Source organism: Lithobates pipiens, unplaced genomic scaffold (genome assembly GCF_037356315.1).
Source record: "Lithobates pipiens isolate NorthernLeopardFrog02 unplaced genomic scaffold, aLitPip1_a1.2 Scaffold_27, whole genome shotgun sequence".
Classification (NCBI taxonomy): domain Eukaryota; kingdom Metazoa; phylum Chordata; class Amphibia; order Anura; family Ranidae; genus Lithobates; species Lithobates pipiens.
The window spans coordinates 77,209,786-78,363,218 of NW_027507788.1; the positions used below are offsets into that span (position 1 = coordinate 77,209,786).

At 45.4% G+C, this 1,153,433-nt stretch overlaps 2 protein-coding genes, 1 long non-coding RNA gene and 2 other non-coding genes across 15 annotated transcripts in view; 2 read left to right on the forward strand and 3 right to left on the reverse strand.

The window, feature by feature from the left end:
• Positions 1-49,795: 49,795 nt before the first annotated feature.
• Positions 49,796-524,530, forward strand: MED25 (mediator complex subunit 25). 5 transcript variants are annotated; one of them, XM_077457089.1, is made up of 20 exons: positions 49,796-49,948; positions 53,133-53,276; positions 86,986-87,031; positions 87,121-87,245; positions 105,287-105,385; positions 151,343-151,463; positions 151,582-151,741; positions 172,680-172,813; positions 172,925-173,024; positions 217,094-217,326; positions 230,076-230,213; positions 240,855-240,940; positions 260,011-260,068; positions 291,099-291,206; positions 305,659-305,847; positions 367,435-367,545; positions 367,644-367,727; positions 478,639-478,821; positions 521,551-521,758; positions 523,729-524,530. In XM_077457089.1, exons 2-20 carry the CDS (start codon positions 53,152-53,154, stop codon positions 523,833-523,835), a joined length of 2,415 nt encoding a protein of 804 aa, XP_077313215.1. In that variant the 5' UTR covers positions 49,796-49,948; positions 53,133-53,151; the 3' UTR covers positions 523,836-524,530. The 5 variants fall into 5 exon arrangements, with proteins under 5 accessions (XP_077313215.1, XP_077313217.1, XP_077313220.1 ...); XM_077457090.1 differs by lacking the exon at positions 49,796-49,948 and having other exon boundaries at positions 86,986-87,026; XM_077457091.1 differs by lacking the exons at positions 367,435-367,545; positions 367,644-367,727.
• A 182,126-nt stretch (positions 524,531-706,656) lies between these two features.
• On the reverse strand, positions 706,657-939,044 carry NR1H2 (nuclear receptor subfamily 1 group H member 2). 7 transcript variants are annotated; one of them, XM_077457100.1, is made up of 12 exons: positions 938,935-939,031; positions 890,180-890,315; positions 817,471-817,555; positions 775,782-775,898; positions 763,589-763,665; positions 763,334-763,495; positions 758,186-758,455; positions 744,244-744,464; positions 735,674-735,853; positions 719,679-719,778; positions 711,451-711,659; positions 706,657-707,672 (listed from the first exon to the last, which is right to left on the reverse strand). In XM_077457100.1, exons 5-12 carry the CDS (start codon positions 763,626-763,628, stop codon positions 707,526-707,528), a joined length of 1,329 nt encoding a protein of 442 aa, XP_077313226.1. In that variant the 5' UTR covers positions 763,629-763,665; positions 775,782-775,898; positions 817,471-817,555; positions 890,180-890,315; positions 938,935-939,031; the 3' UTR covers positions 706,657-707,525. The 7 variants fall into 7 exon arrangements, with proteins under 7 accessions (XP_077313226.1, XP_077313225.1, XP_077313222.1 ...); XM_077457099.1 differs by lacking the exon at positions 890,180-890,315 and having other exon boundaries at positions 938,935-939,044; XM_077457096.1 differs by lacking the exon at positions 775,782-775,898.
• LOC143934723 (small nucleolar RNA SNORA17) lies at positions 839,309-839,382 on the forward strand. The gene has a single exon (XR_013263361.1). It is a non-coding gene; the product is annotated as a small nucleolar RNA SNORA17 (small nucleolar RNA).
• A 209,546-nt stretch (positions 939,045-1,148,590) lies between the features above and the next one.
• Positions 1,148,591-1,153,433, reverse strand: part of LOC143933933 (uncharacterized) — a 6,385-nt gene continuing 1,542 nt past the window's right edge. Inside the window, exons 2-4 of the long non-coding RNA XR_013263174.1 lie at positions 1,151,857-1,151,895; positions 1,151,259-1,151,295; positions 1,148,591-1,150,856 (exon numbers count right to left, since the gene is read on the reverse strand). This is a non-coding gene — a long non-coding RNA (uncharacterized LOC143933933). The remainder of the gene's footprint in view (positions 1,150,857-1,151,258; positions 1,151,296-1,151,856; positions 1,151,896-1,153,433) is intronic.
• On the reverse strand, positions 1,152,032-1,152,122 carry LOC143934724 (small nucleolar RNA SNORD88). The gene has a single exon (XR_013263362.1). It is a non-coding gene; the product is annotated as a small nucleolar RNA SNORD88 (small nucleolar RNA).

Genomic DNA, 1,153,433 nt, shown 5'->3' on the forward strand with positions numbered 1-1,153,433 from the left:
GCCATAAATTGCCATACCCAGCCATACTCAGAGATACCCAGCCATACTCGGTGATACCCTGAAGTACCCAGCCATAGACGCCCCCCCACCCCTCACCGCCCTCTGGTGCTTCTACCAACTCGCCAGTACGATCAAAGCCAGAATCTTTTTTTTAATTTTTTATTTCAGGCTTCCCAGCCTAGAGGTGAGATGTGGGGTCATATTGACCCCCCAGATTTCACTGTAAAGAGGACCTGTCATCCCATATTCCTATTACAAGGGATGTTTACATTTCTTGTAATAGGAATAAAAGTGATCAAAAATATATTTTTGGGAAAAAAAATGTCAAACTAAAATAAAGTAAAATGAACAATAAAAAAATAAAATAAAAATTAAAGCGCCCATGTCCCCATGTGCTCGCATGTGCCACACATGTGAGGTATCGCCGAGAATGTTAGAGCGAGAGCAATAATTCTAGTCCTAGACCTCCTCTGCAACTCAAAACATGTAACCAGTAAAAAAATATTTAAAGCGTCGCCTATGGGGATTTTTTAAGTAGCGACGTTTGGCGCCATTCCACGGGCATGTGCAATTTTGAAGAGTGACATGTTTGATATCTATTTACTCAGCATAACTTCATCTTTCACTTTATGCAAACATTGGGCTAACAAGTGGTTAATAATAGAGCTTGCAGTCAGTAGTGTTAGGAGATAGTGCGTGCTGTCTGCGTGCTCTGTACCCAGTACATACCGCTATAATATAGGGCAGGCCCCTACTTTCAAACATCCAACTTACAAACATCTCCTACTTGCAAACGCAAGGAGACAGCAGCAAGTGAGATGAAAAAAGATGGACGACAAAACAAAATTATACAGGGGTGATAACCCTTCCCTATGTTTTCCAAAAAGCTTAAAGATATTTTTTTTGACTGGAGCTACACTTTAAAAATGTACCGGTTGAAAATGACAAACAGATTCAACTTAACACAACAAACCTACACAGTCCCTGTCTTGTTTGCACCGCCTGTATACTGCTGTTCTGAGTATATAGGGCCTGGGGGCCACACGCATTTCCTTTTTTTAATATGGGTACGGGGTTCCCCTTAATATGTGTACAAGACCCAAATAGGCTGGTAATGGGCAGGGAGGGCTACCCATGCCATTTTTCTGAATGATTTTCAACCATATTGCAGGAATCAGATATAACATTAAAACCGCAAGCAGTTTTAAATGGTGTTATTTCCGTTTAATGTCATTTTGTGCAGGGACTGTTCTAAACACGGGAAACACGTGGCACTTCACAGGCATACTATAGACACCCCCCAGGCACCATATTTAAAGGAATATTTCACTTTTTTTTTTCACTTTAATCGTCATTAAAATCACTGCTCCCGCCAAAACGGTAGTTTTTAAAACTTTTTTTTGCAGTGACCCATGTCCCCTGAGGCAGGAGGCAGGTCGCCAAACCCTTTTTAGCACACTATCTTGCATATTAGCCGTTAAAATTAGCACTTTCCAATTCGAACGTTCGAGTCCCATAGACTTCAATGGGGTTCTAACGTTCGTACCGAACGTGGGGGTCGTTCGCAAGTTCTGGTGCGAACCGAACCGGGGGGTGTTCGGCTCATCCCTAACCATTACATATCATTAATACTCAAATGCCCAACCCCTTAAACATGGCTGACATAGCAACTAGAGTAACCATGCCATCTGCTTCCATGACTCATAGTCATGCCTTTCATGTTCCCCTTTACAAATGTTCCAGACAGCTCTTCAACCACATAAGCTTTATACAGAAAGGTTCGGAACAAAGATGCTGCTGTAAGCTATATTTTCTTTCTGACGTTAATCCTACATGAACTCATATATGATTATATACATATACATGAACTCATATAAAGATGGAGTCACTTCCGCTCCATTGAAATCAAACCATCCCATGTTACGCAGGAGGTTCCCGAGGGGAACCATGCCCAGGTCATGTCCTTTTGCAAAAACAATGACCTGGCATAACAGTGTTTGAAGGGGCACTTAGGATGAACACCAGCCTTGAGCAAGTGACATTCCCCACTGTCCTCGAGAATTCCCGTTATCGGAACCAATGAGGCCAAGTAATACCATCCCTTGGGATCACTCGGAATCCATGAATGGCATGTTCTTACACAAAAAATGTACTTGCTGTTGCCCAAGGCCAGTGGCTGTCTGCTAAAGACCCGTTGGGTACCTTCATAGAATCCTGCAATGGCAAGCTGTAAGCCCTTGTACACACGGTCGGAGACTCCGACAACCAAATCCGCCGGAGTTATTCCGACGGATTAATTCCGGATTAGGTCCGGAAGTGATGTTGCATACACACGGTTGGACCAAGTTGTCGGAATTTGGGGTTGCCAAGAACGCGGTGACCTAAGCCGCGTACGGCGGGACTAGAAAACGGAAGTTCAGCACCACGTCCGGCACCCTTTGGGCTCCTTCTGCTGATCTCATGTGTATCGCGTGTTAGTAGAAGTTTGGTGAGAGACGATTCACGCTTTTCAGATTAGTGATTCAGATCACTACTGCTCTTCAATTTCTGCTTGTCTTTGCATATCTGATAAACAGTGCGTGTAGTCAGTAAGTATTTGTTTCTCATTGTGGCCTATATCTTGGTATAGTACGCTTTGATTTGCATTTCTTATTGTCTGCTTGCTTCTGCTATTCAGTTCATTCTTTCAGGCATTGCTGTTTATCGGTGCTTTCTGTTGTCCGTTCTGACCAGCCGACCGGTTTCAAACCATGTTTCGTCTACGTACTCGTCGTAGAGTTTGTGCTGTGCAGGGGCTTTGTGTTGAGGTTTTTACTTTGACACAAGCCCGGTCCATGAGCAGGGAGGGGAGGCGTTTGTGGACCAAGAATTGGTTGCGCCAGTGTGACCAGTTCTCGCACATGCCTTTGCTCCGTGAGATCCGGGAGAATAATCCTAAAGATTTCAGGAATTATCTCCAGGTGACGGACCCCGTTTTTCACCGTCTGCTGGCTTTGCTGACCCCTTATATCAGCAGGCAGGATACCTGCCTGCGGCAAGCCATCACTCCGGAGCAGAGGCTCATCACCACATTGCGCTACTTGGCGACAGGGAGAAGCCTTCAGGACCTCAAGTTCTCTACAGGCATCTCCCCCCAGGCTCTGGGGATCATTATTCCAGAGATCTGTTCTGCCATCATTCAGGTCCTGCAGAAGGACTATATGAAGGTAAGTTTTATCCTTTAACATCTATGTATTTCATAATTGCTAATGTCTTGCATTTCTTTCCTCATTCCCTAATTACCATCATTGCAATATGCTCTAATTCATATGCTCTGCCCCTTTGTCCTCATGCATATTTGCCTCACTAACTTCCCCACCATGCTCTTCTTGGCCCATAAAACTATAGTCTAGTCACTTACCAATGTCTTTTGTCAGCTCCATAGTATTGCTTTCCCCTAAACACCCCCTAAAATGTCTACAAATGTTATGTGGGTGCTTCAATTTATGCAGAGTGACATTTTTTTTTTTGGTTGTGCCAAACTCATTAGGAACCCCACTCCCCCCAACTGCTAGCTGTCATGGTTATGCAATAGAGTTTGTCTGCTTACCTGTTCCACGTGTTCATCTCTAGAGACCAGCCAACCCTCACCTGACTGCTTTTGTAATCCATCCTCTGGCATGACTCCACCCTAGCTCCTATCAGAGAACTCTATATTAACCTGTGCACTGCAGGCCAAACCTGCTGATCAACCATTGTGTATTCCTTTGTGTGTTTAGCTTCCTGTTACCTGCCGTGTGCTCTTCTGTTGTTCCGTTACCGACTTTGGCATGTCCTTGACTATCCCTGTTTGCCTGTGATCCTGACCTATTGGCGTGTCCCTGACTATTCCTGTCTGCTTGTGGCCTCAACCTTGGCTTTATCCCTCACTATCCCTATCCTCCTGTTGCCTAGTGTGGGTGTGAGCTGGGGGACCCTGGGGGTCGCGACCTGGAGCCAGTTGCAGCCAAGTCCATCCTCACCACTAGAGGCTCTGGTGAACACCTGCTGGCTCTTAGACTCGGCACCCCAGGGAACCTTACGCTCTAACCTTGGTGGGATCTGTCTCTGTCCGCAGCAGTCAGCCTTAGGGTCCACAACCTTGCGGTGCACTCCTGATCCCTACGGTGTGCATCTGTCACCTTGCCTCAAGGTGACCTGACAGTTTGATCAGCCATGGACCCAGCTGATGTGCTGCTATCCGCAGATGACCCATTGCAGGGCTTAGTTCGCAGACTTGAGACCCAAAAATCGCATCAGACCCAGGTGATGCGATTCCTTCAGGATTTGGCATCCCGTGTTGAACAGGTTCAGGCCTCATTAGGACCCTCGGTTCGACAACCTCAACCACATTCTGCCGCTGCACCTATCGCATCAGTCGCAGCCACACATTCATTACAACTACCAGCTCCAGCCCGTTTCTCTGGGGACTCCAATGCTTGCATGGGGTTTCTTAGCCAGTGCACAATTCATTTTGAACTTCAGCCCCAAAACTTCCTGTCCGATCGGGCGAAAGTAGCATATATTATATCCCTCCTGTCCGGTGAGGCGCTAGCTTGGGCTGCCCCTCTGTGGTAACTGAATGATCCAGTGGTTTCTAGCCTGCCTGATTTCTTGAAACTTTTTCGGAATATCTTAGAGGAACCGGGTCGTGTTTTATCAGCGGCTAGTGCTCTTTTACATCTCCGTCAAGAGTCCGCTTCTGTGGGACAGTATGCTCTTCAGTTCCATATCCTTACAGCTGAATTGAGCTGGAATAATGAGGCCCTAGTTGCAACCTTTTTACATGGCCTCTCTGATAAAGTGAAGGATGAATTAGCAGGAAGATCCCTTCCTGCTGATCTGGACAGTGTCATCACCTTGTGTAACCAGATCGATATTCGCTTTCAGGAGAGGGCCCTGGAAAAAAGACGCCAGCACTCCCCGTTCTTTAGGCAGCCTGAGCCCCCAGTCCCTTCCCTTCGATCCGAGGAGCACCCCCTGCCTACTGAGGAACCTATGCAGTGGGCTGGACTAAGTTATCTCCCGAAGAACGTGCTAGGCGCAGAATTCTGGGCCTATGCCTCTATTGTGGGGCCAAAGGTAATTTCTGTGACACTTGTTCTCTTCGTCCGGAAAAATGCTCAGGGCTAATACATCTGGAAGGTGGAGTATTAGACCATGAAATATCACCTTCACCTTCTCGTCTTCTCCTTTCTGTGTTGCTTCATGTCGGTGCTTCCTCTCGTTCGGTCTCAGCACATCTGGATTCCGGAGCCGCTGCCAATTTCATGGATCCTCCATGAGACTTACCCTTTTGCCCCTTACAACGCCATTGGTGGTCTTGGCGATTGATGGCACTGTTCTCCCAGGGGGCCCTATCCGCTTCCAGACTCTTCCTGTTAAGATGTCAGTAGGGACACTCCACCAGGAGTGGATATCCTTCCTTGTCTTACCTAAGGCTTCATCTCCTATCATATTAGGTCTTCCTTGGTTACGGCTCCATTCTCCACACGTTGACTGGTCTGCTGGACAGATCCTGGCTTGGGGTTCCTCCTGTTCCTCTTCCTGCCTACTCAAGGATACCCCAAAAGAGAAACTTCCTGTTACCACCATCCCAGAATCTTCTGCTCTTCCCGCTGTATATAGCGATCTCTGGGATGCGTCCTGCAATAGTCGGACTGATGCGCTCTCTAGGTCATGTGGTACTCTGGATGAGGGGCCCACCTATAAACCTGAGTCGATCATTCACTCCAGTTCGCATAACCATTTACCTTTGTCTGTCCCTAATCTCCCTTGGACGCACAGCCAGGCTAACTTGTCTGCAAATTCCACAGTTGCTATGCCCTGTGATGCGATTGAGATGGTCGCTACAACTGACAATACTATTCAGTCGGCCTCTGCACCAGTTATGCTAGTCCAGCCCATGTCCAATGAGCTTCCTGCTTCTTGTTCAGGACCTTCGGTGACCTGGCCTCACCCTACTGCTACTATGTCCGTTCAAACCCGTTTAAGAGGCTCAATCCATCCTTTGGATAGACTGCCTCATTCGGCCAGGTGGGGTTTTCAATCTTTTTCTCAGGGTTCTCTGCATTCTGTTTGTGTTTCAGCTATCCAGCTTGACTCTTGTGACATGTCACCTTCTAACAACCTGACCTCAGGGATCCACTGACCTCTGCCCAGTCTGGTGGTCCTGTTCTAGATGCCCAGCTCATCTTTAAGGATCTGGGGGACCCTGCTCAGGCTCCTGATCTTCTCATGCCCTTACCCATTCCTAAAAAACCTTTAGTCCTCAAGTCCTCTCGTCCTCTCCCTACCTCGGTTCCAGTCTCTGAGGGTAATCTAAAATACAAGGTTAGTCAAGTTTTGGATTCCCAGCTCCGTAAAGGCATTCTTCAGTACCTCGTACATTGGAAAGGGTTTGGCCCTGAGGAGAGGTCTTGGATCACTGCATCTGAGGTCTTTGCTCCTAGTCTGTTGAGGAGGTTCCATCTGGAGTTTCCCTTTAGGCCTGGGCCCAGGCGGGGGAGGGGGAGGCCTCGTAAGAGGGAGGGTATTGTCATGGTTATGCAATAGAGTTTGTCTGCTTACCTGTTCCATGTGTTCATCTCTAGAGACCAGCCGACCAGGGGCGGACTGACCAGTCGGTCACTCGGACGCCGCCCGAAGGCCCGAGGACATTAGGGGCCCGGACTCGGCCATATGAGAGGCTACTTGCATGCCGTGATGCAGATAATAACACTGCTAACTGTGCGCTGCTCTCCGCCGGTCCCTCCTTCCCCCCCGTCCATCCCAGGTGCTTGTACTGTATGCGTCGTGGCATCACCTGGGATGGACGAGAAGAGTGGTGGGGACGGCGGGGAGCAGCGGGCTGTTAGAAGTGTCTCAGGCTCAGCTCCGGTGACTCGGTGAGTGAAGCCGAGACACCAGGGCTGCCACATGTGATGTGGGGGGGTACAGACAGATGCATGGGCCCCGGGTCCCCCCATCCCACAGTGTCCTCCTGGCTGTGTGCATGTCCCCCTGTGCTGTGTAAGTGTCCTGTGTGCATGTCCCCCTGTGCTGTGTAAGTGTCCTGTGTGCATGTCCCCCTGTGCTGTGTAAGTGTCCTCCTGTGTGCATGTCCCCCTGTGTGCATGTCCCCCTGTGTGCATGTTCCCCTGTGTGCATGTCCCCCTGTGTGCATGTCCCCCTGTGTGCATGTCCTCCTGTGTGCTTGTCCCCCTGTGTGCATGTCCTCCTGTGCTGTGTGCATGTCCCCCTGTGTGCATGTCCTCCTGTGCTGTGTGCATGTCCTCCTGTGTGCGTGTCCCCCTGTGTGCGTGTCCCCCTGTGCTGTGTGCGTGTCCTGTGTGCATGTCCCCCTGTGCTGTGTAAGTGTCCTGTGTGCATGTCCTCCTGTGTGCATGCCCCCCTGTGTGCATGTCCCCCTGTGCTGTGTAAGTGTCCTGTGTGCATGTCCTCCTGTGTGCATGTCCCCCTGTGCTGTGTGCATGTCTTGTGTGCATGTCCCCCTGTGCTGTGTGCATGTCCTGTGTGCATGTTCCCCTGTGCTGTGTGCATGTCCTGTGTGCATGTCCCCCCGTGTGCATGTCCCCCTGTGCTGTGTAAGTGTCCTGTGTGCATGTCCCCCTGTGCTGTGTAAGTGTCCTGTGTGCATGTCCTCCTGTGCTGTGTGCATGTCCCCCTGTGTTTGTGTCCCCCTGTGTGCATGTCCCCCTGTGTGCATGTCCCCCTGTGCTGTGTAAGTGTCCTGTGTGCGTGTCCCCTTGTGTGCGCGTCCCCCTGTGCTGTGTGTGCGTCCTCCTGTGCTGTGTGCATGTCCCTCCTGTGTGAGTGTCCCCCTGTGTGCATGTCCCCCTGTGCTGTGTGCATGTGTCCCCCTGTGTGCATGTGTCCCCCTGTGTGCATGTCCCCCTGTGCTGTGTAAGTGTCCTGTGTGCATGTCCTCCTGTGTGCATGTCCTCCTGTGTGCATGTCCCCCTGTGCTGTGTACATGTCACCCTGTGTGCGCGTTCCCCTGTGTGCACGTGTCCCCCTGTGTGCGTGTGTCCCCCTGTGTGTGCATTCTCCCTCCAGTGTCCCACTGTGTGTGTGCATTCTCCCTCCAGTGTCCCCGTGTGTGCTCCCCCTCCAGTGTCCCTGTGTGTGTGTGCTCTCCCTCCAGTGTCCCCGTGTGTGTGTGCTCTCCCTCCAGTGTTCCCGTGTGTTCTCTCCCTCCAGTGTACCCCTGTGTGCGTGTGTCCTCCTGTGTGCGTGTGTCCTCCTGTGTGCATGTCCTCCTGTGCTGTGTGCATGTCCCCCTGTGCTGTGTGCGTGTCCCCCGTGTGCATGTGTCCCCCTGTGTGCGCATTCTCCCTCCAGTGTCCCACTGTGTGTGTGCATTCTCCCTCCAGTGTCCCCCTGTGCGTGTGTGTGTGCTCTCCCTCCAGTGTCCCCCTGTGTGTGTGTGTGTGTGTGTGTGTGTGTGTGTGTGTGTGTGTGTGTGCGTGTGTATGTGTGTGCTCTCCTTCCAGTGTCCCTCTGTGTGTGTGCTCTCCATCCAGTGTCCCCCTGTGTGTGTGCATGTGTCCCCCTGTGTGCATGTGTCCCCCTGTGTGCATGTCCCCCTGTGCTGTGTAAGTGTCCTGTGTGCATGTCCTCCTGTGTGCATGTCCCCCTGTGCTGTGTACGTGTCCCCCTGTGTGCGCGTTCCCCTGTGTGCACGTGTCCCCCTGTGTGCGTGTGTCCCCCTGTGTGTGCATTCTCCCTCCAGTGTCCCACTGTGTGTGTGCATTCTCCCTCCAGTGTCCCCGTGTGTGCTCCACCTCCAGTGTCCCCGTGTGTGTGTGCTCTCCCTCCAGTGTCCCTGTGTGTGTGTGCTCTCCCTCCAGTGTTCCCGTGTGTTCTCTCCCTCCAGTGTACCCCTGTGTGTGCTCTCCCTCCAGTGTCCCCCTGTGTGCGTGTGTCCTCCTGTGTGCATGTCCTCCTGTGCTGTGTGCATGTCCCCCTGTGCTGTGTGCGTGTCCCCCGTGTGCATGTGTCCCCCTGTGTGCGCATTCTCCCTCCAGTGTCCCACTGTGTGTGTGCATGCTCCCTCCAGTGTCCCCCTGTGTGTGTGTGTGCTCTCCCTCCAGTGTCCCCCTGTGTGTGTGTATGTATGTGTGTGTGTGTGTGTGCGTGTGTGTGTGTGCTCTCCCTCCAGTGTCCCTCTGTGTGTGTGCTCTCCATCCAGTGTCCCCCTGTGTGTGTGCTCTCCATCCAGTGTCCCCCTGTGTGTGTGCTCTCCCTCCAGTGTCCCCCTGTGTGTGTGCTTTCCCTCCAGTGTCCCCCTGTGTGTATGCTCTCCCTCCAGTGTCCCCCTGTGTGTGTGCTTTCCCTCCAGTGTCCCCCTGTGTGTGTGCTCTCCCTCCAGTGTCCCTCTGTGTGTGTGCTCTCCCTCCAGTGTCCCCCCCCCCCCCGGACGTGAAGAGTGGTGGGGCCGGCAGGGAGCAGCGCGCTGTTAGAAGTGTCTCAGGCTCAGCATCCGGTGACTCGGTCCTCCTGTGCTGTGTGCATGTCCCCCTGTGCTGTGTGCGTGTCCCCCGTGTGCATGTGTCCCCCTGTGTGCGCATTCTCCCTCCAGTGTCCCGCTGTGTGTGTGCATTCTCCCTCCAGTGTCCCCCTGTGTGTGTGTGCTCTCCCTCCAGTGTCCCCCTGTGTGTGTGTATGTATGTGTGTGTGTGTGTGTGTGTGTGTGTGTGTGTGTGTGTGTGTGCGCGTGTGTATGTGTGTGATCTCCCTCCAGTGTCCCTCTGTGTGTGTGCTCTCCATCCAGTGTCCCCCTGTGTGTGTGCATGTGTCCCCCTGTGTGCATGTGTCCCCCTGTGTGCATGTCCCCCTGTGCTGTGTAAGTGTCCTGTGTGCATGTCCTCCTGTGTGCATGTCCTCCTGTGTGCATGTCCCCCTGTGCTGTGTATGTGTCCCCCTGTGTGCGCGTTCCCCTGTGTGCACGTGTCCCCCTGTGTGCGTGTGTCCCCCTGTGTGTGCATTCTCCCTCCAGTGTCCCACTGTGTGTGTGCATTCTCCCTCCAGTGTCCCCGTGTGTGCTCCCCCTCCAGTGTCCCCGTGTGTGTGTGCTCTCCCTCCAGTGTCCCCGTGTGTGTGTGCTCTCCCTCCAGTGTTCCCGTGTGTTCTCTCCCTCCAGTGTACCCCTGTGTGTGCTCTCCCTCCAGTGTCCCCCTGTGTGCGTGTGTCCTCCTGTGTGCATGTCCTCCTGTGCTGTGTGCATGTCCCCCAGTGCTGTGTGCGTGTCCCCCGTGTGCATGTGTCCCCCTGTGTGCGCATTCTCCCTCCAGTGTCTCACTGTGTGTGTGCATTCTCCCTCCAGTGTCCCCCTGTGTGTGTGTGTGCTCTCCCTCCAGTGTCCCCCTGTGTGTGTGTATGTATGTGTGTGTGTGTGTGTGTGCGTGTGTGTGCTCTCCCTCCAGTGTCCCTCTGTGTGTGTGCTCTCCATCCAGTGTCCCCCTGTGTGTGTGCTCTCCATCCAGTGTCCCCCTGTGTGTGTGCTCTCCCTCCAGTGTCCCCCTGTGTGTGTGCTTTCCCTCCAGTGTCCCCCTGTGTGTATGCTCTCCCTCCAGTGTCCCCCTGTGTGTGTGCTTTCCCTCCAGTGTCCCCCTGTGTGTGTGCTCTCCCTCCAGTGTCTCTCTGTGTGTGTGCTCTCCCTCCAGTGTCCCCCCCCCCCGGACGTGAAGAGTGGTGGGGCCGGCAGGGAGCAGCGCGCTGTTAGAAGTGTCTCAGGCTCAGCATCCGGTGACTCGGTGAGCGAAGCCGAGACACCAGGGCCACCACACGTGATGTGGGGGGGGGGGGTACAGAGAGATGCATGGGCCCCGGGTCCCCCCATCCCACAGTGTCCTCCTGGCTGTGTGCATGTCCTCCTGTGCTGTGTAAGTGTCTTGTGTAAGTGTCCCCCTGTGCTGTGTAAGTGTCCTGTGTGCATGTCCCTGTGCTGTGTAAGTGTCCTGTGTGCATGTCCCCCTGTGCTGTGTGCATGTTCTCCTGTGTGCATGTCCCCCTGTGTGCATGTCCCCCTGTGTGCATGTCCCCCTGTGTGCATGTCCTCCTGTGCTGTGTGCATGTCCCCCTGTGTGCATGTCCTCCTGTGTGCATGTCCTCCTGTGTGCATGTCCTCCTGTGCTGTGTGCATGTCCTCCTGTGTGCGTGTCCTGCTGTGTGCGTGTCCCCCTGTGTGCGTGTCCCCCTGTGCTGTGTAAGTGTCCTGTGTGCATGTCCCCCTGTGCTGTGTAAGTGTCCTGTGTGCATGTCCCCCTCTGTGCATGTCCCCCTCTGTGCATGTCCTCCTCTGTGCATGTCCCCCTGTGCTGTGTGCATGTCCCCCTGTGCTGTGTGCATGTCCCCCTGTGCTGTGTAAGTGTCCTGTGTGCATGTCCCCCTGTGCTGTGTAAGTGTCCGGTGTGCATGTCCCCCTGTGCTGTGTAAGTGTCCTGTGTGCATGTCCCCCTGTGCTGTGTAAGTGTCCTGTGTGCATGTCCTCCTGTGTGCATGTCCCCCTGTGCTGTGTAAGTGTCCTGTGTGCATGTCCTCCTGTGCTGTGTGCATGTCCCCCTGTGTGCGTGTCCCTCTGTGTGCATGTCCCCCTGTGCTGTGTAAGTGTCCTGTGTGCGCGTCCCCCTGTGTGCGCGTCCTCCGGTGCTGTGTGAGCGTCCTCCTGTGCTGTGTGCGTGTCCCTCCTGTGTGAGTGTCCCCCTGTGTGCATGTCCCACTGTGCTGTGTGCATGTGTCCCCCTGTGTGCATGTGTCCCCCTGTGTGCATGTCCCCCTGTGCTATGTAAGTGTCCTGTGTGCATGTCCCCCTGTGCTATGTAAGTGTCCTGTGTGCATGTCCCCCTGTGCTGTGTACATGTCCCACTGTGTGCGTGTCCCCCTGTGTGCGCGTGTCCCCCTGTGTGCACGTGTCCCCCTGTGTGCGCGTGTCCCCCTGTGTGCGTGTCCCCCTGTCTGCGCGTGTCCCCCTGTGTGCACGTGTCCCCCTGTGTGCATGTCCTCCTGTGTTGTGTGCATGTCCCCCTGTGTGCATGTCCCCCTGTGTGCATGTCCCCCTGTGCTGTGTAAGTGTCCTGTGTGCATCATTGCATCATTAAATCATTAGTAAGACCTCATCTGGAATATGCCGTTCAGTTTTGGGCACCAGTTCTCAAAAAGGATATCGGGGAACTGGAGAAAGTGCAGAGAAGAGCAACCAAACTGATAAGAGGCATGGAGCAACTCGGCTATGAGGAAAGATTAGAGGAACTGAATTTATTCACTCTTGATAAGAGGAGATTAAGGGGGGATTTGATCAACATGTACAAATATATAAGGGGTCCATATAGGGAACTTGGTGTCGAGTTATTCACGTTAAAGTCAACAAAGAGGACAAGGGAGCACTCTTTACGTCTAGAGGAGAAGAGATTTCATCTCCAAATACGGAAAGGTTTCTTCACAGTAAGAGCTGTGAAAATGTGGAATAGACTCCCTGCAGAGGTGGTTATGGCCAGCTCAGTGGATTGCTTTAAGAAAGGCCTGGATTATTTCCTAACTGTACGTAATATAACTGGGTACTAAAATTTATAGGTAACGGTTGATTCGGGGAAAATCCGATTGCCTCTCGGGGGATCAGGAAGGAATTTTTTTCCCCTGCTTTAGCAAATTGGATCATGCTCTGCTGGGGTTTTTTGCCTTCCTCTGGATCAACTGTGGGTATAGAATTGGGTATATGGGCTGGTATATTTATTATATATATATATATATATTATTATTTTTTTTGGTTGAACTGGATGGACTTGTGTCTTTTTTCAACCTGACTAACTATGTAACTATGTGTGCGCGTGTCCCCCTGTGTGCGCGTGTCCCTCTGTGTGCGCATTCTCCCTCCAGTGTCCCACTGTGTGTGTGCATTCTCCCTCCAGTGTCCACCTGTGTGTGTGCTCTCCCTCCAGTGTCCCCGTGTGTGTGTGTACTCTCCCTCCAGTGTCCCTGTGTGTGTGCTCTCCCTCCAGTGTCCCCGTGTGTTCTCTCCCTCCAGTGTACCCCTGTGTGTGCTCTCCCTCCAGTGTCCCCCTGTGTGCGTGTCCCCCTGTGTGCGTGTGTCCTCCTGTGTGCGTGTGTCCTCCTGTGTGCGTGTGTCCTCCTGTGCTGTGTGCATGACCCCTGTGCTGTGTGCATGTCCCCTGTGTGCATGTCCCCTGTGTGCATGTGTCCCCCTGTGTGCGCATTCTCCCTCCAGTGTCCCACTGTGTGTGTGTGTATTCTCCCTCAAGTGTCCCCCTGTGTGTGTGTGTGTGCTCTCCCTCCAGTGTCCCCCTGTGTGTGTGTATCTGTGTGTGTGTGTGTGTGCTCTCCCTCCAGTGTCCCCCTGTGTGTGTGCTTTCATCCAGTGTTCCTGCTGTGTGTGTGCTCTCCCTCCAGTGTCCCCCTGTGTGTGTGCTCTCCTCCCAGTGTCCCCCTGTGTGTGTGCTCTCCCCCCAGTGTCCCCCTGTGTGTGTGTGCTCTCCCTCCAGTGTCCCCCTGTGCGTGTACTCTCCCTCCAGTGTCCCTCTGTGTGTGTGCTCTCCCTCCAGTGCCCCCCCGTGTGTGCGTTCTCCCTCCAGTGTCCCCCTGTGTATGTGTGTGCTCTCCCTCCAGTGTCCCCCTGTGTGTGTGTGTGTGTGTGTGTGTGTGTGCTCTCCTTCCAGTGTCCTCCTGTGTGTGCATTTTCCCTCTAGTGTCCCCCTGTGTGTATGCTCTCTCTCCAGTGTCTCCCATGTGCAGGTTTGGCTTGAGTGTGGAGACCAAGGGGGCCCCATGATCTTCTATTGCCCAGGGGCCCCATGAGTTGTCAGTCCACCCCTGCAGCCGACCTTCACCTGACTGCTTTTGTAATCCATCCTCTGGCATGACTCCACCCTAGCTCCTATCAGAGAACACTATATTAACCTGTGCACTGCAGGCCAACCCTGCTGATCAACTATTGTGTATTCCTTTGTGTGTTTAGCTTTCTGTTACCTGCCGTGTGCTCTTCTGTTGTTCCGTTACCGACTTTGGAGTGTCCTTGACTATCCCTGTTTGCCTGTGATCCTGAACTATTGGCGTGTCCCTGACTATTTCTGTCTGCTTGTGGCCCCGACCTTGGTTTTATCCCTCACTATCCATATCCTCCTGTTGCCTAGTGTGGGTGCGAGCTGGGGGAACCTGGGGGTCGCGACCAGGAGCCAGTTGCAGCCAAGTCCATCCTCACCACTAGAGGCTCTGGTGAACACCTGCTGGCTCTCAGACTCTGCGCCCCAGAGAATCTTACACTCAAACCTTGGTGGGATCTGTCTCTGTCCGCAGCAGTCAGCCTTAGGGTCCACAACCTTGCGGTACACTCCTGATCCCTATGGTGTACATCTGTCACCTTGCCTCAAGGTGACCTGACACTAGCTCAGCTGATAGCAATCCTCTATCTGCTGACTAGGGATGAGCTTCGTGTTCGAGTCGAACGTAAGTTCGACTCGAACTTTGGTCGTTCGGGCGTTCGCCGAATTCCGAACGTTTGGGCCGTTCGCGGCAAAATTCGTGTGGCCCACAATGCACTGCGATGGCGCAGTGCATTGCTGTCTCATGATTGGCCAAGCATGCACTGTGACCCCGCATGCTTGGCCAATCGCAGCGCCAGCAGCGAGGAGAGCCATGGTTGGCCACAGGCATCCTGCCTGTGGCCAATCATAGCTCAGGCTGTGTAGTGCACGCCCCACACTATATAAGGCCGCCTTTGAGGCGGCCTCGTGTAGTGTGTTAGTTAGCATCTGAAGCAGTGGGTGTTCTGTGTACCTTCAACACAGTTACACACCAATCGTTTTTGGCTGTTTTCCTATCTTGCTCTTGTGTAGTGGTTACTGTCTGTGCCCTGACCGCAGTATACACCACTATATTCACCTCACCTATATAGCTAGTGATCTAGCTTTAATAATAGAGCTTGCAGTCAGTAGTGTTAGTGCGTGCTGTCTGCGTGCTCTGTACCCAGTACATACCACTATATCCACCTACATAGCTGTTCTCTATTTGAGCCCAATTGCCATCTGCAGGAGTTATTGGAAGTTGTGTATGCTTCCAGCACAGCACAGCACAGTATACATCTGTATATAACCCCTTTAACTCTGCTGTTTTCTGGTTATTGTCTGCGTGCCCTGACCGCAGTATACACCGTGATATTCACCTCACCTATATAGCTAGTGGTCCATCTTTAATAATAGCGCTTGCAGTCAGTAGTGTCACTCAGGAGATAGTGCGTGCTGTCTGCGTGCTCTGTACCCAGTACATACCGCTATAATCCACCTACATAGCTGTTCTCTATTTGAGCCCAATTGCCATCTGCAGGAGTTATTGGAAGTTGTGTGTGCTTCCAGCACAGCACAGTACAGTATACATCTGTATATACCCCTTTAACTCTGCTGTTTTCTGGTTATTGTCTGCGTGCCCTGACCGCAGTATACACCGTGATATTCACCTCACCTATATAGCTAGTGGTCCATCTTTAATAATAGCGCTTGCAGTCAGTAGTGTCACTCAGGAGATAGTGCGTGCTGTCTGCGTGCTCTGTACCCAGTACATACCGCTATAATCCACCTACATAGCTGTTCTCTATTTGGGCCCAATTGCCATCTGCAGGAGTTATTGGAAGTTGTGTGTGCTTCCAGCACAGCACAGTACAGTATACATCTGTATATACCCCTTTAACTCTGCTGTTTTCTGGTTATTGTCTGCGTGCCCTGACCGCAGTATACACCGTGATATTCACCTCACCTATATAGCTAGTGGTCCATCTTTAATAATAGCGCTTGCAGTCAGTAGTGTCACTCAGGAGATAGTGCGTGCTGTCTGCGTGCTCTGTACCCAGTACATACCGCTATAATCCACCTACATAGCTGTTCTCTATTTATGCCCAATTGTCATCTGCAGGAGTTATTGGAAGTTGTGTGTGCTTCCAGCACAGCACAGTATACATCTGTATATACCTCTTTAACTCTGCTGTTCTATAAAAAAGGCATCTGCAGGAGTTAGTGGGTGTTGTGTGCCTCCAGCACAATATAAACTACCCAACTACTGTTTTACCCAACTCCCTTCAGGCCATTACCATGTCTGGAAGGCCAGCAAGGAGAGGCAGACAGGCGCGAGCCGTTAAAAGAGGGCAAGCAGGCTGTGTCTAGAGACAACAGTGCTGGTCGTGGACACGGTGCATTGTCATCAGCACGTGGCCATGGGACATGCTTGTCCTTCTTTTCTGCAGCTGGACATGTTGAACCGCAACATGCCAACGACTTGGTAGAGTGGATGACCAAGCCCTCTTCATCCTCCTCATCCTCTCTCACCCAGTCTCAGGGTAGTAGCAAAGCAGCTGCCAACGCATCGTCTTCCCTCCTCTCAATGTCATCATCAGTGACTCCTTCCCTAGACCCACCACGTCCTCCTGAGGAGTCTCCTGAACTCTTTGAGCACAGTGTTGGGTACATGCTCCAGGAGGATGCCCAGTGTTTGGTGGGCTCTGATGATGACACTCAGCTAGAGGAAGGCAGTAGCGTGAGCGCAGAGAGAGAGGATGCTCAAGAAGCACAGCAATCTGGCAGTCATGTTCCACAAGCTGCAGCATACTGCCAGGTTTGCTACAGCGATGAGGAGGGAGGGGATGATGAGGGCACTGACTCCACGTGGGTGCCTGGAAGGAGGGAGGAGGAGGCACATGTCCAACGAGGCAGGATGCCCTCCGGGGGCCAGCTTAGGGGCAGCACACCGACTGAATCACACCGCAGAGCTCCGCCTGCGCAGAGCGCTTCCTCTGCGCGTTATTCTAAAAGTTCTTTGGTGTGGGCCTTTTTTGAGACGAGTGCATCAGATCGCACCGCTGCTATTTGCAACATATGTCTCAAGCGTATCTCACGTGGCCAAAACATCAGCCGCTTGGGCACCACATGCTTGACCAGACATATGTTGACCTGCCATGCAGCTCGTTGGCAAGCGTACCTCAAAGACCCACACCAAAGAACAAAGCGGACCTCTCCTTGCTCCTCATCAGCTGGCATCTCCAACCCCACTAGACCTTCAGTCCTCTCTGAAACCTGCTCTGAGAGGAATGAAGGTGTAGAATTAGGTGTGTCACAGCCAAGTGCTTTCGGGAACTCTGCTAGTGGTACATCCACGTCCGATTATAGCAGGCAAATGTCCCTGCCCCAGCTGCTGGACCGGCGGAAGAAATTTACTCCCAGCCATCCACATGCCCAGCGGTTGAATGCTAGCTTGGCTAAATTGCTAGCACTTCAACTGCTGCCTTTTCAGTTGTTAGACTCGGCCCCCTTCCGTGAGTTTGTACAATGTGCGGTTCCTCAGTGGCAGGTCCCCAAACGCCACTTTTTCTCACGGAAGGCGATTCCGGCTCTCTACCGGCATGTGGAAGGCAATGTCCTTGCCTCGCTGGACAGGGCGGTCAGCGGTAAGGTGCATATTACCGCTGACTCATGGTCCAGCAGGCATGGACAGGGACGTTACCTGTCTTTCACGGCCCATTGGGTCACTCTCCTGGCTGCTGGGAAGGATGCAGGACAAGGTGCAGTAGTGTTGGAGGTTGTTCCGCCACCACGCCTCCAAAATGCTACTATTGGTTGTGACACACCTCTCTCCTCCACCCCCTCCTCTTCTTCTTCCTCCATGGCCTCTTCCAGTGCTCTGTCCTCAGAACCAGCGGTGCTCCGTAGGCGTTCCAGGGGCTACGCAAGTACGCAGGCAAAACGATGCCATGCCGTGCTTGCGCTGGTTTGTTTGGGGGACAGGAGCCACACTGGGGCGGATGTTTTGTCAGCTCTGCAGGGGCAGGCCGAGAGGTGGTTGACGCCGCGCCAGCTTAAGCCAGGAATGGTGGTTTGCGACAATGGCACCAACCTCCTCTCCGCCCTCCGACAGGGACAACTGACCCATGGGCCCTGTGTAGCTCATGTCCTTAACCTGGTGGTGCAGCGGTTCTTGGGCAGGTACCCCGGCTTACATGATGTCCTGAAGCAGGCCAGGAAAGTCTGTGTGCATTTCCGCCGATCATTTAATGCCTGTGCTCGGCTGGCTGAGCTCCAAAAGGAGTTGAACCTGCCCAAGAACCGCCTTATATGTGACATGCCCACCAGATGGAACTCAACATTGGCCATGCTGCAGCGGCTGCACACGCAGCAGAGGGCCATCAATGAGTACCTGTGCGACTACGGCACCAGGACAGGGTCAGGGGAGCTTGGTTTTTTCTCACCACGCCAGTGGGGCATGATCAGGGATGCATGCACTGTCCTGTCACCGTTTGAGGATGCCACAAGGATGGTGAGCAGTGACAGTGCACCTCTTGTCCACCTCTTGGAGCATACGCTGCGTGGAATAATGGACAGGGCACTTGAGGCAGAACAGAGGCAGGAAGAGGAGGACTTCCTTGCCTCTCAAGGCCCCCTTTATCCAGACAGTGTTCCTGCTGTGCCACCCATCACACAGGAAGAGGGTGAGGAGGAGGAAGAGGAGGAGGAGGATGATTGTGTCAGCATGGAGGTGGAGGCTGGCACTCAGCATCAGCATCAGCAGCAGCAGTCTTATAGGGATGATTTACAGTCCCAAGAAACACGTGGACTTGTACGTGGCTGGGAGGAGGTAGCTGCGGATCATGTTGTCCTTAGTGACCCAGAGGACTCCGGACCGAATGCCTCAGCTAACCTACGCTGCATGGCCTCCCTGATCCTGCAAAGCCTGCGGAAGGATCCTCGTATTCTTCGGATCAAGGAGAGGGACCATTACTGGCTGGCCACTCTCCTTGATCCATGGTACAAGGGTAAGGTTGCCGACCTTATCTTGCCATCGCAGAGGGAGCAGAGGATGAGACATCTCCGGGAGGCCTTGCAGAAAGCTCTGTGCAACGCGTTCCCAGAGACTGGGAGGTCACAAACTCCTGGTCCTGGACAACGTGTTGCTGAGGCATCAGTCAGAAGGAGCGGTGGAGAAGGTGGCCGTCTGACTGATGCTTTCAGACAATTTTTTAGTCCGCAGCCCCAAGGTATGATTGGTTCCAGCACCCATCGCCAGCGTCTAATTTACATGGTGCAGGAATACCTAGGGGCAAGGTCAGACTTGGACACCTTTCCCACTGAAAATCCTCTGGCTTACTGGGTCTTGAGGATGGATCACTGGCCAGAGCTTGCACAGTATGCAATTGAGCTACTGGCCTGTCCTACATCCAGCGTTCTTTCGGAACGCACCTTCAGTGCTGCTGGTGGCTTTGTTACCGATCACAGGGTGCGCCTGTCCACCGAATCAGTTGATCGACTGACCTTCATCAAGATGAATCAGTCTTGGATCACCCACAGCTACCAAGCACCTGAAGCTGATGTAACCGAATAATTTTTTTTGAAATACCACATCCCTTCAAGACTGCCTATGCTGATGCTGAGTGACTGTCCTGTTATGTTGATTGTCTATCCTCTTCCTCCTCCGCTGATATGTTGGAAGAACATTTTTGGTTCTGGGTGATGCCAGCAGCCCAATTTTTCTGCCCCTGTTTAACAGGGGCGTTTAATTACAATTTTTGATGCAATGCCTTGCAGCAGGGCTAATTCCTGCAATAAAACTAGAGTATATGGCAGAGGTTGGAGTGTGGTGGCACCAGCACCAGTGCGTAAGGCCCAATTTTTCTGCCCCTGTTTAACAGGGGCGTTTAAGTACAATTTTTGATGCAATGCTTTACAGCAGGGCTAATTCCTGCAATAAAACTAGAGTATATGGCAGAGGTTGCAGTGTGATGGCACCAGCACCAATGCCTAAGGCCCAATTTTTCTGCCCCTGTTTAACAGGGGCGTTTAAGTACAATTTTTGATGCAATGCTTTGCAGCAGGGCTAATTCCTGCAATAAAACTAGAGTATATGGCAGAGGTTGCAGTGTGATGGCACCAGCACCAGTGCCTAAGGCCCAATTTTTCTGCCCCTGTTTAACAGGGGCGTTTAAGTACAATTTTTGATGCAATGCTTTGCAGCAGGGCTAATTCCTGCAATAAAACTAGAGTATATGGCAGAGGTTGCAGTGTGATGGCACCAGTGCCTAAGGCCCAATTTTTCTGCCCCTGTTTAACATGGACATGTAATTACAATTCTTGATATAATATTTCACAGGAGGGCTCCTTCCTGTGCCCACCCAGAGTAACGGTGAGGACTTATAGTGTTGTGGCACCAGCACCACAACCACCAAAGGTCAATTTTTCTACCACTGTTCAACAATGGCATGTAATTACAATTCTTGATATAATCGTTCACAGCAGGGCACTCCAGCGCCCACCAAGAGTCACTTTGAGGGCTTACAATGTTGTGGCAAAACCAACACCTTGTTCCGCCATTTCTGCAGAGCATATAGGGCAGGCCCCTACTTTCAAACATCCAACTTACAAACATCAGACAGCAGCAAGTGAGATGAAAAAAGATGGACGACAAAACAAATTATACAGGGGTGATAACCCTTCCCTATGTTTTCCAAAAAGCTTAAAAATAGTTTTTTTGACTGGAGCTACACTTTAAAAATGTACCAGTTGAAAATTACAAACAGATTCAACTTAACACAACAAACCTACACAGTCCCTGTCTTGTTTGCACCGCCTGTATACTGCTGTTCTGAGTATATAGGGCCTGGGGGCCACACGCATTTCCTTTTTTTAATATGGGTACGGGGTTCCCCTTAATATGCGTACAAGACCCAAATAGGCTGGTAATGGGCAGGGAGGGCTACCCATGCCATTTTTCTGAATGATTTTCAACCATATTGCAGGAACCAGATATAACATTAAAACCGCAAGCAGTTTTAAATGGTGTTATTTCCGTTTAATGTCATTTTGTGCAGGGACTGTTCTAAACACGGGAAACACGTGGCACTTCACAGGCATACTACAGACACCCCCCAGGCACCATATTTAAAGGAATATTTCACTTTTTTTTTCACTTTAATCGTCATTAAAATCAGTGCTCCCGCCAAAACGGCCATTTTTAAAACTTTTTTTTGCATTGACCCATGTCCCCTGAGGCAGGAGTCAGGTCCCCAAACCCTTTTTAGGACAATATCTTGCATATTAGCCGTTAAAATTAGCACTTTCCATTTCGAACGTTCGAGTCCCATAGACTTCAATGGGGTTCTAACGTTCGTTACGAACGCGGGGTCCGTTCGAGAGTTCTGGTGCGAACCGAACCGGGGGGTGTTCGGCTCATCCCTACTGCTGACTTTACCAAACCCAATACACACTATATCTACCTTTTTGATGGTCATATCTATGGACGAATTCACCAAAGCATGTAGTGCAAGGGCCTGCCTCAATACTTTCAAATGCTATAATTTTTATTTTTTTTAACCTTATTATTATTATCTTGATATGTAATAGCAGAATGTCAAAATGTGCTTCCATTTTGTTTTCTTTTTGTTATTATGACACTTATTACCTGTCTGGTGGGCTGTCAATAGTGTAAGTAAGGAGGGGCTTCCCAAAGTATCACACATTATTTAGGCATTCAGCTCTCAATCAAGTGGAGAGGGTTACCTGTCCAAAACATCCCCCCCTCATTTTTTAGCAAGGGCCCATCAGATGGGGGGGGATGGGGGGTGGGGAGGGAAGGGGGGGGGGGGTGATGTCTCTGATAAGGGGACCTTATACTTTAGGCTTTACTCAGTTCCCAAAATGTTATACTAATCTTGGCCAAAAATGTTGGTGTCTAATCTGCTTGCAATGTTGATTTGCAAAATTACAAATTTTTGGTCTTGTTTCACTCCACAGTGTGCTTCAACACCACAGGAATGGCAGACTGTGGCCTCCCACTTTGCCAGTCGTTGGGACTTTCCCAATTGTGGAGGTGCAATTGATGGGAAGCACGTCCACATCGTTCCACCACCCAACTCGGGGTCATACTATTTTAACTACAAGGGGTTTAATAGTATCGTGATGTTGGCGGTGGTGTCTGCGACCTATGACTTCTTGTATGTGGACGTGGGGTAAAATGGACGGGTCGGATGGTGGAGCGTTCTCACGGACGGAGTTCTACTGGCGTCTCCAGAGTGGCAGTCTGGGCTTGCCACCCCCAGAAGAGAATCAGGAAGGACTCCCGTTCATCTTCATCGTGGATGAGGCGTTTGCCCTGGCAAACCATCTGATGCGGCCTTTCCCAATGAGGACCCTCACCCCGGACCAGAGGACTTTTAATTTCCGCCTGTCCAGAGCCCGAAGGGTGGTGGAGAACACTTTTGGTATACTGGCCAGCCGGTTCCACCTTTTTTTAACGCCTATCCACATGGCGGAATACAAAATCAATCAAATTGTGCTGGCGTGCTGTGTTCTTCACAATTTCCTAAAAAGACTTTCTGCAAACTATGCGGTCTCAGCTGTCCAAGAAGCAGACTTGCTGGAAAATGAGAACCTCACGGGCCTTGAAGCTGCTTGTCCTGGCTTGCCCCCCCAAAGCGCCCGTGAGGTCAGAACCCAATACAGTGACTACTTTGTGGGTAGGGGGGCCATTGATATGCCAGACAATGTCTGAGCGGCATTTTAGGAATAATTTTTACTTTGAAACTCCAATATTTGTTTTCATTTACTGCTTGGCTTGGTTTTAGGTGTCTCCTAGGTAAATTTATGTTTTTTCTTGATGTGCCTTTTTCAACAACAGTGCAAACCCAAGTTCTGAGCGAGATGAGGGGACAGTCTCTTCTTCAGATAATCTTATTATGTTGTGGGTCTGCTACACACACACCTTGTTTTTGTTAACTAATGTATGTAGTGCATTACTGACCAAAATCATGCTCATTTTCAGCACCATGGCAGGAAAATGGCATGATTGTGAAAATTAACACATCACTGTGGGTGTTATTTACTAAAGGCACATCCACTATGCACTACAAGTGCACTGCAAAAGTACACCTGAAACTGCACTTGGAGTGCAAAGTGGAGTTACCTTTAGTAAATAACACCCATTGTCACCGAAAAACAATTTTACTCCAAATACATCTTTTGCGCAATGAAAAAGGAAGCCACACATTGTTGATAATTTAACTTTTTAATCAAAGCACATTCACATGTGCGTTTAGAAAAGGGTTTTACAACTAACCAACAAATTGGGTGTATCAAAAACATTCTTTCAGGTAATTTTTTTTTAACTTGGTGTTTTTGTGTAAACAGGCATGTGTCAAAGCAGAACATACAGAACACAGGAACTTACAAAGTTCAACTTTGAAAAGTGAAGACAATATCAGACATGAGAATGTACAAATTGGACTGATATTGCCTTCATCACATGGGGTGTCACCCCTGGAAAATCCAAATTTGGAAGATGCACAGAGTTTGTCAACATGTGCTATCTCCCATCATGGGGGATCAATGTACATGTTTTGGGGCTGCAACCCCTTCATCTCAGCCACTTTCCACAAAACACGTACATTGATCCCCCATGATGGGAGATAGCGCATGTTGACACACTCTGTGCATCTTCCAAATTTAGATTTTTATAAAATCCAAAAGTTGTGGTTTAAAAGCCTAAAAATAAAACCCTAGCTAGTTTGGGCTGTTTCACACTCTCCCCAAAACATCAATGATGTTCTTCAATTTATTTTTAACATCATTGATGTTTTGCTGTATATTTTCTAAATCCCGATTGCACCCCATTATCTCCCCAATCAGGATCTGGGCACTTTCACTGGTAAAATGGGATTCTTCTTCCACATCACCTACAAAACAAAGCAAAAAAACACACAATGTATTATAAATATGGTGACATACATTGATGAGCTTACCAGAAGCTGTGTTCTCCGACACTCACCTGTTGTGGTGACAATTTGTCCAACTTCAACAATCTCTCCTTTCTCCTCCTCCTGCTCCTCTGCTTCTGGTTTTGGAATTTTCTTTCTTTGGGAGGGGTGGGGTCCCTGGTGTCCTCATACTTGCTGAGTCTTCTCTCCCCTATGAGAATGTAAAAAAGGAATAATTAGCACACAGAGGGCAGAAATAGGAATATGAAACATTGCTTGGAAGTGTTGTATAGTTGTGTTTTTTGGCCACGTTCAAAGGTGAGAACATTATTGTGGACACTTTGTTAAGCTGGAATACTTACCTGCAGAACGATGTTTCTTACGAACGAATGAAACCATGAACTTGAAAGTGACCATTTTAAAATGCACAACATGAAATCAAAGCACATGGAGCATGTATGCAAGCAAGAATAATCATATGAACACACGACAACTACTTACTTTTTTCAAGAACACGCTTGATCCTTCTGTACTGCTCGTGCTCCCTCAGTTTCAGGTCTGACCAGCGTTTTTTCAGTTGATCCATGGATCGGCGTACCCCAAAATTCTTCTGAAGACTCTTCACAACTTTATTCATGATCTTGGCCTTTTTGATATTTGGGTTTGGGTAAGGTCCATACTTCTCATCATAGTCGGTCCTGTTCAATATGTCCACCATCTCCAACATCTGTACAAAAGACATATTTGAGGCATTAAATCTTCTCTTCCTGGATCGGGACGTTTCAGGCTCCGGGCTTTCCTCACCATCCTCCTCGTTAGTGGAACTCTGATTGCGCACCTGCGTTCTCTCCGCCATGTGCTCTCCCCACTGCGCCGAAAGCGAAGGGGCGGGGAATAGTCTAGAAAGAACGTCAGGGGCGGGCGGAATTTCACGCATACGCACTTTATATAAAACGCAACACGCGTGTGTTGGCCTACGATCTGTGAACAGAGGGAGAAGCTGACGTGACGATTGTGCAAACGAAGGTAAAATTTTGAACTTGGTACATCACTAGGCTATACTGCTTCTAGATTGAGGCCTGCATTAGTGGAGTTTAGCCTGACATTAGGGTTTGTCTTGTGTTGTGTCTTGCAGACATTATGGATGGTTTCAATGATCATAGCTTCCTCCCTCTGTTCATCGATAAATACAGGGAGATGCCCTGCCTGTGGCAAGCGACGCACCCTTATTATAGTAACAGACAAAAGAGGCAGGCAGCAATGGAGAAACTGGTTGAGTTTGTGAAGCCGGTGGGCCCCAAGACAGACGTCAACTATTTAAAAGTGAAAATCGGTGGCCTGAGGAGTACTTATCTGAAGGAGAGGAAGAAGGTGCTGCAGTCCATGCAATCTGGTGCTTCAGCAGATGACGTTTATGTCCCCAGGCTGTGGTATTATAACAGGATGCAGTTTCTGTCAGACCAGGCTGAGGCCAGAGAATCACTCTCTACTCTTCCTTCCACGCATCCTATGCTACATTCCACACCCGCTGAGTCTTCCGACGCCCAACCTGGGCCTTCCACTCAGTAAGAACTGGGGGAGCCCAGCTTGAGCCAGGTATAGTATTGTACATATTTTGGGAGTAAAAATGAATGATGTTAACTTGGTTTTTGCTCACTAATTGCTGATTTTAAAAAGTGTTTCACATATCAATAGACAGTAGTGGCCAAAACCTTTGGGACAAGAAAGAAAAATGCTGGGCTCAGAATGATAGTCTTTTCTATTGGTTAACATTTTGCAACAGTCCTGATGTGAAAATTGTGTGTGTTTGATGAACCAAAAACTAAAACTATGTCCCTTTTTCATACACAGGAAGACATCAGCCAGGAGGAGGAGGGTGTGGAATGCAGCAGCCAGGAGGAGGCGGGGGTAAGCGGCAGCCAGGCGGTGGGCGGGTAAAGGAGCCTGACAGAATGCCAGGTCCCTCCCCTCCGCCTTCCACGCAAAAGGGTGAGAAAGGGGGGGAATGTGGAGGAGTCGGCTCTGAGGCTGATCAGGGAGGCTTCAGTGGCCCTCCAAGCCAAACCCACCTATCAAGAAGCCTTTGCTGCCTTGGCTGTATGCAAACTGGAGAAAATGGAGGAGGGGCAACAGCTCTTGTGTGAGGAGATAATTATACACACCCTCAACAAGGGTCTGTTGGGCCAAATGACACAAACAACACACTTGTGTGATTTGGCCCATGCCCCTCCTCCTCCTCCTTCTGCCACACCTCCAGCACCACAGCCACAACCTGGAAGGAAGTGTGGAAGGAAGACCAGAGTGTGATGGCCTGGGTTCAGTCTGGTCTGACAGAAGATGCAGCCTGTTGTAGTACTACAGCCTGGGAACATAGATGTCATCTGCTGCTGTTCCAGGTTTCTTGGACTTCTGGACCAGACTTCTCTCCCTCAGATATGTACTCCTCAGGCCACCAAGTTTTGCGTTTAAATAGTTGATGTGTGCCCTGGGGGCCAAAGGCTTCGCTAATCTCCCCAGTTTCTCCATCGCTGCCTCCCTCTTTATCTGTTACTGACACCTAAATAAAAAAATGTTTTGTTTGAAGAAATACTTGTGTATGTGTTTTACTTCAAAAAGGACAGTTTATTTGTGAGCAGGCAGGTATATTTAAAAAATACAAAGTAAAATGAATAACAAGGGGTACCAACACTAAACAACCTCCTGTAGATTAAAAAAGAAAAACAAAATACAAAAAAGATAATAATGTTGTTGTGGTAAGTTTACACACAAAACACACCCCAAAAAATGGAAAGATGAGCAAACTGTCAAAAAAAGGAGATGTTTATGAAAAAAACAGACACAAAATTCACCCAAAAAAACAATAAAAAAAATAAAATTGTGTAGATGTGACTGAAATGAGTAAAAAAGAGTCATGAAATACGTTTTGGAGAAGTGTGTGTGACTATGAGCATCAAAAGAAGTTCCTTCTTGCAGCATTGTAAAGAACAAGAGAATGCGCTTCATGAAAGAATTTTTAACATTGCAACGTGACGAATGTGCTATATCGGTTACGAGCAGTAGTTTTACCTGAGCGAGCGCTTCCTTGTCCGAATTTGATTGTGAGCATGCGTGGCACCTTGTCTGTCGGAGTAGGCTACACATGATCGGAGTATGTCCGATCGGAGCATTTTGTCGGGAAATTTTACCGGCAAGTTGGAAAAGTTGGTCCGTCGGATATTCCGACGGAAACAGTCCGATGCAGACCACACACAGTCGGAATATCCGACATAACGCTCCAATAGGAAACATTCCGTCGAAATCTCTGACCGTGTGTACAAGGGCTTGGACTTATATTTGGTTAAAATCCACATTTTAAAATCCCCAATCATTGTTACAGTTTTTCTCCATTGTTTTGGGCTCATTTCTTGAAACAGAAATTACATTCTCAAAACTCTAAGATCATTTGGCAAAATAGTCTTAGCCCCTGTACACACGGTCGGAGATTTCGACAACCAAATCCGTCGGATTTTGCCCGTCGGATTTTGTCCGTCGGATCTTGTCCGAAACTGTTGCATACACACGGTCGGACAAAGTTGTCGAAAAATCCGATCTTTCAGAACGTGATGACGTAATTTCGTTACGATGGGACTACATTCAGGCTAGTAGCCAATAGCTTTGATGTAGGAATTTGATCTGAGCATGCGTGGCACTTGGTCTGATCAAAATTCTCTACACATGATCGGAGTATGTCCCATCGGCCCAGTTGGTCGGGAAATATTTCCAACAAGGTGGAAAATTGGGTCCGACGGATATTCCGACGGAATCAGTCCGATGCATACCACACACAGTCGGATTATCCAACAACACGGTCCGATAGGACATATTCCGACGGATTCTCCGACTGTGTGTGCAAGGGCTTACAGTTCAGCACAACACTATAACTCACGTGCAAAAACTCATATCTCTCCCAAAACTGTTCACTCATGCTTCAAAACCATATTCTGTTCCCATATAAAGAGTCAGTGCCCCCAGAATGGCAAAGATTCTTCTCAATTGCTTTGGCTCATTTCTTGAAACAGACCAGACGTTCTCAACTCTCTTGGTGCTTTTGCCAAAATAACCTGGATGGTTCGGCACAACACCATGGTTCACCTTCAAAAGCTCATATCTTTCCCAAAACAGTTCACTCATGTCATGTGTCAAAAATAAATTTCTTTCTCATTCAAATAGTCAGTGCCCCCAAAATGCTTTGTTCCTTTGCACTGTGTAAGCACTGCAAGTCAAAATGTTTAGATGTTTGTCTCTATGGCAGAGGACCATTGAAATATCCCTCATGTCTACCTTTCAGTCTTAGCCCAGTCCTTCATTGACAATGGTTGCTGTACAGTTTTGAATACAATTGTGTATAAAACTGAAAAAAAAAAGAAAAGATTTTTGGGTAAGGGTAGTCTCCAAGGTTTGACATCACACATTGCACTCATACTGCCAAGGAAAAATTACTTTACAGTATTGTAACCATTATCATTCACACACAAAGTAACTTCCATACATCAGAGTAAAAAGAAAATGTATACAGCATAATATACGGAAATATAAACACACAAACAAAAAACAAGGAAAATAAATTTTAGCCTACAAGGCTGTAAATAAAACTGGAGTCTCACAACTACTGTAACATCTCTTCACTGGCCACCGTCCTCACCCTCCTGCCCATCCACACGCTGCTGTCTCATCAACATTGCAGCGCATATCCTCCCTTGCGATGCAACAAGGGAAGAAACGGCATACACGTCGCAACCATCTCCTACACTGATCTCCTGTAATATCCTCACAGGCAGCATCCATTGAATGGAGCAGGGACCTCTGATCTTGACCCCGATGCACATACACTCTCCCCCTCCAATAGCATAGGATTGAGGAAAGGAGAGTAAGGTGGTAGGAACACCATATCCATCCTTGGATGAGCAGTGAACCAGGCCCTGATAAGCGGCCCATGGTGGAAATTCACATTGTCCCATACAATTATATATTGTGGTAGGTGAGGCCCCATGAGACCTCTCTCATTTTCAGGGATCAATTCCAAATGAAGGCGGTCCAAGAAGATGAGGAGCTTCTGTGTATTGTGTGGGCCAAGACTAGGGATGGGAGTGGCCACACCATTCTCAGAAATGGCAGCACACATAGTTATATTACCCCCTTGCTGGCCTGGGACATCCACTGTGGCCCAGTGGCCAATAAAATTACGGCCACGTCTTCGGCCCTTGGCCAGGTTGAAGCCAGCCTCATCCACATACATGAGTATGTGAGAGGTCTTGTTTCCTTCCAATGCCATTATTCTCTACAATAGAGTAAAAAAAGAAAACATCAAATCAGTCATACAGAAGAGTCATACACTACGGTCACAGACAGTTACATAAGAATGTTTTATGTTCTACACAAGTTCAATATACTACTGGCCAGTATTCCAGTGGTTCCAAACCTGGGGTAGATGTACCCTATGCAGAGGTACTACAGGGGGTATTTGACAGAAAGGGGAAGGGAAAAATTATCAAAGAGTAGACTTACTGAAATGTTACAGTAAAACCCACAGTATTAGATAGATTTACATGGGAGGCTCTACTGTAATTGCAGCTCTTTGACCCTTTTTCTTACTGTATTGTATGTTACGGTATATTCTTCAAAATAAGGATTATAATGATAATTGCATCATACAGTAAGCTGCAGTTTTTAGGCAAAATGTTTATAAATCAGATACATAAATCAAATACTTTCATACCTGGATTACCTGGATTTGGAAATCAGGTAAAGTGGGTACTGAAACCAATACATTTTGGGAACCACTGCTTATGGTAATTGTAAAAAGGTTATCTTGATGGACAACCAGTGACTGACTTACATGTACATACTGGTACCGCAGCTCTTACACTCTGTCAGAGTTCCTCTCAAATGGTACCCTGTACATTTTCTTCATTGTCATTTGATGCTTCTTAAATATGCGGGCTATTGTGATGCTTATATAGTTGACATTTTGGAATATGGCATTGTCTTGTAGAATTGCAGCGTGGATCTGTCTCAATGTGATGGCATTATTTGCAAACACTATGTTACAGAACTCTTGTTATTCATTGAGAAGTTTTCCTTGGCCACCCGTGCCAGGTTGTCGTCCAATCCTAAACATATAATTCAAAGGACAATACTTCCTTCGTAATTTATACCTTATGTATTCCATACAGAATGAGTTACCAATGTAATTGTATTGTTGTTTTACTTACAGTGACTTTACCACAATTCTAATGCATCACTGCACAGTCACTGGAATACTACTGTAAACTGTATCATCAATATTGTAGAAAATAAACTATTTCATACTATTCCATTGTTTATTTTCTACAATATTTTTGTTGTCATTGTTAGTATCATACGTAACATCCCACTGAGGTAAGATACTGTAATACTGTAGGCCTATCACACACACAAACACACTAAATTAATACGTAAATGAGTAAATAAACATATTTGTTGCTCTATGCACAGTGTCCTGTCCTATACATTATATAATTCCATCATTGACTGACTACATAACTGTTTTCCCTGCGAAAGGTTTGGATGATAGAGGAGACTGTAGAGCGAGGTACATTAGGCTGCACTCGGCGACCTGCCTCCGCCATTGTGACGTCATGGTCGATGACATGGTTTATAATTGTGGCCTTGATTTCATCAGCGCCGCATGGCGTCTTTGTGCTCCTCGGCCTCTTCCCCCTATTCCACCACCACGCACCCTTACTCCTCCTCCTCTTCTTCTTCCTTATCCTCGAGCAGGCAGTTGCCCTTGTTCATTTACTTAGCCAGGTGCCTCCATGTTCAGAAATTGTACTGGTCCTGCATGGTCAAGCTCTATATATACATGTTTGGCAGCATTCACAATCATGGACAGCACCTGACAGGTAACTAAACATACTGTTTGATTGGTCATCTGAGACCAACTCCAACTCCTCCTTCGTTAGTCAAGTTATAGTTGCACCTGACTGTCCATTGCTGTAATCATTTTATCAAATGTTCGAAGAGATTCATATATGGTATTCATGGTATTATGTTCCTGAATAATTTTGACAATTGAACAGACTATTGTGCATGTGATGACTTAAACGATGAAATGACGCTGACACGTTTTGGAGAGAACCACCATTAGACTGACAATTGACAATCAGTTTAGATCAACAAGGTCTATTCACTTGGGAATTGTGCTAAATGTAGGCTACTTGTACTTAATCATTTGAAAGATGTATTGACGCATTGAGACATGTACTGAGAAATTTGCAATTTGATGAAATGATTGAGAAATTCAATTCAGTTGTGATCACCTGCCAAGTGGTTTGGAGATTTGTCCATGTTGTTTTGAGAATGTCATTTCTGTTTTAAGAAATGGGCCAAAACAATGGAGAAAAACTGTAAGATGACTGAGTTGAACTATAAGTGCCTGCCTGGCAAGGTGGTATGCGACACCAGATAACAATGGCCCACTTATGGTGGGACTGTCCCACTATTAACAAATATTAGAAGGAAGTTGATAGCCCTAAAATTCGGGACTGGATACTTTATATAAATGAAATACACAACCTGGAGAGCCTAGATGACAGGGAGGAGGAAGCAGAAGAAGGGGCAGATCTAAAAGATAAATGGCAAATATGGAAAGTGTTTAACCACTTCAGCCCCGGACCAATTAACAGCCTAAGGACCAGAGGTCTTTTTACAATTTCGCACTGCACTGCTTTAACTGGTAATTGCGCGGTCATGCAATATTGCACCCAAACAAAATTTGCGTCCTTTTCTTTCCACAAATAGAGCTTTCTTTTGATGGTATTTGATTGCCTCTGCGATTTTTATTTTTTGCGATATAAATGGTAAAAGAGCGAAAATTTTGAAAATAAAATATTTTCTTTTTGTTATAAGAAAAATCAAATAAACTAAATTTTAGTCATACATTGAGGGCAAAATGTATTCAGCCACATGTCTTTAGTAAAAAAAATGTCAATAAGCGTATATTTATTGGTTTGCGCAAAAGTTATAGCGTCTACAAACTAGAGTACATTTTCTGGAATTTACGCAGCTTTTAATTTATGACTGCCTATCTAATTTCTTGAGGTGCTAAAATGGCAGGGCAGTACAAACCCCCCCCCCCCCCCAAATGACCCCATTTTGGAAAGTAGACACCCCAAGGAAATTGCTGAGGGGTATGGTGAGCCCATTGAATATTTATTTTTTTTGTCCTAAGGGATTGAATAATGACAAATTTTTGATTTCACTCCTCACTACCTATCACAGTTTCGAAGGCCATAAAATGCCAAAATAGCACAAAACCCCCCAAAATGACCCCATTTTGGAAAGTAGACCCCCCAAGCTATTTACTGAGAGGCATTTTTTGTCACTAAATTATATATTGCTCACACATGCTATAGGCATATGTGAAATTACACCCCAAAATACATTCTGCTGCTTCTCCTGAGTACAGGGATACCACATGTGTGAGACTTTTTGGGAGCCTAGCCGTGTACGGGACCCCGAAATCCAAGCACCGCCTTCAGTATTTCTAAGGGCATTCATTTTTTATTTTACTCCTCACTACCTATCACTACCTATCACAGTTTTGAAGGCCATAAAATGCCAAGATGGCACAAAAAACCCCCAAATGACCCCATTTTGGAAAGTTGACACCCCAAGATATTTGCTGAGGGCCATGTTGAGACCATTGAATATTTTTCTTTTTTTTTGTCCCAAGGGATTGAATAATGACAAAAAATAAAAATAATTTTATTTTTTACAAAAAGTTGTCACTAAATTATATATTGCTCACACATGCCATGGTTATATGTGAAATTGCACCCCAAAATACATTTTGCTGCTTCTCCTGAGTACAGGGATACCACATGTGTGGGACTTTTTGGGAGCCTAGCCGCGTACGGGACCCCGAAATCCAAGCACCGCCTTCAGGATTTCTAAGGGCATTCATTTTTTATTTCACTCCTCACTACCTATCACAGTTTTGAAGGCCATAAAATGCCAAGATGGCACAAACCCCCCCCCCCAAATGACCCCATTTTGGAAAGTAGACACCCCAAGCTATTTGCTGAGGGGCATGTTGAGACCATTGAATTTTTTATTTTTTTTGGTCCCAAGGGATTAAATAATGACAAAAAATAAAATTATTATTTTTTTTTTTTTACAAAAAGTTGTCACTAAATTATATATTGCTCACACATGCCATGGTTATATGTGGAATTGCACCCCAAAATACATTTTGCTGCTTCTCCTGAGTACGGGGATACCACAAAAACCAATCGCCACCTTCTGGATTTCTAAGGGCGCAAATTTTTGATTTCACTCCTCACTACCTATTACAGTTTCGAAGGCCATAAAATGCCAAAATAGCACAAACCCCCCCCCCCCAAATGACCCCATTTTGGAAAGTAGACACCCCAAGCTATTTGCTGAGAGTCATGTTGGCTGAACGAAAAAAAAGAGATTGATCGGTGGGTATGCCCACCATTAGAATACCTCCCTTCATCCACCTACTTCTAATGATGGACATACATGCACCATTTATATATGCCGAAGCATGGGGGCATCCTCCCGCAAAAAAGTTATGCCGCGTACACACGGTCGAACTTTTCCACGGGCAAGCCCTCCGTCGGAATTTCGACTGTATGTACGCGGCATTAGGAGCAAAATCGCTCCTCCGCCCCTGCTGCCCCCATGCTTCGGGCATATATGCTCTTTTTTTTTTAACTGTAGTGGTGAAATCACCTCCTACAGCGTTGGAGTCACGGCTTTATGTATCGTGGGAGCAAATGCTGTTGCTTTCAAGATAAATAAATCCATGCTGCATCTGAATGGCGTACCTGCTAAGCAAATTATGGTTAACATTAAAACAAAGTAACATTACAGTATAACAGTAAAACCTTACCATACCATACCTGCAAAGCAAATGCCATAAAAAACAGTAAAAAATAAAACATTTTTTAACACAACCTGTGCCTAAAATATATATATGCCGAAGCATGGGGGCAACCTCCGGCAAAAAAGTTATGCTGCGTACACACGGTCAAACTTTTCCACGGGCAAGCCCTCCGTCGAAATTTCGACCGTATGTACGCGGCATTAGGAGCTATAAAAAAGAAGAGAGAGAGAGAGAACAATAAAACGGCAACTATTTTTTTTATTTTACTTTTTTTTTTGTTTTTTTATACACTTTTTTTTGAACTGTAAACTGTACCAACTGTAACATTTCGGGTCTCTCAAAATGCGATGGCATCTTGGGAGACCCTGTGTTAGTGTGCCTAGCCTGTGAAATGCTGTACCCTACGCTAATACTTCACTAGTTCATGGTAGCATTCAAAACACTCACCAAGGCAAAGACCAGGATTGCCAGGACAGCGTGGACAATAACAACGGGTGTCACGCCTATATCCGCGCTTGGTACAGACACAACATCTTTTTTGGGGGGCTCGTTGGGTAGGGGTACTCGGGATGGCATAAGAATAATGCCTCTCATGCAGCCGGCTTACTGCATTTGGTTGGGAATGGTGAGGTGCAGAACCGTCTGGATACAGAAGCTCTGTGACAACCTCTCTCTGGAAGAAAAGAAGGTTAAAGTCCCGCCTGAAGCTTTGTATAGCACAAAAGCATTCAGCAAAGCCAATTGAAATAAGTAAGCAGACACTTTTTTTGTACCAGCGTCTGGCCTTACGGGAAACTAGATACGGTGCCAACAACTGGTCATTGAGGTCCACCCCTCCCATATTTTTGTTATATTCATGGACACAGAGGGGTTTCTCCACAATACCAGTCGTCGTAGAAATTTGGACCGTCGTGTCTGCATGAAGGGAGGTAAGAACGAAAACATTCTTATTATCCCTCCACTTCATAGCGAGCAAATTATTACACCGATAGCAGGCTCTCTCCCCCAGCCTAAGATGGGAATCTACAAGCCGCTGGGGAAAGCAGTGGCGATTAGGTCGCACAGTGCCACATGCTCCAATCTGATGATCAAACAAGTGACTAAACAGTGGCACGCTGGTGTAATAATTGTCCACGTACAAGTGGTACCCCTTTCCGAATAAGGGTGACACCAAGTTCCACACTATCTTGCCTATGTAGTCAGGGCAGTTCTCCGGCTCTACGTAACTATCTTTACCCTCATAAACCATAAAGCTCCATGCATAGCCTGTGGCCCTGTCACGGCACTTATAGAGCTTGACCCCATATCTGGTACGCTTGTTGGGAATGTACTGTTTGAATGACAAGCGACCAGTAAACTTAATCAGGGACTCATCAACACAGACAACTTGATGGGGAGTAAACAAGTCTGCAAAACGTTGGTTGAAGTGGTTTATGAGAGGCCGAATTTTGTAGAGCTGATCGTATTCAGGGTCTCCACGATGACGACAAAGTTCATTGTCACTGAAGTGCATGAACTGCAAGATCTGCTCGTATCGTTTCCTGGACATGGAGTTAGAGAACACGGGCATGTGGTCAGTCAGATGCGTGTACCAATAAGCCCGCAACGTCATGAATTTATGTGTGCCCATGTTGAGGGAAAGGCCCAGAAAGGTCTTAAATTCAGAAACCGTAACTGGTTTCCAATCTCTGGCAAGGGAAGGCAACTGGGGATTAGCGGCGATGTGTTGACCAGCATATAAATTGGTTTGGTCCACAATAGATCTATAGAGATCTTCCGTGAAATACAGAGAATAAAAATCAAGTGGCGTAAAATCATCTGTATCCACCTGAATACCGGGTTGGGCAGTGAATGGGGGAAGTACTGGTGCTGCAGAAGTGGTGGGCACCCAATCAGGATTGGCGAATTCTGCAGGAAGGGCACTATGGGAATGACGGGCCTGCCTTTGTCTTCTTCTTGGTGGCAGCGGGACACTACTTGTGCTTGCCACCTCGCCAGCTTGAACTGCATTTATGGGACTCGCCACGTCACCACGTGATACTGCAGTGCTGCATGTACGTCCAGGGTGTACTAGGCCGCTGGTACTTGCCAGTTCACCAGAAGGATGAGCGGCGCTAGTACTGGCTCTCTGCTCCATACGAGGGACCTGCGGTTCCTGCACCTCAACAACATCAGAAGATCGGGGTCGGGTACGCCTGGCGTTAGCAGGGACCTCATCTTCGTCGTCAGAGCTATCTGTCATGGAGCCGCTGTCCTCTACAGGTTCGTACTCTGAGCCTGAATCTGACAGATCAGTGTCTTCCTCTTCACTATCTGTCATGCTCAGAAACGTGTAGGCCTCTTCACTAGTGTACCTTCGCTTTGCCATTTTGGGCTCTAAATTTAGGGGTACACTAGTGAGACTCACAGGTAAAAAAGCACCTAGGCTGTCAGCGACTGTATCAAAACGCTACAAAAAAACCTGTTAGCGATCGCAGGGATCAAGCCTGACTCTGCGAACACTGCAGTCATGTGTGTTGTGTTTTGTAAGTGACAGTGATCGATCGATACTGCACTTGGGTGGGCTGGGCTGGGCGGAGGGGCAAAACGCAGGTGCTAGCAGGTATCTGGATTGATCCTGCTAACAATGCGTTTTTTTAGAAGATATTGATCTTTTCAGATTCTATACCACTAAGGGAGGTGTATGCTTTGCGCGTGGGTGTTAGCGGTACTGGCACTAACCTAGCACTGCCTGGGGCGACGCAGACCCTATCTGACCCTAAAACCGAATTGATATCACCCGCCGGGTGATCAGGGGGTTAAACCTTTATTAGGTAATAAATGGCGGGTGCCCTGATGCTATAAAAAGCAAACTACCTAACCAGCGTCACCCGTAACACTTATACGGTGATCACTGGTGAAAGGGTTAACTAAGGGCAATCAGGGGGTTAAAACCTTTATTGGGTATGTATATGGGGGTACCTGATGCTATATAAAAACCTGACGGGGAACCTAAATAACTAAATGGCTAACCAGCGTCACCAGTGACACTTATACAGCGATCGCTGGTGAAAGGGTTAACTCTAGGGGCAATCAAGGGGTTAAAACCTTTATTAGGTTATATATCGGGGTACATAACGCTATAAAAACCTGGCGTTGAACCTAAAAAAAAACTAGCTTCCTAGCGGGACCAGTGACACTAATGCAGCGATCAGAAAAACGATCGCTTAGTGACACTGGTAAAAGGGGGTGAAAAGGTTAACTGGGAGGGCAATCAAGGGGTTAAACCTTTATTAGGGGGGTAGGGGGCTACCCTGGACCTAAAGGGGCCTAACACTAGCTGCCCTGACACTTTTTACAGTCATAACTGACACTAAATGCAGTGATCAGTAAATAAATGATCACTGCAATCAGTGACTGGGGGGGGGGGGGGGCCGATCGGGGGTGGGTGATCGGGGGTGACTGGGGTGAAAAGTGTGCCTATGTGTACCTATGTGTCAGTGGACTGTTGGTGCACTTACTTGGATGTCTTCACTCCTCGCCGTCCGGTCAAAAAGACCGACACGAGGAGTGTGACATCACTTCCTCCTGCCTGTGTTTACACTTACACAGGGGAGGAAGCTTCTCATTCACCAGGAGCAATCGAGAGGGGATGGCCAGAAACCAACGGCCATCCCCTCATCCCAGATCGCTCCTGAAGCGAACCAGAACGCTGCATCCAGTGGGAGGGGGTCCGATCGGACCCCCACCCGCTGGAAGGCAAGCACGTACATGTACGTGCTTGTGCCTGTACATGCCATTGTGATGACGTACATTGGCATGCGGCGGTCCTTAAGTGGTTAAAAAAATGCGGAGATATGTTGAGGCAATAACGCAATAAATAGAAGGGGATAAGGTCCGGAAAAGATGACAATGATAGATAAAACAATTGCGTCTGGTGGCCAATGCAAGGTGAAGGAGGAGGGGGGGGGGAATAAGGATAATGTTATGTAAAATTTAAGATGTACGTAAACATATATTTTTTGTATGCTGACATTTCTATAAAATAAAATAAAGTAAAAAAATAAAAAAAAAGATAGATAAATGAATAAATAGACAGATTGATAGATCGATATATAGATAAATAGACAGACAGATCGATGGATAAATAGACAGACAGATAGATAGAAAGATAGACAGGTAGATAAATAAAAATTGTTGCGGTCTGCTTTGTACCACAAACACTCACAAAACCCCGCAAATGAAGCATCTCACATGCAATCCCGTGATTGTATAGACGCCACGCTGCCCATAGTGCACTGTGTCCGGCACCCACACACAGTGCACTTGTGCACTTAAAGAATCCCATGGGGACCACATGTAAACTTTTTCCTTGCATGTCCCCCTCAGATCTACAGCGACTGCACTTTCAAATATACCTGCAGTGCAAAGTGGATTTGCCTTTAGTAAATAACCCCCAATGTGTGTATATTTGTGTGCTGAGCTTACAGTTCCCCTTCTGAGAACTATTAACCCCCAGCACTGATGTCAGCAAAACGCAATATTAACCCAGCAAATGCATTATTAACCCAGCACTGATGTCAGCAAAATGCAATATTAACCCAGCACTGATGTCAGCAAAACGCATTATTGACCCAGCACTGATGTCAGCAAAACACATTATTGAACCCAGCACCAATGTCAGCAAAACGCATTATTAATTCCAGCACTGATGTCAGCAAACACATTATCAACCCAGCACTGATGTCAGCAAAACGCATTATTAATCCCAGGACTGATGTCAGCAAAACACATTATTGAACCCAGCACCGATGTCAGCAAAACGCATTATTGAACTCAGCACCGATGTCAGCGAAACGCATTACCAATCCCAGCACTGATGTCAGCAAAACGCATTATTAACCCAGCACTGATGTCAGCGAAACGCATTATTAATCCCAGCACTGAGGTCAGCAAAACAAAATATTAATCCCAGCACTGATGTCAGCAAAAAACAATATTGAACCCAGCACCGATGTCAGCAAAACGCATTATTAAACCCAGCACTGATGTCAGCAAAACGCATTATTAATCCCAGCACTGATGTCAGCAAAAAACAATATTGAACCCAGCACCGATGTCAGCAAAACGCATTATTAAACCCAGCACTGATGTCAGCAAAACGCATTATTAATCCCAGCACTGATGTCAGCAAACACATTATTAACCCATCATTACTAGCAGAGGCTAGTTGCCACATTGTGGTACTTGGCGACTGGGAGAAGCCTTCAGGGCCTCAAGTTCACAACATGCATCTCCCCCCAGGCTCTGGGGATCATTATCCCAGAGACCTGTTCTGCCATCATTCAGGTCCTGCAGAAGGACTATATTAAGTTAAGTTTTATCCTTTAACATTACATTATATGTATTTAATGTTTGCTAATGTCTTGCATAAATTTCATCGTTACCCAATTACCATGATTTGACTATGCTGTGAATGTCCCCTTTATCCTCTTGTATGTCCTCTTTATCCTCTTGTATCTGTCGGAATGCGTCTTATCGGACCGTGTTGTCAAAAAATCCGACTGTGTGTGGTATGCATCCGACTGATTCCGTCCGAATCTCCGTCCGACCCAATTTTCCAACATGTTGGAAATATTTCCCGACCAACGGGGCCGGTCGGACCTAATCCGATCATGTGTAGAGCATTTTGATCGGACCAAGTGCCACGCATGCTCCCATTCAAATTCCGTCACGGAAGCGCTCGTTCAGGTAAAACTACTGCTCGTAAGCGATATAGCACATTCGTCATGCTGCAATGTTAAAAATTCATTCATCAAGCGCATTCTCTTGTTCTTTACAATGCTGCAAGAACCAACTTCTTTTGATGCTCATAGTCACACACACTTCTCCCGAATGGATTTCATTACTCTTTTTTAACCATTTCAGCAATACAATTTTAGTTTGCGTCACATCTACACAATTTTAGATTAGGTTTTTTCTTTTTTGGATGTTTTTGTGGGGGGATTCCCTAAAAATCTCCTTTAAAGACACTTTGCTCATTTCTCCTTATTTGTTTTTATTTATTCTTGTGTAAACTTACAACAACATTATTTGATTTTTGAGATTTTGTTTTTCTTTTTTAATCTACAGGAGGTTGTTTAGTGTCGGCACCCCTTGTTATTTATTTCACTTTGTTTTTTGGAAATGTACCTGCCTGCTCACAAATAAACTGGCCTTTTGGAAGGAAAACACATACGCAAGTATTTCATCCAAACAAAAAATACCTTTATTTCGATGTCAGTAACAGATAAAGAGGGAGGCAGCAATGTTGAAACTGGGGAGATTTGTGAAGCCTTTGGCCCCCAGGGCACACATCAAATATTTCAACGCAAAAATTGGTGGCCTGAGGAGTACATATCTGAGGGAGAGAAGTCTGGTCCTGAAGTCCATGAAACCCGGAACAGCAGCAGATGACTTCTATGTTCCCAGGCTGTGGTACTACAACAGGCTGCATCTTCTGGCAGACCAGACTGAACCCAGGTCATCACACTCTGGTCTTCCTTACACGCTTCCTTCCAGGTTGTGGCTGTGGTGCTGGAGATGTGGCAGAAAGAGGAGGAGGAGCAGGGGCATGGGCCAAATGACACAAGTGTGATTCTGGTGTCATTTGGCCCAACAGACCCGTGTTGAGGGTTTGGAGAATAACCTGCTCACACAAGATCTGTTGCCCCTGCTCCATTTTCTCAAGCTTGCACACAAACAAGGCGGCCAAGGCCTCTTGGTGTGTTGGTTTTGCTTGGAGTGCCGCAGAAGCCTCACCAATCAGCCTCAGGGCCGACTCCTCAACATTCCCCCCCTTTCTCGTCCTTCTACGTGGAAGGCGAAGGGGAGGGACCTGGCATTTGGGGAGGCTCCTTTGGCTGCCCACCGCCTGGCTGACTGCCACTTTCCACAGCCACCTCCTGGCTGCTGCATTCCACACCCTCCTGGTCCTGGCTGAGTTCTTCCTGTGTATGAAAAAGGGACATAGTTTGAGTTTTTGGTTCATCAAACACACACAATTTTCACATCAACACTGTTGCAAATTGGTAACCAATAGAAAAGACTATCATTCTGAGTCCAGCATTTTTCTTTCTTGTCCCAAAGATTTTGGCCACTACTGTCTATTGATATGTGAAACACTTTCAAAACTCAGCAATTAGGGATCAGAAATCAAGTTAACATCATTCATTTTGACTCCACAAATATGTACAACAATACTATACCTGGCTCAAGCTGGGCTCCTCCATTTCTTCCTGAGTGGAAGGCCCTGGTTGGGCGTCGGAAGACTCAGCGGGTGTGGAATGGAGCATAGAAGGACGCGTGGAAGGAAGAGTAGAGAGGGATTCTCTGGCCTCAGCCTGGTCTGCCAGAAAATTCATCCTGTCATAATACCACAGGGTGGGAACATAAACCTCAGCTGCTGAAGTTCCAGATTTCATGGACTTCACCACCTTATTCCTCTCCTTCATATATGTACTCCTGAGGTTCCCAATTTTCTTTTTGATATATTTCTCATCTGCCCTGGGGACCACCGGCTTCACAAACTCAACCAGTTCCAACAGTGCTGCCTTCCTCTTTGGTCTGCTACTATCGAAAGGATGGGTGTTTTGCCACAGGACTGGCATGTCTCGATATTTATCGATGAATAGAGGGAGGAAGCTGTAGTTATTAAACCCGTCCATGTCTGCAAGACACAACACAAGACAAACCCTAATGTCAGGCTAAACTCCACTAATGCAGGCCTCAATCTAGAAGCAGTGTAGCCTAGTGATGTGCCAAGTTCAAAATTTTACCTTCGTTTGCGCGTTCGTCGCCTCAGCTTCTCCCTCTGTTCACAGATCGTACGGACGACACACGCGTGTTACGTTTTATATACAGTGCGCATGCGTGCAACTCCGCCTGCCCCTAACATTCTTTCCAGACTATTCTCCGCCCCTTCGCTTCCGGCGCAGTGGGGAGAGCACATGACGGAGAGAACACAGGTGCGCACTAATAATTACACTAACGAGGAGGAGGGTGAGGAAAGGCCGGAGCCTGAAACGTCCCGATCCAGGAAGACAAGATTTAAGGCCGCAAATATGGCTTTTGGAGAGATGTTGGAGATGGTCGACATATTGAACATGACCGACTATGGTGGGAAATATGGACCTTACCCAAACCCAAATATCAGAAAGGCCACGATCATGAATAAAGTTGTGAAGTGTCTTCTGCCTAATTTTGGGGTACACCGATCCATGGATCAACTGAGTAAACACTGGTCAGTCCTGAAACGGAGGGAGCACGAGCAGTACATAAGGATCAAGCGTGTTCTTGACAAAAGTAAGTAGTTGTCGTGTGTTCATATGATTATTATTGCTTGCATACTGCTCCATGTGCTTTGAGTTCATGTTGTGCATTTTAAAATGGCCACTTTCAAGTTCATGGTTTCATTCGTTCGTAGGAAACATCGTTCTGCAGATAAGTATTCCAGCTGAACACAGTGTCCCCAATAATGTTATGACCTTGAAGCTCGGGCAAAATAAACAATTGAACAACACTTCCAAACAATGTTTCATATTGTTAATTCTGCCCTCTGTGTAATAATTATTTCATTTTTTCCAATCTCATAGGGGAGAGAAGACTCGGCAAGTATGAGGACACCAGGGACCCCACCCCTCACAAAGAAGGACAACTTCCAAAAGCACAAACAGAGGAGCAGGAGGAGGAGGAAGGAGAGATCGTGCAGGTTGTGCAAATTGTCACCACAACAGGTGAGTGTCGGAGAACACAGCTTCCGGTAAGCTCATCAATGTATGTCACCATATTTAAATTACATGTTTTTTTTTGTTTTGTTTTGTAGGTGATGTGGAAGAAGATTTCCGTTTTACCAGTGAAAGTGCCCAGATCGGGGAGATAATGGGGTGCAATGGGGATTGGGAACATATCCTGCAAAACATCAATGATGTTAATTTAAATTTGAAAAACATCATTGATGTTTTGGGGAGAGTGTGAAACACCCCAAACTAGATAGGGTCTTATTTTTTGAATTTTAATAACAAAATGTTGTAGTTCTCCAAATTCAACATTTGGAAGATGCACAGAGTGTGTAAACATGCATTATCTCCCATCATGGGGGATCAATGTATGTGTTTTGTGTTTAGTGTCTGAGATAAAGGGGTTGCAGCCCCAAAGCATGTACATTGATCCCCCATGATGGGTGCTAGCACATGTTGACACACTGTGTGCATCTTCCAAATTTGGATTTTTCAGGGGGGGACACCCCATGTGATGAAGGCACGATCAGGCCAGTTTGTACATACTCATGTCTGATATTGTCTTCACTTTTCAAAGTGGAACTTTGTAAGTTCCTGTGTTCTGTATTTTACAGTTAGATACATGCCTGTTTACACAAAAACAATAATTAAACCAAATTTTGAATAAACTCAGTTTTGGAAAAACACAATTTCTAGGTTGGTTGTACAAACCTTTTCAAAACGCACATGTGAATGTGGTTGGATTAAACAGTTCAATTAGCAACAATGTGTGGCTTTTTTTTTCATGGCAACAAAAATGTATTTGGAGTACAATTTAAGTTTGTGCTGAGAAGGAGTGTGATTTAATAAAGGCAACTCCACTTTGCACTCCCAGGGCAGTTTCAGGTGTACTTTTGTAGTGCACTTGTAGTGCATAGTGGATGTGCCTTTACTAAAAAAACACCCACAGTGATGTGTAAATTTGGTCAATCATGCCATTTTCCTGCCATGGTGCTGAAAATGAGCACGATTTTGGTCAGTAATGCACTACATACATTAGTTATCAAAAAACAAGGTGTGTGTGTAGCAGATCCACAACATAATAACATTATCTGAAGAAGAGACTGTCCCCTCATCTCGCTCTGAACTTGGGTTTGCACTGTTGGTGAAAAAGGCACAACTTGATCAAACCTAATTATACCTAGGAGACACATAAAACGAAGCCAAGCAGTAAATGAAGGAGTTTCAGATAAAAATTTAATTTTAAAATGCCACTCAGACATTGTCTGGCATATCAATGGCCCCCCTACCCACAAAGTAGTCCATGTATTGTGTTCTAACCTCACGGGCGCTTTGGGGGGGCAAGCCAGGATGAGCATGTTGAAGGCCCGTGAGGTTATCTGCATTGTCCATCAAGTCTGCTTCTTGTTGGCCAACTGAGACTGCATAGTTCGCAGAAACTTTTTTCAAATAATTGTGAAGAACACAGCACGCCAGCACTATGTGATTCAGTTTGTATTCTGCCATGTGAATAGGCGTAAGAAAAAGGCGGAACCGGCTGGCCAGTATACCAAAAGTGTTCTCCACCACTCTTCGGGCTCTGGACAGGCGGAAATTAAAAATCCTCTGCTCTGGGGTGAGGGTCCTCATGGGGAAAGGCCGCATCAGATGGTTCGCCAGGGCAAACGCCTCATCCGCGACGAAGACGAACGGGAGTCCTTCCTGATTCTCCTCTGGGAGTGGCAAGCCCAGACTGCCACTCTGGGGACGCGGGTAGAACTCCGTCCGTGAGAACACTCCACCATCCGACATCCATCCATTTTGCCCCACGTCCACATACAAAAACTCATATGTCGCAGACACCACTGCCAACATCACGATACTATGAAACCCCTTATAGTTAAAATAGTATGACCCCGAGTTGGGTGGTGGGACGATGCGGACGTGCTTCCCATCTATTGCTCCTCCACAATTGGGAAAGTCCCAACGACTGGCAAAGTGGGAGGCCACAGTCTGCCATTCCTGTGGCGTTGAAGGACACTGTGGAGTGAAACAAGAACAACAATTATTAATTTGACCAATCAACATTCCAAGCAGATTACACACAAACATTTTGTGACAAAATTAGTTAAACATTTTGGGAACTGAGTATTTAAAGCCTAAAGTCTAATGTCCCCTTATGAGAGTCATCAACCCCCCCCCCCCCCCCCCCCCATCTGATGGGCCCTTGCTAAAAAATGAGGGGGGGGGGATGTTTAGGACAGGTAACCCTCTCCACTTGATTGAGAGCTGAATGGCTAAATAATGTGTGATACTTTGGGAAGCCCCTCCTTAGTTACACTATTGGCAGCCCACCGGACAGGTAAGAAGTGTCAGAATACAAAACATTAATCAAAATGTAAGCACTTTTTGAGATTCTCATATTACATATCCAGATAATTAATAGGTTAAAAGCAAAAAAAAAAAAAAAAAAAAGGTTAAAGTATTAAGGCAGGCCCTTACACTACATGCTTAGGTGAATTCATCCATAAATGTGAGCATCAAAAAGGTAGGTATAGTGTGTATTGAGTTTGGTAAAGTCAAGAGATAGAGGATTGCTATCAGCTGAGCTAGCAGTTGGGGGGAGGGGGGTTCCTAATGAGTTGACACAACCCCCCCCAAAAAAAAGAAAAAAAAAACACTCTGCATGAATTGAAGCACACACATCACATTTGTAGACATTTTAGGGGGTGTTTAGGGTAAAGCAATACTATAAAGCTGACAAAAGACATTGTTAAGTGACTAGACTATAGTTTTATGGGCCAAGAAGAGCATGGTGGGGAAGTTAGTGAGGCAAATATGCCTGAGGACAAAGGGGCACAGCATATCAATTAGAGCATATTGCAATGATGGTAATTAGGGAATGAGGAAAGAAATTCAAGACATTAGCAATCATGGAATACATAGAATGTGATGTTAAAGGATAAAACTTACCTTCATATAGTCCTTCTGCAGGACCTGAATGATGGCAGAACAGGTCTCTGGAATAATGATCCCCAGAGCCTGGGGGGAGATGCCTGTAGAGAACTTGAGGTCCTGAAGGCTTCTCCCTGTCGCCAAGTAGCGCAACGTGGCGATGAGCCTCTGCTCCGGAGTGATGGCTTGCCGCATGCAGGTATCCTGCCTGGTGATATAAGGGGTCAGCAAAGCCAGCAGACGGTGAAAAACGGGGTCCGTTATCCGGAGATAATTCCTGAAATCATCAGGATTTTTCTCCTGGATCTCACGGAGAAAAGGCATGTGCGAGAACTGGTCACGCTGGCGCAACCAATTCTTGGTCCACAAACGCCTCCCCTCCCTGTTCATGGACCGGGCTTGTGTCAAAGTAGCAACCCCAACACGAAGCCCCTGCACAGCACAAACTCTACGACGAGTACGTAGAGGAAACATGGTTTGAAAACGGTCGGCTGGTCAGAGCGGACACCAGAAAGCACAGATAAACAGCAAAGCCTGAAATAACGACCTGAATAGCAGAAGCAAGCAGACAATAAGAATTGCCTTTCAAAGCGTACTATACCAAGATATAGTCCACAATGATCAACAAATACTTACTGACTGCACGCACTGATTATCAGATACGCACCGACAAGCAGAAACTGAAGAGCTGTAGCGATCTGAATCACAAATCTGAAAAGCGCGAATCGTCTCTCACCAAACCTCTACTAACACACGATACACACGAGATCAGCAGAAGGAGCCCAAAGGGTGCTGGACGTGGAGCTGAACTTCCTTTTTCTAGTCCCGCCGTACATGGCTTACGTCACCGCGTTCTTGGCAACCGCAAAATCAGACAACTTGGCCCGACCATGTGTATGCAACAGTTTCGGACACAATCCGTCGGACTAAATCCGACAGGCAAAATCCGACAGATTTGGTTGCCAAAATCTCCGACCATGTGTACGTGGGCTAAGACATTTTTTGCGTGGAGATCCATGTGTGTCTCAATCTTGGCCCTGTTAGTTGGCATGAAGGTGAGTCAAAATAAGGCAATTAAATTGTGCTTAGAAAAATTAATTGCATTCTTCCAACATAAACATGAACTTCAAGCATCACCAAAAATTTAAATTGGTAAATGTTAAACAATAACTTTTACAAACAAATGCAGTTTACAAAGTTAACTTAAAGTGGTTGCTAACCCACTTTCCAATGTTCACATAATCCGTTCTGTCTCCTCATACAGTGCCCCCTGTCTCTGAGTTTTATTTTAAAAAAATCCTCCTTTACCATATTATATGATGGCTCCTGGTGCTCATGTAGCCAGCTGTGTCTCCTCTCTGCCTGTCAGACAGAATCAGCAGGCAGGGCCGAGGTTTTCCTGAGGGATGCGAGGAGGAGAAGAGAGAGCCGACACGGCCAGTCACGTGACTGCCGGGAGCCGCCGTGAAGTACGGTAAAGGAGATTTTTTTTTTATAATACACAGAGACAGTAGGGCACTGTAAGAGGAGACAGAACGGATAGTAGATTACAGGTGTTACAGGGTGCCAAATTACAAAGCACAAACACTGTGCTGTATAAAATACTTTAACCACTTGCTTACTGGGCACTTAAACCCCCCTCAGTCCCAGACCAATTTTCAGCTTTCAGCGCTGATGCACTTTGAATGACAATTGCGCGGGCATACAACACTGTACCCAAATGAAATTTTTATCATTTTTTTCCCACAAATAGAGCTTTCTTTTGGTGGTATTTAATCACAGCTGGGAGTTTTATTTTTTGCTAAACAAACAAAAAAAGATGCAAAAAAAAAAAAATCATGTTTAATAGTTTGTTATAAAATTTTGCAAACAGGTCATTTTTCTCCTTCATTGAAGTGCGCTGATGAGGCGGCACTGATAGGCTGCACTGGTGGGCACTGATAGGCTGCACTGGTGGGCACTGATAGGCTGCATTGGTGGGCACTGATAGGCTGCACTGGTGGGCACTGATAGGCATAGTTAAGGCGGCACTAATAGGCACAGATAAGGCGGCACCGATGGGCACAGATAAGGCGGCACTGATGGGCAAAGACGGGCACAGATAAGATGGCACGGATGGGTGGCACAGATGGGTGGCACGGATGGGTGACACTAAGGGGCACTGATAGGTACCACTGATAGATGGGACTGCTGGGCACTGATAGGTGGCACTGATTGGTGGCTCTGATAGGTGGCACTGCTGGGCACTGATGGGCGGCACTGCTGGGCACGGATATGTGGCACTGGGGTGCAGCACCTTTGTTTAGGCAGACAGTGGGCACTGCTGGGTGGCACTGTGGGCACTGCTGGGTGGCACTGTGGGCACTGCTGGGTGGCACTATGGGCACTGCTGGGTGGCACTATGGGCACTGCTGGGTGGCCCTGACAGGGGGGACACATTGTTTATTTAGGCAGGCAAAGCAGGGGGCAGGTGGGCACTGGCAGGGGGCAGGTGGGCACTGGCAGGGCTGGCCGTGATCGGGACTGATGTCCCGATCACGGCCGCCGGTGATCGGCTTTTTTTTTTTCACCTCGCGCTATCAGCGCGAGGAGGAATAATAGCCGATTACCGGCTCCGTTATATCACATGATCAGCTGTCATTGGCTGACAGCTGATCACGTGATAAGGGGTCGGGATCGTAGACTCACCGATCACAGAGCGCGACGTCGTCCCGGAAAAGGAGATCCGCGCTGTAGCCGTCATTTGGCTATATTGCGGATCTCAAGTGGTTAAAGGAGCAGGATCCATATATTTTACAGGGCACTTACACCCCCTTCCTGCCCAGGCTATTTTTCAGCTTTCAGCACTGTCGCACTTTAAATGACAATTGCGAGGTCATGCTACACTGCACCCAATTTAAATTTGTATCATTTTCTTCACAAAAATAGAGCTTTCTTTTGGTGGTATTTAATTACTGCTGGGTTTTTAATTTTTTACTAAAAAACTAAAATAAAATGTCCCCAAATGTTGAAAAAAAAATATTTTTTACTTAGTTTCTGTCAGTAAATATTGTAAATAAGTAATTTTTCTCCTTCACTGATGTGTGCTAATGAGACGGCACTGATAGGCTGAACTGGTGAGCATTGATGAGGCAGCACTTATGGGTTCTGATTAGGTGGCACTGATAGGCCCCTTTCACACTGGGGCACTTTGCAGGCGCTACAAAGTGCCCTGAAACAGCCGCTGCTGTCTCTCCAGTGTGAAAGCCCAAGGGAGCTTTCACACTGGAGGTGCGCTTGCAGAACGGTCAAAAAATTCCTGCAAGCCACATCTTTGGAGCGCTATAGGGGTGTATTTACTGCTCCTAATGTTCCCATTCCCATAAAAAACAATGGGGCAGCGCTGAAAACCCACCTGCAAAGCGCCACTGCAGCGGCACTTTTAACCTTTTAAACTGCCCCGCTAGCGACCGAATAGGGCCCTAAAACTACGGTAAAGCGGCACTAAATATAGCACTGCTTTACTGCCAGCGACCCCAACTCCCCTGTGTGAAAGTAGCCATAAGGAGGCACTAATATGCACTGATGGGTGGCACTGATGGGCAGCACTGATAACCAGCACTGACTGGCATCACTAATGGGCAGATTGCTGGCACTGGTAGGCACAAATTGCTGGCACTGATTGGTGACATGTTGGCGCTATATTGTAATCAGGGCACTGATGATCAGATGTTTTGTTGTTCCCTGCGAGGAGATGCCACTGATCGGCACTCCTCACCACACACTGAGATGTAGAGTGCCGATTACCGGCAGCTCCATGTTTACACATGACTGGCTGTGATTGGACACAGCCAATCACATAGTTAAAAAGTCGTTGACACTGTTCTTTACAGAGATCGGGGTCGTCACATGGCGCGACCGAGCGAGAGAAGCTGTTCTGGAGTCCCAGAATGAGAGCTGCACCATCCCGCCATCATTTGATGGTGGCTGGGCAGCAAGTGGTTAATGACAGAACTTTAACAGAAAGTACAAAACCTACCAAAAATATACAGTATTTCTGTAAATTCCAACAGAATGGCTCAGCATCTGCTGCCCACTGCAGTTACTGGAGCACCAGTCTACACAGAAATTATGTACACTACAGCAATCAAAATATGTCCACTTCCTGTAGTATCATCTATTTGATGTTTGTTATACCAAAGTTCATTTAAAAATAAAAAAGGTGTGGAGTTGAGGCCACATGTTTCCTGTGACAGTGGAGCTACAGCTGCAAAGATTCTCAATAAAGTTCAGTAAAAAAAAAAAAAAAAAGGAGTAGAGTGGAGGACACATGCTTCCTGTCATCGGTGGAGCTCCACTCTGCAGCCAGATCCTCTTGGAGCTGAAATCTAGAACCAGTGTCATATTCTCCTCCCACCAGCAAGAGCGCCGTCGTCCGAGAAGACGGCAACGGGAGCCAGGCACCAGTAATCGATCACAGAAGTTTACACTGTTCTCTACTCTGTTTTGAAGACGGCGCTCGGCTAATTGTCCTGCGCCGCTGTGTGCTTCTCGCGAGAAGCGTGAGCGGAGGCTTGTGCGGGCAACGTTCAGGTACCGTATAGAGATTGAATAAATAGAAATTCCAACAAAGACGTCTCTGTGCTGGGGAACTATAAGTCTCAGCGCGTCTAGCCAGGTCAATTACTCTTTCTGGTGCTTGTAGTATATTTGGAAGTGATAGGCCGCAGAGGTCTGTGCTGACTGCTATAGATCCTATCTAGTCCTGAGGTCTTGACACCTTGTATATAGCAGAGCTATGGAAACCCCCCCCCCCCATTGTAGTGTGACCGCAGGGCAGGTTAGCACTGGATGGGATAGAGAGCAGTGTTTTGTATGCTCACACACTGCATGGTAGTGTAAAACATCCATTTAGAGCTAATTCACAATATATGTGGTGGCAGACGTTTTACTGCATTGCAAATGGTCTGTCACTGCAGGGTCACACAGAAAACTGTTTTTCTGTGTGTCCCATTCACATTGCAACACAACCTAGTGCTGTGCTGAGGTAAAATGCAGACATGGTGCATTTTATCACAGCGCACCATGCCGGATCACACTGCAAGGCAAGGTTGCGCAGCGCCCTACTTTGCAGTGAATGAAGTGTACTTTTTGTACACTTAGCATAAAGTTGATTCAAAACAGAAAAAAAGAGGAGCTGTGGTATGAGCTGAATCGTGCACCACACTGCCCCAACCCCCCCCCCCCAGCAGTAAATCACTCCGGCTGCTCTGCTTTGCAGTGTGAATTTCCCTTATGTTGGGTCTTGTTTACACCACAATCTGTGTGTTTCTGCATCTATGTTTTCAGTGCATTTGTGCCCCCCCCCCCCCTTTTATTTATTTTTTTGGGATTCATGTTTTTCATTTATTTCAGGTGAAAGTATAGCTAAAGGCAAAACATTTTTTTTTGTTTGTTTTAGATGGAGTGGAGGTGTATTAGAACATATATAATCAGTTTTTTATCACTGTCTTTGCTCCCTCTCTATTTGTGGTGGTACCATTATTGTTCAAAGTAAAAGAAAATCACACATTTTGAGTTTTCCCCAGAAAAGTAATAAAGAAATCTTCCAGCAAGTTCCCTTATTTTTCAGGGATTTCTTCTCACTTCCTGTTTGGCTATGGGAAAGGAAGTTAAGAAAAATCACTGCAATGGGACACAGATGGCGGAAAAAAGAATCTGACGGGTTATAACCCTCCCTTGCTCTATCCTTAATAGAAACAAAAGTTTTGCCTATAGTTCTACTTTAATTTAAATTTTATTTTTTTGCCAAGTTGCACTTACATGGTATTTCTGGTGTTCCTGTACATTTGCGGTTCTGGTACAGAATAATGCAGCATGCTGTGCTTTTTTTAAACGCACATGAATCACTGCAGTGATGTAAACTCCGCTCATTAGAATACATACATTTTTCTTGCATATGCATTTGTATTGTGTGTTATGCTGTGTTTAACCACCTCATTACTGCCATATGTGTGTGTATATATATATATATATATATATATATATATATATATATATATATCCATCCTCATATTGAGGAGGTGGTTATACCGGGATCATGGTTGAAGGTTTAACAATGATCCTAGTATCAAGTGAGTGATTAATCTTTTTAGTAAAAGTGATCCAAGCAGCTTCAGAGCCATTGGATAATTTTTACAGGTTCCAGAGGGATACCCCTGATCTCTCCATAAAGAGGACCCGCCACGGCTCATGCTAGCACAAGGGCTGTTGTGATAGCAGTAAAGTTGATAGAGGCAAAAAAAAAAAAGAATGCAAGCAGTTGTTGTATGAATGGTGGCCAGGGCAAGTGAGCAAACCCTCTGTGGTCGGTTTGCAGAGGGGAAGCCACTCGCACGGAATCTCAGCAGGCTACAAAAGAATGCTCAAGGACTGCTAAGCTGCAGTATATTAGGTTTTAGTTATTGGGTTCTACTATCTTTTTAACACATGAGTCTTTTGGTTGCTACACACAGCATTTCTTTGTGAGTCCTGAGGTTGTGCCATTTGCAATCTGGGTTTACAGGAAGTGGTTGGCTGAGGTGATTAATGCTAAACAAACGACACCCACTTGATTGCCAGGGAATATAGTAATTACCTGTGCCCCATCAGGTCAGGCGCTGCAGCCCAAGGGAGAGAACGATCACTGAATAGGCTCAGAGTTCAGCAGGAGTACTTCTGGTGGTGGTACACAGGCAAGCAGTCCCCTGCAGATGACGCACTGACAAGTCACATAGGCTACTCAGTAAAGTGCAGTCCTCAGACGCCCTGCTGTGTGATGTTGATGTTGCTCTATGGCTTTCTGTGTCACATGGCTATTGGATGCAGACTTTGTTATGGCTATGTTCTGTTATAGTCTGTAACACACAGTACAGCCAAAAGTTAACAAAGTCAGCACCCAACAGCCATGTCACATAGAGAAAGTCCTGCGAGCAACATGATGATCATCATCATAAGCACACAGTTACAGGCTACTTTACACTTGTGTTTTTGGGGGGGGGGGGGTGGCAGTAAAAACACAGCTGTGGTCTTGGGGATCTCTCCTGTTGAGGATACCTGGTTATATGGTGGAGTTTTTCCACACACTGCTGTTTTTTTGTGGGGTTAGTTTCACTAGTTCCCACTTGCCATGGTGGATGAAGTTTTTATGCTGTTTTTTCCCACCCCTCATTTGGCACTGCTTGGGGACGTCCCATTTAGTTACAGAGAGGAGCTGTGTAGGTTGGTGAATATAAGAGAAAATAGGATTTTTGTACTCACCGTAAAATCCTTTTCTCTGTAATTCAACGACCGACACAGCACCCACCCCTCCTTTTCTCTACGTTATACTGCTTGTTGACGTACTGAAGTTGTTGGGAGCAGTGAGGAGGGTTGATAGCACAGGGTCCGCCTCCCTGGGGCGTATTAAAAGTTCTGTGTATTGTGTAACAATTTTGCTTAGTTCTCCTAATGGAAGGCTATACAACCCATTTAGTTACAGAGAGGAGCTGTGTCGGTCGGTGAATTACAGAGAAAAGGATTTTACGGTGAGTACAAAAATCCTATTTTTTTTCATAAGATCAGAAGTGCTCTTCTGGCAGTTTTGGAAAAGATTTTATTTTTAGCTAGCAAAGCTTTGCCTCGATACATTTTGTCAGAATCATACAATTTTATCTACTAAGAACTATAATAAACCTTAATCAATTAACTGTTTATCCAGCACCTTTTTTGTGTCTAATGATTTGTTTGTCTCTGGTAGGTTGTGGGTTTGAACAGCGATGGATGCAGCCACTCAGGGAAATGGGGGCATTGTATCAGATGTTGTCTTTGTCATCGAAGGAACGGCTAACTTAGGACCTTACTTTGAGTCCTTGAGGAAACATTATTTGCTGCCTGCAATAGAGTAAGTTATTTTGTATGCAATTTTATACTGCTTTTTTACTTTTGAGTGGAATTTCAGAACTTCATGGTGCATACTTATAATGTGTAGACTTTTTTTAAAGTGGACCTAAACCCAAGGCATAAGACATTTCATAAAAATGCAGAGCTATTTCAGAATCTGATGAGGGTTGGTCCTGGAGTGAAAATAAATATATCTGTCATTTAAACCAGAATAGTGAATTCCACAGTTCTCCAGTTTTGGGTCACATGACCCAAATTTGTGACAGCAGCATTATAGTGTCAAAGCAGGCCGACACAATGCAAAGTTGCTTCAGGTTACATAACATAAACTGAGTGCTGCAGCCCTGCACTTTCCAGTTGTTACGTTTTTATTCACCCCCCCTTTTTACTTACCTGAGTCCTCATTTGATCCAGCGCCGTGCAGGTCTTCTCTGCTCATTTCCATGTTTCAATGGATTTGCTGGGGCACTGGGAGCCATTGGCTCCCAGTGCGTTCAATCAAAGCCAGTGATGAGGAGGTGGGAGGTGGGGCCGAGTCCTGCTGTTTGTGTCAATGGACACCGCATCGGGGTTCCGGTGAGAGCACACACAAGTGCTTTTATGGTAAGACATTGCAGGAGGGGAGGGGGGGGGGGGGGGATCTATGCATACAGGATGAAACAGCCTTTTTACACAATGCAGTGGATTAACCCCTAAAGTTCCACAGTGAGTATATATAACAAGCATGCTATGCTGCAGATACAGATAGATTGTACTGTTGTGGGTTTAGTAACGCTGTAAACCCTCACATATACCCAGTGAAGTGAACAGCCTCAGATGATTCACAGGGATGAAACAAATCCCCCTACATATTTTTACGTGTGTGTGTGTGTGTATATATATGCCGTCTTCAGCTGTATATATCCTTTAGAAAGTGCACATCATGTTAGAGATTTTCTCTTCCTCTTCTGCACTGGGAGTGGATTATTGGCATACAGCCAAGACAGCTTATTGTAGGAAAGGCACACACCCTCACTTCACATTGGCAAAGGAAGGAAGTAATGTGCAGAGCTCTGCTAATCTATTTATAGCAACTTCTCGCAACACAAATTTCAGGCTGCTAGATTTATATATTTTCTCTTCTACGCATAAAGCATTTTGAATAGCAGTTTATGTATATTATTTCATGTTTTTGTGTGGGTAAGCTTATCTCCTTGGCTATATAAATTGAGTAGCAAGTTTTTTGGGATAAGTTGATTGTTTGTGTTTTACCCAGGGGGACACACCTACTATGGCTGCAACTAACTATTATGTTCATAATGGATTAGTTGGCTGATTATTGTTTCTATGTAAATTGTTAGGGAGCAAAAGCTCTAATCCAATCTGAGAATAACAGACAGAAAAGACCTACTCTATATACTATTAGAGGTTGAAGCTGGTAAACATCAGATTCAGAGATCACATTTTTTTTATTTAACCACTACAATACAGGGCACTTTCGCCCCCTTCCTTCCCAGCCCAATTTTTCAGCTTTCAGCACTCTTGCTCTCTCAATGACAATTGCACGGTCATGCTACACTGTACCCAAATTAAATTTTTAGCATTTTGTTTGCACAAATAGAGCTTTATTTTGGTGGTATTTATTCACAACTCCGTTCTTTTTATTTTTTTTGTGATATAAGCGCAAAAAAGAGCGGAAATTTGGAAAAAAAAAAAATATTTTCTTCTTTCTATTTTAAAAGAAATCCAATAAAATCAAATTTTGTCGTAAATTTAAGCCAAAATGTATTCTGCTACATGGAATTTTTTTTCATTTTATATGGAATACCATTATTTTGGATGTGTGTAGTTTGTAGGCCTAGTAAAGGAGGCCCCCAAAATACTTTCAGATACACTGTGTTGAAATAAAAATAGTGAACTCTAAACCTTTTGGTGTGATGCTTTTGGATTTTGTTTAAAGCACATCCAAAATGCCTTTGTTTATTAGAGTAGCTTAACATGAGTCTGTTTACTTCACACTGCAAGAGTAAACGCATTTTGAATCCAGTGTCTTCAACTCATTTCTTCTTGATGCTCCAAAACTGGGCCTTTTTGACAGGAGGTCCTTGTTCAACAAATTCTACCATGTAACGTCCCCCTTGCACCAGCTACCCATCCTATATGGACTCCTATTTAGATGTTTCAGAGCTCCAAAAAGAAGGTGTGCACAATTTAACTGCTACAAGAAATCTAACAGCATTCAAATGAGTCTGGCTAATGCATCAGAGCAAATTAGATGAGGGGCTTGGCCATGGGGATAGAGAAGGGCAGTGATAACGTCTTCTTGGAATTTCAGATAGGTTAGGGAACTTTGGGTGCACTTAGAAAAAATAATATACGAATTGAACAGGGCTAGTTGCATCAAATGGCAACTTTCTTGTACCAAAACAGTGACTTCCTGGGGGCCAAGTAGGGTTGCATCATCTGGTCATTCATAAGCAACTACCCCCCCCCCCCTCCCACCAATGTAAAGGTTATACTCATGCACACATTTTGGCTTCTGGATGGGGCCTTTTCTTCTCTGCAGCTCCACCAAGGTGTTATCATGCATTGTGGAAAGGATGTGTAGGCACCTTCTTTTTTTATCTCTCACTTCAGCGCTATTACCTCTTCAGTCCACATACTGGCCATTTCACACACTCAATTTCTTGGCAAACAATCTCTGTGGGAAGCCTTTGTGGTTGGTCCGTGCTGTCCCACAGGCCACAGTCTTCTTTTGGTACAAATGGTGGAAAAGTGAGACTTGTGTAGAAATTGTCTACGTATAGGTGGGGTAACCTTTCCCAAGCAATGGTTCGATCAGCTGCCAGACAATTTTGACACTTGTTCCCATGTAGGTAGGGCATCCAGGGGGGTTTAGCTGTCTCTTTTCCCTCATAAATGATGAAGTCATATATAAACCGTGGCCCTGTCACATGCCTTTGTAAAATTTTATCCCACGTCTGGCTCTTTTTTACTGGGGAGGTATTGCTTTATTCCAAGTCTTCCGGCAAAGTCTACTAGGGATTCATCTAAACAAATATTTATATCAGGGGTAAACCTCTGCTTAAAGCTGGCGCAAAAAAAAAAATTGATTTTTAATAACTTGTCATAACTGGGATGATCTTGAGGGGGGCATTGTTGTTGAAATGTGAAAATCTCGTAACGGGTTCTGGGCATCATTGACAAATAGAACGGCATGTGATGGAAAGGTTAAATAGACCAGTAGGCATGGCGTTCATATTTTTTTTTTTTTTTTGTCAGTCCTATGTTGAGGGTTAGGCCAAGGAAAGTTCAAAATTCTTCCACTTTGAGGGGTTTCCAAACAAAGGTAGGGGCGTATGAAGGATTTGGATTGTTGGCTATAATATGTTGGCTGGTGTATAGATTACATTGCTCCATGATGTAATTTAGGAGATCATCGGTAAAAAATTTAAATAATTGTGGTTCTGTTTTCTGACTGTATCTGAGGGGCTGTAAAAAGGGGAATTACAGGTTCTACTGACATATCGGGCAGCCATGTTGGATACAGTAGAACATCTGGGAGGCTAGCATGGGCCCTGCCTCGTTGATGTAATGCTCCGTTGCTAGCATCTGGCCTATCCTCTAGGAAGGTTGCAGAACTGCTGGTGAATGCCTGCCTATCCCAGAGTGCTGCGCTGCTGGTGCATGCCCTGGATTGCTGCACTGCTGGTGAATGCCTGCATATCATCCTGGAGTGCTGTGCTTCTGGTGAATGCCCTGGAGTGGTGCGCTTCTGGTTGTCTGCCCCTGCTCATATCTCCCGATTTCTCCTTGTTATAAATCCTATCTTCCCCAGTTTCCATCTCTGAGCCACTGCTTTCCACTGGCTCGTAGTCGCTATCAGAGTCTGACGGAGAGAGTTCCCCGCTACTCTCATCCAACAGGAGTATCTGGAGAGCCTCCTCTGCACTGTAGGATCTTTTTTTCATGTTGGCGGGCAGATGTGTCAGGTGGCGGGCGGGCAGATGTTTTCACTGTTTTTGGGAAACTAGCTGGGTGATCAGTGGGTTAACAGCAAACGGCTAAAAACTCACTGATCTCCTGGCTGCAGCATAGATTGTCTCTTCCTCTCCTCACTGACGGGCTCTGTGTGAGGAGAGGAAGAGACGAGAGCAGTTACACAACTCTATTTACATTACATGACGACTGTGATTGGACACAGTTGTCAAATGATCAGGAGGGCCTATCGCATGGCCCTCCTGTTTTGTACAGCTCGCCTGTCTCTGGGGGGCACAGGCAGATCGGGATCGCACCGCTGAACGTGCAGACAGCGGCGCGATCCCCTGTCAAATACAACTCCTCCCCCTATGTTTACAATACGTTGGTTGTGATTAGACACAGCCATTGTGCGGATCAAGAGGGCAAATGACAGTGCCCTCCTGCTGTTCCGAGATGTGGCGTGTCTGGGGGAATGTCCACTCAGGAGAGCGCTCCCACCTGGCTGTTTATGTGCAGTGGCCGGGTGGGAAGTATTTAAACCATTGAAGTCTATGGAACCAAAAACCAGAAAAAAAAAAAAAAACCCTGGCCCTTTCAATATGCCTGGAATGTAAACCTTGCAGTAAAGCACGTCGGTCAGAACAAACATTGCACAGGGCTCCATTACGCAGGGTCCAATGCCATAAGGCTTTATGGCGCTTGACCCTGAATACTGGAGCCCTGTGCAGTGTTTGTTCTGACCAAGGTGCTTTCCTGCAGGGTGCTATATAGGTCCAGGGGAGTGGACCTCACATTAATGGGGACCCAGTCTCTGAAGGTCTTTTATGACAGCTTGCTGTGATGGGTGAAGATTGGACACCTGTTATGTTCAGAGTCCTGCAACAGGAATGGTAAGTCTGCATAAAGATGCATGTTTATACGTTTGCATAAATAGACAGGGTTGCATAAAGATACATGTCTGCATAAAGATGCAGGTTTAGACATGTCTGCATAGATGCATGTTGCAGAAACACGTTTCATAAACTCTTGCTTATTGCGTAAATGCATGTTTCCATGGGCACGTATTGTATAAATGCGGGTTTACAGGGGCGCACGCTTTTGTGTTTTGACTAAATGCATAGTTGCATAAGCACCTGCTTCCATAAACCCATGCTTCCATGGATGCATGTTGCTTAAACACATGTTGGCATGTTTTCATTTGTGCTGCATAAGTATGTTTATTTACATTAAACATATGTACTACTTTGCCTAGGACTACATACATATGTACTTCTTTGATAAGGATTACATACATATGTGCTTATTTGCCTGGAGGTACATGTGTGGGTGCTTATCGGCCTTGAACTGCATACATAAATACATAGTGCCAAGAATACTTGTATGCCATCATGTTTGCATACCTAGGTACTTGCATAACGGCATACCTAAGGGGTTGCATAGAGGTAAACCAACATTGTGTTAGGCCTGCATCCTTGGAGGACTGTATATTAGGTTGGCTAATATAGTTGCTATGTTATTTACCTGTTATACCAGTTAAATGGTCCCAGAAAGAGAGGTAGCCATGGGAGGCAGGTGCACCGCTCTCAGGTTCAGGGATATGGTAGTGTCCACATTTCCCTGTGGTCAGTGGTGTTGGGCGCATACATTTTTTTGGGCAAACTGGGATCACCTTGATCATGTCTGATGTCGGTTGATTGAAGCCTAAGCAGGATTAAGCCTGATTTAGTATATTGATTGGAGACTGCCCGGGAATACCAGATGCTGTATGCTTTTCCCCACCTGGGTGAGGGAAGCTTATGAGGCGGCTATGTTTTGGGAGTATGTCAGGCCAGAAGATCTTAGGGCAGGCTCTGAGGTGGTTTTCTCTATCTTTAGCCGACAGAAACCTGGTAGGTTAAGTGCACCTCTTGGGACTGTCTGGGTCTGCCACAGAGTTGTCAGTCTTTTGCCTTGCATTTGCTCTTGGAGCAGAAGTTATGGGCTCATTATTGTGAGACAGTTAAATGGTAGCAGTTCCAAAACCAAACAGGGACATGAGGTCTATCTTAATATCTCAAGCCTCTGAACATCCTTCCGTTTTTCAGATAGGCTAGATCTCTTCAGTGATGACCCCTCTGCAAGAGGTAGATTTCAAGGAACATAATCATTTTTAAATGCACGTCTACATGTGGCGGTTTGTTTCAAGGCTCATCAAGGATTTCTGTAGTGGAAAGCCGTATTTTCTTTTTTTCTTTTTTTTTTTTTTTTTTTGTAAATCTTCCCTTTTGGCTTGGGCACAGTTTTGCAGGGTTCACAAAGCATTTATCCCCAGTGCTGGGCTTGCTGATGACACCTCAGCACTCATTACCTCCAATCTTTGCTGAGGAAGCAGTATATTCCAGGGGTTCCTTCGATATAATTCTACAAGAGGAAGCTGTGTTTGGGTCAAAGCACGTTCCCTACATACAGTCCTGCTCCAGGTCCTGCTAGAGGATCATTCTCTATGGAACTCTATGGAAGATCCAGGCATTGGATTGCTGGAAGGATCTGTTTCTGGGGTGTTGCAGAGCAATAATTGGTTGATATTCTTCCTTTTCTGGAATTTGTAGAATAACCACTGATGCCAGTCTCTCCAAGTTGATTTGAGGCTGGCTACAGTTGAGGGGGCGTGGTCTCTACATGAGAGAATACTGTCCATCAATATCTTGGAATTTTTGGTCAGTACGGGCTTGCTCTGGATTATAGGACATACTAGTTTCAATCCGGAAATGCCTCTGAAAGCATATTTATCAACCACCAGGGCAGCACCAGAGGTCAGGAAGGTGAACCACATTCTGTTTGGGACAGTACAAGTGCTGTCTCTATCACCAATACATATTCCAGGGATAGAATAGTGGCAGGGGGAACTCTGCAGGGGAATCTATGAGATTCCAAGTTCTACAACAGGTTGGGACAGGTGTGTCCGGGATGAGAGGCCCACTGCCAATAGGGGTAGATGTACTGGTAACACCTTAAAGTGGATGTAAACCCCGAAAATGTGGATGTAAACCCCGAAAATGTATTTTTTTATGTCCTAATGTAGAGTATAAGAGTTAATCCAGCTCTGAGCAATCCTCTTTTATTGTTTAGCGAGATAATTCTTGACAGAGAAAAACTTTATCAAATCCTCCCCCTTGCTGTGAATGACAGGTGATTTACATATCTCGTGTACTAGCCTAAGAGACGTGCATTATTTTTAATTCCCTCCCACTCCTTTGTTCTGCTGCTCTGCCAGGATTGGATGTTCCCCACCTCAGCATAATTGGGCATGCTGAAGTCATGTGGTTACTTTCCTGTCTCTTTACTGGATGTTAGAGATCATAGCAGAAGTTTGGTGTTAAGAAATACACAGGAAAAAATGCATATTGACAAGGGGAGTGTAGAGATGGGCGGGGAGGCTATTGACATCGCGACTCCACCCACCAAGCTCCAGACAGCAGACCCACCCACAAAATCTGCAGTTTTTTTGGTTCTCAAAACAGACAGAGGGGAGACATTTGACAGGTAAAGATACATGCAGGAGGTATGTATATCCTTATAGATAACCCCTATGACAGTAGTTTAGAAAGGATGACATTGGGTTTACATCCACTTTAAGGATCGGTTCTCCCTAATTTTTTTTTTTTGGCTTCTGCCACATCTTTGGCAAAGAATCTGTGAGATGGTAATACTGATATTGGTGTTGGCCGAATTAGCACAGGAGGGCTTGGTACACTGACATAGCGAGTCTTGCAGGGGTTGCTCCTTCGACGCTCCCAGTTCAGCGGGACCTAATGGTCTTTAGTCCTGTATCTCAGCACTGTTAAGCCTCTGAAAGCCAGCTTTGGGAAACTTTAATTACATGATTTTAAAATTATTTTCCTTATCGTACATCACGGGACACAAAGCCATAGTAATTACTATGTGGGTTATAGGCCACCTTCAGGTGATGGACACTGGCACGTCCTGACAAAAAGTCCACTACTGGGAGTACCTCAGTTTTTCTTCGCCAGTGTCTAAGGTGCTGGTTATGAGTAAAGATGTGCTGTCTGACCTCCACTGGAGCAATCCTTGCTGGGGCTAGCCATGCTGACCGGATTAATTTAAACTGTCCTATTTTGGGCCAAATTGAATGGTATCTGGGCCTTGTGTTCGAAAAAAAATAGGTTTTGCCTGTGAATGCTTCCTTTTTTTTTTTTTTTTTTTTTTTTTTAAGAGAGCTGGACCCTGGGGTCCAGTACTTTTTGGTATTGAGGCCATAAGGTTTTTAACTGGCAGATACTGTTCAAAGAAGGTATTCTTACCCCAGGCGAGAGTCCGCTCCATAAAGGAGTCCATTCGGCTGTGCATTAAATTGTTAGGAATAATGGTGGCCTCTTTCGAGACCGTTCCTTATGCATAGTTTCATTCAAGACTGCTGCAAAACATCATTCTGTCGGCCTGGAAAAAGAAAGTGTCCAGGCTTTGGACTTTCCAATGCGCTTATCCCCCCCGAGGTGCGTCAGAGCCTCAATTGGTTGATATCCAGCAACCTCCAACAGGGTAAATCCTTTCTACCAGTGTCCTGGAAAGGTGATAACAGATGCCAGACTTCTAGGCTGGGGAACAGTCCTGGAAGAAGCCTCTGTCCAGGGGAAGTGGTCCAAATCCAGAAAGGACCTTGCTCACCAATATTCTAGAAATTCGGGCAGTACGTCTGGCCCTAGAGGCCTGGATGCTCTGACTACGGAATTGTCCTGTCAGGATTCAATCTGACCATGCCAGGGCTGTGGCCTACATCAATCACCAAGGGGGCACGAGAAGTCGTGCGGCCCAAAAAGAGGTTAATCATGTTCTAGCCTGGGCAGAAAGCAACATTCCTTGCCTATCTGCGATTTACATTCCAGGGATAGAAAATTGTCAGGCGGACTACTTGAGTCACGAACAGTTGTTTCTGGGAGAATGGTCCCTTCACCCCGACATCTTTCTGTCGATATGTCCAAAGATGGGGGTGTTCTGGACGTGGATCTGTTCATGTCCAGATTCAACAACAAGGTCGACGACATTGTGTTCACTTTGTGAACAGGCGCCTTGGTCTTTTCATGGGATCAATTCTCACTGATCTATGCGTTTCCTCTGGTTCTGCTTCTTCCACGCCTTCTTCGCAGGATCGAGCAGAAACAGAAAGGGGATTCTGGTGGCCCCAGCTTGGCCCAGAAGATCTTGGTTTTCTGAGATCATAAAGATGGCAGTAGGTACCCGATATATGATGCCGCTTTTTTTGGGCCGATATGTTAGGCCAATTTTTTTATTTATTTTTTTTCCCTTCATCTCATAAAATCTAACAGTTAGACACCTTTTACACTGGGGCGTTTTTCAGGCGCTTTTGGGCTAAAAAATGGCACCTGTAAAGTGGATGCAAAACTGCTCCCCTGCAGTCTGTGTGGAAGCCTGAGTGCTTTCACACTGAGGCGATGCGATGGCAGGACATTAAAAAAAAGTCCTGCAAGCAGCATCTTTGGAGTGGTGTATACCGCTCCTCCACCACTCCTGCCCATTGCAATTAAAGGGCAACGCTGCCGAAGCGCCTGCAATGCGATTTGGCAGCAGCGCTTCATGGGCACATTTAACACCTTCCTCTGCCGCTAGCTGGATTATAAGTGTCCCGCTAGCAGCCGAATAGCACCGCTAAAACTGGCAGTGTTTTACTGTCAACACCTGCCCGCTCCAGTGTGAAAGCAGCCTTAAGTAATACAGAAAATGTCTTACATTTTAAACATTTATTAAACAAAACAAACAACCAATCAGTTCACTTGTATGTATAATTTTTAGATTAAAAATAAATATATATATATTACACAAAAACATGTAATCAAAACTTTTGGATGAAAAAAATGGGCTATCTCTACTGTTTTCATATTATTATTATTATTATTATTATTATTATTATTATTATTATATTTTTTTTTTTTTTTTTTTTTTTTTTTTTAAATCATTAGTGTATTTTTTCCCAAAAAATTGTGTTTGAAAGACCGCTGCGCAAATACCGTGTGATATAAAATATTGCAACAGCCGCTATTTTATTCCCTAGGATCTCTGCTAAAAATATATATAATTTTTGGGAATTTTAAGTGATTTTCTAGCAGAAAATACAGGATTTTTATTTGTAAGCATCAAGTGTCAGAAAAGATTTAGTCTTTAAATGGTTAAACTGAGAACTACACACAGTTGAATTCATTCAGAAGTGTAAACATTGTATCTCTTTACTCTTTTCTTGGCAGACTGCCCAGAGAGGAAAGAAGTGCTTCACTGATGTCTTCAGGCAACTTGCATTGACTTCTATTACAGAAGTAATTTGCAAGTCACGCTGAAGATGTCATCGGCCTTTTTTAACAGCACAATCGGCCGATGGCGATTCATTAAACACCAATATCGGTCGACCTCTAGTGCCTCCAGAGTCATATACTATAGAGACTGGAAGGCATGCGTCTCCTGGTATGGATCCAGGGGTTGGCACCCCAGAAAGTATGTCATAGGTAGGATCCTTGAATTCCTGCAATTTCCAATCCAAATTGGATTGGAAATAGAGCTGCCCTTGAGTAAGGATGAGCTCAGGCGTGTTTGCATATTCCACGTGCAGAACCCGCCAGGAAGTTAGCACAGCGCTGTGCTAATCACAGGCAGTGAGACATTGCCCAATCTCTGCAGCCGCACAATGTCTCACCGCTTGTGATTAGCGCAGCACTGCCTCGACTTCCTGGCGGGCTCTGCACATGGAGTATGCGAACACGCCTGAGCTCATCCTTACCCTTGAGTACTATCAAAGGCCAGGTCTTGGCCTTGTCGGTATTCTTTCAATGGCCTCTTGCTTCTCACTCTCTAGTACGTAGCTTCATTCAGGGGCTAACGCGGATTAATCCTCCTGACAGGGCACCCCTGAATCCTTGGGATTTGAATTTTAGTCTAGTTGGCTTTACAGAAACAGCCTTTTGAGCCTATACGGGAAATTCCCTTATTCCCTATTTTTGGTTGCCATATCCTATGCCAGAAGGGTATTGGAATTGGCGGCTCTGTCTTGTATAGAGCCATATTTAATTATGCATAATTAAAGGTGGTATTGCGGCCTCATCCTGAATTCCTACTGAAGGTAGTGACAGGTTTTCATTTAAACCAGGATATTATTCTGCCTTTTTTTCACCAGAGCCTTGATCTAGGCAAGAGAAGTCACTGTATTCCCTTGATGTAGTGAGAGAGGTCAAGGTCTATTTAAAGGAGACCACTCAGATGCGCAAAACAGATGTTTACTCTTGTACTGCCGGAAGGTCCTAAACGTGGACAGGCAGCATCAAAATCTACTATTTACAAATGGATTCGTCAAGTGATTTGTTCAAACGTATGGTCTAAAGAAGAAAATTCCTCCTTTTCATGTTAAAGCGCACTCCACCAGGGCTGTTAGTATCTCTTGGTAGGTGCATTACCAGGCCTCCATGGTTCCGAACTTGGTCTTCAGTCCATACATTTACCAGATTCTATCAAATCGTTGTAAAAAATCATCAGGATATTGCCTTTGGGCGTAGTGTGCTGCAGTATAAGTCCTCTAGTCTCTAAATGCCCTACATTTTTTGTTGCGTCTCCCTCCCTTCAGTTGCCATTGCCATGGGACATACCACATAGTAACTACTATGGCTTTGTGTCCCCTGATGTATGAAAAGAAAACAGGATTTTTAAAAAACAGCTTGCCTGTAAAACCCTTTTCTTTGAAGTACATCAGGGGACACAGAGGTCCATCCCTTCTTTGGTATACACGTATATTGCTTGGCTACAAAACTGAGGTACTCTCAGTAGTGGGAGGGGTTATATAGGGAGTGCACTTCTTGTCTTAGGAGGAGGGTAAGTGCTGCAAATGGTCTGGAAATGGCCTGACCCACATCCCAGTTAATGGTAGATGCGAAAAGGGTGCCTCAGCGGGACATTAAAGGGGCAGGACAAGTATTTAGTGGGCAATATCTTACTTTAAAACAAATATTTTTATTTTTCTTCAAGTAAAATCAAAGGGATAGCAGTCATATGGGCAAACAGAAGCCCAAATGGTAGAAGGGATATGAATGAATGTGTGGATACAAAAAGCAAAAACGGGATGCAAAATACAATAAACACAAAGGGCAAAATACAGGTGAATATTCCTATTCCAACGCATTTCGAGTGTTTAAAACTCTTCCTCAGGGAAATGGATCAGAAAACATATAATATCATCAATCTACAAAAAAAAAAGAAATAACATAAGATGCGTGGCTAATACAAAGGTTATAGTGACTGTAGCATACTAACATTGAGTAAAAGCTAGGATTGTACTGACCCTGTATCAGACGCTCGATACGTCATAAATGCATTCATAATTATACATGGTTAAAAACAATGATGGACCTCAGGAGAACAGGAAGGGGGGGGGGGGGGGTTGTGCTGCCTTGTGTCTCCTCGCATCCAACAAAGGAACCAGGAGGGGGAGAGAGACTGATCCATGAAGAATTGCTCCCAACCTGGATGGGAGGCTCACAACCTTGAGTGAGGAAATGGAGGTTCACCCAACAGAGGGCGTCAAAGGAGGTCCCTCACATAACCCACAGGGGGTAATCTAAAAGGGGTACATAGAACGTAAATAAGATTGAAATAAAAGTAATTTGTGTGTGTGTGTGTGTGTATGTATGTATGTATGTATGTGTATATATGTATGTATATGTGTATACACTGAGTAAGCTTAAACAGGTCAGCATGAAATGATTGACCGGGTATGGCCTCTCCATGAGCAATTAAAGTGGTAATAAAGGAGGATGATTACCTGGAAAGCCACTGAAAATTTGTAGGATTGTATTGCAGAGAAAAAGCTGGCGGTGGTAAATGACGGACACATCGCTCAGGTCGGAGCACGTCTGGTGTTTCAAACAGGCAGTGGGTCTGGAAATAATTGGTGTAAATAGTGAATTGGGGGAGGGGAACAAAAAAAGGGCCATACACATAGAGATGTGATTGAAATGAGGGAAAAAAATTAAAGGGGGGAGGAGGGGGAAGGGGGCTGGGATGCCAGTACAATTATGGTAGGGATGAGTGAGGGAGTCAGAACGGTACAATAGGGGTATGATGGGGATGAGTAGTCAGACCAGAGGCTTACCTTGATTAGAGCAGCAGTGTGTGTGTCAGTGTGGCCTGAAGTCTCGGCCAGACTGACAGGGTGGAAAGGGTGGAAAGCCAGCCTTTTTTTTTTTTTTTTTTTTTTTTTATGTATTTTTATTGAAAACATTTTTTTTACAAAACATAGAGTGCATCTGGTACAGACAGACAATGTTGTCATTACAGACTGGACACAGGAGTCAACCTCGTAAAAGTTTCAAGTTATTAAGGCACATATAGATAACAATAAGGGTGGAAAAAGGGGGGGGGGGGAAACGCCATGGATCTGAATACAGTAACATCATAATAAAAGAAAAGAAAAGAGGATATTCGTCGGAGGTAGGAAGTACAAATGCTGAGGCCCAACCTCAACCAGTCGCCCTGGAAGACATATGGCAAAGTGTTAATGTATGGATTCTGGGTTAAGTGGGGAATTATCCCATACATCCCAAATCTTAGAAAATCAGGGTAGAGAGTCCTGGACCAGGGCCGTCATATGTTCCATCCTGCGAATATGTGCAATGGCCAAAATTAGTTGTGATTGCATCGGTGGTGCGGGGGACAACCAGTGGGTAGGGATCACTCTTTTGGCAGCTAAAAAAAAAATGCCATCAGTTTCTTAGCATGTTTAGGCACACCCGGGACTGTAAGACCCAATAGGTAATGTGTAGGATTCAATGAGACATCTGTCTCCAATACTGATTGGAGTAGAGATTGAACCGAGGACCAGAAAGGTGTAATTAGTGGGCAGTCCCAAAAAATGTGATAATGTGTACCCACGGCTCGCAGACATCTCCAGCACAATCGAGATAGTGAGGGGTCATATTTATGCAACACTTCAGGGGTTTTGTACCAAAACATCAAAACCTTATAGGCCGTCTCTCTGCTCCACGCACCTGAAAGCTTTAGAAATGGAAGTCCAGATCTCCTGCCACTGTGAGAGGGATAGAGGGTTAGGTTAAATCTTGGCCCATCTCCGCATATAGAGTCTGGAATCTAACGTAGGTGGTGGAAAGCCAGCCTTTTAATGGGAAGAGGGTGGGAGTGGCTAGGAGGTAGGGAGGGATAGTGACGCCTCCCAAGTCAGTGGCGCGGGAGCCCGCCCCCCTCCACATGTAATGTGCGGTAGATGGAGGGGGGCGTGTCCTGGTGCCGATTAAGGGGAGAAAAACAATACAACAAAACCCCCAAAAAAACCCCACAGGAAGCTGTTGTGAAAAGGATCTCGTGGTCGGCCCCCATATGGGGAGGTCACTTCTGGGTGCATGTGCCCGGCATTGTGACGTCGGGTAGCTGCCGACGGGGACCCGCACCCACGTCACTGGCTCGCAGTGCACAAATGTGAGGAGGGAGAGAACAGACATATGTCCCCGCCTCTCCCCACGTGAAAGGGCAGCCGGCGCGGTGGTGGGCATTTGTGCGCTGAGTGGGGGAATCCCTCGGGTGCGGTTTCACTCACTCAGCCAGGCACATGCACGCGGAAGTGACCTCCCCATTTGGAGGCCGACCGCGAGATCCTTTTCGCAATGGCTTGCTGTGGGGTTTTTGTTTTGTTGTATTTTATTTTTTATTTTCTTCCAGGGCGGCCAATCCCACTGCCAAAGGAGAGCTTCCCCTCTCCTTAATCGGCACCGGGACACGCCCCCTCCATCTACCGCACATTACATGCGGAGGGGGCGGGCTCCCGTGCCACCGACTCAAGGGGCATCACTATCCCTCCCTACCTCCTAGCCACTCCCACCCTCTTCCGTTTTAAAAGGCTGGCTTTCCACCCTGTCAGTCTGGCCGAGACTTCAGGCCACACTGACACACACACCCCTGCTCTAATCAAGGCAAGCTTCTAGTCTGACTACTCATCCCCATCATACCCCCTATTGTACCGTTTTGACTCCCTCACTCATCCCTACCATACCCCAATTGTACTGGCACCCCAGCCCCCGTCCCCCTTTACACCCCCCTTTAATTATTTTTCCCCCCCCCCGTTTCAATCACATCTCTGTGTATGGCCCTTTTTTTTTTTTTGGTTTTGTTTTGTTCCCCTCCCCCAATTCACTATTTACACCAACTATTTCCAGACCCACTGCCTGTTTGAAACCAGACATGCTCCGACCTGAGCACTGTGTCCGTCATTTACCACCGCCAACTTTTTCTCCGCAATACAATCCTACAAATTTTCAGTGGCTTTCCAGGTAATCATCCTCCTTTATTACCACTTTAATTGCTCACGGAGAGGCCATACCCGGTCAATCATTTCATCTTATGCTGACCTGTTTGAGCTTACTCAGTGTGTATATATATATATATATATATATATGTGTGTGTGTGTATATGTATGTATATATATATATATATATATATATATATATATATATATATATATATATATATATATATATATATATATATATATATATATATATATATATATATATATATATATATATATATATATATATATATATATATATTGCCTTGCGAAAGTATTCGGCCCCCTTGAACTTTTCAACCTTTTGCCACATTTCAGGCTTCAAACATAAAGATATAAAATTTTAATTTTTTGTGAAGAATCACCAACAAGTGGGACACAATTGTGAAGTGGAACAAAATCTATTGGATAATTTAAACTTTTTTAGCAAATAAAAAACTGAAAAGTGGTGCGTGCAAAATTATTCGGCCCCTTTACTTTCAGTGCAGCAAACTCACTCCAGAAGTTCAGCGAGGATCTCTGAATGATCCAATATAAATGACTGATGGTGATAAATAGAATCCACCTGTGTGTAATCAAGTCTCTGTATAAATGCACCTGCTCTGTGATAGTCTCAGGGTTCTTTAGAAAGCGCAGAGAGCATCATGAAGACCAAGGAACACACCAGGCAGGTCCGTAATACTGTTGTGGAGAAGTTTAAAGCCGGATTTGGATACAAAAAGATTTCCCAAGCGTTAAACATCCCAAGGAGCACTGTGCAAGCGATCATTTTGAAATGGAAGGAGTATCGGACCACTGCAAATCTACCAAGACCTGGCCGTCTCTCTAAACTTTCAGCTCGGACAAGGAGAAGACTGATCAGAGATGCAGCCAAGAGGCCCATGATCACTCTGGATGAACTGCAGAGAACTACAGCTGAGGTGGGAGAGTCTGTCCATAGGACAACAATCAGTCGTACACTGCACAAATCTGGCCTTTATGGAAGTGTGGCAAGAAGAAAGCCCTTTCTCAAAGATATCAATAAAAAGTCTCATCTAAAGTTTGCCACAAGCCACCTGGGAGACACACCAAACATGTGGAAGAAGGTGCTCTGGTCAGATGAAACCAAAATCAAACTTTTTGCCCACAATGCAAAACGATATGTTTGGCGTAAAAGCAACACAGCTCATCACTCTCAACACACCATCCCCACTGTCAAACATAGTGGTGGCAGCATCATGGTTTGGGCCTGCTTTTCTTCAGCAGGGACAGGGAAGATGGTTAAAATTGAGGGGAAGATGGATGCAGCCAAATACAGGACCATTCTGGATGAAAACCTGTTGGAGTCTGCAAAAGACCTGAAACTGGGACGGAGATTTATCTTCCAACAAGACAATGATCCCAAACATACAGCAAAATCTACAAAGGAATGGTTCACAAATAAACGTATCCAGGTGTTAGAATGGCCAAGTCAAAGTCCAGACCTGAATCCAATCGAGAATCTGTGGAAAGAGCTGAAAACTGCTGTTCACTAACGCTCTCCATCCAACCTCACTGAGCTCGAGCTATTTTGCAAGGAAGAATGGGCAAGAATTTCAGTCTCTCGATGTGCAAAACTGATAGAGACATACCCCAATTGACTTGCAGCTGTAATAGCAGCAAAAGGTGGCTCTACAAAGTATTAACGCAAGGGGGCCGAATAATTTTGCACGCCCCACTTTACAATCCAATAGATTTCGTTCCACTTCACAATTGTGTCCCACTTGTTGGTGATAATTCACAAAAAAAAAAATTGTATATCTTTATGTTTGAAGCCTGAAATGTGGCAAAAGGTTGAAAAGTTCAAGGGGGCCGAATACTTTCGCAAGGCACTCTGTGTGTATATGTGTGTGTGTGTATATTATGTGAGGGACCTCCTTTGACACCCTCTGTTGGGTGAACCCCCATTTCCTCACTCAAGGTTTTTGAGCCTCCCATCCAGGGCGGGAGCAATTCTTCAAGGATCAGTCTCTCCACCTCCTGGTTCCTTCGTCGGATGCGAGGAGAAACAAGGCAGCACAACCCCCCCCCCCCCCCCCTCCTGTTCTCCTGAGGTCCATCATTGTTTTTAGCTATGTATAATTATGGATACATTTATGACGTATCGAGCGTCTGATACAGGGTCAGTACAATCCTAGCTTTTAGTCAATGTTAGTATTCTACAGTGACTATAACCTTTGTATTAGCCACGCATCTTATGTTATTTCTTTTTTTTGTAGATTGATATTATATGTTTTCTGATCTATTTCCCTGAGGAAGTGTTTTAAACACTGGAAACGCCTCGGAATAGGAATATTCACCTGTATTTTGCTCTTTGTGTTTATTGTATTTTGCATCCTGTTTTTGCTTTTTGTATCCACACATTCATTCATATCCCTTCTACCATTTGGGTTTCTGTTTGCCCATATGACTACTATCCCTTTGATTCTACTTTAAAACAAATATTTTTATTTTACTTCAAGTAAGATATTGCCTACTAAATACTTGTCCTGCCCCTTTACAGTCCCGCTGAGGCACCCTTTTCGCATCCACTTCTTGTCTTAGGGCGTGCCAGTGTCCATCACCTGAAGGTGTCCTATAACCCACATAGTAACTACTATGGCTCTGTGTCCCCTGATGTACTTCAATGAAAATGATTTTACAGGCAAGCTGTTTTAAAAATCCTTTTTTTTTTTTTTTTTTCCTCCAAAAAAGTTTTCAACACTTTATTCTATGGAGATAGAGTTTAATAAGAAACACAGGATTCCAGCAATTGACGCTGCTATATCCTTTGTGAACAAGAACTTGACTTGTCCTGTAGACAGTGCTAAAATGTTGAAGGATCCAACAGATAAGAAGTTGGAATTCTTATTTAAAAACAATATTTCTCTGGCAGGTTCAGTGGTTCAGCCTGCGCTGGCAGCGATTGGAGTATGTCAGTCCTTAAAAGAACAGTTTTAAAGAGGTGCTCAAGATTATTCCTGATAAGCAGGACCAAGATTTGGTCGGGATATCAGAGGCGTTTTGCTTTACAGTAGACACTATGAAAGATTCTATTCTCCAAGCCTCATGGCTTATGCTAAGGCTGGTACATGTGTGTAGAGTTTTATGGTTGAAAAATTGGTCAGCCGAAGCGCCATGCAAAAAGCTCTTGGCTAGTTTTCCGTTTCATGGTGAACGGTTGTTTGGAGATGTAATGGGAAAAGTTTTACCAGTTAGTTTAAGCGTTTTTCTTTTAAACAAGCTTCTTCTCCAGTGTCGGAAGCATCTGCCTTCAGGCAGTCACGACAGTCTCTGCCGTCAAGTTCAAGAGCTAAACCTCAGGGTCAACCCCAGGGTCTAAAGAAGACCTGGGGGAGGAAGGCCGCTAAACAAAATACTAAAACCTCCTTATGAAGGGGCGCCCCCACTCGCTCGAGTGGTGGGAAGACTTCTGCAGTTCTCAAGGGGCTGGCAGGAACACTGTAGAGTAGGGATGTAACGGATCAAAAAACTCAGATCGGATTGTTCCTTGGATCAGAGTCACGGATCGGATAATCTTTTGGATCTGCAAATAATTGAATTTGCAAAAATCTGTGAAAATTCCACCACCATATAGTCCCCACTGTAATATCCACAATCTCCCCCACTGTAATATTGGCTGGGTATGTGTTGGCAGAGTATGTACTGGCAGAATATGGAGGGATGACTGTGACTGCAGTTGTCAGAGCAGCGCTGTGGGCACTACAGATGCAACCCACAGCGCTGCTGCCATCCGATTTCTCCCCTCCACTGTACAGAGAGGGGAGAGAGGAACCGGCGTTATTTTACAAGTGATTGCGTCATTTGACAGAGCGATCACATTGTAAACGCCGTCGGGTGCACCAAGGTGGCCGCCGCTCCGGAACTAGGCCGAAGCCATGGCCTTTCCTAAGGCTGAGACCGCGGAGCGCTCCATGGATTGCGGCGTGTGCCGATCCGAGCGGGGTGACCCGTTCGACTCACGGATAAATGACAACCTAGTGTCGGGACAGATGAGTGGCTTCCTCAATATCTCTAGGTTTCAGACTAGAGTTCAGAGAGTTCCTGTCTCCTCGTTTTCTCAGATCAAACGTTCCCAGAGACCCAGGAAAAAGTCTTTCTGGCTTTGGATCATCTCTTGTCTCAAAAAGTGATATCAGTGGCCACCATGTAAGAGCGAAGGTTAGGGTTTTAGTCAAACCTTTTTATGGCACCAAAACCAAACGGGGATGTCAGACCCATTTTAGATCTCAAAGATCTAAACTGATTTTTGAACATTCGCTCTTTTCACATGAAGTCATCCAATCGGTGGTCTCCATTCTACAATGGGGAGAACTGCTAGCATCAATCATCAAGGATGCTTATCTGCATGTACCTATTTTCCCTGCTCACCAGAAATATCTATGCTTCGAGATAGAAAATCAACCTCGTGTGTTTACAAAGGTTCTGGCTCCCCTTTAGCCGGATTAAGGGCTCAGGGGATAACGATTCTGGCTTATTTAGATGATCAACTCTTGATAGATCAGTCGGTAGCCCACTTAAACCAGAGTTTGGTCACCACAGTCAGCTACCTGAAATGCCTAGGTTGGATTCTCAACCTAGAGAAATCCTCCCTAAAACAGTCAAGGAGATTGCAGTACTTGGTCCTGATCATAGCTACAGCTCAGAAGAGAGTGTTCTTGCCCCGGGCAAAGATCAGTTCCATAAGTGAACTGATTCAGGTGGTTAAAGCAAAGAAGAATCCTTCTATTCGACTGCGTGAGATTGTTGGGAAAGATGGTAGTGTCATTCGAGGCCGTTGCTTATGCGCCGTTTCATTCGAGACTGCTGCAAAACAGTATCCCGTCACCTTGGAACAAAGATCCAAGCTCTAGACTTCCTGATGCGTTTATCCCCCAAAGTGTGTCAAAACCTCAGTTGGTGGTTGCTATCCAAGAATCTTCAGAAAGAAAAGTCCTTCCTTCCAGTTACCTGGAAGGTCGTGACAACAGATGCCAGCCTTCTGGGCTGGGGAGCAGTCCTGGGAAAAGCATCTGTCCAAGGAAAATGGTCCAAAACAGAAATGACCTTGCCCATCAATATGTTAGAGATTCGGGAAGCATGTCTGGCCCTGGAGGCCTAGACGCTCAGATTACGTAAGTGTCGGGATCCAATCCGATAATGCCACAGCAGTGGCCTATATCTATCATCAAGGGGGCACGAGAAGTTGTGCAGCTCAGAGAGGGGTGAATCTTATCCTATCCTGGGCAGAAGACAACATTCCTTGCTTATCAGCAGTCTTCATTCCGGGAATAGAGAATTGGCAAGCGGACTGCTTGAGTCCCTGACAGTTCTTCCCGTGAGAATGGTCTCTTCACCCCGACATCTTTCTGTCAATATGTCAAAGATGGGGAATTCCGGACATAGATCTGTTTGTGTCCAGGTTCAACAGAAAGATTGACAACTTTGTGTCAAGGACAAAGGATCCGCTGGTATGCACAACAGATGCCTTTGTTTTTCTGTGGGATCAGTTTTTTACTGATCTATGCATTCCCTCCTGTTCTGCTGCTTCCGTGCCTTCTTTGCAGGATCAAACGGGAAGGGAAGAAGGTAATTCTTGTGGCCCAGGAGATCTTGGTTTGCAGAGATTGTAAAGATGATGGTAGGGGACCCGTGGACCCTACCACCGCGGCCAGACCTTCTCTCGCAAGGTCCGGTATTCCATCGTAATGCTAAATTTATCAGTTTGGATATCGAGACTCACATTCTGAAAGACTGTGGGCTGTCAAGTTCAGAAGTTTCTACTTTGGTTAATGCTAGGAAGTCTGGAAGGCATATGTCTCCTGGGATGAATCCTAATCCCATCCAAATTTCCTACTGAAGGTAGTGTCCGGTTTTGATTTACACCAGGATATTCTCCCTTCATTTTTTCCAGAACCGCGTTCTGTGGAAGAAAGGTCACTACATTCTCTTGATGTGGTGAGAGCAGTCAAGGTCAATTTGAAGGTGTGTGCTCAGATTTGTAAAACAGGTGTTTTGTTTGTGTTACCAGAAGGTCCTAAGAGAGGACAGGCAGTGTCAAAATCTACTGTTTCTAAATGGATTTGTCACACGATTGTTCAAGCTTATGGTTTAAAGAAGAAAATTCCACCTTTTTATATTAAAGCGCACACTACACCAGGGCTGTTAGTGCTTCCTGGGCAGTGCATCACCAAGCCTCCATGGCTGAAATCTGCAAGGCCACAACTTGGTCTTCAGTCCATACATTTACCAGATTCTATCAAATAGATGCAAAAGCTCACGAGGATGTCGCATTTGGGAGCAGTGTACTGCAGGCTGCAGTATAAGTCCTCTAGTCTACTAGTTCCTTCCTTCAATTGGCATTTCTATGGGACATTCCCCATAGTAACTACTATGGCTCTGTGTTCAGTGATGTACGATAAGAAAATAGGATTTTTATAACGGCTTACCTTACTCTTTGCAGTACATCACGGGACACAGAGCTCCCTCCCTTCTTTTGGTATACACGTGTATTGCTTTGCTAGAAAACTGAGGTACTCCCAGTAGCGGGAGGGGTTGTATAGGGAGTGGACTTTTTGTCTTGTGCGTGCCAGTGTCTATCACCTGAAGGTGGCCTATAACCCACAAACTACTATGGATCTGTGTCCCGTGATGTACTTCAAAGAAAAGGATTTTACATGTAAGGTGTTTTAAAAATCCTATTTTTTGCCTGGTATGAGGCAAGGACGTGGCACCCACAGAAATATGTGAGTGGGAAGGAGATTTTCATTTTTTATTCCTCCAATCAGTAGGGGAAAGGAGATTGGCCTTATGTACCATTAAGGGTCAGAATTCGTCCCTATACATTCTTTTTCCAGAGGTCGTTGTTTCTCGCTCCTTGTAAAATACTTCATACAGCATGCAGCTTGATCAGTCCCACCTGTCGGGCCATTCTTGTCCTTGGGACTTGAATTTGGTCTTGATTTTCCTTGCAGAGGCCACTTTTTGAACCAAACCGCTGTTTTTGCTATCACGTCACTGAGTGGAGTGTCAGAGTTAGAGGCTCTTTCATGCAAGGAGCCGTTCTTGGTCTCGCATCATAAGGTGATGTTGCGTCCTCATCCACTTTTATTGCCTAAAGTGGTTTCTAGTTTTCAATTGAATCGGAACAACGTCTTACCTTTTTATTTTTCTCCTCCTAATCCACAGTTGTCGGGAGAAAGATCACTACATACTCTAGAGGTTGCTCGGGTGCTCAGGATCTACTTGAGTTGTCAACACAGGTCAGGAATCCTGGTTTGTGCTGCCAGAAGAGCCCAGGAAGGGCAGGCGGCATCCAGGTCGAATATTTAGCAGTGAATCTGCCAATTTTCATTAATAATACCTATGGTTTAAATGGCAAAAACACATTATTATTTTTTTCTAGAGAGATTCTCTACCATGTGTGGGGGAGTATCTTGGGTGTCATTTGGGTGTCAGTGCCTCAGGTGTGCTAGACCATAATTGGGTCTTTTGGTTTATACATCTACAGGATTTTTACCTGGTGGATGTCAACGTAGTATATACTGCCTTTGGCCTCAGCGTATTACAAATAGCAGAGTAGGTTTTTCTCTGTTGGCAGTTTCTATGATGGTGTCTCCCTCCCCTCAAGGATATTGCTTTGAGACATCCCAGGTAGTTATTAAAGCGGGGTTCCACCCTAAAGTGGAACTTCCGCTGATCGGAACCCTCCCCCCCCCTCCGGTGTCACAATTGGCACCTTTCAGGGGGGAGGGGGGTGCAGATACCTGTCAAAGACCGGTATTTACACCCACTTCCAGGCATAGACTCCAACGGGAGTCTATGCCTTTTCCTGTCCTTGTGCGCTGTCTGCTGGGACACACACGGGTCCCAGAGACAGCACGGACAATTCCTAATGCGCTGCGTGACTCGCGCATGCGCAGTAGGGAACCGGGAAGTGAAGCCGCAGCACTTCACTTCCTGATTCCCTCACCTAGAATGGTGGCGGCAGCAGCCGAGAGCCGAGTGATCGATCGGCCTCGGCTGCTGGCATCGCTGGACCCCGGGACAGGTGAGTGTCCATTTATTAAAAGTCAGCAGCTGCAGTATTTGTAGCTGCTGGCTTTTAATTTTTTTTCCACAGTGAAATCCCGCTTTAATATAATAACCGGCTCCGTGTCCTGTCATGTACGATAAAGAAAATAGGATTTTTTTTCTACCCGTAAAATACTTTTCTTGGAGTACATCACAGGACACAGAGGTCTCTCCCCTCTTTTGGGAATTTATTGCTTGCTACAAAACTCATGTGCTTCCTGTGTAGGAGGGGTTATATAGGGGAGGACTTCCTGTTTGTTCTGATTGATCTACCAGTATTCATTCACCTATAGGTGGCATATAGCCCAAGTTATTAATATAACTCCCTCTGTGTCCTGTGATGTACTTCAGGAAAAAGGATTTGACCAATAAGCTGTAGAAAAAAATCCTATTATCAAGACATTGCTGTATATCAAGTACAAAAAATTATCAAGAAATGTTGCTTATCTTGCAAAATGCTCTCAATCCAAGGTTTTACTGTATGTATTTTTATTTAGCCGGTAGGCCCCATGCCCAGGCCTGGCAGAAGTAAAGCTGCATGAAAAATGGACCTAAAGCCACGTTTTTATAAATGTGTTTGGGCATTTAATAATTTCACTGTCCATAATAAGGTGCTTATGCGTGTCAGGTGTGTTTTCTGCCAAAACACTCCTCTCCATAACGTACTTGCTCTAGGTTCTCTTTATTTATTTTATTTTTCTAAACGCCTATGTGTACAAGGACACACAGGTTAACAGGATTGAGTGTTTAGAGGCAGAAAAAAAGTCAAGCTTTAGATCCCTGGCCTGCATGTCCTGTACATCCGTTTCATTTTCCCCTTCTTGGAGTGTCTCTTTACGCCGGTGACTGCTGCAGGTCTGACTGAGGGTCCCCCTTCGCTGGCCCTGCGGTTCTTGGCTGGCCCCCTTCCCACAGGGACATTGTCCACTCAGTGCAAGGAAATCGAGGGAGGCGGGAGAGTACTTGGAAGGAGTGTGGCGGTGCCCCCCCCCCCCCCCCCCCCCGGTGTATAGACCGAGGGAAAAAAAAATTTGTTAGGAATTTTAAATGATTTCATGGAATTCAAACGAGGCTACCTAATATTGGCCAGAGATTTTAACTTCTACGTGGACCACAAACTGGACAGTTCGTCTGGTGGACTGGATAAAGAAAATTAAACAATTAAGACTGAAAAAAATATATATGAACATCAACTAGTCGATGGTTGGAGAATGCAACATCAAAGCGCAAAAGATTATACATACCATTTGGCAGTGCACGACACGTACTCCAGGTTGGATTATATATTCGTAGAGCATAGAGCCCTGGTGGTAGTAATAGAAACCTTAATTGGAATAACAACGATATTGGACCACGCTCCTGTAATAATGAAGATGAAACTCAAAGGGGAAGTTCTGACGAAAGGACCATGAAGATTTAATAGAAGACGTGGAAGTAGAAAAGACTGATAAAATAAATCAATATTTTTTGTGGAATTAGACGCCAGAATTAACAAAAGCAACTATATGGGAAGCCCACAAAGCTTTCATTAGGGGAAAATTGATCTCTATTGGGGCGAGAAAATACTATAAAAAAAAAAAATTGTATGAACTGGAACACAGGCACAAAAAGCAAGCGGAAATCAAAATCCATTGGGCTTTAATTCTAAAAAGAGATCAACTAAAAGATCTGATGGAACAGGAAACAAAGGAGTTTAACCACTTAAGCCCCGGACCAGAGGTCTTTTTACAATTTTGCACTGCTTTAACTAGTAATTGCACAGTCATGCAATGTTGTACCCAAACTAAATTTGCGTCCTTTTCTTCCCACAAATAGAGCTTTCTTTTGATGGTATTTGATTGCCTCTGCGATATTATTTTTTTTTTACGATATAAAAGGAAAAATACTGAAAATTAAAAAAAATATATATATATATAATATTTTCTACTTTTTGTTATAAGAAAAATCAGAAAAAATAAATTTTAGTCATACATTTAGGCCAAAATGTATTCAGCCACAAGTCTTTAGTAAAAAAAAAATGTCAATAAGCGTATATTTATTGGTTTGCGCAAAAGTTATAGCGTCTACAAACTAGAGTACGTTTTCTGGAATTTACACAGCTTTTAATTTATGACTGCCTATCTCATTTCTTGAGGTGCTAAAATGGCAGGGCAGTACAAACCCCCCCCCCCAAATGACCCCATTTTGGAAAGTAGACACCCCAAGGAAATTGCTGAGGGGCATGTTGAGCCCATTGAATATTTTTTTTTTTTTTTTGTCCCAAGTGATTGAATAATGACAAAAAAAAAAAAGTTTACAAGAAGTTGTCACTAAATGATATATTGCTCACACATGCCATAGTTGTATGTGGAATTGCATCCCCAAAATATATTCTGCTGCTTCTCCTGAGTATGGGGATACCACATATGTGGGACTTTTTGGGAGTCTAGCCACGTACGGCACCCCGAAAACCAATCACGGTCTTCAGGATTTCTAAGGGTGCAATATTTTGATTTCACTCCTCACTACCTATCACAGTTTCGAAGGCCATAAAATGCCAAAATAGCACAACCCCCCCCCCCCCAAATGACCCCATTTTGGAAAGTAGACACCCCAAGCTATTTACTGAGAGGCATGTTGAGTCCGTGAAATATTTTATATTTTGCCACAAGTTGCAGGAATATTTTATAATTTTTTTTTTTTTTGCACAAAGTTGTCACTAAATGATATATTGCTCACACATGCTATGGGCATAGGTGAAATTACACCCCCAAAATAAATTCTGCTGCTTCTCCCGAGTACGGGGATACCACATGTGGGGGACTTTTTGGGAGCCTAGCTGCGTATGGGACCCCGAAAACCAAGCACTGCCTTCAGGATTTAAATATAAAACGCTACCAAAAAAACCTGTTAGCGATCGCAGGAATCAGGCCTGACTCTGCGAACGCTGCTGTTATGCGTTTAGTGTTTTGTAAGTGACAGTGATCGATCGATACTGCACTTGGTTGGCTGGGCGGAGGGGAAAAGCGCAGGTGCTAGCAGGTATCTGGGCTGATCCCGCTAACAATGCGTTTTTTTGGAACCCTAAACAGCTGGGGATGCTAGTATAGATCTGATCAGATATTGATCTGTTCAGATACTATACCACTACGGGAGGTGTATGCTTTGCGCGTGGGTGTTAGCTGTACTGGCACTAACCTAGCGCTGCCTGGGGCGATGCAGACCCTGACCCTAAAACTTAATTGATATCACCCGCCGGGTGATCAGGGGGTTAAACCTTTATTGGGTAATAAATGGTGGGTGCCCTGATGCTATAAAAAGCAAACTAACCAGAGTCACCCGTAACACTTATACGGTGATCACTGGTGAAAGGGTTAACTAGGGGCAATCAGGGGGTTAAAATCTTTATTAGGTAGCATATGGGGATCCCTGACGCTATATAAAAGCCTGACTGGGAACCTAAATAACTAACTGGCTAACCAGCGTCACCAGTGACACATATACGGTGATCGCTGGTGAAAGGGTTAACTCTAGGGGCAAATCTTTATTAGGTAGTATATGTGGGTACCTAGCGCTATAAAAACCTGGCGGTGAACATAAAAAATAACTAGCTACCTAGCGGCACCAGTGACACTAATGCAGCGATCACAAAAAAACGATCGCTTAGTGACACTGGCAAAAGGGGGTGAAAGGGTTAACTCTAGGGGCAGTCATGGGGTTAAACCTTTATTGGGGGGGGGTAGGGGGCTACCCTGGACCTAACACTAACTGCCCTGACAGTTTTTACTGTCACAACTGACACTAAATGCAGTGATCAGTAAATAAATGATCACTGCAATCAGTGACACTGTGACTGGGAGGGGGGGGGGGGCGGGGGCGTGGTTTGTGTGCCTATGTGTACCTACATGTCAGTGTAGTGTTTGGTGCACTTACTATGTGTTCTCCTCACAGTCTGGTCAAATAGACCACTCCGAGGAGAATGACATCACTTCCTCCCTGCCTGTGTTTACACTACACAGGCGGGGGAAGCTTCTCATTCACCAGGAGCGATCGAGAGGGGATGGCCAGAAACCAACGGCCATCCCTTCATCCTGGATCGCTCCTGAAGTGAAAAGGACCGCCGCAGCCAGCGGGAGGGGGTCCGATCGGACCCCCCACCCGCTGGAAGGCAAGCACGTACATGTACATGTACGTGCTTGTGCCTGTCTGTGCCATTGTGCCGACGTACATTGCCATGCAGCGGTCCTTAAGTGGGTAATAGAGTGATAAAGGAGAGACACAAATGGGGAAATAAACCTGGGAATCATCTTGCAAAAATCCTAAGAAAGAAGACTTTAAATTTATATAGAAAAGATAAACGAGAGGAGAAATAGTGTACAAATCAACTGATATTGCAAAGGCCTTTCAAACATACTATAGTGCATTGTATTTGATCAGAAACAAAGAGACAGAAGAGAAACAATAAAAATACAGGAATATCTAATGGCGTGTACACACCAGCGGACTTCTCGTCGGGCTGTACTCCGAAGGATTTTTTCGATGGCGTTCCGCAGAAACAGACTTGCCTACACACTATTAAACCAAAGTCTGACTGTCTAGTCCCGTCGTAGGACAGGACTAGAAAAAGGAAGTTCAATAGCCAGCAGCCAATAGCTGCCCTTGTGTAGTTTTTGGTCTGTCAGAATAGCACAGACGAACGGTTTTCTCTATAGGAACTAGTTACTGCGGAAAGATTTGAAACGTGTTCTGTTTCTAGGTCCATCAGAATTTTGGGGAAAAAAGTCAGATGAAGCTCACACATGAGCGGATTGTCTGACGGAATCGTTTCAACATCTAGGATTGGGACCTAAAATTGTGCGCTGGATTAAAAATCTTTACAGCCGCCCTATGGCGATTGGTGAAAGTTAACGGAAATATGTCGCCGCCTTTTGAAATGTTTACTGGAACAAGACCCTTGAAATTTAAGATTAATCCCATAAAAACGGAAATACTAAATATAGATGTTGGGGAAAAAAAAGCACTTGCATTACAAAGGTAATTCCCATTCATGTGGGTGGGAAGAGAACTATCATACCTAGGAATTAAGTTATACTTGGCTAATTATATCCCATTATTGAATGAGATCAAAGGAGAACTAAAGAAGGTCTTGTGGAGACCTCTATCCTGGATGGGAAGGATAAATATGTTAAAAATGGCAATAATTCCAAATGTTAGCAATGCCACAGTTTTTTTTTTTTTTTTTTTTTTTTAGAACAATAAAACAAAAATGATGCTAAAATATATATGGCAAAATAAAAAGCCTAGAGTAACATTTCCATTAGTCACTAAGGAAAAAAAACACGGAGGGTTAGCAGCACCGGACATAAACCGATACTACAAAGCAGTTATTATTTCACGAGCAGGGATGAGCCAAACACCCCCCAGTTCGGTTCGCAGCAGAACATGTGAACAGGCAAAAAAATTGTTTGAACACCGTTAATCTATGGGACTCAAACATGAAAAATCAAAAGTGCTCATTTTAAAGGCTTATATGCATGTTATTTTCATAAAAAATGTTTGGGGACCTGGGTCCTGCCCCGGGGACATGTATCAATGCAAAAAAGTTTTAAAAAGGCAGTTTTTTCAGGAGCAGTGATTTTAATAATGCTTAAAGTGAAACAACAAAAGTGAAATATTCCTTTAAATTTCATACCTGGGGGGTGTCTATCGTATACCTGTAAAGTGGCGCATGTTTTCCGTGTTTAGAACAGTCCGAGCAAAATGAAATTTCTAAAGGGGAAAAAAGTAATTTAAAGTACTCGTGGCTATAATGAATTGTCTGTCCCGGAAATGCACATAAAAGTAATTGGGGGGGGGGGGCAAATGGCATGGGATTCCCCCACAGGGGAACCCCAAACTAAAAAAAAATGCGTGAGGGTCCCCCCAAATTCCATACCAGGCCCTTTTTTTTTTATTTTTCTGCGGGCGGGGGGCTTATCGAAATCTGTAAGCTCCCTTTAACAAGGGGACCCCCGGATCCCGCCCCCCCCGTGTGAAATGGTAACTGGATACAAATGTACCCCCTACCATTTCACCAAAAAATTGTGAAAAAGGTAAAAAAACAGACTGGTTTGGGACAATTCCTTTATTAAAAAAATAAAAAAATGAAAATGTTCTTCTCTCGCTCCAACGGATGAAAAAGAGAAAAAAAAAAGCTTTTTTAATAAACTTATTTATTTATTTTTTTAATAAAGGTGAAATGGTAGGGGAATATTTGTACCCCGTTACCATTTCAGACGGGGGGGTGGGATCTGGGGGCCCCCTTCCAGATTCCGATAAGCCCCCTGCCCGCAGACCCCCACAACTACTGGGCAAGGGTTGTGAGGATGAGGGCCTTCTCCCCATCAAAATGGGGACAAGATGCTTTGGGGGGCTACTGGAATGGTTCAGAGGAGGGGGGCGCTCTCGTTCCCCCCCCCCCCCCTTTTTCCTGCGGCCTGCCAGATTGTGTGCTTGGATAAGGGTCTGGTATGGATTTGTGGGGGGACCCCACGCCATTTTTCTTTAAAATTTTGGACCGGGATTCCCCTTAATATCCATACCAGACCTGAAGGGCCTGGTATGGAATTTGGGGGGGACCCCCACGCATTTTTGGTTGTCAATTACTTTATGTGTATTGCTGGCACCGACAATTCATTATAGCCGCGAGTACTTTTAAATTGCTTTTTTTTCCTTTAGAAATGTCATTTTGCTCTCGGACTGTTCTAAACATGGGAAACAAATGCCACTTTACAGACATACTGCAGACACCCCCCCCCCCCCAGGTTTGAAACCTAAAGGAATATTTCACTTTTATTGTTTCACTTTAAGCATTATTAATCGCTGCTCCCGAAAAAACTTCAGTTTTTAAAACTTTTTTTTTGCATTGATGCATGTCCCCTGGGGCAGGACCCAGGTCCCCAAACACTTTTTATAAGGACACCATGAATATAAGCCTCTAAAATTAGTACATTTGTGTTCTGCAGCTTTCGAATTTGCCGCGAACACCCCAAATTGTTCGCTATTCGGCAAACAGCCAATGTTCGAGTCCAACTCGTGTTCAACCCGAACATAAAGCTCATCCCTATGCATGAATGGCAGAATGGGTAAATAAAAAGGGAGAAAAGGTGGATTAAGATAGAAAACACTTTAAGTAGGACATATCTGCACAAAAATATATGGGTACCACGGAAGTATAGAACATTAGACTTGGAAGCACACGACCTAACTAGAAACATATTTAAAATATGGGATTTTATTTATTGACAGAGAAATTGGCTATGCACTTCACCACTAATTGCACTCACAGGAACAATTTTTTTAATTCCTGGGAAGGAGATACTTTTTGGTTATAGAATGGGAAATGCACAAATAAAGGATATTACTGAACACGGGGAGATAAGAACATTACAGGATTTAACCACTTCCTTCCCACCCATAGTCAAATGACGTCTGTAGGAGGGATCTCCCATCCTGGGCAGCGTCATATGACATCCTGAGATTCTCAACCGTCTAGGGGGCACCCACTGCGTCACTCGGAAGCCGATGCTCGTGCCCAGTGGCTGCAATGTCCGCCGGGCACCCTCAATTGCCGGTAACAGAGCGGAGGGGAGAGGAGACCGATCGTGTGTTCCCAGTACAGAGAAATACTGATCGCTCTCCTCCCATTGTGTGTCCCCTCCCCCTTCAGTTAGAATCACTCCCTAGGTAACACATTTAACCACTTGATCTCCCCCTTGTGTTAACCCCTTCCTTGCCATTGACATTTTTACAGTAATCAGTGCATTTTTATGGCATTGATCGCTGTATAAATGTGAATGGTCCCAAAATAGTGTCAAAAGTGTCTGATCGATATTTATTTATTATAGCAAAAAGTAAAAAATATTGTGTTTGTTTTTTTTCCCCAAACTTGTCACTCTTCTTTTGTTTATAGCAAGAAATAAAAACCACAGAGGTGATCAAATACCACCAAAAGAAAGCTCTATTTGTGTGTTTGTGTGTGTGTGTGTGTGTGTGTGTGTGTGTGTGTGTGTGTGTGTGTGTGTGTGTGTGTGTGTGGGGGGGGGGGGGGAGAAATTATAAAAATTTCATTTGAGTACAGTGTTGCATGACCGGCAATTGTCATTCAAAGTGTGACAGCACTGAAAACTGTCAGGAAGGAGGTGAAAATGCCCGGTATTGAAGTGGTTAAAGGAAAAAAAATGGGTGGAAGATTAGGCAGTGGAAATACTTGCAAATTAAAACATTTTGTAAATATGCTACCTCAACAAATCAGAGATGGAAAGAATCTAAATCTACTAGAAAAATTTGTCATACACAAACTCCATTAAAGCATAGGATATCATAAGTATATGGAATTTTGACAGACCTAGGAGAAAGGTTGCCCACCTATATAGGGAAATGGGGAAGAAGAAATGGACATGAAACTAGATGAACAACAAGTAGAGAGAATGATAGGAGCAGTATATAATTATGCAACAGACATAAATACAATAGAAATGAACGAAGAGCTTTAAGTAAGATGGTACATTATTAACACCAGACAAAACCCACAAATACCGGTAGGATAAACCCCCACATTGTTGGAGGGAATGTAAACAGATCAGTACAATGACACACATCTGGGGGGATTGCCCAAAAATAAGATTACTGGCAGGAAATTCAGGACTACATAGGAGAGATAACTGGTGAAAAGATAACTTACAGACATGTTTGTTTCATGATACAAAAGATTCAAAAAAGCACTGACTCCAATATTGTTAAATGCCCCAAAAGGGCTGATGCCAAAGAAGTGGTTATGTGTAGGAAAAACAGATTTAAGAGTGGTTTGAAAGAATAGAATACATCAGTAAAATGGAATACCTATGCATCATAGATATAGGGCAAGCTGAAAAATACAACAGTACCTGGGGAAGATGGATAGATTTCAAGGCTTTGGAGAAATATTTGGAAAAGATGATTGAGTGCAGCGGGGCTTGAAATAGGCGAGATGGGAGATGGCAAACCATATAGGGAGTAGGGAGGGAGGAGGGAGAAACAGGTAGGGAAAGTATAGTATTTCATAAATTAGACACAGCTGGTAACTATTAATAAAAAAAATAAAAAATAAAATGTTGTCTACTTGTAAGGGCCGGTTCAGACTGCAGGCGCGGCGAGGCGTCTCCGACTTGCCTCGCCGCGACCTCAGCGGCGACTTGCAGATGACTTCTGTATAGAAGTCAATGCAAGTCGCCCCCGAAGTCGCCCAGAAGTAGTACAGGAACCTTTTTTCTGAGTCGGAGCGACTCGAGTCGCTCCTCTCAGAACGGTTCCATTGTACAGAACGGGGGCGACTTGCGGGAGTGAGGCGAGGCGAGTCGTGTCGCCTCGCATCGCCCGCTGTGTGAACCGGCCCTAAACGGAAGACATTTAAATACAATTTTCAAGGAGTACCACAATGATGTGAAACTGAGATGGAGACAGTACAGTAAATGTAAAGTTGAAGTGGTAGGGAAAAAAAAAAAGTCAGATGCTGTTAAAGGTGGCTTTATTGCCATTCAGAGCCTTAAGCTCAAATGGTTACATATAGAGAACAAAAGTGGCCACAGCGCAGACATCAATATGAGCATAAAAGCACACTTGCTTATGGGTAAAAAGGGCTGCAAAACTGAAGATGGTAAAGAGCTGCACAAATAGCTGGCCTGCAGAGACTACAGGACTGACAGAAGAGGCAGGTAGAGTCTGCAGGATAACTGGATCAAAGCAGCATCCTCTCCTGTGATATATCCCACATTGACTTTTACTAAGGCTGCTGATTGATGTATTCCACCCTGATCTATCCCACTGGAACCAAGACTCCATAGAAGTACTGGACTCGGAGCCTCTCTCCTAATACCTTTTTAAAGTTCCCTTCTGACCGTGGATCCTCATTCCTGGATGTAAGGTTTGAGCCTGAACTTGGAGCGCATTGAGACTGCCTTTTATTTATTTATTTTTTTCTTGTTTGGTTACATGACAACCTGGACTTTGTTTGAAAGATTGTAAAAAGTGTTGTTGCAGGTCTCCCAATGTCAGGTAGTCTGACTTTTGGTGTACCATTATTATTATTATTATTATTATTATTATTATGCTTTCTAATTGTAGAGGATGTTGATGTTTTCTTTGAAAACTGCTTGATAAAAAAAATCATTAAAAATGTAATTCTTGCACTGGCTGATTTGGAGGAGATTGAGATTATTTTTACTTACGGTACTTAACCAAAGTTTCCTTCTAAATAGACAGTACAGCTCCAGTGATCCTAAGTTTTTTATTTTCTAACCTTAACTTTTTTTTTTTTTTTTTTTTTACATTTCTTTAGATATTTCAATAATGGTCCTCCAGCAGAAACTGATTTTGGAGGTGACGTAAGTTGATTATTGCTAATTGTAAGTGACCTAGATATGCAGACTCTCTATATCTGAATTAATTCAACTGTTAATGCTTTGTTTTGCAGTATGGTGGAACACAGTATAGCCTTGTGGTCTTCAATACTGTGGACTGTGCTCCGGAGTCTTATGTTCAATGTCACGCCCCCACCAGCAGTGCTTATGAATTTGTTCAATGGCTTGACAGCATCCAGTAAGATTCACCTATGGTCATTTACTTGAGTATGCTTGCTTGTTTGTTATAAAATTCTGCCTGTTCGATATACAGAAGAGATAAGTGCCTCAACATAAGGGAAACAGAACAAGATTTTTTAACACAAATTTTTTTGAACATTGTAACTCAGTATGTGAAATTGTTCAGCAAAAATGGTCTCCATTTCACGATGTCTTGTCAAAATGAACAAAGACTGCATTGTTTTTCACATTGATGCTAGAGTCCCTTTTGTACATCAGTTATTTTTTTGAAAGCAGTTATTGGAACCCTGTCAGGGGGTTATTAAAAAAAAATAAAAATAACAGGACCTTGTAAAGAAAACTGCGTTTTAATTATCTGTTGGCTGTTTTTCAGAAGCTTTGCTCTGTGGCAAACCACTCATCCTATCCTACACTTACTGGTATGCAGAGTTGTATGTCCCCACTGTCTGCTGTGGTTTCTCGTGTCAACCCCTATTAAACTCTTTTGTCCTGCAGTGACTAGGGGTTACTGGGAGGAACCACAGCAGCAAGTGACCTGCTATTTGAGTCAGAGGAGTCGAATAATATCAGCATCTAGAGCAAAGTTTTGACAGATTCCCCAATGAACAGGTAATTTTGAAGCTGTTCTTCACATGCTTTAGGACTTTATCCAACTACTAGGGGTGGGCGTATTTGGGTCGAGCCTTCCAGGAAGCCGCAACTGCACACTGCCAATCATAGGCAGCGTGTGTATGTGCAGCTGCCGGTCAGGAAATACCTCACTGCCTATGAGTGGCAGTGTACAGTAACGGCTTCCTGATGGGCTTGATCCGAATACGCTTGAGCCGATCTCTATCTACCTCAACTATCCTCTCAAGGACCCTGTTTAAAAGAACCCTGTGAAGATAAAACATAGAAGGTACAATTGCTGACAGGTATTTAGTTTGAAAAGCTCTCTTCCTGATCGAGATTTCACAACTTGGGTTATTGTTGAAGTTTCCAAGATGGGAGTTTCACTAGCCAACGTGCTTGTTATTGCATAAGCTTAAGATCGGAACAGAAGCTTCAGAGCTTGCACTTTGAGGAAAAAAATCAACTGTAGCTGCTTTATATCTAAGCTTCCAATCTTAAAGAGGTTGGATGTGTCTCCTCCAGTATCTTAGGACACTTAAAGGGGTTGTAAAGGTACTTAAAAAAACAAAACAAAAAAAAAAAACCTGTCTATACTTACCTACTCTGTACAATGGAATTGCACAGAGCGGCCAGGAATCTTCCCTTTTCAGGTCCCCCACCAGCGCTCCTGCCCCTCCTCTCTGGCCAGTGTGCCCAAGTGCCTCTGCTACGTCCATTGACACAGACAGCTGGACTCAGCCCGCCCTCCACCCTCCCTCGTCACTGGCTTTTATAGACAGCGCTGGTAGCCAGTGGGAGCCGTTTTTCATTATCGTACATCATGGGACAAAGGGCCGAAGTAAAACCTTAATGGGTATATAGGCACCTTTAGATGATGGGCACTGGTATACCCAATACAGGAAGTTCACTCCCTATATAACCCGTCCTCCTACCAGGAGTACATCAGTGTTTTTTTTGCCAGTGTCTAAGGTGTTGGTCACGAGTGAAGATGTGCTCTGAGGAGCTCCAGGAGGGATCCTTGCGGTATTTAAATAGCCTCCATAGACTGGCTCTATCCAAAGTGCCACTGAGGCCAAAGTGGATGGTACCCGGGCCTCATATACGAAGCACAAGGTTTTGCCTGTAACACCTCTCTTTGAGGGTTGGACCCAAGGCATTGATCATGCTACATTACCTAAAAGCTTTTCCTGACGGGGTGCTTTTACAGGTCCAAGGGAGTGGAACCCTGATAAAAAAGTGACCCAGTCCTTGAAGGTTTTCTAAACACAGACTGCCGTGATGGGCGAAGGTTGGATTGATTGTTAAATCAGCAGATCCTGTGGCGGGGATAAGGTAAGGGAAGAAACTTGGGAACTAAAAAGTCCACCTATGATTTCTTCTTTAAGGGAAAATGTTTTGGTGCAGGGTTACAAAGGGGGTGGGGCCTTGTTGTGGTGCTCTGTAACGTCCATGAGCATGCATGGCAAAACAAGCAGGCTTAAAAATTAGCTGGAGCATTCTCTCCTCGGCTGAAGCGAGGAGGAGCAAGCAGGCTGCACATGGGGCACAGGAGCGGTGGGGCACATAAGGGCTGCAAGTGGCATTCCTAATACGGGAAGGACATTTTTCCCAGCACTAGGCTGAACTTAATAGCGGCATCATTCTGTCATGACTATGTTCAGCAAGTGCAATTTAATAGTGCCTCTGCTTTTGTGCTTAGAACTATGCGTACCAAAGAAGACACCACAAAGATCAAAAAGATACCAAAGGTTTCACCCCCAGGCGCTAGGAACTCCAGTCATACCTCCAGACTGTCATTCTTGCCTGAAATGCCAAGTATGGCAAGCCAGGGTGAGTCATTGGAATCAATTGGTGGTGCAGCTGCTTCTCACATCTCAGACCCTGTATATGTGACTGAAGATGACTTTTCCTCTGCCCTGCAGGGCCTGGAAGGAAGATTAGCGGCTTTAATCGTATCCTCCATTCAAATGGATAGGAATCGTTCTAGTTCCCCCTCCCCCACCTTAGACCCTTTGCAAGGGGAACAGTGGGCACAGAATGAGGTGTTACCCTCAGACAATCAAGAGGAAAGACAAACCGATGACTCCTCTGCGGAGGAAACAATGGTAGATTAACCTTTTTCAGCCTCACAATCTGAGAAGTTGCTGATACAATCTCTTACGGAGATGGTTCCTTCTACTTTCATGCTACCCTAACGGAGTCTGCTGAAAGCTCTGTTTCTTCCTTGGTTTCCTTAAAACCTTCAAAACCTTTGCATGTGTTTCCTGTTCATGCATTACTAGAACAGCTTATTTTATGCTGAATGGGATCACCCAGATAAGCATTTTCTTCCTCCAAAGAGATTTTCAGTTCTCTATCCCATGGAGGAGAAATTCACCCAAAAAATGGAAGGTACTAACAATTGGCGCTGCGATTTCCAGTGTGAATAAAAGTCTAACTTGTCCTGTAGACAATGCACAAATGCTTAAAGCGGGATTCCACCCTAAAGTGGAACCTCCGCTGATCGGAACCCCCCCCCCCCCTCCGGTGTCACAATTGACACCTTTCAGGGGGGAGGGGGGTGGAGATACCTGTCAAAGACAGGTATTTTCACCCACTTCCGGGCATAGACTCCCACGGGAGTCTACGCCATTTCCTGCCCTGCCGCGCTGTCTGCTGGGACACACACGGGTCCCAGTGACAGCGCGGAGATTTCCTATTGCGTGGCGCGGCTCGCGCATGCGCAGTAGGGAACCGGGAAGTGAAGCCGATTCGCTTTACTTCCTGATTCCCTCACCTCGAATGGCGGCGGCAGCAGCCGAGGCCCGAGCGGTCGATCGGCCTCGGCTGCCGGCATCGCTGGAACCCGGGACAGGTGAGTGTCCATTTATTAAAAGTCAGCAGCTGTAGTATTTATAGCTGCTGGCTTTTAATATTTTTTTGGGGCGGAATCCCTCTTTAAGGACAATGCACATTATGCTTTACCATAGATGCCATTAAAGATTCTATTCACCAGGCATCCCACCTTGCGCTTATGCTAGGACACGTGTAGAATCCTGTAGTTAAAAAATTGTCTGAAGCACCAAGTAAAAAGCTCCTGACTGGGTTCCCTTTTCATGGGGATCAGCTATTTGGGGATGATTTGGAAAAAATACATCCAAACAATTTCTTTTGGCTGGGAAAAGTATATGCCCTTCATTTAAATGGGCTCTTTCTCCTGCTCCAGGGGATTCCGCCTCTAGGCAGTGGCGATGGCCTCCACTGTCAGACTCTAGAGGAAAACTTCAGGGTCAGGCCCAGGTTTAAAAGAAGTCCTGGGACTGAAAACCTGCAAAGCAGAATCCTAAAGCTTCATTATGAAGCGCCCCCCCTCGCCAGGGTGGGGGAAGACTTCTGCAATTTTCAGAAGTTTGGCAAGACGAAATTCAGGACAGATGGGTCATCTCCACGGTAACTCTGGGGTACAAGCTGGAGTTTTGGGACTTTCCACCATCTCGTTTCCTGAGGTCAGACGTTCCCAAAGATCCAGGGAAAAGGCAAACCGTTTCGGGCTCTAGACCGATTAATGGCACAGGATACAGATCCCCAGAGTAGAGCAAGGTTTGGGGTTTTATTCAAACCTCTTCACAGTACCAACACCGAATGGAGATGTCAGGACCCATTCTAGATCTAAAGAATCGAAATCCGTTCCTGAAGATCCACTCCTTTCGCATGGAGTTGATCAGGTCAATGGTTTCTATCCTACAAGGAGGAGACATCAGGGATGCATATCTGCATGCCCCTATATTTCCCGCTCACTAAAGGTTTCTGTGATTCAAGCTAGAACAGCAGCATTTACAATTTGTAGCCTTGCCTTGCTAGTTACAGCACCCCAGGTGTTTGCAAAAGTCCTGGCCCCACCTCTAGCCAGGTTAAGGGCAAGGCGCATAACTGTCTTGGCGTACTTAGACAATCTATTGCTGATACACCAGTCGTGGCTTGTTTGGAGCAAAGCGTGCTCATTACAACCAGTTACCTGGAAAGTTTGGGTTGGAATCTCAACCTAGAGAAATCTTCCTTAAAACCAATAAAAAGGCTGGAGTACCTGGGTTTGATCATAGACACAGCCCAGAATAAGGTGGTGTTGCCTCAGGCAAAAATCGACTCGATAAGAGAGCTGGTGCGGATGGTCAGGTCAAAAGGTGATCCCTCAATTGGCCTAAAAATTGTATACTTTTTGAATACCCACTGGTCTATCTATAATCATCCTGAGGGGTCTAGGCTGTGCTATATGCACTAGGCTTTTTTCTGCATTTATTTATGGATTAGCCAGACCAGCCCATACACACTCTGCCACTCTATAAATTGTTTCCTATATCAATCACCAAGGGGGCACCAAGAGTTTCTTGGCGCAGAGAGAGGTGAACCATATTCTAACTTGGGCAGATAAGAATGTTCCGTGCCTATGCCGAGTCACCAGCAGTTATTCCTGCTGGTGACATTCCCGTGGGAATGGTCGATTCACCCTGACATTTTTTTGGGCTGTTTTCCAAAGATGGGGGACTCCGGACGTAGATCTTCTATCGTTCAGGTTCAACATGAAGTTAGTCAACTTTGTGTCCAGGACAAGGGATCCACTCGCATGCGGAACAGATGTGTTGGTGACCCCGTGGGATCAGTTCTCGCTGAGCTATGCATTTCCCCCTATTCAGTTGCTGCCTCGACTTCTTTGCAGGATCAAACTGGAAAGAAAGCTGGTAATTCTGGTAGCACCAGCATGGCCCAGAAGGTCATGGTATGCAGAAATCAAAGATGGCAGTGGTCCATGGTCCCCTCCATTAAGGCCAGACCTACTCTCACAGGGGCCGATATTCTATCCTACCTTACGAACGTTAAATTTAACAGCTTGGCTATTGAAACCCACATTCTGAAGAAACGTGGGCTTTCCGGGTCAGTTATCTCTACCTTGATTAATGCAAGGAAGCCAGCTTCCAGAATTATATATTATAACATCTGGAGGGCTTATGTTTCCTGGTGTGAATCCAAGGGTTGGCACCCTCGGAGGTATATCATAGGCAGAATTCTTGCCTTTCTACAATTAGGGGTAGAGATGAAGTTGGCCTTGAGTACTATTAAAGGCCAAGTTTCAGCTGTATCTGTCTTTTTTCAAAGACTGCTTGCTACACATTCTTTAGTCAGAGGTTTTATGCAAGGGATGATGCGACTTAATCCGCCAAACCTCCTTTGAACTCTTGGGACTTATACTTAGTTTTGTCAGTGTTAGAAAAACAGGCATTTGAATAGATACAGCATATTCCCTTAATCCTTCTGACAAGGAAGTTGGTATTTGTTTTACATGTAATACATGTAAAAACAGCAGAACTGCATAGCTAAGCGGAGGGCGCCATCCCCCTGGCTATAACCCCTCAGCCTGCTTCCTGCAGCTCAGTTTTTTTTTCTCTCTATTAAAGGAGAAGGATCTAGGCTCCCTGAAAGGACCATTGGTCCTGGGGATTTTTGGATTTTTCTGCAAGATTTTGATCCTGTGATCTTCTTCTATCAACAGCCGGCTGGGTGACAGGCTGGATAATGTAGATCCTTGTAGTCTCCCCAGCCTGGCAATCGAGCGTGAGCAGGCCCTAGCTACACGTTGGGCCGGCCACGACATGCCCCTCCTGCTTCAGGGGTGGCCGGTGAGCTATATGCTCCGGGGCGCACACATGACTGGGCTACTGCTGTCTGCGTCAGTGTGCCATGGCCAGCAGCCCGTACTGCTTGGCCTATGGGTCTGTGATGGAATGCCTCCAGCTATCCCGACCAGATGGGTAAGTACAGCTCTCCCTGCCTCGGCAGGATAGAGCAGCTGGGCATTCCCTGGAGGTCGATTAGGGGGTCTCTCGCTCTCCCTTTCCTCTCTCCATATACCTGTTTTCCCTCCTCCCCCTGCAGGGGATGCTGCATGACTGGACATGAGGTGCGGTGTATGTACCTGGGCCGGGGGTCCTCGGGGAGGGGGGGGGGGGGCTCTGATCCTTAACAGGGGCTGCGCTATCTGTTTGGGTCCGTTTTGTGGTCCTTTGCCCTTTTTTCTCTGCTGTGAGGTGCCCGTGTAAAGAATTACCTCAGAATGTGCTGCCGCGGCCATTTTCCTGTTTCTTTAGGGATGCACCGAATGGGTTTTTTGGTGCCGAAACCGATACTGAAAATGAAAAATACACTAGGCCGAAAACCGATACCGAAACAGCACCGATACTGAAAATGACTGTTTTTAAAAAATATTTTTATACAGGAGATGGTCAGAGACTGGGGACATGGTACAGGAGGTGGTCAGAGACTGGCGACATGGTACAGGAGGTGGTCAGAGACTGGCGACATGGTACAGGAGGTGGTCAGAGACTGGCGACATGGTACAGGAGGTGGTCAGAGACCGGCGACATGGTATAGGAGGTGGTCAGAGACTGGCGGCATGGTATAATAGAGGATCGGAGACTGGCGGCATGGTACAGGAGGGGGTCAGAGACTGGCGGCATGGTACAGGAGGTGGTCAGAGACTGCAGACATGGTACAGGAGGCGGTCAGAGACTGCAGACATGGTACAGGAGGCGGTCAGAGACTGCAGACATGGTACAGGAGGCGGTCAGAGACTGCAGACATGGTACAGGAGGCGGTCAGAGACTGCAGACATGGTACAGGAGGCGGTCAGAGACTGCAGACATGGTACAGGAGGCGGTCAGAGACTGCAGACATGGTACAGGAGGCGGTCAGAGACTGCAGACATGGTACAGGAGGCGGTCAGAGACTGCAGACATGGTACAGGAGGCGGTCAGAGACTGCAGACATGGTACAGGAGGCGGTCAGAGACTGCAGACATGGTACAGGAGGCGGTCAGAGACTGCAGACATGGTACAGGAGGCGGTCAGAGACTGCAGACATGGTACAGGAGGCGGTCAGAGACTGCAGACATGGTACAGGAGGCGGTCAGAGACTGGCGGCATGGTACAGGAGGCGGTCAGAGACTGGCGGCATGGTACAGGAGAGGGTCAGAGACTGGTGGCATTGGTACAGGAGGTGGTCAGAGACTGGCGACATAAGAGATAAGTGTGTTGTCCCCTGTGCAGCCAGTGATGCAGCGAGGACAGCCGCCTCCGCCGTCTGGTTCAATAGATCACCGCTTTAATTTCAATAGCTGTGTTCCCCCGTCGCGCGCCGTTGCATACAGCCCCTCCCCCTTGTCCGGGGAACTGTGATAGACAGATCACCTGTCCAATCTGGAAGGGTAATCTGTCTATCCCAGTTCCCCGGACAAGGGGGAGTGGCTGTATGCGACGGCGCGCGACGGGAGAACACACAGCTATTGAAATTAAAGCTGTGATGTTCCCGGCGATCTATTGAACCAGACGGTGGCGGCTCTCCTGCGTTATAGATCTCCCATGATGGGTGGCACCAGGGGCGGGGGCGGTGCTCCGCACAGGCCCCACCCCATTTTCGGCTCAATTATCGGCCGTTTTTTCCTTTCGGCAAATTGCCGAAAAGGGCATTTTCGGCCGATATGTTTCGGCGGCCGAAATTTCGCTGCATGGCTGTCTGCCATTTTCTAGAGGTCTGGCCATTTTCCTGGAGCTTTTCTATACAAGAACAGCCGGTGGCCATTTTTTTGTACCCTCGGTGCGTTTTTACCTCCAGTGCTGGGTCATTTTACCTCAGAACAGCGTGTTTTTTCTCTCTGGGCACCTGTGACTAGACACAGAACACAGCGGTCAGCGGCAGCACTCGGTCAGGGTGGTGAGTCCTGTGGTGGGGCCCCTCCAGTCTGTGAACAGCTAGGAGGGTGGGGTTATGTACCTTGTCCTAAGTCCCCAAGTGTGGCAGATGAGGTGGGTCAGCATGGCGTCAGAAGTTGGCGCTTCTTCCCCAGATATCCCTGTAATTGCAGCCGGCTCACCTGCAAACAATGCAGTGCCTATAGCCGCTTTGTCGGCGTTCCTGGAAACGTTTGTTGTCAGGGTGGAGGAGGTGTGTGGACGCAAGGGGGTAAACGTTCCTGGCCCCCGTCCTCTTGGGCAAGCTCTGATTTAGACTCTGGCCCCGCGGTGACTGGCGGCCCCTGTTCTGACCTGCCAGAGGATGCAGACCAGGACCGTTCAGACAGTGAGGATGATTCAGTGTCCGGGTCAGCGCAGGAAAAAGCACTAGTTCTCACCGCTGTGCGGGATACCCTGAAAATAGAGGATGCAGCAGGATCTTCTGCTGAGGTGTCTGTCCCTTTTGGGTCCCGTAAACTGACCCGTACACCTAAGGTATGTCTGTGTTTGACTTATTTTGATAAGTTCATCTACAAGGAATGGGGAAGCCCGCAACGGGCCTTTTCAGTCCCAAGAAGAATGGTGGTGCGTTACCCCTTTGAGGAGAGCCTCCTTAAAATATATGGACGGCTCCTCCGGTCGTTGACCCCCCCCGGTATTCAGGTTGAATAAAGTAACCACGATTCCAGTAGAAGGGTCTCCTGCTTTCAAGGACCCTACCAACAGGAGAGCAGTGGCGTGGTCCATGTTTACGGTAGTGGGGTCCGCATTACGACCTGTACTGACCACGGCCTTGGTGTCGGAGGCGCTTACTGATTGGGCAAAGTTATTGTACCGTGAATTGGAGAAGCAGCAGTCTCCCCCAGTCTGCATAGAACTAGCAGACCAGTTGGTGCACGGCCTTAAGTATGTCTGTGATGCGGCCCTGGCTACAGTCCCCCCTGCTCTCTATAGCATCGGTATCGGCAGTGGTGCTATGGCGCCTGATTTGGCTGAAATGCTGGTCTGCGGACCAAGCATCTAAAAAAGCTCTGGTGGATTTACCCTTCCTTGGTGAGAGGCTATTTGGAGCTTCACTGGATGACATTATTAAGAATGTTACAGATGGGATGAGCACGTTACTCCCACAGTCCAGGAAGGGAAGAGCCAACGTAAAGAGCCATGCTGTAGGCAAGGGCCCTCCTTTTCTGCTCGAACGGCTTTTTCGCCCGTCTGGGACATCAGGAAATCACTCCCAGTCCGACAGGGCATCTGCTGATGGACAAAAGCATCCCTGGTTTGGCAAGCCCAACAAGCCTGCAAGCAAAAATACTACCGCATGAAGGTTTTCCACTGCCCGACACACGGGTGGGGAGTCTCCTTCAGGAGTTTTCAGCTTGGTGTACCTCACTGCTGTCTGACCAATGGTTCTGCAAACTGGTTTCCTTGGGCTACAAGATAGTTTTTTTTTTTCTTGTCCACCAAACTGATTTTTTTTTTTTTCCCTCCAGCATACCTTTTACTCCCGGCTCACCGAGAAGCCCTGTTGGGAAAGGTTTCAGGGATTCTACTCCAATTTGTAGTCCCCAAAAAGGAAGGGGTACGTCCAATCCTGAAAGCCCTCAACTGCTTTGTGAAAGTACAAAGGTTCAGAATGGAATTCGCTCCATGGTCGCTGCACTCAATCGGGGGGGACTTCCTGGTGTCTCTGGATATCCAGGATGCATACTTGCATATACCCATACACCTCATGAATCAGAGGTTTCTGGGATTTGCAGTTGGGGAAAAGCACTACCAATTCGTAGCTCTCCCTTTTTGGCCTGGTGTCAGCACCCTGAGTCTTTACCAAAGTGTTATCTCCAATTCTGGCGCTGTTAAGGCAACGTGGGATCGCAATCGTGTGTGTGTGTGTGTGTGTGTGTGTGTGTGTGTGTGTGTGTGTGTGTGTGTGTGTGTGTGTGTGTGTGTGTTTTCACTGGTTTCTCACCTGTGGGGGCTTTGTGCGGCTGGCGTTCTGGGGGGTTCCAATAAGGGTCTGTGGAAGTTGTTATGGCTGTAGGCAGGCAGCACTGTTCTGGGCTTGTCCTGTCACCGCATGGTGCTGTCCGGCAGCCATCTTGGATGTGGGAAAGCCTGTATTCCCCTGGTGAGCTTCAGCAGCCATCTTTTTTAGGATCTCCTATTTGTTACATTTGTGGCCATTTTTCTTGAAGCCTGAGCGCTCTTTTCGCCGCAGTTCTCTTGTGGCAGCATTACATGTGCTCTCACTTGCTGCTTCCTGTGTCCACTGTGTGTACAGGATGCTGGATGGCTCCTTGCTGAATGCTGAAGCTAGCTCTGCAGAACGTTTTACCACTGTTATAAGCAGCTGCTGCTGACAGTTTTCTCCTCTCTGCAACTGGGAACTTCCTAGGGACTACAGGCACTGTTAGTGGCATTCACAGAATGCCCCAGGGTGGTGAGTCTAGCGCCAGGTACCCCCCCCCCCCTGCGGCGGCAGCAGGAGGGTGGGACCGTCACTGTCCTAAGTCCCCTTGCAGGTAGCAGACAGGCTAGGGTCAGCATGGCTTCAGAAACTGGTGTTTCTTCCCCCGAAATCCAGGCTATAGCAACCAGGTCACCTGCGGATAGCGCTGTGCGCATGGACACCCTGACGGCGGTCCTTGACTCTTTTGTTGCTAAGATAGAGGCGGCGCGTGGAAGGAAAAGTACACGTAAGAGGCCCCTGCCCCCCCGTCCTCTGGGGAGAGCTCTGATGCAGACTCGGGCCCTGCTACGGCTGGTGATCCCTGCTCTGACATTTCAGACGAAGGCTCACCAGGATCATTCGGACAGTGAGGATGATTCCCCGCCCGGGTCCCGGCGTGACAAAGTGCTTGTTGGAGCACTTATCACAGCTGTGCGTGGTACCCTGAAGATTCAGGGGCCAGTGGATCCCTCTGCTGATGTACCGCTCCCTTTTGGGTTCCACAAGCCAGTACGTTCACCTAAGGTGTTCCCGTATTTGACTTATTTTGACAAATTCATATACAGGGAATGGGGTTGCCCCTAACGGACCTTTTCGGTCCCCAAAAATTTGGCGGTGCGTTACCCCTTTTGAGGAAAGCCTTCTCAAAAAGTGGTCGGCTCCTCTAGTCGTGGACCCCCCACTATCCAGGGTAAATAAAGTAACCACGATCCTGGTTGAGGGGACTCCTGCATTCAAGGATCCCGCGGATAGGAAAGCCGAGGCGGTGGCTCGTTCCTTATTTACGGTTGTGGGGTCAGCCGTGCGACCTATACTGGCATCCGCACTGGTGTTGCAGACACTGACTGAGTGGGCAAAACTTTTGCACCGCGAATTGGGACCGCAGAACGCCTCCCCTGTCTGCATGGAGCTAGCAGACCAACTAGTGCAAAGCCTTAAGTACCTTTTGTGATGTGGCCTTGGATACTCTCCCTCTGTTATCCAAGGCTTCAGTGTCAGCTGTGGTGCTGAGGCACCTAATTTGGCTGAAATGCTGGTCTGCTGACCAGGCATCCAAGAAAGCCCTGACGGATCTTCCCTTCCTTGGCGAGCGGCTCTTTGGAGCCTTTTTGGGTGACATTATTAAGAATGCCACTGGTGGTAAGAGTACACTACTCCCACGAGCCAGGAAGGCTAAGGAGCCTCGCCGTAGCCAAGGGCCCTCTTTTCCTCCCACAAGCGGCTTTTTCGTTTGCCCGGTGCTTCGGCAAAACGCTCCCAGCCCGACAGGATGGTCAGAAGCCTCCCTGGAACTGCAAGCCTAACAAGCCTGCGACCAAAAGTGCTACCGCAATACGTGGGTGGGGGGTCGTCTTCGGGAGTTGGCAGCCCGGAGGACCTCCCGGTTATCCGACCAATGGATCTACGATCTGATTTCCACAGGCTGCAAGATAGTTTCTCTCTTGGCCGAGATTCTTCCCCTCCAGCAGACCCGTGTCCCCGGTTCGCCGGGAGGCCCTGTTAGGGGTGGTAGGGGACTTGCTGAATCGGGGTGATTGTACCGGTTCCGGAATCGGAACGCTTCCAGGGGTTCTACTCAAATCTGTTTGTGGTTCCCAAGAAGGAAGGGGTACGTCCAATCTTGGACTTAAAAGCCCTCAATCTTTTTGTAAAGGTTCAGAATGGAATCCGTTCGCTCAGTAGTCGCTGCACTCCATCTAGGGAACTTCTGGCGTCCTTGGTCATCCAGGATGCTTACCTGCACATACCCATTTGCCTTCGGCATCAAAAATGTCTGCGTTTGGCAGTAGGGGAAGCCCGCTACCAGTTTGTGGCTCTTTCTTTTGGCCTGGCATCAGCCCCCCGAGTCTTTACCAAAGTACTGGCTCCAGTATTGGCGTTGCTGAGGCAGCGCGATTGCGATCGTGGGTTACCTAGACGATCTCCTCCTGAGAGCATCTTCCACCTCAGAATTAGAGGAGGATGTGGCAATCGCCATGCAGACCCTGCGAGAATTTGGTTGACTGTTGAACCTAAAGAAGTCGGTGGTTGTACCAACTCAGCATCTGGGGTACCTGGGTTTACTATTGGCCTCCAGGGAAGCGTCGGACAAATTGCTGACTCTCAGGTCTGCGGTCAAGCTACTGATGAACCGCAAGTGGGCGTTGCTCCGCTTTTGCATGTGAGATCTGGGACTCATGGTGGCTTCCTTCGAGGCAGTACCTTATGCCCAGTTCCACACCAGAATCCTGCAGAGGGAAATATTGACAAAATGGGACAAATCTCCGTTGTCCCTGGATCGGCAGATCCAGGTGAGCCAACCAGTCAGGGATTCCCTGATCTGGTGGTTGAGGTCCCCGGTGATTCAGTCCGGAAAATCGTTTCTTCCTCTGAACTGGACGGTGATCACTACGGACGCCAGTCTGTCCAGCTGGGGTGGCGTGATGGGGATTCAGTCAGCACAGGGCCTCTGGTCGATGGAAGAATCCAGGTTGCCGATCAATCTGCTCGAGTTGAGAGCGATCAGGCTGTGCCTCCACACGTGGTCGACGTGTCTTCAAGGGCGTCCGACCAGGATTCAGTCAGACAACGTCACGGCTGTGGCGTACGTAAATCACCAAGGGGGAACAAGAAGCTCAGCCGCTGCTCGCGAGGTTGCTCACATACTTTGGTGGGCAGAGCGACACGTTCCAGCCCTGTCAACCATTTACATCCCGGAGGTGGAAAATTGGCAGGCAGATTATCTGAGGCGCCAGACGCTGGACCCAGGAGAATGGGCGTTGCATCCGGAGATATTCCAGCTGCTGTGCCTGAAATGGGGCACGCCAGATTTGGATCTCTTGGTCTCCCATCTCAATCGGAAGATGCAGAGATTCGTGTCCAGGACGAGAGATCCGTGGGCAGACGCGCTGGTGGCTCCGTGGGATCAGTACCAACTGATCTACGCCTTTCCGCCACTAAAACTGTTGCCACGTCTACTTCGCAGAGTGGAAGCCGAGGGGATTCCAGTAATTTTGGTTGCCCCAGATTGGCCTCCGCGGCCTTGGTACGCGGACCTGGTGCGTCTGGTGGCAGACGCTCCCTGACGACTGTCACTGCGGGAGGACTTCCTATCTCAAGGTCCAATCTTTCACCCTGCTTTAACGTCGCTGGCTTTAACGGCATGGCTATTGAGAGCCAGGTGCTCAGGAACCGGGGTCTGTCGGACTCGTTTATTCCAACTATGCTGAGGGCACGGAAATCTTCTTCACAGAAGATATATCCTCGTACCTAGAAAGCCTACATCTCCATGTGTGAGGAGAAAGGGTGGCATCCGCGCTCCTTTTCTATATCGAGGATCCTGCTGTTTCTTCAGCATGGAGTGGACCAGAAATAGTCATTGAGCACCATTAAGGGGCAAATTTCAGCCCTGGCTGTCTTTTTTTTTTTTTTTTCCAGCAACCCCTGGCGTCTCACTCATTAGTGAGTTGTTCAGGGGGTACGGCACGTAGTCCTTCTGGTGCGTCCTCCGTTGCCCACATGGGATTTGAACCTGGTGTTGTCGGCATTTCAGAAGCCGCCGTTTGAGAATATCAGGGAGATTCCCTTGTTGACTCTTTCACAGAAGGTGGTCTTTCTAGTGGCCATCACATCGGCCAGGAGGGTTTCGGAATTGGCAGCCTTCTCCAGCAAGTCGCCTTATCTGGTCATCCACAGGGATAAGGTGCTGTTGCGTCCCCAACCGTCCTTTCTACCAAAGGTGGTTTCGGCTTTTCATATCAATGAGGACATTGAATTACCATCGTTTTGTCCTAAACCGAGGCACCCCAAGGAGGTGGCCCTTCACGCTCTCCATGTGGTTAGGGCTCTAAAGGTGTACTTGTCTGCAACAGCTCCCTTTTGGAAGTCAGACTCACTGTTTGTTTCGGTGGCTGGTCCTAAGAAAGGCATGGCGGTCTCGTCGGCCACCATTTCCAGGTGGATCAGACAGATTATAGTCCAAGCCTACGCCTTGAAGGGACAGGTGCCCCCCCTTTCCAGTCACTGCCCACTCCACAAGAGCAATCGTAACGTCTTGGGCCTTCCGACACCAAGCGTCTGTCGCTCAGGTGTGTAAGGTGGCGACCTGGTCGTCTGTCCATACGTTTACCAAGTTCTACAAGGTAGACGTCAGTGCATCGGCTGATGCCTGTTTTGGCCGCAAAGTTTTGCAGGCGGCCGTATAGTTGCAATTGAGTTTTTTTCCTGGTTTTTCGATATAAAACACAGTACTGTTTTGATTAATGCACTGTTGCATTATTTCCGCAATGTTGCGGTCCTGGGGATCACTCCTGTTGAGGATACCCGGTTATATGGTGGAGTTTTTCCACACACTGCTATTTTTTTGTGGAGTTAGTTTCACTAGTTCCCACTTGGCATGGTGGATGAAGTTTTTATGCTGTTTTTTTCCCACCCCTCGTTTGGCACTGCTTGTGGACGTCCCATTTAGTTACAGAGAGGAGCTGTGTCGGTCGGTGAATATAAGAGAAAATAGGATTTTTGTACTCGCCGTAAAATTCTTTTCTCTGTAATTCACCGACCGACACAGCACCCACCCCTCCTTTTCGCTATGGTATACTGCTTGTTGACGTACTGGGAGCAGTGAGGAGGGCTGATAGCACAGGGTCCACCCCCCCTGGGGCGGGACTAAAAGTTATGTGCATTGTGTAACAATTATGCCTAGTTCTCCTAATGGCAGTCTATACAACCCATTTAGTTACAGAGAGGAGCTGTGTCGGTCGGGGAATTACAGAGAAAAGGATTTTACGGGGAGTACTAAAATCCTATTTTCTCTGAAGTTCATTGACGGACACAGCACCCACCCTTCCTATTTTACCTTGTACTGCTTGTTGATGTACCGAGCTGCAGGAAGCAGGCTGAGGGGTTATAGCCAGAGGGACCGACCCCTGGGTGGAGCTATGCAGTTCTGCTGTTTTTACATGTATAACATGTTCTGCCTAGTCCTCTCCTGAATTTGGCGTGATAACCCAAGATTTAAAGAAGCGGTGTCCGTCAATGAACTTCAGAGAAAAGAATTTTATGTTGAGTATAAAAATCCTATTTTTTGGTTGCTATATCCTCAGCAAGGAGGGTTTCGGAATTGGCTGCTCTTTCTTGTAAAGAGCTATATTTGATTATTCATGGGCACAGAGTGGTGTTGCGCCCTCGTCCGGGTTTTTTTTTTTTACCAAAAGTGGTCTCAGGTTTCCACCGGAACCAAGACATGATCCTGCGATTGTTTTTTCCAAAACCATGTTCCAGGTAAGAAAAGTCATTACATTGTCTTGATGTGGTGAGAGCGTTCAAAATGTCTATTTAAAGATGACTGCTCAGATTCGGAGGACTGATGTCTTATTTATTCTGCCAGAGGGTCCTAAAAAAGGACAGGCAGCATGGAAATCCACTGTTGCTAAGTGGATTCGGCAAGTTATAATTCAGACTTATAATTTAAGGTGTAAAATTCCCCCTTTTCAAGTCAAAGTGCACTCTACCAGGTCGATTAGTGCTTCCTGGGCAGTGCATCACCAGGCCTCCATGGCTCAGATCTGCAAGGCAGCAACTTGGTCTTCAGTACATACATTCACCAAATTTTATCAACTGGATGTAAGGAGGTATGATGATATAGCCTTTGGGCGCAGTGTGCTACAGGCAGCAGTATAGATCCTCAAGTCTGGGGGTACCCACCGGGTTGTCTCCCTCCCCTCAAATAGCATTTCTATGGAACGTCCCATTAGGTTATTACTTAGGCTCTGTGTCCTATGATGTATGATAAGGAAAATATTTTTTTTTTTTATAACGGCTTACCTGCAAAATCCTTTTCTACATCATGGGACACAAAGGTCCCTCCCCTCTTTTTTTGCAGTTTAAGTATATTACTTTGCTACAAAAACTGAGGTACTCCTGGTAGGAGGAGGGGTTATATAGGGAGTGAACTTCCTGTATTGGGTATACCAGTGTTCATCACCTGAAGGTGCCTATATACCCATTAAGTTATTACTTAGGCTCTGTGTCACATGATGTACTCCAAGAAAATGATTTTACAGGCAAGCTGTTATAAAAATCCTATTTTTACAATAATGCAGGTAATCCATTAAGGTAAATTTTTTTTTTTTTTTTTTTTTTTTTTTTTAGACATTTACAGCCACTTTAAGGGTCCATTTATAAATGATTCTATACTACATTCATGCAGCTTTCATCCAAGATTCACACGTTTTCTAATTGGATTAAGTTGTGTTTTATTCTTGGTTGAAAACATCTTGTTTAAAAAACTTTTAGAAATAGACCCCTTAAAAGGATAGGTTCACCATTTAGAACATGTTACACTCCTATTTAGGGTGTATAGCATTTATCCCTCCCTCACTTCTTAAGATCCCACCCTCCACAGCCATTGTCACGTTTAAAATCGGCTGTGTGGGGCTCCAGAGTCGATCGTGTGTACACAAGTCCATTGCACAAAAATTTTGCATTTTTCTAATTACGCAGAAGGACCCACACTGGCTATTGAACTTTATTTTTCTCGGCTCGTAGGACATCTTGTACGTCACCGCGTTCTCACATTCGGAATTTTGGTCCAACATTTGTGTGCCCGTGTGTATGCAAGACGTTTGAGCCAACATCCTTCAGAAAAAAATCTGATCGTGTGTACAGAGCTTAAGGCCTACTTAATAAGGCACCCAAAGACATAAGTTAAAGAGAAACAGCAGTCTGCTCACTTAATTTGTAATAAAAACATCTTTGCCATTCTGAAGCTTCCCTCCAACCACTTTGCATATTTTGTATTTACTGTGATTCTGTAATTGCCAAACATGCTGCAGAAATCTCTACACTAAGTCTGGCTGCAGCTATTTTAACTGTGGGAAGCTGAAGCTGCTGCCGGTTCCCTTACTGGCGTTACACACAGAGGCACACCTCCAGCCCTGCAGCTCTCATTGACTCTCAAGACTCCCTTCCTGGCAAACTCTCACCAGAGTGAGAGAGCTGTGCATGATGCCATAGGCCTAGGCTAATGATAAGAAACAGGAAATGGGCTGTATAGGGTATTTACTGGCAGAATTTTTTTATATACTATCCAAAGTTAAAACGACGAGGGAAGAAGATTTAATAGATGGAAAGATAAAAAAATTACTGAAGGTCTGCTTTAAGAGGAGTCTCTGAGCAATAGTTATTTTCTGTATCTTATTTTATCTAAATGTGTAGCATTCAGCTATTTTGTTTTTTCTGCAGGTTTATGGGTGGTGGTGGGGAGAGCTGCAGCCTTATCGCTGAGGGACTTAGCACTGCTCTGCAGCTTTTTGATGACTTCAAGAAGATGAGAGAACAGATGTAAGTTATACTAAATACCCCCTTTTCTTCTATATAGTAGAATATTAGTTGTGTTTTGGGGAGAAACTAAATGGTGCATGTTCTGGGTTTGACAATTGCAGAGAAGAAAGAAATTACTATGAACATCTTGGTACTAGTAGAGAGACAATCTCCATTTAATAAAAAAAAAGTTTAATGTGAAAATTTGTAAACCAAATTGGCGACTACTCTTATAGTCAATGCATTTTGGGAAAATGAATTACCATCATCAAAGCTAAAAAACATATTAGTGTATGAAATTCATAAAAGTGCAAACAATGTAAAACATTTAGTAATATAGACTAAAACAATTATGGTAACAATCAAAATCTATTTAAATGTACTGCATAAAACAAAGTACGTTTTTGTATATAGGTAGTACCAAAAGTGTGCCTGTCCTAGAACAAGTTAAGTTTGTGTATTGGTGCTGACTGTCAGAGCAGAGTCAAAGTGGAAATACTGCTTGAGTGATAGTTGTCACAGTTGCTTGTGTTCTCAACAAACTGTCAAATCATCAAATTGCAGGTTTTATAACTGGTCACATGTGCAGCACCAGGGCAACTGTAGATCAAGCAGAGGCTAAGATGGCAGCTTCCTTAGCTGTAAAGGATAGGAGGGTTTAGTTCTGCTTTGAGAGTGTAGTATGTGGAGCAGCAGAAGAAAGTTTCTGGAGCAGAGTCAATTGTCAAGCATTAAGTTGATGGGGAGGCGATAAGTGGCCAGAGAATGATGTGCTGTGGCACCTGGAGGGGTGAGAGAGACAAAGCAGTTAATGGCTGGCTGGTGATCTGGCTAGGGAGGTATAGAGAGGGGTGGAGGATTGGCAGTTGGATAGTAGACATATTCAGTATCTCACAAAAGTGAGTAGACCCCTCACATTTTTATAAATATTTTATTATATCATGTATTTTCATGTAATAACACTGAAGAAATGACACTTTGCTACAATGTAAAGTAGTGCGTGTACAGCTTGTATAACAGTGTAAATTTGCTGTCCCATCAAAATAACTGAACACACAGCCCTAATGTCTAAACCGCTGGCAACAAAAGTGAGTACACACCTAGGTGAAAATGTCCAAATTGGGCCCAATTAGCCATTTTTCCTCCTCTGTGTCATTTGACTCGTTAGTGTTACAAGGTCTCAGGTGTGAATTGGCAGCAGGTGTGTTAAATTTGGTGTTATCACTCTCACTTTTTCACATACTGGTCACTGAAAGTTCAACATGGCACCTCATGGCAAAGAACTCTGAGGATCTGAAAAAAAAAAGAATTGTTGCTCTACGTAAAGATGGCCTAAGCTATAAGATTGGCAAGACCCTGAAACTGAACTGCAGCACTTTGGCCAGGACCATACAGCGGTTTTACAGTACAGGTTCCACTCAGAACGGGCTTTGCCATTGGTCCACCAAAGAAAAGTGCACATGCCCAGCGTCCTATGCAGAGGTTGTCTTTGGGAAATAGATGTATGTGTGCTGCCAGCATTGTTCAGATGGTGTCAGGCGTGTGTGGTGGCAACCAGGTGAGGAGTACAAAGACAAGTGTGTCTTGGCTGTAGTCAAGCATGATGGTGGGAGTGTAATGGTCTGGGGCTGCATGAGTGCTTCTGGGGAGCACTGGGGAGCTACAGTTCATTGAGGGAACCATGAATGCCAACATGTACTGTGACATACTGAAGCAGAGCATGAGTCTTTGGAGACTGGGCCACAGGGCAGTATTCCAAAAAACATACCTCCAAGATGACCACTGCCTTGCTAAAGAAGTGGGAGCGTAAAGGGCAAGCATGTCTCCAGACCTAAACTACATTGAGCATCTGTGGGGCATCCTCAAACAGGAGGTGGAGGAGCGCAAGGTCTCTAACATCCACCAGTACCATGATGTCATCAAGGAGGAGTGGAAGAGGACACCAGTGGCAACCTGTGAAACTCTGGGGAATTCCATGCCCAAGAGAGTTAAGGCAGTGCTGGAAAATAATGGTGGCCACACAAAATATTGACACTTTGAGCCCAAGTTGGACACTTTGACTTGGGGTGTGCTCACTTTTGTTGCCAACTGTTTAGACATGAATGGCTGTGCATTGCGTTATTTTGAGGGGGTCAGCAAATTTACACTGTTATACAAGCTGTACACTCACTACTTTTACATTTGTAGCAAAGTGTACTTTCTTCAGTGTTGTCACATGAAAAGATATAATAAAATATTTTCCAAAATGTGAGGGATCCTGCAAACATATCTTGTCAGCCTCTGATTATCCAGGGTCATCTGCCCACGGTGGCACTGCAACAAACTGAATATTTAGAAAAGCCCATGCTTAAATGGACTATGAGTTTTGTACTCCTGCTAAATACGCCAATACATCTGATGTTTCAGAGAAACAAGGTCCCCCTTTATGAAGGAACTAAAATTTTGAATTACCCCTCTCGTGCCTCCGGGCTCATTCACACTGCAAAACACACGTGTAGTCAATTAAGTTTCGGTGTGTTTCACACTTTCATTTTTAAAAAAATTTTTTTATGCATGTTGCATAAAATCGCACGGCTATGGAATGCCGAAACACTGTATTCTGGTGTGAAAACTATTATTTTCTATGTGTCATTGCCATTAGCTGCTTTTCCTTGTGGAAAAGGCAAGTAACTGCATGTAGTGTGAATGGGCCCTCATTGCCTGACATATCTTTAATGTCAACACTAAGGATTTATTCATACTTGTCTGTTTTTTCCTGTGTGGTTCAAATCTATGTACTGCAGCTTAGTATGTTCTAAATGGTAAACCATATGGGCCATTTCATACCTACGCATGTGTGTTACCAATGTGCATGGAACAGTGCACATTCATATTATCTGAAAGTAGCACCTTGTGGTCTGCGTATGTTCATAGCTTGAATCAAAATAACACTGCTTTTTGACAGAGGATGCTGGAACTGGTTACATTACAGGACTCATGCCTCCCATGCTTACTGTCCACCCAGCTGGATTGTTGCTGTGTAACCAGATGTTACCATGTTTGGTAAATGAGAGTAATTAAATCATCATGATTGTGCCCATCACCATAATGCTTCTGTCTATGGGGCTTTGCTGAAATTATACTAAATCTTGGATAACATGTGGACATACAGAGAAGTGTGGGAAAGTTGGGGTTTTCTGAAGTTGCAGGTATACAGGGGAGCATGCCATGCCTTAAAAAAAAAGTAATAATTACTTAGAGGAGGGCCGGTTTAAAAGAAAAAAAATTAAAAGTCAGCAGCTGCAAACACTGTAGCTACTGACTTTTCATAAGCACTTACCTGTCCAGGGCGCCCGCGATGTCGGGCGCCCGACGCCACCATCGGGTCCCGGCGCCACCATTCTATGTAAGGGAAACAGAGAGTGGAGCCTTGCGGCTACACTGGCCGTTTCCTACTGCGCATGCGTGAGTCGCGCAGCGCTTTGTGAATGGGACGCGCTGTGTTCTGGGACACACAGTTCCCAGAACACAGCGCGACCCATTACCCAGAAGACAACGCGATGAGGAGAGAAGAAAGAAGATGGAAGAGGCAGATTAGGATGATGTGCCTAGCAACAAGCAATTCTGGTAAGTTAAAAAAAATATTTATTTCATTTAATTTCATATTTTTTTCATTTTTTTTTTTCTAATTTTTAATGTCCTTTTTTTTTCTTTTTTTTTTTTTTTTTTTTCTGGATGGCCCTCCACTTTAACCACTACAATACAGGGCACTTTCTCCCCCTTCCTTCCCAGCCCAATTTTCAGCTTTCAGCGCTCTCGCACTTTCAATGACAATTGCGCAGTCATGCTACGCTGTACCCAAATGAAATTTTCATCATTTTGTTTGCACAAATAGAGCTTTATATTGGTGGTATTTATTCACGACTCAGTTTTTAATTTTTTGCGATGTAAGCGAAAAAAAAAGGAAATTTGGAAAAAAATGTCTTTCTATTTTAAAAGAACACACACACCCCCAACACGCACGCGCGTACACGGAGAGACACACACACGGAGAGACACACACACGGAGAGACACACACACGGGGAGACACACACACGGGGAGACACACACGCGGGGAGACACACACACGGAGAGACACACACACGGAGAGACACACACACAGACGGAGAGACACACACACAGACGGAGAGACACACACACAGACACGGAGAGACACACACACAGACACGGAGAGACACACACACAGACACGGAGAGACACACACACAGACACGGAGAGACACACACACAGACACGGAGAGACACACAGACACGAGGAGACACACACACAGACACGGAGAGACACACACACACAGACACGGAGAGACACACACACACAGACACGGAGAGACACACACACACAGACACGGAGAGACACACACACACAGACACGGAGAGACACACACACACAGACACGGAGAGACACACACACACAGACACGGAGAGACACACACACACAGACACGGAGAGACACACACACACAGACACGGAGAGACACACACACACAGACACGGAGAGACACACACACACAGACACGGAGAGACACACACACACAGACACGGAGAGACACACACACACACAGACACGGAGAGACACACACACACACAGACACGGAGAGACACACACACACACAGACACGGAGAGACACACACACACACAGACACGGAGAGACACACACACACACAGACACGGAGAGACACACACACACACAGACACGGAGAGACACACACACACACAGACACGGAGAGACACACACACACACAGACACGGAGAGACACACACACACACAGACACGGAGAGACACACACACACACAGACACGGAGAGACACACACACACAGACACGGAGAGACACACACACACAGACACGGAGAGACACACACACACAGACACGGAGAGACACACACACAGACACGGAGAGACACACACACAGACACGGAGAGACACACACACAGACACGGAGAGACACACACACAGACACGGAGAGACACACACACAGACACGGAGAGACACACACACAGACACGGAGAGACACACACACAGACACGGAGAGACACACACACAGACACGGAGAGACACACACACAGACACGGAGAGACACACACACAGACACGGAGAGACACACACACAGACACGGAGAGACACACACACAGACACGGAGAGACACACACACAGACACGGAGAGACACACACACAGACACGGAGAGACACACACACAGACACGGAGAGACACACACACAGACACGGAGAGACACACACACAGACACGGAGAGACACACACACAGACACGGAGAGACACACACACAGACACGGAGAGACACACACACAGACACACACACAGACACACACACAGACACACACACAGACACACACACAGACACACACACAGACACACACACAGACACACACACACAGACACACACACAGACACACACACACAGACACACACACAGAGACACACACACAGACACACACACAGACACACACACACAGACACACACACACAGACACACACACACAGACACACACACACAGACACACACACACAGACACACACACACACAGACACACACACACACAGACACACACACACACAGACACACACACACAGACACACACACACAGACACACACACACAGACACACACACACAGACACACACACACAGACACACACACACAGACACACACACACAGACACACACACACAGACACACACAGACACACACACACACACGGAGAGACACACACACACAGACACACACAGACACACACACACACACACACACACGGAGAGACACACACACACACACGGAGAGACACACACACACAGACACACACACAGACACAGAGACACACACTAACTAAACAATTTCCCAATAATCCTCCAAAAGTAATAGAACATTTAAATCCAGTGTTTAATAACACTGATCTATCAGACCTCTTATAACGTGTAGGGGTGTGGAGTGGTGACTGCATATCCTTGTTGTGGTATGAGTTAGAGGGTTTTTATTTATTTATTTTTTATTATCCTCAGTGTTACTAAATGTTTTTTTTTTTTTTTTTTTCACTAATCACTTTTTGGAGTATTATTGGTAATTGATAACTGTATTGTGAGTGTGATTTATTTATTTTTTCCCCACATACTAATTGAAAAGTTGAAATGGGGAATTGTTTTGGGTAGTCTCGCCCATAATGCTGCACAATTTATGTTTTAGATGAGATTTCACATATGTATACACATAAACGTATGAGATTTTTATGTTTTTTTTTTTTTGTTTTTTTATGTCATTATAATGCATGTTGCTATATAGACAAATGGAGAGAGGTGTGTACGAAGGGGGTGAGGGGTTGACAAATAGAGTATGAGGAAAGAGGTACAGGGAGTGAGAAAGAGAGAGAATAAATATTTTGATATACAGTGTATATATAGACACATGTTCACTGAGACTTTCCAGTTTTTTCCTTAAATTTCATACAACTCCCTATTATTATTTTTATACTCCTAGACTAGTGAGACAGAATATCTTGGGGGTGGGGGGGGGGTGGGGGGTGTGGAGGAGAAGGCTGAGCAGTGAAAAGCTAGTGCACATGCCAGCCTTTCCTATACAGGCACAAAGGCAATGATTCATAGGACTCGTAGTTTCTTATTAGCTCAGTGAACTACAATCCCAGATGGCACTGCCACAATGAAGTAGGAAGCAGAAAGAAAAGCTTTGAATGCATTTTTTAAAATGACTCACAAAAATGGGACATGCAGAACTCAGGGGTGAGTAATTTTTAAAAAGTTTAAACGGTTCCCGACCGGCACACGCCGATTTAAGAATGGCACGGCTGCGCAAAAGGGCGTACCTGTATGTCCCTATGAATTTGCCGCCATGCCATCGCGTACGTGCCGGCCTGGAGCTCCATGAGTAGAATCGTGGGTCCCGCGGACTCTATGTCCGTGGGGATACCCGTGATTGGCACAGGGAGAGGAAAAATGGGGAGATGCTAATTTACCCCATTCTGCCTAGTGACAGGAGCTATGATCAGTGATGTCACACGTAGCCCCTCCCCCGCACAGTTAGAACACATCCCTAGGACACACTTAACCCCTACAGCGCCACCTACTGTTATCCCCTTCACTGCCAGTCACATTTACACAGTAATCAATGCAATTTTAATTGCACTGATCGTTGTATAAATGTGAATGGTCCCAAAATTAATAAACATCACTGATCACCACCATCACTAGATAAAAAAAAAAAAAAACGCAAACCAATCAATAAATGCTTATTGTGATTTTTTTATTTTTTTTTTTATTTTACCAAAAATATGTAGAAGAATACGCATCGGCCTAAACTGGGGGAAAAAATGTTTTTTTTATATATTTTTGGGGGATATTTATTATAGCAAAAAATACTACTTTTTCTTCAAAATTGTCGCTTTTTTTTTTTTGTTTATAGCGCAAAAAATAAAAATTGGTCAAATACCACCAAAAGAGCTCTATTTGTGGGGAGAAAAAACCCGTCAATTTTGTTTGGGAGCCACGTCGCACGACCGTGCAATTGTCAGTTAAAGCAACGCAGTGCCGAATCGCAAAAAAGCGCTCTGGTCTTTGTCCAGCAAAATGGTCCGGGGCTTAAGTGGTAATATGCACATTAAGATTGTCATCAATGTTGGGCACGATTTATGAAGAAATTAGATTTACAGGACCAAGCACGTTCATAATTGCTTGATTCCTGTCATTTGCCAAACAGGCAGAATCTGGTTATGCAGCAAAACACTAATTAGTGGACTCTGAGTATACAGTTGCCCACATGATGTGACTGGAGTTTTCTCTTCCTTCACCACATCTCTCTGTTGTGATGCAAGCTATGGACACAAGCCGACCACAGGCTGCTATTTCCGGGTAATGCATTTATCATGATTAAATTAAAGTGGTTGTTAACTCTTACATTTACCCGGTAAGTGACTGGTCTCAGGTGATAGAGAGATGAAACAAATCCTCCTATATAAATTGTACCTGTCTATCTGCGGTCTTCTCTTTTCTACAGCCATATATTGTTTTAACTAGATGGACTTGTGTATTTTTTTTTTTTTTTTCAACCTATGTAGCCAGAAGTAATTGATTGCTGTGCCCTGGGGTGGCAATCAAACACCTTGAGTACACTTGTGCCACATCCTAACAAAGTTAGAAAATTCAGTAGTAGGGAAAAATGGACTTTGATGGCACGTATAGAAAAGTATACCAAATTTTAAGATTTCACCTAAATTACAGATGTATACAATGCACATTTAATAAAACACACAATTTTATACATAGAGAAGGGCCCAAGGGGAATACCAATTGTATCAGGAAAAGCCCACACTGACATACGGCATAAACTCTTGGGTGTTCAAAGGTCCTTGAACTAAAATTGCTCTACATGTTTTGCGACTGTAAATGTCGCTTCTTCAGGACATTCTGTATTTCTAGTTAGAAGAGCAAACTTCAGTTAGAATAAGATATAGACAGTGAGATGTAAAATGATTAGGGTGCATACACACATCCATATACATAAAATATGAACTCACCACGAATGGTGCTAGAGAGGATTTCAACGCTCACCCATACCAGTATGACACAGCAGCTGAACAGCCACCTCTCCAATAGGGGAGGAATGTCACTGGACCCGGTGCCGAGCACAGCGAAGGGCCAGCACATAAAGTGGAATATAGGAGTGCACCAGGTAACTATAGATATGAGATATAAAGGTAAATGCTAAACTAACTTTAATAGTAATCGGCGTATATTGGAGTAAACATGGCCATACTTGCATATCTAATACGATATTAGCCTTAAATTTGCCCATGCGCACCAAGGGAGCCTTACATAAGCGACAGACCTATCTGTAAGACATAGAATGTATTTGAGTTTTCATCCATATATCCTGGCATATTGAATGAATGCCAGTAATGCAGGATATAGTTAATCAATTTAATTTTGAAGTTGGACACACTTATACATAAGCAAACCAACATAATACTACCTTTAAATTTATCATAAGGTTCTATGGCTATGGGCCTGGAAGAGACCTGCTTGTACGGCCACACACTGGATCAGCTGTGTTGATGGTGTGTCCTATAGGAGTGAACTTGGTAAATACAACCATAAGTATAAGGAAACTCCTCAGGCTGCAGTCAGCCCTATTGAGGGGGCCTGAACATATACTGCAACCAAACATACCTGAGAAAAGATATTGCTGCTGTTGATCCCACATATGGGGTAACCGGTCGGTCAATGTGCGAGGTAAGATGGGTACCTCCGTCCCTCAAAGCACATGGGGTTCAGAGTGCCAGCTTCGCTCTTTTGTGCACCCCGCCTGAGTGACGTCAGACAACATCTGACGTCACTCAGGCCGGCCACCAGTACACCGTGCATGCGCACTGGACACCCAAAGTTTGGTTCCAGTGCTCACCACAGGGGGACTGATTGTGGAAGTACCAGGAGACACCAGTTGGGCGGTGTCTCCATAGTTGCTGCAGGGAGACACATGTCCCATGCTCCCCCTCCCCCAGTGCTGAGGTGGGTGGGACGTGACACCCGCGGCTTGGGCTAACGCATAACCCACAGTGCTGGTTGTCACCTATCCCACACCTAGTCCCAGTGGTCAAAAGTGTGAACTACAGCCACGTCCCAGCATGTGGCAAAGGGAGAAACACTCAGAAAAAAAATAAACCATGCATGCACTAGCCATGCTATAACGAAAATGCCAAGAATGCCCTTGGCGGATAAACAAAGTATTTATATTAAACTGTGCAGGTACATACGGTCCCTGCTAAATAGCTTTATTGTCAATGTAGACCTAAACTACAAGGTTGATACCTATTTGAATCAATTAACCCAGGGATCCTCAAACTACGGCCCTCCAGCTGTTGTGCAACTACACATCCCATGAGGCATTGTAAAACTCTGACATTCACAAACATGACTAGGCATGGTGGGAATTGTAGTTCCTGAACAACTGGAGGGCCATAGTTTGAAGACCCATGAATTAACCTATAGTTACATTGTATTGAAAAAGATGATGGTTAATTACAACAGTTTGTATACTAACGCAAGTCTGTAGCAGGAAAAATGACTTCCCACCAGAATCTTGACACATGTGCCTGTCCTGATGTATTCGTAGACTTTTTAAATAGTGTCTATGGATATCGGTACTTGATATCCATATACCTATGGGTGGACATAATAGATCATCCAGGAATCAGAGGTCCATCCCACCGGTCCCTCAAAGGAAGGGCTGGTAGGGTAGTACCTCTCTGATTCCTGGTCGTTTAGTTGCTTCCAAGCGCTCAATCCAAAAAGTCTTTCTCTTATATTCACCGACCGACTTAACCCATTTGTTACAGAGGAGCTATTAGCCTTATCACTAGGAGAATACTAGGCATAGTTGTAATACAACACTCAGAACTCTTAGTTCCGCCCAGGGGGGCGGTCCCCTGGGTAACAACCCTCCCGTCTGCAGACAAACCTCAGTTTTATTTTGCCTAGTGAAGGAGAAGGACCTAGGAACCCTGCGGGCTCATCGGTCCGTGCTTTTTTTTTTTATGCAGAAGCTTGGCTTTTTGCGCAAGATGATCCTGTGATCAGCTATCAACAGCCGGCTGGGTGACAGGCTGGATACACTTATCCTTGTAGTCTACCCAGTCCAACCATCGAGCGTGTGCAGGTCACAGCTACGGCTCGTCGGACCAAGACGAAACCTCAACTACAGAGGTGGTCGTGAGCTTTTATGCTCCGGTGCATACATATGACCGGGCTACGGATGTCTACATCACAGTATGCCGGGCCAGCAGCTACCCAGTGAGTAGTTCTGCAATGGAATATCTTCCAGCTCTTCAGGACTGGTAAGTACGGCTCTCCCGTCCTCGGCGGGGCTGAGCGGCTGGGCATTCCATGGCAGGTCGATTCGGGGGTCCCTCACCTCCCTATCTTTCCTCCCCCCCCCTCCCTGTGGGGGATGCTGCATGTGGCTGCTGAGCGGTGTATGTGTGCATATACAGGGGATCTCTGTGGGCTCTCACCTGGAATGGGGGGGCTGGCTGGCTAGCGGTATCCTGGATCCTGTGTGTTAAGCTCCTGGAAGGTGCCTGTGAAGGTCTGCTGTGGTCTGGTGCGGTGCTGGTCTCTACTATAATTTTTTTCTTTCTGTACCTCATGGAGCTGCTTGCGGCCATTTTAGGTGTGGGCAAGGGCAGCCTGCCTTCCTGGGCTTCTGCGGCCATTTTCCAAGTGATCTCCTATTCAGGACACTGGCGGCCATTTTCTGTAAGCCTGAACACGTTTCTTGGTGTTCTCTAGCAGCAGCAAGACTCATGTGCTCTCACAGCCATTTTCCCTGTGTTTCCTGTCTGTGTACTGGACGCCCATTTTATTGAAACCTGAGCACTTTTCTAGAACGTTTTAGCGCTCATTCTGGCGGTTGCCACCGACGCAGCTTTTTTTTCTCTGCACTTGGGAGCACTCGGGGGCTACAGTGACTACAGCGCAGAACTCCTAAGGGTGGTGAGTCCAGTGGGAAAGAGCCCCTCAGTCAGCGGCAGCAAGGAGGGTGAGACTATCACTGTCCTAAGTCCCCTTCGGGTGGCAGGGTAGGGTCAGCATGGCTTCAGAAACTGGTGTTTCATCCCCCGAAATCCAGGCAATTGCAACCGGGTCACCTGCGGACTGCGCAGTGCCCATGGACACCCTGACGGCCGTCCTCAATTTGTTCGTTGCCAAATTGGAGGCAGTGCGTGGGAAGAAAGGTGCATTAAAGAGGCCCCTGCCCCCCTGTCCTCTGGGGAGAGCTCTGACACAGACTCGGATCCTGCTGAAGCTGTGGTGACCTGCTCCGTCTTGTCAGATGACGCTGACCAGGACCGTTCGGACAGTGAGGATGAGTCCCAATCCGGGTCCGGACGTGACAAAGCGCTTGTTGGAGCACTTATCACAGTTGTGTGGGATACCCTGAAGATTCAGGAGCCAGTGGATCCCTCTGCTGATGTACCAGTCCCTTTTTGGGTCCCGCAAGCCAGCACGTTCACCTAAGGTGTTCCCGTATCTGACTTATTTTGACAAGTTAATTTACAAGGAATGGGGTCGCCCGCAATGGACCTTTTCGGTCCCCAAATACATGGCTGTGCGCTACCCTTTTGAGGAGAGCCTTCTCAAAAAATGGTCGGCTCCTCCCGTCAGTATCCAGGTTAAATAAAGTAACCACAATCCCGGTTGAGGGGACCCCTGCATTCAAGGATCCCACGGACAGGAAGGCCGAGGCAGTGGCTCGTTCCTTGTTTACGGTTGTGGGGTCAGCCGTGTGACCAGTACTAGCATCCACACTTGTGTCGCAGACACTGACTGAGTGGGCAAAACTTTTGCACCGCAAATTAGGAGAGCAACAGGCTGCTCCTGTCTGCGTGGAACTAGCAGACCAACTAGTGCAAGGCCTTAAGTACGTCTGTGAAGCGGCCCTGGAGCCCTCTTGTCCAGGACTTCAGTGCTAAGGCGCCTAATTTGGCTAAAATGCTGGTCCGCTGACCAGGCATCCCAAAAAGCCCTGATGGAGCTTCCCTTCCTTGGCGACCGGCACTTTGGAGTCTCATTAGATGACATTATTAAAAATGCCACCTGTGGTAAGAGTACTCTACTCCCACAGGCCAGAAAGGCTAAGGAGGCATGTCATAGGCAAGGGCCCTCTTTTTCTGCTCACAAACAGCTTTTTCGTCCTCCCGGAGCTTCAACAAAATGTCCACTGCCCAACAGGACGTCCACGGAAGGTCAAAAACGTCCCTGGAACTGCAAGCCTAACAAGCCTGTGAATAAAAGTGCTACCACATGAAGGTTTGCCCCCACCTATGTCTCGGGTGGGCGGTTTCCTTTGTGAGTTTGCAGCCCGGAGGTCCTTCCCGGTTATCCGACCAATGGGTCTGCGATCTGATTTCCACAGGCTACAAGATAGTTTCTCTCTTGGCCATGAAAAAGATTCTTCCCCTCCCAGCATACCCGTATCCCTGGCTCGCAGGGAAGCACTCTTGAGGGCAGTAAAGAATTTGCTGAATCGCGGGGTGATTGTACCGGTGCCGGAATCGGAATGCTTCCAGGGATTCTTCTCAAATCTGTTTGTGGTTCCCAAGAAGGAAGGGGTACGTCCGATCTTGGCCCTAAAAGCCCTCAATCACTTTGTAAAAGTACAGAGGTTCAGAATGGAATCAGTTCGCTCGGTAGTCGCTGCACTCCATCAAGGGGACTCCCTGGCATCCTTAGACATCCAGGATGCGTACGTGCACATACCCATATGCCTTTGGCATCAAACATTTCTGCGGTTTGCAGTCGGGGAAAACCTCTACCAGTTTGTGGCTCTTCCCTTTGGTCTGGCTTCAGCCCCCCGAGTCTTTACCAAGGTAATGGCTCCAGTTTTGGCATTGCTACGGCAACGTGGCATCGCGATTGTGGGATACCTAGACGATCTCCTCTGAGAGCATCTTCTGCCTCAGAATTAGAGGAGGATGTGGCGATCACCATGCAGACCCTGCAAGAATTTGGGTGGCCGTTGAACCTGAAGAAGTCGGTGTTTGTGCCGACCCAGCGTCTGGAGTACCTAGGCTTGCTGGTGGACTCAAGGGAAGCGAGAGTGTTTCTCCCCACAGACAAATTGCAGACTCTCAGATCCGTGGTAAAACTGCTGATGAACCGCAAGTGGTTGTCGCTCCGCTTTTGCATGCAAGTACTGGGACTCATGGTAGCCTCCTTCGAGGCAGTACCTTATGCCCAGTCCCACACCAGAGTCCTGGAGAAGGAGATTTCGACAAAATGGGACAAATCTCAGTTGTCCCCTGGATCGACAGATCCAGGTCAGCCAGCCAGTCAGTCAGAGACTCACTGATCTGGTGGTTGAGGTCCCCGGTGATTCAAGCCGGGAAATCGTTCCTTCCTCTGAAATGGACGGTGATCACAACGGACGCCAGTCTATCCGGCTGGGGTGGAGTGATGGGGGTTCAGTCGGCTCAGGGCCTCTGGTCGACAGAAGAATCCAAGTTGCCAATCAATCTGCTCGAATTGAGAGCGATCAGGCTGTGCCTCTCCACATGGTCGATCAGACTGCAAAGGCGTCCGATCAGGATCCAGTCAGACAACGCCACGGCTGTGGCATACGTCAAGCACCAAGGGGGGGCTAGAAGCTTAGCCGCTGCACGGGAGGTCGTTCACATACTTCGGTGGGCAGAGCGACATGTACCGGTCCTGTAGGTCATTTACATCCCGGGAGTGGAGAACTGGCAGGCGGACTATTTGAGTCGACAGATGCTGGATCCGGAGACATTCAGGTTACTGTGCCTGAGGTGGGGCACACCAGACGTGGATCTGCTGGCCTCCCGTATCAATCGGAAGGTGCCAAGATTCGTGTCCAGGACAAGAGATCCATGGGCCGACGCGTCAGACATGCTGGTGGCTCCATGGGATCAGTACCAGCTGATCTACGCCTTTCCTCCACTGAAACTGTTACCACGTCTACTTTGCAGAGTGGAAGCCGAGGAGATCCCGGTGATACTGGTTGCTCCAGATTGGCCTTGGCGTCCCTGGTACACAGACCTGGTGCGTCTGGTGGCAGATGCTCCCTGGCGACTGCCGCCACTGGAGGACCTTCTGTCTCAAGGTCCGATTCTCCATCCTGTTTTACCATCGCTGACTTTAACGGCATGGCTATTGAGAGCCAGATGCTGAGGAACCGGGGTCTGTTGGACTCTGTGATCCCAACTATGTTGAGAGCACGGAAATCTTCTTCTGGGAAGATATACCATCGTACCTGGAAGGACTACATCTCCATGTATAAGGAGAAAGGATGGCATCTGCGCTCCTTTTCCATTTCTAGGATCCTGCTGTTTCTTCAGCAAGACGTAGACCAGAAATTGGCATTAACCACCTCAATACAGTGCACTTACACCCCCTTCCTGACCAGACCGATTTTCAGCTTTCAGCGCTCTCACAGTTTGAATGACAATTACTCAGTCATCCAACACTGTACCCATATGAAACTTGCGTCCTTTTTTCCACACAAATAGCTTTCTTTTAGTGGTATTGAATCACTAGTGGATTTTTTATTTTTTGTACTATAAATAAAATAAAACGTAAATTATGTGAAAAAAAAATGCCTTTTTCTTTGTTTCTGTCCTAAATTTTTGCTAATTAGTAATTTTTCTTCATAAATTTTGGCCAAAATTTATACTGCTACCTATCTTTGGTAAAAATAACCCACATTAGTGTATATTATTTGGTCTTTGTGAAAGTTATAGAGTCTACAAACTATGGTGCCAATCGCTGAAAATTGATCACATCTGATCAATCCTTCAGTACATCAGGTGTATCTCATTTCTTGAGACACTAACAAGTCAGGAAAGTACAAATACCCTCCAAATGACCCCTTTTTACAAAGTAGACATTCCAAGGTATTAAGTAAGTAGTATGGTGAGTTTTTTTAAGTTGTCATTTTTTCCCACAATTCTTTGCAAAATGAAGACCAAAATACATTCTGCTACTCTGCCCGAGTACGGCGATACCACATGTGTGAGACTTTTACACAGCCTGGCCACATACAGAGCACCAACATTGATGTAGTACCTTCAGACGTTCTACGAGCAAAAATGACGCATCTCATTTCTCAACCACCTATTACACTTTTGGAGTACCAGGACAATGGAATTTCCCATAAAATGATCCCATTTTGAAAAGCAAACACCCCAACGTATAATCTATGAGGCATAATGAGTCTTTTGAACGGTTAGTTTTTTTCCAAAAGTTTTTGGAATATGTGGAAAAAAATTAAAACGCATTTTTTTTTTTTTACACAAAATTGTCAATTTATAAGATATTTCTAACACATAGCATGTATATAGCAAAAATTACACCCCAAAATACATTTTGCTACTCTTCCCGAGTATGGCGATACCACATGTGTAGGACTTTTACACAGCCTGGTCACATAGAGAGGCCGAACATTGAAGTAGTACGTTCAGGCGTTATAGGAGCATAAATGACACCTCTCATTTCATTCCTACCTATCACACTTTTGAAGATCCTGGACCACCAGGACAGCGAAATTACCCACAAAATGACCCCATTTTGGAAAGCAAACACCCCAACGTATATTCTATGAGACATGGGCTGCAAATAGGTACTCGGGTACTCTGATGGGCTGGAGATAGGTACTCTGATGGCCTGGTGACAGGTACTCGGGTACTCTGATGGCCTGGTGACAGGTACTCGGGTACTCTGATGGCCTGGTGACAGGTACTCGGGTACTCTGATGGCCTGGTGACAGGTACTCGGGTACTCTGATGGCCTGGTGACAGGTACTCTGGTACTCTGATGGCCTGGTGACAGGTACTCGGGTACTCTGATGGCCTGGTGACAGGTACTCGGGTACTCTGATGGCCTGGTGACAGGTACTCGGGTACTCTGATGGCCTGGTGACAGGTACTCGGGTACTCTGATGGGCTGTGACAGGTACTCGGGTACTCTGATGGGCTGTGACAGGTACTCGGGTACTCTGATGGCCTGTGATTGACAGGTACTATGAGGGGTGGTGACAGGTCCTCTTTATTGGGGGGGGGGGGTGCGCGCGCAATCAGTGTGCTTGATGTGTACTGTAACGAGATGTTACTGCAATCTCCTCACACATGATCGGTGTGAGGAGGAGAACCCGGTAACATCTCGTTACCGCGGTTTGTTTACATTTTAGTGATCGGCTGTAAAAGGATCACAGCCGATCACGTGGGTAAACAGCCGGCCAATGGCTGTTTACCAGAGTCGGTGACGAGCAGTGTTCCCGGGGAACACGCCGCCACCGACACGCAGCGCGCTCACGATCGCGCGCATGGGCCATGCACAGTCGGGGTGTGACCATCTGTGATCGCCCTTGATGAATAACCAATGGCTGTTCACCCCCTTCGGTGGCGAGCGGTGTCTCCGTGACACGCCGCCACAGAAGAAACAGGGGTGTGCGCGCATTCCCTGTTTAAACGGGAAGCCGTCATATGACGGCCTCCCACCACAATAGGTGCGCCACCTGGCCGTCATTTGACAGCCGGCGGTCAGCAACTAGTTAAGCACCATTAAAGGGCAAATTTCAGCCTTAGCTGTCTTTTTTCAGTGACCCCTGGCATCTCAGTCCTTAGTGAGTACTTTCGTTCAGAGGGTACGATGTGTAGTCCCTCCGGTGCGTCCACCGTTACCCCGTTGGGATTTGAACCTGGTGTTGTCGGCGCTTCAAAAACCGTCATTTGAAAATATCCGGGAGATTCCCCTGTTGACTCTTTCCCAGAAAGTGGTCTTCTTAGTGGCCATCACATCGGCCAGGAGGGTTTCGGAACTGACGGCCTTGTCTTGCAAGTCGCCCTATCTGGTTATCCACAAGGATAAGGTGGTGTTGCGTCCGCAACAGTCCTTTCTACCGAAAGTGGTCTCGGCTTTTAATATCAATGAGGACATTTTATTGCCATCTCTGTGTCCTAAGCTGAAGCACCCTAAGGAGGTAGCCCTTCACGCTCTGGATGTGGTTCGGGTTCTTAAGGTGTATTTGTCTGCCACGGCTCCCTTTTGGAAGTCAGACTCGCTGTTTGTTTCGGTGGCTGGTCCTAAGAAAGCATGGCGGTCTCGTTGGCCACAATTACAGAGAAAAGGATTTTACGGTGAGTACAAAAAAATCCAATTTTTTGGAGGATGCGCTTGTCCCAGTTGCCACGTGGTTCTTGGGGTATTATCTCCAAAACAGTACAATGAACCATAGTGGTTTCAGATTTATGGTATAGGCCCAGATGGTGGCTCACTGGGGTGAGAATTTTAGCAAATTGGGAATAATAGATTTGGTTATATATATATATATATATATATATATATATATATATATATATATATATATTATAATATATACGCCTTTTGAGCTGACAAATCGTCTTCACGACATAAAAGGCCCCACATCTACACATCATCAAGTAAATCACTCCCGGTATGTTGCAGGTTGCGTAGAAGCGTGGACTAAACTTTTTCCCATTGGGCAGATAGAACCTTGTACCCGTTTGTATCCATGGACAGGAGGTGCATTGTCCACATGAATAAATACCCCGTACCGTAGTATCAGTGTAGCAATTTGGTCTACAATGGCTTGCTGTTAGTTTATTGCCTATTGAGGAGAACTTTTGTGAAAAACTATTTCTGGAGTGTTCCTAACATATTTATGAAGTGCTGGGTCCTCACTGAGCAAATGCCAGTGCTTTGCCATACACATACGAAGTTGTTGATGCTGGGCTGAGTGCTTGGTGATAAATTTCGTAGTTTGCTGGTCCAAGTTAGATTTGGAATAAAGTAAGGGTGTTCTATCTCTATTGAGGGCTTTATTATATTCTCTTCTAAGTAGGCTTTTTACTGTATCCGCATTGCCGCAGGTGTATACATAATGCTACTGCTTGAGTTTTAAACTGTGCTTCATGTGTGCAATTCCGTTGTAGACTGATGTACTGAGCATATGGTATACTGTGGATAAGAGATGTAGGATGTCCACTTTGTGCATGCAGCAGAGTATTGCCTGCAGTACTTTCGCGATACAGTTTAGTAGCTAGATTGTTGGAAGGATCGCTATATATCGATGGGTCCAAAAAGGATATATTGTCCTTGTGCAAATCAAATGTAAATTTGAGATTGAAACTATTGATATTTACCAGTTGGACTTGTGGTGGGGAATGTTTCCCCTAAAGGGATGTCCTGACGTGTTGTATAAGTGTTCAAAGTTTAGGATTTTTGTGCTTCATTACTGAGTGTTGTAGAAGGTCGGGGTTGGTGCATGGGAGTACCAAGAGGACAAAGTCCCCTAGTATCCACTAGCCCTACTCCTGACCCTGGGGTGACTTTAGATTGAACACTTTGTGATGCGTTTTGTGTATGCAGTAATTGTACAGCTTGAGCTGCTATAGGCCCCATATAGGCATATTGCGATAGATCAGCTGTGATTTCCCATCGCATCGTTTGGATACACCTTGTGACTGTCCGTGCAAGGGTGCAAAGCCAGAAATGTTCTCTGGCTTCTTTTTTGTACTGGGCGTGATTGGGTACCCACCACCTTGAGGACCCCGCTTGCATGATGCGGTTTCAGAATAAACACCTGTCGTAGAGCGTGTTTGTTGTGCCTGTGAAAAAGATGAGGAAACGGATCAGTTGGATTCAAAATTGTCCTCTGACATATTGGCCTTCCTATAATTAGTCTGTGATCGATTCCTGTTGCCCATACCTCCTCCCTCTCATATGTTTATCCCATCTTTAGGCATGCCATTCTGTCTTTCACGATTTTGGCCTGTTTTTTTAGAGATAATATTTTTATTCAGCCTATCTAGGAATTCTTTGAGTTCCTGATTTTTGCTCGCAAATTTAACATGCATTTTGATATGCTCATACTGCAAGTTAAGAGTGGCTAAATCTTGATCCCAATTGATTTGTTTCCAGCTGCTACCGAATCGACAGCAACTGCATACATTAATTACTGCACTTTATAAAGATACTTTTCTCTTATATTCACCGACCGACACAGCTCCTCTCTGTAACTAAATGGGTTTGTTAGCCTGCCATTAGGAGAACTAGGCAAAAAATTGTAACACAATACACAGAACTTTAGTCCTGACCAGGGGGGCGGAACCTGTGCTAGCAATCCTTCCTGCTCCCAGGCAGAACTCCATTTTTTTTTTTGCTGCAGGCTTGATGTTTTTTGCACAAGATAGAAGATCCCAGGATCTTTCATCAACTGCCGGCTGGGTGACAGGCTGGTTAAGTTATCCTTGTAGTCTCCCCAGTCCGGCCATCGAGCGTGTGCAGGCCGCAGCTAAGGCTCGGCAGGCCATGACGTACCTCAGCTTCAGAGGTGGTCGGTGAGCTTCAATGCTCTGGGGTATACATATGACTGGGCTACAGATGTCTGGATCACAGTATACCGGGCCAGCAGCAACCCTGTAACTGCACGTGACTATATCTGTGATGGAATGTCTCCCAGCTCTCCAGGACTGGTAAGTACGGCTCTCCCTGCTTTGGTTGGGTGAGCAGCTGGGCATTCCCTGGAAGGTCGATTCGGGGGCCACCTCACCTCCTCTTTTCTCCCATGTTTCTCGGGGGGGGGGGGGGGGGGAGCTGCATGTGCTGCGGGTGGTGTGTGTGGGGTTTGCTGGGTCTCTCACCGGTAGGGGGCTCTGTGCGGCTAGCGTTGGTCCTGGTGTCGGTCTGGGGGGTCCCAAAAAGGTGTCTGTGGAGGTGTTCGTGCTGAATGCAGGCAGCACTGTTCTGTGTTTTTTTCCTGTCACCGCATGGCGCTGTCCGGTGGCCATTTTGACTGTGGGAAAAGCAGGTTCCCCTTGTGAGCGTCAGCAGCCATTTTCTATAGGATTTTCCTATTGGTTGCATTGGCGCCCATTTTTTTGAAGCCCGAGCAATCTTTTCACCAGCAGTTCTTTTGTGACAGCTTTACATGTGCTCTCACATTGTTTCCTGTGTCCACTGTGTATACAGGATGCTGGATGGCTCTTCCCTGAACGCTGGTGCAAGTTCTGCAGATTGTTTCAGCTGCTATTCTATACAGCTGCTGCTGACACAGTTTTTTCACTCTGCAACTGGGTAACTTCCTAGGAACTACGGGCACGGCTAGTAACATTCATAGTTTCATAGTTAGTAAGGTTGAATAAAGACACCAGTCCATCCAGTTCAACCTGAGTGAGTGTCTACAATTGCCCCTGTACATTGCACACTCACATCGGTCCCTACCCTCAAAGAGCCCACAATCCAAGGTCCCCATTCATATACTAGGGTCAATTTTGGACAGAAGCCAATTAACCTACCTACATGTCTTTGGATTGTGGGAGGAAACCGGAGTACCCGGAGGAAACCCACACAGGCACAGGGAGAACATGCAAACTCCAGGCTCTAGTGTCGTGGTTGGGATTTGAACCAGCGACCCTTCTTACTGCTAGGTGAGAGTGCTAACCGCTACACCACTGTGCGGCCCAACATTCATGTTTTTGGTTCCCAAGAAGGAAGGGGTACGTCCAATCTTGGACTTAAAAGCCCTCAATCACTTTGTAAAAGTGCAGAGGTTCAGAGTGGAATCAGTTTGCTCAGTAGTCCCTGTACTCCATCAAGGGGACTCCCTGGTATCTTTGGACATCCAGGATGCTTACCTGCACATACTCATATGGCTTCGGCATCAAAATTTCTGCGTTTTGGCAGTCGGGGAAGCCTATTACCAGTTTGTGGCTCTTCCCTTTGGCCTGGCATCAGCCCCCTGAGTCTTTACCAAGGTACTGGCTCCAGTATTGGCGTTGTTGCGACAACGCGGGATCGTGATCCTGGGTTACCTAGATGATCTCCTCCTGAGAGCCTCTTCCGCCTCAGAATTAGAGGAGGATGTCGATCGCCATGCAGACTCTACGAGAATTTGGGAGGCCGTTGAACCTAAAGAAGTCGGTGGTTGTGCCGACCCAGTGTCTGGAGTACCTGGGTTTACTATTGGGCTCCAGGGAAGCGAGGGTCTTTCTCCCCTCAGACAAATTGCAGACTCTCAGATCTGCGGTCAAACTACTGATGAACCGCAAGTGGCCGTCTCTCCGCTTTTGCATGTGAGTACTGGGGCTCATGGTAGCCTCCTTCGATGCAGTACCTTATGCCCAGTTCCACACCAGAATCCTGCAGGAGGAGATTTTGTCAAAATGGGACAAATCTCCATTGTCCCTGGATCGACGGGTCCAGGTGAGCCAGCCAGTCAGGGACCCCCTGATCTGGTGGTTGAGGTCCCCGGTGATTCAGTCCGGAAAATTGTTCCTTCCTCTGAAATGGACAGTGATCACTACGGACACCAGTCTCTCTCAGGTTGGGGTGGAGTGATGGGGATTCAGTCGGCTCAGGGCCTCTGGTCGACGGACGAATCCAGGTTGCCAATCGATCTGCTCCAATTGAGAGCGATCAGGCTCTGCCTCCACACGTGGTTGACGTGTCTTCAAGGACGTCCGACCAAGATACAGTCAGACATCGCCATGGCTGTGGCGTACATAAATTACCAAGGGGGAACAAGAAGCTCAGCCGCTGCTCGGGAGGTCGCTCACATGCTTCGGTGGGCGGAGCGACACGTTCCGGCTCTGTCAGCCATTTACATCCCAGGGGTGGAAAATTGGCAGGCGGACTATTTGAGTCGTCAGATGCTGGACTCATGAGAATGGGCGTTGCATCCGGAGATATTCAGGCTGCTGTGCCTGAAATGGGGCACACCAGATGTGGATCTATTGGCCTCCCGTCTCAATCGGAAGGTGCCGAGATTCGTGTCCAGGACAAGGGATCCGTGGGCAGATGCGTTGGACGCGCTGGTGGCTCCATGGGATCAGTACCAGCTGACCTACGCCTTTCCTCCACTAAAACTGTTGCCACGTCTACTTCGCAGAGTGGAAGCCGAGGGGATCCCAGTAATCTTAGTTGCCCCAGATTGGCCTCAGCGGCCCTGGTATGCAGACCTGCTGCGTCTGGTGGCAGACGCTCCCTGGCGACTGCTGCTGCGAGAGGACCTCCTATCTCAAGGTCCAATCTTTCACCCTGCTTTACCATCGCTGGCTTTAACGGCTTGGCTATTGAGAGCCAGGTGCTGAGGAACCGGGGTCTGTTGGACTCGGTGATTCCAACTATGCTGAGGGCGCGGAAATCTTCTTCATGGAAGATATACCATCGTACCTGGAAGGCCTACATCTCCATGTGTGAGGAGAAAGGGTGGCATCCACGCTCCTTTTCTATATCGAGGATCCTGCTGTTTCTACAGCAAGGAGTAGACCAGAAATTGGCGCTGAGCACCATTAAGGGGCAAATTTCAGCCCTGGCTGTCTTTTTTTTTTTTTTTTTTTTCTTCAGCGACCCCTGGCGTCCCACTCATTAGTGAGTACCTTTTTTCATTGGGTTCGACATGTAGTCCCTCCGGTGCGTCCTCCGTTGCCCCCATGGGATTTGAACCTGGTGTTGTCGGCGCTTCAGAAGCCGCCGTTTGAGAATATCAGGGAGATTCCCCTGTTGACCCTTTCACAGAAGGTGGTCTTTCTAGTGGCCATCACATCGGCCAGGAGGGTTTTCGGAATTAGCGGCCTTGTCATGCAAGCTGCCTTAAGTGGTCATCCACAGGGATAAGGTGGTGTTGCGTCCACAACCGTCCTTTCTAGCGAATGTGGTTTCGGCTTTTCATATCGATGAGGACATTGTATTACCATTGTTGTGTCCTAAGCTGAGGCACCCCAAAGAGGTGGCCCTTCATGCTCTCGATGTGGTTAGGGCTCTGAAGGTGTATTTGTCTGCCACGGCTCCCTTTCGGAAGTCAGACTCATTGTTTGTTTCGGTGGCTGGTCCAGGGTATGGCGGTCTCGTCGGCCACCATTTCCAGGTGGATCAGACAGATTGTAGTCCAAACCTACGCCTTCAAGGGGCATGTGCCCCCCTTTCCAGTCACTGCCCACGCTACAAGAGCAATCGGAATGTCTTGGGCCTTTCCAACACCAAACGTCTGTCGCTCAGGTGTGTAAGGCGGCGACCTCATCGTCTGTCCATACGTTTACCAAGTTCTACAAGGTAGACGTCAGTGGATTGGCTGATGCCTGTTTTGGCCGCAAAGTTTTGCAGGCGGCCGCGTAGTTGCAATTGCGATTTTTTATTTATTTTATTTTTTTTGATAAAACTCAGTACTGTTTGTTAATGCACTGTTGCATTACTTCCGCAAAAAAGGTTGCGGTGTTGGGGATTTCTCCTGTTGAGAATACCTGTTTATGGCGGTGTGTTTTTCTGTACACTGCTGTTTTTTTGTGGGTTTAGTTTCACTAGTACCCACTTGCCATGGTGGGTGAAGTTTTAATGCTGTTTTTTCCCACCCCTCGTTTGGCACTGCTTGTGGACATCCCATTTAGTTACAGAGAGAAGCTGTGTCGGTGGGTGAATATAAGAGAAAATAGGATTTTTGTACTCTCCGTAAAATCCTTTTCTCTGTAATTCACCGACCGACACAGCACCCACCCCTCCTTTTCTCTAAGTTATACTGCTTGTTGACGTACTGAGTTCTGCCTGGGAGCAGGGAGGGTTGTTAGCACAGGGTCCACCCCCCAGGGCGCGACTAAAGTTCTGTGTATTGTTACAATTTTTTGCCTAGTTCTCCTAATGGTAGGCTAACAAACCCATTTAGTTACAGAGAGGAGCTGTGTCGGTTAGTGAATTACAGAGAAAAGGATTTTACGGTACAAAAATCCTATTTTCACAGGAATATTTAAGTTCCTGTGTTGTAATTTTGACCGTGGGGAATAATTGAATTCTCAGACCCATAGGGCTGATGTTTAGCCGAATATATTAATTAAAGAGCTCCATGTGCCAGTGCAAATTGGATTTATTTTTCTCAGGTATGTTCGGTTGCGGTATATGTTCAGGCCCCCTCAGTAGGGCTGCCTGCAGCCTTTTTTTTTCCTTATACTCATGGATGTATTTACCATGTTCACTTCTATAGGACACACCATCAACACTGCCGATCCAATGTGTTGCCGTACAAGCTGGTCTCTTCCAGGCCCATACCCTTAGGACCCTTTGATACAGTAAATTTAAGATAGCATTATGTTGGTTTGCTCATTTATGTATAGGTGTGTCCAATATTAAAATTGTATTAACTATATCCTGCATTAATGGCATTCCTTTAATATGCCAGGATATATGGATGGCAAAACTCAAAAACATTCTATGTCTTACAGACAGGTCTGTCCCTTTTTATATAAAGCTCCTTCAGCGCTCATGGGCAAATTTTAAGACGATAACGTTATTGTGCTTTTTAAAGACAGTATCCCGCACAGTATTAAGTAATTTTTAACAGTTATTTTTAAGATACAAAATCAATCTATATGACACAGTCTATACATGTGAAACTTATTCACGGAGACGAGTGATCATACAAAATAGTAAAATTTATTGGTTGACAAAAAACAAATATTTACATGAAATTAAAATATTGATTGCTTCACATGAACACCTTGACAATTAATGGAAACACCCACCAAATGGGAGTATAATACTTTGGACTTAATATCACCATTATCACTTCTCGGTAGAATCAATAACCTTTTGATAATTGACAATTAAACAGAACGTCTGTATTTCCAACCATTACTATACTGCAGGTAAGTAAGTGGTTAACAATGTGAAATAAATTAGACGTTTGTTTGTCAATAAAATTGGCAACTATGCAAAAAAAAATTTATAATGAAAAATTTAATTTTGAGAAAAATCGAAAAGGCGGTTATTGATTCGGGAGAACGATTTTCAATAGAATATTCCCAGTGCCCCCCCCCCCCCCCCCCCAAGGTGTGTCCCTGAGCTCTTCCTTTTCCTCATCTTTCTTGCTTCTTAAATATTCTCTTAAACAGTAAGATCACAAAATTATACTAAGTTCTGCTTGAAAGGTATGTGTTCCCTCTTCATTGGCAGGCAACATGTATTGATCACCTTTCCCAGGAGTCTAATGATTTTAAGGTAATAGCACCTTCAACCACCAGGTGTCTCACATGTGTTTTGGTGTTTTATCTCTTTAACCACTTAAGGACCGCCGCATGGCAATGTACGTCATCAGAATGGCATGTACAGGCACAAGCACGTACATGTACGTGCTTGCCTTCCAGCGGGTGGGGGGTCCGATCGGACCCCCTCCCGCTGGATTCGGCGGTCCGTTTCGCTTCGGGAGCGATCCGGGTTGAGGGGATGGCTGTTGGTTTCTGGCCATCCCCTCTTGATCGCTCCTGGCGAATGAGAAGCTTCCCCCGCCTGTGTATTGTAAACACAGGCAGGGAGGAAGTGATGTCATTCTCCTCGGGGCGGTCTTTTTGTTCGGACTGCGAGGAGAACAGAGAAAGTAAGTGCACCAAACGCTACACTGACATGTAGGTACACATAGGCACACAAATCCCCCCCCCCCCCCAGTCACAGTGTCACTGATTGCAGTGATCATTTATTTACTGATCACTGCATTTAGTGTCAGTTGTGACAGTAAAAACTGTCAGGGCAGTTAGTGTTAGGTCCAGGGTAGCCCCTTACCCCCCCAATAAAGGTTTAACCCCCTGATTGCCCCTAGAGTTAACCCTTTCACCCACTTTTGCCAGTGTCACTAAGCGATCGTTTTTATGATCGCTGCATTAGTGTCACTGGTGCCGCTAGGTAGCTAGTTATTTTTTTAGGTTCACCGCCAGGTTTTTATAGCGCTAGGTACTCCCATATACTACCCAATAATGGTTTTAACCCCCTGATTGCCCCTAGTTAACCCTTTCACCAGCGATCACCGTATAAGTGCCACTGGTGACGCTGGTTAGCCAGTTAGTTATTTAGGTTCCCCATATACTACCTAATAAAGATTTTAACCCCCTGATTGCCCCTATTTTTTTTTTTTTTTTTTTTATTTATTCTTTATTTTTCTTTTTAGCAGTTTGACAATTTATACATAAACATTTATACAGTTAATGAAGGGAGTCGATTATAAAATTATTTTACATAGTCTCCTTGTATCCCTCCTCTTACAATATACAATGTAACCCTTAACCCCCCTCCCCCCCGGGGCAAAGAAAAAAAAAAAAAAGGGGGGGGATGTGCCCCTTATCTTCCCCCCCCCCCCCGTGTCCTTCGTCCTCCTCTCTGTCCCCCTCGCCTGTTAATCAACCACGACAGTCCCCATTCTCTAAGAATGCCAGCCATTTTTGCCATTTCCCTTGATTTTCCCCTTCTATCTCCTGAATTTTGTCGATCGACTCTTCCATCAACCTGGTCTGCTCCACCCTCCTCACCCACTCAAGAATTGTCGGCCCCTGTGGATCTCCCCAATGATTTGGGATTAAGGCTTTGGCTGCATTCAAAAGGGAGGGGACTAGGGTAGCTTTATATTGCTTTACTCCCATATCTGTATCGTGGAACAGGCAAACCCATGGGCATTTCCTGATCCTCCTTCCAGTTATCAACGATATATTTTCAATTATTTTGTCCCAGAAAGGTATTATTTTCGGGCAATCCCACCATATATGTTTAAAAGAGCCTTGTTCCTTGCTTTCCCTCCAACAAGGTAAATCCCCTCCCCCTCTTAACCTCTGCATCCTTATGGGGGTCATATACCACCTCGCAATTAATTTATATGCCATTTCATGTGTTCGTGAATCTTTTGGCAGTGAATATGTCATTTTTAATAGTTTCATTCTGTGCTCATCATTTCTTAGTGTCCCCAATTCCCCTTCCCATTTCCCTAAGTATGGAGGTAACTCCCCCTCTCCTTCGCCTCTTAATATTTTATATAATTTAGATACCCTTTTCACTAAGCACTGTGCATCCTTAAGTAATTTCTCTAATGGCCTTAGCGAATTCATTCCTCGTAAGGGCTGTGGAAGTCCTTGTGTGAAGTGTGCTAATTGATTGTGTCTCCATCTATCTAATGGTCTGTGACCCCACTCTTGAGTGATTTCCCTATATGTCAGTATCCTATCTCCTTTAATCACCTCTCCTAGTGTTACTTCTGCTCTCTGTGCCCACCTTCTATAGTACAACCGCTCCTCCATTCCTGGCAAGAAATGTTTTGTGTCTAATAGTGACATTAATAGGGAGTTACATGTCCAATTGTGTGACTTATTTATTTTGTCCCATATTCTAAATGTGTGTTTTGTTATTATACTCGTGCATGTTCCTAAGTTCCGCGCCTGAGCGGGTATCCAGATAATTTTTGCTAATTCCGTCCCGCTTAATCTGGTTTCCAATTCCGCCCAGCTCTTCTCCTTTAAATTGTGTGTCCAATATGCTATCCTAGATAACACTATGGCTTCATAATATTTTTTGAAATCTGGGAGTGCCACTCCTCCTCTTTTCTTTTCCTTCACAAGGACCTTATACGCAATTCGCGTTTTTGTGGGGACCATATAAATGAGAGGACCATGGATTTTAATTTTCAAAAAAAACTTCCTGGGAGTAAGATGGGAACCATTTGGAATGTGTAGAGTACCGTGGGTAATATAAACATTTTTATTACGTTTATTCTACCCATCCAGGATATTGCTTTATACTTTTCATTTGCAATTTGATTTTATTAAGCAGGGGCATATAGTTAGCTTCGTATAAATTGGCCCTTTGTGCTGTAAGTTTTATCCCCAGATAGCTCAATTCCCCTCTACTCCACCTAAAAGGTAAACTAGCGGACAGGTCTCTCTGATCTGATTCGCACACGTTCAAATTTAGTATTTCTGTCTTGGATAAGTTGATTTTGAAATTTTGAGAGTCGACCATACTGTTCCATTTCTTTCAGTGCCGACGGGATCGATATTCTGGGGTTTGTAATATATTACAATCGTCGGCAAATGCAGAAACCTTATATACTCTACCTCCTACCTCGATGCCCCGGAAATCCCGATTGCCTCGAATCACTGCGAGCAGCGGCTCCAAGGCGATTGCAAAGAGGATCGGAGACAGGGGGCATCCCTGTCTCGTCCCGTTGAACAATTCAAAGGGGCGAGACTGGGTACCATTCACCTTAATCCTAGCTGTCGGCTTGTTGTACAACACTTTTACCCATCTCATCATTCTCTCGCCCAGGCCCATATGTTTTAAAGTCTCATTTATGAACTCCCAGTCTGCTCTATCGAAGGCCTTCTCGGCGTCTACAGACAAGAGCAGAGTGGGAGTCTTTCTTCTAATTGCTTCCTGGATCAGCATGATTGACTTCAAGGAATTGTCCCTCCCCTCCCGTCCTCGCACGAATCCCATCTGATCGGTGTGTACCCAATCGGAGTAGTGTTTTCAGTCGCTCGGCCAGAATTTTCGCGTAGATCTGTATTTAATAATGAAATTGGCCTATAACTCTCCAGTGCTGCAGAATCCTTACCCTCCTTTAAAATCAATGTGATGTGTGCAAGCAGGGCCTCTTCACGAAGGGCCCCCCCCTCACCCACCTCATTGAAATATTCGCAGAGTTTTGGTGCCAAAAAGCTTCGGAATTTTTTATAATATAAGATGGAGTAGCCATCAGGGCCAGGACTTCCCCCAAGAGCTGTATCTTTAATTACTTTCTACTTCCACTACCGAGATGGGGGTCTCTAATTCCTTCATCTCATCGCGCGTTTTTTGGAAAGTCGAGCTTCTCTAGATATTCCCGAATAGCTCCTTTCCTTTCCCCCCATCCTCCCTTCTTGTACCTATCTTGTATAAGGCGCTATAGTATGCATGGAAGTTCTCTGCAATGTCAGAGGTTGCGAACTTCATCCCCCCCTCTTTGTCCCTAATCTTCGGTATGTAGGTCCTGTTTTTCTGTTCCTTTACTCTTCTTGCCAACCATTTACTTGACTTATTGCCCCACTGATGTCTCTCCCTATTTATTTTGTAAAAAGCTGTTCTCTCTCTTGCTCTAGGAGTTCTTCTAGTTCCCTTTTTTTTTTTTTTTTTTTTTTTTTTTTAAGTAGTTCCTGGGTCTCCTGGAGCCCTCTGGGTCTGGTCGTTTGTTCTAATTCCTCGATCTCCGTATAAAGATGGGCCTTCGCCTTCTCCCTTTCTTTCTTTTTCCCTGCTCCAATTCCAATCAAGATCCCTCCTAATAACAACCTTGTGTGTCTCCCAGATAGTAGCCTTTGAACATTCTCCTATATCATTCACCTCGTAAAAATCACTCAATTCCTGTAAGATTTTTGTGCTTACGTCCTGTTCTTGAATGAGTGAATCATTTAATTTCCAGGCTCTTCCTGTCCCCATGTAGCCCTGTATTTCTAATTGGGTTTTTATAGGGGCATGATCGGACAGGTTAATGGGTTTAATTTCTGATTTTTATAAGTTGGCCACTAATTGTTGTCCTATAAATATATAGTCTAATCTTGTGAAGGTTTTGTGGACTGAGGAGAAGTGGGAGTAGTCCCGTTCTCTCTGGTGGCTGATCCTCCATGAATCGTGTAACTGGGCACTAGTCAGTGCTTTGATTATTTTTCTGTATCTCTGTTCCGCCCCTCGTGTACTGCCCCCTGAGGAATCCATCTTGGGGTCTAAACACCAATTTAAATCTCCTGCTAAAATTACCATGCCTGTTCTAAACTCCTCCAGTTTACTTAATACTCTCAATAAAAATTTGTCTGGATTTCTGTTTGGTGCGTACACATTAACAATAGTACATTGCATATCTTCCAGTTTACCCTTTAAAAAGAAATATCTCCCCTCTGGGTCAGTCAATCGTTCCTCGATTTCAAATCTTACTGATTTATCAAATCCGATAGCTACTCCCCTGGAATGAACAGAGGGTGATAGAACCAGACTGGAAATTGGGGTGATGTCAGTTTAATCCCTGAGTTATTGGTGATATGTTTCTTGAAGGCATATGACATTTCCCCCCATAAATTGGAGTTCTTTGTTTATTTTATATCTTTTTTCTTTTGTGTTTAAACCCCTCACATTATATGATATCACGTTAATGAATACCATTTACTGCTGTTATATTGGTCTATCGATCGAGTGCTGACCCAGAGGGGGGGATCTTTCCCTTCCGGGGGACGGGGACACGAAGGACCATAACACAAGAAGAAAGAAAAAAAAAAAAAGAAAAAAAATTTTTTTTTTTAACCCCCCCAAAATGCTCCCTCCCCCCCTCCTCCTTCCTCCCTCCCTTCTTCCCAACTCTGCATCTGCAGCCGTTGGGCGGGGTCTCTCCCCCGTTTTCTTTTTCCCTTTTTCTTTTTTTCCCTCCCCTTCTCTTTTGTGGATATATGAACCCGACTCTCTCTGATAATGTCTATTATTCATATTTACCCAGGGGTCCACACCTGATAGCGCCTACCCAACAACGACTCCCTCCTCCCTGCCCCCTCCCTCCTCCTCCTTCCCCGGACCCATCTAAGCCTCAACATTACTACACCCTGTTTCTAATATCTCTTTCCCTGTCATTTATCTCTATGCTTCTCCCTCTCAGCCATCTTAACTTCCTTTGGGGGGAGTTCGAATCGGTTTCTTCCTGCCAACCTGGTAACGGAGGGGGGGGGGGGGAATCTCTAAACTCTCACAAAACCCTCTCAAATCTTCAGGGAAGCGAAGCACCGCAGAGCGGCCGTCTCTTCTCCCCTTCAAACACGCTGGGAAGCCCCACTGATAGGGGACTCCCGCGGCTTTCATAACTTCCGTTAAGGGTTTTAATAGTCTCCTTCTCCTCAACGTTTCTGGGGCTAAGTCTGAGAACACTCGCAGCTCTGCGCCCTCAAAGGAAATCTCCGACAATGCCCTTCGTTTCTCCATTATTTGCCCTTTCTCTTCTGCATAGTGGAACCTGACTATCACGTCTCGAATGGCTTCCTGACTTACTGCCCCCCGAGCTGCGATCCTATGGACTCTGTCTAACTTTACAACATCAAACCAAAAAGTAGTTGGCGCACAAATGAATGGTCCCTTAAAAAATGCTTAGTTCCATTCATTTGCACTGCCTTTCTACACAGGTTTTTTATACATGTTTTGGGTTCCTTCATTTTCATGAATAAGGATGGATTTTAGGCACAAGGAACTGGTAGCAGTGCAGTTTGGTCTTTGCTTTTACTATCTCTAAAGTGATAACTGAGAGATCTGAGGGGCTTTTATCATCAAACATTTGTCTTTCTCACGTTTGGAGTATCCTATGTTTTTTAGATCCTGAAGGGATCAGATTTCTCTGTTTATGTTTCACCTTGAATAAATGACATTTTAAAGTTTTTTTCACATTATATTACGAGTTTTCTTGATGCGCTGTTTTTTAATCGTCTAACTTTAGGCTTTCGGTGGGCTCCCTTTGTAGCAACGGATTAAAAACCTGCTGCACTACTTTACCCAGTTCTGCGGCACCGTACTTTTCGGGGAGACCTTTGATGCGTATGTTCTTCCTCCTGCTCCTATTCTCCTGATCTTCTAATTTGTAAAGGAGGGACCTATTTGCTCTCTGGAGACTCTGTACTTGTTCTGCTATCTCATCTATCCTAAGCTCCTGGTTGTCCATTCTGTCCTCCATCTCCTCTACCCTCTCCAACACTCACCCAATATCTGCGCGTACTCCAGCTATTTCTATCTTTAGGGCCGCCTCCATTTTTGCAAACATTTCCCCCAGCATCTCCTTTATCGGAGAGGATTCCTCTTGGGGAACTGGTCGCAAAATCTCTTCCTCGGGCACTGGTTCTCCTATTACTCTCCCTTCCTCCTTATCCTTTTTACCTTTGGATGAGCTTTGTATTGTGGAACTTATCTCTTTAGTCCCTCCCATTTTTGACCCATTTGCTTTCACTCCTTTACCTTCCTCTCCTGTCTTCTGTCTACTAGGACCTTACCTCCGTCCTACTCCTTGTTTAGGACTTTACTGCCCCTCCTCTAGCACACTGGTGTTAGTGATATTACTTGCCATGCATCTCTGAATCCCTCCTGGACTGGATACAGGTGGGGCATTTTTACCTGATTTTGCCTTCCCCCTCATTCTTTCTCCCTACTATTCCTTCGCAGAATTTCTAAATCTGGCCCACCTTTCTATGTGCAAGCTGTCGCCACAAAGGTAGACGGATGGGCCTCTGGAGCGTAGACCCTTCCTGTGATCAGCCAATAAACCCCTTATAAATAGATAATAGATAATAAATAATATAAACATAAACATTCAGAATAAAAAGTAGAGAATATCTGTAGAGACAAAAAAAAAAAAAGGGGAGGGGCGGAAGTGATTAGTTAGTTCTGGGATATGTAGGGGCAGCGGGGCCTTCAGAAGCTCTTCTTTTTCTAGCCATGCACTCTTCTGACCCCTTTACATTTCCCTCCTCCTTAGGCTGGAGAATGTTTTTTGCCCCTGCCCCTTACGCCTCTGCCTTCGGCTAAATTGGCGGTATAGAGTCCTTCTATAGTGTGGGCGAGACTCCAACACAGGTCTCCGCTTTATTTCTGTTTCTCCTTGAGAAAGACACAGCTCTTCTTGAAGCATAAAAGGGAAGAGAAACACAAAAAAATAAAAAAATCAGAGAATGTGTGGGAGAGGGACCCTGTGTTCCTCTAGTCCAGGGGAGGCCAAGGAGAAAGCGGGAGCCCAGATTCCTCCACTTTGGTGGTCCCGGGGGAATGCTTCCTTAAAGCTACAACAGTCACTCTTTCCTTCTCCTTTTAAACATCTGCTGTACCCTTACTTTTGGGGCTGTGACGAGTCGGAGCGGGCTATTGGAACCTCCTAGGTACATCCACAGAAGTCGGCACGTGTCAGAGGAGGGCTAAGTATTGACCAAACTGACCGCTCTTCTTGGATTTGCTGCTTTCTATTTGTTGTGCCTGAGACACATAGGCTTAAGGGGAATACAAGTGCTAAAGCTGCCCTTCCAGTAACCTGGGGGGGTGGGTAGTAGCCTTTGTCCTTCTTACTTGCTTACTTAATTCAGCAGTCCACTATTATCAGTCTGAGTTCCCGCAGCATAGTCTCTGTGTTAGACATACATTTATTATGGCAGTTTTAAGACGATTTGTTTGGTTGATTTTCCCAGCCACTCACCCCTCCCCCTTCAGGTACCTCTGCTCCGGCGTCTTGTCCTTTGCAGCCCCGGGCGTCTGAATCCTTTCTCAGCTCCACCGTTCCTCCATCCAGTCAGCGGTGCTCCCTCCAACACCCCGGTCCCAGAAGGTGGGTACTGCAGTCCAGCCACGGCGCTCACATTATTCTCCGGGCGGCTGGCTCATGAATCCTGCACCCCTCTGCTGTGCCTTCCTCCGCCCGCCTGGCTGTTCCGATCGCTCTCACACCTCCCGCCCCCTCCGCCAGACAGCAGGTCAGGATGCACTGTTTGTCGGCTTACACTCGAGCGGGCTTTCCATCACAGGGTGCGCTGCTGATGTGTCCTCCGTACGTCTCAGCCTTGGCCTGGGCGTCGGGCACGCTCCCTGCGTTCGCTCCACCCCCCAATGGACCTCTTGGTCATCATATGGTCTGTAAGGTCCAGGCTGATTGCCCCTAGTTAACCCTTTCACCAGTGATCACCAAATAAGTGTTACGGGTGACTCTGGTTAGTTAGTTTGCTTTTTATAGCATCAGGGCACCCACCATTTATTACCCAATAAAGGTTTAACCCCCTGATCACCCGGCGGGTGATATCAATTAGGTTTTAGGGTCAGGGTCTGCATCGCCCCAGGCAGCGCTAGGTTAGTGCCAGTATCGCTAACACCCACGCGCAAAGCATAAACCTCCTGTAGTGGTATAGAATCTGAACAGATCAATATCTGATCAGATCTATACTAGCGTCCCCAGCAGTTTAGGGTTCCAAAAAAACGCATTGTTAGCGGGATCAGCCCAGATACCTGCTAGCACCTGCGTTTTGCCCCTCCGCCCAGCCCACCCAAGTGCAGTATCGATCGATCACTGTCACTTACAAAACACTAAACACATAACTGCAGCGTTCGCAGAGTCAGGCCTGATCCCTGCGATCGCTAACAGTTTTTTTGGTAGCGTTTTATATTTAAATCCGGAAGGCAGTGCTTGGTTTTCGGGGTCCCGTACGTGGCTAGGCTCCCAAAAAGTCCCCCACATGTGGTATCCCCGTACTCGGGACAAGCAGCAGAATTTATTTTGGGGTGTAATTTCACTTATGCGCATAGCATGTGTGAGCAATATATCATTTAGTGACAACTTTGTGCAAAAAAATAAATAAAATTGTAATATTCCTGCAACTTGCAAAATATAAAATATTTAATGGACTCAACATGCCTCTCAGTAAATAGCTTGGGGTGTCTACTTTCCAAAATGGGGTCATTTAGGGGGGGTTTTGTGCTATTTTGGCATTTTATGGCCTTCGAAACTGTGATAGGTAGTGGGGTGAAATCAAAAATTTGCACCCTTAGAAATCCCGAAGGCAGTGATTGGTTTTCGTGGTCCCGTACGCGGCTAGACTCCCAAAAAGTCCCACATATGTGATATCCCCGTACTCAGGAGAAGCAGCAAAATATATTTTGGGGTGCAATTCCACATATAACTATGGCATGTGTGAGCAATATATCATTTAGTGACAACTTTTTGTAAACTTTTTTTTTTTTTGTGTCATTATTCAATCACTTGGGACAAACAAAATATTCAATGGGCTCAACATGCCCCTCAGCAATTTCCTTGGGGTGTCTACTTTCCAAAATGGGGTCATTTGGGTGGGGGGGGGGGTTGTACTGCTCTGCCATTTTAGCACCTCAAGAAATGAGTCCTATATTAAAAGCTGTGTAAATTCCAGAAAATGTACTCTAGTTTGTAAACGCTATAACTTTTGCGCAAACCAATAAATATACGCTTATTGACATTTTTTTTTTACAAAAGACATGTGGCTGAATACATTTTGGCCTAAATGTGTGACTAAAATTTAGTTCATTCGATTTTTCTTATAACAAAAAGTAGAAAATATCTTTTATTTATTTTTTATTTTTTAATTTTCTGTCTTTTTCCTTTTATATCGTAAAAAATAAATATCGCAGAGGCAATCAAATACCATCAAAAGAAAGCTCTATTTGTGGGAAGAAAAGGACGCAAATTTTGTTTGGGTACAACATTGCATGACCGCGCAATTACCAGTTAAAGCAATGCAGTGCGAAAGTGTAAAAAGATCTCTGGTCCTTAGGCTGACAATTCGATCGGGCTGAAGTTAATATTTTTTTTATTTTTATAATATGCATTGTTCTAAAGAATATATCTCTAGTGTTCAGGAATGATAGTAACCGATATAATAGAAAATACGCTTAACATAATTTTGAATAATCCCCATTATATAAAATAGCTATTTATATGTATATCAATGTATATCTATTAGATCTAGTCTATTTAGAAAGGACACCGGTTATATATATATCAATCAACATCACATAAAATTTTTATCTATATGGATACATGTATAATTCGGGTATCCAATCAATATTTGTTTATCTAAACATAGGTTAAATTCTTATACAGTTATAGTCACGATTATGTTTTTCATAATACTAATTCATTGCTAAAACACTTATACTTATGATCACACTTTCATATATATTTTCTTTATGACAATGTTCTTTAGATCATTAGATACTAAATTATAATAACTCTTTTATGACCTACAAATATCACATATAATTTGAATTACATATATTCACCGTATGAGTACTTTTAAAATACGTCTTACTTGCATATCCCTCCAACACCATGTTTTGAGATCGACTTAGAGCAGTCCAATAAATGTTTAGGTAGCTTAGCTGTGTCCACTAGTCCCTAGAAATTCACACAATAGGTTTTGTTGGACAAGGTGTCAGCTATTGAATTTTTGTCTTTGTGGTTGTATATTGTCCAAACAGTCTTCACTTGAGCACAATGAGGTTTTCTAGTTAAGGGTTATTTCCATGTGATCATTCCCTATGCAAGTTTGGTCTTCTCAATCTAACCAACAAAATAAGTACATATCTTTTCATTTGGTGACAAGAGTTATCATTGTTCCAGTCTCTTGTTTCAACAAAGGGTTTGTAAAAGTTAGATAATCCCCTGAACATTTGGAAAATCAAAAAGTGTGAGATCATGTAAAAGGTCTCCAAAAGGGTAACCGTTCAATAATATCAAAATTCTAGTTCATCCACTTTTTGAGGCCTACTGAAATCTCTCATCTCTGCCAGTGAATATTAAATGTATTTCTTCATGAATTCACAACAAGGTATTAGATATACAAGTATGGCAACGTTTACTCCAATATACGCCTATTACTATTAAAGTCAGTTTAGCATTTACCTTTATATCTCATATCTATTTTTACCTGATGCACCCCTATATTCCACTTTGTGCTGGCCCTTCTTCCCCTATTGGAGAGGTGGTTGTTCAGCTGCTGCATCATACTGGTGTGGGTGAGTGTTGAAATCCTCTCTAGCACCATTTGTGGTGCGTTCATATTTTATGTATATGATTATGCATATGTGTATGCACCCCAATAATTTTACATCTTACTGTCTATATCTTATTCTAATTGAAGTTTGTTCTTCTAACCAGAAATGCAGGATCTCCTGAAGAAGCGACATTTACAGTCACGAAACACGTAGAGCAATTTTAATTCAACAACGTTTGAACACCCAAGAGCTTATGCCATATCTCAATGTGGGCTTTTCCTGATAAAAATAGTATAGCCCCACAGGAAGTATACAATTGGTATTCCCCTTGGGCCAACCAATGGGTCCTTCTCTATGTATATAATTGTGAGTTTTTTAAATATGCTCTGTATACATCTGTAATTTATGTGAACTATTAAAATTTGTTATACTTTTCTATATGTGCTGTCAAAGTCCATTTTCCCTACTAAAATTTCTCTAACTATGTAGTCATTCAAAGTCCAGAATGTATATAGCTTGTCTGAGCTTCCAGAAAAAAAGGGTGCAGGGAGCTGAAGTTACTCTAAAGAGCTCAGTGAGGACAGCTGAGAGCTGACCCTTTCACACTGAGGCGCTTTACAGGCGCCACAGTGCTAAAAATAGCGCCTTTAAAGAGCCTCTCCTGACTCTCATGCTTTCACGCTCGAGCAGGGTGCGTTGACAGGACGCTAAATAAGTCCTACAAGCAGAATCTTTGCAGCGGTGAAGGAACAGTGTATACACCGTTCCTAAACTGCTCCTGCCCATTGAACTGTATGGGCACCACTGCCGAACCACCGGCAAAGAGCCACTGTAGTGGCGCTTTGCGTGTGGTTTTAACCCTTTTTCGGCCACTAGCCTGGGTTCTAACCGCCCCGCTAGCGGCCGAAAACCCTCACAAAAACATTGGTAAAGCTCCACTAAAAATAGCGGCTCTTTACCGCCGACGGTGCCGACACCCTTGTGTGAAAGGGGAGTAAGGAAAAGGAGCGCCCCCCCGTCTCACTGCCTGTGATTAGCGCAAAGCTGCGCCGACTTCCTGGCGGGCTCTGCACGTGGACCATGCGAACACGCCTGAGCTCCTCCCTAGCTGTAAGCAGAGGAGTGAGGGGTCAAGCTCTGTGACTGGGTGGTTAAGGGGGATGAGGAAGTATGCCTTGGGAGCAAGGTAATACAGATTTTTTTTTTTTTGTTTTGTAATCGGAAAATGATGCTTCATGAGTTTCCAATGAGATAAGTGATGTAGTTTGAGGTGCTGTAAGCCTTTGGTGAGTAGGGATGTATATGAGCTGGGAGATGAGGGGATAACCCCTGAACTTGGTTTAGTACTGATATGACCTCACCACTTTGTTAATGTTGGATGTCCTACGAACAGTATATGGATGCTGCTGCGTTATGTAAAACTATTTGTTTTAGTTTTTTACATTTTAGAAATGGGGTGCCACAAGATTGTGCAGAATTTTAAATGATGCTACAACTAAATAAAAAGGTTAAGAAACACAGTTCCTAGAATATTTTGGCCTCATTATAAACATGACCCAGACAGATGTTTTCCTTCATGCAAACAAGCTTGCTTCTTTAAAATCCCATGCTGAAACATAAGATCAAAAAGATCTGTTTGTAATAGTTCTCTGTGGAGGGTCTTGCCTTGTGATTGCTTCTTTCAAGGCTATTCCTTTTTACTCCGTTTCACTCAAGACATTTTCAACTCCACGTTCTTTTTGCCTGAACTGAACAAACACACTCCCGCTCTCGATTTTCCAGTGCTTCTCTCCAGTCAAGAAATTAACTCCCTTAGTGGATTTCCAACCCAACTTTGGAAACTGGAAAGTTGGAACACAGGCTATGAAAGTGTTTAACAGAGTCTAATGGTTCAAAGAACCTAGTCCCCAAAGGAATTAAAGCTCTCCATCAACATCCTGAAGTGCAGAGTAATAAAACTAGCTCTGACTCACTGGACTGCCCTTCTTCAGAAGCACCCAATCAGGATGCAATCGGACAATGCTACAACAGTGGCCTGTTTCAATTATGGGGGCAGGGGGTACCAGGAGTCGGCAGCCTTAAAGGAATTAAGTCTGATCCTGTGCGGCGCAAAGAACCACTGTCCAGCAATCTTTGGTTTTTACATTCCAGAAGTGGACATATGGCAGTAAGATTTTCTCAGCTGTCACCTCTTGGACCAGGGGGAATAGTCCCTTCATCCTGACATCTTCACTCTCCTGTGCCAGAAATGGCGGACTCCAGGAGTGAACATCGTAGCCTACAGGTTCAACAACCACTTACTGAAGTCACCAAAACAGTTGGTACACAGGCATGCTCAAACTTCAGGGAGACGATCCCTTTTTTAAACGGGCCAGATCTGCTCTCTCAAGGTTTTGTGTTCCATTCTGCTTTTAAATGTCTTGGTTCAATAACATGGCTGCCGAGGCCTTTAAAGACGGGTATCACTGACTTGGTCATTCCCACCCTACTCCACTCTACAAAAAATATACTACTGTACCTGGAAATCTTGTTTTACCTGGCTTTCTAACCCTAAAGATTACTCGATGTCTTGCATTTTGGCCTTCGTACAACCTTCCTACTTAAACAGAATTTGGCATTATGTACTCTTCAAGGACAGGTTCTGGCCTTATTTTTTTTCTGGAGGCTTTTGGCTTTGCTCCCCCTTTGGTGATATCTCCTGCAAAATTGCCTTCTTGGTGGTGGTGAGCTAAAAGTGGCTAAATACTGCAATTCTTGATCAATTATCTATGTACAAGCTATCACAAAGAAGTTTTTCAAAAGTAGAATATAAAATGATGCAATGCATATGGTATTGATTTGTACCTTGCAATTGCCAGAAAATGTTGATTGAAGTTACAAGCAGTCATAAATGTACAGTAAATGATCATCTAGCACACATACACAGATGTTTAATCGAGCATCCAAAATGAGTGACAAAATTCAGCCACATCTGATCAATGAAGAGGGGTCTAAATCAATCAACAGCTCTCTAAATTGATTAAAAAAAAAACAGAGGAAAATGCCTTTTAATTTTTTTTAAATATTTGATTCAATCTGATCTGTTGTACTGAAAAATCAATTGAATGATTGTATTGTATGTGTAGCCGCCATTATGGAGATTTTCCAACAAGCTGGAAAATGTACAGTATCTCACAAAAGTGAGTACACCCCTCACATTTTTCTAAATATTTTATTATCTTTTCATGCGATAACACTGAAGAGATTACTTTTCTACAGTAGTGTAAAGTAGTGAATGTACAGCTTGGATAACAGTGTAAATTTGCCGTTCCCTAAAAATAACTCAACACACAGCCAATGTGTCCAAAAAGCTGGCAACAAAAGTGAGTACACCCCTAAGTGAAAATGTCCAAATTGGGCCCAATTAGCCATTTTCCCTCCCGTTGTCACGTGACTCGTTAGTGTTACAAGGTTTCAGGTTTGAATGGGGAGAGCAAGTGTGTTAAAATTTGGTGTTGTAGCTCTTGCTCAATCATACTGGTCACTGAATGTTCAACATGGCACCTCCATGGCAAAGAACTTTGAGGAGCTGGAAAACAGAATTGTTGCTCTACATAATGATGGCCTAGGCTATAATAAGATTGCCAAGACCCTAAAACTGAGCTGTAGTGTGGTGGTCAGGACCATACAGCGGTTTAACAGGACAGGTAACACTCAGAACAGGCCTGGCCTTGAAAGAAGTTGAGTGCACATTCTCAGCGTCATATGCAGAGGTTTTCTTTGGGAAATAGACGTATGAGTGCTGCCAGCATTGCAGAGGTTGAAGGGGAGGGGGGTCAGCCTGTCAGTGCTCAGACCATATGCCGCGCACTGCATTAAATTGGTCTGCATGGCTGTCATCCCAGAAGGAAACCTCTTCTTCTAAAGACACAAGAAAGCCCGCAAACAGTTTGCTAAAGACAAGTAGACTAAGGATATGGATTACTGGAACCATGTCCTGTGGTCTGATGAGACCAAGATAAACTTTTTTTTTGGTACAGGTGGTGGCATCCAGGTGAGGAGTACAAAGACAAGTGTGTCTTGCCTACAGTCAAGCATGGTGGGAGTGTCATGGTCTAGGTCTGCATGAGTGCTGCCAGCTACAGTTCATTGAGGGAACCATGAATGCGAACATGTACTGCGATATACTGAAGCAGAGCATAATCACCTCTCTTCGGAGATTGGGCCTCAGGGCACTATTCCAACATAACTGCCCCAAACACACCTCCAAGATGACCACTGGAAGGTGGAGGAGCGCAAGGTCTCGAACATTATTATTTTGAGGGACAGCAAATTTATACTGTTATACATGCTGTACACTCACTACTTTACATTGTAGCAAAGTGTAATTTCTTCAGTATTGTCACATGAAAAGAGATTACATATATTTACAAAAATGTGAGAAGTGTACTCACTTTTGTGAGAAACTATCTTTTCAATAACGATTGTGTCTGCCTGTTTGAGGTAATCCTTATCAGAAATTGCAATTCAGCTATGGCCACATACAGTTGTGCTGATAAGTTTACATACCCTTGCAGAATTTGATTTCTTGGCCATTTTTCAGTGAATATTAACACACAAATTTTTCTTTCACTCATGGTTAGTGTTTGGCTGAAGCCATTTATTATCAATCATGTGACGGCCTCGACTTTGCAGAGGTATATCTGAATGATGCCTGAGGCTGCAGGCTTCATTCATATATTGTCATTTTCAGCTGACAATTCCCTACACCATAAGAACGATCATGGGGCGGTTTCACCGCTTGATCGTTCTTATGAGCGGCGAAATGGGACTTCCCCCCTCACCCCCCCTGACAGGTTCTGTCATGTCATATTCCTATTACAAGGTCATAATGTGTGTGTATAAAAGGTCAATGAGTTTCTGGACTCCTAACAGACCCTTGCATCTTTCATCCAGTGCTGCACTGATGTTTTCTGGATTCTGAGTCATGGGGAAAGCAAAAGAATTGTCAAAGGATCTATGGGAAAAGGTATTTGAACTGTATAAAACAGGAAAGTGATATCCAAGATATCCAAGCAATTGAGAAGGTCAGTCAGCAGTGTTCAGACTCTAATCAAGAAGTGGAAAATGAGGGGTTCTGTTGAAACCAAACCACGGTCTGGTAGATGCAAAGATAAACCCACAATAACTTCAGGTGAAATACAGGACTCTGAAAACATGTGGTGTGGCTGTTTCTAGATGCACAATAAAGAGGCACTTGAAGAAAGATGGGGTGCATGGTTGAGTCGCCAGAAGAAAGCCATTACTACTCAAATGCCACAAAGTATCCCACTTACAATACGCCAAACAGTAGAGGGACAAGCCTCAAACAGTTTGGCACAGTCATTTGGAGTGATGAGACCAAAATTGAGCTTTTTGACCACAACCATAAACGCTTCATTTGGAGAGGAGTCAAGAAGGCCTTTGATGAAAGGTATATATCATTCCTACTGTGAAACATGGAGGTGGATCATGTTTTCAGGATGTGTGCGCTACAAAGGCACAGGGAATTTAGTCAAAGAATAAAGCAGTGTGTTTATCAAAAAATACTGGAGGAACATTTGCATTCATCAGCCAGGAAGCTACGCATGGCACGTACTTGGACATTCCAACATGACAATGATCCAAAACACAAGGCCAAGTCGACCTGTCATTGGCTACAGCAGAATAAAGTGAAGGTTCTGGAGTGGCCATCTCGGTCTCCTGACCCGCCAAATCATTGAGCCACTCTAGGGAGATCTCAGACGTGCAGTTCATGCAAGACAGCCCAAGTATTTACAGGAACTGGAGGCTTTTTGCCAAGAGGAATGGGCAGCTTTACCATCTGAGAAAATAAAGCACCTCATCCACAAATACCACAAAAGACTTCAAGCTGTCATTGATGTTTAAAGGAGTCAATACACAGTATTAAGAACTGGGGTATGTAAACTTTTGATCAGGGTCATTTGGGTAGTTTCTGTTTTCATTATGCTTTAAAAAGAGTAAACACGGTTGATTGATAATAAATGACTTCAGCCAAACACTTACCATGGGTGAAAGAATTTTTTTTTGTTATTCATATGCTCTGAAAAATGGCTAAGAGATTATAAATTCTGCCAGGGTATGTAAACTTATGCCAGGGTATGTACAACTGTAAAGTATGTGCAAGGAATGCTCAAAATAAATCTAATAAACTTTCAGTTGTTTTTTCACATGCTTTCAGTGGCAAATTTGACTAAATAAATTCAACTGCAATTAATGAGAAGCATCAAAAGCTGTGATTTTTTTTTTTTTTTTTTTTTTTTTTAATGGCACATTTCTTCATCCCAAATATTGGATAATAGATTACACAATGTAGATGCCTGGTTACAGGAGGAATGTGTTAAAATCTGCAGCTCCATCTTTGTCAGCATTATTTTCCCCGCTAAAACTAGATTTGGAAAAGTAGATTACTTGACGGGATTGTTTTTTCTTTTGGCACCTTGTCCTATATCAAAAGGCTTCAGGAGTTCTGGAGCAGAGCAGTGTTCGCAATTTTTAATATTTTTAATTGGGTCGGTCGTAAACTCATTTGTTCAAAATGAAAACAGACAGTCCACTTTGCAGGCCTAAGTCATAATGTACTACTATGCACCACATACTAGAACATTATGACAGACTTGCCTGGAAACAGGCATGTCTGGCTTTCTAAGCGACACAAAGCTATATACAGAAAATGAATGTTAAAAATAAAGATATTTTACATATATTTTAATAGACAAATTTTCATTTTTGACTGGACTTCCACTTTTAATACTACCTCACCCACTGTGTATCATTTTGTTGTAGGCAATAGCACAGTGGGTGGGACACGGGCAGAGAGGGGCTGCATAGCAGCTATTCTCTGCTGAACCGTATCCTGCAGTTGCTGTTTCTTGCACATTCAAGAAACATTAAAGAATGAGCTTTTATTTTCTAAGTTATCCTGGGGTGGAGCTTTAACAAATGCCTATATACTTTCGGGTATGTCCAGGGGGGAACTGACAACTCATGGGGCCCCTGGCCAATCGGAGATTATGGGGCCACCAGGCAATCAGAGATTATGGGGCCACACAGTATACAATCACACACAGTATACAATCACACAGTATACACATACATGTATACACAAACATGTTTCTATTGGCTGAGAAGGTACTGGAGAGGTGGGGCAGCTATAATCTGAGGATTTTTAGACCAAAAGTATGTCCATAAGGGACATTTCAGAGACAGATGTAAAAAAAGCACCCTGGTTTTACTGAGGCTGGCAACCCTGATGGGGCGCCCTAGTGGCCCGGGGCCCTCGGGGAGTGCCCAAGTGGCCAAATGGCCCCTGGGTATGTCTGAGAGTGAATCATTACATTGGGCATTACCTTCTCTAGGGATGGAGGTGCTGATCATTTTTCTTCCCTTTTAACAGGTGTCATGATTAAAAAAAATTAAAGTCAAGACCGTTTTACTGTCTTTAAAAGCATGTATGTCTACATCTTTTATGTCATCTCATATTTCAGACAGTTGGAATTAAGGTGTTTAGACCTCTTCCAGGGAATGTGACAGGAGATAGGAAACAGAACTCATAGCAAAGGAATTATGCAGTACATTGGTACTGACATGAAGAACTTCACACTAGATGCTTTTGACATGGAACGTTCAGTATCCTAAACCCGTTTTAAATCGTGTTTATCTTTGACCCTTAACTTTACCCCTTCAATAAAGTGTTACTAAACCGAAAAAGGTTTTTTACCTTAATGCAAAAATTTTCAGTGTCCCTGTGCACCCCCGCCCCCCCCCCCCCCCTTCCTGTGTGAAGGTGAAGAATGGGGAGAAGAGATCAGTGCTATGCACGGCTGCATCTTTTCTCCCTATCCTCTTTACACGGTATTCAAGCAGCAGCAGCCATTGGCTTTTGCTCCTGTCAATCATATGGGCCTAAGTACAGCTGTGTAAGTCTATGGAGCGCGGCTCCGTCCGTAGACACACAGCTCGGACTTGTTGGCGGACTTCTTCTCCCCATAGCCAGCGGCTGACTATGATTGTCCCGCAGAAGAGGACAGAGCCTAGATCGCCACCATGGACCCCAGAAGAGAAGGATCGAAAAATTTCAGTTTAGTAACACTTTAAGCTACTTAAAGGAGTTGTAAAGGCAGAAGGTTTTTTTTTTTTTATCTTAATGCATTCTATGCATTAAAGGGGTTGTAAACCCTCAAGGTTTTTCACCTTAATGCATGAGTGTGAAAGAAAAAGTATGCCAGACCTCTCATTACTAAGCATAGGAAATGGCAACATGATAGCGAGGATATGGCAGTTGGGGAGGTGCATTATCGCAACCCCAGAGATGTTGAATTTGAAGAAGTACAGGAGTTTACACAAACTGAACTCCATGAGGCTGGCAAAACAATACAAAGGACCGGGGAGCCCCTAGTGAGTTGGCTACTACGTTTATGGGATCAAGGGGTTGGGGAATGTTTGGAAAAACGTGTTTGGGACAGGGGGAGAGATGTTTTGGGAGGACAAAGAGGAGACATGGCTGCCAGAAGCTGGACGCTTTTGTGAGTTGGACTCTGAGAAAGGAACCATGAAGGACATCTTGACCCCTAAGTTGAGTAACTGTTTAGTTTAATGTGTACATATTGTACATGCTTATATTTGTAGGTATATTTTGTAATCTATAAGTTGTGTTGTATTGTGCATCCTACAGTTTGTATGTGCAGATTTTTCCCTGTTTAGTAAAGCATTGATACACTTCAGAAGTCTAAGCTTCCTTGGTTTTACCACAAGAACTTAATAGATCGACGTAAAGCATTACAAATGCATTGGATGCCTTAAGGTGAAAAAACACGAGGGTTTACAACCCCTTTTAATATGTGGTGAAACCTTTGCTATGCTGATGATATTTCTTCACTCTGATTGTCTACGGTTTCCAGCCTGTGGTCTTTACAGCACCCATCATTAGTGAACAGCCATTTTTAGGAATGTGGAATATTGCATTTGGGCTAAAACTAAACTGGGCACTTCAAAGTGCAAAACAAAGTGCATTCATAAAGGTAATTTATTTTTTCTACATTTGTGTCTTGCAGTGGGCAAACGCACAAAGTGTGTATATTAATTTGCAACTCTCCACCATATCTCCTTCCTGCTGTAGAGAGCACAACCTATTCTGGTTACACTACGGAAAACCTTGTCCAGAAGATTGGGGAGGTAAACAAAATGTTATTGGTTTGGCTTGATTGAGAAGCCTCATGTTTGATGTCATCTTGTTTTTATAACTTCTGTAGTATCCATGAATGTTCCTTGTTTGTTTTTTGTTTTTTTGCAGAGAGGAATACACTTCTCTATAATTTCTCCTCGAAAGCTGCCAGCTCTGAGGACTCTATTTGAGAAAGCTATGCCAGTGGGTAGTATTATGGAGCCCCAGCCAAAGGATTATAGCCAGGATCCTCGTCACATGATACTAGTTCGAGGAATGGTCCTTCCAGGTTAGTGAGATAGCTGGTTCTTTGTGTCACATCTAGGGTGTGTTAGGTGTTTTCCAAATATGTAGATAGAAAAAAGGACTTTAAATGTGCTCCCAAATGAACTGACACAATACAAACCAGTTAAAATACACAATTATTTGTTACATAAAATCATAAAAAAAATTCCTCTTTTCACAAGAATTATAAACCTAAAAACCAGCACTGATACAACAGGTCATCTAGGGTTCCCCCAACACACTCCCCCAGGACTTTAGGGACAGATACGACTGCACCAAAGAGTGATGTGACCAAAAGGAGGGCAAATCATCCTGCTGTAAGGAACCCTTGGGATAGGTGCCAGGGGGAGATGCCAAACAGGCGGGAGACACCAGGACATGAAGTGAACAGTTGTAAATATTCCAAATTTCCTATTGCTCAAAAAACAAATAACATTAATAATACAACAAACTCAAATCTCTACCAAATCTCTTCCAAAACTGGGTATACTGTTCATTAGACTTGCACAGTACACACATTAAGGTGAAAATTACCAAGGAGAAACGATATGATCATAAGGAACCCATTACAGAATAGACAAAGGCTATGTAAAAAAAAAAACACAACAAAACAAAAAATAGAAGTGGGAAACAACCCCCTCTTTTTAAGCATGTCACAAATCTAAAGGAAAAGGCTAACCCCCACTATACAATTATCATACAATAAAGTACCTCAAAATGTATCTCCGCTTGTCCCGTGTGATATGTGGTCATCAACATATGCATAAAACTCTCCAATGTCCAGCCTTAAATATCCATAAATCTCCCAGGTAACTGCAATAGGGAGGATGCAAAACAGCGTGAGGCGTGGGGAAGGCAACAACTGCCTCTCCCCATTCCCCCTACTTTCTTCCCTACAGATGGGTATTCTCCCATGCAGTTGCATTCTGTAAAGTTATTTTCCTCCCTGACATCTCTTCCAGTTCCTGTGGGATCAAGCTCTCCAGCTTTGGACAGCATTGGGGGCCACCCCCAGGCACATGCGCAAGGGGGAAAGCAGAGGCGCTAATTGAGGGAACCCCAGGGATCGGGTGCAAATGGAAACCCTGTGTTTGGAATACGCAACCAGCTGACACCACAAGGGCAGCAGAGCTCGGGCCTCTGCTTTCTCTAAATGACACCCCAGGCAACAGAGAAACAAACCAATCACAAGCTACACATTGACAGTAATGAAATCATATACATTATACAAAATAATCCAAATTTAAGGAGACTATGCAGCAGTAAGAAACAGTAACAGGGAGAATTCAAAAGGACTCCATTATATCACAAAAATCAGCTAATCTAAGAAAGGGGTATATCTATCTTGCTCATTAAGCCCTGGTTTAACTGTAGCCGTGAGAGTATAGAGCCAGCTTGTCTCTAAATGTACATTTTTTTTTTTCTTATCAAACCCCCCACCTCATTGATAAGGGTGTACTTTTTGTTAGTGCTGCAAATTTGAAAGAATCAGTTGAATGAGTTTTTATCCTTTTCCTAAACATGTTTAGTTTTCCCTATGTGAAAGTAATTACATCTACCAGGGCCGGATTAAGAACATCATGGGCCTGGTTCTAAGGATTTTGGAGCTTTTTATTAAATAAATAAAAATGCAAAAATTTTTTGTTCTAACAAATTAAATAGAAAGGGAGGATGAAGGAGAGAGGGGATGAGTGAGGGGTACGGGGGAGGTAGGATGAAAGCGGGGTTGAGGTATAAGTGAGGAAGGATGAGAGAGAGGATGCAAATGAGCATGCGTGGGAGTGACATCAACACAGCCCAGGCAAGGAGAGTGTGCGAAAGCACAGAACCCGAAAAGAAGACCGGGTGAAGATGGAAGTGCCCGGGACTCGCCGGATTGATCGCAGTGCAGCGCTGGAGGGCTCAGTCTGACTTGGTAAGCTTACCCTAATGTTCTGTGAATACTTGTACGTTATGGCATAACCTACCTCAGGGCCTCTAAAAACAAAATAGTAATGTTAGCGTAGTTTACTACCGCTTTAATATCACAGGATCCCAGAAGCCTCTCATGGGGGGCACCTTACTGACCCAGTGGCCCTTGGGCAGTGCCCAGGTGCGTAGTTGCCAACATTTCAAAAATATTTTCAATGATGCTTTTTTCACCAGTGGTATATTTAGAGTAGCTGACATCCCCTATGTTCCTCTATATATCACAATAGTAATCACAAAATTAAATGAGTACTAATAATGAACAGAACAAATATGAGGACTGAGAAAATTCCCTTTAGTTGAACTAACAAAAGTGTGCCCATTCTAGATCTGGTAACATTGAGGATATTCAATATAATTTAAAGAACTGTTTTGTGGGTAAGAGGCATAGGGGAGGAGTATGGATGGTATAAAAGTAGGTGCAGGTGAGGGAGAGGAATGTGAAGGGTATAACAGTGGGCACTACGTACAGGAGAGGCTTGTGAGAGGTATGACAGTGGGCAGTATGTACAGGAGAGGAGTGTGGAGGGTATGACAGTGGGCACTATGTACAGGAGAGGCTTGTGGAGGGTATGACAGTGGGCAGTATGTACAGGAGAGGAGTGTGGGAGGTATGACACAGGGGGGTATGACAGTGAGCGGTATTTTACAGGTGAGGAGGATGAAAGAATCTGGGAAGGAAAAACGTAAAGGTTTGTGGAAGGATGTTTAGGGACTGTGTAGTGGTTAAGCGGGCCCTACATGGATTGAAATTAAGCCAATTAATCAAAGACCAGCTATAGTCGATCTATGTATGGGCTAGCTGGTTGTATACAAGTCAATCTATTGATCGACTTGAGTACAATCAGCCTGTCAGTTTTTTCCCAAAACAATCGGTGCTGCCAGCTATAGTTAGCAACACTGATCATTGTATTTTGTGGGTAGGAAAGGCTCCTCACTGGCAGAACACAATAACACTGCAGGAGTGATTCCCCCATCCCCAGGTCAGCAGATGAGAGGGTGTGTGAGGACAGGCTGGGAAGAGAGGTCTGACAGCAGGGGGTTGTGAGGTGGTCATGGAGGCATGTCAGTCAGTGGGTGGGGGGGGGATTAGGGTCTGCCATCTGCAAGTTGGTCACCTGTGGTATAAGTTGAAGGGAGGGGGCTAACATGGGAAGTGGCTGGGGAGTGAACTGGTTGGTGGCGAGTGTGAAATAGAGGTGTTTCAAGTTTCCTTCACATTTGCGGTAATGCTGGCTGCCCTTGACCGTTTCTATACACACACACTAATTACAAGCAAACGGATCACAGGTGAGAATGGTGACCTTTTAATAGCCATTCAAACCCCTTTGTCAACTTGTGTTATGTTATGTTATCAGACTAAAAATCACCAGGGTATGTAAACTTTTAATCGGGGTAATTTTGGTAGTTTCTGTTGCCATTATGGTTTAAAAAGAGTAAACATGACGGTGTTGCAGAGACCTTGGGAGGAGGGGGGTTTGGCTTGTCCCGATCTACATAAATACTACTTGGCAGCCCAGTTGTCGCACGCAAACAATTGGTTAGTCTCTCAGTCCAACGCAGCAGTGATTCTGGAGGCAGCATGTTTGGGCTCCTATGAGGCTTTGCGGAACTTAATCTATCGTGGACCCTCTGCACCTTTTCACCTGACCTGTGGCTATGCAAACAGTCTTGAGGATGTGGTTAGCGGCTCTATCTCCACCCCATGGCTTCTGGACATATCTCACCACATACTCCCCGTCACTGTCAGAATTTGTCAATTCCAGATCCAAGTATCTGGCCATGATATTAAATATGTGGATCAGATTTGTACCTGGGGTCGATTGCAGACCTTTGGTTTGAAACAGAACTATGAATTGCCAAATGCCTATTTGTTTAGGTTCTTGCAGCTTAGGCATGCTTTTAGTACTCAATTTGAAAACTCAAGTTGCTTTTTATACTTTGTCTCTGGAAGACTTACTCAGAGACAGATCTGTAAGCAAGCCTCTGTCTAACTTTTACAAAGCTTTGTCACCTAATATACACATGGGACTTTGAAACTCTTAAGGCCAAGTGGATGGAGGACTCCCCTGACATGAATATGGAGGACTGGGAAGAGGCGTGGGAATGCAGTTCCATGCCTGCCAGAAGTGACAGTGCCCCCTGTGGCCAGGCTGAACATCTCACAGTCCAGTCAGACTGATGCCGAAGTCTAAATTTAGACAGTTGTACCCAAACCAAACTGCAGTTCAGGCATAAGTTTAACTTTATAGAGAAAGGAGATTCTGGGAGGAAAGGAGGGGGTTCAAAACATGGAACACCATAACCATGAATTACCTCAATATCCCCCAGCAAAGTGACGGACTATCTTGATACCAGATTATATAAAAACGTATAAATTTATTCTTAAATACAATTTAAAAGTTTTTTTTTATATATTCCGTATATTTGGATATATTCCTTCTATAATTCTTGAGGCACAACAATATAATTACATAAGTTTAACTTTGAAAAACGCATAGCGCGTGCTCTACAAGTGAAAGAAATGTTTTTGTGTTATCATTCATATTCTCTGAAAAATGTCCAAGAAATCATAAATTCTGCCAGCACAAATGTATGTTGATAATTCTTTTCTTGATCAGCTAATTGGCTGCAGCCACTGGTCAGTGTATTCTGCCAGCATAGAAACATAGAATATTGACTGTATTAAAAAGACCAAGTGGTTCAACAAGTCTGCCTCACTAATGGATAGTGGATTCTTCTATCCCTCTAGTGTAGATAATTGAACGTGTGTGTTTTTTGTCATAGCGTGAACGCTAAAAAAAAATAACTGAGCTGGTTCTCGGAGTAGTGATAGAAAGCTCTTTCTCTAAAATAGTTTAACCGCTTCCCGCCCGCTCTATAGCCGAATGACGGCCTTAGGGCGGGCGGCTTCCCTCGCCTGGCCGTCCCTGGACGGCCTGGTGTTTACTTCCGCAATGCGCGCCGCCGCGGGCGCGCATCGCGGGCGCGCATCGCGGAAGTTCTGTGTTTGCCGTGTCCCCCGGGGACAGGCAAACACAGATCGCTGTAAACGGCCAATCACAGCGGCCGTTTACAGCGCGATCGGCGTGTCCAATGGGAGATGATCTCATATGTAAACATATGAGATCATCTCTCAGCGCCGCTCTCCCTCCTCACACAGACAGCGTGTGAGAGGGGAGAGAAGAACGGCTGCAGCAGCCGTCAGTGTACAAAAGAAAAAAAAAAAAAGTTTAAAAAAAGTGCCATCCTCCCCCAGAGCCATCCTCCCCCACTGCCACCCCCCCCAGTGCCATCCTGCCCCAGTGCCATCTCCCCCAGTGCCATCCTGCCCCAGTGCCATCCGCCCCAGTGCCATCCACCCCAGTGCAATCCACCCCACCCCAGTGCCACCTGTCCCCAGTGCCACCTGTTGTCAGTGCCATTTGTCCCCAGTGCCATCTGTCATCAGTGCCACGTATAAGTGGCATCTGTCATCAGTGCCACGTGTTATTAGTGCCACATAGTGCCATCTGTCATCAGTGCCACGTATTAGTGCCATCTGTCATCAGTGCCACGTATCAGTGCCATTTGTCATCAGTGCCACCTGTCAGTGTCACGTGCCATCTGTTGTCAGTGTCACGTGTCATCAATGCCACTTATCAGGGCCATCTGTCATCAGTGTCACGCGTCATTGGTGCCACGTATTAGTGCCATCTGTCACTGGTGGCACGTATTAGTGCCACGTATCAGTGCCACATGTCATCAGTGCCACGTATTAGTGCCACGTGTCATCAGTGCCACATATTAGTGCCACGTGTCATCAGTGCCACATATTAGTGCCACGTGTCATCAGTGCCACATATTAGTGTCATCTGTCATCAGTGCCACGTGTCATCAGTGCCACGTATCAGTGCCATCTGTCATCAGTGTCATGTGTCATTGTCCTGGTGCTTCAAAAGTGTAATAAATAGTCAACAAGTTAGATGTGTAATTTATGCTTCTAGAACACGTGATGGCGCTCCCTGCATGTTGGGCCTCTCTATGTGGCCAGGCTGTGAAAAAGTCCCACACATGTGGTATTGTAATACTCAGGAGGAGTAGCAGAATTTTTTGGGGGGTGTCATTTGTGGTATACACATGCCACGTGAGAGAAATAACCTATTACAATGACAATTTTGTGGAGAAAAATAAAGAAAATGAAAAATCTTCATTTTGCAAAGAATTGTGGGAAAAAAATGACAACATCAAAAAGCTCACCATGCCTCTTACTAAATACCTTGGAATGTCTACTTTCCAAAAAGGGGTCATTTGGGGGGTATTTGTACTTTCCTGACTTGTTCGGGTCACAAGAAGCGAGATAGGCCACCAGTACATCAGATGTGATCAATTTTGTGCGATTCGCACCACAGCTTGTAGACTCTCTAACTTTCACAAAGACCAAATAATATCCACTAATTTGGGTTATTTTTACCAAAGATATGTAGCAGTATAAATTGTGACCAAAATTTATGAAGAAAAATTAATAATTTGCATAATTCTGTCACAGAAACAAAGAAATATGCGGTTTTTTTCAAAATTTTCGGTCTTTTTTCATTTATAGCGCAAAAAATAAAAACCCCAGAGGTGATCAAATACCACCAAAAGAAAGCTCTATTTGTGGGAAAAAAAGGACACAAAATTCATTTGGGTACAGTGTTGCATGACTGAGTAATTGTCATTCAAAGTGTGAGAGCACCGAAAGCTGAAAATTGGTCTGGGCAGGAAGGGTGTTTAAGTGCCCAGTAAGCAAGTGGTTAAAGTTGTGAGTGAAAAACAAACCACAACATCTGCATAAATATTAAAAGATAATGAGCCGCAAGCAACCATGGACTGATATATGCAAGTCCCAAATAGTATTTGTAAATGTATTTGCACAGCCTCTACAGCAACCTAAAGGGTTAATTCACACCAGCCTCTGGCCAGATCAACATAATACTGATGTGCCAATCTTGGCGCATTGCACTATTCACTTTTTTTTTCAATAGACTTTATTGAAATGTCAGAGGCTTTTCATGAGTTCAAATGACCACTGTGTGGTGTGAGGCAGTGGATTGCCTCGCACTGCACCATGCTGAGAATTTTTTTTTGATGGCCTGCTTTACTTTTTTTACTGCACACTGCCCACACAGCAGTGGTGTGATCGAGGCACATGAGGAGACAATGCATTTTGCCTTGCAATGTGGTGGGGACTATACTGGAATCGCCCCACCGCATCTGTAAAAAAATACCCTTACTGTGAACCATTACAATAAGTACATAAATATAATAAACCATGAAAGCTATGCATAAATTAAATGTAAATATATAAAATATACATTATATAGCATCAAACATCTATTTAAATGTCATCATGCTTATGCAAATAAGCAAACAAGCTTTTTTTTTTATTTATTTTTTATTTATACTTGATAATGTCAAACATGCAAACTGAATTGTGCAATTGATTCATAAATATTGTGATTAATAAAGTGCAAAAATGTCTGATGCCAAACAAGGAAGAAATACCTAGTACCAAAGGTACAGTGAAGGACCCCTTAGGGTTGTTAATAGACCAAACCAAGAGTGAAAAGGCATACATTTTATTACAATTACAATAATAAGCCAATAAATCAAGCACTTTTTTTTTATATACAGAACAATCAAACAGACACTGATTGCATTTGTGCCACAATGATATCAATGCTTAGAATTTAAGTGGTTGTACACTCTGTACAGCCACTTTTACCTACAGGTTACCTGTAGGTGCGGGAAATATCTCCTAAACCTCCACGAGTTAGAAGATATTTATGAAAAAGCCAAGCGCCGATGACTACGGTGCATGCGCCAATGTCATCTGGGCATGCACACTTTAGAAAGGGCACATCGTGCCGTTTCTAATAGGGGTAATGCCGTGACATCACGTGACTCCGGCCAGTCACAGAGCCGGAGTTCGAGGCCCCAGAAGGAAGAGGGGCAAAGATGGACGCTCCCTGCTAGTGGGGACAACGGTGACATTGCAGGCTTTGGTTTCAGGTAAGTGACACATAATGTGCTACTATGCGATGTGTAGTAGCCCATTATGCTTTATCTTTGCAGGGAAATAAAGAGGAAGTAAAACCCACCTCTTTAATAAGTGAAAAAGGTCCTAGCTAGGACTTTTCTGTACTGCTTGAAAAGTATGGACAATTCTCATTGATATTAAAGAAGAGATGGATAATTGCCAGAAATAAGGATTGAGGGTATTACCCTAAATGTCCAATTCACAAACGCTAGACTCAAATCCTGAAAGATGAGGCCTAAAGTTGAAGGCCTATTTGAGTCCTGGGGTTATGGTGGCCTTCAGATGAAAAATCCAGAGTTCCGTCTGCAACAATAGCTTGTTATAATCGCTTCCCCGAGATGTGGGGCCAATATGGCGAAGTGCCAAAAATGTAACTTTTGGATATTTGTCACCATGTATAAGGGCACTTATGCCTGTCTAACGGTAGAGCTACATCTTGTTTTTGAATACTTACTACATGTCGATAGATGAGACGCCAAAATTCCAATTGGGTCTTACCGACATAAAAACTGCTGTATTTGCAGGTGAGTAATTGGTTCTCAATTCGGGTTGTCACTCAATATACCTCTGAACATCAAAAAGTTAGGAATTTCTTACAAAAACATTGGCATCTGCTCCATATGGATGCTACTTTGGCTCCACTATTGGGTGAACGGCCTCTTGCATTCAGACGGGCTCCCTCACTTCGGGACAAACTAGTGCACAGTGAACTTGCTATTAAAGAGGAAGTAAACCCTGATGGGTTTACTTCCTCTTTCATTCCCTGCAAAGGCAAAGCATAATGGACTACTATGCATCGCATAGTAGCCCATTATGTGTCACTTACCTGACACAGGAGCCAGCGATGTCACCGCTGTCCCCTGTAGTCCAGCGCATTCATTTTCTCGTGGGGTCTCGCAGCTCCGCCGCTGTCATGCGCACGGGAGCTGAGATGTGCGGCATTGCGCGGCATCTTCGTCATCGACGATGCCACGCTCAGTGCGCCTGCGCGCCGCTGTCTATGGCGCATGAGCCGTAGACAGCGGTGCCCGTCTTCGGGCAAATATCTCCTAAACCCGTATAGGTTTGGGAGATATTTCTTGGACCTACAGGTAAGCCTTAATCTAGGCTTACCTGTAGGTTAAAGTGGTTTGTAAGGGTTTACAACCACTTTAAACAAAAAATTAAAGAATACTGCAGTACTTTTTCATGTGGTCACTGTGGATATTGTAAATATATGGACACACTGAAAAATACCGCTTTACCTAATGGGGAAGCGTTTAAACCTAGACATTACACCAACTGCCGCACCACAGTTGGTGTAAGACCAAATTGGAATTTTGGCAGTATTCAAAAACAAGATCTAGCTCTACCTTTAGGCGGGCATAGTGCCCTTATACATGGTGACACATATTCAAAAGTTACGTTTTTGGCACTTGACCATATTGGCCCCGCATCTCGGGGAGGCGATAATAACAAACTATTGTTGCAAACGGAACTCAGATGGATTTTTCATCTGAAGGCTACCATAACCCCAGGACTCAACTTTAGGCTTTATATTCCAGGATTTGAGTCTCGTGTTTGCGAATTGGACATGTAGGGTAATACCCTCAATCCTTATTTCTGGCAATTATCCTTCTCTTCTTTAACCACTTTCAGACCGGACCATTTTGCTGGTCAATGACCAGAGGTCTTTTTATAATTTGGCACTGCGCTGCTTTAACTGGTAATTGCGCGGTCATGCAATGTTGTACCCAAACAAAATTTGCGTCCTTTTTTTCCCACAAATAGAGCTTTCTTTTAAAGGTATTTGACTGACTGCGATTTTTTTATTTTTTGCGATATAAACGTAAAAATACCGCAAATTTTGAAAAAAAATGATATTTTCTACTTTTTGTTATTAGAAAAATCCAATAAACTCAATTTTAGTCATACATTTAGGCCAAAATGTATTCAGCCACATGTCTTTGGTAAAAAAAAAAAGTCAATAACTGTATATTTATTGGTTTGCGCAAAAGTTGTCACATCTACAAACTAAGGTACGTTTTCTGGAATTTACGCAGCTTTTAGTTTACGACTGCCTATCTCATTTCTTGAGGTGCTAAAATGGCAGGGCAGTACAAAACCCCCCCAAATGACCCCATTTTGGAAAGTAGACCCCCTAAGGAAATTGATAAGAGGCATGTTGAGCCCATTGAATATTTTAGTTTTTTTGCCTCAAGCGATTGAATAATGACAAAAAAAAAAAATTTTTTTTTTTTTTACACAAAGTTGTCACTAAATGATATATTGCTCACACATGCTATGGGCATATGTGAAATGACACCCCAAAATAAATTCTGCTGCTTCTCCTGAGTACGGGGATACCACATATGTGGGACTTTTTGTGAGCCTAGCCGCGTACGGGGCCCCGAAAACCAATCACCACCTTCAGGATTTCTAAGGGTGCAAATTTTTGACTTCACTCCTCACTACCTATCACAGTTTCGAAGGCCATAAAATGCCAAGATGGCACAAAACCCCCACAAATGACCCCATTTTAGAAAGTAGACACCCCAAGCTATTTGCTGAGAGGCATGTTGAGTCCATGGAATATTTTATATTTTGCCACAAGTTGCGGGAAAATTACAAACTTTTTTTTTTTTTTTTTCACAAAGTTGTCACTAAATTATATATTGCTCACACATGCTATGGGCATATGTGAAATGACACCCCAAAATAAATTCTGCTGCTTCTCCTGAGTACGGGGATACCACATATGTGGGACTTTTTGGGAGCCTAGCCGCGTACGGGGCCCCGAAAACCAATCACCACCTTCAGGCTTTCTAAGGGCATTACAGTTTTGAAGGCCATAAAATGGCAAGATGGCACAAACCCCCCCCCAAATGACCCCATTTTGGAAAGTAGACACCCTAAATTTAGGGGTACACTAGTGAGACTTGGTAATAAATGGCGGGTGCCCTGAAACTATAAAAAAACTAACCAACCAGCGTCACCTGTAACAGTTATATGGTGATCACTGGTGAAAGGGTTAACTAGGGGGCAATCGGGGCTTTATGCGGTAGTATATGGGGGTCCCTGGCGCTATAAAAAGCTGCGGCGAACCTAAATACCTACCTGCCTAACTAGCGTCACCTGTGACACTAATACAGCGATCAGAAAAACGATCGCTTATTAGGCTGGGTTCACACTGGAGCGATGCGGGAACGCCACGAATCCGCGGCGGGTTCCCGCATCGCATGCCTCCCGGCGGCAGTTCACACTGCCCTATGCAAACTGCTGGGAGTGTCAGTGAAATGTTAATGACACCCCCAGATCAGTTCGCATATCGCAGTGCGATCTGCAAACTTGGATCGCATGGTGTGAACACCCATGCGATCCGATTCTGCTGCGGACCAAAAAAGGGTCCCGTGCGAGTTTGCGGCGGGTGCGACGCAAATTCAGCCATACTATCTGTATGGCTGAACTCGAATCGCACAGAGATCGGATGTGATTTGCACTGCAGTGCGGTGCGAATCACATCCGTTCTCATAAACCGCTGCAATGTGAACCCAGCCTTAGTGACACTGGCGACGGGGGGTGATCACGGGGTTAAACCTTTATTGGGGGGGTTAGGGGGGTACCTTAGAACTAAAGGGGGCTAACCCTAACTGCCCTAACAGTTATTACAGTCACAAATGACACCCGCCGGGTGATCAGGGGGTTAAACCTTTATTAGGTAATAAATGGCAGGTGCCCTGAAACTATAAAAAAAATAACTAACCAACCAACGTCACCTGTAACAGTTATATGGTGATCACTGGTGAAAGGGTTAACTAGGGGGCAATCAGGGGGCTTTATGCGGTAGTATATGGGGGTCCCTGGCGCTATAAAAAGCTGCGGCGAACCTAAATACCTACCTGCCTAACTAGCGTCACCTGTGACACTAATACAGCGATCAGAAAAACGATCGCTTATTAGGCTGGGTTCACACTGGAGCGATGCGGGAACGCCACGAATCCGCGGCGGGTTCCCGCATCGCATGCCTCCCAGCGGCAGTTCACACTGCCCTATGCGAACTGCTGGGAGTGTCAGTGAAATGTTAATGACACCCCCAGATCAGTTCGCATATCGCAGTGCGATCTGCAAACTCGGATCGCATGGTGTGAACACCCATGCGATCCGATTCTGCTGCGGACCAAAAAAGGGTCCCGTGCGAATTTGCGGCGGGTGCGGCGCGAATTCAGCCATACTATCTGTATGGCTGAACTCGAATCGCACAGAGATCGGATGTGATTTGCACTGCAGTGCGGTGCGAATCACATCCGTTCTCATAAACCGCTGCAATGTGAACCCAGCCTTAGTGACACTGGCGACGGGGGGTGATCACGGGGTTAAACCTTTATTGGGGGGGGTTAGGGGGGTACATTAGAACTAAAGGGGGCTAACCCTAACTGCCCTAACAGTTATTACAGTCACAAATGACACCAATGCAAAAAAAAAAAAAATGCAATTGGTGTCACTGTGACTGGGGGGGCAGGGGTAATTGGGGGGGGGGGGTGATCGGGGGGTGAAGGGGGGGTGTGAGTGTGCCTGGCATGTTCTACTGTGTAGTGTCGTGTTGGTGCAACTCACCGATCCTCTCTCCTCGGTGCCGGAACGAAAAATACCGACACGGAGGAGAGATTACATCACTTCCTCTGCCTGTGTTTACATTACAGGAGAGGAAGTGATGTCACGGAGCATTTCCATTCGTCGGGAGCGATCGCGAGGGGGTGGCCATGAATGAATGGCCGCCCCCTCATCCCGGATCGCTCCCGATTGAAAACCGACCGCCGCAGGCACCGGGGGGGGGCCCGATTGGGCCCCCCACCCGCGGGAAGGCAGGGACGTACAGGTACGCCCATATGCCAGCCCGTGCCATTCTGTCGACGTACATCGTCGTGCGGCGGTCGGCAAGTGGTTAATATCTATCAAGGAGAATTATCCATACTTTTCAAGCAGTACAGAAAAGTCCTAGCTAGGACCTTTTTCACTTATTCAAGGCATTGATATCATTGCGGCACAGCAGTAATCAGTGCCTGTATTGTTGTTCTGTATATAAAAAAGTGCTTGATTTATTTGCTTATTATTGTAATGTTATGATCTGTTAACCAATCTATAAAACTCAATTGGTATTCTTCTCTGCATTATTATGTGCCCTATTCATCCTGCATAGCCTTACATCTAGCGTTCATCTGTTTTGGCTGTTATATCATCAATATCAAAATAAGTGTCCCCTATTTTTGTACAATTTATTCGTTGGTCTTTGGGCATATTATCCTTCTGTTTATCCTGCAGCGGACTTGGAGGATGGGACTTCTTGGCTCCTGGCGTGCAGGGGACCTAGGCCGCTCTCCCAATTACGTGGGACGGAGCAGTTTGGGATGCCCACTTCCTGGCAGAGTAGGTCCTTTTGGGCCTCCATATGTTTGCGTTCCATCTTTGAGCGCTAACGTTGCCTATTGTGCGTCGGCGGCATCATGACATGTGACTCTGTCCCGTCCCTCTTTTAGGGGGTGGGTGTTGCACCGGGGAACTCCAGGGAGGAGGCTCATGCGATGGGTTTGCACGATCCCTGCTAGTCACTGCACCAACTGATAGTAATTGCAAATAACATTGTGATTGGATGCCGATCTTTGTACAGATGCTCTTATACCGCCTCCTGTGCTTTTTAGCAGAAATTCTCAAGGTGCTCATCAGATATTTTGGTTCTAATTTTGCTCTTCATTTGCTTCATCCTTGAAAATAGTTGCACACAAATATAGATGCTGCTGAAAACTGATGACATAAATAAGGTGTGATCGTGAAGAGTGCAGAAGATAAAACTCCAGTAGAGTGTCAAATTTGTTTTCGGCCACGTGTTTGCTATGTGTATATGCATTTTTACAAAAAATTCCCCCTAAATCAACTTTTTAAAATCCGTTTATGATTTTTTGTTTGGCCACATTCATAGCCGTCTTGGGCCACAGGTTGGACACCCCTGTGTTAGTACCTCAGTGCTAAAGGAATATCCTCCAAGTGGTCCCGTCACTTAATAATATTATAGGCAGCACTCTCAAACAGACTTAAAGTGATTGTAAACCTTCATCACCCTGTAAAACAACCTATTCAGATTAAAATAGAAATGAAAGGCTAAACGTTTTTGTATAGGTATAAAAAAAAAGTTATCTTGTTCCCCCCCTTTTTTTTTAACCACTTAACAACCGGCCCATAGCCGAATGATGGCTACAAGGCGGTCCGTCAAATGACGGAGTGATCACTTGTAAACAAACCGGTCGATACAGTGGAGGAGGAAGAGATCGGTGTCAGCAGCGGTGTGGGCTGCATCTGCAGTGCCCACATCGCTGCTCACCGAAATTTAACCCCTCAATACCCAGCCATAGTTGGTGATACCCTGTAATACCCAGCCATAGACATCCCCCCCCCCCCCCCCCCGCCACCTTCCGGTGCTTCTACCGACTCGCCAATACGATCAAAGCCAGAATCTTTTTTTATTTTTTTTTATTTCAGGCTTTCCAGCCTAGAGGTGAGATGTGGGGTCTTATTGACCCCATATCTCACTGAAAAGAGGACCTGTCATGCCATATTCCTATTACAAGGGATGTTTACATTCCTTGTAATAGGAAAAAAAGTGATCAAAAAATTTATTTTTGGGGAAAAAAAATGTCAAACTAAAATAAAGTAAAATGAACAATAAAATTTTTTTTTTTTTTTTTTTAAAGCGCCTCTGTTCCCATGTGCTCGCATGCAGAAGCGAACGCATACGTAAGTCCCGCCCACATATGAAAACGGTGTTCAAACCACTCGTGAGGTATCACTGCGAACGTTAGAGCGAGAGCAATAATTCTAGCCCTAGACCTCCTCTGTAACTCAAAACATATAACCAGTAAAAAAAATTTAAAGCGTGGCCTATGGGGATTTTTAAGTAGCGACGTTTGGCGCCATTCCACGAGCGTGTGCAATTTTGAAGAGTGACATGTTAGGTATCTATTTACTCAGCGTAACTTCATCTTTCACATTATGCAAGAATTGGGCTAACTTTACTGTGTTTTTTTTTTTTTTTTAAACAAAACAGTTTTTTTTCCCCAAAAAAAGCATTCGAAAAATTGCTGCGCAAATACCGTGCGAGATAAAAAGTTGCAACGACCACCACTGTATTCTCCAGGGTGTTTGCTAAAAAATATATATAATATTTTGGGATTCTATGTAATTTTCTAGCAAATAAATGATTTTTACATCTAGGAGAGAAATGTCAGAATTGGCCTGGGTGCTCCAGAACGCCTGATGGCGCTCCCTGCATTTTGGGCCTCTGTATGTGGCCACACTGTGTAAAAGTCTCACACATGTGGTATCACCGTACTCGGGAGTAATAGCAGAATGTGTTTTGGGGTGTCATTTGTGGTATGCATATGCTGTGTGTGAGAAATAAATTGATAATATGACAATTTTGTGAAATAATAAAAAAAAATACAAAAAATCTTGATTTTGCAAAGAATTGTGGGAAAAAATGACAACTTCAAAAAACTCATCATGCCTCTTACTAAATACCTTGGAATGTCTTCTTTCCAAAAAGGTGTCATTTGGGGGGTATTTGTACTTTTCTGGCATGTTAGGGTCTCAAGAATTGAAATAGGCCGTCAGTACTTCAAGTGTGATCAATTTTCAGATATTGGCACCATAGCTTGTGGACTCTAACTTTCACAAAGACCAAATAATATCCACCAATTTGTACTTATTTTTACCAAAGATATGTAGTGGTATAAATTTTGGCCAAAATTTCTGAAGAAAAATTACTAATCTGCTAAATTTTATAACAGAAACAAAGAAAAATTCATTTTTTTACAGAATTTTCTGTATTTTTTCTTTTATAGCACAAAAAATAAAAAACCGAGCGGTGATTAAATACCACCAAAAGAAAGCTCTATTTGTGTGAAAAAAGGACAAAAATTTCATATAGGTCCAGTGTTACATGACTGAGTAATTGTCATTCAAACTGTGAGAGCACTGAAAGCTGAAAATTGGTCTGGTTATTAAGGGTGTTTAAGTGCCCAGTGGTCAAGTGGTTAATAAGTGATAACGTTCCCTCTGTTTTCAGGGGCAGCAACACAAAGAGCGGGATGCTCTCTCATACAAGTACGTGGTACAGGCACTGAGAGGAATCTCCCCAACTCTCCCCCTGTTGACTGGTATTAGGCCCCTTTCACACATGCGGACCGTTCAAGACCGCCTCTGTTTTTTTAGGCAGACCTGAACGTTCCATACAGTTCTATAGAGCGACAGATGTCAGCGGTGACATGTCCTCTGACATCCAATCCTCTAAATTCAGATGGATGGAAACCCTATTTTCCATCTGTCTGGCAGATCAGATTGGATAAAAACGGACAGGCGGATCTATTTTCATCCGATTCCCCCATATCGAAGAGCCGAGATCTGACAGGTCCATCTCTCCACAGTGAGCAGAGATGGACCTGTCATTCGCTGGCTCAATGGAGATCAGCGGAGCGATCCCTGTTGAGTAAACATCCGGGAAGAATGGACATTATGTGAGAAAGAGTCCTTAGTATGCTACATCACTCTTATTTTGAAACCCAATCCACAAGCCAGTATACAAAATACCCCACGCAACCAAAAAAAAACAAGAAATAGTGGCTAACACAACAAACAGATACATTTGTTGTCAAGTAAAAAAAAGTGCATACAGTGCAGCGCTAATATAACCCAACCAGACTTGTGTAACAAAATCTTAAATCAGTATGAGTGAATGATCAATATTGTGACACAAACTACAAAACACACTTATTTGATAAATGTGAAAAAAGTGATACACTTCAACAACACTCTTGTGTATAGTGCAATATAAATAAAACTAAAAATTAGAAATCAAAAACTGGTGTAAAAGTCCATAAACATTTTGATAAAGTCCCCAGTCATGGTCAGAGCCTTGCATTCTTCAAATACACCAAAAACCAAAATGTAATCTTGCGACCACCCATGTGACAGCACCACCACCGATAAGGATGCAGGCTTACTGGAAAATTCAGACTCAAAAAGAACATACGTTCTGCGAGTCAATAAGGCTTTATGGTGTCAACTGACAGCTGGGATGTGACCTGTCGAAATCTTGTCCCAAAACTTGTGGATACTACTTCTCCATACACAGGTGGTTGGTATCAATTTGCACTCAGTGAATAGGAGGAATAGAAAAAGGGCCACATAGCATAATTCCGTATATGTGAAAAAATGTATTAAATGTAGTACACTTACATTTAAGCAGTAACTTCAAAGTGCTTATAAAAACAGTGGCGGCAGTGGAGTCCTCCCAAATCCACAAGCCAGACCTGGGATATGATCAGTTCTCATTTAAGGGAGAAAAACAAGGAATCTTCATAGTGCAATATTTAAAGATTCATTAATCGTTATAACATTCAAATGACAGGCGGCTGCACAAAGTAAATACAGAAAAGAGAAACGCTCCTATTTTTGCCCCTTTCACATGGGTGCCTCCACTAAGCGGTATTCGCTTGCTGAGCGGGGGGATCTCACTGCTGATCCCTGCTAAACAGACAGAAGACAGGTTGGTGTTCGCTCCGCTATGCAGAGCGGACAAGGACACAGTCCTGCTCTCCTCTATGGGGCAATCGGATAGATACAGACCGCCTGTCCAAATCCATGCAATCTGCAGGACGGATAGGGAATAGATCCACAGTCCATCTGTTTTTGCGGATCGAATCGGATGGTGGCGGGTGTGAGCTGACATCTACCGCTCCATATCCATAGAGGAGACTGGAGGGTCCGATCAGGTCTGCCTGAAAAACTGACAGGCAGATCTGATCAGACAGCCTGTGGGAAAGGGGCCTAAATGCTGCTCTCCTCAAATCTGTAGCCAGTGAGCATGTTCAACTCCACCCTAAATGGATTTAATGTAGTGATGTACTTTAAAGTAGTGGACCACATTTAAGGTGGATTAAACGGTACTGCAATTACATTTACAAATAAAGTTGTTAATGATGTGCTCTGGGCCTTGTATTTGGGCCAATTCTGTTTCTTTATTGGTTATAGAGAGGTTGCAATTAAAGTGGTTGTAAACCCTTAAAAACCACTTTTACCTATAGGTAAGCCTAGATTAAGGCTTACCTGTAGGTCCAAGAACTATCTCCTAAACCTACACGGTTTAGGAGATATTTACTAAAAGTCAGGCACTGCTGTTTACGGCGCAGGCGCACTAGCAGCGTTAGCAGCATGCCACTGCTAATGGTGATATGCCGATGTAGTGCGCGCAGGCGTACTATCGGTATTAGCAGCATGCCGCTGCTAATGGCGATATGCCGTTAGTGGCAGCTCCCGTGCGCATGCGTGGTAGTGACGTCATCGCTGCTCCGGTGCTGTGAGTGGCCGGAGCAGCGATACCCAGAAGATGATGGATGCTCCGTGCTACAGGGGACAGTGGTGACATCGCTTGCTCCTGTGTCAGGTAAGTGACACATAATGGGCTACTACGCGATGCATAGTAGCCTATTATTCTTTACCTTTGCAGGGAGACAAAGTAGAAGTAAACCCATAGGGTTTACTTCCTCTTTAAGAGCTCAATTAGCATTTTCTGATGATGCCAAATTAGGAACACATTTGACGTAGCATAATTACAGAAAGACCTTGAAATAACAGGGGTTTGTACGGCTATATGGCAGATGAGGTTCAATATTGAGAAATGTAAAGTAATGCACTTGAATGCAAGATGCACATTAAGCTCTGGTTCTGCCGTGACTCCGCCCCATTAATGGAAATTGAACTGTTCTAATCAGTGCGACTTAAGTCACTCCGACTTAGAAAAAGGTTCCTGCACTACTTTGGGGTGACTTCAACACAACTAGCATTGACTTCTGTTGAAGTCTTATGCAAGCCACGATGACATTGTGTGACTTTGAAGCCAGCACAAAGAGGGTTTCCCTAGAGAGAATCAGTAATGGAAAAGGATCCAGGGGTGCTTGCAGATCAGACTTAATAGCATGCAATGCCAAGCTATAGCCAACAAAACTAGTACAGATTTCTCATGCATTGAAAAGGGGCATATATTCAACAGCTAAATCAATAATTGTACCCCTTTACAAAGCACTGGTTCAACCTCATTTTGAATATGCAATTCAGTTTGTTTTTCACCAATCCTAAGGAAAGACGTTGTTGAATTATGGTTCAGTTAAGGGCAAGAAAATTATTAATAGGGATGGAGGACCTCAGCTCGATTACATCTATTAACTCTGGAGAACAAGTGTTTGAGAGGGAATAAGATTCCAATGTATAAATATATCTAAAGAGGACATTTGGACATGATTTAAGGTTAGAAGAAAAGAAGTTTAACCTTAGATTGTAAAAAGTTTTTTTTATTTTACTGTAAGAGCGGTGAAAATTTTGAACTCCCTCCACAAGCAAGTGGTGAGTGTCGGCAACTACTTTTAATTGTCATCCTCAGGAAGTAGAATATATAGGGCTATGGAAATTGTTAGAAAATAAAAATCACACGCAAACGTGCATTAGCTGAAGTGGATGTCTAATTTTTCAACCTTATAAGCAATGTAACGTAATGTAAACAATGTATAAGATGTTGCAGATCAACAAAATGTGTACATAGTTGGGTTGAAAAAAAGACATCTAGTCCTTAAAGAGGAAGTAATATCTCCCACTCTGATGCTTATTTTCATTTAGTCCATTATAATAAGTAATTATCAAACTATAGCCAATGTGATCCAGCCCAAATCGCATATTACTTACTGTTTAAAGAAACTTTAAAAAACTTGTTTCCAGTGGTAAGACAGCGCTATCTTAAGTATTGTTTTCTGAGTCCACAGTGGAGTTTATTTCCGCCCTTACATTGAGCACTTCCTGTACTGTTAACTAAGCTTCCTTCTTAATCCAATGTTTCTATAGCAAATCCTGCATCCCTGCTCATAGCTGACTTGTTTTATTTCATAGTATTTACTTGTGCCGATTGTTTGCCTATGTCAGTCTTATCAGCTTCAGATGATAAGACTGCTGTAATGGCCAGGTTTACACTGCATGTAATGTCACATGTGTAGGAGGAAGCTCTGAGTGATTATGCAGCCTCCTGGTAGTTCAGTGGTGTGCCGTAGGAAGTCCTGATAACAGATAGACAAGCACACAGAGTGTGCAGTAAATCAGGGGAGCTCTTGGCATGCTCAGTGACATCATTCTAAAGAACAAAAACGATTACAAAAATACTAAGCAAGTAAGGAGATATCTAGAAGCAGTGTTCATTAGGGTTTTTTTATGCTGATTTACATGGGACAAAGTTGTGGGGGAGAGTTTACAACCACTTTAACCAGAGGAAAAAATAAATAGAAATCCTCTGTATACACACTCCTAGACCCACAGTTGATTCAGAGAAAGGCAAAAAAACAAAAACTTTTGCTCCAATGGGGGAAAAATTCCTTCTTCAGGAGTCAATCCGATATTCCTGGATCAACAATCTATAGAGTTACCTATAGATAGTACTATCCTGTTTTATATTTTGTGTATTTAGGAATGCATCAAGCTCTAAAATCTACTGAGCTGGCTAGAACTTGCTCATTGAGTCTTACACCATCGCTGTCCGTATTTCAAAGCAAATTGGAGACACTGCATCATATATCTGACAAGTATGGCCTAGTTTATACTTGCAGTCGAAGGGTGGTAAAAACTGGTGGTTGAGCTACGTGTAATCGTTTTTTTATTTCTATAAATAAAATGTGAACAAAATTATTTTATAAATGTGTGTTGTGACTCTTTATAATACCTATAAAGTCCCATAATGTCCTTAATTATGATTGGGGTGTAGTGCTGGCTCTTTTTGTGTGTGCGTTTGTGTGTGGTAGTTCAATAATACTGATTGTACGTTTAATTAAATTTTTATATTTTCACTTAGTGGGTGGAGCAGCCAGTGTCCCAGGGGTTCCCCCAAAGCAAACTGTTCCTCAGCCACAGCATCCTGTTGTTGTACAGTCACAGATGCCATCTGCCCCTACCCACCAGATCTCTCAAGTTTCAGCTCCATACATGGTATGTTTTACAGTACCCAGACCTGTGTCGTTATGCTTCATTTAGTATGATGTTTGCCATTATATTGATATAGACTTCTGTTACTAACTAATTTTGTGATTTATGTGCTAGCACACTGCCCAGGCAAACACCCTGACACCTGCACAAATTGCCGCTCAGTCTGCCGTTGAAGCTGCCAAGATCCAGCAACAGAAGAACAACATGCAAAGGTGTAAGTATTGCATCTGTCAATTAATATTTGAATGTGGCACTTGATTATTGTTCACAAGATTATTGAGCATACGTCACTTGGTGGTGGGGCGATTATGGTGTGGGGTTGTTTTCAGGGGTTGTGCATGGCCCTTTAGTTCCAGTGAAGGGATCTCTGAAGGCATCAGCATACCAAGAATCTTGGACAATTTCATGCTCCCAACTTTGTGGGAACAGTTTTGGGATGCCGCCTTCCTGTTCCAACATGACTGCGCACCAGTGCACCCAGCAAGGTCCAGCAAGCTCCATAAAGACATGGATGAGTGAGTTGACTAGCCTGCACAGAGTCCTGACCTCAACCCTATAGAACACCTTTAGCATGAATTAGAGCGGAGACTGCGAGTCAGGCCTTCTCATCAACATCAGTGCCTAACCTCACAAATGTGCTTCTGAAAGAATGGTCAAACATGCCTAAACTTTGTGGACAGCCTTCCCAGAAGAGTTGAAGCTGTTAAAGCTGCAAAGGTTGGGCCAACTCAATATTGAACTCTAAGACTGGGATTATATATATTATATTATGTGTGTGTATATATATAGTTACTATATGGGTTATAGGCCACTGGCACGCCCTAAATTAAAAAGTGCACTCCCTATTTAACCCCTCCCACTGGTGGGAGTACCTCAGTTTTTTTTTGCCAGTGTCTAAGGTGTTGGTCACGAATGAAGATGTGCTGTGCTGAGCCCCTCTGGCGCAATCCTTCCTGGGGCTAGCCATGCAGACCAGATCCATTCAAAGTGTCTTTTTGCCCGAATTGAATGGTACCCGGGTCTTTTATCAGTAGAAACAAGGTTTTGCCTGTAACGCTTCTCTTTTTAGAGAGCTGGATCCCGGGATCCAGTACTTTTTGGTAGTAAGGCCATAAAGTTTTACTGGCGGAGGTGCTATTACAGGGCCAGGATTGTGGGTTTCCTCAAGGATCCCCGCCTCCTGTAGGTTTGACGGAACCCACCGTGAAGGGTGAAGATTGGGTCTGTTGGTTTACCACAGAAAACCCTGCGGTGGGAAAGGTAAGTGGAGTTTTCTAAGAAATGTTAAAAATTTTCTTATGAATGTCTCCTTTAAATTAGTAACTGTTTTCATGCCTGTGTCACCACTGGGGGCTGTATTGAGCACTTCCGCCTCGTGCTTCTCAGAGAGTGCATGTTTGTCTTCAGGAAACAGTTTCTCTCCTCCGGTAAGCCTGGGGGGGTTCCTCTCCCCACCAGACACCCCGCTGTGCCGTTTTTTCTTCCCCTCTTCTCTGGGAAAGAGTGACAAAGGATTTAAAAAAAAAAGAAAAAAAAAAAAAGGTGCGAACGGCACACCGCTTGGCCGCTTCCAGACCCCCCACTCCGCCATTCCTCCTTCCTCCCGGTGGATCCCATGGGATATGGAGCCCACGCCACGTGGGAAAAAGCTAAAGGAGGGCCATAGGCAGCGGGGCTTAGCGTGGCGTTGGCGTCCTCCAAAGTCCAGCGTGGTAGGTTGAAAAAAAAGACAGGATCAACTTTACCTATAAATGTTAGTACCCAGTTATATTATGTACATTTAGAAAAGTATCCAGGCCTTTCTTAAAGCAATCTACTGAGCTGGCCAGAACCACCTCTGGCAGGAGTCTATTTCAGATTTTCACAGCTCTTACTGTGAAGAAAACTTTCCATGTTTGGAGTTGAAATCTCTTTTTCTGTAGATGTAAATAGTGCCCCCGTGTCCTCTGTGTTGACCGTAAAGAGAATAACTCAACACCAAGTTCACTATATGGACCCCTTATATATTTGAACATGTTGATCATATCATCCCTTATTTTCCTCTTCTCAAGAGTGAATAATTTCCGTTCCTCTAATCTTTCCTCATAGCTGAGCTCCTCCATGCCTCTTATCAGTTTGGTTGCCTTCTCTGCACTTTCTCCAGTTCCCCGGTATCCTTTTTGCAAACTGGTGCCCAAAACTGAACTACATATTCCATATGAGGTCTTACTAATGATTTGTACAGGGGCAAAATGATATCTCTCTGGAGTCCATACCTCTCCTAATACAAGAAAGGACTTTGCTTGCTTTGGAAACTGCAGCTTGGCATTGCATGCTATTATTGAGCGTATGATCTACCAAAACCCCCATATCCTTCTCCACTACAGATTCCCCCAGTTGTGCTCCCCCTACCATGCATATTATTAGCCCCCAAGTACATAGCTTTACATTTCTCGACATTGCCCAATTAGACATCGAATCTATTGAGGTTGGCTTGTGTATTGGAGACATCCTGTAAGGATGTTATTCCACTGCATAGCTTAGTGTCATCTGCAAAGACAAAAATTTTATTTTTGATCCCAGACCCAATATCATTTATAAAGATATTAAAAAGTAAGGGTCCCAACACCGGACCTTGGGGTACACCACTGATGACCTTAAACCATTCAGAGTAAGAATCATTAACCACTACTCTGAATGGTCTTTTAGCCAGTTTTCTATCCATTTACAAACTGATATTTCCAAGCCTGGGGACTTTACCTTACACATGAGCCGTTTGTGCTGAACTGTAGCGGACACTTTTGCAAAATTCAAGTATATCACATCCACAGCCAAGGTTTTACTTAACTCTTCGTAAAATGAAATCAGGTTTGTCTGACAACTTCTGGCTTTCATGAATCCATGCTGTCTGTTGCTTAAAATGTTTTTTTTCCAGCAAGAACTCGTCTATGTGGTCTTTTATTAAACGCTCCAGTGTCGTCCTGACTATAGAAGTTAAACTAACAGGTCTGTAGTTACTTGGTAAAGACTTTGATCCCTTTTTAAATATAGGCACCACCCCCATTATGGACATGAGCTCCCCCATGCTCTTTTGTATACACAGAGCTGAAGAAAGTATTTAATAAATTCTCCTTGTCCCCAGTCACACACTCTAAATTATTTTGTAAAGGACCAATGTGCTCAGACCTGACCTTTTTACTATTAATATATTTGAAGATTTTTTGGGGGTTTGTCCTACTATCTTTTGAAATCTGTCGTTCATTTTGAATTTTTGCATACTTGATTTCCTTTTTACATATTCTGTTAAACTCTTTGTAACATTTAAACGACACTAGTGTTCCTTCATTTTTATATTTGTTTTGTTTACAAACGACTTTTTTTGAGGCAAATAAAGTCATACAATCAGTCTACAGTAATTGACAAATAATGAACAATTGTAGACATCAAGGTAACAAACTAAACAAAACTTACAAATCACACAAGTCATCAGAAGAGAAAAAAAAAACACACAGATGGTAGATCATTAATAGCTGACATAACATATCTTTCTGGGTGTAAAGAAAAGGTATACCTGAGCTTTGCGATTATGCGAGGACTGGGAAGTCTGACTGGTGTTCTGTCCTGCGGTAGTAAAATATTTCTGTGATTTCCAGGCATTCCATCTGCATTCAAACAGGTGCATTTTATCATATAACGTATACAAGATCCTCTCCATCAGCATAATGGAGTCCATTCTGTTTAGAACAGAGGATAATGGTACTGCAGGGGATTTACAATGCAGTGCAATAGCCCATAGGGTAGCTATGCAAATGGTATTTGAGGCCTTCTTCCTTACGGGGGATACCCTGAATTGATGCTCCAAGTAGGCACATGGAGATTGTGAGTTGTAAGGGGGTACCAGATATTGCTGAAGTGGGGGGAACCTTGTGCGCTGCGAAAAATAAAAACTAAGACTAGAAACTGCTGCTGTCACTTCCCACACCTTCCCACAATGGGAAAAAACTGTAATCTGTATATATTTATATGTATGTGTGTGTGTGTGTGTGTGTGTGTGCATATATATTAATGCCGCGCTCCTACTGATCATTAATACATAAGACTGTGTGCTGTAAACCAATATGTAGCATATATAAATCTGATATTAATATAATATATAATGTGTGAAAATTAATAATAAAAATAATAATAATGATAAAATAATAACGTGCTCATGCTCCGTGAATCGCACACAATTCAAAGTGATTTGAATAAATAATGCAACAAAGTCCACATAGTTTAAATTAAAAATATTCAGCAAAGTCCATAATAATGAATAAAGTGATCAAGTGCCTTCATGCAATGCACACTCCTCCCCCATTAGGTGTACCCTCACCTTAAGGGCTTAAAATTAAGCCTAGAGTGGTTATCAGCAGATGGTCTGGGTCATTCTGATGTATCCTATTAATGTGCTGGGTGCTGTATGTAAATACTCTGCACTGGTAACCTCTTGCTCCTAGTGGTAGCCCAGCTCTATGTGGATACTATTATCTCCTGGTTTCTTCCACCAAGCCTCCTCACATAAACCACATGGAGAAAAATAAGAGGCATTGTAATACTGTCTAAAAAAATCTTTAATCTTTAAAATACTCGATTTACATTCAACTCACATTTATATAACAATAAAACACTCAAAGTGCTGTAGTAGTAGTAGGATTGCGGCACAAATGTATATACATATATACATATATATATATATATATATATATATATATATATATATATATATATATATATATATAAAATATATACAGATATTGCTGGAGCTATGGCAGATACTTTTATCCAAACTGGAGAGACTAGGCCACAGTCCCAAAATATGTTTAAAGGTAAAGAAAAAAAGCGTAGCAGCGCTAAAAAAATAAACAAAAATCAGTGTATTAACCCATTATCAAATTAATAAACAAAAGGTCTATTTATATGATATATTGAAAAATTGCGATTATTATCGCATAATTAAATGTGTGTGAATTTAAAAGTGCTCCCTATGATTAGTAATAAACAACACCAAAACATATAACCAACAAAGACATGATAAGTGGATATCAAAAATAATTAAAATTAAATAAAAAATATCATATAAGTTAATCAATAATAAATAGACGAATTCATAAAAAAGTCCAATTGAAGCGACTCCTATACAGCAAACGTGAAAACGCAAAATCGCCTTCAGTGGTGAAAAGAATAGATGTAGTAATAATCTGTATAAATCTACCACCATTGTGATCACTGTGAGAATTGAAGGCTTACCAGCTAGCAAGCCTTTAAATTTCGAAGATGTGTCAAGTGCCTCTTGTTAAAGACTCCTCTCCCTGGGACATGACAAAGCTATAGGAAATCACCTGAACACTAGGGAAATCCACACACCGAACGAAATCCTCTCCCCACCACAACACCGATCACCCCACCGTTCACTTCCCGAAAGGCTTACTAGCTGGTAAGCCTTCAATTCTTAAATTCTAATCACATTGGTGGTGGATTTCTATGGATTATTACTACCGCTATTCTTTTTACCATTGAAGGTGATTTTGCGTTTTCACGTTTGCTGTATAGGAGTCACTTCAAGTGGAATTTTTTTTATGAATTCATCTATTTATTATTAACTTGTATGTTATTTTTTATTTTTTATTATTTTTGATATCCACTTGTGTCTTTGGTTACATGTTTTGGTGCTTATTACTAATCATAGGGAGCAACACTTTTGATTTCACACACATTTAATTATGCGATAATGATCACATTTTTCAATATATCATATAAATAGACCTTTTATTTATTAATTTGATATTGGGTTAATACACCGATTTTTTGTTTATATTTTTAGCGCTGCTACACTTTTTTTCTTTATATTTATTTTTGTGTGTATCTCGCCTCTAGAAGCTGCTTAGTGACTTTTTGCCCTAGCATGGTATTCACCTCTTTTTACATATGTTTAAAGGTACCCGGGAGTTGACAGCCCCTGAAGCATAATGCGGAAGCAGCCAGAAACATGGCCTGAAGCCTGGATGGAGTGTAGTACCATCTAGTCAGTACTTTATAGGCTGTTTCTCTAACAGCTAAAGATTTTGAGGATTTGCGCAAGTTATCCAACATCATGTCCCAATCCTCTGGGTCGAACTGTTCATTACAGTCCGATTCCCATTTCTGTTTAGATGGGAGTTACCCTGGGAAACCAACCCGAAGATAGTACTGTTTTATAAAGGGTGGAAAAAAGGCCCTTAACTCTGGGGGAGTCGCGGCAGATCTGTTCAAATGGTGTTTGTGTGTGTGTGTGGGGGGGGGGGGTGAAAGAGCAAAGAGGGAGGAATAAAAGTGTATTTTCTTTTCTTACATCAGGGGACACAGTACTTACTATGTGGGTTATAGGGCCACTGATAGGTGATGGACACTGGCACCCCCTAAGGCAAGAAGTGCACTCCCTATATAACCCCTCCCACTACTGGGAGTCCTCCATTTTTTTTTTCGCCAGTGTCTAAGTTGTTGGTCACGTGTGAAGATGTGCTGTGCTGTGCTGAGCTCCACTGGAAGCTTCCCTGCTGGGGCTAGCCATGCTTACAGAGTCCGTTCTGATGTCCTTTCATGGGTTAAGTGGATGGTACCAGGGCCTCGTGTCGGAAGAAACAAGGTTTTACTTATGAACGCTTCTCTTTAGAGAGCTGGACCCTGGGATCCAGTACTTTTTGGTAGTAAGGCCATAAAGTTTTTACTGGCAGGGGGCTGTTACAGGACTAGGGTTGTGGGTAACCTGGGGTTCCCCTGATCCTGAAGGTTTCCTAAAGGTCTCTGAGCCCACTGCGAAGGGTGAAGATTGGGTTTTTATCTCGGATAACCCTGCTTTCTCAGGAATTTCTCCTCCTATGTATAATGTTGTCATGCCTATGTGTCACCACTGGAGGCTGTATTGAGCACTCACTGACCTGATGCTGGAAACAGCACAGAAGTCTTCATTTCTCCTTCTCCGAGACACAACAGATCCTCCGGTAAGAAAGGGGGTTCTGGGTCTCCTGCTGCACCCCCAATATCGACGCGGGGGGCATGGCTAATAGCGTCAGACGCTGGCCACACATGGAGGAAGTGTTTAAGCGCTGTGTAATGTGTAGCTGCTGCTGACTGTGGAGGGACACATGAGGAGGATGGCTTGTTCAGGTTAGTGACACAGGCATTTCCCTTTAAGACATTATACTTTACCAGGCTAGGATTAATAGCAGCTAATGGCGCTGGACTATAACCTAGCAGTGTACATTCTTTTGCTGGTAGTGCCTCTGCTTTTTGCTTCAGGCTATGAATGGTAACGGGACCAGGAACTCCTCTAAAGGGGTCAATGGTTTTCACTATAAACTAAATCCATTTCCAAAAGAATGTCATGCTCCTTTGAGAGGGATGTGGCTTGTCAGATTTAGCCGTCAGGCGAAACCGTTGTTGCATAAACACTTCAGTCCCTGTATATATCATACAAGAGGTTTTTTTTTCTTCTACCATTTGTAATTTGGAATGAAGATTGATGCTATGATGTCTCTCCATAGTGGGGCTAAACATAGATTCCCATCTAGTTCTCAGGACCCTCTTATTGAGGTGCAGGAGGCTGGGGATCAGGTAGATCTTCCCAAATATTCGGAAGATACTTATTTATCCTCTTCTGAGGATCCTAATATGGAAGGAGTAGCATCACAAGACGGGTTGCTTGTGTACTCCCTTACTCAACCTTTTTTGCTGCCTGCAGCACAGGCTCTTGAGGAACCTACCTCTAATTGGGTTCATTAGAACCTCCCCCATCTAGGGATGTTTTTTTCCTATTCATGCATGGCTAAAAAAGCTTATGTATTCTGAATGGGAACATCCGTGTAAACAATATTATCCTCCCAAGAAATTCTCCACACTTTACCCCATGGAAGAGGATTTCTATGAAGAAAATGGGGGGGTTCCAGCAATTGATGCTGCAGTCGCCTCAGTGAGCAAGAATCTCACATGTCCGGTGGATAATGCACTGTTGTTAAAGGATCCAACAGATAAAAAGTTGTAACTCCTTTCTAAAAACAATGTCTTTAGCAAGTTCAGTGGCGCAGCCGGTTCTTGCTGCAATTGGTGTATCTTAGACCATTAAGGAACATTTTGTGGGGATACTTGAAATTCTGCCTGATCAGCAGGCCCAGCAATGGGCTGGTGTATCAGACGCACTATGTCTCACAGTAGATGCTATGAGAGACTCTATCATTTAAGCCTCATGGCTTATGCTTGGACTAGTGCATTCTCGCAGAGTTCTGTGGCTGAAAAATTGGTCAGCCGAAGCACCGTGTAAAAAGCTCTTAGCCAGTTTTCCCTTTCGTGGTGAACAGCTATTTAGAGATGATCTGGATAAGTACATCCAAAGGACCTTGAATGGGAAAAGCTCTCTTTTACCAGTAAAGAAGAAGTTCAAATATTTCTCCTTTTAATCGTGTTACCTCTCCTGTGCTAGGGGCATCAGCCTCTAGGCAGTCTCGACGGCCTCAACCGTCAGGTTCAAGGGGAAGTCCCCAAGTTCAGCACCAGGGTCAGAAGAGATCTTGGGGCAGAAAGCCCACAAAGCAGAATACTAAAGCCTCCTCACGAAGTGGCGCCCCCGCTCGTTTGGGTGGGGGAAAGGCTCCTGCAATTCTCAAGATCTGGCAGGAACAATGTCAAGAGAGATATGTGGCTTCTGCAGTTTTTTCTCTAGGTTATGACCAGAGTTTCAAGAGTTTCCGTCTCCTCGTTTTTTCTAAGATCAAATGTTCCCAAGGATCCAGAGAAAAAAGTCTTTCTTTCTGGCTCTGGATCATCTGTTATCCCAGTAGATGATATTAGATGTTCCCTTAGTGGAACAGGGCACAGGGTTTGATTTAAACCTTTTACGGTTCCAGAACCAAGCGGAGAGGTAAGACCCATTCTAGATCTCAAAGATCCGAATCGGCACTTAAACATCCGATCCTTTCGCACAATCCAATCGGTTGTGTCTATCCTGCAAGTAGGGGTGTTTTTGGCTTTAATCGATATCAATATATGCATATCTCCTGTGCCAAATTTTCCCGCTCACCAGAAATTTCTGCGCTTTGAAATCTAAAATCATAATTTCAGTTGTGGCCCTGCCATCTGGTTTAGCCACAGCACCACGGGTCTTCTGAAAGATTCTGGCACCTCCTTTAGCCATATTAAAGGCTCAAGGCATAGCGGTCCTAGCCTATTTCGACGATCTACCTTTCATAGATCCTTCAGTCCTCAGGTTTAAACCAGAGTCTGATTACAGCTGTAACTACCTGGAATTTCTGTGTTGGATATTCAACCTAGGAAAATCCTCCTTAAAACCATCAAGGAGATTACAGTACTCGGGGCTGGTTATAGATACCGTACAGAAGAAGGTATTCTTACCCCAGATAAGAATCGGTTCCATTGTAGGACTAATTCAACTTATCAAAACAAAGAAAAATCATTCCATTCAACTGTGCATGAGATTGTTGGGGGAAATGGTGGCCTTCTTTGAGGCCGTCCCTTACATGCAGTTTTCACTCAAAAACTGCTTCAAAACACCATCCTGTCAGTCTGGAATAAAAAGATTCAGGCCTTGGATTTTTCCAATACTCAAGGCTCCCAACGTAAGTCGGCGCCTAAATTGGTGGTCGTTATCCAGCAAAAGGGAAAATCTTTTCTACTTGTATCCTGGAAAGTGTTAACAACAGATGCCAGCCTTCTAGGCTGGGGAGCAGCCCTGGAAGAAGATTCTGTCCAGGGGAGATGGTCCAGGTTAGAGGACCTTGCCTATCAACATTTTGGAAGATTCCTGTCAGGTTTCAGGCCATCAAAGCCATGGCGGGGGCTTACATCAATCACCGGGGGGGCATGAGAAGTTGTGCAGCCCAAAGAGGTGAATAATGTTCTTGGGCAGAACACAACATTCCTCGCCTATCGGCAATTTTCATTTCGGGAATAGAGAATTGGCAGACGGACTACTTGAGTCGCCAACAATTTATTTTCAGGAGAATGGTCTCTTCACCCCGACATCTTCCTAGTGATATGTCAGAGATGGGGTATTCTGGACATGGACCAATTCGCGTCCAGATTCAACAACAAAGTCGACAACTTTGTGTCAAGAACAAGGGATCCGCTAGCAGGTGGAACAGACGCATTAGTCTTCCCATGGGATCAGTTTTCACTGATCTATGCATTTCCTCCAATTCTGCTACTTCCGCGCAGAATTAAGCAGGAACGAAAGGAGGTGATTCTGGTGGCCCCAGTGGGTCCCCGAAGATCTTGATTTACCGAGATCATAAAGATGGCAGTAGGAGTCCTTTGGACTCTGCCATTATAGCCAGACCTTCTCGCACAAGGTCCAGTATATCATCCTACCTTACAGACGAAAAATTTAACAGGTCTGACTGTTGAATCCCACTTTATAAAAGATTGTGGGTGATCTCCTTTGATTAATACCATGAAGTCGGCTTCCAGAATCATTTACTATAGAGTCTGCAAAGCATATGTTTCTTGGTGTGGATCCAGGGGTTGGCACCCCAGGAAGTATGTCATAGCCAGGATCCCTGATTTCCTGCATATGCGTCTCACTCTTGTTGCATAGCTTATTCAGGGGGTAACACGGATTAATCCCCCTATCAAGGCACCTCTAAAGCTTTGGGATTTAAAATTGGTCTTATCGGCCTTGTTGAATCAGCTGTTTGAGCCTTTACGAGAAATACCCTTGGTTCTTTTTGACAAGAAAGATAATCTTTCGGGTTGCCATTTCTTCTGCTAGAAGAGTATCGGAACTGGCGGCTTTGTCTTGTAAAGAGCCATATTTGATCATGCATAAGGATGAGGTGGTTTTATCTTCTCATCCTGAATTCCTACCAAAAGTGGTAACAGGTTTTTATTTAATCCAAGATATTATTATGTCTTCTTTCTGCCAGAGCCTCAATCTAGGTAAGAGAAGGCACTACATTCCCTTGATGTAGTAAGAGGGATCAGAGTCTATTTAAAGGCGACTGCTCAGGTTCGCAAAACACATGTTTTGTTTGTACTGCCAGAAGGCCCAAAATGTGAACAGCCAGCGTCAAAATCCACTATTTTACAAATGGATTCGTCAAGTGATCAAGCTTCAGCTTAAAGAAAATTCTTCCTTCCTTCTTATGTTGGCGCACACTCATCCAGGGCGTTTAGTGCCTCTTGGGTGGTGCATCATCAGGCCTCTATGGCTCAGATCTGTAAGGCCGCGACTTGGTCTTCGAATTCATATGTTTATCAGATTTTATCAAATCGATATTAAAAGTCATGAGGATATTGCCTTTGGGCACAGTATACTGCAGGCTGCAGTATGAGTCCTCTGGCCTCTTGTTTTTTGTGTCTCCCTCCCTTCAGTTGCCATTGCTATGGGACATCCCACATCAGGGGACACAGAGGTCCCTCCCTTCTTGGTATACACTTGTATTGATTGGCTGCAAAACTGAGGACTCCCAGTAGTGGGAGGGGTTATATAAGGAGTACAATTCTTGCCTTAGGGCGTACCAGTGTCCATCACCTATCAGTGGCCCTATAACCCACATAGTAATTACTATGGCTCTGTGTTCCCTGATGTACATCAAAGAAAAGGATTTTACAGGTAAGCTGTTTTAAAAATCCTGTTATTTGCATATAACAGTTATGTTCTCTAAGTGGGATCTGTTTTTGTGTGCGGAGGATGTCAAACGTGGCAAATGTATCACCCATTTGAAGATTAGCTAATGTGACCAAAGAGAAATCCACCAGGAGAAGCTCTCTGGATTTTTAAAGGCTATAGAAAACAAAGGGTCGCCTAGAAAAGACGAGCCTTGGGGCGTGGGCAACTTCAGACCGACTTTACCCTTATAGTGGTTCCAAAGAATAAGGGGGAATTTTGAGAAGCAATTTTTTTGTACAAAGTTGGTGGGGGACCACAGTATATATGGGAGACCGTAAGGTTTGATAGATGTTTCTTCAAGCTTGTCCCAAGGTACCTTGGTGTCTGGAATATTCCATTGGGCTATCTGGGAGAAACGAGCGGCCAAGAAATACAGCCAGAGATTCGGTAAACCCAGACCAACAGCGGTTTGTGAGCTGTAGAGAACATGTTTGGAAAATGTAGGCCACGTGCCCTGCCAGACATACCTGTCAACATCTTGTTGTAGCTTGATCACAAAGGCTTTGGGGACAGTGATGGGTAGGGCTATAAATAGATACAGAAGTTTTGGCAAAAGGGTCATTTTGACTGCCGTGACTCTCCCAAGAAACAAGATACGTAGTTAGTAAGGTTGAATAAAGACGTGGGCCTGGATCCGGTAGTCTTATTACTAGGTGTGTGTGACAGGGTGGCACCGAACTTCCTTAGTCAGTTGTTTGTATTCTATGCAGCATTTTACGCCCCGAAAGGCTATCCTCATGCAGTGGAAGAAGTCTCACCCACCTAGCGTAGCCCACTGGAGGGCCTTGATAGATGCTGCCCTTCCGTTGTATAAGCTTACTTATATGAGTCGTAAATGCCCCAAGAAATTTACTAAGATCTGGGGTTGCTGGGTACGGGAGTGAGGCAACAGCCTGTCCGCTCCTGTGCGCAGGGTCCTTAGTTTTGTGGAACCCTCCCATTTCCGGAGGCCCCCCTTTTCCATCCTTGTTATGCATTGGAGTGGGAATCTGTGTTTCTGCTCAGTCTCTTGCCCTGGAACTCTGTGACAACTACATTTGAGTGTTGCTCCTCTAGATAGTGGCTCGGGCAGGGGGGAGGGGTGCTCCAGGGGCTGTGACTGCTGAATGTGTCTATATGAAACATGCTAATGTATGATTTTGCTGTGATGATTCTCTGAGTTTTCCTTTTGTTTCTATCTAATGCTTGATATGCTGTAATTTCTACAAAAAAAAAAAAAAAAACGAGCTGTGATGTATTGGTGTATCCGTTTTATGACCAATAAAAACGTTTCTGTTAAAAAAAAAAAAAAGGTTGAATAAAGACACCAGTCCATCCAGTTCAACCTGAGTGAGTTTCTACAATTGTCCCTATCCCTGTACATTGTACACTCACATCGGTCCCTACCCTCAAGGAGCCCACAATCCAAGGTCCCCATTCATATACTAGGGCGAATTTTGGACAGAAGCCAATTAACCTACCTGCATGTCTTTGGAGTGTGGGAGGAAACCGGAGTACCCGGGGGAAACCCACACATGCACAGGGAGAACATGCAAACTCCAGGCAGGTAGTTTTGTGGTTGGGATTCGAACCAGTGACCATTTTTACTGCTAGGCGAGAGTGGTAACCACTACATCACTGTGCCGCCCAAATACGGTAGGTGCGCCAGAGTTTAAGCATATTCCGAAGCTGGGACACAGATGCCGGATAGTTTGCTGCAAAAACGGAGGACCATTGGGATGTGATATAGATGCCCAGATAGGGTATTTTATCAGTTGACCACTGAAAAGGGAAAGATCCCTGGAAAGTTTGACACTGAGCAGAGGGTATGTTCACGGGGAGTGCAGTAGATTTTGTTACATTTACTGTAAGTCCAAAAATAGAGGCAAATTTAAATGGTAAGGTTAATAGATTGGGTAGGGAGATTTGGGGTTAGGTTAAAAAGAGCATGACGCCATCTGCATACATGCAGAGTTTAGAGGGGATAGATGCCAATGGGTATCCAGATATATTCGGGTGTTGTTTGATAGCAATCGCTAGGGGTTCTAATACTAGAGCAAACAACAGGGGTGATAGAGGACACCCCTGCCAGGAGCCTCTATCCAGTGTGAAAAACTCAGAATTACACCTTGGTAATTTAATTCTTGTTTCTCTAGTCGTCTGTCCAGGACAGCACTAGAGAGATAGGCTCCACCTCCAGAGGCAGGAAACACAATCCAGATCTTTAAAGGGCGGTCTCTGTCCCTTCCCCTTCAGTCTTTGTTTTTTCATCCACCAGAGGAGGAGGCTGGATCAGGAGCTCTCCTTCCCCTGACGGTGGGATTGCCCATAAGAGACAGGGAAGGAGTTCTGTGTACCTGTTTTTGGTAGCAGAAATCTGAGGGTCTCCGGTCGGGTTGACAGCAGCTACGAACCGGCGTTCTCCTTCTGAAGCCCAGGGAGGGCTGGCGTTCCCTCGCCTGACGGTAGGTTCGGATTTGGGCGCGAAGTCAGGCGGGGGGCGGGCACAGGCATCGAGTTCCGGCCTGTGGAACGCAGGAGGAGGATTGAGGACTTCCGGCAATCCACTTCCGGTTCCGGGTCGCGCGGCAAGCGTTGACGATCGGAACCTTGGCGGCTATTTTAAAAAGCCCCGGCCACATAACGTTCTTGCTGCATCACAAACGAAGGGAAAAGCCTCCAGGCAGTTAGGCAAGATTCCAATCGGATATGGATGCAGTAGAGAGTGGCAGTGGAGCCGAACCAGCTCAGGTAGGCAAACACAGAGGTGTCTTGTACCTACAGGGTTGGGAGAGAGGGGGGGGGGAGTGATGGACTAATCAATGCAAAGGCATTCTGAAATGGTCCAGGTGTGTTTTTCCTCCCTCCCTCTCTAACAGGATCCAGACTAAAGAGTTTTGCGAATCCTGTTAGCGGTTGGTGGGGTGCACATAGGTGTTGAAGGCATCCTATTTTTGCTAAGTTTTCGCTGACGTTAGCTTGTCTGTTTTTCCTTTCCTTCTTCTCTCCTGCTCTTGTCTTGGGCTCTGCCCAAAGTACCAGAGAGGTCAGGGGGGAAAGAGATGTCCTTCATGTATGAATAAATTAAAAGGACGGTCTAAGCCCCTTTGCAAACCATGCATAGACAAATTGGTCTATAAGGAAGCTACGGGAGCCTGTAAGGATTTGATTTCTGGAGTACAGAAAGAAATGCAATCCATCAAGACAATGCTAGCGAACCTTGAGACCCCAAAACCAGCCGCAGTCCCCCCTGCTTCCACCCCAGACGAAGGTGACGAATCGAGGGAAGAGGAATTGATTCACTGGATGGCCTAAGTGAGACGGCATCATCCAGAGATATTCCTGTTCAAGGGACAAGCTCTCCCAGATACAGGCTCTCACTCGAGGTAGATGCCTTACTGGGGGTAATTTATGAGACGCTCGAAATTAAAGAAGAGCCAGTCTCCCTGGCCTTGCATGACCGGATGTATGACCGTAAAGGCAGATTCAGTCAGGGTTTTTCCGGTTCATAGCACACTGGTAGATTCGATCAAGAGAGTGGGAGGAGCCAGAGAAAAAGCTCTTTTTTCCTAAAAGTATGAAGCGGAGATTCCCCTTCAGCGAGGACCCCACTTGCGTCTGGAACAAAGTTCCCAATGTAGACGCAGCTTTTTCCCAGTGTGCAAAATTAACAGACCTCGCCTTTGAGGACATGGGTATTCTTAAGGAACCCATGGATAAAAGGATGGAGGTGCTGCTGAAGAGGTCATGGGAAGTAACCATGATTAATTTAAAACCTGCAATGGCCACGACAATAGTGGCTCGCAACTTGGAGGTCTGGCTGGAACAATTGCAAAGCCATTTGGAAGGGGGGACCTCCAGAAAGGAAATCCTGGAGTCCCTTCCTATGCTACATAAAGCAGCAGGTTATATGGCAGATGCCTCTGCGGAGTCTGTTAAATTGTCAGCCAGGACCGCTGCCCTCATAAACGCATCTCGCAGGGCACTTTGGTTGAAGTCTTGGTCAGGAGACTCGGCCTCAAAAGTGAGGTTATGGGGCATCCCCTTTGAGGGAGACCTCTTGTTCGGGCAGGATCTTGAGAAAGTCCTGGACCGTACTGCGGACAAGAAGAAGGCCTTTCCTGTTAAACCCAAAAAGACTACAGGTAAACGCTTTTTTCGTCCCCAAAGGCAGGGACAGTCACAAGGACAGACCTCTAAGGAGTAAACCCCCAAGAAACAGTGGATGGGAGGAAAACAGGCAATCTTTTTTCCTCTTCTAAAAAAAAACACTAAATCCCAATGACCTGGTCCCTGTGGGGGGAAGACTGGGGCAGTTCCTCCCACAGTGGGAAAAGACTACCCCAAATACTTTTATTCTGAGGATCATCAGGGAGGGTTACAAAATACAGTTCAAGCACACCCTACCTACAAGGATGTGTCTGACCAAGCCTCCCAAGGGTCCCCAGAAAGCGACAGCTTTGCTGTCGCAAATTGGCGATTTAATAGACCAGAGGGTTCTAGTGCCAGTTCCGTCACAAGAAATAAACTACGGTTTCTACTCGCATGTGTTTGTAGTGAAGAAACCGTCAGGCAAATTCCGGTTAATTTTGAATCTAAAGTTACTGAACAAGTGGGTAACTTACAAGAAATTACGGATGGAAACAATTTTTACAGTGAGGTCAGTACTCCCTCCAAATTGTTTCATGGCCTCTCTTGATCTGAGGGACACGTACCTACACATCCCCATTCGAGAAGACTCTCAAAAGTATTTGAGGATAGCAATTCTTTGGGGAAGGCAGATCCGATACCTCCAATTCAGGGCTCTGCCATTCGGTCTATCTTCTTCCCCCAGGATAGTTACCAAGGTCCTGGCAGAAGCGTTGGTTCCCCTGAGGCTGAAAGGGGTCGCTGTCATACCATACTTGGACGACCTTTTAATCTTCGCCCCCTCAAAGCTCCAACTGCAGGGAGATCTGAGGGTAGTCATCTCTTGCCTAAAATGGCTGGGGTGGTTAATAAACGAAGAAAAGTCGCACTTGACACCAACACAGGCCATACAGTATCTAGGTTTCCTGGTAGATTCGGTGTCACAGAGTCTTTCTCACAGGGGAAAAAGTAGAAAAGGTGAAAGAGATGGTAACCTTTTTGCAGTCCAATCGGACAATTTCCATCCGCTCAGCTATGGCAGGGTTGGTCCTATTAGTGGCAACAATCCCTGCGGTTCCTTGGGCAAGGACTCATTTCAGGTGCCTTCAGGCCAATATTCTGAGCAGCTGGGATGGGACACAAGAACCCCTGGACGGGATTATCCATCTATCCTGAAAGACCAGAAGGTCTCTTTGGTGGTGGAAGAGAGAGGAGAACCTAGTACGGGGTCTATGGTGGTCTCCTCCAGTGTCTGTCCGCATCACTACGGTTGGCAGTGCTTGGGGCTGGGGGGCCCACTTGGGGTTGAAAGTAGCCCAAGGATGCTGGGGGAAGACACAGTCCCAGAGGTCGGCCAATTGGAGGGAGTTGCAGGCAATCTGGGAAGCCTTAAGGGCGTTTGCCAGGGATCTGAAGGACTACCATGTACAGGTCCTCTCGGACAGTATAGTGGCGGTTTCCTACCTAAACAAACAGGGAGGAACGAGATGCCCGTCCTTGATCAAGCTAGCAAGTACGATCATGCATTGGGAAGAAGAAAACCTAGAATCGGGTGTCGACATCGGGTGTACGAATCAGAATGGTCCCTGAACAGGGAGAGTTTCCAGCTGAAGTGTGCAAATGGGGTCTTCCGGAGGTGGACTTGTTCACCAGGAAAGCGAACACCCAGGTCCCAGTGTACTTCTCCCTAGAGAGGGAGGCAGGGGCAAAAGGGATAGACGCTTTGGCACAAAACTGGGCGTTTTTGCACTTGCTACGCCTTCCCCCCATTCAAGCTAATTCCTCTAGTCCTGAGGAAATTTTTGCAGGAACGGACCATATTAATACTGGTGGTTCCGTATTGGCCGAAGAGACCGTGGTTCTCAATGCTGCTGGGCCTGACAGACGAGCCTCCCCTCATACTGTCCGAGAGAGAGGATCTGCTGTCCCAGGGTCCAGTTCTGTTGCCAGAAATACAGACCCTAAAGTTATCGGCCTGGCGTCTGAAGAGAGCCTCTTGAAGTCTAAGGGGCTCTCGGATAGGGTGATTAGAACACTCCTTTCTAGTAGGAAGAGGGTAACCCAAGCAATTTATGTTAAGTATTGGAAGGTTTTTTGTTCATGGTTGGACACTAAAAAGGTGTCTATAAGTATCCCGACAGTCTTGGAGCTTTTACAAGACGGTGCGGATAAGGGACTGGCCATTAGTACCTTAAAGGTACAAATTGCGACCCTGTCTGTTTTTTTGGACCAACCTCTGGCGGCAGACCCGCTAGTCAGCAGGTTCTTTAAGGGGTTGACCAGGATTAAACCTGTTCCTTTCAAAATTTTACCCAAATGGGACCTGTCAATTGTGTTACAGGGATGGGTAAAAAAGTCTCGGGAAGAAGAACTTTCCTTGAAATGGATCACGCTCAAAACAGTGTTCCTAGTGGCTATTTCCACAGCCAGACGCATTAGCGAGCTTCAGGCACTTTCGGTGAAAGAGCCGTTTTTACAAATGTTTGAAGATAGGCTGGTGTTGCGCACGGACCCTGGGTTTTTACCCAAAGTAGTGACAAAGTTCCATAGAACACAGGAAATTGTTTTACCTTCATTCTGTGGGTCCCCCACTAATCCTAAGGAGGTAGAGTTTAACCAACTGGATGTGAGAGCCTGTGTCTTACAGTATCTGGAGATGTCGAAAAGCATTAGAAAATCAAATGCATTATTTGTTTTACATGCGGGTAAAAAATTGGGGTCACAAGCTTCAAAGAATACAATTGCAAGGTGGATCAAACAAGCTATTGTAGAAGCCTACAAAGGGATGAAAATGGGATGTCCTTTTCCCCCATGGTTCACTCTACACGGGCACTGTCGACCTCTTGGGCAGAGCGAGCTGGAGCGACACCAGAACAAATTTGTCGAGCAGCAACTTGGTCAAGCTACTCAACGTTTATGAAGCATTACAGATTGGACCTTAGCGCAAGATCAGGCGTTTGGGAGAAAGGTCCTTCAAGCGGTAGTCCCCCCCCCTAATATGGTAAGTTCTCGTTGATCCTCTCTAGTGCTGTCCTGGACAGACGACTAGAGAAAACGAGAGTTAGACTTACTGGTAACTCTGTTTCTAGGAGTCGTCCAGGGCAGCATGGATTCCCTCCCTATATGCTGTTATAATGCTAGACAAGTGTTTTTGTCGTTACAGAAGCCGTTTCCGGGGAAGTTCTCGTTTACAAGACTGAAGGGGAAGGGACAGAGACCGCCCTTTAAAGATCTGGATTGTGTTTCCTGCCTCTGGAGGTGGATCCTATCTCTCTAGTGCTGTCCTGGACGACTCCTAGAAACAGAGTTACCGGTAAGTCTAACTCTCGTTTTTTGGAAGGTGGTACACGGCTTGCACCCCCTTCAGAAACTCATCCCTGAAACCCATATGTTGTAGGACAGCGAACAAATAAGGACAGCGTACGCTATCGAACGCCTTATTGATATCCAGAAACGGGACTGGTCTCTTATGTAGGTTAGCATCTTGGAGAATATTCAATGTTAGTCGTATATTATCGGTGATGAGTCTATTTGGGATGAAACCCGATTGGTCAAGAGAAGTCAGAGATTCGACAATCCTGGCAAGTCTGTCAGCGATGGCTCGACAAAAGATTTTGAGGTCATTATTAATACCTGATATTGGTCTATAATTTTGCGGGAGCAAATGATCCTTAAGAGGTTTGGGAAGAAGGGACATATTGGCCAAGATCATTTCAGGGGGGAACTGGTCTCAAGAATTCTCAACAAGAATTTTGTTGAACATAGAGGTAAGGAGAGGAAATAAAATGGGGGAGAAGTGCTTATAGTAACTAGCTGTAAATCCATTCGGGCCAGGGGCCACAGAGCGTTTCAGGGATTTGATTATACCTAGAAGTTCTTCCTCTGTTAAGGGAGCATTTAGGGAATCCGCTTGTGATGTTGATAGTGTGGGTAAAGAAAGGGAGGATAGCCAATTGGGAGAGGTTTGGGAAGGGAAAGGAGATGGGTGAGAAAGTAATTTAGGGTAAAACTTTTGAAAAAAATTCAGGGCCTTAGAGAAATATAGAGGCTGCAGGGTTACTATGTAGGAGAAAATTGGCCCTGGACCAGTGGAGAGCTTTTTCTGTTCTGGCTGACAACAGGGTATCCAACTCAAGTCTTTTCTGAGCTACCAAACACTCGTTGGCTCCTGATGGGTTCCCTATTTGAGTTTTGTGTAGTTTATCCAGTTCAGTGGTGAACGTATAGATTTGGTGCCAACGTTCCCTGTTCTTGCGTGATGCTATACCAATGAGTCAGCCTCTCAACACTGCCTTGTGGGCAACCCAAAGACTACTAGGAGAAATGTCGGGGTGGCATTTATAGTGAAGTATTCTTGGAAAGCTGTGGAAATTTCTTGGCGTATTATAGGGTCAGTGAGGAGGGAGTAATTTAATCTCCATGTGTAGGGGGTCTCAGAAAGGCCAATTAAGGAAGTAGATATGGAAACCATGTTGTGATCAGACCAAGGGCAGAGGTGAATAGCAGAGTGAGTGGAGTTAGGATGATGGGAGTGCAGAAAATGTAATCCAATCTAGCGAAAGAGTTATGGGGGTGAGAATAAAAGGTGAAGTCTCTAGCACCTGTATTGTGTGCCCTCCATGCATCAGATAATTGGAGTGACTGTAGTGTCTTGGACGTTGATTTGGAGAAAGCTGAATTGGGCTGGGAAGCTGTGTTTCTATCCATCTGGGGATGGGACACTTGGTTGAGATCTCCGCCTACAAACATATGTGGTGAAGAGTATCTTTCAAGAATTTGAAAAAAGATTTAAAAAAAAAAGTAGCTTGCGCTACATTGGGGGCATACACATTTGCTATTGTAAGTTCCCGTACAGCTACTAGCCCTTTAATTATAAGGTACCTACTGTCGGGGTCTTTATAGACTTGTTTTACCTCTAGGGGGAGTGAATTGTGGAGAAATATCGCTACCCCCCTACTTTTAGATTGGTATAGGGTATAAAAGGCTTGCTTTTATGATTTATGGTAAAACGTCGGATGATTATTAGAAGCAAAACGGGTTTCCTGTAATAGCATAATTTGAGCGCTAAGCCTCTTTATAGTTAGTAACGTTTTTTTTTCCGTTTATGTCTTATCCATAAGACGTTCCTGACCATAAGATGCACCTAGGTTTTAGAGGAGGAAAACAAGAAAAAAATATTCTCACCCATACAGAAGCCTGGCAAATGTACATTAGCCAGTGGCCAGTACATTAGCCAGTGATATATATTCCTATAATAAATATAGATACACTAGTGTTTGTGAGTATAATCTGATGAGCTAGTAATTGGCTCTTATAAGACCATACAGTGTAGATCTCCCATGAGTCTCCCATGTTCCTAGGGATATATAGCACAGTATGCACACACCACTGTCATAATACAAGAAAAGATATTTAAATAGTAAGAAAAGAAGGTGAGAAGCAGTGCCATGTCTCGTCCCATATATTTAAGCACCCATTCTGGCAGTTGACCCTGCCTCACTCTGCCCCCATTGGCTCGTAGCAGCTCAGGAGGAAGTTGTCCCCAGAAACGTCATGGGGTGGATGGCCGTGATTTGTAACACTAACAGCAGACTCTCATGTCACCGGGATAGTGCCGCCATGATTGAGAGCAACATGGTATTGCCTTGGGCAGGGCCGGCTTCTGGTTAGCTTGAGTGAGTGAGGGCGGACTGGTATGTTATGCCATTATGGGGTATGGAGAGTTTAAAGGGGAAGCCCCATCTGTAGCGAATATGTGCATTTGCCAGCACTGTGGTCACTTCTTTCATCCTGCGGCGTCTGTCCAGGGTCGTGGGGGAGATTTCTGGGTATATTTGTATTGGAGTACCATCCAAAGAGATATTGTGAGAATTGCAGGCAGCCCTGAGGATCTCTTCTTTAATGAGAGAGTCCTTTAAACAAAGGACAATGTCCCGGGGGGGAGTGCCCGGTGTATGCGGTCACAGGTGAAAGAATCAATTTCATGGTCTGGCAAGAGGGACTGGAATAATCTGTGCATAGCAGGGATAAGATCAGGGGTGGTCTCAGGAACCCCCCTGATCCTGAGATTATTCCTGCGATTGTCGAGGTCCTCGATTTGGGACTATAATTGGGAGACGGTCGCAGTAAGAGATTCAAATTCTCTAGAAAGGTCATTGTGGGCTATGCTTATTTTCTAAGTGATCCGTGCGAGCTCCTAAGGCAGAGATCTCCTGTGTAAGGGTATTTGTGCTTTTATGTTGTTCTGTTTGGAACTTGGAGGCTGCTTTGCTGTAAATAGATTCAAGGCTCTTGTCTAAATCTGCTTTTGTAAAGGGGGGGGGGGGGTGAAAACTCAGTCTTCTTGTGCATCCTGTGAAGTCTGTGATAAGGGAGATGCAGGGCTGCGGGAGCCATCTTGAGACATGCTGTATCGTTCCTGAGTCTGCAGCAGATAGTTAGTATGTGATCTTTGCGCGGATTTCTTGCCTTTTTTGTTCTTCGGCGGCATGCACACCGTGGTCCGGGGGGTGTTGGGGACTGTTGTGGAGAAAAGCATGCACTTCTGGCCCCAGGAAGCAGGCTAGGTGGATCAAGTAGAGCGGAGCTACTCAGTTATGCGGCTAGTCCCGTGGAAGTCGCGCATGCACCCCCCCCCCATTTTTATATTTTTTAAAAGCTCTTTTCTTATGGTTTATAGCTTTTTAAACTTTGATCGTGAGCCACAGATTTTATTTTTAGCCTTTTAAACTTATTGCGCATGGGAATATACGTTGCAGTGAGGTCCCAAAACAATCTTTTTGAAGAATTCCCATTTCTGTTCTGTACTTATCGATGCTGATATTCCCTCCCAGGATAAATCCTGGAGAGCAGCCCTCATCCTTGGAAAATTTGCTCTTGAAGTTAAGTGTTTTTATCTTTCCCGTATGTATTGTTTACAGCTAACATCACATGAAATCATGTTGTGATCACTGCTACCCAGGTCTTTATCTGAACATTAGTAAAAAGCTCTGCATGGTTTGAGATTACCAGGTCCAACAGAGCTTCATTCCTAGTTGGGGCCTCAATAAACTGGACCATAAAATTGTCCTGTAATAGGTTTATACATTTTTGCCTCTTAACTGTCCCAGCTATGCCATTACTCCAGTCAATTTCCGGGTAGTTAAAATCCCTCATTATCACCGTCCCAGCCCTTGCAGCTCTTTCCATCTGTGCAAGGAGCTGAGTCTCCACCTCCTCCTTAACATTGGGTTGTCTATAACAAACTCCAATGATTAACTTTGAACTACGCACATCCAATATGCGGTTCCACCCATAATGCTTGACTCATCACACTCTCCATCAACCAGGTTTTCTTTCACACTTGCTTTGAGATCACTTCTCACATAGACACAGACCCCGCCACCTGTCCTTTTTACCATGTCTCTCCGAAGGAGTGCATAACAAGGAATATTAATAGGCCAGTCCTGAGGATTAAAGCCAAGTTTCAGCAATACCGATACATCATAGCTCTCCTCATGCACCAGAGCTTCCAACTCGCCTATTTTGCTTGGCAGACTTCTGGCATTGGTGAACACTTTAATGCATTATTACATTTTGCTCTGGTGTTTTCCATATAATTTGTAGCAGTACAAATGGTACTATAGTTTCCAATGGCTGTTTGCAACATGGGAACTTTCTTTCTGCCATAACCCTCCCCACATCTATCCACCCGCCATTAATGTTTGACCCCTAACTGACCTGTCGTCATGATGTAATTCTAGTTTACCCTCCCCCCTCAATCCTAGTTTATATACCCTCCTCAATCCTAGTTTAAATCCAACCTTCCCATAAACCTCTCCCCCAGCACAGCAGACCCCCGTCCATTCAAGTGCAAACTGTCTTTAGCATATAGCTTGCACCCCAATGAAAAGTCAGCCCAGTTCTCTAAATACCCAAATCCCTCCTCCCTACACCAGGTATTTAGCCATGCATTCAGCTCTCTAATCAACCCCTGCCTTTCCAGTATTGCCCATGGCACAGACAATATTTCAGAGAATATCACCTTGGAGGTCCTTCCCTTCAACTTGCAGCCTAGTTCTTTAAATTGATTCTTAAAGAACCTCCACCTTCCATGTATACTCTCATTGGTTCCAACATGGACCAAGACAGCTGGGTCATGCCCAGCCCCTCCCAGAAATGTATCCACCCGGTCTACCACATGCTGAACCCTAGCACCAGGGAGATGGCAAACCATTCGGTTGAGGTGATTCTAGCGACAAATTATTCATTATCAGTCCTCCTTGTTATAGAATCCCCTATTACCACCAACTGTCTAGGCCTACATGCACTTCCCTCACCACCTCTACTAGATGGGCTGCTCTCCCGGCTGTTAGGGGTAGCAGTGACATCTAGGGCTGCCACCTCTGTGTTTGCCACCTCCACATCTTCACCCAACTTGGCAAATTTGTTTTGATACACAAATACAGGACTGGTCTTCCTTTTCTGCGAGCCCCTTCCACTCCCTCTAACTACATTAACCCATCTTTCTATCTGATAATCCTGACTTGCCCCTCCACATTAACCCTACTGACTACCTGCTCAGCAAGCAGAGGACCCCTTTCAAGGTTGTTCTTTCTGCCCAGTGTTGCAACTTGCTCTCCAGATCTCTAATGCGAGCTTCCAGAAGGGCAACCTGCTCCCATCTGTCACAGTAGTATCCATCCTGGAGCTGTTGCACCAATTTTGCATACATGTGGCACACTGTGCACTGAGCAAAACCTTCGACCCTGCTAGCACCCATTTCCCAGTTACAATACAATTACTTAAAGAAAGTTTAAGAAGTTACTTAAAGGTTATAAGACTCCTGTCTTAAATGCTGTTTTCAACTCCTGGTTATTAATTCTCCACTTTAGTTCAAAATTCCACTTATGTTCACAAAATCCACATGCAAGCCACCATTAGTACATGCTGCAGGAGGGACACAAGAGCATTAAGGTTGGTAACACTTCTCGACACATTTACTGCTTCATCAAGCTAAGCATTAATAGCAGTAATAGAGCTGGACTATTACTCAAGCAGTGCATACATTCCTTCTGGTACCTCTGCTTTGTGCATTGGCTATGGTCAGAAGGGGGGTAAAAACAAAACAAAAAAAAACCTCAATAAAGGGCTATAGAAAGACTTCTATAGTCACACGGAAGCCTAGATCCATCCCAGTAAAGATGGCATCCTCCCCTTAGAGTAATATGGCTGGTCAGAGTGAGCCGTCAGGAGGGGCAAGTGTTGCAGCTGCTCTTAACATTGCAGCCCCTGTGTATATTACTAAGGAGGTTTTTTTCTTCAACTGTTTTAGGCTTGAAGTAAAAGTTTGATGCTTTAATCGCATCCCAGAGTGCGACTAAATGTAACAGGTCCCTATCCATTGTTCAGGACCCTCATACTGAGGAACTAGGAGCAAGAGATGATTTTCTCTCAAGGACCAGGAAAAGGCTGATGTCTCCTCTTTCAAAGAACCTGATGTGGTGCATCAGGCTCGCAAGAAAGGTTGTTTACAGATGCTCACTAAATTGGACCGCTCCACATTTTTACTGCCAGTAACAGTCAGTCGTTGAGCCCGCTTCTGCTTTGGGTTCACTAAAGCCCCCCCCCCAAATCTGTTCATGCTTTGCCTATCCATTCATGGCTTAGAAAGCTTATGTATTCTGAGTGAGAGCCCCCAGATAAACAGTTTCCTCTGAAAAAGTTCTCAATAGTTTATTCTATGGAGGAAGGTTTTTATGGGGAGTTCCAGCAATTAACGCTGCTATAGCCTCTGTAAACAAAAACCTGTCTTGTTCATTAGACAATGCTCATATTCTAAAGTTTTGTTCGCAAGTGCCACCATTCAACCTGCTCAGGCAGCGTTCAGAGTATCTCAGTCCTTACAGGGCCAGTTTATAGAGGTACTCAAAGTTATTCCAAAAGGCCCAGGATTTGGCTGGCATATCAGAAGCGTTCTGTTTTACAGTTGACGCTATGAAAGATTATATTCTCCAGGCCTTACGGCTCATGCTAGGGCTGGTACATGTGCATAGAATCCTATGGTTGAAAAATTGGCCAGCCTAAGCGATATGCAAAAAGCTCTTGGTCAGTTTCCCTTTTTAAGGTGAATGGTTATTTGGAGACGATCTGGATAAATATATCCAGAGAATTTCTAATGGGAAAGTTCTCTTTTTTCCGATTAAGGAGAAGTTTAAGTATTAAATGTGCTTCTTCTCCAGTGCCAGGAGCATCTGCCTCCAGGCAGTCTCGACTGCCTCCACCATCAGGATTCAAGAGGTTAACCTCAGGGTCAGTCCCAGGGCCAAAAAAGGACCTAGGGGAAGAAACCCACAAAATGAAATACTAAAGCCTCCTTATGATGGTGCGCCCCCGCTCGTTCGAGTGGGGGGGAGGCTTCTACAGTTTTCAAAGGTCTGGTGGGAACAATGTCAAGACAGATGGGTGGCTTCCTCAATTTCTCTAGGTTACGAACTAGAGTTCCGAGGTCAGAGAGTGTCCCGTTTTCTCAGATGAAACTTTCCCAGAGATCCAGTGAAAAAGAAGTCTCTCTTTCTAGCTTTGGGTCATCTCTTTTCTCAAAGAATGATGGTTTGGGGTTTTATTCAAACCTAGACAAAAAGAGGGGGAGGGGGAGAGTTTGGGACTTTATATGAGGCATTGAATATATCAATTCATCTACCTCCATCCCTGATTCAATATAAAAAGAATATTTTATGGTGGGACTTTAAATTAAGCATAGCTACACAGTAGGTATGCAAGGACATGTCCGAAATTCATTGGTTGAGTTACAGAATTCAGAAAGTATAAAGTAATAACATCATACACAATAATATCAATAGGTTATATTTCATATAAGTATATATACACGCGCATATTGCAATATGATTTACAGTAGTAATCAACATCTTAATAAAATCAATGTCCATGATTATAAAAAGAGCAAAAATAGTCTTCAATTGATTGAAGCATAAGGCATTGTAGATAAAGTAGGGGGGGGGGGAAATTTCAGACGTGTTTGCAGATGGTAGCATAAAAGCGCTCTACGCGTTTCGTGTTCATCCACTCATCAGGAGCAATTCCAGGGGTTAAAATTATCTACAAAAAGATAAGTAAACGCATGAGGATCAAACAGGAACAGCACAAAAGGGCAGAGGAACAGGGGGGGAGAAACTCAGCTCTCCCAAACACTCTTACCTATAATGAAAATGTAACTTGAAGAGACAAAACCACTAGCCAATAAGGATGCTATGAGAACAAGTCTTCTCCGGAGCTGAGGCAGAAATCTCAAAGACCACAAGGCACCACAGTTGATCGAGGGTGACGAACTCTAAAACACTGTAATCCCAGAGTGACCATGTAGGGGAATTCCGAAGGACCTCTATAGAGGAGTAAATTAAATAGGCATGTAGATGGGTCTATACAGAAATACGTTAATCGAAATTACAGTGCAGAGGGTGATAGAATCAATTAATAAAGTGAGTAGAGTGAGGGGAGGCATATAGCCCAACCCAATAGGTTAAGTACATTGGGAGCGAAAGATAGACTAGTGTAGACAGTAAAAAAACAAAAATTAAAATATACCAAACAGCCCATAATTACCAATAGCTAAAGCAAATGAGTGTCAAACAGGGTACAAAGAGGTTGTGAAGGAAACCGCTCAAACGGCGTGTATCAACTGGTGGTGCGATATGGCCCCAAAGACCACCAGTGTGCGGGGCGTCGCGTTGATGCGATGAGGGACCCGCCCACGACCCTACGAACACCTTTTGTGCTGTTCCTGTTTGATCCTCATGCATTTACTTATCTTTTTGTAGATAATTTTAACCCCTGGAATTGCTCCTGATGAATGGATGAACTCCACGAAACGCGTAGCGCACTTTTATGCTACCATCTGCAAGCACATGTCTGAAATTCTCTCCCCCCCCCCCCCCCCCCACTTTATCTACAATGCCTTATGCTTCAATCAATTGAAGACTATTTTTGCTCTTTTTATAATCATGGATTTTATTAAGATGTCGATTACTACTGTAAATCATGTTGCAATATGCGCTTGTATATATACTTATATGAAATATAACCTATTGATATTATTGTGTATGATGTTATTACTTTATACTTTCTGAATTCTGTAACTCAACCAATGAATTTCGGACATGTCCTTGCATATCTACTGTGCAGCTATGCTTTTATTCAAACCTGTTCACAGTTCCAAAACCAAGCGGGGATGTTCAACCCATTTTAGATCTCGAACATCTAAACCAGATTTTGAATATCCATTCTTAGCCCTCTTAAATCCAGAATTTGGTTGCCACAGTCAGCTACCTGGAATACCTAGGTTGGATTCTCAACCTAGATCAATCCTCCTTAAAACCATCAAGGGGATGGCAGTACGTGGGGCTGATTATAGATACAGCTCAAGAAGAGGATGTTTTTGCCCCAGGAAAGGATCAGTTCTGTAAAGGAACTGATTCAGTTGATCAAAACAAAGAAGAATCCTTCTATTCGACTTTGCTTGAAATTGTTGGGAAAGATGGTGGCTTCTTAAAGGCCATTCTTTATGCGCAGTTTCATTCAAGACTGCTGCAAAACAGTGTCCTGTCAACTTAAATGCGTTTATCCCTAAGAGTGCATCAGAGCCTCAATGAATGGTTTATATCCTAGAGTCTTCAGAAAGGAAATCCTTTTCTACCAGTTACCTGGAAGGTGGTAACAGATGCCAGCCATCTAGGCTGGAGAGCAGTCCTGGGAGAAGCGTCTGTCCAAGGGATATGGTCCAAATCGGAGATGACCTTGCCCATCAAAATTCTAGAGATTTGGGCAGTACGCTTGTCCCTGGAGGCATGGACGCTCAGACTACAGAATTGTCCTATCCGGATCCAATCCGATAATGCCACAGCTGTGTCCTATATCAATCACCAAGGGGGCACAAGAAGTTATGTGGCCCAGAGAGAGGTGGATCGTATTCTATCTTTGGAAAACAACATTCCAGGGAGAGAGAATTGGCAAGCGGACTACTTGAGTCACCAACAATTTTTCCGGGGAAAATGGTCCCTTCACCCCGAAATTTTTTTGGGCAATATGCCAAAAATGGGGAGTTCCGGAACATGGATCTGTTTGCGTCCAGGTTCAACAGCAAGATTGACAACTTTGTGTCAAGGACAAGGGATCCGACGGCATACGGAACGGATGCCTTGGTTTTTCCGTGGGATCAGTTTTTCATTGTCTATGCATTCCCTCCTGTTCTGCTACTTCCTGTTCGTCTTCTCGCAGGATCAAGCAAGAAGGGAAGGAGGGGATTCTTGTGGCCCAGGAGATCTTGGTTTGCTGAGATCATAAGAATGACAGTAGGGGACCCTTGGACCCTAACACTAAGGCCAAACCTTCTCTCACAAGGTCCGGTATTCCATCCTACCTTACAAACGCAAAATTTTGCGGTTTGACTATTAAGATCGTGGGCTGTTAGCTTCAGTAGTTTCCACTTTGGTATGCTGGGAAGCCAGCATCCAGAGTCATAATCTATAGACTCTGGAAGGCATATATCTTCTGGCGTGAATCCAGGGATTTGCACCCCAGGAAATATGTCATGGGTAGGATCCTTGTATTCCTACAGACAGGATTAGAAATGAAGCTGGCCTTGAGTGCTATCAAAGGCCAGATGTTGGCCTTTGTCAGTGTTTTTTTTTCTACGACCACTTGCTTCACACTCTCTGGTTTGTAACTTTATTCAGAGGGTAACGTGGATTAATCCTCCAGTTAGGTCTCCCCCGAACGCTTGGGACTTAAGTTAGTCCTGTTGGCTTTACAGAGGCAGCCTATTGAGCCAATACGAGATATTTCCTTGGTCCTCTTGATGAGGAAAAATCATTTTCTTGGTTGCCATATCTTCTGCAGGAAGAGTATCGGAGTTGGCTGCTCTTTCTTGTAACGAGCCATATTGTTTTTTTTCTTAAGGATGAGGTTGTATTGTGGCCTCATCCTGTAGTCCTACCGAAGGTAGTATCGTTTTTTCATTTTAAACCAGGATATTGTTCTGCCTTAATTTTTTCCAGAACTTCATTCTATGGAAGAAGGTCACTACATTCTGTTGATGTGGTGAAAGCGGTCAAGGTATGTTTGATAGTGACCGCTCACATTCATAAAACGGATATTTCTTACATCAGGGGACACAGAGCCGTAGTACTTACTACATGGGTTATAGCTTATCAGGTGCTGGACACTGGCACGCCCCTTAAGGCGTGAACTTCCCCCATATAACCCCTCCCACTACTGGGAGTCCTCCGTTTTTTCGCCAGTGTCTAAGGTGTTGGGCACGTGTAAGGATGTGGGTACTGAGCTTCACGGGCAGTAATCCTTTGATGCGAGCCAGCCATCCTGACCGGATCAGTTCTGATGTCTCCGTAATGGACTAAATTAATGGTACCCAGGCCTCGTCATCCGAAGACACGAGTTTTTGCTTGCGAATGCTTTTAAGCTGGGCCCTGCGATCCAGTACTTTTTGGTAGTAAGGCCAATAAAAGTTTACTGGCAGGGTCTTCTCGCAGGTCCAGGATTGTGGGATTACCTGAGTGTACCCCTGTTCTTGAAGGTTTCCTTTCAAGGTCTCGGAGCCTACCGTGAAAGGCGAAGATTGGGTTTTTATCTCTGATAAGCCCTGCAGTGAAGAAAGGTAGGGGAGATTTTCTGCAAGGAATCTCTCCTTCCATGTATTTTTTGTTGTCATGTCATGCCTATGTGTGACCACTGGAGGCTGTATTGAGCACTCACCATTGTGATGCTGGAATCAGCGGAAGATTTCGCTCTCCTCAAGCCAGCTCAGGCCCTCAGGTATGAAGGGGGGGTCTGACCACTTCCTGGGCCCCCAGAGTGGGGATTTTTGTTTGAATGCCAGCCTGCTGCCTCTTTTTTTTTTTTTTTTTTTTTTTTTTTTTTTTTAATGCAGTTTTACCCCCACCCCGCTGCCGGCCGCCATGTTGCCGGCACTCATATGCCTCCCTAGTTGATAGGGGAGGGGCGTGGCTAAATGGCGTCAGATGCCGGCCACATGTGGAGGAGGTATTTTAAGCTACACAGGCAGTGCTGCAGTCTGGCAGTGGAGAGACAGAGCAGAGTGGTTGCTTGTCAAGTTTGGTGACACAGGCATCTCCCTTTTGATTGACAACATTGTACTGTATAGCTAGGACTAATAGCAGTTATTGTACTGTACTATAGCCTAGCAAGTGTTACATTCTTTTGCTGGTAGTGCCTCTGCTTTGTACTGTAAGCTATGAGTGGCAAGGGGGCCAGGAACTCCTCCTAAGGGTTCTAGGGGGTCACAACAAACTAAGACCCTGTCCAAAAGAATGTCTTCCTCTTCGAAGAGTGTTGCCGCCGGTCAGATCGAGCCATTGGGGAAGCTGTTGTTGCAGTCGCTCAAGGCGATTTAGCCCCTGAGTATGTCACGCATGAAGTGTTGTCCTCTACCATTGCTGGCTTAGAGAAGAAGCTTGATGCGATTTTATCTCTTCAGAGCGGGGTTAAACGCAGTACATAGTTACATAGTTAGGTTGAAAAAAGACACAAGTCCATCCAGTTCAACCACAAAAAAAAAAAATCACACAATCCCATATACCCAATTCTATACCCACAGTTGATCCAGAGGGAGGCATAAAACCCCAGCAGAGCCTAATCCAATTTGCTAAAGCAGGGGAAAAAATTCCTTCCTGATCCCACGAGAGGCAATCGGATTTTCGGATCAATTTTGCCTATAAATGTTAGTACCCAGTTATATTATGTACACTTAGAAAATAATCCAGGCCCTTCTTAAAGCAATCCACTGAGCTGGCCAGAACCACCTCTGAATGGAGTCTATTCCACATTTTCACAGTTCTTACTGTGAAGAAACCTTTCCGTATTTGGAGATGAAATCTCTTTTCCTCTAGACGTAAAGAGTGCCCCCTTGTCCTCTGTTGACTGTAAAGTGAATAACTCGACACCAAGTTCACTATATGGACCCCTTATATATTTGTACATGTTGATCATATCCCCCCTTAATCTCCTCTTATCAAGAGTGAATAAATTCAGTTCCTCTAATCTTTCCTCATAGCTGAGTTCCTCCATGCCTCTTATCAGTTTGGTAGCCCTTCTCTGCACTTTCTGCTGTTACCCGATATCCTTTTTGAGAACTGGTGCCCAAAACTGAACTGCATATTCCAGATGAGGTCTTACTAATGATTTGAACAGGGGCAAAATGATCTCTCTCTCTGGAGTCCATACCTCTCTTAATACAGGAAAGGATTTTGCTCGCTTTGGAAACCGCAGCTTGGCATTGCATGCTATTATTGAGCTTACGATCTACCAAAACCCCCAGATCCTTCTCCACTATGGATTCCCCCAGTTGTACTCCTCCTAGCATGTATGATGCATGCATATTCTTAGCCCCCAAGTGCATAACTTTACATTTAAAGTTAAAGTAGATCCCCCTTCAAGTGCTCAAGATCCTCCTCTGGAGGTTCAGGATGGCGGGGATCAGGCAGATCTTCCTAAAGATATGGAAAATACTGGCTTATCCTCTTCTGAGGATCCTAACATGAAAGGAGCATCACCGCAAGAGAGCTTGCTTGTGTACGCTCTCACTGGGTTGGTTCGGTCAGGCTTCTGGTGATCCCATCTCTAAGGCCGCGTACACACGAGAGGATTGTCTGGCCAACTAAGTCCGTCAGACAATCCGACAGACAGTCCGTCCTACTTTTGAATGAATGGACTTGATCACACACGATGAACAGACAGTCCGCTGAAAGCTTGCGCGATGACGTGTACAGCACGTACGACGGGACTAGAAATACGACGTCCAATACACTGCAATGCAACCTTCGGCCGTGTAAATCCTTTCTGAGCATGCGCCATACTTAGTCCGTCCAACTAGCCTACTCACGAGCGGACTGTCCGCTGAAACCAAAGTTGGACGGACTGTATTACGGAAATTCCGAAAGACTTAGTCCGCCAGACAGTCCGCTGAAAAAGTCCGCTGAAGCCCACACACGAGCGGACTGTCCGCTGAAACACGTTTCAGCGGAATAAGTTGGACGGACAATCCTCTTGTGTGTACGCGGCCTTAGGATCATTAAAACCTCCTCTGGCCGGAAATGCCTTTCCTATCCATGTATGGCTAAGAAAGCTTATGTACGAAGAGTGGCAGCATCCGGATAAGCAGTTTTATCCTCCTAAGAGGTTTGCCAAACTGTATCCTATGGAAGAGGATTTCTATAAGAAATGGAGGATTCCAGCGGTTGATGCTGCGATTTGCTCTGTAAATAAGAATCTCACAACATGTCCGGTTGATGATGCACTCATGTTAAAGGACTCCGCGGACAAGAAGCTGGAGCACCTTTCTATGAACCAGTTTGCTTTAGCTGGTTCAGCAGTGCAGCCGATTTTGGCCGCAATGGGTGTAGCCCAGGCCATTAAAGAGCAATTCGAGGAGATGCTTAAATTTTTACCTGTTGAACAGGTTCACCAGTACGCTGATTTAGCAGACGCACGGTTTCACAGTAGATGCTATGAGAGATGCTTCCATTCAGATTTCACGTCTAATGTTGGGACTAGTACATTCTCGTAGAGTTCTTTGGCTTAAGAGTTGGTCAGCCGAAGCACAGTGTAAGAAGCTCCTAGCCAGTTTCCCTTTTCATGGTGAACGGCTATTCGGAGAAGATTTGGATAAATACTTACATAAGATTTCCAATGGCATAAGCAATCTGTTGCCAGTAAAGAAGAAATTTAGACATTTCTCTTTTAAGCGGGCCTCTTCTCCTGTATCAGGGACATCAGCCTCTAGGCGGTCTTGACGGCCTCAGCTGTCAGGTTCAAGGGGGAAACCCCAGGGACAGCATCAAGGTCATAAAAGGTCTTGGGGAAGGAAGCCCACCAAGCAGAGTACTAAAGCCTCCTTATAAAGGAGTGCCCCCGCTCACTCGGGTGGGGGAAAAGCTCCTGCAATTTTCAAAGATCTGGCAGGAGCAACGTCAGGACAAATGGGTGGCTTCTGCGGTGTCTCCAGGTTACAGACTAGAGTTTCAAGTTTTGCCGTATCTCCGGTTTCTAAGGTCAGGGGTTCCCAAGGACCCAGAAAATTAGGCTTTCCTTCTAGCACTGGACCATCTGCTAGCCAAAGCAGTCATATCAGAGATTCCCTTAGAGGAACAGGGCACAGGTTTTTATACAAACCTCTTCACGGTCCCGAAACCAAACGGGGAAGTAAGACCTATTTTAGATCTCGGAGACCTAAATCAGCACTTGTGCATCCGATCCTTCCGTATGGAATTGATTCGGTCTGTAGCAGCCATCCTCCGGGGAGGAGAATTTTTGGCTTCTATAGATATCAAGAATGCCTATCTTCATGTGCCAATATTTCCCGCTCACCAGAGGTTTCTACGCTGCAAAGTAGAAAACTGTCACTTTCAGTTTGTGGCCCTGCCATTTGGTCTAGCCACAGCTCCTCGAGTATTCACAAAGATTCTGGCTCCTGCTTTAGCCAGGTTAAGAACTCAGGGCATAAGGGTCCTAGCCTATTTGGATGACCTACTTTTTAGTAGATCATTCGGTTTCCGGGTTAGACCAGTCTGGTGACAACGGTAAACTACCTGGAATCTCTAGGCTGGGTTCTCAAACTAGAAAAGTCATCCTTGAGGCCATCAAGGAGAGTACAGTACCTGGGACTAATCATAGATACCAGGCTGGGAAAGGTATTTTTACCTCCAAGGAGAATCAGTTCCATTGTAGAACTAATTCACCTCATCACGACAAAGAAGAAACCTTCAATTGGGCTGTGCATGAGATTGGGAAAGATGGTGGCCTCCTTCGAGGCCGTCTCTTACGCACAGTTTCATTAAAGATTGCTACAAAGCGCAATCGTGTCAGCCTGGAACAGAAGGGTTCAGGCCTTAGATTTTCCGATTCAGCTTGCTCCCGAAGTACGTCAGAGCCTAAATTGGTGGCTGATGTCCAGCAACCTTCAAAAGGGAAGGACATTTCTGCCTTCCACCTGGAAGGTAGTAACCACAGATGCCAGTCTTTCAGGCTGGGGGAGCGGTCCTGGAAGAGGATTCTGTCCAGGGAAGGTGGTCCAGGTTGGAAAGGACCTTGCCTATCAATATTTTTGAAATTCGGGCAATCCATCTGGCCTTAAGAGCCTGGACGGCCAGACTAAAGGGCTGTCCTGTCAGGATTCAGTCCGACAACGCCATGGCTGTGGCTTACATCAATCACCAGGGGGGCACGAAGAGTCGTGCAGCCCAGACAGAGGTGAATAACATTTTGTCTTGGGCAGAACACAACGTTCCTTGCCTATTGGCAGTGTTTATTCCTGGGATAGAGAATTGGCAGGCGGACTACTTGAGCCGCCAACAACTGTTTCCAGGAGAGTGGTCTCTTCACCCCGACATCTTTCTTGCAATATGTCGTAGATGGGGTACTCCAGACGTGCACCTGTTTGCGTCCAGATTCAACAACAAAGTCGACAACTTTGTATTAAGGACAAGGGATCCGCTAGCTTGCGGAACAGACACACTAGTCTTCCCATGGGATCAGTTTTCTCTGATCTATGCATTTCCTCCAGTTCTGCTACTTCTTCGCAGGATCAGACATGAACAGAGGGAGACGATTCTCGTGGCCCAGAAGGCCGTAGGTGATCATAAGGATGGCAGTAGGTGTTCCCTGGACTCTGCCATTACGGCCGGATCGTCTTTCGCAGGGTCCGGTATTCCATCCTACCTTACAGACGCTAAATTTGACGGTCTGGCTATTGAGACCCACAGCCTAAGGGGTCGTGGGTTACCTTCTTCAGTCATATCTACCTTAACGCCAGGAAGCCAGCTTCCAGGGTCATCCACTATAGAGTCTGGAAGGCATATGTTGCCTGGTGCGGCTCCTTGGGTTGGCACCCCTGGAAATATGTTATAGGTAGAATTCTTGAATTGCTACAGATGGGATTAGAGATGAATCCTGGCCTTGAATACCATCAAGGGCCAGATCTCAGCCTTGTCAGTGTTCTTTAAGCGGTCTTTAGCTTCTCACTCTTTAGTGCGTAGCTTTGTGCAGGGATTAACACAGATCAGTCCTCCGATCGAGACACCCCTAAATCCTTGGGATTTGAACTTGGTCCTGTCAGCTTTACAAAAGCAGCCTTTTGAACCTTTACGGGAGATTCCCTTGGTTCTGTTGACCAGAAAGATAGTATTTCTGGTTGCCATTTCTTCTGCCAGAAGCATTTCTGAACTAGCAGCTCTATCTTGTAGGGAGCCATATCTGATTATGCATAAGGATAAGGGGGTTTTACACCCTCATCCTGAATTCCTGCCAAAGGTAGTGACAGGGTTTCACTTAAACCAAGATATTGTTCTTCCTTCATTCTTCCCAGAGCCTCAATCTAGAGAAGAGACATTGCTACATTCCCTGGATGTAGTAAGGGCAGTCAGAGTGTATTCAAGGGCGACCGCTCAGGTTCGTGAGACAGATATTTTGTTTATTCTGCCGGATGGTCCAAAGAGAGGACAGGCAGCATCTAGATCCACTATTGCCAAGTGGATTCGTCAGGTTATTGTGCAAAGCTTATGGTTTAAAGAGGAAGATTCCTCCTTTTCATATTAAGGCACACTCTACCAGGGCGATTAGTACCTCCTGGGCGGTGCATCATCAGGCCTCTGCAGCTCAGATCTGTAAAGCCGCGACATGGTCTTCAGTTCATACATTTACCAGATTTTATCAAATCGATGTTAAGGGTCAGGAGGATTCTGCCTTTGGGCGAGTCCTCTGACTTTTTTTGTTGTGTGTCCCCCCTCCCCCCCCCCCCTTCAGTTGCCATTGCTATGGGACATCCCATGTAGTAAGTCCTACGGCTCTGTGTCCCCTGATGTAAGAAAAGAAAATAGGATTTTTAAAACAGCTTACCTGTAAAATCCTTTTCTTTGATGTACGTCACCGTGTTATAAATAATCGGAATTTGATGTGACCGTGTGTAGGCAAGACAGCTTGAGCCGAATTCCGTCGGGAAAACCATCAGAGCCTTTTCTGACGAGAATTCCAATCGTGTGTACGCGGCATTAGAATTTATAAGCGCATCACTTCAGTTAACAATTTTTTGTTTTTTTTGCTGCAGGTTTAGCAGATAATTAAGGAGTTAGCACAGCACATGATTTATTTGTCTGTATATTCTCTGCTGTTTGAAGGTTGAACACTGGGCATATCAGAAGTCACAATTCTCCCTAGTGGCTATACATGCTCACATACTAAGTAAGCCTAGTTTGGCTGAATTAATATAATATCTTTTATGATACAGTACAAGACACAGGCAACATATTCGTACACCATGGGTTATAGGTGCACACCTAGTGATTGGACATTGACAAGCTTTTGAGGACACGCCTACTGGGGCACCTCCTCTATAACCCCACACCACTCCATGGATCCTCTTTGTTTTTTGCTAGTTTCTGGAAGTAATGAACCTCCGTCGCAAAGAAATCTGCTCCATTGGCTTATTATTTTCTTAGAAAATACAGGGGCAGCATACCCAGATTGGTGTAACCTAGGTAAAACCTTGGGAGCTGTACCTGGACTCCATGCTGTGGGGATGACGTGTACCGTGCTTATGCCACGGTATCCTTAATGCGCACTCGTTGTTGCACTTGGTGAAATGCATTGAATTAGTTGCAGGTTGCTATACAGGTCAAGCGCTGTGGTCCATTGTTATGGAACCCAGGCCCTAAAGCCATGTTAAGGGGCGAAGCCTGGACTTTATCTACAGTCCAGTGTCAGACAGGTAGGACAGGGTCACCCTGTATCTGAATGTTACTGTAAAAACTGTCTTTGTTTGAAATGTATTGACTTCAAAGTGTAAACTTTTCAAACTTGGTGCTAAAATTGAAACCACTCAGAGCTCAGTCTTTAGCCTCGTACACGTGATTGGCCTTTCCGCAGACAAAACCTTGCACTTTTGTCCGAAGGCATGTGCCTGGATTTTGTCTTGCATACAAATGGCAAGGCATGATCGAGACCCGACGGTGATAGAGGCTCCCGTGATCACTCAGGGCACACGGAGAACAGGGAGCTGTGTGTGTAAACAGTGCAGTCTGAGCAGTGAACTGATAGATCGTCTGTTCATACAGCGTATGGACAGCGATCTGTTAGTTTCCCTGCATAGTCCCACCCCCCTTTTAGTTAGAACACTCCCTAGGATACATATTAACCCCTTCACTTCCACCTAGTTTTAACCCCTTCACTGTCGGTGACATTTTTACAGTAATCGGTGAAATTAATGACAGTGGTCCCAAAAATGTGTCGAATTGTCCGATGTGTCCGCCATAATGTCGCAGTCATGATAAAAAAACGCTGATTGCCGCCATTACTAGTATAAAATTGCCATAAAATTATCCCCTATTTTGTAGACGCTATAACTTTTGCGCAAAACAATATACACTTATTGCGTTATTTTTTTTTAAACCAAAAATATTTAGAAGAATATGTATTAACATACATACATATGTATGCTTAACCAGTTGCCGACCGCCGCACGACGATGTACGTCAACAGAATGGCACGGGCAGGCATATGGGCGTACCTGTACGTCCCTGCCTTCCCGCGGGTGGGGTGCCCGATCGGGCCCCCCCCCCCGGTGCCAGCGGCGGTCGGAATCCGTTCAGGAGCGAACCGGGGATGAGGGGGCGGCCATTCATTCATGGCCACCCCCTCGCGATCGCTCCTGACGAATGGAAGTGCAGCATGACATCACTTCCTCTCCTGTAATGTAAACACAGGCAGAGGAAGTGATGTAATCTCTCCTCCGTGTCGGTATTTTTCATTCCGGCACCGAGGAGAGAGGATCGGTGAGTTGCACCAACACTACACTACACAGTAGAACATGCCAGGCACACTCTCACCCCCCGATCACCCCCCCAATCACTCCTGCACCCCCAGTCACAGTGACACCAATTGCATTTTTTTTTATTTTTTTTTATTGCATTGGTGTCATTTGTGACTGTAATAACTGTTAGGGCAGTTAGGGTTAGCCCCCTTTAGTTCTAGGGTACCCCCCTAACCCCCCCAATAAAGGTTTAACCCCGTGATCACCCCCCGTCGCCAGTGTCACTAAGGCTGGGTTCACATTGCAGCGGTTTATGAGAACGGATGTGATTCGCACCGCACTGCAGTGCAAATCACATCCGATCTCTGTGCGATGCGAGTTCAGCCATACAGATAGTATGGCTGAATTCGCATCGCACCCGCCGCAAACTCGCACGGGACCCTTTTTTTGGTCCGCAGCAGAATCGGATCGCATGGGTGTTCACACCATGCGATCCGATTCCTGTCCGAGTTTGCAGATCGCACTGCGATATGCGAACTGATCTGGGGGTGTCATTAACATTTCACTGACACTCCCAGCAGTTTGCATAGGGCAGTGTGATGCGGGAACCCGCCGCGGATTCGTGGTGTTCCCGCATCGCTCCAGTGTGAACCCAGCCTAATAAGCGATCGTTTTTCTGATCGCTGTATTAGTGTCACAGGTGACGCTAGTTAGGCAGGTAGGTATTTAGGTTCGCCGCAGCTTTTTATAGCGCCAGGGACCCCCATATACTACCGCATAAAGCCCCCTGATTGCCCCCTAGTTAACCCTTTCACCAGTGATCACCATATAACTGTTACAGGTGACGCTGGTTGGTTAGTTATTTTTTTATAGTTTCAGGGCACCCGCCATTTATTACCTAATAAAGGTTTAACCCCCTGATCACCCGGCGGGTGATATAAGTTTGAGGGTCAGATAGGGTCTGCGTCGCCCCAGGCAGCGTAAGGTTAGTGCCAGTACCGCTAACACCCACACGCAAAGCATACACCTTCCTTAGTAATATAGTATCTGATCAGATCTATATTAGCGTCGCCAGCATTTTAGGTTTCCCAAAACGCATTGTTAGCGGGATCAGCCCAGATACCTGCTAGCACCTGCGTTTAGCCCCTCCGCCAAGCCCAGCCCACCCAAGTGCAGTATCGATCGATCGATCACTGTCACTTACAAAACACAACACACATAACTGCAGCGTTCGCAGAGTCAGGCCTGATCCCTGCGATCGCTAAGGCCGCGTACACACGGGCGGATTGTCTGCCCAACTAAGTTCGTCAGACAATCCGACAGACAGTCCGTCCAACATTTGAATGAACGGATTTGACCACACACGATGAACAGACAGTCCGCTGAAAGCTTGCGCGATGACGTGTACAGCACGTACGACGGGACTAGAAAAACGACGTCCAATACACTGCAATGCAACCTTCGGCCGTGTAAATCCTTTCTGAGCATGCGCCATACTTAGTCCGTCCAACTTGCCTACACACGAGCGGACTGTCCGCTGAAACCAAGTTTGGACGGACAAAACCAAGTTTGGACGGACAAAATTACGGAAATTCCGAAAGACTTAGTCCGTCAGACTGTCCGCTGAAAAAGTCCGCTGAAGCCCACACACGAGCGGATTGTCCGCTGAAACACGGTTCAGCGGACTAAGTTGGGCAGACAATCCGCCCGTGTGTACGCGGCCTAACAGTTTTTTTTGTAGCGTTTTGATACAGTCGCTGACAGCCTAGGTGCTTTTTTACCTGTGAGTCTCACTAGTGTACCCCTAAATTTAGGGGTGTCTACTTTCCAAAATGGGGTCATTTGGGGGGGGGGGGGGGGTTGTGCCATCTCGGCATTTTATGGCCTTCAAAACTGCGATAGGTAGTGAGGAGTGAAATCAAAAATTTACACCCTTAGAAATCCTGAAGGCAGTGCTTGGTTTTCGGGGCCCGTACGCGGCTAGGCTCCCAAAAAATCCCACACATGTGGTATCCCCGTACTCAGGAGAAGCAGCAGAATTTATTTTGGGGTGTCATTTCACATATACCCATGGCATGTGTGAGCAATATATCATTTAGTGACAACTTTGTGAAAAAAAAAAAAAAAGTTTGTAATATTCCCGCAACTTGTGGCAAAATATAAAATATTCCATGGACTCAACATGCCTCTCAGCAAATAGCTTGGGGTGTCTACTTTCTAAAATGGGGTCATTTGGGGGGGGTTTTGTGCCATCTTGGCATTTTATGGCCTTCAAAACTGTAATAGGTAGTGAGGAGTGAAATCAAAAATTTACACCCTTAGAAATCCTAAAGGCGGTGCTTGGTTTTCGGGGCCCCGTATGCGGCTAGGCTCCCAAAAAGTCCCACACATGTGGTATCCCCGTACTCAGGAGAAGCAGCAGAATTTATTTTGGGTTGTCATTTCACATATGCCCATAGCATGTGTGAGCAATATATCATTTAGTGACAACTTTGTGAAAAAAAAATAAAAATAAATAAAAGTTTGTAATTTTCCCGCAACTTGTGGCAAAATATAAAATATTCCATGGACTCAACATGCCTCTCAGCAAATAGCTTGGGGTGTCTACTTTCTAAAATGGGGTCATTTGTGGGTGTTTTGTGCCATCTTGGCATTTTATGGCCTTCAAAACTGTGATAGGTAGTGAGGAGTGAAATTACAAATGTATGCCCTTAGAAATCCTGAAGGCGGTGCTTGGTTTTCGGGGCCCCGTACGCAGCTAGGCTTCCAAAAAGTCGACCACATGTGGTATCCCCGTACTCAGGAGAAGCAGCAGAATGTATTTTGGGGTACAATTCCACATATAACCATGGCATGTGTGAGCAATATATCATTTAGTGACAACTTTGTGTAAAAAAAAAAAAAAAATAATAATTTTTTTGTCATTATTCAATCGCTTGAGGCAAAAAAATAAAATATTCAATGGGCTCAACATGCCTCTTATCAATTTTCTTAGGGTGTCTACTTTCCAAAATGGGGTCATTTTGGGGGGGTTTTGTACTGCCCTGCCATTTTAGCACCTCAAGAAATGAGATAGGCAGTCATAAACTAAAAGCTGCGTAAATTCCAGAAAACGTACCTTAGTTTGTAGCTGTGACAACTTTTGCGCAAACCAATAAATATACAGTTATTGACTTTTTTTTTTTACCAAAGACATGTGGCTGAATACATTTTGGCCTAAATGTATGACTAAAATTGAGTTTATTGGATTTTTCTAATAACAAAAAGTAGAAAATATCATTTTTTTTTTAAATTTGCGGTCTTTTTACGTTTATATCGCAAAAAATAAAAATCGCAGAGTCAGTCAAATACCGTTAAAAGAAAGCTCTATTTGTGGGAAAAAAAGGACACAAATTTTGTTTGGGTACAACATTGCACGACTGCGCAATTACCAGTTAAAGCAGCGCAGTGCCAAATTGTAAAAGGGACCTCTGGTCATTGACCAGCAAAATGGTCCGGTCTGAAAATGGTTAAACTGAGGAAGAAAAAATTTTTTTTAAATATATTTTTTGGGGGTATTTATTATAGCAAAAAAAAGTTTAAAATAATGCTTTTTTTTTTCAAAATTGTCGCTCTTTTTGTGTTTATAGCACAAAAAATTAAAACCGCAGAGGTGATAAAATACCACCAAAAGAATGCTCTAGTTGTGGGGAAAAAAGGACATAAATCTTGTTTGGGAGCCACGTCCCACGACCCCGTAATTGACAGTTAAATTGACGCAGTGCCGAATCGCAAAAGTGGTCTGGTCTTTGGCCAGCCAAATGGTCTGGGGCTTAAGTGGTTAATCTGTAGTTTTGCTTAGGAGGTGATGCATGTTCTTCACCCTGTGAGGTCTTACCTTGAGCTGTGGAACTTGAACTTGGTCTTCATTCATTTAGAAGCCTCCATTTTAAACATCAAGGAATTGGCTACTTTGACTTTGGGCTCAGAAGGTGGCATTTCTTACTGCTGTCACCTCGGTCAGGAGGGATTTGTGGTTTGCACCATTGTTTTGCTATACTCCTTTTCATGTTTTGCACAAAGATAAAGTTGTTTAAAGGCCTAGGCCAACCTTTTTTACACTTTTACCTTTTTTGACCTAAATTATCTAGAGATTAGTAATGCTGTCAGTTCGTAATTCCGAACAGTTCCTGTAGTGTAGACTGTCTCACTTACAGTGCAACCAATTCTTTATGAATTTGAAACCATTTCTTAGGCTGTTATCGGGAAGAATACGGATCCGCTTTCCCTGTTACAGCTCACTGTACCATAGCAGTAAGTGCTTTCTGGGCCTTCAGACATCAGGTCCCAGGTTTGTGCAACCTGTCTAACATCTACACCTTTACCAAGTTGTATAGGGTGGATATGACTGTATTGACAGTTGCCAGCTACAGGCAGCTTTATGCACCCATTTTTTCCCTGGAACCCAAGGATTTCCCTTTGGCTGTTTGGGTGTCCTCTACTGCCCATGAGTTTTAGAACTTCTGTTGAATGCCCCACATGTATTAAATCTTTGGTGGTCTTTTTCTTCATAAACAAAGGGGAAAATGAGCTTTTTTTAATCCCATTGTTTTTTGAGGGACAGTTTTTCTCTGTTTTGTTTTTTTCCCTAATTGGATTGTTGCATTTCTTAGTTGTAAGTTTTGAGAAGGATTTCACCTTCTACTACTCTATTGAATTGCTGTTTGCTACAACTGAGTTACACAGTAGATACTGGGATACAGCCATCATGGGAAGCTACCCCCTTATTTTATTTTATGTACATTCCTGCATATGAATATGCGGTACTGTGTGTCTTAGTGGACATCCGAGAAAAGGAGTTTATGCGTCTATGATAGAGTAGGAGCCAAGAAAGCTGCTATAATCTATTGAATATAAGATGTCCTTACATTATGTAAGTTTTCTGTAGGTTTGTGTCAAGCACTGTTTGTCACCAGAGCACATTTAAAAACCAGTAAAAGTAACATTCACTGTGGGTGAATCAGTCACTGTAAGTGGATGTAAATTTGAGCACATATATCTACAGTGTTTTGTTATCTCTCTTCAAAGTACTATGTCCCGTAGCTGTCTCCTGCCCCATTCTTCTGTTTTCAGCCTGATAACTCCTGACAAGTATTCTGTCACATATGATAAAAGTAGAGGAGAGAGGGGGTGTGGGCCTTTCTTCCAATCGGCAGTCTTGGCTGTATGCCCAGGCTTCACTGCAGTGTTGACCAAGAAGAGAAAATCACCTAAAACAATGTGCACTTTCTAAACAGTATATAAAGATGAAGACAGCAGAGGTACATGTAAAACATATGTAGGGAGATTTATTTCATCCCTGTGTATCATCTGAGGCTGTTCACTTCACTGTGTATTTGTGAGGGTTTATATCAACTTTAAAACGCATGCACCCATAGATACACATGTTGTGAAAGTGTGCTGATAGTTACTTTTGCTGCTTTAAAAAAATATTAGTGTTGGCAACTTGGTGACATAGCTAGTCAGTTAAATTATCTATTTTACTTTTTTTTCCCTGTAGACTGTGAATTTTATAATTGTTCCAAACATGCCAAATCTGAAATCATCAGATTCTCTTACATCTACATTCATGATCTGTGTTTTGTTTTGAATTTATTTGGCAATATTTTCTTTATCATATTTGCTCTTATAGTTCCTGGCCTAAGTGGTATGCAGCCTACCCCAACTGTTGGACCACCATTTAACCAGCCACCTGCTCCAGCCATGGCCCAAGGACAAGCTTCCAAGATGGTTGTCTCTACTGCACCTTTAATAACACCATCTTCTCAGCCCAGTCTGGTTTCTACAGTAACCACAGGGCCTGGACCAGTGCAAGGGCAGTTGCCGCAACAGCCAGCTCAGCAGCAGCCAGTCCCACCACAAATGGTATTGTAAACATTGCTTATGCTAACTTTATATTTGTTTTCTTTAAGACACATTTTATATTTTGTGAAATATAATTTCCGATGAATTCAAGGGAACCCAGGTGGCAAGTTCCTGGTTGAATTTTTAAATTCAATATTTTGAATTAATGATCTTGCATAGATGCATGATTTCTTACTTAAACTTTCATGTGGGCAACTTTTTCTACTCCTTAATGTGTTGTACCTTAGAAAACAAGTAGACTTCTGTGATAAATTAGAAGCGTCATTGTGATCCATGGTTTTGGCAGATTTTGTAATCGGAACTTGACTAATTTCCTTTGTTTTCTCAGCAGGCTAGATCTAGTGTTTGAAAGATCTTGCAACAAATTGTAGATCTCTGTGAAAGAGCAAAGAAAGTTGAATGGACTTTATTGCTTGCCACTTTTAACTCCAAGTAAAGGAAATGAATACTCCAAAGGTATATAGAAAGTTTATTAACGACCTTAATCTGCTAAAATGTTATAGCATAAAAACAATTGAATCCAAAATTGATCAGACATGATAGCCTACATTTCCCTTTGTATAGTGGGGGCAAGATCTGAGTTTGCTGAAACCTGTAACAGAAATGGGACGCAATGGCCATTTCTGTTACAGGTTTCAGCACATGCAAATCTTGCCCCCACTATACAAGAGGGAATGTAGCCTATTTTATGTCTGATCACCTGGATTCAATTGTTTTTATGCTATGAAATTTTAGCCGATTAAGGTTGTTAAACTTATGTGCTCCAAAAGATACATAAAAATACAAATTTCCTTTGTTGGGTTGAGGTTGTATTCACACCTGAGAGCTTTGTTTTCAGGCTGAAAGTCATGTGATTTTACGGAGACTTTTACCGTGTTTTTGCCACGATTTTGCACAGGTCAAAAGGACATAAAAAGCAGAAAACCGCCAGTAATCTGCCCAAAAAGAAGCTTATGTACTTTTTTGAGCTTCAGGAGTTTTGCTTCAGTCTACAAAATGCTCCGATGTGAAGAGAGGCCATTTAAATTAATGGGATTCTGCTTGTTGGGCATTTCTTTTCTCACAAGCTGAAAACACTCAGGTGTGAATGCAGCCTAAAAGTGGCAACCGATAAAGTCTATTTAACTTTTTTTGCTCTTTCACAAGTATTTATGTATGTGGTGCCACATCAAACATGGCGTGTCTCAGTTTGCACTTAATTGTAGATTTTTGTCCTCTCCTAGGGTCTATTGTCAAATTTCCTGGAAGGCACACACCAACAAAGATGAGGCCAGTTGGGTTGCAAGGTCATCAGCTGGCATAATTAGGGGAAATTTTACCTTGGCAGGGTTTACGTACTACTTTCAGACATAGTGTGCATCATGCAATTTGAACTCAGAACTGCAGCATTGTAAGGCCAAAGTTCTAGTCAGTAGTTGTTCAGATGCTAAAATAAATTGTGATGTGAACATGAATCTGAGGTACTGGCTGGGCAATGTATATATTTAGAGGCTTACCAGCTACAGCTGCCTAACCACTAGCCTGTCATTCTCACATTTACAAAGTTATTAATGCTCTCCGTTTCAAACCACCTGAAAGCCACAACATGTTATACAAAGATTCTTGCTGTACATGGTTCACAATCCAAGAAAAACAAATGAATCCGACAACATGTGCAGTTAATGCATATTAACCACTTAAGGTCCGCCCTATAGCAGTTTCACTGCTTCAGGACGGCACCTCTGCGCCGCATTACGTACGTATGTACGTGATGGTAAAAAAAAGGACTTAAATTTTATTTGGGTACAGTGTTTCATGACGCGCCCATTTGTCTGTTAAAATAACGCAGTGCCGTATCGCAAAAAATGGCCTGGTCATGAAGGGGGTGAATTTTCCAGAGTTCAAGGGGTTAAGCTGTGATGTATGTGGATGCATAATGTAATATTGTCATTTCAAAGTAGACACGCCAATAAAATACATACTTTGTACAGTGAGGAAAAAACGTATTTGATTCCCTGCTGATTTTGTACGATTTCCCGCTGACAAAAAAAAGATCAGTCTATAATTTTAATGGTGAGAGACAGAATAACAACAAAAATATCCAGGAAAACGCATTTCACAGAAGTTACACATTGATTTGCATTTTAATGAGTGAAATAAGCATTTGACCCCTTCGCAAAAAATGACTTGGCACTTGGTGGCAAAACCCCCTGTTGACAATCACAGAGGTGAGACATTTCTTGTAGTTGGCCACCAGGTTTTCACACATCTCAGGAGGGATTTTGTCCCACTACTCTTTGCAGATCCTTTTCAAGTCATTAAGGGTTTGAGGCTGACATTTGGTAACTCGAACCTTCAGCTCCCTCCACATATTATCTATGGGATCAAGGTCTGGAGACTGGCTAGGCCACTCCAGGACCTTAATATGCTTCTTGAGACACTCCTTTGTTGCCTTGGCCGTGTGTTGTGAGTCATTGTCATGCGACCCATTTTCCATGCCCTGCCTGAGGGAAGGAGCTTGTCAATCAAGATTTGACGGTACAGGGCCTCATCTATCGTCCCTTTGATGCAGTGAAATTGTCCTGTCCCCTTAGCAGAAAAACACCCCAAAGCATAATGTTTCCACCTCCATGTTTGATGGTGGGGATGGTGTTCTTAGGGTCATAGGCAGTATTCCTCCTGCTCCAAACACAGCGAGTTGAGTTGATACCAAAGAGCTTGATTTTGGTCTCATCTGACCACAACACTTTCACACAGTTCTCCTCTGAATCATTCAGATGTTCATTAGCAAACTACTGACAGGCCTGTACATGTGCTTTCATGAGCAGGGAGACCTTGCAGCTACTGCAGGATTTCAGTGCTTCACAGCGTAGTACCTTACCAATTGTTTTCTTGGTGACTATGGTCCCACTACCTTGAGATCATTGACAAGATTCTCCCGTGTAGTTCTGGGCTGATTCCTCACGCTTCTAACGATCATTGAAAGTCCACGAGGTGAGGTCTTGCATGGAGCCCCAGACCGAGGGAGATTGAAAGTTATTTTGTGTTTCTTCCATTTCCAAATAATCACACCAACTGTCGATGGTCTTGTAGCCTATTCCAGCCTTGTGTAGGTCTACAATTTTGTCCCTGACATCCTTGGGCAGCTCTTTGGTCTTAGCCATGGTGGAGAGATTGGAATCTGATTGCTTCTCTGGACAGGTGTCTTTTATACGGGTAACAAGCTGAGATTAGGAGCACTTCCTTTAAGAGAGTGCTCTTAATCTCAGCTCATTACCTGTATAGAAGACACCTAGTAGCCAGAAATTTTGAAGATTGATAGGGGATCAAATACTTATTTTAATCATTAAAATGCAAATTGGATCATCACTTTTTTAAATGCGTTTTTCTGGATATTTTTGTTATACTGTCTCAGGCCGCGTACACGGGCGGACTGTTCGCTCAACTTTGTCCGCTGAACAGTGTTTCAGCGGACAGTCCGCTCGTGTGTGGGGCTTCAGCGGACAGTTTCAGCGGACAGTTTGACGAACAAAGTTTTTCGGAAATTCCGAAAAACTGTCCGCTGAAACTTGGTTTGAGCGGACAGTCCGCCCGTGTGTAGGCCACTTTCGAAATGAGCAAACTGTTCCCGCTCGGAGGAAAGTCTGCTCATTTCGAGCGCGTCTCCAGGTAGGCGGGGCCCGCGAAGGAGACGTCGCGGGCCCCGCCGCCTGGTATGGACTTAAAGGGGAACCCCAACGCCGAAAAAAATCGGCGTGGGGGTTCCCCCAAAGTCCACAACAGACCCTTGTCCGAGCACGCTACCCGGCCGGCCAGGAAAGGGGGGCGAGCGAGCGCGCCCCCCCCTCCCGAGCCGTACCAGGCCGCATGCCCTCAACATGGGGGGTGCCTTGGGGAAGGGGGGGCCGCGCTGTGCGGCCACTTATATAGTGACAATGGGGCGGTGTCACATGGTATATGTCACATGGGTTGGTCACATGGTGACCTCGCCCCTTTACGTTTGTCATAGTCCCCATGTGACATCAACCCATGTGACCAACCCATGTGACATATACCATGTGACACCGCCCCATTGTCACTATATAAGTGGCCGCACAGCGCGGCTCTGGCATTCCGGCCGGAGAGAGCGACGTGTCAACATCTCCTGGAGAAGAAGAAGAAGAAGAACAAGAAGAAGAACGGAAGGCGACCGGAAGGCGACAGCGGCGACAGAAGACCGGGCCACCGCCTCTAAAAGAGCTATAAGAAGGCGCGGTGGCCCGGCAGAAGAACGGAAGGCGGCGGCGACAGAAGACCGGGCCACCGCCTGCAAAAGAGCTATAAGAAGGCGCGGTGGCCCGGCAGAAGAACCGAAGAGGGGGACAAGACCCCCGAAGTCGGGAGAAGAGGCCGGCGGCGGGGAGGAAGAAAGCCGGACTCCTCCGCTAGCAAAAGAGCTACAAGAAGATAGCGGAGGAGTCCGGCGAGAAGACCCCCGAAGACGGAAGACCCCCGGAGCTGTGCAATAAAATATTTTATCTCGTGTGTTGTGTTTTTTTTCGGGTACTTTTATTTTACAGGTGATTGGGTAGGGGTACATTGTACCCCATACTCATTCACATAGGGTGGGGGGCCGGTATCCGGGGGCCCCCTTATTAAAGGGGGCTCCCGGATTCCGATAAGCCCCCCGCCCGCAGACCCCGACAACCAACGGCCAGGGTTGTCGGGAAGAGGCCCTTGTCCTCATCAACATGGGGACAAGGTGCTTTGGGGTGGGGGGGCCGCGCGGCCCCCCCTTCCCCAAGGCACCCCCCATGTTGAGGGCACGCGGCCTGGTACGGCTCGGGAGGGGGGGGCGCGCTCGCTCGCCCCCCTTTCCTGGCCGGCCGGGTAGCGTGCTCGGACAAGGGTCTGTTGTGGACTTTGGGGGAACCCCTACGCCGATTTTTTTTGGCGTTGGGGTTCCCCTTTAAGTACATTCCAGGCGGCGGAGCCCGCGACGTCTCCGTCGCGGGCCCCGCCTACCTGCACACGCGCTCGAAATGAGCGGACTGTTGCCTCGTGTGTGGGCGAGTCCGTTCATTTCAAAAGTTGCGCGGACTTAGTACGACGAACAAAGTTTGCCGTATTTGTCCACTCAAAAAGTGCCGTGTGTGGGCGTGTTCGTTCATTCAAAAGTTTGAGCGGACTGTTGACGAACTTAGTTTCGGCAGACAGTCCCCACGTGTGTACGCCGCCTCACTCTTAAAATAAGCCTTAAAATAAACCATTAAAATTACAGACTGATCATTTCTTTGTCAGTGGGCAAATGTGCAAAATCAGCAGGGGAACAAATTTTTCCCTCACTGTATTAGGGCACATGTCAGCATTATGTAAAAATATTGTTTTGAGCAAAATACCTGATCCCTATTGCCCTGTATAATAAAAAAAAATTCTGCCTTTCCCCAGGTACTTGCCTAGGCAGCTGAGATCAAATGGTCTTTGGCTAGCAATCGTTGCAGAGATTCTGTTTTCAATCATCACTCAGATAAGAGGATAAAGTCTGTCCCATGTCAATAGAAAATTAGAATGTGGTTGCATTAATAAAAAAGTTTGTAATATTTTAACACAGGCCTTATTAAATACTCCAGAAGTCTAGGAACCATTTAAAAAGTAGTGAAGCCATATTAACATATAGTTTAAGTGCCAAGTAAATTGTCAGTGCTAAAAAAATGGCGGAAAGGTAAGTGGAGTTTTCTAAGAAATTTTTAAAAATGTTCTTATGAATGTCTCCTTTAAATCAGTAAATGTTGTCATGCCTATGTGTCACCACTGGGGGCTGTATTGAGCACTTGCGTCTCATGCTTCTCAGAGAGCTCACGTTTGTCCAGGAAACAGCACGTTTCTCTTCCTCCGGTGCATCAAGACATCCGGTTAGTCTAGGGGGGTTCCCCCTCCCCACCGGACGCCCCCTGTGCCATTTTTTCTTCCCCCTCTTCTCGGGTAAAGGGCGCCAAAGGTTTTTTTTTTTTTTTTTTTAGCTCTGCGGCTTCCAGGCCCCCTCTGCTGTTCATCCTTTTTCCCGGTGGATCCTATGGGATCAGGGGACCGCACTCACACGGGAAAAAATCTCTTTCTTTGAAAAAGAGGGTGGGGGGCGGCAGGTTTGGTGCGGATAAAAACATCTCAATAAAGGGCTCTAGAAAGACTTCTTTAGTCACATGGAAGCTTAGATCCATCCCGGTTAGCTGGCATCCTCCCCTGAGAGTAATATGGCTGGTCACAGTGAGCCTTCAGGAGGGGCAAGTGTTGCAGCTGCTCTTAAACTCTGCAGGCCCTGTGTATATTACTAGGAGGTTTTTTCTTCAACCATTTTAAGCTTGAAGTAAAAGTTTGATGCTTTAATCGCATCCTAGAGTGGGACTAAGCGTAACAGGTCCCCCGTACATTAGGAGTGCAACGGTTCAAAAAACTCACGGATCAGATCGTTCCTCGAATTAGAGTCATGGATCAGATAATTTTTTGGATCAGCAAATAATTAAATTTGCAAAAACCTGTGAAAATTCCACCACCATAAAGTCCCCACTGTAATATCCACAATCTCCCCACTGTAATATTGTCTGGGAATGGCTGAGTATGGCTGGGTATTGCAGAGTATGGAGGGATGGCTGTGACTGCAATTGTCACAGAGCAACGCTGTGGGCACTACAGATACAGCCCACAGCGCTGCTGCCATCCGATCTCTTCCCTCCACTATACAGATCAGTACACAGTGGGGAGAGAGGAACCGGCGTCATCATTTGACGGAGCGATCACATTGTAAACAGCCGACGGGTGCACCAAGATGGCCGCTGCTCTGGAGCTAGGCCGAAGCTGCAGCCTTTCCTAAGGCCGGGCCGCAGATTGCGGCGTGTGCCAATCCGAACAGGGTGACCCATTTGGATCACGGATCGCTGACGATCCGTTGCACCCCTACCGTCCATTGTTCAGGACCCTCATACTGCGGAACAAGGAGCGAGGGATTGCGGATTTCTCTTTAGGACCAGGAAAAGGCTGATGTCTCCTCTTCCGAAGAACCTGATGCGAAGTATCAGGCTCGCAGGAAAGGTTGTTTACAGTCGCTCACTGAATTGGTCTGTTCCACATTTTTACTGCCAGTAATGCAGTCAGTCGATGAGCCCACTTCTGCGTTCCCAGAGATGCAGTGCAAAGAAGTCTTTCTAGCTTTGGATCATCTCTTTTCTCAGAGTGATATCGGTGGTCCCCTTGATAGAGCAAGGATTAGGGTTTTATTCAAGCCTTTTTTTTACAGTTCCAAAACTGTATGCGGATGTCAGACTCATTTTAGATCTCAAAGATCTAAACCGGTTTTGAATATCCGTTCTTTTTGGATGGAGTCAATCTGATCAGTAGTCTCCATCCTACAAGGGGGAGAGCTTCTGGTGTCAATCAACATCAAGGATGCTTTTTTCCATGTGTAATTTTTTCCCCGCTTACCAGAAATGTACGCTTCAAGGTAGAAAATCTTCATTTTCAGTTTATAGCTCTGCCTTTAAGTGTAGCTACTCCACCTCGAGTGTTTATAAAGGTCCTGGCTCCTCTTTTAGCCAGGGTAAGGGCTCAAGGTATAACAATACTAGCCTACTTAGATCTTCTCTTCATAGATCAATTCGGTAGCCCGCTCAATCCAATCTTTGGTCACTGCAGTTAGCTACCTGGAATACCTAGGTTGGATTCTCAACCTAGAGAAATCCTCCTTAACTCCATCAAGGAGATTGCAGTACTTGGGGCTGATCATTGATACAGCTCAGAAGAGGATGTTTTTTCCCAGAGAAGGATCAGTTGCATAAGGGAACTGATTAAGTTACTCAAGTGCAAAGAAGAATCCTTCTATTCAGCTTTGCATGAATTTTTTGGGAAAGATGGTGGCTTCTGTCGAGGCCGTTCCTTATGTGCGGTTTCATTTTAGACTGCTGCACAACAGTATCCTGTCAACTGGGAACAAGAAGGCCGAAGCTGTGGGCTTCCCAATGTGTTTATCCCCCAATGTGCGTCAGAGCCCCAATTGGTGGTTGATATCCAAGAATCTTCAAAAAGAGAAATCCTTTCTACCAGTTACTTGGAAAGTGATAACAACAGATGCCATAGAAAAATTGGAATTCCCTCGCACTATCAAAGTGAAATAATATCTAAATGTGGTATATCTGATAAATTGCTGCTAGATCTAAAGTTTAAAGTTCCCTGTATAGGTCTTAGGTGAACTATACCGTACAAATAAATATATAAAGTGCAAATAAACAATATAAATTACTGTGCAAATGAATCCTAACTAGTGGACCCTTGTGAAAATAGCTACTGTGCAAACAAATATGCAAAAAATCAATATCTCTATGCAGTCAGTCCTTGTGCAAAATACTACTGTGCAAACAAATATGCAAAAAATATGCAATAAATAAACAAATATTACTATGCAGTCAATCCTTCTTGTGCAAAATACTGCTGAGTAAACAATTAATATGGTGCAAAATATTAAATAATGCAAAATATTATAAAGTGCTGAATATTATATAGTATGCAGTCCTTTGTGTTCACCTTAAGGTGTATAGGTATACTGGTAAAGTCTTACTTTATCAGATATTGATATCAATATAAAAAAATAATAAACTTGCAAAACGGTGCAAAAAGTGTTAGTGTGCAGCAATGTGACAAGTAGACTCTTCAGGTGATATCCACTGTGTGCTCTTCGTGTGCCCCACTTAGTGCTCACTATGCTCTTACCTCCAAGTGGGTAAAAAACACCACTAAGATCTCTATAATGAAGAGCCTTGCTGAGTGTGGTAAGGGGATAATAGTAGGACTATACCTGTACACCTTAAGGTGAACACAAAGGACTGCATACTATATAATATTCAGCACTTTATAATATTTTGAACCATATTCATTGTTTACTCAGCAGTATTTTGCACAAGAAGGATTGACTACATAGTGATATTTATTGCATATTTATTTTTTGCATATTTGTTTGCACAGTAGCACAGCAGTATTTTGCACAAGGACTGACGGCATAGAGATATTGTTTTTTTGCATATTTGTTTGCACAGTAGCTGTTTGCACAAGGGTCCACTAGTTAGGATTCATTTGCACAGTAATTTATATTGTTAATTTCCACGGTATAGTTCACATAAGTCCTATACAGAGAACTTTATCCCTGTATGATTATATGGTATATAAGTTGCGCTGATCAGTATTTTTATTTATAACAACAGATGCCAGCCTTCTGGGCGGAGGAGCAGTCCTGGAAGAAGCATCTGTCCTAAGGAAATGGTCCAAATCAGTGATTACCTTGTCCATCAATATTCTAGAGATTCGGGCAGTACGCCTGGTCCGCGAGGCCTGGACCCTCAAACTACGGAATTGTCCTATCAGGATCCAATCAGAGAGTGCCACAGCTGTGGCTTTTATCATTCACCAAGGGGACACGAGAGGTCGTGGGCCCAGAAAGAGGTGAATCATATTCTATCTCTGCAGAAAACATTCCTTGCCTATTGGCAATTTTAATTCCAGGAATAGTGAATTGGCAGGCAGACTACTTGAGTCGCCAATAATTGTTCCCGGGAGAATGGTCCTTTCACCCTGACATTTTTCTATTGATTTGCCAGAAGATGGGGGAGTTCCGGATTTGGAACTTTGTGTCAAGGACAAGGGTTCCGGCATGTGAAACAGATGCCTTGATTTTTTCCGTGGGATCAGTTTTTTATTGATCTATGCATTCCCTCCTGTTCTGCTTCCGCACCTTCTTCGCAGGATCAAGCAAGAAGGGAAGGAGGTGATTTGTGTGGCCCCGGAAATCTTGGTTTGCCAAGATCGTAAAGATGGTGGTGGGGGATCCTTGGGGCCCTGCCACTATGGCGAGACCTTCTCTCGCGAGGTCCGGTATTCTATCCTACCTTACAAACGCTAAATTTAGCGGTTTGGCTATTGAAACCCACATTCTGAAAGATCATGGGCAGTTAGCCTCCGTAGTTCTACTTTGGTTAAATGCTAGGAAGCCGGCCTCCAGAGTCAAGAATCTGGAAGGCATATGTCTCCTGGTGTAAATCCAGGGGTTGGCACCCCAAGAAATATGTCAAAGGTAGGATCCTTGAATTCCTACAGATAGTAGTACTCAAGGCCAGCTTTATTTCTGATCCTATCGATGGCCAGATGTCGGCCTTATCGGCCTTTCTTTTCATCAACCACTTGCTTCCCTCTCTCTGGATCGTAACTTTATTCAGGGGGTAATGTGGATTAATTCTCCAGTTTGGTCACCCCTGAACCCTTGGGACTTAACTTTAGTGCTGTCGGCTTATAGAAGCAGCTTTTTTTTGGAGCCAGTACGAGATATTCCCTTGGTCCTCTTGACCGTGGGAAAAGTAATTTTCTTGGTTGCCATATCTTCTGCAAGAAGAGTATCAGTGTTGGCTGCTCTTTAGTAAGGAGCCGTATTTGTTGTTCAGGATGAGTCCACAATACAGTCCCATCCTTATGAATTTTTACCAAAGGTAGTATCAGGTTTTCATTTAAACCAGGTTATTCTGCCTTCATTTTTTTTCCAGAACTTTTTTCTGTGGAAGAAAGGTCACTACATTCTCTTGATGTGGTGAAGAGCGGTCAAGGTCTATTGAAAGTGACCGCTCAAATTCCTAAACAAATGTTTTGTTTGTGTTGCCAGATGGTCCTAAAAGAGGACAGACGGCATCGAAATCTGCTATTTCTAAATGGATTTGTCAAGTTTACTTATGGTTTAAAGAGGAAAATTCCTCCTTTTTCATATTAAAGCACACTCCACTAGGACTGTTAGTGCTTCTTGGACAGTGCACCACCAAACCTCCATGGCTTAAATCTGCAAGGCCGCAACTTGGTCTTCAGCCCATACATTTACCAGATTCTATCAAGTAGATGTAAAAGGTATGAGGACATCGCCTTTGGGCGCAGTGTACTGCAGGTTGCAGTATGAGTCCTCTAGTCTCTTGGTGCCCTACTTTGTTGCGTCACCCTCCCTTCAGTTGGCATTGCTATGGGACATTCCACACAGTAACTACTATGGCACTGTGTCCCGTGATATACGATAAGAAAATGGGATTTTTATAACAGCTTACCTGTAAAATACTTTTCTTTGAAGTGCATCACGGGACACAGAGGTCCCTCCCTTCTTCGTATACGCGTGTATTGCTTTACTGCAAAACTGAGTTACTCCCACCAGTGGGAGGGGATATATAGGGAGTGCACTTTTTAATTTAGGGCGTGCTAGTGTCCATCACCTGAAGGTGGCCTATAAGCCACCTAGTAACTACTATGGTTCTGTGTCCCATGATGTACTTCAAAGAAAAGGATTTTACAGGTAAGCTGTTATAAAAATCCTATTTTTCAGCTTTCAGCGCTGTCACTCTGACAATTGCGTGGTCATGCTGTCAAGTGAATTTTTTATAATTTTCTTTACACAGTTGGAGCTTTCTTTTGATGGTATTTAATTGCTGCTGGGACCGAAAATTTTGAAAAAATAAACAAAACCCGTTTTATAGGTTGATATAAAATTTCGAAAATGAGTAATTTTTCTCCTTCACTCGTGTGCTGATGAGGCGGCACTGATAGGCAGGACAGAGGGGTGCACTGATGGGCGTTACTGATAGGTGGTTCCGGTTAGCACTAATGCGGCACTAATGGTTGGCACTGGGTGCCGTTGAAGGGCACTGATAAGCGGCACTCATAGGTGGCACTCACTGTTGGGTGGCACTGATGGGCACACTGGTAGGTGACACTGATGGGCAACACTGATAGGCACTGGTAGGTGGTACTGTTGGCACTGGTAGGTGACACTGTGGGCACTGGTAATTGGCAAAGTGGGGACTGGCAGCTGACACTGGTGGGCACAGAAAATGCAGCCGCAGGCTTTCTGTGTGAGGGACCGATAGAAGCCGCCGATCGTCTGATCGCTTACAGCATGAGGGGAAAAATAAAATGCTGATTACCGAGCTTCTGTTTACATCACATGATCATCCGTCATATGCTGACAGCTGGTCACCTGGTAAGGGTCCGGGATCGACCCCTTACTCTGATCTGTGATCAGCCGAGTCTCGGACTCGGTGATCAGAGTGTGACCTGTGGGGATGCGCAGACAGCACCCTGCCGGCTATTGAGGGGCACGCTGTAGCTGTCTTTCAGCTATAGCGCTGTCGGGAAGTAGTTAATCATGATGAATCCCCATGAATAAGCTCCAAGGGGCAGAGTGAAACACCATTGAGGGCATAGCCTGGCTTTAGCCCAGGCTGAGACTGCCACAAACATTATTTCGGGTATGCTTTGATGTGCGGCCCATGGGCTTATATCTCCTGTTACATTGTTTTAACTTGATGATGGTTTACAAAAATATCAGTCTCTGCTTCATTCCAGAAAATCAACTCAATTTAATAGGGGTCTCCTGGCCTACGGTCATTTCACATTGTAGGCTGCTAAGTTTGATTGCCAGTGATGATGGTGACATGAGTCTTCCAAGAAATCAGTATAGTTGAGCTACTTATATGCAGTTCCAATCAATGACCTATTGACTTCTCAGTGCATTGTACCATCCAAATTTGAGATTAACCCCAGAATCTGAACATATTATTGAGCTGATTGGTAATTTACTTGGTGCTAATTTTGTTTTGCTATAGCCAGACTGTGAATTCTATTTTTTTTTAATCTAAAATGTATTATTTACTTCGCATTACAGGGAAAGTTTACATGAATCATTATAAAAATTATCGTTCGTCTTTAATTCTCTGTATCTCTGGCAGCCCGTTACAGGAGGACCAGTTGGAATACCATCACAGCAGCCTGCTGCACCGCAGATTGGCACCCCGCAGTTGCCTGCCACACAACAATCCGTTGCGAACAAAATGCTTGCATGGAGTGGAGTTCTGGAGTGGCAAGAGGTTAGTCTTGTTTAAAAAAGCAAGGAAAAAAACCCTTCCTTAACCACTTCAGCCCCGGAGGATTTGGCTGGCCAAAGACCAGAGCACTTTTTGCGATTCGGCACTGCATTACTTTAACTGAAATTTGCGCGGTTGTGCGACGTTGCTCCCAAACATAATTGACGTCCTTTTTTTTTCCCCACAGATAGAGCTTTCTTTTAGTGGTATTTGATCACCATAAAAAAAGCGACAATTTTGAAAAAAAAAAAGCAGTATTTTTTTACTTTTTGCTATAATATCCCCAAAAAATATATAAAAAACATTTTTTTTTTCTCCAGTTTAGGCAGATATGTATTCTTCTACATATTTTTGATAAAAAAGATTACAATAAACGTATGCTTGGTTTGCACAAAAGTTATAGCGTCTACAAAACAGGAGATAGTTTTATGGGATTTTTATTAATAATTATTTTATTTTTTTACTAGTAATGGCGATGATCAGCGTATTATCGTAACTGTGACATTATGGTAGACACTTTTGACACATTTTTGGGACCGTTGGCATTAATATATAAAATATAAAATTGCATTGACTGCAAAAATGTCACTGGCAGTGAAGTGTTTAACCAGGAGGTGGCGCTGTAGGGGTTAAGTGTGTCCTAAGGAGTGATTCTAACTGTGGCGGGGGGCTAGCTGTGACACATCACTGATCACCTCTCCCGATTACAGGGAGCTGTGATCAGTGACAGTGTCACTAGGCAAAACTGGGAAATGCTTGTTTACATTAGCATTTCCCTGTTCTACCTCTCCGTGAGTGGATTGCGGGTATCCCCGTGGATATCGAGTCCCCAGGACCTGCAGTCGGACTCACTGAGCTCGCCTACTATGCAAGCCTCGCAGATCACATAATATAACGTGATTTTGTGCAGCGGAGCCAACCTGCCACAGTGAAACTGCGGCAGCTGGTCCACAAGTGGTTAACATGTTGGAAAAAAAGCAGTAAGTTTACCATCTTAACCCTACAATACAGGTCATAGACTCTTTATATAGGCTAGTACCTTCTGGTGATGGACACTGGCAAAGCTTTGCAGGACAGCAAGCAAAGCAATGCAAAATACATTCTTGTGTTAAGAGGTATCGACTACAGAAAGAGACATCATTTTGCCACTGTAAAAAGCATTAGTAAGACCCCATCTTGAATATGCAATTCAGTTTTGGGCACCAGTTCAGGAAAAGGTTATCAGGAAATTGGAGACAGTGCAGAGAAGGTGAACCAAAATAGTAGCAGCACCATCTTCTGCCAGGGTCCCTTTAAAATATACTCAGGCACTTCCTACTACCCTTTTGCCATGAATAAATTGCTACAGGATGGTCGACCCCCTGGTTGCTCCATACTCCTTCACAGATGCACTTACCCCATTTCTGCAGCCTCTTCTGTAAGTTACCCACAAGGAAATTACTATGGATGAGCTCAGGCGTGTTCGCAAGCCGCATGTGCCGAGCCCACCAGGAAGATGGCATTGCACAGCACTAATCACAAGCAGTGAGACATTTCCCAATCTCTGCAGCTGCACATCGGAACAATGTCTCACTGGCTGTTATTAGCGCTGTGCAGTGCCGACTTCCTGGCGGGGCCCGGCACATGCGGCTTGCGAACAGGCCTGAGCTCATTCTCACAAATGACCTCACCGATAGCAGTGGTGGAAACCAGGAACAGGGGAACCACAGAAAGCTCAGGAAAACATTCACTATACTGAAGGCCTGCAAAACATTTCTCAGAGTGACAGTGCTTGCCTTGCACTGAAGCAGATAATTTCTTTAAAAAAATCAGACAATGTGATTGTCTGGATTTGTTTCCACATTTTATCTCTTAGTTGAGGTATACTTATGATGACAATTACAGGCCTCTCATCTTTTTAAGTGGGAGAACTTGCACAATTGGTGGCTGACTAAATAAATACGTTTTTGCCCCACTGTAGATATGCTCACTTCTGCTTGGTACAAAAGATTTACCCTGAAAATTTTTTCACCCCCTGAGAATCATTGCCTAAAATTGGTCTGTTCCAGTAGTAGACCCTGCTTCAGTCAAATTTGACACACCTTTTTAAAGGCTCTCTTTACCCTTGCAGGCCTAGCTCTGCAACCAGCTACTGCTGCTATTACTATTGACCAGATTGAAGTTAATTGGACTAGAACAATGAATAACCAACAGGATCTTGTCTTCCAGGACTGACCCTTGGCAAAGCACTTGTATACACTGTCTTCTGCCTTACTCTTTTGTGTTGATACCCTGAAACAAGTCATGACACAGATTTCAAGAATGGCTATTATTTCTATCTATATGTGCATAATCTTATGGCTAAAAAAGCCTGATCAGCTTAAAGCTACTGGTAAATACTGGCTCACATATGCCCTTAGGAGGACAACTGGTGACACACTTGACAAAAACTATTGTCACAGGAGGAAAAGTTTTCTTCCTTCCACAGGGGACTGTTCTTAAAGTGGTAGTAAACTCTGTTCTACCACTTGTCCCTACAGGCCAGCCTATAGTAAGGTTTACCTGTAGGTACTTTGTATATCTCCTAAACTTGCACAGGGGAATACTTTGCATCAGTAGATATCCAATATGCTTATCTCTGTTATTTTTCCTGTCTGTTCAGCACTTCCTGCACTTCACAGTAGGGTCAAACACTTTAAATGTGTCGCTCTGCCATTTGGCCTTTCCTCTGCACCCACAAAAGCACATCTTCTTGCCCTTCTAAAAAACTTTAGGGCATTCAGGTGATGGGGTACCTAAAGAACTTTTTTCTGAAGCACCTCTTTTCCCTTCATTGGTCTGCAAACAGCTAAAGAACTATTCAAATGCTTTAGATATTTGGTTGGGTAATCAGCCTTTAAAGTGGAAGTAAACCCTTCTATAATTTTCAACCAAGGAAGCTGCCATCTTGGCCTCTGTTTTATCTACAGCTGCCATGATGCTGCACATGTGATCAGCTATGACACCAGCCGTTGGATGGTTTGGCAGTTTGGTTGAGAGAACAACCAATGGGAGTGTTAGATTCCTGGCATGTGCCGGAAATGAAACTGTTAAATGGATGGGTTTACTTCTGCTTGAGCCTGGGTTCACACTAGTGGGATCTGTCTTCGCATGTGATTCGCACCCGCACCCCAGATGCAGATTGAATGCGATGTCTGAGCAATGCAAGTTCAGCCATACAGTTGTATGGCTGAACTCGCATTGGATTCCCTCACATTGTTTTCCACCACATTCAAATCGGCTTGCATGGGTGTTCACGCCTATGTGATCCGATTCCTGTATGAGTTCACAGTTCGCACTGTGATCTGTGAACCGATCTAGGGGTGTCATTAACAATATATTGACACCCGCAGCGGTTAGCAGAAGGCAATGTGAACAAGAGGTTGACCGATATATCGGCTGATATTTGGCCTTTTTTTAAATAAATCTGCATCGGCCAGTTACTATGCAAATTAGGCCGATTAACTCTGACCGCACCGTGCCCCGTCGACCCACAAGTGTTCCTCCCTTCCCCACATTCCATTGGCAGAGCGACGCTTGCCAGCTCAGCTCAGTGTGAAACCTACCAGTGCCATCTGCTGCTACTACTTGCCGTGCCACCTGCCAATGCCAATCAGTGCCATTTGTACTGACCTCGTGTGTGGTGGAGCAAGCAGAGGGGAGTGGAGTGGGAGAGTTTGTGAGAAGAAAAGAAAAAACGGCCTAAAATATTGGCCGCAAAAATCGGCATAGTTTATCGGCTATCGGTCGCCCCAATTTCTTAAATATCGGCATCGGCCAGAGAAAAACCCATGTCGGTCGACCTCTAATGTGAACTGCCTGCTGGAGAGGACCGATGCAGGAACCGACGCTGGTTCCCGTATCACACTAGTCTGAACCTAGGCTTAAAAGTCTGTTCTCCAATGTCTACTTAGCTTTATTCTGAAAACAGCCCAGGCAAAAATATTTCCTCCAGAAAACAAAATCCATTCTTAAAACTCATGCTCAGCTCTTGAGGACAAGAGACATCCTGAGATTCTGTCTGAGGTTTCTGGGCCCTCATGGTAGCTTTATTTATGGACCTCCCCGTCGCCCAATTGCATTCCAATGCCTTCTTGTTGGCCTTGAAGAAGCACACTCCATCTCTCAACCTCCCTATGTGCAGAGGGATATTCCATCAGAAGAGCTAGATTATGGTAGTCCTCCTACAGCCAGGAAATGAGGCAGCCTGTATATGTCTTGCTGCAACTTTTAATTCACATTGTGAGAATCTTAATGTGTTGTGAAATCAGAGTAGTTTCTCTATCGTTCATTGACGGACACAGCAGCTCTTCTTGACCTTAGGGTTATATCGCCCCTTTAGGAGAGGACTAGGCAGAAAGTGTTAAAAACAGCAGCACTTGCACAGTACCACCCATGGGGCGGTCCTACTGGCTGTAACCCCTCACACTGCATTCAGCAGCTCTGTTTTTTTCGGCCTAGTATAGAAGGACCTGGCTCCCGATGGGACCATTGGTTCCTGTAATCTTTAATAAAAAGCCACGCTGGGTGACAGGCTGGGTAATATAGATCCTTGTAGTCTCCCCAGCCTGACCATCGAGCGTGAGCAGGCCCTAGCTACACTTTGGGTCAGCCACAACATGCCCTATCTATTCCAGGGACGGCTGGTGAGCTATATGCTCCGGGGCGCTCATATGACCGGGCTACTGCTGTCTGTGTCGGTGTGCCATGACCGGCAGCCACCATGTACTCCTCAAGTGATGGGTCTGTCTGTGCAGTTCCTGCAGGAGGTATGGTTCCACCTGTCTCGGCAGGATGCAGCAGCTGGGCATTCTCTGGGTGGTCAACTAGGGGGTCTCTCACTCTCCCTTTCTTCTCTCCCTTTCCTATGGGCCGCTGTCTGACTGGGCACATAGGGGTGCAGTGCCCATACCTTGCCGGGGGTCCTCAGGGGGGGAGGGTGTGGGTCCTGGCAGGGGGCTGCACTGGGTGTTGGGGGTCCACTCATCCTCTTCCCTTTTATCTGGGCCACGGGCCACGGTGGGTGTCTGTGCTGTGTGAGCCATTTTCCTGGGGCCGTGGCCATTTTGTGGTAGCCACAGCTAGTTTTTTTGCCTTCAGCAATTTTCCAATAGTTCGGCCATTTTCTTGGCGCGCTCAGATGTTTTTTGCTGAGGCGGCCATTTTCTTGGCGCTCTCGGATGTTTTTTGCAGAGGCGGCCGTCGGCCATTTTCTAGTAGCCTCAGGTGGCTTTGCCTCTAGCACTGGGCACTTCTTACCTTCTAGAACAGCGTGCTTCCACACAGACACCTTGTGGATGGCACAGGGGAGAACAGCAGCAGCACAGCGCAGTACCTGGGTCAGGGTGGTGAGTCCTGCGGGGGGCCCCTTAGTCAGTGCGGCTAGGAGGGTGGACTTTTGTGTGACTTGCCTTAGGTCCCTAAGTGGTGATAGGCGAGTGTGGGTCAGCATGGCGTCAGAAGCTGGTGCTTCTTCCCTAGACATCCCTGTGATTGCAACTCCTATGGACGCTCTGTCGGCGGTCCTTGAGGCCTTTGTTGCCAGGGTAGAAGTGGCATGCAGGCACAAGGGGGGTAAAAAACACCCCCTTCTCCCCACCGCCTTCTGGGAAAAGCTCTGATTCAGACTCGGGCCCCGCTGTGACTGGCAGCCCCTGTTCTGATGTATCAGAGGATGCAGACTGAGACCGTTCGGACAGTGAGGGTGACTCCGGGTCAGCGCAGGAAAATGCTCTTGTAGGAGCATTTATTACAGCGGTGCGGGATACCCTAAAAGTGGAAGATACGGCGGGGGCATCTACAGAGGTGTCGGTCCCTTTCGGGTCCCACAAGCCGGCCCGCACGCCTAAGGTGTTTCCTTACCTAACTTATTTTGATACATTTACTTACAAGGAATGGGGAAAACCGCAGCGGGCCTTTTCAGTCCCGAAACGCATGGTGGTACGTTACCCCTTTGAGGAGAGTTTCCTGAAGAAATGGATAACTCCTCCAATTGTTGACCCCCCCCCCCCCCCCGGTATCCAGGTTAAATAAGGGAAGCATGATTCCAGTGGAAGGGACTCCTGCTTTCAAGGACCATGCCGACAGAAGGGCTGAGTCGGTTGCTCGGTCCATGTTTACCGGGGTGGGGTCAGCATTGCGGCCAGTGTTAGCCACGGCCCTGGTATCACAGACGCTGACTGAATGAGCTAAATTGTTGCACCGTGAATTGGAGAAGCAACAGGCTTCCCCAGTCTGCGTGGAGCTGGCATACCAGCTGGTGCAGGGCCTTAAGTATATCTGTGATGCGTCCTTACATATGACCCCCTTGCTCTCTAGAGCCTCAGTATCAGCAGTAGGCTACGTGGCCTGATTTGGCTGAAATGCTGGTCTGCGGACCAGGCGTATAAGAAAGCACTGGCTGACTTGCCCTTCCTGGGGCCTCGTGGATGACATTAAGAATATTACTAGGGGTAAGGGTATGTTGCTTCTGCAATCCAGGAAAGATAAGGAGCCACGCTGTAGGCAAGGGCCCTCCTTTTCCTCTCAGAAGCGGCTTTTTCGTCCGCCCGGGTCGGCAGATAAGCGTTCCTAGTCCGAAAAGGTGCCACTGAGGGACAAAATCGTCCCTGGATTTGCAAGCCAAGCAAGCCTGCAAACAAGTCTGTTACCGCATGACTCTGGGGTGAGGGGTCGCCTTCGGGAGTTTGCAACTCTGTGGACCTTCCTGCGATCAGTGGGTCTGCGAACTGGTTTCCTCAGGGTACAAGATAGTTTCTTTCTTGTCCGTCAAACACATTTTTTCCCTCCAACCTTCATCTTCATCTGGCTCGTCAGGAGTCCCTGTTTGGGGCAGTACAGGACCTGCTGCTGCTCGGGGTGATAGTACCTGTACCGACACCGGAAAGGTTTCAGGGGTTCTACTCCAATCTGTTTGTAGTCCCAAAGAAGAAAGGGGTCCATCCGGTCCTGGACCCCAAGGCCCTCAACAACTTTGTGAAAGTACAAGCGTTCAGGATGGAATCAGTTCGCTCAGTGGTCGCTGCACTCCATTGGGGATTTTCTGGCATCCTTGGACATCAAGAATGCATACTTGCATGCCCCCATATGTATCAAGCATCAGCGGTTTCTGCGATTTGCAGTCGGGGAAGAGCACTACCAATTTGTAGCTCTCCCTTTTGGCCTGGCATCGGCAACGAAGGTCTTCACCAAGGCGCTAGCCTCAATTTTGGCTTTGCTGAGGCAGCGAGGGACAGAGGCTGCAGGGGCGTCCGGTCAGGATCCAGTCAGACGATGCCATGGCGGTAGCGTATGTCAACCATCAAGGAGGAACAAGGAGCTCGGCTGCAGTACTGGCAGTCGCTCACATTCTGCAGTGGGCAGAGCGGCACGTGCCGACTCAATCGGCGGTGTACATTCCGGGCGTAGAAAACTGGCAAGTGGACTACTTAAGTCATCAGATGCTGGACCAAGGGGAATGATACCTACATCCGGATGTATTTTTGCTCCTTTGCCTAAGGTGGGGATCTCCTGGCTTCTCGATTCAATTGGAAGGTATAGAGGTTTGTGGCCAGGTCAAGGGATCCCTGGATGGACGCGGCAGACACGTTGGTGGCTCCATGGGGGCATCATCAGTTGATTTATGCCTTCCCCCCACTTAAACTTCTACCACGTCTTGTTCACAGAGTGGAGGCCGAGGGGATTCCGGTGATTCTGATTGCCCTGGATTGGCCTCGGCGTCCGTGGTAAGCCGACATAGTACGAATGGTGGTGGATATTCCTTGGCGACTGCCGAAGCGAGAGGACCTTCTGTCGCAAGTTCCATTATTTTATACTGCTTTACCATTACTGGCTTGAACGGCGTGGCTTGTTGAAAGCCAGGTACTAAGGGACTGAGGTCTTTCAGATTCGGTGATATCCACTATGTTGAGGGGACGGAAGTCATCTTCTTGCAAAATGTATCATCGTACATGGAAGGCCTACTTCCCCATGTGTGAGGAGATGGAGTGGCATCCGCGCATATATTCACTTTCCAGAATCCTGCTGTTTTTTCAGTGAGGAGTGGATCAGAAGCATGCATTAACCGCTTAAGCCCCGGACCATTTGGCTGGCCAAAGACCAGACCACTTTTTGCGATTCAGCTTTAACTGACAATTGCGTAGTCGTGCGACGTGGCTCCCAAATAAAATTTACATTTTTTTCCCCACAAATAGAGCTTTCTTTTGGTGGTATTTAATCACCTCTGTGGTTTTTATTTTTTGCGCTATAAACAATAAAAGCGACAATTTTGAAAAAAAAAAAACACATTTTAACTTTTTGCTATAATAAAGATCCCCAAAACATATATAAAAAAACACTTTTTTTCCCTCAGTTTAGGCCGATACGTATTCTTCTACAGATCTTTTGTATAAAAAAAAAAATCTTAATAAGCGTATATATTGATTGGTTTGTGCAAAAGTTATAGCGTCTACAAAATAGGGGATAGTTTTATGGCATTTTCTATAATTTTTTTTTTTTTTTTACTAGTAATGGCGGTGATCAACGATTTTTATCATGACTGCGACATTATGGCGGACACGTCGGCCAATTTTCACACATTTTTGGGATCATTGGCATTAATACAGCGATTAAAATTGCATTGATTGAAACTGGCAGTGAAGGGGTTAACACTAGGGGGCAGGGAAGGGGTTAATATGTATCCTAGGGAGTGTTCTTACTGAAGGGATATGGGATTGTGCGGGGAAAATAACAGATCACTGTTCATACTCTGAACAGACGATCTGTCAGTTCACTGCTCAGAGAACCGGAAACTGTGTGTTTATACACACAGCTCCCGGTTCTCCGTGTACCCCGAGAGACTGCCGGGCACTCGCATTGACACAGAGGGCGTGCACCTCTGGCGGCATGCAAGCGCCCCATAGTGGTTGTTTATGCTACCGACGAAGCATAACGCAGATTCGTGCAGCTGAGCAATGCTGTCGCAGTACAACTGCGGCGGCTGATCGGCTAGCGGTCAAGCACCATTAAGGGCCAGATATCCACTTTGGCTGTCTTTTTTTTTCAGCGACCCTTGGCAGCTCATTCATTGGTGAGTACGTTTGTTCAGGGGGTTCGTCATGTGGCCCCTCTGAATCAACCACAGCTAGCTCCGTGGGATTTGAATCTGGTGCTCTCGGTGCTTCAGAAACCGACGTTTGAAAACATTCGGGAGATTCCCTTATTGACACGCTCTCAGAAGTTGGTCTTTCTTGTGGCCATTACATCTACTAGAAGAGTTTCTGAGTTGGCGGCCTTGTCATGCAAGTCTCCCTACTTGGTCCTCCACAAGGATAAGGCGGTGCAGCGCCCGTAGCCTTCGTTTCATCCAAAGGTTGTTTTTTCGGTCTTTCATCTAAACGAAGACATTGTTCTTCCATCCTTATGTCCTGGTGGCGACCTGATCGTCCGTTCACACTTTCCCTAAATTTTACAAGCTTGATGTGAGCGCATCCTGGGATGCTTGCTTCGGCCGCAAGGTTTTGCAGGTGGCTGTTTAAGGTTGCAACTTCTCCATTGAGGAGCTCTGGTTGGTATGGGTGGAGTTAATGTTTGCTGTTCCCACCCCTTGTTTCTTTGACACTGCTGGGGATGTCCCTAAGGTCAAGAAGAGCTGCTGTGTCCGTCAATGAACAATAGAGAAAATTGTATTTTTGTACTCACCGTAAAATCCTTTTCTCTGAAGTTCATTGACGGACACAGCACCCACCCCTCCTATTTCTGTTTGTACTGCTTTTGACGAACTGAGCTGCTGGATGCAGTGGGGAGGAGTTATAGCCATTGTGCAAGTGTTCCTGTTTTTAACACTTTCTGCCTAGTCCTCTTCTAAAGGGGCGATATAACCCTAAGGTCAAGAAGAGCTGCTGTGTCCGTCAATGAACTTCAGAGAAAAGGATTTTACGGTGAGTACAAAAATCCTATTTTTAGTACAGGAGAGTAGCCTGTACAACTGTGCAAAACTGAAAACAAGACTGGAGGTCAATTTTGAATCTTTCATACTGGCATTGCCCTCTGAAGAATAATGTGCCTTCAGATCGTGCTGTCCTACCACACTGCAATCGTGTTCTGGTCTTCATTTCATAATAACTCAAATTTCTACCAAGTGGATGCACAAGCTTCTGTGGATGTAGTTTACACCTGCAAGGTTCTTGCAGCAGCACTCTGAATATAGGCACTTGTCATTGATTTGGCTTCTTGGCACAGTTCTGTTTACCCTGTTGTGGCCCACTTTTGTCATTCATTGCTTGGGGACGTCCCAGGGTCTATGAATATCCAGACTGTCTTGTACGGTTAAGAGAATAATTTTGACTTTCATGTAAATTCCATATCGTACAGTACAGAGCACAGGCCCTCCTCCTTTCTGTTCCTGTGTTACTATGCATTACTTGCTAAAAGACTTAGGATTTGTGGAATGGGGTAGGGGTATAGGGGACACCCTAGGGGCATATCCTGCAAAGCTTTGAAAGTGTCCAATCACCTGGATGTACCAGCCTGTAGTCTATGAATATTCAGCCTTTTACTGTAATCCATGATATGGATTTTACCGGTAAGTCAAAATTCCTCTTTTCTAAAACTCCTCCTTTTACATTTTATATATCTGTTCCTTTTTAGAAACCTAAACCAGCTTCTGTAGACACCAATGCCAAGTTGACACGCTCCCTCCCTTGCCAAGTGTATGTCAACCCTGGAGAAAACCTGTAAGTAATGGGACTGTACTAACCTTTTGCCGCATTAATAATGCATTGTTTCCCTCCAGCAAGCCGAGATCTAGTTCAGGATGTTTTTTTGAGCATATTGAAATTCCCTCCTTTTTTGAGATCCCCTCATAGAGTAAAATAGAGTTTCCACCTCCTGCAAGTCCAATGTTTTCTCAGGAGAGAGCTACAGGTGTGATTGCCATTCAAATATAAAATAAAGCTTCTTTCTCACTCATTGAGGGACACATTGGAGTCTTTAACCTTTAGGTCACACTACTGGCTACAGGAGGACTGGACACTGGCAAAACCCCTCCTAATTCTAGCATGCCTCGTGTTTTTTGCTAGTATCCTAGGAGAATGGAAATCTATTTTATAGCATTGCTGTTGTAGCACTTTTTTCTCAATCTTTGCCTGGATCCTGCTGCACTAGACATTGGAAAACTTGCCTCAGGGCTTGCCCTGTTTCAGAAAATACTTAAGTGAGTAGGCCAGTCAGGCTGAGCACCGGTAGCTACCTTGGTTACATAGGTTACTGGGTGTACATCCTTGGGTTTCAGTGGTTATACCATGGCCATGGCTGCAGTCATGGTCCCAATATCTTTTCTGCAGGCGATGCTCTTTATTGTAAAAGCAATCCTAGTGGCTAAATAGCTGCTGGATCGCTTTTACATGCAGCCAAATGGGATCCTCCCCCGCAGCCTCCCGGAGATGAGGAGAACATTTTACATGGGGTTCTCGTATGTAGTATTCCCTGTGCCTCCATAGGATCACAATAGGGTTCTCTGCACTTTAGAATCCCAGTTTTAACCCATTAGAGACTCTCTCTCTACTCTTTCCCACAAGGTGGTGTTTCTTGTATTGATCACTTCTGCAAAGCTAGTGCCTGAACTGGCTGCTGTACCCTGCAGGGAACCATTTCTGGTTTTACCTGGAGGATAAGGTGGTAATGAGGCTCAGGACTTCCTTCTTGACTAAAGTAATTTCTGCCTTTTTACCTCGATCAGGATGTTGTTTGTTTCGTGTCTGTCTCCAGTTCACTAAAATAAAATGTCTGTCTGGATGTGGTTCAGGCTATTAGAAAGATTTATTCCCCTTTTATCATCTTAAATGGTCCCAGCAACAGTGTACCTGCTTCTTCTTCCACCATTTTTAGGTGGGTCATACTGATCATCATGCAGGCTTATGTTCTCAAGAATCGGGTCACACCTTTTCTTTATCATACATCATGGGACACAGAGCCATAGTATTAACCTAATGGGTATATAGGCACCTTCAGGTGATGGACACTGGTATACCCAATACAGGAATTTCACTCCCCTATATAACTTCTCCTACCAGGAGTACCTCAGTTTTTTCGCAAGTGTCTAAGGTGTTGGCCACGAGTGAAGATGTGCTCTGAAGAGCTCCAGAAGGTATCCTTGCTGGATTTAAATAGCCGCCATAGACCGGATCCATCCAAAGTGCCACTGAGGCCAAAGTGGATGGTACCCAGGCCTTGTATGCGAAGCACAAGGTTTTGCCTGTAATGCCACTTTGAGGACTGGACCTCAAATTCATGCTACATTATCTAAAAGCTTTTTCTGGCGGGTGCTTTTACAGGTCCAGGGCAGTGGAACCCCGAAAAAAAGGGATCCAGTCCTTGAAGGTTTGCTAAACGCAGCCCGCCATGATGGGTGAAGGTTGGATTGACTGTTAAATTGGCAAATCTTGCGGCGGGGATAAGGTAAGAGAAGAAACTTAGGAACTAAAAAGTCCACCTATGATTTCTTTAAGGGGAAAAAATGTTATCATGCCTTTAAATCTCCACTAGAGGGAGTATATGCACATACCTTAATCTGTTGTCTAATCTGTAAGCTCAGTGTCTGTGTGTGTGTGGCCGCAGCAGCTTGCACAGGGGGATTCCTCTCAAAATAAAAGACCTGCCAATGCATTTTCTCCCCCCTTAAGGGACCAAAGGGTTAGGGAAACATCAGTGTTGTACCCCCTTTGTAATACCCCCCCTTTTTCTCTGCTTGCTGGTGTCATGGGCTCTGCCTCTCTCATAACCCCCCCCCCCCGTGGTGGGCCTGTGGACCTGCATGGGAATGTTTCTCTTACGTTCACTAACTGACACATCTCCTTTTATTCTTGACCATTGGGTTGTTACGCCACCTTCAGGCGAGGACTAGACAGAACATGTTAACATGTACAAAAAACAGAACTTTCTTTTCTTACATCAGGGGACACAGAGCCATAGTAATATCTATGTGGGTTATATTGGCATATCAGGTGCTGGACACTGGCACACCCCTTAAGGCGTGAACTTCCCCCATATAACCCCTCATTACTGTGAGTCCTCAGTTTTTTCGCCAGTGTCTAAGGTGTTGGGCACGTGTAAGGATGTGTTGTACTGAGCTCCATGGGCAGTAATCCTTTGAGAGCCAGCCATCCTGACCGGATCTGTTCTGATGTCTCCGTAATGGACTAAATGAACGGTACCCAGGCCACGTCATCAGAAGACACAAGGTTTTGCTTGCGAATGCTTTTAAGCTGGGCCCTAGTACTTTTTGGTAGTAAGGCCAATAAAAGTTTACTTGCAGGGTCTTCTCGCAGGTCCAGGATTGCGGGATTACCTGAGTGTACCCCTGTTCCTGGAGGTTTCCTTTCAAGGTCTCGGAGCCTACCATGAAGGGCGAAGATTTTTTTTTTTTATCTCTGCTGCGAGGAAAGGTAGGGGAGATAATCTCTCCTTCCATGTATTGTGTTGTCATGTCTGTGTCACCACTGGAGGCTGTATTGAGCACTCACCATTCTGAAGCTGGAAACAGCAGAAGCTCCACTCTCCTCTCCCTTCAAGCCAGCTCAGACCCTCAGGTATGAAGAGGGGTCTGATCACTTCCTGGGTCCCCAGATTGGCGATTTTGATCTATTAAATGCCAGCCAGCTGCCTCTTTTTCTTTAAAAAAAGGGGAAAAAGTTTTTTGGCCAAGTCGCGGCCGATCGCTGAGTGGAGGATTTACCCGCCGCCAGCCATGATGCCGGTGCTCAAGCGGGAGGGGTGTGGCAAAATGGCATCAGATGATGACCACACGTGTAGGAAGTAGTTAGAGCACTGCAAGAGAAGCTACTGCCTGGCGGTGAAGGGACAGAGCAGAGTGGTTGCTGGTAAGGTTTGGTGACACAGGCATTTTCCTTTTGGCAACATTGTACTGTATAGCTAGGACTAATAGCAGTTATTGTACTGTACTATAGCCTAGCAAGTGAAACATTATTTTGCTGGTACTGCCTCTGCTTTGTACTGTAAGCTATGAGTGACAAATGGACCAGGAACCCCTCTAAGGTTTTAATGGTATACAACAAACTAAAAACTCTTCCAAGAGAATGTAAAAAGAAAGATACGGCCAGTCAGATGAAGCTGTCAAGGCTAGAACACTTCTGTCCCTGTGTATTTCATACAAACAGGTTTTACTTCTACAATTTAAAAGATTATTGCTATGATGTCTCTCCATAGTAGGACTAAACATAGCAGATTCCCATCTAGTCCTCTGGGCCCTTTTGTTGAGGTGCAGGAGGCTGGGGATCAGGTAGATCTTCCCAAATATTGGAAGATACTTATTTTTCCTCTTCAGAGGATCCTAACAGGGAGGGAGTAGCCGCAAGTCAGATGTTTGTCTACTCCCTTAACCCTTTTGTTGCCTGCCACGGGCTCTTGAGGTGTCTACCTCTAATAGGGTTCATTTGAACCTCCCCCACCTGGGGATGTTTTTCCTATTCATGCATAACTTATATATTCTGAATGGGAACATTTCTATGAAAGAAATGGGAGGTTCCAGCTATTAATGCTGCAATCACCTCAGTGAGCAGAGTCTCATGTCCAGTGGATAATGTGCTGATGTTAAAGGATCCAGCAAGTTAAGATTGGATTTTCCTTTTAAAGACTAGATGTCTTTTGCAGTTCTGGCTGCAATAGGAGTAGCTCAGTCCATTAACGCTTTAACGTCTGCTCCACTATTGTGGTGGAGCACATTTTGAGTCACACCAATGCTTTGGAATATGGACTTCAAGGGGTTAAGGAACAGGTGTGAGATACCTGAAAGTTCTGCCTGATCAGCAGCCCTGGGAAGGGGCTGGTTTATTTGACACACTGTGTCTCCCAGATGCTATGAAGGACTCGATCGTTTAAGCCCTGTGACTTATACTTGGACTAGTGCATTTTTGCAGAGGTCCATGGCTGAGATATTGATCAGCCGAAGCACCAGGTGAAAACCCTGAGCCAGTCGGTGTCCCTTCCTGGGGTACGACTATTTAGAGTGGATAAGTACATCCAAAAGGGGTAAAGCTCTCTTTACCAATAAAGGAGGTTCGAACAGTTCTCCTTTAATCAAGCAGCCTCTCCTAATGCCTGGGGTATCTGCCTTTAGGTGGTCTCGACAGAGACAGCACCAGGTTTGGGTGCTGCCCGTGGGGTCCTTGGGGCTGCTGATGCGGCAGTCTTTATGCAAGAGTGTCCGTCTCCTCAAAGAATGCTCCTAAGGTTCCAGAGAAAAAAAGAGAAGTGTGTCTTTCTGGTCTCTGGATCAGCTGTTATCCCAGTCGATGATATCAGAGATTCCCTTAGTGGAACAGGGTTTTTTGGCTCAAACCCTTTAAGGTCCCAGAGCCAAGCAGAGGGGTAAGACCCACTCTAGATCTCAGAGATCTGAATCGGCAGGGTCTGGTATGGCATCCTACTTTATGGACAAGGAGTTTAACACGTTTGACTGTTGAATCCCACTCTATAAGATTGACGGTGATCTCCTTCAGTGGTGTCTACTTTGACTAATGCCAGGAAGCCGGCTTCCAGAATCACTTACTATAGAATCTGGAAGGCATAGGTTTCTTGGTATCGATCCAGGGGTTGGCACCCCAGGAAGTATGTCAATAGGCAGGATTCATGCCTATGGGATCTGAAATGAAGCTGGCCTTGACTTTTATCAAAAGCCAGATCCAGGCCGTGTCCACGTCTTTTCCTATGGCCTCTTGGTGCGTAGTTTATTCAGGGGGTAACACGGTTTATTCCCCCTATCAGGGCACCTCTAAATCCTTAGGATTTAAAGTGGGTCTTGTCGGCTTTGTTAAATCAGCCGTTTAAACCTTACGAAAAATTCTCTTGGTTCTTTGACAAGAAAGATAATCTTTTTGCTTGCCATTTCTTCTGCTAGAAGCCTTAATCTGGGGAAGAGAAAGCACTACAGTCTCTTGATGTAGTAAGAGCGATCAGTTTCGTAAAACTCGGGTTTTGTTTGTACTGCCAGAGGGTCCAAGATATGGACAGGCAACGTCAAGAGCCACTATTTTCCAAATGGATTTGTCAAGTGATTGATCAAGCTTCAGCTTAAAGAAGAAAATTCTTCCTTCTCATATTAAGAGCACATTCATTCAGGGCGAGTAGTGCCTCTTGGGTGGTGCATCATCAGGCCTCTATGGCTTAGATCTGTAAGACCACAACATTGGTCTTTGGTTCAGACATTTATCCGATTTTTTTCAAATCGATCTTAAAGGTCATGAGGAGATTGCCTTTGGGCACAGCATACACTGCAGGCTGCAGTTTGAGTCCTCTGGCCCCCTGTTTCCTAGATTCTGTCTCCCCCCCCCCTTCAGTTGCCATTGCTATGGGACATCCCACATAGTTATTACTATGGCTCTTTGTCCCCTGATGTAAGAAAAGAAAACAGGATTTTTAAAACTACTTACCTGTAAAATCCTTTTTTTTAATGTACATCAGGGGATACAGAGGTCCCTCCCTTCTTCTTATACACTTTGATTGCTTGGCTACAAAACTGAGAACTCCCAGTAATGGCAGGGGTTATATGGGGGAAGTTCACGCCTTAAGGGACATACCAGTGTCCAGCACCTGATATGCCGATATAACCCACATAGTTATTACTATGGCTCATTGTCCCCTGATGTACATCAAAGAAAATGATTTTACAGGTAAGCTGTTTTAAAAATCCAATTTTTCTTGTTCCGCCCAAGGGGCGGTCCCTTCAGTGACAACCCCCCAGCCTGCTTCCTGCAGCTTCAGTTTTTTTCTGCCTAGTGAAGGAGATGGACCTAGGAATCCTGCGGGCCCATCAGTCTGGGGATTTTTTTTTCAGACGTTTGTCTTTTGCGCAAGAGTAAGATCCTGTGATCTGCTATCAACAGCCGCCTGGGTGACAGGCTGGATACCCTTATTCTTGTAGTTTCCCCAGCCTGGCCAGCGAGTGTGTGCAGACCATAGCTACGCGCTGGGTTGGCCATGATATGCCCCTCAGGCCCCAGGGGCGGCCGGTGAGCACAATGCTCTGGGGCACACATATGACTGGGCTACTGATGTCTGCGTCGCAGTGAGCCATGGCCAGCAGCCACCCCGTACTGATCGGAGAGTGGGTCTGTGATGGAATGTTCCCAGCTCGTCCGGAATGGTAAGTAGAGCTCTCCCTGCCTCGGTGGGGCTGAGCAACAGGGCATTCCCTGGGAAGTCGCTTTGGGGGTCCCTCTCCTCCCTCTCTTCTCTCCCTGTCCTTATCCCCCCCCCCCCGTGGGGGATGCTGCTGAGCGGTGTGTGCCATATAGATAGGTGTCCCCCGGGGGGCTATCATCTTAAGTGGGGGGCTGCGCTGGGTGGCTGTGCCCCTGGTTGTCTGTTGTCTCCCAGCTGGGTGTCTGCACATGCTGATCACCATAGCGCTGTCCTGCCGCCATTTTCTCTTTCTTTTTTCACTGTCCCTCTCTGTGTACAGTTATTTGGCGGCCATGTCTGGTGTGACTCAGGGAGAAGCATGGTCAGGAACCATTTTACTGTAGTCCGGTGGCCATTTTCCCTGTGATTATGTCTATACTGGACACTCGGTGGCCATTTTGTTGTAGCCCAGCTCGTTTTTTTTGTCCAGCGCTGGTCCCTGAGGCTCAGAACAGCGCTGTTTCTTCTCACAGACACCTGGGAGCCGACACTGGACACAGGCATGGCTAGCTGAACAGTGCAGAACTCCATCAGGGTGGTGAGTCCTGTGGTAGGGACCCTCAGCCTGCAGCAGCTAGGATGGTGGCACTATACACCTGTGTGGCCCACACCAGTGGCCTGTTCCTTATTTATGGTTGGGGGGTCGTATTGACCTGTACTGACCACAGCACTTGTGTAGCAGACACTTACTTAATGGGCAAACTTTTGCACATGGAACTAGCAGACCAGTTAGTGTACGGTCTTAAATACGCCCGGGACGCGGCTCTGAATATGCTTCCTCTGCTATCCAGGGTTTCAGTGTCAGCAGTGGTTCTGAGGTGCCTGATTTGGCTGAAATGCTGGTCGGTGGACCAGGCATCTAAAAAGGCCTTGACGGATCTACCCTTCCTTGGTGAGTGGCTCTTTGGAGCCTCGTTAGATGACATTATTAAGAATGTCACAGGTGGGAAAGAGTACCTTGCTCCCACAGGCCAGGAAGGCTAAGGAGCCACGCCACAGGCAAGGGCCCTAATTTTCCACTCAACAAGAGTTTTTTTCATCAGTCCGGGACTTTGGCTAAACACTCCCAGTCCAACAGGGCGACCTCTGAGGGGAAAAAAGCATCCCTGGAACCGCAAGCCTAACAAGCCTGTGAGCAAAAGTACTACTGTATGAAGGTTTGTCCCCGCCTGTCATACAGGTGGGGGGTCGCTTTTGGGAGTTACAGCCTGGTGGGCCTCTCGGCTATCTGACCAGTGGGTCTGCGAACTGATTTCCTCTGGCTATAAGATAGAGTTCCTCTCTTGGCCACCAAACAGTCTCTTCACCCTCCAGCATACCCTTACTCCTGGCTCGCTGGGAGGCCCTATTGGGGGCAGTATGGGACCTGCTAAGCCGCAGGGTGGTATTGCCTGTTCCGGAGTCGGAAAGGTTTCAGGGGTTCTACTCCAATCTGTTTGTAGTCCCCAAAAAGGAAGGGGTACGTCCAATCTTGGACCCAATAGCCTCAATTGCTTTGTAAAGTTCAGAATGGAATCCGTTCGCTCAGTAGTCGCTGCACTCCATCAAGGGAAATCCCTGGCGTCTATGGACTCCAGGATGCATAATTGCACATACCCATATGCCTGAGGCATCAGGGGGTTCTGTGAATTGCAGTCAGGGAAGCCCACTCCCAGTTTGTGGCTCCCCCTTTTTTGGCTTGGTTTCTCCTTCTGAGAGCAGCTTTCGCCTCAGAATTAAAGGAGGATGTGGCGATCACCATGCAAACCCTGCAGGAATTTGGGTGGCTGTTGAACCTAAAAAGGTTGGTGTTCATACTGATTCAGTGCTTGGAGTGCCTGGGCTTACCGCTGGACTCCATGGAAGCGAGAGTGTTCTCCCTTCAGACAAAACTGCAGACTCTCAGAGCCGTGGTAAAACTATTACTGAACCACAGGTGCCCGTCGCTGCGTTTCTGCATGCGAGTTCTGGGCCTCAGGGTGGCCTCCCTCGAGGCGGTTACCGTACACCCAGTTTCACACCAGAGTCTTGCAGAATAAGATATTAACGAAATGGGACACATCACCCTTAGCCCTGGATCGGCAGATTCAGGTGAGCCAGTCAGTCAGGGTGGATGAGGTCCCCGGCACTTCGGTCCTGGAAGTCGTTCCTACCTCTGCATTGGACTGTGATCACAACAGACGCCAGCCTGACCGGCAGAGTACTGGATGTACAGTCGACCCAGGGTCTCTGGTCAGGTGCAGAACCCAAGTTGCTGATCAATGTGCTCAAACTCCGAGGCGTTGCCTCTCCAAATAGTCGATGAGACTACGAGGGCATCCAATCAGGATCGGGTCAGACAACTCCACGGCGGTGGCATATGTCTACCATCAAGGAGGAACAAGTAGCTCGCTGCAGCACAGGAGGTCGCTCACATCCTTTAGTGGACAGAGAGACAGGTACCGGCCTTGTCAGCCATTTATATCCCAGGAGTTGAAAACTGGCAGGCGGACTAGCTAAGTTGCCAGATGCTTGACCCAGGAGAATGGGCATTGCATCCAGAGATGTTCAGGCTACTGTGCCTGTGGTGGGGCACACCAGATGTGGATCTCCTGGCCTCCCATCTCAATCGGAATGGGCTGAGATTCGTATCCAGCATAAGAGATCCTTGGACAGACGCGACAATCGCGCTCCTGGTTCCATGGGATCAGTACCGACTGATCTACGACTTTCCTCCGATAAAGCTACTACCACATCTGCTCCGCAGAGTGGAGGCCGAGGGGGTTCCAGTAATACTAATACCCCAGATTGGCCTTGGCATCCTTGATGCACCAACCTAGTACGCCTGGTTACGAAGGCCTACTGGCGACTGCCATTGCGAGAGGACCTTCTGTGTCGAGGTCCGATTCTCCATCTTGTTTTACCATAGCTGGTTTTAACGGCATGGCTGTTGAGAGCCAGATGCTAAAGTACCTAGGCCTATCGAACTCGGTGATCTCAATTATGTTGAGAGCACGGAAATCATCTTCTCGGAAGATACACCGTCGTTCCTGGAAGGCATACATCTCTGTGTGAGGAGAAAGGATGGCATCCGTGCACCTATTCAGTTTCCAGGATCCTGCTGTTTCTACAGCGAGGAGTAGACCAGAAGTTGGTTTCAAGCACCATAAGGGGACAGATATCAGCCTTGACTGTCTTTTTTCAGTGACCCCTGGCATCTCACTTTCTAGTGAGCACTGTTGTTCACAGGGTCTGACTTGTAGTTCCTCCGGTGCGTCCACCTTTACCCCGTGGGATCTGAACATGGTGTTATCGGCGCTTCAGAAACCGCCGTTTGAGAACATCAGAGGAATTCCCTTGTTGACTCTTTCTCAGAAAAGGGGTCTTGTTATGATACTGCTTGGGGACGTCCCAATGGTCAAGAATAAAGGAGCTGTGTCAATGAACGTAAAAGAAAATAGGATTTTTGTACTCACCGTAAAATCCTTTTTTCTGTAGTTCACTGACTGACGCAGAACCCTCCCCTCTTACTGCTTGTTGACGTACTGAGGCTGCAGGAAGCAGGCTGGAGGGTTGTTTCTGAAGGGACTGCCCCTTGGGCGGAACTAGAGAGTTCTGTTTTTTTTGTACATGTATAACATGTTCTGCCTAGTCCTCTCCTGAAGGTGGCATAACAACCCAATGGTCAAGAATAAAGGAGCTGTGTTAGTTGGTGAACTACAGAGAAATGTATTTTACGGTGAGGACAAAAATCCTATATTTTATCAAGAATGTCTTGGTACATTTTCTCTTCCACTCATCGACGGACACAGTGCCTCCTTAAACTTGACCATTGGGTTATATCGCCTCTGCAGGAGTGGGGCTAGATAGAACAAAAAAAAAACTGGCTACACCCATCGGCTGTCCTCGGTAGGGATGAGCCGAACACCCCCCTGTTCGGTTCGCACCAGAACCTACGAACAGACCTAAACTTCGTGTGAACTTTAGAACCATATTAAAGTCTATGGGACTCGAACGTTCACAATCTAAAGTGCTAATTTTAAAGGCTAATATGCAAGTTACTGTCCTAAAAAGTGTTTGGGGACCTGGGTCCTGCCCCAGGGGACATGGATCAATGCAAAAAAAAGTTTTAAAAACTGCTGTTTTTTCAGGAGCAGTGATTTTAATAATGATTAAAGTGAAACAATAAAAGTGTAATATTCCTTTAAATGTGGTGCCTGGGGGGTGTCTATAGTATGCCTGTGAAGGGGCGCATGTTTCTGGTACTTAGAACTGTCCCTGCACAAAGTGTCATTTGTGCAGGAAAAAAGTCTTTTAAAATCACTTGCGGCTATATTGTCGGCTCCCCGTAATACAGAGAACACTCAATGAGTGTTCTCTGTATTAGCCGACAATTCATTCATTCATTGATAAAAAAAAAAAAAAAAAAAAAGCATGGGGGTTCCCCTAAATTCAATTACCAGGCCCTTCAGGTCTGGTATGGATATTAAGGGGAACCCCACATCAAATTAAAAAAAAAAATTGACGTGGGGGTCCCCCTAAAAATCCATACCAGACCCCTTATCCGAGCATGCAAACTGGCAGGCTGCAGGAAAAGAGGGGGGGGGACAAGAGCGGCCCCCCTCCCTCCTGAACCGTACCAGGCCACATGCCTTCAACATTGGGAGGATGCTTTGGGGGTCTGTGACCCCTCAAAGCACAATGTCCCCATGTTGATGGGGACAAGGGCTTCATACCCACAACCCTGAGCGGTGGTTGTGGGGGTCCGCGGGCGGGGGGCTTATCAGAATCTGGAAGCCCCCTTTAACAAGGGGACCCCCAGATCCCGGCCCCCCCCATGTTTGAAATGGTAAGGGGGTACAAAAGTACCCCTACCATTTCACAAAGAAAGTGTAAAAATGGTTAACTAGGACAAAAACACACTTTTGAAAAATTCCTTTATTAAAAATAAAAAAAATTTAAAAAAAGATTCCAGCGGTGCTAATCCACTCTTGCTATCCAGCGACGGATCTCCGGGGTCCAGCGATGGATGATCATATCCAGCGACGGGGGATCTTAGTCCAGCGCTGTCCATACATCCGTCTTCTGTCTCTGCTGCGGAGACACTGCGGGGATCCCCAGCGCTGACGTTTCTTATATTAGGAGGGCGGGGTCAGGTGACGGGTAGCCCCGCCCTCCTAATATAAGAAACGTCAGCGCTGGGATCCCCGCAGTGGAGACAGAAGACGGATGTATGGACAGCGCTGGACTGCGAGATCCCCCGTCGCTGGATATGATCATCCGTCGCTGGATAGCAAGAGTGGATTAGCACCGCTGGAATCTTTTTTTTTTTTTTTTTTTTTTTTTTTTTTTTTTTTAATAAAGGAATTTTTCAAAAGTGTTTGTCTTATTGTCTTATTTAACCATTTTTACACTTTTTTTGTGAAATGGTAGGGGTACTTTTGTACCCCCTTACCATTTCAAACGGGGGGGGGGGCCGGGATCTGGGGGTCCCCTTGTTAAAGGGGGCTTCCAGATTCTGATAAGCCCCCCGCCCGCAGACCCCATCAGTTGTGGGGATGAGGCCCTTGTCCCCATCAACATGGGGACATGGTGCTTTGAGGGGTCACAGACCCCCAAAGCATCCTCCCCAATGTTGAGGGCATGTGGCCTGGTACGGTTCAGGAGGGAGGGAGGGCCGCTCTCTCGTCCCCCCCCCTCTTTTCCTGCGGCCTGCCAGGTTGTGTGCTCGGATAAAGGGTCTGGTATGGATTTTTAGGGGGACCTCCACGTCAATTATTTTTTTAAATTTGATGCGGGGTTCCCCTTAATATCCATACCAGACCTGAATGAATGAATGAATTGTCGGGTAATACAGAGAACACTCATTGAGTGTTCTCTGTATTACGGGAGCCGACAATATAGCCGCAAGTGATTTTAAAAGACTTTTTTTCCTGCACAAATGACACTTTGTGCAGGGACAGTTCTAAGCACCAGAAACATGCGCCCATTCACAGGCATACTATAGACACCCCCAGGTACCACATTTAAAGGAATATTACACTTTTATTGTTTCACTTTAATCATTATAAAAAATCACTGCTCCTGAAAAAACTGCCGTTTTTAAAACTTTTTTTTTACATTGATCCATGTCCCCTGGGGGCAGGACCCAGGTCCCCAAACACTTTTTAGGACAGTAACCTGCATATTACCCTTTAACCACTTTCAGACCGGACCATTTTGCTGGTAAATGACCAGAGGTCTTTTTACACTTTGGCACTGCGCTGCTTTAACTGGTAATTGCGCGGTCATGCAATGTTGTACCCAAACAAAATTTGCGTCCTTTTCTTCCCACAAATAGAGCTTTCTTTTGATGGTATTTGATTGCCTCTGCGATTTTTATTTTTTGCGATATAAACGTAAAAAGACCGCAAATTTTGAAAAAAAATGATATTTTCTACTTTTTGTTATTAGAAAAATCCAATAAACTCAATTTTAGTCATACATTTAGGCCAAAATGTATTCAGCCACATGTCTTTGGTAAAAAAAAAGTCAATAATTGTATATTTATTGGTTTGCGCAAAAGTTGTCACATCTACAAACTAAGGTACGTTTTCTGGAATTTACGCAGCTTTTAGTTTACGACTGCCTATCTCATTTCTTGAGGTGCTAAAATGGCAGGGCAGTACAAAACCCCCCCAAATGACCCCATTTTGGAAAGTAGACCCCCTAAGGAAATTGATAAGAGGCATGTTGAGCCCATTGAATATTTTATTTTTTTGCCTCAAGCGATTGAATAATGACAAAAAAAATTTTTTTTTTTTTTTTTTTACACAAAGTTGTCACTAAATGATATATTGCTCACACATGCTATGGGCGTATGTGAAATGACACCCCAAAATAAATTCTGCTGCTTCTCCTGAGTACGGGGATACCACATATGTGGGACTTTTTGGGAGCCTAGCCGCGTACGGGGCCCCGAAAACCAAGCACCGCCTTCAGGCTTTCTAAGGGCGTAAATTTTTGAGTTCACTTCTCACTACCTATTACAGTTTTGAAGGCCATAAAATGCCAAGATGGCACAAAACCCCCACAAATGACCCCATTTTAGAAAGTAGACACCCCAAGCTATTTGCTGAGAGGCATGTTGAGTTCATGGAATATTTTATATTTTGCCACAAGTTGCGGGAAAATTACAAACTTTTTTTTTTTTTTTTTTTTTTTCACAAAGTTGTCACTAAATGATATATTGCTCACACATGCCATGGGCATATGTGAAATGACACCCCAAAATAAATTCTGCTGCTTCTCCTGAGTACGGGGATACCACATATGTGGGACTTTTTGGGAGCCTAGCCGCGTACGGGGCCCCGAAAACCAAGCACCGCCTTCAGGCTTTCTAAGGGCGTAAATATTTGACTTCACTCCTCACTACCTATTACAGTTTTGAAGGCCATAAAATGCCAAGATGGCACAAAACCCCCACAAATGACCCCATTTTAGAAAGTAGACACCCCAAGCTATTTGCTGAGAGGCATGTTGAGTCCATGGAATATTTTATATTTTGCCACAAGTTGCGGGAAAATTACAAACTTTTTTTTTTTTTTTTTTTTTCACAAAGTTGTCACTAAATGATATATTGCTCACGCATGCCATGGGCATATGTGAAATGACACCCCAAAATAAATTCTGCTGCTTCTCCTGAGTACGGGGATACCACATATGTGGGACTTTTTGGGAGCCTAGCCGCGTACGGGGCCCCGAAAACCAAGCACCGCCTTCAGGCTTTCTAAGGGCGTTACAGTTTTGAAGGCCATAAAATGCCAAGATGGCACAAACCCCCCCCAAATGACCCCATTTTGGAAAGTAGACACCCCTAAATTTAGGGGTACACTAGTGAGACTAGGTAATAAATGGCGGGTGCCCTGAAACTATAAAAAAATAACTAACCAACCAGCGTCACCTGTAACAGTTATATGGTGATCACTGGTGAAAGGGTTAACTAGGGGGCAATCAGGGGGCTTTATGCGGTAGTATATGGGGGTCCCTGGCGCTATAAAAAGCTGCGGCGAACCTAAATACCTACCTGCCTAACTAGCGTCACCTGTGACACTAATACAGCGATCAGAAAAACGATCGCTTATTAGGCTGGGTTCACACTGGAGCGATGCGGGAACGCCACGAATGCGCGGCGGGTTCCCGCATCGCATGCCTCCCGGCGGCAGTTCACACTGCCCTATGCGAACTGCTGGGAGTGTCAGTGAAATGTTACTGACACCCCCAGATCAGTTCGCATATCGCAGTGCGATCTGCAAACTCGGATCGCATGGTGTGAACACCCATGCGATCCGATTCTGCTGCGGGCCAAAAAAAGGGTCCCGTGCGAATTTGCGGCGGGTGCGGCGGGTGCGGCGAATGGCTGAACACGAATCGCACAGAGATCGGATGTGATTTGCACTGCAGTGCGGTGCGAATCACATCCGTTCTCAAACCGCTGCAATCTGAACCCAGCCTTAGTGACACTGGCGACGGGGGGTGATCACGGGGTTAAACCTTTATTGGGGGGGTTAGGGGGGTACCTTAGAACTAAAGGGGGCTAACCCTAACTGCCCTAACAGTTATTAGTCACAAATGACACCCGCCGGGTGATCAGGGGGTTAAACCTTTATTAGGTAATAAATGGCGGGTGCCCTGAAACTATAAAAAAATAACTAACCAACCAGCGTCACCTGTAACAGTTATATGGTGATCACTGGTGAAAGGGTTAACTAGGGGGCAATCAGGGGGCTTTATGCGGTAGTATATGGGGGTCCCTGGCGCTATAAAAAGCTGCGGCGAACCTAAATACCTACCTGCCTAACTAGCGTCACCTGTGACACTAATACGGCGATCAGAAAAATGATCGCTTATTAGGCTGGGTTCACACTGGAGCGATGCGGAAACGCCGCGAATCCGCGGCGGGTTCCCGCATCGCATGCCTCCCGGCGGCAGTTCACACTGCCCTATGCGAACTGCTGGGAGTGTCAGTGAAATGTTACTGACACCCCCAGATCAGTTCGCATATCGCAGTGCGATCTGCAAACTCGGATCGCATGGTGTGAACACCCATGCGATCCGATTCTGCTGCGGGCCAAAAAAAGGGTCCCGTGCGAATTTGCGGCGGGTGCGGCGGGTGTGGCGGGTGCGGCGGGTGCGGCGAATGGCTGAACTCGAATCGCACAGAGATCGGATGTGATTTGCACTGCAGTGCGGTGCGAATCACATTCGTTCTCATAAACCGCTGCAATGTGAACCCAGCCTTAGTGACACTGGCGACGGGGGGTGATCACGGGGTTAAACCTTTATTGGGGGGGTTAGGGGGGTACATTAGAACTAAAGGGGGCTAACTCTAACTGCCCTAACAGTTATTACAGTCACAAATGACACCAATGCAAAAAAAAAAAAAAAAAAATGACATTGGTGTCACTGTGACTGGGGGGCAGGGGTAATTGGGGGGGTGATCGGGGGGTAAAGGGGGGGTGTGAGTGTGCCTGGCATGTTCTACTGTGTGTGTAGAGTGTTGGTGCAACTCACCGATCCGCTCTCCTCCGTGTCGGAACGGAAAATACCGACACGGAGGAGAGAATACATCACTTCCTCTCCTGTGTTTACATTACAGGAGAGGAAGTGATGTCACCGGGGATTTCCATTCGTCGAGAGCGATCGCGAGGGGGTGGCCATGAATGAATGGCCGCCCCCTCATCCCGGATCGCTCTCGAAGAAATGCCGACCGCCGCAGGCACCGGGGGGGGGCCCGATCGGGCCCCCCACCCGCGGGCAGGCAGGGACTTATATATACGCCCATATGCCTGCCCGTGCCATTCTGCCGACGTATATCGTCGTGCGGCGGTCGGCAAGTGGTTAAAAGTAGCACTTTAGATTTCTCCCATAGACTTGTACAGGGTGTTCCGGCTTTTCGAATTTGCCGCGAACAGCCCAAATTGTTCACTGTTCGCTGAACAGGCAATGTTCGAGTCGAACATGAGTTCGACTCGAACTCGAAGCTCATCCCTAGTCCTCGGTCAGTATATAACCCCCTCCCTGCTTTTCAGTTTATTTCTGTCTAGTCAGGAGTAAGAACCTAGCTTCTTGCTGGGATCTTTTGGTCCTAGCAAATTTTACTTACATTCTTTTTTCCATGCATTTTCTCCTGGGAGATCTGCAATTAACTGCCGGGCTGGGCGACGGGCTGAATAATCTAGATCCAGTGGTCTTCCCCAGTCCAGCCAGCGAGTGCGTGCAGACCACAGCTATGCGCTATAGGCCATCGGTCAACCACGGCATAGCCTTAACAGACGGAGGCTGGCCCGTGATTTTAATGTCTCGCAGGGTCGCATACAAACAGGCTCAGGTCCGAGTTGCAGTGGCCCCCTGGACGTTTTTGGTGGAGAGGTGTTCTGGCTGGAGGGTCAGCTGCACCATGGATCCTAAAAGTAAATTCCCCTCTTTCTCCCTTTTGTGCGGTTTGGGGTGGGCGCGGGTACCCTCCGGGGATGGTCGGACATGCCTGCAGGATCCCTCCTCCCATCCTAAAGTCCCCTGGTTAAACTGGGTTTCCCCCTCCCCCCACGGATTGGTGGGAATCCCAGGGCAGGCAGCAGAGACCCCTGGGGGTCTCCCCTGTCATTTCCCTTCTGGGTGGTGTGTGTCCTGCCCTGGCGCTATGGTGGGTGGGGATTCCAGTGCAGCGGAGGCCCCTAGGTGCATGCAGTGTGAGGTAGTGTGCAGTTTGAGGGTTCCAGAACAGGGCGCATAGCGGTGTCCCCTTAAATGTTCACAGTTCCTGGTGGAGTACAGTACCTTTTTAAAAGGGGATCCCCTTGCAGAGGGTGCAGCAATGTTGGAGGCACAGAGAGGATCCTTGCAGCATTTCAAACAGCCGGTGGCCATTTTTGGGTGGTCTTATGAAGCATTTTCCATTGGTCTGGCTGGTGGCCATGTTTGTGTAGCCGATGTCAAAGTGGCCATTTTTAAGGACCCGACTGACAGGAAAGTGGAGGTTGTGTCATGCAGCATATTTACTGTGACTGGGTCAGCGATGCGTCCAGTCTTGGCTCGGCCCTGCTGTCGCGGGCCCTAACTGAATGGGCCAAGCTTTTGCGCCAGGGTTTGGTTTGCGAGGCGGCCACTTGGTCGTCAGTGCATACCTTCACTAAATTCTATAAAGTAGATATTTTGATATTTTGACAGCTGCGAATGCTTCTTTTGGCTGCAAGATTTTGCAGGCTGCTGTTTAAGAGGGGGGTTTCCTCATAAGGGGTGTTTTTTCTTTTAAACGTTTTTTTATTTCATATGGGGCTCTTATGGTTAGCCTTGGGTTATTTTGCCCACCCCTCATTTTTCTTTGGCACTGCTTTTGGACGTCCCAATGGTCAAGATTAAGAAGGCGATGTGTCCATCGTACGAAAGAGAAAATGTGATTTTGAGATGTTGAGGGAGCAGCCAACTGTGTACACCTCCCTTAGCAGGAATTAAACCCCCTGTTGCTTTTGGTGGGTGCTACCGCCTACCAATCACAACCCATTCAAGTGAATGGAGCCACTCTTCAAGCACCCCACAACTGCATGCTTCTGTGGGGTCCACGTGGTTAAAGCAGGTGGTGAAAAAGCAACACAACATTGCCTGCTTTAACCCCTGCTTTAACTCCTTGTATGCTGAGCTGCACAATATTGCAGGGCACTTGCAGAGGGGCCTCATTCACTTGAAAGGGTCATGCTTGGCAGGTGCTAATCACACCAACCATGATAGGGCTTATACCTTCTGCTGCTGCATATGTACACCCCTGGCCATTGCAGCTAAACTAGGTACAGTTGGGGTGGGGGTGGTAAAATCATGTCTTAACTATAGGGTTTTACCACCCGGCCCCCAAATGTAAATGAACCCTTACTGTACTATAAGGCTGCTTTTCCACTGATTTGTTGCCTTTTTACCTGTACCGTGGGTGCAACGCAGTGCATTTGTGACTTTCCTGGGTTAGCTGAGCTTTATCATAGATTTCTATTATATCCTGCAGGTGGGCTGCACTTTCTGAAACTGCACCAAAATTTCTGTTTTCAGGAGTTGTGAAGCGCTTTCAGAAAGTGCACCAAACCCGCAGGATATAACAGAAGTTTATGACTAAGTGCAGGAAAGCTGCAGGTAAACTGCAGCACATCAGTGTGAAAGCAGCCCTATACTATTATGCCCAATGTATTGCTTCACATTGACCTTAAGATCTATTCTTTCCTGCTGCTGGCACTGGATACAGCTAGCCAAAATAAGAGATTGAGTGCAGTTGGTATCACTCTGCATGGGACAGGGGCCAGCACTACAGAGGAGGCATCGGCTTATGTGACTCTTGCTCCTTACTACAGCTCCAACTTTTTATAAGTGGTCCCTCTGCATTGCATTCTGTTTGTTACTCTGGGATGCTGGGTCAGCAAGCCCAGAGCGCGATGTACAGGTTGCTGACCCTCAGTCCAGAGAAATTCAGTTTTATTACCCACCAATTTTGTAAAAAAACATTTCATAATTGCTAAATTAGGCTAAGATGTTGTTTAGTTCTTTTACTAACATCAGTTGGCTTTGTTAAAAGCTGGAGAACCACAGGCTTTAGATTTGACTAATCTGATAAATATTTCTCTGTTTGCAGGAAAACTGATCAGTGGCCTCAAAAGTTAATAATGCAGCTGATCCCACAACAGTTGCTGGTAAGTCAAATGGTCCAGTGTACTTATGGCACAAAATTTAAAAAAATTAGCAATATTGTTAATGTGATTCTGTTGCTAAAATATAAGTTGAAATTTGACATTCACTGCCTCATCCGCATACTTATGGGCATACCAGTCCCACAGGCTTAGTTTCACTGCACAAGTCCATAGCTACAAAAAGTGTAGTTTCTGACTTTTAATAAACAGACACCTGTTCCAAGGTCCAGCGATGCGGCTGAACGGGGCGTGGCTTCTCTCCCCCTCCTCCTCCATTGCCACTCTTGGCACCCGGCCGTGACAGCTTTCGGCTTCACGGCCGGGCACGCAGGGTGCATGCGTGAGTCGCACTGTGCTCCCGGGGCGGAGAGGCGATCTCCTGAGACCTGTCACGTGTCCCAGGAAATTGCCTAGAGGGAGGGGCCGCCTATGGCGAAAGGAGTCGCCGCCATGGCAGTCCCTGGGCGGAAGGAGGAAGTGGGACAGGAGGAAGTGGGACAGGAAGTCCCCCTCCTAACGAAGCGCCCCCCCCCCCCCCAAAAAAAAATTACATGCCAAATGTGGCATGTAAGGGTGCAAGGAGTGCTTAAACCGAAAGTTCAATTTGTGGGTGGAACTCCTCTAAAGAATGTTACCCCAACATATCAGATCCCGGATATATGCCTGCTGTACCATGTACTTGTATGAAAAAGTATCCTGTTCTCTTTGTATTGCTCCCTTTGTGTGAATTTCCTGTTGTTCCTGACACTCCCTCTGCTTTTCTATCAAGAACCGACCACACTAAGCAGGAGAGCACACTGCACACTGTGGTCAGTTCTTTAGCTATGCTAGGAACACAGTTATTCAATAGGAAGTGCAGTGTACTGTTGCTTCTCCTCCACCCGGTGTTATGCAGCTAAGAACAGAGGGAATGTGATAATTTTATAATGTATTTTTTTTAATCTATACACAAATGTTTTGCTTTTCATTTCTATTTTAAATGGATTGGGTTGTTTTACAGGGTGATTGTTTATGATCTCTTGTACGGTACAGGACACAGGCAACTTATTCATACGCCATGGGTTATAGGCTTGTACCTTCAGATGATTGGACACTGGCAAACTTTATTAGGATAATCCCTATAACCCTACTTACTCCTGTCTGTAGGTGCTGTACGTATTCTCCTTTCCAGAGAAACCAACTTCACCAGTTTATTATGTTATTATTTTTATTAGTTTTATCTCCCATAACTTCAAACAACCTTACTGTCTTCTAATGCCTAGTAACCTTGGGAGCTGTACCTGCACCCCATGTTGTGGGGACAACCTGTAGTGTTGCTTTGGGGACTGAATCCTGCATGGGGCACGCACCTTAGTGCAAAGCATTGAGTTAGCTACAGGGTGCTATACTGGTTCAGGTTCGTGGTCTATCACTATGGATCCCAATCACTGAAGACTCCTTTGGGGGTATGCCCACCATCAGCGTGGTGGACAGGTAAGAACTCATGCTCCAAAACTGAAACCCAAAGAAAATCCCATAGTGAGATTTACTGAGAGAGTTCTGGAAATGTTTCCTCCTGTGTTAAATTGTATTGTAGCTGTACTGTCTGCCCCCATGTTGTAAAGCATTGCACAAACTGTTGGCACTATATAAATCCTGTAAAATAATAATAGTGGTGGCCTCCTTTCGAGGCAATACCTTTCGTACCTTTCGTAGTTACACATTGTTGCATAGTTGGCAAGTAAATACACTGGTCCATCCAGTTCAAACTTAGAATCTGTGTGATTGTGAATACTGTATTCCATAGCCCTGTACATCGTGTTCACTAAAACCTCTGTTCACTGGAAGTTTTAGGAACTTGTCTACACTGCTGACACCACCAACCTTGGAAAGGAGTTCCAATTCCATTCAGGAACTCTCCAGCTAAACATTCTATCAGTATGGAAAAGCAGGCTCTTTCCCTGGATCTGCTCATACTCCTATCCTCCCAAACATGGAAGGTCCCTTTACTGGTGGATCACCACCTTAACTTAAACAGTAGGAAAATCTTTCTTTCCCTGAATTTGGAAAGTTCTTACAATGGATGCAAGCCAGGCTGGGCAGTAGTCTTCTAATCTATGCCAGTCACTCCAGCACTGATGGTCTTCATCCAGATGTGTTCAATCTAATTTGGCAAAAATGGTGACTCCGGATGTGGACATCCTAGCCTCCAGATACTACAACAGACTTCCTCTGTTTGCACCAAATTGGCCCAAAGGAACCTGATACACAGACATACTCAAACTTCTTGCAGATAACCCCCTGGTCTCTTCCCAACAGGCCACATCTACTCTCACAAAGACCTCTATTCCAAACTGCTTCACAGCCTCTGGCTTTAACGGCATGGCTGTTGAAACCCACACATTAACCCTTTTGCAGACAGCAGGGCTTTTTACAACTAAACAATACAAAAAGGTGCGCTCAGCTGGAAATAGGTGAAATCAAACAACTGCTGCAATCAAACACTCGTTGAATTTTGAGGAGAAAAAAAATGTTGTTAAAGCGGTAGTAAACCCGCTATTTTTTTTTTTAACACCTGCAAAGCAAAAGGCATAATGAGCTAGTATGCACCGCATACTAGCTCATTATGATATACTTACCTTAGAACGAGGCCCCGACATCTGCCACGATCCACGCCGAGGGAGCTGACATGCTCCCTCGGCGTTTCTTCCGGGTATCGCGGCTCCGGCGCTGTGAGTGGCCGGAGCCACGATATCGTCACTCTCGCGCATGCGCGCGGGAGATTTCTTTCCGGCCGCCGGCCACTGCTGGATTTTCAGGCCGAGAATCCCCTCGTGCGCATGCGCCGCTGCAGTCAGCGGCGCATACCGAGGGGAATATCTACAGGTTTAGGAGATATTTTTTTTACCTACAGGTAAGCCTTATTATAGGCTTTCCTGTAGGTAAAAGTTAAAAATTCGAGTATACAACCACTTTAAATAAGATGTGCTGTTTTTGACTGGATTATTATCCTAAAAATGATCAGGTAACAGATGCTACAAATAATGTGCAACATGCAAAATCAAACCATAATGAAAGTTCAAATGGCAAAGTGTCACTGGATAAGTGAAATTCTTGTTGCCTAGAACGGTGATGTATCAAGTGAATTGCATCAAAAATTATTTTTGCGGTAAATAGCCACGATCTGTTCACAAAAAAAATGACAAATAATGGTGCAAAAAGTTCATAAATAGTTCAGTGCTCCACAATTCAATGTGTTTAGTGAAAAGATGATACTCCAACTTTTCCCACATGCAACTACAAGAAACTGTAGTGCAGATGAAATAATCCACAATGGAATGTGTGTCACCGCTGTTCTCTGTATGTGAAAATTGTCTGCTTACCGAATCAAATGATCCCACCAAGAGATCATATGTGTGTGAATGGAAGCGCCTCTGAAGACAAGTGGTCAGCCAGCTCCAGGGAATGTATCCAGGCTTATGGTGCTCCTTAACCGATTGTTGACCGATGCACGCCAATATATGTTGGCACAATGGCAGCGGTGGGCAAATGGGTGTACTCTTTAAGAGGTGAGGATAGCAGCCACTGCGTACAGCATGACAGTGCCCACGAGTCCGCCAGTCTCCCGGGGATCATGTCACGGAGCCGCAGAACGGGAAAGTTACTATGTAAACAAGGCATTTCACCGTTCTCCCTTGTGTCATGACAGTGATCACTGCTCCCTGTTATAGGGAGCAGTGATCGCTATCATGTGAGTTGAAGCCCCCCACAGTTAGAATCACTCCCTTGGAGACACTTAACCCCATCATTGCCCTCTAGTGGTTAACCTCATTTCCTGCCAGTGTCATTTACACACTAATCAGTGCATTTTTATAGCACTGATTGCTGCAAAAATGACAGTGGTCCCAAAATAGTGTCAAAAGTGTATGTCCTCCAAAATGTTGCAGACAAAAATCGCAGATCGCCGCCATTACTAATCTCTTATTGTGTTTTTCCTTTTTTATTTTATTTTATTTTTTTTATTTTTTTTAACCAAAAATATGTAGACGAATACATATCCGCCTAAACTGAGGGAAAAAATCGTTTATTTTTTTTTAAATATATTTTTGGGGGATATTTATTATATTGCGTTTTCTTCAAATTTGTCACACTTTTTTTTATTTATAGCATAAAAAATAACTGCAGATGTGATCAAATACCACCAAAAGAAAACTCTATTTGTGAGAAAAAAGGACATCGATTTTGTTTGGGTGCAACGTCGCACAACCGCACTATTGTCCGTTAAAGTGACGCAGTGCCGAATCGCAAAAAGGGCTCTGGTCAGGAAGGGGGTAAAAATCTTGGAGGGCTGAAGCGGTTAACCTCGTTAATCACATCATGTGGTTATAAAAGATAATGGAAGACGCTCATAGTGCATTAATGCGTATAAAGCTGGTTTATTAAATAAAAATTGCACTTACATCAAGGACAATGAGTTTGAGCAATAGGGGATAAAATCTTGCATGGGTGCCTACAGTGCGGTCCGCGCTAGTCTATGTCACTTTGCTAGCTCCAATCCACCACGTTTGCTCTCAGAAGGCAGTGATTGGGATAAAGGCTAGGGTTTTTTTACACACATTCAGCCACTAGGAGTGTATAAATCTGGCATATGTAAGCAATCTGGTGCCTCCACAGCCACCGGATTGCTTCTAAACCGCTTCCCTGGTAAAAAGCGCCTCTTCCCATCACTTCCGTGTCCCACTATTAATTTCCCCTGGCCAGCATAGCTGGGAAAGAATCAAATGCAGTTCTATGTGCACTGCATTTGATTCATTGGAGCATAAGTGAAACATCCAGGGTCTTTTAGACTGCAAATGTTTTGTTAACCACTTTCAGACCGGACCATTTTGCTGGTAAATGACCAGAGGTCTTTTTACACTTTGGCACTGCGCTGCTTTAACTGGTAATTGCGCGGTCATGCAATGTTGTACCCAAACAAAATTTGCGTCCTTTTCTTCCCACAAATAGAGCTTTCTTTTGATGGTATTTGATTGCCTCTGCGATTTTTATTTTTTGCGATATAAACGTAAAAAGACCGCAAATTTTGAAAAAAAATGATATTTTCTACTTTTTGTTATTAGAAAAATCCAATAAACTCAATTTTAGTCATACATTTAGGCCAAAATGTATTCAGCCACATGTCTTTGGTAAAAAAAAGTCAATAATTGTATATTTATTGGTTTGCGCAAAAGTTGTCACATCTACAAACTAAGGTACGTTTTCTGGAATTTACGCAGCTTTTAGTTTACGACTGCCTATCTCATTTCTTGAGGTGCTAAAATGGCAGGGCAGTACAAACCCCCCCAAATGACCCCATTTTGGAAAGTAGACCCCCTAAGGAAATTGATAAGAGGCATGTTGAGCCCATTGAATATTTTATTTTTTTGCCTCAAGCGATTGAATAATGACAAAAAAAAAATTTTTTTTTTTTTTACACAAAGTTGTCACTAAATGATATATTGCTCACACATGCTATGGGCATATGTGAAATGACACCCCAAAATAAATTCTGCTGCTTCTCCTGAGTACGGGGATACCACATATGTGGGACTTTTTGGGAGCCTAGCCGCGTACGGGGCCCCGAAAACCAAGCACCGCCTTCAGGCTTTCTAAGGGCGTAAATTTTTGAGTTCACTTCTCACTACCTATTACAGTTTTGAAGGCCATAAAATGCCAAGATGGCACAAAACCCCCACAAATGACCCCATTTTAGAAAGTAGACACCCCAAGCTATTTGCTGAGAGGCATGTTGAGTTCATGGAATATTTTATATTTTGCCACAAGTTGCGGGAAAATTACAAACTTTTTTTTTTTTTTCACAAAGTTGTCACTAAATGATATATTGCTCACGCATGCCATGGGCATATGTGAAATGACACCCCAAAATAAATTCTGCTGCTTCTCCTGAGTACGGGGATACCACATATGTGGGACTTTTTGGGAGCCTAGCCGCGTACGGGGCCCCGAAAACCAAGCACCGCCTTCAGGCTTTCTAAGGGCGTTACAGTTTTGAAGGCCATAAAATGCCAAGATGGCACAAACCCCCCCCAAATGACCCCATTTTGGAAAGTAGACACCCCTAAATTTAGGGGTACACTAGTGAGACTAGGTAATAAATGGCGGGTGCCCTGAAACTATAAAAAAATAACTAACCAACCAGCGTCACCTGTAACAGTTATATGGTGATCACTGGTGAAAGGGTTAACTAGGGGGAAATCAGGGGGCTTTATGCGGTAGTATATGGGGGTCCCTGGTGCTATAAAAAGCTGCGGCGAACCTAAATACCTACCTGCCTAACTAGCGTCACCTGTGACACTAATACAGCGATCAGAAAAACGATCGCTTATTAGGCTGGGTTCACACTGGAGCGATGCGGGAACGCCACGAATGCGCGGCGGGTTCCCGCATCGCATGCCTCCCGGCGGCAGTTCACACTGCCCTATGCGAACTGCTGGGAGTGTCAGTGAAATGTTAATGACACCCCCAGATCAGTTCGCATATCGCAGTGCGATCTGCAAACTTGGATCGCATGGTGTGAACACCCATGCGATCCGATTCTGCTGCGGACCAAAAAAAGGGTCCCGTGCGAGTTTGCGGCGGGTGCGGCGGGTGCGACACGAATTCAGCCATACTATCTGTATAGCTGAACTCGAATCGCACAGAGATCGGATGTGATTTGCACTGCAGTGCGGTGCGAATCACATCCGTTCTCATAAACCGCTGCAATGTGAACCCAGCCTTAGTGACACTGGCGACGGGGGGTGATCACGGGGTTAAACCTTTATTGGGGGGGTTAGGGGGGTACCTTAGAACTAAAGGGGGCTAACCCTAACTGCCCTAACAGTTATTAGTCACAAATGACACCCGCCGGGTGATCAGGGGGTTAAACCTTTATTAGGTAATAAATGGCGGGTGCCCTGAAACTATAAAAAAATAACTAACCAACCAGCGTCACCTGTAACAGTTATATGGTGATCACTGGTGAAAGGGGTAACTAGGGGGCAATCAGGGGGCTTTATGCGGTAGTATATGGGGGTCCCTGGCGCTATAAAAAGCTGCGGCGAACCTAAATACCTACCTGCCTAACTAGCGTCACCTGTGACACTAATACGGCGATCAGAAAAATGATCGCTTATTAGGCTGGGTTCACACTGGAGCGATGCGGAAACGCCGCGAATCCGCGGCGGGTTCCCGCATCGCATGCCTCCCGGCGGCAGTTCACACTGCCCTATGCGGACTGCTGGGAGTGTCAGTGAAATGTTACTGACACCCCCAGATCAGTTCGCATATCGCAGTGCGATCTGCAAACTCGGATCGCATGGTGTGAACACCCATGCGATCCGATTCTGCTGCGGGCCAAAAAAAGGGTCCTGTGCGAATTTGCGGCGGGTGCGGCGAATGGCTGAACTCGAATCGCACAGAGATCGGATGTGATTTGCACTGCAGTGCGGTGCGAATCACATTCGTTCTCATAAACCGCTGCAATGTGAACCCAGCCTTAGTGACACTGGCGACGGGGGGTGATCACGGGGTTAAACCTTTATTGGGGGGGTTAGGGGGGTACATTAGAACTAAAGGGGGCTAACCCTAACTGCCCTAACAGTTATTACAGTCACAAATGACACCAATGCAAAAAAAAAAAAAAAAAAAAAAAATGACATTGGTGTCACTGTGACTGGGGGGCAGGGGTAATTGGGGGGGTGATCGGGGGGGTGTGAGTGTGCCTGGCATGTTCTACTGTGTGTGTAGAGTGTTGGTGCAACTCACCGATCCGCTCTCCTCCGTGTCGGAATGAAAAATACCGACACGGAGGAGAGAATACATCACTTCCTCTCCTGTGTTTACATTACAGGAGAGGAAGTGATGTCACGGGGGATTCCTATTCGTCGGGAGCGATCGCGAGGGGGTGGCCATGAATGAATGGCCGCCCCCTCGTCCCGGATCGCTCCCGGACGAAAACCGACCGCCGCAGGCACCGGGCGGGGGCCCGATCGGGCCCCCGACCCGCGGGAGGCAAGGGACGTACATGTACGCCAATATGCCTGCCCGTGCCATGCTGTCGACGTACATCGTCGTGCGGCGGTCGGCAACTGGTTAAAGAAAATATGTCACCAAACTCACAACTCTTGGTTCCCTATGCGATTAAAAAAATGTTGAGTAAAAGAAAAAAGTTACACGCCAGCACAAAAAAAAGACGTTTTGAGGCCTCTCACCCCTGCATACACAGACATATGAACGTGACCGCACGTGGTAGGGCGCTTACGCACAAATTGATTACGATATACATTTTACATATTGTCGCAAGCGCAATAATTCTATTATCAGATCTCCTCCGTAACGCAGAACTGATGACCTGTAAGGGGCTTTTAAAGCATCACCTATGGAACATATAAGGCACTGAAGTTTGTTGCCACTTCACAGGCACACACAAACTTTAAGCTATGAAATGGTGAACATCTATTTAATTGGTGCAACCTTATCTTTTATATGAAAATAAAGGGATAGTTCCATGCTATGGACCTCTATGACCTTTTTAGTGCATATCCCTATAGCTGCTGCCTTCACTGAAATAGCTACCAAGAGTATCGTTTAAAGAGGAAGTGGATGTGGCGCCGCTAGTGGTAAATTGCGCATGTTCAACATGTATCTCAAAAAATGTAAGTGATCACTCAAAGTGGTACTAGTTACTGTAGTTAATAATAGATACAAATAAATAAACTTATTGCCTGTGTTCAATAATACAATATTATCAAAGTGGCAGAAACTGAAAAAAATCCTTAGTGACAAGTGCTATAATGATGAGTCCATTAGTGACAGGTGCTATCACAAAACCATGTGTTATGTCTGTGTCAGTGTCTCAACTTATGCTCTCCTTTTCTTGCTGTACTCACCAGAAAGGGTGTGGTTTGTAACCAGTATTCACATTACCAATGGCTGCAAACAGATCGTAATTCAAGGAGATGTCTGTATCCTTCCTCCTTAGTTTACACTGCCCCAGTATTCTCATGCATATGCAAAATAATGATGATTCATCTACGGATTCCCAGGTTCATCTACAGGAGGGCCCCCACGCTCAGAAACAAATTGGTCCATAATGTCCTAGATCCCCAACTTAAAAGGGTTCTTTAGATGTCGAATTGCTTACAATGCAGGACAAGCCAAAGGCAACCGAGGAGTAAAGCATCAGATTTACAGTAATGTGCAAAGAATATAAAATCAAGACATGTACGAGTACACAAATGTAACATACCCTATTGATTACCCATACCGGTACCAGTGCATGTACAGGATGTCAGTCAGAGAACATATTAACATTAAAAAAGGATTTACTAACCATAGTTTATCAAGACATTTCACAGAGGTCCAACAGACACCTCTCAGTCCTGACCTTCTATGGCATAGATTTAATAAAAGGACAATGGTGAGGAGACAATAACAGAATCAAGGTCTCACAAAATGAAACAAAGTGTATATTCTTACTAAATTCCCTCCATCTAGAAGGCCCGAATATAGATATTGACTGCTTTATATCTAATGATTGATTTTTATCAGCTTGTACCCCCCCTGCATATATATACTTTTCCACCAGAGTTAGACCCCTTTCACACTGCCAACGTTTTTCAGGCGCTACAGCTCTAAAAATAGCGCCTGAAAAAAGCGTCTCCTTTCACACTGGAGCAGTGCACTGGCAGGGCGTCTCAAAAAGTCCTGCCAGCATCTTCTTTGGAGCGGCGAAGGAGTGGTGAACTCACCGCTTCTCCACCGCTGCTCCCCAATTAAATCAATGGGTCAGCGTTGTGCTACCGCCAGCAAAACGCCACTCTGGTGGAGTTTTGTAGGTGGGTTGAACCCCTTTTTGGCCGCTAGCGGGGGGCTAAAACAACCCCGCTAGCAGCCGAATAGCGCAGCTATAACGACGGTAAAGCATCGCTAACAAATAGTGCCACTTTACCGCAGACGCCCCCCCATATCGGCTTATGTAATGACCCATTAGAGCAGGGATAGGGAACCTATGGCTCGCAAGCCAGATGTGGCTCTTTTGATGGCTGCATCTGGCTCTCACCTCTCAATCCGCGGATTGCGCGGTGTGCCAATCAATGGATTGAGCCCATAGGAAATGCCGCAGCTTCCGCCTAGCTCCAGAGCTGCGGCCATCTTGGTACACCTGGCGGCGGCCTAGGTGAGTGGCGCGCTGACGTCATCATCAGCCGCCTCAACTGCCCGTGGATCTGCCTGCCTGTGTAGTGGTAAGCAAGCAGACAATTGTAGGGGAGATGTGGATATTACAGTGGGGGAGATGACGTGGATATTACAGTTATAATTGAAATTAATCGATTAAAAAAAAAATAATTGTTTTAAACATATTGTATGGCTCTCGTGGAATTACATTTTAAAATGTGGCGTTCATGGCTCACTCAGCCAAAAAGGTTCCCTACCCCTGCATTAGAAGTAACTTCTACAGTTTCCCATTTAATATATAATTTATCATATTTTATATTCTCATTTTTCATTTTTACAATTTTATAATTTTTCATACCAATCATTCATTTGTATTAAATCTTTTTTGTCCTCGATGGTACTTCTGACTTGATTTTACACATTTTTATATGTATTATTATTATTATTATTATAATACAGGATTTATATACCGCTAACAGTTTACGTAGCGCTTTACAACTTGAGGGTAGACAGTACAAATACAATACACTTTAATACAGTAGGTATCAGAGGCCCCTGTTCCTTAGAGCTTACAGTCTAAGAGGGAAGGTCAAGAGGTAATAACTGTGGGCAGTGTGCTGATTGAGAAGATAAATGTACAATTGTTAGGTGGGGCCAGATAGGCTTCTTTGAAAAGATGAGTTTTCAGGGATCGTCTGAAAGTGGATAAAGTAGGAGAAAATCTGACAAATTTGGGTAGAGCATTCCAGAGGGTGGGAGAGAGTCTGGAGAAGTCCCGAAGGCGAGCATGGGATAAGGTGACAAGGGAGTTTGAGAGCAGGTGGTCTTGGGAGGAGAGAAGAGAATGATTAGGTTGCTATTTTGAGACTAGGTTAGTGATGTAGCTGGGGGCCAGGTTGTGGATGGCTTTGTAAGTTAGTATCTTGAATTTAATTCGGTGGCTGAGTGGCAGCCAATGGAGAGATTGGCAGAGGGGTATAGCAGACGCTGAGCAGTTTGTGAGGTTGATGAGCCTGGCAGCAGCGTTCATGATGGACTTAAGTGTGGATAGCCTATTTAGAGGCAAGCCACTGAGGAGGGAGTTGCAGTAGTCAAGGTGGGAGATGACCAGGGAGTGTATTAGAAGCTTTGTGGTGACATTGGTGAGGAAGGGGCTTATCTTGGAGATGTTGCAGAGGTTGTGGGGGCAAACGTTACGTTTTAAATGCCGCCCTGCCATCGTGAGCGTGCCGCCGGGTGCACGCTTGCATGCTGGTCGGGACCCCCGTGGGTCCGGTCGCGGGTCCCGAAAAACTCGATCGCCGCGGGCATACCCGTGATCGTCTCACGGAGCGGCTGAACAAGGAGATGCCGTTGTAAACAGCATCTCCCCGTTCTGCCTAGCAACAAGTGACGCTGATCTCTGCTCCATGTGATTGGAGCAGAGATCAGTGTTCACTAAAACAAAGCCCAGCCCCCCCACAGTTAGTAACATGCACCTAGGAACACTTAACCCCTACACTGCCACCCACTGGTTAACCCCTTCACTGCCAGTGTCATTTACACAGGAATCACTGCATTTGTATAGAAGTGATTGCTGTATAAATGACAATGGTCCCAAAAATGTCCGATGTGTCCACCATAATGTCGCAATAAAAATTGCTGATCGCCGCCATTATTAGTAAAAAAAAAAAAAAAAATTATTAATAAAAATGCCATAAAACTATCCCCTATTTTGTAAAGGCTATAACTTTTGCGCAAACCAAACAATCGCTTATTGCGATTTTTTTTTTTTTTTTTTTTTACCAAGAATATGTAGAAGAATACGTATCGGCCTAAACCTGAGGGAAAAAATTTTTTTTTATATATATTTTTGGGGAAATTTATTATAACAAAAAGTAAAAAATAATGCGTTTTTTTTCAAAATTGTCGCTCTATTTTTGTTTATAGCGCAAAAAAAAAAACGCAGAAGTGATCAAATACCACCAAAACGAAGCTCTATTTGTGGGAAAAAAAGGACGTCAATTTTGTTTGGGAGCCGCGTTGCACGACCGCGCAATTGTCAGTTAAATCGACGCAGTGCCGAATCGCAAAAAGTGGTCTGGTCTTAAGCCAGCAAAATGGTTCGGTCTGAAAGTGGTTAAGGATAGAAGCCCCAGCAATGTGCTGACCCCTTAAGGATGCTCAAATTTATACTGTTATAAGGGTTGGGTGGACGTTCGTTAATTAATCATGAGTGAATATAAGTGCCTAACAATCAAAGTTGACCTTTTGCTTCTAAAGTCAGAATAGCAAGAGGCCAGAGGCCAAGATAAGATCAACACATAATACTTGGGTAAGATGGTCCAGAGCAACAAAAAACAACATCATGGTTATGCACACAGGGCAACAGATAGAGAAAGCCACATACCAAAGACACATACACAAAAACAGCAAGCAGATCCCAATTTAATTTAACCCTTTCATGACTAAGCCTATTTTTGGAATTTGGTGTTCACAAGTTAAAATCCATATTTTTTGCTAGAAAATTACTTGGAACCCCCAAACATTATATATATTTTTTTAGCAGAGACTAGAGAATAAAACGCCGATTGTTGCAATATTTTATGTCACACGGTATTTGCGCAGCGGTGTTTTAAACGCAACTTTTTGGGAAAAGGGACACTTTCATGAATTAAAAAAAAAAAAAAAACAGTAAAATTTGCCAATTTTTTTTTTGCGTAATGTGAAAGATAATGTTGCGCCGAGTAAATGGATACCAAACATGTCACACTTTTATAATTGCGTGCAATTGTGGATTGATGACAAAGTACGGTACCTAAAAATCTCAATAGGCGACGCTTTAAAATGTTTTTACGGTTACCAGGTTAGCGTTACAGAGGAGGTCTAGTGCTAGAATTATTGCTCTCACTCTGACGATCGCGGCGATACCTCACATGTGTGATTTTAACACCGTTTACATACGCGGGCGCGACTTCCGTATGCGTTTTCTTTGCTTCGCGGGGATGGGGGGCGCTTTAAAAAAAAATTTTTATTTTTTTTATTTATTTGAAAATGACTAAATTGTTTAAAAAAATAAATAAAAATTTGATCACTTTTATTGCTGTCACAAGGAATGTAAACATCCCTTGTGACAGTAATAGGTGGTGACAGGTACTCTTTATGGAGGGATCGGGGGTCTAAAAGACCCCCCACCCCTCCTTTACACTTCAATGTATTCAGATCGCCGAAAACGGCAATTCTGTATACCGTATATCTTTTTAAAACCGGCGCAATAGGCAGCCGAGTAAACGGGAAGTGACGTCATGGCGTCGTTTCCGTGTTTACTATGAGGAGACTGGAACGAAGCCGATTACCTCCCCAGCGGCCGGAGGCAGCGCAACTTGAATCGGTGCTCCCGATCGAGAGCACCGGTAACAGCGGCGGGAGGGGGGGACGTCCCCTCCCGCTCCTCCGGCATAACAGCCGAGCGGCTTTTAGCCGCATCAGTTGTTATGCCTGGATAGCCAATCGTCTGCTGAAGAAAACGGTACCGGGATGATGCCTGCAAGTGCGGGCATCATCCCGGTATACCCCCCGGAAGCCGAGTACGCAGATCTATGTGCGCTCGGCGGGAAAGGGTTAAAGGTGGAAGATGTGGTTGAGCTGACACATACCAAAAACACATACACAGAAACATCAAGCAGATCCCAATTTAATTTAAAGGTGGAAGATGTGGTTGAGCTGATACATACCAAAAACACACACAGAAACAGCAAGTAGATCATAATTTCATTTAAATACACTTTTTATATACATTTTCTCTTTTATATTGACAATAAAGTAAGCGTTTTTATGTAATTTTATGTACTAAAAGTTTAGACTGTTTAGTGGTTATAAGTATGTTTTTCAAGTGAAGTACTGCGGTGCTGGTGACCTATGAACCCCCAAGACAATACAGACTTGCACAGATTTGGTTACCATGGAGCATGAGACAGCCCTATTTAGGGGTTAAAACTTAATGACATGATCAGACACCATATGGAAATATCCAGTGGAACCTCACTTAAGATGGCAGCCGGTCACGTGTCTGAGTTTCTAGGATACCGAAATTAAAGATGGATGGTGTAGCAAGATGGCGCGGCTTCTGATGCAGTCTTATGCCGCGTACACACGAGCGGACTGTATGGCGTACTTAGTCCGTCATACTTTCCACTGAATGGACTTGACCACACACGGATACCCAAACAGTCCGACGAAAGCTTGCGCGATGACGTGTACAGCACGTACGACGGGACTAGAAATAGGAAGTCCAATACACAGCAAAGCACCCTTCTGCCGTGTAAATCCTTTCTGGGCATGCGCCATTCTTAGTCCGTCGAACTAGCATACTGACGAGCGGATTGTCCGCTGAAACCAAAGTACGACGGACAGAATTTCGAAAAATCCGAAATACTTAGTACGCCAGACTGCACGCTGAAAAATTCAGCTGAAGCCCACACACGAGCGGACTGTCCGCTGAAATGTGTTTCGACGGACTAAGTACGCCATACAGTCCGTCCGTGTGTACGCGGCATTAGTGACAAAACGCGTAGGTCAGAGCTACAGCGTCATTGCATCACTTCCGGTTTCTGTGTTTTTTTATTTTTATATATATATATATATACCAGCCGCTTATTACTATCTTCGTCAATGTAAGTGCTCAAGCTTTACTTCTTTATCATCTTTGCATATGCATGAGAATACTGGGGCAGTGAAAACTAAGGAGTAGGAGATACAGACATCCGCTTGACTTAGGATCTGCTTGCAGCCATTGGTGCTGTGAATGCTGGTTACTCCCTGGTGTGTAGAGCATTCCAGTGAGTGCAGTAAGAAATGGGGAGCACGAGTGGAGACACTGACACACCACATGGTTTTGTGATCCTTTTGCAGCACAATATTTATATTTTATGAAATCCACTTGCAACAATGTTGGGATGGGTGGTGTATTGCTATCGCCAGTGGTTCTGCCACAAGGGCGTATAACAGAGGGGATATAGGGCATTTTTGCCGTGTGAGATAGAACTGTTCAAAGGTCCACCCATTCGCCAGCACTCTAGCCACTGGAGCTTGATATAGTAATTGCACCCACTTGATACATCTGGGCCCAAAGCCAAATTTTTCCAGACACTTCCATAGCGCCACTCAACTGAGTCGAACACCTTGGCAGTGTCCAAGATGACACCCACTCTTAAACCAACATTATCATGGGGGGATATGAAGATTGATATAGTCTCCTAAGGTTAAAGGGGGTGTTCCTGCCCAGCATGAAGCCTGACTGATCCTTGTGTACCAAGGATAAAATGACTTTGTTAAGGGGGGTGGCAAGGATCTTCGCCTTGATCTTGACAGCCACCAGAAGTAAAGAGATGGGGCGGTATGACACCGGAAGGCTCGAGTCCTTGCCAGGTTTGGAGATTAGCACTATCATGGCCCCTCTCACTGATATGGGTAAATTTGAGTTGTCAAATATATAGCGAAATAAATTTTGGGACTAGAAATTCCAAGTATGAGGAATAGAGTTCTATAGGAAGGCCGTCCAAGCCTGAAGATTTAGATTGAGGGAATTTAGCTATGGCTTTGGCTATCTCCTCAGTCGTTAGTGGCACCTCTAACTTTGCCATCTGTTCCTCAGTGAGTTAAGGGAAAGTGCACATCAGCAAAAAACGATTCCATTGTGGATAAATCATCAGAGGCAGTGGATGTATATTTTTTATTATCTTTATAATTTTTTATTATTTTTTACTACACACAGTTTATCTCTGCAAGGACAGAGAAAGAAATGTATCCTTCTCCTCCATTCACAGGCACAGAAGACACGGTGGTGAGCTTCACAGTGGCTGATCACTTTGATAACCAATCAGAGGCTCTTACAGCCATCAGGTGACCTGGAATTGAACATTCCAGGTCCTGATCGTTAGAGCAGAGCCCAGGGCTCTTGGTGAGACCCCGGTTACTGTGCTGGGAGCGTGTAATGCAGCTTACTCCAAGCACAAAGGGAGGTATGCAAATATGCGGCACCACGGCAAAAAGCCCAGTGCAGTGGGGCTGCGTATTTGTGTGATATCGGCACCAATGGGTTAAACCTGTGCAAAAATAATCTCTGGCATCCAAAAGGGTTAAGTAAAAAGTGAAATTATGTGCATGGAAATACAGGGGTCTTCAGAAGCAGCCAACTTGTCAGACCTGCTTCTGAAGACTGCTTCTTGGTGTCATCTCTTGACCAATTGGATTGCCTTACAACTTGATCTGGAACTCAGATGTGGATGTCCCATATTTTGTGGTTGCACCATACGCCTTATTGACTCACTGAGCATATGCCCATTTGAGTCCTCTCAATCCGGTAAGGCTCCTCACTAACCAGTGGTGGTTCTATTGTCTGTGTCCTCACCTCAACATTGATGTCATGTAGAATCCCACTTCTATTTACACAAGTTGTTTTCACCGTTTATTTAACCACTTCAGCACCGGAGGATTTGGCTGGCCAAAGACTAGAGCACTTTTTGCAATTTGTCACTGCGTCGCTTTAACTGACAATTGCACGGTCGTGCGACATGGCACCCAAACAAAATTGACATCCTTTTTTTCCCCACAAATAGAGCATTCTTTTGGTGGTGTTTGATCACCTCTGCGTTTTTTTTGTTTTTATTGCGCTATAAACAAATAAAAGAGCGACAATTTTGAAAAAAATCAATATTTTTTGCTATAATAAATATCCCCAAAAAATATATTTAAAAAAACATTTTTCTCTTATATTCACTGACCGACACAGCTCCTCTCTGTAACAAATGAGTTGTTAGCCTTATCACTAGAATACTAGGCATAGTTGTAAGACAACACTCAGAACCCTTAGTTCCGCCCAGGGGGGGGCGGTCCCTCAGGCTACAAACCCCCACCCTGCAAAGCACCATCAGTTTTATTTTGCCTAGCAAAGGAGAAGGACCTAGGAACCCTGCGGGCCCATCGGTCTGTGCTTTTTTACGCAGAAGCTTGAGTTTTTGCGCAAGATAATTGATCCTGTGATCTACTATCAACAGTCGGCTGGGTGACTGGCTGGATACCTTTTATCCTTGTAGTCTTCCCAGTACAGCCATCGAGCATGTGCAGGTCACAGCTATGGCTCGGCAGGCCACAACATGCCTCAGGTGGTCGGTGAGCTTTTATGCTCTGGGGCGTACATATGACTGGGCTACTGATGTCTGCGTCACAGTATGCTGAGGCCAGTAGCCTACCCTGTACTGATCAGGAGTAGGTCTACAGTGGAATGTCTCCCAGATCTTCAGGACTGGCAAGTACAGCTCTTCCTGCCCCGGGACGGTTGAGCAGCTGGGCATTCCCTGGGAGGTCGATTTGGGGGGTCCCTCACCTCCCTCTCTTCTCTCCCCATCTCCCCCACCTCACAGAGGGGGGGCTGCTGCATGTGGTACTGAGCGGTGTGTGTGTCCCTGAGGGCTCTCACCTGGGATAGAGGGCAGGCTGGCTGGTGGTGCCTGGATCCTGTGTATTTAGCTCCCGGGAGGTGCTTGTGAGGTCTGGCTGTGTTTTCGGTACAGCGATGTGTCTCTGCCACATTTTTGTCTCTGTCCCTCATGGAGCTGTCTGGCGGCCATTTTAGGTGTGGGCATCATGTCTTCTGGGCTTCAAGCGGCCATTTTCCCAGTGCTTTCCTATTTAGGACACTGGCGGCCATTTTCTAGAAGCCTGAGTATGTTTCAGTGTTCTCCAGCAGCAGCTACATGTGCTCTCAGCTTCCTGTTTGTTGTTACTGGACGCTGGGCGGCCTTTCTATGTAGTCTGAGCATGTTTTTTCAGATCGTTTTAACGATCGTTCTGACGGACTGCCACGGCACAGTTTGGGTTTCCTCTGCACCTGGGAGCACTAGGGGTCTACGGGCACTGCTGTGTACAGAGCGGAACTCCTCCGGTGGTGAGTCCGGCGGGTTAGAACTAGTGATGCACCGAAATTTCGGCCGCCGAAACATATCGGCCGAAAATGCCCGTTTCGGCAATTTGCCAAAAGAGAAAAATGGCCGATAATGGAGCCGAAAATGGGGCGTGGCCTGGTTGGGGGCAGGGCTCCGCCCTCCGCCCCTGGTGACGCCCATCATGGGGGGTGTATAGCGCAGGAGAGCTGCCTCTGCCGCCTGTTTGATCACAGCGCCGGGAACATCACAGCTTTCATTTCAATAGCTGTGTGTTCCCGGCCGCGCACCATCACACGCAGCCCCTCCCCCTTGTCCGGGCACTTAGATAGACAGATCATCCGCAGGATTGGACGGATGACAAGGGGGAGGGGCTGCGTGTGACTGCGCACGGCCGGGAAAACACAGCTATTGAAATGAAAGCTGTGATGTTCCCGGCGCTGTGATCAAACAGGCGGCGGAGGCGGCTCTCTTCCCTGCACAGGCTGGCTGCAAAATGGCACACTGGCTGCAAAATGGCACACTGGCTGCAAAATGGCACACTGGCTGCAATGGGACACACTGGCTGCAATGGGACACACTGGCTGCAAAATGGCATACAGGCTGCAATGAGACACACTGGCTGCAATGGGCTGCAATGGGGCACACTGGCTGCAATGGGGCACACTGGCTGCAATGGGGGACACTGGCTGCAATGGGGGACACTGGCCTGCAATGGGGGATGCCTCCTGTACCACGTCCTCTGTCTCTGACCATCTCCTGTACCATGTCCCCAGTCTGACCATCTCCTGTACTGTGTCCCCAGTCTCTGACCATCTCCTGTACCACGTCCTCTGTCTCTGACCATCTCCTGTACCGTGTCCCCAGTCTCTGACCATCTCCTGTACCGTGTCCCCTGTCTCTGACCATCTCCTGTACCGTGTCCCCAGTCTCTGACCATCTCCTGTACCGTGTCCCCAGTCTCTGACCACCTCCTGTAGCATGCATGCAGTCTTTGACCATCTCCTGTACCATGTCCCCAGTCTTTGACCATCTCCTGTACCGTGTCCCCAGTCTCTGACCATTTCCTGTACCGTGTCCCCTGTCTCTGACCATCTCCTGTACCGTGTCCCCAGTCTCTGACCATCTCCTGTACCGTGTCCCCAGTCTCTGACCACCTCCTGTAACATGCATGCAGTCTCTGACCACCTCCTGTACCATGTCACCAGTCTCTGACCACCTCCTGTACCATGTCGCCAGTCTCTGACCGCCTCCTGTACCATGTCGCCAGTCTCTGACCGCCTCCTGTACCATGTCGCCAGTCTCTGACCGCCTCCTGTACCATGTCGCCAGTCTCTGACCGCCTCCTGTACCATGTCGCCAGTCTCTGACCGCCTCCTGCACCATGTCCCCAGTCTCTGACCGCCTCCTGTACCATGTCCCCAGTCTCTGACCACCTCCTGCACCATGTCGCCAGTCTCTGACCGCCTCCTGCACCATGTCCCCAGTCTCTGACCGCCTCCTGTACCATGTCCCCAGTCTCTGACCACCTCCTGTACCATGTCCCCAGTCTCTGACCACCTCCTGCACCATGTCCCCAGTCTCTGACCACCTCCTGTATAAAAATATTTTTTTAAAACAGTCATTTTCGGTATTGGTGCTGTTTCGCTTTCGGTTTTCGGCCTAGTGTATTTTTCATTTTCGGTATCGGTTTCGGCACCAAAAAAACCCATTTGGTGCATCCCTAGTTAGAACTCCTCAGTTGGCGGCAGCAAGGAGGGTGGGACTGTCACTGTCCTAAGTCCCCTTCGGGTGGCAGACAGGGTAGGGTCAGCATGGCTTCAGAAACTGGTGTTTCTTCCCCCGAAATCCAGGCAATTGCAACCGGGTCACCTGCGGACCGCGCAGTTCCCATGGACACCCTCACAGCGGTCCTCAATTCGTTCGTTGCCAAGATGGAGGTGGTGCGTGGGAAGAAAGGTGCTAAAAAGTGGCCCCTGCCCCCCCTCCTCTAGGGAGAGCTCTGATGTAGACTCGGGTCCTGCTGAGGCCGGGGACCCCTGCTCTGTCTTGTCAGGCGACGCTGACCAGGACCGTTTGGACAGTGAAGATGAGTCCCCGTCCGGGTCCGAGCATGACAAAGTGCTTGTTGGAGCACTTATCACAGCTGTGCTTGATACCCTGAAGATTCAGGAGCCAGCGGATCCCTCTGCTGATGTACCGGTCCCTTTTGGGTCCCGCAAGCCAGCACGTTCACCTAAGGTGTTCCCGTATCTGACTTATTTTGACAAGTTCATTTACAGGGAATGGGGTCGCCCGCAACGGACCTTTTTGGTCCCCAAATACATGGCGGTGCGTTACCCCCCCAGTATCCAGGTTAAATAAAATAACCACGATCCCGGTTCAGGGGACTCCTGCATTCAAGGTTCCCACGGACAGGAAGGCCGAGGCGGTGGCTCGTTCTTTGTTTACGGTTGTGGGGTCAGCCGTGCCACCTGTACTGGCATCCGCACTTGTGTCGCAGACACTGACTGAGTGGGCAAAACTTTTGCACCAGGCTTCCTCTGTCTGCGTGGAACTAGCAGTCCAACTAGTGCAAAGCCTTAAGTACGTCTGTGACACGGCCTTGGATACTCTCCCTCTGTTATCCAGGGCCTCAGTGTCAGCTGTGGTGCTGAGGCGCCTAATTTGGCTAAAATGCTGGTCTGCTGACCAGGCATCCAAAAGGGTCCTGACGGATCTTCCTTTCCTTGGCGACCGGCTCTTTGGAGCCTCATTAGTTGACATTATTAAAAATGCCACCGGTGGTAAGAGTACCCTACTCTCAAAGGCCAGGAAGGCTAAGGAGCCACGCCATAGGCAAGGGCCCTCTTTTTCCGCTCACAACCGTTTTTTTGTCCGCCCAGAGCTTCGACAAAACGTCCCCAGCCCAACAGGACGCCCACGGACAGTCCAAAACATCCCTGGAACCGCAAGCCTAACATGCCTGCGAATAAGTGCTACCGCATGAAGGTTTGCCCCCACCCATGTCTCGGGTGGGGGGGGGGTCGCCTTCAGGAGTTTGCAGCCCGGTGGTCCTCCCGGTTATCCGACCAATGGGTCTGATTTTCACAGGCTACAAGATAGTTTCTCTCTTGGCCGCCAAACAGATTCTTCCCCTCCAGCATACCCGGTTCACTGGGAGGCCCTGTTGGGGGCGGTAAGGGATTTGCTGAACCGCAGGGTGATTGTACTGGTTCTGGACTCGGAGCTCTTCCATGGATTCTACTCAAATCTGTTTGTGGTTGCCAAGAAGGAAGGGGTACATCTGATCTTGGACATAAAAGCCCTCAATCACTTTGTAAAAGTGCAGAGGTTCAGAATGGAATCAGTTCTCTCAGTAGTCGCTGCACTCCATCAAGGGGACTCCCTGGCATCCTTAGACATCCAGGATGCATACCTGCACATACCCATATGCCTTCGGCATCAAAAGTTTTTGCGATTTGCAGTCGGGGAAGCCCAGTTTGTGGCTCTTCTTTTTGGTCTGGCATCAACCCCCCAAGTCTTTACCAAGGTACTGGCTCCAGTTTTGGCGTTCCTGCGATAACGTGGGATCGTGATCGTGGGATACCTAGACAATCTCCTCCTGAGGGCATCTTCCGCCTTAGAATTGGAGGAGGATGTGGCGATCACCATGCAAACCCTGCAAGAATTTGGGTGGCTGTTGAACCTCAAAAAGTCGCTGATTGTGCCGACCCAGCGTCTGGAGTACTTAGGTTTGCTGTTGGACTCCAGGCAAGCAAGAGTTTTTCTCCCTTCAGACAAATTGCAGACTCTCAGATCCCCGGTCAAACTGCTGATGAACCACAAGTGGTCATCGCTCTGCTGAGAGTACTGGGACTCATGGTAGCCTCTTTTGAGGCAGTACCTTATGCCCAGTTCCACACCAGAGTCCGGCAGAAGGAGATTTTGACAAAATGGGACAAATTTCAGTTGTCCCCGGATCGACAGATTCAGGTGAGACAGTCAATTAGAGACTCGCTGATCTGGTGGTTGAGGTCCCCGGTGATTCAGTCCGGAAAATCGTTCCTTCCTCTGAAATGGACGGTGATCACAACGGACGCCAGTCTATCCGGCTGGGGTGGAGTGATGGGGTTTCAGTCGGCTCAGGGCCTCTGGTCGACGGAAGAATCCAAGTTGCTGATCAATCTGCTTGAATTGAGAGCAATCAGGCTGTGCCTCTACACATGGTCGATGAGACTTCAAGGGCGTCTGATCAGAATACAGTCAGACAACGCCATAGCTGTGGCGTACGTGAATCACCAAGGGGAAACAAGAAGCTCAGCCGCTGCACAGGAAGTCGCTCACATACTTCGGTGGGCAGGGCGACACGTACCTGCCCTGTTGGCCATTTACATCCCGGGAGTGGAGAACTGGCAGGCGGACTATCTGAGTCGACAGATGCTGGACCCAGGAGAATGGGTATTCCATCCGGAGATATTCGGGTTGCTGTGCCTGAAGTGGGGCACACCAGATGTGGATCTACTGGCCTCCCGTCTCAATCGGAAGGTGCCAAGATTTGTGTCGAGGACAAGAGATCCGTGGGCCGGCGCGTCAGACGCGCTCGTGGCTCAGTTGGATCAGTACCAGCTGATCTACGCCTTTCCTCCACTGAAACTGTTGCCACGTCTGATTCGCAGAGTGGAAGCCGAGGGGATCCCAGTAATTCTGGTTGCCCCAGATTGGCCTCAGTGTCCTTGGTATGCAGACCTGGTGCGTCTGGTGGCAGACGCTCCCTGGCAACTGCCGTTGTGAGGGGACCTCCTGTCTCAAGGTCCAATTCTCCATCCTGCTTTACCATCGCTGGCTTTAACGGCATGGCTATTGAGAGCCAGGTGTTGAGGAACCGGGGTCTGTCGGACTCTGTGATTCCAACTATGTTGAAAGCACGGAAATCTTCTTCTCGGAAGATATACCATCGTAGCTGGAAGGCCTACATCTCCATGTGTGAGGAGAAAGGATGGCATCCGTGCTCCTTTTCCATATCCAGGATCCTGCTGTTTCTCCAGCAAGGAGTTGACCAGAGATTGGCATTAAGCACCATCAAAGGGAAAATCTCAGCCTTAGCTGTCTTTTTTTTCAATGACCCCTGGCATCGCACTCCTTAGTGAGTACCTTCGTTCAGGGGGTACGACACGTAGTCCTTCCGGTGCGTCCAACGTTACCCCCATGGGATTTGAACCTGGTGTTGGCGCTTCAAAAACGGCCATTTGAAAATATCAGGGAGATTCCCCTGTTGACACTTTCCCAGAAAGTGGTCTTTCTTAGTGGCCAACGCATCGGCCAGGAAGGTTTCGGAACTGACAGCCTTGTCCTGCAAGTCACCCTATATGGTTGTCCACAACAGTCCTTTCTACCGAAAGTGGTGTCGGCTTTTCATATCAATGAGGACATTGTATTACTATCTCTGTGTCCTAATCCGAAGCACCCTAAGGAGGTGGCCCTTCACGCTCTTGACGTGGTTAGGGCACTGAAGGTGTATTTGTCTGACATGGCTCCCTTTCGGAAGTCAGACTCACTGTTTGTTTGTTTCGATGGCTGGTCCAAAGAAAGGCATGGCAGTCTCGTCAGCCACCATTTCCAGGTGGATCAGACAGATTGTAGTACAAGCCTACGTCTTGAAGGGGCAGGTGCCCCCCTTTCCGGTAACGGCCCACTCCACAAGGGCAGTTGAAACATCTTGGGCCTTCCGACACCAAGTGTCGGTCACTCAGGTGTGTAAGGCGGCAAACTGGTCGTCTGTCTACACGTTTACCAAGTTCTGTAAGGTAGACATTGGTGCATAGGCTGATGCCTGTTCTGGCTGCAAAGTTTTGCAGGCGGCCGTGTAGTTGCAATTGAATATGCAATAGATATTTTTTCCTGGTTTTTCGATAAAAACGCAGTACTGTTATGTTAATGCACTGTTGCATTACTTCCGCAGTTTGGTGCGGTCTTGGGGATCACTCCTGTTGAGGATACCCTGTTTTTTTGTGGTGGATTTCCACGCACTGCTGGGTTTTTGTTTTGTGTGTGTAGTTTTACTAGTTCCCACTTGCCATGGTGGATGACGTTTTTATGCTGTTTTTCCCACCCCTCGTTTTGGCACTGCTTGGGGACGTAATTTGTTACAGAGAGGAGCTGTGTCGGTCAGTGAATATAAGAGAAAATAGGATTTTTTGTGCTCACCGTAAAAACCTTTTCTCTGTAATTCACCGACCGACACAGCACCCGCCCCTCCTTTTATCTTTACGTTATACTGCTTATTGACGTACTGATGCTGCTTTGCAGGGTGGGGGTTTGTAGCCTGAGGGAACGCTAAAGGCATGAAAAGCTACTTCCAGAAAGATTTATTATCGCACCTGCAAATCTCCTGGAGTGGGCATAGTCAATTCAGTCCCAAAAATTACTCTGTCCCTCACATTCTGGTCTTCTTACAAACAGGTCTTAACCAGATTTTAGCCCTCAGCATCTTGAAAAGGCAGGTTTTGAGTTTTTTTTCAAAGGCCTTTGGCTTTGCATTATCTTGTCAAAACCTTTATTCAAAGTATTTCTCATATCAGGCCCCTTTGCAGCACCCAGAGCTTCCTTGGGACCTTAATGTGGTTCTCTCTGCCTTACAGAAACCACCCATTGAACCATCAAGATTACCCCCTTGCAAATTCTTGTTCTCTCTCTCCGCAGGACCTCGTAAGGGGAACCCTGCTTCAAAATTCACCATTGTGTGGTGGATAGGAAATTTACTGTATTTATTGGCGTATAACACTCACTTTTTCACCCTGAAAATCGGGCACAAATAGTGTGTGTTATACGCCGATACTGCAATTTGGGCTGCCTAGGAGGGAACAGGGAGGGGACAGGACAAGAGCCGTCAGATTACATACAGCAAGAATCTCCTGTTTATTCAGCGGCCTCTCTAATAGCAAGTCCCGTCTCCTGGGCCGGCATTGAACCAGTGTTCTGTCTATCATATAACTTTGTATTAAAGAGGCTGCCGAGCAAACAGATTTGCGCTGTATGTAATCTGGCGGCATTCGTGTCCCCCTCCCCCCCCCCCCCATTCCTGTCCCCTCAGAGGAAGCAGTAATCTAAGGTGAGGCTGCAGATGGGCATTGATCAAGCTGAAATGATGGGCAATTGTGAAGCTGCAGATGGGCATTGATTGGCAATTGTGAGATTGTGAGACTGTAGATGGGCATTGATCAAGCTGCATTGATGGGCAATTGTGAGTCTGCAGATGGCATTGATCAGGCTACAGATGGGCAATGGTGAGGCTGCATTGATGGGCACTGATCCTTATTTTGCTTCAAAGTTCTTTATTTAAAATGTAAGGTTTTTTTTTTCCCTGAAACTTCCCTCCTAAAATGAAGGTACGTGTTATATGCCGATAAATACGGTAATTACATGTTCAAAAAGAAATAGCTCCTCCTCTGCTGTTACCTACTAACTCCAGCTGATCTGTTTGGATTATCCTGGGCCTTTAGGCACTAAGCCTCTGTCACCTAGCTCTGTAAGGCTGCCACCTGGTCTTCTGTTCATACTTTTTTGAAGCTTTACCAGGAGGAGGTACAATCTTCTGAAAATAGCACTCTGAACCTGAAGTTATAACTCTGTTCCTTTTCTTTAGCCTGTTGGTCTTAATTTAGACTTACCTGTAAATTCTATATCTTAAAGTACTGTACAGGACACCCTCCCTAAACTCTTCATGTTACTCTGCATTGCTTGCTACGAAACTGAGCACTCGCAGAGTTGGTTAGGGTTATAGGGGTGGTGCCCCACTTTGTGTGTCCTTAAAAGCTTGCCAGTATCCACCTGAACTGTCCTGTATTATGCTTTAAGACAGAGGTCTCCAAACTGCAGCCCTTTGCTTGCTTTTATCTGGCACTATTTGGGCACTAGTCTATCCACTAACACCTACAGTGGGACACTATTCGTCCCGGTGACAAACAATGGAGCACTATTCCACCTACTGGCACCAACGATAGAACACACTTACTTCCACTGACAGCAACAATGGGGCACAATTCCTTCCAGTACCACCAATGATGGGGTTAATTCCTTCAACTGGCAGAAATGATGGGGCACTGTTCCTCCTACTGACACCAAAGATAGGGCATTGCGTATTTCCATTTGATGACAGGACAGTTTCTTTTCCCACTGGCCCTAGCCTGGCCCTCCTAAAGTCTTAAGGACTGTAAACCGACCCTTTGTTCAGGTGGTCCCTGCGCTGAGATGGAGTTTTCAGGTAAGTCGAAAATCCTCTGTTTTACTCACTGCCATGAGTGCCGCTGCATGTTCAGTGTTTTGTCAATATCGTATATTTCAAGATTCATTGCATCCTCTGATTCCTCCTTGCTCCTGTGTGTCTTTTTACTAGAGTTCCTATAGGTACATGTCAAAAAATTATAATATCTTCAAAAAGTTAATTTATTTTAGTAATTTAATTCAAAAAGTGAAACTCCATATATTACATAGATTCATTACACACAGAGTGATCTATTTCAAGCATTTATTTTAATTTTGATTCTGACCCATTATGTGGTCTCCACATGGACAGATATATCCGCTTGCATGGATTTAAGTTGGGAGAGGATGGCCAGCCGTTTAGGTTTAGCTCTCAGTCCTCGCACATTCCATGTAACTAGTTTAAGGGATGCCGTAGTTTTGAAGTGATAGGTTGGGTGTACAGTTGGATCAACGGGGTGGTCAGCATTCGCATCTACATGTAATGCTATTACTATAAACATCAGCATGCATTTAAATAGTGGTACCGATGCAAAGTGCCCGTGCCAATCCTGCAGGGGGCTGCATGGGGGGGTGACCCTGGGAGTGTAGTAGCAGATAAAAGTACATATATTGCGATGTGGGACATGTCAAACAGTACAGAATCAATAAACGGAGCACAATAACTGTGCCAGCTCTGGACCAGCGTGGCATGTCAAACTTGTGGCAGCCCTCCACGGCCATGGGGGCTGCAGCTTGCCAGGGAAACAATTCTTGAGGGGGCAGGGAGATGCATCGGTGTAGATAACGGGGGGGGGGGGCGTAGAGGGGTGCAAGGGGAGCAAAAATCCAGGTGCATCATCATCTGTCTCTGGGGGGGCGAACAATGGTTATGAGAAGTGCACAGCAGTGCTAGATGAACTGGCCTTCAAGTACTAGGGTGGTGCAGGAACTTGGTCCAAGAGTGGCTGAACAGGTGCACATGGGGGGGGCATTGCATAGTGGGGGAGGAGGTGAGAATGACGGTATGCCTGCTGAGTGCTGAGCCAGGGAGAGCGAGCAAAAGTGACAGGGAGATGGCTTTAGGGATGCCGTGGGGGTGTCCAGAAGGGTATATGGGGAACAGGCCAAGGCCAACTCACGATTCAGAGAGGAATGCCTGAGTCAGCATCCCTGGAGGTCCAGTCCATCACAGTTCATCTGTAGGGAAAGGTAGGCCTGGTGGCGACCAGAGGATTAGGATGGTGCAGGAGCAGCTGCGTCTTTTCAACCAGAGGATGACCGCGGTGGGATCCTCAGAAAAGTGAGCCTTGCCATCCCGAAATCACGCGGAGGCAAGCCGGGAACAGCATGGCGTAAGCCAGGTGATGATTGCGCACCTGTCTCTTGGCTTCAGAGAACTGTGCCCTCTTCTGAACCTCAGTAGAAAAGTCCGGGACTACTGCAATGTGCGAGTTGCGGAAGAGGATGTTGCCCTTTTCACAGGTGCAACGTAAAATGGTGTCCCGTTCCCAATAATTCAATAGCTTGCGCAGGGGGAGCTATGGACGGTGGAGGCCGCGTGGCCCAACGATGCGCACGTTCCACCACGGATGTGGAGGAGAAGGCCTCCCTGCCAAGTTGGAGATGAGATTTTCCAGGAACGTGGGGAGGGGTCTGAACCCTCAGACCTCTCCGGCAGCCCCACAAACCTGAGATTGCATCGGCGGAGCCTATTTTCCATGTCGTCCTGTTTACTAAGGATGACATTGAGCTAGTATTGGAGCCGTTCATTGGTGACTTGTAATGGCAGTATGTCATCCTCCACGTGTCTGATCCTGCGCTTTGTCTCGGTCACCCTCTCCCGCAGCTTGTGTATGTCCTGGTGGATGACGGAGATGTCTATTTTGACCTCCTCTATTTTGGACGTGAGGGTCGTCTGGCAGAGGGAGACGGCATCAAGGATGCGTGTGGTGTCCCCGGAGAGTGGCGCCATCTTCCCCCGCCATGCCCCGCTCCTCGTAGCGGAATTTATCAAGCTTCACCAGCGCTCCCGGAGCTCGTTTCGGTGACGACATGACCGCAGGTACTTCACCAAGTAGTGTAGGCAGTTTGTTCTGAGAGAGAGGATGTTTTTGCCCCGGAGGATTACTATGAAGGAGAATGTACATCCGAACCTCTCACTCTGCACCCCTTAGGCCACGCTCTGGCTGAAGCCATTTATTATGAATAAACAATCACCTGTCATCTGTTTGCTTGTAAATAGTGTGTGTGTATAAAAGGTCAATGAGTTTTGGAATCCTGACAGACCCGTGTATCTTTTATCCAGTGCTGCACTGACACTTCTGGATTATGAGTCATGGGGAAAGCAAAATAATTGTCAAAGGATTTATGGGAAAAGATAGTTGAACTGTATAAAACAGGAAAGGGATATAAAAAGAAGACAAACGCTAATCTAGAAGTGGAAAATTAGGGGTTATGTTTAGGGGTGCAAATGTGTTTATTTTTTTGATGCCGAAACCTATAACGCAAATGAAAAATACACTAGGCCGAAAAACCAACACAGAAAATTACTGTTTTTAAAACATATTTTTTATATAAAAATGTATTTTTATATTTGAAATAAAACCTACATTTGTATATAACGCATTGCTTAATATATTAGCAAAATTTCCATGCGGTACACCTCTAGCAGATATGATACAGGAGATGGTAAGAGACTGCAGACATAGTTAGAGACTGCAGACGTGGTACAGGAGATGGACAGAGACGGCAGACGTGGTACAGGAGATGGACAGAGACTGCAGACGTGGTACAGGAGATGCTAAGTGACTGCAGACTCGGTACAGGAGATGGTCAGGGACTGCAGACGTGGTACAGGAGATGGTCAGGGACTGCAGACGCGGTACAGGAGATGGTCAGGGACTGCAGACGCAGTACAGGAGATGGTCAGGGACTGCAGACGCGGTACAGGAGATGGTCAGGGACTGCAGACGCGGTACAGGAGATGGTCAGGGACTGCAGACGCGGTACAGGAGATGGTCTATGGTAACTGTAAGCTTCACCGAGCAGGATAACTGTTTTTAACAGCATGTCAAACAAGTCCTGCACTCTTAACCCCTGCGGTGCTGCACACTGATAATGCTCCTCCTGATGATCATACTGACGAGGTGCTCCTTAACGCGGTGTGCTGATATCTTTTCTCCATAGAGCACTGTTTTGCTTTCAGCCGGCTCATTGAGGAGGGAGGGAAGGAGAGAGAGAGGACGGAGGCACTCCAGAGCGACACCCCCATACTGGGTGGCACCGCGGGCGGGTGGGCAGCACCACGGGAGGGGCCCCGCCCCATTGTCAGCAAGAATTCTCTTTCGGCAAATTGCCGTAAAAGGCCATTTTCGTCCGATATGTTTAGGCGGCTGAAATTTCGGTGCATCCCTAGTTCTGTTGAAACCAAACCACGTTCAGGTAGACCAACTAAGTTTTCAGCCACAACTGCCAGGAAAATTGTTCAGGATGCAAATAAAAACCCACAAATAATAGGTGAAATACAGGACTCTCTGAAAACATGTGGTGTGGCTGTTTCAAGATGCACAATAGAGGAAACACTTAAGGAAAGATGGGCTGCATGGTTGAGTCGCCAGAAGAAAGCTACAAAGTATCCCGCCAAACAGCATAGAGACCAGCCTCTAACCTTTTGGCTCTAAATCTTTTGGAGTGAGGAGACCAAATTTTTGGGCCACAACCATTAACGCTACATTTGGAGAGGAGTCAACGAGGTCTATTATGAAAGGTAAACCATTCTTACTGTGAAACAGAGGTGGATTGCTGATGTTTTGGGGATGTGTGAGCTATAAAGGCACAGGGCATTTGATCAAAATTGACGGCAAAATGAATGCAGTATGTTATCAAAAAATGCTGGAGGAACATTTGCATTCATCACCCAGGAAGCTGCTCATGGGACGTTCTTGGACATTCCAACATGACAATGATCCAAAACACAAGGCCAAGTCGACCTGTCATTGGCTACAGCAGAATAAAATGAAGGTTCTGGAGTGGCCATGTCAGTATTCTGACCTCAGTATCATTAAGCCACTCTGGGGAGATCTCAAATGTGAAATTCATGCTAGGCAGAAGAAGAATCCAAGAATTTACAGGAACTGGAGGCTTTTTGCCAAGAGCAATGGGCAGCTTTACAGAGAAGATAAAGAGCCTCATCCACAAATGGTAGTAAAAGACAAGACTTCAAGCTGTCATTGATGTTAAAGTGGGCAATACACAGTTTTAAGAACTGGGGTATGTAAACTTGTGATCAGGGTCATTTGGGTAGTTTCTGTTATGATTTACAAAGAGTTTGTGTTATTCATATTCTCTGAAATATGGCAAAGAAATCATAAATTCTAACAGGGTATGTAAACTTATGAGCATAACTGTATTTTTCTTGTTCTTGCAACGGACGTGCAAAGGAAAGCCAGGAAAGAAAAAAATTCTTCAATTGAAAAACAAATAGCCCAAAAATCTGAAATTACATATAGCTGTTGTGAAGTCCAGTAAAATTTTTAAAGACGCAGGGTTGCATTGGGGGAAAAATAAAACTTTATGAAAACGGACACCCCTCTTTATTGTGTTTTTATATTGGTAAAAATATAAGACAGATTTTGCATGTAGACCACTTTTACACTTATATATTTATAAATCTATATATGTTTTGTTTTCTTCAGACTACCTTAGGACCGTTATTCAGAAATTCACGAATGGTTCAGTTCCACTTTACTAATAAGGATCTGGAGTCACTCAAGGGTCTCTATCGCATTATGGGCAGTGGCTTTGTAAGTTCCCACTATGTTACTGTTACAGTTGTATTGTTTTTTTATCATTGTTTTTACTTCCTTGGGCACAAACTTGCTTTTAAAATCCAGGCTTCTGAAATACATGTCCCCCCACAGTAAAGTAGGAGTCTGTAGCAGATTTGAGCAGAAGCAAAGGAATTGTTTGAATTTTTATTTTATTTTTTTATATTTTTAACTGGCAGCTTGTCCTAAGTTGCCTCTGCACTCCATTGACCTGACCATTTTAAAGTAAAATGCCATGTTTCAACATGCTTGTTATGCGAAGGTTCCCCTAAGGAGGGGTTTTTCGTCAGCAAGGTAAATAAATGAATGATTCAAAAAAGATTTTGGTTTAGTACATTATTATAAAAGAAAAATGTATTATTAACATACAAAAAAATTCCATGAAAGTTAAAACATGAGCTCTGAAGGGAGGGTACCCACAAGATGCAAATATTTAAATTGCAAAAAACAAAACAAAAAAACATAGCATTAAATAGCAAATGTCTATAATATGACAACCCTGACACGTTTTGACCCATTTTGGTGGGGTCATCTTCAGAGGTTAAGTTTGCTCCAAAGAGACTACATTTAGTATATCGGATTTGGAGACATGCATGACCGACACACACATATATATATATATATATATATATATATATATATATATATATATATGTGTGGTGTGTCATCTCACATGATTACCCAAATGCATGTAGTTGGAATCTCCCAACCCAAAATGCCATGTGTATTGTCAGATGATCCCGCGTACCAAAAGTCCAGAATACTTCAAGGTGGAACGTCACTCACTCGGTGCGGCTTAGGAGTCACAAATACCCCCACAGCCCACCAGGCTGGGCGGAGTCCACACCTGCGGAAAAATTCCAACCCATGAGTCAAAAAAAAAAAAAATATATATATATATATATATATATATATAATATTATATGATACGTTAGAATTTTTTGTAATAGTAAGATATTGGTGTGGATGGTTGGGAAACTCACTCAAAAAGGTTACATAGTAAGTAAGATTGAATAAAGACACCAGTCCATCCAGTTCAACCTGACTGAGTGTCTACAATTGTCCCTATCCCTGTACATTGCACACTCGCATCGGTCCCTACCCTCAATGAGCCCACAATACAAGGTCCCCATTTATATACTAGGGACAATTTTTTTGGACACAATCCAATTAACCTACATGCATGTCTTTGGAGTGTGGGAGGAAACCAGAGTACCCGGAGGAAACCCACGCAGGCACAGGGAGAACATGCAAACTCCAGGCAGGTAGTGTCGTGGTTGGGGTTCAAACCAGCGCCCCTTTTTACTGCTAGGCGAGAGTGCTACCCACTACACCACTGTGCCGCCCACAGGTTGATTCGATATTGTATGATTAGTTGGTAAACAAAATGATGGCGTGAGGATCAAGAAAGAAGATGTGATGAAAGTGATGGAAGAAATGACCTGAGAAATGTGAGACATGAAAATAAAAGTAATAATAAGCAGGGGGAACAAGAAGATGGAAAAAGTGATAGCAATCGGTGAAAATGAAATGAGCGAATGTGATAGACAAGTGAGGGGAACAGAATAAGGGTCAATAAATGATGAATGGTGAGTGAACTAACAGCAAAAAGAGAGAAATGAAGAGAAGTGAAAAAAGGGCAAACAAAGACATGGAAAAGGATGTGAGGTGCAAGTGAGGAAGAAAGAGAAAAGTGATAACAAACGAGGAAAGATGCATAGATGAATAGAGGTGAAAGAGAAGGATGTGACGGAAAACTAGCAATAAATAGAAACAAAACAAAAAACAGAAATTGGTGATAAGTGAAGGAACAACCATATAAAGAAAAAAAAAACAAAGGAACAAAAAAAATGAAAAAATTAAACCCAAGACAGGGAAGGTGAGTGAGGAAAGCAAAAAAGGACTATGAGCATGTAATGTGAAAAGATTTGATTGCATGGTAGCGTTCAATGTGTGATAAATTGGTGAGAATGTGTGGAAATGTGAAGTGAGGATAAATGTTGAGAAGAGTATATGGGGAAGGTGGTAAGAAAATGAAAAACGTGCAGCATATCACTAAATGATAAATAAGCAGCGTAAGTGATATAATAATACCTGGTATTGGAAAAGGTCATGGATGTATAATAAAAGTGACAATCTTTTCCTTGAATGGGCATCTTAGAAAAAATCATCAATGGCTCACGTGCCTATTAATAGCAATTTTTGTTAATAGACACGTTAATAGCAAGCAAAATAGGCATATGGCAATAGCCCAGTCAAGGCCTTTGCTTGCACGGATGATCTTAGGAATGAATATCACAGGCTGTATCAGGTTTCACACACTGGCACCGCTGTGTAGTCAGTATGCATCTCTTTCAGCAAAAGACCCAGAGAAAAAGACTGGCCATAGCGTAATATTGTCTACCTTTTTTTAATGATACGAAAAGTAATGCACTTACCCTTACTTGGTTTTAAAATCGCATATAAAACAGAGCCAGCCGGCTTACAACAAACTTCCGTCCTCCTCCTAGTATGACAGTGTGGTGACGTCAATGCGTACCCTTCCCAGGCGCGTTTCGTCATATGTGGCGTTGACAACCAAAAAAGTAAATGTATTTTATTGGGATTTTATGTGATAGACCAACACAAAGGTGGCCCTTAATTGTGAAGTGGAAGGAAAATGATAAATGGTTATCAACATTTTTACAAATAAATATCTGAAAAGTTTAGCGTGCATTTGTATTCAGCCCCCCTGAGTCAATACTTTGTAGAACAATCTTTGGCTGCAATTACAGCTGCAAGTCTTTTTGGTTATGTCTCTACCGGCTTTGCACATCTAGAATGTAAATTGTTTGCCCATTCTTATTTGCAAAATAGCTCAAGCTCTGTCAGATTGTATGGAAAGCATCTGTGAACAGCAATTTTCAAGTCTTGCCACATATTCTCAATTGGATTTAGGTCTGGATTTTGACTGGGTAATTCCAAAAGATGAATATGCTTTGATCTAAACCATTCTGTTGTAGCTCTGGTTGTATGTTTAGGGTCGTTGTCCTGCTGGAAGGTGAACCTCTTCCCCAGTCTCAAGCCTTTTGCAGACTCTAACAGGGTTTCTTCTAAAATTGACCTGTGTTTGGCACCATCCATCTTCTAGTTTCCCTGTCCCTGCTGAAGAAAAGCATTCCTACAACATGATGCTGCTACCACCATGTTTCATGGTGGGGATGCCTTGTTCAGGGTCATGTGCAGAGCTAGTTTTACATAGCGTTTTTCTTTTAGGCCAAAAAGTTAAACTTTGGTCTCCTCTGACCAGAGCACCTCCTCCCACATGTTTGCTGTGTCCCCCACATGGCTTCTCACAAACTGAAAACGGGATGACTTATGGCTTTCTTTCAATAATGGTTTTCTTCTTGCCACTCTTCCATAAAAGATTTGTGACATAGACAACTAATAGTTGTCCTGTCGATAGATTCTCCCATCTGAGCTGTGGATCTCTACAGCTCCTCAGTTACCAGGTGCCTCTTGGCTGCTTCTCTGATTAATGCTCTTCTTGCCCGGCCTGTCAGTTTAGATGGACAGCCATGTCTTGGTAGGTTTGCAGTTGTGCCAAACGCTTTCAATTTTCAGATGATTGATTGAACAGTGCTCCGTGAGTTGTTCAAAGCTTGGGATATTTTTTCATAACCTAATCCCTGCTTTAAACTTCTCCACAACTTTATCACTGACCACCTGTCTGGTGTGTTCCTTGGCCTTAATGATGCTGTTTGTTCATTAAGGTCCTCTAAGAGACTTCTAGGAGCTTCACAGAACAGCTGTATTTATACTGAGATTAAAATCACACACGGGTGGACTCTCTTTACTAATTGGGTGACTTCTAAAGGCAATTGGTTCCACTAGATTTTAGTTAGGGGTATCAGAGGAAAGGGGGCTGAATACAAATGCACACCAGACTTTTCAGATATTTGTTAAACATTTTGAAAACCATTTATCTTTTTTCTTCCACTTTACAATTATGTGCCACTTTGTGTTGGTCTATCACATAAAATCCCAACAAAATACATTTACTTTTCTTTTCATACATCAGGGTACACCGTGCCATAGTAGTTACTATGTGGGTTATAGGGCTGCTGATAGGTGATGGACACTGGCATGCCCTGAGGTAAAAAGTGCACTCCCTATATAACCCCCCCCCCCCCCCCCCCCCCACTACTGGGAGTCCTCGGTTTTTTTCACCAGTGTCTAAGGTGTTGGTCACAAGTAAAGATGTGCTGTGTTGAGCTCCACTGGAAGCAATCCTTGCTGGGGCTAGCCATGCTGACCAGAGTGTCCTTTCATGGGCCAAAGGAATGGTACCCAGGCCTCTTGTCCAAAGAAACAAGGTTTTGTTTGCGAATGCTTCTCTTTTTAGAGAGCTAGACCCTGGTATGCAGTACTTTTTGGTAGTAAGGCCATAAAGTTTTACTGACAGGGTGCTGTTGCAGGTCCGTAATTGTGGGTAAGCTCTAGGTTCCCCTGTTCCTGAAGGTTTCGGAGCCCACCGTGAAGGGTGAAGATTGGGTTTATCTCAGATAACCCTGCAGCGAGGAACGGTAAGTGGAGATTTTCTTATTAATTTCTCTTAAGTTATAATGTTGTCATGCCTATGTGTCACCACTGGGGGCTGTATTGAGCATTCACCGCCTGATGCTGGAAAAAGCGCTGTGTCAGAAGCCTTCATTCCTCCTCTCCTCCGGCCACAACTAGCAGATCTTCCGGTAAGAAAGTGGGGACTGGTTCTCCTCCTGCGCCCCCAATGTTGGAATCTTACCCTTCGGGGGACCTATATGGCGAGAGCATTTCCTTTTTTTTTTTTTTTTTTTTTTTTAAACCGACAAACCGCGCAGCCGCTCAGCGGTGGTCCCCCCCCCCCCCCCCCAGCCATCTCAATTGTTTGCAAGGCGCCTGAAGTCCGCCGCTTGCACGGGAAAGCACTTTCTTTTGAAAGGGGGAGCGTAATTAGCAGGGGGGGGGGCAGGCTAACAGCATCAGATGCTGGCCACACGTTGAGTATGTTTTTAAAAGCACTGTGTGTGTAGCTGCTGCTGGCTGCGGAGGGACACATGAGCAGGAGGTTGGCTTACTTCAGGTTTGGTGACACAGGCATTCCCTTTGACACATTATTACTTTGCCAGGCTAGGTATTAATAGCAGGTTATAGCGCTGGACTATAACCTAACAGTGTACATACTTTTTGGTAGTGCCTCTGCTTTTGTGCTTCAGGCTATGAGTGGAAAAGGGACCAGGAACTCCTCTAATGGTTCTAAAGGGTTAATGGTTTCACAACAAACGAAATCCATTTCCAAAAGAATGTCATCCTCCTCTGAGAGTGATGCAGCCGGTCAGATTGAGCAGTCAGGGGAGACTGTTGTTGCAGCTGCACTAGACACTTCAGTCCCTGTATATATCACACAGGAGGTTTTTTTTTTCTACCATTTGTAATTTGGAAAAGAAGATTGATGCTATGATATCTCTCCATAGTGGGGCCAAACATAGCAGATCCCCATCTAGTGCTCAGGACCCTGTTATTGAGGTGCAGGGGGTAGGGGATCAGGAAGATCTTCCAAGAGATTTGTAAGATACTAATATATCTTCTTCTGAGGATCCTAATATAGGAGTAGCATCACAAGACAGGTTGCTTGTGCACTCTCTTACTAAATTGGTTTGTGCAACCTTTTTGCTGCCTGCAGCGCAGGCTCTTGATGAACCCACCTCTGGTTTGGGATCATTAAAACCTCTTCCATCTGGGGATGCTATTCCTATTCATGGCTAAAAAAAGCTTACGTATTCTGAATGGAAACATCCGGATAAACAATATTTTCCTCCTAAGAAATTCTCCATATTTTATCCTATGGAAGAATTTCTATAAGAAATGGGGGGTTCCAGCAATTGATGCTGCAATTGCCTCAGTGAACAAGAGTCTCACATGTGCGGTGGATAATGCGCTAATGTTAAAAGATCCAACAGATAAAAAGTTGGAACTTCTTTCCAAAAGCAATATGTCTTTAGCAAGTTCAGTAGCGCAGCCGGTTCTTGCTGCAATTGGTGTATCTCAGTCCATTAAGGAACAGTTTGTGGAGATACTTAAAATTCTGCCTGATCAGCAGGCCCAGCAATGGACTGGTGTATCAGACGCACTATGTTTCAAAGTAGATGCTATGAAAGATTCTATCATTCAAGCCTCACGGCTTATGCTTGGACTAGTGCATTCTCCTAGAGTTCTGAGGCTGAAAAATTGGTCAGCCGAAGCACCGTGTAAAAAGCTCTTGGCCAGTTTCCCCTCTCATGGTGAACGGCTATTTGGAGACTATCTAGATAAATACATCTAGATAAATACATCCAAAGGATCTCTAATGGGAAAAGCTCTCTTTTACCAGTAAAGAAGTTCAAACATTTCTCCTTGCTCACCTGTGCCGGGGCATCAGCCTCTAGGCAGTCTCGGCGGCCTCAACCGTCAGGTTCAAGGGGAAGACCCCAAGGGCAGCACCAGGGTCAAAAGAAATCTTGGGGCAGAAAGCCCACAAAGCATTTTGCTAAAGCCTCCTTATGAAGGGGCGCCCCCCGCTCGCTCGGGTGGGGGGAAGGCTGCTGCAATTTTCAAAGATCTGGCAGGAACAACGTCAAGACAGATGGGTGGCTTCTTCAGTTTCTCTAGGTTACAAACTAGAGTTCTGAAAATTTCCGTCTCCTCGTTTTCTAAGATCAAATGTTCCCAGGGATCCAGAGAAAAAGAAGTCTCTCTTTTTAGCTCTGGATTATCTATTATTCCAGTTGGTGATATCGGAGGTGCCCTTAGAGGAACAGGGCACATGTTTTTATTCAAACCTTTTCATGGTTCCAAAACCAAATGGAGATGCCAAACGAAGACCCATTCTAGATCTCAAAGATCTGAATCAGCACTTAAACATCCGATCCTTTCGCATTGAGTCAATCCGATCAGTTGTTTCCATCCTGCAAAGAGGGGAGTTTTTGGCTTCAATCGATATCAAGGATGCAAATCCCAATAGGAGCTTAATGTTAATGGGGTCAACACATAACTCTACTTGAGGTCCTGGAGGCAGAGTCATTCTCCCATAAATGCCCGACGTTTAAATTGATTAAAAAAGTCTGGCAGGTAGCAAAGCTTTTGCAGGGGTATAAGGGGATATCAGAATATGCTCCTTTATGGAACAATAGCAAACTGCCAGAACTAAGGAATATAGAGAAACCAGTTGAATGGGAACGGCAGGGTATTAGACGTTTAGGACAGCTATATGACGGCAGTACCTTGAAAGCTTTTTCAGATTTAAAACAAGAATTCAATATACCAAATAGCACCTTTTATAAGTATTTACAACTTAGGCACGCGATTCAAGCCCAGTTCAGGTCACAAATAATCGAATGGATCCAGCTTCCAACCTTGACTAGTATAATTAATTCAGATGTATCTAAAGGCCTAATCTCTAAAATATATACCAGTTTGGAAGCTAGAACAACAAGCAGAGCAGGACTTTCTAAGAGTAGAGTTAAATGGGAAAGAGACCTAGGGGCAATAACAGAGGATTGTGGTGAAATCCTGCAAAGAGGAAGGTTGGTCTCAATCTCTCCCTCACAGAAGGTGTCGCAATTATTTCTCCTTCATAGAGTATACTACACTCCAGCAAAATTGTTTAGTTTTGGATGGAAACAAGATGATCATTGCCCTAGATGCGGCGCATCAGGGGATTTCATACACATGCTTTGGAGATGTCCGAAGTTATTCAAGTATTGGAGTGAAGAGAGTAGATAGTATGAATAAAATCTTTAATGTCACCCTGGAACCAACGGCTAAGATTTGCTTACTGGGAAGTGTGGAAAGGGGTGGAGTCCCGAAAGACAGAAAGAAAAACGATTACACAGAAATGGCAGGCACATACATCCCCGCTTCTGCAGAGTTGGGTTGATACAGTTAATTTAGTAGTGGGTAATGAGAGAGTGATGTATACTCGACAGGGCAATTATGACATTTTTTTAGAATGTGGAGACCCTGGCTAGATGAGGGGGGGTTTTCTTGAGACAAATTCCTATTTTTCCCCGTTTTTCTTTTCTTTTTCTTTTGTAATTTTTTTTTCTTTTTTCTCCTTTTCTTCGTATAATTAGTTGATATAAGCACACTTATATGGTGCAGGGAGGGGGGGGGGGGGAGTTAGCAATAGGGTGGGAGGGTTTGGGTTGCTGAGGAAATAGTATTTTTTAATATAATATATATTTAGAATATTGTTGTATATATGTTGTGAAAAAAGTATTTTCCATACATGCCATTTGTTTTTATACTGTAATTTCTGCTATCGTCATGTTTTTGGTGTAATATCATTATATAAATTAATAAAAAAATTAAGTTAAAAAAAAAAAGGATGCATATCTCCACGTGCCAATATTTTCCGCTCACCGGAAATTTCTGCGCTTCGAAATAGAAAATTCATCATTTTCAGTTTGTGGCCCTGCTATTCGGTTTAGCCACAGCACCACGGGTGTTCTCAAAGATTCTGGCACCTCCTTTAGCCAGATTAAGGGCTCAAGGCATAACGGTCCTAGCCTATTTAGACAATCTACTTTCAATGGATCATTCAGTCTCAGGTCTAAACCAGAGTCTGATCACAGCTGTAAACTACCTGGAATCTTTGGGTTGGATACTCAACCTAGAAAAATCCTCCTTAAAACTATCAAGGAGATTACAGTACTTGGGGCTGGTCATAGATACCGTACAGAAGAAGGTATTTTTACCCCACACAAGAATCAGTTCCATTATAGGACTAATTCAACTTATCAAAACAAAGAAAAATCCTTCCATTCGGCTATGTATGAGATTGTTGGGGAAAATGGTGGCCTCCTTCGAGGCCATCTATTATGCACAGTTTCACTCAAGACTGCTACAAAACACCATCTGGAACAAAAAGATTCAGGCCTTGGATTTTCCAATACGCTTGGCTCCCGAAGCATGTCCGAGCCAAAATTGGTGGTTGATATCCAGCAACCTCCAAAAGGGGAAATCTTTTCTGCCAGTATCCTGGAAAGTGGTGACAACAGATGGCAGCCTTCTAGGCTGGGGGGCAGTCCTGGAAGAAGATTCTGTCCAGGGGACATGGTCCAAGTTAGAAAGGACCTTGCCTATCAACATTTTGAAGATTCGGGCAGTACGTCTGGCCCTAGAATCTTGGCCGGTCAGACTATGGGTTGTCCTGTCAGGTTTCAGTCCGACAATGCCATGGCTGTGACTTACATCAGTCACCAGGGGGGCACGAGAAGTCCTGCAGCCCAAAAAGAGGAGAGTCATGTTCTAGTCTGGGCAGAACACAACATTCCTTGCCTATTGGCAATTTTCATTCCAGGAATAGAATATTGGCAGGCGGACTACTTGAGTCGCCAACAATTATTTCCGGGAGAATGGTCTCTTCACCCTGACATCTTCCTAGCGATATGTCAAAGATGGGGTATTCCGGACGTGGACTTGTTCGCGTCCAGATTCAACAACAAAGTCGACAAGTTTGTGTCGAATGAGGGATCCGCTAGCATGAGGAACAGACTCATTAGTCTTCCCATGGGATCAATTTTCACTGATCTATGCGCTTCCTCCAGTTCTGCTATTTCCGCGTCTTCGCCGCAGGATCAAGCAGGAATGAAAGGAGGTGAATCTGGTGGCCCAGAAGATCTTGGTTTGCCGAGATCATAAAGATGGCGGTAGGAGTCCCTTGGACTCTTCCATTTATGGCCAGACCTTCTCGCACAAGATCCAGTATTCCATACTACCTTAAATGGCAAATGCTAAATTTAATGGTTTGGCAATTGAAACCCACATTCTATAGGATCGTGGGTTATCTCCTTCGGGAGTGTCTACCTTGATTAATGCCAGGAAGCCGGCTTCCAGAATCATTTACTATAGAGTCTGGAAAGCATATGTTTCTTGATGTGGATCCATGGGTTGGCACCCTAGGAAGTATGTAATAGGTATGCTCCTTGATTTCCTGCAAATGGGATTAGAAATGAAGCTGGCCTTGAGTACTATCAAGGGCCAGATCTCGGCCTTGTCAGTGTTTTTTCAACGGCCTCTTGCTTCCCACTCTCTGGTGCATAGCTTTATTCAGGGGTAACACAGATTAATCCCTCTAGCAAGGTACCTCTAAATCCTTGGGATTTAAATTTGGTCTTATCGACTTTGCAAAATCAGCCTTTACGGGAAATTTCCTTGGTTCTTTTGACAAGAAAGATAATCTTTTTGGTTGCCATTTCAATGCATAAGGATAAAGTGGTTTTGTGTCCTCATTCTTAATTTCTACCAAAAGTGGTGACAGGTTTTCATTTAAACCAATATATTATTCTTCCTTCTTTCTTCCCAGAGCCTCAATCTAGAAAAGGCACTACATTCCCTTGATGTAGTAAGAGCGATCAGAGTTTATTTAACCACTTCCCACCCGGCCAATGCACATATACGGCCGGGTGGGAGCCGCCTACTCCTGATAGGACGTTCAGGAACGTCATTCAGGAGTAGCGGGATCGCGCGCGCGCGCTCCCGCGCAGCGGCGCGATCCCGATGCGCCCGTGTCACCCGGACACGGCGCATCTCAGATCGGCAGGAGGGCTCTGTGATTGGCCCTCCTGATCACATGACGGCCGTGTCCAATCACGGCCGTCATGTGATGTAAACAAACAGCCGGTTGCTAGGCAATCGGCTCCTCCTCTCCTCACACGGAAGTCACCGCTGAGGAGAGGAGAGCAGATCGCTGCAGCCGGCTGCTGATCAGTGAGTATGGGCTGCTTTTTACAGCTTTTTACTCACTGATCACCAGTCTAGTGTACACAGTAAACACACCACACAGTAAACACACCACACAGTATAAACACAATGTCCCCACACATGTCCCCAAAACATACATGTCCCCAAATAATAAAAACACATGTCCCTAATAATAAAAACATGTCCCCCACATATGTCCCACTAAAATCACATGTCCCAATGATTATCTGCACACATATGTACGTGATCACCTGCACACATATGTACATGATCATTTGCGTACATATGTCCGTGATCACACAAACCAATTATTATACACTTAACGGATTTTTTTTTACCAAAAACATGTAGCAGAATACATTTTGGCTTAAATTTATGACAAAATTTGATTTTATTGGATTTTTATTGAAGTAGAAAAAAGAAAATATTGTTTTTTTTTTCCAAATTTCCGCTTTTTTGCGCTTATATCGCAAAAAATAAAAAACGGAGTCGTGAATAAATACCACCAAAATAAAGCTCTATTTGTGCGAACAAAATGATAAAAATTTCATTTGGGTACAGTGTAGCATGACCGCGCAATTGTCACTGAAAGCGCTAGAGCGCTGAAAGCTGAAAATTGGGCTGGGAAGGAAGGGGGCGAAAGTGCCCTGTATTGAAGTGGTTAAAGGCGACCGCTCAGGTTCGCAAAACAGATGTTTTATTTGAACTGCCAGAAGGTCCAAAAAGGGGACCGGCTGCATCAAAATCTACACTTTCCAAATGGATTTGTCAAGTGATTGTTCAAGCTTACGGCTTAACTACTTTTAGACCGGACCATTTTGCTGACTTAGGACCAGACCACTTTTTGCGATTCGGCCCCTGCGTCACTTTAACTGACAATTGTGCGGTCGTGCAACGTGGCTCCCAAACAAAATTGACGTCCTTTTTTTTCCCAGACATTGAATGTGATTCGCAACAGATTGCTGTGCAGATCACAAGCGATGTCTGTGCTATGCAAATTCAGCCATACAAACTGTATGGCTGAAATCCCATTCGCCCCAATATGGTGCAGGACCCCTTTTTTTGTCACCTGTGCGATCTGATTCTTGCACCATTTCGCAGTTCACACTGTGATCTGTGAACAGATCTGGACGTGTCATTAACTTTACATTGGCAAGCGCAGCAGTTCGCAGATGTCAGTGTAAACCGCCGGTGATTCAGGTGCGATGCGGGAACCCTCACAGGAATCCCATTGGTTCTCACAACACACAACTGTGAACCCAGCCTAAAGAAGAAGGAATAGAAAACCAGGCAGATCAGATAAGACACAATTTACTGCTTCAGTTCTGCGCTATAGAGTCCTGACCCCTTACCACGTGGTCAGCTGTCAGCCAATGACAGCTGTTCATGTGATGTATACAGAGCCAGTAATCGGCTATTTTTTCTCCTCAAGCTGATGGCCTGAGGAGAAAAAAAAAGCCAATCACCGGGGGCTGTCAGAGGTACATCAGTCCTGATCAAGGAGAGCTGCCACTGGCTCATCTGTGCCCACCTGTGCCACCTGCCAGTGCACAACAGTGCTGCCTACCAGTGCCCACAGTGTCACCCATCAGTATCACCTATCAGTGCCTCATCAACATTGCTGCCCATCAGTGTCACCTACCAGTGCCCATCAGTGACACCTATCAGTAACACCTATCCATGCCGCTTTATCTGTGCCTATCAGCGCCACCTTAGCTCTGATTATCAGTGCCTACCATTGCAGCCTATCATTGTCCACCAGTTCCGCCTCATCAGCGTGTATCAGTGCAGGAGAAAAATTATCTGTTTGCAAAATTTTATAAACAAACTATGAAACATGATTTTTTTTTTTTTTATCTTTTTTTGTTTGTTTAGCAAAAAATCAAAACCCCAGCTGTGATTAAATACCACCAAAAGAAAGCTCTATTTGTGGGGAAAAAAAGGACATCAATTGTGTTTGGGTGCAACGTTGCACGACCGCGCAATTTGTCAGTTAAAGCGACGCAGTGTCGAATCACAAAAAGTGCTCTGGTCAAGAAGGGGGTAAAATCTTCTGGGGCTGAATCAGTTAAAGTGCACTAAAACCTGGAAGCCCACTTTAAAGTTTAGGAAGATGAAAGAATCTTGAATTATATAATGAATCTAACAATCAACTGCTCTTATTTTGTTCACTTTAGGTCTAGTAAATTACCATTGAAAGTTATGTAATTTCGATATATGTTTCAGAAATCTGGTGCTGTTTTTTTGCACTCTACAGTCAAACATTATGAGCCCTTCCTAGCTCAGGGTGGCCATATGTGGATCGAAATGTTGCTGGTTCAGCAGGAGCCTGACATATTTTGATCCTTGTATGGGCATGCTGGTTGTACAGAAGTCTATCTACCAATTGACTTCTGTACAACCAACCCATTGGGCTTTTCCTGCACAAAAAGCCATAGCTGTCATCACAGTGTATTCTAAAGGTGGGGAAGTCTCCCTGTCGTCAGAACACAATGGGAGTGATTTCTCACACTTGATTTGATGTGGATGGGGGGGGGGGGGGGGGGGGGATAGGGTCATTTTAAAAAGGATCAATGTATTTCCATCTTTACTTCTGTGAACTACATGACATATTCCTCTCTGTTATAAAGATGAGGTGGGTTATTCTGTAGTCCTAACACACTCCTTGTCCTAGGTTGACATGCTGCTAATCTATAGATAACAGTACAGTGAGTGTTGTTACCCCAGGACAAGAAGTGTTACTGGCAAAATGACCAGTTGAAAATAAAGAAACATAATGCCTGAATATATTATATTATGCAGTTACAACATATGTAAGAACTGAGGCAATTTTTAGATTTAACTGATTTAATTCCTTTATTATATTTAACCAAACCTAATTTTCTCTCTGATCTTTTTAGAGAATCTAACGTATATTAAATGATCATTGTACACTAGTGCAAACAAGACTGTAGGTGACCTTAGTGTATATAACATCCAGTTCTAGCTAGTTTTCTTAGGAGAGTGGATTCCTTCTCCAGGTCTGATGTTTGGAAGATATGTGCAATTCTTCAATTAGCTGCTGGCAGATTCATATTCTAGTCCTGGATAGACTGTCCAGTTAGCCCATCTCCAGTGCAGCCCACTGTTCTCCAGACCTAATCTAGGATCTGAAACACAGCTTGCTGAATGTTGTGCATCATCAAAATAAACTCTAAAATAAATAATGAAGGTAGCTATGAAAGTGCTCCAGCTTAATAATGACCTGTGAGAAGTAGGCAGAAACAGACTACTGTTGTAAATGCACAGAAGTTTTAGAGAACACTTATCCACTCTGCCTACCTGCTTTGCTTCCTTTACATGTCATTTGAATCATACATCTGCTTGTTTGCTTGGTTTACAGATAGATATTTGTCAGCCTAAAGGCTTTGTACTAAGGAGCCATATGAGGTGTGCTATATGCCAAACAGTTGTTCTGGAGGTGCAAGCTTGGATCTGTTTAATCATCCTACTGATGACTCATTTAGTTTAATAGTCCCTAGTGACGACTGATCTTATTTTTCACCTGCCCATGCCAACTTAAAAGTATGATGGATAGGTTTACTGATAAGTTGAATAACTTTTTTTTTATACATTGTAGTTTAAACGGTTTGTTTTTCATCTGTTGCCATTCTCACTATCTTTTTAGGCAGGTTGTGTTCACTTTCCTCATACTACACCATGTGAGGTACGCGTTCTCATGCTACTGTACTCTTCCAAAAAGAGGATCTTCATGGGCTTAATACCGTATGATCAAAGTGGCTTTGTCAATGGCATCCGACAAGTAATCACCAATCACAAACAAGTACAGATGCAAAAGATTGACCAGCAACGAAATGTAAGCAATGGCTTGTTTTTCTAAGTCTTCCTTTTTTCTTTTTTTACTGAAGATTTATGCTTCTGTCACAATGTGCTTTTCAACATGTCATAACGAGTGTCTATGATCATTTAGATAATCAATAGCCATACCAGAGGTTACCTGATGGCCATGACAATATTTCAGTTTTGTGTGGGTGCTAGAGAGCAGTATCTCTTGAGGTATCAGGCAGAGAGATTTTTTGCATGTTGGTAAATTGTCTTGCCTGATGCAGCTTCTGAAACTTTCCATCATTTTTCTTAAAGTGATTGTAAGGGCCATGTTATACTTACCTGCTCTGTGCAATAGATTTGCACAGAGCAGCCCCGATCCTCCTCCTCTGGGGTCCCCTGCCAGCACTCTTGACTCCTCCTATTCTCTGAGTGCCCTTGTTGAGCTTGATCCCGAGCTGGGCTGTGTGCAACTATTGACACACACAGTGCGGCTTGGCCCCATCCCCCGTCCCCTCCTCACTACATTTGTCTGACAGCAGCAGGAGCCAGTGCCTCCTGTTGCCCTCAGCCAAGCCTGTAAGAGAGGGGAGAGAGAGTAGACCAGAACTGCTGCAGATGGGACAGCACGGGATCGAGTGAAAAGGGGGAGCTGCTATTGATATGTTTTTTAACCTTAATGCAGAGAATACCTTTAACCTTACAACCACTTTAACAGAGTTCAGCTGATGGTTCAGCAGATGGTAGAACATTGAATTTTCGAGGAGAGAACTCTAGCTGAAGTATTCAAGACCTGTATTAAAGAGGATTTTCAGCCTATATTTAAGGAGAGTTTCAGCCTGGGGGGGAAAGAAAAATACTATAGCTGCTGACTTTTAACCACTTCCCGCCCGGCCTATAGCAGAATGACAGCCAGGAAGTTGTTCAGTTATCCTAGCTGGGCGTCATATGACATCCAGCAGGATAAGCCCCGATCGGTGGTGTGTCAGCCTGACACATCACATCTCTGATCTAGGTAAAGAGCCTCTGATAGAGGCTCTTTACCACGTGATCAGCTGTGTCCAATCACAGCTGATCACTGTAAACGGAAAATGCAGTGTATCGGCTTTTCCTCTACTTGCACTGACAGGCACGAGGAGAGTCATTCGGCTGCTTTCCTGCGGGGGGTGGTCTGCACTGATTATCAGTGCAGAACAACCAGGGATGCCCACCTATGACTACCAGATAAGTCCACTAAGGCCCACCAAGGATGGAAATCATTATCCATTAGGGATGGCACTCTGTACCCATCAGTGATGCCTACCAGCACCTCTTATCAGTGCTGCCTATACGTGTCCTCCAGTGCCTCCCATCAGTGACACCTATAAGTGCCCATCAGTGCCATCAGTGGAGCACAAAAAATAAAAACACTAGAGGTGATCAAATACCACCAAAAGAAAGCTCTATTTTTAGGAAAAAAATTATAATGATGTTTGTTTACAGCGTCGCATGACCTCCCATGACTTTCCCTTTTTGGGTGGAGCTCCACTTTAAGTTATTTTGTTGATTTAGCCAATAGTATCCGTTCACAAATGAAATATCAGGCTTGGATAAGCTCTGCCTTCAGATATTTTGTGCTTGGAATGTATAAATCTTTTACTTCTACAACTTTGTTTTATATTGTAGGGTATATTGCTAATAGCAAATTTCTAGAATATTGATGTTCTGTTGGAGAATGAAATTGTTTAAAATTATTTTTGCATGTGTTCAGGTTCTCCTTGTGTTTGTGTCGTTTTCTGCCATTCCTCCCAAAATTCACAGACGTCCAGTCAGTACATTTGTACATTAGTATCCTCACACCCCCCTTTACATCACAGTCACCCCCCCCCCCCCCCTTTACATCAAAGCCCCTTTTACAGAAGTGCCCTGCCATAACCTCACAGACCCCCTTCACATCAGTTTGTCCCTAACCTCCGTAACCTCTTTACATGATGGTTCCCCCTTTACATCAGTGTTCAGTCCCCCCTTCACTTCATAGTCTCCCCTTCACACACAGCTGTATCCTCAGTCCCTCTTTCACATCACAGATCCCCTCACAGCCAGCCTTTATAGAAGTGACCTCCTTCCCTGTTTTATTCATCAGTGTCTTTAACCTCCTATTGAAGTCTCTGTTCTGCCCCCTTAAATCACAAACCCCCCCACCCTTTACATCACAGTGTCCCCAGTGCTCCTGCTCACTCCCCCTACACCAGCTTCAAGCTTGCAGGGTTCTGAGGCAGTTTTCCATATTGCAAGTGGTGCGATAAACCTGAAACAGGTCTATCTGCTTAGTTAATGTGATGCATAGTTTCCTGCACCATTATAATGGCACAGAAAGTTTAGTTAATTCCATGTAATGTATCTACTGGCAGGGTCAACAAGTAATAAAAGTGAGGCTCTGATTCTGAGACATTTCAGTTCTTGCCAGATGAACTTGCCTGCCAGAAGTCGCAATCTTTTACCATTACTCCCAGGAAACCATTTTGGCTATTATTGATGCAGTTCACACCACTTTGGAACAAGAATTTTGGAACCTGTTTGGTTCTACCAGTGCTATTCCTAGTCTTGTGCCATTTAGAGCCCCTGAGACTGCAAAGGCCATTCCAGTGTACCCACTGTACCCATTTTAAGAAGACCAAGTTAAAATGTGTTCTACCCCCCGAGTGGATTCGGCATTATCCGGTCTTAAGAAAACCACTACCATTCTTATTTTTTTTATTCCTTATTTAAGGTAGGAGACGTCACAATATAGCACGACATGACGTATCATAGACGATGATTCACAGAAATAGAAATGTATATACCGGTAACCTGAACAGCAAATTTATGAAAATCAATAAAGTAACAAAGTTCCAGCACATCAATTATAAAGTGTCGAGTTTGTTTTGTATTGTGGAGAAAGACATATAGAAAAACATAAGTGATATGCCATACTAAAAGAAAGCCAAGCTGAAAAAATAAATGCTATGAACTAGCAAGTATGAAATCCTTAGGAGGGGAGCAGAGTATAGGCGTTGCATGGTCAAGGGCCCCATTCTTCCCCCTCACACTAGATGCACCTTAGGGTCAGAGCAAACAGAGTATTGTTTTGAGGGGGTTATGGAAAGAAAGAGTAGGCATCCTAGATGCATAGAAAAGGGACATAGAGAAAACAAGAAAAATAAAAGTAATTAATAATTAACCACTTAAGGAACGGAAGATTTTCTCCCTTAATGACCATGCCATTTTTTGCGATACGGCACTAAGTCGCTTTAACTGACAATTGCGCGGTCGTGTGACGCTGTACCCAAACAAAATTTACACCCTCTTTTTTCCCCACAAATAGAGCTTTTCCATGGAGGAAAGAGATTCTGTTAGAAATAAGTTAAATATTAATCTGAAAAGCATAATATATCCCAGTGTAGCCAGCGTGTGTTGTGTTCCTCTGCCTTGTCCCTAAGGGCAGAGGTCATATGTTCCATCCATATCATTCACCCTGACGAACCATTGTGGCAAAGTAGGTGGGGATTGTTTCCACATGCTGGGGATGTAGGCCCTGGTTGCATTTAAAAGTTGTTTCAGCAGGGATTTGCAGTATAGGAGCACTTCTGCTGGATCGTCCAGAAGTGAAATGTCTAAGTTTGTGTATGATCTGTAAGACCTTTCACTAAAAAGGGCGGAGCTTTGGACAATCCCAGAAAATGTGAAGTAGCATGCCAGCCTGAGTAATGCACTGCCAGCATATAAACCATTACCATTCTAGCAAAGGTTGCACCTGTCTTTAACCACTTCCCACCCAAGGTATGTCATATGACGTTGTGGACTTTGAGTGGGGATATTTGAATGATGCCTGCAGCTACAGGCATCATCTAGATATCATCTACTTCAGCCGTCGATTCTGTGCACCTGCGAGCCGGAGAACGAATCGGTCACCGCCGGAAATTAAGTAATTAATAGAGATTTCTAATGACCAATTTTATATCCAAGGTATGGTCCAAATCAATTCATCCTTTGATTTCTTCAAACGTCATAAAATTATCATCATCCACTATTAATCAGCAAGTTTTTTACTCTTATTCACTTCGGTCTACAACCGTCTACCTCTTTAAATTTGTCTATTTGATTGATGGACCAGCCAGTCCATCAGATCTCTCCATCTATTTCCTATATATTTAAGACTACCAGGTTTGCCAGCCAGTCATGGTCTGATGCAGAAGTGGTAGCTTCAAAAATGCATTGCCATTCTTTGCCACTGTGGCTGCAAAGGGAAAACAGGACACCACATAGGACATTTATGAGACTCCAGGACTGGCAATTTCAGCACCTCACTGAACTGATCTAATTTAACCTGTAAGTTACTACTTGTTTTTATTAAGTATATGATTTATACTGCACTCAGTCTGGCGCCCCTCTGTTCCCAATGCATCCAGTTTTAGGCTGGCCATGGGTCAGTTTTATTTATTTTTTGATCAGCCAGTGGGTTAATCAATAAAAAAACCTGAAGGTTCCCCCATCCAAGTGAAGTGGATAAAGGAATCCCCCCCCCCCCATATGCTATTTTATTCTGACTGCGGGGACTTCTCTGCTCTCAGAATACACTAATCAGTGTGATGATCGAAGAAAAATTGTCCAACATAATGGATTGCGAGAAGTCTTTCATTTAGAATCATCTCTGGAACAGAAACGGCCAAGAATGTGTCAAAATTTGGCCATGCCCTGCTGAACTGGCCAGATTTCTTATTGTACATCACGGGACACAGAGCCATAGTAGTTACTTTGTGGGTTATAGGCCACCTTCAGGTGATGGACACTGGCACACCCTAAGATAGGAAGTGCACTCCCTATATAACCCCTCCCACTACTTGGAGTACCTCAGTTTTTTCGCCAGTTTCTAAGGTGTGTAGTCATGAGTAAAGATGTGCTGTGCTGAACTCCACTGGAGCAATCCTTGCTGGGGCTAGGTATGCAGCCAGATCCATTGAAAGTGTCTTTTAGTCTGAATTGAATGGTACCCAGGCCTCGTGTCTGAAGAAACTAGGTTTTACCTGTAACGCTTCTCTTTTTACAGAGCTGGACCCCGGGATCCAGTACTTTGGTATTTTGAACCATAACATTTTGCTGGCAGGGTACTGTTACAGGGCCAGGAGTGTGGGTTCCCCCGAGGGTCCCCGGTTCCTGAGGGTTTGTTAACAGAACCCACCGTGAAGGGTGAAGATTGGGTCTGTTGGTGTTTACCACAGAAAACCCTGCAGCGGGAAAGGTAAGTGGAGTTTTTCTAAGAAATTTTTAAATATATTTTCAATATAAAAGGAGACAATACAGTTACAATGCAATAAAATACAAGAGGATTACGAGGGTCCTGCTCAGAAGAGCTTACAATCTAATTGGGTGGGGCACGTGGTACAAAAGGTTGTAACTGTGGAGAATGAGCTGATAGAAGTGGTAGGAGATTAGTTGGAGACATGGTAGGCTTCCCTGAAGAGATGAGTTTTCAGGGATCGCCTAAAGGTAGTGAGAGTAGGGGATAGCTGGACCAGTGGGGGTAGTGAGTTCCAGAGGATGGGAGAGGCTCTGGAGGAATCCAGGAGACAAGCGAGCTTGAGAGTAAGAGGTCTTGAGAAGAGCGGAGGGGACGATTTGGGTGATATTTGGAGACAAGATTGGTGATGTATCTCTGGGCAGAGTTGTGAATGGCTTTGTATGTTGTGGTTAGTATTTTGAATTTAATTCACTGGGCGATTGGGAGCCAGTGTTAAGGATTGGAGGAGAGGGTTGGCAGGCACTGAGCGGTTGGTAAGGTGGATAAGTCTGACAGCAGAATTCATGATGGACTGAAGAGGGGATAGCCTACGGAGAGGTAGGCCAATGAGAAGGGAGTTGCAATAGTCAAGGCGAGAGATAACAAGCGAGTGAATGAGGAGCTTGGCGGTTTCATTTGTTAAAAGGGGGGAATTTTAGAGATGTTACAGAGGTGAATTCTACAAACTTTTGTCAATGATTGGACTTGGGGCTTAAATGACAAGTCAGAGTCTAGGATTACACCGAGTACCCTGGCGTGAGGTGGGGGGGGGGGGGGGGGCTGAATGTTGCATTGTTGATTTTGATGGCAAAGTCATGGAGGGGGGCATGTTCAGGGGGGGAATATTAATAGCTCGGTTTTAGAGCGATTTCGTTTAAGGAAGTGGTGCGACATCCATGCTGATATTTCAGTTACTAATGCGAGAATGAAATGTCTCCTTTAAAAAGTAAAATGTCATGCCTAAGTGTCACCACTGGGGGGCTGTATGGAGCACCTACCTTCTCATGCTTTCCTCAGATCATTCTGTGTCACAGAAGCAGCAGGCTTTTTACTTCCGGCCAGCAGGCAGACCTCCGGTAAGTTCGGGCGGGGCTTTTGCTTCACCAGACACCCCCCCCCCACTTAGGCTGAACTCCCCCTCTTTGCAAGGCTGAACATTAGGAGGGAAAACTTTTTTGAAAGAGGGGGGGCACAATGAGACAAAGGGGGCGGGGCTTAGTGCAGCATTGGCGTCCTCCACCGCAGGCGCGGTAGTATGTTGTAAAAACTCTATTTTGCTAGCTGCAAGTTGTCGGAGGGACACGAGCTAAGAGGGGCATGAAAGAGGTTTGGTGACAGAGGTTTCTGTCTGTGGAGACCAAGCCCGCCCTTTCGACTACCCATTTGCTGCATATCTACAATTTACCATCCGCCTCTGTTTTCATCAGCCCTTATTGGTGCCCACTATTCCCGTTTTTTCCATCCTATTGGTGAGCAGTTCGTTGTCTCTCCGCCCACATCCCTGTGTGTTGTTTACCTGGGCCGTGGGGCGCGATTAACGTTACGCACGGCATTATGGGCATTGTAGGTTTCCTGTTTGGATATTGTGCATGTGCGGTGGTAGTTTGTTTTGTCTGCTCCCAGAATGGCTATGTCATAACGCTGACCAGGTGGGGGGGTTTATAAGCTGGTCGGAGCTAGCATTAGTTTGCTGGCTTTACAGGGACGTTGTCACAATCGTTTTGTTAATCGCAGGTCAGTATATAGGTTGGGGAAACAACTCCACATTCCCCTTCCTCGCTGTGCCCGTTCTTTTTCTATTCCTGCTAAATCCTTAGTGGGTGTTTTTTCCATTATAGGATATTTATGGCTGGATTTTCCAGCACAATACTGCCCTTGGTTTAGGCAATTCTTTTCTGGGTTGCCTCGCCTGTAATAATTTGTGGCATTGTTGGATCATTGATATTTTATACACGGATACTTAACAGGTAAGCTACAACTATCCTCCTTTTTTTTTTTTTTTTTTTTCCTGTGCGCTACTGGCTTTATTCTTATTCTCTCTTTGTTTTTACCATTTTAGCGATCATATCTCTTTTATTCTTTTGAAATATTAAAGAGGAGGGCCAGTTAAAAAAAAAAAAAAAAAGTCAGCAGCTGCAAACACTGCAGCTGCTGACTTAATAAACACACTTACCTGTCCAGGGCGCCCGCGATGTCGACCCGTCCCTCGGCTCTCGGGTCCCGGCGCCGCCATTCCCTCTAAGGGAAACAGGCAGCGGAGCCTTACGGCTTCACTGCCCGTTTCCTACTGCGCATGCGCAAGTCCCGCAGCGCTTTCTGAATGGGACGCGCTGTGTTCTGGAACACACAGTTCCCAGAACACAGCGCGACCCATTACCCAAAAGACGCCGCGACGAAGACAGAAGATCTCCGCGGAGGAGGAAGAGGAAGATTAGGATAAAGTGCCTAGCAACAGGCATTTCTGGTAAGTAAAAAAAAAAATTTTTTTCATTTTATTTTTTTTAGATTTTTTTGTCATTTTTAACATTTTTTGGTTTTCAGGGTGGCCCTCCACTTTAAAGTCACCTTCATTTGATTGAATTGACATTCTTCTATTCAGCGCCCCTGCCTCAAACTTGTTTTTATAAATTGGGTAGGTAGTGAGGCCATGTTGGCCCATTTTTCTTGGAACAGATATTGGCCCTTTGAGCCAAGTGTCTCCATGCTAATGTAATGTTTTGATTTTTCTCTTTTATCTGTATAGGCCGCTGTTTGCCCCCTGCAGCCACACTACGGCGGTGTTGGGTTACCAGCCTTTGAGTGGACTTTGTTCTCGTCATACCGCAGGGTATTTCGGGGTAGGTGCCGCAGTTTATGGGATCATGAGGGATTTGTTTCATCTATGGGTGAAGTGGGAACTTGAGACTAGATCTGTATGATTTGGGTCACTTCATAACACCATGCAGCATGCTCTGATCTAACTTTATTTATACTGGTGTGCAATATGTTTTGATAATAAGCTATGTTTCTTCATTGTTTATGCTCTCTGTTCTATAGAGCTTTTCTTCAACTATCGGTCTGTCCTATTCCCCTGAGGAAGCCAATGGTTTGGCGAAACATGTAGGGAAGACTTGACCCGAAATTGCATTAAAGGCCTTGTACCAATCTGGCCCTTTATTGGTTGTGTACTGCTCCCTAGAATCTTATTGTTTTTATTGTCCTAAATTTGTATATATTTATGATGTAATAAAATAAACAATTTTTCTTAATATCTGTATGTGAATTGCTTGGGTACCGCAATAATCCCTTCTTTCTGATCTCCCATTTTTTTTTTACTTATTTAATGGGATGAGGTGCCTTATCCAAAAATTTATCCTACTGCCACTTTTTTCAACTTCGTGACACAGGCATTTCCTATTTGACACATTTACTATTTGCATCAGGCTGAGCACTGATAGCAACAGCAGTGGCTGAACTATTGCTCAAGCAGGGGATGCGATTTCTTCTGATAGTACCTCTACTTTTGTGCATCGGTCTAAGGTCAGAAGGGTGGTTGAAACAAGGGCTAAAAGGGTCTCCCTCAAGCTCTGGAGTGAGCACCGGGGCCATGAAATGTTTGCAACTGTTTTCAACGCTGCAGCCCTTGTTTGTTACCAAAAAGGTATTTTTTCCTGGAAAAAAAGTTATCGGCTTTAATCGCATCCCTTCCATTACCCAGGACCCTCAAACTGCGGAATTAGGAGCAGGAGAAGATGAATTCCCTCAGGGGACCGTAGTGAGGCTAATGACTCCTCTTCTGAGGTGTCAAATGCGGGTGGATCAGCTTTCACAATCTGTAAGATTGATAGTGCAATTTCTTGCTAAATGGCTGCTCCACATTTATGTACCCTTAACTGAGTTGTTTGAGTTCACTAAAGCCTCCTCAAGCTGTGCATACATTTCCTGTCTATTCATTGCTGGAAAAGCTTTTTTATATCTTAGTGGATCACCCAGATAAGCATTTTTTTCCCTCCTTAAAAGTTTTTGAACACTTTATCCTATGGTGGAGAAAATTCACAAAAAGTTGTGGTATACCAGTAATTAATTCTGCTATATCCTCTGGGAATAAGAGTTTGACTTGTCCGGCAGACAATGCTCAAATGCTTAGGGATCCAACGGATAAAAAGTTTGAATGCCTATTATTTAAAAAACAAAAACGGGGCGTGGCTTGGAGATGGCGGAGTAGGGGAGACACACGCTCATAGAAGCTCCTACCCTCCACCCGGTCTCCCAGCGTTGATGCTACGGTCACAGCGTATCTAGCCCCTGCCCCCCCCCCCCTCTAAACAGCACGGTATAGAATTAGAAGCAGTGCTTACCCTGGGATGAAGAAGAAGGGGCTCAAAAACCGGGGGGAAATTGCCAGAGATAGAGCGCTTTTTTTCCCCCCATACAAGAGCAGCGGTGTCCAGGAAACAACCAGCGGGACCACGTGACTTAGCAGTAGGCGGAGACAAGCCGAGTAAGTGTATGCACGAGTTATCTGGAGGGGAGACAGGCGAGATGCAGGAGCGAAGACAGTCTACTCCCCAGTTCCAAGTGGGTAGGACCCGGGGGTTGCAAAGAGGATGTGGTGGAGGAGAATGGTAACCCCCAGGAACACAAAGGAAGTGCACGGCTATCTATGGGAGATCCAGAATTAAGAGCACTCTTCCAAGCGCTCCCTACACGTGCAGATATTGAGACAATGGTGACCCGGTTTGAGGACACATTCCGACGGGAGATGAAGTTAGTTCAAACTGAAGTGCAGCATTTATCAGACGCCTAAGAGAGGAAGATCAACGGGCATCCTTAGAGAAGCGGGTTCAACAGCTGGAGTAGGTACAGACTGTACAAGTTTCACATGTTTCTAGTATGCAGTTGCAAATAGAGGAAATGGAGGACCGCAGTCGCCATCAGAATCTTAGATTCTTAGATTCAGGGGGATACCTGAGACAGTGGGACGGGACGCACTGCAGTCTATGGTACAAGCTATTTGTCAACAACTGGTAACTTCTGCTCCACGCCCAGGACTGGGAGCTTGAGAGAATCCATAGAGCCCTAGGGCCCCCGTCAGTGAATGTAAACAGACCAAGAGATGTTATATGCCGATTCTATCGTTTTGCCCAGAAAGAGTTAATAAGCCGTAAAGCGTGGTAAGCAGGAGATATAGAGTATGACGGAGTAAGGGTGAAAGTACTTCCAGACTTATCCCGTGCTACTCTGCAGCGAAGGGCAATGATGCGCCCACTCTTGGACAGAATTAAATTATCAGGGGGGGCCTATAAATGGGGGTACCCAATAGCGCTGATTGTAAAAAAAATTCAATGACTTTCACTTTGCGACACCCGGCAGAGCTCCCAGAACTGTTTTCCTTTCTAGGAATAGAAGCTTTTGAGATACCGAACTGGCTTCAATCAATAACAGGACCCCTGAAAAACAAGGACTTCTCTAGGGGGAATGGACTTAAACCCCCAGAGAAGAGGGGAAATTAGATAGTAATCTCAGTAGTTGATAGAGGGCTAGGGGGTGAGATCCCCTTCTAGACCCTCCCTCTAGATGAAAAAAGTATTTCCCTTTGTTTCTTATTTTAACCCCCTCCTTAAGTAGGTGTGCCCTACACTTTTTTCTTTTTTGTGGAACCCCCCCTCACCCCCCATTGGAACTGGTAGAAGCTTTTAGAGGGAGAAGAAGGGAAGGAAGATGGTAAAGGGGCATGGAAAGATAATGGTTGGGCCCCCCCCCCCCTTTTTATTTTTATTTTATTTTTTTCACGGAAGTGTAGGGGATACTTTGTGGGAGCTGTGGTTTTGGATTTGGTTTTAGGGGGTAATTTATTTATTTATTTTTATTTTTTTAACAAGTTTAGAGAGTTTAACTTTTTTTCTCTCCTTTTTTTTTTTTTTTTGGTGTAGAGGTAAAAAAGGAAAGAGAAGTTTGGCAGGGGTGCCAAAAAATAGGGCAATATAGGCACTATGGAGTGGGGCTCTCTTTTCTAAGGGGGGGGGGGAGACTTAGACTGAAGGGGATATAAAAGTTCACAAAAAATATAAAAGAGAATATACTGAATATAATAGATGAAATCAAATGTAAAAGACAAAAAAAAGGCGGGTGGGATCTATAACATTGACAAGGTAATAAAGAATGGTGTACAGACCCCATTGAAAACTAGAGAAGTAGGGAGCTGTGGCCCCTTTCTTCCCTAATTTGCCCCCAAAGACCCCATTCTTAATAAACTGGAACAAGGAGTAGGTTGATTGAAGAGAAACATCTATTAGGAGAGTTCCACCATTTCGCGGGAGGGAACTAAATTCCTTTCCTTTTTACATTTTTTTTTCTTTTCTCTAATAATGGAGACTTGGGAAGTCATTCACTTTATTGACAATTATACTGACACTGGAATAGGGACGGGATACGGGCAAGGGCACATATATGGCATTTAATATTGGGAAATAACACCGTCACTCAGTAAGTTATGAGGTATATAGTGGGTAAGAGAAATAGCTGGAGGAGGGGTGATGGGGAGGGGGTGGGGGGGTCGGAGGAGTGAACTAGAAGAAAGAGGTGATGGGGGGGAGGGGGGTAAGGGTACACTATTTCACAACTTCGCTTTGTGGTTGGGTTTGGTTGGCTCGCGCAATGTGGTGGATCTGAGCAGTTGAACAGAAATGGTGGGAGTTATAGGAGACAAGAGGAATGAAGTCAAGGAAGGGGATGTAGTAAATATGTAGTAAATATTTAGAAAACGGAAGATCTGGCTGGAGAAGGGGCTGAAAGGGGAGGGGAGAGGAGGTGGGGGGGGGGGGGGGGTGGAAACGGAAGTCAATGGAAGAGTAAATATAGAAGGGACAAGGGAAAGGATAAGAGGGTACAAGAGGATAAAAAGGGGTCTGGGAATAAGAATAAGGAAATAATTAAGAGAATAGAGGGGGGAGGAGGAGGAAAGATGAAGAAAGGAGAGGAGGGGGCAGTGACAGTAATTATTGGGAATTATTTTCTCCTTTGAAATAAAATGCGCTGTGTAAGTAGAAGGATGGGAAAAAGGTTGAGAAAGGGTGAGACTGGTGGGAGGTTATAGGAGTGGAGCACTCTGGCCGATTCAAGTCAATCCCCTAATTAGGTCTGCACCCATGTGAACCGTACAATTGGAGGTTCAGGGTTGGGTGCCTCTCTTAGGGGTTGATAGGATAGGGGGTGGGTTAGGGTTGGGTTAGAAAAGAACTGGGTTTTTATTTTTTGGGGTCTATAATTTTTTTTTTTTTTTGTCTCGCTCTGACTTCCTACCTCCCCCTGAAGATGGAGGGGATAAGGGTAACCTCCATAAATGCAAAAGGATTGAATATACCGGAGAAACGGAAGATGCTCCTTAATGAATTGAAACGATCCTGTACGGACATGGCTTTTATACAAGAAACACACTTTAAAAGGAGTGGTCTCCTGTATCTTCAGAATAGATTCTTTCCCTGTGTATACCATGCACATAATCAAATATCGAACTCTAAGGGAGTGTCCATTTTAATTTCTAACCGGGTACCCTGGGCTCTCATGGATATGCGGGTGGATGTGGATGGACGCTTTCTCTTTTTAAAAGGACAAATTGGGGGTGCAAAGGTCACACTGGCTACTGTGTATGCGCCAAATACGCACCAATATATTTTCATAAGCAAAACTCTGACCAAATTAATAGAATTTGCAAAAGGGAAAATGATCTTAGGCGGAGATTTTAATATACCATTAGACCCCAAGGAAGATACGTCATCGGGAGTCTCGTCATCCCCCAGGGGTATCAGAGGGAAGAGTGCGGAAGTTGCAAGAGATGCAACTAGTGGATGTATGGAGGTTGTTACATGTAGGAGAAAGAGATTATACGTTTTTCTCCAATCCGCATCAACTCTACTCCCGCATTGATCTCTTTTTGATACCACACTACTTACTGCCGTCAGTGCATAAAGTGGAGATAGGAAACATAACTTGGTCAGATCATGCACCAGTGACACTACAGATATCCCTGTCGTGCTCGGCCCCCTCCACGGGGTGGCAATGGCGTTTAAATGAAAGTTTGTTGCAGGTCCCTGAAATACGAGAGGATGTAGGAAAAGAAACGGAAGCGTACTTTCAGATAAACGACACTCCGGGGAGTGACCCGGGCATGATATGGGAGGCACACAAGGCAGTAATGAGAGGAGTGTTGATCAAACATGGCTCTCTATTAAAAAAAAAAGCGCGAGAAGAGCAGATGGTAAAATTGGTAGAAGAAATTCAGAAGTTGGAGGTTCTCCATAAGAGTGTACAGACTACATCCATAGGAAATTGGTTGGCATACTTGAGGAGACAGTTGACCGATCTCCTCCGATGTAAAGCGAAAGCAGCAATCCAGTTTGGTAGGAAAGTAACGTATGAATTAGGAGACAAATGTAGCAAAGTATTAGCAGGGAAGCTTAAAGAAAAGGGGAAGACGGTTTATGTCCCTCATATTAAGGGAGAAAATGGACTTCTCATTTCCCTGCCTAAAGATATAGCTAAGACATTCGGAGAATACTACTCTTCTCTATACAACTTGTTACCATCTCCGGTACCCCGGGCTAAAATGGAAGAATACCTCTCCGCAGCACGCCTGAGTAGGCTTTCTTCCTTGGAGCGTAGAAGATTGGAAGCCCCTATAAATGATAGAGGAATTAAGTGCAGTGATAAAAACAGTTAAACAGGGGAAAGCGCCGGGACCGGATGGATTTACAATCCAATACTATAAGAATTTTCTCCCAACCCTAGGTACCTATATGTTAAAGGCCTTTAACGCAATTGGTCAAGCGGTTGCCCTTCCTCTGGATGCACTTAGAGCACACATCTTAGTAATACCAAAAGAAGGGAAAGACCCCGCGGAATGTGGGAGTTATCGTCCAATCTCATTGTTAAATATCGATCTAAAGCTCTTTACCAAACTGTTGGCATCTCGCCTCCAGCCATTATTAAACCAGCTGATACATCGAGATCAAGTAGGGTTTATCCCTACTCGGGAGGCGAGAGACAACGCGGTTAAGGTACTCAACCTTGTCCACTATGCTAACCAAACAAGAACCCCCTCTATCTTTTTAAGTACTGACGCAGAAAAAGCGTTTGATAGGGTTAATTGGGGTTTTATGTTTGAAGTATTGAGGCATATGGGGTTGGGAGAGCACATGATAAAATGGATATCTGGAGTATACTCCTCCCCTCAGGCTCTGGTTAAAGTCAACGGGGTACTCTCAGAGCCGATCAAAATTTCAAATGGAACGCGGCAGGGTTGCCCACTTTCTCCTATGCTATTTGCCCTCTCAATAGAACCATTACTGAATAAAATTAGGCTAAATCCAGATATTAGAGGTCTGCAAATAGGGGACAGGAACTATAAAATCTCTGCGTATGCAGATGATTTGCTGTTCTCATTGGCTAGTCCACACGTCTCATTGCCAAATTTAATGAAGGAAGTGGCAGAATATGGAGCATTAGCAAATTTTAAAATCGACTATGCAAAGTAAGAGGCAATGGGGGTAGCTTTACCCCTGGAGAAACAACAAATTCTACAACCTAATTTTAACTTTAAATGGGTAGGGACGGCTTTAAAGTATCTGGGCACACATCCCAGTAAAGATAGAGGAGACATTTAAGATTAATTTTCCCCCCGTTGCTTAAGGCAGTTAGAACTTTATTAGAGAAATGGCAACATGGACTGCATTCATGGTTTGGCCGCTGCAATTCCATTAAAATGAGTATCCTGCCAAAATTTCTGTACTTACTACAGGCCCTACCGATAGAGATTCCATCTGCCTTTTTTCGCAAAGTAGACACGGTCTTTACTAAATTTATCTGGTCAAGTAAGCGACCAAGGATCAGTAGAAGTCGGATGACTATGTCAAAAAGAGATGGAGGCTTAGCAGTTCCAGATCTACTTAAATATTATAAGGCAGTTCATATTGGTAAGATCATTGATTGGTGTAGGCATACAGAATTTAAACTGTGGACGGAACTAGAACAAGAAATGAGTACAGTACCCCTACGAAGAGCGATTTGGTGTTACACAGTACTACCGGAGTCTTTGAAAAAGCACCCCCTTATAGGCCCAACATTGCGAATAGGGCTTAGAATGAGTCAGAATCCTAAATTTTCATCAACACAATCCCCACTATTTCCGATACTGGGTAACCCTAGTTTTGGACCAGGGATGGAGAGTAAGGCCTTTGGGAGACTTCGGGGAAAAAGGTTACACTCAGGCATCACACTTTTTGCAATCTGATTCCTGGCCTACAGTGACCTTATTGACTCAACAGGGGGATTGATTTGAAATAAATTTTTGGCAGGCAATGCAGCTTCGGCACTTTTTTGAGTCACTGGGACCAGCGACAAATTATAAACGAGATCTGACAAGATGTGAATTATATTGCGAAGAGAAGGAACCTCTTTCCCGAACGATATCAAAGATATATACAATGCTCACTGCCCCCCCAGATAATTATGAGATGCCAGGTTTTGCAAAGTGGGAAAGGGACCTAGATAGGATATTCTCACCAGATCAACGCTGGAGGATGATATACCTCTCGCTAAACTCATCAGTCTGTACCGGAACTCAGGAACTAAATTATAAGCTGTTGACGAGGTGATATTATACCCCATCGAAGCTCCAGAGGTTTTCCCCTGGAGCTTCAGATCAATGTTGGAGATGCAACAGGGGACGGGGGACTTTATACCATATTTTTTGGACCTGTCCCAGGATCAGACAGTATTGGAGGGAAGTGCAAAAGATTGTGCAAAAATTTACCGAATACTGGATGACGCGGCTTTTTTTCTGTTGCACCTCTCACATATCTCAATACGAAAATATAAGAACTCGGTATTGTGTCATATGGTTAACGAAGCTAAGGCATGTATTGCCTGATCTTGGAAAGACCCTAAGTCACCCACGATAGCAATGTGGTTAAATAAGGTTAGAAAGGTGGGGGCTATAGAAGATTTAGTATACTCGGCCCAGGATAGGAATGAGCAATGTGTCAAGGTCTGGACAGTTTGGAATGCTTTTGTCTCTTCAGAAGAAGGAAGGAGACTGATGGGGAACAAGGAAGGATAAGGAACCCACTATGTTGTGGGATTCAATAACAAAATAATAATATGGAGGTCCCTGACTCCCCACCCCCTTGGGAGTGGGTGATGGAAAGGGGGAGGGGTGGTAGAGTGTAGAGGAAACTAATGTTTTGATTTTTTTTTGATTTTTTTGGGGGGGGTGGGGGATCGGGGGAAAATATTAAAATAAAAGGAGGAAAGTGCATAACCTAATAATAGTGGAGATAATTAGGATAGAGTTCTCAGCTACTAAAAATGGTAATATGGAATCTCTGTTGAGAGCAAGACGGGCTGGGAACTGTTAAATGTATGTATGTGAATATGTATGTGTATGTAACATTGTGACCTCCTTGAGTATAAATAAAGAATATAAAAAAAAACAAAAAAAAACGTTTTTTTCTCTGGCAGATTAAGTGTCTCAGCCTGCACTGATAGTAATTGGTTAATCGTTGAGAGACCAGTTTAAACAGGTGTTCAAGGTTATCCTGCTCCGCAGGCTCAGGATCTGGCAAGCTACTAGCAGCTTTGTTTGCAATAGTTGCTATGAGAGATACTATCCTTCAGGCCTTGCACTCTTCACTAAGCACCATGCAAGAAGCTCCTGGCTAGTCTTCCTTTTGCGGTAGCTATTTGGGGATGATAATACATCCAAAGAATTTCTAGTGGAAAAGCACCCCTTTGCCATTTAAGAAAAGGAGTAAATGTATTTTCATTTTAAAAACTTCAGGCAGTCACGACGGCCTCCGCTGTCAAATTCAGAAGGTAATCTCAGGGTCAACTCCAGGGACAAAATAGATCTTGAGGGAGGAAACCTACAAAATACTGAAGCCTCCTCATGAGGAGGCCCCTCCGCTTGCTCGAATATGGGGAATTCTTCTGCAGTTCTCAAGGATCTGGCTCCAAGGTACAAACTGGAGTTCTGAGAGTTCCCGTCTCCTCATTTTCTCAATCAAATGTTACTAAGGATCCAGAGAAAAAGAGGTCTTTCAAGCATTGGACCATCTTTTGGCAAAACGTGATCATGGTGGTCCCCATGTAAAAGGGGGTTTGGGTTTGGTTCAAACCTTTTGGACATTCTGGATCTCAAAAATATAAATTCAATTCCTGAATATAACCACTTTTTTCACATGGAGTCAATCCAATCAGTTATGTCCATCCTACAAGGAGGAAAACTCATGGCATCAATCGACATCAAAGATGCATACCTCCATGTGCCTTTTTCCTCGCTCACTAATATCTATTTTTCAAGGTGGAAAATCTTTATTTTCAGTGTGTAGCTTTGCTCTTCAGTCTAGCTACTGCACCTTGAGTTTTTACAGAGTTTCTGGCCCCTCTTTAGGGATTAAGGGCTCCTCTTTAGGGATTAAGGGCCTTAGGTATAACATAAGTAGGTGAGGTTGAAAGACACAAGTCCATCACATCCAACCTATGTGTCAGTATTACATTGTATATCCCTGTATGTTGCTTATCTAATAGTTTCTTGAAACTATCAATGCCCCTTGCTGAGACCACCGCCTGTGGAAGGGAATTACACATCCTTTCCGCTCTTACAGTAAAGAACTCTCTACATAGTTTAAGGTTAAACCTCTTTACTTCTAATTTTAATGAGTGGCCACGAGTCTTGTTAAACTCCCTTTTGCAAAAAAGTTTTATCCCTATTGTGGGGTCATGGATGGCTCGGTACGTCCATGCAGATTAGCGCTTGTGTACATTGTATAGGCGTCTGAACATTTTCAACATACGATTCCATATCTTTTACTGCTTATACATTGCAGTGAAGTGTATGACCGGGCCAAATTGTTGTGTTTTCAGAATGTATTGTTTACTCTGTACAACTTGCACTAAAACTCAATAAACAAATAAAAAAAAAAAAATCAAGATGAATTCTTCTATTCAGCTCTGCATGAGGTTGTTGGGAAAGATGGTGGCTTCAATCAAGGCTGTTCCTTATGCTTAGTTTCATGCTAGACTGCTGCAAAACAGCATCCTATCAGCTTGGAATAGGATACTAGATTTCCAATGTGTTTAACTCCAAAGCCTAGGGCCACATCACCCTGAAAGTGCCTGATCTCGTTGGATCTTAGAGGCTAAGCCGAGTCAGGCCTGGTTAGTGCCTGGATGGGAGATTGCCTGGAGATACCAAGCGCTGTAGGCTAGGTGTGCCGAAACCTCAGTTTATGGTTAACCACTTGCTTACTGGGCACTTAAACCCCCCTCCTATCCAGACCAATTTTCAGCTTTCAGTGCTGTCGCACTTTGACAATTGCATGGTCATACAACACTGTACCCAAATGACATTTTTATAATTTTTTCCCCCAAATAGAGCTTTCTTTTGGTGGTATTTGATCACACCTGCGATTTTTTTTTGATTTTTTTTTTGTCAAAAAAAAATGTAAAAAGACCGAATTTAAAAAAAATTGTTCTAAAATGTTAAAACGGGTAATTTTTGTCCATCATTGATGTACGCTGATGAGGTGGCAGTGATGGGCACTGAATGGTGTGGCAGTGATCGGCAGCACTGGTGGGCATTGATAGGTGGCACTTGTGGGCACTTTCAGGTTCAATTTATGAGGCATAATTGCCTCTTCGTTTCTGGACCGTTGTCCCTTTAAGCTGAGCTGGTGATCAGCTTTTTTTTTCTCCTCCGCTGTCAGCGTGAGGAGAAAAAAAAAGGATCGCTGAACTTTTGTTTTGATCATGTGATCAGCTGTCATTGGCTGACAGCTGATCACATGGTAAGGGGCCGGGACCCTTACCCGAGTCTCATATGATGGCCTCCTGGGATTTCACATCCGCGCTGTAACCATCATTCAGCCATAGCGCGGATGTCGGATGGTTAATAACCAAAAATCTGCAAAGGGGAAAATCCTTTCTTCAGTTACCTGGGAAGTGGTAACAACATATGCCAACCTTTTCAGGGTTGGGGAGCAGTCCTGGAAGAGGCAACTGTGCAAGAGATGTGGCCCAGATCAGAAATGGCCTTGCTCATTAACATTCTAGAAATTCAGGCAGAGCACTTGGTCCTGAGGGTCTGAATATTCAGTTTACAGAATTGTCCTGCCAGGATTCAATCTGACAATGCCACAGCAATGGCCTATATTAATCACCAAGGGGGCACAAGAAGTTGTGTGGCCCAGAGAAAGGTGAATCATATCCTATCTTGGGCAGAAAACAATGTACTTTGGCTATTGGCAGTCTTCATTCTAGGAATAGAAAATTGTCAGGTGGACTACTTGAGTTGCCAGCAGTTGTTCCTGGGAGAATAGTTCCTTCACCCTGATATCTTCATGTCAATATGTCAAAGATGGGGGTCCCAGACGTAGATCTGTTTGCGTCCAGGTTTAACAAAGAAATCAACACCTTTGCGCCAAGAACGAAGAATCCGCTAGCATGCGGAACAGATGCTTTGTTATTCCTGTGGAATTGGTTCTCACTGATTTATGCATTCCCTCCTATTCTGCCTGCGTCTACCACTCAAGGATCAAGCAGGAAGGGAAGTTGGTGATTCTTGAGGCCCCCAGCATGGCCCAAGAGAATAGGATTTTTATAACAGCTTACCTGTAAAATCTTTTTCTTGGAGTACATCATAGGACACAGAGCCTTAAGTATTAGTGGGTTACAACTACCTTCAGGTGTTGACACTGGCACACCCAATACAGGAAGTTGACTCCCCTTTATAACCCCTCCTCCTTCCAGGAGTACCTCAGTTTTTGTATCCAAGAAATATAAACCCCATAAAATAAGAGGGGCGGGACCTCTGTGTCCTATGATGTAGTCCAAGAAAATAATTTTACAGGTAAGCTGTTATAAAAATCCTATTTTCTTGTACATCATAGGACACAGAGACTTAAGTATTTACTTAGTGGGACGTCCCATAGCAATGCTACTTGAGGGAAGGGAGACACAGCCCGTAGGGCACCCCCAAACCTTGAGGATTTATATTGCTGCCTGCAACACTCTGCACCCAAAGGCGATAGCCTCATTCCTGCTTACATCCACTTGGTAAAATTTTGTGAATGTATAAACCAAAGACCAAGTTACGGCCTTGCAGATCTGAGCAAAGGAGGCCTGGTGACGCACTGCCCAAGATGCACCAACAGCTCTGGTAGAATGCGCCTTAACTTGAATAGGGGCAATCTTACCCCTTAAATCATAAGTTTGAAATATAACTTGCCGAATCCACTTAGCAACAGTGGATTTTGACGCTGCCTGTCCTTTTTTTAGGACCTTCTGGCAGAATAAATAAGACATCAGTCTTACAAATTCTTTAAATAGATTTTCACTGCTCTCGCTACATCAAGACAATGTAGTGATTTTTCTTCCCTGGAACATGGTTTAGGGAAAAACAATGGCAGGACAATATCTTCATTCAGATGAAAGCTTGAAACCACTTTTGGAAAAAAGTCTGGACAAGGGCGTAACACCACTCTGTCGTCATGAATAATCAAGTATGGCTCTTTACAAGAAAGAGCAGCCAATTCTGAAACCCTTCTTGCTGAGGATATAGCAACCAAAAATATCAGCTTTCTAGTCAGAAGGACTAAGGGAACATGCTGTAATGGTTCAAAAGGCGATTTTTGTAACACTGACAAAAATAAATTCAATTCCTAAGGGGTTAAAAGTGATTTAATTGGCAGAATAATCCGCATCACCCCTTGCATAAAACCCCAGACTAAAGAATGCGTAGCAAGCGGTCTTTGAAATAAAACCGATAAGGCTGAGACTTGGCCCTTAATAGTACTTGGGGCCAACTTCATCTCTACGCCCCCTTTGTAGAAAGGCAAGGATTCTGCCTATAATACATCTCTGAGGGTGCCAACCCTTGGATTCACACCAGGAAACGTAAGCTTTCCAAACTCTATAATTTACAGCTATGGAAACTGGTTTCCTTGCATTGATTAAAGTTGAGATAACAGACCTGGAAAGCCCACACTTCTTCAGAATGTGGGTTTCAATAGCCAAACCATTAAATTTAGCATTCGTAAAGTGGGATGAAATATCGGCCCCTGCGATAGCGGGTCTGGCCTTAGTGGGAGAGGCCAAGGACCCTCCACTGCCATCTTTATGATCTCTGTGTATCATGACCTTCTGGGCCATGGGTTGGTGCTACCAGAATTACCAGCTTTCTTTGCAGCTTGATCCTGCAAAGAAGTCGAAGCAGCAACTGAATCAGGGGGGAAAAGTGTAGATCATTGAAAACTGATCCCACGAAGTTACCAGCACATCTGTTCCGTATGCGAGTGGATCCCTTGTTCTGGACACAGTTGACCAACTTCATGTTGAATCTGGACCCTAGAAGATCTATGTCCAGAGTCCCCCATCTTTTGCAAACAGCCCGAAACACTTTGGGGTGAAGAGACCATTCACCTGGGAATGACTGCTGGTGACGTAGATAGTCCGCCTGCCAATTTTCTATGGCCGGAATGAAAACTGCTGATAGGGAATGGGATATTCCTTTCTGCCTGAAGTAACTGATCAATTCAATCTATTATTATTATCAGTTATGTATTACTTTGTCTAGTCCCTATAGTTTAGCTATCAATATCTATACGCCAAGCACATGCTATCGTTAATATCACAATACTATCACCATTGGCTATGAAATCAATACACGGTCTAAGATCAATTAAATCTCATTTATTTCCCAAGGAAATAAGAAAATGTGCATCAAATATCAATAGAAGTTACAATAATACATAGCATACAATCAAAGTACAATATAAGCCTTATACTTATCGACCCTCGTGACTGGATCTCCTGATGGAATAGAGAGCGAACTCATTGTTGCAACCCTTTTTGTTAAACATACCTCAGCCATACCACACCCTACTGCCAGTCCCATTTGCTTGGACCAATCAGTGTTCACATGACAGCCCTCCTAAAATTACTGACTGTCCTGCCATACTTGGCTTCTGTGGCCAGTATTGCAGTCGATGTGCCCTGGGCCGTCTTCGTCATCAATCTCTTTGAAGCTTTGTGCATACCAGGTGGGCTGAAGATGACTCCTTTGCTATGCAGATTCTACCACATTCCTCTACACATTCTAAACATGTGGGACTGCAAACATCAATATGGCTGAGTTCAGTTGTACCAACAGATGTGTAGAACTTTAGATATATAACGTTACTTCTTGTTCACTTCCAACACTGCCCAAGTTAAGATATGTTTCAGCTCTCTCTGAGCTGAGAGACTCTTGGTGCCCCCTTGGTGATTGCTATAGGCCACAGCCGTGGCATTGTCAGATTGAATCCTGACTGGACAATTCTTTAACCTGGAGGTCCAGGTTTTCAGAGCCAGATACACTGCCTGAATCTCTAGGATGTTGACAGTTTTGACCACTGTCCCTGGACAGTTGTCTCCTCTAGTACCGCTCCCCAGCCTGAGAGGCTGGCATCTGTCGTTACTACTTTCCACCTCAACCTGGCTTGAGATGGGGAGTATTTTTGTGAATAGCCATGGTGCTGTGGCCAGCCCGAAGGGTAAGGCAGTAAACTGAAAGTGCTGCTGTTTCACTTCAAATCGCAGAAACCTTTGGTGAACGGGAAATATAGGGACATGCAGATATGCATCCCTGATGTCGATGGACGCCAGAAGTTCTGCGCCTTGTAGGCTGGAGACCACTGATCTGATCGACTCCATTCGAAATGAGTGAATTTTTAGGAACCGATATAGATTTTTTAGATCCTGAATGGGCCTGACAGCTCCATTCGGTTTTGGTACCGTAAACAAGTTTGAATAGAAACCTAAACCTTGTTCTTCTGTGGGGATCTGTATGATTACCCCTTGAGTCAATTATCGGTCTAATGCTTTTAACAGGTATTATCTTTTCCCTAGATCCTTGGGAACTTTTGATCTCAGAAAGTGAGATGGGGAAACTCCCAAAACTCTAGTTTGTATCCTAGAGTCACTGTGGAGAGAGCCCATCTGTCCTGAGTTTCCCTCTGCCAGACTTCTGTGAAATGCAGAATTCTTCCCCCCACCTTGGTGAGGGGAGACGCCTCTTCATGAAGAAGTCTTAGTATTCTGCTTGCGGCTCCAGGTCTTCCTTTGAGCCTGTGCCTGACGCTTCGATTTTCCTCTGGAATCTGATGGTAGAAGCTGTCGCCACTACCTAGTGGCGGATGCGCTTGACGTAGGAGAGAGTCCGTTTATACTTTCTTTTGACTGGCAAAAGACTACTTTTTCCACTGGAAATTGTCTGGATGTATTTATTCAAATCATCGCCAAATAGTAGCTTCCCATGAAATGGGAAACGAGACAGTAGGTTTTTGCAGGGTGCAAATGTGTACTAGCACAAGTGCAAGGCGAGAAGCCTGGTGAATAGAATCCTTTATAGCATCTATGGAAAAACATAATGCTTTTTGTAAATCGGCCAACTCACTGGCCTGTTGTGCAGGGAGCTCGTTAAGGGCCTCTGTGAACTGGTCTTTTAAGGACTAACAGATGCCTATAGCTCTAATTGCAGGCTGAGCAACAGTACCTGCTAAAGAAAAAGTGGATTTTAACAGGAATTCCAACTTTTTATCTGTTGGATCCTTTAGCGTTTGTGCATTGTCCACTGGACAAGTTAAACTTTTATTCACACTGGAAATCGCAGCGTCTACTGCTGGAACTTTCCATTTTTTTGGTGAATTTTTTCTTCATAGGATAGAGAACTGAGAATCTCTTTGAAGGGAGAAAATGCTTATCCAGATGATCCCATTCGCTATAAATAAGCTTCTCTAGTAATGTGTGGACTAGAAATGCATGCACTGTTTGTGAAGGTTTCAAGGAACCCAAAGAAGAAACCAGACTTTCTGCTGACTCTGTTAGGGGTAGCATGAAAGTGGAGCGACCCACGTCCGTAAGGATTTTTACCTCAGATTGTGAAGCTGAAACGTCAACTGTTTCCTCCGCAGAGTAGTAAGGATAAGCTCCAGCGTGTTCGGACACTCCACGTGCAGAGCCCGACAGGAAGTCAACGCATCGCTGCGCTATTCACAGGCATTGAGACATTTCCCGATGCGCAGCTGCAGAGATCAGGCAATGTCTCACTGCCTTTGATTAGCGCAGCACCGCGCCGACTTCCTGGCGGGCTCTGCACTTGGAGTGTGCGAACACACTGACACTCATCCTTGCCTCATCCTGTCCCCACTGTTCCCTTGGTAAGGGGTTTGGAGTGAGAGAGAGGGATCTATCACGCTTCTTATCCCCCTTAATGGAGGATGCGATTAAAGCCGCTAATCTTCCTTCTAAGCCCTGCAGGGCAGAGGAAAATGCATCTTCAGTCACGTATAGAGGGGCTGAAGTGTGAGAAGCAGTTGCACCACCAATTGCTTCCAATGACTTACCCTGGCTTGCCAAGTCGGTCATCTCCGGAGAGGATGACAATGTGGAGGCATGTCTGGAGTTCCCAGCACCTGGAGGTGGTTTTGGTGCCTTAGTAGTAAGCCTTGAAGCCATAGTGCATAGCACAAAAAGCAAAGGTACTCTAAGAACTGTTCTATTTCTTTGAACAATAGTAGGAAAAACAGTGGTAGCATAGAATGATCTAATGCTAAACAATTTTTTTTCCTGTACTGCAAATGCCTGTGTAAACCCCTCACGTGCACCAGCACTTCTGTGTCCTGTGGCAGCCTTGCTTCAGCTGCTCTGATAGACACGGTTTCCCAGAGTATCAGCTTTAAACTTTTTCAGGTGTGAGTCTGGTTGTTTATGCGCCACGCCCTTTCCTGTGCTTTGGAAAGAGTCACCTCAGAGGGGTAGCGGGGGAGGGAGGAGGGGATTTACACAGCCGTTTTATCAGCTTCTCAGATTTACGCTTGTTTAAACATAACATGTATCCCTATCTACTCAGTTTCCCCATTTAGGGGGAGAGGAGACCCCCCCCCCCCCCAGCTGCTGAGACACGCTGTATTAGCACAGATTTAAACAGGGTCTATACACTATTACTCCCTCTAGAGGAGTTTTTAAGGCATTTTATAATATATATGAAAGAAAAGTCAAAGTTGCTATGCTTTCCTCTTAACATTTCCTCATTACAGGATACTGCTGTAAACAGACAGATCCAAACTTCACCCATCACGGCAGGCAGTGTGGTTAAACCTTCAAAGACTGGGGCCCTTTTAATAGGTGTTCCACTCCTTTTGGACCATGTATAGCACCCCTTAAGACAACTTTAGGTAATGTAGCAAGCCCAAAAAGAGTCCTGGTTCCTAGGGTCCAACCCTCAAAGAGAAGCGCTACAGGCAAAACCTTGTTCTTCTATTCGAGGCCCGGGTACCCTCCTGGAGCCGCAGGGGCGGGAGGAATCCGGTTGTGGAGGTTTTTAAATGCAGCATGGATCCCTCCTGGAGCTCCGCAGAGCACATCTTCACTTGTGCCAGCACCTTTAGACACTGGCGAAAAAAATCAGGTACTCCTGGAAGGAGGGGGTTATATAGGGGAGTCAACTTCCTGTAGTGGGTGTGTCAGTGTCGACATCTGAAGGTAGCTATAACCCACTAAGTAAATACTTAACTACTTTTCACCCGGCCAATGTACATATACGGCCGTTGGGAGCTCTCTACTTCTGAGTGGACGTTCCCGAACGTCCATCAGAAGTAGGGGGATCGCGCGCGCGCTCTTGGATCGGCAGGAGGGCTCTGTGATCGGCCCTCCTGATCACATGACGGCCGTGTCCAATCACGGCCATCGTGTGATGTAAACAAACAGCCGGTTGCTAGGCAATCGGCTCCTCCTCTCCTCACACGGAAGTCATCGCTGAGGAGAGGAGAGCAGATCGCTGCAGCCGGCTGATGATCAGTGAGTATGAGCGTTTTTTTACAGCTTTTTACTCACTGATCACCAGTCTAGTGTAAAACACACAACACACCACACAGTATAAACACAATGTCCGCACACATGTCCCCAAATAATAAAAACACATGTCCCTAATAATAAAAACATGACCCCCACATATGTCCCACTAAAATCACATGTCCCAATGATTATCTGCACACATATGTCCATGATCATTTGCGTACATATGTCCGTGATCACACAAACCAATTATTATACACAACCACATTTTTTTTACCAAAGACATGTAGCAGAATACATTTTGGCTTAAATTTATGACAAAATTCGATTTTAATGGATTTCTTTTAACCACTACAATACAGGTCACTTTCGCCCCCTTCCTTCCCAGCCCAATTTTCAGCTTTCATCGTTCTCACAATTTCAATGACAATTGCGCGGTCATGCTATGCTGTACCCAAATTAAATTGTTATTTTGTTTGCACAAATAGAGCTTTATTTTGGTGTTATTTATTAACGACTCCGTTTTTTATTTTTTGTGATACAAGCGAAAAAAGAGCGTAATGTTGGAAAAAAAACAATATTTTCTTCTTTCTATTTTAAAAGAAATCCAATAAAATCTAGTTTTAAGCCAAAATGTATTCTGCTACATGTCTTTGGTAAAAAAAAAAATTGGTTAAGTGTATAATAATTCGTTTGTGTGATCACGGACATATGTACGCAAATAATCATGTACATATGTGTACAGATAATCATTGGGACATGTGATTTTAGTGGGACATATGTGGGGGACATGTGTTTTTATTATTTGGGGACATGTATGTTTTGGGGACATTGTGTTTATACTGTGTGGTGTGTTGTGTGTTTACACTAGGCTGGGGATCAGTGAGTAAAAATCTGTAAAAAAACAGCTCATACTCACTGATCATCAGCCGGCTGCAGCGATCTGCTCTCCTCTCCTCAGCGATGACTTATGTGTGAGGAGAGGAGGAGCCGATTGCCTAGCAACCGGCTGTTTGTTTACATTACATGACGGGCGTGATTGGACACGGCCGTCATGTGATCAGGAGGGCCAATCACAGAGCCCTCCTGCCGATCTGAGATGCGCCATGTCCAAGTGACACAAGCGCATTGGGATCGCGCCCCGCGCACGCGATCCCCCTCCTTCTGAAGGACGTTCAGGAACGTCCACTCAGAAGTAGAGAGCTCCCACCCAGCCGTATATGTACATTGGCCAGGTGGGAAGTGGTTAAAATAGAAGAAAATATTGTTTTTTTTTCAAAATTTACGCTCTTTTTTCGCTTATATCACAAAAAATAAAAAACGGAGTCATTAATAAATAAACACCAAAGTAAAGCTCTTTTTGTGCAAACAAATTGATAACAATTTAATTTGGGTACAGCGTAGCATGACCGCGTAATTGTCATTGAAATTGTGAGAACGCTGAAATCTGAAAATTGGGCTGGGAAGGAAGGGGGCGAAAGTGCCCTGTATTGTAGTGGTTAAGGCACTGTGTCCTATGATGTACGATAAAGAAATCTTGATATGCAGAGATCTTAAAAATGGCGGTAGGGGACCCATGGACGCTACCGCCAGGGCCGGACCTTCTCTCGTAAGGTCCGGTATTCCATCCTACTTTGCAAACGCTAAATATAATGGTTTAGCTATTGAGACCCACATTCTGGAGAAGCGTGGGCTGTCAAGTTCAGTAGTTTCTACTTTGGTTAATGCTAGGAAGCCAGCTTCCAGAGTCATATATTATAGAGTCTGGAAAGCATATGTCTCCTGGTATGAATCCAGGGGTTGGCACCCCAGGAAATATATCATAGGTAGAATCCTTGAATCCTAGAATCCCATTTCTACAGATGGGATTAGAAATAAAGTCAGTCTTGAGTACTATCCAGGATCAAGTTTCGGCTTTATCTGTATTTTTTCAGCGACCACTTGCTTCACACTCTTTGGTTCGCACCTTTATACAGGGGGTAAAACGGCTTAAAACCTCCGGATAAATCACCACTGAACACTTGGGACTTGAATATAGTCCTGTCGGCATTACATAAACAGCCTTTTGAGCCGATACAACATATTCCCTTGATCCTTTTTGACAAGGAAACTAGTTTTGCTGGTAGCCATATCTTCTGCAAGAACGGTGTCAGAGTTGGCTTCTCTTTCTTGTAAAGAGCCATATTTAATTATTCACAAAGATAAGGTTGTATTGTGTCCTCGTCCTCATCTTCTACCTAGGGTAGCTTCAGGTTTTCATTTAAACCAGGATATTGTTCTACCTTAATTTTTTTCCCAGAACCCCGTTCTGCGGAAGAAAAGTCACTACATTCTCTGTGTGGTGAGAACAGTCAAAATCTATTTAAGAACGACTGTTCAGATTCGAAAAAACTGATGTTTGTGTTGCCTTAAGGTCCTAAAAGAGGACAGGCAGCATCGAAATCTACTATTTCTAAATTAATTCGATTGTTCAAGCTTATGGTTTTAGGAGGAAAATTCCACCTTTTCATATTAAAGCACACCCCACTAGGGCTGTTAGTGCTTCGTGGGAGTGCATCACTAAGCTTCCATAGTTAAAATCTGATCAGATTTTATCAGGTGAATGTAAAAAGACATGAGGGTATCGCCTTTGGGCGTAGTGTGCTGCAGGCAGCAGTATAACTCTTCTAGTCTTGTGTTGCCCTAGTTCTGTCTCCCTCCCCTCAGTTGGCATTGCTATGGGACATCCCACATAGTAACTACTATGGCTCTGTGTTATGTGATGTATGATAAGAAAATAGGATTTCTCTTTCGTTCATTGATGGACACAGCTCCAGTAATCTTGATCGTATGGTTATTGCGCCACCTTCAGGAGAGGACTAGGCAAAACATGTAATACATGTGAAAAAACAGAACTTTACAGTTCCGCCCAGGGGGTGGTCCCTCTGGTAATAACCCCTCAGCCTGCTTCCTGCAGCTCAGTTTTTTTCTGCCTAGGGAAGAAGGACCTAGGCTCCCTGCGGGACCATCGGTCCCGGGATTTTTGCTGAATGTTTGCCTTTTGCACAAGATTTTAAGATCCTGTGATCTGCTATCAACAGCCGGCTGGGTGACAGACTGGATAATCTAGATCCTTGTTGTCTCCCCAGTCTGGCCATCGAGCGTGTGCAGACCCTAGCTATGCGCAGGGTCAGCCACGACATGCCCCTCAGGCTCCAGGGGTTGCCGGTGAGCGCAACTCTCTGGGGCACACATATGACCGGACTACTGATGTCCTTGTCACAGTGTGCTGTGGCCAGCAGCCACCCCATACTGCTCGGGAGTGGGTCTGTGATGGGATGTCCCCAGCTCGTCCAGATGGTAAGTACAGCTCTTCCTGCCTCAGTGGGATTGAGCAGCTGGGCATTCCCTGGGAGGTCGATTAGGGGGTCCCTCTCCTCCCTCTCTTCTCTGCCCTGTCCCTACCCCCCCCCCCCCCCGGGGGGATGCTGCATGACGGGCTGCTGAGCGGTGTGTACCTGAGCCAGGGGTCCTCCAGGGGGCTCTGACCTTAGACTGGGGGCTGCGCTCGGTGTCTGGAGGTCTGCATGTGCTGATCGCCTTAGTGCTGTTCTGCCGCCATTATCTGTTCATTCACTGTACAGTTGTTTGTCGGACATTTTTTGTGTGCCTTAGTGGAAAGCAGTGTCGACAGCCATTTTCTTTGTGACTATGTCCCTTATACAGGGTGGCCGGCGGCCATTTTGTTGTAGCCCAGCCCGGGTTTTATCCTCAGCGCTGATCCCTGCTGCTCAGAACGGCTCTTTTTTTTTTTTTGCTCAGGACACCTGGGAGCTGATACTGGATGCAGAAACCTGTAACTGAACGGTGCAGCACTCGATTGGGGTGGTGAGTCCTGCGGTGAGGACCCCTCAGTCTGCAGCAGCTAGGAGTGTGGGATTGTGCACCTGTTCTAAGTCCCCAAGGGTGGTCGACAGGGTGGGTCAGCATGGCTTCAGAAACTGGCGTTTCTTCCTCAGAACTCCCTGCAATTGCAACCGGCTCGTCTGCAAACAGTGCAGTGCCTTTGGGCGCTTTGTCGGCGGTCCTTGAAATGTTCTTTGCCAGAGTGCAGGTGCAAAGGAGGTAAAAAGCGGACCTCCGGGGAGAGCTCTGACGCAGACTCGGGCCCCGCTAAGACTGGCAGCCCCTGCTCTGTTTCAGATGATGCTGGCCAGGACTGATCGGACAGTGAGGATGAGTCCCCGTCCGGGTCCGCAAAAGACAAAGCGCTAGTTGGAGCACTTATCACAGCTGTGCGTGATGCCCTAAAATTCAGGATACAGCAGGTTCCACTTCTGAAATAGTGGTCCTTTTTGGTCCCGTAAGCCAGCCCGTACATCTAAGGTGTTTTCGTATCTGACTTATTTCGATAAGTTCATATACAAGGAATGGGGAAGCCCGCAACGGACCTTCTCGGTCCCTAAGAATGGCGGTGCTCTATCCCTTTGAGAAGAGCCCTCTTAAACAAAAATGGTTGGCTCTTCCGGTCGTGGACCCCCCAGTATCTAGGTTAAATAAAGTAACCACAATCCCGGTAGAGGGGACTCCTGCATTTAAGAACCCTACTGACAGGAAGGCCGAGGCAGTGGCCCGTTCGTTGTTTACGGATGTGGGGTCAGCATTACGACCAGTATTGGCCACAGCATTTGTGTCGCAGACACGTACTGAATGGGCAAATCTTTTGCACCGTGAATTGGAGAAGTAGCAGGCTACTCCTGTCTGTGTGGAACTAGCAGACCAGTTAGTGCACGGCTTAAGTACGTTTGTGACACGGTCCTTTGCTCTCCAGGGCTTCGGTGTCAGCAGTGGTGCTGCGGCGCCTGATTTGGCTAAAATGCTGGTCTGCGGACCAGGCATCTAAAAACGCCTTGACAGATCTACCCTTCCTTGGTGAGTGGCTCTTTAGAGCCTCGTTGGATGACATTAGGAATGTCACAGGTGGGAAGAGTACCTTGCTCCCACAGGCCAGGAAGACTAAGGAGCCACGCCATAGGCAAGGGCCCTCATTTTCCGCTCAAAATAGGCTTTTTTTTTGTCCATCCGGGTCTTCGGCTAAATGCTTCCAGTCCGACAGGTCGACCTCTGAGGGACAAAAGCGTCCCTGGAACCGCAAGCCTAATAAACCTGCAAGCCTAAGTGCTACCGCACAAAGGTTTGCCCCCATCCGTCTCTCGGGTGGGGGTCGCCTTCGGGAGTTTGCAGCCCGGTGGGCCTCTCGGCTGTCCGACCAATGCAAACTGATTTTCTCTGGCTCCAAGATAGTTTCTCTCTTGGCCACCAAACAGATTCTTCCCTTCCAGCATACCCTTACTCCAGGCTCGCTGGGAGGTCCTATTGGGGGCAGTAAAGGGACCTGCTAAGCCGCGGGGTGATAGTGCCTGTTCCGGAATCGGAAAGGTTTCAGGGGTTCTACTCCAATCTGTTGGCCCCAAAAAGGAAGGGGTACGTCCAATCTTGGACTTGAAAGCCCTCAATTGCTTTGTAAAAGTACAGAGGTTCAGAATGGAATACGTTCGCTCAGTGGTCGCTGCACTCCATCAAGGGGACTCCCTGGTGTCTTTGAACATCCAGGATGCATACCTGCACATACTCATATGCCTCAGGCATCAGAGGTTTCTGTGATTTGCAGTAGGGGAAGCCCACTACCAGTTTGTGGCTCTCCCTTTTGGCTTGGCATCAGCATCCCGAGTCTTTACCAAGGTATTGGCTCCAATTTTGGTGTTGTTGCGACAACGCGGGATCGCAATCGTAGGTTACCTAGATGATCTCCTGAGAGCTGCTTCCACCTCAGAATTAAAGGAGGATGTGGCGATCACCATGCAAACCCTGCAGGGATTTGGGTGGCTGTTGAACCTCAAAAAGTCGGTGTTTACTCCGTGGTAGCCAGAGTTTTTCTCCCTTCAGACAAACTACAGACTCTCAGAGCCGCGGTAAAGCTATTGATGAACTGCAGGTGGTCGTCACTGCGCTTCTGCATGCAAGTCCTGGGCCTCATGGTGGCCTCCTTCGAGGCGGTACCGTATGCCCAGTTTCACACCAGAGTCTAGCAGAAGGAGATATTGACAAAATGGGACAAATCGCCATTATCTCTGGATCGGCAGATTCGGCTGAGCCAGTCAGACTCCCTGCTCTGGTGGCTGAGGTCCCTGGCGCTTCGGTCCGGGAAGTCGTTCCTACCTCTGCATTGGACAGTGATCACAATGGATGCCAGTCTGACCGGCTGGTGAGGAGTATTGGGAGTGCAGTCGACCCAGGGCCTCTGGTCAGGGTAGAAATCCAAGTTGCCAATCAATGTGCTCGAGCTCCGAGCGATCAGGCTATATGTCGCCACATGGTTGACGAGACTAAGAGGACCTCCGATCAGGATCCAATCAGACAATGCCACGGCGGTGGCATATGTAAACCATCAAGGAGGAACAAGAAGCTCGGCTACAGCACGGGAGGTCGCTCACATCCTTCAGTGGGCAGAGCGTCGTGTACCGGCCTTGTCAGCCATTTACATCCCGGGACCAGAAAACTGGCAGGCATACTTTCTAAATCGCCAGATGCTGGACCCAGGAGAATGGGCATTGCCTCCGGAGGTGTTCAGGCTGCTGTGCCTGCAGTGGGACACACCAGACGTGGATCTCCTGGCCTCCCGTCTCAATCGAAAAGTGCAGAGATTCGTATCCAGGACAAGAGATCCTTGAGCAGACGCTTTGGTGGCTCCATGGGGTCAGTCCCGACTGATCTACACCTTTCCTCTGCTAAAACTTACCATGTCTGCTCCGCAGAGGCCGAGGGGATTCCAGTGATACTGATTGCCCCAGATTGGCCTCGGCGTCCCTGGTACGCCGACCTAGTACACCTGGTTGCGGACGCTCCTCGGTGACTACCGTTGCGAGAAGACCTTCTGTCTCGAGGTCTGATTCTCCATCCTGCTTTACCATCGCTAGTTTTAACGGCATGGCTGTTGATTGAGAGCCAGGTGCTAAGGAACTGGGGCCTGTCGGACTCAGTGATTTCAACTATGTTGAGGGCACGAAAATCATCTTCTCGGAAGATATACCATCGTAGCTGGAAGGCCTACATCTCCATGTGTGAGGAGAAGGGGTGGCGTACGTGTTCCTATTTAGTCTCCAGGATCCTGCTGTTCCTACAGCGAGGAGTAGACCAGAAATTGTCTTTAAGCACCATTAAGGGACAAATTTCCCTTTGCTTTGGTTGTTTTTTTCCAACAACCCCTGGCGTCTCACTCTCCAGTGAGCACTTTTATACAAGGGGTCCGGCATGTAGTCCCTCTGGTGCGTCCACCCTTGCCCCCATGGGATCTGAACCTGGTGCTATTGGCGCTTCAGAAACCGCTGTTTGAGAACATCAGGGAAATTCCCTTGTTGACTCTTTCCCAGAAAGTGGTCTTCCTAGTGGCCATTACATCGGCCAGAAGGGTTTCGGAACTGGTGGTCTTGTCTTGCAAGTCTCCCTATCTGGTTATCCATAAGGATAAGGTGGTGTTGCGTCCGTAACCTTCTTTTCTGCCAATGGTGGTTTCGGCGTCTCACATCAATGAAGACATTGTGTTACCATCTCTGTGTCCTAAACCGACACATCCTAAGGAGGTGGCTCTTCATTCCCTGGACGTGGTCCGGGCTCCCTTTCAGAAGTCAGACTCTGTTCCTTGACCGAAGGAGTGTGAGTGGTTTAACAGTGGAGAGGAATTAAGGTTTTTGCTGCTGTTAGCAGATGTCTTGTAAGGGATTTTTTGCACTCAGAGTAAGCAAATTGATGTGAATCGGGCATGCAGCAGTATTCAAGTTAATCTTGGTGTCAGTGATATGCTTGATCCACGTTATGATATTTTTCCAGTAGACAAGGATTGGGGGGCATTCCCACCAGATATGCAAAAAATGACCCTACCTCTGTACCACATCTCCAGCAGGAGTCTAATGTCGCGTGGGAACCATTGTTTGGCTTTTTGTGGTGTTATGTACCACTGTATTAGGAGTTTATACGATAGCTCTTGATACTTTGTGCTCAATGAGCATTTGTGTGTCATAATACATTCCTTTTCCCATTGGGATTTGCTGATTTGTATGCCCAAGTCAACTTCCCATTGTACTTTGTTTTTTGTCTGTACTTGGGTTGATTGCTTCAGCCAAGACTATGCAATGGATGTGTTTCTTAGTATCGGAGATCTCTTATAGAAAATGTATTCTAGGGGCGTCAGCTGTAGGCAGTATGCTGTCTTATGTTTACTGTTAAGCAAAAAATCTTTAAGTTGCATATAGAACCAGAACTTGGGGAATGTATCACCATATTCTGTTTTTAAAGCATCAAGAGATTTCATCTTATTACCATCGAGGCAGTGGGTGGCTAAAAATTTTGAGTTACATTCTGGTGATGGGAGAATTCTTTGGTTTAGACCTGGGAGAAAGTCTGGGTTGTTGGCAATGGGGGTCTGAGGACCAGAGATTGAAGATAATTTGTACTGGGGGGGGGGGGGGGATTGTGCCAGATATTTAGTGTGGTGGATACCAGAGGATGTTCTGTGTTGCTGCGATTTTTGGAATGGGTAGACCATGGATAGTACAGTAATTGGTGTTCATTATGTAATTGTTCTAGATGTTTCCAGTCTTTATCCTGGCTATGGCAATGCCAATCTATTAGTCTAGTGATATGGGTGGCGTAATTATAATTTTTAAATTCTGGAAGGCCTATTCCTCCTTTACTTTTAGGTAGAGTGAATAGGCCTGCCCAAAGAAATTTTCTTTGTAGCTGCAGTAGTTTGGAGAAAAAGGAATTAGGAATTGTGATTGGTAGTGCGTTAAAGAGGTATAGCAGTCTTGGAAGAACAGTAATTTTTAGGATCGCGGCCCTTTCCAAACCACAAAAATTTATTTTTGAAGTCCATTTTTGGAAATCTTTAGAAATGGAATTTAGCAATTTAGCAAGTTTGCTGCAAAAAGGGATTCAATGTTGGACGTCAATTTGATACCTAGGTATTTAAGGGCGAAAGGTTTCCACTTAAAATGAAAATAGCCTTTAACCACTTAACCCCAGACCATTTTGCAGGCCAAAGACCAGAGCACTTTTTGCGATTCGGGACTGCGTCGCTTTAACTGAAAATTGCGCGATTGTGCGACGTGGTTCCCAAACAAAATTGACGTCCTTTTTTTCCCACAAATAGAGCTTTCTTTTGGTGGTATTTGATCACCTCTGCGTTTTTAATTTTTTGCGCTATAAACAAATAAAATCAACAATTTTGAAAAAAATGCATTATTTTTTACATTTTGCTATATTAAATATCCCCCCAAAATCTATATAAAAAAAAACCTTTTTTTCCCTTCAGTTTAGGCCGATAAGTAGTATTCTACATATTTTTTGAAAAAAAAAAAAAGTTATAGCGTTTACAAATAGGGGATAGTTTTATGGCATTTAATTTTTTTTTTACTAGTAATGGCAGCGATCAGCAATTTTTATCAAGACCGCAACATTATGGAGGACATATTGGACATTTTTGACACATTTTTGGAACCATTGTTGTTTATACAGCAATCAGTGCTATACAAATGCACTGATTCCTGTGTAAATGACACTGGCAGTGAAAGGGTTAATCACTAGGTGGCAGTGTAGGGGTTAAGTGTGTCCTAGGGGCATGTTTCTGACTGTGGGGGGTGTGGCTGTGTATGACAGGTCACTGATCTCTGCTCCGATCACACGGAGCAGAGATCAGTGACACTGTCACTAGGCAAAACAGGGAGATGCTCGTTTACATTAGCCGTTCTCCCCATGAGACGATCACGGGTATCCCCGCGGCAATCGAGTCAATGGGACCCACAATCGGACTCACGGAGGTTCCGACCAGCGCGAATGCGATGGCTTGGCAGCAAATTTAAAGGGACGTACCTGTACGCCCATTTGCCTGTCCGTGCCATTCTGCCGACCTACATCGGCGTGCGCCGGATGGCACGTGGTTAAGGAGTTTCAATTTGTCAGGTGGCAAATTTGAGGTTAAGAGCTTCAGACTTGGATTGGTTTATTTTGTAGTTGGATAGAAACCCAAAGATTGTAAAGATATTTTTGAGGTTGGTTATAACGATATGGGGTTGTGTGATAAAGAATAATAGGTCATCTGCATATGCTGCCGTTTTGTATTCTCTTTTGTGGAGGTGTATACCATGGATTGCTGATAAGTCTATGGTTCTGATCTGAGGTTCTAATGATAAGATAAAGAGGATTGGGTAAAGGGGGGCAGCCTTGACGTGTGCCATTTCAAATATTCATTTGTTCTGAGAAAGTCTTGTTAACTTTGATTTTTGCTTGCGCCTAAGCCTATATGTGAACATGTCATCATCATATAGTCCCAGGAGACCCTATCAAAGGCCTTCTCTGCGTCTGTGGTAGGGCTGCAACTAATGATTATTTTCATAATCGATTAATCGGCCGATTATTTTTTTCGATTAATCGGATTTTAAAAAAAAACTGAAAAAGGGGAGAAATACACACACACACACACACACACACACACACACACACACACACACACACACACACACACACACACGATGGATGCACGCATGTGCAGAGCACAACCTCCAATCACGGCAGCGCTGGAAATCAGCCCGGCGAGGGCTTGCCGTGCCCACCCCCCACAGCCACATTTTATTTAAATAAACAAGGTATAACACTATCTCCCCCCCCCCCCCCCCCCAATAAAATGCAGCTTAATACAAGCATAAAAACATAGTCGGCATATCACTGATGATTTGGGCCAAGCTCACCACAGATCAAAGTTCCTCCAAACAGACCACCGTGATAAGTCTCGGGATGCCCATTGGCGCCAATCGTCAGTGATATGCTATGTTTTATATGCTTGTAATAAGCTGCATTTTATTGGGGGGGAGAGAGAGTGTTGTACCTTTTATTTAAATCAACAATGTGGCTGTGCCGAGCAAGTAGAAAGGCTTAGATGGGATTAGATAATAACTAACTACTATCTAATAGATAGTAGTTATTAGGTTAGATTGGGTAATAAATGTAGTGGTACCTGCATAAATGAAGTTTTGAATGAGGGCAGGCAAGGCATCCGGCGTGACTCCTCCAGATTTCCTTCACTTGGGCTGACACAGGCTGAACAACGCACTGGGGGTGACGTCAGTGCGCAGCACGCCGCCACCGGGTGTACCAAGATGGCCGCCAGGCCCCGGAGCTAGGCCGAAGCCGCGGCCTTTCCTAAGGCCGCGGCCCGCTCCAGGGATCGCATGGTGCGGACCAACTAATCGATAATGAAAATCGTTGACAACGACTTTCATTATCGATAATATCGATTAATCGTTTCAGCCCTAGTCTGTGGACAGCAGAAGGCCTTCGATTTTGTATCCCCGGGAGTAGTGGATGAGATTTAGAGTCTTGGTTATATTGTCTCTGGCTTCCCTGCCAGTCATGAAGCCAAATTGTTCAGATCCAATTATTTTTGATAGGAGGGTTTTTTTTCTATTGGAAATGATTTTTTTCAAGGAGCTTAATGTCAATATTTAGAAGTGAGATTGGACTAAAATTTGCAGTCTGGTGGTCTTTGTCTGATTTGGGGACAGCAGCTATATGTGCCATTAAAAGTGAATTAGTCATTATTTTTTTGGGCTGGATGGATGAAGGTCCTTAAAAGGGGGTTTGAAAGGAGTTGCATGTATATTTTGTAGCATTGTGATGTGAATCCATCTGGGCCTGGACTCTTCCCTGTCTTTAAGTTTGATGGCTAACTGAAGCTCAAAAATTGTGATGGGATCTTCTACGCTATACATATCCTCGGGACTGAGAGGGGAGTTTACTATTTTTTAGAAATGTTTGAATCATTTCTTCTTTCTGGAGTGTTAGGTGAGGTGGTTTGTGTTGGGGGGGGTTACAGTGGGGCAAAAAAGTATTTAGTCAGCCACCAATTGTGCGAGTTCTCCCACTTAAAAAGATGAGAGGCCTGTAATTGTCATCATAGGTATACCTCAACTATGAGAGACAAAATGTGGAAACAAATCCAGACAATCACATTGTCTGATTTTTGAAAGAATTTATTTGCAAATTATGGTGGAAAATAAGTATTTTGTCATTATCAAAAGTTCATCTCAATACTTTGTTATATATTCTTTGTTGGAAATGACAGAGGTCAAACGTTTTCTGGAAGTCTTTACAAGGTTGTCACACACTGTTGCTGGTATGTTGGCACATTCTTCCATGCAGATCTCCTCTAGAGCAGGCCCCTCTCATCTTTTTAAGTGGGAGAACTTGCACAATTGGTGGCTGACTAAATACTTTTTTGCCCCACTGTATATAGTTTGGAGTAGAATTCATGGAATATTCCTGCTATTTTCTCAAAGTTGTGTTTAAGTATTCCGTCTTTATTTAGAATGGCTTGTATGTGGTTTGCTGCTGTTGTGTCTTTTAGTGCTCTAGCAAGCTGCTTCCCACTTTTGTCCCCGTGTTCATAAAAAATGCTCCTGCGGAAAAAAAGTGAATTTTGAGTTTTAAGGTTTAGGATTTGCTTCAGGGCCTTCCTACATTGTGTAAGTTCCCAGTCTACCCTTTAAGGCTAACAACTGTTTATGTAGTGCCTCTAATCTAGCAATTGTGTTAGTAAGAGTAGTTTATTTTTTCTCTTTTTTTTTTTTTCTTTCTAGCTCCCCATTTAATTAACTCTCCTCTGACACTTTTATGTGCTTCCCAGTTATTGAAGGGGTTTGTGTCTGAGTCAACATTGGTCAAGAAATAGTTTTTTATGGATTCATGAATTTCATCGAGGCTTGTTTGGTCTATAAGTAAGGCTGGGTTTAGTCTCCAGTTAAATGTTGTTTAATTCCAATTTCTGCCTTAGATTAACCAAGTGTATTTGAGAGATGAAAATTAGATCTATTCTTGAGTATCTTTTATGAGGTGAGGAGTAGAATGTGTAGTCTTGCTCTGTATAGCAAGAGATTGTAATAGGACTTTAATCCATTTGAGGATTCTGTATGAGACATGGGAGTGACCTGCAAATTTGTCTTGAATTGGTGAAAGAGGGATGTTGAAATCCCCACCTAGTATTATGCAAACTTCAGCTAGCCTCTTGAGGTCATTTACTATTTGATTACAGTAAGTGATATGGGCTTTGTTTGCAAAATTGACATTTGCCAGGGTGATAGGGGAGCCTTCTCATGCCCCTTTGAGGAAGATGTAATGACCTTCAGGATCTATAAGTTGTTTTAGTTCAAATGGGGAGTCTTTTTTTTTAGGAGGATGGTAACGCCTTTGGTTTTAGCCATTGGGTTTGTGGTGTGGTAGGTTTTTATTTAGACATTGTCAGTAATTTTAGGTATGTCCTATCCTTTAAAGTGTGTTTCCTGAAGGTATACAATTGATGGGCCTGATTTTTTAAAGTTTATTGAGTAGTTTAGTTATTTTTTCTGGGATGTTGAGGCCATTAACATTGTGCGATATGAGTGTAGGTGATTTCCCTAAATGTGAGTATGTCATCTTGAATATTTAGTTAACTAGGGGAGGGGTGGGGGAAGGGTTGTGAGAGGTAACTGAAGGCAAGATTAAGGTTGGTTAGATTAGGATTAAATGTACCAGTGGTAAACTAGATGAGTCTGAGCTCAGTAGTACATCCATACAACGTTAAGCTGTTTAATGTTCTGTAGATAACATCGGATGCAACTCTTGGGGATGGGTGGGAGGAGCATTCTGTTTTGTATGTTAGATAGTTAGTTTTAACATTGGGAGATCCGTGAGGTCTGAGAATTAAGTCAGGTTCTATTAGCTATACAGTTTTGACTTTTGTAGGGATCACATACTGTGTTAATGTAAAGACAATAAGAGTCAAACATGAGAGGTGTAGGCAACAGGTTTTTACACGTTAATAGAAAGGTGTGTGTTAGTGCCATAAAAAGAATTATAATAAATCTTTCAATCTTGAATAGCGTAAAGTTCTTAAATAATATCTTGGAGTGAAACATTATGTAATAACATATTCTGGTAGGTAACTTTGTCCCTTTGGGTATTCCACCAGTAAGCCCCACCTCTCTTAGGGCCCACTAGGGGCTCACCCTGGGAACAAAAATGTATTGAGAAAATCACTTTTGGTAAACCTTATAACTTTTAATAAACTGAACTGTTTATGCCCGTATTATTATGTAACACATGTGTTGGGATTGTTGGTTTAGCCAGGTAAGGAGTTGAGTGGTAAAAGGGGGAGTAATGTTCCATTTGGGTTTTGCATAATCAATTCTGTGGCCTTTCTTGGTGTGGTTACCTGTGGTGGCATAGGGTGTGGCTGTGGAGTTACCCACAATGCCTGAAATGGAAGTCCATTGATGCTTGGAAATGTTTGATGTTCCTTTGTTGCGATAGGTCTGGAGCGATCCAACATCTTTAACCACATGTGGCAGTATGGCTCGGCTGCGCAAATCACCATTATGCTATGTCTGTAGCACAAACGGCCATTAGGGGGCGCTTGCTCCCCGAGCCGATGTGAGTGCCCAGCGGTCTCGAACGCCGCCGGGCTCCCGTGATCGCTCAGGGCACACGGAGAACCAGGAGCTGTGTGTGTAAACACACATTTTCCAGTTCTCTGAGCAGTGAACTGACAGATCGTTCATACGAAGTAGAAACAGCAATGTGTTAGTTTCCCTACACAGTTCCATCCCCCCTTCAGTTAGAACACTCCCTAGGATACATATTAACCCCATTCACTGCCCCCTAGTGTTAACTCCTTCACTGCTAGTGACAGTTTTACAGTAATCAATGCAATTTTAATCACACTGATTGCTCTATTAATGCCAATGGTCCCAAAAATGTGTCAAAATTGTCCGACATGTCCACCATAATGTCGCAGTCATCATAAAAATTGCTGATCGCCGCCATTACTAGTGCAAAAAAAAAAAAGAAATAATAAAAATGCCATAAAGCTATCCCCTATTTTGTAGACGCTATAACTTTTGTGCAAACCAATCAATAAACGTTTATTGCGATATTTACCAAAAATATGTTCAAGAATATGCATCAGCCTAAACTGAGGAAAAAAGTTTTTTTTTATAAATTTTTTTGGGGATATTTAGCAAAAAGTTAAAAATAATGCGTTTTTTTTTTTAAATTGTCACTTTTTTGTTTATAGTGCAAAAAAGAAAAGCCACAGAGGTGATCAAATTCCACCAAAAGAAAGCTCTATTTGTGAGGAAAAAAAGGACGTTAATTTTGTTTGGGAGTCACGTCGCACGACCGCGCAATTGTCAGTTAAAGTGATGCAGTGCCTAATCGCAAAAGTGCTCTGGTCTTTGGCCAGCCAAATGGTCCGGGACTTAAGTGGTTAAGTGGAGTATGCTTTAACTGGACCAACAGCTGGTAATCTCAAAGTGATTAAACAAGATAGAGTGTTCAAATAAAGTGGAGAGTAGAATCAGTTCCAGAACTGGTCTTGCATTTATTATTGCGCAGTAGTCACCTACTGAGATTTTAAAAGTAATCTGAGTGTTTGGTTTTTCACAGATGTGCTTGGCATCGTACATGCAGTAATAACATTGTTATTGGGATAGATGGTTAAGCCGGAGGCATCAATAAATGGTGAAGGATGTGGTGAAGCTTCCTTTTGTGAGTTGAATATGCATTTTCTTTTGCAGGTTTTGCTATGTGATTTCCTGCGTTTGTGGCAAAGTATATGACATTAGGGTACTCACCATTCATCAAGTAAGAGACCAGAGATGTTTGGAGAAGCGAAAATGATCTTTATATGTTAGAGGTTCTGGAACAAGCCTACATCTTTGGGTAGAGTAGCCTATAACGGGTCTTCCTTCTAATAGTCTCAAGGTGATTAAACTGGAGAAAAATAGATTAACAACAAACTGAGGCGTAACAACCATGGTGAAAGTAATATAATGCAATAAGAACTTTTATATAATCTCTCTTGAATGTTATGGCACTGATGCCATCTAGTGGCAAAATAGAAAAATTACAACTTGTAAATCTTTACACTGATGGACAGCACATTCATTTTGTGTGTACGTGAACAAAATGGTGTTACCTTAGTTCTGTTACGGTCATAACCTATAACTTTTAGGATGTCAGCATGTAGCAACAGATAAGTAATACAGTCACAGGTTTTGTCTGGGACCTCTCATACCTGGGCTTTTGGAGGAAGCAGGGGAATGGTAGTTGCTTCTATTTGTACTCTTATGGCTTTTCCCAAGTTGGTAAGGTGATTTAATGGGAGAGATGCCTTGCTGGAGGGGGATGTCGTTGATGGCTGGTGGTAAGCAGAATTCTGCGTACCAGTCAGGCAAATCTGTTGGGGCAGTCTGCATATTCTCACAGAATTGCTGTAGGCCAGCTGGGATATTGTGCTGTTTTCAGTTGTAGTGGGCCTGTAAAGCAAAAGGAAACTTCCACCTGTAGTTAATTTTTTTTCTCCTTTAGTATTTTAAGAAGTGATCTTAAGGTTCTCCTTTTTTTGAGTATAATTGGCGATAGGTCCTGAAATAGCTGCTACGCCATTAAAGGTGACCTGTTCGTTCAATCTGGCCTTTTGTAAGATTTCTTCTTTTAAGCAGAATTTAGGAAGGCAACATATGTCTCTTGGCGGGTTGTTGTCTGGGGCTCTGGGTCTGAGGGCTCTATGTGCTCTATCATTCTATTGGTGAGTCTTCAAGTCTCTCCAAGAGGCTATTAAAAATGGAGGAGAGGACTGGTTTGATTTGCTCAGGGAGTACTGATTTTTGGGACACCTCTCACTCTAATATTATGTCTTCTACCTCTATTGTCCAGATCTTCAATTTGTCTGTTCATATCAATGAGGTGTTGTGAGTGGTGGTGATATCAACCAGTCTGAGAAGCGCCCTGTCTTTTTCCCTGCTCTCTCATTGATTGCCATCTGCTCTGACATTCTAAGTAACTCAGTCTTTGTCAGTAATGGCAGCAGAGAATGAATTTTTTATATCAGCTGCGATTTCTGTCATTGCGGAGTATGTCAGGGGAGGATCAGTTGTTGGAGTCTTCTGATGCAAACAGGGAAATCCATAGTCTTCCAGCTCCTCTGCTCCCGCTTCTTCTCTCCCCACTGAATTGGAAGGTTTGCTGGATACTCTGTTTAGAGGATTAATATGGAAAGGAGGCCAAGCCGGGATAAGTTTACAAACCTTACAGTTATCAACAAGGGAGGGTGGGTATGGCGTTCCCACACCCATGAAGCTACTTTTTGGCAGCCCAATTGCAACATCTAAGAGGGTATTGAGAATCGGGGGGAGGTATCAATAAGGAATTCATGATATTAAGGACTCCTCAGTAGTGGAGGTAATGTAGGCTGATTCCTTTGTTAATAAAACACCTACATTAGGGCTAGCCATAAAAGTATGGAATGCAGTAAAATCATTAAGGGGATAAGGGGGTGTGGCAGAACATGCCCCCCTCTGAGGGAATAAGAACCTCCGGGAACTGGAGATGATAGGGAGGATTAAAGAATGGGAAAGGAATAGATAAATTGACCCAGTTGTATGAGGGAGGAACGTTAAAAACATTCATAGTATTGAGAGAGGAATATAATATACCTAAACATACATTTTATAAATGCTTGCAAATTAGACACGATTTGAACGCCTAGTTTAAGGAACAAGGCCCGGTCTGGTTGGATTCCCCTATGTATCACAAGATTGTGTTTGGGCCCAGTCAGGACGAGGGGATTTATATAGAGGTCGACCGATATTTGCCGTTTTTTAACCACTTGCTTACTGGGCACTTAAACCCCCCTCAGTCCCAGACCAATTTTCAGCTTTCAGCGCTGATGCACTTTGAATGACAATTGCGCGGGCATACAACACTGTACCCAAATGAAATTTTTATCATTTTTTTCCCACAAATAGAGCTTTCTTTTGGTGGTATTTAGTTACAGCTCGGAGTTTTATTTTTTGCTAAACAAACAAAAAAAGATGCAAAAAAATAAAAAAATAAAATCATGTTTTAATAGTTTGTTATAAAATTTTGCAAACGGGTCATTTTTCTCCTTCATTGAAGTGCGCTGATTAGGCGGCACTGATAGGCTGCATTGGTGGGCACTGATGGGCTGCATTGGTGGGCACTGATAGGCTGCATTGGTGGGCACTGATAGGCTGCACTGGTGGGCACTGATAGGCATAGTTAAGGCGGCACTAATAGGCACAGATAAGGCGGCACCGATGGGCACAGATAAGGCGGCACTGATGGGCAAAGATGGGCACAGATAAGATGGCACGGATGGGTGGCACGGATGGGTGGCACGGATGGGCACTGATATGTACCACAGATAGATGGGACTGATGGGCACTGATAGGTGGCACTGATGGGCGGCACTGCTGGGCACTGATGGGCGGCACTGCTGGGCACTGATGGGCGGCACTGGGGTGCAGCACCTTTGAGGCAGATTGGGTGGCACTGTGGGTGGCACTGTGGGTGGCACTGTGGGTGGCACTGTGGGGTGGCACTGTGGGTGGCACTGTGGGCACTGACGGGGGGCACTTTTGCTTTTTATTTTACTTCAGGATGGCACTGCGGGAGGCAGGTGGGCACTGGCAGGTGGCAGGTGGTCCCTTGTATTGATGGCCGTGATCGGGACTAATGTCCCGATCACGGCCGCCGGTGATCGGCTTTTTTTTTTTCTCCTCGCGCTGTCAGCGCGAGGAGGAATAATAGCCGATTACCGGCTCCGTTCTTCACATGATCAGCTGTCATTGGCTGACAGCTGATCACGTGATAAGGGGTCGGGATCGACCCCTTGCACGGATCGGTGATCAGGCGAGTCTCATGGACTCGCCGATCACAGAGCGCGCCGCGCGCGCCCCCTCATAACCGTGACGACGTCAATAGTCGTAGTCCCGGAAATGTAGGTCCGCGCTAATGCCGTCATTTGGCAATAGCGCGGTACCGAAGTGGTTAAATAATCGGCATCGGCCGATTGTGCTAATAAAAAGCCGATTTAGAACTACAGCGGGACTTTGAAATGACTTCTGTATAGAAGTCAGTGTGAGTTGCCTGAGTCGTCATAGCAACACTTTCCTCCTCTCTGGGCAGACTGCCAAGAAAAGAACTGAATGATACAATGTTTACACTTGAATGAATGAAGTCATATCAGTGTGTAGAAGTTCTCAGTTTAACCATTTAAAGACTAAATCTTTTCTGACACTTGTTGCTTACAAGTAAAAATCCTGTATTTTCTGCCAGAAAATCACTTAGACCCCCCAAAAATTATATATATTTTTTTAGCAGAGATCCTAGGGAATAAAATAGCGGTTGTTGCAATATTTTATGTCACACGGCATTTGCACAGAGGTCTTTCAAATGCATTTTTTTGGGAAAAAAATACACTATTTAAAAATAAAATAAAAACAGTAAAGTTAGCCCATTTTTTTTTTTTCGTCCAAAAGTTTTGACTACCTGTTTTTATTTAATACATAGGTTTTTTTTTGTTTTTTTTTTATCTAAATCATACATACAAGTAAACTGATTGGAGGTTTGTTTTGTTTAATAAATGTTTAAATGTAAGAAATTTTCTGTATCACTTATGAAGGCTGCTTTCACACTGGAGCGTTGATGGTAAAACGCAAGTTTTAGCGGCTCTTTACCATCATTTTAGCGGTGCCATTTGGCTGCTAGTGGGGCACATATAACCCAGCTAGCGGCCAAGGAAGAGGTTAAATGCGCCCATGAAGCACTGCTGCCAAATCGCATTGCATGCGCTTCGGCAGTGGTGCCCATTCATATCAATGGGCAGGAGTGGTGGAGGAGCGGTATACACCACTCCAAACGTGCTGCTTGCAGGACTTTTTTTTAAGATCCTGCCAGCGCATCGCCTCAGTGTGAAAGCACTCTGTCTTTCACACAGACTGCAGGGGAGCCATTTTGCAGGCACTTTACAGGCGCTATTTTTAGCCCAAAAGCGCCTGAAAAATGCCCCAATGGGAAAGGTGTGTTAGATCAAGGGGGATTAAAAAAAAATAAAAATAAAATAAAAAAGGAAAAAAATAAATAAATAAAATAAAAATCGGCCTAACATATCGGCCCAAAAAAATCGGCATCATATATCGGCTATCGGCCGCCATGATTTCTAAATATCGGCATCGGCCAGAGAAAAACCCATATCGATCGACCTCTAGATTTATATCAACAATCTGTCCATATATATGCGGAGGAAGTATTGAGAGCCCGGAATCCTTTAACCAATTTTGCACTGCACTGCTTTAACTGGTAATTGCACGGTCATGCAATGTTGTACCCAAATTTAATTTGCGTCCTTTTCTTCCCACAAATAGAGCTTTCTTTTGATAGTATTTGATTGCCTCTGCGATTTTTATTTTTTACGATATAAATGGAAAAATGCCGAAATTAAAAAAAAAAAAAAAGATATTTTCTACTTTTTGTTATAAGAAAAATCGAATAAACTCAATTTTAGTCATACATTTAGGCCAAAATGGATTCAGCCACATGTCTTTAGTAAAAAAAAGGTCAATAAGCGTATATTTATTGGTTTGCGCAAAAGTTATAGCGTCTACAAACTAGAGTACATTTTCTGGAATTTACACAGTTTTTAATTTATGACTGCCTATCTCATTTCTTGAGGTGCTAAAATGGCAGGGCAGTACAACCCCCCCCCCCCCAAAAGACCCCATTTTGGAAAGAGGCATGTTGAGCCCATTGAATATTTTTTATTGTCCCAAGTGATTGAATAATGACACCAAAAAAAAAAAAAGTTTACAAAAAGTTGTCACTAAATGATATATTGCTCACACATGCCATAGTTATATGTGGAATTGCACCCCAAAATATATTATTTATAGTATATGGGGTCCATGACACTATATAAAAACCTAACGGTGAACCTAAAAAATAGCTAATAAAATAACTAATGCAGCGATCAGAAAAACGATTGCTTAGTGACACTGGCAAAAGGGTTACCTGGGGGGCAATCAAGGGGTTAAACCTTTATGGGGGGGTAGGGGGCTACCCTGGACCTAACACTAACTGCCCTGACACTTTTTACAGTCACAACTGACACTAAATGCAGTGATCAGTAAATAAATGATCACTGCAATCAGTGACACTGTGACTGGGGGTGATCAGGGGTGACTGGGGGTGAAAGTGTGCCTATGTTTACCTATGTGTCAGTGTAGTGTTGGTGCACTTACTATGATGTCTTCTCTCCTCACCGTCCGGTCAAAAAAGACCGCCACGAGGAGAGTGACATCACTTCCTCCTGCCTGTGTTTACACTACACAGGCAGGGGAAGCTTTTCATTCGCCAGAAGCGATCGCGAGGGGATGGGCAGAAACCAATGGCAATCCCCTCATCCCGGATCACTCCTGAAGCGAAACGGACCGCTGCAGCCAGGGGGAGGGGGTCCGATCCCCCACCCACTGGAAGGCAGGCACGTACGGGTACGTGCGTGTGCCTGTCCGTGCCATTGTGCCAACATATAATTACATGCAGCAGTCCTTAAGTGGTTAAAAGTAGGTGGAAATGAGAGTAGGATCTAGGAGCTATATCGTGTCGGTTTCACCCACTCAGAAGGTCTCATTTTTGATGTTGATAGGACAGGACATATGCACAAAAGAGACTTTTTGAGCTCGGGTGGAGAGCAGATACTGGGTGCCCCAAATGTCAGGGTACGGGGGATTTATTGCATATGATCTGGAGGTGCCCTGAGTTGTTCAGGTATTGGTCAGAGAGCCTCAAAACCATAAACAACATATATAATACTAGGCTGGAGATGGATCCCAGACTCTGTATTTTGGGCCTAGGGGACGGTATGGCCGGTGTAATTAAAGTAGTGATGAGGTGTCTCTTTCAAGCAACAAAATTAATAGCACAAAGATGGCAAGCAGAGAAGCCCCCGTCAGGAAGAGACTGGGTTAGTATAGTAAGAGAAACGATATGGAGGGAGAAAACAGTTTATATAAGAAGAAAGATTAAGGAATTTGAAAAAAAATGTAGAAACCTTGGCTGGAGAAGATAGGATATCCTATGTAAAAGAAGGGATATGGAAGGCTCCGTAGAAATAAATAAATAATGGGAAGAGAAAGTAAGACCCAAAATATATATATGGGGGGGGGGGGGGGGGGCGTAAAATAGTGGGGTAGCAAAATAGAGGGATAAAGGAGATAAAAACTGCAAAGTGCCCTTTTGCCATTTTTAATCTGGATTTTGTTTCCTTATATAAATATTTATATAAATTAGAGAGCGCAGGGATCTGTTGTAGGTGCGTCTCTTGATAAGAGATGACATAGTCTCTGGCACCAGTCAAACGTGCTTCCCAAGCCTCCTGGAATGCTGGAGCTCCATCCACTCTGGGCGCCAAGCCATGCCCCAACTTTTTTATATAATGGGAAAGATTTTACGCTGTAAGAATCGTGATCTTTTTTCTAAGAAGAAAATAGTGATTCTCATTTTGGGCAGAATCGTGCAGCTCTAATTCATACTTACCTAGGTGGATGCCGTATCGATCTGATGCTGGATCTGTCCCCTGATGCCTCTGAGAGGCTGAGCCTGGTGTCAGTCCAGGCACCTGGCGGATCCAGACTCCATGGTCGGGATTACGGGGTGCCTGGAAGTCAGAAGTCTGCTCTCTGCTAAAAACGGGTCACAGGAATGTAAAACAAATTGCACTCCTGTGATCCTTAGGCAAAGTACAGCTAAATAAGCTTTGGCCCTGCTCCTTTTAAGAAAAGTCATTTTTGTTTCACCGCTCTCACAATTTCTGTTTCCAGACTCCCCAACCTTGACTCCCTGTTCACCTATAATCTCTAGGGATCAAATTCTGCCAAACACTCAAACAAGCCTATCTTTGTATGAAGCTGCACCCCTCTTTCCAAAGTGGATGGATTGTTAGCCTTTGTGGACTCTTGAATAGCTTGCATCTTAGATGTTCAGGAGGTTGTTTTCGGGGGCTACAAGCTTTCCTGTGTCACAGCCCTGATTATCAGATCTCTATGTATCCTTCTTGATTCAGCTGGGATCAAGGTGTCATTGCTACAGCTCCTGTAGTAGAACAGTTCCAGCGGTTTTACGCTGACCTATTCAGTTTCCAAAACTTCTTCCTTCCCCAGGAAGACTTTCTGGCTTTTGTGGACACCAAGGAGGCATACCTCTATGTTCTTATCTTTCCCATTCATTGCCATTTCTTGTGCTTTTGCTTTTGGTCAGCTGCATTTCCAGTTCATGCACTTGCCCTTCGACCTCTCATCTTCACCTCAGGTGTTCATCAAGGTGCTTGCCCCAGTACTAGCCCCACTTCAATCGCTTGTCATCTCCAGTGTGGGATACTGAAATGAGCATGTTGAGGGAACAGTCAGCACAGACTCTGTTTGGCAACGTTGTTGTTGCATACCAGATGTTATAGCACTTTGTATGGATCGGGGACCTTCAGAAATTGATGGAACTGATTCATCGCCTGGAGTTTTTTTGACCAAGTTGTTGGCACAGCTCAGTACAAAGTTTAAAAACATTAAACTCTCTGATCTCAGATCAGTCCAGTCTCAAATTCATTCAAATATCTGCCCTTGTACAAAACTCCTACGTCTAAAGATAGCCTCTTTCAGGGCAGTTCCATTTACCCATTGTCACTACAGACCTTTCTACAACCCAACATTCTGTCACCATCAAACAGGTCCCTGGACAGCCCAATCCATTTGGCAAAACTAGTTTGGTAGCTTAGAAATCCAGAAGTTCTTCTTTCAACTCTTTTAGAAAATGTTTACAAGGAATACTAGCCTGTTGGGCTGGGGAGAAGTTCTCAGAAGAATCTTATCTCCCAACATCCTATAGCTTTGGTTGTCTGTGCAGCATGGGACCATCTTCCTGGAAGGTCATCTGATCCAGGTTCAGTCATGCAACACCTGGGTAGTGGTGTAAACTAATGGGAAGGAAAATAAAGTCTCACTGTGGAAAAAGATACATTTGAACCTGCTTTGTCTTCAGGTACAAGGATGGATGAAAAAAGACAGGTTTATCTAGTTCAATCTATCTGTGTGTGAGCCTTTAACCATTCCCACAGCCCTGTATATTCTGCATCCAGGAAGACATCTGAACGCTTTTTTTTTAAAGAAAATTATCCACATTCTCAGCTGCTACCACTTCCTTGGGAGGGGAGTTTTACATTTTAACTGCTAAGGCTTCATGCACACGAGACGCAGATGCAAACTCTGCTGGACACATGTTTTTAAAAGCTGAAACCAGCGTTTAGAAACGCGCGTTTTGCCGCGATTTTTACCGCGATTTAGCGGCATTTTACCGCGTTTGCGTCTAGAAGCGTTTAGTTAAGCTAACATCATAGATCCTCCCCAGCTCAAAAAATAGTATTATTAACTATTTCAGCAATTTTGTGAGACCAGAGTGAGTAGCAGCAGCTGTGAGAGCTGCACTGTACTTGTATTTAGCGTGTCACTTGCCACAGCACCTGCCACAAGTTGTGGACTGTCCACTTGCCACGTGACTTGCCACATCACCTGCCACATCACTTGCCACGTCATCTGCCACAAGTTGTGGACTGTCCAACTGCCACGGCACCTGCCACAAGTTGTGGACTGTCCACTTGCCACGTGACTTGCCACATCACCTGCCACGTCACTTGCCACGTCATCTGCCACAAGTTGTGGACTGTCCAACTGCCACATCACCTGCCACAAGTTGTGGATTGTCCACTTGCCACGTGACTTGCCACATCACCTGCCACGTTACTTGCCACGTCACCTGCCACAAGTTTTGGATTGTCCACTTGCCACGTCACTTGCCATGTCACTTGCCACAAGTTGGGGATTGTCCACTTGCCACATCGCCTGCCACGTCACCTGGCACAAGTTGTGGATTGTCCACTTGCCACGTCACTTGCCACATCACCTGCCACATCACTTGCCACGAGATGTGGATTGTCCACTTTCCACGTCACCTGCCATGCCACCTGCCACAAGTTGTGGATTGTCCACTTGCCACGTCACCAGCCACATCACCTGCCACAAGTTGTGGATTGTCCACTTGCCACGTGACTTGCCACATCACCTGCCACATCACTTGCCACGAGATGTGGATTGTCCACTTTCCACGTCACCTGCCATGCCACCTGCCACAAGTTGTGGATTGTCCACTTGCCACGTCACCTGCCACAAGTTGGGGATTGTCCACTTGCCACATCACCTGCCACGTCACTTGCCACATCCCCTGCCACAAGTTGTGGATTGTCCACTTGCCACGTCACTTGCCACATTACCTGCCACGTCACTTGCCAAAAGATGTGGATTGTCCACTTTCCATGTCACCTGCCATGCCACCTGCCACAAGTTGTGGATTGTCCACTTGCCACGTCACCAGCCAAATCACCTGCCACAAGTTGTGGATTTCCACTTGCCACGTGACTTGCCACATCACCTGCCACGTCACTTGCCACATCACCTGTCACAAGTTGTGGATTGTCCACTTGCCACGTCACTTGCCACGTCACCTGCCACAAGTTTTGGATTGTCCACTTGCCACGTCACTTGCCACATCAGCTGCCACGTCACTTGCCACAAGATGTGGATTGTCCACTTGTCACATCACCTGCCATGTCACTTGCCACATCACCTGCCACGTCACCTGCCACAAGTTGTTGATTGTCCACTTGCCACGTCACTTGCCACATCACCTGCCACGTCACTTGCCACAAGATGTGGATTGTCCACTTTCCACGTCACCTGCCATGCCACCTGCCACAAGTTGTGGATTGTCCACTTGCCAGGTCACCAGCCACATCACCTGCCACAAGTTGTGGATTGTCCACTTGCCACATCACTTTCCACGTCACCTGCCACGTCACCTGCCACCAGTTGTGGATTGTCCACTTGCCACATCACTAGCCACATCACCTGCCACAAGTTGTGGATTGTCCACTTGCCACATCACTTTCCACGTCACCTGCCACGTCACCTGCCACAAGTTGTGGATTGTCCACTTGCCACGTCCCCTGCCACGTCGCATGCCACAAGTGGATTGTTCACTTACCACATCACTTGCCACATCACCTGCCACAAGTTGTGGATTGTCCACTTGCCACGTCACCTGACACAAGTTGTGGATTGTCCACTTGCCATGTCACTTGCCACGTCCCCTGCCACAAGTGGATTGTCCACTTGCCACGTCACTTGCCACGTCCCCTGCCACAAATGGATTGTCCACTTGCCACGTCACTTGCTACGTCACCTGCCACAAGTTGTGGATTGTCCACTTGCCACGTCACCTGCCAGGTCACTTGCCGCGTCACCTGCCAGGTCACTTGCCACGTCACCTGCCACAAGTTGTGGTCACCTTTAAAAAAGCTTATAAACGAAAACGCGGCATAACGCGTTTTGCGTCTGAAACGTGGAAACTTTTGCGTCTGAACCCATTTTTTTGCTTCTGGAAAAACGAGGTTAAACGCAACTGCATAAAAACGGCAAAAAACTAGACTGTGTGCATGGACACATAGGATAACATTGAATGAGTTCAGGAGCAGTTGAAAAAAGTGTCCAACTGCCTCTGAACACGCGTTTAACTGCATCTCGTGTGCATGAGGCCTATCAGTAGAGAACCCTTTCCACATCAAATATTAAACTGCATTTCTTCTAACCTCAAATTATGGCCATGCTAGTGAGGAGCTTTTACCCCCCTCCCCGCTAGCTCCCAAGAGGGTTAAAAAACACTCGCAAAGTGCTGCTGCAGCAGTGCTTTGGCAGCGGTATAGCCACGACGCTCATTTAATTCAATGGGCGGGAGCGGTGGAGGAGCGGTGTACACACTGCTCCAAAGATGCTGCTAACAGGACTTTTTTTTTAGCATCCTGCCAGCGCACCGCTCCAGTGTGAGTGTGAAAGCCCTCGGCTTTCACATTGGAGACACAGGAGAGGCTCTTTTTCGGGGTGCTTTGCAGGCAATATTTTTAGCACTGTAGTGCCTGCAAAGTGCCCCAGTGTGAAAGGGGTCTTATTGGAGTCCCTTTTAATATATTTGTACACCGTAATCATATCCACTCTTAACCACTTCAATACAGGGCATTTATATACCCTTCCCAGAGCAATTTTTAGCTTTCAGCGCTCAGACTTTGAATGCCAATTACTCATTCATGCAACACTGTACCCAAACAAAATTTTTATCATTTTTTCATACAAATAGAGCATTCTTTTGGTGGTATTTAATCACCACTGGGTTTTTTTTTTGTGACATAAGTGAAAAAAGAGCGAAAAATTTAAAAAAAACAACACTTTTTTTAGTTTCTATGATAACATTTTGCAAATAAGTAATTTTTGTTCATAAATTTGGGACACAATTTATACTGCTACATCTCTTTGGTAAAAATAACCCAAATTAGTGGATCTGATCACACCTGATGCACTGAAGGCCTATCATTACTTGAGGCTCTGAAATGTCAGTAAAGTACAAATACCCCCAAGTGACCCCTTTTTTTTAAAAGTAGACATTCCAAGGTATTTAGTAAGAGGCATGGTGAGTTTTTTGACGTTGTAATTTTTCCCACAATTCTTGGGAAAAGAAGAATGTTTTTTTTTTGTTTTTGTTTTTTTACAAAATTGTTATAACAACAAGTTTTCTCATACACAGCATATGCATACTTCCAATTACACCCCGAAATACATTTTGCAACTCTTCCCGAGTATGGCGATACCACATGTGTGGGACTTTTACACAGGCTGGCCACACCGAGAGGTCCAGGGAGCACCGTCAGGGGTTCTAGAAGCATAAATGACACCTCTAATTTCCTAACGACCTATTACATTTGTGAAGGCCTTTGAGCACCAGGACAGTAGAATTACCCCATATATTCTATGAAGCATAATGAGTCTTTTGAACAGTTCATTTTTTTTCCACAAGTCTTCGGAAAAAGTGGAAAGAAAATGAAAACATATTTTATTTTTTATTTTTACACAAAGTGGTCGGTTTATAAGATATTTCTAACTCAGAGCATGTACATAGCAAAAATTACACCCCAAAATACATTCTGCTACTCATCCTGAGTATGGCAATACCACACGTGTGTGACTTTTACACAGCCTTGCCACATACAAAGGCCCAACATGCAGGGAGCGCCGTCAGGTGTTCTAGGAGCATAAATTACACCTCTAATTTCCTAACGACCTATTACATTTGTGAAGGCCCTGGAGTACCAGGACAATGGAATTACCCACGAAATGACCCCATTTTAGAAAACAAACACCCCAATGTATATTCTATGAAGCATTATGAGTATTTTGAATGGTTCATTTTTTTTATTCAAATCTTCAGAAAACGTGGAAAGAAAATCTTTTTTTTTTTTTTTTTTTTTTTTTTTTTTACACAAAGTTGTCCATTTATAAGATATTTCCAACACCTAGCATGTATATAGCAAAAATTACACCCCAAATCACATTCTGCTACTCCCCCTGAGTATTGTGATACCACATGTGTGATACTTTTACACAGCCTGGCCATATACAGAGGTCCAACATGGAAGTAGTACCTTCAGGCGTTCTAGGAGCATAAATTACACATCTCATTTTGTTCCTAGCTATCACACTTTTGAAGGTCCTGGAGCACCAGGACAATGGAATTACCCCCAAAATGACCCCATTTTGGAAAGCAAACACCTCAATGTGTATTCTATGAGGCATGGTCTACAAATAGGTACTCCGACGGGCTGGTGTCAGGTACTCCGTTACTCCGACGGGCTGGTGACAGGTACTCCGTTACTCCGACGGGCTGGTGACAGGTACTCCGTTGCTCCGACGGGCTGGTGACAGGTACTCCGTTGCTCCGACGGGCTGGTGACAGGTACTCCGTTGCTCCGACGGGCTGGTGACAGGTACTCCGTTACTCCGACGGGCTGGTGACAGGTACTCCGTTACTCCGACGGGCTGGTGACAGGTACTCCGTTACTCCGACGGGCTGGTGACAGGTACTCCGTTACTCCGACGGGCTGGTAACAGGTACTCCGTTACTCCGACGGCTGGTGACAGGTACTCCGTTACTCCGACGGGCTGGTGACAGGTACTTGGGTACTCCGACAGGCTGGTGACAGGTACTTGGGTACTCGGATGGACTGTGACAGGTACTCGGGCTGTGACAGGTACTCGTTTACGCAGATGGGCTGTGACAGGTACTCGGGTACTCAGATGGGCTGTGACAGGTACTCGGGTACCCGGATGGGCTGACAGGTACTCGGGTACCCGGATGGGTTGACAGGTACTTGGGTACCCGAATGGGTTGACAGGTACTCTGGTACCCGGATGGGTTGAAAGGTACTCGGGTACCCGGATGGGTTGACAGGTACTCGGGTACCCGGATGGGTTGACAGGTACTCGGGTACCAGGATGGGTTGACAGGTACTCGGGTACCCGGATGGGTTGACAGGTACTCGGGTACCCGGATGGGCTGACGGGTACCCGGATGGGCTGACGGGTACCCGGATGGGCTGACGGGTACCCGGATGGGCTGACGGGTACCCGGATGGGCTGGGACAGGTACTCTGATGGGCTGGGACAGGTACTCTGATGGGCTGGGACAGGTACTCTGATGGGCTGGGACAGGTACTCTGATGGGCTGGGACAGGCACTCTGATGGGCTGGGACAGGCACTCTGATGGGCTGGGACAGGCACTCTGATGGGCTGGGACAGGCACTCTGATGGGCTGGGACAGGCACTCTGATGGGCTGGGACAGGCACTCTGATGGGCTGGGACAGGCACTCTGATGGGCTGGGACAGGCACTCTGATGGGCTGGGACAGGCACTCTGATGGGCTGGGACAGGCACTCTGATGGGCTGGGACAGGCACTCTGATGGGCTGGGACAGGCACTCTGATGGGCTGGGACAGGCACTCTGATGGGCTGGGACAGGCACTCTGATGGGCTGGGACAGGCACTCTGATGGGCTGGGACAGGCACTCTGATGGGCTGGGACAGGCACTCTGATGGGCTGGGACAGGCACTCTGATGGGCTGGGACAGGCACTCTGATGGGCTGGGACAGGCACTCTGATGGGCTGGGACAGGCACTCTGATGGGCTGGGACAGGCACTCGGATGGGCTGGGACAGGCACTCGGATGGGCTGGGACAGGCACTCGGATGGGCTGGGACGGGTACTCGGATGGGCTGGGACAGGCACTCGGGTACTCGGATGGGCTGGGACAGGCACTCGGGTACTCGGATGGGCTGGGACAGGCACTCGGGTACTCGGATGGGCTGGGACAGGCACTCGGGTACTCGGATGGGCTGGGACAGGCACTCGGGTACTCGGATGGGCTGGGACAGGCACTCGGGTACTCGGATGGGCTGGGACAGGCACTCGGGTACTCGGATGGGCTGGGACAGGCACTCGGGTACTCGGATGGGCTGGGACAGGCACTCGGGTACTCGGATGGGCTGGGACAGGCACTCGGGTACTCGGATGGGCTGGGACAGGCACTCGGGTACTCGGATGGGCTGGGACAGGCACTCGGGTACTCGGATGGGCTGGGACAGGCACTCGGGTACTCGGATGGGCTGGGACAGGCACTCGGGTACTCGGGCTGGGACAGGTACTCGGGTACTCGGGCTGGGACAGGTACTCGGGTACTCGGGCTGGGACAGGTACTCGGGTGGGCTGGGACAGGTACTCGGGTACTCGGGCTGGGACAGGTACTCGGGTGGGCTGGGACGGGTACTCAGGTACTCGGGTGGGCTGGAACAGTTACTCGGGTACTCGGATGGGCTGGGACAGGTACTCGGGTGGGCTGGGACAGGTACTCGGGTGGGCTGGGACAGGTACTCGGGTACTCGGGTGGGCTGGGACAGGTACTCGGGTGGGCTGGGACAGGTACTCGGGTGGGCTGGGACAGGTACTCGGGTACTCGGGTGGGCTGGGACGGGTACTCGGGTGGGCTGGGACAGGTACTCGGGTGGGCTGGGACAGGTACTCGGGTGGGCTGGGACAGGTACTCGGGTGGGCTGGGACAGGTACTCGGGTGGGCTGGGACAGGTACTCGGGTGGGCTGGGACAGGTACTCGAATGGGCTGGGACAGGTACTCGAATGGGCTGGGACAGGTACTCGAATGGGCTGGGACAGGTACTCGGGGTACTCGGATGGGTTGGGATGGGGGATGGCTGGTACGTTGATGGGTAATAACAGGTCCTCTTTATTGGGGGGGGGGGATCGGTGTGTGTTGGTGTACACTAGGCGGTAACGAGATGTTACCGCAATCTCCTCCTCACACGTGAGGAGGAGAACCCGGTAACATCTCGTTACCGCGGTTTGTTTACATTCTGTGACCGGCTGTGATTGGACACAGCCGGTTACGTGGTTTACTGCGATCAGGGTTGGGCAGTGTTAGGGTGACAAGCCGCATCCCCGATCGCCGCTCTGCACGCACGCTAGGTGCGTGCACGAGCGCTGTCAACGTACACAGTGCATGTGACCGGCTGTGATTGGACACGGCCGGTCACGTGTATCGGGGGGGTGGATGGGGATGGAAATCACATAGATCGGGGATGAGCTGTGCCCCAGGGGCCCGCAGGAGTGCCGAAATACCGAGGACGTCATATGACGCCCACCCAGGATGGGAGATCCCATCTGTGGGCGTCATTTGACTATAGCCCGGTATTGAAGTGGTTAAAGTAAAACCAAGCACACACTGTTTTAATTTACATTATTTTTTCTCTTTCTGTATATGGATAATGGCACTGTAATTATTTTAATAACCAAAATATCCAAGTACCCTTTTCCTAATCAATATACAGATGTCACATGACCCAAATCTTTCACAGCCTGTCCGTAGGGGAACATAAGCAGGAGGAGCTTCTAGTCCTCTGCAGCTGGTCACATGTTAAAAAAAAAAAAAAAAAAAAACAACCTGTGGATACAGATTAAAAATAGACTGTCAATAAACTGATTTAAATTATCACACAAATATGTATTTGAAATAAAATCTTTATTATTTTTTAACAATAACATAGTGTGGGTGGATTTCTCCTCCAGCTTATGTCTTAGAATAACAGGGAGGAGAAGCCTTTATCAATCTACATGTAATATCCTATCCCAAATGTTTTTAGCTAGTTGGTGGGCATGAAGGAGGAGGAAAACTAGGCATGTGCAGAGCTGCCAACACTGCTCTACAAAACCCAGCATTTATTGATAGTGTTTTATGATGTGGCTTTAGTGACACTTTAAGAGCCTTTTTTCCAGAGTGAATATATATAATGTATATGTGTGTGTATCTCTATATATATATATATATATATATATATATATATATATATATATATATATATATATATATATATATATTATTTTTTATTTATTTGCACACCATTTTGGAATTGACCATGTGGTTAAAAGGGTCCTGAACTCCTGAATAGTCATGGTGTATGACATGAATAAGATGCACTATATTGTCAAAAGTATTGTGGCTCCTACACACACGCGCACACACACACAAACTTTAATGACATCCCAGTCTTGGTCCGTATGGTTCGATATTGAGCTGGCCCACCGCTTGCAGCTATAATGCCACGTACACACAAGCGGAATGTCAGAAAAAGTCAGACGAAAGCTTTTTTTTTATCGTATACTCCAATCGTGTGTATGCCTCATCAGATTTTTTTTTTTTTTTTTTTTAGAAAATTCTGATGGACCTAGAAATAGAACATGTTCTAAGTATTTCAAACAGAACCAATTCCTATCGGGAAAACCGCTTGTCTGAAGCAAGTACGAGATAGAAGCTATTGGCTACTGGCTATTGAACTTCCTTTTTCTAGTCCCGTCGTACGTGCCGTAAGTCATCGCATTCTTGACGATCGGACTTTGGTGTGATCGTGTGTACGCAAGACAGTTTCAGCAAAATTCTGTCGGCACTCCGTCGGAAAAACCTTCAGAGTTTATTCCGACGGGAAAACTGGTCGTTTGTACAGGGCATAACAGCTTCAACTCTTCTGGGAAGGCTGTCCACAAGGTTTAGGAATGTGTCTATGGGAATGTTTGACTATTCTTCCAAAAGCGCATTTGTGAGGACAGACACTGATGTTGGACGAGAAAGCCTGACTCGCAGTCTCCTCTCCAATTCATCCCAAGGATATTCTGTCGGGTTGAGATCATGACTTTGCAGGCCAGTCAAGTCCTCCACCCCAAACTCGCTCATCAATGTCTTTTATGGACCTTGCTTTGTGCACTCTTGCGCAGTCATGTTGCAACAGGAAGGGGCCATCCCCAAACTGTTCCCACAAAGTCGGGAGGATGATATTGTCCAAAATGTCTTGGTATGCTGACTCCTTAAGTGTTCCCTTCACTGGAACTAGGAGGCCCCACACCATAATCCCTCCCCGCCCCTCCACCAAATGATTTGGACCAGTGCACAAAGCAAGTTCCTTAACCGCTTGCCGCCCGCCATATAGCAAAATGACGTTGGCAAAGTGGTTTTAATATCCTGACTGGACGTCATCGCGGCGATCGTTGTTGCGGGGTGACAACCCACAACTACGATCTCGGTAAAGAGTCTCCGACGGAGACTCTTTACCATGTGATCAGCCGTGTCCAATCACGGCTGATCACAGTGTAAATAGGAAGAGCCGGTGATCGGTCGCCTCTGTCAGACGTGAGTAGAGGAGAGCCGATCAGCTGCACCTCTGACAGGGGGGGTCTGTGCTGATCGATTATCAGCACAGCCCCCCCGAGGATGCCCACACTGGACCACCAGGGACATGACCAGGAGATGCCCAGCACCAGGTATGCCCCCTAGACCACCAGGGATGCCAGCCAGTGCCCATAATGGATGCCAATCAGTGCCCACAATGGGCATCATTGATTGGCATCCATTGTTTGGCACTGATTGGCATCCATCCCTACAAAACTTTAAATTACAATGCCGCCTATCAGTGCCCATCCATGCCGCCCATCCATGCCCATCCGTGCCGCCCATCCGTGCCGCCTATCAATGCCCATCCGTGCCGCCTATCAATGCCCATCCGTGCCGCCTATCAATGCCCATCCGTGCCGCCTATCAATGCCCATCCGTGCCGCCTATCAATGCCCATCCGTGCCGCCTATCAATGCCCATCCGTGCCGCCTATCAATGCCCATCCGTGCCGCCTATCCGTGCCCATCCGTACCGCCTATCCATGCCCATTTGTGCCACCTATCCATGCCGCCCATCCATGCAAATCCGTGCCACCTATCAGTGTCTATCTGTGTCGCATATCAGTGCCACTTCATTGGTGCCGCCTTATCAGTGCCCGTCACTGCAGCCCCGTCAGTGCCCATCAGTGAAGGAGAAAATTTACTTATTTACAAAGTTTTGTAACTGAAACAAAAAAAAACATGTTTTTTTTTTCAAGATTTTCGGTCTTTTTTTAGATTTGTTTAGCAGATAATAAAAATCCCAGAGACGATCAACTATCACCAAAAGAAAGCTCTATTTGTGGGAACAAAATGATAAAAATTTAGTTTTGGTACAGTGTAGCATGACCGCGCAATTGTCATTCAAAGTGTGACAGCGCTGAAAGCTCAAAATTGGTCTGGGCAGGAAGGTGTGTAAGTGCCCGGTATTGAAGTGGTTAAAGACATAGATAAGTGACTTCTGGATTTCACAGACAGGCTCTGATCACATACCGCCGGAGATAGAGATATTTTTAATACTGAAGTTCCTTCCCTTACCTTATCCTCGTCTCAGGATTTGCTGAATTAACAAACAATCCAACCTTCACACATCACGGTGGGCTGCATAGCAAACCTTCAGGGACTAGGTCCCTAAAACGTGGTTCCAAGTGCCCTGGACCTATAAAGCACCCCATCAGGAAGCCCTGTGTTCCTGGGGTCGAACCCTACAAAGAGAGGCGTTACAGGCAAAACCTTGTGCTTCGGATATGAGGTCCCAGGTACCACCCTCAATGGAACTTTCGATAGATCTGATCTTTATGGAGGCTGTTTAAATCCAGCATGGATCCCTCCTGGAGCTCCTCAGAGCACATCTTCACTCGTGACCAACACCTTGGCGAAAAAACTGATGAGCTCCTGGAAGCAAGAGGGGTTATATAGGGAGTAAACTTTCTTGATTGTGTTTACCAGTGTCAACACCCGAAGGTAGCCTATAACCCATTAAGTAATTACTTACTTAAGGATCTGTGTCCCATGATGTACTCCAAGAAAAGGATTTTACAGGTAAGCTATAATAAAAATCCTACCCCCCTTGACTAAACTAATGGTCGCTGGGAATGCCAGTGGTCACTCTGAGATATAGAGAGGGTGACTTGGTGGGGGACAGAGATGGCAGTAAAAAAATCCTTATTGGTTCTAACTAACTCACAAATGCAAAAGAAAATTTTGGTTTCAGATGCACTTCAACTACCCACCTTTCTCAAGTATATTTACTTTATTGTACTCTATCCTTTATCGTCTTCATCTATCAATGCTGTTTTGTATTAATCTTCTTTTTTTTTTTTTTTTGGGTTGTAGCAAATGGGAACAGCTCAGTCTATGAATACTGGCTCTATACAAAACAACCCTCAAGCCTTCTTATCGAAACAGCCCAATGCTTTACCTGTGCCACAGACTGTACCACAACAGGTAAATTAATCTCAACTGAAGCTAGGAAATGCAATGCTGCATTGTATAGCAATAGCTATTTACATCAGAGTTTTTCTATTGCAATCGCCTCCCTGCAGATGCCAGGTCAGCAAGTAGCACCAGGAATGCAATCTGTCAGTCAGGTTACTATGATGGATGAACAGCAGCGATCGCAGAACCTGGTGAGTTTCCTTTTATTGTTTGTGGAGGAGGGGACCTCTGGAGAGTATTAAAGATTGAACACTTGAAGAAATGTTTTTCTTCCTCTGTGGTTATAGCCCCAGGCACACATCAATTAAGCAGGTACCAGACAGATAAACATCTTCAGTCTGGTTCCATCCAGGCCATACCGCCCCAGGATGGAGCAAGGCTGAAGCCTTTTGTTATGAGTCTGATACCTGGGCTTCCTTTGGTGTGCTGCGGTTTGAATCCTCCTTTACCTTGAATCTTTTTTTTTTTTTTTTTAAATCAAAACCATTTTTATGAAACAATCTCGTATAGAAAGTACACAAACTTTTCAAAGTACAGTCTTGTGAACATAGAATTACGTTTCTTACAGGTTCAGCATTGCTTATGAATATATCACATAAAACCTCTCACCGACCCTTTCCACTCCGTTTCCTGTCATCAGTGATTTTAGTACGATTTCTCCCTCCCATGGTGCCTCCCCACCCATTCCACATTACTCTGCTGTTTCTTTTAACTGAGGAGTCTATTATAAGGTCTACTGGGGCCAAGCCAGGTGTATTCAGCCAAGGGGACCATACCAGATCAAATTTTTCCAGGCGTCTGTGTTGGAAAATGTATTTTTCTAAATGTAGTGTTACCCACATTTGGGTCACCCATTCATTTAGTGTGGAAGGCTCTGTCGCCTTCCAGTGCCTGAGAATTTGTTTGCGGGCTTGGAATAGAGCCCTTGTAATAGCCTGCTTGGGGTTTTCTTCTGAGATGTGTTCGTCCAATATGCCTAGATAGCATTGTTTGGGGTCTAAGGGGACCTTTACCTGAAATGCTCGGTTAATGGTCTTTATAACGCCCCTCTAGTAGAGGTGTCATTTCGGGCATTGCCACAGTAGGTGGATCAAGTCCCCATGTTTCCTGGTGCAGCGGGGACAATCTGCATTTTCCCTTCCTCCCATTCTATATAGTCTAGCAGGTGTATAATGCACTCACATGACAATAAAGAGCTGGGATAAACGTTGCGCCTTGTTGAGAGAGCACAGCTGTATTGTCTTTAGCACCTCCTCCCATTGGTCCTCTCCAAACATGCCCACATCTCCCTCCCACTGGGTCACAATTTTAGTTGGGAAATTACCTTGTATGGCCATAAGCATGGATTAAGAACTAGAGATAAAGCCATAAAAATGAGACACTTCCACCATGTAGTGCAGGGATATGCAATTAGCGGACCTCCAGCTGTTGCAGAACTACAAGTCCCATGAGGCATAGCAAGACTCAGACAGCCACAAGCATGACACCCAGAGGCAGAGGCATGATGGGACTTGTAGTTTTGCAACAGCTGGCGGTCCGCTAATTGCATATCCCTGATGTAGTGGAAGACAGGGGCTGGGTACTGCATCCACAGTTCACTGCCTGCCTGCACACTCACATCAGTCCCTACCCTCAAGAAACCTACAATGCAAGGTCCCCAACTCACATTCATATACTAGGGCCAATTTTGGACAGAAGCCAATTAACCTACCAGCATGTCTTTGGAGTGTGGGAGGAAACCCACGCAAGGCACAGAGAGAACAGGCAAACTCCAGGCGGGTAGTGTCATAGTTGGGATATGAACCAGCGACCCTTTTTACTGTTAGGTGAGAGTGCTACCCACTACACCACTGTGCTGACATACAGCTTATTGGATTTGGTAAGTGCTAGTGCCTCCAGTCCTGTAGCAACATTCTGTGTTCTCGTGATCTGTGTGAGCAGGGCCATCGTTGGATTGCCTCTATTCTCCCCGTTACTCTCCTTTGGGATTGTCCTGGCTATGTGTTGGAGCTGGGATGTTATTTAGTATACCCAAGGGTTAGGTAACGCTAGCCCCCTATTCTCCTTGGGCTTTTGGAGGTGTTAAAATTTAATCCTTGGGTGTTTATCGAGCCAAAGAAATGATCTGAACATGGAATTAATGCTATGGAATATTCTAAGGGTTACTACCATGGGTGGTATTATGCAGCATGTATAAAAGCTGTGGCATAAACATTTTTGTTAAATATACTCTGCCTGCCATAGGCATTTTTAGTTTGGACCACAATTTAATCTTTTCTTTGATACGGCTCAATAATGGGTTTATATTAACCACTACAGCCCCGGACCAATAAACACCTTAAGGACCAGAGGTCTTTTTACAATTTCGCACTGCGCTGCTTTAACTGGTAATTGTGCGGTCATGCAATATTGCACCCAAACGAAATTTGCGTCCTTTTCTTCCCACAAATAGATCTTTCTTTTGATGGTATTTGATTGCCTCTGCGATTTTTATTTTTTGCGATATAAATGGAAAAAGAGCGAAAATTTTGAAAAAAAAAAGATATTTTCTTCTTTTTGTTATAAGAAAAATCGAATAAACTAAATTTTAGTCATACATTGAGGGCAAAATGTATTCAGCCACATGTCTTTAGTAAAAAAAATGTCAATAAGCATATATTTTTTGGTTTGTGCAAAAGTTATAGCGTCTACAAACTAGAGTACATTTTCTGGAATTTACACAGCTTTTAATTTATGACTGCCTATCTCATTTCTTGAGGTGCTAAAATGGCAGGGCAGTACAAACCCCCCCAAATGACCCCATTTTAGAAAGTAGACACCCCAAGGAAATTGCTGATGGGTATGTTGAGCCCATTGAATATTTTTTTTTTTTTTTGTCCTAAGAGATTAAATAATGACAAAAATTTTTTTTTTTACAAAAAGTTGTCACTAAATGATATATTGCTCACACATGCCATGGTTATATGTGGAATTGCACCCCAAAATATATTCCGCTACTTCTCCTGAGTATGGGGATACCACATGTGTGGGACTTTTTGGGAGTCTAGTCGCGCACGGCACCCCGAAAACCAATCACCACCTTCAGGATTTCTAAGGGTGCAAATTTTTGATTTCACTCCTCACTACCTATCACAGTTTCGAAGGCCATAAAATGCCAAAATAGCACAAAACCCCCCCAAAATGACCCCATTTTGGAAAGTAGACACCCCAAGCTATTTACTGAGAGGCATGTTGAGTCCATGGAATATTTTATATTTTGCCACAAGTTGCGGGAATATTACAAACTTTTTTTTTTTGCACAAAGTTGTCACTAAATGATATATTGCTCACACATGCTATGGGCATATGTGAAATGACACCCCAAAATACATTCTGCTGCTTCTCCTGAGTACAGGGATACCACATGTGTGGGACTTTTTGGGAGCCTAGCCGCGTACGGGACCCCGAAATCCAAGCACCGCCTTCAGGATTTCTAAGGGCATACATTTTTTATTTTACTCCTCACTACCTATCACTACCTATCACAGTTTTGAAGGCCATAAAATGCCAAGATGGCACAAAACCCCCCCAAATGACCCCATTTTGGAAAGTAGACACCCCAAGCTATTTGCTGAGGGGCATGTTGAGACCATTGAATATTTTTTTTTTGGTTCCAAGGGAATGAATAATGACGAAAAATAAAAATATTTTTTTTTTTACAAAAAGTTTTCACTAAATTATATATTGCTCACACATGCCATGGTTATATGTGGAATTGCACCCCAAAATACATTTTGCTGCTTCTCCTGAGTACGGGGATACCGCATGTGTGGGACCTTTTGGGAGCCTAGCTGCGTACTGGGCCCCAAAAACCACCTTCTGGATTTCTAAGGGCGCAAATTTTTGATTTTCACTCCTCACTACCTATTAGTTTCGAAGGCCATAAAATGCCAAAATAGCACAAACCCCCCCCCCCCCCAAATTACCCCATTTTGGAAAGTAGACACCCCAAGCTATTTGCTGAGAGTCATGTTGTCTGAACGAAAAAAAAGAGATTGATCGGTGGGTATGCCCACTATTAGAATACCTCCCTTCATCCACCCACTTCTAATGATGGACATACATGCACCATTTATATATGCCGAAGCATGGGGGCATCCTCCCGCAAAAAAGTTATGCCGCGTACACACGGTCAAACTTTTCCACGGGCAAGCATGCATTGGATTTTCGACCGTATGTACGCGGCATTAGGAGCAAAATCGCTCCTCCACCCCTTATGCCCCCATCCTTCGGCATATATGCTCTTTTTTTTTTTTTTTAAACTGTAGTGGTGAAATCACCTCCTACAGCGTTGGAGTCTCGGCTTTATGTATCGTGGGAGCAAACGCTGTTGCTGTCAAGATAAATAAATCCACGCTGCAACTGAATGGCGTACCTGCTAAGCAAATTATGGTTAACGTTAAAACAAAGTAACATTACAGTATAACAGTAAAACCTTACCATACCATACCTGCAAAGCAAATGCCAAAAAAAAACAGTAAAAAATAAATTTTTTTTTAACACAACCTGTGCCTAAAATATATATATGCCGAAGCATGGGGGCATCCTCCCGCAAAAAAGTTATGCCACGTACATACGTTCAAACTTTTCCACGGGCAAGCCCTTTGTCGGAATTTTGACCGTATGTACGCGGCATTAGGAGCAAAATCGCTCCTCCACCCCTTATGCCCCCATGCTTCGGCATATATGCTCTTTTTTAACTGTGGTGGTGAAATCACCTCCTACAGCACTGGAGTCCATGCTGCAGCTGAATGGCGTACCTGAAAACAAGAAAAATGGTTAACAATAAAACACAGTAAACAGTAAAGTATAAAAAATTAGAGAGAAGAGAGAGAGAGAACAATAAAACGACAACTATTTTTTGTTTTTATATTTTATATTTTTTTGTTTATTTTTTATTTTACTCTTTTTTTTTTTTTTTTTTTATACACTTTTTTTTTGAACTGTAAACTGTAACAACTGTAACATTTCGGGTCTCTCAAAATGCGATGGCATCTTGGGAGACTCTGTGTTAGTGTGCCTAGCCTGTGAAATGCTGTACCCTACGCTAATACTTCACTAGTGTGTGGTAGCGTTCAAAACACTCACCAAGGCAAAGACCAGGATTGCCAGGACAGCGTGGACAATAACAACGGGTGTCACGCCTAAATCCGCGCTTGGTACAGACACGACATCTTTTTTGGGGGGCTCGTTGGGTAGGGGTACTCGGGATGGCATAAGAATAATGCCTCTCATGCAGCCGGCTTACTGCATTTGGTTGGGAATGGTGAGGTGCAGAACCGCCTGGATACAGAAGCTCTGTGACAACCTCTCTTTGGAAGAAAAGAAAGGTTAAAGTCCCGCCTGAAGTTTTGCATAGCACAAAAGCATTCAGCAAAGCCAATTGAAATAAGTAAGCAGACACTTTTTTTGTACCAGCGTCTGGCCTTACGGGAAGCTAGATACGGCGCCAACAACTGGTCATTGAGGTCCACCCCTCCCATATTTTTGTTATATTCGTGGACACAGAGGGGTTTCTCCACAATACCAGTCGCCGTAGAAATTTGGACCGTCGTGTCTGCATGAAGGGAGGTAAGAACGAAAACATTCTTATTATCCCTCCACTTCATAGCGAGCAAATTATTACACCGATAGCAGGCTCTCTCCCCCAGTCTAAGACGGGAATCTAGAAGCCACTGGGGAAAGCCCCGGCGATTAGGTCGCACGGGTGCCACATGCTCCAATCTGATTATCAAACAAGTGACTAAACAGTGGCACGCTGGTGTAATAATTGTCCACGTACAAGTGGTACCCCTTTCCGAATAAGGGTGACACCAATTTCCACACTAGTCAGGGCAGTTCTCCGGCTCTATGTAACTATCTTTACCCTCATAAACCATAAATCTCCATGCATAGCCTGTGGCCCTGTCACAGCACTTATAGAGCTTGACCCCGTATCTGGTACGCTTGTTGGGAATGTACTGTTTGAATGACAAGCGACCAGTAAACTTAATCAGGGACTCATCAACGCAGACAACTTTTTGGGGAGTAAACAAGTCTGCAAAACGTTGGTTGAAGTGGTTTATGAGGGGCCGAATTTTGTAGAGCCGATCGTATTCAGGGTCTCCACGATGACGACAAAGTTCATTGTCACTGAAGTGCATGAACCGCAAGATCTGCTCATATTGTTTCCTGGACATGGAGTTAGAGAACACAGGCATGTGGTCAGTCGGATGCGTGGACCAATAAGCCCGCAACGTCATGAATTTGTGTGCCCATGTTGAGGGAAAGGCCCAGAAAGGTCTTAAATTCGGAAACCGTAACTGGTTTCCAATCTCTGGCAAGGGAAGGCAACTGGGGATTAGCGGCGATGTGTTGACCAGCATATAAATTGGTTTGGTCCACAATAGATCTATAGAGATCTTCCGTGAAATACAGAGAATAAAAATCAAGTGGCGTAAAATCATCTGTATCCACCTGAATACCGGGTGCGGCAGTGAATGGGGGAAGTACTGGTGCTGCAGAAGTGGTGGGCACCCAATCAGGATTGGCGAATTCTGCAGGAAGGGCACTATGGGAACGACGGGCCTGCCTTTGTCTTCTTGGTGGCAGCGGGACACTACTTGTGCTTGCCACCTCGCCAGCTTGAACTGCACTTATGGGACTCGCCACGTCACCACGTGATACTGCAGTGCTGGATGTACGTCCAGGGTGTACTAGGCCGCTGGTGCTTGCCAGTTCACCAAAAGGATGAGCGGCGCTAGTACTGGCTCTATACTCCATACGAGGGACTTGCGGTTCCTGCACCTCAACAACATCAGAAGATCGGGGTCGGGTACGCCTGACGTTAGCAGGGACCTCTTCTTCGTCGTCAGAGCTATCTGACATGGAGGCGCTGTCCTCTACAGGTTCGTATTCTGAGCCTGAATCTGACAGATCAGTGTCTTCCTCTTCACTATCTGTCATGCTCAGAAACGTGTAGGCCTCTTCACTAGTGTACCTTCACTTTGCCATTTTGGGCTCTAAATTTAGGGGTACACTAGTGAGACTCACAGGTAAAAAAGCACCTAGCCTGTCAGCGACTGTATAAAACGCTACAAAAAAAACTGTTAGCGATCGCAGGGATCAAGCCTGACTCTGCGAACGCTGCAGTTATGTGTGTTGTGTTTTGTAAGTGACAGTGATCGATCGATACTGCACTTGGGTGGGCTGGGCTGAGCGGAGGGGCAAAACACAGGTGCTAGCAGGTATCTGGATTGATCCTGCTAACAATGCGTTTTTTTAGAACCCTAAATTGCTGGGCACGCTAGTTTAGATCTGATCAGATCAGATATTGATCTGTTCGGATACTATACCACTAAGGGAGGTGTATGCTTTGCGCGTGGGTGTTAGCGGTACTTGCACTAACCTAGCACTGCCTGGGGCAACGCAGACCCTTTCTGACCCTAAAACCGAATTGATATCACCCGCCGGGTGATCAGGGGGTTAAACCTTTATTAGGTAATAAATGGCGGGTGCCCTGATGCTATAAAAAGCGAACTACCTAACCAGCGTCACCCGTAACACTTATACGGTGATCACTGGTGAAAGGGTTAACTAAGGGCAATCAGGGGGTTAAAACCTTTATTGGGTATTTATATGGGGGTACCTGAAGCTTTCTAAAAACCTGACGGGGAACCTAAATAACTAAATAACTAACTGGCTAACCAGAGTCACCAGTGACACTTATACAGCGATCGCTGGTGAAAGGGATAACTCTAGGGGCAATCAAGGGGTTAAAACCTTTATTAGGTTATATATCGGGGTACCTAACGCTATAAAAACCTGGCGTTGAACCTAAAAAAAAACTAGCTTCCTAGCGGGACCAGTGACACTAATGCAGCGATCAGAAAAACGATCGCTTAGTGACACTGGTAAAAGGGGGTGAAAGGGTTAACTGGGAGGGCAATCAAGGGGTTAAACCTTTATTAGGGGGGGAAGGGGGCTACCCTGGACCTAAAGGGGCCTAACACTAGCTGCCCTGACACTTTTTACAGTCACAACTGACACTAAATGTAGTGATCAGTAAATAAATGAACACTGCAATTAGTGACACTGTGACTGGGGGGGGGGGGGGCGATCGGGGGGGGGGATCGGGGGGTGACTGGGGTGAAATGTGTACCTATGTGTCAGTGGACTGTTGGTGCACTTACTTGTATGTCTTCACTCAAAAAGACCGCCACGAGGAGTGTGACATCACTTCCTCCTTCCTGTGTTTACATTTACACAGGGGAGGAAGCTTCTCATTTGACAGGAGTGTTCGAGAGGGGATGGCCCATCCCCTCATCACCGATCGCTCCTGCAGCGAGCCGGACCGCCGTATCCAGCGGGAGGGGGTCCGATCGGACCCCCCACCCGCTGGAAGGCAGGCACGTACATGTACGTGCTTGTGCCTGCCTGTGCCATTGCGATGACGTACAATGGCAATACGGCGGTCCTTAAGTGGTTAAATGAGACATAGTGGCTGTGGGGTAACATACACACCTAAATATTTAAATTTAGGGGTAGTGGGGATATCCTGGATTGTGGGACCCAGACTGAACGGGGTGGAGTCTAATAGCATGAGTGATGATTTTGTCCAATTAATTTATATGCCTGAAAACTCTCCAAATTTTCTTAGTCGTCATAGCTTCCTTCAGGGAGCCCTCTGTGTCTCCCAGCAGCAGCATAGTGTCATCCACGTAAAGCATAATTTTTTCATTTAGCTGACCATATTTAAATCCAGTAATTACAGAATTAGAGCGGATCAAAGCTTCCAGGGGCACTATGGCAAACAATAGAGCAGACAAGGCCATCCCTGTTGGGTACCCCTATGTAGGGGAAAGGTGGATGACACGTGACCTGCCTCTCTAATCACCGCTTTCGGGGAGGAGTAAAGTAGCTACACCCATGTCAGAAACCCTGGCCCGAATCCAAATCTTTGCATTGTGGCTCACAAATACTCCCATTCAACGCTATCGAATGCCTTATGGCAGGGATGTCCAAACTTTTTTCAAAGAGGGCCAGATTTGATGAACATGCGCAAGGGCCGACCATTTTGCCTGACATTGTTTGAACCATTAAAATTCGGTCTAAGTGTGTTCGTCCAAGCACTAATACACTTCCCCACAAGAATTCTCTTGCCTTTGTGGCTGTGTGTGGTGAATAGATGAACTCAAGTGTATTATTTGGATACACCGTATTTATTGGCGTATAACACGCACCTTCACTTTAACCACTTCCCACCCGGCCAATGTACATATACGGCCGGGTGGGAGCTCTCTACTTCCGAGAGGACGTTCAGGAACGTCCTTCAGAAGGAGGGGGATCGCACGCGTGCCCACGCAGCGGCGCGATCCCGATGTGCTCGTGCCACCTGGACACGGCGTATCTCGGATCGGCAGGAGGGCTCTGTGATTGGCCCTCCTGATCACATGACGGCCGTGTCCAATCACGGCCGTCATGTGATGTAAACAAACAGCCGGTTGCTAGGCAATCGACTCTCCTCTCCTCAGACGGAAGTCGTCGCTGAAGAGAGGAGAGCAGATCGCTGCCGCCGGCTGGTGATCAGTGAGTATGATTTGTTTTTACAGCTTTTTACTAACTGATCACCAGTCTAGTGTAACCCTACAGTGTAAACACACATGTCACCACACATGTCCCCAAATAATAAAAAGACATGTCCCCAAATAATAAAAAGACATGTCCCCAAATAAATAAAACACATGTCCCCCACATATGTCCTACTAAAATCACATGTTCCAATGATTATCTGCACACACATGTACGTGATCACCTGCACACATATGTAACGTGATCATTTGCGTACATATGTCCGTGATCACACAAACCAATTATTATACACTTAACGGAATTTTTTTTTACCAAAAACATGTAGCAGAATACATTTTGGCTTAAATTTATGACAAAATAAGATTTTATTGGATTTCTTTTAAAATAGAAAAAAGAAAATATATATTTTTTCCAAATTTCCGCTTTTTTGCGCTTATATCGCAAAAAATAAAAAACGGAGTCGTGAATAAATACCACCAAAATAAAGCTCTATTTGTGCGAACAAAACGATAAAAATGTAATTTGGGTACAGTGTAGCATGACCGCGCAATTGTCATTGAAAGTGCGAGAGCAATGAAAGCTGAAAATTGGGCTGGGAAGGAAGGGGGCGAAAGTGCCCTGTATTGAAGTGGTTAAAGAGGGAAGCTTCAGGAAAAAAAAACGTAACATTTTAAATAAAGAACTGTGAAACAAAATAAGGGTCAGTGCCCATCTGCAGACCCACCATTGCCAGGAATGCACCCACCATTGTCGGGAATGCACCCACCATTGTCGGGAATGCACCCACCATTGTCGGGAATGCACCCACCATTGTCGGGAATGCACCCACCATTGCCGGGAATGCACCCACCATTGCCGGGAATGCACCCACCATTGCCGGCCGGGAATGCACCCACCATTGCCGGCCGGGAATGCACCCACCATTGCAATTGCCGGGAATGCACCCACCATTGCAATTGCCGGGAATGCACCCACCATTGCAATTGCCGGGAATGCACCCACCATTGCAATTGCCGGGAATGCACCCACCATTGCAATTGCCGGGAATGCTGCCACCATTGCAATTGCCGGGAATGCTGCCACCATTGCAATTGCCGGGAATGCTGCCACCATTGCAATTGCCGGGAATGCTGCCACCATTGCAATTGCCGGGAATGCTGCCACCATTGCAATTGCCGGGAATGCTGCCACCATTACCATCAGTGCAGCCATGGAGGGCAGGACGAGCGCCAAAGAATCTCCTGTTTACACAACGGCCTCTTTAAGAGAGAGTCTCGCCTCCTATGATGGACAACACAGTCGTCCTATGGCAGAGACGGGACTTCCTATTAGAGGCTGCCGTGTAAACAGGAAATTCTCCTCCTGTGTGCATGGCACTCGTCCCGCCTCCTCCCTCCAACGCAGCCGAACTATATATCTTTTGTGGACCCCTGGGAGATCGCCGGGGGCCACAAACGATATATATGTTTAAATTACCAGACGGGCCATTCAAAACCGGACCGCGGGCTGGACTTTGGCCATGCCTGCCTTATGGGCATCTAAAGATAGCAATGCCCTGTCTCCCATGTTTTCTGCCTGGGACTGTATGTTCACAAATAGCCTACATAGGCTAATTGCTGTGGACCGCTCTGGTATAAAGCCTGATTGGTCAGGGTGGACAAGGGATGCTATTTCCGTGTTTAACCACAATGCCAGTACTTTAGCTAATATTTTTATGTCAGTTTGCAACAATGAGATTGGTCTGTAGGAGCCCGGATCTAAGGGGTCCTTGTCAGGTTTAAGCAGAAGTACTTTGTTGTCTTGTGTCATTGAATCAGGTAGGGTCTGTTCGTCTCTAGCTGCGTTTAGTGTTTTCAGCAGGTGTTAGTATGGTGTCACTATATTGTTTATAGGCCTCCCCAGGTGCCTTTAAGTTGGGGAAGGAGTTAACTGCCATCTGAATTTCTTCTATGGTAATTGGTTCCTCTAGTCTCTGTGTGTCTGTCAAGCTGGGTAGGTCAATCTCCTGTAGGTATTCCTGTAATTCCCCCTGTGAATAGCTTTGTTTGGAACTGTAGAGATCAAAATAGAATCCCACCAATTCCCTCATTATATCAGTCGGGGTGTTCACCAGTTTGCCCTCTATGTTGCGTAGGCCCCCTATGGATGGGGCCGTCTGGTTTGATTTGACTATTTTTGCCAACAGTCTCCCCGTCTGCTCCCCTTCCTCATAAAAGGCTAATTTGTTAAAGAAATGCTTCCTATCGGCAGATTATCTATCTATGCGGTTCACTGCATCTTGGGCTGCTAACCAGGCCTCGCTAGCGCCCTCTGATGAGTCAGCTATATACTCCACCTCCAGTTTTTTAACCAGCCGAGCTGCCCTGGTCCCTTTTGAGCATTAGTATTTTTTAGACATCAAAATTTTTGATGGAGACTTGTAGCGGCACTCAAAGTTTTACAGTTTATCAGTATGTAGACACAATATTATGGAGAAAAAAGTAGGAGGGGGGTGTATGTGATATGTCACTGCCATTAACACCTCAGGTTTAGTTATTCTGAGCCCGTAAGTGACATATTGGATTATTACCTGTTGATCTTGGCAGGAAATCAATTTTTTCTATCATACATCATGGGACACAGAGCAGCTTTATTATTCCTCATAGGGTTATACACCACATACAGGCGATTGAACACTGGCAAAAAGGTAGGAAGTTCTTTCCTATTAAACTCCTCCCATACAGGAAGTACCTCAGGTTTTTTTGTCTGAAGATGCTGGCACTGATGTGCAGCTCCCTGTGCATATTAGCAGATTATTAATGGTTCCAGCAGGGAACAGGAGATTTAAGCTATAGGAATGGATCTGGATAGTACCAAATGCTCTGAAGAATGGTACCCACGCCCCTGCATCTGTGGCGGAGGGTGAGATGTGTAGATTGCCTAAATGCAGCTGGGTAGCAGTGGACCCTGGGCATATGGAACTTTGCGCAGTAATAACGAACAAGCAGTTTCAGGCAATATATATATATATATATATATATATATATATATATATATATATATATATATATATAATGTCCAGGGCCATGGAACCCAGCAAGGGGGATTGAGTTCTTTAACCACTTAAGGACTGCCGCATGGAGATGTACGTCGGCACAATGGCACCGACAGGCACAAGCACGTACATGTTTGCCTTCCAGCGGGTGGGGGGTCCGGTAAGACCCCCTTCCGCTGGCTGCAGCGGTCCGTTTCGCTTCAGGAGCGATCCGGGATGAGGGGATGGCTGTTGGTTTCTGGCCATCCCCTCTCAATCGCTCCTGGCGAATGAGAAGCTTCCCCCGCCTGTGTAGTGTAAACACAGGCAGGGAGGAAGTGATGTCACTCTCCTCGGGGTGGTCTTTTTGACCGGACTGCGAGGAGAGCAGAGATAGTAAGTGCACCAACACTACACTGACACGTAGGTACACATAGGCACACAAATCACCCCCCCCCCCCTCCCAGTCACAGTGTCACTGATTGAAGTGATCATTTATTTACTGATCACTGCATTTAGTGTCAGTTGTGACAGTAAAAACTGTCAGGGCAGTTAGTGTTGGGTCCAGGGTAGCCCCCTACCACCCCCTAATAAAGGGTTAACCCCCTGATTGCCCCTAGAATTAACCCTTTCACCCCTTTTTGCCAGTGTCACTAAGCGATCGTTTTTCTGATCGCTGCATTAGTGTCACTGGTGCCGCTAGGTAGCTAGTTATTTTTTTAGGTTCACCGCTAGGTTTTTATAGCATTAGGTACGCCCATATACTACCCAATAAAGGTTTTAACCCCCTGATTGCCCCGAGTTAACCCTTTCACCAGCGATCACCGTATAAGTGTCACTGGTGATGCTGGTTAGCCAGTTAGTTATTTGGGTTCCCTGTCAGGTTTTTATATAGCGTTGGGGACCCCCATATACTACCTAATAAAGATTTTATCCCCCTGATTGCCCCTAGTTAACCCTTTCACCAGTGATCACCGTATAAGTGTTACGGGTGACTCTGGTTAGTTTGCTTTTTATAGCATCAGGGCACCCACCATTTATTATCCAATAAAGGTTTAACCCCCTGATCACCCGGAGGCTGATATCAATTAGGTTTTAGGGTCTGCGTCGCCCCAGGCAGTGCTAGGTTAGTGCCAGTACCGCTAACACCCACGCGCAAAGCATACACCTCCCGTAGTGGTATAGTATCTGAACAGATCAATATCTGATCTGATCAGATCTATACTAGCGTCCCCAGCAGTTTAGGGTTCCAAAAAAATGCATTGTTAGCGAGATCAGCCCAGATATCTGCTAGCACCTGCGTTTTGCCCCTCCGCCCACCCACCCAAGTGCAGTATCGATCGATCACTGTCACTTACAAAACACTAAACACATAACTGCAGCGTTCGCAGAGTCAGGCCTGATCCCTGCGATCACTAACAGTTTTTTTGGTAGCGTTTTATCTTTAAATCCTGAAGGCGGTGCTTGGTTTTCGGGGTCCCGTATGCGGCTAGGTTCCCAAAAAGTCCCCCACATGTGATATCCCCATACTCGGGAGAAGCAGCAGAATGTATTTTGGGGTGTAATTCCATATATGCCCATAGCATGTGTGAGCAATATATCATTTAGTGACAACTTTGTGCGAAAAAAAAAAAGTTTGTAATATTCCCGCAACTTGTGGCAAAATATAAAATATTTCATGGACTGACCATGCCTCTCAGTAAATAGCTTGGGGTGTCTACTTTCCAAAATGGGGTCATTTGGGGGCGTTTTGTGCTATTTTGGCATTTTATGGCCTTCGAAAACTGCGATAGGTAGTGAGGCGTGAAATCAAAAATTTGCACCCTTAGAAATCCTGAAGGCAGTGATTGGTTTTCGGGGTGCCGTACGCGGCTAGGCTCCCAAAAAGTCCCACACGTGGTATCCCCGTACTTAGGAGAAGCAGCAGAATATATTTTGGGGTGCAATTCCACATATAACTATTTCATGTGTGAGCAATATATCATTTAGTGACAACTTTTTTTTTGTGTGTCATTATTCAATCACTTGGGACAAAAAAAATATTCAATGGGCTCAACATGCCCCTCAGCAATTTCCTTAGGGTGTCTACTTTCCAAAATGGGGTCATTTGGCGGGGGTTTGTACTGCCCTGCCATTTTAGCACCTCAAGAAATTAGATAGGCAGTCATAAATTAAAAGCTGCGTAAATTCCAGAAAATGTACTCTAGTTTGTAGACGCTATAACTTTTGCGCAAACCAATAAATATACGCTTATTGACATTTTTGTTTTACTAAAGACGTGGCTGAATACATTTTGGCCTAAATGTATGAGTTTATTCGATTTTTCTTATAACAAAAAGTAGAAAATATCTTATTTTTTTTTTCAAAATTTTCAGTCTTTTTCCTTTTATATCGTAAAAAATAAAAATCGCAGAGGCAATCAAATACCATCAAAAGAAAGCTCTATTTGTGGGAAGAAAAGGACGCAAATTTCGTTTGGGTACAACATTGCATGACCGTGCAATTACCAGTTAAAGCAGTGCAGTGCGAAATTGTAAAAAGACCTCTGTTCCTTAGGCTGACAATTGGTCCGGGGCTTAAGTGGTTAAGGTCTTGCGAGACATTGCCACTGTGATGGATGAAGATTGGATCCCTAACTTTTATAAGGCAAATCCTGAAGAGAGGAATGGTATGTGCCCTAAGTAGACTTCTAATAACTATTAACTATCACCTTTGGTAAGGGTAGTCCTAGCTGCCTGGGGTAAAGTATTCCTTCCTTTCTCCCCACTAGGAGATGTTGCTTAACTGGGATCAGTCTGTTCCCTCTAGGTGTTAAATGCAGATCTTTTTTTTTTTTAACATAAGATTTTCTTAAATTTGTAGAGTACATGTCAGAACAGTGGTACAATCTCATCAGTGGTTATTATGGCAGTTTACAGCGGTAAATCAAGAAGAGTATTCAGAGAGAAAAGTCAAATCTGGGCTAAGCAGCATATAAACATATCAGGTTACAACATACATTCAGGCAGTGTCTCCGTCAAGCCAGAGTTGCATTCAGAGAGTAAGGTCCGTGGATTACACATCATCACGGGCGGGATACCATCATCTGTACCAAACACAAGTCTTCCCCATGTAACTTAAAAGGGCAGACAGAGTCCCCGGCCCTCCCTACCACCACCACCACCTTCCCAGTTAGAGATTCTTATACCGTTTGGAGCTTAGTGACTAAGGAAGTGGTCTCTCTTTGGTCCAGGGGCCCCATATCTTATCAAATTTTTTGGGACAGTTTCTTCCTAGGTACGTCAATTTATAGAGCGGTAAGGCCGCATCAATCAGGGCTCTCCATTGAGAAACCGTTGGGGGACTAGGGTCCTGCCATTTAATTAGGATAGCTTTCCTAGCATAGAAGGCTGAATAGAATACAAATTGTTTTTTAGCCTGCGATGCTGGGAGCGTGTCTACAATTCCCAATAAAAGGGGTAGTGGATCACAGGGGACATCAAATCGGCCTATAGAGCTGATCTCCGATGCCACCCCCCTCCAGAAGGCCTGTAAGTACACACAGAACCATGTAATAGGAAAGAAAGTGCCAGAGGCCAAGCCGCATTTAGGACACATACCAGTTCTGTTAGGGTAAATTCTGGCCAAACGATCCGGGGAGTAGTAAGCTTGGTGAATAAACCTAAGCTGGGTGTATCTATCTCTAGAGGATATCATGAGGGGTAGATATTGTTGGACACCCTCCTCCCAATCCTCCTCCGCTAATTCTGGTATATCCCGCTGCCATCTGGAGAACAGACAGGAGACAACAGATGTATCAATACTATTTAGAACAGCATATAGGGTCGACAGCATTTTCTTTTCATTTGAGAGGGCCAGAATGGTCTTCACAGGGGTCGCCTCCAGAGCGATAGCACATGTAAACTGTGCGCGATAGGCATGCCGGAGCTGGATGTACCTAAAAAAAAAACATTGAGTTAGGTAGCCCGTGTCTACGTTTCAGTTCATCAAATGGAAGCAACCCCTGCGGGGAGGAGACACATCCGCCAAAGTTTTGATACCACTCCGGGCCCACAACATCGGGTCCGGAATGGTTCGAAAGTGGGGCAGCCACGGGTTCCCCCACAGCAGAGTATCAGGGGACCAACTGTGCAGTTTCCCTATCCTGGCCCTGACTGCATCCCAAACCCTCAGCATGGTCCGCATCGAGGGAGTAACCCCGGGATTGGACCTAGGGCCTCTGTGGACCAAATTGCGGAGTTCGGAATAAGAGCCCTGGAGTGCCCTCTCAAGGGTAGCCGCAGGGTTTGCCGGTTCAGCCGACAGCCACCACCGCACCGTTTCCAAGACTGCGGCCCAGTAGTATTTCACAAAGCACGGTAAAGCCAAACCCCTAAAGAGAGCGGAAGCTGAAGCGTGCTCTGCGCTATCCTCGGGGTGCCGCCATTCCAGATAAAGGAAATAATCAAACTATTTAACTTCTGAAAGAAAGCCTGGGGAATATGCATTGGGGTTTCTGAAACAAATAGGTGAACTTGGGCAGGACCGTCATCTTCATCAAGTTAACTCTGCCCACTGGCGAAAGAGGCAAAGTCCTCCAACCTGAGCACTGTCGCGTCAGTGAAGACAAAACTGGGTCAAGATTAAGAGGTATGAATTGGGGCGGGTCTCTGTGGATTATTACCCCCAAATATTTAAACTGGGTGACCAGCTGGAGTGGGGCGTTAACCGGGAGCCCAGCATCCGAAGGGTGAAGAGCAAACAGGACAGACTTGTCCCAGTTTACTCGGACCCCTGAGTACCTGCCAAAGTTATCGATAAGGGAGAGGGCCTCCTCCAGTGACGTGGACACCTCCCGGAGGTACAAAAGGGTGTCATCAGCATAAAGGGAAATTTCTTCTCCACAGGGCCCAAGGGGATGCCACGGATCGCCGAAGAAGATCTGATCAACATGGCCATTGGTTCTATAGCTAGCGCAAAAAGCGCCGGAGAGAGCGGGCATCCCTGTCGAGTACCCCTGCGGAGGAGAAAAGGGGGGAGAAATGACCGATCCAGTGCGCACTCGTGCCCTAGGGGCACCGTAGATAGCCTTCACCCAGGAAACAAATCTGGGGCCAAAGCGGAGCAGGACCCCCCAAAGATACTCCCACTCAACAGAGTCAAATGCTTTTTTAGCATCCAGGGAGGCCGCTGCATCCGCCAGGGGCCAAGTGGGCATCAGATCCCAGAACCGTGTATAACCTCCGAAGATTTATATCCGTACCCTTGCCCGGCATAAAACCCGTCTGGTCCTCGTGAACCAGGGTAAGGATAACATTTAATCTCCGCGCCAAGATTTTAGTAAGCACCTTGGCGTCGGCATTAAGTAAGGATATGGGTCGATAGAAGGAACACAGCTCCGGGTCCTTACCCGGTTTGGGTATGGCCACTATGATCGCCTCAGCCATTGACGCCGGTAGGGCCTCCCCCCGAAGAGATTGGATTATCATATAGTGCAGCCTGGGGACCAACTCGTCCCCATACTGCCTATAAAATTCCAGAGGAATCCCATCGAGGCCCGGAGTTTTCCCCGCCTGGAGTTCCCCCAGCGCCCGCCGAACCTCCTCCTCCGCTGTGGGGGCCTCCAAGGAGTCCCGGGCCTCAGGAGAGAGAGTAGGGAACTGGATACTGTTCAGGAACCGGTCAAGGTCAGCGCCGGAGTAGTCTACCCGGGAGCTATAGAGATCGCTATAGTAGGAAGCGAACCGGGCATTTATGAGTGAGGGGTCCACCAGCACCGTGCTATCCGAGCCCCGAATACGGGCAATAGAGGTGGTAGGCTGTTGCTCTCTAGCCAACCAGGCCAGCAGACGGCCGGTTTTCCCCCCTGCTCAAAAATGCAGTGCGTCTGAGCCAGTAGTTGCTTTTTTGCCCCCGCTACCCTAATAAGCATCACCTCCCTGTAAGCCGTTTGCATGTCTAAATAGGTAACAGGGTTCTGGGTGGAGGTGAAGCGAGCCTCCAGCTCCCTGGCAGACGCCTCAGCCTCCGCCAAGGTAATCGCCGAGTCGTGTCGGGTCCTAGCTATAGAGGATTGATATGCCCCCCTAATGTATGCCTTAAACGCATCCCACACATTAAGTGCTGAGGCCGAACCCGCATTTGTTAGCCAGTAAGTCTGGATATGTTTAGAAATCTCTCTCTCCACCAGTGGGTCAGAGATCCAGTACCTACATAAGCGCCAGATTCTCTCCGTGGGGCGAGTCAGCATTTGAAAGGTGCATAGCATAGGGGCATGATCCGAGATTCCACTCGATAGCATGCCCACCACCCGCACCCGTGAGAGCATCCCGCCACTAACCAACACCAGGTCAATCTGTGACATAGCTCTATAAGAGGTGGAGTGACATGTGTAGGCCCTCTCTCCCGGGTGTCACCACCGCCAAACAATAGTAAGGCCATAAAGGTCCGCCCATCTTGATAGCGGGGAGTCCACTCCACCCCCCAGGGACATCCTATCCAGTGCAGGGTTTGGAACCATGTTAAAATTACCCGCGATAATGATGTTATCGGTGGGGTAGCTAGACATAAGGGGAACCAGAAGCATTAACAGGACAGTGGTAGCCGGTGGCGGGATGTAAAGGCCCACAATTACCATTTCCACCGTGTCTATAACAGCATGCAGGATCACATATCTGCCCCCCGGGTCCAGTTGTACATTCAATATTTCACACGTCAGGGATTTGTGTATCAATATACTAACCCCTCGGGCATTGGACGAGTATGTAGAGTGATAACCCCTGCCCACCCACTGCCTCCGCAGGTTTAAGATCCTACCCCCCACAAGATGTGTCTCCTGTAGGATGCACACATATGTGGGCTATGCTGCTTAAGATATGCCCATACCAAGGAGCGTTTTAATTTATCGTTCAGTCCCCAGACGTTCCAGAACAGCAGCCTCATCTGAGTCATAGCGAGGTCTGCCGCAAATGAACGCCAGGGGAGCACCGCATCCCTGGGCCACCAGAGAAAGGTACCACTGCAAAACCATTCCAACATGTACAATAATGTAAAATAAAACAACCCAAAACCCCACCCTGCACTGTCGTTGGGGAACTCGGAGTGCCCATTCCCAAAACCAAAACTCAGCTCAACCGGAGCAAATCAAGTAGAACTCCTGCGGGGGCGCAGGGAGAACTAAGAGGGGTAGCCCGAGGTGGAGTTGTGAGCAGAAAATTGCACGGTCGCTGCCATCCACGCGGCACCAACCCCAGCCCGGGAGACCAATAATAGAAAACCAGAATAGACAGACTAATAAGTCAGGATCTCTTGACCGAAGTCAAGGGCACATACTTAAAAACATTACATTGAATTAAGGCATAAAACAATGACTGCAGCATTTGCATGAAGACTCTTGTCGCTGAGCAGTCGTCGTCCCCCACCACCCCTCAACAGTGTCCAAGACCCCAACTGGGCAATGAGTCCATACAGCTCCTAGGCCCAGCACTAGTAGAAGCCAGGATCCGAGGAGGGGGGGATGAGCCATGATGTCTCGGTCAGGGGGACAACTGACCCAGGTAGTAGAGCTCGGAGCAGCGAGCAGATCATGTAGGCCCAGACCATCACTCGTGCGGAATAAACTGGAGCAGTGGGGCGCTTACACACACCAGGGCCTAAGGCACACAGTCCTCCTCAGTAGAGAGTCACACAGGGGGAGTCAGTAAATAGGGGGGGAGGGGAGAAAGAGCAGGAGACATCATGGAGCGACATTAAAAGCATAGGTTGTATAAGGCACCATAGTTACCGGGGCCTGGGTAGAGAGTCCAGCCATTGTGAAGCCTCTTCCAGCGAAGTGAAGTAGCGGGTGAACTCCCCATCTACTACCCGAAGGCGTGCAGGGAACAGCATAATGTATTTGATGTTTCTTGCACATAACTGGGCCTTGACATGGTCAAAAGTCTTCCTCTGCCGCTGGGTCTCTACGGAGTAGTCCGGAAACGGCATGAGACGGGCATTGGCAAACCGTAGCTCAGGGATTTTTCACGCCTCGCGGAGGATCAGTTCCCGATCCCTGAAGTTTAGTAGACGCATAATAAAGGTGCGAGGAGGGGCACCGGGCGGTCCCCGCATGGATGGCATCCTGTGGGCCCTTTCCACCGCGTGATGGGGAGAGAACGCCACTGCTGGTAGGAGAGTGCGGAGAAGATGCTCAGCAAAGGTTGCGGGGTCCTGTCCCTCCTCTCCCTCCGGTAGGCCCACCACACGGCGGTTGTTCCTTCTGTTCCTATTTTCACTGTCCTCCGCTTGGGACTCTAGCGCCCGCACCCGCACCTGAAAAGTATGAAGGGAGGCACGGTGGTCTCTAAGGGCATCTTCGGTGTCTCCCATCCGCCGATCCACCTCCCCATCCGCTCCCGGAACTTGTCCATATCGCGACGCTCCAACCCCACATCCGTCTGTAGGAGGTCAATTTTTGCTTTCAGGGTCGTTTTGCACCCCGAAATAGCCTGCATCAGCGCTTGAAATCTGTCCTCCTCCACGGTGGCCGGGTCTTGTGGTGGGGTCTGGGTCGCCATGTTGGCGCCAGCAGGAGGGGGCTGCTGCTGCCTCATGTGCTGCGGGGACGATACCGGGGCAGAAGAAGTCTTCCGTCTGGAGTTATATTTACCCCCTCTCATGCCCAAAAGGCCAGTTCAGTGATGCCAGGACTCGGGTGAGGGCAAAGGAAGGCAGTTCAGCATTGGTGGAACACAGACGATAGTACAGGGAGGCAGTTCAGTATCGCTATGGCACAGGCGATAGCGCAGGAAGGCAACGCAGTAGTGCTGAGGCACAGGTGTTATCACAGCGAGGCAGTTCAGTATTGCTTTGACACAGGTGAAAGCACGGGAAGGCAGTTCAGGATTGCTGTGGCACAGAGCATAAGACAGGGAGGCAGTTCAGGATTGCTGTGGCACAGAGCATAAGACAGGGAGGCAGTTCAGGATTGCTGTGGCACAGAGCATAAGACAGGGAGGCAGTTCAGCAGTGGTGTGGGACAGATGATAGCCCAAGGAAGTAGGTTAGTGTTGTCATGACATAGATGGTAGCTGAAGGAGGCAGTTCGGTATGACAGTGGCCCAAAGACTGGCACAGGGAGGCAGTAGAACTATGCTGCGGCACAGACGCTAGCCCAGGGGGGTGAGTCAGTATTGCTGTGGCACATATAGCATCACGGGGGTGCAGTGCAGTATTGCTATGTCACAGATGGCAGTACAGGGGTGCAGTTCAGTGAAGCTGTAGCATAAAGATAGAAAAACCGCGCTAATCGACACCGGGTGTAGGATAGACAAAAAAGTAATAGGTTCAGGACAAATACTATGTGTATATATATATATATATATATATATATATATATATATATATATATATATATATATATATATATATATACCGGTATATAATTTTAGGTTGCTGCCCCCCACAAAAAGAAAATCCCCATTTGGGGTTTCTTCCAACAATAAAAACAATCTAACACCCGGGGTAACTGGCGCTACCTATTTAACATGAACAGATATTAATTCTCATTAATGAAACAGATGTATTTTTAGAAGAAAAGAATTGAAAAATGCCAAAAAATCAAATAAGAATAATCTATTACACCACTAATAGTTTTCATATATCCAATCACACCCAAATGAAGATAAATCCTCCTTACGGAGGGCAATAGATCCTTTAAAACCCACTTATTTCAGTCCCAACCAAGAAAGAACATACAAGCGGCTTCTACCAAAGTCGCATACAATCGCACAGATTCCCTAATGCGACTCAGATGCGACAATAAGAAGTGTGATTATTTGGGACCTTATTTTGAAACCTCAATATAATCCCGAACAGATCATAAATAAATCCTGTGAAGAGAAAACACCTAATAAGAAAAATCGTACTAGGTGCGATTTATCCTTAAAATCGCATTGGTGCTAAGATGTGGTTATCCCAACAGTCTGTCAAGTGAGAAAAGACTGTGAAAATATACTCCAATTACTGATTGTGGGAAATGAATATAAAAATACAAACTCTAATGAATATATATATAAGTGAAAGTGCATTAAAAAGTGCAAGTGGAAAAAACAGGAACTATATGAAAACAGCAAATTATATGACACAATTCATATCCAAAATCGAAAACTTTCAACCATATGTGCTAAAAAATACACCTGTGAAAAAAGTATATATATATGTAAATAAAAAATGTGTTATGATGGCCCTCAAAAAAATAAAATAAAATATATAAAAAAAAATATAAAAAATAAAAATACACATACAAATAGAAAATAAAAAATAAAAATAAAAAATGAGTGTCCGACTATCCAAAAAGTCTTCAGTAGTGCAAATCCAACAATGAATGTTCATAAAGTGACTTTGGTGCTTCTTGTGCAATCCTCAAAGTGACTTCCGTGCTCCCCCGCAAGGTACCCCACTCACCAAAAGAATTCACCCCTGTAGGGGTAATTCGCCTTTAGATCCAATCTGACGATATCCAACTCCTTGACCCGTGTGTTTTATGATCATTCGTATCCAAAAAGAGATTCCATTTGTACCCTCATAGGAAGGAAATTATAGTCTCCATAGTGTAATCCATATCAAAAACAGTTTATTTCCACAAAAATAGTAAAAAACAATAAGAAACAAATTTCATATAATAAGAAGTAAAAAATAATTTAAAAATTTGGAAATACAATCCACCACGGGATCTACTTTACATAGATTCCATATGTTATTGATCCAAACTCCGGTATTAAACCAGAAAAAACAAACTAAAAAGTATACAGTAAAATACAACTGTGGAAAAAAAACGCTGATGGCTCTCTGTCCCAGGAAAAACAAAACACAAAAAACACCCGTCTCGAGTATGACAATCGCCCTAGGCAATGTACCGGGTTTTTTCTTGTTTAAATAGATGGCTCTAGTATTTTTAAGTCCCCTTAGGATAGAGCCCTTTTTGCGCGAATTCCACTTAAACAGTGGGTCCCGTTCGGTGGATACGCAGCGTGCGCTCCAACTGCGTTCCAACCACCGTAGGCAACCCGGAACTGACGTGGTAAGCGTAACTCCGTCGAACGCGTTTCGTCATTGACGTCTTCAGCGGCGGTGTCACGCTACTACGTCCTGCATATTAAATAGAAAAATCCCAGACTAGTCGGCACCTAATTAGTCGTCGCCCATATCCAGCACCCAATCAGATAATGATGGGTGGGCCCGGTGTCCGAAAGTATGGGACGGAAAACTCCCTATACAATCCGCATGTTAGTAACATCCAGTCCCAAGCTGGAATGCGGGAAAAGGACATCCGAAGCTTCAAATAGAACGGCTAATTTGTAAGAAATAATAAATATAAAATTAAAAGTAAATAAATATAATCCCGAATAATTGCTAACGCCCAACATTTAGGACCTTAACCCGCAAGGGTGATCTGTCCAATGGGGAACTTAAAAATAATAGTAATTTTATTTCTGCTTCCCATAATGACCTTAGTGGCCCCTTCTTACAGGATAGCTATTAGATATTTCCAAAGACCATAATTCAATAAATATTTGAAGATATCTCCCAAAAAATAGGTCATTTCTAAAGCTGAGATGGTTAAATGCAATGAATCATAACAGAAATATCAAAGAAATCCTTCTATTTGTTATCTTGCAATCCAGCTATTACATAGTAAAACGTGATCTTCTAAAGGCTTGTAATTCTTCCTCTCTCCACAGCCTATAGGCTGGAATGGAAGACAAAAGGAAAGATGTAGTACACCATAACGTGATATTAAAAAAGTATAAGAGTATATGTCTACGTTTGTAAATCCACATATATCTATATGCAGGAAAGAAGGAAAAAGTGAATCAGGCATATAAATATCAAAAAAACCCCGATTCATAAGGAGAAAAAATAAATAAATAAAAGGAGAGAAATCCCATCTATATAATTGTCCCAACACTAGAGACAGCCCAACAAAAACTACAACCTTCAGACAGAAGTGGTCTGTGTGGAAGGGACTTATGTTATGAATTATAAGTAAGCATAGTAATGCTAATCACCATTCTCCCAACTTAACGTAAAGGAGTGTGTTAATCTTTATCTATAGTCAATTTGTGAAGAACACATATCACTTGTCAAAAAACAACAGATATCACTTGTCAAAAAACAGGAAAAAACCATCAGGAAAAAAGGAGCCTACGGATTAGCTATGAAACAATTCAAATCTATATCCAGGTTGAGGCCCCGTGGCACAAGAGACCCCAACCTGTATATCCATGCAGTTTCATTCTGCGAGATGAGGGTGGTCTTATTCCCTCCCCTCCAATTCCCCTTGACGCAATCTATCCCATAAAAAATTAACCCAGATGGGTCTCTTTGGTGGAATTCCTCAAAGTGGCGGGAAAGGTTATGATTCGGGAACCCTTTTTTTATATTGTTAATATGTTCCCTAATCCTAACAAAAAGGGGGCGTGTGGTCCTACCCACATATTGCAAATTGCACGGGCACTCTATAACGTACGTTACATATGTGCTCCGGCAAGTGATTAGTTCTTTTATTTTGTACTCTTTATGGTCTGTTTTCGCCTTAAACATTTCTTTTTTCCGTGGCTGCTTTTTACTAACTTTGCATGGGAGACATTTCTGGCACCTGTAAAAACCCTTCATATCATTAAAGATTTTGACTTGCCTTGGTGGATCAATTGCATTATGTACTAGAAAAGAGCGTAAGGTGGGGGCCTTTCTATACATGAAACAGGGCTTTTTAGGGAGGACCTTTGATAGTATTTTGTCTTCTTGAAGTATAGGCCAATACTTCTTAATAATTTTTTCAAAGTCCCTATATTGAGTATTGAAGCCAGTGATAAAAGCCAGTTCCATCTTCCTATCTTTCTTCTTCTGTTTCTCCAGTAACGACTTCCTCTCTAAACCCCCAATATTATTCTTTAATTGAAGTAATGGTTCCGGCTTGTACCCTTTTTCTTGAAATCTCTCTAAAATAATATCTGCTTGGAGGTGGTAGTCTTCTGTTGAGTGACAGTTTCTCCTTAATCTTAACAACTGTCCCTTAGGAATGTTGTTCTTCCACTTGGGGTGGTGACAGCTTGTGATCGGGATATAGCTGTTTCTATCCGTTGTTTTAAAAAAGGTCTTGGTATTAAAAATTCCATCTTTCTTAGAAATTTGGAGATCCAGATAGTCAATACTATGTTCACTGTATTTTCCAGTGAAAGAGAGTCCATAGATGTTATTATCTAAGTTGTTCAAGAATATTTCGAGGTCTGTCGGGGTGCCATCCCATAATAAAATTAGGTCGTCTATATATCTACGGTAGAACCTCACCTGAGGTATATTTCTACCATAGATATATTCCTCCTCCCACATGTTCATCATAAGATTAGCTACACTAGGGGCATAACGGGCCCCCATGGCTACCCCCTTTGTCTGGACATAGTATTTCTGATCATACCAAAAATAGTTGCAACCCATTGCCAACTCTAATCCCTCAATGATGTATTCTATTTGTTCTTGTCGCATATCTGTATTCTCATATAATGCCTTTTCAACTCCTATTAGGCCATCACGCTGTACTATACTTGTATACAGCGAATTTACATCGATAGTGACCATCAGAAATCTCTCAACGTCTACTAAATCTTGGAGTTCTTTTAAAAGTTGTGTGCTATCCCTCAAATAGGATCTCCCTTTTTGTACCAAGGGTTTCAAGAATTTGTCCAAGTATTCCCCTAGACGTGAGAAGATGGAATTTATTCCACTAATTATGGGCCTACCTGGGGGCTTGATGAGCCTCTTATGGATTTTTGGCATGTAATACATCACCGGGGTTTTTGTCGAATTTGAAATTAGATATTCTGCTTCACCATCGTTGAGAATTCCCATTTCTTTTCCTTTCTGCACAAAGGTTGCTAATTTTTTCTCATATTCATACTTGGGATTTCCCTTCAGCTTTTTGTATGTATCCTCAATACTCAACAGCCTTTCCATCTCCTCTATGTAATCAGATTTGTTCAAAATTACCAGGCCACCCCCCTTATCAGCTGGTCTGATAATTACATTTTTCTTTTCTCCTAGTGCCTTGATGGTTTTCCAAATATTCGCAGTTTTCTTATAATTCGTTTTCTCCAATTGTCTTAAATCACCTTCCACCATTTTGCTAAACGCTCCCAAACATTGATTTCCTGGTGTGTTAGGATTAAACGTAGACTTGTTCTTTAAATTGGTTTAAACATATAAGGATTCTATTTTACTGTTCACTCCTGTGTTCATTACGAAATGTTTTTGGATATTCAACTTCCTCATGAACTTCTTTAGATCAATATACGTTTCAAACTTGTCTAGTGTTTTATCAGGGGCGAATTTTAATCCCAAATCCAGAATCCTTATCTCTTCATCCTCAAACTGTATATCACTCAAGTTATAGATGCCTTTTCCTATTATGTTCTTCTTCTTTTGTTTCTTCTTTCCTCCTCTACTTCCCCTGGTCCGTTTTCTCCTTCCCTGTGTCTCCACATAGTTGTTCCATCTCTTCCAGGGGAAGTAGAGGAGGAAAGAAGAAACAAAAGAAGAAGAACATAATAGGCAAAGGCATCTATAACTTGAGTGATATACAGTTTGAGGATGAAGAGATAAGGATTCTGGATTTGGGATTAAAATTCGCCCCTGATAAAACAGCAGACAAGTTTGAAACGTATATTGATCTAAAGAAGTTCATGAGGAAGTTGAATATCAAAAAACATTTCGTTATGAACACAGGAGTGAACAGTAAAATAGAATCCTTATATGTTCAAACCAATTTAAAGAACAAGTCTACGTTTAATCCTAACACACCAGGAAATCAATGTTTGGGAGCGTTTAGCAAAATGGTGGAAGGTGATTTAAGACAATTGGAGAAAACGAATTATAAGAAAACTGCGAATATTTGGAAAACCATCAAGGCACTAGGAGAAAAGAAAAATGTAATTATCAGACCAGCTGATAAGGGGGGTGGCCTGGTAATTTTGAACAAATCTGATTACATAGAGGAGATGGAAAGGCTGTTGAGTATTGAGGATACATACAAAAAGCTGAAGGGAAATTCCAAGTATGAATATGAGAAAAAATTAGCAACCTTTGTGCAGAAAGGAAAAGAAATGGGAATTCTCAACGATGGTGAAGCAGAATATCTAATTTCAAATTCGACAAAAACCCCGGTGATGTATTACATGCCAAAAATCCATAAGAGGCTCATCAAGCCCCCAGGTAGGCCCATAATTAGTGGAATAAATTCCATCTTCTCACGTCTAGGGGAATACTTGGACAAATTCTTGAAACCCTTGGTACAAAAAGGGAGATCCTATTTGAGGGATAGCACACAACTTTTAAAAGAACTCCAAGATTTAGTAGACGTTGAGAGATTTCTGATGGTCACTATCGATGTAAATTCGCTGTATACAAGTATAGTACAGCGTGATGGCCTAATGGGAGTTGAAAAGGCATTATATGAGAATACAGATATGCGACAAGAACAAATAGAATACATCATTGAGGGATTAGAGTTGGCAATGGGTTGCAACTATTTTTGGTATGATCAGAAATACTATGTCCAGACAAAGGGGGTAGCCATGGGGGCCCGTTATGCCCCTAGTGTAGCTAATCTTATGATGAACATGTGGGAGGAGGAATATATCTATGGTAGAAATATACCTCAGGTGAGGTTCTACCGTAGATATATAGACGACCTAATTTTATTATGGGATGGCACCCCGACAGACCTCGAAATATTCTTGAACAACTTGGATAATAACATCTATGGACTCTCTTTCACTGGAAAATACAGTGAACATAGTATTGACTATCTGGATCTCCAAATTTCTAAGAAAGATGGAATTTTTAATACCAAGACCTTTTTTAAAACAACGGATAGAAACAGCTATATCCCGATCACAAGCTGTCACCACCCCAAGTGGAAGAACAACATTCCTAAGGGACAGTTGTTAAGATTAAGGAGAAACTGTCACTCAACAGAAGACTACCACCTCCAAGCAGATATTATTTTAGAGAGATTTCAAGAAAAAGGGTACAAGCCGGAACCATTACTTCAATTAAAGAATAATATTGGGGGTTTAGAGAGGAAGTCGTTACTGGAGAAACAGAAGAAGAAAGATAGGAAGATGGAACTGGCTTTTATCACTGGCTTCAATACTCAATATAGGGACTTTGAAAAAATTATTAAGAAGTATTGGCCTATACTTCAAGAAGACAAAATACTATCAAAGGTCCTCCCTAAAAAGCCCTGTTTCGTGTATAGAAAGGCCCCCACCTTACGCTCTTTTCTAGTACATAATGCAATTGATCCACCAAGGCAAGTCAAAATCTTTAATGATATGAAGGGTTTTTACAGGTGCCAGAAATGTCTCCCATGCAAAGTTAGTAAAAAGCAGCCACGGAAAAAAGAAACGTTTAAGGCGAAAACAGACCATAAAGAGTACAAAATAAAAGAACTAATCACTTGCCGGAGCACATATGTAACGTACGTTATAGAGTGCCCGTGCAATTTGCAATATGTGGGTAGGACCACACGCCCCCTTTTTGTTAGGATTAGGGAACATATTAACAATATAAAAAAAGGGTTCCCGAATCATAACCTTTCCCGCCACTTTGAGGAATTCCACCAAAGAGACCCATCTGGGTTAATTTTTTATGGGATAGATTGCGTCAAGGGGAATTGGAGGGGAGGGAATAAGACCACCCTCATCTCGCAGAATGAAACTGCATGGATATACAGGTTGGGGTCTCTTGTGCCACGGGGCCTCAACCTGGATATAGATTTGAATTGTTTCATAGCTAATCCGTAGGCTCCTTTTTTCCTGATGGTTTTTTCCTGTTGTTTTTTGACAAGTGATATGTGTTCTTCACAAATTGACTATAGATAAAGATTAACACACTCCTTTACGTTAAGTTGGGAGAATGGTGATTAGCATTACTATGCTTACTTATAATTCATAACATAAGTCCCTTCCACACAGACCACTTCTGTCTGAAGGTTGTAGTTTTTGTTGGGCTGTCTCTAGTGTTGGGACAATTATATAGATGGGATTTCTCTCCTTTTATTTATTTATTTTTTCTCCTTATGAATCGGGGTTTTTTTGATATTTATATGCCTGATTCACTTTTTCCTTCTTTCCTGCATATAGATATATGTGGATTTACAAACGTAGACATATACTCTTATACTTTTTTAATATCACGTTATGGTGTACTACATCTTTCCTTTTGTCTTCCATTCCAGCCTATAGGCTGTGGAGAGAGGAAGAATTACAAGCCTTTAGAAGATCACGTTTTACTATGTAATAGCTGGATTGCAAGATAACAAATAGAAGGATTTCTTTGATATTTCTGTTATGATTCATTGCATTTAACCATCTCAGCTTTAGAAATGACCTATTTTTTGGGAGATATCTTCAAATATTTATTGAATTATGGTCTTTGGAAATATCTAATAGCTATCCTGTAAGAAGGGGCCACTAAGGTCATTATGGGAAGTAGAAATAAAATTACTATTATTTTTAAGTTCCCCATTGGACAGATCACCCTTGCGGGTTAAGGTCCTAAATGTTGGGCGTTAGCAATTATTCGGGATTATATTTATTTACTTTTAATTTTATATTTATTATTTCTTACAAATTAGCCGTTCTATTTGAAGCTTCGGATGTCCTTTTCCCGCATTCCAGCTTGGGACTGGATGTTACTAACATGCGGATTGTATAGGGAGTTTTCCGTCCCATACTTTCGGACACCGGGCCCACCCATCATTATCTGATTGGGTGCTGGATATGGGCGACGACTAATTAGGTGCCGACTAGTCCGGGATTTTTCTATTTAATATGCAGGACGTAGTAGCGTGACACCGCCGCTGAAGACGTCAATGACGAAACGCGTTCGACGGAGTTACGCTTACCACGTCAGTTCCGGGTTGCCTACGGTGGTTGGAACGCAGTTGGAGCGCACGCTGCGTATCCACCGAACGGGACCCGCTGTTTAAGTGGAATTCGCGCAAAAAGGGCTCTATCCTAAGGGGACTTAAAAATACTAGAGCCATCTATTTAAACAAGAAAAAACCCGGTACATTGCCTAGGGCGATTGTCATACTCGAGACGGGTGTTTTTTGTGTTTTGTTTTTCCTGGGACAGAGAGCCATCAGCGTTTTTTTCCACAGTTGTATTTTACTGTATACTTTTTAGTTTGTTTTTTTCTGGTTTAATACCGGAGTTTGGATCAATAACATATGGAATCTATGTAAAGTAGATCCCGTGGTGGATTGTATTTCCATATTTTTTAATTATTTTTTACTTCTTATTATATGAAATTTGTTTCTTATTGTTTTTTACTATTTTTGTGGAAATAAACTGTTTTTGATACGGATTACACTATGGAGACTATAATTTCTTTCCTATGAGGGTACAAATGGAATCTCTTTTTGGATACGAATGATCATAAAACACACGGGTCAAGGAGTTGGATATCGTCAGATTGGATCTAAAGGCGAATTACCCCTGCAGGGGTGAATTCTTTTGGTGAGTGGGGTACCTTGCGGGGGAGCACGAAAGTCACTTTGAGGATTGCACAAGAAGCACCAAAGTCACTTTATGAACATTCATTGTTTTATTTGCACTACTGAAGACTTTTTGGATAGTCAGACACTAATTTTTTATTTTTATTTTTATTTTTTATTTTCTATTTGTATGTGTATTTTTATTTTTTATATTTTTTTTATATATTTTATTTTTTTGAGGGCCATCATAAGACATTTTTTATTTACATATATATATACTTTTTTCACAGGTGTATTTTTTAGCACATATGGTTGAAAGTTTTCGATTTTGGATATGAATTGTGTCATATAATTTGCTGTTTCCATATAGTTCCTGTTTTTTCCACTTGCACTTTTTAATGCACTTTCACTTATATATATATTCATTAAAGTTTGTATTTTTATATTCATTTCCCACAATCAGTAATTGGAGTATATTTTCACAGTCTTTTCTCACTTGACAGACTGTTGGGATAACCACATCTTAGCACCAATGCGATTTTAAGGATAAATCGCACCTAGTACGATTTTTCTTATTAGGTGTTTTCTCTTCACAGGATTTATTTATGATCTGTTCGGGATTATATTGAGGTTTCAAAATAAGGTCCCAAATAATCACACTTCTTATTGTCGCATCTGAGTCGCATTAGGGAATCTGTGCGATTGTATGCGACTTTGGTAGAAGCCGCTTGTATGTTCTTTCTTGGTTGGGACTGAAATAAGTGGGTTTTAAAGGATCTATTGCCCTCCGTAAGGAGGATTTATCTTCATTTGGGTGTGATTGGATATATGAAAATTATTAGTGGTGTAATAGATTATTCTTATTTGATTTTTTGGCATTTTTCAATTCTTTTCTTCTAAAAATACATCTGTTTCATTAATGAGAATTAATATCTGTTCATGTTAAATAGGTAGCGCCAGTTACCCCGGTTGTTAGATTGTTTTTAAAGCTGTAGCATAGATAGCAGTACAGGGAGGCAGTTCAGTATGGCTGTGCACAGAGACTGACACAAGGCAGGCAGCTCAACACCGCTGAAGCTCAGTGGGTGACACAGGGGAGGCAGCGCAGCTTGCTGTGGTTAGGGCAGAGATGGTGGCTAGGGGGAAGCAGGCCTGACCAGCAAATGCACAGTACCTGAGGCTGTCCCGGAGACAGTAGGCCGCAAGATGGCGGTGGGCCTCGGGCGATCGAAATCGGCCGCCACAGGACCGCTAGTGGCCGATGGGGTCCCCCACAGCGATCAGCACACTCCAAGGGACCTCCACCACCGAGATGCCTGGATTGGTGCCGCCCGGTCCACCGATCGCGGCACTCGAGCCCGCGGATGTCGGAAGCCTTGTAGGCCTCAAGATGGTGGCGGGTCTCCGCTGTGTAGTAACACTCCGGTCCGGCCGATTCAGCCAATTTCTGCTGGGATTGATGCACAATCCGTCTGGTAGCTGGTGTGGAGAATGTGGAGGGTTTCCAGGCCAGCGACGATGCAGGATGGCGACGGATGGATGGAGGATCGGCGGAGCTCCACAGCAGCACGTCTGTCCCCCTCTACATCCGGACACGCCCCCCAAATGCAGATCTCTGCTGTTGGGCTGCTGTAGACTAGTGCTTTACTAGCCTCTGTGCTTTATTTGTTGTATATATACATTTTGCCTTCGGGAAACCCTTGGCAAAATGTTTGAGATCTCGGGGGAACACCGGAAAAAAAAATTCAGATCTAAAGCTCACGGATCATTGGATCTGATCAATGAGCTGTAGATATAACAGCAATAAAGAAACAGTATCAAATAATAGAATATATATTGTAAAAACACTTACATCAGAGGCCCACCTAGTGTCAGATGTTTCCATTACATTACAGTCCCTCATTCACATCAGAGGCCCCCCATTACACAGGAACCTTCCATCACATTAGTCGCCCCTATACATTAGAGGACTCCTTTACATGAGTCTCCTCCATATCAGAGGTCTACCTATCACAACAGAGCCCCCTTTACATCAGAGGCCCCCATCACATCAAAGTCATCCCTTTTACACAAGTCCCCCCATTACATTGAAGCCTCTCGATTGCATCAGAGGCCCCCCACCACATAGAGCCCAATCCTAAACGTCCCAGTCATATATACCCCCCCCCTTTCGAGCCCTCCAATCACATAGATCCCTTTTCACAAAGCTCTACCTTTTGATTTCAGCAGTGTGTTAGAGGGCTGGATCTAAAGGATGTGTCAAGGAGAGATAGATCCTGCGTCCTGGATTTAGTAAGGCATTCCCCTCCCAATCCAGCCATGTGCTCTCTGAGGCACACACACACTGCTCTAGCAGCTCTCACCTCACAATCCAGCCATGTGCTCTATGAGAGACGCACACAGACAGACGGACAGGCACGCGCGCAGGTGGACAGGCACAGACGGACAGACACGGACGGACGGTCGCGGACGGACGGACACACGGGCAGCTTTCACCTCATGATCCAGCCACATGCTGTGTCCCTGCCGTCTCTGTGCCTCCTGTGTCCCAATGTAGCCATGTGCCCCTGCCAGCTCTGTCCATCTACCTCACCCCACCCCCCATCTCAAACTCAGCCACATACCCCTGCTGAGAAACACTGGAGTCCAGGCACGTCTGCACCCCCCCCCCACACCATCGCTAACCTACAGCCATGTGCTCCAATGGCTCTCTGTCCCTCCTGTACTCTGAATTGCTGCAGCTATAGCTGTGGTAATGCAGAGTGCAGGGGAAACAGAGAGCCATCGGAGCACAGTGCGGTGTGGGGGGGGGGGCGTTTTTATTCCCAGTCAATGTTTGCATGTGTAAGACCTCCTCCTCCTCCTTCGGCTCCCTTTCCCGCTTTCTGCACTGCTCTCCTGCTCCGTCCCCTGACCTTATAGGAGCCGGAACTATAGAAGTATCATTGGGTATTCATGCAAGCTAAATGTCAGCAGCAGTGCAGCATGAAGGATAACATTGAAATGAAATTAAGTGGTATACATCCGCCGCAATTATGTAGATTTCCAGTGGAACCCCTGGGGACTTCTAGGGGTCCGCAGGAACCCCGGTTGAGAAACACTGCCCTATAGGTTATAAAAAGTCTCCACAGCCCTGTTAAAATGTCAGGTTTCTGTGATGTAAAAAAATTAGACAAAGATAAATAATTTCAGAACTTTTACCCACCTGTTAATTTGACCTATAAACTATACAACTCAGTTGAAAAAAAAAAAAACGAAATCTTTTTTCTGGGGGGGGGGGGGGGGGATGTTAAAATAATGTGGTTGCTTAAGTGTGCACACCCCCTTATAACTGGGGATGTAGCGAGTTCAGAATTGAGCAATCACGTTCAACCTCATGTTAAATAGGAGTCAGTACACAACTGCCATAATTTAAATTAATCCCAAATAAAGTTCAGCTGTTCTAGTAGGTTTTTTCTGACATTATCTTAGTTGCATCCTACAGCAAAAGCCATGATCCACAGAGAGCTTCCAAAGCATCAGAGGGATCTCATCATTAAAAGGTATCAGTCAGGGAAAGGGTACACCATTGGTACCATCATCAGTAATGCCATCAGTACCATCTGGATTTGTCACAGCTCATTTGTCACACAGGCTGCCACCAGTACCGCCATCAGTACCATCTGATCTGTCACAGGCCCGCCATCGGTACCGCCATCACTACCACCTCACAGGCCCGTCGTCGGTACTGTCGTCGGTACCACCACACAGTCCCGCCATCAGTAACCTGTTAGTACCGTCACACAGGCCTGCCATCAGTGACCTTTCAATACCACCACCAGTACTGTCACACAGGCCTGTCAAAAGTACCGCCATCATGTTTCAGAGTGTACACACCTGAGGAGGCATATAACATCCTTACCATGTCAGATGATGAGAGCAGTGAGGAGCTCCCATTATCAGATTCTGATTCAGGATATGAGCCAGTGGAGGGTAGTGGATCGGAGTCCGAGTCAGCCGAGGAAACCATACCTCTTAAAAGAATAAGATCAGGACCAAGTTCAGAAGACCTGCCTACCACCAGCACCGTCAGACACCAGGAAGAGGAGCCCACTACCAGTACTGGATTTACACATCCAGCCCAAAGAATCCGGGCCCAGTCCTACCTTCCCAATCCCCTGGCAAACCCCTTATGGTTGCCTGCCAGCTCAGGATCCACTATAAATCCCCCCTTTCCCTGTGCAGCCCAACCCTACCAATTTTTCACAGTTGGATTATTTTTATTTGATTTTCCCCGAAGATTTGTACATGGTGGACCAAACCAATCTCTATGCAGATCAGTTTATTGCTGCCAACCGCGATTCATCTTGCACCCGCGTGTTCCATTGGTGACATCTCACGTTCAATATGGGGCTTGCAAAGAAGAACAAACTCCATGCCTACTGGTCCACCAACCCCATCCACCACATGCCCATATATTCTGCTGTCATGTCCAGGACACGCTACAACATGATTATGCATTTCCTGCACTTTAACGACAATTTGCAGTGCCCTCCCTGAAATCATCCCACAACAAGTTGTACAAGATTTGCCCATAATAAATTATTTTATCAAATAATTTTTGGAAGTGTTTATCCCAGACCAAAATATGTGTGGACAAATTCCTTATCCACTCTATTGCAGTTCAAATGATATATCCCAAGTCAAAGAGCCAGGTACGGGTTAAAATTTAATAAAGTGTGTGATCGAACCACTGGATACATATATACGCCTTTTGAATTTATGAAGGCAAAGACTCCCAGCTCCAGCCCCGTAATTGCCCAACATATATAGGAACCAGTGGTAAAATTGTCTGGGACCTTTCATACCCCTTGTTCAAAAAAGGATAACACTTATATGTAGACAATTAGTGTTTACTATCCAAAAGGCTATAAAACTGGGGGGTGTGGCCTACACATGACACTGAGCAGACTTGTCTGAGGAGAGCTCCATCCAGCCATTGGCCTTAAACCCTCTAGCGATTCCGTCGAAAGTTTCCAGACCTCGCTCAACACTTGGCAAGAGGTCCGGGAAAGGTTCAGCTGCAGAACTATCCTCCGCAGGCTCTATTAAGCGGCACCTGGCAGTAGAAAGATCTAGCCCTAACAAGCTCTTTGGACAGGCCAGAACCTCGAAATCTATTGTCTCCCTCCTCACACGTGGCTTCCGTTCAGGAGAGCTCTCCTGGCACCTCCCGTGAGCTCAGAAAATGCAGAAGACCCTGGATCCCTTGCTGACTCCGAAATGTCATCCCTGATGAGCGGGCTCAACAAAGAACTTGCGGGTATGTTCCACAGTTTGGAGAAATCCATTAAAAAGGAAATTACAGCAGTGAGATCATAATTGAAGAGACAGAGCTACGCCAGGACTCACTCACTATACAAGCCTCGAGGACCTGGAAAACCACAATCGCAGAAATAATCTGCATATTCAGGGGTTGCCAGAGGTGACCAGAGATGACGATCTCAAACCCTTGAATTGGGGTATCCTGAATACAATTCTTGGCAACCCTGTCGCTGATCTGCTGAGATTTGATCATGTACACCGCGCTTTGAGACCACCCAACGTTAACTGACCAATCCAGGAATGTTATCTGCCGCTTCATTATTTTGAAAACAAGAATGCCGTTATGGTCAAACTGTGGAGCACACCAAACATTGACTTTGACGGAGCCGTCATTAACATTTTCCCTGACCTCTCCAAGGAAACCCTAGACTGCCGCAGAGCTCTAAAACCTCTTCTAGACCAACTGAGAATGGATGGTGTCACCTACAGATGGGGCTCATGCTTGATTGCCACCAAAAATGGACGCTCTTACATGCTTTGGTTTCCTGAGGAGCTTCCAAATTTCCTCCATGACCTCAATAGGCCTCCGCTGGAGCTCCTGGGTTGGCAAGATTCTATACCAAAGTTCTCGGTCCCCTTGGACCCCCAATGGTGGAAGACCCCCTCAAAAAAGAGGCGCACATTGACACCAGGTCCCTCCCAGAAAAATGAATGAGATGCACTCAGCGTATTCCTTTTGCACTTGCATATACCCACAATCATTCTGGCTGTTACATTGTTTATACGTTCTTGTGACATTTCTCCATCACGGTTCTCCACCTGAGATCAGATACCTATTGAATATTTGTCACCACTCCAGGTCCTGCTCTATTCCTCACTACACTGTTAAACTATTACTTACCATGGTTCCTTTCACTTTTATTATGTTCCTGTTTTAGCATTGCTAGAGTTTAATTTTTTTCCATAAGCAACATATAGGCCGTATGCTGACGCGGGGCCCACAGCTGCTCCCAGTCGATGCTCTTATCTGTGTTTCTCTTCCTTACCCCCCTCCTTTTGGGTTGATGAGTGTGGCAAGCCCATACATAATACTAGTCAGACGCTCCCTAAAAATCTTTATGGCTGCTCGATCTCCCCTTTCCCTCAGGGACCACAGCAGGTCTCTGCGTGCTTATCCTCTAACCCCCACTAGCTTTTCAGACTGTAAATGTCTACCCTATACATGTTTTCTCTCTATCTTATTCTGATTTACCCTTATTCCCCCCCCCCCCTTTTATCTCCTCACCTCCCCTCCTCACTGGTATAAATGGCTTAATGAGCTGAAGGATTATACACCGCTGATACAATGGCTACTTTAATGGTTGTCTCGTATAATGTAAGGGGTCTAAATGTGGCTGTGAAATGCATCAAATACTGCGAGAACTGAAAAAAATCTTCCTGCTCCATTGCCTTTCTTCAAGAGACACATTTAACACACACACAATCGCTGTCAAACTACCCTCGCACTATTTCCTGCAGTGGTACTATAGTCTATCTGACGCCAATAAAGCCAAGGGAGTGGCCATTGGATTCAGCGGAAGTGTATCCTTTCGATTCACTAACATGCTAGCGGATGATCATGGTTACTTTCTCTTCCTCAAGGGCTTTCTAGGCAACACCCAATGCACCCTAGCGAATGTTTACTGTCCAAACCACAATCAACCCACTTTTATCTCCCAAATCCTCACTAAATTATCACAATTTGCTAAGGGGGTTATTATTCTTGCAGGAGACATAAACATGCCACTGGATCCCACTATAGAGGGTCACTCTAGTATCCCGTTTAAACGCCTAGCTTTTGTTAAAAAAAAAAAAAAAAAAGGCTACTTGAACTCCAGTTGATAGATGTGTGGCGTTTACTACACCCCAAAGTTGGACTATTCCCATTTTCTCTTATATTCACTGACTGACACAGCTCCTCTCTTTAGACCATTGTGCTGTTATGCCACCTTCAGGAGAGGATTAGGCATTACATGTTAACGTGCTAAAATAAAACTAGAACTTTCTAGTTCCGCCCAAGGGGCGGTCCCTTAGGCAACAACCCCTCAGCATGCTACTGCAGCCTCAGTTTTATTTTGCCTAGTGAAGGAGAAGGACCTAGGAACCCTGATGGGCCCATCGGTCCATCTTTTTTTCTGAAGAAGCTTGGCTTTTTGCGCAAGATGATAGATCCTGTGATCTGCTATCAACAGCCGGCTGGGTGACAGGCTGGTTACCCTTATCCTTGTAGTCTTCCCAGTCTGGCCATCGAGTGCGTGCAGGCCGGAGCTCCGCGCTGGGTCGGCCACAACGAAACCTCAGCTCCAGAGGTGATTGGTGAGCTTTTATGCTCCGGGGCACACATATGACCGGGCTACTGATGTCTGTGTCAGTGTGCCGGGCCAGCAGCCATCCTGTACTGATCAGTGAGTGGGTCTGTAATGGAATGTCTCCCAGCTCTTCAGGACTGGTAAGTACAGCTCTCCCTGCCTCGGTGGGGCTGGGCATTCCCTGGGAGGTCAATTTGGGGGTCCCTCACCTCCCTCTCTTCTCTCCCTGTCCCTTTGCGCCCTCCCCCCTCCGTAGGGGGATGCTGCTGAGCATTGTGTGCGTGTGTGTCTGCGCAGGGGCTCTACAGGGGGCTCTCACCTGGGGGGCGGTGGCGCTGGCTGTGTCCTGGGTCCTGTTTTTCATGTCCCTGGAAGGTGCCTGTTAGGTTATGCTTGTGTCCTGTGCAGCGCTGTCTCACCGCCATTGTTTCTCTGTCCCTCATGGTTCTTACATCAGTGGCCATCTTAGGTGTGGGTAAGGGAAAGCATGCTCTCCTGGGCTTCGGTAACCATTTTCCCTGTGATTTGTCCTTATACTGGATGTCTGCAGCCATTTTCTGGAAGCCTGAACACATTTTTTCAGTGTTCTCTAGTGGCAGCATGTGCTCTGGCGGTCATTTTCCCTGTGTTTTATGTCCTTATACTGGACACTGGGAAGCCATTTTCTTTGAGCCTGAGCACACTACAGAGCGGTTTCAGTGCCAATAGCAGCTGCTTCCACCAACACAGAGCGGATTCCTCTGCACCTGGGAGCCAACAGAAACTACAGGCACTGCCTGCTGGATAGCGCAGAACCCCTCAGGGTGGTGAGTCCTGTGGGAAAGAGCCCCTCATCCAGCAGCAGTAAGGAAGGTGGGACTGTCACTTCGGGTGGCAGACAGGGTAGGGTCAGCATGGGTTCAGAAACTGGTGTTTCTTCCCCCAAAATCCAGGCAATTGCAACCAATTCGCCTGCCCTTGAACGCCTTGTTGGCGGTTCTCAATTCGGTCGTTGCCAAGATGGAGGCGGTGCGTGGGCGCAAGGTGCTTAAAAGTGGCCCCTGCCCCCCCCCCCTCCTCTGGGGAGAGCTCTGACGCAGACTCCGGCCCTGCCGAGGCTGGTGACCCCTGCTCTGTCATTTCAGACAATGCTGATCAGGACCGTTCGGACAGTGAGGATGAGTCCCTGTCCGGGTCCGTGCACGACAAAGCGTTTGTTGGAGCACTTATCACAGCTGTGCGTGATACCCTGAATATTCAGGAGCCAGCAGATCCCTCTGCTGATGTAGCGGCCCCTTTTGGGTCCCGTAAGCCAGCCATTCACCTAAGGTGTTCCCGTATCTGACTTATTTTGACAACGGGCCTTTTCGGTCCCCAAATACATGGCGGTGCGTTGCCCCTTTGAGGAGAGCCTTCTCAAAACGTGGTTGGCTCCTCTGGTCGTGGACCCCCCAGTATCCAGGTTAAACAAAGTAACCACAATCCCAGTAGAGGGGACTTCTGCATTTAAGGATCCCATGGACAGGAAGGCCGAGGCAGTGGCTTGTTCCTTGTTTACAGTTGTGGGGTCAACCAAGCGACCAGTACTGGCATCCACACTTGTGTTGCAGACACTGATTTGGCAAAACTGTTGCATCATGAATTGGGAGAACAGCAGGCTTCTCCTGTCTGCATGGAACTAGCAGACCAACTAGTGCATGGCGTTAAGTACGTTTGTGATGCCGCCCTGGATACTCTCCCTCCAAGGCTTCAGTGTCAGCAGTGGTGCTGAGGCGTCTGATTTGGTCGAAATGCTGGTCTGCTAACCAGGCATCCAAAAAAGCCCTGACGGATCTTCCCTTCCTTGGCAACTGGCTCTTTTGAGCCTCTTTGGATGAAATTATTAAGAATGCCATAGGTGGTAAGAGTACTCTACTCCCACAGGCTTGGAAGGCTAAGGAGCCGCACCGTAGGCAAGGGCCCTATTTTTCTGCTCACAAACTGCTTTTTCGTCCGTCCGGAGCTTCAGCTAAAAGTCCCCAGCCCGGCAGGACAACCACGGAAAGACAGAAAAGTCCCTGGAACCGCAAGCCTGCGAGCAAAAGTGCTACTGCATGAAGGTTTGCCTCCACCCAGGACTCGGGTGGGGGTTCGCCTTTGGGGGTTTGCAGCCCGGTGGTCCTCTCGATTGTCCGACCAATGGGTCTGCAAAATGATTTCCTATGGCTACAAGATAGAGTTCCTCTCTTGGCCACAAAACAGTTTCTTCCCCTAAAGCATACCCGTTCTCCCGGCTCGCCAGGAGGCCCTCTTGGGGGTAGCAAGGGACATGCTGAATCGCGGGGTGATTGCACCTGTTCCGGAATCAGAACATTTCCTGGTGTTCTACTCAAACCTGTTTGTAGTTCCCAAGAAGGAAGGGGTACGTCCAATCTTGGATCTAAAAATCCTCAATCACTTTGTGAAAGTGCAGAGGCTCTGAATGAAATCATTTCGCTCAGTAGTCGCTGCACTCCATCAAGGGGACTCCCTGGCGTCCTTAGACATCCAGGATGCATACCTGCACATACCCATATGCCTCTGGCATCAAAAGTTTCTGCGATTGCAGTTGGGGAAGCCCATTACCAGTTTATGGCTCTCCTTTTTGGTTTGGTATCAGCCCCCCAAGTCTTTACCAAGGTATTGGCTCCTATGTTGGCATTGCTATGGCAACTCGTGATCGTGGGTTGCCTAGACAATCTCCTCCTGAGAGCTTCTTCTGCCTCAAAATTAGAAGAAGATGTGGCGATCACCATGCAGATCCTGCAAGAATTTGGGTGGCTGTTGAACCTAAAAATTTCGGTGATAGTACTGACTCCGCGTTTGGAGTAGCTAGGCTTGCTGTTGGACTCCAGGGAAGCAAGAGTTTTTCTCCCTTCAGACAAGCTGCAGACTCTCAGAGCTGCGGTAAAACTGCTGATGAACCGCAAGTGGTCGTCGCTGCGCTTCTGCATGCGAGTCCTGGGACTCATGGTGGCCTCCGAGGCAGTACCATGTGCCTGGTTCCACACCTGAGTCCTGCAGAAGGAGATCTTGACAAGTGGGACAAATCTCCATTGTTCCTAGATCGACAGATCCAGGTGAGCCAGTTAGTCAGAGGTTCCCTGATCTGTTGGCTGAGGTCCCCGGTGCTTCAGTGCTTCAGACCTTAAAATGTACAGTGATCACAATGGACCCCAGCCTATTCGGCTGAGGTGGAGTGATGGGAGTTCAGTCGACTCAGGGCCTCTGGTTGACGGAGGAATCCAAGTTGCCAATCAATCTGCCTCTCCACATGGTCAATGAGACTGCAAGGGTGTCCGATCAGGATCCAGTCAGACAACGCCACTGCTGTGGCATACGTCAATCACCAAGGAGGAACAAGAAGCTCAGCCGCCGCACGGGAGGTCGCTCACATCCTTCAGTAGGCAGAGCGAAATGTACCAGCCCTGTCGGCCATTTACATCCCGGATGTGGAGAACTGGGAGGCAGACTATTTAAGTTCAACAGATGCTGGACCCAGGAGAATGGGCGTTGCATCCAGAGGTGTTCAGGCTACTGTGCCTGCGGCGGGGCACACCAGACGTGGATCTTCTGGCCTCCCGTCTCAAACGGAAGATGCCAAGATTTGTGTCCAGGACGAGAGATCCGTGGGCAGACGCATCAGACGCGTTGGTGGCTCCGTGGGATCAGTACCAGCTAATCTACGCCTTTCCTCCACTGAAACAGTTACCACATCTGCTTCGCAGAGTGGAAGCCGAGGGGATCCCAGTAATACTGGTTGCCCCCGATTGGCCTCAGCGTCCTTGGTATGCAGACCTAGTGCACCTGGTGGCGGATGCTCCCTGGCGACTGCCATTGTGAGATGACCTTCTGTCTCAAGGTCCGATTCTCCATCCTGCTTTACCATCGCTGGTTTTAACGCCATAGTTATTGAGAGCCAGGTGTTGAGGTACCAGGGTCTTTCAGACTCAGTGATTCCAACTATGTTGAGAGCACGGAAATCTTCTTCTCGGAAGATATATCATTGTACCTGGAAGGCCTACATCTCCATGTGTGAGGAGAAAGATTGGCGTCCACGCTCCGTCTCTATATCCAGGATCCTGCTATTTCTACAGCAAGGAATAGACGAGAAATTGGCATTAAGCACTGTTAAGGGACAAATATCAGCTTTGGCTGTCTTTTTTTCAGCGACCCCTGGCGTCTCACTCTCTAGTGAGCACTTTTGTTAAAGGGGTCCGACATGTAGTTCACGTCCACCATTACCCCCGTGGGATCTGAACCTGTTAGCGCTTCAAAAACCCCCATTTGAAAGTATCAGAGAGATCCCTCTGACACTTTCCCAGAAAGTGGCCTTTCTTGTGGCCATTACTTCGGCCAGGAGGGTTTCGGAACTGGCGGCCTTGTCTTGCAAGTCGCCCTATCTGGTTATCCACAAGGATAAGGCTGTGTTGTGTCTACAACCTTCTTTTCTGCCAAAGGTGGTTTCGGCGTTCCACATCAATGAAGATGTTGTGTTACCATCTCTGTGTCCTAAACTGACACATCCTAAAGAGGTGGCCCTATGAGGGCCACCTCTGAGGGTGTATTTGTCTGCTACGGCTCCCTTTCGGAAGTCAGACTCCTTGTTTGTTTCGGTGGCTGGTCCAAAGAAAGGCATGGCGGTCTTCTCAGCCACCATTTCCAGGTGGATCAGACAGATTGTAGTACAAGCCTACGCCTTGAACGGGCAGGTACCCCCCTTTCCGGACGTGGCCCACTCCACGAGGGCAATCGAACATCTTGGACCTTCCGACATCAAGCTTCTGTTGCTCAAGTGTGTAAAGCAGCAACCTGGTCATCTGTCTACGCGTTTACAAAGTTCTACAAGGTAAATGTCAGTGCATCGGCTGATGTCTGTTTTGGCCGCAAAGTTTTGCATGAGGTTGTATAGTTGCAATTGCTTATGCCATGTTTTTCCTTTTTTTACTTTTTTTTTTTTATTGTTAAAAACGCAATAACCTTTAAGTTAATGCACTCTTGCATTCGTTAACGCATTTTTTTGGTGCAGTTTGAGGGTAGTGCTTCTCCGTTGAGGAGCACCGTGTTTTTTTTGTGGTGGTTTTTTCACACACTGTAGTTTTTTGTGTGTAAAGTTTGTTCTAGCTCCCACATGCCATGGTGGATGAAGTTTTATGCTGTTTTCCCACCCCTCGTTTTGGCACTGCGTTATACTGCTTGTTGACGTACTGAGGCTGCAGTAACATGCTGAGGGGTTGTTGCCTAAGGGACCGCCCCTTGGGCTGAACTAGAAAGTTCTAGTTTTATTAGCACATGTTAACATGTAATGCCTAGTCCTCTCCTGAAGGTGGCATAACAACCCAATGGTCTAAAAAGAGAAGCTGTGTCAGTCGGTGAATTACAGAGAAAAGGATTTTACGGTGACAAAAAATCCTATTTTTCCAAAACACATCAATCCTACTCCAGAATAGACAATATTTTATTAGATCACTTTCACCTCCCTCTTCTGATTTTGGCCTCCATAGGCACCGCATTTATATCAGATCAAGCACCTGTCTTTATGCGTATGACCTTGACCTTGCCCACTTTACCACACAGCACGAACAATTGGAAACACAGTGACTCTCCTCTCCAATCCCACTGAAGTCTCCATGTTATCTTTGTCATTGACCCAATATTTCACAGAGAATGCATCTCCCAAAACTGCCCCCTCATTACTGTGGGAGGCTCACAAAGCTATGATGAGGGGTAGATTCATTGAACTCTGTGCAAGGGGAAAAAAAGAGCATGGCCGCCAGCTTAAAATGGTTTTACAAAAGTTTGCAGAATTAGACAAACATAAGTTATCACTACATGCCTCACACCTCAAAGCGGCTACACTCAAAAGGGAAAAACGTAAAGCTCTCCTAGACTTTTAAACAAAAATTCAATTCCATTTCATTTGGCAAAAAAACTATGAATGGGCAAACAAACCCGGCTAACAACTGGCTAGATCCCTTTGCGCTGAAATGGATATTTTATAGATAGGCAACTTCTATCCTCATATTGATTAGTGGTTCCACAGTAACTACTGCAGTAGGGAACAGACACAAAAGATACGCTTGGCATCTTTCCAAATAACCGTTCTTCTTTATTATGACGCATTTGAAGGTTTTTATACACATGTACGTAGGTATCACATTAATATTACAATTGTACGTTTATGGTAACAAGGGGCGTTGCATAGGCAGGCTAATTCTAATCAGGACTCGAAAGAATGCAAAACATGTACTGAAAACATTTAGTGCCGTGTGCACAGTGAGGGCATTGTGCAATACATATAAAATAGAATACAATTATATACAGAACCTACAAATTTCCATTACAGTCTCCTCTTTGTTGATCAATATTTTGTTCACTAACCATACCTGCTATCACCTTTAACCTGGAACCTCCACACGCTTAGGTGGAGGTAGTCCTGGCCAAAGAGGCAAAAACTCCATTGTGTAGAAAATAATAGCTGAGCAGCTTTTTTAATTACAAAATGACTTTTCATTGTGAAAAACAAAAACGTATTTACAGAGTACTGGCTGTACACTCCTGTGGCCAGAATGGCCGCCTAGCTTAATTGTTGGTATGCTGACTTATCAGCATATGTAAACACAGACAATTCTACATAAAATGGAAGAGGTACAAAAGACAAATATGACTTCAACGTGGCTAAACTACTTTTCAAATATATATATCCCTTACAATTAAAGTAATTGAATCAAATAGTACCCTAGACTGTGATCGCAAGAGGGAAAAAAATCAAACACAGAGATTTCTTTAATTTAGTCATTTTTGCAGTGCCTGGTGTGGATCCAGGTGACTTTTCCTTCAAGTTTTGCAAAACTGTACATAAAATAGATGCTGTATTGAGTCTCCAAACATTTCCTTATATATAAATGTCTCTTAACAATCCACAAGTCATCTGGCTTTAGTCTTAGATCCTTCCAAACTTTTAGGATCTGGAATTAGGGAGAAAACACATAAATGAGTTTGTCAAAAACCTTAAAAGATCAGCAACATTCTCTGTGAGATCCAAATGGAGGACTTCAGCTGCTGAGACAAAATATAAGCAAGTGAGTAACACACTCCCAGACAAAATCCCATAGGGAGAGAGTCCAACATCCCCCTTAGGGGCTTGATAAAATATAATAAAATATTCAGGAAAAGGTTTTCTAGTTTCTTACTCTACTTTGTTCGCTACATTGTAGACAGTAGGGGTGTAAAAATAAAACCTTAAAACTTCTAGTAAGGACTCTCCTATAAAAATTATTTCCTTTGTTATTCTCTGTAGATTCTGCACTCTGTACTTAAAAACTACTTCTGATAACATTTTTTTACTGTGGAATTTGCAGTAGCATTTGCCACTGGACATCCAGAAAACATGTCCATACAAACAAAATACATACTCGTAAGATCCTGACTTGGGCATCTGGATATGTCTTCTTGTTATCTCTGGAAAGGATGTTCAGATTTTGGTAACACCTTTGGTAACAGGTAAAACAAGAAGTGGTATAGAAGTTTGTTCTAAAAACAAACTGTGGTGAACCCTGGCTCTATCCCATGCTCATTTACTAAGGCAGCCATAACTGCTTGTGACTGATGACACATGTGTCAAGCTGAAGGGAAAAAAGTCACTGGTAGACATAAATGATCACCTTTTCCAAACTCTTGTTTCGTAAGAAGTTGCCCTCTGTGGACCACTTGTGCTTCTCGTTCTGGGGTCCTTAAAGTTGAATTCTTAATCCCAGCTATACTGGGCCAGAACTAGGGTGGAATCTGTGAGTTGCACAGACCCAGCAAGTGTCCGGGGCTGTAAATGCAGCATCCTTAGAGTTGCCTGGTCTGCTTCCATGTGTGAGTTTTACTGTTAGTATGTCTACCTCAGCAAGAACCTGGAAGGCTGAAAACAGCCGATCAAATTAACTTGGCGTGCTTCATTGGTTTACCTGCCGCAGTAAAAACAAACTTCTAGCCCTTCAAATGGAACCAAAAGCTCTCTCTATCTCAACTATCTATATAAATATCCACTCTTTTTATAACTCACAGGCTTTGCTAAAACACGGAGCTCTGCTTCTTGAGCTGGGGAAATAGGATCCAATGACTCTGAATACAGAGAATCCTTCTGGGTGATGAACTTCATCCTCAGTATAAAACCGGGAATAACACTACAAAAAGTAAATACTCGGGTCTTCAGGGAGTGTGTCCTGCACTGAGCTCACATCAGCTGATTCCTACGTCATCAATGATCAATGTAACACATGTGGTTTTTCTTTGTCTCCAGCCTCCTCCAATAGAGGCAATAAGGATTCAAATGTACGCATTTTTCATTGTTAGATTTGTACATAAACAAAACAAATTCATATTTTGAACCTTTCATTAGACAAACATTTAGTTTGCTATATATTTGCTGTGCAGAATGTCGGACCATTAAAAATTAAATATTCAACCAAAATGTCTGTAACTTTGTCTAATAGCAACTTTGCATAAAGCTACAGCTCTGATATATCGGGGTGAACCCTTCATTACTGGGTCCAGCTTGCATAAATATAACAATGGCTTGTTTTCTATCATGCTTAAGAACTCCAGTTTCATGTTTCAAAAAGACAACTTTTTCGTGGCAATATTATAATAAATGATAAGAATACCCTGCAGTCATGCAGAGATGTCCATAAACCCTAAGTATTCTACTTATACCCATTGCACTTACAAGGAAAAGGGGCACATCATTTCACAATCCACACATTCTGCTTTGGATTTCAAAAATAAAAATACATAAAAACAAAAGGACCAACAATATGTATGATGGACCAAAAAGCACTCGGCCATCAAAAACTATAAACCAACTGGCTGCAGGCGGCATCTATCCTAACAGGGTGTGTGGACTTGATGTGATGGGTCTGTTATATTTACATTTTATTTATTATTATTCTCACATCATAGACCACACATCAAGTTATTATCAGACTTTAAGATTTCATTTTTGTAGAAAAACTTCTTATGTATCCCATCCATCTTGGCTTTGTTAAACATTATTGCAGCTATATTCAAATTAACAACCTCATCTTAATCTAAACTAATACCATTTTTACCAATTTCCCCATTAACCTGGATTTCATTTCCAACCAAAGGTTGTCTAAACCAGTTTCAATATATCTATATTTATTAATAAAATTGTTAAACTCATATTAGAAATTAATACTCATATATGATAATTTCAATATCACACACTAATATATATGCACAGATAAATGTGCTTAAAGGGGGACATATTATTTAATTTTACTCAATTTCTCTTTTTTTTTTTTTTTTTTTTTAATGCACTGTCAAAGGATAGTCAATTTGTGTAAGACACGGTTAAATGTAACCTTCATTTTACCATGTTTGGAAAACAGATTCAAAAATAATTGTGATCACATTGTTTATCAGTAGATTCGTTAACCCGGCACATTTTGTTATAAATGTTTTGTCTAAAAAACTGAAATTGGCATGGTGTCCTTCCAGCTTATCACCAACCTCTCATCCCAGCTACATTCTTTCATGAGAGCACAAAGGAGGGGGCCACATCTGCGTACATGACACATACAAGCGATAGAACTAAAGGTTCCAGCATTCACAAACATACACAATATATCTCTAAATTGCTTACATTATTCCCATTTGTACACAACACATGCATATCATTCTCTCACTTTATTTTAACGCTTTTTAATACTTCCTTGCTTAAACTTCTGCTTTCTTTATTTTGTTCTGATATCCTTTGCATCCAATGTATTGTAATACCATACTTCACATACTGTACCTTCTATGATCAGACGGGCAGCCATAGTGCTCATCCCATCTTCCCTCTCTGAAAACATATAAAGCATTCTGTTTTAACTCTCATTACTGTTTCTTGACTTTACTAGTTGTAGTGCCTGTCCCCAAATTCATCCCACAACTTAACATCAAAATGTCTCTTTCTGTCTAGTGTTAATTGTCACTCTTGATCCGTCCTGCTTGATTCTTTGTCCCTGTGGACTTTGGTGGTAACCCACTTACCCTTTGTGGATCCCTGTCCACTTTAACCATTAATCTAGGGGCTCAGTATATGTGGAAACGCACCTTCGGTTCATATATAGTGCTCCTCTTTGCGCTGAGCTTTTTTGAGGGTCTCTTACCCTTCATTCCCTTAATTTAATGCCCATAATGACTGGCCAGTCTTCTCTACGTGTGCCTATACCCTCCTACCTCTAAACTACTTTATCTAGCAGATGTACTACATATACCTGTGAACAGCACTGTTCTTCGCTTTCTCTAACACTCTGATGGACAGTAGACAGTGACAACATAACATATAACCACCAATCAGTACAGTTCGATTAAGGGGAGTAAAATAGGTACCCTTTGTCCCGAAAATGCCTTACCGATCAAGGAAGTCTGATAACTCAAATGTAAGCAAAAGGCTTACCTCAGCTGGCTGATTATCAGAAATTCCAGGATCGTCTCAAGCTCCTCGTTTCGGATACTCAGGGTCACCTGGTAACCCCTGCTAGCCAAGCTCGCCACCTCAAATGGATATTTTATAGATAGGCAACTCCTATCCTCATATTGATTAGTGGTTCCAAATTAATAACTACTGCAGTAGGGAACAGACACAAAAGATACGTTCAGCATCTTTCCAAATAACCGTTCTCCTTTATTATGGCGCATTTGAAGGTTTTTATACACATGTACGTAGGTATCACATTAATATTACAATTGTACGTTTATGGTAACATGGGGCGTTACATAGGCAGGCTAATTCTAATCAGGACTCGAAAGAATGCAAAACATGTACTGAAAACATTATTAGTGCCATGTGCACAGTTAGGGCATTGTGCAATACATATAAAATACAATTATATACAGAACCTACAAATTTCCATTATAGCGCAAAGAAGACCATGTCTTTTTATCTCCAAAATCAAACTTCAAACAGGTGAAATGGCACACGCCATCCCTCAAATTACCAAGGCCTTAAGAGAATACTATACTGTACAACTTCAATGGTGGCCTAGCTTCCCTCTCCCAGGAAGAGAAACGCACATGCATACTCTATCTGAAGTCAGCTAAACTCCCCAAACTCTCACAAACGGCCCTTAGAAATATGGAAACTGACTTCTCTATTGAAGGATTTCAAAACGCATTGAAGTCTTTGCCCACAGGTAAAGTCCCGGGACCAGGTGGATTCACAGTCCTATATTACGAAACGTTTAGCGATATCTTACTCCCCCGTCTCACAGCTTATGCCAACTAAATTTCTGTCACCTCAGGTTTATGCCCAGAATCTCTCTCTGCCCATATAACAATTATCCCTAAACCCGACAAGGATCCTGCCCTTTTTAGTAGCTACAGACCCATTTCATTATTAAATATAGACACTAAACTTTATGCCAAAGTCATGGCCAATTGACTACTCCCCTTTCTTTTCCCCCGATGGATCACAGCAGTCCAAATGGGCTTTATACCCAACAGAGTTATGCCCTACGATCCATATCGCTGATCCACGATGTTCGTAGATACGCCCAGCACACCCTTCTCCTTTCTACTGACACTGAAAAAGCATTTCGACAGGGTGGACTGGGATTATTTTAAGATGACCTTACATTATTTTGGACTAGGGCCCAAGATGTATCACCGCATTTCCTCCCTTTACTCACACCCGTCTGCACAAATTTGTATTATGGGATCTCTGGGTGACCCCTTTACACTACACAATGGCACCAGGCAGGGCTTGCCCCTTTCCCCTCTTTTTTGCCATCACGTTAGAACTTTTTCTGGCCACAGACACAACAAAAGCATCCAAGATATTTAGATAGGGAATAGAACTCATAAGTATGTAGCTTATGCCAACTACATTTCTTATCGTACATCACGGGACACAGGGCCATAGTAGTTACTATGTGGTTATAGGCCACCTTCAGGTGATGGACACTGGCACGCCCTAAGCGAAAAAGTGCACTCCCTATATAACCCATCCCACTACTCGGAGTACCTCAGTTTTTTTCACCATTGTCTAAGGTGTTGGTCACGAGTAAAGATGTACTGTGCTGAGCTCCACTGGAACAATCCTTGCTGGGGCTAGCCATGCAGACTGGATCCATTCAAAGTGTCTTTTTGGCAGAATTGAATGGTACCCGGGCCTCGTATCTGAAGAAACAAGGTCTTGTCTGTAACACAGCTCTTTTTAGTGAGCTGGACCCCGGAATCTAGTACTTTTTGGTAGTAAGGCCATAAAGTTTTACTGGTGGGATGCTATTACAGGTCCTGGATTGTGGGTTTCCTCGAGGTTCCCCAGCTCCTGAATGTTTAACGGAAACCACCGTGAAGGCTGAAGATTGGGTCTGTTGGTTTACAACAGAAAACCCTGCAGTGGGAAAGGTAAGTGGAGTTTTCTAAGAAATGTTTAAAATTTTCTTATGAATGTCTCCTTTAACCACTAGCCACCCTCCGGCTATCATATGAAGGCAGACGGCACGGCTCTCGTTCTGGGATGGCATCATATGATGCCCCTCCATTTAAACAGGGAATGCGCGTGATCATGCGCGCACATCCCTGTTCCTTTGGCGGGATGTCACTGAGACAAGCCGATTGCCACCGAGGGGGGTGAACAGCCATTGGGCATGGCTTTTTACCATGTGATCAGCCGTGATGAAGTAGGTCTGTCAATACTTAAGAGATCATGTTAAACAGGTGCTCAAAATTTTACCTGAACAGCAAGCTCGGGGGTTGGCCAACCTACCAGCGGCTTTGTGTTTTCCGGTTGATGCTATCAGAGATTCTATCCTTCAGACCTCTTGCCTTATGCTTGGGTTGGTACATATGCATAGAATCTTATGGTTGGAAAATTGGTCAGCCGAATCACCATGTAAGAAATTCCTGGCTGTATTTCCCTTTCATGGTGCAAGACGGGAGGATTTGGACAATTTTATATCCAAAAGATCTCTAGTGGGAAAAGCACCCTTTTGCCAATTAAGAAAAGGAGTAAACTTCCCTCCTTTTAAACAAGCTTTCTCCAGTGCCAGGGGCATCAGCCTCCAGGCAGTCACGATGGCCTCCTCCGTGAGGCTCAAAGTCAACCCCAGAGACAAAATATGTCCTGGGGGAAGAAGTCTACAAGATAAAACTGTAAAACCTCCTTATGAAGGGGCGCTCCCCTCTCGCTGGAGTGGGGGGAAGACTGATACATTTCTCAAGGCTCTGGCAGGAGGAATTTCAGGACAGATGGGTGATATCCACAGTAACTCTAGGTTACAAACTATAATTCAGAGAATTCCCCTCTCCTCGTTTCCTCAGATAAAATGTACCCAGAGAAAAAGAAGTCTCTCTTTATAGCGTTGGAGCGACTATTGTTGCAAAAGCTTATCGTAATGGTTCCCACGCAAGAGCAGGGATTAGGGTTTTATTCAAACCTTTTCAGGGTACCAAAGCCAAACGGAGATGTCAGACCCATTCTAGATCTCAAAGATCTAAACCGATTTCTAAAAGTACGGTCCTTTCGCATGGAATCAATCCGATCTGTAGTCTCTATCCTACAAGGAGGAGAACTGGCGTCAATAGACATCAAGGATGCGTACCAGCATGTACCTATTTTCCCTGCCCGTCAAAAGTACCTGTGTTTCGTAGTAGAAAAACGCCACTTTCAGTTTGTAGCTCTGCCTTTCAGGCTAGCTACTGCACATCAGGTGTTTACAAAAATCTTGGCTCCTCCTCTGGCCAGATTAAGGCCCCAAGGTATAATGGTAATAGCATACCTAGACGACCTGCTCTTGATAGACCGGTCGGTAGCACGCTTGAACAAAACTTGGTCAACACAATCAACTACCTGGAATACATAGGTTGGGTCCTCAACTTAGAGAAGTCTTCTTTAAAACTAGTAAGAAGACTAGAGTATTTGGCTCTGCTCATAGATACAGCCCAGAAGAGGGTATCTCTACCCCAAGCAAAGATTAATGCCATAAAAGAACTGATTCAGGTAGTCAGGGCAAAGAAGGGTCCTTCTATTCGCCTTTTGTATGGGGTTGCTGGGGAAGATGGTGGCTTCATTCGAAGCAGTTCCCTATGCTCAGTTTCACTTAAGGCTGCTGCAAAACAGTATCCTGTCTGCCTGGAACAAGAAGGTTCAGGCATTAGATTTTCCAATGCATCTGTCTCCCACAGTGAGTCAGAGCCTCAGTTGGTAGTTGACACACAAAAATCTGTAAAAAGGAAAATCCTTTTTACCAGTTACTTGGAGAGTGGTAACAGATACCAGTTTTTCGGGTTAGGGGGCATTTCTGGAACAGTCGACTGTCCAGGGGAGATGGTCCAAGACTGAGAGGACTTTACCCATCAACATTCTTGAGATCCGTGCGGCGTATCTAGCCCTAAAGGCCTGGACACTCAGGTTACAGGGTTTCCCTGTCAGGATCCAGTCCGACAATGCCACAGCAGGGGCTTATATCAATCACCAAAGAGGAACCAGGAGTCGTGCAGCTCAGGGAGAAGTAAACCAGATCTTAATCTGAGCAGAAAAGCATGTGCCATGCATATCGGCAATCTTCATTCCGGGGGTAGAGAACTGGCAGGTGAACTACTTGAGTTGCTGGCAGTTAGTCCCAGGGGAATGGTCTCTTCACCCTGGCGTCTTCTTGGCCATATGCCAGAGATGGAGGGTTCCGGATGTAGATCTTTGTGTCCAGGTTCAACAACAAGATCGCAAACTTTGTGTCAAGAACGAGGGATCCTCTTGCATGCAGGACAGATGCTTTGATAACTCCGTGACATCAGTTCTCTCTGATTTATGCATTCCCGCCTATTCTGCTGCCACGACTAATTTGCAGGATCAAGTAGGAAAAGAAGTCGGTGCTTCTGGTGGCCCCTGCATCGCCCAGAAGAGCTTGGTATGCAGAAATAATGAAGATGGCGGTAGGCTCTCCTTGCACCCTACCGTCGCGTCCAGACCTGCTATCCCAGGGACCAGTGTTCCAACCTGCCTTACAAGCGCTAAATTTAACGTTTTGGCTATTGAAACCCACGTTCTGAAGAATCGTGGGCTTTCAGGCCCTGTGATCTCTACCTTGATCAATGCAAGGAAGCCAGCTTCCAGAATGATTTATCAGAGAGTCTGGAAAGCATATGTCTCCTGGTGTGAATCCAGGGGTTGGCATCCCAGAAAATATGTCATAAGCAGAATCCTTGAATTTCTGCAAATGGGGTTAGAGATGAAGCTGGCCTTGAGTACCATCAAGGGCCAGGTCTCGGCCTTATCAGTTCTGTTTCAAAGTCCACTTTGCATTCTTTGGTCCAAAGCTTTATACAGGGGGTAACGTGCCTTAATCCTTCAGTTAAGGCGCCTCTAAACCCCTGGGACCTGAATTTAGTTCTATCAGCTTTACAGAAGCATTCTTTTGAACCGATTTGTCAAATTCCCTTAGTTCTTTTGACAAGGAAATTAATTTTTCTGGTGGCCATTTCTTCTGCCAGAAGAGTATCAGAAATAGCGGCCCTCTCTTGTAAAGAGTCGTATCTGATAATGCACAAGGATAGAGTGGTGTTATGCCTTCATCCTAGTTTTCTATTGAAGGTGGTCTCAGGTTTTCATTTAACCAAAGATATTGTTCTCTCTTCCTTTTTTCCAAATCCCTGTTCTACAGAAGAAAGGTCACTACATTCTTTGGATGTAGTGAGAGCAGTCAAAGCCTATCTGGAAGAGACGTTCATGTTCGCAAAACTGATGTTTTGTTTGTATTACCAGAAGGTCCTAATAGAGGACACGCAGCATCGAAATCTACCATTGCTAAGTGGATTCGACAAGTAATTGTTCAAGCTTATGGGTTGAAGCAAAAAGTTCTGCCTTTTCAGATCAAGGCACACTCCACTAGGGCTATTAGTGCTTTGTGGGCAGTGCATCACCATGGCTCAAATCTGCAAGGCAGCAACCTGGTCATCAGTCCATACATTTACCAAATTTTCAGGTGGATGTGAGAAGACATGAGAGGATATCACCTTTGGGCGTAGTGTGCTGCAGGCAGCGGTACAAGGTCCTCAGGTCTGATTACACCCTACTGTGTGTTTCCCCTCCCCTCAGATAGCATTGCTCTGGGACATCCCGTTAGTAATTACCGAGGCTCTGTGTCCCATGATGTACGAGAAAGAAAATAAGATTTTTATAACAGCTAAAATAATTTTCTTTTGAGGTACATCACGGGACACAGAGGTCCCTCCCCTCTTCTAATATACTCTTATTGCTTTGCTACAAAACTGAGGTACCTCCAGTAAGGGGAGGGGTTATATGGGGGATTGAACTTGCTGTCTAGGGTGCCAGTGTCCAATCACCTAGTGATATCCTATAACCCATCAATAATTACTGAGGCTCTGTGTCCTGTGATGTACCTCAAAAGAAAATGATTTTTTACAGGTAAGCTGTTATAAAAATCCTATTTTTACCGTTTAAGAAGTTTAAGCATTTTACTTTTAAACGTACTTCTTCTCCAGTGCCAGGGGCAGCAGCCTCCAGGCAGTTACAATGGCCTCCACCGTCAGATTCCTGGGGGAGGAAACCCACAAAACAAAATACTAAAGCCTCCTTATGAAGGGACGCCCCCGCTCACTTGAGTAGGGGGGGAGGCTTCTACACTTTTCAAGGGTCTGGCAGGAACAATGTGAAGACAGATGTGTGGCTTCCTCAATTTCTCTAGGTTACAAACTAGAGTTCCAAGCTTTCCCATCTCCTCATTTTCTCAGATCAAACGTTCCCAGAGATCCAATGAAAAAGAAGTCTCTTTCTAGCTTTGGACCATCTCTTATCTCAAGGAGTGATATCGGAGGTCCCCTTGGAAGAGCGAGGTTTGGGCTTTTATTCAAACCTGTTCACGGTTCCAAAACCAAACGGAGATGTCAGACCCATTTTAGATTTCAAACATCTAAACCAGTTTTAAAATATCCGTTCCTTTCGCATTGAGTCAATCCGATCAGTAGTCTCCATCCTACAAGGGGGAGAGCTTCTGGCATCAATCGACATCAAGCATGCTTATCTCCATGTGCCGATTTTCCCTGCTCATCAGAAATTTCTATGCTTCGGGGTAGAAAATCTTCATTTTCAGTTTGCAGCTCTACCTTTCGGTCTTGCTACTGCACCTCTAGTGTTTACAAAGGCCCTTTCTCCTCCTTTAGCCAGGTTAAGGGCCAAAGGTATAACAATACAAGCCTACTTAGACAATCTAATCTTGATAGATCAATTGGTAGCCCGCTTAAACCAAACTTTGGTCACAGCAGTCAGCTACCTGGAAGACCTAGGTTGGATTCTCAACCTAGAGAAATCCTCCTTAAAACCATCAAGGAGTTTGCAGTACTTGGGGCTGATCATAGATACAGCTCAGAAGAGGGTGTTTCTGCCCCAGGAAAGGATCAGTTCCATAAAGGAACTGATTCAGTTAATCAAAACAAAGAATCCTTCTATTTGACTTTGCATAAAAATGTTGGGAAAGATGGTGGCTTCTTTCGAGACCGTTCCTTATGCGCAGTTTCATTCAAGATTGCTACAAAACAGTATCCTGTCTACGTGCAACAAGAAGGTCCAAGCTATGGACTTCCCAATGCATGTATCCCCCAATGTACGTCAGAGCCTCAATTGGTGGTTGATATCCAAGAATCTTCAAAAAGGGAAATCCTTTCTACCAGTCACCTGGAAGGTGGTGACAGACGCCAGCCTTCTGGGCTGGGGAGCAGTCCTGGAAGAAGCATTTATCCAGGGGAAATGGTCCAAATCGGAGAGGACCTTGCCCATCAATATCCTAGAGATTCGGGCAGTACGCCTGGACGCTCAGACCACGGAATTATCCTGTCAGGATTCAATCCGACCATGCCACAGCAGTGGCCAATATCAATCACCAAGGGGACACGAGAAGTTGTGCGGCCCAGAGAGAGGTGAATCATATTCTTTCTTTGGCAGAAAGCAACATTCCTTACCTATCAGCAATTTTCATTCCAGGGCTAGAGAATTGGCAGGTAGACTACTTGAGTCTGCGCTAACCTCAAAATCCCAGAATACACAGGATGTATGTGAAGTCAAAAACAAAATACAAACTGCAAATATTGTGCCTATAAAATCACCTCAACATATGGTACATATATATATATATATATATATATATATATATATATATATGTGCAACACTACTTCTCTCAAGTGAAACACAATGACGTGTTATTAATGTGTCAAAAAAAGAAAGAAAAAGACACTGTGTGGTAAAAGACCAATGAGAAAATCCTGTAAAACGAGAAATAGCCCAAAACAGAGTATGCACCTAAAGTTATAAATGCATAATAATAAAGCAATAGTTTAAACAGTATCAACACTAAACGTCCATGTGGTTATATATCCTGTTAATAGTGTAAAATGTCCATATGGTTAATCCATCACCAGTAAAGAGTCTTCATGTAAATAACTTGATTAAAACAAACTATACTTTTCTCTCCAAAAACAATGTGCGCTTTCCCATCACCAAATGTGTAGATTGGCTTCTTACCAACTTGAGGCGACCCCCCGTACCCTTTGATCGATCCCAGATCCTCCACAAGATGGGGCTATAGCGGTCAGAGCAGAGTGGAGTGTGGGAGAGATACGCAGCAAGACACTACGCTGAGTGGGGAGTGAAATATGGAGTGACGGTAGTGACCGCTATAGCCCCATCTTGTGGAGGATCTGGGATCGATCAAAGGGTACAATAATCTGGATGTCCATCTAAGCTTATATCACCCGTTGTGACCCTCTGTAACGGGGGGTCGCCTCAAGTTGGTAAGAAGTCAATCTACACATTTGGTGATGGGAAAGCGCACATTGTTTTTGGAGAGAAAAGAATAGTGTGTTTTAATCAAGTTATTTACATGAAGACTCTTCACTGGTGATGGATTAACCATATGGACATTTTACACTATTAACAGGATATATAACCACATGGACGTTATTTAGCGTTGATACTGTTTAAACTATTGCTTTATTATTATGCATTTATAACTTTAGGTGCATACTCTGTTTTGGGCTATTTCTCGTTTTACAGGATTTTCTCATTGGTCTTTTACCACACAGTGTCTTTTTCTTTCTTTTTTTGACACATTAATAACACGTCATTGTGTTTCACTTGAAAGAAGTAGTGTTGCACATAGATGCACGTATATATATATATATATATATATATATATATATATACGTGCATCTATGTTGAGGTGATTTTATAGGCACAATATTTGCAGTTTGTATTTTGTTTTTGACTACACATATATCCTGTGTATTCTGGGATTTTGAGGTTAGCGCAGTTTTACTTTTTTCTACGTTCACTTGTGTATTTTTGGTATACATTAGAATTGCAGCTTCCGACCACTTTTGATCCTGAATATTCCGTAGCGCAGTTTTTCTCCCTTTTTTCTGTAGACTACTTGAGTCGCCAACAATTCCATATGGTTAATCCATCACCAGTAAAGAGTCTTCATGTAAATAACTTGATTAAAACAAACTATACTTTTCTCTCCAAAAACAATGTGCGCTTTCCCATCACCAAATGTGTAGATTGGCTTCTTACCAACTTGAGGCGACCCCCCGTACCCTTTGATCGATCCCAGATCCTCCACAAGATGGGGCTATAGCGGTCAGAGCAGAGTGGAGTGTGGGAGAGATACGCAGCAAGACACTACGCTGAGTGGGGAGTGAAATATGGAGTGACGGTAGTGACCGCTATAGCCCCATCTTGTGGAGGATCTGGGATCGATCAAAGGGTACAATAATCTGGATGTCCATCTAAGCTTATATCACCCGTTGTGACCCTCTGTAACGGGGGGTCGCCTCAAGTTGGTAAGAAGTCAATCTACACATTTGGTGATGGGAAAGCGCACATTGTTTTTGGAGAGAAAAGAATAGTGTGTTTTAATCAAGTTATTTACATGAAGACTCTTCACTGGTGATGGATTAACCATATGGACATTTTACACTATTAACAGGATATATAACCACATGGACGTTATTTAGCGTTGATACTGTTTAAACTATTGCTTTATTATTATGCATTTATAACTTTAGGTGCATACTCTGTTTTGGGCTATTTCTCGTTTTACAGGATTTTCTCATTGGTCTTTTACCACACAGTGTCTTTTTCTTTCTTTTTTTGACACATTAATAACACGTCATTGTGTTTCACTTGAAAGAAGTAGTGTTGCACATAGATGCACGTATATATATATATATATATATATATATATATATATACGTGCATCTATGTTGAGGTGATTTTATAGGCACAATATTTGCAGTTTGTATTTTGTTTTTGACTACACATATATCCTGTGTATTCTGGGATTTTGAGGTTAGCGCAGTTTTACTTTTTTCTACGTTCACTTGTGTATTTTTGGTATACATTAGAATTGCAGCTTCCGACCACTTTTGATCCTGAATATTCCGTAGCGCAGTTTTTCTCCCTTTTTTCTGTAGACTACTTGAGTCGCCAACAATTCCCGGGAGAATGGTCCCTTCATCCCGACATCTCTCTGGCAATGTGTCAAAAATGGAGAGTTCCGGACGTGGATCTGTTTGTGTCCAGGTTGAACAAGATCGACAACCTTGTGTCGAGGACAAGGGATACGATGGTATGCGGAACAGGTGCCTTGGTCTTTCTGTAGGATCAGTTCTCGCTGATCTATGCGTTCCCTCCTGTTTTGCTTCCGCGGCTTCTTCGCAGGATCAAGCAAGAAGGGAAGGAGGTTATTCTTGTGGCCCAGGAGATTTTAGTTTGCCGGGATCATAAAAATGGCGGTAGGGGACCCTTGGACCCTACCACTGTGGCCAGAACATCTCGCGCAAGGTCTGGTATTCCATCCTACCTTAAAAATGCTAAACTTAACGGTTGGGCTATTGAGACCCTCATTCTAAAGGACCTTGGGCTGTCAACTTCAGTTTATACTGTGGTTAATGCTAGGAAGCCAGCCTCCAGAATCATATACTATAGAGTCTGGAAGGCATATGTATCCTGGTGTGAATCCAGGGGTTTGCACCCCAGAAAATATGTCATAGGTAGGATCCTTGAATTCCTACAGATGGGATTAGAGATGAAGCTGGCCTTAAGTACTATCAAGGGCCAGGTCTCGGCCTTATCTGTATTTTTTCAATTCCCACTTGCTTCACAGTCTGGTTTGTAACTTCAGGGGGTAACGCGGATACATCCCCCAGTTAGATCACCCCTGAACCCCTGGGACTTAAATGTAGTTTTATCGGCTTTACAAAAACAGCCTTTTGAGCCAATTCAAGATATTTCCTTGGTCCTCTTTACAAAGAAAATGGTTTTCTTGGTTGCCATATCTTAGCAAGAAGAGTATCAGAGTTGGCTGCTCTTTCTTGTAAAGAGTCATATTTGATTATGTGTGAGGATAAGGTTGTATTGTGACCTCATCCTAATTTCCTACCGAAGATGGTATCAGGTTTTCATTTAAACCAGGGTATTGTTCTGCCTTCATTTTTCCTAGAACTCATTCTGTGGAAGAAAAGTCACTACGTTCTCTTGATGTGGTGAGGGCAGTCAAGGTCTATTTGAAAGCGACAGCTCAGATTTGTAAGGCTGATATTTTGTTTGTATTGCCAGAAGGATTTGTCAAGTGATGAAGTTTATGGTTTAAAGAGGAAAATCCCTCCTTTTCATATTAACTACTTCAGCCCCAGAAGAATTGACTCCCTTCCTAACCAGAGCACTTTTTTGATACGACACTGCGTTGTTTAACTAACAAATGCGCAGTCGTGCGACGTGGCTCCAAAACAAAATTGATGTCCTTTTTTCCCCACAAATAGAGCTTTCTTTTGGTGGTATTTGATCACCCCTGCAGTTTTTATTTTTTGCGCTATAAACAAAAAGATTTTGGAAAAAAGCATGATTTTTTCCATTTTGCTATTATAAATATTCCCCCAAAATATATAAAAAAAAAAATTCCTCCGTTTAGGCTGATACGTGTTCTTCTACATATGTTTGGTAAAAAAAAAAAAATCACAATAAGCATTTATTGATTAGTTTGCGCAAAAGTTATAGCATTTACAAAATAGGGGATAGTTTTATGGCATTTTTATTTCTTATTAATTATTATTTTTTTTTTTAACTAGTAATGGCAGCGATCAGCGATTTTTATCATGACTGCGACATTATGGCGGACACATTTTTGGGACCATTATCATTTATACAGCAATCGGTGCTATACAAATGCACTGATTCCTGTGTAAATGGCACTGGCTGTGAAGGGGTTAACCACTAAGGAGCAGTGTATGGGTTAAGTGTGCCCTGGGGAGCGTTTCTAACTGTGGGTGGGGGGCGTGGCTACGTGTGACACATCACTGATCTCTACTCTCGATCACAGGGAGCTGAGATCAGTGACACTGTTTACATTAGCATCTTCCCAGTTCTTCCTCTCCATGAGGTGATGGCAGGCATCCCCGCGGCGATCGAGTCTGCGGGACCTGCGACTTGACTCATGGAGTTGCACCCGCCCACTGGCCGTCTCTTTAAAGGGCCATGTACAGGTACGTTGGTTTGCCTGTATGAGCCCTTCTGCTGACTTATATCGGCATGCGGCAGTATGCAAGCGGTGCTTCTTGGGCAGTGCATCACCGAGCCTCTATGGCTCAGATCTGCAAGGCCGCAACTTGGTCTTCAGTCCATACATTTACCAGATTCTGTCAAGTAAATGTAAAAGGTCATGAGGATATCACCTTTGGGCGCAGTGTACTGCAGGCTGCAGTATAAGTCCTTTAGTCTCTTGGTGCCCTATTTTTGTTGTGTCGCCCTCCCTTCAGTTGCCATTGCTATGGGACATCCCACATAGTAACTACTATGGCTCTGTGTCCTGTGATGTACAATAAGAAAAAATAGGATTTTTATAACAGCTTATCTGTAAAATCCTTTTCTTTGAAGTATACTACGGGATACAGAGCCATAGTAATTACTATGTGGTTATAGGCCACCTTCAGGTGATGGACACTGGCACGCCCCAAGACAAAAAGTGCACTCCCTATATAACCCCTCCCACTACTGGGAATACCAGTTTTGTAGCCAAGCAATACACGTGTATACCAAAGAAGGGAGAGACCTCTTTGCCCCATGGTGTACCTCAAAGAAAAGTATTTTACAGGTAAGCTGTTATAAAAATCCTATTTATTCTTTATCCAACAGCTGCGCATTTCACTCCCAAATTTTATGTCAGCCTTCTCTAACTTCCAAACAATATCCAACTTCAAAATAAATTTAGCTAAATCCGAGATCCTAAACATTAATATTCCTAGCTCAGAAGCTGACCAACTGAATCCTCTTTCCCTTCTGCTGGGTACTGAAGAGCATGAAATACCTGAGCATCTATCTCACCCCTAGTCTCCATTCTCTTTTCAAACATAGCTACTGTATATCCCCCTATTGAATAATAATAGTGTGGACCTGTAGAAATGGTCTCGTCTATCCCACTCCTGGTTAGACAAAGTTAATATGATCAAAATTATAATTTTGCCCCGCATACTCTTTATTTTTCAAATGCTACCATTGGGTGTTCCTATAGGGTATTTTTCCTTACTCTAGACCGTGATCTCTCGCTTCATTTGGAGAAACGACCACCTCAGAGTGTCCAGAGAGGTACTTTGTCACTGCAAGTGCTCCGGGGGGTTAACTCTGCAAAACCTTAAAGCGTAATATGCCGTTGAGTACTAGTAATCAAGTATAGCAGATTGGAAATATGCTGCCACCTCCAAGTTATGGGTTCAATTGAAATATGCTTTATGTGATTCAAACGTATCCACTATACCCTGGATACCCCGCTCCTCCAGAGCCCTCTCTCCATATACCTCACCCCTCACCACCTCCTCCCTGGAGGTGTGGGAAATAAAAAAAAATGTTCTTGATCATGCGACTCCCCCTTTGCGCTGCTCCTACACCACAACCACTTTTTACCCAGTTCCATGGATCCGGGATTTAAAACTTGGACACCAGGGGAACCTCTTTTTCTCCATCATATCCTCCGTTCAAGCACCCTCGAGCCACTGTCTGAGATTTTGGGCCCAATACCCATTATATTTATGGACAAATAGAGGTACAACCAGATGCATCCCTGACCTTCCCTCAGCCACTAAGTGGTATACAGGATCTAAATGGAATTTAATCCCTGTTCAACTACAAGGACCCTCCACTACACTGCTTATAACAGCTTTACAAGGCCCTCATTGATCTACAAAGCTCTTCATACTCTATTACAAAAAAGGGATAAAATATTACAACTTGCACATGTCTCCTCACGAACTTCGAGAATGGTGGAAACCAACTACAAATTGCTTACCAGGTGGCACTACACACCATCCAAACTGTTCCCCTCCAGCTCCCCGTTATGTTGGAGGAACTGTGGGAACAAAGCTGCTCGTGCTCATTTGGTGGACTTGCCATCTAATCCGTTCTTTTTGGACCGACATCCTCAACTGATACACCAGATAACAGACATCCACCTTCCTTGTGACCCATGGACAATACTCTTCCATGCCACTCTTGAGCCAATTGGCATGTATAAACGCTCCCTCATCCCTCACCTGCTAAACACAGCCAAGGCCCTCGTACCTGCTCTCTTTGGCCAACCTATAATCCCATCCATGAAGAATTGGCTACAAAAGATAATGAGGTTTGTTTCATGGAAGACCTTACCCACATTGCCAGAGGAAACACTAAACGCCATACCTTAATTTGGACCCCATGGATTGAATTCACATCCACCTCTTGCTACAAAGATATCATATAACAACCCTACAAAGGCGCTCACCCATGTACGTCTAATCAACCATCTAAACCAATGCAAAATCTTTGTATATAGCACTTTGTACACCATTGTTGACTTTGTGTGCTTGATCTCTGAAAGTTAACATGACTACCAGAAACCCACCCTCCCCACCCCTCACCCTTATCCTCAACCCTACCCCTTAACCCCCCCCCGGCATACGACTATGTAAAATCATCGCACATACTCAGGAGTAGCAGAATGTATTTTGGGGTGCTATTTTTGTTATGTACATGCTATGTATTGGAAATATCTTATAAATGGACAACTTTGTGTAAAAAAAAAAAATAAATTCCCCACGTTTTCCGAAAACATGTGGAAAAAAATTAACTGTTCAAAAGACTCATAATGCCTCATAGAATATACATTGGGGTGTTTCCTTTCATCTTGTGAGATGGGGCATCATGAAATTGTATGTGTAATTTTTACTCCTAGAATGCTTGGAGTTGATATATATTGCAAAAAATAAAAAACCCGGCTGTGATTACCACCAAAAGAGAGCTCTATTTGTGATAAAAATTATACAGTTTTTGTTTGAATACAGTGTAGCATGCCCGAGCAACTGTTATTCAAAGTGTGAGAGCTCTGAAAGCTGAAAATTGGTCTGGGCGGGAAGATGTACAAGTGCCATATATTGAAGTGGTTAATTTTGATAAATGTAAAGTTATACACTTGGGGCCTAAGAATATGCATGCATATTCTTAGCGCCTACATACTAGGGGGAGTACAACTGAGGGAATCCATGGTGGAGAAGGATCTGGGGGTTTTGGTAGCTTAATAATAGCATGGAATGCCAAACTGTGGTTTCCAAATCGAGCAAAGTCATTTATTAAGAGAGGTATGGACTTCAGAGAGAGAATTTTGCCCCTGTACAAATCATTAGTAAGACCTCATTTGGAATATGCAGTTTTGGGCACCAGTTCTCAAAAATGTTATCAGGGAACTGGAGAAAGTGCAGAGAAGAGCAACCAAACTGATAAGCGGCATGGAGGACCTCCGCTATGAGGAAAGATGACAGAAACTGAATTTTTTCTCTCTTGAGAAGAGGAGTTTAAGGGGGGAGATGATCAACATGTACAAATACATAAGGGAGTCCATATAGTGAACTTGGTGGTGGTGTTCACGTTGAAGTCATCACAAATGACAAGGGGGCACTCCTTACATCTAGAGGAAAAGAGGTTTCATCTCCAAATACGGAAAGGTTTCTTCACAGTAAGAGCTGTGAAATTGTGGAAAAGACTCCCTCCAGAGGTGGTTCTGGCCAGCTCAATAGATTGCTTTATAAAAGACCTGGATTATTTCCTAAACGTACACAGTATAAAAGGGTACTAAGAATTGCAGGATAAAGTTGATATCCGATTGCCTCTCTGGGAATTGTTTCTTCCTTGCTGTAAGCAAATTAGATCATGCTTTTCTGGGGTTTTTGGCCTTCCTCTGGGTCAACTGTGGGTATAGGATTTTGTATATGAGATTGTATTATTAAAAAAAAAATACAATTTTATTGGTTGAACTGGATCGGGGGTCTGAAACTAGCAGTCCTCCAGTTGTTGCAAAACTACAAGTCCCATGAGGCATTGCAAGGCTGACAGTTACAAGCATCACTCCCACAGGCAGAGGCGTAATGGGACTTGTAGTTTCGCAACAGCTGGAGGACCGCCAGTTTGAGACCCCTGAACTAGATGGACTTGCGGTTTTTTCAACCTTACTATGTAGCTGTGAAATGTTCTTTCCGCTTATGGTGCCAACAGTGCTCAATGGAACATTTAGAAATATCCGAGAATAATTACACTACCACAACATTTCAAGGCACCTCACCACAATTGAAGAGTTTGGAAAAGTGTAGGAAGGGGGATTTTTGTGGTGCCACTAACAAACAAAAAAAAATGTCTTCAATAAAAATAATTCTTAATATCAAAGATATAAAAAAGAGAAAACAAGTTGACTCTTTGGGTACAGAAATATACATATAAAATCAAAATATTACAATTATACCTATAGGGCTAAATGTAGCTATAAAGTGTCTGTTTGACTCTACATGTTTCGCTATATGCTTCTTCAGGAGAGGCAAGGCAAATATTTACTACTAAAAAGAACATGTACAAATAAGACATACAAATATAAGACAAAACTGAATCAAAAAATATCAGCACTAATAAAACCATATGCAAAAAAAGAGCATCAGAGTACTTTATTAATATGGGAATCAAAATCCAGAACCAAATACAATGGACCCTATTTAAATAATCTCAGGCTTGATGATTCTCACAGAGGGATAGAGGTGCAATGGCAATAGGGAACTTGCCCAACATATACGAGTTTGTCAGACTCCTGTGATATAGAAGGAGAAGGCAGACAGGAGACCGTCAAAACCCAATAATAGACATTGCAGAATGAGCACCAAAAAGGGTGGTAAAATTCCTATAAGATATATATGATACAACGATAAGGGAAAAATAAATTCATCCTCCTGTGTTACTATGCAATCAAAGAATAAAAAAAACATAGACAAGAAGAGAGTTAAAAAAAATAATAAAAGGGGGGGGGTTGATGAAAAAAGAAGATGATGGGCGAGAGGGAAAGAACAAAAAGGAAAGGGAGAAAAAGGGGAAGGGGGGTTAAGAAAAGAAGAAAGGAGAACTAGAGCGAAAGAAGGGAAAGAGAGGAGAAAAGGGGGAGGGAAGGAAGAGGGCAGGAGGGGTGAGAATGAGGTGTAATGGTGAGGAGTGTGAGATGAGGGATTAGATGGTGATAGGGGAGGGAGGGCAAGGAAGGAATAGGAAACAAAAGAGAAAAGAGAAAAAATTAGTAGGAAAATTAATGGTGGGTTACCCTAAATTACTAGCTGCGGATAATTCCAAGGTGTAAATAACATCATACCATACACACACACACACACACACACACACACACACACACACACACATATAATGTGTGTGTGTGTATACATATAGTGATGAGGGATAATTCCCAGCAAACAGCTGGCCAGTCAGAGGAAACCGAACAGCTCAAATAATGCTGCCTGGGCTCACCAAGGCGAAAGAGCCAATCTGTTAATAGAACAGCATATGTTCAATATAGGACCATAGCTAAATTCAAAGGAGAAGATGTGCAAAGATCTAAAAGGAGACTCTCAGTTAACTCACCAAAGAAACACCAGAGAAGACTGCATCCCTCCTTTCGATAACAGGAGCTGTGGTGAAAATACCAATAGCTCTGTTATATAGGGGCTCATCCCAATCAGCCGGCATCTGACGTCACCAGTGGACTATGTGGACGTGGGAAGGACTTTTGTGCATGCGTGAACACCGCACCGGCAGGCGCGCGGAGTCTCTGGCCGTGATCATAGCAAATCTGTCAATAAAGGGACCGACCAAGAGATGGAAACTAACTCCCAGATCAGGCGCTTGATGAAATAGAATGTGAAATGGATGCATGGGCAAACAATGGACGGCCCAAATAGACCTGAACAGGCCTAATAACACCCATTGGCAAACCATGCAGGAGTATTTAACGAAGGAACCCAAGGATAAGGGAGATCCACTCATTCCAGTGATGGTATAGCAAGAGATTGAAATGTGACTCAAGGATATGTCTCACTCCATCTTAGAAAGATAGAGGAGATACTCAAGACACAGAACATTATTGACAGATACTTATAGGAAAGGTTTAAAGCTGATAGCTTCATTGAATATATTTGGTATTGGATATTTGGTTGCAGATAGCTGCTAAATCCATCTGGCCTCAATTTGTAATAGCTTTTTGTCTATGTCTCCACCTCTCTCGTGTGGGGAGAATATGAGCTGGAGCAAAAAAATGTACCATTGATAAATCAAAACCATGGTGTAATCCACTATGTCTACTGATAAAGGTTTCCATACTTTAAAGCAGAGTTTTGCTTAAAAAAAATTAAGTCAGCAGCTACAAATACTGCAGCTGCTGACTTTTAATAATCGGACACTTACCTGTCCCAGGGTCCAGCAATGTGGAGGATCAAGGCCCCGCTCGTCTCCCCCTCCGCTCGGCTGCACTGGCATTTTAACTGTGGGCACCTGGCTGTGGCTTCACAGCCGGGGACCCACTGCACATGTGCGAGGCGCACCGCGACTGGCAGCGCAATCATCTGGGACCTGTCACGTATCACAGATGATTGCCTAGAGCAGGGGTCGTGGCCCTTCTGCAGCCGGGCTGCGGGTGCGGGCAGCCAGCAAGAGACATTCGGTTGCCGGCATGAGAGAGCTGGGTTGATAGAAGTTAGTGGGCGGACAAGCAGAGATGATATCCTCTCTCTCTGCCCCCGCATTATTGCTCTTCCGCCTCACAGCCAATGTTCTATCTCAGTGTTGGAGGTGCGTCGGGGAGCAGAGAGATGACATCATCTCTCATTGCCTGTCCTGCATCACCGCTCTCCTGTGGCTTCTCGCTGTGAGAAAACTGATTGCTTGTTCAGCGGCGCAGATTCCCCACTCCCTGGACAGCTAATCAGGAATGGCTGAGTGACAGCCAAAGCAGTCCCAGATCCTCCCTCTGCCAGGTGAGACCCGCTGTAGCATGAGGGAGACACCCCGCTACATCCAGAGGGGAGATCCCACTGAGATGTGACAGGTGAGCTGTGTGTGTGGGAGTACAGGTAGGGAGTGCTGGGACTTGGTTCACCCCCTCAGCTGTCTGCCTAACATACCACAAGGGCACTCCGCATCTAGTGACAGGCAACGTGGCAGGTGGCGTGGCAAGGGACATTCCACATCTGGTGACAGGCAAGGTGGCAAGTTACACACTCAGGGCTCCCAATGATTCTACATTATTCTGCATTATGGTGAGTTAAACTATTTAATTTATTACTACAATGTAATCTAAATAATGCGCTTCAATCACCCTGACACCATATCAAGCATGATTGAAGCGCTAACACCTGCCATTACCCGCGAAAAATCATGACCCCCCCCCCCTCCCGGTCCTTGGCACAATTTTATTCCAAGCAGCCAGTCCCCGGTGCCAAAAAGGTTGGGGACCACTGGCTTAAAGGGAGGGGGGAGAGGTGATCTCCCTTCCTGTGCCGAGGGAAGTGACGTCAGGAGCCCAGGCGTTGAAGGAGGCAGATTTCGAGGGACCACATGGCAACAGGCATAAAAGGGTAAGTAAAAAAAAAAAAAAATTCTCCAGTCTTCTTCCAGGACGGCACACCTGAGAGAGGACCTGTACCTCTCTGCCTCGAACCTGCTCTTGGGAGAAGTAGGCCTGCCGTCCTGGAATATTTCCCAGAAAACCCGCTACCCGCAAGTGTAACTGGTAATTTTCTCTTATATTCACCGACTGACACAGCTCCTCTCTTGGCCATTGGGCTTTCTCTTATATTCACTGACCGACACAGCTCCTCTCTGTAACAAAATGGGTTGTTAGCCCTATCACTGAAGATTACTAGGCAAAGTTGTAATACAACACTTCAGAACTTTTAGTTCCGCCCTGGGGGCGGTCCCTAGGCTACAATCCCCACAGTCTGCCCTAGCAGCCTCAGTTTTATTTTGCCTAGTGAAGGAGATACACCTGGGAACCCTGCGTGCCCATAGGTCCGTGTTTTTTTGATGCAGAAGCTTGGCTTTTTGCGCAGGATGAATGATCCTGTGATCTTCTATCAACAGCCGGCTGGGTGACAGGCTGGTTTACTTATCCTTGTAGTCTCTCCAGTCCGGCCATCGAGCGTGTGCAGGTCGCAGCTACAGCTCGGCAGGCCACGACATACCTCAGCTCCAAAGGTGGTCGGTGAGCTTTATGCTCCGGGGCATACATATGACCGTGCTACTGATGTCTGCATCACAGTATGCCGAGGCCAGTAGACTTCCCTGTATTGATCAGGAGTTTGCTACAATGGAATGTCTCCCAGCTCTTCAGGACTGGTAAGTGCAGCTCTCCCTGTCTCGGCAGAATTGAGCAGCTGGGCATTTCCTGGGAGGTCGATTCAGGGGGCCCCCTCACCCCCCCTCTTTTCTCTCCCCTGTCCCTAACGCTCCTCCTTTGCCCCCCTCACGGAGGGTGGGCTGTGCATGGATACTGAGCAGTGTGTGTGTGCCCTGGGCTCTCACCTGGGTTCTGGCTGGGCTGGGGTGCCTGGGTCCTGAGTGCTTATTCTCGGAGGGTGCCTGTGAGGTTTGCCCCTGTGTTGGTGCAGTGCTGTGTCTGCCACATTTTCTTTCTGCCTCTCGTGGCGCCTGGCTGGCGTCCATTTTCAGTGTGGGCAAGGGACAGCATGCTTCTGGGCTTCAAGCGGCCATTTTCCTGGTGATTCCCTATTCAGAACACTCGCGGACATTTTCTGGAAGCCGGACCACGTTTTTTGTGCTTTAGCAGCAGCTCCTGTGCCCTCAGCTTCCTGTTTTGTCATCAGAGAGCGCTGGGAGGCTTTCTGTGTAATCTGGACACGTGTTTCAGATCACTCAACGATCGTTTACCGATCGTGCTGAGGGACTGCCACCGACAGTTTTGGTCCCTCTGCATCTGGCAGTGCTAGGGATCTACAGGCACTGCTGTAAAACAGTGCAGCACTCCTCAGGGCGGTGAGCCCGGCGGGTTCGAACCCCTAAGTTGGTGGCAGCAAGAAGGGTGGGACTGTCACTGTCCTAAGTCCCCTTCGGGTGGCAGACAGGATAGGGTCAGCATGGCTTCAGAAACTGGTGTTTCCTCCCCTGGAATCCAGGCAATTGCAACCGGGTCACCTGCAGACTGCGTGGTCCCTATAGACACCCTAACGGCGGTCCTCAATTCGTTTGTCGCCAAGATTGAGGCGGTACGGGGCAAGAAAGGTGCTAAAAAGCGGCCCCTGCCCCTTCCCCCCCCCCATCCTCTGGGGAGAGCTCTGATGCAGACTCGGGTCCTGCTGAGGCCGGTGACCCCTGCTCTGTCTTGTCAGATGATGCTGACCAGGACCGTTCGGCAGTGAGGATAAGTCCCTGTCCGGGTTCGTATGCGACAAAGCGCTTGTTGGAGCACTTATCACAGCTGTGCGTTATATCCTGAAGCTTCAGGAGCCAGCGGATCCATCTGCTGATATACCGGTCCCTTTTGTGTCCCGTAAACCAGCGCCATCACCTAAGGTATTCCCGTATCTGACTTATTTTGACAAGTTCATTTACAAGGAATGGGGTCGCCCGCAACGGACCTTTTCGGTCCCCAAATACATGGCGGTACGTTACCCCTTTGAGGAAAGCCTTCTCAAGAAATGGTCGGCTACTCCGGTCGTGGACCCCCCAGTATCCAGGTTAAATAAAGTAACCACGATCCCGGTTGAGGGGACTCCTGCATTCAAGGATCCCATGGACAGGAAGGCCGAGGCGGTGGCTCGTTCCTTGTTTACGGTTGTGGGGTTAGCCGTGCGACCTGTACTGGCATCCGCACTGGTGTCGCAGACACTGACTGAGTGGGCAAAGCTTTTGCACCGTGAATTGGGAGAGCAACAGGCCCCCCCTGTCTGCGTGGAACTAGCAGACTAACTAGTGCAAGGCCTTAAGTACCTCTGTGACGCGGCCCTGGATACTCTCCCTCTGCTAAAATGCTGGTCTGCTGACCAGGCATCCGAAAAAGCCCTGACGGATCTTCCTTTCCTTGGCGACCGGCTCTTTGGAGCCTCGTTAGATGACATTATTAAAAATGCCACTGGTGGTAAGAGTACACTACTCCCACAGGCCAGGAAAGCTAAGGAGCCATGCTGTATGCAAGGGCCCTCTTTTTCCACTCACACCCGGATTTTTTCGTCCACCCGGAGCTTCAACGAAACGTCTCCAACCCGACAGGACGCCCACAGACTGTCAAAAACGTCCCTGGAACCGCAAGCCTAACAAGCCTGCGAATAAAAGTGCTACTGCATGAAGGTTTGCCCCCACCCATGTCTTGGGTGGGGGGTTGCCTTCGGGAGTTTGCAGCCTGGTGGTCCTCCCGGTTATCTGACCAATGGGTCTGCGATCTGATTTACACAGGCTACAAGATAGTTTCTCTCTTGGCCGCCAAACAGATTCTTCCCCTCCAGCATACCCGTATCCTCGGTTCGCCGGGAGGCCCTGTTGGCGGCGTTAAGGGATTTGCTGAATCGCGGGGTGATTGTACCAGTTCCGGAATCTGAACGCTTCCAGGGATTCTACTCAAATCTGTGGTTCCCAAGAAGGAAGGGGTACGTCCGATCTTGGACTTGAAAGCCCTCAATCACTTTGTAAAAATGCAGAGGTTCAGAATGGAATCGGTTTGCTCGGTAGTCGCTGCACTCCATCAAGGGAACTCCCTGGCATCCTTAGACATCCAGGATGTGTACCTGCACACACCCATATGCCTTCGGCATCAAAAATGTCTGCGTTTTGCAGTCGGGGAAGCCCATTAACAGTTTGTGGCTCTTCCCTTTGGTCTGGCATCAGCCAGCCCTAGTCTTTACCAAAGTCCTGGCTCCAGTATTGGTGTTGCTGAGACAACGTAGGAGCGCGATCGTGGGCTACCTAGACGATCTCCTCCTGAGAGCATCTTCCGCCTCAGAATTAGAGGAGGATGTGGCGATCACCATGCAGACCCTGCAAGAATTTGGATGGCTGCTGAACCTAAAGAAGTCAGTGATTGTACCAACCCAGCGTCAGGAGTACCTAGGTTTGCTGTTGGACTCCAGGTAAGCGAGAGTTTTTCTCCCTTCAGGCAAATTGCAGACTCTCAGATCCGTGGTCAAACTACTGATGAACCGCAAGTGGTCGTCGCTTCGGTTTTGCATGCGAGTACTGGGACTCATTGTAGCCTCCTTCGAGGCAGTACCCTCCACCCAGTTCCACACCAGAGTGCTGCAGAATGAGATCTTGTTAAAATGGGACAAATCTCAGTTGTCCTTGGATGGACAGATCCAGGTGAGCCAGCCAGTCAGGGACTCTCTGATCTGGTGGTTGAGGTCCCAGGAGATTCAGTCAAGAAAATCGTTCCTTCCTCTGAAATGGACAGTGATCACTACGGACGCCAGTCTATCTGGATTGGGTGGAGTGACAGGGGTTCAGTCGGCTCAGGGCCTCTGGTCGATGAAAGAATCAGAGTTGCCAATCAATCTGCTCGAATTGAGAGCGATCAGGCTGTGTCTCCACACATGGTCAGTGAGTCTTCAAGGGCGTCTGATCAGGATACAGTCGGACAACGCCACGGCTGTGGCATACGTAAATCACCAAGGGGTAACAAGAAGCTCAGCCGCTGCTCGGAAGGTTGCTCACATACTTTGGTGGGCAGAGCGAAACGTACCGGCCCTGTCGGCCATTTACATCCCGGGAGTGGAGAACTGGCAGGCGGACTATCTTGAGTCGACAGATGCTGGACTCAGGAGAATGGGCATTGCATCCGGAGACATTCAGGCTGCTGTGCCCTATAGTGGGGAACACCAGATGTGGATCTACTGGCCTCCCGTCTCAATCGGAAGGTGCCAAGATTCGTGTCCAGGACAAGAGATCTGTGGGCAGACGCGTCAGACGCGCTGGTGGCTCCGTGGGATCAGTACCAGCTGATCTACGCCTTTCCTCCACTGAAACAGTTTCCACGTCTGCTTCGCAGAGTGGAAGCCGAGAGGGGATCCCAGTAATACTGGTTGCCCCAGATTGGCCTCAGCGTCCTTGGTACGCAGACCTGGTGTGTCTGGTGGCAGACGCTCCCTGGCGACTGCCGTTGCACGAGGACCTCCTAGCTCAAGGTCCAATTTTCCATCCAGCTTTACCATCGCTGGCTTTAACAGCATGGCTATTGAAAGCCAGGTGTTGAGGAACCGGGTCTGTCAGACTCAGTGATTCCAACTATGTTGAGGGCACGGAAATCTTCTTCTCGGAAGATATGCCATCGTAACTGGAAGGCCTACATCTCTATGTGTGAGGAGAAAGGATGGCATTCGTGATCCTTTTCCATATCCAGGATCCTGCTGTTTCTCCAGCAGGTAGTGGACCAGAGATTGGTATTAAGCACCATCAAAGGGCAAATCTCAGCCTTAGCTGTCTTTTTTCAACGACCCCTGGCATCGCACTCCTTAGTGAGTACCTTCATTCAGGGGGTACGACACGTAGTCCCTCCGGTGCGTCCACTGTTACCTACATGGAATTTGAACCTGATGTTGTCGGCGCTTCAGAAACCGCCGTTTGAGAATATCAGGGATATTCCCTTTTGACTCTTTCCCAGAAAGTGGTCTTTCTAGTGGCCATCACATCGGCCAGGAGGGTTTCGGAACTGTCTTGCCTTGTCTTGCAAGTCGCCCTATCTGGTTATCCACAGGGATGAGGTGGTGTTGCATCCGCAACCATCCTTTCTACCAAAGGTGGTCTCGGCTTTTCATATCAATGAGGACATTGTATTACCATCGCTGTGTCCTATGCCAAAGCACCCCAAGGAGGTGGCCCTTCACGCTCTGGACGTGGTTAGGGCCCTGAAGGTGTATTTGACTGCCACGGCTCCCTTTCGGAAGTCATACTCACTGTTTGTTTCAGTAGCTGGTTCAAAGAAGGGCGGTCTCGTCGGCCACCATTTCCAGGTGAATCAGACAGATTGTAGTACAAGCCTATGCCTTAAAGGGGCAAGTGCCCCCCTTTCCGGCCACGGCCCACCTCACAAGGGCAATTGGAACATCTTGGGCCTTTCGACACCAAGCGTCAGTCGCTCAGGTGTGTAAGGCGGCGACCTGGTCATCTGTCCATACGTTTACCAAGTTCTACCAGGTAGACGTCGGTGCATCGGCGGATGCCTGTTTTGGCCGCAAAGTTTTGCAGGCGGCCGTGTAGTTGCAATTGAATATGCAATCAATATCTTTCCTGATTTTTCGAAAAAAACTCAGTATTGTTATGTTAATGCACTGTTGCATCACTTCCGCAGTTGGTTGCGCTCTTGGGGATCACTCCTGTTGAGGATACCTGGTTATGGTGGTGGTTTTTCCACTTTTTTTTTTTTTTTTTTGCTTGGGGACATCCGATTTTGTTACAGAGAGGAGCTATGTCGGTCGGTGAATATAAGAGAAAATAGGATTTTTTGTACTCACCGTAAAAAAATTATTTTCTCTGTAATTCACAGACCGACACAGCACCCGTCCCTCCTTTTTTCTCTTTACGTTATACTGCCTGTTGACGTACGGAGGTTGCTAGGGCAGACTGTGGGGATTGTAGCCTAGGGACCGCCCCCAAGGCGGAGCTAAAAGTTCTGAATTGTTGTATTACAACTTTGCCTGGTAATCTCCAGTGATAGGGCTAACAACCCATTTTGTTACAGAGAGGAGCTGTGTCGGTTGGGGAATTACAGAGAAAGGGATTTTACGGTGAGTACAAAAAATCCTATTTTTATGCCACCTTTAGGAGAAGACTAGGCATTACATGTTATGGAAAACACAGAACTTTTTAGTTCCGCCCAAGGGGCACTCCCTTAGGCAACAACACCCCAGCCGGCCATGCAGCCATCAGTTTTATTTTGCCTAGAGAAGGCCCGAGGAACCCTGACGGGCCCATATGTCCGTGGTTTTTCTGCAGAAGCTTTGCTTTTTGCGCAAGATGAAAGATCCTGTGATCTGCTATCAACATCCGGCTGGGTGACAGGCTGGATACTCTTATCCTTGTAGTCTCCCCAGCCCAGCCAGTGAGCGTGTGCAGGTCACAGCTACGCACTAGGCTGGCCACGACATACCTCAGCTCCAGAGGTGGTCGGTGAGCTTTTATGCTCCTGGGCGCACATATGACCGGCTACAGTATGCCGAGGCCAGCAGCCATGCCGTACTGATCGGAGAGGGGGTCTGTGATGGAATGTCTCCCAGCTCTTAAGGACTGGTAAGTACCGCTCTCCCTGCCTCGGTGGGGCTGAGCAGCTGGGTATTCCCTGGGAGGTCGATTTTGGGGTCCCTTACCTCCCTCTCTTCTCTCCCTATCTTCCCTCCCCCCCTCCCTGTGGGGGATGCTGCGTGTGGCTGCTTAGCGGTGTGTGTGTGTGTGTGTGTCATGTGCAGGGGCCCTCCGGGGGGGCTCTCACCTGTGGGGGGGCTGCACTGGCTGGCTGTGTCCTGAGTGGTGTTTTTCATGTCCCTGGGGGGGGGGGTGCCTGTGATCTCTACAGCGCTGATCACCACCATTTTCTAGCTCTGTCCCTCATGGTTTTTTCAGTGTTAGCAGCCATTTTAGGTATTGGCAAGGGAAAGCATGCTCGCCTGTGTCTCGGCTGCCATTTTCCCTGTGGTTTGTTCCTTATACTGGACACCGGCGGCCATTTTCTCAAAGCCTGAGCACGTTTTTCAGAATTCTCTAGAGGACAGCATGTGTTCCTGTAATCCGGCGGCCATTTTCCCAGTGCTTTATGTCCTTATGCTGGACGCTGGGTGGCCATTTTCTTTGAGCCTGAGCACATTGCAGAGTGGTTTCAGTGCCATTAGCAGCAGCTTTGAATGACACAGAGCGGATTCCTCTGCACCTAGGAGCTGACAGAACACGGGCCCTACTTGCTGGACAGCGCAGAACCTGTCAGGGTGGTGAGTCCTATGCGAAAGAGGCCCTCAGCCAGCAGCAGTAAGCAGGGTGGGACCATCACTGGCCTAAGTGCCCTTCAGGTGGCAGACAGGGTAGGGTCAGCATGGCTTCAGAAACTGGTGTTTCTTCCAACGAAATCCAGGCAGTTGCAACCAGTTTGCCTGCGGAATGCGCAGTGCCCCTGGATGCTTTGTCGGTGGTCCTCAATTCATTCGTTGCCAAGATTTCCTACGGCTACAAGATAGAGTTCCTCTCTTGGCCGCAAAACAGTTTCTTCCCCTCCAGCATACCTGTTCTCCTGACTCGCTGGGAGACCCTCTTGGGGCCAGTAAGGGACCTGCTGAATCGCGGGGTGATTGTACCTGTTCCGGAATCGGAACGTTTCCAGGGGTTCTACTCAAACTTGTTTGTTGTTCCCAAGAAGGAAGGAGTATGTCCAATCTTGGATCTAAAGGCCCTCAATGACTTTGTGAAAGTGCAGAGGTTCAGTTCGCTCAGTAGTCGCTGCGCTCCATCAAGGGGACTCCCTGGCATCCTTAGACATCCAGGATGCGTACCTGCACATACCCATATGCCTCCGGCATCAAAAGTTTCTGTGATTTGCAGTCGGGGAAGCCCACTACCAGTTTGTGGCTCTCCCGTTTGATTTGGCATCAGCCCCCCGAGTCTTTACCAAGGTATTGGCTCCAGTTTTGGCGTTGCTACAGCAATGCGGGGATGCGATTGTGGGTTACCTAGACGATCTCCTCCTGAGAGCTTCTTCCGCCTCAGAGTTAGAGGAGGATCTGGCAATCGCCATGCAGACCCTGCAAGAATTTGGGTGGCTGTTGAACCTAAAAAAGTCAGTGATAGTACCGACTCAGTGTTTGGAGTAGCTAGGCTTGCTGCTGGACTCCAGGGAAGCTAGAGTTTTTCTCCCTTCAGACAAGCTGCATACTCTCAGAGACGCAGTAAAACTGCTGATGAACCGCAAGTGGTCATTGCTTCGCTTCTGCATGCGAGTCCCGGGACTCATGGTGGCCTCCTTCGAGGCAGTACCATACTCCCGGTTCCACACCAGCAGAGTCCTGCAGCAGGAGATTTTGTTCAAGGGGTGCGACATGTAATTCCTCAGGTGTGTCCACCGTTGCCACCATGGAATCTGAATCTGGTGTTATTGGTGCTTCAAAAACCACCATTTGAAAATATCAGAGAGATTCCCCTGTTGACCCTTTCCTAGAAAGTGGTCTTTCTAGTGGCCATCACATCGGCCAGGAGGGTTTCGGAACTGGCGGCCTTGCCCTTCAAGTCGCCCTATCTGGTTATGCACAAGGATAAGGTGGTGTTGCGTCTGCAACAGTCTGTTACCATCTCTGTGTCCTAAGCCGACACATCCTAAGGAGGTGGCCCTTCACACTCTGGACGTGGTTCGGGCTCTGCAGGTGTATTTGTCTGCCACAGCTCCCTTTTGGAAGTCAGACTCACTGTTTGTTTCGGTGGCTGGTCCAAAGAAAGGCATGGCGGTCTCGTCGGCCACCATTTTCAGGTGGATCAGACAGATTGTAGTACAGGCCTACGCCTTGGAGGAGCAGGTGCCCCCCTTTCTGGTCACGGCACACTCCACAAGGGCAATCGGGACGTCTTGGGCCTTCCGGCATCAAGCGTCTGTCGCTCAAGTGTGTAAAGTGGTGACCTTGGTCATCTGTCCACATGTTTACAAAGTTCTTCAAGGTAGATGTCAGTGCATCGGCTGATGCCTGTTTTGGCCACAAAGTTTTGCAGGCGGCTGTATAGTTGCAATTGCATATGCAATTTTCCTTTTTTCCTATTTCTTTGGGTAAAAACGCAGTACCTTTAAGTTAATGCACTGTTGCATTCGTTAGCGTAGTTTTTGGTGCGGTTTGAGGGGAGTGCCTCTGTTGAGGAGCACCCTGGTTTTTGTAGTGGTTTTTACCACACACTATCGTTTTGTGGGTAAAGTTATACTAGTTCCCACTTGCCATGGTGGATGAAGTTTTTATGCTGTTTTCCCACCCCTCGTTTTGGCACTGCTTGGGGACATCCCAATGGCTAAGAGAGGAGCTGTGTCAGTCGGTATATATAAGAGAAAATAGGATTTTTTTGTACTCACCGTAAAATCCTTTTCTCTGTAATTCACTGACTGACACAGCACCCGCCCCTCCTGTTTTTCTTTACGTTATACTGCTTGTTGACATACTGATGGCTGCATGGCAGGCTAGGGGGTTGTTACCGAAGGGACTGCCCCTTGGGCGGAACTAAAAAGTTCTGTGCTTTCCATAACATGTAATGCCTAGTCTTCTCCTAAAGGTGGCTTAACGACCCAATAGCTAAGAGAGGAGCTGTGTCAGTCGGTGAATTACAGAGAAAAGGATTTTACGGTGAGTACAAAAAATCAAATTTTTTTTCCCTTTTTTCATGGAACTCCACTTTAAACCTTTCCTATAAGTATCTGTCAATAATGTCCTGTGTCTTGAGTATCTCCTCCTCTTTCGAACATCTTCTGATCCTACTTATCTTAATTTTCCCATTAACTGGTCATTGTTTATATTGAATTTGTGCTTCTGTAATAATATTTTTGTATTGCATGCATGGCCACTGGTTTCATTCTCACCAAGGGTTATTAATGTTTTGGTTCTTACTAATAATGTCGTTTTGGGTATTCTGGCAGACATCTGGGAAGGACTTTAGCTACATATCTGGACATCGTACAGATGCGTATGGTATCCCCCCTCGCGGGTCAGCCTGTCTATCATGGATGGCAAATCTCCCACACTTGGTGGGCACCAGCATTTTTGGACTATACTTGGGCCCCCCCCCCTTTTTTTTCATTTGAGATGGAGTGGGATATATTCCCGAGTCCCATTTCCATCTCTTGCTTTACCATCACTGGAATGAGTGGGCCTCTCTCACCCTTGGGTTCCTTCGTTAGGTACGCCTGTGGGGTTTGTCAGTGGGTGTTATTAGGCCTATTCAGGCCTATTTGGGCCATCCATCGTTTTCTAATGCACCCCATTGCACATTCTATTCATCTATTACCTAATCTGGGAGTTAGTTTCTGTCTCTTGCTCTGTCTGCCTATTGACAGATTTTCAAAGATGGTGGCCGGAGATTTGGCGTGCCTGCGTCTGATGTTGTGATGTATGCGGATAATGGTCCTTCCCACGTCCGGTGACATCAGCGCCGGCTGATCAGGATGAGCCCCTATATAATGTAGTGGAAAAATTCCCTTGGGCTTTGTAAGCCAATCCATAGTGCCCCAAAATTTTACACTTCCAGTGTCTAAATGCACACACAGCACAAAACTCAAAATTCCTTTGTGGTTAAAAGCACGTTTGTATCAAGCTCTTTGGTACAAAGAATAGGATATTTCAGTAGCTCCAGGTAGAATCAGGAACGATGCTGCTTCAAGCTGGAATCTCAAGCGTCTGTCCCGGAGCACAGACCTTTGGGCTTTTTGATCATCGGAAACAAAGGATTGACAGACAGGAAGTGATTGGCCACAATAGCCAATCACTTCCTTAATACAAAATGACATCACAGGAAATGACCAACAGTAAAGGGGAGGGCACTCACAGGAGGGAAAGTGGGAGGAAGTGCACACACTGGTTCTTACAAGCTTGAGACAATCTGTGGGGCATTGCTACTGCTGTTGTCAATATGCGGTACAAGTACACCGACAAGGCAGATATCAATGTCCTCTTATAAAAACAGATATGTATCCAAAAAGGGATAGCGTAGTCCGCATGATGCAGATGTAATAGGTTTCTCTCATTATGCGGAATTTGCTTCTCTAATGTGCATAGTCATTTGAAGGCAAGAAGCCCAGCGCATTGCGCTTGGTACCTACAAACATACACAGAGAACACGTCTCAAATCCCAAGAGAAGGTTTTTTTCATACTGATGGTTTTTACCGCTGGTCTCGATTCAACCCAAGTGCACTCTGCTAGAGCGCTCCTCGAATAAATCAGACACAGGGAGACAGATGACAATCTGTAAAACACACATCCTAGAATAAAATGTCCACATAAATTTTATATAATAAAATTTCCACAACAATAACAGCTATTGGTGTTTTCACCACAGCTCCTGTTGTCGACAAGAGGGCCGCAGTCATAATTTCTCTGTTTTTTCTTTGGTGAGTTACCTGTGAGTCTCCTCTCATGTTGAGGCTCATATACTCATGTCTTTGCTCATCTTATCATTTGAATTGAACTATGGTTCTATATTGAACATGCTGTTCTATTTACAGATCAGCTCTTTCACCTCGGTGAGCCTGTATATATCCAGGCAGCATTATTTGAGCTGTTCGGGGTTCCCTGACTGGCCAGCTGTTTGCTGGGAATTGTCCCTCATCAATAATCAATCTCTACCGCCGAGCCCTGCTGAGACCCCTTCTGGAGCTGGCCAGCAATACCCCCGTTTTGAGCACTGTTGCTCTGGTTAATGTTTGGGGTCATGGAATGCACCACAGGACTACCTACTACCAACAGGGGAGAGAGTATCTGAAGACTCATTCACAGGAGAGACATCCCGCTGTGAGGAGGCAGGTCAACCATCAATGGTTAGTTATAGCGATAACTCTATAATCTTATGTGCAAAGCTATACTGTTAAACAGGGGAGGTGGTCCGAAGCTCAGCGGGATCCTGTAACGCACAGGGACGTCACCCCACTGGGGATCTGGGATTTTCTGGTCTGTTGGCTGTCATGCCTCATGCAATACTGAGGCGGGTTCCTATCTTCTTCCCTCCTCGGAGGTGGACCCTGCTGGAGACATTGGGTACTGCCCTGGACCCCATCGGGGGTCAGAGGGTTATGTCCTCCTTTGCCCTTCTGCCATTGACACCGACTGGTGAGACGGGGGTGGGAGGAGCGGCAGGAGGAGTAGGGGGAAACAATGTGCTTACGAAATGCCTTACTGAATATTGTCTGTCTGCTTTGTGCAGGTATCTCAGTTATGCTGATTTAAGTTTTATTCTTTATTTTTGTAATAATACTATTTGATCTCTCATGGCGAATCTGCTTTTATGGTTCCATTATTTGATGCCGGGGTGGGAGGACAACCCGGGCTCCCATTAGCCTTTTAGTGCCCACCCATGCTCCACTTAGGCCTTGTGAGCACCCATTTGTGGGTTGCACACATCTCAAGTTATTAGCGTAATTACTTAGTTCCTATCCCTATTTCCACCCCTCTCCTATCCTCCCCCCGGACACTAATAGTCGGGTGTGAACCTAAAGTCCTCTGCCGACACTCATACCCCCTCCCCACATTGACCTGACCCTTCCCCCCCCCCCATCTCACCTATTTGTATCCCTTAGGGGCAGGGCTTGACAAATCCCAGGTGCCAGGTCGCCGTTGTGACTAGAAATTGTGCCCTAGTGCCTGGGTTTTGTCACTGACAGGTGCCTCTGTTGCTCTGTGTCTGGTGCCTCCAGACACATAGCACTGTCTGGTAGTCGGGATGGAGCAGGAACAGAGCGGCTCAGCAGCCGCTGACGTCCTCTTCCCTTCTCCACACACTGTTGGCAGTGCAGCGCCGCATTGTGTGAAACTGTGCGTAGAGAGGAGCTGTCAAAATTGAGGCTGAATGTCGGGGTGGGCGTGGCCCGGGGTGGGCGGGACCCGGCTTTCCAACACCAGCCAATGGGATGGGATCTGGGCGGGCCGATACGTGTATGTGGCCCCTCCCCTTTAAGCATCCCAATCATTGGCTGGATAGGTGTCGGGTTCCGCCCACCCCTGACATCATGCTGAATTTGTCAGCTCCTCAATCTCCATACAGTTTCACACAGTGCAGCACTGCAGGGAGCATACAGTTACACTATCGGCTGTGAAACCTGCCGATGCCAGTGCCACCTGCCATTGCCAGTTAGTGCCACCTGCCAATGCCATCCAGTGCCACCTTCCAGTGAAAGTTAGTGCCACGTGCCACCTGCCAGTGCAATCCAATGCCATCTGCCAGTGCCAGTTAGTGCCACCTGCCAGTGCAATCCAGTGCCACTTGCCAATCAGTGCCAACCTGTGTCACCTGCCAGTGCCACATGCCATTACCACCTGCCAGTTCCAATGCCACCTGCCAATGCCAGTTAGTGCCACCTGCCAATGCCAGTACAATCCAGTGCCACCGGCCAATGCCTGTTAGTGCCATCTGCCAGTGCCACCGCCAACCAGTGCAGTCCAGTGCCACTTGCCAATCAGTGGCAACCTGTGCCACGTGCCAACCATTACCACCGGCCAGTGCAATCCAGTGCCACCTGCCAATGCCATCTGCCAGTGCCAAGCAGTGCTACCTGCCAGTGCCATCCAGTGCCACCTACCAGTGCAATCCAGTGCCACCTGCCAATGACAGTGCCACCTGCCTATGCCATCTGTCAGTGCCACGTGCCATCCAGTGCCCCCTGCCAGTGCCACCTGCCAATGCCAGTTAGTGCCACCTGCCAGTGCCACCTGCCAAGCAGTGCCACCTGCCAGTGCCAATCAGTACTATCCAGTGCAACCTGCCAGTGCAAATCCAGTGCCACCTGCCAGTGCCACTTGCCAGTTAGTGCCACCTGCCAGTGTCAATCAGTGCCATCCAGTGCAATCCAGTGCCAGGTAGTGCCACCTGCCAGTGCAATCCAGTGCCACTTGCCAGTCTGTGCCACTCATTGCCACCTGCCAGTGCAATCCAGTGCCACTTGCCAATGCCAGTTAGTGCAACCTGCCAATGCCATCTGCCAGTGCCACCTGCTAGTTAGTGCCAACTGCCAGTGCCAAGTAGTGCTACCTGCCAGTGCCATCCAGTGCCACCTGCCAGTGCCGCCTGCCAATGCCAGTTAGTGCCGCCTGCCAATGCTGCCCATCAGTGCCACCTGCCAGTGCTGCCCATCAGTGCCACCTGCCAGTTCCCATTAGTGGCACCTCAGTGCTGCCTATTGGTGCCCATCAGTTCCACCTGTCAGTGCCCATCAGTTCTAACCTCAATGCCGCTGCATCAGTGACCATTAGTGCAGCTTATCAAAGCACATCAGTGAAGGAGAAAAAAAAACTTATAACAAAACAAAAGTTGATTTTTAAAAAAAATAATTAAATATTGCCTTTTTCTCTTGGCATCAGGCATGAGCAATTCTTATTGTCCAATGCCCCAGACATGCAGTTCTGGCCACTGGGCAGAGGATTTAAATAACTGGTTCCTAACTTTTTCAGCTGACTCCTAGATTCTAAGCAAAGTTGTCAAGCCCTGCCCTAGGGAGTAGTCCCATGGACATTGCTTTCCTCCCCCTCCCCCTTCCCCTTTCCACCTCCCCCCCCCTCTCGGAGACATGGTGGTGAGTTCCATCACAGTGACTTCCCTTAACGCTAAGGGATTAAATACCCCTGAGAAGAGACGGATGCTTTTACATGATCTTAAGAAATCACATACAGTTGTGGCCTTTATCTAAGAGACACACTTTAAAAATGATAGACTACCATTTCTGCAAAACAAGTTCTTCCCGCAGGATTACCACTCCACTAACCCTACATCAAAACTGGAAACCCCCTTGATTTGGATCTCGGGCAAATTACCCTGGCGGCTCCAGGAGGTGATGTCTGACCTGGATGGACAATACATATTCCTAAAAGGTCAAATAGGGGAGATTGGGCTTACATTGGCAAACCTATACGCTCCCAATGAGCACCAAGAAAAATTTCTTAGACAAACTCTATCCAGGCTGATGGCATTCAGGGAAGGTCAACTTATACTAGGGGGAGATATTAATATCCCACTGATGACCTCGTCGGACACCTCTTCAGGTAGCTCGTCGGTGCCCCCCGCTTGCAGGAAACGCTGAAATGCCCAACTACACAATTTGTGGCGACTTGAACACGCAGATGAAAGGGATTACACTTTCTTCTGCTCCCCACACAACCTCTACTCGAGGATAGGCCTCTTCCTTATACTCCATGACCAACTACATAGTGAACTCATCCTCAATAGGTCAAATAACATGGTCAGACCATGCTCCTAAATCCCTTACATACGCCCTATGCGAGAGGCCCTCGCCCAGATCTCTATTCTGGCGTCTGAATGAGAGTCTCCTCCAGATGCCAGAGGTCTTGGCGGATGTATCCAAGGGACTTGACTTGTACTTTCGAGAAAACGACACCCGGGATTGCAATCCCGGAGTGCTATGGGAAGCTCACAAGTATGTTATACGAGGTATCCTCATCAAACATGGATCAACCATTAAAAAGAAAAACAAACTTCTGTCCAACTTACTCTCCCAGTTAGCCTCAGCAGAGGCTCAACATAAACACACCCCCACGCCAACTCTTGAGAGGAAACTGAGGACTCTCCGAACCCAGATAACAGACCTCCTACATTACAGAGCAAAGGCAACCTTACAATTTTGCCGTAGGTTGTCTTATGAGTCCGGAGACAAATGCGGGAAAATGCTGACTAAGTCGGTCAAAGAGGTTAAATCCACTTCCTACATTCCACAGATAACATGCCCAGACGGCCAGAAGGTCACAACACCGACACAGATCTCCAAAGAATTCCATGATTTTTACTCCAGTTTCTACAATCTGCTTAGCTCCCCAATTGACCAACCAATGGTTGACAAATATATCGTAGATTCCAAAATTCCGACACTCCCTGAGGAAACGCGGGACTTCCTAGAGGAACCAATCACCCTAGAAGAACTCCAGAGAGTTGTGGGCTCTTTGAAGTCGGGCAAAGTCCCAGGCCCCGATGGTTTTACTGCCCAATATTACAAAGCTCTCCTATCCATCTTAGTCCCACGCATGGTCACATTTTTTAATGCATTGGGATCAGGTTCAGAATTTCCCAGAGACACCTTGAGAGCCCATATTTCCCTGATCCACAAGGAAGGGAAAGACCCAGGCTTATGCGGCAGTTACTGTATAGATCTTCTTGCAAATCATTGCCAATAGGCTTACACGCAGTCTCCAGGACTTAATACATCTTGACCAGGTTGGGTTCATACCTAATAGGGAGGCTAAAGACAACACCATCAACGTTATAAATCTCATCCGGGTAGCGGCCACTACTAAGACCCCCTGCGTATTCATGAGCGCTGATGCAGAGAAGGCATTTGAAAGAGTGAATTGGAACTATATGTTCTCTATCCTTTGCCACATTGCCCTGGGGAACAAGATGATGGGGTGGATAGGTAGCATGTACTCTAACCCTTCGGCTCAGGTGAAGGCGAATGGTGTGCTTTCGGAAGCTTTTTCTATTGGAAATGGTATGAGGCAGGGATGTCCGCTATCCCCACTCCTTTTTGCCATTTCATTAGAGCCATTCCTTTCCACTATCAGGTTGAACCCAGATATAACGGGGCTTAAAGTAGGCAGCTCTCATTACAAAATCTCAGCGTACGCGGACGACCTACTATTCTCGCTGATGAACCCCATCGTATCCTTGCCAATCCTCCTTTGTGAATTCAGGGTATATGGAGTTATCTCCCACCTTAAGATTAATAGATTCATTTCTCTAAGTCGGCTACTATGGGTATAGCCATTCCCCCTCACATACAACTCATTCTATAAGCCAACTTTAGTTTCAAATGGACAGATACAGCACTAACATACTTAGGCACCCAGCTCCCCCCCCCCCCCCCCCCCAATATTTCTAGGACATTCGGTCCCAACTCCCCCCCCTCCTGACCAAGACCTGCCTGCACTCTTCTTGAGAGATGGCATCCAGGCTTTCATTCCTGGTTCGGTAGGTGTAACCTTATCAAAATGTGCATACTTCTCAAATTCATCTACCTTTTCCAAGCCCTGCCTATTCAGATACCACCCTCGTTTTTCAAGCAGGTGAGGGCCTTCTTTACTAGATTTGTATGGGCGCATAAAAAACCCAGGCTTCTCTCACAACTGACGCTTTCCAAACATTACGGCGGACTAGCGCTACCTGATATCTGTCAATACTACTTAGCCTCCCACCTGGGCCGTATACTTGGCTGGTGACGAAACTGAGACTTACAAACTCTGGATACTGGTTGAACAGGCTCAGACTCGCATCCCCCCTAAAAGGGGCTCTGTGGTGCTTTGACAATCTGCCTTCTGAATTGAAATCGCACCCCCTGTTGGGTGTCACCCTAAGGCAAAGTCATATGGCCACCAAACATACCTTCCTTACATCCAAGCGCTCTCCACTGTTTCCAATACTTGGCAACCCTTCCTTTGAACCGGGATTACAATTTACAGAATAAACTCACTTAGAGAGTCAGGACATGACCACGCAGCCAAATTTGTTACAGATGGGAAGTGGCCATCCATTTCGGAACTGACTGAGCAGACAGGAGTCTTTCGGCTCCCTTTCTGGAAGGCGGTACGACTCCACCACTTTCTCCATTCGCTGCCGGGCCCGCAAGACTTTACTCGTCAGCAAACAACATTTGAAGACCTCTGTTCAGATACAGGCCCCCTAACCCACATATTATCCCAAACATATACCTTGCTCAATACTCCAAAAGAACAATTACCTTGCTTAGCCAAATGGGAGAGAGACCTGGGATGCAAGTTCTCCATGGCACAAACACAGCGTATCATCTCCACAAAAGTTCAGGAGACAAATTTTAAGCTACTTACATGCTGTTACATGACACCCTCCAAGTTACAGAGGTGCTTTCCCTCTTCCTCGGATAGGTGCTTTAGCTGTGCCGAGGAGAAGGGAACTCTCCTTCACATCTTTTGGTCCTGTCCCAGATTAAAAACAGTTTTGGGGAGAGGTACGTCACATATCCCAGAAGTTCACAGAATACAACATCCCAGACGCGGCATTCTTCCTTCTACACCAATCAAAGATCCCAACTAACACATATAGGAAATCACTGCTGAGGCATCTGTTCAATGCGGCCAAGGCATGCATCCCCCTCCTTTGGAAACAACCCCCCCCCCCTGTCCACAACACATTGGCTGAGGAAGGTGGAGGAGGTGAAGCAATTTGAGGTCCTGATCCTCATGGCACAACACAAACAAGAAGCCCACAAGAAAACTTGGGACATTTATAATGCCTTTATTTTCTCTAACGAGGGACAGCACCTTCTGAGACCATGATGAGTCCCACCCCCCGCCCCCCTGGTCCACTTAATAAACGTTGACTGCCACCATGTCTCTGTCCTTCCTCTCCCCCTTCCTGCCCCCCCTTCTTTCCTTCTCCCCTTTCCCTTCTGTCCCTCTCCTTCCCTTCTCCTCCCTACCCCCCTTATTTCTATCCTCCTGGTAACCCTTGACCCCCTACCCTCCTAGGGAAAATTGGAAAATCGGAGCGGTGAACCCCACAATTGTATTCCTCCAAGTGAATACCGTGTTTTTACAGAGATGCACTTGATTTCAGAGAACCGCTAACCTAATGCTTTCTGTCTGCAGCTATACTGTACAATGTATTATATGTCCTTCCCCCGTGATATGCTGTTGTAACCTTGGTGTTTTACGTATTTCTGTTTGTAATGCGGGGCCTCCGTCGCCTTGTTTGGAGTTTAATAAAAATTATATTTGAAAAAAAAAAGTAATCCACAGACAGAGAGATGACAGTAGTCGGAACAGGATGGAATATGTGGAAAGGAAAATGGAGGCATTTACTCTGGCACACAATGAGCTAGTGGATGTCCACTTTGATCTAGAAGCCGAGATCAAAACCATGCACCTCAAAATGGCGGATATCGAGGACAAGATCACGCAGGAATAACGTCAAATTTGGGGATTCCCAAATCCATTAAAGCGGCTGACTTGCGCTCCTACCTACGGAAGCTTATGACCCCTGCTCTCCCATCTCTGGGGCCTGCTGATGTTATCATAGACAGAGCCTATAGACTGCCTAAACTGTCATACCTACCTGAAACCCCCCCCGAAATGTAATGGCCAGAATCCATTTCTTCCATGTAAAGGACCGACTGATGCGCTACTCAAGACAACACCCTGCGCTCCCCGACCCCTTTGCAGGAATCGCATTATGCACCGAGTTGTCACAAGCTACCATGGCAGCGAGGCACATCTTGGTGCCCATTACAAAAATCCTGCGAAACCATAAAATCTTATACAAGTGGGGTTTCCTGGCCAAACTACTGGTAGAAATGCACAACGAGTCGCACTCCATCACCTCACTGGAAAGAGGCATGGAACGCCTCCAGAAATGGCGCCTACTCCCTATGAATGGCAACCCTGCAGAACCTGAACCCTTCCTAGAACAGCATCAAAACCACCACCAAAACAGGAGGGGGTAGATAAAGCTCCACCGCAAGAGCTGCACAGCTTACATACAAGTGTTACTGCCCTCATCAGGGTGCCTTAAACCTGAACGCCTTTCTGGTTTGCCACACGTTTCTGTGACACCTAAGATATTGCCTGTTGTTCGACGGATACAATTTCTGTTCTATCCCCACTTTCATATACGTGATGTATCCCGTATTCTGTTCACTACAACAGTTGAATCCTACAATTTTCTAATTCCTTACTATACATAGTAGGTGAGGTTGAAAAAAGACAGGTCCATCAAGTCCAACCTAGGTGTGTGATTATATGTCAGTATTACATTGTATATCCCTGTATGTTGCGGTTGTTCAGGTGCTTATCTAATAGTTTCTTGAAACCATCAATGCCTCCCGTTTAGACCAATGCCTGTGAAGGGAATTCCACATCCTTGCCACTCTTACAGTAAAGAACCCTATACGTAGTTTAAGGTTAAACCTCTTTTCTTCTAATTTTAACAAGTGGCCAAAAGTCTTGTTAAACTCCCTTTTGCAGAAAAGTTTTATCCCTATTGTGGGGTCACCAGTATGGTATTTGTATATTGAAATCATATCCCCTCTCAAGCGTCTCTTCTCCAGAGAGAATAAGTTCAGTGCTCGCAAACCTTTCCTCATAACTAATATCCTCCAGACCCTTTATTAGCTTTGTTGCCCTTCTGCTCGCTCCATTTACAGTACATCCTTCCTGAGGATTGGTGCCCAGAACTGGACAGCGTACTCTAGGTGTGGCAGGACCAGAGTCTTGTAGAGTGGGAGAATTATCGTTTTATCGCTGGAGTTGATCCCGTTTCTAACGCATGCCAATATTCAGTTTGCTTTGTTAGCAGCAGCTTGGCATTGCATGCCATTGCTGAGCCTATCATCTATCCATCCTAGATTCCCCCAGAGGTCCCCCCCCCCCCCCCCAGTGTATAGATTGCATTCATATTTTTGCCACCCAAATGCATTATTTTACATTTTTCTACATTGAACCTCATTTGTCATGTAGTTGTCCACCCCATTAATTTGTTCAGATCTTTTTGCCAGGTTTCCACATCCTGTGGAGACGTTATTGCCCTGCTTAGCTTAGTATTGTCCGCAAATGCAGAGATTGAACTGTTTATCCCATCCTCCAGGTCGTTTATGAACAAATTAATATAGGATTGGTCCCAGCAGGATTGAATTGGATTAAATAGGATTGGTCCCTAACTACCCACCCTTGACCATTCCGAGTACTCCCCATTTATCACCACCCTCTGAACTCGCCCATGTAGCCAGTTTTCAATCCATGTACTCACCCTATGGTCCTTGCCAACAGACCTTATTTGTACAGTAAACGTTTATGGGGAACTGTGTCAAATGCTTTAGCAAAATCCAGATACACCACATCTATGGGCCTTCCTTTATTTAGCTGGCGACTCACCTTCTCATAGAAGGTTAGTAGATTGATTTGGCAAGAACAATTCTTCATGAATCCATGCTGATTACTGCTAATGATACCGTTCTCACTACTAAACTCTTGTATATAGTCCCTTATCATCCCCTCCAAGAGTTTACATACTATTGATGGTAGGCTAACTGGTCTTTAATTCCCAGCAATGTATTTTGGGCCCTTTTTAAATATTGGTGCTATGTTGGCTTTTCTCCAATCAGCTGGTAACATTCCAGTCAGTAGACTGTCAGTAACAATTAGGAACATGCCAATCTGGTCCCAGTGATTAATTAATGTTTATTAATGTTAATTTTCCCAAGTCTAATCTTAATTCTGTCCTGTGAGGTACTTCCTGTGATGTGTCATGAGGATAAACACTGCAGTTTTGGTTACTGAAGCCCCCCAATTTCCTTGTTAAGTCTGAGGAGAAGAGTAAATTAAATACCTTCCCCATCTCCCCATCCTTTGTAACCAGATGTCCTTCCTCATTCTTTATGGGGCCAATATGGTCTGTCCTCCCTTTTTTACTGTTTACATACTTAAAGCCATCCTTATTGCACCCTTACATTTCTTGTTACAGTCTTTATAAAGTCTAAATGCTGATGATGATCCCTCAACCTTGTATTTTTTGAAGGCCTTCTCCTTTGCTTTTATATGCATTTTTACATTGGAGTTAAGACATCCTTTTGTTTGCTCTTTTAAATGTATTACCCAATGGGATGCATTGGCTAATTCCCTTATTTATTATGATCTTAAAGTAAACCTATCTCTCCTCTGCGTTCTTTGTTCCGAAGATTTTATCCCAGTTTATTCCTTCTAGTAAGGTTCGTAGGTTAGGGAAGTTGGCTCTTTTGAAATTCAGTGTCTTTGTATTCCCCATATGTTTCCTATTTGTGTGATTTATATGGAAGCCAATTGACCTGTGATCGCTGTTCCCTAAATTGCCCTGTATTTCCACATCCGTGATCAGGTCTGCATTTTTGGTAATCAGTAGATCCAGTAACTCTTTATTTCTAGTTGGTGCGTCTACCATCTGACCCATAAAATTGTCCTGCAAGACATTTAGGAACTGGCGAGCCTCAAATAAATGCACGGTTCCCTCCACCCAGTCTATGTCTGGATAATTAAAATCCCCCATTATGATAACACTTCCCATCTTTGTTGCTAATTCAAATTGTGATAGGAGATCTGTCTCCCCTTCCTCCCTCAGGTTAGGGGGGCCTATAGCATACTCCCAGTATTATTTTCCACTTAGCTTCATCCCTTTGGAGCTCTATCCATAAGGATTCCACCTCCTCCCTAGCTCCCTTAGTGATGTCATCTCTCACATTCACTTGTACATTATTCTTGATATATAGACATACCCCTCCCCCTTTTTTACCCTCTCTATCTTTGCGATAAAGGGTATACCCTTGAATGCTTGCCAGCCAATCATGAGAGCTGTTGAACCAGGTCTCTGAAATTCCCACAAAATCCAAATCCTCCTCGTAAAATAGTATCTCTAGTTCACCCATCTTGTCTGCCAGGCTCCTGGCATTGGTGAACATGCCACGTAGTTCAGACCGGTCGCATATTATCCTCTTATTGGGTGTTCCGAGATTACCACTAGGACTTGCTACTATACTAACCTTGGGTTTATGTGCTTTGGTCAACCTACCAATAATGCCCCCAACACTACCCTCTGGAATATGTTCCGCGCTGGCTAGCTCTACCTCTGGACCCCCCCCCCAATCGCCTAGTTTAAAAACCCCTCTAATTTTTCGGCCATCTTCATTCCCAGCTGATCTGCACCCTCCTCATTTAGATGCGGTCCGTCCCTTCTATAGTACCAGTTACCGACTGAGAAGTCGGCCCAGTCCTCCAGGAAGCCAAACCCCTCCTTACTACACCAGCTCTTCAGCCACTTGTTTACTTACCTAGTCTCCCACTGACTATCTGGTGAGGCTCAGTGTACCGGTGGTATTCCTGAGAATACTACTTTGGTGGTCCTTTTCCTCAATTTAGCTCCTAAGTCCCTAAAATCGTTCTTTAGGACGCTACATCAGCCTCTGACTTTGTCATTGGTGCCAACATGCACCATGACAGCTGGGTCTTCCCCAGCACCTCCCGGTAAGGAGTTCTTTCCCTGGCAGCAAAGAGACTCACTCAGCTCCAGCAGTGCTGATCCCTGACTGGTTTCACCAATGTCACTCAATGGACCGTAACTATTGGGATGCTCCAGCCCTGGATCGGCCTCCCTGGCACTTCCCACTCTACCCTTCTTGACCGTCACCCATCTACTCTTTGCTAGTGCCTTCACCTCTTTGTCTCCACCCGCCTCTGTGCTGGCACCTGCCATGTACGTTCCTGGCTCTCCTTTAGTATGGAGGGACTTCAGTGCTGACAGTTGCTTCCCCAGATTCAGAACCTGGGTTTCCAGGGAAACAATGCGCTTACATTTTGCACAGCAGTATTCACCCTCGATCGGATGATCAAGGAATGCATACATGCCGCAAGATGTACATCAAGTCGCGTCTCCACACCCGCCGGGCATCGTACCTATTACATTTGATGAGGAATGGGGATTATACCCTGTCCAAATGACCTAACAACTAGCTTCCTGACCCTAATAATCAAGACAATACACAGATACTCGCAGAACTACATGCCCTCGTAGACCCCTCGCGGACCTAAGTGCCCTCGCGGACCTAAGTGCCCTCGCGGACCTAAGTGCCCTCGCGGACCTAAGTGCCCTCGCGGAACTAAGTGCCCTCGCGGAACTAAGTGCCCTCGCGGAACTAAGTGCCCTCGCGGAACTAAGTGCCCTCGCGGAACTAAGTGCCCTCGCGGAACTAAGTGCCCTCGCGGAACTAAGTGCCCTCGCAGAACTAAGTGCCCTCGCAGAACTAAGTGCCCTCGCAGAACTAAGTGCCCTCGCAGAACTAAGTGCCCTCGCAGAACTAAGTGCCCTCGCAGAACTAAGTGCCCTCGCAGAACTAAGTGCCCTCGCAGAACTAAGTGCCCTCGCAGAACTAAGTGCCCTCGCAGACCGCTCGCAGAACTAAGTGCCCTCGCAGACCGCTCGCAGAACTAAGTGCCCTCGCAGACCGCTCGCAGAACTACGTGCAGTTTGGATTAGTCTTTTCACGCTATGTTCCTTAATGGTCATAACAAATAATTCTCTTCGGCACATACCGCAAGATGTACATCAAGTCGAGTCTCCACACCCGCCGAGCATCGTACCTATTACATTTAATGAGGAATGGGGATTATACCCTGTCCAAAGGACCTAACAACTAGCTTTCTGGCACTAATAATCAAGACAATACACAGATACTCGCAGACCTACGTGCACTCGCAGACCACTCGCAGAACTACGCTCACTCGCAGAACTACGCGCACTCGCAGACCACTCGCAGAACTACGCGCACTCGCAGACCACTCGCAGAACTACGCGCACTCGCAGACCACTCGCAGAACTACGCGCACTCGCAGAACTACGCGCACTCGCAGACCACTCGCAGAACTACGCGCACTCGCAGACCACTCGCAGAACTACGCCCACTTGCAGAACTACGCCCACTCGCAGAACTACGCCCACTCGCAGAACTACGCGCACTCGCAGAACTACGCGCACTCGCAGAACTACGCGCACTCGCAGAACTACGCGCACTCGCAGACCGCTCGCAGAACTACGCGCACTCGCAGACCACTCGCAGAACTACGCGCACTCGCAGAACTACGCGCACTCGCAGACCACTCGCAGACCGCTCGCAGAACTACGCGCACTCGCAGACCGCTAGCGGAACTACGCGCACTCGCAGACCGCTAGCGGAACTACGCGCACTCGCAGACCGCTAGCGGAACTACGCGCACTCGCAGACCGCTAGCGGAACTACGCGCACTCGCAGACCGCTAGCGGAACTACGCGCACTCGCAGACCGCTAGCGGAACTACGCGCACTCGCAGACCGCTAGCGGAACTACGCGCACTCGCAGACCGCTAGCGGAACTACGCGCACTCGCAGACCGCTAGCGGAACTACGCGCACTCGCAGACCGCTCGCGGAACTACGCGCACTCGCAGACCGCTCGCGGAACTGTGTGCACTGGCAGACCGCTCGCAGAACTGTGTGCACTGGCAGATCGCTCGCAGAACTGTGTGCACTGGCAGACCACTTGCAGAACTACGTGCAGTTTGGATTATTCTTTTCACGCTATGTTCCTTAATGGTTAAACCAAATAATTCTCTTCGGTACATGAACATTTCCCGCATTGAAGTTTCATCGCTCGTCATACCGAATTCTACCACTGGATGGCGACAAAGCACTTCTTACCACTCAAATTAATCTTAAAATAATGGCATTCAATGTGAAAAGTCTGAATAGCCCATACAAGTGCAGAGCTCTCTGAAAAACAGCAATGGACTTATAATGTGACATCTTCTGTGCACAGGAGACACACTTCTCCAATGCCAACCCTCCAAAATGCTCAAGTTTCCACGCGCCTTTCCAGCCAGCGACTCAGACAAACACAATGGAGTGCTAATTGCAGTCAAAGACTCTATATCCTTTTCCCTATTGCAAAAGTATATCGATCCTCAGGGCCAATTCATTATACTTATTGCAGAACTCAATCATAAAACCTAAACCCTGGTGAATATGTACGCACCCAACATCAAACCCCTGAAGTTTGTGCGTAAAGTCATCAAGACTGCTAAGCAAATGCAGAAGGGTCATTTGTTATTGTGTGGTAATTTCAATGTAATCTTAAACAATGACCTTGACTCCTCCTCAGTGGCTCGGAGGTGGAGGCCTACTTTGGGGTCTCTATGCCTAGAAGAAAGACTCTGACCCATGGCGGTGCCTCCAAGCCACTGAGAGGGACTACACTTACTATTCAATGTCTCATAACAGCTATTCAAGAATAGATTTCTTTCTTATGGATGTGTTCACCTTGTAGAATACATGTAAAGTTAATATCCACAACATCACATGGTCGGAACGTGCACCGGTAACTATCGAAGTTGTGGATATGAGCACCATATCCCACAAACCCCTATGGCAAAACCATACTCTCCTTCTATAGCACCCCAAAATAAGAGATGAGATTGAAGGAAAAATACAGGAATTTTCCCAAATTAACGACACTGGAGTGTTCCCCCACCGCAGTTGTGTGCTCACAAAGCGGTCACCGGAGAAAACCTTATACAGATTGCTTCTAGGGAAAGGAAAAAAAACTGCACAAGTCCATAGCTGACTTAGAAGCACAACACAAAAACCCCAATTCCACTTCTACCTACATACTAAAAAACCTGAACTCCTGTCATGAGGAACTACGGCAGGAGCTCAGGGAGGAATATGACGTGTATTTTAAAAGAATGAAATTTTAATTTTACTCACAAAACAACAAGGCAGGGAAACTACTAGCATCCCAACTCAAAAAGCGCCAAGCACGTTCTAATCTCATCCAGATAAAACACCACCAGACTAAGGACACCCTACGCATTCCAATAGATAACGTGTTTAAGAATTTCTATTACTCCCTCTACAATCTTAATACAGACCCAGACACTCACCAACCCACAGATACACAAATCAATGATTTCCTTTATGGACTCCACCTACCCTAGATAGATGACACTACAGAAACTAAATTCCCCCATTACTAATGCAGAAGTTGAGAATGTTATAAAAACTTCCAGTACACAAATCTGCCGGAGCAGACTGGTCTTCCGCTGAATACTATAAGGCTTTCACCACTCTCCTTGCCCCCAAACTAGTCGAGGTCTTCAACTTGGCGGCACAGGCTTACTCCTTCCCGAGCGAAATGCTCCAATCGGCCATTGTCACTATACCCAAACCAGGCAAAGACCCATCACTTCCCCAAATTGTAGGCCCATATCGCTCCTGAACACGGATCTTCAAAGATACGCCAAAATCTTAGCAAATAGGTTAATGGAAAGCACTCCATCCCTTATAGGTCTAGATCAAGTTGGGTTTGTAAAGGGCAGACAGGCACCTGATGGGACTAGGAGAATGCTAAAGCTACTGCAATTTTCAGAAGTTGCCCCAGAACCTAGCATATTCCTAGCACTGGACACAGAAAATGCTTTCGACAGGGTCCACTGGGGATACCTGTCTAAGACTCCTCATAAATTTGGTATATCTGGCCTAATCCACTCAGCAAATATGTCGCTATACTCCAACTTCACTGCCCAAGTCTATATCTCCATCATACTCTGACCCATTTGTGCTTTCCAATGGGACCCGTCAGGGGTGTCCACTATTTCCGATCCTTTTCTCGCTTGTTAACCACTAGTGGAATATATAAGATCCCATAAGTCAGTACACGGTATGAAATAGGCACTGAAAGCCACAAAAGAGGTTTATTTGCTGATGATATCATATTGACCATAACAGCACCAGAATCATCTATCCCAGAAATTCAATCCTTATGTAAATATACCAGAGAAAACAATTAGTAAACTCAAAAAGAAGTTCTCCCTGTAATTGGGATCCCCCCTCGATCACCTACCTAGGTATACAGCTAACTTCATCTTCCTCTAGAATTTACTCCAGTAACTACCCACCTCTGCTCACCAAAGTGGAGGAGGAACTAAACCAGATCAGCATACTTCACCTGTCGTGGCTTGAGAATTGCCGCATAACAAAAGCAAATTTTACCCAAACTATTATACTATTTCAGGACCCTACCGATCCCTATCCCTCAGATATTATTCTCACAACTAATGGCATGCCTGAGGAAGTTCATCTGGGCAGAGAAAAAACCTAGAATAGCACTGACGAATCTGTATAAATCTAAATGCCTTGGGGGGGGGGGGGGGGGCGGGGGATTTAGGCCTTGCTAATGCGCAAGAATACTACAAAGTCGCAGTACTAGACCAAGCAAAGCACTGGTTCTCTTGCCAAACGGATAATGGGTGGACTCAACTATTGGCTTTAGCAATGGCGGCTAGTCTACACCATAGCCCAACAATTCCTTCATACTTGACCATACAAGCCACTACAGTAACGTGGTCCTCAATGACGAGATAAAAATTACCCTTAGCATCCTATGAATACCTAATCCTGGAGTTATCCACACAATCCTGGGAAAAAAAGGGAGTGCACTTCTCCACAGCTGATATAACAGATCCAGACGCTCTGGACAGATACAAAATTTACCAAATACAGCACTACAAAACCTCAAACCAAGCCCACCCTATAGAATTACCCTTATCAATATGGAACTACTTAAGGAACAAAAATATAAGTAAACTCAAAGGGATATCCATATTTTATAAAGCTGCCTCCCCTCTTTGCATGCAAACATGGTAAAGTGGGAGCGAGATCTGCAAAAAGAATTTACATTACACCAAAGGCAGTAAGCTATACACTATAGCAGTAAATCCTCAGCATGTGTAGATCACTCGGACAACATCCAGAAAATACTCCACAGATGGTACCTCACACCTTTACGTATAAACAAAATGAACCTAAAGACCTCGCCACTATGCTGGCGAGCTTGCTGTGGTACTGGCAATCTCCTCCATATTCTCTGTAACTGTGGAGTGATACGTCCTTTCTGGGATGAAGCCGTGTCCCTTATACAAGACACTACTGGGCTCAAATGCACCTTAACCTCACTGAGCCTGGGGGTTGAGCAGTTCCCCTCTCTAACAAGGAAAGTAGTTATTCATATATACTCTGCCACACGTATCACACTAGCAAAATTGAGGAGGTAATCTCCAGAATGAATGCACAATGGAAAAGTTGTTTGCATATAAAGAAGGGAGAGCATTGGGTTTTCATATAACTATTGGGATATCTGGAGAAATTCTCCAAAACCCTCTTCACATTTATGATGTGCAATTTATTCAACCAAAGATAGAAGATAAATTAAGTAAACGGGTAAAATAGTAAAAAATGCCAATAGCTTCTGTCTCGTAGTTGAATCTGAGCATGCATGATTTTTGGCATGTCGGAATTGCATACACACGATCGGAATTTCCGATAAAAAGTTTTTGCATCAGGAAAATTGAGAACATGCTATCAATTTTTGGCTGGCGAATATTCGGACAGCTAAATTCCAATGGCGCATACACACGGTCACATTTTCTGATGAAAAGCTCTCATCTGTCTTTTTCTGGTCGGAATTCCGATCGTGCATATGCGGCATTAGTCTATTTACTTATTGGATGACTTCTGAAAATGTTTTACATATTTGTAAAAAAATGTTGAAAACCATTTATCATTTTTCTTTCACTTCAGTTATGTGCCACTTTGTGTTGGTCTATCACAATTAAGTTTTTGGTTGTAACATGACAAAATGTGGAAAATTTCAAGGGGGTATGAATACTCTTTAAGGCACTGTCAGTTTTGTGTGTGTGTGTGTGTGTGTGTATATATATATATATATATATATATAACACACACAACACAGTGCATCCGGAAAGTATTCACAGCGCTTCACTTATTCCACATTTTGTTATGTTACAGCCTTATTCCAAAATTAAACCATTTGGGTGTACTAGAATGCCTACTTACACCAACTCAGCGCTATGTTACTCATAAAGTAAAAAAGGCAATAAAACAAAATCAGCCAATAAAAAAATTGACAATTCATAAACAAATAGTATCCAGTCCAGAAGCACAAATTAGTCCAATACTATAGCAGCACTCCTGTCACTCATTCTCCTGACCGGCATTCATATGTTTAATCACATGAGAAACAAATGGGTGACAGTTGGTGAGTATAACGTCCAAAAAGCAGATGGTGGTCTGAGTGCACATGCGTGCGGCTAACTGAGCAGTACATGGCTGCTTAGAGCTCCGTGGATACCGGGACCTGACAGCTAATAATGGCAAGTTATAGCAGCACACCGCTTTACAAAACAGTATCAAAATGTGCCCTGATGTCTCAGTGACAAATGTAACAATGTACAGTGGGAAAAAAATTGAAATCTAAAACTTCAAAAGCCCAAACTGACTGGAACTACTGCTAAAATGGCGGCAGCATCATCCCCCTGGAATTAGTCCCATCAATTTCTATAGAGCGCCTGGAAATGGACAGGATTCATAGAACCCTGGCTCCCAAAAAAGAGGATGGCCCCCCCAGGGACATTGTAATAAAATTACACTACTTCCGCACTAAAGCACAAATAATGGAAGCAGCCCGTAGTAAAGTTTCCTTAATCTTTCAGGGGCATAAATATCAGATTTTTCAAGACCTCTCACAGCAAACTCTAATGAAAAGAAAGGCGATGAAGCAGATTCTCCAACTTCTTCGCATCTCTTATCGCTGGAACTTCTCATTTGCTGTCCGCTTTTCTCACCGAGGTTCTACCTTCACCTGTAAAACGGAAGATGATCTCATTGAAGCAATTCAAGATCTTCGCCTGTCAACATCAGAGGGAACAGCTGAAGGATCCAAACGTCAGGCAACATCTAACTCTCCTAAACAACCACAGGACACTGCTAATCTTTCAGATCATCCCAGTATGCATAAAAGGTGCCGTACTACGTCACCTCCATCAGCTCAAGAAGAACAGATGGACTGATGTTAATATTCTTATATGTGGGGGGCGTGGCCTGGACATGGCCGAGCACAGACGTGTGGCTTAGGGGCTCCCGGCCGTCTCCCGACCATCCCGGCGATATAGGCGGAGCAGCACACAGCATGCACTCGGCAAAGAAAAAGGCAGAAAAGCAGAACTATAAAGCCCAGAAATCCGCTCCTCCGGACCCGCCGCTGAGCGAAATTCACTGGCTATTCCGGCTATCTCAGACAGGGCCTCCGGACATCAAGATGGCGGCCGCATGTGCAGGTACGATGGGGGACCCGGCGCCGGAGCTAGCACCCGCTCTCATACTGGAGCCAGAGATGCCGGAACTATTGCTGGCCGCACCGCCGGCCTCCCCTCCGGTCCCAGACAGCCCTCCCTCCTCCCTCCTATACTGCATGGACCCGGAGCTGTGTATCCTGCTCCGAGCGCTCCCCACTAAAGTGGACATTGTGGCTTTAATTGGCACAGTGGAAGCAGCTCACAAGAAAGAGATTGCAGAGGTGAGGGAAGAGCTGCAGGAGCTGACAACAAGAATAAACAGTGGGGAACTAACTACAGACTCCCTGGAGAAGAGAAAAGCAGCCTTAATAGACCAACAATTGCACCAGGAGGAAATGGAGGACCGGAGCCGGAGGAACAACCTCCGGCTCAGAGGCATCCCAGAGGCTTCGGGGGCCAGAGACTTGGCTCCAACAGCACTTGCAATTTTCCGCAGCATTGATGGCGTGGAATTGCCCGCACAAGTGACGATAGACCAGATACACAGGACCCTGGGACCCAGCACGCACATGCCGGTGGCCATCTCGGACGTATTCAAACTCAACTTTCCCCCCCTCCTTGCTAAAATAAAAGAACTGCTGGACACATGGCAAAATGGTCTACACTCTTGGTTTGGCAGATGTAATCTACTCAAAATGTGTATTTTACCTAAATACTTATACCTGTTCCAAGCCTTGCCAATTGGGATTCCTAACTCCTACTTCAGGCAAGTGCAATCACTGTTTACACGGTTTGTCTGGGCCCGGAAGAAGCCACGGACACCCCAGACTCAATTGACATTACCGAAGCATCTGGGGGGGCTTGCACTGCCAAATATCAAGAGGTATTACCAAGCGGCACACCTAAGTAGGATGATAGACTGGCACCGACACAGCGAATTTAAACTGTGGGTCCAATTAGAACAAGACCAGTCCCCGATTACCATCAAGAGCACACTCTGGTGCTGGGAAGCAACACCACCCTAACTAAAGAAACATCCCCTTATAGGCGATACTATACGACAATGCTCCAGGGTTCTTTTACAACACCGACTAACGACCAAGACATCACCCCTAACACCGATAATGGGGAACCCCTCTTTTGACCCAGGTATTTCACCAATGCGATTTCAGACATTAAGAGACTCAGACCTTACCACGGAATCCCGTTTCGTGCGAAACAGCGCATGGCCAACTATCGAAGACCTGACTATCCCCACGGGCCCATACAACCTAGCATTTTGGAATGCATTACAGTTACATCACTTCCGCAGAAGGCTGGGCCACCCCCAAGCATTCGCACGACAGTTAACCACATTCGAGGAATATTGCTCGGAATTGGAGCCACTCTCCCAGACCCTATCGAAGATGTATGCCTTACTCAACACTCCCTCGGACCAACCGATACTGCCCAGTGTCCTTAAATGGGAATCAGACTTGAAACTGACCTTTTCTATACCACAAAGACAAAACATTATAAACCTAGCTTTCCAATCCTCCTTGTGTACTAAATTCCAGGAACTAAACTATAAAATACTGACAAGGTGGTATATGACGCCACACCGACTCCATGTTATCTTCCCAGACATGCCTGAGACCTGTTGGAGGTGCGGTACGGGTAGAGGGACTATATTGCACATATTTTTGGAGTGCCCCTTACTATGTACCTTCTGGAGGTCAGTGCGCACCATTGCGCAAAAAATTACAGATTATACTATACCTGACGACCCAGCATTCTTCCTTCTGCATGCATCTGACATCCCGGTCAAAAATTACAAAAGATCTATTTTGAGACACTTGGTGAACGCGGCGAAATCGTGCATTCCATTATTGTGGAAACAGCGTAGTCCTCCATCTGTTGCGTTATGGCTACAAAAAGTAGAACACATTAACCAAATGGAGGACCTGGTCTTGACCACGACAGACAGACACGAGACATATACAAAGACTTGGACCCACTGGAACATGTTTAAATATTCACAAGAAGGAGCATCTCTCTTTCAGTCTTAGAACTCAAATGAGTCTCCACATAATGGAAATATACGGATAATATCTGGGGAAGCCCGTGGGCCACCCCCGTCCTCCCCCCTTAGACCAATAACTCCCTTCCCGTCCCCCCTCAGCCCCCACCCTCACTCCCACTTCTAGCCCCCTCTCTCTACCCCCCTTTCCTTCTATGTCCTCTCTCTCTTCCTTCTTTTTTCTTCGTTTTTTCTTTTTCTCTCTCTCTCTCCCGGAATATTTCACACTTGGTACATGGGATCTATGCCAATCCTGTGACTGCATGGCATTAGACTATATAGCAAAAAAGAATTTAGAAGTCTTAATACCATTACCACGTTACGGGAACCACAGGAAGTGCAGTAAGCTCTGCCAACATAGATGATTAATTAAGTTGCAAGTATTTTATATTTGTTAGTCTAATCAGGTTTGCCTAGGAAAATGTACCTCTCCCACTGCTATCAATGTTGTGTATGTTCATGCTTTCCTTTTCTTGTCAGTACCTGGCTTGTTTATTTAAAAACCTTAATAAAAAAATTATATTTGGGAAAAAAAATATATATATTCTTATATGTGATATAGAACCCCTAGGGCATGTTCTGCCTTAAATCATATATTCAGTGACATCATCAGTAAATAACACTGCGATGGGTCGTACACCCTAACATAATATAACGTTCTTAATTTAAATGCTAATATAGTGCCAATACTCTGTATATTTGCAACACCTTCATTTCATAAGAAATTATATATTATTATCCTCTTCTGGACCTGTTGTCGGGGGTTTTACTTCTGATTAATGGGTACAGGACAGCTATAATTAATGAGACGAGCACTATAAATCATCTTAACCACTTAAGGACCGCCGTATTGCCATTATACGTCATCGCAATGGCACAGGCAGGCACAAGCACGTAGATGTACGTGCCTGCCTTCCAGCGGGTGGGGGGTCCGATCGGACCCCCTCCCGCTGGATACGGCGGTCCGTTTCCCTCCAGGAGCGATCCGTGATGAGGGGATGGCCGTTGGTTTCTGGCCACCCCCTCTGGATCGCTCCTGGCCAATGACGAGCTTCCTCCCACTGTGTATTGTTTACACAGGAAGGAGGAAGTGATGTCATTCTCCTCGGGGCGGTCTTTTTGACCGGACTACGAGGAGAAGACTAAAAGTAAGTGCACCAAAACACTACACTGACACATAGGTACACGACCCCCCCCCCCGATCCCCCCCCCCCCAGTCACAGTGTCACTGATTGCATTGATCATTTCTTTACTGATCAATGCATTCAGTGTCAGTTGTAACAGTTAAAAAACTGTCAGGGCAGTTAGTGTTAGGTCCAGGGTAGCCCCCTATCACCCCCAATAAAGATTTAACCCCCTGATTGCCCCTAGAGTTAACCCTTTCACCCCCTTTTGCCAGTGTCACTAAGCGATCATTTTTCTGATCGCTGCATCAGTGTCGCTACTGTCGCTAGGTAGCTAGTTATTTTTTTAGGTTCACCGCCAGGTTTTTATATCGCTAGGTACCCCGATATACTACCCAATAATGGTTTTAACCCCCTGATTGCCCCTAGTTAACCCTTTCACCCCCTTTTGCCAGTGTCACTAAGCGATCATTTTTCTGATCGCTGCATTAGTGTCGCTAGGTAGCTAGTTATTTTTTTAGGTTCACCGCCAGGTTTTTATATCGCTAGGTACCCCGATATACTACCCAATAATGGTTTTAACCCCCTGATTGCCCCTAGTTAACCCTTTCACCCCCTTTTGCCAGTGTCACTAAGCGATCATTTTTCTGATCGCTGCATCAGTGTCGCTACTGTCGCTAGGTAGCTAGTTATTTTTTTAGGTTCACCGCCAGGTTTTTATAGCGCTAGGTACCCCGATATACTACCCAATAATGGTTTTAACCCCCTGATTGCCCCTAGTTAACCCTTTCACCCCCTTTTGCCAGTGTCACTAAGCGATAGTTTTTCTGATCGCTGCATTAGTGTCACTAGTGTCGTTAGGTAGCTAGTTATTTTTTTAGGTTCACCGCCAGGTTTTTATAGCGTTAGGTACCCCCATATACTACCCAATAATGGTTTTAACCCCCTGATTGCCCCTAGTTAACCCTTTCACCAGCGATCACAGTATAAGTGTTACGGGTGACTCTGGTTAGTTTGCTTTTTATAGCATCGGGGCACCCACCATTTATTACCCAATAAAGGTTTAACCCCCTGATCACCCGGCGGGTGATATCAATTAGGTTTTAGGGTCAGGGTCTGCGTCGCCCAGGCAGCGCTAGGTTAGTGCCAGTACCGCTAACACCCACACGCAAAGCATAAACCTCCTGTAGTGGTATAGAATCTGAACAGATCAATATCTGATCTGATCAGATCTATACTAGCGTCCCCAGCAGTTCAGGGTTCCAAAAAAACACATTGTTAGCGGGATCAGCCCAGATACCTGCTAGCACCTGCGTTTTGCCCCTCTGCCCAGCCCACCCAAGTGCAGTATCGATCGATCACTGTCACTTACAAAACACTAAACACATAACTGCAGCGATCGCAGAGTCAGGCCTGATCCCTGCGATCGCTAACAGTTTTTTGGTAGCATTTTATATTTAAATCCGGAAGGCAGTGCTTGGTTTTTGGGGTCCCGTACGTGGCTAGGCTCCCAAAAAGTCCCCCACATGTGGTATCCCCGTACTCGGGAGAAGCAGTAGAATTTATTTTGGGGTGTAATTTGACTTAAAAAAAAAAGTTTGTAATATTCCCGCAAATTGTGGCAAAATATAAAATATTCCATGGACTCAACATGCCTCTCAGTAAATAGCTTGGGGTGTCTACTTTCCAAAATGGGGTCATTTTGGGGGGTTTTGTGCTATTTTGGCATTTTATGGCCTTCGAAACTGTGATAGGTAGTGAGGAGTGAAATCAAAAATTTGCACCCTTAGAAATCCTGAAGGTGGTGATTGGTTTTCGGGGTGCCGTGCGCGACTAGACTCCCAAAAAGTCCCACACATGTGGTATCCCCATACTCGGGAGAAGTAGCGGAATATATTTTGGGGTGCAATTCTACATATAACCATGGCATGTGTGAGCAATATATCATTTAGTGACAACTTTTTGTAAAAAATTTTTTATTTTTTTTTGTCATTATTCAATCCCTTAGGACAAAAAAAAAAATATTCAATGGGCTCAACATACCCATCAGCAATTTCCTTGGGGTGTCTACTTTCCAAAATGGGGTCATTTGGGGGGGTTTGTACTGCACTGCCATTTTAGCACCTCAAGAAATGAGATAGGCAGTCATAAATTAAAAGCTGTGTAAATTCCAGAAAATGTACTCTAGTTTGTAGACGCTATAACTTTTGCGCAAACCAAAAAATATACGCTTATTGACATTTTTTTTACTAAAGACATGTGGCTGAATAAATTTTGCCCTCAATGTATGACTAAAATTTAGTTTATTCGATTTTTCTTATAACAAAAAGAAGAAAATATCTTTTTTTTTCAAAATTTTTGCTCTTTTTCCATTTATATCGCAAAAAATAAAAATCGCAGAGGCAATCAAATACCATCAAAAGAAAGCTCTATTTGTGGGAAGAAAAGGACGCAAATTTCGTTTGGGTGCAATATTGCATGACCGCGCAATTACCAGTTAAAGCAACGCAGTGCGAAATTGGAAAAAGACCTCTGGCTAAGGTGTTTATTGGTCCGGGGCTGTAGTGGTTAAACAAAATCGACCTCAGAGATGCTTCGCTAATTCTATTTTTATTTCATACACTTTTTTATTTATTTATTTGGTACTTTTGTTAATATACCGAGTATAATTATATAGTTATATAATAGTTCTAAAAACTTGCTTGTTTACAAATTTATAGACTATTTTGAATGGCTGTCATAATCCCGGTCATAACGTACTGTGCATTCAACTTGATCCTCGAGTACCCGATACTGTAATCTGATACTCTTTGGACCTACAGTATCCATTGGTTGGTGATTTTTACCACCCATTGAATACTTGCTCCACATTGGAGCCACCCTTTTTTCTATACCAAAGCTTCTCATACCCCTTTCAATACCAGATTCAACTCATACTTTTCATTTCCTATCTACATTACCCCATATATCCTTCCTTGCCCTAACCAAATACCCACAACTCTCCTGATATTCCACTTCTTCATAAAAATGACTTTAAATATCCTAACCCTCAATGTACAGGGACTCAACTCCCCCTCAAAGAGAACTAAAGCGTTCCAATACTTTTCCAAGCTTAAAGCACAAGTGGTATGTTTTACAGGAAACACACTTTTCAACACAATCCTTCCCAAAACTCTTGTCAACAATACCCCCAGACATACACTGCCTCGGCCTCTACCAAACAGAGAGGTGTCTTAATAGCTTTTCACGTACCACACCGTTTATACTTAAAAAAATAAATTAAAGATCCCGAGGGAAGATACCTACTACTCTCTGGCCACTTGCTAGACTGCGAAGTTACCATAGTCTCTTACTATGCCCCGTATAAGAATCCATTGTCCTTCCTCTCTCACTTGTTCCCACTAGTGGATATACATAAAACTGGTACCCTAACGCTCTGTGGAGACTCTAATCAAGGGATATATCCATTCCTAGACAAATCCCCGACTCCAATAAATGCTCAGCGCCTTTCATACCAAAACCTTCTTAATCAGCATTTCTTACTAGATACTTGGCGTGAACATAACCCTATAAGGAAACAATATACGCACTATTCTCATCCTCACAAACAATTCTCTCGAATTGACCATCTCCTTATAAACACTAGTACCTCTACCCTTATCCTTAACTCTCAAATTGTACCATGCTCTTGGTCAGATCATGATGCTGTAATGACATCCTTTTCATCATTAATTCCAAGACCTAATCACCGTACCTGGTGTATAAATGACAGTCTACTAATAAAACCTAAATACAGACAAGATATAGAAAATGCTATACAAGACTACCTTACTAACAACAATCCCTTAGATACAAACCCTTTGACACTTTGGGAAGCCCTTAAACCATCTATCAGAGGGGTCTGCATTAGCCAAGCAACACATCATCGGAAAAAACAAAAACTACATGCACAACTTGATGATGCTTTTTATAAAGCCTCTGAGAATTTTCAACCCTCACAGCAAAAAAAAAAATTATATGAAAAAGCCAAATTAGAACTCGACCTATTCTTAACAGACTCCGCTGAAAAGATTCTCCGAAAATCTGCACATACTTTTTATATGAAAGCCAATAACCCGACTACTTTCTTAGCCTTAGCCCTACGCAAGGCAAACTATACCCCTAAACTGATCCGCCTCCAATTATCCAAAGATTATTATTCTAGTAACCCTCTCAAAATTATCCATAAGTTTAGTAAAGGACTCACTGACCTATACCGAGATACTCATAAATTTGACCAAGCAAAATTTGATACCCTACTCTCCTCTATACAACTCCCCTCCCTTTCGACTGCTCAAAAAGAACTTCTTGATAAACCAATCTCAGATTTTGAAGTCCAAACAGCAATAAAAACACTGAAAATCCACAAACGTCCAGGCCCTGATGGTTTCTCAGCTATATTTTATAAAAAATTTACTACTATACTATCTCCCCTTATGGTAGAGGCCTTTAACTCCCTTCTCACAAAACATTCCTTTCGTGATGAATCCTTATTAGCATCCATAGCCATGATTCCAAAACCGAACACTGATGACACTTCTTGGTCCAATTATAGACCAATTTCAATACTTAATTTAGATATTAAAATTCTAGCCAAGATCCTCTCTAACCGACTAAATCCAATAATAGGCTCCCTCATTCACAAAGATCAGACAGGGTTTATTCCCTCTAGACAAGCAGGTGATAACATTCGCTGTGCTACCCTCCTAGCCCACATAGCAAGATCCCGTCGTATACCTACCTGCTTCCTCTCAATAGACATAAGAAAGGCATTTGATTCTATTTCTTGGTCCTATCTCAACTCCATCCTAATCCGATGGGGATTCGGAACACAATTTAGAGGTTGGATCTCTTCTCTGTATCAAAACCCAAAAGCATATGTTTCATATTCTGGATACCGTTCCGAATCCTTTGCCATTGAGAGAGGAACCAGACAAGGATGCCCCCTTTCCCCTCTTATATTTGCTTTGGCAATCGAACCTCTCGCACAGCTTATACGCCCCAATATAAATATTAAAGGCCTCGAACTAGGAGGTCATCAACACAAACTATGTATGTTTGCTGACGACGTTCTTATTTTCCTAACTTCACCACTTACCTCAGCCCCAAATCTTATAGATATCCTAACCAAATTTGAATCAATATCAGGACTCAAAATAAATACTCATAAGCCCAAAGCCTTAAACATTTCTATTCCACCTGACTTGCAGGCGCAATTGCAAGACTCCCTCCCATTCACATGGTCATCAACACAAATTACTTATCTTGGAATTATATTTACAGCTAACCCAAATAATCTATATTCAGCAAACTACCCCTCCATGCTAACTCACCTCTCAACATTAATGAAAACCTGGTCCTCTCTCCCATTGTCATGGATGGGTAGAATTTCTGTAATTAAGATGACAATACTTCCTAAGATCCTATATCTCTCCAGAGTGCTTCCAATACAAGTTCCAGCATATTTCTTACGCATATTACAGAGGAAAGTTTCCCAATTCATTTGGGAAAAACTTAAGCCCCACCTCCCACAATCTACCCTTCACACTCCTCGTATTGGTGGTGGATTGAACGTTCCCAATTTCTCTAAATATTATTATGCTGCCCAATTAGCCATGTTACCTAAATACCAAGCTACAAAAGAAATTCCCCTTTGGGTTATAATTGAATCAGTAGAATGTGATCCTTTATCAACTGCAAACCTTCTTTGGCTCCCACCAGCACAACGCCGAACAATTACTAACCCTATTACTAAGCATAGCCTTTCAATTTGGGACAGACTAAGAGCTCGTTTTGGTCTCCAATCCAAACATAACCCCCTTCTTTCCTTCCTTAATAAACCATCTTTCTATCCTGCCTGGACTTCGCCATCATCTTTCCTTACTTGGTCAAATGCAGAATTAACCCGTTCTCATCACTTTTATGAATCCTCTTCTATTACCCCTTTTGCTACATTACAAAAAACACATGCTATATCTCAAAAAGAAGCATTTAGATACTTACAAATAAAACAATTTCTAATCCAAAACACTCCTTCAAATCCATCTACCTCAAGCTTCACTTTCTTTGAACAAGCTTGCAAATCTGATCCTCACAAACGAGGGCTCATTTCAAATCTGTACAACCAACTATTATCGCATACAACCTCTTCCCCTCCAACCTATACATCTAAATGGGTAAATTATTTAAATCTTCAACCAGGCAAACTAAACTGGACTCGCATATGGCAGGCTACTAGATCGTCCTCCCCGAAAATAGTAGCTTCAGAAACGAACTATAAGGTGCTTTCTAGATAGTACTTAGTACCTGCTAGGATTTCAAAATTCCTCTCGCAATACCCAGCTTTCGAGGATGTGCTGACTTAGGCACACACTCATACATTTGGTGGGTTTGTCCCATAGTCAGAGCTTTTTGGTCAGAAATATTCAAAATTCTTTCTATCATTTTCAAAACCACAGTAGAACCAGACCCTACGGTAGCACTCCTGAATAATAAACCTCAAACTTTAACTCACCGCCAATTTAACCTTCTACTATCGATAACCACGGCTGCCAAACAAAATATTGCAAAAGCCTGGAAAACACCCACTTTATGCATGGTATCATTCAAACATAGAGTAACGCAAGCCATGATTCATGCTAAAATAAAGGCAACCGTACTAGATAAAGTTCCCATGTTCGAATCATTATGGCTTCCTTGGATTGAACACTACTTACCACATGGTCTAGACCAATCTCTTATATTCTCATGAAACAACTAATCAAACATATATCTTACCCCCTATGTTACATGTAGAATTTATTAACATACCATTTTCTTTCGGAGTGGTCTCCTCCCTCCACAACCCTTTTATATATGCTTCCCCCACCCCCTCTCCTTTTACTATATATAGATGTACAAGCTAAATTAATCAGTTATATATTTCCTAATGTTATTACTATAGAGGAGATTTTAGGGATGGTTTAATTAAGTATCTTTTATTCAGGGAATAACCAAGCCACATGGTTGGATCTTGGCCCTGAATTATCTACTTACCTCTCTATACCTTCCTGGTAACAACCTTTCTTTTACCCTATATTATACCAAATCTCCAACCCTAAACTTTGAAAGTACAATTTTTACTATGTATCTAATCCAGTTATTAAACGTTATACATGTTTATCTTTAGCTAAAATGTGTTAAACTAATGAATCCCAAATTACATGACTGTTATTATAGTATTCACCTCCTGTTAATATACTGAGACGCCTCATTTCACACTTTTATACATTCTACTTAACTATAAATCTATTGTATGACTCTTTTTATTGTATTATATTCAATAAAATATTTGAAAATAGAAAAGCAGATGGTGGTCCTAGTGGTTGATGAATAATTGTGCACCATACACCAAGATCCACACTGTGTGCTTCAAACTCCCCTAGGGGTTCAAACTCACCAGTAATATGTATATCACAAGCCTTGATATAATCAAGGCTAGAGCTGTATGTCACTCCATAAATGGTTCAGGTCGGTTACTCGTGATCCCAAGTGGTAGTAGAATGATAGTGAGAGGAGAACGGACACACACACACTTTTTTTGTGATAGACCAACACAAAGTTGCACATAATTGTGAAGTGAAAGGAAAATTATAAACGGTTTTCAAAATTTTTTACAAATATGTAAAAAATATTCAGAAGTCACCTAATTAGTAAAAAGAGTCCACCTGTGTTTAATCTCAGTATAAATACAGATGTTCTGTGAAGCCCTCAGAGGTTTGTCAGAGAACTTTAGTGAACAAACTGCATCAACAGCAAAGTTGTGAAGAAGTTTAAAGCAGGGTTAGCTTATAAAAAAAATATCCCAAGCTTTGAACAGCTCATGGAGCACTGTTCAATCCATCATCAGAAATTAGAAACTGTATGGCACAACTGCAAACCTACCAAGACTTGGCCATCCACCGTCTGTGTCTGTACCAAGGCCAAACATTCCAGGGTATGTAAACTTTTTATCAGGGCCATTTGAGTGATTTCTGTTATGATTTAAAAAGGATCCAAAAAAACTGTGATAATAAAAGGCTTCATGTGATTGCTCTCCTTTAAAAGTTTTTTGGCATGATCAGTCATATTTGAATGTCAAATGTCAAAATTTCTGCCAGGGTATTCAAACTTTTGAGCATGACTGTGTGTGTTTCTATATATATATATAGATATATATCTATATCTATATAGATATATATATAATCTATCCTGAATGTTCCTATGTTATAAATTTCTCATTTTTTGCACACTTTCCCTTGGCTTATCTCCTACATCATAGCCAATAGAAACCTTGCACAAGTATTATTTTCAGCATTGACAATAATTTAATGGTTTCTCATTTCAGTTACATATTCGGCTGCCACAGCAACAGCCCCCACAGGGCACCACTCAGCAGCCTCAGCAGGCCTCCCAAGCTACAGTCCAAACTCCAGGTCAGTCTCAGAATCCTCAGGGGGGAGCCATGTTAAGACCTCAGAATCCTGGTGCCAACCCTCAGCTTCGCAACCTCCTGCTCAGTCAGCAGCCAGTGAGTATGAATCGTCTTGTTGCCTAAGGAATTTACCTAAAGTAGAACACTTTTTCTTTTCTGTTTCTGGACTGGACATATAACATAACCCTAATGCAGCTTACAGTGAAGTGACTGCATGTAACCATGTAATTGCTGAGCAGGCCTGCACCCACAACCAAACTTAACTTCTGTAATGCCAATTTTATGTCCAATTTGGTGTGGGCATAATAAATTGGAGGGTACATGCATAGAAAATACAAAAGTAGAGTTGTAAGTAGCGGTTTATAAAAAATGTGGAAAAAAACGCTCTGTCTTATATGAATAGTGATAGCTGCCAGCACATCAGATAATCTGTAGATAAGTGAACGAATAAAGTAATATAGTGCAGCGCTGATGAAAAATGAAATAAACAATGAGATTATTTCCAATAAAAATTTATACAATATATAAATGTGCAGGTAAGTACACAACAAATTAAGATTGCCCAACAATAATGAAAAATGTAAGCAAACCAACAATGTTAGTGCATATAAAGTGCATATAGTCCATATAAGATGGCAAAGAATAATGTGACTCTGAATCTGGTTGAAATGGTTGTCTGTAGATAATCCACCACCATAAGGAAAGAGGCTTACCAGACAGGTTGAACCCAGCTAGGCGTATGTCTGTTGGGTCAACCAAGCTTTTGGTTGAACACACCCAAGGAAAGGTACAGCAACCACGACTTCCAATATAGACCAATCTGGTAGGGATTCGTTAAAGAAGTGACATCAATAGGTATCCACCATAGGTATAATGACCGAAATTCATAAGCAGTTCCTCTCAATATGATATATGGCAAAAGGAGAAAAATGGGGCCACATAGTGTGATTCCGTTTTTAAATGTAAACGATTCATTGAAAAAAATTATAAAATGGTCACTCACATTTCAGAAGACATTAAAGTGGTTGTAAACCCATCTGGAAGAAAAAAAAAGCAACCTGCAAGGCAAAGGCATAATGAGCTAGTATGCATAGCATACTAGCTCATTATGAATAACTTACCTGAGAGCGAAGCCCCCGAAGCGGTCCTCCGTCTTCATGTCTGCCGCTGCCATGGATCCCGGAGTGACTTCTGGGTCTCGCTGCTCCGGCGCTGTGATTAGCCGAAACAGCAATGATGTCACTCCCGCGCATGCGCACGGGAGCCGACACTCGCGGCATATCGCCGCGATCTGTGGCCTGCCCAGTGCACCTGCGCGCCGCTGTCTACGGCGCATGCGCTGCAGACAGTGGTGGCTGCCTTGTTGTAAATATCTCCTAAACCGTATAGGTTTAGGAGATATTTCTTGGACCTGCAGGTAAGCCTTAAAGCGGGAGTCCACCGGGACTCCGCGTTTTTTTTTTTTTTTCCTTCCTGAGGACTGGTGCCCAGAACTGGACAGCATACTCTAGGTGTGGCTTGACCAGAGTCTTTTAGAGCAGGAGAATTATTATCGTTTTATCTCTGGAATTAATCCTCTTTTTAATGCATGCCAATATTCTGTTTGCTTTGTTAGCAGCAGCTTGGCATTGCATGTCATCTACTAGGACCCCCAGGTCCGTTTCCATCCTAGATTCTCCCAGAGGTTCTCCCCCATTGTATAGATTGCATTCATATTTTTGCCACCCAATTACATTATTTTACATTTTTCTACATTGAACCTCATTTGCCATGTAGTTGCCCAGCCCATTAATTTGTTATTCTGCAGAGAAGTTATTGCCCTGCTTAGCTTAGTAGCTTTAATACAAATCAAAAAACAGAGTATGATGTAAACACACGATTGAATGAAAAAACTTCATTAATTTCATGGATGAATTTCCACTTTTTCATTAGCAAGTGCAGAGTGGAAGAAAATTACCTGGCTTTTAGGAAAAAACTCAAGACCTTCCTCTTTTAGCAGATGATCAAAGCTCGCCACAGCGCCTAGAGGCGATTCAGTTCGCATTGTGCGCTATATAAGTATTTCATTCATTCATTCAGAGTGTGTATCTATAAAAAATATTTCAAATTACTCAAATGAAATTAAATAGAGATGTAAGAGTAGGGAAAAAAAACACCCCAGAGTTACTTACATAACAGCTCTAAAGTTGGTCATAGAATGCTAAAATCTGACGGTAGAGGAAACTGGGAAATATCCTTGCCGGGAGCTGTGAGGGTGTATAACTGCGGGCATCCAAGGCGGAAAACACCACAATCGAGGGGAGAGATGGGAGGTGGCCAGTTCCTGAATTTCTGCACAGGATTTGTCTGTCGTGATCCCGGGATGTTTTACCCCGACCCCATCACTTTTTGTTTGCTCTGGTGTGAGGGTCTCTAGTGGTATTCACTACACTTCTTTCTGCCCCTTCACTCTCACATTGACCCCACTACTACACTTTCTATTGGTCACCTAAATTTTACATTCATACAGATTGAAACTGTTCGAAGGCATCTTTATGCAGCTCACCATGGACACCTCTCGCCTTGATTGTGGTGTTTTCCACCTTGGCTGCCCGCAGCTATATGCCCCCACAGCTCCCAGCAGGGCTACTTCCTCAAACTTCAGGTTTTAGCATTCTATGACCAACTTTAGAGCTGTTATGTAAGTAACTCTGGAGTGTTTGGTCTTCTCCTACCCTATTTAATTTCATTTGAGTAATTCGAATTATTTTTTTTTATAGATACGCACTCTGCCCTTGCTTCTTAAGAAGTGAAATGCATCAAGTTTTTAAATGCAGTTTTCTCTTTCGTTCATTGACGGACACAGCTTCTTCATCTTGACCTTAGGGTTATATCGCCCCTTTAGGAGAGAGGACTAGGCAGAAAGTGTTAAAAACAGCAACACTTGCACAGTACTGGCTATAACTCCTCACACTGCATCCAGCAGCTCAGTTTTTTTCTGCCTAGTGTAGAAGGACCTGGTTCCCTGTGGGACCATTGGTCCTGGGAGTTTCTTTTTTCTGCATTTTTGATTCCTGTGATCTACAATCAACAGCCAGGCTGGGTGACAGGTTGGATAATATAGATTCTGGCAGTCTCCCCAGCCTGGCCATCGAGCGTGAGCAGGCCCTAGCTACATGCTGGGTTGGCCACGACATGCCCCGTCTGATCCAGGGGTGGCCGGTGAGCTATATGCTCTGGGGCACACATATGACCGGGCTACTGCTGTCTGTGTCACAGTGTGCCGTGGCCGGCAGCTACCCCGTACTGCTCGGGTGATGGGTCTGTTTGTGGAATGCGTCCAGCAGTCCCTGCAGGAGGGGTAATTATGGTTCCACCTGTCTCGGCAGGATGGAGCAGCTGGGCATTTCCTGGGAGGTCGACTACTGGGTCTCTCACTCTCCCTTTATTCTCTCCCTGTCCCCTCTTCCCAATGCTATGGGCCGTGGTGTCACATGGGGGTGCGGTGCATGCACCTGGCCGGTGGTCCTTCGGGGGGGGGGGCTCTGGGTCCTGGCAGGGGACTGCGTTGTGTTGGGGGTCCGCTTGTCCTCTTCCCTGTTTCTGGGCCACGGTGAGGTGTTTGTGCTGTGTTTGACATATGGGGAGGCCGCCACACGCTCCGCTGCCATTTTCCTGGGACTGCAGCCATTTTCTTGTAACCACAAACAATTTTTTGCCTTTCAGCTATTTTCTGGAAGTTTAGCACCCAGTTTCTCAGCGCCCCCGGATGTTTTTGCTGAGGCAGCCATTTTCTAGTAGCCTCTAGTGCTGGGTGCTTGTTTCCTTCTAGAACAGCGCACTTTTCACACAGACACCTTGTGGATGACACAGGGGAGAACAAACAGCAGCAGCCCAGCATGGTACGTGGGTCAGGGTGGTGAGTCCTGCGGGGGGCCCCCTCAGTCTGTGGCAGCTAGGAGGGTGGACTTTTTGTGTGGCTTGCCTTAGGTTCCTAAGTGGTGACAGGTGACTGTGGGTCAGCATGGCGTCAGAAGCTGGCGCTGCTTCCCCAGACATACCTGTTATTGCAACTGGTTCCCCTGCACCTGCGGTGCATATGGACGCTCTGTTGGCAGTGCTGGAGGCCTTTGTTGCCAGGGTGGCGCTGTGACAGGCGGCCCCTGTTCTGACGTATCGGAGGATGCAGACCAGGACCATTCGGACAGCGAGGATGACTCCATGTCAGGGTCAGCGAAGGAAAAGGTGCTTGTAGGCGGTGCGGGATACCCTAAAGATGGAGGATACGGCGAGGGCATCTACAGAGATGTCGATCCCTTTCGGGTCCCACAAGCCGGCCTGCATGGCCAAGGTGTTTCCTTACCCAATTTATTTTGATAAGTTTATTTACAAGGAGTGGGGAAAACCACAGCGGGCCTTTTCAGTCCTGAAACGCATGGTGATGCGTTGCCCCTTTGAGGAGAGTTTCCTGAAGAAATGGACAACTCCTCCGATTCTCGACCCTCCAGTATCCAGGTTAAATAAAGTAACCATGATTCCGGTGGAAGGGACTCCTGCTTTCAAGGACCCTGCCGACAGAAGGGCCGAGGCGGTTGTCCGGTCCATGTTTATGGTGGTGGGTTCAGCATTGCGGCCACTGTTAGCCACGGCCCTGGTGTACCAGACGCTTACTGAATGGGCAAAATTGTTGCACCGTGAGTTCGAGAAGCAACGTGCTTCTCCGGTCTGCGTGGAGCTGGCAGACCAGTTGGTGCAGGGACTTAAGTATGTCTGTGATGCGGCCTTAGACACAGCCCCCTTGCTCTCTAGAGCCTCTGTATCAGCAATAGTGCTACGTCGCTTGATTTGGCTGAAATGCTGGTCTGTGGACCAGGCATCTAAGAAAGCTCTGGTGGATTTGCCCTTCAGGGAGAGAGGCTATTTGGAGCCTTGCTGGATGACATTAAGAAGGTAAGAGTACGTTGCTCTCACAGTCCAGAAAAGGTAAGGAGCCACACTGTAGGCAAGGGCCCTCCTTTTCTGCTCAGAAGCCCATTTTTCGGCCGCTCGGGTTGGCAGGTAAGCATTCCCAGTCCGACAAGGTGCCTACTGAAGGACAAAAGCGTCCCTGGTTTCACAAGCCTGCGAGCAAATCTGTTACCACATGAAGGTTTGCCCCTGCCCAACTCTCGGGTGGGGGTTCGCCTTCGGGAGTTTGCAGCCCGATGAACCTCCCTACTTTCCGATTAGTGGGTCTGCAAACTGGTTTCATCAGTTTACAAGATAGTCAACACCTGGCGTACCTGGGCCTGCTTCTGGACTCCTCAGCCTTGTCTTGCAAGTCTCCCTACTTGATCCTCCACAGAAGATAAAGCGGTGCTGCGTCTGCAGCCTTCATTTTTTAACAAAGGTTGTTTCGGCCTTTCATCTAAATGGGGACATTGTACTTCCGTCCTTTTGTCTTTGGCCGTCACACCCCAAAGAGGTGGCTTTGCATTCCTTGGACGTGGTCTGGGCTCTGCGAGTGTATCTGTCTGCTACAGCTCCTTTTAGGAGGTCGTACTCGCTGTTTGTATCGGTGGCTGGTTGAAGAAGGGACTGGCGGTCTCATCGGTTACCATTTCTCGGTGGATCTGTCAGATTGTGGTTCAGGCTTGTGCCATAAGGGGACGGGCGCCTCCCTTTCCTGTCATGGCACATTCTACCAGGGCAATTGGTGCCTCTTGGGCTTTCCGACATCAAGCATCTGTTTCCCAGGTGTATAAGGCGGTGACCTGATCGTCTGTTCACACTTTCACTAAATTTTTCAAGGTTGATGTAAGCACATCTTCGAATCCTTGCTTCGGCCGCAAAGTTTTGCAGGTGGCTGTTTAAAGCGGAGGGCCGTTTAAAAAAAAAAAAAAAAAAAAAAGTCAGCAGCTGCAAACACTGCAGCTGCTGACTTAATAAACACACTTACCTGTCTAGGGTGCCAGCGATGTCGGCTGCCCGAGGCCGACCCGTCCCTCCGCTCTCGGGTCCCGGCGCCGCCATTCCTTGTAAGGGAAACAGGCAGTGGAGCCTTACGGCTTCACTGCCCGTTTCCTACTGCGCATGCGCGAGTCACGCAGCGCTTTGTGAATGGGACGCGCTGTGTTCTGGAACACACAGTTCCCAGAACACAGCGCGACCCATTACCCAGAAGACGCCGCGACGAGGAGAGAAGACCAGAAGATCTCCGCGGAGGAGGAAGAGGAAGATTAGGATTATGTGCCTAGCAACAGGCATTTCTGGTAAGTAAAAAATAATTTTTTTTTCATTTTTTTTTTTTTTTTTTTCGATTTTTTTGTAATTTTTTATATTTTTTTTTTCAGGGAGGCCCTCCAATTTAAGGTTGCAGCTCCTCCGTTGAGGCGCTCTGGTTGTTATGGGTGGAGTTATTTTCTTGCTGTTCCCACTCCTCGTTTCTTTGACACTGCTTTGGGATGTCCCTAAGGTCAAGATGAAGATGCTGTGTCTGCCAATCAACAAAAGAGAAATTAGGATTTCTCTTTTGTTCATTGACGGACACAGCTCCAGTAATCTTCTTTTCAAATATTTTATTGACAACAATCAAGAAAAAGAAACAGGCACAGTTGCAGATGTTATAGACGTAGGAGAACATTCCAGCAGAGCATTGGAGTAGTAAAAAGCCACGACCATGCATATAGATATAGAATGTACAACTGATTCCCATTCAATGTGGATCAAAAATTAACAAGTAGCATCGATGGGAGAAGTATGTGAATGTGAGTCCAAAAACTATAACCAACACATAAGGCAGGGATACTCTGCCCGAGCAATCTGGGCAACAGTAACAGGTACATAACATGTATTATATGCCACCATACAGCTCCAGTAATCTTGACTGTAGGGTTATTACGCCACCTTCAGGAGAGGACTAGGCAGAACATGTAATACATGTGAAACACAGAACTTTACAGTTCTGCCCAGGGGGCAGTCCCTCTGGTAATAACCCTTCAGCCTGCTTCCTGCAGCTCAGTTTTTTTCTGCCTAGGGAAGAAGGACCTAGGCTCCCTGCGGGACCATCGGTCCTGGGATTTTTTGCTGAATGTTTGCCTTTTGCACAAGATTTTAAGATCCTGTGATTAGAGGTCGACCGATGTATCGGCCGATATTTGGCATTTTTTAATTAATCGGCATCGGCCGATTGTGCTGTTAAAAAAGGCCGATGATATATTCAGCGCGACTTGCAAATGACTTCAGTAATAGAAGTCAGTGCAAGTTGCCTGGAGACTTGAGTGAAGCGACTTGTCTCCTCTCTGGGCAGTCTGCCAAGAAAGGATCAAAAAGATACAATGTTTACACTTGAATGAATGAACTCAACTCAGTGTGTAGAGTTCTCAGTTTAACCATTTAAAGACTAAATCTTTTTTGACACTTGATGCTTACAAATAAAAATCCTGTATTTTTTGCTAGAAATTCACTTTCTAGGATTTGTATATATCCTATCCTAGGGAATAAAATAGCGGTTGTTGCAATATTTTATGTCGCACGGTATTTGTGCAGCGGTCTTTCAAACTCAATTTATTTTTGGAAAAAATACACAGATTAAAAAAAAAAAAAAAACAGTAAAGTTAGCCCATTTTTTTTTCATCCAAAAGTTTTGATTACCTGTTTTTGTGTAAAATATAAAATAAAAAAAAATAATATATATATATATATATATATATATATATATATATATATATATATATATATATATATATAATTCTAAATTATACATACAAGTGAACTGTTTGGATGTTTGTTTTGTTTAATAAATGTAAGAAATTTTCTGTATCACTTAAGGCTGCTTTCACACTGGAGCGAGCAGGCGTTGACGGTAAAATGCTGCCAGTTTTAGCGGCGCTTTACCGTCATTTTAGCGGGGCACTTATAATCCAGCTAGCGGCCCAGGAAGGGGTTAAATGTGCCCGTGAAGCGCCGCTGTCAAATCGCATTGCAGGTGCTTCGGCAGCGGTGCCCATTCATTTCAATGGGCAGGAGTGGTGGAGGAGCGGTATACACCACTCGAAAGATGCTGCTTGTAGGACTTTTTTTTTTTTAACGTTCTGCCAGCGCAGCTCCTCAGTGTGAAAGCACTCGGGGCTTCCACACAGACTGCAGGGGAGACGTTTTGCAGGCACTTTACAGGCGCTATTTTAAAGCGCCTGAAAAATGCCCCAGTGGGAAAGGTGTCTGTTAGATTTTATGAGATGAAGGGGAAAAAATAAATAATCGGCCTAACATATCGGCCCAAAAAAATCTGCATCATATATGGCGATTTCTAAATATCGGCATCGGCCAGAGAAAAACCCATATCGGTCGACCTCTACCTGTGATCTGCTATCAACAGCCGGCTGGGTGACAGACTGGATAATCTAGATCCTTGTAGTCTCCCCAGCCTGGCCATCGAGCATGTGCAGACCCTAGCTATGCGCAGGGTCAGCCATGACATGCCCCTCAGGCTCCAGGGGCGGCCTGGTGAGCGCAACGCTCCGGGGCACACATATGACTGGACTACCGATGTCTTTGTCACAGTGTGCCGTGGCCAGTAGCCACCCCGTACTGCTCGGGTGTGGGTCTGTGATGGGATGACCCCAGCTCGTCCGGATGTTAAGTACAGCTCTTCATGCCTGAGCAGGATTCAGCAGCTGGGCATTCCCTGGGAGGTCAATTAGGGGGTCCCTCTCTTCTCTCCCTGTCCCATGACTGGGCTATTGAGCGGTATGTGTAACTGGGCCAGGGGTCCTCCGGGGGGCTCTCACCCTTGATTGGGGGCTGCGCTGGTTATCTGTGTCCCTGTGTAGTTACTTGTTGGCCATTTTCTGTGAGTCTCTGTTGAAAGCATGGTCGGAACCATTTTCGCTTTTTATTGTCCTCGAGACAGGGCGCTCGTGGGCATTTTTGTTGTAGCCTCGGCGCAGTTTTTCTCTTCAGCGCTGGTCCCTGTACCTCAGCACAGAGCGTTTTTTTGCTCTGGACACCTGGGAGCTGATACTGGACACAGGCACCTGTAACATCACAGAGCAGCACTCGGTCCTGGTGGTGAGTCCTGCATGGGGGCCCCTCAGTCTGCAGCAGCTAGGAGAGTGGGATTGAGCACCTGTCCTAAGTTCCCAAGGGTGGCAGACAGGATGGATCAGCATGGCTTCAGAAGCTGGTGTTTCTTCCCCAGAACTACCTGCAATTGCAACCGGCTCTTCTGCAAACAGTGCAGTGCCTTTGGACGCTTTGTTGGTGGTCCTTGAAACGTTCATTGCCAGGATGGAGGCGGTGTGTGGGCGCAAAGGTGGTAAAAAACAGCCCCTGACCCCCCCCCCCCCCCGTCCTTTAGGGAGAGTTCTGACTCAGTGACTGACAGCCCCTGCTCTGACCAGGACCGATCGGACAGTGAAGATGATTCCCTGTCCGGGTCCTCGCAAGACAAAGCGCTAGTTTGAGCACTTATCACAGCTGTGCGTGATACCCTGAAAATTCAGGATACAGCAGGATCCTTTGCTGAAGTAGCAGCCCTTTTTGGGTCCCGTAAGCCAGCCCGTACACCTAAAGTGTTAACGTATCTGACTTATTTTGATAAGTTCATATACAAGGTATGGGGAAGCCTGCAACAGACCTTTTCGTTCCCAAGAATGGCGGCGCGTTACCCTTTTGAGGAGAGCCTTCTTAAAAAATGGGCAGCTCCTCCGGTCGTGGGCCCCCCAGTATCCAGGTTAAACAAAGTAACCACAATCTACTGCATTTAAGGACCCTACCGACAGGAAGGCCAAGGCAGCAGCCCATTCTTTGTTTATGGTAGTGGGGTCAGCAATACGAGCAGTACTGGCCACAGCATTAGTGTCGCAGACACTTACTGAGTGGGCAAAACTATTGCACCGTACAAAAAATACAATAGATTCCCCTTGGGGTTTTTAAGCAGCAATGAGAGACAATGTTGGATAAAAAAATATTTATTTTATTGACCCAAAAAGCATTGTAATCACAATGATTTTAAAATTCAAGCTCTGGTGTACATGTATTGAAGCAGCTAAGTAAATAGAAATACATACGACATTGAATACAAAGTTCATATGAGGAGATTACAAAAATCTTCAGAATTTTTTCATAAATTTTAGATCATATAGAATAATGCACCCTGCTACCCCAATACATTTCGACCCTCTAAAAATTACGGTCTTCTTCAGGGGGGACAGTATTGTAAAAGGACGACTTTTATCACATTTCTGCAGGATATCAAAAGAAAAAAAAAGAAATCAAAATATATAAAGAAATTAGTTTAGTTTAATAGTTATTGTTTATATGAATCTCATACAGTATTTACCGTTTGCACCAATCGCATGCGCTTGAACCAGAGACTTTGATTATGACGAATTAAAAAGACTATATTTTCTCCCTGAGGGTGATCCTTGGTTTGCCACAGTGATATTTCCTCCCGCTCATCCCTCCCACCAAAAAGGGGGGAAGGGGGGAGAGGGGGAAGGAAAAAAGGAAAGGGGGGGCTTCACAGAGGCGTATAAGAAACGCAGGCTTACAAGAGATGACAGCGTATTAGAGTTCTCCAGGGGAAGCAAAGGGGAGACCAGTATCGCCCACTTTACCTGCACCTGAAAGTAGTAATATGTCAAAATTACCTTTAAGTCATATATTCAACACTTTCTCTATAAGAAATAATGAATATAAACTTGTTTGTCTAAATATGTTACGTAATCACATTTAATACCGTATATCCTTAGGGTTGTATATATTTGTGATTTTCCATTAGTAAAAAAAACATTGTTATAAAGAAAGAAAAGTGATGAAGGGACTAAATAGTCCTGTGATAAGAAAGTATGCTGTGAGTGAGTGAGGAAAAGGTGCATATAAAACTAAACAATACTTGTGATAAACTAATGTGCACAATAAAAGTGAGTAATGGTGAATACTAATATTTAAAAGAGTGCCCAATATTAAGAATGTGCCATTAATGGCGATAAAAATATAAGAATGCAAGTGTATAATTGCGAGAAAAACAAGTTATTATTTTACCTCTTAGCTATTTCTGCTAGGCTTGAGGAATGACCAGTTAAATGTACTTTTACATTTTCTGCTATGGGTATTATGCAGAAAACCCCGCAGTATTATAGAGGAAACTGCAACTAAAATAAAGTGAAAATATTTATATGAAAACCATTATTCAAAGAGAGAAGTTGTAAATAATGACATTAAGCCTTTAAAACGTTACTATACCTGTCCACGCTGCTCTTATCTTGTGGCACTCCAGGGTTCAACTAAGGAATCCTGGTGTGTGCACTATATTTATATTACTTAATTGCTAGTTAATCATCTTCATATGTGTTTAATGCCTCCACTCTATTGCACCTAATCCGGCCCACACTGATCCTCCCCTTCCAAAAAAAAAAAAAAAAAAACCCCGGGAACACCTGAGCTGGCACGTTGACTCGTCCGTCGTCCCCCCGGCGTTTCGGAAGGCAAACATTGCCCCGGACCTGCCGTCGCCTCTGGCGCAATCTGCGTGACATTGCGTCGTGCGTGCGCGCATGCACCCCGTACACAGATTCGGGTGAGCCAGGTAGTCAGGGATTCGCTTCTCTGGTGGCTGAGATCTCCGGCACTTCGGTCCGGGAAGTCGTTCCTACCTCTGCATTGGAGAGTGATCACAACGGACGCCAGCCTGACCGGCTGGGGGGGAGTACTGGGAGTACATTCGACCCAGGGCCTCTGGTCGAGGGAGGAATCCAAGTTGCCGATCAATGTGCTCGAGCTCCGAGCAATCGGGCTATGCCTCTCCACATGGTCGATGAGACTAAGAGGGCGTCCGATCAGGATCCAGTCAGACAACGCCACGGCGGTGGCATATATCAACCACCAAGGAGGAACAAAAAGCTCGGCTGCAGCACGGGAGGTCACTCAAATCCTTCTGTGGGCAGAGTGTCATGTTCTGGCCCTGTCGACCATATACATCCCGGGAGTAGAAAATTGTCAGGTGGACTATCAAAGTCACCAGATGCTGGACCCAGGAGAGTGTTCATTGCATCCGGAGGTGTTCAGGCTTCTGTGCCTGCGGTGGGGCACACCAGATGTAGATCTCCTGGCCTCTTGGCTCAGTCAAAAGGTGCGGTGGTTCGTATCCAGGACAAGAGATCCTTGGGCGGACGCGTCAGACATTCTGGTGGCTCCATGGGATCAGTACCGACTGATCTACACCTTTTCTCCGTTAAAATTGTTACCACGTCTGCTACGCAGAGTGGCGGCCGAGGGGATTCCAGTGATACTGATTGTCCCAGATTGGCCTCGGCATCCTTGGTACGCCAACCTAGTAAGCCTGGTGGCGGACGCTTCCTGACGGTTACCGATGCGAAAAGACCTTCTGTCTCGAGGTCTTATTCTCCATCCTGCTTTACCGTCACTGGTTTTAATGGCATGGCTGTTGAAAGCCAGGTGCTAAGGAACCGAGGTCTTTCAGACTCGGTAATCTCCACTATGCTGAGGGCACAAAAATCTTCTTCAGGAAGATATACCATCGTACCTGAAAGGCTTATATCTCCATGTGTGAGGAGATGGGATGGGGTCTGCACACTTATTCCATTTCCAGGATCTTGCTGTTCATACAGCGAGGAGTAGACCAGACAACTGGATTTAAGCACCATCAGGGGACAGATATCAGCCTTGGCTGTTTTTTCCAATGACCCCTGGTGTCTCACTCTCTGTTGAGCACCTTTATACAAGGGGTCTGGCATGTAGTCCCTCCAGTGCCTCCACCCTTGCCTCCGTGGGATCTGAACCTGGTGCTATCTGCACTTCAGAAAAGTCAACAAGGGAATTTCCCTTATGTTCTCATTCTCAGAAAGTGGTCTTTCTAGTGGCCATTACATTGGCCAGGAGGGTTTCGGAACTGGTGGCCTTGTCTTGCAAATTGCCTTATTTGGTTATCCACAAGGATAAGGTGGTGATGCGTCTGCAACCTTCTTTTTTACCGAAGGTGGTTTTTCGGCTTTTCATCTCAATGAAGACATTGTGTTACCATCTCTGTGCCCTAAACCGATACATCCTAAGGAGGTGGCCCTCCATTCCCTGGACGTGGTCCAGGCTCTAAGGGTATATCTGTCTGCCACAGCTCCCTTCTGCAAGTCAGACTCTGTTCGTTTCGGTAGCTGGTCTGGAAAAAGAATTGGCGGTCTCATCGTCCACCATTTCCAGGTGGATCAGACAGATCGTTCACACCTTTACAAAGTTCTATGAAGTAGATGTAAGCGCATCTTCTGATGCCTGCTTTGGCCGCAAAGTTTTGCAGGCGGCCATGTAATGTTGCAATTTTACACTCTTGCTTCTGTTAAGAGAAGGTTACCTCTTTTGAATTTAATGCACTCTGATGCATAGGTTGACCGCAAGTTCTGCTGTGGTTGGATCAGATGGTGACTCCCCCATTGGGGAGCACCTATGGTTGTGGGTGAAGTTATGTTGCTGTTCCCGCCCCTCATTATGACACTGCTTGGGGACGTCCCTACGGTCAAGGTTACTGGAGCTGTGTCCGTCACTGAACAAAAGAGAAAATAGGATTTTTGTACTCGCCATAAATCCTTTTCTCTAACCACTTCAATACAGGGCACTTAAACACCTTCCTGCCCAGACCAATTTTGAGCTTTCAGCACTGTCGCACTTTGAATGACAATTGCGCGGTCATGCTACACTGTACCCAAATGAAATTTTTATCATTTTTTCCCCACAAATAGAGCTTTCTTTTGGTGGTATTTGATCACCTCTACGGTTTTTATTTTTTGCGCTACAAATAAAAAAATACCGAAAATTCTGAAAAAAATGATTTTTTTTTGTTTCAGTTTCAAAACTTTGTAAATAAGTACGTTTTCTCCTTCACTGATGGGCACTGATGGGACTACACTGATGGGCACTGATGGGCACCAATGAAGTGGCACTGATGGGCGGCACTGATGGGCGGCACTGATGGGCGTCACGGATGGGCGACACGGATGGGAGCGACACGGACGGACACTGATAGGTGCCACAAATTGGCACTGATAGCTGGCACGGATGGGCGGCACAGATGGGCGGCACAGATGGGCATGGATAGGCGGCACAGATGGGCATGGATGGGCACGGATAGGCGGCACAGGTGGGCACGGATAGGCGGCACAGGTGGGCACGGATAGGCGGCACAGGTGGGCACGGATAGGCGGCACAGGTGGGCACTGATAGGCGGCACAGGTGGGCACTGATAGGTGGCACAGGTGGGCACTCATAGGCGGCACAGGTGGGCACTCATAGGCGGCACAGGTGGGCACTCATAGGCGGCATTGGTGTTATACTATAGTAATGGATGCCAATCAGTGCCAAACAATAATGCATGCCAATCAGTGATGCCCATTGTGGGCACTGATTGGCATCCATTATGGGCACCGATTGGCACCCATTGTGCTGACTGGCATCCCTGGTGGTCTAGGGAGGATTACCTTTTCCCTGGTGGTCCAGTGTGGGCATCCTCGGGGGGGCTGTGCTGATAATCGATCAGCACAGACCCCCCCTGTCAGAGGAGCAGCCGATCGGCTCTCCTCTACTCGCGTCTGACAGACGCGAGTGAGGGGAAAGCCGATCACCGGCTCTTCCCATTTACACTGTGATCAGCCGTGATTGGACGGCTCATAATCCTGATCACGTCATATGACGTCTGGTCAGGATTATGAAACCACTTTGCCGCCGTCAATTGCCTATAGGGCGGGCGGCAAGTGGCTAAAGTTCCTTGACTCAACGCTTCTGGGGAGGCTGTCCACGTGGTTTAGGAGTGTGCCTATGGGAATTGATATTGGATCATAAGCCCTGGCTCGCAATCTCTATTTTAATTCATCCCAAAGTTGTTCTATTGAGTTGTGGTCAGGACTCTGTGCTCTCCACTTAAGTTCCTCTACCCCATATTTTCTCAGCGCTAATGTATGAAATTGTTTGAAAGCGCACTTATCCTTTAAATACTAATTGCACGGTCTTTGGACAGCAGGGTCTGCTTCTCAGTGGCAGCACTATCTGAAACACTAAAGCACACTGGGCCCAAGGGAATTGCCGAGGTTCAAGAAAGTTTCACCATTTCCCTGTTCCCAGTGGGCAACATGGTGCCTCTCTGTTGCCAGCTTAGGAATAGGCCTCTGCAATCTGGGTTTTGAGGGCTATGGTGAAGTACTGCATTCTTGCTTCTTTACTGGACTCCAAAAACGTCCTAATTTTTCCCTTGTACTTGCACCACCAGATTGAGCAAAACCAGCCATGGGGGTCAGACATTTATGAAGTCAGCCAGTAGATTACCATTGTCACATATCACACTGCATGCCTAAAGTTGATGAGGAGTTAACCATCTCTGGATCCGAGCCTTGAAGGCCTGAGAATCTCAAACTAGCAGTGTCTGTGCTGCAATACTGCCTAGTTATGGGGATAATTTCTGATCAACAGAATTTGGGCCTATGATGGAGGCAGTAAAGGAGGTGGCAGCTGTACCTGGGACCTGCTCAGGTGCGGTACCACAGGCTCTAGTGCAGGGGTCTTCAAACTATGGCCCTCCAGTTGTTCAGGAACTACAATTCCCATCATGCCTAGTCATGTCTGTGAATGTTAGAGTTTTACAATGCACCAAGGGGTGCACCAAGCACTGAAGTGTCCATGAGTGGTGGAGTGTCACAGCTGTGGTGTTTCTTTATATTTTGATCTCACTGCATGGAGATTGGACTTGCACGGCTTTATTTTACACCTTTTGAACTGCACGTTTGTTTATCAAGATCACATAGCTTGTTATACTATATGGACTTTCTTGCATATTTATCTATGGATGTTTTGTTGAAGATTACATGGATGTGATTAATGCATTACTTTAATATTCATGAGTTGCTTTTTGCACTTTAACTACTTCAGCCCCAGACCAATTGTCAGCCTAAGGACCAGAGGTCTTTTTACAATTTCGCACTGCACTGATTTAACTGGTAATTGTGCGGTCATGCAATGTTGTACCCAAACGAAATTTACGTCCTTTTCTTCCCACAAATAGAGCTTTCTTTTGATGGTATTTGATTGCCTCTGCGATATTTATTTATTTACGATATAAAAGGAAAAAGACTTAAAATTTAAAAAAAAAAGATATTTTCTACTTTTTGTTATAAGAACAATCGAATGAACGAAATTTTAGTCATACATTTAGGCCAAAATGTATTCAGCCACATGTCTTTATTAAAAAAAATGTCAATAAGCGTATATTTATTGGTTTGCGCAAAAGTTATAGCGTCTACAAAATAGAGTACATTTTCTGGAATTTACACAGCTTTTAATTTAAGACTGCCTATCTCATTTCTTGAGGTGCTAAAATGGCAGGGCAGTACAACCCCCCCCCCCCCCAAATGACCCCATTTTGAAAAGTAGACACCCCAAGGAAATTGCTGATGGGTATGTTGAGCCCATTGAATATTTTTTTTTTTTTTGTCCCAAGTGATTGAATAATGACACACAAAAAAAGAGTTTACAAAAAGTTGTCACTAAATGATATATTGCTCACACATGCCATAGTTATATGTGGAATTGCACCCCAAAATATATTCTGCTGCTTCTCCTGAGTACGGGGATACCACATATGTGGGACTTTTTGGGAGTCTAGCTGCGTACGGGACCCCGAAAGCCAATCACTGCCTTCAGGATTTCTAAGGATGCAAATTTTTGATTTCACTCCTCACTACCTATCACAGTTTCGAAGGCCATAAAATGCCAAAATAGCACAAACCCCCCCAAATGACCCCATTTTGGAAAGTAGACACTCCAAGCTATTTACTGAGAGGCATGTTGAGTCCATGAAATATTTTATATTTTGCCACAAGTTGCAGGAATATTAAATTTTTTTATTTTTTTTTTTGCACATAGTTGTCACTAAATGATATATTGCTCACACATGCTATGGGCATAAGTGAAATTACACCCCAAAATAAATTCTGCTGCTTCTCCCGAGTACGGGGATACCACATGTGGGGGACTTTTTGGGAGCCTAGCCACGTACGGGACCCCGAAAACTAAGCACTGCCTTCAGGATTTAAATATAAAATGCTACCAAAAAAAACTGTTAGCGATGGCAGGGATCAGGCCTAACTCTGCGAATGCTGCAGTTATGTGTTTAGTGTTTTGTAAGTGACAGTGATCGATCGATACTGCACTTGGGCTGGGCGGATGGGCAAAACGCAGGTGCTAGCAGGTATCTGGGCTGATCCCGCTAACAATGCGTTTTTTGGAACCCTAAACTGCTGGGGACGCTAGTATACATTTGATCAGATATTGATCTGTTCAGATTCTATACCACTACGGGAGGTTTATGCTTTGCGCGTGGGTGTTAGCGGTACTGGCACTAACCTAGCACTGCCTGGGCGACGCAGACCCTGACCCTAAAACCTAATTGATATCACCCGCCGGGTGATCAGGGGGTTAAACCTTTATTGGGTAATAAATGGTGGGTGCCCTGATGCTATAAAAAGCAAACTGGTGAAAGGATTAACTAGGGGCAATCAGGGGGTTAAAAACTTTATTAGGTAGTATATGGGGGTCCCTGACGCTATATAAAAACCTGACGGGGAACCTAAATAACTAACTGGCTAACCAGCGTCACCAGTGGCACTTATACGGTGATCGCTGGTGAAAGGGTTATCTAGGGGCAATCAGGGGGTTAAAACCGTTATTGGGCAGTATTTGGGGGTACCTAGCGCTATAAAACCTGGTGGTGAACCTAAAAAAATAACTAGCTACCTAGCGGCACCAGTGACACTAATGCAGCAATCAGAAAAAAAACGATTGCTTAGTGATACTGACAAAAGGGGGTTAAAGGGTTAACTCTAGGGGCAATCAGGGGGTTAAACCTTTATTGGGGGGGTAGGGGGCTACCCTGGACCTAACACTAACTGCCCTGACAGTTTTTACTGTCACAGCTGACACTAAATGCAGTGATCAGTAAATAAATGATCACTGCAATCAGTGACACTGTGACTGGGAGGGGGGGCGGGGGGGGTCATCGGGGGGGATTTGTGTGCTTATGTGTACCTACATGTCAGTGTAGTGTTGGTGCACTTACTATTGTGTTCCCCTCGCAGTCCGGTCAAAAAGACCGCCCCGAGGAGAATGACATCACTTCCTCCCTGCCTGTGTTTACAATACACAGCCGGGGGAAGCTTCTCAGGAGCGATCGAGAGGGGATGGCCAGAAACCAACGGCCATCCCCTCATCCCGGATCGCTCCTGAAGCGAAACGGACCGCCGCATCCAGCGGGAAGGCAAGCACGTACATGTACGTGCTTGTGCCTGTCGGTGCCATTGTGCCAACGTACATTGCCATGCGGCGGTCTTTAAGTGGTTAAGAGATTTGCACTTTATTCATTATTGGGTTGCACATTTATTGTATAGGTTACTTATTGCCTATTTTGCACACTTTTTTTTTTCATTAATTATTGTTATATTGATTTTTTTCTTAGTCCGGTAGCGCCACATAATACTTTTATTATAGCTAGAAATAGGGGCAACAACTGCAGCTCCAGAAGCTTTGCAAGGTAACCATTCAGGCTCTGGATGTAGGGATTGATGGATAAAGTGACTTTTTGCACTCTAAACAATGGTCATCAGACACCTGTCTGGTGTGTTCCTTACCCTTCATGATGCTGTTTTTTTACTGATGTTCTCTAACAGACCTCTGAGGGCTTCACAGAACAGCTGTTTTTATATTGAGATTAAATTACACAGAAGTGGACTCTATTTACTAAATAGTTGACTCCTGAAGGCAATTTGTTCCACTAGATTTTAGTTAGGGGTATCAGAGTAAAGGGGCTGAATACCAATGCATGCCACACTTTTTTCACATATTTATTTGTAAAAAATTGAAAACCATTAATCGTTTTCCTTCCACTTCACAATTATATGCCACTTGGTGTTGGTCTACCACATACAATTTTCTGGTTGTAACATGACAAAATGTGGAATATTTTAAGGGGTATGAATACACTTTCAAGGCACTGTACCTTGCAAAATTAGGTTGGCTTACTTCAGGTTTGGTGACAAAGGCATTCCCTTTGACACATTATTACTTTACCAGGCTAGGTATTAATAGCAGCTTATAGCGCTGGACTATAACCAGCAGTGTACATTCTTTTGCTGGTAGTGCTTCTCCTCGGGTTCTAAAGGTTCAGTGGTTTCAAAACAAACTAAATCCATTACCAAAAGAATGTCATCCTCCTCTGAGAGTGATGCGGCCGGTCAGATTGAGCCGTCAGGGGAGACTGTTGTTGCAGCTGCACTAGACACTTCAGTTCCTGTATATATCACACAAGGTTTTTTCTTCTACCATTTGTAATTTGGAAAAGAAGATTGATGCTATATCTCTCCATAGTGGGGCTAAACGTAGCAGATCCCCATCTAGTGCTCAGGACTCAAGACAGGTTGCTTGTGCACTCTCTTACTAAATTGGTTTGTTCAACCTTTTTTCTGCCCGCAGCGCAGGCTTTTGAGGAACTCGCCTCTAATTTGGGATCATTAACCACTTGCTTACTGGGCACTTAAACCCCCCTCAGTCCCAGACCAATTTTCAGCTTTCAGCGCTGATACACTTTGAATGACAATTGCGCGGGCATACAACACTGTACCCAAATGAAATTTTTATCATTTTTTTCCCACAAATAGAGCTTTCTTTTGGTGGTATTTAGTTACAGCTCGGAGTTTTATTTTTTGCTAAACAAACAAAAAAAGATGCAAAAAAAAAAAAAAAAAAATCATGTTTTAATAGTTTGTTATAACATTTTGCAAACGGGTAATTTTTCTCCTTCATTGAAGTGCGCTGATAAGGCGGCACTGATAGGCTGCATTGGTGGGCACTGATGGGCTGCATTGGTGGGCACTGATAGGCTGCATTGGTGGGCACTGATAGGCTGCACTGGTGGGCACTGATAGGCATAGTTAAGGCGGCACTAATAGGCACAGATAAGGCGGCACCGATGGGCACAGATAAGGCGGCACTGATGGGCAAAGATGGGCACAGATAAGATGGCACGGATGGGTGGCACGGATAAGTGGCACGGATGGGTGGCACGGATGGGCACTGATAGGTACCACAGATAGATGGGACTGATGGGCACTGATAGGTGGCACTGATAGGTGGCTCTGATAGGTGGCACTGATGGGCGGCACTGCTGGGCACTGCTGGGCACTGATGGGCGGCACTGATGGGCGGCACTGATGGGCGGCACTGGGGTGCAGCACCTTTGAGGCAGATTGGGTGGCACTGTGGGTGGCACTGTGGGGTGGCACTGTGGGTGGCACTGTGGGCACTATGGGCACAGACGGGGGGCACTTACTTTTACTTTTATTTATCCTTCAGGATGGCACTGCGGGAGGCAGGTGGGCACTGGCAGGTGGCATGTGGTGCCTTGCATTGCTGGCCGTGATCGGGACTGATGTCCCGATCACGGCCGCCGGTGATCGGCTTTTTTTTTTTCTCCTCGCGTTGTCAGCGCGAGGAGGAATGATAGCCGATTACCGGCTCCGTTCTATCACATGATCAGCTGTCATTGGCTGACAGCTGATCACGTGATAAGGGGTCGGGATCGACCCCTTGCACGGATCGGTGATCAGGCGAGTCTCATAGACTCGCCGATCACAGAGCGCGCCGCGCGCGCCCCTCAGGGGGCGCGCAGGCCGCTCGTAACCGGGACGACGTCAATAGACGTAGTCCCGGAAATCTAGGTCCGCGCTAATGCCGTCATTCGGCAATAGCGCGGTACCCAAGTGGTTAAAACCTACCCCATCTGGGGATGTTTTTTCTATTCATGCATTCCTAAAAAAAAGCTTATGTATTCTGAATGGGAACATCCAGATAAACAAGATGTATTTTCTTACATCAGGGGACACACAGTCCTAGTAATTACTATGTGGATCAAATATCGGACTGACAGGTGATGGACACTGGCACGCCCCTTAGGCGTGTACTCCTCTATATAACCCCTCCCATTACTGGGAGTCCTCAGTTTTTTTGCCAGTGTCTAAGGTGTTGGTCATGAGTAAAGATGTGCTGTGTTGAACTCCACTGGTAGTAATCCTTGCTGGGCTTATCCATGCTGACCGGATCCATTCTGATGTCTTTTCATGGGCTAAATGAATGGTACCCAGGCCTCGTGTCCAAAGAAACAAGGTTTTATTTGCGAACGCTTCTCTTTGAGAGCTGGGCCTTGGGATTTAGCGCTTTTTGGTAGTGAGGCCATAAAGTTTTTACTGGCAGGGTGCTGTCGCAGGTCCAGGATTGTGGGTAACCCAAGGTTCCTGAAGGTTTCCTAAAAGGTCTTGGAGCCCACCGTGAAGGGTGAAGATTGGGTCTTTATCTCTGATAAAACCCTGCTGCGAGGATAAGGTAAGGGAGATTTCTCTTATATTCACCGACCGACACAGCTCCTCTCTGTAACAAAATGGGTTGTCAGCCCTATCACTGGAGATACTAGGCAAGTTGTAATACAACACTTCAGAACTTTTAGTTCCACCCATGGGGCGGTCCCTAGGCTACAACCCCACAGCCTGCTCAGGCAGAACAGTTTTTTTCTTGCCTAGTGAGGTGATGAGACCTAGGAACCTGCGGGCCCATAGGTCCGTGTTTTTTTGATGCAGAAGCTTGGCTTTTTGCACAAGATGAATGATCCTGTGATCTTTTATCAACAGCCGGCTGGGTGACAGGCTGGTTCACTTGTTCTTGTAGTCTCCCCAGTCCAGCCATCGAGCGTGTACAGGTCTCAGCTAAGGCTCAGCAGGCCACGACATACCTCAGCTCCAGAGGTGGTTGTGAGCTTTATGCTCCGGGGGGTACATATGACCGGGCTACTGATGTCTGCGTCACAGTATGCCGAGGCCAGTAGTCTTCCCTGTACTGATCAGGAGCTGACTACCATAGAATGTCACCCAGCTTCAGGACTGGTAAGTACAGCTCTCCCTGCCTGGCAGGGTGGAGCAGCTGGGTATTCCCTGTGTGTCTGGGCTCTCACCTGGGGGTTTTAGCTGTGCTGGGTGCCTGGGTCCTGAAGCTTAGTCCCGCTGGATGCCTGTGTAGTCATGCCCCTGTGTTGGTGCAGCGCTGTGCCTGTCACACGTTCTCTCTAGTCCCTCCATAGCGCTGTTCGGCATTTTAAGTATGGGCAAGGGTCAGACTGGCTTCTGGCTTCAGTCAGCCATTTTCCTGGTGATTCCCTATTGAGAACACCGGAGGCCACTGACACAGTTTTCTGTTATCTCTGCATCTGGGAGCACTGGGGATCATCAGGCACTGCTGTAAAACAGCGCAGAACTCCTCAGGGCGGCAGCAAGAAGGGTGGGACTGTCAGTGTCCTAAGTTCCCTTCGGTTGGCAGACAGGGTAGGGTCAGCATGGCTTCAGAAACTGGTGTTTCTTCCCCCGAAATCCAGGCAGTTGCGAGTCACCTGCGGACTGTGAGGTCCCTATGGACACCCTTACGGCGGACCTCAATTCGTTTGTTGGCAAGATAGTGGCGGTACGTGGGAAGAAAGGTGCTAAAAAGCGCCCCCTGCCCCCCCCCCCCCCGTCCTCTGGGGAGAGCTCTGACCCAGACTCTGGTCCTGCTGAGTCCCTCTCCGGGTCTGTGCGCAACAAAGCGCTAGTTGGAGCACTTATCACAGCTGTGCATGATACCCTGAAGATTCAGGAGCCAGCGGATTCCTTTGCTTATGCACCCGGTCCCTTTTGGGTCCTGCAAGCTAGCACGTTCACCTAAGGTGTTCCCGTATCTGACTTATTTTGAAAAGTTAATTTACAAGGAATGGGGTCGCCCACAACTGACCTTTTCGGTCCCCAAATACATGGCAGTGCATTACCCCTTTGAGGAAAGCCTCCGGTCGTGGACCCCCCAGTACCCAGGTTAAACAAAGTAACCATGATCCCGGTTGAGGGGACTCCTGCATTAAAGGATCCCATGGACAGGAAGGCCGAGACGGTGGCTCGTTCGTTGTTTATGGTTGTGGGGTCAGCCGCGTGACCTGTTCTGGCATCCGCACTGGTGTCGCAGACACTGACTGAGTGGGCAAAAGTTTTGCACCGCGAATTGGGAGAGCAACAGGCCTCCCCTGTCTGCGTGGAACTAGCATACCAACTAGTGCAAGGCCTTAAGTACGTCTGTGACGCGGCCCTGGATACTCTCCCTCTGTTATCCAGGGCTTCAGTGTCAGCTGTGGTGCTGAGGCACCTGATTTGGCTGAAACGCTGGTCTGCTGACCAGGCATCCAAGAAAGCCCTGACGGATCCTCCCTTCCTTGGCGACCGGCTCTTTGTAGCCTCGTTAGATAACATTATTAAAAATTCCACTCGTGGTAAGAGTACTCTACTCCCACAGGCCCTCTTTTTCCGCTCACAAGCAGCTTTTTCGTCCACCCGGTGCTTCGATAAAACGTCCCCAGCCCGACAGGATGCCCATGGATGGTCAATAGTGTCCCTGGAACCGCAAGCCTAATAAGGCTGGAAACAAAAGTGCTACCGCATGAAGGTTTGCCCCAACCATGTCTCGGGTGGGGGGTCGCCTTCGGGAGTTTGCAGCCCGGTGGTCCTCCCGGTTATCCGACCAATGGGTCTGCGATCTGATTTCCTCAGGCTGCAAGATAGTTTCTCTCTTGCTGCCAAATAGATTCTTCTCCTCAAGCATACCCGTATCCCCGGTTCGCCGGGAGGCCCTGTTGGGGCGGTAAGGGACTTGCTGAATCAGGGGGTGATTGTACCAGTTCCGGAATCGGAACGCTTCCAGGGATTCTACTCAAATTTGTTTGTGGTTCCCAAGAAGGAAGGGGTACATCCGATCTTGGACTTAAAAGCCCTCAATCACTTTGTAAAAGTGCAGAGGTTCAGAATGGAATCGGTTCGCTCAGTAGTTGCTGCACTCCATCAAGGGGACTCCCTGGCATCCTTAGACATCCAGGATGCGAACCTGCACATACCCATATGCCTTCGGCATCAATAATTTCTCAGTTTGGCAGTCTGGGAAGCCCATTACCAATTTGTGGCTCTTCCCTTTGACCTGGCATCAGCCCCCCGAGTGTTTACCAAAGTACTGGCTCCAGTATTGGCATTGCTGCGACAACGCAGGATCGCGATCGTGGGCTACATGAAAAATCTCCTCCTGAGAGCATCTTCTGCCTCAGATTTAGAGGAGGATGTGTTGATCACCATGCAGACCCTGCAAGAATTTGGGTGGCTGTTGAACCTAAAGAAATCAGTGATTTTGCCGACCCAGCGTCTGGAGTACCTAGGTTTGCTATTGGACTCCAGGGAAGCAAGAGTATTTCTCCCTTCAGACAAATTGCAGACTCTCAGATCTACGGTCAAACTACTGTTGTACCGCAAGTGGTCGTCACTCCGCTTTTGCATGCGAGTACTGGGACTCACACCAGACTCCACACCAGAGTACTGCAGAAGGAGATCTTATTGAAATGGGACAAATCTCAGTTGTCCCTGGATCGACAGATCCAGGTGAGCCAACCAGTCAGGGACTCTCTGATCTGGTGGTTGAGGTCCCCGGTGATTCAGTCCGGAAATTCGTTCCTTCCTCTGAAATGGACGGTGATCAATACAGACGCCAGTCTATCCGGCTGGGGTGGAGTGATGGGGATTTAGTCGGCTCAGGGCCTCTGGTCGATGGAAGAATCCAAGTTGCCGATCAATCTGCTCGAATTGAGAGCGATCAGGCTGTGCCTCCACACATGGTCGTTGAGTCTTCAAGGGTGTCCGATCAGGATACAGTCGGACAACGCCACAGCTGTGGCATACATAAATCACCAAGGGGGAACAAGAAGCGCAGCCACTGCTTGGGAGGTTGCTCACAGGCTTCGGTGGGCAGAGCGACACGTGCCGGCCCTGTCGGCCATTTACAATCCCGGGGGTGGAAAATTGGCAGGCGGACTGAGTCGACAGATGCTGGACCCAGGAGAATGGGCGTTTCATCCGGAGATATTCAGGCTGCTGTGCCTGAAGTGGGGCACACCAGTTGTGGATCTATTGGCTTCCCGTCTCAATCGGATTCGTGTCCAGGACAAGAGATCCGTGGGCAGACGCACTGGTGGCTCTGTGGGATCAGTACCAGCTGATCTACGCCTTTCCTCCACTAAAACTGTTGCCACGTGTGCTTCGCAGAGTGGAAGCCGAGGGGATTCCAGTAATCCTGGTTGCCCCAAATTGGCCTCAGCAGCCCTGGTAGGCAGATCTGGTGCATCTGGTGGCTGATGCTCCCTGGCGACTGCCGTTGCGAGAGGACCTCCTGTCTCAAGGTCCGATCTTTCATTCTGCTTTACCATGGCTTTAATGGCATGGCTATTGAGAGCCTGGTGTTGAGGAACCGGGGTCTGTCGGACTCGTGATTCCAACTATGTTGAGGGCCACGGAAATCTTCTTCTCGGAAGATACCATCGAACCTGGAAGGCCTACATCTCCATGTGTGAGGAGAAAGGATGGCATCCGCGCTCCTTTTCCATATCCAGGATCCTGCTGTTTCTCCAGCAAGGAGTTGACCAAAGATTGGCATTAAGCACCATCAAAGGGAAAATTTCAACTTTGGTTGTCTTATTTCAACCACCCCTGGCATCGCACTCCTTAGTGAGTACCTTCGTTCAGGGGGTACGACACCTGGTCCCTCCGGTGCGTCCACCGTTACCCCCATTGGATTTGAACCTGGTGTTGTCGGCGCTTCAAAAACTACCGTTTGAAAACATCAGGGAGATTCCCCTGTTGACTCTTTCCCAGAAAATGGTCTTTCTAGTGGCCATCACATCAGCCAGGAGGGTTTCGGAATTTGCAGCCTTGTCCTGCAAGTCGCCTTATCTGGTCATCCACAGGGATAAGGTGGTGTTGCGTCCACAACCGTCCTTTCTTCCGAAGGTGGTCTCGGCTTTTCATATCGAGGACATTGTATTACAATTGTTGTGTCCTAAGCCGAAGCACCCCAAAGAAGTGTCCCTTCACACTGTCGATGTGGTTCGGACTCTGAAGGTGTATTTGTCTGCCACAGCTCCCATTCGGAAGTCAGACTCACTGTTTGTTTCGGTGGCTGGTCCAAAGAAGGGTATGGCAGTCTTGTCCGCCATTTCCAGGTGAATCAGACAGATTGTAGTACAAGCCTACGCCTTGAAGGGGCAAGTGCCCCCCTTTCCGGTCACAGCCCACTCTACATGGGCAATCAGAAACGTCTTGGGCTTTCCGACACCAAGCGTTGGTCGCTCAGGTGTGTAAGGCAGCGACCTGGTCGTCTGTCCACACGTTTACCAAGTTCTACAAGGTAGATGTCAGTGCATCAGCTGATGCCTGTTTTGGTTGCAAAGTTTTGCAGGCGGCCGTGTAGTTGCAATTAAATATGCAATCTTTATTTTTTTTATCTGGTTTTTCGATACAAACGCAGTACTGTTATGTTAATGCACGGTTGCATTACTTCCGCAAAAGGTAGCAGTCTAGGGGATTACTCCTGTTGAGGATACCCGGTTGAAGATCCACAGAGGCACTACCCACCGTGATGGGGGAAGATTGGGCCTGGCTTTTCAGGTCCTGCAGCATGAACTGGTGAATACTCTCTCTGGGGTTGCTGTGTTCCTCCTCTGTTACTGTGTCTTTTCTCAAAAGCTGTTACAGAATGTCTCCATGTTGTGTGTTTTATAACGATGAAACGCTGGCGCATGCGGAGACGCCAGTGCCGTACAAATGTATGCACGTGCTGTTGCCTTACGGTCGTACATGTGCGCTGTTGAGGTGATTTTGCCTTGTACAGTCGGTGGTCTTCAAGCGCGAATGCGCCGTATTTTAGCGCCACTTGCAGTGTACGTTCGGATGCCACGCCTTCCGCGCAGATCGAATGGCACCATCTAGAACCTTTAGAAGAGGCAGTTCACCTGGTGTGCGTGTGAAGGCATAGAGCTTGTTGGCCACGTGAGTCTGCAGGTTTTTGGACACAGTTGCATCAGGTTAAAGTGGGCGGTGTTAAAACTGTAATGGCTGCTGTATACTGGATTACAGTTGGAAGCTCAGAGAGAGAGCTGTCTTCCCATTCTTGTAAGCAATGTCTTCCAGGAAAAGAGGATCAGGGAGCAAGACCAATACAGGGTTAAGAGTACCTCCTTTAAAAACAGGAGATCAAACTCTTGAGGATATTATCCCAGTTTCCCCTGAAGGTCCTGCTGCTTCTGGCCTAGCTAAGCCATTGCATTTGTCAGGCATTGTGGCCACAGCGGGGGCCCCTGCCTCAGCTTATGTTACTAAAGCTGATTTGGCGTCTGCCTTAACTGGCCTTGAAGGTAAAATAGCGGGTATGATTGCCTCGGTAACACAAGCAGGAAGAAAACGTAACAGATCTCCCTCTCCAGAGCCTGATCCTGATGGTGAGTCATCTGAGCATCAGGACTCTAATAACCAGGCAGGGCCAGGGGACCCAGACCCAGAGTGGGAGGAGGATCTGGTCGCAAAGGTTCAGGAAGAAGGAGAAGCTGAGGACTCCTCAACGGGAGAGTCTTGTTCGGAGGAGCCATTCTCAGCCTCCCATTCCCAAAAATTGTTTGACCAATCTCTGACAGAGATGGTTCGAGCTGGGTTTAAATTACTCCCAGTTCAGGAGCCTGGACCCTCCTGTTCTACTTTGGGTTCTCTTCGCCCTCAGCAGGGTTCCCAGGCATTTCCTGTGCATTTGTTGTTGGAACAGGTGATCTATGCGGATTGGGATTATCCTGACAGAATATATTTACCTCCAAAAAGGTTTCCCCTCTTGTATCTTATGGAGGAGAAATTCAAGAAGTGGGGTACACCTCTGGTGGATGCCGCCATTTCTTCAGTAAATAAAAATTTTACCTGCCCGGTGGATAACGCCCAGGTATTTAAGGACCCGGCCAATAGAAAGCTAGAATCCTTGCTAAAGGCCTCCTTTACAGTAGCTGGTTCAGCTGTTCAGCCAGCGATAGCATCTATTGGCATCTGCCAGTCCTCAAAGGATCGTGTTAAGAAATTGGTCAGGAACCTTCCTTGTCAAGGAGAAGCTACCGAGGAATTATCGGAGCTCCCTCGCACCTTGTGCTTTGCAGTAGACGCATTAAAAGATGCGATCCAGCAGATGTCTCGCTGTGCACTTTTGTCTGTGCATATGCGCAGGGTCTTGTGGCTAAAAAACTGGTCGGCCGAAACACCATGCAAAAAGCTTCTTGCAGCTTTTCCCTTTCATGGTGAATGCCTGTTTGGCGAAGATCTGGATAGGTATATCTAAAAGATCTCAGGTGGTGCTTTGCTCCCTGTTAATAGGAAGAATAAGCGTCCCTCCTTTAAGATTCCCCGTGCTCCAGGATCTAGTTCTTCTCCCAATCGGAGAATCAGCAGTCCGGTTTTAAAAAACTGCAGGGTCAGAAAAAACCCTGGACTCAAAGGCCAAACAAGCCCAGTTCCAAGTCTACTCTGTGAAGGGGCGCCCCTGCTCTTACGGGTGGGGGGGAAGACTTCAGCTGTTTTTGTATGCTTGGGAAAAGCAGGTTCAGGACAAGTGGGTAATTTCCATCATAACATCAGGTTACAAGATTTTTACAAGAGTTTTGGGAGTTTCCTCCAACTCGGTTCCTGAGCTCAAGGGTTCCGGCAGAACCAGAGAAAAGGAAATGTCTGCTCCTAGCCCTAGAGCATCTGCAAAAGCAGGGAGTAATCATCGAGGTCCCGCACAGGGAAAGGTTCAAAGGGTTTTACTCAAACCTGTTCTCCGTGCCGAAACCAAATGGGGAGGTAAGGCCCATTTTGGACCTCAGATCTCTCAATCTGTTTCTAAGTATCTGAAGTTTCCATATGGAATCAACCCGCTCGGTGATAACATCCCTAAAAAAAGGGGATTACTTGCCGTCCATAGATATCAAGGATGCATACCTTCATGTGCCTATTTTCATGCCGCATCAACGGTTTCTGCGTTTCGCGGTAGAAGGGTGCCATTTTCAATTCATCGCATTGCCGTTCGGTTTGGCCACGGCCCCTCGGGTCTTCACAAAAATTCTGGCCCCTGTGCTGGCAGTCCTAAGATCCCAGGGAATTGCTGTGGTAGGATATCTGGACGCTCTTCTTTTGAAGGCTCAATCTCGACCCATCCTGGTCCAAAACATCTTAAAGATCGTACAGATTTTGCAACACCTAGGCTGTATTCTGAATATAAACAAATCAAACCTTCACCCCACTCAAGTATTAATGTACTTGGGCCTAAACTTGGACACTGTCTGAGAAAAGGTGTTTCTACCCCCTGTAAGGATCAACTCCATAGTGGAGCTTGTCCGGAGGGTGAAAAAAGCAGAAAAACCATCTGTTCGGCTTTGTATGAGGTTATTGGGCAAAATGGTTTCATCTTTCAGCGCAGTCCCTTATGCTCAATTCCACTCCAGGTTGTTCCAGAGCAACATTTTAAGGGCCTGGAACAAAACCACTCTAACTTTGGATCGTCCTATGGTCTTGTCCCAACGGACTGTACGGAGCCTAACTTGGTGGTCAAAAACCAGCAATTTAACCACTTGGGTACCGCGCTATTGCCGAATGACGGCATTAGCGCGGACCTAGATTGCCGGGACTACGTCTATTGACGTCGTCCCGGTTACGAGCGGCCTGCGCGCCCCCTGAGGGGCGCGCGCGGCGTGCTCTGTGATCGGCGAGTCCGTGAGACTCGCCTGATCACCGATCCGTGTAAGGGGTCGATCCCGACCCCTTATCACGTGATCAGCTGTCAGCCAATGACAGCTGATCATGTGATAAAACGGAGCCGGTAATCGGCTAGTATTCCTCCTCGCGCTGACAGCGCGAGGAGAAAAAAAAAAAGCCGATCGCCGGCGGCCGTGTTCGGGACATCAGTCCCGATCACGGCCAGCAATTCAAGCGGACACCTGCCCCCTGCCAGTGCCCACCTGCCACCCGCAGTGCCATCCTGAAATAAAGTAAGTGCCCCCCTGTCAGTGCCACCCACAGTGCCACCCAGCAGTGCCCACAGTGCCACCCAGCAGTGCCACCCACAGTGCCACCCAAAATCTGCCTCAAAGGTGCTGCACCCCAGTGCCGCCCATCAGTGCCCAGCAGTGCCGCCCATCAGTGCCCAGCAGTGCCACCTATCAGAGCCACCTATCAGTGCCACCTATCAGTGCCCATCAGTCCCATCTATCTGTGGTACCTATCAGTGCCCATCCGTGCCACCCATCCGTGCCACTTATCCGTGCCACCCATCCGTGCCATCTTATCTGTGCCCATCTTTGCCCATCAGTGCCGCCTTATCTGTGCCCATCGGTGCCGCCTTATCTGTGCCTATTAGTGCCGCCTTAACTATGCCTATCAGTGCCCACCAGTGCAGCCCATCAGTGCCCACCAATGCAGCCCATCAGTGCCCACCAATGCAGCCCATCAGTGCCCACCAATGCAGCCTATCAGTGCCGCCTAATCAGCGCACTTCAATGAAGGAGAAAAATGACCCGTTTGCAAAATTTTATAACAAACTATTAAAACATGATTTTTTTTTTTTTTTGCATCTTTTTTTGTTTGTTTAGCAAAAAATAAAACTCCGAGCTGTAACTAAATACCACCAAAAGAAAGCTCTATTTGTGGGAAAAAAACGATAAAAATTTTATTTGGGTACAGTGTTGTATGACCGCGTAATTGTCACTCAAAGTACATCAGCGCTGAAAGCTGAAAATTGGTCTGGGACTGAGGGGGGTTTAAGTGCCCAGTAAGCAAGTGGTTAAAGGTCAGGAAATCCTTTCCACCAGTGGCCTGGAAAGTTGTGACCACGGACGCCAGCCGTCTGGGCTGGGGAGCAGTTCTGGGGGAAGCATCGGTCCAGGGACAGTGGTCAAGCAGAAAAGATCTTGCCCATCAATCTCTTGGCGATTCGGGCAGCCCGGCTAGCTTTGCATTTCTGGGCGGCCAAGCTGCAGGGTCTCCCAGTTCGAGTTCAAACTGACAATTCCACAGTGGTCGCTTATATCAACCACCAAGGCGGCACCAGGAGCCTAGCGGCTCAGAAAGAGGTGGATCACATATTAAGATGGGCAGAAAGGCATGTGCCGTTTCTGTCGCCGGTGAACAACTGGAAGGCGGACTATTTAAGTCGCCAAAAGTTGTTGCCAGGGGAATGGTCCCTTCATCCCGAGGTCTGTTCTCCAGATTTGTCAGCATTGGGGGACCCCGGATGTGGATCTCCTAGCATCCAGGTTCAATGCCAAACTGGACAGATTTGTGTCCAGAACCAACGATCCTCTTGCAGTCGGGATGGACGCATTGGTATCTCCTTGGCACCGGTGTTCCCTGCTGTATGCCTTGCATCAGTTCCATTAAAGGACTAATTCAACTTATCAAAGCAAAGAAAAATCCTTCCATTCGGCTGTGCATGAGATTGTTGGGGAAAATGGTGGCCTCCTTCGAGGCCGTCCCTTACGCCCAGTTTCACTGAAGACTGCTTCAAAGCACCATCCTGTTGATCTGGAACAAAAAGATTCAGGCCTTGGATTTTCCAACACGCTTGGCTCCCGACATACGTCAGAGCCTAAATTGTTGGTTAGTATCCAGCAGCTTAAAAGGGCATTGAGAGAGTGGGAAAATTGGATTAGAAAGGAGCTGGCGAAAGCAGAAAGAGAATACGTGGAAGACCCATCCCCAGAGAAACAGAGCCTGGCTAAACAAACAACAGGATTATAAAGCAGCAGTAACTAGGAAAACAAAGAAGAGACTTTCAGACAAAAGCAGCATTTGGAGAGGGGGAAAGTTGTAGGACAGATGCTGGCTCATTTGGTGAGAGCTAACTCCTCCCCCTCTGTGGTCCCCGTGATTGACAGCAAAGGGAGAAATCTCGTCCCAAGTATCGGAGATCACGGATACATTTAAGAAATATTATGAAGGACTGTATAGACCACGGGGGGCTGCAGAGAGTGGGGAGTTGGATGAATTCTTGCGGAGGCTGATGGAGAGGGAATGAAGGCCCCGATAACTTTAGAGGAAATACAGCGAGCGGGGATGGAGATGGCCAATCAGAAATCCCCAGGGCCTGATGGCCTGCTGGTGGAAATTTGTAAACATGGGATGGTGTTGCTCCCGGAATTCCTTAAAGTGCTGAAGTGGGCGGAAGTGGATGGGAAACTAGCTATTTCGATGACAGAAGCCACAATAATAGTATTGCCCAAAGAGGGGAAAGATCCTTTAGATGCTACCTCTTATAGACCAGTCTCCCTACGCTGCTCAGACGCTAAAATCCTTGCTAAGGTAATGCCAGTTAGGCTAAATAAAATTATTATTAAAATCATACATCCAGATCAAACAGATTTCATTCCTGGTAGGTCAACCAGTTTGAACATTAGGAGGGTGTTTCTTAATTTGCAAACGCCCATAGAAAACACGGGAGCAAGAGCGCTTATGTCCCTGGATGTGGTCAAGGCATTTAACAGCCTGGAGTGGGGGTGTATATGGCGAGTACTGAAGGAATTTGGCTTTGGCCCTTTGTTCATTAGATGGATGAAAATAATGTACAACGGACCAATTGCTAGAATAAGGGTCAATAATGACTGTTCGGGCAAGATACAACTGGAAAGAGGGCAAGACAAGGGTGCCCACTGTCACTCCTTGTTTTTGCACTAGCCATGGAGCCATTAGCTTTAGCAATTAGATCAAATCTAGGTATGAAAGGGTTTGTGAGAGGGCCAAGAGAAGAAAGAATCACATTGTATGCGGATGATGTGCTTCTCTTCCTGGGTGATACTGGGCACTCCCTCAGGCAGATGATGGACATCATTGAAAAAGTTGGAAGTTTCTCGGGTTGGGTAATAAACTGGGAAAAATCGTCACTTTTGCCAATTTATGCCATTGAGAATCAAATAATGTTAGGGATACCCCAATTGGAGGTTGTGGAGAAATTGAAATATTTAGGAATATATGTAACAAAGGACCCCAATAAGTTTATAAGTAATAACTTAATACCTCTCCTGGCCAAAATTTAAAAAGAAATCCGATATATGGCGGCATCTCCCATTATCAGTGGCAGGAAGATGCAATCTTATTAAAATGCTGTGGATGCCAAAATTATTATATCTTTTACACAATACGCCAGTATGGGTAGATAAGAAATGGTTAAAAAAAATTGACATACTGTTCAGGGATTTGATCTGGAAAGGAGGTCAGGCCAAGATAAGACTCCAAGCATTACAACTGCCAATAAGGGAGGGGGAATGGCAGTTCCTCACCATCTGAGCTTCTTCCTGACAGCACAATTGCAACATCTATGGGGTAGCAAAGATCTAGAGGAAGGGGGTTTAATGACAATAGGAGTGGCCCACAAGACTTTGGCAGAGGTTTTAGAGTCAAACTTTTGTTTATAGAAATCCCACAGTAAAACTAGTTATAAAGGTTTGGAAAGCTGTGAAGCTGCTGAGCCGCCATAGCGGCATGACAGAATTTAATTGTGGAATAAATGGATTTTTAAATACAGATTACCTGTTAAATCCTTTTCTTTGAATACATCACGGGACGCAGCACATTTATTCATGACTATATGCTACCTCTAGGTGATTGGACACTGGCAACCAATAGCAAGAAGGTTCCTCCCATATAACCCCTCCCATACGGGAATTACCTCAGTTTTGTAGCAAGCAATGAAAGTCCCAGAAAAGAGGGGAGGGATCTCTGTGTCCTGTGATGAATTCAAAGAAAAGGATTTTACAGGTAAGCTGTATTTAAAAATCAGTTTTTCTTTATCATACATCACGGGACACAGAGCATTTATTCATGACTATCTGGGATGTCTTAAAGCAATGCACCTGAGGGGAGGGAGACACAGCTTAAACAAGTCCCAATTGTCCCCTGGCCCTATAAGGCTGCCTGCAACACGCTGTGACCAAAAACTGTCTCCTTTCAAGACCTGACATCCACCTGGTAAAATCTGGTGAATGTTTGAACTGAAGCCCAAGCGGCTGCCCTGCAGACATGAGCCATAGACACCCATCGATGCACTGCCCATGAAGCACTAACTATGATAGTTTGGCGAATCCACCTCGAGATAGTTGAAGTTGTAGCTGCCTGTCCTTTTTTTAGGACCCTCTGGCAGAATAAATAGAGAGTCAGTTTTCCTGAAATGGGTTGACACCCTTAAGTAGACCTTAATAGTCCTCACTACATCCAGTGCATGGAGTAACTTTTCTTCCTTAGACCTGGGATTTGTAAAATGGAGGGCAGAATGATATCCTGATTCAAATGAAAATTGGAAACTACTTTTGGCAAAAAACTCCAGACGAGGGCGCAAGACTGCCCTGTCCTGGTGCAGAATCAAGTAAGGCTCTCTGCATGAAAGGGTGGCTAACTCCGACACGCTTCTAGTCGAAGTTATGGCCACCAAGAAGACCAATTTCCTGGCCAATAAGACTAAAGAAATCTGCTTAATAGGCTCAAAGGGTAGTTTCTGAAGGGCTGATAGTACCAAATTCAAGTCCCAGGGGCATAAGGGGGCTTAACCGGTGGTCTTAGGTGTGTCACTCCTTTAACAAAGGTACGCACCAAGGAATGGGCTGCAGTTGGTCTTTGGAAAAAAAAAAAGATAAGTGCCTTAGGCCAATCTTAAACGCACTCCTGCCTGAAGGAAAGCAAGGATTTTACCAATTGTATATTTGCGAGGGTTCCAACGTTTCCCTTCGCACCAGGAAATATGATTTCCAAACCCTGTAGTAAATGGCCCTAGAAACCGGTTTCCTATCATTTATCAAAGTGGACAAGGCTGCACCTCTGACCCCGTGGTCCTTTAATACCCTGGCCTCAATAGCCAGGCCGTCAAATTCAACAACCGTAAAGCAGGACGGAATATTGGTCCTTGGGACAACAAATGCGGACAGAACGGAATGAGCAACGGGTCCCCTACTGCCAACTTCAGACTTTCTGTGTACCAGGACCTTCTGGGCCAGGCTGGGGTTACCATGATCACTGGTCTTAGTTCCTCCTGTATCCTGCGTAGCACATGCAGCAGGATTTGGATTGGAGGAAAGGCATACAGCAGGGAATACCAGTGCCAAGGAGACACCAATGCGTCTGTCCCGACTGGAAGAGGATCATTGGTTCTGGACACCAATTTTTCCAGCTTGGCATTGAACCTGGCTGCTAGTAGATCCACATCCGGAGTCCCCCAATGCTGACAAGTCTGGAGAACGACCTCGGGATGAAAGGACCATTCCCCTGGCAACAACTTTTGGCAACTTAAATAGTCCGCCTTCCAATTGTCCACCCCCGGTATGAATACTGCCGATAGAAACGGCACATGCCTTTTTGCCCACCTTAATATGTGATCCACCTCTTTCTGAGCCCCTAGGCTCTTGGTGCCCCCTTGGTGGTTGATATAAGCGACCACTTTGGAATTGTCGTTTTGAACTTGGACTGGGAGACCCTGCAGCTTGGTCCTGCAGAAATGCAGAGCTAGCCCGGCTGCCAGAATTTCCAGGAGATTGATAGGCAAGGTCTTTCCTGCTTGAGAACACTGTCCCTGGACCGATGCTCCTGCCAGAACTGCTCCCCAGCCCAGACGGCTGGGGTCTGTGGTCACAGCTTTCCAGGCCACTGGTGAAAAGGATTTCCCAACCTTTGAATTGCTGGTTTTTGACCGCCAAATTAAGTAAGGTCTGTTGGGACAAGACCATAGGATGATCCAAAGTTAGAGTGGTTTTGTTCCAGGCCCTTAAAATGTTGTTCTGGAACGACCTGGAGTGGAATTGAGCATAAGGGACTGCGTTGAAAGATGATACCATCTTGCCCAGTAATCTCATAAAAAGTCGATCAGATGGTTTTTCTTCTCTCTTCACCCTCCGGATGAGCTCCACTATGGAGTTGATCCTTACAGGGGGTAGAAACACCTTTTCTCAGACGGTGTCCAAGTTTAGGCCCAAGTACATTAATACTTGAGTGGGGTGAAGGTTTGATTTGTTTATATTCAGAATACAGCCTAGGTGTTGCAAAATCTGTACGATCTTTAAGATGTTTTGGACCAGGATAGGACGAGATTGATCCTTCAAAAGAAGAGCGTCCAGATATCCTACCTCAGCAATTCCCTGGGATCTTAGGACTGCCAGCACAGGGGCCAGAATTTTTGTGAAGACCCGAGGGGCCGTGGCCAAACCGAACGGCAATGCGATGAATTGAAAATGGCACCCTTCTACCGCGAAACGCAGAAACCGTTGATGCGGCATGCAAATGGGCACATAAAGGTATGCATCCTTGATATCTATGGACGGCAAGTAATCCCCTTTTTTTTAGGGATGTTATCACCGAGCGGGTTGATTCCATATGGAAACTTCAGATACTTAGAAACAGATTGAAAGATTTGAGGTCCAAAATGGGCCTTACCTCCCCATTTGGTTTCGGCACGGAGAACAGGTTTGAGTAAAACCCTTTGAACCTTTCCCTGTGCGGGACCTCGATGATTACTCCCTGCTTTTGCAGATGCTCTAAGGCTAGGAGCAGACATTTCCTTTTCTCTGGTTCTGCCGGAACCCTTGAGCTCAGGAACCGAGTTGGAGGAAACTCCTGAAACTCTATCTTGTAACCTGACGTTATGATGGAAATGACCCACTTGTCCCGAACCTGTTTTTCCCAAGCATCCAAAAACAGCCAAAGTCTTCCCCCCCACCCGTAAGAGCGGGGTGCCCCATCACAGGGTAGACTTAGAACTGGGCTTGTTTGGCCTTTGAGTCCAGGGTTTTTTCTGACCCTGCAGTTTTTTAAAACAGGACTGCTCAAGCCGTCGATACCGATTGGGAGAACTAGGTCCTGGAGCACGGGGAGGAGGGTTGCTTAATTTTCCTATTAACAGGGAGCAAAGCACTTTTCCCACCTGAGATCTTTTGGATATATCTATCCAGATCCTTGCCAAACAGGCGTTCATCATGAAAGGGAAAAGCTGCAAGAAGCTTTTTGCATGGTGTTTCGGCCGACCAGTTTTTTAGCCACAAGACCCTGCGCATATGTACAGAGAGAAGTGCACAGAGAGACATCTGCTGGATCAAATATTTTAATGCGTCTACTGCAAAACACAAGGCGTGAGGGAGCTCCGATAACTCCTCAGTAGCTTCTCCTTGCCAGCTTCTCCTGGCCAATCTCTTAACACGATCCTTTAAGGACTGGCAGATGCCAACAGCTGAACCAGCTACTGCAAAGGAGGCCTTTAGCAAGGATTCTAGATTTTTATCGGCCGGGTCCTTAAATACCTGGGCGTTATCCACCGGGCAGGTCAAATTTTTATTTACTGAGGAAATGGCGGCATCCACCAGAGGTGTACCCCATTTCATCTTGAATTTCCCCTCCATAGGATACAAGAGGAGAAACCTTTTTGGAGGTAAATATATTCTGTCAGGATGATCCCAATCTGCGTAGATCACCTGTTCCAATAACGGATGCACAGGAAATGCCTGGGAACCCTACTGAGGTCGAAGAGAACCCAAAGTAGAACAGGACTGTCCAATCTCCTGAACTGAGGGTAATTTAAACCCAGCTCGAACCATCTGTCAGATTGGACAAATAATTTTTGGGAATGGGAGGCTGAGAATAGCTCCTCTGAGCTAGACTCTCCCATTGAGGAGTCCTCAGCTTCTCCTCCTTCCTGATCTTTTGCGACCAGATCCCCCTCCCACTCTGGGTCCCCTGGCCCTGCCTGGTTATTAGAGTCCTGATGCTCAGATGACTCACCATCAGGATCAGGTTCTGGAGAGGGAGATCTGTTACGTTTTCTCCCTGCTTGTGTTACCGAGGCAATCATACCCGCTATTTTACCTTCAAGGCCAGCTAAGGCAGACGCCAAATCTTTAGTAACATAAGCTGAGGCAGGAGCCCCCGCCGTAGCCACAATGCCTGACAAGTGCAATGGCTCAGCTAGGCCAGAAGCAGCAGGACCTTCAGGGGAAACTGGGATAATATCCTCAAGAGTTTGATCTCCTGTTTTTAAAGGAGGTACTCTTAACCCTGTATTGGTCTGGCTACCTGTTCCTCTTTTCCTCGAAGACATTGCTTACAAGTATGGGAAGACAATACTCCCTCTGAGCTTCTAACTGTAATCCAGTATACAGCAGCTATTACAGTTTTAACACCGTCCCCTTTTAACCTGATGCAACTGTGTCCAAAAACCTGCAGACTCACGTGCCCAACAAGCTCTATGCCTCCATGCGCATACCAGGTGAACTGCATCTTTTAAAGGTTCTGTCTGTTTTTAAAGGTTCGATCTGTGAGGTGGGCGTGGCATCTGAACGTGCACCACGAGTGGCACCAAAATACGGCGCATGCGCACCTGAAGACCACCGACCATACGAGGCAAAATCACCTCAACAGTGCACGCGAATGACCGTAAGGTAACGGCGTGTACGTTCGTACGGCATCGGCGCCTCCCCAAGGTACATGTGCCAGCGATTCATCGTAATAAAACACACAGCATGGAGACATTCTGTAACAGCTTGAGAAAGGACACAGTAACAGAGGGGAACACAGCAATTCCAGAGGGAGTACTCACCAGTCCATGCTGCAGGACCTGAAACAGGCCCAATCTTCCCCCATCACGTTCTTGCATCGAGGCTCGGGTACCATTCCTTTAGCTTCGTGCCATCCGAACGGATCCGATTATAACGTCCTCACTGGAACGCAAATTGAAGAAAATTTAAGCGCTTCAACGTTCTTGACCATCACCTGAAGACACTGGCGAGAAAATGGAGTTAATTCTCGTATGGGAGGGGTTATATGGGAGGAACCTTCTTGCTATTGGTTGCCAGTGTCCAATCACCTAGAGTTAGCGTATAACCCAGATAGATATGAATAAATGCTCTGTGTCCCGTGATGTATGATAAAGAAAATAAAAAAAATTAAGGAGTGGGAAATAAAGGGGATAGATAAAGTGATCCACATCTATGAGGGAAGCACCTTAAAATAGTTTGCAACTCAGAGTAGAATATGAAATCCCTAATCAGCCATTCTACAAATACTTACAAATTAGACATGCTCTGAATGCACAGTTCGGTATACAAGGTCGGGAATGGAATAAAGCCTCTATTCTACAAAAAATATTTAAGGTGAACCAGAAAAAAGGATTTATATCAGAATTATACTCACATATCCGTAGTGGAAGCATAGAAGGTGCGGAAAGTCTTAAGAGTAGGGGGAAATGGGAAGTAGATGTAGGGGAAATTGTGGAGGAGCAATTGAAGGTTTTAGAGAGGGGGCACTTGGTATCGGTATCCCTGGCACAGAAGATTTCAGCCTTAATGCTAATACATAGAGCATATTTCACTCCTAAGAGAGAACGGATGCCAACTGCCCCAGATGTCATGATATAGGAGATTTAATACACATGTCCAAAACTATTTTATTGGACAGAGGTTCTTGATACTATAAACGTAATTTACGAAATTAAGTTGGAAATGGACCCCAGACTATGTATCTTAGGACTGGGAGAAGGAATTAGTGGTACATCAAGAATAATTAAAGTAGTGATGAGATGCCTCTTGCAGGCCAGAAAAATTATAGCACAGAGGTGGCAAGCAAAGAACACCCCAGCCCCCCCCCCCCCCCACAGTAAAAGAATGGATTAGTACAGTAACGGAAACAGTATGGAGGGAAAAAGTAGTATATACACAAAGAAGGAACTACAAGGAATTCGAAAAAATGTGGAAACCGTGGATAGTGAAGATGAGTTATCTTATATGAGGTATACAATAGGAGTAAAGCAGGAAACCCTTAGAATTAATAACAGAACATGATATTACTTAAAATACACTATATGATAAGGAACGGGGGGGGCCCGAGAGGCTCAAGAACGGGTAATAAAGGAGATAATTGAAATGACACAAGAAAATGTCCGCCCTCAGAATGGTTTTATGAATATGTAAGAATTGTTTTTCTTTTCTTCTTTGTAAATGATGTAAAAAAATGAATAATGAATATTTAATATAAAAAAAAATATCTAGCAACCTCCAAAAGGAAAAATCTTTTCTACTAGTATCCTGGAAAGTGGTGACAACAGATGCCAGCATTCTAGGCTGGGGAGCAGTCCTGGAAGAAGATTCTATCCAGGGGAGAGGGTCCAAGTTATAGTGAACCTTGTCGATCAACATTTTGGAGATTCGGGAAGTACGTCTGGCCCTAGGGTCTTGGACGGTCAGACTGTGGGATTTTCCTGTCAGGATTCAGTCCAACAATGCCATGGCTGTGGCTTACATCAGTCACCAAGGGGGAAAGAGAAGTCGTACAGCCCAAAAAGAGATGAATCATGTTCTAGCTTGGGCAGAACACAAAATTTCTTGCCCATCAGCAATATTCATTCCAAGAATAGAGAATTGGCAGGCGGACTACTTGAGTCGCCAACAATTATTTCCAAGGAAATGGTCTCTTCCCCCCCCCGACATCTTCCTAGCGATATGTCAGAAATGGGGTATTCCGGACGTGGACCTGTTCACGTCTAGATTCAAAAACAAAGTCAACAACAGATCTATGCGTTTCCTCCAGTTCTGCTACTTCTGCGTCTTCTCCGCAAGATCAAGCAGGAACGAAAGGAGGTAATACTGGTGGCCCAGAAGATCTTGGTTGGCCAAGATCATAAAGATGGTAGTAGGAGTTCCTTGTACTCTGCCATTATGGCCAGACCTTCTCGCACAAAGTCCGGTATTCCATCCTACCTTACAGGCGCTAAATTTAATGGTTTGGCTATTGAGACCCACATTCTAAAGGATCGTGGGTTGTCTCCTTTGGTAGTGTCTCCCTTGATTAATGCCAGGAATCTGGCCTCCAGAATCATTTACTATAGATTCTAGAAGGCATATGTTTCTTGGTGTGGATCCAGGAGTTGGCACTCCAGGAAATATGTCATAGGTAGGATCCTTGATTTCCTGCAAATTGGATTAGAAATGAAACTGGCCTTGAGTACTATCAAGGGCCAGATCTCGGCCTTGTCAGTATTTTTTTCAACGGCCTCTTGCTTCCCACACTCTGGTGGATAGCTTTCGCCAGGGGGTAACACGGATTGATCCCCCTATCAAGGCACCTCTAAATCCTTGGGATTTAATTTTGGTCTTATCGGCTTTGCGGAATCAGCCATTTGAGCCTTTACGAGAAATTCCCTTGGGTTTTTTGACAAGAAAGATAATCTTTCTGGTTACCATTTATTTTGCTAGAAGAATATCGGAACTAGTGGCTGTCTTGTAAAGAGCCATATTTGATCATGCATAAGGATAAGGTGGTTTTACGTCCTCATCCTGATTTCCTACCAAAAGTGGTAACAGGTTTTCATTTAAACCAAGATATTGTTATTCCTTTCTTACCAGACCCACTATCTAGGGAAGAAAAGGCACTACAGTCCTTTGATGTAGTAAGAGTGGTCAGAGTCTATTTAAAGGCGACCGCTCAGGTTCGCAAAACAGATGTTTTATTTGTGCTGCCAGAAGGTCCAGGCAGCATAAAAATCAACTATTTCCAAATGGATTCGTCAAGTCATTGTTCAAGTTTATGGCTTAAAGAAGAAAATTACTCCTTTTCATGTTAAAGCACACTCAACCAGGGCGATTCGTGCCTCTTGGGCGGTGCATCATCAGGCCTCTATGGCTCAGATCTGTAAGGCTGCAACTTGGTCTTCAGTTCATACGTTAACTAGATTTTATCAAATCGATGTTAAAGGTCATGGGGATATTGCCTTTGGGCGCAGTGTTCTGCAGGCTGCAGTATGAGGAGTTTGGCCTCCTTTTTTGTTGTCTCCCTCCCTTCAGTTGCTATTGCTATGGGACATCACACATAGTAACTACTATGGCTCTGTGTCCCCTAAGAAAAGAAACAGTATTTTTAAAACAGCTTACCTGTAAAATCCTTTTTTTTGATGTACATCAGGGGACACAGAGGTCCCTCCCTTCTTGGTATACACTTGTATTGCTTGGCTACAAAACTGAGGACTCCCAGTAGTGGGAGGCGTTATATAGGGAGTACACTTCTTGCCTTAGGGCGTGCCAGTGTCCATCACCTATCAGTGGCCCTCACATAGTATTTACTATGGCCCTGTGTCCCCTGATGTACATCAAAGAAAAGGATTTTACAGGTAAGCTGTTTTAAAAATTCAGTTTTTTGCCTATAATGAAGAGAATCATCATTTAAAAACTGCATTTTGTATTTACTTGGGTTATATTTGTGTAATAATAAAATTTGATGATCTGAGTCATTTAAGTGTGACAAATGTGCAAACAAATCAGAAAAGGGGACAAATACTTTTTCACAGCATTGTACATGGATCAAAACTCGGGATGGTCTTTGCTCAACTGGCCGAATTTCAATTTGTGTATGGCCAGTTTTAGCCAGGGTAGGCCTGAATGGAAATAGCGATTTCAATTCTATTGTCAGTGTAAGCATGTTAAAATAAAAATGACAGGCTTCCCCTGGCTTTACATGCCTCCAAATATGCATGCTCTGATCGACCAGGCTGAGGCCCGCCACCCTTTCTGTTCCCCCCCCCCTTAAAAAAAAACAAACAACTTTGAAATCTTTTATTTGTTACTGTTATGCATGGCCGAGCAATGAGCGCTGCCCACTTGGGTTCGTCTGAATGTACTAGGAATTTGCTCCCAACTGGGAATGTCTGCCAGTATATTTATGCCTAGACTGGGGGCTGTTTACTGTATCTCTACCTAAGTGCTATTGTATCTTCTGTCTCTGAAAGTGTACTTGTTCCATCAATATTGACCATGCCTCTGTAATGTTTTCTTCCATTTAATAAAGAATTACAAAAAATAAAAATGACTGTGAATCACAGTTTAGTTTTAAATTGTTTGCAAGCAATAACTTGTGCCCTGTCTTGCAGCCACAGCCCAGCGTTCCTCAGACCCAGCAGCCTTTGCACCACATGCAGCAGGCAGCACAAGGCATGCTCCCCCACCAAGCACTGGGGCAACAGATGCAGCACCAAGCCCCTGGACAGTCACAGCTACAGATGCCAGGACAGTCACTTATGCACCAAGCACCAACTCAACAGTGGGGCAATCAGATGGCACAACGGGCACCCATGCCAGGTAACATTTCAAAGCTCCTACTAGTATTGTTGTAATATAGCTTCGCTTGTAATATTATTTGCAAGATAAGGTTGAAAAATATTAGATGTATTTCTAGTCATCGAATTTTAACCTCAATAACTGCAGCCTTGATTCAGAGAAAAGCAATTGCGCAACTGTTTCTAGTTTAGCTCTACAAGGATCCCTGGGGATCAAATGTAAAAATATACGGTACCTAAATCACACGAAAACGAATGTGCAAAAAAGTTTAACCATTTGTCTGCTGGCCACTTATACCCCCTTCCTAACCAGGCCAATTTTCAGCTTTCAGTGCTCTCACATTTTGGCTCACTTTGCCTCAAATTGCAGCATGACCACTGTCCATCTGCAGCCTTGTCCCAAATTGCAGCATGATCGGTTTTTAAATTGTTGCACCGCCGGGATAGATACAGCCGGATGTCCTGTGTACTCTGCTTCTCTTGCAGTCCCGCCCCTTGACCTGGTTCCTATGATGGACACAATACCGGTCAATGGCGGGATGTAAATGCTAGGAGGCGGACTGGGCGTGACTGGAAGTGGAGCCAAGCCTAGCCGAGTACACAGTACATTCGGCTCTGTCTATTTCGGCAGCGCTGGTTTCCCTCCTTCCCCTCCTAGGCAGCGGTTTGGCATATAACGGGGACGCACGATTTTCTCCTGATTTTAAGGGGGAAAAAAGTGTGTGTTATACGCCAATAAATACAGTACTTTTTTGCACAGTTTATTTTAATGTCATTTAGGAATATTTTTTCATATTCATATATCTCTTTTCTTTATCTGCTGCTATACTATGTAAATCATAAATTATCCCTTAACATTTCTAATTCAGTTTAGACAAGTGATATTCATGAAGCAATTTTGTTATGTGCTGTTTTAGAATTTGTGATATCTGCATGCATATATTCTTAGATGTAAAGGCTAACTCCACCAATTGCAGCATGTTACACCTGTTTTTAGGAGTCATCTTCCTCTTGTCACATTAGGCACACGTTTACATGAGTGAACTTACCAACACTAACCATAGACGGAAATATTTTTGAAGACTATAACTCTGTGATATGTGTATGGTCTATGTAAAGAAAAAAGTTTTGGATTCATTTTGGACATAACAAAGGAGGGTTAACACCCCTATCAATTTTTCTTTTCTGTGGCCCTTTGGAGGCAATTTCACTTTCTGTCCTGGAAATGCAGCATGAAATGAAAGGAAGTATCCCCAAAGTGAGGAGAATTCCCTTCTTAGACCTTCACCGCTTGCTCTAGTGACAACTCTAACTGTTTTCTCTTGCTTTCTTATCAGTAAAAATAATGGGATGAATCCCCTCAGCGGACACACACATACAGAAATAAAAAAAAAATGACAGATCCTAATCCTTCCCTACTTAATTAAAAAGGATTAAAGTGGTTGTCAACCCTGCACGGTTTAGGAGATATCCAGTGTATCTGCATGTGCCAATGTCATCGGCATATGCACACTGAAGCAATGGCACATACGGTGCCGTAGCTTCAGTGAGTGTGCCATTACCGGTGACTCCCACGCGCATGCATGAGTGACGTCATTGCGACGGAGCCCGTGGTACCCAAAAATAACTCCGGGAGCGATGTTGCCGGCCGGAGCGGGGTACAAGGACCGCTGCATGGTAATTTATAATGAACTAGTATGCTATGCATACTAGATCATTATGCCTTTGCAGGGTTGTTGTTTTTTTGGGATCGTGGGTTTACAACCACTTTAAAATGTTTTGTAAACATGCATTTTAACTACATAGCTGGATAACATTTGTATGTAAATATATAACTTTTGTATCTGTTAGGTGCGTTCCAATTTAGAATTTTTAAAAATCTATTTTCTGTTTCTGAGTGAATTGAACTACTAGGTAATCATGGAATGTTGGTGAAAAGCTAAATATTTTCCATAAATTTCCCCATGTTTACTTTAATTCATATTGTTTCAGGGGTAATGATGAACACAGGACCTCGTGGACCTGTTCCCCAGCCAGGACTGCAGCAGGTGCAGACTCAAAGTGTCATGGAGGATGATATCCTAATGGACCTAATCTGAAGATGAGAAGGAGCACTCCTACATGATTTATAATCCTCAGCTCATCATTTTTTACAGGAGCGCCTTTGGGATGTGTAAAATCTGAAAGTCCTCTGAAATCAGCATTGTGGACCATTTGTTACATCTTTACAGATCTGAAAATATATATCAAACAAGTCCTGCCACTAGCAAGTCTGCCAGAATATTACAGGTTTTAAGGCCTCCTATACAGCCTAATAAGTGTAAATCTTGGAAAAGCCCCCTTTTCTGGTAAAGCTTATGAGTTGCAGCCAGATAAACCTTGCAACTGCAATAGGCCCAAGTAGACTGCCATCTTATGTACAAAAGCGGACTATTTTTTGCCTTCTAGAAATTTCATATCAAGATATCAATATCCAGGAATCTCCAAAAAGGACTTCAGAGGATAGTCTTTGAATTCCACATGTGCTTGTGTTACTTTCTTTATCTACTGTAAGACAGCACCTGGCCAATTTACATTCAGTTTTTCACACTTTAACCATGACTCATCTAACAGCCAAAATATATTGCTGCCTACTCACATCTTTCCAGGTTTTGGCTTTTGTTTGTTAATGTTTTATGGGTAAAAAAACAAAAACATGTCTTACAGAAAAATCTTTTTTTTCCTGGTGTTTGTTATATATAACACACAAAAATACATCTACATGGTTAATAATTAAACTTTATTTTAGAAGTTACTTGCTGGGTGTTTGTTGAACTGTCTTGCATGCTTCTGATGTTTTATGGAGCGTGCAAAAAACATTTGTTTGCTTTAAAATGTGTATATTATGAAATGGGGGATCGACTGTAACGTTGTTTTGGGCACTGGATCCTTCATGGTCCCTCACCTCAGCACTTTGTGCAATACGTGTGGTCAGCTGCTGGGTACTACTGTATATAGGTCCAGAATCGTGGTTCGCCCCTATGAAACCCAGACCCTGAAGATCCCTCTGCATGTATGCCCACTATGATAGGCAAAGCCTGGAGCCTATATAGGGACCAGTGTTGTAGACAGGTAAAACAGTCCCCTTTTTATCTCTGTTACTGTAAAAACCAAGGCTGAATTTGGAATGTATTCGCTTTTCAGTGTATACTTTTAAAACTTGGCACTAAAACGCAATCAGTCAGAGCTTAGTTTTAGGTGAATGACCAGGTGCTACATCACACCACAGGTTGTGCACTTTATCATCAAACAACTCTAGAGCCCTTATAAGTATTCACTTGCTTCCTCCCATACATTCGCCATGAGGACTTTGTTACAGAACAGTCCAGGCCGTGTTGCATTCTCCTTTGCATCCTATATCCTGCACACTACTCAGTGAGTACTCAGGGGATTACCCTTACCTGTAGCTATGGCAGGAAATCAGGCAAAAAGAAACCATGACAAAAACTCAGGTTTTCCCTTTGACCAGTCAAGGCCCCACAACACTCAATCTCAAGCTTTCCTTGCACCCGTCTCTAGTTTTGTTTCAGGCATGCAACAAGCAGCCTACCTGGTAAAGACAGATTTTTCTGCAACTGTCACAATTTTTCAGATAACTAAGATTTAATACAGCCATCTCTGCATTAAAAATGTCACATTAGGGAAGGTTCCTCTTAACACAGTGGTAGATTCCAAAACCCTCTTTCAGAAGAGCCTCTACTTCTTCTTTTTCAATCTAATTATTTCTATTAAGTTTTTTCATTATAACACAGAAGAAAAACACATAAAACATTCTAAAATGTTTATATAGGAGAAAAAACACGCTTCCAGAATAAAAGATTAATGAATGAAAATTAAAATAAACAGCAACTCAAAATGTGTGCTACATAGTTAAATAGTAGGCGAGGTTGAAAAAAGACATAAGTCCATCAAATCCAACTTATGTGTATGATATGCCAGTATTACATTGTATATCCCTGTAATGCGGTCGTTCAGGTGCTTATCTGATCGTTTCTTGAAACTCTCAATGCCCCCTGCTGACACCACCACCTGTGGAAGGGAATTCCACATCCTTGTCGCTCTTACAGTAAAGAACCCCTGTACGTAGTTTAACCACTTAAGGACCGCCGCATGGCAATGTACGTCGGCGCAATGGCACCGACAGGCACAAGTACATACATGTAGGTGCTCGCCTTCCAGCGGGAGGGGGTCCGTTTCGCTGCAGGAGCGATCTGGGATGAGGGGATGGCCGTTGGTTTCTGGCCATCCCCTCTCGATTGCTCCTGGCGAATGAGAAGCTTCCCCCGCTGTGTATAGTAAACACAGGCAGGGAGGAAGTGATGTCATTCTCCTCGGGGCGGTCTTTTTGAACGGACTGCGAGGAGAACAGAGAAAGTAAGTGTGCACCAACACTACACTGACATGTAAGTACACATAGGCACACAAATCCCCCCCGAACCCCCCCCCCTCCCAGTCACAGTGTCACTGATTGCAGTGATCATTTATTTACTGATCACTGCATTTAGTGTCAGTTGTGACAGTAAAAACTGTCAGGGCAGTTAGTGTTAGGTCCAGGGTAGCCCCCTACCCCCCCAATAAAGGTTTAACCCCCTGATTGCCCCTAGAGTTAACCCTTTCACCCCCTTTTGCCAGTGTCACTAAGCGATCATTTTTCTGATCGCTGCATTAGTGTCACTAGTGCCGCTAGGTAGCTAGTTATTTTTTTAGGTTCACCGCCAGGTTTTTATAGCGCTAGGTACCTCCATATACTACCCAATAATGGTTTTAACCCCCTGATTGCCCCTAGTTAACCCTTTCACCAGCGATCACCGTATAAGTGCCACTGGTGACGCTGGTTAGCCAGTTAGTTATTTAGGTTTCCCGTCAGGTTTTTATATAGCGGCAGGGACCCCATATACAACCTAATAAAGATTTTAACCCCCTGATTGCCCCTAGTTAACCCTTTCACCAGTGATCACCGTATAAGTGTTACGGGGGACTCTGGTTAGTTAGTTTGCTTTTTATAGCATCAGGGCACCCACCATTTATTACCCAATAAAGGTTTAACCCCCTGATCACCCGGCAGGTGATATCAATTAGGTTTTAGGGTCAGGGTCTGCGTTGCCCCAGGCAGCGCTAGGTTAGTGCCAGTAGCGCTAACACCCACGCGCAAAGCATACACCTCCCGTAGTGGTATACAATCTGAACAGATCAATATCTGATCTGATCTGATCAGATCTATACTAGCGTCCCCAGCAGTTTAGGGTTCCAAAAAAACGCATTGTTAGCGGGATCAGCCGAGATACCTGCTGGCACCTGCGTTTTGCCCCTCCGCCCAGCCCACCCAAGTGCAGTATCGATCGATCACTGTCACTTACAAAACACTAAACACATAACTGCAGCGTTCACAGAGTCAGGCCTAATCCCTGCGACCACTAACAGTTTTTTTTGGTAGCGTTTTATATTTAAATCCAGAAGGCAGTACTTGGTTTTCGAGGTCCCATACATGGCTAGGCTCCCAAAAAGTCCCCCACATGTGGTATGCCCGTACTCGGGAGAAGCAGCAGAATTTATTTTGGGGTGTAATTTCACTTATGCCCATAGCATGTGTGAGCAATATATCATTTAGTGACAACTTTGTGCAAAAAAAAAAAATTGTAAAATTCCTGCAACTTGTAGCAAAATATAAAATATTTCATGGACTCAACATGCCTCTCAGTAAATAGCTTGGGGTGTCTACTTTCCAAAATGGGTCATTTGGGGGGGGGTTTGTGCTATTTTGGCATTTTATGGCCTTCGAAACTGTGATAGGTAGTGAGGAGTGAAATCAAAAATTTGCACCCTTAGAAATCCTGAAGGCAGTGATTGGTTTTCGGGGTGCCGTACGTGGCTAGACTCCCAAAAAGTCCCACATATGTGGTATGCCCGTACTCAGAAGAAGCAGCAGAATATATTTTGGGGTGCAATTCCAACTATAACTATGGCATATGTGAGCAATATATCATTTAGTGACAACTTTTTGTAAACTTTTTTTTTTTTTTGTGTCATTATTCAATCACTTGGGACAAAAAAAAAATATTCAATGGGCTCAACATGCCCCTCAGCAATTTCCTTGGGGTGTCTACTTTCCAAAATGGGGTCATTTGGGGGGGGGGGGGGTTGTACTGCCCTGCCATTTTAGCACCTCAAGAAATGAGATAGGCAGTCATAAATTAAAAGCTGTGTAAATTCCAGAAAATGTACTCTAGTTTGTAGACGCTATAACTTTTGCGCAAACCAATAAATATACGCTTATTGACATTTTTTTTTACTAAAGACATGTGGCTGAATAAATTTTGCCCTAAATGTATGATTAAAATTGAGTTTATTCGATTTTTCTTATAACATAAAGTAGAAAATATATTTTTTTCTCGAAATTTTCGGTCTTTTTCCATTTATATCGCAAAAAATAAAAATCGCAGAGGCAATCAAATACCATCAGAAGAAAGCTCTATTTGTGGGAAGAAAATGACGCAAATTTAGTTTGGGTACAACATTGCATGACCGCGCAATTACCAGTTAAAGCAGTGCAGTGCGAAATTGTAAAAAGACCTCTGGTCCTTAGGCTGACAATTGGTCCGGGGCTGAAGTGGTTAAGGTTAAGCCTCTCCTCTTCTAATTTTAATGAGTGGCCACAAGTCTTGTTAAACTCCCTTCTGCGAAAAAGTTTTATCCCTGATGTGGGGTCACCAGTATGTTATTTGTATATTGAAATCATATCCCCTCTCAAGTGTCTCTTCTCCACAGAAAATAAGTTCAATGCTCGCAACCTTTCCTCATAACTAATATCCTCTAGACCCTTTATTAGCTTTGTTTCCCTTCTTTGTACTCGCTCCATTTCCAGTACATCCTCCCTGAGGACTGGTGCCCAGAACTGGACAGCATACTCTAGGTGTGGCCAGTCCAGAGTCTTGTAGAGTGGGAGAATTATCGTTTTATCTCTGGAATTAATCCCCTTTTTAATGTATGCCAATATTCAGTTTGCTTTGTTAGCAGCAGCTTGGCATTGCATGCCATTGCTAAACCTATCATCTACTAGGACCCCCAGGTCCTTTTCCATCCTAGATTCCCCCAGTGTATAGATTGCATTCATATTTTTGCCACGCAAATGCATTATTTTAAATTTTTCTACATTGAACCTCATTTGCCATGTAGTTGCCCACCCCATTAATTTGTTCAGATCTTTTTGCAAGGTTTCCACATCCTGCGGAGAAGTTATTGCCCTGCTTGGCTTAGTTTCTACTGCAAATAGAGATTAAACAGTTTACCCCATCCTCCAGGTCGTTTATGAACAAATTAAACAGGATTGGTCACAACACAGAACCCTGGGGGACCCCACAACCCACCCCTGACCATTCTGAGTACTCCCCATTTATCACCACACTCTGAATTCACCCTTGTAGCCAGTTTTTCAATCCATGTACTGACCCTATGGTCCGTGCCAACGGACCTAATTTTGTACAGTAAACGTTTATGTGGAACTGTGTCAAATGCTTTTGCAAAATTAAGATACACCACGTCTACGGTCCGGCCTTTATCTAGATGGCAACTAACCTCCTCATAGAAGGTTAATAGATTTGGCAAGTACGATTCTTCATGAATGCTGATTACTGCTAATGATACCGTTCTCATTACAAATCTTGTATATAGTCCCTTATCCCCTCCAAGAGTTTACATACTATTGATATTAGGCTAACTGGTCTGTAATTCCCAGGGATGTGTTTTGGTCCCTAAAATTGTCCTGCAAGACATTTAGGAACTGGCGAGCTTCAGATGAATGCGCGGTTCCCTCCGCCCAGTCTATGTCTGGATAATTAAAATTCCCCATTATGATAACACTTCCCATCCTTGCTGCTAATCCAAATTATGATAGGAGATCTGTCTCCCCTTCCTCCCTCAGGTTAGGGGGCCCTATAGCATACTCCCAGTATTATTTTCCCCTTAGCTTCATCCCTTTGAAGCTCTACCCATAAGGATTCCACCTCCTCCCTAGCTCCCTTAGTGATATCCTCTCTCACATTCGTTTGTACATTATCCTTGATATATAGGCATACCCCTCCCCCTTTTTTACCTTCTCTATCCTTGCGATAAAGGGTATACCCTTGAATGTTTTCCAGCCAATCATGAGAACTGTTGAACTAGGTCTCTGAAATTCTCACAAAGTCCAAATCCTCCTCGTACAACAGTATCTCTAGTTCACCCATCTCGTCCGCCAGACTCCTGGCATTGGTGAACATGCCACGTTGTTTAGACCGGTTGCATATTATCCTCTTATTGTGCTATCACAAAAAACAACATAAGCTAGAACAGAGTCGCGCCCAACTGATATGCATAACATAAATATATTGTAAGAAAACGTGCAGCATAGATATCATCTTTTTTTTTTATTTCTAGGCAGGAAGTTTGCTTTATTCAAGTCAATTTTGAATCATCTTTATTTTGTCTTATCTCTTGATTATGATGCATAAGAAGACGCATGCAAACTTTTAAAATAAATTATGAAAGCGAGATGATTGTAAAGACTACCTAACAGGGACCTCCCCCTGAGTGTTTTCCCATGAAATTTAAGTGCCCCTACTCCTCGTGCCTGGTGTCTCAGCAAAAACTGTAGAGGGTTGCTGCAAGCACAGAGTCTGAGTGCCACGCCAGCTGCCTCTAATGCGATTCCCTATTGTTAAATTTATAAAGAACAAAAATTACAATTTTAAGAGAGCAAAATATTTTTTTACAATTATCTAGCAACTGGGTCACTTCCAAAGTCGAACATTAAAGAAGATTGTTGCATAATTAGACCCGGAAGTGATCAGAATGTCCACAAATATAGCATAATTAGACCCGGCAGTAAGCAGAATGTCCACCAACGGACACTCCACTACTGACCTTTACAGGAAGCACTGCATAGTGCACATCTCCACAAAGTTGTATATCGGAATCATCCTGAGGGATATGGTTAATCACACAAAAGATACTTTTAGATTTTGAATTTTAAAAGGTAGAAAAGATAAATAAAAAATACATTAAACATCGTGAAATAATGAACTAGAGAGTTTTTATGTTCCACAAACTTATACGCATCTGCAGATGGAAACATAACCTTTGATTCAATATAATTCCTTTTGATTTGAAGCTGGATAAATACCCTCTTGGGGTCGAGATAATACCTCAAAAGTGTACATTATAGTACATACAATATATGTTCCAAAACCTGGTCAGAAATATTTCTATTACATTTCACCAAAGTTAGACAAATTTAGTCGATATGTTACATTTCATCTACAGGTGGTATTACTCTAAATAAAGTTAACTCCTAGAGTATATTGACTATGAATTGTCTACAAAGGCATCTACATCCACACTGAGGCCCAAAGGGAAAAACATCCAACCTTGAAAATCCATTTCATTTTGAGCTGTGAGATCCCCCTTACTAATGAGCCACCCCTCCTTGGTGGATTGTATCTGTCAATGGCCATAAATATGGTGTTCTTATAATCTTTTTGAGTACCAACGCATAATGTTTCGACACTAAATGTTTTGGAAAGCCCTTCCTAATGCTGTTAATTTGTTTGTTTAGACTCCCATTTAGACCTGTAGGGCCCGCTTAGTCCTGTCCACATGCTGGAGTCCACATGGGCATTGTAACAAATAAACCACCCCAGATGTGGAACAGGTAATAAAGAGTTTTATCTTAAAGCAGGGTTCCCATTTAAAAAATAAATAAAAGTCAGCAGCTACAAATACTGCAGCTGCTGACTTTTAATAATCAGACACTTACCTGTCCCAGGGTCCAGCAATGCGGGGGATCAAAGCCCCACTCGTCTCCCCCTCCGTTCAGCAGTGCCGGCATTGTAACTGTGGGCGCCCGGCTGTGGCTTCACAGCCGGGCACCCACTGTGCATGCGAGAGCAGCGCCGCGCAATCATCTGGAACCTGTCACGTGTCCCAGATGATTGACAAGAGGGAGGGGGCAGAGCTGAGCCCTTCCTGCGCCGATGGGAAGTGACGTCAAGAGCCCAGGCAGTGAAGGAGGCAGACTACGAGGGACCCCCTAGCAACAGCCTTTAGAGTAAAAAAAAAAAATCCAAATGTTTTTTTTTGGGAGGAGGGTGGAAAACCACTTCAAAAGTACGTGAAGAGCTGGTGGCTGTAAACTCCCTGATATTTCGATGTCGACAGCCATTAATAGCACGCACTTGGCATTTCCTACACTGATGGAATCCAAAAAGATTCTGAAAAAAGGGAATGGGGTTCGATGGTGGATTCAAAACACTTGGAGCAATTTTATCATTAAGTGAAGGGACCCCTCTAAACACTACTTGGGGTCTCAAGGGTAAAGAGGGTCTAAGAACTATATCATTGCACAAACTTATAAAACGTTACCCAACAAAATTCCATCCACAGATAAAGAGAAAAGAGGGGGGGAAAAAACTCCATACCTGCACTCACCAAACATTATTTCAATCATTACTTAGTCCTTTCCAACACATTACTACCGTAGATGCTGCCGATTTTCATATTTATTTCCTTCCAGAATTCTGTCTAAAAATTAACTTTCCATATCCTTAATTTACTCAGCTGACTTCTTAGGGAAGTTAGAGACTAACCACCATTGCCAAATTTTTTTCACATTTTTTTTAGGACACCTCCTATGTTAATATGTCCGCGCCTCTAATATTAAATTAAGATTAGTTGCATTGATCCATTGATCTATCGTTGGCGGGTAATTCGATATCCATTTTTGTAATACAAGTTTGCGAGCCATATACATAGTTCTCATCCACATCGCTTGCATTTCAAGCTGTATTTGTGTAAAACGCAGGGATTTTAAAGTATCAAATACACCCTCCCAGTAGTGATGCAATTTTGGACATTGCCACAGCATATGTTTAAGTGTACCTATGACAGAGGTACATCTTGGACAATTTGGTGTATTTGCTTTACCCCAAGACTGCACTGTGAAGAGGATAAGGATACCCTAAATAAATTTTTTAATTCTTGCCTCCACTCCTCATCACTAAGTGTCTCTAATGCCACGTACACACAATCAGACTATCCGACGGACAGTCTGCCCGTGTGTGGGCTCCCAAAAGTCTGGCGGACTCGTCAGTCTGGCGGACTCGTCAGTCCAGCGGACAATCCGGCTGTCTGTGTGCTAGTCCACCGGACTTTTGAAATTAACAGACTTTCTCACACGGAGAAAAGTCTGTTCATTTTGAACGTGGCTCCAGGTAGACAAGACTAGCGCAGGTCAATGTCGCCGCCTCCATCGGTGAGATTGACACCTCGCTAGCCCCGTCACCTGGTATGGTCTTAAAGGGGAAGCCCTACGCCAAAAAAAATGGCATGGGGGTCCCCCCCAAGTCCATACCAGACCCTTTTCTGAGCACACAGCCCGGCCGGTCAGGAAAGGGGGTGGGGATGAGCGAGCGCCCCCCCCTCCTGAGCCGTACCAGGCCACGTGCCCTCAACGTGGGGGTGTGTTTTGGGGAAGGGGGGCCCTGAGCCCCACCCCAAAGCACCTTGTCCCCATGTTGATGAGGACAAGGGCCTCTTCCCGACAACCCGGCCCGTTGGTTGTCGGGGGCGGCAGGTGGGGGCTTATCGGAATCCGGGAGCACCCTTTAAGAATGAGGCCCCCAGATCCCGGCCCCCCACCCTATGTGAATGAGTATTGGGGTACCATGTACCCCTACCCATTCACCTGGTGAAAAAAAAAAAACACAACACATGTTTTAAAAATAATTTATTGCACAGCTCAGGTGGTCTTCCGTCTTGGGGGGTCTTCTCGCCGGACTCCTCCACTATCTTCTGCTCTTTTACTAGCGGAGGAGCACGCCTTTCTTTGTCACCGCCGCCGTCCGGGGGTCTTCTTCTGACTTCGTGAGTCTTGTCCCCCTCTTCAGGGGTCTTGTCCTCCTCTTCAGGTACATAGTTACATAGTTAGTCAGGTTGAAAAAAGACACAAGTCCATCCAGTTCAACCACAAAAAAATATATATAATAAATATCATACCAGCCCATATACCCACAGTTGATCCAGAGGAAGGCAAAAAAAAACAGCAGAGCATGATCCAATTTGCTAAAGCAGGGGAAAAAAAAATCCTTCCTGATCCCCCGAGAGGCAATCGGATTTTCCCCGGATCAACTTTTCCTATAAATGTTAGTACCCAGTTATATTATGTACACTTAGGAAATAATCCAGGCCTTTCTTAAAGCAATCCACTGAGCTGGCCAGAACCACCTGTGCAGGGAGTCTATTCCACATTTTCACAGCTCTTACTGTGAAGAAACCTTTCCGTATTTGGAGATTAAATCTCTTTTCCTCTAGACGTAAAGAGTGCCCCCTTGTCCTCTTTGTTGACTGTAAAGTGAATAACTCGACACCAAGTTCCCTATATGGACCACTTATATATTTGTACATGTTGATCATATCCTCCCTTAATCTCCTCTTATCAAGAGTGAATAAATTTAATTCCTCTAATCTTTCCTCATAGCTGAGTTCCTCCATGCCTCTTATCAGTTTGGTTGCCCTTCTCTGCACTTTCTCCAGTTCACCAATATCCTTTTTGAGAACTGGTGCCCAAAACTGAACGGCATATTCCAGATGAGGTCTTACTAATGATTTGAACAGGGGCAAAATGATATCTCTCTCTGGAGTACATACCTCTCTTAATACAGGAAAGGACTTTGCTCGCTTTGGAAACCGCAGCTTGGTTTTGCATGCTATTACTGAGCTTATGATCTATCAAAACCCCCAGATCCTTCTACACTATGGATTCCCCCAGTTGTACTCCCCCCTAGCATGTATGATGCATGCATATTCTTAGCCCCCAAGTGCATAACTTTACATTTTTTAACATTTTTTTTTATTTTTATTTTTATTGCCACATCAGTACTTTTTTGCCAGAGACTAAATTCAGCTTGCCGCTCATTAATGTCTTGTTCATAGTTTCACATCATCGTGGCTTATTTAATTGCATAAATTTTTACAAAAAATTCCTTGTGATCACATAAATATTCCATATTATTTAATAAAATACAAACAAGTAAAGTAAATGAACTTTCTCATAGTGTATGCCATAACTATACCTATTCCCCTGGCATCCCCTAGCTAAATTAAAATTTTTCTCCACCCACCCCCCCCCCGCCCCCCTCCATCCCTGCAAAATCCCCACATACACATGATTACAAATGATTACAATATGATCTCCTCACTCCTCTCTCCAATTCTGTACCAGTAACGTTCGCGAGTTAACTAACAGGTTCCTGGAGAGGCCAGCAAGGAGGAAGGAACAAAAGTATAAAAATAATAAAGAAGGAAAAAAAAGAAAGAAAAAGGAAAACCGGATATTCATAGGGAAAATCTATTTTCCGTGTAGAAACTGCAACCCGTCCACCTATAGTAGAATACCCAACTTCCCCAGACTAGACCCCATAAACTCCTAAACTTCTTGTCATTGCCCTGTCTGGTGAAGAAGACCCTTTCATTAGCAATTGTCGTTTTTATGTTTGCCGTCCAGGTTTCAACTGATGGGCCTAGATGTGAATGCCATTGTTGAGCAATTAATTTCCTTGCTTGGAAGAGACATCTAATCACTGGTATTTTAGTATCGTTGGGAATTGTGAAATCCTCAGGAATAGTCAACAGACAGGTCCTGACTGTTGCTTTCAGTGTTAAATTAAAGACTCTGTTGATCTGGTCTATAACCTGCGTCCAATACCTAAATAACTTCGGGCACCTCCAGAACATATGGATAAAATCGCCAGTCATGCCACATCTTGGGCAGTGGTCATTGTTTCTCCATCCTAGTTTGAACATTTTCTTAGGGGTATGATACACCTGATAGAAAAAAAAAAAGGTGGGAAGCTTTCTGGGAAGGGGAGATCGAGACTCTGGTGCTATAGTCAATTATCCGATCCCAATCGGAATTAGACAGAGGGCCTACATCGTTCTCCCATTTTTTCCTACTTTTAAGCAAGGCTTCATGATCAAACGTTTTATCCCCTAATCTAGCATACATATAAGAAATCAGTCCCTTGAGCGTGTCCTGGGACATGATCTGTGACAACACAGGCATCTGAATCCATTGAACCTTTTGAGGTCCAAATTGTGACTGGACTGCATGCCTAACCTGGAGATATTTATAAAAGGCACGGTTCGACAATGAGAACTCCAATTTTAGGCTATTGAATAATTTAATTTCTGAACCCTGGAATATTTGAATTAAATGGTTTATACCTTGGTTCACCCATTCCCTACATCTTTCGACTTTAGCTATTTCGGCCAGATTTCTATTATTCCATAAAGGGGCCAATACGGATACCCCCTGGTATCCTAGTATAACCTTAACTGTTTTCCAGAGTTTAACAATCTGGTTGATTGTCGGGCAACTTATACCGAACGAGTTTGCCTCAAGGGCCTCAATAAGTGTATTGTGAGGGAATCCTAGCATTAATAGGCTATGGCGTGGCGAGCCCTCGCTTTATATTCCTGCTCCTGCTAGATGCTGCATCTGTGCCGCCAAATAGTAAAGCCTAGGATGTGGAACCGCCATCCCCCATCCTCCAACGGTAGCTGCAACGTCCGTAGACTAATCCTAGGCGGCCCCTTTTTCCATATAAAATCTCTAAACAGAGATTCTATTTTCTTAAACCACCGTGAGCTAATCCATACAGGCGAGTTATGGAGAAAGTATAAAATTTGGGGGAGCCAAACCATCTTAACCAAGTTACAGCGTCCCGCCATCGATATGGGGAGGCGGCTCCAAATATCTGCCTTGTCTTTAAGTTTCAACAAAAGAGGGGCTAAGTTATCTTCCAGATACCCATTTACATCCCTTGCCATCCAAACCCCCAAGTACTTAAATTTCCCTACCACCTTCAAGTTAAAAGTATCTTGTATTGCATTGATGGCCCCCATATCTATCGGAAGTAGTGCCGATTTATCCCAATTAATAGTCAATCCAGAAACTTGGCCAAATTCCCTAATCATTTTCATAGCCACTTTCAGCGAAGCTTGAGCCTCTCCCAAAAAAAGCAAAATATCGTCGGCAAATAATGCTATCTTTTCCTCCATCTGACCTCTCCTAAATCCCTGAATGTCTGGATTAGCCCTAATAGCTATAGCCAATGGCTCCATTGCCAGAATGAAAAGCAAGGGGGAAAGGGGACAGCCCTGCCTCGTTTCCTCGTTCCAGTTGAAACGCATCAGAATACTCGTTATTAATTTTTATTTTTGCACTTGGATTAGTATAGAGCATTTTTACCCATTTAATAAAAGTTGGACCCAACCCAAATCTAGTAAGTACTTCAAACAAATATTCCCACTCAAGACAATCAAAAGCCTTGGCTGCATCCAAGGCTAGTATTGCCCTGGGGCCTCCATCGTCTACCGGAATCTGGACATTCAACTGGGCTCTACGTATATTAATGCTGGTAGACCTGTTCGGGATAAATCCCGACTGGTCAGGATGGATGAGCGTGTGAATAAACTTTTTTAAGCGTGTTGCCAGTATTTTCGCTAGGATCTTTACGTCAGTGCAAAGCAGCGAAATCGGACGATACGAAGCGGGATCCATAGGGTCTTTCCCCCCTTGGGGAGAACCACTATATTAGCTTCCAGCATTGAGGGAGGCAGCGAGCGTCCCCGCCTCCAAAGCCTGGGTCAATTCCTCCAGCAACTCTGGCAGCAGGACCTCGCCATATTTCTTATAAACCTCAATAGGGAGCCCATCAGGTCCTGGTGATTTTAGATTGGGCATCTCCGCCACCGTTTTACGAAGTTCATCAATTGTTATTGGGGCCTCCATTGCCATAAAATCTTCTACTGATAATGTTGGTATACTTATATTTCCTAAAAATTTAACCGCCGTTCCCCCCTCTCCCCCCCTCTGAGATTTATATAGAGATTGATAATAATGGTGAAATATATTTTTAATCATAGTAGGATCAGAAGTGATCTCCCCCTGTGGGGTCCTGACCGCTGATACCGTTGACGGGGCAGTGTTTGTTTTAACCAATAGAGACAATAAGCGACCCACTTTTTCACCCTCCCCAAAATTCACCTGTCTCTGAAGTATACATCTATTATCTATCTTTGTCCTGATAGTCATCGTGTAGTCTTGCTGCTTTTCTATCCATACTTTCTGAGTAAATGGGGTTGGGCTAATAATATACTGCTGTTCTGCCCCTAGTACTGCCTTCCTGGCCTGCTCTTCCTGGTTCCTCATCTTAGCTTTATTTCCAGCAATTTGCTGGATAAAGAGTCCCCTTAAAAAAGCTTTTAGTGAGTCCCAAATTACTCCCGCCGGTGCAGTACCCGCATTAATCTGAGTAAAGTATTTCAGTTCGATTATTAAACGCTCTGGATTGTCCAGCATCTCTAACCATCAAGGATCAATTTTCCATTGCCCAGGGTATTGCTTATTCCCCACAATAAGCGTCAATGTTAAAGGGGAATGGTCTGAAATCCCCCTTGGGTCATATTGTACTGCCTCCACCAAGGCCAAAGCTTGGCTATTCACCAGGGCCATATCCAGTCTAGATAAAGTAAGAAAAGACGTTGAAAAACAAGAATATTGTCGCTCTAATGGGTACCGGGTACGCCACGAGTCGCATAATCCCACTTCCTACAGAAAGCGAGACAATCTCGTCTCGTTCCCTGCCGTTGTTGAGACTACCGTTGGGAATCTATCTAAGAATTTATTCAAGACTTCATTAAAATCCCCCACTGCTATTACAGGGATATTCGATTTATCTATTGTAAATAATATTAACTCGTGTAAAATCTCCAATTTAAATGGAGGTGGAACATATATATTTGCTATCACATATGGGTTATTTTCAATACAGCAATATAAAAAAATGTAACGACCCTTTGCGTCTATACGACTATTATAGCAAGAAAACAAAACCTCCCTATCGATCAAAATGCTCTCCCCTCTTGCATATGAAGAAAACACCGAATGATATTGGGTTTGGAATTTCCGGCCACGCAGGAGCGGGACCGTCTCCGTGATCAGATGTGTCTCCTGTAAGCAAAGCAATCCGGGCCCTAGGCCCTCTAGTGCTGATAGCACCACAGCTCTCTTGGTCAGATCTCCCAAACCCCGAACATTCCATGACATTACCTTAATTCTTTTTGGCTGCATCACGTACTAATAACCTATGTAGTGAGCAGGTTGCGACAAAGAACAGAGAAAAAGAAAAAAGAAAGAGGTAAGAAAAAAGACCTTCTCCTTCCCACGTAATTACGTTCGTGTCCTTCCCAAATACATAAATTGAATTATTGTCCCCCCAATTGTGGTACCTCCTCCCAAGAGGTAAATCCTTAATCTTGTGTATACATATATTAGTGCTCTGTTTCCCAACCTTCCCACCTTACCCCTCCCTTTCCCTAAACTTAGAACCACCCCCCTCCCCACCCTCCCATCTCGCCCTTCAGGGCTCTCCCCTAGGGGTTGACCCGTGACCTTCCTACACCTCATCCACCTCTTACTTACACTATCTCTACTTAGAGCATCAATCAACAACCAAACCCAAAACGAGGGGCACAAATGCACCCCTCTAAACTCACCCATAAGTATTCTGTTATCTTCAATCCCTCAAAGTGCAGCCCCCCCCTTGTTTTTATACATATAGTGAACGTGCAAGTTACACAGCAAATTACAAACAATAAAATTATTAAATCATGAAAAACAGCCCAGTTATATAGGTCTATAACTCTTTTTTATTTTCTTCTAGCCATTGGGTTGCCTCCCTCAGAGTATCAAAAAAAAGCGTCCTACCTAGTGCTGTTACCCTCAGTTGAGCTGGATAGAGGAGAGCGTAATCTAACTTATACTTGATCATACTGCGCTTGACTGGAATTCATTCAGCTCTATGTTTCTGGAGATCTGGGGAGAAATCAGGATATAAAGAGACCCTAGCCCCCTCACATCTGATGTCACCCTTCTCCCTGGCTTCCCGGAGTAGGGACACTTTGTCATGGTAGTTAAGCACTTTAATCAATATGGGCCTAGGATGGTCCCCCATGCTGGAGTTCGATGTGCACGTTCTATTGCGAATAGGGGACTAAGAGCGGTGGCCCCAAAGAGATTCCGAAACCACCCTTCTAAAAAACCTATTAAATTAGCGCCCTCACATTGCTCGGGGAGGCCTAACACCCTAATATTGTTTCTTCGACTCCTGTTTTCCATCTCGTCCAATTTAGCTGCATGGCTATCAACCATATTTTTAAGAGATCCGACTTCTTGCTTCACAGGACTCAGCTCGTCCTCAATCACACCTACACGTTCCTCAAGATCGGAGGTCCTTAAAATAGTCCTATTTAATTCTTGTCTCATAGATAGTAATTCCTCTTTAATAGAGCTCAATTGGCTATCAAAGCTAGACAGTGAGACTTTACATTCTTTAATCGCATTCAGTATGTCTCTTAATGTAGGCTCCCCCTCCAGCATAGCAGTTGCAAGTGTATAGTTACTAGCTGACGTATCGATCGCTTCTGTGTTTGGATTGACTACTACAGTTTTTCCTCCCGCTGATCCCTTAGCACCACCAGATTTAGAAACCAATGGGGTTAGAGAGTTGGCCGCAGAATGTCCTTGGCTCTTTCTGTCTCCAGACGAGTTTTTAGAATCTTTATTCTGTAGAATATTCTGTTGGCTACTTGTCTTTGAGGGTGAGACCAGGCCCGGGTGTGCGTATCGCTCTAGTTTTGCGGCCGCAGTCAGAGCCATATGATTGGCTTTATCCTTAGCCGAGCGGGTGATTTGAGACCCCTCCGAGGGAGGTTGCTCTTCAGGAAATCTTTTCCTGGACAGGATTAGCTTTGGATAAGAACTGGGATTTTTCCCACTAGGGCTTCAATAGACCACCGTGGCACTCCCACCCAAAATATCTGAGAGTAACCCACTCCTGGGAAGGAGGGAGGCTAAAAGCGATAAGCTGAGGGGTAGCTCCACAGGCTGAAAACTTTCTCAGAACTATTTGATCGTAGTGTAAACAAAATATGAGGCAATTTATATAGGACGCATCGCATGCGACTTAAACTTGAGTCTTAGAAAGCGAGACAGAGGGGAACAGCAGTACGGAAGTACGTTACATTACAAGCAAATGAGCTGAGGAAAAAACATTTCGTAAAAGATAAGTAATCTCCAATCACTTTAACCCCTAACAGGATATCTCAAACAGCAAAAAGGATGTATGCAATAATTATATGCAAGCTAATGTTATAAACGCAAAACAGTCAAGTGAGGCGGTACAGTCCAGCAGGAAAAAAAAAAAAGGATAACTATGAGATAGCATTGGGGTCTATGCCTTCAATCTATTTGATACCACTCTCCTATATGTTATTCAGATAATTAAATCAGTTAAATCAGGGCAGCAAGTTTCATCCAAATGTGCAGGTAATTACAAAACCATACCGCTAAGAGGGTTCTCTATGGACAGTCCTCAGCTCAGCATAGACCTGGAACGCCAACCGACAGGTCTCGTAGCGCAAGTTGTTACCTGCGTGGCGTGAAGGGCGGCAGCGTGAGGAGACCTCCTCTCATAGCGGCAGCAAGAAGCGATGTTGCAGGGATGCGGATGACGCTCGAAATCTCGCGTTATACTCTGCGAGACTCACAGCCCCCTCTCCATCAATAGCTTGCCACGGCAACGAGACCGACCCCAGCCCAACAGCTCCCGAAGCCCGGAAAGCGGCGAAGCCCGATCAGCCCGACCAGACGAGCGGCATCCGCACAGGCAGGGGGACCACCCAGAAACAAGGTTGGCGGGCCGCTCCTCCAGTCTCCAGCAGCCCGAGTGGTGAGGGGTCAAAGCAGCAGGCTCAAGCAAGGCAGAGTAGAGAGGCGGAGAGCTACACCATGCTCTCACTCCTCACTCATTCACACTCCCCTACATTTCTCAACATTAAACCTCATCTGCCACATAGTCGCCCAAGTAGACAGAGCATTGAGGTCGGCTTGTAAATTGGAGACATCCTGTAAGGACGTTATTCCACTGCATAGCTTGGTGTCATCTGCAAACACGGAAATGTTACTTTTGATCCCAGACCCAATATCATTTATAAAGATATTAAAAAGTAAGGGTCCCAACACTGAACCTTGGGGTACACCACTGATAACCTTAGACCATTCAGAGTAAGAATCATTAACCACTACTCTCTGAATTCTGTCTTTTAGCCAGTTTTCTATCCATTTACAAACTGATATTTCCAAACCTGTAGACTTTACCTTACACATGAGCCGTGTGTGCGGAACTGTATCGAACGCTTTTGCAAAATCCAAATATATCACGTCCACCGGCACCCCTCTGTCCAAGGTTTTACTTACCACCTCATAAAAAGAAATTGGGTTTGTCTGACAACTTCTGTCTTTCATGAATCCATGCTGTCTGTTGCTCAAAATATTTTTTTCCTGAAAGAACTCGTCTATGTGGTCCTTTATTAATCCCTCCAGTATCTTCCCAACTATAGAAGTTAAACTAACAGGTCTATAATTACTTGGTAAAGACTTTGTTCCCTTTTTAAATATAGGCACCACATTGGCCCTGCGCCAATCCAGCGGTACTATTCCTGTCATTAATGAGTCCCTAAAAATGAGATACAATGGCTTTGAAATTACAGAGCTCAATTCTTTTAGGATCCGTGGGTGGATGCCATCAGGTCCAGGTGCTTTATCCACCTTTATTCTGTCCAAATATTTCTGGACCATATCACTTTTGAGCCATTGTGGATTTGGGGCTGCGTCAGCACCACCCCCATTATGGATATGAGCTCCCCTATGCTCTTTTGTATACACAGAGCTGAAGAAAGTATTTAATAAGTTAGCCTTCTCTTTGTCCCCAGTCACCCACTCCAGGTTATTTTGCAAAGGGCCTACATGATCAGACTTAACCTTTTTACTATTAATATATTTGAAGAATTTCTTCGGGTTTGTCCTACTATCTTTTGCAATCTGTCTTTCACTTTGAATTTTTGCATCCTTGAATTCCTTTTTACATATTCTGTTATATTCCTTGTAACATTTAAATGACACTAACGTTCCTTCATTTTTATATTTTTTAAAAGCTCTTTTTTTATAGTTTATAGCTTTTTGAACTTTGGCCGTGAGCCACATCGGTTTTATTTTCAACCTTTTAAACTTATTGCCCATGGGAATATACTTTGCCGTGGGATCACAAACAGTCTTTTTGAAGAATTCCCATTTCTGTTATGTGCCCATTGGTGCCAATATTCTCTCCCAGTCTAAGTCCTGGAGAGCAGCCCTCATCCTTGAAAAATTTGCTCTCTTGAAATTAAGTGTTTTTATCTTTCCCGTATGTGATTTTTGCTTACAGCTAACATCAAATTAAATCATGTTATGGTCACTGCTACCCAGATGTTCCTTTATCTGAAAATTAGTAATACGTTCTGCATGGTTTGAGATTACCAGGTCCAACAGAGCATCATTCCTAGTTGGAGCCTTAATAAACTGGACCATAAAATTGTCCTGTAATAGGTTTACAAATTTTTGCCCTTTAACTGTCCCAGCAGTGCCATTACCCCAGTCAATTTCTGGGTAGTTAAAATCCCCCATTATTATCACTGTCCCAGCCCTTGCAGCCCTTTCTATCTGTGCAAGGAGCTGAGTCTCCACCTCCTCATTAACATTGGTTGGTCTATAACAAACTCCAATGATTAACTTTGAACTACGCACATCTGTATGCAGTTCCACCCATAATGCCTCAGACTCATCACACTCTCCGTCCACCAGGTCCAATTCCTCACTCGCTTTGAGATCACTTCTCACATATAGACAGGCCCCTCCACCTTTCCTTTTTACTCTGTCTTTCTGAAAGAGTGCATAGCCAGGAATATTAATAGCCCAGTCATGTGAGGAATGAAGCCAAGTTTCAGCAATACCGATTACATCATAGCTCTCCTGATGCACCAGAGCTTCCAACTTGCCGATTTTGCTTGGCAGACTTCTGGCATTGGTGAACAAACATTTTAATGTATTAATATATTTTGACCGGTCACATACTATACTTTTGGGTGTTCCAAGATTACAACTAGGACTTGCTACTATATTTACCTTGGGTTTATGTGCTTTGGTTACCCTACCACGCTGACTATCTCTATCTCTGAACCCTCCCCCCCATCGCCTAGTTTAAAAACCCCTCTAAATTTTTGGCCATCCTTAATCCCAGCTGATCTGCACCCTCCTCATTTAGGTGCAGTTCGTCCCTTCTATAGTACCGGTTATCGACTGAGAAGTCGTCCCAGTCCTCCAGGAACCCAAACCCCTCCTTACTACACCAGCTTTTGAGCCACTTGTTTACTTCCCTAATCTCCCTCTTCCTTTCTGGTGTAGCTCGATGTACTGGTAGTTTTCCTGAGAATACTACCTCGGTTCTTCTTGCCAGGCCTCCGCTTTCTTCTTCCAGCTTTTTTACTAGCGGTGGCCCGGTCTTCTGTCGCCGCCGCCTTCTCTTCTCCTCTTCTTCCTCCTTGAGATGTTGACTCAACGCTGTCTCCGGCCGCAATGACAGGGAAGCGTTGTGCGGCGACTTATATAGGGACAATGGGCGGGGTCACCGGGTGATGTACCTGCCCCTTATGATGTCACAGTCCCGGAGGATGTTGGAACTGTGACATAAGGGGCAGGGACATCAACCGGTGACCCCTGCCCATTGTCCCTATATAAGTCGCCACACAACGCGTCCCTGTCATTGTGGCCGGAGAGAGCGTCGAGTCAACATCTCAAGGAGGAAGAAGAAGAGAAGGCGGCAACAGCCAGGGTTGTCGGGAAGAGGCCCTTGTCCTCATCAACATGGGGACAGGGTGCTTTGGGGGTTTTTGGGGCTGCTCGCTCATCCCCACTCCCTTTCCTGACCGGCCAGGCTGCGTGCTCGGATAAGGGTCTGATATGGACTTTGGGGGGACCCCCATGCACTTTTTTTGGCGTAGGGCTTCCCCTTTAAGTCCATAACAGGTGATGGGGCTGGTGAGGTGTCAATCTCGCCGCTGAAGGCGGTGACATTGACTTCCTTCGCTAGTCCCGTCTACCTGGAGCTGCATTCAAAATGAATGGACTTTCCTCCGTGTGTGGGCAAGTCCGTTCGGTTTGTCCGCCACACCTAGTCCGCGGGAAAAGTCCGGTCGTGTGTGGGCAGGTCCGCTCGTTTTGAAGTCCGGCAGACCTCCGCTTCAAAGTCCGGAGGTTTGTCCTCCGGACTAAGTCAACCGGATAGTCCAGTCGTGTGTAGGTGGCATTAGTCTCTAACCCACCATCCAAAACTACCCTTTTGTGAATTAGTTCTAGTTATTATTTTTATAGAAGTATACATCCTGTGAGTCCCTGTTTAGCACGTCTTGCCAATACTGCCACAGCTAGAATTGATGAAGGATTTTATTTTAATAAAAAGGTCTTTCCTTGACTCTGCAAAGCATGCTGCAGCTGTAAATATTGAAAAAAATTATTTATTGGACAAATGATACTTCACTGCCAACTTATCAATTATCATAGAGTTGACTGAGTAGCACAATGCCAAATTTTTTCCATAAATCAAAATTTTCAAGCTTCGCCACTTCAGGCAATTGTAAATTTTTCCATATGGGCATATATTGAGTGTATCCCTCATACTGATTTTCTTGGTGAACAGTAGACCAAATCCTATGTATCAAATAAAATGTAGGATATATAAGTTTTTTTTATAGAAGTTGTAGGCTAACCGTTTGAGTAATGGGGCCAAATTCTTCTCCACATACAGTGGTGTGAAAAAGTGTTTGCCCCCTTCCTCATTTCCTGTTCCTTTGCATGTTTGTCACACTTAAGTGTTTCGGAACATCAAACCAATTTAAACAATAGTCAAGGACAACACAAGTAAACACAAAATGCAATTTGTAAATGAAGGTGTTTATTATTAAAGGTGAAAAAAAATCCAAACCATCATGGCCCTGTGTGAAAAAGTGATTGCCCCCTAAACCTAATAACTGGTTGGGCCACCCTTAGCAGCAACAACTGCAACCAAGCGTTTGCGATAACGTGCAATGAGGCTTTTACAGCATCCTGGAGGAATTTTGGCCCACTCATCTTTGCAGAATTGTCCTAATTCAGTTACATTAGAGGGTTTTCGAGCATGAACGGCCTTTTTAAGGTCATACCACAACATCTCAATAGGATTCAGGTCAGGACTTTGGCTAGGCCACTCCAAAGTCTTCATTTTGTTTTTCTTCAGCCATTCGGTGGTGGACTTACTGGTGTGTTTAGGATCATTGTCCTGCTGCAGAACCCAAGTTCGTTTCAGCTTGAGTACACGAACAGATGGTCGGACATTCTCCTTCAGGATCTCTTGGTAGACAGCAGAATTCATAGTTCCTTTTATCACGGCAAGTCTTCCAGGTCCTGAAGCAGCAAAACAGCCCCAGACCATCACACTACCACCACCATATTTTACGGTTGGTATAATGTTCTTTTTATGAAATGCAGTGTTCCTTCTACGCCAGATATACTTGGACACACCTTCCAAAGAGTTCCACTTTTGTCTCATCGGTCCACAGAATGTTGTCCCAAAAGTCTTGGGGATCATCAAGATGTGTTGTGGAGAAATTGAGACGAGCTTTGATGTTCTTTTTGCTCAGCAGTGGTTTTCTCCTTGGAACTCTGCCATGCAGGCCATTTTTGCCCAGTCTTTTCCTGATGGTGGAGGCATGAACGCTGACCTTAACTGAGGCAAGTGAGGCCTGCAGTTCCTTGGACGTTGTTGTGGGGTCTTTTGTGACCTCTTGGATGAGTGGTCGCTGCGCTCTTGGGGTAATTTTGGGCGGCCGGCCACTCCTGGGAAGGTTCACCACTGTTCCATGTCTTCGCCATTTGTGGATAATGGCTCTCACTGTGGTTTGCTGGATTCCCAAAGCTTTGGAAATGGCTTTATAACCCTTTCCAGACTGATAGATCTCAATTACTTTCTTTCTCAATTGTTCCTGAATTTCTTTGAGTCTCGGCATGATGTGTAGCTTTTAAGGATCTTCTGGTGGACCTTACTGTGTCAAGCAGCTCCTATTTAAGTGATGCCTTGATTGTGAACAGGTGTGGCAATAATCAGGCCTGGGTGTGGCTAGAGAAATTGAACTCAGGTGTGGACAACCACAGTTATAGTATGTTTTAACAAGGGGGGCAATCACTTTTTCACACAGGGCCATGATGGTTTGGATTTTTTTTCACCTTTAATAATAAACACCTTCATTTACAAATTGCATTTTGTGTTTACTTGTGTTGTCCTTGACTATTGTTTAAATTGGTTTGATGTTCCGAAACACTTAAGTGTGACAAACATGCAAAGGAACAGGAAATGAGGAAGGGGGCAAACACTTTTTCACACCACTGTATTTACTCACTTGTGATGTAACTTGTACCTCTAGATATTTAAATATAGAGACTACAACAATTTGAGCAGCAGAGGTTGCAGATTGGTCACCAAGGGATCCATAGGCAAAAGAACAGATTTGGGCCAGTTTATTGTGAAGCCTGAAAAGAGCCATATATATTAAGGGCATCTCTGCCTCCAAAGAAGACAAGGTATCGCCCAGAAATAAGTGCATCGTCAGCATATAGCACAATCTTATCCTCTCTCAAAGATCTGCAAAACCCAATAATATTAGATGATTGATGGACAGATGCAGCTAATGCCACGTACACACGATCGGAATTCTTGTCGGAAAAAGCTCTGATGGTTTTCCAGACGGAATTCGGCTCAAGCTGTCTTGCTTAAACACGATCACATCAAATTCCAATCGTTTATAATGCGGTGATGTACAACACATACGACGGGACTAGAAAAAGGAAGTTCAATAGCCAGTAGCCAATAGCTTCTGTCTCGTAGTTGAATCTGAGCATGTGTGATTTTTGGCGTGTCGGAATTGCATACACACGATCAGAATTACCGATAGAAAGTTTTTCCGTCTGGAAAATTGAGAACATGGTATCAATTTTTGGCTGGCGGAAATTCGGACAGCTAAATTCCCATGGAGCATACACACGGTCGCATTTTCTGATGAAAAGCTCTCAACGGCCTTTTTCTGGCCAGAATTCCGATCGTGTGTACGCGGTATAAGGGTTCAAGAGCCAAGGCAAACAGCAAAGGTGATAGTGGGCATCCCTGTCTTGTTCATCGTTGCAGTGGAAAAGGTGCCGATATATGGAGCAGCATATAGAAGTTGTATCCATCTTATAAACTGGGGTTCAAAACCAAATTTTTCTAGACAATGCCACAAAAAATCCCATTCTGTACTATCAAAAGCTTTTGCCACATCGACCAACAATATAGCTCTATTACCCAAATTTTCAGATGGAACCTGCAAATTAATAAACACCTTTATATTCATTGCTGTAGATCTATTTGGAATAAAACCACATTAGTTTGTATGCACTTAGCTCTATCTTAGCTATTTCACCAATCTAGCAGCTAATACTTTTGCCAATAGCTTGACATCTGAATTAAGTAATGAAATTGGGTGATATGATTCAGGGTTATTAGGACTTTTATCTGGTTTTAACATAATTATTATAATTGCGTCATTCATGGATGGTGGGAGGTAACCACTTTCCAATGCTGTATTAAAGACTTCCAACAATTCAGGCAACAAATCATCTCCATAAACCTTAGACCTCCCCTGCTAACCTGTCTGCTCCTGTCGATTTATTATTAGGCAAACTAGCCGTGGCAATTTGAAGTTCCTCTAATGTCAAAGGTTTAACCGCTGATGATTCTACTAACTTAATGTAGTTTAAAAAAAGATGCAATTCAGTCTCCTTATAGGATACTTTACTACTATATAGAGTTTTATAAAAAAATCAAAAAAGACTGATGAAATCTCCAATTTAGTTCACACATTTTCAGTTGAAGAAATTTGTAAATCTACTAATTGTGTCATTAGTTTCTAAGGTTTTACTATTGCTAATAAAAGATGACCCGTGTTTTCCCCATCCCCAAAATTAAGGTTGCTGAAGGAAATTTTTTTTTCTGGTCTGCTTATTTACGAGAGATATTGGCGTGTTTCTGTTGTTTTTGTATCCACTCTGTTTTTGTGGTAGGGTTTACGATATATTGCAGTTCAGCCTTTAAAACATCTTCAGTCACTAAGCTTTCCCAGGCCCTAGATCTTTTTTTTTTTTTATCCTTGAAATTTGGGTGATAAACTCTTCCCCATTTTTTTTTTTTTTAGATTAAACAAAGGTTTTATTGAATAGAAAAAACATATTATACTGCATACATGTTAAATTGGTTTCATACATAGACATAAAGTGACCATTGCATTGCGAAACTCAAACATTATAGACAAGCAGCAGGTACACATTACCCTAAGGGCCAGCTCTATGACTGCACATATTTAAAATAAAAGGACATTGTACTAAGAGATACTCATCCTAACAAGTATTGTAGATTTCTATGTTAACACCACACTAGCCATTGATCCCATATCTTGTTGTACTTATCGGGACAGCCTCTATTAATATATATAATTTTTTTATACGGTAGAGTATTATTCACTTCGAGCTTCCAGTCCACCATCTTAGGGGGTGATTGTCTCATCTATTTTTTGGCTATGATTTTCCTAGCTGAGAATAGCGTCTCATGTGCAAATATTTTGGTGTACTTGTCCATGGTATCCGGTAGGACACCAAGAAGGCACTGTTTTGGGTCCAACGCCAGAGGTGACCCCATGGTGTCATGTAAGAATGCCACAATTTGTTTCCAGAACCCCTGTATTCTAGGACAGGCCCAAATTAAATGGAAAAAGGTGCCCGTTTACACTCCACATAGTAAACATATTGTGGACTGAGAATGTTTGTACCTTGCCACCCTGAGAGGTGAAAGATATGCCCTGTGTAAAATATAGAGCTGTGAAAGGCGGTCTGACAATTTAGGGGATACTGCCTTGCATGTCTCCAACGCCTCCTCCCATGCCTCATCTGTCAGTGGGCCCACCTCCCTCTACAACCTAGGTTTTAAATCATACGCTAGTTTGGTAGAAATTGGAGTGGAGAGCATGTTATAAAATGCTGAGATCAATTTGTGTGGGTCAGTGCCCTTAATGATTGCCATAAGGGCGTTGGGGATAGGGTCTGGAATGGAGCCCTGAAACTGAGACTGTGTGGCGTGACGGACCTGCAGGTATTTATAGAACAATTGGTTTTGGATGAAGAATTCATTTTTGAGCGTATCAAAGGTTTTAAGGCTTCCAGCTCCTAGTATGTGGTGTAGATAGAACACGCCATGTCTGATCCATACCCTTGCTTCTTGTATTTTAGTGAATTCCTGTAGGTGTTTGTTATGCCATAACGGCGTATAATCATTATAATGCAGGATGTCCAGCTTCGAGGAAGCCAGGTCCCATATCCTCCTATAGTGGTATAGCATGGTGTGCCTATGTCCCCCTTGCGTCAGCCCCTGTGTTCCTGCCCCTATCACACATAGTGGGTCTTTGGTGAGTTGCACCCATTTGGGACATAGTAGAGTTAAAAATCTCTCGCCGTCGGACTTATCTATGTGGAATAGTTGCGATAGTTGGGATGCGACATAATATAAATTGAAATCGGGTAAGGCCATACCTCCCAGATCTGTGGGATTCTTGAGGGATTGCTACGCTAATTTATGTCTGTCAGCGCCCCACACAAAGGGCTTTAAAAGGGCCTCTAAAGATTTAAAGTGTTTCAGGGGGAGATATACCAGGGTGTGCCATAAAACATAAAGTATTTTAGGAAGAAGGACCATTTTAATTAAGTTTATGCGGCCCCAGATCCTGAGTGGAAGTCGAGACCATACCCTCACTTTATTTTTAACCAAGGAGATCAGAGGTTCTATATTAAGGGGGATATAATCAGCTGGGGATCTAGATATGTGTATGCCTAGGTATTTAATGACACTGACTCTTTTTAACGGAAGACTAGCCTGGGACTCCGAGGATGGGAAGCTGTCAAGTGGTAGAACCTGAGACTTATCCCAGTTGATCTTTAACCCCGAGAAATTTCCAAATTGTTCAATCGTGTGGAGCGCAGTCTGCAGGGACAGGCCCGAATCGGCCAAGTACAATAATGTGTCATCTGCATACATGCTGATTTTCTCAATCAAGGAGCCCATTGTCAGACCTCTAATCTCCGGGTTTGCTTGGATATATTGCCAGTGGTTCCGCCGCAAGGGCATAGAGCAGTGGGGACAAGGGGCAGCCCTGTCTCGTGCCTCTGCCTCAAACACGAGACTGCCACCCATTGGCCACCACTTTGGCAGTGGGTGCTTGATACAACAGTTGTACCCACTGAATGTATTTGGGACCAAAACCATATCCCTCCAAGCATCTCCAAAGGTATTTCCATTCTACCGAATCAAACGCTTTTGCCGTATCCAGAGTCACCACCACCCGTGTTCCAACCTCCTTATATGTGGCCTGCATATTTATAAATAGTTTTCTAAGGTTGAATGAGGTGTTCCGACCGGGCATAAAGCCCGCCTGATCCATGTGGATTAATGATAGGATGACTTGATTAAGCCTAATGGGCAAAACTTTGGCTAGTATTTTAACATCAACCTGTAACAAGGATATGGGGCGGTAAGACTATGGGTATCCTGGGTCCTTCCCTGGTTTAGGGATTAGAACGATTGTTGCTTCGGTCATGGAAGGGGGTAGAGCTCTAGATTCAAAAAGATGGTTGTATAGGGTCAATAATTTGGGGACAAGAGTGTCACTGAATTGGGAATAAAACTCAATTGGGAGGTAACCTGAACCTGGGGATTTAGACCTGGCAAAACTAGCTATGGCCGTCCATATTTCGTCTACAGTGAGGGATGCCTCCAAGAGGCCAGTTTGTTCATGTGTAAGCTGCGGAAGAGCAACTCCTTCAAAGAAGAGGGACATTGAGTCAGTCTCAGTGTGGGCTGTCATTCGGTACAGCTCCGTAAAAAATTCTCTGAACATGGAAGTTACTGTAGGTGGGTCTGTGATTTGTCGTCCTCCGGGGTCATTTAATGTAATTACCACTGGGGGTCTATCCTCACTGTGCACCAAGTACGCCAGTAATTTCCCCGCCTTTTCCCCGTGCTCAAACATCTTCTGCCTGGAGAAGAAAACTTTCTGTCTTGCCTTTTGGAATTGTAATTGGGTAGCTACTCTGGTTTGTAGTTTGAGTGTGGTGGCTTTTGCGGGAGTCGAGTCAGTGGCAAAATCTCGCTCAGCGGTGGACAGGTTCGCCATCGCCTTACCGAGGGCAACAGCAGCGTCCGCCTTAATCTTATTAATATCTGCGATTAACACTGAGCGAGCAAATAGCTTAAATGAGTCCCAAACCACCGAGGGCGATGCCGAATCATCATTCTCCATAAAGTATTGTTGGAATTTGCTCTCAAGCTTATCGCCTTCCGGCAGGAGTGAGAGCCGGAACGGGTTCAGGCGCCAGGTCCTCGGTGGTTTGTCAATGGGGACGCTCAAAGTGATCCAATAGGGACTATGGTCCGACAGTGTCCTGGGGGAGAATGTAGCCTCCAGCAATATAGGTAATAGGCTATGGGAAACTAGTATGAAATCTATACGAGACATTGCGTGGACGAAAAACACGAGTAAGAGCTTACGTGTGGGAATTTGTGACGCCATGTGTCTATTAAATGAAAGGTGGAAATAAGCCTGGATAGTTTGGTTTCGGTAGGTACGTTCCGGGCGGGCTCCTGCGCTGGTCGGGACCCCCGTGAGTCCGGTCGCGGGACCCGCGGACTTCGATCGTCTCACGGGACGGCTGAATGGAGGAAATGCCGTGTAAACAGCATTTCTCCATTCTGCCTAGCAACTAGTGACGCTGATCTCTGCTCCATGTGATTGGAGCAGAGATCAGTGTTCACTGAATGAAAGCCCAGCCCCCAACAGTTAGTAACACACCCCTAGGAACACTTAACCCCTACACTGCCACCCACTGGTTAACCCTTTCACTGCCAGTGTTATTTACACAGGAATCACTGCATTTATATAGCAGTGATTACTGTATAAATGACAATGGTCCCAAAAATGTGTCAAAAATGTCCGATGGGTCCCCCACAATGTCGCAGTCACAATAAAAATCGCTGATCGCCGCCATTACTAGTAAAAAAAAAAAATTATAATAAATTATTAATAAAAATGCTATAAAACTATCCCTATTTTGTAAACGCTATTACTTTGCGCAAACCAATCAATAATCGATTATTGCGATTTTTTTACCAAAATAAGTAGAAGAATACGTATCGGCCTAAACTGAGGGAAAAAAATGTTTTTTTATATATTTTTGGGGGATATTTATTATAACAAAAAGTAAAAAATAATGTGTTTTTTTCGAAATTGTCGCTCTATTTTTGTTTATAGCACAATAAATAAAAACGCAGGGGTGATCAAATACCACCAAAAGAAAGCTCTATTTGTGGGAAAAAAAGGACGTCAATTTTGTTTGGGAGCCACGTCGCACGACCGCGCAATTGTCAGTTAAAGCGACGCAGTGCCGAATCGCAAAAAGTGGTCTGGTCTTTGACCAGCAAAATGGTCCGGTCTGAAAGTGGTTAATTACCGTGAGGTTAAACGGAGGTGGCACATAAAAAGCCAGTATAAGTAAAGGTTCACCATAGATTTTAGTTGAGAGAAACACATACCGACCCTGTATGTCTGTGGACAGTTCACATAGCTCAAAATGCACTGATTTAGCAATCAAAACGGAAACACCTCTGGCATGGGATGTATGGGTAGAGTGAAATGTCCAGCCAACCCATGGACGGCGAAGTGCCATCTGGATGCTCCCCTCGATATGTGTCTCAGTCAAGGCTATCACATCTGCACGTTGTTTTTTGAGGAACGCTAGGACTGCCGGGCGTTTAATTTTCTCGCGTACACCCCTCACATTCCACGTGCCAAATTTTAAGGACATTATGGTGGGAATTTTTGGGGGTCAATTAGCATAAGCACAGTGGGCCCCATTTCCCCCGTGTTCACAATGTGTGGGTGCATGAAGCCCAACCTGAATTTCAGTGTAAATACCTCACATAACACAGACATGTAGTCATAGAACTCTTCTTCATACGGTGACACCTGCTAACCGGGTACAGTATGCATAACCTCAAAAAAACAGAACAAACCTATAACTAGAATAAATCCCCCCCCCCACCTGTCCTGCACCCCACCCAACTGGTGCGGGCTTGATCCCTGAACTGTTGTGCCTCAACCCGGGAGGTGCGCTATCACCCAACATATGCCTAGGAGGTAATACAAAAACCTGGGTATCTGGATTGCAGGCCGAACATGTCAACCAGATAAACATATTAGGATGGATCGGGGTTCCCCTACCCACCCGCTCTCCATAGATAGGCATGAAACATCTCCTAAAAAAGTTCCATCCAGCACCGTAGCGACTCCCAGAGGTTCGTGGGGTAAAGTCTCGCTGCACACTGTACGTAAATAGTAGGACTCTACATCCCGGCATCAACCAAGGCAGTGAGATCTGAAATGGTATGTCAATTCAAGTAGTGTAGTAAATAGGAGAAATTGGCCTCTCAGGTCTCTGAGGTGTATACTCTCACTCAAGAATTCCTGGGTTTCCAATGTCAAGAGGAGCTCACCCTGAGCGGTGTAATTCGCCCCTTGTTTGGAAGCAATCATGACACAGTAATTTTCCCATGTGTTTGAATGAGTCACCTGGTAAGTGGTTTTAGGGGGAGAAAAAAATCAAATAAAGGAAGGGGAAGTTGTACCAGGTGTTGTCGTGAGTACAGAGCAAGTAAAAAGAAAAAAGTTTTTTTTTTAAATAAAAAATTGTAAAAGTAGGATAAGGTATACAGGTTAATGGGTCCAGACGAGGTACCTGGGTCGCGGTCACCCGGCTCTTTCAGGTGGGGCTCATTGTTCCAACCAGGATATGACCTCCTCCGGATCTTCAAAGAATAGCGGTCGGGCATCATGTTCCACCCTGAGACGGGCAGGGAAGAGCATGGAGTATTTGTAGTGCTTATCTCTCAGCCTGCGTTTGGCCTCCAGAAAGGTTTGGCGGCGGCGTTGTATCTCTGCCGAAAAGTCTGGGAAAATGGCAACTTTAACATTACCCACAGGAATGTTGCCCTTCTCTCTTGCCATTCGCAGCGCCGCATCTCTGTCTTTGTAGTTTAGTAGTTTGGCTATAAAGGTTCGGGGGGGAGCTCCCTGCGGGGGCGGTCTGGCCGGCATACGGTGCGCTCGCTCCACTGCAAACATGGGGGAGAAAGCTTCCCTTCCGTATGTGGTAATGAGGAGTTGTTAAGAAACGCAGTAGTGTCCCTTCCCTCAGTCCCCTCCGGTAAACCAATGAAGCGCAAATTACACCTTCTCGACCTGTTCTCCATGTCATCCTGTTTGGACTGGAGTTGGCGTATCTGTTGCATGCGGTCTGAGGAGGACTGCAGGGGCAGAATGGCTTCTTCCACTCTGCTCATTCTGGTTTCTGCTTCCGTCACCCGGTCGCTGAGCTTTTGAAAGTCCTGCCTAATGAGGGAAATATCCATTTTGACCTCCTCAATTTGCACTGTGAGTGAGGTTCTGCATAATGTGATCGCTTCAAGCAGTCTATCAGTGTCACTGGTTTGTGTCTCACTCCCCCCCACCTTCCCGGGCGTCCCACCAACCTCCATGCCCCCTTTTTCCAGTCTGCGAAACCAATTTAGCCGCAGCCGCTTTCTGCAATTTGTTTGGGGACATACCTCAGGGGTCTTGGGTGATCATGCAGCAGGTTTCAGGCTCGGGTGAGATGGTCCTGTGGATCTCAGGGTCTGATTGCAGCGCTGGCTGGGGTTTCGGGTGTACCAAGATGGCTGCCGGCTCCAGGAGTAGGCCAAAGCTAGGGACTTTCATAAAGCTGTCTGCCGTAGACCGGGAGATCGCCGTTCCGCGCGGGCTGCTGCTAATCCGAGGGTCACCGGGGGTCTGCTGGAGTGTAGAGGATATGCCCAGGTACATTTACAGGTATTTGCAGTCAGTATTGTAGGAGCCTGAGGATTTTAAAAGGATTATTTGCCGGAGCTCAGGGTCAGCACGTCCTACTCCATACAGCGCCAGGCCACGCCCCCAACTCTTCCCCACTTTTAGCGAGTACCGATAGATCTGTGAGGATACAGTGGACTTGTTAAACAGTACCATAAGCCAGAATGTCAAGCATTATTTCTTTATCGTACATCACGGGACACAGAGCACCATAGTAATCCCTATGTGGGTATATAGGCACCTTCAGGTGATGGTCACTTTCATACCCAATACAGGAAGTTCACTCCCAATATAACCCGCCCTCCTACCAGGAGTACCTCCATTTTTTCGCCAGTGTCTAAGGTGTTGGTCACGGGTGAAGATGTGCTCTGAAGAGCTCCAGGAGGGATCCTTGCTGGATTTAAATAGCCTCCACAGACCGGATCCATCCAAAGTGCAACTGAGGCCAATGTGGATGGTACCAGGGCCTTGTATATGAAGCACAAGGTTTTGCCTGTAACTCCTCTCCTTGCCGGGCTGGACCCCGGGACCCAGGGCTTTTTGGTCATGCTACATTAACTAAAGTTTTTCCTGGAGGGGTGCTATTACAGGTCCAAGGGAGTGGAACCCCAATGAAAAGGGACCTGATCCTTGAAGGTTTGCTAACGCAGCCCACCGTGAGTGGTGAAGGTTGGAGTCCTGTGGCAGGGATAAGGTAAGGGAAGAAGCCTAGGAACTATAAAAGTCCACCTATGGTTTTCTTCTTTAGGGAAAAATGTTGTCATGCCTTAATTCTCCACTAGAGGCAGTATGTGCGCATATCTTAATCTGTTGTCTTCACTTCACTTCACAGCTCAGTGTCGGTCTGTGTGTGGTCCCAGCAGCTTGCACAGGGGTATTCCTCTGGAGGTAAGTGATCTGCCATGCTTTTCTCCCTCCTGAAGGGGCCAGGAGGGTTAGGGAATCAGCAATTGTTGTTACCCCCCCTTGCAATACCCCCGGGGGGAGGTCCTGTGAGTTTTCTATTCCTGCTTGCATCATTGGGCTCTGCCTCTACCCCCTTCCCCTGTGTTAGATCTGTGGACCCGAAGGCTACCCGCGGCGTGCACGGAAACGGTTTTTGAATTTCAAATGAGAGGAAGGGGGCGAGTTGATGGCAGGGACTAGGCGCGGTGCTGTGTGTAGGACGTATCGTCCATGAGTATGCACGGCGCCAGCGCAGGCTTAAGAGTTTTAACTGGAGCAGTCTCTTCTTGGCTGATAGCGAGGAGAAGCAAGCCTTGCTACTCTCAGGACACAGGAGCAATGGGGCACGTAAGGGCTTCAAAGGGCATTCCTAATATGGAAAGGACATTTTTCCCAGCGCTAGGCTAAATTTGTATAGTGGCATTCTACTGTCAGACTATGTTCAGCGATTAGTGCATTTAAATAGTGCCTCTGCTTTTTGTGCTTAGGACTATGCATACTAAAAAAGACACCACAAAGACAAAAAGGTACCAAAGATTTCACCCCCAGGTGCTAGGAACTCCAGTCGTGCTGCAACACTGTCATCCTCACCTGAAATACCAGATATAGCAAGCCAGGGTGACTCATTGGAACAAGTTGGTGGTGCAGCTGCTTTTCACATCTCAGCCCCTGTATACGTGACTGAAGATGCCTTTTCCTCCGCCTTGCTGGGCCTAGAGGGAAGATTAGTGGCTATACTCGCATCCTCCATCCAAAAGGATAGGAGGCGTGTTAGATCCCCCTCCTCCATCTGAGACCCTTTACCAAGGGAACAGTGGGTACAGGATGAGGTGTTACCCTCAGGCGATCAGGAGGAAAGACAAACCGATTACTCCTCTGAGGAGGAAACAGCGGTAGATGAACCCTTTTCTGCCTTGAAATCTGAGAAGTTGCTGGCACAGACTGTTACGCAGATGGTTCATTCCACTTTCATGCTACCCCTTATGGAGTCTGCTGAAATTTCGGTTTCTTCCTTGGGTTCTTTAAAACCTTCACAGCCTTTGCATGCATTTCCTGTCCATGCATTACTAGAAAAGCTTATTTATGCTGAAAGGGATCACCCGGATAAGCATTTTCTCCCTCCAAAGAGATTCTTAGACCTCTATCCCATGAAGGAGAAAGTCACCAAAAAATGGAATGTACCAGCAGTTGACGCTGCGATTTTCAGTGTGAATAAAAGTCTAACTTGTCCAGTAGACTGTAGTAATATGGCTGAACCAGAGTGACTCCATCTTTGTAAGTTCATATGGGATTGTGCTTAGATTCTGTATCTGCAGACTGTAGCAGTTTTTCTGTAAACATGCACATAAGGAAATATAGCTTGCATAGGCAGTCTCGTTCTATGCTGTCTAAATAAAGAAATTGTGTCACAATATGTCTGGGCCACATATCCCATGACTGTGATTCAGAAGCAGATGACATGAGTAATGATATGTAATGAACGCCTCTGTATTAACCACACCCATGTTCTATACAATGATTGGCTGATAAGGGTGCATATAAAATGCAGCCCCTCCTACAATACATTAGACAATTACTGACATTTGGTCTCAACTCATCTCTTATTGTCTTTGTCGGGATGTTTGTCTCCTAATGCTGCAGCATTAGTATGAAGGGTTTCGTGAGTATTGTAATTGCGTTAGTTACACCTAGCTGGTCTTTGTCAGGTATATAGAAATACCATTTTAATCACAACAGAATGGAGGCACTCGCTGAGATTTTGGAATTTAGGAATTTAGGACTTGGCAGGGTGTGGTCAAAGGTTGAAGCTTTGACAGACACAACCCTGGCCAGATAAATTTTAGTTAAGAGAATTGTGAGATGGACCAGGCTGTTAAGAAGTGGAATATGAGAAGCCTGTGTGTGTCCTTGGTGGGACTCTGTTTAAAAACCTAATATTAGGCTCCTTTAGGGAAGGAGAAAAGGAAAAAAAAGGGTAATGGGGCAATTACTACCGGAACACACAAAACTGCTACAAACTTTTGCTCTATCTGGCTTTTCTTGTCTATCGCATTTGCATTAAAGTAATAAGATATGTGTTGTGTGGGATACAGGACTGTATGGTAAGACAGCCCCTGTTTTCACTGTTATATGATGTCCCAAAAGGGGAAAATTAGAGTAGAGTGAAGTAAATTTCCCTTGTTAAATTTAGGTATCGTAGGAAGGGTAAGTATGCATGTTCATATAAGTTTGCTAAGGTATTCTTTGAAGAGACAATGGTATAGTATATGAATAATATGACTTCTCCCCTTTTAAGTATGTTGGTTGCTAGTATGTTGGCTATACAACTCTGAAATGATAGGTGTTTGATTCTGCTTGAGAAGTGCATAATTTGTTTGCACATGTTTAACATGTGTTTTGGTAACTCTTGGAAGGGTATCAGAATGGTATTTTTTGCAGGTTGTAAAATGTATGTGTTAGATGGAAGGGGGTTGAAGACAGGTGGGTATTTTGGAAGAATGCCCAGGAGTGATGAGATTTAAGTAAGTGAGTAAGATGTTAATTAAGAATATCCTACATTTGTTGAGGGTAAAGTAAGTGAAGTTAGAAGGTAAAGGAGAGATTTGAGTTATTTATTAAAGGAAGGTGTGCATTTTGCAAGGTTTTTTAATGCATTGTTCTTTTTATATACAAGCCGGGTTTCAAAGCCATTTTAGAACTGACATAAAAGGAAGAAAAAAAAGTGAAGGAAAGTTACATTTAAAAACGGGAAGTTAGCAGAGCTTGTTTTGAGAGTTAAAGGGGACATTCTATTTGCGTTGAGGAAATGATTTTAAAGGACAGCCGGGATGGGAGGTTTTGGGCAGGTAAGGAAATTAACACAGAGAGAGTTTTGTTTAAAATAAGGATTTTTAAAGTGTCACAGCTAGTTTTATTTGTATTATCAGATGAAGGGTGTTGCTAAACTAGGGATGTGCAGATCAGTGCAGATCCCTGTTTGGCAACGGGCACGGGAAAAAGGTTCAACCAAGGGTAAAAAGAGAGAGAGCTGGTGGGGAGGCTAGAAACCTTGTTGAAAGCACTCCACTTCGTGAAATGAGCAGCCCTGGTGCTGGGGTCTCGTGAGACTTTTGCGGGATTACGGTACCAGAGATTCATAGAGACATCAAGATGTTGGTTTATTGGGCAGTGATTAAATTGCTGCTGGATGCACTGACAGGGGGACATGGTTACTGTTTTGGGGGGTCTGAGTTAGGTAGAGGGAGAATATGAATCTTCCTGCTTCCCCCCTCAGATTGCCTCATCGCTCCCCGGTTCTCCACCTCTGAGCTGGTGGGTTTGGGGGTGTGAATTCTGACATGGATCTCCGGTGAGGCAAAAGGATTGCAGTTTTATGGACTGACTGTTTCTGTCGGAGGGAGAACATTTTTAAACACTTCTCCCACGACTGTCTCTGCTTCATGGACTGTTTGTGGACTGTGGTTAGTGGCAGTCCTTGGGTCGCCCTGTTCGCAGTTTCATAAGACGGACACCTGGGTAGAGGGAACTGGTTAATGGAGAGAAATGCTTAATTTTATGTGTATGTGAATTTTTGTCTTGTCTTGGAATTCCAATTTAGAGTATAAGATTGTTTTTGTTTTCTGAATTCAGATAGATGGTTGTGTAGTTGATATATGTCCTATGATCCTGCTAAGACAGAGAGCGTTGCTAAAGTGGGCAGGTGAAAGGGACAGAGTTTCGGGTGGAAGAGGGGAACAAACTTCAACTATATTTTCACCATGGGTTTTGTGAGGAGTATATTTTTATATTTGTATTCCATAGTCAGCGAGTCAGGGACTTGCTGAAGTGGAAAATGAATGTTAAAGAAGGATCTGATTCAGAAAAGTTATCCATAAAAGGTACATGTTTATTGTTAAAATGTTACAACTAGTGTCAGTCTATTCATGAAATATGTTGGGCATATACTAAGCCCATATTTACTCCATAGTAAATTGGGAACATTAAAAGGGGAATGTGACATGTCGCTGATAAAATTACCAAATGTTTTTTTAAAGGAATCTGATCAGATGCACATTTTTAGAGTCTGACTTTAAGACTATTTTGGGTGTGGTTGCCTATCCTTACATTATTAGAGTTAAAGTGTGTTTTTTTATGATAACAGCAAATGTGCTATATTTGTGCAAATTGTGTTAATAGTGTTTAAGCTGTATTAACAATGATTTGAAATATTGATTTTGACAGGGTTGAGAATATTATAATTAAGAAATCCAGAATTCGAAAGTAAATAAAAGGGAAGTTGTATATTCCAGGCGCTACGCCAGAGGAATTGTGGTTAGTAAAGAAAAAGAGAAGTAACTGTGTTGTGTAATTCTGGACACTAGAGAGAAAAATATTAGGGTTTGACGGTGTTATGAATGGAATGGCCAGATGAATGTGGGATGAGAGAGAGTTGTTGTATGTGTGTCTGGAATGTGCACAAGTTGTCTCATATTGTGTTTAGGCCCATGTTATACTTTCCCTAAAAGTTTCGGGTTAAATTAAATTAAAAGAATTGATAAAGGGATTTTGGTAAAAGAAGGGTGAAAATTTGAAAAAATGTTTGAAGAAATTAAATGACTGTAATCAAGATACATTGCTGCGTATATTGAGTCCATGGGGTACTAAGAAGTGATGGAAAGGCTTTATTTGAAATAAGCAATCAGAATGACTATTCTGGATATTTACCTTCTGAATTACCAGGGTGTCAGTCATAGAGTGTTGGTGATTAAATGTTTATCCATCAATGTTTTGTTTGTTGCTGATGATCAGACATATTTGCAAAGTTGGGAGACTTCTGAGTCAGAATATGTGTTTGGGTAAAATGTTCTGTCCTAAGTCCCTTGGGTCCACTTGGATCCCGGGAATAGAAGAAACTAAAGAGGTTTAAGTTTTGTTGAAGTTCTGCTATAATACTGGATTTCGAAAAATGTTTAGTTAGATATATTGAAGCTATATAATGAAAATCCTTGCTGAGAAACATTTTCATTCCTGCATGTTTTACTTATGTTTGAGTCAATTGAGAATATTATTTTTAATATCTCCAATGGTTAAGGCCTGAATTGATCAGGTAGATTCTGTGACTACTCATGTCAGATGAGGAGTATCTGCCCCAGCCAGCCTGCATTCACCCACAGCCCTATTCACATGAAGAAATGCCCACCCCAGTCATACCCTACACCCCATCCATACCCTGCCCTATATCCTGTCCGAGTGAAGTGATGACTACAGCTTTAACATGGAAATCTTTGTTGTTCATCTTTGTTGTTCAAATACCATAGGAGGTGCTCAGGTGACTAAAGGCGGACTCTGGCTAGAAACTGTTCCTGCGAATGATACCTCAAGGGGGAGCCACATGACGCAAACCTGGGGTACAAAATTCCTGTGAGCACCACATGAAAAAGATCCAGATGTGCCAGCCGAAAGTCCCCGGTCTCGCCCAACGCAACAGTTCCAGTCTGTCTGTGGATATCAAGTTCTGTCCTTACAAAGAGGCAATGTTTTGGGGTAGAGAATTCATGTCTGTACATATGAGTGATCACAGAATTGAACTAAAAGGTTTTGGAAAAAGTTGAGCAGAATGAGAGTTATAATATGGACATTTCCTTTTCCTTTTCCTTCCTTTTCTGCAAATCTAATGGACATTCAGAAGCCATCCAAGAGACTTTTCTTTTTGAGTATTTCTTTGGGACTATTTTATTTGGTCTAAAGGCTATCATGCCCCTCCCACTTGTTTCTATGGACTGTCACGCTCCTTCCTCCCTTTTGCATTCCATGGACAATTGCTATGCAGCTGAGATTACATGTTTGTTGTTTCCTATTTTTGTATGGAAGGTGATCCGGGTGAGGGTCAGGGGGTAATATTGGGATTGTTGTTGTAGTGTGTCCAGGACATGCTCAATCATTTCAGTGTATACTGTTTGAAGGGATGCTGGCATAGGCACTGTATTATATATGTATTGGTTCACATGTCATCTACCAGCCTCTGTGTTCTAGGGGGAGCCTTGAGGTTATATGTGGCCTACCCGATAAAATATACACTAGTAACACACTTATTGGACATAGAGGGGATGTGCATTCAGAGTCTACAGGAACTCCACAGTGCTTGACACCTTAGATCGTGCCCTACGTCACACTTCGTGCATGCCTCTGGCCCCCATACTGAGATGGCCAAGCTACTTTCACAGCTTGCTTTTGCAGGATTCTCTGAGGGTGCCCAACAAGTCCTTAAGCAGACAGCCACTGGCCTTGGACAACAGTACGTACATTTGTTGTGGAAGACCATGCCATCCATGGATTCTGAATGATTCCAGGGGATGGTGTTACTTGGCCTCATTGGTTCTGATAGTGGTTATTCTCAGGGACAGTGAGGAACATCACTTGCTCAAGGCTAGTGTTCGTCCTGGATGCCCCCTTGGACACCGTTATGCTAGGTCATTGTTTCTGGGAAAGAACATGACCTGGGCATGGTTCCTCTCAGGAGCCTGAGGGGGTATTGCCATGATGAAAAAGCAAAATACTTGCTTGGGAGCCCCCTGGGTAACATGGGGGGTTTGGTCTCAATGCTGAATCCTGGATTGGGGATATTGCAATCTGTGTTGTACTAATTTTGCTTATGGTATTACTTTTATATGCCTGCTTCAGGTTTATTATGTGCATGGTTTCCGAGGTACTTGACCTTCCAACCCAGCTGCAGCTAATAGAATACATCTTAACTTTTACTATGGCCACCGGGATGAGTATGTCACAGTGAGAAGAAGTAAGTCATGTTCGTGGTTTATCATGACTTAGAGGGGATTGTAGTAATATGGCTGAACCAGAGTGACTCCATCTTTGTAAGTTCATATGGGATTGTGCTTAGATTCTGTATCTGCAGACTGTAGCAGTTTTTCTGTAAACGTGCACATAAGGAAATATAGCTTGCATAGGCAGTCTCGTTCTATGCTGTCTAAATAAAGAAATTGTGTCACAATATGTCTGGGCCACATATCCCATGACTGTGATTCAGAAGCAGATGACATGAGTAATGATATGTAATGAACGCCTCTGTATTAACCACACCCATGTTCTATACAATGATTGGCTGATAAGGGTGCATATAAAATGCAGCCCCTCCTACAATACATTAGACAACTCTTGACATTTGGTCTCGACTCATCTCTTATTGTCTTTGTCGGGATGTTTGTCTCCTAATGCTGCAGCATTAGTATAAAGGGTTTTGTGAGTATTGTAATTGCGTTAGTTACACCTAGCTGGTCTTTGTCAGGTATATAGAAATACCATTTTAATCACAGCACAGACAATGCACAGACAATGCACATATGCTTAAGGATCCAACAGATAAAAGGTTGGCATTCCTGTTAAAGTCCTCTTTCTTTGGCAGGTGCCATTACTCAGCCTGCCGTTGCTCCAATAGGCATCTGTCAATCCCTAAAGGACCAATTTAGACAGGCACTTAAAGAGGTTCCTGTACAACAAGCCCGGGAAACTGGAAAGTTACCTGGAAAGTCTAGGTTGGATTCTCAACCTAGAGTAGTCTTCCTTAAAACCGCTAAAAAGGCTTGAGTACTTGGGTCTGATCATAGACACTGCTCAGAAAAAGGTGTTCTTGCCTCAGGCAAAGATCAACTCCATAAGAGAGCTATACCCAAAAATGCCTGGCTGGTTTCTATAGATATTGAGGCATTGTATAACTCAATACCGCATACAAGGGGTGTGGAGGTGATTCGAGAATTTTTGAAAGAACGAGACGTAGACTCCTGGAGCTACAATGAATTTGTGCTTCAAATGCTTAGCTTTGTGCTAACATACAACATATTTGTATTTAAAGGATCCCACTACCTCCAGGTGCAATGGGGGAGAAATGTGCACCCTCATATGCGAACCTGTACCGGGGGGGGGGGGGTGGGGAAGGGGTTCTTTTTTCAGAGGAGTCAAGAATGACCCATTTGTCCCATGTGATTTCATGGAATCGCTATATTAAAGATGTGTTAATGATTTGGACAGGACCGAGAGAGGACCTGGTGGCTTTCTTGGGGGGACTACAGATTAATTCGTATAATCTAAAGTTCACCTACAGCTTTGACCGTAAAAGAATCACGTTCCTTGATGTGGAGCTGTTCGTGGACGAGAGGGGGGTGCTGTGCTCTACCTTGTATAGGAAGAGCTCAGCGGGCAACAACCTCTTGCACGCCAACATCTCACATCCGGGCAGCTTAGTTAAGAGTATCCCTTATGGCCAATTCTTGCGCATTAAACGCAATTGTACACGTGATGAGGACTTCCAGAGAGAAGCAAAATCTTCAAGAGACAGGCTATTGGAGACAGGGTATAGTAGGACTGGGTTGAAGAAAGCTTATAATAGGGTTAGGCAGTTGGATCGACAATCTCTGCTGTATCAACCTAGACGAAAGAAAGTGTCAACTTCAACACGGGTCATTACTAAATTCAATAAGCAGCATAAGAAGATTCGTAACATCTATGAAAAATGTTGGCACCTTCTTACAGCAGATGACAGGATTTCAAAATTTGTGCAACCTTACCCGGAAATTACTTATAAAAGGTCACGATCTTTGAGAGACAGCCTGGTTACAAGCCATTACATGATAGAGGGAACCACAAAAGTCACCATACCTGGCACCTACCGGTGCGGTAAGTGTGACTTTTGTCGTTTAATTTTAGAGGGGAAAAGTGTAGTGCTCCCAAATGGCAACATTTGGACACCTAAACAAAGGACTAATTGTCAGTCAGTTGGATCAGTTTACCTCATGAAATGCCTATGTGGGTAAAACAAACGCCCCGTTTTGCCGCATATGGGACCATGTCTCTTTAATATCGAAACGAAAAATGGAAACCCCCATAAGCCGCCATGTGGGACTATATCATAATTTCGACCTTAAGTCTATTGTTTTTTTTTTTTTTTAGCTTGGAGCACCTCCCTTCACAGGGTCGGGGGGGTGATCTTGATAAAAAAATTATTACAACTTGAAACAAGATGGATTTATTCCCTACAGGCGACTTGCTTCGTGATGCCTTTTTCCTTTTTTGGCCACTGGGGGCCTGTATGGACGCCCAAGGATCCTGTTTTATATGCGGGCATGTATTCCCATGATTGGGGGCACATATGCTTTCTCAGGTCCCGCTGTGGATGTCCCTTTAAGGGACATCTCCCTCCGGAGATCTCTGGGCCACTTTCAACTACGTCCAGGAGGTGTCAGCAGAGGTAGTCTTTCTCCCTTTCTGCTGACACCTAGGCGCACCAGAAATTACGCTCATTTCCGGTTCCAGCGGCAGTCTGATGACCCGGGACATCCTTTCATTGCGTCCGCTTGGCGCCATGACGCTGTGACGTCACATGTCACGTTTTGGCGCCATGGAAAGGGCTATTTAAACCTGGCCTGCCATGTGACAGGCTGGGAGTGTTTGGAAGCTCGGGAAGTTTGTCCTGCGTACTTTTGTCAGGTAAGGCAGTCTTGTGGTGATTTGTTTGGCTGTACTTTGTATAATTGTGTTTATTTTTTACACTGTAAGGTGGATAGGATCTGGTTCAGTCTGGATGTTGTGGGTCTGTTGTGTTCGGGAGTAGGGGTGCTAACCCTCTGCTCCTTTTCCTTCTTTCCCTCCGTTTCCTGTCCCAAATTGCAGGCCAGTGGGTCAATCTGAACATTTATAGCCCAAAACTGTGAAGAGGTGAGAGACTTCTATATTTTGAAGTTCATGATGCGTTTTTGTGCGATTTTTAGCGTTTTTTTTTAAATGCTGTTTGCTATTTCATGGTCTATGGGGCCATAGTAGTATAACAATCATGAGGGGGTCATATATTTGTTATTTGTTTTTTTAGTAGATCCTGTGGATATTAACCTTTCGAAGATCTTTTGCCTTTTTCCCGAGCTCCCTGATTTATAGTAACTCCATTTAACTGATTTATAAGGTCGGTAGGTGTGGTCCCTTTAATGGTGATCTGGGTGGGACCTCCACCGGCCTGTATCTTTATGTCTTTATGATCCAGGAGATAGTTTTGTTTAATAGTTCACTCAGATACTATTTTATGTATATTTTGCAGAGACATTTGTAATAATCACCACCCTCTCTGCGGGTCTCTCTGGCCATACATGAGAGCAGATCGGCATTATCTGTGGTGTTGATGAATGAAAAAATATTTTGTGAGGAGGATCAGTCCCTTCTGGTGTAGATGTTTCTTTTTTCCCCCCTTTCTTGGAGGTATATCTGGATCTTGGGGGGGAGGTGTTGGTTTTTTTTTTCTTCTCCTTCACGCACTTGCAATTTTTGATACTATATTATTGTATTTTATGCTTGCTGCTTTATCTACATAAAGATCTGTATTTCTGATGCGATTTTTTGGAATTGATTTTTCTTTTCTTTTTTCTTTCTTTGTATGTATAGTTTAAAGAGTAACATATTTGTCTTTGTGTGATATGAATACTTCTACTCCCTTGTTCCTGAAGAAACCGATCAAGGCGAAACATGTTGAATGTACTGGGATGGAACCTCTGTTGGCCTTTAAAGAGAATTTAAAGAAAATGTCACCTGTGCTTATGGACTAGGTGTCAACTTTGTCCAGGATGAGGGATCCACCTGCAAGCGGAACAGATGTGTTGGTGACCCCGTGGGATCAGTTGTCACTGATTTATGCATTTCCCCCTATTCAGTTGCTGCCACAACTGTGCAGGATCAAGCTGGAGATAAAGCCGGTAATTCTGGTAGCTCCAGCTTGGCCCAGAAAGCCCTGGTATGCAGAAATCGTAAAGATGGTGGTGGAGGATTTATGGTCCCTTCCACTACGACCAGACCTACTCTCACAGGTACAAATATTTCATCCTACCTTACGAACACTAAATTTAACGCCTTGGCTATTTGAAACCCACATTCTGAAGAAACGTGGGCTTTCCAGGTCAGTTATCTCTACCTTGATTAACCACTTCTCTACTGGGCCATAGTAACATTACATCCTCTACTTTGTGGGGGAATATCTGAATGATGCCTGTAGCTCGTTCAGATATCTTTCTTTCCAGCTGGCAATTCTGTGCACGTTAAGAATGCTCATAGCGGCAGTTCCACCGATTGATTGCTCTTATAGGCGACGGGAGGAGATGTCCCCCCTCCCACTGCCATCCGGTGCTTCTCTATGACGTCACGCCCGGACCCCGCATTGTAAACAAAGCCGCAAGATTGGAGAATTTTTTTTTTTCGATCTTATGCTTTACAGCCTGGAGGAGAGATGTTGAGATCTTGTTGACCCCGCATCTTTCCATAAAGAGTACCTTTCACCTATTACAAGGGATGTTTACATTCCTTGTAATAGAAAGAAAGGTGATTAAAATGTAAAAATAAAGTAAAATAAAAAATAAATGAAAAAATATATTTTTTTTTAAAACGCCCCTGTCCCAGTAGCTCATGCTCAGAAGTGAACACATGCGTATGCCCTGACCACATATGTAAACACTGTTCGAACCACACATGTGGGGTATCGCTGTGTGCTTTAGCACGAGAGCAATCATTTTAGCCCTAAAAAAATTTTGAAAAATGGTTGCGCAAATACCGTGCAAGATAAAAAAGTTGCTAAAAAAAACAACATATATAATGTTTGGGGGTTCTGAGTAATTTTCTAGCAAAAAAATTATGATTTTTACATGTAGGAGAGAAGTGCCAGAATAGGACCGGTATGTAAGTGGTTAATGCAAAGAAGCCAGCTTCCAGAACTATATATTATAGGGTCTGTATGGCTTATGTTTCCTGGTGTGAATCCAAGAGTTGGCTTTATCGGTTTTATTTCAAAGATCGCTTACTTCACATTCTTTGGTCTGGGGTTTTATGCAAGGAGTGATGCGGCTTAATCCACCAGTCAGACTTCCTTTGAACTCTTGGGACTTGAACTTAGTTTTGTCAGTATTACAAAAAATCTGCCATTTGAACTGATACAACATATTCCCAAAGGTCCCTTTCACACTGATGTTAATAAAACACTGAATGCCAATGAAACACTGAATGCTTTTGAAGAGCATTTCAGGTGCTTTTGAATAGTTTTGTAGGCGCTTTTGAAGAGCTTTCCATTAATTTCAATGGAGAGGGGCATTTTTTTCACAGCCCTGCCAGTGCACTGCTCCAGTGTGAAAGCATTCATTGATTTTAATGGAAATAGGTTTTTGTGAGCTTTTCAGGTACCTGAAAAGCGCCTCAGTGTGAAAGGGGTCTTTGTCCTTCTGACAAGAAAGTTAGTGTTCTTGGTTGCTATATCCTCAGCAAGGAGGGTTTCGGAATTTGCTGCTCTTTCTTGTAAAGAGCCATACTTGATTATTCACGAGAACAGAGTGGTGTTGCACCCTCGTCCAGGTTTTCTGCCAAAAGTGGTCTCAGGTTTCCACCTGAACTAAGATATTGCCCTGCCATTGTTTTTTCCAAAACCATGTTCCAGGGAAGAGAAGTCACTACATTGTCTTGCTGTGGTGAGAGCAGTCAAAGTCTATTTAAAGACGGCTGCTAGGATCCGGAAGACTGATGTCTTATTTATACTGCTAGAAGGTCCTAAGAAAGGACAGGCAGGGTCGAAATCCACTGTCGCTAAGTGGATTCGGCAAGTTATAATTCAGGCTTATGATTTAAGGAGTAAGATTCCACCTTTTCAAGTCAAAGCGTACTCTACTAGGGCGGTTAGTGGTTCTTGGGCAGTGCATCACCAGGCCTCCATGACTCAGATCTGTAAGGCCGCAGCTTGGTCATCAGTACATACATTCACCAAGTTTTTATCCGGTGGATGTAAGAAGGCATGAGGATATCACCTTTGGGCGCAATGTGCTGCAGGCAGCAGTATAGGTCCTCAAGTCTGGGGGTGCCCTACATGTTTTGTCTTCTTCCCCTCAAATAGCATTGCTATGGGACATCCCACATAGTGATTACTATGGTGCTCTGTGTCCTGTGATGTACGATAAAATAGGATTTTTATAACAGCTTACCTGTAAAAATCCTTTTTATGGAGTACATCATGGGACACAGGTCCCTGCCCTTTTTCTGGGGTTTGGGTATGTTGCTTTGCTACAAAAACGGAGGTACTCCTGGTAAGAGGAGGGGTTATATAGGGAGTGAACTTCCTTTATTGGGTATACCAGTGCCCATCACCTGAAGGTGCCTATATACCCACATAGTGATTACTATGGTGCTCTGTGTCCTGTGATGTACTCCAGGAAAAGGATTTTTACAGGTAAGCTATTATAAAAATCCTATTTTTCTGTTTTGAAGGAAACAAATCAAGCCAATAAGGGTTAACCTTCCATAAAGTGCAAATGTGGGTTGAATTTAAACCTAATTTAAGAACTAATTGAGAATTATCAGACAAACCTCTGGCTGCATAAGCAACTTCAGATATCACAGGTAGCATCGTTGGTGTAATTAATGCTAAAGTCTATTCTGGATAAAATCTCATCGCTAGATACACCTCTAGAATATGTAGTATAAGTAGAATAATATTGCCTACTATATTGTGCATGCTTCAAATAACTGAATTTATATGTATTTAAATGAGTCTCCTGTAGACAAATAATAGACGGAGAATTTTTTTTAAATGTAGTAAACATGGGGCGTGGCCTGGACCGGCATGGCGTGAGGAGCATTGTGTGTGAGCTCCGCTGGACTGATATCCGTTTATTCCTATCCTGAGGCTATTTCTGCTTTAATTTGGGTTGCTACGAACCCCTGAGCATCCCAGGCCCACAGGGGACATGTCTCCTTCTAAAGCTAAGCTGGAAGCGGCGGCTAAACTGGCTAAATTCCGCCACGCGGAAAAGGGCAATATGGCCGCGGATGGCGCATCTCCCCCCTCCTCCTCCGCCACGCCTGACCCTGATGCTAGAGTCTTGGAAGCTATCCTGGACTGTAAGAGTGCTCTCATGGGGAAAATAGAAGAAGAGGTAAAGGTGGATGTGTCTCTCCTCCGGCAGGATATGCAGAAGCTGCGGGAACGGGTGACCGAGACGGAGACCCGTATTGGCCGCGTGGAAGACGAGCTGCCCCCGCTCCAGACAGTCACCGAGCGATTGCAGCACCAGCTCTCCACGGTCCTGGCGAAACAGGACAATATGGAGAACCGCTTAAGGAGGTGCAACCTGCGCTTCGTTGGCCTACCCGAGGGGGAGGAGGGCAACGATCCCCCCGCGTTTCTTGAACAACTGCTGATCACCTCCTTTGGCCGTGCGGAGTTCTCTTCGTCCTTTGCGGTGGAAAGGGCCCATCGCATGCCTGCGAAGCCTCCCCCGCAAGGGGCTCCCCCTAGGACCTTCATTGCGAAACTTTTGAATTTTTGGGACAGAGATGCGATCCTGAGACTGGTGAGATTGAAGGGCAACATCCCCTACCACAACACTGAGCTCAAGGTCTTCCCGGATTTCTCGGCCGAGGTTCAAAAGAAGAGGGCACTCTTCACTGAAGCTAAGCGCCAACTGCGCATACATCACTATTCATATGCCATGCTTTTTCCGGCCCGGCTCCGAGTTGCGGGAGAGGACAGGGCTCACTTCTTTGATACCCCGGAGGCGGTGCTCGGGTGGCTGGAGAGCAGGGCGGCACCAGCGCGAGAGGTAGCCTGAGCACCCGTGATACTACTGGGCATCGTGGCAGCCAGTTTGATGGGGAAACGGGGGTACGAGGCAGTTTGGATCCTGTTTCCCGGACTACATCGGCGGCCTGTCCTCTGGCAAGGTACTGTACTTTTTACCATCCCGTCGGCCACGGTGGCGAGATGACCTAGTCTGGATGTTTTCCCTGCTGATGGACTGGCGGCCTCCCCCCCCCGATCCTATCCTACACCCCTGTTGTGCTTCCCCGGGCCTCTTAATCCTGGGCCTCCTCTCCCCCCGCCCCCCCACCCTTCACCTATTCTGCACCGTAATGGCCGCCGTTTTCCAGACTTGTTCGTGTCATTGCTAAGGATGTTCAGCCATTCGCATGCCTATTGAATGATTTGTGTCCTTCCAGCGGACTCTGACCTATCATGGCACCCCGGACGGACACGGGACGATGGCCTCCATGTTGCATCCCGCTGCCATCTGACCATCCGTGGATGCACCCGGGGGCCATGCTCCTCATGGTATTGTTCGTTCTTCAGAGTTCAACCGTCACACTAGGTATATGCTATAATGGGACCTCTACAAGGTTCCGTGAGCCGCAGGACTGTGTGCTCAGGTTTCAAGCTTGGTTTCACTGGGCCGGGCGGTGCCGACCCCTGACTTTGGCCCTTTGGCCGGGACGGGGCCACGCGGAACGGTCCGGTGTATGTTATACTGTATGTTTTTTTATGTTCAGTTCTGTCGTTTTTAAATGGTGGTATTTATTATGCCTGCTTATGACAATTGAATGCTGGTCAGTTTACATGTGCGACAGTGGGCTGGGTATTCTGTTAGTCTTTTCTATGTTGTGGGAGGTGGGAGGGGGTGCTGGCTTCTTTCTCATAGTAAATTTTTGTGTTCTCTGCAATGAGTAGTCTGAAATGCCTTACTTGGAATGTTAGGGGGATCAGGGCAAAACAGAAACGCAGTGCAGTTCTGACCTATCTTAAAGCTCAGAGGGCAGATATAGTGGTCCTGGTTGAGACCCATCTTACTGGTCACCTGATGCTGACGCTTAAGAAACCCTGGGTGGGTTGGGTGTACCAGGCCCCGTTCTCTGCTAACTCCAGGGGAGTAGCGTTGCTAGTGTCCAAGTCTGTACAATTTTTACTTATCCTGCTTAAATCAGATCCCGAGGGGAGGTTTCTTTTTCTACATGCCCGGCTTAACGGTAAAGAACTTCTTCTTCTGGCTATATATATATACCCCCTCCCTTCCAGTTCGCTGTTTTAAACGAGGGCCTGGCGTTTATGTCCCAATTCCCCACTGTCCCGGCGGTGTGTCTGGGGGACTTCAACAACGTTGCACACAGGGATCTAGACAGACTTACGTTGAGTCCCCCACCCGCGCTGCCGCCTGGACTTACAAGGTTTGGTAGGTTCTTTCTGGAGCTTGCTCTGGTGGATACCTGGCGATATAGATTCCCTACGGCCAGGCAATACTCCTGTTTTTCGGCGTCGCACTCTACTATGTCTCGGATCGATTTTATTTTTATTTCCTGCTCCCTCCTCCCCTATTTGGGGGAGGTAGGGTTCAATCCACGAGTACTTTCGGACCATGCCCCGTATTGGGTCGTGTTGCGCCTCCCGGGCCCTCCTTTTTGGCTGGGAGTGACCCCTGGGCTGGAGGACGCAGGGTCGGAATGGGAACTATTTTTTAATGCGAATCGCAATATGGCCCCCTTTGCGTTGGTCTGGGACTCGTTTAAAGCTCATGCTCGACTGTTCATGGTCCAACAAATCTCGCAATATCGCAGGTCGTCTACTGGGGCATTGCTTCAGGTGGAGCACCAACTGTCTGTCGCTGAAGAAGAGTTTGTTAGGGACCCGTCCCCGAGTAAGGCTGACCTTCTCAGGCTGCAATCCAGGGTGGTGAACGGCTTGCATTTTGAGAAAGCAGAGCGAAATATATTCCATATCAAGCAAAGGGTGTATGAGTGCAGGGAACGGGCTGGTCGCTTGTTGGCTTACCTTGCGCATATGGACCAACGGCCCGCCACAGTGGTCTCCCTGCGTGGCTCTGATGGGATGATGATCTCTGATCCTGACGCGGTAGCTGAGGAGTTCAGGGCATTTTATGCCTCGTTGTACTCCTCGGTGGCCACTGATGCTGGGGACGGGGTGGATGGACTTCTTGGAACTCTTGATTTTCCCTCGCTTATGCCAACTCAGGTAACATTGCTGAAGGCCCCCATTACCACTGACAATATTGCGGAGGCGATGTCCCAATTGAACGTGTCTAAAGCCCCTGGTTCAGATGGGCTCCCTCTCGAATTTTACCTTAAATATGCTGACACCCTGACCCCTAGGCTGCAAGAGCTGTTTTCTCACATATTTGAGTCGGAATCTCTTCCTCCCTCAATGTGTGAGGGTTACATAGTCCTTATCCCCAAACCCGGGAAAAATCTGGAACTCCCTGAATCTTATAGGCCTATTTCCCTGCTTCAGTTAGACATCAAGATCCTGGCCAAGGTCCTGGCTATCCGCCTGAATACGGTTATTCTAGACCTTATCCATCCAGACCAGACGGGGTTCATGCTATCCAAAAACACGGCTTACAATTTGCGGAGGCTCCACATGAACCTGCAAGCGCGGCACGACCTGGTAGGGGCTAGAGCGGTGGTGTCTCTGGACGCAGCCAAAGCGTTCGATTCAGTGGAATGGCGGTATTTGTGGAGTTGCCTACAGCGCTTTGGCTTCGGACCCTGCTTTATTAAATGGATTCGCCTTTTGTATAGCGGTCCTTGTGCCAGGATCTTGGTTAATGGGCGGGTATCGCCCCCTTTCCCTCTCTCTCGAGGTACTAGGCAGGGCTGTCCCTTATCCCCACTGTTGTATGCTATAGCAGTAGAACCGCTTGCGGCGGCCCTTAGGGGGCATCCTGGTATCAAGGGGCTTGAGTGTGGCAGCCTGGAGGAGAGGATCAGCCTGTATGCGGATGATATGCTGCTGTATTTGGCGGATACAGGCCCCTCCCTCCGGGCAGCTCTTGAGACGATTCAGTTATTTGGAGCACACTCAGGGCTTAAAATCAACTGGGAGAAATCCCAAATTTTGCCCATTGATCTGTGTGCCCCCTCTGAGACTGAGGCCTCTACTCCCCTCCTACGGGTTAGTAAGATAAAGTACTTGGGCATCTCTGTCACCAGGTACCCAGAGGACTACATAGGACTAAATATAGATCCCCTGGTAGCCACCATGAAAGCCAAAATTAAGACGTGGGCTAAACTCCCATTGGGCGTTATGGGCCGAATAAACCTGGTGAAAATGGTTATTTTACCAGGGTTTCTGTATGCGTTCTGGCACTCTCCTGTTTATTTGCCCTTGAGGCTGTTTAAATCCATAGAAGCCCTGCTAAACTCCTTTGTTTGGGGCTTGCAGCGGCACAAACTATCGTGGCAAGCATTGAGGTGCCCTGGGGATCTGGGAGGGGTGGCCCTGCCAGATTTTGCCCTGTACTACCTGGCGGCCCAGGTGTCCCACTTCTACCACTTGGACAAACATGACAAAGACAGATATTTGACATTTATTTGCCCTAAGCGTGGATATTCGATCACCCATCCCTTTCAACTGCTATTTAGAGACCGTGCTTCGGCGGAGTTTCAGGGGAATCGCAAAGGACTACTCTACGCACACTGCAGGATTTGGGAGGTGGTCGGGAAAAGGTTGACAATTCCTGAGACCCACTCCCACACCCCGCTTTGGGATAACCCCGGCCTAAGCGAATTGCAGCTGCTTCCTGACTACTCGATATGGCTCACGCTCGGGATTAAATATCTCTCTGACTTATATCGGGAACGGGTGTTGAAATCGTTTCAAGAGCTCAAGGAGGAATTTGCTCTCCCGAACTCCATGCACTACAGATGCCTCCAGCTTCGCCATGCTCTTCAGGCACAATTTGGGCAATTCCCACCCAGGGTACATAGTCTGGCGGTAGTGGATGTGCTCTTGGGGCAGGACCCACGCAAATTGATTTCTAGTATATATACCCTTCTGATTAGACCCCCAGCAATTGCATTGACAGAGGACCTTAGAGGGAGGTGGGTGTAAGATGTGGGAGAGCTTGAGGATGATGAATGGGAAGAAGCCCTAGACAATGGTAAAAAAGTCTCACCCAAACTCTCGGATCGTTTCACACACCTGAATATTCTACATAGAACTTACTTGACACCGAAACGCATTGCCAAATATAAACCTGACTACAGCCCCCTTTGCCCAGGTGCGGCAGCTCACAAAGCACCTTTTTTCATATCCTGTGGTCTTGCCCGGTGATCCAGCGCTACTGGTCTCACATTGTCAGATTTATTCACGACAAAATGAGATCGCCTCTGACGCTATGCCCCAAACAGTGCCTCCTGGGGGTCTTTCCCGATCCGGACTCGGACAAATACCACAAGATATTTTTGCACGAATCTCTATTTATGGCTAGGTTACTGGTGGCAAGAAAGTGGCTGCAAGCTCAGCCCCCCACGCCTCAGGAGTGGGTGGCTGCGATTAATAATGTACTCCCATATAAGAAAGAACTTTATGCCCACAGGGGTTGTCAGTCTAAATATGCTAAAGTTTGGGACGCATGGTTGAACGATGCCGCCACGTGCAATGAGCTTCCCTCGTAGGAGCTAGGTGATCCAGAATAACTGATCCAGAGGGGGTCGGGACTGCACTGCGAAACGATGGCACAATATTGTGCATTTTATTTGTAGAGCTGGATGTCCCCCGTTGTAATGCTGTCCTAGCTTAAATTTGTGGACTTGCTTCCCCTGATATCTTTTAGTTTTTCCTTTTATTACTCGCGTTGATATGTTGGAGACCTGTGCTCCCCCTGCCATGCAACATGTATTCTTCTTATTTTTTCTTGCTGTCATAATGTCTGTACTAAACATTGTCTGTACATCCTTTTTCTTTGTTTTCAATAAACCACCACGTTATTTGTAAAAATGTAGTAAACATAGCTTGTCTCTTTACTGGAAATGGAAAAAACAGCAAACCTTTAGAAATTAACATGTACCTAAAGACATTTCTACAAGTACAAAAAAGTAGAGAGAGTACATACAATGATTTTGACTGGACTCTCTCCTCTGACGCCCCAAAAAAAACAAAAAAATAAATAAAACAGGCGGGCCACCTCTAAACTATGGAAAAAGAGGTGAAGAAGGAAAAAAAAAACAGGATTTTTAAAAACAGCTTACCTGTAAAATCCTTTTTCTTTGAAGTACATCAGGGGACACAGTGCCATAGTAGTTACTATGTGGTTATAGGCCACATTCACGTGATGGAGACTGGCATGCCCTAAATTAAAAAGTGCGCTCCATATATAACCCCTCCCACTGGTGGGAATAGCTCAGCTTTGTAGCAAAGCAATACACGCGTATACCAAGAAGGGAGGGACCACTGTGTTCCGTGATGTACTTCAAAGAAAATAATTTTACAAGTAAGCTGTTATAAAAATCCTATTTTCTTATTGTACATCACGGGACACAGAGCCATAGTAGTTACTATGTGGGTTGTCCCATAGCAATGCCAACTGAAGGGAAGGGAGACACAACAATATTAGGGCATCAAGAGACTAGAGGACTCATACTGCAGCCTGCAGTGCACTGCGCCCAAAGGCGATATCCTCATGATCTTTTACATCTACTTGATAGAATCTGGTAAATGTATGGACTGAAGACCAAGTTGCGACCTTGCAGATCTGAGCCAAGGCGGCTTGGTGATGCACTGCCCAAGAAGCACTAACGGCCATGGTGGAGTGCCTTAAAAATGAAAAAAGGAGGAATTCTCTTCTTTTAAGCCAAAAACTTGAACAATCACTTGACAAATCCACCAAGGAATCATAGATTCTGATGCTGCCTGTCCTCTTTTAGTACCGTTGTTCAACACAAACAAAAAAAATCAGTTTTTATGCATCTGAGCAGTCACCCTTAAATGCACCTTGACCACTCTCACCACATCAAGAGAATGTAGTGACCTTTCTTTCAGAGAACAAAGTTCTGAAAAAAATGAAGGCAGAACAATATCCTGGTTTAAATTAAAAAAACCTGACACTACCTTTGGAAGGAAATTAGGATGAGACCGCAATACAACCTTATCCTTAAGAATAATCCAATATGACTCTTTCCAAGCCCACCCTGATGCTCTTCTTGCAGAAGATATGGTAACCAGGAAAAATATGTTCCTCGGATTCAGGGGTGACCGAACTGGAGGATTAATCCACGTTTCCCCCTGAAAAGTTACGAACCAGAGAGTGAGAAGCAAGGAACTCAGGGCCAGCTTTTTTTCTTTTTTGGTTTTCAAAAGAAAGTTTATTGAAAAACAGTACATTACAACTTAATGCCACCAAATCCCTATGGGACAGAGCTTAATAGAAAGCTTGACAACTAAAAAAAAAATGTATCAATATTGTAAAATCTCTGTCCTACAGAGGTTTCCTGAGTGTAATTCGATAGACATGAGTAGTGCTTATCTAAGGACTGGACTGGACTGGACACGCAGCCCCATAATAAAAGCATCTTCCAGAGCTACGCACAAGTCCCGAGGTAAGTAACTGGTATGTCTTCTGGAGGCTCGTCTTCATCATGAGTTTCGTTAAGAGGTTATTTCAACTACTTGTGAGCTCCTACCGAAGTGAAACTGGTGGAGGCGCGAAATCTAACTTCAAGCAGTTAGAAAATACGAACTCAATATCTATAACTTCAACGTATTACCAGAAAAGAGGGAAAGGGAGGTAGTAAAGCGAAATGGTAGTGGGGAAAGGGGTGCCAGTTTATAGAGTTTGAGCGATTGTTCATGTCGCACTGACTCCTATTAGGGAGATTCCCATATGTTTTGCCCAGGGCTCCCATTTTGCTTCAAATGGTTTGGGCGTATTCATTATGGAACTGACCATTTTCTCTTGGGACATGATCCATGAAATCTTTCTCTTGGCAGCCACGAGAGAGACCGTGGGTTGTTTCCAGGCTTTAGCTATTGTGGTTTTTCGTTCCCAGGAGTATGAACGATATCAATTTTTGGCCGTATTTTTGAAATTTTGGGGCTGTGGGCATTCAACAAAGCTATCTGGGGGGAATTAGCCATTTGGAATGCCTGTGACTTTCCAAATGAGATTGAAGATTTTGTACCAAAATCCTCAGATTTTTGGGCAATACCACCATATATGCAACATGGAGCCCTGGGCTTGACATTCTCTGAAGCAGTGGGAGCCAGGTACCATCTCATTAGTACTTTCAGGTTTGCTTCTATCACGGATATGTTCACAATACAATTGGCGGCACAGTGGTGTAGTGGTTAGCACTCTCACCTAGCAGTAAGAAGGGTCGCTGGTTCAAATCCCAACCATGACACTACCTGCCTGGAGTTTGCATGTTCTCCCTGTGCCTGCGTGGGTTTCCTCCGGGGACTCCGGTTTCCTCCCACACTCCAAAGACATGCAGGTAGGTTAATTGGCTTCTGTATAAAATTGGCCCTAGTATATGAATGGGGACCTTGGATTGTGGGCTCCTTGAGGGTATGGACTGATGTGAGTGTGCAGTGTACAGGGATAGGGACTATTGTAGACACTCACTCAGGTTGAACTGGATGGACTGGTGTCTTTATTCAACCTTACTAACTATGTAACTATGTAACTATGTAACTATGTAACTATGTAACTATGTAATACCTTTGAAGGCTCTCGTTCCTGCTGCATGCCAGTTTTCCAGGTCCCAGGTTTCCTACAAGTCTCTTTCCCGTGCTTTCATGTAGGGGAATAAGGAGGTAGGTTCCGATAGTGACGCATAAATTATGGCTATGCCCCCCTTCTGTTCCATTGCTTGGCCACACCAACATTCATATTGTGTGAACTCTGGGGGATTGGGTTTGTTTTTCCATATAGATGTCAGGAAGTGGGAGATTTGGCGGTGTCTAAATTTCTCAGAATCTGGGAGTTCGAAATTTTTCTGTACAGTGTTTAAGGGCCAGAGGTAGAGAAAATGTGTCCAATACGATACATCCCCTTGTCTAGATATCACTGGAAAGATTTGATGTCCATTCCTAGACTAAATTGTGGGTTGTGAAATGTGTGAGCTAGTGGTTGTATATCTGATGTCAAAGAGGGAAAGTGTTTCATGTCATCCCATAGTTTGATGGAGTGGGATAGTGTGAGGGACATTGAGGGTCTGGATTTTCTAGGGCACCAAAGTAGGTAGTCTAGGGTTTATGATGGAACCGCCTGCCTCTCTATACCTACCCAATCTGGTTTCTCCTGTCTTGAGTAGGTTATTGAGAGTTGGGCCAACCTAGCAGCTTGGTAGTATCTAAACAGGTGCGGTAGACCTAGTCCCCCTCGTGTTTTGGGGCCATAAAGAATGCATTGGGCAAGCCTGTAACCTTTCTTCCCCTAGATTAATTTAATTATTTTACCTTGGAATGATTTGAGGTGATCTCTTCTTATCGTTATTGGGGATGGACCTAAACAGGTAGAGGAGTCTGGGGAGTAGAGTTATCTTGATAGTGAATTTTACCTATCAGTAGGGATGAGCTTCGTGTTCGAGTCGAACATACGTTCGACTCGAACATCGGCTGTTTGTCCGTTCGGCGAAGTCCGAACATTTTGGTCCGTTCGCGCCAAATTCGTGTGGCGCTCACGGCCCACAATGCACTGCGATGGTGCAGTGCATTGCTGGCTCATGATTGGCCAAGCATGCACTGTGACCCCGCATGCTTGGCCAATCGCAGCGCCAGCAGCGAGGAGAGCCATGATTGGCCACAGGCAGGATGCCTGTGGCCAATCATAGCTCAGGCTGTGTAGTGCACGCCCCACACTATATAAGGCCGCCAGCGCGGCGGCCTTGTGTAGTGTGTTGGCGTCTGAAGCAGTGGGTGTTCTGTGTACCTTCAACACAGTACACACCGATCGTTTTCGGCTGATTTTTGATCTTGCTGTTGTGTAGTGGTTGTTGTCTGCGTGCCCTGACCGCAGTATACACCGCTATATTCACCTCACCTATATAGCTAGTGATCTATCTTTTATAATAGAGCTTGCAGTCAGTAGTGTTAGGAGCTAGTGCGTGCTGTCTGCGTGCTCTGTACCCAGTACATACCGCTATATCCACCTACATAGCTCTTCTCTATTTGAGCCCACTTGCCATCTGCAGGAGTTATTGGAAGTTGTGTGTGCCTCCAGCACAGCACAGTATACATCTGTATATACCCCTTTATCTCTGGTGTTCTATAATAAAGGCATCTGCAGGAGTTAGTGGGTGTTGTGTGCCTCTAGCACAATATACACTACCCAACTGCTTTTTTACCCAACTCCCTTCAGGCCATTACCATGTCTGGAAGGCCAGCAAGGAGAGGCAGACAGGCGCGAGCCAATAAAAGAGGGCAAGCAGGCTCTGTGTCTAGAGATAACAGTGCTGGTCGTGGACGCGGTACATTGTCATCAGCACGTGGCCATGGGACACGCTTGTCCTTCTTTTCGGCAGCTGGACATGTTGAGCCGCAACATGCCAACGACTTGGTAGAGTGGATGACCAAGCCCTCTTCATCCTCCTCATCCTCTCTCACCCAGTCTCAGGGTACTAGCAAAGCAGCTGCCAACGCATCGTCTTCCCTCCTCTCAATGTCATCATCAGTGACTCCTTCCCTAGACCCACCACGTCCTCCTGAGGAGTCTCCTGAACTCTTTGAGCACAGTGTTGGGTACATGCTCCAGGAGGATGCCCAGTGTTTTGTGGGCTCTGATGATGACACTCAGCTAGAGGAAGGCAGTAGCGTGAGCGCAGAGAGAGGGGATGCTCAAGAAGGACAGCAATCTGGCAGTCATGTTCCACAAGCTGCAGCATACTGCCAGGTTTGCTACAGCGATGAAGAGGGAGGAGATGATGAGGGCACTGACTCCACGTGGGTGCCTGGAAGGAGAGAGGAGGCACATGTCCAACGAGGCAGGATGCCCTCCGGGGGCCAGCTTAGGGGCAGCACACCGACTGAATCACACCGCAGAGCTCCGCCTGTGCAGGGCGCTGCCTCTGCGCGCTATTCTAAAAGTTCTTTGGTGTGGGCCTTTTTTGAGACGAGTGCATCAGATCGCACCGCTGCTATTTGCAACATATGTCTCAAGCGTATCTCGCGTGGCCAAAACATCAGCCGCTTGGGCACCACATGCTTGACCAGACATATGTTGACCTGCCATGCAGCTCGTTGGCAAGCGTACCTCAAAGACCCACACCAAAGAACAAAGCGGACCTCTCCTTGCTCCTCATCAGCTGGCATCTCCAACCCCACTAGACCTTCAGTCCTCTCTGAAACCTGCTCTGAGAGGAATGAAGGTGTAGAATTAGGTGTGTCACAGCCAAGTGCTTCCGGGAACTCTGCTAGCGGTACACCCATGTCCGATTATAGCAGGCAAATGTCCCTGCCCCAGCTGCTGGACCGGCGAAAGAAGTTCACTCCCAGCCATCCACATGCCCAGCAGTTGAATGCTAGCTTGGCTAAATTGCTAGCACTTCAACTGCTGCCTTTTCAGTTGGTAGACTCGGCCCCCTTCCGTGAGTTTGTACAATGTGCGGTTCCTCAGTGGCAGGTCCCCAAACGCCACTTTTTCTCACGGAAGGCGATTGCGGCTCTCTACCGGCATGTGGAAGCGGTAAGGTGCATATTACCGCTGACTCATGGTCCAGCAGGCATGGACAGGGACGTTACCTGTCTTTCACGGCCCATTGGGACACTCTTCTGGCAGCTGGGAAGGATGCAGGACAATGTGCAGTAGTTTTGGAGGTTGTTCCGCCACCACGCCTCCAAAATGCTACTATTGGTTGTGACACACCTCTCTCCTCCACCCCCTTCTCTTCTTCTTCCTCCATGGCCTCTTCCAGTGCTCTGTCCTCAGAACCAGCGGTGCTCCATAGGCGTTCCAGGGGCTACGCAAGTACGCAGGCAAAACGATGCCATGCCGTGCTTGCGCTGGTTTGTTTGGGGGACAGGAGCCACACTGGGGCGGATGTTTTGTCAGCTCTGCAGGGGCAGGCCGAGAGGTGGTTGACGCCACGCCAGCTTAAGCCAGGAATGGTGGTTTGTGACAATGGCACCAACCTCCTCTCCGCCCTCCGACAGGGACAACTGACCCATGTGCCCTGTGTAGCTCACGTCCTTAACCTGGTGGTGCAGTGGTTCTTGGGCAGGTACCCCGGCTTACAGGATGTCCTGAAGCAGGCCAGGAAAGTCTGTGTGCATTTCCGCCGATCATTTAATGCCTGTGCTCGGCTGGCTGAGCTCCAAAAGGAGTTGAACCTGCCCAAGAACTGCCTTATATGTGACATGCCCACCAGATGGAACTCAACGTTGGCCATGCTGCAGCGGCTGCACACGCAGCAGAGGGCCATCAATGAGTACCTGTGCGACTACGGCACCAGGACAGGGTCAGGGGAGCTTGGTTTTTTCTCACCACGCCAGTGGGGCATGATCAGGGATGCATGCACTGTCCTGTCACCGTTTGAGGAGGCCACAAGGATGGTGAGCAGTGACAGTGCATGCATCAGTGACACTGTACCTCTTGTCCACCTCTTGGAGCATACGCTGCGTGGAATAATGGACAGGGCACTTGAGGCAGAACAGAGGCAGGAAGAGGAGGACTTCCTTGCCTCTCAAGGCCCCCTTTATCCAGACAGTGTTCCTGCTGTGCCACCCATCACACAGGAAGAGGATGAGGAGGAGGATGATTGTGTCAGCAGGGAGGTGGAGGCTGGCACTCAGCATTAGCAGCAGCAGCAGTCTTGTAGGGATGATTTACAGTCCCAAGAAACACGTGGACTTGTACGTGGCTGGGAGGAGGTAGCTGCGGATCATGTTGTCCTTAGTGACCCAGAGGACTCCGGACCGAATGCCTCAGCTAACCTACGCTGCATGGCCTCCCTGATCCTGCAAAGCCTGCGGAAGGATCCTCGTATTCTTTGGATCAAGGAGAGGGACCATTACTGGCTGGCCACTCTCCTTGATCCACGGTACAAGGGTAAGGTTGCCGACCTTATCTTGCCATCGCAGAGGGAGCAGAGGATAAGATATCTCCGGGAGGCCTTGCAGAAAGGTCTGTGCAACGCGTTCCCAGAGACTGGGAGGTTACAAACTCCTGGTCCTGGACAACGTGTTGCTGAGGCATCGGTCAGAAGGAGCGGTGGAGAAGGTGGCCGTCTGACTGATGCTTTCAGACAATTTTTTAGTCCGCAGCCCCAAGGTATGATCGGTTCCAGCACCCATCACCAGCGTCTGATTTACATGGTGCAGGAATACCTAGGGGCAAGGTCAGACTTGGACACCTTTCCCACCGAAAATCCTCTGGCTTACTGGGTCTTGAGGATGGATCACTGGCCAGAGCTTGCACAGTATGCAATTGAGCTACTGGCCTGTCCTGCATCCAGCGTTCTTTCGGAACGCACCTTCAGTGCTGCTGGTGGCTTTGTTACCGATCACAGGGTGTGCCTGTCCACCGAATCAGTTGATCGACTGACCTTCATCAAGATGAATCAGTCTTGGATCACCCACAGCTACCAAGCACCTGAAGCTGATGTAACAGAATAATTTTTTTTTAAATATCACATCCCTTCAAGACTGCCTATGCTGATGCTGAGTGACTGTCCTGTTATGTTGATTGTCTATCCTCTTCCTCCTCCGCTGATATGTTGGAAGAACATTTCTGGTTCTGGTTGATGCCATCAGCCCAATTTTTCTGCCCCCGTTTAACAGGGGTGTTTAAGTACAGTTTTTGATGCAATGCTTTGCAGCAGGGCTAATTCCTGCAATCAAACAAGAGTATATGGGAGAGGTTGCAGTGTGGTGGCACCAGCACCAGTGCCTAAGGCCCAATTTTTCTGCCCCTGTTTAACAGGGGCGTTTAATTACAATTTTTGATGCAATGCTTTGCAGCAGGGCTAATTCCTGCAATAAAAGTAGAGTATATGGGAGAGGTTGCAGTGTGGTGGCACCAGCACCAGTGCCTAAGGCCCAATTTTTCTGCCCCTGTTTAACAGAGGCGTTTAATTACAATTTTTGATGCAATGCTTTGCAGCAGGGCTAATTCCTGCAATAAAACTAGAGTATATGGAAGAGGTTGCAGTGTGGTGGCACCAGCACCAGTGCCTAAGGCCCAATTTTTATGCCCCTGTTTAACAGGGGCGTTTAAGTACAATTTTTGATGCAATGCTTTGCAGCAGGGCTAATTCCTGCAATAAAACTAGAGTATATGGCAGAGGTTGCAGTGTGGTGGCACCAGCACCAGTGCCTAAGGCCCAATTTTTCTGCCCCTGTTTAACAGGGACATGGAATTACAATTCTTGATATAATATTTCACAGGAGGGCCCCTTCCTGTGCCCACCCAGAGTAACGGTGAGGACTTATAGTTTTGTGGCACCAGCACCACAACCACCAAAGGTCAATTTTTCTACCACTGTTCAACAATGGCATGTAATTACAATTCTTGATATAATCGTTCATAGCAGGGCGCTCCAGCGCCCACCAAGAGTCACTTTGAGGGCTTACAATGTTGTGGCAAAACCAACACCTTGTTCCGCCATTTCTGCAGAGCATATAGGGCAGGCCCCTACTTTCAAACATCCAATTTACAAACATCTCCTACTTGCAAACGGAAGGAGACAACAGCAAGTGAGATGAAAAAGGATGGACAACAAAACAAATTATACAGGGGTGATAACCCTTCCCTATGTTTTCCAAAAAGCTTAAAAATAGTTTTTTTGACTGGAGCTACACTTTAAAAATGTACCAGTTGAAAATTACAAACAGATTCAACTTAACACAACAAACCTACACAGTCCCTGTCTTGTTTGCACCGCCTGTATACTGCTGTTCTGAGTATATAGGGCCTGGGGGCCACATGCATTTCCTTTTTTTAATATGGGTACAGGGTTCCCCTTAATATGCGTACAAGACCCAAATAGGCTGGTAATGGGCAGGGAGGGCTGCCCATGCCATTTTTCTCAATGATTTTCAACCATATTGCAGGAACCAGATATAACATTAAAACCGCAAGCAGTTTTAAATGGTGTTATTTCTGTTTAATGTCATTTTGTGCAGGGACTGTTCTAAACACGGGAAACACGTGGCACTTCACAGGCATACTACAGACACCCCCCAGGCACCATATTTAAAGGAATATTTCAAGAAATTACTTTTTTTTTTCACTTTAATCGTCATTAAAATCAGTGCTCCCGCCAAAACGGCCATTTTTAAAAACATTTTAGGCATTGACCCATGTCCCCTGGGGCAGGAGCCAGGTCCCCAAACCCTTTTTAGGACAGTATCTTGCATATTAGCCGTTAAAATTAGCACTTTTAATTTCGAAAGTTCGAGTCCCATAGACTTCAATGGGGTTCTAAAGTTCGTTCGAATTTGGGGTCCGTTCGAAAGTTCTGGTGCGAACCGAACCGGGGGCTGTTCGGCTCATCCCTACCTATCAGGGATATGTTGTGATGTGTCCAGGTCTGAAGATTAGTCTCAAGTTTGCAATACATGGGGGGGAAAGTTTTCCTGGTATAGTTGTTCTATTTTGGGGGTTAGATTTATTTCTAAATATCGGATTGAGGTACTGCTCCATTTAAATTGGAAAGAAGGTTTCAGCTGTTCTACCATCATATTATGCAGTGAAATGTTTAACGCTTGAGATTTGATCATGTTGACTCTTAGCCATGATATATTCCTAAAAGAGTCAAGGAGTTTGTTTGTTGGGTAGCGATGTTATTGGGGAGATGACAAAGAGAAGGATATCGTCCCCAAACAGTGCAAATTTGATGATTTGATCTGCTCTAAGTGCAATGGCTAATGTTTCACTTGCCAGGGCAAATATCAGAGGGGATAAGAGGGCAGCCCTGCCTCGTCCCCCTGGCGATTTTAATGGGTTCGGAATAGTAGCCCTGCAGTTTCGCTTCTGGTTCCAAATAAAGGGATTTCAGTAGCCCTAGAAAAGTCTCACCAAACCCCCAACGTCTCAGAACTGCAAAAAGGTAAGGCCAGGAAAGGGCATCGAAGGCCCTTCTGAAGGTCTAGCGAGAGGAGAAGGCCTTCCTGGGAGGGGCCTCCATCCCACCCCGATTGGATGATTGAGATTATATCAACAGCTTGCCACACTTAGTCTGGGCCTTGTCTCCCTGGAATAAAACCCACCTGGTCTTTGTGAATATAGCGGTTAATAAAGGAGCCTACTCTGTGGGCCAGAATTTTGGTAAGTATCTTCAAATCATTGTTAATTAAGGAAATAGGTCTGTAGTTTTCTATTTGTTCTCGGTCTCTATCAGGTTTGGGAATTACGGAAATGAAGACGCATTAAGGTGAGTATCTACCGAATCCCCCTCACGCTTAGAGTTGAAAAATTTTGTGAGACATGGGGCTAGGGTGTCTGCAAAGGTCTTTTAGTATAGAGCGGAGAAACCATCAGGTCCAGGGGCTGATCCACTTTTAAGGTTTTTTTTATCACCTCTATGGTTTCTTCCGTTGGGATAGGAGCTTCCATTATATCTATATGGTTTTTATTGAGGGTAGGTTGTCCAAAAAGGAGTCTATAGTGGACTCCTCAGCTGTATAGTCTTTCTGGTACAATTTGGTGTAGAACGCCTGAAAGGATTGTAGGATACGTTAAGGGTTGTGGAACCATCCTGAAGTCGTATTTTTGGGAGTGTGAAGGTACGGAATTCTGGGGAGAGTTTAGTGGCTAACGTTGTGCTTATCTGTCTGCTGATAATATCTCCAGCATATGGAATTCTCGGCTTTGACCATGAGCGCTAGGTTTAGAGTTAATTGGGCTGTGTCTAGTTGTGTGCTTTGGACCTTGGATCCTTTTTGTGCTGTTTGCATAAAGCCGCAAAATCTCTTTCTAGTTTTTCCACATCTGAGGCTCTTTCTTTCTTAATTTTGGATGCTATTTGTATGAGCTTTCCCCGGATCGTAGCTTTGTGAGCTGCCCATAGAGTCTCAGCCGAGATTCCATCCGTGTCATTAAGGTGAATATTCCTTCATTGTCTTTTCAATCTATAGGACCATAATGGGGTCATGGAGTAGAGCTTCATTGAGTCTCCAGTGTGATGAAGGGGTTCTGGTGAGGTTGCCTTGTAAAATTAGGATTATCATAGACTGGTCCAACAGGGCTGAGTCCAACGTAAGCTTTGTTTACTATGGGTATGTGTGTCGTTGAAATGAGTATGTGGTCAATTCTGGAATAGGATTGATGGGGATTTGAGTAGTGTGTGTAGTCTCGTTTTGTGGGATTCATTTCCTGCCAGATATTGGCAAGACCTTGTTGGTGAATTCATTTTGCTATCTTGGAGCTAATTTTCCTGAGGCGAGTAAGTTGTGATGAAGGAGGCTTTTATTTGTCCAGACTTTGATCAAATGCGATATTTTGAGTCACCACCAAACATCACTGTCCCTTCTAATAGTGGTCCTAGGGTCCGAAACGATGAATGGAAGAATCTTGCTTGTCCCTTGTTGGGAGTGTAGTACGAGATAAGAGAAAAGGTAGTCCTCTAACACCCCCTTAACTAAGATGAACCTCCCCTTAGGGTCTTTGTGTACTTGTGTGGTTTTAAATTTGCATGTTTTTGCAAATAGTATCGCTACACCCTTTGTCTTGTCTTCAGCGTTTACTAAAAAGAATTGCGGATAGCGGGCATGGAGGAAGGAGGGGGAAATACCGTATTGGGAAATTAGTCTCCTGTAGGCAAACTACTGCCATTTTTTGGGCGTGATATGTCTGGAGAATTTTTCTTCTCTTGATAGTGGAGTTCAGGCCCTGAACATTATGTGAGACTGCTTTCACAGAGGGGGGGAGCGTGGTGTTATGTGGCATGGCAAGTTGAGAAAGAGAGCACAACGTTACAGACATCACTTACCTTTCGTCATGAGAGACAGAGTGATTTTGAATGAGGCAGGGAGCTGGACCTTGGACCTGGATCAGAGATGCAGAGTTGTGACTTCAGTATACTGGCAAAAAGGGATAGATTAGTGAGAGAAAGGAGGGAGAGGAGGAAGAAAAGTACAAGTAGGCCTAACCTAGGCCTGCGAAAATGGGAGGGGAGAGAATCTGTCCCATCTTCGCTGTACATACCATAGTTGTAGCCCCCAAATTGGGCTACCAGCCCATCCCCTGACAATGGTGAAACCATAATCAAGGTGGTTGGAGGTGCAACACTGCTGCCTCAGCCACAGCCATCCCTGAGATATAAGAGTACAGTGACTAAAACAAGCTATAACAAATGCAACAATTAGAACATCATTAAATGAACAGATCAAAACCAGCAGAGATGCAAAAGTTAAATCATTTCCAACAGATCGTGGAATGGTGGGGGAAGTTAGGGTGGGAAAGAAGATGAGAAGAGAAGGCTGGTGGGAAGGGGGTGAGAAGGAGGAGGACAGTTAATGTAACCCATTTAAAAGTATTTCCGAGATGATTAGGAGGGACCTCCAAACTGAGATGTTACTTCAGTCTGTCCCCCAGTAAATCGGGGGTGAGTGGGAGGAATCCCTAGAAAACCTGACAGGAGTCTAGCCTGGATCTTGCAAGAGTCGTATATTGCCTTTCAAGCATGATTCTTGTTAGGCTGGGTTTCTTCTGATCTTCTGTTTAGGTCACGGGAGGTTGTGTAAAAATAAAAGGGTCAAACTTTTGGGAGAAGGCATTCAGGGAAGTTTGTAAGGGTATCAGGAGGATCTCCAGGTTCAGAGAGGAGACCCAGGGTTAAATCACCGACCAGGGCCAAGCCCTGAGAAGTGAAAAGGAGGTATTAGTATCTTAATGGCTATCAGGTGGGTAAAGGTTCTTTCACACACCTGTTTTTGTTTGATTTCCACGTAGGTGAAATCTGGCTAGTAGGAGTGGGGTGTTTGGAGGATCCTGCTTGAAGATTAGGCGTGTCCATAGCTGAATCTTGCAAGATGGACTTCAGGGAGAGGAGTAGGGATGGTCGAATGGTTCGCCCGGTGGTCGTTTTGCAGCGAATTTCGGCTGTTCGCGGTCCGCCCTATACTGCAGCAGTCCTTTATCAGTATAGGGACTGAGGTACAGTCTGCTAATCATTCACAACCTACTTGTTCCACAAAGGTCCTTATAAGGACTGGTAAGGTCTAGGGTGCTACAGTACATAGGGTTGAGTGAGGTACAGTCTGCTATTCCTGAAGGACTGGTATAGGTCCACAATACATAGGGTTGAGGTGCACTACTGCTGACTGCTGCCCTATACTGCAGCAGTCCTTTATCAGTATAGGGACTGAGGTACAGTCTGCTAATCATTCACAACCTACTTGTTCCACAAAGGTCCTTATAAGGACTGGTAAGGTCTAGGGTGCTACAGTACATAGGGTTGAGTGAGGTACAGTCTGCTATTCCTTAACCACTTGCTTACTGGGCACTTAAACACCCTTCCTGACCAGACCAATTTTCAGCTTTTGGTCCTCTCACACTTTGAATGACAATTACTCAGTCATGCAACACTGTACCCAAATGAATTTTGTGTCCTTTTTTCCCCACAAATAGAGCTTTCTTTTGGTGGTATTTGATCACCTCTGGGGTTTTTATTTTTGCGCTATAAATGAAAAAAGACCGGCCACAATTTATACTGCTACATATCTTTGGTAAAAATAACCCAAATTAGTGGATATTATTTGGTCTTTGTGAAAGTTAGAGAGTCTACAAGCTGTGGTGCGAATCGCACAAAATTGATCACACCTGATGTACTGGTGGCCTATCTCATTTCTTGCGACCCGAACAAGTCAGGAAAGTACAAATACCCTCCAAATGACCCCTTTTTTGAAAGTAGACATTCCAAGGTATTTACTAAGATGCATGGTGAGGTTTTTGATGTTGTCATCTTTTTCCCACAATTCTTTGCAAAATGAAGATTTTTATTTTTATTTTTTTTCTCACAAAATTTTCAATGTAATAGGTTATTTCTCTCACATGGCATGTGTATACCACAAATGACACCCCAAAATACGTTCTGCTACTCCTTCTGAGTATTACGATACCAAATGTGTGAGACTTTTACACAGCCTGGCCACATACAGAGGCCCAATATTGAAATAGCACCATCAGGCGTTCTAGGAGCATAAATTACACATTTCATTTCTCAACCACCTATTACATTTTTGAAGGCCCTGGAGCACCAGGACTAGTGATGGCCGAACGGTTCGCCCGGCGGTCGTTTCGCGGCGAATTTCCGACTTTCGCCGTCCGCGGGTTCGAACGCCTTTTTCCGTCGTTCGCCCCGGCGGACTTACGTGTTTAATGTATACAAGAACTTTAACCTTTCGTGACACGTTTATCATGTGTTACAGGACAACCAATTGAGACATGACAGCTCATGGACACTTGGACATTCCCCCTAACCTATAAATACACCCGATCCGGTGGCCATTTTACATTCTTTCTTCTGTCACTGTAGGGAAAGGATCCTGTGTGGAGTAGGGACAGAGAAAACGCTAGCTATTTGGTACACAAAAGTTCTTTTCAGGACTGGTATAGGTGTTAGGTCAGCAGCCTGAGTTTCTTTTGTCAGTTTAGATAAAGGGACAGAGCGCTGTATGCTGCTATTTTAGGGACAGCTCAGCCAGATTAGTCTTTCTTCATCATCATCATCATCATCATCATTAGCTGTTACTATCAGGTCCACAAAAGAGCTGTTCCAGCTAATCGTTCCAGCCTACTCTTTTTTGCCAATTTGTATAGGGACAGGCAGGAAGCAGTGTGTCAGGCAGTGAGGATAATTTTAAAGACTTGCTGTTACTATTAGTTCCACAAAGGTTCTTTTCAGGACTGGTATCAGTGGTACGGTAATAGGCTTGTACACGTATAATATTCTTTCTTCCAAATATAGAAAGAATATTATACTTGACTGCTGCCCTTCTGCTGCAGTCTGCTAATCATTCACAACTCACTTGTTCCACAAAGCTCTTTATCAGGACTGGTAACTTGGTCTGTCTAGGGTGCTACGGTACATAGGCTTGGGTGCGGTACAGTCTGCTGTTCTGTAAGGACCGCTATCGGTCCACAATACATAGGGTTGCCGTGCACTACTGCTGACCGCTGCCCTATACTGCAGCAGTCCTTCATTGGTATAGGGACTGACGTACAGTCTGCTAATCACTAACACACAACCTGCTTGGTCCACAAAAGTTCTTATAAGGACTGGTAACTTGGTATAGGGTGCTACGGTACATAGGCCTGAGTGCGTTACAGTCTGCTGTTCTGTAAGGACCGCTATCGGTCCACAATACATAGGGTTGCCGTGCACTACTGCTGACCGCTGCCCTATACTGCAGCAGTCCTTCAGCGGTATAGGGACTGACGCACAGTCTGCTAAACACTAACACACAACCTGCTTGGTCCACAAAAGTTTTTATAAGGACTGGTAACTTGGTATAGGGTGCTACGGTACATAGGCCTGAGTGCAGTACAGTCTGCTGTTCTGTAAGGACCGCTATCGGTCCACAATACATAGGGTTGCCGTGCACTACTGCTGACCGCTGCCCTATACTGCAGCAGTCCTTCATTGGTATAGGGACTGACGTACAGTCTGCTAATCACTAACACACAACCTGCTTGGTCCACAAAAGTTCTTATAAGGACTGGTAACTTGGTATAGGGTGCTACGGTACATAGGCCTGAGTGCGTTACAGTCTGCTGTTCTGTAAGGACCGCTATCGGTCCACAATACATAGGGTTGCCGTGCACTACTGCTGACCGCTGCCCTATACTGCAGCAGTCCTTCATTGGTATAGGGACTGACGTACAGTCTGCTAATCACTAACACACAACCTGCTTGTTCCACAAAAGTTCTTATAAGGACTGGTAACTTGGTATAGGGTGCTACGGTACATAGGCTTGAGTGCGGTACAGTCTGCTGTTCTGTAAGGACCGCTATCGGTCCACAATAGATAGGGTTGACGTGCACCACTGCTGACCGCTGCCCTATACTGCAGCAGTCCTTCAGCGGTATAGGGACTGACGTACAGTCTGCTAAACACTAATACACAACCTGCTTGGTCCACAAAAGTTCTTATAAGGACTGGTAACTTGGTATAGGGTGCTACGGTACATAGGCTTGAGTGCGGTACAGTCTGCTGTTCTGTAAGGACCGCTATCGGTCCACAATAGATAGGGTTGACGTGCACCACTGCTGACCGCTGCCCTATACTGCAGCAGTCCTTCAGCGGTATAGGGACTGACGCACAGTCTGCTAAACACTAACACACAACCTGCTTGGTCCACAAAAGTTTTTATAAGGACTGGTAACTTGGTATAGGGTGCTACGGTACATAGGCCTGAGTGCGTTACAGTCTGCTGTTCTGTAAGGACCGCTATCGGTCCACAATACATAGGGTTGCCGTGCACTACTGCTGACCGCTGCCCTATACTGCAGCAGTCCTTCATTGGTATAGGGACTGACGTACAGTCTGCTAATCACTAACACACAACCTGCTTGGTCCACAAAAGTTCTTATAAGGACTGGTAACTTGGTATAGGGTGCTACGGTACATAGGCCTGAGTGCGTTACAGTCTGCTGTTCTGTAAGGACCGCTATCGGTCCACAATACATAGGGTTGCCGTGCACTACTGCTGACCGCTGCCCTATACTGCAGCAGTCCTTCAGCGGTATAGGGACTGACGCACAGTCTGCTAAACACTAACACACAACCTGCTTGGTCCACAAAAGTTCTTATAAGGACTGGTAACTTGGTATAGGGTGCTACGGTACATAGGCCTGAGTGCAGTACAGTCTGCTGTTCTGTAAGGACCGCTATCGGTCCACAATACATAGGGTTGCCGTGCACTACTGCTGACCGCTGCCCTATACTGCAGCAGTCCTTCATTGGTATAGGGACTGACGTACAGTCTGCTAATCACTAACACACAACCTGCTTGTTCCACAAAAGTTCTTATAAGGACTGGTAACTTGGTATAGGGTGCTACGGTACATAGGCTTGAGTGCGGTACAGTCTGCTGTTCTGTAAGGACCGCTATCGGTCCACAATAGATAGGGTTGACGTGCACCACTGCTGACCGCTGCCCTATACTGCAGCAGTCCTTCAGCGGTATAGGGACTGACGTACAGTCTGCTAAACACTAATACACAACCTGCTTGGTCCACAAAAGTTCTTATAAGGACTGGTAACTTGGTATAGGGTGCTACGGTACATAGGCTTGAGTGCGGTACAGTCTGCTGTTCTGTAAGGACCGCTATCGGTCCACAATAGATAGGGTTGACGTGCACCACTGCTGACCGCTGCCCTATACTGCAGCAGTCCTTCAGCGGTATAGGGACTGACGTACAGTCTGCTAAACACTAATACACAACCTGCTTGGTCCACAAAAGTTCTTATAAGGACTGGTAACTTGGTATAGGGTGCTACGGTACATAGGCTTGAGTGCGGTACAGTCTGCTGTTCTGTAAGGACCGCTATAGGTCCACAATAGATAGGGTTGACGTGCACCACTGCTGACCGCTCACCTATACTGCAGCAGTCCTTCAGCGGTATAGGGACTAAGAGTTTTGTCACAGGGTCATTTAAAAAATGACATGCAGAGGAAGAGGCAGGCCCTTCCGCAGGGGTGGTAGGGGTAGGGCAGGAGCAACAGGCTTGAGCCAAAGTGGGAAGTTGCAGAAGGTGCGTTCAATTACTTTAAAGGATGCACCAGACTTGGTTGAGTGGCTCGCTCAGCCTTACTCTTCTGCACCCTCCTCATCCTCTCGATCTGCACCCTCTTCTTCACTCTCTGCTATGTGCACCCCCAAAGACACTACCACCAACAACACGACCACCACCACCACCACCACATACCTTCCGCTTGAGTCACTGGAATTATTTTCCGATCCATATCAAGAGGACATTTCTGATGCGCAGCCACTCTTGGTATTGGATCAGGAAGAGGAGGTAGCAACAAGCGCTACTCAGCAGTCTGACGCCAGTACCCAGATCAGCCCAAGGAGGAGGTTGGTCCCCGGTGTTGCTGCCTACTCTACTTATAGCGGTGGGGAAGGTGACGTTGATGATGACGTGTCTAGTGATGTCACGTGGGTGCCCACAAGAGAGGAAGAGGAGGGGAGTTCAGAGGGAGATATGGACCAGCAGATAGGGAGGAGAAGCAGCAATGACTTACATTGCACAGCAGGGACAAAGCAGACTGCAAATGTATCAGGAGCGAGTCATCGACCATGTACGGTCACATCTGGCGCTCCCAGGACACCGGCACATGGCTCCGCAGTGTGGGCTTTTTTTAACGTGTCCGCTGCTGACAATAGCGTTGCCATCTGCAATCTTTGCAGTCAACGCGTTAGTCGCGGTAAGCCCAATACTCACCTAGGGACGACCGCCTTAAGAAGGCACATGAGCAGCCATCACCGAGCCCAGTGGGAGCAACGGAACACACAAAGCCACACTGCAGGCTCTCACCGTCCAGCCTCGTCTTCTACTTCTCCTTCTCCTCTCTCCTCACAATTGTCCTCCACTCCACCTTCCATCACGCCAAGCTCACATTTTTCTGCAAAAAGGCAGGCTTCCGTGGGCCTAATGTTTGAGCGTAAAAAAATGATGACGCCGGATAACCCTCTTGCCCAACGGTTGGCGGCTGGCTTGTCAGAACTCATAGCCCGCCAACTACTGCCATATAAACTGGTGGACTCGGAGGCCTTTCGCAAATTTGTGGCCATTGGAACACCACAATGGAAGGTCCCAGGAAGGAAGTATTTCTCAGAGAAGGGCATCCCAGAGCTATATGGCCATGTTCAGCGGCAAGTGAATGTATCTCTGGCACACAGTGTCGGTGCCAAGATACATCTGACCACAGACACGTGGTCTAGCAAACACGGGCAGGGAAGGTATATCAGTTTTACTGCCCACTGGGTGAACCTTCTGACGGCCGTCAAGCATGTAACCCGTGGCACCCGTGTAGATTTGGTTTTACCGCCACGGATTGCATGCAGGCCTGACTCTTCTTCTCCTCCTCCTACTCCATCCTCCTCCCTCTCCTCCTCAGCTGCCTCCTCCTTTTCCGCTGCTAGCGTCTCTTCCACTGCACCGCCCAAGCTCCCCAGAACCTATTCCACATGCCAGGTGAGACGTTGCCATGCCGTGCTGCGTCTGTTGTGCCTGGAAGCAAAGAGCCACACTGGCCCGGCACTCCTTTCAGCTTTGCGTTCACAGGCAGATGAGTGGCTAACACCGCTCAATTTGACAGTTGGTAAAGTGGTGTGTGACAACGGTGCCAATCTGCTTAGCGCATTGAAACAGGGCAAAATCACGCACGTGCCGTGCATGGCACACGTCTTAAACTTGGTCGTGCAGCGATTCCTTGTCAAATACCCTGGGGTCCAGGACATCTTGCGGCAGGCAAGGAAAATCTCGGCCCATTTCAGAAGATCTTACACGGCCATGGCTCGCCTTGCTGACATTCAGCGGCGACACCATCTGCCGGTCAGACGTCTTATTTGCGATTGCCCGACGCGATGGAACTCAACCTTCTATATGCTTGATAGGCTGCTCCAGCAGAAACGTGCAGTTAACGTCTACCTGTATGAACTCTGCGAAAGAAACGGTTCTGGGGAGCTGGGTTTTTTTTCACCGCGCCAGTGGCTGCTCATGCGCGACACATGCAGACTTCTGCGGCCATTTGAGGAGATCACCAAACTGGTCAGTCGCAGCCATGGCGCCATCAGTGACATGGTACCTTATGCCTTCTTTCTGGAGCGTGCATTGCGTCGTGTCATTGATCAGGCTGTGGAGGAGCAGGAGCGGGAAGATGAGGAAGTCGCAATGCTGGATGAATTCCCAGGGGGGGCTACTCTATCTGAGACAAGTCAACAACAGGAGTCTGATGAGGAGTCAGAGGAGGATGGTGCCGGGGCGGATGAGCAGGAGCAAGAAGAGCATGCTTTAAACCTTTCTGGGATCCCTGTTGTGCGAGGATGGGGAGAGGAGAATGAAGAGGACGACATTATCCTGGATGATGAGCAGGAGCCAGGCCACCACACCGCTTCCACTTTAGTGCAAATGGGGGCCTTCATGCTCCAGTGTTTTAATAGGGACCCCCGTATAAAAAGCATGAGGGTCAAGGACCAGTACTGGGTGGCAACGTACTTAGACCCCCGGTACAAACACAAAATGGCGGAAATGTTACCGCCGTCGCAGAGGGCTGTCAGAATGCAGCACTTCCAGGCCTTGCTTCGAGAAATGCTGCATTCTGCTTTTGCGTGCGCTGGCAGAGGAGCAATTCCCACTCCCAGAGAAGGATTTGCGGGTACCAATCCAACAGCGCCTGCAAGAAGAGGCCGGTTTGAAGATGTGTTGGTGACTTCGGATATGAGGTCATTCTTTCAGCCGACCCATCGACAGGTGTCATCCGGATCCAGCATCAGGGAACGCCTAGACCGTCAGGTGTCCGACTACATTGGGTTAACGGCCGATGTGGACGCTCTGAGGAGTGATGAACCCCTAGACTACTGGGTGGGCAGGCTTGACCTCTGGCCAGAGCTTGCCCAATTTGCAATCGAACTGTTGGCTTGCCCCTCATCCAGTGTCCTGTCCGAAAGGACGTTCAGCGCAGCAGGGGGGATTGTGACCGATAAGCGTACTCGCCTAGCTCACCACAGTGTTAACTACCTCACATTTCTAAAAATGAATGAGGCATGGATCTCGGAGGAATTCAACACATGTGATCAGTAGACCATGTATATGTCTATAAACAATTTTTGGAATCAAGCACACAGACCTTCTTAATTCATTTGGCTCACTTCCCTGACCCAAAAAAGCACACCGTACTATATGCCCCTACCCTCCTCTTTGAAGAGGTTGAGCGGTGTCATATTTCTACTGGGGCTGCTTATTATGAGGGGTTCCCACCATCCCTGTGCTGTGCTGACTTCCTCCTGGGTGTTCTTATTATGAGGGGCTCCCACCATCCCTGTGCTGTGCTGACTTCCTCCTGGGGGTTCTTATTATGAGGGGATCACACCATCCCTGTGCTGTGCTGACTTCCTCCTGGGGCTGCTTACGGTGCTGCTGTCAGCGCTGTATGTCACGGAGCTGCTGTCAGCGCTGTATGTCACGGAGCTGCTGTCAGCGCTGTATGTCACGGAGCTGCTGTCAGCGCTGTATGTCACGGAGCTGCTGTCAGCGCTGTATGTCACGGAGCTGCTGTCAGCGCTGTATGTCACGGAGCTGCTGTCAGCGCTGTATGTCACGGAGCTGCTGTCAGCGCTGTATGTCACGGAGCTGCTGTCAGCGCTGTATGTCACGGAGCTGCTGTCAGCGCTGTATGTCACGGTGCTGCTGTCAGCGCTGTATGTCACGGAGCTGCTGTCAGCGCTGTATGTCACGGAGCTGCTGTCAGTGCTGTATGTCACGGAGCTGCTGTCAGCGCTGTATGTCACGGAGCTGCTGTCAGCGCTGTATGTCACGGAGCTGCTGTCAGCGCTGTATGTCACGGTGCTGCTGTCAGCGCTGTATGTCACGGAGCTGCTGTCAGCGCTGTATGTCACGGAGCTGCTGTCAGCGCTGTATGTCACGGAGCTGCTGTCAGCGCTGTATGTCACGGAGCTGCTGTCAGCGCTGTATGTCACGGAGCTGCTGTCAGCGCTGTATGTCACGGAGCTGCTGTCAGCGCTGTATGTCACGGTGCTGCTGTCAGCGCTGTATGTCACGGAGCTGCTGTCAGCGCTGTATGTCACGGAGCTGCTGTCAGCGCTGTATGTCACGGAGCTGCTGTCAGCGCTGTATGTCACGGAGCTGCTGTCAGCGCTGTATGTCACGGTGCTGCTGTCAGCGCTGTATGTCACGGAGCTGCTGTCAGCGCTGTATGTCACGGAGCTGCTGTCAGTGCTGTATGTCACGGAGCTGCTGTCAGCGCTGTATGTCACGGAGCTGCTGTCAGCGCTGTATGTCACGGAGCTGCTGTCAGCGCTGTATGTCACGGTGCTGCTGTCAGCGCTGTATGTCACGGAGCTGCTGTCAGCGCTGTATGTCACGGAGCTGCTGTCAGCGCTGTATGTCACGGAGCTGCTGTCAGCGCTGTATGTCACGGAGCTGCTGTCAGCGCTGTATGTCACGGAGCTGCTGTCAGCGCTGTATGTCACGGTGCTGATGTCAGTGCTCTGTATTACGGTGCTGCTGTCAGTGCTCTGTATCTCCTGCACCCTCTTGTTTGCCTACCCTGGTCCCTGACCTTCCCTCTCCTCCATTGCCTTCATTAGCTCCATAGTCCTGAATTGTCAGAACAATTTCCCAAATAAAAAAAAAATGCTTGTAGTTATCGATCCCAAATTCACCTCATACATGTATTATGCTATTGTCCAGGTGGTGGGACTACGTGCTACCCCCTAATAATTACCCCGTGGCCGCAAATTCGACCTAAAGGTTTGCGAAATTCGCCTCCCATTGAAGTCAATGGAGCCCGCGGCGAACGGTCGTTTTCGCGAACGTTTGTGTCCGTTCGCGTTTCGCGTTCGCGAAACGTCCCGTCGGAAGTTCGTCCATCACTAACCAGGACAATGGAAATGCCCACAAAGTGACCCCATTTTGGAAAGCTAACACCCCAACGTATAATCTATGAGGCATAATGAGTCGTTTGAATGGTTAATTTTTTTTCCAGAAGTTTTGGGAAAATGTGGAAAAAAAATGAAAACGCATTTTTTTACGCAAAGTTGTCAATTTATAAGATATTTCCAACACATAGCATGTACATAGCAAAAATGACACCCCAAAATACGTTCTACTACTCCTCCTGAGTATAACGATACCAAATGTGTGAGACTTTTACACAGCCTGGCCACATACAGAGGCCCAAAATTGAAATAGCACCATCAGGCGTTCTAGGAGCATAAATTACACATCTTATTTCTCAACCACCTATTACAGTTTTGAAGGCCCTGGAGCACCAGGACAATAGAAATGCCCACAAAGTGACCCCACGTGGCACTGACAACACGTGGCACTGACGACACGTGGCACTGACAGATGGCACTGGAGGCAGATGGCACTGGAGGCAGATGGGGCTGACAGATGGGGCTGGCAGATGTCGCTGGCAGATGTCGCTGACAGATGGCACTGGCACTGGCAGATGGTGCTGGCTATTTGCTCTGGCTAATTGCTCTGGCAAATGGGGCTGGCAGATGGCACTGGCGCTGGCAGGTGGCACTGGTGCTGGCAGGGGGCACTGGGGCTGACGGATGGCACTGGCGCTGGCAGGTGGCACTGGTGCTGGCAGGTGGCACTGGCACGTGGCACTGGCACGTGGCACTGGCTGCACTGGGGCTGACGGCACTGGGGCTGACGGATGGCACTGGTGCTGGCAGGTGGCACTGGTGCTGGCAGGTGGCACTGGCGCTGGCAGGTGGCACTGGTGGCACTGGCACTGGGGCTGACGGCACTGGGGCTGACGGATGGCACTGGCAGGTGGCACTGGTGCTGGCAGGTGGCACTGGCACTGGCAGGTGGCACTGGCGGCACTGACGGCACTGGGGCTGACGGCACTGGGGCTGGCAGGTGGCACTGGTGCTGGCAGGTGGCACTGGCGGCACTGGCGGCACTGGGGCTGATGGCACTGGGGCTGACGGATGGCACTGGCAGGTGGCACTGGTGCTGGCAGGTGGCACTGGCAGGTGGCACTGGCACTGGCGGCACTGGGGCTGACGGCACTGGGGCTGACGGCAGGCACTGGCGCTGGCAGGTGGCACTGGCGCTGGCAGGTGGCACTGGCACTACTGGCAGATGGCACTGGGCTGACAGATGGCACTGGGGCTGACAGTTGGCACTGGGGCTGACTCACAGATCCTCTCTCTCCTCACACGCTGTCTCTGTGTGAGGAGGGAGAGACACGGCAATGGGAGATGATCTCATATGTTTACATTTGAGATCATCTCCCATTGGCAGCTGCGATCGCGCTGTGAACGGCCGCTTTGATTGGCCATTCACAGCGATCTGTGTTTGCCTGTCTCCGGGAGACACGGCGAATACAAAACTTCCGCGATGCGCGCCCCCGGCGGCGCGCATTGCGGAAGTAAACACAAGGACATCCAGGGACGACCAGGCGAAGGAACCCGCCTGCTCTACGGCCGTCATTCGGCTATAGGGCGGGCGGGAGGTGGTTAAGGACTGGTATAGGTCCACAATACATAGGGTTGAGGTACACTACTGCTGACTGCTGCCCTATACTTCAGCAGTCCTTTATCAGTATAGGGACTGAGGTACAGTCTGCTAATCATTCACAACCTACTTGTTCCACAAAGGTCCTTATAAGGACTGGTAAGGTCTAGGGTACTACAGTACATAGGTTTGAGCGAGGTACAGTCTGCTATTCCTTAAGGACTGGTATAGGTCCACAATATATAGGGTTGAGGTGCACTACTGCTGACTGCTGCCCTATACTGCAGCAGTCCTTTATCAGTATAGGGACTAAGAGTTTTGTCACAGGGTCATTTAAAAAATGACAGGCAGAGGAAGAGGCAGGCCCTTCCGCAGGGGTGGTAGGGGTAGGGCAGGAGCAACAGGCTTGAGCCAAAGTGGCAAGTTGCAGAAGGTGCGTTCAATTACTTTAAAGGACGCACCAGACTTGGTTGAGTGGCTCACTCAGCCTTACTCTTCTGCACCCTCCTCTCGATCTGCACCCTCTCCTTCACTCTCTGCTATGTGCACCCCCAAAGACACTACCACCAACAACACCACCACATACCTTCCGCTTGAGTCACAGGAATTATTTTCCGATCCATATAAAGACATTTCTGATGCGCAGCCACTCTTGGTATTGGATCAGGAAGAGGAGGTAGCAACAACCGCTACTCAGCAGTCTGACGACAGTACCCAGATCAGCCCAAGGAGGAGGTTGGTCCCCGGTTTTGCTTCCTACTCCGAGATCTCTACTTATAGCGGTGGGGAAGGTGACGTTGATGATGACGTGTCTAGTGATGTCATGTGGGTGCCCACAAGAGAGGTAGAGGAGGGGAGTTCAGAGGGAGATATGGACCAGCAGATAGGGAGGAGAAGCAGGAATAACTTACATTGCACAGGAGGGACAAAGCAGACTGCAAATGTATCAGGAGCGAGTCATCGACCATGTACGGTCACATCTGGTGCTCCCAGGACACCGGCACATGGCTCCGCAGTGTGGGTTTTTTTTCACGTGTCCGCTGCTGACAATAGCATTGCCATCTGCAAACTTTGCAGTCAACGCATTAGTCGCGGTAAGCCCAAAACTCACCTAGGGACTACTGCCTTAAGAAGTGTCCGCTTCCCACATGAGCAGCCATGACCGAGCCCAGTGGGAGCAACGGAACACACAAAGCCACACTCCAGGCTCTCACCATCCAGCCTCGTCTTCTACTTCTCCTTCTCCTCTCTCCTCACAATTGTCCTCCACTCCACCTTCCATCACGCCAAGCTCACGTTTTTCTGCAAAAAGGCAGGCTTCCGTGGGCCTGATGTTCGAGCGTTAAAAAATGATGACGCCGGATAACCCTCTTGCCCAACGGTTGACGGCTGGCTTGTCAGAACTGATAGCCCACCAACTACTGCCATATAAACTGGTGGACTCGGAGGCCTTTCAAAAATTTGTGGCCATTGGAACAGCACAATGGAAGGTCCCAGGAAGGAAGTATTTCTCAGAGAAGGGCATCCCAGAGCTATATGGCCATGTTCAGCGGCAAGTGAATGTATCTCTGGCACACAGTGTCGGTGCCAAGATACATCTGACCACAGACACGTGGTCTAGCAAACACGGGCAGGGAAGGTATATCACTTTTACTGCCCACTGGGTGAAACTTCTGATGGCCGTCAAGCATGTAACCCGTGGCACCCGTGTAGATTTGGTTTTATCGCCACGGATTGCATGCAGGCCTGGCGCTTCTTCTCCTCCTCCTCCTACTCCATCCTCCTCCTGCTCCTCCTCGGCTGACTCCTCCTTTTCCGCTGCTAGCGTCTCTTCCGCTGCGCCACCCAAGCTCCCCAGAACCTATTCGACATGCCAGGTGAGACGTTGCCATGCCGTGCTGCATCTGTTGTGCCTGGAAGCCAAGAGCCACACTGGCCCGGCACTCCTTTCAGCTTTGCATTCACAGGCAGATCAGTGGCTAACACCGCTCAATTTGACAGTTGGTAAAGTGGTATGTGACAACGGTGCCAATCTGCTTAGCGCATTGAAACAGGGCAAAATTACGCACGTGCCATGCATGGCACACGTCTTAAACTTGGTCATGTAGCGATTCGTTGTCAAATACCCTGGGGTCCAGGACATCTTGCGGCAGGCAAGGAAAATCTCGGCCCATTTCAGAAGATCTTACACGGCCATGGCTCGCCTTGCTGACATTCAGCGGCGACACAATCTGCCGGTCAGACGTCTTATTTGCGATTGCCCGACGCGATGGAACTCAACCTTCTATATGCTTAATAGGCTGCTCCAGCAGAAACGTGCAGTTAACGTCTACCTGTATGAACTCTGCAGCAGAACAGGTTCTGGGGAGCTGGGGTTCTTTTCACCGCGCCAGTGGCTGCTCATGCGCGATGCATGCAGACTTCTGCGGCCATTTGAGGAGATCACCAAACTGGTCAGTCGCAGCCATGGCGCCATCATTGACATGGTACCTTATGCCTTCTTTATGGAGCGTGCATTGCGTCGTGTCATTGATCAAGCTGTGGAGGAGCAGGAGCGGGAAGATGAGGAAGTCACAATGCTGGATGAATTCCTAGGGGGGCTACTCTATCTGAGACAAGTGAACAACAGGAGTCTGAAGAGGAGTCAGAGGAGGATGGTGCCGGGGCGGATGAGGAGGAGCAAGAAGAGCATGCTTTAAACCTTTCTGGGATCCCTGTTGTTGTGCGTGGATGGGGAGAGGAGAATGAAGAGGACAACATTATTCTGGATGATGAGCAGGAGCCAGGCCACCACACCGCTTCCAGTTTAGTGCAAATGGGGGCCTTCATGCTCCAGTGTTTTAATAGGGACCCCCGTATAAAAATCATAAGGGTCCAGGACCAGTACTGGGTGGCAACGTACTTAGACCCCCGGTACAAACAAAAAATGGCGGAAATGTTACCGCCGTCACAGACGGCTGTCAGAATGGAGCACTTCCAGGCCTTGCTTTGAGAAATGCTGCATTCTGCATTTGCGTGCGCTGGCAGAGGAGCAATTCCCACTCCCAGAGAAGGAGTTGTGGATACCAATCCAACAGCGCCTGCAAGAAGAGGCCGGTTTGAAGATGTGTTGGTGACTTCGGATATAAGGTCATTCTTTCAGCCGACCCATTGACAGGTGTCATCCGGATCCAGCATCAGGGAACGCCTAGACCTTCAGGTGTCCGACTACATCGGGTTAACGGCCGATGTGGACGCTCTGAGGAGTGATGAACCCCTGGACTAATGGGTGGGCAGGCTTGACCTCTGGTCAGAGCTTGCCCAATTTGCAATCGAACTGTTGGCTTGCCCCTCGTCCAGTGTCCTGTCCGAAAGGACGTTCAGCGCAGCAGGGGGGATCGTGACCGATAAGCGTACTCGCCTAGCTCACGACAGTGTTAACTACCTCACATTTCTAAAAATGAATGAGACATGGATCTCGGAGGAATTCAACACATGTGACCAGTAGACCATGTATATGTCTATAAACAATTTTTTTAATTGAGCACACAGACCTTCTTTCTTCATTTGGCTCACTTCCTTGTCCAAAAAAAGCACACCGTACTACATGCCCGTACCCTCCTGTTTGAAGAGGTTGAGCGGTGTCATATTTCTACTGGGGCTGCTTATTATGAGAGGCTCCCACCATCCCTGTGCTGTGCTGACTTCCTCCTGGGGCTGCTTATTATGAGGGGCTCCCACTATCCCTGTGCTGTGCTGACTTCCTCCTGGGGCTGTACCTCTGCTGTGCATATTATGAGGGTCTCCCACCATCCCTGTGCTATGCTCATTATGAGGGGCTCCCACCATCCCTGTGCTATGCTCATTATGAGGGGCTCCCACCATCCCTGTGCTATGCTGACTTCCTCCTGGGGCTGCTTACGGTGCATGTGTCAGTGCTATATATCACAGTGCTGGTGTCAGTGCTGTATATCACGGTGCTGGTGTGAGTGCTTTATGTCACGCTGCTGATGTCAGTGCTCTCTATCATGGTGCTGGTGTCAGTGCTGTATATCACGGTGCAGGTGTCATTGCTGTATGTCACGCTGCTGATGTCAGTGCTCTCTATCACGGTGCGGCTGTCAGTGCTGTATATCACGGTGCTGCTGTCAGTGCTGTATATCACGGTGCTGCTGTCAGTGCTGTATATCACGGTGCTGGTGTCAGTGCTTTATGTCACGCTGCTGGTGTCAGATGACTCTATCACGGTGCAGGTGTCATTACTGTATGTCACGCTGCTGATGTCAGTGCTCTCTATCACGGTGCTGCTGTCAGTACTGTATATCACGGTGCTGGTGTTAGTGCTTTATGTCACGCTGCTGATGTCAGTGCTCTCTATCACGGTGCTGGTGTCAGATCACTCTATCACGGTGCAGGTGTCATTGCTGTATGTCACGCTGCTAATGTCAGTGCTCTCTATCACGGTGCTGCTGTCAGTGCTGTATATCACGGTGCTGGTGTTAGTGCTTTATGTCACGCTGCTGATGTCAGCGCTCTCTATCACGGTGTTGGTGTCAGGTCACTCTATCACGGTGCAGGTGTCATTGCTGTATGTCACGCTGCTGATGTCAGTGCTCTCTATCACGGTGCTGGTGTCAGTGCTGTATATTACGGTGCTGGTGTCAGTACTTTATGTCACGCTGCTGATGTCAGTGCTCTCTATCACGGTGCTGGTGTCAGATCACTCAATCACGGTGCAGATGTCATTGCTGTATGTCACGCTGCTGATGTCAGTGCTCTCTATCACGGTGCTGCTGTCAGATGACTCTATCACGGTGCAGGTGTCATTGCTGTATGTCACGCTGCTGGTGATCATCTCCTGCACCCTCTTCTTTGCCTACCCTGACCTTCCCTCTCCTCCATTGCCTTCATACGCTCCACAGTCCTGAATTGTCACAACAATTTCACATATAAAAAAAGAATGCTTGTAGTTATCGATCCCAGATTTACCTCATACATGTGTTATGTCATTGGCCATGTGGTGGGACTATGTTTGCACAGCTAGTAATTATTTTGTGGCTGCAAATTTGACCTGTAGGTTTGCAAAGTTCGCCTCCCATTAGAGTCAATGGGGACCGCTGCGAACGTTACGGTTCACAAACTATCGGTCGCGTTCGTGAAATGTCCCGTCGGAAGTTCGTCCATCACTAGAGTGGAGCACCTGTTCACCCTCTGAGAGGGTAGTGAAGGAGTAGGTTTTTGCTTTTATAGGTGAATTTTAAATCAAAGGGGAAGGCCCACCAATATTTCATTTCCTTTTGTAATAGGATTGTCAGCAGTGGTTTGAGGGCTCTGCGCCTTTGGACAGTCATGGAAGAGATGTCTGCAAAAATCTGGATATCATGTCCCTGAAAGGTTATGCGAGATTGTTGGTGCAATATTTTCATAATCTCTTTCACACCATAGTAGTGAGGCTTCACTACCACGTCTCTTGGGGGGACCCAGAGATCTATGAGCCCTGTCTAACTCCAGCTTGTGTGGGGTTATCATGGGGATGAGGACTTTCAAAAGGTCCTGGATAGTTGTGGGGACGTCTTTAATGGACTCTGGGAGACTTCTGACTCTGAAATTGTCCCTTGTCAAACAGTTTTCAAGGTCATCAATCCTGTTTAGGACTACGTCTAATTGCTCCTGTATAACCTGGATGTGGTCAGTGTTTTGGTTGGTTCTGGACATTGTAATATCAAGCTTGTGTTTGATCACTTGCATTCTGGAGCCCAGGTTTTAGAAGTCAGAGCGAACATCATTAGTAATGTTGGTTGCTATGTTTAGCTGTTTGTGTTTAGCAACAATGTGCACAGAACCGTGTACAGGTACAAATCGCCGTAGGCATCTCAGCAGTTATGCGTTTGGCTAGTTTATAAACCAGCACCTGCATGAGGACCTTGTGGAATTTCTACAAAAGGAACTCACAAGCAATTATTTCAAGCATAAAGCTGCCAGAATTCTGGGACTGCTGAGCAGGCCTCACAACGATGAAAAAAGTGTTTGTTTTTTTGTTTTTTTTAACAGGAATGCTAACTTCAGGAAGAACCATGTACAGTCTGAGGAGGCTTTAACGAGCCAAAACACTCAGTTAAGGGAGCATAAATGCGGAGTGGACCATACAGCAAGGCATTGAAACCAGCTGGTTCTCCTACATTTGACACCTCAGAAGAGGAGTAATCCACGGTCCCCTGAGGGGATTCGTCTTCTCGCGCTCCTAGTTCCCTGTTTGAGGGTCCTGGGCAATGAAAGAGAACTTGTGCGATTTAAAAAAAAAAAGGAAGAAATTGCTGCGCTCCTAATCTAAAAGATAAAAAATTTAAAAAATATACCACCACACAGTTAAAGCTGCAGCTACCAGGATGTGATACACATCCAAAAATTCAGTGCATATAAAAATATAAATATGGCTGCACTACCTACCCCACTCTATGTGACCTACTGATGTTGTCACTATTTGTGGACTATATGAAAACGAAAAATCAATCAAATAATTTGCGATTAATTGAGACTTAATAATAAATTCATAAACCGCAATATATCGAAATTAATTCATAAACAATCATAATTAAATACTATATTAAAGTGAATAAATAATTATTAGATAAATAAAAATATATATATATAAATGTAATAAAGTGATTGATTATAAATATATATATAATAAATAAATATAGTGATTAATTGAATTATGAATAAATTAATAAAATCCCAGTGACAAATTAATCAGATAAGTGGAAAAAGTAAAAAATAAAAGCAAAAAACAATGTGCATAAATTAGTGAACCAATAAACCCACACCCAACTAAAAAAGTTCAACAAAGTCCTTGTAGTCAAAGGGATATATCTTTAAGAGGATGCCAATCAATCGTGCGGTCCACCTTCACCAAGCCAAAAACGGTGAATCATCAGTAAGAATACACGCTTACCAGATTGGGGCGTGTAAACGCTCACTTAATATATAAGATCACCTGAACTGCACAAATTCTAACCCAAGCTTGTTGCAGAGCTTATTCTGGAGGGATCACTGAGATTTTCATATAGGCAGGTAATAGTTTAGATGGTGACTCGAAAAACACAAATAAAACGGCCTCCCATAGCATAAAACAGGCGAACAATTTTTATTTATATAAACGAAAATATACTCACAAACAGCATAAATGCCGGCCGGCATGCGAGCGCCCGTTCGCTCAGAGGGTCAACGTACTTGCGTCAGCACATCTAGACCTCCCGACGCGCGTTTCGTCATATGGTGACGTCGTCTGGGGTTTGGTGTGGGACACACCCCAGACGATGTCACCATATGACGAAATGCTCGTCATATGGCAAACGGGCGCTCGCATGCCGGCCAGCATTTATGCTGTTTTACTAATACATGTTTGTGAGTATATTTTCGTTTATATAAATAAAAACTGTGCGATTTAAGGTTGCTAAACTTTTTTCTTCTTCTTTTTTTTTTTTTAAAACCCATCATGGCTGAGGGAATGAAGAACTTTTGCAAAAATACACAGTGGCTACAGTATTGAAAAGCAATTGTAAGCATTTCATGCCCCTGATGCTCATTCTAACCAGTCACTCCTTCTCGGGGGAGGATGTTCTTTTAGCTCTCTTTCTCTTTCTTTAACCCCCCTTCTGACCTTAGCCCAATGCACAAAGCAGAGGTACCATCAGAAAAAATCGCATGCACTATCTTGAGCAATAGTTCGGCTTCAACACCGCTATTAAGGCTCAGCCTAATGCAGCAGTAAATGTGTCAGAGGGAAAAACCTGTGTCACCAAATCTTAAATGCCACTTTGCTCTTGCGTCCCTCCATAGTTTTCAAAATACACATGGAGGTTCTTAAAAACAACCCCTCCTGCCCTGGACGCCAATGCTGCGCTAAACCCTGCCCCCCCCCCGCATTACCTACGGCCCTCCCTTTCTTTTAAATAGAGCCCCTTTCCCACACGAGTTGAGGGGGCTCTCAATCCTGTGGGATCCCTGGGAGGAAGGAAAAAAAGCGAAGGGGCTCCGTAACCCACCAGCGGCGTGGCGTTCGCGGCATTTTTTTTTTATTTGCAGAACTTCCTTCCCCAAGAAGAGGGTAAGAAAATTCGGCATGGGGGGCGTCTGTAGGGAGAGAGAATCCCCCCAGACTTATCGGAGGTCTGTCGCTTGGCCAGAGGAAGAGGCATCTGCCTAAAAACACAACGTGGCTCAGAGAAGCATGAGATGTGAGTACTCAATACAGCCCCCAGTGGTGACACATAGGCATGTCAGCATTTACTAAATTTAACCGATTCCCGACCAGCGCACAGCGCTGTACGTCGGCAGAATGGCACGGATATGCAAATACAGGTAAGTTCCTTTAAATTTGCCTCCGTGCAATCGTATGCGCGCCAGCTGGGACCTCCGTGAGTCGGATCACAGGTCTCGTGGACTCGATTGCCATGGGGATACCCACAATCATCTCACAGGGAGGAAGAATGGGGAGATGCTAATGTAAACAAGCATCTGCCCGTTCTGCCTAGTGACAGTGTCACTGATCTCTGCTCCCTATGATTGGGAGCAGAGATCGGTGACGTGTCACATGTAGCCATGTCCCCCCACAGTTAGAAACACACTTAACCCTTACTCTGCCCCCTAGTAGTTAACCCCTTCACTGCCAGTGTCATTTGCACAGGAATCAGTGCATTTGTATAGCACTGATTGCTGTATAAATGACAATGGTCCCAAAAATGTGTCAAAAATCTCCGACATCTCTGCCGTAATGTCACGATAAAATTTTCTGCTGCCACCATTACTAGTAAAAAAAAAATTATTAAAAAAAATGCCATAAAACTCTCCCCTATTTTGTAAACGCTATAACTTTTGCGCAAACCAATTAATAAACACTTATTGCGAATTCAAAATCGCTCTTTTTTTTTTGTTTATATCGCAAAAAATAGAAATCACAGGGGTGATCAAATACCACCAAAAGACATCTCTATTTGTGGGAAAAAAAGATGTCAATTTTGTTTTGGAGTCATATCGCACGACAGCACAATTCTCAGTTAAATCGACGCAGTGCCGAATCGCTAAAAAGTGCTCAGGTCAGGAAAGGGGTGAAATCTTCTGGGGCTGAGGCAGTTAAAGGAGACATTTCATAAGAAAATGTTTTCAAATTTCTTAGAAAAACTCCACTTACCTTCCTGCCGCAGGGTTTTCTGTGGTAAACCAACAGACCCAATCTTCATCCTTCACGGTGGGCTCCGTTAAACCTTCAGGAGCAGGGGATGCAAAAAGGAAAACCCACAATCTTGGACCTGGCAGTAAAAACTTTATGGCCTTAATACCAACAAGTACTGCATCCCAGGATCCAGCTTCCCAAGGGAGAGCATTAGTAGGTGAGGTTGAAAAAAGGCCAAGTCCAACCTATGTGTGTGATTATATGTCAGTATTGCATTGTATATACCTGTATGTTGTGGTCGTTCAGGTGAAACTATCAATGCCCCTAGCTGAGACCACCGCCTGTGGAAGGGAATTCCACATCCTTGCCACTCTTACAGTAAAGAACCCTCTACGTAGTTTAAGGTTAAACCTCTTTTCTTCTAATTTTAATGAGTGTCCACGTGTCTTGTTAAACTCCCTTTTGCAAAAAAGTTTTATCCCTATTGTGGGGTCACCAGTATGGTATTTGTATATCCCCTCTCAAGCGTCTCTTCTCCAGAGACAATAAGCAACCTTTCCTCATAACTAATATCTTCCAGACCCTTTATCAGCTTTGTTGCCCTTCTTTGTACTCGCTCCATTTCCAGTACATCCTTCCTGAGGACTGGTGCCCAGAACTGGACAGCATATTTCAGGTTCGGCCGGACCAGAGTCTTGTAGAGCATTCACAGGCAAAAACCTAGTTTCTTCGGATATGAGGCCCAGGTACCATTTAATACAGCCAAGATTAGACACACTGAATGGATCCCTCTGCATAGCCAGCCCCAGCAAGGATTGCGTCGGTGGAGCTCAGCACAGCATATCTTTACTTGTGACCAACACCTTAGACACTGGTGAAAAAACTGAGGTACTCCCAATAGTGGGATGGATTATATAGGGAGTGCACTTTTTAATTTAGTGCGTGCCAGTGTCCATCACCTGAAGGTGGCCTATAACCCACATATTAACTACTATGGCTCTGTGTCCTCTGATGTATGAAAAAAAAAAGGTTTTCTCCCTCTAATTTATTTATAATTCCTGTCCAGCCATTTGGTAGCAGACTGGTTTATCAAAAAAATGTGAAACTGCATTCGCCTCTACTCTTAATTTAGCAGGATATAGCATTGAATAGGACAGTTGCGGGGTCTACAATCTCTTTTTTACATCTTGAAATTTAGCACGTTGTTTTTGTAGGTCAGGAGAAAAATTCAGAAAGAACATAATTTTAGTTCCATTAAAAGTAACTTCCTTCAATGTTCTAGCAGCGAGAATAAGGTCTCTATCTCATCTGATTAAGTAGTTGAAATAGGGTCGTGGGGGAGCTCCTGCTGGTAAAGGCCTATTAGGTACACAATGTGCTCTTTCAACCGAGGACATACATAAATATTCTTTCGCAATTGTTTCCCATAACCATGTTTCCACAAGGTTTTTTTTCTGAGGGCTTGCACCCTCAGAGTGCTCTGGGAGATCCACCAGCCTTATATTATTAAGTCAAAAATAGTTTTTCGAGATCTTCCAGTTTACGAGCATTAGTAGCTGATATTTCTATATTGCTTTGTTAATATCTTTGCCTAGTGACTGTGAAGTAACTTCTAATTCTTTAACAAATGGTAGCACTCCCACACTATGCAAAAAGGCTTTATTGTATCCAAAACATGTAAAAACAATCTACATCTGCAGGGGAACAAAGGCAGATGCGTTTCACACTAAATCATGATTTGCCAATGCCATATGGAGATGCGAGTGTTGTCTCAATATATACATGTTATTTGGATTTCATGATTGAATTCAGCTGTATGCAATTCCACACTCGCATTTCCTTTTTCAAGTTCCCATCATGCACAATTAAAATCTAAACAACATTTGATATAATATGAACAATGCGGCAGGGCTATGGCCGATTATATGAAGGTTCCTATGTTACAATCAACTATTGTAAATGGTACCATTTATTCTAAAATAAAAAATATTCAACATACGTTTGCAAAATGTGACAATGAATTAAAGTGTTCAACAATGCCAGAAGTCTGCCGAGCAAAATAGGTTAGTTGGAAGCTCTGTACACGATGAGAACTATGATCTAATTAGTATTGCTGAATCTTGGCTTGATTCTTCTCATGACTGGGCTATTAATATTCCTGGCTATGCTCTCTTTTGGAAAGACAGGTTAAAACAGAGGGGTGGTGGGGTCTGTCTCTATGTGAGAAGTGATTTCAAAGCGAGCGTGAATGAGGACTTGGTTGATGGAGAGTGTGATGAGTCTGAAGTATTATGGGTGGAACTGTACACAGGTGTGCGTACGCCAAAGGTTGTCATTGGAGTTTGATATAGACCCCCCAGTGTTAGTGAGGTGGTAGAGACTTGGCTCCTTGCACAGATGGAAAGGGCTGCAAGGGCTCGGGCAGTGGTAATAATGGGGGATTTTAACTATCCAGAAATTGACTGGAGTAATGGCATTGCTGGGACAGTTAAAGGGCAAGCATGTATAAACCTATTGCAAGACAATTTTATTTTCCAATTTATTGAGGCCCCCTGACTAGGAATAACGCTTTACTGGACCTGGTAATCTCAAACCATGCAGAGCTTTATTACTAATATTCATATAAAAGAGCATCTGGTAGCAGTGACCATAACATGATTTCATTTAATGTTAGCTGTAATATAATATACAGGTAAGGTAAACACTTAACTTTAAGAGAGCAAATTTTCCAAGGATGAGCGCTGTTCTCCAGAATTTAGACTGGGAAGGGATATTTGCATCAATGGACACAAAACAGAAATGGGAATTCTCCAAAGCGACTGTATGTAAACTCACTGCAAAGTATATTTCCATGGGCAATAAAATCTAAAAATAAAACCTATGTGGCTCGTGGCCAAAGTTAAAATGTCTATAAATAATAAAAAAAAGCTTTTAAAAAATATAAAAATGAAGGAACGCTATCAGCATTTAAATATTAGAAAGAATATAACAGAATATGTAAAAAGGAGATCAAGGACGCAAAAATGCAAAATGAACATGAAAATTATTGCAAAAGATAGTAGGACAAACCCCAAAAAATTCTTCAAATATATTAATAGTAAAAAGGTCAGGTTTGAGCATGTAGGCCATTTACAAAATAATCTAGAGTGGGTGACTGGGGAAGAAGAAACTGAAAATGTATTAAACACTTTCTTCAGCTCTGTGTATACAAAGGAGCATGGGGGAGTTCATGCCCATAATAGGGGGTAGTATTGACACATCTCCAAATGATCCACAATAGCTCAAAAGGTATATGGTCCAGAAATATATAGACAGAATAAAGGTGGATAAAGCACCTGGACCAAATAGCATCCATCCACAGATCCTAAAAGAATTGAGCTCTGTCATTTCAAGACCATTGTTTATAATATTTAGGGACTCGTTAATAACTGGAATGGTACCGCTGGATTGGCACAGGGCCATTGTGGTGCCCATATTTAAAAAGGGATCAAAGTCTTTATCAAATAACTATAGACCAGTTAGTTAACTTCTATAGTCGGGAAGATACTGGAGAGTTTAAAAAAAGACCACATAGACGAGTTCTTGTTGGAAAAAAATATACAGTATTAAGCAACAGACAGCATGGATTCATGAAAGACGGAAGTTGTTAAACAAACCTGATCTATTTTTATGAGGAGGTTAATAAAACCTTGTACAGAGTGATGGCTGTGGACGTGGTATATCTGGAATTTGCAAAAGCATTTGACACAGTTCCCCATACACAGCTCGTGTAAGGTAAAGTCTACAGGCTTGGAAAGATCAATTTGTAAATGGATAGAAAACTGGCTAGTGGTAGTGGTTAATGATTCTTACTCTGAATGGTCTAAGGTTATGCACTTGGGGGGCTAAGAATATGCATGCATCATACATACTAGGGGGAGTACAACTGGGGGAATCAACGGTGGAGAAGGATCTAGGGGTTTTGGTAGATCATAAGCTCAATAATAGCATGCAATGCCAAGCTGCGATTTCTAAAGCGAGCAAAGTATTTTCTTGTATTAAGAGAGGTATGGACTCTAGAGAGAGAGAGAGAGAGAGAATTTTTCCCCTGTACGAATCATTAGTAAGGCATCATCTGGTATATGCAGTTCAGTTTTGGGCACCCTTTTCTCAAAAAGGATATCGGGGGAACTGGAAAACGTGCAGAGAAGGGCAACCAAACTGATAAGAGGCATGGAGGAGCTCACCTATGAGGAAAGATTAGAGGAACTGAATCTATTCCCTCTTGAGAAGAGGAGATTGGGGGGGGGGAGATGATCAACATGTACAAATACATAAGTGTTCCATATTTTGAACTTGCTGTTTGAGTTATTCGCTTTAAGGTCATCGCAGAGGACTTTGTGGGGAAAAAAAATGTCATCACCAAATACGGAAATATTTCTTCACAGTAAGAGCTGTGAAAATGTGGAATAGACTCCCTTCCAAGGTGGTTCTGGCATGAGCAATCGATTCCTTTAAAAAAAGGCCTGGATTCTTTCCTAAGACCCCTTTCACAGTGGAGGTGTTTTTCAGGCGGATTTAGCGCTAAAAATAGCACCTGAATAAAGCCTCAACCGCAATCCCAGTGTGAAAGCCCGAGTGCTTTCACATTGGGGTGCTGCGCTGGCAGAACGTCAGAAAAAGTCCTGAAAGCAGCTTCTTTGCCCAGAAATCAATGAGCAGCACCGCTGCAGCAGTTTTAACCCTTGTTTGGCCACTAGCGGGGGTTAAAAGCACCCCACTAGCGGCCGAAAAGCGATGCAAAAACTACAGTAAAGCACCACTAAAAATAGTGGCACTTTACCGCCGACAACCAGGCGCTTGCAGTGTGAAAGTGCCCTAAATGTACACAATATAACTGTGTACTAACATAGGTAAAAGTTGATCCAGGGAAAATCCGATTGCCTCTCGGGGATCAGGAGGGAATTTTTTTCCCCTGCTGTAGCAAATTGGAGCATGCTTTGGTGGGGTTTTTTGCCTTCCTCTGGATCAGCTGTGGATGTAGGTTTGTGTATATGGGATTGTATTTTTTTTTTTGGTTGAACTTGATGGATTTGTGTCTTTTTTCAACCTGACTATGTAACATGAACAAACAAAAAAACATTTACAAGTATAGCATAAATGAAACTGTAGAGGATCTATCTATTAAGAGAACATCATGGATATCGGTGTACACGAGAATACAAATACAGATAAGAATACCTGAAAAATTTATACACACACACATATACTACCACAAAGTTTGTTAACAAAAGGAAGGAGGTAAATTATAAGTAGGGATGAGGCAAACACCCCCTGGTTCGGTTTGCAGAAGAAAATGCAAACAGGCAAAACATGTATTTGAACAGGCGAACACCGCTTAAAGTATTTGGTATATGGGACACGAACGTGAAAAATCGAAAGTGCTCATTTTAAAGGCTTATATGCAAGTTATTGCCATAAAAAGTGTTTGGGTACCCGGGGCCACGTATCAATGCAAAAATAGTTTTTAAAATTGATGTATTTTCAGGAGCATCGATTTTAATGCTTAAAGTGAAACAATAAAAATGTAATCTTCCTTTAAATATCGTGCCTGGGGGGTGTCCTTAGTATGCCTGTAACGTAGTGTATATTTCCCTTGTTTATAACAGTGCTACAGCAAAATTATGCTTCTAAAGGAAAAATTTAATTTAAAACTGCTTGAGGCTGTAATGTATTGTCGGATCCCGGCAATATAGATAAAAATACCAAAAAAAACTGGCATGGATGTCCCTTCAGGTCTGGTATGGATATTAAGGGGAACCCCGCACCATTTTTTTTTTAAATGGCGTGGGGGCCCCCAGGCACTATATACTCTGAACAGCAGTATATATACTATACGGCCTTATAATAATAAGCTTAATATTGTAAGCTTTCAAATGACTGGTTGTCATTTGGCACTGCACTGCTTTAACGAAATTTGCGTCTTTTTCTTCCCACAAATAGAGCTTTCTTTTGCTGGTATTTGATTGCCTTTGCGATTTTTATTTTTTACGATATAAAAGGAAAAAGACTGAAAATTTAAAAAAAAAGATATTTTCTACTTTTTGTTATAAGAAAAATCGAATAAACTCAATTTTAGTCATACATTTAGGCCAAAATGTATTCAGCCACATGTCTTTAGTAAAGAAAAGTCAAAGAAAAGTAAGCGTATATTTATTGGTTTGCGCAAAAGTTATAGCGTCTACAAACTAGAGTACATTTTCTGGAATTTACACAGCTTTTAATTTATGACTGCCTATCTAATTTCTTGAGGTACTAAAATAGCAGGGCAGTAAACCCCCCCCCAAATGACCCCATTTTGGAAAGTAGACACCCCAAGGAAATTGCTGAGGGGCATGTTGAACCCATTGAATATTTTTTTTTTGTCCCAAGTGATTGAATAATAATAAAAAAAAAAGTTTACAAAAAGTTGTCACTAAATGATATATTGCTCACACATGCCATAGTTATATGTGGAATTGCACCCCCAAAATATATTCTGCTGCTTCTCCTGAGTACGGGGATACCACATGCGTGGGACTTTTTGGGAGTCTAGCCGCGTACGGCACCCCGAAAACCAATCACTGCCTTCCGGATTTCTAAGGGTGCAAATTTTTTATTTCACTTCTCACTACCTATCACAGTTTCGAAGGCCATAAAATGCCAATATAGCACAAACCCCCCCCTCCCCCCAAATGACCCCATTTTGTAAATTAGACACCCCAAGCTATTTACTGAGAGGCATGTTGAGTCCATGGAAAAGGGGCAAAACGCAGGTACTAGAAGGTATTTTGGATATTTTGGGGTATTTTTTGGAACCCTAAACTGCTGGGGACGCTAGTATAGATCTGATCTGATCAGATCAGATATTGATCTGTTCAGATTCTATACCACTACGGGAGGTTTATGCTTTGCGCGTGGGTGTTAGCAGTACTGGCACTAACCTAGCGCTGCCTGGGGCGACGCAGACCCTGACCCTAAAACCTAATTGATATCACCCTCCGGGTGATCAGGGGGTTAAACCTTTATTGGGTAATAAATGGTGGGTGCCCTGATGCTATAAAAAGAAAACTAACTAACCAGAGTCACTCGTAACACTTATACGGTGATCACTGGTGAAAGAGTTAACTAGGGGCAATCGGGGTTAAAACCTTTATTAGGTAGTATATGGGGGTCCCTGACGCTATAAAAACCTGGCGATGAACCTAAAAAAATAACTAGCTACCTAGCGGCACCAGTGACACTAATGCAGCGATCAGAAAAACTATTGCTTAGTGACACTGGCAAAAGGGGGTGAAAGGGTTACCTGGGGGCAATCAGGGGGTTAAATCCTTTATTAGGTAGTATATGGGGGTCCCTGATGCTATATAAAAACCTGACGGGGAACCTAAATAACTAACCAGCGTCACCAGTGCCACTTATATGGTGATCGCTGGTGAATGGGTTAACTCTAGGGGCAATCCGGGGGTTAAAACCTTTATTGGGTAGTATATAGGGGTACCTAATGCTATAAAAACCTGGCGGTGAACCTAAAAAATAACTAGCTACCTAGCGGCACCAGTGACACTAATGCAGCGATCAGAAAAACGATCGCTTAGTGACACTGACAAAAGGGGGTGAAAGGGTTAACTCTAGGGGCAATCAGGGGGTTAAAACCTTTATTAGGTAATATATGGGGTACCTAATGCTATAAAAACCTGGCGGTGAACCTAAATAACTAACCAGCATCACCAGTGACACTTATACGGTGATCGCTGGTTAACTCTAGGGGCAATCAGGGGGTTAAAACCTTTATTGGGTAGTATATGGGGGTACCTAATGCTATAAAAACCTGGTGGTGAAAATAAAAAATAACTAGCTACCTAACGGCACCAGTGACACTAATGCAGCGATCAGAAAAACGATCGCTTAGTGACACTGGCAAAAGGGGGTGAAAGGGTTAACTAGGGGCAATCAGGGGGTTAAACCTTTATTGGGGGTGGTAGGGGGCTACGCTGGACCTAACACTAACTGCCCTGACAGTTTTTACAGTCACAACTGACACTAAATGCAGTGATCAGTAAATAAATGATCTCTGCAATCAGTGACACTGTGACTGGGAGGGGGGGGTGATCGGGGGGTGACAGTGTACTTATGTGTACCTACATGTCAGTGTAGTGTTGGTGCACGCTTACTATGTCTTCTCTCCTCGCAGTCCGGTCCAAATGACCGCCCCGAGGAGAGTGACATCACTTCCTCCTGCCTGTGTTTACACTACACAGGCAGGGGAAGCTTCTCATTCGCCAGGAGTGATCGAGAGGGGATGGCCAGAAATCAACGGCCATCCCCTGATCCCGGATCACTCCTGAAGCTAAATGGACCGCCGCAGCCAGCGGGAGGGGGTCTGATCGGACCCCCCACCCGCTGGAAGGCAAGCACATACGGGTACGTGATTGTGCCCGTCCGTACCATTCTGCCGACGTATAATTACATGCGGCGGTCCTTAAGTGGTTAAATCAAACTGTTTGTTTTATTGCACACACAAAAATAGGAAAATACTTACAAAAATAATACAAAATAAATATGTTGCTTCATATATGATTAAAAGATTCAAGTATAGTTTGTTTCATGAATATGAAAAGAGTTCTCTTAAAGCCATTTGACCATGTGCTCTTAAAATGGCTGATTAACATTTTTATGCTGGAAAGTAGCTGAAGAAAGTCTGTGTGCTTCTGAAGATGGATGGATGTAGAAAGAGCTGTGTGTAGATGGCAAAGAGAGCGTCTTCAAGGAGGGAATGTGTTTTTATGAACTCAGTTTTCCTCATTTTCACGCCGAAAGATACACACTCCTCTTCCTCTTCACACTCCTCCCATCCAAAGGAAGAAGAGTCACAAGACTAAAACCATGAGCTTTCAACATGTGGTATACTTTTTAACATAGAATGGCTATTCATCTGACAGGAAATGGGTGAGGGCCTTTGAAGTAGAAGTCACAACTAAACAGCAGGATGCCATTCAGACTAGTTTTAGAATGCCTCTTTCAGACAGACCATCAGTTAACATATATGAAATGTCTTTAAAAACATATATAAGATTTCCAATATCCGTCAAAATCCTGACAATTTCTAGATATTGTGAACCCAGTTCAAAACTCAAAAACTTCCAATACATACTCAATTATAATAGGAGATTTACTCTGTATATTAAAGTCAAATGACATTTTAGATATTAAGAATATAACAGGCCTGCCCTATATATTCTGTAGAAAATTGGGCCTTAGCTGTTGGTGGTACCAGAACACTGTACGCCCTCACAGTTACTCTTGGTGGACGCAGGAATGGGCTCTGAAATATTATATCAAGAATAGTAATTACATGCCCCTGTTAACTACTTCAATACCGGGCGTTTTCACCCCCTTCCTGTCCAGGCCAATTTTCAGCACTAACATTTGTGCGGTCATGCAACACTGTACCCAAATTAAACTTTTATAATTTTTTCCCCACAAATAGAGCTTTCTTTTAATGGTATTTGATCACCTCTGTGGTTTTTATTTTTTGTGCTATAAACAAAAAAAGAGCGATAATTTTGAAAAAAAAAACACATTTTTGACTTTTTGCTATAATAAATATCCAAATTTTTAAAAACCAAAACAACTTTTTTCCTCAGTTTAGGCCGATATGTATTCTACATATTTTTGGTAAAAAAATCGCAATAAACGTGTATTGATTGGTTAGTGCAAAAGTTATAGCGCCTACAAAATAGGTTATTGATTTATGGCATTTTTATTTATTTTTTTTGTTTGTTTTTACTAGTAATGGGCTGAGATTTTTATCGTGACTGTGACATAGCGGCAGACAGATCGGACACTATTTTGGGACCATTGACATTTATACACTGATCAGTGCTATAAAATGCACTGATTACGTTATAAATGTCACTGGCAGGGAAGGAGTTAACACTAGGGGGCAATCAAGGGTTAAATGTATTACCTAGGGAGTGATTCAAACTGTGGAGGGAGGGTACTGACTAGGGGAGGAGACCGATCGGTGTTCCTGTATACTAGCAACACACAATTGATCTCCTCTCTCCTGACAGGACATGCAACTGTGTGTTTACACACACAGATCCATATTCCTGCTCTTTCACGAGCGTTCGCGGGGCACACGCATCTGTGACATACCACCGGAAAGCCGTGGATGCAATATGATGCCCGCCCAGGATGGATGATCCCATCTGCAGATGTCTGATATGACTGGGCAGGTAGGGAAGTGGTTAAACAGAGGCAGAAAAATTGGGCCTTGGGTGGTAGTGTTGTGGCTCCACTACCACCGTAACCCCTCTAGCACAGGAACAGGCCCTGCTGAGAAACATAATTGACAGTTACTTGTCCTCCTGCGGCTCACCCGCTCGCTAGGCTCACATTACTCCCTTCCTGAACCTGGGAACCAACATTGGAGCCTTCAAAATGCTGCGCATCCTCCAGCAGCATATTACCGACACTGGTCGAATAATTCTGGGGACACGTCAGTGCATGACGGTGGGGCTACGGTAGGAGTGACTGTGGACAAGGAGCAGGTGGAATAGGCCACTTTGGCAGCTGCATTGAAAGGTAAATTACTCTGAGCCTGGGTGACTGAGGATGAGGATGGCTTCATTATCCACTCCACCAACTCTTCTGCATGTTGTGGCTAAATAACGTGGCAAGCAGCAGCAAAAATGTACAAGCGTGCCCCATGGCCACCTGCACAGGATGCACCATGTTCACAACCACCACTGTTGACTGTAGACACAGTGGCAGCTTTTAGTGGCCTGTGAGCATTTGCCTCTCCTTGGCTTGGTGGTGTAGTGTCATATTTTGCTGCCTATCACAGGATGCTGCGGAAGTGACGTTGCCGCCAGAAATTGCGTACTGCGCATGCGCAAAGCGTTCCAAACACTCACGCCGTGCGTTCCAACATAGTTTCGGCAATACAGTTCAGCGAAACCATCACATAATGTTACGGAAGTGATGTTACACACAACACAAACACTGGGCCGTGCGTTACAACACTAATACTTCCCTTGTTACCTAGTATCATTTTTTACCAACCATGCTGAGCTACGTGCCGTGTTAGGTTCTGCATTGCTGGGACTTGTAGTGCCTATCCTGAGCTACATGCTTCAATGTTCCGTGTCCTCATCCCTATCCCCGAGCTTCAATGTTCAGTGTCCTAATCCCTATCCCCGAGCTTCAATGTTCAGTGTCCTCATCCCTATCCCCGAGCTTCAATGTTCAGTGTCCTCATCCCTATCCCCGAGCTTCAATGTTCAGTGTCCTCATCCTTATCTCCGTGCTTCAATGTTCAGTGTCCTCATCCCTATCCCCGAGCTTCAATGTTCAGTGTCCTCATCCTTATCCCCGTGCTTCAATGTTCAGTGTCCTCATCCTTATCCCCGAGCTTCAATGTTCAGTGTCCTCATCCGTATCCCTGTGCTTCAATGTTCAGTGTCCTCATCCCTATCCTCATGCTTCAATGTTCAGTATCCTCATCCTTATCCCCGAGCTTCAATGTTCAGTGTCCTCATCCTTATCCCCGTGCTTCAATGTTCAGTGTCCTCATCCTTATCCCCGGGCTTCAATGTTCAGTGTCCTCATCCTTATCCCTGTGCTTCAATGTTCAGTGTCCTCATCCTTATCCCCGAGCTTCAATGTTCAGTGTCCTCATCCTTATCCCCGGGCTTCAATGTTCAGTGTTCTCATCCTTATCCCCCTGCTTCAATGTTCAGTCTCCTCATCCTTATCCCCGAGCTTCAATGTTCAGTGTCCTCATCCCTATCCCCCTGCTTCAGTGTGCAGTGTCCTCATCCTTATCCCTGTGCTTTAATGTTCAGTGTCCTCATCCTTATCCCCGTGCTTCAATGTTCAGTGTACACACACACCACTCACATTTTTGTAAATATTTAATTACCGTATATACTCGAGTATAGGCCGACCCGAATATAAGCCGAGGGACCTAGTTTTATCACAAAAAACTGGGAAAACTTATTGACTCGAGTATAAGCCTAGGGTGGGAAATGCAGCAGCTACTGGGTAAACCCATCTGCAGCTGTACCTTTGATAACTAAACAGCGAGTATCTCCCGCTGTGTCATGCAGTCTGGCGGCCATCTATTGTAACAAAGCCCCGCCTCCTCCTCATCCATGATAGACGGAACACTGATACAGTTTCCCAGCATCGTATTGGTGTTCCTCTACCACGGACGAGGAGGAGGCGGGGCTTTGTTACAATGGGCAGCCGAACAGACTGCATGACACAGCGTGAGAGACCCGCTGTTTTAGTTGTCAAAGGTACAGCTGAATTTGGGCACAATGAGGCTGCACCCTCACTTGAGTATAAGCCGAGGGGGGGTTTTCAGCCTAAAAAATGTGCTGAAAAACTTTGCCTAAACTCGAGTATATACAGTATATATTTTCATTTGACAACACTGAAGAAATGATACTTTGCTACAATATAAAGTAGTGAGTGTACAGCTTGCATAACATTTGCTGCCCCCTCAAAAAAACTCAACACACCACCATTAACGTCTAAACCGCTGGCAACAAAAGTGAGTACACTCCTAAGTGAAAATGTCCAAATTGGGCACAATTCGCCATTGTCCCTCCCTGGTGTCATGTGAATCGTTAGTGTTACAAGGTCTCAGGTGTGAATAGGGAGCAGGTGTGTTAAATTTGGTGTTATCAATCTCACTTTCTCATACTGGTCACTGGAATTTCAACATGGCAAAGAACTCTGAGGATCTGAAAAAAAGAATTGTTGCTCTACATAAAGATGGCCTAGGCTATAAGACCCTGAAACTGAGCTGCAGCACAGTGGCCAAGACCATACAGCGGTTTGAGAGGACAGGTTTCACTCAGAACAGTCCTCACCAAAGAAGTTGCATGCACGAGCTCAGCGTCATATCCAGAGGTTGTCTTTGGGAAATAGACATAGGAGTGCTGCCAGCATTGCTGCAGAGGTTGAAGGGGTGTGGGGGGTCAGCCTTCCAGTGCCATACGCCATACACTGCATCAAATTGATCTGCATGGCTGTCATCCCAGAAGGAAGCCCCTTCAAAAGATGATGCACAAGAGCCCACAAACAGTTTGCTGAAGACAAGCAGATTAAGGACATGGATTACTGGAACCATGTCCTGTGGTCTGATATGTGTGGCGGCAACCGGGTGAGGATTACAAAGACAAGTGTGTCTTGCCTACAGTCAAGCATGGTGGTGGAGGGGCATGGTCTGGGGCTGCATGAGTGCTGTTGGCACTGGGAAGCTACAGTTTAGTGAGGGAACCATGAATGCCAACATGTACTGTGACATACTGAAGAAGAGCATGATCCCCTCCCTTCAAAGACTGGGCCACAGGGCAGTATTCCAACATAATGACCCCAGACACACCTCCAAGACGACCTCTGACATTCTAAAGAAGCTGAGTGTAAAGGTGATGGACTGGCCAAGCATGTCTCCAGACCTAAACCCTCTTGAGCATCTGTGTGGCATCCTCAAATGGAAGGTGGAGGAGTGCAAGATCTCTATCATACACCAGGTCCGTGATGTCATCATGGAGGAGTGGAAGAGGAGTCCGGTGGCTACCTGTAAAGCTCTGGTGAACTCCATGCCCAAGAGGCATGTGCTGTGCTGGAAAATAATGGTGGCCACACAAAATATTGACACTTTGGGCCCAATCTGGACATTTTACTTAGCGGTCTACTTACTTTTATTGTCAGCGATTTAGACATTAATGGCCTGTGTGTTGAGTTATTTTGAGGGAACAGCAAATTTACACTGTTATACAAACTGTGCACTCACTACTTTATATTGCAGCAAAGTGTAATTTCTTCAGTGTTGTCACATGAAAAGATTGATATTAAATATTTGTAAGATACAAGTTTGTGTATATACTGTGTACATTAGACTGACTGTGTATATATATATATATATATATATATATATATATCTCAAATACACTGCCACTAACATGACTAATGACTACCTGCCTGCTTAATTATCCTGAAGGCCTTTGTAAAACGATAGGAAAGTATATAATATTTTTGCTTGAAACTTTTTTTTTTTACATTTCTCCAGTTTTTTTCTGGTTTCTAACCTATACCAAAACAATGGCATACATTCCATAAGTCTTCATGGTCTTTTTTTTTCTATATCGGGAGGAGGGGCTTTCTCAGCTAAGTACAACCTCTTGTCTGGGTGCCTGAGCTAAGGCCGGATGGATTCCAGGATGTAAAAGAAACATGAATCCTCTACTCATAATTAGGATGGGCACAGCTAGAAATGCTAGGGGGTGTTTTTTAAAGTGATTTCTCAACCAAATAAGGAATGTAGGGATGGATGGATGTGTGAGTTTGCTTTGAATATTGGAAATTAAACATTTTTTTAAGTTTGTAGTGCTCAGATAAAGTTTAGTTCCACTGAAACAACCTCAAATCCAATTCTCCTACAGGCAGCAAAATATATCCCCTCAGTGGTCCAACTTTTTACAATACTAATAGAGAAATGTAAGATGGTGTGTGTACATGCAATTTTTATGTTCTTAGATTTGTTTTTACTTTACATTTTCTATTTAATGTTATTACTCCCATAGTGATTCCCTGGTGACAGTATACACAGAGGTGACAGCACACCCTTTTGGAGAAATCACAGATATAAGTAGATATGGAGGAGTCCCTAGTTTTCTATTCAGGCAAGCTATAAAAACAACCCCCTTACTGAATAAACCATGGATTCAATACCCTATAATAATAATAAAGAAAAAAAAATGAAAAAAACTCAACCCAAAAAGGAAAAGGAAAAATAAGTGTGTGTAGAAAGTGGTGTAGCCTGCAACCCACAAACCCACTCAATGTTAAAACTACAGCATATTTATTAAGGACACAAATATTTAGAATATAAACCTAAAAATTTACACAAAACCCATTTATAGCGGAACTCGGGGCAAAAACTTTTTTTCCATGCACGTGTTGCTGATCTCCTACCTTCACCGACTATGTCAGCTATGTTCTCCTGAGCTCTGTCGTACCTTTGCAATATCCTGCTGAACTTGCTGAAAAACTGTTATTGCCTTGTGATTTCCTGTGTATGTAGACCGCTGGCTGCTATCTCTCCAGCAACCTCAGGCAGCGGTCTGAAACGCCCCCTTGTTGTCCTCTGAAAGTTAGTAGGGATTTCTACTTCCGCCTGGCTCATTGTAGTGGGCAGAGGGGATCTCACAGCCCCTGGTGTGCCCTGCCCATACAGGTGGTGACGTACTCCTCTGCTCCTCCTCGCTGGCACCACCCCTGTTCCCCTGCCTGCCTGCCATCACTCTCCAGTGTGGGGATAGTTACAGATGATCGAGACATAGCACATCTAGATAGGACTGACAGGTCTGTATGTGCAAACACCGCTCATCAAAAAGCCCCGCCTCCCTGCTTATTTGAACAGTGCGCTCTATCACAATTTCCAGTGCAGAGAGGTGAGGTTGTAGGAAAAGCCGTGCTTTCATATGCAGACCCATCAGCCCGAGATGTCCCGATTATGCTCTGCAATGATGGCCACTGATAAGGCAATGGTGACTCCGCACTGAAAAGGCAATGGTGACACCGCACTGATGGGCACTGATAAGGCACTGGTGACTAAGCACTGATGGGCACTGATAAGGCACTGGTGATACCGCACTGGTGACTGCATTGATGGGCACTGACATTCAGCACAGGCGGTCCCTGATAAGCTGCACTGGTGGTCCCCGACATTCATCGCTGGTGTTCCTTGACATTTGGCACTGCTGGTCTCTGACATGCAACACTGATGGACACGGACACGTTGCACTGGTTTGCATTTATATTAAATGCATTAAATTAATATTATATTAATATGCATTTATATTAAAATGCTTTGCATTTATATGGCCATAACCTATCATACCGTGTGTTACTGGGCAGTATGGCTTGCTGGCTGCAGAATGAGGCGGGGTGATTTATGTTGAAGTGGGCTTGTTCACATTTACATGTAGAAGCCTAGTGTACCTCCCTCATTCACTACAATCCCAAGGATTCATGGGAAATGTAGGCTGCTTACAGTTTAGAGAGAGAAGAGGATATGATGCAGTCACTGTTCTAACACCTCCTCCTTTCCAGACTACAGGCTGCATTTTTTGAATCACAGAGCTGACTTTCGAAAAATTCAGACATTTCTCTTAAACAGTAAGAAATTATACAAATGTAATAACTGTTTAGTGCTGTGTGTGTGTGTGTGTGTGTGTGTGTGTGTGTGTGTGTGTGTGTGTGTGTGTGTGTGGGGGGGGGGTGTACTAATGGGGGATTTTTTGAAAATCCGGGAGTTCTGCTTTAGGTAAAAAAATCATAAAGTACGTCATGTACTATCACGTACATGTAGTATAAATTATAAAGTACAGTATGTCTTTGCTCTATACATCTTTTGTTGTAATTTACTGCCCCCTCTAGTAATGTGGTCCCCTGCAGTTCTTTACAAACCTGGTGCCACAGTGAACATGGAAGTGCTTATGATTGAGTATTGTTCCTAATTTGCAAGGAGAGTGATGAATGTTCAACTTAGAATGCCAAATGGGCAGATTAGGGAAGAGTTGGTAATGAGACCGGCAACAGGAGAGAGGAAAGTTGGTCTTTTTGGCATGATTACCCGGGAGTGGTGGCTACCCAGGTCACTTCAAAAAGCTGCTAAAACAATGCCAAAACAAATGACTGCCTGCAGCCGACCACCTAGCTGTTATGCAATGATAGCATATAAGGCAAACTATAGTGTGGGGTCGGGCATACTTGCTGGGTAACAGCTTATACAGTGCCTTGAAAAAGTATTCATACCTCTTGAAATTTTCTGCATTTTGTCATGTTACAACCAAAAACATAAATGTATTTTATGTGCTAAATGAACACACAGTGGCACATACCATATTTATCGGCATATAACACGTGCTGGCATATAACATGCACCCCAAGTTTTGGAGGGAATTTTAAGGAAAAAAACTTTTAGCAGGAAAGTTTAAGGAAAAAACTTACATTTAAATGCCCATCAATGCAGCCTTATCAGTGTTCATCTGTAGCCTTGTCAGGGTCATTTGCAGCCTTGTCATGCAGCCATGTCAGTGTCTTTTGCAGCCTTGTCATGCAGCCTTGTCAGTGTCATTTTCAGCTTTGCCATTTAAAAATGGCGCCGCCGAGATACAGTGCCGGATGTCCTGCTTTCGGCCACCTTCGGACGTTCTTGGCAGCTTTCGGCCGCCTTCAGCTATTCTTGGTGGCTTTAGGTTGCTCTCTGCCATTCTCTGCGGCTTTCGGCTGCCGAGAGTGGCCAAAAGCCACCGAGAACGGCCGAAAGCCGCAGAGAATGGCTGAATGCCGCCCACAGGCTCACAATCGGTTATACACCGATAAATACGGTATTTGTGAAGTGGAAGGAAAATTATAAATGTTTTTTATTTTTTAAATATATGAAAAGTGTGGCATGCATTTGTATTCAGCCCCCTTAGCTCTAATACCCCTAACTTAAATCTAGTGGATTTAATTGCCTTCAGAAGTCAACTAATTAGTAACTAGAGTCCACATGTGTGTATTTTAATCTCAGTATAAATACAGCTGTTCTGTGAAGCCTTCAGATGTTTGTTAAAGAACCTTAATGAACCAACCGCATCATGAAAGCCAAGGAACACATCAGACAGGTCAGGGATAAAGTTGTGGCAAAGGTTAAAGCAGAGTTAAATTAAGAAACAATATCCCAAGCTCACACAGCACTGTTCAATCCATCATCCGAAAATGGAAAGAGTATGGCACAACTGCACACTGTTGTGCTTTTTAAGGACATTTTCCCACACAATATTTATTAAGTAATTTTTAACGAAGATATTTTTAAGATACAGAATCAATCTATATGACACAGTCTATACATGTGAAACTTATTCACAGAGACGAGTGATCATACAAAATAGTTCCATTTATTGGTTGACAGAAAACAAATATTTACATGAAATTAACATACAGATTGCATTACTTGATCATTTGACAATTAATGGAAATACCCTCAGAATGGGAGTGTCGTACTTTGGACTTAATCATCACCATTATCACTTCTCGGTAGAATCAATAACCTTTTGATAATTGACAATTAAACAGAGTGTCTGTATTTCACACGTCCAACCGTTACTATACTGCAGGTAAGTAAGTGGTTAACAATGTGAAATAAATTAGACATTAGTTTGTCAATAAAATTGGCATCTATGCAAAAAGAAATTTATAATGAAAAATTTAATTTAGAGAAAAATCTAAAAGGCGGAATATTCAAAAAATCAATATTTAAGAGAACATAGAATAGATGATAAACATATACTTATCAATATGGTATATTTACCCATTCCGATTGGCTACTAGTGTGGATTGTTGGTTACCAGGAATTTTAAGATGGCTGCCGTGGCTTTCAACCTAGATTCTCTTACAGAGGAATTACTTTGTGTGACCTCCGAGTTCCAAGGAGCAGGGATCTTCATCTTCCAGTGTCCCTTCTCAGGGGGGGTCCCTAAGCTTCCCCCTGACTCTCTCCCCCAGCTCTCCTCCCGAGCTCTTCTCTTCATGGCATCTTTCTAGTTTCTTAAATATCCTCTTAAACAAAAAGATCATAAAATTATACTGAGTTCTGCCCAGAGGGTATGTGTTCCCTCCTCATTGGCAGGCAACATGTAATGGTTAGCTTTCCCGGGAGTCTGGTGATTTTAAGGTAATTACACCTTCAACCACCAGGTGTCTCACATGTGTTTTGTGGTTTATCTCTATAAGTGATATGTTTAATTTTATATTGTGTATTTTTTTTGTACCTTAGTGAAAAAATAATATCTCAAACTGAGAATTCTACTAACCACATACTATCAAATACGCTTAGCATAATTATTGATTAATCACTTGCATAAAATGGTGATATATATATGCATATCAATGTATATCTATTAATCTTTAGTCCATTTAGAAAGGACACAGGTTAGATATATATCAAACAATATCACATACAATTATTATCTATATGGATACATGTATAATTCGGGTATCCAATCAATATTTGTTTATCTAAACATAAGTTAAATTCTTATACATTCATATCATGATCATATGTTTGTATTAATACTAATTTGTTCCTAAAACAATTCTACTAATAACCTTATACTTTCATATATATTTTCTTTATAACCGATTTCAGCAACTCATCGGATACTAAAATGATAATGTCTCTGTTGGTGACCAACACATATCACATATAGTTTGAATTACTTGAAGTACTTTTGAAATATGTCTGACTTGTATATTCCTCTCACACCATGTTTTGAGACGAACTTTGAGCTTCCAATAAATGATTAAATTGCTTAGTTGTGTCCTACAATAGGTTTTGTTGGACAAGGTGTCAGCTATCTGCATGGTTGTATATTGTCCAAACAGCCTTTTACTTACGCACAATGGGGTTTTCTAGTTAAGGATTATTTCCATGTGATAAATACTTATGCAAGTTTGGTCTTCTCAATCTAACCAACAAAATAAGTAAACAGCTTTTTGTTTGGTGACAGAAACTATCATTGTTCCAATCTCTTGTTTCAACACAGGTTTTGTAAAAGTTTAAAAAGAACTAATCCCTTGAACATTTGGAAAAACCTGTGAGATCCTGTATTTTGCTTTAAAGTTCTCCAAGAGGTCACAGTTCAATAATATCAACATTATAGTTCATCCACTTTTTTTTAGGCCTACTGAAATCTCTCATCTCTGCCAGTGAATATTAAATGTATTTCTTCATGAATTCACAACACCTACCAAGACATGGTCGTGCACCTAAACTGACAGGCTGGGCAAGGAGAGCATTAATCAGAGAAGCAGCCAAGAGGTCCATGGTAATTCTGGAGGAGCTGCAGTGATCCACAGCTCAGGTGGAAGATTCTGTCCACCGGACAACTATGAGTTGTGCACTCCACAAATCTGGCCGTTATGGACAAAGGAAGCCATTGTTGAAAGAAAGCCATAAGAAGTCAAATTTGCAGTTTTTCGAGAAGCCATGTGGAGGACACAGTAAAAGTGGAAGAAGGTGCTCTGATTAGATGAGACCAAAAATGTACTTTTTTGGCTTAGAAGCAAAATGCTATATATATATATATATATATATATATATATATATATATATATATGGCAAAAAAACTAACTGGACATCATGTTGATGGTGTGTTCAACACCATCCATTCCATTGTGAAACATGGTGGTGGCAGCATCATGTTGTGGGGATAATTTTTTTTTTAGCAGGAACAGGGAAGCTGATCAGAGTTGATGTGAAGATGGATGGAGCCAAATACAAGGCAAACTTAGAAGAAAACCTGTTAGAGTCTGTAAAAGAATTGAGACTGAGGCAGAGGTTCACCTTTCAGTACGAAAATTACTCTAAACATACAGCCAGAGCTACATTGGAATGGTTTAAATCGAAGCATAATCATGTGTTAGAATGGCCCAGTCAAAGACTTGAAAATTGCTGTTCCCAGATGCTGTCCATCCAATATGACAGAGCTTGAGCTATTTTGCAAAGAAGAATGGGCAAACATTTCACTCTCTAGATGTGCAAAGCTGTTAGAGACATCCAGGACCTTTAAGTGCTTCTTATTGAGCCACTCCTTTGTTGCCTTGGCCATGTGTTTTGGGTCATTGTCATGCTGGAATACCCATCCATGACCCATTTTCAATGCCTTGGCTGAGAGAAGGAGGTTCTCACCCAAGATTTGACAGTACATGGCCCCGTCCATCATCCTTTTGAGGCGGTGAAGTTGTCTTGTCCCCTTAGCAGAAAAACACCCCATAGCATACTGTTTCCACCTCCATGTTTTATGGTGTGGATTGTGTTCTTGGGGTCATAGGCAGGATTCCTTCTTCAAACAGTTGATGCCAAAGAGCTTGATTTTGGTCTCATCTGAGCACAACACTTTCACCCAGTTCTCTGAATCATTCAGATGTTTATTAGCAAACTTCAGACAGGCATGCACATGTGCTTTCTTGAGCATGGAGACCTTGCAGGCACTGCAGGATTTTAGTCCTTCACGGTGTAGTGCATTACCAATTGTTCTCACCCTTCTCATGATCATTAAAATTCCACGAGGTGAGATCCTTTATGGAGACCCAGACCAAGGGAGATTAACAGTTATTTTGTGTTTCTTCCATTTGCGAATAATCGCACCAACTGTTGTCTCCCTCTCGCCAAGCTGCTTGGCAATGGTTTTGTAGCCTATTCCAGCCTTGTGTAGGTCTACAATCTTGTCCCTGACATCCTAGCACCTATGGTCTTGGCCATGGTGAAGAGATTGAAATTTGATAGCTTCCATGGACAGGTGACTTTTATACAGTTAACAAGCTGAGATTAGGAATATTCCCTTTAAGAGACTGCTCCTAATCTCAGCTCGTTACCTGTATAGAAGACACCTTGGATCCAGAAATCTTGCTCTTTGATAGGGGATAAAAAACTTATTTCACTTATTAAAATGCAAATCAATTCATAACTCTTTTGAAATGCATTTTCTGGATATTTTTCTAGTTGTTCTGTCTCTCACTCCCTATAGACCTGAGCGTCTGATTCCAGATTACGCACCCCCTCCCTTCTACTCAGACACCCCCTGACGACTAGGAGCTTCCGCGTTCTGATTGTTTATAGATAGCACGGCGCCCCGGAAGAGGTCACAGGCGGGCATTGCTGTCAGTTTATTCTGGGTCATCGCATCACCCAAAGTATGGGGAAGTGATTTACAAAAGTTACATTGGTTATCCTGATTGCTTCTTGGACATATTCACACTTCTGTTGTTATTCTCCAAGTCTGTTGGAGAGTGGGAACTATATGTTTCCTGGGAATTATATTTGATGCTCACCTTTACTTGATATCTGGTAAGCAGATTTGATACACCTAGGTGTTGTATGTCCATTTCTGCACCTATTGGAAGCGGTGGAAGTTCTCTCTCACTATCATATATTGTTTACAGTATTTTCTTCAATGAATGAACTCTGATTTAAATAAGCGCTGCATTTTGGACTATATATGCTTTTACTAAGAGGGTTCTGGAGAGACACCTACTTGAATATTTCAATGTTAATGCTCCATCCACTGATGATCCCTTTGTGTTCTGGAATGCCCATAAGGCATATATCTGTGGTACAAAGCCTACCCCTGCAGTCAGTGCCAAGCTTTCTAACCTGCGACATGAACTTGGAGCTCTCTAATATTCTGCTTCACAAGTTTAAGCAAAAAGAAAATGAAAATTACTTTCTATTCTATCAGCGACAAGGCAGGAAAAGCCTATGTAGACTAACAGCATCAGCGATTCAAGACTAGAATTTCACATTTAATCAATTCCACTTCTAAACAAGGTACCCACAAAAGATTGCTGATACATTCAGTGAATATTACAGTTCCCTTTATAACTTGCACTAAGATAGCCTTACACTCCAACCATCCCAAACAGACATAGAAAATTTTCTAGCGAACCTAGAGCTACCACAACTTTGCCCCTTGCAAATTCTAGACTTGAATACCCCATTCTCTCTACTTGAAATTCTAAGGACTATAGACACATAACAGAGTAATAAATCCCCTGGGCCCGATGTACTAACGGGGGAATATTACAAAAAATTTCAACTAATTCTGGGACCCATTTACATATGGTTTATGATAAAACTGCTGTCTCTGCCTCTTTTCCTTCAGAAATGTTGAAAGCACTGATGGTGATGCTACCAAAACCAGGTAAAACACCAGATGTTCCACACAACTTTAGGCCCATTTCTTTATTGAATAACGACTTAAAAATCTATGCCAAGTTGTTAGCCCTGAGATTGATGGACATCCTACCTGTATCAATCAACCAGGATCAATCAGGCTTCAATTAAGGCTGGCAAAGATCTGATGCCACAAGAAGTCTCATTAATATTATTCACCTAGCTAGAAAACAACAGATGCCTTCTCTGCTTCTAGTTCTGAATGCGGAGAAGGTGTTTGACACTGGCTAAACTTATCAATAGTGCTAGACAGGTTTGGCTTTAAAGGGCATATATTGTCTGCTATATTGGCCTTGTACACTTCTCCCTCGGCACATGTGTACACATCCGGTATGCTGTCCACGCCTTTTTGAATAACAAATGGCACATGCCAAGGATGCCCATTATCCCCTTTGATATTCAGTCTCTTAATGGAACCTCTGGCTGTCAGCATTAGACAGAACCCCAACATACAGTGGTGTGAAAAAGTGTTTGCCCCCTTCCTCATTTCCTGTTCCTTTGCATGTTTGTCACACTTAAGTGTTTCGGAACATCAAACCAATTTAAACAATAGTCAAGGACAACACAAGTAAACACAAAATACAATTTGTAAATGAAGGTGTTTATTATTAAAGGTGAAAAAAAATCCAAACCATCATGGCCCTGTGTGAAAAAGTGATTGCCCCCTAAACCTAATAACTGGTTGGGCCACCCTTAGCAGCAACAACTGCAACCAAGCATTTGCGATAACGTGCAATGAGGCTTTTACAGCGTCCTGGAGGAATTTTGGCCCACTCATCTTTGCAGAATTGTCCTAATTCAGTTACATTAGAGGGTTTTCGAGCATGAACGGCCTTTTTAAGGTCATACCACAACATCTCAATAGGATTCAGGTCAGGACTTTGGCTAGGCCACTCCAAAGTCTTCATTTTGTTTTTCTTCAGCCATTCGGTGGTGGACTTGCTGGTGTGTTTAGGATCATTGTCCTGCTGCAGAACCCAAGTTCGTTTCAGCTTGAGTACACGAACAGATGGTCGGACATTCTCCTTCAGGATCTCTTGGTAGACAGCAGAATTCATAGTTCCTTTTATCACGGCAAGTCTTCCAGGTCCTGAAGCAGCAAAACAGCCCCAGAGCATCACACTACCACCACCATATTTTACTGTTGGTATAATGTTCTTTTTATGAAATGCAGTGTTCCTTCTACGCCAGATATACTTGGACACACACCTTCCAAAGAGTTCCACTTTTGTCTCATCGGTCCACAGAATGTTGTCCCAAAAGTCTTGGGGATCATCAAGATGTGTTGTGGAGAAATTGAGACGAGCTTTGATGTTCTTTTTGCTCAGCAGTGGTTTTCTCCTTGGAACTCTGCCATGCAGGCCATTTTTTCCCAGTCTTTTCCTGATGGTGGAGGCATGAACGCTGACCTTAACTGAGGCAAGTGAGGCCTGCAGTTCCTTGGACGTTGTTGTGGGGTCTTTTGTGACCTCTTGGATGAGTCGTCGCTGCGCTCTTGGGGTAATTTTGGGCGGCCGGCCACTCCTGGGAAGGTTCACCACTGTTCCATGTCTTCGCCATTTGTGGATAATGGCTCTCACTGTGGTTCGCTGGATTCCCAAAGCTTTGGAAATGGCTTTATAACCCTTTCCAGACTGATAGATCTCAATTACTTTCTTTCTCAATTGTTCCTGAATTTCTTTGGGTCTCGGCATGATGTGTAGCTTTTAAGGATCTTCTGGTGGACCTTACTGTGTCAAGCAGCTCCTATTTAAGTGATGCCTTGATTGTGAACAGGTGTGGCAATAATCAGGCCTGGGTGTGGCTAGAGAAATTGAACTCAGGTGTGGACAACCACAGTTATAGTATGTTTTAACAAGGGGGGCAATCACTTTTTCACACAGGGCCATGATGGTTTGGATTTTTTTTTCACCTTTAATAATAAACACCTTCATTTACAAATTGCATTTTGTGTTTACTTGTGTTGTCCTTGACTATTGTTTAAATTGGTTTGATGTTCCGAAACACTTAAGTGTGACAAACATGCAAAGGAACAGGAAATGAGGAACGGGGCAAACACTTTTTCACACCACTGTATTTGGTTTTACAGTATACAGCCGTAAACATGTCATAAGTTTGTACGAAACACGTAGTCACGGCAACCATCTAGCCCGCGTTCCACGCTGGTCTTGGTCTCTTCCCCTTCCGTCTTTGGCAGGAGCCACTCAACAGCTACGCGAGCACGTTACACCCACAGTGCGGTTCTCTCTGCTTCTGGCTCTGGGGCTCATGCTGCCCAGGTCAGCTGATCCGTCACCATAAAACAGTGTTGGAGCCATTTCAGCAGCACGCTCATTCAGGCTGTCAGCAGCCACACTACATCCCACAGTCTGCAGCAGCCTAGCTCTGTGTTGGCTCGTTGTTCCACCAGCAGCAAGTGGATCCCCCACACACACACTTTCCTTTTGTATTCCATCTGGGACAGCATGGTCATTGGCGCCACCCATGCCCCACTGCTGGCACATTGGATGTCGTTGGCTCCTCATTGCCATGGAGACCTGCAGCAGTATCATAGGCTCTGCATAAATTCCCACCTTGCATTGGTACTTATCCATATGTTTTCATATGCAGTGAATGAATAAATCTGTTTTTATTTACTTTGGGCCCCTTTGTTTTGAAAATCATCTCCATTAACCCCATTGAGTGCTATCTTCTAATCCTTTGCTAGCTACATTTCCAGATTGCTGTAAAAATATATATTGAGGGCCCCAGGCGCTACCTATAATAAATTAAATTCTAGGTGAATCTATCCTAGGTAACTGGACAGCTCTAAAGTTAGTGATATCTACTGGTTCTTAATGTATTACAAGGGGACCAGAAGTAACCCTGAAAACCACTGGTAGTAGAGGTAATCACAAGGAAGTAGGCAAGAAAAAAATGCAGGAAGAGAAAATATAAACTGATAATAAGTATCTACCAGAGGATAACACTCATCGGCATTACCCCAATATTAATAGTGGCCGGCCCTATCCCACAGGGAAACGCTAGGCCAGATAGATGAAAAATCTATATTCCATTAACATAAGTTTTAAACAGTATTGCAATGCATGGCGTGTCAATACCACTCTTTGTAGTGCACTAAAAGGACATTCCAAATATACAGGGCACAACCGAAATTCAAATATGTGCAGAAATAAGTGCAAAATAGTGCAATGAGATCGTAGCTAAAAAATTATATATATATATATATATATATATATATATATATATATATATATATATATATATATATATATGTACCTCAAAAGTGACCAGAAAAAAATCTATGTGCTATACCAAAAAATGTATCAACAGTGTTAACGTGTACACAATATAAACAAATAAATATACATATACAGAACCAAAGAACCAGGATAAATTAATACTGAATAAAAAATAAAAAATAAATGAAAATAAAAAGTGCGAGCTGAGTGGAACGCAGCCTGGAACGCACGCTATCTCCCTGGCCGTTCCCTCACTCGTTCCCCGGCTTGGTTCTTGCACACAGACCGTGAACGGAATATACTGTTCCCTGGAGCGTTAACGGAGGGTGGTCCCCCCTAGGGTGTCAGCTCTGGGACTTTTTTCTGTGAGCCCTGCGGATGGGCAATCTATAATGATGACCCCTGTTGCACGCATCTGATTACCCTGAGGGGTCTGTGCAGTCTTTATTATTATTATTTTTAATTCCTTGTGATTACCTCTACTACCAGTGGTTTTCAGGGTTACTTCTGGTCCCCTTGTAATACAATAATAATCAGTAGATATCACTAACTTTAGAGCTGTCCAGTTAACTAGGATAGATTCACCTAGAATTTAATTTATTATAGGTAGCGCCTGGGGCCCTCAATATATATTTTTACAGCAATCACAGCTCACGGCCTCTCTCTGGGGGGTGTGAGGTATAGGGACGGCAGCATCTTACTTGGTCTTTCACGTTTATTACTACAGCGCGGTTCTGTTTCTTTTCAATTTTTACATTTCCCGATGTCTTCTATCAGCTGTTCTGTTCTATTATTGATCATTCACTATTGATTTGACTTTCCTGCCAATGATCCATAGGTTAGTGCTTGAGGACTTTTGGTTTTGTGATGAGCTTATTTGCTGATGACATATTTTTAATGTTGACTAAGTACCCTCCTTAGAGTATGTCTCTGGTATGCTACAACAGTTCAGAGCAGTATCCTATTTTAAGGTAAATAACATTAAGAAGGTTATTTCCGAAAGGTAAATCCAATTTGCACTGAAAGTGCACTTGGAAGTGCAGTCGCTCTAAATCTAAGGGGTAGATCTGAAATGAGTGGAAGCTCTGCTGATTTTATCATTCAATCATGTGCAAGCTAAAATGCTGTTTTTTTTTTTTTTTTTCCTTGCATATCCCCCTCGGATCTACAGTGACTTTACGTCCAAGTGCACTTTCAGTGCAAAGTGGATTTGCCTTTAGTAAATAACCACTTGACTCTTATATCCTAGACCTAGGGATCCTCCCACAAGACAAGGCAAAACTACAAGATACATTTCCCTACATATAGAAAGAATCTGGAATCCTTCTATCTAGGGATAACTGTGAGGCAAGCTAACTATCTTCCCTTTGGAGCATAAATTGTCGGACAGGCCTACAACTTCTGAGCAAGCAGGTTAACGGCCTTCAAGATGCAAATATTACCTCAACTGCTCTATATATTTAGATCTGTACCTATCCATATACATAAATAAAATAAAAAAATCTTACCTTGCAATCAATGCTATCAAAATTTCTCTGGGAGTGGAAAAAAGCTAGAAGTACCTTTGCCAAAGTCTGTAAAACTAGAACAGGGGTGGCTAACCCGCGGCTCCCGAGCCGCATGCGGCTCTTTGCCCGGTTCCATGCGGCTCTTACGTTCATATTGTAGCGTTCTGCCAGACGTGCAAGAATGGCGAGAAGTAGTCGAATGAACTGTCATTTATTGACAACAGCAGAACTCCATTACTGTTGGCCGTAACCACACCAAAACACCACAAACAAAAAACAATCTTCATTTCTCTTCCTTACTCTTTTCCAGTCGTTTGCCATCCGCTCTCACACACACCTCCGGTCACCCCTCACTCTCACATCCAGGCAGACGCAGTCACAGACAATGGGAAATCACAGAACTCTAACATAAACATTGTAACACTCAACATTACTGCAGGGTCACTACAGTATTTTCATCAAATGTGCAGTTTTTCATGTATGTATTGTAAATTGTTCTATTATTGTTTATGGATTTGGTTAAACAGTTTGTCTGTGTGAGAGTACACACAGTGTTCATTGTTGAAAATGACTGGCCTGTAGTCTTTGTAGTGTTAAAACAGTGTGTGACATTTACAATAAATCCAGCTGAGCAAAAGTATGTGTGTATGAGGAAGGGATGGGGTGATGTTCATGTGTGCCCATGCGTATGATGTGGCTCTTTGCGGTAACTTGGTAAAAAATGTGGCTCTTGGTCTTTGTCTGGTTGGCCACCCCTGAACTAGAAGCATAGGAGGTGTGGGATTACCAGTCCTTGCTGATTATCATGCCATACTGGCCCAAACTAGAGGATGGTTCCCTAATTCACCTACTCCTTTCTGGCGGGAAATCAAACAGTCATTCATACCAGGGGGCAACTTATATAACTATGTTTTAGCTTCCCGTTACCTAGAATTCATACCCAAGAACCTCCCTCTTCCAGAATTAGCAACACTGAACTCCTGGAAATCTCTTAGGCCTGATTCACACCTATGCAGGTTGCAGTTTGCATTTCTCTTTCGTTCATTGATGGACACAGCTCCTTTAATTCTTGACCTTAGGGTTATCACGCCACTTCAGGAGAGGACTAGACAGAACATGTAACACATGTAAAAATAGCAAGACTGCATAGCACTGCCCAGGGGGAGGTCCCCCTGCCTATAACCACTCACCCTGCTTCCAGCAGCTCAGTTTTCTTCTGCCTAGTGAAGGACCTGGCTCCCTGAGGGGACCATTGGTCCTGGGATTTTTTTAATTCTTTCTACAATTTTTGATCCTGTGATCTACTATCAACAGCCGGCTGGGTGACAGGCTGGATAATATAAATCCTTGTAGTCTCCCCATCCTGGCCATCGAGCATGAGCAGACCCAAGCTACGCGCTGGGTTGGCCACTACATGCCCCTTCTGCTCCAGGGGCGGCCCGTGAGCTATATGCTCCAGGATACACATATGACCAGGCTACTGCTGTCCCTGTCACAGTGTGCTGTGGCCAGGAGCCACCCCGTACTGTTCGGGTGATGGGTCTGTGGTGGAATGCATCCAGCAATCTTGACAGGAAGGGTAAGTATGGCTCTCCCTGCCTCGGCAGAATAGAGCAGCTGGGCAGTCCCTGGGAGGTCGACTAGGGGGTCTCTCACTCTCCCTTTCCTCTCTCCCTATCCCTCATTCCCTCCTCCCCCTGCTGGGGCCACTCTGTGGCTGGGCATGAGGTGCGGTGTATTTACCTAGGCCGGGGGTCTCCCAGGTTTAGCAGGGCTGCGTTGACTGTTAGGGTCAGTTTTTGTTTTTTTGCCCCTTTTTACTGCGCTGTGAGGTGGCTGAGTAAATTTACCTCAGGAGAGGCTAGAAGGTTTGGCGGCCATTTTCTTGGTGATTTTTGTACTAAGGATGGCCGGTGGCCATTTTCTTGTAGCCTCAGCACATTTTTACCTCTAGTAGTGCTGGGCCTGTGTACCTCAGAACAGCGTGGTTTTCACTCTGAGCACTTTGTGACTGAAACAGGGCAGAGCGGTCAGTGGCAGCACAGATCAGCACTTGGTCAGGGTGGGGAGTCCGGTGGAGGGCCCCCTCAGTCTGTGAGCAGCTAGGAGGGTGAGATTTGTGTACCTTGCCTTAAGTCCCTAAGTTTTGTCAGGTGAGTGAGGTTCAGCATGGCGTTTCTTCCCCAGACATCCCTGCTATTGCAACCGGCTCACCTGCAAAAAATGCAGTGCCTATGGACGCTTTGTCGGCGGTCCCAGAGAACTTTGTTGCCAGGGTGGAAGCGGCATGCAGGCGCAAGGGGGGTAAAAAACGCCCCCTACCCCCCGTCTTCTGGGGAGAGCTCTGATTCAGACTCAAGTCCCACGGTGACTGGGGGCACCTGTTCTGACGTGTCAGAGGAAGAGGACCGGGACCGATCAGACAGTGAGAAGGACTGTGTCTGGGTTAGCACAGGAAAAAGCTGTAGTAGGAGCACTTATCACTGTGGTGCAGGATACCCTGAAAATACAGGATGCAACAGGAACTTCTGCTGAGGTAGCGGTCCCTTTTGGTTCCCGCACGCCTAAGGTGTTTCTGCATTTGACTTATTTTGATAAGTTCATATACAAGGAATGGGGAAGTCCACAATGGGCCTTTTCAGTCCCAAAAAGAATGGCGGTGCGTTACCCCTTTGAGGAGAGCCTCCTGAAAAAATGGACGTCTCCTCCGGTAATTGACCCCCTGATATCCAGGTTAAATAAAGTAACCAAAATTCTGGTAGAAGGGACTCCTGCCTCCAAGGATCCTGCCAACAGGAGGGCTGAAGCAGTGACCCAGTCCATGTTTACGGTGGTGGGGTCAGAGTTACGACATGTACTGGCCATGGCCTTGGTGTCGCCGACGCTTACTGAATGGGCAAAGCACTGTGAATTGGAGAAGCAACAGTCTCCCCCGGTCTGCGTAGAGCTGGCAGACCAGTTGGTGCATGGCCTTAAGTATACTTGTGTTGCGGCCCTGGAATATGGTCCCCCTGCTCTCTAGAGCATCAGTATCAGCAGTGGTGCTACGGCGTCTGATTTGGCTGAAATGCTGGTCTGCAGACCAGGCATCTAAAAAATCTTTGGCGGATTTACCCTTCCAAGGCGAGAGGCTTTTTGGAGCTTCGCTGGATGACATTAAAAATGTTACTGGTGGGAAGAGCACGTTGCTTCCACAGCCCAGGAAGGGTAAGGAGTCACGCCGTAGGCATGGGCCCTCTTTTTCCGCTCAGAAACTGCTTTTTTGCCCGGGTCAGCAGGTAAGGGTTCCCAGTCCGACAAGGCACCTGCTGAAGGACAAAAGCGTCCCTGGTTTCAGAAGCCAAACAAGTCTGTGAACAAAAATGTTACCGCATGAAGGTTTGCCCCCGCCCAACTCTCAGGTGGGGTGTCCCCTCGGGAGTTTGCAGCCCGGTGGACCTCTCTGTCTGACCAGTGGGTTTGCGAATTGGTTTCATCGGTATAAAAGATAGTTTCCTTCTTGTCCACCAAACAGATTTTTTTGCCTCCAGCCTACCTCTACTTCCAGCTCGTCGGGAAGCCCTGTTCGGGGCAGTACGGGACCTGTTACTGTGCGGGTGATACTACCTGTACCGACACTGGAAATGTTTCAGGGATTCTGCAATCTGTTTGTAGTCCCCAAAAAGGAAGGGTACGTCCAATCCTGGACTTGAAGGCCCTCAACAGCTTTGTGAAAGTGCAAAGGTTCAGGATGGAATCAGTTCGATACGTGGTCGCTGCACTCCATCAGGGGGATTTCCTGGCATCCCTGGATATCCAGGACACGTATTTACATGTACCCATATGCCTCAGGCATCAGAGGTTTCTGCGATTTGCAGTTGGGGAAGAGCACTATCAGTTTGTGGATCTCCCTTTTGGCCTGGTGTCAGCACCCCGAGTCTTTCCCAAAGTGTTAGCTCCAATTCTGGTGCTGTTAAGGCAACGTGGGATTGCAATCGTGGGTTACCTAGAAGACCTCCTTTTGAGAGCAGCTTTCACCTCAGAATTAAGGAGGGATGTAGCGATCACCATGCAGACTCTCCGGGAGTTTGGTTGGGAGTTGAACCTAAGAAGTCGGTGTTAGTGCCGACTCAACGCCTGGAGTACGCTATTGGACTCCTCAGAAGCGAGAGTTTTTCTCCCTTCAGCCTAGCTGCAGACTCTTCAAGCTGCAGTGAAGTTGTTGATGAACCATAGGTGGTCATTGTTGCACTTCTGCATGCGTGTTCTGGGCCTCATGGTGCCACTTTCGAGGCGGTCAACCATCAAGGAAGAATAAGGCGCTCAGCTTCAGCATGGGAGGTCGCTCACATCCTCCAGTGGGCAGAGCGACATGTGCCGGCCCTGTCGGTCATATATTTCCCGGGCGTAGGAAAATGGCAGGCGGACTACCTAAGTCATCAGATTCAGGCTCCTTTGCCTAAGGTGGGGCACCCCAGATGTGGACCTCTTGGCCTCTTGGCTCAATTGGAAGCTGCAGAGGTTTGTGTCCAGGACAAGCGACCCCTGAGCGGTTGCGTCAGTGGCTCCATGGGGGCATTTTTGGCTGATTTATGCCTCCCCCCACTCAGGCTTCTACCATGTCTGCTACGCAGAGTGGAGGCCGAAGGGATTCCAGTAATTCTGATTGCCCCAGATTGGCCTCGGCATCCTTGGTACGCCGACCTAGTACGACTTGTGGCGGATGTTCCTTGGCGTTTACCGCTGCGAGAGGATCTTCTAGCGCAAGGTCCGATACTTCATCCTGCTTTACCATCGCTGGTTTTAATGGCATGGCTGTTGAAAACCAGGTGCTAAAGGACCGAGGTCCTTCAGACTTGGTAATTTCCACTATGCTGAGGGCACGAAAGTCTTCTTCTTGGAAGATTTACCATCGTACATGGAAGGCTTACATCTCCATGTGTGAGAAGATCGGGTGGTGTCCGCACACTTATTCAGTTTTCAGGATCCAGGAGTGGATCAGAAACTTGCCTTAAGCATCATCAAGGGACAGATATCAGCTTTGGCTGTATTTTTCCAACGCCCCTTGGCGACTCACTCATTGGTGAGTACCTTTGTGCAAGGGATTTTTTATTTTTTTTGAAAGCCTGGGGATTCAACACGTAGTCCCCTCCGGTTCGACCACCACTACCTCTGTGAGATCTGAATCTGGCACTATCGGCACTTCAGAAACTGCCGTTTGAGAACATTAGGGAGATTTCCTTGTTAACACTCTCAGAAAGTTGTTTTTCTAGTGGCTATTACATCTGCCAGGAGGGTTTCTGAGTTGGCGGCCTTGTCTTGCAAGTCTGGCGGCCTTGTTTTGCTAGTCTCCTTACCTGGCCACAAGGATAAGGCGGTGCTACAGCTGCAGCCCTCTTTCCTTCCAAAGGTGGTTTTGGCGTTCCATCTAAATGAGAACATTGTGTTTCCTTCCTTATGTCCTAAGCCGACACACCCAAAAGAGGTTGCCTTACATTCCCTGGACATGGTCTGGGCTTTACGGGTGTATCTGTCTGCTACAGCTCCCTTCCGGAAGTCAGACTCTCTGTTTGTCTCAGTGGCTGGTCTGAAAAAAGGTCTGGCGGTCTCGTCGTCCACCATTTCTTGGTGGATCAGACAGATTGTGGTTCATGCCTTAAAGGGGTGGGTGCCTCCTTTTTCTGTCACGGCTCATTCCATCAGAGCAATTGGGACCTCCTGGGCTTTCTGACATCAAGCGTCTGTCTCCCAGGTGTGTAAGGCGGCGACTTGGTCATCTGTTCACACTTTCAATAAATTCTTCAAAGTTGGCGTAAGCGCATCTTCGGATGCTTGCTTTGGCCGCAAGGTTTTGCAGGCGGCTGTGTAAGGTTGCAATTACACTTTCTTCAAGTTACTAGTTTGTTGTAAACGCATCTTTTGATGCACAAGTTGGCTGCTGGTTTTGATGGTGACTCCTATGTTGAGGTGTTCCCTTTGTTGTGGGTGAATTTATGTTTTTCTGTTTCCACCCCTCGTTTTTTTTTACACTGCTTGGGGACGTCCCTAAGGTCAGGAATTAAAGGAGCTGTGTCTGTTAATGAACAAAATAAAATGGGATTTTTGTCCTCACATTAAAATCCTTTTCTCTGAAGTTCATTGACAGACACAGCACCCACCCCTCCCATTTATGTTTGTACTGCTTTTTGACGAACTGAGCTGCAGGGTGAGGGGTTATAGCTAGAGGGACCGCCCCCTGGGCAGTGCTGTGCCGTCTTGCTGTTTTTACATTTGTTACATGTTCTGCCTAGTCCTCTCCTGAAGTGGTGTGATAACCCTAAGGTCAAGAATTAAAAGAAGCTGTGTTCGTCAATGAACTTCCGAGAAAAGTTTTTTACGGTGAGTACAAAAATACAATCTTTTCAATACATGCAGTCCCCAAGTTACGAACAACTCCTACTTACAAATGGACATCAATGCCGGTCGCTTGTGCTCCACACTGGTCCTGGATCAGAGCAGCTATCTTGCAGCACCGGACATAACCCACACTGCAGTACTACATGTAATGCATGGCCAGAAGAGCTCCAGATAACATAACTGCATGCCCAGAAGCGCCCGGAACATCCCACATCTCTGTATAGGTTCCATCATGCACACAAAATTCTACTTCAAGCAGAAATCTGCTTAAAAAAATAAAATAAAAGTCAGCAGCTACAAATACTGCTGACTTTTAATAATCGGACACTTACCTGTCCAGGAAGCCTATGATGCGGGCAAGCAAAGAACTGCTAGTCTCTATGGCGCTGGCATTGTAATTGTGGGCACCTGGCTGTGGCTTCACTGTGGCACCCACTGTGCATGCGCAAGTCGTGCGCCGTGACTGGCTGGGCAATCATCTGGGATCTGTGACGTGTCCCAGCTGATTGCCGAGAGGTGATCTCCCTTTTGGTGCCGCAGTGTGCCGAGAGGAATTGGGAACTGGGACCCAAATGTGCCATGTCAGGGGCTCACCTCCCTTAACCACTTATGGACCGCCCGCCACAGTTTTATGGCGGCTGTTTGAAGGAGGATATCGTCATTATGGCAGCAGCTAGCTGCCATAACCCCGGTATCCCCTTCTTCAGTGGGTGGTCCGCAACAAGATAAAAGTTGTCTCTGCGGCAGATTCGCTGCGCAATCATTTTTATTAGTGGTGGGAGAGGGGCCCCCCTCCCACCATGATCCGGTGCCCTCTGCCACTTACTGGAGCTCCTGTCTCATGCTTGGTATGGAGATGAGTGAAGGGAAGATGGCCCCCATCCATCTCCATACAATTGCTGGGCGAAAGTGAAGTCACTTCTACCCACAGCTCTTAAAGGGCCAATTTTTTTAACAGATTTTTTTAAATTACAATTTATTTTTATATTTTTTTTGCATTTTAGTCTAAATATGAGACCTGAGGACTTTTTGACCCTAGATCTCATATTTAAGAGGACCTGTCATTTTTTTTTTTTTTATTACAAGGGATGTTGACATTCCTTGTAATAGGAAGAAAAAGTGAAAATTTTTTTAAATAAAAAATAAAAGGTAAAATAAATAATAATAATAAAAAATTTTTTTTAAACGCGCCCCATCCCGCCGAGCTCGCTCGCAGAAGAAAACGCATATGTGAGTAGCGCCCGCATATGTAAACGGTGTTCAAACAACACATGTGAGGTATCAGTAGAGCAAGAGCAATAATTCTAGGCCTAGACCTCCTCTGTAACGCAAAACATGCAACCTGTAGAATTTTTTAAACGTCGCCTATGGAGATTTTTAAGGGTAAAAGTTTGTCTCCATTCCGCGAATGGGTGCAATTTTGAAGCGTGACATGTTGGGTATCAATTTACTCGGCGTAACATTATCTTTCAAAATATAACAAAAAATTAATAAAATAATTTTTTATTCAAAAAGGTGAATTTTTTCCAAAAAAGTGTGCTTGTAAGATCGCTGCGCAAATACAGTGTGAAAAAAATGTATTGCAATGACTGCCATTTTATTCTTGTTAGAAAAAAAAACAATATATAATGTTTGGGGGTTCTATGTAACTTTCTAGCAAAAAAAAAAAACAGTTTTAATCATGTAAACTCTCAAAACGAGGCTGGTCCTTAACCACTTGCACTTAAACACCCCTCCTGCCCAGACCAATTTCAGCTTTCGGTGCTCTCACACTTTGAATGACAATTACTCAGTCATACAACACTGTACCCAAATTAAATTTTTGTTCTTTTTTTCCCCAGAAATAGAGCTTTCTTTTGGTGGTATTTGATCACCTCTGGGTTTTTTATTTTTTGCGCTATAAATGAAAAAAGACCGAAAATTTTGGCGAAAAAAAACAAATTTTTCTTTGTTTCTGTGATAAAATTTTTCAAATTATTAATTTTTCTTCATACATTTTTGCCACTATTTATACTGCTACATATCTTTGGTAAAAATAACCCAAATTAGTGGATATTATTTGGTCTTTGTGAAAGTTAGAGAGTCCACAAGCTGTGGTGCGAATCATACAAAATGGATCACACCTGAAGGCCTATCATTTCTTGCGACCCAAACAAGCCAGGAAAGTACAAATACCCCCCAAACTACCCCTTTTTTTGAAAGTAGACATTCCAAGGTATTTAGTAAGAGGCATGGTGAGGTTTTTGATGTTGTAATTTTTTCCCACTATTCTTTGCAAAATGAAGATTTTTTCCACAAAAATGTCATTGTAATAAATTATTTCTCTCACGTGGAATGTGTATACCACAAATAATGCCCCAAAATAAATTCTGCTACTCCTCCTGAGTATTACGATACCACATGTGTGGGACTTTTCTACAGCCTGACCACATTCAGGGGCCCAACATGCAGGGAGCGCCGTCACGTGTTCATCTAACTTGTTGACTACCTATTACACTTTAGAAGGCCCTGGAGCACCAGGACAATGACACGTGACACCGATGTGGCACTGATGACAGATGCCACTAATACGTGGCACTGATGACACATTACACTGACAGATGGCACTAATATGTGGCACTGATGACAGATGGCACTTATACTTGGCACTGATGACACGTGGCACTGATGGCAGATGGCACTAATACGTTGCACTGACACTGATGACAGATGGCACTGATATCTAGCATTGATGACACGTGACACTGATAAAAGATGGCATGTGGCACTGACAGGTGGCACTGATGACAGATGGCACTAATATGTGGCACTGATGACACGTGACACAGATATGGCACTGATGACAGATGGCACTATGTGGCACTGATGACAGATGGCACTATTTGGCAGTGATAGCACTATGTGGCACTGATGACATGTGGCACTTATACGTGGCACTGGGGATAGATGGCACTGATGACAGGTGGTACTGATGACAGGTGGCACTGGGGACAGGTGGCACTGATGACAGGTGGCAGTGGGGGCAGATGGCACTGACAGGTGGCAGATGACAGTGGGGACAGATGGGCACTTTATTTTCCTTTATTTATTTATTTATTTTTTTACACTCATCTCTCCAGACAGCGTGTGAGGAGGGAGAGCCGGCGATGAGAGATGATCTCATATGTTTACATATGAGATCATCTCTCATTGGGCTCGCCGATCGCGATGTAAACGGCCGCTGTGATTGGCCGTTTACAGCGATCTGTGACTGGCTGTGTCCGGGGGACACGGCCAGCACAGAACTTCCCTGATGCGCACCCACGGCGGCTTGCAGAGAGGAAGTAAATAGGAGGACGTCCAGGGATGGCCTCGCGGCAGATGTTGTCGTCTTTTGGCTATAGCGCGGGCGCGAAGTCGTTAAGTGGTTAAAGCGGAAGTTCAATTTTTGGTGGAACTCTGCTTTAAGAACAAACCTACAGTGCCCATTTGTTCGTAACCCGGGGACAGCTTGTACAAGCTTTTGAAGTCTATGGAACCAAAAACCAGGAAAAAGTGCTTGGACCTTTCCAAAAAATGTGCACAGATGTGAACTACATCCATAGGAAACCATGTTAAATGGACTGAAGTGCATTTCTACAAAACTGAAAACGCACTAAAAAATGCATAGGTGTGAACCAGGCCTTATAATCATCTGATACACATTCATCTCCTCATGGCCATCTCTGTCTTATCACTTCTAATTCCAGATCTGAACATGGGACAGTGGTTGGAGCAGGGAATCCAATGGGTGTCTGACCTATACCTGGACTCTGGTATTAAATCATTTCCCCCCCTATAAGCAAATACAAACTACCCAACCTGGAATATTTCACCTATATCCGAGTAACACCACTCCTTTAATGTAATTATCCTTCTGCCTGTAGGCTGTTTTGGCAACTACATTTAAATTTTAGCTCCAATAATATCTGCAGAGGAGGCATATCCATATTTTACAAAGTTACAAAATCTCTCTTCACAAAAATGCCTCCAATGCTAGCTTGTGAGAGGGACTTTAACACGTCTTTCTCTGATGCACAATGGTGCAAATCCCTACAATATGTTTATTTCTCCACTAAGTGCACTAACCTATGGGAGCTTTTGCACAAGGTAACACAGAGATGGTATCTTACACCATATACACCAGGATAGCTAAATTCAACTCCTCAATTTCTCATGAATGCTGGAGATATGCTACACAAACACGCATCACAGCTGTATCCAGCGTTATGCCTCATTTAGCAACATTTACCAGGATCAGAAATTTTTACAGCTCTAACACTGGTCCTCAGAACGCGCTGGCCCTGGGTTTTTTTTTTTACAGCTTGCAAATGCCTATGCCACTTACAGCTCCTAAAAGCCTTTGTGTGCATGGACACAGAGAAACATGGAGAGGTGTTTTTAACCACTTAAAGAGGAAGTAAACCCTGATGGGTTTACTTCCTCTTTCATTCCCTGCAAAGGTAAAGCATAATGGACTACTATGCAGCGCATAGTAGTCCATTATGTGTCACTTACCTGACAAAGGAGCCAGCAAAGTCACCTCTGTCCCCTGTAGTCCGGCGCATCCATCTTCTCGGTGGGTCAGCAAGGTTTTAAGACGTGGGCTACAGGTAATGTAGCTGTGATGACACTCGCTGCACATCGCCGTTGACCGCGGCGTGCTCAGTGCGCCTGCGTGCCGCTGTCTATGGCGCATGCGCCATAGACAGTGGTGCCTGTCTTTCGGCAAATATCTCCTAAACCGTGTAGGTTTAAGAGATATTTCTTGGACCTACAGGTAAGCCTTAATCTAGGCTTACCTGTAGGTCAAAGTTGGTTGTAGGGGTTTACAACCACTTTAACCACTACAATACAGGGCACTTTCGCCCCCTTCCTTCCCAGCCCAATTTTCAGCTTTCATCGCTCTATCGCTTTCAGTGACAATTGCGTGGTCATGCTACAGTGTACCCAAATGAAATTTTTATCATTTTGTTCGCACAAATAGAGCTTTATTTTGGTGTTATTTATTCACGACTCCGTTTTTTTATTTTTTGCGATATAAGCGCAAAAAAAGCGGAAATTTGGAAAAAAGACAATATTTTCTTTTTTCTATTTTAAAAGAAATCCAATAAAATCGAATTTTGTCATAAATTTAAGCCAAAATGTATTCTGCTACATGTTTTTGGTAAAAAAAATTCCGTTAAGTGTATAATAATTGGTTTGTGTGATCACGGACATATGTATGCAAATGATCATGTATAGTGATGGACGAACTTCCGACGGGACGTTTCGCGAACGCGAAACGCGAACGGGCACAAACGTTCGCGAAAACGACCGTTCGCCGCGGGCTCCATTGACTTCAATGGGAGGCGAATTTCGCAAACCTTTAGGTCGAATTTGCGGCCACGGGGTAATTATTAGGGGGTAGCACGTAGTCCCACCACCTGGACAATAGCATAATACATGTATGAGGTGAATTTGGGATCGATAACTACAAGCATTTTTTTTTTATTTGGGAAATTGTTCTGACAATTCAGGACTATGGAGCTAATGAAGGCAATGGAGGAGAGGGAAGGTCAGGGACCAGGGTAGGCAAACAAGAGGGTGCAGGAGATACAGAGCACTGACAGCAGCACCGTAATACAGAGCACTGACATCAGCACCGTGACATACAGCGCTGACAGCAGCTCCGTGACATACAGCGCTGACAGCAGCTCCGTGACATACAGCGCTGACAGCAGCTCCGTGACATACAGCGCTGACAGCAGCTCCGTGACATACAGCGCTGACAGCAGCTCCGTGACATACAGCGCTGACAGCAGCACCGTGACATACAGCGCTGACAGCAGCTCCGTGACATACAGCGCTGACAGCAGCTCCGTGACATACAGCGCTGACAGCAGCTCCGTGACATACAGCGCTGACAGCAGCTCCGTGACATACAGCGCTGACAGCAGCTCCGTGACATACAGCGCTGACAGCAGCACCGTGACATACAGCGCTGACAGCAGCTCCGTGACATACAGCGCTGACAGCAGCTCCGTGACATACAGCGCTGACAGCAGCTCCGTGACATACAGCGCTGACAGCAGCTCCGTGACATACAGCGCTGACAGCAGCTCCGTGACATACAGCGCTGACAGCAGCTCCGTGACATACAGCGCTGACAGCAGCTCCGTGACATACAGCGCTGACAGCAGCTCCGTGACATACAGCGCTGACAGCAGCTCCGTGACATACAGCGCTGACAGCAGCTCCGTGACATACAGCGCTGACAGCAGCTCCGTGACATACAGCGCTGACAGCAGCACCGTAAGCAGCCCCAGGAGGAAGTCAGCACAGCACAGGGATGGTGTGATCCCCTCATAATAAGAACCCCCAGGAGGAAGTCAGCACAGCACAGGGATGGTGGGAGCCCCTCATAATAAGAACACCCAGGAGGAAGTCAGCACAGCACAGGGATGGTGGGAACCCCTCATAATAAGCAGCCCCAGTAGAAATATGACACCGCTCAACCTCTTCAAAGAGGAGGGTAGGGGCATATAGTACGGTGTGCTTTTTTGGGTCAGGGAAGTGAGCCAAATGAATTAAGAAGGTCTGTGTGCTTGATTCCAAAAATTGTTTATAGACATATACATGGTCTACTGATCACATGTGTTGAATTCCTCCGAGATCCATGCCTCATTCATTTTTAGAAATGTGAGGTAGTTAACACTGTGGTGAGCTAGGCGAGTACGCTTATCGGTCACAATCCCCCCTGCTGCGCTGAACGTCCTTTCGGACAGGACACTGGATGAGGGGCAAGCCAACAGTTCGATTGCAAATTGGGCAAGCTCTGGCCAGAGGTCAAGCCTGCCCACCCAGTAGTCTAGGGGTTCATCACTCCTCAGAGCGTCCACATCGGCCGTTAACCCAATGTAGTCGGACACCTGACGGTCTAGGCGTTCCCTGATGCTGGATCCGGATGACACCTGTCGATGGGTCGGCTGAAAGAATGACCTCATATCCGAAGTCACCAACACATCTTCAAACCGGCCTCTTCTTGCAGGCGCTGTTGGATTGGTACCCGCAAATCCTTCTCTGGGAGTGGGAATTGCTCCTCTGCCAGCGCACGCAAAAGCAGAATGCAGCATTTCTCGAAGCAAGGCCTGGAAGTGCTGCATTCTGACAGCCCTCTGCGACGGCGGTAACATTTCCGCCATTTTGTGTTTGTACCGGGGGTCTAAGTACGTTGCCACCCAGTACTGGTCCTTGACCCTCATGCTTTTTATACGGGGGTCCCTATTAAAACACTGGAGCATGAAGGCCCCCATTTGCACTAAAGTGGAAGCGGTGTGGTGGCCTGGCTCCTGCTCATCATCCAGGATAATGTCGTCCTCTTCATTCTCCTCTCCCCATCCTCGCACAACAGGGATCCCAGAAAGGTTTAAAGCATGCTCTTCTTGCTCCTGCTCATCCGCCCCGGCACCATCCTCCTCTGACTCCTCATCAGACTCCTGTTGTTGACTTGTCTCAGATAGAGTAGCCCCCCCTGGGAATTCATCCAGCATTGCGACTTCCTCATCTTCCCGCTCCTGCTCCTCCACAGCCTGATCAATGACACGACGCAATGCACGCTCCAGAAAGAAGGCATAAGGTACCATGTCACTGATGGCGCCATGGCTGCGACTGACCAGTTTGGTGATCTCCTCAAATGGCCGCAGAAGTCTGCATGTGTCGCGCATGAGCAGCCACTGGCGCGGTGAAAAAAAACCCAGCTCCCCAGAACCGTTTCTTTCGCAGAGTTCATACAGGTAGACGTTAACTGCACGTTTCTGCTGGAGCAGCCTATCAAGCATATAGAAGGTTGAGTTCCATCGCGTCGGGCAATCGCAAATAAGACGTCTGACCGGCAGATGGTGTCGCCGCTGAATGTCAGCAAGGCGAGCCATGGCCGTGTAAGATCTTCTGAAATGGGCCGAGATTTTCCTTGCCTGCCGCAAGATGTCCTGGACCCCAGGGTATTTGACAAGGAATCGCTGCACGACCAAGTTTAAGACGTGTGCCATGCACGGCACGTGCGTGATTTTGCCCTGTTTCAATGCGCTAAGCAGATTGGCACCGTTGTCACACACCACTTTACCAACTGTCAAATTGAGCGGTGTTAGCCACTCATCTGCCTGTGAACGCAAAGCTGAAAGGAGTGCCGGGCCAGTGTGGCTCTTTGCTTCCAGGCACAACAGACGCAGCACGGCATGGCAACGTCTCACCTGGCATGTGGAATAGGTTCTGGGGAGCTTGGGCGGTGCAGTGGAAGAGACGCTAGCAGCGGAAAAGGAGGAGGCAGCTGAGGAGGAGAGGGAGGAGGATGGAGTAGGAGGAGGAGAAGAAGAGTCAGGCCTGCATGCAATCCGTGGCGGTAAAACCAAATCTACACGGGTGCCACGGGTTACATGCTTGACGGCCGTCAGAAGGTTCACCCAGTGGGCAGTAAAACTGATATACCTTCCCTGCCCGTGTTTGCTAGACCACGTGTCTGTGGTCAGATGTATCTTGGCACCGACACTGTGTGCCAGAGATACATTCACTTGCCGCTGAACATGGCCATATAGCTCTGGGATGCCCTTCTCTGAGAAATACTTCCTTCCTGGGACCTTCCATTGTGGTGTTCCAATGGCCACAAATTTGCGAAAGGCCTCCGAGTCCACCAGTTTATATGGCAGTAGTTGGCGGGCTATGAGTTCTGACAAGCCAGCCGCCAACCGTTGGGCAAGAGGGTTATCCGGCGTCATCATTTTTTTACGCTCAAACATTAGGCCCACGGAAGCCTGCCTTTTTGCAGAAAAATGTGAGCTTGGCGTGATGGAAGGTGGAGTGGAGGACAATTGTGAGGAGAGAGGAGAAGGAGAAGTAGAAGACGAGGCTGGACGGTGAGAGCCTGCAGTGTGGCTTTGTGTGTTCCGTTGCTCCCACTGGGCTCGGTGATGGCTGCTCATGTGCCTTCTTAAGGCGGTCGTCCCTAGGTGAGTATTGGGCTTACCGCGACTAACGCGTTGACTGCAAAGATTGCAGATGGCAACGCTATTGTCAGCAGCGGACACGTTAAAAAAAGCCCACACTGCGGAGCCATGTGCCGGTGTCCTGGGAGCGCCAGATGTGACCGTACATGGTCGATGACTCGCTCCTGATACATTTGCAGTCTGCTTTGTCCCTGCTGTGCAATGTAAGTCATTGCTGCTTCTCCTCCCTATCTGCTGGTCCATATCTCCCTCTGAACTCCCCTCCTCTTCCTCTCTTGTGGGCACCCACGTGACATCACTAGACACGTCATCATCAACGTCACCTTCCCCACCGCTATAAGTAGAGTAGGCAGCAACACCGGGGACCAACCTCCTCCTTGGGCTGATCTGGGTACTGGCGTCAGACTGCTGAGTAGCGCTTGTTGCTACCTCCTCTTCCTGATCCAATACCAAGAGTGGCTGCGCATCAGAAATGTCCTCTTGATATGGATCGGAAAATAATTCCAGTGACTCAAGCGGAAGGTATGTGGTGGTGGTGGTGGTGGTCGTGTTGTTGGTGGTAGTGTCTTTGGGGGTGCACATAGCAGAGAGTGAAGAAGAGGGTGCAGATCGAGAGGATGAGGAGGGTGCAGAAGAGTAAGGCTGAGCGAGCCACTCAACCAAGTCTGGTGCATCCTTTAAAGTAATTGAACGCACCTTCTGCAACTTCCCACTTTGGCTCAAGCCTGTTGCTCCTGCCCTACCCCTACCACCCCTGCGGAAGGGCCTGCCTCTTCCTCTGCATGTCATTTTTTAAATGACCCTGTGACAAAACTCTTAGTCCCTATACCGCTGAAGGACTGCTGCAGTATAGGTGAGCGGTCAGCAGTGGTGCACGTCAACCCTATCTATTGTGGACCTATAGCGGTCCTTACAGAACAGCAGACTGTACCGCACTCAAGCCTATGTACCGTAGCACCCTATACCAAGTTACCAGTCCTTATAAGAACTTTTGTGGACCAAGCAGGTTGTGTATTAGTGTTTAGCAGACTGTACGTCAGTCCCTATACCGCTGAAGGACTGCTGCAGTATAGGGCAGCGGTCAGCAGTGGTGCACGTCAACCCTATCTATTGTGGACCTATAGCGGTCCTTACAGAACAGCAGACTGTACCGCACTCAAGCCTATGTACCGTAGCACCCTATACCAAGTTACCAGTCCTTATAAGAACTTTTGTGGACCAAGCAGGTTGTGTATTAGTGTTTAGCAGACTGTACGTCAGTCCCTATACCGCTGAAGGACTGCTGCAGTATAGGGCAGCGGTCAGCAGTGGTGCACGTCAACCCTATCTATTGTGGACCGATAGCGGTCCTTACAGAACAGCAGACTGTACCGCACTCAAGCCTATGTACCGTAGCACCCTATACCAAGTTACCAGTCCTTATAAGAACTTTTGTGGAACAAGCAGGTTGTGTGTTAGTGATTAGCAGACTGTACGTCAGTCCCTATACCAATGAAGGACTGCTGCAGTATAGGGCAGCGGTCAGCAGTAGTGCACGGCAACCCTATGTATTGTGGACCGATAGCGGTCCTTACAGAACAGCAGACTGTAACGCACTCAGGCCTATGTACCGTAGCACCCTATACCAAGTTACCAGTCCTTATAAGAACTTTTGTGGAACAAGCAGGTTGTGTGTTAGTGATTAGCAGACTGTACGTCAGTCCCTATACCAATGAAGGACTGCTGCAGTATAGGGCAGCGGTCAGCAGTAGTGCACGGCAACCCTATGTATTGTGGACCGATAGCGGTCCTTACAGAACAGCAGACTGTAACGCACTCAGGCCTATGTACCGTAGCACCCTATACCAAGTTACCAGTCCTTATAAGAACTTTTGTGGACCAAGCAGGTTGTGTGTTAGTGATTAGCAGACTGTACGTCAGTCCCTATACCAATGAAGGACTGCTGCAGTATAGGGCAGCGGTCAGCAGTAGTGCACGGCAACCCTATGTATTGTGGACCGATAGCGGTCCTTACAGAACAGCAGACTGTAACGCACTCAGGCCTATGTACCGTAGCACCCTATACCAAGTTACCAGTCCTTATAAGAACTTTTGTGGACCAAGCAGGTTGTGTGTTAGTGATTAGCAGACTGTACGTCAGTCCCTATACCAATGAAGGACTGCTGCAGTATAGGGCAGCGGTCAGCAGTAGTGCACGGCAACCCTATGTATTGTGGACCGATAGCGGTCCTTACAGAACAGCAGACTGTACTGCACTCAGGCCTATGTACCGTAGCACCCTATACCAAGTTACCAGTCCTTATAAAAACTTTTGTGGACCAAGCAGGTTGTGTGTTAGTGTTTAGCAGACTGTGCGTCAGTCCCTATACCGCTGAAGGACTGCTGCAGTATAGGGCAGCGGTCAGCAGTAGTGCACGGCAACCCTATGTATTGTGGACCGATAGCGGTCCTTACAGAACAGCAGACTGTAACGCACTCAGGCCTATGTACCGTAGCACCCTATACCAAGTTACCAGTCCTTATAAGAACTTTTGTGGACCAAGCAGGTTGTGTGTTAGTGATTAGCAGACTGTACGTCAGTCCCTATACCAATGAAGGACTGCTGCAGTATAGGGCAGCGGTCAGCAGTAGTGCACGGCAACCCTATGTATTGTGGACCGATAGCGGTCCTTACAGAACAGCAGACTGTAACGCACTCAGGCCTATGTACCGTAGCACCCTATACCAAGTTACCAGTCCTTATAAGAACTTTTGTGGACCAAGCAGGTTGTGTGTTAGTGATTAGCAGACTGTACGTCAGTCCCTATACCAATGAAGGACTGCTGCAGTATAGGGCAGCGGTCAGCAGTAGTGCACGGCAACCCTATGTATTGTGGACCGATAGCGGTCCTTACAGAACAGCAGACTGTAACGCACTCAGGCCTATGTACCGTAGCACCCTATACCAAGTTACCAGTCCTTATAAGAACTTTTGTGGACCAAGCAGGTTGTGTGTTAGTGATTAGCAGACTGTACGTCAGTCCCTATACCAATGAAGGACTGCTGCAGTATAGGGCAGCGGTCAGCAGTAGTGCACGGCAACCCTATGTATTGTGGACCGATAGCGGTCCTTACAGAACAGCAGACTGTACCGCACCCAAGCCTATGTACCGTAGCACCCTAGACAGACCAAGTTACCAGTCCTGATAAAGAGCTTTGTGGAACAAGTGAGTTGTGAATGATTAGCAGACTGCAGCAGAAGGGCAGCAGTCAAGTATAATATTCTTTCTATATTTGGAAGAAAGAATATTATACGTGTACAAGCCTATTACCGTACCACTGATACCAGTCCTGAAAAGAACCTTTGTGGAACTAATAGTAACAGCAAGTCTTTAAAATTATCCTCACTGCCTGACACACTGCTTCCTGCCTGTCCCTATACAAATTGGCAAAAAAGAGTAGGCTGGAACGATTAGCTGGAACAGCTCTTTTGTGGACCTGATAGTAACAGCTAATGATGATGATGATGATGATGATGAAGAAAGACTAATCTGGCTGAGCTGTCCCTAAAATAGCAGCATACAGCGCTCTGTCCCTTTATCTAAACTGACAAAAGAAACTCAGGCTGCTGACCTAACACCTATACCAGTCCTGAAAAGAACTTTTGTGTACCAAATAGCTAGCGTTTTCTCTGTCCCTACTCCACACAGGATCCTTTCCCTACAGTGACAGAAGAAAGAATGTAAAATGGCCACCGGATCGGGTGTATTTATAGGTTAGGGGGAATGTCCAAGTGTCCATGAGCTGTCATGTCTCAATTGGTTGTCCTGTAACACATGATAAACGTGTCACGAAAGGTTAAAGTTCTTGTATACATTAAACACGTAAGTCCGCCGGGGCGAACGACGGAAAAAGGCGTTCGAACCCGCGGACGGCGAAAGTCGGAAATTCGCCGCGAAACGACCGCCGGGCGAACCGTTCGGCCATCACTAATCATGTACATATGTGTGCAGGTGATCACGTACATATGTGTGCAGATAATCATTGGGACATGTGATTTTAGTGGGACATATGTGGGGGACATGTTTTTATTATTAGGGACATGTTTTTTTTTTTATTATTTGGGGACATGTATGTTTTGGGGACGTGTGTTTTGGGGACATATGTGGGGACTGTGTTTATACTGTGTGGTGTGTTGTGTATTACACTAGACTGGTGATCAGTGATTAAAACGCTGTAAGAAACAGCTCATACTCACTGATCATCAGCCGGCTGCAGCGATCGGCTCTCCTCTCCTCAGCGATGACTTCTGTGTAAGGAGAGGAAGAGCCGATTGCCTAGCAACCGGCTGTTTGTTTACATCACATGACGGCCGTGATTGGACACGGCCGTCATGTGATCAGGAGGGCCAATCACAGAGCCCTCCTGCTGATCTGAGATGCGCCGTGTCCGGGTGACACGAGCACATCGGGATCGCGCCGCTGCGTGGGCACGCGCGCGCATGATCCCGCTCCTTCTGAAGGACGTTCCTGAACGTCCTATCAGAAGTAGACGGCTCCCACCCGGCCGTATATGTGCACTGGCCGGGTGGGAAGTGGTTAACCACTTCAGCCCCGGACCAATTAACAGCCTAAGGACCAGAGGTCTTTTTACAATTTCGCACTGCACTGCTTTAACTGGTAATTGCGCGGTCATGCAATATTGCACCCAAACGAAATTTGCGTCCTTTTCTTCCCACAAATAGAGCTTTCTTTTGATGGTATTTGATTGCCTCTGCGATTTTATTTTTTGCGATATAAATGGAAAAAGAGCGAAAATTTTGAAAAAAAATATATTTTCTTCTTTTTGTTATAAGAAAAATCGAATATACTAAATTTTAGTTATACATTGAGGGCAAAATGTATTCAGCCACATGTCTTTAGTAAAAAAAATTTCAATAATGTTGGTTTGCGCAAAAGTTATAACGTCTACAAACTAGAGGACATTTTCTGGAATTTACACAGCTTTTAATTTATGACTGCCTATCTCATTTCTTGAGGTGCTAAAATGGCAGGGCAGTACAAACCCCCCCAAATGACCCCATTTTGGAAAGTAGACACCCCAAGGAAATTGCTGAGGGGTATGTTGAGCCCATTGAATATTTTTTTTTTGTCCTAAGGGATTGAATAATGACAAAAAAATAAATAAAAAAGTTGTCACTAAATGATATATTGCTCACACATGCCATAGTTATATGTAGAATTGCACCCCAAAATATATTCCGCTACTTCTCCCGAGTATGGGGATACCACATGTGTGGGACTTTTTGGAAGCCTAGTCACGCACGGCACCCCGAAAACCAATCACCACCTTCAGGATTTCTAAGGGTGCAAATTTTTGATTTCACATGAAATGCCAAAATAGCACAAAACCCCCCCAAATGACCCCATTTTGGAAAGTAGACACCCCAAGCTATTTACTGAGAGGCATGTTGAGTCCATGGAATATTTTATATTTTGCCACAAGTTGCGGGAATAGTACAAACTTTTTTTTTTGCACAAAGTTGTCACTAAATTATATATTGCTCACATATGCTATAGGCATATGTGAAATTACACCCCAAAATACATTCTGCTGCTTCTCCTGAGTACAGGGATACCACATGTGTGGGATTTTTTGGGAGCCTAGCCGCGTACAGGACCCCGAAATCCAAGCACCGCCTTCAGGATTTCTAAGGGCATAAATGTTTTATTTTACTTCTCACTACCTATCACAGTTTTGAAGGCCATAAAATGCCAAGATGGCACAAAACCCCCCCAAATGACTCCATTTTGGAAAGTAGACACCCCAAGCTATTTGCTGAGGGGCATGTTGGCTGAACGAAAAAAAAAAGATTGATCGGTGGGTATGCCCACCATTAGAATACCTCCCTTCATCCACCCACTTCTAATGATGGACATACATGCACCATTTATATATGCCGAAGCATGGGGGCATCCTCCCGCAAAAAAGTTATGCGGCGTACACACGGTCGAACTTTTCCAGCAAGCCCTCCGTCGGAATTTCGACCGTATGTACGCGGCATTAGGAGCAAAATCGCTCCTCCACCCCTGCCGCCCCCATGCTTCGGGCATATATGCTCTTTTTTTTTTTAACTGTAGTGGTGAAATCACCTCCTACAGCGTTGGAGTCGCGACTTTATGTATAGTGGGAGCAAACGCTGTTGCTGTCAAGATAAATTAATCCACGCTGCAACTGAATGGCGTACCTGCTAAGCAAATTATTGGTTAACATTAAACAAAGTAACATTACAGTATAACAGTAAAACCTTACCATACCATACCTGCAAAGCAAATGCCAAAAAAAACAGTAAAAAATAAAACATTTTTTAACACAACCTGTGCCTAAAATATATATATGCCGAAGCATGGGGGCATCCTCCCGCAAAAAAGTTATGCCGCGTACATAGGGTCAAACTTTTCCACGGGCAAGCCCTTCGTCGGAATTTTGACCGTATGTACGCGGCATTAGGAGCAAAATCGCTCCTCCTCCCCTGCTACCCCCATGCTTCGGCATATATGCTCTTTTTTAACTGTGGTGGTGAAATCACCTCCTACAGCACTGGAGTTGAGGCTCTATGTATCGTGGGAGCAAACACTGTTGCTGTCAAGATGAATAAATCCGCGCTGCAGCTGAATGGCGTACCTGAAAACAAAAAAAATGGTTAACAATAAAACACAGTAAACAGTAAAGTATAAAAAATTAGAGAGAAGAGAGAGAGAGAGAGAGAGAACAATAAAACGACAACTATTTTTGGTTTTTATATTTTACTTTTTTTTTAACTGTAAACTGTAACAACTGTAACATTTCGGGTCTCTCAAAATGCGATGGCATCTTGGGAGACCCTGTGTTAGCGTGCCTAGCCTGTGAAATGCTGTACCCTACGCTAATACTTCACTAGTTCATGGTAGCGTTCCAAACACTCACCAAGGCAAAGACCAGGATTGCCAGGACAGCGTGGACAATAACAACGGGTGTCACGCCTATATCCGCGCTTGGTACAGACACAACATCTTTTTTGGGGGGCTCGTTGGGTAGGGATACTCGGTATGGCATAAGAATAATGCCTCTCATGCAGCCGGGTTACTGCATTTGGTTGGGAATGGTGAGGTGCAGAACTGTCTGGATACAGAAGCTCTGTGACAACCTCTCTCTGGAAGAAAAGAAGGTTAAAGTCCCGCCTGAAGCTTTGTATAGCACAAAAGCATTCAGCAAAGCCAATTGAAATAAGTAAGCAGACACTTTTTTGTACCAGCGTCTGGCCTTACGGGAAACTAGATACGGCGCCAATAACTGGTCATTGAGGTCCACCCCTCCCATATTTTTGTTATATTCGTGGAGGGGTATTGTGTATTGTGGAGGGGTTTCTCCACAATACCAGTCGCCGTAGAAATTTGGACCGTCGTGTTTGCATGAAGGGAGGTAAGAACGAAAACATTCTTATTATCCCTCCACTTCATAGCGAGCAAATTATTACACCGATAGCAGGCTCTCTCCCCCAGCCTAAGACGGGAATCTACAAGCCGCTGGGGAAAGCCCCGGCGATTAGGTCGCACGGTGCCACATGCTCCAATCTGATGATCAAACAAGTGACTAAACAGTGGCACGCTGGTGTAATAATTGTCCACGTACAAGTGGTACCCCTTTCCGAATAAGGGTGACACCAAGTTCCACACTATCTTGCCAGCACTTCCTATGTAGTCAGGGCAGTTCTCCGGCTCTACGTAACTATCTTTACCCTCATAAACCATAAAGCTCCATGCATAGCCTGTGGCCCTGTCACAGCACTTATAGAGCTTGACCCCGTATCTGGTACGCTTGTTGGGAATGTACTGTTTGAATGACAAGCGACCAGTAAACTTAATCAGGGACTCATCAACGCAGACAACTTGATGGGGAGTAAACAAGTCTGCAAAACATTGGTTGAAGTGGTTTATGAGGGGCAGGGCCAGATTAAGAACATCATGGGCCTGGTGCTGAGGATTTTGGTGGGGCCTTTTATAAACAATAAATACATAAAAATGCTAACTATTTTTTGTTATAACAAATTAAATTAAAGAGAGAGAGGGAGGATGAGAGAGAGAGAGAGAGAGAGTAAAGGGGATGAAAGAGGTGTGAGGGGTAAGGGAGGGAGGATGAGAGAGAAAGGGGGGGAGGAGAGAAAGAGGATGCACATGAGCATGTGTGGGAATGACATCAATGCAGCCTGGCCAAGGCAAGTGATGGAAGGCACAGAACCCAGAAGGAAGACCGGGTGAAGATGGAAGTGCCCGGGCCCCGCCGGATTGATCACAGCACAGCACTGGAGGGCTCAGTCTGACAATTTATGTGTGCCCTAATGTGCTAATATGCTGTGCATACTTGTACATTATGGCATAACCTACCCCAGGGCCTCTAAAAAGTAGTAATGTTATAAAAGTTTACTACCGCTTTAATATCACATGAGCCTCTCATGGGGCCCCCTACTGACCCTGTGGCTCTTGGGCAGTGCCTAAGTGCATAGTTGTCAACATTTCAAAACTATTTTCAGGGACGCTTTTTTTACAAGTGCTATATTTAGAGTAGCTGACATCCCCCGTGTTCCTCTATACATCACAATAGTAATTACAAAATTAAATAAGTACTAATAATGGAGCAGAACAAATAGGCGAACTGTGAGATTTCCTTTAGTTGGACTGACAAAAGTGTGCCCATTCTAGAGCTGGTAACATTGAGGATATTCAGTATAATTTTAAAGAACAGTTTTTGCGGGTAAGAGGCAAAGGGGAGGAGTATGGATGGCATAAAAGTGGGAAGTATGTGCAGGTGAGGGAGAGGAAAGTGGAGGGTCCGACAGTGGGCACTATGTACACGAGAGGAGTGCAGAGGGTATGGCAGAAGGCACTATGTACAGGAGAGGAGTGTGAAGGGTATGACAGTGGGCAGTATGTACAGCAGAGGAGTGTAGAGGGTATGACATTGGGCACTATGTATAAGAGAAAAGTGTGGAGGGTATGACAGTGAGCAATATGTACAGGAGAGAAGTGTGGAGAGTAGGACAGTAAGCAGTAATTACAGGAGAGGAGTGTGGAGGAAGGGTATGATGGTGGGCACTATGTATAGGAGAGGAGTATGGAGGGTATGACAACGAGTAGTATGTACAGGAGAGGAGTGTGGAGGGTATTACAGTGGACACTAGGTATAGGCGAGAAGTGTGGAGGGTATGACAGTGGGCACTATGTATAGGAGAGGAGTATGCAGGGTATGACAGTGAGAAGTATGTACAAGAGAGAAGTGTGGAGGGTATGACGGTTGGCACTATGTATAGGACAGGAGTGTGGAGGGTACGACATTGGGCACTATGTACGGGAGAGAACTGTATGACAGCGTGCACTATGTACAGGAGAGGAGTGTGTAGCATATGACAGCGGGCATTCTGTATAGGAGAGACATGTGGAGGGTATGACAGTGAGCAGTATGTACAGGAGAGAAGTGTGGAGAGTATGACAGTGGGCACTATGTATAGGAGAGGAGTGTGGAGGGTATGACAGTGAGTAGTGTGTCAGGAGAGGAGTGTGGAGGGTATGACGGTGGGCACTATGTATAGGACAGGAGTGTGGAGGGTCCGACATTGGGCACTATGTACAGGAGAGAAGTTTATGACAGCGGGTACTATGTACAGGAGAGGAGTGTGTAGGATATGACAGCGGGCATTATGTATAGGAAAGAAGTGTGGAGGGTATGACAGTGAGCAGTATGTACATGAGAGAAATGTGGAGAGTATGACAGTGGGCACTATGTATAGGAGAGAAGTGTGGAGAGTATGACAGTGGGCACTAGGTTTAGGAGAGGAGGATGAAGTAATCTGGGAAGGAAAAAATGTAAAGGTTTGTGGAAGGATATTTAGGGACTGTGTAGTGGTTAAGCAGGCCATACATTGGTTGAAATTACACCAATTAAGCAGAGACCAGCCATAGACAATCTATGTATTGGCTAGCTGGTTTTACACAAGTCAACCTATTAACTGACTTGAGTACAACCAGCCTGTCAGGTTTCCCCAAAACAATCAGTGCTGCCAGCTATAGTTAGCAACACTAATCATTGTATTCACTGGCAGAACACAATAATACTGTGGGAGTGATTGCCCCATTCACAGGTCAGCAGGTGAGAGGGTGTGTGGGGACAGGCTGGGGAGAGATACTGGTCAGTCCCTGGGTAGGCACTGGTTAGTATAAGAGCCAGATACACACAGGTTACATACGCCACGATCGTTAGAGCGAGAGCAATCATTCTAGCACTAGACCTCCTCTGTAACTCTAACCATGTAACCTGTAAAAAAATGTAAAGCATCGCTTAGTACACAACAAAAAATCGTGCTAACTTTAGTGGTTTTTTTTATGAATGAAAAAAAAAAGTTAGAAAAATTGCTGCGCAAATATCGTGTAACATAAAAAGTTGCAAAGACCACCATTTTATTCCGTAGGGTGTCTGCTAAAACAATATATAATGCTTGAGGGTTCTGAGTAATTTTCTAGCATAAAAAATGATGATTTTTACATGTAGGAGAGAAGTCTCAGAATGGGCCTGGGTGGCAAGGGGTTAATTATCATACGTAATATACAAATAATTATTATAAGCTCTGTGAGTTCATCCTCTCAGTCTGCTGCAGAGTGTTCCAGCTTGTATTTAAACTGACCGCTCTGTATGTAGCTTCTGACAGGCTGCGCAAGGAGCCCTGTATCTCCGGAACCATAGCAGCCCCATATTTTAACCAGTGCTGGAGTGGGTCTTTAGCTACCTACCCCCCAAATGTGGGGTCTCTGTGACTCCTGATCGCCAAGCTACAATCCTCTAAGTCAATCTTTTTTTTTTTTTTTGGGCAAATGGGCCTATCTTGAGAAAGAGGCCTGGAGCTGCAGCTCCAATAGCCCCTATGTTAATCCAGCCCTGATGAGGGGCCGAATTTTGTAGAGCCGATCGTATTCAGGGTCTCCACGATAACGACAAAGTTCATTGTCACTGAAGTGCAGGAACCGCAAGAGCTGCTCGTATCGTTTCCTGGACATGGAGTTAGAGAACACGGGCATGTGGTCAGTCGGATGCGTGGACTAATAAGCCCGCAACGTCATGAATTTATGTGTGCCCATGTTGAGGGAAAGGCCCAGAAAGGTCTTAAATTCGGAAACCGTAACTGGTTTCCAATCTCTGGCAAGGGAAGGCAACTGGGGATTAGCGGCGATGTGTTGACCAGCATATAAATTGGTTTGGTCCACAATAGATCTATAGAGATCTTCCGTGAAATACAGAGAATAAAAATCAAGTGGCGTAAAATCATCTGTATCCACCTGAATACCGGGTTGGGCAGTGAATGGGGGAAGTACTGGTGCTGCAGAAGTGGTGGGCACCCAATCAGGATTGTCAAATTCTGCAGGAAGGGCACTATGGGAACGACGGGCCTGCCTTTGTCTTCTTCTTGGTGGCAGCGGGACACTACTTGTGCTTGCCACCTCGCCAGCTTGAACTGCACTTATGGGACTCGCCACGTCACCACGTGATACTGCAGTGCTGGATGTACGTCCAGGGTGTACTAGGCCGCTGGTGCTTGCCAGTTCACCAAAAGGATGAGCGGCGCTAGTACTGGCTCTCTGCTCCATACAAGGGACCTGCGGTTCCTGCACCTCAACAACATCAGAAGATCGGGGTCAGGTACGCCTGACGTTAGCAGGGACCTCATCTTCGTCGTCAGAGCTATCTGTCATGGAGCCGCTGTCCTCTACAGGTTCGTATTTTGAGCCTGAATCTGACAGATCAGTGTCTTCCTCTTCACTATCTGTCATGCTCAGAAATGTGTAGGCCTCTTCACTAGTGTACCTTCGCTTTGCCATTTTGGGCTCTAAATTTAGGGGTACACTAGTGAGACTCACAGGTAAAAAAGCACCTAGGATGTCAGTGACTGTATCAAAACGCTACAAAAAAAACTGTTAGCAATCACAGGGATCAAGCCTGACTCTGCGAACGCTGCAGTTATGTGTGTTGTGTTTTGTAAGTGACAGTGATCGATCGATACTGGACTTGGGTGGGCTGGGCTGGGCGGAGGGGCAAAACGCAGGTACTAGCAGGTATCTGGATTGATCCTGCTAACAATGCGTTTTTTTAGAACCCTAAACTGCTGGGCATGCTAGTGCCCATCCCTTTGCCTGTACGGGTGGAACCTGTGAAGGACTGGGTGATGGGGATGGCGAGCTGGGGGGGGGGGGGATATAGACACGTGGATTGGAGTGAAAAACAGTGGATTTGATGTATTTCGCTTAATTATCTTGGTTAATTTATTGGAGAAAAGCTTGATATGGCTCCCTTGAATGAAGTGCTAATCTCATGGAATGTGAGGGGTCTGGGTAGCCCTTCTAAGCGGCAAACAGTATTTTTACCTCACTAGGGAGATTTACTTCCTCAATAATTTGTCTTTAGGAAACCCACTTAAATCCTCAGACGTTGCATTACTTAAAACAAAACCAGTTTAACACTCAGTATCACTCTATATCTACATCATACTCCAGAGGAGTGTCTATACGTATTTTTAATGGATTGGACTTTTCATGTACACAAATTAAGAGGATTAGTAAAGGTCTATTTTTTTGTACTGTACAGTATCTGGGCGACCATATATGTTTGGAATTATTTATATCCCCCCGCCAAATCCAACTGAGGTGTTTAGAGAGTATATTTGGTTCATATCTGACAAAATAAATAGTGCACTCCTATTGGTTAGTGTGATAGACCTAGCTGGGATAGAGGCTTTTGGAGGGGACTGTATGGCAGCCTCTTGCCGACCGATTATGGGCCCTGGCATTTGGGGGAATGGTGCTCTTTGTGAGCTGTATGCCTGGGAACCTAAGGTGGTGTTACTTGGATTCAGGTCCATGCCCCCCCCCCCCCCAAGTCACACAGACTCTGGATATGTATATGCCATGTTAGCAATAGACTTAATCACACTGTTGGGACACAAACTGTTAGATGCTAATATCAACTCCAGCCACCTGTCTGTTGTGTAAATTAATCTAGTCTGGCTTGTAGAGTATTCCACACATTGTTGTTTGTGCTAATTAAACCTGTGTTTATGGTAATGTGTATTTAATAGTCAGTGAGCTAGGAGATGTAAAGTTTTACCCTGAAAAGTCTCATCTCTCAGTCAACTAGTCTAGGTCAATGATTAGATAATTAGTGCATGCTAATTAGGTTAGGTTTTAGTCATCCTGCTGTATATATTTGTGTGAGATCTCAAATAAAAGTCTATTCTTGATGTACTCCAAGACTGGTGTTGTCTAGTTCTTGGGGGTTCCTATAGCCAGATCCATTGGACTCGTGTCCAGGACTTAGGAAGCGGTATACTGACGGAAGCACTCAAGCGGAGTGTGGGGCGATAGGTTCCGTCACATTGGTGAAAATATAGCTGAAAAACAGCAGCTAATAAACTCCGCGCCACTTATACAAATGTAAAAAGAGAAATAAACTAATAGTCAGTGAATCAAATAAACTAAGTGAAACACTAACCAGAAGACCCGGCTCATCAAAAAAGGTTATTCAGTTTCAATCCCAAGTCACTAAGATGGAGTACAAAATTAAACCACTAATCACATGTAATTTGGATCATGTAACCTATGTGCTAGAATGTCCATGCTCTATACAGTATGTAGGTCGAACTACTAGACAGTTAAGAATTAGAATTAATGAACATCTCACAAATATTAAGAAAGGTTTTCCCAATCATAGTGTGTCAAGACACTTTAAATCACATCATGATAGCGATCCTTCACTTTGCAAATTCTATGGGATCGATAAGATCTCAAAACATTAAAGAGGAACACACATGAAAAGGGAAATATCAAAGAATGAAACAAAATGGATATATAAATTAAAGACAATGCAGCCTTTAGGAATGAACATAGAGCTTGATTTAAATAGTTTTTTGTCCAATGATTAAAATCCCCCTTTTTTTGCTCTAGAGTTTCTCTTTTCCCATTTTTAATTTGAAATTTTTTATCTTATGATGTAGGGTTTTGTTTTGTTTGTTTTTTCCTTACATATATAGATAAGATTATTGCTAAATATTTTTTAGGAATGGCACTAATATATCTTATAAAAAGTGTAACTAATTATTCAGGTGTAAAAACCATTCTCTGTTCAATGAGTGGTATTAGATACTTTCACCTATAGACTGACATCTAGAGGTTAATCTTGTAAATTACAAGAAAGCAACTCCCTCTCCTTTCTTTTAATAGGAATTATTCGACAGGATTATTATTATATTTTTTTTAATTTTTACTTTTTAATAAAATTTTCGTTATGTATAGTTTTTCCCTGTGATCTAGGGTGAACTATGTCTAGTTTTTATTTGCCAGTTATGTTTTATAAACAATGGATTTCTATTAAGCCTTGAGTGGGACTGAGGCTGCGTACTAAATTAAGTGTTTCTCTATTGGTCTTTTCGATCGATCGAGACACCATAAAGAACGTTGACTCTGTGACTAGGTACGCTTCCTGATGACGTGTCAAACGAAACGTACGTCGAGGCGGTACCTAGTCACATTCGTACACGTACAGTTCCGGACGTTTTTGGTTGTCGGCTGTTTCTTGGTGGAACGCACGCCCTACACAACGAGGAACTACGCATCCATTACGAAACGATTGTTTTAAGCGAGCAGCCCCAGTGCCAGGTCGGGCACCGGCATATGTAAGCAACCATTTGGCCTTATGTTTTTTAATTTATTTTTATTATTAAAAGGTGTCACGCTATGGATTTTGTTTGCGCTCCTTTTTTTATGACCTGTCTGAATCTATGAGGAGAAGGTTTTTTCCATAAGAGGTCCACCTTATTCCATGTGAGCAGGGAATTCACCTGCATAAGCCTATTTGACTATCTTTTTAAATAAAGTAGTCAACAGCATCTGGTAAGAAGACAACTTTATCTTCACAATTGGGGTGTTTTCTGTGTCCAAAATTTTGGTGAAGGGACGTGTCACAACTTTGTAGAAGATTTCAGCCGCCTTCTGGCATATGGATTTAGACGGAGTTTTTCACTGAATGAATCACTGCCTTGGACTGTGGATATTTTTTTGTTTTTCTAGTATCCAATTGGGACTTTATTTGTTATTTTGTATTGTATTATCTATATTATTCATTTCTTTGCAACTATTTGTTTTTTATTCATGGTGATAGGTTGTCTATTACTTGAGGTGTTCTATGATTATTAATTTTCACATTTGTAATTGACATTTACATTTATAATTTTTTCAGCGCCCCTACTATTACCTTATTTTCAGCACAACAAGTTTTTTTCTCTTGTTTCTTGGGAGCAGCTATTAGTGTTTCACTTAGTTTATTTGATTCATTGACTATTCGTTTATTTCTCTTTTTACATTTGTATAAGTGGCGCGGAGTTTATTAGCTGCTGTTTTTCAGCTATATTTTCACATTTATTCTAGTATCAAGTTTCACTTGTTCACTTTAAAAGACTCACGCAGACATGGATGTGTTTAATTTCATGAGTTAAAGGCACATTAATTTAGAGGAAGTCTTTCAACAGACTCCTAGTCCCAATTTAGACCTAGAAAAAGGCTTTAGACAATTGCAAACAGACATGGAAAAGCAAATAAGGCTGTGGTGGGATATAGCCTCATTTGATATGTATATGGAAAAGAGCCTGACTCCAAGGAGACTCAGGTGGGACATCAGTCCTAATGAAGGGACTGAGGACCTCCAAACGTTGGATGAATGGTACCAATTGTTCAATGCCTGTGAGCAAAAATTGATGCAACTCATGGTCAGGAAAAGGAAAGCTAAATCTGCGATTTTGGATGCCAAAATCGCAGATCTTAGAGAAAGAATGGTGCCATTCAGTTCCACTGACGAATATTTAGAAAGAGCAAAAACCTTACAGAGCCATCTAGCCAAATATGATAGTGAAATCAAAAATTAAAAAATGAAAAAATATCAGAGGGACATTAAAGATTTTGAACAAAATAAAGTATATAAATGGCAGGAAACTCTTTTGGCCACATCTGGTAGTGAAACTTCAGGTGAAAGAGAACCTATTTTAGAATCATTAGCCAAAGCTAAACCAGTTTCTAGCACCCCCAGAAAAAAAAACAGTAAACAAGGAGGAAATTCAAAAACCCATTATTATCCACCATCCAATCCCTACCCCCACTCTTCTCCCCGTCCAATATATACTTATAATAGATATGGCCCTTTGGATAATAGACATCCTGATTACAACTATTATGAACCGCCGAGGAATCATTATCCTCCGAGACCCCCTAGAGGTTCCTTTAGAGGCAATTTTAGAGGGAGACCGAGACCCTATCAAAATCAACACCAGGGGGGGGAAGGGAGAGGATGGAAAGGGCCTTACCGTATTCCCCCTACCCCCCACCCTCCACAAGAATCTATAGAAAACGAGGAAAGAGAGGAGGCAGGAGAAAGAAAAAGAAAGATAGACAAGTAAATGAGGGTATTTTCAATCTGGCAGGTGTGGAGCTTTCTGAGAAAGAATTAGAAGTATTAAATCAGGGTTTAAAATTTGCACCAAATAAAGATGTGGACAAGTTTGAATTATTTGTTGACATCGAGAAATATGTGAGGAAACTCAATATTAAAAAATATTTTGCAAACCCCAATATAAAAACAAGTATTCCCACTACAGAGTCATTATATGTACATAGTGGGTTAAAAAACAATTCTGTGTTCAATCCTAACAAAGGAATGCATCACCATATAGAAGTTTTTAAAAATATGGTACAGCATGATGTGAGGAATTTAGAAATTAAAAGACAGGCTAAAAATAAAACCATATGGGAAGGTATAAAAATGATAGAGGAAAACAAACAGATAGTGATACGAGCAGCAGATAAGGGGGGAGGTCTGGTGATATTATCTCGTGACTACTATTATCATGAGATGAGACGATTATTAAATGATACAAATACCTATAAAAAATTAAACGGTGATCCGACTCTAAAATTAAAAACACTACTCACAGATTGGGTAACAGAGGGCCTATATAAAGATATCTTAAATCAAAAGGAAGCTGATTACCTTATACCACATGCTCCAAAAATTCCAGTAATGTATATTTTGCCAAAAATACACAAAAACAATGAGAGACCACCAGGTCGACCTATAGTAAGCGGGATGGAGTCCCTGTTTGCAAGATTGGGAGAATATCTAGATGGCTTTTTTAAACCACTAGTGACCAAAAGTCCTTCGTATTTGAAAGACAGCAGAGATCTGCTAGTACTTCTACAGGATTTAGTAGCATCAGAAGATATCATCATGATTACGGTGGATATTGAGTCACTGTACACTAATATCCAACATAAGGATGCACTCACAGCAATTAAGTGGGCACTAACAAAAGAATCCAAACTTAAGAAGGTTCAGATAAATTATTTGATTAGAGGCCTTGATCTTGCTATGAGTAACAATTTTTTCTGGGCCAATAATGAGTATTATAATCAAATAGCAGGAGTGGCCATGGGAGCACGTTATGCTCCCAGTGTAGCCAATATTGTTCTGAATAGATGGGAATCAGAAACCATCTATAAAAACATGAATAAATCCCTTATTTTCTATAAAAGATATATTGATGATGTAATTCTTTTTTGGAAAGGTACTTTGGAGAGTTTTAAGGAGTTTTTGAATAAAATGAACGGTAATCAATACTGCTTGAAGTTCACAGCCGAATACAGCAAGGTGGAAGTGAACTATTTGGACCTCACTATTACTAAAAAGCATAATAAGTTTGTCACCAAAACCTATTTTAAAGTCACAGATAGAAATGGGTATGTGCCCACACATAGTTGTCACCACCCACAGTGGATAGGAGCAGTTCCAAAAGGACAATATATGCGATTAAAACGGAACTGCGAAGAGGAGTCTGATTTCCATTTACAAGCTCAGGTTCTAACCAGTAGGTTTCTAGAAAAAGGCTACTCCCAAAAAACTCTAGAGAAAGTTGTAACACAGATGGATAGACAAACTTTATTGGTATCAAAAGCTAAACCAGAGCACCAAGGAGCTACAGCCTTTGTGACAGGGTTCAATAGGCAGTATAGACAAGTAGAAACTATTTTTAAAAAGTATTGGCCCATTTTACAGCAAGATAAAGATCTGGTATCTATAATTCCACAGAACCCTAAATTCATTTACAGAAGGGCACCAGGTTTGAGAAATCAATTAGCCTGTAATGTTCCAGACCCCCCTAAAAAGCTTGTAACCTTTCTTGATGGATCCGGTTTTCATTACTGTACTAGATGTAAAGCCTGCAAGTTAACCAGAAGACCCGGCTCATCAAAAAAGGTTATTCAGTTTCAATCCCAAGTCACTAAAATGGAGTACAAAATTAAACCATTAATCACATGTAATTCGGATCATGTAACCTATGTGCTAGAATGTCCATGCTCTATACAGTATGTAGGTCGAACTACTAGACAGTTAAGAATTAGAATTAATGAACATCTCACAAATATTAAGAAAGGTTTTCCCAATCATAGTGTGTCAAGACACTTTAAATCACATCATGATAGCGATCCTTCACTTTGCAAATTCTATGGGATCGATAAGATCTCAAAACATTGGAGAGGAACACACATGAAAAGGGAAATATCAAAGAATGAAACAAAATGGATATATAAATTAAAGACAATGCAGCCTTTAGGAATGAGCTTGATTTAAATTGTTTTTTGTCCAATGATTAAAATCCCCCTTTTTTTGCTCTAGAGTTTCTCTTTTCCCATTTTTAATTTGAAATTTTTTATCTTATGATGAAGGGTTTTGTTTTGTTTGTTTTTTCCTTACATATATAGATAAGATTATTGCTAAATATTTTTTAGGAATGGCACTAATATATCTTATAAAAAGTGTAACTAATTATTCAGGTGTAAAAACCATTCTCTGTTCAATGAGTGGTATTAGATACTTTCACCTATAGACTGACATCTAGAGGTTAATCTTGTAAATTACAAGTAAGCAACTCCCTCTCCTTTCTTTTAATAGGAATTATTCAACAGGATTATTATTATATTTTTTTTAATTTTTACTTTTTAATAAAAATTTCGTTATGTATAGTTTTTCCCTGTGATCTAGGGTGAACTATGTCTAGTTTTTATTTGCCAGTTATGTTTTATAAACAATGGATTTCTATTAAGCCTTGAGTGGGACTGAGGCTGCGTACTAAATTAAGTGTTTCTCTATTGGTCTTTTCGATCGATCGAGACACCATAAAGAACGTTGACTCTGTGACTAGGTACGCTTCCTGATGACGTGTCAAACGAAACGTACGTCAAGGCGGTACCTAGTCACGTTCGTACACGTACAGTTCCGGACGTTTTTGGTTGTCGGCTGTTTCTTGGTGGAACGCACGCCCTACACAACGAGGAACTACGCATCCATTACGACACGATTGTTTTAAGCGAGCAGCCCCAGTGCCAGGTCGGGCACCGGCATATGTAAGCAGCCATTTGGCCTTATGTTTTTTAATTTATTTTTATTATTAAACGGTGTCACGCTATGGATTTTGTTTGCTCTCCTTTTTTTATGACCTGTCTGAATCTATGAGGAGAAGGTTTTTTCCATAAGAGGTCCACCTTATTCCCTGTGAGCAGGGAATTCACCTGCATAAGCCTATTTGACTATCTTTTTAAATAAAGTAGTCAACAGCATCTGGTAAGAAGACAACTTTATCTTCACAATTGGGGTGTTTTCTGTGTCCAAAATTTTGGTGAAGGGACGTGTCACAACTTTGTAGAAGATTTCAGCCGCCTTCTGGCATATGGATTTAGATGGAGTTTTTCACTGAATGAATCACTGCCTTGGACTGTGGATATTTTTTAGTTTTTCTAGTATCCAATTGGGACTTTATTTATTATTTTTTATTGTATTATCTATATTATTCATTTCTTTGCAACTATTTGTTTTTTATTCATGGTGATAGGTTGTCTATTACTTGAGGTGTTCTAGGATTATTAATTTTCACATTTTGTAATTGACATTTACATTTATAATTTTTTCAGCGCCCCCTACTATTACCTTATTTTCCGTCACATTGGTGGCAAGCATTAGGATGCTTCCTGCAGTCTGGGACATCCAAACCTCCACCTGGATTCAAGGTCCGGATAGCAGGAGAGGTACAGATACCAGCCGCCATTGAAGAGGAATTCAGAAGGAGGTTACGAGAGATGCAGCTACAGCACAGAGGACCAGTATCAGAGCAGGCCCTGCTGGGATGGTTTGATTCTATTTGCTGCGAATTCTGGAAGGAAGTGCTAGCCCGTGAGCAGTGTCACCAGAGAAAAGTTCTCCCCTCCAACCAGGAAAGATACTGGTCGCAGTATGGATTGCGGGTGCTGTTTTTGGGAGAAAAACCGCACAAGGAGCAGACAGCTGAATTAAACAGGCTGGTCTGGGCAGAGATGAAGCTGGATGAGAGTTACAGAGCCCTCCGGCGGCATGTATCCCAAACATGTCCCTGGTGGATGACAGCCCAACAGAAGGCTTAAGCTATGGCAGCCTGGGACTGTTGTATGTGAAGCTGACAGGGGACTCTAACTTTGGGAGTGATTTGGAGTGGCGGTTGGATGAAATCATGGATTTCAGAGAAGGGCTACTGAACGTCTCAGAAGTGCACTGGGCATTAGAAGATATAGAGTTTCTGGCCGTTCAGGAATGGGAGCTGGAGATTGCCTACAGACGGCTACTAGACTCTGCTCAGTGCCAGGGCTGGGCTCCCTGTGGGCTGGGCTCACAGGATCAGGAAATACCTGTTGACAACTCTGAAATCCTGGCTGAAGAGTTGGCAATGTGGCAGAGTAACAGTGTACTTTGCCAACCTGCCCCAGCAGCTATGGACATGAGGTCTTATGGCGGATGCAGCAAGTGCTGACTGACCGTGATGATCCTATTTCTGCATGGGATGATCTTGGATGGAGGAATGTGCCTGTCCATCAGCATGCCAGAGAATTGACAGTGGAAAATCTGGAGATTGCCATCCCCAAAGCTGAAGTGCTGACAACAGGGCAGAGCTCTGCTAACCTGTGCCCAGCACTGATCGCATCTTCTGGGTTTCATGGACAGGAGATGGTGAACGTCTAGCCCCAGACACCAGTTGCAGACACAGGGGATTTGATAGACTTTTCTACTGAAGAAAAACAATCTGTTGAGCACCCAGCAGAAGAGCTGGTATTAGGGTCAAACTTCACTGTACTCTGCCCAGCACCAACAGCAGTATCTGCGGAATTACAAGGAACTTACCCAGCTGAAGCACTGGTCACCAGACAGAGGGTCCAAGACCTCTGTCCCACACCTGTGGTAGTTTTGGAGGCTCAGGGAAGGTGGTGATCACTTCCCAGCAGCAGATACACAGGGAGAAGGGAAAAGAGGTGTTTGTTGTCCCTCCTCAACAGTAGGCCAGGGTGGAGAATGCGGTCTTTCCTCCCCAGCAAAGATCCGTGCACCTGGGAGACAGGACCACAGACATATCGTCCCAGCAGCCAGATGAGGGAATGGAAAAGGAAGCAGCCGGGTCCCCTTCCCAATGGCAGCTACACAATTTGGGAGTGGCGGAAGCCAGCCTCCTGCCACAATGGTTAACCAGAGCAGAGGATGTTGAGTCCCCAGCAGAAGTGCTGGCAACAGGGCAGAGTGCTACCAACCTCTGCCCAGCACCAGCAACAACTGTGGAGTTCCAGGGAGCCGGGGTACTTGGCCCCTCTCTCCAGCGACAAGCTGAGGTAGTAAAGCTGCTACTCCCAGCCGAATCACTGGCAACAGGGCAGAGCGCCGCTGGCCTTTGCCTAGCACCTACAATGTCTCTACAGCTTCAGGAAGCTGGGGCAATCGGTCACACTGTCCAGCAACAGACGGCGCCCCAGAATGAGGACACCAACCCAGCTAAAGTGCTGGCAACCGGACAAAGGGTCCAAGACCTCTTCCCTACACCTGTGGCAGTTCTGGAGGCCAAGGGTGAGGAGGTGGTGGTCACTCCTGAGCAGCAGATCAGGACCCAAGGAGAGAATGCCATCTGCACTTCACAACTGTAGCTTGAGCTGATATCAGTGGATGGGACTTTAGTCTCCACTTGTATACCCCAGGGATGCTGGGCGGTTGGCCCAGATCCCCAACAGCCTCATGGAGTGAGCCCAGTCACCCTGTCTTCTCTCCAGTGACTGAAAAGACTCCAGGGAGAAGGGCCAGTCCAGGCCTCTCCCCAGTGGCGGATATGGTCTCTGAGAGAGGCAGAGGTTGGCTGGGTGCGTAATACTCTGTTTGGAACAATTTTTTTGGGGTACTGTGTGGATACCAGCATTAGAGGACTGGAACCACTAACTTCGGTGTCAACCTGTCTGGGGTCTCCTCCTGTGTTAGTCTCCTACCGAAAGGGGAGAAATGTGACAGACCTAGCTGGGATAGAGGCTTTAGGAGGAGACTGTATGCCAGCCTCTTTCCGACCGATTATGGGCCCTGGAATTTGGGGGAACGGTGCTCTTTGTGAGCTGTATGTCTGGGGACCCCTGAGGTGGTGTTACTTTCAGGTCCATGTCCCCCCCTCCCAAGACACAGACTCTGGATATGTATATACCATGTTAGCAATAGACTGAATCACACTGTTGGGATTAGACATGTGCAAAATGCAAAAAAATAGTTTAGTTTAATTTCGTTTTAATTCGTTAATTAATTTTGTTTAGTTATATTTGTTAAATTCATTAAATTCGTTTTCGGATTTCGTTTCGTTTTCTACCGAATTTGAAAAATCGGTCGCATTCGAAAATATTTCAACCGGATTCGAAAATATTTAGCGACCCGAATTTAGGGCCATGTATCTCGGGGTCACTTGGTGCTAGAAAACCCAAAAAGATGTTGTAGTGCTAGTTCTGTTGTGTTTGCATACCAAATTTGGTGTTTCTAGCTATAAGTGACCCAGAGATATGTGGCCCCAAAGTCGGGTCGCAAAATGTCATTCTCTGCTGCAGAAAAGTACTTGGCATATTGCCCATATCTGGGGTCACTTGGTGGCAGGTGACGTGGCAAGTGGACAATCCACAACTTGGTCACGTGGCACTCGTGTCAGGTCACGTGGCATTCGTGACAGGTATGGCAAGTGGACAATACACAACTTGTGGCAGGTGACGTGGCAAGTGGACAATACACAACTTGTGGCAGGTGATGTGGCAAGTGGACAAATACAATACACAACTTATGGCAAGTGGACAATGACATACAGCATATGCACTTGCCTTGCGATCGACATCCGTGACTTCTTCAATCAGGCATGCTGACAACTTCATTGATACCATAAATATAAATGAAATAAGATGTGTGTGTTTTTTTTGCACTGGTACACTGCAAGTATGAAAAGTTGATGTGACAGATATATATAAGTAAGTATAAGTAACTAACCATCTTCCAAAATTTCTAATTCAAATAGAAAAGATTAGAACAGAATAGAAAATATATAATTTAATAGAATAAATTTGAATTTCGAATAGTATGGATTAAAAATTTTAAATTAATTAATTTTAAATTTGGATAGAAAAGATTATAATAAAATAGAAAATAGACTAGAAAAACGATAGAACAGAACAGAATAGAATATATTATATTTTATTCTGTTCTATTGTTTTTCTAGTCTATTCTTTTATATTCTATTAAAATCTTTTCTATTAAAATCGAAATCATTATATACTAAATTTGAATTTCGGAAGATGGTTATATATATATATATATTTCCGACATTTGAATTTCGTATTGAATGAATTTGAATAGAAAAGATTAGAATAGAAATATAGAATAGACTAGAACAATAGAACATAATAGAATATAGATAATATCTATTTAATTTTAATTTTTTTTTGCAGATTACCATTTGTTTTAATAAGATCTCCTGCAGACTATTAGCATCTATTTCATTTTTTTGCAGATCTCCTGCAGACTATTAGCATCTATTTCTTTTTAGCAGATCTCCTGTAGACTATTAACAGCCATTTCACTTTTTTTTTTTTTTTTGCAGATCTCCTGCAGACTGTTAGAATCAGAATCAGTAATTTTTCTTTTTTGCAGATTACTATTTATTTCCATTAGATCTCCTGCAGTATATTAACATCTATTTCATTTTTTTGCAGATCTCCTGCAGACTATTAGCATCTATTTCATTTTTCTTTTTTTGCATTAGAACAGCCATTTCCTTTAGGTCAGCAGATCTCCTACAGACTATTAGCATCTATTTCATTTTTTTTTGCAGATTACTATTTATTTCCATCAGATCTCCTGCAGACTATTAGCATTTATATAATTTTTGGCAGATCTCCTGCAGACTATTAGTTTTCTATTTCATTTTCTCATCAGATCTGCAGACTATTAGCATCTATTTCATTTTTTTTTGCAGATTACTATTTATTTCCATCAGATCTCCTGCAGACTATTAGCATTTATATAATTTTTGGCAGATCTCCTGCAGACTATTAGTTTTCTATTTCATTTTCTCATCAGATCTGCAGACTATTAGCATCTATTTCATTTTTTTTTGCAGATTACTATTTATTTCCATCAGATCTCCTGCAGACTATTAGCATTTATATATAATAATATAATAGTGTATAGAGATATAAGCGGTGATGTCTTTCTTGTTGTCTCTTCCTCATACCATTCATAAATGAAATAGATGCTAATAGTCTGCAGGAGATCTGCTGAAATAAAGGAAATGGCTGCTCTAATGCAAAATAAGAAAAGGAAAATTAAATAGATGCTAATAGTCTGCAGGAGATCTGCAAAAAAATGAAATAGATGTTAATATACTGCAGGAGATCTGATGGAAATAAATAGTAATCTGCAAAAAAAATTCAATTTTTCTAACAGTCTGCAGGAGATCTGCAAAAAAAAGAAGTGAAATGGATGTTAATAGTCTACAGGAGATCTGCTAAAAAAAAAAGCCGGGTCGCAAAATATCAAGCACTTTTCTGCAGCAGAGAATGACATTTTGCGAGCCGAATTTGGGGCCCTGTAACTCGGGGTCATGTTGTAGTGCTAGTTCGACTGTGTTTGTATGCCAAATTTGGGGTTTCTAGCTATAAGTGGCCCCGAGATACGTGGCCCGAAATCCAGGTCGCAATATATAATTTTTCGAATTTCGTTTGAATTCGTTTGCATTGTAATTCAGTATTTCGGATGCATCCGAATAATGAAAATTCGTCCGAATTTTGATTCGGAACGAAACGAAATGCGCATGTCTAGTTGGGACACAAACTGTTAGATGCTAACTCCAGCCACCTGTCTGTTGTGTAAATAAGTCTAGTCTGGCTTGTACAGTATTCCACACATTGTTGTTTGTGCTAATTAACCCTGTGTTGATGTTTATGGTAATGTGTATTTAATAGTCAGCCAGTGAGCTAGGAAACGTAAAGTCTTACCCTGAAAAGTCTCATCTCTCAGTCAACTAGTCTGGGTCAATGATTAGATAATTAGCTCATGCTAATTAGGTTAGGTTTTAGTTATCCTGCTGTATATATTTGTGTGAGATCTCAAATGAAAATCTATTTCTGATGTACTCCAAGACTGGTGTTGTCTAGTTCTTGGGGGTTCCTATAGCCAGACCCATTGGACTAGTGATCCAGGACACACTCAAGCGGAGTGGGGGGGATAGGTTCCTTCACAGTTGGTGATTTTAATAATTATATGGACTCCGTAATGGACAAATATAACAAAAGCAAACTTTTCCTTTAGGACTAATCCAGGATGTACATTATGAAAGGTGAACCCATATTGGTTGTCGCTTTTTCCTTCAGCTCACCATTTTTATAATAAAAGGGAGTTTCCCACTTTCTACTTGAGCCACAGGATTTGGGAAGCAGTGCGAAATATCACTCAGCATAGAGGGTATATAAAACATATGCCAATATGGGATAACTTTTGTCTTTATGAACTGGGTGGACCCTTGGAATTCTCAGATTGGAAAAAGGAGGGCATAATACTCGTCTAACAGCTATATGAAGGGGATGTTCTACTTCCTTTTGATGTATTAAAGGACCTATATCAGTTAACAAATCAAAAATTCTATCAATATCTTCAGATACGTTATGCACTACAAACTCGAAGCTTAAAATTCCAATTCCAGTATGAACACTCTAAAATATTAACAAAGGTAACTACAACTGCCTGCATGAAACGAGGACTAATAGGAGATTTTTATTCCAACTTACAAATGATAGAGAATACAGAAAAACATAAAAAATGTTGTCCAGTGGAAAGATGACATAGATGAAGTGGACTGGATACGAGTTCTGCAAACACTTTCCAAGATATCTCTTTTGCCTTCTCAAAGGCTATCTCAGGTCTTTATTATACATAGGGCTCATTATACCCCACAAAATCTCCATGCTTGGGGAAAAAAATATAACACCATTATGCCCGAGATGTTTTCTATTCATTGGTTCTCATCTTCACACGCTTTGGCAATGTCCAAAGCTTCAGAAACGCTCAAAGTTGCGCTATTGGGAATAATATCTTATGGTGCATTACCTGCAGAAATGTACACTATGTGGATAAGATCATTCTACACTTAATTATATACTTAAGAGAAAAATGTATGTATAAGCATAGAGGTACACCTCAAAAGTTGGAAAAATATGGTCATAGTGGGTAGAAACCTAGTAACGAACTTTATGACAGTTTATCTAGAGATGAGTAAAGGCAATGGAGATAGTTGGGGAGTAGGGAGCTGAGGTAGAAGGAAGTAGAATAGATGAGAAGAAGAAATTATTATACAAAAGAAAGATAAACTGAAGTTGCAGGGAGGATGCTTCCATAGTTTGACGACTGATATTAAGGGAGCGTAACTTAATTTGATGAGCAGATTGTATTTATGCTCCTATTATGCTCTGGTTATTATAAGTGAATTTGATACGAGAGGTGCAAGGTCTGTTTGGTTTATGTTTTGTTAGGTTTGTCTTTCATTTTTTTTATATATATCATTTAATAACTTCAGATATTTAATGAACTTATTTGATATGCTATCCGTTTGTATGTATGATCATAAAAATAAAAAAAGTTAAAAAAAGTTATTTGATTAAAAACAAAAAAAATACTTGCGCGTGCTCAAGGAATGGCGACAAACTACGCTAATTTAAATTTAAATGATACAAGGGTGGTAGAGAGGAGCAACAATATGTATGGAACTAGGGCGTAAGTGAAATCCGTGTAGAACTTCAAGGATAGGAAGTGAGCGTTTAATAGTGGGGGTATGTTATAGGCCACCCAACATGGAGGTGGAGCTGAAATTACTATCTCAGAAATAGCAGGCAAACAGGGAAATGTAATCATAATGGGGACTTCAATTACCCCTAAGACTGGGCAGAGGGAACAGCTCACTCATTAAAGGCCTGTCATTTCATGAATGTTTTACAGGACAACTTCATGTCCCAGTTGGTGGATTCCCCAACTAGAAAGAATGCCCTGGTAGATCTATTAATTACGACGATCCAAGTCTGATCTCAGATGTGGAGATACATGACAACTTGGGGTCTAGCAATCATAGGGTGATAGCGTTTAGCATAAACAACAGGAAAAGACAGGAACAATTTCAAGCGAGTCAATTTTCCTGAACTACGGTCATTGCTACATGGCATTAACTGGGACCAAATTCTGGAAACATTTAATACAGAAGAGAAGGGAATGCTTTAGGAGAATAATAAACAAAAAGGTATCAAACAGTGCATTCCAATTGGCAATACATATAGAAGAGCAACAATTAAACCTGGGTGAATAAACTGTAATGTGAGTAGGCGCATCAAGAAGTAAAGTCTTTAAAAAATATAATGGGAATGGGTCACCTACAGCATTCCTGCACTACAAGAAATGTAATAAGAAATGTAAAAATGCAAACAGGGCAGCAAAAGGTATTACGAGAGACACATAGTGGAAGAGAGTAAAAACAACCCAAAAAATTTCTTTAGATATATTAACAGTAAAAAAAAACTAAATCGGAGCACATTGCACACTTAAAAGATGAGGATGGGAAGATGGTTACAGATGACACGGAGAAGGCAACTGTACTAAATGCCACCTTCTCCACTGTTTCACACAGGAAAAAGAAGGGCTTGCCATTAGCGACTGTAGTGTTAGTAACACAACACATGACATACCATCGTGGCTAACCGAGGCCGGAGTCACAAAAAGACTTAATAAACTTAATACTAAAAAAATCACCAGGAGTCCTCAGAGAACTCAGTCAAGTGATAGCCAGGCCATTATTCCTGATTTTTGTGGACAACATGACAGGATTGGTGCCAGCTGATTGGAGAAAAGCCAATGTGGTACCAATTTTTAAAAAAGGGCAGACATATTTCTGAGAATTACAGGCCAGGCAGTCTAACATCAATAGTGGGTAAATTATTGGAGGGGATAATTAGGGACTATATCCAAAGTTTTACTGAGGAGAATATCATCAGTGGTAATCAGCATGGGTTTATGGGGGGGTGTTCCTGTCAGACCAATCTGCTAACATTCTACGAGGAATTGAGCTGCCATCTAGAGAGGGGGAGGCCTGTGGATGTGGTATATCTGGACTCGCCGTAAAATCCTTTTCTCTGTAGTTCACTGACTGACACAGCTCCTTATTCTTGACCATTGGGTTGTTACGCCACCTTCAGGAGAGGACTAGGCAGAACATGTTAACATGTACAAAAAACAAGGGGCGGTCCCTCCAGTAACAACCCCCCAGCCTGCTTCTTGCAGCCTCAGTATGTCAACAAGCAGTATAACGTAATCAATAAGAGGAGAAGGTGCTGTGTCAGTCAGTCTACAAAGAAAAGGATTTTACGGTGAGCACAAAAATCCTATTTTTTCTTATGATCACTGGCTGACACAACTCCTTATTCTTGACCATTGGGACGTTCCCCAAGCAGTATCATAACGAGGGGTGGGAAACAGCATAAAAGAACTTCACCCTCAATCAGAAGTGCTCCCTAACAGGGGAGACACCACCTTATCTAACCGCATCAGAACTTGCAGTAACAATGCAACAGTGCATTTTATTTAAAGGTAACTGTATTTTCTTTAAACAGAAAAAAGAAGTGCAGAATTGCAACATTACACAGCTGCCAGCAAACAGTTTGCGGCCAAAGCAGGCATCAGATGATGCACTTACATCCACTCTGTAGAAAAACTTTGCAGCCAAAGCAGGCATCAAACGATGTGCTTACATCCACTCTGTAGAATTTGGTAAAAATGTGAACGGACGACGAAATCACCACCTACACACCAGAGCGACTGACACGCGGTAGGAAGCCCAAGAGGCCCCAATTGTCCTGGTGGAATTGGCCATGGCAGGAAAGGAGGGCACCTGCCCCTCCAAGGCGTAGGCCTGTACCACATCTGTCTGATTCACCTGGAAATGGTGGCCAATGAGACTGCCATACCTCTTTTTCGGACCAGCTACCGAAACTAACAGAGAATCTAACTCCCGAAGGGGAGCCATGGCAGACAAATATATATCTTTATAGCCCTGACCACGTCCAGGGAATAAAGGGCCACCTCTCAGGGTTTGTCGGTTTAGGACACAGAGATGGTAACACAATATCTTTATTGATGTGGAACGTTGAAATCACCTTCGGCAGCAAGGAAGGTTGTGGATGCAACACCACCTTATCCTTATGGGTAACCATATATTGCAGACAAAGCCGCCAGTCCCGAAAACCCTCCTGGCCGATGTAATGGCCACTAGAAAGACCACTTTCTGGTAAATAGTCAACAAGGGAATTTCTCTGATGTTCTCAAATGGCGGTTTCTGAAGCACCGATAACACCAGGTTCAGATCCCATGGGGATAACTGTATACACACCAGAGGCACTACAAGTCGGACCCCCTGCACAAAAGTGCTCACTAGTGAGTAAGACGCCAGGGGTCGCTGAAAAAAAAGACAGTCAAGGCTGATATTGGTCCTTTAATGGTGCGTAAAGCCAACTTCTGGTGTACTCCTCGCTGTGGAAACTCAATAGGTGTACGGATGCCATCCTTTCTCCTCACACAGAGATGTATGCCTTCCAGGTACGATGGTATATCTTCCGAGAAGAAGATTTCTGTGCTCCCAACAAAGTCGAGATCACAGAGTCTGATAGGCCTTAGTAAATTAGAAATATAGAGAGTGAGACGCCAAGGGTCGTTGAAAAAAGACAGCCAAAGCTGATATTCGTCCTTTGATGGTGCTTAAAGCCAATTTTTGGTCTACTCCTTGCTGTAGAAACAGCGGGATGCTGGATATAGAAAAGGAGTGCGGACGCCAACCTTTCTCCTCACACATGGAGATGTAGGCCTTCCAGGTACGATGATATATCTTCGAGAAGAAGATGCTCTCAGCATAGTTGGAATCACCGAGTCCGAAAGACCCTGGTTCCTTAACACCTGGCTCTCAACAGCCATGCCGTTAAAACCAGCGATGGAAGAACAAGATGGAGAATCGGACCTCGACACAGAAGGTCCTCTTGCAACAGCAGTTGTCAGGGAGCCTTCACAACCAGGCGTACTATGTCGGTGTGTCAGGGACACCAAGATCAATCTGGGGCATTAGTATTACTGGAACCCCCTTGGCCTCCACTCTGTGGAGCAGACGTGGTAGTAGCTTGGATACGAATCTCGGCCCCATCTGATTGGGACGGAAGGCCAGGAGATCCACGTCTGGTGTGCCCCACCACAGGCACAGTAGCCTGAACATCTCTGGCTGCAATGCCCATTCTCCTGAGCCCAGCATCTGTCGACTTAGGTAGTCTGCCTGCCAGTTTTCAACTCCCGGGATATAAATGCCTGACAAGGCTGGTACCTGTTGCTCTGTCCACTGAAAGATGTGAGCGACCTCCCATGCTGCAGCCAAGCTATTTTTTCCTCCTTGATGGTAGACATATGCCACCGCCGTGGTGTTGTCTGACCTGATTGGACGCCCTCGTAGTCTCATTGCCTATGTGGAGAGGCAACGCCTGATTGCCCAGAGTTCGAGCACATTGAGCGGCAACTTGGGTTCCGCACCTGACCAGAGACCCTGGGTCGACTGTACTCCCAGTACTCCACCCCAGCTGGTCAGGCTGGCATCTGTTATGATCACAGTCCAATGCAGAGGTAGGAATGACTGAATGAATGTCAAAATTGGAGTCAATACCGTGGTAAAGACTCAGGGTGCTGAAACCAAGCCAAAAAAGGGGGCCATAAACTGGTAGTGGGCTTTCCCGACTGCATTCGCAGAACTCTCTGATGGCTGTGGCATATGGGTATGTGCAGGTACGTATCCTGGAGTCCAAAGATGCCAGGGAGTCCCCTTGATTGAGTGCAGCGACTACTGAGCGAACTGATTCTATTCTGAACCTCTGTACTTTAACAAAGCAATTGAGGCTATTAGGTCCAACATTGGACGTACCCCTTCCTTTTTGGGGACTACAAACAGATTGGAGTAGAACCCCTGAAACCTTTCCGACTCTGGAACAGGCACTACCACCCTGCAGCTTATCAGGTCCCATACTGCCCCCAATAGGGCCTCCCAGCGAGCCAGGAGTAAGGGGCTGCTGGAGGGGGAAGAGTCTGTTTGGTGGCCAAGAGGAACTCTATCTTGTAGCCAGAGGAAATCAGTTTGCAGACCCATTGGTCAGATAGCCGAGAGGCCCACTGGGCTGCAAACTCCCAAAGGCGACCCCCCACCTGTATGACGGGCAGGGGAAAACTTCATGCGGTAGCACTTTTTCTCGCAGGCTTGGTTCCAGGGACACTTTTGTCCCTCAGAGGTTGTCCTGTTGGACTGGGAGCGTTTAGCCGAAGTACCGGATGGACGAAAAAAACTCTTTTGAGTGGAAAATGAGGGCCCTTGCCTGTGGCATGGCTCCTTAGCCTTCCTGGCCTGTGGGAGCAAGGTACTCTTCCCACCTGTGACATTCTTATTAATGTCATCCAATGAGGCTCCAAAGAGCCGCTCTCCAAGTAAGGGTAGATCCGTCAAGGCCTTTTTAGATGCCTGGTCCGCCAACCAGCATTTTAGCCAAATCAGGCGCCTCAGTACCACTGTTGACACTGAAACCCTGGATAGCAGGGGAAGTGTACCCAGAGCAGTGTCCAAAGCATACCTAAGACCGTGCACTAACTGGTCTGCTAGTTCCACGCAGACGGGGGTAGCCCGTTTGCCCATTCAATGTCTGCGACACAAGTGCTGTGGTCAGTACTGGTCATATTGGGCCACTGCCTCGGTTCCTGCCCGTGGGGTCCTTAACCACAGGAGCCCCCTCCACTGGGATCATGGTTACTTTATCTAACCTAGATACTGGGGGGTCCATGACCGGAGGAGCCTACCATTATTGCAAAAGGCTCTCCACAAGGGGATAATACACCGCCATACTTTTTGGGACCGAAAGGGTCCATTGCGGTCGCCTCCATTTCTCTAGATGAACTTATTGAAATAAGTCAGATACGGAAACACCTTAGGTGTACAGGCTGGCTTACGAGACCCAAAAGGGACCACTGCTGCAGCAGAAGGACCTGCTGTATCCTGATCTTCAGGGTATCATGTACAGCTCTGATAAGTGCTCCAAATAGCGCTTTTCTTGCGTGGACCCGGACGGTGACCCATCCTCACTGTCTGATCAGTCCTTGTCAGCCTCACCTGAAATGACAGATCAGGGGCCACCAGTCTCAGCGGGGCCTGAGTCTGCGTCAGAGCTCTCCCCGGAGGACGGGGGGGGGGGGCAGGGGCTGCTTTCTTCCACCTTGCGCCTGCACACCACCTCAACCCTGGCAACTGATATTTTCAGGACCGCCCACAAGGCGTCCAAAGGCGATGCACTGTTTGCAGACAAGCCGGTTGCAATTGCAGGGAGTTAGGGGGAAGAAACATCAGTTTCTGAAGCCATGCTGACCCACGCTGTCTGCCACCTGTTAGGGACAGGTGTATAGTGCCACCCTCCTAGCTGCTGCAGGCTGAGGGGCCCCCACCACAGACTCACCACATTGACAGAGTTCTGCGCCGTTCAGCTAGTGGTGCCTGTGTCAGCTCCCAGGTGTCTGTGAGAAGAAACAGCACTGTTCTGAGCCTCAGGGACCAGCGCTGGGCAAAAAAACCTAGCTGGGCTACAACAAAATGGCCACCGAACGTCCAGTATAAAGGACTTAATCACTAGTGAAAATAGCCCCCGAACTATGGTAAAATGGTTCCTGACCATGCTTCTCCTTGAGTCACACCAAACATGGCCGCTAAACAACTGTACACAGAGAGAGACAGTGAAAAAAGACAGAGAAAATGGCGGCAGAACAGCGCTATGGCAATCAGCATGTGCAGACCTCCAGTGGGGAGACACCAGAAACCCAGGGGGCACAGCCACCCACCCAAGGTGAGAGCCCCCCAGGGGACTCCTATCTATATGGCACACACACCACTCAGCAGCCCATGCAGCATCCCTCACGGAGGGGGAGAGGAGATAGGGACAAGAAGAGAAGAGAGGGACCCCCAAATCGACCTCCCAGGGAATGCCCTGTTGCTCAGCCCCACCGAGGCAGGGAGAGCTGTACTTACCATTATGGACAAGCTGGGGACATTCCATCACAGACCCACCCTCCGATCAGTACGGGTTGGCTACTGGCCATGGCACACTGTGCTGCAGACATCAGTAGCCCGGTCATGTGTGCCGCAGAACATTGTGCTCACCGGCTGCCCCTGGAGCCTGAGGGGCATGTCGTGGCTGACGCAGCGCATAGCTATGGTCTGCACATCCCCAGACCAATGGGCCCACAGGGTTCCTAGGTCCATGTCCTTCACTAGGCAGAAAAAAACGGAGGCTGCAGGAAGCAGGTTGGGGGTTGTTACTGAAGGGACCGTTCAGTACAGTTCTGTTTTTTGTACGTTAACATGTTCTGTCTAGTCCTCTCCTGAAGGTGGCATAACAACCCAATGGTCAATAAGGAGCTGTGTTAGTGAACGTAAGAGAAAGTATTTGATACCGTCCCTCATAAACGCTTAATTTACAAGCTGAGGTCTGCAGGCTTGGACCATAGGGTTTGTGCTTGGGTAAAAAATTGGTTACAGGGTTGGGCCCAAAGGGTAGTGATAAATGACATGTATTCACACTGTTCTGGAGTGGTGAGTGGGGACCCCAAGGTTTTACTCTGCCTCACTCTATTGGAATTTAAAAAAAAGGTTTTGCTATTGTTTGAGCAATAGTCACATGCCTGAAAATAATAATTGTTTTTGGTGAAAAACACATGCATTACAGCTTAGAAAATTAAGCCCAATGCCTGTGTGTTTGGAGCCTTAAGCTTTTATATATTTATATGCTTATATGTGTTGTCTAATGAGCTAAAGCAACACTTATTAGAACAGAAAGAAAAACACAACTCACAGAAAGGGACACTAGGCTAAACTCTAATTTTTTTTTTCTCTAGAACTGAAAAGATGATCAATCCCAGCATAGATCATACCTCTGCAACATTCTGCCCTGTTGAAATAAAAAAGGTGCAGCGCTTAGATTATATGACAATATCTATATAATCTTTTACCAGTGTAAATAATATAATCAACTTTAACCACTTAACAACCGCCCATTGCCGATTAACGGCTTTAGGGCGGTTGTTTAACTCTGAGAGGCCGTTAATTAACGGCCTCCCAGAATTCTGCTCTCGCGCGCCCCCTGGGGCGCGCACACGAGAGCATCCGTGACCGCTGGGTCCAGTGGACCCGGCGCATCACGAATCACGGTAAACGGCCGCTCATCGCGGCCGTTTACCACGTGATCGCTCCGTCAAATGACGGAGTGATCACTTGTAAACAAGCCGGCGTCATGTTATGACGCCGGTTCCTCCCTCCCCTCTCTGTACCGATCGGTACAGCGGAGGGGAAAGAGATCGGTGTCAGCAGCGATGTGGGCTGCATCTGCAGTGCCCACATCGCTGCTCACCGAAAATTAACCCCTCAATTCCCTGCAAATACTCTGCATTACTCTGCAATTCCCTGCAAATACTCTGCATTACTCTGCAATTCCCTGCAAATACTCTGCATTACTCTGCAATTCCCTGCAAATACTCTGCAATTCCCTGCAAATACTCTGCATTACTCTGCAATGCCCTGCAAATACTCTGCAATGCCCTGCAAATACTCTGCATTGCCCTGCAACACTCTGCATTGCCCTGCAACACTCTGCATTGCCCTGCAACACTCCGCATTGCCCTGCAACACTCCGCATTGCCCTGCAACACTCCGCATTGCCCTGCAACACTCCGCAATGCCCTGCAACACTCCGCAATGCCCTGCAACACTCCGCAATGCCCTGCAACACTCCGCAACGCTCTGCAATACCCTGCAACACTCTGCAACACCCGCCAATACCCTGCAACACTCTGCAACCCCCGCCGATACCCTGCAACACTCTGCAATGCTCTGCAACCCCCGCCGATACCCTGCAACACTCTGCAACCCCCGCCGATACCCTGCAACACTCTGCAATGCTCTGCAACCCCCGCCGATACCCTGCAACACTCTGCAATGCTCTGCAACCCCCGCCGATACCCTGCAACACTCTGCAATGCTCTGCAACACCCGCCAATACCCTGCAATGCTCTGCAACGCAGTACTCTGCAACACCATGCTCTGAGATACCCAGCCATAGTCGGTGATACCCTGCAATACCCAGCCATAGACATCTCCCGCCGCCCTCCGGTGCTTCTACCGAATCGCTAATACGATCAAAGCCAGAATCTTTTTTTTTTTCAGGCTTCCCAGCTTAGAGGTGAGATGTGGGTCTTATTGACCCCACATCTCACTGTAAAGAGGACCTGTCATGCCATATTCCTATTACAAGGGATGTTTACATTCCTTGTAATAGGAATAAAAGTGATCAAAAAAATTATTTTTGGGGAAAAAAATGTCAAACTAAAATAAATAAAGTAAAATGAACAATAAAAAAAAAGGTTTTTTTTAAAAGCGCCCCTGTCCCCATGTGCTCGCATGCAGAAGCGAACGCATGCGTAAGTCCCGCCCACATATGAAAACGGTGTTCAAACCACACATGTGAGGTATCGCTGCGAACGTTAGAGCGAGAGAAATAATTCTAGCCCTAGACCTCCTCTGTAACTCAAAACATATAACCAGTAAAAAAAATGTAAATCGTCGCCTATGGGGATTTTTAAGTAGCGACGTTTGCCGCCATTCCACGAGCGTGTGCAATTTTGAAGAGTGACATATTAGGTATCTATTTACTCAGCGTAACTTCATCTTTCACATTATGCAAAAATTGGGCTAACTTTACTGTGTTTTTTTTTTTTTAAGCACAAAACAGTTTTTTTTCCAAAAAAAAGCATTCGAAAAATTACTGCGCAAATACCGTGCGAGATAAAAAGTTGCAAAGACCACCATTGTATTCTCCAGGGTGTTTGCTAAAAAAACATATATAATGTTTTGGAGTTCTATGTAATTTTCTAGCAAATAAATGATGATTTTTACATGTAGGAGAGAAATGTCAGAATTGTCCTGGGTGCTCCAGAACACCTGATGGCGCTCCATGCATGTTGGGCCTCTGTATGTGGCCACGCTGTGTAAAAGTCTCACACATGTGGTATCACCATACTCGGGAGTAATAGCAGAATGTGTTTTGGGGTGTAATTTGTGGTATGCATATGCTGTGTGTGAGAAATAACCTGATAATATGACAATTTTGTGAAAAAAAAAAGTAAAAAGAATCTTGATTTTGCAAAGAATTGTGGGAAAAAATGACAACTTCAAAAAACTCATCATGCCTCTTACTAAATACCTTGGAATGTCTTCTTTCCAAAAAGGGGTCATTTGGGGGGTATTTGTACTTTTCTGGCATGTTAGGGTCTCAAGAATTGAAATAGGCCGTCAGTCCTTCAGGTGTGATCAATTTTCAGATATTGGCACCATAGCTTGTGGACTCTATAACTTTCACAAAGACCAAATAATATCCACCAATTTGTACTTATTTTTACCAAAGATATGTAGTAGTATAAATTTTGGCCAAAATTTATGAAGAAAAAATTACTAATCTGCTAAATTTTCTAACAGAAACAAAGAAAAATTCGTTTTTTTACAGAATTTTCGGTATTTTTTCTTTTATAGCACAAAAAATAAAAAACCCAGCGGTGATTAAATACCACCAAAAGAAAGCTCTATTTGTGTGAAAAAAAGGACAAAAATTTCATATAGGTCCAGTGTTGCATGACTGAGTAATTGTCATTCAAAATGCGAGAGCACCGAAAGCTGAAAATTGGTCTGGTTATTAAGGGTGTTTAAGTGCCCAGTGGTCAAGTGGTTAATAGTGAAAAAAACTCTGCATAAATTAACACTATTAATGATTCTATGTTTTAGACAACATTATATCCAAATATACCCAGGTGATGCCTGTTTAGGAGAAACGCGTCGGGAAGGGCTCGTTGATGCCACTGCGTTGCCAGATTTTAATTCCATGCTTGTATTTGCCTGTAATATGCGAGTACCCATTTATGCTTTTAATGTTAATAAAAGTTTTAAACGGTATTTCACTATGAGGCTGTATTTTCTTTTTGGCCTATAATATACGTGGAAGAATCTCTGTCCTCAGTCACCCCAAAAGGTGGATAGCCATTTCATCTATTTTTGGGTCATTTCTCTGTCTAATCTGGTAACTATGAGAAGTTACAAGTATTGCCAGCTGTTTTTTCGTGTGGATTTACATCAATAAACTTGTGTGACTCACTAGTTATATACCTAACTGGGTCCATAACATCTGGTAAGCCTTCTCTCAAGTGGTGGTGGATTTCTGCAAAGCATTCACTGAAGTCACTATAACTTCTCAAGATATTGCACTTTGTCACCATATTGTTTCACTTATGGACTCTTAACACGTTCACTTTAGTGGATATACGTATATCATTTTTTTTTTTTTTGTATATTTGGATATAGTGTTGTCTAAAACATAGACTCATTAATAGTGTTAATTTATACTGATTTTTTTTTCACTATTAAAGTTGATTATATTATTTACACTGGTAAAAGATTATATAGATATTGTCATATATATATATATACATATATATATAAAAAATCTAAGCGCTGCACCTTTTTTATTATTTCACAATTTTGTTTGTAGCAGCAAGTCTACGGTGCTGGCAGCTATTTATTTGTTGTTTGTGGATAGCGCGTTTTTTTCTCACTTTATATACACATTCTGCCCTGTTGTCTGCAGATATTCTGGGTTTGGTTGTGGCTTTGTACCACATGACACTCTATAAATAGGCTATACAGTGTTCCTTCCACAGACCCTTCTGCAGCAGCTAGAGCCTAAAACACACTCCTCTGTAGTCTTTCAGACTCTGCAAATGATATAACTTTCTTCACAGCTCTGATGGTGGATGACATTGAATACACCCTAATAAGCATTCAGTCCTGCTCAGTCACACCTACAGGAAGAATCCAAACTTTCCAAGTCCCCCCTCACAGATCACAGCATTATTCAAAAAGGAAACCCCTTCATACACAGCTTAATCTGTAGCTACTTTGGCTTAAATGATCATGGGACATGTAGTAATATCAGGGATGGAAACAGGAAGTCAGAGAACTTTGAAATTCAGCCAGGAGGAGTGATATCACAGACACAGAAACCTGCTGTATACAGCTAAATGAGGTAAGTTACACACAAACTGACAGTGGGGTTGTGATTCATTTATATGCACACACCATCTGTTTTGGAGAGGAAAAGCTGTAGTTCTTCTTTAAGATATTAAAAAAATTAGCATTTTTGTACTCACCGTAAAATCCTTTTCTCTGAAGTTCATTGACAGACACAGCGCCAGTAATCTTGATAGTAGGGTTATTACACCACCTTCAGGAGAGGAGTAGGCAGAACATGTAATACATGTGAAAAAAACAGAACTTTACAGTTTCCTGAAGGGAGCTGTAGCAGACAGCTATACCCTTAGAGCCCGGACCACGTCCAGGCAATGGAGGGCCACCTCCTTAGGATGTGTCGGTTTAGGGCACAGAGATAGTAACACAATGTCTTCATTGAGATGAAAAGCTGAAACCACCTTTGGTAGAAAAGAAGGTTGCAGACGCAACACCACCTTATCCCTGTGGATAACAAGACAGGGCGACTTGTAAGACAAGGCCGCCAGCTCTGAGACCCTCCAGGGCCGATGTAATGGCCACTAGGAAGACCACTTTCTGAGAAAGAGTCAACAAGGGAATTTTCCTGAGGTTCAAACTGTTTCTGAAGCGCAGATAGCACCAGGTTCAGATCCCACGCTGGAAAAAGACAGCCAAGGCTGATATCGGTCCCTTGACGGTGCTTAACCACTTCCTGACTGGCGCACGCCGATGTACGTCGGAAGAATGGCACGGGCAGGCATATTGGCGTACAGGTATGTCCATTTCTATATGCAGCCCTGCCATCGCGTGCGCAGAAATCAGTGCATTTGTATAGCACCGATTGCTGTATAAATGACAATGGTCCCAAAGATGTGTCAAAAATGTGCTTTGTGTCCGCCATAATGTCGCAGTCACAATAAAAATAGCTGATTGCCGCCATTACAAGTAAAAAAAAAAATTTAATAAAAATGCCATAAAATTATCCCCTATGTCCGGCCCCCTTGCCTGTCTGGGAGGGGGTGTGGGGTCTACAGGCCGAACCTGTCCCTTCTACGTGGGCGAGCGGGTCCGGGAGTCTCGGGCCTGCACCGCCACCTCATCAGCAACCAGCCATAGGAGACGGGGGAGGCTCATCCCAGCCGCCCATACATCCGCATTGGCAACATTACCTGCAAGCAATCCCTACCAAAGAAGACTTTAAGCAATTGATAGAAGATGTCAAGTCTATCTGTAGAGCGGAAATACAAATGCTACACACCGGTCTCAGGCACCTGGCCGACCGGGTGGAGATGGCTGAGGAGGAGATTCAAGAGACCAAGATAGCGATTCACAAGACCCAAACGCAGGGGGCCGACCACCGCGTGCTCCTGAGAGATATGCAATGCCATGTGGAAGACTTAGATAACAGGGGGCGCAGGCACAACATAAGAGTGAGGGGGATACCGGAGGCGGAAGGCCCGGAAGATCTACAATTTATTCTGCAGGAAATATTTAATGAACTGCTTGGGGAACCCCCTACCAAGTTTATTGAGATGGACAGAGCGCACCGGGCCTTGCGCCCCAAAAACGCAACATCTAGTCCCAGGGACGTTATTTGCAGACTCACCTCGTTCCACCTCAAGGAGGACATAATGAGACAGGCACGCCTGGCTCGGGAGGTGACCTTCCGGAACACGCCAGTTCAACTCTTTCCGGACCTCTCTTGGCTCGCGCTACAGAAACGCAGAATTCTCCAGCCGCTCCTCCACACCCTCCAAGAAGCCGCTATCCCTTATCGTTGGGGATTCCCATTCTCCCTCACGGCTAAACATCAAGGCAAGACGGCTTCCTTGCGGTTCCCTGAAGACCTCCACACCTTCTGTGAAGATCTGGGCGTCCGCCCGCCCCAGCTGCCGGATTGGGACCTAGTGGCTACTCAGACTGCCCCCCCGACATTGTGGCAGAAGGTCCCCTCCCGCCAACGGCCTCGAAACCGGGAAGCACCGAAAAACTCTGCTCGTCAAGGACATGGCTGAAAGATGGTGCAGTAACTCTTTTTTCATAACTTTTTTTCCCCCCTTTTTTTATTATTCCGTTTGCCCGTGTGGCGAAAGGGAATAAGGCCCGTTTTGTTTGTTGGTTGGCCTTTGGACCGTTCTCTGGACAGTACGATCCTGCCCGTATGCACTGTCCCCTGAGTTCATTTCTTGTCCCTCTTGGTGCCCTCTTATTGATGTGTCACAATTAGGCTGGTATGAATTGGAGACCCGAGTTAGTGGGTTCCCTGGTACTTTTGAGTCGCCCCCCCCCTCCCCCGGATGCGTGGGCAATGTATCCAGGACTCTAGGAGATGTCTGGCGATTGGTATCGCGTTTGCATCTCCCCTGCTCCCCCCAGTTTTTACCCGTCCACTTCAATTGCAGAGTCAGACGGAGGGAGCTGGACTCCTGTGCGGCCGCCGGGCCCGGCCTTCGGGTTCGGGTTCCGGTGGCCCCCTGGGAATCTGACCAGACCTGAGCGCCATGCCTGTTCATGGTCTTAATTGGTTGTCCGCTTGGTTGTATAACAGTTACCTGCTTAACATGTGTTCTATTGTTTGCTGCTCTAACCTTTTTTTTTCTTCTTTTCTCCTTCTCTATCTCTCTTCCTCCCCTCCCCATCCCTACCCTTTCACCGTGTGGGAATCTGCGGCGGTCAGGCGGTATCCTGTCGGACCCTTCTACTGGAACGAGTATGCTCCTGGCTCCTGGCGGTCGTCAAGAGCGACGGTGACCGGGTAAGAACTAGCTTCCGCATCCCCCCCCTCCTCCGACATGACTGATGGCTAAAATTTTGTCTTTAAATGTTCATGGCTTAAACTCAAACAAGAAGCGGCATCTGGCACTGAGGGAATTTAGGCAGTCAGGTGCTGACATAGTCCTGGTTCAGGAAACACATTTCGATAAGGGAGGTTCTTTTGCTTTTGCCTCTAGATATTTCCCTCTAGCTTATCTATCTTCAGGGTCTCATAAGAGAGCGGGCGTGGCTATCCTGATCCGTCAAGGGGCCCCATTTGCCTACCTTGATCACTACAGTGACCCCGGGGGTGGATTTTCGATACTTAAAGGCACATGGAGATCCCATCCGATCACCCTGTGTTCCCTTTACGCCCCGAATACTCATCAACACAGCTTTCTCTCTAAACTCTTCTTACGATTATTTAAATCGGACCACGGTTATCTAGTGGTGGGGGGTGACTTTAACTTGGCCCATTCAGCCACAGTGGACCGCTTGGCGGCGGTGCCCCGGCCGCCCTCGGCTAAAGCACTTAGAGACTCCAAACTTTTTCGCCAACTGACCCGGCGATATGCTCTGTTCGACGCCTGGCGTGCCCTCCATCCAGTAGACCGGCAATATACCTATTATTCGGCCCCTCACCAACTGCATACCCGTATAGATTATTTCTTCACTAACAACGTTACATTGAGGAAGGTCCGGAGTGCCCGGGTCCTGCCAATTTCTTGGTCGGATCATGCCCCGATACTACTAACACTGGACCTCGGTGCCCCGGTGACTAGGCCCTATAATTGGAAGCTGAACACTTTCCTCTTGCAACATTCTCCTTCCCAAGCAGAACTGGTCTCGACCTTGAAATATTATTTTGCTGAAAATGCAACACCTGATGTTTCCCTCCCCACGTTGTGGGAGGCTCACAAAGCGGTCATCCGCGGTAAGTGTATGGCTCTTTCTTCTGCACTGAAGAAAGACGTTGAGGCCACTAAGCTGCGAACGGAAGGGGAGCTCGGGCAATTGGAACGGGCTATGCAAGCCTCCCCCTCATTGCGCACCCTCCGCAAGTAAACAAAGCTCCGCATGGTGCTCCGAGATCTGGCACTCCGCCGGGTGGAGAAGACCCTCCTGAGGATTAGGCAGACATTTTATGACAGGGGCAACAAAGCGCACTCTCTTTTAGCGAGGAAACTTAGAGATAAACACCTCCAGTCCACCCCACATCAGATTAAGACTAAGGCCAATGTTGTGGTCTCCCACCCTAAGGAGGTAGTTGACACTTTTGCAAGCTTCTACGAGGAGCTGTACAACAGTCGCGACATCCCTAGTGATCCCTTGCCAGCTGAGCTCACCCAACGCATGCACCGCTATCTGTCAGACAGCGGGATCCCCTGCCTTCGAACCCAGGACCTAGCCTCCTTGAACAAATCCATTTCAGAGGAGGAGATAGAATTAACCATCAAGTCGTTACCAGCTCATAAATCTCCGGGCCCGGATGGCCTGCCCTATGAATATTATAAATCGTTCCTGCCCCTATTGCTCCCGTACATGAGCAGACTGTTTAATGCGTTCCTGCAGCATACCCCGGTCCCTCCGGATATGCAGCGTTCCTTTCTTACTCTGATTCCTAAACCGGATAAGGACCCCATCCTATGTGCCAACTACAGGCCTATTGCGCTCTTGAATGCGGACCTAAAAATCTTTACAAAACTCCTGTCCCTGCGGCTCAATGAGGTCCTCCCCTCCCTCGTACATAAAGATCAGGTGGGGTTTGTCCCCCTTCGTCAGGCAGGTGATAACACCAGGAAGGTTATAGATTTGGTCGACGTGGCGAATAGGGGGGGCATCCCGTCTCTACTCCTGAGTCTGGATGCGGAAAAAGCCTTTGATAGACTGGGGTGGCCCTTCCTGTTCGCCACGCTGACACATATGGGGATGAGGGGACCATTCCTGCAGGCTATACGGCACCTTTACTCTACTCCGACCTCGCAAGTTAAGACCCCCTTTGCTACCTCCTCGACCTTCTCTGTTTCTAATGGCACACGCCAGGGATGCCCCCTCTCGCCCTTAGTTTGCTCTATGCGTGGAACCCCTGGCGGCGTCCATTAGGCGGAACCAGGACATCAGGGGCATCCCGGTTAGAGACAGGGAATTCAAGGTTTCGCTGTTCGCGGACGATGTGATCCTTACCCTGACCCAGCCTCTGGTTTCCCTGCCCAACTTACACAAAGAGCTCGATCGCTATAGTGCCCTGTCGGGTTATAAAATCAATGCCTCAAAATCAGAAGCCCTCCCAGTAAATATCCCACCCCTGGAGGTGGATCGTTTGCGATCTGCTTTGCCATACCATTGGAAAACCTCCTCCTTGAAATATCTGGGGATACATATTACCCCGACATTTCCTTCCCTATACCAGGCAAACTTCCCGCCCCTGTATGGCACCGTCAGGCAACTGCTTTCCCGGTGGCGGAAACATCAGCTTTCCCTTTTTGGTAGGATAGCGTCAGTGAAAATGACGATTCTTCCGAAACTCCTTTACCTCTTCCAGACCCTTCCTATCCCCATACCTTACCATCATCTGAAAAAATTGCAGGCGGACCTCCTCAATTTTGTGTGGAACTACAAACGCCATAGAATCCCTCGTTCTGTCATGACGGCCTCCCGCTCAGACGGGGGTCTGGCGTTTCCGGACCTCATTAAGTACTATCAAGCAGCCCAGCTCCGCGCAGTGGCCTCCTGGTTCACCCAGCGGTCGTACAATAGATGGACGGAAATTGAGAAACTCTGGTTGGCCCCGGCTCATCCTAATAGCATGCTTTGGAGCGCGGCAGCTTCGATCCCCCGGGCCCAACTATTGGGGACTATGTCACACCTGCAGGGCCTATGGCATAAGCTCTCTAAAGTCCACGAGCTATCCTCGGCTGGGTCGCTCCTGACGTCCTTTCTATATCATCCTAAAGTGCCAGATAGCCTGACATATCCGATGTTGCATCCGTGGTCGTCCCGGAATCTTTTCCATCTGGGCACCCTGGTGGATCCTAGGTCGCGGAGGCTGTTGTCTTATGCCGACCTTCAATCTAAATTTGATCTCCCACGACAGAGTTTCTATAGTTATTTACAGATACGACATTACGCCCAGACCATATCTTCTGACCTGCGCTTTTCTCCACCCTCCGCATTTGAGACTGTGATCCTAGCGGGCTTGGCCCAACGGGGATTGATATCAACCATCTATAAAATAATCAACGCTCCCCCTAAAGCTTTGAAAGGCAGCCATACCTATATGCATAAGTGGGAGGAGGCGTTGGGTGAGGAGATTACGGAGGAGCAATGGCAGTTGATATGGTCCCAGGCCTCGAAAAGCTCTATGTGCACACTGTACCGGGAGAATGCATATAAAATTTAATTTTTTTGGTATATGACCCCGGACGTTTTACACGCCATCTATCCCGCCTCATCCGACAGATGCTGGAGATGCCAGGCCCACAGGGGAACATTGTTCCACATTTACTGGCGGTGCCCCCTCGTGGTTCCCTTCTGGGAAGAGGTCCAGCGCCTCTTGACTACTGTACTAGATCACCGAGTGACACTGGACCCTAAGACTTTCCTGCTGGGCATCCCCTTTCCCAAATTGACAAAGTCCCGAAAGAAACTGTCGAGACATATCCTGACAGCGGCGAGGTGTCTCATTGCCCTGCATTGGAAAAAAGCACAGCCTCCCACCCTGGACGCGCTCCATACTAGAATTAGAGACGTGGAATTGATGGAGAGGATGACCGCCAGGATGCAGGACCGAATAGAGGCTCATGACGTGGTTTGGAGTCCATGGAAATTTCGGGAGGACCAGCTGTGATTCGCTGCCGAGACCGCACACGGTGCTTACCCCCCGCTTACCTCACCCACCCTCCCCCCCTATCTCTCGTCCCCCTTCTATCTCCTAACTGTCCTTTCTCCTTTTTTCTTATCCCTTCTATCGCCTACCCCTTTGCTTTTGATCTCCCCCACGTTCTTTTCTTCACTTAACTTCTATCTCCTTTTCCTTTCCTTCTTGCCTCTTTTGTTTTCGTTTCCTTGTGCTCCATGGTTCCTTTAAGAAGATGCTTTGATAACAGCAACTAAAGGGAACAATCTGAAATGTTTGTAGATCTAAGCATATAGATATTGGGATCTCTCGCTGGCTAATGTGACGGTTGGCGCTACACTCTTGTATCCAGTGTTGGCCCGGTTGATCGGGGGGGGGAGTCTCTTTGGCCAGCTCTATGCCTGTTCCAGAGGGCTCCCTGTGGATCGAAGGGCGGAAGGTCCCATAGTTTGCTCATGTTATTTCTTGTGGAACTATTCTGATGTAAAGCGACATGATGTGTAATGCATTGTTGGAAACAATAAAAAGTTACTTGATAAAAAAAAAAAAAAAAATGATCCCCTATTTTGTAAACTATATAACTTTTGCGCAAAGCAATCAATCTCTTATTGCGATTTTTTTTTACCAAAAATATGTAGAATACGTATCGGCCTAAACTGAGGGAATTTTTTTAATATATATTTTTGGGGGATATTTATTATAACAAAAAGTAAAAAATAATGCGTTTTTTTCAATATTGTCGCTCTATTTTTGTTTATAGAGCAAAAAATAAAAAGCGCAGGGGTGATCAAATACCACCAAAAGAAAGCTCTATTTGTGGTAAAAAAAGGCGTCAATTTTGTTTGGGAGCCACGTCGCACGACTGCGCAATTGTCAGTTAAAGCGACACAGTGCCGAATCGCAAAAAGTGGTCTGGTCTTAAGCCAGCAAAATGGTCCAGTCTGAAAGTGGTTAAGGCCAGTTTCTGGTCTACTCCTCGCTGTAGGAACAGCAGGATCCTGTAAACGGAATAAGTGCGCGGACGCCACCCCATCTCCTCAACACATGGAGATATAAGCCTTCCACGTACGATGGTATATCTTCTAAGACGAAGATTTTTGTGCCCTCAACATAGTTGAAATCACCAAGTCAGACAGGCCTTGGTTCCTTAGCACCTGGCTTTCAACAGCTATGCCGTTAAAACCAGCGATTGTAAAGCAGGATGGAGAATCGGACCTTGAGACAGAAGGTCTTCTCGCATCAGTAACCGTCAGGGAGCATCGCCACCAGGCGTACTAGGTCGGCGTACCAATGACACCGAGGCCAATCTGGGGCAATCAGTATCACTGGAATCCCCTCGACCTGCACTCTGCGGAGCAGACGTAACAGTTTTAGCGGAGGAAAGGCATAGGACAGTTGGCACTGTTCCACACTGAGCCACCAACGCGTCTGACACGTCCGCCCAAGGATCTCTTGTCCTGGATACAAACCTCTGCACCTTTTGATTGGGTCGACTGTACTCCCAGTACTCCACCCCAGCCGCTCAGGCTGGCGTCCGTTGTGATCACTGTCCAATGCAGAGGTAGGAACGACTTCCCGGACCGAAGGGTCGGGGATTTCAGCCACCAGAAAAGGGAATCCCTGACTAACTGGCTCACCTGAATCTGTCAATCCAGGGATAAAGGAGATTTGTCATATTTTGTCACTATCTGCTTCTGCAAGACACTGGTGTGAAATTGGGCTTATGGCACCGCCTCAAAGGCAGCCACCATGAGGCCCAGGACTCGCATGCAGAAGTGACAGCGACAACCACCTGCGGTTCATCAACAGCTTCACCACGGCTCTGAGAGTCTGCAGTTTGTCTGAAGTGAGAAACACTCTCGCTTCCACGGAGTCCAGCAGTAAGCCTAGGTACTCCAGGTGCTGAGTCAGCACTAGGACCGACTTTTTGAGGTTCAACACCCACCCAAATTCCTGCAGGGTTTGCATGGTGATCGCCGCATACTTCCTTAATTCTGAGGCGGAAGCTGCTCTCAAAAGGAGATCGTCTACGTAACCCACTATTGCGATCCCGCATCTCTAAAATTGGAGCCAATACCTTGTTAAAGACTCGGGGTGCTGAAGCCAAGCCAAAGGGCCACAAACTGGTAGTGGTCTTCCCCTACTGCAAATCACAGAAACCTCTGATGCTTGAGGCAGATGGGTATGTATAAGTACGCGTCCTGGATGTCCAAAGACGCCAGGGACTCCCCCTGATGGAGTGCAGCGACTACGGAGCGAACTGATTCCATTCTGAACCTCTGTACTTTCACAAAGCAAGATTGAATGTACCCCTTCCTTTTTGGGGACTACAAACAGATTGAACCCCTGAAACTTTTCTGTTTCTGGAACAGGCACTATCAACCCACAGCTTAGCAGGTCTCTTACTGCCCTAAACAGGGCCTCCTGGCGAGCCGCGAGTAAAGGTATGCTGGAGGGGTAAAATCTGTTTGGTGGTCAAGAGAGGAACGCTATCTTGTAGCCTGATGAAATCAGTTCGCAGACCCATTGGTTGGACAGCCGAGCGGCCCACCGGCTGCAACCTCCCGAAGGCGACCCCCCACCCGAGTGACGAATGGGGGCAAACCTTCATGCGATAGCACTTTTGCTTGCAGGCTTGCGAGTCCAGGGACGTTTCTGTCCCTCAGTAATCGCCATGCCAGACTGGGAATGTTTTTCTGAAGTCCCGAGCGGAGCAGCCGGTTGCAATTGCAGGAAGATCTGGGGAAGAAACACCAGTTTCTGATGCCATACTGACCCACCCTGTCTGCCACCCTTGGGGACTTAGGACAAGGAGCTCAATCCAACCCTCCTAGCTGCTGCAGACTGAGGGGCCCTTCACCATAGGACTCACCACCCCGACTGAGTGCTGAGCCGTGCTGTTACAGGTGCCTGTGTCCAGTGCCAGCTCCCAGGTGTCCAGAGCAAAAAAACGCGCTGTTCTGAGGTACAGGAACCAGTGCTGGGGAGAAAAACTGCGCTGAGGCTACAAAAAAAATGGCCCTGTATGAGGGACAATCACAGGGAAAATGGCCGCCGACCATGCTTTCAACAGAGACTCACAGAAAATGGCTGACAGGTAACTGTACACAGAGAATGAACAGAGATAATGGCGACAGACAGCGCTATGGTGGCAGCCCATACAGAGCCCACAGACAGCCCAGGGACACAGCCAGCGCAGCCCCCAATCCAGGATCAGAGCCCCCCAACGGACCCCTGGCTCAGGTACACACACCGATCAGCAGCCCAGTCATGCAGCATCCCCCCCAGAGGGGGGGAAAGGTAAAGTAGGGACAGGGAGAGAAGAGAGGGAGGAGGGAGACCCACCAGGGAATGCCCAGCTGCTCAATCCCGTCGAGGCAGGAAGAGCTGTACTTGTAATCTGGACAAGCTGGGGACATCCCATCACAGACCCACACCCGAGCAGAATGGGGTGGCTGCAGGCCACGGCAAACTGTGACAAAGACATTGGTAGTCTGGTCATATGTGTGCCCTGGAGCACTGCACTCACCGGCCGCCTCTGCAGCCTGAGGGGCATGTCGTGGCCGACCCAGCGCGTAGCTAGGGACTGCACACGCTCGATGGCCAGGCTGGGGAGACTACAAGGATCTAATATTATCCAGCCTGTCACCCAGCTGGCTGTTGATAGCAGATCACAGGATCTTAAAATCTTGCGCAAAAGGCTAAAATCCAGAAAAAAAATCCCCAGGACCGATGGTCCCGGCAGGGAGCCTAGGTCCTTCTCCTTCACTAGGCAGAAAAAAACTGAGCTGCAGGAAACAGGCTAAGGGGTTATTACCAGAGGGACTGCCCCCCTCAGTTCTGTTGTTTTCACATGCATTACATGTTCTGCCTAGTCCTCTCCTGAAGGTGGAGTAATACCCCTACGGTCAAGATTACTGGAGCTGTGTCTGTCAATGAATGAAAGAGAAAAAAAAGCACAGCTCAGCTGACAGAGCGCAGGATACAGAATGAAGACAAAGAAAAAGGTGAGGAGAGCACAGTCATGTGACCTGTCATAGTAATATGACAGGCCTTCCTCCAATCACAAATATTTCTCTTCAGTGTTAAGCAGAGATAACCCCGTGGAATACAGAGGCTCCACACCATGGCTGCAACATTATGAATGGGAATCATGATGTAAGGAGGAGCATAGTGTAATATTGTGTTTGCTCACTGTTTTAAGTTGTCTCTCCAACGTCCACACTAAACTAAGTGCCATGCACTGATGCTTTATTAAAATAAAGCTGAGGTAAAGGGTAGAAAACAAAGAAACTGAGATGGTTCCTCCAGTGATAAAAATGTATGATGCAGCAGAGGGCTTGTGACTGAAAAGAAAATTGCTTGATTTCCCCATAGTGCTGTTGGGGGGAATCCCTCCCATGTATTATCCCGGCAGAGGAACACAGTGATTATTTCTAGTAGCTATAGTTGCTGGCAATAATCGCATGAAAAATCCAACAGACTGGTTGTACTCAATATAAATCAACTTTGGTACAATCAGCCTGCCCATACATGGTTCGAATCTCGGCTGGTCCCTGCTGAACCAGCCGAGATTCCAACCATCTACGACCGGCTTAAGATCTGCTCAAAGACCGTGTTTTACAATGGGAACAGTATCAACACCTGAAGAAAAGTTAGTTGTGATAGGCTCAGTTGTCATCTATCACCTCAGAAGAGCATGGGAGACCAATCTCTTGCAAAATGTAACCTCCGTAGATACCCGAGTACGCAAGTTATTTTCTGTAATAAATACAGCATAAGTAAACAACTCAGAAAAGAGAGGCGCCTCTAAGTGCAGAATTGATAGCCATTTATGATCCCCAAAAGGATTAAAAACACTTACAAAATCTGGCGAATTAAAAAGCGTATAATCAATAGTGCAGGTGGTCTGGCAGGCAGAGGGGTCCCTGGCATGTGGAGGTTCTCAAGATTGTAACATATGCTGCGCATAGCCACATTACATCTGGTTTGTGGTCCACGCTGGCTCCCGTCTCTCACCGCTGACGTCACTTTTGGGATCTCTGTCCATCATAGACTTGGTCTGTGTGTCTATTCATCAGCTCATCAGTAATCCCATGCTTTTGGTGCAGCATGTTACAATTGTGAGAACCTCCACATGCCGGGGACCTCTCTGCCTGCCAGACCACCTGCATTAGTAATGATTACAAGCTTTTTAATTTGGCAGATTTTGTAAGTGTTTTTAATCCTTTTGGGGATAATAAATAGCTATCAATTCTGTACTTAGAGCTGGGCTCGACAAAACCCGGGTGCCAGGTCGCATTTGCGACTAGAATTAGTGACCTGGCACCTGGGGCAGCACAACTGGGGGTATCCTGTCTCCGTGGACCCCCCCAACGTGATCGCGTCAGGCCGCACTGCCGGCGGCTGGTAATTGAGGCTGTGGCTTTGAGGCCTTCTGCGGTCCTATGGTTCCTTCTGGAATCTGGCGCCCTCTTGTGGTGCCCATTGGTATGACAATCATCAATGCTAATGGAGCTTCCCCTGCCTGCCAGCCTATCTCCTTCCTTTTACTTAGAATAAAAAATATATATAATGTTTAGGTGTTCTAACACCCTAGAGAATAAAATGGTGGTCGTTGCAATACTGTCTGTCGCACCGTATTTGCACAGCGGACTTACAAGCGCACTTTTTTGGAGAAAAATAATTTATTTAATAAAAAAATAAGACAACAGTAAAGTTAGCCCAATTTTTTTTTATATTGTGAAAGATAATGTTACGCGAGTAAATCGATACCCAACATGTCATGCTTCAAAATTGTGCCCGCTCATGGAATGGCGTCACACTTTTGCCCTTTAAAATCTCCATAGGCGACGTTTAAAAAATTCTACAGGTTGCATGTTTTGAGTTACAGAGGAGGTATAGGGCTAGAATTATTGCTCTCACTCTACCGATCGCCATGATCGGTAGAGTGAGAGCAATCAAACCTCACATGTGTGGTTTGAACACCGCTTTCATATGCGGGCGCTACTCACATATGCGTTCGCTTCTGCGTGCAAGCTTGGCGGGACAGGGCGCATTTAAAACATTTTATTTTTTCTTATTTTAACTTTTATTTTTTTCACTGTTCTTTTTAAAAAAAAAATTGTGTCACTTTTATTCCTATTACAAAGAATGTAAAAATCCCTTGTAATAGAAAAAAACATGACAGGTCCTCTTAAATATGAGATCTGGGGTCAGAAAGACCTCAGATCTCATATTTACACTAAAATGCAATAAAAAAAAAAAAAAAATGTCCCTCCAAGAGCTATGGGCAATGACTTGGAGAAGGGGGAGGGGGCGTGGGTTATCTTCCCCTCACTCGTCTCCATGTCAGGCCAGGGACAGGTCCGGATCGCCGTCACAGACCTGGCTCCTAACTTTTTTAGCTGGCTCCTAGATTCCAAGCAAATTTGTCAAGCCCTGACTTAGAGGCGCCTCTCTTTTCTGTTTTATTTCCTTTCAGAGATTGCTTCTCATTGAGAGCGCAGCCCTCAGTGTTGGAGATAAACCATTGGACCCCTGCTTTTTATAGATACTGTCTGCTTGGTCCCTGCGCTCAGAGCGCCCTTATATATTGTACCTAAGTAAACAACTCCACCAATATATTATTTTCCTTTATTTTTCTCCTTACCATGACAGAATTCCGCACTTGCCCTTTTTGTGAGGAGAACTATCATTTCCAGGTGGGTCTCTATCATTAGCCTTTTGAGCAGCAGACTTTTTGCTATGTTTTTTTTTTTTCCTCTGCAATGTGTAAACTGTGACCTCATACCTCCTTCTCTATAATAGCACAGTCTGTTATTACTGTGCACACCTGACTGTTACTGAAACAACTCAACTTAAAATTTCTTAGATCAGATGCACTACATAAGATAGGGTAGGATGATCTGTGGAAATGACCAGACTCTTACTGTCAAATGATTTTGGAAAGTATTAAATAGAAACTCTATAGCTATGCTTAAAGAGTACTTTCACAAAAAATGCAGCTTTTGAAGAAATGCCAATGTAACAGGGGTTACCTTTCCCGCTGTGATTTGATAGGTCTGCTCCAGGAATATAGATCATATAATTCATTGCAGAGCAGTTTGCTTTTCTTCAAACCTAAACCACTAATTGTAACTTGAAACAGCACTTTTTATAGCAAAACAATATTGCAGATACATAGTTGGGCCATTCTGCTAAATGCAGAATTCATCTTCATAAAAGATATCTCAGTCACACTAGTTATTTGGCATAGGGTGCGTGGAGAATTAGATATACAGTATCTCACAAAAGTGAGTACACCCTTCACATTTTGTAAATATTTTATTATATCGTTTCACGTGACAACACTGAACAAATTACACTTTTCTACAATGTAAAATAGTGAGTGTACAGCTTGTATGACAGTGTAAATTTGCCGTCTCCTCAAAACAACTCAACACACAAACACACCATTAATGTCTAAACTGCTGGCAACAAAAGTGAGTATACCCCTAAGTGAAAAAGTCCAAATTTGGCCCAATAAGCCATTTTCCCTCACTGGTATCATGTGACCCATTAGTGTTACAAGGTCTCAGGTGTGAGTGGAGAACAGGTGTGCTAAATGTGGTGTTCTCACACTGTCATACTGGTCACAGGAAGTTCAACATGGCACCTCATGGCAAATTTGCCTGCATGGCTGTCTTCCCAGAAGGAAATCTCTTCTAAAGATGATGCACAAGAAATTCCACAAACATTTTTCTGAAGACAAGTAGACTAACGACATTATCTGGAACCATGTCCTGTGGTCTAATGAGAGAGACCAAGATAAACTTATTTGGTTCAGATTGTGTCAAGCATGTGTGGCAGCAACCAGGGGAAGAGTACAAAGACAAGTGTGTATTGCCTACAGTCAAACATGGAGGGGGGAGTTTCATGGTCTGGGGTTGCATGAGTGCTGCCGACACTGGGAAGCTACGGACACATTGCGCGAACCATGAATGCCAACATGTACTGTGACATACTGAAGCAGAGCATGATCCCCTCCCTTCATAGACTGAGCCGTACGGCTGTATTCAAACAAGATGACGACCCCAAACACGCCTCCAAGGCGACCACTGTCTTGCTAAAGAAGCTGAGCGTAAAGGTGATGGACTGTCTAAGCATGTCTCCAAACCTAAACCCTATTGAGCATCCTCAAATGGAAGGTGGAGGAGGGCAATGTCTCTAACATCCACCAGCTCCATGATGTCGTCATGGAGGAGTGGAAGAGGACTCCAGTGGCAACCTGTGAAGCTCTGGTGAACTCCATGCCCAAGAGGGATAAGGCAGTGGTAGAAAATAATGGTGGCCACTGAAAATATTGACACTTTAGGCCCAATTTGGACATTTACACTTAGGGGTGTACTCACTTTTTTGCCAGCGGTTTAAACATTAATGGCTGTGTGTTGAGTTATTTTCAGGGGACAGCAAATTTACACTGTTATACAAGCTGTATACTCAGTACATTACATTGTAGCAAAGTGTAATTTCTTCAGTGTTGTCACATGAAAAGATATAATAAAATATTTACAAAAATTTGAGGGGTGTACTCACTTTTGTGAGATACTGTACATCATATTTAGTGAAGAGAGCAGTTATAATCCTGTCTTACAGACCAAATAAGCCCCACCTGGAAAAATAATGATACCCTTCCAAAACAACCTAACATCTTCATAGCCAGGAGACAAAGACGTTATTTCCTTTTATAGTCCACCCACTCTGAAACTACAAATGATATAAGAGAAATTGAATAAAAATGCAATTCATTGATTGCAACAAAGCTTCTGTAAGCTAAAGCATGTTAACATTACAGAAGCTGTCATTTTTTAACTTATAGAATATAATATACACTTTATTCTCAATCCTGGGACATGAGCCCACCATACAGTGTAAGTGCCAAAGAAAAGATCTGTAAGTGCATATAAACATTAAGAGCTGGAAAATTTTAAGCAAGTGCAAGATTTGCTATGAAAAAAATTAAGCCCTGTTCAATGGAAGTAGATTAAGTAACAAAAATGAATTATGCCACTCTTGCTCTGGTGCTGGAAGCCTTGTAGAACTGAGGATAGTGATATCTGATTTAATAGAGAGGTAGCTAACCTTGCAGCATGGCAACTACCCTTGTAATTTCCCTGCATTAGAAAATACTACAATGGGCTGGGCAAGACATCAATTCATTGCCATACAAGACTAAAACTAAAGCATCTCTGTACATTTACATCTAAAGCATAACTGGCACTCAGGTCATTGTTCTATAACCAAAGGCTTCTTAGAGTTCTCTAGAGCCTGGCATGTGGTGACTACTTTATAAAAGTCATTGTTGGTGAATTTTTAACCCCACATCTAAACCATTGCTCAACTCCACCAAAGGGAGGTTCACCTAAATCTAACTAGTTTCTGAGAAAAAGGATTCATATAATTTAAGCTGGAAAAAATTGATATCTATCCTTTAGGTGAATGCAGGCCTACTATGCAGAACTGCTGTTAGTTTCCCCATGTCTTTGAATATCCAGGGAAAGAAAACTCTTATTTTTAAGTTTTGCTTCGTCCTCCGGTGTGGCCTGGGCAGGGCTCTCAAGATCTCCAGATACACGTCTGATGTCCAGTTTATATCTGGAGCTCAATTCAGTGCTGAACATATAGGAGAGCATGAAGGAGTAATGTGTCTCTGGTCACTCTGGCCGGTGTCCTTTACTCATGAACATCCCAAATTTCAGACAGTAATGGTGGCAGTTTTTTGTCCTGTAGGCGCAGAGCAAACACCTGTTCTGAGTGCACACTGCTTAAAGTTCGCAGGCTGACCAGCTTCATTAACATACGAGGAAACATCAGGTGATCCTGTAAAAGAAAAAGAAGGCTATTGAAAGAGTCAGAACTCCAGTTTATATACTGCTCTTAAAAAAAAAAAAAAAAAAATGGAGTGTTGAGCAGGTTTATGAACTTTAAGGAAGAGTGACAACTTCTGCACTTTCCTGTGTATGTTGTATTTTATTAAAATTACTGAAAACAGGGCCAAGTTTATCAGAAATGTAATAGAGCTCCTGATCTCCACACGTCAATGACGCTTTCTTTTTTCTCAAAAAACTTCTAGAAGTGTAATCATTTTCATTCGGGAAAGTCCATTCACTCCAAAATCGAATGTTAAAAGTGAATTTTTATTTATTTATTTACTTTTTTTTTTTTTTTAAGTACTTTTGAAAATCTGCCTGAGTCAATCTAGAGTTGCAACTGTGGGTTAGGAAACCCAACACTTGTAATATTTATATAATATTGTAATATTTAAATAAAACAATGAAATAAAAGTCCAGGTCACTTAATGTGAACTTTCAGTTCCATGTGATATATACAGAATATACTGTATATAGCTGATGTATTGGTTTAAAGTGATATTAAAGTTTTTTTTTTTTTTGTTTTGTTTAAAAATATCCAAACATGTTATACTTACCTGCTCTGTGCAGTGGTTTTGCACAGAGCAGCCCAGATCCTCTGCTCCTGGCCCCTCTCTCCTGCTCTTCTGCTGAGTGCCCCCACAGCAAACAGCTTGCTATGAGGGCTCCTGAGATGAGCTGGTGCACCGTGTGTCCATTCAGACATGGAGGCGCAGCTCTGCCCAGCCCCCCCTCCTCAATGGCTCACTGACATTGATTGACAGCAGCAAGAGTCAATGGCGCCCCGTTTCAGTCTCAGGCAATGAGAAGGGCAAGCCCTAGACTCTCGTGCAACATCGCTGGATCGAGATGGGGCTCAGGTAAGTATGAGCCGAGCTGCTGCACACAGAAGGTTTATAGCTGCAAAGGGCAGGCAACTTAATATGAACCCGACGGACTAAGACTCAGATGCCATTAAAGCCCATGTGTAAAGGCAGGCGTCCCAATACTTTTGGTAATATAGCATTTGAGTGAGTAGCACATCCTCCTCTTTTGTGCAATAGAAATTACCAGAATGTCCTCCATCTCCAATTCTGCCCCCTGAAAAGTGGGTAGATCAGGTGGAAAGGAGTCACCATAGCATCTACTGCAAATACTGAGGGCCCTGGCAACAAATCTGCCCAGGCACCCCTACACACCAGTGGCAAAGGGCTTGGAAGACCTTTGGATGGAGAACCCATTTCCCTGTATCCAGACTCTGAAAGCTGAGAAAGTCCACCTGGCAATTTGCCAGTCTTCGACAGCAGATACAGGGAACATGTAGTTCTGCCAAAGGGATACTCAAGGCCACTTCCCTTTGAATGCAATACTTCTGACATCTTCTTGATAACTGATGTAGGCCATGGCAATTTCTGACTAGATTCTTACCTGGCGACATCACAACTGAATGGTCCTGCATTGAAGAAACACCTGAATCACCCTGAGTTCCAGGATGTTGATGGAAAGTCGGGCTTTCTGCAATGACCAAGTTCCCTGCATCAATAGGGCATTTAGGACTCCTTCCCAGACCAATAGGATTGGCACCCACCCTGAGAAATTTGTATGTCTTTGGTGGAAAGGTTTTCCCCGATTCCAGTGGTGCATTGGAAATCCATCACATCAGGCCAAGTCTGACTTTGCAGGTCAGACACATGGAGGGGTCCAAAAATCAAGACTGGTTGTCTCACCCTACCAGGAGGTTGCGTTACAACAGTCTAGAGTGATACTGGGTCTTTGACACTGTTCCAAAAGGAGGCTACCATAAGCCTCAAGACCCTTATGCAGGTATGGATCGAGGGCCAACCCTGGGACCAAAGGGCCTGAGCACATGAGCGGAGAGACTGAGGTTTGTCCTTGTCCTCAGGAACAACTGTGGGTATAGGATTGTATTATTTTTTTTTCTTTTATGAAGATATTTTTCCTTCTACTGGTTAAATTAGATGAACTTGTGTGTTTTTTTCAACCAGACTAACTATGTAACTATGTCCTGGAGCTGGAAGATCCAGGACAGGACTGTATCAATGTCATATCCAGGTAATCCAATCAGTGAGCCGGTACCAGCGAAGGCTTCCGAAGGTTGAGGATCTAACCCAGTGATTCTCAACCAGGGTTCCATGGAACCATAGGGTTCCTCCAGAGGTTGCTAGGGGTTCCTTCAGCAGAAAGAAAAAGATAAAAAAAAAAAAAGGGGGGGGGGGAAGAGGGTGAGGGAAGGAATGAAATGAACGAAGGAATGGAAAGGAGAAATAGGAAGAGGAAGTAACATAGTTCTGACCTGGTGCTGATCATAATGCCTAGTAGGGAGAGTGAGGAAAAGAAGAAGGGCAGAAAGGCGGAAAAAATTAAGCTTATAGAAACACATCAGAGAAAACGATTAAAGCTAAAATTTTCATTAAAGATCGGGAATTCCATGGCTTTTATCCACACTGCCCCCTCTTGAGTCCAAAGGGACACGTTCCAAAGCCATGAATTTAATCAAATTGGAATCAAATTTAAGGTATATCCCAATGTGTCTACTGATGGCTGTGTTCCAGACTGTGATCAAGTTTGGTGGACCAAACGGCGTGGTAAGCTTGCCCCTTGACTCACCTGACGTTTACGTGATTTACACTCATTCCTAACGATGATACTTATGTTGTTTTTTTTATTGTTTTGTTATTTTCTGATACTGTATTTTGTCATTTACTTCATTTAGTGTTTTTGTATAGTTTCATGAATTTTACAACCAATTAGTATATATCCCGATGATGAAGCTACCAGGCGAAACATGTCGGGATAATATAAGAATCGGAACATTTCGCTGTAATTGTACACCTGTTTGAATGACCACTTATTTTGTGAAATGCAGTATACTTACAGACTCATGGTCCTTGTTCATGTTTTTTAACTTTATACTCATTAAAAAAAAAATTGTAAGATTCATCTTTCTCATCATTATTTGCCATTGCACCGCCAAAATCCCTTTTCCCTCCCAGCTGATCCTCCTTTTATAGTTAAGAGAAAAGCATACTAGGGTTCTGTGAAGAGAGACTTACCACAGCATATGTTTTCACCCTCTGGGCAGGATTTATAGGTACCTGACTCTTAGGATATTTAGAGACAGAGCTTCCCCACTTGCAATCTATGGCCCTGGACCTGTATAGCACCTTGCAGTTAACACAACGCAATGCACCAGCAATGGGGCACTATTCCACCAACTGACACCAAGTATGGGCCACAATTCCTCCCACTGACACCAACGATGGGGCACTATTCCTCAAACTGACACCAATGACAGGGCACTATTCCTCCCACTGACACCAACAATGAGGCACTAAATCTTCCCATGGACACCAACAATGAGGCACTAAATCTTCCCATGGACACTAATGATGGGGCACTATTTCTCCCCCAATACCAAACATGCATGGTTTACTCCCACTGATGCCAGGACAATTTTTACTCCCAGTGACCACAATCTGCCCCGCTAAACTGACCCTTGGTTTAAAAAGTTTGGAAACTCCTGGTCTAAAGCATGCAGGGTCATGCTCAGTACCTAGGGGCAATCCAGAGTAGGCCATGAGCTGCATGTATAGGCAGTCTCAGAGCAGTGAGTGAAAAGTATGCAGTGGTAGGGCAATGCGCAGCATGTAATGAAGTTTGTTTTGTGAGCAGTATTTAATGGCAGTGTAGTGGTCCATATGTAGGGGGCAACAGTTCTTCTCATATACCTGAGGTCTCTTGATACGAGTGTAGGAGTGCAGAGCTTCCACATATGGTAGCTGGAGATTCTCTACGAGCTGGTGATTCTGCACATTTGGTCTGTCAGCAGAAAAGATGTTGATTGCTATAAGTAGAGCATACTCTGCATCATCCAACTGCATCTGCCTCATTCCACGTGAGAACTCAAAAATGGGGTTTATAAACTCCACCTGTAGTCCTAAATATAGGAAGAAACAATATTACCGTTTTTAAAAGATCTGTTTAAATAGCATATTAACCGCACTCACTTAAAGCAGACCCATAGTCTAAAACCATTTCTCTTAAAGTGTTATTAAACCCAAAAGCAAATATGTATTATATTGCACCTTAACATTTCCTAAATGTGATGGTTGCATTGATTTTATTTTTTAGGGTTTCTATCTTCTACTTTCACCTGGTGATTAAACCGGTAAGTCTGTTGTTTCTACACAGAACAAGCTGTCTAGCAGAATAGATTGGTCACAGGGATGAGGCACGCCATTTATGGGTGCTTACAATGATCAGTTTCTAGTTAATTATGTTAAGTCTTTATCCCAAAGGGAAAAATCGTTTTTTGTACTCACCGTAAAATCCTTTTCTCTGTAATTCACCGACTGACACAGCTACTCTCTTAGACCATTGGGTTGTTATGCCACCTTTAGGAGAGGACTAGGCATGACATGTTAACATGTAATATAACAACTAGAACTTTCTAGTCCCACCCAAGGGGCGGTCCCTTAGATAACAACCCCACAGCCTGCCTTGCAGCTTCAGTATGTCAACAAGGAGTATAACGTAGAGAAAAATAGGAGGGGAGGGTGCAGTGTCAGTTGGTGAATTACAGAGAAAAGGATTTTACAGTGAGTACAAAAAATCCTATTTTCTCTTATATTCACCGACTGACACAGGTCCTCTCTTAGACCATTGGGATGTCCCCAAGCAGTGCCAAAACGAGGGGTGGGAAAACAGCATAAAACTTCACCCACCATGGCATGTGGGAACTAGTATAAACTTTACCCACAAAGACAACAATGTGTGGGAATAACTAAACTTTTTTACCCACAAAAAAACAGGGTGCTCCTCAACAGAGAGGCACTACCTTCAAATCGCACCAGAACTGCGGTAACAAATGCAACAGTGCATTTACTTAAAAGTACTGCGTTTTTACCAAAAAAACAGGAAAGAAATGCATATGCAATTGCAATTATAAAGCCGCCTGAAAAACTTTGCAGCCAAAACAGGCATCAGCTGATGCGTTGACATCTACCTTGTAGAATGTAAAAGTGTGACCAAGTCGCCGCTTTACGCACTTAAACGTCAGACGCTTGATGTCGGAAGCCCCAAGACGTTTCCGATTGCTCTTGTGAAGTGGGCCATGACCGGAAAGGGGGGCACCTGCCTCTTCAAGGCGTCTATACTACATTCTGTCTGATCCACCTGGAAATGGTGCCCGACGAGACCGCCATGCCTTTTTTGGACCAGCCACCGAAACAAACAAGGAGTCTGATCTCCGAAAGGGAGCCGTAGCAAACAAATACACCCTCAGAGCCCAAACCACGTCCAGGGAGTGAAGGGCCACCTCCTTAGGATGTGTCGGCTTCGGACACAGAGATGGTAACACAATGTCTTCATTGATGTGGAATGCCGAAACCACCTTCGGCAGAAAAGAAGGTTGCGGACGCAACACTGCCTTATCCTCCTGGCCGAAGTAATGGCCACTAGAAAGACCACTTTCTGGGAAAGTCAACAGAGGGATCTCTCTGATATTTTCAAATGGCGTTTTTTTAAGCGCCGATGACACAAGGTTCAGATGCCATGGGGGTAATGGTGGACGCACCGGAGGAACTACATGTCGGACTCCTTCAACAAAAGTGCTCACTAGAGAGTGAGACACCAGGGGTCGCTGAAAAAAGACAGCCAAAGCTGATATTCATCCTTTGATGGTGCTTAAAGCCAATTTTCGGTCCACTCCTTGTTGTAGAAACAACAGGATGCTGGATATAGAAAAGGAGTGCGGACGCCAACCTTTCTCCTCACACATAGAGATGTAGGCTTTCCAGATACAATGATATATCTTCGAGAAGAAGATGCTCTTAGCATAGTTGGAATTGCCGAGTCTGAAAGGCCCCGGTTCCTCAACACCTGGCTCTCAATAGCCATGCCGTTAAAACCAGCGATGGTAAAGCAGGATGGAGAATCGGACCTTGAGACAGAAGGTCCTCTCGTAACGGCAGTCGCCAAGGGGCGTCCGCCACCAGGAGAACTAGGTCTGCATACCAAGGACGCGGAGGCCAATCTGGGGCAATCAGTATTACTGGGATCCCCTCGGCCTCCACTCTGTGGACCAGACGTGGCAACAGTTTCACTGATCCCACGGAGCCATCAGCGCGTCTGGCGTTGTCTGCCTGGATCCTGTTTGGACGCCCTCAAAGTCTTATCGACTATGTGGAGAGGCATAGCCTGATCACTCTCAGTTCGAGCAGATTGATCGGCAACTTGGATTCCTCCACCGACCAGAGGCCCTGGGTTGACTGAACTCCCATTACTACACCCCAGCCTGTTAGTGATCACTGTCCATTTCAGAGGTAGGGACGACTTCCTGGACCGAAGTGCCAGGGACCTCAGCCACCAGAGCAGAGAATCCCTGACTAACTGGCTCACCTGAATCTGCCGATCCAGGGACAATGGAGATTTGTCTCATTTTGTCAAAATCTCCTTCAGGACTCTGGTGTTAAACTCGGCACACGGTACTGCCTTGAAGGAGGCTACCATGAGTCCCAGAATTTGCATGCAGAAGCATAGCAACGACCGCCTACTGTTCATCAACAGTTTTACTGCGGCTCTGAGAGTCTGCAGCTTGTCTGAAGGGAGAAACACTCTCGCTTCCATGGAGTCCAGCAGTAAGCCTAGGTACTCCAAACGCTGAGTCGGTACGATCACTGACTTTTTTAGGTTCAACAGCCACCCAAATTCCTCCAGGGTCTGCATGGTGTCCTACGATCGTGATCCCGTGTTGCCGCAGGAACACCAAAACAGGAGCCAATACCTTGGTAAAGCCTCGGGGGGGCTAATGCCAAACCAAAAGGGAGAGCCACAAACTGGTAGTGGGCTTCCCCGACTGAAAATCGCAGAAACCTCCGATACCGAAGGCATATGGGTATGTGCAGGTATGCATCCTGGATGTCTAAGGACGCCAGGAAGTCCTCTTGATGGAGTGCAGTGACTACTGAGTGAGCCGATTCCATTCTGAACCTCTGTACTTTCACAAAGTAATTGAGGGCTTTCAGGTCCAAGATTGGACGTACCTCTTCCTTTTTGGGAGGTTTGAGTAGAACCCCTGGAAACGTTCCGATTCCGGAACAGGTACCATCACCCCGCGACTCAGCAGGTCCCTTACTGTCCCCAATAGGGCCTCCCAGCGAGCCGGGAGAACAGGTATGCTAGAAGGGAAGAATCTGTTTACGGCAAGAGAGAAACTATCTTGTAGCCTGAGAAAATCAGATCGCAGACCCATTGGTCGGACAGCCGAGAGGCCCACCGGACTGCAAATTCCCAATGGCAACCCCCCAACCGATGCATTGGTCCTTCAGAGGTTGTCCTGTCAGGCTGGGGACGCTTGGTCGAAGCCCCAGGTCGGACGAAAAAGCCGTTTGTGAGTGGAGAATGAGGGCCCTTGCCTACGGCATGGCTCCTTAGCCTTCCTGGCCCGTGGGAGTAGTGTACTCTTACCACCTGTGGCATTTTTAATAATGTCATCCAATGAGGCTCCAAAGAGCCGGTTGCCAAGGAAGGGAAGATCCGTCAGGGCTTTTTTAGATGCCTGGTCAGCAGACCAGCATTTTAGCCAAATCAGGCACCTCAGCACCACTGCTGACACTGAAGCCCTGGATAACAGAGGGAGAGTATCCAGGGCCGCGTCACAAATGTACTTCAGGCCTTTCACTAGTTGGTCTGCTAGTTCCACGCAGACAGGAGAAGCCTGTTGCTCTCCCAATTCACTGTGCAAAAGTTTTGCCCACTCGGTTAGTGTCTGTGACACAAGTGCGGATGCCAGTACTAGTCTCACTGCTGACCCCACAACCGTAAACAAGGAATGAGCTACTACCTCGGCCTTCCTGTCTGTGGGGTTCTTAAAGGCAGGAGTCCCCTCTACTGGGATTGTGGTTACTTTGTTTAACCTGGATACTGGGGGTTCCACGACCGGAGGAGCCGACCACTTTTTGAGAAGGCGCACCGCCATGTATTTGGGGACCGAAAAGGTCCGTTGCAGTCGACCCCATTCCTTGTAAATTAACTTATCAAAATAAGTCAGATACGGGAACACCTTAGGTGAACGGGCTGGCTTACTGGACATAAAAGGGACCGCTACATCAGCAGAGGGATCTGCTGGCTCCTGAATTTTCAGGGTATCACGCACAGCTGTGATAAGTGCACCAACAATCGCTTTGTCGCGCACGGACCCGGATGGGGACTCATCCTCACTGTCCGATCGGTCCTGGTCAGCGTCATCTGAAACAACAGAGCAGGGGACACCAGCCTCAGCAGGGCCAGAGTCTGTGTCAGAGTTCTCCCCGGAAGATGGGCGTTTTTTACCACCTTTACACCCACACACTGCCTCAATCTTGGCAACGAATGAATTGAGGACCGCCGAAAAAGCGTCCAGAGGCACTACACAGTCTCCAGGCGAACCGGTTGCAATTGCCTGGATTTCAGGGGAAGAAACACCAGTTTCTGAAGCCATGCTGACCCTACCCTGTCTGCCACTTGACGGGGACTTAGGACAGTGATGGTCCCACCCTCCTAACTGCTGGCTGAGGGGCTCTTTCCCGCAGGACTCAGCACCCTGACTGGTTTTGCACTGTCCAGCTAGTGGTGTCTGTGGCAGCTCCCAGATGCATAGGACATAGGACCACGCTGTGCAGAGCTGCTGTTAATGGTGCTGAAACTGATCAAAAACATGTTCAAGCTTCAATAAAGCGTCCAGTATAAAAGGACATAATCACAGGGAAAATGGCCGCCTAACTACAGGGAAATGGTTAGACAGAATGCTGTTCCTTGCCCCACCAAAGATGGCCGCCGAGCACCGTATACCATGAGGGACAGTGAACAAAAATAGGCAGATAAATGGCGGTGAACAGCGCTACAGCGACCAACAGACACAGCCTCCAGACACCTACAGGGAGAGACCTACACACATCAAGGGCACAGCCAGCCAGCGCAGTCCTCCCCAGGTGAGAGCCCCCCCAGAGAGCCCCTGTTTATGGCACACATACTGCTCAGCAGCCCATGCAGCATCCCCCACAGGGAAGGGGGGGTAGAAAGGGACAGGGAGAGAAGAGAGGGAGGTGAGGGACCCCTGAATCGACCTCCCAGGGAATGCCCAGCTGCTCAGCCTCACCGAGGCAGGGAGAGATGTACTTACCATCACAGACCCACTCTCCGATCAGTACAGGGTGGCTGCTGGCCCGGCACACTGTGACGCAGACATCAGTAGCCCAGTCATATGTGTGCCCTGGAGCATTTACGCTCACGACCGCCTCTGGAGCTGAGGCATGTCGTGGCCGACCCAGCGCAGAGCTCTGGTCTGCACGGGCTCGCTGGCCAGGGTGGAGAGACTACAAGAATAAGAGTATCCAACCTGTCATCCAGCCGGCTGTTGATAGCAGATCAGAGGATCTTTAATCTTGAGCAAAAAGGAAAGCTTCTGCTAAAAAAAAAAACGACGGACCAATGGGCCCGCAGGGTTCCTAGGTCCTTCTCCTTTACTAGGCAGAAAAAAACCTGAAGCTGCAAGGCAGGCTCTGGGGTTGTTACCTAAGGGACCGCCCCTTGGGTGGAACTAGAAAGTTCTAGTTTTTATATCACGTTAACATGTCATGCCTAGTCCTCTCCTAAAGGTAGCTTAACAACCCAATGGTCTAAGAGAGGAGCTGTATCAGTCAGTGAATATAAGAGAATTTTTTTTTGCTGTAACTGCTTATAAAGTACTAGCTGGAGTTTGGCTTCAATTTGTTAGTGTATTTAAATCTGCCCCCGTGTTTATTTAACCAGAGTGGGGGTACATGAATACAGGTGTGTTACTGGCCAGATCACCAAGTAAAAACAAAGGAGAAAACGCCTAAGAAAAGAAAACTGATGCTGGCTGCTCTAATAATTTTTGGTTTGGGGTTTAATACCACTTTAAATATGAACACTGGATCTAACATTTGGCAGAGACCACTTGACATGTAACTTACTACTCTGTTATGCAAGAAACACATTCAACCAAGAAATCTGTGCTTGCCCATCCCACTTTTATTTTTGCTAATGAGCCTCCCTATTTGTCTTTGAGGTCATCCATTATATTGCTAGACAAATAAGCAGGCTTGGTAGAAGTGAACCAGTGGTTCATAGTTGAAGCTGTTGCTTGCTGCAGAACAAATCAGTTTTCAGGGCTCTGAGAGTAAAGTCAGAATTCCTCATATAGAAACTTGACTTCAGTAAGGCAGCCTGGCAACTTGCTTTTTCAGAAGAGGTCAGTAAAGGCGGTCTTTGACACACACTAGCCTCAGTAATACAGGATACAAAGCATGAGGACTTTAAACTTGTACTAGGTTCACACTAGGTACACACTTTTTTTTAAAAGTCTTTTTGGGTCTATTATCGTCTTAAATTTTACCTGCATCTGAATGACTACTATATACCTTGCTTGAATGACACAAACGGATTATCTGTCATAATGTAAGTGCTCAAGGCTTCAGCAGATTGTATACCTTTATGTCATGTATACAATGTTTTCTGGAGGTAACATTGTGAACACGTGTAGAACTTGTTTATGAAAAATTTACACTAAAGATTACCTGATTTTTTATTTTATTTTCATGAGAGGAAGGGGGGGGGGGGGGGCACAGGGATTGATCTTCCAGCTAATGAAGATTCTTTCAAATACTACAAGCTGCATGAAAGTATGAATTATGCATACTTTAGGCACATCTAAAGCAATATAAAGTTCACAGTATGCTGCAATTCCTTTACCAATAAGGTAACATTAACACCAGCACCACTGAAGCAAATTGGGTCATGCTTTATTGTTTTTTTTTTTCTGCATTCCTCTCGATCAACTGTAGGATTGTTTTGCGTTTTTTTTGTGGGGTTGAACTGGAAGGTCTTTTTTCAACCCAACTAATTATGTAACTGATTTAACCCCCTGTGTATACAGCAGCTGCAAGAAGTCAGGTTGTGAAAAACGAATGGTATCAAGGATGTAAAAATGACTGGTATCAGTCTAATTGATATTAAAAAAAACTGCAATATTTACTAATTAAGTTCTCTTTATGAGGAGACCTGACAGATATACTATATGGCCAAACAGTTGTGGAACCTGGCTATCGCACCTATATGAGCTTGCTGGACATCACATTCCAAAACAATAGTACCAATGGCTGTAACAGTCTCCACTCTTCTAGGAATGCATTCTACATGATTTTGGAGTGTGTACCCATTCATCCAAAAGAATATTTGTGATGTCAGGTACTGTTGTTGGACAATAAGACTCAGTTCTGTGGTTCTATGTTCCAATTCTTCATAGAAATGATAAACAAACAGATTTAAGGTTTACCACTCCCCATGTCTTCATTGAGCAGGCTTCATGCACAGGGGTACAGTCATACTGAAACAGTGCTGCCACAAGTTTGGAAGCACACACAACTGTTTAAACCGTCGTTGCTGACTTAAACATAGGAGATGTCCTAAGAAATTTGAAAAGCAATCAAATGAGAATATTAACGATATGAGAAATGAATTAAGAAATATACCGGTAATACTGACATGAAATTAATAAATATAAAATAGGTACCATCTTGGAATAATGTGAATGAAGGAATTGAAATAGGGTCTGATGAATACAATGTTTTTTGTACAGTTGTTCGGTGGGGGAATGTGATCGCAATGTTTTAAGTGTTTTTCTTTTTTTTTTTCTCTTGTAAAATGTGAAAAAAAACGCAAAAATTAGTTGATTGAAAAAAAAGGTGGCTTTTGGCTCTTAATTTGGAGGGACGGAAACATATGTTTGTCGATATAAGTAGTTGTGTCGGTCTGGTGTCCACAAACTTTTGGCCGTATACTGTATTTTGTGGGCATCTATAAGTCTGATTCCAAAGCAGTAAGCTTTCCTGTATCACATGGTGAACTGCTTTTGCTGATAAAAACAAACTGTGTTGCCCAAGGCAGCCAGTCTCACCTGCTCGATGGAAGTCATCCTTACTGTATGTAAAGTCCTTCAGAAAAGTTATACATTCGGTTTCATGATTGTAGCGCCTCGCTGTTTCCAGCAGCATTATCTACAATGGAGTTAAACACTATTAGTTTCTGAGGCCCACCAGTCAAACTACATAACTTTCATGAACTTGTTTAAAGAACATTTATGGATGATGTATGCAAAAGTTTGGGTGTTCTTGGTTATATACACAGTTAGGTCCACATATATATGGGCGCAGGCACGATTTTGGCTCTGTATACCACCAGAATAAAATTAAAATAAAACAATCCAAATGAATTTGAAGTGCAGACTGTCAGCTTTAATTCAAGGGGTTGAACATAAATATCAAAAAGTACAAATTTTAGGAACTGCAACCATTTTTATACACAGCCCCCCCCCCCCCCCCCCATGTAATTGGATAAATGAATATAATCATAAATAAAGTGTTCATTTTTAATATTTTGTTGAGAATACGCTACTGGCAATGAGTGCCTGAAGTCTGGAACCCGTGGACATTACCAAAGACTGGTTTCCTCCTTTCTGATGCTTTGCCAGGCTCTAACTGCAGCTGTCTTCCGTTGTTCTTTGTAGGTCTTTCTGCCTTTAGTTTTGCCTTCAGAAAGTGAAATGCATGCTCAATTAAGTTGAGATCAGGTGATTGACTCAGTCATTACAGAATATTCCACTTCTTTTCTTTCAAAAGCTCCCGAGTTGCTTTTGCAGTGTTTTGGATCATTGTCCATCTGTACTGTGAAGCGCTGTCCAATCAACTTTGCTGCATTTAGCTGAAAGTATATCTCATTGCAGAATTCATCTGGCTGCTTCTGTCACATTATCAATAAACACCAATGACCCAGCGCCATGCATGCCAATGCCATCACACTGCCTCCACCATGTTTTACAGATGACGCTGTGTGTTCTGGATCATGACCTGTTCCAAGCCTTCTCCACACTTTTTCTTCCCGTTATTCTGGTACAGATTAATCTTAGTTTCAACCATCCAAAGAATGCTTTTCCATAACTGGTCTGGCGTTTTTTGGCAAAGTCTAATCTGGCTTTTCTATTCTTCAGGCTTATGAATGGTTTCCACCTTGTGGTGGACCTTCTGCATTTGCTCTCGTGAAGTCTTCTCTTGATTGTTGACTTTGACAATGATGCATGAAAAAATAGGATTTTTGGACTCATCGTAAAATCCTTTTCTCTGTAATTCACCGACCAACACAGCTCCTCTCTGTAACAAAATGGGTTGTCAGCCCTATCACTGGAGATAACTAGGCAAGTTGTAATACAACAATTCAGAACATTTAGTTCCGCCTAGGGGGCGGTCCCTAGGCTACAACCCCACAGCCTGCTCTAGCAGAACTCAGTACATCAACAAGCAGTATAACGTAAAGAGAAAAAGGAGGGGTGGGTGCTGTGTCGGTCGGTGAATTACAGAGAAAAGGATTTTACGGTGAGTACAAAAATCCTATTTTCTCTTATATTCACCGACCGACACAGCTCCTCTCTGTAACAAAATGGGACGTCCCCAAGCAGTGCCAAACGAGGGGTGGAAAAAACAGCATAAGAACTTCATCCACCATGGCAATTGGGAACTAGTGAAACTAAACCCACAAAAAACAAAAGTGTGTGGAAAAACACCACCACATAACCGGGTATCCTCAACAGGAGTGATCCCCAAGACCGGGACCATTTGCGGAAGTAATGCAACAGTGCATTAACATAACAGCATTGCGTTTTTATCGAAAAACTTGGAAAAAATATCGATTGCATATGGAACTGCAACTACATGGCCACCTGCAAAACTTTGGGTCCAAAACAGGCATCAGCCGATGCACTGACGTCTACCTTGTAGAACTTGGTAAACGTATGGACAGACGTCCAAGTCGCCGCCTTACACACCTGGTGTGTACACCTTACACGCTTGGTGTCGGAAGGCCCAAGACGTTCCGATTGCCCTTGTAGAGTGGGTCGTGACCGGAAAGGGGGGCACCTGCCCCCCATAGCGTAGGCTTGTACTACAATCTGTCTGATCCACCTGGAAATGGCAGCCGACGAGACCGCCATACCCTTTTTTGGACCAGCCACCGAAACAAACAGTGAGTCTGACTTCCGAAAGGGAGCCGTGGCAGACAAATACACCTTCAGAGCTCTAACCACGTCGAGAGCGTGAAGGGCCACCTCTTTGGGGTGCTTCAGCTTAGGACACAACGATGGTAATACAATGTCCTCATTGATATGAAAAGCCAAGACCACCTTTGGTAGAAAGGATGGTTGCAGAAGCAACACAACCAGATAAGGCGACTTGCAAGACAAGGACACCAATTCTGAAACCCTCCTGGCCGATGTGATGGCCACTAGAAAGACCACTTTCTGGGAAAGAGTCAACAGGGGAATCTCCCTGATATTTTCGAACTGCGGTTTTTGAAGCGCTGACAACACCAGGTTCAAATCCCATGGGGGTAACAGTGGGCGCGCTGGAGGGACTACATGTCGTTCCCCCTGAACGAAGGTACCCACTAAGGAGTGCGATACCAGGGGTCGTTGAAAAAAAAGACAGCCAAGGCTGAGATTTGCCCCTTGATGGTGTTCAATGCCAATCTCTGGTCTACTCCTTGCTGGAGAAACAGCAGGATCCTTGCTATAGAAAAAGGAACATGGATGCCACCCTTTCTCCTCACACATGGAGATGTAGGCCTTCCAGGTACGATGCTATGTCTTCCGAGAAGATTTCCGTGCCCTCAACATAGTTGGAATCACCGAGTCTGACAGACCCCGGTTCCTCAACACCTGGCTCTCAATAGCCATGCTGTTAAAGCCAGCGATGGTAAAGCAGGATTAAAGATTGGACCTTGAGATAGGAGGTCCTCTCGCAACGGCAGTTGCCAGGGAGCGTCTGCCACCAGATGCACCAGGTCCGCGTACCAGGGCCGCTGAGGCCAATCTGGGGCAACCAGGATTACTGGAATCCCCTCGGCATCCACTGTGCGAAGCAGACGTGGCAACAGTTTCAGTGGAGGAAAGGCATAGATCAGCTGGTACTGATCCCACGGAGCCACCAGCGCGTCTGACACATCTACCCATGGATCTCTTGTCCTGGACACGAATCTCGGCACCTTCCGATTGAGATGGGAGGCCAATAGATCCACATCTGGTGTGCCCCACTTCAGGCACAGCAGCTTGAATATCTCCGGATGCAATGCCCATTCTCCTGGGTCCAGCGTCCGGCAGCTCAGATAGTCCGCCTGCCAATTTTCCACCCCCGGGATGTAAATGGCCGACAGGGCCAGTACGCGTCGCTCTGCCCACCGAAGTATGTGAGCGACCTCCTGAGCAGCGGCTGAGCTTCTTGTTCCCTCTTGGTGATTTATGTACGCCACAGCCGTAGCGTTGTCTGACTGTATCCTGATCGGATGCCCTTGAAGACACATCGACCATGTGTGGAGGCACAGCCTGATCGCTCTCAATTCGAGCAGATTGATCGGCAACTCGGATTCTTTCGTCGACCAGAGGCCCTGAGCCGACTGAATCCCCATCACTCCACCCCAGCCGGATAGACTGGCGTCCGTAATGATCACTGTCCATTTCAGAGGAAGGGACGATTTTCGGGACTGAATCCACGGGGACCTCAACAACAAGATCAGAGAGTCCCTGACTGGATTTGGCGATCCAGGGACAACTGAGATTTGTCCCATTTCAACAAGATCTCCTGCAGTACTCTGGTGTGGAACTGGGAGTAAGGTACTGCCTCGAAGGAGGCTACCATGAGTCCCAGTACTCGCATGCAAAACCGCAGCGACGACCACTTGCGGTGCATCAGCAGTTTTACCGCGGACCTGAGAGTCTGAAATTTGTCTGAAGGGTGAAACACTCTCGCTTCCCTGGAGTCCAACAGTAAACCTAGGTACTCCAGACACTGGGTCGACACAATTACCGACTTCTTTAGGTTCAACAGCCACACAAATTCTTGCAGGGTCTGCATGGTGATCGCCACATCCTCCTCTAATTCTGAGGAGGCAGATGCTCTCAGGAGATCGTCCAGGTAGCCCACGACCGCGATCCCACATTGTCTCAGCAACGCTAATACTGGGGCCAGTACCTTGGTAAAGACTCTAGGGTCTGATGCCAGACCAAAGGGAAGAGCCACAAATTGGTAATGGGCTTCCCCGACTGCAAAACACAGAAACTTTTGATGCCGAAGGCATATGGGTATGTGCAGGTACACATCCTGGATGTCCAAGGATGCCAGGGAGTCCCCTTGATGGAGTGCAGCGACTACTGAGCGAACTGATTCCATTCTGAACCTCTACACTTTTAGAAAGTGATTGCAGGCTTTTAGGTCCAAGATTGGACATGTCCTTCCTTCTTGGGAACTACAGATTTGAGTAGAATCCCTGGAAGTGTTCCGATTCTGGAACTGGTACAATCACCCCTCGATTCAGCAAGTCCCTTCCTGCCCCCAACAGGGCCTTCCGGCGAACCGGGGACACGGGTATACTGGAGGGGAAGAATCTGTTTGGCAGCCAAGAGAGAAACTCTATCATGTAGCCTGTGGAAATCAGATTGCAGACCCATTGGACGGCCTCAGCAGGATCAGAGTCTACATCAGAGCACTCCCCAGAGGACGGGGGGGGGGGGGGGGGGCACTTTTTAGCACCTTTCTTCCCACGTACCGCCTCTATCTTGGCAACGAATTGAGGACCGCCGTAAGGGTGTCCATAGGTACCGCGCAGTCCACAGGTGACCCGGTTGCAATTGCCTGGATTTCAGGGGAAGAAACACCAGTTTCTGAAGCCATGCTGACCCTACCCTGTCTGCCACCCGAAGGGGGCTTAGGACAGTGACAGTCACACCCTCCTGCTGCTGCTGGCTGAGGGGCTCTAACCTGCTGGACTCACTGCCCTGGGCCGTTTTGTGCTGTATTACCGCAATGCCTGATGATCCCCAGCGCTCCCAGATGCAGAGATAGCGAAAAACTGTGTCGGTGGCCGGCCGGTCGCACGATCGGTGAACGATCTGTGGGCGATCAAACACACGTTAACACAGGATAACCTCCCCAGCGCTCTGTGATGACCAAACAGAAAGGTAGAGGGCACAGGGGCAGCTGCTAGAGCACAAAAATGTGGTCCAGCTACAAGAAAATGGCCGCCGGTGTTCTCAATAGAGAATCACCAGGAAAATGGCCGCCTGAAGCCAGTCTGACCCTTGCCCATACTTAAAATGGCCGCCAAACAACGCTATGGGGGACTAGAGAGAACATGTGGCGGGCACAGCGCTGCACCCACACAGGGGCATGACTACACAAGCATCCAGCAGGATAAGCTGCAGGACCCAGGCACCCAGCACAGCTAAAACCCCCAGGTGAGAGCCCAGGCACACACACACCACTCAGCACATGTACACCCCCCCGTGAAGGGGGGGAAGGAGGGAGTCAGGGACAGGGGAGAGAAAAGAGGGGGGCGAGGGAGGCCCCCGAATCAACCTCCCAGGGAATGCCCAGCTGCTCTACCCTGACAGGCAGGGAGAGCTGTACTTACCAGTCCTGAAGCTGGGCGACATTCCACGGTAGTCAGCTCCTGATCAGTACAGGGAAGACTACTGACCTCGGCATACTGTGATGCAGACATCAGTAGCCTGGTTATATGTACGCCCTGGAGCATAAAGCTCACTGACCACCTCTGGAGCCGAGGTATGTCGTGTCCTGCCGAGCCATAGCTGCGACCTGCACACGCTCGATGGCCAGACTGGGGAGACTACAAGGATAAGTGAACCAGCCTGTCACCCAGCCGGCTGTTGATAGAAGATCACAGAATCATTCATCTTGCGCAAAAAGCCAAGCTTCCGCACCAAAAAAACACGGACCTATGGGCCCGCAGGGTTCCTAGGTCTTATCTCCTCACTAGGCAAGAAAAAACAGAGTTCTGCTAGAGCAGGCTGTGGGGTTGTAGCCTAGGGACCGCCCCCTGGGCAGAACTAAAAGTTCTGAAGTGTTGTATTACAACTTGCCTAGTTATCTCCAGTGACATGGCTGACAACCCATTTGTTACAGAGAGGAGCTGTGTCGGTCAGTGAAAATAAGAGAAATTAGGAATAAAAACCAACAAATGTTATGCTCACCTCCTGGAGAGTGTCCTTCATTTGTCTGGATGTTGTGAATGGGTTATTCTTTACCACAGAGAGGATCCTTTGATCATCCACCACTGTTGTCCTCTGTGGACATCCAGGCCTTTTTATGTTGCTGCGCTCACCAGTGCATTCTTCTTTCCTCACAATGTACCAACCCATTGATACAGCCCGAGTGCTTTCACACTGAGGCGATGTGCTGGCAGGACGTTAAAAAAGTCCTGTAAGCAGCATCTTTGGAGCGGTGTATACTGCTCCTCCACTACTCCTGCCAATTGAAATGAATGGGCACCGATGCCGAAGCGCCTGCAATGCGATTTGGCAGCAGCGCTTCATGGGCGCATTTAACCCCTTCCTCAGCCACTAGCAGGGTTATAAGTGCCCTACTAGCAGCCGAATAGCGCCGCTAAAATGACGGTAAAGCGCCGCTAGCAGCGTTTTACCATCAACGCCTGCCCGCTCCAGCGTAAAAGCAGCCTTAAGTAATAAGTGATACAGACAATTTCTTACATTTAAACATTTATTAAGCAAAACAAACCTCCAATCAGTTCACTTGTATGTATAATTTAGATTAAAAAAACACAAAACTATACATAAAATATTAAATACACAAACCCAGGTACTCAAAACTTTTGGACGAAAAAAATGGGCTAAGTTTACTGTTTTTTTTTTGTTTTTTTTTTAAATCAGTGTATTTTTTCCAAAAAAATTGCGTTTGAAAGACCGCTGTGCAAATACTGTGTGACATAAAATATTGCAACAACCACCATTTTATTCCCTAGGGTCTCTGCTAAAAAAATATATATAATTTTTGGGGGTTCTAAGTGATTTTCCAGCAGAAAATATGATTTTTACTTGTAAGCATCAAGTGTCAGAAAAGATTTAGCCTTTAAATGGTTAAACTGAGAACTCCTACACACAGAGCTCAGTTCATTGAAGAAGAAGAAACATTGTATCTCTTTGATGTTTTCTTGGCAGACTACCCAGAGAGGAGAAGTTGCTCCACAGACTTCAGGCAACTTGCATTGACTTCTATTACAGAAGTCTTTTGCAAGTTGCGCTGGAGTGATTATTGGCCTTTTTCATCAGCACGATCGGACGATGCCTATTAATTAAAAAACGCCAAATATCGTCTGATATATCGGCCAGCCGATATATTGGTCAACCTCTACTTACAATGGCCTGTTTCACTCTCATGGACAGCTCCTTTGAACGCATGATATAGGTTCACAGCAATAGATTCCAAATGCAAATACCATACTTAGAATCAACTCCAGACCTGTTACCTGCTTGATTGATTAAAAAATAACAAAGGAGTAGCCCACACCTGGCCATGAAACAGCTTTTGATTCAATTGTCCAATTACTTTTGATCCATTGGAAAAGGGGGGGGGGGGTATTCTTAATATTCTTAAGAGATGTAATTCCTAAACCCATCCTCCGATTTGGATGTACATACCTTCAAATTAAACGTGAGAGTGTGCACTTTAAGCCCATATCCATTATAGAACTATAGCATGAATGTGTTTTGGTAAATACCTGAAAAAAAATTGTGCCTGTGTCCAAATTATATATGGACCTAACTGCATATGACATGTTTTACTTAAAGTAACCTAACATTCATGGCTCCATGGACATTAAACTTCCCTGCTGTTTGCACATCTTGTAGTATATAAAAAAATGTATTTCCATGTATTTCCATCTTTATGCTGTTTTCCCTTGTCTGGGGATACTGTTGTCACAGGAACAGAAATTAAAGGTTTTCCAGTGAGCAGTAAAAATCAAATACACTGTAACAGTCTCAATTACCACATGTATAAAGGCTCACTGCGTTCTAAGACCCCTTTCACACCACACCGCCCATTGTGTCGGCGGATTTCGGCCACTAGCGGGGCGCTTTTACCCCCCGCTAGCGGCACGAAAGGGTTAAAACCGCCGGCAATACGCCGCGGTTTGCCGGCGGTATTACAGCGCTGCCCCATTGATTTCAATGCGGAGGAGCGGTAAACACACTGCTCCAAAGAAGCTGCTGGCAGGACTTTTTCCTGATGTCCTGCCAGTGCACCGCTGTAGTGTGAAAGCCCTCGGGCTTTCACACTACACACAATGGTGTAGCTTCTTTAGGGCGGATTGCAGGCGCTATTTCTAGCGCTAAAGCCCCTGGTGTGAAAGAGGTCTAATCGGTCCATCTTCTATCCAAAATAGAAAAAAAAAAATGGCTAGACACATTTTAAGAGTCTCAACAACCTGGACCAGTATTGCGCTTTTTTGATGACTTTGCTGCCTGGCTACCCTACTTTCTCTCTTCTAAAATACCCACTCTCATTCTTGGTGACTTCAACATCCCTGTCAACATGTTAACAGCCCAGCTACAGCTCAACTTCACCTCATCTTTTGACCTAACCCAATGGAGACACACTTCCACTCACTCCAATGTATTCCATCTATGCACTCTTGGCAACCTCATCATCACCCCCTTTCCTTTCTCTGATCACAACCTCATCTGTTTCACTGTATACTTGCCTCCAACCACCCATAACTCCAAGCAGCAAACGATTACCTGCGGGAACCTTTGCCGCTTTAACCCTTCTCTTATCTATTATGCTACGGACCACCTATATGACAATCTCTCCCCTGTTCTGTCTTAACAGGGCCACCTCTGTCTACAAAAGCTCACTCATCATCACTGGATGTACTTGCTCCTCTAACTACAGCCCCCGACCGTTACAACCATGGCAAACTGACGACTGTGGTGTAAAACCAAATGCCTGCAGGACTTCCCCCTATATAAATCTGCCCTCCTAAGATACAAATGCTGCCAAACAAGCCTACTATGTCTCACTCATTAATACCTTATCATTCAGTCCCCGTCGGCTCTTCTCAACCTTTAACGCTCTGCTTCGTCCCCCATGGTCTCTACCCACTAACTCACTCACTGCCCAAGAGATTGCCAATCACTTCAAAGACAAGATTGATGCAATATGTGAAGACACCTCCACTGTGTGTACATCTTCCTCACTCAACATACCTTGCCTAACAGCACAGTCAACACTCTCCTCTTTTGAACTGGCTACTACTGAAGAGGTTACAAAACTTTTCTCAGAAGCCCACCTAACCAACTGTCCCCTGGATTCTGTTCCCTCACAACTTCTATGGTCACCCTCTTATTCTATCCAATGCTACCTTACTCACGTCTTCAATCTCTACCTCTTTAGTGGCACCTTCCCCCTCCCCTCTAAAACATGGGCAGATCACTCCCCTTAAAAAGCCCTCACTAGACCCCACGAACCTGAACCACTTAAAACCCATCTCATTGCTCCCATTCACCTCTAAACTTATAGAACACTTAGTCTATAAACTTCTTAGCTCATACTTCAGTGAAAATAACCTTCTGAACCCCTTACAGTCTGGCTTTCACTCACAGCACTCCAAAGAAACTGCCTTACTAAAATTTACTAACAATTTACTAACTGCTAAAACCAATGGCCACTACTCCTAAATCCTCCTGCATGACCCCACTGAAGCCTTTGATACTGTTGACCACCTGCACCTTCTCAAACTCCAGTCCCTTGACCTCCCAGATTCTGCAGTATTGTGGTTCTCCTCCTAACTATCACAGCGCTCCTTCAGTGTTACCTACAACCCTGTCTCCTCCTCTCCATTGCCCCTTTCTGTGGGGATCCCCCAAGGCTCTGTTCTTGAACCCTCTCCATCTACACCTCCTCCCTTGGTCACTTGATAACTGCCCACGGCTTCCAATACCATCTATACGCTGATGACACCCAAATCTATCTGTCTACTCCTCACCCCTTCTATCTCCTCTTGCATTACTCTCATATCACCATGGAGGTCCCACCACTTCTTTAAAAAAAATCTCTGCTGGTAATATTGACTCTTGCCGTGCCCCCCTCCATGACTTTTCCATCAAAATCAATAATGCAACCATCAATCCTTCCCCTCATACCAGGATACTAGGTGTAATCCTAGACTCTGACCTGTCCTTTTAGCCCCAAATCCAAAGGTTGTCGAAAGCTTGTAGACTTCACCTCTGTAACATCTCTAAAATATGCCCCTTTTTAACAAATTAAACCACCAAACTACTCATTCACTTCCTTGTTATCTCTCGGATCGACTATTGCAACTCCCTTCCATTGGCCTACATCCCCATAGGCAATCCCCTCTTCAGTCTATCATGAATGCTGTTGCCAGACTTATCCACCTTACCAACCACTCAGTGTCTGCCACCCCATCTCCGCCAATCCCTACACCGGCTCCCGATCGCCCAGCGAATTAAATTCAAAATACTATCCACAACATACAAAGCCATTCACAACTCTGCCCCGAGCTACATCACCAAACTTGTCTACAAATATCACCCAAACCATTCCCTACGCTCCTTTCAAGACCTCCTACTCTCAAGCTCCCTTTGTCTCCTCCCATGTTCATCTCCAGGATTCATCCAGAGCCTCTCACATCCTCTGCCAGCTCTACCTCAACCTGTTCGGCTATCTGATACTCTAGATGCCTTCAGGCAATCCCTAGCCAATCACACCTCCAGCTAATCTTTTACCACTTCCATCAGCTCATTCCCCACAGTTACAACCTGTTGTTCCACTCGCCCCACCCTATTAGATTGAAAGGTCTTCTGAACAGAGCCCTCCTAATTCTGTTGTATTTTATTGTATTGTATTGTAACTGTTCTGTTGCCCTTTTATATTGTAAAGTGCTACGTAAACTGCTTTATAAATTCTGTATAATAGTATATGTCTGTCCTTCCGTGACAGTACTCTCACTTAATGAGGGGAGAAATCTGCACACAATTTATGTGCATCAAAGCCCTGGTAGAGCTGGGTAATTCATAGCTCCTATGCACAGGTAAAATTGTAAATGTAGATGTTGGGGCCAATAGCCTAAGTGTGATAACTGTTTTTTCTAGATGTCAGACATGTCGCAGCAGTCAGGTGGTGTTCCTACCACAAATGGAGCGCACCACAAGCTCCTTACCTGGGGCCAATGACTGTCAATGAAAGAAAGCCTTCCATGTACAGTTGCTTATACCTTGCAGTAAATGGGCTAGCAAGCCTGTAGCATAGCAGCAATTACTGCAACAGAAAGGCCCTCTCTCTTTTACAAACACCTTTCCATTAAAGCCAGCAACTAAAAAGCAGGGTGCATCATCAAGCTGCGGATGGGTTCTGGAGTGGCCACAAGGCATCTGTGCCCAGACAAACAATGTCAGAGAATTGTGTTTTTTGCCCAGTTTGGCGCTATCAGAGCGGTGTGAATTCTTTCTAATCCAGTCATCTGCAGGAGTTAAAAGAGAGGCTTCAGTGACAGATTATTTCACCAATCAAGCGACCACAGCATTTATTGCTATAGGAAACACTTGATGGAGAGAACATTCTCCAGTATCAAGACAATGACGACTTGGAGACTCCTGCCATTTCTCCATATGATGGACCGCTGAGAGAGCTGGAACCCGACTTTTTGCTCAAGCTTCTTGTGCCAGATTGACTACTTATGTATGCCACAGCTGTGGCATTGTTGAAATTACACCTCACCAGATGGCCAACCATCTGCTGTTTTCAATACAGAAGGGACAGGTGAATCGCCCAGATCTCCATCAGAATAACATACCCAGACAGAAAGAATTGCATCCTTTTTCAGAAAGGACCAACTCTGAGACACCAAGAGCCAGTGAAGCTAGCATAGCCAAGAGAACTATCTTACCAGTATTCCCTTTATAAAGTCCTAGAGTACAACAAGGTTAAGGGGACCGCCTTGAAGGAACAAAATATGAATCCCAGTCAGGAAAACAACAACAAGGATGCTCTTTGCAAAGCCCTAGAGCAGAACAGAGCAAAGGGGACTGCCTAAAACAGGGGTAGGCAACCTTGGCCCTCCAGCTATGGTGAAACTACAAGTCCCATGAGACATTGCAAGTAAGGCTGGAACAACTAATCGATTAAACAACAACTAATCGATTATGAAATTAATCGATTACTATTTTCATAATCAATTAATTGGCCTGCCGATTTGGCCTGCATACAGAATGCATTATTTGTTTATAAATCAGTAAATACATCTCAGCACACATACAGCTCAGTACACCTCATGGGACATGTAGTCCTGGGGAGGAAGTGAGTAGTTCTAAAGGCAGAAGTTTTCTTCACCTTGCTATTGGGTCACTCTATATTATACTTAACGCACAGCAAAAAGCAGTGTAGAAAACAATCAAAAGCAAACCACAATTTTTGGATGAGAATATTTATATGAAAAATCTTTGTACATTCGCTGAATGAAAGAATGTTGTTTGAAATTTTCAATTGCTTTTAACATTCTGTTTTAAAATTAGTGTAATTTCGAAAACCACACACACGATTTGAAAATTCCTTTGACAGGAAAATTTAGAAATAATAGAAAACTGCTTGGTCAAAGACATTGTTCTTGTATGGCCAGCATATAATATATTACAGTTCTGTTTGAAAATCTGCAAAACGGTCTTTAACTTTTTTTTTCTTTAAAAAAAGATCTGAGCCTCATATTTACCAGATTCAACCTCTAATAGTATATACAGTATTTCTCTTCTAATAGTATATCTCTTCTAATAGTATATACAGTATATCTCTTCTGTCTGTTATTCTCAGAGTGGATTAGAGTTTTTGCTCTCTAACCATATAGTTGGTTATTTATATTTACCACTGCATAGAGATATTTAAGAATAAATTGCCTTTTTTTTTAAACTTTACATATTAACTAAAATATACACCACACTTTTTTTTTAAGGTTATTAACCAATTAATTGAAACAATAATCGGCCAACTAATCAATTATTAAAATAATCATTAGTTGCAGCCCTAATTGCAAGACCCTGAAAATTACAGGCATGATTCCTAGAGGCAGAGGCATGATGGGATTTGTAGTTTTACCACAGCTAGAGTGCCGAGGTCTCCTACTACCCCTGGCCTAAAAGATGAAAACATGTATGGCAGTTCAGGTACGAGTTTGCATAGAGGGGATCTGCGGTTGTCTGAAATTTTTGGAAAACAAGATCGCAGAACCGGCAGTATTTCTTCTTGTAGGAAGATCCCTGCGGATCTGAAATCCAGGATCAGGCTAAATACTCCAAACATTACATTGGGACAAGAAAGAACTTTTGTAGATTCAAGAGCCATCTGAAGCACCTCAGAGAGCATAGAATTATTAGTGGATTGGTTTGCATGTCCACAGCAGATCAAGAATTAGAATCAGAACCTTTTTGAAGGAGGCAAACATGGCGAGAGTACCACAGTCCAGGAGTTCTGATCCAAAAGAGCAAAAAGCAGACAGCATCGATGACCAGGGAAAAATAAAAGGTAGCTAGTTCTACCAGTTCCTGAGAGCAATAGACAAACACAGGTACTCATACATGTGGTAGCACAGCATAAAGCCCAATCCATGATGCCACATATATGCATACACCTGAACTTGATTGTTAATGTGGGAAAACAGCCAAGCCATTGACAATAGAGCAGATGACTTAACCAAATTCTTGGAAAAAGGGATATTGGGTGGGAAACCAATGAAGATAATTAGGGAACACCCTAGCAGAGCACCTAGGCCTGCAGGAACTCTGTATAGTCTCCATAACTTAAGAGGAGGTACGGTGGTGTTCAATCATTGGAGTCTCAATAACCACCTGCATAAGGCTGCCCATGGCTTCTATCTTCCAAGTGCAAACCTCTGACCATTCTCCTTCACTTCAGGGGAAAGAATCCACACCAGACTTGTGTACCTTAGCCAATGCACCTGGAGAAGCAGGTGGGATTACATGCTATTACTCTGAAACAGAGTGGCAATCAGCTGTAGGTACTTCCAACAAAAATAGTGGTGTGAGCAAGGAGCTGGGGACCTAACACTGGACAGTTATGCACGAACTCTGTAAATAAATGGATCAGGTGATCCGTATAACACACACACACACACACACACACACACACACACCTACTGCAGTGACTAGCCAAATCTGGGAGTCCAGTATTAGCATTGAAAATCTGAAAAGCCAATGTGATGAATATCTAAATCGGAAGTCCAATCTGATACTGTGAAATCAGCTGTGGTGGAGAACTTCCAGTAGCTCATGACAGAAGAATCTTCAGCTGGAAAGCCTTCTACCTCTTCAGGACACTAAGCTAAATTGGGCTTGAATTGAGTAGATGGGCATAAGCCCTTATTTTGTCAAGTGTCTGCCTCATAGAGGTGGCAGCTTTACCCATCATTACAAGTTTGATTGACTGACTGTATCCCCAAATAAATGCTGGCAAAAAATACAATACAATACAATTTATAGATAGTCTTTTCACGTATTTTTGGTCCAGTGACTTGTCTCTAAAAAAAAATATTAGATGGTAGATACTTTTTGTATTCAATACATTTTTGTGATAATTATATATTTATGGTCATTGATCCTCAGAGATCCTCACTTTCTTCTGGGGGTTCCCGTCTATGGAAACCCTCATCATTTTCTTTGTAGATATTTGGTTGGAGGTTAGAGGACAATTCCATTTAGTAGTCACTATAGGACATTATTGACCATTCTTTTTCTTTATGCAAAAAATACAAGGTGCACTTCTATGTTTTATATTTAGATCTTGTACATGCAGCAAACCAAGATAATCTGATCACTGACATCAGAACTGGGAAAAAGAGTGCTTCTAGGGCACTTGGATGACAAATGTTGTGGTTGCCAAGGAACAGTAGAATGGCTACGTGTCTGTGTTATTTAACTGCTTGCCGACCGGCTCATGTACTTATACGTCGGCAGAATGGCACGGCTGGGCAAAATAATGTACCTGTACGTTACTTTGAATTTCCTGCCAGATGCCCACGATTGTGTCACGGAGCTCAAGAATGGGGAGATGCCGATGTAAACACAGCATCTCCGCTTTCTGCCTTGTGACAGGACACTGATCGTCTGCTCTTTGTCATCGGGAGCAGCGATCAGTGTCGTGTCACTGCTAGCCCATCCCCCCACAGTTAGAATCACTCCCCAGGACACACTTAACCCCCCCCCACCCCATAGTGGTTAACCCATTCACTGCCAGTAAAATTTTTACAGTAATCAATGCAATTTTAAAGCATTGATCACTGTATTAATACCAATGGTCCTAAAAACGTGTCAAAATTGTCCAATGTGGCCGCCATAATGTCGCAGTCATGATAAAAATCGCAGATCGCCGCCATTACTAGTAAAAAGAAAACATTATTAAGAAAAATGCCATAAATCTACCCCATATTTTGAAGACGCTATAACTTTTGCGCAAAGCAATCAATAAACCCTTATTGCGATTTTTTTTTACCAAAAATATGTAGAAGAAGACATAGCCTAAACTCAGTGAAAAAAATTTTTTTTTTATATATTTTTGGGGGATATTTATTATAGGAAAAAGCAAAAAAGAATGTTTTTTTTTTCAAAATTGACGCTCTTTTTTTGTTTATAGTGCAAAAAATAAAAACCGTCAATTTTGTTTGGGAGCCAGGCCGCACGACCGTGCAATTGTCAGTTAAAGCGGCGTAGTGCCGAATCGCAAAAAGGTGCTCTGGTCTTTGGCCAGCAAAATGGTCTGAGGCTTAAGTGGTTAACACATTTGAGATCCTATGGAAAACTAAAGATCTAATTTACTATATTAACAGTTTTTATCTTAATCTGGAAAACGCACCATTAGTAAATAGATAGTGGAATTGTGAGACTAGGAATAATGTTTTTGATATTATAAGAACCATTTATACAATGAGATTTTCTGTGTTTTTTAGGACTGCTATATACGATAGGCATGATTAGCATAGTTTATTACAGAACATTTATTTACAGTTTACCTCTATGGTGGATGCTTTCAAAAGTGCTATCTGATCCTCTCGAGACAATTCCAAAAACCCAGGAACCTGTTTGGCAAAATCCACTATCTCCTGCACAGAGATGATGGCTAACTCAGTAAAGTGAGCAAAGCGTTGTTGGCGAGCTTCTCTGCTGTTGGGGTCATTGGCAAGAGGCCATGGCTGAAAAGAGAAATCAACAGTAGGAGAAATGCAAGATCAGCTATACTGAATGAAGTGAGGATATGAAAGTGATAGGAAGTTGTCCCATGAGCTCAATATGCATGTGACAAACACTGTTTACTGGTAACAATTAGTGTGTCTGAGCAGGACTGGAGCTATTTAAAAGGCACACTAACATCTAACACTTCACATGTTTTTCTTTGTCTAGTGAACACAAATGCATAGTATGTTAAATACAGTTTTATGTTACTACTATGTACCTGTTATGCATAAAATCTGGTTTGCATCCACGTCCCTTCATTGTGCTTCCACATAATAATTTTTTGACTTTAGACACTTAGGAAATTTCTGTAGATATTGTATTCCATCCAAAACGAATTTAACATATCCATGGTGTATAGGCCACACCAACAAAACACTATGTAGCAGACATTATTGTGCCCCCAGGAAGACAGACAGATTTCTGGAAAGTTATAATTCTTTTTTTTTTTTAACATCCTTTAAAATCCCTTTCTCCAGCAAATTATTGGGAGGCTCAACCTTCCATTGATGGGAACAGCTGCTGCTTCCAAAAAAATGGACACTAGACAAAATTAAAGGACACAACCCCATCTAGTAGATAAATTACCAGGAATGGCATGTGGTAAGTAGTAACAAGATAACCTATGGGAACACCTCCAAACTTTGGCAAAAAGCCAACAACAAGAAAAAGGGGAGAGGTAGAGCAGGGATATGCAATTAGCGGACCTCCAGCTGTTATAGAACTACAAGTCCCATAAGGCATAGCAAGATTCTGACAGCTATAAGCATGGCACCCAGAGGCAGAGGAATGATGGGAGTTGTAGTTTTGCAGCAGCTGGAGGTCCTCCAATTGCATATCCCTGTGGTAGAGGAATCTGTGTCCCTTCCCAATAGACAACTAAAGAAAAAAATATTTCATGAATCTTTTTCTCTCATTGTTCTTTGGGGGATATAGATACTACTACTATTACTACTACTACTACTGATGCCCAAAATCTGTACCATAGTAGAAGGGCATAAAAAATAACTGGCAAGGTAACCCCCAAGATTATGACATGACTGGACAACACTGCTGGTTACAGGACCTTGTGTTGAATTGGGTGAACACATGGGTGAACCCCCATGGGTGAACCCCCAAGATTATGACATGACTGGACAACACTGCTGGTTACAGGACCTTGTGTTGAATTGGGTGAACACATGTCTAGTATACCTGCCATCTGGTGCAGAAAGCCCCATAATGCATTCACTCCCTAGTACAGTGGGCAGTGACAGAAAACAGAGGCTCCTGTCCCTTCAAGGAATAGGCCTGCAATATAATCAGAGGGAATACATTGAAAGATGGCTAAACTGGATATCTCTTATGTAGACCCACAAGAATGACAAAGAATCTGTCTTCTAAAGGGAAGCTGTATGCAGAACAAATTCCTTTGGATGTCCTTCGGGGCAAAAAAGTAAGGCCGCGTACACACGCGGGGACTGTTCGCCCAACTTTGTCCGCTGAACAGTGTTTCGGCGGACAGTTCGCTCGTGTGTGGGCTTTCAGCGGACAGTTTCAGCGAACAGTCTGCTGAACAAAGTTTTTTGGAAATTCCGAAAAACTGTCCGCTGAAACTTGGTTTCAGCGAACAGTCCCCTCGTGTGTAGGCTTGTTCGTCAAACTAAGTTCCGCGCATGCTCAGAAAGGATTTACACGCCGAAAGCTGTAATGCAGTGTATAGGACGTCGTATTTTCCGTCCCGTCGTACGTGCCGTTCACGTCATCGCGCACGGTTTCAGCAAACTGTTCGTTCGTCGTGTGTGGGCAAGTCCGTCCATGCTAATTTTGAGCGGACTGTTTGCTGAAACTGTTTGACGGACAAAGTTGAGCGAACAGTCCCCGCGTGTGTACGCGGCCTGACATTTTACGTCTTCATTAAATGTGAAAAGATGAAAATACCTTATCCCTGAGTATGGAGATAGTCCATTCATTTGCTTTTGGGGGCACAGTGGGGGTGCCCCTAAACCCTTTCCATGACTACCTTATGCAGCAAGTAGGGCCTAGGCTTTAAGACAACCTTGACCTTACAAAGAGAAGGCAACTTGCAAGCAGAGTTTCCAGATTTGAGATTATGTCACAAGAGGTACCTCAAGAGGTAGTTAAAAAGTGTAAGCCCTAAAGCACCAAATGTACCAAAATTAAAGTTCCCTTGAGCCATGTTAGTCCTAACAGGGGAACTACGTGAGCCAGGGTTGTTGAAACAAGATTGCCAGAGCAGATATCTGTCACTCAGTGGTGCTTCGTGCCAGGCAATAATTTGTGTCCTTCTGTAGAATAGCCAGGATCTTAGCAACTGAAAATATCCTAGGGTCAAGTCTCAGCAACTGGGCCTCAACAGCCATGCAATTAAAATCAATGACTAAAAAGCAAAATGCAGAATTTGACCTTGAAACAGAATGTTGGATAAAGCCAGAGGAGGTCATGAAGTATCTGTGACCAGATGACTAGCCAGATAGAAAAAGGAAAAGGGTACACCCCGAAAAGCTTGTCCTGAAAAATTGTATGTTAATGCAAATAAAAAAGTATCACAGACAGTACTCAATAAGTCTGCCTGCCAGTTTTCCACATCGGTTATGTGAACTGCCACAGTTGGGTTGGTATGAGATGTTCCATTTCTCACACTAAGCCTAGACTCTTTGTACCACCTTCACTGTGGTGTTGATAGGTCCGTGTAACAGAGACAGTCATACTGCATGAACCTCAAACAGATTGACCCTTAATTTTAAATTATTTGAATTGAGTGGTCCTGCATTGTACACAAAGACAACAAGGGCCCGTCTATATCCCAAGGATATGGACCCTGGAGAAGAGCACGGGGAAAAAAGCAATGCGGTAACTAATGAATTCGCACTGCAAGCTTCTTACCAGAGATGTTGCAGATGCAGAGGGGTTTAACACACATGAAAGGCAAAAGCACTGCCACTGTACAATGTGCCAGGAACATATCCCACTCTCTTTCTGCAAGAAATTGTACCAAAGCAAAAGGTTCCTAGTGCACAGATCATCACCAGTACATGACAAAGTTGGTGGTGAAAAAGTGGTGGAAACATAGTTACCTTACCAAATACCAACTATGCATAAAAAGTGAAACTGAGCAGTGAAGCCCCAAGCTAGAATGAAAAAGTAGTTGAAAACATGATTGAAAAGGGAAAATGTTTCGCACTCTAACCCTCAAATGACACAGCAGTGGCCTCAGTAAATAACCTACTCACAGCTCTATATAGTCTCTCAATAACGGTCCACCACCAGGGGATCTGCTATAAGACCTGATCCTGCTAACAGCCACTGTAGTGACCATCTAGAACTGGCAGTGCAGTATAGCACAAAGAAGCAGCATCCAATAGTGCCACATTGATTGTCTGAATGTGGTAGTGTGTGAAAAGAGTGCTGCTGTGGTGAATGTTCAGGATCTGTGGGCTCGGTATGACACTGTCAGCGGCTGTTAATCCTAAAGGACACTTAGCTAAAGGTAATTGCTCAGAACATGCAGGGGTATAGCTACCCCTAGATGACACCTATTAGTATTATGGGTCACCAAAAAAAAGATGAGCTTTGAACATACATCAACTTAGCATCAACCTTTAGAAAAAGAAGTGGTTTACACATTTATTCTTTATAAAGATTTGACATGACAACATAGCAGGAAACACAAAGATCCAAATTCTAATGCAAAGAAGAGCATCCTAAAGTGGAATGCTATTTTTTTTTGTTTACAATGCTGCCTTTAAAATAAAAAAAACTAGCTAAATCCTACTCTATCAGATGTGCAATGGAAGATATTCATACTTTCTAGAATCACATCTCCCCAGCAATTAACAACAAACTTATGGAGATAAACATTATCCACCAACCATTTAATACCAACATGACTATATAAGATAGGACACAAGGCCAAATCAGTGTCCAAAGTGCCTATCACAATGAAAGATTGGGATGCCATTAAAGTTCATGTAAAGGCAGACACCCCAATACTTTTGGTAATATAGTGTACATTGCCTTGAAAAAGTATTCATACCCCTTGAAATTTTCCACATTTTGTCATGTTACAACCAAAAAAGTAAACATATTTTGTTGGGACTTTATGTGATGGACAAAGTGGCACATAATTGCGAAGTGGAAGGAAAACAAAGAATGGTTTTCAAAATTTTTTACAAATAAATATGTGAAAGTGTGGGGTACATTTTTATTCAGCCCCCCTAAGTCAATAATTTGTAGAACCACCTTTCGCTGCAATTACAGCTGCAAGTCTTTTTGGGGATGTCTCTACCAGCTTTGCACATCTAGTGAGTGACCTTTTTGCCCATTCTTCTTTGCAAAATAGCTCAAGCTCTGTCAGTCTGGATGGAGAGCATCTGCGAACAGCAATTTTCAAGTCTTGCCACAGATTCTCATTTGAATTTAGGTCTGAACTTTGACTGGGCCACTCTAACACATGAATATGCTATGATCTAAAGTAAACCATTCCATTGTAGCTCTGGCTGTATGTTTAGGGCCGTTTTCCCCCTGGAAGGTGAACCTCTGCCCCAGTCTCAAATCTTTTGCAGATGCCTAACAGGTTTTCTTCTATGATTGCCATGTATTTGGCTCCATCCATCTTCCAATCATCTCTGACCAGCTTCCATGTCCCTGCTGAAGAAAAGCATCCCCACAACATGATGGTGTGGTCTGTTTGAGGTGCAGTGTTAGTTTTCAGACACACATAATGTTTTTCTTTAGGCCAAAAAGTTAAATCTTGGTCTCACACGTTTGTGTTGTGTTCGAAAACTGCAAAGGGGACTTCTAATAGCTTTCTTCTTGCTACTCTTCCATAAAGGTCAGATTTGTGAGGTGCATGACTAATAGTTGTCCTTTGTACAGATTATCCCACCTGAGCTGTGAATCTCTGAAGCTCTTCCAGAGTTACCATGGGCCTTTTGCTGCTTCTCTGATTAATGCTCTCCTTGCCTGGCCTGTCAGTTTAGGTGGATGGCCATGTCTTGGTAGGTTTGCAGTTGTGCCATACTCTTTTCATTTTTGGATGATGGTTTGAACAGTGCTCCGTGAGAAGTTCAAAGCTTGGGATATTTTTTTTATAACCTAACCCTGCTTTAAACTTCTCCACAACATTATCTCTGACCTGTCTGTTCCTTGGCCTTCATGATGCTGTTCATTCGCCAAGGTTCTCCAATAAACCTCTGAGGGCTTCACAGAACAGCTGTATTTAGGCTGGGTTCACACTGGTAGGACACGACAGTTGTATGACTGTGGATCTGACTTTGCCCTGTGACTTGAAGTCTGACTTCAATGAACGGGATCCGACTTTGATCAAAACAATACCAGGCAATTTGAGTCTGGTATGAATCTTGAGGGGAAACTCCACACCAAAAAGACAAAAAAAAAAAAAAAACAGCAGAGTCCCCCCTCCAACACCATACCCGACCCGTTGGTCTGGTATAGATTTTAAGGGGGACCCCCATGCCAAAAAAAAAAAAAAAAAAAAACTGCGTGAGGGCCCCCCCCCAAAAAAAATACATACCAGACCCTTATCTGAGCACGCAGCCCAGCAGGTCAGGAAAGGGGGTGGGGATGAGTGAGCCCCCCCAGAACCACACCAGGCCCCATGCCCACAACATAAGGGAGTGGGTGCTTTGGGGCAGGGGGCCCTGCGACCCACAACCCAAAGCACCTTGTCGCCATGTTGATTGGGAAAAGGGACTCTTCCCGACAACCCTGGCCAGATGTTATCGGGGGCTGTTCAGAATCTGAAAGCCCCCTTTAAACGGGGGCCCCCAGATCCTGCCCCCTTTCCTATGTGAATGGGTAGGGGTACCCCTACCCATTCACCTAAAAAAAGGGTCAAAAATAAAAACAGCACACAGGTATTTGACAAAGTAATTTATTAAAGCAGCTCCAGCATCTCTTCTCCTTCTGATTTCTTCTCCCTCCAGCAATGTCTTCATCCTCCGGTTCTTTGCCCTCAGCTGATGACATCTTCCTCTGGTTCTTCTCCCTCCACTGATGTCTTCTTCTGATGCCGGTTCTCCTCTCTTCGCTGTCTTCTTCCTCTGCCGGTTCTCCTCTCTCTGCTGTCTTCACCATCTGTTCTTCCTCCGATGTTCTCTTGATGATCTTTCCCGCCGTGTGCCATTACTTATACAGGCATGGGGCATGGCCACCCGGTGATGTCATCCAGAGGCCCAGCCACCTTGTGACGTCACCAACCCATCATGCCCCGGGATGTGATGGCACAAGGGGGCAGAGCCTCCAGATATCACTGGGTGGCCACGTTCCCATGCCTATATAAAGTAATGGCACACGGTGGACCCATCATTACAGCACAAGAGAGAGCGTCAAGGGAACATCAAAGTAAGAACAGAAGTTGAAGACAGGGCAGAGAGGAGACCTGGCAGCAGAAGACATCAGCAGAGGGAGACGATCTGGAGGATGAAGACATCACCAGAGGGAAAAGAAATTGGAAGAAGAAGAGACACCGGAGCTGCTTTAATAAATTACTTTCTAACAAACCTGTGTGCTGGGATCTGAGACCCACTTATTAAAGTGGGCTTCAAGGTTTTGATAACCCCCCTGTCCGCAGACCCTGACAACCACCAGCCAGGGTTGTCAGGAAAAGGCCCTTGTCCCCATCAACATGGGGACAAGGTGCTTTGGGATAGGGGGTGCGGGCCCTCCCCTGCCTCAAAGCACTCCCCCATGTTGAGGGCATGTGGTCTGGTATGGTTCAGGAGCAGGGGACTCACTCTTCTCCACTCCCTTTCCTGACCTACCAGGCCTGCTCGGATAAGGATCTGTTATGAAGTTTGGGGAGGGGACCCCACGCCGTGGGGGTTCCCCTTAAAATCCATACCAGATCGAAGGGTTTGATATGGTCTTGGAGGGGAAACCATATGCTGTTTATTTTTTTTCATTTGGCGTGGGGTTCCCCTTCAAGATCCTCAGAACATAAGTCACATGCCAAAGTTGGATGAGTTCAGACAATGATCCGAATTTGATCTGATTTCAATGATATTCAATGGTGTGAATTAGGATCACAGTCGGACCAAAGTAGTGCAGGAACCTTTTTCAAAGTCGGACCAAATTGTGTCAGATCAGATAAGACGGCTCTCATAGGGAATAATTCATTTATACATGCCATGCGACATGTGCTCCCAATGACGGAGCATTTGTCGTTTGTGAACCCAGCCTTATATTGAGTTTATATTACACACAGGTGGACTTTTATTTACTAATTAGGTGACTTCTGAAGGCAATTGGTTCCACTAGATTTTAGTTAGGGGTATCAGAGTAAAGGGGGCTAAATACAACTGCATGCCACACTTTTCACATATGTATTTGTAAAAAAAAATATTTTCATTTATAATTTTCCTTCCAATTCACAATTATGCAACTTTGTGTTGATCTATCACAAAGTCTCAATTAAAATACATTTAAATTTATGGTTGCAACATGACAAAATGTTTAAAATTTCAAGGGGTGTGAATACTTTTTCAAGGCACTAATATATATATATATATATATATATATATATATATATATATATATATATATATATATATATATATATATATATATATATATATATATATATGATGTAATATTGAATAATCCAAATTTCACAGCTGCTCTGCATTTCTCCACCCTAGCTCATCAACAATGGCATGGTTCCTCTCAGGACAACAGCCTAAGACAGCCCATAGATGAGTCAGTTTTTTTTCATTCAGGGCCAGTTCACACCAGACGCAGTTCCGTTCAGTTCCATGTGCTTTTTCTGCACTAAAAATGCATGCAGTGTTTTCCATGTATTCCAATGGCTCTAGTTCACACCATGCAGTCAGTTTCTGGTGCAGAAACTGACCGGAACCGACTGTATTCGTGCAGAAAAAACTGAACTGCACGGAACTGCATCTGGTGTGAACTGGCCCTTAACCAATCGGGTAGAAATAAAAACAACTAACTTAATTCCCCCCATCCACACACCCGATGTGGATAGAGGAATTCTTCCTGCTGAGCTATTGTATTTTGACAGCAGGGAGACTTCCCCGCTGTCAGATTACACAGATCAACGCTGCAGGCTATAGCTAGGGCTATTGATAAAGAAATTACATTTTTTATTGGATGCGTTTTAGAGCAGAAAGTAAAAAAATTGGATTGTTGTATTCACCGTAAAATCCTTTTCTCTGAAGTTCACTGACTGACAAAACTCCATTAATCTTGACCGTAGGGTTATACCCCTAAACCCATATGATGATGAAACACATTTATATTATTACTACTGCAAATGTTCTAAAACCAGCATGTTACATGAGAGATACAGGCTTCTTAAACGACATACCGTTACTTTGGGCTGATCACTGAAGGACCTTTTGTTGCACTGTTGCTGGGCAGATACTAGTTGCTGGATCATCTCCTCTTGCTGAGGCGTTAGATGGACAATATCCTGGGTCAGCATGGAAGGGCTGGGTGGAGCCAGAACTGCAGATGAGCGAACAACATCATCGTCTTGCTGTTGTTTCTTGATCTTTTTGCTACGGATCTGCTCTTCAGACAGAACACCTGGGAGGAAGTGCAACAGGGTCACACTATCAGCCAACAGACATCACATGACTAACAGAGCAAGTGACTAATCAAGGCCTGGAAGATGTTGCTGGAAAAAGTGACAAAGCTGGCTTAAATGCAGCATTGTGTTTTAGTTGATTTTAAGGTCAAACTAGAATATTTAGCCCAAGGCAGCCCATTCACAGCCTGATATTTTTCCACAAAACATAAAGGGCAAAATCTTTGCACTTCTCCATATATTGATCAGGGATACAATTGGTGGTGAGCAAAGGATATTGCATGCACTTAAAAAGACAAGTAATATTGGCGATGAGATGCAGTCTGCCCATCGAGGGTACTTTTGATTAGCATTAGGAAATCTTGGAAATGTGTTGAACAGTAAATGCATTGTTATCTTAAAAAGGAACCAGTAAGGCAAAACATCAGAGAGCCACCTTTAATTTTAAAGATGCAGGTTTGGGGACTGGTATTCTATCTTTGATCCACTACTCATTAAGTGACTGACCTGGAAATTAACATGCAGGATGAGATTTCACACTTTTCAAACTTCATTAGCTGAATGCTTTTTCCGCATAAGTAACTCATTAGGTGGCAAAACCCTCTGTGCTTATAAAGAGTGTATTTTTTATATTCACTGTAAAATCCTTTTCTTCCCTACTTCAATAATGGACACAGGATTTCAGCCTTCTATGTATGGGTATAGTTGCCGCCTTCAAGAGGTTGGACACTATACAAAGAACAAAGGGCACTGCCCCATTCAATGGCAATACACTCCTGTGCATGTGCAACACAATGGAAATGGAAGGAAATGTTCTGGAGAAAATACTCCGTTGTAGCAAGAAGACAGCAATGCAGGAGAGGAGCTGTGATTTCAAAAGAACTACAGAATTTTTTTTTTTAACAGAATATATATTATATATATATATATATATATATATATATATATATATATATATATATATATATATATATATATATATATATATATATATATTCTCCCAACGTTTATTAGGGGACATAGAATGCCCTCAAAAAAAGAAAAAAAAAGGAGGGGGGTGATTGAGACACAGAACATGCTCCCTAGCAATCCTCAGAAGTAATATTGTGACTGAATCAGATCAAACAATGTCAATAGGACATGAAGGACCTTAAGTCAAATGTTAGCATTCATGATGCTGCCAGAACCAGGTGATAAAATGTGGAAAATATTGTAGACAGTTGACCATGTAGCACTGCATACCTAGGAGATGGATGCCTTGCAAGAAGAAGCCCAGGAGGTACTCATTGGTTTAGTAGATAACAGGGAACTAAGGATCCTTCCCATTTATGGAGTAAGCCTTGTGAATGACCTGGTGAATCCATCTAAAGATGGTCAAACTGAAAGACAGGGACTCCTTAAAAATAAGGAAGGGTGCCTAGCAAACAAGGCTCCTGACAAAGGGATGCTTATTTGATGTTGACAAGGAAGGCCACCTTCTAAAACAAAGACAAACACCAAATTGAGATACCATGAGGCTAGGGAGTTTTTTAAAGCAGCGAGGTTAGGAATACCATAGATAAAAAAGGTACAAGCTGGAGAATAAGATTTTCCCAGTGAAAAGCTGTATAGGGGGGAAGGGGGGTTGTAAGGAAAAGTTTTCAGCACAGCTAGAAACCTGACCACACTGTGCTCTCCTGCTTAGTGTGGTCAGTTTATAATAGGAAAACAGAGGGACTAGCAGGAACACCAGGTATTTCACAAAACATAAGCAATGCAAAGAGAACAAGATACTTTTTCATACAAGTACAGCAAACACATATCAGGAATAGGAAATGTTGGGTTAACATATTCTATAATAGCGATCAGCAATAAATGCAGATCCATGCAGAATTAAGGAAAGCTCAGAACCGTGAAGTTCAAGCATCGGAAGTAACCAGTGCATCTAAGATGATACCCCTTGCAATAAATAAGCCCAGAGAAAAGTAAAGTGTACTGGCTCATAAAAAACATGCTCTCTTAGCATCTGGGCTTTATGCTACCAGACCACTGTTTTTTAACCTTCGTTTTTACACACATGCTAAAATGCACATTTTATGGAGATAACCAACTTGTGTTGCTCAACTGTCGGTTATGCATGCATGTGTGACATACGCGTATGCTTTTTTTTTTTTTTAATTGGATTTTTGTACTCACCGTAAAATCCTTTTCTCTGAAGTTCATTGACAGACACAGCTCTTTTAATTCTTGAGATTAGGGTTATCACATCACTTCAGGAGAGGACTAGGCAGAACATGTAACACATGTAAAAACAGCAAGACTGCACAGCACTGCCAAGGGGGTGGTTCCTCTGGTTATAATCCCTCACCCTGCTTCCTGCAGCTCAGGTCGTCAAAAAGCAGTACAGACATAAATAGGAGGGGTGGGTGCTGTGTCCGTCAATGAACTTCAGAGAAAAGGTTTTACGGTGAGTACACAAATCCCATTTTCTCTGTCGTTCATTGACAGACACAGCTCCTTTAATTCTTGCCCTTAGGGACATCCCCAAGCAGTGTAAAAAAAACAAGGGGTGGAAACAGCAAAACATAACTTCACCCACAACAAAGGGAACACCTCAACAGAGGAGTCGCCAACTTAAACAGCTGCCATTAAAACCAGTGGCCAACTCGTGCATCAAAAGAAGCATTTACAACATCTAGTAACTTAAAGAAAGTGCAATTGCAACCTTACACAGCCACCTGCAAAACCTTGCGGCCAAAGCAAGCATCCAAAGATGCACTTACTCCAACTTTGTAGAATTTAGTGAAAGTGTGAATGGACGACCAAGTCGCCCCTTTACAAACCTGGGAGACAGACGCTTGATGTTGGAAAGCCCAGGAGATCCCAATTGCTCTGGTGGAATGAGCAATAACAGGAAAAGGGGGCATTTGTCCCTTTAGGGCTGGGATATGCAATTAGCTGACCTCCAGCTGTTGCAAAACTACAAGTCCCATCATGCCTCTGCCTCTGGGTGTCATGCTTGTGGCTGTCAGAATCTTGCTATGCCTCATGGGACTTGTAGTTCTGCAACATCTGGAGGTCCGCTAATTGCATATCCCTGCTTTAGGGCATAGGCCTGAACCACGATCTGTCTAATCCACCAATAAATGGTGGATGACGAGCCCGCCAGACCTTTTTTCGGACCACCCACTGAGACGAACAGAGAGTCTGGCTTCCGGAAGGGAGCCGTAGCAGACAGATACACACGTAAAGCCCGAACCACGTCCAGAGAATGCAAGGCAACCTCTTTTGGGTGTGTCGGCTTAAGACACAAAGAAGGCAACACAATGTCCTCATTTAGATGGAATGCCAAAACCACCTTTGGAAGGAAAAAGGGCTGCGGACGTAGCACAAGCCTTATCCTTGTGGATGACCAGGTAGGGAGACTTGCATGACAAGGCTGCCAACTCAGAAACCCTCCTGGCAGATATAATAGCCACTAGTAAAACGACTTTTTGAGAGAGTGTTAACAAGGTAATCTCCCAAATGTTCTCAAACAGCGGTTTCTGAAGCGCCGATAGCACCAGATTCAGATCCCACCGAGGTAGCGGTGGTTGAACCGGAGGGACCACGCGTCGAACCCCTTGCACAAAAGGTACTCACCAATGAGTGAGTCACCAAGGAGTTGGAAAAAGAGAGCCAAGGCTGATGTCTGTGCCTTGATGGTGCTTAAGACAAGTTTCTGATCCACTCCTCGCTGCAAAAACAGCAGGATCCTGGAAACTGAATAAGTGCGCGCAAGTCACCCCATGTAAGCCTTCCATGTACGATGGTAAATCTTCCCAGAAGAAAACTTCCGTGCCCTCAGCATAGTGGAAATTACCGAGTCTGACAGACCTCAGTCCTTTAGCGCCTGGTTTTCCACAGCCATGGCGTTAAAACCAGCGACAGTAAAAGTAGAATGAAGTATCGGACCTTGCGCAAGAAGGTCCTCTCGCAGTGGTAGGCCTTAAGGAACATCCGCCACCAGTCATACTAGGTCAGTGTACCAAGGACGCCGAGGCCAATCTAGGGTAATCAGAATTACTGGAATCCCCTCTGCCTCCACTGCACAGCAGATTTAGTAGAAGCTTGAGTGGGGGGAAGGCATAAATCAGCCGATAATGTCCCCATGGAGTCACCAACGCATCTGACGCGTCCGCCCAGGGGTCTCTTGTCCTGGACACAAACCTCTGCCCCTTCCGATTGAGCCGAGAGGCCAAGAGGTCCACATCCAGTGTGCTCCACCTTAGGCAAAGGAGCCTGAATACCTCAGGATGCAACGGCCATTCCCCTGGGTCCAGCATCTGACGACTTAGGTAGTCCGCCTGCCAGTTTTCTACGCCTGGGATATATATGGACGACAGGGCCCGCACGTGTCGCTCTGCCCACTGGAGGTTGTGAGCGACCTCCCATGCTAAAGCTGAGCTCCTTGTTCCTCCTTTATGGTTGACATACGCCACCGAGGTGGCATTGTCTGACTGGATCCTGATTGCACGCCCTTGTAGCCTCATTGACCATGTGGAGAGGCAAAGTCTGATAGCCCGAAGCTCAAGCACAGTTGGGATTCTTCCTGTGACCAAAGGCCCTGGGCCGACCGTACTCCCAGCTCTCCCCCCACAACCGGTCAGGCTGCTGTCCGTTGTGATCACTGTCCAATTGAGAGGAAGGAATGATCTTCTGTAACAAAGGGCCGGAGATCTTAGCCACCAGAGAATTTGACCCGAATTTGACAATCCAGGGATAATGGAGATTTTGTTCCATTTTGACAAAATCTCCTGCAAGACTCAAGTGTGAAATTGAGTGTACGGTACCGCCTCGAAAGTGGCTACCATGAGGCCCAGAACACGCATGCAGAAGCGCAGCGATGACCACCTGCGGTTCATCAACAACTTCACCACAGCTTGATGAGTCTGCAGCTTGTCTGAAGGGAAAAAAACTCTCGCTTCTGAGGAGTCCAACAGCAAGCGTAATCCAGGCATTGAGTCGTCACTAACAACGACCTCTTTAGGTTCAATACCCAACTAAACTCCCGAAGAGTCTGCATGGTGATCGCTAGATCCTCCCTTAATTCTGAGCTGGAAGCTGCTCTCAGAAGGAGGTTGTCTCAGTAACCCATGATTGTGATCCCACGTTGCCTTAACAGTGAAAGAATTGGAGCGAACACTTTGGTAAAGACACGGGGTGCTGATCCCAGGCCAAAAGGGAGAGCCACAAACTGATAGTGCTCTTCCCCGACTGCAAATCGCAGAAACCTCCGATGCCTGAGGCATATAGGTACATGTAAATACATGTCCTGGATATCCAGGGATGCCAGGAAGTACCCCGGATGGAGTGCAGTGACCAAGGAGTGAACTGATTCCATCCTGAACCCTTGTACTTTCACAAAGCTGTTGAGGGCTTTCAAGTCCAGGATTGGATGTACCCCTTTCCTTTTTGAGGACTACAAACAAATTGGAGTAGAAACCCTGAAACCTTTCCAACCTCGGTACTGGTACTTTCACCCCGCGCAGTAGTAGGTCCCGTACTGCCCTGAACAGGGCTTCCTGATGAACTGGAAGTAGAGGTAGGTTGGAGGGAAAAAATCTGTTTGGTGGACAAGAAAGAAACTATCTTGTACCCCTATGAAACCAGTTCGCAAAGCCACTGGTCGGACAGTAGAGAGGTCCACCAGGCTGCAAACTCTCGAAGGCGACCACCCACTCTAGAATTGGGTGGGGGCAAACCTTCATGCGGTAACATTTTTGTTCGCAGACTTGTTTGGCTTGCAAAACCAGAGACGCTTTTGTCCTTCAGTAGGCACCTTGTCGGACTGGGACAGCTTAACTGTACAGGGATAGGGACAATTGTAGACACTCACTCAGGTTGAACTGGATGGACTGGTGTCTTTATTCAACCTTACTAACTATGAAACTGCCGACCTGGGCAGGCAAAAAAAAAAAAGAAGTTTCTGAGCAGAAAAAGAGGACCCTTGCCTACAGCGTGGCTCCTTACCCTTCCTGGACTGTGGGAGCAACGTGCTCACCGGTAACATTTTTAATAATGTCAACCAGTGCAGCTCCAAAAAGCCTCTCGCCTTGAAAGGGCAAATCCGCCAGAGCTTTTTTAGATGTCTGGTCCGCAGACCAGCATTTCAGCCAAATCAGGTGCCGTAGCACCACTGCTGATACTGATGCTCTAGAGAGCAGGGGGACCATATCCAGGGCTGCATCACAGACCTATTTAACGCCATGCACCAACTGGTCTGCCAGCTCTACGCAGACTGGGGGAGACTGTTGCTTCTCCAATTCATGGTGCAACAGATTTGCCCATTCAGTAAGCATCTGCGATACCATGGCCATGGCCAGCACAGGTCATAGCGCTGACCCGATTACCATAAACCTGGACCGGCCCACTGCTTCGGCGATCCTGTTGACAGGATCCTTAAAGGCAGGAGTCCCTTCTACCGGAATCGTGGTTCGTTTATTTAACCTGGATACCGGGGGGTCAATGACCGGAGGAGACGTCCATTTTTCCATTACGCTCTCCTCAAAGGGGTAACCCACCGCCATTCTTCTTGGGACTGAAAAGGCCCGCTGTGGACTTCCCCATTCCTTGTAGATGAACTTATCAAAATAAGTCAAATACGGAAACACCTTAGGCATGTGGGCCGGTTTGCGGGACCCAAAAGGGACCGCCACCTCAGCAGAGATTCCTGCTGTATCCTCTATTTTCAGGGTATCCCGTACCGCAGTGATAAGTGCTCCTATCACTTTTTCCTGCACTAACCCAGACACAGAGTCATTCTCACTGTCCGAACGGTCCTGGTCCGCATCCTCTGACACGTCAGAACAGGGGCTGCCAGTCACCGCGGCACCCAAGTCTGAATCAGAGCTCTCCCCAGAAGACAGGCAGGGGGTGGTTTCTACCCCCCTTAAGCCCGCACATCGCTTCCACCCTGGCAGCAAAGGTCTCCAAGACCACCGACAAAGCGTCCATAGGCACTGCATTTCTTTGCAGGTGAGCCGGTTGCAATAGCAGGGATGTCTGGGGAAGAAGTGCCAGCTTCTGATGCCATGCTGACCCTCACTCGCCTGCCAAAACTTAGGGATTTAAGGCAAGGTACACAAATCCCACCCTCCTAGCTGCTCACAGACTGAGGGGTCCCTCCGCAGGACTCACCATCCTGACCAAGTGCTGCGCTATCCTGCCGTTGACCGCTCTGCCCTGTTTCAGTCACAAAGTGCTTTGAGTGAAAATCGCGCTGTTCTGAGGTACACGGCCCAGCACTAGAGGTAAAAATGTGCTGAGGCTACAAGAAAATGGCTGCCGACCATCCTTAGTACAAAAATCACCAAGAAAATGGCTAACAGCCACACACTGCATAAGAATACAGGAAATTGGCTGCAACCCCAGCAAAATGGCTCTCCTAAGGTAAATTTATTCAGGCACCTCAGAGCACAGTAAGAAGGGGCAGAAAAACAAAAATGGACCCTAACAGCCAGCGCAGCCCTGCCAAAGCTCGGAGTCGTCCCCCCCCCCGGAGGACCCCCGGGGATAGGGAGAGAGGAAAGGGAGAGCGAGTGACCCCCTAGTCGACCTCCCAGAGAATGCCCAGCTGCTCTATCCTGCCGAGGCAAGGAGAGCTGTACTTAACCCTCCTGTCGGGATTGCTGAACACATTCAACCACAGACCCATCACCCGAACAGTATGGGGTGCCTACTGGCCACGGCACACTGAGATACGGACAGCAGTAGCCCAGTCATATGTGTGCCTCGGAGCATATAGCTCACCGGTCGCCTCTGGCGCAGAAGGGGCATGTCGTGGCCGACCAAGCACGTAGCTAGGGTCTGCTTACACTCGATGGCCAGGTTGGGGAGACTACAAGAATCTATATTATCCAGCCTGTCACCCAGCAGGCTGTTGATAGTAGATCACAGGATCAAAAATTGTAGAAAAAAAATCCCAGGACCAATGGTCCTCTCAGGGAGCCAGGTCCTTCTCCTATACCATGCAGAAAAAAATGGAGCTGCAGGAAGCAGGGTTATAGCCAGAGGGACCGCCCCCTGGGTGGTGCTGTGGAGTCTAGCTGTTTTTACATGTGTTACATGTTCTGCCTAATCTTCTCCTGAAGTGGCGTGATAACCCTTAGGTCAAGAATTAAAGGAGCTGTGTCCGTCAATGAACGAAAGGGAAAAATGTTTTGATGCCCTGGGCTTTCAGAACTTTAGGTTGAGCCTGGGACACCTTAATAAGGGGGCATTCTGCTTACCCTCACATCGAAGTCATCGGTTGGCAGTACAGTGGTCTGAATCACTTATATTTGAAATCTTGCAGCCCAAAGTGTAAACTAGAAAATTCTACTGTCATTTTATATAGCCCATTACTATCAAAACTAACACTGGCAACAGTAAAACGGTTAAAGCAAGTTACTGAGAAGTATGGACAGAATTTACAAATTAATCTTAAGCAGCTGTGGGGTAGTTACAACCAGGTGAACCAGGTTGGAGTAACATGCTTGCATAGTCTGAAGCTATGAGAATGGTGAGAACACCTTCAAATTAAATCCCTCAGTAGGAGTCAAGAAATTTGCAGTACACATTATTACGTTCAGGGAGAGTCCTTCAGTGAGACTCTGTGAGAGGTTGTTCACAGAAAACCCCCATTAGACTTACCAGTAACGGTATTTCCATGAATCTTCCAGGACAGCTACTTGAGAGATGATTGGCTCTGCCCTTTGCAGGAAACACAAATTATACACAATTTAAGAAGTCCCTCCCTCTCCTCTGACCCTTAGTTGTTTGAAGAGAAGTAACAAACTCACTAAAACACCACCACCAGGAAAAGAAAAGGAGACCAGTGAATACAGAATAGGGTGGGAATATAGACACGGTCCTGGAAGAGTCATAGAAATACAGTTACCAGTAAATCTAACAGGCGTTTTACCCCCTCATCTTCCAGGACAGCTACTTGAGAGATGTCTGGCTCCGTCCTCTACAGGAAACACAAATCAGACACAATTTAAAAGCCTATTCTCAGCTATGCCAGGAACAGGTGTAGAACCTTGGTGAATACTCTGGAAGCCAAGGAAATCCCACAGGGGGAGTGCACACAAACTAATAATGGTGATTCCTTATGGTGAAACAGAATAATCATTAAAGTGGTTGTAAGCTCTCTAATATACACAGTGAAGTGACTGGCCTCAGATGATACACAGAGATGAAATAAATCCTCCTACATAAGTTTTACTTATTTATATGTAGTTTTCTCTTTTGCACACCCCTTCAAAAATGCTGATTTTGAAAAAATCCTTCTGCATTTTTTAGTATAACAGAGGAGGGGGTGAAGAGCTGCAATTAGAGGTCTAATACACTGTGTGGGAGCTGATTGGAGTAAAGAAACACCCCCCCCCCCCTTCCACACACAGCAGAACTGTGTTCTGAATAGACAAGCTGTGTGCTGAGCTCTCCTCCCCAACACAAAATTAATCTCATGTGTTGGGAAAACTTGTCAAATGTGGCCATGCTGATGACAGAGGAATGAAGAACCAGAGAGAAGCAACACTTAATGCTTTGGAGAGAGACAAGTAAACACTACAGATAGATGTGCTTTGTTCAGATTTCATGACTGATGTTTACAACCACTTTAAGCGTTTTACGACCACCCCATAGCAGATTTACCGCTACAGACGGCCGTTCTGTGCAGAATCACGTATATATATATGATTTTGCACTTCTTAATTTTGGTTGTGAGCTGCTGGAAACTCGTGTAAATTTACACAGCGGGACCTGATCCGCCAGGACCTGCCGATCATTCGGTACTCTGACAGAATGATAGTCTGCCTATATATACCCAAGGCAAACTGTGATTCTGTGAGTACAGAAGATATGGATCCTGTGTTCCTGTGAAGTAGGAACACAGATTCATGTCTTCAAGTAGTAAAAGCACCTTCCCCACCATTAGGTAAGCACTCCCTAGGCACACATTTAACCCTTTCACCACCCCTGTTAAACCCCTTCCCAGCCAGTGTCATTAGTACAGTGACAGTGCATATTTTTAACACTGATCACTGTAATAATGTCACTGGTCTCCAAAACAAGTGTCAAAAGTGTAAAAGCGGTGGGAGAGGGCCCCTCCCACAGGTCTCCGGTGCCCTCCGCCGCTTACCAGAGCCGCCGGAAGCAGCGGAGGCAATCACGCCCGTCTCCCTGTTAGGTATGGAGATGAGTGAAGGGAAGATGGCGCCCACCCGTCTCCATACCATTGCAGGGCAGAAGCAACATCAAAATGTCACTTCGACCCATAGCTCTTAAAGCAACATTTAAAAAAAAAATGTTTTTATTGGATTTTAGTGTAAATATGAGATCTGAGGTCTTTTTTCTCATATTTAAGAGGTCTTCTTATGCTTTTTTTTCTATTACAAGGGATGATTAATTTAAAAGTGACATAATTTTTTTTAAGAACAGTGTAAAAATGTAAAATAAAAGGTAAAATAAATAAGATTTTATTTTTTAACCACTTTCAGACTGGACCAATTTGCTGGTCAAAGACCAGACCACTTTTTGCGATTCGGCACTGCGTCGCTTTAACTGACAATTGCGCGGTCGTGCGACGTGGCTCCCAAACAAAATTGACATCCTTTTTTATCCACAAATAGAGCTTTCTTTTGGTGGTATTTGATCACCCCTGCGGTTTTTATTTTTTGCGCTATAAACAAAAATAGAGCGACAATTTTGAAAAAAACGCATTATTTTTTACTTTTTGTTATAATAAATATCCCCCAAAAATATATAAAAAAACATTTTTTTCCCTCAGTTTAGGCCGATACGTATTCTTCTACATATTTTTGGTAAAAAAAAAATCGCAATAAGCGATTATTGATTGGTTTGCGCAAAAGTTATAGCATTTACAAAATAGGGATAGTTTTATAGCATTTTTATTAATAATTTTTTATTATTTTTTTTTTTACTAGTAATGGCGGCGATCAGCGATTTTTATTGTGACTGCGAAATTGTGGGGGACCCATCGGACATTTTTGACACATTTTTGGGACCATTGTCATTTATACAGTAATCACTGCTATATAAATGCAGTGATTCCTGTGTAAATGACACTGGCAGTGAAGGGGTTAACCAGTGGGTGGCAGTGTAGGGGTTAAGTGTTCCTAGGGGTGTGTTACTAACTGTGGGGGGGTTGGGCTTTCATTTAGTGAACACTGATCTCTGCTCCAATCACATGGAGCAGAGATCAGCGTCACTAGTTGCTAGGCAGAATGGAGAAATGCTGTTTACTCTGCATTTCCTCCATTCGGCCGCTCCGTGAGACGATCGCGGGGATGCCCGCGGCGATCGAGTCCGCGGGTCCCGCGACCGGACTCACGGGGGTCCCGACCAGCGCGGGAGCGCGCCGCCGGCGGCGTGCTCCCGATGGCAGGGCGGCATTGAATATTGGACGTACCTGTACGCCAATATGCCTGCCCGTGCCATTCTGTCGACGTACATCATCGTGCGCTGGTCGGGAAGTGGTTAAACGCGGCCTGTCCCACTGAGCTTGCATGCAGAAGCAAACACATACGTGAGGTATGGCTGCATTCATTAGAGTGAGAGGCCCAAGACCTTTTCTGTAACTCAAAACATGCAACCTGTAGAAATGTTTTAAACGTCACATATGGAGATTTTTAAGAGTAAACGTTTTTCGCCATTCCACGAGCGGGAGCAACTTTGAAGCGTGACATGTTGGGTATCAATTTACTCAGCGTAACATCATTTTTCACAATATAAATTAAAAGTGATTTTTTTGACTGTAAGAACGTTGCTCAAATACGGTGTGACAAAAAGTATTGCAACAACCGCCATTTTATTCTCTAGGGTGTTCGGAAAAAAAACATACATATAATGTTTGAGGGTTCTAAGTAATTTTCTAGCAAAAAATAAAAAAATACATTTTAACTTGTAAACAAGTCTGAAAAAAGGCCCGATCTTAAAGTGGTTATTTAATGCCTGGATAAAATGCAAACATCCACTGAGACCAAAAACTCCTTCTGTTGGAGGTAGGCCACCTCCCTACAGAAGAACTGGACTGATTTAATACAGAACTTTCAGGTGCAAACAGGGAAATTTAGAGCTATGAGGTTCAGAATAAGATCGGCAAAACTGTCTCGCTTGGGTACAGTAAACAGGTTTGCCTCTGGACTGCCTGTAACTTTCTGTGGTAATAAAGGAAGATTTTGAAGCAAAAAAAAATAATACCGGTTGGGAGAGGGAAAAAGAAGGACAGCTGAGGCGTATGAAAAGATGGTGCATGTGCACCTTTCAACATTAAGACTTTGACTTGATGGTCTGGGGCAGGTTTTTGTTACTACTTGAACTAGAGATCTCTTAGAATCTGGCATCACAGAGCAGTATTTCAGTCAGAGAATGCTCATAATGACCACATCATCAGAGTGGATGTAGGCTACCAAAAGCCCAACATCCAGGGAAGTATCACAGTTGGCCCAGACTACACAGCCCCAAGAGAGGTGGGTGAGACTGCACACGGAGTCAGAATCAGAGTGAATCAGGAAACTGAGGCAGTCGTTCCCTGCTAACCCCATAGCCTGGCCAGACAGACAAGACTTGGTCTAGCACCCTGGATAATTAGGACATAACAGCTTCAAGAACCAGAAATATCTTCTAGGACTTGCAATACTCCACTTCACAGAAATTAGTCCAGTGCCCCCCCCCCCCCCCCCACACATGGAGAAGCCATGCTTGGCAAGCCAAGAAAAGCATGCAGAAATGTGATCTTTCACATGTGGAAGCCCAAAGCCCCTGTACTGCACAGTGAAGTAGGCTTCACTCACTTCATATTTATGTACAGCAGGAAACCGTGCCCAACCGAGCCTGACGTGGGGACATCTTCTCATCAAAAAGATAGTAGAGAAACAAAGGCAAAAATGGCTCCAGAAGCCAGTGTAAAAGTAAAGAACCACCGATAATGCCTCAGTTAAAACAGCTCCAGAGAACACAGCCATGCCGTTCAGTGAACAGCCCCACTCACCAATCTAGTCTTTAGTGGCAGCCTGGATCACTAAATCCAGTCTAGTGCTGCCTGCTGAAGAGAATTTCTAGATTTAGTGGTTCAGTAGAATACCATACATGCAGCAAGGTAAAATAGTGTAAACACAATGAACCTGGTAAGTCTGCTGTGGTGACTGCAAGCCACAGAAAAATTCAAAGTGCAAATTGTAGTAAAATACAACATTTTGTGGTTTGGGAAGACACTGTGTACAGGTGGCTGTTTGAGTGAATGTCCAGAATATAGTGCTCCAGTCTGAAACTGCCAGAAACTCATAGAAATATCTTTAACTAGAGGTTCTGATCCAACAGAACTGGAGATAAATATCCTTCTTCAGGGAACTAAACCAAACTAGGCTTGTGATACACATGCAAGTATTAGGACTTGATAGACTGGTGCCCTTTGCTCTTCCTTGTGTCCAATCTCTTAGCGGCAGCGGCAGTGCAGTTGCCCTGGTTTGGAGGGGGTGTTTCCCCTATACAATAAATGAAGTATCAATAAATTGGCTATGCTAAATGAACCAGCCCAAAAGATCATGGTAGGTCCATCACAACGCAGGTTAAGAGGACCGCAGCACTGTCATCACTTTTTATTGTCAGTCACATGAGTGCTTCTAATACAATCCTTGCCATCCCCACTGAAATAAAACTTTTGGTAGAAACATAAAAAAAAACAATGATGACTTACACTGCTCCCGCATGCCAGCCTCTCTGCATTTCCGGAGCCTGCACTCCTGGCACTTGCGGCGCATGTACATGTCCATCTGACACTTGCCATTGTTCTTGCAAGTGTATTTGGCATTCTTTATTACACTGCGTCTGAAAAAGCCTTTACAGCCCTCACAGCTCAGCACATTATAGTGAAAGCCGGAGGCTTTATCTCCACACACACTGCAAACTTCATTACCCAACATCTTTGGTGCAGGACCCTTCTTCCTTTTACGTTCTGGCTCCTCTGCTGTTGAAAGACAAAATAATACATAATTATTTAACTGTAATTAAAGCCTAGTTATATCAGAAAAAACAAACTCCTCACCCAGCATTAAGATACTGGCAGAAGGCTTGCAGGAGTGTGTGATTTGCATATTTTCACAAACAAAACAGTCCAGGAAAAAACAAAAAATAATCACATTATTGGCTCCAAATTTAAAAGAAGCAGAAATGGCAAAGAATTTTACTTAGCAGGTTCTTTAACACAGCATACATGAACATAAGCATTTCAAATGCAAAATAGCTCATTCTATTTGTATAAACATTGCATGGGACTGCAACTCCTCTATGCACTACAAAGGACTCATGGGCCTTATTACCCCTTTGTGATGAAGGGTAAAACAAATCTTAATGCCTGAGCACAATTTTGCAAAACTGTACATATCGTGGCAACTACTTAGTGTATCCTGGCAAATTATAACTTGTTTTTTTCAGGACAAATTGGGCTGTCATTTGGTGGTAAATGGTAACGGCTATCTCCTGATTTTTTTTTTTACAAAAATTTGTCAAATAAAACAAATTGTTTTAAATGTAGCTATATATTTCTTGCTAATACCATATCTTATCGCCAAAGGAAAAAAAAAAAAAAGTTCCCCTGCTCCTGGCGATTGCAGTGATATGTGTATGTTTATTTACTGTTTGTATGCATACCATAGTAGGGCCCAGAAACAAGCGTTCATTTTGCTTTTTTTTTTTTTTTTTTTTTTTTTTTAATCCTACCTAAAACACACTGACACCAACTTAAAAAAAATGCTTTTTAAAAAAAAATCCTACCCAAATTATACTGGCCCTTACCTTGACCCTTATGCCCCATACACATGGTCCGAAATTCCCAACAGAAAAAAGTAAGATCAGACTATGTTGTTGGAAAGTCCGATCGTGTGTGGGCTCGGATTTTCCGACGGAAAAAGTTTGAGAGCTGGATCTAAAATTTTCCAACAACCAAATCCGATCGGACTTTTTCCGATCAGAAATTTTTATTTTTTGTGAAGAATCACCAACAAGTGGGACACAATTTTGAAGTGGAACGAAATCTATTGGATTTTTGAAACTTTTTTAACTAATAAAAAAATGAAAAGTGGGGCGTGCAAAATTATTCGGCCCCCTTGCGTTAATACTTTGTAGAGCCACCTTTTGCTGCGATTAAAGCTGCAAGTCGCTTGGGGTATGTCTCTATCAGTTTTGCACATCGAGAGACTGAAATTCTTGCCCATTCTTCCTTGCAAAACAGCTCGAGCTCAGTGAGGTTGGATGGAGAGCGTTTGTGAACAGCGGTTTTCAGCTCTTTCCACAGATTCTCGATTGGATTCAGGTCTGGACTTTGACTTGGCCATTCTAACACCTGGATACGTTTATTTGCGAACCATTCCTTTGTAGATTTTGCTGTATGTTTGGGATCATTGTCTTGTTGGAAGATAAATTTCCGTCCCAGTTTCAGGTCTTTTGCAGACTCCAACAGGTTTTCATCCAGAATGGTCCTGTATTTGGCTGCATCCATCTTCTCCTCAATTTTAACCATCTTACCTGTCCCTGCTGAAGAAAAGCAGGCCCAAACCATGATGCTGCCACCACCATGTTTGACAGTGGGGATGGTGTGTTGAGGGTGATGAGTTGTGTTGCTTTTACGCCAAACATATCATTTTGCATTGTGGGCAAAAAGTTCGATTTTGGTTTCATCTGACCAGAGCACCTTCTTCCACATTTGGTGTGTCTCCCAGGTGGCTTGTGGCAAACTTTAGACAAGAATTTTTATGGATATCTTTGAGAAATGGCTTTCTTCTTGCCACTCTTCCATAAAGGCCAGATTTGTGCAGTGTATGACTGATTGTTGTCCTATGGACAGACTCTCCCACCTCAGCTGTAGTTCTCTGCAGTTCATCCAGAGTGATCATGGGCCTCTTGGCTGCATCTCTGATCAGTCTTCTCCTTGTCTGAGCTGAAAGTTTAGAGGGACGGCCAGGTTTTGGTAGATTTGCAGTGGTCTGATACTCCTTCCATTTCAAAATGATCGCTTGCACAGTGCTCCTTGGGATGTTTAAAGCTTGGGAAATCTTTTTGTATTCAAATCCAGCTTTAAACTTCTCCACAACAGTATTACGGACCAGCCTGGTGTGTTCCTTGGTCTTCATGATGCTCTCTGTGCTTTCAACAGAACCCTGAGACTATCACAGAGCAGGTGCATTTATACAGAGACTTGATTACACACAGGTGAATTCTATTTATCACCATCAGTCATTTAGGACAACATTGGATCATTCAGAGATCCTCGCTGAACTTCTGGAGTGAGTTTGCTGCACTGAAAGTAAAGGGGCCGAATAATTTTGCACGCACCACTTTTCAGTTTTTTATTTGCTAAAAAAGTTTAAATGATCCAATAGATTTCGTTCCACTTCACAATTGTGTCCCACTTGTTGGTGATTCTTCACAAAAAATTAAAATTGTATATCTTTATGTTTGAAGCCTGAAATGTGGCAAAAGGTTGAAAAGTTCAAGGGGGCCGAATACTTTCGCAAAGGCACTGTATCTTTTTCTCCACTCACAGAATCAGAGACTATCACAGGGATCCAGTGACGGGGAACTGGAAGTCCTGGTTTCCGATCATTAGTATGAGACCCAGGGCTCTGGGTGAGCACAAACACTGGTACGCATACAGTAGGTGCCGCCGATATTGTGTTTCCAGCGCGACACTGTCACGCTGGTTACCGGCCACAGGCTTCTCTAACCAGCGTGATATCCTGTTGTGCTGGTTCTCGCACTGGCTGCAATAGGAAAATGTAATTTTCCTATAGTAGCGAAAGAGCGGCGATAATGGTGCCTCACTCATGAAGCCTGCATGCCTTCTTGGGGGCATACCAGGCCCTTAGGTCCAGTAGGAATTTTAAGGGGAATCCCCTATGCCGTCCCAGTCCCAGCATCCTCTGAGACTGTGAAATCATAAGGGTCGGGGACATCACCCGGTGACCCCACCCACTGTCCCTATATAAGTCGCCACGCAACACGTCCCTGTCATTGCGGCCAGAGATAGAGTCGAGTCAACATCTCAAGGAAGAAGAAGAGAAGGCGGTGACAGAAGACCGGTCCACCGCTAGTAAATGAGCTGGAAGAAGAAAGAGGAGGCCCGGCAAGAAGAACCGAAGAGGGGGACAAGACCCCTGAAGTCGGAAAAGAAGGGGCGGCGGCGACAGAAGACCGGGCCACCGCTAGTAAAAGAGCTATAGGAAGAAAGCGGAGGCCCGGCAAGAAGAACCGCAGAGGGGGAAAAGACCACCGAAGTCAGAAGAAGACCCCCGGACGGCGACGAAGAAGAAAGCCGGGCTCCTCCTCTAGTAAAAGAGCTAGCAAAAGAGCAGAAGATAGCGGAGGAGTCCGGTGAGAAGACCCCCCCAAGACGGAAGAAGACCCGTGGAGCTGTGCAATAAATTATTTTAAAAACTTGTGTTGTTTTTTATTTACATTTTTTCACCAGGTGAATGGGTAGGTGTACATTGTACCCCATACTCATTCACATAGGGTGGGGGGCCGGTATCTGGGGGCCCCCTTATTAAAGGGGACTCCTGGATTCTGATAAGCCCCCCGCCCGCAGACCCCGACAACCAACGGCCAGGGTTGTCGTGAAGAGGCCCTTGTCCTCATCAACATGGGGACAAGGTGCTTTGTGGTGGGGGCGGCAGGGCCCCCCTTCCCCAAAGCAGCCCCCATGTTGAGGGCCCGCGGCTTGGTACGGCTCAGGAGGGGGGGAGGCGCTCGCTCTTCCCCACCCCTTTTGCTGACCGGCCGGGTTGCGTGCTCGGATAAGGGTCTTAAATGGACCTTGGCGGGGACCCCCACGCCGTTTTTTTCGGCGTAGGGCTTTCCCCTTTAAGTTCATACCAGGTGACGGGGCCAGCGACGTGTCAATCTTACCGCTGAAGGCAGCGACATTGACTTCCTTCGCTAGTCCCGGCTACCTGGAGCTGCGTTCAAAATGAATGGACTTTTCTCTGTGTGGGCAAGTCCATTAATTTCAAAAGTCCGGCAGACTCCCGCTAAAGTCCGGTTGTGTGTGTGCAGGTCCGCTCATTCGGAAAGTTCGGCGGACTTTCTGGCAGTTTGTCCGCCAGACTAAGTCCGCCGAATAGTCTGATCGTGTGTACGCGGCATTAGATGTTTTTTTTTCACTGGGATGATTAAAAACCTGCCAGAGGTTATATTAATTGCTCTGTGCAATAATTTTGTACAGAGAAGCCCCAATACTCTTCTTTTTGAGTCCTTTCTCGCCGGTCCTGGATCCTCCCTCTGCCTGATTGCACCCAATAGTAAGCCTTTTGCTATGGGGGGCATTTGAGCAGGCTAACTCCTGAGCTACCATAGAATGCATAAAAAAAAAAAAAACCTACTGCCTCTAGAACCACTTCAAGTTCGCTGCACAGCAAGTGGTTATGTTGGAGACTTCTAATTTAGATTCCCCAAGTTCAATCTGAAATCCGATCGGGTCTGCCTGTCTGTTTTTCAGGCGGACCTTCCATTCTCCACTATGGGCAGTCAGATGTAAACTGACCTGTGTCCATTTACATCCAGCTCCACCCAGCCAATCCAGCAGAAAAAACAAAAGGGGATCCGCCTCCCTTCATCTCGTCGTATCGGAGGGCAGTCAGGTGTAAACAGACAGCCTCAGGCTGCCCATAGAGTAGAGTGGGCTCTGTCTGTGTCCATGTCCACGCTGCATAAGCGGAGCAGACATGGACAGGTCATCCAGCTGCTCCGCTCAACTTAGCAGGTGATCAGTGGACTGATCCCCTGCAGAGAAAAAAACATATCCGGACCATGTAAAAGGGACCAAAGACAGAAAGAATAACACAAAAGTCACCTGCGCTGTGAGAGGAGCCCTCCCCATCTGTTCCGAGGATTTCATTTTCAGTAGGTAGTGAGGAACTTCCTTGAGACTCTGATCTCTCCTCCTTTATAGTTAACTTAGTGGTGCTAGCAGAATCCAATAGAAACGTATCCACAGTGTGGAAAGATTCTCCATCTACAGGGAAAGGAGGAAGAATATTAAACCAACATAGGCAATATGCCACAAAATATTTAAGATTGGGAGATATCATACAAACCAAGCACTTACCAAGTGACACATCAGAGCCATCGACAGCCGTGGCTGACATATTGGGTCAGGCTTCTCCATGCATCGCAAGCCAAACACTGCAAAATAAAACATATACAAGAGGGAAGTTATTACTCATACACTAAATGATGTGTGTCTTAGGTCACCTAGCATCACAGAATCCAGTCATTTCATGTGGGTTTTGCCAGAAGATAACTGTTTCTTATGCTGGTCATACACTATACGAAGAATTGTTCAAATGCGTTTACGAAAAACATATTGTTGTAAGAGCAAAGAATATTGCCATCATGTAATGGCTGAATTTGAATGGGAAGTCTGTCAATGGCACAAATGAATTTGTTTCTTGTTCATTTTTTGCTTCTGGGTAAGGAATGCGCAGTACCAACAGTTCAATTTTTAACAGGCGAGAAACACATTAACCTTTCAATTTATTGTTAGGCAGAAATTTTACACATGGTTCCTTCGATTTTTTGGCTCAAAAACTTCACAACCGATTTTCGATTTGTGCCCATTACCTGGACGAAAAATGAATGAACTGTCCAAATTACAGATTTTCAAACGGTTTTTCATATAGTGTATGGTCAGCATTAGTGCAACACAGTAAAAGCTTACAGAAGAAGTGTAGGACTCATTGATCCAAAGCTATGTAAGCACTCATTCACACAGGGCATCTGAGTTTGTTTTATTTAAATGCAGAAACGAATATTCCCAGCAAGTATAAGCAAACGTTATACTTATAAGATTAAAGTGCATTGAAATCCAACACACAAAATTGTATTTATTGCAGCTTACCAGTGCTTGGTGTGATGGCTACATTCATTTTCTTTTATCAAGCTTCTTTTGCTTTTCACCTGTAATCCTGAAAATAACAAATGGCCTTGCATTGTGTGGGTACATCACCCTCCACAGTAACTGGGGATGAAGCCATGGCTGTCACTACAAGCATGTCCATATCGCTTCCTATTACATAAAGGGTAGAACAATTGGTGGCTTGCAGGAGACATCTAAAGAAGAAGATATTCTTTGGTTCAGCATAAAGGAAGTGAAAGGCACACCAATTTCTGGAAAGAACAACAGTTTTTTCTGTATTTGCTTGCTCAAAATGTTGTTAGCTTAAAAAAAGGAAACAAATGCAGCCACCACATGTAAGGACTGTAAGCTGTAATATATTATATTTTAAATTCATTTTAGTTATCCGTTCAGACCAGATGTGGCGCCAGATATTCCCAGCACAGCCCCAATGCACAGACTGGGCAAAATGCCCTGTTTCTAATGAAGCACTGCATGCAGTAATTTTTTTCAGCACACCGGACTGCAGTGCAAACAACAGCAGTGGATACAACTCTTGAAATGTCAATCATAACACTCCAATAATGTTCTGTGAAAGAAAAAATAAACAGCGTGATGTGTTGATCTCCGTGCATCAGCATTTTGGTCACACAGCACAAACAGGCAGTAGACTGCCGACTCAAGAAAAATTAAATGTACCGGCAAGTGCCTGTACAGTTCTGGCGCCAAAACTATGCATCACAGTCAGTCGGTGGATTGATCTGCCAGTTGCAGCTGTGAATCATAGTTGGTCATTAAATTGATCTGCCAAACGACTGTTAGTTCTAGGATGGATGTGCCCTGTTCACAGTTTTCTATCAACAGTGGTGTCTGCTGTCTTGTTGCCAAGAACCATACCTCAAGAATATGGCAATAGGCAGCACTTTTGTTGGAAGCACACCAACTGTATGTCCTTTCCTGTCAGTAATATACAGTCACTCTTGGCCCACACATCTGCAACTATGGCTAGTACAGGGCTGTCTCTGTGCCCTCTTACATTGCTGATAAGTGGGGGAGTGTCCCCTTACATCGAGGAGAACTAATCTGCCCCTGGATGCACAGATTTAATTTTTTTTATAAATGCAGCTAAACAGAAGGTACCTGAACACATAAAATGCTTTGTACTATTTTAGTGCAAATATTTTTATTGGGTTTTTTCAGATATATAAAAAAAAGTAGTACATCAACATTTTGGTTCAATAATTTCATCCTACACATATAAGACTTTTATAAGTGACCAAAATACCTTACCAGTATCTATTATGCTCGATCATCTCAGATGACGGAGGAAGGGGGCGGAGCGCCGTGACGTAGGCACGTGCAGGGAGTCCTCCTGACAGCCCGGCGAATTTGAATTCCCTCAACCTAGCGGGCCTCCGCAGTGAGCAGTATGGTAAGCAGAGCCGAGAAAGCGAGTGACTGCAGCGGAGAACTCGTTCCCCACCCGTCATGTGCTGCATAGAGGAAGAAAATCTGTGTAGCTTGTGCAGCCCCGCAGTCATAAGGTGAAAGTGAAACCTTGGTTGAGCTGGGAACGAGGATCTGTCGGCAGCTGCTCGCTGTGTGCCTCCTGGAGATCCCTGGAGCAGATTGGGATCCATCCACCTGGAGGTTTGAAAGAGCCTGCAAGCAAGCAAGTACACAGCAGCAAGTTGGAAGCCTCAAGCTGCGGTTGTCATCAGAGAGGAAAGCAGTGGAGGACACGTAGATGGTTCCCCCAGGGGAGCTTCAGGAGGGGCCCGCTCTGAGCAAGAGGCCATCGGCCGGGAAAACAGCAGGTGGTGGGCTGGCTCTGCTGCAGGGCTCAGAGTGGTGAGTGGACGGCTGCGGAGTTTTGTGCTTAAATCTATATCAGCGTACCATTAAGCTAAGCAGCGATTAATTTGTGCCAGTCATGGAAAACTCCCTGTATTCGCTTGATACTGCGAATATTGCTAGTTACCGATTGACATTGTTAGAAATTGCCAGTTACCGCTGGAGACAGCCTCATAATATTTGATACTGTTTACTATCATGAGACACGGTTGGTTACAGATGGATACTGCTTCTATTTCCTTAGTTTTATAGACCGGCTCTCCCTCTTTATTTAATATTTTCTCTATATAATTCTTCAATCTTTTTTTCCTCAATATCTTTGCTAAGATCTTACTATTTTTAATGCCGCTATAATATCTCTCTATAGTAATCCTATTATATATCGTCCTCATTTCCTGTTCCATTAATTCCCCAAGTTCCTCTCCTTTAATAGCCAGTTTATGTAATAGGTCCACTACCTGTCCACTTTCCCTGCCATTTGCCTTTTTATGGTCTTGCTCTAAACCATGGATTTCCACCCTCAATTCCCTACTATTAATACCTAATACCTTCTGTCTTCCTATTTGTACCTAACGAAATATATATCCCTCTTATATAAGCTTTATGTGTCTCCCAAACAATATTTTCCATATTCTCTCCATTTAAATTAGTGGCGAAAAAAAACTCCAATTCCTTTCTAATTATTTCCTCTCCCTTCTCATCCAACAGTTCCCTATTCAATTTCCAAGAGAAGGGAGGTTTCTGAAATTCTGGGATTTTGATCTTCAGGCATATTGGAGAATGATCAGACAATGTTCCAATTCCTATATCTGTGGATATCACCTCGTCCAAAACCCTGTGTTCCACTAACCAGTAGTCGATCCTAGTATACGTCCCGTGTACAGGGGAGTAGAACGAGTAGTCTCGTATCCTTGGATGCATAGTTCTCCACACATCCATAAGCTGATACTGATACAGCCTATGTTTTATTATTCTCCTCTGCTCCTTCCCAATCCCCTGTACACGGGACGAACTATCCATTTGCATATTCATACAAAAGTTCATATCTCCAGCTATGATTACTCTTACTCTCTTAAAATCCCATAATTTCTCTAATATTCCTTTCAGAAAAACCGTTGGACTTCTATTTGGGCAGTATATGTTAGCGAGGGTATAGTCTACTCCCCATAGTTTCCCCTTCAGAAAGAGGAATCTACCCTCCGGGTCCACTAATCTTTCTTCTATTTTATGGTATACCTCCCGTCCTATACCGATAGCTACCCCTTTTGAGTTCCTTGAATAAGAATCTCCATAAAACCACACCGGGAGCCTGGGAGAATATATTCTAATCTTGCTTTCATAAGATAGATGGGTTTCCTGTAAGAACACTATACCCGCTTCATATTGTTCTATTTCTTTCAAAATTTTAAACCACTTTGCTGATTCATTTAGCCCCCTAACGTTATATGACAAACAATTAACTATGGACATAGATTTTAGTCAGGCTGATTTTCTAATTTTTCTCACTTAGCGAGGTTCTCTGCTGTCGGGTCTTCTTTCTCCCCCCGCCCCTCCCGCCCCCCTCCCAACCTGCTCCCAACCCTCCCAGACCCCTCTTTGGTCCTTGTATCTATATCCAGAATATATCCCCATCCTGGAATATGTACCTCACCCCTTGGAGTGAAGCTCCAAGCCCGGCATTCCGTGTCCATCCTCCCCCCCCCCCCCCCGGCCATTAAGGCCAGGTAGACATAAGGGGGGGAGAGGAGGGAGCAGATAGTCCGGGGAGGCTCTCCCCGTTTCCACCCGTACCCACATTAACTTTTCTTTAATTTACATCTCCAATCTCGTTTCTTTTGTACTAAATTACACCAGCCCCCCCCCTCCCCCCCCTCATCCCCCCTCTACATTAAGCTCTCTGCCATATTCCCTCTTCAATTAGTCTTTCTTCTCTTTCCAGTCGCTCGGGTATACTAATGGCTGGGATCTGTAACTTTGTGCAAAAGTCCTGTACTTCTTCCAGAAATTTCAATCTAACCGTCTTTCCGTCCCTATGCACTATCAATGCTGCAGGGAACCCCCAACTATATTTAATATTAGCTTGTCTTAAATGTTCTAGTAATGGTTTTAATTGTCTTCTTCTGGTTAATGTTTCACTTGACAAGTCCGCAAATACTTGCAAAGTTGTTTGCTCGTATTGCAACGGGTGTCTCTCTCTGAGGTTCCTCCATATTTTCTCCTTGTCTGTGTACCGATGGAATTTAACAATGACATCTCGTGGGGCTTCCTCCTTCATTCCTAGAGGCTTTCTGATTCTGTGTACTCTATCGATCTTTAACTCCTCGTCCTCTTCTCGTCCTAATAGGGGGTTAAATATTTTCCTTATTTTTTCAGTTTCTCTCCGTTTTGCTCTGGAAGGGCTCTTATTCTTAGATTTTGGCGTCTATTTTGATTTTCCTGTGCTTCCATTTTATAGAAGGTATTCCTCTGGTTTATTTGCAGTGCTTTCACTTGCGATTTTAATTCTGCGATCTCTTGTGTTTGTTTCTCAGTTCTCTCCTCAGCCTCTTCTACTCTCCGCAGCAGATGGCCCAAATCCATCCGGACATTTGTAATCTCACTTTTAATTAAACTTTCCATCCTTTCAAACATTGCCATCATCTCGATCTTTGTGGGCATTTGAGCTATACTTCGCTGTTCTTCCCCTTTCCCCTTGTTAGTTTCTATCTCTCTCTCTCTGTTTCTGTATCTTCTCTTGTTTTATCTCCTTGGGCCCCTTTTAACTTAGCCATTTCCTTTTTTGCGTTTTTGGTTGGCAGGGATGTTTTTTTTTCCACATCTGGGCTTTTTTGGTTCCCCTCTTTAGTTGTCAGATATTTTTGTATTGAACTAGCAGTTACACTAGTATTTAAGCTCTCCCTCTGGGTTTTAGGTTCTGTTGTTTTATGTGATCTTCCCCTCATCATGTATCTTGTTCGTTTATCTTGTTTGACAAATTACTTGTCCTATGTAAGGGGGGGGGGGGTACCTCTCAGTTCCAATCTTTGCTTTTATTGATTTGAAAGGAGGGGAAGGGGGAGAGGAGAGTATCCTGCCATTTCACCTCTCAGGCTCCCTAGTTTAGATGGGATACTTCTCTTCTCTTTTGCTTTAAGAATTGAAAATTCTGCGACTTGGTGGATTTTTTTTCTTCTTTTTTTTTGACTTATCTTACTGGGGCACCTGTGAAGATCCTGTAAATGACCTATAAAAAACGTACCGTACGTCCCTCTTTCCCGGTCTCTGTATAGCGTAAGAGGGGCGGGAGGACACGCAGAAACAGCCTCATAATATTTGATACTGTTTACTATCATGAGACCCGGTTGGTTACAGATGGATACTGCTTGACTCCACTATCCTCACATAAACAACCCTCTGAGACGATTTCTTTTTTGAAGGTGCTGATATAGACTATTTTTTTCTACAGACTCTTTTTTTTGCGTTAAAGTGCCTGCAGGCACTGTACCACAAGTGAAATGTACCGGCGAAGTAACGGAAACATCTGAATAGCAGCACCACAGAAGGGACACCGATAGACATTAACCAAAGACAGCTCTGAGAACAGCATTAAATCCCTTTCTACCATTTTGGACAGCCGTTACCTACTACTTATCAGAAGAGACGATCATTATAATTAAATAGTATAATTTATTAAGAAGAAGCTGTAAAATAAGTTCTGACTTGGGGATTGTGCAATCTATATAGTCTCTCTAAGAATTTTTTTTATTTTTTTTGCATAGATAAAAGATGAGGGGGAAATCAGGGGAATGGGTACAAATTTACAGCCGGTAGCAAGCCCGGGAGGTATCCAACGCTATATGGCAAATAATATGAGCACAATAGAAGATCCGCAGTGCAGCCCCAAACTAGGAGCATCACAGAGATCAGGCCCAAGTAGACAAAAGACTCTCGAAGACAGTAAAGGAGGGAAGGCAAATGGGGCCAAGGCAGGGGGGTCGAAAGATTCAGGGGACGACCTACGACGCAGTACTAACCCTCAGGAGGAAAGAGAGATGAGAATATTGGAAGAGGAATCCAGGGGGGATAGAAGCAGACAACTGGCACCTCAGGAGGCAACCCCATCAATAAAGGAGATGCTTGCGGAGATGCTTGCAAAAATGGAAGCGTCTCTAAAAGCAGAAATATTGGGGGTAAGGGCGGATATAGGTTTGGTTTTAGAGAGGGTAGAAGAGATATAGGAAAGATTGGACACTCAAGAGCAAAGGCTTGAGGAGATTACAGATCAGGTCACATCCCTCCAGAGAGCGAATAGAGATCTCCAGTATAGATTAGAAGACCAAGAGAATCGGAGTAGAAGGAAGAATGTCCGCATTAAAGGTCTCCCAGAGAAATATGGCAATGCGGAGTTAGGCAATATAGTCCAACAGTTGTTCAACCCCCTGTTAGGTAGAGACCCCACAGAAACCCTAAAAATAGATAGAGTACACAGGATCACACGACAGCTCGAAGTAAGATTAGAAAGCCCAAGAGATGTGATAGTAAGGTTCCATCTAGACATCCCCCCACCCATACTCCCTGGATGGGGAGAGGAAGGGGGAGATAGGCCCACCCAAAGAAAATCAAGATGGAAGAGAGGGAAGGGAGCCGAAACAAGTGAGGAGACAAAACACCACTAGGGTGTCAGCAAATAAGGGAGGTGCGCGGAGGGGAACTGAGGGCTAGAAGGGTGAGGAAATAGGGGGGAGGAGAGCTGGGGGTTGGGAGGGCCCCCCCTGGACGGCCGAGGGCGGGAGCCCCTAGGTAATTATGGTGAGAAGGTGAAGCCAGAAGGTAGCCCGCCTAGTCCATAATTTTAACAAAAAAGGGGACTCTGACCAACCTAATTAGGTGTGATATTGCAGAGAGGGTGAAGAACTATAAGGGGAGGGATGGGTTGAGGGCGGAAGGGGGGGTGTTCTGGGGTTTCCTTTTTTTTCTCCCTCCTTCCTTACTCCCGCTCTGTCCTTTAGTGGGGATGCCTCCTGGGTCAGTCCACGCGGGCCCATGAACTTCCTGAGTAATAATCTATGGTAGGGGTGATCACGTACAAAGTTAGGGGATTAAATACATGGGAAAAAAGGTATAAAATAAAGAATGAATTGAAATTCATGGGTGCGCACGTAGTATGTCTACAGGAGACGTACATTACACATGCTTCAGAGATCAAACTAGCTTCTTTTCACTTCCCACTCTGGTTCTACAGGGACACGCCTTCGGCACACGCAAAAGGCGTGGCCATTGGTTTCAGTAGGACAGCTAGGTTTGAAGTAGAGGACCACTTGGCTGACCCAGAGGGCAGGTACTTGCTTATAAAAGGTAAACTGTTTGATATGAAATGTACAATAGTAAATATGTATGCACCGAATAAGAATGCAGATAGGTTTCTTAAGAAAGTCCTAAAAAGACTGGAGGACTTTAAGGAGGGTAAATTAATTGTGGAAGGGGACATGAATTGGACACCCGACTCAAGGTTAGACACTTCAGGAGGTGAAGCCCGAGTGTCGGAGCAAAGGCAAAGGGCAGTCAAGAAAGCGCTGGCCAATTGGCAGCTACAAGATTCATGGAGGATTACACATCTAAAAGAACAGGATTATACTAATTTCTCTGCGGTTCACAACTCTTTTTCCAGACTACATTACATTCTAATAGAACATCAACTGGTGACAAACCTTAAAAAGGCAGAAATTAAACCTTACTCAGTAGTATCTACTGTCAGATCATGCCCCCGTAGAAATACAGTTAGAGGTACAAGGAGATAGGGTACAAGAGAGTACTTGGAAGTTAAATGACTCGCTCATTCAGGACCAGGAAGTGATCAGTAAGATCGAGCAGGAGTTGACGACCTTTTTTGACTTAAATGATACCGTAGGAATACCCAGAGCTATTCTCTGGGAAACACATAAAGCTGTCATAAGAGGGATCTTAATTGGGATCGGAGCAGGGAAAAAGAAAGAGGGAGAAAAAGAAAGTCCAGCTATATAGGGAGATCCAAGAATAAGAACAAAAAAATAGACCTAAAGGGATCCGGGATAGACAAGAGTTGATAGCTAAAAAAAGCGAGTTAGAGGAACAGGAGAAGAACTCTGTATTCCATGAGTTAAATAAGGATAGATACCACTGGGGGAATAAGTCAGGCAAATGGTTGGCGAGGAGAGTGAAGGAACAAAAGAATAGGACCTTTATCCCAATGGTAAGGGATGAGAGGGGGGCGAGATGCAATTTGCAACACCAGAAATCGCGGAAAGCTTCCATGCCTACTATAGCGCCCATTATAACATAAGTCCGAGAGAGGGAGATAGGGTTGAACGAAAACAAGCAATAGGGGAGTACCTTCAGAGCTTGGAGCTTCCCCAGAGGGGAAAAGGAAGAAATGGTGGCCCTAGAGGCCCCTGTATCGGTAGAGGAAGTTGCAAGAGTAATAAAAAAATACAGCCCTGGGGGGGAAGCCCGGGACCCGATGGATACTCCATTCTGTATTATAAGAAGATTTTGAGAATATTAGCTCACAAATTGAGTGAATATTTCAATGCAATTGGTAGGGGAGAGGGCTTTCGGGAGGAGGCTCTTCTAGGCCATATCGCTTTAATACAAAAAGAAGGTAAGGACGCAGCCTCACGGGAGAGCTATCGACCAATCTCGTTATTAAACACCGACATAAAGATCTTCGCTAAAATAATGTCAGACAGGTTAAAAGTGTTCCCTTCCAAAATGGATACACACGGAATAGGTTAGGTTTGTCCAAGGGCGGGAAGGGAGAGATAATTCCCTGAAGTCCATGCTTCTGATCCGGGAGGCCACTAGGAGGGGAATCCCTACAGTAGTTATGGCGGTGGACGCCGGAAAGGCATTTGATAGAGTTAATTGGGATTTTATGTATTTTATGAGACATTGAAGCACTTGGGGTTGGGGGTGAGGATGTTGTGATGGAGCGAGTCTTTATATATCCACCCGACAGCTAGAATAAGAGTTAACGGCTCCCTGTCTCGCCCCTTAGAATTATTCAACGGGACGAGACAGGGATGTCCTCTCTCCCGCTCCTATTTATAATTATGTTAGAGCCCCTCCTAGTGGCAATCCGGAGGAATCAAGATATCCGGGGGTATTCAAGTCAGAGAGAGAGAATATAAAACAGCTGCGTTCACAGACGACTTATTATATATAACCAAACCAAGAATAACAATCCCATTATTCCTTAAAGAGCTGGAATTGTACTGTCGAACTTTAAATATGTCCAAGTTGGAGATTCTGAACCTGAACCTGGCGGAAGCGGAGCGGAGTGCAATTTCGGCTCATCAACCTTTCAGGTGGAGCGAAAGGTATTTGAATTATTTAGGCATAAAATTGACCGCACAAACGGACAATCTTTACGAAGCTAACTATATACCCCTTATCAATAAAATTAAAAACCACCTCCGGAGCAGTATAAAGCGCTTAAATGGATGGACAAGGTTTAATGCAATCAAAATGTTTATACTCCCCATAGCTATATACACATTTCAGATGGTTCCTGTCCCCCTCCCTCAGAGTTACTTTAGTGAATTTAAATCTCTAGTACTGAAGTTTATCTGGGCTTATAAAAGCCCACACATTGCTTATAACACCCTAGTGAAAGATAAAGACAGAGGAGGAGTAGCCCTACCAGAACTTAAAAAATATTATGAAGCAATAGTGATCTAGATTAATAGATTGTATTTACAACAAGAAAGAGAAAAGTTGGGCTGAGTTGGAAATCACATTGAGTAGGACAGACTTAGGAAAGATGATTTGGATACCACCTCGGTTTAGAGATTTAGGAGTAAGCACAAGCACTTTAACAAGGAACACATTTAAAATTTGGGACGGTATAAATAAGAGACATGGTTGGAAGTATAATTCCCCACTTATATCCTTATTAGACACTAATTATTTTCCTCCGGGGAAGGAGGAGCGTTTATATTTTAGTAGGTGGGCAAACACTACAGGAGGTGATGAAAGGGAATCGTATATATGCACTTACAGAGAAATTACATAGGAATGGGGGCACAAACCATTAGATAGATGGAGACACACTCAAATTTTTCATTTTGCACAAGGTTTACCACAGCCACTACGGGATCGGACACACTTGAGACCACTAGAGAAACTATTGAAATCACCCCAAAGTCTAGTCAGAAGAATAGAAAAAATATATAGAATACTCAGAGAGGAAGCAGACCAGGGGTATCCTATCTACCTTGAAAAATGGGAAGGGAAGATAGACCCACTAAAGAAATGACGAACACGGGAACAAAATAATTAGAATGACTTTTTCAATACCAAAAGACTTACAAACGATCAAAATGTCCTACAAGTTGTTAGCTAGGTGGTATATGACCCCCCCCCCCCCCAAGGGTACAGAGAATTAGAGGCAACGTTTTGCCATTATGTTGGAGGGGGTTATGGTATTGGGGACGTTTAAACACTTGTGGTGGGAATGCCCAAAAATATCATTTTATTGGGATAAAATAATAGAAATAATATTTTTGATAACAGGGGAAAGGACCGAAAAGCGTCCATGGGTGTGTCTGTTCCACGACTCAGAGAAGGGGGTCTCACGCTACAAACAGTCACTAATTCCATACTTGTTAAACAAAGCCAAAGCTGATCCCTCACCATTGGAAAACACAGCAGGTCCCAACAATAAAAGAATGGGTAAGAAGGGTTGAGAGGATCAGAGTTATGGAAGAGTCCCCTATCTATTGCAGATTAAATTCCCAAGAAAGGGCAGGAGGATTTATAGCAGATACTTATCCACTTATATGTGAAGGGAGTATATAAAGCCCAGAAAGGTTTAAAAGTAGAAGGAAATGGGAGGAGGAATTCGGAACATTTACGGATGAGCAATGGATGAGGATACTGGAGGGTGGGCATTCAATCTCAGTTTGATCCGCCCAGAAGATGTCACACTGCTGCTACATAGAGCATATTATACACCAAAGAGATTGTTTAGCTTTGGACGAAGAGCGGATGATGAATGTTCAAGGTGTCAAGAGCCTGGGGATCTGACACACATGTTCTGGCGATGCCCAAAATTTTTTCGCTACTGGTCAGAGATTATTGCCATCTTGAATGAAACATTTAGAGTGGCGGTCAAGGGGGATCCCAGATTATGTGTTTTGGGTCTGGACGAAGGAATAGGAGGACCAGCATGTATAAATAAAGCAGTATTGAGGTGTATGTTACAAGCAAGAAAACTGATAGCACAGGTGGCAAGCAGAAAACCCCCCCTCAGTAGCAGTTTGGCGGGTGTCAATTACAAAAACAGTATGGAAGGAAAGGGTAACATATCTAAGGAGAGGAAACATCAAGGAATTTAAAAAGATGTGGAAACCCTGGTTGGATAGGCTGAGATACCCAGTATGAGGGATTGGGAAGACAGGGGAGGGGGAGAAGGGAGGTTGGAAGAAGAGAATAGCAAAAGGAGTAAAAGAGAAGGAACATCTGAGTAGTGAGAAGGGGATTGAGATAGAAGAATTAATGATATATCATGGACAAGAGTGCTTTAATGGCTTACCCTGGTATGCAATGATGTTTTATTTTTTGTTTTTTTTCTTTCTTTGTCTTTACCTTATTCGTGTTTTTTCTATATTAAGGGTGTAATAAGTGGATATATTTTTAGAAAGAATGTTCTCTGTGAAAAATATTGAAGAAAATAAATAAAGATTATTAAAAGTTAGAGTTATGGAAGAGTCGATACAGAAGATGGAAGATATGAAAGGAAAATATCAAAACATTTGGAAACAATGGCTTATATTTATGAAAACAGAGAGATATGTCTCTATGGTAGAGGGTGAATTGCACAGAGAGGGAGGGGAGGGAGGGGAAGGAGATAAGGAGAGGGGCTGAGGAGGATCTTTTTCCTTTTTTTTTTCTTTTCTTGTGATATTGGGCGGGAGGGGGGGAAGTGGCTCTAATATTAGATGTTAAGTAAAAATTTTCAAGAATTGTGTGTAAAAGAAAACTATTTGTACATACAAAAATAAAAATAAAAGAATATAAAAACCAGTATCTATTATGATTTGTTTGCAGTATAATACAACTAATAGTGTATTACTCTTGAATAATAAATGAATCCTTGTTTACCCCAAACAGGAACATTCTGTAAACAAGGGTAGGTTGCTAAACATTAGGAAAGGATGAAAGGAAAGAAAAAGGAGAGGAAGTTACCGTATTAGTTCAATCGCTTATGATCTACCTGAAACACAATATTAGTAGTTCTCATTATTTTTCAGGAAATTTGAAGCTCTAGGATGTAAAGTCCATGCAAGCCAAACTTTTGAAAATTTAGCTATAGCATCATTTTTATGCGCTAGCATTAGTTCAAAATGGGCAATAGAATTGAGTATGACATCTGATAGGTTAGGAGCTAAAGTGGATTTCCATAATCTGGTTATGGCGAGTCTTGTGGCCAATACAATATTGGCTACTATAGTCCTATAATTGATTGGGTAAAGATCTAAGTTTAGACCTAATAAGGCCATTGCTGGTGAGAGTGCTATTAGATTTCCTGTAAGCGACGCTATGAGGAAATTGACTTTCAAAAACAGGACAAAGCTTTACATCCCCATAATGTATGTAATAAATTACCTATTTGGGTGTTACATCTCTAACATAGTGAGGATGAAGATGGGAACATTTTGGAAAGTCTGTATGGTGTTAAATACCAACAATTTAGTATTTTTTGGGAGTTTTCCCAGTGTCCCATGCAGGAGGATGTTGAGTTATTAATTCTTATGGCTTTGTACCATGCTTCCTATGAAAATGATTGGGAAAGAAAACTCTCCCATTTAAGCATATCAGAAGTCTTAGTATTTGGGGGAAAGGATGAGTTTATCAAATAGTGATATGCCTCTTTTATTATTGATTTCTCTAGAGGTGAAGAAATTCCAGATCACCTTTGGAATATCCATTGTCCTATTAGGATTAAACTTCTTAAGGTGTGGTTTGTGATTAAGCTTACCCGAGAAATGGATCTTTTGAGTATCTGGCAGGTGATGAAAAAAAGTATTCCTTGTTTAATCCAGGGAGTCACATTGTCTTAGTCGTATTGGTAATGGAACCTGGACTGGGTAATTTATAGGTTGCAATTTGGTTAAAATAAACTTCCAGGCTGTTAAGGTAGCTTTAAGTGTTAGGTAATTAGGTATATTCACTTTCGGGAGTAGATAATAAGCGAAAGCTAAAGAACATAGATCATTTACCTTTAACTAATTCACGTTCAATATTTAACCATAACTTATCATTTGAATAAGTAAACAAATGCTTTATCGGTAATGGAATCGGAAGGGATCGGAAGTAATATAACATTTTTGGTAGTGTTTGTATCCTGAATGCCGATATTCTACCAATCTAGGATAAATAATTTTTTTAGGATGAATTGGAGGTCTTGATTGATTTGTTTTAGCAAAATCGTGTAACTGACCTCATACAGCTTCTTAGTAGGATAAGTGAGGTGGATTCCTAAATATGAGATAGATGGCTTATCCCAGATATACATATAGTTTTGACACAAATCGTTAACTTGATCTGGTGGAATATTCATTGGCAAGGCGTACCATTTGCTAGGATTTATTTTATAATAGGATACTATTCCAAAGGCCTCTAAAATATTCTTGACTTTGCTCAGAGAGGTAACAGGAGACAAAAGTGTCAATATGCTGTCATCCGCGAATAGTCCCAGTTTATGTTCTATTTGTCCAATTTTAATACCACTAGTTTTAGAATTGGTTCTGATAGTTTCCGCAAAGGGTTAGATTATTAATGAAAAAATGAAAGACTATAAGGGGCAACCTTGTCTGGTTCCATTAGATAGTTTAAAACTGCTTGAAATACTTCCTGTGTGAATACGTTAGCCAATGGTACCGAGTAAAGGGACATTATGGGTTTTTGAATGAAATCGGAAAGCCAAATTTCTTTAGGGTTTCTGCAAAGGAATTCCAATGGACCCTATTGAATTCCTTCTCTAAGTCCAAACCAAGTAGCAGAGAAGGCATTTGTTTGTGTTCTATGCGATTGATCAACTTAAGCATTCTTCTAGTGCTATCGGGACTTTGACCACCTTCGACAAATCCCACTTGATCTGGACCAATAAGGTAGGGTGTTATTTCTATTAAACGGTAGGCTAAGACTTTAGAGTACATTTTTAGGTCCGGATTCAATAATGAAATGGGTCTGTAATCAGAAGGTAACGTTAGATCTTTTCCTGGCTTAGGAATTGTAATTATAACAGCTTCCATCATCTCTTTAACACTTGTTTATTTGCAGCATAGTTGAACAATTTATCCAGGTAAGGAGACGATATTTAGTTACATGCTTTAAAATATTTGCTAGATAGACCATCTGCTAAATCTGCATAGTATTCAGCTAATGTGTCAGCTATCTTTTGTGGGTTGTATATGGTTTTCCCTGATTTATGGTGGATTCATTTTACAATTTTCTGTTTATTCTGTTTATGGCATATTTGGAGAGCTAGATATTTACCTGCCTTGTTCCCTTGTGAATATTGGTTTAACTTGAGTTTTTTTTTTTTTTTTTTTTAAGTATTTCTCATGGTTAGAGATTAGTATTGCTCTGAGTTCATTTCTTGCATTATTAAGTTTTTGTAGAAGGGGAGTATGATTGAGGGAAGCCTTGTGTTCTTTTTCATATTTAGAAATATCAGCTAAAGTTGTTCACTGCCTGCGTTCTTTTTTATCCCCCCCAAGGCCATCTAGATTAGTAAACCTCTGGCATATGCTTTATGAGCACACCATAAACTAGTAGTAGAGACACATTTATCATCATTAATAGAAAAAAATCTGCTAATCTTTCCTTCATCACTGATAGAGTCCTCCCTTGTGATAGGATATACAGTGGGGCAAAAAAGTATTTAGTCAGCCACCAATTGTGCAAGTTCTCCCACTTAAAAATATGAGAGAGGCCTGTAATTGTCATCATAGGTATACCTCAAATATGAGAGACAAAATGTGGAAACAAATCCAGACAATCACATTGTGTGATTTGGAAATAATTTGATTGCAAAAAATGGTGGAAAATAAGTATTTTGTCAATATCAAAATCTCAATACTTTGTTATATATCCTTTGTTGGCAATGACAGAGGTCAAAGGTTTTCTGTAAGTCTTCACAAGGTTGTCACACACTGTTGCTGGTATGTTGGCCCATTCCTCCATGCAGATCTCCTATAGAGCAGTGAGGTTTTGGGGCTGTCGCTAGGCAACACGGACTTTCAACTCCGTCCAAAGGTTTTCTATGGTGTTGAGATCTGGAGACTGGCTAGGCCACTCCAGGACCTTGAAATGCTTCTTACAAAGCCACTCCTTCGTTGCCCGGGCTTGGGATCATTGTCATGCTGAAAGACCCAGCCACATTTCATCTTCAATGTCCTTGCTGATGGGAAGAGGTTTTCACTCAATATTTCACAATACATGGCCCCATTTATTCTTTCATGTACAAAGGATCAGTCGTCCTGTTCCCTTTGCAGAGAAACAGCCCCAAAGCATAATGTTGCCACCCCCATGCTTCACAGTAGGTATGGTGTCCTTTGGTTGCAACTCAGCATTCGGTCTCCTTCAAACACAGAGTTGTGTTTCTAACAAACAATTTTATTTTGGTTTCATCTGACCATATGACATTCTCCCAATCCTCTTCTGGATCATCCAAATGCTCTCTAGCAGGGGGACACGTCTGGCACTGCAGGATCTAAATCCCTGGTGGCGCAATGTGTTACTGATGGTAGCCTTTGTTACGTTGGTCCCAGCTCTCTGCAGGTCATTCACTAAGTCCCCCTGTGTGGTTCTGGGATTTTTGCTCACCGTTTTTGTGATCATTTTGACCCCACGGGGTGAGATCTTGCATGGAGCCCCAGATCGAGGGAGATTATCAGTGGTCTTGTACGTCTTTTATTTTCAAATTATTGCTCCCACAGTTGATTTCTTCACACCAAGCTGCTTGCCTATTGCAGATTCAGTATTCCCAGCCAGGTCTACAATTTTGTTTCTGGTGTCCTTCGACAGTGTTTTGGTCTTCAACATAGTGGAGTTTGGGAAGTGGGAGAACTTGCACAATTGGTGGCTGACTAAATAGTTTTTTGCCCCACTGTACATATTATTTCTCCATAGTGAGCAGTTGGGAGATTTTTGCTCTAGATTAATGCTCATTGAAATAGGAGCATGGTCAGGCCATTTTATGTTGTGTATTTGGGCCGATATAATTTTTTGCAGGAGAAATCTGTCAGTGACAAAAAAAAAAATCAATCTCTGAATAAGTCTTGTGCACATTAGAGTAAAAGGTATAGTCCTTTTCTGTTGAATAGAGGTGTCTCCATGGGTAATGAATGTCTTCTTGTAGAAATATATTTTTCAAACTCTTTCTTTTGGAATGAGATCCCTTAGAGGTATACATGAGTGAGTCCATCGGAGCATTAAAGTAACCACATATTATAACATTACCTTTTTGGATTTTCTTGACAGTTTTTAGGATCTTTTGGAGGTATTGCTGAGGATTTTTATTGGGGGCATATACATTGACAATTGTCAATATTGAATTCTCAACCTTTGCTACCAATATAATAAAACGTTCCTTGGGAATCTGTTTTAGAGTTGAGGAGTTGAAAAGAAATAGAGTCTCCAATGACTGTGACAACACCTTTTTTCTTCTTTCGATTGTTCGAAAAGAATATGTGTGGAAATTTATGATGGGAGAATTTAGGGGGATTGTCGCAAAGTGCGACTCCTGTAGGCAAATAATATCACTGCCATATTTTAAAGCGTCATTCCATATAGTTTTCCGTTTGAAGGGGTTGTTGAGGCTCTTTACATTAAATGACAACATTTTAAGACTCGCCATGTTGGGGGTAGAATTCGCATAGATACAGTCCAGATCTTGTACATAGTAGGGCCATTGTGATGGCTTCTAGAACGGTGTAACTTCCAAAAAGGGAGAAAGACAATAAGGTCTCTTTGAAAAGATAAGACTCGGGGTCTAGAACAGAAATAAGAACTGAAGAGTTGCCTCACAACTCTTGTGTGCATTGCAACTTGCACTTTCGATGTGGGGGGTAGGGTTAGCTGAAAGCTGAAGAACAAAAATCAACCCTGATTAATGCAATCTTGAGGTGAGCCGTAAATTCTTATGATGAAAGAGTAAGGGAAATATAGAACTTCCTCAACCGCCCTTCCAAACCAGACCAATTTTCAGCTTTCAGTGCACTTACATTTTGAATGACAATTACTCAGTCATGCAACACTGTACCCTTTTTTTAACACAAATATAGATTTCTTTTTAGTGGTATTTAATCACTGCTTAGTTTTTTATTTTTTGCGCTATAAAAGAAAAAAAAAGACCAAAAACTCAAACTCAAAATTTTCTTCATATATTTTGGCCAAAATTTATACCGCTACATATCTTTAGTAAAAATAACCCAAATCAGTGTATATTATTTGGTCTTTGTGAAAGTTATAGAGTCCACAAGCTATGGTGCCAATCTCTGAAAATTGATCACACCAATCTCATTTCTTGAGAGCCTAACAAGCCAGGAAAGTACAAATACCCCCAAAATTACCCTTTTTTGGAAAGTAGACATTCCAAGGTATTTAGTAAGAGGCATGGTGAGTTTTTGAAGTTGTAATTTTTTTCGCACATTTCTTTGCAAAATCAAGATATTTTTAAAAATTTTTCACAAAATTGTTATATTAGCAGGTTATTTCTCACAAGCAGCATATGCATAGCACAAATGACACCCCAAAACATATTCTACTATTCCTCCTGATTATGGTGATACCACATGTGTGAGACTTTTACACAGTGTGGCCACATACAGAGGCCCAACATGCAGGGAGCGCCATCAGGCGTTCTTGGAGCATAAATTACACATATAATTTCTTGACTACCTCTTACATTTTTGAAGGCCCTGGAGAACCAGGACAATGGAAACGCCCCAAAAATTACCCCATTTTGGAAAGAAAACAACCCAATGTATACTCTATGAGGCATATCGAGTCTTTTGAACATGTATTTTTTTTCTAAAAGTTTTTGGAAAATGTGTAAAGAAAATTAAAACGTATTTTATTTTTTTATTTTTTTTACACAATGTTATCCATTTACACAATATTTCTAACACATAAATACGTACATACATACATACCAAAAATTACACCCCAAAATAGATTCTCCTACTCCTCCTGAGTACGGTGCTACCACATGTGAGACTTTTCCACAGCGTGGCCACATAGAGAGGCCCAACATGCAGGGAGCACCATCAGGTGTTCTAGGGACACAAGTTTCAAATCTAATTTGACTGCCTAATACGCATTTGTGAGGCACTGTAGTGGCATGGATGAGAACTGATGTGGCATGGATGAGCATGAATAGGGATGACTATGGCTGAGCATGAATGAGTATGGCCGGGTACAGATGAGTATGGCTGGGTATGGCTGAGTACGACCGAGTGCAGCTGGGTACGACTGGGTATTGCTGGGCATGGCTGAGTATGGATGGGTATAGATGGGATGGCTGAGCACAGCTAAATATGGCTGGGATGGTTGGGTACAGCTGGGTATTGCTGAGTATGGATGGGTATAGATGGAATGGATGGGTACGGCTGAGTACGGCTGGTATTGCTGGGTATGGCTAATTATGGTTGAGGTGGCTAGGCATGGATGGATGGATGAGTATTGCTGAGGTTGGATGAGTATGCCGAGTATGTATGGATGAGTATGGATGGCTGAGCATGGATGGATGGATGAGTATGCCGAGTATGGATGGATGAGTATACGGAGTATGGATGGGTATGCTGAGCATGGATGGGTGAGTATGGATGGGTGAGCATGGATGGATAGACAAGTATGGATGGGTATGCTGCGCATGGATGGGTATGGATGGCTGGGTATGTATGGCTGGAATGGGCACTGAGCGGCGCTGTGGGCACTACACATCCAGCCCACATCACTGCTGCCACCGATCTCCCCCCTCTCCCCTCGCACTGTACCAATAGGTATGAGGAGGGGAGAGAGGAACCGTACGTGACACTGGTTTGTTTACTAGTGATTGTTTTGTCATTTGGCGGAGCGATCACGTGGTAAATGGCTGCTATCAGCGGTCACGGATGTTCTAGGGTGCGCGCAAGAGCGGGATTCTGGGATGACATCATAGTACGCCCTCCCAGAGTTATCCGACCACCCCGTAGCCGTCATTCGGCTATGGGCCATTTGATAAGTGGTTAACCACTTCAGCCCCGGACCATTTGGCTGGTCAAAGACCAGAGCACTTTTTGCGATTGGACATTGCGTCACTTTAACTGACAATTGTGGGGTCGTGCAACGTGGCTCCCCAACAAAGTTTACATCTTTTTTTCCCCACAAATAGAGCTTTCTTTTAGTGGTATTTGATCACCTCTGCGGTTTTCATTTTTTGCGCTATAAACAAAAATATAGCGACAATTTTGAAAAAAAAAACGCATTTTTTTTACTTTTTGCTATAATAAATATCCCCCAAAAATATATATAAAAAACAATTTTTTTCCTCAGTTTAGGCTGATGCATATTCTACATAATTTTGGTAAAAAAAAACCTGCAATATGCATTTACTGATTGGTTTGCGCAAAAGTTATAGCGTCTACAAAATAGGGGTTTGGTTTTATGACATTTTTATTAAGATTCTTTTTGTTTTACCAGTAATGGTGGTGATCTGCGATTTTTAATTTGACTGCGACATTATGGCAGACACATCGGACAAATTTGATACATTTTTGGGACCACTGTCCTTTTTACAGCAATCAGTGCTAAAAAATTGCACTGATTACTGTAAAAATTACACTGGCAGTGAAGGGGTTAACCACTAGCTGGCTGGGAAGGGGTTAAGTGTGTCCTAGGGAGTGATTATAACTGTTAGGGGGCGTGGCTACAAGTGACAAATCACTGATCACCGCTCCCGATCACAGGGAGCTATGATCAATGACAATGTCACTAGGCAGAATGGGGAAATGCTCATGTACATTACCATCTCCCCGTTCTTCCTCTCCGTGAGACGATCACGGGTATCCCCCCGTACATCGAGTCCGCGGGCTTCGTGATCACACTGACGGAGCTCATGGCGAGGGCGCACGCATGCCCACAATGCCGTGTCTTAAGGGCAACGTACATTAATATGCCTGTACGTGCCCTTCTGCCGACATATATCGGTATGAGCCGGTCGGAAAGGGGTTAAAGAATCAGGCTGAATGCTTCTCAACCACTCAGGAGAAGCCCTGTAATTTTAGCAATGAATACAAGGCTTCTTCTGATTGTTTGAGGAGGGCAGTGGGTGGATGAGATCACAATTTCCTCATTGGCCAGTCAGAAAAAGCCTTGTGTTCACTGATAAAAAAAATACAAGGCAGCAAGTCACCCAAATTGCTGCCAAAGCACAAGGTTGCTTACTGTATGTAGTTATATAAAGTACAGTGCCTCGAAAAAGGCTTCATAACCCTTGAAATTTTCCACATTTTGCCATGTTACAACCAAAAACTTAAATGTATTTTATTGGGATTTTATGTGATAGACCAACACAAAGTGGCACATAATTGTGAAGAGGAAGGAAAAAGATAAATGGTTTTCAAAATAAAAGTTTTAACAAATATCTGAAAAGTCTGGCGTGCATTTGTATTCAGCCCCCTTTCCTCTGATACCCCTAACTAAAATCTAGTGTAACCAATTGCCTTCAGAAGTCGCCCCATTAGTAAATAGTCTACCTGTGTGTCATTTTAATCTCAGTATAAATACAGCTGTTCTGTGAAGCCCTTAAAGGTCTCTTAGAGGATCTTAACGAACAAACAGCATCATGAAGGCCAAAAAACACACCAGACAGGACAGGGATACTCACGGAGCTTGTGGCAGCGCACACGGTGGCAAATTTAAAGGGATGCACAGGTACGCCCAATTTCCCAGCTGTGCCATTCTACCTACGTATGTACATGTGGCAGTCGGCAAGTGGTTAAAGAATTCAATTTATCCTCAACTTGTATTCCATTGGGTACCAATTTTCCCTGGAGGGGTTTGTAAGCGGTGACAACTTCATCCTGCAGAAGTAGATTCCATGCTTGCAGCATTTTCAGGCCTTGTTCAATCGTATGGATTGAGTGGGATTTATTGTTTTGCTTTATCATCAGTTTGGTGGGAAACCCCCATTTGTATATTATTTTGTGGTTGCGTAATATTTTAGTGATGACATTTAGGTTTTTGTGAGCTTGGATGGTCACTTGGGACAGATCAGATAAAAGAGTATCCCTGCATAAGGGTTACATAGTTACATAGTTAGTCAGGTTGAAAAAAGACACAAGTCCATCCAGTTCAACCTTAAAAACAAATAAATAAAATAAAAAATAATCGTACAATCCAAACACCCAATTTTATGCCCACAGTTGATCCAGAGGAAGGCAAAAAAAAACCCCAGCAGAGCATGCTCCAATTTGCTACAGCAGGGGAAAAAAATTCCTTCCTGAACCCCCAAGAGGCTTTCGGATTTTCCCTGGATCAACTTTACCTATGTTAGTACCAGACCAAAGGGTCTGGAAGATTTTGATGCAATCTCGCAAAATGCATCAGTGCATCTTTCACATGAAAGAAGTGGGTGAGAATGGATGGATGGATGAGTATGGATGGGTGAGCATGGATGGGTGAGCATGGATGGATGGATGAATGAGTATGCTAGGTATGGATGAATGAGTTTTCTGAGTATGGATGGCTGAGCATGGATGGATGGATGGATGGATGGATGAGTTTGCCGAGTATGGATGGGGGAGTATGGATGGATGGATGAGTATGGATGGGTATGCCGAGCATGGATGTATGGAGGAGTATGGATGGGTATACCCAGCATGGATGGGTATTGATGGCTGGAATGGGCAATGAGCAGCGCTGTGGGCACCACACATCCAGCCCACAGCATTGCTGTCACCGATCTCCCCCCTCTCTCCTCACACTGTAGGTACGGGGAAAGGAAAGAGGAACCGGACGTGGCGCTGGTTTATTTACTAGTGATCGTTCTATCGTTTGACAGAGCAATCACGTGGTAAACGGCCGCTATCAGTGGTCACAGATGTTCTTGGGTGCGCTCCCCAGGGGGGCGCGCAAGAGCGGGATTCTGGGAGAACGTCTTAATAGGCCCTTCCCAGAGTTATACGACTGCCCTGTAGCCGTCATTCGGCTAGGGGCCAGTTGGCAAGTGGTGAACCACTTCAGCCCGGACCATTAGGCTGGCCAAAGACCAGAGCACTTTTTGCGTCAGTACTGAGTCGCTTTAACTGACAATTGCGCGGTGGTGCGACGTGGCTCCCAAACAAAATTAACATCCATTTTTTCCCCACAAATAGAGGCTAGAAATGGCGCTGTTCTGGGGTGGAGTGTCTTGCACCCCTAAGCAATTTGCAAGAAATTACAAATCTGATATATCCCAGATGAAAACAAAAGTAAAGTGTGACCGTGGCCATTTTTGGTTAGTCCAAATGGCAAATAAAGACGCTGGTAGCAGTGTGTGTTAAGCCCCATACACACTATCAGTTTTTCCTTCATATTTATCAAAACTATATAATGCAAGGGCCTGCCTGGTTGCATACACATTGAAACTCCTAAGGTTTGCCCTCATATTATATGGTTTTGGTAAATCTGAAGGTAAAACTCAGCAGAAAAACGGATAGTGTGTATGGGGCTTTATATAGCCAATCCTTACATTACACCCCATGAAGAGCGAATGTATACTACCCCATAATAGAAATAGTTGGAAGTATTAGGCTTTAAGCGGACTGATCTTGCGATCGTCACATAGGCTGTGTACGGGGACAACGCATACCAAAACAATTCAAATATTGAATACGAACATTGCTGTTTAGAACAAGTGGTCAATCAAGAATATTAACCCCTTGCACTAAGAATAGAGCAAATCAACCACTATATATACATAACCTAGCTCAAGGATATGGAATTAGTGGACTTATAGCTGTTGCAAAACTACAAGTCCCATCATGCTCTGCCTCTGGATGTCATGCTTGAGTCTTGCTATGCCTCATGGGACTTGTAGTTCTGCAACAGCTGGAGGTCCGCTAATTGCATATCCCTGACCTAGATCTATTTCTACGTATGAACAGTTCAGATATGAATATTGTTAACTGAATAAGATATTAACCCCTAATTCTATATATAGAGCAAATTACTATTTATATACCTGAATTTATTTCTAGGTTAAGATAAAATGAAATAAAACTAAACACAAAATAATGCCTGTATAGGCATAAAACATGGGCCTCCATACCAAAGTGGTGAGCTCAGCTGAATGCTACTTGTATTATTAACCGATCTATGGTATGGTAGGGCTTCTAATTCTAAAAAAGGTAAAATTATGCTGAGAGTGTATAGAACCTACTACAGACATCGGGTGTACTAAGGTACAAGAGGATGAAAAAAAGGGGTGGAAGGAAGGGGAGTTTGAAGTTGGTAACCTTTAGGCTGGAGGGCATTCAATATAAAGATCCATTTAGTTTCATTTTGTGATATTCTGATCTTTTTATTGTCTCCTCTCCAGTGACCCTTAATCTTATCTAATCTGGTCTATTGCATAGAAAACAAGACCAGACGGATCTTTATTGTGGTACTCTTTAAAATGTCTAGACAGTCCAGATTTTGGGAAGCCCGTTTTAATATTATTATTTATGTGCTCCCGGATTCTATCGAATAGGGGCCTTGAAGTTCATCCTACGTACTGTCTTGTCTTTTTTATGTTCTCTCATGGTGTATTCTTTTAGGGTTTCCAGTTTCCCTTTTTCAACAAATCTATCAATAAGTGTGTTGGATTGAGAATCAAAGTCTTGGAGCTTGCTAAAATTGCGGCAAATGCGCATCAGTTGTCCTTTTGGTATATTTCCCACCCATTTAGGGTGCTGACAGCTGTTCGTTTGGAATATATCCATTGCAAGCTCTTTAAAGATTTGTAGATCTAGGTAGTCAATGAATTGTTTGTTCCATCCTCCTGTGAATGTGATGCCATAGATGTTTTGGTTTATTTAGTCAAAAACAAAAAATCCTTGAACCCCCTGTACACTTTTAAATTGGTTCTTCTGATGCCATAAATTTGCTCTTCCCATCTATTAAGAAATAAAAGGAGTAGCTATGGGGGCTAAATATGCCCCCAGTGTAGCGAATATGTCTGGGTATATTACTCTGCTTTGTACCAGAAGAAATGATTGTTCAAGGCCATTCATAAACCTTCTAAGATGTAATTACATAGTTACATAGTAGGTGAGGTCGAAAAAAGACAAGTCCAACCTATGTGTGTGATTATATGCAAGTATTACCTTGTATATCCCTGTATGTTGTGGTCATTCAGGTGCTTATCTAATAGTTTCTTGAAACTATTGATGCTCCCCACTGAGACCACCGCCTGTGGAAGGGAGTTCCACATCCTTGCCGCTCTTATAGTTAAGAACCCTCTACGTAGTTTAAGGTTAAACCTCTTTTCTTCTAATTTTAATGAGTGGCCAAGATGTTAAATTTCCTTCTAAGAAAAAGTTTTATCCCTATTGCGGGGTCACTAGTACGGTATTTGTAAATTGAAATCATATTCCCCCCAAGCTTCTCTTCTCCAGAGAGAATTAGTTCAGTGTTTGCAACCTTTCCTTATAACTAATATCCGCCAGACCCTTTATTAATGTTCTTTTCCTTCTTTGTACTCACTCCATTTCCAGTACATCCTTCCCGAGGACTGGTGCCCAGAACTCGACAGCATACTTTAAGTGCTGCCGGACCAGTCTTGTAGAGCGGAAGAATTATCGTTTTAGCTCTGGAATTAATTCAGTTTTAGTGCATGCCAATATACTGTTTGCTTTGTTAGCAGTGGCTAACTGTTAGTTGCACGCCACTGCTGAGCCTATCATCTACTAGGACCCCCAGGTCCTTTTCCATCATAGATTCCCCCAGAGTATAGATTGCATTCATATTTTTGCCACCCAAATGCATTATTTTAAATTTTTCTACATTGAACCTCATTTGCCATGTAGTTGCCCACCCCAGTAATTTTTGCAAGGTTTCCATATCCTGCGGAGAAGTTATTGCCCTGCTTAGCTTAGCATCATCCACAAATACAGAGATTGAACTGTTTACCCCATTTTCCAGGTCACTTATGAACAAAATTAAACAGGAAACCCAGCACAGAACCCTGGGGGAACCCACTACCCACCCCTGACCATTCTGAGTATTCAACATTTATCACAGCCCTCTGAACTTGCCCTTGTAGCCAGTTTTCAATCCATGTACTCACCCTATGGTCCATGCCAACGGACCTTATTTTGTACAGTAAACGTTTATGGGGAACTGCGTCAAATGCTTTTGTAAAATCCAGATACACCACGTCTACGGGCCTTCTGTCTACCCAACCTTTGTAACCAGATGTCCTTCCTCATTCTTTATGGGGCCAATATGGTCTGTCCTCCCTTTTTTTTTACTGTTTAAATACTTAAAGAATTTCTTGGGATTTTTGTTGCTCTCCTCCGCTATGTGTCTTTCATGTTCTATCTTAGCCTTCCTTATTGCACCCTTACATTTCTCGTTGCATTCTTTATAAAGTCTGAATGCTGAGGATGATCCCTCAACCTTGTATTTTTTGAAGGCCTTCTCCTTTGCTTTTATATGCATTTTTACATTGGAGTTAAGCCCAGGACTTTTATTCGCGCTTTTAAATTTATTACCCAATGGGATGCATTGGCTAATGCCCTTATTTAATATGTCCTTAGAGCAAACCTATCTCTCCTCTGTGTTCTTTGTTCCTAAGATTTTATCCCAATTTATCCCTTCTAGCAAGGTTCGTAGTTTAGGGAAGTTGGCTCTTTTGAAATTCAGTGTCTTTGTAGTCCCCTTATGTGTTTCCTATTTGTGTGAGTTATACTGAAGCCAATTGACCTGTGATCGCTGTTACCTAAATTGCCCCTCATTTACACATCCGTTTTATTTATAGTTGGTGCGTCTACCAATGACCCATAAAATTGTCCTGCAAGACATTTAGGAATATGCAAGCCTTAGATTAATGCGTGGTTCCCTCCGCCCAGTCTATGTCTGCATAATTAAAATCCCCCATTATGATAACACTTCCCATCCTTGCTGCTAATCCAATTTGTGATATGAGATCTGCCTACCCTTCCTCCCTCAGGTTAGGGGGCCTATAGCATACTCCCAGTACTATTTTCCCCTTAGTTTCATCCCTTTGGAGCTCTACCCATAAGGATTCCATCTACTCCCTAGCTCCCTTAGTGATGTCATCTCTTACATTCACTTGTACATTATTCTTGATACAGTGGTGTGAAAAAGTGTTTGCCCCCTTCCTCATTTCCTGTTCCTTTGCATGTTTGTCACACTTAAGTGTTTCGGAACATCAAACCAAATTAAACAATAGTCAAGGACAACACAAGTAAACACAAAATGCAATTTGTAAATGAAGGTGTTTATTATTAAAGGTGAAAAAAAAAATCCAAACCATCATGGCCCTGTGTGAAAAAGTGATTGCCCCCCTAGTTAAAACATACTATAACTGTGGTTGTCCACACCTGAGTTCAATTTCTCTAGCCACACCCAGGCCTGATTATTGCCACACCTGTTCACAATCAAGGCATCACTTAAATAGGAGCTGCTTGACACAGTAAGGTCCACCAGAAGATCCTTAAAAGCTACACATCATGCCGAGACCCAAAGAAATTCAGGAACAATTGAGAAAGAAAGTAATTGAGATCTATCAGTCTGGAAAGGGTTATAAAGCCATTTCCAAAGCTTTGGGAATCCAGAGAACCACAGTGAGAGCCATCATCCACAAATGGCGAAGACATGGAACAGTGGTGAACCTTCCCAGGAGTGGCCGGCCGCCCAAAATTACCCCAAGAGCGCAGCGACGACTCATCCAAGAGGTCACAAAAGACCCCACAACAACGTCCAAGGAACTGCAGGCCTCACTTGCCTCAGTTAAGGTCAGCGTTCATGCCTCCACCATCAGGAAAAGACTGGGCAAAAATGGCCTGCATGGCAGAGTTCCAAGGAGAAAACCACTGCTGAGCAAAAAGAACATCAAAGCTCGTCTCAATTTCTCCACAACACATCTTGATGATCCCCAAGACTTTTGGGACAACATTCTGTGGACCGATGAGACAAAAGTGGAACTCTTTGGAAGGTGTGTGTCCAAGTATATCTGGCGTAGAAGAAACACTGCATTTCAGAAAAAGAACATTATACCAACAGTAAAATATGGTGGTGGTAATGTGATGGTCTGGGGCTGTTTTGCTGCTTCAGGACCTGGAAGACTTGCCGTGATAAAAGGAACTATGAATTCTGCTGTCTACCAAGAGATCCTGAAGGAGAATGTCCGACCATCTGTTCGTGTACTCAAGCTGAAACGAACTTGGGTTCTGCAGCAGGACAATGATCCTAAACACACCAGCAAGTCCACCACCGAATGGCTGAAGAAAAACAAAATGAAGACTTTGGAGTGGCCTAGCCAAAGTCCTGACCTGAATCCTATTGAGATGTTGTGGTATGACCTTAAAAAGGCCGTTCATGCTCGAAAACCCTCTAATGTAACTGAATTAGGACTATTCTGCAAAGATGAGTGAGCTAAAATTCCTCCAGGACGCTGTAAAAGCCTCATTGCACGTCATCGCAAACGCTTGGTTGCAGTTGTTGCTGCTAAGGGTGGCCCAACCAGTTATTAGGTTTAGGGGGCAATCACTTTTTCACACAGGGCCATGATGGTTTGGATTTTTTTTTCACCTTTAATAATAAACACCTTCATTTACAAATTGCATTTTGTGTTTACTTGTGTTGTCCTTGACTATTGTTTAAATTGGTTTGATGTTCCGAAACACTTAAGTGTGACAAACATGCAAAGGAACAGGAAATGAGGAAGGGGGCAAACACTTTTTCACACCACTGTATATAGGCATACCCCTCCCCTTTACTACCCTCTCTATCCTTGCGATAAAGGGTATACCCTTGAATGGTTGCCAGCCAATCATGAGAGCTGTTGAACCAGGTCTCTTAAATTCCCACAAAATCCAAATCCTCCTCGTACAACAGTATCTCTAGTTGACCCATCTTGTCCACCAGGCTCCTGACATTGGTGAACAGGCCACTTAGTTTAGACTGGTTGCATGTTATCCTCTTATTGGGTGTTCCGAGATTGCAACTAGGACTTGCTACTATACTAACCTTGGGTTTATGTGCTTTGGTCATTAATGTCCCCAATACTACCCTCTGGAATATGTTCCGTGCTGGCTATTTCTACCTCTGGACCATCCCCCCGTCGTCTAGTTTAAAAACCCCTCTACATTTTTGGCCATCTTCATTCCCAGCTGATCTGCACCCTCCTCATTTAGGTGCAGTCCATCCCTTCTATACTACTGGTTATTGACTGAGAAGTGGACCCAGTACTCCAGGAACCCAAACCCCTCCATACTAAACCAGCTCTTCAGCCACTTGTTTACTTCACTAATCTCCCTCTGCCTTTCTGGTGTGGCCGATGTATCAGTAGTACTATCTTGGAGGTCCTTTTCCTCGATTTAGCTCCCTAAAATCGCTCTTTAGGACACTCCATCTGCCTCTGACTTTGTCATTGGTGCCAACGTGCAGCATGACAGCCGGGTCTTCCCCATCCCCTCCTAGTAAGCTGTCCACCAGATCCGTGATGTGCCAAACCCGAGCGCCCGGTAGACAACATACAGTTCAGCGCTTCATGTCTTTGTTACAGATTGTCCTCTCTGTCCTAAGAATTGAGTCCCCTACCACCAGAATCTGTCTTTCCTTTTCCTTTGCTTGCCTCCCCTCTCGCTGGAGTTCTTCCCCTGGCAGCTAGGAGAGTCCCTCAGCTCCAGAAGTTCTAGTCCCTGACTGGTTTCACCAATGTCACTCAATGGAGCGTACTTATTGGGATGCTCCAGCCCTGGATTGGCCTCCCTGGCACTTCTCCTTCTACCCTTCCTGCCACTCATCTATTCTTTCCTAGTGACTGCACCTCTTTGTATAACAAGTTGCCTCTTCACACCCGCCTGGCATTGTACCTATTCATTTGAAGATTGGGGATTATACCCTGTCCAAACTAGAGGTGCGTATCTTCACAGGTCTCACGATTCGATTACGATGATCTGGTCAACGGTTTGATTTGATTCTGCAATCACGAAGCATCACGATTACTGACAAACTCCCACTTCTGCTTGGGCTGCCCAGGCGGCCCTTCCTCCGTGCAAACTTCTGGGACACATCACAGGTCTAAGAAGATTGCCCGGCCATTCAGGACAGCACAGTGAGACATGCGCACCTGGCTGTGAAGCTGCAAGCTGTTACAGCCTGCACGCATGCAATAGTATTGCTAGTGCCATCGACAGGCGGGGGAGAGAAGGGAGGGTTTGGGTGGCCACGTTGCTGGATTATGGGACAGGCGATTGTCTTTTTATTAAAAGTCAGAAGATACACTTTTTTTGTAGCTGCTGACTTTTAATGAACAAAAAATTTACTGGAACTCCGCTTTGAATTAAAAATAACCTCACTCCCTTAACCACTTCAGCCCCGGAAGATTTGGCTGCTGAATAACCAGGCCATTTTTTGCGATATGGCACTGTGTTATTTTAACTGACAATTGCGCGGTCATGTGGTGCTGCACACAAACAAAAAACTGAAAAAAGGAGCGACAATTTTGAAAAAAAACACAATATTTTGTACTTTTTGCAATAATAAATATCCCCCACCCCCCTTTTTTCTTTAAAAAAAAGCAAATTTTTTCTCAGTTTAGGCCGATATGTATTCTTCTACATATTTTTGGTAAAAAAAATAAAATAATCGCAATAAGTGTATATTGATTGGTTTGCGCAAAAGTTATAGTGTCTACAAAATAGGGAATAGATTTATAGCATTTTTATTTTTGTACCATTTTATTTTTGTACTAGTAATCTGCGATTTTTATCGTGACTGCGACATTATGGCAGACACATGGGACACTTTTGACACATTTTTGGGACCATTGGCATTTACACAGCGATCAGTGCTATAAAAATGCACTGATTACTGTAAAAATGGCACTGGCAGGGAAAGGATTAACACTAGGGAGCAATCAAGGGGTAAACGGTGTTCCCGGTGTGTGTTTCTAACTGTAGGGAACTGACTAGAGGAAATGACAGATCGTGGTTCCTAGCTAATAGAAACACACTCCCCTCACAGAACAGAACATGGATTTATGTGTTTACATACACACACACACACACACACACACACACACACACACACACACACACACACACACACACACACACACGTCCCTGTTCTGCCTCTCGTGCCTGCGTTCGCTCGTGGCCGGCGGTCATCGCAAACCGTCGGCCACAAGCATAGGCAACCCCGATGTGGCTGCCTGGCCCGCCTTTTCGCCTATCACTTCCATCTCTCCTGTCACATCTCACGTCTCTCCTGACATCATTGGGGAATTCTCAGCTCCGCTAGCCTCTCTTCTGATCTGATAGTGACAGTCAGCGGGCGGGGCTGAGAATTCTCCGCTGACGCCAGGAGAGACGTGAGAGGAGAGCTGGAAGTGAGGGGAGAGGTTGGCCAGGCAGTCACAAGAGTGGTATGGATTGCAGACAACAGCTTCTTCTCTCAACAGCTTCTTCTTTGTCTTTGCATCACTTCGGGTTTTGAGCCGTGGAAAGCATATTGTCCCGGCTTCCTGTTTATTTAAAGCTCTGTATTACTACACTAATTGCGAGTACATTATCACTTTAATAAATAAATTAAACTTTTAAAACGGAAATACACTATAGAGATGTCTCTTTTCTGCATGTGGGAGCTATGAAGGGAAAGTTGAAAGAGACTCTCATATCTTATGCCTCATACAGACGGTCGGACATTCCGACAACAAAATCCATAGTTTTTTTCCGATAGATGTTGGCTCAAACCTGTCTTGGATACACACGGTCGCACAAAGTTGATGGAATTTCCGATCGTCAAGAACGCGGTGACGTACAACAGGACTATAAAAGGGAAGTAGCCAGTTCGCATTTGTTTGTCATTGCGTGCTATTTCTATAGTACTGCCTTTGATTTTCAGTGTGTTATTGTCCGCTCATTGCTGATTTTCAGTTCGTTCTTTCAGGCCTTGTTGTTTATCAGTGCTTTCTGTTAGTCCGTTCTGACCAGCCGACCGTTTTGAAGCCATGTTGCGTGGACATACTCGTCATAGAGTTCGTGCTGTGCAGGGGCTTGGTGTCGCGCTTTTAGCTTCGAGCCAAGCCCAGTCCATGAACAGGGCGAGGAGTTGTTCATGGAGCAAGAATTGGTTGCTCCAGCGTGACCAATTCTCGCACATGCCTTTGCTTGGTGAGATGTGGGAGAATAGTCCTGATGATTTCAGGAATTATCTCAGGATGACAGACCCTGTTTTTCACAGTCTGTTGGCTTTGCCGCCCCCTTATATCAGCAGGCAGGATACCTGCATGAGGCAAGCCATCACTCCGGAGTAGAGGCTAGTTGCCACACTGCGGTACTTGGTGACAGGGAGAAGCCTGCAGGACCTCAAGTTCTCCACAGGCATCCCCCCCCCCCCCCCAGACTCTGGGGATCACTATTCCAGAGACCTGTTCTGTCATTATTCAGGTCCTGCAGAAGGACTATATTAAGGTGAGTTTTATCCTTTAACATCACATTCTATGTATTTAATGTTTGCGAATGTATTGTATTTCTTTCATCATTCCCTAATTACCATGATTGGAATATACTGTAACATGCTGTGTCTCCTTTGTCCTCATGCATGCTCGAAGCTTTTATTTTATTTTTAAATTCTTTATTTCTTTGCAAGAACAAAAACAGTATATAAACAGTACATAAGTTATTAATAATAATTATATATATAAGAAACATTTTCTAATAACCATATCTTGCCATTTTTATAAACAAACAAAACAATGTCTATACGATATCGGTATGGTATCAATTCCCCTCGACGATTCCCTACCTTCTCCTTTGGCAGGAAAAAAAAAAGGGGGGGGGAGGGGGGAAGGGACAGAAAGAGGGTAGGGAAGAAGGAGAAAAAGGGGGGAGTCCGACGTCACCCCTCCAAGAGGTAAAGTTTACATCACTCGACCAATTGATCTAGTCCTCAGTTTCCTCTCCGATCAACCTCTTCCCTTCCTCTGACTGTAAAAATATTTCCCATGGGGCCCAGACTTGCGCTATAGCTTCCCTTTCCTCGGAAGGCATCGGGGTCAGACTCCAAAATCCCAATTTTCCTTACTTTATTTAACCATTGCGAGATTCGTGGAGCTCCCGTTTCTTTCCAACAAATGGTGATGCAGTTTTTAGCTGCATTCACCAAATGACATAGCATTGACTTCTTGTATCTCTCTAGTGGAATATGTGTACATTGTAATAGAAAAAAGGCCAGGTCTTCCTCAAGTTGATATTCAGTAAACAATTGAGAAATTTTCCGAACTTCTTCCCAAAACTGTCTAATCACTGGGCATTGCCAAAAAATATGGACAATAGTGCCTCTCTCCTTACCGCACCTCCAACATTTATCCGATGACTCTGAGAAAAAAGTATGCATTCGTGATGGAGTATAATACCAACGCATTAATACTTTATAATTGAATTCCTGTATCTTAACACATCTAGATGATTATTTAAAAGTCAAATGTATTATTTTCTGACGTTGGGCCGGGGTAAAGGTTTGTCCTAAATCTCTTTCCCATTTATCCAAACTCCTTATATCGGTATCCTCCAAAGGAGAGACTAGTAAAGCATATATTTTAGAAATAATGAGAGAGGGGCCCCTTCTTCTCACAGAACTCTTCAAACCTAGTATGTGGTCAATCAAAATCCTCAGATGAACCCAAAGTGTCCAAGAAATGTTTAACCTGTAGTGCCTGCCATAGGGGTAATTCATATTGTCCTCCTGATTGCATTAACATTTCAATCGATAGCCATTTTTTAGACTTCAAGAAATGTGATGCCTGAAAACATCCCCTCTCTCTTAATTTCCCAAATATTCTTGGTTCCAAACCGGGTAGAAAATGTGGGTTCCCAAAAATGGGAAACAAGGGAGATTTTGCTGTTGAGATTCTGGGGATACGTACGGCTTTAGCTCCCATCTGGAGCGTAGGTCCTATTAAAGGATGGGCTCTTAATAAAGGAGGTATAGCCGTACCACACCACATAGCTCTATCTAAGGGAATGGGGCTTACTTGTTGTTCCATGGCAACCCACCTTTTACTGTCTCTATGTCGACACCAATCCAAAATTCTACCGAGCTGAGTAGCCTGGTAGTATTTATATAAATCTGGTGCTGCGATTCTACCCACCTCTTTAGGCATTGTTAATAACTTCCTATTAATCCTAGGACGCTTACTTGCCCATATAAACTTTGTAAAAATTGTTCGAATTTTACTAAAAAAGGCATGTGGAATCCGGATTGGTAGCGCCTGAAACAGATAAAGAAACTTGGGGACTATGTTCATTTTCAAAATATTACTTCTCCCAAACCAGGAATGTGAGGATTTACTCCATTCATTCAACGTTGTACTAATTTCCTTTAATAAGGGTGGGAAATTCAATACATATGCATCTATTAGATTAGGTGGAATCCGTATCCCTAAATAGTTCAGCGCTGTAGCTGTCTATTTAAACTTAAAGTTATCCTCTAAATTTTTTTGAATGGAGCTCTCCAGTGATATCCCCATTGCCTCCGATTTGCTATCGTTTATTTTAAAACTAGACAGAGCTCCGTAACGCTCTATTTCCTCCAATAGATTAGGTAGTGATATTTGTGGGTTAGAGAGTGAAAATAATAAATCATCCGCGTATGCTGAGAGTTTATATTCCTGGTCCGCTAAAGAAATACCTTTAATATCAGGGTTCTGTCTAATTCTATTTAACAAAGGTTCTAATGACAACGCAAATAAAAGAGGCGAAAGGGGAAATCCCCGACGGGTCCCATTGGATATTGAAAAATTTTCAGAATTTATCCCGTTGACCTTCACCAATGCTTGTGGCTTTGAATACAATCCTGCTATCCAATCTAACATTCGATCACCAAAGCCCATTTGTTTTAAAACTCCCAACATAAAGGGCCAATTGACCCTATCGAAGGCCTTTTCTGCGTTTGTATTGACAAAGATACTCGGCAGCTTCCTGTGATTTGCATATTGAATTAAGTTCAGGACCTTAATTGTACTATCCCTAGCTTCACGTGTGGGAACAAACCCCACTTGGTCCAAATGGACCAATTGCGTCATAAATAACTGTAGGCGAGATGCGAGTATCTTTGTAAATATTTTATAATCCGTATTTAATAATGATATTGGACGATAGTTACTACATATTGATTGATCCTTTCCTTCTTTTGGAATAAGTACAATATGTGCCCTTAATGCTTCTACAGGTGGAGGCTCGGTTTTTCCTTGTATGTTAAATGTTTTAACCATATAGGGGACTAGTTGTGAATGAAAACTTTTAAAATATTGCAGAGTAAATCCATCTGGGCCAGGGGCCTTAGCATCTTTATTGCTGAAATTACTTCTGCTGTTATTGGTAACTCGAGCTTTCTTCACGCTGGGGATGACAGTCTCACTAAATTTGAGGATTCAAGATATTCTTCTATTAATAAGGAGGGATAGGAGGGAGCTGAGAGATTATATAGTGAAGTATAGTATTGTCTAAATTCCTCTGCAATATCTTTCGGTAATGAGCATTTAAGATTTCCTTTTGTTCTAATATAGGGTATGTATGAGCGGAGTAGTTGCTTTTTTAATTTCCTTGCTAATACTTTACCGCATTTATCTCCTAATTCATATATTACTCTCCTCTCTTGTTGTAAAATAGCCCTTGCCTTATACCGTAGGATATCAGATACCTGTCTTCTTAGATATGCTACTTCTATCCCCATATCCCTTTCCATTGACCTCTTATGTTGTATCTCTATCTCCCTTATCTTCTCCAATAATCTACCTATTTCCTCTTCTCTGGCTCTCTTTATTCGGGACCCATGTTTTATTAGAATTCCTCTAATTACTACTTTGTGGGCTTCCCACACTATCCCCATTTTAGTCTCCCCATTATCATTCATTTTAAAATACGAATCGATTTCCCTTATCACCTCTTCTCTAATTTCAGGACGTTGCAAAAGACTTTCATTCAATTTCCAGTTTCAATCCCTCTTATGTGTAGCTTTCTTCAGAAAAATATTGATCGTAACTGGCGCATGGTCAGACCATGTTATATTTCCATTACTTATGTCCTGTACTAACGATAATATTCGTTAAGGTAGCAAAAAGAAATCGATGCGTGAGTACCGTTGGTGGGGATTTGAAAAGAATGTATAGTCCCTTTCGTCTGCATGGAAAGCCCTCCATACATCAACCAATTGAAATTCGTTTAATTTGCGAAGGATATTTTTCCTAATTTTTTCAGCAACAGACGATGTCCCATTTGAAGTGTCTAATTTTGGATCTAGAGGAACATTAAAATCCCCCCCAATAATAAGAGCACCTTCCTTAAATTCCATTAATTTTGCTTTATTCAAGAACTCATCTTGATGTATGTTTGGGGCATATACTGTAGCACGAGTTACTTTAACCTTTCCTATAAGTCCTTTAAAAAATAAATATCTTCCCCCTGGTTCTTGACATTTATCCAGCAGAGACCATGCTATTCGATTAGAGATTAAGATAGCCACTCCCTTGGTTTTAGCTTCATGATTTATGGCGTGGTAAACATTTGGGAAGTTTCTATTTTGAAGGTAGGGAAATTTTCCCTCCTTTAGGTGTGTTTCTTGTACCATGCCAATGTCAGTTTTGGAGCGTTTTAAGTCATTTGATAGCATTTTACGTTTTTCGGGAATATTAAGTCCTCTAGTATTAAGTGATGTTACACGTAATCCCGCCATCATGCCTGGGCTAAAAGGGGAAAAAAAAAACCCCAATGGAGAAGGTCGAACCCCCGTGGGGAATATCAAGTTTCCCCCACACCTACCTATGGGTTCTCAGTTTCCCGTAGGTGTAAGGTATGGGAGGGTAGCTAGCAAATACAGAGCACGTGCAGTGCTACTCCCCCTCCAGATATTCCCTTTATATTCACATCCATTCCCGCAACTTCAGTAATTTAATTCAGTTTTTTTCTCACCAATTCCCTCTTCCTTTATTCAATACTATACAACTCACAATATATATAAATCATTCTCCCATACCCTTACCATGTATTCCCATCCAGGTCAATCTATAATCCCCCAAACCATACCCTAGTATTTAGGGACAGAACCCCTTTCATCTCCCCAACCTCAAAAAAAAAAAAAAAAAAAAAAAAAAAAGTATTTTCTATTAGATTCTCCTAATCCTTATCCCATTAATCCAACAGTAAGTGTATATTTTTAATGTGTACTTTTTAGTGTATATTATAGTTATAATCTTTATATCACCCCCCATCCACCCACCTACCCTCCTTAATCCCCACCCCTCCCACCCCCACCCTTTTACCCCTACATCCTATATTAAAGCAAATACCTGTGAACTCTAAATCAGTGATATCAATTCTCCATATTTTATTGTGTAGAAAACACCCGAGTTTTATTTTATTAACTAATATTTGTGTCTATCCCAAAAATAAATAAAAAAAATAAAAGGGGGGGAGGGGTAACATGGCATTCATATACATATTATTTTATATCGTCCTATATATAAAATTCATATGAAGTAAATTATCCAGGGTCATACTATACCTTGACCCTTAACAATAGGGAAAATATCACCCCATATATATGCCTAAGCCTTATTCTCTTATAACACTTTGACCAAGGAATTTAGGGCAAAGAGCCCGCATCAGCTATTTGCTGTGCAATTGCTTCTTTACTTCCCATCAGGACTTTTCCCCACCATTCCTTAAAGATTGAAGCTTTTAAAGTTCCTTTTTTGTCCTTCATGCATATTTGCCTTCACTAACCTCCCCAGCATCCTCTTCTGGGCCCATATACACCTATAGCCTAGTCATTTAGCAATGTATTTTGTCAGCTCCATAGTAGTGCTTTCTCCTAAACACCCCCTAAAATGTGTACAAATGTTATGTGTGTCCTTAAATTCATGTTGGGCCAAACTCATTTGGAATCCCCCCTCCCCCCAACCGCTAAGTCAACTGATATCAATCCTCCATCTGCTGACTTTGGCAACCCATACAGACTATACCTACCACTTTTGTGGTCAGATTTAAGGATGAATTCACCAAAGCATGTAGTGCAAGGGCCTGCCTGAATACTTTCAAATGCTACTGTTTTTTTCTCCTATTATCTTGATAGGTAATAGCAGAATATAAAAATGTGCTTCCATTTGTCCAGTGTGTATTTCTATTTTTTGTATTATGACACTTCTTACCTGTCCAGTGGGCTGCCAATAGTGTAAGTAAGGAGGGGCTGGCCAAAGCTAACACACATTATTTAGGCATTCAGCGCTCAATGAAGTTACCTGTCCAAAACATCCCCCCCCCCCTAATTTTTTGCAAAGGGCCATCAGATGGGGTGAGGAAACTGATAAGGGGAACTTATACTTTTGTCTTTAAATACTCATTTCAAAAAATGTTATACTATATTATAATTAACATTATAAAATGGTTGTGTCTAATCTGCTTGCAATGTTGATGTGCAAAAAGTACTTTTTTTCTTGTTTGACTCTGCAGTTTAATTCAACGCCACAGGAATGGCAGACTGTGGCCTCCCACTTTGCAACCCGTTGGGACTTTCCCAATTGTGGAGGTGCAATTGATGGGAAACACGTCCGCATTGTCCCACCCCCCAACTCAGGGTCCTACTATTATAATTACGAGGTTTTATAATAGTATAGCGAGATTGACAGTGATGTCAGCTACATACGAGTTCCTGTATGTGGACGTGGGGAAAAATGGCCGGATGTCGGATGGTGGAGTGATTGCGCAGACGGAGTTCTCCTGGCGTCTCCAGAGTGGCAGTTTGGGCTTACCATCTCCACAGGAGAATGTGGAAGGACTCCCCTTCGTCTTGGATGAAGCGTTTGCGCCGGGGGACCATCTTATTTGACCATTCCCTATGATGACTCTCACCCTGGACCAGAGGGTTTTTAATTACTGGCTGGCCAGAGCCAGAAGAGTGCTGAACGCTTTCGGGATAATGGCCAGCCGGTTTCGCCTATTTTTGACACCCATCCACGTGGGGGAAATATAAACTGAACCATACAGTGCTTATGTGGCCCCAGTTAGGCCTGAGGCAGACATTCCAGAACTTGCCAGGCCGTCCTGGCTTGACCCCCCAAAGCGCCGCGAGGTCAGAAATGGACACATGGAGTACTTTCATAGTTTCATAGTAAGGTTGAATAGAGACACCAGTCCATCCAGTTCAATGCGAGTGTCCCTATCCCCGAGTGCCGAGTTCAACCCGAGTGTCCCTATCCCTGTACATTGCAAACTTACATTAGTCCCTACCCTCAAGGAGCCCACAATCCTAGGCCCCCTTTCATATACTAGGGCCAATTTCGGACAAAAGCCAATTAACTTACCTGCATGTCTTTGGATTGTGGGAGGAAACCGGAGTACCCAGAGGAAACCCCCGCAGGCACAGGGAGAACATGCAAACTCCAGGCAGGCAGTGTCATGGTTGGGATTTGAACCAGCGACCCTTCTTACTGCTAGGCGAGAGTGCTAACCACTACACCACTGTGTTGCCCGACTTTGTGGGTAGAGGGGCCATTGATATGCCAGACAATGTCTGAAAGGCATTTTTTTAATAAATTTATCTTTCAAACTGCAATAATATTTGTTTTAATTTACTGCTTGGGTTTGTTTTAGGTGTCTCCTAGCTTTTTTTTGGGACTTTCTTCAACAGTGCAAACCAAATTTCTAGGCGAGATGAGGTGACAGTCTCTCCTTCAGATAATATTATTCTGTTGTGGGTCTGCTACACACACCTTGTTTTTGTTGTTAATGTATGTAGTTCATTACTGACATGAATATTCCTAATTTTTACAACCATGACAGAAATGTGTGGAGTCATGAAAATTGCGTGATTGGGGCAAATTAAAAAGCACCAAGGGTGTTTACTAAAGGCAAATCCACTATGCACCACAAGTGCACTACAAAGGAGCACTTGAAACTGCACTTGGAGTGCAAAGTGGAGTTGCCTTTAGTAAATAACACCCATTGTCACAGAAAACAACAACTTTACTACAAATACTGCTTTTGCGTATTGAAAAAGGAAGCCACACATTGTTGATAATAAAACTTTTTACTCAAAGCACATTCACACATGTACGTTTATAAAAGGGTTTTACAACAAAACAACATATTTGGTGTATATAACATTAATTTTTGGTAACATTAATATAACTAGCCGTTTTTTTTTTTAGAAAACAGGCATGTTTCAAAGTATAACATACAGAACTATGGAACTTACAAAGTTCAATTTTGAAAAGTGAAGACAATATCACACATTATTAAGTCCAAACTGTGTTGATATTGCCTTCATCAGATGGGGTGTCACCCCTGTAAAAGGCAAATTTGGAAGATGCACACAAATTGTGATTCAAACTGGGCATATTCCTCCTGAACCCATGCCTAATGTCAACACAGGCTATCTCCCATCATGGGGGGGATCAATGTACGTGTTTTGAGGGTGTGACCCCTTCATCTCAGCCACTTTAGTAGCGTAGAAGGGGTTGCACCCACAAAACACGTACATTGATCCCCCATGATGGGTGCGTCTGGGCTGGCTTAGCCCTTCTCTGGGCTGGCTGCTCAGCTGTCAGCTAATTGCCAGCTCTCATCTCTCTCCACAGTCACCCAGCTGTTCCTGACCCTACTCGTCTGACCTGCCTACTTAAAGCTGTCCAGCTCACTTCATCTCTGCCTTCGCCTTGGTCTCATCACAAGAAACCATCTCCTGTGGTTCTGTTTAAAGATTGGCTTGCTGACATCCCTTCTGGCTCCTTACCCTGCTTGCTATTGCTACACTTGGATCCCTGACTTCTGGCCTGGCTGATTACTCGATCCGGTTACTGGACTCTGGCTATGTTTTGACTACGCTTACTCTATTTACCTTTTTATTTTTTATTAATAAACAAGTGTGATTTAATTGTACTTCTGTTTCGGTCTGGTTCATGGTTTCTGACAGTAGGCGAAGGCCATGAATTATGGAGATACAGTCAATCCACTTGTCGGTAATATTTTTTCCAGATTAGATGAGCAAGATTACCACATGGATCAGTTTGCCATAGCGTTATAAACGCTCCTGAGTCACACGGCTCACCTGGAATCCCCCACTGTGGCTGCTCCGGTACAACCTGAGTTGCAGGCCGTCCCTGGTGCTGCACCAATCTCTGTGCAGGCACCTGCCTCGAGTATTGCCTCTATAAGAAGTATGTCTGGTTTTGCTGCGCTTTCCCAGCGATTTGTGATATCTTTGCTTTCTAAGAGAGCCTTGGCCTGGACAAACCCTATATGGGAGACGCAAAAACCTGTTGTCTTGAGTTACCCTGACTTTGTGGCCTACTTTAAAAGGGGATATGACGTTCGCGCACACTCCGCTTCTGCTGCCAAGTGCCTCATGTCTATCAAACAGAGTACGAGAACTGTTGCTGACTACGCCATTGAATTCCGTACTCTGGCAGCAGAGGTTGCTTGGAACAATGAGGCCCCCATAGCTGCTTTTTCTCATGGTCTCTTGGATTCCATCAAGGATGAGATAGCAGCCTGAGATATACCCACTGAGCTGGAGAGCTTGATCTTGTTTGCCATCCTCATTGACTCCAGACTCAGAGAAAGATTTTCTTTGAAGGAGCGCTTGCAGAAGTCTCCGGTACGTTTTCTTCTGAGCTTTGCAGTCCCACCCGTGTCTCCCTCCCCTCCCATGCCTCCTGGTACCGAGTCGGTCAGTGAAGATGAACCCATGCACTTGGGCTTCACGCGTCTCTGCGGATGAGAGAGCCTTTAGGAAGAGGGAGAGATTGTGCCTTTATTGTGGCCAGGCAGGTCAATTTTTGAAGTCTTGTCCTACCTGTCCAGGGAATGTCCGAACCTTGAGGTCCTGACATGGACACACCTTAGGTGGCGTTGTTTTGTCCCCAGTTATCCAGAAGAATAAGCCCCTGGTTTCGGTCATCCTTTCCTGGGCTGAGTCTTCCATCGAGATACAAGCTCTAATCGACTCTGGGGCTGCAGGCCTGTTCATTGATACTGTATTTGTTTCACAGCAGTCGATTCCGCTGCAGCTGCGTGACACTCCACTTGCCATTGAGGCTCTTGATGGGAGACCTTTACAGCCTGCCCATGTGACTCATAAGACGGTTCTGTTGCCCATGGCCGTAGGGGCTCTTCACCATGAGATAATCCAATTCCAAGTTATTTCCTCACCCAGGTTTCCACTGGTTATTGGTTATCCTTGGTTACAGAGGCACAACACCTCTTTTGATTGGCTCCGTGCTAAGGTTCTCTCCTGGTCACCACAATGCAATGAGACATGCTTCCTGAAGGTATCCAAGGTCCTGTGCACTTCTTCACTCTCCTCCCTGCCGTGGGGAGTACCGCGATTTCAGTGATGTCTTTGACAAAGGTCAGGCCGGTAGTTTGCCTCCACGCCGGTCTTATGATTGTGCAATTGACCTTCAGCCTGGTGCCATACCTCCTCGTGGCCTGGTTTACCCTTCGTCAGTCTTGGAGGATAAGGCCATGGACGAGTATGTTGCAGATGCACTTTCTCGAGGTCTCATCCGCAAATACTCGTCTCCTGCTGGTTCTGGTTTCTTCTTTGTGAAGAAGAGCGGTGAACTGAGACCTTGCATAGATTATAGGAGTCTCAATCGTGTCACGATTAAGAATGCCTACCCGATTCTGTTGATTACACAGTTACTTAAACGCCTCAAGGGAGCAACGGTTTTCACAAAGCTTGACTTGAGAGGGACATACAATCTCATGCGCATTAAGAAGGGCGACGAGCGGAAAACTGTGTTTAATACCAGAACAGGCCATTATGAGTACCTGGTAATGCCTTTTGGCCTTTGTAATGCCTCAGCAGTTTTCCAGGAATTTATTAACGATGCCCTCCGAGATTTGTTGCAGTCATGTGTGGTGGCTTACCTCGATGATATCCTCATATTTTCCAAGTCCCTGGAGAGCCACCAGACAGATGTCTGTCGTGTGCTTCAGAAACTAAGAGAACAATCTCTATTGTAAACTTGAGAAGTGCGAGTTCCATAGTGAACAGGTTACATTCCTGGGCTATGTCATTTCCACTGCTGGTTTTTCGATGGACCCAGAGAAACTTTCGGCAGTCCTACAGTGGCCTCGACCCATAGGTTTATGTCCCCTGCAGCGTTTACTGGGCTTTGCCAACTACTATCGGAAGTTTATTCGTAACTTCTCGTCTCGGATCAAGCCCCTGACTGATATGACCAGAAAGGATGGTAACCCCCAGAGTTGGTCTCCGAAGTCCATTAAGGCCTTTGAGACTCTCAAGGCTGCCTTTGTTTCTGCTCCTGTGTTGGCACATCCTGATCCTACGTTGCCTTTTATCCTAGAAGTTGATGCTTCTGAGACTGGAGTTGGTGCCCTTCTGTCTCAACATCCTAACTCTAAAAGCGCTATGCATCCATATGGCTACTTTTCCAAGAAATTGTCACCTGCTGAGTGCAATTATGAGATTGGTGACAGAGAGCTGTTGGTGATCATTTTAGCCCTGAAAGAATGGAGACATCTCCTTGAAGGTACCACTGTGCCCGTTCTTATTCTTACTGACCATAAGAATCTTACATTCTTGTCTGAGGCTAAGCACCTCTCTCCCAGAAGGGAACGATGGGCTCTTTTCTAGTTTTAATTATATTGTCTCATTCTTAAACGGTACTAAGAATGTAAGGGCTGATGCCTTGTCACAACAATTTTCCTCCACTTCCAAATCGGAGTCGGTACCGGTTCCTGTGATTCCTCCTGATCATATCTTGGCTACGGTTCCCACCAGTCTTACTTCTTTGGGTGACAAAATTTTTGCTGCTCTGGTCCAGGCTCCTCCTGAGAAACCTTATGACCTATGCTTTGTCCCAGAGAGTCTCTTACTGCCGTGCTACAGACTTACCATTCTCCCAAAGCAGCTGGCCATCCTGGGAAGAATCAACTAATTTGGGCCATTTCCCAACAGTTCTGGTGGCTTAGTCTACGGGCTGATGTTACTGCCTTCGTAGCTGCCTGTTCCGTGTGTACTTAGAGTAAGACTCCACGACACCTTCCAGTGGGCCTCCTACAACCCATACCCAATGGAGAGAAGCCCTGGACCCACCTGTCAATGGATTTCTTTGTGGAGCTGCCCAACTCCCAAGGCAACACGGTTATCCTTATGGTGGTTGACCGGTTCTCAAAGATGTGTCATTGTGTTCTACTTAAGAAGTTGCCTACTTCTAAGGAACTGGCTTTCATTTTTGCTCATGAGATCTTTCACTTACATGGGCTGCCCAAGGTGATTGTCTCAGACAGCGGCAGTCAGTTTGTCTCCCGGTTCTGGCGAGCCTTTTGTGCACAGTTGGGAATCCAGCTTGCTTTCTCTTCTGCATATCACCCGCAGTCTAATGGGGACGCAGAGCGAGCCAATCAGTCCTTGGAGCAATTCCTACGCTGCTATATTTCTGACCACCATAACAACTGGTCAGACCTATTACCATGGGCAGAGTTTGCTCACAACAGTTCCTTGAATTCTGCCTCCTGATTGTCTCCTTTTATGGCGAATTATGGTTTCCAACCTTCCATTTGCCTTACTCCTTTGTTCCGCAGAGTATTCCTGCATTAGAGGAGCATCTCTGTGGTCTTCATTCCACTTGGGTACAAGTCCAGGAGGCTTTGTGTCATGCTAACGATAGGTACAGACTCCATGCTGAGCGCAGACGCCTGCCTGCGCCTTCCTACCAGGTTGGGGACAGGGTCTGGCTGTCATCTCGCAACCTCTGGCTTAGTGTTCCCTCACTGAAGTTTGCACCTCGGTTTATTGAGCCTTTACATATCCTTCGCAGGATTAACCCAGTGGCTTACGCGTTGGACCTTCCTCATAGTATGCACATCTCTAATGTTTTTCATGTCTCCTTATTGAAACCTTTGGTCTGCAACCGATTTACCACCTCGGTGCCATGTCCTCACCCTATTCAGGTTGAGAACCATGAGGAGTATGAGGTAAAATCCATTTTTGAATCCGTAGGTTCTGTGGGCGCATACAGTACCTGGTGCATTGGAAGGGGTACGGTCTGGAGGAACACTCCTGGGTTTCATCCTCAGACGTACATGCCCGTCTTTCTCTGCGAGTTCCATAGACCTTTTCCCCTCAAACCCGGTGGCCCTCCGAGGGAGAGGGGTCATTGAGGAGGGGGTACTGTCAGAGCTGGCTTAGCCCTTCCTTCTCTGGGCTGGCTGCTCAGCTATTGGCTAACTGCCAGCTCTCATCTCTCTCCACAGTCACCTAGCTGTTCCTGATCCTACTCGTCTGACCTGCCTACTTAAAGCTGTCCAGCTCACTTCATCTCTGCCTTCGCCTTGGTCACATCACAAGAAACCATCTCCTGCGGTTCTGTTTAAAGACTGGCTTGCTGACATCCCTGCTGGCTCCTTCCCTGCTTGCTGTTGCTCCACTTGAATCCCTGACTTCTGGCCTGGCTGATTAACCGATCCGGTTATTGAACTCTGGATTTGCTAAATACTCGATCCGGTTACTGGACTCTGGCTATGCTTTGACTACGCTTACTCTATTTACCTTTTTATTAATAAACAAGTGTGATTTAATTGCACTTCTGTCTCGGTCTGGTTCATGGTTTCTGACTGGGAGATGGAACATGTTGATGCACTGTGTGCATCTTCCAAATTTGGCTTTTGTCAAAATATAAAACAGTTTTTTAAAATATAAAGTCGATGCTAGCTAATTTTGTGTGTTTCAGATTCTCCCCAAAACATCAATGATGTTCTTAATTTTTTGTTGAACCTCATTGATGTTTTTCTTGAGACTAAATCGCGATTGCACCCCATTATCTCCTAGGTGAGGATCTGGGCAGTTTCACTGGTAAAATGCGATTATTCTTCCACAACATCCCCATCACCTAAAAATAAACCAAAAAACACACCATGTATTATAAAAATTTAGGCATACATCTATTACCTGAAGCTGTAGTCTCAGACACTCACCTGTTGTGGTGCCAATTTCAACAACCTCTCCTTCCTCCTCCTCCCCTGCTTCTGGTTTTTGGATTTCCCCTTCTTTGTGAGGTGTGGGGTCCCTGGTGTCCTCAGACATCCTGAGGATTTTCTCCCCTATGAGAATGTAAAAAAGGAATACTTAACACACAGATATTTGAGGGCAGAAATAGGAATATGAAACATTGCTTGGAAGTGTCGTAAACATTTTTTTGGCAGAGTTCAAAGCTGAAAACATTATTTTTGAGACTTTCTAAAGCTGAACCACGTACCTGTTTTGTGCACGTTTTACAGATGGAGACACCCCTATAGTATCCACTGCAGCACAAAAGCATTACAAGGGTGTTCTGGTGTCCCACACTAGTGCTCCTGAGTCCAGATGTGTAAACAGCTACTGAGTGTCCTCTCCTTTACACAGAATCAAGTTTGCACTTCATTCTAGTTACTAACCCCTCTAGGCAACAAACTTCCTTTGACTAGAAATAGGCTTGAACAAATGTAGTTAACTGAAACGTTACAAAACATTGTATTTTAAGTGTGCGAACGAACAATGTTTACTAAGAAAGATTGAACCCATGAACATGAAAGTGGCCATTTTAAACTGTACAACACTAAAGAAAAGCACATGGAGCAATATGCAAGCAATAATAATAATATGAACGCACGACAACTACTTACTTTTAAGAAGAACTTGCTTGATCCTTCTGTACTGATCGTGCTCCCTCAGTTTCATATCTGACCAGCGTTTCCTCAGTTGTTTCTTGGACCGTCGTACCCCAAAAATTTTCTGCAGACTCTTCACAACTTTAGTCATGATCTTGGCCTTTCTGATATTTGGATAAGGTCCAATTCCCATCATAGTTCTTCTTCAATATGTCCACCATCTCCAACATCTGTACAAAAGACATATTTAAGGCCTTAAATCTTCTCCTCCGGGATCGGGTCGTTTCTGGCTCCGGGCTTTCCTCATTACTGGTACAATGAGCATGCACCTGCTGTGTCTCTGCCATGTGCTCTACCCACTGCGGCGAAAGAGAAGGGGCTGGGAATAGACTAGAACGTCAGGGGCGGGTGGAGTTTCACGCATGCGCACTGTATATAAAACATAACACGTGTGCGTCGTACGTACGATCTGTGAGCGGAGGAAGGAGTAGCGGAAGCGCCGATCGTTCGAACGAAGGTACAATTTTAACTTGGTACATCACTGGCCTATACTACTTCTAGATTGAGGCTTATATTGGGACAAGATTAGAAGAGTTTAGCCTGACATTAGGGTTTGTCTTGTGTTCTGTCTTGCAGAGAATATGGATCCATTCAAGGACACAGAATTTCTACCCATCTTCATTGATATGTTCAGGGAGCTGCCCTGCCTGTGGCAGGTGAACCACCCCTTTTATAAGGACCTAAGAAAGAGGAAGGCAGCGCTGGAGAAACTGCTTGCTTTTGTGAAGCCGATGGACCCCATGGCAGACATCACCTATGTGAATGCCAAAATTGGTGGCCTGAAGAGTACATATCTGAGGGAGCGCAAGAAGGTCCAGAATTCCCTGAGATCAGGATATGCAGATGAAGTTTATGTATCCAGGCTGTGGTACTATGAAAGGCTGCATTTTCTGGCAGACCACAGGGAACCCAGGCCAGCACTCTACAGTCTTCCTTCAAGGCTTCCTTCCCCCCCAGCTGAGGCTTCTGATGCCCAACCTGGGCCTTCCAGGCAGCAACATGTGGAGGAGCCCAGCTTGAGTCATCTAGAGCATTGTTCAACATATTTATTGTCCTAAAAGTAATGACATTAACTAGATGTTATTATTGATCAGTAAGTTCTGATTTAACAAAGTGGTTTACATATCAATAGACAGTAGTCACCAAAAATGTTTGGGACAAGAAGGAAACATGCTGGGGTCAGAATCAGTCTGAAAGCTGAAAATTCTGTGATTGATGAACAAAAAAATAAAACTATGTCCCATTTACCTACACAGAAAGACCTCAGCCGGGAGGAGGAAGTGGCAGCCAGGAGGTGCCAGAGGCAAGTGGCAGCCAGGAGGTCGTCCATCACCCTCCTCCTCCTCCTCCACCTCCTGCCACAACTACAACAGCAGAGCCACAGCCTGGAAGGAAGTTTCTAAGGAAGACCAGAGAGTGATGGCCTGGGTTCAATCTGGTCTGACAAAAGATGCAGGCTGTTATATGACCACAGCTTGGGGACATAGATGTCATCTCTTGCTCTTCCTGATCTCTTGGACTTCTGGACCAGACTGTGCTCCCTTATATATGGACTCCTCAGGCCACCTTTAAATAGTTGATGTGTGCCCTTGGGGCCAAAGGCTTCACCAATTTCACCAGATTCTCCAGCATTGCCTTGCTCTTTATTTGATTATAACACCTAATAAAGGTTTTTCTTGGTTAAAGAAATACTTGCCTATGTGTTTTACCTTAAAAATTACAGTTTATTTGTGAGAAGGCAGATACATTTCAAAAATACAAAGTCAAAATAACAAGGGGCACCAACACCAAACAACCTTCTTGAGATTAAAAAAAAATAAAACAATAAAATAAAAAGATAAATAATGGTGTTGTGGTAAGTTGACACACAAAACACACCAAAAAATTACGAAGATGACAAAAATTAAAAAAAAAAAGTATTAAAACATAAAAATCAAAAATGATTTGGGAGATCTGACGAATAAAAATATTCTATTCATGAAATCAGGAGAAAAAATAAAGAAAGAAGTTTGTGAGCAGTCTGTGTGAATAGGAGCAGCAAAACAACTTCATTCTAGCATTATAAAGAAAAAGAGAATGCGCAGCATTAAACAATTTATAAAGTTGCAGTGTGATGAATGTGCTATATCCATTACGAACGCTAGTTTTACCAGACCGAGCACTTCCGTCTCGTAATTTATTCTGAGCATGCGTGGCACTTTGTGCGTCAGACTAGACTAAACACGATCGGATTTTGTTGCTGGAAAATTTTAGATCCTGCTCTCATACTTTGTGCTTTAGAAAATATGACAGAAAAAGTCAGATGGAGCCCATACACGGTCGGATTTTCCGACAACATGATCCAATCGCACATTTTCCGTCGGAAAATCCAATCGTGTGTATGGGGCATTACACCACAAACACGGAAACAATCAGCTCACACAGGAAAAAGGTGCTCAGTTTGCTACATAGTGGCAAATACTGTGAAAGCGCAATACCCCTGCCTAAGGTGAATGATTGCGGTGAGTGCATTACCTATAGGTCACCCATAAGAAGCACGGAGTACAGTTTATGAAGAGCACCTGTGACTTTGTTATTTACTTTGAATTTTATAATTTTTATCTTTTTTTTTTTTACATCATTACGGCATATGCACTTAGCATTTTTTAGTATAATTCACTAATTGTTACAAAAGTGTATCACTTAAGCATTTAAAAGGACACTAGTTCCTTTACGGTTTCACATATGTTTAAACTCAGGCAGTGTGGTTCACCTATTTAAGGCATTATTTTTGCATGCTAATTTTATGAGTTGCATGGAGGCTATTTAACCAATTCAATACCGGGCGCTTTCACCCCCTTCCTTCCCAGACCATTTTTCAGCTTTCATCGCTCTCGCATTTTCAATGACAATTGCGTGGTAATGCTACGCTCTACCCAAATGAAATCTTTATCATTTTGTTCACACAAATAGAGCTTTCTTTTGGTGGTATTTATTCACGACACCGTTTTTTATTTCTTTGCGATATAAGTGAAAAAAAAGAGCGAAAATTTAGGAAAAAAAAAACAATATTTTCTTCTTTCTATTTTAAAAGAAATCCAATAAAATCTAATTAGGTCATAAATTTAAGCAAAAATGTATTCTGCTACATGTTTTTGGTAAAGAAATTTCTGTTATGTGTATAATAATTGGTTTGTGTGATCATGGACATATGTACGCAAATGATCATGTACAGACATACGCAGGTGATCACGGACATGTGTGCAGATAATCATTGGGACATGTGATTTTAGTGGGACATGCGTTTTTATTATTTGGGGACACTGTGTGGGGACATGTGTGTTTACACTGTGTGGCGCCATGTGTCTTTACATTAGGTTGGTGATCAATGAGTAAAAAAAAAAGCTCTAAAAAAAAACAGCACATACTCACTGATCACCAGCCGGCTGCAGCGATCTGCTCTCTTCTCCTCACCGACAACTTCCATGTGAGGAGAGGAGAGCCGATTGCCTAGCAATTGGCTCTGTGTTTACATTACACGACGGCAGTGATTGGACACTGCCGTCATGTGATCAGGAGGGCCAATCACAGAGACGACCTGCTGATCGGAGATGCGCCGTGCCCAGGTGACTCGAGCGCCTTGGGATTGCGCCGTTGCGCGGGCACGTGTGCAATCCCCCTCCTTCTGAGGGACATTCCTGAATGTCCACTCAGGAGAGAGCACTCACCCGGCCGTTTATATACATTGGCTGGGTGGGAAGTGGTTAAATAGTACCACACCAGATTTTTGCACCAGGACATAGGCTATTTCGTATTGGGATCGCACCTATTTTCCTTCGTTTTTCATACAAGCCACACTGAGGCCATTTAAACAGTGATATACCAGACTGTTGCACCTGGACACAGGTTATTTACATATTGAGTTTACACTTTACCTTTGTTTTCATCCGAGATATATCATATTTGCCATTTCTTGCAAATTGCTTAGGGGTGCAAGATACTCCACACCAGAACAGCGCCATTTCTACCCCCCTCCCCCGCTTCACAAACTTACTTCATACATTCCACTTAGGTGGATGTATTGGTAGAGGCAACAGTTCCCCTTCTTCTAAAATCCTTTTTCCCCATTAGTGTGGGACTTCAAAACCTTTTTAAACTAGAACAGTGCCCTGTACCTGTGCACTCTTACATTGGCGATTAGTAAAAAAATGCCAACTTACATTGGCAACCGTAGAAAGGTGTCCAACTTACCTAAACAGGTAAGTTGGACACCTTTCTACTGTTGCCAATGTAAGTTGGCATTCTTTTACTAATTTTACTAATTTTTCCTACCACCAGCAGAGCGTGTTGGCTATATAGACATATAGCCAACATGCTCTGTTGGTGTTAGGCAATTTCCCTGCATGTGATCTATGCATTGCAGTCTATCGGAAGACATAACCAATAATTAATGGTAGACAAATAGCCCTGATAGGATCAAAGGGTGTTTTGTGCAAAAGAAGGAGCTTCACCGGGGAAAAAGGTATAAATCAGGTTAAAACTGATCCTTTGGAGTTACCAGATTACTGTGACTGCCCTAAGACCCCAGGCCCTGGCAACAAATCTGTCCAGTTCACTGTGGAGCCTGGAAGCCAGGAGGTCCACATCTGAAGTAACCCACCTGCGACATAATTTGAAAAACCTCCGGGTGAAGGGACTATTCTTTGGAGTCTGGATGTTAACTGAGGAAGCCCACTTACAATTTTCCACAACTGTTATGGTATATGCATAGTGATAGGAGCTGGAATGTTGAGGTTCAGCAAAAACAAAGATTTGCTTCAGAATATGGATTGGAAGCCAAGCTTCCATTAATGACCAGGTCCCCAGCACCAAGGAGCAGTCTGAAAGATTGGCTTCCATTGTGAGCACCCTCCAGATCATCAGGAGAAAGGTTTTCCCTAATTCCAGGGCCAAGGTGTAGATCCACGTGTATTTAACACGTGTGTTCCACAATGCTACAATGTTGAGTTTCAACAGTATGTAATGAAATAGAGTGTAAAGAAGTGGCAGAAGGCATGCCGCCATCAGGTCCAAAAACCTTATACAAAAGCAAATTGTCAAGCAGTTCCTGGACCACGTGGATCTACGCGCAGGAACAAAAAGACTGGAGCTTGTCCTGGGGAAGGAAGACCCTGGTCAGGGTTGTATTAAAGGTTAGACCTAGATACACCAGATAATATGTCAGATCCAGCACTGATTTCTTAAAGCAGAGTTCCAGTCTCCCAATTAGATTTTTTTTTCAAAGACCCCACGCTAACTTGATACACTCTATATGCAATCTTTAGATCGTGTTATTCATGGAGTGCTTTTTTTTTATGCTTGAATTTTATAAAAGTACCTGGACCTTGGAAGCTGACAGGGTACATCTTCACTGTGGGCATCAGAAGCCCTCTTCTATCTATTTCCGGGAATCGGTGCAGCTGGCAGCGCTCCTTCCTCCTGAGTTCCAACATGTTGCAATAGTGGCGCTGGCGAACGTTCCCGTCAATCATCGTGAGATTTCGTCACTAGGCGATTCCCAAGGACTCCTGGGATACATGACGCTGCTATCCCGGGAGCCCTTGCGAATCACCTAGTGAAGTAATCGCCTAGGCAGGGACTGCCAGAAGTGCAGGAGAAAGAAGATAATTAAAAGGTATTTCCTTTAAAAAAAAAAAAAAAAAAAGAATTTCCATTGCGAAAAGGATGCTCACAGGGGATACCATAGAGAGGAAGTGTATAAAAGGGGTGGAACTCCGCTTTAAGAGCCATGATCCACCTGAATCTCTGTAGGGTCTGCACTTTCCAGCTGATGTTAACAGGCAGAACCTAAGCCAACTGTTCCCTGGGCAAAGGATTGTCCAGATATTCCATACTGGAGATGCCCTGAAACCAAAGCAAAGTGAGAATAGGGTCTGGAACCTTACTGAAGACTTGAGTTGAAGCAGACAGGCCAAAGAAAAGGGCAACAAAAGTTTGTAATGTGTGCCCACAGAAAAATGTGGGTAGCATCGACGTGCTGAAATATGGAAAAGTAAGCATTGTTTATAACCATAGACTAGGAAATTTCCTGGGTGAAGGAAAGCAGCTGCTGACCGGCAGATTCCATACAGAATTTCTATATTAACTTGTTGAGAATGTGTTGATGTAGTATGGGCCAAATGCTTCCCTTCGATTTGGGAACCGGGAACCGATTTGATTACAAACTCTTGAGCTTTTCCTGTTTTTGGATGGAGACTATGACCCATTGAAAGACAGGTTGTTCAAGATCAGCAAGCAGATCCATCCATCTTTGCAGAGAAACGTGCAAGTTTGAAAACATGAATCAAAGTGGCACAGAGACTGAAACTAGTTGGAGCCCCTAAATACCATGCCCAGATTCTCAACTCTAGCGTCTGAAATGTCTTGGGATAAAGGTTTCGCTAGCAGAAGTTTTTGCCTTTGTCTGGGGCAAAAGAGTACTATTTTCCAAGTGACCTCCTAACATAAATATAAAAGAATTGTTGGACTGACTTTCCTAGCTTGTGCCCACACATGTTGCCTCTGCAGCAAAAGCTACCATGGGAGAGCCCTGACTGAAAACAGCCTTTCCCAATTGCGGGCAAAACCCAACTGTTTCTAATTATACTCTTCCATTTGACAATCTGTTCTTATATAGATAACTGACAAAACGGACTTTCTGTGTCACTTATACAAATACTGTTACACTGCTTCTGTCACATGCCACCTACTCCCCCCCCCCCCTTTTTAGTGTGGTAAGGTTTTATACTTGTTTCATATAGTAAGGGTGTGATGGCAAGCCGTTTAAAACTTTGGTTTTTTATAGCTTTAGAAAAAGCCATACTTAATTAAAGCTGTCTAGGAAAAGGGTACCATATTTTTTTTTTAACACAATCAAGTACCAAATCATGAATGTACAATAGCGAACAAAGTTCAGCAGTCTGGGGAATGTAATCTGTAGCACATGCAACAGCTTTTGGTACATAGTGGTGCCAGTATGATGGCAGCCAGTGCAAAAAGTGAGTCTGTACACTGAAAGTTGGTAGAAAAGTGTTTGGTTACAATGGAAGTTAATGGAGAATTGTATTGAAAAACAGTGGTGGTCAGAGGAAAAGTGTGGTGGTGCAGTGGAGAGAATCATATGTACAGTGGTGGTCAGTAGAAAATTGTGTGTGTGTGCATGGGTGTTTGGGGGGGGGGGGGGGTGAACCTTTTTTTAAGTTATTAACATGATTTAAACAATTATCAATAATATATACAACACAAACAGGAGACATTTTAACCTACCACAATGTTTAGCAAAAGTTCTTGAGTTGAAGCTTAAAGCCTTTCCTTCATAGTGAATGGGCTGTACTCCTGGCAGCATCTGAACCTGCACAGATGAGATTAAAATTATGAAGTTTATATAGAATAAAACAAAAATAACGCAAAACAATGGTAAAACCAAGAACCAAGGCCACTTTCAAAATACCTAAAACATTCAGGATGTGACAAACACGAGGGTCCTGTCTGGCGGGCTATATTAAGTGAACTATTTCCCAATCAAGTTCCTCTATCTAAAGATGTACCAAAAGGCTTCAATGTTCTGTGTGCAAATGATTTAAAAAAAAAAAAAAAACAACATCCAGGATCCTGCAAATGCCCTCTCAAATAAAAAGAATAAAACACTAGTTTCCCTCTCTGCAAAGAGGCCTTGAGAATGTGTCAGACTGTAAGGCTTAATGTACACAGGACATTTTTAAAACCTCCCCTGAACGATTTAATGTGACAGATAATAACCCACATTTAAAACGTCAGTTTTGCCGCATTTACATGTTGCGTTTAGCCGTGTTTGCATTTAGAAGCTTTTGAAAAAAAATAGATTTTTGTACTCACCATAAAATCCTTTTCTCTGAAGTTGGACGGACACAACTCCTTTAATTCTTGACCTTAGGGTTATCACGCAACTTCAGGAGAGGACTAGGAAGAACATGTAAAAATAGAAAGACTGCACAACACCGCCAAGGGAACGGTCCCTCTGGCTATAACCCCTCACCCTGCTTCCTGCAGGCCCATTTTCTTTTTCGTTCATTGACGGACACAGCTCCTTTAATTCTTGATCTTAGGGATGTCCCCAAGCAGTGTAAAAAAAACGAGGGGTGGAAACAGCAAAACATAACTTCAGCCACAACAAAGGGAACACCTCAACAGAGGAGTTTGCCATCTTAAACGGCCGCTATCAAAACCAGCAGCCCAGCTTGTGCATCAAAAGATGCGTTTACAACAAACTAGTAACTTAAAGTGTAACTGCAGCCTTACACAGCTGCCTGCAAAACCTTGCGGCCAAAGCAAGCATCCAAAGATGCGCTTAAGTCAACTTTGTAGAATTTAGTAAAAGTGTGAACGGACGACCAAGTCCCCGCCTTACACACCTGAGAGACAGACTCTTAATTTCAGAAAGCGCTGGTGGCAGCCGTGACAGGAAAAGGGGGCACCCGCCCCTTTAAGGCATAGGCCTGAACCACGATCTGTCTGCTCCACCAAGAAATGGTGGACGACGAGACTGCCAGACCTTTTTTCGGACCAGCCACTGAGACAGAGTCTGACTTCCAGAAGGGAGCTGTAGCAGACAGATATGTCCGTAAAGCCCAGACCACATCCAGGGGATGTAAGGCAACCTCCTTTGGGTGTGTCAGCTTAGGACATAAGGAAGGTAACGCAATGTCCTCATTTAGATGGAATGCCGAAACCACCTTTGGAAGGAAAGAGGGCTGCGGACATAGCACCGCCTTAGCTTTGTGGACGACCAGGTAGGAAGACTTGTATGACAAGGCCACCAACTCAGAAACTCTCCTATCAGATGTAATAGCCACTAGAAAAACTATTTTCTGAGACAGTGTTAACAAGGAAATCTCCCTAATGTTCTCAAACGTGGTTTCTGAAGCGCAGATAGCACCAGATTCAGATCCCGTGGGAGGTAGCTGTGGTTGAACCGGAGGGACTACGTGTCAAACCCCTTAGAAAAAAGGTACTCATCAATGAGCGAGTCGCCAAGGGGCATTGGAAAAAAACAGCCAAGGCCGATATCTGTCCCTTGATGGTGCTTAATTCAAGTTTCTGATCCAGGCCTCGCTGCAAAAACAGCAGGATCCTGGAAACTGAATAAGTGCGTGGACGCCACCCCATCTCCTCACACATGGAGATGTAAGCCTTCCATTTACGATGGTAAATCTTCAGACAAGAAGACGACTTCCGTGCCCTCAGCATAGTGGAAATTACCAAGTCTGACAGACCGTGGTCCTTTAGCACCTGGTTATCAACAGCCATGCTGTTAAAACCAGCGATGGTAAAGCAGGATGAAGTATTGGACCTTGCGCTAGAAGGTCCTCTCGCAGCGGTAGCCGCCAAGGAACATTCGCCACCAGATATACTAGGTCGGCTTACCAAGGACGCCGAGGACAATCTGGGGAAATCAGAATTACTGGAATCCCCTCGGCCTCCACTCTGCCCAGCAGACATGGTAGAAGCTTGAGTGTGGGGGAGGGGGGGGGAGGCATAAATCACCTGATAATGTCCCCATGGAGCCACCAACGCGTCTGACGCGTCCGTCCAGGGGTCTCTTGTCCTGGACACAAACCTCTGCACCTTCCAATTGAGCTGAGAGGCCAAGAGGTCTACATCTGGTGTGCCCCACCTTAGGCAAAGGAGCCTGAATACCTCCGGATGCAACGACCCTTCCCCTAGGTCCAGCATCTGACGACTTAGGTAGTTCACCTGCCAATTTTCTACACCCGCGATATATATATGGCCGACAGGGCCGGCACGTGTCACTCTGCCCACTGGAGGATGTGAGCGACCTCCCGTGCTGCAGCTGAGCTCTTCGTTCCTCCTTGATGGTTGACGTACGCCACCGCCCTGGCATTGTCTGACTGGATCCTGATCGGACGCCCTTGTAGCCTCATTGACTATGTGGAGAGACAAAGTCTGATCGCCGGAAGCTCGAGCACATCGATCGGCAGTTGGGATTCTTCCCGCGCCAAAGGCCCTGGGCGGACTGTACTCCAGGCACTCCCCCCCCCCCCAACCGGTCAGGCTGGCTTCTGTTGTGATCACCGTCCATTTGAGAGAAAATAATGATCTCCCAGACTGAAGGGCTGGAGACCTCAGCCACCAGAGAAGGGAATCCCTTACTAACTGTCTCACCCAAATTTGACAATCCAGGGATAATGGAGATTTGTTCCATTTTGACAAAATCTCCTTCTGCAAGACTCGAGTGTGAAATTGAGCATACGGTACCGCCTTGAAAGTGGCTACCATGAGGCCTAGAACGTGCATGCAGAAGCACGACAACCATCTGCGGTTCATCAACTTCACTGCAGCTTGAAGAGTCTGCAGCTTGTCTGAAGGGAGAAAAACTCTTTCCTAACTGCAAATTGCAGAAAATTCTGATGCCTGAGGCATATGGGTACATGTAAATACGTGTCGTGAATATCTAAGGACGCCAGGAAGTCCCCCTGATGGAGTGCAGTGACCACGGAGCGAACCGATTCCATCCTGAACCTTTGCACTTTCACAAAGCTGTGGAGGGCCTTCAAGTCCAGGATTGGACGTACCCTTTCCTTTTAGGGGATTGGAGTAGAATCCCTGAAACCTTTCCAGAGTCGGTACAGATACGATCACCCCAAGCAGTAGCAGGTCCTGTACTGCCCCAAACAGGGCTTTCCGACGAGCTGGATAGAAGTAGGTTGGAGGGAAAAAAATATGGTGGACAAGAAAGAAACTATCTTGTATCCCTATGAAACTGGTCGGACAGTAGAGAGGTCCACGGGCTGCAAACTCCCGAAGGCGACCCCCCACCGAGAGTTGGGCAGGGGCAAACCTTCATGCGGTAACATTTTTGTTCACAGACTTGTTTGGCTTGCGAAACCAGGGACGCTTTTATCCTTCAGCACCTTGTCGGACTGGGAACGCTTAACCGCCGACCCGGGCAGGCGAAAAAGCCATTTCTGAGCGGAAAAAGAGGGCCCTTGCCTACGGAGTGGCTCCTTACTCTTCCTCGACTGTGGACACATGATCTTTCAACCGGTAACATTTTTAATAATGTCATTCAGCGAAGTTCCAAAAAGCCTCTCACCTTGGAAAGGCAAATCCGCCAGAGCTTTTTTTTAGATGCCTGGTCCTCAGACCAGAATTTCAGCCAAATCAGGCACCGTAGCACCACTGCTGATACGGATACTCTAGAGAGCAGGGGGACCGTATCCAGGGCCACATCACAGACATACTTTTTTTTTTTTTAATTTATTTTTATTGAAAGTTTTCAATACATTAACAACAGATAAACATACCCAACGGTCCCAACAACCTCCCCAAACCCCCCCCCCCCTCCCTTCCACCCTCCCCCCACCCAACCAAGCTCCCTTCTGTGCAGCCCTCCATTCTGCCTCCTAGTTCAGTCTATAAACACCGACAGTACCACTCATAAAGAAACACATGGCCTGTACTGTATCTGAGTAACAAACTACTTGAAATGGGGATATAACCAATCCAAAGGAAAGCACCTCTCTGCCCCGCCCCTCACCCCAACCTTAAGGAGAAAACCCCACGCCTAGCGATTAATTCACAGTATCTGCGGCATCAAGCCAGCACCGCCACACCCTCTCAAATTTGTTAGGGCACCCTCTGCTAAGATAGGTGGCTTTGTATAACGGCAAAGCCATCACAGACATACTTAAGGCTGTGCACCAACTGGTCTGCCAGCTCTACGCAAACCAGGGGAGACTGTTGCTTCTCCAATTCACGGGGCTTTGCCCATTCAGTAAGCGTTTGCGACACCAAGGCCGTGGCCAGCACAGGTCATAACAATGACCCCACTACCGTAAACATGGACCGGGCCACTGCTTCGGCCCTCCTGTCAGCAGGATCCTTGAAGGCAGGAGTCCCTTCTACCAGAATCGTGGTTAATTTAAACTACCGGAGGAGATGTCCATTTTTCCAGGAGGCTCTCCTCAAAAGGGGTAATGCACCGCTGCAGACTTCCCCATTCATTGTAGATGAACTTATCAAAATAAGTAAAATAAGGAAACATCTTAGGCATGCGGGCCAGTTTGCGGGACCCAAAAGGGACTGCCACCTCAGCAGAGGTTCCTGCTGCATCCTGTATTTTCAGGGTATCCCGCACCACAGTGATAAGTGTTCCTACTAGTGCTTTTTCCTGCGCTAACCCGAACACAGAGTCATTCTCACTGTCCGAACAGTCCTGGTCCACATCCTCTGACACGTCAGAACAGGGGCCGCCAGTCACCGTGGGGACCAGAGTCTGAATCAGAGCTCACTCCAGAAGACGGGGGGCAGGGGGCGTTTTTTGCCCCCCTTGAGCCCGCATGCCGATTTCACCCTGGCAACAAAGGTCTCCAGGACCGCCGACAAAGCATCCATAAGCACCACATTTTTTGCAGGTGAGCCGGTTCCAATAGCAGGGATGTCTGGGGAAGAAGCGCCAGCTTGTGACGCCATGCTGACCCTCACTCACCTGCCACAACTTAGGGACTTAAGGCAAGGTACACAAATCCCACCCTCCTAGCTGCTCACAGACTGAGGGGCCCCTCCGCAGGACTCACCACCCTGACAAAGTGCTGAGCTGTGCTGCCACTGACCGCTCTGCCTTGTCAGTCACAAAGTGCTCAGAGTGATAACCGCGGTGTTCTGTGGTACACAGACCCAGCATTAGAGGTAAAAACGCGTTGAGGCTACAAGAAAATGGCTGCCGGCCATCCTTATTACAAAAGTCACCAAAAAAATGTATGTTTTCTAGAAGGTTTGGCGGCCAACAGCCATACACTGCATAAGACTACAGGAAAATGGCCACGGTCTCAGCAAAATTGCCTCTTCTGAGGTAAATTTACTCAGGCACCTCACAGCGCAGTAAAAAGGGGCAGAAAAACAAAAATCGGACCTCAACAGTCAGAGCAGCCCTGCCAAAGCTCAGAGCCCCCCCTCGGAGAGTGAGAGACACCCTAGTCGGCCTCCCGGGGGAATGCCCAGCTGCTCTATCCTGCCGAGGCAGGGAGAGCCATATTTACCCTTACTGTCAGGATTGCTGGACACCTTCCACAACAGACCCATCTCCTGAGCAGTATGGGGTGGCTGCTGGCTACGGCACACTGACACGGACAGCAGCAGCCCAGTCGTGTGTACCCCGGAGCTCACGGCCGCCCCTGGAGCAGAAGGGGCATGTTGTGGCTGACCCAGCGCGTAGCTAGGGTCTGCTCACACTAGATGGCCAGGCTGGGGAGACTACAAGGATCTATATTATCCAGCCTGTCACCCAGCCGGCTGTTGATAATAGATCACAAAAATTGTAGAAAAAAATAAAAAAAAATTCCAGGACCAATGGTCCCCTCAGGAAGCCAGGTCCTTCTCCTACACTAGGCAGGAAAAAAAACTGAGATGCAGGAAGCAGGGTGAGGGGTTATAGCCAGAGGTGGGCACATATATCTGCAGTAGGGATGCACCGAAATTTCGGCCGCCGAAACATATCGGCCGAAAATTGTGTTTTCGGCAAATTGCCGAAAGCAAAATCTTGCCGATAATGGGTCAGAAAATGGGGGCGGGGCCTTGCGGGGCTCCGTCCCCTGGTGCTGCCCATTGCACAGGTGTTTTCCTGGCTTGTCCCCAGTCCTCCCTCCTCCTTTCCTCCTGCCCAACAGTGCGGTGATCTCCGTGTGTCACGGAGCTGTGCATTGAATTGCCTGGGCGGCTGCAGTAACAATCTCCTGTGACAGATGGTACACTGATCCAATGGCGGGACATTGAATCAGCATGACGTGATTACAGGAGGCGGGACATTGTTACTGCAGCCGCCCAGGCAATTTAATGCACAGCTACGTGACCCACGGAGATCACCGCTTTGATCCGGGCATGGGTAAGGCTGCATTTAGACACTGGCAAGCTGCATGAGGGGGAAAGAGTGTGCCCAGGTCAAGCATTGCAGAGTTTTGTCCGCAGCTAAATCAAGTTTTTTGTGCTCACAGTGCTGCTGCATCCAAAAGTAATTTGTTTGCCTCTGAAACGATCTACCTCTGGCCACTTGTGTGAATGTAGCGATGCTATATAAACCAAGTCACAGGACAAAGGCTGTATTCCCTTTATTGGCCATATAAAAAAAAATAATAATAATAATAATCTTGATTTTGACCCAGCTAGGTTTTTATCGCCATGTGATAGAATGGGGAAGGGTTAAGTTATTGCTAGTAGAGGTAACGATATGAGCATTCCCAATAGAAGTCTGTTGGAACAGAACCAGGTAGCTTGCTTGGGGCCAGTTCACACCAGATGCAATTCCGTGTGCTTTTTTTTTGCACAAAATGCATGCACAGTGTTTTCCAATGGCTCTAGTTCACACCATGCAGTCAGTTTCCGGTGCGGAAACTGACTGCATGGTGTGAACTAAAGCCATTGGAATACATGGAAAACACTGTGCATGTATTTTTATCAGGCAGGCTGCATCTGAGGGGAACTGGTGAGGCTGCTTTGATCTCCTGTACCATGCCTGCAGTCTCTGACCATCTCCTGTACCATGCCTGCAGTCTCTGACCATCTCCTGTACCATGCCTGCAATCTCTGACCATCTCCTGTACCATGCCTGCAGTCTCTGACCATCTCCTGTAATATGTCCCCAGTCTCTGACCATCTGCTGTATGAAAATATTTTTTAAAATCAGTCATTTTTCGGTATTGGTGCTGTTTCGGTATCGGTTTTCGACCTAGTGTATTTTTCATTTTCGGTATTGGTTTCGGCACCAAAAAACCCATTCGGCGCACCCCTAATCTGCAGTGTTTTGTTATCTCTCTTCAAAGCATTATGTCCTGTAGCTGTCTCCTGCCAGTTCCTTGGTTATCAGACTGACAATTTCTCCCTCACATCTGATAAAAGCAGCCAGAGCTTTTTGTTGGGGGATGATATACACAGATTAGCAGTGTGCCGAACAATTTAAGGGACAGAGCTAAAAGTCTATGAGGAGAGGGTGTGTGGTCTTTCCCCCACGATTCCACGATTAAGAATTAAAAGCATATAGTGCACAATAATACATAGCAAAGATGAACAAGTATAGTATACATGGTAGTGAGCACCTGTGCGTCAAGGCGTTTCACTTTCTAGCTTCATCAGGACACTCAGGGATTGTTCAAAGAGAGATAAAAACAGGTCTCACTATCTTGCATGGAAGTCCACAAAGGCTAATCTCACCCCTTAGGCTTCAAGTATTACCATATACAATATCCCAGGTGCTTGGATATTCATATCAGACAGCCAATGGCTCAGGGTGCCAAGTATCACCTACATTGGAAAAACTGGTAGGTGACAATGCTCCACAGAACCAGAAGAAGAGGGGAAGAGACGAGGCAAAAGAGGGGAAGAGACGAGGGAAAAGGGGGGTGGTGATAACATATGGACTTAGGCAGTGACAATATAGCAATATAGCTTTATGTCAACAGCCAGCCTTTATATATATGTATATATACAGTGCCTTGCGAAAGTATTCGGCCCCCTTGAACTTTTCAACCTTTTGCCACATTTCAGGCTTCAAACATAAAGATATAACATTTTTATTTTTTGTGAAGAATCACCAACAAGTGGGACACAAATGTGAAGTGGAACGAAATCTATTGGATTTTTGAAACTTTTTTAACTAATATAAAAATGAAAAGTGGGGCGTGCAAAATTATTCGGCCCCCTTGCGTTAATACTTTGTAGAGCCACCTTTTGCTGCAATTACAGCTGCAAGTCGCTTGGGGTATGTCTCTATCAGTTTTGCACATCGAGAGACTGAAATTCTTGCCCATTCTTCCTTGCAAAACAGCTCGAGCTCAGTGAGGTTGGATGGAGAGCGTTTGTGAACAGCAGTTTTCAGCTCTTTCCACAGATTCTCGATTGGATTCAGGTCTGGACTTTGACTTGGCCATTCTAACACCTGGATACGTTTATTTGTGAACCATTCCTTTGTAGATTTTGCTGTATGTTTGGGATCATTGTCTTGTTGCAAGATAAATCTCCATCCCAGTTTCAGGTCTTTTGCAGACTCCAACAGGTTTTCATCCAGAATGGTCCTGTATTTGGCTGCATCCATCTTCCCCTCAATTTTAACCATCTTCCCTGTCCCTGCTGAAGAAAAGCAGGCCCAAACCATGATGCTGCCACCACCATGTTTGACAGTGGGGATGGTGTGTTGAGGGTGATGAGCTGTGTTTCTTTTACGCCAAACATATCGTTTTGCATTGTGGGCAAAAAGTTTGATTGTGGTTTCATCTGACCAGAGCAGCACCTTCTTCCACATGTTTGGTGTGTCTCCCAGGTGGCTTGTGGCAAACTTTAGACAAAACCTTTTTTGGATATCTTTGAGAAATGGCTTTCTTCTTGCCACTCTTCCATAAAGGCCAAATTTGTGCAGTGTACGACTGATTGTTGTCCTATGGACAGACTCTCCCACCTCAGCTGTAGTTCTCTGCAGTTCATCCCGAGTGATCATGGGCCTCTTGGCTGCCTCTCTGATCAGTCTTCTCCTTGTCTGAGCTGAAAGTTTAGAGGGACGGCCAGGTCTTGGTAGATTTGCAGTGGTCTGATACTCCTTCCATTTCAAAATGATCGCTTGCACGGTGCTCCTTGTTTACAGCTTGGGAAATCTTTTTGTATCCAAATCCGGCTTTAAACTTCTCCACAACAGTATTATGGCCCTGCCTGGTGTGTTCCTTGGTCTTCATGATGCTCTCTGCGCTTTCAACAGAACCCTGAGACTATCACAGAGCAGGTGCATTTATACAGAGACTTGATTACACACAGGTGGATTCTATTTATCACCATCAGTCATTTAGGACAACATTGGATCATTCAGAGATCCACGCTGAACTTCTGGAGTGAGTTTGCTGCACTGAAAGTAAAGGGGCTGAATAATTTTGCACGCACCACTTTTCAGTTTTTTATTTACTAAAAAAGTTTAAATTATCCAATAGATTTTGTTCCACTTCACAATTGTGTCCCACTTGGTGATTCTTCACAAAAAACGAGAGTTAGGCCGCGTACACACGGGCGGATTGTCTGTCCAACTTAGTCCGCTGAACCGTGTTTCAGCGGACAATCCGCTCGTGTGTGGGCTTCAGCGGACTTTTTCAGCGGACAATCTGACGAACAAAGTCTTACGGAATTTCCGTAAGACAGTCCGTTCAAACTTGGTTTTGTCCGTCCAAACTTGGTTTCAGCGGACAGTCCGCTCGTGTGTAGGCAAGTTGGACGGACCAAGTATGGCGCATGCTCAGAAAGGATTTACACGGCCGAAGGTTGCATTGCAGTGTGTAGGACGTCGTTTTTCTAGTCCCGTCGTACGTGCTGTACACGTCATCACGCACGCTTTCAGCGGACTGTCTGCTCATCGTGTGTGGTCAAGTCCGTTCATGCAAATTTTGAACGGATTGTCTGTCGGATTGTCTGACGAACTTAATTGGGCAGACAATCCGCCCGTGTGTACGCGGCCTTAGACTTACCGGTAACTCTGTTTCTAGGAGTTGTCCAGGACAGCACTAGAGAGATAGGCTCCACCTCCAGAGGCAGGAAACACAATCCAGATCTTTAAAGCGCGGTCTCCGTCCCTTCCCCTTCAGTCTTGTAAACGAGAACTTCCCCGGAAACGGCTTCTGTAACGACAAAAACACTTGTCCAGCATTATAACAGCATATAGGGAGGGAATCCATGCTGTCCTGGACGACTCCTAGAAACAGAGTTACCGGTAAGTCTAACTATCGTTTTCTCTAGTCGTCTGTCCAGGACAGCACTAGAGAGGATCAACGAGAACTTACCAGATTAGGGGGGGACTACCGCTTGAAGGACCTTTCTCCCAAACGCCTGGTCTTGCGCTGAGATAAGGTCCAATCTGTAATGCTTCATAAACGTCGAGTAGCTTGACCAAGTTGCTGCTCGACAAATTTGTTCTGGTGTCGGTCTAGCTCGCTCTGCCCATGAGGTCGATAGTGCCCGTGTAGAGTGAGCCATGGGGGAAAAAGGACATTCCATTTTCATTCCTTTGTAGGCTTGTACAATAACTTGTTTGATCCACCTTGCAATTGTATTTTTTGAAGCTTGTGACCCCAATTTTTTACCCGCATGTAAAACAAATAATGCATTTGATTTTCTAATGCTTTTTGACATCTCCAGATACTGTAAGACACAGGCTCTCACATCCAGTTGGTTAAACTCTACCTCCTTAGGATTAGTGGGGGACCCACAGAATGAAGGTAAAACAATTTCCTGTGTTCTATGGAACTTTGTCACTACTTTGGGCAAAAACCCAGGGTCCGTGCGCAACACCAGCCTATCTTAAAAAATTAGTAAAAATGGCTCTTTCACCGAAAGTGCCTGAAGCTCGCTAATGCGTCTGGCTGTGGAAATAGCCACTAGGAACACTGTTTTGAGCGTGATCCATTTCAAGGAAAGTTCTTCTTCCCGAGACTTTTTTTACTCATCCCTGTAACACAATTGACAGGTCCCATTTGGGTAAAATTTTGAAAGGAACAGGTTTAATCCTGGTCAACCCCTTAAAGAACCTGCTGACTAGCGGGTCTGCCGCCAGAGGCTGATCCAAAAAAACAGACAGGGCCGCAATTTGTACCTTTAAGGTACTAATGGCCAGTCCCTTATCCACACCGTCTTGTAAAAACTCCAAGACTGTCGGGATACTTAGACACCTTTTTAGTGTCCAACCATGAACAAAAAACCTTCCAATACTTAACATAAATTGCTTGGGTTACCCTCTTTCTACTATAAAGGAGTGTTTTAATCACCCTATCCGAGAGCCCCTTAGACTTCAAGAGACTCTCTTCAGACGCCAGGCCGATAATTTTAGGGTCTGTATTTCTGGCAACAGAACTGGACCCTGGGACAGCAGATCCTCTCTCTCGGGCAGTATGAGGGGAGGCTCGTCTGTCAGGCCCAGCAGCATTGAGAACCACGGTCTCTTCGGCCAATATGGAACCACCAGTATTAATGTGGTCTGCTCCTGCAAAAATTTCCTCAGGACTAGAGGAATTAGCTTGAATGGGGGGGAAGGCGTAGCAAGTGCGAAACGCCCAGTTTTGTGCCAAAGCGTCTATCCCTTTTGCCCCTGCCTCCCTCTCTAGGGAGAAGTATACTGGGACCTGGGTTTTCGCTTTCCTGGCGAACAAGTCCACCTCCATAAGACCCCATTTGCGCACTATCAGCTGGAAACTCTCCCTGTTCAGGGACTATTCTGATTCGTACACCCCGGTGTCGACTCAGAAAGTCTGCCAGGTGGTTGTCCACCCCCTTTAGATGGACGGCTGAAACCGATTTTAGGTTTTCTTCTGCCCAATGCATGATCGTACTTGTTAGCTTGATCAAGGATGGGCATCTCGTTCCTCCCTGCTTGTTTAGGTAGGAAACCGCCACTATACTGTCCGAGAGGACCTGTACATGGTGGTCCTTCAGATCCCTGGCAAACGCCCTTAAGGCTTCCCAGATTGCCTGCAACTCCCTCCAATTGGCCGACCTCTGGGACTGTGTCTTCCCCCAGCATCCTTGGGCTACTTTCGACCCCAAGTGGGCCCCCCAGCCCCAAGCACTGGCATCCGTGGTAATGCGGACAGACACTGGAGGAGACCACCATAGACCCCGTACTAAGTTCTCCTCTCTCTTTCACCACCAAAGAGACCTTCTGGTCTTTGAGGATAGATGGATAGTCCTGTCCAGGGATTCTTGTGTCCCGTCCCAGCTGCTCAGAATATTGGCCTGAAGGCACCTGAAATGAGCTCTTGCCCAAGGAACTGCAGGGATTGTTGCCACTAATAGGCCTAACCCTGCCATAGCTGATCGGATGGAAATTGTCCGATTAGACTGCAAAAAGGTTACCATCTTTTTCACCTATTCTACTTTTTCCCCTGTGAGGAAGACTTTCTGTGACACCGAATCCACCAGGAAACCTAGATACTGTATGGCCTGTGTTGGTATCAAGTGCGACTTTTCTTCGTTTACTAACCACCCCAGCCTTTTTAGGCAAGAGATGGCTACCCTCAGATCTCCCTGCAGTTGGAGCTTTGAGGGGGCGAAGAATAAAAGGTCATCCAAGTATGGTATGACAGCTATCCCTTTCAACCTTAGGGGAGCCAACGCTTCTGCCAGGACCTTGGTAAATATCCTGGGGGAAGAAGACAGACCGAATGGCAGAGCCCTGGATTGGAGGTATCGGATCTGCCTTCCCCATAGAATCGCTATCCTCAAATACTTTTGAGAGTCTTCTCGAATCGGGATGTGTAGATACGCATCCCTCAGATCGAGAGAGGCCATGAAACAATTTGGAGGGAGTACTGATCTCACTGTAAAAATTGTTTCCATCCGGAATTTCTTGTAAGTTACCCACTTGTTCAGTAACTTCAGATTCAAAATCAACCGGAATTTGCCTGACGGTTTCTTCACTACAAACACATGCGAATAGAAACCGTGGTTTATTTCTTGTGCCGGAACTGGCACTAGAACCCTCTGGTCTATTAAATCGCCAATTTGCGACAGCAAAGCTGTCGCTTTCTGGGGATCCTTGGGAGGCTTGGTCAGACACATCCTTGTAGGTGGGATGTGCTTGAACTGTATTTTGTAACCCTCCCTGATGATCCTCAGAATAAAAGTATTTGGGGTAGTCTTTTCCCACTGTGGGAGGAACTGCAGTCTTCCCCCCACAGGAACCAAGTCACTGGGATTTAGTGGTTTTTTTAGAAGAGGAAAAGAGATTGCCTTTGTTTTCCTCCCACCCACTGTTTCTTAGGGGTTGACTCCTTAGAGGTCTGTCCTTGTGACTGTCCCTGCCTTTGAGGACGAAAAAAGCGTTTACCTGTAGTCTTTTTGGGTTTAACAGGAAAGGGCTTCTTCTTGTCCGCAGTACGGTCCAGGACTTTCTCAAGATCCTGCCCGAACAAGAGGTCTCCCTCAAAGGGGATGTCACATAACCTCACTTTTGAGGCCGAGTCTCCTGACCAAGACTTCAACCAAAGTGCCCTGCGAGATGCATTTACGAGGGCAGCGGTCCTGGCTAACAATTTAACAGACTCCGCAGAGGCATCTGCTATATAACCTGCTGCTTTATGTAGCATAGGAAGGGAATCCAGGATTTCCTTTCTGGAGGTCCCCCCTTCCAAATGGCCTTGCAATTGCGAGCCACTATTGTCGTGGCCATTGCAGGTTTTAAATTAGTCATGGTTACTTCCCATGACCTCTTCAGCAGCACCTCCATTCTTTTATCCATGGGTTCCTTAAGAACACCCATGTCCTCAAAGGCGAGGTCTGTTGATTTTGCACACTGAGAAAAAGCTGCGTCTACCTTAGGCACTTTGTTCCAAACACAAGAGGGGTCCTCGCTGAAGGGGAATCTCCGCTTCATACTTTTAGGAAAAAATAGCTTTTTCTCTGGCTCCTCCCACTCTCTTGATCGAATCTACCAGTGTGCTATGAACCGGAAAGACCCTAACTGAATCTGTCTTTAGGGTCTGATACATCCGGTCATGCAAGGACAGGGAGACTGGCTCTTCTCTAATATCGAGCGTCTCATAAATCACCCCCAGTAAGGCATCAACCTCCTCGAGTGAGAGCCTGTATCTGGGAGAGCTTGTCCCTTAAACAGGAACATCTCTGGATGATGCTGCCTCACTTAGGCCATCCAGAGAATCAAATTCCTCTTCCCCTGATTCGTCACCTTCCACTGGGGTGGAAGCAGGGGGAACTGTGGCTGGTTTTGGGGTTTCAAGGTTCGCCAACATTGCTTTGATGGACTCCATTTCTTTCTGTACTCCAGAAATCAAATCCTTACAGGCTCCTGTAGCTTCCTTATAGACTAATTTGTCTATGCATGGTTTGCAAAGGGGCTTAGACCATCCCTCTTTTAATTTATTCATACATGAAGGACATCTCTTCTTCCCCCCTGAACTCTCTGGTTCTTTGGGCAGAGCCTAAGACAAGAGAAGGAGAGAAGAAGGAAGGGAAAAACAGACAAGCTAACGTCAGCAAAACCTTAGCAAAAATAGGACGCCTTCACCTAACACCTATGTGCACCCCACCAACCGCTAACAGGATTCGCAAGACTCTTTAGTCCGGATCCTGTTTGAGAGAGGGAGGGAGGAAAAAACACACCTGGACCATTTCAGAATGCCTTTGCATTGATTAGTCCATCACTCCCCCCCCCCCCTCTCTCCAAGCCCTGTAGGTACAAGACACCTGTGTTTGTCTACCTGAGCTGGTTCGGCTCCACTGCCACTCTCCACTGCATCCATATCCAATCGGAATCTTGCCTAACCGCCTGGAGGCTTTTCCCTTCGTTAGAGATGCAGCACGAACGTTATGTGGCCGGGGATTTTTAAAATAGCTGCCAAAGGTCCCGAACGTCCACGCTCGCCACGTGACCCAGAACCAGAAGTGGATTGTCGGAAGTCCTCTATCCTCCTCCTGCGTTCCACAGGCCGGAACTCGATGCCTGTGCCCGCCCCCCGCCTGACTTCGCGCCCAATTTCGAACCTATCGTCAGGCGGGGAAACGTCAGCCCTCCCCGGGCTTCAGAAGGAGAACGCCGGTTCGTAGCTGCTATCAACCCAACCGGAGGACCTCAGATGTCTGTTACCAACAACAGGTACCCAGAACTCCTTCCCCGTCTCTTATGGGCAATCACACCGTCAGGGGAAGGAGAGCTCCTGATCCAGCCTCCTCCTCCGGTGGAGGAAACACAAAGACTGAAGGGGAAGGGACGGAGACCGCCCTTTAAAGATCTGGATTGTGTTTCCTGCCTCTGGAGGTGGAGCCTATCTCTCTAGTGCTGTCCTTGACAGACGACTAGAGAAAAAAAAAATTTTATATCTTTATGTTTGAAGCCTGAAATGTGGCAAAAGGTTGAAAAGTTCAAGGGGGCCGAATACTTTCGCAAGGCACTGTGTATATATCTATATAATTTTTTAGTAGACACCCTAAAGAATAAAATGGTGGCTGCATGATTTTACATCATGAGAATCGTGATCTTTTTATTCTAAGCAAAAAAAATAGTGATTCTCATTTTGGCCAGAATCGTGTGTGTATATATATATATATATATATAAATATGCACTCAGTAGAGAACTTAGGCTGTAGTCAACAAGGCAGGGACCGAATTAGGTCAGGTTAAGGTAGTCAGAGCGATAAGAGCTGATGATCGGTCCTGCATACCCCCCCCCAGAAATAAATTGTGCATTCACAATGTGGTGAATTCATTTTTATTTTGCATAGGCATTCTCTTACATGCTGCTTTACTTCTGGTGCGGGAAGTAAAATGAAATCTCCCTGGCAGGACTCTATCCAAAATACAGAAAAAGTTTTGGCATTGCATGCACTTTAATTCTGGAGAAAAAAAATATATATTTTTCACCGATTCTTAGCCATTATTGTGTAATTTTGGCTTTATGTTTGGTAGCTGAGATCATAGCAAAGAGCCTTTGAAATCGTATCACTGATGCCAAGCCCTTGATCACTGCCAGTTATGAAACAGTAATCAGCTTACAAAGTACCATTTACTAAAGAGTGTTTCCACTTTTCTTAACAGTAAAAGGAAGCTACTTCACTTAGTATCTTACACCAAGCAAGAGGAATTACCTGTGGCAGTTCTATGGCCGGTTTTAAAAAGGAAAAGTGCTTTGATGCAATGATAAAAAAAAGGAGAATAGAACAGGCACGAGTCAAAGTGGATGGGCGCACAATGGAGTTTCAGTAGATTTTATTTTGAGTTTTGTATATAATCGATCAACAGAAATATACTCTTAATTTTTGAAGTGAAAACAGATTTCTGCAAAGATGTTTAAATTAAAGGGATTGTAAACCCCTGTGTTTTTTCACCTTAATGCGTTCTATGCTGACCAGCCCCACCATTTTACTCACCTGTGCTCGGTTGTTCCCTCGGTGGAGACGCGCTCTACCTCTCTGCCCGGGGTTCTCAGCTCTTGATTGGATAGACTGACAGCTGCGCAGCTATTGGCTGCCGCTGCTGTCAATCAAATCCAATGACGCGGGGGGCAGGGCCGACTCGAGAGCGCACCCACAAGGTAACCCCCAGGGAAAGAGCGTCTACTAGGGGGTTTATCAATGCAAGGAGGACCCATGAGCACTGTTGGGGACCCCAAAAGACGATGACCGGGGCCACACTGTGCAAAATGAACTGCACAGTGGAGGTAAGTATGATTTTATTTATTTAGAACAACTCCTTTAATACAGTGGGAAAAAAACAAAAACAAAATAAATTGGTACATAATTATAATTTACTAACTGACATATCAGCATGGATGTCGCACCACTTCCTTAAATTAAATCTCTCTAAAATGGAGCTATTAATATTCCCCCCTGCACATGCCTCCCTCCATGACTTTTCCATCAAAATCAACAATGCAAATATCAGTCCCTCCCCTCATCCCAGAGTACTAGGTGTAATCCTAGAATCCGACTTGTCATTTCAGCCAATCGTTGTCAAAAGTTTGTAGAATTCACCTCCGTAAAATTCTCAAAAATGTGTCCCTTTTTAACAAATGAAATCTCCAAGCTCCTCATTCACTCCCTTGTTATCGCTCACCTTGACTATTGCCACTCCCTTCTCATTGGTGTGCCTCTCCATAGGCTATCCACTCTTCAGTCTATCATGAATGCTGCTGCCAGACTTATCCGCCTTACCAACCCTCTCCTCCAATCCCTACACTGGCTCCCAATCACCAAGCGAATTAAATTCAAAATACTAACCACAACATGCAAAGCCATTCACAACTCTGCTCCAAGCTACATCACCAATCTTGTCTCCAAATATCACCCAAATCATCCTCTCCGCTCTTTTCAAGACCTCCTACTCTCAAGCTCTTTTGTTTCCTCCTCCCATGCTCCTCCATCTCCAGGATTTCTCCAGAGCCTCTCCCATCCTCTGGAACTCACTACCTCCACTGGTCTGGCTATCCCCATACTCTTGCTACCTTCAGGCGATCCCTGAAAACTCCTCTTCGGGAAAGCCTACCATGTCTCCAACTAATCTCCTACCACTTCCATCAGCTCATTTCCCACAGTTACAACCTTTTGTACCACCTGCCCCACCCTATTGGATTGTAAGCTCTTCTGAGCAGAGCCCTCTTAATCCTCTTGTATTTTATAGCATTGTAACTGTATTGTAAACTGTTGGCCCTATATAAATCCTGTAAAATAATAATTATTATCAGATTTCTAAGATACGCTGCTATAAACAAATACTAGCTAGCTGAACTCCAGGCAGATATAAAAGGCACAAATTTATGTAGCTTTGTATTCACTGAGGATTCTTTCACACCCGTGTAGGCGCAAAAGAAGCAGGTGCATGCCATTGTGCATTTCTGCACATTGCATTTATTTCAGACCATTTCAATAGCTTGCCCTACGCATGAAAAACACACTAAAGAAGAGCACGAATGCCCCAAAATGCATCATAATTTGCTACCATGTGATTGTGCATGCATGTTAGCTAGGTGTGCCATTAATAATTAATGGCACCACCACGCATTTGCAAAAGAGCTATGCATTTGTGTGTTGTAGAAAGCGTGCCCCATGGACTATGCACATTGTTACTCCATGGACCATTTCTCCTTGCTATACAACTACTCCCCTCAACTGCTACCTGTGTGGTCCTGAAACTTCAGTCAGGACACACAGCCCTCAGAGGACCCACAACTTGTGAAGGACCTCTGCCTCTTGGACCTTATTTCCCTGCCACCCTACCTGGATCCCCTTGGCTGAGTTTGCTGTCGGCTTTAAAGTCATCTGACCCATGCTGTGCCCAGAGAACTGCCTTGTGTGCTAGATTAAACCCTTTGTGTGCCACATTGCTTGCAACCCTGCTGTGCCCACATTTCTACGCTGTGTGCTGGACTCAATCCTTGCTGTGCCAGCTTTCCCTGATTTCCTATCTGTGCCCAAACTTATGCTTGCCCAACTCTCTGTTGGGCCAATTTCTCAATAAAAAGAACCCTGTGATGACTTCTGCTCTTTGCGCGTGTTCTATCCTGCTCACACCCTGATCACATATGGCAAATAAGTTTTATATAATAAACCTTCCAACAAACCATTTACGCAACTGCATCAGTTTGGTCTCTACAACCTGCCACCATCCATTAAATGGTCCAAACAATCTACTATGAAATACAGAGATAATTAACAGATGTGACATCAGAAGACTGCTGAAAACTTTCTAAAAAAACAATTGAATAAACTCTCAGGGTGAGAACCATACAGCAATTCCCAACAAAAAAAATTGCACACCAAAAACTTAGGACACAGAGAAGCAGAAAGATAGAGGGAAAGAGTGAAGCTACCAGGAGAAGAGTGAAAAGTAGTGAAAGAAAAGCAAGAGTGAGGAAAGACTGAGGGAATAACGGGTGGGTGAGGGAGGAGTGAGCTAGTGCAATAGAAGAAAAAGGAGAAGGGAGCTCAAGAAGTGAGGGAGGGAAACAGAGAACGAGAGGAGCAGGAAACAGCGAGTGCACAAGAGAAGAGAGGGGGAGGGAGAGAGGAGGGAGAGAGGGAGAGAGAGAGAGAGAGAGAGAGAGAGAGAGAGAGAGAGAGAGAGAGAGAGAGAGAGAGAGAGAGAGAGAGAGAGAGAGAGGGAGAGGGAGAGGGAGAGAGAGAGAGAGAGAGAGAGGAGAGAGAGAGAGAGGAGAGAGAGAGAGAGAGAGAGAGAGAGAGAGAGTAAAAGATCAGTTCTATAGACCACTGCTCTGCTGCATGTGGAAAACAATGAGATAAGAGGAAAAAGCACAAACAACATTTACCCACCGGTGCACAAGTTTAGATTTGCAACATCCTAAGTACAGGGGACATCCACTGAAAACTCCCCACCATGCAACAATGACCTGTAGTAACCTCAGAAGACTTCCTCAAATGAACAAGGGTTTATCCTTCAGCTGATAAATGCAAAGCATTCTCCCATGATTCACAATATCTGTCGAAGACAATGAGCAAAGTCCAGAAGACAGCAAGAGAGCTAGACTATACCGCCGTTCAATGACTTGTGATGGTGTCATTATGGAGGAGGAGTCTGCTTTCTTGCTCAATGTGCTCTTGAACTAAAGTGACAGCATGATCTGTGGAGTTGAAAAGTCGGTAACACTCTGGACCTTGGATTAACTCATGGAAGACCAGAAAATTACAATCAAGTGACATCTTTGTCTGCACAAAGGCAAGTAAATTGACACAAGTGATGAAAAAAAGTGAAAAAAAGATACATGAGCACCATACAGGGTGGATAAAAAAAAATCTATAAAAAAAAAAAAAACACACTTTTTTGGGATTTGAATCAGATTTGTTTTATTTAAAATCAATTTTCTGGCTTTTTATAAAACTTTAATAAAATGCTTATGGAGTAAACATTTATCTAAAGATAGTTTTCTATTTAAGATACATTGATAATTTAGTTTATTCAGCATGAAATGGAGCTTAGTTATATAGCATGAGGCTGTAAATATTCTGCAATATTAAAATGTTTGGTAAATTCATTCAATGAATCCAAGCTCTGCAAGCTGAGATAACATGCACTGCATTGATGCAGTCATACAATTTCATAGTAACCATGAGATAGAACAAAATTCAGGAATATTTCCTTATCCCATGGTTTTGCAAATCTAAGGATAGAGGGGCAAGTGCCAGAGAGGCCAATCCTGGGCTGGGGCATCCCAATAAGTGTGCTCCATTCATTGAGTGACATTGGTGAAACCAGTCAGGGACCAGCATTGCTGGAGCTGAGGGACTCTCCTAGCTGCCAGGGATAGAACTTCTCCAGTGAGTGTGGGGGTGTGGGGGGGAGGGAAAGGATAGACAGTTTCTGGTTGTAGGGGATGCTATTCTAATGCCCCGTACACACAATCGGACTATCTGGCGGACTTGGTCCAGCGGACCAGACTCCGCGGGACAATCCGCCCGTGTGTGGGCTCCGGTGGACTTGTTTTTCCCAAAAGTCCGGCGGACTTAGAAAGAAGTTTTGACTCAAAATTGTCCGCCGGACTGCAATCCAGCCATCTGTGTGCTAGTCTGCCGGACTTTTGAAATGAACAGACTTGCCCGGACATGGAGAAAAGTCAGTTCATTTTGAACGCGGCTCCAGGTAGACGGGACTAGCGAAGGAGGTCAATGTCGCCGCCTCCATCGGCGAGATTGACACGTCGCTGGCCCAGTCACCTGGAATGGACTTAAAGGGGAAGCCCTACGCTGAAAAAAACGGCGTGGGGGTCCCCCCCAAAGTCCATATCAGACCCTTATCCGAGCATGCAGCCCGGCCAGTCAGAAAAGGGGGTGGGGACGAGCGAGCGCCCCTCCCCGAGCCATACAAGGCCGCGTGCCCTCAACATGGGGGGTGCTTTGGGGAAGGGGGCCCTGCGGCCCCCCCACCCCAAAGTACCTTGTCCCCATGTTGAGGACAAGCGCCTCTTCCCGACAACCCTGGCCATTGGTTGTCGGGGTCTGTGGGCTTATCGGAATCCAGGAGCCCCCTTTAATAAGGGGGCCCCCAGATACCGGCCCCCCACCCTATGTGAATGAGTATGGGGTACAATGTACCCCTACCCATTCACCTGGTGAAAAAAGTGTAAATAAAACACAACACAAGGTTTTAAAATAATTTATTGCACAGCTCCGGTGGTCTTCCGTCTTGGGGGGTTTTCTCGCCGGACTTCTCCGCTATCTTCTACCTAGCTCTTTTACTAGCAGAGGAGACGGCTTTCTTCTTCTTCCTCAGGACCACCGCCCGGGGGTCTTCTTCCGACTTCGGGGGTCTCGTCCCCCTCTTCGGTTCTTCTTGCCGGGCCTCCACTTTCTTCTCCCAGTTCTTTTACTGGCGGTGGCCTGGTCTTCTGTCGCCGCCGCCTCTTCTTCCGACTTCGGGGGACTTGTTCCCCTCTTCGGTTCTTCTTGAAGGGCTTCCACTTTCTTCCTATAGCTCTTTTACTAGCGGTTGCCCGGTCTTCTGCCACCGCCGTCTTCTCTTCTTATTCTCTTCTTCCTTGAGATGTTGACTCTGTCTCGGGCTGCAATGACAGGGAAGCGCTGTTCGGCGTCTTATATAGGGACAGTGGGCGAGGTCACGGGTGATGTCCCCGCCCCTTAAGATGTTACAGTCCCGGAGGATGCTGGGACTGTGACATAAGGGGGCGGAGTCAGCATGTGACATCACCCAGTGACCCCGCCCATTGTCCCTATATAAGGTCACCGCACAACGCGTCCCTATCATTGTGGCCAGAGACAGTGTCAAGTCAACATCTCAAGGAAGAAGAGAAAGCAGGGACAGAAGATCGGGCCACCTCTAGTACAAGAGCTGGAAGAAGAAAGCAGAGGCCTGGCAAGAAAAACCGAAGAGGGGGACAAGACCCCCGAAGTCGGAAGAGGCGGCGGCGGCAACAGCAGACCGGGCCACCACTAGTAAAAGAGCTGGAACAAGAAAGCGGAGGGCCCGGCAAGAAGACCCGAAGAGGGGGGCAAGACCCCTGAAGTCTGAAGAAGACCCCCCGGCGGCGACGAAGAAGAAAGCCGGGCTCCTCCGCTAGTAAAAGAGCTAGCAGAAGATAGCGGAGGATTCCGGCGAGAAGACCCCCCAAGACGGAAGAAGACCCCCGGAGCTGTGCAATAAATTATTTTAAAAACATATGTTGTGTTTTTTTTCTATACACTTTTTTTCACCAGGTGAATGGGTAGGGGTACATGGTACCCCAATACTCATTCACATAGGGTGGGGGGCTGGTATCTGGGGGCCCCCTTATTAAAGGGGGCTTCCGGATTCCGATAAGCCCCCCACCTGCAGACCCCGACAACCAACAGCCAGGGTTGTCGGGAAGAGGCGCTTGTCCTCCTTCCCCAAAGCACCCCCCATGTTGAGGGCACGCGGTCTGGTACGGCTCAGGGGGGGGGGGGCGCTCACTCGTCCCCACCCCCTTTCCTGACCGGCCAGGCTGCGTGCTTGGATGAGGGTCTGATATGGACTTGGGGGGGACCCGCACGCCATTTTTTCGGCGTAGGGCTTCCCTTTTAAGTCCATACCAGGTGATGGGGCCAGCGAGGCGGTGACATAGACTTCCTTCACTAGTCCCGTCTACCTGGAGCCAGGTTCAAAATGGGCAAGTCTGCTCAAGTGGGCAGGTCCGCTCGTTAGGAAAGTCCGACGGACCTTCGCTTCAAAGTCCGGAGGTTTGTCCGCTGGACTAAGTCCACCGGATAGTCCGATTTTGTGTACGCGACATAAGAAGGACAGAGAGGGCAATCTGTGACAAAGACCTAAAGTGCCAAACTGTATGTTGTCTATCAGGCGCTCGTGTTCGGCACATCACGGATCTGGTGGACAGATTACTCGGAGGGGCTGGGGAAGACCCGGCTGTCATGCTGCACGTTTGCACCAATGACAAAGTTAGAGGCAGATGGAGTGTCCTAATGAACGATTTTAAGGACTTAGGAGCTAAATTGAGGAAAAGGACCTCCGTGGTAGTATTCTCAGGAATACTCCCGGAGTACATCGAACCACCATCAGAAAGGCAGAGGGAGATTATGGAAGTAAACAAGTGGCTGAAGAGCTGCTGTAGAAAGGAGTGCTTTGGGTCCCTGGAGGACTGGGCTCCAGTACTATAGAAGGGATGGACTGCACCTAAATGAGGAGGGTGCAGAGTAAAGATGGCCAAAATGTTAGAGGGGTTTTAAACTAGGTGATGGGGAGGAGGTTTCAGAGGTAAGTATAGTAACAAGTCCTCATTGCAATCTCGAAACACCCAATAAGAGGATAGCATGCGACCAGTCTAAACTACGTGGTATGTTTACCAATGCCAGGAGCCTGGCGGACAAGATGGGTGAACTACAGATACTGTTGTACCAGGAGGATTTGGATTTTGTGGGAATTTCAGAGATTTGGTTCAACAGATCTCATGATTGGTGGCAACCATTCAAGGGTATACCTATATTGCAGGGATAGAGAGGGTAAAAAAAAAAAAAAGGGAGAGAGGTATGCCTGTACATCAAGAATAATGTACAAGTGAATGCGAGAGATTACATCACTAAGGGAGCTAGGGAGGAGGTGTAATCCTTATAGGTAGAGCTCCAAAGGGATGAAGCTAAGGGCAAAATAATACTGGGAGTATGCGATAGGCTCCCTAACCTGAGGGAGAAGGGGGAGGCGGACCTCCTATCACAAACTGTATTAGCAGTGATGAGCTCAGGCATGTTCACAAGTGCCCCACATGCAGAGCCCACCAGAAAGTCGGCGCAGCGCTGTGCTAATCACAGGCAGTGAGACATTGCCCGATCTCTGCAGCCGTGCATCGGGGGAATGTCTCACTGCCTGTGATTAGCGCAGTGCTGTGCCGACTTCCTGGTGGGCTCTGCACATGGAGCATGCGAACATGCCTGAGCTCATCCTTAAAGCGGAGGTCCACCCTAAAATGGACCTCCGCTCATCGGAATCCCCCCCTCGGCACCTTTCAGGGGGGAGGGGGGTGCAGTTACCTGGATAATCCAGGTAACTGCACCCACTTCCGGGCTAGCTCTCTGCGGAAAGGGGCGTACATTACGCCCCTTTCCGCAAGCGCCCGCCCCCTTCAGCAAGTGCCCCGCTGCCTGCTGGGAAACACACAGCTCCCAGAGGCAGCGGGGACCGTCCGGATTGCGCCGCGCGGCTCGCGCATGCGCAGTAGGGAACCGGGAAATGAAGCCGAAAGGCTCCATTTCCTGATTCCCATACCCAAGATGGCGGCGGCACGAGCGAGCGATCGGCTTCGGGTGCCAACATCGCGGGCGCGCTGGACAGGTAAGTGTCACTATTTAAAAGTCAGCAGCTGCAGTATTTGTAGCTGCTGGCTTTTAAAAAAAAAAAAAGCCAGCCTAAGGCTCGCCAGTTCCTAAATGTCTTGCAGGACAATTGGTCAGATGGTAGACGCATCAACTAGAAATAAAGCGTTACTAGATCTACCGATTATCAACAATACGGACCTGATCACAGATGTGGAAATATGGGGCAATTTAGGTAACAGCGATCACAGGTCAATTGGCTTCAGTATAAATTACACAAATAGGAAACATAAGGGAAATACAAAGACACTGAATTTCAAAAGAGCCAACTTCCCTAAACTATGAGCCTTACTAGAAGATATCAATTGGGATAAAATCTTAGGAACAAAGAACACGGAGCAGAGGTCGGTTTGCTTTAAGAGTATATTAAATAAGGGCATGAGCCAGTGCATCTCATTGGGTAATACATTTAAAAGAGTGAACAACAGTCCTGGATGGCTTAACGCTAGAGGTCGACCGATATGGGTTTTTCTCTGGCCGATGCCGATATTTAGAAATCGCGGCCGCCAATGGCTGATATATGATGCCGATTTTTTTGGGCCAATATGTTAGGCCGATTTTTTATTTTTTCCTTTTCCCATCATCTCATAAAATCTGACAGACACCTTTCACACTGGGGGGTTTTTTCAGCCGCTTTTGGGCTAAAAATAGCATCTGTAAAGTGCCTGCAAAACGGCTCCCATGCAGTTTGTATGAAAGGCTGAGCGCTTTTACACAGAGGCTGGCAGGACGTTAAAAAAAGTCCTGCATACAGCATCATTGGAGCGCCCTATACCATTCCTCCACCACTCCTGCCCATTGAAATGAATGGGCACCGCTGCCAAAGCGCCTGCAATGCGATTTGGCAGAGGCGATTCACGGGCGCATTTAACCCCTTCCTCAGCTGCTAGTTGTGTTATAAGTGCCCCGCTAGCAGCCGAATAGCGCCGCTAAAACTAGCAGTGTTTTACCGTCAATGCCTGCCAGCTTCAGTGTGAAAGCAGCCTTAAGTAATAAGTGATACAGAAAATTTCTTACATTTAAACATTTATTACACAAAACAAACCTCCGATCAGTTCACTTGTATGTATAATTTAGATTAAAAAAAAAAACTATATATTAAATATTAAATACAAAAAAACAGGTTATAGTCATAAAATTTATTAAAATAAAAAGAATTGCACTTACATCAAGTATAAAAAGGATTCGCTTTCAAAAAACAAGTTTGCCGGCCGGCTTCATACAACGCTGCCCGTCGCTTCCGGGTTCAGCATAGATCGCGGTGACGTCAGCACGCCGCTCCTCCCTACGCCGCTTCGTTAAAGAGAATGTCTTCCAGGGGCACTGTATATATATGTAATATACGACTATATTACACTATGGCGATTCCTCTTGTTTATGTATGTGCTGGGCAATGAGCGGTGTGGCCGTAGGATTATACCAACTACTGGAACAAAGCGCTTAAAGAGATACATCCTCCATGCAGTCCATGTTCAGAGGGAGTGTTTTAATAGTGGCGACATCTGATCTCTGAGATGGGATCAGTATAGCTGGTAAGCGTCAGTATTGTTGGTGGTGGAAAGTCTCTTTGCAACTCTGATGACACTTTTTCTTCATTGGTGCGGTGTGATAAAACACGGTGGAGTCCATAAGCAGAATTTCTGTTGACTGGGAAATGGACTAATATTTGAACACATATATATGCATTCTTTTGTTTATATTTTGTTAAACTGTTGTTTTGATTTAATCTATCTACTTGTTTCACATAGTATTTTTGGATCATTATAACGCAGCTTATTTGGAAAAAATATATATATATATATATCATATATATAATTTTTGGGGGTTCTAAGTGATTTTCTAGCAGAAAATACAGGATTTTTACTGTAAGCAACAAGTGTCAGAAAAGATTTAGTCTTTAAATGGTTACTGAGAACTCCTACACACAAAGTTCAATCCATTCATAAGTATAAACATTGTATCTTTTGTCTTTTCTTGGCAGTGTGCCCAGAGAAAAGTCACTCCACAGAAGACTTCAGGCAACTTGCATTGACTTCTATTACAGAAGTAATTTGCAAGTCACGCTGAAGTTATAATCAGCCTTTTTTTAAAGCGGGAGTCCGCCGTTTTTTTTTTTTTTAAAGCCAGCAGCTACAAATACTGCAGCTGCTGACTTTTAAAATAATGACACTTACCCGCCCAGCGCGCCCGCGATGTCGGCACCCGAAGCAGATCTCTCGATCGTCTCTCGGGTGCTGCCACCGCCATCTTGGGTATGGGAATCAGGAAGTGGAGCCTTTCGGCTTCATTTCCTGGTTCCCTACTGCGCATGCGCGAGTCGCGCTGCGCAATAAGGATGGTCCCCGCTGTCTCTGGGATCCGCGTGTTTCCCAGCAGGCAGCGGGGGACCTTTGGAAAGGGGCGTAGATTCTGCGGAAAGGGGCATACCTTCTGCAGAATCTACACTGGAAGTGGGTGCAGATACCTGTACTGTACAGGTATCTGCACCCCCCTCCCCCCTAAAAGGTGAAAATTGTGGTGCCGGAGGGGGGGAGGGTTCCAATGAGCGGAAGGTCCACTTTAGGGTGGACCTCCGCTTTAATCAGCACAATTGGCCGATGCCGATTAATTAAAAACCGCCAAATATCGGCCGATATATCGGTCGACCTCTACTTAACGCCAATGTAAAAATGCATATAAAAGCAAAAGAGAAGGCCTTCAAAAAATACAAGGTTGAGGGATCATCAGCATTCAAACTTTATAAAGAATTAGGGCGGCTAAGACAGAACATGAAAGACATAGCGGAGGAGAGCAAAAAAAAAATCCCAAGAAATTCTTTATGTAAACAGTAAAAAAGGAGGAAAGACTATATTGGCCCCCTAAAGAATGAGGAAGGACATATAGTTACAAAGGATGGGGAGATGGCGAAGGTATTGTATGTATTCTTCTCCTCAGTCTTCACGAGGGAATCGAGGGACTTCAGTAACCAAAACTTGTTTATCCTTGTGACACATCACAGGAAGCATCCTCATGGCTAACAGAGAACAGAATTAGAATTAGACTTGGAAAACTTAATAAATTACAGAGACCAAATGGCTTGCACCTGAAGCCCCGTACACACGAGAGGACTTATGTCCGACAGACTTCCGAAGGAGTTCCGTCGGAGTTCTGCCGGAGTTCCGATGGAGTTCTGACGGACTTTTCGGCGGAGCGGACTTGGCCACACACAATCACACTAAACTCCGACGGATTCGAACGTGATGACGTACGACTGGATTCGAATAAGGAAGTTCATAGCCAGTAGCCAATAGCTGCCCTAGCGTTTTAGTCCGTCGGAATAGCATACACACGAGCGAATTTTCGAAGGGACCGGGTCCGGCGGAGTTCCTTCGGAAAAATTTGAAGCATGTTCCATATTCTAAAGTCCTTCGGACTTTGGCGAGTCAAAAGTCCGTTGCAGCCCACACACGATCGAATAGTCTGACGGACTCAGTCCGTCCGACTTTGGATGTTGAAAAGTCCGTTCGTGTGTACGGGGCTTGAGTGTGCTTTGGGAACTCAGACAAGTAACTGCCAGACCAATTGTTCCTAAATTTTACTGACATTCTACTGACTGGAATGGTACCAGCGGATTGGAGAAAAGACAATGTAGCACGAATATTTAAAAAGGGTCCAAAATACACCCCTGGGAATTAAAGACCAGTTAGCCTAACATCAATAGAATGCAAGCTCTTGGAGGGGTTGATAAAAGGACTATAAACAAGATTTTAGTAATGAAAACGGTATCTTTAGCAGTAATCAGCATGGATTCATGAAGAATCATTCTTGCCAAACCAATCTATTAACCTTCTATGAGGAGGTGAGTTGCCATCTAGATAAAGGAAGGCCCTTAGACGTGGTGTATCTGGATTTTGCAAAAGCATTTGACATAGTTCCCCAATAAATGTTTACTGTACAAATGAAGGTCCATTGGCATGGACCATAGGGTGAGTACATGGATTGAAAACTGCCTACAAGGGTGAGTTCAGAGGGTGGTGATAAATGGGGAATACTCGGAATGGTCAGGGGTGGGTAGTGGGGTCCCCCAGGGTTCTGTGCTGGGATCAATCCTATTTAATTTGTTCATAAACAACCTGGAAGATGGGGTAAACAATTCAATCTCTGTATTTGCGGATGATACTAAGCTAAGTAGGGTAATAACTTCTCCGCAGTATGTGGAAACCTTGCAAGATGATCTGAACAAATGAATGGGGTGGGCAACTACATGGCAAAGTTTAATGTAGAAACATTTTAAAGAATGCATTTGGGTGGCAATAATATGAATGCAATCTATAAACTAGGGGGAGAACCTCTGGGGGAATAATCTAGGATAGAAAAGGACCTGGGAGTCTTAGTAGATGATAGGCTCAGCAATGGCATGCAATGCCAAGCTGCTGCTAAAAAAGCAAACAGAATATTGACATGCATTAAAAAAGGGATTAACTCCAGAGATAAAGCGATAATTCTCCCACTCTATAAGACTCTGGTCCAGCTGCACCTGGAGTATGCTATCCAGTTCTGGTCACCAGTCCTCAGGAAGGATGTGCTGGAAATGAAGCGAGTACAAAGAAGGGCAACAAAGCTAATAAAGGGTCTGGCAGACATTAGTTATGAAGAAAGGTTGCGAGCACTGAACTTATTCTCTCTGGAAAAGAGATGCTTGAGAGGGGATATGATTTAAATTTACAAATACCATACTGGTGACCCGACAATAGGGATAAAACTTTTTTGCGGAAAGGAGTTTAACAAGACATGTGGCTACAAATTAGAAGAAAAGAGGGTCAACCTTAAAGCTACGTAGAGTATTTAAATTGACTTGATTTAAATCCAATCCACCCTGGCACCAGATACAGAAATATGTCTGCAGCTAGCAATACATGGGACAATCATTGATTGATTGCACACTGGTTCACACTGACATCGGTGAACCGCTGGGGGTGTCAATGTAAAGTTAATGACACCCCCAGATCGGTTCACAGTGCGAAATGTCAAATGGTGCGGGAATCGGATTGCATAGGTGTGAGCACCCATGCAATCCGATTCCAGTGTGGACCAAAAAAAGGGTCATGCACCGTTTTGGTGTGAATGCGATGCGATTTCAGACAGTTTGTATGGCTGAATTAGCGCATCACACAGACCTCGCATGTGATCTGCACAGCAATGCGGTGCAAATCACATGCAATGTCTGTGATCGTACAAGTGTGAACCCAGCCTTACAGTTACAACAGAAATTACTTTACCACTTCAATTGGCAGCCATATATATGTTTATTACAGCAAGTGTTATTTGTACTGAACATCCCAGAATTCTAATCCCTGCAAATGTATCCACTCTCTCCCTGTGCACATGCACAAGGGTTATGGCATTTCCTCCCTACAATTCAAGATGGTCGAAGATCCGGAGCTCAGAAGACAACATGGTAAGGTTGTCCAGGCCAGTGAGGGAGCAAGGTGAGGCAAGTTAAACGATAAGGTCACCTTTAAAAATAGAAAATAGAATAAAATAGTTTATGCTTATGGATAGCTTTTTAAAATGTTCATGAATTTTAGTCATGTCTGTAGGCCTTTTGGGACCCTCACCAGAAACCTGGCTAAAAAGCTCTTAGTTAGCAATCCCCATGTAGTTCTTTGTTGCCTTATGCCGCGTACACACGTAGCGGACTATCCGACGGACTTAGTCTGGCGGACTTCCCGCCTGACTGTCCGTCCAACTTTCCGAACGGGCTACTTGCCCACACACGGCACTTTTCCAGCGGACTAATACAGCGTACCAAGTCCGCCGTACTATCCGCCCTACTTTTGAAATGAACAGACTCGCCCACACACGCAGAGGAAAGTCTGCTCATTCCGAGCGGGTCTCCAGGTAGGCGGGGCCAGCGAAGGAGACGTCGCTGGCCCCGCCACCTGGTATGGACTTAAAGGGGAACCCCAACACCACAAAAAAAAAAAAAAAAAATCGGTGTGGGGGTTCCCCCCAGGTCCACATCAGACCCTTGTCCGAGCACGCTACCCCGCCGGCCAGGAAAGGGGGGGGACGAGCGAGCGCCCCCCCTGAGCCATACCAGGCCACGTGCCCTCAACATGGGGGGTGCCTTGGGGAAGGGGGGGCGCGCGCCCCCCCCACCCCAAAGCATTTTGTCCCCATGTTGATGAGGACAAGGGCCATTTCCCGACAACCCTGGCCGTTGGTTGTCGGGGTCTGCGGGCGGGCGGCTTATCGGAATCCGGGACCCCCTTTAATAAGGGGGCCCCCGGATACCGGCCCCCCACCCTATGTGAATGAGTATGGGGTACAATGTATCCCTACCCATTCACCTGTGAAAAAAAAAGTACAAAAAAAACACAACACAGGGCAAAAATAGTTTATTGCACAGCTCCGGGGATCTTCCGTCTTCGGGGGTCTTCTCGCCGGACTCCTCCGCTATCTTCTTCTAGGTCTTTTGCTAGCGGAGGAGCCCAGCTTTCTTCCTCACCGCCGGCCTCTTCTTCCGACTTCGGGGGACTTGTCCCCCTCTTCGGTTCTTCTGCCGGGCCACCACGCCTTCTTATAGCTCTTTTACAGGCGGTGGCACGGTCTTCTGTCGCCGCTGTCGTTGTCGTCGCCTTCTGTTCTTCTCTTCTTCTCTTTAGATGTTGACTGGTCACATCCTCCACTCACAATGGCTCCGACGCGATGCGGGGCGACTCATATAGGGACATCACCGGATGATGTCCCCGCCTATTATGATGTCACAGTCCCAGCATCCTCTGGGACTGTGACACCATAATGGGCGGGGACATCATCCGGTGATGTCCCTATATAAGTCGCCGCGCATCACGTCGGAGCCATTGTGAGCAGAGGATGCGACCAGTCAACATCTAAAAGAGAAGAACAGAAGGCGGCAGCGACGACGACAGTGGCGCCAGAAGACCGGGCCACCGCCTGTAAAAGAGCTATAAAAAGGTGCGGTGGCCGGCAGAAGAACCGGAGAGGGGGACAAGACCCCCGAAGAGGGGGACAAGACCCCCGAAGTCGGAAGAAGAGGCCGGCGGCGAGGAAGAAAGCCGGGCTCCTCCGCTAGCAAAAGAGCTAGAAGAAGATAGCGGAGGAGTCCGGCGAGAAGACCCCCGAAGACGGAAGACCCCTGGAGCTGTGCAATAAACTATTTTTACCCTGTGTTGTGGTTTTTTTTTGTACTTTTTTTCACAGGTGAATGGGTAGGGGTACATTGTACCCCATACTCATTCACATAGGGTGGGGGGCCGGTATCCGGGGGCCCCCTTATTAAAGGGGGCTCCCGGATTCCGATAAGCCCCCCGCCGCAGAACCCGAAACCAACGGCCAGGGTTGTCAGGAAGAAGCCCTTGTCCTCATCAACATGGGGACAAGGTGCTTTGGGGTGGGGGGGTACGGCTCAGGAAGGGGGGGGTGCTCGCTCATCCCGCCTTTCCTGGCCGGCCGGGTAGCGTGCTCGGACAAGGGTCTGATGTGGACCTGGGGGGAACCCCCACGCCAATTTTTTCGGCGTTGGGGGTCCCCTTTAAGTCCATACCAGGTGGCGGGGCCAGCAACGTCTCCTTCGCGGGTCCCGCCTACCTGTAGACCCACTCGAAATGAGCAGACTTTTCTCTGGGGGGGAAAAGTCCATTCATTTCAAAAGTACGGCGAACTGGCATACGCACGGCCGGATTGTCCGCCGAATTGCGAGTCCGGCGGGAAGATTGGAGTGCAAAACTACTTTCTAAGTCCGCCGTACTTTCGGGTCAAAAAAGTCTGCCGGAGGCTACACACTGGGGGATTGTCCGGCGGACTTGAGTTTGCCGGACTTTTCCACCCGATTGTTTGATCGTGTGTACGCGGCATTAGGAAGCGAAAAACACTGGTTTTCACTCCAATAATGCTGGGAGCAAGTGTTTAACAGTTTTCCACCAAGTTCTCAGGAAAAGACATGATATCGGGACTGCAAACAGGGAGAACATTTTAGAAAGCTGTACAGTGTTTTAGTATCTACTGGCACCCCTTGATTGGATAGACAATCAATTTTGGGAAAAGGTGAACTTAGCCTTTAAGTTACAATGTTAAAGTGATGAAAACTCTTATGCCCCATACACACGATCAGAAATTCCACCAGCAAAAACTTGATGGTTTTTCCGATGGAATTCCGCTCAAGCTTGCCTTGCATACACATCCAAATTGCATACAGATGAACGCATTTTCAGATAGGAACCTTTTCCGACTGAAAAATAGAGAACCTGCTCTCAATCTTTTTGCTGGCTAGAATTCTGCCAGCAAAAGTCTGATGAGCATACACACGGTCGGAATCCAAAACTCACATCCAACTTTTGCTGGCAGAATTTCTGATCATGTGTATGGGGCATTAGGGCACATTTACACTTATTTCACACGCATCAAAGCTCCTACCTCTTCAACATGCTTTTTTTGATGATTTTCTGAAGCTTGGCAAATGCCCTGGTGTGTTAATTTTCTATTTGTTTTAAAAGGGCCCATTAGAACCTGACTCAGTAGTACCCCTGTTCTATAGTACCTCAGCTCTGCTGATCCCCCACACAATAGTAATGCTCAGAACTGCTGATCCTCTTGTCCCTCTGGTCCCTGCTCACATTCCGCTATATCTGTCACATGCTGCTTACCATATGTGACATGTACTAGTTTCTCCTGCTCTGGTCCCCCAGATCTGCTGATCCTCTGCCGCTCAGTCCTCTTTCTGGTCCCTGCTCACCTTCTGCTATATATAGCGTTTCCATTTTGCACACATGTGCTGTCTGCTAGTTGTTCTGCTTTAGTACTGACTCTATTTACCTTCCTTCTGCTCCACACTGCACAGCAGATGTAACAACTGCACCAGACACTTCAAGAATATATAAACACACATGAACCAAAAGTAAATGCTGATGACGTCTTTCCAGTTTGCTTGTTGGTTTGCCAGGGCATCCTGGGATATCTCATACCTGCAATACCTCCAAAACAAAGCGAAGCACACACTGACTAAAAGCCCCTAAAAAGCTTCAGGTAAGGTTTGTTATAGATTTCTATGGAGGTTTTGCAAGTGTAAACAAGCCCTAACAGGGAAAAAATCCTTCCCAATTCCTAGAGCAAATTGGACACTCCTTGGATCAACATTTTACGGTATTTTTTTTTGCAAATGATAATAGCCAGTTATATTCTTTTCATTTACAAAAACTACTGAGTTGGCAAGAATTACTAGATGTGGGAGTTTATTCCACATTTTCTAAGCATTCTCTGTTGTAAAAAAAAAAAAGCCTTTGTATTGAGGAAACCTAATTTCCCAAGGCGTAAAGAGTGACCTCTTGTCTTTGACTTAACCCTAAGTTCAAACATATGCAATGAGTAAACTAGTACAATTCCAGAGTCGGTTCCCGCATCGCATCCCCCCGTCAGGCAGTGTACACTGCCCTCTGTGAACCTCTGTGGGTGCAAAATACAATGGTTAATGTCCTCTCCAGATTGTTTAACAGATCACAGTGCGAAAACCCATGTGCGGAAGAAAAAAAAAGTCCCTGCACTATTTTCCTGCAAATCGAAAGCAAGTTCAGCCATACAACTGTATGGCTGAACTTGCATTGCCGTGCGAATCACATGCGATATCTGTGTTCACACGTGTGAACCCAGGCTAGAGTGTATCTAAATAATGAAACAAAAATGATGAAATACTCATCACTTCCGTTTCTTTAGATTATGAGATGATTTGAGCCATCCTGGTCCCCGATCAGCGCTATGATCAGTACCAGGTTCCCGAGTTTGACGAGAGAGCTTGGGAAGGTGGCAGAAGGCCACTAGGATTGCTTTCACAAGAGAGGGCTCTACCTGTATAAACAAACAATCACGGGATGATGCCAGCAGCTGCCAGCAGTAGTATAACCACTGAAAGTGGCAATTGGTTACAAGATATTAAATTAGTTCTATGGTCACAGCAAACACTTTCATTTTAGAACATTAGCATTGTAATAACAATACAAACAAAGTTATTTTTCACAATCCAGGAACCACCATAGGTGGCACCGGTACTTCTCAGTACTGAAAAAGTGATCAGGTAGATGTAGAGCAGCCCAGATTAATTTTACTGCTGACAGGATGTATATATAATATAAGTGTGTGAGTGTGTGTGTGTGTGTGTGTGTGTGTGTGTGTGTGTGTGTGTGTTTGTGTGTGTGCGCTTGTAGTTAAGCAAGTGAAGTTAATATATCATTTCAAATTTTTACATTTTGACTAAAACGCCCTAAGTGCTATCTTGGTGTACTGTTTACTTTTTAATTGATCATTGTAATTGTACCATGATACTCCATTGCAAAGGGGCATGATCCCTTGCAACTCTCATTATTGATATCACTAACATTTCAATAAAGACTATTTGAACAAGTATATAAAAGTTGATTGTTGTAAGAACCCTGAGCCATGTCATGTGGTTTCTCTCCAAATGTTCAATTCATGTTGGACAGCTTGATCTGTTCAAAGGATAAAACATATGCCGATCAACGGGTAATCAAAATATTTCTCAGGGCAACTTAGTGTCCCATTGAGATTTCTCTTCCCTTTCTGTCCTATAACCAAAACAGAAAGAGGAAATTTCTCCAAAATGAGGGAAACTCATGGCTGCCACTGTGATACCAGAACTAGTGTCTCCATGGAAGGATTTCCCCTCTATTCCTGTTTTGGCAACAACTCAAACTTTAGGATTTTCCTTTACTTTCACTTTTGATGATAACAGTAAACAGAAAAATAGAGCGAATGAACATAGGGCACAGATGGCAATAAAAACAGATGTTTTAATCCTTCTCTACGCTTTTAGTTATACTTTAAAGTGTTACTAAACCCAGGACCCTGCATTTACTATACTTGATCTCTCACAGTACACGGAAAAGCAATAATTAAATTGTAAACGTAAACTGCTTAATATCTTTTCTCATCAGCAGTTATAGCAGTCTTGTGATTTCTATCAGTGTCTGTTAAAGCTTGTAGGAGGAGTTTTCTTTCTACTCTGACTGTCCGATGAGGCTGCAGAACACGTAACCCTCTGTCTGGACAGTGCTGATTGGCCCTGTGCTGATCACATGCACCCTCCCAAGAAAAAAAAAAAACACTCTAGTATTGGATTATTTGTAGAATTTTTTAGGAAAAAAAAAGAATTTAAACCATTTTGGAAAAATGGGGCTGTAACATAATAAAATGTGGAAAATATGAAGTGCTGTGGATACTTTAGAGATGCACTGTAATGCTTATGTGAACATTTGCTATGGATGCGGCTTTATTAATGTACACACATTCTCTTTTACATAGTTATATAGTTAGTAAAGTTGAATAAAGACATCAGTCAATCCTGTTCAACCTGAGTGAGTGTCTACAGTTGTCCCAATCCCTGTACATTGCACACTCACATTGGTCCCTACCCTCAATGAGCCCACAATCCAAGGTCCCCATTCATATACTAGGGCCAATTTTGGACAGAAGCCATTTAACCTACCTGCATGTCTGGAGTGTGGGAGGAAGCTGAGGTACCCGGAGGAAACCCGCGCAGGCACAGGGAGAATATGCAAACTCCAGGCAGGTAGTGTCATGGTTGGGATTCGAACCAGCGACCCTCTTTACTGCTAGTACTAACCACTACACCACTGTGCCGCCAAATCCATTCTGCTGCTCCCACTTTCCTTTTTATGATGGCTTCTTTCCTTTGTAGCTTTCTATGGAGCCACCCTTTTGTATACACTCCAAGGATCTAAATACAGTGCAACGTTACTACACTGCCTGCACAGACAGCTTGAGAGGGGACACACAAGAAATTCCATCTAGTCCTCCTCCTGAGGTAGCCTCTTCCTCTTGGCGAAAGTGAAAATTGGTCCTGTTGTATATGTGGGTGGACCCTGGTCTGGTCTTAGGGCTGTCACCTCTCTGGCAGAGGCTAAGGAAGCACTCACTGGACAGTAAAATCTTGAATGTGCACCACTGGTCCAAAAGTGCATCTCGTTTAAAGTGATATTAAAGTCTTGTTTTTTTTTTGTTTAAAAATAACAAAGATGTTATAGTTACCTGCACTGTGCAGTGTTTTTTTTTGGGTGGTGGAAGGAAGTAACAAGGAGATGAGTTGGAGCCCTCCTTTGAAAAAGACCAGAGGGGAAGATAGTGTTGAACAGAGACATGAGGATATATAGGTGTTTTGGATAGCCCTCAGAATAGATGAGTAATGACATTGAAACAACTAGCCAAGAAATCTCTGCATTAATATAAATGTATTAGAAATTGTATTTCTGCTTTGAAAATTTGGTCCACAAATTTTCTCTGTAAAATGGTATAACTCCAGAGTTGGCTTCATTGTGTGATGTAGAGTTGGGTGGGTAAATGGTGCTGCAGTGCGGTCCCTACCAGTGACTAGATGTCCCTGATGTCCTCTTTACGGTGTCCTGTGCACTTATGGGGGGCACACCTGATAATTGTGTATAAACATCCAATGTCTAATCCAGGCTCTGGGACACTGGCCAAGGAGCATGAAAAGTGGGAACATTTGACACGTTATGAAAATTCTGCAGCATTCTAGGATTTGGTGCATTCAGCTAGCTTGGGATACCATCTGGGGATGTACTGGTTGCTTTGGGGGGGTTGCACTGTGGGGTGGCGGACTGTTGACGTCTAGGGTACTGGCGTGTCTGCTCTGGAGGGGATATCCTATTCTTGATTCGAAGCTCCATATAGCAATATATGATATTACTTCGTGCAGCACAATGGTTCCACCAAGTGCTGAAATTGTTTATCTACAGTGCATTAATTTGTGAAACCAGGAATACATTTGGGCCTTGTCTGTAGTTGAATAAAAAAGTCACCACTAGGGGGAGGGGGGGGAAAGGGAGAAAAGAAAACTTGGGTAGACGATAAGAGGAGGGAGAAAGGAAAGAAAATAAAACTTTTTTTTTTGTAATAATATCTTACTTTGGGTGCCCCTTTTAATAAATAGCTACAGGTTAGCAGGCCTCCCTTATGGGTGCCCTCAGGCCTGCTTACATGGAAACCATAGTTTCTATGGCCCTAATATGCACAATTCACGTATTAAACTTTATATGCACTATTTATGGATTACCGTATATACTCGAGTATAAGCCGAGATTTTCAGCCTCTTTTTTGAGGCTGAAAGTGCCCCCCTCGGCTTATACTCGAGTCATCGCCGTCTGTCTGCCCGAACAGCGTGTCGAGCAGACAGACAGCGGCCATTCTAACTTTCAAAAGCCGCGCCTCCCTGTCTGTGATAGGCGGAACACAATTTCCCAGCAGTCTGTGTTCCGCCTATCACGGACATCCGCTCATCATCATACTACGGACGAGGATAAGAGGATGTCCGTGATAGGCGGAACACAGACTGCTGGGAAATTGTGTTCCGCCTATCACAGACAGGGAGGCGCGGCATTTGAACAGGGGAATGGGTGCCGACGAAGAGCGGTGATCCTGGGACGGGACCGGACGGAGGCTCGGCTCGGGACGGGACGGGACCGGACGGAGTCTCGGGACGGGACGGGACCGGACGGAGGCTCGGGACGGGACGGGACCGGACGGAGGCTCGGGACACAGGTAGGCTGGACACACAAGGCCACACACACACATTATGTGCCATCTGCATACTTTGATCACTACCACACCTGTTTGGCAAGTGCTGCTGACATTCCTACTTCCTCCAGTTCCACAGTCCACTGCCTTAATGTCCCAGGAACTCTCAACTTCATGCATCCTCCCCCTATGCAATGCTTTATTTGCATGTTCTCTCTTTTAGGGAATGTAGAAAATGTACACACACACACACACACACACATGGATGGACACACACACACACAGGGATGGATGGATGGACACACACACAGGGATGGATGGATGGATGGATGGATGGACACACACACACACACAGGGATGGATGGATGGATGGACACACACACACAGGGATGGATGGACACACACACACACAGGGATGGATGGATGGATGGACACACACACACAGGGATGGACAGGCATATCTCACCCTCGGCTTATACACGAGTCAATAGGTTTCCCAGTTTTTTGGGGGTAAATTGGGGGCCTCGGCTTATACTCGGGTCGGCCTATACTCGAGTATATACGGTACATGTAGGATATACACTTCATAGAACTTATAAATAACTAGAACTTTTTATGTTTTATGGGGTTTTTCACATGTAATTTTTGAGAGATACAAAACTTTGTATTGTAGTGTGAAGTGTTTTTTTTTTTTCTCCCATTGAGAAACATAAATATACATTGATCACATAGTCCATGGATGCTGTGGATGAGTGGGGTGGAATGTACGTGTGGAGGGGTTCCGCCCGTGGGGACCGGGATGGAAATCTCAGGCCTTGTGGGTGATCCTCTGTACTTGGGCTACAGTCTAGGTCCCTTCTCCCCCCCATTTCTCCAGGTTTGACTGACTTGGGCAGGTCTAGTGCAGAAGATTTTATGTTGAGGGGGTGGAGAGAGGAACGGGGAGGTGGATCTTGGTGGTAATAGATAGCTAAGATGGAGATTCCCTCAGAAGGAGACTGGGAAGGAATATGGCATGGACCTGAGATTTGATGGTTATAGGGACATCTTGGCTATCCAAGGGAGAGTTTTTTCGATTGTAAGACCAGGAAGTAGGCCTGGGGAAATATATTGCAAGATGATGGGTCCATGATTACACGAATGGCTGGAAGATTATGGTTTGGAGCTTAGCTTTCTGGCCATTTCCAGCCACTTCCCCATATAGACTAGCACTCATGTGAATCTAAACGTTCAGAAGTGGTGCTTTCTTTAGGGGTAAAAATTCTCTTTTTTTTGTTAGGTCCCCTAGATACATTTGCTTGATTTTTTTTCCCCACAGGAGATGGAGGTGGTGTGCGTGGTCTCTCTAAACACCAAGGGACTTAACGTTACAGAGAAATGGAGGATGCGCCTTAACGATTTGAAGTGCTCTCGTACTGATGTGGCGTTTGTGCCAGAGACTAATTTTAAGGCGGGTGGACTTCCCTTCCTTCAGAACAGATTCTTTCTCTGTGTATATCATGCCTCTAATCAAGAAGCAAATTGAAAGTAGTCTCCATTCTGATCTCTAGTTTTATTCCTTGGTCTCTTATGGATAGATGCTCTGATATAAGTGGCCGTTATCTTTTTCTTAAAGGCCATATTGGCGGTATTAAGGTGATGTTAGCTATTATATACCGTATTTATCAGCGTATAACACGCACTTTTTTCCCCTTAAAATCAGGGGAAAATCGCGTGTGCGTGTTATACGCCGATACTCCGCGATTTCCACACAATTTTTTGGGCTCTGGGCGGCTGAAAGCCACCCACAGCCCTTCTCGTGGCTTTCGGCCGCTCTCGGACCTTCTCGGCGGCTTTCGGCTGCTCTCAGCCGAAAGCCGCCAAGAACTTCCGGGTGCCGCCGAGATGTCCCATTGTTTTTTTGCGCCATTTTTAAAAACATAAGCGGACAATGCACTAAGACGGACCAGCTGCATGTCAAGGCTGCAATGAGGAGGCTGCAATGAGGACAGGCTGCATGACAAGGCTGCAATGAGGACAGGCTGCATGACAAGGCTGCAATGAGGACAGGCTGCATGACAAGGCTGCAAATGACGCTGACAAGGCTTCAGATGGACACTGATAAGGCTGCATTGATGGGCATTTAAATGTAAGTTTTTTTTCCTTAAATTTCCCTCCTAAAAGTTTTTTCCACAAAATTCCCTCCTAAACTTGGGGTGCGTGTTATACGCCGATAAATATGGTATGCACCAAATTTACATCAAGATTCTTTTCTTGGTAAAGCTCTTTCAAAGCTAGTGTAGTTTGCAGAAGGTAAATTGATCCTTGTTGGAGATTTTAATGTTCTGTTGGACCCTAGAGTAGAAGCTTTTTCTGGTATGTCCTCTGTTCTTATCGGTCTCAGGAAATGCATTATGCAGATGCTACATGATTTGCAGTTGGTTGACGCTTGGCGTACTTTTTATACGGGGGAGAGAGATTATACTTTTTTTTTCTAATCCTCATCAAACTACACTTGTGTTGATCTTTTCTTGGTCCCTCATTAATTACTTACCTCAGTCCTAGACATCTCTATAAACCACATAACTTTGCCCATGCCAAGGTTATGCTTCGTCTCTCCCTGTCTGGCTCGACTTACTCCCCGCACTGGCATTGGTAGTTGAATGAAAGTTTACTGCAGACTCCTGAAATTGGTTAAAGAGCTTACAGAGTACTTTCAGATAAACGACACTCCAGGGAATGACCCGGGCATGGTATGGGACACATAAGGCAGTAATATGGGGAATCTTGATCAAACATGGATCCTGTGTGAAAAAGGCCCAAGAAGCACATATAAAAAAATAGCTTGAGGATATCCAGGTTCTTGAATTACAACATAAGAGGACATTTGTACCCGCTTTGGGGAACGAACATGCCCATTTAAGAGATATAGAGATATATATATATATATATATAAAAAAAAATCGGACCTTCTTCCTTTTAAAGCTAAAGCAGCAATGCAATTAGGCAGGAAGTCAATACGAATTTGGGGACAAATGTAGTAAATTGTTGGCTAGAAATCTTAGGGAACAACATATGGCTTCGTACATACCCCACATAAAGGGGAGTAAGGGTCAAATACTTTCTTTGCCGAAAGATATGCTCAGGCATTTAGGGAATATTATTCCTCCTTATATAATCTGACTTTGTCTCCACATAACCCATCTTCCTTGGAAGAATATCTCTCTTCTGCACGCCTTTCTCGTTTACCTTATCCGGTTCGCTGCAATCTAGAATCCCCTATTACTATCGAGGAATTACAAACAGTACTAGTAAAGACGGTTAAATCTGGGAAGGAACCGGGCCCTGACGAATTTACCATAGGGTATTATAAAAAAATCTTTCAATTGTTAGGTCCGCATATGATCAAAGTGTTCAATGCACTGGGGCAGATGACCGTATTTTCTCCGAATGCACTTTTGGCACATATTTCAGTTATTCCAAAAGAAGAGAAAGACCCGCTGGATTGTGGTAGTTATCGGCCGATCTCTCTACTTAATGTGAACGCAAAGTTTTTTACTAAATTATTGGCCTCTCGCCTTCAAACTCAGCTCTCCCAGTTGGTCCATTTAGACCAGGTGGGTTTTATTCCGTCTTGCAAAGCGAGAGACAATACTATTAAGGTGTTTAATTTGGTCCACTATGCTAATCAAACTAAGACTCTGCGTTTTCTTGAGTAGACGCAGTTTTTCTTCGATAGTGTAAATTGGGCCTTCATGTTCGCAGTTTTAAAACAAATGGGCTTGGGAGACCACCTGATTCAATGGATTGCCCGAGTGTACTACTCCACAGGCCTTGGTTAAAGTAATTGTGGAAGTGTTTTCAAAGCCTTTTTTTGTTTCAAATGATACCCGTCAGGGCTGTCCCCTCTCGCCCTATTTGCTATTTCGTTAAAGCCATTACTGGGGGCATGGTGTAGCGGATGAAGCAGTGAGACAAAACCCACCCAAAACACTGCCTTGGGGAGAAAACACTCGGGAGAGACAAACACTGGGCATTGAGGGGCACCTGTGGGAACAAAAAAAAACGTGATTTGGAGGACGTTTTTGTGAGATCCAGGGCAGCCACACAGCACCATTCAAAATCCAAGATGGCGCCGGCATCTCTAGCCCGCTCCGAATCCTCCCTGCACACACAGGTGAGCACCCACAGCCGCTTCCCACTCCCTGAGGACCCTGAATTCCCCTCCATGCTCACCAGAAGCAGGTCCAATGCATTGCTGGGTTCAGGTGAAAACTGGGACATGGAATCCCAGATGAAGTCCCTCCACAGCTACATTAGATCCCTGCTCACCAAAGCAGACTTTGAGAACTGTGTTCACAGCATTGAAAAGACTTACAAAAAAGAAATCTCTGATCTTAAAAGAGATATGGGGGGCCCACTTTGAGGATGTAGATAATACCACTGACATCTTCATCTCTGTGCAGGCTCATGACAAATTCCTCAACAAGTACACCGTCATGCTACAACAACTTTCCTACCAATAGGACGATATCGAAAATCACAATCGTCGCGATATCTGGATACGCGGGATCCCCGAGGCGGTAGACCCCAAAAATCTGCCCGTGGCTGTGATGGCTATTTTTAACTAACTACTACAACGCCCCAAAAATGACCCCATTGAACTGGACCACCTGCACAGGACCTCGGACCCCCAATCCCTCCTTTGTGCGAGATACCCTATGCCGGCTCCACTTTTACAGGATCAATGAGGACATCATGAGGGCTGCTAGCTCTCAGACCACTAGTCTCTTCAACGGACACCCCTGTGATGCTTCTCCCAGACCTATCACGCCAGACGCTGATGAGGAAAGCATTGAAACCACTTACACAGCTAGTGCAAGCCAATCAAATGAAGAATCAATGGTGATTCCCTTTCCACCTCCGGGTACAACATGAGGGCAAAACCGCCATCTTCCGCACTCTAGGAGATTTGCCTTCCTTCCGCTGCACATTAAGAGCTTCCACAGGTCTCGCTTCCAGAATGGCCATTCACACCTACTACCCGGTCTACCCTTTGCACCTCAATGGCAGAAGCAGGACCGCAAACACAACTCCAGGCCTATGCCTCAACATTACAGGTCTATGCCCCCACAGGTTCCCAACAATTGAATATGACCTAATCGTATTTACTTTTCCTTTGCCTTTACAGGGACTACCCCTGTGACGACACAGGGTGAACGCAGACATGATTTTCCAATAGTCTGTCTCCCCTGTATGTTACTGACCTAGTTTTTGAGACTTGTTTTTGAATTTCCTCATTCTCTTTTTTCACCACAGTACGATCATCCCATGATCTGGACTATTGTACCTGTTCCACACATTTAATTTTCATCACCTTTCTCCTGGTTCCTCTGGTTGCCTAGCTCATGCCCTGGGCCTCCTCATACGTGACTTTTTGTTTCACTGCCTCACTGTACATGGTTCTATTTAGCTGATGCTCCCCACCTATGCCTTTCATATTATGTTCACCCTTAGATATAATGCATACCTCTCTGACTTTTGTGTTTCCTACAAGCCATAATTAACCAATATTATGTCCAGGGGGTTTCCCCTCGCACCACCCACCCCCCCCCCCCCCCCCTTTTAAGGGTATTTTTCTTTTTTTCAGTGCCATTATGGACACTGAGTGGTGTTCCCCTGTATATCACGATGTAAGGTCTTTTTATGCCTTATTTACAGTTCTTTCGAGCCACCTAGTGGCCTTTTTTTGTTTATGTTAAATTTTTTCCAAATTTGACATGTTGGTTGTCTTCCCCACTAACCCAAAATGTACTCTCCTCAACATGTCTATTTCTCATTTTTGGTTTTGGAGACGGCGACCAAAATCCGGCCGATTACCTTTATATAGGTTTCGTCCTTCTGACCTATGTTACTCTCTTTTTCTTCGCTTTTTCTTTTTCCTTCCCTTTTCCCCTTGTCTGCCCATCTTCTCTCTCTGGTCCTCCCTTGGCTTCACTTTTTCCACCAAGAGCTGCGGACCTACGAGACACCTAATGTGCCTACCCGCCCCCCTTTCCCCTTCCCCCCACACCAATTATACTATGGCTACTGTTGACCCGATTGCTCTAGCATCTTTAAATTTTTCAATTGTAGGGGGTTCAACAAGCCGGAGAAGTGGAGCCAGATTCTGTATTACTTCCATAGAATGCACTCAAATATTTTATTGCTCCAGGAAACGCACTTCCGTACGGGCTCTGTACCTGCCCTACGCAACAGGTACTATACACAATGGTATAACAGTACTAATCCTCAGGCCAAATCTAAGGGTGTAGCCATTGCTTTCCATAAACCTTCCTAAGAGTCCTAGACTCCCTTATTGACGCGGCTGGTCACTTAATTTTTCTTAAGCTGAAAATAAACTATTTTCTCTTCACAGTGGCCAACATACACGTAACCAGAGTGGATCAGGCTCGGTTCCTCTCATCTATTCTCACCAGACTTTGCTCAATTGGGGGGTCCCTGCTTTATCATCAGTGGAGATCTCAACATTGGCATGTCCCCCTCTGCAAACACTTGCTCGGGTAAGTCTCCTGTTTCTTTCTCTACTCTGACAGCCATCAAATCCCTACTACACTCATCTTATCTGGTGGATGTTTGGCGTGTCCAGCATCCTACAGAGATTACAGTCATTACTCAGCGGCACACAACTCCTATAGCAGACCTGACCACTTTCTGATATCACAATCCCTACTAGTTACTCCCCTCCAGGCATCCCTTGGCCACCTACTTTGGTCTGACCACGCCCCGGTCTATTTGACCCTAGAACTCCGACCGGCGTCCCGTATTGGCACACTGTAGACTCAATGAAAATCTGCTGCAGGACACTGCCTGTGTAGCGGACATCTCCAACACTACCTCCCTGCTCATTCAATGGGAAGCCCTAAAATGTGTGATTCGGGGTGGGCTCATACAGCACGGCTCTCGCCTTAAACGGATAAGAGCGGATGAGAGCCGCCATCTCCTCTCGACCATAACTGAACTCAAACCCCTCCATAAACAGGACCTAGACCCTGCCGTGTTGCCCAATTATCGAATGCCCATAGAGACCTACTACAGCTATTGGACTCGCATTCCCTGATAGCTCAAGACAGGGCTTGCAATCACCATTACTAGTCCTCCATCCTAGACCACCCCGATACTCCATTCCTTTTATTACCCATCCCAATCAAAACAAGACGTTCAACACGAAAGGCATCTCCTCTGCCTTTAGAGATTACTAATCCCAACTCTACAATCTTTCCCCTGCAGCCCCAAACACTCGAACCACCTCTTCTGGTGACAAAATGCAGGGCTACATTACAGAAACAACGTTGCCCATTATCAACAAATTAGAATCCCTGGAGCTAGACAAACCTTTGGTTGCGCCTGAATTTTTAGGCGCCATCAAAGCCCTGAAGACAGGCAAATGTCCTGGCCCAGACCGATACATCCCTCGTTTCTACTAAATTTTTGCCCATCAAATAGCACCATTTTTAACTAAGGCTTTCATCATAGACAATTTCCACCTGTCCACTAAAGGTTTATTATCCACTAATATAGCTATAATATCCAAACCTGGCAAAGATCCATCCCAATATAGCAGCTATTGGACCTTAAGCTGTTCGCAAAGGTATTGGCCAACCACTTATCTCCCCTCTTCTCAGGAGTGAACCATAATGACCAAATGGGATTTGTCCCGGGCCGTGAGGCGAGGGACAATACCAGCAAAACTTTTCATCTCATCACCTTTATCCAACGTAGAGACTTGAAAGCCTGCCTCCTATCCTTTGAGGCTGAAAAGACGTTTGATAGTCAATTAGAGATTCCTCCGGCTCTCACTAGAACAACTGGGCTTAGGAACAACTTTTATTTCTAAGGTGATGCTCCTATACTCCCAACCGCCTGCCTCAGTTTTGGTGAATGGCACTGCCTCTGAGCTGTTTGACAATAACAATGGCACTCTGCAAGGCTGCCCCCTCCTCCCCCTTTTGTTTGTCATTATTATAGAACACCTAGCATGTGTCATCCGCCAGAACACCTTCATTCTAGGTATCCAAACACCCTCCTCCCATCATAAGATGTCCCTTTATGCTGACGACCTCCTAGTTTATATACAATACCCCCATACCTTCCTCCCGTCCCTTTTCCATGAATTCCATCAGTTTGGCTCCTTTAGTCATTTCAAACTCAACATATCCAAGACTGAAGCCCTCAATATTTCCCTCCCCACCTCGATATCCTCACTACGGTCAAACTTTTCTTTTCAATGGCAGACGAAAGGAATATCCTACCTAGGGGTCATCATCCCCTCTAACCTTTCCAACTTATCCTCCTTGAATTACGTTCCCCTGCTTTTCCGTATACGGAAGGACCTAGAGGAGTGGAGTGGTTCCCTCTTGCCGTGGTTTGGGCGGATCAATACCCTCAAGATGGACACACTGCCCAAACTTGTATACCTCTTCCAGACGATCCCCATTATGGTTCCTAAATCCTTCTTTACAACCCTACGCTCACTCGCTATTAGATTTATGTGGAATAGGGGGTTGTCTAGGGTGAAAGACAAATTACTTACCCTTCCGAATCTGCAGGAGGGGGTGGGCCTACCTGATAACCAGACCTATTACAAGGCTACTCATGTGGCACGCATCCTGGAATGGTTCCCCCATCCCTTCCTGAAGGCTTCTGTTGCCATAGAACAGGACTTAACACCTGTGGACCTCCGGGCACTCCTCTGGGAGTATAAAACCGACCTTTCCAGTCTGCCCTCTCCCTCTTCACTAACACTTGCCTCTCTGAGACTCCGGTATAATAGGGGTCTGTGCTCCACTCTGTCCTGACCCCTCCCCGTTGTCCTCCTTGTTTGACAACCCCACTTTCCCCAGGGCATAGGAGCAACAATGGAGCCCTTTAAACCCCCCGACCGATCCCAATCGCTTTCCTTTTTACATCCGCTGCAAGAGACACCGGTTACGCCAGCAGGCTCTCATGACTGTCTCACCACCCTCCACCTATCCACATTCACAAAACATTTACATTCTTCCTCCCAAATCCACCACTCCCATATTAAATTTGAACGGCTGTGCTCCATCTTGGAAACACCCAGACACCTTCTCTCCACTATATACTTCTACGTCTTCTACAAACTCTTACAAATAATGACTTACCACCTCACACCAGGATGTGGTCTGCAGATTTGGGAGAGGACATCCCCTGACCGGATTGGCAAACCTTGTTTCAATTTACTCACAAATTAACAAATTTCCTGTTACTCTCAGGAAAAGAACCAAAAAAAATCTGTCAAGATGGTACAGGAACCCCTCCACATTGCACAAAACGTTCCATCTACTCCAGCCTCTTGTTGGCGATGTATTTCTTCCACAGGGACCTATCTACATGTCTGGAAAGCGAGAGGATCTGTCCCTTTTGGAATATTTGAATGTTATAATAAGATCTATGATGAAACGCTAACACCTTCCCGAATAATTGTAGAGGTCGACCGATATATCGGCCGGCCGATATATCGGCCGATATTTGCCGTTTTTTAAATAATCGGCATCGGCCGATTGTGCTAATAAAAAGCCGATTTAGAACTACAGCGGGACTTTGAAATGACTTCTGTATAGAAGTCAGTGTGAGTTGCCTGAGTCGTCATAGCAACACTTTCCTCCTCTCTGGGCAGACTGCCAAGAAAAGAACTAAAAATGATACAATGTTTACACTTGAATGAATGAAGTCATCTCTGTGTGTAGAAGTTCTCAGTTTAACCATTTAAAGACTAAATCTTTTCTGACACTTGTTGCTTACAAGTAAAAATCCTATATTTTCTGCCAGAAAATCACTTAGACCCCCCAAAAATTATATATTTTTTTAGCAGAGATCCTAGGGAATAAAATAGCGGTTGTTGCAATATTTTATGTCACACGGCATTTGCACAGAGGTCTTTCAAATGCATTTTTTTGGGAAAAAAATACACTATTTAAAAATAAAATAAAAACAGTAAAGTTAGCCCATTTTTTTTTTTTCGTCCAAAAGTTTTGACTACCTGTTTTTATTTAATACATAGGTTTTTTTTTTTTTTATCTAAATTATACATACAAGTAAACTGATTGGAGGTTTGTTTTGTTTAATAAATGTTTAAATGTAAGAAATTTTCTGTATCACTTATGAAGGCTGCTTTCACACTGGAGCGGGCAGGCGTTGATGGTAAGACGCAAGTTTTAGCGGCTCTTTACCATCATTTTAGCGGTGCTATTTGGCTGCTAGTGGGGCACATATAACCCAGCTAGCGGCCAAGGAAGAGGTTAAATGCGCCCATGAAGCACTGCTGCCAAATCGCATTGCATGCGCTTCGGCAGTGGTGCCCATTCATATCAATGGGCAGGAGTGGTGGAGGAGCAGTATACACCACTCCAAACGTGCTGCTTGCAGGACTTTTTTTTAAGATCCTGCCAGCGCATCGCCTCAGTGTGAAAGCACTCTGTCTTTCACACAGACTGCAGGGGAGCCATTTTGCAGGCACTTTACAGGCGCTATTTTTAGCCCAAAAGCGCCTGAAAAACGCCCCAATGGGAAAGGTGTGTTAGATCAAGGGGGATTAAAAAAATAATAATAATAATAAATAAAAAAGGAAAGAAATAAATAAAATAAAAATCGGCCTAACATATCGGCCCAAAAAAAAAAAAAAATCGGCATCATATATCGGCTATCGGCCGCCATGATTTCTAAATATCGGCATCGGCCAGAGAAAAACCCATATCGGTCGACCTCTAAATAATTGCCCTTCTTTCAATACTCCCTGGGTCGATAATATCACAGAAACGGAATCTCCTCAGTTTTTTCATGTCCTCAGCGAGAAAGTTCATACCATCATTTTGGAAGACAATCACCACTCCTCCCTTGTCATGATGGGTCGTGATTATGAACGATACCATGAGAATGGAGGAGATGCTGGCCCTTGACGACACCTTGGATAAATACAAGGTACTGTGGTCCATCTGGCTCCGAATCTCTGCCTCTGATACTCTTGCCAACATGCTGTAGACTCCGATACGATCACCCTAACATATAACCTGACAGTGGGATGGGCAGGGCATGTACCTACAGATCCCCCTTCCCCCCCCTCGCTGTCCCCTGGTAAACTTTTTTCTATGAATGTCCACACGGCAGCCCTTATGCTCTTGTTCAACTATCTTTTCTTCATTCTTCCTCGGTTTCCTCTTTCTTTCTCTTCCCCTTTTCAATTCTTGCCCATCTTTGGGTCGCTCCCTTCTTTTCCTTTTTTTTTTATATCTCAACATTTTTTGCATGCAATTTTATTATAAACAGGACTCTCCTAATCGGAATTACTCTCTGTTCTAAGTGACAGTCGTCCATGTCAATAATATACTGTATAACGATAGGAGTTAAGCTATGGGCGCTAGCCATTGGGCCAACTCACCACACGTTTTCTTGCTATTGTCACCAGATTGTAACTTTCAATGCTGATTTTTGTATTGTCTGTTAAATTACCAATAAATATATTTTCAACCCTAAAGCCATTACTCTCTCTCCCCCTCTTTCCCTTCCCTCTTTTCTTCCCTTCTCCTCCACCCCCCCCCCCCCCCCCCACGACAATTGTTGACCCTTCATTAATATCACCTGTTAAAAATCAACATAAAAATAAAATAAAAATTTCCCTGAGTCTGATCCCTTAATCTTGCCACACAATTAAATTGACTCATGTGTCCAATTTATATTGGTGTTTATTGCCCTCTTTTTTTATTGGTGTTTGTTTTATTATTTTTTGCAGATTAAGATTTGCTTATGTACGGTGAGATCTTTTCTTAGCCGCTTGAGATCCGCGCTATAGCCGAATGACGGCTACAGCGTGGACCTCCTTTGCCGGGATGACGTCTATTGACGTTGTCCCGTGCACGAGCGGCCTGCGCACCCCCTGAGACTCTATGAGACTCGCCTGATCACAGATTGGAGTAAGGGGTCGATCCCGACCCCTTACCACGTGATCATCTGTCAGCCAATGACAGCTGATCATGTGATCACAACAGCCAGTTATTGGCCATTTTTCCTCCTTGCGCTGACAGCGCGAGGAGAAAAAAAAAAGCCGATCACCGGCGGCCATGAGAGGGACTTCAGTCCCGATCACGGCCAAGTGATTAGTACCCACCTGCCCCCTGCCAGTGCCACCTAAGTAAAAGTGTCACCCATCAGTACCACCCCTTAGTGCCCATAGTGCCACCCATTAGTGGCCACAGTGCCACCCATCAGTGCCCACAGTGCCACCCATTAGTGGCCACAGTGCCACCCATCAGTGCCCACAGTGCCACCCATCAGTGCCCACAGTGCCACCCATCAGTGCCCACAGTGCCACCCATCAGTGCCCACAATCTGCCTCAACAACAGTGCTGCACCTCATATGCCACATATCCGTGCCCATCAGTGTCATCTACCAGTGCCCATCAGTGCCGCCCATCAGTGCCAACTATCAGTGGTACCTATCCGTGCCACCCATCCATGCCATCTTATCTGTGCCCATCTTTGCCCATCAGTGCTGCCTTATCTGTGCCTATCAGTACCGCCTTATCTGTGCCTATCGGTGCCCACTAGTGCAGCCTCATCAGCGCATTTCAATGAAGGAGAAAAAATTACCTGTTTGCAAAATTTGATAAACTATTTAACATGATTTTGAATTTTTTTTTATTTTGCATCTTTTTTTTGTTTGTTTAGCAAAAAATAAAACTCCCAGCTGTAATTAAATACCACCAAAAGAAAGCTCTATTTGTGGGGAAATGATAAAAATTTCATTTGGGTACAGTGTTGTATGACCGCGCAATTGTCATTCAAAGTGCATCAGCGCTGAAAGCTGAAAATTGGTCTGGGCAGGAGGGGGGTTTAAGTGCCCAGTAAGCAAGTGGTTGTTATAAATTGTCTCTAAATTGTCTTTGTATGTATTACTTTACCAGCACGATCGGCCACCGATTTTTTTCTTTGTGCAAGCCTTAGGGCATAAGGAGTTAATTCTCGTAGGGGCGGACATGCGCCTCTCCAACAGAACGGACCTCCCCTCTTTATTGAGGTCAGCCCGTCTGTGCTCTCGGCCTGTGGGGTTCCCATAGTAACCGTGAGCTGCTGTACATGTAGTCAATCTTGACGCTTGTGCAGTAGGAGCGGCGGACCCGGCGACGTCATCATTCGGCGCCTGCTGGCATTTGATGACAGTTGCCGGGTTGGAGGCATAAAAGGCGTCTGTTTGACAGCCTCACCCCAGAGTCGGCATTGCAACCGGGACCCTGTTATAAGTGCAGCATTGAGAGGTAACTTTACAGTACTATTGGCACCTTATAGTAGCTTTCGGGGAGCGTTCTCTTTAGAGAACCTATTAATGGCTATGCGATCGGGACCATGATTAACCAATGCGCCCATGCCTTTTTTGCAGGCCCTTTTCAACCAGTGCCTACCGGTCTTACACTTTGTTGACCTGTCTTTAGGGCATATTGAATTCCACACGTCTCCTGGCTGTGCGTTTTTCCAGTTCCCTGGGTTGTACCTGTGTACCGTTTTAAGCTATTACAAGGGTGGGTACTTTATACTTGTTTCCCTTGGTTATATAACTAAAGCCTTTCTATACAGATTTAGGTCTTTGAGCAACACAATACATTAGTTATATCTACTTTTGTTATCTACAGCCGTCTGTTTTTTCGCCTCCCGTGTCCACCCCGGGGGTGTGACACCTGCGTTGAGGTGCCACCCATGCCTATATTGCGGGTTTCCTTTGGGGACCTTGGTGGTAAGTTGCGCTGGTAGTCTTGTACTATACTCCAATTACTTAATGTCATAAGATTGTTATTGTGAAGATGTTGTAGCAATGTAGTTGTGAAGCTTTTAACTATGCGACTGTGTTTATTCAATTTTAGATGCGTTTAGATACCTCCTGAAGAAGCGATCTAGTCGCAAAAAACTAGTAGAGGACATAGTTTGTATTTGCAGCAGTTCCCCCATTTTCTACCTCATGGGTGATAGAAAATTGCTTGCATTTAACTGTTTATGTAATGATGGTACAACAACCTTCGTTTGGTTGTTAACTAAAAAAAATTTTTATCTATTGTTTTTCTGAATAAAAATCTTTGCATTATTTTTTATTTATCTGTGTTCAATCACTGGGTATCAAGATAATCCTATAACCACCACAGGTGTTGCAAGGTAATCTATACGGAGTAGTCCTTGCTAACCCTTTTTGCATTAACCTAACCAGGATGAGGATACCTATTTATATTTGAAATTCCTAACCTTCTTTGAGGCATTACACTCTTTATACTAAAGCCATTACTGAATAAAATTTGGCACTACTTGTAACCCCTGATATCTCGGAGACTGTATTTACAAAGTTTCAGCTTATGCAGATGACCTGCTTTTCTCTACACCTAATCCACATTTCATTACCTAATCTTATGAAGAAGATTAAATGCGGAGCTTTTTCAAATTTAAAAATAAATTACACCCAATCTGGAGCTATGGGAGTTGCATTGCCTCTTTCCGTGCGCCATAACATACAACTTAATTTTAACTTCAAATGGAGGTCTTCTGTGTTAAAGTACTTTGGTACGCATTTCCCACCAAATTTAGCCAACACTTTTGTAGTGAATTTTCCATCTTTATTTAGATCAGTATGATCCACATTGGATAAATGGCATCAAGGCTTGCATTCCTGGTTTGGCCGATGTAATATCAATAAATGAGTATCCTGCCCAAATGTTTGTATCTCCTTCAGGCACTACTTATTTTTATCCCAGTGGTATTTTTTGGTCAAATCCAGGTGCTTTTTACCAGATATATATGGGCGCGTAAATGTCAGAGGATCAGTAGACGTCTCCTGACACTGCCCAAGTGTTTTGGTGTTTAGCCGCTCCAGATGCATTTAAATACTATCAAACAGCCCCACCTTGGCAAAATGATTGATTGGTGTAGACACAGATTTCAAAACCTTAGAACAACAGCTTAGCCCCGTTCCCTTGTCTAGAGCACCATGGTGTTATGCAGCCCTACTGGCCTCTCTAACAACACACCCTATTATAAGCCCCACATTGCAAATTGGTTCTAGAATTTGCCAGAATTCTAAGTTTTCTTTTACACAATAACAATTGTTTCTATTGTTTCCCATTTTAGGGAACCCCAGTTTTCCTCCAAGTATAGAGCTGGGTGCTTTTGGTGGTCTTATGGAGAGTCTTTTCAGGCTTCACATTTTTTGATTCCTGATACTTGGCCCAGGGTAGATTTAGATGATGCAGCCAGGGGACAGTATGAAATAAATTTCTGGCAGGCATTGCAATTACGCCATTATTTTGGACTTTAGGGTCACAGGCGAACTAACGATGCCAGTGAACAAAATTTGAATTGTATTGTGAGGAAACGGAACCTCTCTACCGTACTATTTTTAAGATATACGCCTTGTTAATAGCTCCTTCAGACGACCTTTTGTTGCCGGGTCTTAGTAAAGGGAAAGAGATCTCAATGGAACTTTTACATTGGTTCAGCGTCAGAATATTATTCATCTCTCGTTGAAATCCTCTCCATCCATCTCTCGTTGAAAAGAGGAACAGGGGACTTTACTCCATATCTTTTGGTCCTGTCCAAAGATTAGACAGTATTGGTTGGAGGTACAAAAGATTTCGCAATACAAGAGGATCCGGCCTTTTTCTTGCTTCACTGTTCACAAATTCCACTCCATGTGGAGAGGCACCGTCTGATCGCCCAAAGCTCCAACACATTGATCGGCAGGCGGGATTCTTCTTGCGTCCACCGATCCTGGGCCGACTGTACACCCCAAACTCCCCCTCAGCCAGTCAGGCTGGCATCCATTGTGATCACTGTCCAATGAAGAGGAAGGAACGACTTTCCGGACCAAAGGGCCGGAGACCTCAACCACCAAAGCAGGGGATCCCTGACTAGCTGGCTCACTCGAATTTAACAATCTAGGGATGTCGGAGATTTGTCCCATTTGGACAGGATCTCTTTCTGTAACTCGAGTGTGGAATTGAGCATACGGTACCGCCTCGAAAGTGGCTACCATGAGACCCAGAGCTGGCATACAAAAAATGAATCGACAACCACCTGCGGGACACCAATAACTTCACCACAGCTTGAAGAGTCTACAGCTTGCCTGAAGCGAGAAAGACTCACTCCTCTGAGGAGTCCAGAATCAAGCCCACCTACTTCAGGCGTTGACTCGAGACCAACACCTACTTCTGGATGTTCAACACCCAACCAAACTCCTGAAGAGTCTGTATGGTGATCGCCACATTCTCCCTTAATTCTGAGGCAGAAGTTGCTCTCAGAAGGAGGTCATCCAGGTAGCCCACGATTGCGATCCCTCGTTCCTCATTGCCTTAGCAATGCCAGAATTGGGGCTAGCACCTTGTGCCGTCGGTAGGCCATAAGGTAGAGCTACAAATTGATAGTGCTCGTCCTCAACAGCAAATCGTAGAAACCTCTGATGCCTGACGCATATGGGGACATGCAAGTACGAGTTCCTGTCCAAGGACGCCAAGAAATCCCCCTGATGGAGTGCAGTGACCACAAAGTGAACCGATTCCATCCTGAACCTTTGTACTTTCACAAAGCCGTTGAGGGCCTTGAGATCCAGGACCGGAGAGACACCTTCCATCTTTGGGACTACAAGCAGATTGGAGTAGAATCCTTGAAACCTTTCCGGCGTTGGCTCAGGTACTATCACCCAGCACAGCAGCAAGTCCTGTACAGCTGGTTGGAAAGGAGGGAGGTCCACCGTGCTGCAAACTCCTGAAGGCGACCCCCCACCCGAGAGTAGATGGGGCAAACCTTCATGCGGCAACAGATTTGCTCTCAGGTTTGTTTGGCTTGCGAAACCAGGGATGCTTTTGTCCCTCAGCGGGCACCTTGTCGGACTGGGAACGCTTACCTGCTGAACCGGGCAGAAGAAAAATCTGTTCCCTGCCTACGGCGTGGTTCCTTACCCTTCCTGGACTGTGGGAGCAAAGTACTCTTTCCCTCAGTAACATTCTTAATAATGTCATCTAGCGGGGCTCCAAATAGCCTCTCCCCCTAGAAAGGAAAATCAGCCAGTGCTTTCTTAGGTGCCTGGTCCGCAGACCAGCATTTCAGCCAAATCAAGCGATATAACACCATAGCTAATACTGAAGCTCTAGAAAGCAAGGGGGCTGTATCTAAGGCCACATCACAGACATACTTCAGGCCCTGCTCCAACTGGTCTGCCAGTTCCACACAGACCGGGGAAACCTGCTGCTTCTCCAACTTGCGGTGAAACAACTTAGCCCATTCAGTAAGCGTCTGTGAAACCAGGGCCGTGGTTAACACTGGCCACAATGCTGACCCCCACCAATGTAAACATGGACTGGGCAACCCCCTTGGCCCTTTTGTCAGCAGGGTCCTTGAAAGCAGGGGTCCCTTCCACTGGAATCATGCTTACCTTATTTAACCTGGCTACTGGGGGGGAGGGGGCGTGGTCAACGACCGGAGATGTCCATTTTTTCAGGAAACTCTACTCAAAGGGGTAACGCACCGCCATCCCTCTCGGGACTGAAAAAGCCTGCTGCGGGCTTCCCCACTTCTTGTAAATAAACTTATCAAAATAAGTTAGGTAGGGAAACACCTTAGCAGTGCGGGCCGGCTTGTGGGACCCAACAGGGACCGACACCTCTGCAAATGCCCCCGCCGTTGTCATAAGATGCGCACGGGTAAATCGCTCTGGCGCACAGTTGTGCGCAATAGGAATGCGCTAAAGCACACACACGCAGGGTGTGACCCCTCGCTGACCTATAAAAGGAAATGAGGTCACCCAAACACACTGCTGGTTCGTCTTCAGCTTCCTGTGATTCCCACGTCTGCTCTTGTGATCTGTATTACCCGTTGTGACCCGGATTGCCTCATCGACCTCGCTGATCTTCTCCTGACCAGACCTCTGGCTTGACCTTGGACTCCCGCTTTCTGAACATGTTTGACCATCAGCCTGCATCTAGACTTACCTGCTATCTCCTGTGTTTCGACCCCTGGCTTGTCTTTGGATTACCCTTCTGTCTCAGTGTTCCTGGTACTTGTCTTCTTATCTGGACTGTGTTTGACCCCCTGGTTGCCTCCTGGATTCTGCCTTTGCCTTACGGACTTGCTACCATTGCTTCTGGACCTTTCCACGGGACATCACTTTTCAGCTCTGCTCAAGCTACCTGCTGATCTACTAGCAAGTGACTGTCCTACTGGTAGCTTGTGCCTATTAGTGCAACCACCCTCTGTGCCACCTTCAGGGGTGGTCTGCGCCGAGTCGCAACAGTGACCGCTCTCGGCATCTTGGCCTCGGTGAGTACATTTATATGATAGTACAAACCAGCCATGACAGAGGCCAACAGAGCGAGTTCTCCATTACAAGTCCTGTGCCAGCAAGTCTTGGCACTCACAGAAGCAGTACAGAAACTACAGAATGGCTATGCACAGATTGACAGCAGGCTTCAGCAACTAGCCACAGCTCCGGCACCCACAAATGCCGCCACACCTCAAGTCCAGCCTCCACCCGCTATGATGATAGCGGTACCCAAACCACGAGTACCCACACCTTAGCGATTTTCAGGCGACCGAAAGAAATTCGGAGCCTTTAAACATGCATGTTCCTTGCACTTGGCCTTGCAACCCAGGACCTTTTCTTCGGAGATCCTCAAGGTCGGGTTTATTATTTCTCTTTTGGCTGAGGAACCCCATGCCTGGGCCCATAGCCTTATGGAACAGAGAAGTCCCTTGGTAAACTCCATGGACACCTTCTTTGAGGCCATGGAACAATTATATGATGACCCTGATGACACGTACTGCCACGGCTGAGGCTACCCTGCATACCCTCTCACAGGGGAGAAGACCGGTGGAGGATTACACCGTTGAGTTTCGCAAGTGGTCAGCTGACACCGGCTGGAACGAGGCAGCCCTGCGTTATCAATACCGGTTAGGGCTCTCCGAGAACCTAAAAGGACGAGTTGGCCCGAGTAGAGACTCCTGCCTCCCTGGAGGAATTATTCCAGCTGGCCACAAAACTGGACAGGCGGATGAGCGAGTGACGCTCCGAAAGCCTCCAGGCCCCTCGGCCTAGTTGGATGCTTCCTACGGCCACTGTCCATATCCGCCCCTCCCGGTCCCTTGGCTTCAGAGGGGGAGCCCATGCAGCTGGGTTTGGTCCGTCCTCATCTTACCCCAGAAGAGCGACAATGGAGACGCCAAGCCAATCTGTGCTTATACTGTGAGGTACTTGGACATTTCATTCGCAGCTGCCCCGGGAGACCCTGTAAGTTTCCCCCACGGTGTATAATGAACTACCAGAGTATTGGTCCTGCTCAAACTTATGTGACTCTCTCTGTTTCCCTACAGCTGGCGGAAAAAAAGATCCCACTCCCAGCCGTGATTGACTCGGGGGCATGTAGTTGCTTTTTGGACATCTCCCTTGCACAGCAACTACTCATTCCAAGCCAGAAAAAAGCAACACACCTTCTAGTCCATTTAGCAGATGGATCTTTGCCACACTCAGGTCCAGTAACACAGGAGACACTACCCCTACTTACTATTACAGACTCCACCCATAGAGAACTCCTACGCTTTGATCTAATATCATCTCCCATGTTCCCCATCATCCTGGGACTTCCCTGGTTGCAGGCTCACGATCCCCAGATCAGTTGGAACAAGAAGGAAGCGTCCTTTACATCCGCCTATTGTATGCAGCACTATTTTGATTCCATTACAGCTCCTTGAATGACCGTGGCCCCCGCCACTAATCAACTTCAGCACATTCCTCAGGCCTTATCCGAGTTTAAGGACATCTTCGATGAAAAGAAGGCTGACCGTCTACCACCACACAGACCATATGACTGCCCCATTGAACTGTTACCCGGCTCTGAGATCCCTTTTGGACGAATATTCCCCTTATCCGAGACTAAACTAAAGGCTCTTAAATCCTACATTGACGAAAATCTTGAAAAGGGGTTCATTCGCCCATCTTCTTTCGCCAGCAGGGGCGGGTATTTTCTTTGTGGGAAAAAAGGAAGGATCCCTTAGGCCATGTGTGGACTACAGGGAACTTAATAAAATCGCAATCAAAAATCGCTATCCACTTCTACTCATCCCTGAGTTATTCCAGCGCTTCTGATCTGCCAAAACATTTTCCAAATTGGACTTGCAGGGGGCCTGCAATCTCATTAGAATCCGTGCTGGGGATGAACGGAAGACAGCCTTCAGATCGAGATTTGGCCACTATGAATATCTTTTTATGCCCTTTGGCCTGTGCAATGCCCCGGCCACATTTCAGCATTTAGTAAATGATATCTTCAGAGACTATCTTGATGATTTTCTAGTGGTATATTTGGATGATATCCTTATTTTCTCTGCCTCTCTTGAACTCCACAGGGTCCACGTACGGAAAGTCCTCACCATCCTCCGACAACATCGGCTGTACCTTAAGGCGGAGAAATGTGAATTTGAAATAACTACCGTTCAATTCTTAGGATTTGTCATTTATACCGAAGGCATCTCCATGGACCCCCAAAAGATCAAGGCAATCTTGAAATGGCCTGCTCCAAGGGATAAGAAGGCTGTGCAAACGTTTATAGGCTTCGCTAATTTCTATCGCAGATTCATCACCGGGTTCTCTTCGATAGTCGCTCCCATTACTCAGCTAACCCGCCAACACACCCGATTTCAGTGGTCTCAAGAAGCCCAAGAAGCCTTTACCAAACTAAAGACTTTGTTCACCTCAGTTCCTATTTTAAGGCATCCCGATCCAGTACTACCTTTTGTACTGGAAGTAGATGCCTCCGAGACAGCCACAGGAGCCATACTCTCACAACGACAAGGGCCTAAAGCTTTGTTACACCTGGTGGCTTTCGCATCTCGGAAGCTGAGCCCACCGGAGAGGAATTATGACGTAGGCGACCGAGAACTATTGGCCATCAAGTTAGCTCTGGAGGAGTGGAGATACCTCTTGGAAGGAGCCAATCACCCCATCGCAATATTCACAGATCACAAGAATCTTGAATATCTGCGGACTGCCAATCACTTAAGACCCCGTCTAGCCCATTGGGCGCTATTCTTTTCAAGATTTCAGTTCCATATCTCGTACCGGCCCGGATCCAAGAACAACAAAGCAGATGCGCTCTCGTGCATGTTCCCTGAGTCCTCCCAGGTAACGGAGCCTAGTACGATCTTGTCGCCTCAAAACTTCCTTATACTCCCATAGCCTGACTTAGTTACGGCCATCAAAACGGCTTCAGTCCATTGCAATGACCCAGTCCTATCTACCTTGGAAAAACGTGACAATCTGTTTTGGGCCCGAAACAAGGTCTTCATTACCCTTGAGATTAGGACTCAAGTTCTAAAGGACTTGTCATGATCACAAATTGGCTGGCCACTTTGGGACACAGAAGACAGTGGAACTGATCTCTCGTTCCTTCTGGTGGCCAGGTTAGAGACAGGACTGCCAGACTTACATTGCCTCTTGTGTACTGTGCCAGCGTAACAAGGGTCCCAAGACCAAGCCCTGGGGCCTGTTAAGGCCTTTGCCCATTCCTGACCGGCCTTGGGCAGACGTGTCAATGGATTTTATTGTGGAACTACCGCCCTCGGAAGGATTCACCACAATCCTGGTAGTAGTCGACCGTCTTTCAAAGATGGCCCATTTCCTACCTATGGTCGGTACCCCCTCTGCTCTGGAAACTGCCAATCTCTTTATTAAGGAGGTTGTCAGGTTCCATGGGGTTCCCAGCAGTATCACGTCAGATAGAGGTCCACAGTTCACCTCTAGATTTTGGAGAGAACTCTGCAAGATACTGGAAATCAAGATCTGTTTGTCATCGGCATATCATCCCAAAAGTAACGGGCAAACTGAACGGACAAACCAAACCCTTGAGCAGTATCTTTGCTGCTTTTGTTCAGGATCTCAAAATGATTGGTCGGCCCTGCTGCCATATGCAGAATTTGCCTACAACAATTCAATTCAATTCATACAACTACCAACCAGACTCCCTTTTGGATCAACTATGGGTTTCACCCTTCTTTCCTCCCCAACTCCATGCTAGAATCTATTGTTCCTGCGGTCCAAGATCGGATAACCACCATCCAATCTAATTTCCAAAGGATCCAGGAGACCATACAGAAGGCCCAGGACGATTACAAGAAATACCATGGTAGGGGAAGGAAGGAAAACCCTACCTTTAAAATTGCCGCTAATCTTAAACTTCCTTGTCCCACACGCAAGCTGGGTCCCAGATTCATAGGACCGTTTAAAATCAAGAGAGTAATAAATCCTGTAGCCTTTGAACTAGCTCTCCCTGGATCGTACAGGATACGCCCTGCTTTCCATGCCTCCCTTTTGAAGCCATTGGTCCCTAGTCCTTTTCCTGGAAGAGAAGTGCCTCCTCCTCCACCCATCAAGATCGATGGAGAAGATGAATTCAAAGTGGAAACTTTACTAGGATGCAGGAAAATCGGTAGGCAAATACAATACTTGGTAAAATAGAAGGGGTATCCTTAAGAAGATAACGCATGGGAACCATCCAAGAACCTTCAAGCTCCCAGATTAATGAAGACATTCCATCAGCAACATCCGGAATTGATGGCTAGCTTGGGCATCCGGAGGCCACCCCTCGGGGGGGGGGGGGGGGGCACTGTCATAAGATGCGCATGGGTAAAGCGCTCTGGCGCACAGTTGTGTGCGCAATAGGAATGCCCTAAAGCACACAAGCACACACACAGGGTGTGACCCCTCGCTGACCTAAAAAGGAAGTGAGGTCATCCAAACACACTGCTGGTTCGTCTTCAGCTTCCTGTGATTCCCACGTCTGCTCTTGTGATCTGTATTACCCATTGTGACCCGGATTGCCTCATCGACCTCGCGGATCTTCTCCTGACCCGACCTCTGGCTTGACCTTGGATTCCTGCTTTCTGAATGTGTTTGACCCTCAGCCTGCCTGCTATCTCTTGTCTTTGGATTACCCTTCTGTCTCAGCATTCCTGCTACTTGTTGTCTTCTGATCTGGACTGTGTTTGACCCCTGGCCTGCCTCTTGGATTCCGCCTTTGCCTTACGGACTTGCTACCATTGCTTCTGGACCTTCCCACGGGACATCACCTTTCAGCTCTGCTCAAGCTACCTGCTGATCTACTAGCAAGTGACTGTCCTACTGGTAGCTTGTGCCTCTTGGTGTAATCACCCTCTGTGCCACCTTCAGGGGTGGTCTGCGCCGAGTCACAACAGCGACCGCTCTCGGCATCTTGTCCTCGTTGAGTACATTTATATGATAGCCGTATCCTCTATCTTTAGCGTATCCCGCACCGCTGTGATAAGAGCTCCTACTATCGCTTTTTCCTGTGCTGACCCGGACACGGAGTCATCCTCACTGTCGGAAAGGTCCTAGACCGCATCCTCTGAAACGTCAGAACAGGAGCCGCCTGCCACAGCGGGACCCGAGTCTGAATCTGAGCTTTCCCCAGAAGACGTGGGGGGGAGGGGCGTTTTTCACCCCCCTTGCGCCCACATATCGCTTCCACCCTGGCAACAAAGGACTCCAGGACTGCCGACAGAGTGTCCATAGGCACCGCAGGTACAGGGGAACCAGTTGCAATAACAGGGATGTCTGGGGAAGAAGCGCCAGCTTGACACCATGCTGACCCACTCTCGCTTGTCACCACTAGGGACCTAAGGCAAGCTACACAAAATGATCACCCTCCTAGCTGCCACAGACTGAGGGCCTGCCCCGTAGGACTCACTACCCTGACCCAGGTACTGCGCTGTGCTGTCACCATCTGCTCTCCCCTGTGCCAGTCACGAGGTGTTCTGTGTCAGTTTAGCGCTGTTCCAGAATGAACCAGCTGCCCAGCGCTAGGGTAAAAACAAACTGAGGCTATTAGAAAATGGCTGCCGGCCGCCTCAGCAAAGAACGTCAGAGCGCCGGGAAAATGGCCGCAGTTAAGAAAACTCCCCACACAGATACCCCAAAAAAACTGCCTAAACCCAGGGAAAGAGACAAGCGGTTCACCAACCGCCCAGAGCAGCCCCCTGCCATGACCCAGAGCCCCCCCCAAGAGAACTCCCGCCAGGTATGTGCGCCGCATCCCCTATGCCCATTAACACAGTGGCCCACCAGCAGGGGGAGGAGGGAAAGGGACAGGGAGAGAAGAAAGGAAGAGAGAGATCCCCTAGTCAACCTACCAGGGAATGCCTAGCTGCACCATCCTGCCGAGACAAGCGGAACCATACTTCCCCCCTCCTGCAGGGACTGCTGGACGCATTCCACGGACAGACCCATTACCCGAGCAGTACGGGGTGGCCGATGGCCATGGTACACTGACACGGTCAGCAGTAGCCCGGTCATGTGTGTGCCCCGGAGCATATAGCTCGCCGGCCGCCCCTGGATCAGATGGGGAATGTAGTGGTCGACCCAGTGCATAGCTAAGGTCTGCACACGCTCGATGGCCAGGCTGAGGAGACTACCAGGGTTGATTGTAGATCACAGGAATCAAAAAGCAGAAAAAAGAAAAAATTCTGAGGAGCAATGGTCCCCATAGGGAGCCAGGTCCTACTACACTAGGCATAAAAAAAACTGAGCTGCTGGAAGCAGAGTGAGGGGTTGTAGCCAGTAGGACCGCCCCTGTGCAGTTTTTCTGCTTTTACATGTTCTGCCTAGTTCTCTAAAGAAAGTGGCAATATAACCCAATGAATGAATGAAGGAGAAATCCCTGGTTTGATCCTGCTTCAGGGTCTGATACATCTGGTCATGCAAAGACAAGAAGACCCGCTGTTCCTTAAAGCGGGAGTTTCGCCGTTTTTTTTTTTTTTAAAGCCAGCAGCTACAAATACTGCAGCTGCTGACTTTTAAAATAAGGACACTTACCCGCCCAGCGCGCCCGCGATGTCGGCACCCGAAGCCGATCTCTCGATCGTCTCTCAGGTGCTGTCGCCGCCATCTTGGGTATGGGAATCAGGAAGTGGAGCCTTGCGGCTTCAATTCCCGGTTCCCTACTGCGCATGCGCAAGTCGCGCTGCGCAATAAGGATGGTCCCCGCTATCTCTGGGATCCGTATGTTTCCCAGCGGACAGCAGGGGACCCGCAGGAAGTGCCGTAAATATCCACAGATTCTGCGGATATCTATGCCGGAAGTGGGTGAAAATACCTGTACTGTACAGGTATCTGCACCCCCCTCCCCCCTGAAAGGTGCCAATTGTGGCGCCAGAGGGGGGGAGGGTTCCGATGAGCAGAAGTTCCACTTTAGGGCGGAGCCCCGCTTTAATGTCAAGCGTCTCGTAGATCACCCCAATAAGGCATCAACCTCTTCGAGTGAGAGCATGTATCTGGGTGAACTTGTCCCTTGGCTCAGAATATCTTTAGATGTAGCCGCCTCACTTAGATCAACCAAAGAATCTGATTCCTCTCCCCCAGATTCATCACCCTCCTCTGGGGCGGAAGCGCGGGGGGGACGGACTGCGGCTGTTTGCTTTGGCGTTTCAAGGTTTGCAAGCATTGTCTTAATGGTCCTCATTTCTTTCTGAACACCAGAAACCAATTCCTTGCAGGCCCCTGTGGTCTCCTTGTAAAGTAATCCGTCAATACAGGGTTTACAAAGGGGCTTTTTCCACCCTTCCTTCAATTTGTACATGACAGATGACTCTTCTTCCCCCCTGACCTCTCCGGTTCTTTGGGCAGAGCCTAAGACAAGAGAAGGAGAGAAGAGAAGGAGGAAAAGGAAGGGAAACAAAAGACAAGCTACCATTAGAAAAAAAACCTTAGCAAACTAGGAGGTCCTTCACCTCCACCAGCCGCTGACAGGATTCGCAAGACTCTTTAGTCCAGATCTCATCTAAGAAAAAAAAAAAAAAGGGGGGGATATCCGAAAAACGGGCTACATAAGTAGTCCATCAGCCCCCCCAAGCCCTGTAGGTCCAAGGCATCCCTGTGTCTGCCTGCGCTGGTTCGGCTCCACTGCCACCTGGGGTTCAGTTGCATCCATGCTGTCCATTCCTTGTCTTCAGGTAGACAGTTTGTGATGAACCACTAATCCTCCTGTGGCTGGCGTTTTTTCAAACAAACCACCCTGGCTCTATCATCCACGCTTGGCGTGTGACCCGGAACCAGAAGTGGTGTGTTGGAAGTCCCCGCCCTCATCCAAAGGCCGGAAATTAAGGCCTACACCCGCCACCGCCAGACACGATTGTATCTAGCAGCCAGACGGGGAACGTCAGCCCTCCCCGGGCTGCCAAGTCGTAGGATGCCAGCACCAGCTTACATTTAGCCTGGATAGGGGATCCCTAGACTCCATACCACCAGGTACGCAGACCTCCTTCCCCTTCTCCCATGGGCAGTTCCCAGTTTTAGGGGAAGGAGAGCTCCAATCTAGCCTCCTCCTCCGGTGGAGGAAACACAAAATACTGAAGCAGAGGGACGGAAGCTGCCCTTTAAAGATCTGGTGATGTGTTTCCTGCCTCCGTAGGTGGAGCCTATCTCTAGTGCTGTCCTGGACAGACGACTAGAGAAAGGTGCAATATTTAACACCACCCTTTTGGTGACAGTAACCAGTGCGGTACCAGAAAGAGGGGCTTATTCAAACCACCAAGATGCTAATTCTACCCACAGAAAGTTGACATACAAAAATGTGGCATTATACATCTTTAGTACACAAGTATTTATTTTTTTTATTATTAAAAGTGATTGTAAAGGCTTGCTTTTGTTGGCTTGCACTTGTTATACTTACCTCCTCTGTGCAGTTTTGCACAGAGCAGTCCAGATCCTCCTCTTCTCGGGTCCCTCTTTGCTGCACCTGGCTCCTCCCTCTTTTGAGTGCCCCTCAGCCAGCAGCTTGTTACATGTTGTCACCCAAGCCGAGTCAGAGCTCCGTGTATCCATTCAGACACAGAGCCCTGAACTACTTCAATACAGAGCACTTTCACCTCTTTCCTGCCCAGGCCATTTTTCAGCTTTCAGCATTGTCGCACTTTAAATGACAATTTTTAATAATTTTATTCACACAAATAGAGCTTTCTTTTGGTGGTAATCACTGCTGGGGGGGCTGGGGGGGGGGCAGGGGGGATTCAGTAAATTTTGTAAAGTAATTCTTCACTGATGTGCGCTGATGAGGAGGCACCAATATGCCACATTGATAGGCAGCGCTGATGGGCAGGCACTAATTGGTGTCACTGATGGGGCTTTACTGTAATCAGGGCACTGATGATCAGTGCTCCGATTACCTGTCCTGGTGTGCCCTGCAAGGAGATGCCGCTGATCGGCTCTCCTCGCCACACTCTGTCAGTATGAGGCGAGGAGAGCCCATAAACAGCACTTCCGCATTTACATGTGACCGGCTGTGATTGGATCACATGGTTAAAGATCTGCGTCATCGTCTTTTTACAGAGATCGGGGTCGGACTGTGTCCTAGGAACACGACGCACGAGAGCATCCATTCTGGGTCCATAAAGTCAAACCTATGTGTGTGATTATATGTCAGTATTACATTGTATATCCCCTGCAGGTTGTAGTCATTCATGTGCTTATCTAATAGTTTTTTTAAACCAACGGTGCTTCCCACTAAAACCACCACCTGTGGAAGGGAATTCCACATCCTTGCCGATCTTACAGTAATGAACCCTGTACCCAGTTTAAGGTTAAGCCTCTTTTCTTCTAATCTTAATGAGTGGCCACGTGTCTTATTAAATTTCCTTCCGCTGAAGTTTTATTCCTATTGTGGGGTCACCAGTATGGTATTTATAAATTGAAATCATATTCCATCTCAAGTGTCTCTTCTCCAGAGAGAATAAGTTCAGTGCTCGTAACCTTTCTTCATAACTAATATCCTTTATTAGTTTTGTTGCCCTTCTCTGTACTCGCTAAATTTCCAGCACATCGGGGGGCATGTCCGGAATGGCCGACTGAGAGGACGCACAGTGAGTGAGCTCCGGCTGAATGCCCCGTTCTAGTGACTTAATCCCTGCAAATCTAGCTGCCCTGCTCGGTGTACCACCGCACGATCGCTCCCTGAAGGGGATGACCAAAGGACGGAGCTCATCGAACACCCGGAGGAGCTCCGCGGCGGCTAAATCTAAACCCCGGACTGAGTCGGGCCCTCTCACAGGCCCGCAGCACATGGCGTCTCAGACGGAATGCCCGGACCCTGCCCTGACGGAGCAATCTAACTTCGCTGCACTTATGCAGGCGATCGCGACTTGCCAAACCGCCCTGACGGGTAAGATCGAGTCAGTGCAGATGGATGTCGGCTTAATCCGCCGCGACATGGACACTTTTCGCACCCGGTTGACGGAGGCGGAGCGCCGGGTGGGGGACGCGGAGAACACCCTGCGGGAGCACTCCGGTGCCATACGCACACTGCTGACCAGGGTTAAAAGTCTGGAAAGCAGGGCAGAAGACTCTGAGAACCGGAACCGGAGGAATAACCTCCGTATTGTGGGATTGCCAGAAGGGGTGGAAGGTGCAGATCCCCAGGCCTTCACGGAGCGGCTACTACGAGATCTCCTGCCACGTGCGCAGTTCTCACCATTTTTTGCGGTGGAGAGGGCACATAGAATGCCTGCTGCCCGTGGGTCCCCCGGGAGCTCCTCCACGCACGTTCATCCTCCGCCTGCTGAACTATCGTGACCGGGACCAGGTCCTGCGGGAAGCGAGGAAGACCGAGACCTTGCAACATGCGGGCGCACGAATTATGATCTTTCCGGACTATTCCGTGGATACACAGAAATTACGGCGCTCTTTCGACCACGTGAAGTTGAACCTGCGGAACCGCCGTATTAAATACAGTATGATGTTTCCTGTCAGACTCAGAGTCCAAGACGGCGAGACGGTGCGGATCTTTACATCTCCGGAGGATGCATCCCAATGGCTAGACTCCTTACCCAGGGGCTGAGGTGGCTCCGTGATGCCTAGTGCCTCCTCCATGTTACTGGTTGCCAGTTGCACCATTTGCAGGTACTAACGGGATTTCCTAGCGGCTGCCACCTCTTGGCTGCAGACACCTGGTGACTATTCCTCTTCTCCATGCCCTTCCTGCCGGACTGGGGGTGGGGGGTTCCCCGGCCATAGAGGGGAATCAGAGATGTCACTGTTAAAGGGAACGAGATACCCGTGATTTTTCTACCTTCTTTTATTAATTTCCTCCCCTTTTCTCTACCTGCATAATCTTTTCTGTTCGGTTGGTAACTGGTTTGTTTTTGTTCAAGCATGTGCCCCCGACCATGATCGGGAGATCTACTGTACTTTGCAGGGATCGTCTATCCTGAAGTAGACTGAGCCGGATTCGGTGTGCTAAGACTGGACTCTCATGGAGCTGGGTTTTACACGCACCCCCATGGTTGTTACCGGGAAGCTATGTTTTGGGTTTAAGACACGCCGAAGTTTGGGGGGTGGTGTCGGGGAGGGGGGAGGTGGGGGTTTTGGTCATGATCTTGTTTGCAGCGTATGGCTTACTTATGCATTATATGTCATGTTTCAATATTGTTTTCAGTACCTAGCGGCTGGACTATCACTCCTTAGGCTACACTGGTGGGGAGGGGGGGTTACGGTATAGAATAGGTCCTGGAGTCCTCTTGATAGGGGTAAGGGTACTGAGTAGGTCTCCAGTAATTATGTCCACTGACTTGCCATGGTACCCCTAAAGGTTCTTTCCTGGAATGTTAGGGGGATGAACTCTAAACACAAGAGGTCCTTGGTTTTTACATATGTTAAGAAATATGCACCCCACCTCTGCATACTCCAGGAGACGCATTTAGTGGGGAGCAGGATATTGGCCCTCAAAAAACCCTGGGTGGGCTCCTACTATCATGCCACCTACTCTGCATATTCTAGAGGGGTTAGTATTCTCGTGCATAAGTCCCTTCGCTTTACTCTTCTAGACCTCCATCTAGACCCGGGGGGTAGGTATGTGGCCCTGCACGCGGTGTGTGAGGGCACAGAGGTGCTGCTTATTGGACTTTACGCTCCCCCCGGGGCTACCATGGAGCTCATGCATAAACTGCCCCCTGTTATGGCTTTATATCCAGGGGCCGGGGTGCTGCTGGCCGGAGATTTTAATATGGCGCCTGCTCCCTCTATGGATAGATTACAGGCTGGCGGAGCGGGAGACTCCCCCTTGCTGAGGTGGATGGGGACGTACGGGCTAACTGATGTATGGAGATGGAAGTGTCCGGGGGTTAAGCAATTCACGTGCCACTCTGCCACACATGCTACTTTTTCCAGAATTGATTTAATGTTGGCTTCGGATATGTTGATCTCTCGCACCCTTGGGATAGACATCCTCCCTAGGGGAATATCAGATCATGCACCCCTGTTACAGCTGGAGATGGGTCTTCCACCTGGGATGGCATTGTGGAGGCTTTCGGGTTATTGGCTGACTGATGAACGGGTAGCCCCGGAAGTGGCGGTGGAGTTGGGGGCCTTCTGGGGACATAACAAAGACACAGCTGGGCCGCCTATATTATGGGACACATTTAAAGCCTATGTTAGAGGGCAGTACCAAACGTCCATTGCCAGAGCTAGGAAGGACACCAGACTGGCATTGGAGGTGGCGGAGGCGCGGGCGTTGAGGCTTGAGTCCAGCTATGTGCAGGAGGGCAGTGAAGCGACTTATGCAGATCTCCTGAGAGCACATAGGGAAATCTCGCTGCTCCGCACCGAAGCTACTAGAAAAATCCTTCTCAACCAGTCACAACGCATATTTGAGCAGGGTGAGAGGACGGGTCGGCTTCTGGCTTGGTTGGCCAAGGAGCGATCGAGCGCTTCCCATATCGCTCATATTAGAGGGGAGCAGGGGGAGCCGATTTCCAATCCGCAGCTAATCAATAGCCTTTTTGTGGACTATTATAAGGCCTTGTACACATCTAGAGCCACGGCCGCCCCTGAGGCACTGGAGGATTTTCTGAACCGTATGGCCCTTCCGGCGCTCTCTGAGGCGGACCGTATCAGATTGGATACCCCCATTACGCTTAAGGAGGTACAGAGGGCGGTGGCTACACTCCAGTCGGCGAAGACCCTGGGCCCGGATGGGATTCCCGCGGAGTTTTATAAAACTAACGCTGAAGTGGTGGTGCCCCAGCTACACGCCCTCTTGCTCTCCATGCTGCGGGAGGGGGAGCTACCGGCTACGATGTCCGAGGCGATCATTGTGGTGATTCCCAAACCTGGCAAGGACCAGAGTCTGTGCTCCTCATACCGCCCAATCTCACTACTCAATGTAGATGCTACAATTGTCACTAAAATCCTAGCTACTCGACTCAATTCGGTCATTCTAACACCGATTCAGGGTGATCAGATGGGGTTTATGCCGGGTAAGGGCACCGACATAAACCTCAGGCGATTGTACACTCATATCTCCCTTGCTGCCGCTGAAAACTCACAGAAAGTCGTCGCCTCATTAGACGCCAAAAAGGCGTTTGACTCGGTTGAGTGGCAGTTCCTTTGGAAAGTCCTGGAGAGGTTTAATTTTGGACCCCAATTTATTTCCTGGGTTAGACTGCTCTATAGGGCTCCCACTGCCAGGGTGCGCACCGATGGCCTACTATCTGAAGGCTTCTCATTGGGTAGGGGTACTAGACAGGGATGCCCTCTTTCCCCGGGCTTGTTCGCACTTGCCATTGAACCCCTGGCGGTGCTGTTGCGTGACTCAGTGGAGATGGGGGGGCTATGGGTGGGACCGGTGTGTGAAAAGATTTCGCTTTATGCGGTGACACACTCCTTTATCTCCCAGACGCTTCCTCGACATTGGACACAGCCCTTAGGCTCATAGACGAATTCGGCTCCCTCTCGGGGGTGCGTATCAATTGGGACAAATCTATACTATTTCCCCTGTCACCCGCTCCCCTAGTTGTATCTGCCCATACCTCACTGCGGACGGTAGATAAATTTCGCTACCTGGGCATAGAGGTTCGGAGGGAGTCCAAGGAGTACCTAACAGATAACGTCTATCCGGTCCTCCGGAGCCTGATGGCTAAGTGCCAGGTGTGGAAAACCTTACCCCTCACACCGGTGGGGAGGGTCAATCTGCTTAAGATGACCTTTCTTCCCGGAAATTTCTATATGTCTTTCGTAATACCCCAGTCCCGATCCCTAACTCCTTTTTCAAGCAGATGGATCAGGTGGTGTCTAGGCACTACTCCTCCCAGGGACACCAATGATGGGGCACTATCCCCCCCCAGAAACACCAATGGGGCACTATTATTCCCCCCCTGCAGAAACACCAATGTGGCTCTATTTCCCCCCCTCTCCCTCCCAGGAAAGCAAATGATGATGGGGCACTGAATGTTGTGTGTGCTTTTATTGGGTACAACTTGCCGATAGCTGCTACCTTTTTTTCACACTCTGTGTGCAGCTCGGCTCAGTGTCCTCCTCACAGATTCTCGCCCTCACCTCTGTTCCCTCGAGGCAGCAGCAGGCGGGGCTGAGATCTGTGTGAATGATCATCATGTGATATCAGCGAGGAGGAGAGGCGTGCCGCGGACGTGCAGCGGCGAATGCGTGCCTGGTCACAGAGAGCGCCGCCGAGGACACAGGACGGATGACATAGGAGGAGAGGATTTATTTTGTTTTTTTTCAACTAACAGACAGGCGGAAGGTGCGGACCAACTAAATCGATAATGAAAAACGTTGACATCGATTTTCATTATCGATTATTATCGATAATATCGATTAATCATTGCAGCCCTAACAGCAACCACGACTTCCAATATAAACCAATCTGGTAGGGATCCGTTACAATATTGACATCAATGGGATCTACTGATGAAGGCCAATGAGATGCCGACAGGTTTAGAGGGGAGGAGCCGAAATCTGTGAAGCATCGTGAGTGTAGATTTGTGGTGAATGAAGTGATGATTTGAGACGTGCCGTTTTAAAGTTTTTATCTTGTAAGTGGATTTGTTTTGGGGGCTTTTAATAAACAGGCAAGCTTGTGTTTGTTGTTTCATATCTATAACCATCGGAAGTAAAAGCGTGATTGAGCACTTATGAGAAAGTGAAGGAAGGTTCGTCTGAAGGCAATACAAATGGTGACTACCCACACAGAGGAGCAGTCTGGAGACTGTAGGATTACCATTGGAGAGTGAAAGTTGATCCATTGTGGTGGACACGAGGAGTGATTTGTCTATGCCTTTACATTCATCTTTGTGGTGAGCAGGCACTTCAGCTGGTGTCCACGGGATATTGGTCCTTTTGAGGACAAACACACACAGCGGTGAGGGTTTTGGAAGCATTGACACAGATGAACTGTTTTTTTTCAATTTAAAATTTTCAGTTTTTCTTTTCTTTTTTTTTTTGATCATGAAATGTTTAATTTTGTTTCAATTTTGCAGGCACATTGTTTAATGAGACACAGCACTGCGCTATTTAGAAAAAAATATCAATGAGTATCCACCATAGGTATAGTGACCGAAATTCATAAGCGGTTCCTTTCCGTGTAACATATGAAAAAAAGGAGAAAAATTGGGCCACATAGTGCGATTCCATTTTAAACAAAACATTTATTGAAAAATGACCACTCACATTTGAGAAGACATTAAAAGCATATGGTTAAAACCAAGTAATGCAGTGGCAGCAGCAGAGCCCATACCGACGTGTTACATCCTAATAAGGCATTCTCTGGGGCCCTGCTTAGCTTAGTATCATCCGCAAATACAGAGATTGAACTGTTTACCCCATCCTTCAGGTCTAAATATGAAAAGAAAAAAAAAAAAAAACTGGATTGGTTCCTAGGATAGAGCCCTGGGGGACCCAAATTTCCACCTCTAACCATTATGAGTACTCCCCATTTATCACTTCCCTCCAAACTCGCCCTTGTAGCCAGCTTTCAATCCATCCCCACAGCTCCAAGTTGCTTTGGATAAGTCTCTATGAGCTTGCCACATCTTACCACTGGGGTGTTTGCCCATTCCTCCTTGCATAACTGCTCCAGCTCTTTCAAGGTGGATGGTTTGCGCTTGTGAACAGCAATCTTTAAGTCTGACCGCAGATTTTCTACTGGATTAAGATCTGGGCTTTGAAACATTTACATGTTCCCCTCAAACCACTCAAGTGTTGCTTTAGAAGTGTGTTTGGGGTAATTTTCCTGCTGGAAGATAAACCTCTGGCCTAAACTCAAAATCACACACAGAGTTGTACAGGTTTTGCTCAAGAATATCCCTGTATTTATGTATCCATCTTTATCTTAACCTAACCAGTTTCTCAGTCCCGACTGCTTAAAAACCATCCTCACAGCATGATGCTGCCACCACCATGTTTCACTTCGGGGATGGTGTTCTGTGGGTGATGTGATGTGTTGGGCTTGCACCAGACATAGAATTTTCTTTGATGGCCACAAAGTCAAATTTTTATCTCTTCAGACCAGAGCACCTTCCTCCATACATTTTGGGAGTCTCCCCCATGCCTTTTCGCAAACGCAATTTTGTTCTTTGCTGAAAGTAATGGCTTTCTTCTTGCCACTCTGCTATAAACCCCAGCTCTTTGGAGCGTATGGCCTATTGTCATCCTATGTACAGATACCCCAGTCTCTGCTGTTGAGCTCTGCAGCTCCTCCAGGGTTACCTTAGGTCTCTGTGCTTCCTCTCTGATTAATTCCCTCCTTGCCTGGTCCATGAGTTTTGGTGTGCGGCTGTTTCTTGGCAGGTTTGCTGTAGTGCCATGTTCTTTCCATTTGGTTATGATAGATTTGATGGTGCTCCTAGGGATCATCAAAGATTTGGATATTATTATTTTTTTTTTTTTTATAACCTAACCCTGACTTGTACGTCTCAACAACATTGTCCCTTGTTTGGCGAGTTCCTTGGTCTTCATGGCAGTGTTTGGTTAGTGGTGCCTCTTGCTTAGGTGTTGCAGCCTCTGGGGCCTTTCAAAAAGGTGTGTATATGTAATAACAGATCATGTGACACTTAGATTGCACACAGGTGGACATCATTTTACTACTTATGTGACTTCTAAAGGTAATTGGTTGCACCAGAGCTTTTTATGGGCTTCATAACAAAAGGGGGTAAACACATACGCACATGCCAATTATCCGTTTTTTATTTCTGAAAAATTGTTTTATGTATATATTTTTCTAATTTTACTTTACCAAGTTAGACTATTGTGTTCTGATCCATCACATATAATTCAGATAAAAAAAATTGAACTAAAGGTTGTAATATAGGGCTGCAACTAACAATTATTTTCATAATCTATTAGCTGACTGATTATTATTTTGATTAATCGGTTAATAACCTTAAAAGAAAGTGTGGTGTATAATTTAGTTAATATGTAAAAGTTCAAAAAAAATAAATCCTAAATATCTCTATAATACTGTATATATTATTAGAGGTTGAATCTGGTAAATATCAGACTCAGATCAAATTTTTTTTATTTAAAGAAAAAAAAAAAAAAAGTTAAAGGAGTTTTTCAGATTTTCAAACAGAACTGTAATATTATATGTTGGCCATAAAAAATAAATAAAAACAACAACATTGTTTTTGTAAAGGAAAAGTAATTAAGAACTTTGCTCGATTTTCTAATCGTTCGTGTGGTCAAATCGACACAGTGACAGGAACATTTAGAAATTATAAAACTTCTTGGTCAAAGGAATTTTCAAATAGTGGACAGGCAGTCCCTTAGTTACAAACATTCGACTTACAAACAACTCCTACTTACAAAACGGAGGGATACAACAGGAAGCGAGAGGAAATCTCCCCCTAGGAAGGGAAATTCACTCCTGTAAGGGTTATTATGGGAAAAAGGTACCTCCACTGATGCTTTATCACCAATGCTTGTTTCAACAACAACTCAAAATTTTGTACCTGTTCCAACTTACAGATTCAACTTAAGAACAAACATACAGACCCTATCTTGTTTGTAACCCGGGCACTGCCTGTATGTGATTTTCTTTTTAACCACTTCAGCTCCGGACCAATAAACACCTTAAGGACCAGAGGTCTTTTTGCAATTTCGCACTGCGCTGCTTTAACTGGTAATTGCGCGGTCATGCAATATTGCACCCAAGCAAAATTTGCGTCCTTTTCTACCCACAAATAGAGCTTTCTTTTGGTGGTATTTGATTGCCTCTGCGATTTTTTTTTTTTTCGATATAAATGGAAAAAAAGAGCGAAAATTTTGAAAAAAAAATATATTTTCTTCTTTTTGTTATAAGAAAAATCGAATAAACTAAATTTTAGTCATACATTGAGGGCAAAATTTATTCAGCCACATGTCTTTAGTAAAAAAAATGTCAATAAGCGTATATTTTTTGGTTTGCGCAAAAGTTATAGCGTCTACAAACTAGAGTACATTTTCTGGAATTTACACAGCTTTTAATTTATGACTGCCGATCTCATTTCTTGAGGTGCTAAAATGGCAGGGCAGTACAAATCCCCCCCAAATGACCCCATTTTGGAAAGTAGACACCCCAAGGAAATTGCTGATGGGTATGTTGAGCCCATTGAATATTTATTTTTTTTGTCCTAAGGGATTGAATAATGACAAAAAAAAAAAAAAAATTTTTTTTTGCACCAAGTTGTCACTAAATGATATATTGCTCACACATGCTATGGGCATATGTGAAATGACACCCCAAAATACATTCTGCTGCTTCTCCTGAGTACGGGGATACCACATGTGTGGGACTTTTTGGGAGTCTAGTCGCGCACGGCACCCCGAAAACCAATCACCACCTTCAGGATTTCTAAGGGTGCAAATTTTTGACTTAACTCCTCACTACCTATCACAGTTTCGAAGGCCATAAAATGCCAAAATAGCACAAAAACCCCCCAAATGACCCCATTTTGGAAAGTAGACACCCCAAGCTATTTACTGAGAGGCATGTTGAGTCCATGGAATATTTTATATTTTGCCAAAAGTTGCGGGAATATTACAAACTTTTTTTTTTTTTTGCACAAAGTTGTCACTAAATGATATATTGCTCACACATGCTATGGGCAGAAGTCAAATTACACCCCAAAATAAATTCTGCTGCTTCTCCCGAGTACGGGGATACCACATGTGGGGGACTTTTTGGGAGCCTAGCCACGTACGGGACCCCGAAAACCAAGCACTGCCTTCCGGATTTGAATATAAAATGCTACCAAAAAACCTGTTAGCGATGGCAGGGATCAGGCCTGACTCTGCGATCGCTGCAGTTATGTGTTTAGTGTTTTGTAAGTGACAGTGATCGATCGATACTGCACTTGGGTGGGCTGGGCAGAGGGGCAAAACGCAGGTGCTAGCAGGTATCTGGGCTGATCCCGCTAACAATGCGTTTTTTTGGAACCCTAAACTGCTGGGGACGCTAGTATAGATCTGATCAGATCAGATATTGATCTGTTCAGATTCTATACCACTACGGGAGGTGTATGCTTTGCGTGTGGGTGTTAGCGGCACTGGCACTAACCTAGCGCTGCCTGGGGCGACGCAGACCCTGACCCTAAAACCTAATTGATATCACCCGCCGGGTGATCAGGGGGTTAAACCTTTATTGGGTAATAAATGGTGGGTGCCCTGATGCTATAAAAAACAAACTAACCAGAGTCACCCGTAACACTTATACGGTGATCAGTGGTGAAAGGGTTAACTAGGGGCAATCAGGGGGTTCAAATTTTTATTAGGTAGTATATGGGGGTCCCTGGCGCTATATAAAAACCTGACGGGGAACCTAAATAACTAACTGGCTAACCAGCGTCACCAGTGACACTTATACTGTGATCGCTGGTGAAAGGGGGGTGAAAGGGTTAACTAGCAGCAATCAGGGGGTTAAAACCATTATTGGGTAGTATATCGGGGTACCTAGCACTATAAAAACCTGGCGGTGAACCTAAAAAAATAACTAGCTACCTAGCGACACTAGCGACACTGATGCAGCGTTCAGAAAAATTATCGCTTAGTGACACTGGCAAAAGGGGGTGAAAGGGTTAACTAGCGGCAATCAGGGGGTTAAAACCATTATTGGGTAGTATATCGGGGTACCTAGCGATATAAAAACCTGGCGGTGAACCTAAAAGAATAACTAGCTACCTAGCGACACATGCAGCGATCAGAAAAATGATCGCTTAGTGACACTGGCAAAAGGGGGTGAAAGGGTTAACTCTAGGGGCAATCAGGGGGTTAAATCTTTATTGGGGGGTGATAGGGGGCTACCCTGGACCTAACACTAACTGTCCTGACAGTTTTTACTGTCACAACTGACACGGAATGCATTGATCAGTAAAGAAATGATCAATGCAATCAGTGACACTGTGACTGGGGGGGGGAGGGGGGGCGGTTTGTGTGCCTGTGTGTACCTACATGTCAGTGTAGTGTTGGTGCACACTTACTATTAGTCTTCTCCTCGTAGTCCGGTCAAAAAGACCGCCCCGAGGAGAATGACATCACTTCCTCCTTCCTGTGTAAACAATGCACAGTGGGAGGAAGCTTCTCATTGGCCAGGAGCGATCCAGAGGGGGTGGCCGAAAACCAACGGCCATCCCCTCATCACGGAGCGCTCCTGGAGCGAACCGGACCGCCGTAACCAGCGGGAGGGGGTCCGATCGGACCCCCCACCCGCTGGAAGGCAGGCACGTACATCTACGTGATTGTGCCTGCCTGTGCCATTGTGTTGACGTACATTGGCAATATGGCGGTCCTGAAGTGGTTAAAAACAGAATGTTAAAAGCAAGGGAAAAATTTCAAGCATTCTCTCTTTCAGCGAATGTACAAAGTTTTTGCATGAATATTCTTGTCTGAAAATTGATCCATGTGGCCAGCATAAGGCTCAGAAGACACCTATGCCATTTGCTTTTGATCAATTTCTACAGTACATGTGCAGTAGGAAACGGGCAGTTAAGCCGCAAAGGCTCCAATGCCTGTTTCCCTTACTTTGAATGGCGGCGCCAGGACCTGAGAGCCGAGGGATGGGTTGGCTTCAGGCGGCCGACATCGTGGGCCCCCTAGAAAGGTAAGTGCTTATTAAAAGTCAGCAGCTACAGTGTTTGTAGCTGCTGACTTACTTTTTTCGCTGGCCCACCGCTTTAGGACCCCTTTCACACTGAGGGCGTTTTGCAGGCACTATAGTGTTAAAAATAGCACCTGCAATCCGCCCTCAAACAGATGCTCCATTGTCTCCAGTGTGAAAGCCCAGGGGCTTTCACACTGGAGCGGTGCGCTGGCAGGACATCAAGAAAAGGTCTGCCAGCAGCTTCTTTGGATCGGTGTGTTTACCGCTCCTCCACCGATACTCCCCATTGAAAGCAATGGGGCAACACAGCTATACCACCGGCAAAACGGCGCTATTGCAGGCGGTTTTGACCCTTTCTCTGCCGCTAGCGGGGGTTAAAAGTTCCCCACTAGCAGCCAAAACGCGCCTTAAATCCAACGGTAAAACGCTGCTAAGAATAGTGGTGTTTTACCGCCGAGGCTATGGGCGGCACAGTGTGAAAGGGGTCTAAGACCTCATGTACACTGCTGCTGGTAAACGGACGTTTAGGAGCAGTTGGGCATTTTTCTTCAACGCTCCTGAACACTCCTCTATGTTATCTTATCAGTACACGTACATAGAATCTCTTATCTTCATTTCCAGGCAGTTGAGTTTAGAGGCTTTTTTTGAACCCATAAAAAGAAAAAAAAAAAGAAAAATGCGTCCGGAAGCTGTGTTTAGAGACATTTCAAGCGCCAAGCGCGGCTACCCACATTTAGGAGCGTTTTTAACCACTTAAGGACTAGCCTTTTTTTGGAATTTAGGTGTTTACATACATGTTTAAAACATTTTTTTTTGCTAGAAAATTACTTAGAACCCCTAAACATTATATAATTGTTTTTTTTTCCTAACACCCTAGAGCAGTGATGGCGAACCTTGGCACCCCAGACGTTTTGGAACTACATTTCCCATGATGCTCTGCACTCTGAAGTGTAGTTGAGCATCATGGGAAATGTAGTTCCAAAACATCTGGGGTGCCAAGGTTCGCCATCACTGCCCTAGAGAATAAAATGGCGGTCAATGCAATACTTTTTTTTTTTTATTACACACAGTATTTGCGCAGCGGTCTTACAAGTGCACCTTTTTTGGAAAAAATTTACTTTTTTTAATAAAAAAATATAAAATTTACATTGTGTAAGATAATGTTACGTGGAGTAAATTAATACCCAACATGTCCCGCTTCAAAATTGCGCCCGCTCGTGGAATGCCGTCAAACTTTTACCCTCAAAAATCCATAGGCAATGTTTTAAAAATGCTACAGGTTACATGTTTTGCATTACAGAGGAGGTCTAGGGCTAAAATTATTGCTCTACCGATTGTGGCAATACCTCACAAGTGTGGTTTGACCACCGGTTTCATATGCGGGCGCTACTCATGTATGCGTTCGCTTCTACGCACAAGCTAGTCAGGACGAGTAATCCCTTGTAATAGAAAAAAAAAAAAAAAAAAAAAAAAAAAAAAAAAGCATGACAGGTCCTCTTAAATATGAGATCTGGTGTCAAAAAGTCCTCAGATCTCATATTTTGGAGGAAGAGGAAGAGGAAGAAGAAGAAGAAGAGGAAGAAGAAGAAGAAGAGGAAGAAGAGGAAGAAGAAGTAAATCGCCTCCACCGCTACCAACTGCTCCGGTAGCGGCGGGAGGGGGGTGGCACCTATCCCACCACCGATAATGGTGCTCTTGGGCCGAATCCACCACAGAGACCACCATTATCGTAAACAGAACCACCGACTCTAAAGATGGATACCTCGGTTGTGGCAGCAGCTGCTGCCGTTACGGAGATATCCATCTTCAAACGGTCAACGTATATCTACTTGAGCTGGTCGGTAAGTGGTTAAAAAAGGGAAACATTTTATTTATTACTTTTGAGCTTAGAAAATGGTAAAAAACACCAAAAACTCAATTATCCCTGCCTGCAAGCTTGATATACCATGTGATATTCCCCTCATCAGCCAATTATGCTGTACAATACACGACTTGCATTACTGGACGCTGAAGTTGAGTCACCAACTGACGTTCCTCTGGTGGCACGCTTTTCCTCATGTTGGTGTCCATAGGAACTAGATTACATAGTTAGTCAGGTTGAAAAAAAGACACAAGTCCATCCAGTTCAACCACAAAAAAAAAAAAATTATATATATATATATATATATATATATATATATATATATATATATATATATATATATATATATATATATATATATATAAAATTTTTTTTTTTTTTTTTATTAAATATCATACCAGCCCATATACCCACAGTTGATCCAGAGGAAGGCAAAAAACCCCAGCAGAGCATGATCCAATTTCCAATTTGCTAAAGCAGGGGAAAAAATTCCTTCCTGATCCCCCGAGAGGCAATCGGATTTTCCCCGGATCAACTTTACCTATAAATGTTAGTACCCAGTTATATTATATACACTTAGAAAATAATCCAGGCCTTTCTTAAAGCAATCCACTGAGCTGGCCAGAACCACCTCTGCAGGGAGTCTATTCCACATTTTCACAGCTCTTACTTTGAAGAAATCTTTCCATATTATTTGGAGATGAAATCTCTTTTCCTCTAGAGGTAAAGAGTGCCCCCTTGTCCTCTTTGTTGACTGTAAAGTGAGGTCTAACCTTTTCCAAGAGAAAACATTAAAAAGGTGGCAATTGACAATTGACATGCGTGTAAAATTAAAAGATTTCTCTGGGTAATTACGCAGCTGAACATACATATTAGAAAAGTATCCTGTGGACATGCATTGAGTCATCAATGGATGTGCCCAGTAGCGATGAACTCTGGTCCTCTTATGCAATTTCCTACGTCTTTGGAGCCTCAGCAAAAGCAACATCAGGAGCATTTCCTCACACATGCTCATCATGAATCCATATTAACCTCCCTGGCCTTACGATTAGTTCTAGTTCGAGGTGCTGAAAGCGGTAAAATTATTTTGCATGGAAATTTGGCGTTTTATATTGTAGTCCTGTAATTCTTAGGAATAACTCACTTAAATCTGTTCAAACCAGAGTCTAGCAGACATCCCAGGTATGATATAGTTTATAAATATAATAAATAATAATAAAAATTATTCAAAAATGTAAATCAAATCCAAAAACACTGGATGAATTTGCTCATTTGCAGAATTGTCGCTGTCATTAGATTTAGTGTTTGATGACGAATTTCCCCACAAATCGCTATCGCTCAATTCTGCAAGTGATTATAAATTTATTATCGCTGTTTTCTAGTTGGTCTAAAATCACTTTTGACATAAAAAGGGACACTTTTTGGTTGCTATGGACAATCTCCAAATTCCAGGCAGAAAAAAAACTGTATTTATAATATAAAAGTGCATGCAGGGCACTGCACAGACCACTAGGGACAAAGGGGGTGTGTATTTTTTTATATAGTACTGTAATCTGTAAGATTACAGTACTGTGTGTTTTTACTTTTTTGAATTTGGTGCAGATCTCCACTTTCGTGCGCCGTAACGTCGCAGGGAACGGAACTCGGCGGCACTCGGCACTGTGTGAATCGAACGGAGGACAGCTCGCTCACACAGCACGGAGGACATCGCTGGATCCAAGGGACAAGTTAAAGCGGGAGTCCACCGGGACTCCGCGTTTTTTTTTCTTTAAAAGCCAGCAGCTACAAATACTGCAGCTGCTGACTTTAAAAATAGTGACACTTACCCGTCCAGCGTGCCCGCGATGTCGGCACCCAAAGCCGATCTGTAGATCGTATGTCAGGTGCTGCCTCCGCCATCTTGGGTATGGGAATCAGGAAATGGAGCCTTTCGGCTTCATTTCTCGGTTCCCTACTGCGCATGCGCGAATCGCGCTGCGCAATAAGTACGGACCCGCTGCCTCTGGGATCTGTGTGTTTCCCAGCAGGCAGCGGGGCACTTGCGGAAAGGGGCGGGCACTTGCGGAAAGGGGCGTAATATACGTCCCTTTCCGCAGAGAGCTATCCCGGAAGTGGGTGCAGAATACCTGTACTGTACAGGTATCTGCACCCCCCTCCCCCCTGAAAGGTGCCAATTGTGGCGCCGGAGGGGGGGAGGGTTCCAATGAGCGGAGGTCCACTTTCAGGGTGGACCTCCGCTTTAAGTAACTTCTCCCTGTATCCAGCGATGCAATCCCGAGTCTGGCTCGGGGTTACCGCTTATGGTACTGAAATTCCAGCCCGAGCCAGACTCGGGATTACCGCTAGGGAGGTTAACAAACCAACCCAAAAAATAAAAGCTAGCTACAAGCATACTGCTTTCTCAGCTGCTACTCACAATGTTCTCGCACAGAATGACTGAAATAGTTAAAGCGGAGGTCCACCCTAAAGTGGACCTTCCGCTCATTGGATTCCTCCCCCCCTCCGGAGCCACAATTGGCACCTTTCAGGGGGGAGGGGGGTGCAGGTACCTGTACAGTACAGGTATCTGCACCCACTTCCGGGATAGCTCTCTGCAGAAAGGGGCGTAGATTACGCCCCTTTCCGAAAGTCCCCCGCTGCCTGCTGGGAAACACACAGATCCCAGAGGCAGTGGGTCCATCATTATTGCGCAGCGTGACTCGCGCATGCGCAGTAGGGAACCGGGAAATGAAGCCGAAAGGCTCCACTTCCTGATTCCCATACCCAAGATGGCGGCGGCAGCACCCGAGAGACGATCGAGAGATCGGCTTCGGGTGCCGACATCGCGGGTGCGCTGGATAGGTAAGTGTCACTATTTTAAAAGTCAGCAGCTGCAGTATTTGTAGCTGCTGGCTTTAAAAAAAAAAAAACGCGGACTCCCGGCAGACTCCTGCTTTAAAGTGGAAGTAAACCCACTTTTTTAACTTTTACCTACAGGAAAGCCTATAATAAGGCTTACCTGTAGGTAAAAAAAAATATCTCCTAAACCTGTACGGTTTAGGAGATATTCCCCTCGGTATGCGCCGCTGACTGCAGCGGCGCATGCGCACAAGGGGGTTCTCTCCGCGAAAATCCGGCAGCGCTCGTCCGGCCGGATTTAAATCTCCCGCGCGCATGCGCGGGAGTGACGATATCGCGGCTCCGGCCACTCACAGCGCCGGAGCCGCGATACCCAGAAGAGACGCCGAGGGAGCATGTCGGCTTCCTCGGCGTGGATCGGGCGAGATGTCGGGGCCTCGTTCTAAGGTAAGTATTTCATAATGAGCTAGTATGCGGTGCATACTAGCTCATTATGCCTTTTGCTTTGCAGGTTTAAAAAAAAAAAAAAAAAAAAAAAATGCGGGTTTACTACCGCTTTAAATACTTGGCTTTAGTGCTTTCTAATGATTTGGGAGGGTCTCCTGAGGTTAGCTTTAGTAAATACTGAATGCAAACACAGCTTGTAAACGCTGCTAAGCACGTTTTTATACATGGATTACTAGCTGTAATGTTCCAGCGTTCAGGAGAGGTTGAGAAAAGTCCAGTGTACATTAAGTCTAAAGCCTTGTGCACACGATCAGATTTTCCACAGATAAAACCACCTGGTTTTTCAGCCCTTGAGCGCCACCCTTTGGGAAGTAGAAGTTTGGCGAGTGTTGATTTAGTGCTTTTCAGTTCACGCTTTTCATTTCGTGCTTTTCAGTTTATTTCTGAATGTCTGTTCGTCAACCAGAAATATTGCAAAAATCGGAGAGAACGTGTTAATTATTACTGGGCTTGGAGTTATTGCTTTGACCCAAATCCAGTCTAGGAACAGGAGGAAGAGGAGGAGGAGGAACAGTAAGAAAATGGGTTGCTTTATTAATCGTGACCAATGATGTCATATGTCTTTGCTGGGGGAGCTCCAGGAGATTAATCCAGATGATTTTCAGAATTATCTCCGGATGACGGACCCTTGCTTTCACCAACTCTTGGCATTGTTGACCCAAACCATTGTTCGCTTTTATTATATTTCTTGGCTAAATAATGATTTGATATATTTTCTATATTTGATCTCAAAAACCAAGGAAAAAAAAAAAAAAAAAAAAATAAAAACAAACACACACAACACACCCAAAAAAGCGTAATTTTATTCTTGATATCCCCCCCAAAAAAATCCATTGAAAATTAGTTTGCAATAATTCCATCAGTATCACCAGCAAAGCAGCTTCATTATTATCCCATTAAAAGAAGAAAACGTGCGCTGCATTTTGAGAAATGTATCATTTTCCAAGTAACGAATGTTAATTCTGCATTACGCGCACTAATCTACAAAGTTGGCCGCCTCTAACTCATCCTTGCGTCGGACGCTTTTTGGGTGCTGTTGACCCCTTCTTTGGGGTTAAAAGCTCTTTACTGCTAGAGCAGGGCGATCTTCAGTGTGAAAAGGGGTGTAAAGCTTCATGTACACTGCTGCTGGTAAATGGACATTTTAGGAACAGTTGGCCAGTTTTTTCAGCTTCTCTCCTCAATGTTTTATCAGTACATGTAGACAGGGTCATTTATAGTCCTTTCTAGGCAGTTGAGTTTAGAAGCATTTTTTGAAAAGCTAAAATAAAAATAAATCTATCAAAAAGGTGAAAAAAAGCAAATCTACCACTTGAAATGCTAAAAACACCTAGTGGCGCTATAAAGACTACACACTGCTAGAAAGCAGTGTGCTAAAATCCCCAAAACACTAACATAAAAATAATAAATAACTGTGCATCAATGTAATCAACAATAAAATAAATATATCGTGATAATGTGACACTAAAAAATACAAACAAATATATTATAATAAATACATGCATAAATCGCACAAGAATGATGCAGTGAAAATGTGACAAAAGATGAAAAAGAAACATACACAATAACAGAAAGTGCTCTAATGAAAATGTGCAGTTCCAAAGTGCATTAGAATGGTCTTCAATCCAATACAATTATTGAAGAGTAATAATCGTGATGATGACAACAGTTCAAAAAAGGAAAAAAAACTTATAAACAAATGTCCATCAGCTGCAAATCCTCCACCGCACCCTTAGTGGTCCTGCCCCCCTTGTTCAAAGCACTCACCAGAAGTATTGCCCAGCACTCTCGTGTCGGGCAAACAACGCTTATAATGTATACAGATGATGACCATTTCTCCAAGCCACTTCTTATGACAACATCGCAGGTAGAGGTTAATCACTTAATATCTCAGAGTTACCTCAGGGAGACAAAAGAAACTTCCCATAGTGCAATAATGTAAAACTATTTAATCTCAATAAAACGTTCAATTAAAATCACACTCACATGGATCCAATAAAAAACAGGCACTTCAAAAAGACAATCCACTGGTCAATTCAAAGATTCTTCTCTCATGGGCATTGGTGAGTACACTGGAAGCAAGCTAAATTCATATCACATCGCACTGTCTCTATGCAAGGAATCTGTGTGGTACTTGACAGCAGACAACTCGATTTGAAACCAGCGCCAAATAGTGATATCCAGTCCTTCAACCTGTGTGTTCCCCTTCCTCCGCCTTCTTTATAATCAGTAACTGTGTAAGCTGGTCGCCCTATAGCCACGCCCCCGACATGTTTCGTCCACGATATATTTATTTTATTGTTGATTACATTGATGCACAGTTATTTATTATTTTTATGTTAGTGTTTTGGGGATTTTAGCACACTGCTTTCTAGCAGTGTGTAGTCTTTATAGCGCCACTAGGTGTTTTTAGCATTTCAAGTGGTAGATTTGCTTTTTTTCACCTTTTTGATAGATTCATTTAGTTTTTTAAGTGGCAGCTGGGAGGAGGGGGAGTTTGAGCGCTGTGATGATATACTAATTGGGAGGTCATTAATAGTGTATCTTGAGTTGTAAAATAAAAATAAGTTGAGAACGGCTTTTCAGAGGCATTGAAAACGCCAAATGTCTGCACCAGCTTGTAAACACGGTAAACTCGCATTTAGCCGCATTTCATTTATAGGCATTGTTCATTATTGACCCTTTAAAAAAAATAATTAAAATTTTGTTTACAAACGCTTGTAAAAAAAACGCAAACGTGGATAAACACAGCAAAACAGAAATTTTTAAACTTTTACCATATGTCAAGTTAAATCGTTCAAGGGAGGTTGTAAAACATTTTGTGTACATAAAGCCTAAGGAAAGACCTTTAGTCTGTAAACGAGGTCTCAGTTTAACACCGGGGCATTTTTCAGGCGTTTTAGCAGTAAAAATAGCACCCAAAAAGCGCCTTGCATGCCTCCCCAGTGTGAAACCCCAGTGCTTTCACACTGGGGCAGGGCGCTTGCAGGGCAGGAGGAAATAAATCCTGCAAGCAGTGTCTTTGGTGCCGGTTTGGGAGCAGCGCATACGCCTCTCCCAAAACGCCCTGCCCACTGTAATAAACACGGGCACTTTTAACCCTTTCGTTGGCTGCTAAAGCTAGTGTTGCCTTACCACCAACGCCGACACCGTCCTAGTGTGAAAGCCCCCCTTAACAATAAATCTTTTTTTTCTGCCACTTGTTGCATACAAGTTGAAATCAGTATTTTTTGCTAGAAAACTACTTGGAACCTCCAAAACACACACAAAAAAAAAAAGTTTATATTTATTTATGGCCGCGGAGACCACCATTATCGTACACACGACTGGCGCCTGTGGCAGCAGCTGCTGCCGTTACCGAGATGTCCCTCTTCAAGAAATGGACGTACATCGCCGTGCGCCAGTCATAAAGTGGTTAAGGGGACCTCCTTTGGATAGGACGTGCCTAACCCAGGTTTGTGAATTTATATAAAAGAAAAAAAAATGTTCCAATATATATTAGGAGAGAGCGCGAGAGAGAACCCCAAGCCACCCCTTGCCCAAACCCATGTTACCTACTTTTTGAGCCTGGTTATAAATTGTGTATGTCTAACCGATGTCCAATATCCTTACGCACATCTTTACCTTGTTCTTTATACCACTGGCTTCTATTTAGATCTGCTTATTGTAATTTTAAGTACTTCAAGCTCATTATCTAACCTATATGACCTCCCATTTACATTTCACCCTTATTACTACAATTTATCTATACGGCATGTGTACGCCGTTATTTCCTGCTTTTTCACCATATACCATTACCATCTCAATGTGTCACTTTTTTTTTATTTAAAGATTCTGTCCTAAATTCATGCAACATACTTTACCAAAAAAATAAAAATAAATAAAAAAAGCCACCCCCTTCCCCATAACCCCAACTTCCCAGAACAAACCCATAACTTCTTTTGCTCGATCCATGATAGTGCAGTATTATATGCAGAACAAAATGTACATCATTGCGCCATTACCTCATTTCACTTCAACCTCTTTTTTTTGTTATAACTAAAAAGAACAAACACACACACACACACACACACACACACACACACACACACACGTGCCTAAATACTCCCTACCCTTATATCATTCCAATTCAACCTCCTATTTTCTTAGTAAATGCAGGATTTTGATACACTCACTAAGTGTTGGGGAAAAAAATAAAACACCCCCTGAACCCATAGTCTTCCCAAAGCATACCCAAAGGTTTACTGCTTCTGCTCAACCCATAACAGTGCAGTGTTATATACAAAACCACTAGGTGTTATTACTCCATACAATTTGTGACATATCCCTAAAAACCAATTCAACCGCATATTTTCCAATATCTATATCAAGAATCATGCATTTACTGAATGTTCATTTAAGAAGAGAAGGGAGAAGAAGAAAAAAAAATTAAATAAACACCCTCATAACCAATGCCCTATCTGCCTCCCTACCTTACCCTTGTGTCCTCCCTCTCCCATATCCATTTATCTTTTTTATATTGCCTTCCCAGAGTCTCCGGATATATTTGTGGCCATAATGGTATGTCCAGTGCAGGCAGTTGAAGATGTCTCAAGAAGTCAGAGAGAGCCTCAATGTTCTGAAATGTAAATGTATGTCCATTCTGGTAAACTATGATCTGAAAGGGAAATCCCCATCTATATAGAATCTCCTTCTCTCTTAATGCTTCTAATAAGGGTTTAACTGCCTTCCTCTTATTCAGCGTGTCTAGACAGATCCTGCAAGAATATAAGCTGGGCACCATCAAGCTCAAACGTCCTTTGTAACCATGCTGCTGCCACAATATTCTCTTTGATATGGAAAAAGTGTAGTCTCGACTTTTAGGGCCTAACCCTCTATGTGTCCAGTAAATTTCGAGTTTTGCCCTTTTAATAAAGAGGTATTAAATATGCCGTGGAGTATCGACTTCAAATCTGTTCCTGCTGTTTCTGGCAAACCTCTTACTCTATTAATTCGTCTGCTTCTATTTTCAAAGCCATCAGTAGCATTAATTATTTTAAATATCGATCATGCTCCCGATTTTTTTTCTTCCAATATTGGCAATTATGGATCAAAAAATGCTATCTTGGAATCGATTATATCAATTTTACTTTGTGTGTTGACTTAAGATGTTTTCAATGCCTGTATCTCAGCTTTATAGGCATTTTCCAATCTATAGACATATTTGTCCATATCTTCTCTTGTCGGTAAAGATTTTATATAGGCCTTCAATTTCCTTCTGGGGCTGTCTATTGTTCCTTCCAGATCCATTATGGGATGTTCAGTATTATCCACAGGACTACCACTTGATCTGGAATACTATCGGGGAGGCCGGATTTAATCCAGCTGCTGCTTTGCCTTCTATTTAGGCAGATGATTGCTAAACTTGAAAACAACCTTCAAATGTCCATTTTTGTACATGTTGGGGTTTGGGGGGGGGGGGGGGGTCCCTTTTTGATCCCCTTTTTGTTTGCTTTTTGCGTATGTGTACTTTAGGGTGGCATTTTATATGCAGTGTGTTTTAAATGAAGAGAGAGAGATAGCTGTCCCCTATAACCTCTACTATTTAGAATGTCCTTATAGAACATATAATATTGTGAGCTCTGCCATATGTTTTTACATCATTCATTTATAACAGGCTCACCATATCAGCTGAGCCGTTGGTCATTAGGTCTCTAGACCTTCAATGCGTAATCAGCCACCAGAGAATGGTACTTATCAAATTCAATAAGGTAATAAAAATGATGTACTTTTATCAGTCTTTACCTTATCTCTCAGGGAAGGGGTTCCATTTTTACCTTCATTAAGAATTGTCTTTGATGTTCCATCTCTGTTAATTTCTTGCTCCAATAGACGCCAGCAGACAGAGCGACTGAAAGATGCCAGACAATCCCTTTGGGTTTACCCGCGGGCTCTCCGATGCAAAACTGGAATGTCCGGCGCCCAGACAGACAGACCTCAGCAAGACCCGGCAACTCTCGGCTCACCTCATGGGCACTCCGCAGGACTCAAGCTTTATCTGGTAAGCCTCGGCTCCAGACTCGCTCCCCCTATGGGGTGTCACTCGTCTCCGCTCAAATGGCTCCCGATAGTGTCCGACTGGGTTAATAATCACCCGGCAAGTTTCTTCCCACTCAAAGTGTTCTCATACTCGGAAGTTCCCGAGGTGTCTCTGCACAATCAGCTCGATGTTCAGTGGGGTTTAACCAGATTCAGTAGTGCACAGCTTTCTTTACCACCGCACCCAGAGCTGTGTGAGGCTATTGTCTCAAAGGGATCCACTTGCCATTCCAGAAGAAATCAGGGGAGGTCAAATCATTGGAAGCTGCTTTAGGTGATCACCCAGGTTAGAGAGAGCAGCTCACAGCACCTCCATCCTGGTCAGTCCCCCAATCTGATGCACCTTCTGCCAAATTTTTTGCCTGTTCAGATGTTCTAGTGTGAACTGAAAAAGGGGATTATATTTTTTATCCAGTTGCTGCAGTTTTACTGCAGCAGGTTGGCTCGGCTGGGAAAAAAAAAAAAAAAAAAAAAAAAAAAAAAAAAAAAAATCGATGTTACCTTACCTCGCTTTTCTTTTTGGTCACTAGGTCGCTATCACTTGTGACAGAATGAGAACCGTGATCTGTGAGTGTAAACACAAATCCCAGTTCTTTTAGGGGAGTAGAGACAGATTGTGTGTTCATACTAAGTATGAACACCGATCTCTCTCTCCTCCTAGACCTAGACAGTCCCACCCCCCCCCGGAGTTAACCCCTTGATCTCCCCCTAGTGTTAACCCCTTTCTTGCCAGTGACATTTACCCAGTAATCAATGGTATAAAAGTACACGGATCGCTGTACAATTGTCAATGGTCCCAAAAGTGTGTCAAAAGTGTCCAAATTTGTCCACAGCAACATCACAGTCCAGAAAAAAAAAAAAAAAAAAAAAAGGGAAGGATAAAAATGCCATAAATCTATCCCCTAGTGTGTAGACGATATAACTTTTGCGCAAACCAATCAATATACCCTTATTGCAAAAATTTTTTACTAAAAAATATGTAGAATACATAAATCTGCAAAAAACTAAAAAATTTTATTTTTCTTTTTTTAAACTAAGTGAGAAATTTTTTATTGCAAAAAGTAAAAAAAAGATAGCGTTTTTCTCAAAATTGTTGCTCTTTTGTTTATAGCGTAAAAAATAAAAAACCGCAGGAGGTGTTCAAATACCACCAAAAGAAAAAAACTATTTGTGGGAAAAAAAGGACATCAATTTTGTGTGTGTACAGCAGGGCTTGACAAATTTGCTTAGAATCTAGGAGCCAGCTGAAAAAGTTAGGAGCCAGTTATTTAAATCCTCTCCCCAGCGCCCAGAACTGTCTGGGGCATCGGGCAATAAGAATTGCTCATGCCTGATGTCAAGACAAAAAAGGACAATAAAAAAAAAAAAAAAAAAAAAAAAAAAAAAAAAAAAACCCTCAACATTTGTTTTGTTATAAGAGTTAGCAAATACGTTTTTTTTCTCCTTCACAGATGTGCTCTGATAGGCTGCACTAATGGGGCGGCATTGAGGTTGGAACTGATGGGCACTGACAGGTGGCACCGATGGGCACCAATAGGCAGCACTGATGTGACACTAATGGGAACTGGCAGGTGGCACTGATGGACAGCACTGGCAGGTGGCACTAACTGGCAGGTGGCACTGGCATTGTCAGGTGACACAGGCAGGTGGCACTAACTGGCATTTGCAGGTGGCACTGGATTGCACTGGCAGGTGACACTGGCATTGGCAGGTGGCACTAACTGCCAGGCGGCACTGGCATATGGCATTGGCATGTGGCACTAACTGGCATTGGCAGGTGGCACTGGATTGCACTGGCAGATAGCACTGCTTGGCACTGGCAGGTGGCACTGGCAGGTGGCACATGGCACTAACTGGGATTGGCAGGTGGCACTGGCACAGGTTGGCAAGTGGCACTAACTGGCACTGGCAGATGGCATTGGATTGCACTGGCAGGTGGCACTAATTGACATTGGCAGGTGGCACTGGCAGGTTTCACAGCCAATAGTGTAACTGTGAAACTGAATGCTCCCTGCAGTGCTTTACTGTGTGAAACTGTATGGAGAGAGAGGAGCTGACAAATTCAGGTTGATGTCAGAGGTGGGCGGGACCCGGGGTGGGCAGCAGCTATCCAGCCAATGATTGGGCTGCTTAAGAAAGGGGCAGGGCCACATGCACGTATTGGCCCGCCCAGATCCCATCCCATTGGCTAGTGTTGGAAAGCTGGGTTCCACCCACCCCGACATTCAGTCTCAATTTTGACAGCTCCTCTTCACACAGTTTCACACAATGCAGCGTTGCTCTGCCAACAGTGTGTAGAGAAGGGAGGAGGATGTCAGAGGCTGCTGAGCTGCTCTCTTCCTGCTCCATCCCGACTACCAGACAGTGCTCTGTGTCTGGAGGCACCAGACACAGAGCAACAGAGGCACTTGTCAGTGACAAAAACCCAGGCGCCAGGGCACAATTTCTAGTCACAACGGCAACCTGGCGCCTGGGATTTGTCGAGCCCTGGTGTACAGCATTGCACAACCACGCAATTGTCAGTTAAAACGACGCAGTGTCGTATCGCAAAAAATGGCCTGGTCATTGAGCAGCCAAATCAGGGCTGAAGTGGTTAAGCTTAGACCCTGAAGAATAAAATGGCCGTTGTAGCAATATTTTATGTCACACTGTATTTGCGCAGCAGTCTTTCAAATGCAATTTTTTGGAGAAAGATACCCTTCAATGAATTAAGGAAAAAACTAAAAATGTAAAATTAGGCCAATTTTTGGTATAATGTGAAAGATGAGGTTATGCCACAAGAATTGTGATCGTTATTCTAAGCAAAAAAATAAAAAATCATAAGTCTCAATTTAGCCAGCACTGTGCAGCTCTAGAATCTAGTAAAGAGTACTTTCAACAGCTCTAGAAGGCCATACAATTACAAAAAATAAAAAATAAAATAAACACAACACACACACACAGCCAGGTAGTTGCCGAACAATCAAAAAAAAAAATACTGCATTCATTATTTAACAGCAAATTCGTAGTGAATTGAACTTTCACAACCGATTTATTGCATGGATTATTTTACTGCATTTTATTTGCCGTTATTTGCCCCCTAATCTCAAACATTGTGACTTATCATAAAAGACTACTGCACTGAGACAAAATAAGTACAATTTTAATATTGTGCATTTTTCACAAATAGTAAAAAAAGACATAGGAGCATAAATCTCAAGGTTCTAGCAGTGCTGGGAATGCATGCCATATCATGCGCTTTCCGGACACGCACATAAACATGCTGCCCTGCATCCGATGTGCAGTGATGCCATTAAAGGCACCCGCTTGTATCTGCAAACACGTGCATCATCCAACCTGTGCAGCATGTTTTTGGAAGAGTCAGGGACCTCTCTTGCATATCCTGCACGCTATGAATAGGCTGCCTTACCTGCGACATGGGAAAATGCACCAGCACTCAACCCTACCTGTAGGTGTAAACCAAGCCTACATAGGCAACGCTAAAAACCTTTATATATTAAAAACAAAATGACTCTTAAATTACTGCTGGTCTGTAATGTGTGGAGAGTCCTGTAGGTAATAGGGGTACGCACATCAGAACTGTTCATAGATATCTGTTACGGAACTAAACTCCCTAGTACAGTCACCTCCATGTTCCAGTGATGCGGCAGTTACTTCCCTCGTCTCGCACAATGTCATCTTCTTCCCAGGTGTTGGATATTTGGTGGCTTGATTGGCTGGCATCATTCCAGCACAGCTCAACTTACATGCAGTAGAAAACTGCGAGCAGGCAGGCAAGTGTGTATTATTGCAGGCCTCTTCTACAATACAGAGCTGCCTGCTCATGATTTTCTAAACGTTGGGGCTCATTCACACTGCAATGCAGTGTACACGTCAGTCACTGAAATGTCCGGCAGTGCATTGCGCTGTCAGACATTGCAGTGCAATTTAGACCGATGCCCTGTGATAAAATGCAGCAAGTCTGCATTGCAGTGTGAATGGGACACACAGGAAACAATTGTTTCCTGTGTGTCCCTACGGTAAAACATCTGTCACCGAACATAGTGTTATGTGTGTGTTTATATATGTGCTTTTATTTATTTTAATACATGGCAGTTATTTATTTATTTTTTGTTTATTCTCTATTCAAAAAGGTGAAGTTGCTGGCAGAAAGTTTTTACGTAAAAAAAAAAAAAAAAAAAAAAAAAAAAAAACACACGAGAGTATATTACATGTGTATATGTTCTCATGACCACCGTATTAGGTACATCTGTTCACTTGCTTGGTAACACAAATTGCTAATCACCCAATCAACACAGCAGCATCTGGCTTTAGGCATCTAGACATGGTGACGAGGACTTGAAGTTCAAACCAAGCATTACAATAGGGAAAAAAGGGGGATCCAAGTGACTTTAAGTGTGTCATGGTTGCTGGTGGCAGACAGAATGAGAATTTCAAAAACTGCTGATCTACTGGGCTTTTCATGTACAACCATCTCTCGGGTTAACAGAGAATGGTCAGAAAAAGAGGAAATTTCGAGTGAGCAGCACTTACGTGGACAAAACCACCCATTAGACTTACGAGTAATGGTATTTCCATGAATCTTCCAGGACAGCTACTTGAAAGATGTTTGGATCCGCCCTCTACAGGAAAGTAGAAGATGAAGTAAACCAACAAAAGTGCACTCGGCAGGCGCATGCACGGCTCTCTACTGCCCTGTACACACGGTCAGACTTTCCAACGACAAAATCCGTTGGATTTTTTCCAACGGATTTTGGCACAAACTTGTCTAGCATACACACGGTCGCACAAAGTTGTCGGAATATTCAATCGTTTTGAACGCGGTGACGTAGAACACGTATGACGGGACTATAAAACGGGCCAGTAGCCAATAGCTTTCGTCTCGTAATTTATTCTGAGCACACATGGCACTTTGTCCGTCAGAATTGTCTACACACGATCGGAATTTAAAACGATCAGACTACGTTGTTGGAAAATTTTAGATCCAGCTCTCAAATTTTGTCGTAAATTCTGACAGAGAAATTACAATGGAGCCCACACACGATCGGATTTTCCAATAACACAATGTGATCACACATTTTCCGTCGGAAAGTCAGACCGCGTGTACAGGGCATAAGATGGCGGACATGCGACTCCTGAGCTCCACTCCAGTCCTGTGATCCACGGTCTCTGCACAGCTTCTCCAGCCACCAATAGTTACCGAGGTAAGACACCACAAAAAAAAAAAAAAAAAAAAAAAAAAAAAAAAAAAAAAAAAAAAAAAAATCGGGGGATCAGCAAGCCTATTACCGAGTCACACTACCCCCTCAGCCCTCCTCCACCATGGATTGCTTCTTGACCAGGCCTCAATCTCCGGTCTCGATTTCTCAGGGAGATCCGGAGGATTATGTCAGCACCGATGGCGGAGGACGAATCGCAATAGGCCATCCCTCCACACACTGCCCCCTCTCCTCAACTGGTCCTGACTCTGGAGATGATGGATCTCAAACTGCAGGCTCTGACCCAGCAGGTAACCAGAGACATTACTAAGTAGATGGAGAGGATTTCTAGAGAACTCAGGGGGGAAATAGATGGTCTCAGTGAACACACAGCTACCCTAGAGACAAAATTTGATCAGACTTTGCATTATGTACAGGCTCTTGAGGAGGAGAATGCTCTCCTTAAAAACGTAGTATCCCAACTACAGCTCTATCAGGAGGACCTTGAGAATAGGGAACAACGCCAGAATCTTAGAATCTGCAGTTATTGAAACAGTGGCTGACAACATTAGGCCTTATCTTTTGGGCCTTTTCAACACTCTTGCACCTGAAATTGTGGACATTGACTGACACCTAGATCGTGCACACAGGTCCCTGGCCCCTAAACCCCCTGCGGGGGCTAGACCCTGTGACATAGTGGTACGTTTCCACTTTTACGAGAGTAAAGAGACCCTGACCAGGGCCACACACACACACACACACACACACACACAATAGGTCAGGCATTGACTACAAAAGGAGACAAAATTCAACTGTTCTGTGACGTCTCTCCGATCACATTGATCTGCGGCCCATCACCTGTCACCTTCAGCTGCACAAGGTCCCTTACTACTGGGGCTTTCCTTTTTGCCTAAACGTTACCCAGGATGGGGTCCAACATGTTCTTTGTGATCTTCAGGAAGGGGACACATTTATCAAACGTCTGGACCTCTCTCCGCTCCATATGGAGGAGAACCAGGCTTCGCCCCTGCCACCCCACGCCCCCCCCCCCCCCCCCATCAGCTCCGCCCACGATCTGGACCCCGGTGAGAGAAGAGGATCGAAAGCCTACTCCACACCCCAGTGCGAGTCTTCCTCCTGCTCCTGCCTTTTTCACCCCATTTGGGATCTCGACTATTAGTTGATCCCCCTCAGGGGCCCGTTGTGTTCTACGCCTCGCCTTCCCATGAAGGCGTCCTGCAAAGTTTCAGCTATGTTGCTGTTATTTCTTTTGTTTCTGGATTGGTCTTTGAAAGAAACTATTTTTTTTCCTCTGGTTCTCCTAAGGCTGCCCTTCCTCAGGTAATTTAGAGGAGTGTTCGAACAGGTTACATTATAGGTGGATCATCGTGGCGGGAAGTTGCGGGTCCTTCATGTTGGAGACTGCTATGCTCCCCCATCGGTCCTCAGCCTGCGGCCAAGGATTCCTAAATAGTAGTCCTTGTTACACAGGCCTTTTTTTTTTTATGTTGTTCTTTTCCCCCCCTTTTTTTGGGCCATACTCTCTCATGGTCCCCTTTTTGGACCACCTCATGACAGATCTGGTATTGCTGCTTTATTTTTTAATTTATTTATTTTTTGTTTTATTGTTGATCATCTCATGATGTGTGAACTCTTGGTCAGACTAGGATCTGTCCCCTGGCTACATACATATGCTTTTACTGCTGGGCTAGTGCCCATTGTCTTGAATACTGTTAAGCTGAACTGTACTATTTCAAATATGGTGTCAAAGAAAGTCACCAACGGTGAACACCACAAAGGCACTAGCAGTGCTTTAAAAAAAAAAAAAAAAAAAAAAACACAGACAAACCGATAAGTATGAATTTAAAATGTAATATAAAAACTAAGTATATGTAAATATCAACCTACACACACATATAATTTATATATATATATATATATATATATATATATATATATATATATATATATATATATATATATATATTTCCAAACAGAAAGCATAAATGTTATTTAAACTCAATTTGTTCCTCTATAGATCACTCTACCTACATATTTCTCATATTCAATAGGCATATGTCTATTCATATATTTGGTCGCAATACAAATGCAAGAAACCAAAAAAAATCTGTTCCATATGCCAGAAACACAAAAGTCCATCAATGTTTCAATAATTCATAGTCAGTAGAATTACTGCAAGCAAAAAAAAATGTAAATAAAAATGTGGCAAGTGTTGCTAGCAGATCATTCAGAATCTAAGTAGTCCACCATCACACCTCCTGTGCAAATCCCTATAGGTTATGCACTTACCAGAAGCACCTGGTTCAAAAGCACATCTCTTATCAACAGATGACCGATCGCATCTTCAGCTCTCACATATGACAAGGCATCGGATATATCCCATCGGTTATATATTAGTCACTTTTCCAAAGGTGATTTGCACATGTGGAAGAATGAAGAAACTATATAGCATAATCCCGTTCGTATCAAACCATTTATTTATATAAAAATCTCATCAAAATGCGCACTCACAAAATCAATCAAATCTTGAATAGTACATAAAATTCAAAACCATATTACGATCGGTCTGGTCTAACCTTACACCGCCACCCGCGGTGTTCCCGGGAAGGGTAGACTGTCAAACGATCGTTCAATCAGCTAAGCTGCGTGACTACGCCCTGACGTGTTTCAGTCATCACTTGTCAGAGGGCGAACTGTACCATTGACTTATGGCTTTGAAACTTATCGTATAATGTGAAAGGTTTGAATTCCATAAAGAAAAGATTGATGGCCTTGAAGGAATTCAGGGCCTGTGGTGCGGATGTAATCCTGGTTCAGGAGATGCATTTTTTGGGCCCGAAGGATCCCCGAAATTCGCTTTCAGACACTTCCCAGCATCTTTCTTGGCATACGTCTCATCTGGAAGGGCTGGAGTGGCAGTTTTGGTTAAACGCTCTTGCCCCCTCCAAATCAAGTCCACCCAACTAGATCCCCATAGCCGTTATATAGTTCTGTCTAACCCTATAACGATCATGAATGCATAAACACCCCTAACACGGGTCAAATTTAATTTCTAACTAAGGTATTTGAACGATTGAAAAGTGTGTCATGTCCTTTTATGATAATCGGTGGTGATTTTAATGCTGTCCTCTCGCCCGCTCGGGATAGGAAATCTGTTTCATGCCATGTCTTCTCAGGTCTCACAATCACTAGCCACTTCCTTCAGGAAATTGATCCAAAACCATTGTTTGATGCATGGTAGATTAAACACCCCATGGGTAGGCAGTACTCATTTTATCCCCCCCCCCCCCCCCCCCCCCAAGTGGTTTTCCAGACTGAACTACTTTCTGGTATCAGCCCTACTGCTTTCTCATACAGTATCCTCCGACCTGGGTCCTTTTACCTGGTCGGATCATGCCCCTCTGTCCCTAGATCTTTGTCTCTCAGCTTCATTTTCCAGGAGATGCCACTGGAGGCTCAATGAATCTCTACTAAAGACACCCCGAAACTAAGGCCCTCAACTAAATACAGGTTCCGTGTCCAGCCCGTCTGTCCTTTGGCAGGCCCATAAGGCATTCTTTAGGGGACAGTGTATCTTTGTGAGATCTCAGAGAAAGAGGGACTCGGTCCTTCTGAGGTCCTCTCTAATTTCTGAACTAGCTGCTGCTGAAGTTCTTTGCTCCGCACCCCAATGGTGGACCAGCTGTGCAGCGCAACCTCCCTACATAACCGCATAAAAAGCCCTTAGACCTGTCCAAAATAGATAAATCTTCTCTGGGCTAAACCAAAATTCTACAAATTTACAAATAAGCTGCATAGGATGTTGGTGTTCAGGCTTGATCCTAGGCCTTCCCTTACCTTCCTGGACCCCTTAAAATGCAGATGGGACCCCCACCTACTGCCCGCAGACAATGACCCAAGTTTTTGGCAAATTTTATGATAAATGTTACAACTGCCTTACCCCTGACCAACCCCCTCTACTTTTGATCAGCAGGCTTTTGAGACGTTCATGACCGATCTCCGTCTCCCCAAACTCACTGAGGCTGATGTACAGGCACTGAATACCCCCATTACTGGAGAGAAGCTTACTCACACTGTTAAACCCCTGGACCGGACGGCCTCCCATACTCTTACTACAAGACCTTTCTCCCATTTCTTTCAACATATTTGGTATCCCTATAGAATTCCTTTATCCAAGGTCAACACCCCCACCAACAATTTCTACACTCCTATATTACAGTCATACCCAAACTGGATAAGGATCCCTCGCTCCCAGTTATAGGCTGACTGCACTTTTAAACTCAGACTAATGTTTTTTACTAAAATTCTGGCTGATCGCCTTTCCCAATTTCTAACGAAACTGATAGTTTGGGACCAAGTGGGTTTTGTCCCCACTAGGCACGCAGGGGACAACACCAGGCGAACCATTGATCTCATTGAAATGCTGAACAGAGTCTGTCGCCCTGCCCTGATCCTTAGCCTTGATGCCCAAAAGGCATTCGATAGCGTAAGCTGGCCTTATACGTTTGCGACCCTTACTAAATTTGGACTACAGGGTCCTTTTCTTATGGCCTTGCACTCCCTCTACTCTATCCCCTCTTCTCAGGTTCAATTGGCCTCCTTTACATCCTGTTCATTCCCCATGTCAAATGGTACCAGGCAGGAGTGTCCCCTTTCTCCCCTCCTTTTCATTCTTTGCCTGGAGCATTTAGCTGAGGCCATCAGATCACACCCAGACATACGTGGGGTCCCAGTGCGACACCGTGGGCGGCACAGTGGTGTAGTGGCTAGCACTCTCACCTAGCAGTAAGAAGGGTTGCTGGTTCGAATCCCAACCACGACACTACCTGCCTGGAGTTTGTATGTTCTCCCTGTGCCTGCGTGGGTTTCCTCCGGGTACTCCGGTTTCCTCCCACAAACCATAGACATGCAGGTAGGTTAATTGGCGTCTGTCCAAAATTGGCCCTAGTATATGAATGGGGACCTTGGATTGTGGGTAGGGACCAATGTGTGTGTGTAAAAAGTACAGGGATAGGGACGATTGTAGACACTCAGGTTGAACTAGATGGACTGGTGTCTTTATTCAACCTTACTATGAAAGGGAACATAAAATCATCTTTTTGCAGACGACATGCTATGGACTCTCACTAACCTCCATGTTTCCCTTCCATCCCTGCACACTCTACTATCCCAGTATATCTCCCCAACGAGATACAAAATCAACACATCAAAAACAGAAGCTCTGCCCTTACATCTCCCTCCTGCAGAATTCCTCTCGCTTAGGAACTGGTGCAACTCTTCTCTCAAATACTTAGGGGTTCAACTTACACCGTCATATTCCACCCTTTACCCAGCCAACTAGGCTCCCCAGGTCAAATCTATCAAAGCCATGCTAAATAGATGGAACCCCCTCCCGATATCTTGGATAGGCAGGATTAATGTATTGAAGATGTCTGTTATGCCAAAATTACTGTATTTTTTCAAAACGCTACCTGTTCCTATTCCAATGGCTCAATTGAAACTCCTTAAAGAGGAAGTAAACCCTAATGGGTTTACTTCCACTTTGATTCCCTGCAAAGGTAAAGCATAATGGACTACTATGCATTGCATAGTAATCCATTATGTGTCACTTACCTGACACAGGAGCCAGCGAAGTCACTGCTGTCCCCTGTAGTCTGGAACATCCATCTTCTCTGTGGGTCTCGCTGCTCCGCCGCTGTCATTCGACGAAGCCGTGATGAAGTCACTCCCGCACATGCGCACGGGGGCCACCACTCGCAGCATATCGCCGTTGACAGCGGCGCGCTCAGTGCGCCTATGCGCCGTAGACAGTGGTGCCTGCGTTTTGGCAAATATCTCCTAAACCATGTAGGTTTAGGAGATATTTCTTGGACCAACAGATAAGCCTTAATCTCGGATGTTTCCCTGGGCTAAGGCAGGCCTGTTCCAACTCCGACATTTTGTGAACCCTGTCACTTGCAAACTTTGCCCATTTCAGGACCTTCAATCTACAAGCCAAATCCCAAATCAGATGTTATTCTCATATCTCTAAATAACCCACTACTTAGCATCTCTTTCACCCTCACTTACTAACCAAACCTACACACTTCTGAGTTATTTGTTCCCAGAGTCCATATCAAACACTAATATCCACACCATCTTTGCCCCCCCTCCCCTTTTTATTTTTTGACCCCGCCTCCTGATACCTATTCATTTCTTATATTTCTAATAATGGTCATAGCCTCTCACGGTATGGTAGCCTTCTCTGTTCGATGAGCAAACCATAATGATTCTTATATTATTTTCATTTGTATTACGTTGAAAACCACGGTCTTATATTTTCTCAAATGCTTACTCTGATATTTCAAAACACTGTTTGATATGTATTCTTCTGAATGTTTTCAATAAAAATACAATAAAAATAAAAATAAAAAAAGAAAAAGAAAAAGTGCGCTCGGCAGAGGAAAAACAGAAACTCACATAAAAAACACCACCACCAGGTGAACAAAGACGACCAATGAATACAGAATAGGGTGTGAATGCAGACGCTGCCCTGGAAGTTTCATGGAAATACCGTTACCGGTAAGTCTAACGGGGGTTTCTTCCTATACCTTAGGGAGGGACAACAGCCTGAAGCACTTTCCTACCAAAAGGAGAGATCCTGGCTGGACAGCATCTGGACTCTAATGTTTGAGAAAAATGCATGAGAGGAGGGCCAGACAGCAGCTTTAGAAATTTCTTCCCATGATGTGGCCATGGATCTCGTTGAATGAGCTCAAATTCTGGAAGAAAGGGTGACCTGATGCTTTGTACGCATCACAAATAGCTACCCTAATGCATCTGGCAATGGATCTCCTAGACGCTTTGGTCCCCTTCTTGGGGCCACTGAACACTAATGCCCCGTACACACGAGCGGACTTAAGTCCGACAGACTTCCAAAGGAGTTCCGTCGGAGTTCTGCTGGAATTCCGACGGAGTTCTGACACTTTTCGGCCGAACGGACTTGGCCACACACTCACACTAAACTCCGACGGATTCGAACGTGATGACGTACGACCCGACTCGAATAAGGAAGTTCATAGCCAGTAGCCAATAGCTGCCCTAGCGTCGGTTTTAGTCCGTCGGAGTAGCATACACACGAGCTGAGTTTTCGAAGGGGACCGGGTCCGGCGGAGTTCCTTCGGGAAAATTTGAAGCATGTTCCATATTCTAAAGTCCGTCAGACTTTGGTGAATCAAAAGTCCGTTGCAGCCCACACACGATCGGATAGTCTGACGGACTCGGTCCTTCGGACTTTGGATGTTGAAAAGTCCGCTCGTGTGTACGCGGCATAAGAGTTGGGAGGAACTCCTAAACTCACTAGACCTTTCAAGATAAGGCAGAAGACATCTTTTCACGTCCAAAAAACTAAATCTTTCCTCTTCCGCATTCTTGGGAGAGGTAGAAAAACCTAGGAAGAAGAACTACCTCCTGGGACCTGTGAAAGCTGGAAGAAACTGTATTTAACCAAAAAGGATCAGGCCTAATCACTACCCTGGCCTCTAAAATCCTCAGGAAGCGGTCTTTACAGGAAAGAGACTCTGGATCAGAAATGCTTCTCCGACGCAATAGTCAAAAAGGAAGGCAATCTTTAAAGAAATCTATTTCAGAGAAGCCTCATGCAAATGCTCAAAAGGAGCCCTAGTCAGAGCATTTAACACTAATGACAGATCCCAGGGAGGATCTGTTTAACAGCCTCAGGTGTACGTCTACATCTGGCTGAAAGGACCCTCCTGATCAAAGGGTTCTCAGCTAGTCTTTTTTCTGTAAATAAAGATAGGGCAGCAACCTGAACCCTAAGGGTGCTGACAGAAAATCCCTTTTTCACTACCCTCCAAAAAATCCAATACAGAAGGAGTAGAAAAAAAAATAAAAATCTATTCCTGTCTTTTGCCAGGAAACAAAAAGGTTTGGCAAACTTTCCCATAGATCTTCCTCGTGACTAACTTGCGGCTGGCCAGGATAGTCTGAATAACCCTCTCTGAACACCCTTTTAACTGTAGGATGTGCCGCTCAGCCTCCAGGTCCCGTCAAATGGAAAGTCTGAGGTTTTGGATGAAGCACCAGCCCCTGACGGAGAAGAGCCCTCCGTTCCGGCAGGGGCCAAGGGGGGTCTATTGAGAGGGCTCTCAGTGAGGAGATAATGAATGTTCCTTGTGCTATCCACGTATATAAAGTTATGGATCTAAATTGCCACCTAATCTATAGTGTATACAGTGCGCACACACACACACACAGACACACACTTTGGAATACAATGATACCACAATGTCTTGTGCACTATTTAAATGGAGCTAATAATGTTAGTATGTGAATAATCACATAAAGCTATAAATCACAATATTCAGCAAACAGCCATCAATGCTGTGCAAAGGGAAATGAAGTGCAAAAATTCAATATCGTGCAATAAAGCAATAATTTGCAAAATAGCAAGTGCAAGATTCTATAATTCTATGGAAAAAATACTATAATTCTGTGCAAAAAAAAATTGAGCAAAATATTTATAATCCTTTGCAAAAAGCAAATAGTATTTCCATATAAAAATATATCACTTGATGGCCAACAATGAATAACTGTGTAAATACTAATTATGTGTTATCCACGCCACACAATGACGGTTACATAATTATATTGATCAAACAGTCCATACAATATAACTAATAAAACCGGAATGGAGTAAAAAGTGCAGTAGTGCTTCAACCAGAGTCTTCAATAGTGTTCTCCAGTATGAAATCTTCGTGTTTATCTTTAATGCTCTCTGTGCTCTTACCTCCATTCAGATGATAACCATTTTATTAAACTTAGTGTGGTTAGGGGATCTTCCAGGATCCCTGTTAATTCAGGGCATTAGTCTTGCGCCTCAGGTGTGTGCATTGAATGCGTTAGCATGATTCCGATAATTATATACACCGGACAAGTTCCCATAGCGAGATATGTTTAAAACACACCATTAAATTTTATTGAGAAAATGGCCACTTACAATAATAAAAGAAAATGGATTGGCAGATCTGTAAAATTAGCGACGTTACAGATGCCTCTTACATCACTTCCGGTCTTACGGTGTCTAGTCACTCTCCATGCATTACGACACCCCCCTTGTCTTTAGCAGGTGGAAGAGAGAAAATAATATATATATATAAAAAAATATATATATATATTTTTATATCTCCATCCATCCTTGCGAAAGTATTCGGCCCCCTTGAAATTTTCAGGCTTTAAAGATATAAAAAATAAAATTTTTATTTTTTGTGAAGAATCACCAACAAGTGGGACACAATTGTGAAGTGGAACGAAATCTATTGGATTTTTGAAACTTTTTTAACTAATAAAAAAAATGAAAAGTGGGGCGTGCAAAATTATTCTGCCCCCTTGCGTTAATACTTTGTAGAGCCACCTTTTGCTGCGATTACAGCTGCAAGTCGCTTGGGGTATGTCTATCAGTTTTGCACATCGAGAGACTGAAATTCTTGCCCATTCTTCATTGCAAAACAGCTCGAGCTCAGTGAGGTTGGATGGAGAGCGTTTGTGAACAGCAGTTTTCAGCTCTTTCCACAGATTCTCGATTGGTTTCAGGTCTGGACTTTGACTTGGCCATTCTAACACCTGGATACGTTTGTGAACCATTCCTTTGTAGATTTTGCTGTATGTTTGGGATCATTGTCTTGTTGGAAGATAAATGTCCGTCCCAGTTTCAGGTCTTTTGCAGACTCCAACAGGTTTTCATTCAGAATGGTGCTGTATTTGGCTGCATCCATCTTCCCCTCAAATTTTAACCATCTTCCCTGTCCCTGCTGAAGAAAAGCAGGCCCAAACCATGATGCTGCCACCACCATGTTTGACAGTGGGGATGGTGTGTTGAGGGTGATGAGCTGTGTTGCTTTTACGCCAAACATATCGTTTTGCATTGTGGGCAAAAAGTTCAATTTTGGTTTCATCTGACCAGAGCAGCACCTTCTTCCACATGTTTGGTGTGTCTCCCAGGTGGCTTGTGGCAAACTTTAGACGAGACTTTTTATGGATATCTTTGAGAAATGGCTCTCTTCTTGCGACTCTTCCATAAAGGCCAGATTTGTGCGGTGTACGACTGATTGTTGTCCTATGGACAGACTCTCCCACCTCAGCTGTAGTTCTCTGCAGTTCATCCAGAGTGATCATGGGCCTCTTGGCTGCATCTCTGATCAGTCTTCTCCTTGTCTAAACTGATAGTTTAGAGGGACAGCCAGGTCTTGGTAGATTTGCAGTGGTCCGATACTCCTTCCATTTCAAAATGATCGCTTGCACAGTGCTCCTTGGGATGTTTAAAGCTTGGGAAACCTTTTTGTATCCAAATCCAGCTTTAAACTTCTCCACAACAGTATTACGGACCTGCCTGGTGTGTTCCTTGGTCTTCATGATGCTCTCTGCGCTTTCTAAAGAACCCTGAGACTATCACAGAGCAGGTGCCTTTATACAGAGACTTGATTACACACAGGTGGATTCTATTTATCACCATCAGTCATTTAGGACAACATTGGATCATTCAGAGATCCTCGCTGAACTTCTGGAGTGATTTTGCTGCACTGAAAGTAAAGGGAGCGAATAATTTTGCACGCACCACTTTTCAGTTTTTTTATTTGGTAAAAAAGTTTAAATTATACAATAGATTTCGTTCCACTTCACAATTGTGTCCCACTTGTTGGTGATTCCTCACAAAAAATTAAAATTGTATATCTTTATGTTTGAAGCCTGAAATGTTCAAGGGGGCTGAATACTGTCGCAAGGCACTGTATGGATATAGATAGAGAGAAATATTATATATATATATATATTATATATATATATATATATATATATATATATATATATATATATATATATATATATATATATATATATATATATAATTTTTGCACAGGATTATAGTATTTTGTTGTTTCCATAGGATTATAGAATCTTGCACCTAATTGCTATTTTGCACATTATTGATTGCTCGATATTGCATTTTTGCACTTTATTTCCCTTTGCACAGGATTGATGATTGTTTGCCGAGTATTGTGATTATATCTTTATGGGATTATTCACATACTAACATTATTAGCTCCATCTAAATATCGCACAAGACATTGTGGCATCATTGTATTCCATAGAGGAACATATACAATTTTAGCACTGCATTTAGTGGTTTTCACTCATCCCATTTAATTTAGTTCATCGTAGTTGCGCTGATCAGTTTATATTTATATCTCAGTGAGGAGAGCCAAATCCTCTTGGGCCACCAAGGGACAATCAAAATAACTTCCGCTTGGTCCTGAATAAATTTTCCGAACTACTAGTGGTAAGAGGGGAAATGGAGGAAGGGCGTAAGCCAGAGTAAAACGCCCACAGGAAGGAGCGTGCATCTGTCCCTAAGGACTTTGGCTCTCTTTCCAGTGAAAAGAAAGCCGGCAATTTTTTATTGAGACTCCAGCACGAACATGCCTTCATGTAGTTCTCAACTGCTGGTACTGATGTTCACCCTGCTCAGTCCGCCAGGACATTCTCTGTCCCACTGATGTGCACCGCCCTGATTGAAGTGACATTGTCCTCCGCCCAGGACAGAATCTGCTGGGTAACACTAGAAGAGTATTTGAGCGAGTGCCCCCTTGCTCGTTTAGGTATGCCACGGTCGTGGCATTGTCTGAAAAAAATTAAATAAATAAAATCAACAGGTCTTTTCAATAGAAAATAAAGGGGTAGTTGCGGCGATCTCCTATACCAGTGATGGCAAACCTTGGCACCCCAGATGTTTTCAAACTACATTTCCCATGATGCTGTTGCACTCTTCAGTGTGGTTGAGCATCATGGGAAATGTAGTTTCAAAACATCTGAGGTGCCAAGGTTCGCCATCACTGTCCTATACTGATGGACTAAATTGCTTGCTAGTCATAGATGAAAATCGCATGAAAAAAAAAAAACAAAAAAAAAACACATGTGAACTGGGTTACCACTATTCTACCTGCTCAAGTGTTATTGTTTTCACTGTGGTTCAGCAACACTATTGATACACATTCTTTAGAAATCAAAAAAAAAAAAAAAAAAAAAAACTTATATGACAGTAAAATCAACATAATAGAAAAATGACATAAACAACTGCTGTGCAGAAAAGTGCTGACGTGCAACAGTGTGAATTGATGGTTCTAGTGCCTGTCTAGCTTACATTTATTTTACATAAAACAAAACTCTTTTAAAGTGCTTCAAAAAGCTTTACCAGATTTTCTAAGAAACCAAAACAGTTAAAAAATTATTACAATTGCAAAGAAATATTAACAAAAAGAAAAGAGTTTGGAAATGATCAAATTGTAAACAATTAATCGCGGAATTAAGAGACAAACATAGAAGATAGGGATGAACTGGTCACTATTGACGTCAACTCATTGTATACCATCAGGCAGGAGGATGCTTTAAGTAGCACTGAATGGGCATTACAACGACAATCTGATTTCAAGCAGGAACAAATTAATTTTATTGTGGAAGGCCTCAATCTGGCAATGACATAACTATTTTTGGTATCAAGGCACATACTACACTCAAACCAAAAAGGTGTAGCCATGGGAGCAAAGTATGCTCCCAGCGTGGCAAACCTCTTCCTGAACAGGTGAGAAGAACAGGTTTTTAGTGTACCCAGAAACAATCTGAAGCTGTACCGTAGGTACATTGACGATATTATTATTGTCTGGAGAGGTTCAGTGGAAGAATTAGACGTTTTTTTTGACGAAATTAGCCACAATGCATACGATATTTCTTTCACTGGGAACTGGAACATATAGAGTATAGATTTTCTCGAAATACAAATTTACAAACAAAATGGCAAAATAGGCACACGCACCTTCTTTAAGGCTACGGACCGAAATGGTTACATCCCTACCAACAGCTGTCATCATCCAAAATGGATAAACATTCCTAAAGGGCAACTGATGAGAATACACAGAAATTGCAGCAACCAAGGAGATTTTGACAAACAAGCCAATGACATCATACAGCGATTTGTAGACAAGGGATATAGAGCAAAGGAATTATACGATCTAAAAAGAAAAGTGAGTCAAATGGAAAGGAATAGCCTAATAGAAGGAGTACCAAATAAAACGACAAAAGAATGGAAAAGGAATGGAGGTTGCGTTTTTGACAGGGTATAAAATCGACAATATAAAGGCCTTGGAACACATTTTCAGAAAATACTGGCCTATTCTAAAATCAGATGAAACCCTAAAAACTGTTACCAAAGAAACCGGTTTTCATATATAGGAAAGCACCCACCCTTAGAAACAGACTAGCAAAATTGATTGATCCACCTAAACAAATAAAGGTTGTAGAAAATCTGAAAGGTTTTTTTAGATGTGGAAAATGCCTTCCCTGCAGAATTAGTAAAAAAAACAGCAAGAAGACATCCCAGTTTACTTCCTTCACTAATGGAAAAGAGTTCAAGATTCATGAACTCATTACATGTAACAGTACCTTTGTCACCTACGTGATAGAATGCCCCTGCCGGAAACAATATGTAGGGAGGACGACAAGACAGCTACATATAAGGATCGGGGAACATATTAAAAACATTAAAAAAGGATACAACCATCATAGTGTCTCCAGGCATTTTAGGGACTACCATGGGAGAGACCCTAGACATAACCTTCTATGGCATTGATAAAATCAAGGGGCATTGGAGAGGGGAAGACAGAAAAGTATCTCAGAACGAAACCAGGTGGATTTTCTGCTTGGATACATTGCAACCGGCAGGCCTGAATATAGAACTAGATTTAAATTGTTTTCTAACTAATTACTAAGTAATGTACTCCCTTTCCATGCTCCGGTCCCACTCTCCTACCAACCAACGTCCCCCACAAAGTTGGGGCATACATTTGTCATACTAGAGCCTCAAGGGCACAAAATCTGATAACACTACCTGATCCCATGTTACATCTGGATGGGCAGGATTGAACCTTTTAAACCCAACCAAATGGAGTATAATGTTACATCATCCTGATGTGTACCAAATAAAGGGATAACACCCATGGCCATTAATCGAAAAAGACTAGGAACCATTAATGTTTATGCCTCAAACTCTTTCAGAATTGTCTGAAAACAGACCTTTAACCATTAATATCTATACCCCACCCCCTCCCGGACGGGTTAAGATTAATAAATATACGTAGGTATAATTTTAAATTCTCTTCCTTATAAGACACGTTATATCTAAAGTTTTTAAAAATCTCCCCAATGGATATGTTAAAACAGGGCTCGACATAACCCGGGCGCCAGGTCGCATTTGCGACTAGAATTAGCGACCTGATGCAGCACAGCTGGGGGTATCCTGTCTCCGTGGACCACCTCGGCGTGATCGCGTCGGGTCGCGCCGCCGGTAATTGAGCCCCCGGCCTTGAGGCCTTCTACGATCCTATGGTTCCTTCTGGAATCTGGCGCCCTCTTGTGGTGGCCGTTGGAATTACAACCAGCAATGCTAATTGAGCTTCCCCTGCCAGCCCATCTCTCATTCCCTTTACTCAGAACCCCTAAATATTTATATATAATATAATATATATATTTTTTTTATTCTAACACCCTAGAGAATAAAATGGTGGTCGTTGCAATACTGTCTGTCACACCGTATTTGCACAGCGGACTTACAAGCTCACTTTTTTGGGGAAAATGTATTTTTTTTTTTTTTTTTTTTTTTAAATAAAAACGACAACAGTAAAGTTAGCCCAATTTTTTTTTTTTTTTATATTGTGAAAGATAATGTTACGTCGAGTAAATCGATACGCAACATGTCACGCTTCAAAATTGCGCCCGCTCATGGAATGGCGACAAACTTTTACCCTTTAAAACCTCCATAGGCGATGTTTAAAAAATTCTACAGGTTGCACGTTTTAAGTTACAGAGGAGGTCTGGGGCTAGAATTATTGCTTCACTTAACCGATCGCAGCATACCTCACGTGTGGTTTGAACAACGCTTTTATATGCGTTCGCTTCTGCACGCAAGCTTGGCAGGACAGGGCGCGTTTAAAATAATTTTTTTTTTCTTATTTTAACTTTCATTTTTATTTTTTTCACTGTTCTTTAAAAAAAAAAAAAAAAAAAAAAAAAAAAAATAAATAAAAAAATAAAAATAAAATATATGTGTGTCACTTTTATTCCTATAACAAGGAATGTAAAAATCCCTTGTAATAGAAAAAAGCATGACAGGTCCTCTTGTATATGAGATCTGGGGTCAGAGAGACCTCACATCTCATATTTACACTAAAATGCAATTTAAAAAAAATAAAAATAATAAAATGTCCCCCTAAGAGCTATGGGCAATGACTAGGAGACAGGTGGGGGGCTGGGGGCTATCTTCCCCTCACTCGTCTCCATGTCAGGCCAGGGACAGGTCCAGATCACCATCACGGAGCTGGCTCCTAACGTTTTTAGCTGGCTCCTAGATTCCAAGCTAATGTGTCAACCCCTGTGTTAAAAAAAAAAAAAAAAATTAAGTTTTATATATGGTCGGTAACAGTAACAAATCGAATTGGATTGAATTAATCATGATACACTTGTATTACCATAACCTAATATATTAAGGGCACAAGGCCGATGGTCCCCGACTAGCCAATGCAACAATAGTGATCAGAAAGATGCTCCCTAAAAATCTCAAAAAATCCCAAATAACCTGATGTATTCTACACATATTTGTAATTCCATTTCAAGTAGTTATTTATTGTTTTTAGATTTTTTAATTATATTTTTTAATTCTAAACAATCCTCTGGAGATATTTTCTTATTTTTATATTTCATATATTTTATATCTCATATTTTTTATTTTTTTTGTATCTTTAGCACTTTAGGTATTATTATTCCTTTTTTGCATTTTTCGTTTTCCCTCCTTGGGATGTCATGAAATACCTCTTTTCCCCCTTCCCTTCTATTTTTAATAACACATGACTTTTCAATATATGTTCTAGGGAAATAACCAATACAGTGCCTTGCGAAAGTATTCGGCCCCCTTGAACTTTTCAACCTTTTGCCACATTTCAGGCTTCAAACATAAAGATATAAAATTTTAAGTTTTTTGTGAAGAATCACCAACAAGTGGGACACAATTGTGAAGTGGAACGAAATCTATTGGATAATTTAAACTTTTTTACCAAATAAAAAACTGAAAAGTGGTGCGTGCAAAATTATTCGCCCCCTTTACTTTCAGTGCAGCAAACTCACTCCAGAAGTTCAGCGAGGATCTCTGAATGATCCAACGTTGTCCTAAATGACTGATGGTGATAAATAGAATCCACCTGTGTGTAATCAAGTCTCTGTATAAAGGCACCTGCTCTGTGATAGTCTCAGGGTTCTGTTGAAAGCGCAGAGCATCATGAAGACCAAGGAACACACCAGGCAGGTCCGTAATACTGTTGTGGAGAAGTTTAAAGCCGGATTTGGATACAAAAAGGATTTCCCAAGCTTTAAACATCCCAAGGAGCACTGTGCAAGCGATCATTTTGAAATTGGAGTATCAGACCACTGCAAATCTACCAAGACCTGGCTGTCCCTCTAAACTTTCAGCTCAGACAAGGAGAAGACTGATCAGAGATGCAGCCAAGAGGCCCATGATCACTCTGGATGAACTGCAGAGAACTACAGCTGAGGTGGGAGAGAGTGTCCATAGGACAACAATCAGTCGTACACTGCACAAATCTGGCCTTTATGGAAGAGTGGCAAGAAGAAAGCCATTTCTCAAAGATATCCATAAAAAGTCTCGTCTAAAGTTTGCCACAAGCCACCTGGGAGACACACCAAACATGTGGAAGAAGGTGCTCTGGTCAGATGAAACCAAAATCAAACTTTTTGCTCACAATGCAAAACGATATGTTTGGCGTAAAAGCAACACAGCTCATCACCCTCAACACACCATCCCCACTGTCAAACATGGTGGTGGCAGCATCATGGTCTGGGCCTGCTTTTCTTCAGCAAGGACAGGGAAGATGGATGCAGCCAAATACAGGACCATTCTGAATGAAAACCTGTTGGAGTCTGCAAAAGACCTGAAACTGGGACGGAGATTTATCTTCCAACAAGACAATGATCCCAAACATACAGCAAAATCTACAAAGGAATGGTTTGCAAATAAACGTATCCAGGTGTTAGAATGGCCAAGTCAAAGTCCAGACCTGAATCCAATCAAGAATCTGTGGAAAGAGCTGAAAACTGCTGTTCACAAACGCTCTCCATCCAACCTCACTGAGCTCGAGCTGTTTTGCAAGGAAGAATGGGCAAGAATTTCAGTCTCTCGATGTGCAAAAAACTGATAGACATACCCCAAGCGATTTGCAGCTGTAATCGCAGCAAAAGGTGGCTCTACAAAGTATTAACGCAAGGGGGCCGAATAATTTTGCACGCCCCACTTTTCATTTTTTTTATTAGTTAAAAAAAGTTTCAAAAATCCAATAGATTTTGTTCCACTTCACAATTGTGTCCCACTTGTTGCCGATTCTTCACAAAAAAATTGAAATTTTATATCTTTATGTTTGAAGCTTGAAATGTGGCAAAAGGTTGAAAAGTTCAAGGGGGCCGAATACTTTCGCAAGGCACTGTAGGGCGAACAACATTTAGTTGTACAGGAAACAATAGCAATCTCACAGTGAATGGCACAAGATGCAATATGTTGTGGTCTGTTTTATGTTTTGTTTTTAATGTTGTTCACACCGCCGTTTGCAGGTACATATGTGAATGAAGCCGCTGCAGTACTTATGTATTAAAATTGGCGCGTTGTCTATCTAAGACTCCACTGCGAGGTTATTTTCCAGGATTTAATATTGCGTTGTTTTTACGCCCGCGCTTGCGCAGCATAAACTCCCTTGAGAGGTCAATTTCCAGCAACTAATATGGCGGTTTTGCTCCCGCGCATGCGCAGTACGAACATTACACCCTATAATAAGAGGTGCACCAAGATGGCCGCTCCAGACGACGTCCAATGACGAAACACGTAGGGCATGGCCTAGCGTACACACTCTCTCCCACAAGGCGGCGGCGGTGTTTTTACTACTTGTGATAATACGAACGTTTTAATCTGCATATATGTGAGTAGCCACTTGTTTTATACAATAAAGGCATTGATTTGAAATACAGTTTTGCACTATGGAAGTTTCTGTATCTTTTTACATATGAACAAATGAGGAACAATTGAACAGCATACCGGACCAGCTTTATATAGCGACACAGGCTCACACTGTGGAGGCAAGTTAACCCCTGCAGGGGTGCTGGTGAGTGCGGCAATTTGCTTCACGCATGGATAGCGCACCAGTTTTGTTCCAGTATACACTAAGGCACTGAACACGAGTCACTTTCATTGATGTTTATGGAAAATTCTTGGAAGAAAACTTCTTTCAATTTGATCATTTCCAAACTTTCTTTTTGTGTTAATATTTCTTTGCAATTGTAATCATTTTTTTAACTGTTTTGGTTTCTTAGAAAATCTGAAAAGGTTTTTGAAGCACTTTAAAAGAAAGTTTTGTTTATGTAAAATCAATGTAAGCTAGTCAGGCACTAGAACCATCAATTCACACTGTTGCACGTCAGCACTTTTCTGCACAGCAGTTATTAACGTCATTTTTCTATTATGTTGATTTTACTGTCATAAGTTTTTTTAATGATTTCGAAAGAATTTGTATCAATATTGTTTTCACTGTGGTTCAGCAACACAAACACTTGAGAAGGTAGAATAGTGGTAACCCAGTTAACATGAGATTTTTTCATGCGATTTTCATCTATGACTAGCAAGCGATTTATTCCATCAGTATAGGAGAGCACCGCAACTACCCCTTTATTTCCCCCCCCCCATTTCACATCACTGGCTCCATAGCGTAAACCCCCCCCCTCCTTTTTTCATAGGTCTTTTGAATAGACCCGCTACTCCAGAACTATTATAGCCTTCCCCACAGCTAACAGTTCTCTGAAATTTGAGGAGCGGCATGCCTCCTCTGGCAATCAGGCTCCCTTGGCCTGCCAGTCCTCTGAGCGAGCACTCCAGCGTCATAGACTGGCATCTGTGGCACCTCTGTATCCAAAAATAGGTCATGACATCAGCTATGATTTTCGTGAAAATCATGGGTGCTGCCGAGAGAGACCAAAAGGAAGGGTTTTGAACTGCCAATGACTTGGACTGTTCTCCATGAGAACTGCAAATCTGAGGAACTTTTGAGGACTCTGGCAGATTGGTACATGAAGATAAGCGTCCTGAAGATCCAGGGTTACCATGAACACCCCTGGTAACAGATTCCTTACAGAATAAAATGTTTCCATCTGGAAACATCTGTAGACTATGAATTAGTTCAGGACACTTAAATTGATGACCATACAAAACCCGCCGGAAGTCTTCCTGACCAGATAGATGCGAGAATATCCCCAGAATTTTTTAACCTTTCGGAACAGGAGAAATCTCCCTCCATTTCCCACATAGTAATCAGATTTACCATGACCTGCCATCTCTCAACAAGTAGCCAAGAAAAAAAAAAAAATCTGTGGAGGGAGGCTTTTAAATTACAACCTGTAACCCCTTTCTAACATTTGGGAGGATAGAGGGATTGTTGTCCATTCATTGATGAAATGGGACAATGTCCCCCCTAGCCCCACTTTGGCATCACTGGGGATTTTTGAAAGGGGCTGAAGGAGCAAAGAGTACCCCCCCCCCTTTTTTTGCTTGTCTTTGTTAGAAGACCACTTCTTTACCTATTGGTTTTAAATTTAACCTGGTTTTGGAGGCTACGAAAAGGCCTCTTATTCTGGGGCTTATTCCTTTGAGAAGACAGAAAATGCTTACTCTTCTTGGAGGATCGATCTAGGACTCCCTTTAAGGAAGAACCAAATAAGAGCTCGCCCTTAAATTGTATGCCGCAAAGTTTATTCTTGGGTGCAAGATCTCCCTCCCAAGATTTTATGCCGATGGCCGTCTAGTCGAATTAATGAGGGCTGATGTCCTGGCCACAGATCTCACTGAATCTGCTGCCGTATCAGCCAGAAATGTGAATGATTTGGCAATAAGGGGGAGAGATTCCCTGACCTCCTCAATTGGGGTGTTGTGGTAGGGAAGGTCATTCAGGACATTGACCCCACATATCCAAATTCCTAGCAACACAAGTGGATGCTATAGCTGGCCCTAAAGAAAGGCAAAGGCATCCCAGGCCTTATGCAATACAGAGTAGGGCAGCAACTAACGATTATTTTCATAATCGATTAGTTGGCCGATTATTGTTTAGATTAATAACAAAAATAAAAAAGTAATTTTACTGAGATTTGCATTTTTACTTTTTGTGGCCAATATTTTGTTGGGCAGATTAAAAAACACTGCAAAAATGCATTATTACATGCTTTTCCATTGAAGTATACTGAACCAAAAAAACAAAAAATAGCACCGTTTTTTTTTTTTTTTTTTTTTATGCAAAAGTCCTTGTCTTTTCCAAATATGCAGCAGCTGAAAAAATAATGGATGTGAGCGTGTCCCATAGGAAACCATGTAAATGAACTGTAGTGTGTTTCAGCAAAAAGTACAAAAAAAAATAAAAAAATAAAAAAAAAAACAGAGGTGTGACCTAGGCCTGAGATGTTTAGTAACATAATGGGGTTAAAAAAAAACTAAAATTATAAAAAGAGCAAATAATCGCTACTGTAAGGGGGTTAATTTTTTACTATGGGACAGTGAAGTAATATTTACAGTAGCGATTTGCTCTTTTTGTACCATAAAGGGCTAATTTTTTTTTTTAACCCCATTAGGTTAGTGGCCAATTAAGCGATTACTATTTTCATAATCGATTCATTTCATAATCGATTAGTTGTTTCGGCCCTAATACAGAGTCAGCCTTCCTATCCATTTGAGCCTTAAGGACTCCAGAATCCTCAAAAGAGAGATTTGACTTTTTAGATACTTGTGACATAGGAGCGTCTAACCTAGGACATTTGAAAAACACCTAAAAAAATCGGACTGAAAAGGGAAACCTTTTTTTGTATCCTTTACACTGGAACAACCTACTTTCAGGTTCTTTTCATTCAGAAAAAGGATCATGAGCTTGAGTGAGTGATTTTACTGGAAAATACCCAGGTTTATGTCCCTGTAGGCCTTTGTACATCTTATCCTGAACAGACTGGGCTTGCAGAGGCATCTGGATCTGTTCAGAAGTATATATTGCCTTTAATAGTTCATAAATATCTTCAATTGGGGGAAAAATAAAAAAATAAAAAAATAAAAAATAAAAGACACCTAGTTGAGCTACCAGTATCTTAAACCTCCGACGCGGATTCCTCGTCAGATGCAGATACTGCATTCTCACCCTCTTCCAGGTCAGAAACATCTCGTGAACTAATAGTCTGATACTAAGAGAGGAAGAGATCTAGCAGAGATCGAAGGTTCCTGAGCCACAGTAACAGATTTTGAAGTGGAAGAACCTAGCCCTGCTAATCTGTCATTAAAGGACTGAAAAGAGGCAACTACTTTCATAGAAGCCATAAATTCCTTAACCGAGGAAACAGAACCTGACCCTGAAGGAATACAATCTTCACAAAAATGTTTTTTTATAACCCTCAGGAAGCCTAGCTCTACAGTTCCCACATTTTTTCTTTATAGGATCAACACTCCAAAGACATGCAGGTAGGTAGGTTAATTGGCTTCTGTCCAAAATTGACCCTAGTATATGAATGGGGACCTGGGATTGTGGGCTCCTTGAGGGTAGGGACCAATGTGAGTGTGCAATGTACAAGGATAGGGACAACTGTAGACACTCAGGTTGAACTGGATGGCCTGGTGTCTTTATTCAACCTTATTATCTATGCAACTATGTAACCTAGAAAAAAATAAATAAATAAATAAAAAAAAGGGCAACAAATATATACAGACCGCCAACTGTAGCAGCTCTAACAGGTTCTGGAGAGGCACTTGCATTGGGGGCAGGATTGGACCCGAATGCAGCCACTGGTTCAGCTTGGGTGGGTGCTCCATCCCCAGGTAGGTCCTCTGACTCCATAGAGAGGATACTAAACCGGCTAGTGTCAGTCTGCTGACCGCCGCTGTGCTGCTAAACTAGTCTGCCCTGCATCTGGCAGACTGTTTCCCAAAGAAGCGAATCCCCTGAATTGTATCCACGCTGAGCCAAAGACATCAGCGTCCAGAAATGTGACGTGTCACTTCCAGTTCTGGCGGAATGCATCACAGGAAGTGCGACAGACGCCATCTTGGTACGCTCAATGCAGGGAAAACCATTAGGATGCTTATGCGGACATCTCCACATATCCAGGCAAACGCCAGACATATGCAATGGAAGTTGCCACTGCTAAGACCACACAAGGCAAGTAACCCATTCCATACACAGGGTGCCCTTTTTATTCTACTAAACTGGAGAAATACCACAGACATGGTCACAACCCGCCTGGGTATCACAAAAAAAAAAAAAAAAAAAAGGAGGGGGCTGCCAACCACAGTTACCAGACCCGAAAAAAATTAACGTTATGGTGTGTACTCCTGGAGGGTCTGAAAAAAAAAAAAAAAAACAATTGAGGGTCAGAAGAAAGGGAGGGGCCTTTTAAATTACAGTGGTACCTTGGATTACGAGCATAATCCATTCCAGGAGAATGCTTGTAATCCAAATTACTTGCACATCAAAGCGAGTTTCCCCATACAAAATGGAAACAAAGATAATTCATTTTGCACTGCCTTCCATTACATGCAATACCGCATTTGACCAGAGGTGGGGGCGCCAGATAGCCTTGGAAACGGAGTATTTCCAAGTGTTTCTGAGTTAAGAGTATTTTTTAACGGCTCCAAACCGTTCCAAGTGTCCCCGCGGCCCACCCCACACACACACACACACACACACACACACACACACACACACACACACACACACACACTTCTGGGCAAATTCGGTACTGCACTGCACATTAGCTTGAATTCTGCTCGTTTTGCAAGACGACACTTGCAAACAGTCATAATAAAAAAAAAAATATAAATAAAAGTTGCTCGTCTAGCAAAACACTTGTTAACCGCGTTACTCACAAACCAAGGTTCAATTGTATGTCCCATTTGCATTTCCTGTAGAGGGCAGGGCCAATAATCTCAAGTAAATGTCCTGGAAGATGAGGGGGGAAAATGCCTTGTTGATGTCAGAATGGGCAGACTGGTTTGAGATGATAGAAAGGCAACAGTAACTCAAAATAACCACTCGTTACAACCAAGGTATGCAGAATATCATCTCTGAAAGCACAATACCTCAAACCTTGAAGCAGCAAAAGATTACACCAGGTGCCACTCCAGTCAGCTAAGAACAGGAAACTGAGGCTACAATTCACACAGGCTCACTTAAACTGGACAAAAGAAAATTGGAAAAAAGTTGCTTGGTCTCATGAGTCTTGATTTCAGCTGAGACATTCAGATGGTAGGGTTTGAATTTGGCATAAACAAACATGAAAGCATGAATCCATCCTGCCTTGTATCAATGGTTCAGGCTGGTGGTGCAATGGGGTGGGGGAAATTTTCTTGGCATACTTTGGGCCCCTTAGTATCAATTGAGCATCGTTTAATGTGTGGAACAATCAGATGTGGTGGAATGGGAAATTTGCACGGATGTGCAGCTGGCAAATCTGCAACTGCGTGATGCCATCATGTTATAATATGGACCAAAATCACTTTGTTGAACCCATGCCACAAAAAATTAAGCCAATTCTTGAGGTAAAAGGGGGTTCAACCCAGAACTAGCAAGGTGTACCTAATAAAGTGGCTGGTAAGTGTGTGGATAAAAAATAAGTCTGTCTAGTTCAAGCAATAATGCATGAAACATTACAGAAGTCTTCTAGTATTCATAATTGAAGGGGGGTTTAAAGTAGGGATGCACCGAATGGGTTTTTTGGTGCCGAAACCGATACCGAAAATGAAAAATACACTAGGCCGAAAACCGAAACAGCACCGATACCGAAAATGAGTGTTTTTAAAAAATATTTTTATACAGGAGGTGGTCAGAGACTGGGGACATGGTACAGGAGATGGTCAGAGACTGGGGACATGGTACAGGAGGTGGTCAGAGACTGGGGACATGGTACAGGAGGTGGTCAGAGACTGGGGACATGGTACAGGAGGTGGTCAGAGACTGGGGACATGGTACAGGAGGCATCCCCCATTGCAGCCAGTGTGCCCAATTGCAGCCAGTGTGCCCAATTGCAGCCAATTGCAGACTGTGTCCCATTGCAGCCTGTGTGCCATTTTGCAGCCAGCCTGTGCACTGTGTGCAGGGAAGAGAGCCGCCTCCGCCGCCTGTTTGATAACCTTGTCCGGGCACTTTGATAGACAGATCATCCGTCCAATCCTGCAGATGATCTGTCTATCTAAGTGCCCGGACAAGGGGGAGGGGCTGCGTGTGACGGCGCACGGCCGGGAACACACAGCAATTGAAATGAAAGCTGTGATGTTCCCGGCGCTGTTATCAAAAAGTTGGCGGAGGCGGCTCTCCTGAGCTATGATGGGCGTCACCAGGGGCGGGGGGCGGAGCCCCGCCCCCCACCCAGGCCACGCCCCATTTTCGGCTCCATTATCGGCTGTTTTTCTCTTTCGGCAAATTGCCGAAAAGGGCATTTTCGGCCGATATGTTTCGGCGGCCGAAATTTCGGTGCATCACTAGTTTAAATGGGTTGTAAAGGTAAAAGTTTTATCACATTAATGCATTCTATGGTTTATGTTTACCAAATGCATTTGGTAAACCAAATTAGCGGATATTATTTAGTCTCTTTGAAAGTTATAGAGTCTACAAGCTATGGTGCAAATCATTGAAAATTGATCACATCTGATCACACCTGATGTACTGACGGCCTATCTCATTTCTTGAGGCTCTGAAACGTCCAGAAAGTACAAATACCCCCCAAATGAGCCCCTTTTGAAAAGTAGACAGTCCAAGGTATTTCGCAAGAGGCATGGTGAGTTTTTTGAAGTTGTAATTTTTTCCCACAATTCTTGGGAAAAATAATGTTTTTATTTTGTTTTTTTACAAAATTGTCATAACAAGTTATTTCTCATACACAGCATATGCATACTTCCAATTACACCCCAAAATACATTCTGCAACTCTTCCCGAGTATGGCGATACCACGTGTGGGACTTTTACACAGGCTGGCCACACAGAGAGGTCCAACATGCAGGGAGCACCGTCAGTGGTTCTAGGAGCTTAAATGACACCTCTAATTTCCTAACGACCTATTACATTTGTGAAGGCCCTAGAGCACCAGGACAATGGAATTACTCACAAAATGACCCCATAGTATATTCTATGAAGCATTACAAGTCTTTTGAATGGTTACTTTTTTTTTTTTTATATACACAAAGTTGTCCATTTATAAGATATTTCTAACACATAGCATGTATATAGCAAAAATAACACCCCAAAACACATTCTGCTACTCCTCCTGAGTATTGTGATACCACATGTGAGACTTTTACACATCCTGGCTATATACAGAGGGCCAACATGGAAGTGGTACCTTCAGGCGTTCTAGGAGCATAAACGACATGTCATTTCGTTCCTACCTATCACACTTTTGAAGGTCCTGGAGCACCAGGACAGTGAAATTACCCACAAAATGACCCCATTTTGGAAAGCAAACACCCCAATGTGTATTCTATGAGGCACGGGCTGCAAATAGGTACTCTGACGGGCTGGGGACAGGTACTCAGGTAATCAGATGGACTGACAGGTCCTTTTTATTGGGGGGGGGGGTAATTAGTGTGGTTGGTGTGTACACTAGGCGGTAAGGAGATGTTACCACAATCTCCTCCTCACACACGATCAGTGTGTGAGGAGGAGAACCCGGTAACATCTCCTTACCGCAGTTTTACATTCTGTGACCGGCTGTGATTGGACACAGCCAGTCACGTGGTAAAGAGGCGCATCCCCGATCGCCGCTCTGCATGCGCCCTAGGCGTGTGCATGAGCCCTCTAACGGCACAGTACATGTGACCGGCTGTGATTGGACACAGCCGGTCACATGTATGGGGGGGGGGGGGGTGGGTGAGGAGGAAAATCCCACAGATCGGGGATGGGCTGTGTCCGAGGGCACAGCAAGAGGGCCACTCCCACTGACCTGTCTCCGAAAGAGTGTTAACTTAAACTGGAAGTAAACTCCCCTATCGTTTTCAGCCAAGGAAGCTGCCATCTTTGCCTCTATTTAATCTTCAACTGCTATGGTGCTGCACATGTGGTTCGTTATGACACCAGCCATTGGATGGTTTGATAGTTTGGCTGAGAGCACAGCCAATGTGCAGTTAGCATTCCCTGCATGTTTTTTTTTTTTTTTTTAAACTGTTTAAATCCATGGGTTTACTTCCACTTTAAGCACCTGACCAGACCCTAGTTCCACGCCTGCCACAAGAGACAGTGCACCCTGTGGCCAGGCTGAACATCTCACAGTCCAGTCAGACTAATGCAGGAGGTCCAATTTAGACAAATAAACACAAACCAAACTGCAGTTTAGGCAAAGTTCAACTTTGAAAAAAAACGCATAGTGCATGCTCTTCAGGAGCCGCCGCTACATACGTATAACATGTTTGTTGTTATTTAAAGCGGTTCTCCACCCTAAAGTGGAAGTTCCGCTCATGTGATCCCTCCCTCCCTCACCACAATCGGCACCTTTCAGGGGGAGCAGTTACCTGGATAATCCAGGTATCTGCACCCACTTCCGGGACAGACCACCGCAGACGCGCCCCCCCCCCCTCCCCCCCCCCGTTGTGTTCTGGGAAACACACAGTTCCCAGGACACAGCGGGGACCAGCAGAGACACGCAGCGCGACTCAGTAGGGAACTGGGCAGTGAAGCCGCAACGCTTCACTTCCCGATTCCCTGACAGAGGATGGCGGCGGGGGCAGCAGAGAGAAGAGCGATCGCTCGTCATCTGCCGCCGACATCACTGGACCCTGGGACAGGTAAGTGAATTTATTAAAAGTCAGCAGCTGCAATAGTTGTAGCTGCTGGCTTTTAATATATATATATATATATATATATATTTTTTTTTTAAAGGTGCAGAACCGCTTTAAAAAAAAAAAAAAAAAAAAAAAATCCTTTACAGCCCCTTTAAAACAGAACTAAAAGGGGTTAATACTCACATTTTCAATGGTCCCTCGCTGGTGCTGGCATCTTCTCCTGTGTACCGGCACAGGTTGATGCCACTCCTGCGCATGCATTCAAGGATCGGGACAGCTGCTGTAAGCTGAGCATGCTCAACTCGTTTTACATTCCGGGGATCACTGAGCAGGTGTAGGTTATTGAGGAACAGACCCTGCACATACCTTTTGTAATAAAAAGTCTGCCTACTCACTGCATGTAAACTTTAGTTCCACTTTCCCACATCAGCACACACTACTACAGTTTCAGAGCAGAAACCTGACACCATGGGTCACCCTTGGCAGGCAGTGCCACCGTAAAGTGTGACCCACAACAGATCACTTTTCAGAGGGGCAGCAATGACAGTTACAGGTGTAAACAATTCTTAACTCTGTTCTTTCACTATTTAACAGAGATGATCACCACAAACATCATTTTATGACTGATTACAAGTGGAAAGCCAGCATGCCAGCCCAGTAAACAGAGAGCTTCCATCTAAAGTCTCTCACACAAGTGTCCTGAACAACAACAACTTATGCCAGCTGCAGTATTCACCATGAACCCCCCTCCCATAGGCTGTACACACGTATAGCCCGGTCCCTGCACACCTCAGGTCACAGTACCCAGGATGTGGAGGCAGCCTGTGACATTACCTGCCCCAGTCACCTGACCCCCCCTCCTGGGTGTCATACAATGTCACAACTCCCTCCACACCGCATCACCGGACGCTCCACCACCAGCCCCTCCTCTCCCCCCGGTCTCACCTGTACCTCCCCACCATTCCATCATCCGCCTCCGTTTATAAACTCTTCACCTAGTTTCAGAAAGCTCTCTTCCGTCAGACCAGCGCGACACTTCCGCCTCTGGCCCCGCCCACCGAGCACGAGACTACGGGTTCCCAGGATCAGCCGGCCAATCAGGACATTACCCCTTCTCGCTGCTAAGAAGAGGGGGAGTATATAAGGGAGAGCTCTCTGTCACTTGGCATTAAAGTACGCCATCGTTTTTCAATAGAGGGCTGTGGGGCTGTTTCTGATGTATTAAAGATTAATTCAAGATGAATTCCAGGGGAAGATTATACTTGTAGTGGGTCTCCCACCACACTGAAAGGGTTGAAGTATTATTATTATTAAAACTTTAGTTTTGGAGAGAGATTGGAACCCCGATTTTTTATCGTTGCCTGTGCCCTCATCAGGGTTTTGTTAACATGAGATGTAGCAATGTGTACCCTATACAAGGGTCCTATTTACGCACACTTCACAAAACAGGAAGTGAGAGGAAATCTTCCAAAGTAAGGGAGACGAATGTCCCCATCGGGGTCTAGTAACGCCCTCCCAACACTGGAATCCCACACTGTAGCTGTCTTTCGGCTAAAGCGCGGGCGGAAAGTGGTTAATGCAACTGTATAAGGATTTCAATCCATATATTATAAAAAAAGATATTTTTATTACAACAAATTCATTAACCGGTTCCGGGCCAGCCGCCACAGTTATAATGCGGCAGGTTGGCTGTCCTGGGTGAGGCGTTGTGGCTTTACATCGGGTGCACGGCGATCTGATTCGCCTGGACCTGGTGATTGGTTCTGGCGAATGGGAGACTGTCCTCTGCCTGTAAGTGTAAACACGGGCAGGGGAAGCAATTTCATCTCCATCTCTGGAATTCTTTTCCGTTTCAGAGAGAGGACATCCAAATGTGAGTTGCACCAACACTACACTGACACAGTACACATAGGCACACATTTTACCCCCCCAATTGCCCCCCCCAGTTAACTCCTTCACTATGTCGCAGTGTCACCAAGTGCAGTTTTCATATTTTTCTTTAATCACTGTACTGGTGTCATTTGTGATACTAATCAGCGTTAGGGTACTTAGTGAAGGTTTAACCCCTTGATCACCCACTGTCAGTGCATAGTTGGCAACATTGTAAAAAAAAAAAATGCGGGACACTTTTTTGGCAGTAGGCGGGGTCGTGTTATAACTAGGGGGCGGGGCATGCGGTTATAGGTGTGGCCTAGGAAAAGGATAAAATGTGGCGCGCATAGTGCGACGTGGCAAAATATGGGCGTGGTTTTCGTAAAATAGTGGGCATGGCTTACATGGGGCGTGGCTCAAAGGGGTGTGGTTAGTGTCTGAGATGAATGTAGGATGGAGAGGGAAAGGGAGAGGGAAAGGGGGGAGGGATGGAGGGACAGCAGCCCCCCGATCCTACACCACAATAGCAATGTGTTTTCCAGAGTTTGACAATCAGCACATAAAGATACTCCAAATACCTGGTGTTAGCGCTTCAATCATCCCGGCGCCATGATTGTTATGGTGTCAGGATGATTGAAGCACATTATTTCTATTATTACATTGTAATATGAAATGAAATCATTCAACTCACTATAATGCCGAATCAGTGGGAGCCATGAGCACGTCACTAGCCATGTTGCCTGCCACCAGATGCCATCAGGTGCCCCCAGCAGAGTCCCTCCTTACATCAGATGCCCCATCAGAGCAGCCCTCCTCACATCCGATGTCCATCAGAGCAGCCCTCCTCACATCCAGTGTCCATCAGAGCAGCCCTCCTCACATCCAGTGTCCATCAGAGCAGCCCTCCTCACATCCAGTGTCCATCAGAGCAGCCCTCCTCACATCCAGTGTCCATCAGAGCAGCCCTCCTCACATCCAGTGTCCATCAGAGCAGCCCTCCTCACATCCAGTGTCCCTCTGACATCCAGACAGACTGGCCCCCCTGACATCCAGACAGACTGGCCCCCCTGACATCCAGACAGACTGGCCCCCCTGACATCCAGACAGACTGGCCCCCCTGACATCCAGACAGACTGGCCCCCCTGACATCCAGACAGACTGGCCCCCCTGACATCCACAGCCTGGCCCCCGGAAAACAGACTGGCCCCCGACATCCACAGCCTGGCCCCCCGCAAACAGCCTGGCCCCCGACATCCACAGCCTGGCCCCCGGCTAACAGCCTGGCTCCCGACATCCACAGCCCGGCCCCCGGCAAATAGCCTGGCCTCCGACATCCACAGCCTGGCCCCCGGCAAAAAGACTGGCCCCTGACATCCACAGCCTGGCCCCCCCGGCAAACAGACTGGCCCCCCGACATCCACAGCCTGGCCCCCGGCAAACAGACTGGCCCCTCGGCAAACAGACTGGCCCCCCGGCAAACAGACTGGCCCCCCGGCAAACAGACTGGCCCCCCGGCAAACAGACTGGCCCCCCGGCAAACAGCCTGGCCCCCGACATCCACAGCCTGGCCCCAGCAAACAGACTGGCTCCCGACATCCACAGCCTGGCCCCGGCAAACAGACTGGCTCCCGACATCCACAGCCTGGCCCCCGACATCCACAGACTGGCCCCTGGCAAACAAAATGGCCCCCCGACATCCACAGACTGGCCCCCGACATCCACAGACTGCCCCCCCGACATCCACAGACTGGCCCCCGACATCCACAGACTGGCCCCCGACATCCACAGACTGGCCCCCGACACGATCCACAGACTGGCCCCCGACACGATCCACAGACTCACTGGCCCTCATCATCCCGGGCGGAGATTTTGAACCAATGGTGCTCTCTATTGAAGACCTCTAGCGGCCGGCGGTGAAAAACTGGAAATTTCCCGGGACAAACCGAATTTTCCGGGACATTTCCCAGAACAAAATTAATTTGGGACAAATGTCCTAATCCTGGGAATGTCCCAGGAAATTCGGGACAGTTGGCAACTATGTCAGTGTATAGTTAGCCAGTTAGCTAGTTACTGTCACCGTCAGGTTTTAATAGTGTCAGGGTACCCGCTAGGGATGAGCCGAACACCCCCCGGTTCGGTTCGCACCAGAACTTTCGAACAAACTTTAGAACCCCATTAAAGTCTATGGGACTCGAACGTTCGAAATTAAAAGTGCTAATTTTAACGGCTAATATGCAAGATACTGTCCTAAAAAGGGTTTGGGGACCTGGCTCCTGCCCCAGGGGACATGGATCAATGCCTAAAATGTTTTTAAAAATGGCCGTTTTGGCGGGAGCACTGATTTTAATGACGATTAAAGTGAAAAAAAAAAGTGAAATATTCCTTTAAATATGGTGCCTGGGGGGTGTCTGTAGTATGCCTGTGAAGTGCCACGTGTTTCCCGTGTTTAGAACAGTCCCTGCACAAAATGACATTAAACGGAAATAACATCATTTAAAACTGCTTGCGGTTTTAATGTTATATCTGGTTCCTGCAATATGGTTGAAAATCATTGAGAAAAATGGCATGGGTAGCCCTCCCTGCCCATTACCAGCCCCTTTGGGTCTTGTACGCATATTAACCACTTAACAACCGCCCTATAGCCGAATGATGGCTACAGGGCGGTTTCTTAACTCTGGGAGGCCCCTGGGGCGCGCACTCGAGAGCATCCGTGACCGCCGGGTCCACGGGACCCGGCGCATCACGGATCACAGTAAACGGCCGCTCATAGCGGCCGTTTACCACGTGATCGCTCCGTCAAATGACGGAGTGATCACTTGTAAACAAACCTCCCTCCCCCTCTCTGTACCGATCGGAACAGCGGAGGGGGAAGAGATCGGTGTCAGCAGCGATGTGGGCTGCATCTGCAGTGCCCACATCGCTGCTCACCGAAAATTAACCCCGCAACACTCTGCAACACCTGCCAATACCCTGCAACGCTCTGCAACACCCGCCAATATCCTGCAATGCTCTGCAACGCCATACTCTGAGATACCCAGCCATAGTCGGTGATACCCTGCAATACCCAGCCATAGACACCCCCCCCCCCCCCTCCCGCCCTCCAGTGCTTCTACCGACTCGCCAATACGATCAAATCCAGAATCTTTTTTTTTTTTTTCAGGCTTTCCAGCTTAGAGGTGAGATGCGGGGTCTTATTGACCCCATATCTCACTGTAAAGAGGACCTGTCATGCCATATTCCTATTACAAGGGATGTTTACATTCCTTGTAATAGGAATAAAAGTGATCAAAAAATTTATTTTTGGGGAAAAAAAATGTCAAACTAAAATAAATAAAGTAAAATTAACAATAACATTTTTTTTTTTTTTAAAGCGCCCCTGTCCCCATGTGCTCGCATACAGAAGCGAACGCATACGTAAGTCCCACCCACATATGAAAACGGTGTTCAAACCACACATGTGAGGTATCGCTGCGAACGTTAGAGCAAGAGCAATAATTCTAGCCCTAGACCTCCTCTGTAACTCAAAACATATAACCAGTAAAAAAAAAAAAAATTAAATCGTCGCCTATGGGGATTTTTAAGTAGCGACGTTTGGCGCCATTCCACGAGCCTGTGCAATTTTGAAGAGTGGCATGTTAGGTATCTATTTACTCAGTGTAACTTCATCTTTCACATTATGCAAAAATTGGGCTAACTTTACTGTGTTTTTTTTTTTAAGCACAAAACTTTTTTTTCCAAAAAAAAAAAAAAAGCATTCGAAAAATTGCTGCGCAAATACCGTGCGAGATAAAAAGTTGCAACGACCACCATTGTATTCTCCAGGGTCTTTGCTAAAAAAAAAAACATATATAATGTTTTGGGATTCTATGTAATTTTCTAGCAAATAAATGATGATTTTTACATGTAGGAGAGAAATGTCAGAATTGTCCTGGGTGCTCCAGAACGCCTGATGGCGCTCCCTGCATGTTGGGCCTCTGTATGTGGCCACACTGTGTAAAAGTCTCACACGTGGTATCGCCGTACTCGGGAGTAATAGCAGAATGTGTTTTGGAGTGCAATTTGTGGTATGCATATGCTGTGTCAGAAATAAACTGATAATATGACAAGTTTGTGAAAAAAAATAAAATAAAAATAAATCTTGATTTTGCAAAGAATTGTGGGAAAAAATGACAACTTCAAAAATCTCATCATGCCTCTTACTAAATACCTTGGAATGTCTTCTTTCCAAAAAGGGGTCATTTGGGGGGTATTTGTACTTTTCTGGCATGTTAGGGTCTCAAGAATTGAAATAGGCCGTCAGTACTTCAGGTGTGATCAATTTTCAGATATTGGCACCATAGCTTGTGGACTCTAACTTTCACAAAGACCAAATAATATCCACCAATTTGTACTTATTTTTACCAAAGATATGTAGTAGTATAAATGTTGGCCAAAATTTATGAAGAAAAAATTACTAATCTGCTAAATTTTATAACAGAAACAAAGAAAAATTCATTTTTTTTTTTTTACAGAATTTTCTGTATTTTTTCTTTTATAGCACAAAAAATAAAAAACCGAGCGGTGATTAAATACCACCAAAAGAAAGCTCCATTTGTGTAAAAAAAAAAAAGGACAAAAATTTCATATAGGTCCAGTGTTGCATGACTGAGTAATTGTCATTCAAAGTGTGAGAGCACCGAAAGCTGAAAATTGGTCTGGTTATTAAGGGTGTTTAAAGCGGGAGTCCGCCTGGACTCAGAGTTTTTTTTTTTTTTTTAAAAGTCAGCAGCTATAAATACTGCAGCTGCTGACTTTTAAAATAGTGACACTTACCTGTCCAGCGCGCCCGCGATGTCGGCACCCGAAGCCGATCTCTAGGTCGACACGCGAGTGCTGCCGCCGCCATCTTGGGTATGGGAATCAGGAAATGGAGCCTTTCGGCTTTATTTCCCGGTTCCCTACTGCGCATGCGCGAGCCGCGCTGCGCAATGAGGACGGTCCCCGCTGCCTCTGTGATCTGTGTGTTTCCCAGCAGGCAGCGGGGCACTTGCGTTAGGGGGCGGGCACTTGCGGAAAGGGGCGTAATGTACGCCCCTTTCCGCAGAGAGCTAGCCCGGAAGTGGGTGCAGTTACCTGGATTATCCAGGTAACTGCACCCCCTCCCCCCTGAAAGGTGCCAATTGTGGCGCCGGAGGGGGGGAGGAATCCGATGAGCGGAAGGTCCATTTTAGGGTGGACCTCCGCTTTAAGTGCCCAGTGGTCAAGTGGTTAAGGGGAACCCAGTACCCATATTAAAAAAAGGAAATGTGTGTGGCCCCCAGGCCCTATATACTCAGAACAGCAGTATACAGGCGGTGCAAACAAGACAGGGACTGTGTAGGTTTGTTGTGTTAAGTTGAATCTGTTTGTAATTTTCAACTGGTACATTTTTAAAGTATAGCTCCAGTCAAAAAAACAATTTTTAAGCTTTTTGGAAAACATAGGGAAGGGTTATCACCCCTGTATAATTGAAAACAAAGAAAAAAGGAATGCGATATATCACAGACACTAAAGTGGCTAATTAGAGGATATCTCAGATATAACCAGGTCAAAATGGTGCCATCATCCTTAGTGAGTGGCTATTGCGAGAAAGGACTGGATGGGGACTTTAGGATTTTAAAGGCACCAGTAATAAATTTGAAAGGAGTTTCTTTCTAATCAGTCGGTATTGGTTTTATATAAATTTATTCAAAAAATAGAAAATCATACAGATAGAAAGGTTAAAAAGACTGTTAGACATAGGAAATGGATCTACACACATAGGAAGACTGCATCAGTATACATATCAAGGTGCAAATATTACAAAGATTCCATATCTATACAGGGGAACTAATCACCCACAGTAGAACCAAGATAGGTCAATAGATATTATGATGAAAAACTGATGCAGGATCCAAGGGAAGTGCCCGACATGTTTCGCGTTCTTACGGACAACGCTTCTTCTGGGGCGTGATTAAAATTACTTATATACTTCAAAAGACAAAAAAAAGAGAAAGACAAAACATGTATGAATACATAGGTATATATGACATCCATTGTTATAAGCAAAACCCTGAAAGGTTTACTATATACACAGCATTTTCACATTATAAAGAGTCCAGACCCCCCACCGTGACATGCAAAAAGAGGTATCCCCCCTGCCTATCCGATCGCAGGCTGTGTAAATGGAACTGGGTACTCTTAGCCACCAGAACAGCGACCCCCCTGGAGTTGTTCGCGTAGGGAGTGTGATACATCCAGCCCACCCAGGGCCTCTTGAGGGACAGTTGTAGCTGCCCCGTCATGTGAGTTTCAACTAACACAACAATGTCTGCACGCATCTGCTTAACACACGACAGGACAGCCACACGTTTCTGTCTGGTCCCCAGTCCCCGCACATTCCAGGTAAGCAATTTAAGGGTACCCATATCTATCTGGGTACATTACACAAAACAGGTGAATCATCTGTAGGCCACCCAAAATCGAAGCCCACAAACCCGTCTGCACATAGGGAGCCAGCCACCCCCCCCCCCACCCCCTCCCGGGATCTCTCCCACACCAGATAAAATAAAACAGATAAAACAGAACAGTTGAGCAGCAGTCAGACACAATGATGTGAATAAAAACAGACATAATAGCTAAACATTGCAAATAAACTGTGCCTACTCTGGTCCGGCAAAACAACTCGAGCCCCACGCATCCCTCCGTCACCGCGTGGGCCGAGGCCGGCCAGGGAAACTCAGCTTGAACAGTCAGTGATGCCCACATCCGGCCACAGCAGACATTTTGGAAGGCACAGGATGACAGGTAGGGAGATGAAGGCCGGGCGCATCCATCACTAGCAAGGGGGACGAACAAAAGTTAACTGTGCTGCACAGCCAGGTAGAAGCGTACAGCATCCAATACCAACAAAGATCGGGGTGCAAGAATCCGTCTGCCAAGACTGTCCGCGGAAAGAGGGGACCAAAACAAAATATAAAAATATAAAATTAAAAAAAAAGGGGGGGATAAGAAGGGGGATGAAGTAAGTAGCGCGGGGCACATAGCAGGGAGTGGACAGTCAGCACCAAGAGCCAGGGCTTCCATACAGTTCTAGTCACGGGAGAAGAGGAAGAGGGACAGCAGTCCCAGGCTACTCACATATTGAGCGGTGGTCTTCTCCCGCAAGATCCGGAGGGTACAGGGCAGCACACGGGTCAAAATACCTTAGAAGCAGCAGGTTCACACTCGGGCATCATCCGAGGTCTGATCCAGCCAGGAGAGTACCGCGTTGGGATCTTCAAAGAAGTGTGCTTTACCATCTCGCATAATCCGCAGCTTTGCAGGGAACAACATCGCATAAACCAAGTGGCGAGCACGGAGCCGGCGCTTCACCTCAGAGAACTGTGCCCTCCTCCTTTGGACCTCAGCGGAGAAATCCAGAAACACCGCAATACGCTGGTTCTCATACGGGATGTTACCCTTCTCCCGGGTGAGGCGCAAGACCACATCCCGGTCACGGTAGTTCAACATCTTCGCAATGAAGGTACGGGGCGGGGCTCCAGCCGGCGGGGGTTTGGAGGCTAAGCGGTGTGCTCGCTCCACTGCGAAGGTGGCGGAGAAGGCCTCTCTTCCGAAGGTGGCAATCAGCAAGCGCTCAAGGAATGCGGGGGGGTCCGAGCCCTCGGCCCTCTCCGGCAGTCCCACGAACCGGAGGTTACACCGGCATAGCCTATTTTCAATGTCGTCTTGTTTGCTCAGTACAACATTCAACTGGTGCTGCAGCTGTTCGGTGGTTACTTGGAGGGGTGGGATGTCATCCTCCACTTGCCCAATCCTGCGTTCCGTTTCGCCGACTCGTTCCCGCAATTTGTGTAAGTCCTGTCGGATAAGGGAGATGTCAACCTTAACCTCCTCAATTCTGGAGGTAAGAGTAGTACGGCATAGTGTAACGGCTTCCAGGATACGAGCGGTGTCATCCAATGGCAGAGTATCCTCACTTGGTCCCGATGCGGCGCCATCTTCCTCCACGAGGTCCGGGCCGTCCGCCCGGAATTTGCCAAGCTTCGCAATCGCACTCTGGGCTCTCTTAGTCGGCGATATGCCCAAGGGGTATACGCTGAAAGGAGGCAGTAGAAAGTGCCCACAAGTGGGTCAAAATCGGTCCGTTAGGATAGAATCAGGATACTAGGCAGCTGGAGCTCTCATGAGATGCGTCCTACGCCATGCAGCTTCAGGCCACGCCCCTCATCCCCCTGTTTGACACATGTGTTACTCCATGGGTCAAGAATGCTGCATACTTAAATAAAGTCTTTGGCGGGACTGGTTTGTTCTCTGGAGAGATATATATGTCCTCATGGAGGGTGCATCCTTTTGTGACCCAAAGTTGTTTTTCAGATGGGGGTGCACAACTTTGCATATCCTTCAAAATTGTGTGATCTAATTGTATATCTTCCTGTTGCACTAAGATTTGTGTAGATTGATTAGCTGCTTGTTTAGCAGCTTTGTCTGCTTTTTTATTCCCCTCACATATTGGGTCTTTGCCTTTTGTAAGGGCCTGACATTTACATATTGCCAGCTCCATTGGAAGCTGGATAGCATAGAGTAATCCTAAAATGAAATCAGTATGTGAAATGGGTTTGCCCCCAGAAGTGACCATTCCCCTTTTTTCTATTGCTGGGCAAATACATGTACTGTAGAAAATGCGTACTGGCTGTCTGTGTAGATGGTGGCCTTTTTCCCTTCAGCTAGGGTACATGCTCTTGTAAGGCCGCGTACACACGCGCGGACTGTTCGCCCAACTTTGTCCGTCCAACAGTTTCAGCAAACAGTCCGCTCAAAATTAGCATGGACGGACATGCCCACACACGACGAACGAACAGTTTGCTGAAACCGTGCGCGATGACGTGAACAGCACGTACGACGGGACGAAAAATACGACGTCCTATACACTGCATTATAGCTTTCGGCGTGAAAATCCTTTCTGAGCATGCGCGCAACTTTGTTTGACGAACAAGCCTACACACGAGCGGGCTGTTCGCTGAAACAAGGTTTCAGCGGACAGTTTTTCGGAAATTCCGAAAAACCTTGTCCGTCCAACTGTCCGCTGAAACAAAGTTGGGCGAACAGTCCGCCCGTGTGTACGCGGCCTTAGAGCGATTAATTCTGCTACTTGTGCTGAGTAATGACTAGGTAACATTTCAGCTTCCAGTACCTCTGTTTGTGTGACGACTGCATATTTAGTAGCATTCATGCCATCAGGATTCTTTCTGCTGGATCCATCAACAAAAAGTGTCATGTCAGAATATGGTAATGGGATGTCTTTAAAGTCAATCCTAGGTAATACCTTCTCAGCAATAGCGGCCGTACAATCATGTTTTTCACCGTCTGTTGGTATTGGCAGAAGTGTGGATGGGTTTAAAGTAGTGCACCTTTGGATGGTTATATGCGGTTGTGTCAAAAGCACAGTCATACAGGATAAGTGTCTTGCTGGGCTAAGGTGAAATTTTCTGTTGTAGTAATATTACTGATACAGCATGTGGGACCTTTAGGCTGCATTCACACCTAAGCGTGTTTGTTTTTTACCGGCGTTTTGTCGCGCGACAACGAGCGTTTTGTCACACGACAACGAGCGTTTTTTAACTTCGGCGTTTTTTTTCAGTCAATAGGAAAAATATTTTTCATCTGCTTATTTTTTCTTGAGCAGATACAGCGTCAAAACGCCCGTAGAAACGCTCGTTGTTGCGCTAAACGCTCGAATCAAGCGTTTCCATTAGTTTCTATGGGAATGAAAACGCCCAAATCAGCCCAATTTGCGTGACAAAAAAGGGTCCGGAACTTGTTTGAGCTTCAGGCGTAGGGCTTCAGGCGACATGGAGTGGAGATGTGAACCATCTCCATTGAGAATAATGGATTTTTTCCCCTCCAGCGTTTTGTAGCTTCAGGCGTAGGGCTACAAAACGTTCAGGTGTGAACGGGCTGTCAATATGAGCGGGTGATACAGTACAATGGAGGCTGAAGCCTTAATCGCTTCTGCTGCTGCGACCACTGCCTGCACACATGGGGGAAGTGCTCTTGTCACATTATCAAGTTTAGTGGAGTAATATGTGATTGGTCTTTGCTTACCCCCATGTGTCTGTGTCAGTACTGATGTCATGTGTCCATCTCTTGAATCTACAGTTTGCTCAAACAGTTTCTCAAAGTTGGGTAGTCCCAGCACTGAGGTGCTTGTTAAGTTTATTTTTAATTCAGTAAAAGCTGTCTCACTTTCTTCATTCCACTGTATGTCATCCTGGGGGGCCATGGGTATTGCCTGCACTAAAGGTGCAGTCAAGACTGAATAGTTGGGAATCCATGTCCTACAGAAGTTTGCCATACCCAGAAATGACATCATCTGCTTCTTTGTTTTTGGTTTTGGCACTTGGAGAATTACTTGTATCCTTTCATCATCTAAAATGTTTCCCCTCCTTTGAAATGTTATATCCCAGGTATCTAACATTATCCTGGCAGAACTGCAATTTCTTCCTATTTACTTTATGGCCCTGCTCAGATAAAAACTGCAAAAGGGCTATGGTGTCTAATGCACAAATTTTTTTTGTTGGAGACGCCAGGAGAATGTCATCAACATAAAGTAGAAGCTGACTGCCTCCTGGTGGCTCAAACTGTGCTAAATTCGCTGACATTGCCTGTGCAAAAATAGTGGGCGATTCACAATAACCCTGTGATAATCTTGTGAAGGTATGTCTTTTCCCTTTGATTATACCTTGCTGTCTGGAGAGAGATCATTGAGCAAAGTATGGGGGTCTGGCACCACTGGCGCTCGGGGTATCACTGCCTGATTTACCGCTTGAAGGTCCTGTACCATTCTCCACCCCACAGAGGGTGGTTGTTTCTTCACAGGAAACAAAGGGGTATTGCAAGGGCTGTCTGGGCAGGGTATAACTATCGCTGCTTTTAAAAGGTCCTGTATCACCGGGGATATGCCCTCCTCTGCTTCCTTCCTCAGGGGGTACTGTCTTTGATGGGGTCTGTGGTGTGATTTTGGAGTGATAGTCACTGGCTGGACTCCCTTAAGTCCTACATCTGCTGGTTCCTTGGTCCAGAGTTTCTCTGGAACCTGGTCCAAAGGATCAGCATCAGTCACCAAATATCATGGTGTTATGGACTTTCGCACATGGGCAGATGGTGTAGTGGTGACCAAAAGAAGAAGTGTGAGGTATAGTCTCTGTCTGGTCCTGGTGTCTTTTTAACCCACATAGTGCAATGCACTCTGCCCATTGGCTGGAAATCTACTGACCTTTTAGACCCCATGACTTCCCTTGTATGTTTAACCATTTTCTCGATCGTTTCTGAAGTAATTTTGTCTTTAAGGTATGCATCTAGTGAGTAATAGTAATAGTTTTCATCCCATGGGTGGAGAACAAGTTCTTTCCCTACCCTCACTGTGAACCCCCGTGTCTTGTGCATGTATTGACATGTGCATTGCTGACATCAAATCTCTTCCTAGTAAGTTTACTGGGCATACAGTTGATAGGATTACCCTAGTAGTTACTCGCATCCCTATCCTGGGATGTTCTACTGTGACATATTCAGACAGGGCCTCTCTTACTGGTGTACCATTTACTCCCTGTACCAAAATTGATTTTGTGGATTGTTTTATTTGTGGTATGTCCTCTGGATGTATTAATGTCCTATAGGCTCCAGAATCTACCAAAAACGTAACATCTTTCCCTTCAATCTTCAGGGTCACCTGCGGTAGGTTATCCACATATCCTACCCTACCCAAGTGACTTATGCTCTCGATGTCTAGTCATTCTGTCCTCCAGGGGCCTGATCCCTCTGGACAGTCTCTGGCCAGATGTCCCTGTCGGTGGCATGTCCAACATTCTATTTTTTTTTACCCATTCCCTATCTTGCCATCCTTCTCTGTTCCCTTCATTCCTACCTCTTCCTCTATACCTGCCCCTTCCTCTCCCCCTGTTGCTGCCCCGACCTCTCCCTCTGTTCTCGGGTGCGGCATCAACAGTATATTCCTCCCCATCATCCTCATTATTGTCACCTTGCAAGAAAACTTTCACTTTCACATTCTTCTTTCCTTTCTCCTTAAGCCACCTTTCATTATGTTTTGCCCATTGTAATGTGTCTAACACTCCAGCTGTTCTATATGTGACCATACTTTGTGATATACTCTTTGTGCTCTGGTTTTAATCCATTAACAAAAGTAATCTTCAGCTGTTGCTGATATGCACTATTAACGTCATCTGATTCCGGCAACCCAGAGTATGATTTGAAAATTTCCCTTAATCTATTTAAATAATCGTTAACGTTTTCCTTATCCTCTTGTGCAGTCATATTGATCTTTTGCCAATCTGTGCGCTGGATGAATCTATTAGTTATTCGTTGGAGAAGATTATTTACTCTCGCATTTAAATCTGCGTGATTTGGAGCAAGAGGGAGTCCCCTATTCCCTTGGTGGTCCACTGCACATGGTTCCCAGTCTCCTTTTACTGAGGCCCAATCTGGCCCCAATACACGTCTGATTGCCCGCTCTACCTCCACCCCATTTAGTTTATAGCTATCCCGCAGCCCTTGAATATTTTCAACAAATTCTGCTGGACCTAATTTGGGGTGCTTAATATGTTCGGTGGCTTTTTGTACATCACTTTCAGTCCAGGGCCGATATACGGTCATAGTAAGAGGCTGGACTTGTCCATTTATGTTTTGACCTGCTATTGGATTAGGGACCTCAATCAGAGGGCACATATTCTCCTCCTCGTCCTCCCCAGGGTATCTTGTGGGAGCTCTTCAATCTCGGGCTGTTTCCCCCGCCTGTGCCCACCCCTTAGCAATGGCTTCCATTAATGTCTCTATCATGGATCTGTTTAACCTAGGGCTGTCATGGGCTGCTTGTGCAATAGGGGAGACGCCCAGGCCTTCCTGTGGGGGCTGGTTGGGTCCCTTCTGGGGGGTGGAGGCTTGAAGGGGAAGAGGGTGTGACTGCAGGATGAAGGGGTTAGTTCCAGCCCCCTGTGGCAGGGTGGGATATGTTGGCTGTGGAGGGGGCGGGGCATGATAGGGCGGTGGTTGCTGCACTATACACATACTATCATCTTCTCCATCAACCAAAGGCAACTGCATTTGGGATTTATTCCTTTGGCTTGATTTAGCTTTACTTTCTGCTCTACTCTGCGCTTGGTGCAACCATTTCTCTGCTACTTGAAGTCCATATCGCTTCTGATCCTTTGGTCCAAACATTTTAATTCTATCTACTAAAGCTCGACAACCCCTCACTGTTAGTTTCCCATTAAACCCTACTTACGGCAATATTTAACATTCTTTGGACTTTTACCATGCATAAATTTCTTATCACCTTCTAATGGTACATTTGGTACACAGCAACAACACAAACAAGCGCAAGAAATAACTTTGCAGAGTGTATTCCCCATGTCTCCCTCTCTTTTTTTTTTTTTTTTTTTTACACACACACACACACACACACACACACCAAACAGGGAAGTGCACTAGAAGTCCGTGGGGGGGGGGGGGGGGGTGAGTCCAGTGTTTTGTTTTTTTTAACCACAAATCTGCAGGGACACAGAGATATATATATATATATATATATATATATATATATATATATATATATATATATATATATATATGTGTATCTGCCTTAGCAAACAAACAAATTCCCTACCATTAGCATTTAAGCGAGCCTTTTATCAATTTGTAAACCACCAGACTAGCAACCCTTGGATCATGAACAATAAGAATACAAGAAAAGCAAAAATATCAAGACACTCCACACTCAGTAGAGAATCCAGAAAAAAAATCCCTGCAGTGAGGTTAAACATGAGGAAGAAAGACCAAGAGAGTTAGTCTCATGTGTTAACAAATGCAGTAAAAGGAACAGTGCTAGAAATATTACTCTCGAGAGAAAAAGAGAAAAAAAGATTTGATCTATGGGGGGGGGAAGTGTTGCTGAGAAAGTTACTTGCACGTTCACTTCTTTTGTCCCAACCATCAAAAACCTGAAATGGCCACCGTGACTCTCTGTAATCTATCCAGAATACTTGTCACTATTCACAACAATTATCAATCATCTTCCGGTACCTTATATTTTTTGTAATCTGTCTCGGACAGCGGGCTACGTCTATTTACCATAGGCAACGTCCCCAAGTGCCTCTGTCTTCGGCCATTGTGTCACCTAGCCACAGTGCCGGCATACTCAAATAAAAAAACAAATCACCTTGAGTAGAAGAGAAAAGAAAAGATCTGTCTTACCTTTCACAGACGGAGGACTGGATCAAATAAGTCCAGTAGCAGAGCTTAGGTGTGGTTCCGGAACCGACCAGCCTCTTTTTACCACTTAACTTGAGTGGGAGGACCTAGGTCTCGGCGAGAGGGAGTCTGAGGCCGCGTACACACGGGCGGACTGTCCGCCCAACTAGGTTCGTCAAACAGTTTGACAAACAGTCCGTTCAAAATTTGCATGAGCGGACTTGACCACACACGACGAACGAACAGTCCGCTGAAAACTTGCGCGATGACGTGAACGGCACGTACGACGGGACGAGAAATTCGGCGTCCGATACACTGCAATGCAACCTTCGCCGTGTAAATTCTTTCTGAGCATGCGCGAGACTTAGTTTGCCGAACAAGCCTACACACGAGCGGACTGTCCGCTCAAACCAAGTTTCAGCGGACAGTCTTACGGAAATTCCGAAAAACTTTGTTCATCAGACTGTCCGCTGAAACTGTCCGCTGAAGCCCACACACGAGCGGACTGTCCGCTGAAACACTGTTCAGCGGACAAAGTTGGACGAACAGTCCGCCCGTGTGTACGCGGCCTGATACTCACCGATATTTTGGACGGAACCGTTCGATCCACCACCTAATCCTTGCTTCCGGCTCGAAGGACCATGATGTCAGTAAAATTCCATTCCTCTTACTGATCAGTCAACTCCGGTCATGTTGATTAGAAGACAGATTTATTACAGATGTACCAGTACAAACGGATGAGGGACCCTTCTAGCAGGAGGTCCACAGCAAAGTCATACCAGGAAATATGTACACAGTAATTTTATAGCAGTATTTGGCAACCTGCCATTGGCTAAGGCACACTGGTGACTCATGGTGCATTGTCAGCTTTATTGCCAAAGCCAGAGTGCCTTTTACACGCTTTTAGTAATATTTGGTAATATCTGCTAGTTTCTCAACTAGCCTTGGTCAGGCTCTTTAGCTACACAAAGTACATATAAGGAACAAGGCAAACATCAATATCACCTGTAATTCTTTGCATATTTCTTATCAGACGGCCACCTTCTCCACCGCTCCTTCTGACTGATGCCTCAGCAACACGTTGTCCAGGACCAGGAGTTTGTAACCTCCCAGTCTCTGGGAACGAGTTGCACAGACCTTTCTGCAAGGCCTCCCGGAGATGTCTCATCCTCTGCTCCCTCTGCGATGGCAAGATAAGGTCGGCAGCCTTACCCTTGTACCGTGGATCAAGGAGAGTGGCCAGCCAGTAATGGTCCCTCTCCTTGATCCGAAGAATACGAGGATCCTTCCGCAGGCTTTGCAGGATCAGGGAGGCCATGCAGCGTAGGTTAGCTGAGGCATTCGGTCCGGAGTCCTCTGGGTCACTAAGGACAACATGATCCGCAGCTACCTCCTCCCAGCAACGTACAAGTCCACGTGTTTCTTGGGACTGTAAATCATCCCTACAAGACTGCTGCTGCTGATGCTGAGTGCCAGCCTCCACCTCCATGCTGACACAATCATCCTCCTCCTCCTCCTCCTCCTCCTCATCCTCTTCCTGTGTGATGGGTGGCACAGCAGGAACACTGTCTGGATAAAGGGGGCCTTGAGAGGCAAGGAAGTCCTCCTCTTCCTGCCTCTGTTCTGCCTCAAGTGCCCTGTCCATTATTCCACGCAGCCTATGCTCCAAGAGGTGGACAGGAGGTACAGTGTCACTGATGCATGCACTGTCACTGCTCACCATCCTTGTGGCCTCCTCAAACGGTGACAGGACAGTGCATGCATCCCTGATCATGCCCCACTGGCGTGGTGAGAAAAATCCGAGCTCCCCTAACCCTGTCCTGGTACCGTAGTTGCACAGGTACTCATTGATGGCCCTCTGCTGCGTGTGCAGCCACTGCAGCATGGCCAACGTTGAGTTCCACCTGGTGGGCATGTCACATATAAGGCGGTTCTTGGGCAGGTTCAACTCCTTTTGGAGCTCAGCCAGCCGAGCACAGGCATTAAATGATCGGCGGAAATGCACACAGACTTTCCTGGCCTGCTTCAGGACATCCTGTAAGCCGGGGTACCTGCCCAAGAACTGCTGCACCACCAGGTTAAGGACGTGAGCTACACAGGGCACATGGGTCAGTTGTCCCTGTCGGAGGGCGGAGAGGAGGTTGGTGCCATTGTCGCAAACCACCATTCCTGGCTTAAGCTGGCGTGGCGTCAACCACCTCTCGGCCTACCCCTGCAGAGCTGACAAAACATCTGCCCCAGTGTGGCTCCTGTCCCCCAAACAAACCAGCGCAAGCACGGCATGGCATCGTTTTGCCTGCGTACTTGCGTAGCCCCTGGAACGCCTACGGAGCACCGCTGGTTCTGAGGACAGAGCACTGGAAGAGGCCATGGAGGAAGAAGAAGAGGAGGGGGTGGAGGAGAGAGGTGTGTCACAACCAATAGTAGCATTTTGGAGGCGTGGTGGCGGAACAACCTCCAACACTACTGCACCTTGTCCTGCATCCTTCCCAGCTGCCAGAAGAGTGACCCAATGGGCCGTGAAAGACAGGTAACGTCCCTGTCCATGCCTGCTGGACCATGAGTCAGCGGTAATATGCACCTTACCGCTGACCGCCTTGTCTAGCGAGGCAAGGACATTGCCTTCCACATGCCAGTAGAGAGCCGGAATTGCCTTCCGTGAGAAAAAGTGGCGTTTGGGGACCTGCCACTGAGGAACCGCACATTGTACAAACTCACGGAAGGGGGCCGAGTCTACCAACAGAAAAGGCAGCAGTTGAAGTGCTAGCAATTTAGCAAAGCTAGCATTCAACCGCTGGGCATGTGGATGGCTGGGAGTGAACTTCTTTCGCCGGTCCAGCAGCTGGGGCAGGGACATTTGCCTGCTATAATCGGACGTGGGTGTACTGCTAGCAGAGTGCCCGGAAACACTTGGCTGTGACACACCTAATTCTACACCTTCATTCCTCTCAGAGCAGGTTTCAGAGAGGACTGAAGGTCTAGTGGGGTTGGAGATGCCAGCTGATGAGGAGCAAAGAGAGGGCCGCTTTGTTCTTTGGTGTGGGTCTTTGAGGTACGCTTGCCAACGAGCTGCATGGCAGGTCAACATATGTCTGGTCAAGCATGTGGTGCCAAGCGGCTGATGTTTTGGCCACGCGAGATACACTTGAGACATATGTTGCAAATAGCAGCGGTGCGATCTGATGCACTCGTCTCAAAAAAGGCCCACACCAAAGAACTTTTAGCATAACGTGCAGAGGCAGCGCCCTGCACAGGCGGAGCTCTGCGGTGTGATTCAGTCAGTGTGCTGCCCCTAAGCTGGCCCCCGGAGGGCATCCTGCCTCATTGGACATGTGCCTCCTCCTCCTCTCTCCTACCAGGCACCCACGTGGAGTCAGTGCCCTCATCATCCCCTCCCTCTTCATCGCTGTAGCAAACCTGGCAGTATGCTGCAGCTTGTGGAACATGACTGCCAGATTGCAGTCCTTCTTGAGCATCCCCTCTCTCTGCATTCACGCTACTGCCTTCCTCTAGCTGAGTGTCATCATCAGAGGCTACAAAACACTGGGCATCCTCCTGGAGCATGTACCCAACACTGTGCTCAAAGAGTTCAGGAGACTCCTCAGGAGGACGTGGTGTGTCTAGGGAAGGAGTCACTAATGATGACATTGAGAGGAGGGAAGACGATGCGTTGGCAGCTGCTTTGCTAGTACCCTGAGACTGGGTGAGAGAGGATGAGGAGGATGAAGAGGGCTTGGTCATCCACTCTACCAAGTCGTTGGCATGTTGCGGCTCAACATGTCCAGCTGCCAAAAAGAAGGACAAGCGTGTCCCATGGCCACGTGCTGATGACAATGCACAGCGTCCACGACCAGCACTGTTGTCTCTAGACACAGAGCCTTCTTGCCCTCTTTTATCGGCTCGTGCCTGTCTGCCTCTCCTTGCTGGCCTTCCAGACATGGTAATGGCCTGAAGGGAGTTGGGTAAAAAAGCAGTTGGGTAGTGTATATTGTGCTAGAGGCACACAACACCCACTAACTCCTGCAGATGCCTTTATTATAGAACACCAGAGATAAAGGGGTATATACAGATGTATACTGTGCTGTGCTGGAGGCACACACAACTTCCAATAACTCCTGCAGATGGCAAGTGGGCTCAAATAGAGAACAGCTATGTAGGTGGATATAGCGGTATGTACTGGGTACAGAGCACGCAGACAGCACGCACTAGCTCCTAACACTACTGACTGCAAGCTCCATTATAAAAGATAGATCACTAGCTATATAGGTGAGGTGAATATAGCGGTGTATACTGCGGTCAGGGCACGCAGACAACAACCACTACACAACAGTAAGATCGAAAATCGGCCGAAAACGATCGGTGTGTATTGTGTTAAAAGGTACACAGAACACCCACTAACTCCTGCAGATGCCTTTATTATAGAACACCAGAGATAAAGGGGTATATACAGATATATACTGTGCTTTGCTGGAGGCACACACAACTTCCAATAACTCCTGCAGGTGGCAAGTGGGCTCAAATAGAGAACAGCTATGTAGGTGGATATAGCGGTATGTACTGGGTACAGAGCACGCAGACAGCACGCACTAGCTCCTAACACTACTGACTGCAAGCTCTATTATAAAAGATAGATCACTAGCTATATAGGTGAGGTGAATATAGCGGTGTATACTGCGGTCAGGGCACGCAGACAACAACCACTACACAACAGCAAGATCGAAAATCGGCGGAAAATCGGTGTGTACTGTGTTGAAGGTACACAGAACACCCACTGCTTCAGACGCCAACATACTACACAAAAAAACAACACAAGATACTAGCGCTTTAAAAGATACTGGTGTGTCCTTTTCAGTTCAGTCTGTACTGTTCATTAAAATAAATTCAAAACAGTTTTTATCAAAGAAAGATGTTTTTTAAAAGAGTTATCTGAGAAAACAGTACTTTGGAATTTGCTGAAAATCCAGAAAGGTTGCTTGTTGTCCTTAGAGGATAAGGGATGCATGTGCACAATCACCTGCGGCAGCTGCTTCTTTAGAGTGAAGTCATCTCATGAATAGGATACCGATAAAGGAATATATAGAAGAGCGCCAAATCAGTAAAAAGTGCATTTATTTTATACAATTAATAAAAGTCTCACTTACATCCATAATTATTATTGTCCTCCGTTTGATAGTCAAATCACTGTTCCCTTTCGCTGGTGCTGTTACTGGATGAATCCTCCTCCACAGCGCGCTAGGGGAAGCTCTGCTGTGTTCTGTGATGCACAGAGACTCAGACTGGCTCGTAGGCAGCGTGTGACATCAGCCGGGGGGGGGTACCCAAAAGCACAACGTGTTTCTGAGCTTGCGCAAGCCTCATTCGGGCATGCGCGCTCCTTTCTCAAGTGCAGGTATAGGCAATGCTGCAGTGGACTGCTCTTAAATAGGAGAGTGAATAGATAATGACAGACAAGATAGCAATTAACCCTATAATCGATGCAAGCTGGTTGAGAGGGTTATACTAATGATAATACTATGGCAAGTGAGTAAAATATATGGTAACGAAGGTGAACTTGAAAAAGGTGAAACGTTTTAGAGAAGAGTTATATATATAGGGAACAAAGAATGCATGTATAAAAGAGTTGTGGAAAATGAACAGAAATGAAAATGAAAAAAAAAAAATAAATAAATAAAAAATAAAAATAAAATAAATAAAAATAAAATACATTTTTGCAAAAATACTAATAAAATTAATAATGATAATAATGGAAATAAAAGTAAAAATAAAAATGAGAATAAAGATGAAAATGAAAATGTAAATAATAATAATAATATTAATAATAATAATAGGAAAAAATGATAATAATAAAAATAAAGATAAATATAAAAATTAAAAATAAACATGAAAATAACTATAAATATAAATATGGTAATAGTAAGTATATTTATAGGTGGTAGGTAATTTTGGATCTCAAAAGTATTGATAATAGGCCAAATTGAGGAATGGCTATAGAGACGTTGATAACAACTAAAGGCTTAAATAATTTGTGAACATGGTAATCATAATGATAACAACAACAATAGTAGTAATAGCAATAATGCTACCACCATTACTCTTACTACTAATCAATCTTGACTGGTTGGAGGTATTATAAATGAAGAAATAACTTCATGTTAATAGCATATGATCATGAGCCCAGTTACAGATAAATGCGACTTAGTCGCATTTTTAAACGCACGACAATGAAGTTGATGGTGGAGATACGAGATCAATATATCACAATTGTATGTGAAAACTCACGTCAAGATTGATAGAGGTGATGCAATTAAATTATGTTTAAAAGATATGTTTATAAAAAGGTATATGTATAAAGGAGGAAGGAAGGGAAATTGTTTACAAGGAGAAATCACATACATAAAAACAAGGTATTCCATATGCATATATATACCAAGGAGAGGAGGGGAAGGGATCCCAATGGCAATACCCTTCCCCTCCTCTTCTTGGTATATATACGCATATGGAATACCTTGTTTTTATGTATGTGATTTCATCTTTTTATGTATATGATTTTTATATAATTATGTTTGATCTCTCCGTTTCTGTACACACAGAACTTGGGTATATATTTTAACTGTGAAGGCTTGTAAACAATTTCCCTTCCTTCCTCCTTTATACATATACCTTTTTATACACATATCTTTTAAACATAATTTAATTGCATCACCTCTATCAATCTTGACGTGAGTTTTCACATACAATTGTGATATATTGATCTTGTATCTCCACCATCAACATCATTGTCGTGCGTTTAAAAATGCGACTAAGTCGCATTTATCTGTAACTGGGCTCATGATCATATGCTATTAACATGAAGTTATTTCTTCATTTATAATACCTCCAACCAGTCAAGATTGATTAGTAGTAAGAGTAATGGTGGTAGCATTATTGCTATTACTACTATTGTTGTTGTTATCATTATGATTACCATGTTCACATTATTCAAGCCTTTAGTTGTTATCAACGTCTCTATAGGCATTCCTCAATTTGGCCTATTATCAATACTTTTGAGATCCCAAATTACCTACCACCTATAAATATACTTACTATTACCATATTTATATTTATAGTTATTTTCATGTTTATTTTTTATTTTTATATTTATCTTTATTTTTATTATTATAATTTTTTCCTATTATTATTAATATTATTATTATTATTTACATTTTTATTTTCATCTTTATTCTCATTTTTATTTTTACTTTTATTTCCATTATTATCACTATTTTTGTTATTTTTATTATTATTATTATTATTATTATTATTATTATTATTATCATTATTCATTTTATTAGTATTTTTGCAAAAATTTATTTTATTTTTATTTATTTTTTATTTTTATTTTTTATAAAAAAAATTTTTTTTTATTTATTTATTTATAAAAAAAATTTTCATTTTCATTGTTTTTTTCATTTCTGTTCATTTTCCACAACTCTTTTATGCATACATTCTTTGTTCCCTATATATATAACTCTTCTCTAAAACGTTTCACCTTTTTCAAGTTCACCTTCGTTACCATATATTTTACTCACTTGCCATAGTATTATCATTAGTATAACCCTCTCAACCAGCTTGCATCGATTATAGGGTTAATTGCTATCTTGTCTGTCATTATCTATTCACTCTCATATTTAAGAGCAGTCCACTGCAGCATTGCCTATACCTGCACTTGAGAAAGGAGCGCGCATGCCCGAACGAGGCTTGCGCAAGCTCAGAAACGCGTTGTGCTTTTGGGTACCCCCCCCGGCTGATGTCACACGCTGCCTACGAGCCAGTCTGAGTCTCTGTGCATCACAGAACACAGCAGAGCTTCCCCTAGCGCGCTGTGGAGGAGGATTCATCCAGTAACAGCACCAGCGAAAGGGAACAGTGATTTGACTATCAAACGGAGGACAATAATAATTATGGATGTAAGGGAGACTTTTATTGTATAAAATAAATGCACTTTTTACTGATTTGGCGCTCCTCTATATATTCCTTTATTAACACACTACACAAGGCCACCGCGCTGCCGGCCTTATATAGTGTGGGGCGTGCACTACACAGCCTGAGCTATGATTGGCCACAGGCATCCTGCCTGTGGCCAATCATGGCTCTCCTCGCTGCTGGCGCTGTGATTGGCCAAGCATGCGGGGTCACAGTGCATGCTTGGCCAATCATGAGCCAGCAATGCACTGCGCCATCGCAGTGCATTGTGGGCCGTGAGCGCCACACGAATTTGGCGCGAACGGACCAAAATGTTCGGACTTCGCCGAACGGACGAACAGCCGATGTTCGAGTCGAACGTACGTTCGACTCGAACACGAAGCTCATCCCTAGTCTGTATATTTATTCCAATTGGCTCCGCTGAACGCTTATGTGCTATACAAAGCATCTGGACTAACTGGTTCCTTCCTAAAATTCCAGGAAGAGAATATCACAGTCCTTCTGTTTCCAGACGGTGCTGTGGCCCAACTTCTCAATGCAAATGCAGTGAGCCAGCTGCATGAGAGGCATTTTCCGTATGTCCTTCCTAGCATCCTTGCCCAAAGAACAACCCAAAGAAGATGTCGTGTCTGCAGAAAATGCGGATTTAGGCGTGACACTCGCTTTTATTGTCCCCCCTGTCCCAACAAACCTGGTCTCTGCATAGTGACTGTTTCAAACTCTACCACACACTAGTGGAGTATAAGTGTACGGTAAAGCACTACACAGTCCTAGGGGACACTTACACAGGGTCTCGAAAGATGAGATGGCCATCACATTTTGAGAGACCCTAATCTGGAACGTTTTCTATATCTATTGTTCTCTCTCTCTATTGTTACTGTATTTTAGAACTGTAAATGTTTTATTTTTACTGTGTTTTATTGTATGTGCTTTGCAGGTATGGTATGTCTTATGCCACGTACACACGATCGGATTATCTGACGGACTTGGTTCGGTGGGGACTCCAGCTAACTTTTTCTTCCCAAAAGTCCGGCGGACTTAGAAAGAAGTTTTGACTGCCGAGTCCGGCGGATAGTTCGCCCGTCTGTGTGCTAGTCCGCCGGACTTTTGAAATGAACGGACTTGCCCACACACAGACAAGTCCATTCATTTTGAACGTGGCTCCAAGTAGATGGAACTAGCGCAGGAAGTCAATGTCGCCGCCTCCATCGGCGACACTGAGACCCCGCTAGCCCCATCGCCTGGTATGGATTTAAAGGGGAAGCCCTACGCCGAAAAAACAGCATGGGGGCCCCCCCAAAGTCCACAGCAGACCCTTATCCGAGCACGCAGCCGGCCGGTCAGGAAAGGGGATGGGGATGAGCGACATACACCCACACTGTTTTTTTGTTGTAGGGCTTCCCCTTTAAGTACCAGGCGATGGGGCTAGCGAGGTGTCAATCTCGGCGATGGAGGCAGCGACATTCTCTACCTGGAGCCACGTTCAAAATGAACGGACTTTACTCCGTGTGTGGGCAAGTCCGTTCATTTCAAAAGTCCATAGTCTGCCGGAAAAGGCCGGTCGTGTGTGGGCAGGTCCGCTCGGGAAAGTCTGGTGGACCTCCGCTGCACCGGACTAAGTCCACCGGATAGTCCGATCTTGTGTATGCGGCATTACTGTTATACTGTAATGTTAATTTGTTTTATTGTTAACCATCATTTGCTTAGCAGGTACACCATTTAGCTGCAGGACGGGTTTATTTATTCTGACAGCAACAGCGTTTGCTCTCACGATATGTAAACCAGCAACTCCAGCACTGTAAGAGTTGATTTCACCACCACAGTTGAAAAAAAAAATGGCGCATGTATGCCCATCATTAGAAGTGGGTGGATGAAGGGCGGCATTCTAATGGTGGGCATACCCACTGATCAATCTCTTTTTTTTTTTTGTTGTAAAAGAACATTCCAATGTATGCCCAAAAAGGACCAGCAATGTACTGGTATGTTGCTGGACTTTGAGTGGTTATACCTGAATTATGTCTGCAGATTTAGGTATCATTTTGGTATCATTCTTTTCAGCCAGCGGTTGACTTTCATGTAAAAGCAATCCTAGCTGCTAATTAGCCTCTAGACTGCTTTTAATAGACCCAAATTTTTTCAAAAAAGGAGTACATGCCACTACCTATTGCTATCATGGGGGATATTTACATTCCCTGAGATAACAATAAAAATGCTAAAAAAATAAAAATTAAAGGATCAGTTTAAAAATAAAATAAAAAGCAAAATAAATAATAAAAAAATTATTAAAAAATAAAAAGCAGCCCGTCCTCCTATTCTCACACACAAAGGCGAGCATAAGCGTCAGTCTCGTGTTGTATGTAAACAGCAATTTGCAGCGTTTGATGGGCAAGGTGGCAGCGTTTGATGAGCCCAGTGGCAACGTTTGATGGCACAGTGGCTGCGTTTGATGGCACAGTGAGGCTGCAATTGATGGGTTTTTATTTCTGAATTTTTCAGTTTGTTTATGCCCCCCCCAAAAAATGTTGAGCACCACCCGCTACGGATTCTGAATATATTCATAGTAGTAATTTAGATTGGACTCCCTTATCCGTCACTGTCCCCCTCATCTACTACATGGTTACATAGTTAGTAAGGTTGAATAAAGACACCAGTCCAACCTGAGTGAGTGTCTACATTTGTCCCTATCCCTGTACATTGCTCGCTCACATTGGTCCCTATCCTCAAGGATCCAACATACTATATATACATATACTGGGGCCAATTTGGGACAGAAGCCAATTAACTTACCTGCATGTCTTTGGAGTGTGGGAGGAAGCTGGAGTACCTGGAGGAAACCCATGCAGGCACAGGGAGAACATGCAAACTCCAGGCAGGTAATGTCGTGGTTGGGATTCAAACCAGACACCCTTTTTACTGCTAGATGAGAGTGCTAACCACTACACTGTGCTGTCTCTGCTTGCTTACATAGAAATTAAGAGACTGAACATTTCCTCGAATCACCAAACTACTTTTTGGATGCACTTTTTGATAGGAGCGTATTTAGACTGATTATTGATGCACTTTAATTACTGAAATATGGTTATTTTAAATCAAATTAATTGAATTGAATTAATTGAATAATAATAATAAGAAGAAGAAGATGTGATGCACTTTATTCACTGGACTTTATTGCACTTTATTGACTGGATCAGATTTATTCGCATTTTGAATGTTTTATTTATTACTTTAATTGTTTGTGAATAACTGTTTTGTGCCAAGACACAATTTTAGGAGGAATCAGTATACTTTAACCACTTTCAGACTGGACCATTTTGCTGGTCAATGACCAGAGGTCTTTTTCCAATTTGGCACTGCGCTGCTTTAACTGGTAATTGCACGGTCATGCAATGTTGTACCCAAACAAAATTTGCGTCCTTTTTTCCCCACAAATAGAGCTTTCTTTTAAAGGTATTTGACTGACTCTGCGATTTTTATTTTTTGCGATATAAACGTAAAAAGACCGCAAATTTTGAAAAAAAAATATTTTCTAATTTTTGTTATTAGAAAAATCCAATAAACTCAATTTTAGTCATACATTTAGGCCAAAATGTATTCAGCCACATGTCTTTGGTAAAAAAAAAGTCAATAACTGTATATTTATTGGTTTGCGCAAAAGTTGTCACATCTACAAACTAAGGTACGTTTTCTGGAATTTACGCAGCTTTTAGTTTATGACTCATTTCTTGAGGTGCTAAAATGGCAGGGCAGTACAAAACCCCCCCCAAATGACCCCATTTTGGAAAGTAGACACCCTAAGGAAATTGATAAGAGGCATGTTGAGCCCATTGAATATTTTATTTTTTTGCCTCAAGCGATTGGATAATGACAAAAATAAAATTTTTTTTTTTTTTTTACACAAAGTTGGCACTAAATGATATATTGCTCATACATGCCATGGTTATATGTGGAATTGTACCCCAAAATACATTCTGCTGCTTCTCCTGAGTACGGGGATACCACATGTGGTCGACTTTTTGGAAGCCTAGCCACGTACGGGGCCCCGAAAACCAAGCACCGCCTTCAGGATTTCTAGGGGCATACATTTGTAATTTCACTCCTCACTACCTATCACAGTTTTGAAGGCCATAAAATGCCAAGATGGCACAAAACACCCACAAATGACCCCATTTTAGAAAGTGGACACCCCAAGCTATTTGCTGAGAGGCATGTTGAGTCCATGGAATATTTTATATTTTGCCACAAGTTGCGGGAAAATTACAAACTGTTTTTTTTTTTTTTTTTTTTTTTTCACAAAGTTGTCACTAAATGATATATTGCTCACACATGCTATGGGCATATGTGAAATGACACCCCAAAATAAATTCTGCCACTTCTCCTGAGTACGAGGATACCACATATGTGGGACTTTTTGTGAGCCTAGCCACGTACGGGACCCGAAACCAAGCACCGCCTTCAGGCTTTCTAAGGGCGTAAATTTTTGATTTCACTCCTCACTACCTATTACAGTTTTGAAGGCCATAAAATGCCAAGATGGCACAAAACCCCCACAAATGACCCCATTTTAGAAAGTAGACACCCCAAGCTATTTGCTGAGAGGCATGTTGAGTCCATGGAATATTTTATATTTTGCCACAAGTTGCGGGAAAATTACAAACTTTTATTTATTAATTATTTTTTCACAAAGTTGTCACTAAATGATATATTGCTCACACATGCTATGGGCATATGTGAAATGACACCCCAAAATAAATTCTGCTGCTTCTCCTGAGTACGGGGATGCCACATGTATGGGATTTTTTGGGAGCCTAGCCCCGAAAACCAAGCACTGCCTTCAGGATTTCTAAGGGTGTAAATTTTTGATTTCACTCCTCACTACCTATCGCAGTTTTGAAGGCCATAAAATGCCAAGATGGCACAAACCCCCCCCCCCCCAAATGACCCCATTTTGGAAAGTAGACACCCCTAAATTTAGGGGTACACTAGTGAGACTCACAGGTAAAAAAGCACCTAGGCTGTCAGTGACTGTATCAAAACGCTACAAAAAAAACTGTTAGCGATCGCAGGGATCAGGCCTGACTCTGCGAACGCTGCAGTTATGTGTGTTGTGTTTTGTAAGTGACAGTGATCGATCGATACTGCCCTTGGGTGGGCTGGGCTGGGCTTGGCGGAGGGGCTAAACGCAGGTGCTAGCAGGTATCTGGGCTGATCCCGCTAACAATGCGTTTTGGGAAACCTAAACTGCTGGCGACGCTAATATAGATCTGATCAGATACTATATTACTAAGGAAGGTGTATGCTTTGCGCGTGGGTGTTAGCGGTACTGGCACTAACCTGACGCTGCCTGGGGCGACGCAGACCCTATCTGATCCTCAAACTTATATCACCCGCCGGGTGATCAGGGGGTTAAACCTTTATTAGGTAATAAATGGCGGGTGTCCTGAAACTATAAAAAAATAACTAACCAACCAGCGTCACCTGTAACAGTTATATGGTGATCACTGGTGAAAGGGTTAACTAGGGGGCAATCAGGGGGCTTTATGCGGTAGTATATGGGGGTCCCTGGCGCTATAAAAAGCTGCGGCGAACCTAAATACCTACCTGCCTAACTAGCATCACCTGTGACACTAATACAGCGATCAGAAAAACGATCGCTTATTAGGCTGGGTTCACACTGGAGCGATGCGGGAACGCCACAAATCCGCGGCGGGTTCCCGCATCACACTGCCCTATGCAAACTGCTGGGAGTGTCAGTGAAATGTTAATGACACCCCCAGATCAGTTCGCATATCGCAGTGCGATCTGCAAACTCGGACAGGAATCGGATCGCATGGTGTGAACACCCATGTGATCCGATTCTGCTGCGGACCAAAAAAAAGGGTCCCGTGCGAGTTTGCAGCGGGTGCGATGCGAATTCAGCCATACTATCTGTATGGCTGAACTCACATCGCACAGAGATCGGATGTGATTTGCACTGCAGTGCGGTGCGAATCACATCCGTTATCATAAACCGCTGCAATGTGAACCCAGCCTTAGTGACACTGGCGACGGGGGGTGATCACGGGGTTAAACCTTTATTGGGGGGGTTAGGGGGGGTACCCTAGAACTAAAGGGGGCTAACCCTAACTGCCCTAACAGTTATTACAGTCACAAATGACACCAATGCAATAAAAAATAAAAATGCAATTGGTGTCACTGTGACTGGGGGTGCAGGGGTGATTGGGGGGGTGATCGGGGGGTGAAGGGGGGGTGAGAGTATGCCTGGCATGTTCTACTGTGTAGTGTAGTGTTGGTGCAACTCACCGATCCTCTCTCCTCGGTGCCGGAACGAAAAATACCGACACGGAGGAGAGATTACATCACTTCCTCTGCCTGTGTTTACATTACAGGAGAGGAAGTGATGTCATGCTGCACTTCCATTCGTCAGGAGCGATCGCGAGGGGGTGGCCATGAATGAATGGCCGCCCCCTCATCCCGGATCGCTCCTGAACTGATTCCGACCGCCGCTGGCACCGGGGGGGCCCCCCACCCGCGGGAAGGCAGGGACGTACATGTACGCCCATATGCCTGCCCGTGCCATTCTGTCGACGTACATCGTCGTGCGGCGGTCGGCAACTGGTTAAAGCGCGTTTGTCTTTTTTTCTTTTTTTTTTTTTGAGTTGTTAGAGCTATTTCATTATTCATACACACATGTACTCGTCATAAGATCATCTTTTTTGTTTCATCAAACATGTGAGCAATATAGTGTGTTTTAGTGCATTAAAATCGAAAAAATCTTTTTTTCCCAAAAAATTGCGTTTGAAAAATCGCTGCGCAAATACTGTGTGAAAAAAAAAATACTGTGTGAAAAAAATGAAACGCCCACCACTTTAATCTGTAGGGCCTTTGCTTTAAAAGAATTAATAATGTTTGGGGGTTTAACGTCATCTTCTAGCAAAAAATATAAATATTTTTTCATGTAAACAAAGAGTCAGAAAGGGCTTTGTCTTCAAGTGGTTAAAAGAGTGGGTGATGTATAACATAAGCTTCTAATGTTGTGCAAAAAATGTCAGGACAGTTCAAAACCCACTAAAATTACCCCTTTTTGGAAAGTAGACACCCCAAGCTATTCGATGATAGGCATGTTGAATCCATGGAATATTTTATATTTTGCCACAAGTTTCGGGAAAATTACAAACTTTTTTTTTTTTGCACAAAGTTGTCACTAAATTATATATTGCTCAAACATGCCATGGGCATATGTGAAATTACACCCCAAAATGCATTATGCTGCTTCTACTGAGTATGGGGATACAACACGTTTGGGGCTTTTTGGGAGCCCAGCCGTGTACAGGACCCCAAAAAACAATCAACACCTTCAGGCTTTCTAAGGGCGTAAAATGGTGATTTTACTCTTCACTTCCTATTACAGTTACGGAGGGCCTGAAATGTCAAGATAGTAAAATACCCCCCCAAATGAACCCATTTTGGAAAGTAGACACTCCAAGGTATTTGCTAAGGGGCATGGTGAGTGTTTTGCAGCTCTCATTTGTTTTTGAATCTTTTTTCAATTTTTTAAACTTTGTGACAAAAAGCGAGATCTGCAAAATACTCAACATCCCTCTCAGCAAATAGCTTGGGGTGTCTACTTTCCAAAATTAGGTCATTTGGGGGGAGGGGGGGGGGGTTGTGCTATGTTGGCATTTCATGGCCTCTGAAACTGTGATAGGTAGTGAGGAGTGAAATCAAAAATTGATGCCCTTAGAAATCCTGAAGGCGGGTGATTGGTTTTTGGGGTCCTGTACGCAGTTGGACTGCCAAAATGCCCCACACATGTGGTATCCCTGTACTCAGGAGAAGCAGCAGAATGTATTTTGGGGTGTAATTCTACATAAAACCATGCCATGTTTGAACAATTTATTTACAACTTTGTGAAAAAAAAAGTTTGTAATTTTCCCGAAACCTGTGGCAAAATATAAAATATTCCATGGACTCAACATGCCCATCAGCAAATAGCTTGGGGTGTCTACTTTCCAAAAAGGGGTCATGGGGGGGTGTGGAACTGTCCTGGCATTTTATGCACAACATTAGAAGCTTATGTCACACATTACCCACACATCAGACGCTATAACTTTTCTTTACAAATAAATTTTGGCCTAAATGTATGACTAAGATTGAGTGTATTGTAAAGCTGCGCCATTAATCGTTAAAAAAATTGTGATCTCGATTCAACCTCTCTGATGGTCTCTATTGCAGAGTTTGCCGATTCTTTCATATAACAAGTGGAGAGGCTTATCTGCTCACTCAGCTGTCAAAAGAAAACATCCGGGCAGTCTGACAGGTTTTTAGAATGAACCATTGTAACTAATGCTTCCTTTTTAGATCAAAGGGATAAACGGCTGTGTGTAAAGAAAAAATCTAGGCAGTCTGCCAAGTTTTTAACAACGTGTAAATGCAGGAAGTTTAACCACTTAAAGTCTAAATCTTTTTCTGACACTTGTTTCTTAAGTTAAAATCAATATTTTTTGCTAGAAAATTACTTGGAACCCCCAAACATTATATATATTTTAGCAGAGACCTTAGGGAATAAAATGTCAATTGCTGCAATATTTTATGTCACACTGTATTTGCCCAGTGGACACTTCAATGAATAAAAAATAAAAAATAAAAAAAGGAAAGTTAGCCCAATTATTTTTGTTTTAATGTGAAAGATGATTTTACACAGCGAAAATTCTGAGAGAATCGTATCTATGTTCTAAGCAAAAAAAAACGTGATTCTCATTTTAGCCAGAATCGTGCAGCTCTAGTGAATTGGATTTTTTTTTATAATAAAAAAGTAGAAAATATCATTTTTTTTCAAAATGTTTGGTCTTTTTCCATTTAAATCACAAAAAATAAAAATCGTAGAGACAATCAAATACCATCAAAAGAAAGCTCTATTTGTGGGAAAAAAAGGACACAAATTTGTTTGGGTATAGCATTGCATGACCACGCAATTACCAGTTAAAACAGCGCAGTGCCAAATTGTAAAAAGTGCTCTGATCATTAAGGGGCCAATTCTTCCGGGGCTGAACTGGTTAAAACACATATAAAACAGGGGTTGTGTTTCAATAAGGTACTAAGACAGCTCTATAATAACTGGACAATGGTACAGTGATTGCAAAAGGCCCATATTTATGACCTATCACATACATAGCATATATCCAGATCTTGTCTACATGTTTCGCGGAAGGGTCCGCTTCTTCAGGAGTTTTAGAGAGCAGGCAAATTTATCTATAAGTAAATAACAGCAGTTATAAAAAATCATAAAAAGGAATAATGAATTAATGTGTTTAGTCATAGAGAACCACTGAGGCCGTATAAAGTCTTACCCCACCCAGGTGGTGACTGCATGCGCAGCACTAAGGGAAAAAGTCTGTACCGACGAATGTGGGCGCACTATAGCAGAAGGCATAAATTATCGGTCTAAGGGTACAAAGAATCAAACCTCAGCATATGGTCTAAAGAATAAAAATATTTACATTCAACCATACGCCACATCAGGGGTCCCATTATCTTGACGAAAGTTTGTCACCTGATGTGAGACTGAAGTAGTGCGGAGGCCTCCCTTGCACCTCGGATCTTTGAAGCCTCTGGCGATGAGAAAGAGACTTGGTTGACACAGAGTGGCATGGGTGCCAGGGGTGTGGAGCATCGTGAAAGCCTTAGTCCAAGATCCAAGCAGTGGTAAAATCCAGTTGGGCAACGACGTATAATAGGGTTAATCAGAAGAAGAATGGTCGTGATACAAGCTGGAGTCAGTTCCAATCTGGCAGCTGAGTACAAAATGGAAGAAATAGAGTGGTCAAGGTACAAATCCAAGGTCAATGGCAAGCTGCAATCAAGAGTAGTCAAATAGGTTTCCAGGTCACAACAAGTTCAGACAGATCACATACTAGCACAGGAACAAGGGGGACTGAAGATAATCCAGCAATTTGGCAGTGTCTGGGGTGGGCTTATATAGGGAAGTATGAGGTCACTTCCTGTGCACCTCCTGGGAATTTTCCTGCATTTTTCCATCAGGTTGAGATCACTTCCTGTGTGCCTCCTGGGCATTTTTTCGCCTTTTTCCATCACGTTGAGGTCACTGCATGTTCCCCTCCTGGGCATTTTCCTGCTTTTTTCCATTAAGTCTTCTGTGCAGGTGTAGGTTGGTGGACTGAGGCGTCTTTGGCACATGCTCAGTTGGCACAGATTTCCTCTTGCGGCAACGCGCCATCAGTGCATACCTAGTAAGCCCTGGACGCTTACAGAGCCCCCCCATCCAGGATGAAGCTTGCTGAAAGAACTGCCAGAGAAGATCTGGAGCATGGATATGTGACTCGGGTTCCAAGGAATTCTCTTCAGGGCCATAACCCCTCCACTGTACCAGAAATTGACGTCCACGGCCCCTTCTACGGCAGTCCAGGATGGCCTCGACTCGTACTCCTCAATGCCTTTAATCATAGATGGAGGCAGAGGATGGGACCAAAGTGGAAGCTGGTAGGACAGGGAAAAAAGAAGGGTAGCACCCCAGGTTGGCATAGAACGGTGATTGCGATGTATTGCGTTGTATGAAAATTCTGCACAAGGAAGTAGGGGCACCCAATTGGCTTGGACAAAGGTGGAGAAACAACAAAGGTATTGTTCAAGAGTTTGGTTCATACATTCCATTTTTCCATTGGTCTGAGGATGGTAGGCCGAAGAGTAGTGATTCGCAATGTCCAGAGCAAGACAGAGCTCCTTCCAGAATTTAGAGGTGAATTGGACCCCACGATCTGATACAATATTGCTGGGGACCCCATGGAGTCGTATGATCTCTTTGATAAAAGCCTGAGCTGTTTCTGGGGCGGAAGGAGTGCTAATCATAGGAATAAAATAAGCCATTTTTGTAAGGCGGTCCACAACAACAAATATGGATGTAAACCCATCTGAAGGTGGTAGGTCCACTATGAAATCCATGCTGATCTGTTCCCAGGGTCTGGAGAGAACAGGCAGGGGGCGTAGGAGACTCCAAGATTCATTCTTTTCCTGTGATTGCATACCGGGCAGGAATTGACGCAAGTGTGGCAGTCTGCCTTGAGTAGACCTTGGCGGTGCAGAACCTCTGAACGAGCTCAGGGACTAGAGGCAACGGGTATCTATTCTTGAGTGTGATACTGTTCAATTCTCTGTAGTCAATGCATGATCTTAAAGAATGGTCCTTGTTTTCCACAAAGAAGAGTCCAGCTACAACAGGAGAGGTAGAGGGCCAGATGAACCCTTCCCTAAGATTGTCATGAATGTATTTTTGGAGGACTTCTTATTCAGGCTCAGAGAGTGGGAAGATCCTCCCAAATGGTATTGCAGAACCAGGAAGAAGTTCAATAGGGCAATCATATAGCCACTGAGGCGGTAGGGATTCAGCCCCCTTCTTGTCGAAGACGCCCAGGAAGTCTCAGTAAACTTGGGGGAGAAGAGTGTTGTCATCTGTCGAAAGGGGTCGAACCATCTAACAGGCTCGTTGTGGGAAACAGTGGTGTAAGCAATAGGGTGACCTGAAAGACACTACTTAAGTGAACCAATCAATCTGTGGCTGGTGCTGTCGAAGCCATGGTAACCCCAAAATAACCGGAAAAATGGGAGAGGAAATGACGTCCAGCCGAAGCTATTCCCAATGGTCTGCTTCGGTGGTGACGAATATGAGGGTTGTCTCATGGGTTATTGGACCCGAGGCTGGTGTGGTGTGGAGCCATCTGCCAGATGAATGGTAAACGACTGGGGTTTCTTGCATAGTGGGATTCCATACTTTTTGGAGAAGTGGATATCAATACAGCATCTGCAAGCCCCAGAGTCAATAATGGCTACTACTCGGATTATCCTTCCCGGTATCTGCAAAGAGAGGCAGAGAGTGAGATGCGAGAATTTAACAATGTATATGGCGAAATAGATGGGGGTTCGGTCCAATTACTCTGCCTAATGGGACATCCCTGAAGAAAGTGACCCGCTCCACCACAATACAGTCATAGATTGTTCAGGTGACGACATTGTCGCTCTTCAGGTGTGGGGGGTGCACAAACTAATCTGAGTTGCATCGGTCCTGTGTCATGAATTGGGGTTGATGCGTGGATCTCAGGGGTTCTCAGGTGTGGTGCCATGGGTACTTGTGGGAGCATCCATGTGGGACAGGCCATACCAGATTGTTCTCTGCGATGTTCTCTGAGTCTGTGATCAAGCTGGATAGCCAAATGAATTGTAGGTTCCAATGTATCAGGGAGCCCCACTCTTGCTAATTAGTCTTTGAGGGGCTCGGGCAGGCCCAAGCGAAACTGATGGCGCGAGGCAGTGGCGTTCCATGCAGTGTCAGCAGCCCACTTGTAGAATTCCGTTACATAGTCCTCAACAGGGCATTTCCCCTGTTGTAGAGAGGTCAGCACTGTTTCAGCCGTGGTGGTTCGTTGTGGGTCATCATAGAGCGTGGCCATGGCATCAAAGAAAGCAGACAGTGAGTGCAGTATAGGATTCTCCCTTTCCAATAGCTGATGAGCCCATGCCTGAGGTTCTTCTGTAAGTAAGGCTACTACAAAGCCAACCTTTGTATCCTCTGAAGAGAAGGTCCTAGGCTGTAAGGTGAAGTATAGCTGACAGGCGTTCCTGAAAGCCCAGACCTTGTAGCAAACCCCATGAAAAGCGTGCCGGCATAGGAACCCGTGGTTCAGGAGCTGGAGTAGAGTTTGGCTGCTCCATAGCCATAACAGGTTGTTCTGCAGGGCTCAAAACTGAGGAATTGGCCATTGCAGTCAGCCAACCTTCCAGTTGAAAGTACCCCACTTTTATGGATGTCAGGGCCTGAGACACAGACGCCACTTGTTGGCACAGGGCCTCGAATGCAGAAGCACTCCCCTCAGTCTTAGATATGGCTGCATTATTCTGTCACGAGGGCCACGTGCCTGATGTGAGAATGAAGTACTGGGAGGCCTCCCTTGCACCTCGGCTCTTTGAAGCCTCTAGCGATGGAGACAGAGACTTGGTGGACACCGAGTGGCACGGGTCCCAGGGGTGCGGAGCACCATGCAAGCCTTATTCCGAGATCTGAGCCGAGGTCAAGTCCAGTCTGGCAACAAAGTATAATAGGGTTAATCAGAAGAAGAATGGTCAAGATCCAAGCCGGGGTTGATTCCAATCTGGCAGCTGAGTACAAAAGGGACAAAGAAGTAGAATGGTCAAGGTACAAATCCGAGGTCAATGGCAAGCAACAATCAAGAGTAGTCAAATAGGTTTCCAGGTCACAAGTTCAGACAGATCATACACTAGCACAGGAACAAGGGGTGACTGTAGATAATCCAGCAATTTGGCAGTGTCTGGGCTGGGTTTATATAGACAAGTATGAGATCCCTTCCTGAGCGCCTGCTGGGCATTTTCCTGCCTTTTTCCATCAGGTCTTCTGCGCAGGTGCAGGTTGGCGAACTGAGGCACCATTGGTGCATGCATAGTAAGCCCTGGACTCTTGCACTAAAGTTGGTCCTTGTAGCCACACAGAGTTCCTACTAAATTAGTACCACATCTATAACAAAGAACAGGGTTTACAGAGCATTATATAGTCCCAGTACCATTTTTGGCAATCTCTATCTTTTTTTAGGTGTCCTGATAAGGGCTTTTTTTTTAGCTCCAACCTGTTCTCTGGTATAGATGTGGTATCAATTTAGTAGGAACTCTGTGTGACCACGAAGACCATATTTGGTAAGGTAATGGGACCCCTTATGTGATGTATGGTTCAATATGAATATTTATATTCTTGAGACCATATATTGAGGTTTCATATGTGATGTTGATTCTTTGTACCCTTAGTCTGAGGTGGGCAATGGATAAATAGATGTCCGGTGTCAGGTTGTAATGTTTATGCTCGGCCATCAGAATTGAGTAGGGCCAAGCCCTCTTCAGAGAAGATAAACATATTCCACAATCTCCATAACTCAGAGAATGTTTCATGTTTGTTTTGTGCTGACATTATGAGATCTTCCATTTTATTGATCTCTTCCACTTTATGAAGCCAACATCCCACAGTGGGAGGTGATGCGTTTAGCCACTTAAGAGGGATACATGTTTTAGCCGCATTTACTAGGTGTCGTAGGATGGATTTCTTATATTTGTTAGCTGGAATGGACATAACGTGTAGTAAGAAAAAGGCTGGATCCTTGGGTATCTTATGGTCAGTCAATTTTTGGATAATGTTCCGTACTTCCCTCCAGTATGGTGTTTTCTTTGGACAGGACCAGAAAATGTGTAGCATTGTAACTCCCTCCTCCTGGCATCTCCAGCAGCGGTCTTGCATATCGGGATAGAATTTATGTAACATCTGTGGAGTATATTATAATTCGTCTCCTGAATCCTAGTGCAGATAGATGACTTCAATGAGAATTTAATCATATTTTGTTTTTGACTAACTGTGAACTTACAGTTAATTTCCTTCTCCCATTTCTCTATCCAGGGTAAGTGTGGTATTTCTGGAGGGGTACTTAGTAAATTGTATATCTTCGAGATCACTTTCGGCAGTGTTCCATCATCTGAGCAGTACTCTTCAAATGTGGACAGCTACGTGCCGAACCTCTCTGGGGGCATTAAGGAGCGAAGAAAGTGGTATAGCTGCAAGGCACTCCAAAACGGCAGATGGAAGGGACCAGTAGGCTCCATTAAAGCCAAAATGGATGGCCAGTCGTCGGGTAGTAAGAAGTGTGATGTTCGAAAGTGGTTGGTCTGTTTCAGGGTAAATAAATTGTCTCTCAGGCCTGGGGAAAATACTGGGTTCCCAAGTATGGGCATCAAGGGAGAGTCCATAGATGAAAGAGGGGTTTTGTCAAATACCCATGAGCAGATGCATACTGTAGGGCCTATCAGTGGGTGTTTCTTTAGGTGGGATGGGAGGTTATCGTAGCACCATGGTTCCCCTTTCAGTTAGACGTTTGTTTGGGCTTGTTCAACCTGTACCCAGAGTTTGCCGGACGAATGGCAGCACCAGTCTATAAGTTGTCCCAAGTGTACAGCCTGGTAGTAGTTGAATACATCAGGAAGTGCAATACCTCCACTATGTTTGGGTAGGGAGAGTTGGGAACGGGGAGTGCATGATCTCAACATGGGCACACATAAATTCATGCGGATGCGGGCTTATTGGTCCACGCATCCGGCTGACCACATGCTCGTGTTCTCTAACTCCATGTCCAGGAAACGATACGAGCAGATCTTGCGGTTCTTGCACTTCAGTGACAATGAACTTTGTCGTCCACGTGGAGACCCTGAATACGATCGGCTCTACAAAATTCGGCCCCTCATAAACCACTTCAACCAACGTTTTGCAGACTTGTTTACTCCCCAAAAAGTTGTCTGCGTTGATGAGTCCCTGGTTAAGTTTACTGGTCGCTTGTCATTCAAACAGTACATTCCCAACAAGCGTACCAGATATAAGTGCTGTGACAGGGCCACAGGCTATGCATGGAGCTTTATGGTTTATGAGGGTAAAGATAGTTACGTAGAGCCGGAGAACTGCCCTGATTACATAGGAAGCGCTGGCAAGATAGTGTGGAAATTGGTGTCACCCTTATTCGGAAAGGGGTACCACTTGTACGTGGACAACTATTACACCAGCGTGCCACTTTATAGTCATTTATTTGATCATCAGATTGGAGCATGTGGCACCGTGCGACCTAATCGCCGGGGCTTTCCCCAGCGGCTTGTAGATTCCCATCTTAGGCTGGGGGAGAGAGCCTGCTATCGGTGTAATAATTTGCTCGCTATGAAGTGGAGGGATAATAAGAATGTTTTCGTTCTTACCTCCCTTCATGCAGACACGACGGTCCAAATTTCTACGGCGACTGGTATTGTGGAGAAACCCCTCTGTGTCCACGAATATAACAAAAATATGGGAGGGGTGGACCTCAATGACCAGATGTTGGCGCCGTATCTAGCTTCCCGTAAGGCCAGACGCTGGTACAAAAAAGTGTCTGCTTACTTATTTCAATTGGCTTTGCTGAATGCTTTTGTGCTATACAAAACTTCAGGCGGGACTTTAACCTTTCTTTTCTTCCAAAGAGAGGTTGTCACAGAGCTTCTGTATCCAGAGGGTTCTGCACCTCACCATTCCCAACCAAATGCAGTAAGCCGGCTGCATGAGAGGCATTATTCTTATGTCCTCCCAAGTACCCCTACCCAACGAGCCCCCCAAAAAAGATGTTGTGTCTGTACCAAGCGCGGATTTAGGCGTGACACCCGTTCTTATTGTCCACGCTGTCCTGGCAATCCTGGTCTTTGTCAGGGTGAGTGTTTTGAACGCTACCACACACTAGTGAAGTATTAGCGTAGGGTACAGCATTTCACAGGCTAGGCACACTAACACAGAGTCTCCCAAGATGCCATCGCATTTTGAGAGACCCGAACCGTTACAGTTGTTACAGTTTACAGTTCAAAAAAAAGTGTATAAAAAAATAAAAAAATAAAAAGTAAAATAAAAAAAACAAAAAAAATATAAAATATAAAAACCAAAAATAGTTGTCGTTTTATTGTTCTCTCTCTCTCTCTTCTCTCTAATTTTTTATACTTTACTGTTTACTGTGTTATTGTTAACCATTTTTCATGTTTTCAGGTACGCCATTCAGCTGCAGCGCGGATTTATTTATCTTGACAGCAACAGCGTTTGCTCCCACGATACATAAAGCTGTGACTCCAGTGCTGTAGGAGGTGATTTCACCACCACAGTTAAAAAAGAGCATATATGCTGAAGCATGGGGGCATAAGGGGTGGAGGAGCGATTTTGCTCCTAATGCCGCGTACATACGGTCAAAATTCCGACGGAGGGCTTGCCCATGGAAAAGTTTGAACGTATGTACGCGGCATAACTTTTTTGCGGGAGGATGCCCCCATGCTTCGGCATATATAAATGGTGCATGTATGTCCATCATTAGAAGTGGGTGGATGAAGGGAGGTATTCTAATGGTGGGCATACCCACCGATCAATCTCTTTTTTTTCGTTCAGACAACATGACTCTCAGTAAATAGCTTGGGGTGTCTACTTTCCAAAATGGGGTAATTTGGGGGGGGTTTTGTGCTATTTTGGCATTTTATGGCCTTCGAAACTGTAATAGGTAGTGAGGAGTGAAATAAAAAAATTGCGCCCTTAGAAATCCAGAAGGTGACGATTGGTTTTTGGGGCCCCGTATGCAGCTAGGCTCCCAAAAAGTCCCACACATGTGGTATTCCCGTACTCAGGAGAAGCAGCAAAATGTATTTTGGGGTGCAATTCCACATATAACCATGGCATGTGTGAGCAATATATCATTTAGTGACAACTTTTTGTAAAAAAAATTATTTTTTTTATTTTTTGTCATTATTCAATCCCTTGGGACAAAAAAAAAAAATATTCAATAGTCTCAAGATGGCCCTCAGCAAATAGCTTGGGATGTCTACTTTCCAAAATGGGGTCATTTGGGGGGGGTTTTGTGCCATCTTGGCATTTTATGGCCGTCAAAACTGTGATAGGTAGTGATAGGTAGTGAGGAGTAAAATAAAAAATGTATGCCCTTAGAAATCCTGAAGGCGGTGCTTGGATTTCGGGGTCCCGTACGCGGCTAGGCTCCAAAAAAGTCCCACATATGTGGTATCCCTGTACTCAGGAGAAGCAGCAGAATGTATTTTGGGGTGTCATTTCACATATGCCCATAGCATGTGTGAGCAATATATCATTTAGTGACAACTTTGTGCAAAAAAAAAAAAAGTTTGTAATATTCCCGCAACTTGTGGCAAAATATAAAATATTCCATGGACTCAACATGCCTCTCAGTAAATAGCTTGGGGTGTCTACTTTCCAAAATGGGGTCATTTTGGGGGGTTTTGTACTATTTTGGCATTTTATGGCCTTCGAAACTGTGATAGGTAGTAAGGGGTGAAATCAAAAATTTGCACCCTTAGAAATCCTGAAGGTGGTGATTGGTTTTCGGGGTGCCGTATGCGACTAGACTCCCAAAAAGTCCCACACATGTGGTATCCCCATACTCGGGAGAAGTAGCTGAATATACTTTGGGGTGCAATTCCACATATAACCATGGCATGTGTGAGCAATATATCATTTAGTGACAACTTTTTGTAAAAAAAAATTTTTTTTATTTTTTGTCATTATTCAATCCCTTGGGAAAAAAAATATTCAATGGTCTCAACATGGCCCTCAGCAAATAGCTTGGGGTGTCTACTTTCCAAAATGGGGTCATTTGGGGGGGTTTTGTGCCATCTTGGCATTTTATGGCCTTCAAAACTGTGATAGGTAGTGATAGGTAGTGAGGAGTAAAATAAAAAATGTATGCCCTTAGAAATCCTGAAGGCGGTGCTTGGATTTCGGGGTCCCGTACGCAGCTAGGCTCCCAAAAAGTCCCACACATGTGGTATCCCCGTACTCGGGAGAAGTAGCGGAATATATTTTGGGGTGCAATTCCACATATAACTATGGCATGTGTGAGCAATATATCATTTAGTGACAACTTTTTGTAATTTTTTTTTTTTTTTTGTCATTATTCAATCCCTTAGGACAAAAAAAAAAAATATTCAATGGGCTCAACATACCCATCAGCAGTTTCCTTGGGGTGTCTACTTTCCAAAATGGGGTCATTTGGGGGGGGGTTTGTACTGCCCTGCCATTTTAGCACCTCAAGAAATGAGATAGGCAGTCATAAATTAAAAGCTGTGTAAATTCCAGAAAATGTACTCTAGTTTGTAGACGCTATAACTTTTGCGCAAACCAAAAAATATACGCTTATTGACATTTTTTTTACTAAAGACATGTGGCTGAATAAATTTTGCCCTCAATGTATGACTAAAATTTAGTTTATTCGATTTTTCTTATAACAAAAAGAAGAAAATATAATTTTTTTTCAAAATTTTCGCTCTTTTTCCATTTATATCGCAAAAAATAAAAATCGCAGAGGCAATCAAATACCATCAAAAGAAAGCTCTATTTGTGGGAAGAAAAGGACGCAAATTTCGTTTGGGTGCAATATTGCATGACCGCGCAATTACCAGTTAAAGCAGCGCAGTGCAAAATTGTAAAAAGACCTCTGGGCTGAAGTGGTTAATAATGTTTCCAACCTCTTATCAGTTGGATCTTTAAATACCTGAGCATTATCCAACGGACAGGTCAGGTTTTTATTCACACAAGAAACAGCCGCATCGACAGATGGGACCCCCCATTTCTTGGTGAAACTTTCCTCCAGAGGATAATGCATAGAAAACCTTTTAGGAGCAGCAAACAGTTTATCGGGATGTCCCCAATCCTCATACATCAATTTATCCATTAAGGGATGAATTGGAAAGGAAAAAGCAGTCTGTGGGACTTTCCTGACTCCCAGGGAAGAAACAGAGGACGTGGCGACTTCAGCAGCAGGCATTCTGAATGTGGTACGCACCAATTCAGTATAATACTGCACCTGTTTTCTGGGCACCTGGGAGGAGGGGACTCTCTCCTCTTCCTCGGATTCCTCCGACTGCTCAAGTTCCCTGTCCCAAGATAGGGATCTCTCCTCATTGTCAGAAGAATCATCTGAAAGAGGAATCTCAGCAGAGGGAGGGGATCTACCCCTTTTCCTGCTATCTTTCAGGGAAGCAGAAATAAAATTCATGATTCTCCCTTCAAAACCCTCCAATGTAGCCCTAAGGGAGTCCTCAGTGACATATACCGGGGCTGAAACATTAGGAGAGGCTGCAAAACCTGACAGTGGCACTGACTCATCCTGTGAGGCTGACTCCAGTCTTGCAGGGGGGGATGGTAACTTACAGGCATTTTTAGAACCCCTGGACCTAGGCGGTGATTTACCAGTGCCCTTGTTACCTCCCCCTGAGACCCTCTTACGAGGAGACATAGTCCTAAGCTACAAAGCAGAGGTACTAGTATAAAGTGCAATCACTGTTGTGCTTAAAGTCTCACAATAAATATATATATGCTTAATACTGCACAACCTGATGCTGAGTAGGTGTCTAAGGTTTGCCTGGATCCAATCCGCTGGGATGCTTACTGCCCACAGCTCCTGTGTCTCCCACTTACAGCCCCCTGACACTCTGGGCTTTTAAAACTGCCGCCTGGCGCCTGCACAGTACAGCGCCATGCACACCAACGTGCACAGCTCACAACCACACTCCCCCCTCCTCCATTAGCCCGGAAGCGCGCTCGGTGCGTGTGCACAAGGACCGCCGAAATCCAGGGGGGGGAAAGGAATCTCCATCAGAGCTGCGTGGGACCCCCAGACTATGTGGGACCCCTGTATTACCTTATTGTGGCAGGGACTGCAGTGGAGACGTGAGACCTCTGGAGAACCAGGCTTCACTGAGTGTGTGTACTGAAAGGCATGTAAGTATGCATCAGGCTGCTCTTACTCCCTCTAGTGGTGGAAACCAGGTAAGACATACTACTACTCAAATGAAGAAATCCATAATATAATTATATATAGGATTAACTTCCCTTAGCTGTCCTCGCCGCAGGAATTGCTGAAACAGACAGATTCCAGCCTTCACCCATCACGGCGGGCAGAGTTGTGCCAACCTTCAGGTTTTTTTGGGGTTCTTCCTCAGAAGAACCTCCTACCTGGACCTTGTAAAAGACTCTGCCAAAAACTTTCGTGCCACTATGTAAACAGTACACTAAGTCTGGTTTTCCCAGAGCCCAGTCTTCCAATAGAAGAGGACTTACAGGCCAAACCTTGTTTCTTCAGATGACAAGGCCCGGGTACCATACCATCTTGGGAGTCAAATATCGGCCCGAGATATGGATCCGGTTTGTTGTAGCCCTTAGGCCCCTGCAGGGACCTGCACAGAGCTTTCTTCATAGCACAAGTTTTACGTGACCAACCACCATAGACACTGGCGAAAAAACTGAGCTGCCTCCCATATGGGAGGGGTTATATAGGGGAGGAATTCTCCTTAATTGGGGTTAACCAGTGTCCAATCACCAGAGGTGCCTATATAACCCACTATGTAATGAGCTCCTGTGTCCCGTGATGTATGATCAAGAAATAAAGTTTGCGTCTAGATAGAAGAAAACATGGCAGGTATGAAATTAGCGGGAGCACCATGGATACCACCCAAGGTCAGGGGATTGTCCAAGTGGACATCCCCACTAACAAGAAACACATTAGCAGTGTAGGACAGAGTAAATAAAACCAGTAAATATGCATCTAGAACATCACCACTATCTCCATTGGGAGGCTATCCATGGTTCCCCCCAGGGAAGAAAAGGGAGCATTGGGCCCATGGGAATCAGATGGGAATACAATGTGTCTTGGGTGTTCTTATCCCCCAAATGGAACTGATTTCATCACAAGGTGATATGGGGATGGCAGGGTGGAGGTATTCCTTTAATAAACTAGAACCCAAAGTAAGGACTCTGAACTCTCTAACGATATAACGATATTTGAAAAAAATGTGTATGAAGATGTCAAAAACAATCATTTACTATCCCAAATGTATAAACTAATACTTAGTGAATATAGCATTACAACACCTTACTTTATCAAAGAATGTGAAAAAGAATTCCGCTGCCGTTTTTTTTTTTTTTTACCTGTGTCACTGGTGGGCGATTCCTACGGTGTCTTTGCAGTCACGATCGGCGTCTTTTTAACCCCCGGCGTGGCGATTTAATTGCTAAGGAAAACTTTTAAAAAAGCAGTCCGGCGGTTTCCATTTTCACTGTGGGCGTTTGAAGCCCACAGGCATTTACTTCCTGGATGCGATGACACTGAGCTCCCAGCATCCACCGCTCCATCTCGCACATGCTCATTGAGTGTCCTCTTTGTTTTCCTTCCTCTTGCCCCGTGTGCTATAGTGGTAATGGCAGATAGAGCTGCCTGCCCACTTTCAAAATGGCAATTTTGGACATGCCCTCGTCATGTGACCAGCGTCCTCCTTCCGAAATCTCACGAGATTTCGGCATGACTGTGTCCCCCACGGATTCCTGGGAAATAGCTAAAAAAGTTCCCAGGGACCATTGCGAAGCCGATAAACACGCCTACTCCCACGGGAGGAGAGCCCGGAAGTCGGCATAAACATTAAAAATAAAAGGTAAATACTGCATATTATTTTATTTCAATGGTCATAACTGCATCTATGTTCCAAAGCCATTTGAATAAGATGAACTTGCAATTTTCTGTACAAAACCGCTTTAAGCTGTACAATTACCTCATTACAAATAAGAAAATTAATAAAAGTGACACACTCGGCATCCGTAAGTTTATCTATCCAGGAGACATCATATAAGTTCCTGGTTAGATGGTATCGGACTCCGATGCGATTAGCACAGATATATCCAAATATAGATAATTGCTGTTGGAGGGGATGTAAAGAAAGGGGTACCTTCCTCCATATCTGGTGGTCCTGTCCAAGGATCAGAGTATTCTGGGAAGAAATAGCCCCATGGATCCCGAAAATGTCTGAGAGACTAATAGAGCTAACACCTTTGCATTTCCTGTTCCATGGACTATGGGCTCTATAAAATCATATAAAAATGGTGTTATACCACATTTATTAAACGCAGCTAAGAGGTTGGTACCCAGACACTGGAAACAGGTTGTATGCCCTACACTAGCAGAATTGAAAAGGGATGAGATGGTAATAGTGTAAGTGGAAAAGTGAGTCTATGAGACTAGAAACCAACAGGAGAAATTTGAAAACATATGGGGAGGTTGGAAAAACTGTGCCAGAGATATAGATAGAGCTGAAAGGGATTAGAGAGTAAAATGCCGAAAGCCTAGCTACCTTTTTAAGGAATACCTATATATAGGATGATAAAGGAAGAAGGAACTACAACATTTTCTTTGTTTTTTTTTTAAGTTATGTTTTGTTGTTAAAATGTTATATGTGGATTGTGGGGAGTGGTCCTCCTTTATAATACCTCTGGTTACCCCCCCCCCCCCCTTTTTGTTTTTTTTTAGATATATTATGGGAGGGGGGAAATGGAGAAGAAGAGAGATAATTTATTCACTTAACAAACGAAAACACAAACTGAAAATGATAAATAAATGCAAACACTTTGAAATTGGAATAAGAACAATGAACACAATAGAATGAATGGAATATAAAGGAAGAGAGAGGAGAAGAAGGGAAAAGGGAAAGAAAAAATAATTATTATATATATATTTTTTTTTGGTAGGCACTTTTTAAAAATAATATGTAGCATATAAAGAAGCAATACTGGAAGATTATATGTAGGTTAAAAGTCACCCATCTCACTTGTTTTAGTCCTATATATATATATACATATATATATATGTATACATATATCACACAAGTCACTAACACTAGAAGATTATAATTAAGTAGGGTTCTCACTATACTCTCCTTCTCCTACCCCCCCCCCCCTTTTTTTGGGATAGGTTTAACGAAAGGAGGTATTTAAAAGATCGGGTGGAAAAGAAGTGGAAGGAAAATAATAGGGTGGCAACTCTAAATAACTAGTAATGTTTTGGTTTGTTTGATAAATGTTATTTGTAACTAAAAATTTGTTAATAAAAGATTAATTATTAAAAAAAACTCCAGAAATATCTTGGTTCAAGCAGATTGTACAAAGAAAAGGTTCTAAGGATAGAGCAGAAAGTGGGGGGGACAATGGACACCCCTGTCTTGTCCCATTCATAATAGGAAAGGGGTCTGATAGGATCCCATTAGCTTTAACTTGGGCCGTCAGATGTGAGTAGATCTCATAGATCCACTGCAGCATGTGTTCCCTTAGGCCTATATGGCATAAGACCGCAAACATAAAGCTCCAATGCCTTTTCGGCGTTGGTGCCTATTAGAACACATGGAGTGCGCTTCTCCTGTGCAGTATGGATAAGATTTAGTAATTTAATTGCGTTATCGTGGGCTTCTCTAGATGGGATGAAGTCCACTTGATCAAGGTGGATCAGTGGCTTTAAATTAGAGCTGCAACTAACGATTAATTTGTCTGTTGACTAATCTATCGATTATTTTTTCGATTAGTCAACGACTATCTGATTATTTTTTATATTTTTTAATTAATCTAGTGTTTTTTTTTTGATTAGCTAATTAATCCTTTGGATAACCTTGAGAGTATTGGCGGGCAGAGTATTGGCTGGCAGCAGAGTATTGGCCGGCAGCAGAGTATTGGCGGGCACAGTATTGGCCTGCAGCAGAGTATTGGCCTCCAGCAGAGTATTGGCCGGCAGCAGAGTATTGGCCGGCAGCAGAGTATTGGCCTGCAGCAGAGTATTGGTGGGCAGAGTATTGGCCTGCAGCAGAGTATTGGGGAGCAGAGTATTGGCCTGCAGCAGAGTATTGGCGGGCAGAGTATTGGCCTGCAGCAGAGTATTGGCGGGCAGAGTATTGGCCTGCAGCAGAGTATTGGCGGGCAGAGTATTGGCCTGCAGCAGAGTAATGGTGGGCAGAGTATTGGCCTGCAGCAGAGTATTGGCGGGCAGAGTATTGGCCTGCAGCAGAGTATTGCACTGCAGTGGCTGGCAGAGTATTGGCCTGCAGCAGAGTATTGGTGGGCAGAATATTGGCCTGCAGCAGAGTATTGGCGGGCAGAGTATTGGCCTGCAGCAGAGTATTGGCGGGCAGAGTATTGGCCTGCAGCAGAGTATTGCACTGCAGTGGCTGGCAGAGTATCGGCTGGGTATGGAGGGATGGCTGCTAACATCCGACCTCTCCGCTCCACTGCACAGATCAGTACAGAGAGGGGAGAGAGAAACCGGCGTCATGTCATTACGTCGGTTTGTTTACAAGCGATCGCTCCGTCGGAGCAATCACATTATAAACGCCTGGGTGTAGAAAGATGGCCGCCTCTCCTAAGGCCGAGACCGCGGAGCGTTCCGCGGATCGCGGCATGTGCGCTCGGATCACGGATCGGTGACGATCTGTTGCACCCCTAGCGGCACAGAGGGGGAGAAGAGAGGGGGACAGCGGCACGGATGGCAGCAGTAGATACTAAGCACTGCCACCACTGTGACGCATCGACGCCCTGCACGCACGTCGACATATTTTTTTTTATTTTCTTAGTCGACGTAGTCGATTACGTCAACGCGTCGTGGCAGCTCTACTTTAAGTGATGCACAATTCAACTCCTATCAGCCAGTGTATCCATCCTTCTGAAACCCAATAAAGATCCCTCCCAATACAGAAGCTATTGCCCGTATCCCTATTAAACATAGACCTTAAACTGTTCGCGAAGGTCCTCGCCAACCGCCTTTCTTCCCTACTCCCAGAGATTATACATAGAGGCCAGGTTGGTTTTGTCCCAGGCAGGGAGGCCCGAGACAACACCACTAAGACTCACCTCATACACCTCATCTCATAGATCCAACGCCATTGCCAACAGGCTTGCCTTCTATCCTTTGATGCCAAGAAGGCATTCGACCGGGTCAACTGGCGCTTCCTAAGAATCTCCCTTGAGCAAATTGGCTTAGGCCCAACTTTCATCTCCAAAATCATGTCCCTCTACTCACACCCCTCTGCTTCGGTCTTAGTGAACGGTACCCCTTTAGAAGCATTTGACATATCCAATGGGACCCACCAGGATGCCCCCTTTCCCCTGTTCTTTTCATCATCGTAATGTGCCATCCGCCAAAATGCTTCCATATAAGGTATCCAAACACCATCTGAACACCACAAATTATCACTATACGCGGATAATTTATTAATCTACGCAATTAATTATTTATGATTTATTAATCTACGCACGTCAGCCCCACATAACTGCTGAGTAACTTTTAGCTCAACGTTTCCAAAACAGAGGCCCTGAACATTTCCTTATATGTATCCACTATGTCCTCACTCCGCTCCAACTACTCATTCCAATGGCAGACCAAGGGCATCTCTTACCTGGGCGTAACAATACCTGTTAATCTTCTCAATATCTCCACACTAAACTACATCCCCCTCCTTTCCCACCTCAGAAAGGATCTAGCTGAATGGGGAAATAAGACTCTACCCTGATTTGGTCGCATTAATACCCTCAAGATGGACACCTTACCCAAATTATTATACCTATACCAAACCATACCAATCGTTATCCCCAAATCTTTCTTTTCAGCCCTGCGCTCCTTTTTCATTTACTTTATATGGAATAAAGGATTGTCTAGAATTAGATACAAATTACTCACAAGACCAAAATTATAGGGAGGCACAGGTCTACCGGATTATGAACTGTATTACAAAGCCACACTCATGGCTTGCATACTAGAATGGTTCCCTCGACCCCTCCAAAAAGCCTCGGTGATAGTCGAGCAGGACCTATCGCCGGTTGACCTGAGGGCCCTTCTCTGGGGTTACAGAGGTAATCTCCCAGATTTAACAAGCTGCTCACCTCTAACCAAAGCTGCCCTTATACTCTGGTATAGGAGGGGGTTATGCGAGATCCTATCCTCTGACCCATGCCCCTTATCACCCCTATTCGACAACCCAGCCTTCCCACAAGGCATAGGGACCAAAGCTCTAGGCTCATTCCATTGCACCACCTAGCCTCAGGCACGCACCTTTATCCATTCAGGGACCGGAACCCCGATCATCCTGACGGGAACACACGTGTGAGGGCTTACCTAGTTTGGAGTCCATGGTGCAGAGATGTACACTCACCCTTGCAAATACACACAGCCCACGGTAACAGATAAGCTACCTGGGCTGTGAATCTGTGCATGGGGGCTTGACAGGAATAGCCAAGGGATAGTCGAAGTAAAGCCGTAGTCAGGGATTCCAGAAGTCAGAATAAACGATAAGCAGAGCCAGGGTCAGAAGCCAGAGTCAGTCTTGAAACGCTGTAACTGGAGCACAGGAATACTGGAGCCTTAGGCAAAACAGGAGACTGAGACAATGAACTGACAAAACCCTTAGAGTGAGGCAGTGCTTTATACCCAACTGATTGGATAAACTGCCTCAGCTGAACCAGGAGTGAAAGGTACTATTGCAACAAGATCCAGAGTATGGTCCTAGTATTTTATACAGAACTATGCAAAGCTGGAAAGCAGGCTGAAAGGAACTGAGGTGTGGCTCAGAGGCAAGGCAACAGAACATGCAGTCACAAGTTTAATACCTCCTTGAGCCACTTGGGGTGTGAACATGCCTGGTGGTATGCATGGCACGGTAGGGGCCGTGACAGTTCCCTCCCCTTAGGAATTCCCTCAAAGCAAGGAACAGCCTATTTCCTTTGGGCTTTCTTTGTTTTAGAAGTTCCAGCTGGGGAGACTTTTGCCGCTCGCAAGGGTCTTTCGAAAGTCTTCAGGTCCTGCTTATGGACTATGGTGCCATTTGAGGCATACATACAGTCAGGAGGTAGTGGGGACATCGGTACAGGAACAAGTGGGGACACGGGCACAGGAACTTCAAGCAGGGATACCGGCACAGGAACTGGGGACACGGGCACAGGAACAAGTGGGGACACGGGCACAGGAACAAGTGGGGACACGGGCACAGGAACATCAGACCGGGCAGCAGGTACCAGGACATCAGACCGGGCAGTAGGTACCGGGACATCAGACTGGGTCGAAGGCACGCCAGACTGGGACACAGGAACTTTAAGCTGGATAGCAGGCAAAGATTCAGGGGTGGCAGGAAGGATCCTAGTAGTACCCACTTGCTGAAACTTTGGACCGAGGTGGACGAGTTGGGCAGAGAGAGATAAGGTGCCCTCTTACTCCACAATGCAAACAGAGTCCACAGCCTCTCCTCCGCTCTCTCTCTCCCTTAGACAGCTCAGACCGGATGAACCCGATCTCCATGGGTTCCACATCATCCAGGGTAGGAGCGGGTAAAACCTCAGAACTGTCCAGGCTTTGAGGGGTTAGGGCTTCTTAACTTGGCACAGACTGGGATGGCTTGGAGTTGTATCTGTACAGGGTATTCCTGTCCCTGGGTACCCGTAGGCCACGTGAACTAGGAGCAGACTTGGGAACACTGGTTTGATTAGAAACTGTAATATAAGAGTCCAGAGCAATCATGAAAGCTTCCCAGCTGTCCAAGACTGGGTTCCTCTCCTGTAATAGCCGAAAAGCCCATATCTTGATTAGCCCAGTGAGCAGGTTGATGGATGCACAAACTTTTATCAAGTCAGAGGCATAGGTCCTAGGCTTAAGAGCAAACAGCTCACAATCCATCTTAAAACAAAAGAAGGATGCACGATTAGCATCAAACTTCTCAGGCATCAAAACAAACGGTTCCGGACATGCAGATTCCAGGGTTGGGTGTACTGTGCCTTTAAACAAGCGGACTTCTTGCTGCAGCTCAGCAACAGTCTGGCCCAGGCTGGAGACTTGCAGAGCAAGGGAGGTGAGCATCCTGTACATCTCTGCGGACTCCATGTTGGTCAGTTCATTATGTGAAGGCTTACCTAGGTTGGAGTCCATGGTGCAGAGATGTACGCTCACTGTCCCAACACGATTGGCTCACCTCCCTACACCTAACAACTTTCACCAAACACTTATTTAGTTCAGCCCACTTACTGAATTCAAACATCTGAGCTCCCTTCAAGAACTGCCCAGACACTTGCTTTCACATATCTACAGCCTGATCCAGGCTCTCACACAAACTGACTTACCCACTTACACCAGGATATGGTTGGTAGACCTTGGAAATACCATCTCTAGGACGGAATGGCAGATAGCATTCCACTTCGCACACAAGTCCTCCATCTCCTGCTACTCACAAGAAAATAACTTTAAGGTCATGTCAAGGTGGTACAGGGACCCCGCCACACTACAAAGAATGTTCCCATCTACACCGTCAACCTGTTGGCAATGCAATGCCACCACAGGCTCATATCTACATGTCTGGTGGGAGTGTGATCGGATTCGACCCTTTTGGAGACAGATATTCCATGTATATGAACAGGTATATGATGAATCGTTGCAATTGACCCCTGAAATAGCCCTCCTCTCCATCCTATCAGGCTCAATAAGTTCCCAAAAGCATTGCCTGCTGCACTTTTTTCTATCCGCAGCCCGCCAACTCATACTCCTTTTTTGGAAAACAGCTACTATCCCCCCATTTTCTCACCATGAATGATATCATGCGAATGGAGGAGATGCTGGCGCTGGACAATAACACCTATGACAAATACACAGTTCTGTGGTCGGTCTGGCGGCACTTCTCCTCCTCAGATTCTCTGGCTGCATTGCTCCCTGCTCCCCCGAGCTCAATCCCCTCACCACCCTGATCTCTTCCCACATCTCGTTTATAACCCTCAATTGCAAAATAAATGTCCTTCCTCTCCGGTCCCTGTCAGCAGTCCCTCCACCCTTCCCCTCTCTAGACCTCCCTCTCTTCATCTTCCCCCTTTCTTTCCTCTCCTCTCATACCTTCTAGTTGCTTGACATGAAATAAATGTATGACAATGTATGTAATATCAGACACCAGTGTTGCTGTGGGCGATAGCTGTTGGACACGCTGGTTGTCCCTGCCTTGTAAACAACCTGTCAACCGTGTTTTTTCCTTTTGTTACCTTTACAAATAGAAACATTTTCAACCCTAAATGATGCACAATTCAGGTGGCAATGATCTTCGTAAATAATTTGAGGTCACAGTTTAGGAGTGAAATAGGCCTGTAGCTGCCACAAGTGGGATCTTTTCCCGCTTTAGGGATAACTGTAACATGTGCTTTTAAGGAGTCTCTAGGGAAGAGTGTTTCAGAGCTCACTTTATTGAACAGTTCCACCATATGGGGACCTAGAAGTGGGAAGAATCTCTTATAGTACTGCAGCAAAAAGCCCTCGGGTCCTGGAGCTTTACCTAACTTAGAGGCACTGAGGGCATCCTGGGTTATTGGCGTTTCCAACTGTTCTCGAACCTCAGGGGTTAGCTGAGGAGGCAATGTAGTCTTCTATTTGGATTTGGGATGGGGACTGGTCTGGTAGAATGTATAGGGAAGTGTAAAAGTCCCTGAACCCCTGTGCAATTTGTTTGAGGAGTGTTACTTTGTGGCCTTGAGGTGTAGAGATTTGGGGAATATATGAAGCTAGTTTTTGTTCCCTAATTGAGCGTGCTAGCATTTTCCCACATTTATCTCCCGACTCATAGCTAAGTCTTCTGCATTGTTGTATGGCAGCTTTGGCTTGGTATCTCAGTAAGTCTGTGGCTTGCTTGCGGAGGGAAAATTCAGACATGTTTGCGTTGGACCTCTTTTTTTGTGAGTGTCGTGGAGAAGAGAAGTACGTTTTTCTGTCCGTTGGTGTTTAAGTCGTGCTTTGTGTTTAATGAGAACACCTCTTATGGTCTTTCCATAGGATCCCTATTTTGCAGTCAGATTGTTTGTTGGTTTGGAATTAATGACCCAACTCTCGTTGGATATCCTCCACTATCTCAGGGGTCTGCAGAAGGCTTTCATTCAGTCTCCAGAACCTAGCCCTGGTTCAGAAAGTTTGTATGTCACAGTGGCGCTGCGTCTATAAAGGGCGCAGGAGCACCGCCCCCCCCCCCCTCTCCTGTCACTCTCTAATCATGATAGATAGATTTATGCATTGCATGAATCTATCTATGGTTGCTGCTGACACCCCCTATTCAGGAGCCCGGCCCCTTTTCGGTGACCAGAATTACAACGGTGGGGTGTTTTTTGGAATCACCTGATTAGAGCTGTAAGCTCTAATAGGCGTCCAAAACAGTGACAAGCGGGCGCAACACTGTGCATTCCTTGTCACTCAGCTCAATGTTAGCAAAGCCGAGGGAATTTGCTTTGCTAACATTGACCCGCCTCTCAGCCAATCAGATGGCCAGGTCTGTTACTGGTCGCCTGATTGGCTGAAACGTCAGGCGCTGTGATTGGATGCTATCAGGCATCCAATCATAGGAGAGGACTGAAGGAGAGGAGGACGGGAGAAGACACATGCAGGGGAGAAGACGCTCGCCGTCACCAGCTGCCCCACCGAGACAGGGTAAGTGCCCAGCAGGGGCGAAGGGGGCTCACATTGGCAGCATTGGATGGCACAGTGGCAGCATTCGATGGGACAGTGGCAGCATTGGATGGCACAGTGGGAACATTTGATGGCACAGTGGCATTACTAGGAGCATTTGATGGCACAGTGACAGCATTGGATGGCACAGTGGGAGCATTTTATGGCACAGTGGCAGCATTGGGAGCATTTGATGGCACAGTGGCACCATTTGATGGTTACAGTGGCTGCGTTTGATGGCACGGTGGCAGTGTTTGATGGCACAGTAGCACCGTTTGATGGTTACAGTGGCTGCAACTGAGCGGCACAGTGGCTGCGTTTGATGACACAGTGGCAGTATTTGATGGGCACAGTGGCTGCGTTTAATGGCACAGTGGCTGCATTTGATGGCACAATGGTACCGTTTGATGGGCACAGGCACAGTAGCTGCGTTTGATGGCACAGTGGAGGTATTTGATGGCACAGTGGCGGTATTTGATGGCACAGTGAGGCTGCAATTTATGTTTTGTTTTGTTTTTTAATTTGTTTGCGCCCCCCCCCCCCCCAAAAAGGGCTGGATAGTAGTATGGATACGCCCTTGGATTTAGCTAAACTATTTAGCTAAACTATTAGTGGAATGGTAAGCAACTGGGTAAAACCAATTTTTAAAAATTGGAAGTTTATCATCTCTGAAGTGCGTTTCCTGAATAAATGCCACAAATGCATGAGAGCGCTTCAGGATGTTCATTAACATACGTCTTTTTTCGGGGGTGTTTAGTCCCTTGGCATTAATCGAAAGTATCTTAACAGTATCCATCCCAGGGTAAGGGATAGGGGGTTGGAAGGGGAAAGCGGGGGGTGGGGGAGGAGGTGGGAGAACAGGGTCACAGAGAAGTGTAGAGTTAAGAAGAAGAGAAAAATAGAAAAACTGCTATATCAAGAAAAGGTAGTAGTAAGATTCAAGGGGTCGTGTGAACAAGGTCACGGCCCCTGAATCTATAATGGCAAAATATTTCCAGTGGCACACTTCAACCAGCATTAGTAGTAACCAGCATTACTACTTTTTAGAGGCCCTGGGGTAGGTTGTGTACAAGTATGCACAGCATATTAGCATATTAGGGCACACTTAAATTGTCAGACTGAGCCCTCCAGTGCTGTGCTGTGATCAATCCGGCGGGGCACGGGCACTTCCATCTTCACCCGGTCTTCCTTCTGGGTTCTGTGCCTTCGGTCACTTGCCTTGGCCAGGCTGCGTTGATGTCATTCCCACACATGCTCATGTGCATCCTCTCTCTCTCATCCCCCCTTTCTCTCTCATCCTCCCTCCTTTACCCCTCACACCTCTTTCTTCCCTTTTCTCTCTCTCTCATCCTCCCTCTCTCTCTTTAATTTAATTTGCTATAACAAAAAATAGTTTTCATTTTTTTTATGTATTGTTTATAAAAGGCCCCACCAAAATCCTCAGCACCAGGCCCATGATGTTCTTAATCTGCCCCTGCTCAGTAGGTGTCATGTAGTGTCACATGAAAAGCATGGAACTCAAAAATGAAGGCTCTGGGACCTTCACAAAATATAAAATTCCTGTCAGTATCCATTTGAATGTGTACCTGGGTGACAGCTGCTGTTCTCCTGTGTATCCCATGTCTCAGGAGTCAATGCGTCCCTCGGAGACTGTGTGGTAAGGAGGGGGTATACAGAACAAAGTCTCAAATGGGTGCTTCCCATAATACCTCTGGGGGCTGTCGTTTTCTGTGGGGGCAGGTGGCAGAATAGGAGGGCCTGTGTGTCACCAGAGCGGGTGTATGGGGCAAGGGGTAGAGAGGATTACCTGTACCGGGAGTCCCATGAAGGATCAGGGAAATGTCGGTTCGTTTGCAGTGTAAGGCTCAAAGCAAGGATGTTACCCCTCGAGATTTCTGATGGTGTGTCTCAGCATCCAAGTCTCCGCAGTGATCAGGCCTCATGGGGGCCTTCGCTGAAGGCACTCTGGAGTGTTGTCTTGGCCTGTCAGAGAACTCACACAACAAGCACCCGTCTCTGTGCAGCAGATGCCAACCCTCGTTCCACTAATGCCAATGTGCATGCACGGAACCTTAGCCAGAGACAAATGAGATCCAGAGTGGGCATGAACAATGGAAACGTCAATGCGAACGCGCGCACACGTGCATGCACGTGCGTACGCTGCCGCGAACCCTGGCACACGGCACCTTATATAAACAGAGAGTCTGCCTAGCATCAGTGCTGGATTGTCTTCAGCTTGTCCCTGTGTTCCTGATGTTGCTCTGCCTGATTGACCTTGTCCCTGAAAACCCGGCTATCTTCTGACCATTCTCTTGGATTTCCCCTGTCTGCTGAACCTGCCTCTACCTGCAATAACGACCTTGGCTTGGACTTATGATTACGGCTCTGCCTTCTGATTCTGTACCCCGCTGCCAGTCTGTTGCCAACCTCTGCCTGTTCCTGACTATGGTTTTGACTTCTGATTCTGTACCCCGCTGCCAGCCTGTTGCCGACTCCTGCCTGTTCCTGATTCTGCAGTTGATCCTGATCTGGCTCTCGCTGAACAAGTCTGGTGATCAGTTTCCATATCTCCTCAGCAGAGGTTCCTGTATCTCCAAGTTCCAGCCTCCTGCCTGCAGGCACCTGCACCCTTTCATTGCCCTCACACTCCCTGTACCCACTACCAGGGGTGCTTGGACCAGAACCGTGCAAGAGGCCACTCTCATCATTTCAGACTCCGCTGTAAGGTACGTGACATGGTCTCCGTGATCTAGGCTGAGTAGACCACCATGATGTAACCTGTCTCGCTCATATTTTCGCCTGGGGAAGGAACATCAGCCAGTTCTGGACTGGGACGGGGTCCATCTCCATGAACTAGAAGAGTGCAGGCAGATCATTTGGTGTGCGCAGGTTAAAGGAGCATTGGTCTCTGCGGAATGTGGCTGAGAGGGGGAATCCCCATCTGTAGGTAATATTCAATTGGCGTGCAAGCTCCAAGATCAGGTGTAGCAAAGCACGGTGCGGTAAAGTGGCCCTGGACAGTTTAGGGAGGATCTTGATAGAGGCACCATCAAACTCCAGGTCTCCATACTGCCACGCCTTCCGCAGTACAGTTTTCTTAAGGGTGTACCTATGACTGCAGATCACATCCCCCGGTCAAGCTGGGTCAGTGGAGCGGGGGCCCAGGACTCTGTGGATCCGATCAAACTCACTGTTAGGTAGGGTGTCGTCAGCAGCTTTCTGAAAAGTAGCCGCTGCCGATTCTGCAAGGTCTTCAGGTCCTGTCGTTTCAGGCAGGCCTCTAATCTGCAGGTTGTTCTGCCTGCTCTTGTCCTCCATTTCTTCAATGTGGAAATGGAGGGTTTCCGCAGCCTCCACGTGGGTATCTTAGATAGACAAGAGGGCCGACACTCACTGGGTTCATGATGCCATGGAGGTCTCCCCTGCTGACAGTCTGGTGAAAAGGGACTGTACCTCACTTTTGACCCATTGTATTTCCTTACAATGATTCTCCTCCAGGCGGCCAATGAGAGGTTCGATATCCGATTTAGTTGGGAGGACCTGGAGGAGGACTCGGAGGTCGGAGTCTAGCTGGAAGGTGCCCGGAGGTTGTGATGAGTGTTGGGGGGTCAGACAGAGGTCCGGTAGGATGTCGGAGAGTGCCACCGAAGCAGTTGAGGCAGTCAGGGAGGCCGCCTCATTGTCCTGGCTGGACACTCCAGGCAAAGAGCCGCGTGGGTCTGTCATCTTGAGATCTTGGGAAGATGCATGGGAGCCCAGGAAGTAGTGCTCGATACGGCCTCTCGTTTTGTGGGTTTTAGTTGCCTGGTTCTTAGTCTTAGTGCTCTTCTTCCTTGTCGAGTGATGCCATGGTTATAATTGCTGTGGAGGCCAGTTCAGGTGGGCATAGGTCCGGAGCTCAGACTACATGCGTCTACCCGCAGCCATGTCCAGACCACGCCCCCCCCCTCCATTGGGTCCCCCAGCTCACACCCACAGTAGGAAACAGGAGGATATGGATGGTGAGGGACAAAGCCAAGGTCGGGGCCACAAGCAGACAGGAATAGTCAGGGACACGCCAAAAGGTCAGGATCACAGGCAAACAGGGATAGTCAAGGACATGCCAAAGTCGGTAACGGAATAACAGCAGAGCACACGGCAGGTAACAGGAAGCTAATACACAAAGGAATACACAATGGTTGATCAGCACTCTTGGCTTGCAGTGCAGAGGTTAATATAAGGTTCCCTGATAGGGCCTGAGGTGGAGCCATGCTTAGAGGAGAGGTTATAAAAACCACCAGGTGGAAGTGGCTGGCCTCTTAGTCTGAACACATGAGGGGAGGTAAGCAAACAGGAAGATCACTGCATATCCATGACAGTACCCTCCCTCTTACGAGGCCTCCCCCTCCCCCGCCTGGGTCCAGGCTTAAAGGGAAACTCTAGATGGAACCTCCTCAACAGACGAGGAGCAAAGACCTCAGATGCAGTGATCCAAGACCTCTCCTTAGGGCCCAACCCTTTCCAATGTACGAGGTACTGAAGAATGCCTTTACGGAGCCGGGAATCCAAAACTTGACTAACCTCGTATTTTAGATTATCCTCAGAGACCGAAACTGAGGTAGGGAGAGGACAAGAGGACTTGAGGACTAAAGGCTTTTTAGGAATGGGTAAGGGCATGAAAAAATCAGGAGTCTGAGCAGGGTCCCCCACACCCTTAAAGAGGAGCTGGACATCCAGCATAGGACCACCAGACTGGGCAGGGGTCAATGGATCCCTGAGGTCAGGTTGGTTAGAAGGTGACATGTCACAAGCATCAGGCTGGATAGCTGAAACACAAACAGAATGCAGAGAGCCCTGAGAAAAAGATTGAAAACCCCACCTGGCCGAATGAGGCAGTCTATCCAAAGGATGGATTGAGCCTCTTAAATGGGTTTGAACGGACATAGTACCAGTAGGGTGAGGCCAGGTTACAGAAGGTCCTGAACAAGAAGCAGGAAGCTCATTGGGCATGGGCTGGACTGGCATAACTGGTGCAGAGGCCAACTGAATAGTATTGTCAGGTGTAGCGACCATCTCAATCGCATCACAGGGCATAGCAACTCTGGAACTTGCAGACAAGTTAGCCTGGCTGTGCGTCCAAGGGAGATCAGGGACAGGCAAGGGTAAATAGTTTTGCAAACTGGAGTGAAAGATCGACTCGGGTTCACAGGTGGGCCCCTCATCCAGAGTACCACATGACCCATAGAGTGCACCAGTCTGACTATTGCAGGACACATCCCAGAGATCGCTATATACAGCGGGAAGAGCAGAAGATACTGGGATGGTGGCAACAGGAAGTTTCTCTTTTGGGGTACCCTTGAGTAGGCAGGAAGAGGAACAGGCGGAACCCCAAGCCAGGATATGTCCAGCAGACCAGTCAACGTGTGGAGAATGGAGCCGTAACCAAGGAAGACCTAATATGATAGGAGATGAAGCCTTAGGTAAGACAAGGAAGGCTATCCACTCCTGGTGGAGTTTCCCTACTGACATCTTAACAGGAAGGGTCTGAAAGCGGATAGGGCCCCCTGGGAGAACAGTGCCATCAATCGCCAAGACCACCTATGGCGTTGTAAGGGGCAAAAGGGTAAGTCTCATGGAGGATGCAGTTTCCCAATCCATGAAATTGGCAGTGGCTCCGGAATCCAGATGTGCTGAGACTGAATGAAAGGAAGCACCGACATGAAGCAACACAGAAAGGAGAAGACGAGAAGGTGAAGGTGATATTTCAGGGTCTAATACTCCACCTTCCAGATGTATTAGCCCTGAGCGTTTTTCCGGACGAAGAGAACAAGTGTCACAGAAATGACCTTTGGCCCCACAATAGAGGCATAGGCCCAGAGTTCTGCGCCTATCACGTTTTTCAGGAGATAACTTTGTCCGGCCCAACTGCATAGGTTCCTCAGCAGGCAGGGGGCCCTCCTCGGATCGAAGAGAAGGGACTGGGGGCTCAGGCTGCCTAAAAAACGGGGTGTGCTGGCGTCTTTTTTTCCAGGGCCCTCTCCTGAAAGCGAATATCAATCTGGTTACACAAGGTGATGACACTGTCCAGATCAGCAGGAAGAGACCTTCCTGCTAATTCATCCTTCACTCTATCAGAGAGGCCATGTAAAAAAGTTGCAACTAGGGCCTCATTATTCCAGCTCAATTCAGCTGTGAGGATACGGAACTGAAGAGCATACTGTCCCACAGAAGAGTACTCTTGACGGAGACATAAAAGAGCGCTAGCCACTGAGGAGACACGACCCGGTTCCTCGAAGATATTCCGAAAAAGTTTCAAGAAATCAGACAGGCTAGAAACCACTGGATCATTCAGTTCCCACAGAGGGGCAGCTCAAGCTAGCGCCTCGCCGGACAGGAGGGATATAATGTATGCTACTTTCGCCCGATCGGACAGGAAGTTTTGGGGCTGAAGTTCAAAATGAATTGTGCACTGGCTAAGGAACCCCCTGCAAGCCTTGGAGTCCCCAGAGAAACAGGCCGGAGCTGGTAGTTGTAATGAATGTGTGGCTGCTAAAGATGCGATAGGTGCAGAGGTTGAGGTTGTTGAACCGAGGGTCCTAATGAGGCCTGAACATGTTCAACATGGGATGCCAAATCCTGGAGGAATCGCATCACCTGAGTCTGATTCGATTCTAGGGTCTCAAGTCTACGAACTAAGCCCTGCAATGGATCATCTGCGGGTAGCGGCACATCAGCTGGGTCCATGGCTGATCAAACTGTCAGGTCACCTTGAGGCCAGGTGACAGATGCACACCGTAGGGATTAGGAGTGCACCGCAAGGTTGTGGACCCTACGGCTGACTGCTGTGGACGGGGGTCAAGGTGATAGGAAGATATAGACATAGATTTTCCATTGGTGTATTTCAACGATCCGATCTCTCCCCCCGGATAAGAGAGCTGAGAAAGTGAGTAAGCTGTTGCACCTGCCACGGATCCAGTGGCGGATTGAACACAAGCTGTATTTCTGAAGTTTTCATCCTTGGTCCTTTAAGAAAGTCACCTAATCTGATTTTACCATATCTCATAGCTTGTTTAAAGCAGCTATCTGTATATCCGGGGGAAATGGATAAACCCGAGTAATTTCCCCATCCACTTATGAAAATAGATTACTTTGTTGAATTACTCTTAGGGTTGCACCTATCAGAGGGTGATGTCTTAAGGTTCCCAGTATTCTTGGTCGTAGCCATGGCAAACATCTGAGTGGAATCTCCGTGCATGATTGTTCGATCGATACCCAGGTTTTATGTCCCTCATCTCTACACCAGGCTAGTACCCTAGAGAGGTGTATTGCTTTGTAATATTTAATCGGATCCGGGAGAGACATGCCACCCTGGATTTTTGGCATTGTCAGGTAATGAAAGGATATACGAGGATGTTTTTTTGCCCAGACAAATCTAATGAAGTTATTTTTAGAAGCGGCTCTGGAATAACTACTGGTAAGATCTGGAAAAGATATAATAGTCTTAGTAAGATATTAATTTTAAGAATGGCATTCCTACGCATCCATGTATAGGGACCTTTATTTCATCTTTCCAAATCTGCATAGAGTTTCCGCAATAATGGTGGAAAAGTTGCATGAAAAACTTTATCTATTGAGGAAGTAAATTTTACTCCTAGATATGTCAAAAATGAAGATGCCCAAGAAAAGGAAAAAGATGATCGAAGAGCCTGTACTTGTTTATTTTACAACGTAATGTTCTGTATTTCAGATTTTTGAACGTTAATTTTAAAATTCGACACTTTACTGTAACGATCAAACTCATTTAATAAATTTGGTAAAGTGGTTTCTGGAGATGTAATAAAGAACAATATATAATTGGCAATTTTATGCTCTATCTAACATGCCGTAAAAATGGTTCAAGGGTTAATATAAAAATCAATGGGGACAGGGGACAGCCCCGTCTAGTACCATTGCTCATATTAAAATATGAGGCGGTCACCTCATTGATTTGTACCGCCGCAGATGGAGCAGAATATATGGCCTCTATCCATTTATTAAACGCCTTTCCTATGCCAATATAGGTCAACGTCTCCTCAGAAATATCCAATACACCCTGTCAAAGGCTTTTTCAGCATCAGAGGATAATATACACATTGGTATTTTACAAGAATGAGCCAAATTTATAATATCTAAGACTTTTGTAGTGTTATTCTTTGCCTCTTTGGTAGGCATAAAGGCTATCTGATCAGGGTGGATGACATTCTGAAGGAGAGGTTGTAGCCTAGTGGCTAGTATCCATGTAAAAATTTTCAAATCAACATTTAACAAAGAAATCGGTCTATAATCTTTACATTGAGTGCGGTCCTTACCCTCCTTAGGGATAACAGTAATGTGTGCCCTTAGCCCTTGTACACACGGTCGTACATTCCTACAACCAAATCCGTCGGATAAATTCCGACGGATTTAGTCCGAAGTGGTCCGGAAGTGGTGTTGCATACACACGGTTGAACTAAGTTGTCGGAATTTCTGGTTGCCAAGAACGTGGTGACGTAAGCCGCGTACGACGAGACTAGAAAAGGGAAGTTCAGCACCATGTCCGGCACCCTTTGGGCTCCTTCTGCTGATCTCGTGTTTATTGCGTGTTAGTAGAAGTTTGGTGAGAGACAATTCGCGCTTTTCAGATTTGTGCTTCAGATCGTTACTGCTCTTCAGTTTTTAAGTCCTATTATTATAATTACAAGGGATATAATAGTATCGTGATGTTGGCGGTGGTGTCAGCGACGTATGACTTCCTGTATGTGGACATGGGGAAAAATGGCCATATGTCGGATGGTGGAGTGTTCGCGTGGATGGAATTCTACTGGCGTCTCCAGAGTGGCAGTCTGGGCTTGCCACCTCCAGAGGAGAATAGTAGAAGAACTCCCGTTCGTTTTCGTCTCGGATGAGGCGTTTGCTCTGGCAAACCACCTGATGCGGCCTTTCCTGATGAGGACCCTCAGAGGATCTTTAATGTGCGGCTGGCCAGAGCCAGAAGAGTCGTTGAGAACACTTTCGGGATAATGGCCAGCCGCGTTCCGCCTATTTTTACCGCCAATACACATGGCGGAATATAAACAAAATCATATCGTGCTTGCCTGCTGCGTTCTGCACAATTTTTTGAAAAAACATTCAGCAAACTATGTGGCCTCAGTTGGACCTGAAGCAGACTTGCTGGAAAATGTCAACCTCACGTCCCTTGAAGCTGCTTGTCCTGGCTTGCACCCCCAAAGCGCCCGCAAGGTCAGAAACCAATACATGGAGTACTTTGTGGGTAGTGGGGCCATTAATATGCCAGACAATATCTGAGAGGCATTTTTTTAATAATTTTTTCTTTGAAACTCCAATAATCTTTGTTTTCATTTACTGCTTGGCTTTGTTTTAGGTGTCTCCTAGTTTTTTTTGCATTTTTTGGCCATTTTTCTACAAAAGTGCAAACCCAAGTTCTGAGCAAGATGAGGTGACAGTCTCTTCTAAACATAACCTTATTATTATGTTGTGGGTCTGCTACACACACACCTTGTTTGATAATGTATGTAGTGCATTACTGACAAAAATATTGCTCATTTTCAGCACCATGGCAGAAATATGTGGGGTCCTGAAAATGGTGTGATTGGGAAAATTTAAACATCACTGTGGGTGTTATTTACTAAAGGCAAATCCACTATGCACTACAAGTGCACTGCAAAAGTGCACCTGTAACTGCACTTGGAGTGCAAAGTGGATTTGCCTTTAGTAAATAACACCCATTGCCACAGAAAATAACAACTTTACTACAAATACTGCTTTTGCACATTGAAAAAGGAAGCCACACATTGTTGATAATTTAACTTTTTTTTTTTCAAATATATAAGTTTATTGATCTCCAAACGGGGAAAGACGGTCCCCGGAATACAATACACAACAACAAGACCAAAGACTAATCTTTTTCTCCATATGGTGTCCTAACTTTCTCATTAAGCTATCAAGATCAGAATTACGTGCTTTATTGTGTGAAAATATTTCATCCAAATTAATATTTCTATTTTCCAAAAAAGTACACTACAATAGGAGCTATCCTGAGACACCTAGAAGGCATGACTCATCCTACAACAATCAATACACTACACCAGTCCCATATGACAACCATGCATATGGGGGTAACCATACACAACAAACCCCTAAAAAAGGTTGGAAGAAGCCTTTTAAGAAGTTTAAGAAGCCGTACAATAATAACTGGCACCAAAGAGATAATAGAAGACCTACATATCAGTATGATCATCAGGGAAGGAGGGATAGAAGTCCCATACCGACGTCCAATGGATATGAACCCATTAGAAATTATCCGGAACAGAATTATTACGAACATCCCTACCATCAATATCCACGAGACACACAAGATCATTTTTTAGACCGAGACAGAAGAGACTACTCCCCGAGAAGACCCCAGGAGACACATTGGAGGAGGGAATCGCCCGTAAGAAGACCACCACAGGAATCATATCACTCCCCGCAAGAAGGATAGAGAACGACAGAATACGAAACAGCCCCGAAAGAAGAGAGGTTGTAGAGCGGGAAAGAGAATCCAAGCGCAAAAGAGAGTGATTGGAGAAGGTGTTGTCAATTTGAGCGATACTCCTATTTCCCCTGTCCTTGATAAGGGTCTCAAGTATGCTCCTGTCAAAAATTTTAATAAGTTTGACACGTATTTAGGCATCCAAAAATATATTAGGAAAATCAATATTAAAAAGTACATTATGAACAATCCTATCCAATCCAGTACTAGGACACTGAACGAACCTAATCCTATACAATTTAGTACATTACGTAACAATTCAGTATTTAACCCGCAATTGACTAGCAACCAACATGTTGAAGTTTTTAAAAAACTAGTGTTGGATGATCTGGAAGCTATGCAAATTAAAAAAGTATTTGATTCAGGATATATTAGAAAGGGTATTAAAACATTAACGCAAAGAAAAGATATTGTAATTCGGCCGGCCGATAAGGGAGGGGCGGTCGTCGTACAATCCAAAAAAGCATATTTGGATGAACTTGATCAACAATTACAAGATGGCAATACGTATATTAAACTTTTGGGTAACCCTACTATGAAGTATAAGAAGGAATTGGAACAATTAATACATTTAGGGAATAAAAAAGCGATTCTAAATAAGAAAGAAAGCAAGTACCTTATCCCTGAATCGTGTAGAATACCCATTATCTATACGATTCCAAAGATTCACAAAAATAGAAATAATCCACCTGGTAGACCTATTGTTAATAGCATCGAATCTCTCACATCGAGATTGGGAGAATATTTAGACTTTTTCATCCAACCAGCCATACAGAAAACCAATGCGCATCTAAAAGACACGAAGCATACACTACAATTATTAGAAACAGTAAGGCCGCGTACACACGCGGGGACTGTTCGCCCAACTTTGTCCGTCAAACAGTTTCAGCAAACAGTCCGCTCAAAATTAGCATGGACGGACATGGCCACACACGACGAACGAACAGTTTGCTGAAACCGTGCGCGATGACGTGAACGGCACGTACGACGGGACGAATAATACGACGTCCTATACACTGCATTATAACTTTCGGCGTGTAAATCCTTTCTGAGCATGCGCGGAACTTAGTTTGACGAACAAGCCTACACACGAGGGGACTGTTCGCTGAAACAAAGTTTCAGCGGACAGTTTTTCGAAAATTCCGAAAAACCTTGTTCAGCGGACTGTTCGCTGAAACTGTCCGCTGAAAGCCCACACACGAGCGGACTGTCCGCCGAAACACTGTTCAGCGGACAAAGTTGGGCGAACAGTCCATGCGTGTGTACGCGGCCTAACAGTTTTAGAAGGAAGAACATTTCTTGCTACCACAGATGTGTCTTCCTTATACACAATTGTGGCACATCACGAAGCATGTTCTGCTATTAAATGGCTTTTGAGAACTTTCACCACACTGGGATGTCAACAAAGGAAGTTCCTGATAAAGTGCCTTGATTTTTGCTTAAAGCATAATTTTTTCTGGCATAACCAAACTTACTATAGACAAGCTATTGGGATAGCTATGGGCGCTAAATTTGCGCCAAGTGTCGCGAATGCCTTTATGGCCCATTGGGAAGAAGGGGCGATATATAAAAATACACCTGCAGAGTTAACCCTTTACAAAAGGTATATCGATGATATTATTATAGTATGGAATGGTAGCTTTGAAGCTTTGGAAAAATATCTTACTAATTTGAATGTTAATGAAAAAAACATCCATCTAGAATGGAAAATAGATGAAAAAAGTATTGACTTTCTAGATTTAAATATTTCCCTGGATAAGAATACAATCACTACTAAAACGCATTTTAAAAGTGTCGATGCCAATAGCTATATTTCTATTAATAGTTGCCACTTTAAGCCATGGCTATATAACATACCCAAAGGACAACTGGTTCGAATTAGAAGAAATTGTACTAAAACTGAGGATTATCTAAAACAGGCAGATTTAATTGCGACCAGATTCAAAGAAAAGGGTTATGATGATTCCCAATTAAAAAGAGAAATTGAACACGTTAAATGTATGGATAGACATATGATGCTTCAATATAATAATAAAGACAAAAACAAATTTAATTATGAAGTTCCTTCCATTATACTGGATTATAATGTACAACATAAAGAGATCTCCAGACTGCTGAGTCGACATTGGGATGTTCTCAAAAAAGATAGGAATTTGGGCAAAATTTTGCCCGAAAAACCGAATGTTATTTATAAGAGGGCCCCTACCTTGAGAGATATCATTGCCAAATCTGTGTTTGAGCCACCCCCTAAAAGAGATTTTACCTTTTTTACGGGGAAGGGTTTTTATCCTTGTAAAAATTGCTTTGCATGTCGACACGCTAAAAAATTTCAGAATAAAAAAAGTGATTTTATCAGTACCACCACTGGACAAACTCATAAGATACGAGATTTTATGGGATGCCATACGGAAGGCGTAGTATATTGTTTACAATGCAGTTGCAAGTTACAATATATTGGAAGAACAAAAAGAGCGCTGAAAGTCAGACTTAAAGAGCACATACAGAACATTTTAAAGGGCTTTCCAAAACATAGTGTCTCTAGGCATTTTGACCAGGTGCATAATAGGGACCCCTCCCACCTACAATTTTGGGGTATCGAAATATTTAACCCATCATGGAGGGGTAGCCACAAAATTAGAACTATTAGTCAGAAGGAATCTAGATGGATTTTTACTATGAGATCTTTTTATCCTGATGGTCTAAATGTTGATTTTGATCTCAACTGTTTTTTAAGCAATTTTTAATATTATGAAATATTCTATTTTTATGTCTATTAGATTCTATTCTACTGTGAATTTATGCTGGAAAGATTGTGGTAGGATATATTTTGATGTAAAGTCCTACTTTATTTCCGGTATGTCGGTTTATTTATCTGCTTTGAGGATGATAATTTAAATAATCAATTTTTATTGATTATTTAATTTTTTATTTTTATCCTCTATATTAATTTAATTTTTTAGCATTTTTTGGGCGAATTTTGTTGTTAGTTTATACAATACTGATTATTTTATTGGTTGATATGCTATTTAGCACTTTTCAGCCATCTCCTAGATTATGCCTATATTTTACATTATGTCATTTATATACACATTTTTCCTATTTCTTAAACTGGCATTTTTTTATTGTGTATTTTTATTCTATATTTTTATCCCATCCCATTGAAGACCTGCCAGTGATTTGTTGTTTTTAAAATCCAATTAAAGAATTTCTATTTTTGCGTATTGTTTATATATATAATTTCTAAGTGCAGGCATTCCTATTATATTCTCCGTTCGGGTCATTTTTTTTTCCAAGATGGCGGTGATGTGCACTTCCGCTTTACTATATGTGAGTAGCAAGATGGCCGAGTTATCATTTCCGGTCTACATATGTTTACATCTTGCTTACCTTTTCCAAAATGGCCGATCGGGTATTTCCGGTTCCGCTTTTCGTGATATATATTGATACCTTAAACGGCCTATCATTATCCCCATGAAGAAGTCACGTGGTATGATGTAACGCGTAGGGAGTGGCCGTAGGACAAACCGGAAGCAGAGTAAGACTGGCGGAAGACGCCAGACAACCATCTTCCTCACTGTGTTTTTTACTTATTTGAAATGTGAGAGTCTTGGATACTTTTCAATAAATACATCTGCTTATTTTAACTACTACACTATTGGAGTCCTCTCTCTCTCTCTCCTTCCCCTCTCCCTCTTGTTTTTGAGCCATACACTACGGAATAGATGTGAGAATCTACAGTGCAAAACCTATATGCTGAGATTGGCCCTCTAGTGGCGGAAGTTCTGTATCACATCCTTCACCTGCATTCCCTTAGTGGCTTAATACAGTGAATTAAAGGAGAAATCTCTGGGGCTATATTTGATCTGCTTGCTAATTCTATCTTAAGGTGAGAGTTCCGAGAGCCTGATTAGTGGACTTTGCAGCATTGGTCCCGCTTTTTCCATATTTTATCCTCACTCATTTGTGTGCGATTTTTTGGACTAATTTTTTTCTCATACATATATTGACTGTTTCTAGTTTTTATTTAATTTTTTATATATATTTTGTATTATATTATATGAGTGGCACGATTTGCGCAGGACTCTTTGTTTTATTTATCTCACTTGATAGTTTGTGTTCACTATTTTGTCCCGCTGCATTTTTGTGCATTATTGATTAGCACTTGCACTTTTTATCACTCAATGGTTCACATGTTATTTATTTATTGATCATCTTTTTACATATTTTCTATTTATTTTTTTGAATACTAATTTAGATACACATTCACTTTAGTCACTTTATTACCTAGTGGCGCGAGGGCTCATTTTTTACAATAAATAAGTGTGATTTGATTGTACTTCTGTCTCAGTCTGATTCATGGTTTCTGACAGTACTCGAAGGCCATGAATTCAGAAGATACAGTCAATCCACTTGTTGGTAATATTTTTTCCAGATTGGATGAGCAAGATCACCGCATGGATCAGTTTGCCTTGGCGTTACAAATGCTCCTGAATTGCACGGCTCACCTTGAATCCCCCACGGTGGCTGCTCCGGTACAACCTGAGTCGCAGGCCGTCCCTGCTGCTGCGCCAGTCTCTGTGCAGGCACCCGACTTGAGTAATACCTCTATAAGAGGTATGTCTGGGTCTGCTCCGCTTCCCCAGCGATTTGGGGTCGATCCAGTTCAATGCAGAGGGTTCCTCAATCAGGATGAGATATACTTTGAAATGCTGCCCCAGGCGTTTCCCACGGACAGAAGCAAAGTAGGTTTTGTGATATCTTTGCTTTCTGAGAGAGCCTTGGTCTGGGCTAACCCTCTATGGGAGACGCAAAAACCTGTTGTCTTGAGTTACCCTCAGTTTGTGGCCTCCTTTAAAAGGGTTTTTGACGTTCCCGCTTCTGCTGCCAAGTGCCTCATGTCCATCAAACAGAGTACGAGAACTGTTACCCACTACGCCATTGAATTCCGTACTCTGGCAGCAGAGGTTGCTTGGAACAATGAGGCCCTCGTGGCTGCTTTTTCTCATGGTCTCTCGGAATCCATCAAGGATGAGATAGCAGCCCGAGATATACCCACTGAGCTGGAGAGCTTGATCTCGTTAGCCATCCTCATTGACTCCAGACTCAGAGAAAGACTTTCTCTTAAGGAGCGCTTGCGGAAGCCTCATATACGTTTGCCTCCGAGCTTTGTAGTCCCACCCATGCCTCCCTCACCTCCCATGCCTCCTGGTACCGAGTTGGTCAGTGAAGATGAACCCATGCACCTGGGCTTCACACGTCTCTCTGCGGATGAGCGAGCTTTTAGGAGGAGGGAGAGATTGTGCCTTTATTGTGGCCAGGCAGGTCACTTTTTGAAGTCTTGTCCTACCCATCCAGGGAACGCCCGAACCTTGAGGTCCTGTCATGAACAGACCTTAGGTGGCGTTGTTTCGTCCCCAGTTATCCAGAAGGATAAGCCCCTGGTTTTGGTCACCCTTTCTTGGGCTGAGTCGTCCATTGAGATATATGCTCTAATCGACTCTGGGGCTGCAGGCCTGTTCATTGATGCTGCATTTGTTTCGCAGCACTCGATTCCGATGCAGCTACGTGACCCTCCACTTGCTATTGAGGCTCCTGACGGGAGACCTTTACAGCCTGCCCATGTGACTCATGAGACGGTTCTGTTGTCCATGGCCGTAGGGGCTCTTCACCATGAGATAGTCCAATTCCAAGGTATTTCCTCACCCAGGTTTCCGCTGGTTATTGGTTATCCTTGGTTACAGAGGCACAACCCCTCTTTTGATTGGCTCCGTGTTGAGGTTCTCTCCTGGTCACCACAATGCAGTGAGACATGCTTCCTGAAGGTATCCAAGGTCTTGTGCACTGCTTCACTCCCCTCCCTGCCAGAGGAGTACCGTGATTTTGGCGATGTCTTTGATAAAGGTCAAGCCGGTAGTTTGCCTCCACACTGGTTTTATGATTGTGCAATTGACCTTCAACCTGGTGCCATACCTCCTCGTGACTGGGTTTACCCTTTGTCGGTCTTGGAGGATAAGGCCATGGAGGAGTATGTTGCTGACGCACTTTCTCGAGGTTTCATCCGCAAATCCTCTTTTCCTGCTGGTGCTGGTTTCTTCTTTGTGAAAAAGAAGATCGGTGAACTGAGACCTTTTATAGATTATAGGGGTCTCAATTGTGTCACTATTAAGAATGCCTACCCGATTCCATTGATTACAGAGTTATTTGACCGCCTCAAGGGAAGCTTGACTTGAGAGGGGCATACAATCTTGTGCGCAGTAAGGAGGGCGACTGCGTTTAATACCAGAACAGGCCATTATGAATACCTGGTAATGCCTTTTGGCCTTTGTAACGCCTGGCAGTTTTCCAGGAATTTATTAACGATGTCCTCCGAGATTTGTTGCAATTGTGTGTGGTGGTTTATCTCGATGATATCCTCATATTTTCCAAGTCCCTGGAGAGCCACCAGACAGATGTCTGTCGTGTGCTTCAGAAACTAAGAGAGAACAATCTCCATTGTAAACTGGAGAAGTGTAAGTTCCATCGTGAACAGGTTACATTCCTGGGCTATGCCATTTCCACTGCTGGTTATTCCATGCACCCAGAGAAACTTTCGTCAGTCCTACAGTGGCCTCAACCCATGGGTTTACGTCCTCTGCAGTGTTTCCTGGGCTTTGCCAACTACTATCGGAAGTTTATTCATAAGTTCTCGTCTCTGGTCGAGCCTCTGACTGATATGACCAGAAAGGACAGTAACCCACAGAGTTGGTCTCCGGAGTCCATTAAGGCCTTGAGACTCTCAAGGCTGCTTTTGTTTCTGCTCCTGTGTTGGCACATCCTGATCCTACGTTGCCTTTTATGCTAGAAGTTGATGCTTCTGAGACTGGAGTTGGCGCCCTTCTGTCTCAACGTCCTAATTCTGAGAGTGCTATGCATCCATGTGGCTACTTTTCCAAGAAATTGTCACCTGCTGAGTGCAATTATGAGATTGGTGACAGAGAGTTGTTGGCGATCATTTTAGCCCTGAAAGAATGGAGACATCTCCTTGAAGGTACCACTGTGCCCGTTCTTATTCTTACTGACCATAAGAATCTTACATTCTTGTCTGAGGCTAAGCGACTCTCTCCTAGATGGCGCGATGGGCTCTTTTCTTGTCGAGCTTTAATTACATTGTCTCATTCTTACCCGGTACTAAAAATTTAAGGGCTGATGCCTTGTCACGACAATTTTCCTCCACTTCCAAGTCAGAGTCGGTTCTGGTTCCTATGATTCCTCCTGATCGTATCTTGGCTACGGTTCGCACCAGTCTTACTTCTCCTTTGTCATAGGATGCGCACGGGTAAAGCGCTCTGGCGCACAGCTGTGTGCAATAGGAATAAGTGAAAGCACACACACACAGGGTGTGACCCCTCGCTGACCTATAAAGGAAGTGAGGTCATCCAAACACACTGCTGGTTTGTCTTCAGCTTCCTGTGATTCCCACGTCTGTTCCTGTGATCTGTATTACCCGTTATGACCCGGATTGCCTCATCGACCTCGCTGATCTTCTCCTGACCCGACCTCTGGCTTGACCTTGGACTCCCGCTTTCTAAACGTGTTTGACCCTCAGCCTGCATCTGGACTTACCTGCTATCTCCTGTGTTCGACCCCCGGCTTGTCTTGGATTATCCTTCTGTCTCAGCGTTGCTGGTACTTGTTGTCTTCTGATCTGGACTGTGTTTGACCCCTGGCCTGTCTCCTGGATTCTGCCTTTGCCTTACGGACTTGCTACCTTTGCTTTTGGACCTTCCCACGGGACATCACCTTTCAGCTCTGCTCAAGCTACCTGCTGATCTACTAGCAAGTGACTGTCCTACTGGTAGCTTGTGCCTCTTGGTGCAACCACCCTCTGTGCCACCTTCAGGGGTGGTCTGCGCCGAGTCGCAACAGCGACCGCTCTCGGCATCTTGGCCTCGGTGAATACATTTATATGATAGTACAAACCAGCCATGACAGAGGCCAACAGAGCGGGTTCGCCATTAGAAGTCCTGTGCCAGCAAGTCTCTGCACTCACAGAAGCAGTACAGAAACTACAGGATGGCTATGCACAGATCGGCAGCAGGCTTCAGTGACTAGCCACAGCTCTGGCACCCACAAATCCTACGCAGGCCTCAGTCAGTGGTGCCTCCACACCTCATGTCCAGACTCCACCCGGTATGATGATGGCAGTACCCGAACCACGAGTACCCACGCCTGAGCAATTTTCAGGCGACGAAAGAAATTAAGAGCCTTTAAAAATGCATTTTCCTTGTTCTTGGCTTTGCAACCCAGGACCTTTTCTTTGGAGATTGTCAAGGTCGGGTTTATTATCTCTCTTTTGGCTGAGGAACCCCAGGCCTGGGCCCATAGCCTTATGGAACAGAGAAGCCCCTTGTTAAACTCCATGGACACCTTCTTTGAGGCCATGGGACAATTATATGACGACCCTCAGCGTACTGCCATGGCTGAGGCTACCCTGCATGCTCTCTCACAGGGGAGAAGACCGGTGGAGGATTACACCGTTGAGTTTCGCAAGTGGTCAGCTGACACCGGCTGGAACGAGGCGGCCCTGCGTTATCAATACCGGTTAGGGCTCTCCGAGAACCTAAAGGACGAGTTGGCCTGAGTAGAGACTCCTGCCTCCCTGGAGGAATTAATCCAGTTGGCCACAAAACTGGACAGACGGATGCGCGAGCGGCGCTCCGAACGCCTCCAGGCCCCTCGGCCTAGTTGGATGCTTCCTAAGGCCACTGTCCCGTATCCGCCCATCCCGGTTCCTTCGGGTCCCTCAGCTTCGGAAGGGGAGCCCGTGCAGCTAGGTTTGGTCCATCCTCGTCTCACCCCAGAAGAGCGACAACGAAGACGCCAAGCCAATCTGTGCTTATACTGTGGGGGGCTTGGACATTTCATTCACAGCTGTCCCGTGAGACCCCGTAAGTTGCCCCCACGGTGTATAATGAACTACCAGAGTGTTGGTCCTGCTCAAACTTATGTGACTCTCTCTGTTTTCCTACAGCTGGCAGAAGAGAAGATCCCACTCCCAGCCGTGATTGACTCAGGGGCATGTAGTTGCTTTTTGGACATCTCCCTTGCACAGCAACTACGCATTCCAAGCCAGAATAAAGCAACACACCTTCTAGTCCATTTAGCAGATGGATCTCTGCCACTCTCAGGTCCAGTAACACAAAAGACACTACCTTTGCTCACTATTACAGACTCTGGCCATAGAGAACTCCTACGCTTTGATCTAATATCATCTCCCATGTTCCCTATCATCCTGGGACTTCCTTGGTTGCAGGCTCATGATCCCCAGATCAGTTGGAACAAGAAGGAAGTGTCCTTTACATCCGCCTACTGTATACAGCATTGTTTTGATTCCGTTCCAGCTCCTTGTATGACCGTGGCCCCCACCACTAATCACCTTCAGCACATTCCTCAGGTCTATTCCGAGTTTAAGGACGTCTTCTATAAAAAGAAGGCTGACCGTCTACCACCACATAGACCCTGCCCCATTGAACTGTTACCCGGCTCTGAGATCCCTTTTGGACGAATATTCCCCTTATCCGAGACTGAACTAAAGGCTCTCAAAGCCTACATTGATGAAAATCTTGAAAAGGGGTTCATTCGCCAGCAGGGGCAGGTATTTTCTTCATGGGAAAAAAGGACGGATCCCTTAGGCCATGTGTTGACTACAGGGAACTTAATAAAGTCACAATCAAAAATCGCTATCCACTTCCACTCATCCCTGAGTTATTCCAGCGCTTAGGATCTGCCAAAGTATTTTCCAAACTGAACTTGCGGGGGGCCTACAATCTCATTAGAATCCGTGCTGGGGATGAATGGAAGACAGCCTTCAGATCAAGATTTGGCCACTATGAATATCTTGTTATGCCCTTTGGCCTGTGCAATGCCCCGGCCACATTTCAGCATCTAGTAAATGATATCTTCAGAGACTATCTTGATGATTTTATAGTGGTATATTTAGATGATATCCTTATTTTCTCTGCTTCTCTTGAACTCCACAGGGTCCACGTGCGGAAAGTCCTCACCATCCTCCGACAACATCGGCTGTACCTTAAGGCGGAGAAATGTGAATTTGAGATAACTACAGTTCAATTCTTAGGATTCGTCATTTCTACCGAGGGCATCTCCATGGACCCCCAAAAGATCAAGGCAATCTTGGAATGGCCTGCTCCAAGGGATAAGAAAGCCGTGCAAAGGTTTATAGGCTTCGCTAACTTTTATCGCAGATTCATCGTCGGGTTCTCTTAAATAGCCGCCCCCATTACTCAGCTGACCCGCCAACACACCCGATTTCAGTGGTCTCAAGAAGCCCAAGTAGCCTTTACCAAACTAAAGACCTTGTTCACCTCAGCTCTTATTTTACGGCATCCCGATCCAGTACTACCATTCGTACTGGAAGTAGATGCCTCCGAGACAGCCACAGGAGCCATCCTCTCACAACGACAAGGGCCTAAAGCTTTGTTACACCCGGTGGCTTTCGCATCTCGGAAGCTAACCCCACCGGAGAGGAATTATGACGTAGGCGACCGAGAACTATTGGCCATCAAGTTCGCTCTGGAGGAGTGGAGATACCTCTTGGAAGGAGCCACTCATCCCATCACAATATTCACAGATCACAAGAATCTTGAATATCTGCGGACTGCCAAACGCTTAAGACCCTGTCAAGCCCGCTTTTCTTTTCAAGATTCCAGTTCCATATCTCGTACCGGCCCGGATCCAAGGACAAAGCAGATGCGCTCTCACACATGTTCCCTGAGTCTTCCCAGGTAACGGAGCCTAGTACGATCTTGTCGCCTCACAACTTCCTTCTACTCCCACAGCCTGACTTACTTACGGCCATCAAAACAGCTTCAGTCCATTGCAATGACTCAGTCCTATCTACCTTGGAATAACGTGACAATCTGTTTTGGGCCCGAAACAAGGTCTTCGTTCCCCTTGAGATTAGGATTTAAGTTCTAAGGACTTGTCATGATCACAAATTGGCCGGCCACTTTGGGACACAGAAAACAGCGGAACTGATCTCTCGTTCTTTCTGGTGGCCAGGTTGGAGACAGGACTGCCAGACTTACATTGCCTCTTGTGTACCATGCCAGCGTAGCAAGGGTCCCAAGATCAAGCCCTGGGGCCTGTTAAGGCCTTTGCCCATTCCTGACCGACCTTGGGCAGACGTGTCAATGGATTTTATTGTGGAGCTACCGCCCTCGGAAGGTTTCCCCACAATTCTGGTAGTAGTCGACCGTCTTTCAAAGATGGCCCATTTCCTATTGTCGGTACCCCCTCTGCTCTGGAAACTGCCAATCTCTTTATTAAGGAGGTTGTCAGGCTCCATGGGGTTCCCAGCAGTATCACGTCAGATAGAGGTCCACAGTTCACCTCTAGATTTTGGAGAGAACTCTGCAAGATACTGGAAATCAAGATCTGTTTGTCATCGGCATATCATCCCCAAAGTAACGGGCAAACTGAACTTACAAACCAAACCCTTGAGCAGTATCTTCGCTGCTTTTGTTCAGGATCTCAAAATGATTGGTCGGCCCTATTGCCATATGCAGAATTCGCATACAATAATTCAATTCATACAACTACCAACCAGACTCCCTTTTGGATCAACTGTGGGTTTCACCCTTCTTTCCTCCCCAACTCCATCCCAGAATCCACTGTTCCTGCGGTCCAAGATCGGATAGCCGCCATCCAATCTAATTTCCAAAGGATCCAGGAGACCATACAGAAGGCCCAGGATGATTACAAGAAATACCATGATAGGGGAAGGAAGGAGAACCCTACCTTTAAAATTGGCGACGAAGTCTGGCTATCTGCCACTAATCTTAAACTTCCTTGTCCCACACGCAAGCTGGGTCCCAGATTCATAGGACCATTCAAAATCAAAAGGGTAATAAATCCTGTAGCCTTTGAACTAGCTCTCCCTGAATCATACAGGATACACCCTGTTTTCCATGCCTCCCTTTTGAAGCCATTGGTTCCTAGTCCTTTTCCTGGAAGAGAAGTGCCTCCTCCTCCACCCATCAAGATCGATGGAGAAGATGAATTTGAAGTGGAAGCTTTACTAGGATGCAGGAAAGTCGGTAGACAAATACAATACCTGGTAAAATGGAAGGGGTATCCTTCAGAAGATAACTCCTGGGAACCATCCAAGAACCTTCATGCTCCCAAATTAATAAAGACATTCCATCAGCAACATCCGGAATTGATGGCTAGCTTGGGCGTCCGGAGGCCGCCACTCGGGGGGGGGGGGGGGGGGGGGCACTGTCATAGGATGCGCACGGGTAAAGCGCTCTGCCGCACAGCTGTGTGCAATAGGAATAAACAAAAGCACACAAGCACACACACACAGGGTGTGACCCCTCGCTGACCTCTAAAGGAAGTGAGGTCATCCAAACACACTGCTGGTTTGTCTTCAGCTTCCTGTGATTCCCACGTCTGTTCCTGTGATCTGTATTACCCGTTGTGACCCGGATAGCTTCATCGACCTCGCTGATCTTCTCCTGACCCGACCTCTGGCTTGACCTTGGACTCCCGCTTTCTAAACGTGTTTGACCCTTAGCCTGCATCTGGACTTACCTGCTATCTCCTGTGTTCGACCCCCAGCTTGTCTTGGATTATCCTTCTGTCTCAGCATTCCTGGTACTTGTTGTCTTCTGATCTGGACTGTGTTTGACAGCTGGATTCTGCCTTTGCCTTACGGACTTGCTACCTTTGCTTCTGGACCTTCCCACGGGACATCACCTTTCAGCTCTGCTCAAGCTACCTGCTGATCTACTAGCAAGTGACTGTCCTACTGGTAGCTCCTGGGAAGAATCAACTCATGTGGGCCATCTCCCAACAATTCTGGTGGCCTAGTCTATCGGCTAATGTTACTGCCTTCGTAGCTGCCTGTCCCGTGTGTGCTCAGAGTAAGATACCACAACACCTTCCAGTGGGCCTCCTACAACCCATACCCAATGGAGAGATGCCCTGGACTCACCTGTCTATCGATTTCATTGTGAAATTGCCTAACTCCCAAGGCAACACTGTTATCCTTATGGTGGTTGACCGGTTCTCAAAGATGTGTCATTGTATTCCACTTAAGAAGTTGCCCACCTCTAAGGAACTGGCTTCCATTTTTGCTCGGGAGATCTTTCGCTTACATGGGCTACCCAAGGTGATTGTCTCGGACAGGGGAAGTCATTTTGTTTCCCGGTTCTGGTGAGCCTTTTGTGCACAGTTGGGAATCCAGCTTGCGTTCTCTTCTGCGTATTGTTTTGGAAATTTGATTGTATAACATTTTATTCTAGGATGTGTGTTTTATAGATTGTCATCTGTCTCCCTGTGTCTGGTTTAATCGAGGAGCGCTCTAGCAGAACTCACTTGGGTCAAACTGACACAGTGGTGTAAAAACGGTCAGTATGAAAACCTTCTCATGGGATTCGAGACGTGTTCTCTGCCTCTGTGGATGTTTGTTGGTTTGTAGGTACCAAGCACAATGCGCTGGGCTTCTTACCTTCAAATGACTATGTGCATTAGAGAAGCGAAGCCCACATAACGAGATAAACATATTATTTTATCTCTGTGTGGCTACGATATCCTTTTTGGATACATATCTGCTTTAATAAGAGGACATTGGTATCTGCCTTGTTAATATACTCGTACTGTATATTAACAACACCAGTAGCAATGTCCCCACAGATTGTCTCAAGCCTGCAAGAACCATTAGAATGAGCTCACTCCATACTGTTTACTTTGAAAACACTATAGTCTGTGCTCCATGCTGACTAAAAGGGGGTGTGTGCACTTCCTCTTGTGAGTGCCCTCCCCTTTAATGTATGTCATTTCCTGTGAAGTCATTTTCTGTACTGAGGAAGTGCTTGCCGGTTGTGGGCAATCACTTCCTGTTTGTCATTCTTTTGGAGATAATAAAAGGATGCGGGGCCCCCGGGGGGGGGGGGGGGCATAAGCATGGAACTGAGTACGTAAGAAGGATGGTCATGTCTGTTCATTGGGATGAATGGGTTGGAAGGTAAGCTAAAGTATTATATCATTAAGATGGAAATGGGTGCTTATATGAGCAGTTAGATGTGGCTGTGTGCATAGCATACAGACAGATTGCTATTACAGTATCACCCGCAGTCTAATGGGGCCGCAGAACGAGCCAATCAGTCCTTGGAGCAATTCTTACGTTACTATATTTCTGACCATCATAACAACTGGTCTGACCTATTACCTTGGGCAGAGTTTGCTCACAACAGTGCCTTAAATTCTGCCTCCCGATTGTCTCCATTTATGGCGAATTATGGTTTCCAACCTTCCATGTTGCCTGACTTGTTTTTGTTCCGCAGAGTATTCCTGCGTTAGAGGAGCATCTCTGTGGTCTTCGCTCCACTTGGGTACAAGTCCAGGAGGCTTTGCGTCATGCTAATGATAGTGTCAGGAAGAGCATGCCAGCACCCAAGATGGCTGCAGAAGAAGATGACCTATTACCTCTGCCCCTGTCAGAATTTCATTGGTGTGCACGCACCATGTGACAGCTTTTGCCGCCCAAACAGGCTATTTAAACTCAGCCAGTTTCCAGGCTCAGTGCTGTCTGCTCTACAGCGTTCCCTGTGTAACCTGCAATTAGCTACCTGACTTCTGTTCCTGTTGTGACCCGGCTTGCTTCCTGACATTCCTGTTTCCTGCCTGCATCCGACCCCGGCTTGTCCCCCACTCCGCACCTGCCTGCTCCTTCTGCCACTCCGCTGCCAGCCTGTTGATTACCCGGCCTGTAATCTGATTCTGCTTCAGCCCCTGTTCCTGACGTGCCCGTTGTGTATGACCCGACCTGCCTGTACTTGCCTTCTCTTCAGCCTTGAGGGTGCCACCATCCCTTCTGCTGCATCTGCACCCCTGCCTGTGGGGACCAGTTGTCTACTTGTTCCAGCTACCTGCCTACCACTGCTCTAGGATTTCTACAGACACCTCCACAGCCCGGCCGAGTGCTCCGAGCCAGCTCCAGGTTCAGCGATCCCGCCAGGCACTCGTGCGACTCTGCATCTCGGTGCTTCCTGTCAGCTCTATCAGGGGCTCCAAGTCAGAGTTGTAAGAGAGGCCGTCCTCTGCATATCAGGCTCCATCACCAGGTACGTGACAGTAGCAGACAGCCATGTCCGAGGACCCTCTCCTATGGAGGAACTCTGCTAACACCTAGCCGGATTAACCCAAGCCGTAAAAGACTTACGCACCGTAAAAGACGGCTCCTTGAACAAAAGGCCACATCTCTGACAGAATTAGCCTCTTTTTTTGGAGCCATGGCTCAGTTATATGAAGACCCCCAGCAAGCCGCTACTGCGGAAGCTGCTCTTCACACGCTTCGGCAGGGTCGCAGGGCCGTGGAGGACTATGTTTCTGAATTTAGGCGATTGAGTTCCGATACCAGCTGGAACGATGCTGCCCTGCGTTACCAGTTCCGCATGGGCCTTTCTGATCATCTCAAGGACGAGCAAGCACGAACAGGTGTCCCTTCCACCTTGGAGACACTTATAAATTTGTCAATCCAGATTGACCGTCGCCTAAGGGAACATAGGTCGGAACGAGCCACCGACCAGTCACGCCCAGTATGGATGCTTCCAAGAGTGCCTGGTTCTTTCAGTCCTGCTTCACCTGCTCCTCCCGCATCCGCTTCAGATGCATCTGAACCTATGCAGCTTTGTCTCCTCCGCCCTTCTTTGACTACGGAAGAACGCAAGTGCAGATGCCAGCTAAATCTTTGCCTGTACTGTGGAGGATCAGGACATTATGTGAGGTCTTGCCCAGTCAAAATCTGTTCGCTTCTCCTCCTCCTCTACCCAATAACTCTGCTCATCTTGCTCTTTCCATTTTGTTACAGCTCCCAGGAGGAGTTATCCAGACACCCACTATAATTGACTCTGGAGTTTGCAGCTATTTCATAGATTTAGCTTTTGCTGCCAAACATCACATTCCTCTACTACCCAAGGCTCAGAGACTTTCTGTACATCTGGCAGACAGATCCACCATTAAATCTGGATTGGTTACTCATGAAACCATCCCGTTATCCACCACCATTGCCAAGAACCATCAAGAGTAGGGATGAGCTTCGTGTTCGAGACGAACGTACGTTCGACTCGAACATTGGCTGTTCGTGCGTTCGGCGAATTCCGAACGTTTTGGCCGTTCGCGTCAAAATTCGAGTGACGCGCGCGCGGACCACAATGCACTGCGTTGGCGCAGTGCATTGCTGCCTCATGATTGGCCAAGCATGCACTGTGACCCCGCATGCTTGGCCAATCGCAGCGCCGGCAGCGAGGAGAGCCATGATTGGCCACAGGCATCCTGCCTGTGGCCAATCATAGCTCAGGCTGTGTAGTGCACGCCCCACACTATATAAGGCCGCCTTTAAGGCGGCCTCCTGTAGTGTGTTACTTTGCATCTGAAGCAGTGGGTGTTCTGTGTACCTTCAACACAGTACACACCAATCGTTTTTGGCTGATTTCCTATCTTGCTGCTGTGTAGTGGTTGTTGTCTGTGCCCTGACTGCAGTATACACCACTATATTCACCTCACCTATATAGCTAGTGATCTAGCTTTAACCACTTAACAACTGCCCATTGCCGATTAACTGCTTCAGGGCGGTTGTTTAACTCAGAGAGGCCGTTAATTAACGGCCTCCCAGAATTCTGCTCTCGCGTGCCCCGAGGTGTGCGCACTCGAGAGCATCCGTGGACCCGGCGCATCACGGTAAACGGCCGCTCATAGCGGCCGTTTACCACGTGATTGCTCCGTCAAATGACGGAGTGATCACTTGGAAACAAACCGGCGTCATGTTATGACGCCTGTTCCTCCCTCCCCTTTCTGTACCGATCGGTACAGCGGAGGGGAAAGAGATCGGTGTCAGCAGCGATGTGGGCTGCATCTGCAGTGCCCACATCGCTGCTCACCGAATTTAACCCCTCAATTCCCTGCCAATACTCTGCAATACCAGTGCATACTCTGCAGTACCCTGCCATTACTCTGCAGTACCCCGCCATTACTCTGCAGTACCCCGCCATTACTCTGCAGTGCAGTACCCCGCCATTACTCTGCAGTGCAGTACCCTGCCATTACTCTGCAGTGCAGTACCCTGCCATTACTCTGCAGTACCCCGCCATTACTCTGCAGTACCCCGCCATTACTCTGCAGTGCAGTACCCCGCCATTACTCTGCAGTGCAGTACCCTGCCATTACTCTGCAGTACCCCGCCATTACTCTGCAGTACCCTGCCATTACTCTGCAGTGCAGTACCCCGCCATTACTCTGCAGTGCAGTACCCTGCCATTACTCTGCAGTACCCCGCCATTACTCTGCAGTACCCCGCCATTACTCTGCAGTACCCCGCCATTACTCTGCAGTGCAGTACCCCGCCATTACTCTGCAGTGCAGTACCCGGCCATTACTCTGCAGTGCAGTACCCTGCCATTACTCTGCAGTACCCCGCCATTACTCTGCAGTACCCCGCCATTACTCTGCAGTGCAGTACCCCGCCATTACTCTGCAGTGCAGTACCCTGCCATTACTCTGCAGTACCCCGCCATTACTCTGCAGTACCCCACCATTACTCTGCAGTGCAGTACCCCGCCATTACTCTGCAGTGCAGTACCCTGCCATTACTCTGCAGTACCCCGCCATTACTCTGCAGTACCCCGCCATTACTCTGCAGTGCAGTACCCCGCCATTACTCTGCAGTGCAGTACCCTGCCATTACTCTGCAGTACCCCGCCATTACTCTGCAGTACCCCGCCATTACTCTGCAGTGCAGTACCCCGCCATTACTCTGCAGTGCAGTACCCTGCCATTACTCTGCAGTACCCCCCATTACTCTGCAGTAACCCCCATTACTCTGCAGTACCCCCCAATACTCTGCAGTACCCGCCATTACTCTGCAGTACCCCCAATACTCTGCAGTACCCTGCTATTACTCTGTAGTACCCCGCCAATACCCCGCCAATACTCTGTAATACCCTGCCATAAATTGCCATACCCAGCCATACTCAGAGATACCCAGTCATACTCGGTGATACCCTGAAATACCCAGCCATAGACTCCCCCCACCCCTCACCGCCCTCCGGTGCTTCTACCAACTCGCCAGTACGATCAAAGCCAGAATCTTTTTTTTATTTTTTATTTCAGGCTTCCCAGCCTAGAGGTGAGATGTGGGGTCATATTGACCCCCCAGATTTCACTGTAAAGAGGACCTGTCACCCCATATTCCTATTACAAGGGATGTTTACATTTCTTGTAATAGGAATAAAAGTGATCAAAAATATATTTTTGGGAAAAAAAATGTCAAACTAAAATAAATAAAGTAAAATGAACAATAAAAAAATAAAATAAAAATTAAAGCGCCCATGTCCCCATGTGCTCGCATGTGCCACACATGTGAGGTATCGCCGAGAATGTTAGAGCGAGAGCAATAATTCTAGTCCTAGACCTCCTCTGCAACTCAAAACATGTAACCAGTAAAAAAATATTTAAAGCGTTGCCTATGGGGATTTTTTAAGTAGCGACGTTTGGCGCCATTCCACGGGCATGTGCAATTTTGAAGAGTGACATGTTTGATATCTATTTACTCAGCATAACTTCATCTTTCACTTTATGCAAACATTGGGCTAACAAGTGGTTAATAATAGAGCTTGCAGTCAGTAGTGTTAGGAGATAGTGCGTGCTGTCTGCGTGCTCTGTACCCAGTACATACCGCTATAATATAGGGCAGGCCCCTACTTTCAAACATCCAACTTACAAACATCTCCTACTTGCAAACGCAAGGAGACAGCAGCAAGTGAGATGAAAAAAGATGGACGACAAAACAAATTATACAGGGGTGATAACCCTTCCCTATGTTTTCCAAAAAGCTTAAAGATAGTTTTTTTGACTGGAGCTACACTTTAAAAATGTACCGCTTGAAAATGACAAACAGATTCAACTTAACACAACAAACCTACACAGTCCCTGTCTTGTTTGCACCGCCTGTATACTGCTGTTCTGAGTATATAGGGCCTGGGGGCCACACGCATTTCCTTTTTTTAATATGGGTACGGGGTTCCCCTTAATATGCGTACAAGACCCAAATAGGCTGGTAATGGGCAGGGAGGGCTACCCATGCCATTTTTCTCAATGATTTTCAACCATATTGCAGGAACCAGATATAACATTAAAACCGCAAGCAGTTTTAAATGGTGTTATTTCGGTTTAATGTCATTTTGTGCAGGGACTGTTCTAAACACAGGAAACATGTGGCACTTCACAGGCATACTACAGACACCCCCCAGGCACCATATTTAAAGGAATATTTCACTTTTTTTTTTTTCACTTTAATCGTCATTAAAATCAGTGCTCCCGCCAAAACGGTAGTTTTTAAAACTTTTTTTTTGCATTGACCCATGTCCCCTGAGGCAGGAGGCAGGTCGCCAAACCCTTTTTAGGACACTATCTTGCATATTAGCCGTTAAAATTAGCACTTTCCAATTCGAACGTTCGAGTCCCATAGACTTCAATGGGGTTCTAACGTTTGTACCGAACGCGGGGGTCATTCGCAAGTTCTGGTGCGAACCGAACCGGGGGGTGTTCGGCTCATCTCTAATCAAGAGCTTCTATGCCTAGATGCCATTGCCTCCCCTCTGTTCCCAATCATTCTGGGTATGCCTTGGTTAAAAGCTCATAACCCTCACATTAACTGGGTTACGGAAGAAATCAAGTTTCTTTCCCCCTATTGCCTTCAGCATTGCTGGCAAGAGAATCATCAGAACCTGCTGTGCATCGATGTGGAGTTCGAAGCTCGCCAAGTTGTTCCAGTGGCATACCACAACTTTCTGGACGTTTTCAGCAAAAAGGGGCAGAAACGCTTCCTCCTCACAGGGCCTATGACTGTCCAATTGAGCTCCTCCCTGGGGTTGAAGTTCCTTTTGGCAGGATCTTTCCTCTATCTGAATCTGAACTTGTTGCTCTGAAAGACTACATTGATAACAACCAGTGGCGTAACTAGAACCTTCAGGGCCCCGATGCAAGAAACCATGAAGGGCCCCCCTGAACCCAGCCAGGGCCCTTCCCTTCCGAGTCCGGCGGTGGAACTCCAGGGAATGGTCACAGGTATGACCTTTGTGAGCCCTGTAGTTCCACCACTGGTATCAGTATTTTTTTTTATTATTTTATTTTTTTATTTTTAGGTGCCCCATTGGAGGGCTGTCCCTAGGCAGGATGGGCTCCCCATCCCCAGAGGAGATGAGGTCCTTTTCTCCAGGGCAGATGAAGTTACTGACCCCAGATGAGAAGGGGTCCCTGTCCTCAGGGGAGGTGGGGGGTCCCTGTCCCCACATGAGAAGGGGTCCCTGTCCCCAGGGGGAGATGGAGGGGGTATGCAATGGTGTGTGGGGGATGGGGTCCTCTCACTCACCATGACCAAGCTTTAGGCCGCGCACTCTTCCATGTTGGCCTGGGCTCCATCCAGTGTGCTGGACGGGCGATCAGCATATCTCCCAGAAAGACCTTTCATCATCTATGTATGACGGGGAGGAGGGGGGCTGGCAGACAAGCCTGCAGTGTCCTCCGGGGGGCTCTCATAGAGCGGCAATGCATGGAGCAGGAGAGGGGTACTCTGAGGAGCCGGCCGAGGACACAGGTCATGCGGGGAATGCACAACTAAAGAGCAGCCAGTGCGATAGTTGAGCGTGGAGCTCTGCTAGTCACCCTCCACCTCCAGCCACCCGTGTGCATGGTGCACTGGTACCCCTAGCTGCCTATGCTGCTGCCGGCCATATGTAGAGGGGGCTGCATGGGCCCCCTGCATCACAGGGCCTGGTTGCGGTCACAACTGCTGCACCCCCTATAGTTATGCCCCTGATAACAACCTTATAAAGGGGTTCATTCGCCCTTCCACATCTCCTGCCGGTGCGGGGATCTTCTTTGTAGAAAAAAATTACCACTTATTACGCCCCTGTGTGGACTACCGTGAACTTAATAAGATCACTGTAAAAAAACGTTACCCTCTTCCACCTGTGCCTGAACTATTCCACTGACTCGGTACGGCCACTATTTTCACGAAATTGGATCTTCGGGGTGCTTATAACCTTGTTCGCATACGAGAGGGGGATGAATGGAAGACGGCGTTCTGCACACGGTTTGGGCATTTCGAATACCTCGTAATGCCCCTTGGACTTTGCAATGCTCCCGCTACTTTTCAGCACTTCATCAACGATGTCTTCTGAGATTTCCTGGATCTTTTTGTTGTCGTTTATCTTGATGATATACTAATCTTCTCTCCCTCTCTAGATCACCACTGTAGTCACGTCAAGAATGTATTGACTCGCCTTCGACAACACGGACTTCATGCAAAACCAGAGAAATTTGTATTTGAACGCCAAAGCATCCAATTCCTGGGTTTAATCATTTCCACCGAAGGCATCCAGATGAATCCCCAGAAGGTTACAGCCATCCTGGATTGGCCTGCTCCCAGTGATAAGAAGGGTGTCCAACGTTTCGTGGGGTTTGCAAATTTTTATCGAAAATTCATCAGAAATTTTTCTGCAATCATATTCCCCATTACAAGTTTAACCAAGCAAGGTACAAGATTCTCTTGGTCTCCGGAAGCTCAGAAAGCTTTTGACACCCTAAAAAGACTTTTCACATGTGCATCTGTCCTGAGACACCCTGATCCAGCCCTGCCCTATGTCTTGGAAGTAGATGCCTCAGAAACAGCGGTCGGAGCAATATTATCTCAGAGGCAGGGAGCTAAGGCTCTACTGCATCCAGTTGCTTTTTTTTCCCGGAAGCTGTCAAATGCTGAAAGGAACTATGACGTCGGGGACCGTGAACTTTTGGCCATCAAGGCCGCTCTGGAGTAATGGAGGTACCTGCTAGAGGGGGCTGCACACCCAATCTTGATCTATACAGATCAGAAGAACCTTGAGTATTTAAGAACAGCAAAAAGATTGAAACCCCGACAAGCCAGGTGGGCACTATTCTTTTCTAGATTCACTTTCCACTTAACATTCAGGCCCGGAACGAAGAATACAAAACCCAATGCGCTATCACGCATGTTCGGAAAACCTGAAGAAATCTCATCTCCCGATACCATTCTGTCAGGGACTTACCAGCGATGGACAGGCGCAGCTGGGTGCACACATGCGTACGCGTGCTTCTTCTGAAACTGAGCCTCAGCGTGTTCACACTGGCAGGCGTCGGCGCGTGCTTCCTCCAAACCCGACCGGCCCGCCTGACCTTGCTACTACTTCTGTCTGTGATTCCGTTGCTGGCCTCTGCCAGTTTTACTGAAGCTGCCTTGCCTGCTGCTATCACCTGTCTGCTCGCCTACTGACCCGGACCGTCCAACCCTGCTCCAACCTGCTGCCTGTTCAGTGTTCTGCTGTGCCTGTGGTTCCTCTCATCGGCACCTGTAGCTGCTGCTTGCATTTCTCAGCTCTTCTATCAACTTCCAGCCCTGCTCCGCCAGCCATCCAGAGGGATCTCTTCTCCGCTATCAGTCCCATCGGCCCTATTCCAGCAGGCACTCTTACCCACTGTGCTCTCAAGACCACTGTTCCCATTCCAGTGGCTCCTGAACCAGCGTTGTAAGAGAGGTCTCCTTCTACAAGTCGGGCTTTAACACCAGGTACCTAACACATTCTATCCCCTGGGAACTTCATGTTGCTTCAAGGAGAGTTAATAAAACAAATTAAACAAACTCTAGTAAGGAACCCTTCACCAGCTGGGGTCTCTCTACTGGCAAAGGATGGGCTACTTTGGCACGAAGACAAGGTCTTTGTGCCAGAAGACCTCCGAATGGCCATCCTGGGGCGATGCCATGATCATGTGCTGGCAGGTCACTTTGGCATTGGCAAGACAACTGAATTAGTACAACGGACATTTTGGTGGCCAGGGGTGGAGAAAGATTGTAGGAAATATGTAGAATCTTGTACCACTTGCATCTGCAATAAAACCAGCAGATCCAGAGCCTGGGGTCTGCTAAAACCCTTACCAGTCCCCAGTAGACCTTGGAAGATGATCTCAATAGATTTTATTGTAGAACTCCCCCCATCTGAGGGCCACAACACAATTTTTGTAGTTGTCCATAGGCTGTCCATGAAGGGCACACCATCTGCTCGAGAAACAGCTCAAACCTTTGTCAAGGAGATCGTAAGGCTTCACGGGATTCCGGACATTATTGTGTCCGACCGTGGGGTGCAGTTTACATCCAGATTTTGGAGAGCCTTATGTGATTCACTCAGGATTGAACTTTCATTTTCTTCTGCATATCACCCACAAACGAATGGGCAAACAGAGAGGACTAATCAGACCCTCGAACAGTACCTGCGATATTTCTCATTTTCTCAAGACGATTGGGCTTCTCTGCTTCCCCTGGCCGAGTTTTCTTATAACAATTCAGTACACTCTGCTACAAAGCAATCTCCATTTTTTGCAAGCTACGGTTTCCCCCCTTCTTTTTTGTCTAATACAATTCCAGATTCCCCTGTACCAGCTGTTTCCGAAACTATAAATTTCTTCAACACCAATAACAAACTGCTACAGGAAACAATGGCCAAGACACAGGCATACAATAAGGAAGTTTTTGACAGGAAAAGAAGAGAGTTGATCTTGAACCCTGGTGACCAAGTGTGGCTAGCAACTACTAATTTGAAACTGGCCTGTCCCTCGAAGAAACTGGGCCCTAAATTTATAGGACCCTTTCCGGTGAAGAGACGGATCAATGAGGTTGCGTATGAAATGAGTTGCCTGAGTCATTTAGAATCCACCCTGTGTTCCACATAACCTTGTTGAAACCTGCCATTCCTGACCCCTTTCCAGGATGAAGTTCCGGCCCGCCTTAACCTGTAACTATTGACGGGGAGGAAGAGTTTGAGATAGAAACAATCTTAGACTGCAGGAAGAGAAGAAATCAGATCCAGTTCCTGATAAAATGGAAAGGATATGGGCCAGAGGACAACTCCTGGGAACCCAAAGGTAATATTCATGCCCAAGATTTGGTTCAGGCTTTTAAGAACTCCCATCCTGACAAGTGGACCAAGTTGGGCATCCGGAGGCTGCCCTTTGGGGAGGGGCAATGTCAGGAAGGGCATGCCAGCACCCAAGATGGCTGCAGAAGAAGATGACCTATTACCTCTGCCCCTGTCAGGATGCCATTGGTGTGCACGCACCATGTGACAGCTTTTGCCGCCCAAACAGGCTACCGTATATACTCGAGTATAGGCCGACCCGAATATAAGCCGAGGCCCCCAATTTACCCCCAAAAAAACTGGCAAACTTATTGACTCGTGTATAAGCCGAGGGTGAGACATGCCTGTCCATCCCTGTGTGTGTGTCCGTCCATCCCTGTGTGTCCGTCCATCCCTGTGTGTCCGTCCATCCCTGTGTGTCCGTCCATCCATCCCTGTGTGTGTGTGTGTCCATCCATCCATCCATCCCTGTGTGTGTGTGTCTCCATCCATCCATCCATCCATCCCTGTGTGTGTGTGTCTCCATCCATCCATCCCTGTGTGTGTCTCCATCCATCCACCCATCCCTGTGTGTGTGTGTATCCGTGTGTGTGTGTGTGTGTGTGTGTGTGTGTGTGTGTGTGTGTGTGTGTGTGTGTGTGTGTGTGTGTGTGTGTGTGTGTGTGTCCAGCCTACCTTTGTCCCGAGCCTCCGTCCCGTGCCTTGCCTCCTTGCCTCCGTTCCGTCCCGTGCCGTGCCGTGCCTTGCCGTCGTGTCGTGCCTTGCCTTGCCTCCGTCCCGTCCCGTCCCGTGCCGTGCCGTGCCTTGCCTTGCCTTGCCTTGCCTTGCCTTGCCTCCGTCCCGTGCCCTCTTCGGCGGCCATTGTAAAATTCAAAAGCCGCGCCTCCTCCTTCGCCTGTGATAGGCGGAACACTGAATTTCCCAGCAGCCTGTGTTCCGCCTATCACTGACATCGTACCATCCTCGTCCGTAGTACGAGGATGATACGATGTCCGTGATAGGCGGAACACAGGCTGCTGGGAAATTCAGTGTTCCGCCTATCACAGGCGAAGGCGGAGCCGGAGGCGCGGATTTTGAATTGTAGAATGGCCGCTGTCTGTCTGCTCGACACGCTGATCGAGCGGGCAGACAGCGATGACTCGAGTATAAGCCGAGGGGGGCACTTTCAGCCTCAAAAAAGAGGCTGAAAATCTCGGCTTATACTCGAGTATATACGGTATTTAAACTCAGCCAGTTTCCAGGCTCAGTGCTGTCTGCTCTACAGAGTTCCCTGTGTAACCTGCAATTAGCTACCTGACTTCTGTTCCTGTTGTGACCCGGCTTGCTTCCTGACGTTCCTGTTTCCTGCCTGCATCCGACCCCGGCTTGTCCCCCACTCCGCACCTGCCTGCTCCTTCTGCCACTCCGCTGCCAGCCTGTTGATTACCCGGCCTGTAATCTGATTCTGCTTCAGCCCCTGTTCCTGACGTGCCCGTTGTGTATGACCCGGCCTGCCTGTACTTGCCTTCTCTTCAGCCTTGAGGGTGCCACCATCCCTTCTGCTGCATCTGCACCCCTACCTGTGGGGACCATTTGTCTACTTGTTCCAGCTACCTGCCTACCACTGCTCTGGGATTTCTACAGACACCTCTACAGCCCGGCCGAGTGCTCCGAGCCAGCTCCAGCGATCCCGCCAGGCACTCGTGCGATTCTGCATCTCGGTGCTTCCTGTCAGCTCTATCAGGGGCTCCAAGTCAGAGTTGTAAGAGAGGCCGTCCTCTGCATATCAGCCTCCATCACCAGGTACGTGACAGATAGGTACAGACTCCATGCTGACTGCAGACACCTGCCTGCGCCTTCCTACCAGGTTAGGGACAGGGTCTGGCTGTCATCTCACAACCTCCGTCTTCGTGTTCCCTCACTGAAGTTTGCACCTCGGTTTATTGGGCCTTTCCGTATCCTTCACAGGATTAACCCAGTAGCTTACGCGTTGGACCTTCCTCCTAATATGCGCATCTCAAATGTGTTTCATGTCTCCTTATTGAAACCATTGGTCTGTAACCGATTTACCACCTCAGTGCCACATCCTCACTCTATTCAGGTTGAGAACCATTAGGAGTATGAGGTACAATCCATTGTTGACTCCCGTAGGTTCCCGTGGGCCCATACAGTACCTGGTGCATTGGAAGGAACGCTCCTGGGTTCAATCCTCTGAGGTACATGCCCCTGTCCTCCTCCGCGAGTTCCATAGACGGTTTCCCCTCAAGCCCGGTGGCCCTCCGGGGGAGAGGGGTCATTGAGGAGGGGGTACTGTCAAGGCTGGCTTAGCCCTTCCTCCTCTGGCTGCTCAACTGTCGGCTAATTGCCAGCTCTCTTCTCTCTCCACAGTTACCAGCTGTTCCCGATGATGCTCGTCTGACCTGTCTATTTAATGCCTTCCAGCTCACTTCTCCACTGCCTTCGGATTGGTCACATCATAAGGAACCATCTACTGCTGTTTGTTTCAAGACTGGCTTGCTGACATCCCTCTTGGCTCCTTATCCGGCTTGCAGTTGCTCTCCTTTGGATCCCTGACTTCAGGCCTGGCTGATTACCCGATCTGGTTAATGAACTTTGGACTGGCTGACTACCCGATCTGGTTACTGGACTCTAGCTATGCTTAACTACGCTTTTTCTATTTACCTTTTTATTAATAAACAAGTGTGATTTGATTGTACTTCTGTCTCATTGTCTGATTCATGGTTTCTGACACTTGGGTAAAACCAACCTGCCAGGTTTTACATGTAATTATTGCCGGCAACTTTTGTAGCGGCATCCTCTGCTGGGAGAACACAATGGCTTTGCTGGAGGGCTTCCTCTGTCAACACTGTCTGTTTTTGCATGCATGTTGGAGAAGGACCCATAAGAACAAGTTATTGGAGATTAAGGGGTATATCCCCAAACACAAGCACTACTGACCTGACTAGCAATAGTAGGTCAACTTGTGGTAAGTGTCTGTATGGGAACACTGGAGACACTGAGGAGTGGAGCACCTGTTTTTTTTAACTTCTGCACAAGCACACTTTTATTTAGGACTTTTTACCTGGATTTATTCACTGTTTGTATGATTACTTTGCATTGCTATAGCATGTCTGTTATTTTGTTTGGAGCTTTAGAGCAGCGTGGTTTATCTATGAAATTATCTTTTGTACTTTAATCCACAGCAGCCAAATTCACAGGAATTATTAATTTACACATTTTATGAACTTTAGCCTAGGATCATACTGTAGTGATGCAGGAACCAGCATGATTACAGGGCCGGTTCCTGCATCGCATCTCTACCAAGGCAGTTCACAATGCCCTCTGCGAACCACTGCGGGTTTCAATACAATGTTAATGACACCTCCAGATCAGTTCATAGATCGCAGTGCGAACTGTGAACTCGCACAGGAATCAGATCGCATGGGTGAGAACACCCATGCAATCCGATTCCAGTGCGGGAAAAAAGTCCCTGCACTATTTTTCTGTGATAATGAAAGCTTCCAGGTCCTTGATTCTCCCTCAAATGAGCCTAAATTGTCTACTATTATGATTGATTACAGAATTGTAAGGCCTCCCTCTCCACTCAGCCCCTATACGTACAGATCTTTCTCTCCTGAAACAAGATGTTCACAGCCTACGTGACAGAACCGGGGCCACCGAGGAATGTATAAGCTCCCTGGAAGACACTGTGCACCCCTTGTCTGTCGCAGTGTGTGATACTACAAGTGAGATGGCAACCCTCCACGCTAAACTCGATGACTTAGAGAACTGATCACGCAGGAATAATCTGCATTTTTGGGGTTTCCTGAATGCGCAGAGGGACCCCATCCTGAAAAGTTTCTATACTTCTGGCTGTGAGACATTTTTGGCACCAATGCACCATCATTTTCATATCACCATCATATGTCATCGAGCACGTGCACCGTACCTCTCCACTTCCCCCTCTGGCAGGAGCCCCTCCACGTTCCCTTATTGCACGGATCCTTAATTTCCAGGGTAAGGTAGCCATTCTATGCCTTGCAAATGAAAAAGGGTCGCTTAAATTTAATGGCAATACCATTTCGGGTCTATCCTGATTTCTCAGCCAAAGTTCAATGCCAACGCATCTCCTGCAGCAGTGAAAGCCCGCCTGTGTACTGCAGGCTTACAATCTGCTGTGCTTTTCCCCACCAAGCTACGTGTTATCCATGATGGTAAGGCCCACTTCTACACCAACACTAAAGAAACCATGGCATGGTTGAACGATCGATATGGAAAAGCACCTAGAGCAGGGGTGAATGATCATGACATTTGTTCCTTGAAATTACCTTTTGATCCTTCACTACAGATCCTGGGACTTCTACATCTACCTGCCTAGGCTGTGATGATTGTGCATCCGGCCTTCTCTCCCAGAGTTGTTCTTTCCATGTTACTGACCAAAATTGCCTTCTGAATACAGGGAAGCCGGGGGTCTTACATTTCTCCCTACATCTGCAGTGGATCCATATCCTGGAAAAGGACCTCTTTATAATTTCTATTTCCTGTTGAGAGCCTCCCCAGATTTCACACTACCCCCACACCAGTAGGTGGCATGGCCACGGGACAGTTCTGACCTCAACTGAGAGTTTTTGTGGGGGTTTTTTGGTTTAGGAATAGTGATGGACAAACTTCCGACGGGGCGCTTCGCGAACGCAAACCGCGAACGCGGCCAAAAGTTCCCCATTGACTTTAAATGCAGGCGAACCTTAAAAACCTCCAGGTCATATTTTCAGCCATAAAATACTTACTAGCTGTGCACACATAGTGCCACAACATGGACACTGACATAACAAATGTATTAAGTGAATCTGGGATCGACAACGACAAGCATTCTTTTTTTATCTGTGAAATATTGACAATTCAGGAGTGCATTAAGGCCATGGAGGAGAGGCAAGGTCAGGGCAGGCTATGAAGGGGGTGCAGGAGATGATCAGTGCCACAGTCAGGGCAGTGCAGTCCTGTGCCAGTGTCCCAGTGTGCCAACCTGTGCTTGAGCCCCTCCCTCTGCCCGGCCCTTACCCCCACCTATGCAGGGCTCCACTGCGGTGGTCCGGAGGTGCCAGTCCAGTGCTGATCCTCAGCCATGGTGCTGGCACTGCCTGCTGATTGGCTTCTCCACTGCTATCTCCCTCACTGTCTGAAACCAGCACCGCGATAGAGACTGAGCACTGACACCAGCACCGTGATAGAGAGCACTGCCACCAGCACCGAGATAGAGAGCACTGACACCAGCACCAAGATAGAGAGCACTGACACCAGCACCGTGATAGAGAGCACTGACACCAGCATCGAGATAGAGAGCACTGACACCAGCACCGTGATAGAGAGCAGTGAGACCACACCAGCACCGAGATAGAGAGCACTGACACCAGCACCGTGATAGAGAGCACTGACACCAGCACCGTGCTAGAGAGCACTGACACCAGCACAGAGATAGAGAGCACTGACACCAGCACTGATACCAGCAACTCGCTGTGGGACCCAAAAATATGACACCGCTCAACCTCTTCAAACAGGAGGTTACGGGCATATAGTACGGTGTGCTTTTTTTTTACAAGGAAGTGAGCCAAAGGTAGAAAAAAAGGTCTGTGTGCTAGATTAAATAAATAGTTTATAGAGTTATGCATATACATGGTCGACTGGTCACATGTGTTGAATTCCTCTGAGATCCATGCCTCATTCATTTTTAAAAATGTGAGGTAGTCAACACTGTCATGAGCTAGGCGAGTGTGCTTATCAGTCACGATCCCCCCTGCTGCGCTGAATGTCCTTTTGGACAGGACACTGGACGAGGGGCAAGCCAACAGTTCCATTGCAAATTGGGCAAGCTCTGGCCAGAGGTCAAATCTGCCCACCCAGTAGTCCAGGGGTTCATTACTCCTCAGAGCGTCCACATCGGCCGTTAACCCGATGTAGTCGGACACCTGTCGGTCTAGGCGTTCCCTGATGCTGGATATGGATGACACCTGTCGATGGGTCGGCTGAAAGAATGATCTCATATCAGAAGTCACCAACACATCTTCAAACCGCCCTCTTCTTGCAGGCCCTGTTGGATTGGTACCCGCAACTCTTTATCTGGGAGTGGGAATTCCTCCTCTGCCAGCACACGCAAAAGCAGAATGCAGCATTTCTCGAAGCAAGGCCTGTAAGTGCTCCATTCTGACAGCCCTCTGTGATGGCGGTAACATTTCCACCATTTTGTGTTTGTACCGGGGGTCTAAGTACGTTGCCACCCAGTACTGGTCCTTGACCTTTATGCTTTTTATACAGTACAAGGGTCCCTGTTAAAACACTGGAGCATGAAGGCCCCCATTTGCACTAAACTTGTCATGAAAATCGCATGAAGAAACTGACCCCCAGGTCTCCTGGTTCTCGAGCGCGGGCATCACCGTGGGTGGGCGCGATCGTGTGCGGGTGCGCCCGATCGTGTGCGGGCACGTGCACGCATCCATGTTCACGCTAAACGGCCTATTTAAACTTGCCTCTTGCTAATGGTCTATGCTGTCTGCTCTACAGCATTATACCTGTGAGACCTGATCCGTAGCATCTGTTCCTGTTCGACCCGGTGTCTTGTAAAATACAGTCCCCCATCAGAAGCTGTCCCCTGCGTACTGCGCATGCGCAGTACACAGGAACACAGATTCCGAAAATTGCCGAGGACGAACGGCGCCTGCGCCGTGAGTCCAGGTTCTATCCCCACTATCCAAGTGGACATAGAGTTAGAATAAAAAAGAGCCGAGCGGAGCGAGGCCGAGCCCGAAGCGTGGCGAGCGAAGCTCGCCCGCGAGGGGCCCTCTAAAATTCTTAACCCTATGTCCGCTTGGATAGTGGGGCTACGCCTCCACTCACGGCGCAGGCGCCGTTCAACTTCGGACTTTTTCCGAAGCTTCGGCTGCTCCGTACTGCGCATGCGCAGTACGGAGCGGACAGCAAATGATGGCCGGACTGTATTAGGCAGAACACCGGCCTGCCTGTGACTCATCTGCTATCTGCTTGCACCCGACCCCGGCTTGTTGTGATGATTCTCCTGCCTGTTCGCTTGTACTTCGCTTCCAGTCTGATATCTGACCCAGCTTGCTTTGACAATCCATCTGCTAAGGTGAAGCTGCTTATATTGAACTGTATTATCTGCTGCAAGTAACTTGCTTATATTGAACTGTTCACCTGCTGCAAGTGCCTGCTTATTTTGTACTGTTCATCTACTGCAAGTTACCTGTCTTATTGAACTGTTCACCTGCTGCAAGTACTTGCTTATATTGAACTGTGTCATCTGTTGCAAGTAACCTGCTTATATTGAACTGTTCACCTGTTGCAAGTTACCTGCTTATATAGAACTGTTTCATCTGCTGCCAGTTCCTTACTGTTCATCTGCTACAAGTTGCCTGCTGCTCTGCATTGCTTTCATCTGCTGCAAGTTACCTGCTTCATTGAACTGTGTTACCTGCTATAAGTTTCCTGCTTTGCTGAACTGTGACATTTGCTATAAATTACCTGCTGATCCTTCCGCTGTGATTACCTGTTCCACTGGACGTTTCCCTCTGCTGTTGTGCACCAGTCTGCAAAACTGAACCTCACCTATCCATCCTTCTCATCTGTTGATCCTGCCAGGCACCTGTACCCCTCCTTACTCCTGTGTTCCCTGTTACATTACCAGGAAACCGGTAGTGGGAGTTGTAAAGGGAGGCCTCTTTCCGCAATCCGGGCTCGCTACTAAAAGGTACGTGACAAAACTGGAAGTGGTGTGGTGGCCTGGCTCCTGCTCATCATCCAGGATAATGTCGTCCTCCTCAATCTCCTCTCCCCATCCACGCACAACAACAGGGATCCCAGAAAGGTTTAAAGCATGCTCTTCTTGCTCCTCCTCATCCGCCCTGGCACCATCCTCCTCTGACTCCTCTTCAGACTCCTGTTGTTGACTTGTCTCAGATAGAGTAGCCTCCTCTGGGAATTCATCCAGAATTGTGACTTCCTCATCTTCCTGCTCCTCCACAGCTTGATCAATGACAAGATGCAATGCACGCTCCATAAAGAAGGCATAAGGTACGATGTCATTGATGGCGCCATGGCTGCGAATGACCAGTTTGGTGATCTCATCAAATGGCCGCAGAAGCCTGCATGCGTCACGCATGAGCAGCCACTGGCGCGGTGAAAAAAAAAACAAGCTCCCCAGAACCTGTTCTGCTGTAGAGTTCGTACAGGTAGTCGTTGACTGCACGTTTCTGCTGGAGCAGCCTATCAAGCATATAGAAGGTTGAGTTCCATTGCGTCGGGCAATCGCAAATAAGACGTCTTACTGGCAGATTGTGTAGCAGCTGAATGTCAGCAAGGCGAGCCATGGCCGTGTAAGATCTTCTGAAATGGGCCAAGATTTTCCTTGCCTGCCGCAAGATGTCCTGGACCCCAGGGTATTTGACAACAAATCGCTGCACGACCAAGTTTAAGACGTGTGCCATGCATGGCACGTGTGTAATTTTGCCCTGTTTCAATGCGCTAAGCAGATTGGCACCGTTGTCACACACCACTTTACCAACTGTCAAATTGAGTGGTGTTAGCCACTGATCTGCATGTGAACGCAAAGCTGAAAGCAGTGCAGGGCCAGTGTGGCTCTTGGCTTCCAGGCACAACAGACGCAGCACAGCATGGCAACGTCTCACCTGGCATGTCGAATAGGTTCTGGGGAGCTTGGGCAGCACAGCGGAAGAGACGCTAGCAGCGTAAAAGGAGGAGTCAGCCGAGGAGGAGAGGGAGGATGGAGTAGGAGGAGGAGAAGAAGAGGCAGGCCTGCATGCAATCCGTGGCGGTAAAAACAAATCTACACGGGTGCCACGGGTTACATGCTTGACGGCTGTCAGAAGGTTCACCCAGTGGGCAGTAAAAGTTATATACCTTCCCTGCCCGTGTTTGCTAGACCACGTGTCTGTGGTCAGATGTATCTTGGCACTGACACTTTGTGCCAGAGATACATTCACTTGCCACTGAACATGGCCATATAGCTCTGGGATGCCCTTCTGTGAGAAATACTTCCTTCCTGGGACCTTCCATTGTGGTGTTCCAATGGCCACAAATTTTCGAAAGGCCTCCGAGTCCACCAGTTTATATGGCAGTAGTTGGCGGGCTATCAGTTCTGACAAGCCAGCCGTCAACTGTTGGGCAAGAGGGTTATCCGGCGTCATAATTTTTTTACGATTGAACATTTGGCCCACGGAAGCCTGCCTTTTTCCAGAAAAACGTGAGGACGGCATGATGGAAGGTGGAGTGGAGGACAATTGTGAGGAGAGAGGAGAAGGAGAAGTAGAAGACGAGGCTAGACGGCGAGAGCCTGGAGTGTGGCTTTGTGGGTTCCATTGCTCCCACTGGGCTCGGTGATGGCAGCTCATGTGCCTTCTTAAGGCGGTCGTCCCTAGGTGAGTGTTGGGCTTACCACGACTTATGCGTTGACTGCAAAGGCTGCAGATGGCAACACTATTGTCAGCAGCGGACACGTTAAAAAAAGCCCATACTGCAGAGCTATGTGCCGGCGTCCTGGGAGCGCCAGATGTGACCGTACATGGTTGATGTCTTGCTCCTGATACATTAGCAGTCTGCTTTGTCCCTCCTGTGAAATCTAAGTTCCGCCTGCTTCTCCTCCCTATCTGCTGGTCCATATCTCCCTCTGAACTCCCCTCCTCTTCCTCTCTTGTGGGCACCTACGTGACATCACTAGACACGTCATCATCGACATCACCTTCCCCACTGCTATAATTAGAGATCTCGGAGTAGGCAGCAACACCGAGGACCAACCTCCTCCTTGGGCTGATCTGGGTACTGTCGTCAGACTGCTGAGTGGCGGTTGTTGCTACCTCCTCTTCCTGATCCAATGCCAAGAGTGGATGCGCATCGGCAATGTCTTGTGATGGATCAGAAAATAATTCCTGTGACTCAAGCGGAGGGTATATGGTGGTGGTGTTGGTGGTAGTGTCTTTGGGGGTACACACAGCAGAGAGTGAAGAAGAGGATGCAGATCGAGAGGATGAGGAGGGTGCAGAAGAGTAAGGCTGAGTGAGCCACTCAACCAAGTCTGGTGCGTCCTTTGACGTAATCAAACGCACCTTCTGTAATTTCCCACTTTGGCTCAAGTCTGTTGCTCCTGCCCTACTCCTACCACCCCTGCGGAAGGGCCTGCCTCTTCCTCTGCCTGTAATTTTTTAAATGACCCTGTGACAAAAGTCTCTAGAGAAGTGCAGTATGTATGTGGAAGAAGGTATATAACATGCCGCTTGAATCTGTCGTTTTGGGGGGCCACTGGTCTATCACACCAGTTATAAAACTTTTTTTTAATTGCGTTTGTCACTCTTTGTAGTATGGCTGCAGAACCGCTCAGCAGTCACAATGCTGCACAGTGGAAATGCACTATACTATGCTTTCTATATTTGCAAGTATTTTATACGTGTATTACACCCCTATATACTGCACACCAAATAGTACACCTATACAAGTCCTTAAAAGGACCTTTGTGGACCCAATAGTAGCTAGTGAATTGCAGACTGTGCCTGCTCCAAACACCAAACTGTCCCTCCCTACACTTAGAAACAACAGCTGCAGAATCGGTCAGCAACACAGTGCACCATAATATACTTTCTATATTTGAAAGAAAGTATATTATACGTGTACAACCCTATATACTGCACACCTATACCAGTCCTTAAAAGGACCTTTGTGGACCTAGTAGCTAGTGATTTGCAGACTGTCCCTGCTCCAAACTGTCCCTACACTGATAAAAGACAGCTGCAGAATCGGTCAGCACTCAGCAGTGCACCATAATATACTTTCTATATTTGAAAAAGTATATTACAGGTGTACTACATATACTGTACACCTATACCAGTCATTAAAAGGACTTTTGTGGACCTAATAGTAATAGCTATTATCTAGTGATTAAACTGACTGTCCCTGCTCCACATAGCAACCTCTCCCTACACTGACAAAAGACAGAATGTAAAATGCCCACCAGATCAGGTCTATTTATAAGGTAGGGGGAATGTCCAATTGTCCATGTGCTGAAATGTCTCAATTGGCTGTCCTGTACCCCATGATGGATGTGTCATGGGTCAAAGTTCTTCACAATGTAAATGCATATGTCCGCCACGTGAGCAGTGGCAGAAGTCCGCTGGTTCGGCGAATCGCGAACAAGCAAAATTTGGCGTGAACCGATCGCCGGGCGAACCGTAAGGCCATCTCTATTTAGGAATCCAAGGTTTGCTATGTTTGGGATGGCCGAGCTGGGTGGGTGGACTGGGGTTTTGTATGGATTTCGTTTTTTTATCTTTTTTTTGTTGTTGGTGCATTTGGCAGAGTACCTTGGTTTTTCATTTTCATTCCCTTCAATGCTCTTGCTGATTCTTAAATCTTCACATTGTCTTGCACTTATGCTCCTGTGCTCTGGGTGGCACGACCAACAATGTTTTACATGTATCTGTATCCTTATGTGATCATTATATACTGTTTACCTTAAAATGGCGAAGCCGTTAAAGATAGTCTTATGGAATACTCGAGATTTGAATGCACCCCAAAAGCGGTCCCTGGTCTGCTTTGTTTTAAAAAAAATGTCGCCGACATATAATTTGCCTTTCAGAAACTCACCTTATTAATACAAGGGTGAGACCACTCAAGCGCCCATGGCTGGCTCAGTCCCAGTCCTACCATGCCACCCACATAAACTACTCCCGGGGGGGGGGGGGGGCTCTATTCTACTGGCCAAATCCCTCTCCGCAGAAATCTTACGAGTTAAAATGGACCACGATGGGAGATTTATTATACTCACCTTACAAATTGCCTCTGTGACATTCACCCTAGTAAATATTTATATCCCTCCCCCATTTTCTGTGGATGTGTTATCCAAATTGTCACTTATGCTGTTATCAAGCCCCTTGCTTTATGTGGGCGACTTTATTATATATATATATATATATATATATATATATATATATATATATATATATATATATATATATATATATATACATACATATATATATATATATACATATACATATATATATATATATATATATACAGTGCCTTGCGAAAGTATTCGGCCTCCTTGAACTTTTCAACCTTTTGCCACATTTCAGGCTTCAAACATAAAGATATAACATTTTAATTTTTTGTGAAGAATCACCAACAAGTGGGACACAATTGTGACGTGGAACGAAATCTATTGGATATTTTAAACTTTTTTAGCAAATAAAGAACTGAAAAGTGGTGCGTGCAAAATTATTTGGCCCCTTTACTTTCAGTGCAGCAAACTCACTCCAGAAGTTCAGCGAGGATCTCTGAATGATCCAATGTTTTCCTAAATGACTGATGGTGATAAATAGAATCCACCTGTGTGTAATCAAGTCTCTGTATAAATGCACCTGCTCTGTGATAGTCTCAGGGTTCTGTTGAAAGCGCAGAGAGCATCATGAAGACCAAGGAACACACCAGGCAGGTCCGTAATACTGTTGTGGAGAAGTTTAAAGCTGGATTCGGATCCAAAAAGATTATCCATGCTTTAAACATCCCAAGGAGCACTGTGCAAGCGATCATTTTGAAATGGAAGGAGTATCAGACCACTGCAAATCTACCAAGACCTGGCCGTCCCTCTAAACTTTCAGCTCAGACAAGGAGAAGACTGATCAGAGATGCAGCCAAGAGGCCCATGATCACTCTGGATGAAGTGCAGAGAACTACAGCTGAGGTGGGAGATTCTGTCCATAGGACAACAATCAGTCGTACACTGCACAAATCTGGCCTTTATGGAAGAGTGGCAAGAAGAAAGCCATTTCTCAAAGATATCCATAAAAAGTCTCGTCTAAATTTTGCCACAAGCCACCTGGGAGACACACCAAACATGTGGAAGAAGGTGCTCTGGTCAGATGAAACCAAAATCAAACTTTTTGCCCACAATGCAAAACGATATGCTTGGGGTAAAAGCAACACAGCTCATCACCCTCAACACACCATCCCCACTGTCAAACATGGTTGTGGCAGCATCATGGTTTGGGCCTGCTTTTCTTCAGCAAGGACAGGGAAGATGGTTAAAATTGAGGGGAAGATGAATGCAGCCAAATACAGGACCATTCTGGATGAAAAACTGTTGGAGTCTGCAAAAGACCTGAAACTGGGACAGAGATTTATCTTCCAACAAGACAATGATCCCAAACATACAGCAAAATCTACAAAGGAATGGTTCACAAATAAAATATCCAGGTGTTAAGCCCCATACACTCTATCAGATTATCTGCTGAGTTTTTCCTTCAGATTTACCAAAACCATATATAATATGAGGACAAACCTTAGGAGTTTCAATGTGTATGCAATCAGGCAGGCCCTTCTACTACATGGTTTTGGTAAATCTGAAGGAAAAACTCAGCTGATAGTGTGTATGGGGCTTTAGAATGGCCAAGTCAAAGTACAGACCTGAATCAAATCGAGAATCTGTGGAAAGAGCTGAAAACTGCTGTTCACAAACGCTCTCCATCCAACCTCACTGAGCTCGAGCTGTTTTGCAAGGAAGAATGGGCAAGACATACCCCAAGTGACTTGCAGCTGTAATTGCAGCAAAAGGTGGCTCTACAAAGTATTAACGCAAGGGGGCCGAATATTTTTGCACGCCCCACTTTTCATTTTTTTATTAGTTAAAAAAGTTTCAAAAATCCAATAGATTTCGTTCCACTTCACAATTGTGTCCCACTTGTTGGTGATTCTTCACAAAAAATTAAAATTTTATATCTTTATGTTTGAAGCTTGAAATGTGGCAAAAGGTTGAAAAGTTCAAGGGGGCCGAATACTTTCACAAGGCACTGTATATATATATATATATATATATATATATATTATATTGCTATTTTGGACCTGGCTATGGGCCGCTTGGGGCTTGGGGGGGGGGGGGGGTGGTAGACCCTTTATCTTCTTTATTGATTGGACACAAGTTTATGGTCTCACAGAAATATGGCGCTTGAAACTTCCGGATGTCTGCCAATACTCCAGCCACTTGGACTCTTTCCACGCCATGTCTCGTATTGACCTGCCGTTTGCTGCAGAGGACTCCACATTCTGTATTTCTATGTTACAGTTACATAGTAAGGTGGAATAAAGACACCAGTCCATCCAGTTCAACCTGAGTGAGTGTCTACAATTGTCCCTATCCGTGTACATGTCTTTGGAGTGTGGAAGGAAACCGGAGTACCCGGAGGAAACCCACGCAGGCACAGGGAGAACATGCAAACTCCAGGCAGGTAGTGTTGTGGTTGGGATTCGAACCAGCGACCCTTTTTACTGCTAGGCGAGAGTGCTAACCACTGTGTTGCCCATGTTAAAAAGTTTATCTTGCTGTCTTCAATGGGAACACAGAATCCTCTGAAATCCCTCTAGTTGAAGCTAATTAAGAATTTTAGATCACTGTGCAAACTTACATTTGAATTCCAGAAGAGGAATAAGACATTCCACAAAATTTGAGGTAGGCAGATAGGTAGCGCTCTGACCTTACGCCAGAGTGAATACATAATGTTATCTCTTGGTCATGCCACGTACTTCAATGTGCTGATCGCCATTGTTGCTATAAAGTTCATACTGACAGTATGGTCAGTTCCTGTAATTATGGACTTAAAAATCACAAGAGATAGGTGATTTAAAATTTGTTTATTAACTGAAAGAGTGTATTGCCTGTTTATGTATACCAATGAACAACCAACGTTTTTCTTCTGTATGTTTGTTTGTCTTTAACCTGTTACCGACCACACTATAGCCGAATGATGGCTACAGTGCGGCTCGGTAACTCTGGGAGGGCGTCCTACCAGAATCATGCTCCCACCTGCCCCTGTTGCCTGCAGACAGGAACATCCATGCTCGCCGGGTCCACAGCACACGGCGCAACACGGATCGCTGTAAATGGCCAATGGCAGCGGCCCTTTACCACGTGATTGCTCCATTCAATGACGGAGCGATCACAAATGTCAACACTTCAGTGTCAGTGGAAGTTCAACGCTCTCCTCTCCTCACACCGATACAGCGTGAGTGGAGAGGAGAGCGATCGAGTGCCATATTGTAAGTTGTGCTAAGGATTATTGTGCAAAGCAGTGTCCAGCAGTGTTATACAGTGCTCCCACTGTTCCACATCTGAGCAATATTTGCCACATCTGTGCCACCAGAGCCACACCAGTTACGCTAGTGCCCGTAAGTGCTCATCTGTGCCACATCATTGCCGCCTATGCCCACTGGTGCCACTACAGTACAATCAGTGCCACTACAGTGCCAATTGGTGCCACCTGTGCCCCTACCGTGCCCATCTGTGCAACTCATTGGTGCCACTACAGTGTCCAATAGTGCACATCAGTACTCTGCAGTGCAGCCTCACCAGCACCCAGCAGCTTAGCCTAACCAGCACCCAGCAGTGCACCCTCACCAGTACACAGCAATGCACCCTCACTTGTCTAGAATCGCAACAGTCACCAGTATGGCAAAAACATTTTTTACCAGTAAGAAGGGCTACCAGATTCTCAGCTTAAGCGACGAGAGCAGTGAAGAGCTCTCTGAGCCTCAGTCAGATTCTGATTCAGTCTATGAACCCGATACAGACAGTGGGTCTTCTACAAAGGAACGTGTGCTCATGAAAAAAAGGCATTCTACCATGGGGCAGAAGCCTACTACCAGCAGCGCAGGTTCCCCTTAAAATCCATACCAGACCTAAGGGACATTGTCTTCTCTTTTGTGCTCGCTGCAATAGGAACATGTGTTTTTCCAATTCCTGCGAGCGTAAGATGTACAGTACCCTGTAGCCAAGAACCAACGTGATAGGCTCTCACTGAAAATTTTCTCGTGGGCAGGTGCTGTAGCTGCCCTTGTGTCGTATTTGGTCCGTCGGACCAGCATACAAAACGGGTATCCTTGATAAGAACTGGGTCTGACAGAGTTCCAGCGGGAAGATTTAAAACATGTTCTATTTATAGGTCCGTCGGATTTCTTGAAAAAAATGTCAGATGAAGCCCACACACTGTCCGACAGGATCGTTCTGGCCTATTCCGCCGGAAAGTCCGGTTGTGTGTACGCGGCATTAGTCTAACCTCTTCATTTGGCCTGCAGCAATGGGTACAGGCTTCTACTCATCCTGATGGCAACACCCTTGACCTTGTATTCTCCTACCTATGCACTCCATGCAACTTCTCCAACAATCCTTCCTCTCTCCGACCACCACCTTATTAGTTTCTCTCTCCCCCAGTCTTCAACCACCTCTCCTTCCAATTGCCTAACCATCACCCTTAGAAACATTCGCAACTTCTCTCCTCTATTCTGCTAATGACCATCTCTATGACAAAATCTCTCCCCTGTCCTGCCCCAACCAAGCCACGTCCATCTACAATAAATCCCTGTCCTCCATCCTGGACAAGCTTGCTCCCCTCACTACACACAGAATCAGGCCTCGACACCTACAACCATGGCAAATGGATGACACTAGAATTCTCAACAAAACGTAGTCGCGCTCTTGAGCGTCTGTGGCACAAGACTAAGTCTCTCAAAGACTTCAACCAATACAAATCTGCCCTCCAAAAATACGATTATTTTCTCCACACTGCCAAGCAGACCTATTTTACAACTCTTATTAACACCTTCTCATCCAGTCCTCATAAACTCTTCTCTACCTTCAACTCTCTACTTCGTCCTCAACCGCCTCCACCCACTGACTCACTCACTGCCTATCTCCTTGCCCCCCTTTTCCTCTAAACTCCTTGAACACCTGGTTTACAACCAACTGAGTGACCACCTCATTAAGAATAACCTTCTTGATCCCCTTCAATCTGGATTTCGCCCTCAACACTCCACAGAAACTGCTCTTTTAAAACTCACAAATGACCTGCTAACTGTAAAAACCCACGGGGACACTATTCTGTACTACTTCTGGACCTTTCAGCTGCCTTTGACATGGTTGACCACCCCCTCCTCCTCAAAAAACGTTACTCCCTCGGTCTCCGTGACTGTGCTGTTCAGTGGCTCTCATCCTACCTATCCCAACGCACCTTCAGTGTCACTTACAATTCTACTTCCTCCACTCCTCTTCCCTTCTCTATCGGGGTCACCCAAGGTTCTGTTCTTGGACCTCTTTTATTTTCAATCTATACCTCTTCCCTGTGTCAGCTGATAGCCTCTCACGGCTTTCAATATCATTTCTACGCTGAGGACACACAAATCTATCTCTACCCAACTCACTCCATCAGTCTCCTCACGCATCACTAACTTACTAACAGACATATCTGTATGGATGTCACACCAATTCCTCAAACTCAACTTGTCCAAAACCGAGCTTATAATATTTCCTCCCCCACGTGCCTCTTCCCCTGACTTATCTGTCAAGAGCAATGGCACAACCATCCACCCATCCCCACATGTCAGAGTACTAAGTGTTATCCTGGACTCTGAACTCTCCTTTCTGCCCCACATCCAATCCCTTTCCAAAGCTTGCTGCCTCAACCTCCGCAACATCTCTAAATGACGTCCCTTTCTAACCAAGGAAGCTACAAAGCTCCTGATTCACTCACTGGTTATCTCTTGCCTTGACTACTGCAACTCCCTCCTCATTGGCTTACCTTTAAATAGACTATGCCCCCTTCAGTCCATCATGAATGCTGCTGTCAGACTCATCCACCTTACAAACCGCTCAGTGTCTGCTACCCCTCTCTGCCAATCTCTCCATTGGCTGCCACTCGCTCAACAAATTAAATTCAAAATACTAACAATAACTTACAAAGCCATCCACAACTCTGCCCCCAGCACTAGCCTAGTCTCATAATACCAACCTAATCGCCCTCTTCGTTCCTCCCAAGACTTCCTGCTCTTTAGCTCCCTCATCACCTCCTTCCATATCCACCTCCAGGACTTCTCCCGAGCCTTGCCCATTCTCTGGAATTCCTTACCCCAATCTGTCAGACTGTCTCCAAATGTATCCACTTTTAGGCGATCCTTGAAAACTTTCCTCTTCAGAGAAGCCTATCCTGCCTCCATTTAACAACTGCGCTATTTTCTCCATTAGCTCATCCCCCACAGCTATTACCCTTTTGTATAACCTGACCCTCCCTCCTAGATTGTAAGCTCTAACGAGCAGGGCTCCCCAATTCCCCCCTGTATTGAATTGTATTGTAATTTTACTGTCTGCCCCAATGTTGTAAAGCACTGCGTAAATCCTGTATGATAATAATAATAATAATGACACCTACGTGGAAGTCTCCAGAAGAAAAGGTCCAAACCAGAAACCAGATTATGTCTAGGACTATAATTTAATTATTGAGGGAGTAGACTTCAACGATCAGATGATTGAACCCTACCTTCCCACAAGAAAATCTCGTCATTGGTATAAAAAAAAGTGTCCATTTATTTTTTTAGTTTGGCCATGTATAACACTTATGTTATTTACCAAAAATCTACTGAGACCCCCGTATCCTATCTGCACTACCAGGAACAAGTAATCTCTGCCCTTTTGCACTCTGAAAGCCCACTAGAAAATATTCACTCTGATTCCGTGAGCAGACTCCACGAACGCCACTTTCCTGAGAAAATCCCCCTCCTGTGAAACAGGCTACAGACGTCAGAGGAAATGCTAGGTGTGCTCCAGAGGAGGAGATAGAAGAGACACCACATATTATTGTCCCCAATGTCCTTCCCAACCAGGGCTCTGTAAAGGTGAATGTTTCCTCTGTTACCATACTTATCTACATTATTAGAGAAGTATGGTAAAGGTAATACTCATTTCCTGTCATTTTCCTCCACACCCCTTATGCCACTGCACTGAACTGTACATACCTCTGCCTTCTCCGGGAACTGACCCTGGCCTATTAAACAACCAAGCTTCTGCCTAACAATAAACATACCTCTGCTTCTCCGGAACTGACCCTGGCCTGTTTTATACGACCAAGCTTCTGCCTAACCAAGTTTTTTTCCTGCCTCTAGGACTGGTCATTTACCCTGATATGCTAGTGGGAACACAGGGGTCCCACACATGTGAAGGGCTCCAGAAATGTTTTTCTGGTGGATCCAGAAGTCCTTGGTCACTCTGCGGGCCTTATCTGGTAGACGAGGTGTCCTCACCTCCTTCTCACAACTCCAATCACAGCATGAGGTACCTAGGGCGGAATTTTACAAATATCTTCAGATTCGACACTTTTTTCAAACACATTATAGCTCTTTAGACACCATCTCTAATACTCAATTTGAATCTTTATGCTATGGACACTCCAGAGACAGGGGTATTATCTCTACGGTGTACAAACAACTTCTGGAATCCCAGATGCCAGAGAAGACTAGGGCGATGGGCCTCTGGGAATCTGATCTAGACACAGAGTTCTCGCCTGATGATTGGCGTAAGATGCTCGTGAATATGCACAGGTGTGCCAGATCTATGGCTGTGAAGGACACCGTGGTGAAGCTTCACACTCGTTGGTACCTCACCCCGGATAGGATTCACAGGTTTTACCCCACGATTCCTGATCACTGTTTTAGGGGTTGCCCGGAAACGGGCTCTCTGGTCCATATTTTCTGGAGCTGTCCCCGGCTCCAGGGGGTATGGGATCGGGTACGCACCATGGTGTCCTCCATTGTTGGATCCGTGATCAACTTATCACCTGAACACTGTTTATTGTTCGCTCCTATAACAGGGGTTTCCCGTCCCACCCAAAGGTTGATCAACACACTGTTCTGCGCTGTTCACTGGACGATTGCGCTACATTGGCGCTCGCAGATCACCTCTTGGTCACGGGTCCTTAGTAGGATGGACGCTATCCGTCTAATGGAATGGGTACACCACACCATTATGGACACCATGCATGTCCATACCGCCAAATGGTCCGAATGGCCAGTGTGTTCCGGTCCCGCGGGGGGACCTTCCCCCTAACACCCCCAGTAGGGGATGCAGCGGATTCCAGGCGGTTCCGCTGTATCCTTCTATTTTTGCTATTGATGGTTTATTCTCCCACATCTTTGACCCAGGCCTAGGACTAGCACTAGCTTGGAGACAGTACTGTGGAATATTCGCTGTTTGTTCGTGAAGTCAACTGTAATAATTATTGCACGGTTAAATTTTTATTTGTGTTTAGTTTATTTTCCCTTGTTTTACTAACCTTCTATTATATACATACTTGAACTTGATAAGCATCATCTGATGCATACAGTCTAGGCTGTGTACGTTAATCACTTTTGTAAAAGTTCCCTTTTGTGCCTGGTCCGCTGCTGTGCCAGCAATATTTGTATGTTGTGTATTTCTTTTATGCCTTCCCTTGATGCAGTCATGTACTTGTGTCTGTTGATCTACTTATTTTTCTTTTACCCCCAATAAAAACGTTTGTATACAAGAAATGTTTTTATGGATGAATAAAACAAATTTTTTAGTTTTCTCATTCCTGGATTAGGGTCTGGAGACTCAGAGGCTTCAAAGAGATTTGGGTGGGAGAAGCTCCTACCCCTGTCCCCATTCTTTCCTGGCCTGCTACTTGGACCATGTTCCTGCTTACTACCAGGACCAGGACCAATATTTTCTCATGTGGTATCACAATACTCAGGAGGAGTAGCAGAAATAGGATCTTTGTACTCACCGTAAAATCCTTTTCTCTGAAGTTCATTGATGGACACAGCTCCATTAATCTTGACCGTAGGGTTATTACGCCACCTTCAGGAGAGGACTAGACAGAACATACATGTGAAAAACAACAGAGCTGTACAGTTCCGCTCAGGGGGCGGTCCCTCTGGCAATAACCCCTCAGCCTTCTTCCTGCAGCTCAGTATGTCAACAAGCAGTATAACGTAAAATAATAGGAGGGGTGGGTGCTGTGTCTGTCAATGAACTATAGAGAAAAGGACTTTACGGTGAGTACAAAAATACTATTTTCTCTTTCGTTCATTGACGGACACAGCTCCATTAATCTTGACCGTAGGGACGTCCCCAAGCAGTGTCATAACCAGGGCCGGACTGGGAATAAAAACCAGCCCTGGAAAAAAAATTCATACCAGCCCCACAGCATTATTATACCAGCCCAACAGCATAACGTCATTATTTTCTTGTTCATGAAAGGGAAAACCATACATTTTAAAGCACATTTGATGAAGAGAGTATTATATATAGATATGAAATCAGATAGGGCTATATATATATATATATATATATATATATATATATATTTTTTTTTTTTTTCAAATTCCAGACTCCCTCTGAGACTGCAGACATGATACAGGAAATGGTTAGAGACTGCAGACATTATACAAGAGCTCAATGCAGCCTCACCAGTCCCCATTAATGCAGCCTCACTGTGCCCACCAATGCGGCCTTACTGTGCCCACCAATGCAGCCTCACTGTGCCCAACAATGTGGCCTCACTGTGCCCACCAATGCGGCCTCACTGTGCCATGAATGCAGTCTCACTGTGCCCATCATTGCAGCCCCTCCTGTGCCCCATGTCCCAGTCTGCAGTCCCTGTCTGTCGGAAGGTGTGTTGTTGATGCTCGGTACGGTACCTTGCATGCCAGCAGGATATCCATTACGGCCAGCAGCAGGCAGGGTCTGTTCTTGTTTTGGATGGGGACGGTGCTCCTTCCAGAGGATCTGTTTGCTGTGAGATGGAGTGGTCCCTGGCCACCTGCACCTTCAGCCATCCTCAAAGAGAAGGGGGGAGTGGAGATCACAGGGGTGGGGAGTGGGGGGGAACTTAAGAGCACTGGGGGGGGGCAAAAAGAACAGGGGTGGAGAGCACGGTAGGCTGAGAGCACTGGGGGGGGGCTAAGAGTGTGGGGTGGTGAAGAGCACTGGGGGTGGGGGAACAGGGGTGGAGAGCACTGGGGCTGGAGAGTACTGGGGGGTACAAAGAGTAGGGGGGAGTGGAGAGCAATGGGGGGGGAGCTTGAGAGCACCAGTGGGGGCCAGAAAGAACAGAGGTGGAAAGCACAGGGGACTGGAGAGCACTGGTAGGTTTGTAGAGCACATGGGTGGGGGCAAAATGCCGGAGGGAGTGAAGAGTACAGGGGTGGGGAGTGGAGAGTGCTGGGGAAAGGCAAAAAGAACAGGGGTGGAGAGCACGGGGGGGGGGGGGGCTGGAGAGCACCGGGGGCCCCAAAAAACAGGGGAGGGGAGAATGGGGGAGCTGAAGAGCACTGGGGTGGGGGCTGGAGAGTGATGGGAAGAGTTGGAGAGCACTGGGGGAGCGAAAGAACAGGGGGAGAGGAGAGCACGGGGGGGGGGAGAACGGAGGTAGAGCAGGGGGGGGAGAACAGGGGGAGAGCACTGGGGGAGTGGAGAGCACGGGGGGGGAAAGAACGGGGGTAGAGAACTGGGGGAAGTGGAGAGCTCTGGGGGGCAGAGGAGAGCACTGGGGGGAGAGGAGAGCACTGGGGAGAGAGCACTGGGGGGGGGGAAAGAACAGGGGGGAGCACTTGGGGGGAAGAACAGGGGGGAGAGCACTTGGGGGGGAAGAACAGGGGGAGAGCACTGGGGGGAGAGCACTGGGGGGGGGGGAAGAACAGGGGGATAGAGCACTGGCGGGGGGAACTGGGGGAGAGCACTAGGGGGGGGAGAACAGGGGGAGCACTGGGGGGAGAACAGGGGAGGGAGTGGAGAGCACTGGGGGAGAGAACAGGGGGGAGAGCACTGGGGGGGGCAGGGGAGAGCACTGGGAGGGGGGAACAGGGGGAGAGCAGGGGGGAGCACTGGGTGGAGAGCACTGGGGGTACGGGGGGAGAGCACTGGGGGGAGTGGAGAGCACTGGGGAGGAGAACAGGGGTGAGAGCACTGGGAGGGGGAACAGGGGGGAGAGCACTGGGAGGGGGAACGGGGGAGTGGAGAGCACGGGGGGAGTGGAGAGCACTGGGGGGGGAAACAGGGGGGAGCACTGTGAGGGGGAACAGGGGGGAGAGCACTGGGGGGAACAGGGGGAGCACTGGGGGGAGTGGAGAGCACTGGGGGGGCAGGGGGGAGTGGAGAACAGGGGGGGAGCACTGGGAGGGAGTGGAGAACGGGGGGAGCACTGGGAGGGAGTGGAGAACGGGGGGAGAGCACTGGGGGTAGGGAAAACGGGGGGAAGAGCACTGGGGGGAGTGAAGAGCATTGGGGGGAACAGGGGGGAGAGCACTGGGGGAGAGAACAGGGGGAGATCACTGAGGGGGGGAGAACAGGGGGAGAGCACTGGGGAGGAGAGCCGGGGGAGAGCACTGGCGTGGGGAATGGGGGGAGAGCACTGGGGGAGAATGGGGGGGAGAACAGGGCGGGACAGCACTGGGGGGAGGGGGGAGCACTTGGGTGGGAACAGGGGGGAGAGCACTGGGAGGAGTGGAGAGCAACGGGGGGAGAACAGGGGGGAGAGCGCTGGGGGGGGACACAGGGAAGAGCACTGGGAGGAGTGGAGAGTAACGGGGGGAGAGCACTGGGGGGAACAGGGGGAGAGCACTTGGGGGAACAGTGGGAAGAACACTGGGGGGAGAACAGGGGGGGAGAGCACTGGGGGGGGGGAGCACTGGGAGGAGTGGAGAGCAACAGGGGGAAAGCACTGGGGGAGAACAGGGGGGAGAGCACTGGAGGGAACAGGGGGGAGAGCACTGGAGGGAACAGGGGGGAGAGCACTGGAGGGAATAGGGGGGAGAGCACTGGAGGAGAACGGGGGGAGAGCACTGGGGGAGGAGAACGGGGGGAGAGCACTGGGGGGAACAGGGGGAGCACTGGGGGGAGTGGAGAGCACTGGGGGCAGGGAGGGAATGGAGAACAGGGGGGAGCACTGGGAGGGAGTGGAGAACAGGGGGGGAGCACTGGGAGGGAGTGGAGAACCGGGGGGAGAGCACTGGAGGGAACAGGGGGGAGAGCACTGGGGGGAGAACAGGGGGAGATCACTGAGGGGGGGAGAACAGGGGAGAGCACTGGGGGGAGAACAGGGGGGAGAGCACTGGCGGGGGGAACGGGGGGAGAGCACTGGGGGGAGGGGGGAGCACGCACTTGGGTGGGAACAGGGGGGAGAGCACCGGGAGGAGTGGAGAGCAACGGGGGGAGAGCACTGGGGGGAACAGGGGGGAGAGCGCTGGGGGGAACACGGGGAAGAGCACTGGGAGGAGTGGAGAGCACCGGGGGAGAGCACTGGGGAAGAACAGGGGGGAGAGCACTGGGGGGAACAGGGGGAGAGCACTGGGGGGAACAGTGGGGAGAGTACTGGGAGGAGTGGAGAGCACCGGGGGAGAGCACTGGGGGAGAGCACTGGGGGAGAACAGGGGGGAGAGCACTGGAGGGAACAGGGGGTAGAGCACTGGAAGGAACAGGGGGGAGAGCACTGGGGGGGACTGGGGGGAGGGGAGCACTGGGGTGGGAACAGGGGTAGAGCACTGGGGGGGGACAGGGGGGAGAGCACTGGGAGGGGGAACAGGGGGGAGAGGAGAGCACTGGGGGGACGGGGGGAGAGCACTGGGGGGGGAGAACAGGGGTGAGAGCACTGGGAGGGGGAACAGGGGGGAGAGCACTGGGAGGGGGAACGGGGGAGTGGAGAGCACTGGGGGGGAACGGGGGAGTGGAGAGCACTGGGGGGGAGAACAGGGGGAGCACTGGGAGGGGGAAAAGGGGGAGAGCACTGGGGAGGAGAACGGGGGAGAGCACTGGGGGGAACAGGGGGAGCACTGGGGAGAGTGGAGAGCACTGGGGGGGCAGGAGGGAGTGGAGAACAGGGGGAGCACTGGGAGGGAGTGGAGAACAGGGGGGGGGGCACTGGGAGGGAGTGGAGAATGGGGGGAGCACTGGGGGGAGTGGAGAACAGGGGCGAGAGCACTGGGGGGTAGGGAAAACGGGGGGAGAGCACTGGGGGGAGTGTAGAGCATTGGGGGGAACAGGGGGGAGAGCACTGGGGAGAGAACAGGGGGAGATCACTGAGGGGGGGGGGAACAGGGGGAGAGCACTGGCGGGGGGAACGGGGAGAGAGCGCTGGGGGGAGAACAGGGGGGGACAGCACTGGGGGGAGGGGAGCAGTTGGGTGGGAACAGGGGGGAGAGCACTGGGAGGAGTGGAGAGCAACGGGGGGAGAACAGGGGGGAGAGCACTGGGGAGAACAGGGGGAGAGTGGTGGGGGGGTACAGGGGGAAGAGCACTGGGAGGAGTGGAGAGCAATGGGGGAAGAGCACTGGGGGGAACAGTGAGGAGAGCACTGGGGGGAGAGCACTGGGAGGAGTGGAGAGCAACGGGGGGAGAGCACTGGGGGAGAACAGGGGGGGAGAGCACTGGAGGGAACAGGGGGGAGAGCACTGGAGGGAACAGGGGGGAGAGCACTGGAGGGAACAGGGGGGGAGAGCACTGGAGGGAACAGGGGGGAGAGCACTGGAGGGAACAGGGGGGAGAGCACTGGAGGGAACAGGGGGGAGAGCACTGGGGGGGGAGAACAGGGGGGAGAGCACTGGGGGGGGCAGGGGGGAGAGCACTGGGGGGGAGAACAGGGGGGAGAGCACTGGGGGAGAGGGGGGAGCACTGGGATGGGAACAGGGGGAGAGCACTGGGAGGAGTGGAGAGCAACGGGGGGAGAGCACTGGGGGGAACCGGGGGGAGAGCACTGGGAGTAGTGGAGAGCAACAGGGGAGAACGGGGGGAGAGCACTGGGGGGGGGGACAGGGGGGAGAGAACTGGGGGGAGTGGAGAACAGGGGGGAGAGCACTGGGGGGAGTGGAGAACAGGGGGGGAGTGGAGAACAGGGGGGGAGAGCTCTGGGGGGAGTGGAGAGCATTGGGGGGGACAGGGGGGATCACTGAAGGGGGAGAACAGGGGGGGAGAGCACTGGGGGGAGAGCACTGGGGGGGAGAACAGGGGGAGAGCACTGGGGGGAGGGGGGAGCACTGGGGTGGGAACAGGGGGAGAGCCCTGGGAGGAGTGTAGAGCAATGGGGGGAGAACAGGGGGGAGAGCGCTGGAGGGGGACGGGGGGAGAGCACTGGGAGGAGTGGAGAGCAATGGGGGAGAACACTGGGGGAGAACAGGGGGAGAGCACTGGGGGGGAGAACAGGGGGGAGAGCACTTGGGGGGGACAGGGGGGAGAGCACGGGGGGGAGAACGGGGGGGAGAGCACTGGGAGGGAGAACAGGGGGGAGAGCACTGGGAGGGAGAACAGGGGGGAGAGCACTGGGAGGAGTGGAGAGCAACGGGGGGAGAGCACTGGGGGAGAACAGGGGGGAGAGCACTGGAGGGAACAGGGGGGAGAGCACTGGAGGGAACAGGGGGGGAGAGCACTGGAGGGAACAGGAGGGGAGAGCACTGGAGGAAACAGGAGGGGAGAGCACTGGAGGGAACAGGGGGGAGAGCACTGGGGGGGCAGGGGGAGAGCACTGGGGGGGGGCAACAGGGGGGAGAGCACTGGGGGGGAGGGGGGAGCACTGGGGTGGGAACAGGGGGAGAACACTGGGAGGAGTGGAGAGCAACAGGGGGAGAGCACTGGGGGGAACAGCACTGGGAGTAGTGGAGAGCAACAGGGTGAGAACGGGGGGAGAGCACTGGGGGGGGGGACAGGGGGGAGAGTTCTGGGGGGAGTGGATAGCATTGGGGGGACAGGGGGGATCACTGAGGGGGGAGAACAGGGGGAGAGCACTGGGGGGAGGGGGAGCACTGGGGTGGGAACAGGGGGGAGAGCCCTGGGAGGAGTGGAGAGCAATGGGGGGAGAACAGGGGGGAGAGCACTGGGGGGAGAACAGGGGGAGAGCACTGGGGGGGAGAACAGGGGGAGAGCACTGGGGGGGAGAACAGGGGGGAGAGCACTGGGGGGAGAACAGGGGGGAGAGCACTGGGGGGAACAGGGGGGAGAGCACTGGGAGGAGTGGAGAGCAACGGGGAGAGAGCACTGGGGGGAACAGGGGGAGAGCACTGGGAGAGTGGAGAGCAAGAGGGGGAGAACAGGGGGGAGAGCACTGGGGGGAGTGGAGAACAGAGGGGAGAGCACTGGGGGGAGTGGAGAACAGGGGGGGAGAGCACTGGGGGGAGTGGAGAGCATTGGGGGGAACAGGGGGATCACTGAGGTGGGAGAACAGGGGGGGGAGAGCACTGGAGGAAGGGGGAGCACTGGGGTGGGATCAGGGGGGAGAGCCCTGGGAGGAGTGGAGAGCAATGGGGGAGAACAGGGGGGAGAGCACTGGAAGGAGTGGAGAGCAATGGGGGGAGAGAACTGGGGGAGAGCACTGGGGGGGGGCAGGTGGGAGAACACTGGGAGGAGTGGAGAGCACTGGGGGAGAGCACGGGGGGAGAACAGGGGGAGAGCACTGGGGGGGGACAGGGGGGAGAACACTGGGGGGGGGGACAGGGGGGAGAACACTGGGGGGGACAGGGGACAGAGCACTTGGGGGGGTGGCTATAGAAGGATGGGGAGAGCTGGAGAGCAGGGGGGGGCAGCAAGAACAGGGGAGGAGAGAACTGTGGGGGGGCAGGAGAGTGTGGTGGAGGAGAGCGGGGGGGGCAGGAGAGTGTGGTGGTGGAGGAGAGTGTGGTGGTGGAGGAGAGCGGGGGGCAGGAGAGTGTGGTGGTGGAGGAGAGCGGGAGGGCAGGAGAGTGAGGTGGTGGAGGAGAGCGGGGGGCAGGAGAGTGTGGTGGTGGAGGAGAGCGGGGGGCAGGAGAGTGTGGTGGTGGAGGAGAGCGGGGGGCAGGAGAGTGTGGTGGTGGAGGAGAGCGGGGGGCAGGAGAGTGTGGTGGTGGAGGAGAGCGGGGGGCAGGAGAGTGTGGTGGTGGAGGAGAGCGGGGGGCAGGAGAGTGTGGTGGTGGAGGAGAGCAGGGGGGAGCACAAGGTGAACTGGGGACAGTAAAATAAGTTGGATAGGAGAATCGCTGATCCTCCTATCCAGGCACTGTGGCACACAGGGCGGGCTGTACCTGCAGTATCTCCTCCTGCGGATCACAACGCTGGCTGGCTCTGTGTTCGGCGGCCGCTCTGTAACATGGCCCCGCCCCCTCAGACCGGCTCATGTGATAGGCGGAAAGTTGATTCTCTCTATCACACCAGCCGGTCTGAGGGGGCGGGGCCATGTTACAGAGCGGCCGCCGAACACAGAGCCAGCCAGCGCTGTGATCCGCAGGAGTGAGGAGAGAAATGCAGCCGCAACTAAAAGCGGCCCCAGGGCAAGCGGCCTACCAGGAAATCTCCGGGTATCCTGGTAGACCAGTCCGGCCCTGGTCATAATGAGGGGTGGGAACAGCAAACATAACTTCACCCACAACCAGAGGTGTTCCCCAAAGGAGGGGTCACCCTCTGAACCAACCGCATGAGAACTTGTGGCCAACATATCCATCAGAATGCATTAACAATCAAAATGTAACTTTCTCTAACAAGAGGAAAGAGTGTAAATTGCAACGATTACACGGCCACCTGCAAAACTTTGCGGCCAAAGCAGACATCAGAAGATGCTCTTACATCAACTTTGTAGAACTTTGTGAAAGCGTGAACGAATGACCAGATCGCCGCCTTACACATCTGGGAAACTGTCGGAAAGCCCAAGAGGTCACAATTCCCCTGGTGGAATGGACGTGACAGGAAAGGGGGGCCCCTTCAGGGCATAAGCCTGGACCACGATCTGTCTGATCCACCTGGAAATGGTGTTTGACAAGACCGCCAGCCCTTTTTTTGGACCAGTTACCGAAATGAACAGAGAATTTGACTTCCGTAAGGGAGACATGGCAGGCAAACATACCCTTAGGGCCCGGACCACATCCACGGAATGTAAGGCCACCTCCTTAGGATGTGTTGGTTTAGGACACAGAGATGGTAACACAATGTCATCATTAGGGATGGCCTTGCGGTTCGCCCGGCGGTCGGTTTGCAGCGAATATTGCTCGTTCGCGATTTGCCAAACCAGCGGACTTCTGGCGCTGTTCGTGCGGCGGACATATGCGTTTACATTGTGAAAGAACTTTGACCCATGATGACACATCCATCATAGGGTACAGGACAGCCAATTCAGACATTTCAGCACATGGACAATTGGACATTCCCCCACCTTATAAATAGACCTGATCTGACAGCCATTTTACATTCTGTCTTTTGTCGGTGTAGGGACAGGACGCTGTGTGGAGCAGGGACAGTCAGTTTAATCACTAGCTATTACTATTAGGTCCACAAAGGTAATTTTAAAGGACTGGTATAGGTGTACAGTATATAGGGTTGTACACATATAATATACTTTCTTTCAAATATAGAAAGCATATTATATTTGACTGCTGTGCTGCTGAGCTGATTGCTGTCTGATTATGCAGCTGTCTTTTATCAGTGTAGGGACTGAGGGACAGTTTGGTGTTTGGAGCAGGCACAGTCTGCAGAGGTCCTTTTTTTTTGTATAATCAGTATTTATTGCAATATAACAGAAACAGAAACATGAAATACAAGACAAGCTCAACATCACATTTAAGTGCAATACCCATCGGCCTCAGAAAAGCCGCTCTAGGGTCAGTTTAATAGCATGTAAGTTGAACAAATAGACATACATAAAGAGAGAGGTCACTAAGTCGTAGAGAATGGAAGCATGTCGTGGGCATACATATAGTGGGTAGGCTGGTGAAACCTTATAGTTGCAAGGGTGAAAACAGCCTAGTAGGTGTTGGGACTACTCTGGTATAAAAATAAAAATCATCTGAAGTGTGGACGCCATCCCGTCACTAGGGTAGAGGGGGGGGGTCCAAAAGCCGCCAGCTAGCCGCTCTCCACCGCCAGCGTATCCCGGGAATCCGGCGTCACCACAGAGGGTTGGCCAGAACGTCTCCACGTGCCACCCTCGGAAATTCTCGCCCAGAAGCCCCGGGATTAAAGAAGGGATCACAGCCCACCATCTACCAGCTCCGGTATATCAGGCTCCACGACATTCAGGCCAGGGAGAGGTTGGGACGTAAGAAAAGAGGGAGAGGAGGAGAGAAAAGAAGGACAGCATAGGGTAGAAAGAAAGAACAACTGCGTACACAGCGGGGTAGGGGGGGTATATTAGGAGAGGTAGGAAGAAGGGAACGGAGGTAGGAAAAAAAGGACAGGTAGAGGGACAGGTAGAGTAGGTCAAATTACCTGAGTATAAGTTCCAAATGTCTGCTTTGTCCGCATCGGGCACACCATTCCTGAGCGTTAAGTTTCATAGGCAGTATTCCCCTGCTAAGTGCCCCCAGGGGGAGATCCAGTCCCCCCACGGGCCCCAGCCAATCTGAGAACTTTAAGGGTAGGGTCTGCCAACTCCAGCAGAGCCACGTCTAAACTAAAGGGTCTCCAGATATCATGAAATCAGTCTACAAGGCCCTTACAGGTGGCAACCCAATTCCCCGCCTCTCTCACCGCATTCACTCCCCTGCACCACTCCTCTCGAGTGGGAATTCCAGGCCTTTTCCAGTATATCGGAATCAGGCGTCTTGCTGCATTCAGCAAATGTGCCAGCACAGTATTCTTATATACACTGAGCGGGACCGGGGGTACCTGCAGAAGGAAGTGCAGCGGCGAGAGAGGGACATCTATCCCTGTCACTACCTTTACTTGGCCCTGTATGTCTTCCCAGAAGGGTCAAATTAGGGGGCAATCCCACCATATGTGAACTAGAGTCCCTCGGTGCCCACACCCCCTCCAACAGAACTCCGATGCGGAGAGGTAAATACAGGCCAAGTCCGCTGGCACCCGGTACCAACGTGCCAATAGTTTAAAATTGGTCTCCTGGACTTTGGAGTCTCTAGAGGACGAATGGGTGAGGGAATAAAGGTGTGATAACTGCGTCTCTGTAAACGTCGTCCCTATGTCAGTCTCCCATCATCTGATATAGGCAGGGGTGGCCAGGGGGCCGGCCGAGTCCAACAGCTGGTATAACTCAGAAACCAGGTGTGGAGTCGGCTCCTCCGCAAGAAAAATGCGCTCAAATGGGGTGAGGGACAGGGGGTCCCTAATAGTATGACCATGTACCTGGAAAAAGTGGTGCAGTTGTCTGTATCTCCAGAAATTCATTAATGAACCTCGACTACCTACGGGCAGGGCTTCATATGGCATAAGACCACCATCCCTCATGAGTTTCCCGCAACTAGCGTTCCCATCCTCAACCCAAGTCTCGAAGAAAGCCATCTATTCTCCTGGTAGGAACCATAAGAAGTCACCCAGTGAGGCCAACGGGGACATAGGGGGAGCCAGCTTTAGGAGTGGGTTGATCCTGTCCCAAACTGAAAACACATGGGTTGTCAAGGGGAAGGGAATCTCCGCCAGGCCCCTATATTCCCGGGGCAGCCAGGGCACGTAAGATAAGTTCCTACCCGCCAGACATTTCTCCAGAGGGACCCAGAGCTTAGTTCGAGAGTGGAAATGCCAATCCAGGATCTTCTGGAGGGCTATAGCTTGATAATACTGTCTGATGTCTGGGACACCCAGGCCACCCCTCCTCTTCGAACAACGTAGCACCCGTAGAGCTATTCTAGGTTTACGATCGTTCCAAATAAAGCGAGACATCATACTACTTAAGCGGTCGAAGAAGCACTTGGGTAAGGGGATCGGAATCATCTGCAAGTAAAAGAGTATACGTGGTAGGACGTTCATCTTTATGATGTTCACCCGACCAAACCATGTAAACGCCGTCCCCGTCCATTGCAAGAGATCTCTCTTGATTGCATCCAATAAAGGTGGGTAATTGGCTAGGTATAGGGTATCAAAACGGTTTGTAAAGTGCACACCCAAGTATCACAGGGACGACATAGTCCAAACGAAGGGAAAGGCTGCCTTGAGGGACGCTATTAGGTGAGGGGCCAATTGAATGGGGAGTATTTCTGACTTTGAAAAATTTATCTTAAAATTAGATAACGACCCAAAAAGTTTCAGTTCCCTCATCAGGTTTGGCAGAGAGAGCAGGGGGTCCGTAAGGTGAAACAGCACATCATCAGCATAGGCCGAGAGTTTGTGTTCTGTATTACCAACTTGGAGGCCCTTAATATCAGGGCTAGCCCTCACCGTGTGGTGAAAAGGCTCCAGCACCAGGGCAAACAAGAGGGGTGAAAGAGGACACCCCTGCCTCGTGCCGTTTCTAATGGGGAACCGGGCCGACAAAGTCCCATTCACCTTGACCTGAGCACAAGGCGTGGAATATAGGGCCGCGATCGTAGTCAACATCCGCGGGCCTAGTTGTATGGAGTGAAGCACCTCTGTCAGGTAGGACCAGTCTATGCGGTCAAAGGCCTTTTCGGCATCTGTGGACAAAACAATATACGGTTGCGGGACTGGGCGGGAGCGGGCCCAATGAATAAGATGGACCGCCCGAAGGGAGTTATCCCTGGCTTATCTCCCGGCTACAAAGCCCGTCTGGTCAGGGTGGACAAGGTTAGGAATAAGGTGCTTCATTCTATTTGCTAAAATTTTCGTCAGAATCTTTATGTCCAAATTAAGAAGGGAAATAGGGCGGTAGCTCTTGGGGGCGGTGGGGTCCTTGCCTTCCTTCGGTATCACTGTAATGTGAGCTAGAAGGGCTTCTGGGGGGATGGCACCACCTCTAGCTATTGCATTATATTCCAGCTGGGGCAGGAAAGCTTTATAGTAAGCCTTAGTGAATCCGTCCGGACCAGGACTCTTCCCATTAGGCAAGGACTCCACCGTGGCCCCAAGCTCCTCCGCAGTAATTGGGAGCTCCAAGGCTGCGGATTGTTCTTCAGTAAGTTTCGGTAGGTCAGCCGCCGCAAAGTAGTCTCGGGTCGCCTTGAGTCTATCCGCTCGGGTCGCGGGGGAGAATGTAGAGTCTAGATTATATAGTGTTGTGTAATACTCTTGGAACCCAGCCGCTATTTTAGAGGATTGGACTACCGGAACCCCCGCCGAATTGTGCAATTTGTGAATATAGATCTGAGCGTGGCGTTTACGGAGGGCGCGGGCCAGCATCCTTCCGCATTTATTCCCGTGTTCGTAATATTTATGGGCCAAAAAGCTAAATTGTTTGCGGGCTTGGCGGTCTAATAACCGCAGAAATAATTCCCGTAGCTCCGTCAAAGCCGACAAGGCCTCTGGACTCCCACTAGTTTTATGATCGAGTTCAGCTTTCTGAAGGGCAGTATATACCTGTGTAAAATCGGCCCGTCGTTCTTTTTTCAGCCTAGACCCCCGAGAAATTAAGGCCCCTCTAACCACCGCCTTATGTGCTTCCCATATAACTCCTTCACCCAATTCAGCTGATGGATTTTCCCTGAAGTAGTTAGTTAGTGTGTCTGTGACCTCCTTCACAGCGACCCCATCATCTAGTAAATTATCATTGAGCCGCCATGTCCAGGTCCTCTGCAGGCCCGTGGGCAGGGCAAAGGCAACCGTCACTGGGGCATGATCTGAAATCATAATGACGTCGATAGACGCGGACTGAAGGAGTTCCAGAATATTGCGGTCAACGTAGATGTGGTCAATGCGTGTGTATACATCATGCACCTTAGAATAATAACTGTAGTCCCTATCAGGGGGGTGTAGCGTCCGCCAACCGTCCGACAGGAGATGAGACTGCATAGTCTTGCGGTAGTGTTTAAGGAATTTGTAGGAATGTGAGGGTCTCGCATGGGATGTGTTCAGCTGGGGGTCGGGGCTTACGTTAAAGTCGCCTCCTACAATTAAAAAGCCTTCCCTAAAATCTGCTAGACGGTCTAATGTACGGTCAATAAAAGTGAGTTGGTCGGCGTTAGGGGCATAAAGCGTCGCGAATGTGTATAGTTGTCCAGCTATAGTGCCCTTCAAAAAACATACCTGCCCTGGGGGTCTACCCTGTGATCAGAGGGTTGGAAGGGGCAGGACTTGTGTATGCCAATTGCTGTACCTCTCAATTTAGCTAGGGGGGAGTTGCTCAGGAACCAGATTAAAAAGATGGGTAGGTAGTCTAGGGGACGACTGATGCGTAAAGTGAGTCTCCTGAAGGAAAATCACCTGCGTCTTCAACAGCTTCAATTTCCCCCAGAGCTTACTATGCTTATGAGGGGAGCATAGGCCCCTAACATTGTAAGTGCTTACCTGCAATGCAGCCATCCAGAAAATTCAGGCTGGGTCATGCTCGAAAACTGGTGGTGCGCCCGGTGCAGACGACAAAGTGGCAGAGTTGACCTAAAGAAAGAAGAGTCAGAAAAAAGAAAGCAGACCAGGGAAAAGAGAGAAAGAGAAAGGGGGAGAAAAAACATATGCGTGAGATATAAATAAGGCACATCTGGTAAAACATAGCGGCCGGGGCCGGCTAGAGGTAGAAAAAAACTAAAAGTTATGTCAAGGTCCCCACCCCACCCAGGAGGGGGGTGGGGCTGAGGCCACAACTCTAGATCCCAACAAGGACCTAAGCCCGTAAAAAGAAAAACGGGCATCCTACTGAGGGTACGTGGAATCACATAGTGAAGAGGGAAGGGGGCCCCCATCTCCGTCTACCGCATCTAACCTGGTGCGATAAAGGAGGGGGAAATAAGAGAGGTGGCAATGACTAACGTGTAGCAGGTTCCCCATGGCAAAAAAAAACAATGCCAAAAAATAAAAAAATAACTACAAATGTGAACCAAAAACTCGAACCAGCACAAGCTGCCGTGGAGAATTCCAGTTAAGTCAAGTCAATCCAGAGTTCTGCAGATCTCAGGAGCGTGTCCTTGGGAGAAAGAGTCAGCACCCTCAGGGACCCAGGTCAACAGAGTCCGTGGAAGGATCCATGGATTGTCTCCTATGGCGCCGTCTGCGATTTTGACTTCTAGCGGGCAGCCACGGTTGCGGTTTCGGCAATCTAAAAGCCGCAAAGTCTGAGGGGTTCCTCCAGTCCAGAAAATCAACCTGTTCCAGCTCCAAGGAAGCTAAAAAGTGTGCGAGATCATCTTTAGTGCGGAGAGTCACGGTCTTACCGTCCCTGGTAACTTGGAGGGCAAAGGGAAACCCCCCACCGGTATGACAGTCCAGCCTCTTGAATAGCCAGCAGGAGGGGGCGCAAGGCCTGGCGTTGCATAAGAGTGCGCCTTGAAATGTCCTGGTAAAAAGCCAGATGTGCACCATCAAAGTCAAAATAGGGGTTCCCTCTCATTTTCTGCATTATGCGATCCTTAAGCGTATATTTATGTAAATAGGGGGGGAAAACACCGCGCTATATTGGAATAAAGGTGAAAAACACCACGCTATATTAAAGTAAAAGTGGAAAACAGCTGCTAACACTTCAAACAAACAAAGTCCAAAAATATAAACAACAAAATAGTGTAGCGCTAATTTAAATCATGATATCTTCACTACGGAAAATATCCAAATGTGAACAGTCATAAGTGCTAAAAAAACAGGAAATAAAATCCTCTATTAAGTGATTAATACACATAAAATGGAGGACACGTGGAGTATCCGAGTGAAAAAGCAGAAAATAAAGTCCTCTATGATGTGACTAATACACGTGAGGTAACATAGGAGACAATCTTCAAATGCAGTAGACGTTTCACTAATCAGAATGTAGCAAGGTGTATCGACTTGTCTGAAGTTCTAAAAAGTAGATGGAATACTCTTACCAGATGGGGTGGACTCCCCAGTCTTACGACAGTAGAGTCAGGAACGCTTGGGGTCTGCACATGAGACCAGATGGTAGATAGGAAGTAATCAAACCGGATTGCCAGGAGAATGGTGGAGTAGCCGTAACAGGCGTCTTTCAGGAGGTCCCTCCAGAAGTCCAGATCAGGTGAGGCCCATTCAGATTTCGAACCCCAAATATAGAGAGGATTTTCAGAGGGATGGTGATGGAGGAAAAAAAGAAAGCTCCAAATGGTGCAGGTCAAAAAAAAATTTCCATGAGGTATTTATTAAAAAGTCATAAAGAAGGACATAAATTATGACAAGTGATCACAAAAACGAAAGAAGTGGTAAAAGCAATGTGGGGTGCTAAATGCGAGCCCGACGCGTTTCGACAAAGAGTGTCTTCAACAGGGGCATGATAGGACCCACCACATTGCTATCAAATTTATAAAGTTTTACAGACCAGACCCACCTATGTGAAGGCGGAGTCTGTAATCAAGGACAAGATGTGTGGGGAGTGGCAGCCGAATGGTGTCAAGCCTATGGGCGGGCAAACACAAAACCAGCCCCCAGTGTGCTTAGCCAATCAACCACACATATGTCAATCAGAAAATCCAAAACATGTACACATTACAAATGATCCATATACACCAATGATAAGATAATGCATATAACTACACATCTTTAGATGGTAACTACACAAGCTGGTGAGTCTCGCATAGGCACTGATGTCAAGAAAGAAGTGTATTATTATGCTAGTAAAATAATCTTAGTTATGAGTTATGTAAAATTGCGTCATCCTCATTAACCACTTAAGGACCGCTGTATTGCCATTATACGTCATCAGAATGGCACAGGCAGGCACAAGCACGTAGATGTACGTGCCTGCCTTCCAGCGGGTGGGGGGTCCGATCGGACCCCCTCCCGCTGGATACGGCGGTCCCTTTCGGTGCCGGAGCGATCCGCGATGAGGGGATGGCCGTTGGTTTCTGGCCATCCCCTCTCGATCGCTCCTGGCCAGTGACGAACTTCCTCCCCTGTGAAAATGTAAACATTTTCACATGTCTCACTCCTCGTGGCGGTCTTTTTGAACCGGACAGCGAGGAGTGAAGACATCCAAGTAAGTGCACCAACAGTCCACTAACACATAGGTACACATTTCACCCCAGTCACCCCCCGATCGGCCCCCCGCCCCCCCCCCCAGTCACAGTGTCACTAATGCAGTGTTCATTTATTTATTGATCACTACATTTAGTGTCAGTTGTGACTGTAAAAAGGTTCAGGGCAGCTAGTGTTAGGCCCCTTTAGGTCCAGGGTAGCCCCCTACCCCCCCCCTAATAAAGGTTTAACCCCTTCATTGCCCTCCCAGTTAAACCTTTCACCCCCTTTTACCAGTGTCACTAAGCGATCATTTTTCTGATCACTGCAATAGTGTCACTGGTCCCGCTAGGAAGCTAGTTTTTTTTTTAGGTGCAACGCCAGGTTTTTATAGCGTTAGGTACCCCGATATATAACCTAATAAAGGTTTTAACCCTTTGATTGCCCCTAGAGTTAACCCTTTCACCAGCGATCGCTGCATAAGTGTCACTGGTGACGCTGGTTAGCCAGTTAGTTATTTAGGTTCCCCGTCAGGTTTTTATAAAGCTTCAGGTACCCCCATATAAATACCCAATAAAGGTTTTAACCCCTGATTGCCCTTAGTTAACCATTTCACCAGTGATCACCGTATAAGTGTTACGGGTGACGCTGGTTAGGTAGTTCGCTTTTTATAGCATCAGGGCACCCGCCATTTATTACCTAATAAAGGTTTAACCCCCTGATCACCCGGCGGGTGATATAAATTTGGTTTTAGGGTCAGAAAGGGTCTGCGTCGCCCCAGGCAGTGCTAGGTTAGTGCCAGTACCGCTAACACCCACGCGCAAAGCATACACCTCCCTTAGTGGTATAGTATCCGAACAGATCAATATCTGATCTGATCAGATCTATACTAGCGTGCCCAGCAATTTAGGGTTCTAAAAAAACGCATTGTTAGCAGGATCAATCCAGATACCTGCTAGCACCTGCGTTTTGCCCCTCTGCCCAGCCCAGCCCACCCAAGTGCAGTATCGATCGATCACTGTCACTTACAAAACACAACACACATAACTGCAGCGTTCGCAGAGTCAGGCCTGATCCCTGCGATCGCTAACAGTTTTTTTTGTAGCGTTTTATACAGTCGCTGACAGGCTAGGTGCTTTTTTACCTGTGAGTCTCACTACTGTACCCCTAAATTTAGAGCCCAAAATGGCAAAGCGAAGGTACACTAGTGAAGAGGCCTACACGTTTCTGAGCATGACAGATAGTGAATTGGAAGACACTGATCTGTCAGATTCAGGCTCAGAATACGAACCTGTAGAGGACAGCGCCTCCATGTCAGATAGCTCTGACGACGAAGAAGAGGTCCCTGCTAACGTCAGGCGTACCCGACCCCGATTTTCTGATGTTGTTGAGGTGCAGGAACCGCAAGTCCCTCATATGGAGTATAGAGCCAGTACTAGCGCCGCTCATCCTTTTGGTGAACTGGCAAGCACCAGCGGCCTAGTACACCCTGGACGTACATCCAGCACTGCAGTATCACGTGGTGACGTGGCGAGTCCCATAAGTGCAGTTCAAGCTGGCGAGGTGGCAAGCACAAGTAGTGTCCCGCTGCCACCAAGAAGAAGACGAAGACAGGCCCGTCGTTCCCATAGTGCCCTTCCTGCAGAATTCGCCAATCCTGATTGGGTGCCCACCACTTCTGCAGCACCAGTACTTCCCCCATTCACTGCCCAACCCGGTATTCAGGTGGATACAGATGATTTTACGCCACTCGATTTTTATTCTCTGTATTTAACGGAAGATCTCTATAGATCTATTGTGGACCAAACCAATTTAAATGCTGGTCAACACATCGCCGCTAATCCCCAGTTGCCGTCTCTTGCCAGAGATTGGAAACCAGTTACAGTTTCCGAATTTAAGACCTTTCTGGGCCTTTCCCTCAACATGGGCACACATAAATTCATGCGGATGCGGGCTTATTGGTCCACGCATCCGGCTGACCACATGCCCGTGTTCTCTAACTCCATGTCCAGGAAACGATACAAGCAGATCTTGCGGTTCTTGCACTTCAGTGACAATGAACTTTGTCGTCCACGTGGAGACCCTGAATACGATCGGCTCTATAAAATTCGGCCCCTCATAAACCACTCCAACCAACGTTTTGCAGACTTATCAACGCAGACAACTTTTTGGGGAGTAAACGAGTCCCTGGTTAAGTTTACTGGTCGCTTGTCATTCAAACAGTACATTCCCAACAAGCGTACCAGATACGGGGTCAAGCTCTATAAGTGCTGTGACAGGGCCACAGGCTATGCATGGAGCTTTATGGTTTATGAGGGTAAAGATAGTTACGTAGAGTCGGAGAACTGCCCTGATTACATAGGAAGCGCTGGCAAGATAGTGTGGAAATTGGTGTCACCCTTATTCGGAAAGGGGTACCACTTGTACGTGGACAACTATTACACCAGCGTGCCACTGTTTAGTCATTTATTTGATCATCAGATTGGAGCATGTGGCACCGTGCGACCTAATCGCCGGGGCTTTCCCCAGCGGCTTGTAGATTCCCGTCTTAGGCTGGGGGAGAGAACCCCCCAAAAAAGATGTCGTGTCTGTACCAAGCGCGGATTTAGGCGTGACACCCGTTCTTATTGTCCACGCTGTCCTGGCAATCCTGGTCTTTGTCAGGGTGAGTGTTTTGAACGCTACCACACACTAGTGAAGTATTAGCGTAGGGTACAGCATTTCACAGGCTAGGCACACTAACACAGAGTCTCCCAAGATGCCATCGCATTTTGAGAGACCCGAACCGTTACAGTTTACAGTTCAAAAAAAAGTGTATAAAAAAAAAAAGGAAAATAAAAAAAACAAAAAAAATATAAAATATAAAAACCAAAAATAGTTGTCGTTTTATTGTTCTCTCTCTTCTCTCTAATTTTTTATACTTTACTGTTTACTGTGTTATTGTTAACCAATTTTCATGTTTTTAGGTACGCCATTCAGCTGCAGCGTGGATTTATTTATATTGACAGCAACAGCGTTTGCTCCCACGATACATAAAGCCGCGACTCCAGTGCTGTAGGAGGTGATTTCACCACCACAGTTAAAAAAGAGCATATATGCCGAAGCATGGGGGCATAAGGGGTGGAGGAGCGATTTTGCTCCTAATGCCGCGTACATATGGTCAAAATTCCGACGGAGGGCTTGCCCGTGGAAAAGTTTGAACGTATGTACGCGGCATAACTTTTTTGCGGGAGGATGCCCCCATGCTTCGGCATATATATATTTTAGGCACAGGTTGTGTTAAAAAATGCTTTATTTTTTACAGTTTTTTTTGGCAATTGCTTTGCAGGTATGGTATGGTAAGGTTTTACTGTTATACTGGGATGTTACTTTGTTTTAACGTTAACCATAATTTGCTTAGCAGGTACGCCATTCAGCTGCAGCGCGGATTTATTTATCTTGACAGCAACAGCGTTTGCTCCCACGATACAGAAAGCCGTGACTCCAGTGCTGTAGGCGGTGAATTCACCACCACAGTTAAAAAAGAGCATATATGCCGAAGCATGGGGGCATAAGGGGTGGAGGAGCGATTTTGCTCCTAATGCCACGTACATACGGTCAAAATTCCGACGGAGGGCTTGCCCGTGGAAAAGTTTGAACGTATGTACGCGGCATAACTTTTTTGTGGGAGGATGCCCCCATGCTTCGGCATATATATATTTTAGGCACAGGTTGTGTTAAAAAATGTTTTATTTTTTACTGTTTTTTTTTGGCATTTGCTTTGCAGGTATGGTATGGTAAGGTTTTCCTGTGATGTTACTTTGTTTTAACGTTAACCATAATTTGCTTAGCAGGTACGCCATTCAGCTGCAGCGCGGATTTATTTATCTTGACAGCAACAGCGTTTGCTCCCACGATACATAAAGCCGTGACTCCAGTGCTGTAGGATTTGATTTCACCACCACAGTTAAAAAAGAGCATATATGCCGAAGCATGGGGGCATAAGGGGTGGAGGAGCGATTTTGCTCCTAATGCCGCGTACATACGGTCAAAATTCCGACGGAGGGCTTGCCCATGGAAAAGTTTGAACGTATGTACGCGGCATAACTTTTTTGCGGGAGGATGCCCCCATGCTTCGGCATATATAAATGGTGCATGTATGTCCATCATTAGAAGTGGGTGGATGAAGGGAGGTATCTAATGGTGGGCATACCCACCGATCAATCTCTTTTTTTTCGTTCAGACAACATGACTCTCAGTAAATAGCTTGGGGTGTCTACTTTCCAAAATGGGGTAATTTGGGGGGGTTTTGTGCTATTTTGGCATTTTATGGCCTTCGAAACTGTAATAGGTAGTGAGGAGTGAAATAAAAAATTTGCGCCCTTAGAAATCCAGAAGGTGGCGATTGGTTTTTGGGGCCCCGTACGCAGCTAGGCTCCCAAAAAGTCCCACACATGTGGTATCCCCATACTCAGGAGAAGCAGCAAAATGTATTTTGGGGTGCAATTCCACATATAACCATGGCATGTGTGAGCAATATATAATTTAGTGACAACTTTTTGTAAAAAAAATAAATATTTTTATTTTTTGTCATTATTCAATCCCTTGGAACAAAAAAAAAATATTCAATGGTCTCAACATGCCCCTCAGCAAATAGCTTGGGGTGTCTACTTTCCAAAATGGGGTCATTTGGGGGGGTTTTGTGCCATCTTGGCATTTTATGGCCGTCAAAACTGTGATAGGTAGTGAGGAGTGAAATAAAAAAATTAATGCCCTTAGAAATCCTGAAGGCGGTGCTTGGATTTCGGGGTCCCGTACGCGGCTAGGCTCCCAAAAAAGTCCCACACATGTGGTATCTCTGTACTCAGGAGAAGCAGCAGAATGTATTTTGGGGTGTCATTTCACATCTGCCCATAGCATGTGTGAGCAATATATCATTTAGTGACAACTTTGTGCAAAAAAAAAAAGTTTGTAATATTCCCGCAACTTGTGGCAAAATATAAAATATTCCATGGACTCAACATGCCTCTCAGTAAATAGCTTGGGGTGTCTACTTTCCAAAATGGGGTCATTTTGGGGGGTTTTGTGCTATTTTGGCTTTTTATGGCCTTCGAAACTGTGATAGGTAGTGAGGGGTGAAATCAAAAATTTGCACCCTTAGAAATCCTGAAGGTGGTGATTGGTTTTCGGGGTGCCGTACGCGACTAGACTCCCAAAAAGTCCCACACATGTGGTATCCCCATACTCGGGAGAAGTAGCTGAATATATTTTGGGGTGCAATTCCACATATAACCATGGCATGTGTGAACAATATATCATTTAGTGACAACTTTTTGTAAAAAATTTTTTTATTTTTTTGTCATTATTCAATCCCTTGGGACAAAAAAAAAAATATTCAATAGTCTCAAGATGGCCCTCGGCAAATAGCTTGGGGTGTCTACTTTCCAAAATGGGGTCATTTGGGGGGGTTTTGTGCCATCTTGGCATTTTATGGCCGTCAAAACTGTGATAGGTAGTGATAGGTAGTGAGGAGTAAAATAAAAAAATTATGCCCTTAGAAATCCTGAAGGCGGTGCTTAGATTTCGGGGTCCCGTACGCGGCTAGGCTCCAAAAAAGTCCCACACATGTGGTATCCCTGTACTCAGGAGAAGCAGCAGAATGTATTTTGGGGTGTCATTTCACATATGCCCATAGCATGTGTGAGCAATATATCATTTAGTGACAACTTTGTGCAAAAAAAAAAAAAAGTTTGTAATATTCCCGCAACTTGTGGCAAAATATAAAATATTCCATGGACTCAACATGCCTCTCAGTAAATAGCTTGGGGTGTCTACTTTCCAAAATGGGGTCATTTTGGGGGGTTTTGTGCTATTTTGGCATTTTATGGCCTTCGAAACTGTGATAGGTAGTGAGGGGTGAAATCAAAAATTTGCACCCTTAGAAATCCTGAAGGTGGTGATTGGTTTTCGGGGTGCCGTGCGCGACTAGACTCCCAAAAAGTCCCACACATGTGGTATCCCCGTACTCGGGAGAAGTAGCGGAATATATTTTGGGGTGCAATTCCACATATAACTATGGCATGTGTGAGCAATATATCATTTAGTGACAACTTTTTGTAAATTATTTTTTTTTTGTCATTATTCAATCCCTTAGGACAAAAAAAATAAATATTCAATGGGCTCAACATACCCATCAGCAGTTTCCTTGGGGTGTCTACTTTCCAAAATGGGGTCATTTGGGGGGGGGTTTGTACTGCCCTGCCATTTTAGCACCTCAAGAAATGAGATAGGCAGTCATAAATTAAAAGCTGTGTAAATTCCAGAAAATGTACTCTAGTTTGTAGACGCTATAACTTTTGCGCAAACCAAAAAATATACGCTTATTGACATTTTTTTACTAAAGACATGTGGCTGAATAAATTTTGCCCTCAATGTATGACTTAAATTTAGTTTATTCGATTTTTCTTATGACAAAACGAAGAAAATATCATTTTTTTTCAAAATTTTCGCTCTTTTTCCATTTATATCGCAAAAAATAAAAATCGCAGAGGCAATCAAATACCATCAAAAGAAAGCTCTATTTGTGGGAAGAAAAGGACGCAAATTTCGTTTGGGTGCAATATTGCATGACTGCGCAATTACCCGTTAAAGCAGCGCAGTGCAAAATTGTAAAAAGACCTCTGGTCCTTAAGGTGTTTATTGGTCCGAGGCTGAAGTGGTTAAAAATGTGAAGTTCATTATTTATATATACAGTTTACCTGCGCATTAAGCAAAATGGGAAGATGGCCCCATCAGGCATGGGCAGGGAATGACAGATAAGGGTAATCCGTCCATCCATCCGAGGGGCCACCCCATCAGACAGAAGAAACTAATCCGCACAAACACATCCGCGTGTAAAGCATAGATCTACAAAGCCGATGTATTGTTGATCGGTTGTCATGGTGCCAGCTAGTGCGTCTAGCCGGTGTTCTGCCTAATAGTGTCTGCCTATCAAATGCTGTCCGCTCCGTACTGCGCATGCGCATGCGCAGTACGGAGCAGACGAGGCTTCGGAAAAACTCCGAAGCTGAACGGCGCCTGCGCCGTGAGTGGAGGGGGTAGCCCCACTATCCAAGCGGACATAGGGTTAAGAATTTTAGAGGGCCCCTCGCGGGCGAGCTTCGCTCGCCACGCTTCGGGCTCGGCCTCGCTCCGCTCGGCTCTTTTTTATTCTAACTCTATGTCCACTTGGATAGTGGGGATAGAACCTGGACTCACGGCGCAGGCGCCGTTCATCCTCGGCAATTTTCGGAATCTGTGTTCCTGTGTACTGCGCATGCGCAGTACGCAGGGGACACCATCTGATGGAGGACACTATTTTACAAGACACCGGCCCCATGATCAACATCAGGTCACATGACGTGATGACGTCATGACGGACGGTACGTCCGTATTGCATCAACCTATACCATGGCTCGCATACTGCGTTGCCATGGCGTAGGAGATACACAAGGGGCGTGTCGTTATGCGCCGAGGGACTCGCAGACGTGCACGTGGCACGCCAACGTCCGCTCCTCCCATCACTGGGATGGGAGAGCAGGTGGGGCGGATACATCACGCCGCGGGTCCTGTGGTACTCGGACGCCGGCTCCTCCCATTATGGAAATATGGGGGCCGGCGCCGTGTGTGCGTCACACTAACAACACCAGGAAGTGTGTGCGGAAAGAGCATAGACACAATCACGTATCTATCCAGGCGCTGTGTGAAAAACACATCAACGCAAAACCGAAAATCAACACAAGGGGGACACGGACATAGCCCGTGTCCCCTTGTATCAATTCCGGAAGTAGCATTTATAATAAGTAGACATGTTATCCATAAAAAATATATAAGTTATCTCTTTGTGGTGTACATTATAATGAGCTCAATTAAATATAACCCAAATTGTAGTGGATAGCACATATACAGGTATGTATATAAATGTACATAGAGTACAGCGTAAGCAAAATATCAAGGAACTGTTAAAAGCATCCCCAAATTATTAAAATTTTGATGTGTAGTTTAACTATTTCAATGAAGTGGGGATTAACCACTTGCCGACCGCCGCACGACGATATACGTCGACAGAATGGCACGGGCAGGCATATGGGCGTATATATACGTCCCTGCCTTCCCACGGGTGGGGGGCCCGATCGGGCCCCCCCGGTGCCTGCGGCGGTCGGTATTCGTTCGGGAGCGATCCGGGATGAGGGGGCGGCCATTCATTCATGGCCACCCCCTCGCGATCGCTCCCGACGAATAGAAATGCTCCGTGACATCACTTCCTCTCCTGTAATGTAAACACAGGCAGAGGAAGTGATGTAATCTCCTCGTGCCGGTCTTTTTCGTTCCGTCACCGAGGAGAGAGGAACTGTAAGTTGCACCTAACACTACACTAACAGTAGAACACGCCAGGCACACTTTTCACCCCCCCTTCACCCCCCGATCACCCCCCCCAATCACCCCTGCACCCCCAGTCACAGTGACACCAATTGCATTTTTTTTTTGCATTGGTGTCATTTGTGACTGTAATAACTGTTAGGGCAGTTAGGGTTAGCCCCCTTTAGCTCTAGGGTACCCCCCTAACCCCCCCAATAAAGGTTTAACCCCGTGATCACCCCCCGTCGCCAGTGTCACTAATAAGCGATCATTTTTCTGATCGCTGTATTAGTGTCACAGGTGACGCTAGTTAGGCAGGTAAGTATTTAGGTTCGCCGCAGCTTTTTATAGCGTCAGGGACCCCCATATACTACCGCATAAAGCCCCCTGATTGCCCCCTAGTTAACCCTTTCACCAGTGATCACCATATAACTGTTACAGGTGACGCTGGTTGGTTAGTTATTTTTTTTTTGTTTCAGGGCACCCGCCATTTATTACCTAATAAAGGTTTAACCCCCTGATCACCCGGCGGGTGATATAAGTTTGAGGGTCAGATAAGGTCTGCGTCGCCCCAGCGTCAGGTTAGTGCCAGTACCGCTAACACCCACGCGCAAAGCATACACCTCCCTTAGTAATATAGTATCTGATCAGATCTATATTAGCATTGCCAGCATTTTAGGTTTCCCAAAACGCATTGTTAGCGGGATCAGCCCAGATACCTGCTAGCACCTGCGTTTAGCCCCTCTGCCAAGCCCAGCCCAGCCCACCCAAGTGCAGTATCGATCGATCACTGTCACTTACAAAACACATAACTGCAGCGTTCGCAGAGTCAGGCTTGATCCCTGCGATCGCTAACAGTTTTTTTTGTAGCGTTTTGAAACAGTCGCTGACAGGCTAGGTGCTTTTTTTACCTGTGAGTCTCACTACTGTACCCCTAAATTTAGAGCCCAAAATGGCAAAGCGAAGGTACACTAGTGAAGAGGACTACACGTTTCTGAGCATGACAGATAGTGAAGAGGACGTCACTCATCTGTCAGATTCAGGCTCAGAATACGATCCTGTAGAGGACAGCGGCTCCATGACAGATAGCTCTGACGACGGAGATGAGGTCCCTGTTAAGGACAGGTGTGCCCGATCCCGAATGTATTCTGTTGTTCAGGTGCAGGAACCGCAGGTCACTCGTATGGAGCAGAGACGTACTAGAGCCGCTCATCCTTCTGGTGAACTGGCAAGCACCAGCGGCCTAGTACACCCTGGACGTACATCCAGCACTGCACTAACACGTGGTGACGTGGCGAGTCCCATAAGTGCAGTTCAAGCTGGCGAGGTGGCAAGCACAAGTAGTGTCCCGCTGCCACCAAGACAAAGACAGGCCCGTCGTACCCATAGTGCCCTTCCTGCAGAATTCGCCAATCCTAATTGGGTGCCCACCACTTCTGCAGAACCCGTACTTCCCCCATTCACTGGCCAACCTGGCATTAACGTGGAAACAGTTGATTTTACGACACTTGACTTTTACTCACTGTTTTTCACCGAAGATCTCTATAGATCTATTGTGGACCAAACCAATTTGTACGCTGGTCAACACATCGCCACTATTCCCCAGTCCGCCCTTGCCAGACAATGGAAACCAGTTACGGTTTCCGAATTTAAAATCTTTCTGGGCCTCTCCCTCAACATGGGCATAACCAAAAAGAGTGAGTTGCGGTCATATTGGTCCACTGACCCAATTCACCATATGCGCGTGTTCTCTGCTTCCATGTCCAGGGCACGATACGAGCAGATTTTGCGGTTCATGCACTTCAGCGACAATGAACTCTGTCGTCCTCGTGGAGACCCTGAATATGATCGGCTCTACAAAATTCGGCCCCTCATAAACCACTTCAACCAACGTTTTGCAGACTTGTTTACTCCCCATCAAGTTGTCTGCGTTGATGAGTCCCTGATTAAGTTTTCTGGTCGCTTGTCATTCAAACAATACGTCCCCAACAAGCGTTCCAGATACGGGGTCAAGATGTATAAGCTCTGTGACAGGGCCACAGGCTATACACGTAGTTTCATGGTTTATGAGGGTAAAGATAGTCACGTAGAGCCGGAGAACTGCCCTGACTACATAGGAAGTGCTGGCAAGATAGTGTCGGACATGGTGTCACCCTTATTCGGAAAGGGGTACCACTTGTACGTGGACAATTATTACACAAGCGTGCCACTGTTTAGTCACTTGTTTGATCAGCAGATTGGAGCATGTGGCACCGTGCGACCTAATCGCCGGGGCTTTCCCCAGCGGCTTGTAGAGTCCCGTCTTAGGCTGGGGGAGAGAGCCTGCTTGCGCAGTAATAATTTGCTCGCTATGAAGTGGAGGGATAATAAGAATGTTTTCGTTCTTACCTCCCTTCATGCAGACACGACGGTCCAAATTCCTACGGCGACTGGTATTGTGGAGAAACCCCTCTGTGTCCACAAATATAACCTTAACATGGGAGGGGTGGACCTCAATGACCAGTTGTTGGCTCCGTATCTAGTTGCCCGTAAGGCCAGACGCTGGTACAAAAAAGTGTCTGTTTATTTATTCCAATTGGCTATACTGAATGCTTATGTACTACACAAAGCTTCAGGACGGACTGGATCCTTCCTTAAATTCCAGGAGGATATCGTCAGAGCCCTTCTGTATCCAGGCGGTGCTCCACCTCACGTTCCCCAACCAGATGCAGTATTCCGGCTGCATGAGAGGCATTATCCTTATGTCCTCCCGAGTACCCCTACCCAACAAGCCCCCCAAAGAAAATGTTGTGTCTGCAGAAAGCGCGGATATAGGCGTGACACCCGTTATTGTTGTCCCCGCTGTCCTGACAATCCTGGTCTTTGCATTGGTGAATGTTTTGAACACTACCATGAACTAGTTGAGTTTTAGAGTAGGGTACAGCATTGCACAGGCTAGGCACACGTTCACAGGGTCTCCCAAGATGCCATCGCATTTTGAGAGACCCAAACTGCTGGAACCGTTACAACAGAAGTGTTAAAGTTACATAAAAAAGTGTTTAAAAAAAAAAGTAAAAAAAACAAAAAACAAAACAAAATATAAAATAAAAAAAACAAAAATAGTTGTCGTTTTATTGTTCTCTCTCTCTCTATTGTTCTGCTCCTTTGTACTGTATTCTATTCTGCAATGTTTTATTGTTAACCATTTTTTGTTTTCAGGTACGCCATTCAGCTGTAGCGTGGATTTATTTATCTTGACAGCAACAGCGTTTGCTCCCACGATACGTAAAGCCGCGACTCCAGCACTGTCGGAGGTGATTTCACCACCACAGTTAAAAAAGAGCATATATGCCGAAGCATGGGGGCATACGGGGTGGAGGAGCGATCTGCTCCTACCTTTTGCGGGAGGATGCCCCCATGCTTCGGCATATATATATTTTAGGCACAGATTGTGTTAAATGTGTTATTTTTTGCAATTTTTTTTTGTATTTGCTTTGCAGGTATGGTACGTCTTACTGTTATATTGTAATGTTACTTTGTTTTATTGTTAACCATCATTTGCTTAGCAGGTACGCCATTCAGTTGCAGCGTGGACCACCACAGTTAAAAAAGAGCATATATGCCGAAGCATGGGGGCATAAGGGGTGGAGGAGCGATCTGCTCCTACCTTTTGCGGGAGGATGCCCCCATGCTTCGGCATATATAAATGGTGCATGTATGCCCACCATTAGAAGTGGGTGGATGAAGGGAGGTATCTAATGGTGGGCATACCCACCGATCAATATTTTTTTTTCGTTCAGCCCACAGGCTGCATGAAAAAAAAATGACAATATATGCCCAACCAGTTCCAGCAACATACTGGTATGTTGCTGGACTTTGAGTGCTTATACCAGAATGATGCCTGCAGGTTTAGGTATCATCTTGGTATCATTCTTTTCAGCCAGCGGTCGGTTTTTATGTAAAAGCAATCCTAGCGGCTAATTAGCCTCTAGACTACTTTTACAAGCAGTGGGAGGGAATGTCCCCCCCCCCGCACCATCTTCCATGGTTTTCTCAGGCTCTCCTGTCCCAACAGGGAACCTGAGAATGCAGCCAGTGGTTCCGCCAGCTGACCATAGAGCTGATCAGAGACCAGAATGGCTCCAATCATCTCTATGGCCTAAGACACCGGAAGCTACGAGCATTTCATGACTTAGATTTTGCGGGATGTAAACAGCGCCATTGGGAAAGCATTTTATCACACCGATCTTGGTGTGGTCAGATGCTTTGAGGACAGAGGAGAGATCTAGGGTCTGATAGACCCTAATTTTTTCAAAAAAGAGTACCTGTCACTACCTATTGCAATCATAGGGGATATTTACATTCCCTGAGATAACAATAAAAATCATAAAAAAATATATATAAATGAAAGGAACAGTTTAAAAATAAAATAAAAAAGCAAAATAAATAATAAAAAAAAAACAAAAAAAAAAAAACACCCGTCCCCCCCTGCTAAGGCGCAACGTCGAACGCAAGCGTTGGTCTGGTGTCATATGTAAACAGCAATTGCACCATGCATGTGAGGTATCACCACGAAGGTCAGATCGAGGGTACTAATTTTAGCAGTAGACCTCCTCTGTAAATCTAAAGTGGTCACCTATAAAGGCATTTAAAGGCTTTTAAAAATGTACGTAGTTTGTTGCCGCTGCACGTTTCTGCGCAATTTTAAAGCATGTGGTGTTTGGTATCCATGTACTCGGCCTAAGATCATATTTTTTATTTCATCAAACATTTGGGCAATATAGTGATTTTTAGTGCATTAAAATAAAAAAAAGTGTGTTTTTTCCCCAAAAAATGCGTTTGAAAAATCGCTGCGCAAATACCGTGTGAAAAAAAAAATTAAACACCCACCATTTTAATCGGTAGGGCTTTTGCTTTAAAAAAACACTTCATGTTTGGGGGTTCAAAGTAATTTTCTTGCAAAAATTTTTCATGTAAACAAAAAGTGTCAAAAAAGGGCTTTTTCTTCAAGTGGTTAGAAGAGTGGGTGATGTGTGACATAAGCTTCTAAATGTTGTGTATAAAATGCCAAGACAGTTCAAAACCTCCCCAAATGACCCCATTTTAGAAAGTAGACACCCCAAGCTATTTGCTGAGAGGCATGTCGAGTCCATGGAATATTTTATATTTTGACAAAAGTTGTGGAAAAAAGACATTATTATTATTATTATTTTTTTTTTTTTGCACAAAGTTGTCATTAAATGATATATTGCTCAAACATGCCATGGTTATATGTAAAATGACACCCCAAAATACATTCTGTTGCTTCTCCTGAGTACGGGGATACCACAAGTGTGAGACCTTTTGGGAGCCTAACCGCGTACGGTACCCCAAAATCCAAGCACCACCTTCAGGATTTCTAAGGGTGTAAATTTTTGATTTCATTCCTCACTGCCTATCACAGTTTCGGAGGCCATGGAATGCCCAGATAGCACAAAATCCCCCCAAGTGACCCCATTTTGGAAAGGAGACACCCCAAGCTATTTGCCGAGAGGTATGGTGAGTATTTTGCAGACCTTCATTTTTGTCACAAAGTTTTGAAAATTGAAAAAAAGAAAAAAAATATACATTATTTTTTTTTTCTCCATTTTCAAAAACAAATGAGAGCTGCAAAATACTCACCATGCCTCTCGGCAAATAGCTTGGGGTGTCTACTTTCTAAAATGGGGTCATTTGGGGGGGTTTTGTGCCATCTTGGCATTTTATGGCCTTCAAAACTGTAATAGGTAGTGAGGAGTGAAATGACAAATTTACGCCCTTAGAAAGCCTGAAGGCGGTGCTTGGTTTTCGGGGCCCCGTATGCGGCTAGGCACCTAAAAAATCCCACACATGTGGTATCCCCGTACTCAGGAGAAGCAGCAGAATTTATTTTGGGGTGTAATTTCACATATGCCCATAGCATGTGTGAGCAATATATAATTTAGTGACAACTTTGTGAAAAATTTATAAAGTTTGTAATTTTCCCGCAACTTGTGGCAAAATATAAAATATTCCATGGACTCAACATGCCTCTCAGCAAATAGCTTGGGGTGTCTACTTTCTAAAATGGGGTCATTTGGGGGGGTTTTGTGCCATCTTGCGGCAAAAAAATAAAATATTCAATGGGCTCAACATGCCTCTTATCAATTTCTTTAGGGTGTCTACTTTCCAAAATGGTCATTTGCGGGGGTTTTGTACTGCCCTGCCATTTTAGCACCTCAAGAAATGAGATAGGCAGTCATAAACTAAAAGCTGCGTAAATTCCAGAAAATGTACCTTAGTTTGTAGATGTGACAACTTTTGCGCAAACCAATAAATATACAGTTATTTACTTTTTTTTTACCAAAGACATGTGGCTGAATACATTTTGGCCTAAATGTATGACTAAAATTGAGTTTATTGGATTTTTCTAATAACAAAAAGTAGAAAATATCATTTTTTTTCAAAATTTGCGGTCTTTTTACGTTTATATCGCAAAAAATAAAAATCGCAGAGTCAGTCAAATACCTTTAAAAGAAAGCTCTATTTGTGGGAAGAAAAGGACGCAAATTTCGTTTGGGTACAACATTGCATGACCGCGCAATTACCAGTTAAAGCAGCGCAGTGCCAAATTGTAAAAAGACCTCTGGTCATTTACCAGCAAAATGGTCCGGTCTGAAAGTGGTTAAGTTGTTAAACTTTTTGGTTGAGAGGAAACAAGCCAGGTTGCCTTTCATAGATAAGGAAATCAAAGACCTTAAAGATAAACTAACCCCCTCTGTTGGCACATCAGAATATAATACACTGTCTACTAATTTGAAAAACCACCTCGAAAAAGAAGAAAAGGATCAACGTAATAAGAAACAAAAAAAATATAATCGCGACATCAATGATTATAAAACCAATTTTGTTTTCAATTGGCAGAAAAAAATTGCCACAGAAACAGGTTGTGATCCACTGTTGGAGAATATGGAACCTGGGGTAGTGGACATGGAGAGGAGGTTAATTTATGAACCACCTTTACTGCAACCATTGCCCTCTGGTCCCATTAGAACTAATGACCATACATATACACCACGTAACGAGGTCCAATACTCTAACCAACAAACTAAGGGCCCCAAACCCCATAATAGGGGTAGAGGTAGAGGGAACCTCAACCGTGGTCGTGATAGACATTTCAGTAGTGCCAACAGTGGTTACCAACATGACGCTCCCTGGGAGTATGATAGACGAAGGCGAGATGATAACTCTAGTTATAGGAGGGATAATTACCCACATAGTACTCCCATATGTATGAGATGAGGGTCCATATGATCCTTACCGTGACCATCACTCCTATATGACATATGGTGACGAGCCCAGTTCCAGGACTCCATACAGTCACAACTATAATAATCCTGGACCATCCCACTACCAGGATTTTTACAGGGCTACTCCCAACCGTGTAGGAAATACAAAACCAAACGAGGCTCCAGAGGGGGGGCGGCGCATCCAATGGAAAAAGAAAGCGGACACAATAGGAGTAGGTATCTTTAACCTTAGTACAGTGACCTTATCTGAGAGTGAGATACGCATTCTTGATAAGGGTCTTAAATTTGTTCCACCGAGGAAGCTCAATAAATTTACCACATTTATAGATGTGTAGAAATTCATCCGTAAGCTCAATATACAGAGACATTTTTTGTCTACATCCATCGGTAGCACTATAGTTCCTGATTCAAATCCTGACAGACATTCTGGTCTGTCTAACCCTTCCTTGTTTAATCCAGGTGTCCTACCCCCGTCCATTAATGTTTTTAAAAATCTTGTTTTGGACGACCTGGCTAAACTGCCTAATAAGAGAGTACACCAAGATTCAGTTATATCAAAGGGATTAAAATCCCTGTGTGAAAGGAAGAACCTTATCATCCGCGCTGCGGATAAGGGGGGCGGCATAGTGGTACTTGATAAATCACGATATATTCAAGAAATGAACAGATTGTTGGGAGACACTACCACTTAAAGCCCACTACCTGGTGACCCCACTTTTAAATATAAAAAGGCACTTACCCAGATTGTAAATGAAGGTTTTTCCTTGAATATACTCAACCAAAAAGAGAAAGATTTTTTGATCCCTTTAGCCCCTAGGATTCCTATAATTTACCAACTGCCTAAAATACACAAAGATTTGGTTAATCCACCCGGCCGCCCAATAGTTAGCGGCATTGACTCCATTACATCTCGAATAGGGAAGTATATCGACTTCTATCTCCAACCCCTAGTGAGACGTATTCCGTCTTATCTACAGGATACTGGGGATACAATTCGATTATTAGAGAAAGTAGAGTATCACGATGATCTTATTTTGGTCACAGCTGATGTGTCCGCTTTATATACCTGCATTCCACAACACCTAGGACTAAATGCAGTAGAGTCTTTCCTTACGAGAGATTCCACACTTCCCCTGATTCATAGAAATTTTGTAATGGAACTCTTAGAATTTGCTACCACCCACAACTACTTTTGGTTCCAGGGCACCTTCTATACACAGATCAAAGGAGTCGCCATGGGCGCCAAATATGCACCTAGTTTGGCTAATTTGTTTATGGCCCAGTGGGAGGAGGATGTCGTCTATGCCCTAGATAGGCCCGAACTGGTCCTGTGGGCTAGATATATAGACGACATCCTCCTCTTATGGAAAGGCAGTCGGACATCTTTGGATTCGTTCATGGCAATCCTTAATAACAATGACCGGGGCATTAATCTGACCTTTGAGGCCAGTACTACCAACATACATTTCCTGGATCTTGAGATCTCTGTCATTCAGAAACGCCTTGTACTCAAAACTTTTTTCAAACCAACGGATAGGAACGGATATATCCCCGTGGACAGTTGCCATCACCAGCAATGGCTTAAATCTGTTCCACGGGGTCAGTTCCTTCGGTTACAGCGTAACTGTACCAATGACAGTGATTTCATCTCTCAATCCTACACGATTAGACAGAGATTCATAGACAAGGGATATGATCCCTGTGCCCTGGATTTAGATATAAAATCAGCTCCACAGACCAATAGGTTGTCCCTTCTTGAGAAGAAATCCAAAATCCAAAATAATGATAAATTCAAATGGTAATTTTTTACCACTTTTTCAATACAACACAACGAGATAAAAAAAATTATCATTGGAAAGTGCTATGCAGTGACAAAAATTTTGGAGGAGTCATCCCTGAAAGAGCTGGAGTGATCTATAGAGGAGCTCGCTCGGTTCAGAGTGATATCTCCCCAAATGTGATTGATGTCCCTAGACCTATCCAGTTCTTTCCGCAGAGTAAGGGCTACTTCCCCTGCAGAAAATGTAATGTTTGTATACATAATATGTTAGGCAGACGGAAGAGTGACTCTTTCATGTCCACAACTACACAGCGTACATATTCTATGAAACACTTCACTACCTGTACCACTAGATATATAGTCTACCTCATCACTTGTCCATGTAATAAGCAGTACGTTGGTCGTACGATTAGGAATTTTTCGATTAGAGTTAATGAACACCTTGCCAAGATAAAGAAGGGTTGTGACAAGCACCCTGTTCCAAGACATTTTTTGGAACAATACAATAGAGATCCTACTGGCACTAAATTCCAGATTATAGATAAGTTTGTTCCTAGCTGGAAGGGAGATTCATGCCTACGGGGGGTGTCGTGCCTCGAGACGTTTTGGATATATGAATTGAGGTGCTACTCCCCCCATGGCATGAACACGGATTGGGACATTAATAGTTTCATCAATCGAGCATAAAAACAAAAAAATAAAAATCTCTTCCTTTCTTGGACAGACTTTTCTATATAACTATCTTTGTCATTAAATGATTTTTTCGGGTGTCCTTATTAATAGACTCTTGGGACTTACCCATGGCCTTTGAACCACATTCTCTCCGTTATATATATATAACAGTCTCATAATATATGGGGTCTGGGGAGACTATTCACATTGCTGACCGAATTAGTGCCATCTAATTAGGGTTGTCTTCTTTCATCACTCATATTTTTGCTACCTATATGGACTTTATTTTAAGTCCATTCTATGCCTTCTGTGTGTTTTCTGGGACAACGTTTGAATTTCTGCACATTATCCGGACTTCCAGTAAATGAGGAGTCATGTTTTCATTAAATTTTTGCTTTCTATTCTTATTTTAATAATTTGGGGATGCTTTTAACAGTTCCTTGATATTTTGCTTACGCTGTACTCTATGTACATTTATATACATACCTGTATATGTGCTATCCACTACAATTTGGGTTATATTTAATTGAGCTCATTATAATGTACACCACAAAGAGATAACTTATATATTTTTTATGGATAACATGTCTACTTATTATAAATGCTACTTCCGGAATTGATACAAGGGGACACGGGCTATGTCCGTGTCCCCCTTGTGTTGATTTTCGGTTTTGCGTTGATGTGTTTTTCACACAGCGCCTGGATAGATACGTGATTGTGTCTATGCTCTTTCCGCACACACTTCCTGGTATTGTTAGTGTGACGCACACACGGCACCGGCCCCCATATTTCCATAATGGGAGGAGCCGGCGTCCGAGTACCACAGGACCTGTGGCGTGATGTATCCGCCCCGCCTGCTCTCCCATCCCAGCGATGGGAGGAGCGGACGTTGGCGTGCCACGTGCACGCCTGCGAGTCCCTCGGCGCATAACGACACGCCCCTTGTGTATCTCCTACGCCATGGCAACGCAGTATGCGAGCCATGGTATAGGTTGATGCAATACGGACGTACCGTCCGTCATGACGTCATGTGACCTGATGTTGATCATGGGGCCGGCTAGACGCACTAGCTGGCACCATGACAACCGATCAACAATACATCGGCGCTGTAGATCTATGCTTTACATGCGGATGTGTTTGTGCGGATTAGTTTCACATTTTTAATGAGGATGATGCAATTTTACAGAACTCATAACTAAGATTATTTTACTAGCATAATAATACACTTCTTTCTTGACATCAGTGCCTATGCGAGACTCACCAGCTTGTGTAGTTACCATCTAAAGATGTGTAGTTATATGCATTATCTTATCAATGGTGTATATGGATCATTTGTAATGTGTACATGTTTTGGATTTTCTGATTGACATATGTGTGGTTGATTGGCTAAGCACACTGGGGGCTGGTTTTGTGTTTGCCCGCCCATAGGCTTGACACCATTCGGCTGCCACTCCCCACACATCTTGTCCTTGATTACAGACTCCGCCTTCACATAGGTGGGTCTGGTCTGTAAAACTTTATAAATTTGATAGCAATGTGGTGGGTCCTATCATGCCCCTGTTGAAGACACTCTTTGTCGAAACGCGTCGGGCTCGCATTTAGCACCCCACATTGCTTTTACCACTTCTTTCGTTTTTGTGATCACTTGTCATAATTTATGTCCTTCTTTATGACTTTTTAATAAATACCTCATGGAAAAAAAATTTTGACCTGCACCATTTGGAGCTTTCTTTTTTTCCTCCATCACCATCCCTGTGAAAATCCTCTCTATATTTGGGGTTCGAAATCTGAATGGGCCTCACCTGATCTGGACTTCTGGAGGGACCTCCTGAAAGACGCCTGTTACGGCTACTCCACCATTCTCCTGGCAATCCGGTTTGATTACTTCCTATCTACCATTTGGTCTCATGTGCAGACCCCACGCGTTCCTGACTCTACTGACGTAAGACTGGGGAGTCCACCCCATCTGATAAGAGTATTCCATCTACTTTTTAGAACTTCAGACAAGTCGATACACCTTGCTACATTCTGATCAGTGAAACGTCTACTGCATTTGAAGATTGTCTCCTATGTTACCTCACGTGTATTAGTCACATCACAGAGGACTTTATTTTCTGCTTTTTTACTCGGATACTACACGTGTCTCCATTTTATGTGTATTAATCACATTATAGAGGATTTTATTTCCTGTTTTTTTAGCACTTATGACTGTTCACATTTGGATATTTTCCATAGTGAAGATATCGTGATTTAAATTAGCGCTACACTATTTTGTTGTGTATATTTATGTAGCTTACAGATAATGTCTCTTGGATTATTCACATCTTGAGAGGGGGGTTTCAAGGCCCTATGTGCACGGTCAATTTCTACAGTAGCTGTGGCAGGTAGGCCTAGGATCTCCTTAAAGACGCCTTCCAGGGTGGGAATAATGTCCTTAGCTCCTGTGGCCTCGGGGAGGCCCCGGATCCTAATGTTGGCTCTGCGACTGCGGTTCTCGGTGTCGTCCAACTGACAAAGCAGGGCCTCAATCTGACGGCCCTGCGCATCACATTTATCCTGTAGCATGTTTATAACAGGGAGGGTCTCTTCAAACCTCTGCTCCAGGGACTCCATCCTGCCCCCAGGTGTACTGTGTCTGCCTTAAGCTGTGCAATGTCCTCTTTAAACACCTTCTCCACTCTATCAGCAAAGCGCTCCAGGTCAGCCTTGGTGGGGAGGGACAGAATATGGCGCCTGATATCTGCGTCAGTCAGGGGGTCCGGTTCGTCAGGGGCTTCTGCCATCAACCCAGGGGACCCTGGGGAGGTCGGGGGGCCCGAATCACTCACCGACTGCGGGGAAGGTATTGGCGATGCGTCCCGCCGTTGCGACTTCGCCGGGCGTGGCTTTGCCAGCTTTCAGGGCCTTGCCGGCCGGCGCCATTTTGGAGGCCTCCTGGTCCTTCTCCTCCTGCCCCGGTGTTGGATTGAATTCATATAATACTTCTGGTATTTGTTCATGGTTGAGGTAGCCACTTAGCCTCAGTTGAATGAAGCACATGAAAGCTTTGTAATCAGAAGAACAATAGCTGGACTCGGACCCACCTGCTGTGATGTGTGTGTGGTTGCAGGCTTCAAAGGGAGTAAGAGTAAGCTGGGTGGCTCATCGTTGGAGACACTGATCAATAGTGGACAATACAGCATGCTTCCTGAAGAATGGACATACATGTGAAGGAATGCCTCTTGGCAAAATCTATTGGATGGAAGGCAAATGGGGGTGGCTACGAGTGGGTGTCTATGTTTGAATGAAAAGGCTCACACACAGACAATGCTCTCTGTTTGCGGTAAGACCCTGCCATGTAGTGACTCGGCCTACTTTGGGAGATGGCTCCGGCCTAAACCTCATGGTGAAGGCCCTGTCCTGGTCTGAGCCTAGCCGATGCAGCAAAGCCTCACGGAGGACCGTGTGATAAGTATCTTTCATATTCTTGTATTATATGTTCTGATTGTAAGCTGCGTGATATTGTAATGTCCTTTTACTACTTTATGTTAGCTTTCCTAATTTCTTGGGAAATAAATAAGATAGTGTTTTACTAGCAGCAGTGTGTGTGTGTTTTTTATAAGTAACTTTATATCAGTGTGCCTAGTAGGGTTGTATAAACTAGATAACTATGGGAAGAAACAAGGTAATAATAGTTTGTAGAGCACATAATGTCTTTCATTTGGCACCCCAGATAACATGTGGCAATCCTAAAAGCTGCATAGAACTTACAGGACAGAAGTGCTCAGGTACAAGGCAGCTGATAATGCCACAATAAGTGTGGTGAGTCTGTACTTTGGATAGGCAAAAATTGAATTGTTTTGAATGATATCAGGTAAAAGTGGTAACGAATTAAGAATATTGAATGCTAGAAGAGTGATTTGTTTTTGTTTTTTGTGAGTTGTAAGAGCTAACGATAATTGAGTTTGATTTAGTACTCAATGCAGTGTTGGTACGTTAGTACAAATAGAAGTGTGTATTGTGTGGATTGTATGGTTGTGAAATGGAACTTGTGTATACATATGTTAAAAAGTATGCCTCTGCCAGTTACCATTCATGTGCAGATGAAACTCTTGAAAGCCAGTATAAGGTTCTATTATCTCAGTGTCAGCAGCATAATAGCAGATTATCGGGTAAACAGCTAAAAAAAGTTAAGAAAGAAAAGTTGGCTAATGAAATTGCAGTTTTGCTCAGAATTAAAGTTATATCTGAGCAAATGGGGGGGAAGTGGGAAGTAGAGAGGAGGCATCTGGGTGAGGACATAGCGAAAGTCAGTGAAAACCTTCTAAAGATTGCAATAGCCTCCAATGATGAGATGGATGAATTGCGGGCAAAAGCAGGAGATTTGTCAGAGAGAAACAGCGAGCTACAAGAACAGCTCCACAGTTACAGCATGGACTGTGATATGAAGAGCAAAGTTTTAGAGTCATTGCGAATGAAGTTGTCAGAGATGGAAGAGTTGGTTATGTCTTTAGAAAGAGAATTAGCAAATGTACTCTCCCAGCTTCTTACTACAGAGAAAGTTATGGTATCGCTCAATGAGCACAAAGGAACATGCCAATTGGCCGATATCTGCACAATCAATGAGGAGAAGGGCCGTGATGAAACACAGTCTGCTATGGCACCTATAGCTTCAAGGCAGAATGAGAGTTTGATTACAATCCAAGAGAGACTTACTTTGTGCCAGATTTTGGGTGAATTTAATGCCCTGGAATCACCAATGAGTCTGTCCAATAAATTTGAAGCTCTAGTAGTTAAATTCCATTTGAGTAATGAGGATGCATGCTCTCTTCTGAAAGCATGGCTACCAGGACCTTTGGTAGGTCAGTTATCGGCACAAGTTAATGATAACGTAGCAGATACAGAGGTGTGGAGGAAAGAGTTGCAGCGTATTGTGGACAGTCGTCATAATGGTATGAGTGATTTGCAACGAATGAAATTTAGGAGAGGAGATGACCCAATTTTGTTCTGCATGAGTATCTTGCATTGTATATGAAAGTGTTCAACTGTCCTGACTTATTGGAGGACGATGCAAGTTTCATATACTCAATGGCCAATAAGTGTTATGTAAGCTATCCCACTAGAATGGCTCTGAGGAATGCTAGATCCTACCAAAATTTTGTCAATATTCTCCGAGACTTCTGTCAAGAGTCCAGGGAAAGGGAGTATGGGTCAAAGGCAGATGTATCCGTAATAAGCAGAGGTACAGGAAGGCAGAGAAAGTTCAGACATAGTAAATGGAATAGGCATAGACATAGATTTCATAAAGCCCTTAAAATTGCTAGCATGGAACAGGAAACCCCAGAAGTACAGGTATCTACAATCCAAACCCCCACCCAGGACAGGGACAGCGTAACTCAAAGGCCTGATATGAAAGATAGCAGCCAGGACAGATTACACACTTCTGAAGGAGAGATAAGAAATGACAATCCACACCCTAAGCACAGCCAGCAACAAGACTGGATGAACATTCCAATATTTGCGCCCTGGGCTAATCTACCATTTTGGCTTGTATGTAATTGGACGCAAATGGCATTGACATTTTTCTTGAGTAATATGGCAAAGATTTACAATACCACTGCGTAGTATAGAAAGGTATGGCAACTATATTGCATTAATGGGAAAGGCTTTGGGGACTTAAAAAGTCAAGTGTCATGATAATTGTGTGTAATTACTGTCTTTGTGTTCCTTTTCCAGAGACCATGGAGAAGTTAAACGGCTTTAGATACTAACATTTGTGTCTGTTTGCAGGTCTGTCAAAGTGAGAACAACAGTGGGAAAATATAGCAGAACAGGGGTTAGGTTATTGTAAATGCATAATCGATTATCACATGGTACCATGAGCTCAGTAGTTAGTAATTGTTTGCAAACAATGAAAAATAAATAGTACTAAAAAGATATAAATGAAGCTACAATGTTGTGATGAGATACATATGCTTTGTTTTGTTTTTTTGTTTCCCCATTAACTAATTGTATTTCAGATTGGAATGAGCACTCTCCTCAGGAGAAAAGTCCATGGATGTTGTCAACTAAAAGTTGAGTGTTTGTCATTGTTATATGGTGGTTGTCTTGTCATGTTATTTGTGTGATCATGGCCAGATTTTTAATTTTTTTTTTTATTTTTTTTTTCTTCTAAAAATGTTTTTTTTTGTTATTGGTTTAATCGTCCATTTTATTTTTATTTTTGTTCAGGTGGAAAAGTAGTAGGTTTAATCCACCTGAAAGGGGGGGGTAATTGACAATGCCCTCAGTTAGAACCAGTCACCTGAAAGGGGGATAATTGACAATGCCCTCAGTTAGAACCAGTCACCTGAAAGGGGGTAGTGCATACATCGTAAAGATACAGATAGATGCATTGTCTTTGTAGCTTGTAAAATTTGAAGTTTTTGAGAAGCAACATTGACGTTCAGTTTTAAACATTTTTGATCATACCATGGGGATCCATTTTACAGTGGGTTCAGCCTAAAGAGGTCATGATTGGTTGGATAGTTTGGTCAGAGTTGCAGAAGCCAGGAATACTGAGGTCCTGGGCTCCAAGGAGGGAACTATAAGTAAACATGGTAAGCGAGCAGATATTGTGGATAAGAATTTGATACTGCTCTTGTTTTTTCACTTCCAGAATCCTGGTGGAGCGAGAATTAGAGAGGCTTCTGGAACATGGATGACAGATGATCATCTGGTTGGCAGTTTGTCTGTGCCACACCACACCGCAAATTTGTTCTGATAAACATCAGGAGAGGAAAAAAGAAAAAACTTGAAAGATTCAGATTAATACTTGTTTTTTTTCTTATGGACAATGTGGTGCGAGTGCTGAATCTGAAACAACAGAGCTTGTGAAATATTTTTGCTGAAGTCTCTCCTGATGAATGCAAACATGTTATTTATACATGTGCAATGGGTTGGAGGTTGGGGAAGAATTATGACACATCCAATCCGTCAAAACATGAAAATGTAAAATATGTGTTTTTTTGTTGGAAGGAGGAATTGAAAGAAGAAAGGTTTTAATGTATGACATGTATTGATGTAACAGAGTTAATATGGTGCAGGTACCCAGGAGGCAGGCTGGCACGTATGCATAATAAGGTAGCTGTTGGCCAGACTAGAGGGTGCCAGGTGACACATCAATGGGGTGAAAACTTCCTCATAGGGGTGGTGTCTCAATCCTAGCAGTCCTAGAGAGAAGCTTTCGGTTACTGGACATGCGGGACACCAGAACTAGACATGGGGAAGATACGCCTGGTTGATGTCTCACCTGAGAAGTTGAAACCCTGCACAGATAATGCCAGTAAATACACACAGGAGCATGCTCCATTAAAATAAAGGGAACAAACGCTGGCTACCAGGGTACCGTAGGACTTCACCACATGGCGCTGCAACATCTCACGGTGGTTGACAAAAACCTATCACCCTATATGTGCTGAGTATACACTGAATCAAGTGCGGTCATTGTACCAGTGACTTACTCCCAGAGATGCGATCAAGTCCATGCAGGATGCTTATTTCTGAGGAGTAACCCGAAAGAGGAGGGATGTATTCAGCACTATATTAGGGGGGAGGGGGAACAATAGCTGGGATGGGTGTTGTTAATGGAGGGGACATCAGCCTCTTGAGGAACAAACTCACAGCCATAGCTTCAGAGAAGGAGCGTGACTTTGTTACCCTGGGAGATTGGTGGCATCCTTGATAACATTCAATGAAGTCACAGAAACACTCAGGTTAGAATGGCTCCGGATTTTGTCAACCATGTTGAGAGGTTGGTAGAGAGGACAGAAACCTGTCATTGGCTCTGGCGCGCACTCTGTGGCAGGTGGAAATATCAGCCAACATCAAGCTGATTGTACCGTCTCTGTATGAGGGGCAGTGGCCTGATGAGTTAGCATCACCGCTCAGTAAGATTTTGCCAAAACACGTTGCTTACACTAATCCAAAGTGGTGGTCGAATGCCTGTATGGGCTGTACTAAGTTGGATTTTGAAACGTGTTATGCTGTATGTTCCCATATACACAAGTGCAGACTCGGTCTGTATATTTGGTGGCATCAATGGGCTTACTGACTGGGGATTCTATCTTGTTGCATTTGAGGCTATATCACACATGTGATCAGAGAAGATGAACGCTGGGGGCAGGTGGATATTTCCTTTTGTCGGAAGCATGACCATGATGTCCTTTGTATGCCAGGTCAATACGTGGGGATGAATGAATAATGTTGGGAAGTTATTTCTCTCTGTGTTCTGGATGGAGAGATCATTGCTGGGAAGGAGGCACCCGGGTCTTATTTAGGACATAGCCGAGTTTGTTTCTTTGTCCTAAAGAATACCGGTGTAGTGTTAGTCATGGAACTAGAGGGTTCCTTGAACCTAACCATAGGTAGAGGTGCATGGTATACCATGGGCATGATCTCTGAAATCCAGGCACAGGGGTGGAATTGTGTGGGTTTAGTCATTGTTGTAAATTTATATGTGTAGTTAAGTGATATTTATCTAGAAGGGTCTCCCATTTCTCTATGCAAGTTGAGGGACGATTCGACGGTAAGGTCTCTGTGTACAAGTTAGAGACTTTGCGGTCAAGTCAGAGCCCTGCAATACCGTTGTGAGCAAGCCTGCCGAATCCCCACCCGTATTTACAGTAAAGGGCTATAGGAGGTTGGGAGCGGGGTGCGTAGTACATATGTATATATTATGGTAATAAGTTGATTTATTTTTGTGGTAGAGTGTGACCTATGGGTATTGTAGGCTAGTAATATGGGCAAGAAAGGCCCTCCTCAAGACTCGGTATTTGAAAGCTGGTTGATATGTTACTCTGAATGTGTGCTGGTGAGTGAATGGACACCCCCTGCCCGTATTGCCGTCCTGAAGATACCGAAGATCCAGAATGGTGGCATGGAAGCTGTCGCTGAAGAATGATGGTGGTGTATCACTCAGTGGCAAAGCGGCACGTGTTGGGAAGCACCACACGGTAAAACAATTATGGACTGCTTTATAGAACCTGTTTCTGCACATGTTGAAAACACAATACGGTAAGACCATTATGGACTGTTCCACGGGAGCTGTTTCTGAAGCACATGTTGAAAACCGCAACACATTACACAGCTAAGGACTGTTCCATAGGTACTGGTTCAGAAACACATGTTGGGGAGCCACACACGTTAGGACAGTTATGGACTGTTTAATAGGAACCGTGTCTGAAGAGGGGTGGTATGCGCCTTTCAGGCGCAAAGCGGCGTATGTTGGATTGAATTCATATAATACTTCTGGTATTTGTTCATGGTTGAGGTAGCCACTTAGCCTCAGTTGAATGAAGCACATGAAAGCTTTGTAATCAGAAGAACAATAGCTGGACTCGGACCCACCTGCTGTGATGTGTGTGTGGTTGCAGGCTTCAAAGGGAGTAAGAGTGAGCTGGGTGGCTCATCGTTGGAGACACTGATCAATAGTGGACAATACAGCATGCTTCCTGAAGAATGGACATACATGTGAAGGAATGCCTCTTGCCAAAATCTATTGGATGGAATGCAAATGGGGGTGGCTACGAGTGGGTGTGTATGTTTGAATGAAAAGGCTCACACACAGACAATGCTCTCTGTTTGCTGTAAGACCCTGCCATGTAGTGACTCGGCCTACTTTGGGAGATGGCTCCGGCCTAAACCTCATGGTGAAGGCCCTGTCCTGGTCTGAGCCTAGCCGATGCAGCAAAGCCTCACGGAGGACCGTGTGATAAGTATCTTTCATATTCTTGTATTATATGTTCTGATTGTAAGCTGCGTGATATTGTAATGTCCTTTTACTACTTTATGTTAGCTTTCCTAATTTCTTGGGAAATAAATAAGATAGTGTTTTACTAGCAGCAGTGTGTGTGTGTTTTCATAAGTAACTTTATATCAGTGTGCCTAGTAGGGTTGTATAAACTAGATAACTATGGGAAGAAACAAGGTAATAATAGTTTGTAGAGCACATAATGTTTTTCACCCGGGAAGAAATTATCCAGCTGTGCTTGCCTCGAGCGGTCCACCCGCAGGGGCTGGGACGACGCCCGGATCTTGTGGGACATCGCTGTGTGAGGATGGGGACGGATTCACCCTCCTTGTGCTGCTATCATGCGGCGGTGAGACGGAGCTGAGGAGACACACGTCTTCACTCCTCCATGGTCATGCCACGCCCCCCACAAAGGTCCTTTTATAGGTGTACAGTATATAGGGTTGTACACATATAATATACTTTCTTTCAAATATAGAAAGCATATTATATATCACGGTGCCGGTGTCAGTGCTCTCTATGATGGTGCTGGTGTGGTGTCAGTGCTCTCTATCCCAGTGCTTGTGTGGTCTCAGTGCTCTCTATCACGGTGCTGGTGTGGTGTCAGTGCTCTCTATCTCGGGGCTGGTGTCAGTGCTCTCTATCTCGGTGCTGGTGACAGTGCTCTCTATCGCGGTGCTGGTGTCAGTGCTCTCTATCGCGGTGCTGGTGTCAGTGCTCTCTATCGCGGTGCTGGTGTCAGTGCTCAGTCTATCGTGGTGCTGGTGTCAGTGTTCTATCTCAGTGCTGGTGTCAGTGAGGGAGATAGCAGCGGAGGAGCCAATCAGTAGGCAGTGCCAGCACCATGGCTGAGGATCAGCACTGGACTGGCACCTCCAGACCATCCCAGTGGAGCCCTGCAGAGGTGGGGGGTAAGGGACGGGCAGAGGGAGGGGCTCAAGCACAGGTTGGCACACTGGGACACTGGCACAGGACTGCGCTGCCCTGACTGTGGCACTGATCATCTCCTGCACCCCCTTCATAGCCTGCCCTGACCTTGCCTCTCCTCCATGGCCTTCATGCGCTCCTGAATTGTCAAAGTTTCACAGATAAAAAAAGAATGTTGTCGTTGTCAATCCCAGATTCACTTAATACTTTTGTTATGTCAGTGTCCATGTTGTGGGACTATGTGTGCACAGCTAGTAAGTATTTTGTGGCTGAAAATATGACCTGGAGGTTTTTAAGGTTCGCCTGCCATTAAAGCCAATGGGGTCTGCCGCAAACTTTGCGGTTCACAAACTTTTGGCCGCATTCGCGAAACGTCCCGTCGAAAGTTCGTCCATCACTAGTCTTCATTGAGATGGAAGGCCGAAACCACCTTCGGCAGAAAAGAAGGTTGCAGACGCAAAACCACCTTATCCTTATGGATAACAAGATAGGGCGACTTGCAAGACAAGGCCGCCAACTCAGAAACCCTCCTGGCAGATGTAATAGCCACTAGAAGATCAGTTTCTGATAAAGAGTCAACAAGGGAATTTCCCTGATGTTCTCAAACGGTGGTTTCTGAAGCACCGATAGCACCGGGTTCAGGCAGGGGCGGACGCACCAGAGGGCCCCTTGTACAAAGGTCCTCACCAATGAGTGAGACACCAGGGGTCATTGGAAAAAAAACAGCCAAGGCTGATATCTGTCCCTTGCATGGTGCTCGAGGCCAACTTATGGTCTACTCCACGCTGTAAGAACAGCAGGATCCTGTAAACAGAATAGGTGCATGGATTCCACCCCATCTCCTCACACATGGAGATATAAGCCTTCCACGTACAATGGTATATTGTCAGAGAAGAAGATTTTCGTGCCCTCAGCATAGTGGAAAACACCGAGTCTGACAGACGTTGGTTCCTTAGCACCTGGCTTTCAACAGCCATGCAGTTAAAACCAGTGACAGTAAAACAGGATGGAGATTAGGACCTTGTGACAGAAGGTCGTCTTGCATCGGCAACCTCAAAGGAGCATCCGCCACCATGCGCACTAGGTCGGTGTACCAAGGACCCCGAGGCCAATCTGGGGCAATCAGTATTAATGGAATCCCCTCGGCTTCCACTCTGCGGAGCAGGCATGGTAACAGTTTGAGCGGAATGGAAGGCATAAATCAACCGGTATCTCTTATCCTGGACACAAACCTCCGCACCTTTCGATTGAGCCGAGAGGCCAGAAAATCCACATCTGGTGTTCCCCATCGCAGGCAAAGAAGCCTGAACACCTCCTGATGCAGTGACCATTCTCCTGGGTCCAGCATCTGGCGACTTAGATAGTCCGCCTGCCAGTTTTCCACTCCCGGGATGTATATGGCTGGCAGGGTCGGTATGTGTCGCTCTGCCCACCGAAGGATGTGAGCGACCTCTCGTGCTGCAGCAAAGCTTCTTGTTCCTCCTTGATAGCTGACATATGCCACCGCTGTGGTGTTGTCTGACTGGATTCTGATCGGACGACCTCGTAGTCTCATCGACTATGTGGAGAGGCATAGCCGGCACTAGTACCGACTTTTTGAGGTTCAACACCCATCCAAATTCCTGTAGAGTTTGCATGGTGATCGCCACATTCTCCCTTAATTCTGAGGTGGAAGCTGCTCTCAGAAGGAGATCATCTATGTAACCCACGATTGTGATCCTGCGTTGCGCAACAATGCCAAAATTGGAGCCAATACTTTGGTAAAGACTCAGGGTGCTGAAGCCAGACCAAAGGGGAGAGCCACAAACTGGTAGTGGTCTTCTCCCACTGCAAATCATAGAAACCTCTGATGCCTGAGGCATATGGGTATGTGCAAGTACGTGTCCTGGATATCCAGAGACGCCAGGGAGTCCCCCTGATGGAGTGAACTGATTCCATTCTGAACCTCTGTACTTTCACAAAGCAATTGAGGGCTTCCAGGTCCAGGATTGGACGTACCCCTTCCTTTTTGGGGACTACAAACAGATTGGAGTAGAATCCCTGAAACCTTTCCTGTTCTGGAACAGGCACTATCACCCCGCGTCTGAGCAGGTTCCTTACTGCCCCAAACAGGGCCTCCTGGTGAGATGGGTGTAAGCGTATGTTGGAGGGAAAGAATCTGTTTGGTGGGAAAGAGAGGAACTCTATTTTGTAGCCCGATTAAATCAATTTGCAGACCCATTGGTCGGACAGCCGAGAGGCCCACCAAGCTGAAAACTCCCGAAGGCGACCCCCCACCCATGTTTTTGGCAGGGGGAAAACCTTCATACGGTAGCACTTTTGTTCGCAGGCTTGCTGGACTTGCGAGACCCGAGACGCTTTTGTCCCTCAGATTGGAATGAGCACTCTCCTCAGGAGAAAAGTCCATGGATGTTGTCAACTAAAAGTTGAGTGTTTGTCATTGTTATATGGTGGTTGTCTTGTCATGTTATTTGTGTGATCATGGCCAGATTTTTAATTTTTTTTTTTATTTTTATTTTCTTCTAAAAATGTTTTTTTTTGTTATTGGTTTAATCGTCCATTTTATTTTTATTTTTGTTCAGGTGGAAAAGTAGTAGGTTTAATCCACCTGAAAGGGGGGGGTAATTGACAATGCCCTCAGTTAGAACCAGTCACCTGAAAGGGGGATAATTGACAATGCCCTCAGTTAGAACCAGTCACCTGAAAGGGGGTAGTGCATACATCGTAAAGATACAGATAGATGCATTGTCTTTGTAGCTTGTAAAATTTGAAGTTTTTGAGAAGCAACATTGACGTTCAGTTTTAAACATTTTTGATCATACCATGGGGATCCATTTTACAGTGGGTTCAGCCTAAAGAGGTCATGATTGGTTGGATAGTTTGGTCAGAGTTGCAGAAGCCAGGAATACTGAGGTCCTGGGCTCCAAGGAGGGAACTATAAGTAAACATGGTAAGCGAGCAGATATTGTGGATAAGAATTTGATACTGCTCTTGTTTTTTCACTTCCAGAATCCTGGTGGAGCGAGAATTAGAGAGGCTTCTGGAACATGGATGACAGATGATCATCTGGTTGGCAGTTTGTCTGTGCCACACCACACCGCAAATTTGTTCTGATAAACATCAGGAGAGGAAAAAAGAAAAAACTTGAAAGATTCAGATTAATACTTGTTTTTTTTCTTATGGACAATGTGGTGCGAGTGCTGAATCTGAAACAACAGAGCTTGTGAAATATTTTTGCTGAAGTCTCTCCTGATGAATGCAAACATGTTATTTATACATGTGCAATGGGTTGGAGGTTGGGGAAGAATTATGACACATCCAATCCGTCAAAACATGAAAATGTAAAATATGTGTTTTTTTGTTGGAAGGAGGAATTGAAAGAAGAAAGGTTTTAATGTATGACATGTATTGATGTAACAGAGTTAATATGGTGCAGGTACCCAGGAGGCAGGCTGGCACGTATGCATAATAAGGTAGCTGTTGGCCAGACTAGAGGGTGCCAGGTGACACATCAATGGGGTGAAAACTTCCTCATAGGGGTGGTGTCTCAATCCTAGCAGTCCTAGAGAGAAGCTTTCGGTTACTGGACATGCGGGACACCAGAACTAGACATGGGGAAGATACGCCTGGTTGATGTCTCACCTGAGAAGTTGAAACCCTGCACAGATAATGCCAGTAAATACACACAGGAGCATGCTCCATTAAAATAAAGGGAACAAACGCTGGCTACCAGGGTACCGTAGGACTTCACCACATGGCGCTGCAACATCTCACGGTGGTTGACAAAAACCTATCACCCTATATGTGCTGAGTATACACTGAATCAAGTGCGGTCATTGTACCAGTGACTTACTCCCAGAGATGCGATCAAGTCCATGCAGGATGCTTATTTCTGAGGAGTAACCCGAAAGAGGAGGGATGTATTCAGCACTATATTAGGGGGGAGGGGGAACAATAGCTGGGATGGGTGTTGTTAATGGAGGGGACATCAGCCTCTTGAGGAACAAACTCACAGCCATAGCTTCAGAGAAGGAGCGTGACTTTGTTACCCTGGGAGATTGGTGGCATCCTTGATAACATTCAATGAAGTCACAGAAACACTCAGGTTAGAATGGCTCCGGATTTTGTCAACCATGTTGAGAGGTTGGTAGAGAGGACAGAAACCTGTCATTGGCTCTGGCGCGCACTCTGTGGCAGGTGGAAATATCAGCCAACATCAAGCTGATTGTACCGTCTCTGTATGAGGGGCAGTGGCCTGATGAGTTAGCATCACCGCTCAGTAAGATTTTGCCAAAACACGTTGCTTACACTAATCCAAAGTGGTGGTCGAATGCCTGTATGGGCTGTACTAAGTTGGATTTTGAAACGTGTTATGCTGTATGTTCCCATATACACAAGTGCAGACTCGGTCTGTATATTTGGTGGCATCAATGGGCTTACTGACTGGGGATTCTATCTTGTTGCATTTGAGGCTATATCACACATGTGATCAGAGAAGATGAACGCTGGGGGCAGGTGGATATTTCCTTTTGTCGGAAGCATGACCATGATGTCCTTTGTATGCCAGGTCAATACGTGGGGATGAATGAATAATGTTGGGAAGTTATTTCTCTCTGTGTTCTGGATGGAGAGATCATTGCTGGGAAGGAGGCACCCGGGTCTTATTTAGGACATAGCCGAGTTTGTTTCTTTGTCCTAAAGAATACCGGTGTAGTGTTAGTCATGGAACTAGAGGGTTCCTTGAACCTAACCATAGGTAGAGGTGCATGGTATACCATGGGCATGATCTCTGAAATCCAGGCACAGGGGTGGAATTGTGTGGGTTTAGTCATTGTTGTAAATTTATATGTGTAGTTAAGTGATATTTATCTAGAAGGGTCTCCCATTTCTCTATGCAAGTTGAGGGACGATTCGACGGTAAGGTCTCTGTGTACAAGTTAGAGACTTTGCGGTCAAGTCAGAGCCCTGCAATACCGTTGTGAGCAAGCCTGCCGAATCCCCACCCGTATTTACAGTAAAGGGCTATAGGAGGTTGGGAGCGGGGTGCGTAGTACATATGTATATATTATGGTAATAAGTTGATTTATTTTTGTGGTAGAGTGTGACCTATGGGTATTGTAGGCTAGTAATATGGGCAAGAAAGGCCCTCCTCAAGACTCGGTATTTGAAAGCTGGTTGATATGTTACTCTGAATGTGTGCTGGTGAGTGAATGGACACCCCCTGCCCGTATTGCCGTCCTGAAGATACCGAAGATCCAGAATGGTGGCATGGAAGCTGTCGCTGAAGAATGATGGTGGTGTATCACTCAGTGGCAAAGCGGCACGTGTTGGGAAGCACCACACGGTAAAACAATTATGGACTGCTTTATAGAACCTGTTTCTGCACATGTTGAAAACACAATACGGTAAGACCATTATGGACTGTTCCACGGGAGCTGTTTCTGAAGCACATGTTGAAAACCGCAACACATTACACAGCTAAGGACTGTTCCATAGGTACTGGTTCAGAAACACATGTTGGGGAGCCACACACGTTAGGACAGTTATGGACTGTTTAATAGGAACCGTGTCTGAAGAGGGGTGGTATGCGCCTTTCAGGCGCAAAGCGGAGTATGTTGGATTGAATTCATATAATACTTCTGGTATTTGTTCATGGTTGAGGTAGCCACTTAGCCTCAGTTGAATGAAGCACATGAAAGCTTTGTAATCAGAAGAACAATAGCTGGACTCGGACCCACCTGCTGTGATGTGTGTGTGGTTGCAGGCTTCAAAGGGAGTAAGAGTGAGCTGGGTGGCTCATCGTTGGAGACACTGATCAATAGTGGACAATACAGCATGCTTCCTGAAGAATGGACATACATGTGAAGGAATGCCTCTTGCCAAAATCTATTGGATGGAATGCAAATGGGGGTGGCTACGAGTGGGTGTGTATGTTTGAATGAAAAGGCTCACACACAGACAATGCTCTCTGTTTGCTGTAAGACCCTGCCATGTAGTGACTCGGCCTACTTTGGGAGATGGCTCCGGCCTAAACCTCATGGTGAAGGCCCTGTCCTGGTCTGAGCCTAGCCGATGCAGCAAAGCCTCACGGAGGACCGTGTGATAAGTATCTTTCATATTCTTGTATTATATGTTCTGATTGTAAGCTGCGTGATATTGTAATGTCCTTTTACTACTTTATGTTAGCTTTCCTAATTTCTTGGGAAATAAATAAGATAGTGTTTTACTAGCAGCAGTGTGTGTGTGTTTTCATAAGTAACTTTATATCAGTGTGCCTAGTAGGGTTGTATAAACTAGATAACTATGGGAAGAAACAAGGTAATAATAGTTTGTAGAGCACATAATGTTTTTCACCCGGGAAGAAATTATCCAGCTGTGCTTGCCTCGAGCGGTCCACCCGCAGGGGCTGGGACGACGCCCGGATCTTGTGGGACATCGCTGTGTGAGGATGGGGACGGATTCACCCTCCTTGTGCTGCTATCATGCGGCGGTGAGACGGAGCTGAGGAGACACACGTCTTCACTCCTCCATGGTCATGCCACGCCCCCCACAAAGGTCCTTTTATAGGTGTACAGTATATAGGGTTGTACACATATAATATACTTTCTTTCAAATATAGAAAGCATATTATATATCACGGTGCCGGTGTCAGTGCTCTCTATGATGGTGCTGGTGTGGTGTCAGTGCTCTCTATCCCAGTGCTTGTGTGGTCTCAGTGCTCTCTATCACGGTGCTGGTGTGGTGTCAGTGCTCTCTATCTCGGGGCTGGTGTCAGTGCTCTCTATCTCGGTGCTGGTGACAGTGCTCTCTATCGCGGTGCTGGTGTCAGTGCTCTCTATCGCGGTGCTGGTGTCAGTGCTCTCTATCGCGGTGCTGGTGTCAGTGCTCAGTCTATCGTGGTGCTGGTGTCAGTGTTCTATCTCAGTGCTGGTGTCAGTGAGGGAGATAGCAGCGGAGGAGCCAATCAGTAGGCAGTGCCAGCACCATGGCTGAGGATCAGCACTGGACTGGCACCTCCAGACCATCCCAGTGGAGCCCTGCAGAGGTGGGGGGTAAGGGACGGGCAGAGGGAGGGGCTCAAGCACAGGTTGGCACACTGGGACACTGGCACAGGACTGCGCTGCCCTGACTGTGGCACTGATCATCTCCTGCACCCCCTTCATAGCCTGCCCTGACCTTGCCTCTCCTCCATGGCCTTCATGCGCTCCTGAATTGTCAAAGTTTCACAGATAAAAAAAGAATGTTGTCGTTGTCAATCCCAGATTCACTTAATACTTTTGTTATGTCAGTGTCCATGTTGTGGGACTATGTGTGCACAGCTAGTAAGTATTTTGTGGCTGAAAATATGACCTGGAGGTTTTTAAGGTTCGCCTGCCATTAAAGCCAATGGGGTCTGCCGCAAACTTTGCGGTTCACAAACTTTTGGCCGCATTCGCGAAACGTCCCGTCGAAAGTTCGTCCATCACTAGTCTTCATTGAGATGGAAGGCCGAAACCACCTTCGGCAGAAAAGAAGGTTGCAGACGCAAAACCACCTTATCCTTATGGATAACAAGATAGGGCGACTTGCAAGACAAGGCCGCCAACTCAGAAACCCTCCTGGCAGATGTAATAGCCACTAGAAGATCAGTTTCTGATAAAGAGTCAACAAGGGAATTTCCCTGATGTTCTCAAACGGTGGTTTCTGAAGCACCGATAGCACCGGGTTCAGGCAGGGGCGGACGCACCAGAGGGCCCCTTGTACAAAGGTCCTCACCAATGAGTGAGACACCAGGGGTCATTGGAAAAAAAACAGCCAAGGCTGATATCTGTCCCTTGCATGGTGCTCGAGGCCAACTTATGGTCTACTCCACGCTGTAAGAACAGCAGGATCCTGTAAACAGAATAGGTGCATGGATTCCACCCCATCTCCTCACACATGGAGATATAAGCCTTCCACGTACAATGGTATATTGTCAGAGAAGAAGATTTTCGTGCCCTCAGCATAGTGGAAAACACCGAGTCTGACAGACGTTGGTTCCTTAGCACCTGGCTTTCAACAGCCATGCAGTTAAAACCAGTGACAGTAAAACAGGATGGAGATTAGGACCTTGTGACAGAAGGTCGTCTTGCATCGGCAACCTCAAAGGAGCATCCGCCACCATGCGCACTAGGTCGGTGTACCAAGGACCCCGAGGCCAATCTGGGGCAATCAGTATTAATGGAATCCCCTCGGCTTCCACTCTGCGGAGCAGGCATGGTAACAGTTTGAGCGGAATGGAAGGCATAAATCAACCGGTATCTCTTATCCTGGACACAAACCTCCGCACCTTTCGATTGAGCCGAGAGGCCAGAAAATCCACATCTGGTGTTCCCCATCGCAGGCAAAGAAGCCTGAACACCTCCTGATGCAGTGACCATTCTCCTGGGTCCAGCATCTGGCGACTTAGATAGTCCGCCTGCCAGTTTTCCACTCCCGGGATGTATATGGCTGGCAGGGTCGGTATGTGTCGCTCTGCCCACCGAAGGATGTGAGCGACCTCTCGTGCTGCAGCAAAGCTTCTTGTTCCTCCTTGATAGCTGACATATGCCACCGCTGTGGTGTTGTCTGACTGGATTCTGATCGGACGACCTCGTAGTCTCATCGACTATGTGGAGAGGCATAGCCGGCACTAGTACCGACTTTTTGAGGTTCAACACCCATCCAAATTCCTGTAGAGTTTGCATGGTGATCGCCACATTCTCCCTTAATTCTGAGGTGGAAGCTGCTCTCAGAAGGAGATCATCTATGTAACCCACGATTGTGATCCTGCGTTGCGCAACAATGCCAAAATTGGAGCCAATACTTTGGTAAAGACTCAGGGTGCTGAAGCCAGACCAAAGGGGAGAGCCACAAACTGGTAGTGGTCTTCTCCCACTGCAAATCATAGAAACCTCTGATGCCTGAGGCATATGGGTATGTGCAAGTACGTGTCCTGGATATCCAGAGACGCCAGGGAGTCCCCCTGATGGAGTGAACTGATTCCATTCTGAACCTCTGTACTTTCACAAAGCAATTGAGGGCTTCCAGGTCCAGGATTGGACGTACCCCTTCCTTTTTGGGGACTACAAACAGATTGGAGTAGAATCCCTGAAACCTTTCCTGTTCTGGAACAGGCACTATCACCCCGCGTCTGAGCAGGTTCCTTACTGCCCCAAACAGGGCCTCCTGGTGAGATGGGTGTAAGCGTATGTTGGAGGGAAAGAATCTGTTTGGTGGGAAAGAGAGGAACTCTATTTTGTAGCCCGATTAAATCAATTTGCAGACCCATTGGTCGGACAGCCGAGAGGCCCACCAAGCTGAAAACTCCCGAAGGCGACCCCCCACCCATGTTTTTGGCAGGGGGAAAACCTTCATACGGTAGCACTTTTGTTCGCAGGCTTGCTGGACTTGCGAGACCCGAGACGCTTTTGTCCCTCAGCAGACACCCTGTCAGACTGGGAGCATTTACCTGAAGTCCCGGGCAGGCGAAAAAGCCTCTTCTGAGCAGAAAAGGAGGGCCCTTGGCTCCGGCATGGCTCCTTACCCTTCCGGGACTTTGGGAGCAATGTGCTCTTCCTACCTGTGACATTCTTAATAATGTCATCCAGCGAGGCTCCAAATAGCCGATCACCAAGGAAGGGCAAATCCGTCAAGGCTTTTTTAGATGCCTGGTCCACAGACCAGCATTTCAGCCAGATCAGGCCCCGCAGCACCACTGCTGATACTGATGCTATGGAGAGCAGGGGAAGTGTATCCAGGGCCACATCACAGACATACTTAAGGCCATGCACCAACTGGTCTGCTAGTTTAACGTAGACTGGAGGAGACTGCTGCTTCTCCAGTTCACGGTGCAATATTTTTGCCCACTCAGTGAGGGTCTGTGACACTAATTCCATGGCCAATACCGGTCATAGCACTGACCCACTACCGTAAACATGGACCGGGCCACTGCCTTGGCCCTTCTGTCGGTAGTGTCCTTAAATGCAGGAGCCCCTTCTACGGAATCGTGGTTACTTTGTTTAACCTGGATACTGGAGGGTCCACGACCGGGAAGCCGAATATTTTTTCAGAAGGCTCTCTTCAAAGGGGTAACACACCGTCATTATTTTTGGGACCGAAAAAGGTCCGTTGCAGGCTTCACCATTCCTTGTATATGAACTTATCAAAATGAGTCAGATACGGAAACACCTTAGGCTGACTTACAGGACCCAAAAGGGACCACCACCTCAGCAGAGGATCCTGCCGCATCCTGTATTTTCAGGGTATCACGCACAGCAGTGATAAGTGCTCCAACTAGCGCTTTTTCCTACGAGGACACGGAATCATCCTCCTGGTCAGTGCTCTTTGACACATCAGAACAGGGACCGCCAGTCACTGCGGGGCCTGAGTCTGAATCAGAGCTCTCCCCCTGGAGGACGGGGGGGGGGCAAGGGCTGTTTTTTACCCCCCTTGCACCCGCACACTGCCTCCACCCTGGCAACAAACATTTCAAGGACTGACGACTAAGCGTCCAACGGCACTGCACTGTTTGCTGGCAAGCCGGTTGCAATTGCAGGGAGGTCTAGGGAAGAAATGCCAGCTTCTGACGATATGCTGACCCACCCTGTCTGCCACCCTTGGGGACTTAGGACAAGGTGCACAATCCCACCCTCCTAGCTGCTAACAGACTGAGGGGCCCCACCGCAGGACTCCCCACCCTCGACTGAGTACTGCACCATGCTGCTGCTGATCACTGTGTCCTGTGCAGCTCACAAGTGTCCAGGAACCAAAACCGCACTGTTCTGAGGTACAGGAACCAGCGCAGGAGAGAAAAAACACACTGAGGCTACAAGAAAATGGCGGCCCTTGTATAGAAAAAAAGCACAGGGAAAATGGCCGCCGACCATTCTTCTCACAGAGGCTAACGGAAAATGGGCAACAATATACTGTACACAGAAAATGGCGGCAGTCAGTGCTATGGCGGCAGCACATGTAGAGCTCACAGACACCAGCAGAGGGACAGGTGAAAGCACAGGGACACAGACAGCCAGCACAGCCCCAAATCAAGGATCAGAGCCCCCCGGAGGACCCCTGGCCCAGGTACACACACCGCACTACAGCCCAGTCATGTAGCATCCCCCACGGGGGGAAACAGGGATAGGGAGAGAGGAAAGGGGACCCCCTAATCGACCTCCCAGGGCATGCCCAGCTGCTCTGTCCTGCCGAGACAGGGAGAGCTTTACTTACCGTCCGGACGAACTGGAGGCATACCATGACAGTCCCACACCCGAGCAGGAGGGGGTGGCTGCGGGCCACGGCACACTGTGACAAAGACATCCGTGGTCCAGTCAGATGTGTGCCCCGGAGCATGTAGCTCACTGGCCGCCCCTGGAGCCTGAGGGACATGTCGTGGCCGACCCAGCGTGTAGCTAGGGCCTGCACACGCTCGATGGCCAGGCTGGAGAGACTACAAGGATCTATATTATCTAGGTTGTTGATAGAAGATCACAGGATCTTAAAATCTTGCGCAAAAGGCAAAAATCCAGAAAAAATCTGCAGGACCGATGGTCCCGCAGGGAGCCTAGGTCCTTCTCCTTCACTAAGAAGAAAAAAACTGAGCAGCAGAAAGCAGGTTGAGGGGTTATTGCCAGAGGGACCACCCCCTGGGCAGAACTGTACAGTTCTGTTGTTTTTCACATGTATTACATGTTCTGCCTAGTCCTATCCTGAAGGTGGTGTAATAACCCTATGGTCAAGATTAATGGAGCTGTGTCTGTCAATGAACGAAAGAGAAATATATTTTGGGGTGTCATTTTTGCTTTGTAAAAAAAAAAAATATTCATCAGGCAAAGAATTGTGGGAAAAAATGACAGCTTAAAAAAACTAACCATGCCTCTTACTAAATACCTTATACCTTTCCAAAAAGGGGTCATTTTGTGGGTATTGGTACTTTCCTGGCTTGTTAGGGTCTCAAGAACTGAGATAGGCCTCAGTACATCAGGTGTGATCAGATGTGATCAATTTTCAGTGATTGGTACCATAGCTTGTAGACTTTATAACTTTCACACAGACTAAATAATATCCACTAATTTGGATTATTTTTACCAAATATATGTACCAGTATAAATTCTGGCCAAAATTTATGAAGAAAAATTACTTATTTGCAAAATGTTATAATAGAAAAAAAAGCGTTTTTTTTACAAAATGTTTGGTCCTTTTTAATTTATAGCACAAAAAATAAAAAACCCAGAAGTGATAAAATACCACCAAAAGAAAGCTCTATTTGGGTGAAAAAAAGGACAAAAATGTCATATGGGTACAGTTTTGCATGCCTGAGTATTTGTCATTCAAAATGTGAGAGCACTGAAAGCTGAAAATTGCTCTGCTTAGGAAGGGGGTTTAAAGTGGTTGTAAACCCTTGCAGACCACTTTGATCTACAGGTAAGCCTAGATTAAGGCTTACCTGTAGGTCCATGAAATATCTCCTAAACCTACACGGTTTGGGAGATATTTGCAAAAAGACAGGCACAGCTGTCTACGGTGCATGCACCGTAGACAGTGGTGCGCAGGCACACTGAGCATGCCGCTGCTAACGGCGATATGCTGTTTGTGGCGGCTACCGTGCGCATGCGTGGGAGTGACGCCATCGCTGCTCTAGCCACTCACCTCGCCGGAGCAGCGATACTCAGAAGATGGACGCTTCGTGCTACAGGGGACATCGATGACATCGCTGGCTCCTGTGTCAGGTAAGTGACACATAATGGGCTACTATGCAATGCATTGTAGCCCATTATGCTTTACCTTTGCAGGGAGACAAAAAGTAAGTAAACCCATCAGGGTTTACTACCTCTTTAAGTGCCCAGTGGTCAAGTGGTTAAACCCAATAAAAATATCTTAAAAAAAAAAAAAGAGATTACTTACTTGTCAAACAGGAAGTGAGAGGAAACCCCTGCAAATTAAAGAATACCCTTGGGTTCCCTTAGGTCACCAGAACTAGTATCCGAATTGGAAGATTTCCCCTCTATTACTTTCCTAGGGACGACCCAAAATTTGGGATTTTTACGTTCATGGTAAACAGGGCAAATAGAGAGGGTGAATCTCTGTAATGGGGGCACAGAAAGTATTCAATACTGACAGGGGTTCTAATCCTTCTCCACTCTGTCCAAAACTAAAACAAAGGTTTTGCATATAGTTGTACTTTAACCACTTCAGCCCCAGAAGGTTTTACCCCCTTAATGACCAGGCCAATTTTTGCGATACAGCACTACGTTAATTTAACTGACAATTGGGTGGTTGTGCAATGCTGTACCCAAATAATTCATATCCTTTTTGCCCACAAATAGAGCTTTCTTTTGGTGGTTTTTGATCATCTCTGCGTTTTTATTTTTTGCGCTATAAACAAAAAAATAAAAAAGAGCAACCATTTTGAAAAAATATATATATATTTTTACTTTCTGCTATAAAACATATCCAATAATTTAAAAAAAATCGATTTTTCTTCATCAATTTGGCCAATATGTATTCAGCTACATATTTTTGATTAAAAAAATTCCCAATAAGCCTATATGGTTTGGTTTGCGCAAAAGTTATAGCGTCTACAAACAATGGGATGTTTTTATGGAATTTTTCTTTATTTTTTACTAGTAATGGCGGAGAGCAGCGATCTTTAGTGGGACTGCGACATTGTGGTGAACAAATCAGACACCTAACTGACACTGTTTTGGGGACCAGTGATAATAGTACAGTAACAATGCATACATTTTTTTTAGCACTGATCACTGTATTAAGGACAATGGCAGGAAAGGGGCTAACATCAGGGTTGATCAAAGGGTTAAGTGTGCCCATAGGAAGTGCTTGCTAACTGTGGGGGGTTGCTCTGACTGGGGGAAGACAGAGATTGGTGTTCTTAGCAGGAACATAAGATCTCCATCTTCTCCCCTGTCAGAAAGGCGATCTGCCTTGTTTCCCTGCCTGGGAATGAGCGCAGGTGGCTGGTGCACATCAGGCCTGCCAGACTCGCTGATTGGTATCCCCTGTGTCCAATCAGTGCGTGATTGCACCTACGGTTGTGCACGCGCGTCCCCCAGTGACTATTGCATGAAATTACGTGATTTTGCGCAACAGAGCCGACCTGCCACAGTAAATATGTGGTAGGCGGTCGGCAAGTGGTTAAAAGCAAAGTGCAAGTCTTTTGTTATTAGGGGAAGAGCATTCCTTGGAGGATGAAATTACAATAAATGGAAAGTGCAATGAATAGATGTCATGGATGAACTTAAATCCCACAATCATTGGTGGTCAGTGACAGTTTAACCCTTCCCCACAAAAAAACAACTCCACACTCATTGGTGGTCAGTGGCATTTTAACCACTTTCAGACCGGACCATTTTGCTGGTAAATGACCAGAGGTCTTTTTACAATTTGGCACTGCGCTGCTTTAACTGGTAATTGCACGGTCATGCAATGTTGTACCCAAACAAAATTTGCGTCCTTTTCTTCCCACAAATAGAGCTTTCTTTTGATGGTATTTGATTGCCTCTGCGATTTTTATTTTTTGCGATATAAATGGAAAAAGACCGCAAATTTTGAAAAAAAATGATATTTTCTACTTTTTGTTATTAGAAAAATCCAATAAACTCAATTTTAGTCATACATTTAGGCCAAAATGTATTCAGCCACATGTCTTTGGTAAAAAAAAAAGTCAATAACTGTATATTTATTGGTTTGCGCAAAAGTTGTCACATCTACAAACTAAGGTACGTTTTCTGGAATTTACGCAGCTTTTAGTTTACGACTGCCTATCTCATTTCTTGAGGTGCTAAAATGGCAGGGCAGTACAAAACCCCCCCCAAATGACCCCATTTTGGAAAGTAGACCCCCTAGGGAAATTGATAAGTGGCATGTTGAGCCCATTGAATATTTTATTTTTTTGCCTCAAGCGATTGAATAATGACAAAAAAAATATTTTTTTTATTTTTTTTTACACAAAGTTGTCACTAATTGATATATTGCTCACACATGCTATGGGCATATGTGAAATGACACCCCAAAATAAATTCTGCTGCTTCTCCTGAGTACGGGGATACCACATGTGTGGGATTTTTGGGAGCCTAGCCGCGTACGGGGCCCCGAAAGCCAAGAACCGCCTTCAGGTTTTCTAAGGGCGTAAATATTTGACTTCACTCCTCACTACCTATTACAGTTTTGAAGGCCATAAAATGCCAAGATGGCACAAAACCCCCACAAATGACCCCATTTTAGAAAGTAGACACCCCAAGCTATTTGCTGAGAGGCATGTTGAGTCCATGGAATATTTTATATTTTGCCACAAGTTGCGGGAAAATTACAAACTTTTTTATTTTATTTATTTTTTTCACAAAGTTGTCACTAAATGATATATTGCTCACGCATGCCATGGGCATATGTGAAATGACACCCCAAAATAAATTCTGCTGCTTCTCCTGAGTACGGGGATACCACATATGTGGGACTTTTTGGGAGCCTAGCCGCGTACGGGGCCCCGAAAACCAAGCACCGCCTCCAGGCTTTCTAAGGGCGTTACAGTTTTGAAGGCCATAAAATGCCAAGATGGCACAAACGCCCCCCAAATGACCCCATTTTGGAAAGTAGACACCCCTAAATTTAGGGGTACACTAGTGAGACTAGGTAATAAATGGCGGGTGCCCTGAAACTATAAAAAAATAACTAACCAACCAGCGTCACCTGGAACCGTTATATGGTGATCACTGGTGAAAGGGTTAACTAGGGGGCAATCAGGGGGCTTTATGCGGTAGTATATGGGGGTCCCTGGCGCTATAAAAAGCTGCGGCGAACCTAAATACCTACCTGCCTAACTAGCGTCACCTGTGACACTAATACAGCGATCAGAAAAACGATCGCTTATTAGGCTGGGTTCACACTGGAGCGATGCAGGAACGCCACAAATCCGCGGCGGGTTCCCACATCGCATGCCTCCCGGCGGCAGTTCACACTGCCCTATGCGAACTGCTGGGAGTGTCAGTGAAATGTTAATGACACCCCCAGATCAGTTCGCATATCGCAGTGCGATCTGCAAACTCGGATCGCATGGTGTGAACACCCATGCGATCCGATTCTGCTGCGGACCAAAAAAGGGTCCCGTGCGAGTTTGCGGCGGGTGCGACACGAATTCAGCCATACTATCTGTATGGCTGAACTCGAATCGCACAGAGATCGGATGTGATTTGCACTGCAGTGCGGTGCGAATCACATCCGTTCTCAAACCGCTGCAATGTGAACCCAGCCTTAGTGACACTGGCGACGGGGGGTGATCACGGGGTTAAACCTTTATTGGGGGGGTTAGGGGGGTACCTTAGAACTAAAGGGGGCTAACTCTAACTGCCCTAACAGTTATTACAGTCACAAATGACACCCACCGGGTGATCAGGGGGTTAAACCTTTATTAGGTAATAAATGGCGGGTGCCCTGAAACTATAAAAAAAATAACTAACTAACCAGCGTCACCTGTAACAGTTATATGGTGATCACTGGTGAAAGGGTTAACTAGGGGGCAATCAGAGGGCTTTATGCGGTAGTATATGGGGGTCCCTGGCGCTATAAAAAGTTGCGGCGAACCTAAATACCTACCTGCCTAACTAGCGTCACCTGTGACACTAATACAGCGATCAGAAAAATGATCGCTTATTAGGCTGGGTTCACACTGGAGCTATGCAGGAACGCCACGAATCCGCGGCGGGTTCCCGCATCGCATGCCTCCCGGCGGCAGTTCACACTGCCCTATGCGAACTGCTGGGAGTGTCAGTGAAATCTGCAAACTCGGATCGCATGGTGTGAACACCCATGCGATCCGATTCTGCTGCGGACCAAAAAAAGGGTCCCGTGCGAATTTGCGGCGCAAATTCAGCCATACTATCTGTATGGCTGAACTCGAATCGCACAGAGATTGGATGTGATTTGCACTGCAGTGCGAATCACATTCGTTCTCATAAACCGCTGCAATGTGAACCCAGCCTTAGTGACACTGGCGACGGGGGGTGATCACGGGGTTAAACCTTTATTGGGGGGGTTAGGGGGGCACATTAGAACTAAAGGGGGCTAACCCTAACTGCCCTAACAGTTATTACAGTCACAAATGACACCAATGCAAAAAAAAAAAAAAAATGCAATTGGTGTCACTGTGACTGGGGGGGGCAGGGGTAATTGGGGGGGTGATCGGGGGGTAAAGGGGGGGTGTGAGTGTGCCTGGCATGTTCTACTGTACGTGTGGTGTGTTGGTGCAACTCACCGATCCTCTCTCCTCGGTGCCGGAACGAAAAATACCGACACGGAGGAGAGATCACATCACTTCCTCTCCTGTGAGGAGAGGAAGTGATGTCACGGAGCATTTCTATTCGTCGGGAGCGATCGCGAGGGGGTGACCATTAATGAATGGCCGCCCCCTCATCCCGGATCGCTCCCGAACGAATGCCGACCGCCGCAGGCACTGGGGGGGGGGACTTATATATACGCCCATATGCCTGCCCGTGCCATTCTGCCGACGTAAATCGTCGTGCGGCGGTCGGCAAGTGGTTAAAAACTACAAAATATTTCCACAATCATTGGTGGTCAATGGTGCTTTAAAACCCCCACCTTGAATAAATAGTAGCCTTCTGTGTGCTGCTGACTTTCTCTTCCTCTCCTTCCTTCGATCTGCTGCAATGTGAGAGGGATCTGACCCATCATTGTGAATCACAGGGGTGTAAATACAGTCAGAGTTTACATTTGTGCTTGGCTCACAGTGATCACAATGCACAGAGCCACTGTGATTTGATTGTCTGTGATATGTACTAATGATTGCTGAATCACAGGTATTGTTTGCATATCTGGTGTACACACTAGTTGTAAACAGCAGTGCTGATAAATGGCACTCCAAAAAGAAAAAGTGTGCACTTACCTTGGACAATGCAGTTAGGTGGTTAATGCATAACTTCTGGCACAGACTTTTTCAACAATTCTTAGGGGAAAAAGTTTATCTCTTATGAGGCATGTTAAATTCACCTTGGCCCTTTTGTACTATAGAATTATTGACTTGCATGCCCAAGATAATGCAATCTGAGCTATTCTTCTGGCCCTGTGGTAATGAGAGTTGCAGCTCTCCTACAATGAAAGGATCCTGTTGTTAACAGGGAACAATTTAGATCTCGTTCACACGAGCGTACAGATGGCATAGGCCCGTGCGAGTGAATGATTACCTTCACCTTTGTGTGCAGTCCTCTCTGAAACAGCCTGTTAAAAACACTGCCGGGAGTGCAGCACTACCTTTATCCAATTACTTCTGGTTCCTGTGCATTTTGAAGTCTCAGCCACACTGGAGTACAACAACATATGCCCATGCGTGGGCCAAATTTACCCGCACAAGGATCCACTGATGTTCTATGCATATCTGTACAAGCGGTCCCGTTCATGACAACTAGGACACAGTGGCTGCACAGACATAGCTGCTGCTCCCAATTTGAAATCTGTGTGCGTGCTGGTCCCCAAACATGCGCTGTCTGTGTCTGCATGGATGTCAAGTTGGGAGCAGCATCTGTGTCCGTACAGCCACTGTGTCCCAATTGATATGAATGTGAATGCCTGTATGGGGATAAACGCCCGTCACACAGGCATACACTGTAGCAGGGGCGTAACTAGAAATCACAGGGCCCCATAGCAAAATGTTGTATGGGCCCCCCCCCCCCCACAAAAAATGGTGGGGCTTAAATTAAATAGTGGGTGTGGTTTAAAATGCGTGGCTCAAAGGGGGTGTGGTTCGAGTCTGAGATGAATGAGGAAGGAAGCAAAGAAAAGGGATGGAGGGACAACAGGCCCAGATCCTACACCACAATAGCAATATACGTATTCCAGAAAGTTTAACAATCAACAGATAAAGATACTCCAAACAGCTGGTGTTAGCGCTTCAATAATCCTCACCTGTACCCAATGTGGCCTGCCTGTTCCCAATACAGCATGGCCTGCCCGTGCCCAATACTGCCTCACCTGTGCCCACTTGTGCCCAATGCAGTGTGTCCAGTGCCCAATGCAGCATCACCTGTGCCCATTGTAACATGACTTGTGCCCAATGCAGCCTCACCTGTGCCCAATACAGCATGACCTGTCTGTGCCCAATGCAGAATGTCCCATGCAGCCTCACCTGTGCCCAATGTGATCTCACCTGTGCCCAATGCAGCATGGCCCGCCCGTGCCCAATACAGCCTCACGTGTGCCCAATGCATCGTGATCCATGCCCAATACAGCCTCACCTGTGCCCATTGCAGCCTCACCTGTGCCCAATGCAGTCTCACTTGTGCCCAATGCAGCGTGACCGGTGCACAATGCAGCCTCACCTGTGCAGAGGAAGAGGCGAGCCAGTGGCGGAACTACCGGGGAGGATGAGGAGTGCATACTGGAGCCCTCAAATGGCTGCTGGCAAGCGTGGGACTGCCTCAGAGTGGGGGGCTCTGGCTCTACATCCAACATCTGGCATATCTCTTCCAGAGCTTTCCACTGTGATTTCCACTCACCGATACCTGGCCTGGGTCCCTCCTGAATGACTTTACTCAGGACGTGCTGACCAGCTGTCCTTTCTGACTCCTGTTCCCAGACACCTCTCCATAACCGTGTAAGGAGAGGCTCCCTCCCAGCCCCGAGCACCCTGCCTGAGGTACACCCCCCCCCCCAAGAAAGGGGGTTCCCTCAGACACAACAGTCTATCACTCCATCATCCAGTTTATCCAGCCGACAACTCCTCCCACAGCAGGTTGACCATGGGTATATGAAGGAGTCCTAGTTGGGGATTGGTCGGAGCTCCCACATGCACCTCATGGCACTCCAGCTCTCTGCCATGCCCCTTTTCCAGAACCTTCTCCCTGGAAACAGAGGAGGCACCCAAGAACTGAGGCATATATCAGTCACCTGCTGCTATACTAAACCACTCCCCTGCCCCCTGATCAAAACAAACAGACCTAGCTCACAGCATAGGCCTTCTTGAATTTACCTGCGCTGGCAGCTTACACAAAACCTACACCTAGCACGTGCCTACCTAAGGTTGAGGGTGCTACACTATAATATTAATAAAGGAATTACTAAACCGTAGCCTAGCACAGGGTTTATCAACTAGGGTTTCTCCAGAGGTTGCTATGGGTTCCTTGATTAATTTCTGTCTCAGATAAGTTCCCACTGACACCATTGATCTTTTTAGCTATCTGTAAGGTGGGAATTCTTCCCAATGACCACAAGTGTAAGGAGCATTCTTACCACTGACCATCATACTAGTATATCATGAGTTGTAGATATAGTCTTTTTTTAGCAGGGGTTCTCTGAAACTGAAAAGTTATTTGAGGGGTTCCTTTGTGTTGAAAAGGCTGGCTTAGCATAACCACTTTTGAGAGTAAACATTCTCTACTCATTTAGTAAATCAGCCCCATTGCATTTGGCAGAGGTTTATACCTTTACTTGGATAGAATAAAAGTGAGATTTTTCATTATAGGGTTGAATCTACCAACTCTCCCTTTTCAACCAATCAACCTAGCGATTTCTTTTCTTTCCCTCATTTTCATTCTAAGTGAAAAATTAGAGCGGAGCTCCACCCTAAAGTGGAGCTTCCGCTCATTGGAACCCTCCCCCCCTCCGGCGCCACAATTGGCACCTTTCAGGGGGGAGGGGGGTGCAGGTACCTGTACAGTACAGGTATCTGCACCCACTTCCGGCATAGATATCTGCAGAAGCTACGCCCCTTTCCGCAGAATCTACACCCCTTTCTGAAGGTCCCCCGCTGTCTGCTGGGAAACACACGGATCCCAGAGACAGCGGGGACCATCCTTATTGTGCAGCGCGACTCGCGCATGCGCAGTAGGGAACCGGGAAATGAAGCCGCAAGGCTCCACTTCCTGATTCCCATACCCAAGATGGCGGCGGCAGCACCCGAGAGATGATCGAGAGATCGGCTTCGGGTGCCGACATCGCGGGCGCGCTGGGCGTTTAAGTGTCATTATTTTAAAAGTCAGCAGCTGCAGTATTTGTAGCTGCTGGCTTTAAAAAAAAAAAAAAAAAAAACGCGGACTCCAGCTTTAAGTTATCGTTTAAAAACGCAAACACTAATACTGCTACCTTTATAGCTAGCGGTAGTTCCGCCACTGCACTGTAGTACGCTCATGTGAATAAGGCTGTAAAATGCCCAGGAACCAGAAGTAATCGGATAAAGGCACTGCTGCACTCACAGCAGTGTTTTTGCCAGGTTGTATTTCAGGGAGGACAGCGTACATAAGTAATAATACATTATGCTTACAATTATGTGTTACAGCTCTTTACACTGCATAATTGCTGTTTGAACTTCCTTTAAGAAAGCCCAGAAGAGAAAGCATTGGTTACTCAACACACAAAAAGCACATGAGGAATATCACATCTAGGGCCAAACAGGATGTTTTCACTATGACAACAGGAAATTCCTAAGTATACACGCATAAAATCACAAGCGTAATACCACTCTGACAGGAATAAAATTAAAAGTCACACCATGACAAATTTCATACAAAAAGTGTGACTCAACTACTATTGTCTGAGCATAAAGTATCATTAGCTGGAGATTGGTCTCAGAATGTGTTCTCTATGACATGCACATTTTGGATTGTCGAAGATTTGGGTAGCACGTAGCAAACCTTGGCAACCAATGGGTGTAGACAAAGAGGCATAGTTAAAAAGAGCTTGGGCTTAATTTCTCTATTCATGGCACACATATTCCACATCCCATGTATGCCAAAATACTTTTTAAAATGTATGTATACTCAAATTGTTTTTCTAAACTGCAGGACAGAGTTGAGAAGGCTTAGAACCCCTATTAGATTTTTGTGATGGAAAATTCAAAATTTTACAGTTGTCACTAAAACAGGAGTTAAGGATACATTTTCTGTTTCAGAAGAGAATCATCCTAACTTTGTAGAGATCTCCTCTCACTTCAAATTGCATCTCCAGGGCAGGAAGTACGGGCAAAAAATTAACTGACAACGATTTTAACTTGTCCCTTCTCAATCCAAAACAAAATTAAAAAAAATGCCTTTACATACATATTAATTACTATGCCAAAAGTTGAGAATTTCATAGACACAAATAAACCACTACACAACATTTAAAAAAAAATATTACATATGCTTTTTTGTACTTAGAATGTAGACAGAGAACTAACATTTTTTCTTAAACTAGCTATAAGGCGAGCTCTATCACAATAACTGGAGACTACATAGCAAATAGCAATTGTTGAGACAATGAATACTTTGGTCAAGAGTCATGTAATTATAAAATAAAATAGAGTTCAGGGTTTAGGGAGTATAAACTAGAACATGATATATGTAGTAGAGGGGCCAGGAGTATATCAACTTAAAAAAGTTGCGGGGGGCTATGAATGTGCATTGTGTGACCCAGCTTGCAGAGTGTAGTGGTTATGAGTATGTAACATACCACTTAAAGTGGTTGTAAACCCTTAGGCGGGGGGAGGATGTGATGTGGGAAGGCTGGGGGAGGAGCCCGAGGCGGTGTCTGAGGACGGAAGGGGAGGCAGGAGATCCATGGCGGCAAGTCCGATGCAGTTGCTGGTGAAGTGGGATAGAACACCGTGTTAGAGGACCGCACATGGTGACCCCCGCAGATGCCTATTCCCCACGATATTGGATCAGGAGACCAAGGAGGAGCGACTGATAGATCGGGGTGGACAGCAGTAAAGGATGCAGGAAACTGAACAGGGGTAAGTGAGAGATATCCCTGGTTCAATCAAAAAATGGCTGCAAGAGAAAACACCTGATCCTGAGACCCCACGAGTGATTGTTGGTGCTGGCCTCCCCTCTGTCTCCTCCATACGCCCCCCCTCTTATATCTGCCTTTGTGTGCTCTGTATATTATGCTCTGTATACTACCCTCCAGAGCCCCTAGATTTATCCAGCGCTGTTGCATCGTGAACTGTGTTTGCTGTGGAAGCTAAAGAGATTTGATGACTAACTGAGGGAGAGATGCAGCAGCTGGGGCTGGCTAAAATTTAAATGACTGGAGACATAAGAGAGGTCTTGATGGAGCAATGATTCTTTTTGAAACCTATGGATCTATGAGAGCTACAGAATTCAAATGTTTGTATGAACTGTACCAATGAGAGGACCTGTTTAAATGTCAATGACTGCCTAATAACCCTAGGAGTGGCTCAATTGATTAAATGCTGGAAGTACTGGAACCACTAAATTGTTAGTTGAAACTAGTACTGAGTTTTAAGCTCACTTAAGGACTAAGTATTGATACAGCTTAGTACTGACTGAAAAGGTTATGAACTATGTTACAAACTAAGCTGCAAATTAAGTGATGAACTCTGCAATTTCACTATGCGATAAGCTCGGAGCGATATCTACTGGAGAGTAACTTTCCTTCCTGTGGTGGATAGCAGCTGATTAGATAATTGGGTTAAGCTAATATAGAGCTGCAAAAGTATAAGGACATTTCTTTTTTTTTCTTCCCCCCCCCCTATGCGGTTTTCTTTTTTTTTGTATCCTCCCGCCTCTCTTATGTTATACAGAGACCGGGAAAGAGGGATGAATGGTACGTTTTTCATAGGTTCTCTATAGGATTTTCATAGGTGCCCCAGCAAAATAAAATACAAAAAAAAATCCACCAAGTCGAAGAATTTTCAATTCCATCTAAACTAGGGGGCCTGAGAGGGTTAAGTGACTGGAGACATAAGAGAGGTGTTGATGGAGCAATGATTTTGTCTGAAAACTATGAACCCATGAGATCTATGGAATTTAACGGTTTGCATGAACTGTATTAACGAGAGGACCTATTTAAATATCAATGACTGCCTAATAACCCTAGGAGCGGCTCAATTGATTAAACGCTGGAATTACTAAACTGATAGCTGAAACTAGTATTGAGTTTTTAGTTCACTTAAGGACTATGTACAGATACAGCTTAGTACTGCTTTCAAAGGTTATGAACTATGTTACGAACTAAGCTGTGAATTAAGTGATGAACTCTGCGATTTAACTATGCGATAAGCTCGGAGCGATACCTACTGGAGAGTAACTTTCCATTCTGTGGTGGATAACAGCTGATTAGACAATTGGGTCAAGCTGGAATAGAGCTGCAAAAGTATAAGGACATTCCCCCTTTTTTTTTTTCCCTATGCGTTTTTTTTTTTCCCTCTCTCTCTACGTGTCCTCCCGCCCCTCTTACGCTATATAGAGATCGGAAAAAAGGGACGAAGGGTACGTTTTTTATAGGTCCTTTACAGGATCTTTACAGGTGCCCTAATAAAATAAGTAAAAAAAATAAAAAATAAAAAATCGATCAAGTCGCAGAATTTTCAATTCTTAAAGTAAAAGTGAAGAGAAGTATTCCATCTAAACTAGGGAGCCTGAGAGGTGAAACGGCAGGATATTCTTCTCTCCCCTTACCCCTCCTTTCAAATCAATAAAAGCAAAAGATTGGAACCGAGAGGTACTCCCCTCTATACAGGACAACTATTTTGTCAAACAAGATAAGTGAACAAGATACATGATGAGGGGAAGATCACATAAAACAACAGAACCTAAAACCCCGAGGGAGAGTTTAAATACTAGTGTAACTGCTAGTTCAATACAAAAATATTTGACAACTAAAGAGGGTAACCAAAAAAGCCCAGATGTAGAAAAAAAAACATCCTTGCCAACCAAAAACGCAAAAAAGGAAATGGCTAAGTTAAAAGGAGCCCAAGGAGATAAAACAAGAGAAGAAACACAAACAGAGAGAGAGATGGAAACTTACGAGGGGGAAGGGGAAGAACAGCGAAGTATAGCCCAAATGCCCACAAAGATCGAGATGATGGCAATGTTTGAAAGGATGGAAAGTTTAATTAAAAGTGAGATTACAAATGTCCGGATGGATCTGGGCCATTTGCTGCGGAGAGTAGAAGAGGCTGAGGAGAGAACTGAGAAACAAACACAAGAAATCGCAGAATTAAAATCGCAAGTGAAAGCACTGCAAATAAACCAAAGAAATACCTTTTATAAAATGGAAGCACAGGAAAATCAAAATAGACGCCAAAATCTAAGGATAAGAGCTCTCCCAGAGCAAAACGGAGAGAAACTGGAAGAAAAAAATAAGGAAAATATTTAACCCCCTACTAGGACGAGAAGAGGACGGGGAGTTAAAGATCGATAGAGTACATAGAATAAGAAAGCCTCTAGGAATGAAGGAGGAAACCCCACGAGATGTCATTGTTAAATTCCATCGGTATACAGACAAGGAGAAAATATGGAGGAACCTCAGAGAGAGACACCCGTTGCAATACGAGCAAACAACTTTGCAAGTATTTGCGGACTTGTCAAGTGAAACATTATCCAGAAGAAGACAATTAAAACCATTACTAGAACATTTAAGACAAGCTAATATTAAATATAGTTGGGGGTTCCCTGCAGCATTGATAGTACATAGGGACGGAAAGACGGTTAGATTGAAATTTCCGGAAGAAGTACAGGACTTTTGTACAGAGATACAGATTCCAACCATTAGTATACCTAAGCGATCGGAAAGAGAAGAAAGACTAATTGAAGAGGGAATAGGGCAGAGAGCTTAATGTAGGGGGGGGGGGGGGGGTAGGGGGGGCTGGTGTAATTTATTACAAAAGAAACGAGATGGGAGAGGTAAAGTAAATAAAAGTTAATGTGGGTATGGGTGGAAACGGGAAGAGCCTCCCTGGACTATCTGCTCCCTCCTCTCCCCCCCCCCTATGTCTACCGGGCCTTCATGGCCGGGGGGGGGGGGAGTGGAGGGACACGGAATGCCGGGCTTGGAGCTTCACCCCAAGGGGTGAGGTACATATTCCAGGATGGGGATATATTCTGGATATAGGTACAAGGACCAAAGAGGGATCTGGGAGGGTTGGGAGGAGGTTGGGAGGGGTGGGGGGAGAAAGAAGACCCGACAGCAGAGAACCTCGTTAAGTGAGAAAAGAGAAAAAAACAGCCTGACTAAAATCTATGTCTATAGTTAATTGTTTGTCATATAACGTTAGGGGGCTAAATGAATCAGCAAAGCGGTTTAAAATTTTGAAAGAAATAGAACAATATGAAGCGGGTATAGTGTTCTTACAGGAAACCCATCTATCATACGAAAGCAAGATTAGAATATATTCCCCTAGGTTCCCGGTGTGGTTTTATGGAGATTCTTACTCAAGGAACTCAAAAGGGGTAGCTATCGGTATAGGACGGGAGGTATACTATAAAATAGAAGAAAGATTAGTCGACCCGGAGGGTAGATTCCTGTCATGAACCAGATGTGACCAGAACTGTGTGACTGCGACAAGTGAACCAGACACAAATAAGTGAAGGTAAATTTATTAAGCAAACGCATATAAATGTAAACACACCACCAATACAAACTAAGTGAACAAACTAACAACCAAACAGTGCAGATAAGCAAGTAAACCAGTATAATGTAACAAAAGGGAGAACCAGAATCGTAGTCAAGCCAGGCCGGGGTCATAAATAGGAGGTAAGCAGAATAGGGGGACAAGGAGAGAGGGAACAGGTACAAGAGGCAGGATACAGGAAACAGGGATCAGGTAACAGGTATCAGGTAACAGGTATCAAACAGGCTGCAGGTCAGGGATCAAGGACAATACCAAGGCGAAGTGTATATGAACTTGCCGGGTATTTATAATGGCTGCTGTCAGTCATGTGACGCCTGACTGCAGAGGGCAATACCTGCTCCATACTGCCAGGATCCCTCCGCTGGTGGACACCAGTACTGCGAACCAAAGATGACATAATTCCAGCAGGAGACACCTGCTGGTGGATCGCAGTACTGCATGCCAAATGATTGATATTACCAGCGGAGGGAACCTTTCCTGACAGTACCCCCCCTCAAAGGAGCGACCTCCGGACGCTCCAACTAGCAGTTGCTGGGGAAAGTCCACTGCGTCAAGCTGGGCTATGGGCAAAGTCACATTAGGTTGGGTAACAGACACTTCAAGCAGGGCAGCAGACAGAACCACATCGGGCCGGGAAGCTGGCACGTCAGGCTGGAAGGCGGGCAGCGGCACGTCAGGCTGGAAGGCAGGCACATCAGGCTGGACAGCAGGCACATCAGACTGGAAGGCATCGGACTGCAAGGCCGGGACATCAGGCTGGAAGGCGTCGGACTGTGAGGCCGGGACATCAGACTGGAAGGCGTCGGACTGCAAGGCCGGGACATCAGACTGGAAGGCGTCGGACTGCAAGGCCGGGACATCAGACTGGAAGGCGTCGGACTGCAAGGCCGGGACATCAGACTGGAAGGCGTCGGACTGCGAGGCCGGGACATCAGACTGGAAGGCGTCGGACTGCGAGGCCGGGACATCAGACTGGAAGGAATCAGACTGCGAGGCCGGGACATCAGACTGGAAAGAATCAGACTGCGAGGCCGGGACATCAGACTGGAAGGCATCGGACTGCAAGGCCGGAACATCAGACTGGAAGGCATCAGACTGCAAGGCCGGAACATCAGACTGGAAGGCATCAGACTGCAAGGCCGGGACATCAGACTGGAAGGCATAAGACTGCAAGGCCGGGACATCAGACTGGAAGGCATCAGACTGCAAGGCCGGGACATCAGACTGGAAGGCCGGGGCATCAGACTGGAAGGCATCAGACTGGAAGGCCGGGGCATCAGACTGGAAGGCATCAGACTGGAAGGCCGGGGCATCAGACTGGAAGGCATCAGACTGGAAGGCCGGGGCATCAGACTGGAAGGCATCAGACTGGAAGGCCGGGGCATCAGACTGGAAGGCATCAGACTGGAAGGCCGGGGCATCAGACTGGAAGGCATCAGACTGGAAGGCCGGAACATCAGACTGGAAGGCATCAGACTGGAAGGCCGGAACATCAGACTGGAAGGCATCAGACTGGAAGGCCGGGACATCAGACTGGAAGGCATCAGACTGCAAGGCCGGGACATCAGACTGGAAGGCATCAGACTGCAAGGCCGGGACATCAGACTGGAAGGCATCAGACTGCAAGGCCGGGACATCAGACTGGAAGGCCGGGGCATCAGACTGGAAGGCCGGGGCATCAGACTGGAAGGCATCAGACTGCAAGGCCGGAACATCAGACTGGAAGGCATCAGACTGCAAGGCCGGAACATCAGACTGGAAGGCATCAGACTGCAAGGCCGGAACATCAGACTGGAAGGCATCAGACTGCAAGGCCGGGACATCAGACTGGAAGGCATCAGACTGCAAGGCCGGGACATCAGACTGGAAGGCATCAGACTGCAAGGCCGGGACATCAGACTGGAAGGCATCAGACTGCAAGGCCGGGACATCAGACTGGAAGGCATCAGACTGCAAGGCCGGGACATCAGACTGGAAGGCCGGGGCATCAGACTGGAAGGCATCAGACTGGAAGGCCGGGGCATCAGACTGGAAGGCATCAGACTGGAAGGCCGGGGCATCAGACTGGAAGGCATCAGACTGCAAGGCTGGAACATCACACTGGAAGGCATCAGACTGCAAGGCCGGGACATCAGACTGGAAGGCATCAGACTGCAAGGCCGGGACATCAGACTGGAAGGCATCAGACTGCAAGGCCGGGACATCAGACTGGAAGGCATTAGACTGCAAGGCCGGGACATCAGACTGGAAGGCCGGGGCATCACACTGGAAGGCATCAGACTGGAAGGCCGGGGCATCAGACTGGAAGGCATCAGACTGCAAGGCCGGGACATCAGACTGGAAGGCATCAGACTGCAAGGCCGGGACATCAGACTGGAAGGCCGGGGCATCAGACTGGAAGGCATCAGACTGGAAGGCCGGGGCATCAGACTGGAAGGCATCAGACTGGAAGGCCGGGGCATCAGACTGAAAGGCATCAGACTGCAAGGCCGGGACATCAGACTGGAAGGCATCAGACTGCAAGGCCGGGACATCAGACTGGAAGGCCGGGGCATCAGACTGGAAGGCCGGGGCATCAGACTGGAAGGCATCAGACTGCAAGGCCGGAACATCAGACTGGAAGGCATCAGACTGCAAGGCCGGAACATCAGACTGGAAGGCATCAGACTGCAAGGCCGGAACATCAGACTGGAAGGCATCAGACTGCAAGGCCGGGACATCAGACTGGAAGGCATCAGACTGCAAGGCCGGGACATCAGACTGGAAGGCATCAGACTGCAAGGCCGGGACATCAGACTGGAAGGCATCAGACTGCAAGGCCGGGACATCAGACTGGAAGGCATCAGACTGCAAGGCCGGGACATCAGACTGGAAGGCATCAGACTGCAAGGCCGGGACATCAGACTGGAAGGCCGGGGCATCAGACTGGAAGGCATCAGACTGGAAGGCCGGGGCATCAGACTGGAAGGCATCAGACTGGAAGGCCGGGGCATCAGACTGGAAGGCATCAGACTGCAAGGCTGGAACATCACACTGGAAGGCATCAGACTGCAAGGCCGGGACATCAGACTGGAAGGCATCAGACTGCAAGGCCGGGACATCAGACTGGAAGGCATCAGACTGCAAGGCCGGGACATCAGACTGGAAGGCATCAGACTGCAAGGCCGGGACATCAGACTGGAAGGCCGGGGCATCAGACTGGAAGGCATCAGACTGGAAGGCCGGGGCATCAGACTGGAAGGCATCAGACTGGAAGGCCGGGGCATCAGACTGGAAGGCATCGGACTGGAAGGCCGGGGCATCAGACTGGAAGGCATCGGACTGGAAGGCCGGGGCATCAGACTGGAAGGCCGGGGCATCAGACTGGAAGGCATCAGACTGGAAGGCCGGGGCATCAGACTGGAAGGCATCAGACTGGAAGGCCGAGACATCAAACTGCAAGACATCAGACTGGAAGGCCGGGACATCAAACTGCAAGACATCAGACTGAAAGGCCGGGACATCAGACTGCAAGACATCAGACTGGAAGGCCGGGACATCAGGCTGCAAGACATCAGACTGGAAGGCCGGGACATCAGACTGCAAGACATCAGACTGCAAGACATCAGACTGGAAGGCCGGGACATCAGACTGCAAGACATCAGACTGGAAGGCCGGGACATCGGACTGCAAGACATCAGACTGGAAGGCCGGGACATCGGACTGCAAGACATCAGACTGCAAGAAATCAGACTGGAAGGCCGGGACATCAGACTGCAAGACATCAGACTGGAAGGCCGGGACATCAGACTGCAAGACATCAGACTGGAAGGCCGAGACATCAGACTGCAAGATGCCAGACTGGAAGGCCGAGACATCAGACTGCAAGACGCCAGACTGGAAGGCCGAGACATCAGACTGCAAGACGCCAGACTGGAAGGCCGAGACATCAGACTGCAAGACGCCAGACTGGAAGGCCGGGACATCAGACTGCAAGACGTCAGACTGGAAGGCCGGGACATCAGACTGCAAGACGTCAGGCTGGAAGGCGTCTGGCTGGAAGGCCGGGGCATCAGACTGGAAGGCATCAGACTGGAAGGCCGGGGCATCAGACTGGAAGGTATCAGATTGGAAGGCCGGGGCATCAGACTGGAAGGCATCGGACTGGAAGGCCGGGGCATCAGACTGGAAGGCATCAGACTGGAAGGCCGGGGCATCAGACTGGAAGGCCGGGGCATCAGACTGGAAGGCCGGGGCATCAGACTGGAAGGCATCAGACTGGAAGGCCGGGGCATCAGACTGGAAGGCCGGGACATCAAACTGCAAGACATCAGACTGGAAGGCCGGGACATCAAACTGCAAGACATCAGACTGGAAGGCCGGGACATCAGGCTGCAAGACATCAGACTGGAAGGCCGGGACATCAGACTGCAAGACATCAGACTGGAAGGCCGGGACATCGGACTGCAAGACATCAGACTGGAAGGCCGAGACATCAGACTGCAAGACGTCAGACTGGAAGGCCGAGACATCAGACTGCAAGACGCCAGACTGGAAGGCCGAGACATCAGACTGCAAGACGCCAGACTGGAAGGCCGAGACATCAGACTGCAAGACGCCAGACTGGAAGGCCGGGACATCAGACTGCAAGACGTCAGACTGGACGGCCGGGACATCAGACTGCAAGACGCCAGACTGGAAGGCCGGGACATCAGGCTGGAAGGCGTCTGGCTGGAAGGCCGGGACATCAGGCTGGAAGGCGTCTGGCTGGAAGGCCGGGACATCAGGCTGGAAGGCGTCTGGCTGGAAGGCCGGGACATCAGGCTGGAAGGCTTCTGGCTGGAAGGCCGGGACATCAGGCTGGAAGGCGTCTGGCTGGAAGGCCGGGACATCAGGCTGGAAGGCGTCTGGCTGGAAGGCCGGGACATCAGGCTGGAAGGCGTCTGGCTGGAAGGCCGGGACATCAGGCTGGAAGGCGTCTGGCTGGAAGGCCGGGACATCAGGCTGGAAGGCGTCTGGCTGGAAGGCCGGGACATCAGGCTGGAAGGTGTCTGGCTGGAAGGCCGGGACATCAGGCTGGAAGGCGTCTGGCTGGAAGGCCGGGACATCAGGCTGGAAGGCGTCTGGCTGGAAGGCCGGGACATCAGGCTGGAAGGCGTCTGGCTGGAAGGCCGGGACATCAGGCTGGAAGGCGTCTGGCTGGAAGGCCGGGACATCAGGCTGGAAGGCGTCTGGCTGGAAGGCCGGGACATCAGGCTGGAAGGCGTCTGGCTGGAAGGCCGGGACATCAGGCTGGAAGGCGTCTGGCTGGAAGGCCGGGACATCAGGCTGGAAGGCGTCTGGCTGGAAGGCCGGGACATCAGGCTGGAAGGCGTCTGGCTGGAAGGCCGGGACATCAGGCTGGAAGGCGTCTGGCTGGAAGGCCGGGACATCAGGCTGGAAGGCCGGGACATCAGGCTGGAAGGCCGGGACATCAGGCTGGAAGGCGTCTGGCTGGAAGGCCGGGACATCAGGCTGGAAGGCGTCTGGCTGGAAGGCCGGGACATCAGGCTGGAAGGCGTCTGGCTGGAAGGCCGGGACATCAGGCTGGAAGGCGTCTGGCTGGAAGGCCGGGACATCAGGCTGGAAGGCGTCTGGCTGGAAGGCCGGGACATCAGGCTGGAAGGCGTCTGGCTGGAAGGCCGGGACATCAGGCTGGAAGGCGTCTGGCTGGAAGGCCGGGACATCAGGCTGGAAGGCGTCTGGCTGGAAGGCCGGGACATCAGGCTGGAAGGCGTCTGGCTGGAAGGCCGGGACATCAGGCTGGAAGGCGTCTGGCTGGAAGGCCGGGACATCAGGCTGGAAGGCGTCTGGCTGGAAGGCCAGGACATCAGGCTGGAAGGCGTCTGGCTGGAAGGCCGGGACATCAGGCTGGAAGGCGTCTGGCTGGAAGGCCGGGACATCAGGCTGGAAGGCATCTGGCTGGAAGGCCGGGACATCAGGCTGGAAGGCGTCTGGCTGGAAGGCTGGGACATCAGGCTGGAAGGCCGGGACATCAGGCTGGAAGGCCGGGACATCAGGCTGGAAGGCGTCTGGCTGGAAGGCCGGGACATCAGGCTGGAAGGCGTCTGGCTGGAAGGCCGGGACATCAGGCTGGAAGGCGTCTGGCTGGAAGGCCGGGACATCAGGCTGGAAGGTGTCTGGCTGGAAGGCCGGGACATCAGGCTGGAAGGCCGGGACATCAGGCTGGAAGGCGTCTGGCTGGAAGGCCGGGACATCAGGCTGGAAGGCGTCTGGCTGGAAGGCCGGGACATCAGGCTGGAAGGCGTCTGGCTGGAAGGCCGGGACATCAGGCTGGAAGGCGTCAGGCTGGAACTCTGGCTCTGGCCCTCCGGGCTGGAGCTCTGGCACTCCGGGCTGGAGCTCTGGCACTCCAGGCTGGAGCTCTGGCTCTGGCACTCCGGGCTGGAGCTCTGGCTCTGGCACTCCGGGCTGGAGCTCTGGCACTCCGGGCTGGAGCTCTGGCTCTGGCACTCCGGGCTGGAGCTCTGGCTCTGGCACTCCGGGCTGGGACAGATTGGTAGGTGTGGAGGCAGGTTGGGTTAATGGTAAGACCATTTTGGTTGGGAAAAACGTTCGTTTTTTCTTTGGCTTAGCCACTGAAGCTCTGTAGGTGACTACAGGGCTGTAAATAAGGGGTGCAGCAGACTGGAAAGGAGGATTGTGATATGGCAGAGAAGAGGTACCAGTAGCTGGGGAAAGAACTTGTGGGTTTGTAGACAGCGGAGAGGAAGCAGGTGGGTTGAATGCAGGATAAGTACAGGGAGTACAGACTGGATAGGAGTATTTGGTTGGGAGCAGCGTGTACTGGGCTGCAACTGAGGCTGACATGGCTGGTGGGGAAACATACTTTTGGGTAGGCTCATACCTGATGGCAGAGGTGGATTGTTTGGCTGGGGCTGATTGCACCATGTCAGACCATGCTGAAAGTATGGGTTGTACAAACTGAAGTTTTAAGCCTCCCTGTCTAACCAAAGACTGAGCAGATACAATGCACTCAGCAATCACCTGTGGGGAACAGGCTGAGTAGTGTTCACAAAAATCAGAAGGATCATCTTCAAAAAGCCATACTAAAGATACAACCTGATTCATATCAAAAGGAGGAGTGAAATCATCACGGCCATCTGGGATACAGGGCAGGGCTAGCTCAGTACAGATCTTTATCAAAGGCTGCACCTCCTCAAACAATGTATAACCCCTGATCGACCAGGGAGTGAGCCAAACGCATAGCTGCAAACAACTGGTCACTAGACCATTCTTTCAAAACCTGGCGGCAATAATCACCACTCTCAGATGCCAGCAGAGAAAGATAAATGATCTCATCAGCATTCATGTTTGCAACCAAACTAAAGCAAATGGTTCCCCTGTGCAGCCACTTCTGGTCAGGAATGGCCTTGGTATTCTGTCATGAACCAGATGTGACCAGAACTGTGTGACTGCGACAAGTGAACCAGACACAAATATGTGAAGGTAAATTTATTAAGCAAACGCATATAAATGTGAACACACCACCAATACAAACTAAGTGAACAAACTAACAACCAAACAGTGCAGATAAGCAAGTAAACCAGTATAATGTAACAAAAGGGAGAACCAGAATCGTAGTCAAGCCAGGCCGGGGTCATAAATAGGAGGTAAGCAGAATAGGGGGACAAGGAGAGAGGGAACAGGTACAAGAGGCAGGATACAGGAAACATGGATCGGGTAACAGGTAACAGGTCAGGGCTCAAGGACAATACCAAGGCGAAGTGTATATGAACTTGCCGGGTATTTATAATGGCTGCTGTCAGTCATGTGACGCCTGACTGCAGAGGGCAATACCTGCTCCATACTGCCAGGATCCCTCCGCTGGTGGACACCAGTACTGCGAACCAAAGATGACATAATTCCAGCAGGAGACACCTGCTGGTGGATCGCAGTACTGCATGCCAAATGATTGATATTACCGGCGGAGGGAACCTTTCCTGACAATTCCTCTTTCTGAAGGGGAAACTATGGGGAGTAGACTATACCCTCGCTAACATATACTGCCCAAATAGAAGTTCAACGGTTTTTCTGAAAGGAATATTGGAGAAATTATGGGATTTAAAAAAAGGAAGAGTAATTATAGCTGGAGATATGAACTTTTGTATGAATCCGCAAATGGATAGTTCGTCCCGTGTGCAGGGGATTGGGAAGGAGCAGAGGAGAATAATAAAACACAGGCTATATCAGTATCAGCTTATGGATGCGTGGAGAACTATGCACCCAAGGATACGAGACTGCTCGTTCTATTCCCCTGTACACGGGATCGACTACTGGTTAGTGGAACATAGGGTTCTGGACGAGGTGATATCCACAGATATAGGAATTAGAACATTGTCTGATCATTCTCCAATATGCCTGAAGATTAAAATCCCAGGATTTCAGAAATCTCCTTTCTCCTGGAAATTGAATAGGGAACTGTTGGACGAGAAGGGAGAGGAAATAATTAGAAAGGAATTGGGTTTTTTTTTACCACTAATTTAAATGAAGAGAATATGAAAAATATTATTTGGGAGACACAAAGCTTATATAAGAGGGATATATATTTCACTAGGTACAAATAGGAAGAGAGAAGGTATTAAAAAGAGTAGGGAGTTGAGGGAGGAAATCCATGGATTAGAGCAAGAACATAAAAAGGCAAATGGCAGGGAAAGTGGACAGGTAGTGGACCTATTACATAAACTGGCTATGAAAAGAGAGGAACTCGGGGAATTAATGGAACAGGAAATGAGGACGATATATAATAGGATTACTAAAGAGAGATATTATAGCGGCATTAAAAATAGTAAGATCTTAGTAAAGAAAAGAAAAGTAAAGTAAAGAAAATTTGACTGCCTTGGAGCGGATATGTGAGGGGAAATCCCCAAGGGCAGGTATTGCCCAGTTTTATAAGGTCTTGAGACGGGAATGTGAAGCGGAGGTACCGACTTTCATTAAAAAATGGGAAGAAGAGATAGGAGCACGGGGTGAAAACCAAAATATAGAAAAAATATTGAAGATGGTGCACAGATCCACAGAAAATAGTAAGATGATAGAAACAAATTATAAAATTTTAGTAAGATGGTATAGGACCCCAGATATAATGGCAAAGTACCAGGAGGGACAATCTGGGAAATGTTGGAGGAATTGTGGACAAACGGGAAGTTTGGCCCATATATGGTGGGACTGTCCCAAGATTAAAGAATATTGGAGAGAAATAATAAGATATATAGAAGTAATAGCTAAAATACAGTTACCTGAGAACCCATGGTTATGCCTATTCCATGCAGTAGATACCCCAATTAAGGAGTATAGGAATTCCCTTACAAGCAAAAAGTCTGATTCCGAAAAAATGGAAAGAAATAGAAGCACCCAAAGTAAAGGAATGGTTAGGAAAAGTTGAGGAAATGTATAGTATTGAAGGGCTGGGAATGGAGGAAGAGAAAGAAAGAGATTCCATGTGAAATGGAAATACTGGAAAATCTTTAGACAATCTATGATTTTTAACGAGGTAATGGGTCGGTAGGGGTGGAAAGAGGGGTGGGAGGGAGATATTTTAGAAGAACTCGAGAAGTAAAGAAAGAAAACCAGGATAATGTGAAAAATTGAAGGGCATGAAAGTATTTTGATCCTATGGTTTTCTTTTAATACTTGATTATGTTTTGTACGCAACTTAACCGCTTCCCGCCCGCCCTATAGCCGAATTACGGCCGTGGGGCAGGCGGGTTCGTTCGGGCGGTCGTCCCTGGACGGCTTTGTGTTTACTTCCGCAATGCGCGCCCCCGGCGGCGCGCATCGCGGAAGTTTTGTATCCGCCGTGTCTCCGGGAGACAGGCGAATACAGATCGCCGTGAACGGCCAATCAAAGCGGCCGTTCACAGAGCGATCACAGCTGCCAATAGGAGATGATCTCAAATATAAACAAATGAGATCATCTCCCGTTGCCGTGTCTCTCTCCTCACACAGAGACAGCGTGTGAGGAGAGAGAACGGATCTGTGAGTTGTGCTAACATCGGTCAGCCCCAGTGCCAGTGCAAACTGTCAGCCCAGTGCCAACTGTCAGCCCAGTGCCAACTGTCAGCCCAGTGCCAACTGTCAGCCCACTGCCATTGTCAGCCCACTGCCATTGTCAGCCCACTGCCATTGTCAGCCCACTGCCATCTGTCAGCCTAGTGCCATCTGTCAGCCCAGTGCCATCTGTCAGCAGTGCCGCCAGTGCCAGCACCAGTGCCACCTACCACCTGCCAGTGCCACGTGCCACCTGCCAGCCCCAGTGCCGTCAGCCCCAGTGCCGTCAGCCTCAGTGCCGTCAGCCTCAGTGCCGTCAGCCCCAGTGCCGCCAGCCCCAGTGCCGCCAGCGCCAGTGCCAGTGCCGCCAGTGCCAGCGCCAGTGCCACCTGCCAGCGCCAGTGCCACCTGCCAGCGCCAGTGCCACTTGCCAGTGCCGTCAGCCCCAGTGCCGTCAGCCCCACTGCCGTCAGCCCCACTGCCGTCAGCCCCACTGCCGCCAGCGCCAGTGCCGCCAGTGCCAGTGCCACCTGCCAGCGCCAGTGCCATCCGTCAGCCCCAGTGCCGTCAGCGCCAGTGCCGTCAGCGCCAGTGCCGTCAGCCCCAGTGCCGTCAGTGCCAGTGCCACCTGCCAGTGCCAGTGCCATCTGCCAGCCGCAGTGCCATCTGCCAGCCCCATTTGCCAGAGCAAATAGCCAGTGCCATCTGCCAGTGCCAGCCCCAGTGACATCTGCCAGCCACATCTGCCAGCCACATCTGCCAGCCACATCTGTCAGCCACATCTGTCAGCCAGCCACATCTGCCAGCTACATCTGTCAGCCACATCTGTCAGCCACATCTGTCAGCCACATCTGCCAGCCACATCTGCCAGCCACATCTGCCAGCCACATCTGTCAGCCACATCTGTCAGCCACATCTGTCAGCCAGCCACATCTGCCAGCCAGCCACATCTGCCAGCCACATCTGTCAGCTACATCTGTCAGCCACATCTGTCAGCCCCATCTGTCAGCCCCATCTGTCAGCCCCATCTGCCTCCAGTGCCATCTGCCTCCAGTGCCACGTGTTGTCAGTGCCACGTGTCGTCAGTGTCACCTGTGATCAGTGCTGTCAGTGTCACCTGCCACATCAGCGTCGCCTGTCAGTGCCATTTGTGATCGATAAAAATGTCACAAAGATTGTATTCAGCTGAGGAGGCATATGATATCCTTGCAGCCGACGAGAGCAACGGGGAGGTTTCCGCTTCGGATTCCTCCTCATATTCAGATTGTGACTCTGACGTGGACTACGAGCCTGTCCTCAGCAGTGGTACCATGACAGCCTCAGAGGAGGAAGATGATAGTCCGCCCGTCAGACGAAGGCGCACTGGTGAGGAGGCGGTACCATCCACCAGCACCGCAGAGCCATCCACCGGCAACCCAGTGCCATCCACCGGCACCACAGTACCTCGGCAAAGGCCACGTACCAGTGGGGTGTCAACTCGGCCCCAAAGGGTTAGGTCCCATGCCAGCCTTCCCTATTCCCTCCAGAACCCCTTGTGGCTTCCTCCTAACTCAGGAGAAGCCAACGTTCCCCCTTTCACTGCCAACCCAGGAGTCCAGGTGGACACACAAAATTTTTCCCTGATGGACTTTTTCCACCTAATTTTTACAGAGGACTTGCTTGAATCCATTGTGGTCCAGTGCAACCTATATGCCCAACAATTTATTCAAAGTAACCCAACGTCCTCTTATGCCCGTCCCTACGAGTGGAGAGCCCTAACAGTGGAGGAGTTTAAAATTTTTTTGGGCCTCACATTTTGTATGGGACTAAACAATAAAAATGAAATACGTGCATATTGGTCAACCCGCCCCATCTATCACATGCCCATCTTTTCCTCAATAATGTCCCGGACCAGATATCTAACGATAATGAGATTCCTACACTTTAACGACAATACCCAGTGCCTTCCCCGGAATGACCCAAATTTTGATAAACTTTACAAAATTCGGCCACTAATAAATTATTTTTCTCAGATTTTCCCCCAGTTGTTTACCCCAGACCAACACATATGTGTGGATGAGTCCCTGATAAAATTTTCTGGCAGGCTGGGGCTAAAGCAATTTATTCCCTCCAAAAGGGCCCGCTATGGAGTGAAGATGTATAAGTTGTGTGACCGAGCCACAGCGTATACATATTCCTTCATGGTATACGAAGGGAAGGACACCCAGCTACATCCCCCTAATTGCCCCGAATACATCGGATCGAGTGGAAAAGTTGTTTGGGAACTCATAAACCCACTCCTGGAGAAAGGCTACCATCTCTATGTGGACAATTTTTATACAAGTTTACCCCTGTTCCGCAATCTCCATAGAAAGCAAACTCCAGCATGTGGCACCGTACGAACGAACCGGAAGGGCTTTCCTCAAAGCCTCGTCAACAAAAGGCTAAGAAAAGGCGAAGCGGCGAGCTTACGGAACGAGGAAATTTTGGCTGTGAAGTGGAGGGACAGAAGGGATGTCTATATGCTTTCTTCGATCCACAACAACACTTTTGTTGAGATCACCAGGAGGGATGGCCCAATACAAAAACCCACTTGTATCCATGAGTACAACATGTTCATGGGGGGTGTCGACTTGAACGACCAGATGCTCGAACCCTATCTTGCCATGAGAAGAACATACAAGTGGTATAAAAAAATTGCAATTTATTTCTTTAATTTGGCCATATACAATACATATGTCATTTATCGTAAGTCCACAGAAAGACCCATACCCTTCCTTGGCTACCAGGAGGAAATCACCATTGCCCTTATATACCCCAACGGCCCGCCACAAAACATTCGATCCGATGTAATTAGCAGACTCTCTGAACGCCACTTTCCTGACAAAATCCCTCCCAAACCAACAGGCCGAAGACATCAGAAAAAATGTCGGGTGTGCAGCAAACGAGGAGTGAGAAGAGACACCACTTATCATTGTGCCGAATGCCCTTCCCAACCAGGCCTCTGCATAGGTGACTGTTTCCGCCGTTACCATACTTTAGTGAATTATTAGTGAAGTATGGTAACCCTAACCCTCACTTCCTGCCATTTACCTTCAAACCCCTTATGCCTCTGCTTGCTCTGTAACTGACCCTGGCTTGTTATTCGACCACGCTTCTGCCTACTGATTTTGTACAAAGCTCTGCCTGATCTGGAACTGACCCTGGCTTGTTATTCGACCACGCTTCTGCCTACTGATTCTGTTTATGCCTCTGCCTGATCTGGAACTGACCCTGGACTATTATTCGACCATGCTTCTGCCTACTGATTCTGTACATACCTCTGCCTGATCTGGAACTGACCCTGGACTGTTTGACCATGCCTTTTGCCTGCCTCTTGGACTGATCTTGTACCCTCTGTGGACTAGTGGGATTCATAACAGGGGTCTCACATATGTGAGGGGCTCCAGAATTGATTTTTTGGATGAAGAAGACAATTTCCTTTGTTTTCTCATTCCTAGGGTCTGGAGACTCGGAGGCTTCAAAGAGATTTGGGTGGGAGAAGCCTCTACCCCTATCCCCATTCTGTCCTGAACAAGGCCCTACTTCTGCCTGCTGCCTGTAGGACCTATACCATCATGCCTCTGCCTGTCGCATGAACTGACCACACAACATGGATGGACCATGTTCCTGCCTACTACCAGGACCAATATTTTGGCAATGCTGACGATCTCTGCCTGCACTGACCTTGGACTGTATATGGACAGTATCCCTGCCTGCTGCCAATATTGACTATGGACAGTATACCTGCCTGTTGCCTGGAAAATTGTGTTCATTTTTGCTGACCAAGTCCCTGTCTGCTGCCTGGACCAGTGCTAACATCCTGTGGACAACTGTGCTGCTAAAACCACAGGTAATCTTTTGTTTACTCTTTTCTCGGCAGAATGTATTTTGGGGTGTAATTCTTGGTATGTGCATGCTATGTGTCCCTGGAACACCTGATGGTGTTCCTTGCATGTTGGGCCTCTGTATGTGGCCAAGCTGTGTAAAAGTCTCACACATTTGGTATCGTTATACTCAGGAGGAGTAGTAGAACGTATTTTGGGGTGTCATTTTTGCTATGTAAATGTTATGTGTTGGAAATATCTTATAAATTTACAACTTTGTGTAAAAAAAATGCGTTTTCATTTTTTTTCCACATTTTCCCAAAACTTCTGGAAAAAAAATGAACCATCAAACGACTCATTATGCCTCATAGATTATACGTTGGGGTGTTAGCTTTCCAAAATGGGGTCACTTTGTGGCCATTTCCATTGTCCTGGTGCTCCAGGGTCTTCAAAACTGTAATAGGTGGTTGAGAAATAAGATGTGTAATTTATGCTCCTAGAACGCCTGATGGTGCTATTTCAATATTGGGCCTCTGTATGTGGCCAGGCTGTGTAAAAGTCTCACACATTTGGTATCGTTATACTCAGGAGGAGTAGAAGAATGTATTTTGGGGTGTCATTTTTGCTATGTATATGCTATGTGTTGGAAATATCTTATAAATGGACAACTTTGCGTAAAAAAAATGCGTTTTCATTTTTTTTCCACATTTTCCCAAAACTTCTGGAAAAAAAATGAACCATCAAACGACTCATTATGCCTCATAGATTATACGTTGGGGTGTTAGCTTTCCAAAATGGGGTCACTTTGTGGCCATTTCCATTGTCCTGGTGCTCCAGGGTCTTCAAAACTGTAATAGGTGGTTGAGAAATAAGATGTGTAATTTATGCTCCTAGAACGCCTGATGGTGCTATTTCAATATTGGGCCTCTGTATGTGGCCAGGCTGTGTAAAAGTCTCACACATTTGGTATCGTTATACTCAGGAGGAGTAGTAGAACGTATTTTGGGGTGTCATTTTTGCTATGTACATGCTATGTGTTGGAAATATCTTATAAATGGACAACTTTGCGTAAAAAAAATGCGTTTTCATTTTTTTTCCACATTTTCCCAAAACTTCTGGAAAAAAATGAACCATTCAAACGACTCATTATGCCTCATAGATTATACGTTGGGGTGTTAGCTTTCCGAAATGGGGTCACTTTGTGGGCATTTCCATTGTCCTGGTGCTCCAGGGCCTTCAAAACTGTAATAGGTGGTTGAGAAATGAAATGTGTAATTTATGCTCCTAGAACGCCTGATGGTGCTATTTCAATATTGGGCCTCTGTATGTGGTCAGGCTGTGTAAAAGTCTCACACATTTGGTATCGTTATACTCAGGAGGAGTAGTAGAACGTATTTTGGGGTGTCATTTTTGCTATGTACATGCTATGTGTTGGAAATATCTTATAAATGGACAACTTTGCGTAAAAAAAATGCGTTTTCATTTTTTTCCCACATTTTCCCAAAACTTCTGGAAAAAAATGAACCATTCAAACGACTCATTATGCCTCATAGATTATACGTTGGGGTGTTAGCTTTCCAAAATGGGGTCACTTTGTGGGCATTTCCATTGTCCTGGTGCTCCAGGGCCTTCAAAACTGTAATAGGTGGTTGAGAAATAAGATGTGTAATTTATGCTCCTATAACGCCTGATGGTGCTATTTCAATATTGGGCCTCTGTATGTGGCCAGGCTGTGTAAAAGTCTCACACATTTGGTATCGTAATACTCAGAAGGAGTAGCAGAACGTATTTTGGGGTGTCATTTGTGGTATACACATGCCACGTGAGAGAAATAACCTATTATATTGAAAATTTTGTGAGGAAAAAAAAAAAAAAAAAAAAATCTTCATTTTGCAAAGAATTGTGGGAAAAAGATGACAACATCAAAAACCTCACCATGCATCTTAGTAAATACCTTGGAATGTCTACTTTCAAAAAAGGGGTCATTTGGGGGGTATTTGTACTTTCCTGACTTGTTCGGGTCGCAAGAAATGAGATAGGCCACCAGTACATCAGGTGTGATCAATTTTGTGCGATTCGCACCACAGCTTGGAGACTCTCTAACTTTCACAAAGACCAAATAATATCCACTAATTTGGGTTATTTTTACCAAAGATATGTAGCAGTATAAATTGTGGCCAAAATTTATGAAAAAAAATATATAATTTGCAAAATTTTATCACAGAAACAAAGAAAAATGCGTTTTTTTTCAAAATTTTTGGTCTTTTTTCTTTTATAGCGCAAAAAATAAAAACCCCAGAGGTGATCAAATACCACCAAAAGAAAGCTCTATTTGTGGGAAAAAAAGGACACAAAATTCATTTGGGTACAGTGTTGCATGACTGAGTAATTGTCGTTCAAAGTGTGAGAGCACCAAAAGCTGAAAATTGGTCTGGGCAGGAAGGTGTTTAAGTGCCCTGTAAGCAAGTGGTTAAATTAAAAATTAAAAAAATAAAAAAATAAATAAAAGTAAAGTGAGGGTGCTCCGTGTTCGGCCCGGAGGACGGCGGGGGGGTTACTGCTGCTGGTGTGGGGGCTCCTGCATCCCTGGGCTTCCTTCTAGAGTTGGTGGAGGAGCTGTGAGGCCGCTGTTGATGCCGCTGCGGTCGCAGCCTAGTACCACCTTCAGTGCAGGGTGGTTTCCTACCAAGTAGCTGGGGAGGGAGAACGGTGACTGGACTGATCCTTGTATACTGTCACAGCCTCTTTTCTTTTCCTTGCTGGCTGCTGTTGATTATCAGAGAGGGCTGGTTTTGTGCAGTCTGGGGGCGCCTGCAGACCTTCCTACCCCACTCCAGCCATCCATCCAGCTCCCTGGACCCTGCTGCACTGACCTACAGGCTGAGCCCTACTACCAGAGGCCATTAACTGTGGGGAGAGGTGGCCTACGGACAATTGCAGACATATTTCCTTCATGGGCCCCAAGCACCGGCCTAAGAGCTCCTCTGCACGAGCTGTTCGGCTCCTGTACCAGACGCACAGCCAGACCCTTCTCTTATAAGGCAGCTGCAGTCGCTGGTTGCTGAACTAGAAATGGAGTCTGGGTCCTCTGTAAGTGTGGCTCTGCTGCCCCCCCCCCTCCCCCCAAGACAGTACTGCAGTGATATTGGCAGCAATCGAGCAAAGTAAGACCTCTATGCTGGTGAGAATAGACCGTCTCGCGGAGGAATGTAATCAGAAATTACCTGGACAAGATCAGGGGCAGGTTGACTGAATTAGAATCTAGAATCTCTGCAGCTGAGGATCTTACAGCCACCCATACCAACACCATAGCGGACCTACAGAGCACGGTACAATTGTTAGTCGCCAAGTCCGACAATGCGGAAAACAGAGCGAGATGCAACAATGTACGTGTCATGGGTCTGTCGGAGGGGGAGGAGGGTGACATGCCAGCAGAATTCACGGAAGAATTCTTCAAAAAATTGTTGAATCTTACGGACCTCTCTCAGACGTACGTTGTGGAGAGTGCCCACCGTGTTCCCACAGGGAGTCATATCCCTGGGGCGAATCCTCGTCCCTTCTTGAATTTTAGGGACCGAGACAGGATCCTTTCTGCAGCTCGCAAACACCCTTCCCTTCCATATGGCAACTCCTCAATCCTTCTGTTTCAGGATTTTTCGGCAGACCTGCAGCGCAAGAGAAAGTCCTTTAATGATGGCGCCTACGTGAAAAAGATATTAAATACAGCATGCTGTACCCCAGCCGTCTTCGGGTTCCTCACAATGATTCGGTGAAGTTCTTTGACACGCCTGAGGAAGCGAATGATTGGCTGATCACTCTACGTTAACCTTACTGGCATCCCCATGTTACACTAATACTTGTCAGTTTTCATGCCAACTCCTTTTTTCTTCTTCCAGATCCGGGGACTGGGGGGGTTGTGCTCACCTGAGATGTTATCCTGATGTGGGCTCCCTGACTCTTCTTATCAGCTTGTTGTTACTGTTTGTCTCCGGAGTCCACTGGGCAGCATTTAGCCATTTTGGCGGGCGGGGGTACCCTCAATTCTGGACGATGATGTACTGACCTCCCCCTTTCCTAGGACATTTGGGATACACTACCGTTGCTTGCGTTGAATCCTGATTCCAAATTGGTTCTAAAATGGCTTTGTCCTCTTTTACACCTCCTTCTAATTCGGAGCTCCCTGGCTGGATGACACTCAGGGACATATCAGATCTTCCCCTTCATTACAGGTTTCCACTCGCCTTGAGGAGGCGTAAGCGGCTTAGTGACACTGGCAAAAGGGGTGAAAGGGTTAACTAGGGGCAATCAGGGGGTTAAACCATTATTGGGTAGTATATCGGGGTACCTAGCGCTATAAAAACCTGGCGGTGAACCTAAAAAAATAACTAGCTACTTAGCGGCACCAGTGACACTAATGCAGCGATCAGAAAAATGATCACTTAGTGACACTGGCAAAAGGGGGTGAAAGGGTTAACTCTAGGGGCAATCAGGGGGTTAAACCTTTATGGGGGGGGGAGTAGGGGGCTACCCTGGACCTAACACTAACTGCCCTGACACTTTTTACTGTCACAACTGACACTGAATGCAGTGATCAGTAAATAAATGATCACTGCAATCAGTGACACTGTGACTGGGAAGGGGAGGGGGGGCGATCAGGGGGGGGGGGGGGGATTTGTGTGCCTACATGTTAGTGTAGTGTTTGGTGCACTTACTTTCAGTATTCTCCTCGTAGTCAGGTCAAAAAGACCGCCCCGAGGATTATGACATCACTTCCTCCCTGCCTGTGTTTACTATACACAGCGGGAGGAAGCTTCTCATTCGCCAGGAGCAATCGAGAGGGGATGGCCAGAAACCAATAGCCATCCCGGATCGCTCCTGAAGCAAAACGGACAGCCGCATCCAGCGGGAGGGGGTCCGATCGGACCCCCCACCCGCTGGAAGGCAAGCACGTACATGTACGTGCTTGTGCCTGTACATGCCATTCTGATGACGTACATTGCCATGCGGCGGTCCTTAAGTGGTTAATGTGTCTTTTGTTTGGGCCAATGACAAGTAATTTCTCCTGTGACATCATTAAGCGTTGCCTTTCTCTGAGCTCCAACCACCACTACCAAGGTTGACAACCTCCCACAACATTTTTTTAATGACAAAACGGAAAATTTACTTGCGGGGCACATTTTTTACTGGCAACCCGAGAAACCACAGAACTTCTATTGAAAACGAACACAGTGAATAGTCAAATAGTATAAACATGATATGGAAACAATGACAATACCTAATAACAAAGTCATTTGCTTGATTTACACTTAAAAAGCCAACACAGTATGAAATTATCGGCCCCTAATATTTACTGGCAGTTGTCAAAAAAAAAAATCACAGATTTTTACAAACTGTCATTAAATTTACAGGCAAAGGTTGGCAACCAACAGCTACTGCTACAATTTAACTTCGATGGAAAAAGAAGTGGAGAAGAGTAAGTGAAGATATTGAATCCAACTGGTGACTGCAAAAGCGGAAGATAAAGGCCAGTTCTGGGTACGATAGTCTCCGTTCACACAAGTTTACTTTTTGTGGTTTTGCATGAAGAGGACAAAACTTCCCAATCAGCAACACTTCACGGGCAATTTCCTACCCTGCCATATGAAGCTTGCTACTATGCATTGGTGGATGGATGAAGGCATGATGGCATTGTCACTCAATCTCCTTTTCAGCCTGTGTAGTGCAGATGTTGATAGGGAAGGAATCTTGTTATGGCATAAAACACATTTACATTCATTTTTTTGTGACTCTATTAAAGTCTTTGATGCCAAAATGAAACCAAGTTAGGACATGTGGCTGTAAAGGCTTGTTTTTTTCCTTTTTTCTGGGGTCCCTCACCAGTGTCTGCTTGTTCTTTCTTGCGTCTGTCCACAGCAAAACGCTTGCTATGGGAGCAGACATGCGGGCTCACTCCCAAGCTGGGCTGTGTGCATCCATAAATGCACACAGCACAGCTTGACCCTGGTCCCTACTTACAGGATTTGATTGACAGCCAAAGGCTCCTGCTGCTGCCTCTGTTTCATAGTAGGAGAGGATGAAAAAGTCCAACCTATGTGTGTGATTATATGTCAGTATTACATTGTATATCCTTGTATGTTGTGGTCGTTCGGGTGCTTATGTAATACTTTTTTTTAATCTATCGATGCTCTCCGCTGAGACCACCGCCTGTGGAAGAGAATGCCACATCCTTGCCGCTCTTATAGTAAAGAACCCTCTGTGTATTTTAATGTTAAACCTCTTTTCTTCTCATTTTAATGACTTAGTGGCTACGTGTCTTGTTAAACTCCCTTCTGAGAAAAAGTTTTATTCCAATTGTGGGGTCACCAGTACAGTATTTATAAGTTATAAATTTAAATTATATCCTCTCTCAAGTGCCTCTTCTCCAGAGAGAATAAGTTCAGTGCTCGAAAACTTTCCTCATAACTAAATATCCTCCAGACCCTTTATTAGCTTTGTTGCCCTTCTTTGTACTTGCGCCATTTCCAGTACATCCTTCCTGAGGACTGGTACCCAGAACTGGACAGCACACTCTAGGTGCGGCCGGACCAGAGTCTTGTAGTGTTAGAATTATCGTTTTAACTCTAGCGTTGATCCCCCTTTTAATGCATACCAATATTCTGTTTGCTTTGTTATCAGTAGCTTGGCATTGCATGCCATTGCTGAGCCTATCTACGAAGACCCCCAGGTCCTTTTCCATCCTAGATTCCCCCAGTGTATAGATTGCATTAATATTTTTGCTACACAAATGCATTATTTTACATTTTTCTACATTGAACCTCATTTGCCATGTAGTTGCCCACCCCATTAATTTGTTGCAAGGTTTCCACATCCTGCGGAGAAGTTATTGCCCTGCTTATCTTAGTATTGTCTGCAAATACAGAGATTGAACTGTTTACCCCATCCTCCAGGTAGTTTATAAACAAAATAAATAGGATTGGTCCCAGCACAGAACCCTGGGGGACCCCACTACCCAACCCTGACCATTCCGAGTACTCCCCATTTATCACCACCTTCTGAACTCGCCTTTGTAGCCAGTTTCAATCCATGTACCCACCCTATGGCCCATGCCAACGGACGTTATTTTGTACAGTAAACGTTTATTAGGAACTGTGTCAAATGCTTTTGCAAAATCCAGATACACCACATCTACGGGCCTTCCTTTATCTAGAAGGCAACTCACCTCCTCATAAAAGGTTAATAGACTGGTTTGGCAAGAACGATTCTTCATGAATCCATGCTGATTACTGCTAATGATACTTTTCTCATTACTAAAATCTTGTATATAGTCCCTTATCATCCCCTCCAAGAGCTTGCATACTATTGATGTTAGGCTAACTGGTCTGTAATTCCCTGGGATGTATTTTGGGCCCTTTTTAAATGTTGGTGCTACATTGGCTTTTCTCCAATCAGCTAGTACCATTCCAGTCAGTAGACTGTCAATAAAAATTAAGAACAATGGTCTGGCAATTACTTGACTGAGTTCCCTAAGTACCCTCATATGCAAGCCATCTGGTCTCAGTGAATGATATTAAAGGGATTGTAAAGTGATTTTTTTTTTTAACCACTTGACCACTGGGCACTGAAACACCCTTAATAACCAGACCAATTTTCAGCTTTCGGTGCTCTCACATTTTGAATGACAATTACTCAGTAATGCAACACTGGACCTATATGAAATTTTTGTCCTTTTTTTCACAAAAATTGAGCTTTCTTTTGGTGGTATTTAATCACCGCTCAGTTTTTTATTTTTTGTGCTATAAAAGAAAAAAATACAGAAAATTCTGTAAAAAAATGAATTTTTCTTTGTTTCTGTTATACAATTAAGCAGATTAGTAATTTTTTCTTCATAAATTTATACTACTACATATCTTTGGTAAAAATAAGTACAAATTGGTGGATATTATTTGGTCTTTGTGAAAGTTATAGAGTCCACAAGCTATAGTGCCAATATCTGAAAATTGATCACACCTGAAGCACTGACGGCCTATTTCAATTCTTGAGACCCTAACATGCCATAAAATTACAAATACCCCCCAAATGACCCCTTTTTGGAAAGAAGACATTCCAATGTATTTAGTAAGAGGCATGATGAGTTTTTTGAAGTTGTCATTTTTTCCCACAATTCTTAGCAAAATCAAGATTTTTTTTAACTTTTTTTTTTTTCACAAAATTGTCATATTATCAGATTATTTCTCACACACAGCATATGCATACCACAAATTACACCCCAAAACACATTCTGCTATTACTCCCGAGTACGGCGATACCACGTGAGACTTTTACACAGTGTGGCCACATACAGAGGCCCAACATGCAGGGAGCGCCATCAGGCGTTCTGGAGCACCCAGGACAATTCTGACATTTCTCTCCTACATATAAAAATCATCATTTATTTGCTAGAAAATTACATAGAATCCCAAAACATTATATATGTTTTTTTTAGCAAAGACCCTAGAGCAGTGATGGCGAACCTCTTGGCACCCCAGATGTTTTGGCACTAATTTCCCATGATGCTCATGCACTCTGCTGTGTAGCGGAGCATCATGGGAAATGTAGTTCCAAAACATCTGACGTGCCAAGGTTCGCCATCACTGCCCTAGAGAATACAATGGTGGTCGTTGCAACTTTTTATCTCGCACTGTATTTGCGCAGCAATTTTTCGAATGCTTTTTTTTTTGGAAAAAAAAGTTTTGTTAAAAAAAAAAAAAAATACAGTAAAGTTAGCCCAATTTTTGCATAATGTGAAAGATGAAGTTACGCTGAGTAGATACCGAACATGTCACTCTTCAAAATTGCACACGCTCGTGGAATGGCGCCAAACGTCGCTACTTAAAAATCCCCATAGGTGACAATTGAATTTTTTTTTTACTGGTTATGTTTTGAGTTACAGAGGAGGTCTAGGGCTAGAATTATTGCTCTCGCTCTAACGTTCGCAGCGATACCTCACGTGTGGTTTGGACACCGCTTTCATATGTGGGCGGGACTTACGTATGCGTTCGCTTCTGCATGCGAGCACATGGGGACAGGAGCACTTAAAAAAAAAAATAAAAATAAAAATGTATTTATTTATTTTATTGTTCATTTTACTTTATTTATTTTAGTTTGACTTTTTTTTTCCCCAAAAATAATTTTTTTGATCACTTTTATTCCTATTACAAGGAATGTAAACATCCCTTGTAATAGGAATATGGCATGACAGGTCCTCTTTACAGTGAGATGTGGGGTCTTATTGACCCCATATCTCACCTCTAAGCCGGGAAGCCTAAAAAAAAAAAAGAAGAAAGGATTCTAGCTTTGATCATATTGGCGAGTCGGTAGAGGTAGGGGGGTGTCTATGGCTGGGTATTGCAGGGTATCACCGACTATGGCTGGGTATCTTAGAGTATGGCGTTGCAGAGCATTGCAGGATATTGGCGGGTGTTGCAGAGCATTGCAGGGTATTGATGGGTGTTGCAGAGCTTGGCAGAGTGTTGAAGGGTATTGGCGGGTGTTGCAGGGTATTGCAGAGTAATGCAGAGTATTGGCTGGGAATTGAGGGGTTAATTTTCGGTGAGCAGCGATGTGGGCACTGCAGATGCGCCCCCTGCAGATGCTGCAGGGGGTGCAGGCACTGTCAGATGTTTTTTCACCTTAATGCATAGAATGCATTAAGGTGAAAAAACATTTACCTTTACAACCCCAAGTTTAATGTTTATTCTGTCCTGTTAACCATGGAGGTGCTTCCTGTGATGTGTCATAAGGATAAACACTGCAGTTTTGGTTACTGAAGCCACCTGATTCCCTAGGGAAGACTGAGAAGAATAAATTCAATACCTTCCACATCTCCCCATCCTTTGTAACCAGATGTCCCTTCTTCATTCTTTATGGGGCCAATATGGTCTCCTCCACTGTGTCTTTCATGTCCTGTCTTAGCCATCCTTATTGCACCCTTATGTTTCTTGTTGCATTCTTTATAAAGTCTGAATGCTGATGAAGATGCCTCAACCTTGTATTTTTTTTTTTTTTTAAGGCCTTCTCCTTTGCTTTTATATGCATTTTACATTGGAGTTAAACCATCCAGGACTTTTACTCGCTCTTTTAACTGAATTACACAATGGGAAGCATTGGCCAATGACTTTAATACGCTCTTAAAGCAAACCTATCTCTCCTCCTTGCTCCCAATTTATGCCTCCTAGCAAGGTTTGTAGTTTAGGGAGGTTGGCGCTTTTGAAATTCAGTGTCTTTGAATTCCCCTTATGTTTCCTATTCGTGTGATTTATACTGAAGCAAATTGACCTGTGATCGCTGTTACCTAAACTGCCCCGTATTTCCATATCCATGATCAGGTCTGTATTGCTGGTAATCAGTAGATACAGTGACACTTTATTTCTAGTTGGTGCATCTACAGTCTGACCCATAAAATCGTCCTGCAAGACATGGAACTGGCAAGCCTTAAATGAATGCATGGTTTGCTGCCCAGTCTATGTCTGGATAATTAAAATCCCCCATTATGATTACACTTCCCATCCTTGCTGCTAATCCAAATTGTGAGAGGAGATCTGCCTACCCTTCCTCCCCTCAGGTCAGGGGGCCTATAGCATGTTCCCAGTATTATTTTTCCCTTAGCTTCATCCCTTTGGAGCTTTACCCATAAGGATTCCACCTCCACCCAAGCTCCCTTAGTGATGTCATCGCTCACCTTCACTTGTACATTGTTCATGCTATATAGCCATACCCCTCCCCTTTTTTTACCCTCTTTAGACTTATGATAAAGGGTATACCCTTGAATGTTTGCAAGCCAATCATGAGAGCTATTGAACCAGGTCTCTGAAACTCCCACAAAATCCAAATCCTCCTCATACAACAGCATCTCTAGTTCACCTATCTTGTCCAGCAGGCTCTTGGCATTGGTGAACAAGGCACCTAGTTTAGACCAGTCACATATTATCCTCTTTATTGGGTGTTCCAAGATTGCAACTAGGACTTGCTACTATACTTACCTTGGGTTGAATGTGCTTTGGTCAACCTACCACTAATGTCCCCAATACTACCCTCTGGAATATGTTCCACGCTGACTATCTCTACCTCTGGAACCCCCATCACCTAGTTTAAATGCCCCCCCCCCCCCCAACTTTTTTTGGTCATCTTCATTCCCAGCTGATCTGCATCCTCCTCATTTAGGTGCAGTCCATTCCTTCTATAGTATTGGTTATCGACTGAGAAGTCAGCCCAGTCCTCCAGGAACCAAATTCCCTCCTTACTTTACTCTTCAGCCACTTGTTTACTTCCCAAATCACACTCTGCCTTTCTGGTGTGGCTTGAGATCCTTTTCCTCAATTTACCTCTCAAACACTGGGTAGATGACATACAACTCAGCCCTTCATGTCTTTGTTACAGATTATGGGCCTCTCTGTCCTAAGAATTGAGTCCCCTACAACCAGAATCTGCCTTTCCTTTCACTCCTCCCCCCCCCCCCCCCCCCCACACACACACACACGAGGAGCTAGAAGCCACTGGCAGCTAGGAGAGTCCCTCAGCTCCAGCAGTGTTGGTCCCTGACTATTTCACCAATCTCACTCAATGGAGCGTACTTATTGGGATGCTCCAGCCCTGGATCAGCCTCCCTGGCACTTCCCCCTCTTCTTGGCTTTCTTTTAGTATGGAAGGACTTGTCAGTGCTTAGTTGCTTCCTCAGATTCAGAACCTGGGCTTTCAGGGAAACAATGTGCCTACATTTTGCACAGCAGTATTCACCCTCTATCGGATGATCAAGGAACGCATACATACTGCAAGATGTACAATGAGTTGTCTTGCCCCCCTCCCCTCGCGCATCATACATATTGAATTAGGATTGAGGGGGGGGGGGGGGATTATGCCCCCTTCAAATTACCCAGCTAGCTTCCTGACACTGATACTCAACATGACAATACACAAGTACTAATGATCCACCCACACTACTCAGACAACACAGGTACTATGACCCGTGTTATAACCCCGTTTTAAACGCTGTTTTTTTTAACTTGCTACTTAGTCCAGTTCCACTAACTGGTTTTTAACTCACTTGGTCTAAGTTCCATCAAACTTAAAGATTTAAATATGAGCAGGCTCACAATGAGTTATACAGAAGGTTATATAGGCCTCATGCACCTGCAACCAATTAAACTACTCCCCTTAGTAGGCGAAAGAAAAAAAAAAAAAGCCACTTAAAAAGCTACAAGGAAAAGCCCCAAAGAGAACCTAAACATGTAACCCAGCAATCACCAGTAGTCAAAAAGCAAGACTTGTTCACTTTCCACTCAAGATCCCTATTGTTTAGCTTCCAACCAGCAGGCTGGCCACACAGTTGTGCTCATAAGTTTACATACCCTGGCAGAATTTATGATTTCTTGGCCATTTTTCAGAGAATATGAATAAAACTTTTTTTTCACTCGTGGATAGGGTTTTGCTTGAGCCATGAATGGCCGTTTAAGCTTTTTAATCATAAACTAGCCACGTGACCCTGATCAAAAGGTTTACATACCCCAGCTCTTAATACCATGTATTGCCCCCTTTAAACATCAAGTTTGAAGTCATTTGTGGACAAGGTTGTTTATCTTCTCAGATGGTAAAGCTGCCCATTCCTCTTGGCAAAAAGCCTCAATTTCCTGTGAATTATTAGGCTGTCTTGCATGAACTGCACACATTTGAGATCTCCCTAGAGTGGCTCAATGATATTGAGGTCAGTAGACACATGGCTACTCCAAAACCATCGCTTTATTCTGCGGCAGCCAATGACTTAACCTTGTGATGCAAATGTTACTCCAGTATTTTTTGACTGCATACATCTTGCTATCAATTTTGACCAAATTTCCTGTGCCTTTGTAGCTCACACAGATTTCCCTCCCATCATAGGCCTTGTTAAAAACTCTCCACTTGAAGCATTTATAGTTATGGCCAAAAAGCTACATTTTGGTCTCATCATCCCAAATGACTTTGCAGGGTTTGAGGCTTGTCTCTACTGTTTGGTGTATAGTAAAGCAGGATACAATGTGGCATTGGCATAGTAAGTTTACTTCTGGCAACTCGACCACGCAGCCCATCTTTCGTCAAATGCCTCCTTATGCATCTTGAAACAGCCACCCCATGTTTTCAGAGAGTCCTGCATTTCACCTAAAGTTAGTTGTGGGTTTCTTTGCATCACAATTTTCCTGGTAGTTGTGGCTGAAACTTTAGTCTACCCGATCATGGTTTTGTTACAACAGAAACCCCTAATTTTCCTCTTGTGTTGTACATTGTGACATATACATTGGAACATGTTTTAGTGAGCCATCATCTACTCACCATTATTCATCAGTGCCTCAACAGGCTGCCCCAATAGGGATATCTGCCATACTAAGATATAGATGCCATCCTGTCCTTTTGGGAGAACAGTCTGCATTTGAAATCTAGCCAGAGCATTTCAGGGTCAAGTTATGATTTTGGTACCTCAGACAGGTTATGCTGTACGTTTTTGGTACTATATTAGAAATGTGTATGACTGAATTTGGTCACAGTGGCCTATAGTCCTCTTTTCTACCCACTGGATTCACTAGACATGACATGCCTTGTTTGCAGCTATATCTGAAATTGTGGCACCTTCACCAGCCCCTATCCTGTATTTGTCCTAAGAAAGCCAATATCTAGTGAAATGCATTGACAAGTGTGAAGGCATCATTGGATGAAACTTTACTAATAACCTATCTAGATCAACCTTTGTAAACGCATTGAGTAACTGGGTCCATATAGGGCAGTGATGGCGAACCTTGGCACCCCAGATGTTTTGGAACTACATTTCCCATGATGCTCCACTACACCAGAGTGCATGAGCATCATGGAAAATGTAGTTCCAAAACATCTGGAGTGCCAAGGTTCGCCATCACTGATATAGGGTGTTGATTAAAAACACACAATCATGTTGTAATAAAAATGTATAATTTAACAAGTTCTCCTCTCATATGTGCCCATAAAGTCCCTTTATTTTGAGTCTCAATCCCTGTATACCTTTTCATAGGTTATCCAGTTGAAATAGTCAGCCAACTAATCAATTATGAAATTACAAGTTGTAGCCTTAATTGCAAAGTCTAGATGTGCAAAGTTAGTAGAGACATATCCCAACAGACTAAAGGCAGCAATTTAAACAAGGAGGTGGTGATCTTTTCCAACTCTGCTTTTTTTAAATATTTTCTGACAGTGTTCTCTCACTTGGATGTTACAGATTGTGCTATTGAATACAGCTTAAACAAAAATAAAAAAAGTGGTGTCTCACTTCTTGCTGCAAAACAAAATGTGATTTTACTCACTGTATATTAAATCCAGCACTGATGAAGATTAGCATTTGATTGCAAACATTTCCTATAAGCCTGCAAAGTATTTAAAAAAATCCCACTCTAAAACTTGCATGTATGCACAACTTTTGCTACATACCTAGGACACCAGTAAGTGTCCTGGATGGCAGATATAGGTATATTACCCCAGTACTGGAGTTGTGGCCCCTTTAAGGGGGGCAGGGGACAGTTTGAGAGTGCTGGGTACTCAGATCTTCACCCATGCAGGGTAAAGTTCCAAGGAAGGTAGCTAGAGAGAACATTCCCAATACTCTGGGTTGATAGGGGCCTGGAGTTTTCTTGGGTGGGAAAGAACCTCTAAAGCTTAACTACCAGAACTCATGAAGGGATCAAGCCCTCAGACAAGGGAGGCTTGAAATATAATCAGCTTGTGCCAGGTAGGCAGTGTGGAGTACCTCAAGCTACAAGTGTGAACACTCTTGGGGCACGTGTTGAACTCTGTGGCACCTTACCCTCCATTGTGGGTAAGGAGACCAAGAGTTTAAATGTACACATCAGTCCTTGCCCCTCAGAATCTTATAAATCCAAAAGGGCCCCAACTCATACACAGGCCAATTTAGACAGGAGCCAATTGACCTACCAGGTCTTCAGAGTCTGGGAGGAAACCCACACAGGCACAATCACTATATACACATTGTATTGTCAACGCACTCACTTTGTAAGACGAAATGACAAGCATCAAGTTCCGAGCTACCTCCCCTCACATTCTGACCTGAGATGCAGGCAAACCACACTGCCGATTTGGAAAAATTATATACAGCCACCACAGGCATTTATTTTGAGCTGGGTGCATGACACTTGCCTTTGGGAGGCGAAGTTCACTGTGTACATGGCTCCTGCCAGAGTGCAAATGTGTTCATGGGCATACCAACCTGCAGCTGCCATCAGACCATGGGCTTAATAAAAGGCTTTAGTGCTCCCCCATGAGGGGCCATCTCTGATGTGAGCACCTTTGGGAGTTTTGGTGGTCTTCACAATTCAGCAAGACTGATCCAGAGTGCATTTCACACCGACTTGCATATAAAATGTTTAATAATCACAGTACTTTTGTCTTCATAGTCATTTTATTTAAGATGGTTTCATTTGAACAGCAAATGTACAGTTTTGCATAAATCTTAACAGCATCAGTCTTTCCTGCCTCAATATTGCACCATTTAATCAATTTGGCCAACTTACCTGGGGTCTCAGATGGTAATTTCCACCCTAAACCAATGCTATACATACAATTTATATAACAGCTTACTTATAAAATCATTTTCTTTGAAGTACATAATGGGACAGAGCCATAGTAGTTACTATGTGGGTTATAGGCCACCTTCAGGTGATGGACACTGTGGCATGCCCCAAGACAAAAGTGAACTCCTATACAACCCTTCTGACTACTGGGTGTAACTCAGTTTGGTAGAAAAGCAATACACATGTATACCAAAGGAAGAAGGGACCCGTGTCCCATGATTACCTTCAAGGAAAAGGATTTTACAGGTAAGCAGGAAAAAAAAAAAAAAACCACACACCGTTTTCTTAATGTACATCACATGACAGGGCCATAGTAGTTACTATGTGCAATGTCATCCCATAGCAATGGCAACTGGAGGGAGGCACAACAAAAAGTAGGGCACTAAGACAAGAGCCATAGTGCAGCTCGCATTACACACTGAGCCCAAAGGCGATATCCTCATGACCTTTTACATCAATTTTGTAGAATCTGGTAAATGTATGGACTGAAGACCAAGTTGCAGCCTTGCAGATCTGAGCCATGGAGGTCTGGTGATGCACTGCCCAAGAAGCACTAACAGCCCTGGTGGAGTGCACTTTAAAGCGGGAGTCCACCGGGACTCCGCGTTTTTTTTTTTTAAAAAGCCAGCAGCTACAAATACTGCAGCTGCTGACTTTTAAATAGTGACACTTACCTGTCCAGCGCGCCCGCGATGTCGGCACTCGAAGCCGATCGCTCGCTCGTGCCGCCGCCATCTTGGGTATGGGAATCAGGAAATTGAGCCTTTCGGCTTCATTTCCCGGTTCCCTACTGCACATGCGCGAGCCGCGCGGCGCAATCCGGACGGTCCCCGCTGCCTCTGGGAGCTGTGTGTTTCCCAGCAGGCAGCGGGGCACTTGCTGAAGGGGGCGGGCGCTTGTGGAAAGGGGCGTAACGTACGCCCCTTTCCGCAGAGAGCTAGCCCGGAAGTGGGTGCAGTTACCTGGATTATCCAGGTAACTGCACCCCCCTCCCCCTGAAAGGTGCCGATTGTGGCGCCGGAGGGGGGGGGGGATTCCAATGAGCGGAGGTCCATTTTAGGGTGGACCTCCGCTTTAACAGGAAAAGGAGGAATTGTCCTCTTTAAAACCATAAGCCTGAACAACCACTTGACAAAGCCATTTGGAAATAGTAGATTTTGATGCTGCCTGTCCTTTTAGGGCCATCTGGCAGTACAAACAAAACATTTGTGGGGGGGAAATAAAAAAAGCAGAATATCCGGTTTAAATGAAAATCTGTCACTACCTTCTGTAGGCATTTAGGATGAGGCTGCAATACCACCTTATCCTTAGAAAGGATCAAATATGGCTCTTTACAAGAAAACTCTGTTGTCTGCCAGAGGAAGAAGCATCTCAGTTCTGACACTGCTCAATACAATCCCCAGTGGTGACAGCATTTACTGATCTTAAAGGAGACATTCATAAGAAAAATTCTAAAGAATTTTAGAAAACGCCACTTACCTTTCCCACTGCAGGGTTCTCTGTAGTAAACCAACAGACCCAATCTTCACCCTTCAAGGAAACCCACTATCCTGGACCTGCAGTAGCACCTCTGCCAGTAAGACTATGGCCTTACTACCAAAGGAGTACTGGATCCCAGGGTCCAGCTCCCTAAAAAGAGTAGCTTTTACAGGCAAGACCTTGTTTCTTCAGATATGAGGCCCAGGTAGCATTCAATTTGACCAAGAAGACACTTTGAATGGATCCAGTCTGCATGGCTAGGCCAAGCAAGGATTGTTTCAGTGGAGCACAGCTTTACGCGCAACCAACCCCTTAGCCATTAGTGGAAAGACTGATGTGCTCCCTCCAGTTGGAGGGGTTATATAGCATTTGCACTTTGTCTTAGGGCGTGCCAGTGTCCATCACCTGCAGATGGCTTATAACCCACATAGTAACTATGGCTCTGTGTCCCGTGATGTACAATAAGATAGACACGATTAGCCTATGGTACTCATTTTGTTTGAGCTAAACTTCTGAAAAAACTGTTACAAGACATATTCCTCATGTCAATATGGCACTAATGCATACAAATACTTGTTAGGCAACGTGGAATCTTCAGCAGGAAATTTCTTCAAAACCATTTATAAGACTGTAAAACCCTGCAAAAAAAAAAAAAAAAAAATCAGTAACCATCTCCAGGTATCTTCTAAGAAAACAAACTTTGCAATTAGACCATCTCCCTTCTTCATACCCACTGCATGTCATGTCGGGGCACAACAATGTAAATACTTAAATTGCCCTGTGCACTAGCAATATTGAGATCAGAAAATGGCCCACTATAGGCAAAAATTCATAGACATTTGCAAGATAATATAGTTTGTATTGAAAGCAAAGTTTGTTTTTTTACATCTCAAACAAGATCATGGTTGTGTAGTCCCTCAGGTCCTCTGCATGTCAAGACAGAGGAGCACAGGTCATCTCTCATACAGATTCAGAGCCCAGTGCTAGCATCATTGAGACAGGAATATGGCCCACCATTAACTAAATGAATTCTTCCATACCTGAAACTCCAAAGTTTCCAGTCCATATAACCAACACCTGGAGGGAGGGGGGGGGAAAAAATAAAAAATTAATACACCCAGTAGATAATGAAGGCCTTCAGGAAAGCTTCTAAAGCCCTAGTGTAAAGCACTGTACACTAGAGTTTGCAAGGTTTGTATTAAGAACATAGCTGTGTACTGTTTCAGATACTCTGCATGTCAAGAAAGGAGCACAGGTCATCTCATACAGATTCAGAGCCCAGTGCTAGCATCATGGATACCATACATAGCACACCATTACATTTCATTCCTACCCCCCTGGTAGGACTGGGGTAAAGAACCACTGCTCTACAGCACAGAACTGCCCAGAACCAGGGGGCCAGCTGTCTCCCTGGTTCTTAAAGCCACCCCCTGATTAGGACATGCATATCAGGGGGCTGCAAAAACCTAGAAGAGGCAGCTGGCTCCCAACAGAAAATGGCAGTGTGGGGACAAGGCACAGCAGCAGATCCCTACACACGATAATTGCTATATTTGCTGGGCACGCAGGAGTTTTTTGTGGATAAAAAAAAAAAAAAAAAAAAAATGAACCAAAGGGGGAGTGAAGTTGGTCTCATACCTGATAAACCTTCCCTGCATTTGTCCTATTACGCGTCACCTGGAGAAGAGGAAAAAAAAACATTAAAAAACACTGTTCCTTAAAATCATCTGCTGCAAAGCACATTCTAGTATTTACAAGGTAGCAACATTTGTGCTAAGAGCTTAATTCATGTCATAATGATTGTGCCTGTGTACTGTCCTTCAGGCCCTCTGCATGTCAAGACAGAGGGGCACATGTCCTCTTTCATACAAATTCAGAGCCCAGTGCTAGCATCATTTGGACAGAAGACAAGCCATTACAATTCTATGACCCACTATGTGTGCAGATACCATACACCCAAACCCCGCCAAGTAGAGCATTCCTGTGAGCACAATGCATCAAGTCAGCAACTGCTGAACAATCCTAGACACCACAAGCAGCAGGAGGGGACCAAGAGCCAGTTCACACATGAACATTTTGCATAGTCAGGTTTTGACAGTCCATTTCAATGGGGTACCAAATGCACAGCAGGTGCTACTTCTACATGTCACTATACCAATCCATGTGGTACTGCGATACTATATAGTTTGGTGGCTGCAACTGTTCAGTGTTCGATTAGTTGTTTCAGCCCCAAATGGATCAGCCAGTAACATAATTGGGTTAAAGAAAAAAAAAAAAAAAAAAAAAAAAAAAAAAAATGAGCCCTTTATAGTACAAAAAGCAAATAATCGCTATTGTAAATATTACTGTTCTACAGTAAAAAAAATGAACCCCTTACAGTAGTGATCTGCTTTTTTTCTACTATAAAGGGCTCATTTTAGTTTTTTTAACCCCATTATGTTAGTTAACGTCTTAGGCTGGGTTCACACCGCTGCGGGGGGAGAACCGGATGTGATTCGCACAGCAAATCACATCCGATCTCCGTAGCGCTGCGAGTTCAGCCATACAGATAGTATGGCTGAACTCGCAGCGGTCCCACAGCAAACTCACACGGGACCCTTTTTTGGGTCCGCAACAGAATCGGATCGCATGGGGGTTCACACCATGCGATCCGATTCCTGTGCGAGTCGGCAGATCGCACTGCGATATGCCGACGGATCTGGGGGTGTCATTAACATAACATTGACACCCCCAGCCGTCCGCATAGGGCAGTGTGAACTGCCGGCGGGAGGTATGCGATGCGGGAAAACGCCGCGGATTCGCGGCGTTCCCGCATCGCAGCAATGTGAACCTAGCCTTAGACCTGGTTCACATCTATACGTTTATTGGTGCTTTTTGCAGAAATGCACTACAGTTCATTTACATGGTTTCCTACGGGACACGTTCACATCTGAAAGGGTCAGGGACTTTTAACGCAAAATGGTTCTTTATTGGTTCAATATACTTCAATGGAGAATCTGCAGAAAAGCATGTAATGCATTTTGCATAAATTTTTTTATCTGCCCAAAAAAAAAAAAAAAATGCAAAATACAAATTGCAGTAAAATCACGTGCGCAATAATCAAAACAGCAAAAAGCACTACAGAAACCGATCAAAAGCAAACTGCATAGGTATGTACCGTGCCTTATGCTGGCCACACAGATCAATTTTCAGATGAGAATATTCAGACGAAAAAG

Excerpts from the sequence above, each read along its gene's own strand:
- NR1H2 (XM_077457095.1), bottom strand. The coding sequence starts at position 763,628 with ATGTCAGCCACGGCTGTCGATGGCTCTGATGTGTCACTTG. Across the intron at positions 711,660-719,678 it reads GGATGACTTCCATCGAGCAG|GACTACAGGTGGAGTTTATA; the intron begins GTGAGACTGGCT and ends TCCTATATTTAG. Across the intron at positions 707,673-711,450 it reads CTCGTATCAAGAGACCTCAG|GATCACCTGATGTTTCCTCG; the intron begins GTATATGAGAAG and ends TTTCTTTTACAG.
- MED25 (XM_077457089.1), top strand. The coding sequence starts at position 53,152 with ATGGATGCAGCCACTCAGGGAAATGGGGGCATTGTATCAGATGTTGTC. Across the intron at positions 217,327-230,075 it reads AGCCAGTCCCACCACAAATG|CCCGTTACAGGAGGACCAGT; the intron begins GTATTGTAAACA and ends TATCTCTGGCAG. Across the intron at positions 367,546-367,643 it reads CACAGACTGTACCACAACAG|ATGCCAGGTCAGCAAGTAGC; the intron begins GTAAATTAATCT and ends GCCTCCCTGCAG.